This window comes from Sparus aurata, chromosome 16 (genome assembly GCF_900880675.1).
Source record: "Sparus aurata chromosome 16, fSpaAur1.1, whole genome shotgun sequence".
Taxonomy (NCBI): Eukaryota; Metazoa; Chordata; class Actinopteri; order Spariformes; family Sparidae; genus Sparus; species Sparus aurata.
The window spans coordinates 24,909,932-26,063,364 of NC_044202.1; the positions used below are offsets into that span (position 1 = coordinate 24,909,932).

The following is a 1,153,433-nucleotide window of genomic DNA, read 5'->3' on the forward strand; positions in this document are numbered from 1 at the left end:
TTTTCATAGTAGGTAAAATGCAGGTGTTACTAATAAGATTGATAAAAAGTTCAATTTTGATGCTATGGTAAAAGTGCCCGTTGCATTCCCATTTAAAATGAGTTTGACCCGAAAACAAAAAGACGGTAAATCTTAAAAGTGCCTCTTTTGTTTTTGTTTGTTATGCTTTTATACGAAGTTTTGACTCGGGTACATTCACAAAATAGCCTAGGTTGCATTTTGGCGAGGGTTGCGTTTTAAGTTCTATTTTGAGATAGTCCTACTTGTATTTTACTTGTATCTGTGTTTATATTTATATTTATATTAATATTTATATTTGTATTTATACAGTCACTAATTGAATTTAGTTTAGTCACTTTACCCCACTCCATTTTGGAGGAAAATATTGTACTTTTTACTCCACTGCATTCAGTTGAAGACTGAATGCAGTGGAGTAAAAAGTACAAGTTGAAGTTACTAGATACTGTGCAGAGCAACAAATAAATAGATAAATAAATAAATAAATAATTTGATCAACAATCAGATAAAAACACTGATGACTATAATCTGAAAATTTCTGAATTATAGATCCAATAACCAGTTAATCCATAGTTTAAAGCAAGGTTTTTCAGTCCTGTTGGTAGGGGGCCCCTGCCCTATGTCCCTGTCCAGGCACACCTGATCAAAATGAATGGGTCGCTATCAGGCCTCAGCAGAGCTTGATGATGAGCTCATTTGAATCAGGTGAGTTGGAGCAGGGAAACATCTAAAACATGCAGGGCTATGTCCTTTGTAACGTACTAATAATTTGTAGTGGAGTTTGACAATTTTAAAAGAATATCCTGGTTCATTTGGATTGTTTTACGTCAATGCACAAACACCACCTGTGGTTTACTGCTAGCGTAATAGTAAACCACAGGTAACAGTGTTACGTCATCAGCTTGGCCAGATAATGTCCATCTCCTCCAGGGCGCTAGATGGCAGCACATTTACAGCAGCGTCTGGTACAACATTTACCAAGTCAGAAGTGGCGAAGGAGTACAGTAAGCAGCAATGCGAGGTTATTCCATAGGTGAGTGGTCTGCAAAATAATATTAAGCATGTCAGCAACTTTATATTTAGCATTTGTTAGCGAACTAAGACTGCCCATACTGTGTTTGTTTGTTGGTAAGATCGTGGTGGGTTGCAAGTGGATCGAAATAATGAGTCCACGAGCTTACAGGAGAAAAGTCAAGCTAGCTGCGTCTGCTTCACCTCGGTTTCAACTTCAGCCTCTAAAATGTCAATGGCAGTCAAGCAGAGACAGCCTTTACATTAAAGTATGACGAAAAGGTATACGACAGCAGCTACCTTACGAGTAAAGGTACTGGGAGGCCCTATCCTAGCATAAATGTGTGTTGCTCAAGTACAGACATAAACACATCACTTCCGGAAATAAAAACACGCAATTCAACATTTAGCAGTAGAGCTCAAGTTTGTGGCTCTCTTTCTGTAATTTCTGTCTTTGCATTTGATAGAATTATTAGTTCGACATTGATGTTAAAAGCTACTGCATTAGCGACGCAATTCGTTTCTATAAAATAAAGCGAGGCTTTTATTTTGAAATGGCTATGTTGCAGATTTTTATTAAGCAAATAATCTAAACCTTACAAAGCAATCAGTGAATAGACATCACGTGTATCTAATTGAATAAACTAATTAGTGGTATAAATAGTGAAATAATATAGCAAAAGAGGGCATTATGTGAAAGCAAGTCTAAAATATTGAGCTCGACAGTCTTGAATGTTGATCATGTATTCATATGAATTATTTTAATCTGAGTACTAATATTGTTGATACCACAATACTTACATTCAAAACAACATCAGTAATTTAATGTACTGATTCCCCATTATTCATGTTTTTGTAGTGACTGGGTTGAGCACCAACATGCAGAGTTTGGTGGTGCAGGCACTTGCCATGAGGCAACTGGGAAGGTTGAACCCCCGCCACCTGCTGGCTGCTGGATATGGACTGGGTCAGACTGAATGGTGTCCCAGGGCCATCCACACAAGGCAGCTGTGGGGCTGCGCAGCGTTCCCTACACTTGGCTGTCACAGGCCTGCTTTTCATGGCAGAGACACTGTCAGGGGATGGTCTGTCCATCATCTGAGGTTTAAAAGTAACAAGAAGAAGAAAGGTGCTGCTAGGACAGCACAGGAGGAAGAGGACGAAGATGAGGACGAAGAAGACCCTAAGGACAGTGATTATGAAGATGTGGTGGAGGAGAACCAAAATCTACCTAAGGACTATAAAGACATAGAGAAATATGTGCAGTCATTTCGCTACGATGTCATCATGAAAGCTGGCCTGGACATTGCACGCAAGTAAGTCACTGTCTGATGGCTGATCTCACAGATTTGAACACTGTCATATCTTTATGGCTGGCTTTATACAAAGAAGCAAGCGACTTTTTTTTTTTTTTTTTTTTACATTCATTTTTTAGTTTCAGAGGAATGCACTGATTTAGGGGAATTCTGTTTCATGACCAATTTAACATATAACTTGCAAACTGCTGAGCTTTTAAAACCCTTTCCCTGTTTGGAACATGGCACAGAAGCCAACTTTCTTCTGTCTTTTCACAGTAAAATAGAGGACGCCTTCTATGACAACAAGCTCAGACTAAATGGACAGAAACTGATCAAGAAAAGTAAAACGGTAAGTGAGGTTTGATTTAAGGTGACAGATTCTAAATTCTAAATTCTTCGTCTTTCCACTTGTATCTTTAACCCTATTTCTCATTCCTTGTTTGCTGTTCTTTATTCAGGTGAAAGTTGGCGACACCTTGGATCTGGTACTGTCGGAAAACAAAGACAAAAACACAGTGACTCTGATGAGAGTCATCCCCCAGAGAGTTTTTGGTGAATCAAGTACCACAGAAAAGTACAAAGTTTCCATAAGGCGCTGGAAAAATATCGAGCTTTCCAAGGATGAGGCCTTCAAGCCATGAACTGAAATAGGACAGTGGTGACTGTTGTGTCTGTATTGGCCAGTGAAAGTGACAACACTGGCTGAAATGAATGCCATCACAAGTGGCACTGAATTGTCACCAACAAGTTGGATCTAGAGTGGGTTATAAAGGTATACTGTAAAGGTTAACAGTTTTCAGTGGTTGTAGACATGAAGCAGTCTGTTGGGACATTTTGAGTGTTTATCTTTACCCAATATGCTGTGAGACTCCCAAAATAAAGGGTGCACTTTGAAGTTTGGAAAATTTGAAAATCATGTCCTGATAACTTGGCTGATGAAGAGCACATGACATTTTTCTGTTAATCCTCATTGCATGTTTTGAGGGAAATATATAAATGATGAGACAAGCACTATGTTTGTTTTGCATAGTGCAGAACCTTTAAAGATTGAAAGGGGCAACATCTCACTCCTCTTGGGTGTAAGACTTCCGTCACTATAGAATAAGATGAATACCCTAGCAGGAACAGTCAAGAGCTATTATATGTAAAACAGTACAACTGAATGTCATATTTATTATTGTGATTTTATTAGAAATAGGTTATCATGATCCATTGTCATGTTATTGTTTTTATAATATAAACTTCTATAAGAAGGCTTAACATAAGCACATTGTTATTAAACAGTGGTGGCACAATGCTACTTCAGTAACTGCAATGGAAATATCACATCATTGTGATTCATTTCTATCCTTAGAGCATAAGTGAGATCTATGCTATTAGCTACTATCATTGTTATTGTTTTTAAGGCTACAACATTTACCAACAAAGTATGTTAGATAAGCTATGACAGTTTTGGCTTATAAATAGAAGCAGTTTTAACTCTTTATTCAACAATAATAAGACTACATAAACATCTACTGCTGTAGTCGAAAGGTAAAATAGGACTAAGAATAGTACTGAAGAAACTCATAACAGCTTGGCTTCATCCTACAGAGGACAGTTTGTAAAAAGTTCAACAATGCGGCTTCAGCTTATATACTGTGCAATTATTTTTGTGACAAAACGTGTTGCCTAACTGAAGACTACTGTAACTAGGACACAGTGCTTGACCTCTTAGCCTTCTTAAGAATGTCACACTTCTTGCGATTAGGGCGGCGGCAGCGTTCGTCGATGCTTGGCACACATTCATAGTGCCACACCTCCTCCATCTTATCCACAGGATACACTGCTTCCACATAGTGACGTATCAATCTGAGGCGAACGGGATCTAGCTGCTTCTTGTTGCAAGCCCCTGAATGGTTGTACTGCAGCCGCAGGTTCTCCTGGGTAAAAAGCTCAGGGAAGAGGCGCACCAACAGGCGAGCAGCAAAGTTCCCAACAGAGAGACTCTGCTGGACAATTTCCCGTACCTCAGTGTCTGAGAGCAGGTAGACAGAAGGTACAGGGAAGTCAGGTTTGGATACAGCCAGTTCGTCCAGGGGAATTTTACAAAAGTCTTTGCTACTTTTCTCAGGGGGTAAAGTGGGAATATCAGGATCCTCCTTCATGCTATCTGGATTGAGCGGGTTCAGCTGGCAAAGGAAGTCCTGCTCTGACTCTTGACCATACACCTTGCGTTGCTGCAGGTAGGATCTCCTCTGCTCCGTGTCGCGTCTCCTGCACCTCTCGTCAAGTTTGCCCACAAATTCCAACATCCACACTCTGTCATTCTTGGCCCGAGGGTAGACCAACTGCACATAATGACGGATCAGATTTACACGAACAGGGTCAAGTTGTTTTTTACCAAGAGAACCACTGCAGTTGTACTGCTTCCGTGCGTTCTCGTGGGTGAACAGCTCGGGGAACATGAGCACCAGCAACCGAGAAGCAAAGTTCCCAATGGACAAGCTACATTCATAGTTGTTCTTCAGCTGCTCCCTGGACAAGATGTACTCGAGGGGAACAGTAAAGTCAGGAAGAGGAATCTCCAGATTGTCAAAATCCACAGGTGTCAGCAGTGACTTTTTAGATTTGCGACTGGGCCTTTCATAATCACCCACCTCTGGAACCTTAATAATAGAAACCTCTTCTGGAAGGCTGGCCAGGTCATAGCCCTCATCATTGATGTTGTCAGGTTCGCTGCCATTGCCATTACTGTGAGGGCCTTCGAGTGCATCCTCCATGTGCTGAATGCACACCTGAAGCCAGCTGTCCTCAGGCACATCAGGAAAATTAGCTTCCATGTACTTTCTTATTATTTCCATCTTCTCAGAATCCAGAATTAGTTGCCCAACACTACTGAAACTGCTCGAGCCTTCTGGCATTTTCCCCTCTTCAAAAACCTCAGGGAAGAGACGGTGCATTAGAAATATAACAAAGTCCTCAGGGGAAGAGAACTCATCCAGCTCCTCTGTGGCTTGTGTATTGAAAGCAAGGTCTGACACGGGCAGGCTGCTCTGCTGGTTATCTAAAGAGATATGCTCCTCCTGGCCCTGCTCATTAATAAAGCGATAGGTTTGAGGATGCTCAGCCTTTATCCCAGCACCTGTGATTGTCTGCTTCCTGAGCAGCCGAGCGCTCTCCATGTCCCTCTGAGCCCAGAAGCGATTAAACAAGTCATTAATCTGAAGAAGGCATTCTTCCTGCCAGATGCTGTTGTTCTTGACCGAAGGGTAGCATACCTCGACATAGTTACGGATCAGCTGCAGATGTAGCGACTCCAGTGTTCTCTTGCTTGCCGTGCATTCATGAGAGCACTCCCTGGCTTTGAAAAGCTCTGGGAAGAGGTGCACTAGCAGCCGACAACCAAGCTCCCCGGCGCTGGATGTCTGCTCCATCAGCTGATTCAATTCATCACTTGTTAGCAGATATTCAGGAGGAGGCTGGAACTCCGTCACCATGTCGGCTGGTTTGATCTGCTTCTTTATTCGCATGACCTCAAGGGTTAGCAAGTCCACTTTGCTATGCAGCTGCGTCATGCTTGAGTTAAGGGTATTGAGAATGAGAAACATTTTCTCAATCAGAGGATAAAGGCTAGAGTCTGTTGATGAAGCTTGGCCCAAAGTTTCGACTGTCGGGAAGGTCTCCAATGTGCCATTTTCCTCTGAACTCAGGCTCTTGGATGAGAGGATGGTGCTGAAGTTGAGCTGATTTCCGGACCCATGACTGGCCTGCTGCTCCAGGCTTGGTGTGTTCCTCTTGTCAGAAATCCTGTGAGAGATGCTGAAGAGAGGCTTTCTGTAGGAGACTCTGGATTTCTGATGGACATAATCCCTCTTCTCTCCGGTTGTGGTAAGGCAAAGAGGCTCATGTCTGCTGCTCTCATCTATCAAGTGCCGTCTCATCTAGACAGAGTAAAAAACTGTAAGAGACATCTTGTCCTCTACAACAAATAGGATAAGCAAATTGTTTGTGTTGTATACCAATGTTTTTAGTAAGTGAAAATAGTGTGAGCTTAGCTTACCTCGCCAGAGATTCTGACTCTCTTGCTGCTAGTGGACTGGTTTGTGTGAGGGCCCATCTCTGCAGATGACCGTTTACCAGCCTCGGTGCCCCCAGGAGATCCTCCTCCAAGTTCTTCTGGTGGCTCACAAATAGCAAAGTCCTCCATCTCCTCCTTGACTTCCTCTTCATGCTTGTGTTCTGGTACATTTGTAAATACACCTGAAAGTTACTAACAATGTTAAAAAAGCATAATATCCCTCAAGATCAGCATACGTGATCAGACGTTTGGTCTCTTTTCCACCTCAGTACTGATATTTTGCAGTTGACCCACATATATTGTCTGAAAAATCAACCAACTACTTTAAATAATCCTGTATCTGAATATAAACATAAATGTATATATTTTTTAAGCTTGATGACATTTTTTTAATTTCAGTTGTAATTTCAGCTGTTGCAGATGCACAGATACAGGTTGCAGAAGTTACCTTTCTCAAGCATCGCTTCATCTGAAACTTCTCCATGCTCAGGGGAATTCATAGCCTTCAAAAACAGATCACAAAGAATATACATGATGCAACAGTTGAGCTTAAAGCAATAAAATAAAACCTCACTTGTAATGGGCCATTTCCACCCACTTGCTGATGTTTCATAGACGGCGAACAGCACGGTATCGTTACAAGATCTTATACATGAACTGATTATAAAAATAAGTAGCACGAAGCAGGATTCATTCTCAGAACCCAAATGAATTCAACCAAAGTGGGAATACATCAGTGGGTTTGGAATTGTGAGACTGGATCAGTGATGGTTTTATTAATATATGTGTTTATGTATGTGCTATTGATTTATTATTAACACATACTTACTGTACGTTTCAAATGGTAGTGCGTGAGCATATTCATGAACTCCAAACTATTCCCTTTAGTAATCATTAACATGTAGTGGCTGGTATGCTACCGTTATGACAAACAGCATGTGATCAGCTGCAGGCAGTTTGATCTTCCTTGCTGCCAAGCTGGTAAAACTGCTCAAACAAATCTGTTGCAATGCCTACTCGTTTTTTTTTAGAACCTACATGTAGGTAGGCCTAGAATTTTTTTTGCCAGGGACTATTGTGCATGCCACCGTGCAGAGTTGCCTCCTAGCTCTCCTCCAGCCTTTATTAAGCAGCTACTTCCTCATTCTTCCGCCCATGAACCCTTGAACCAAAACACAAACCAGCTGTGAGAATGTAACTCTTTCCAAAGCCCCAGCACAAGCCTGCCATGTTAACGCCACTGCGGGTCATTGTGGATATCTAAATGTCGCTTTAGTTGTGCAACATTTTGTTTGTGAATTTTAATGACGCGGCAATGTTTGCGTGGACGAGTCCCCCTCCTGCTCTGACTCTTGTTAAATTAGCGGTAAACGCGCGTGACCGACGATTTGAGCTCACCTTTACGAGTCCATGCAATCCTTGAGGACTGTTAGCGAGGCGCTGGACATGTCTGCGTACTATCACGGCGCTTTATTTGCAGCTAAATGTTGTTCTTGTTGTTGATATTTTTTTCTCGCTCGGCTTCTGCGCTTTCTCGCGTGACGTGACGGGGCGCGCGCCTGCTGTGTCACTTCCGCACAGCTGTGGCGAGAGAGGAGTGAACAAAATAATCCGAAACACATGAACAGTAATAACGTGTACATGGAAACAAATGTGCTGTTGAAGTCGTACTTTCATAACGCCGCCCTTTTAAAAAGTGTCCCTTCACGGCTATTATTATGTTGAGCATCACGTGAGTGTCTGGACCGGGCAGCTCGGCCTGTTTACCTCCAGTGTTCCGACTTTGTAGCAATTCGCTGCATCACATATTTAAAATGATTCAACAAGAAAACATACATATCCAAACATCTGTTTATTGTTCACACAATTTTCAAATCAATGGTGGAAAGTAACTTTGCACATTTACTCTGATACTGAAATACAATTCTTAAGTTTTTGCAGCCTACTTGACGCTTAAATCGAGAGGTGTAGTTTTAACTCGGCTAAAGTTATCTGACAGCAACGGTTACTTGGTATGTTGTCGTTTAAGATTTTATAAACCTACGATAAAAGTATGATGCGTTGTTAAAAAACTAAATTAAACCATCCAACAGTATATATACCTAGAACCACCTTGGCTAACGTCAAAATCAGTCAGTGATAGTTATCTAATATCGGCTACAGATGACATTATAGCACTGACACAGGTCATGTTACCTGTAATAATCGGTGCTTTTCTCTCCATAGTCTATGTAAAGTCTGCTGTTTATAGGCTTGTTATGTACTACTACTTGTACTCGTCACACATTTTGAGTGAAGACTTGAACTGAATGCTGATTGGCTCAGGAGGTTCGTTAACACAATTAAACAAAGTATGAGCAATACCATATGGTATTATGGTATATTATTGTGACTTTGTAATATTTATAGAGCCAAGTAACTCTTCCTTTGAAACACAGTATATTGTTTGTAACTGTGCTACAGAAGATCATTAAAGTTGCAATTGTGGTGTATTTCTTATCAACCAGAGCTGGTTATTGGTGCTGAGTAGTGGAGAACAACAGGCAATTAAATCACATTGTGTTGATTTATAATGGCTTCATCAAAAAGCAACTTGTGTAGCCTGAGGCATGGAGTTACTGACCTAGAATTATGAAACATGCTATAGTATAATAGAGCAACTTTTATTAGTTATTATGTTATCTTTTTGTTCATGATAAGAAAACATACTCTGATAGACTTAGATTTTCAAGTTAGAGTTAGATAGATAGTCATTTATAACCATTATTCATTGTAAGACCCCCCAAAACATTTTTCTTTTATTGCATACATACATACATACAAATTATAAACGCATTTGTTTAAAGATCAGTCCCAGTAATAACTGTCCATAATCATAAGAAATGTACAGTAACAGTAGAGCAGAAAAAGGAAGTAGGTAGGAGTGAAAGCTCTTGTTTCTGGGGATTATCTCTGTTCACCCTGAGCTACAGAGCACACATTACATGGGCAACATCGCCCTCAAGTGGATAGAGACTGCAGCAACATGGGAACGAGTTGTGATCATAACCTGTCCGCTGTAAAGAACAATGCGTCAACCTTGAGCTTCTGCGCTGCACCTTAACCAGGATGATATCCACTGTTCAAATGGTACGTGTTCCTAAACACACGTTTTTTACATGGGGAAAAAACATTGGGAGAGTTTTTTTTATTGATAAAGCACTACAATTATTCTCAAACCACACCTTTTTCAAATCTTTTATGTATACAAATGTTTTCTGTCACTGTCACTGTATAACATTCTTGGCTTTCTATTGTTTTGAATGTATGCATCTGAAGTTGACTGTCTCCTCCAAATATGTCTGAGGACTGACTACACTAACATCTCCATCTTTGTCCATGCAATTATTTACTTGAAGACTAAGTTCACCTAAAAATAAAAAAATAAAAAACATCATCATCTATTCATCACGATGCAGATGGAAGATCAGATGGGAGAACAGGAGGAGTTGTGTTGTCCACAAAACAGCATTAGAAATGATGACTGAATTTTCATTTTTGGATGAACTTATCCTTTAAATTGAGGCAGTGAACGTTACATGCTACATCAAAGACAATTATTATTCCATTCTGTTGTACTTCTTGCTGTGACATGATTACCATGAGTATATGTACAGTAAAACACAACATTATGTTGTCTTTGTTAATGTCATATATTAAAGTGACATAACAAATCCAGTGACACTGGGAACCATTTATTAAGACTCCCCCATGGTCACAACAGGTGTCATATTGTGGTTTTGATGGCATTATGTCAATCTATCCATACCCCTTCAGATAAAGTGTTACCAACTTTACTCTTGCTGAGCTGAGGAAAAATACACAAATAACCATAGCTTAGTGTGTGCACCAGAAGCTCTGATGTTAGGGATTTTGTCTGTTCATCCACTCTGGTTACAAATATCCTCAAATTACAGCTGACTGTCTGTACATCAGTAATCACAATATCATGTTGCATCCCACATTAAATGATTATGGGGTCAAATCTTAAAAAAAATACATATCTGTGAAATATATTAACTTGGAGCTGCTGGCAGCAGAAAGTCAAATGATGGATAAATGAAGGCAATCATATGGAGCTTTACCATATGGTTGCAGCCGAGGGAAATTTGAACTTGTAAGAGGAAGCAGCCATTAAGCGGAGCTGGTAAACTGGTTTCCTGTGATGGACCGAGATTTTAGCAAGAGAGAGATGAACCAAAGGACCTCACAGTGCCATAATTCCGTCTTAATCATTGGCTATTTCATGCACACACTAGCACCCAATGTTCTGTTCCCAGCCACAAATACGTTGATAGTGAGATGATATAACAAGACAACGTGTGGCTGGTGTGCTTCTCATTATTCGACTAATGAGCTGTCTCCATGGCAGTCTGATCTGTCAGCCAATGAAGCGAGCAGGCCCTGTGCAGGGGGAAGCACGGCCCGGGGTCAGCCAGGCGACGGCTTACGATGAGGGGCCGGCGTGCAGCACTTAACACCGGGAAGAGCTCGTTAAAGTGTCATTTTTGGCCAATATGCTCATCTGTGTCGAGGAGGCCAATCAGCCATACTGTTCTCATCGCAGGAGAATGACTTTCATCCATCAATGTCAGCTATATGATGATATTAGCAGGTGTTTACGGATAGGCCATTCACAAGAAGACAAATGGAGGTTCTAATATCACTCATATTCATTCATTTTACATACTGACTTATTTCTAATAGGGTCACCGGGGCTGCTGGGGCTTGATCCCAGCATGCCCTGGTAAGAGAGACAGGGAACACCACGGCCAAGGCATCGTTCATCACAGTTATGTACATGTGAGACACTTACCTGACTGTCTTTGTACTCTAGTAATTTGACATCCATACATATGTGTGGAGATCGAAGCAGCACAACTGTAAACTGAGCAAAAACACTGAAAGAGAAATGTGATGTTATCATTTTGGGAATATGATTGAATTTTTTTTTTTAGCTCTCATCTACTTAAAGTGAGGTCTAGGAATGTTTTATGGACTACAGACTCTCCATCTGCATGTGGGTAAGTTGATAATGACTGAATTTAACATTTTGTGCTGCTCTTATCCTTTAAATCGAATTTCGAGTCAACACATGATTTTGACTCATGTCATTTCTCCCAGTGTAGAGAAAATACGCCAAACTACATTGAGAAAAGACATCAATTCAGAGCCACTGTTATCACTAAAGATATACTTGGTAGAACATGACTGAGACATTTTAACAACTGGTTTAAAGCTGCTCTTCAGTTTGGCAAAGACCCAGTACATCATGGAGCCGGTGTGTAGTTGAAAACTTTAATTCTACAAATAAATGTAATGCCAGCACTACTTTTTAATAAACACTCATAAAAAGTACTAATTAATGGCTTTATTAATGGTCAGTAAATCAGTCTTGATAAGTAGTTACTGATCAGTCAGTCAATCTGAATCAGAACAAGAGCTGGTTTACCAGGTGCAGAAAAATCAGTTTGCCAGGCATATAATTTCTATTTGGTAAAGACGCAGTAATAAATATTGGTAATCTATTAAAGAAGTGTCATTAAGTTTCCCACATTCTAATAAGTCATCAAGTCTGCAGTCATGAATGTTTCTATGAATTTATTAAAGTTTTTTTTGTGTAAACAATACTTCCAATTTTAATTAGTAAAGGTATTTTTTTTTTTAAAAAAAGGCAAGACAAAGGTTGTTCTGATAAATGATTTAAATAAATTATGAATAATGTGTTAAACATGACTGAGGCGTTCATGTAAGGTCTTTGATAAAGCTTATGAAAATACAGCATGAAAAGACAGCGTGTGTACTTTTAACATAGAAAGGTTCCTCAAAGTTCTGTGCAGTGTTTGACTTACAGAAGTATTTTTTTAATTTTTTTTTGCATTCAGTTCTTACAAAAACCCTAAAAAGCAAGAAAAGGTTCCCCAGTGTACTGAAAGTGCTCCAGAGCACATATCATGAACCACTTTTTCCTAGAGTGTACTGCATGTACTACAGTTTGGAGTGTATAAGAAGATATTCTTATTTAGAGGCAACATTTTGGAATGTAAAGAGTTGTCTGTGCTTTGGAGGAGGTGGGTGGCTCAACTTGATGTCAAATATAGTTATTGATGTCTGGTTTCAGTGTTTTAACAGCCTTTCTACCCTGGCAAGAATTAACTACTTGGTAGAAAAACATGAAAATGGCCAAATTTACAGAATATTGCCACAAAAAACACTTTCCAATGCATTTTTTTTGTTTTGTTTTTGCAAATTTCAAGAGCAATTTCTTGTCTATCACCTTCATACATGCAAGTGTGTACTGGAATCTGTGCTGACCGACTCTCTCCAAGGACCCTGCTGTAATTACACCACTCATCGTCTGGGCAGGGGCACACTAACGCCGCTGTTACCCACTTCATGTTTTGCGTGTAAACTTAAAGTCTTGCCAACTGTTGCTTTCATGACACCCAAGAGTCTCAAATTGGAAGCTGTAAGCAAACAGAGAGTCAGGTTTCTGCTGTGCACGACATAAAACTGACAAAACTCTCTCCTTCCTCGCTCTGCTCTTTATGTGAGCTGTGCAGGAGACACCAAGATTCATGCTGGCAGTAGCAATGTTGTCATGGAGGGAAAAGAGGCTACATTTCTGTTATAAATTAAAGAAGAACTCTGTTTTTCTCTTGAAGTCCAAACAAAAAAAACACTCATCCCATCAAATCCTGTTCTGCAGTGCCTGGTTGATTTCCACTGGGAGTGTCCATGTAACAGTTTCATTGCCTTGGCCAGACATCATCTTTTGAAAAAGTTCTGTTTAGTAACTATATTTGTCATTCTGGCAGTGCCCCAGCCTACCTCCTTGTTTGGTCCTTTTAACTTTCCATGTAACTTTCCTCATGTCTCCTCACGGCGAGGATAAATATTTCATGAGGAGCCCGAGGCTTTCCCTGGCACATGCTGTACCTCGCTGTACCCAGGAAGCCCAAACAGCGGAAACCAAAACAGAAGAGGAAGTGGACGTACAACCCAGCAACAGACAGGGGCTTGTTTTTGAAATAGTTCACTCCACATCAACATCTCTTGCTCTTCAGCTCTAGCCTTCTTCTTTTACATCCTATCATGTCTCCTTTCCCCCCTCACCCTCCACTCTGTTTCTTCCTTGTGGACTTCTCAGCCTCTGAGTCTCTTTCCTCTTAATCATCATTATGCAACCTGGATTGTACAAGAAAAATACAATTGTTTCCCCTTCACTAATGAAACAAAAAAATATCTAAATGGATGATTAAATAATACATTGTAATCATCATAATAGGCCATAATAATATGGCATTTTTCATACCTGATGATCTTGTTATGTTATATTTAGGTGGATACATGATACATGATACATGAAATGAATTGTACTTACAGGTTTCACTGGACATATCAATAGTATTTGTAATGTCCTGTAATAAATTTCTTTTGTTATTTTTGCAGTCACATGACCCGTCTGGTGACCTCTGTGTTCAGGTACTCATCAGGTGTATCTCTACACTTGAATCATGTCCATAGAAGGGCTTGTGCTTGGGCTTGAAACACACAGTGAGTGTATCTAGTGTTATGTAGTGTAAATAATAAATCCTGTAGAAAATGTAAGAGATTATTTCAGGTGGGATATGGAGGATGTATTGAACAGTCTCATAGCTTGAGGAATAGAGTTAGACAGGTGAAATGGCAGCCAATACTCCTGTATCGCCTGGCAGACAACAGCTGGGTCAACAGGCTATGACAGTGTCGTGCACTCCTTTAGCATCCTTTGGGCTCTGTGCAGGGATCTCACCTCAGTGATAACACTGATGCTTGGTAGATGGTCAAAAATGACACTGATCCATAACAAAAGCTTGACCTGATGACAGCACTGGATGAAAAGTCAGAGCATTCAGATGTTGGAGCTGAGTTTCCTGTCAAACTGACACTTCTTAAGAGGCATCTCCCTTAAAGTAAAATTAAGTAAAATATTTAAGCATCCCTTGGGATCATGCCCCTTGCTTTTGCAAACCATCTTCATTCAAATTCAAAGTCTCAGGTCACATGTTCTGATGTGGTACTAACGTGCACTGCTATAACTACACACTCTCTTCTCTGTTAGCCGTGTACTCTCGGGCTGCTTCTTTCCCTCCATCCTGTCTCCTGTGCTCTGTCCTTCAGGTGTGGCCTGGATGTGACAGACAGCTGCCAGCGGTGGCCTGGTTTCACACCTTGGCTGTCCCCCCCTCTGCATACAGCAGCCTGGGAAACCACAGGCCACCAGGCTGGCGCCAGCCTGTACGGCTTAGAGCAGGGCAGCCGGCCCAATCAATACCTCTGCATTTCCTGTCCATTTGCTCAGGTCTCTTCATTAATAATTACTGCTTGGCGGAGCTTCAATGTGCTCGCTGGCTGGGCCAAGGGGAGAGGCTGTGTGACCTTTCCCCGCCCCTGGGTTGACTTGGATCACATACACGGGCATGGGGACAGACATAATAAGGCAATATAGATGACATTACTCCTGATTCTTGCCATTTCCTCCTGCGAGGAAAGGATTTCATGCCAAATACCATTAAAAAAAATACATAGTTTTGCAGCTGTGCTTATCAGCAGAGGTACATACCTGGTAGAACACCACTTTGAGACATTTTCACAACTGATTTGGAGCTGCTCTTCAATTTGGCAAACACCCACTACATCCGGCGGCTATGATTTCAGCTTCATCTGAGGTGTGCAGTAATGAGCAGGGTGAACCTGGGTGAATCTAAAAGATGAAATTTTGTTGCTGCTTGGTGCATCATTTGCCGTTCATGGCACATTTTCCAGATGACAATAACAATTCCTCAAAACATCTTAAATTACGTTCTGCCTGGTATGTGCCTTTGCTGATAAGCAAGGTAACAATAAAGTGCCAGGTTTTAAAATGCAGCTTGGCGTGATATTTCTTCCACACAGGATAGGAGGGTTACATATTAGAGCCAACACAACGCATGACATGATGCTGAAGTAATGTGTTTTTAATTCTTTTTTTTAATGATGACCATTTATGGATACAGGCACGGCATTTCTGATGCACACTGTCATCCACAACAGAGCAGAGCAGTTTCTCCTGACATGAGCCAGCACCTGGCTCATAAGAAGTTCATTTGTCTCTGAAATGTCAAATGTTCACTGGTTCTCATCCTGTTGCCTCTGCAGACAAAGACACTTCAAGCATTCAGAGGCTGGAAGGAGTGTGTGTGTGTGTTTGTGTGTGTGTGTGTGTGTGTGTGTGTGTGTGTGTGTGAGTCCAGGTCAAATCTTGGTGATAGCAGAGGCGATGTTCTCCAAGGCGGATCGAGCCTCGGAGGAGGGGAAAGCCTGGATGGCCTCCAGAGCCTTGTTGCCATGGTAACAGCATAGGTCCACAGCCGAGCTCACGCCTTTCTCCGACTTAACTGCTGCCAAAAGCTGACGAGGGATGAAAACACACGTTAGTTTGTCACGTTAGTGTCACTCTTGTTACCATCCAGCTGTCAACACAACAAACTGTGACACGACAGGCAAAGTTGGCGCGCTCTTAAAATGAGGGTAAAAACTGGATTGTACAGAAGCAGAGCATTTCTCTTAGTTACAGAAAACCTGTTGTGTAACACAAGCATGTATTTGCATGCTGCCCTTGGTACAGCTGGAGGCAGCTTACCATATTTAACTACAAGGGAAACATTTCAAGCTCATCATGGTGAGTTATATTTAAAAAAATTGGCAAGACTGCCTTTGCACTGAGTCTTATTCATCTGCAGGTTTTTCTACCAGGCATGTCACACCTCTCCTGCCTTCCAGTTGACTTTTTATGGCACCAGATCACAGGACAGGACATTTTATGCAACAATCCAGGTCATTAACTGAACTAAGGGCGAGTATTGGGAATTAAAATCTCACGGCCACCCAACATTATCCATAGTGTTTGTGATGGCTTTTTTAGAATACTTGTCCTTGTTTTTCACATTGTGATTACATTGTTGAATGGTTTAACTTACAGTATAATCCTGTTTGAATCTCAATAAAAGTACTTGACAATTTCTTGTCCATGTCTCTGTGTATACAAGGCCTGGGACTAGCGCACACAACATATACGTTTCATAAATGAGGAAGTGGAAAACATCAAGTCAAGTCAGCCCCAACCAACAGCTAAAGAATACAGACTGAGTGAATTTGGGCGTCTCCACTGCTGGTGTGTTGGGACATCTTTTTGCTGAAGGCGTTTTACCTCATGAATTCTGGAGGTGGAAAGCCCCGTAGGCCTTCCTTCTCTTAAAAAAAAAAAAAAAAATGTGCAGGTTCCGAACTCTGCATCACCCTGGTTGCTTTTTCAATTTAGAAAAAAAAAATCTTCCTCTCCCTCATTTCACACCATTTGATGAATTAACCTAGTTTTGTTCAGCATCAACTTATCCTTCCCCCATCATATCCAGCATTTCAGAGGAAATTAGAATATACATATTAATTCCACAAAGTATTTCAGCGGTGATATTTTTAAATAAATAGGATTTGGATAATTGACAAGTATTTTTGCTTAAAAATGTTCTTGTCCTTTTTTAAATCAAGCCATTTGTACTCGCTGACTGAACTATACAGAAAGTAATTTAATAAAATTAATTATGATGACATACCTACAACTGTACAGGAGTATACGGTCGTATAGTAGTAAAATGGGTTTAATATAAATACATTTTATATCAAACATGTAAAATTGAAGGTAAATTGTGCTGTGATTGGTCCTTATGTCTTGGTAAATGTTGCTGGAAGACAACAGCTGACTGCAGTCACCTTCACTTCTTTCACGTTGTCTGATGTTCTTATATTATTATTCAGGGTTCGTACACATTTTTCAAGGTCAAATTCAAGCACTTTTCCAGCACTTTTAAGGGTAATTTTAAAGATTTTCCAGCACCTCACTGCTGGGGTAAAATACTTTTCTACAGGAATATATAAACTCATTATTTTTTCTTCACTTTTTATCACAATAATGTACATTGTATTATGCTGTAAACATCTAAAATTATGTTTCATAATAGCAAAAACTTCAGAAATTAATTATCCAGTCTGATCCCAATTTTGTGAAAGACACAGAGTTATAATGTCAAGCACTTTCAAGCACTTAAACTAAAATCCAAGCACTTTTCAGACCTTGAAAACACAACATTGAAATTCAAGTACTTTCAAGGATTTCAAGCACCCGTACGAACCCTGATTATTGCAAAATATGAATGAAATTCATGAATCAAACAATATTCACTTCTAACCAGACTGGACTGAAAAACCTGTTTACTAAAAAATGTATTTTCAGGTATGTTTTCTAATTGGGGATAAAAGACTAATCCACTAATTTAAAAGTTTAAGGAGCTCAAAACACATTCTACATCATTTACACAATTTGTAAATGCCTGGAATGTGCACAAAGTTCCTGTATGTACCTGTTCCCATCTTTGTGCTGAATCAAAGCAAAGTTTTACACTTGTGGCCCAAGGTCTTTCTTTTTCTTGCCCAAAATGTTATCCCTCCCTGTGTCCTGCTCTCAGCTTTCCTCCTCGTGTCCCCTCATCTCTCCTTCCTTTCAAACTTCTCCCCATGTCCCCTTCTCGACAGGTCTGCTGAAGGAGATTCTCTCACAATGCCACTGTCTCAGAGCCTCAGTGTCTCCTCCACAAATAGGCCTCAGTAACTAATCCTTCCTGCTCTGGTTTCAGACGGGACCAGATAACTCCCCCCCAACACCATCAGACCCCTCCTCTGTAGCTTCGGTCTCTTCTTGCACCCCGATCGCCCTCCCCCTTCCCTCACACATTGACTTTGGAAAGCTCATTTCTCAACTTTGATATAGGTTACAGTGAAAAGACGTCCTGTTTCTCTTTGATGGCTCTGTCAGCTGCCGTGGCAGGAATGAAACAGGTAAAAAAAACAACAAGATAAAATCATGAAAAATTGAGCTATTGTTGGAGATTTTTTTTTTCACAGAGCACAGCATTTGTATTACATTGTGAAGTACAGAGTTCATAGCTGAGGGCGCAGATTCTGTAAAGACGAATGCATAAACCAGTGGGCTTACCTTTGAGTAATCCAGTTGGTTTCTCTGAGTCTTTGCCTTGCATAGAACAGAGAAGAGATGATTAGCACTTGAATTACCCAAGTTTAAAAGTTGCCTTAACACTACTTTTACATTTTATTGACCTTTAAACAGGTTAAATTATATGAAATTGAAGAATTGAAAATTATTACATTTTGGGGGTTAATCAACTCAACATTTAACGACACTGAAGAGAAATAATCTGAACAAACTCCTTCAATTAGATCCTGCTAAATCAGTATGTCACATACATGCATAATTGATTTTTCCTCCCCCCAATAATAATAAACTAATAAATTAAGTAGTTTTTAAGGTTGCACCATTTAGTCACTGTAAACCCTCTTCTGCCTGATTTAATTTGACATATTTTTCAAGGCCAATATATCCCAAAACCCAGGTTGAGTAAACTCAATACAACATCTTGATAATCAAAATTCAAATAACTTCACACAGGTTATCGCAAAAAATTCCAGTAATAAGTATGTAAGCAAGTGAACCTAACAAGATAAGTCTGTAGCTATGTTGGCAGTTGTATTTAGGCACAGCAGTGCTTGGAGCTGATGTTTAGCAGGTGTAATGTAAACCATCTTAATTTATCATGTTAGCATGCTAACATTTGCTAATCAACAGTAAATGGAATTGGTTTGTTGGTTATAATCAAAGTGTTGGGAGAAAAAGAAAAATCTGACTTGATAATGGAGCTAGAATAAAAGCTGCGACCATCACCACAGTGATTAAAGTTCATTCTGATGGAGACGTGATTATCTGTAGCAAATTCAATATTGATCCACCACATACTTGTTGAGACATTTAAAACCAAACATGCCAGCCTCATGGTGGTGACTGTCACCCAAAAAGGTTTCCTCTTCTGTATTTCAAATTTCATGACAATCCATCCATTGAGATATTTCTTGCTGGACAGACTGCACTAGTTCAGCTAAGACATTTTTTCATTGCATGCATTAACATGGACAGAATTATAAGTGACTGAAGGACTCCACTGAAAAAGGAACTTCAACAAAAAAAGCCCCAAAAAATAAATGTAGCTGCTGCAGTGGCGGCATTAACCAATGCGTACCTGTTGCAGCAGTTGAAGCCACCTTTCCGTGCCAACGATCTGACGGTGGAAAACCACGGGGGCGGCGCTCAAACAGAACGACGCCGGTTCGCCCACGCTGCTCTTCACGAACGGCTGCAGGTCAGAGTTCAGCTACAGAATGGAGAGCACATTTGTCAATCAGGCATCGATCAGGCTGAGATTCTTCTTTGAAACCAGTTAGACCAACCCAGTGGTGAAAATATGAACAGGTGAGTGTGCATTCAGCCTACCTACATGCTGAGTGACCCTGTTAATGAGCAGCATGAAACACACAGCTAGTCTGACGAGGATGGTTCTCCTTCAAAGACCTCATTTCTGTTTCCACTCATGCTGAGATTCCCTGTAGCCGCAGACAGGCAGCTCCAGGGAGCCACAGCAGGAGCACAGCACTGAGAGTGGGACCATTATGAATTACTTTGAGGCCAGCAACAAGATGATTCAGCTGCACCTTGAAAAATGTTTCAGCATCTACATTATGTGCAGCATTAACATACCAATTTAAGCTTGGTGCAAGTCAACCTCCCTTCTTGTTTGTCTCAGATGTGAGAATATGAAGACACTCAAAACGAATTCAGTTAAAGGAAAGTATCGAAACATATGTACCCCCATGTCCTCTTTCGTCATTATTTGTTTCAGCTACAGTGTGAATTGTTTTCTTTCAAAAGCGAAATAACATTGTTAAACCTAAAAAAGGCCAATTGTTCACCCAGGCAGAAGAGGACAATATAGATACTGCTCCTTACTGTAGATCAGTGGGACGATCGAAAAAACAAAAAATTGTACGGTGGCCAGCGAAAAAGTCTCAGCACTGACACAGACTGTATCAAATTGGTACCATATTGGCCTGAATGTAAGGAAATATTTTTTTTCTGGAAATTACATTTCAAAAAGTAGGAGGCTTGTATTATATTCAGAGGCTAGACGTTCCAACTGTCACTCACACATTTTTGTTTTTGAATGGAGAGAGTTACAGTGGAACACTGGCTTTTACAGACTGTTGCTCGTGTTTAGTTAGCCTACTATCACCTACAGGAGTTTCTGATGTTTTGTATTACGTGTTTTGCTACCACAGAGTCAAATCATCTCTCGACATTTCACTCCAGAAACAGGGACCACATCAAGGGACTGCATCCTCCGTCAGGCTGCTAATTTGTTTTATAATGTGCGAGGGCTGATCAAACCACTCCACGACTGTCATGAAGCTTTGATGGAAGAGGTTGCTCGTGACATACCAGTTTTTCAAATGATCCTCACCCACTTGAACTCAATGACAAGAGCAAGTACAGGAGCACAAATGGATAAATGTTTCATGTAAAATGACTGAAGCAGGTCTTATATATATATTTTTATCTCACTACTCTTGGCTTGAAGACATCTTTATCAGCAGTCAGCTTCTTACTATGACATCCAACTGCCATTACCTCAACAGGTAGCCCACTGCACGTGACCCTCATTGATTTATCTTCCACAGACCGACTTCCCTGGCTGTGTGGTGGGTGGGTTGCTCAGATTAGACTTACCTTATGGCCTAGTGACAGGTGCTTCCCGTACTTGTACGCCAATCTTTGGGACTCCTTGTCGTGTTTGGCGAGCTCCATCGCAGCTTGACAGCTCTTGGCCAGCAGTGCCCCGTGGGACAGGAACGCCTGCTCCTCCCATGTCGCCACGTCGATGCCACTGGTGAGACTATACTCCTGTAGAGCAAACAGAGGCAGAGACACCATGGGCCTGAGATGTTGCTGTACAGTTTAAAACTTCCAACAGAGTACTTCAATCCAAACAAGCCCTCCTCGCTCTGTGATTTCAGAATTCAGTGTGTAACCGATTGTGCACTGGAGAGTAACAGCAATTCAACAGAGTATTTCCCACAAGCTCTATAGTAATTTGGAGCCGAGGAAAGCTGGGAGAGAGATGCCACGCCAGAGCAGGAATAACAGTCCCACAGCTCTGCAAACACTTTTAATATTCTCTTATATCAACAAATGAGTCCAACAGAAAACATTATAAAAACCAAAGGTATAACGAGGTTCAATAGCACATCTCTGCACAGATGCATTCTTGGGGTTTGATCTGGATAGTAGAGTCTCCGTCACAAGATCTTGATCCATCCTCAAGCGTTTGTTAAGCGTTTTGTTAAACAGTAAATAGTATGTTTTGGGCACAATTAACAGCTGTGGAGTAATCCACATTTGGTGCTCTTTGATCGTGTTATCAAAACTATGATTATGTTTTTAATACATATAAAATCTAAATGTTGAACAGATTTTCATCAATGATTTTCTGCAGGATTGCTGCACAGGTACCAGCTGCTCTTACTCACCCTCTCTCTTCAGTCCAACAGCGCACACAGAAAAGGCTCAATAATGTTTTAGACAAGAATCGAGCTCTTTGGCCCAGAAGAAGGATATTTATCATGCTTTGGATACACAAAAAACTACGAGAGACAGTACATAGTTAGGAGGATCCATTCATTGTTGGTTCTGGTCGTCTCATGAGTTATACAGACCATAACAACATGTTTGCTTTTAACTTCCATTTCATATGAAATTTGTTTAATACAAAGGATTTACCTCTCCTTCCTATTCATAGTCTCAAGCCATCAACTCCTTTATCACTCAAACGTTGGTTTCAAATTAACTGCAGAATATTTGATTTCGTTGTGCATGATGTACTTTTTCAACACTTCTCACAGGTTGTTTTGCTCTACTGCCCCACATCAAAGTCAGACAATAGAAGGAAAATAGATGCTTTACCTCATTATTATTGTGATTCTCATAGTAGAGTCCTTGAACTACATCGCCGATGGCACTTGAGATCAGTTCAACAACCTGTCAAACAGAAACAAAAAAACATGACACATTTGGGTTAAAATAAAATTTTTGGGGCATTATCAGGAAATCAAGGTTCACATTCATACACCATCCCTCTGTAATCTGTTGAATGGGGAAAAGAGAACGTGAAATAACAGGTTTCATCTGCACAAACAGTCAACATGTCCATCAACAGCCACGAGTGCTGTCGAAGTGTCCTTGGACTGGGGCACTGAACCGATAACCTACACCCTCGTTATAAATCACTCTGACTAACAGCATCGATTAAACTCCTCAAACGCAGATGTAAATGAGGTTGATCAAAACTGACACGCTACTCAGTTCGTCCGTGACATGTGTAATTAAAAACCACAATTTCCCCTGATTGAAGCGCGAGCTAACAGCGCTCTCGTCTGAACAGCTGGTTTGGTGAATAAATCAGAGGTGAGAGGAGGGTCGGGAAGCCAGGTGAACTGCTGTAAACTCAGCTGCTCATTATCAGGCCGTGGCAGAGCTACTGTTGATTTCATGAAGCAGATCGCCTTCATTCATTATACTTTGTATTTATAGAGGAGTCTAGTCTACACAGACAGGATCAGGTGTCTGTCCTGTCTGAGGGGCTGAAATCGAGCTAAAAGGCAGATGGTGAGAAATCACACAGTGTCCAGAAAGCAGAGGGGTTAACATTGTTTTGGAGTCATGATCTGACTTCTGGGGGCCACTTTGCTCTCATTTTTCTGCCCAAATTTTATGAAGATTTATTTTATTTGTGCCTTTGAGCACTGCAGCTTTATAATATTAATCCGTTCATAATTTAAGGATCTATATAATTGTGGTTTTCTGTCAATGTGGCACAAAAAGATGCAAGAGAAAATGAAAATTGGAATATGAGAAAGAACCGCTTCCTATATCTCCAGGCTGTAGAGTCTTTTCAGCACAAGTTGATCAATAAAATCTATAGGAATAATGTACTGATTTTGGGAAAATGGCATTAAAGAGTATTTAATTATGTTCCTCTTAAAAAGGGGCAATGACCTAAATGAAGCGCTAATAATTGTTACAGCCTGCTTTGTTAAAATTTGAGTACTTTGTTTAAGACTGCAGTTGCCCATTTCCTCTTACAGGGGGCATGCATGACTACATTTTAGCTTACAGAAACACTACTGGTCCTTTATCAGCCACCAGAGGAGAGACTGTATCCTTTCGAATCATTATTCAAAGTCTTGATCTAATGAATGAGTAAAAATATCAAGCTGATCTTTCTGCCCTTCATTCACAGCCACAGAGAACAGTGTGGACGGGGGGGTGGGGGCCACGCCTGTACATTTCAGATGAATGAGGTTAAATTTAGAGCTCCTTCAGCCCATCCCAGACATCCTTGGTTCATCAGAAAAGTCTGGTGACGCTGGCTGCTCCGTCAGCCTCGCAGTGCCCTTTGGGTAACTGAATCCACCGGGGGAAAATATTGAGGAAACCCGAGCTTCGCCCACAGACCTGGAAGGACAATGTGCCTACAGTATTACCAGATGTGGTGTCTCTGCCTGCCTTGGGAAGTGGGGGCCGGTGGGGGTCTTTTTTTGGAAAGTATCAGATAAGCTCTCCCCCTGCCTCCCCCTTACTCCATTCCCAAATCCAGCCAGATCGTGTTTTGCCGACAGGTCTGCGAGGGGGGAGAAACCGGAGCCCCACAGTGAGATTACTTTACAGTTTATACAAGTAGCGGCATAGGTTTCCTCTCAAGGCCACGACACATAATCTCCATCGCTTTCACTGCCTTAAAAGAAAAATGAAGGCTGGTTTATAAGGAAAAACTTCGAAAGCTGCAGAAGTACTCATATGCCAGCCTGTGTATTATTAAGATTTGGTACAATGACCACACACAAGAGAGAATTAGCAGATGAGTAAGAAGAAAAGCATTTACAGCCTTTATTGCATTACCTTGGGGTATTTCTAGGTTTAAATCTGCAACAATCTATTTGTGTGCCTTCTATTCATCCTTAGGAACTAAACTAAGTTGGATACAGGATTTAAAGGGCCACTTCACCAGTTTCACAAATAAGGTTAAATTTACTCATCATGAGGAGTACAAGTCAGTCTGTGCAAAAAGCAGTGTTGTAGTACTCGAGTCCGGTCTTGGACTCGAGACCGGTCTCGAGACCATTTTTTGCTTACTCGGTCTCGTCTCGGTCTCCAAAGCAAAAATACTCGGTCTTGACTCGGTCTCGTCCTTCATTGGAAGGAGGGGGACTCGTAATTTTAGACCGAGACCACGAGACCTTTAACCCCATGTTTTTAGATGTGTATATTTCATGGCATATTCTAAAATATGAATCATTACAAATATTCGTATTTGAATATCAATTTTTGTAAAAATCATAATATTGGCTGGTGTGAAAATATATCCCATGGTGCTACGCTGCGCAGCAACGATTTTGAAAGATATTGATACAATGTTTGCCCAAACATCACACACGCACACACTGCACACAGCAGTTAACGTTATTCTTCTGGAGTGGGTTGAACAGGGAACTAGCAAAGAAAAAAAAATCTGCTCTCGACTCCTTAAAGACTCGGTCTCAACTTGGTCTCGGCTGCATTTAAAAACCTATGGTCTCGGTCTTGACCCTTTAAAGACTCAGTCTTGACTCGAACTCGACATATGCGGTCTCTTTCCCATCACTAGCAAAAAGTTGGATAATGTCTTCTGTGAGTCTCCAGAAACATTGAAAAAATATTTGGAAATAATAATACTGATGATGTCATCTTGGGGGACAAGGCAGTCCAATGAAAGATGCATTCCAGTTGTATCATGGGAAATGTAGGATCGAGTGTTTTTTAGAGAATGACCACTGACTGTACAAAACATTGGACAAAGCTTTCCAGTCTGGAAAGTGAAGCCATTACCACAGCATGATGAACCTGCAATCTCCCAGGGTGACTCTGCTCGTTTCAAAAATAAGTCTGATTGTATGTAAGCTTATGATAAATGACCCTACATCTCACTTGGTATTCTACTTCAGAAGACTGTTTCCTAACAAGTGTATGCTCTCGATCTCTAGTTTCGAGTCTTCTTCAATCCAGCATGAAGTTCATTTTGTGAATTATGTTCCCATTTAGAGTTGAACAGACAATAAAGCAGGATGTGCTCTCGGTCTGGCTATCTTGTGAATGACAAGTCGCAACCATGGTTTGTCCTTGTATTCGCAGTCAGATCAAATCGGGGTATCATCCAGCTCCACCCTGTCTTTCGAAATACAGGGCACTTCTGGCTCCATATAACCAAAATGGTGACAGCCGTAATGTCAAACTCGAGGTACACCTGTAGCTCACAACTATATACCATATAGCTCCCAGCAGATGCAATCTTTATTCCCATGCAGCCTTTAGTATGTTTGATCTCCACAATGCTTTATTTTTACTGAATGTACCAGTCATGGAGAGTTAGTCTTCTTAGTTTCTGCAAACACACACCAAGGCTGATGCCAATCATGAGCAGAATTAGCCACACCTAGGGCAACACCTTTTTTGGCTTACTTGTAATGCTCGTTTGTAAGTTTTACTGCAATCAGATAGACTTATATAAATGTTAACCTCATTGATTTAAGTAGGTTATGATGATAACCAAAGGGTCATCAACTAAAGGTCCCCTTATTTTGTTGCTCTGGATCTTTTAACCATCTCACTTTCCATGCTGGTATTTTCATGAAAATGTTGTTGACCTGAATGCATGGACATCCTTTTCATTTTGGCTCAACAGTTTAGTTGGACAATTTATTCAGTCAGCAAATGAAGATCATTAATGCAGTTGAAAGCTCCAGAAAAAGCAAGTGGGTCAGTGACCTTAAACTGAGGTTGTTTTGTCACCTGCTTTTTACCAAGCAGATAAACTCCAAGAAAAAGATCTGTTGCAAAAATAGATAGATACATACCTAGAGTCTTCCTTATCTAAATCACTTTAATGTTTGTTGGGATGAAATTGTGACATATTTGTTACAATCAGGTCAAAAGTCAAAATGAACTAACAAATGGGGTGGAGTGGACAACATTTTGGAAAGCTATCATTCCACCAGTTTAAAAAACAAATCCCATTCCTGTAACTATATCTCAACATGATGGACTCTTCATTCCTGTTTGCAATAATCTAATTTCCCTCCTGTCCATAAACCAGCGAAGAACAGCTTCATGAAAACACAGCTGTACATTAGCATTGGTGCATACTGTGGTTTGCCCTCGGTTCATTTTGTTTTGCTAACCTTTTCGAACATGAGTAACTGCTGGCTATCAGATGTCCATCTCCTTATTACCCTTAAAAATGTCCACTTTGCCGACGTTTCCTGTGGTTGCCTCAGATTACATTCACACTCCTTAAAAACAGCACCGCAGCTCTGTTTTAGGAGAAAAAGACTTAAAATTTCATGCACTGTCACCCGAGTCTGACATTTTTCTCACCTTGATAATGAACCACACTAAAGGAACAGATGCTCTAAAACTTCAGCTGAACTGATGCTAACTTGTTTAGAGTAAATGCACACTTAAAGTGATTAAATCATCATTAGCTCAGGTCATCAGCAGATCTGCCATCATTTATTTCTCATTGTGTTTTTCATCTTACAGGGGAACAACAATATCAATTCCATTACTGCGATTTGTAGCTTAGCCACACAGCATTAATTATCTCTCATAGTATTGCTGCAAATCCAAATGAAAGCCAATTAGCACTGTAAAGGGAACGCCACACCTTCAGAATTATCTTTAAACAAAATGTTGCTTCATATTAACTCCTGCTATGTTTACCACACAAGAAGCAGCACCATGGATACCACTTACATCATATTTTAGGAGCGTCTCTCCTGGCTGCCATAGAGCAGACATAAAACCAGAGTGTGCTGAATAAGAAGCGTCAGGGAAGGCGATAAGGGCTGGTCTGGCTGATGGCACGAGGGGAGAAACGGTTATTTTGATCCACTCAGGCAACCGCATTCTGACAGAACAGCGTGGTGACAGCATCTGTCAGCGAGGAGTTACCACGCTAGGCCCTAGATATGATCTGTGGTGCACTTACAAGACCACCACCACACACACATCCAAAACTGATAACTCAATAAGAAGGATTCCCAAGGGGGACGTGTCTATGGTGTCTAATGATCAGATCCTCTACCATAAGAAACAGGCAGAAAGCCATCAAATGTCAGAGCTTGAGTGTAAGTAATCGAGGGTCCTTGTATGAGATTCTGTAAATTTATCAGATGATGAGACCTTCCACATGATGTTGCAATGACCCGCGTCTGAGAGGTTTTTGTGGAAAATCCTTTCCCAGATGAGAAATGATTTGTTTTATATAACCAGAGTGAAACACACCTAAAATGAACTGAATACTGAGCATTAGGACTATATTTACCATGGCTGAACAAACACAAAAAAGAATAGAAATGCATGTCACATATATGATAATCTCACAGTACCACCTAAACCATTGGTTCCCAAATTTGAGTTGAATCATATATTGATTTGTAATTTCTGATTTCAAGGGGAGATCAATTTGTTTTGCCTTGCCCCAACCAGTGCAATTACCCATCCATCACACTTATGTGTCCACTGACATGAAAGCTGTGGTAGTAGTTACTAGGATTAGTTAACACCGAGTTGTCATGTGGAGATGTTTTGGTAAACAATCAGAAGTTCTGTTGTTCAAAAGTTCTGTTGTTCAAGAGTGTAAAAGCACTGTGATGAAACCCATCGGTTTGCGGACTACCACTGTGAAGCTTGTAGTTTGGCATTATGGCGATTGCCATCTTGGCAGCAGTGACCATATTTGTACAAGAGGGTGGAGATGGAGAGGATATCCTGATTTAATCTGATTGAGGATCCAAGGACATGCCGTGGTAGCTGCTTGCCAATCACAAGGTAGCCTGGCCCTAAAGCACACTCTGCTTTATCATCCATTTAACTCTAAATGGGACCATAATCGACAAAGTGAACATCATGCTGTATAGAAGAAGACTTCAAGCTAGTGATTGAGATCATAAACTCTCATGATGCTGTTTTCTGAAGTAATAAATCAAGTGGGAAATAAAGTAATTTAGATACATCAGATTTCTGAGTGAAACCAGTGGAGGTGCCCCCTGCTGGCTATTAGAGAGGCGTAGGTTACTTTCACACTGGCCTAAATTTTTAGACAAGAAAACTCCAGAAAACTGTCCATATTTTAAACAGTCAATGGCTGTTGCATTGCACCTCTCCTTGGGGTCTAACACACGTTAAATACTTTTCCCTGCTCATAACACATTTACTAAGCCCATTTTTTAATATTTAAAATGGTGCCTTGTTTAATTCTGTGCATGTATGCTTGACACATTGTTCTTCCCAGCCTTTGTTGGCGCATTGCTACGATTGATGATACATGACAACTGCCAACCTTTGATCAGCCGAACAGCATGAAATTGGAAAGTGGATCACACGGCCCACGTGTGTGCACAACATCAACAAAACTAGCACCCACTAGTAAAACAAAGCTCCAGAGCACTACTAGAGATCATAAAACTCCACAGGTTACCTTTAATGTTCTATCATTTTAAGAAAATTTGATTTTAAAGCTGTTATTTCTGTAGGTTTACTTGAGTCAATGTCATCCATAATTGTTGCCGGTTTTCATCGTTTGTGGTAGGTAGCTAAAAAGCTATGTAGGAAAATGACTTCCCAATATCAGTCTGATTGGTCAACTGTTTCTCTGGCAGAAACCAGAAGCCAATTTTCTGTCACTATTTGTCATTATTGTTGCTAGTTTGGCATGTAGGAAAATGACATCTGCAGAATCAATCTGGCATTTTGAGTCCTAAATGCTCAATTGCTTCTCTAACTGGAAGAGACATTCATTGGTGGGAACAACTCCAGACCTACAGTATTTGAGTTGCTGAACAAATATGTGGTGGTGAATTCAGAGACCTAAACCAAGCAAATTTTGTTGATCACCTCTGCCTGGGGCCCTGGCCTCCAAGTTTGGAAATAACTTGGCCACAATGGTTGAATGAAAAGATTATCTGGAGATTGCTGCCTAAAACACTACAGTGATCCAACAAAATAAAACACGAGGATACTGTAGATACTACGAAATGTTCCATTAAATGAGAGACTGGGATATATGCACAACGGGAACTCTGCTGTGGAAAAACATGGAAAAAACTTCATAATTAATAATAATTGTTATCGCTTTGTAAATGAATTGCTGGCCTTAAAATGAATGAATAACATAACGTTAACATCCCCATCATTTTATCTTCTGCGACAACCGTCATGTAACTCTTATTGATCATAATTTCACTTTGCTATATAATGACTTTTAGAGTTCACTCTGCAACCAATAGCAGAGGCATTGGTCATCTCTTCAAATAATGTTTTGCCAGTGACTTATTATTATGTCGCTCATACACCTACCTATTACCTAAATATAAGACATCATTTCATAATTTGTAAATATGAGCTATATTCATGTAAACATGCCTAAAAAAAGTGCCCCATGTAACTTGTAGTTTTTTAGTCAATGCATATCTCATAAATATTCTAAACAGTGAAATGTCTTGCTTTCCATTCATATCTTTGTCACAAAGTGTTTGAACTATATTTAAGTGACTGGGTCCCCAACATACAGGACCCAGAGGATCCACTATAAAACACCCTGGTGCCAGACACCACAGGACACCTTCAGAGGTCTTAAAGGAGAACTTCGGTCGATTTAAACATGCAGCTTCATTGCTCAAGCTACCCTTGACTTGCCAGTACCGAAGACGCGAACACATTTGGTCCAACCATTACAGAGCTCCGTGAACGGAGACCTAGCATTGACAGCTAACAGCATGGGGTCAGAACTTTACACTGTGTTTTAAGCGTCTTAACATGCTCCACATCTCACACCAAAAGTTATGCAACATCAGCAGACACCTTAGCACACAGCACTGTAGCGTGTATGACTCAAACTGAATAAAAAAGTAGTTAAAACAGTGTGTTTGTGCAAGCAGCTACTCACCTGTTTGTTGACATCCGTGTGTTCCGGTAGCTAGACCAAACTAGTCAATCCGTCGAGGGTGCACTTACTCCCTCACTGGCGGAGACGGAAACGTATTCCAGCATTTTCGTGTTTCTGTTCATAATGTACATGTCCATGTTACAGCCTGTCATGAGCCATGAGCCTTACAATAGCCTGTTAAGCCTGTTTAGTGCACACTCGATGGATATACTAGTTTGGTCTAGCTACCGGAACACACGGATGTCAACAAACAGGTAAGTAGCTCCTTGCACAAACACACTGTTTTAACTACTTTTTTATTCATTTTGAGTCATACGCACTACAGTGCTGTGTGCTAAGGTGTCTGCTGATGTTGCATAACATTCGGTGTGAGATGTGGAGCATGTTAAGACGCTTAAAACACAGTGTAAAGTTCTGACCCCATGCTGTTAGCTGTAATGGTTGGACCAAATGTGTCCGCGTCTTCGGTACTGGCAAGTCAAGGGTAGCTTGAGCAATGAAGCTACATGTTTAAATCGACCGAAGTTCTCTTTTAAGTCCGTGTCTTGACAGGTCAGAGCTGTTCTAGCTGCACAAGGGGAACCTTCACAATATTAGGCAGATGGTCATAATGTTATGCCTGATCGGTGTATATTCAATTCAATTCAATTCAATCTTTATTAGGGACACATCTCATGAGAGGTCCATAGCACAATAAAAATACATTAAAAAAAAATATATATTCCTAATGTCAAGTCAGATATCTCACAGGACTACAGTTGGTACTGTCAGATCGGGTACCTTAGTGTTATCCAGTTGGGCAAGTCCTGTACACGCATTTGCCAGCAGGAAGTCGCCGCTCAGGACAGCCATCTTATTCCCAAACTGCATGTCCTTCAGTGGGCCATCTGAAACGGTCCACTCCTTAAGATTGACTATCCCGCGATGCACCAGGAACGCCGTGTGGATCAACTCAGTGATTTCTGCCAAGTTCCGCTGGCTATAAAACACAAAGAAAGGATATATTTAAAAATCACAGCTTTTTTGTCACCTGCTTTTAAGAGAGGCATTTCAGAGACTTGACAGTTAGAGAGCTTTTTGACAGAAACCCTGTCATTGTCTTCATGCTGCTGAAATACATAGGTATGGCAAGTTTGAAAACTCAATCACAGCATCACGTACAGGTGGGCTGATCACAAAGGAATCGATCAAAACAAAAGATGTGTGGGTCGCATTTCATTCTTTAAGGAAAAGCAATGAAACAGGCATTTAAGTCGATAAAACTGCAACATTCAGATGGGGAGATGCGCCAAACAAAAGAGTGTTGGGATCATCACACTTCATTCAACTGCTATCTGAAACATTTACTGAGTAGACAACTTCAAAGAACAAATTACTGTGTATCTTATAATGAGGAGAGATTTTTCTACAACTGCAATTTGGTGTAAAAACCTTCCAAGTCAAAATCAGCGTACTCAAGGGCATAAACTGGCAGATATGTCTGACATCTTGCTGCACAGCATGTCAGGGGCTGCCTTAAAAAAAGAAATTAAACTTATCATTAGCAAATAACAGCCATTCTTGATTATGAGAGAAAAGACATAAAAGTGGTATTTGAATAGAGCCTTTCAGAGCAGCCTTAGGGAGGATATAATCAAATGTTGATTCAGCCATTGGTGGGGGATAATTAGGCCCCTCTCCATATGGAAGGAGCTCGCCACGCTGCGACAGGAGGGATCCATCCAGACAGGGTTGGGTGCGCTGATAGCCACTTACGACCTTCTTTCAGCCGCTGTGAGAACCTGATGAGCCAGTCGTCTGCCTTGCGCTCCAACCTCCTATACACACACTTAAACATACGCACACACACACGGATCTTGTAGCCAGGTAATTGCTGTGTTCGACGTCGGCGTGGAAAAGATGTGATTAAAATTCAATAATGTCATCTATTTCGCCTCTCAATCACACCCATTGTCTGGTTGGTTTCTCTGCTCGGTGACGCAGAGCAACAACACAGTCGCCCCGAATGAGAGTTAATAAGTTCAGGGTTTAAATAAAAGGAAATTAACAGATTGACAGTCGTGTTCTCAAGGTGCCTCGGAGTGATGGCTACACTCGACGGGTTTCAAGAGGAGGACTCATTGTTGCAACAGGAGGTGTGCGACAAAGAGCTGTGGCTGATTTCAGGTCATAAAAATCACATTTTAAATTTTAGTCCAAGGTCAGCCTTACCGTGGCGGTTTACTTGGTTGTTTGGCTTGAACACAAAAAACAAAACTGATGATGATTTTCTGTGATAAACCTTTGACCTGCCCATGCGTCTGGCTTCCCATCAATACAACAAATCCAACAAGGTGGAAAATATTGTTCAGGCAGGTGTGGAAAGTTAAAGAGGAGCATTCCTGTCCTTTTTTTTTTTTTAAAGAATTTTTTCGGTCTTTTGGCTTTAATTGACAGAGCAGCTGAAGATGTGATAGGAAACAGGTTGACAGAGAGGGGGAGTGACACGCAGCAAAGGGCCCCAGGCCGGGACTCGAACCCGGGGCCGCTGCAGCGAGGACAAAGCCTCTGTACATGCTGGTACTTTTTATTTCCCTTTGAGTGTGATAAAGTGACTAAGGAGGAAAAGACCACAGACCAAGCACAGACCCCTTGAAATATAAAATATAGATTTAGTAAACCATAGCAAATTAAATATCACAAAATATCAATTAGAGGAGACTTGAGGAAAACTGAATTAGAGAGTACCCCTGAGATTCAGCAATGCACTCCAATAACAATGTTTGACTAATGACAGACAGTTTATAAAAAAAAGAATCAAAAACGATGCAGAAGAGGCAGACATATGGTTATTCTCTTTTCATAGAACCTAGTGCCTAGATTACCCACAATGCAACTAGATCACTGAGCACTCAAGTGGAGATTTGAGCCTTTGGTCTAAAGCAGAAGAAGCAGGATATAACTGTACAGCATTTTCTTTAATTCTCTAACTTCTTTCATTTATAAACTTCATCCCGTTCTGGAGCCGCACAACGCCTTTATATGACTTTTTTCACATATGCATCTGAGCTCCCCTCTAATTTCAAAATCTTTGCTTTTGTATGAATGGCTCATACAATTAAATCTCTTTTTTTTCAGAGAAGTAGTGGGTGTTATGGACAAAATCTTTATCCTCTGAACTGTCAGTGTACTGTATTGTGTTATAGTGAAATGTCTAGGAAAAGCTTTTGAGAAATAAGAGTCATGGGAACATCTGGTTTTGCCAAATCCACCAAAAAGCAACAAAAAAAATTATGCAAAAATCATAAAAATGTAATATTGCCATTGCCTTGCTTAATTGTTCAAAATACACCCTTGATACACCCAAAGATATTGAACAGACAGCTGTGGTGTCATTAATAGCATGTCTGGTGACAATTGTAAATCCTCTTGCAGGATACTGCACATATCATCCATATCGCCAAACTATCATTTAAAAGGTATACGGTTTTGTAGTGTAGTAACCTCAAATCGTATTCTAATAACTATGTATAACAATGGCACAATGTATCGGTCTCCCAAAAACCCAAATTAGTCAAACCCTGGTGCATGCACATCCCAAAGCTCTGCCTCCAATCTAGCAATCCTGATCAGAAGCAGTGGAGCCTGGGGAGGAAAAAGGGGGACAAGGGGGCCGGTGTATAAATAGCTTTAGTGCCCAGTTGCATAGCAACCGATGCCATCTTGCTGAGGTGTAACGCCCCTCACCACGCCCCTTGTCCTGACTGTTCTGTTCCATTTTCCTCCCTCCGCAGTCTGCCTCACCATCAAATACAGCCTTGTGGATGTGAGTGCGTCCCTGTGTGTGATTTAAAGAGGTGGCCTGTCCATCAGTGTGGCTGCGGGATGTGTTCACTGGCATGGCTTTCATTTGTCACAAAGAATTAAGAGGTGTGGTGTGTATGAGAACGACTATGTGTGAGTGTGCATGTGTGTTTCTATCTATCTATCTATCTATCTATCTATCTATCTATCTATCTATCTATCTATCTATCTATCTATCTATCTATCTATCCATCCATCTATCCATCTATCTATCTATCTATCATGGTGGTGCTTTGGTGAATCATCAGTGTCAGGCAGCAGAGTGGGAAATGTTTTACAAATGCTGCCTGTCAGGAGGGAGGAGACCATCCCCCGGAGGTTTCAATCACCCCCCCAAACCCGCCCCACCTCGACTCCCTCCATCCTTCCATCTCTTCCATCAGAGGTGCTAATGAGCCCAGGAGAGGTGGGGGGAGAGAAAGAGAGAGTAAGATAGTGCAAATGAGGTGATCAAGTCATGCTGTGTGTGTGTGTGTGTGTATGTGTGTGCGTGTGTGCGTTTGGGTTTGGACTATCCATCACACCATGAGTGAGGGAATGATGCATGTTGGATTTGGTGTTCCAGTGTCGCAGTGATGCGAGTGCCAGGTTGTGACATGAGGTGAGTGTGTAAGAACTCGTCCAGTAGTGAGACACAACCTGCCGACACGGCTCGGCCTTCACAGCCTGAAAGGGACCGGGCTGAAGCGCTTCCATACGGCGCCCAGGTTATTCCAATTAGTTCTAATATTAGGATGTTTCTGCACAGACACGGCTCCACTGCACACATGTGCCTCGTGCCAGCTTGCAGTAAGAAAGAAGCCTTTCAGGCACCCAGCACACAGCCACGCCAAACACAGCAGCCACTTCTGGAAACCACTTGGCACAGACCAACATCCCTGTTGTGAGCTGCGTGCTGGAAGTCGATGTGTGTGAGAAAGCCAGAGGGGACCTCAGGGTGCTACCTACAGCATTTTAACACCAAGTAACAGTTAAAATATGTGTTAATAAATCAATGTATGTAGTATGTTCGATTTCAGAAATGATCAATTTTCTTTAATTTATCCCATAACAAGACTTAAGAGTCCACATCCACTCCAGCTAATTGTGTCAATATGTAAGCATGCACATTTTCTGACATGCAAACTAACCCTTAAAAAAAAGTACAGCTGAAGATGTTAGCAATGTTAAATTTTTTTGCAGCTGTTTAGTGATAAACCAGTAGTATATGACAAACTGAAATGTTGTCCTAATGGTGGCGCATGAATAATTGTCAGGTGACTGCCAAGGTTCCCTTTATAACATCTACTACAATCCATGGTAATCCATATTTTCAGACATTTCACTCAAAACCACTAATGTCAACCTGCTGGTGGCACTCAAGGAAGAGGTGGGGGAACACCATGTCTTGATGATTCATCCTCTATGAAACATGAAATTCAATACAGTGTGGTGCCATTCCATCTACTTGACATATAAATATTTCATTGGATAAAGAGAAAATTGACGTTCTGGTGGTACTTGACGAAAAGTCAGAGTATCGTCAACAGAATACATCCTCTGGGAACCATGAATGTCTATACAATATTTCATAGCACACAAACAGACTGACTGACACGGCCATCCTGTGACTAGCATATGGTAACTAAAAACTCAAATAAATGCATAATTTAAAACATATCAATGAGGCTTCAATAGGAATCAAACTTTCAGGTTGGTGTATTTTAGTTTCCACAGCAAGAATTGAGAGATGGTAATCTAAATGCAAACATTTATTCAGTTGCTTTGTGTCCTAAAAGGTTTTTCACTTCTTTTTTTTTTTTTTTTTTTTTTAACTCAACAGACAGCTGAGAAGGCTTTTCAATCCAGCACATCTCATGATTATCTCACTGTCTGCCAAATTAAATATAAAGCAGCAACTGCAAGGCTGAGGCGACTAAAGGGACTTTCTGAAAAGTTGTTTTCCAATTAGCTCTAATTTTAATACAGCCAAATAGAATTTAAAAAATGCTTCTATCTTGTTACTGTGGCTGTATTGCCCCCACATTCCATCATATTCGAAAGATGATGTAGTGCTTCATTTACAGGAATTGATATGGATGATAACCACAGAGGACAAGATAGAATTACCTGACACAAGGATTTTATTTCTCTATTTATCCTTCAGTAGCCATGTAACAGGGACAAACGTGGCAGCATCGCCTTTCTTGGTCTGCTTGCCATGCACATTTATGATTCAACAGTGCAATGTTACACATGTTTACTGCCTACAGTTTCACCAAAGCGGCACCTACATGAGAATGGAAATATGTGGAACCAGAAATATTGCAAAACTTAAAGCAATAGAGCTTGGTTTTATTGTTTTGGACCGAAAGAATTGGCTTGGTGAAAATTAGCTGTGGTATGATATGGTTATAATTCCTTAGACAACGCAATAACTGTGATTAAGCTTGGTAGGACATTTAAGAAAATCCTCAAGGGCATAATATCTTTCATAGAATGTTTTGCCAATTAGCTCCCTAGTTACCACAAAAACAATAGCAACCAATTGCATATTGACAGTCAGGTAGGCTTTGGGGAATTTCCTGCATAGGAAGAAGATTCATCGGTGCATCCTGCTGGTGTTGATACCTGCATCATCAAGAGCTCTAAAGTCAAACAAGTAGAAGTGTTCGGGAAGTGTAACAGATGTTAGGGAGTGTGAAAAAACTTCAACAAAGATAAGGCAGCCAGAAGCCAGAAACTTCCTGGATAGTGGAAGCTTTAACGGACATTTGATGGATCTAATTAGTGATGCACAAAGCTGCAGTCTACACACTAACCTGCCATCTTATGACTCAAACCAATGTGAAACAATGTGACTTCAGGTAATTTACCTTGGGTAGATGCCGCTGACCATGTCCTGAGGCAGGAGATCGGAGGAGGCGTGGCTCGGCCCTGCGGCTTTCGACAAGAGCAGTACGATCAGTCCCCTCATCTGAAGGTTGTTCTTGCTGTCATAGACAAAGCCCCTGCATAGAAAAGCACAATATTTAATATTTGTCAATTATTAAAAAGTACATGTTAAATAATAGAATACATGGTAGACAAGTATTACTTCGTAGTCTGTCACAGTGTCACCGTTTACAAAATGCCAAGGTACCGTATACTGTATAGTCTAAACTTGCTAAGCAGCAATGGGAACAATTGACATTTATTTTTCGAACATCTTTCCCTACACCCAGCTCACTACTGTTGTGAAGAGCCTAATTCCAGTTGCACCTGCTCCCACTGCCACATGTCAGCCTGTTTTAATGAATGATCTTTGAGAACCAGTAACAGCTTGAAAACAACAAAGGACATAGCTAAAAGTGGAAGGAAAATACTGCTGGCCAACATCTGATTTCCAAAGTAACACTCGTTAAAAATGTTAAACAAAACAGACTTAAATGGTGCCACTTGGGGGCAGTGGAATAGAGCTGTCAACACAATACTGACATATTGGCACCGATGAAGTTGACATAGCAAACATGTTGGCAAACAGTTAATTTCCACACCCTGCCGATACAGAGCAACATAGGTGTTCATTTAGAGCCAACCAATGCAGTGCAATACTTGAGCTCTGTTTTGGGCTCCACCAACTCTTATGCTGCTATGTTCACTGCCTTGCTGTTATCTTTGGCTGCTGAGTGGTAAAAGACTCTGGAAAGCTGTCAGGCAAGGAAATCTAGCAACTAAAAATTATTTGATGCAAGGACGTCATATTAATTGGATTTGATGATAGAAAAGGATAAGGAGCCATCTTGCTTCCTTCTCATCTCTGCTGAGAGTTGGACATGCGTGGTATTGATGAGGCACTCACAAGAAAATGTGGAGTAAGCTGAAGCGCAAGTGAACATTTCAAATATCCTAGAAACATTTTCGATATATAAGAATGTGTGTTGCTTCACATCTATGACACAATGTGCCCTTGCTGGGACTCGGCTGACACAAATGATCAGCTCGTCATCAAGCTTTGCTGAAACCTGATAATCACCCATTCATTTGAATCAGGTGTGTTGGAGCACAGAAATATATAGAAGCACAGGTCCAGGAATGAAAAAAACTTAAAATACTAATTGAACCCCAAACAGGGGAGAATTTTTTTTTTTTTCAAAAACACAATGGCAATATGACATTTCTGTTTGTGTTGTGCATAAATGTGAGACTTTTGAACAAAAGCCCATTTGTGTGCTCCTAGATGACTGACGTGAACAACACTCATTGCCAGCACCAGCCCCCAAGCAGCGACAGTGTAGCAGGGACTGTTAATGCTTTTCAAATTTTTCCGTTAGATGTATGAGCATGAGTGAATAAGGTGAGAATTGGCTCATGTTTCCTCAAATGTAGAGCAAGTCTAGTTTCTGTTGAGATTTCTAATTTTGTGTATTTTACGATTTGCTTTTGTAAAGTTTTTGCTGTGGTACAAGGTGTTAATAACACCAATAAAATAGTAAACAGAGACTTATTTTGACAGATTTGAAGATTGAAAGATCTGCAGGTAAATGTATACATCTGTAAGAACTGGGTTTAAAGACGTTTCTCCTTGTCTTACTTTCTGTGAGTTCAATGTCTGTTACATCAGAACTTATTCAGATATGGCGTATCCATTTCTCATTAAAAACATTAAAGGAGAACTTTGGCCGTTTTTAACCCATATCCCTGTTGATCTAGGTTACCGAGTGCTGTCATTAGGAAAAATAACGAGAACATTTGGCACAATATTTACAGGGTATCAGAACGGCGGCTAAAGCGAACCTATGGGGGCAAACATAACCGAAAGTGAAACTTAAGGATGTCTGCCCCCGTAGGTTCGCTTTAGCTGCCGTCCTGATATCTGGTCAATATTGTGCAAAAAATTCACCTTATTTTTCCTACTGACAGCACTCGGTAACCTCGATCAACAGGGATATGAGTTAAAAATGGCCGAAGTTCTCCTTTAAAGGGGCCCTATGTAACAATTTGTAGCAATGTACATGCATTGATCACTTTTTTACTGGCCAAATGTGAATGGGTTGGAATGTAATGTGAAAAATGAGACTGTGTCCATCCCAGTTTCTCCCAGTCGTCTATACGAGCCCGTTGATGGTCTGTTTAAGCTGTTTAAGCTACTGGACCCTTTGACTCGGGTCAAATGGATCCAAAGGATGTGACTTTATGTTCTCGATGTGACTTTATGTTCTCTGTGACCCCCTGCCCTCTGCTAACAGAGAGTAAGAGTAGCTAACGTTAGTTTAGAAATGGAGTCCGCCGACATAAACTACCAGCTTCGAGCACAACACAGAAGTTCCACAGAGCCCCTTTAATGTTTTTCAAAAAGGCAAAAATCACCTCGAGCAGAGTTGAGTTTTTTTTTTCTTTTTTTTCTCAAATTGTGCCATTTCCATTTAACTGTTTCAATGTGAATAAAATATGCAGTAGTAGTACAGGGCAATTAAAGACATATACTCTATATAAGGTTTATACCCAATATATAGTCAGCCCTTCAGCCCTGCACATTGGTTTAATGCTATTTCAGTTGTTAAATGGACTTCAGGTCATTTTGTAGACAAAGAATGAAACTAAATGACACAAATACTATTGCAACATGATGACACGATGCAATCTATGCAGGATTGTTGATCGTGCATGTTAGAAAAAAGAACATGAAAAATAATTGATCAGTTTTGCTGCAGGACTGTATGGGTCTGCACTCCCGCCCTCAGCCAACAACCTTCCACCACATTCACAGAAACACGCACGCACACCCGTAGAGACACACACGAAGCCCAGTGGTAGCTGCCTGCGTGGTGGGCAGATTAAATATCTTTTTACTCTCTCCGGGGAGCAGTTAGACAGAGCACCTCTAATCCTGTCCCTATGGGAGCCCCTTGTGCCATGAATCACGCTCTCGTTAGGGGCTCCGAGGCAGACAAGCGGCCACGCCCCCCTCCGCTCGATGCCCAGACACCGGCCTCTTCAGCCCACCACCAGCCCCAACCTCCACCCCCACCCTCTCTGACCCACCCCTGCACCATGGGAGGAGGTGGAGGAACCTGAGACAGAGAGTGGGTGTGAGAGATAAAGCATGAAGAGAGGGAGGAGACGGGGAGAAATGGAGGGAATAGAGGCCAGACAGAAATGAGAATGCGAGCAAAGATGACAGAAGAAACGCATTAGTGATTCACAGTGTTTGTGTGGCGCTGAAAAGGAAAAAAATACACATACCCCGAAGCTTTGTTCCTGCCCCAAAACACATTAAATACTTCACACTGCTTTTCCAAAAAAAATACGATACAGCTGACATCATGGAGGGCTGTCTTTCATTACAGTTTTATTCATGGTCACTCTAAATTTTTACTGAGTCGGAAAATAGGGACTAGCCCTGTGAACTGATGAATGCAGACGCATCACCAACTGAATAGAAAACAGCTAGAGAGCAAAAAATTATGAAGCCAGTCTCCTCTTGGGGAGTCCAGGTAAGCCCATGGCCTGAGGGTGGCGGATGATTAATATTTATGTCACTATCCACACCAGCATACATCAATCAATCACAACCGCCCTCCCGCAAAGGGGTGGGGCTTAGATGATGTGGAAAAGGAGAGATAGTGAGAGGGGGAGAGGGAGCGGAAAGAGAGAAATGGGCTGCTGTCATTTTAAAGGGTTGTGAACAGGTCACCCCGCCTTCTGCCGCGCAACGGCAGCGCAGGAATTTGGGAACTTAAGCTGCCGCACGAAGGGGCTGGAATTAATGCATGCAAATGTATGACCTCACATTTGTAGCGTTGCATTGATCCTCTGTCTGCCTTTTTTCTGGCTAAGTATTGAATGAATGAAAGAATGTGCCCAATATGCCTTTACTTTGCTTAAGGACAAAATCCATGCAATACAGCTGTCTCGACTGTGCACAGCAGATACCTCTATAGATAACCATCACGACAGGATTGGATTCACACCGCTCCAAGAGCCAATTTCTACGGCAGTGAGTTCTCTGTGGTGTGGGATCAATGTGCCTCTTGCCTTGAAAACACTTTGCAAAGATTCTGAGAGAGCATGAAGTTGGCTATAAACACCCTGAAAACAGATTTTCTCATCGGCTGATCCAAAACACAAGTTGCTGCACAAGAGAGGTTACTGTATGTTCTTTACTCCATGCTTTTCTCACTGGTTTGAACTGAGCAGGGCGAGGCAAAAAAAGGAAGACATTATCTTTGCAAGTCTTCCCATTGATAACTTGCTTGAAATATCTCGAGGCAGCTGAGTGCTCCAAGCGCTTCCGTCTATTCAGCAAACATTTCTTGACTTGCTCTGGCCTCAATCAAAGCACAGATTCATAATGCACCCTTAGTGCTAAAGCCTACAAACAGTCCAAATCCACTCAAACATATCGTTACTGCACTCGGAGTGGTTGAGCTTCTCTGTGCATAACGCCGTATGAGCAGAGTCTGATACTTAAAGGCTGCTTTCACAGTCATCTGCCGCTGAAGAGGGAAGTTTGGTGGTGAGGTACATTCATGAAACATTAATTAACTAACTGCAGTTGTTGTGAGGAAAAACCATAAAGACACAAATTATTACTCCACGCAGAATATTTCCAGTGTCTGCAAACCTGTCTGCAGACCTGAGAGCATCTTTCATTCCAACACTCATTCATGTCCCCACTTTAGTTGATATATGCAGGCTAATCCGTTCAGACAAGTCGTCATCTTATTGATCAAGATACTGAAGATAAAACCTGAGATTACAAAAAATTTTAGTAAAAACAGGGGAAGGAAATACAATTCTAAGTCAAAGTCTCAAGGACTGTCCTTAAAGCAAGTGAAGTTTATCCTCCTGGGCCGCAGTCCTCTCGCTGTAACTCCACACTTTGGGGCAAAGTTAGCTGAGCTGCAGTTTTTGAGAATGAAAGGAAAGGGAAAACCGAAACCCAACTCCACGAGGGTCTGCCTGTCTGCTATTGTGGATATTTTTATCTGCCGCGCGTCTAAGGCGGAGACACAGTGGGAAATACGAACCAGCCAACCCAAGCTGACAGTGAGGAGTCAGACTGTCAAGAGGTCTGCTCCCTCCACCACCGCCACCACCCCCGCCCCCCTGCTACAACACCCAAATGGATTGTCATATCAGATTTAGGTGTATAGGTTATTACACCCTTGGGCTCCTGTTTCCAACACACCCGTCTGCATGGCGGGATTGAGTTTGAGGACTCTCTCTTCTCGTTCTCTTTCCTTGGTTCTCTAAGTTCCTGATTTCTTTGATAGAACATCAGTGTGAGCTGTTCTAGCTCCTCTTTCGTTACTACGTAACTATGCCTGTGCAGTTACGTCAGAAATGAGCTCTGTTGCCTTTGTGCAGCCACGGGTCTGTTTAAGAGAATCTCTAATAAAGATGATTTCTACCAAAAAAGAAGTGACTGTGACACAGTAAATGGTCGTGTCTTCTGCCTTAGTCTGAAGTATAGTTAATGGATTGTATTTCCCTTAATCCTGATATCTACTTCACAGAAGAAAAAACTACAGGGTTTATCCAACAAGGATTTGATGTCTCTGTCTTCCTTTGAATTTCTCTGAGAGTGAAGCCTTCACGCAAAGACAAACCAATTCGTGACTTCGCTTTGATTAAAATTTCCACATAGACCAAATTCAGCACAAAAAATCCTCCTGACATTTCCACAATTTCTCTCCAGGGACCCCACTCACCTTGTTAGTATGTATGTTTTAGTCTGACAGATGCTCTGTATATTACCTGTTGAGCTGTTAGCAGTTTGATTTAGTTTCTTCCTAGATGCAGTGGTTCATTGCTTCCTTCTTACTCTGGGCTTTCTTTTGTAAGACTGGCGCTTACTGAAGTGGTTAAAGTTGATATCATGTGACACGCTGCTACTTTCATCATGGCAGAGTCGAAGGAGCAGATGCTGGTATTTACATGAGATTTTGACGTGCTGCTGTTGGGTGCACATGCTGCTGATGTGGTTCACTCCTGCACATGGTTCTATACTATTTCACTGTTCATTATTTTGTTTAAATGTTTGGTTTGAAATGAAGTCCTTCCTTTTTTCCTCGCTTCACTCGTTCATTCATTCTGTGAAGAAATGGAGGTGTACTAACACATCAAGACAGAGAGCAATGCATTAACAAATGCAGATAAGAAATACCTTGTAAGATAGTAAACATGGATGTTCACAATTCTGGATTTTAAATACTTCAAAAATCACATTTTATGAGAAAAGAAACAGATTACATTGATTAGTTAGAGCTCAAGGTTGCACAAAATGCATTTTGCTACACGCTATATTCATAAAAAATCCATCTGCTGACGGTGAACTGTTCAGTTCACGGTGAAGTGATCTTATAAATCAGTCTGTAGTCGAGTGTATTTATGTAAAATAATTTCATAGTAACACATATACTGTTTTTTCCCCCTGATTAATATGTCAAAAGCTGTTAAAACTGCTGTGCTATGTTGTAGCCCATGAACTCTGTCAGTTCATTTTACACATAAAAGTGTGACAGCGATTTTGCATCAATAAGCCTCAAATCATAACTGCATAAAAAGCCTGCTTTACGCCCTGTCTCTACCTATTATCATTTATTCGTAACATGTGGTCAACTTGCAGGCTAATATTACTAAAAATGCTTAAATTGTGTTACGACTTGGTGAGCTCTGTGTGACACCATAGCACATGAATACACATCAGAAGCATTAAAGTGCTGCATAAACAATAACTGGATCAGAACTACATGCAACAAAGTATAATTCCCCCCCCCTTGGTTTGGTACAAATGAAACAAACTGCAGGTGTAAAAACACACATAAGTCAATCTACAAGAAAAGTCCACAGGGCACCTTTAATACCATATACAGGACTGTAAGTTTCTGTTTCCTCACATCCATGCGTCAGATGTTGAATGTCTATGCGTAGTGTTGACTGGAGCAAAGTGTCATTGGCACATCAGTCTATGAAATCAAATGAAAAAAAGACATAGAAAGAAATGCATCTATTAAAATTGACAAGTTTGTCAAATCAATAGAGTGCTTCACTGACCGAGTGAGCGTGTACAAATAAAAGCAAAGTGAAAGATAACATTTTATTAACTGTACACAGATGGATGGTGACGGCAGGGCTGTCATGAACGATGGTACTCACACAAACAATATGCACAATAAAGCACCTGGTAGCTGTCTTTAAGAGATACCAATCACCGACAATGCACGGTGCTTGACTGGAAAACAAAACTATTGATTGCAAACAATAGCTGTGTAGCCTCATGCCTATGGATCAATGAAAGGGGATACTGTGGATGTATCTGCAGGTGGGGTCAGGTCAGGTGTGTTTATGTTTGCGCGTGTCTTAAAACAAATATCAACAAACAATGAAATGAGTCCCGCCAGATGAGCTTCCGGGTCTTACTGGGTTTGTAATAAAACTCTGGCTTATCACAACTGCAAAATCTCACGAGTAAAACGAGACAAACAAACCAGTTATCTCTGAGTGTTGAACTGAGAGCCGAGTGGTGGATTCAATTAATGCCAAAACAGTGATATAAATATTAATCTGAGTGCTTCAAAAACAACAACAACAACAACAACAACAACAACAACACACAAATGAGTTTCTGTCAATTTGGTTTGGTGCGGCGTATTCTCAGGAGAAACGGGAAACATTTCGACAGTTTTACCTCGCAGTGTTGAGCAGAGGGTGTTGAGTCCCGACCAGCTTCCTGACGTGCATGGCAACATTACTGAGCTCATCACTGAGCAGGCACCGCAGGCTCATGAAGGAGGTGGGATACCCGACGATCTTCTCCGCATCGGAGACCACCTTATTCCAGTTCGAAGGTCCTGAGCTGGAGAACAGGCTCAGCGTCCTCTGTCCTCCGCTGGACAAAGCCCCGCAGGACAGCCGTGACCATGTAGAGAGAAACATTTGTCTGACTGTTATGGTTTTCTAGTTTGACACAGTTGCCTTTCTTTCGGTGTCTTTCAGGTACACGCCGCCATCTTTAAGTTTTAACACCAGATTCAGCCGCTAACGTTGTGACACGTTCTTAAACTGTGCCACATTTGCATTACTTATAAAAACGTATAATTTGCTAATCCTAACAGAGCTAAAATACTGCCACTATGAGCTATGTTTCACAACACACGACCTGACACTGTAAGTCGCCATCTTGAAACAACGTAATACGCTACGTCGTAAAACGTAATGACAGCTGTTGTCAAATTCCGACACGCCCCGTTCGGAGGAGAGCATTTCCGACTGACCTCCGTTACAGAAAGAAGGCAGTTTTACCAACCTTACGTTTTTGTCAAATGTCCACACTGATAGAACATTTATACACTTTTAGTTTCCACGGCTTGAATTCGGAAAGCAAAGCATTTATAAAATGTCTCCTCAGCTTCGACAAAAACAAACTTCTCCAGTTGGCTCATAGCTGCTGTCACTGTCAACCACTGTCATTAAAGATGTCAAGCGTGTCAACGATTATTCTGCCAAAAATCTCTTCAGTTGTGATGAAATAAAAACAATCTCCGGTGCCACGACAGTCGAATATCTGGTGCCTTCTTGAATCCTAAATCTAACATGAAGTTCTGTCAGATGGATTTTATAGAATATTATAGACATATTAGGAAATGTGTTCATATTTTGATATATATAATAATCTGGTAAACCAGTAAGGCTATCATTTTGTTTGAATCTATTTGAATCAATACATTTGTCCATTAGAGATTAACATCTGATGGTGTGGATACACAAGTGATACACTGACCATATTTTGGGGTTAAATAAAATAAAATAAATGCTTGAATTGTTGAAACACTAGATGAAGATATAGGCCCAATAATCTGAAGATTACCAAAATGAAAACCGATAAAATGTTTATTAACCTTCAACATCTGATTTCCTGGAGGGGGCTGATAGTAAAAAAACAAGGTTTATATCAGTATCAGAGGTCTTAAACAGCATCCATGGTTAACTAATGTGAGGGCCCATCTGCTTTTCATTTGTGGATGTTATTATTATCACATCTGCAAAGCTGCTGAATGAGGGCAGCATCAACCTGTGATTTGATGCATAAAAAATGTCTCATCATTATGACACATCACTTACAGTTTCTTCAGTTATCGTAGAAGTCCCATTAATGTAGTGGTAGTTGTCTTTTCTTACACAGATTAACATTTTGTCAAATATGGTAAATTACAGGGACGGCTGCAATATTTCATATTAAGTCCTGTTACTGTAAAACCAAGAGCAGGCTTAGTGAGATTTTACACCACTGTGGAAACAATTTTGTATAAGTTTTCTCCTGTCTCATCATGTGTTTCCATTATGGTAAAGCCCTAAAACAAAGCCACAAATACAAAACAAATTTTTCTAGTTCATATAATACAACCCTTGTGACAATATGACGGCTCCACAGTATTATAGGGAAATGCCCCGGCAGTCTTAGGTTTAACAATGCTCTCATTGAGTCCTGCACCATCTGCTTATTACTGGACTGGAGAGAAAGTCAAGGACAGCTTACATAACATGGAGCTGCAGTCTGTCTTACCAAATAGACTTAGCAAACAAACACAAACACTGTTTATTCATTTATTAAATGCTAAAGGGAAACTGTGACCTAACTTGCCGTTGGTCCATCCACTCTCAGCATTAGACTGTCTTAACTGGAGGGATAGCCAGTCACTTTTCGTGTTTTTAGAAATATGTGTTCAATCAGTTTATCTAGCACCATCTGAGTTATTTAGATTACACATGCTGTATTGCATTTCCAGTCAACACATTAAAAACAGTAATTTTCTGATTCCTCATTTCCTGCTTTTAGTGAATTAGCAGAAACGCAACAGTTACATGACACTACACCAAACCGCTGTAGCTGGAGGGACAGCTCGAGGAAGGAATCTTAGGATGCAGGTGAGCTGCTGGTTTCTAAGAGCAGCACTGTAACACACAAGTCATCTCAACCTGACCCTGCATCACGGTTCACAGCTCCTGTTCCCGCTGATTTTCTGGCTAAAATTGGTGTCACAATGCCATGCGCAGCATCCCCCGGCACTGTCACTGGCTTTCCACCGGCCAACTCATTGTTATTCCAGCAAAAAGTCAGAAGACTGCTTGTACCACGCATTTGAAACAGATAAATTCATGCCCAAAGCTAAAATCATTCATTCAAGGGATCAGCGTCTGTTTTACATGCCCTTATGACCCTGGTTTTACACTGACTGTGTGGTGCCTGTAAAACATGAGCTCTTCAAGGCAACAGCAAATTATTACATATCTGACTGCATGTGTATGTATGTACGTCAGAATCAGCCTCATCATTCAAGTCTATGTACACGCATACAAGTGATTTGGCAGAGCAGAGGAACCACGTCCTGCTTCTGGCTGTAGTCTTTTCTGTAGCTTTCTATGGTTGTAGCTACTTCATGCTGTTGGCTAGTTGGCTCAATTAACAATGTAGCTAGTGGCCCTGAGCTGACTCGGGTGTCCGCCGACAAGTAGCTTGGAGCAATTGGGGAATCTTGGTGTTACACCACTGGAAAGGAACTGGGGTCAGCAGCCTCTGTATATTCGTACATGAGGTGGACGGATCATGTACATTATATGTTATTGTACATTATGCGTATAGATTTTGTAAAGCAGAATCTATATTGACAGCGCTACCTAATCTAGAGCAGGCAGGTTTAATGCCATTAGGGAGTGCCATTGCCATGAGGTTCTTAACTTGGTCTGCAGTGCTGTTTGGATGGGTTGTGCGTGTCAGTTGGCATCCACATGAACACCAGGGCCAAAGATTTCCCAACAGAATATTGCATTGTAACAAGATGATTGATGTGAATCACTTCACCTGTCAGGGGTTTTGATATTGTGGCTGATGGGTGTATGTAAAATACATGGAGATATGTGCCTGAATGTATATATATTGTATGTGAGCATGTGTATATTATAAAGCAGTGCTCTTCAATCCTGGTCCTGGTCCTGGTTTTTCTGCATGTTTTTGGATGTTTCCCTGCCCAAGCACCTCTAATTCAAATGAATGGGTCATTATCAGGTTTTCAGCAGAGCTTGATAACAAGCTGAACATTTGAATCAGGTGTGTTGCAGAAGGGAAACATCTAAAACATTGAAGGCAGGGGGGCCACTGGTACCAGGAGTGTAGTCCTATTTCACTGCAGACATTTTGACTTGTGAAAGCAGGAAAAGCACAGGTGAAACTAATTTCATTAACGATGGCTCAGTTCCATTACGTGTCCCAGTAAGCCATGAAAGTGGAGGAGCATGCACAATACCAGGACCCTGGCACCGGCTCACCTAAATGTAATGCGGCCATTTTTAATATCAGTTAAACCTGTACTTTCTCCTGACAAAACCACTGCTGGTCTGTAGCAAGCAGGCTGTGGTAAGAATTCCCCACTGAAGAAATGAATAAAGACTGTGTTCTTTAATAATTAGTATCATTTAATGGAATAATTGGAGAATGATAAATGAATGGGTGACTGTTGAGGTATGTCCATAATTCCATCTATCTGTCTTTCTACCTACTCACCCTCATGTGGATGGAAGTCAGCTGAAGTTTTATAGTCCGCAAAACATTTCTGGAGCTTAGCAGTAACACAGTGTCGCAGCATTGTCCAAAACAACTGAAGCAGATGGGGACGTGGTTAAAAAAACAATTCTTCATATCCATACAGCTCGACCGACGTAACCTAAGGAGATCCCAAAGTGATCTGAAAAGATGTTTGGTACACCCCTTCATGAGCCTCCCTTCACTGTCACTGCTAGGCTGCGAGCTAAAAGCATCATGCTGTCTGAGGTGGGTGCTCGGGCTTGGCTTGCGTGTCGACATCTTTTATTGAAGTCAATCTGGGATCTCATGCCCTAGATCACGCCGGACCAGCTGTACGGAGAGATTTTGGATTTCATTTTTTTTTTTGACATTTTCAGACAAGTCCCCATTCACTTCAGTTGTATAGTAGAATGCTGCAAAGCTGTTTTACTGTGAGGTTCCAAAAATGTTTTGTGTACAATAAAGCTACCTGAATTCCCATCTCCATTTCCATAGTAAGCTATCATGACTGGATTTTCATTTTTAAGTGAACTTTATCTTTATCTGAAGACTGAGAGGGAGATGTTGATGCTCAGGTCACAATTGATCAGTCCGGTAATGCTAGTAATAAGCATAACAACAATAATAGTAACAACAATCTTAAATGTATGTTCCATTTGGATTCGATCTATTTGTTTGACTCGTTCTGGAGACAGGCACCTAAAAATGTCACTCGTATGTATGTAATTCTATGTAACAACAAAACACAACATTATCAATCCATGTGAGAACTCGTTTTCCTTCAAACTTTGATCCGAGCCACCCAGTCTTTTTTAGGAATATGTGTAATGTCTCAGCTCTTGATGTGGCTCATGAGATCTTTGTCGCATCTTTGTCCTCAGTCTTCCCCTCCTTGAAGTTCAAGAATGACAGAACTGAGACACCTGTAGGCTTATTTGCGCCATGCACGTTTGGTACCTGAGGGAACAACCCTTGTTGGAACAAGTGAGGGAGAAGACGCGACTCTCTGAACACCAAATGGAAACTTTATGCTTCAGTCATAACAACTCGACACACCTCAGATGTTTCCTTTGACCTCCTCCAGAGACTGTTGAGCCTTTTCTCTCTCTCTCTCTTTAAAAATAAGGATTTGTTTCTGGCTGCGCGCAATTCTCATTCTCTCAACCAGTAAGAACGTTTGGAGAAACAGCCATCGACCTACCGATGTGCCCTCGAGCAAGGCACCACACCTGCACAGCTGCCCTGATCGAGCAAAACGGTCTTTCTGCGCATCTATTAACGCAGTGGAACTTCAAGTCTTGACTGGAGTTGGTGGTGTTAAATGACTGAAGCGGTGGAGTCTGTAACTGATAGAGGGACTAAATCTCATTATGAGCAACACCAGCAGCTTGTAGACTCCCCTGAAGAACAATGTGGGACTGGATGAGTGTGTGGGCACCTGTTAGCTGCTCGCAGTCTATCACCATGAGGAAGCAGCGCTAAGTGGATGTGACTGCTCTGATTGCACTCCATGGGAAAGCGAGAAGAAATAGCCTACCTCTGATCACCAACGCGTCATATAATGTTTCAGCGGACGCCCCTCCCCCTGTCTCGTTTTTTCCCCTCACTCAACCTCTCCTTTGACTCACAGAGGCGGCTCAACACTGGTGCACGGACCGTGGAGGATACGGGCAGAAGATGGCTGACTTAGCCGGGCACCGCAAGCCCTCGGCGGCATCGCCAGCGTCACACGGGCCGCTGAAAAGCTGCAAGACATCCGCCGTCTGGCGACTGTAAACAGCTGCCGCTGCCTCTCTCACCCCCTCCTCTCCCTTCCTCACCGCCAATATTGACAGAAGTATTACAGAGAAAACATGGCAGAGATGGAAAAAGAGGGCAGACCTCCGGAAAATAAAAGAAGCCGAAAACCAGCTCACCCGGTGAAAAGGGAAATAAATGAAGAGATGAAGGTAAAGAAAGGGGTCTGTGCCCAGTTGCATGTGATTACGCGTGGAAGCAGAGTGGTTGTGAGGAGCATGCATGTCTGTTGAAGCACTAACTAGGCGTCCTCAGCGACAATATACCATACACTCAAGTGCAATTGGCTGCATGATAGTCAAACTTTGATTTATGATTTTTTACCCAAGTTCTATTGTCATGTATCCGCGCTGAGAGCCAGCCTCAGCAGCGCACCCTGCCAACGTTACAGCCTTGCACAATGGATGCGGCACCCATTCACTGCTACTATTCTACTAGTAAGTTTTCAATCAATGAGGAATACGGTGTACGTTCCTGTCGCTTCGTGTCATAATTTCGCCGTTTGTGTGCCCTGCCTTTCTCGGCTTGCCCAGAGTTAATGGAAAATCCAGTGCGTCAGTGAAGGCGTCAACAGTGCCTCTACTATTACTATTAATACTGTTACTCCACGGCGCAACGGAGGGCAGCCAGTGTGCATAATTAGTATAAATCAATGGGGGAACACTCGCATATCCACGATGCTTTTGCGGGTTCATGTCGACTGCGTGGGTTTGCCTCTGACTCGAGATGTGTGTGTGTGTGTGTGTGTGTGTGTGTGTGTGTGTGTGGACGTGTGTGGACGTGCGTGTGTGTGTTTTGCCCAGCTGCCCAGAGGCGTGTGATCCAGATGTGCGTCTGTGAGCTTTACGCACTCGACAAGAGCACATTGTCTCCCGCGCTGGGCCCGCACGATCCTATCCCAAATAATCAGTTACACGTTGTTTCTATTTTTTTTTTTTTCACGGTGCACATTGTGATATTTGAGCGCCCTGAGCTCCGTGCGGTTCATTGTGGAGAAAGAAAGTGTTCCTAGCTGGTTGTGTGTGTGTGTGTGTGTGAGAGAGAGAGAGAGAGAGAGAGGCAGGCAGTGTGTCCGCTTTGTCTTCATCTCCTCATTGTTTGTACACATTTGGCTGGAGACACATATGCAGGTGATCACATCGGGAATAATAGAGGAAATTGTGATTTTCACGCTGTCAGAGGAGGGTGCTGGCTTTGAGCGGGTCCTGAAACATCCCTAGGATAAAAGCTCTTTTGTATTTAGACCTGTCCAGAAACCAGCCGTTCTATGTGGCGGCTGCTTCTTTATTACTGTAAAAAAAAAAAAAAAAAAAAAAAAAAAAAAAAAGAAATCATTATTTTATTGATGACTATCTGGATGCTTTGTTGGTGAGCTCAGCTGCCAAACATACATTTTTTTATTATCGTTATTATCACAGAGCAACGAGGAACATGAATATTGCGAGGTAATGTAGCCTGTTTAAAGAGTGTAATCTACAGTACTCTACCGTATTTTACTGTAGGTGTTTTTCTTAGTTGCACCTTGAACAGATTCAAACCTGGTCAGAGTTGTCCTTTCTTGTTACCTAACAATGCATTAGAGATCCAGAGGAAAAACAACAACATGGAATTATAGCTGATGGGTAATTGGGTTTTTTTTTCTCTTGATGAAATTTAAAAAAAATAATTCTCATGGTGTTCAGTTTGTGAAGAAATAGTCAGCCCGTGCAGCCTCCTGCTGTCTGGTCCTGCTGACAGAAGTGGGAGGGATGCAGGGTGGTGGTGGTGGTGGGGGGTGTCAGGCAGGGTCTCTCTGTGGAGAAATTTCCTTATTTCTTATCAGGGGAGCACTTGAGGAGGTCTCAGTGGAGCATTCAGAGCGGAAGAAATCTTTATGAGCAATAAAGTGTTTCTGCATTTTAACGCAGTTCCAGATTTTATTTGCTCATTTTTATCATTACAGCAGAAAGACATTCATTGCCATAAATCTATTTGGACTCATTCTGAGAGAAAAAAAAGACAAATCAAATATCTCCTCTTGTAATTTGTCAGATTGACCGGATAATTATATGGTGCCAGTCATCAGTCAGAAATGATATTTTATTTGCAGGTTTGCAAGTTGTTGGATGATAGATGCTGTGACACGGGTCATCCTTCAGGGTTCAGTGAATTGACATCTCTTACAACATGTTTTGGAGAGCAGATGTGTCAGTTCAACATCTCATTTTAATGAGAGCGGCCTCATTTGTCATTTGAATTGTAACTGCAATCACTCAAATTGTGGATCTGGGTTTTGAACCGACCAAATGAAAATGTCAGGAGCTTGTGATTTTTTTTTTAAAGAATGTCAATAGTGTTGTGTTGGTGCATAGGGAAAAACAACACTCTCCCGCGACTACTCCAGTTATTTCCATCAATACCGGGGAAGCTACTGAATGGAGCAGCAGATGTGGTTAAGGTGTCAAAACACTTTCGAAGGCTAAAGAAGTTCGATTGTAGCTCATTACGAAATCTGAATTTCATCTCCTATTGCATTCGTGCACACGTGCACACACACACACACACACACACACACACACACACACACACACACACACACACACCACAAATGACTGTCAACAAATTCAATTTAGTCAAACAGTGATCCACAGATAGAACCTAGAGGACTAGAAAATAGCTGCAGCCTCTCAATCATTGTTATTTTGACATAATGGGAGCTTTGATGTGATATAACATGAAGTCACTACATGTTTACAAGAGTATTAAACCTCACTGCAAATCAAACTGTAAACCCGGACCCAGCCGTATGACCTGCAGAGTTTCAGTTAATTAACACCATGCCATGGTTGCATGATAATAGCCTGCCCCTGAACAGTAAATCCAGTAAGTGATGATGAATGAATTGATTGTCCATAGACAAATCTTTGATTCTTCTTCTCCAAGTGTTCAGAACAAATAGACCCTGTTTGTTCACTTCCCTCATCTTCAATATTTCAGACCAAAGTTGGAGAAAAAAAAAAACACACACACAGACGCACAATGTGCCCTTGTGAGGGATCATACTCCTCTGAAACAGTCTGACAGTGTTTCCTTCATCTGGCTGCTTAATGTGTGCCACAGTAAAGTAAGCCGTGGTGAGTAATCAAGCAGAAGGAGGAGTGGGCATGGAGGGGATACGAGAGGCTGGAGAGTGGGGTAAGAAACAGTGGAGAAAGGAATGTATACAGCGCTGAGCTGGCTGAGCTGTAAAAACTGTAACCTGAGTGTCTCTGCTGGATCAAATATCAAGGAAAGTAGAAGGAAATGAAAGCAGAGGAGAGGGAGAGGCAGAGGAGGAGAGAGGGATCAGGGGAGTGGAAAAGTGGAGGAGAAGGAGGAGGAGGAGGCAAAGGGAAACTTGGCGTGTGGATTCGGGAATGTTATCACGGTGTACAGTGACCTGCTCTGGTTTCTAACCGCGAGGTATCCAATTCCCACCACCATCATTACCACAAGCCCGACTGGCCATGACTGGGTCTTACTGGAGGGAAACAAGAGGAAGTCTGTGGAGAAGCAGGAATTTAAATGTATTTTAATCATTATCCACGGCTGAATATATGTCAGAGAAGTGCCAGCTGGTGAATTGTGTCTTTACATCAGTAATTATCCTGTAAAGGCGCTGTAAAACCAGTGTCTTGTCTTTAACCGTGTTTCTAGAGTGGGCAAGGTGGGTATTTTTCTGCTGATGGTTTCTTGAAGAGACATACACGACAGGATCCTCATCAGATTAGAGGTCTAACCCATAGTGCACAGCAAAGTCATCAGCAGAGGCAGCACAAAGTGAAGATATAATCTTAACAGTACACAATAACCAACTGTTTGGACATTGAGATGCCTGTTTATAAGGTGCATCCAGCAGGTGTCATCCAATATTGACATATGGGAATTCCTAAAATGTCAGAAACACTTTTTTTTTTTTTTTAACATATTTCAATTCAAAGAGACCATGGTTGTCTCAAATTTGTTCTGACATAGTATCAACAAAATATGATGAGCTCCATTGATGCAGGATTTATTACAATCCAGATGTGTTATAGATGATAATTACATTTCTATAAATTGGATTATATGGAATAAATCTGATTTCTTACCAGCATACATAGTTGTGTACAGATATGACAAAATGAAGAACGATTGGCTATGAATTGGCTAATTAATTTGATCAACGGAAAAAAAACGAAATCAGTATGTTTGAAATGTAACAACCTACGGGCACACAAAACATTTAAGGCATCTCATAAACATGTATAGTTGACAATTACAACAAAATTAAAAAGGAAATGATATGTCAAAAAAGATGTAGCATAACCCATCACTTATCCTGTGCAGGATTGCAGTGATTATACACATAGTTCCATATAGCTGCAGTGTAACGTTGAATTCTAAAATTTTGAGTAACAACAGTACAAGTAAAGACGAGTGTTAAAGTTAGCAAACTGACTCGGTACTGTCAGTTACACAGCAATTTGTATAGCTAACATTAGCTAACACTGGTCATCCTAAGCTACTGATAATACCAGACAAAGTAAGGCTGTAGCAACAGAACACCTGAGTCTGTTCATCTGAGCAAGGGTGCGTTTCACACTCTTGAATTCAACTAGAAGTGAAGAAGAGTGCAGCAATTTAAAAAAAACCAGCATTTGATTATGTCTTTGATCATTTCTCATTTTTTATTTGTTAGCAAGCAGCCAGTTCATGCTATCATCAGTCAATTTCTACCATTGCTACTGCTTTCTTCACTAAATCAGACCACACATGTAGAGCCTGCTGTGACCCCTGCAGGCTGCAATATCCATCACCACCCTTACCACAGAACCAGTGGATGAACCAATATGGTGATGAAATTGCTATTCTGGGAACCTTATCGTCTGTGGGGTTAAAGACATTCAAAGTTTATTCCAATGTTGATATCAGAGGGGAGACCACAGTCTCACTGATATCTTTGGGGGAAGATTTGTGCTCAGTAAATTTCATGGATGAATTTTTAGTCTGATAATGGCATTAGAGGAAAGTTCATAGAGTGTCAACAATGGAAAGGGTCTCTACTCTTGGGAGCATGAATGCGCCAAGTAAACTCTTAAGCAAATCTGTCTATTTGATGTGTATATAATGTTTTGTATACAAGTGGACCTACTGATCTGATGATGATTCTATAGAAAACGTTTTTAAGTTCATAATCATTCTCTGGGGACTATGAATATCCACTACAAATCATATAGCTTCTGCCTTTTGTTTTTGGAGATAACTCTGTCATGGACCAAAATATGGATGAAGGAGTCATTGTGACTTGTTGGTCATAGTAACCAAAAGGCCAGGGTTCAACAAAAATAATTAGAAATCTGTCCTGCAATTTGAATAATTTGAAAGTTGTTCTTTTGGCCAAAGTCTTGCACAGACAGATGGACAAACCCGTTGAAGCCACCGTCCCATGGCCATGCATTTTAACAAAGGTTGCAGTTTTTGAACATCTCTGACTTGATACATAATGAAAATCTCTTGGCAGCTTCAAACGTGAACTGCATTTCAGTTTGACCTCTGTTCTGTTCGACTCTCTTAGAAGACTTTGGGTTGAATAAAGCTTCTAAAAAGAGTTTTACACTGTGTTAAACCAGATGAAAAGGCTGTACACCCAGTGTACCATATAGACATCTGTAGCTGCCTCTCTGTTCCTCCACAGCTCACTCAGAGCCAAAGTTGGTGCCGCTACTTTGATGAGCCGCCAACTGGGATTAGATTCCACTCTTAATATTACTCCCACTTTCTCAAAGTAGTAGGGTGACACAGAGGACAGGATGGTAGAAAGGAAGGAGAGACACAGAGAGATGCTGTGTTTTTGTCTACTGTGATGAGGTTATTTTACAGCTACATCCGTTGTACTCAGGAGTGCTTGGGTTATGCTCCAACTCATTTGTTTCAGCTTTTTCCTCTGAAGGTTCCATCCTCACAGTTAGGCTAATTGCTGCAGTTGTACTTGCCGATGTTTGTCTGTCAGAGCACAGTCATTTTTTTGGTTAATAAGAATCGATGTGTTGGCCATGTATGCAACACACAGTGACCGTATCAGAAAACAGAGAGTTCTCTGCTTCTGTGTTTAGAGATCATTCATTTTGTTTACCTAATTCATTTGAATTATTAAAAGAATCTCTCCCGCAAACAGCATTCTTGCGGTACACCTGTGGACTACTTCCTCTATCCAGTTCATCTGTATGCATGCATTGAACTGCACCCACAGTTTAAGTCGTTTAAAGTTTGCGGTGCAAAATGCCATGAAGATGTGTTCGCTGGCTGTCACCACGGAGAAAACATGGTTGTGTATATAGCTGTCAGAACCTAAGTTTAGCTACGCTCAGGAAGTGGTACTAAATCTGACTTCCAGGAACCTTGAGGCAGAGCGAGCACTGCTGTCACATCTGCAAACTTGAGCTGTCCTCATTAACAGCCTTCACTGCTTTTACCACCATTTAAAAACCCCTGTGACAAAAAGGCTTAGATTATAAGTGTTTGGATTAGACTTTAATTACCGTGAATAACCACTGCGAATCCTTTCCTTGTTAAAGGCTGACACTGTCAGACATTAACCGTAAGTTCCAGATGTTAATGTTTGCACGTTTTATGCACTGAAACGATCCTGCAGATACAGGGTTCTTATCTCCCCAAAAATGGTGCTTTGACTTCACCTGTCATTGACCTGTACCGTGCAAAGGTCCCGAACACTTTCATTGACCACGCTGCCACAGTGGTGTTTCATAACAGGCAGATCAATAACTCCTGTCAGTCTTCATTAATAACGCCTTCGCAGCATTAAGACCGAGTCCCTCCGCACTTATTCACAAATTCACTTCTGCAGAGAATAGCAGAAACTATATGCTCTGTATGAACAATGCAAAACTGATCCTTGAGCAGTGCTACTACTTTGAGATACAAATACAACACATCATGGATTTCTCTCCAAAATGCTTAGAAACAGAGTGAATATGCTGATGAAGCAGGAGAAAATCTGCCCCTGTCACTCCTATCGTGTGCCACACTGTCTCGAATATGCAAAGAGATACTTCTGCCTCAGTCTAAACAAGTGTGTGTGTGTGTGTGTGTGTGTGTGGGCTCATTCCCACTTGTATCTCTCTCACTATAATACCACTGTAAGCAATATCCAAACTGCTCTTTGTGTTGGTGTTCTGTTAATTGAATTTGTATCAAGTCATTGATTCAGTGGACCAACCTGTTGTCTGCAGGCTCTGCAGGCTCCATACTGTGCCCGCATATAGGATGAGCTGTTCGAGACCTTTATAAAGCTGTGGTATTTTATCATGAGAATACTCCAGAATAGACCAGACCCATCACGACAGAGACCTTGTAGTTGCACTTTATTTGCCCAAATTAAATTCTGGTTTCAGATACGGTCACTTTTCCACCCACAGAAAATCACGAATCAATACTTCAGGCCTGCCTCCAGCAGTGAGTGAACAATCTCCAGCTGGCCAAGTTTGAACTTTCTTCCCTCTCTCATTCTCTTCGTATAAAACACCACAGACTGCTCTGCAATGTAATGCGCTGAATTCGAATTGTGCCTAGTTTTTCAAACCTGCCAACATGTAAAGTTGCCTAGGGCCCCTTTCAAGGTCCCATGTTGTAGAAAGTGAAATTCCCATGTCCATGTTAATAAAGCAGATCCATGTGCTATGTAAATAATGTGAAAGTATACGAATGCTCAATCCATGAAGAAAAGCACACAAGCATTGTTTAGAAACAGTGCCTTCAAACGAGCCGTCACAACCTCCTTAAGGTTGTGATGTCACAATTACAGCTCTGACAGAGGTTGATTAGAGGTGTTGCAGCAGTGTGCGAGAAAAATATTGTGTTTTTTGAACACTGTAGCATGCAAACATTTTCTAGTAAACACCCAGAAAAAAAGTATGAATCTGAAGATTAGTATTACATGGGACCTTTAAAGTGAATATGGGTGCTAAGTCGGCTCTGTGTAAGTGCAAGATGGAAATATTTAATAAGCGTAGGGGACACCAGGTTAGGCCACTATATGAATTTGCTTTTTGCACTTTATCCATCAGAACATCACAATGCTTTCAAGACAACTTCAGATGCACATACTCTTTGCGGATGTGTGCGTGTGTTTATTTTGCTGTTAAATTTAGATCAGCTTACAGTCAAGAGTCAGATGTGCTGGGTGGTGCTAAGCCACTCCGACATGATCGCTCCGGCTCTGACATATCGACAGGAGCTGTTTGTAATTGACTTTTAACTGCTTGACGAAGTGACTGATGAGTGACGACTGCTGCCATCATGAGATAACGTACAGAGATGTAGAAGTTGAACTGGCGTGAGTGAATGGAACGAACTGTCAAACTTGTCAATTTGATCTTGAGCAAGCCCACCAATGGCAACGAGTGGGTCAACTCTGTGGCAATGCACTGAACGGTACATCACTGCACGGCGAGTGGGTTTGTCCTTAGGTTGATGAGTCTGTAACATTACTCTAGCTGTGGTTGGGTCTAGATTAGAAAAGAAATGTGCCTGACTTCTTTATCATCATAAGAAATATTTTCACAAACGTATTCAGCAGCACAATATGTGGGAAACATTACATAGGAACACAGTGTCTCCTGTAAGCTGATAGTTTAGTGACCTGTGACTAATATTTTATCACACACACTAAATAATTACAGCTGATTCATCCTCAGTTGATGCTGTAGTTGGTTTCCAGAAAGAACATTTTCATCTATGTTTTGGAGTCCAATGATAGCAGAACCGTTTACCATAGTTTAGGGTTCAGTGAATAGACGCTTCACGGAACGTTCCAGCTGAGAGGTGTGTGGTGATGATGGCCCGTGTGCATTAGCGGGGTTATGTTTGTGTTTTAGGCACGGTGTTTATTGACCGTGTTGCGAGAGGCTGTTATGGCGGAAGTGCTTTTCTGTTTCACCTGCATAGAGTTTTATTTATTTTTTGCATACCTGCATTAACTCTCTCAGTCTGCTCTACACTGCTGTGCTGGTGGAGAATGTTGGCACCACCTTGCCCAAAGCAACTTGGGCGGCACTCTGTGACAACACATGAAATGACATACTGTTACTGAGTTATGATATTTGTTAAGTGTTATTGTATTATATGACAGCTGTAATATCATTTGAACATACATTAGTGTTTTTACTGTGATTGGTCGTTCACCATGATGGAGTAGTGTACTGAAATGCGCCGTTGTTATTTATCGGGTCCTGTCTTTACTTATTTACTTTAAAATGTATTTAAATGTATCATTATGAAGTCAGTTTGTTTCCCATGAACCTTGTTTCACTATCCAGATTTTTTTAAGCCACTGGGCATGTTTTACCGTGTGTTGTTTGTAATCGCTACCATGAGGGAAACAGAAATGACCTAGCTGTCTCTGTGACAGTGGCTTTAGCAATAATAGGCTACCACCTGGAAACACTAGGGGGGAGAAATGTGTCTGTTTCAGTTTTACAGGAGTAATTTGTAAGATATGGTCAGAGTTATATTTTAAAACATTAAAAGAATTATCAACAGAATGTCATGAAACAACGGTGTTGATGTTATGCCAAAAACGTCTGCGTATTGTGCTTCAGAGATATCTCAATTTGAGGTTTATCTGCTTCCTTGCGGGGAGTTGATGAGAACATTGATGTTACTCTCAGCTCAGCGATTGGTCATTCATGCTGCACAATCTATTGCTATTTAAGTGGAAACAACATTGGAAAACAGTACTGTATATTCAGGTCTAATTTTATTTATTTATTTTTTACTTTTTGTGCTGTAAGCGTGCTTCGTTTTGGGGGTCAAGGCCCACTGAGAATGATAACTATGAATAATACTATAAAACAGATATAAATTGTTATAAGTAAGTAGAATATCAATTTTCACTAAACAATAGAAAAGCTCAATAACAGCCCTGACACAAAACAACTATCTACAACCTTTGAGATATTTTACTGTATTATGATCAGATCTCTATGCTGGTTAGTGTGCTGTGATACAATTTCTTCAGAGGCCTTATTACACTCTACTAACATCCTCCTCTTTTATTGTGCTGTGTTAGGGGCCATTAGTTTGTCTGGGTACACACAAGACAGCATTTGGACAGAGCTGGCCCCAATTAGGTTGACCTGCACTTATAAATAAAATACATTGTGGTTTTCTCAGGAAACAGCTTTAAATATTGAGGCGCATGGCAATATGTCTGGATAATTAGTTGAAGAAATGTGGTCTTGTAGACAAATCTAAGGAGCCGGTCTTAAAGTCAAGGTCTCAGGGGAGGCACAGCAAATGCAGGAACAGATTGTAAAAGTTAAAGTAACAGATTGTTGTATGTACTTTTATAACAAGTGACCTCAAATCTCATTTATAGTTTCCAAATGTTTGAGATGTTTGCTTGAGTAACAAGTGTATTTTATATGATAGTTTCAGCCTTTGCCAATTGTTTGTTTTGCAGAGTTTTGCAGAGAACACCATGAACGAGCTGCTGGGCTGGTATGGTTATGACAAGGTGGAGCTGAGAGACTCTGACAACCTGGACATAGGGGAGACGCCGCAGCACATCTCTGTCCTCAAAGGTATGGGACTCTAACACAAAGTACACTATATACTTTTATTTATTCAAAAATGCATGGATTTTTTGCCTGGCTGGCCAAGGCAGTCATCATTCTCGATTACTTCATTATCCACCATGGGATCATGTGCTGCATGAAAAGGTAATGAAATTAGTAGAAATATTAAGTGCTCATGAATGGATCATGAAAGGATGGCTAATCCATTATGTTAAACATGATTGTGACACCTCTTAATTATAATTGTGTTAAAGGCCTTAAATACCTAATTTCTGAAACAGCTTTTAATTACAAGTAGGCCCTCCCCCCATGACCTCATCACTTACATGAACTTACTCTCTGCCAAAGTTGTATAAGTTTAGGGCCTCATGTATTTTCAATGTCACGTATTTCCCTGCTCCAAAAACCATTAAAGCCTAAACCTTTTTTTTTTTTTTTTTAATAAACAAGGCAAACAAATGATCAAAGTCTGCTCAATAATGAATACTTGAAAACATGTTTGATTTCTCGCTGTCGGGAGTTCCCTCGGCTTGCCAGTACATCGGTTGCACCCATCACAGTCGTATCCTTTGTGATGTGAGCACACCCAATTAAAAACTGTAGATTCTGAATCAGCAGCCATTTCAGCATTTTTGCCAGCATCCTTATTCTTCAGGTGATATCTTTTCTGGCGGTGCCCTGGTGGAAGTGCTTAATTTTTTTAAACAAGTGTGTTTATTAAATTTTTCAGAATAAATATTCACAATACAACAAAAAAATACAGGTGCAGAACAAAACTGTCACAATATGGCTCATCTTAAATGGTACAAACATCACAGGGCAGTAGCATGTGTTATTTACAAATTCCAAAATATAAATAATCCATCATCTCACTTGAAGAAAAGCATTTCAAATATAAATAAAAGGAGCGGAAAACAAAAAAAAAACAAAACAAACAGACGTATAATAAATGCATGGTAATTACATTTGTTGATGGCTTACATACAGGGGGAACAAGCCTCCAATGCTTTCCTCCCCTCCAAGAACACCATAAAAGATCTCCACATACTGTCAAAGATTAGATATTTACCCTTTAACGTGAAGGTGAGTTTTTCCAGTGCCAGGGAGTCTGATAATCCTGCAAGCCAGACACTGGTACTTGGTTTAGTAGTGGATTTCCATGACTTTGCTATAGTGTATTTGGCTTGTAACATGCAAAAAATAATCATAGATTTATTTGCCTTGTTAAGGTTAAGGTTTATCGGAAAAATACCAAGAATACAAAGTTTGGGGTCTAATATTAGTTTTATACCTGTAACCTGCAAAATCATATCCATCACCTCACTCCAAAAGGCCTGAATCAATGGGCAATCCCATAGGCAATGATATAGTGTGCCCACTCTACCACACTTGCAACACGTGTCAGAGTTATTGGGGTTGAATTTATTTAGTTGAGTTGGTGTTACATATATTCTCATTATCCACTTGTACTGAAGTAGTTTAAAATGAGAATTTATTGTTTGTATTTGAGATTTTAAGCAAATCTTTTGCCAGTCCTCGGTGGAGATTACTGAATTTAGATCCTCACACCAAGCCAATCTTTTCCTATCTGAGGAAACCTTTGAACCTTCCATGATTGATGCATAGAAGCTTGAAGTCAAACCCTTCTTAGGATGTTGATTTGTTGCTATTTCTTCTATAGGGCTGAGTGTAGGTAGAGATAAAGACTTCTGTAGCTTAAATATATAGCTTCTTATCTGCAGGTATTTGAAGAAATGGTTTGGTTGGATGCCATATTTTTGTTTCAAATCGACAAACGACAAAAGAGTGTTGTTGTCAAATAAATCTGCAATTATACTAAGACATTTGTTTGCCCAAATTTTGAAGCCCATATCTTTTTGGCCAGGTTTAAAGTCTCTATTGCCCCAAATTGGTGTAAATCGGGATAATACAGGTATCTCACCTTTATGTTTATGAACCTCATACCATACTAGAATTGTGTTTTTAACAAAGGGGTTAAGTGTTAACGCTTTTAATTCTTTTAATTTAGCTGAGTATAGGTATGAATTGAGTGGTAGAGGGGATGACATACTCCTTTCCATACTCATCCATGACTGTGGCGTTTTTTGCGCGAACCAGCAAGAGGCAGTAGTGAGTTGGGCAGCCCAATAAGGAAGTGCTTAATTTAGATGATAAGGGGTTACTGGATATAGTAACTGTTATAGTAATATTATATGATATTTTTAGTGTGCTTCTGCCAACTCTGTTTACCATCATGCAAATAGTTTTGCCAAAGTATATTAGGCTATATGAGGGCCATAAAAGAAACATTGAAATACGACCAAAATGCAGTATTGTTGTGCACAAATCAGCAGTAATAATGTAACAAAGTATTAGCGATTGCTTTATGCTTGTTATGGAGAAAAGGACCTCAATACATTGAAACGGTAGAGAGTTCTCATAGTCCTCAGTTTGAAGTGTGCCTCTGAAAGACCTCAGTTTGGAGGGCCATGTGGACCCAACACACATTACCTGTCTATCCCAAAAGGTATTGGGACACCTGAATCTCTAGGCATGAACGGAGGGGTAGGGTATGGTAGGGGTAAGGGGTGTATTGGGATTTGGCCCAAGTCCTGAAAGAAATATCCAACTCATTAGCTTCTAAATATCACACAGTGTTCACCAGACAGTCCCCCACTTTGTCAGTCTACCTTTGAAAGGTAGTCAGACTACAGTCAGTTTGTTCAACGTTTTCTTTCTGATGGGCAGTGCAGCATTGGATGATAATTCTCTGTGAATTTGTGTCCTTGAGGGACCCCATTAGATTCGTTCATTTGATTCACTGCTAATATAGGAATATTGATAAGTGCAGCTTTAACCTTTATTGTTGTTTTTTGAGTACCTAATAATTTGGGGCTCTAAATTCTAACCTTCCCAAGCCCACCTTAAAAAACAGACATGCTTCATCACAAAAAATTGCCCCTTTGTGTCAGACTTTAGTCATACTCAACTCTCACATTCTGACAGGATTTGTGGTGAGTGCCACAGCGTCTCATCAGTTGTTCAGTAACGTTTCATTTTGCTCAATTTCCCCTGTCTAGAAAACTTGTTGCCAAAAATCCAACCTTCAGCAAACAGCGGCGAAGGCTCTCCAGATCGAGCCAACAGCTCCCAGTCTTTGCCAGCCTCCAGGAACGGAGTCACAGAGCCCTCCACCACGCCGTCCACCTCCACGCCCAGCACCAAGGAACATGGCAACCTGCCCATCATAGTCCCCATGATCCCCCCGCCACTGATCAAGCCCCCTGCAGGTAGGAAGCACGGCACCTTTTTGAAAAGTAGATGAAAAGTAGTTTAGGCTCATACAAATCCTCTTTTGGAAAAAACCCTAAAAAAAGAATAACTGGCAGCAAAGATCAGTTTCAAAATATACTTAAATGCACACAAAAGACGACCTCCAGAGCCAGTACATACAGTTTCAGATGTTAATACATTAAAACGTGTCAAATTTCCTGAAAGATCAAGGTCACTTTCTGCCCATCAGATTGCTGATATATTCGCCCAAATGCTCAACCACACAGACACACACACACCCACACACACACACACACACACACACACACACACACAGACACAGACACACACAGTAGAAGAACTGGCAGAGATTTCATCCACAGCTGTTCTCCAGACAGATAAAACTGAACAGAAAGTTTAAACCTACTTGCTGATTCTCCAGCACTTAGCAGGAAACTGAATGTTTATGCAACATGCAAACTTTCTGTCTTTGCGATGGCCTGAAAGCCTCCGAACCAGGCAGGGACAGGCGACTAATGAGCTAGCTACCTGCTGTACACCTTGTTTTCCTCCACCTGCCCAAGTGTCAATATAACCCCATCAACTCTCTGAGGAAATGTCCGCGTTCCTTGGCCAGACAGAGGGCTTCATTATCCCTTACGTCTGCTGTGGCACAGGAGGTTGGTACGCCCCGGCGGAGGGAGCGAGCCGCCTTGGCATCGCCCAAGAGGAGTCCCCGCTGGCCCTGCCTAGGCGGGGAAACAGATGGTGTGGTCCCACTTAAAGCCCAGTACCAACCCACCACCCGGCCCACACCCCCTTCAACTCGCCCCCCCACCCTCACACATATGCTGAATTATTCATGTGCCCCGCAAAATCCGACAAAGGACCTTTTGAGGTGCAGGTACGCCGGATGATGGTGGCATTTAGTATGGAGGCTGCATAATTACTGACAGGGTTTTTTCCCCCCCTTCATGCAGATGTGAGTGTTTTGAGATGGGCTTGTTGCAAGGAACCAGGATGTTAGAAGGCACACACAACTCCAACTCAATATGTCTGAGTTGTCTAATGTTGAGACATTGCAAAAGATGTTGCGATTTCATGTTGGCCTTCGATCTCATTTATTACGCTGTGGTACATACATTATTCCAAGAAATGTACGAACCCTGATCCACCCACCCGGCCAGCTCCGAATGAATCGAGTTTTTCTGCTATCACTGCAGTGGGCAACAGTCCAGATAGACTGAAAAAAAGAAGAGAGACTATAGGAATGAGATGGAGCACAGATGAGAGGAAAGACATAAAATATGCATGTTGGGTCGACGTTGCTATCTTTAGGGCCCCGGGGAGTTATTCCCTTAATTGTGAGTTAGTTTGTACTTAAAAATCTGATGGCCCTGTAGATCCATTAAGCTCAACAAGAGGTGAAAAGCCTGGCCAGCGTGTGATAAGGAGGTGAGCGGGGGTGAAAGACTAATGGGCCTGCGTTTTTTCACCCTCACACCCGCATAGTCATAATGTGATAATTGGGAGATACTGGAGGGAATCTCGGAGGATCTCTCATTGCAGCAGCGACGGCACTAAAAGCCCGCAGCTCATCACCGGCAGTCACAGTTTGCCACAGAAGAGGCCTTTCACTGTCACTGAGGGTCTGTTAAAATAATTTGTTGCCCACACTCACCAGAGGGGATGTGCAGGGGTCGGCTGTAGATTTACTCAGAGATTGTTTAGAGCTAACCGTAAATCATAAGAGACAAAAGAGATTTTGACCTGTAAAGCCACAATTATTCCGTAGAAAGCCTTCTCCCCGTCTTTTGGAAGGAGAACCTGATGTCTTCCCACACGGGTCATGAAGTCAGCATTTACTGAGAAATAAACCTAAACACCTCAACACATACATAAATTTACCCACGATCATGAACATCAAAAACCTCTGTAGTTGTTGCTATTGGAAATATAATGTTTTTTTCTATTTCAATTCTACATATATTTTGTATTTTAAACCGCCACTGATGTTTAAACACATTATTTGACATAAAAAAAAATGTGATGAATGATATTAGGTACATTTGCTCAACTACTGTACTCAAGTCTTTCCTTTGAGTATTTCCATTTTCTGCTGCTTAATACTTTTGGAGGCAAATATTTTGTTTTTAACTCCACAACATTTATTTGATAACATTAGTTACTCATTAGTGCGCAGATTGCAAGTTACATCAGAGCCAAAGTAACACACTTTAAATATCTTAATTTAGTCAACAAGCAATGATTTCAATAATCAGCTAAATATAGTATTAGATCCAATAATCACCTGGGTGTGTACATGGTCGACACACATGATTTACTTCTACTTGAACTTTTGATACTTAAGTGCATTTGAAATCAGTTAGCAAAGTAATAGCCTCTTTAAACACAGCATCTTAACTTTGACAGAATATGAGTTTTGGGTAACACTGATAAAATACCATGATTTTAGACTAAGTGCTTTAATATTTGAATATTTTAAAGAAAACCCCTTATCATCACTGACTCATGTTCCTAACTGTGCTCATTGTTTGTCTACCTTTTTCCTATACTTGATCAATAATATCTTCAGACAGCTTGCAGTTTATTGCATTAAGATCTCATAGCCATAACTTTAACAGTATCGTGATGATTAAATGTTGATTTCGTCCAAGCTCTGTTTTTTGTCCAGTCTTGTCTTTAATGTAAATATTTGTCTGTTAATGTGTCTGTCCTTGTGGGCTACTGGAAAAAAAAGTTATATTTGTATTTATTTATTTATGGTTCCTTTTCGTCTCATGTATTTTTCATTTTCTCCCTTTTCCATTGTCTCCCTGCCCTCAAAGTGCCATCATCATGACTAATTTGGGAATGAAAATGCACAAACTGAAAAACTAAACTGCACAGTGGTCTGATCTTGGTGTCTCTGTGTGTAGTGGTAGATGGATGGGTGGAGTTACCTTCAGATCAGGTCAGAGTTGTGTAACTTCATAGTCAAAGTAAAGTGGTCTAAATTGTCCCACAAATACCTTCTTGAATTTGCTGGCTTACAAAAACTATCAGCGTTCTCCGTGACCCTGGTGAAGTAATCAGCAGGGCGACCACACCTTCTGTCTGTCCTGTGTGAACCCTCAGCACCGCCAGAGTACATCCTTGTGTCCATTCAGGTTCTCTAATACCTGCAGAGCGTAGCCGCAAGCAGGCGTCCTCCCTTGTCCCTGGCTCATCCGGTTCTGCTGCATTTACCCATGGCAGGGCTTCATTATAAATCCTCCGGCGGTTTTGTGGCTTGAGTCTTCAGCAGATTTAGCCAGCCCAGCAGCTTGGCTGAATCAGCAGAGTTAATGCCTTTTGGTCCTTGTGTTTAATACATCTAGTCATTGGCTGCTTGTTGACATTCTCTACCACAGACTTACATTTAAATATAATTGATGTTGCTGTTGCTTAAGCACATTCTGTAATCAGAATCAGACTCACGTTAATCACAAAGTTAAAGACATGTACCACAAGGTTAACTGCCTGTTAGTTTCAGTGTTAGATATTATGAGTGTTGAATAAAAGTTTTTGCATTTCCATCTTTTAATGATTGTGTTGAACTCTAGTAAACCAAATGCGAATATTGGATGTATTGAATAAAATACTTTTCTATAAGGCTTGTAAAAGAAGGCTCACATTTAAGAATATTTGGAATGGGCCTTTATGTCACATGGGCCTTTACGTCCTGGATAATCTTCTGTAGTTTAAAAAGAGATAATGTTAGAAAGAATAGTTGTTTGTCTTCATTAAATTACACATTGAAACTTGAGCTCCATCCTAACTCACTTTTCACCGACGGTTGTTTGTTTCCAGATGAAGATGCATCCAACGTGCAGATCATGTGCGCCTGGTGCCAGAAAGTCGGAGTCAAGCGCTATTCTCTGAGCATGGGGAGCGAGCTGAAGAGCTTCTGCAGTGAGAAGTGCTTCGCTGCCTGCCGCAGAGCCTATTTTAAGAGAAATAAGGTAAAATTGCTTCCTTATTATCAGCTGGACACTTTGATATGACACCTTTGCAGATACAGTATGCCACACATCTCCTCGCAACTACATGTGATAAAGAAACAAATCTATAGATCCTGATAATATGTGTAAGTGTGAAACCTATGGTTACAATGTGGTGAACGATTGTTGAGAATAGCCTGAATTGGACATGATGCTATTTAGAGGAATAGTTTGACAGTTTAGGAAATACACATTACACATGTTTGCTTTTATTTTCCAAGAGTTAGATGAAGAGAATGATCGCATTCTGATGTTTGTCTGTTAAGTACACAGCTTCAGTTGGGGTGTGACTAGCATAGGTTAGCATAAAGCCTGGTTGTGTGGAAACAGCTAGCCTACCTCTGTTCCAGTTAAAAAATCGGCCAATATGAACATGTCTAAAGCTAACAATCAACGTGATGTATGTCATTTGCCAAAACTCAAACAGATATTTAAAACCTGTATTTTATTGCTGCACAGGAAGTTACTTGTAACGATTTTTTGATAAATACACGTATATCCCAACATGGCGCACTATTTCTTTCAATTTATGGGAGTAAAAAAATTTCAATCAAGTTGGTGTTAAGTCAGATAGTTAAAATAACTTTGGTTAAGCTGTATTAATGGGGGAAAATAAATTGCTTGTAGTGAACATGACACTTTTATGGCATTTTTTGTGGCATTCTACCACCCTGACAACACTCCTTTCCAGTGCTATGTTAGTGCACTGTATATCCTGTTTCCTATCTCTAGTCATTAAGTCCTCGTCATCCATTTTTTTTTTTACTCTGTTTGTAGGGTACACATTTTTTTTACCTGTTTTTTTAGACACACTAACAAAATGTAATGATACCAGGCTCAAAGTCAAAGGCTTTTTCCAAATCTAGCATACAGAGTAGCATACTGAGCTGCTAGAGCTCTCCATTAATTTCAGAAATAATAAAGCTGTTTTTCTAATTTGTAGACAACCACCTAAAATATTTAGCAAAGCAACCAACGTGTTCACACTGAATAGCTGCCTATGATGTACATTTAACTAATGCCTGTCTTTACTAATGGGTAAACAATGATACTATGGTGCTATGGTGCTAAAGATGCTAACATTATTTACTCGTAAAATTGGTCATTTTAGTTTGCAGTTTTCATATTTTGTGTGTTAAAAGAGCACAAATAAACTATGGCTTATCGGTGGGATAGCAAGGTTCAGATGTGCAATTACTGTAGGCCTATTTTATGTTATTGCCAAGAGCAGAGAGCCTCTAATATAGCTGCCAGAAAATGTTACATCATCCAGTAAGCTCTATATAAAAACGCAGTATATTATGCTTCTGACAGAGCTAAATGAATTTTCATGACATTTTGATAGTCTGTATACTGCGAGCAGGGGGTTTATCTCCTGTAGCTTCAGCAATTATTACACTTAATTCTGACTCAAGACATCGAAAGGTCATTTTAACTAAAAATCTTGTTCAAAAATGTCAACGTTAAAACCCTCTCATTACTTTTGCAGGTTCGGCTTGGATACAAAATGCATAATACATAATACATTAAAGCCATAATACATAAAGATAAATCACGGATTTTACAGCCAAAAAAAAAAAAAAAAAACACCTTCAGGTAATAAACTCCAAAATGACTTGATCAACGTGGTGCCTAAAACGCAAGACATCAAAGTTGTTATTGTGTTCTCATTTTCCCCCCGATGACTGTAGTTAAACAATCTCCTTTCTCTCTTGTACCAAAGCTGGGATATGTAAGGAATTACGCTGTGAGTATGATGTGTTTTACTCTCCCGCTTGTCTGTCCTGAAGTCAGTTATTCATCTAAACATAATCACTTTTCCAAGCACTGCACTGGAACAGGAACAAGACAGGGGTGCACTTAGAGTATGTCTGTTCATTTCAGTTAGTGATATCCAGTTTCTTTTGTTTTCTGACACTTTTTCCCAAAGCATGTGAATCAAGCTGAGCCTTGCGTCTACTGTACTGTTGCTCATACTATGTGTTTTTCATTTTCTATCTTAACATTTAAGCTCATTTAGTTTTATAGTAAGTTTGTAGTTTTCATTGTACTTAATGTTGAAATGATGACAAATGATCTGTCTGGTCCTGGTGATGACAGGGAGCGTCTGACATGTTAAAACCTCGTGGGGAAAAAGTGTGACACTTCCAAGAGCTATAGCGGTTCATTTCATATCAGAACGCAGCTTTTGAACCGGTTGTATTTTGATCTCTGAGCTCCAGAGAAGGTCAGAAAAAAGTAAATACCAGTCTATGCCATCTGACACGCTACAAAGTTGACAAGGCAGCTCCATATCAATCAGAGATCAATCAGAGAGGCTGGAAACATGACATCAAATGTAAAGCTAATGTGAACAAAGGTCTCTGTTATAACTAACAAGTCTTTTCTATCATTATATGAAAATAAAAAGCAGTTTATAAGTTTAGATATAAAGTAAGGGTAAGAGAAAAGTAAGAGTCATTAAAAAAACTTTAATTATTGTTTTGCAGTTATTATAAGAATAGGCCTGTGTGCACATTTGGAGTTGGTCTAGTTCAGATGAGACACCTGTTTTAAATGTAATTAAGTCTGCATTGTGCTCTGACCTTATGGCTGAAATTTTATGTTGATAGTGCAGCTGAAATATGATGGCATTGAAGTTAGAAGCAAGTGTGGTGAGAAAATTGCGTGAAAAAAATACAAAGATGCAGCAATACTCTTGCCACTTCTCTATGCTCTCCCCATTAATCAGCCTCAGACTTTTGACAGAAATTTCAAAGCATGTTCTCTCACTGCGCTGACAGCCCTTCATGCAAGTTATAGTTGCAGAAAAGTCTGAATTTCAAAGTGACAGGTTAGATCATATCAGTCTTGGAGAAAATCTTTTACCTTACAAAGTCTGAGACACAGCATCCCAGTGAAGCTATAAACCAATAGTTCCAAAATACACTTATAATGCACATTTTTATTTTTTAGATAAAGGAGAATCTTTAAATGCAGCATGTGAAAATTAGTAGTCACTAACATACTTTGTTTATCAATTCATTTGCGTTGCACAACAACGTTTTATCAAATGATCCTCTTCATACAGAACATAATGAAGCATATAATCCATATATATGTAAATTGAAAAAATAGAATAAGATTATTATAAAAAGGTTTTCATTAGGGCCGGGACTTTAACGCGTTAATTACGATTAATTAATTACACAAAAATTAACGCATAAAAAAAATTAACGCATTTTAATCGCACTTATTTTTGCACCGCGGAACGTTTCTCACTGGAAGAGTTTCAGGGGTACCGATTATACTGGAGCACCAACTAACGTTCATGACTTCAGACAACAACAATGAACAAAGAAGCAGACGAGACTGCTTTGGTTGGCCCCGTGGATGGGAAATTTTGTTTTCAAAAGCGGACTGATGGAAGCGTAGATAAGAGCATGCTATTGCCGGACTTTATGGCAAAAATTGCACTGGTCGGGGCAGCGTTTAGCTCAGTGGGTAGAGCACGCGTCCCATGTACCGAGGCTCTGCAGCGGACCCAGGTTCGACTCCTGGCCTGGGTCCGTTTGCTGCGTGTCACTCCCCCCCTCTCTCTCTCTCTCCCTGTTTCCTGTCATATCTTCAGCTGTTCTGTCAATAAAGCCATAAAAGGCCAAAAAAATATTTAAAAATTGCGCTGGTCTGTTGGTCTTGAAAAAACAAAAACAATGTTTTGTTGCTTAAGCTTCTGTATTCAGTCATTATTCAATGGTATACTAAAATCCATGTGAAAAAAATTGCTTCTCACTGTTCTCAGGTCAAATATTTATATGCGATTAAAATGCGATTAATTTCAATTAATTAATTACAAAGCCTCTGATTAATTCGATTAATTTTTTTAATCGAGTCCCGGCCCTAGTTTTCATAGCTCTCTTTATATCTATAGCTTACACTCCATCTCCTTCATTGTTACAAAATACACATGTGGAAATTATTACTATAAACACGTCTTGGAAATTAAGGACATAGCTATCATGTGTGGAAGTCCATTTCTGCCAAAAAGGAAACCCACCTACCTAGTTTTTTTATTACGATGGATTGTTTTTTATTTTTATTTTATGATAACAACATATTATGTCATAATAATCGACAAAAAAAATACGTAGATTGGCAGAAATGGGCTTCCATAATTTTGTGCTGTGAAGCTATACTGTGAAGAGTTGGTAGAAAAACTGTAGAGAGGCCATCTCACTTGCTAGTATACTAAATAACTTACTAGCTACTTACTAACTAAAAAGTCCACGTACTCACAAGCTATCTACTTACTCACAATCTAATCACTAACTCACAATCCACTTACTAACCTTTAGCTAGCATGCTAACTAACTCACTAGCTATTATCTAACTAACTAACTAGCCTTTTTATTAAGTCACAAGCTATGTACTAACTCACTCACTCCATACTAACTCACTAGCTACTCACTCACTCACTCACTCACTCACAGTCTACTTACTGATTCATCAGTCTACTTGCTAACTCACCAGTCAACTTACTGACTCACAATCTACTTACTAACTCACCAGTCTACTTACTAACTCACCAGTCTACTTACTAAGTCACAATCTACTTTTCTACTTACAAATTTTACTAAACTACTTAATAATTCAAAATCCGCTTACTAACCCACTAGCTAGCATACTAACTAACTCACTAGCTATTATCTAACTAACTAACTAACTAACTAACCTATTTATTAAATCACAGGCTATGTACTAACTCACTCACTACATACTAACTCACTTGCTACTTGCTAACTCACAATCTACTTACTAAGCCACCATCTACTTTTTATCTCCCTGATCTACTTACTAACTCACTAGTCACCATGTCACAATCTATGTCACAATCTAATCTATATCTACAATCTATGTCACAACCAATGTGGAAAAGAACATTTTAAGGCTTTGTGGCCTGATGCAAAGGGTTACAGCTTAGAAGCTAACTTTATGCATACACAACTATATAAATCATTAAGTTCATTTGTAGTTTTTATTTTTCTGCAAAAACAACAGGCCACTAAACAAGGTCTATTCAGACCTGCTGAGATAGCCGAGTTAGCAGCAATTAGTTGGCAAAATTAGACAATCAAGCAGTATCAAGTAGTTTAGTGTTATCAATCGTCTTTGTGATGGTCTTTTTGTTTATTTCAGTAATAACAGTTTCTAAACATTGATATTAAAATAATAAATTGACATAAATTAATTTTGAATGTCTTGTGTGATCTGAGCTACATAATTAGAGCACCTTTATTGGATCTATGCTTCAGCAGAGCAGAAATGTACAAATACAGTTTAACCAATATCATCAATGTTTTTGCACAGATTTAGAGGACATCACACACAGTTTCTAGTATTAATACCATCCACATTCCTGTCTGAGGCCACTGAGCCTCATGTTGGGTGTTTTCTTCATCCATCAGCAGAATGCACATGTTCACATCATCACAAACACAGGAAAGGCCTACACTGCCACAGCGGCTCAGATTCTATATTTTGTCTGGCTCTCGCACATTCATGCAGGCCATTTGTGTAAGCGATACCCACGTTTCTTTTCACATGCACCCACAAGGTTGGCCACAACAACACAGCCTGCAGGCTTTCTTTTTTTTCCAGTAGAAAAAAAAATTGTCATGGCTGAAAAAAAGTATCTCATGTCTGTGTGTGCTTGGGATAGAGAGTGTGTGTGTGTGTGTGTGTGTGTGTGTGTGTGTGTGTATGTTTGTGTGTGTGTGTGTGTGTGTGTTGGGGGGAGGGGGGGGGGGGGGGGGGGGTAATGCTCTGGCATTATGTTGCATGAAATATCTTCAGCTGCCTCATCCATGAAACCCTATCCCCTCCTAGGGTGACTATGGCCGCTACTTTCTCACATCTCTGCATAACCCTACAGTATATTATGAAGTGTGTGTTTGTGTGTGGTGAACGATGATTGATAGTTTAACTCGGGCTAATCACTTATGTGCCTGTTTACTGTATGCCTTAAGCTTCAGGATTAGTTTGTATGGAAGGTGCTGCTTCCTCAGGACTCGCTCTACTCAATTATTCTGTCTGTCACCTCACCCTGCCTGCTCACTCTCATTCTCCTTTTAACTGGCCCCTATTGATTCAGAGATATAGCTTGGAGCTTTTTGTAATGCACTGCAACTTATCATGTATTGCTGGATTGCAAAAAAAAACAGTTTGAGCTGAAAGATCCCAACTGAAGGGAAAGTTCAGTGAGAATTTACATGTCCAACAGCTACGATCTTAGACAGTTTGAGGGATTAAAGTGAATGAAGTTTAATTTTAGGGTGATGCTTTGCTTTCAGCTGTAGGTAGAAGCTGCTCAACTGTCATGCTTTTACACGCAGCCGTTCGCTGTCTCGCTCTTTACACCCACACATAACACCGATAAACATGCTTGCTCATTGGACACAGTGCCAAGATTAACTTAGGCAATTAGCAGTGATGAATTACCCTCTGTTGGGGAGAAGCACAGCGGTAGATAGGTGTAGGGTAGAGGATGCTTTGCTTTCTCATCGAGTCAGTCAGCCTAACACATGTTGTCCACATGTTATCCAGGGTTGGGTTTCAAATGCTGCATGCAGAAGTTTGTTGCTGCAACACGGATCGTGATGAGATGTTGCTCATTGCTGTGTACTGGTATGTTGTGTTTGTGTTGTGTTTGAAAGCAGATAGAAAAAAGGACTCATTCAAAATCCAGTTGTCATAATAGGTTGATTTATCATATTTTTCCTGAAACATGTAAAACAACCAGAAACACACAAGGATCGTATTGTTATTTTATTCATAGACTATAATTATCATTATATATCTTTAGACGTCATGCGAATAAAGATGTGAACCATGACTTCTACCTCCACAACATTCAATAAAGCATTAAGCAGGTAGTGAGGAGGCTCCAGCTTGTGTTTTACAGGTCTTTTCTGCCGCAGCGCAGGGCTTTTTGTTCACACCATGAAATTCCCCCCCGGAGACCCCAGACCTCCATCAGTGTCTTTCCCTGGGAGCTCCCTCCAGGCGCGAGGGGGCAGACTGTCGCTTCATGTCAGCCCAGAAATGTCACATCACCTCAAACACACATGCACACACACACACACAGTGTCTCCTCCACACACAGCCCTGCGGTTGCCGCCCTGCTCCTGAACACTCGACAATTTAGCTTGCATCTCCATTGGCTGCTGAGGAGGGCTCGCACGCAAAGAGAAAAGACGTGTGTACGTGTGTGTGTAACTCTGGCTTGTATATGGATGAATGTAGCTGCTTGTGGAAATTTTGAGTGCGTGATGAAGTGTGTAATGTGTCTGCATATTGCAGCTCAGGCACACTGCTGGTTAGGAAGCCTTGAGGCCTGCCTGACACAGCTTCGGGGCACAGAGAGGAAGGTGATTATCTCATAGCTGCCAGCCATCCAGCTCAAATAAAGACAAAAGTAACTCCGGCTAACTAGGCGTTGAGATGGTAAAAGTGGAGCTTGCATGCCTTTGTGTCTTTTGTCAAACTTGTAGGAGTGATCAACAAGACGGGTGCATTAGGTGTAGCGAAGAATGTGCTTCATTCATATCCCATATTTCAGTTGTGTTGTGATGATGACCTTAAGCATGGAAACACTCTTTGCAACCTTGTGAAGTTCCAGGAACAATTTGACAATTCAAACTTCACAAACAGTATGCCAAGTAGATGTTATTCCACAGTGACTTACAGTGAGAATAGCATTTGTTAAAAAAAAAAAAAAAGGCATTTAGTACGGGGAATTTGGTCTGTCTCATTCTTCTTTCAATTAAAAACAAATTTGAATGAAAGCCATAGCAATATGCTCAGAGATTTCTCTAAGTTCTATGTGTTGTTGTAAAGACAGTTCAGAAATTCTCTTAAGCAGCACAATTCATTTTTCAATCACACTTATGTTGGTGCATAAAGTACTGGCACTCTTACCAGACATCCCATACGTTTTGTGTGTGCATACACAAAATTGAAGTACAAAGATCATGGCCTTGGTAATCTTAAAATATTCTTTCGCATGTTTTTGAAAATCTCTCCTGCAAACAGAATTAAACTGGTGTTGGGATGGCTTTTCAAAACAGGAAAAGTAGAGACAGACGTGTCTTTTATTTTGGAAATGTAGGATTTCTTGCCTGTTGTATGCGTGGTGCCAGGCCTGCACCTTTATTTCAGGATTTGGGTTGAGCTCTGCCACGCTCGTCTGTGTTTGTCTTTGGATTTGGAAAGCCTGCCTGCGAGCGTCTTTCTTTGGGAAGATGCAGCTCTTTTGGCAGGTGACGGGCACACACACCTGGACACGTATCCGTGCCCAGATGGAAGCTAGCGCGGTGGCAGCTGGTGTGACGTCCCCTCAGGACGGTGGAGCCGCCAAAGGGGAGCTCAGCGGCCGATGTCCTGCTCTGTCGTTCTTATAAGGAACTTCAGCTGGGTGGCAGATGCAGTTTGCTGGCATGATGGAGCGGCAATAAGAAAAAAAAAAAAAACACCTTTAAACAAAGTAACACAACTGGCACTAAAACTGCAATTCCCCAGAGTGCTAAGGCAAAGTGATGATTTATATATATATAGATATTTTTTTTTAATATTCAGTATTTAATTTGTAAAATGTGGTTGTGTTTAATATGCAATAATAAAATCTATCTATCTATCTATCTGTCTATCTGTCTATCTATCTATCTATCTATCTATCTATCTGTCTATCTATCTATCTATCTATCTATCTATCTATCTATCTATCTATCTATCTATCTATCTCTTAATCCCATCTCCTTTATCTGTGTGTGGCTCCCTGTGTGCGCCTCACGCCTCGTTCACAGTGCCAACACCTCATTAGTACAATATGCAAATGAACTGGCGCAGGGCCAGAGGGTCAGAGCACAAACTGGAGACAGAATAATAGCACAATGGTGCATCTTTGTGTGTGTGTGTGTGTGTGTTTGTGTGAGTGTGTGTGTGTCCTCAAATGCCTGCCCAGATTTATGTGTGTGTTCATGTGTGTCTACCTGTCTTTCAGTATGTGTGACATGGCGCACATGTGAGTGGTTGAGCAAGTGAGGGATAGAACATAGTTCTAAATGGATCAGCCTACACCTACTGTTCATTTAGTGTGCTGACAGCTTCTAAATAACCATGACCCAATAATCTCTGGTTTTGTTTCCTGCAACCTTGTGCTAAAAGTAAAAAAAAAAGATCTAAATAGTAAAATGTCAGTGCTGAACAATGTTTCTGTCAGACTCTTTTAACTGTAACCTCTTCTGTAGTAATAACAGTGCTCTTCACAAGACAGCAGTATTTGATTTATGTCGTGCTTGGAATGGGAAACCCTACCTGGAGGTGAGGGAAGCAGATGGAAAGAGAAGCAAACTCAATCAGTCTTTGGACAAAAAATGTAAAATATACACCAGAATTGCCCTTTGGTATCATTGAGAGATGAACAGAGCTGAAGGCCAAATTACCCATGACAAATCAAAGGTTGCAGCAAGCAATTTAAAGGGAACATGATATGAAAGAGCGCTGCTCAGGCCAGTGGCTCACCTGTCGGTGGCATAGGCTCAGTATGAAACGTCAGCTTGAGGGGCTGCAAACGGCATGATGAACATGCTTAATTGAGGTTGAAGCTCTGTTTCTGAAAACAGTGATAGCAGATATGAACCACTTTCTACACACTGAGATCTGTATTATATAAAAGTGCATTTCATTTTTAATGAAACACAATGGAGCAATTTGGCATTGCGCCAGGCAAAGCTCCTCCAATAACTTCTTTGTAACAAAATTGTCCACACCTGGCATAACAGCGTCGTCTGCCTCAGTTTTCACACTGCGCATAATGAATGACTCACAGAGTGCAGGAGAAGGTGGCTCCTTTTCCAGCTGGTATAAACACTTAAAGGAGTTTTGTACTGTAATATAAAGGCATGGGACATTTAATTCACAACAGCTACTATTTGAGCAAATTACAATATATGCTTAGTTTACCTAATGTAATTGTAGTTTATATTGACACATTATGTAACTGTCAAATTCTCTCAAAAATTGACCAATAACAAGCAGCACATTTAAGGATGGTATTAAGTCAGGTTAGCAGTCAACCTGTATCTCATGTTATTACATCTATAATAGTAAGATTAATCTCCATGTATTCTACTGAACATTAAAACCAGCAGCCTGATGTTATGCCTGCCAAAGACAATGTCTTAATGATTTGTGTTGTTGGATGCAAACAAGTGGTTTTGCTGCGTGAAACAGCGCCGTTTCTTAGAAGAAGTACCCATCAAACTGTCCAGGAAGTATTCAACCAAGCCGGGAAATAATTCTGTTCTTTGTGTTTAGGTTTAATCCACACTGTTTTAACTGTGGACTGTCTGGCCAGAAAAATAACATCACAATCTATTGAATCGCAACCATGATCCACAATTTAGAATTCAATTTAGTTAATTCAATTTTGAAATGCCCCGCCAATTAAAGTCAGACCTGAAATAGCCTATGAATGTCTCCATTTGTGCTGTTAAAAAATAATGTTGCAATAAAGATTGTACTTCTTTGGCACAAGCTCCACATCGACTATAGCTATAACTCACATCACAACCCTTTCCCTGTTTGCTTGGCCAGGTTTCTCTGATATACTAATAAGCGTACTACATTTTCCATTGCAGTTATCAGTAAGTAAGTAAAATGGGATGCTAACTTATGACGAAAGTCGGTTGTCAGAAAAGTATATGTTCCTTTAACTGCATGAAGGAACCAATTTCTAATATTAGCTAACATTATTGCTAAGTTCATGGAAGCGAGCACGACCACACGCAGGTTTCACCCATACAGGAATTATCACTTAATTGGACTGATTTGATCTTGTGTTTCAGACTTTAAGTCAGTGAGCCATTCAAGTCACTATTATTATCACTATTATTAAAAATGCTCAGGTTAGAACAGCAACAATTGTCAATAAACTGCTGCAATGCACCAATGCTGGCAGTTTAAGCAAAAGTTGACACAGTCACTTTATATAGGGGCAGTACACTGTTTGCCTGTATCTGGTTTCACATAACTAATGAGGCAGTTTTGGTTATCTGGTGTGGTTACAACCTTAGCAGTGGAGTCATGTCAGAATATCGGTTGATTTTTTTCCGTTCTTCCCATTCTGCTGAGATTGCTTGAAGTCAGTACAAATAAGCCATCGTTCATGTTAGAAGTAACACCTGTGCTTTACTACAATGAAAGTGTAGAAGAAGAGTTGGTGAAATCATGCAGTTTCTTACACCTTACTTCAACATGACCAGAAGTTTTATCAGCAAGAATCAGGAAAAACACCTGTGTGGGTGTGCTGGCCCTTTAGACAAGGTATTGAACCTCCCATTGAATTGACATTGACATGACTTATTTAATTGCAATTTAAAAGAGGCCTTTTACAGATTTCAGAGCCTTCAGATATTTTCACTCATTCATGTTGGTGGAGAGTGATATAACTAAATTAGTCTTTTATTCAAATGTGTTAAATTTCCCCTTTTTATCCTTAATAAATGGTCGTTTGATGGAACGTGCACTGCTGTATTAGTAGGCAGCACTTTGAATGTCTGAACTAAATGTCTTGCAGACTCCTCAACCATACACATGCATGCACACACGTTCACACATGCAGTTTTGTTGCAGAGAATCCTGTTGATTGGTTTGTCCACAAACCAATGACTGTTCACCCATTTTATAGTCACCATTTCTGTTCATCTTTCTCAGTGTTGTTTTCCATTTCTGAGTTTCCTTGTTGCCTCTGTTCACCTGTTTATTTTGTCCATTCGTAAAAAGCAGCCATTATTTCTCCCCCCAGGCGAGAGACGACGATGGCCTCGGTGGGAAATTACCCCAGCACAGCTTTACTCAGGACACGCCCAGGCTTGTCTTCAAGACAAACAGCGATGTGCTTGTAAGGACCATAACCATTTAACACCAGATAGAGTTTAAGCTTGATGGATACTGCACAAATATGTTTTGATGTTGTTTTTTTTTTGTTATAAGTGTGTAATTTTCAAGTCATTTCTTCCTAACATGTCAGTGGACTGGTTCAGTTTGGGGTATTACTGTAAAAATAGACAACAACCATTAGAATCAGGTCAGCCCCAAAATAAGAGACAGTGCATCAGCAGCTCTCATGGTTTTCATAAGTTTTGCAAACATTTACGTTGAGCTTTTCAGAACTGTTTTCATGCATTTTCATTTGCTTTGCTCATTTTCCTTGTACATGAAATCTGTTGGGGATTTGTAGGAATTATCAGAATAATACAGACTCATACAGAATCAAAATTGTTATATTATTGTAATTACAACACATTTATAGTAAAAAAAAAAAAAAGGTTGATTAGTATGGATTTACCTATTTTTTGTATTTTTTGAGCAATGTTGTATATTTTTCACAAGGACTATTTTATTAGTGACCTATCAGTGTTGATAATTGGTAGTTGTGGAAAAGAAACATTTAATATCCCTGATATGCTTCAGTGTTCACATTTGTCTGCTTTCCTCTTGTGCTTGTTTCTATGCATGTTAGCACCCTGTAGGGTGTACTGTTCTAATCCCCAGACAGCTCCTTTATTTATTTATTTACTTAAGTTTTTGTGAACAGTTCTTTTTTTATTACAAATTCAAAGAACAAATTACAATACACTTATGCTCACCCCTGGTGTCCTAATCGTCCCCTTCCCTCCTTCCATCTCACTTTATACTAACATTACCAGTACAATTTTATGTTCTGTGTCTTAAGTAGAGCTGTTATTACGGAAGCAACCTCATCCCACATTTCCAACGTTGCGGCCTTTCATGCATAGGTTAATTTGTGTACCCTCTGACTGTAATCATGGGTGGGGGGACGGGGGATACACGTACTTCATAATTCAAACATATCAAAACAGTAAATTGTTAAAGTTGTGAGAAAGAAGCGTAAATAATAATAGTGACAAAACATATTAACAGAAACAACAACAACAATAATAATATTTATTATAATGATAACAATCATGATAATAATAATGATAATTATCATAATAATAAAGAAATGGTGACCAAAACATACATTGCTGAAGCTTTAAAAATGCCGGTAAGCAGATTTTGTTATGTTTGAACAGGCTAGCTGCTTCCTAATTTCGGGTCTTTATGCTAAAATAAGCTGACAAACTGTAGCTTCACAGCTATTAAAATGGTAATGATCTTCTTATCCATATCTCTGCAAGAAAGAAAAATGTATTAACCAAAATATGTCAAACTTTTAAGCGAATGTCCCACGTGAAGAAGTAAACATGCACCAAACAGCCACATGTCTACAGATAGGCCTACAGAATGTTTTGTCTCAGAGAGATCCAGTCTGCTGCAGTGACACTCAAACACAATCCACCAGGTCTGTCTCATCATTCTTACAGCTGGATATATTTCACTTACTGTGCGTGCATGAGTGTGTGCTGTGAAATATAGCGCAATTGAGCTTCACCTGGCCAAGTGAGAATGGCCTTTGTATGTCACATCTATAATGACTGATAGTGACGGCTGGCTGTGATGAGGCAGGCCTCACAGGAAGAGTACTGCTGGTCTTCTTTGGCTTTATGCGACTGTTTAAACTCTTCATGCTCCATTCAGGTCTTAATGAAGCAATCCAATCGGTAGGATAAATGTTGTCCATGTATGTTTCTGCAAAACCAGGGATATGTTGAACAACTTTACGCTTCTTTAGGTTCAGTTTCCAATTTTATGTCGTGGAAATGCTGTGCTCGTGTTCTGGTTAGGTTTAGGCACAAAAAAAACACTTGGTTAGGGTTAGGAAAACATCGGGATTTGTTGTAAAATACCCGTTTTGGACTCAACAAACATGGCTGGACATCCCAACCCTGACATCCCATGAAGAACAAAACATTTTTTAGGTATAAACGTGGTGTGACACTTACAAATGTTGGCAGCCTTGTCGACTCCAACTCCAACGCTGTCCTTCCAACTCCAGACATGACAGTCAGACATGTAATATGATCATGATATGACATGTTTGTTGAAATGTCAGTATGTTACGTAGCCTATGAAACATACAATTGTGAACATATCAGTGGTTTGCAGAAATGTGAAGTGCCAACATTTTATCCTAGGGACTGGGCTTCATCGAGAAGTCAAGCACACAGTGTAGGCATTATACCATAAAGGATATGAGCCAGATATGAGTCCCCTTTTGCAAGCCAGGTAATTATAACCATCATGATAGATATTTCAATAAATGAGGCCAGTGTAAGCTAATATTTTGGTGAATCCTAGTAACGCTTCCACATGTTGCAGATGGTCTGTTAAGCAATGCCAGAGTTTAATTTTCTTGTGTAAACTTTAGTGGAAGCTCTACTCTGTTTTCTTTCTCCAGTGGACCAGGTGCTTTATGATAGCAGTCTCTTGCTACATAATCTAGTTTTTGGACCGAATCCACAATGCAGCAAGCACTGTGTTTCTGTTTGCTTTCTTCACATCGCCAACTTAAGTCATCAGGAGTGGATACTTTGCTGCAGATTGTTTGGAGTGAGAGATGACTTAACCGAGAGAGTGGCTCACCTCAAGCACCTGGTTCATTTTGGTGGGTTTAATCCTTGTGTTTTGCACTGTGTGATTATACTGGCAATCCGAGAAGTGTCAAAAGCATCACATATCGACCTTAACAGGGGGATATACAAGCCTGTGCCTTTATGCACTTTAACTGCTTAACCCTCTTCATTCTTAGGAACCGCTTCTTCCTCCATATAAAACCACTTCAGCCTCTAATGAAACCTTACAATCTCTGCAACATCTCAATCCATCCAGCCTCTTAACCTTCTGCCACCTCCCCCTCTTCCTCCTCTTCATTATCTAAATCCTCTGCAATCTCTTTTCCTCTTCTCCACTGCCTGAAATTTACTCATCTTCCTCTGCAACCTGTTGGTCCACAACCTACTCCTTCATCTCTGTGGCTGCAGCAATTTTACACTCTTCATCCAATCCCTTAACCCCTCAGAATGAAGAGACACCTCACCTAGCTTGTTAATGTAAACGAATTGCACACTAAGACGAGCAGTTGCCTGATCTTGGGATTTTTAAACGTCACTGGCCTCAACACTGGGTCAGAAGGCAAGAGGGGGATGAAAATGATGGCCGCTAAGGTGATTGCTCTTGTTTGGAAGCATGATAATTGTTGTAATGCAAACGGTTAAACTGCACCAGCAGGACTGGTTCGTTGGCCACGATGGAAATAAATGACCATAATTACATTCAACTGCAAACATCTGTGTACAGAGTGGGGATAGAGCGAGAGGGAGAGCGGGGGAAAAAAAAGCACAACTCCATTAGCGTAATGCGCAAATTTCACTCACAGTGCAGAAAGTCGTTAAGTGCTCTCCATCTGTCTTTCTGAGTCGAGGAAAATTTCAGCACATTTATTATTTAGAATATCCTGGGCCTACCATTATCAAGCTCAACTTGCCAGAGCACCTTTTTGACTTTTACTCAGTCATGGCTCATTGAATTAGCCAGGACTAAATGGGCAGTTAAAACGTGTAGAATTCAAGGGACTGACATCTGAGCATAGGATAGCAGCCTCTGATCTGTTCTTGCTGTGGATCCTCGTGTTTTCTAGCTGCGTGTCCCAAGCTGTGTTCATGTGCTTGTTTCAGAAATTCCACCTGCATTATATTTGGGCATGTTATCCCTTCTGAGTTCACTGCATAATGACTTTGGACTTATTACAAATGCAGAACTACAATCCATCTTTTAAAACTTTTATACCTTTTGAAAGATGCTTCTGCTTGATTCATTCCACCTTGCAGCGAACGATCTGATGTAAAACACATGATCTATGCAGAGAACCTGATGTTTTACATGTGTAGCAGCTGCAGGACAGCATGCAATGCATTCTTTTGAAATCCTGGCCAGTGCTACAGTGCATCTGCCCAAACAGCCCATGTGAGTCCGCTGTCTTTCAGCTGCTGCCAGACAGGATCCTGCCAAATAAACTAATGTTGCTATGCAGCGTGCAAAAGGAGTTTGTCCACCTTCCGGTTCGCATCCCTCAACTTATTAACATTCAGCTGGGGGGCTTAAGGGTCTGTGTGATGGATGGATGTCGTTGAGGGGTCTGACAACTGATTAATGCCTTAATTATCTCCAGCGAGGACCTGCCACTCCTCCCAGAGCTGACAGAGTGAGCTGTGTGTGGCCTGACGAGTAACGCCGTGTTCAGGGCTCGCCCACTGCTATCTGCTCTACCAGGGTCACATTCATTTTCTTCCCAAAGAAAAATGTGCACTTTTTGTGCTGGAAAGGTGTACAATGGTGATGAAACAGTGCGGCAGGGTGTTTTGGGATCGTTGCCACTGCAGTGAGTAAGAGGGACAAGTTTTCAGTTTAGCCTCCTCACATGTGGACTTAGTTCTGGATTAGTCTCTGCATACAGAAGGGATCCTGCCTCAAAGCAAAACATGTGATTAGCATTTTATGAGTAAAAAAGTTAATCTAAAAGTGATCTTTTAATTCTAATAGCCAAAGTTATAACAACATAAAGCACAATAATTGATTTGGATTAGTTTAAAAAAAAACATATTTCTTCAGAATTAGAGTATGACATTGGAACTGTGAAGAAAACGTCTACTGCTACCTCTAGCCATCAAACAAACAACAGCAATGATAATCTATTGTAAAATGATTGGATATCAGTTTACATTTGGAATAGAAGAGGACAGCAAAATGGTTGCATTTATAATGTACTAACAGTTTTGCCAGGGCTCTAGTGTGTAAATCCAAACTCAAGTTTGGTTTGAAGAGTGTTCGAACCAAATTCTATTGTAGTTTTTCAAAAATAATTTGGGGGTGTTATATTGTTAGATGTTCGTGTTGTCCAGATCTTATACTAGCACTTTATTCATAGTCACTACATTTATTTTTTGGAGAAAGAGAGAGAGCTACTGCCAGTGGATCAATAGATTTGTAACATTGTTGAATATTGGTCTAAAATGGCAGCTTTATGTTTGACAGACAGTGTTTGTTTATTTTTATTTATTTATTTATTTATTTTACAAAATATATTATGGAGACTGTCCTCTTAAAGAGAATATGCATGTGTACCGTATATGTTCAATTACTGCATAAATGGCAGTACTGAGAGAGATCCTTGGTCAGACAGTCTAAGAGAAACACATGCCCTTTGATTTAAATTGACACTGAAACCTCACAATTATGATTTAGGTTTAGGTTTTAATTATGATTAAGGTCCCATATTAAGCTCATTTTAAGGTTCAGATGTTTATTTTGGGTGTCTACTAGAAAATGTTTACATGCTTTGTATAAAAAAAATTAAATCAGTTATTTTTCTCATACCAGGTCATTGCTGCAGCACCTCTATTCATACACAAGTGCCTGTCTGTTTAAGGAACTCCCTCCCTAAAAGCCCAGCCCAGCAGATTAGTCAGCTCTCAAAATCCTGAGCAGGCAAAGCCTGCAACCATGGCCATGCTGGAGTCATGGCTGAGGGCAGTGACAGTATAGTTATGCTATCAAAACATAACAGATGTCCTGACAGCTTGTTTAAAGTTGCAGTTTCTAATATAGAGCATTTTGATATTCTGCAATATTCATCTAGCACCTAGATGTGCTCTATGAACATCTAAAATGATCAACAGAATGTGAGAAATTAGCTGTTTTGACATTATAATGTCTATATGTTGTGTTATATAGATATCTACTGAAGTTGGCATGCTCACCAGCTATCCCTGGCCTGTCTCAGTCCAAACACTAACACTACCCTGGTCCCCCAGCTCAAAGTCCAAACCGCTAGCTGCACAGCTAACTGAGCTAAAAAGCTAACAGCAGCTACAGTGAGCAGCAGTTGGATGTAAACGGATGATATGCAGGCCCTATTTGTTTTGAGTATGAATTTTACTGGTGGCCAATTCCTATATAGATAGATAGACTAGATAGATAGATCTACTTTAATGATCCCAGACAGAGAAATTATTTTGTTACAGCAGTAGTGGGTAGTGGGATATATTGCACATTTAACTTTCTACAATATTGGACCTTTACATATTCAGTTATAATCAGCACTGGAGTGGTCACCAAAATAGTCATATCATGTATGCTCAGCCAGTCATCCACAGAAATTAGAAGATTTCAGGTTATAATTTTTTTCTGTGAACTTCAGAGCTAAAATGGCAAGATTACAGACTTCTTTAATAAGTTTTGTGACAATCACCTGATTGAAACCTGACAGAGATTAAAGTGAATCAGTTTACCATTCAAAAAGCCTTCTCAGATCATTACTGATCTAGTGAGCAGCAAAATGGGAGCAACATTGCTTGAAATCTGAAACTTTATGTAATAAATGTAATATAGTATTCATCATTTCTTTAGGATAACATTAGACTGCGTATTACTTGCATTTTATCTGGCTTAACTATGTGTTCTAGTTGGCACACGCTTCAAAACCAAGTGTGGAGGGCCATTTTTTGTGAAATAATCTCTTTTGTTTGGGGCACCAGTCTCGTCAGTATCCCAGGGATCTGTGCTTAAATGAGACTGAGAGTGCCTTTATTGCCAACAGAAGGTGTAAATGGGAATTCCTTGTTAGGACAGAAAATTAAAGACAAAGTCACCTGAATAGCACTTAGCAGCAGAATGCCATCAGGTGCACGCTTCCCATGTTAACAGAAAACACATCAATTAAGATGTGCACAAACATACACCTACATTAAATAATCAAATACATACAGGCAAGTGCAGTCATACAAGCTTCAAAGTTAAGTGTCTGCTCTTGACAAATCTGTTGAAGTATTGAGAGACAGAATTAGTTTCCTTAAAAGAATCCTTTTTTAGATGTGTATCTCCAGATGGTATGGGGGCTGAGCTTCTGCTTTCAGGGCACTTTAGAGAAGATTGTGTTATATTTCACCAAGAACAAATTAGAAGACTTTTGTATGCAGGGTGACAGGTGCTGATGCAGCATGTGTACTGTTTGTGTTTTCTGTTGCAGGTGTGTGACTGGTGCAAACATATTCGCCACACTAAGGAGTACTTGGACTTTGGTGCTGGTGAGCGGAGGCTGCAGTTCTGCAGTGCCAAATGCCTGAACCAATATAAGATGGACATTTTTTACAAGGAGACCCAGGCCGCGCTGCCTGGAGCACTGTGTAACCCAGGACATGGGGCTGGTGGGGAGGGTAAACTGGAGTGCAGTGGAGGGGTACAGCTGCTCACTCCTGAATCATGGGGAACACCGTTATCGGACCTACGGCGTAAAGCTCCCTCACCAGGGGGGCCTTCCACCACTTCTGCATTGGCCCCTTCAAGTTCTTCTGCAAACTCACCCTCAGACACTCCTGCTGTCTGCTCCCCTTCCTCCTCATCATCAGCCAAGATACCCACACCCAGACCCCACGAGAGCCCCACACTTCCTCCTCCGCCTGTTCCCTCTTTGCACCCACCTGTTGGGATTCCCTCTGGTAGCCCTCCCATGGTAATGACACCCCGAGGACCCATGCCCCTGCCGCTGTTCATGGAGCATCAAATGATGCAGCAGATGCGTCCATCATTTCTTCGCCCCTCTGGCCACCCTGGAGGGCCCAATAGCCCCCTGTCAAACCCTATTATTCCTGGTATTGGTCCACCGCCTCCTCCTAGGACCATTGGTCCAGGATCAAGCCCAATGCACAGGCCCCTGCTGTCCCCACATGTCCACCCCTCATCCAATCCCAACCCTGGCATGATGCCCCCCCACCCTGGTATCCCCATGCCAGGCCTGCCCCCTTTCCCCCCAATCAACATGATGCACAATGGACGCATTCCTCTACCCCCGATGATGAACTTCGGCATGCCATCCTTGGCTCCATTGGTACCCCCACCAACTCTCTTGGTCCCTTACCCTGTAATTGTGCCCCTCCCAGTCCCAATCCCTATTCCAATCCCAATTCCCCTTAACCCCAAAGCTTCTAGGGACCAGCCAGAAAAAAGTGGCTCCATGAGTGGTGCTCGAGAGTCCTCTGAAGCTTCAGGTTCAGGGCCCCACTCTCCAGGGTCATCTGGAGGTGACAGAGGTGAGCAGAAAGTCGAGCCAACTGGTACAGAGCATTTTTCTCCTGTACGCAGGACAGGACTGGTGGACTTGACTGTGAAGGCAGAGGACAATTCGGGCAGCCTGTGTCTAACCAGCGGCCCTAGACTGATGGATGGGGTGATTGATCTAACTGTGGGCCAGAGGCCATGCCAACAGCAGGTAATTCAGAGGATGCTACCTGGGGTCAAGGTCAAAGTAGAGGCAGAAGCTGAACCAAGATCTCCACCAGTTGCTGGGCTGGGGAAAGAAGGGAAAGGTAGTCATAATGGGGGTGAAGGGGCACCCTTACAAGGCCTCCTTAGTGCTACAGAGCTGGAAGGGGCCACACTCCCAAACGCACTGGAATCATCAGGCCCACCCTCCAGCAACAGCAGCCCCTCTCACAATGCTGATCCTCCAGTGAACCAGCTACATCCATGTATCTCTGCTATTACCCCACCACCCTTACCCAGCACAGCACAGACCCAGCCCCAACCCCTGCCCCAGTTTCAAACTAACCCTGTTGCCCCATGTAACGTCATAGTCAATGGTACGGGATGGCATTCGCTTCTCACCTCTGCCTTTGAGTCTTGTCCTGATCGAAGAGGAGACAGTGTTGCAGGAGAAGGAGAGGCAGAGGAGCAGCCAGCCAATGGTGAGCTGGAGCGTGAGGCACTGAAAGAGAACAATTGCTCGGTTCGAGATTGGGAGACAGGGAAGCGGGGCCCAGTGCAAGATGAGATGGCAGACACAGTGGAGGGTAAGCCAGACCCTGACTCCAACTTGGAGGATGGTGAGCACGCCTATGCCCTTCCGCTGCTGTCTACCGGAGGCTGTGTGGTCATCCAGCCTGTGCCAAAGCCCGGCGCTGACAAGACGGCCATCCTGTCCTGCTCCATCAGTGCACCTTTATCGGCAGCTGGGAGCCCTGAGCTAGAGCCACCACTGAAGAGGAGGTGTCTGCGAATCCGCAATCAAAACAAATGAGGTGGGTTCACCCCACTGTGCTCTCAGTAACACTTACATGCAGTTGTGTGCACTCTGTATTTTAGTACAGATTTTTTCAGTGACATTTTGGAATTCACTGTAGGGTACCCATCAAATAATCAGTCAGTTTTGATGTCTCAAATGTCTCTCAGTCCCCAGTGAATATCTATAAACTCTTAAGATCGTCTACTTCCACAACAGTTCTTTAATGAGTAGTTGATTATTCTTTCGAAATCTTAACATTTCTTAAATTTGCTAAATTCTGGCATTTATTTATTTTTTGACCAGTCTGGCATAATAATTTTTAAGTCGCACAATATAGCTAGTCACTTCATCAGAATTTCAAAATTGGATGCTTGATTCAAGGGAGGATGCAGCTTGTCTTCCCACAGACAGTGCTGAAGAGGTAAAACAAGCAGCAGCTTAATTATTCGACTCCTTCTTGAAGGGGTTAATGAACCAGGAGATGACACGATTTGAAGCCCATTTTACATTTCAAGAAGGCATTTATACATGTGGGGATGGAGGGGGATATGCCAGGATTTCTCCTGAACGCACACACACACACACACACCATCATTCATGTGTAGAACATTCAAATATTGTAGGTTTATAATATATATATAGGTTTTTATGGTATGAGGTTATGAAATAAATTATTATGAATGACAAAATAACTGATGTCATGCATTTCTTGCCATTTAGTTAAACATACATTTTCTAAAATGTACACGTGTATTTCCTCAGGAGTTGGCACATTGCTTCAGAATGTGCAGCAACGTCAAAGATTACTTGTTGCTTTACTTTGACAGACAGAATACCTCCACGAGCTTCAGAATAGAAATGGGACGTCGTTCCTGACAAGGGATTTATTCAGCACATTAATACAAATTTAATGATGCACTCCTCGAGGTGTTAATTAAATGAAATTCTATTCAAGAGCAATTGAAGGCCAATTCAAGTTGTGGTAACATGAGGCGAGTGCTCTGAATTAGAGTAATTAATAACGACAAAAGATGGAAATCAAGCCCCATGCACCATTAGTATTGCTAAAAGGAGGCGAAATGAATCATAGATGTGATGGAGAAAATGTACTGTAACCTTCTGATAGCTAAAGAAACCCTGGTTTTGATTACTGATAAGGAAGAGTATTCTGTTAGCTGTATCTTGTTGTATCTCACCTTCTGCACTTCTGCAATATCGCAAGGTATTCATGATGAAATAACTAAAACATCATGTAAAATTTATTTTGCCAGAAAAGCAGATGCTGAATATTTCATTCTTTATTTGCCAAGAAGTGTCCTCAAGCTGATTCTAATTACATATGCTGAAGAGAGTAAATCAAAAATTAAGAAGCATGCAAGAGCATTTCATCCTCAGTGTTTTTAACATTAAAATTGCTCTTGCGTGGTCCATGTATGAGCTCTGAACTCAACACTCCCTGTTTTCCCACTTCCCTTAAAATTAGAGTTGGGGCTGCCTGCTCGTGGGGTTGCTTGCCCAGCGACACAGTCTAATTCTCCTCCCACTCTGTTTCACAGATGGACGCTCTGAGGACCACAGTGCCATCAACGACACTCACTTGTCCACCCCCCACCTCCAAATCCCACCCCTCCCAACTACACCACCGCACATGTGCACACACAAACATTTCTCCTGTCCTCACTCATCGTCCAGTCTACCAGCACCACAAATCGCCTTCGACGACTGATGAGAGTCCAACCAAACACGTTGATGTGTGTCATAGTAGAGTGGACAGGATTGTGTGACAGAACTTCTACAGACTTGATGTCATGGCCAGCAGGATTGCTTGACCTTTGAACTGCAGACAGTATCCCTGCCAAAGCAGGACTTTACCCCGCTGCTTCTTTCCTCGTTTAAAGACTCTCAGCTCACACTGGCTCTTATAGCTTATCCACCATCCCCTATCAAAGCAAGTGCTCCATATTGTCTGTTACTATGGAACGCAATATATTGTGTCCTGTATTCAAAGCTGCTGCTGGGACATTAGTGAAGGAGCCACATAGAGAGATTTTGATCCCTCAGTGAAATGCTCCTCCATATCAACAGGTACAAATATCTGCTCTGGTAAGTGTTATTTTTTGTCACACAGTTTGTCACTGAGGTATAGACAGACACAGAGCAGGCAAACACTGGCAAAAAGTCTGCTCTTTCTTCTCAGCCTTTGCTTGTGCACAACTGGCAAAAGTGCACTTGCCAACCTGACACAAAGTGTTCCAGGCGATTGAATGGGTCGTACCTAAAAGAGAAGCACAAAGATGAATACAGTAAATGTAATATGACTGAAGGTCAATTTAAAAAGATATTTAATCAGAGGCTAGAAAACAGTCCTTGGACATAAAATTCCCATTTGTGTTTAGAATTATTCTTACTGAAACAGCAACAGCATAAGAGTATAAAATATTAACCTTCACCAGCAAGTAATGTTGTTTGGGTGGAATCATGCAATCTCTGCCATTTTCCTCATCAAATTGTTTGCGATTAAACGTCACTGAATTTAAATGTACATTGTCACAAAGAAGGAGGCAGAGTTGTCATGATAATCATTCCAACTATTGACTGGTTCACTCCCTCGGGAATGCGGTCTGTGTGCTTAAACATTAAGTTGTGCTAGCAGCAGTAATAGGAGCCCCTGCTGTTTTCAAGGCTTACTGCACCTTTAACAGAACCGGGCAGTCATGGCAATGTAGGAAGTCTGCCAACCTGCAGTGGGTACTCGCTACCGCAGGCTAGTTCTCAATCTTTTCTATAATACATTACCAGTGATGTTCCTGTTATGGGTTAGTTTGAGACTGACTGCACTGAATTTAGAGGGGGCAGAGGGAAGCCAGCGCTTTCATAAATAATTCTTCTGGGACCTGGAGGAAGACTGCGGAAGTAACACGGCAGAAATATTTCTACAATAAATACACTGAGGATTCATTTTGAAAATAATTTGAGAAACATGTAAAAAGCTGTCTCCAATCCTGCCAAATTGCTTATTTTTTGCCAATTATTATTCCTTTTAAAGCCAAATTTAAAGCCAGTGTTTTCCTTGATTCTGTCTCTTTTTGGGCAGTTTGAGTAAATGCAACACAACTGTCACCCTCCCTGTTTGATCTGATCCAGTTACGCCACAGCTTAAGCCTGTGAGCTGGGACGCCATCAGACAAAGCCAGCATTTAGTTTACACTCCTATGGAGGAGGTACATTGTACCCATGCGAGACAAGGTATTATCATATGCCAAAGGCCTCTGGTGTGTTGAAGCAAAACATGTCACCTAGTTTTCAGTGGAAATGGGATTCCAAGCTGAAGATTTGACCAGATAATTTATAGTTGCCAAAATAACAAGCACTTATTTTGAAAAACGAAAGGAAGACACAAGAGAACAGAAGTGGATGTCAGACGCAGTATTACCCCGTTGTCTCTCTTTATGGTTTATTCAATCCATAAAGGCCTACAATATGTCACACTGAGAGTAAGGTGAAATACAAATCTGGAGTCTAAAGATTAAGCAGGACATGAGTGATCCCTAATCATGAGTTAGATGTGTAGATTGCTTTGCAGTCATCTTATCTCACTGTTTTCCCTGAAGTCTTTGTTTTAATTCTGTCATGGTGAGACATTATGTGATTCATTCTGTGTCCAAATAAGGCCCAACATGTACTCACACAAACTCACACATCATAACCCACGGCACTCATACTCATGCCACACACACAATGCACATAGTAAATTTGACTGTGTGTAGGAGTGTGTTTATGTGAGGCAGGTGCAAGCAGAGAGCCCAGTTGAGATTGCAGAGTGTTGACTCAGAGTAAGCAGTGTGCAACTCTATCTGTCGCCTGTTAGTCAGGCATTTAGGCTTAGCTTGCCGCTTGCCAAGGCCCAGCTTTGGTGTCACTTTAAGCATTTCCTTGCCCCTCCTTCATTTCTCTCCAAGCAAAGGTAGTGAAAATGTTCTTTTTAAGCTGTCTTGTCTGCCTGTTGCTGAATCACATTTGACCTTAAGTAGAGATATTCCTTTATGTCATTGTTTCACAGATGCGAATCATAAGCACATTTCTAAAATTACAGTTTACAAAAGAATAGAAATTGAGCAATTTAGTAAAAAAAAAAAAAACGAGATTTCCCTGTAAGTTGTCTTATCTTGAATCTTGCAAGTGAAAGAACAGAAACCAGGTTGATGTATCAGAGAAACTGGACACTTTTGTCTCTGTGCTGTCTAACAAATGTGTGAGTCATGAAACCAGGGCCATAGCCGGGATTTCAGAGGTGGAGTCCTCAATACACCCCTCATAATTTTGTCAAGAAAACAAAAAAAATCATTTCTCAATTACTTCTTTTTATAATTATATTTTATTTATTCAATAATACTCTATGTAAATGTTGTTCGTTATGAAACCTTTTATATTATGTATTTATTATAATTTAAAGAATGTAAAGCCCCCAAAACATACAGAGGACATCAGTATTCTCAATGGTAGCTAGAACCCTGTACAAATCCAAGACACTGGTACCAGTGTTTTCCCAAGGTTTGTGGAAGACGTAGGTGCATGTATTTTGTGGGGGATCTGAGGGCCCTCCCCCAAAACTGTTGAATGTTTTTCAATTTTAAAAAAAGAATTTAATGTAATTTTGGACTGATAATATTACCATATCTGGGTGTAAAAATAGAAAAGCAGATAATAACATCACCCTAAAAGCTTAATGATAAATCTTGCTAAGCAGGACAGGTTATAGTTTTGCATTTGTTAATATACGAACCTGAACCTGACTGTTGTTGAATGTCAGTTTTCAAAATAATCCATATGTCCTGGTTTACTCCTGTCTTTATTGCTCCAAGCTTACACTTTAGCAGACACTGCACTGAGCTGACAGGCTGCCAGCATATTCAAAAACATGAAGACTGACCTTGAAAAGGAAAAAGACAGATATCAGTGTTGTTATCATTGTGGAGACGCATGATCGTCATGTAGGCAGCTTGCCATAAAATGCACTCAAGACATTGATGTTAATCAGAGGATGAACTCTTTTCCATTTGGACTCTCCATGAGCTTTCCTCTATCGCCACCCTCAGGACAAACATCAACATGAAATCGGAAGCCAAATTGTTCAGCAATGTGCTGAAAGTTAAATAGATTAAATAGATTGTTATGACTTTGAGTTGAATGTTAAGCTACACCTAGCTGTTGATTATCTTAGCCTAGCATAAAGACTAGGAACAGTGAGGAAAAGATAGCCTGGCTCTGTCCATAGGTAAAAATCTACCTATCAGTCCCTTTAGAGGGCACTCATTAACACATTATATTTTATCTATTTCAAGTCTTTATGCTAAGCTTGTGTTTTTCCCAAAATGTTGACTTTTATTATCTTCTGCCACCTTACAATTTAGCTTTGCTACTAACTGATCTCCAACAATTAAATCATTATCTTTGCAGAAATATCATTCTTATTTAAAAAGGTAATAGGGACTTAATTTTGACTAAAATATTCTGTTTTGTCTGCTTTTTTCTCCTGCTTGACACCTTCTCACAAACATTCAGACACACACACAGACAACATGCACGTTTTGTCCTTAATCCGGCACCATGTTGTGTTGCCGTTACAAATGGTACACTGCCCAGGTCTGAGACAGATATTGAAGATATGAGCTCTAGCCTAACTCTCAAGTGGGAACCCTGGACAACTGAATCAGTCTTTGTGATGGCAAACAGACTCGTGACAAATCTCCAGCATTCCTTTTTTGATGATGGACTACAGGCCAGGTCAACAGCCTGAATTATGCAATGACAACTTACTCCAACCCTAATATAGACAAGTGGTCCACAGACAAAATGAAACATGACATGACTTCATGTTACTGTTCAAAAACAACAGAGAAGTTGCCTTAACTCTTGCTTGTATAATCTCTACAGTTAAGACAATGATGCTCGCTTGTAAAGAAGACTATCCCTTCTTTGTACAAAATGAAATATACCAGAAACAACAACTTTGTTATCTTGCTAGTGTCAATGTATAGATGATCAGCTTTTTTCTGTAACTTGTATGAACCCTCACATTTTTGCTAAGAAGAAAACCCTCCTCCCAAATTCCTTGTTCCCAAACATCCAATCTGTTCAACGTTTTAACTTGTGGTGGACTGTCAATCTTTTTGTGTACATTTTATAGTATTATTTATTGTTGACAAGATTTGCATTTGCAAATTATACAAAAAAAGTGAAGGTGGTTTGACCTGAGCATTCTATTCCAATGTAAATGCCTGGTGAACAGTGAAAAGCTTTTTTTAATTATTAAAAATGGAGAAAACAGTGACATGAGGAGATGATCTTCTGTCTTTTTATTATGACGTTGTAACATGTACATAACATGTGGCCAAAATTGCTTTGAAAAAAATAATCATTTTTTGTGTTGTAACAGTATTTGTTTTATCAAGTGAATTGCTCATGAAGACAAATAAATAAGAGGCACACACAACCTTGTTTCAGATGGGTCATATCTGCTTATTCTATGGACGACATGCACAAGGAACCTGCACACATAAAGGTCATTAACTTTAAAAGAGATCCCATTAAACTGTAAAACCTACCATCTTTCTTTTAAAATATATTGGAACATTTTGAATTGATTCATCACTTTATCGCTGAATTTACAACCTGTCAGAGAACCACCCAGAATCAGAAGAAACCTGTGAAAATCACAATTAATAGCTGGCATGTGAATATCGGATGTGTCGCATTGTTTAGTCATCTTTTTCTATAATAAGACCTTTGACAAAAACACGGAGATAAAGCTGTGCAGTGTGACAAATGTGACATTTTTTAATAAGGTTCCTACATTGCAGTTTACATTAGTCAGTTTGTTTACTGTGTATGAACAACAATATTACATAAAGCAAAATGAGAATCATTTACCATGTATGAAAACATTTAATTACAGAGATTATTCAGTGTTCCCCTTCGTGCATCTCATCTGACCTTCCCTTAGGAACCCATGGCAATAAGCTAGAAATTGTCAAACAATTTTAGATAAAGTTTAAGATGCCAACCAAAACCAGCTACCGAAGAACAAGACTGATGTAGCACCCACAGTCATGCTAACAGCTCTACAGTGTGATAAATAATAAATGTACAAGTGATTACGTGTTTAAACACATTTTAGAATATTGAATCATTCATAGCTAGTTGGGCTTTAGTTAGACCATCTTAATATTGATGACTAAGATGGAATGAATTAAAATAAAAAAGCTCTATATTGTTAGATCAGTAAATACTGCTTACAGTACTGTTGCTGATGATTAGCCCACTAGTGACGATTGTCAGTGATTAATTGATACATTGATTGACACAGGCTAAAAAAAAATGCAGAACAATCATTTCATTAATCACCACTGGAGAATGACATGTGCCCACTCTTAGCGAAGCAGCAAACCATTTACACTAAACCAGTTGTTTGAACCCCAGTTTGTTTGTGTGTTCAGTGAGAGAGAAATTTGACTTTTAGGTCACAGCTCTGCAGATGAGATGTGTGGATTTAATGGTGTCTGGCTCCATCTTATGGCTTATGAAAGCACTGACTTACTCCTGAGTGTTGAGGTAATGGAAAAGGCGTAATCTCTTCACAGGGAGATATACACCAATCAGCCACAACATTAAAACCACTGACAGGTGGTGTGACTAACATTGATCATCTTAACAATGTAATGTTCTGCCGAGAATCCTATAGTCCAGACACCTATGTGAATTCCACTTGACACACAGCAGCACCCATCCAAACGCAGTTGTGGACCAAGTACACCCCCTTGTGGTGACAGCACTCCACAATGACAATCCCCCCCCCAGCAGGACAATGTGCCCCTTCACAAAACAAACACAGCTCAGGAATGACTCGAGGGACATGACAAAGAGGTCAAAGTATCGACCAGGCCTCCGAATTCCCCATATCCCAATCCAATCAAACATCTGTTGGAAGGGCTGGACCGAGTCCAATCCATGGAGGCCCCAACGCCCGACATAACAGGACCCAAAGGCTCCACTATCGGTGCCAGACACCACAAGACACCTCAAGAGGTCTTATAACCATGCCTTGACATGAAGAGCTGCTTGGCTGTACAACTGGAACCTGCACAATATCAAGCAGGTGATTTTGAAGTAGTGGCTGATCGGTAAACAAGTGGACACAAGACTGAAAAAAAAAAACGGAAAACACTGTGAGAGACTTCATTAAGACTGTCAGTCATATCAGAGACTGTGTTAAGTTGATTAAACAATGAAAATTCTTATATATGCACTGGCATAAATTTGAGGTAATACATTAATCATGTACATGATTACAATATACTATATCTCTAAAAAAAAAACCAACATTGTTCCATTACACAATCAATCATGGTTGCCGGTGTTTTCACTGAATATTGTAACTCAGGTAAAAAAATATTCTCCTCATCATCAGTAACATCAGCATATTGTTTAATTCAAATAATATAAATATTAATCATACACATAAGCATATAAGCATTAATAATACACTGAAATATCTGACAGGGTGACTTGAGAAAATTAAATAAACCAATTAAATATACCAAGTAGCCTAATGATTCTAAGTTGTTAAAACTTTTAAACTGGTACAACTTAAATTCAATAGTCTAACTGGTCATTCTGAGGTACGCTGTATTTAAAAAAAAAAGTAAATTCAACTTACAGTGTGTGCATCTATAACATTACTGCATTATTTTGTATTATCCTAGGAAGGCCTCATATTATTCAAAATAATACATTATGTCTCACACATAGAATATTTTGACAAGTCACACTGACTTTGGTAAAGCACAGCTGTAAAAGAAAAAGACTTAATGATGTCTGAATTCCATCTAGCTGCATCACTTGCCTGGTGTTGTGAATGCTTGCTCACTGTCATGATCTACTTGAAACTGAACAGAGCCATCGTTGATGTAACATTAGCTTTACCTGCTACAAAGACTGCCTTGGAATCATACAGTTACACTCATGTAGGATCAATATATTTTATGCACAGATAATGGGAACTTATCAATTTAAACCCATAAATTTAAACCTGTTTAAGTTAAAAATAGTTAATAAGCGATATTAACTAAACTGATATGACAAACCAGCAAATGTTGTTGAGATAATTTGCTAGTGCTAAAAATAATGAGAATTTCATTATCAGCAGGGGTGCAGTGTCTTTCTCTCACCTCTGATTGCTGCTTTGGTAATCAAAGGCTCAATTAAACTTCATCAACAATCTGGGCTTAAAAGCAGTGAAATAATAACATCCCAGCAGCCACATGTTTCCAACAAAATATTTTTAAATATAAAAATAAAATGGAAGAACTAAATACCACACAAAATGATTGATTGCGTAAAATTGATGTTCCCTGCAGAATGGAGGCTGATGCGCTATTGAATTAGCCAGAACATCCTGATCCTGTTTTGGTGCAGATGATGTGTGAGGTACCACTGCAGTTCATCAGTTGTCAGTCATCAATGTTTCACACAACATTTCCAAGATATCATCTATCGAACAAAGCGCTATGAGGGGTTTTCCTTGGATTTTCTGTAACTAAAGATTATATCTCTACAGGCGGTGCTTGTGTGTTTATCTGTTCCAGCACTGTGGCTGTTGCTCCTGATGCAAACTAACTGTTCCAAATAAAGAAAATGTAAAATGCTTCATTTCCTGTTCATGACAGAATTTTTCCCAGGATAGAGCAAGCACACACAGCAGCTGTGTGTTGTACAGCAGATGTAAATGAATTCAAATTAAAAGTCTGGTGTGCTACATCAATAAAAGGGACACTTTATCCGTATGAATATAAAATAACAGTTCATTATAATGGAACAGCGACTATCAAGTTGGAGCACGGCGAAGGGATGCAACTGTGGTCCAAGTGCTCCCTCTGTAGTGTGAAACAGAATACATCACATCTTCTGACTACAGCACCCACTCTTTCTGTCTGTCTGTCTGTCTGTCTTTCTTTAATACAGCTATTACAAAGAAGAAGTTGTCCTACTATATTGATCTCTGTAACTGAGATCATTGGGGTTAATTTCAATGATGTCCTGATTACTTACAAACTCAAACTATTCCTGTTTTTTTTCCCCAGAACAACCCAAACATCGATATTATTCTTCTTGTTAATTCAATCTGTGGTTCTCAAAGTGGGATCTGGGAACCCCCAAAGGTCCCAGAGGCGGTTCCAAGGGGGAAGTATTTTTTCACCTTAATACATCCAAACCAAATGACAGAATGTGTGACTGTTTTGGCCACGCGTTTCACACCATTCTGAAATAACACATCTAAGAGGCGGGAAAAATGATGACATGGGACACCCTGGGTCCAGGACAAACCTAGTCAGTTTAGGGGTCCTAGACGTGAAACATTTCTCAGTCACAAGGAGGTTCAGTGTTGGGTATTCTAAATGACCAGCCTGTTGAGTATTGCAGAAACCCATTAATGTATTTTCATGAATTTGGTGGACAGGTTGACTGTTTCCTGGAAATCTAATGTGTCTAGATTACTGGAGGTGATATAGAACTGAAAGGCTGGAACCCTTTTTTTGTGAATGAAAGGTACACTAGATATACTGTAGAAATTAACTTCATGTTTAAATTTCACCTGCAGGAGTGTTGTACGAGCAGCTACTGGGTAGTAAGTAGTACGATACGTGCTATTGTGTGTGCCAGCTAATTATTCGTTTTAAAATAGGCTGAATGTATAAAAGTGAAAAGTGAAGTGAAGACAGATGCAGACAGAGAGGTAGAGGTGCAGAAGCACAGGGGGCTTATGGGTAATTGAGTTCTTGGTGTGTTGATGTCAGGGGGAGGAGAGAGACTTCCAGACTGAGTCAGTGTCTGTCGGTGTGTGTAGATGTGAGTGTACGGCGAGGAATTCATCCGCTGGAGGACTTTTCTCCACGAATAAAAACTACTTATCCTTGTGAAATAAGCCGACACCAGGGACGAGGCGAGGAGGACGAATGCGAAAATGCGAGAAGAAGTCCAGGAAGAGAGTGAGTGCTTATTAAAAATTCAGCGCGGGAGAACAGACATTATCGCCTCTTCTTCAGATGACTTGTGGCAGCACTGAGGAGAAACTACAGCACTAACGGGCTCCGAACGTTATTGAATGGGGTGAAACGAAGCGGAATTCTCTCTTGAAGGCGAGTCCAAAGCTTTTCCAAGCGGCCAAAAAACCAAAGGGAAGGGGAGGAGAGGGGGGCAAAGAAAACGCCCTGCTGCCTGTTGCTGCTATCTCCACATTCAAACTTTATCGCCGAGTTGGAAAATGCATCTTTCACTTACCAGGAGGTGATAATAATAATAACTCCAGTGTGACGTTATCTTTATTCGCTCGAAGCCAAAGTGCAAGTTGACCGAGGACGCTTTCACTTGGCAAGTTTCGGGAAGCGGGGAGTCTCTGCTTTGGGAATATTTTTCTCCTCATTGTGCACACTATTCCTGTTGGAGGCGATTTGGGTGGGCTTAGAGCCCAAGGCTGCTCCGCTAGGCCCACGGCCATTAGCCAGGAACAAAGAGGAGGTTTCACATGTAAACTCACACAGTTTGGACAAACCTTTGCATATTCTACTCTACTTTGACCCACCGAAGCTGCAGTCATGTCGCTCGGCGCCGAGAGGCGGATGGAAACCCGGCTGAAGAAGCTGGAGGACATGATCAGGGATCCCAGATCTGCCATAAACCTGGAAAGTTTGCTGGTGAGTCAAGTGGGGATACACCTCATAGATTATTCATGATGCCGTGTTGTCCACTCGCTGAAACGCTAGACACGCATGCACACCTTAAGGTAATTGTTATTGCTGTTGACATTCAGCTACACATCTGTCTTTTTCTTCTTTTCTTTTCAACCTGTAACCTGCTACTGTTAGCATTGTTTTGACATCAGGCGACCTGTGATGCTGCACATGAATATTCTTTATTATTTTTGTCATACACACTAAGCTGCACAGTTTGTATTCTGTCCCGAGATCAGATACTTGGCCATAATACCCCAGTTCCAGAAAAAGCAGTCTAAAGAGGCTGATGGTTGATGTACTGTAGGTAGGCCTGATTAATAGTTAAGACTGAGTGCAGACAGTGCAGTTTGGGGCTCTGTGAAGCATGTCTACAGATTAGGATTAAGTAGTTGAGAATGTCCCTATCCGTTTGTTTATGGAGACCATTATTTCCAGCTGAAACTCCCTCCTGTGTGACATTTGGTCCCACCACACCAGGATAGTCCCACCACCAACTATATTTATATACCTAGGACCATCTGAGGAAAATGTTGTCCACCCAGTAAAAAACTTTCTGCCTTGTTGTTTTTTTTTTTTTTTTAATTCAACTTTTAATTGAGACAATACTCACAAACCTTAAAATAGATGTATTTATAAATTCAGTTTGGTTCAAAGGGGCTTTACTGGCATGGGAAACAGACCACACTTGTCATTGCCAACGCAAGAGTGAAATAAAGTCAACAAAAAAAGAACATAAACAGAATAACTTTTCCGTGTAATATGAATATACAGATAAGTGAAACAGGTATAATAGAATATACATTATGTAGACTTGCTGTTAAACAAAAAAAAGTATGATGCCAGTATGATACAACCGAAGCTACAGCTTTATTCCCAGTAAAATAAGAACTGTTTAATCATCCAAAAAACAGAACTACAGGACACGCTATCTTTGGCTTGATTAGCTGATAAGATGGAAAACTGCTGAATCATAATTCATTTTAATATGTATGTGATAGCATGTAGAACAATACCCTAGAGCAGTCTCCATCTAAACATTGACCTGAAAACCATGTATTCCAGAAAGCCATACTTTTGCATACAGCAAGTGCGTCATAGTGATTCCAAATTAAGATGTTCGTCCTGCTTTCCCACATACATTTCTGTGAAGCGAGCTAATGCCTTTCCAGCACGGTTTCCTCTGAGGTGAAGTTGTCAGAATTAGTGAGATTTTCACAGATTTTTAAGTTGGTAATCAGAAAAATCTCACGTCTTTCTCCTTTTTTTTTTACACTTATATGTTTGAACTTCCTTAATTTATACAGGCCTTTATGTATTATGATTCAGAATATAAAACCTTTTTTTGACCATCATACGTTTGATTAGTCTGATCTAGTTGGATCACCAGGCTGTGGATGAAGCAGTATTGTTAAGATTACGCAAAGTCAAAATAGGGTGTCTGTATTTAATATTCCCTCTACTGATACAATCTGAAGCCACCGTTCATTATGTCAGATACTGAGAGGGAAGAAATTTGAGCTGTCTTTTACATAATAAAAATACATTATTCTGCAAAGAGTTGTTACTTTTCAGTGGAGACTAATCTGAACAAGCGGTATATTGTACATCTTGACAGATCCTTTTGGCAAGTCTTAAAGTTGCATAAGGCAGTGGAAAAATCCTCCCGTTATACCAGTGTATATTGTGCCATCAGGCTGAAATGGGAAAGAACGTCTGAGGGCACTTTAGATTAACACTGTTTTCCTTAAATAGATTCTGGTATCTGTTATGGATATTCCTCCCCAGGAACTAACACATCTGAACTTGAGGGATAAGCACTTGGACACAAACTGTCACCTTTTAACTGTAAGTCAGAGGTTGCACTGTGTCACAGTTCCTACTTCAGCTGTAACGTTACATCCGTCGTAGAGGTGGTGTTTAAATTTCTGGGCCCCCTAACTGGACCTGACAGAGGACAAACACACTGTCGGGTCTATCTTAAAAAGCATCACCTCACCCCTTTTAATGGGCCCCATCTAGCTCGGGGCCCCCTGTACATTCCCTTCACTACGCCCCCCCTCCACTCCACACTACTTGAGGCACTCCCGGTCTATTCCCTCTTCTCTTAAAACATTAGGCAGAATACTTGCTTGAACACCGGTGGTGTTTACATCCTGCACGCGAGCTGGAGAGATAGAGGTGTTGAGTGTTGGAGACAAAAGTTGAGTGGGAAGCATGCGTAGGAGAGAACAGGCTGCAGTTTTCCATTTTTAGCAGCCTTGGTGGTGTCGATGGGATCAAGAAGTTTTGCTGCTCAGGGGGGATTCAAATGTGCACGCACGCACAAACATCTGAGGGCTCAGATTTGTCCTTTTTTGCAGGTGGAATAAAAACATGCATACTTTAAGTGCCTTAATAATTGCTCACAGGCTCATATTCGGTAAACGGTGAATCACAAGGCCCCGGCTATTGTAGCATAGCAACAGCATTATAAAACACCAGAAGAAGCTGCTTTGTTGACTATTATTTAGTCTCCTACATAACAGGACTTGAGGGGGCTGATTACCCTGAGGATACGGAGAGCTGACAGGGAGGAATCTGCAGCATCTGTCAAGTAAACTCAATGACCTTCCTGTAAAGAAAGCTGACCATTTGGCTGCAAGCTGGGATGGACAGTGTTGTACTCTGACAGTATTAGTAGGAGAAAGAGATTCCTCCGTTAATAATGAAATGATGATGCGCAATATTGAGCTTGATATTTTCAACTCTGCTCTAAAGCACTCCATAAATGCTAGGACTGGGTGACAAAATCAAATGCCACATATTTTTGATCAGGTATCTTGATATTGATATCACAACAATAATGTATCGATCAATCAATCTTTATTTATATAGCGCCAACTCACAACAAAGGTCATCTCATGACACTTGCCAAATTGAGCAGGTCTAAACCATACTCCTTGATTAATTTAATGTAAGGATTACTTTTGTCACCAAATATCAACAAAGTGATTTTTGATAAATCATCATCAGTGATGTGGAGGTAATGACAAAGGTTGATGGTCAGCTGTCAGACAATTTAAGGGCAGTCGGTGAGCGTCTGTGGTTCTAGTTATATGGTGTGTCCTACCCCATTAATGCTAGTTGGCCTTTGTTGGCAGCTTTTTGATGACTGAGCATGTTGTATCAGCAGTGGAGGCCGTTGGCAAGAGAAATCACTGTGATTGGCTGTGAGGCTAAGGAAATATGTGTGCAAGAAAGAAACTGGGAGAAAAAAGGGAAAGCCCTTTGAGCGTGTTGCTGTAGTTGGTGTCTGTGATTTCCCTCATTTAGTGTGTTATCTTCTTATTTTTGCCTCTGCAACTTCACCAGTGACATGTGCTACTAGAGTGGTATCAAAAAATGCTGCTTTGTCAAAACAATGGTTGGTAAATTTGCAGTCCCAGGTATTCTGGTTTCCTTGTTTGAATAACAAATACAGACTACCACTACCTGGTGATATGGAGACTTACTCCCTTACACAGGCTCAGAACATTATGAGCTAGTAGGCTCTCAGCTGTGGTCTTTGCGTAGTGTTCAAGTGCAGATTTTTGGTCGAGAAGCAGGAGACAGGTTGTGTATGGGTCATTTGTGGATAAAGGCAAGTATTAGAACAAGTAGAACAGTCTGGTAAGTTAAGAACATTACATCACTTTACTGTGATGCAGTGTTAAAGCCAGGAAAAGACAACACTTGTGCCATAGCAGGATATAACGACATCCAAAAGAGGATATACTGTACAGTCTCATAGCATCACAACAATATTATATTGTTATGTTGACCAGCCCTTCCTGCTTCTAAAAGGGACAACATAGCTTACAAAAAATCTTACAAATGGTGCTTTAATGATGCTGTGCACTCTGGTTGTATAAACTCTATAACTATAACTACTATATAAATAACTATACCGCCTCTATCAGCGTTCAATCGAATTTAAACCTGACGTCTCAGAAACCTTCCCCCAGTGCAAACTGCAGTGATCATTATTTGGCGGCACATTTTTGCTTACTGACTGAAGTACTGGACTTAACTTGGCAGCTCCCAGCACAGGGAGCAATTGTTGAGGGCAAGCAAAAAGAGAGGGCATTTTTCAAGATAAAGAAAAATATGGACACTTGATTGCAAGTCGCATAAGTTGCCTTTCTGCCGTCCTAAAGGAAATGACCTCACTGAGTAAATAGTTGGCAGCTATATATGGGGCTCAAAGTCCCTGCGAATGACTGCACTTTCCCCTTTCACTTCTCAGCCTTATCTCTTTTTCTCTGGCTCTGCTTCTCTCTCAGCCTGCAGCTCGGCCCCTCCTCTCGGGCTCGTTAAACACACTGCAGGTATTTTAACTGTAGCTCCAGCCCAAAGCCTTTTGATTGAGCTGCAGACCTGGTACAGCCAGATAACTTAATGCATGGCACTTAAGAGTGAACGATATGAGATGTGGAGAGCTAAGAGTTGGTCTGATGTCTTCCAGATCATCTATTGTCGGCGTTCACTGGCTGTCTCTTTTCTTTTCATTCAGTATTGACTGTTTTCTTACTCAGCATTAGGTGGCAAAGCCATTTGATAAGTACGTGCTATCTCCCACCCAATGTTTATCACTCTTCTCAGGCAGCATCTCTTGTAGACCCCTTTTCAAAATCTTTTTTCCTTTCCATTCCTCTTATCTTACTGGTCCTCAGGGGAGGTGGGGGGTTACCCCTGTGCGTCGTGTTCTCTGTCTTTGCCCTGACATCCAATGTGAGTGTCCGCTTCGTCTCTCGAGTGCAGTTGAGTTGTTCTCAGCCAAGCAGCAGTAGCAGTCCCAGCTTCAATGTGCTAGCTGGATAGAAACACTGCCTTATAAGGCACTGGGGACGGTGGCCCCAGCCAATTTTTTTTTGCTGCAAAACAAGCCAGTCTCTCTGCTCCACACCTCCTCTGGTGAGACGCTCAGGCCTCTCTCCGAAGTCTTTTTTTGGTTTTAGCTCCAGTCCAGTGAAGAAGACCCTGCGACTTGCGGGTGTGCAAGCCCTCAACTACCTTAAAATGTCACACTTCACTTCAGCTATGTATCATCTGGTCCACTTTAGCAGTCAGAACTAACAGATTTTATCAATGTTCTCCCTGTTTGCTAAAGCCATAGATGGCCCATTTGTAGGGGCTTGCCAAAATATCGATACTACGATATATCGCGATATTTTGTCTTGAGGTACGTTATCGATACACTGGTGCCAAATATCGATATTAAAAAATAAAAAAAAAAATATATATATATATATATATATATATATATATATTTTTTTTTTTTTTTTGGCCCACCACCACCACCCCTCTTCGAAGGACAGCTTTATCTTTATTCAAACATAGGTATACAACCAAATAAAATTTAAAAAATGGTTTAAGTAGCTCTGAAACCCACACATATAGATATTTAATGATAGTTGTAGTCAGTTTGTGTGTGTTAAGAAGAGACACTGTGCAATATACTCTTTGTTTACTTGGCTGTCATTCATGTGAAATTGATTGACAATGTTTTGTCATTCCTGTGAAATGGATTCAGTGCAGTCAATAAATTCTGAATTTCTTCAGTGACACAGATATCGTGATGTATCGTGGATGAAATTTCTTGCAATATATCGATTATCGCAGAATCGCTGTATCGTGATATTATCGTTATCGTGGGCAAAATATCGTGATAGTATCGTATCGCGAGGTACCTGGTGATACCCAGCCCTACCCATTTGGGGTTTTGCTAAATATCTATGATGATTTTTTTTTGTATAGGCAATATTTTTAACCACAAGTATCCCAGTTTCACTTACTTATGTTGTATTTGGACAAAGCCCGACAGTTAGATAAGGAACTTGTTGCCACCTTATGTCAGAACAATGAATATGTAGCTACACCCAACACTGGTTAGCTTAGCTTAGCTTAGCATAAATACTGGAAACAGGGGGATACAGCAACCAGGCTCTGTCTTAAGGTAGCAAAATGCACATACAAGCACCTATAAAACTCACTAATGAACATCTTATGTCTTATTTGTTGAAATGATACAAAACACAGAAGTGCGATTACATTATATGTAAATACTTTGTGTCAATGTGACACAAGACTTGAGGGATTTACTGCACCTGGCAAGAAATAGTCCAATGCATCCTCTCCCATCGTCTTGCATAGCCTTGCATAGCCTCACATACAGTATCTCCACAGCATTGCGTCAGGGCTGGAGAAATGTCTGGCTGCACCCTGAATCATTCTGGTTGAGGGAAAACACTCTGGCTTGTTTGGAGTTCTTTTAACCAATCACAATAATCTTGGTTGGATCTAAACCTCTGGGGGAACTTGTTTTGAGTCCCTACATTAAAGTGGCTTCAAATAAAAACATTATATCTGCTAGCTTGTTTAGGTTCGTATCATTAGCGTCCAGCTATTTATCGTTTCCACATACGTATGTGACTGGTGTTTGAGGTCCATAAATGCATGGATAATGCCTAGTGTCCAGTGCAAGGAAATGCACTTTCCTTATGGATGGATAGAAAATCTGTTCAGCAGTGGGTAAGAGGCTAATTCTGTCTGGTTTTCTCCACCCCGTCATGTGGAACATAAGGTTGGAAGTGGTTTTATGGGATGCTATGGATAGCATATTGCCCAAGGTCTTGCATTTTTATCTAAGTACATTAGGATTTGGATTTGTGACCCTTAATTGGTTTCTGAACATCTCTGCTTTCCCATGCTCAACTGGCCACACTTAAGTGATTGTTGTTGATTTCTCAGCTGCTGTGATACATCAGGGAGCTGTATACTGTATACTACTTCCTGGCAGGTGCATTATATGAAAATTATTGAAGAGCTAATGTCTGGGGAACAAACATTTGCAGTGATTGCTAACTCTTGAGTTTAGCTATTTTGCTTTAAAAGGTAAAAGGATTCCCCCCGACTGCTGTAAAACATTCATTACAAACTGAGCAAAAATCAAAGTCCAGTACACACACACACACACACACACACACACACACACACACACGTACACACACGTACACATACATAAATATACACATACCTCCCAGCACTGTGATTACACATTATATAATACCTTGGACAAATGGAACAAGACATGAGCTGGTCCAAGATCCACCTTACAGGGATGTAAGAAGGAATGTGAAATATGAGGAAGAACTTAATCTCCAGAAATTAATGGATACTCTGTGTTGCCAGAAAACACTAAAATATAGCTGCCCATCTGGTTGGGTGAACAACTGCTCATCCATTCTCTTAATATGACATTTAGACTAAAAGCAAAATTGGAATAGGATGCTTCGATGTGTTCACAGTGGTATACGTGGTTCTCATGCGAAAGGAACTGTATACACCCTAAGATTTGTCGTAATCTGGTGGATCTGCTTGTCTAGACATAAAGACTGTGGCTGAGATAATATAGCTGTGCATTCACTCTTCAAGAACAATGCAGCGTGGTTTAATTTAAATCATTTAAACTTGTGAACAAAAACTTTTGTCTTGGCTTAGGCAACAGTCCTCAGTCACTAATCTCTGTGGGTAATTTTTTGAAGATTTGACTTTTGATGAACTTTCCACAGTGATCAGAGTCACAGGCATTTGAACAATGGCCAAATGCACAAATCACATTGCTGATCCTGCTGTAGATTCTTCACCCTGATCTGTGAGTGTGAAAGAGTATGATACCTGAGTCTTTGGTTTATTTTTAGTTTAAAATGAGGGTGTGAGTGTGCAGCACAGAAGAGAACAGGAGTCTCCCACGCATAAACCATCCATCTGGCCTCAGCGATATCATTCCATCACAACCTGCTGGTTGAAACACAGCCTCCTACAGACAAACACGCACTCTGACGCACACACATACATATGCATGCACAGGCTGTGGTACTCATGGACACACATTTGTGTTCATTTTCACAAGCAGGTTATTCACTTGATCTTGGCAACACACAAGCTGCATTGTGTGCAACCAGCAGCAACGGTCGAAAAGTACAACAAAAACAGCTATGGATTGTCAGTGAGTTCATACAGCTTTCATTTCCTTTAACAAACCTAAACAAGCGTGTTTATATATGTGTGGCGATGTTTTAGTGTTGAGGCTGGCAGTTATAATTGAAGTGGTTTGTTCCAATAGAGAATATTTATATCCAAACTGAACCATGTTCATGCAAAAGGGTTGAAACTGAAACCCCATTTGAAACTCAGCGTAATGATGTCATTCAAGCATTACTGGCTCTTTATTGCAAGTTGGCCCAGTATATCTAGACAGTGGCAAGGAACTTTTTCCATTAGCAACTTGCTTGATCTATGTTTGATGCACAGATGAGGTTATGTTAGGAGTTACAAGAACAGGTAAAGTAAACACACTTAAACATAAGTAAATAACACAGTAATGACCTTATCGATTGTCTCATAGATTACTCCCTTAGTCTATGGAAGAGAAATTTTATAAAATTTATTTTAAATCGTCTAAGTCCTTTTTCTAGCAAAAATGTCAAACATTTGCTGCGTCAAGCTTCTTAGGTGTAAGAATTGACTACTTTTCATATGTCATTTATCATAGTAAATAAAAAGTCTTTCAGTTTTGGTTGGACAAAAGAATCAAACTGAAAACATCACTTTGGGCTCTGGGCAATTGTGATGAGCATTTTTCACAACGTTTTGGAATGTTATAGTCTAAATTATTGGTTGATTTATCATGAAAATAATTGTTAGTTGTAGCACTTGATGGTTAGTTGTGGCTATTTTTTGACAATTTATAGACCATACAATTAAGAAAGTAGTCAGTGGATTATTCAAGTTCAAGAGTCAAGGAAAAAGAAAAGGTAAATATTTTTTCCTTTCATAGATTCTCCCTTGAGGGATTTTTAAGTGGCTGGAAGGGGTCCATCCAGTATTTTACAGGACAAAAACAAATATTGTTTAGTTCCTGACTACTTGGGAACAAGTAAAAGCACATGTATATTTGCAGCCATGATTAACTGTTTATCATGTAAAAAGACAAATGTTGATTTCGTCTTCTGAAGTGGAAAATTATGCAAATCTAGACAGCTGAGTTTAAGGTTAAAATATAACAGGACATTATGTACATGCAGTCTTATCTTTGCTACATATTTTTCCTGGCACACTCCTCACTGTACTTTATGATAATGCACGAGTGCCAAAAATGCACAGGGCACAGGAGCATGGGACAGAAATCTGTCAAAAACAAGATTAAGACATACCCTTGTTATTCCCTGCGGGGACATTAGCTGTGCTATTTGTGAGCCTCTGCAGGATTCCTGCCGTTGTGTCTTTCTTGGAGAGTTTACGGGCCCTGCCTGGCACAGTCCCCCTCACTCTGCCCAGCCCACCGTTTATCCCCACAACTATTTTTAAAACGGCTGGAATTCAATCAAAACATTAACTTTCTGCTCAATCCTTTTAAAGTCCAGAGCAGCGCTGCCTGTTTTCTGTTCCACATGCCTACTGATGAGAGGGGTATGAGGGGAGGAAGAGGGGTTTTTCAGGGGGAAATAAATGCACACGAAGCGGGGAGAGTTTGTGACGTGAAAGGCTTTGAAACGCTGGGTTATTCCTCTCTGTGGCTAGCTCCTTTCAGGTTAACATCATCACATTCCTGACTGGTGGATCCACAGGGCTTTTTATAGGGTGATAAAGAGTGGAAGCAGGGATCAGAGATTGACAGCTCCGTAATTTCAACATCAGTTTGGGTAAATAAAATAGAAAAGAATAGACTGCAGAAACAGAGCACTTATAAAACTCCTGCCTGCTGTTTCTCTGTAGCATTGACTGGTTTCAACTCTTTGTATTTTGTCAGGAGTTGCTTAGCAACCAGCCATAATCCACTGGCTGGAGTACAGTATAGCGGAGATAGAATGCTGAAGTGCTATCTAATAGATACATAACAACTCATACTGATAAGCTTACCTGAACAAATACTGCTATCAGCTCAGTGTAAGTTGTACAGGGAAGTGTCCTGTATATCAGGCTCAGGTATTACACCTGACATCATGGTTTGTAATTATTTAGATCCATTGTTACTAAAAGACCCTGCTCCCTTTGATGTAAGTGAAGCATTAGTGTGGACGAGGAAGGGAGGATGGCTGGTTGTCTGGAGCAGGTCCAGTTATGTCAGATGTATTCAAATTTAAATTGTCGATCCAGCTTCACACTTCCCCAGACACTTGTCAGTTATTTAATATTTATAAATAGCTGCTTCGACTAAGTAGCCGAGAAATGTCCTCCAGAGTCTTGTTGGCATGTTTTACAGTAATGCTAATGAAATCAAATTAGAAGAGCTGTGTGCAGCCATTTCTCTTGTCTAACTCCAATGCACTGAATATCTTCTTATGTATGACCCACAAGGCCTCTGCAAATCATAATTTCTTTACATGTCAGCAAATGTGGTCAGCAAAGATATTTTGAAGGAGAATGTCACCCATTTTCACAAGCCACGCAGAGGCCAGGCTCACACCTCTTGAGGTGCTATTTCCCTTTGTATGTCTTCATCCAAGTAAGTCAAGCAGTGTTAAAACTCCAGTATGTTATTTGTGCCACTCAGGGGTCTCTCAATCAAAACACAAACAAAACACAAGACGGACTGTAAGTGGTGTGGAATTATGGGAGTTGTTGTCTTCTATGTTAGTTAACCTCCATTGTTGATGAAAATCTATGTGACTCAGAAAAGTTAAAGGGCAGAGTCATGTTTTAAAGTTTCTGTTCTTGTAATGTTTAGTCTCATTTGCAAACGTGCCTCGTCACTCTGACTCCGTCCTGGATGTTAAAGCAACAGGCGCCCAAATGAGACACACCATTACCTTAAATAATATTAAGATTTCTCTGGGTTTAAACATGGTTGGAAACATTTAGGGTGATGTAAGTGCACAACGCAACACAATAGAGATCTATGTGCAGAAATGTCACATATCATATCTTCAAAGTGCTGTTTGATTTGCCAAAGAACGAAAACAATCATGTGTCATAGATCCACCAAAATTATTTCGCTGGTTCACTGCAGAGCCATCACCAGGGCAACATGTGTTTATTTACTTCTCCTTCCTCCACACTTGATTCATCTTGTTTAATGGAGAGATGTGGACACGACAGAGAAAGGAATAATAATAATGTCACTAAGCTTGCAGATAGGGAATGTTTGCTACATGCCTGTAGCGAATCCAAGCATTGCAACAGAGTGTTTACTTTGTATTTCTCGTGGCAACTGTCGACGAACAACTTTTGTCATCTTTTTCATGTCCAAAGTAGGAAATCTGTGAAAGGGAATCTCCTCTGCCTTAGACTCTTTCTGCTTTAGTTCAGCTCACCAGCTTCCTCCACATGCCAGGCTGCTTTTAGGTTTTTTTTTTTGGGTTGGTGACACCTCCAGCCTTACAGTGTGACAATATGAACATGAATAATTACTCATTGATCTGTGTGATGCACGTTGACCCTTCTCTCAAAAAAACACTGAAGACTTCTGAACTATTTAGTGACATTGTTTCCATTCGTTACATTGGGCCGAAAGGTGTACAGCTCGGTACATAAACTCCATGTGGGACCGTCTGAGCTGTGTCCAGTTGTTTGTCAGTTCAGTCAAGAGAACGTGTTGTGGTGTTTTATGGTTCACTTGTTTGCCTCTGAGAAAGCAGCTTCGACATGCAGATGGTTGGGAAAGTTTTCTTTTTTAGAGATTGCTATTTGCCAAACTAACAACACTTGATTTTCTCCGGCATCTAATAGATTTCTGCCTGCAACCTCAGGCCGCTGAATGTTTTTAAATGATACCAGCAATAAACAAGCATTACCTCTTTTAAAAGCATAGACCCACATGAAAATTGAATGTTTAGAGTTTGAATTTTAAACAGCATCTGAAACTAAATTCATGATTCATTTAAGGCCTGGAGCATTATGAAAATGATCTCTGAGCTTCATCATGGCAGCTTGATGCACAGTGACTGTGTACCATCCCGTCCCTAACAGATGTACCCTTGGCATCACACACTGTGACTAAATGGAAGTGAGAAAGAAGATGCTGTACATAGTCTGCAGTTATTAGGAGATACAAGTATTAAGTTAAAGAAGGTTCTTTGTCACCTAGGTCAGCAGCACCTAGAAGTGTAGAGCTGTAGAGACTACTTAACACCCAGTCTGTCTTCTTCCTTGTTACTAACTGAAAATGTGGTTTGGAAAGGAAGTGGTGATAATTATGACACAAAGTGAATTCATGATAAAGCTTTGAAGAATATAACAAAATATATCACCTGTGATTAGAGCAGATATTTGTCTTGTTTGCCCTGTAGCGTGACAGAACCACATTTGTCACAAATTATGTAGCTATCACAGCAGCTTCATCATTTAAAAGTAAGCTCAGTGAAACATAAAGGCATAGACCTGCAGTGTGTCTCTTCATAAATCAGTAATGTTCAGGAAATGACGGGGCGTTGATTTCACCTGTGGTATATCGAACGTTGCAAGTGTTGCAAATGTTTTTGCGAGTAAATTTTTCCAGGGAGTAAAAAATGCTTTTCTCCAGCAGCCAAATGGATAGTAAATGTACAAACTTCCCCGGAAGCTCTGTAGATTATCATGTCTTTTTTTGGTCTGCCGGTGAGTGAAGCACATCTACCAACCTCTTGCACATTTTACCATTACCGGATGGTGGCAGGTGCTAATTTAAGCTCTGTGTGAATGAACACATACAAGATGCAATGCAGTGGATGCATTGTACGCATGGTCAGAACTGTAGCTGGCATGCATGTGTAATTCTTTTTTTTTGGGGGGGGGGTTGCAGAGGAGCAGCAGTAGCAGAGAATGCTGCCTCAGAGGAAATGACTTGCACACAGGGACTGGCTTCATGACACAGTGAAATTATCTGCCAGCCCTGGGGTGGGGTGGATCATTTCCTGTATTGCCGTGCTTGTGGGGAGATCCTCGTGCGTGTCTACGTGCACACGCACCCGGCAACCCCTCTCCACCCCTGCCGTGTGTATTTTTTTCCCTTAAATAGTAGTTTTGTGTGAGGTCAGTCCTTTAATGGGGAAGTGAAGTTGATATGATGAAACGGAGTGTGCAACTCGCTGTAGACTGACTTCAGCCGAGCGCAGAGCGATGGAGAGAGCAGGAGGAGAGACAGATAAGACGGAGGGGAGCAGAAGAAAGGTGCAAAAGGAACAGTGAAGGAGAAATGATTACAAAAGGAAGTGAGCGAAACATGAAACAGATTGTGCCATCCTGTCTAGCGCTGTTATGAGGGGAGAATGAGAGGAGAGAGGCAAAAGACAAGTTAGAAAGAACCCAGTCTAGACCACTGGGTCAGAGTAGGGTTCCTGTGTTCTCTGCTGGCTTGGTCCAGTGTTTCAAACAGCTCCTCATTGACCGTCTAGGAATGTGCAGCTGACATGAGTTGATAGATGACTTCCTTATTGTTACACACTGTAACGATTAGGGGTTTGTTTCAGTCTGTCGTTTGCTTATTTAATGGTTTTCCTACATCGCCCTGGGTCAAACTGTTGCTGTTATGATTGAGTGCTACAAAGAGTCATCTTGTGTTCAGTTTACTGAACGTGCTGTTGCAGTACTGTGGTACAATTCCCAGCCTCTGTTCCTGTTCAGGCTGCTGCGAGACACACTGTACACATAGTGGAGTATAAAACCACATGTAGCACCACCTAAAAGCCCTGAAACTAACACAATGTTGAAACCTTTGTCAGACAAGCCTAAATCTATCAGTGAATAACTCTGTTGGTTAGATGAGAAGAACAGAGTTTAAAAAGAAATGCAAAGCTTTCAACCTCCAAATAATTGATACAACATATTAAAAATGAATTTATCTTCATATCTCATTTTATTTTTTAGTCCTTTATTCTAACCTTTTTTCTATCCCTGTGTGTGTGTGTGTGTGTGGGTGTGTGTGTGAGACATCACATCAGTGGAGGGTTAATGTGAAAACATTTTTTGGCTTCACACACTTAGCACCTAGCTATCTTCAAGTGAACAGATTATGTGTAAACAAACATGTTTTCCATTAAAACGACCCTTTGCCTGGCAGTTTTTACCTTCATAAAGTTATGCATGACAGTCACTATGACTGCAAATATGAATCATTATTTTGTCTGTGCAGTGGAATCTTGAGTCATTGATGTGTTGACTGATGATATCAGCTGTCATGTTCTTTCCTGTTGGCTTGTCCACAAGAAGCAACTTTTCAGAAATATGTTGAAATCGCCAAACTACCACTGGTGTGATGAATGCAGTTCTTTACCATTTACTTCACACTTTGCAGAAGTGACTTCAACTCTCTGAAGCAATTTTCTCACATGAGCCTCTGGATGATTTATGGAGCATCAAGATTATATATTGCCTGGAGTTGTCTTGATGATAGAAACACCATAAACCCGTCTTGCTCTATCCTGACGTAGGCTCAGTTGGACACCCCACAGACTTTGTAGAAGGTAGCTGGCAGGGGAAAAAATGTAATGTCCTGCTGAACTGATTCAGACATTTGCATTTTCACATACAGCTCCTCTGGGTAACGTATTGACCAGTTCAGGATTACAATGCATGTGTGTAAGGAACTCTTTCAAATGGTCACACAAACACTGTGTTCATCATTTGTCAGAAGAATAAATGTCATTAATAGAATCATGTGGGCTGCTGCTGATGGAGAAATTAGTCATTTCTTACTATCTTACTCTGTCTCTCTCTCAATTTTCATTGCATGTAGTTGCTGTTTATGTATCCAGTCCATCAGGTTGAACGCTGCTGAATGAAACGCTCGGGCGAAGCTGTTAGTTTTCATTCGGTCTTGCTGTGTAGTGATGTGTGACTGTTTTTGTTCTGTGTGGTGGTGAGAAAATATACAGAAAATAAACTCTCCTTTGAAATGCAGTCAGTGGTCAGTCATGTCCAGCTCTCCTCTGCCTTTATTTGGTAGAAGAGTTTGCCGGTTCGTTTTGCTCAATGTTTTGTAAATTAGACACTGGAACCAATTCCTTTATTAAAAAACATTTGCAGTGGTATAGTTCTCTCAGCAGAGAAACGTGTCCTCTAAAGTTTGTTCACAATATGCTAAATCTTTAATACATTATGTCCAGATTGAATATGATTATTATAATAGATATTTTGAAACTCAGGCTGTGACTGTTCACAGAAGCCTCATGGTCCCATTCTTGTATGGAAATGAATGCTGGTAAGTGGACAAGACAGTTCTCAGTTCGTCATTGATTAGTCATGTTTTTTTTGCCGCACAATGATTTTCACTATGATGTTATCTCTTATGATCAACAGCACAGACTCTTCTACGTAATTTGTTACATCTTGTGCCTTTAACACATCAGTTACTAACTTTGTGAACTTGAAAAAAGTGACTTTTGATGTCTGTCAAATGCTGTGTATTTGTACACAATCTGAACTCATCTTATTCTCTTGGCGCTGCACTACATAGTTTCATGCTGCATGCGATGTTAAGATGGATTCATGGGAACATACGGAGTCCTCGTTTCTACTGTTAATTCTCATACGTCCCTGATAGAGATTCCACACATTCTGCTCATTTACCTATGTCATATACTGTATTTGTTCTGAACAGGCAATTGAAGAAAATATTACTGCCTTATCATTGTATATTTGTTTGTTTGATCTTGACATATAGATAACTGTAGCATCACTATGACTTCATTACACCTTCCCTCAAAACAGGTGGTGCTTGAAATACATTATTGCTCCATTTCAATTTCATTATATATACTACGACTTTACTGTAATCTGACAATAGAAAGATCTTCCCTTCCCTTCAAGTCATATTATTTTTAGATCATGGAGATTAGCACCGTCTTTCAAGGTTTAAATGAGATGCCCCAGAGTCAGCTGATACGAAGCTGTCAAGTGGCACTTTGTTCCATGTTTTTTTGCTTATAATGATTGTTTATTGATCATTTTTTTCTTCCTGTTCAGGACTCCATCAACGCCCTGGTCTTAGACTTGGACTACCCTGCACTACGCAAGAACAAAAACATCGAAACCTTCCTTAACAGATGTAAGTTTTTATATGAGAGAGGACATTGGCCTTTGTTCAAAGCTGAGGTTTATTGTTTTTGTCAAGTCTGACCATCATTGATTTTTATTTTTTTACTGTCTTTATATTCAGATGAGAAAGTCATTGGACAGACTCGAGATCTCCAGATGAAGTCGGAAGACTTTGACAGAGTTAAAGTCATTGGTCGAGGGGCATTTGGTGAAGTCCAACTGGTGAGAACTGGCTTTAATTTTCGTCACTAATTTTTTGTCACTATGAGGATTCTGTTTCAGGTTGTGTTTGAATCTTTTGGTTTTCTGGAAGACTACACAAAGAGAGTTTGTACAAAGTTAGTTTTAGTTATTTTTGAAGGTTAGGAATATGCTTGAATTGGAAAAAGATCCTTGAAAAATTCTCTTTTTTTAATGTTTTTTTTAATACATATTCTGTTGTTTCATCCACATAATAGCTCATGTAAACCAAATCCTTTTAATATGTTTAATGGTTCCTTGAAATTCACAAGACTTAAATAATCATGATCAGAATCAAAGTTAATATGATCAGTTGGTCAACTCTTAAAACAAGGTGACAGTACACATTTATTGATGTGGAATGGTGTAAACTGATATTTTATTTTATTATATTTTTGCTATTGCATTTATTGTAACAGTTTAGATGTTATGATGGAGGCATTAAGAGTGTGGGAGTTGTAGGGATGAGTATGAACTCCACATATAAATGTATTGTTATTATAACACTAAATAAATTATGCACTGTTATTCCCCCCCCCCCCCCCCCCTTCATAATGTCTATGTGAATATTCATACAAACTCCAGTTTTACTGTGAATTCTGCACTCGAATGTACTTTTAATATGCAGCATTGGATTTAAAAGATGACATGATCTGTTGTAATGGAACGACATACGTTGTAGTGCAGTCAGTGATTTGATGTCACTTGTTTGTGTAGTTTGCAGTTTCACTCAGTGACTTTTTCAACTCCATTCAGGTGCGGCATAAAGCGTCTCAAAAGGTCTACGCCATGAAGCTGCTGAGCAAGTTTGAGATGATCAAGCGCTCAGACTCGGCTTTCTTCTGGGAAGAGAGGGACATCATGGCCTTTGCTAACAGTCCCTGGGTCGTGCAGGTATGACATTTAACAGCTCAGCTTCAGTGACTTGTTCTGGTGCCTCTACAGTTACACACTTAAAGATTAAAAGATAAAAGTTAAAAGATAGCAAATAGGATATTATGGCTGGGAGACTGTGTGAAGTGTCTTGTTGTTGATACTTATAATGCATTACGAATCATCCTTTATATTCATTTTTGAATTGTTCAAATAACTCAACGCTATTCAACACAAATAAATTCAGCAATGGCAAATAGATTGTTGCTAACTGTCCTCTCTAGTGGCCAATAATAGCTATAATGAGAGCTTGTGCCTGTGTTGTTCAGTTGTGCTGTGCCTTCCAAGATGAGCACTACCTCTACATGGTGATGGAGTACATGCCAGGAGGTGACCTGGTCAACCTCACCAGCACCTATGACGTGCCGGAGAAATGGGCAAAGTTCTACACCGCGGAGGTGGTGATGGCTCTGGATGCCATTCACTCCATGGGCTTCATCCATCGGGACGTCAAGCCTGACAACATGCTGCTTGACAGACTCGGACACCTCAAGCTGGCAGACTTTGGCACATGCATGAAGATGGATTCTGTGAGTCACCGAAACCTCAGTTTGTCAGCAAGCTGTGTTTCTGAAAAAACTGTTAATTTCTTACAGCTTGTTTCTTGTACTGCACAATTAGAAAGCCGTGTTTTTCTTTACTTCCTTATTTTTTTTTTAAACAAGCTGAATAAAATGGAATCCTTTTTTTCTTCTTATAAGAAGAAAATTCTATTGCTAATACTGTAAAGTCTGAGCTGATTATTGTCGAAGCAGACTGTAATAAATGAATTCTGGTCAGCTTGTTGTAGCTACGTAATGTGTATGAGGACATCTTTATGTTTAGGCATGGGTAACGGTAGAAGACTTGGAGCTTTTATTTGACTTAAGAACTTAAATCAGTCTTCTAGCAGCCAGTTGTAGGTTGAGATTTGGCAGTGGAGGATAACAGTCAGGGAACAAGTATTGGTTCCTGCAGACATGGCTAATGAAATGCTATGTTTAGAATCATTTTCTATGGTCTTACAAGGAGGCAAAAAACATGATCTTCGACTATAATGTCAAGAAATACTTAGAAGATTTTGATTCCTGGAATTGTGTTGCAGACTGGCATGGTGCACTGTGATACAGCTGTTGGGACCCCAGACTACATCTCTCCCGAGGTGCTGAAATCCCAGGGAGGAGATGGGTTTTATGGAAGAGAGTGTGACTGGTGGTCTGTTGGGGTCTTCATCTTCGAGATGCTTGTTGGTCAGTGAACATTTTGAGTCTTGTACTGTATAAAGCATATTGGATATATCTCAGTTCAGTTTATGATAGTTTCCCTGCTATACTTGCTGTTAGGTGACACGCCGTTTTACGCCGACTCTCTGGTGGGAACCTACAGTAAGATCATGGACCATAAAAACTCCCTCAACTTCCCGGATGATGTGGAGATCTCCAAAGATGCCAAGAATATCATCTGCGCCTTCCTGACTGACAGGTAGAAAGAGTTATGGTCTTGTACGGCAGTATTCAGATGTAACATAACATGAGCTGCACACAGCTCACATACTGTATGTTTACAACTGGCTGTTTGTCTTTAAAGTCTTTAAAGTTTACTCTGGTTTTAATGAACTCCTAATTACTTTAAGAAGAGAATATTTCCGATAGGTCATGTTTGCCTGTGGCTGCTGAAACTGCTGAACTGCTGAACTGAGCACAAAGGGTAAATTAGGTCATTGCTCTCCAACTCATTCGCTCTCTTTGTTTTGAGGGAGGTGCGATTGGGCAGGAATGGTGTGGAGGAAATTAAGCGACACCCTTTCTTCAAGAACGACCAGTGGACGTTTGATACCATCAGAGACAGTTAGTATCAGTGCAATAAAACTATGCTTTTTGTGTGGCTCAAACACTTGACATAATTCTTGTGGAACAGCTGCTGTGTGTGTGTGTGTGTGTCAAGATCAAATAATTTATTAGACTGAAACGCAAAGTTTATTTACTCAGCGCTTACTTTTTTGTTTTCTCCAGCAATTCACACTTTTTTCTTTCTTTCTCTCTCTTCCTCAGCTGTTGCCCCTGTCGTCCCCGAGCTCAGCAGTGACATAGACACCAGCAATTTTGATGAGATTGAAGAAGACAAAGGCGACGTAGAAACTTTCCCCACGCCTAAGGCCTTTGTTGGAAATCAGTTGCCCTTTGTTGGATTCACTTACTTCAAAGAAGACCAGTAAGCCATCTGTTTAGGAACCTCAACACTTCTACGTGCATAAAAGACTCAGATTAGTCTTGGCTGTGATCTCGACTTTGTGTTGACTTTGCTCGTTTCCTTCTTCAGGTTACTGAATGCTTCCAACAATATCTCGGTGACTCATGAGAATTCAAAAGGAGAGGTTGGTGCTTTCACTTGCGCACACACACACACACACACACACGCACGCACAGCTGCCAGGTGCACTTTGAGCACCTTCACTAACTACAGCCGTCCAAAACTTCTCAGGAAATAAATAAGCCAGGTGTCAGTTTACATGCCCACACAGAACAAGCCTGTTGACATTGCGATCAGTCCAGCTTCATGCTCTAAGACGTTCAGGATTATGATGGAAATGACTCAGAAAAGGATTTATGTATCTGATCCCATGATTTATTTGTACTTTGTTAGAATTTCAGTGTTCTTAGTCACACAGAGAGACTTAAGCAGCTTTCAGTCTTAAGTGGCTGAGCTAAAAGCTAATCTCTCATTGATTCAGTCTGAACTGAACAGTCTACGACTTTGGAGAAAGACAACAAAGACCCAGGTTTCATTTAAGTTGACATCCCCTGTTGATCCACCATCACTGCAAAACTGACTTTAATTCCCAAAGTTTTCAGCTCTGCAAGAGTTGGCAACGTGTGAGCGCAAAACAGGAGTATTATATTCATTTTCAGGGCTAATTGTTTCTTCCGTAACGTCCAGAAACATTTAATCATCAGAAATTTAAAGAGCTTAGCCTCCATGTTCAAGTCAACACTTACAGCTACTATAATCAAGATTTTTTTAATTACCTAAAACAAATGCTGTTTTATTTATGGTGCAAGAAAAAATGTATCCAAGCGACGTTTTTATCTGTAATTGATTGTGGTGATATTTTAAACATTTGGATACTAAAGTTATCACTCAAGCTATCTCCTTGTTTTGTTCTCAACTGAATCTTTGGTGAAGTCCTTTAAACTTTTTGCACCTTAACCCATGTGTGAGCTAGAGAATCACCGTAAACTAGATTATTTGATATATATGGAAGATAATAAAAGTAGGATTAAGGACTATTTGACCACTGAGTGTACTTTTCTTGTTATTGAGCACTGGTAAATGTTTGATGTAATTTTGTCTTGTTTTTAATCTCTTGGTCTTTTACCGCTGCTGTCTTGGCCAGGACTCCCTTTTAAAGGAGATTTTAACCTCAATAGGATTATTGCTCGTAAAATAAAGGTGAAATCAAGATAATGCAAAATTAACCAATGGTTAAAATGTCTGATTATTTATTAAAGCTTTGCTCTTAGTGAGAACCCCACAGAGAATGTTAAGTAACATTTTTAATAATGAATGGTAAATTATAAAGGTTTATAATGTTTACAGATGAATTACACATTATTTATAAACCATTTACAAAGTGTTATAAACATCAGTCGCAACTTAACAATCAACAATCGCTTAATAAATGGTTTGTTAACAGTGAAATAACTATTAGCTAAAGTTTAATTACCTATACATTTACCATTTATTAATGATGGTTATTATACAATGTTACCAAAAGGGTCAGTTATGTTATGTGCTTCATTGCATAACACGCAGTCAAGTCACAGGAAAGAGGGATGACATGCAGTAAAGGTTGCAAGAAGTTTTTGAACTTTTGTACTTAAGTCAACAGGATTTGTGATTGGTTGGTTGTTTTCTGTCAACAGGCGGCAGCGCTGCAGAAGAAACTGCGCCACCTGGAGGTGCAGCTAAATAACGAGAAGCAGATTAAAGATGATATAGAGCACAAATGCAGGTACAACAGCCGTAGAAACATAACTTCTTCGTAGAGGCTTCTCGTCATGTTGCACCACCTGAGCAAATTAACCATCACTGTCAAAACTCTTGTAAATGTTGACCTGTTTTCTTTCTGCAGGGCTGCCACTAACCGTCTAGACAAAATCTCCAAAGAACTCGAGGAAGAGGTAGGCTAATCATGCTGAGACAGCAGTGAACATTTGAATCCACAGCACAGACACCTGTTGGTGTTGGAGATCACTTGCATATTTTTGGCTCTGTCCTACTTTTAATATTTGCTGGTGCAATGACCCAGTTTCTTCTCTGGGATCGTATAAGTTCCCCCTTTTCTCACATTTTCCTAAAAACTGTATTTGAATCAGTCTAAAGATTTCTCACTAACCCTTGTTTCGCTTGAATGCCAATGTGTCATATCCAGTGAGGTGCAGCTGCAGCGCTCTTTGAATTCTAATCGCCACATTAAAATGTATATTGGGATTGGATTTGTGTTGAGCCCCGATTGGATTCTCATGAACCACTTCCTACAAAGTGAGTTATGGAATCAGAGCACTGTGAAACCAGCCCTATAGGACGTGTTGAACAAAGTATTTAATGATTGATTTTAAGGTGAGCGGCAGGAAGAATCTGGAGTCGACACTGAGACAGCTGGAGAGGGAGAAAGCCCTGCTGCAGCACAAGAGCCTGGAGAGCCACCGAAAGGCAGAGAGTGAGGCGGACAGGAAGCGTTGCCTGGAGAATGAAGGTGACATAAGACGGCCAGTTGATCACCCACTTATTCAAGATCTATGAATTATATATATGTATGACTTCATGATCCTGCTGCCCAATAACATGATTTTTACTTTACTTTCAAATTGAGACATTGATAAACAAAGTTCAAGAGTGGCAGCTGTGTTTTGATAAGACATTTTTCAAAGACCAAAGACCAAGTGAACGCATGCAGTGGCAGACTTTTCTTTCGAGTGCACAGGATACTAGCTCTTTTTAATTCAGTCGATATTGGAATCCATTGAGGTGTGACCTTCAGGCTTGCATTGTGTTCAAATCGACTAATTAAGGTTTTGATTTAAAGTAGAAAAGTTGGTACAAGTTTACAGACTGATATAATGTGGGTGATACTGCCATCAACTGGTCAAGTACACTTCTTAAACTGTGTGGAAAACATGTTCAGTCAGAGGAACATACATCTGTTGGCTTACAATAAACTTTGCGGATATTGTATAATTTGTATAATGGTACCCATTGCTGTTGTTTTGTCACTCAATAGTGAAGGATTAATACTTGAGTATAGTTGTTATATAGCATACATAACAAGCTTGAACAACTATTTTGTCGTTCTGAAGAATTTGACATTTACTGACATTGGTCTTTGTTCTTCTGTGTTTTGCAGTCAACGGCCTTCGAGACCAGCTGGATGACATGAAGAGAAGAAACCAGAACTCACACATTTCCAACGAGAAGAACATTCATCTGCAGAAACAGGCCAGTCACCGAGTGTTATGTTTTGTCTGTTGGCAGTTAAAGTTGATGTGTAAAAAGTCAGCTGATATTGTAAAAATACATAAATTAAAAAAAGGTAAGTAAAAGCAGTGTTCAGTGTGCACTGTTTTCCATGGAAAAACGTACAAACAAATGGAAACATTGTATGTTAATAGCAATAGCCTAGATAAAACTGCTGACTGAACTTTAAACATTTTCGTCATTTTGTCTCAATCAGCTGGAAGAAGCCAACACGTTGCTGCGGGCTGAGTCTGAAGCGGCGACACGTCTCCGTAAAACCCAGACGGAGAGCAGCAAGCAGCTGCAGCAGCTGGAGGCCAACGTGCGTGAGCTGCAGGATAAATGCTGCCTGTTGGAGCGCAGCAAGCTGAGCCTCGAGAAGGAATGCATCAGCCTGCAGGCCGCACTGGAGACAGAGAGGAGGGAGCACAGCCAGGGCTCCGAGACCATCAGTGACCTGATGGGTGGGTGACACGCACACACACACACACACACACACACACACACACACACACACACACACATACACATGCCCAGCATTTAAAACAGGATCTGGAAAGACTTCTAGTTTATAAACAACGGTCATTTATGTGCATCAGTAAGGGCAGCAGAAAGGCGCCTCATCATATTTAGTCTGGTTTAAAGATAAGATCTGATACTTTAGTATGATTTTTGTGGCAATCTATTTATTTTTGAAAATGTAGTGCAGAGTGGTCAGCATGACTGTTGTGAGAGGAATGCAATATAGCATGTGATATCCTACTGTAAGGATTTGCTGATGGTTACCTGTATTTTTGTGCAGTGGAAATTCTATTACCGGCAGAAAATGTGGCATCTCAGCCACATTCTGTCTGCCCAGCAGCTTACAGGGCAGATTTATGAGGGCAGCTAGGTGGGCAAGAGCGATGTGCCGCACAAATACAGAGGGCACATAAGAGGCTTTTCTTGCCTTAATAAGGAGTTTGCTCTGCAGAATCCATTCAGCAAACAACATTTTCACTATCTGTGTTTGTGTGTGTAGTATTTGAATTTCTTTGTGAAGAAAAGCTTTTATCGAAACAAGTTTGTCTGGAGGTGCTTTACAGAGCCGCAAGGGCCACAATACAAACAAGAAAAATACATTGGATATTTAGAGATATAAAGCTTAAGCCCCCTTTGTCACACTGATTTAACAAATGTGAGTGTAGAGAGTACAAAATGAAAAAAATGAAATTCTCTCATTCCTGTATAGTAAAACAACAGCCAGTTGCTCCATTGTCAGCTGGTCGGGGTATAACAGTAGCAGACTGTGATTGTATTGTACAGCACATATTTGTCCAAATGAATGAGGGAGTATGTCATCATCAAGGGTAATAATTTGACCTTTATCTGATTAAGACAGCACACAGGCTTTTTAAACTGTCATGTAAAGGCTCTTATCTGATTGGCTTAATTGAGGTGAGGTCACACGGCTCCGTTATCACACCTAGGGATCTGTCCAGACAGCGACTCGGTTCACTTTGTTTTTGGCATTTGTCAAACTCCAGTTGTTGGTTATCAGATGTTGCATTTACAAACCAAACAAGGTAGCCACAAAGCACCACTTTCTCTAATGAACTGGGAAATTCAAGAAGCATCAGTTATTTGAATCATATAAATATCCAGAATGAAGATGTCCCCTAAAGCTGATGACTTAAAATAATCAGGGTGTTTTTGTATATATAAACATGTTATTACTGGAAAAACAAAACAAAATAAACAGTCACACTTTTAATCTTTCTGTCACTTTCTATCTAGTGGTGGCCACGGATCAGTGTTTACATGCATAAGTCTGAATCTGGCATTGTGTGTTAATTTACGGTGACGATTAAAGGGAAAGTGGTTTGCGTGTTTTGGACGCATTTTTGTTGCATTTTTTAAACTTGCTCCTCTGAGAACTCTCTTTACCGTCTCTTGCAGGACGCATCACTAGCCTGGAGGAGGAAGCACGGCAACAGAGACAGATTCTGTCTAAAGCAGAGAGTGAGAAGAGACAGCTTCAGGAGAAACACACTGATATGGAGAAGGTAAACCTGATAAATCAGAGTGAAGATAACTAGTTGTGTACCTCTTAAGGACTATATATTCTTTATTGGCCTGTATATCTCAACTTTGTAATACCTACAGCCTCCTTTATTGAATGGCTTTTAGATTCTTTCTTCCTCTGTGCAATATATGAGGCAAATACATACATTGTCTTGGGTTATTTGGCACCAATTTGAAACATTAATGATTAATTAACGTTATATCTAGTGTTTTTCTTAAAACATGGTTTGCTCCAGTGTGAGCGTTGCAGATGGATGTAAAAGACTGGCTCTTTAAATCCTTGCTCTTTAGAGACCATTGTACAACTGCCAATTACTAACAAGGTGCTGATTACACTTTAGTTAATGGCCACCATCTTCATTGAATTGTAATCTTTTAAGTACTTCCATGAATCAGCTGGTAATGTCAGTTTGGTCTACTGAATAATTATACCTTTGACGGATTTAAGAAAGGACACTGATGGGTAGTTGATGAGGCATTACAATCACTCTGGCTTTGATGCTAATTTCAAGTGATATTAATTGGAATGCAGTGTTTATCATCCTGTCAATATAATGGTAATGGCTGTGTGTTGGCTGGCTGAGTTTCACTGGGTTTGTTTTCTTTGTTCAGGAGATGAGTAACAAGGAGATTGATCTGACCTACAAGCTGAAGGTGTTGCAGCAGGAGCTGGAGCAGGAGGAGGCCTCTCATAAGGCCACCAGGGCGCTGCTGGCAGACAAGAGCAAGATCAAAGTAACCATCGAGGGCGCCAAGTCAGAGTCCATGAAGGGTAAAGGTCACCAATCCTTTCTCTACTTGTTTGCTTCAACTGTCTGCTCATGTTGGTTTGTAGCATTACATGCTGTGAGGGAGAAGACTTGTGAAATAATTCAGCTCCCAGAGAATTTCACCAGCCAGCAATTGTTGCACCACTACAAATCATGAAGAAAGTGCATTTATTATTATAGCTTTGCATACTCCACAATTGATTAGCATAGCTTAACATGAGAAAATAACTCCCATGCAGAGATGGAGCAGAAGCTGGCGGAGGAGCGAGTAGCCAAACTTCGGTTAGAAAACCGAATCCTGGAGCTGGAGAAGCACAGCAGCATGATGGACTGTGACTATAAACAGGCTCTGCAGAAACTAGACGAGCTGCGCAGACACAAGGACCGACTGACTGAGGAGGTGAGTGTTTATAGTCTGTGCAGTGTGTTTAGATATTAAATGCCACCTACAGAAATGTATCCTGTGCTTATGCAACAAAATGACACTTGTTAGCTTTTAACTGTAATTCAGTAGCATTTCCCAAAAACAGGAAGCACAGACATAACACTAACAAAAGCGGATTAAAACAATACAAACACCACCCCTCCTCCCTCCTCTGTATTTTGTTGCATCTTTCAGGTGAAGAACCTGACGCTGAAGATTGAGCAGGAGACCCAGAAGCGTAGCCTGACTCAGAATGACCTGAAGGCCCAGAACCAGCAGCTCAGTTCTCTGCGAACCTCCGAGAAGCAGCTCAAACAGGAAACCAATCACTTGCTGGATATTAAACGCAGCCTGGAGAAACAGAACCAAGAGCTGCGCAAGTCAGTTTATATTTGTTCTTAAGTCTTTTCTAGCATTCATACGGAAGGATCCATATTTAACATGAAGAGAATGATGAACTTGTTTTTATTCTGACTGCAGAGAAAGACAGGACACTGATGGGCAAATGAAGGAGTTACAGGACCAGTTGGAAGCTGAACAGTATTTCTCTGTGAGTCTTTCGTCTGCTCTATGATTAAAAATGTGGATGTAGAAATGACTAAGCAGCACGGTTCTGCATCTTGCCTGCTGAGCGTGTGGGCGGTTATGTCTCACCAGGACAACGTTCTTTTGATTTCAGTAGCTGATGCATGCATGCATGCCTTTATTGAATAGCTTATAACAGGAATCAGTGTTTACCATCTGGAATAATCTAATGCTTTATGGCTACGGTTTCCTTTTTACATTAATGGCTTTATACAGTGTGCATAGTTATAATTACTCATTAAAGGATTCTCAGTTCTGAAACTTCTCTCCTTCTCTAGTCCTCCCATTGGAAATACACAGCAGTTCCTGAGCTGCATGGAGGCAAAGAGTTGCACGTTAATGTGTTACCTCTAAGTGTGAGGTGTGTTTGACCTGTTTGCTGTGTTTTGCAGACGCTGTATAAGACCCAGGTTCGTGAACTAAAGGAGGAGTGTGAGGAGAGGAACAAACTCTACAAAGATGCGCAGCAATCTATGCAGGACCTACAGGAGGAGAGGTGGTTTGGTTGTTTGAAAATATCATCTATAGATTTTTATTCGGCTTTAAACATCGATGAAAATGTTGCGGTTTTTTCCCTGTAACTGTATCGAAACTAAGACAAAATAAGGAAGTTGTCAGTTCATTTACATCTCTGTATAATCTTTGTGATTAATAGTTGTTCAGCCTTTCATTTGATTTGTATTAAATGTCTTTCAGAGATTCGTTGGCAGCTCAGCTCGAGATCACACTAACAAAGGCTGACTCAGAGCAGCTGGCGCGATCCATCGCTGAGGAGCAGTATTCAGACTTGGAAAAAGAGAAGATAATGAAGGAGCTGGAACTGAAGGAGATGATGGCCCGCCATCGTCAGGAGCTATCTGAGAAAGACATCACCATCAGTTCGGTGAGTGGCATCGACTGTGTTCACAGTTTATCTTTCTAATCGAGAAGATCTGAACGGGTGTGTATCATAGGCAACTTTTTTATGAGGCGAACAAAACAACTGTTCGTCACACCAGAAAATGAGGATATCAAGGATGAGGATATTTCGTCTCATGTAGAACTATATGATGCACAACCAACGAAATGTAGATCCAGATGTCATTAAAACGTACTGACACAGTTGATGTTGACAAACAGGTGGCAATGGGTAGGCTGCTTAGGCAGTGCTCATAATCAGCCATAACATGTGGATAATCACAGTATTTCCTGCATTATGCAGCTTGAGGAAGCCAATAGGACCCTGACCAGTGATGTCGCCAACCTGGCCAATGAGAAGGAGGAGCTGAACAACAAATTGAAGGAGGCAGTAGAGGGTAATTTAAATGTTTAAGATATAGTTTGAAATATTATCCTAAGTAAAAAAAATTGCCCAGTTTGAAATTTTTCATTTCCTTCCCCCCAGAATCAGACAAATCAAAGGATTGGGAGCAGCAGATCAGCCAGATGAAGGTGGCATTTGAGAAGCAGCTGCAGTCAGAGAGGACGCTGAAAACTCAGGTTTGTTGTCAGCAACGTGGCAGTATTGTGACAGGTGCTGTTTGAAAATTAAAGAGTGACATTTTTGAGAAGGCCTTCAGAAGGCACCTCCATCAGACCAATCTCCAATCAGAAGTTTTCTTGCACCCAGACAATTACTAAAGCATGAACTGTGGCACCTTTGTCTGTCAACAGGCCGTCAATAAACTGGCAGAGATCATGAACAGGAAGGAGGTCCGTGGTGGAGGAAGTCGTCGAGGTAATGACACAGACATGCGACGGAAGGAGAAGGAGAACAGGAAGCTGCAGTTGGAGCTAAGGTCGGAGAAGGAGAAACTCAACAGCTCCATCATCAAATACCAGAGAGAGATCAATGAAATGCAGGCGGTTAGTAGAACCAGCACACATCATCTCTAATCATTCCTTACCCAGCTCCCCTTGAGAAGGCTGGGCCAGCATGTGCAGCAGTATTTTCTCTCTCTGAATCTTTGACTAAGACTTGTTTGTTTTTTCTTTGCAGCAACTGTCAGAAGAGAGCCAGATGCGCATCGAGCTGCAGATGGCTCTGGACAGTAAGGACAGTGACATAGAGCAGCTGAGGAACCTCCTGCAAACGCTCAGCGTTCAGTCACTGGACTCTGCCAGCGTCAACAGCGGGCCAGAGTTTGATACCGATGATCCACTTACAGGTAAGAGCTCAAGTAGAAGGTAAACCCTCCCCAGAGATGTAGATGTCACTCTTGCACAATTTCATGTTTATATCAAACTTTGGAATATCAAAACCTAGTAAGTAGTGGAACTTGCTCAAAATGTTAAATATATAAAACATAAGTGTTTGTTATGTGAATTGTTTTTGGGTATAAAATCATTACATCTGTGTCTCTTTGTCACTCAGAAATGAGGCTGGAGGGCTGGCTCTCTCTCCCTGTCAGAAACAACACCAAGAAGTTTGGATGGGAGAAAAAGGTAAAGACAATGAAGCCGCTTTAAATATGAATAAGGATGCACTCACGCTACGCAATCCATACCGTGCACAAGTACATTTGTTCGCCCAAAGTCCAGTTTGTCATACTAGAGTGTGCACAGTGCACTTTCTTGGTGTGCCTTGGCACGGTATGGAGCAACTGGGACAAGTGTGAGTGCGCCCTAACAGTCTCCCCTCGATCAACATGGCCTTACTGTTTCTGTTCTGTTGTAGTATGTTGTAGTGAGCAGCAAGAAGATTCTCTTCTACAATAATGAGCAAGACAAAGAGCAGTCCATTCCCTACATGGTGCTTGACATAGAGTGAGTATAACAACTAATCCACCTTCGCTGAGATGACAACCCAGGACTCATGTCAGTTTTAGTTTGGTTATTAGTACGTTATGTGGATCCTGTGGAGGTCTTGTTATTATGAGGGAAATCAACTTATTTTCTTCACACAGCAAACTCTTCCACGTGAGGCCTGTCACTCAAACGGATGTGTATCGTGCTGACGCCAAAGAGATTCCCAGGATATTTCAGGTCTGTCTCAGCACTTTCTTCTGTGGTTTTATTGTTAAGAATCTGTAATTCTAGATGATGTTTGTCGTTGTTGTCGTCCTCTCTCCAGATCCTTTATGCCAACGAGGGCGAGAGCAAAAAGGAGCCAGAGTTTCCTGAGCCTCTGGCCATTGGAGAGAAGTCGAGCTACATCTGCCACAAGGGCCATGAGTTCATCCCCACGCTCTACCACTTCCCCACCAACTGTGAGGCATGCACCAAGCCGCTGTGGAACATGTTCAAGCCGCCGCCTGCCCTGGAGTGCCGGCGCTGCCACATCAAGTGCCACAAGGACCACATGGACAAGAAGGAGGAGATCATTGCTCCATGCAAAGGTAGGAGCCTCCATTCACAAATGAACAGGTTTATTGATGCAGCTTCAGGTTGTGAGCAAATAGAATTTTCAGACATAGCAATGTTTCTAATAAAGATAACTAAAGACTATAACTGTCTCTCCCTCCACCAGTGAACTATGACGTGTCTACGGCCAAGAACCTGCTGCTGCTGGCCATATCCCAGGAGGAGCAGCAGAAGTGGGTGAGTCGACTGGTCAAGAAGATCCCCAAGAAGCCTCCACCCCCAGAGCACTTTGCACGCTCCTCGCCACGCGCCTCCATGAAGGTCCAGCCCAGCCAGTCCATGAGGAGACCCAGTCGACAGCTCCCCACCAGCAAGAGCAGGTAGCAAAGCAGACCAGAGATTGTGTCTGAGTGTTTTTTTGTTTTTGGACAAGTCTAAGTCACTAAGGCTTAGTTTCCAATAATAGACACTCATTTGATTCATTGATTTTTCTGCTGTGGGCTGTGGGTTTTAAAACTAATTGTTGAGAACATCGTGTTTTTCAATGGACCTTCTGAATACAGGCTAGAGCTGGGATAGTATATGAGGTCAAACTATAATACAGGATTGTGCTTAAACCGGTTTTACTACTTTGTAATCCCTCTGTTTTTCTTCTGAAGGACTGAGCTGTAGTATGATACAGTATTATGTATTATGTGGTTGAGACCACAGCTGAGGATGTTCCGATTCGAGCTGTCTCAGGCACAAGGCTGTGACACATTAGATCATAATGGGTATAGCACTTACTACATGCAGGGGCTGTGTATGTGCAGTGAATTGACATAGTTGTGCTGGCTGAGCGCTGAACTGAAGCTCCTGTATGAACCCGTGGTGCATTTGTAACATGTTTCATATCTTATGGTTCAAATCCAAATGTGGCTGAACAATGCCTCCTTATTAAACTCTTAGGAGGAGTAAGATTAGTACAGCTCTGTAAACTTATCATCACTCCATTTTGTAGTGGGGCTGCAACAAATGATTGTTTTCATTATCACAATTTCCCAAAGGGACTTCGTCAAATTTGGTCCAACCAACACACATTTAAGTAGCTGGAACCGGCAAGTTTTTTGACATTTTTGCTTGAAAAACTGAGTGACGTAATGAAAAACCTCTATGCGAAAAATGAATCAATTTGGCACTTTAATGACCCTTAAAGGAATCAAAACAGAAGGTTTTTTGGTTGAACAAATGACAAAAAATATTTTGTCATGACAGAAATAAAACTTCATATAATCCCTTTAACATAAATATTTCATTTTTGATACAGATGAATTCAATACCGTAGATAAGCAAATGCACATGTATGCTAACTGTTAATTTTCATACCACAGTTTACTTTAAAAACAGTATAACCCTCCAACCCTAGTCTGCAGATTGTTTTCCTTAAACTGGCAGTGTGTTGTCACTTAACTGGACCAACAATCTTAACTGTTCCTCTGGATCAGGGAGGAAGAAAAACTTTTCAGAGTTAATGTGAGGCAACACCAACATTTTTGTGAAGGAACACAAAAGTAGTTCTTTAAATATTCCGACCTTGACTCATGTCTCATGGTCTAGCTGTAATTTCTGACTTTGAGTCGAATGGTAAATTATTTTTAAATGTTCTGACTCTTTTGGGTGAAAAATTGTTACCGTAAATTGAAAAATGCTGAGAATGTTCAAACTGTGTGTAGGAGCTACTTTTAGCACCTAGCAAGTTCAGTCCAGTAATGCTGGTTTCAGTCTCATCTGCGGTGCATCCAGAGTTTCCAAATCTAACAATGTTGATATTTCTATACTCATTGCTGTATCTCTCCCTGTAGATGAGAATAGAATGTGCTCTTATATCTAGAATCCTCCACAGTATCTATTAAATGTTTTTGAAGTGTGAGACAGTGAGCAGCTGTGGAGCTGCATTCCCTGTTTACGTGATTAGCTTACAGAACATGAGAGCCTGTTTTTAGTTTCCCTCTGGTCAGTCTAGTTTTTCATTTCAGAATCTCTTCTTATATCACAGTATATTATGGCAGTACAGTAGCTGATCCTACACATAACAACATTAGGCTTTATTTATTGACACCAGGTTGGATTTGAATGTGTTACCTGGCCATCAAATCTAATTTCCCCTTTCAGATTGGAGGACTTTGGTCTGCAGGACTGGCACTGGGCATTGGATGATATCGATGATGATTGTACCTCTATTCATTTCTGATGACTGCATGGTAATAGTGTGTGCAGTGTGTGCAGTGCTGTGCAGTGCAGTGATTCTCAGTGGCAGTGGAACACTGTTTCCACGAGGCTTCAGTTTACATGTACAGTCCCAAATTGCTGTGTTTTTAATGTAATGAGAAGGAGCCAAATCTTAATATTGATGAAAGAAAGTTCAGTGTTTTAAGACCTGCCGTTTCACCTCTGCTACCTTGAAAAATGGAGACCCATTCATTTGGATTTAGGGTAGAAGCAGGCTCACCTTATCTTGGCTAAAACATTTCTCACCCATCTTGACCTCATGTCCTCTGACCTGAGCCCTCACAGGTCAAATGGCTTCAAAATGAGGCGAGAAGAGTCCCACAGTGGACACTGGTACAATTGATGACTTCTCCCACCTGGATCTTCCTTTGCCCAGACGTTTCCCTGTAGACCGCTCTATTCCTGAATGTGTGTATGTTTGTTTACAACCAAGTGCACTAAACGTTCAGACGTAGCCCTGGTTGTGAGTCGGTGATGGTGGTGGTGGAGGTGTGGTGGTGGTGAAGGACTATGTCCACACATGTTGGTCCCAGTGCATGTGCTTGTTTTGGGTTCTTTAAATGTGCAGGAAACATTTGGCCTCTCACTAGATAGTCCGGTTCACCTCGTCACAGGATGTTTTAGATGAAAGCAGATACATTTTTATACAGGTTAAAATAGAAACGTTTTTGTTTTTTCTTAATTTATGTAGGAACTGCATGTTATTATTCTGAAGATTTCAGATGACGTCACATTTTTCTTGCGGAAGTGAAAATGTCTGCTTTTAAAATTCTGTTGTTTTTTGATAAAAATGATTAAATGTTATATAAACGGCATAATAACCTTTTCCATTTGACACTAGAGCCCAATGTATCTGTAATTTGGGGTTATCACACATATTTTGGTATCAGCGTAACAACAACAAAATAAAGTAGGAGGTAATTTAATAATAGTGTCTCAGTTATGTGACAAGTTTATCTTTTTATTTGACTGAAATGCCTCTTTTTTCTTGTTTTATGTTATGTTTTTATGTTTAGTGTTATGACAAAAAAGTTCTTGCACACCATAAGGTCATATTGACAGGTGTGTGGATATGCTATTAACTGAGCAAACCAAAGAAGCTTTTCTTGGTGAAGGTCTGAAGATATATGTATATATACATGTATATATGATATATTATGAAATAAGTGAGTACCATACTGAATCATACAAGGGCATGACCTCTGGAGATGGCATTGGTTTTTGCTGAGACTAATCTTGCATCTGTTTCTCTCTCTTCCTCCAGTTAACCTTGCTTGGGAGTGTGGTGCGTTGTCAAGGTGGTGGGGTGTGTTTCCTCCTAAATCGAAGACTGTATACAAAGCTCCGTTTGCAGATCAGCACACTGAACTCCACATCACTTCTCCACATCCCACCCTGCCGTGCTTCAGCCTGTGAGAGTTACAAAGTCTGTCTTTCCCTTTTGTTGAACTTTTTTCCCAGCCAATTGAAGCGGTAACGACGATCAAACCCAACCCGTGTGTGATCTTCTCACCCAGCTGGAAGGCTTGTAAGCATATTAGCAGAGGTCTTCTCTCTGGCCCTTGACAAGAGCAATTACGCATCTCTTGGGAGCTGGAGTAACTTGTTCAGCTCCTGCAGAGAAGAAGAGAGCTCTTATAAGCTTGATCGGGGCTGGCAAGAAGGAGATACACTTACCTCAACACTCACCAGGACACACTGTCTGATTGAAGGACCTAACAGGAAAACTCTTCCTCACCACCTTTGGGGATTCTTGTGGCCAAATGAAAAAAGACATTCTTGTGCTAAATGATTGTGAACAATATGAAGGGTTTAATGGGGAACACTACACTCAGAAGAAAGTCAGTTCTGTAATTTGTTGGCTGAATGCAACTGAGGTTGTTGAACTTGATCCCAGCTACAGCATCTGGACTTTGGCTTATTCATACTCTTTAGCATATTGATTGTAGCTTCTTGCTTCCCACGATTCTGCTTTCGGGTGCGTGTCCACACGGGTCACAGAAACTTGAATGAGGTACTCAACCAAAAAAGCTATGACTTCAAGGAAAGTCAGCAAGGTGGGAAAGGAGTGTCAGATTTGAGCAAATAATTCCTTGAGCACCTTTTATTCAAATTTCTGACTCAGGCACGCTCTGAATCACCGGTTTGTCGTTGACTACAGTTACGGTTCCAAGTGAACAGGATCCTGCTCTGAATGGCATTAGATGGTGGGCCAGACATGAGATCCTCACAATCCCATAATCTTTCAAACCTGCACTGTTGTGTTATGAGGGTTAATGTTTACTGAATTCAAGGGGTGCACCGTTAATGCTTTTCTGATCCGAGCTTGGCTCCTTTTCTTGTTTGAATGTACATCTGGTCTTTTTCCAGAGACGACACGCAGGCATTGTATTATTTCTATCCAAATATACTTGACTGAAGCCCCTTTTCATCACCAACTACTCTTGAGTGAACTTGCATGTGTTTGCCTTTTCAGGCCTCACACTTATGTGCTGTCACCCACAGGCCTCCACCTATTAGAAATGTTTTAGTCATTTCCTGACAATGACAATGAGGGGAATTTACCAATAAGAAGCAGAAACAATGAAGGTATGCAATCATATCCCATGAGTCAATTACTGAGCAGCACTATTCCATTGAAAGTTTTTCTAAAAATGTTTGTCCTGATATTTTTGTATTAAAAGTAACCAAACTCTGAGTTTGGGCACATTGTTGTGTGTATGTGGCATATATAGCAGGTGGAGAGTAATTGTGTGTGTGTTTGTGTGTGTGTGTGTGCGCGCGTGTGTGTCAGTGTGTGTGTACTGAGTGCTCTCCTTTAACCAACAAGCATGTTTTATACATATAAATATACACAGTATATATTTTACATGCCATACAGTGCACATTATATTATTTATACAGCCTTGTCCACTTTGTATTTAAGGGCTCTACATCCAGACTGCATGTTTGCTACCAAACAGCTCTACAATAATAACAACTTCAACAATAAAGACATGGATGTGCCTTTTCGTTTTCGATTACTTTTCTGTTTCAATATATAATTCTGTAAAAAGTGCATATTATTTGGGTGAGGTTTTAAAGCATGAGACTGAAATGACCACACTGAAAGAAGATGGAATGTTTTATTTAAAAATTCAGAAAAGAACTTAACACTTATAAAAGCTTTTTAAAATACAGTAGTTCTTATCCTGAGTTGGAAGATCTGGGATATGCATAGCTTGTGCTGTCCAATATAATAACACTTTTTTCCCCACATACAGACCAGTGTTGTTCACTCATACATTGTTCTCTGCTGGCACTACAAGTTCTAGCAATTTAGTCACTGGAATGTTTTAAATGTGTGGGTTTGATACTGAGGTAAAGAAAATACAAAAAGCACATTTTATGGGTCAGTATTAGAAAAGGTGCTTACATAACCGTTGCTACCTGTCAGTATTGTTTTTCAGTCCTAGCTGTGTCCAGAGTTACCCAATCAACACTACAGTGAACAGAGCTGGAAGAAACTGCAGGTTTTCAGAACAGCCGGTCAGCGTCAGTCAGGATCCAACTCTGAAACCTATTCTTCTTTCTTGGACCTGCTGCTTTGTCTCTGGTAGTACAGCACGGTGAGCAGCACCCACATGTTGAGCGAAGTCATGACGATGAACCTCACTAAAACTGTGACGAAAAGAGATTGTTTATTAGTTTTCAGATAGATGCATAATTAATAATACATACTTAGAAATGGTTCAGACACACTACCAACATAGTTGTGCCTGCCTCTCTTGTCAATACCTTATATTGGTACTGTTATGAGACACCCCCACCTCTGCAGAAAAGCTACTTGTTTTGTAAGTTTTCAAAAATACCTTATTTTAATATGTTAACCCCATTATAGGTCTATTGCGCTACTTATTTCACCTGAATATTGGCTATTATCAATTCACGTTCAGCAGCCTGAATTACTTCCCCCTTTATTCTGACAAGATTGGCTTAACAATACTGATTCAATATCTGTGTCTGGCTTTTTATTGAGTTGTAGTTATCTTAAGATATTTTGCCTTTGGATGCATGGCTGGATACCTGCTCAAGCCGAGGTGGCCAAGGGGTCAGGGGGGCCCTGGGCCAGAGCCTCTGCTGAAGCGACTGTTTACATTTTATGTTAAAAGCAGGCAGATCCTGATCGAATACAAGAGATGCAAAACAGGCACACAATGACACACAGTGACTTCAAAGGTATACAAAACAACAACAGCGAGGTGCAGAACAACCACAGTGACACAAAACAACTACAAAGACGCACAAAACAACTTTAAAGAGATGTAAAACAACTCTCAGATGACTTAAAAGAGATACATTTGAAACAACTATAAAGAGACACTGAATAACTACACACATGCAAAACGACTATTAAGATCCAGCAGCTTAAAAAGATATGCAAAACAACTACAAATGATTGCAAAGAGGCACAAAATGACTTCAAAGACAATAAAACAATCACAATTAGTTGAAAAACAACTACAAAGCCACAAAATCAACTGCAAATGGAAGCAACAAACTTCAGAGACAAAGAACACTGCAGAGAGACACAAAATGACCATGAGAGGATGTAAATTGGTATTTTTTCTCCAGGGGTCCTGCTCCTATGTAGGAGAGGTGTGGGTGCCTTTTATATGCGTGTACCCATAGTCCATCCATGCTTTGATAGAAACTTTTCTCATCATAACGTGTTTTGAGAGGATGTAAAAGCTGCAGATCTCATTCCAAATGAGGGTTTTAAAAGCTTGTTTCCCAAAACAAAATTTGCCTCAGGGGAACATAGGCCACAATTTGTGATCACTTACATAGTGTGTACTACTGACTGAGCACCCAGAGGCTTTGCTCTTGGTAATCACCAAGTTCCTCATAAGCAAAGCACCAGACCACAACCCAAATCCCTATGTCAAACTGTGATATTAGTTTTCTAGAAAACAAATCTTTTTAAAGAAAACAAATCTTTTAAAATCTTTTGAGAATACGGCAGTTATATGATGCTGACTTACCCTGCGTGTCTCCAGTTGTCACTGTGGTGGTGTAAATCCGTGCTGAAACAAAGAGGATGCAGGGTTAATGACATCCTCGTTATCCAACAGAGCATCTAATATTTAATTAATGAAGTGTGGAATTGCTAATTCATTAAATAAGGAGCCGACTAAATAGTGTTACACATATTCATGAATTGAGACATTACAGTAACAGTACTTTAGGGAGGAGAAAACGTCTCGTTAATTTGTGAAGCTTCTCTGAATTTATTATGGTGAACATGAAAGTTTGACGGATAAGACAGATGATATTGGCCTTTGTATGAAGTGTGGAGATCAACCTTTTTGATGTATAATTAACGTATCACAGTTCAAGACTTCAAGAATCTGGACTAATTAATTCTAATGAGACATGTTCCAAAGAGTTTACTAAATTATAGGATTAATGAGATTGTTGGTCACGTGACTTTATTATCAATATATCTTTTAGAGTTCAGACAGTGATTACAAGCTTTCAAAACCTGTCAAATTTCAAGTGAGGTGGCAAGTGAAGTAGTCAGTTCCTCTGGTTTAAGCAGCTTTTAACCCATTGTTTTGGGCTTTCTAGCCAGCAACTACTGTCACTGCTCATTTTGGTGTCATTTTCAGTTGTTGCCGTGTTAAAGCTCTAGTAGCCCACTGGATGGAGAGAAAGACAGAACTAAAATGAGAGTAAATATTGCAATTTGGACATGAAATAGAAAAGGGAAGTTGTTCCTGTTGGTATCAGTATTGGGCGTTCACAACAAGGGTTGAGAAATACTACACATAACTGCAACATTACCTAGCAAAATATGATTCTTTCAGATAAGATTCATCACTTGAATAAATTCAGCAAATTGGAGAAACTGGGAAAGCTAAACTGTGCAACACACAGAGGACTACTGTGTCTTCATGTCCAATACATGATACTCACCCATACAGGTGTAGGTAGCCATAGCCCAGGAGAGGGCGCTAACCTGTCCGGCATCCTTGGACCTCCACAGGCATTGCAGCTGAGCAAATTTACTAGCCGCACTGATGAATGTGCACAAGCTCTGTGACAAGAGAGTCGAAGTTAGAAAGGATACAGATGTGGTCTCCAGAGTTTCTGCAAATTCACATGACTTCATGACCAGTTTAACTCTATGATTCAGTTTGATTTCAAGCAGCGAGAAGTTTAAAACAATTTCTATGGCCGTAAAAAAAAAACAAAAAGGTAAACTTTTAGGGGAACGCCGATTGGGATCACTGCTCTCACCTATTTATATGCATAAATGCCATCAGACACATTCATCATATTACCCAACAAGACTATTTGGCATTTATAAGGTCTGGGTGTCTTCATGAGATGCACCAGGTGCAATGAGGTCTGGATGACTTTCTGTTCAAGTCTGCACCTCATTACACCTGACTGATGACATGTCATCTCTTTCCTTTCTTTCTGACATTTGATTGTAGAACTGATTTATTACCATCGCCGAATCGATGATCCACTTGTCCACAGTGAGGAGCCTCCAACCCCCGATGAACCTGAACACATTATGTTAAGGCAATAACACGTGACATACTAAAAAGGGTATCAACAAAAGGCCAATGGTTCATTGATTCTCTTCCACACTAAATGAACACTTTCACATCCAGGGCTGTCTGAGAAAGATGAAAGGATACACCAAAGCATAGATAAAGCTCTGCCGCAAGCTGCCGCTGTAATGAAGAATCAGGAGCAGAAGCATGACATCTGAGAAGGACACAGGGCAAGTTAAAACACACACCACTTTAGGGCACATAATCAATGGGGCAGCGTGTTTCATAAGGCTGAGTTTGACTTTATTTCTAAGGGGCCCTGAAATAACCTTTTTCTGTCTCATTAACTCACCAAGAAACCACGAAAAAACTATTTCTGATTAAACTATATTTTGAAGAAACATAAGATATCCGAGTCCTGTGTTGTTAAGATGTCAGAATTATTTCTGTTAGGGTGTTGCATTCAGCCTCTCCCGCTCTGGATGCTTGAGAAAAGTAGGAAGAGTGGTCTGTTATTGTGACTCCCACTGGTGACAAATGGGGATCAATAAAGGCCACAGACCACTAAATGCCCCTCTCAGTAGAGACCTATGTCAAATCATTTGTTCCCACACTTCATGAGTACTTTGATCCGGGAACATTCTCACATGACATCATTTATCACCCACACCAACCATGTGGATGATCTATTGATTTTATGTCCAACCCTTGTGTATTATATTAAACCACGATGGCATGCAGTCATCAACTTTAAGCTCTGCTTTGTTCCATCATGGTAAGTCACTGTGTCTGAGCTCTTCATTCATTGCACTCAATAGATGCGGAATACTGATTCACCAAATAAGAATTTTACAAATATTAGATGGGACACCTTGGACTCCAAGAATGAATAAATCACTGAACCACTGTATTCCGGTTGGTCCTCAAGTAAGTCCGAGTCTGAAACCAACACAACTCACCTTGAGCAATGAGAATCGGATACTCCAGGTATGTTGGAGGCGGGTAGTCGTAGTACATCTGGTAGGTAACAAAAACAATGAACCTGGAAAACAGACGGTGTCAGGTTATTGCGCTGTGTTGTAATGTTTGGTATGAAATCCTGGAAGCGGTGATCAAGAGCACATGTGGCAAAAAGCTGGGCGCTGTGAGCTCCCGATGGAGCGGGAAGGGTTTTCCCTGGCCAGGCTGACATGCAGCTGGATGTGTTTGTTTACCGGATGTTGATGTGTACACGTTTCTATGTGCAGGCTAGGTGATGGCTGATAAAGAGATGCAAGGTGAAGATGCTGCAATGGTAAACAATCCAAACCACATTCAAGTCAAAGCTGCACAAGGCATTTTCAAATATCCCGACATCAGGATATTGCAATAAAAATACTACTGGTTGCACCTTTGAGATGTGGTCTGTGTGTGGATGGAGACATTTCCCCACCATTGACAAGAGACCCACTACCATGAGGGATGTTAGTGTGAATCTATGCCCATGCACTATATATTTACAAAATGACTCATTTTTACATGAACAGCATACCAAGTGCAGCTTTAATGCTCGACTGTTTCCCTGTAGCATGCCCAGTGACAGAAGGCTTTCGCTCACCAACACAGTAGAGACATTTAGGACAGTGCAGCTGCTGCCAGGCACTGTGGAGAGACTGGACAGTGAGAAATGACACAGCCTCACAGACACAGCGCTGCCCAGACCCAAACTGAATATGATCCTGGTGGAACTGGAGGCAATATCTCCACACTAGCCAGATAAAAAATAAAAACACAACACATCTGGAAGACAGTAAGGTTCCTAGCTTTTTCAGTTAGTACCAGTCTACTGCACTGAACTAACACATCACACTAACTGACAGGCCGGATTTCCTTTGCCCTAAAAGCCCGGAGCTCTGCAGACAGAGCCCGTTTGTCTCGTGTTAAGCCTCCACAGTGGGATTAGTTTTTGATATAAAGCAGCTTTCCAGTGGTGTGCCTCAGATCTCCGGCAGGGTGCCTCCTCCTCTGCTCATGTCCCACTTTACACTGCATCTGAACGGGCTCCGCGTCCTCGCGCACGCACCAAATAATCACCCTGGGCGAGGATGTGCACGCGCATTTCCTTCATTTACCCCGCCAAAGCCTAAACGACGGCGCGGACAGAATGCTGGAGGGATGATACAGGTTTCACAGCTTTTTATTCTAATTAAAAAGAAGGTGGAGGTTCATGTTGATGCCGAAATCACTCCTATACATTTAGGACTCAGTGGCAGTATTCATGTAAATGTACATGACATGTGCATTATTGTAAAACCGAGGCCACAATTAATTAAAAACACTTTAAATGGAGTTTGGAGATGGGGTTCTCTCTACACTCTCCACAGGAGGTGCATCGAGTGAGGAACAAGCAGACGTCATCACATCACCCTTACATCAGAACTGAATGAGTAAGTAATGCACTGCATATCCTGTCACAATTAATCCCCTTCCCCCCCCTTAAACAGCACGCTTTACACATCGAATAACGATATTTACTCAAAGATTTACCCCAGAAAAACTCAAAGAAGTTCAACTTCAACTCACATACCCGATCAACTCGAGGAGCAGACTGTTGAGGCTCACTCCAGCCGCTGACTTGGCCCGCATCAGTACAAAGATCTGCGGGAACTTGAGCACCATGCACACAAACAGTGTGCTGAAGTTGGCCACATGCAATAATGTGTCGGACTGCATCGTCTGGAGGATGGACACGAAAAGCTGATGAGAAATTGCCACTGTTGTCGCTGCTGCAGCTGCTGCGATTTCACCAATGTCAACAGAGGTGTATTTAGAGGAGACTTCCGCACTAAACTTTCAGAATAAAAGATATTATAACCGTGTTTTGCGATTGTGCTAAGATGTTTATCGTGGGAACATTTTGGAAGCCTATAAATACCCGATTTTCCTAGCTTTTTCCACAGATCCACGATAAACGATAGATAAATAGATAGATAGATAGATAGATAGATAGATAGATAGATAGATAGATAGATAGACAGACAGACATACCTTTATTCTGAAGGCAAGCTTATTTTATTTCCTTTGTTATTCTGTGAGCTTGGCAGTTTGGTTTCCTGTCAGCCGGCGTCTTTCTCATTTCCGCATACATCTACTGAAAGCTGATTGGCTTGTTGCGTTCACAGGTTAGAGCAAGGCGCTCCTTTCTCGCTTCCTGCTTTCTCATTCAAACAAGTGTGCATTTCAGCAGTCTTGTAGAAACACTATCAGGGCGAAGTCCTCACTCTGCAGTCACATGATAGAAAGCATATAAGTCCGCTATTCCTCAAATATCATGGCAGGTTATATCCTGACATTATATGGTGAGCGGCCACACCCACACCAGTCTGGGTATCACTTAAGAGAGGTAATTGTGAAATCAATGTGGAGAACGTCTAAACTAATCAAATAACTTCTCCCAGAGCTTATGGTTCTCATTAGTCCCCAGTGCGCTTCAACAAGTGTATGTGTGTGTTAGTTACTGCCTACTCAAGCTGTCAAGCTATCCCAGCACAGATATAATAATGGTCGACAATGATTTGAAATAGCTTATTTTTTTATTTTGAAAACTTAGAATGTTCTTGGTCGAGGACCCCAACCCCTCTGTCATATAGCCGACATGCTCTCCAGTTTACCACAAACACAGGAGAAACACAGGTTATAAGAAAACTGTCCACCTGGAATTATTCTAAATTCAGCCTCTGAAATTGCACTTTATTGTATCATCTGCTGTACTGATTAAATAGTTTGCACTGTTTTGATTTATAACATAATAACAATAAAACAGAGTGGCATTTGAAGGCAGCGACGACAGCACAAAAACCTGAGATATGTTGCTGTTCCCATTAAATGCATCAAGTGCCTGGGTGTAAACTACGTCATCATGTAAATCACACGGATACAATTCATTTGATTTGATGGCTCCACCATGGAACAATGGCTTGGAAGTCCTGGCAAACATAATAGTAACAGCTACTTTTTCAACCATTTTCAATCAAAAAGACTAAACAAATGTAAAACCTAAATAAGATGTAGTTTACTAACCCCATGAAATAAGATTCTCATTTGGAATATTATTATGGTACAGCTGTTTTCAAACTATTTAAAAGTCTATTTTTTGCTTTGTTGTGTGTCCTTGCAGCACTACTTGAGATCTCTGAGAAAATCGCAATAGCGGTGAAACCTTTCACTCATCCAAATTTGATTAGGTGTCTTGTTAGATTATCAAGTATCTGATTAAATACCTGATGGAGCTCAGATGACGTGAAGTGATCTGCCAGTGTCTTCCCTTCTCACCTGTCTGTCGGTGAGCAAATGCCTTTAGCTGTAGTTTTAGTAATCCTTGAGTGTAACATATCCAAATGTATGAATACACAATTTCTGTAGTACAATACAGTACAATATCAATGAATGACTTCATATCTATCTATATACAGCTCTCTAAATTAGCAGATGAAAGACAGCAAACATCTTATATCTCTTGATATGGCTTGTAAGTAGTGTTTTGATATTCACTCTCCAGTAGAATGACAAAAACACCGCAAAACATCACATCCAAATGGACTGCTATGGTGAGTGACACATTATACCATTTAAGTCCCACAAAAGGACAGTAAGCTCTCAGTGTTGTAGAGTCCAAGGACTTCGTGACCCATCTTGAGAGCGGTCTAGCAGGGGAGCATCTCCGGATCCAGCTTGCGCTTATGATGGCTTCCAGACAAGAGTCCCAGCCTGTCCAGTTTGACCAGTTCACTCCCCAGTGGAGTCGACAGTCTGCTGCCAAACATCTGGTTGGCGGTGTTGGGGATGTGATCAGAGAAGAGCCTCACGTAGCTGGGTAAAGGCTCCTGCGGCTTCAGCTGTCCCTACAAACACACAGGGGTGATGTAGCAGTCAGATGTTTGTTGGCAACAGTCAGCTGCGTAATGGCTCACAGATTAAGCTGATGTTATAATTATCAGGGACAAATGAGGCCTAATTATCCTGTAATCAGTTACCACACAGGATTCTTTTACATCGTCATCAATATAATAACAATAATAATAATAATAATAATAATAATAATAATTCTACTGAGCATTAGGCAGTACTGGTTGCTCTATAATTTAACATGAAGAGTATTTTTGATGAAAGCTTAACACTTAAATGATTGCTGACATTTAAATAAGTTCACATCATCAAGTCGGTTTATATGTATCAAAATATGCATCAAAATATGCTCCAAGTACCAAAAGTAACAGTACTCGTTATTCAGAGTTGTCCATTTCTAGATAATGTATTGATCGTATTATTGGATATTGACGCAGTAATATGAACCTCCCTTCAAGGGTGCAGCTGGTAAAAGAGGTTAAACTGAGCAGTACTATCTGCTGGGTATCTTGTGAATCCCCCACTCCCAGGGATTAGCACAGTGTGTGATGTTAACCTGAATCCAAAAAGTAAAGTCAGTTATTCAATGAATGTAGTGGAGTAGAGGCACTAAGTAGCATCAGAATCAGAAATACTTAATTTATCCCGGAGGAAAAACTGCTTGAGTTGCAGCTGCTTCCATTCAAAGCTATTAGAAGATATGGAGAAAAATAAAAACTGTATGTTAAAACTTAAGTACAGAACTAGAGTAAATCGATCGATTGTACATGTAAAGTCAAACAGCTCAACGCTCAGTGCTGAGCATGTAAGATAACAGCAATGACCGACTGAGTGTCAGACTTGTTGAGGCAATATAGCAAATGTTAGGACATTCATTTGAAACATATTCAGAGGTTAAGCACAAAAAGGTGTTTAGATATGAAGCATAGTTCTTAACTTCACAAGAAGAATATCAACATGTGCGAAATTGCACACACATTTAATCTTACCATCTGATCATAGTGCTGCAGAAAGCCCCAGTTCTTTTCCCTGTGGATCACAAATGTATTGGTTAAGTTGGTACAGCTTCACTGAGCCCATCAATGAACTAATCTGGACAGACACAACTCAGCTGACCTGAGAGTTCGTGATCAGCATCGCAGAACTAGCCTTGTCACGGCTTGTCTGTTAGCTGTCTTGGCTTACAGAACACTTATTTGATCTAAACTACTCAAGTCATGCTCACCACTCCCGCACTCCTCTCTTCTCAGTCCAGACCAACTCTTTCCACAAATGGTCCTTTTTAACAGGATCGCTCTTGTCCTGCTGCAGCTCCAGGGACGGAGCTTCTCCCTGAGCTCGGCGCGTCCTCTCCGCCGGTGGCTGGGTTGTTATCGGCCTGGTCCCGTTGTTTCGCTCCGGTAACCGGTAGCCCGCGGAGGACGCGCGCCGAACACCGCTCAAGTCCATTTTGGAAGTTAGATACCAATGAAGTATAGTTGATGAAACAGTAAAGTTGAGCGCTGGGTTTTTTGAGACCCAAAAAATCCCACCAAATCGTGGTTCAGGCGCAAGTGAGCCCTGTGCGTGCAGAGAAATCACTACCAGCACTTCTGTTGACGTTTCCATGGGAATGGTGATCTGGAGGTAAATGTCGTGTGAGCAGGATATCCACAGGGACCCTGTAGCAGCTCACTGTGTTTTTGTTTTTCAAAGCACCATCAGCTGCTGCAACATTAAGATAAATTAGTAATTAAGACAATTAAAAAATGCACTATATATAGTATAGCTCCAGTACAGGCGTAGACCAATATTACATAGGTTAAGATTAACATACAATATTATTTGCTTAATTGCTTGCATATTCTAACTTGTGTCTAACTTTAAGTTGTTTTTTTTTTTTTTTGCTAATGACAAGAGTTTCTTATATTTATCACTGGACAGCCTCTTCAGCACCTACAGCCGTTTAAAAAATAATGAACAGCTTTTTCTCCCCACCCTTCATCACTCGTCTCGACACACATTACTGCAGAGGATCAAAAGGGCAGCAGGTGTCTGGGTAAGGATGGATGGCTCTGAGCTCAGCTGACACAAACTTTAACCCATGAGACCTTTGTCAACCAGCAAGGGTTGAGGTCTTTAACAGGGGCAGCTACAGGTGCTGAGGGCTGTTTGGGTTAAGTACAAATTGCCATTTAGTGAAACAGCACTGAATGTGCACTTCCTGAATGGACATGCAGGTGTCCAGCATGGGAATTTTAACATCTGCTCAATAGGAAGATGGGTAATGTTCCTGTGTATGGACTTATCACCCCAGACTGTCAATACATCATAGGTGAGATGTTGGACTTTAAATGATCCACAAGTACTGTTTACCTCTGCTCTATCTTGCCACACTGCACTTGCAAGCATTGCTGTTTCTGTTTCAGAGAGGTTTCTCCCGGTTATTTGGTTACATATGCCTTCTTGGGTGCCGGCGGGCCCAGGGTTTCCTGGCACTGTGGCGGGGTGGTTTTGATGCTGTGGCTGATTGGTGTATTCACACATGCATGTATGTATTTGTGCTGTCTTTCTCTTTGGCTTCCTGTTAATTTTGACTGATTTGACTTGACTGTTATGCATCCTGATATATATATCTTGGTGAGTGTCCTGCTTTTGTTCTGTCAAAGCTCTTTGTTAACTCTGTTTTTAAAAGGTGCTCTACTAGTAGAGTTATGATTATGATGATGATGATGATGATGATGATGATGATTACTATTATTATTATTGTTATATGCGCTAGCAGAGGTTGTGTAAAATCAAACCTTGATTAACCCAGTGGAACAGTGCATCTTCCTGAGAGGAGTATATTCATTTTCGAATTTAAACTAGAATAAGAAATGCATTTGAAAAGAAGGAAAGCATATTTGCAAATATTTAAAATAACATTTGAGCCTAACCTGGAATTGTTGTTCTAATCAGAGCCATACCATGCTAATCAAACTGTCATCCTTATTCTTAGTACCCTACATTTAGAAGGGGTTTGTGTATTCTGCAGTCATTACCTTTATTTCGAAGACCGGAAAAGTACAATAAACGCCTTTATTCTGAAACCGGATACACCTTCACCATGTAGTGTACACTGAGGATGGACGGAAATTAAATCCACTACTGGCTTTCTAGTCATTTTCCCCATGAGCTTCTCGAAACGAAGAACACGGTCAAGGTAATGCAAATGTTTTTTACTGTCCCTTTTTCTAGACTGGACGTTTATGTCTGTATCGAGTCGTAAAGTGCAGTATAAGCCGGAAGAATGCTTGGCCCAGTATCTGTGCTATTACATTACGTCTGAGGAGCTAACGTGAGTGAACGTCACAGGGAAGACACTTTATCTCTCCTGACAACTTTTCCACAATGGACACACATTTAATGTGTTGCTGCTTATATATTTATAGTACGCATGGACCAAAATAAGTACAATATTGGGTCGTAACCTCAAAGCACGAGCCGTTTTTTTAACATATGCTAGCCTGCTAACAGTTTACTGTCAGCTATCTAATGTCAGATAAACGTTAATAACAGATGCGTTGACATGCAGACTGTCAAGTAAATGAGTGGTATCTTAGGTAATATCTTACAGCTCCAGCTTGCTTCATTAAGTACATGCACTACTATGAATTCTGCATCCAAGTGAAAACAGTGCTGGGGGCCCATTTTTGTGTAGGGGCTCTGAAGTTTTGGTGAACCTGAACAGCTCCACAATGCTGAAACAAACCAAGACTGTATAGTAATAACCACAGTTTATTGTATTTTTTAATAATTAACATACCCGTATGCTTGATTTAACTTTTTTAATTTTGTATTTTATCCAGATAACAAACTGTGCTGTGTGGAGTGCTTGTGTCCACTGCCCAAATCCTGATGTTTTGTTCAGCTGGGCATTCCAAACATTCATAAGTACTACAATCAGACAAAGCAGCTAGTGTGCACATCATCATAAGTAGTCTTAAAGTAAGGTATCAGTTTGAAATATGTCACAGTATTGTCTCTTCATTAGCTGTGAGGATGGGAGCAGGGTGACATCATGGGTTAGACAAACAAGGAGACGCTTATTGCGAAAGTAGGCCATTGTCCCAAGTCACACTAATCTCCAGACAGCCGGTCAGTGAGCTCAGAGAGGCATTTCTCATTTCGTTGTCAGCATGGAAGCTGATGCTAAACAACTGACTAAAATGTATGTTCTCTGCTGAACATAGATTGGTTAAGGTATTATAAATAAATATAGTTCATGCTTGCCTTTTGTCTGAGGTTTGTGTGGGATTTATTCTTAAATGCATGCACTTTGTGACCAATTTTCCAATTTTTCTGCATTGTTAATGAATGCACAATGTTGACAAAACACCGTCTCTTCTACCTTCCCACAGTCCTTTGTTCTAAAAGGCTAACTGGCAAACACGTAGTCAGTGCATGTGCTTGTGCACGTGTTGTTCAGTGAATTCTTTCCACTTGAGACTATCACCTGGGTTATTACAACAGCTTTTAGCTCCCGATTAGTGTAACATCAGTGTGAGATTTTTTGTCTCACAAACTTTAAACCTGAAATGGCCCTGTTTTTCACTGGAAATGTTTTAGATAAACTCTTCATATTAGTTGAATTGGTAATCAGGAAAAAATTCTCTTGTTTTGATTTGTGTTGATTAACACTGAAGCTAGCCTCCATACAACAATTTTACTTTGAAAAAAGATTATATCGCGTTACTCACAAAGGCAACTGTAATACACTGGACTATAAGTGCTGAGTTTTCACAACACATACATTTACTCTTTATGATATATTCTCTGTTTGGCTGAAAGAAATCATCTACTGTATATCAACTACCAGTCAAAAGTAAAAAATACAAAAAATTAAGAAAAGCTATTGAATGAGAAGGTGTGTCCAGACTTTTGACTGGTAGTGTTTGTTTAAATTATCTCCTCGTAAAGATCTGACAGATTTAACGGTCTTTTTCCATTTTATATTTGGTTCTGTTTAGTAATGATATTGACCTCTATGTTTTTCTACAAATACGGTGCATAGTTCTGTTGATGGCTGCGTCGTATTTTTGACCCTAAAACATTTTTTTTTTGTTTCATTGATACCAGGGATGAATCATTTAGTTTTATTTTTCAGAGGATGTGATAATAACTGATGCTGTTGAGATAACCAATGATTTCACATTTTTGTATTCCAAGAAAAGTTCCTAACTCGTAGTCCATGCACACCAGGGAATAAGAAAGGCAAAGTTGTTGTGGGAAAAATGGATCATTTTATATTTCATAGCTCTAATTAGATTTGACGTGTTAAAACTCAAAATAACTTTTTCCCTCCTCTTGGAGCCCTTTTAGCACATGTATTGTAAGCTACAATGGTATTGTTTTTTTCTACTTAAACTGTAAAAAATGCCCACAGCAGTGACAACACATTTGGCTCTCTAGTCTACAATTTGAGGCTCTATCCAATTTCAGCAGTTGGTCTCATGAGCACTACAGGCTGCACATCTTCCTCTTTGTGTTTATTGACGGATTACCAACCAACTTTAGAGGAGCCTGCTGTTATCTACGCCAGTAATTTCACCAATACAGATACATGGCTGATACTGTGTATTGTGTATTATTTAATATCGAGCCACTACTAGTTGAATACCCATTATCCACGAATGGAGCAAAGTGTGTTTTCATGGAGCGATTCATTTTATCTTCTTGTAGGGACTCAGTCTTTAACCAATTGGTGCTTTATCAGGGTGGATGCTTACTGTCAAGGGGAATTGGACTCTGGCCTTCACAGTGAAGGACAATCGTCCTCAATGCAACCATCACTTTTCTGCCCTTCTACACTGTGTTTATTTGCACTGTTACCACACAGCCCATTCTCTGCATTGTGGGTCTTACGGTTGACCAGTCAGATGAGGTGGCAGCAGGGTCAGCAGTGCACACAACTGGAAAGTGAGAGTGACATTCCAGCCGGGGAAAGTCAGGAGTGAGGAGACCATGCCAGCAGCTGTAAATAGCCCCTGGACCTGGGAGTCAGGGGATCAACAGGGTATAAGCATAGAGGGGGAGTTTAACTGGAGATTGAGGATTGGACTGTCTATGTGCTGGGAGTTATTTTTGGAAGCAGCTTGGTTAGATCTTCAGCTGGACCCAGTCTGTGTCTCTTGATTTTAGCTTAGCTGAACTGGGAGCTGAACTGAGAAGCTCTTATGGAGAACAACAAGAAAGAGGATCAAGGAGAAGATGACAGTGAGTGTTGGCTAGTGTGGAAGCTTCTAGACTCAGTGTTGCCTGTCCAAGCTTAGGCCTGTGTGTGTTCTTGTAGTTCAACAATTTCCGATTTCTGTCCTTTACCCCAGCACTCTTTCTTCCAATTTATAATTTAAGTGTTTCAATATCAGGCTTGTAGTTAAGCCGTGAACCTATCCTGGCTTTATAGTCTTTAGGAAAGCTTAAATAATTGCTCAATATTTGATTTTTTGGCATATTACATTTTCCTTATCTAATCCTTACTATACTATACTATACTATACCATACTATACTAGAATATTTTTTTGTTGGTTTAATCTTTATCACTATACTGCACATTATACCTCATACCTTGATAGCACACAAAGTCATATACAGTATGATAATATTGACAGTACTTATTGTCCTGTATGGATTTATTAGTGGTAACTTTGTGTGTTACACTTGCTGAGGATGCTGATACTCTGATAGTATATGTTTGAAATAGCTCAATTAAAATGATGTATTCTGATAAAGAAGTGGACTTCTCACTGCTTTGTTGAGGTTAGACCTACTTGTGTTCTTAGAATAGGACTTCTAATATTGTTCCTGCCATAGGCCCTGAGGGGGAGATGACAAAGGAGGATGTTTCAGAGCGGATCGAGGGAGAAACTGTGCTGGGCTGGGCCTCCTCCCATCAGCGGCCGGTTATCCACCAGGTGGCCTCTGCACCCATGCCCAGTGACTGTGGTGAGGATCCACACACTTGCACACATTTGATGCATACACACAGTGGAGCTGAGTGACATTTCAGGCTAATTAGAACCATACTGCAGTATTGAGCAGACTTATTAAAAACTTCATCAGTGAGTTATGATATTGATCAATTGATCAGTGCACCAGAAGGTGAGACTTATCAAGAATAAAACAGTAATTATTACAAGCTGCGACAGTGTCCATATTCGGCAAACACAGGTCGGTGTGGTAATAGTCATATGACCTCAATAGTCCCCTGTGAAATGGCATGTTGGCGACTTGGGGCTGTATTTCTTTTACAAACTTTTCTTTTCTCTTGTCAAACATCTGACCAAGTAGAAAAGATCTATCTCAGCTCATAAAATAATATGTGTATTTATGCTTGTACACATGCAGAAAGTGGGCAAATCAACTCAAAACCATATTAGTAATATTGCTGCTGAAGTAGAGACATTTCGCCTCTAAAAGTCTTCGGTTATCCAGTCCAAATGCCCTACAAGTAACACAAACATGAGGTGGTAATTTCTAAAACATATGAGGTCCCCCCCCCGTGATCCCAGAGATCCCATGGTCCCATCCCATGGTCCCATGTGAATACGGCTTCAAAGACACCTTTTGTAGCCTGTCTATATCTGAACAGATGTTTGTATTGTTTTGTAAAAATGAACCATAAAAGATGCAGCCACTAAGCTTCACAGGGTGCAGATGAGATGAAAATGAAGTTTAAGATCGAAAGTGGGCATGGTTCCATCAAGTGGGGTGGAAGAAGGGGGGTCGTCCCATTGTGTAACTCCAGTTCAGTTCAACAGAATTTTGTCGCCTTATGCAAACACACAGTGATCACATTTCTTACAGAGTGATTTCAGAAATATCACATTTTCAAATAGTGAATTCATTAGTTCCAGTTTTATTTTTTCTTATCTTGTGTAGTCCAGAAAGTATACAACTCAGTAAATAATACATCATTGCCTGCACAGGTAATATGATATTGATATTTTTAAATGAAGTGGAGTGCTGATGGTTTTTCATCCCAGAATATCATGAATGAAGTCATGGTCCTCAATTCGTATAAAGCGCTCTTGAATTGAGTTCCCTTATATGTAATACCGTCAGTAAAGCAAATGCAAATGGTTTGATGCTGGTTAAATGATAAGTGTTGGCACTGACTGTGACAGGCCGTGCTTATTTGTTTTCAGCCTCAGTCGGGTTCTCTAATGTGTCATTTAGTTCACAGCATGCCATCCACTATCGTTGATCTGATTTAATTTGCATCTGCTAACACAGCAAGGGCATTTCCCAAGATTAGTATTTTGATTGAATCGACTGAACTGTCTGTTGCAGAAAGTTATTGTATGTCTGAACTGCAGAGTTTCACATATGCTTCACATGCATATACCGGTAACCATAAAGCAACATTACATCACAGTTAAGAAGCATCTCTGTTGTGTTTTGTCTCTCTCACTATCTCCAGAGTTCTCCTTCTTTGACCCCAGTGAGCCGCAGTGCAGGGAAGTTCTTCTTGATCCCAGCACCACTATACCAGAGCTGTTTGCTGTCCTCAGGCAGTGGGTGCCCCAGGTTCAGAAGAACATCGACCATATCGGCAATGAGGTGACGCCATCCAGCATTTTTCACTGTCCGTGTGCCTTAATGCTGTTTACATTGCCTTATAGCTGATCCCTCTCTGTGTGTACTCAATAAACTCACAATTCAAAAATGACTCATTGAAATATTGGCAAGTCAAAAATGCAAAATATGATAACTGAAAACACTATGATACCTTTTTTTTTGGTTGTTTGTGGAGACATTGCCAACCTGCCCCAAAACCACCTCCACACAGAGTTACACAAAGTAGCTGCAATGCAGTTAATTGTGCAGTAAAGCTCTTTTCTCAAGGGTAAAAGCAGGCGATTATATTTCCTCTCACTTAATAACAACTGCCCTTGAGAAATAAATGCCTGGTTTGGATGTCATATTGCACAATGATTCTCGTCCAAATTTAAAGATGAGTAGAGTTATGAGAGGCCCAACTCACTTGTCATTCATCAGATCAGTGCCCGCGAGTTTAACTTTATAGCCTATTATGTAATGTTTCTGCACAGATACCAGCAGTCCTCAGTGACACACTGCACATCTTGTCTTTACACAGATCCTTAAGAGAGGCTGCGGCGTGAATGATCGAGATGGTCTGACAGATATGAGCCTCCTGCACTACTGCTGCAAGGCCGGAGCCCCGGGCATTGGTTAGTATTGACAGGGGTGTTGAATAAACACTCTCAGCTGGACTGTAAAAGTCTATAAACACACACTGTCTTGTTTGTGTGTTAGTTTATCTTCCTGCTCAAACCACTGAACTCAATCCTGTATGACCTGATAAGCACTGCTAGTCACCAGCACTACTGGTTAAACACAGTCCCTAGAACTGACTTTCAACACACTTATACCTGTATCCCTCCTCTGTTCATCAGGTGATGCAGAGACGGCTGCCAGCTTTGCTCGTCAGCTCCTTGCCCTGGGTGCTGATCCCAACCTTCGCTCACGCTGGACTAACATGAGAGCCCTGCACTACGCTGCATACTTTGATGTGCCGCAGCTTATCCGGGTGGTGTTGCAGGCATCCCAGCCTGGAGGTGAGAGCACAGCTGCAGCCAGGACAGAGGGGGAAGGTCAATCCACAGTCTGTACAGGGCAAACATTTCTATTTTCAAATTCCACTGCAGTGGGGATTAAGGCCACAATAATTTAGCCTTTTCCTGATAAACATACTGTGCTGCTTGTTTATTAGGTGCACCCACAGTTGCTCCTTTTAATCCAATCCAGTAAAACTTCCACGCAATGCAGCCGAACCTTTGCAGCTTATCATATTAAGTCAGAGACATGTTTTTCTCTACTGAGGCTGGAGTTTATGGTGCCTTTGCATTATGTGGTAAGGTTTTTCTAAATTTTGACCATCTAATTAGGTTAAGTCACTTATTGCATACAGACACTGATGTTGCAGCGTGGATTGTCTTGGGCAGTTTTAACAATTTTGCATTGAATAACAGCATCCCGTCTTTTTTAACAGTATAATGTGTTCTAAGTGAGATCAAACGATTCTCTTGTGGTTATATGCCAGCAGTTATTGGTTCCGGTTATTGACTCTGAAAACTGAAATCTGTGCCATAAATACAGAAAATGAGTTTGGCTACTGTACAACAGGGGTTGATTAAGTTGTGAATGAGTATTTACTAAACTAATGAAATGGGGCAACATTGCAGATTCTGAGTAGTCACAGCATGTGTGTGCAATATCAATACCGTGAGAGACCAGGAAAATGAAGGTTCCTGTTCACTCTAGTTGTAGATCACGTTTGTCCCTGATAACAGCTGCCAGGCGCTGTAGCAATGACTCAACAATGGACAGGGGGCCTGTTCCCAGATGGCGGTTTGCTGGATTATCTGTATAACTGATGTCTTTTTTTACATCAATCTATGTTCCAGTTTTGAGGAGGTTCGCTACACCTGATTCATGGACAAGCTTCCTGTATTGTCCCAACTTTCACATTAATTTACCAGGATGTCTCCTACTCTGACCCATTCATTATTCACCTTTTATTCTTTAACTAGCATGAATTTGCATATCTTTGACAAAGACACAGCTTTGTGGACCAATGAACTGATGGAGCACAGAAGGAAATAGAGTCTAAAACGACCAGCTCATGAGATTATGAAGGGGGATGTGGCAAAATGGTGTATGTGTCTGTCTTTCTTTTACAAAGTTTGGTCATGTTATGTGAATCCTTTTAGAAAGTTTTAGAGTGGCCACCAAAAGCTATAAAAAGTATACAAATGTTGTCTTTTGTAGCGGTGGATGCCACCTGCAGTGACTTTGACTTTGGCACCGCCCTACACATCGCTGCGTCCAACCTGTGCACATCTGCTGTCAAATGTCTCTTGGAGCTGGGAGCCAACCCTGCTTTCAGAGTAAGTTATATTTTTTCTTTTCAATGTAATTTTGATCAAATGAACTTTTTAATCCCAAAAAGATGCCAAAAGACTTTGAATTCTGTAACTTAGCAACTACTTTGTTTTTTTTCATATCATTTTGATATCTGAATCAAACCTTTCCAAGAGCCTTTCTCCTGACACCCCTCACATAAAAAAAAAGAATATATATTATTTATTTTTTTGGCCCCTTGTCTGGCTTTATTGATAGGACAGCTTCAGAGATGACAGGAAACGCTGCAGCGAGGACAAAGCCTCTGTACATGGGATGTCTGCTCTGCCAACTGAGCTAATGGGCACCCTGACACCCCTCACATTATGAGCCCTGTGCCGCTGCACTCAGGGCTCAAAACGAAGCAAAAATTCAGAGAATATTATGACACAGTCACACTTAATGATTTAAAAATGTTATTGCAACCTTCTCAAATATGAAAATGAAATAGTTTTTTCTTGAGCAGAACTATCTTGCCCTTCAGTTGAATAAAATGTATTGGGATACTTTATTTTTAACTTGTGACACAGAATCCTGTCTAATAAACTGCTTGATCATTACATCTCATCAGAAATATGTTTCAGTGTGATACAGTCTGTACACTCTGCTGCCAGCTTTGGAAAAGTATTCCTGAACTCATTCTCAACCATCTACCATCAGAAGTTTTTTTTTCGTGTAGCAGACAGGAACTACAACTTATATTTTGTTGTACAACCCTGGTGTTGAAAAATTACTGTTAATCTAACCTTTGAACCCCTTAATGATAATAATAATAATAATAATAATAATAATAATAATGATAATAATAATAATAATAATAATAATAATAATAATAATAATAATAATAATAATAATAATAATAATACTAATAATAATAATGATAATGATGATGATGATGATGATGATAATGATAATGATAATGATAATGATAATGATAATAATAATAATAATAATAATTTATACAGTAAATTGTTTGACAGTAAAAATGTCCGTTACAATTTCTCCTCACAATTGAGCTGCTGAAACCAGAAAATGGCATCTTGATTTTTTTATTAAATGAGGTAGTGGATTTTATTATTTCAGAACTGCTAAATCACCTCATTTGAAACACCTCATTCAATACAGCACCACCTCAAACAGAAGTCCAAACAATAATAATACTACCATATTGTTGAATCTTTCCTTCTCAGACACAGTCTTAACAAAAACTAATCATCATAAACCTAACAAAAGTTGTTTGTGTGAAGGCTGATGTATTGGATTTCATCAGACTGTGGGAGTCGATAATACTGCTTCCACCCCCTGCATTCGCTTACAGACGTCATCAATCAAAAGGAAATCACTCCCACATTTTTCCCACCATCAAAATTACAAAGCCTTTTTTATTGATGTATTCGTCACTTCTTTATTTACTGCATTACAGAAGTAGGCTGGTTCGATGGAGACCTTTGAGTTGAAAATAAGTGTTTATGCTCAGTTGAATATAACATATTGCAATGTTGGAAGTTCACCTCACATTTATTTTATTTCAGAAGTTCAGTGTGTTTTGTGTGTGTGTGTGTGTGTGTGTGTGTGTGTGTATGTGTGTGTCTGCCTTGTGCCCCTTAGTTCCAGTCATTTATAGCCTTGGTTGAGGGGTTTGCTGCACAGCCTTGGTTAACTGTTACGTTGAATTAAGGGATGCTTAGCAGAATCCCAGTGGAGGGGGATGTGGCGAAAAGACCATGCAGCCTGTCATGACCTATACATTTGAATAAAGTAGTAATCATAAAGTTATTATAAAGTGTTTACCCATACTAGACGTTTCACGTCTTATTGTCTCATACCATTAGAATCCTTCCGATTTTTGAGATACTTTGACTGTGGTGCCTTTTCTTTGTATGCACTAATTTTCCCACTGGAGGTCACCAAAGCACTGCACACCTTAATCCAATAATTCCCCTGCTCAAAGATGAGTGTGGAGGCTCTTCATGTTTTAGTATCTGAAAGAAGGCTTGGAGAGCATGTCAAAGATGGCTGATGTGAACCAGCTTTTGTTATTAACTCTTATTTAAGAGATTTTTGGTTTTAGAGACATGGATGTGTGTTCCTTCACACCCTTGAGGGGAGATTATTTTGTATTTTTATTTTTTTAATTTTTTCTCAGCTTTATTATCTGAGGTTTATCGAGTCTTTGCTGCTCCCAGTTAGCCCTAGAGATATGTTGCATCTGTGTCTACATGTTTTGATAGTGTCCTGTCTCCCCCCCCCATTTTAACAGACCTATATGTTTGCTGTGACCCAATCAATTTTACTCATGCGGATATCAAAATATCAAACATTGTGTATACTATTTGATTATTACTTAAGGAAATTAAACACTAGCTTTGTGTCTCCTGGAACATGTAACATGTCTTTTATTTTCTTCAGTAGTAAATGTAGTTTTTGAAAAATTGTTTGCATAACATCACTACCGGCCAACTTTGTCAGAACCATATTCAATTCGTATAGCCATGTGCCCTGATTTGTGATGTACTGGGAGTCTTTACCCACCAAACTGTGTCAGTTGCATTTGAAAAATGTCAGTGGTGGCTGGCAGTGGAGTATTAGGCATGATATATAGCCAAGAAACTTCGTTTAAAGTCTCCCTTCTCCTTTTGAGTAAAGGTCATTCTTGGAAGAGGTTTAATTTGATTTTTCTCCTCTCTGGCTGTGTAGAGATTTGGCTAAACAAACCTTGGATTTGAGCAGTGGAAAGTTTTATAAGGCTGAAAAAAATAAATAAAAATACTCTGCCTTTCATGCTTCCATCACCACATATTTTAAAACTTGATAGCAATGGCAACTCATCATACTTTCCATTAGTAGCATGCGACTGTGGTGGATCGCCTGATTGTTCAAGATTTTGAGTGAGCCACTGTAGCTCCTCTATTTGGTATGTGCTGGATTGTGAAGACATCCAATCTTTACATTTTGCTGGCATGTACATCTCCCATGAGCTGTATGCTAATGTTGCAAGCCTTGTTGAAATCTTACAGGATGTTATAACTTTGTTTTATCTATTGGTTTAAGCTACACAGTTTGGCGCTATCAGCCATTCTGCTCAATGTTCTATACATGTTATCATCATACAGAGGGAAAAGCCTAGTTTGAGTTTGTGCAACGTGAAAAAAACTGAACATTAGAAGGATTCAAGGTTCCTGTATTGCATTGTGTAAAACTGATGTGAAAACTGTTTCAGTGAACCGGTAACTTGGTGTAAATATACGCCTTGGGCAATCATGGGGGTCATGTTTTGTTAAGTGTTGGTTTGGAAGGTTTATTTCAATACAATGCTTACATACCATATGAATATCGAGATTTCTTTATTATTTTTAATTAATTTATTAGGATACATTTAATAGAAAAAAAAACCTGATTAAGACCATACTTTAACTGGTGTGTTAGACACAGTGTATGGCTGCTATGGAGTTGGTTGAAACATTCAATATATGTGTGGCTGAGTGTGTAACAGTTGTGAAAGAGTGGTTCGGCTTCACATTGTGTTCCCTCAGGGCACTGAAATGCACTGAAAGAACCTAGAAGGGATCATTGGTCTGTTGAAAAATTCTATCTATTTAAAACACAAACATAGAGATGAGTAGGTTTAAAATTGTAAAAGGGAAAAAAAAATCATAATAAAAGAAATGTCTAGAAGATTCATATTGAACCAACCATTTCTTGCATTGAACCAGTCATGTGTAATCCTGTTTCAAAAGATCACATCAGAACAGCTGCACACACACGTTCATTCAAGCCACTGTTGTGCATTAAGTGGCACGTACACTACCTCAGTGTTCCAAAATGTGAGCGTCAGGCCTTGGTGATGAATCAACCAGCTCCCCTCATTTGTCACACCTCCACAGCCCTCTCCTCCCGCCTCAACTTACACTTGGGGTTTGCTGATGCGTTTACACATATAAACTCTGGACATTTGAATTCAAAATACTTACTTTGTCCCGGGGGGGCAATTTAAGGCACGTGGAGTAGTTGTACACGGACACAAACAGGTCAGGTCATTAAGTACACAGTCAGCACGTTAAGTACACAAGTCTGCACAATTGTCATCTCACTCATCACCCCACTTAGTCGGAGATGGTTCATGTCAGACACATTCTCTGTGGTGCCTGGGTAGAGGGTGCTGGAGGAGGAGGACACATCTGTAATGATTGTTTCTGTGTTGATATAAATACTACATGTATTTGGACAACAAAAAAATTATAAAAGCAGAAAAAAGTATTAAAAGAGTACTAAAAGCACATCAGAACCTAGATGGACTTTGTATAAGGGAACTAGCTAGGGCTGCACGATATTGGAAAAAACTGAAATTGCGATTTTTTTTAACCCTGCGATATATATTGCGATACGAAAAAATATAGGAATTTTCATCAGAGGACCTGAATAGCACTTTATGTTATGCTACACTGCTGCTATCTTGTGGACAATTAACCTGCACTGATCTTACCTCTTTTTGTCGTACTGAGCTGTGTGGTACCAACGTGAATAGTCAAACTAATTAGTTGTGTTACCTCTCATTGTTGCAACAGATGCAAGGCACTGTTGACACAGAACACGTGTTTGGTCAATATCATCCTTCTTGTAGCTGAAATAATTCCAGATAATTGACATTGCTTTTCTTTTTGGTACCAAGTCTTCATTTTTCGCGATTTTCTCTTGTTGTTGCTCATTTTTCAATGTTGTTACCAGCGACTCACTCCATGTGCAGGGGCGTGGTCTGCTTCAGCACACTGAATTAGAACTAATGTGATTGGTGGATAGCTGCGCATGCAGAGTCTGCATGCACAGCGTGTGTCTAGTACCCTCGAAATTAGATGAGTTCATTTGCCTCCTACCATGTGACTATTGCGCACATGTACATCGTGATGGTGATGCTCAAATGATATATCGTGCAGCTCTACAACTAGCAGTGCAAAAACTATTTAATGTCCAGGACAATTGATCTTGACATTTGCATTCTCACATACAGCAAATGTCTGGACAATTTCAGATAGAAGGTGTGTAAAAGGGGCTTCTATCTCCACTCCTACTGATTCCAGTATCTCTGAAATACTTAAATTCCATTTTGCGTGCTTACTGGTTGAAACGGGCAGGGAGGGCAGGCCTTTTGCCACCATTGAGGACACGAAGGACATGTCCTCATGTCAGTCTCTTCTGGGTTATTGTGCTCATAAAGATTTTGTAATGACACGATCATTTTCTAACTCCTTTTGCCCTCCTTGCTGCGCCTTGGTGAATCAGGATCTGTGCAGACAGGATATGAGGCATAGATAGAGAGCTGTATGCAAAATGTTTCAGTGACACCTCATTTATCACTACTCCATTGATCACCAGTGAGAAATATCTTGTCTTCAAATTTTGTTTCAAATAATGACATTTTTAATATTATATTTCTTATGTTAAAGGGAATATAATGAATTGTTAAACATTTAATTTCAAGGGGCACGATGTAGTTTTGGAGAAGAACGTCAAACACTGATTTTTGATATTTACAATATTAATGATGTCATAATACAATGTTCTCAGAGGAGAATAAGATCTCGAGAACACTGTTCAAGGTAGAAATGCAAAAGGGTCTGGCAAATATGAACAAAGTAAAACGGTGTGAAATTGTGTTGTCCTTTAAGGTCACTTTGTTTATTCAGTTTGTTCAGTCATGACAACAAAGAGAGTTTGTTAATTTAGTTTGTTTAGGCAGAAAACATCAGTGCATGAAGATAATTCTGATTTGATTAAAGGTTCTTCTCCAAAACTATAGTTTACCTTTAAAGTACTACAAGGCTAATCTTTCTTTTTGTATGCACCTTAGTTGAGTCACTGGAAAATGTTTGAAAATTACAGTTTGATTTATTTCAACAAACAAAACAAAACAAAATAAAACTAAACTTCTCCAGGTGTAACAACCACTAAATTCAAAATTAACCAATTCCCCCTGCCTGGCTACTCCACACCTGAGCTTGACAAAAAAAAAAAAGAACAAAGGACAATAAGCTACAGAGCAGTATTGCTTGTTCCTGTAGTTGTGCTTCTCAGCTCAGTTTGTTTAACAGTGAAGGTGACTTCAGTGCAGTTAGAATCTGAGATGAAAAGTATGATTTCAGGCAGGCAGCTGAACCTCTTAAGCAGGTCTAGAACAAATGACCTCACTATTTCTAAAATCTTTGCTATGGCCCTGTGGGGGGGGATGTTGTTTTGGAAGTAGAGATAAGATTAGATATTCTGTTAGGCCCAGCATCCAAGTTTTAGAACTTATAATAAGGAAAGTTTTGGTAGTGGAAGCAAAAATACAATTTTTGTAATATTTGAAAATCTAAGAGTCAGTCATCAGGGAGGTTGATACCTAACTTAATAGGTATCAGTATTGATCATTTATATTACACTGACAAGGAATGCTGGCAAATGAAAAAAAAAACATTTGTCGGATGAAATTCACTTACGATTCATTCATTGCATTATCAATCTTCCATGCTTGTCTCTTCCTACAGAATGAAAAAGGGCAGTGCCCTGCAGACGTGGTGCCTGATCCCCTCGACATGCCTTTGGAGATGGCAGATGCTGCCGCCGTGGCAAAAGAGCTCCGCATTTTGCTGAGACAGGCTTTACCCAGACCCAGCTCCCCTCTGCCCCTCACACTGCAAACCCTGTCCCCTCCTGCTCTCTCCGATAAGGCCCGGATACAGCTGGCCACCATGGGAATCCGGCTAGGTGACTGCGTGGTGATTGCTGGACAGAAGGTGTGTGGTAGGTCACTATCAAAAGGAAAGAACAATTAAATGTTAATTTTAGCATATCTCAAACTGGTACAATACAGAGATGTTTCCCAACCCTCTAATTAGGTCCTGATAATTAGCTGAATTCAAATGAGTGTACACTCCAAGCAATAGAGAGTGAGTGCTGTATTTGAAGAAAGCTGCAATCAAGAACATGCGACTATAGCTTTGAAGTAACCATGATATGAAACTAACTATTGGTCAGGGGCTGCATTCAGCCCATCCCTAACTCACATGTGATTGGCTTTACAGAAAAAATGACTGATGACTACCTTTTCCTTATACATTTTAGTATGTATTGTAAAACACTAAAATAATTAGCCCATATATTAGTGCTTACATTTTGATGGCTTGAATTGCTTGACAAAAACATCTATTTGATTTTGTTTTTGACAGTTTCAACAGCTGTGCTGTGCGACTTGAGCTCCTCTGCTCCAATTATATTCGAAATGGCCCAGACAACAAGTCCTAAAAAATCTTTTGGGTCACCAAAGTGTCAGTGTTGGCAATCTTGCACTTTGAATAGAAGGGGAGTTACATTTAGTACATTTTCATCACAATGATGTTGGTAGGTTTGAAATTCATGTTTGAAAGAGGATCCTTTTAGTTTTCTGTACCTGATAACAATAGATTAATGAAAATTGAAAAAATAATGTCAAATATTTGACTGCAATTTTTGCAAATCTTTCTTTTTTTTGATAAGGTGTAAAATGACAGGTCAGATCTGGGAAAAGCTTTTGCTGGACTTGCAGTTTCTCAGACAAACCTTCATGAATAAACTTGGACAAGTCCTTTCTAAATCCCAGCTTGTAAAATTATAACATATCTGCATATCAAGCAAGGTAGATTTGACTCAATAAGGGTTAACTTCCTACATTCTTATTTACTTTTGAAACATTTTACGCTGCATTGAATTCAACGTATTGACAATTAAAAACCGAAGTCAAAGAAAAAATAGCTACTTTTTCAAAATGGCTTAATCAACAGAGCTAATAATGAATGTTACGTGTGGAGATACTATTGCAATCCACCCCCCTTTGTATAGTGGACAGACCAGCTGGCAGAAATGACAGTAACATGATCCATTAACAGCTGCAGAGCATCCTTCCTTGAAACTGTTGATTGCATTGATGTAGTTTTCAAACACCTACTGTACTACAATGACAATAGCACATAAAATTAGTGCACAGTCAGAGCCAAATGGATTGGAGCACCTACTTCTCGCCTGTAGCCACATCACATCAGTGCAGCGCAGCTGTGGAATGGTTTTTGCTAAACAAAGACAGAAGCTTTGGTAAAAAAAGTGTTTTACAATTATTTCAGCCCTCAACTGAGAAAAATAGTTTCCTGTTGCTAAGCAACACCCTTTTGGCATCCATCCAGTGTTCAGGGTTATGTCTGACAGTTCATTTTGTCGTATAATCAACATGCATGTTCAAGTTTATCCACGTCCAGCTGTGATTTTTCTAAATGTCTGGTAAAAATGTTGAAACATTTTTTTAGGCTTATCTATTCTTCATTGGCCATCACACAGCCTGTAGTGTGCACAGCTGGCTATGTTAACAAAACAGTGTTGTCTGTGGCAGTGTGACAGCAAATTGATAGATGAAGTGTAAACAAAGTGATATACGGACATAGTGACATACCAACACTGTAATTATAAGCCCCAGTTACTGTGTATTTACAGCGTATGTTTTAAAAATGTCCTTGAAAGCATGCAGTTTACTCATGTTTGTGTGTGCCTGATTACAGAATACAGTATTTTTTTATTTTATTCATCGCAGCAATCTTATTTTCAGTACCTTAAACCAGCAAAAAAATTCATCCACATGTTTCTTTTTGCCTTTATTCCTTCATGTAATGCAAAGAAATTTTTGCTTTTTGACCTTACCACCCATCTGCAATAGGTGGTGTAAGCCATGTGTAATCCTTTGACAAGAAGCCAGCTGTGAAAGCAAGGAGATTTAGCCCCATAGGTCAAATAAGATTTTCAGTTTTCACTATGTTCATGACACAGTTCAACTTTGACAATTTGCTACACAGTGCTCCTGCTCCATAATGCAAAGAAAACCTCAGAAATTTGTGCTTTTCCCTCCATACTTCGTGTTTAAAGTACGCAACTGGGCCTGTTTCCAATGACTGATGTGTGTCTTTGTTCATCAGGCTCACAGCATGGGCCCAGTCCACCCTGACTTTACTTTGTGGTTCAATAAAGCAGTTGAAAGAGACATCCACTGTCTTGCCATTGGCACCAAATCACCAGACTCGTCTGTTGCACTTATTGATGTTTCAGCATCATTAATACCTGCTCAGTGGCTCCTTTCAGCAATCTTTCTTAGTACGTGCAACTGACTCAGCAATTACTGCTGACATTTCCAGTTTCTACTGAGAACTCCAAATAAACATAGCACAAAAAGTAAGGAAATTTGTGTTTGGTAGATTATTTCTTTGTTTTAGCAATGCTTCTTTGCAATAGACCTTACACCGTTGGAAAGCCTGTTTATTTCCCTTTTTAAATGGTGCCACATTTGAAAGGATCATGCATTTATAGGATGAGCAGCAGAGCTGAGTATGTGGGTTGCGCCCATGAAAAATTTGCTTATTGTGCAATTGACTCTTGTTTGGTGTCGTTTGGTGGATTGGATGATTTAAGTCTGAAGGCACAAGATATACTGGCATTTTAACAATTTATTCATTTAACAAACAGGTAGCGTGTGAGTAGCGTTTTATTCTTCGAAACCGCTTTCTCCACATTAATTCGTCCAACACAACAAGCAAACAAATTTATGTTTGCCCCAATTCAGTTTATGTTCCTAACTTTTGGTTCTGTAACACCGGTTGTTACAAACTGACATAACATATTCGCCAAATTCCTCTTTGCTCGTTCTTAAATGTGCTGCATTATAATTACCAGAGAAATTAAATAAACTAAAGAATATTCAGTTGAGCTTCCTTCTACTTGAAGTCATTTCATGGACTAACAGGAGACTACTATTATGCAGTGATCAGAAACTGTCTATGTTGTAGAACATGAGCTTTTAGCAGATTTTTGTATCTGAAGTTGACTCTTGCAGTCATTTAGGACTGCTTGTTAGTGCACCTCATTCAAGCTGTCTTTTAAAAAAATATTACCCCAGTGATGCCACTGATTAAACGCAAAAGTTAAGCGTGAGAGTGTTTTGCACTGCCATTTTTACTATTTTATGAGTATTCTTTGTTCCGTTTCATGAGTGTTCTCTTATTACCTCCAGCTTACCCCCCATAAAAATTTGGTACACTTACTGTGGTACAATGGAACACAGTGTTTTGATTTTCTTGACCCCTGCGGCTTTAAAAAAAATGTTTTATCACTCTAAAATAATTCCATTTTTATGACCGAGATTCTGACAAATGTCTCTTATTAGATCAGGGAGTGCCTTTTTCTACTCTGAGGGCTGAGGAGTTCATTAAATTTGAATCGAGCCTTAAAATTGCAACGTTATATTGAATTTAAGGCCATAAGAGATATTATGGTGGTCTGGTTGTTCACGTTTAAGGAAGTGTGAATTTTGAGGGCCTTGAAAACGAGTAATCAAGTGAGTCTTCCCTGACTGTCTGTTAAGTAAACACTGACTCTAAGGTTTTTCAGATTCACCATGCAAGGGCTGTTTGTGTTGCTTGCAGACAAATCAAATGCAGTCAAGTGTGGGCAGACGGAGAGCTGTTTACATGTATGATGTTGTTGTTGTTGGTGCATAGTTAAGAGGTGGCCTGTTGCTGCCATTAGTATGCGTTAGCCAATTTGCTAAGACTTGCACTTGAGTTTAATGCAAACACTTTGAGGGAGGTGCTTCATGGTGAGAGCAGGAACATAAAGCTGAAAGAATCTTCAAAAACTCTTGCCCTTGCCCTCTGCCCTTCATATTGTAAGCTCTCAGTAGCAGCTGGAATTAAGTAGTTTCACATGTGTTTACCATAATACTGTCTACAATCAATATGGCTCCCTCACAGAGAAACTGACCATGAGTGCCAGGTCCGTGATGATTTCCTGTATGATACATCCATCTGGACTTAAAGCAGTCTCGTCTAGTTACTTGCTTCATTTGCTTGCTTGGTTCAGAAAAGCTTACTGTCTTGAATGCTTGTCCAACAAAACTACACTCACCATGGATGTATTGCATTGGTTTGTGTCATTAGTCCCACAGTATATTGACTGAAAGAAAAGCACTGGCCACCATTACCAGACCCTGTTCTTACTAGGAAATCCCTCTCAAAATGCTATACACCTTGGTAACTGTTGAGTTTTTTTTGTTGCTGTAGTCTGCGATGTGCCTTTCTGTATGGCCATGCAAACTGCACACATGTAGATACAAAAGAAGATGATCAGAAGAAAAAATGGCAATTCCAGGCCAGTCAGGCATTTTCTCTGAAAACATGTGCCATTAACAGATATTTGTGCCACACTGAGAACAGAATGACAGAGTGTTGACTTGTAGAGATTGGCTTATCAAAATTCTTATCTGTTGTGCTCTCTCCTGCACAGTCTAATGCTTTATTCTCCATTTTCCCTTTTAATTGTTTTTCTTCTCTGTGACTTTTGGTTGGCGTTCTACCTTTGACAAAGTTCTACCTTTGATGTCAGGATTTCACACACTGCTCAGTGCATTGGGAAGTCCTTTTGCTGCATGTCTTGATATGTATTTTTCCCTGCACATTGTGTTTGTATTTGTTTTTGACATTCTGTGGTATTTGATTGTGCCTGCACAGGTTGGAACCCTGCGGTTCTGCGGAAGCACGGAGTTCTCTGGAGGCCTCTGGGCCGGGGTGGAGCTGGATAAACCAGAGGGGAAGAATGATGGCTCAGTTGCAGGAGTTCAATATTTCACATGTCGAATGAAACATGGTATGTCATGCCACAGTCTAGTACTTTTAAAGATCAGTAGCATAGACTCCTACTCCACCTTCGTTGTCTTTTTTTTTTATACCATTATTGATTGATAAGACTTAAGTGATCTAATTGGGTTCTCAATGGTATCTTCTCTAACCCCAGGAAATTATCAGTCATTACTCTGTATATTTTTAAACTCTTACAATCTTCGAGTTTTGTACACATAAACCTTTTGCTTTGTTTTCCTCTCAGGAATCTTTGCTCCCCTTTCTAAGATAAGTAAACCTTTGGAAAGACATAAAACCAGCACCATAAAGACATCTACACCCATACGCCCCCCTCGTCGTATTGACCTGTCCTGCATCACCTCCAAGATAAACACAGGTAAAGTTAAAAACCGTAATAACACTGCTGCTCATTCAAAATCTGCCTCTGACATCTTTGTTATTCAGTGGAAATATAAAAAGGACGCATATGATGGATCAAACAAAAATAATACAAACTGTCTAGACAGCCTGAATGACATCTGACCCTTCTTATGATTTAAGCTGTGTTCAGCTTCTATCAGGTTAACTAAGCATTGCAGGTCAGCGTGAGGTTTTTGAAGAACTTGGAAAAATGTGTCTGCCTGAGATGCTCTGGCACAAGTTACTGTACATTAAAAAAAGACTTGAAATTGTCAATTTGTTACAAACTACAAAGACAGTGAAACCGAACAGCTTGCTGGACCCTAAGGTTGAAGAAATGTAACTGTTGTTAAGAGGTGACTCAGTCTATGTCACAGGTAATCTCATGTGCAGTCCCCTGGAGGAGACCAATGGATACATTATTAGAGACTATATATCATCTAAGAAATAACAAAAGAACTGCACCAACCTCATAGAAACACAAACCTGTAGGAGAAACAACATTAGTTCGACGAATGGCTTCCTAATATTGGCTGTTGGTTGAAGAAGTCATTCGTCAGGTGCACTCACTGTAGTGGTTTGGGTCGTAAGCTTAAAGTACTAGCATCAATAGAAACAGTGGCCTTTCCATTTCGTTATTACCTTAGGAGTGATGTGTTGAAAATGACACAAGAAGCGTAGGTTGTAATAGCCCTCTATTCTTCACTAACTGGATTATAGTGTTCACATTCTGTGTGATATTTTGGAGATCCTCAACCACCCTCTCCCTTTCTTATTGCTTTTTTTTTTTTTTTGCTTTAACTCATCATTCTGAAGTAAATACTGATTGCACAGTGTAATGGCTGTAGAAAAATACTATCTGAGTACAGCTATTCAGTTTACACCGGGCTGGATTTTTCTCTGAAAAATTGAGATTGAATTAAGAAACAAAGGAAAAATTTCTGCCATTGTGCAACTGAAACGGGAAGGGCTTTGCTTTCCATGTTTGCTATACCCAGGTTACAGTGGAACTACTGGACTAACTGAATAGGCTCTAAACTGGAAAAGAAAAAAAAACCCCGCTGATGGAGGATAGACAGGGTTTAAGTGTTACCTCTTCCCACCAGAACTTGAGGCAGTTGATAACTGGCATTCTTACTATCCTGCCTACTTATTAATAGAACTGGTTGTTTTTCTCTTTCTTGGTCAAATTGGGTTTCTAACAGAGGTTTTTAGCCTTGAAAAACTGTCAGGCGTCTAGCAGTGGCCATGTTGCTAACGTTATCTTTGTAACAGCAGTGCCAACGGTAATACGACAGGGAAACGCTGTTTCTGCTTAAACTGATGTTGTTGGTAAAATTAGTGATAAAGCTGTTTTATTCCTTTAAACAAGCCTTGGAGCTGTGTGTGAATAGTCAATAGAATATACCTCAGAAGAATTGTAAACATTTAGTGGCACAGTTTTAGGTATGGAGGACCTTGGGGGAGGTGAACTGCCCTGCAAACCATTAAGGTACACAATCAAGGGGACTCTCAGAAATTGCAATCCAAATTCTCTAAATATCTCTTAACCTGGTTTGTACTCTGATTGCTCAAACTAAAGGTGTTTTTGGTTCCCAGTTTATGTTGCCAGAAGGTCAGCTCTGCTTTTAAAACCAGATCAATGCAGGTTGTTACTGCTCGATCACTTCACCAAGCCAAAGAGCTGACTATATTTGATAGAGAGACATCATAGTCTACATATATTGACTAGCAACTATGTCTTTGTTGTCTGTATTTATTTTTACATGTCACATTATTTCAACCTTACATTATCATCTCCTAATTAGTCAGTTACATTTATAAGAACATCATGTCCAGTCTTCATCTTATAGTGGGTAATCATAAAAAATATCACAGAGCACATTTTTTAAATTAGACATCAATTTGATAATGATGAAATATATAAACAAATTAATAGAATATATAAACAGGAGGCATACTTGGTATACTCACAGGATATGTGTCTTGATGTCATTGAAAAAGTCTGTGTTGTCATGATAGTAGAAGTTTTTGTAGGACTGCAATTGCCAAATAAATGCCTGTGCTGACATTTTTCCTGCTGACACACTGGGCTTTTAGCCTATTATGGAGGTACTCTTCAGTGTCTAGATGATGCCATCGGCTGAATCCCGACTCCAGCGGACTCTTTTGTGCCAAGAAGAGGCTTTCTCAACTTTCCTCGCTTGTATGAGCCATGTCACTGCATTGCAGGATTTATTGCATCTGGGCTTTCATATTAATCTTCCTCGAATGCTTTGAAAAGTGGATTCTGAACCAGTGCCAGAGGACAATGCATAAATTAGACTGCTGACAAGACCTTGCTCTCTCAGTCCTTGGATGCCCATATCCTCTGCTCCTGACGAATGTTGACTCATAATACAGTCTGGTCACCCCAGAACACAGAAACCTCATCATGGTTGGTTTGTGTGATTCTTGCGCCCTCTAGGGTTTACAGCTGTTTTGTGGTTGTGCAGTATTCAAAGGTTCTGAAGGCTGATTGATCTGGACGTGACTGGAATAGTGGACCGCAGACTGGCCTATAGAATTTGGTGATTGATAGTCCAATTAAACAGGGTTTAATAACTCGGGCATAGACAGGCTGAATAGCCTGGCAGCCATTCATCACAAGGTGTATGTGTGTGTGTTCTGTGGCATTCAATGCATGCGAGGGTGTGTGTGTCAGCACCTCTGTACAGCCCAGGAACCACACTAATGTATGATCACCCACTTTTCAGGGCCTTTGTCAGCCATTTATAGGCCAACCTCTGGGCACCACCTGTGTTTTAGCGTCCCATTGGAACGACAGTGCATATCACTCGCCCCTGCGTATCCATAGATTAGATGAGTCAATGTGGAACTGTCTCCTCTCGCTAACCAGGGGAGACAGACACAGCAGAATGCGAGGCTGGCCCCTATTAGTGTGTGTCAACTGGAGCTCAGGCCTCAAAGGGCGGCAGGAACATAGACAGCGTTCACAAAGCACCATGGCTTTATTCAGAGAGCCACAGTCTGTGCTGCACTCTGTCACTTAAAGCAAACGTCAGTGTGTGGAAGGGATGGATATAGCTAGGAGGTCCCTGCAAGCTAAAGGTCAAGTGACAAGAAATGTTTGGTATTTCTGAGATGAAATGTAGACTCCTCTTCGGAGTTCAAAGGAAAGTCACAACTCTGCCTCTTAGGGGGACGATTCCTGGCTCTCTAAATGTGAACTGAAATGGCAATCAATGAGTACCGGGCTGATTTGAGATTTTTCTAACACCTCCTTTAAAGCACAATATAAAGTTTAAACTTCGGTGACATTTTAATGAGTTAAGAATTTATGCGGCAGATTCATGTTTGAATTGAGATAGATTGCTAATTTTTCTTTTAATCTGTTTAGATACCTGCTGATTTTATTGCCTGTTAAAGAACTGACTATAGAGAGGATTTTGTCAGTTTAATGGTAGATTCAAGACAACAGACAACACAAAAAGCTCAATGACATTGTGAAGATTTGGGGCTTTAAACCAGTTTATTATGTTGACTTCTGCAAGAAATGCTATATCTCATTGTGTGCTGTTTGAGTCGGTATAAGAGTCTCTGTGAAGTTTTCGTTTTCCCTTTTGTATCCACCTTCATTGGGGCTTTTGTGGGGCTGTAACTGCTTGTCTCAGCATATATAAGTGTTTTTATTGTGTGTTGGAGTAAGAGAGACAGTCTTTGTTCAATCAAGAAAAATTCCCTTTCAGTAATTCTTGTGTCGTTGCTACCCGACAATGTCATGCTGCCCTGTATTTGCATTTCTTCACGCTCCTGTTCCTGTGTTTTATCTTTTGTTGTCTCTGATTTTGTCTTCTCAGTTTCCTTCTTAGTTTACTTTATAAACTGCCTGTAGCTATGTTTTATATACAAAACAGCTCCATCTCTGTTCTTAATGTCCAGCATTCATTCAACTGATACAGCTATACATTACACCCTTAGTTCGTCTAATTTGATTTGCTATATTTAAGTTATTTCAGTTGTCATCTTTTAATCCAAGCACTTTACTTATATTACTAAGATGTTGTTGATCCCTGTGTTGCAAAAAATAGTCACTGTGTCTCTTTTGTGTGTGTGTGTGTGTGTGTGTGTGTGTGTGTGTGTGTGTGTGTGTGTGTGTGTGTGTGTGTGTGTGTGTGTGTGTGTGTGTGTGTATGTGTGTGTGTGTAAAGGTTTATCTCTATCTGTCAAAAAAACCCCTGATAATCAAAAAAGTCCACCTGGTCCCAATCAGGGCACAGAGGGAGATGCCTCAGTGACAAGGACAGGTACTGCAGTCACAGCCGTGTGAGCTTTAATGTGCTTTGTATCAGGGCACAGGGTGTGAGAGTGAGTGTTTGTTATAATCTGTCTTTGGTTAAAACTGATCAAATCTTAGTTCCAGACACTCCTAATCATCGCCTGTCCCTGATAGTTAGTGCACCTTAATACTTGAATCCAACATCGTAATCCATCTGTTGAAGTTCAGTCGCAGCATCAGTGCTAAAAACAGTGCTGTATTTCATAAACGTCCCTTAAATACTTCATTAACCGTGTGTATCCATTAGTGCTGCATTTGCAGTCATGGCATAATTGAGATAGTGAAAGCACAGAACATGTTTCCTGACTGAATATTGATCGTCATCTGAGTTCCATATATTTTCTTCAGCCTGATAATTACAATATGCTTGCGGTTGTGATCATTATGCATGAAACCAAAACCACACAAGTCAAGAGATCAATTAAGGCATCAAGGGATTGATCGGCTCAAAGCTGCTGATTCTGTCATTTCTTTTGAACAGTTACTTCTGTGCATTGCCGTCCACTCTTCAGGGCTCATTAGCTATAACTTACTTTTGAAAACAACTTTGGGCAAAAGTTTTTTTACTCATCACTGTGTGGGTTCCAATTTGTTGTAGCTGAATCTTGCCTTCGTCTTAAAGCACTTTGGCACAGATTTAATCAATACCCTCTAAGAGTTGAGCACTTAATGAACTTATGGCCCATGAAGGTCTATGAAAGTTAAAAAGCTTAATGAGCTCCTGCATCTAAATGGCTTCTTAAGAGTGAAGTTGGTTTTCTCCCCTAATTCTCTCAAGTTGTAAGGGGACTAGCATGTCAGCCTTTAGTTGGACCTCAGTAAGAGAACAAACTGTTAAAGATTGACCTCACTTGTATTTGTGCTGCTTTAGAATCATGTGACAAAGCTGCTCTGATTTCTGAAAGATATGGTAACTGTCTTGCTCCAAGTGCTGTATGCACTATATCATTCGGAAGAGTATAATGGAACAATGAATAAAAGGCTGAGTTGTGGAACAAGTCTGTGATATAAGCATGAATGGATGGATGGTGGGTTCAGTATTAAGAGAGAAGGCACACAGTTTGTCGTGTGATTTTAGACAGCAAAATGGATAACAACAGTCAAAGCACCTTTCTTGAATGATGTGTAGTATACAGTGGGCAAAGAAGTGTGTGTAGTATGAAGAGTACACTCTTTAATTCACTTTCGACCCTATAATAACCTGCCCCCTGCGTTCTCTCATTCCTTTCTGTCCTTTTCACCACAGGCGTTCTCTCCCGCTCTCTTTCCTCTTCGTCCTCTTCACTGGACTCTCGGCAAGGGCCAGGTGCTCGACCTCGCCCACTGCCAAGGCAACGTCTATCTGCCAGGCCACGAAGACAACGTCCCTCCCTGAGCCCCAGGACCACGCCCTCACCAGCCCTCCGCTCTTCTCCTGATACCACTGCACTTAGCACTTCAGGTCCCTATTGTTATATTTTAAAACCTGCACTGTCTAAACATTGACTTAATGAAGATCACTGTTGATTCAAATTGTTCTCATTAGTGAAACACTCATTGTTCATCTGTGCCAGGTGTTCGAAGCCGGACCCCCTCAGCTAGTAGCTCTGTGTGTGGTGGCCCAGAGGTGCGCCTAGGGGAGAGGGTGCTGGTGGTAGGCCAGAGAACTGGTGTAGTCCAATTCTATGGAAAAACCAGCTTTGCTCCAGGTCAGTTGTTAAAAATGTATGTACCTCCCTGCAAAGATTTTACTGTTGAAATCCCACTGAAATGGATATTATAACACAATTGTTGGCTGTTAACTGAAACAGATAGCAAAAACAACTTTAATATATGGTTAATATTAAAGTGAGTTTTCATTTTGACAAATTCTGAATAAACCCTAACCAGAGAAATCATATAAATGAAGGAATGATCAGCATAAAGCAGGGGTCACCAATCTTTTTGAAACTGAGAGCTACTTCATGGGTACTGAGTCATAAGAAGGGCTACCAGTTTGATACACTCTTCTGAAATAACAAATTTGTTCAGTTTGCCTTTATTTATATATGATTATTAATGATTAATGATACGCATATATGTGAAGACACTGATCACGTTAATGATTTCTCACAATAATTATCAACAATGACTTAACAAGGTGTGACACAGATAATATCAATATTCAGTTTTCATTTTTAGAACAGGCCTGAGGGCTACTCATGTGGTCCTCGGGGGCTACCTGGTGCCCGCGGGCATCATGTTGTTGACCCCTGGTATAAAGGGTAGGCAGCTCTGTCTTTAAATGTAGAACTTTGGTTGCCTCTGGTTGGTACACAAAGTAAACTTGTGAGTTCTTTCTCATGTCTTTTAATAGTAAGAAACATATTTGTTAAACCTAAGTGCAGTATCGTAATTGTGAAATGAGTCACATGTAGAGAAAGTAATAGCTCTATAAGCTCCTTTTATTCAACTTGCCTGAGCTACATTATAAACTCAATCATAAAGTCATTGTTAAAGCAAACCTTGACCTTCAGGTATGAACAAGTACAAACATATCTCACAGCCCTGAGGATCATCTTTGAAGGGAGCTCTAGTATCTAAACAGCTTTTGGGAAGCTATGTTTTCAATCAGCAGCCGATTGCTCTATCAAGTACAGATTGGCTCATCAAAACAGCAAATATAATTATCTTGCTATTGCGAACACATCAGATCTTGGCCGTTGCCAACATTAAACAACATGATTTTCTTTACAAGCTACTTAAATATTTTTTTAAAGGTAGGTCTCTTATTTTAGGTCATAATCCATCAAGATTTCAGGACTGTCTTTTTGTCTGTGCAGGGCTCTGGTTGGGCATTAAACTCGACAAGCCAAGTGGAAAGAATGATGGATCAGTGGGAGGAGTGAGGTACTTCAGCTGCCCACCAAAACATGGCGTCTTTGCTCCTCCGTCTCGTGTTCAAAGGTGAGTGCAGGCCCTTCAAGCTTTCTTTATGTTTTCACCAATGACTAATGTTCTCTTTTGGGTTTTGCTAGTGGTCAGCCATAGAAGCAAAAACAGATTTATCAAACAAGTGTCTTTAAAAAATTCTAAGTTCGAAGCATGTTTGAAGAATTTGATAATATGCCCTGAAAACCCTGAGGTTGTAATTCATTGCCCTCATCAATACATCTGATGGCACTAATGAGCTCCTTTGACAGCGTAATTTGTGCAAGTGTTGACACATTTGATTTTGCCCTCAGTGGTAAAACAGAAGTCCTTCGTGCTTGTGATTAAAGAGGGTCAGAGTTGTCAAATGTTGTCAAGACTCCTCAATTCAATCAATCAGTCAATAACTTTATTTGTCCCCAGTGGGGCAATCGGTTTTGCATCATATAACAGCAGGGCTCCAGACTAACTTTTTTTTCTAAGAGCACAGTGGCCCTCAACTGAAAATTCACAAAATGTAAGGGCGCACATCGTAAATCAGTTATAATGACTGTGTGTGTGTGTATATATATATATATATATATATATATATATATATATATATATATATATATATATATATATATATATATATATATATATATATATTTATATTTATATTTATATTTATATTTATATTTCTATATATATATATATATATATATATATACATATATATATATATATATATATATATATATACACACACACACAAGATAATAATTAAGAAATTACTATATGTTGAGTTCAGTTTCACGCTGTTCTTTCTTTGCAGGTCGAGTTGGCCTTTATATTTGGTAAAGGGTAGTTCTTCCTTGTCAATGAAAAAGGCCGTGTTAAATTTCAATATTAATTGGGCCTCCTCAGCGCACTGTTTAACAACCTCTTGCCCTCTAAATGCAACTGACAGTGGAGTTGCATTTTCATTGCAGTACAGCTTACGGCATATGTTATGCCTTAGACCAGCACTATGTTTGACCAATGTGTTATGTTTTAACTGTGTATTGCCAGCATTACCTGCAAATTTCATGTTTCACACATGTCGCGGGGATTAAATTTAGTCGCACTGTCTCAAATTGTGGTTGTAAAAGTTGGTCGCAGTCTGGAGCCCAGACACTATCATCCCTGCCTTTGAATAGATCTTATAGATTAAATCATTTTTGCATTAGTTTAGGTGAGAAATATGAAGAGAATTGTAAGACTATGAAAAAAATCCTGCACCAACCCTGACAGAGAACGTAACTTGCTGTTTTGCTAATGTGCTTTACTATGCAGCACTTGTAGACATTGTGTATGTTATCTAAGGCCACGGCAGCAAAGCATCAGCCCACAGATCTGATCTTAATGTATTCATGATGTTTAATTTGGTCAAAATATAGTCACTGTGTTGTGGAGTGTGCTGTCTCTGTCACAATGAGTGTCAGCTTATTTAATTTCACTTCTTGTGGCACATTTCTGTTTATAGACAAAGAAATATGGCATAGTTCAGCAGATTGTATTTTATTTTCACTTGAAGCCTCTGGCTTTGTGACAGTTTGTTTTATCTTAATAATTTTATAGGTTTTGGAGTGGTTTGTTCATGCATCGCTGAAGTGTTGGTTTTAAAATATGAGACAGTATGAAAGATGAATGTTGTATACTCGCAATGTTAAGAAGATTCTCCTCAATGCAGTTTCTTATGTCTTTTAATGTAAACATAACTAACTCTAACTATCCATGGCTTTTGAAGCAGTTTTGATAACTTTTACCTGAATTTGTATATAGTGGAATGCCATTTATCAATGTAGTCTCGATACTCGTTGTATGAAGATTGAAACTGGGTTGACATCTGTCCCTTTCGTCATTTTACATTTAAAAAAAGTTGAATCAAAGCATTTTTATCAGGATTTTTTAGATAAGAGACCAGTTTGTAATTGTTCAATCCAGGTTGCCTCTCTTTAGAAGGTGCTTAACAACTGCAGTTTGCAGTCATTTTTGGGAAAAAGCCTTAATTCAGTGCACATCCTTTTTTATGCAACTAAAAACATTCTTGAAAAAAACGGTCGAAAGGTTTCAAAACGGCAGGTGGACTACTTACAAAGCCTCACTATATCCTCAAGAGTTTTATAAGTTTTGTAGTTTTATTTCTATAGCATTAAAGCTTTCAGTCTGACCAAATTACTTGTGTGATGTTGCAACACTGGTCTGGTTATATTACTTGACAGGAATATTTTTGCCACTATATATTCAGATTTATTTTCACAAAAAGATGCAAACTCATTTCTCTTATTGAGAGACAGGATATCAGGGGTTTAACATGTTGGGGTATCTGTCAGCTTCTCAAGCGTGGTGAATACGGTTTGACAATTGTTCATATTCCTGTTGAAGGCTTATCAAGCCTGGTTTCAGAATTGTAAATGTGAAGCCTCACTTGGAAGATGTTGTTCTAGATGCTGTAAAAGTAGCTGCAGGGCTCTAATGTGTCTGTTCTGGTCCTGCACTTAACCCATTTCTTTCCTAACTAGACATATAATTACAGTAGACCTATCAGCATGCAGAACCAAAAAGCAGAACATTTTAAATTATACACATTTCACGTGGATGTGTTTTTGAATGCAGCCGTGATGCCTGTAGTAACAATGTTGCCAGCAAAGTATAATCTGTGTCAGCCATGACTTGAATTTAAAAAAGTGTGTTAGTTCAACGTGAGCTCAAAATGTTTATGGATTTATGAATATATTTCCTGTATTCACTGTCGAAACAATGTCATTTTGAAACTGTTGGAGATTTACTTGGATTGATAACAATATAAGAGGCAGAACTGTAGATGTATCTATATTCACAAACCTCTCATTATTCTGTGTTTGTGATCAATTCCTGCTTCAGTGTATGTTGTGCTGTCCATTCATAAAAAAGAAGAATGCTGCAGTGGGCAATATTGGAAACCTATTTTAGAAATGTAAAACAGTCAATTAAATAAATCTACAGTTGGCACTTTGCCTGCTTTCCTTTCCTATTAATCATGCTGTTGCAGAGATTTTACACACCATTAGCTGTCTTCAGTGGCACTGTTTGTGACTGAAATACAGATGGGTTACACACTGAGGGTAGAGCCAGTTTGGTAAGGGAAACGGTTTCAGATCAGCTTCTGCACACATTGGTATACATTCTTTAAGTCTCTAGAACTCTATTAAAGTGATAAACACTTCCAAAAGATTCCCTCATTTGGTGTTTTGGTGCCGAATTCTTGGTAATCGCTGCTCCAAAATCTCCATCAGTGTTCATCTTGGTTGAGATGTGACTGTGAAAGACAAAGTGATTCACATCATTTGATTTGGTCCCTGTCTATTTCTCCAGATCTTTCATAAGAAAAAGATATTTAGGTTAGGTTATAAAAATATAACCTTGTACAACTGAAGTTGCCTTATACACGTGTCTCCTATTGCTTATCCAAAACATGCAGAATTTTATAAACAACAATTTACATTTCAGTGTGCAAGATGCACTACAAGGTCTAATGTGAAGAGGCGGTGTACAGGACATAATAACAACTGAAATTTCATTGAGTGCCTTTAAGTGTATCAACATGTGAAGTTTTTCCTCACTCGAATCGAGGGTCTAAGGACAGAGGATGTTGTTCACTCTACAGATTGTAAAGCTCATTGAGGCAATGTGATTGTGATTTTGGGCTATATATGGATGGCCTTAATGGTGGCCTTTGGATGAAGTACACAGCTGAGCCTCTTTTTCACTTCCTAGTTCTGTTTCTAAACTATTTGCCCTGCTCTCACTGATGTGCTCAGGAACCACTCCCACATGGCTCCCATGTTGACGCATGTTTAAAAGGTACATGAAGAAAGTGAAATTCAGCTCGAGGCCTTATTATTTCTGCATATCAGATTGGGTTTGCATGCGGAAAAAAGTGTTGACTCAACAGATGTATCAAGTGCCAAGGTGGCTATTTATTGAAATTGTTTAATCCCAGGGATCTGGAAACTGTTGTCTGTTTCACAAACATATTCACAAACCACTGAGTTATTCACTGCCAGGCATTGTTTTGTTTTCCCTCACATTCCCTGCAAGTGGATACAAACTAACGACCTTTTTATTGGATGGCACATCAATGCCTCAAGTGTATGATGTGTGTCATAACTGAGTGAAATCCATTGAAGTTCAAAAAGCAATTAATGTCTTTATTTTAAAGTAGAGGGAGTCTCTCCAGATTTGGGGAGTGCTGGTCAGATTAACACATCTCAACCCTCTACCGAGGTATAATTAGTTTCTTCACCTTCCATTGCTGCTTGTGCTTCATCTCGATGCAGATCCACCATTTAGGGATAGTGTTGCTCTTCTCTTACCCATTGCTTCATTTTTTTAACCCACTGTTTATGTCTTCCAGTCGATAAAAGATGCTTTTTGGAAAGTCCGTGTTTTCTTGCTATCCCCTATTCACGTCCTTTGCCTCGTTTCTGTTTTTTTTCCTAATTAACACTGGGGCACATCGTGTGCTCCACCAAGCACATGGTTTGTTTCCCTCTAATGGAGGAAAAACAGCTTTTCTTATTCCCCACCTTCATTTTTGTTTCTCTACCCCTCCACTCACAGCCCTTAGAAGGTACCATCTTTTTCCTCTTTTACTTATTTCTCGACATTTGGCAGTCTCACTCTAATGGCTTTCAGAGCTCTAACATTATTATAGTCACATAATAAGCGGGACATGCTCTTTTTGACTTGTCAGACGGGGCCATTTCTCATCCATTTTTTTTACTCTGAATGAATATTTAAAATGAGCATTCACGTATATAATTCTCTGGCGATGATATGAGCTGAAGTATGAGATAAACACTTGGTCAGAGTTGAGGATACCCAGTGTGCCTAAAGCTCAATGATAACCCTGATATGTTTCTTTCTTCTTTCCTCGCAGGATCCATGGGTCTGTCGATTGCCTTTCAGAGTTGTCTTCCTCACGCCTCAGTCATCCTTTGAATGGTGAGATTTCTGCCTTGATTGCAACCTTTGACTGAGATATATTTGAAATGTGTCTTTGCATTTATTACACTGTGAGTGCTGTGAAGTCATTATTATGCAAGAATCTGTGTGGGAGTACTTGACTCTTGTGATTGCTGCGCAGGGACAATCCGTCGAAGTTTCAGCACCACGTCGTCCATTGCCACCCCGAAAGAGACGAGCAGAAGAAGTCCTGTTACCAGGTGTGCCTCTCTTTTCCACATAGCTCTCACATTTCACCCTCCCCAAGCTTTTTAGCTTCATCCGAATCCCCCATAGCCGTGGCAGAATCAATACTAATAAGAAGCAGAGGTATTAGTCAGCAAAGGTTCCTTTTTTTTTTAAATGGCCATTGCATGATTGTGGTTATAACGAGAGAGTACAAGGAATTGAAGATCAATCCCTCAAACAGCAAGCTGCCATAAATCTCCCACTTAGATTTGAGATATTCTCTCACACTGCATACCTTTTTTCATAAATATTTCTTTGCTTGATTTTTCCCTCTGCTCCCACACTACATCGGGAAAAAAAAACAAAAAACAGAAGTCGTTCCAACCCTCACCGTCGGCGCTGGAGCACCCTCAGCGGTAGTATGGGTGTCCCAGGGAGCGCAGCAGGGTCCGGCCCCTTGCCCAGCTCTGACGGACAGGTCTCCCTCCATGTTGGCATGCAGGTTCTGCTCAGCAGTGCCAACGAGATGGCGTTCATCCGTTACCTGGGCACAGCAGACTTTGCCCCAGGCCTTTGGCTGGGTCTGGAACTCCGAAGCGCCAAGGGCAAGAACGATGGCTCGGTGGGCGGCCGCCGTTACTTCGCCTGTCGACCCGGCCATGGTGTGCTGGTCCGTCCCAGCCGTGTCACCTACCGTGGCATCAATGGTTCTCGCCTTGTGAATGAAATGAGCTGAGAACTGTGTGATCTGTTTGTACTTGGCTGTGGTCTATTCAAAGCAAATGATTTGAGTTTAAACTTCTTGTTCTTTTTTGTATTGCATATTATTTCCTCATTCATATAGTTGATCCCTTGTGCTCTGGGGCGAGATACCCCAATAAAACCACAGAAATAGCTCAGATTTAAACTACTAGGTTTAGTTTTTGGAAAAATTTAGAAGACAAAGAAAAGCACTTTACAGAAGTAACTTTAAATTCTTTCAGAAGTCGTCTTCAAGGGGAAAAAGTCTTAAAAGGACATAAAACGCTGCACTACTTTTAATCTGATTGCACTGACAAACAATATGATAGATGAGACAAGATAAACTGGAGGGTATGGATGTGCACACATGGAAATTTCTATACCTGAGGCTAATTTTGATCAAGTCAAATAGATTTTTATCAGATAATTTAGAAGGTAACCCTCTAACCAAAAATGTGTTTGTAATTATATGCGCGTGTGCATGTGTGTATTAATTAAGAGCACTTTGAAATAAGAGATTGATTGATTGATTGATTCTTTGATTCTTCCAGGGTCATCACAGGGCTTACAGTCAGTTGATGAAAGTTGAGTCAAAACTTTGAGTCAATCTGAATAAAAAAGGAAAAAAAATCCACCTCCATCTGAATATAACAGCAATCAACAGAGGTTGTTTCCTCTGACATACACCAGGGTCTGCCACATAATGTGTATTAAACCTACATGGTTAATGATGTTTATTTTATGCAGTAGAAATCCTACCTAAACTCTGTTATGTTTAGCATCAGTATGCTTGTACACAGTCTATTAATTAGCACATATCAGGTTCCCTTTATAAATCTATGACGTTAAGACGACTGGGTCGAGTTCGAGGACTCTGATCAGAGCAGTCTTTATGATTTGACATTTTACATTTTTACAACCTAATTTGGAAAAATTTGTGTCCTGCAGATTGAAATGGCAACTGTAGTATCAGACCTGGCAGCTTTTCATTACTGTATGGTATCATTCCATGGATATTGAAGACCACATTTCAGAGCATTGGACGTGGCTCGACTCTTAATTAAAGCATCTTGACACAGGAAATATGCAATCTACCAGAAGTTTCGGACATAGTTTGCTATTTGATTAAAGTCGTCTGGCCAACTCGGCAGAGAACAAGCCATCGATTGTGCATGCGGAAAACAGGCCCGCTATTCAGTAAAACACTCATGTACCAACCAATTAGGGCGTGTAGGCCACAACAGTAGCTGTAGAATCTTGAATGGCCTTCTCTCATTGATCTGTCTGGTCAGGCCCCCTGTGATTGAAAAGCAGTGGTGGTCAGAGCCCAAGGTTGTCCAAAATATCCACCCAGCTAACAGATTAAACAAGTGAGGGTTTTTAAAAGCTTTCCACATTCTTATTAAACCTTTGAGTCAACGCTAAACCTTCTCATTTGCATTAAGGCCGTCTCTGTGGTCATTTCTGTGGCATTTGTAAGTGTTCCACATTTCAAATCTTCTCTTCAGATAAACTCCTATATTTTGGTGTATCTGCAGTCCCGGTTGTTTCACAGCAGGAATGGTCTCAAAGTCCACTGATCGATTTGAAAGTCTTATGGCGCGTGTTCTTGTGGGAAATAGATGGTGGTTTTTTTTCATGGCATTCCTGAGATGTATATTTGAAGTGTATGTGTGTGAGAGAAGGATTTGGGTCGATGCATTTACATGTTGTGCAAAAAACAACCGCATTTGTAAAAAAAAAATAAATAAAGTATTCTATTCTAATTTGATGTCTCTTTTGTTTTTTCTTTGGCTCCGCGCCTTTATAAAGTGTGGTTACATGACTAAAAAAAGAGGTTTACTTGACTTCCTTGGATCGTTCACGAAGTGCAGAAGAGAGTTGTCTTTGGGGACTAAAAATGAAATTGCACTAGCACTTTGAAATGGTTACACGTCTGTTCACTTACCATCTGATTCCACTGGGGCTCATCTCAGCCAAAGCTGAAAAAGCCTGCTGCTGAAGTGGCATTGTTTGCTCACTGCCAGGCTGGGCACACGAAATCAAATTTGAGTGTGGCTGACATACTCTATTGTGCCATGATTTTAGAATAAACAGAGCTTTGAATGGTTGCTTTAAATTCTTTTTTAGGCTTGTATGTACTTATTTTTGTGGTAGAAACAGGAGAAACAAACCCAAGGGAAAGGACAGCAGTGTTTGCCTGTCCAGACTACTGCCTGAAATATTGATTCAGAGGTGAGCTTGAAATGAAACAGTTAATGATGTAGAGAAAACTGCAGTCTCTATACTAACAAAAAACAATTTTAGCCAGTTTCAGCAAGAATATCAGACATTCAAACAAAAGAGCTGATGGTGCAGCACCGGACCATTCATAATGCTGACCATCATACCATCACTAACATGAAAAACATTATTATTACGAGAATTAGAAACTCAACAAACACCTCAAGCATAATTTATGTAAAAAGAATAGCATCCAAAGAGAAATCATCTGTGTTTGATGCATGGGAGAGTTTTGCGTGGCACACCCTGTCATTAAAAACAACTCATGTGCCTGATGATTAAAACTTTTACCTAAACTCGATCCTGATTTTTGTATTTCCTGTCTGATTTGATGCAGATTGCAGAGTGAGGTCCATTGCAGAGCTTTCTCCAACATTCAGTGATGTTTTTCCAGCACAGTGTCTCCAATTTGTCGCACTTTTGATTGTTAAACTGGAGAATGAAGAGTCTTAGTTCAAGGGTTGGAACATCTTGCTTGTCTGGGAGAAGGAATGTCCTTTTAAAGAGTTTTAGCGAAAAAGTTAAGGCGGGGCATTTGCCATCTTCTTGTCATGTCAGAGTTGTTGTTACTGGAGTTCCAACTTTTAAGTAGTGTGAACTTTTCTGAAAGCTCCAATATATCCAACTTGGCACAAAATAATAGGAACACGGATGAAAACCCCACAACTATGGAGGCCTCGTCTGCCATCAGCCATTGTAATTCAACCCAGAATTATTGGAAATAGTGTAATATCATTGATGTAAAGTATTTAATTGTGTTATCTCCATGTATGATTACTGAGTACCATCCATTCTATATGACTTGAACGTGGCTGATGCCCAGTTTGATTGCTACAGAGAACTGTTGACCTCTCACAACTGAACCCAGCCAGCATGCCTCCTGTTGAAGAGACGGGCCTAAGGACTTAGGAGAAGGCTTCTCTGTCAGAGGTCTCTGAGATAGTCTAAACAGACTTTGCAGTGATGAGACACCAGTGTTAGATGAGATGCTGAAAACCTCTGATGCTTTTAGGTACTGCAGCCTTTTCAGTGGTGCGTTTAGATGAGCACCAGCGGAACTGATGAGTGTCCTCCAGGGTGCTTGAAAGGAGGCTTCAGTCAATGTCAAAGTCCACATTCAGGAGGAGCAGAGTAGATCTCATCCTGCTCGTGGAACAGTGGGCCAACACTTGCAGGGGTGCTGAGAATGCAGCTTACATCTCACAGTTTTGGATTTGGAGAAGACCCCAAAGTGTGTTATCACTGATTCTGTCATTGTCAAGATCTCAACTTGCAGCTCAGGAGGAGAGAGGGTCCTCGTGTTTTTTTTTTTTCTGCAATCCACTGTGCACATCTTAGTGTTAAGTGTTTGAGGTGCTGACCCTCAGCTTAAAGTCTGAGGCCATTTTAGTCCAGAGAAAGTGATGGATTGCCCCATGCAGGGAGCCATTTGTTGCTAAAAGAGAAACAGTTGTTACATCTCTGGCTCATGCTCATGAGTAATCAGAGAGATTTTTGAGTTGAGTTTTGGTTTCATCGGTTCTCTCTTGTGGTTTAGGTAGCATGTTGCAGGGACAGATGGTTGCTGAAGACAGCCAGACATTTTTTTTTTTTTTTTTTTAGCTCTGTGGCATAGAAGATAAACAGGAATTTTTTTAACTGCTTATTTTAACAGCAACATTTGTTTGCAGTATATCAGAGATGCACTTTAACCCAAACAGTAAAGTACCAACACATAGAGACCAACAGCAAGGTCTAGCTGCACATCTAGCTGCCAATGATAGTCTGCAGTCTGAATCCCTGAGGTCATGTCTGAGTCAGAGTCCTCTGCGAACTCAAAGCTTTAGGATGGTGGCCGACATGACCTGCGATCCACAAGTGTCAGTACTTGAGGAGTTGGAATATAGGCTCAAAAATGAACTTTTCTTACTAACAGGACCTTTCAAAGGTGGTGTTGTGCCATTCAACATTAAGATGAGAGGGGTCTCAAAAAAGTTTTTTTCATTAGATTGCACATGTGTACCTAATAAAGTGGCCACTGAATGCATGACTCACACTTAACGCTATTTTATTCATTATCACAGTGACCCTTTACATAGTGTGTCCCTGTATTTGATTATTTGACATTCAGAGGGCTCTGGTGGAACACAGTGACGCTCCTGAACTCAGACGCTCTGCATGCTGATTCTGTTGTTTTGAAAATCATAGCCGGACAAATGCTATGATCTCTTAAACTTGAAGCAGCTTTTGAAAAAATGATTCAAACCTGTGACACTATTCTGCAGTTTGACTCCAAACCTCTGTACCTTGGATTTAAATAGATTTTTTTTTTATCAGTAGTACAAAGTAAGATAAAGGCTAAACCTGAAACACAGCTCAGACATACTGTATCACAGTGTGGTAAGTGCTTAGTTGCACCGTCAGCAATTTGGAGCTGATCCCCGATGGGAGACGAATGATCTCCGTGAGTCTATGAAGCCAGACTCCAGCCTGCTTTTTAACATGATGGAGAGCCGCGCTGGCACAGCTGGCACCCAAGGAATACAGTTTGCTATCGCTAGCAAATATGTGCTGGCAGCTGCACAAGCCTCTACATTTAGACATGTTTACAATACAGGGATAATCCTTCTGGGGTCCCCATTCACCCTGTCACGGCTTATGTGCAATAATGACCAGCTCAATGTAGCAAATCCTGCTTATTACACCACTACTGCACCAAAGTGGACTGTAATGATTTGACAAAGAATATTGACTTGAAATTATTATTATTATGTTAATTATTAACAGAATCTCTAAAATCTGAACTCTACTTCATGCTAAGATGCCGGCAGCCTTTAATCACAGGGTGTTCACCTCGAACTACCAGGGGACCACTGACCAGCTTGTTCTATCCTACTGTGAGAAAAATGAACTCCAGTGTTCCGTCTTGCCCTCTCGTCTCCTCCATCCTCCAGTGCACTGCTCCGAATGTTTAGCAGAGTAATGTGGCTTGAGGCTTAATCTGTTTGGCACAGCGGTGGAAAGTGTTATGTGGCTCCAGAGGAAGCTGAACATAATCAGATGAATTGTTTCCAGTGATTGATGTCACTCTGTGGTTAAGTTGCATTGTGGGCAATGTAGGCGCCATTTTTTGAAAAATTAAGAAGAATGTAAAACAGTAAAACAGGCATCGTCACTGGTTCTGCTGTATCGATTTTGATCATTTGTTTTCAAGCTGTCCATAACAGATAGATGGTAGACTAATTTCAAACCTGATGCCTACATTACCCACAATGCAACCCAGCCACTGAGTGACATCACTGGAAGCAGTTCATCAGATTACACATGCAGTAGTACCCCTCAAGGCATGTTAACACACTTACTGTATATGACTACAATTGGTGGAGTTCCATTTTTAGTGCCCCAGCAGCCTAATGGTTAAAGCACATTTCAGATAAATGGAAATGTCCTTGGTTCCATCACAGCCTTTGTTCCCTTTGTTCATGTCCCTCTCTCTCCACATGTTTCCTGTCTCTCTACACTGTCGACTGTCAAATAAAAGAGAGTAAAAATGTAATCATGGTCCTCCAGGTCAGCATTTATTTTAGGTTAGGGAGGCATTTTGGTGTCAGGAGCGCTGCACTAAATCAGAGAGCTGTTAGTCTTAGCTTAGATATTTTATGTTGCCCAGTTTGGTTCAGCTTTCAAAGGAAAATCCTGGTATTTTTCACACAGGGTTGTATTCTTCTGTAGCCATTTAGGCCATGAGTCACAGTAACTGTGCACTCACTGTCTCCACTTCAGAGATTCCAGAAAAAGCAACTTTGGCAAAACATCATATATCAAGGCCAAAGCCTCCTACATTTCCACAAGCATGATTTTTGCAAAAATCACTTACAACTCTTCTCTCTTGAGTTATAAGGCCCATGATTAGCCATTTCTGCAAACTGCAGAGTGGAGCGAGGCTAGGTTTCTCTCGTATCTCATTAGCCGAGGTGCAAAGTGATAATGACCCACAGAACAGCCACAATTATGAGACCAGGTTGAAAAATACTCACATTTCACTTTAAATGTGAATTAGCGAATCATTTTATGCTCAGTTGCTGCAATCGTGCTAGAAAATGAAACGATTAGTCTGAAATAAAAGACTGGGTAAAAATCAATAATGTATTTGTGAGTTGGAAGTAACAATAAATTCTAAAGGGTGGGGGGCCTAATTGTCTATTAGTTTAAGACCCCTGCTCATATATAATAATCACACATCTGAGCTTAAAGAATAAATGTATCAGTACCAGTATTTCTTATCTGCGATGATGTCGTGAGTGAGCTGTCTGTCTTCCTGCTCCCGCCTGCAGCTGAGTATTCAGCACTTGTGTTTGATTTGTTAAATACATTGTTGAGTTTGGCTCCTCTGTTAAGTGGTTCGCTGTTGCTTTAACAAGCAGGGGTAAACTAAGAGGAGCTAGTTTAAAGAACAATACACTTACTATTGGCATGACACCAACAGAAATTCTTCTATAAACAGTGGCGCTCGGGCAGAGTGACAGGTTTCAGTGTGTGTGCAGGTTTGGGTGTGACGTCTGGTGTAAGGGTTTGTGGCAGCAGTGAAAATGGTCTCGGTCTGTCATCTGGAAACATAATTCGTGGATTGCCACGCTTCTTGGAACTTATGTCAGACCGAGCTTGAGCGAAAACCAGTCCGGCATCTTTATAAGCACCGCTTGACTTTCTCAGTGGCGTCCATAGAGGCTTGTACTCTTCTTGACCTTTTGTTTCCCATTTCCAGCTCTCCTACACTCTCTTAAAGACGTTAGGTCTCTCTCTGAGCCGAGACACAAACAGTTTTGAGAGAACTGATGACAGCACATGAGAAATTGAACAAACTCAGTAGTAAACAATAATCTCCAGAGTATTAAGACACAAACCGAGTGAAACCTGCTGTAGAGCGTGGCATAGTATCTAACATAAGAGTCTCATCTATCACACTACAGAGACTAGGCAATACATTCAAATCAGCTCTTTATTGAGAGACTAAAAACTAGTCTTAACTCTCTGGGACCGTAAGACAAAGAGAAAAATTAAGAAACAGATATGAAAGGCTCAGTACGTGATCGGTGTTGCTGGTGTTGGTGATCTGTAAAGCTGCTTCCACCCCTGTAGGTTGCAGTCCTCAGCTGGGTGTCATGTCCGGAGGAATACAGTCATCTTGATTACAGAGTGAAGTCTGTGTAATAAGATAAAACATCTGGACCTGTTTGTAGATAGTAAAAATTGTTGACCAAGACACTATGCATGCTCTGTACATTTTAATTTTGGGGCTGTCATCCCTAATATGGATTTTTCATGAATATTCTATTGACAGTGTTCCCTTTTGACTAGTCATGTTGATTTGTGACAGTGACCTGGGACAGCTGACTGGGGCAAAAATATCCACTTATAGAAGCTTAGAGCGCAATATGCTTCTACTACTAACAGGAGACAGAACCTATCTGCAGTTTGAGAAGCTGCAGCACAACAGAAGTTGTATAAAAAAAAAGTAAATATAGGTGATAGAGTTAAATAATGTCTGAGGATGTCAAAATAAAACACTTTCACACAGAGTACCTGAGGTAATGCCTGTGAAGGGTTTGATGTGATGAACTATGTGTCTGTAACTTGGTGGAACATTTTTCTTTTCAGTGTTATCAGCATGTCAATGGAGTTTCTGACAAGCTAAATCAGCAGGATTAGTTTCTTTATCAGGTGGTACGTCCTTCATTTTTTTTTCTTTTCTGAGAACCTCTTTATATCATGGATGAATTTTCCGCCCAAAAGAATAGATAGCAGAGGTCCAGGTCACTAATGATGAGTAGAGCTGCTTTTCATGCAGTCCTGCTCTATAATCAAACACATTTTCTGTTTGTGTTTCATTTGTAACAGACCGAGTCTGTAAAAAGTGTGCCCTTATTTTTTTTTTGCTATGAATGAATTAGTCATTAGTCCATTAGGAATGTAAAAGTGCAAATGAGCCAATTTGAGGATGCCATTGTTTCCCTTTTCAATTATCCCGCAGCTGTCTGCTGATTGGATTTTGTGTGGCGGCTGATGGATCTAAACGACACGCTGAAACTTGACTGATCTGAAATTACATCATGGTAAAGTGTGAATTTTGCTGGTGCTTGATGTTTTAATGAGCCTCACCTCTCAAGTCCTTTACTGCCGAGCTTTCACCAGTAGCACTTTGTGTCAACAATTAAGCTGCCAGTAACATGTAAAGCCACTGCTGTCAGACTCCATGTCCTAAACTAAAGATTGGATCTTGCTCCAACAGTTTCAGTAAACTTGCTGTCACAGCTTTAGAATGAAGAACATCACCAGTGTTAGCTTGCCAGGTTTTGTGACTTTCATATTCAGAATTGGAAACGTGTCTTTTTTCATGCGCTCAGTTTCTTCATCAACCTCAAATAACTCCCTCAAGTTTCCCTCTGCTGTTGTTTCGTTACCTATGATATCTCACATTGGCGACGGTTAGTGCTTAATCCAGCAGACCTCTGCCAGACCAACGTGACGTCAGTGAAACTGTCCCTGGTTCTCTGCTGGGAAACAGTGAAACAGACGTAACATACTTGCTATCTGAGAGTATCAGGTGGAATTGTGGAAGCCTTTGCTGTAAGCTTGGTGTGAAGTTATGTCAGAGCGGGCGTTGTGTCCAGAGGAGTGCGTTAACGCTGATAATTTTCATAAATGACATGGAAATCCGATCCCCATTCTCTCAACACGGCGACAGAGAGTGGAAAATATAAAAGCAATCGCCCAAATAAAATGTAATAAACAGGCCAACTTGAGTTAATCACATTAAACTGGCCATGCATGAGACAGACAACCACAAAACAGTTATTATATAGTAATTTATTAATTTTGGCGAATGTCTTTTGAAGGGCAATTTACAGCTTTTACCAGAGCCATAGAACAATACTTTGTAATTACAACATTTACAGGTGCAGTTCAGTTCGTCTTTTTACATCAAACGATGGAGATGAGCCGTGAGGGGAACACAGAATGAATGCGTCGAACACAGGTACTGGAGACAAAGCAAAATACTTTTCATTGGTCAATATTTAACTTGCTCATTGACTTGGCCTACAGGAATGCATTTGTCTTCATCAGTCACGGAGCGTCACGACACACATGGCAGCTCATCAGTGCTTTAGAGCAGAGGGACTGACAGGATTGCCAAATACAGTCAAGCAAAAGCATCGAAAAACTGACACACATCGTCGTCATTCACCTAAATATCAACACCGCCGCGGCAATGGCATCATCTGATAGATATACTGTATGTTACTGTCCTTAAACTTAAAAAAAAAAGCAGACTTTGAACACGGACGCGAGTCAACACCTTGTGTGTGTAAGTGAGCAGAGTAAGACTCAAACTGGTCGTTCGTTCACACGTAGAGCAAAATCCGTTTGTATTCAAACTTTTCACTCAGACTCATTTGTATTCCACAACACTCATCCTATAATAGAAAAGATAAAATATGCAAATTTAGGAACGTAGAGTGCTTCGAGATAGCAATTTGAAGGTTAAGATTGATTCAGCAATATCCACTATGTTTCTATATCCAGATGAAAAAAAAAAAGGGATAGAAACTTTAACAAGAAATGAATTAATAATGGGTTACTGAAAAAGCTGTAAGTAAAGAAAGGCCTCAGCTCCACTGTCTCAAAGCACTCTTTCAACAGCATAAAGTTGTTAACAAAAGGAGAGCAGTGATTTCAATAGTACCAGAGGCAACGACTTGTTACAAATCTTCAGCAATAGTAAAAAGCTGAACTCTGAAATGTTGCTGAGGCTGGCTTGTCTTTAATCTCTTCCATTCTTTTGTCAAACCTGCTGCAGTGCTCTATGTCTCTCCACCTTAGAGGCCATTGTGAAGGACGCAGCTCATTTCCTATATCAGTGATTTTAACCCACTGCGGATATTTAAAGTTGATTTTTTTTGGGTGGATTGTCAGTCTCTCCTTTTTTTTGCGCTTACCATATAACCTAAGTAAATTCCTGCAGTTTAACACAAACCTCAGCTGATGCAAAATGAATTTGTTTGGATTTGAAGCGTGATCATGAATAATTTATAGAGCCACTTCCAAATAATAAATAAACAAATGAATAAATAAACAAGCAGGCAAGCAAACACCAACAAACACATTTTCCCAGTATTTTTTTTGTATAAACGTCTCTGGTAATCCAGCGTCCAATTCTGTGATACTCCTGAAAAATAGTCTGATACAAGTCATGTACCGCACTGTTGTTTTCCAAAAGGATGTGGATCAGGAGCTGTGTGCGGATTCTGCAGTAGAACTGACGCATGTAGCTGGCAGCTGAAGACAACTGTGCAGTTGTTGCAGTCAAACGGGTCACCAAAGTTTGTGACTGACAGTCTGGCAAAATATAGAGATTTGAATCCTCCCCATAGTCCCTCCTCGTAGACAAGAGACGTCATCAGCTGTCAGTGAACACACCACTGTGTGCCCTTATCTCTCTGTCTGATCATTTCTCAGTATTCTCACTCAGTCATGATCCCTCCAGCGTTGAAAAAATACATCTTTTAAACTCTTAAAATTAGTCTTTACTCTGCATTTTGCCTCCCAAAGCTTTTTTTAGTTTTCTGATGTGCTTGAGCATCCATTGGGGATTTTACCACACCTCCAGGGTTCTCATGGGAAAAGCCTGATGGACTCATCCAGCTGTGTTTCAGTGAGATGGGTTCTTACCGAACTGGAGGAAGAAACCAAAATGGTGGGACGGTGGGGGTGGTGTAAAACGGTTTCTGTCCTGACACAGTGTTTCCTGCTATGTGTCCTGAACACAGTCTCCGCAGACAGGGCCGGAAATAAAGACCAGCGGTGCAGGTGTGTGGGCTAAAGCACGGTGGCGTTGTGGCCCTCCATCCTGGGCAGCCTGGGGTCCTGTACTGTTCCCATGGTGACCAGCAGTGGACGGCTGTCCTCGGACAGAACTGACCGACCCAGTGACACTGATGTGGGAATAGGGGGCCCTCTCTGGTGGGCAGCTGAGGAGGGCATGGAGGTGCCCTGCTGGGGTAGAGGGGGTGGGGGAGGGGGGTTGGGGTTACCGTGGGCGGCCTCCAGTGGCATGCCTTGCTCCTGGTAGCCGTAGCCGATGTTCCCACAGGGGAATCGTCTCAGTCTGTAGAGGGGAACTGGGGGCAATGCGGCTGAATCTAAAAGCAGAGGGGACTGAGCAGCAGGAGGTGGTGGTGGGGGTAACAGAGGTCTGCAAAGACCCTGCTGCTGCTGCTGATGGTGCAGCAGCTGGAGTTGGTGCTGCTGCTGGAGCTGATGCTGGAACTGCTTGTGCTGGTGCTGGTGCTGGAGGCCCAGCGCTCCTGCCACCTCAGCCACAGTCCGGCCCACGTGCTCCTGCCCCTCCCCGGGCACCCTGCCACTGCTCCCTCCTGCTCCCCCCACCCCCACCTGCCTCTGCTGCTGCTGCTGCTGCTGCTGCTGCTTCCTCTGCTGTAGGAACCACGAGCCGTACGTCGGGTTCCAGAGGCTGGTGCTCTTCCCGTTGTGGCCCTCCTTCTCTGGCGGGTGGCCCTGGGTGAACGCCAGGTTGATGTGGCCCCCTTCAGGGTTGGGCTGGGTGGTGACATGAGGTCCCTTGGCAGTGAGTGTGGAGGTGGCCGTGGAGGTGACTGTGTTAGTTGTTGTCATGGTGATGGAGGTCTGTGTGTGAGGCTGCTGGTGCTGGTGGAGGTATGGTTGGGGCTGAGCTGGCATCTGTGCTTTGGCCTCCGATGCTGTGCTGGTCACGACAGTGTGCTCCCCACCTCTCCGACTCTCCTCCGAAGGATAGGATGGAGGCGGCTGTGGAGCCTCCCCATCAGGCACCTGGGCATTCACCAGCACGGTTGGAGCAGAGGGGTCATCAGGGCGCATGGGCACACGCTCCTCCTCTTCAGGGACGGGTCCATACTCTATAGGCAGGGGCACGGTCACCACATCAGGGTCCTGCAATGGGGTCAAGAGATCAGATATATTTTTGTTAGGACAGTTTACTTTTTTTTTTTTTATCACCCAGCCCTAATTCATTTTTCATTCGTTTACATCTCAGTCACAGACCCACAGTGTGCTGTGTTAGTTACCTGTAAGCAGTAGTCGATTCTCTCCAGGATGGTTGAGAAGTTGGGCCTGTCCTCAGGTTGATGCTGCCAACTCTGAGTCATTATACGGTACCTAAAGTTACAAATGAATGGGGAGACACACAAGAGCAGAAAACCCTGAGGCTAATGAAAACATTTCCTGGCACTCCATGCAGATGTCCATGCAGAGACAACAAACAGGAAACAGGAAAGCCGGGCTGATCTCTTTTGACAAAACACTTTTCATATTTGTTCTGATTGCTTGGGGCAGAATGAAAGTGTAATCTCCCACTGGTTTGAATGATTGTCTTAAATGGCTGAGGCAGACAACAGGAGAAACTAACAGTGAAGTTCAATTCCGAGATGCGGTTATAATTGCTGAGCTGATTCCGACTGCAGCTGCTGCTTTCATTAATCAAGGAATCCTATTGTGAGACTGACGAACAAAGAACACTGCAGGGCCTTGTGTATGTCTTTTCACAAGCAGCGCGTAAGGTCATTTGCTAAAGGTGGATGTAAACAAAGAGTACTCCGCAACGCTGTGGCAGAGCGAAGGATAAAACTGCGGAATCAAGAGAGTGTGGCTGGAGAGGGAAAATGTGTGAGTGTGTGTGTCTGCCAATATAAGTATTAATATAGAGATAGCATGAGAGGTGGCCAGAAAAGTGAGTGAAAAATCTGGAGTGACATGGAAATGATTTTTAAGCTCTCTATCAGCTCCAAGTGACTTCTTCCAAATTGGGAGGCAAACATGAAAGAAAACTGGTGATGTGTGTGTTTTTTTGTTTTTTTTTTCTTTTCTATATAATTTTTCAGTTCATATTACGAGCGTGTGTCCGATTCTACACTTACACAGGCCCAGGGCAGTTTTTAGGCGGGTCCATCCTTCCACCGTTGGTTACAAACTCCAGTACCTCCTGGTTACTGCGACTTGGATACGGCATGTAGCCCAGTGAGAAAATCTCCCACAGCAGAACCCCAAACGACCTGAGAAAGGCGGATGATGAGAGGGCAGTTACAGGCGGCTGGACCGAGAACAGTCAAGTCACAAATTATAAGCATCATCAGAGCTGGGGCTGTAAAGGACAAAGAACGAGACGGCGACGAGACCGGGAATAGAAAACGCGTTGCTGGGGATCAAAGTGGCTGAAGGACAGAAGGGAGAAAGCAGGCAGGTTGTGACAGCAGGCATACGAGTTTGAAATATAGGAGGAGAAGTCACAGAGGGGGCGAGCTGAGGCGGGGACGGATTCTCACCACGTGTCCGTTTTAGATGTGAAGATGCCCTCCATGAAGGCTTCAGGTGGCATCCACTTCACCGGCAGCATGGCACGCCCCCCCTTCCTGTAATAACTTGCCCTACACACACACACACACACACACACACACACACACACACACACACACACACACACACACACTTTCTCATTAGGTGTTGCAGCTAAATCCGAGTAGTCCTGGTTTAATGACCAGGAAGAATTCATGCAAATGATTTGCTTTTGCTTGTAGGCGAGAACAAGGCTTTTAAAAAGCAACAGTAGCTGTCACAGACCGCTTGCTGATTTTCAATAGTAGCATGTATTACTGCATCTGATAATAGTAATACTGGTTTTTGTTCAACTATTATTAATAAAAACAGGAAGCGTTGTACAATGACCACCAGCATTGTAGTCCCCATGGCAACACCACTGCACATGAAAGCAGAGGCAGGAAAAAAAAATCAAATACATTCAAACATTTGGCAATTAGTTCTCTGTTTGTCAGTGGTTTTATCAGCACTCTGATCCAATCACATTGTCAGCGTCCTAACACGTTTGGTGTGAGAGACCCTCTAAGAACTCCTTATCTTAGGAGAGGAACGACGGAGATGTTTTGCCAGGTCGAGCCTCGTCTCAGCCATTTTTAATGCTGTCTGGTGTTTGCCGTCGGTAGAGAAAAGATCTGACGAGTGCCTTATCTGATTGTGGGCGCTGATAGAGGTCACTGCCTGGTTCATCTCACCCTGCTCGAGGCACATGGCCGCCATGCTGTCCGCGTGGAAAAATGGACGCACATCAAGATCCGAGTTAAGTGGTGTCAGCTGTGTTCGGCTGGGAAAAACATCTCTTTGGCATCGTTCACCACTGCAGAGTAAATCTGTTCGCCCCAAGTGATTTTGTCATAAATATGACACTTTTTTCTCTCTAGCAGTAAACAAGGCATGTGCTTTACGATAAATAGGACTGCAATAGCCTGCAGACACATTAGTGACTGGAAGGTTGCCAGTTCAGATTCCTGGGAAAGTGACAGAGTAGCAGTAACACTTTCTTTCTTTCTGCCTTTGGGAAAGTAAGCGAAACACCAACTTCTCTGCAGGAGCTGGACATGGCTACGCAGGAAAGGACTGTAATTACAGTGGGCAGCTCCCAGGTGGGAATGTGAAGCAAGATGAGAAAAGAGCGTCGTGCTCAGTGGGTGTTCCCTGGACAAATAGAATAAAAAAAAATACAGAGAAATGAACCGAATGGCAAACATCAAAAAAGGGTAGCAAAGGATAAAACAGACAGTTGCAGCTTGGATAAAAAATGGGATGACAAGAAGAAGAAGAAGAAGAAGAAGAAGAAGAAGAAGAAGAAGAAGAAGAAGAAGAAGAAGAAGACACATTACAAGAAATACTCTGCAATGAGTCAAAGTCACGCATGTAAGTGTTTACAATTACAGTAAAAAATATACTTTAAGTATAAAAGTAAAAATACTCATTATACAGAGTTTAATATTTCAGAAATATATATAATGTCATATATTACTTATTATTATTGATGGACTAGTCTGTTCATCACTTTATTGTTGTTGGTTGTTTAACTAGGACACATTATATGGTTGATCTGCTGGGTAGTTTCCCTCTTTATAATAACGTAGTGTATAATATTACAGCCTCATTTATTTGTCAATAGGATTTTGTATAATCAAAATAAATATGCCAAGTAACTAGAGTTGTCAGGTAATGTAGGTTCCTCTGAATTGTACTGCCGAAGAAGATCAAGCAGATCAGAAAACAGAGGTACTCAAATAAAGTGCAGTATAATTGCCTAAAATTGTACTTATGTCCAGTTCTGAGTTAATGTACAGTCTGATCTGAGCCTCACCTTCTTGACGAAACCAGGTGAACAACAAAACGATTTTACAGTATCTGTCACTTGATCAAACAGTGTTGTTGGTTTAACATTTACTACACTGGAAATTCAAACTTTAAGGTTGCAAGAATAACAGACAACTGCGTTTCCTACAGTATCGACTTGAGGCAAATAACTCGGGCCAGGGCTCATTATTTGGTCAAGCTCAGAGCTACAGCTGTGCATCTCCTGGGGAGCAGTAAGCAGAGGTGAATATAGATGATGTGCTGTCAGATAACATGGCTCAAAGGGAAACACATACTTAGCAAACTATTGGCATAAGACGATAGCCCGGAAGAAAATTACTCTTATTCAATAAAGCAGAGAAAACAATCACTAGTTTAGTCCGTCTGCTTGACAGATAAGCTAAGAAACCACTGCAGTGTGGTCACACACATCTCCACCCAGCGCCTTAATCTATCATTTAGAATAACACCATCAATTCACTGTTTGGGAATCAGTTACCTCCCCCATTTGTAAGCCTACAATTAGAGGACTGAAACCTGCTACAGTTGTCTACTGAGCCCCTCTTTCCCCGTATCCCTCTAATTTTCCTGTCTGTCCCAATAAAGCAAATATTGAGGGAAGCAGACTGGCATCGAAAGAGGCAATTAGATCAAACAGCTGCGGCAGCGGGGGCTCTGTGAATCCTGCGTTTGTTGTTCTGATATCAGTGATAAGGAGTGCACAGACCAGGCTGCCACAGTCTCACATAGATTTTCTGTTAGAATATATTCACAGGCACTGCCTTTTTCTGACCTCAGCAGGTGAAACGCATCTTTAACAAAGGATGACGTGACCACATGAAACATTCAGTCCGTTATCTTCCCATTAGAAAAATGCTGGAATGTTTTGAAAAGATTGGGGGATTGTAAACTGTAGAGCGTAAGACCGATAATCCCCCTATCAGTGGATCGACCTCTTTTTTTTCTTAGCAGGGGGGTTTATGGACATATTTATTACTACTGCTAACACCACCAACACAGACTAAAAGCTGAGCTGCAGATTAGGGAGGCTTAAATACAGTCCCAGGAAATCTATAGCACAAATAGAGGTGTTTTATGCGTGTATGTGTTTTGTGCACTTTTTTTCTTGCGTGTGCAATTCAGTGTGCAGAATGAAGATAGAGAAGTATTAGAGGCAAACAGTAAGTCTAAGGGACAGAGGCATCAGACAGACTGAGTTGAATGGAGAGCGAGATAGAAGGACACAATGGGGAGCCGAATACTTGCGTCTGTTCTCTGAGTTAAATGTCTTTGTTCTGCCTCTGTGTGCTGTGTGTGTGTGTGTGTGTGTGTGTGTGCATGTACGTGCACCAGGCAGGCAACCTAAAGTCACACTATACACCATTGTTAACAGTTCCTATGAGAATATGGTCATTTAAGGCAAAACACCAAATCTCTTCTGAAAGCACCATGAATTTCTCTTCATACTGGCAGCTTTTCACCGCAGGATGACTGACTGGCGGCTGTTGTTTACCCAGATTTTTTTATTTACCACCGCATTGCCGGTGAGCCAGCACACGCGTGAGACTGTGTGCGAGTGAATTTCTGTGTGAGAGAGGAAGTGCATGTAACACCACGTGGCAGCACGCCTGTGGCTCCCCTCCCTGAATATAAAAAGTTGACATTAAGCCTCGTCCCTGGTCCCTCACTGTGACACCCGTCCCCTGCGAAGGCCTCAGAAGGACTCCCATGTCCCTCGTCACATAGCAGGAGGGCCACATCATGAAACAGCAAAAATAACACACCGACGGCTTCGCTGCGTTGTGTGCTAAACAACCCTCGCTCCCTGTGAAAATAATAACAATGATGATAAAAAAAAAAGATCCTGGTACCGGCACCACGGCTCCAGGCTGAGAGAGAAAAAACAAAATCACATCAAGGTACCTGAAAACCTGACATCAGCAATTAAATCAAGCGCTCCTAATGTGGCTCCCCATGGGTGTTGTGCAACAGCCTTTGCCGGATGCTCTTGTGCTCTCGTGCGACTTTCCATCAGATGATTCGAAAGTGCTGCGTCGATGTAGCTGGAGCTGTGACATGTGTCCCCTGCTCTAATTTCTCACCAGATGAAAAGACTTTGGAGATTTCCCAGCTGGATTGTGCATTCATTTAAATGGTGTCACGTGAAACCGTGGTAGCTATATAACAATGTTGGAGCTAAGAATAATAAAATGCCACTGGGGCTCCAGACGAGCTGATGTAGATTAAGAGAAAGCGACAGTACGACAGCGTGGATGAGAATAAAAACACTTTCACAGCTGAACTTCGACATTCTAGAATGATATCTTCTATTGTATGTTATGTTAAAGGAAACAAATTAATGGCAGAAAACTGAACTCAGCAATCATGCTTATCAGGCTGGCCAGTTTTTCTTTATACCAAATGATACTAAAGGGAATAAAAAGGAAACCACACTAACATGGTCTCTGTCGCTGCATCAGGCTTTCTCTCAGCTGTGTTCACTCACTGCTGCTCAGGAAACAGTTTGAGCTTTGGCTTGTATTTAGATTTTTCTCATCCTGTCTTTGAAGAAGTGTTCATACCCTAACACCATCAATAAATCATTGGAGTTAGTCTTAGTTAAAGGATAAGTTTGGACAAAAATGAAACTCTAGTCTTTATCTTCTCACCCTCCTGTCAGGGTTACAGCGATCTCCTAAACAGCACGAGTAGCCGAAAAAACAAAACTACCCAAAACAACATAGGATGGCTCCGGACAAGTCGGCTGGCATGATGCAAGCTTTCGTCTGTTACTGGAGACTCTTACAACAACTCACCCAAACTACATCCAATCCTGATGACTCTTAGAGGTGCAACAGACTTGAACTCTCCCAGGGTAGGCAATGAAAGCCCGGTACTTACTATAACTGTGAACTTAACAGATTAAATAATGCTCAAATGAGCTGTTTATACAGATGTTTTTGTATGCAGTGATTAAGAACTCTTGATTAAGAGGGGTGGGAATAAATATATCTCTCGCAATCCCCCCCCAATGTGTGAACGCACACAATTCAACTCAACATGTCCTGCTGTCTTACATCAGTCAGTGAACTGTGCTAAAAAATCTCACCTGTAAATGTCTCGAGCCATCCCGAAATCTCCAATCTTGGCCACGCGGCCCGGTCCTTTGCAGGTCAGTAGGCAATTGCGAGCAGCAATGTCCCTGATAGATGAGAAAAACACACAGACTGTCAGGTCACTGCATGTACTTTTGGAAATGAATGTGATAAGTGATGTGATATCTGATATATGGGGGTATCTGGTTCAGAAGAGTTAGGCATACTGAACACTTGACATTCACACAGCTCAGCTCAGGCCTCATATCTTCACTTGGTTTCACGTAGTTTCACAAGCTTTTCATACATTTGCATATATAAGACAGCTTCATGTATGAAACACCTACAGACGCTCCCCTGTTGGATCTGAAGTGCGGTTCAGCTACCGCGTTGCCTAGGGCAAGCTGGTAGAGTTTGTAGTTTCTTACAATGCCTTTATAGCTCTGCCCACATGGTGCATCCACAGAAAAGATTGAAATGTTCCACAGTGTATGCAGGCAGAGAGGGTTAGAAGAGAAAAATCATAAAATTCATATTTGCACTGTATGGGCTTGCTTCCTCTTTGAGGATATACAGTAGTTCACACAGCGTGCTCCACTCCTGTCTGGGGAAAAGGAAATAGAGCTTGCACTCTTTATTCTGTTCCCGAGGCGTCTGACTTTCTTAACATCTTAAGAAGTGACGTTGTGAGCACACTGCTACTCATCAGACTCTAGACAAGTGTGCACTCGGGCCAACAAATACCCAGAATTTAACATCAAAATAACATCATGTGACACTGTGTTCAAACTAGATCATGAGATCAGGAAGAGCTGGAAATGAAAAAGTAGCGGCAATACAAACCGCAGCACTAAGCTCTGCCAGCATGTAGACAGCAAGACATTGTGTTGATGTTTGGCCTCCACACTCTGATTAACTTGGATGTGAAATGACACAATGAGGATGAAGTTGTAGTTCAGCCTGATTTAAAGAGAGGGCTTTTTAAGACAGGGACTACAGTATGCATGGTTGGCCCACTTCAGTGTGCCAGATGTGTTCTGAACTATTCAATTTATATTATAGTACTTCTTCAAGTTTGATATTAAATAATTTAGTATGAAATAAGAACAGCATTGTGTCGCGGGCTTTTCAGTTTATCTCTAAAAAGATTCCAGTCCAGTTTGGACTGAAGCTGCTTCAGGAGTGTCAGTTAACCAAAAACAGAGACAGTAAATGTCCTAAATTTTGGTATTACAGCAAAACATGTTCAACAAAACATTGTATCCATTATGATGCTTCTGAGCTAGTTCAGGAGGTCCGAATGATTTCTATCATAACAGGACCACAATCAGCATGTGAGAGCACACACGCACGCACGCACGCACGCACGTACGCACGCACGCACGCACGCACGCACGCACTTCACAGGATTCTTTCTGATGAGGTGCTGTAGTTAAATCCAAGCAGTTGTTGTTTAATGGCTTGGAAGAATTCATGCAAATGATCCTCTTTTGCTTGTTGGCAAGGACGAGCCTGCAGCAGTAGCTTCCACCGACTTCTTGCTGAGGGCTTAGGAGAAGGACACAGTGCTATTGCACATGCAGCACGGTGATGTGAGAGCAGGCTGTTATTAAAACAATGTTAACTGGCCTCATACTGTTGACCTTATTTACAGTCAATTTTAACCGCAGCTTAAAGACCCATTTCACTGCAGCACCTGGAGAACAATCTGTGTTATTAGTCTACTTTAGCACCTGAGGTTGCATTAAACTGCCTGACTCTCCTCAGCACTCTGCTGTTTTTCAGGCGGTTACAGTTTCCTATGTGAGTACCAAGCATTTTGCAGAAAAGGGTAGCTTTAGAGAAAACTAACAATGGCCAAAGAAACAGAAAAACACCTCCACAGTGGAAAGTATATAAACACCACAAAAGCCCGAGTAAGTTGATCTCAGGCAGCATTAACCCTGTGATTTAACCTGTTGGAGCACAGTACGGCTCATCTTCCATCCCCGTAATCTTTGAAAGAAGGCTGCATTTTCTGACGAGCAGCTACTTCTCCACCCGTCCTCATTCATCTGCCCTTTATTCAACCCTGAGTAAACACACCTCTATAAAAATTGAAATTAGCCTCAAGGACAGTGTTAGGGTGAATTTTAATGCAGGTTTGAAGGCAGGAAAGCGGGCTGTATAAGGGCCCACGAGCATCCGGAGAGGAGTCAACCATTAGGTGGATTGATGGGGCTTTACTGTGCCACGTTGGGGCAAACAAGGTTTAATAGGCCTCGTTTGTCATTGGCCAATTCCTAGGTAGTCAGAGACATGAATAAAGAGGGAAGCACTTTAATTGCTTTGATGTGATGCTACGAGCATTTTTTTTCCTTTTTACCTTTTCCCATCTTGACATGTACCTGACCTTCCTCATGGACTCTCTTTGCAAGTCAGATCCAAAGAAATTATTTCAGAATTCTTTGGTCACATCCCCCCCGGTTCACCAGCCACTGTAAATATGCGAGTGGAAGGGGCATTCTGTTGACTTGTGCCGTGGATACAGACCATAAAAAGGCAAGCCGGCAACCCCATCTGCCTGCCTCGATGCTGAACTCATCACTTGTCCTTTCTGCTATCACATGCAAGGCAGAAGGCATGCATAGTCCATATGTTACACTTGGACGGATGCAGTCGGCTCCGAACTCGGAGAAGGAGTCAGCGAGTGAACGTGAGGAAGCGTGTGCGCGCTGACTTTCCATATTTTACCTTACACATTTGTATTCCATGTGTATATGTGTACCCAGTCTGTTTTTCCTCTGTCTCTGATCACTTTAGGCAGGAGGATTAAAGGGCCACAGAAAACAATCGGTCCTTTCATAACCATGCACTGTATTTGTTGATGCCAAACCACTGTTGTTTATGCATATTCATATGCAAAATGTGTGTTCATCTGGTGACCAATTACCTGTGTATAAATTGGTTCTCCTCCAGATATTGGCAACCCTTAGCGATGTCTCTGGCCACGTTGAGAAGGTCCACCATGGTCAGGCTGGATGGGTGTTCCTGATCACACAGAGAAGAGACAGAATGAAATATTAGTGAATATATCAGAGGCATATTTGTACAAACAGACGCAGCACACATCTGACGGTCGAACTTGGATCATGGCGTGCTCAATTCGGGGGCTCAATGAGAAGGACAGTGTGATTGTTAGGTGAGAAAAAAGTAAAGCACTTTGCGATGACAATGGGCACTTGAGCATGATGCAGCGGTGTGTCTCACCAGCCGGGGTCTGGTCTCCCTCAGGAAAGACTTGAGGTCTCCTCCGGTCATCAGTTCCAGCAGAATGAACCTGGGCATGGCCTGCAGACTGACTCCTATACAACGCACAATGTTCTGGTGGCTGAACTTACTGCAGGGGCAGAAACACAACAGGGAAAAGAAAAGTGTATCAGAAATGGCTTTGTTGGCTTAGTTTGACAGACAGAATTTTGTTCGCCATTTTTCACTCTACAGCACTGGGTTAAACACTGAAATGCAATTTGTAGTCCTTTAATGAAAGACAAACTTATTTTTATGGTGGAGTGCGGAGGAGGAGTTGAGGGGTCTGACAGACTGAGGAGAGAAGCTGCTCCATAGTCTGGTACGGTGAATCACTTGCCAGATGGCAGAAGGGGGAACAGATTGCTGCTGCGGTGTGAGTTGTCTTTTTGTATCTTTTGGACTCTGTGCAGACATCTCACCGAGATCACTGATGCTCCTTAGATGGGTACCAATGATGTACTGGGCAGTTTTAATAATCACCCGCTGCAGAGCCTTTGTGTTGTGGGATGTGCACATCCCATGCCAGCTCACCAACCAAGATGCATTCATTGTCTAAGTAGCTCTTACCTGATGATCAGAGCCTCCATGAGGAAGTCCAGTTCATCCTGCTCAGAGCAGACCTCAGGAAGGGTCTGTTTTGGATACAAAAATAAATCTCAGTGCAATGAATAGTTCAAAGATGTATATACTGTACAGTAGTGATTATGTTGACACTGAACACAAGGTATTCAAGAAGTGATCCACAGTGTTTGTGCTTTAAAGCCTCATCCACAACAGAGCATAGCGAAATATAACTGAGAAAAACTGCCTGTGTTCATCTTCATGATCTTCTGTCCTGAGAGCAAGAATTACAGATTACAAGTGGATGATGTGTAATTAGCTTACAGACCCCTGATCAGATTCAATGAATTAAACTTGAATTTAAAAACTGTGTGAGAGCTCACCTTGACAGCTACGTGCAGTGGACTTGGTTCACCTGGTATCCCCACTGCCAGCCCTTCATAGACTTCACCAAAAGCACCGTGACCCAGACCCCTGGTAACACATAAACACATTTATTATTCATAATTACATTCATTTTTTAGCCAGCTGAAGCTTTCATACAGGGGAGCATACAAGGGCAATGTTAAAGCCTGGGTTTCTGGATTGAAGCAGAAATATCCTGTTGTTCTTAATATACCAGCGTCCAAGGCCTGATCACTGATGGAGATGTGCACTCGGCAAAAAAATGAGAGCAAAAAACGAGAGCCGTGAAGAAAAAAAAGCTTTAAGTGATTTCTGTGAAACAGCTCTGTAGGGATGCCAGTCAGTATTCTAAATTAGTAGTTCTCCAACCTTTCAGCCCACAGAGGCAGAATGACTGCCTCCGTGTGACATCCTGTGGCAGGCGTCAGAGTGTAGAATGGTGAACTTTGACACCAAATTATAGCCTTGATCTTCCCCCTTTGCAGCTATTTCACTTGATTCATGACTTGCATAAATCTGGATGCTGGAAAATATTCATGGGTCCACAAGAAGAATTTCTCACGAAGATTAAGAGCCAGAATGATAAACTGGTGAACTATAAACACATGAAAGATGCATTAAAAATTGAACAGAGCCCTGCAAAAATCATTTCTCAGCCGCTGGGATCACTGCAATAGACCGATTCACTGTGAGACTTTACACTTTAATATTTTAGGCTTTATTTAAACTGCTTCTTCTCAGACCATGCTGTATTTATGAGCTCACCCTATTTAAATAGTTTGCACCAATGGATCTGCATTAGAATTACAGTGAACTGTGCAATTTATCATGATTTTTTTCAGATACAATTATCCTCGAGTCAGTCATTTTGTGTTCAAACAATGCGGATTTTCACACATGACTACAACGTCCCAGGAGTTAGCTCTTGCAGAAGTAACAAGGATGTCGGCTGTGGAACTTTGATGATTTACCTGGTGAGGGAGATATTACGTCGTGGCACCTCCTTCAGGTCGTTGACCGATGCTGTCTTGCCGGCAAAGCAGTAGTTGGGGTTGTAGTCGGTCATGATGGTGGAGGCCCGCAGCTTACTGAGCTTGCAGTCTGGACTCTGCAGCTCCAACTGAATTGACTGCAGCTCTGTGTGTTTACGCCTGTACACTGTGGGGATGAAAATGAAAGCGAAATTTAATTCCAACACTGATATCAGCAATTTAGAACACCTTAAAAAACAAAACCTTGAACCAATCTTCTTGTAGAAAATGAATGTTGACAGTCAAAGCACACAAAGACTTTACAGTTATTATTTCTCTAAAGACCTGTGTCTGTGAAGTATTGATTCCTCCCTATCTGATGCCAGATTGCCTTTCTAAAATATTCAGATGCATAATGTTTCCGAATTGAACCCTGGGCATATAAATATGTTTTGTGAAATTGTGTGTATTGTATAAGCAAATATGGCAAAAATGCACTCCTCCTTCACGCCTCCTTCGTTATATCAAGCCTCGCAAACAAATGCACTTCACGTAGCACAGCCCACTATATGAAGACACTGCTTTTTCTCAGCTTTTCTCTCCCACACACTCGCACAAAAAACCGCACATCTTATAGTGCTAGAAGCCTCGACCTGGGCTGGAAACACATTAGTCGCAGGGAGAACTGTTTGTGTGTGCATTTTTGTGTGTATGCTTATGTGTGTGCAGGGAGTTATTTATTTACAAAGCGTTGTCTAATGTACGAGTGCTGCCAGCTGCCGGCTAAGCAGCCATCCATCATTAGCGTATTTCATTCATCACAGTGGTAGTCCCATACCTCCTCTGCTCCTGCCTTGTCTGCTGATGTGTGTGCAAGAGTGTAGGTGGGAGTCTGGACGTGTACGTCGTATGCAAGTGTGTGAGTGAGCGTGGGCGTGTGTGGAGAAGATGATGGCTCAATGAGTGCATATGTCTGGCTGTAATAGCCTGAAAGCAGGCGGGCAGACGGATGTCTGCGATGGCCGCGAGGCTTACTTCCCATCCTGACAACAACCTGCCAAGGGCCATCTGAGAGGGACGAGGCCAGACTCTGAAGAACTTTGTCTGGGTGTGTGTTTGTGTGTGTGTGTGTGTGTGAGCGATGGAGAGAGATGGGTTTTGTCTACGTGCACGCAGAAGACAAGGATACTCATGTAATGCGCACTAACTATTAACTACTTCGGCATGTCCTCTTTCTCCTTGTTCATTTTGGTTACAATCTATCAGTGAGCTGAAAATGTTCTAAAAGTTCAGAAACTGAGAAAATAGCTTTACACAGCAGACTGCTCACCTCTAGCATCCATGTCGAAGGGTGGAAAAGAGTTGAATGTATTTTGTGTTCTTCAACAAACTTCCTTAAACACCCTGTTAGTCTGCTAAATAAAAATGGCCCTCAACAGACATTGCATCCATTTTGATTATATATATCATTTGATCTGATATCATTCTCAGCTGCTGAGGACTGTAACTGTGGAGATATTACCTTGTAATAACTGTGCCAGCAACAAATAGACTTATCCAGGATATTCAGCTGTTGCTCACAATATTAGCTGACATCCAGTGACATGTCTGGGTAAAGAAGTACTTAAAACCAGGGATGAATGTAATGTATCAGTACTGTGCTTAAGCACAAGTTTAAGGTACTTGTACTTCTCTTGAGTATTTTCATTTGCTGCTACTTTATACTTCCATTTCCGCTTTGCAGATTACAGATTGCATACTGCATCAGAACCAAAGTGGAATTTAGATTTTTTTTAATCTTTCATCAACGGTTTGATTAAAAAAATGAAAATAAAATACCACTGGTCAAATAATCAGAAAAATGTTCTGTTGATTACTGATGCTAGAGTTTTTTTTTTAAATTATAGATTGATATATTGATGTTTCAGTTCCATATGCTGTAGACACTTGCTATGCAATGCCACAGTTCATATGCAATGCAACAGATTGAGATCAGTAATCCTCACCGACTGACACGTGGGTATACTTACTTATCATGACTCCAGACACAGCCAGCAGCAGGGCGGCGATGAGTGCCGAGGTGCCCACGGACAGACCCAGCGCCAGGTGGGAGAGAGACGGCGGCGGAGGCAGCATGGACGCCTCTGCAAGACAAGGGGAAACAACAGCGTTCCACAGTTGTTATCTTCCCCAGAGGAGTATTAACATTCACTTCGCCGCTCTGATCCCCAACTTAATTAATGATGTGAAAGCGATGACACAACAGAGCTTAGGATAGCAGCGACGGACGGTGCATGTCAATTCCTTTTCTCGCTTCACTTGTCTAAGCTGAGGAACGAATCTGCACACCGAGAGAGACGCCATACTGAAATTGTGACCTTTTACGACCCAGCAGCATAGAATTATCTACTGCTTATCATTACAGAGAACAGATTTGCAAATCACAGGGCAATGAGACACTCTAGGTCATTAAGATATTATTGCGATGGTAATAGCCCTGTTATTTTGCTTCAAACCATACAGTGACATTCCTCCATATAAATTCATTTCAGATCTATATTCATATGCTTAATATTCATCTGAAATTACAAATCAGTACTGAAGAGGCGGTTCTTGGTCTGCAGGGGTTTGTCTACATTCCATTGTTAGGGTTTAACCCAAGACACCAAGTCAAGGTTAACACGGTCTAATGGGCAGTGTCAGATGCCTGGCCTTAGAACAATTAATCCCAAAGTTGACTGTACAATGTCACTACATGAGTATCTGGGGGAGGCCTTTAATCCCACAGCCTTGACTTGATAAGATAAAGAGCTTTTATCTGACTGGAGCATAGAGATAAATTACAAATCCTGACTTAGAAAACAGCTAATACTGCTATAGGTACATCCATTGTCATTAACAGGTTAGCTCATCCCACAGATTGATAATTACTATGAATGATTAAGGCACTATTAAAAAAACGTTCCTCAGATAAAGATTCAATAAAGCACAGAGCCTCCCAGGCTTAATTACTTTAGTAGATTAATTTGTTATCTATTCACTGAGTCACAGTCTATTACAGGTACAATTACGTTCAGCTTAACTTCAGCTTAATTTCTTCATTTGGATTAATTTCTAATATTTGTGTGGAAGAGAGCGACATAGATCGTGGTTCCTCATCACAAATTGTAGTGTGTGTGTGTGTGTGTGTGTGTGTGTGAATGTGTACAGCACTACATGTCAGACCTGTGGCGTTGATGCAGGACATCCCGTCCGATGCCAGGATGAGGTCATCTTCACAGTAGCACACAACGCTGTCCTCGATCTCGTGGCATTCACCGCTCTCACAATGGCTGCAGTTCTGCACCGGACTGATGATTACCTCACCATCGCCCTCCATAGCTTTAGGCATGAACACACACACACACACACACACACACACACACACACATAGACGGGTGGGGTGCAGAGCAGAGGTTTCCAAAATGAGTAGGGTTTAATTAGACATCTCAGGATGTCCCCCGGTAAAATGAGCAAAAGTTCAATAACACTGCAGTGTAATTTACGAGAAATGATCCTAATTAAGAATGGATGAGGATGGTTTTTCTACGTTTTATTCTCACCACCACCATCACCCTGCATACAGTCTCAGCAGTTGCATGAAACATATGAAGTGCTAGATCACAGTGTCGATAGTAACAGTTTAATCAACAACAAACATCCTTTCAAGATCTCACATCCTCCCACTTCCCTGATATTCTTTCAGTGAATTAAACAGTGAAAACCAAATGGCGTTTCACTCTGATTATCAGGTGGGTCTGTGGAAGAAACATTATCGAATCGGGGTTCTGTGTTAGGTTTACAGTGCAGTCACTGAGCTTTGCAGTTATCTATGGAAAATGTGGTGATTGCTGTAGATGTGGTGACTGAACTCGGATGAAATGCCAGCCGAACTATTTATCTGTGTATGTGTTACTGCTGTGGTTGGGTGCGGATGGAGTCACTCAGTATGTGAGTATGAAAGTAATCATCAATGCATTTAAGGTTCCACATGTATAACACATTGCTCTAACAATGTAGGGGGCAGCACATCCGCAGAGTAACCAACAACTGCTTTTTACTCTATTCTTTTCTACCTTTTGCCGGAGCTAGCCACCGTAAGCAAATTAGCTTGGTAAACATAGTTACCCCATTAGCTGTTTTTGACTACTGACTTTGACAGGTATGCAGCGGGAGAGAAGCAGGCTAAAACGGCTGTATTGCAGGTTAGCACACTGACTTCAGTAGACATCTCTGCGACACAGTACGTAGACGTACCGTTGTTTTTTCTTTAATTATGTTCATTCAGTTTTTTTTAACATAAAAACTTCTGTGTAACTTCAACGACACTTCAGTTACACGAGTAACTGTGATTCCATTTCACATACAAAATGAATCAATCAGGGGTTTTTCATCATGTTTTATGGAGAAAGCTTGCAGATTTTCATTTCAGCTGACTCTTACCTTTATCTGTTGAATTAATCGGTTAAATGATCTGCTGAGGTCCGAGCAGGAAGAAAACCTGCACACTGCTCTCACTACCAAATAAAAATGTCTCTACAGCGCGGGGACAAACCTGTCTGACATGAATTAGTAACGGGCTGTTTGCTATAGCGTTCTGTTTAGCACGCAAAGCAACGCTCTCATCTGCAGGATTTGTTTTCTGTCATCATTTTGTTATCAGCTGTCTGAGTACTAACACATAAATCTTACCCAGAAACAGCAGAAAGGTTCCAAATGCAGAATACAAATGTCGCAAGTGCAGATGTTGACTACACACTAGCTGTTATACTCTGTATTGAAGATTTTTACACAGCAGCATTAAATACTCTTTCATGTTATTCTTCCACTAAATAGATGCCTTCTCAACTGAGTTTTACAAAAATACTCTCTGCATGCCTTTCCTTTATCTAATGATGGGTCTATGTGTGCCACGCAACAATTTCTACACTATTAAGGTCAGACAAGTACCCTATAGTGATAAGTAATATTCCTCCCCTTAAGCTTAGGATTGATTTTTTTTGTAATGATCATTTAAGATGCCCTGCAGAGGAAAACATTACTTTTTCTCTTTCATGAAGGTGAGTAAAGTGAGAGTCATTGAATCTCTGCTGGCCTCTAATTACATGCATGTTTTCCTCAGTGCCTGCCAGCATTAGCGATGGCGATATGATTGGACTGTGTAGTCCTGTTCGTATTATTCCTCCTCCCCACTCTGATTTTGAAGCAGCCTGCATTCAGTGGTCTGGGCACTTTACTTCAAAGCGGTTGCCTGTGTCAACCGTAATGGAACAATTTTTTTTATCCTATTTTAGGTTTTCAATTCAAGCAGCAGGGCTGTCCGGCATCGCTCGCTGTTTTCATTCGAGCTCCAGAACCTGCCTGCGTGGTTCAAGCTGAGAAGAAAATTACCGGTGGAGCGTCTTGTGATTACAACTTCAAAAACCACAAACGCCCTTAAACGTGACCTTTACCCACAAGACATTCTTTTAAGTTATCAAATTATACATATTACAAGCTGATAGTGCAAGCTGCGTGCTGTGAAAACGATTTAGGTTTCCCGGTAATTCACTGATTATCAATCATCTGATGTCACATCTTTCTCTCTGGGTTTCAGGAAGTGAACAGTTTCTTTCTAAAGATTATACAACCTTAAGCAGATGTAGAGATAGATGTGGCCTGTAAATTTCTGATGTTATCTTTAGTATCTGTTATATGATAACTGATTCTCTCTTAAACGTGGGGACATGTGGAAGGTGCCGGACATGCTTTACTTGTATTCTCAGCTTAAGGATTCATTAACTTCTGCTTTGGAAATAATGGATGAATCAGAATTTTGATAGAAATTCCCTCTGTTACTAACGACATAGATGAGTGAACCTAGAATCTCTCAGTCTGTCAACCAGCTGGGGCCAAAGGATGATTTGCAGTTTAATAAATGAAAAAATCAGTGCAGTCTGAAAAACCACATTTCCGTCTTATTTACAGCTGAAATCCATTCTGAAGTCTTTTTCCTCCAGAGGAAATGAAGTGAGGTTGATGACAAATTGAGGAGTGTGGCTGTTGCAAACAGCACTGGCTCACCAGAAAGCATCACCCATATTAAAGCTCAATGGGGAGAGAGATATCAGTGTGCGCTTTACCACAGCCCAGTGGAAGACCATATAAAAAAGCACTTCATTCTTCACTTTTTCTCCTTTTTTCCTATTTCCGAGTCCTCGGTGATGGATTGATTGTCAACAAGCTTATCAGTTCAGCTAAATAGAATCAGACTGACTCTGTTAATGCTCAAAAGTACAAGAGGAATAGGGCAGAGATTGCTAAACACTAGATGGATGTATTGAGCAGTTCCTTCTTTCTATGTCGAGCTGTTTTCATCAATTAGATGATCTGGCTGTGTCTTCTGTCAGAGTGTAAAACTCCAAGACTCTCATCCCTCCATGGCAGCCAATATCTGCTGTACATTTTGACAATATCCTTTTCTGATGTCACAGAGTGAAGCATCTCATTCTCCTCCTGCAGCACAAATCTATATTAGTTACGTGCTTTGAAAGCTTGCTGTGTAGAAAACCAGCCAACCAGATGTACCACAACAAAAACAAATTTAAAATGTCAATAGAAAACTTTTTTTTTTTGTCATCATCCTGTGAAGTGCAAACACATTATCTCTCACCTACAAATACTATAAACCTATCAAATGCAGAATACAAATGTCCTGACTGCATAGGGCCGGATGTATCAACGATATGTGTGCTAAAAAACAAGAGCACACCTTTCACCACACATGAACAGGAATTTGTAAAAGAGCAGGTGGTGGATAAGGGGAGAGCTACAACATAGTAAGGTTACATCTCTCATCTGTATATTGCATTCATTCATTGTGTGTGTGTTTAGGCTAATTGCCAAGTACTACTGACTGTGTTATTATTTTGCAGTCTACACAGCATTAGGTAAAATAATATTCAGATTTACAAACTTAATTTTAAATTGGCTGAGTGTTGAATGGTATCATTCTTTTTACTCACACTGGAGCCACCACTGCCCTGTTAATGATCTTCTTATTTGATCCAGAATGAAGCGCTTTGTAGTCTATTTCAATTTGAGCTCTGTAAATGAATCATTGGTCAGCCCCCTGACATTTAATAATGATGACTACCGTGAGGATGATTTAATAATACATGCAATGAATTGGTGATAGATAGATATTCACAGGTGTGGGAAATAACAGCTGTTCTAATGGCTAACCTCGCCAGTTCACCTCAAAAAGTTAAACTGACATTTTTTCTTTGCAGTTCTTGTCATCGACAGGTCTAATGAGCACGAGTATCGATATGTAAACGAACGTTTGAGGCAAACTCTGGTGCACAAATGAAGCTTGTGCACCTCAGTCAGCAACTGAGATTTATAAAACAGCACTGGGTGTTGACTGCTGACCCGTTCATCTGTGATTTAAACACATTACCTTTTAGAGGATAGGGAAGGAAGGGCTCTCCCTCTGGGCCGAGGAAGGATGTTCCATCATCGCCGTCATGTTTGGGGTTGTCGTCTAGCGAGGTGTTTCCACCTAGAAGTCAGGAGGGCAGACACAGTAACCGCATTTTAGTGCCATCCTTATGCCGCCTAAGACATGGTGTATTCTAGAGGAACGACTTTTTAATTTTTGTATTTTCTTGATGGAAACACAAGGACATGTGTACATGTCACATCATCTGCTGATTTTCCTCCCCTTCTTGCCAAATATATATTTCACACTTTTCATTTTTTCGTGTCCCAATGCATCCTAATGCAAGAGTTATCTGCAATTTGCTTCATTATGTTCTTTTCTTTTGCCATATGTTTCCACTACTGTCATGACGTTCATCTTACACTACTTTATGATATACACGCATTAGAAAGAAATACAAGGTGTCATATTTTGACGGTGTTTGAACGATGTATAGAAAATAGAATAACTGGACATGCAGCTGTCGGTGATTCAGCCTGATCCCTGATCTATTAACTCTGTCACATCCAGTATTAAACACACACACGGCACTACAGGACATGCATTTGGGTCATACCTTAAAGTTCAAGACAATACATTTGTGAAATTTTCAGGAGAAATGGTGTTCAGTATTAACCTCTGTAGCCTCCACCACCGCCGCCGGACATGCAGCCACCCCCGCCGCCCCCAAAGCCGCCGTTGGTCTGCCAGTACTTTTGACAGGCCTGCCCTCCTTGGCCTCCCAGCACCAGCGGTCTGCCACCCTGACTGACAGGAGCACCGTCATTCCAACCTCCGCCTCCACCTGTCAACAGACACAACACACCTTTGATATGATGTGGAGTTATGCGCTGTGTGGGGAATCAGAGTGTGTGACAGAGGAGGAGACAGAGAGGGTGGCTCCAGATGTCCACACTCACAGACGTTGAGACCCCGGTAAATGCTGAGTTACCATTGGTCACCAAAAATCGTTAGAACAATAGATAATAAAACAACGGCAATGCCTATGGCTATAAAATCTGATTAATTCAATCATTCATTTTTTATATATTTTAAAACGTAAAATAAAAAGTCCAAAACCCACAAGGTAAAGTGAAGGTGCTGTCCAATTTCCTGTTTCTACCGTTTCATCCTCTTGCCGCCTCTCTCACCCACTTATTCGATAAAAATTAATCCCACAGACATTGGGATTGGGCCAGTGAGTATATACGTATAAAATGGTGGGAAAAAAACGATGCTAAACTGAGTGGATGTTGTATGTCTATAGGCACACACACACACACACACACACACACACACACACACACACACACACACACACAACGCTAACCCCTTTAAGTGATATCAAGAGACCATAAAAACTTAAAAATCCCTTAAAAGAGCTCTGGTAACAGGAGATTAAAGTTATAGCTAATAAAGTTAAAACTAATCCCTCCCATATTCCCAGACACTAGCCAATTTAATTTCCCCTCTTCTTTTTCCTCCTCCTGTGAAGCCTGAGAGATACAAACAAACAATGAAAAAAAACAAAAAAAAACCCCCAAAACCCAGAACACATCTCACCACACTAGCAATAAACCCTCCCAGACATGCTGAATATTTCATTTATCATTCACCAGGTTTCCTCAAAAGTAAACCCCTGGCTTTGTGAAGATGTAAAATCAATATCTTATGTTTTCTGGGCTGTTCGTCATCTCGGAGCACATGAATAATGGAACCTGAAGTGAGCATTAATGTAGCACTGCACTGGTAGAACGGAGCATGTAGCTCTGCCCGGGACTGACGGGGGACAAAGTGCTCCGTATGAATAATCATGAGAAGGGCCACACTGTGTTTTGTTTTTCGCCCAAAATACAAACACTGGCACGCAGAGGTGGAACGACTGTGAAAGTCCTGCATTAAGACCGAGGTAAACACCTTCAGGAAAAATGGATGTGTTTACAAGTACAGGTAGTCATGCAAATAAACACTCCCACCTCAGGCTATCTGTAAACTCAGCTTATTACTTTGTGTGCGTGCTGAGGGAACAGCATAGACAAAGCCTTCCTCATTTTAAAGTGGGGGAACATGAGCCATATTCTCTACAGAGCTGTAATGGAATAAAAGTCATCTACTCTCTACTATTCATTCATTTTTCAACAAAATCTCAATATCTTATACACACGCCACACAATGTCTTTCTCCTGCATCACGCTCTCTCACTAACACTCACACAAATGATGTCGCTAATAATGAGCTGCACACACATACAAATGGTTCCAGCACACACACATCAAAGCTGTGTACAGTGTACCTGCAGCGTGTGACTTCCCATTGCGTCCCAGTTGGTTGGGGTCATAGTCCATCTGCTCCAGCTGGGTCTGTGATTGGCTGCTGTAACCCCGGCCACCTCCCCCAGCGGCGATGATGAGGGGGATGTACACTCCCTTGTCCACCTGGGTCATTGTTGTTCACAGTTAGAGTTATGTAGCAGAAGAGTAGTTGGACATTTTGAGAAGCACGCTTATTTGCTTTGGGAAGATTAGGGGGGTCTTGTGTAAAGCAACTGTGACCTCACCCATTGGTTTGCGAATTAACTAATCTCTGAAGCCTCAAGTTTGGCTTTATGGCCGTCAGCTTTTTGTTTTTTTGGGAGCATATTCGAAGTGACCATATTTGGACAAGAGGCTAGGGAATGGGAGGATATCCTGATTGTATCTGCTGGAGAACTCAAGGATACTCAAGGCAGTGCCTTGTCAATCGCAAAGCAGCCAAGCTCTAATACAAACCCCGCCTCTTCCTCGGTTTGACCACAATTTACAAAACAACCATCATGCTGTGCTGAAGAAGACTTCAAACTAGCAATTAAAACAATAAACTCTAATGAAGCTGTTTCGTGAGGTAATCAATCAAGTGAGAGGTAGGGTCACTTTCTCATAAGCTTACATACAATCAAAATTCTATATGCAGCCAGTCGAGTTGCCCCCTGCTAGTTATTTGCAAGAGTCCAATTTGCATCGGCTTCACTTTTCAGATCAAGAAATTACATCCAGTATTATATAGTCATTCAGCAAATTCTCCCCACGAGCACCTCCAAAGTTCGCCAATCAACATATTATATCTCACTTGTTTAATTCATTCAAAAACCCAGGTGTAAAAAGAACAATTCCCCACTTGATGGGGGGTTAATATGCTACACTGATTCTTGGTCTGGCCAAGTCCCTTGGCCAAGAACTTGTACTCCACATAAGGAAAGGTTAATCAGCTGCTGGTTGTAGCTTCATATTTCATAGACAGCCACGGAATGAACATAGTGGCATCACTCTTCTCATCTAACTCTCGGCAAGATTTATCAAATTTCCTTTAAAGAAATACTGTGGCTTGTGAAGGCTCAGCCTGTCGTTCAGCTTATCTGTTCAGTGATGAGAGTAGAGACCCAAAATAGCTTGTGTCTCTGGTGGATTCTTGACTCATGTTTCAGGACCATTGGTATAATGATTGACAGCAGACCACTACTGTTATCTCAGTAATATGAAATGCTTGAATGATACAGTGAGCTGACAACATGTCAATATTCTCAAACCTGCAGTGTAATTTGTATTCTACTTTTAGCAACGGAGAAACTGGGCCAATTTGATATATGGGACACCTATTCTTTACTGGAATATCCTACAAATCAAAATCACTATAAATTATGTGCATTTCCTAAATATGTAATATAAAATATCGCCCTGTCCCTGAGTTTGTCATTCCCTCACCAGCTCCTTACCTTGAACACATACGTAGCTCCACCACCTCCTCCTCCGCCCCCTTTCACTTGAGTCTTGTTCTCCATCGGGCCGCTTTGTTCCAGGCAGATCTTTTTCAGTGCGCTGTTGAGCTGCAGGTAGGAAGAGAGATGTCAGCTCACACAAGAATTGTTTTTCATGGATGTCAGCTGTGTATGAGAAGGCTGAGCAGTTGCCAAGCCCCAGCTGCTGTGAGTCGAAGGTTTTAGCATTTGAATTGCCAGCAAATGGCCGGCTGAAAAATGGTCATGCACACAGGAACTGAGAAGCAGGGCTCAATGTGGCCCTTAGAAATACAATTCCAGTGAGTTTTCTTGTTGACCCTTTTTTTTTTTTTTTTTTTTTTTACGTGGCAGCGTCCTATTCACAGTGATGGCATAATGTCACTGACAAAGTAAGATTTGATTTATATGCTGTTTGCAACTGAAGTGGAGTTAAGGAGGTTGATAGGAATATCAAAAACATATACTATATCTACTAAATTACTGAATTAGGGGATAATTTGGCGATTTTAGATCTTGATCGCTCTTTAAGATTGACCATTTCTATAATGAAAAGTTAATTATAGTATGTAGAATATGTGTTAATAAGGACAGATTTGGCAGAATAAGTATGTTAAGACAATACAATTAATTAAATAAGAGTAATATTATATCAAATGCATTCACCAAAGAGGTCAAGTTTGTCAAGCTGTATCCTTATTAGAATATTTGATATTTTTTCACATTCCATATTTTTTTGGCTCATCTTTGTCATTTTAACTGATTGTTTAAACAGTCAAAAACTGCGCAGTTCATTTTTCAGTCAGCTTGTCGTTGTTCCACTCTGTTTCCAGAAATACAGCCTCTTTGTGAAAATGAATCTGGATGTTTTTGTTGGCAAATGATGCTGGATGCGGGGGTTTTGCCACAGCTGAGGTTTTGTGAATTGATGTGTCTGCCTTGTGTGTGCTATCATGCTGAACTGCCTGGAGCCAGTCTACTCTGTGAGTGAGAGGGCAGAAGTTTCCTCCCCTTGCTCACACACACCGACAGACACACACACTCACTCTCACAGTCGCTCATCGCTCCCTCGACTGCCTCATCTGTCTGAACCCGAGCTCTGAGGGGCGGGACTTAAGTGACTGCAATTGAAAGCTAGGAGGGGGGGGGAAAAGGCAGTGCATTCAAATGTTCTGGGAGAGTTTTCATCACACACCCGTTTCTGTCATTTCTGTAGAAAGAGAAAGACGCCCACGGAGAGAGGGAGGATTTGGAGGACAAGGAAAGGTGTGAGAAAACACTGTTCCACAGTGCAAATCACTTTCAGAGTGACCCTTGGAGAGAGTTGCCGGTCCTTGCTGTCAAAACGGGGGGGGGGGGGGGGAGAAGAGGAGCCTTAAATGACTTTCAGTCTCATTTTGGAACAGCCCAGTCCCTCTCTGCTGTCTGTACTGAGCACTTCAAGACATATCATTAAAAACTAATGGCTGCGGTAAGGACCTCTGCCTGCTAAGCCAGACGTTGTGCCTCCTGAAAACAAAGCCACAGAGCACAACAAACACGTCAGCTGCCTCACGTCCTAGAATAACTGCTGTAATACAAGAGGGCTGCAAGATCAGCATCTCTTGATAGTTCACTTCCTAAAACTCACTTCTTAAAACTTGTATTTTAAGCTTAAAGTGGGCATAGCAATGGGAGGGGTCTCTTGTGAAAAGGTGCACAACTTCCAAAAGAATTCACAAACTGTGTGATACACACACACAGTTTTGCACAGCTATTAATGTTAGGACTTTACATTGGCTTCCATAAACTGTGTAAAGCCTAAGTATAACCAACTATAAGCAATTTATGCCTAACCTTAACCCTAACCTAACCTCAGTTCACACCTTATGCTGCAAAGGTCCCAAAGGTAACAAAAAAGTGTTTATGCATGTGCACACATACACATGCAGATTGAATTAACATCCAATGCTTAGTCATGTACTATTCTTTCTTATGCACAGAACTCTATCCCTTCATTGGTTCACAAAACGATGTTGCACCTGCAACTTTAGATCTCTGAGGCAAAAATGTTGTCATGGAGTTCAGGCCAAGTATTTTTGATTGTGTGTGTATGTGTGTTCATGAACATTTGGATGCGTGCCTGTATGTGGTTCGCAGCTATTGCGAATAAGCAAACATTTCCATTTGATGTGAGGTTGTTTTTTCATAAAAGCTTTTTATTTCTTAATCTTTTTGCACTTCTTGCAAAAATCTTTTTAACCTAATCTTTCACTTATATATTGTCACTGTTAGGTACTCTATCCAAAGCAAAGTGCAATTGCTTTAACTAGTTAATTAATTAATGTACCTCAGTAAATCTACAGCCAAAGAGATGGTTCCTGTCAATGACAATGTATCATTCTTAACACTTTGTATCACAAGCCCTTAAAAAACCTACAATATATAATCCACAAACTAAATACTACTTCTTTGTTTTGTCAAATATTTCAGCGTCTATTATAATTTTCCTCCTCAGTCTAAAGTAACATAAAATGATAAGTGCCAATTTTGGCACCTAACCCCTTTCCCCCCCGATTTTCAGTGGCAGGACAGGCCGTATTTTTCAAGCGTTTAAGTAGCGGATGATGGATGGTTTCACTTGTGACTAGAGGGATTGTGTGGGGGTTTAGTCTCAGTGTTGTGAACTGTGAGGGGAAGCAAGCTGCTATACTGCCAGTGAAGAAACTCCAGAGCATAATGGATGACAGCCACCCCTGGCAAAAGAACAGAAGTAAACTTAAGAGAGACAACGGGGAGATCACTGTGAGCTTCGATCGCAGATTTAAACAGTTGTTGGTGGCTGTAAAACGTGACGATTTAGAGCAAGGCTATCCAAAGGGAGGTTCAGGGACCCGCTCAGGGTCCAAGTGGAGAATTGCTTGGATGCAACCGTTTATTTCAGAGAGAGTTCTTTCAGAATATTATCCCATTTTAGTCCAGCTGAAATAAAATAGCTTTTTTTCTGTCCCCACGTATATTTGCTCTGTCAGCAACTGTCAATCAAACACAGACAGGGATGAGCATCTCAAGGCAACTGAGAGAAAAAGGGGTATTTCTGATACTTTTCCAGAGCTATTCATTTAAAAGCAAACAACAACAAGAGAAAACAAACATGCAACTGACTCTCCATATGGAAAATAATTTAGAAAGTGGAATGATTGCAACACACCGTATTTACAGCTACTTTAAGTTGATGCATGAATTGAATCTGCATTATTCAATTAACAATCATGATCTTGAGGAAGGCCTGAGGGCGCAACACTTTTTCTTTTCTTTCGACAAACTGTAGACTGCAGGCCCTCGTATGATCCTGAAGATCTTTTTACAGCATGATAGCAGAACTACAGGAAAACACTTACATTGGGACATGCGTCCTCTCCCTGCTGCCCCACCAGGATGTAAAGCTGCTCGCCCTTTCTCAGCAGGAAGTCTCCTGTGATGTAGACACCATGTGACCGGCTCATGGCCAATACGCTTCGACCGCCAGCTGCACCATAGGCTGTTATCCTGGGGGTGTAATGTGTAGAGACACACAGACACAAACAACACCCGCATTAAAACATCTCATCAGCAGGATAATTATCCTAATGATACAGGAAATGAGATGCTGGTTACATTTTTCACTGTTTGCATTTGGGTTTGAGGGTTTTTTTATGGGCGAAAAGGTAAAATGTATTTATTGTATATTCTAAGCTGTCATATTGATTATGAGAGATACCTCAAGGCTGATAAACAGTCCTGTGTATTACTCCTGTGATGCAGTGGACAACATTAAATAACACCAAAATTAATTTAGAAAAACTTTCAGCCCAGGTGATTTTAATAAAGAAAATATATTGACCTAGCATGGTACACTATTCTGAAAACACACATACACAAAACCTACAGAGTGCGTGTGCACACAATCACACACAAACAGACATAAGAATACACACACCTTTGTAGCAGAAGACATTAATTTCAAATGCTCCAGTTTTCTTGCCAGGATGAAAAAAAAAAATAAACAACTTGATTGGTTTTTTGGAGCACTTGGATATTTCTCTTCCCTGGTGGTCGTGCTTTTGGTGGGGGGGAGAGAGAACGCTGCCCGGTGCTCAGTAGCTACCTCAGCTGTTTGCATAATGACTTTTGGGAGATGCAGAGCGCATATTCATCTCTGCGGCCGTCTGTCAGCTTCATTTACAGACTCTGCCAGCTTAACCAGGCCTGCATCGAGACCACAAGTCTGGAGTTTGTGTGGAGACAGAAGGTGTTTTTCTAAAACTCCAGGACATGTGTTAAGACAGTCCACGCTGTTGTTAGCTAGGTATTTTAAGACTCAAGGGTTTCGGCCTAGCGTAGTGGGTTGTGTGTGTGTACAAGTGCGTATGTGTCTGTGTGTGTGCCTGTTTGTGTTTGTGTTGATGTGGGAGGCCTGCCGCTTTCAGAGTCGTTTTTGTTTGAACCGTCCAAGTCCGATCCAAGTTAAACGCCTCGTGTTGTCATGAATGCCCACAGGAGGAATATTGATCCCCGTGCAAGGTGGTAGATATTACAGCATTAATCCTAGAGCACAACACAGTGTGAGGTCAAGGTGCTGAGGCTGATTGCTGAGGTATTTTGAAGGCCACCAGCATAGCCATGGAGGTGGGAGGTTTGGGGGATTTTGGAGTCCGTGAATCATGCTATTTAGTTGCCATTACTCTAGCCTCTGCTCCCCCCCTGCACTAATCTGATAGTGATATTTCTCTGTTTGCTTGTGGAAGATTGATGCACTGCTGATGCACAGAGGACTGGAGGTGGGCGTCAAGAAGAGTCTGTTATAGTAGAAACAATTGTGTGCGTTCTGATGTCTAGGAAAAAAAGGTTAAGAGTGTATTTTTATGTTTGTATGCTGAGTGCTTATGGTGCCAAGTGAATATACCTAATGACTGGCCCCACAATCCACTCAGACCCTTAAAAAAGAGACCCAACTGTTACAGAGTGGGTGCTGTATGAATAATGGTACGGTTCGATGTGTGCTCTGAGGCTTTATACTCTGGCAACAGCTGTACCTGTAGGTGCCGGTTTCCTGGACCCGCCACGTTTGAATGCCTTTGAAGGGCCCTCGGGTGCCTACTGTCACGTTGACATTGCTGTTCCTGTAGGAGTTGAGGCACTGAGTGGGAGTCGGGCCTTCAGGTCCCACAGCTCCACAGGTATGGAAAATCCATTTTTTGGCTGCATATGGAGAACAAGGAAAGAAAAAACAAAAAAAGCGTTTAGCATTCAATAAGAGCACGCAGCTGTAGAGGAACACGTTCTGTGTTCAGTCACACATGCACTTAGGCAAACTTAAAGATGATAGAGCGGCTGAAATTCACATTGCACCACAGACTCATTACAGTTTTGTCTCACATTCACACCACTTCAACATTCCCCCACGCCTCCACTTTAACATCGATAAAACTGAAATACAGAGATATGAAGAAAATTAGCGCATACTGGGATGGCACTCTGTGGGCTCCTCGTATGAGCTGCTACTATCATCATATTCACAAGTGCAACAGGGGACGTGGTGACAGGATCACAGGTGACAAAAATGTCTCCTCATTTTCCGTGTAATCCCATGTGTCGCTGCTAATTGGAGTTCTTTTCACTGTAATTAGCACAAGATTACTCTTGTCAGTTGGACGTGGACGGACTTAACACTGCAGTGCTAAATCCTGATTTAAGGCTTATGAACACAGAGCAGCAGGGAAGACACCAGGGAGTGAAGCACCTCTGTTTCTCTCTCTCTTCGTTCTCACTCTGACCGGCTGTGAACGCTTGGAGACTACTTGTTATTCATTTCAGAGCCGGGATGCGAATCTGACACAAGTCAAAGTCATTCCTCCCCCGAAAACAACTCGGTGGCTTTCCTAGCCTCTGATTTGCAGCTCTACGTGATTGTAACACTGTTTGTGATAGGAAACGTACAGATTGAGCTTTTTTACTTTATAAAGTAAACTGATTGAACGTTGACGGGATACACGGCAAAGAGGAGAGCTGGCATGAGACGAGAACAGCTTAAGCTTATGATGCTCTCACCACAACACCTTTTGCTGTTCGAGTCGCCTGCTGTGTAGTGCCTATTAGAGCGGGAACCCAGGAATTGAGATCCCAGTATTTACAAGGATCTCTCGCCAAAATCCACCTCCTGTGACTGAGGAAGATAACTGCTAAAAGCTGGTATATTTAGCAAGTGTGTACCTGTATGGCTTATTAATCATCCACAGTTGAGTTGTGGCAAAATTTGCTTTCAGAAGAAATATGATTTTGGAATGTAGTGATTTTAGAGCCACAGAAAAACATTGATCTCGAGGGCCTGTTTCTGTTGCTGTCAACCCTAACGATGGCTAGCATTAGATGTACTGCATGTCGAGCATCGCGTTTGTCAGTCTGATCCTCATTGCGATTGGTCCAAGAGCATCCCTCTCTGTAAAAGCTCTTTTGAGTTTGGTAAAGTGTTGCCAGCAGAGGCAATTGCAAGCGGGCCAGTACTTTCAAAATCACTTTAAACACAACTATGGTAAGAGAACGATTTGGAGTTAAGCCTGGTCTTAGCAAATGCACTCCTACTGTAAAATAAACACCGGTGGGGGGTGACTGGTGTTCTGCCCGGCTCCCATCCAGCAGGAGTAAATTGATCCCTCAAGTCAGTATTTTCAGCACCCAACAAGGTAAAAAAAGAGTTAAGACGGCTGGAAATAAATCCATCGGTGGAGCAGAAAAGCCTCCAAAGCCAAACAGTGCTTTAGTCTCAAATCCCATTGTACTTAATAGGTTACTGTGAGATGGCAATCAGTTTAGGTAGGATATGCGTAAGAAGAAGAAGTGAAGAAGAAGTTGTGTATTCCATACTATTTGACATGAATGAGGTCCTTGTTAGGTAAAGTGAGCTCGCCCTTTTGACATTCGTGCTGCGTGTATTGAAGTCTCCCGTACACTTTCTCTCTCCCATCTCCCTAGGGTGCGGTCTGAGTTCACACTTCAACCCAGCTGATCGATTTGGTTGGTCCATCAATATGAGTGGGTTCTAATGCACACACACATGCACACACACACACACACACACACACACACACACACACACACGCAAAGGCACACACACACACACGACCACGCAATCACAAGTGGTGTAATGAGCCGTTCTGTGATGGGCACTTGGCAGAACAAACAAAAACAAGATGTGCTCTCACAGATGATAGTCTTCTCTAATAAGTGTGGTGTACACACTCGTCAGCCCCTCTGACCTGCTGTGCACGCGCACACACACACACACACACACACACACACTTGCATGTCCCCTGGGCAGACTCTCTCTCTCTGCCTGACTATCATATAAATCTCCTTTTCTGTGAACTTTGCCATCATCATAAAACACTGGCCTCCATCAAAGAAATGGGCATTGCAAGAGACAGAGGCAAACAAAGACACTCACAGAAAAATGTCTCTGATCACATTTCTATATAGACAGCAATGCTCTAGGAGTCTTTATCTTCTCTAAACATTATACAACATGACTACAGTAAGCATCACATTCTTTTTGAATGACAAAGGGAGTCCTTGGGCAAATCTCTTACAACAAAACAAGTCTTTCAGTGCCCACTCCAGCCTCTGAATAGTTTTAAATGAAGCATTGAGACTCTTTCAGTTTCCTGAAAAATTATCACCACTTGTTATTGGTAGAAAAAGGAAAGTTATGTAGAACTGCTACTCAAATGAGCTGTTAAGGTGCCCACACATCATCAGCGGTTGTTTTCCTGTGGGACACATTCGGGCAGACTTTGCTTTGCTTGACACGACTCAAACGTCAAATAATTTCAACTATGGCCTCAGTTTCTGCTGACCTTTCAAAGGGAAACCAATGACAGCAGCTGTAAGTGGTCTTGCAATGGGTAGTAAAGCATGGTGAAATGACAGCAGGCAGACGATGCTTTAAGGTTTGTGAATTGGCATATAGTTTACAAACTTGGCTAAGTCTAATGCTTAATGGCACTTTTTCATCACTTCTTCTGTGCCTTAAATAGCGGCGGCCAAGAGCAGATTTATCATCATCTGAAGGCAGCTTTTGGCATACATTTCTTTATTTGTGGTGTCCCCCCCCCCCAACTTGCCTTGTTACATGTCACTCTTTTCTCAGTTGGAGAAACAATTGAGCCGATTAGTGCTTTGTGGGCTGGACTATGCCAGACAGATAGTAGCCCTGCATGACAAAACGCGACTCCCCCATTTATTTGAACGGAGCCAGCCTGTCAACACAGCAGGGGTGTCAATACAAGGGGCCCTGGTCAAAAAAGTTTAACCAGGTTCATGTTTTGCCTAATGTGGTATATTGAGCAAGCCTACATTCCTGGAGGTTTACTTTGAAACACGAACTGCATATTTTTGCTGTGCACCTTGGGATTGTGGTAGCAAAATATAAAAGAATTGCTGCCACAGCAACATTCCGGAGCTGTAAAATCCTGTCTCAGAGTATTCTATGCCACTGTACAGTATCTTGATATCTGATAAGCCTTAAATTCAGGGATCTGTTCCCCAGTGCCCACTGCATTGTTTATACCCTTTGGGTTTGAACACTTGCTAAGAATAGGAGCGTATTCTTAAGTTATTTCCACACAGCTCCTACGTCTCAAAACCCCTCATGCAACTGCTGTTCTCTGGGGTTTACAGTGTAAAGAATTCTCAGTTTTGGCACCATGAAACTACTACCACAATAAAATGTAACTAACTGGGGAAAGTTGATGGTTGAGTTTCATCCCCAAGTTGTCAAATATGGGCACTTCATGCTGCCGCCTGACCCGATCTGCAATCCAGAGAGTCAGAAGCTGACATCTGGGGGGGGGCACTCAACAATCAACTGTCTTTTTCCAGGAGATTATATCTTGTTGTTTTAAACGACACCTTGGTTTGGCATAATTTTCTTATTTATTTGACAAATGTTGAGTTAAATGCTCTTAATAACCGCCATCGCAGCATCTGTTATGACTGAAAATAACACAGATGGGACAAATAAGCCAGTCACAACTGATCAGTGACTGCAGGGTAAAAACACCCTGTCACTCAAACAGAAAATTAAAAGACAATTCGTTCTGATTATCAGGAGATGATGAAGCCTTAATTTGACATGTTACAAAACAAGTATTCTCAATAATAATAAAGACTTCCTGTGTTTGTTCCTTTGAACTCTACTGTTGTCTGCACCACTGTTTTTGCTTTGGTTGAATGTATGAGATTTCGAACATTACTGCAGCAGCCAACAATAGAGTAGTGTACAGCAATGCCATGCTGAACAGTTAATGCATCTGAGGGTACATTATTGTGCGTGTGAGTCCCTCTCTGTCCTCCACACATCCATTTTCGTAGTGGCAGCCTGGGGACTTATATTCTCATATTAGAGCAAAACAGGACACTAAAATATGTATCTGAAAACATTTGAGGTGACAAACAGATAATACCATGACAGAATCTTAAATCATATTCAATCACTACTGCCACGTTTTACAGTTTGATCTTAAATGCGTGGTAGTTCAAGTACCTCCAAAGGAAAGCACTTAAACAGCTCAATGAAGACGTCCATACTTGTTTTTACATGCTTTTACATGTCTTGCGCTGCTTTCCTCTCTTAGCATGTAGCCACATCCTCCTTATCCTGTGACAGTTGTCCTCCTTGGGCCAGCGATTAGAAAGATGGATCAAGGCTGGCACGCCATGAATGGCTCTGAATGCTAAGTACAAAGCTTATGGAGCACAAGAGTCCAATTAATTACAAAAGCCTGTTTTGTGTTGCACTGCTCGTTATCAGTCTCATATCTGTCTTGGTGACTAATGTTCTCCCTTTAAAACTCAAAGTAACAACAACTAGCTAACTGATTGCCGCAGGCCAGTGTTTATGAACAAGCATAGAGTGAAGCATAGACTCACATCTCCACTCTACAGCTAATTAACGAGCATGGCCAAAACGTTCTGGGACCAACATCTGCTGTCAGTTGCTTTCAAGAGCCAATGGGATTGTTTCAGTCACCATCCCTTCTGTCTTTGATTTGATGCCAGTTTCCAGCCATTCCAAAGAACTTTTGTTGCTGTGTGTTGTTGTATGAGCGGAAGCGGCACACCTTGATATGAAAATGTGCTGTCTGTTCAAAGAAGCTAATGCTTGCACTGCCATGCTTTTGCAGAGGTGTAAATATAATGACATTTGTTGCGCAGAGTGTTGTTGGATGTTGTTTTATTGTTTCAAAAGAACCTTAAAATGGGTACCTTAGTCAACAACTCTCTCTCTCTCTCTCTCTCTCTCTCTCTCTCTCTCTCTCATGCACACACACACACACACATGCACACACACAGTGAATTGCCAGTGTAAAATAAGCTCCGCACTCATCTTGAGGTTAGCGACACATTCCTTTCCAATCAGGAGAGGTAATCAAAGAAAGAAAGTGACGCAAGCTCATCTAGGTTGACTTTTTCCACTTTGTACCCCAACGCAGCTGATGAGACAGCAGTGAGAGGCGGGTGCCACACAGTTGTGAAAGTGGTGAGAAATGAAAGTGACTGCTGCCAGACTAGTGGGGAATCAAGGGAGACTGGGGGAAAGAACACTAAGAAAGAAACAAATGAAGGTGAAGCCGTGGTGAAGGGGAAAAAAAGAGAGCAAGGGGAGGAAGTAGGACAACAGACGGAGATCAGACGGAGCACTGACAGACGGACACGATGGCAGGGTGGGAGGGCAGTAATGTGAACCAACAGTCAGTAGCAGCTTTTAAATGGAGAAGATGGGAAACGAATGGCCAAACAAAAGCGAACAAAACGTGCTGGACACAGATATGGTGGCAGAGTGAAGGGAAAGATGAAGGGGCGAGTGAGAGGAGACAAGAGACGTCGACGTCGGTGGGGGTTAATCATTGAGCGTGTCGGGGGAAGAGGAGAGCCTTGTCGGAGTGACAGGTCTGCTGAGCTAAAACCCTCATCAGGCTTGCTGTCCTGCCCCACAGACGTCAAAGCATCAGCTCGAGGAGAGGAGAAGGGAGACGCTCGGCGAATGTTAACCGCTCAAGGCTGTCTTTGAAATGGCCAAGGTATAACTGCAAGTTCAACTTCTTTCCCTCCCGAGTTAATATCTATGATAATCACAAGGGCGAAAGCAGTGTGATCTCAAAGTCCCATCTTTCTCTGAGGAGATTTAAGTCAGCTGGCTTTATTGTAACCATATTGAACATTACCTGTGTAAGCACATTAAAATAACCTTTTTGTTGCTGCCCTTGCAGCTAAATCTTGGCAGCACACTCCCCTGTATGAAACACCCCCTTTATATAATACTGTATGTGCAATGCTTTCTCAGATGCCATCCGGCTCAGCGTGACTGTCAGAGTAGCCTTTGTTTGCTGAGTGACCCATGCCTGTGGCTCCGTTTCAATGCATAATCCTGTAACATTATCAAATCATGTTAGCTGGCCAAACATTGATGTCTGATCTTCTACTGTCCCTGTCTGAGCCCAGACAGGCAAACAGACGGCTCAGTGTTCAAGACCAAAGACTGACCCACATCACAGACATTCAGTCTGACAAGTCTCTGCACAAAAAAGATCAGGAAATGAACATATTAGGGCCCTCACATGCTAAGTTGACTATTAGTCCATTTGGGTTCTGTCATTGAGCATTGTAGTTATGGATCAAACATCACCTCTATATTGTGGTGTGTCAGGTCAGTTGGTCAACAGCAGCTGTTCAACAGAAGAAATGCTGTACGTTAAATGTTAAATGTTAAAGTTAGTGAAGGAGAGCTGTCTGGCTGGATTAAAGGACAACTCCAAAGATTTAGCATCACTCTTCTATAACACTGTCAGACTCAAAATGGGAAGTTTAAAAAAAAAAAAGAGGATCAAAACCAACGTAGCAGAAGCAGAGGTATTGTCTTTTTTTCCCATTCCTCTTCCTTGTCAAACCTGCTGGCCACTGGCTTATGTAGACTTTGCCGTTATCTTCAGGCAAAGATGAGGAGTGGGCTACAGTCCGGTAAGCCTTCCCCTTTCAAGCTTCACACGCCCATGTTTTTCTCATTTTCAAACCAGGCATCTTAATCCCTAACTGGTGTAACTGACATCACTTGAGGCAGCACCCTTTGGAGCCACAAAAGACTTATATAAAACTTTTTTCACATGTGCTGCAGTACTCCTCTCGTCCTGTAAGCCGACTTTGAAGGGTAAAATCTTCCCCTTCAGTTCCCCTTCACTCAGTGATGTAGAAACTCTTTCCCAGGCCAATTTTTAAATTGTCTTCTGAACATGTACTTAAACAAGGGATGCACAATGTTGGATTTTAATATTGGTATTGGACCAATATCCAATGTGCCGATATTTTCCAACTCATTTTGGCCAGTTGCCGATGGTGATAGTGATATATCCACATACAAAGCTTTTACCCACCTAACTGCAGAGAACACCATATCTCTCCTTGAGGAAAATTAACACATCATTGTGCCTTTTCTTATTAGGATAGCCCACTGGCAGATGCAGACGTACAATGATTTTTCTCATCATCATAATCTCAACGGCTGTGAAGTCAGGAGAAATGTTGATATGATTTTATATATAATATGATATTGATGATATGATATATAATATTGATGTGATGCTGGTGATATGTAAATATTATTGTGCATCCCTGAATGACATTACAACAGACAAACAATGGCATTAAAGTGGTGATTTGTTTGTACGTCACACACAATGTCCTTGGATAACAAAATAAAGACAACTGATCACTATTTTTGTTTTCATGTTGCATGACAACGTTTATAGCAGCTGGCCTTCGCATGCACGACGCGATGATGGACATCCGTTTATCGGGGCCTGAAGTGTGTCTGTGATTCAGTTTCAAATGGAAGGCCAGCCTCTGTACTCTCTGAAATTGATTTGCAGAGTTTTTAACAGCGTATGAATGTCACAAAAGCCTTTTATGCTGCCTGGGAGAGAAAACAAGATATAGATGAATGCAATTACAATCCTGGAGTGTGAGAACACTGTCTACACCAATCATCAGTTTGAAATGGAAAACTGCAAAGTGCTAGACAAAGTTCACATTCATTCAACATTTATACAAGTGCTTAGTCATTACATGCTTGTCAGCAAAATATTCCTGATGACAGGAGTATCCAGTATGCCTCAATAAAGACTGACCATACAGTGTAAACTCTAAAATGGAACTTGCTGATATCTTTCGGCACAGACGCTCAACAAGTCCAGTCCACCTCGAGCATTTCAAAACTACTAGCTAAGGAAATGTGTTTTAGAGCAGGTTTGATGTGACAGTAACTTACGACTTTAAATATAGAAATTGAATCTCTGCTTGTCCTTATCCTTTTGAAGCAGAGAAGTGAGAGAGTGCTAGGTGGAAAATGTCAAGTCTGTGTAAGTGGTTCCATTGCCATTCTCAGGAGACAAATTGGAGGATTTTACACTTCAAAACTGCCCGTCCTGCTCCATTTAATGCCAAAGGAGATCCCTGCAGCACTCGGTTGGCTGTGAACACGGGGCAGACCAGTAGGGGGCACACTTACTTTGTTGCATGCTCAGCATGTGTAGAGTAATTGTGTTTCATTAATGCATGCAAGCATACGTGTGTGCGTGTGTGTGTGTGTGTGTGTGTTAGAGAGAGAATCATACGGAGGAGAGGAGAGTGCTGGAATGACAAAGAGAAAACATATGCAAAGACAGTGTGAGTGTGTGTTCTCTTATTCAAACACTTACAGTAATCTGTTGTAGGGCCTCCAAACGGCGGTGGTGTAGTCGTGATGCTTGGTCTAAACGGCAGCCTTGTTGTGCTGGTGGCCACTGGTGGAAACTCACCGTTGGCTGAAATGAAATATAATGCATTTATTGAAAAGGCTGTACTTTCTTACCATGGTGTTGAGCAATGAAGTCCTGTTGTGGCTACACTGAAGAAGTTGAAGAGTTCAGCACAGTGGCTTCAGACCCCTCACTGGCACAGAAAATGTGGAACCACCAGCAGGGGTCATTCTTTAATTCGTACCACCAATGGCTACACAGAGGGAGTAGAATTCATAACATCCAGCTCCTCTCCATCTCTCCCCTTCTCTGTTCGGTCCAATAGTAGCTGGGTAAGCACCGCTTTCCCATGATTGACATCATACGCTGGCTGGTACCTTGATCTCTTCCCCTCAAATTCTCACCCAGAATTAAGTCTCCCAGGCAAATGGCCCAGCTGATGCGCTATTGCGGTTCAAGATAGAGGAACCTTTTTCTCTAAAATGGGGGCCACTAATCCTCACTACTATAATGGTTAGATGCTACTCAGGAAAAAAGTCACCTTGTCCTGTTCTCTATTTTTTCTAGTAGAGGTATAGAAGCAGGATATCCTGTGGTCACCTGGCTGAATCACTGAACAGATGAATCAATTTGTTTGATTAGGTCCATACCCTGCAATCAGCTGTATGAAAGGTTTGCCTGAATGATGTGAAAGAAACCTGCCGCCACATCCGAGGCAGGACTGCAATCAATGCAACCCTGTCATCTGAGCGTAACAAAATACTTTTCGAGTAGGAATGGCTGAAATGACTAAATCCATGTCAAACATCCTATAAGAGAAAACATATCTAAATCTTGAATTCAAACATTCGTCAGCAATAGCCACCCTAAACACTGCAAAGCATGCACCATATGAACACTTTTTCATTTGCACTCTGCGAAAGTTTCCCCTCCTTATTTTAGGAACTCGATGCAGCTTCCACGTTAGCTGCTACGGATGTGTCTGTGACTCTGACTCTAAATCCAACTGTGGCTTGCTGAAGCCTTCTGTCCAGAATCTTGTTTCTTTGATGTACTGTTTGGTAGAAAAAGCCCTCTGTGTCTCTGTTGCTTGATGTGAAAGCAGACGACTTTTGTACAAGTGAGATTATTTCAGAGCAGTCAGATAAGGTTCGCTGTGGTTTGTGGAGCTGACAGCGCTGCCATCATGCAGGGCTATGACACCAAACAAGGGCATGGTTCAAATCTTGACCTGCTACTTTTTCCATTCTTGCCTCTGATTTATAACTTTCATAAGAGGGCTGGACACTGCGTATGCCACCCATAGAGACTGCACTGCCTGGTTGCCTTTGGAATAATAGAGATCATGGCTGTTTCAGTCAGACTGACACAATGCTCCAGTCTGTCAATGCTGTTGAGTACTTTCCTCATAGTCTCTTCATTAAACATGTTCACTTTGCTAGTGTTGATACTTGAGGCATGCAGACATGCATTCTGAATAAAACTCTATGCACATATTAATGCCTCGCATATTAAGCTCTTTATCTATTCTGCATATGGAATACGCTGTTGTGAGGACTACAGGATTAAATGGTTTTAGGGCCTATTTGCATTTCACATGGCAGGAGAAAATAGGAGGTTTCTAGTTGTAGACTGGCCTTTGTTGTTGAGGAGCAGAATAGCATACCGTTTGTTTACACTGTAGCTGCCTGATATTCTCTATAGGGTTGCCCTGGATGGCAAACAGCAGCATAGAATGATTTAAAGGTTTCATGAGAGTATTTTCCTTCACTTGCTCTGCTTCACCAAGCCAAAAGTACTTCTCGAGTATAAAGTTGCAGCTCCACATAACAGCCCTTATGCAACAGCAATACTTTTCCCATATACAGTAAGTAGATCTACTAGATTTACATTTCAGTTTTTGTCATATGTATTTAGATACATATATTCAAAAATTATTTTGCAATATAATATTTACAACATTTTTTGTAAAGCAATTTTGTAAAATGTAAAAAAATAATTCTGTATGTTTTCCGAAAACACATTATCTAGTAGTGTAGGCTTGAAAAAAGCCAGTACTAATATATTAGCACGTGTTCTCACATACATCCGAATTCCTTTCATAGATTAAAATGTTTTTTGTTTAACACATTTCACTGTATATATTCAGTATATGTCAATATGTGCTTGTTAGGTAAGGGACCAAAAACCCATTAATGAGCAGGTGGTGTTTCCAAACCTCGGAAAAGGGTTCCATGAGCTGAATATCAAGCGGAGATCCGAGTACCAAGTTTCCTAATTGTGACGAGCTGATGAGTTGCTCACATTGTGTCATTTGCGTCCTTGGTGAACAACAAATCATGCCTGTTTTGCCTGCCATCATTTCGATACGTCAGGGGATACAAACAAGACTTTTCATCTTTATCTCTATAATCTTTTACCACCAAAACACTCCCTCTCCTCCATCCTGGCTCCCCCGTCACCTCGGGCTGGAGGCTTACGGTTTATGACAATATGGCAGGGGGCTCCCACAACAGCTGCATGGTTTGGAAAGCTACTGTGTGGCGCTGTTCCATTTGGTCCAAGAAAAAGCTTTGACTTAAAGCTAACAACCTGACATTAATATTATTTGGGCTTAAACTGAAACGACACCTTTGGTCCTCTGGGTCATATTTATCATTGAAGGGAATCAAATTCTTCAAATTGTGGTATCTACCTTCTCGGAGAAGTTTGTCCTCCAAGCTTTAAGAAAACCTCTGCGATGCTTACCAAAAACTGGCAGCTAGAAAATCAATAGCTCATTCCCCAGCCCTTTAATCCTCAAATAAATATGATCGTCTAAGTCTCCACTGCTTGGGAGCTTGAATACAGATAGTGTTTATGTGCAGATTTGATGGATCACATATCGCACGCGTCTGACGGCAATATGTTTGATTGTTTGGACGAGATTTTCTTTCAACACTGTCTCTCTGTAAGTACAGTAAGACCCATAGATGTGCTATGTTTACACAAGTTTAGCAACTTTTCGTGTCTTCAACAAAGTCGGTGACAAGGCTCACTGCATTGTGATTCTGAGCAGGGGCTAACACGCTACAGCAGGGCTACGGAGCAGACAGAGCTGGAGCGCAGAGCATTGGTATGCTGCTGCAGCAGGAGGAGGACTCAGCAGGTCCACCACAGAGCAGCATGAACCAGAGGGCAGGGCAACAGCCGGCGTGGCTGTCACTGTTCATTAGCAGGGCATTGTAAGATGCCTGAAGCCCACCAGAGGCCAATCACAGGGAGAGGGGGCATCTCATATCCACCCAAAATATCTTGAGATTGTCATAGCTTGGGGGAAATATACATAGTACACACACATCGTGCTAACTGAGAGTATTAGTTCTTATTTAAACATGGCACCCAAAAGCTGGTCTGCCACACAGCAAATTTGGAAAATGTATGCCGTGTGTTTTCTCGAATGCGAGACGACCTACTGTACTTTTGGATTCCCGATCTGTTAACTTGCATGTACGGCTCCCAAGTGTGTATCTGATTCTAAACGCGTCCGATAAACCCAGTGGAATCCACATGTGAGATAACTTCCTTTAATTAGCTCTAATGTATATGTCATCACTGTGAATACACTGAAGACTGTAGAACATCTGTACTTACTGGTCCGTGGCATGTCTTAACACCCACAGGTGCAGGTGATAATTACTGAAACAAGTAAATGTCAGTAACTGTAGTTTTATTAAATGTGTTACCATGGCAGATAACACATTAAAAAACAAACTAGACCTTCATTGACCATTGAGAAAGATCTCAAGTTTTGCACTTGTAAAACTTTTAAAAAGCATTGCAAAGACTCAAGTGATGTCAACATCCAGCTACTGGGGAGGTGTATTCACAGTGTGATGCTGGGAAATGTCTATTAATGCAGATCAGTGTGTGGGAAAAGAAATGAGGGTACATAGCAGAGAGAAAAGGATGAACTTCCTGTGCTGTGTAATCAAATAAACTAATTTAATGATGCTGGTGCAGACAAAATGATACAGCCAGGTGTAACACCTGAGGAGCAACGAATGCATCATCAAGCGCACATGTCTGCCAAACTATACATCACACTAAAGCCCAGAGAAGTGTGGGAATAAGGCCACGGATGGCTGATCCCCTGTGCGATGTGTTCGCAGTGTGTTTTCCCACCGAAAGACATTACACAGCCGTGTCATAATGCTCAGGGATCCATCGTGCTAATCACTCACAGTGATCACTCCTGGAAACGACGTCTTTTGCTGAGCTTCAGCATTTCCCATCAGTCGGTCTGATTGATAGGCGATAAAATGTGACTGTGTCGAGTGTGTCTGTAGGTAATGGATACCTGGCCTAGATTAAGAACTTGCGATCTGGAGAGGGAGCGAAGCAGGGACAGATGATCCTTCAGCGCTGCCATACCAGAGGACATAAAACACAATTGGTGTGCAAATATCTCCTGGAAAATGTCATGTCTTTAAATAACGAGCCTGTGACCCAATAAGCCGGTGTTGATCCAGGGCAATCAGTAACTCTGTTCCAACAGCAGTCTCTCACATCATAGTCAGCTGTTGACCTCATGGTATCTGACTGATTAACAATTAAGGCAATAGACTGTGAAAGCGATTGCATCTGTGTTTGAGGTATAAATTAGGCAAAAACGTAAAATTTGAGCAACAAATAATAATTTTAATACACTGTAGATGGATTTAATGTTTTTGTAATGTTTTTAAAATTGTAGAAAGTTTTAGTCTGACATTGAAATGACTTTCTAAAAAAAATTATTTTGATTTAACATTCTCCTTGTATTAAATGATAGAATAAAGGTGAAATAAAGATGTCAAAAGACTGTAAAAAGGTTCTCTACAATTTCCCAGAGCCCAAAGTGATGTCTTTAAATTGTAACAATCCAAAATCCAAAGACTCTCCATTTACCGTCAGAAAATACAAATAAAAGCTACAATTTCTTACATATAAGAAGCTGGAAATAGCAAATGCTTGACATTTTTGCTTGAAAATGACTCAAAGTACTTATAAATGATCTAAAGAGTTGGCAACTTATTTTCTCTTAATCAACTAATCATTTCAGCTTTTTTAAATGTTTGAATTAAATGAAAATTAAATCCTATCTCGGATCTGTTTGCAGCAACGTTACCACACCAAGACTTTTTCACCATAGACAAAAAAACTTGGGTCAGTTTTATAATCCACCCCACACCACAATGCATTAAATTAAAGCAGAACTCGTACCCCTGTCTCCTGAGTCTAATTCTTGGTCAGGGTGTAGTCTGTTAACACTGTTCTCATTGTCAGAGCTATATTCAGGTAAAGAGATGCTCCGCCATTATTATTCCTGCCGCAGTTCAAACAGATTCCTCCAGAAAGGCAGATGAGGGAAGCACTGAACTCCTAACCTTTCATTCTCCGGTCTCACTTGTCATCTTACGCCTGTTTTTTTTCACTGATAAACCATCTCAATTACAGCTCAAAAATATCTGGAAGGGTGATGTGAGGCTTGACCTTTATGAGCCTGCAGTGCAACACTGGAACACAAGCCCTTATCAATCAGCAAGCTATATTACGGCAGATTTTGAACTATTCTGACATTTCAGGAAACATCATTTCCATAAAGTTTGGTCAATGTATATCTAAGCGAAGCTGCAGTAGATTTGAATATAAAGATATCATTTCTAAGAGAGAAGTAGACGTGTGAAGGTCTAATTCTAAAAGCGTTGAATGGGAATTGCAGAAAGTTCAGCGTTGCATTAAAAGACAATTTGCTATATCATAGCTATGTCAAGGGTACTGAAATGAATTAATCATGAAAAAGTACTTTATGCCCTTGATGAATGCTCCAAAGTGTACAAAACTGCCACACAGTCAAATCATTTCTCTGTAAAACATGAACAAAGGGCTGACCTGTATTGATTATTAATTTCATATTTTTTTTCCCCCATTGTGCTTGTCATGGTCAATCAATCAAGCAATCGGTCAAACAACTCCATTAATTCAACCAAGTTGCCAAAAAAGACAGACTCAACATTTTTCTAGTACTCACATGCCAGGAAGCAGTCCATACTGAAAGAGATGTTGTCGAGAGAGATGGCTGAACCGGGTCCAGGTCCATCTTCTGTGCTGAACTGCAGCCAGAACCTGCGGAGGGACAGATCTCTTTTAACAGCCTCACTGCCGGTGAATGGTAGGAGAACGTCGTCTAAGATTATGTGAGGAAGAACTTATAATGCTCAAAGAAAAGTGACATTAACATTTGGCATTGGGTGTGCATTGTGTGCAATTTAGCCAGGCACTGTTACAAAATGTGAGCTTTGTTTATGCATCTAAAAGGGTTGAAGTTCCATGTTTGAACAAACAAACAAGATTAAATATAGAATAGAATAGAATAGAATTACTTATATATATACTTACTTATATACTTATATATTTAATGATATAATATTATATATTTATCTGTGATCTTTAGACACGCTGGGAGATGGAATTTGAGTCAAGTTAGCAGTCATCCAACTAAGCTAAGCTAACCAGCTGTTCACATGAGGCTGGTATTTATCTTATCATCCGACTCTCAGGCAAGATTTTGAAATAGCGTATTCCCCAAAATGTTTCTTTAAAGTGGGAACAGACAACTTCCTCCCTAGCGTTTCCAAGTGGTACTGTTGTTGACGCCACCCTCACAAAGACAACTGGATCTGTTCATATTTTTAGTTCAGACCACTAACAGCACAGGTAATGTGAAGAGTTTACCCATTTACTTAGTCTTTAATGGAGAAATGAAAGCAGATTGAAAAGGGCGTCAGCCTCAGCCTTAATTTACAAAATGATCATGCTGAAAGTAAAGTAAAACAATCTAAACGTTGACAGTGTTATTATTCTATAATACATACACTGTGAAATCAACATTCACTTTATAAAGAAAGGCAAACAAAAAATGTGTCTGTTGCCGGTTTAAATACTCTCATTATCTCATCATTATGTTAACTGATGTGTTTTAAGACAATGGCTAGGCTGTCTGTAGATGTAACTGATAGTAGCTAAAGTGTAAATTAATATACTTCTGATTCAAAAATATTTCCCCTTCAACACCATCAATTATTCAGATATGAGGTCTGTTTTAATATGTAGATGTATACCCACATTCAGTAGTATACATCTACTGTCTGTTGTGTCCCGACTTTTGTCTCGGCTTCAGGCTGTTTTTCTGATTCTATTTAAGCTCTACAAAGGTCACTGTGCAAAGAGTGGCAGGTTCACCTAGCGGTTATGGACATGACATTCTAATTAAGAGCACAAGCACAGCTGACTACATAACCCAGGAATCAAAAATTAATCACTCTCGGTGGACGAGGATTATCCAAGCTTGAATGGCAAAGAAACCCCCGTTCAGACAAACAGAGATGAACTATCTTATCTGGGGTTTCTCTTTTTCCTTTCTTTACTTTTGTTTTAATTTTGAGGACAAATCAGGGCCATGGCTAATTGGAAGGCGAGTAGTGTGTGTAGAGCCTTGTGTATTGATTTTTCACTCTCTTTATCACAGACCAGTAGAATAAAAAGAGAGGGGAATATTTTGCAAAACCGTACACATGGAAGGTCCATGGCATAAGACTAGGGTCCCAGTGGGATTCATTAATTTGTGGAGTTGAGAGGAAATGTTTCCCGGAAAACGGAATGTAAATGTTAAAAATCTGCATTTATGAGAGGTGAAAAGAAGGAAAAAAGGAGCTTCTTGGTTCTGTTTCTTAAGACTTCTTTTTCTGTGAGAGAACTTGCTGATATGTGTGAGTGTGTCAGAGGTTTGTTCAGATAACAGCTGGGTGACTTGTCTGCTCTTAAACACCCCAAAGTGGGAGTTTGATGCCTTATGGCAGTCCAAACCAAGTGTAAAACTACCCAGATGTCACCCTTTGGTTTGTAAGCTACCGTTTTGGGGCGTCAGTTTGGCATAATGGCAGATTCAATTGTGGATTTGTGGGGCAAGAAGTGACCGTTATTGGATAAAATGGTGGAGCTTGGGAGGATATCCTGATTGGAGCTGACTGAGAACCAGAGGACAAGGCATGTTAGAGACTCTACATGGATCCATAATTAACAAAAACGAACATACTACTGTATTGTAGAAGACTTACCTTTAGAACTTAAATCATAGCACATATGTACTCAAGGTATCCATGATAACTAGCAGTTGCTATTCTCAGACGAGGGCTTGAAAATTGTTTCTGCTTTTTTTTTTCTTGCTTTATCGACAGTAATGTATTGTGGTTTCTTTCTTGTGACAAATGTACTTGCTGTAAGGCGCTTTGGACAAAGGTGTCTGCTAAATACCCTAAATGTAAATGTAAATGTTAACTTGACAACAGCGATTGAGACCAAACTCATAAGGAAACTGTTTACTGAGATAATAATCAAGTGAGCTTACATACAATGAATTCATTTTGAAACCCATGGAGCTGCCCACTGCTGGCCATTAGAAAAAAATGCAGGTCTGCATTGGCTTCCATTTTTAGCTCCATCCATAATTTACACAGTAATTGACCCAAACATGCAGCTTGATGTAACCAAACTTCATCAATGTGGGAAAAAAAGGTAAGTGTACCAATCTGCCAGCCCGTAAAGGGGAAGTGTGATGAGTTTCCAACCCCTTTCAAATTTGGGTTCACTGGCTGAATGCCACAGTCTGCGCTGCTCCTCGGGGCCGGTGCTGTTCTCCACTATCCACAGTGACAGCGAGCCCTTCTGTAAGCCTCCAGAACACAGCCAGAATCGCACCTGTTGGAGTAAAGAGGAATGTTGAGTGTTGATCATTGAGCTAGATGCTGATTAATAATGTGTGTCAGCATATAAAACATAACAGCAACTTTAACCTCCTTTGAATATTTCTGACAACCAGCCAAGTGTGTTATTCGTCAAGGAAAGGATGCATTTAAAATTGCATCGAGATCAATCAGCAAACGGCCATCTGTTCCGTTCTAATTATTCTAAGATTAATAGAATTCATCCAGGATTGTAATTTGGGTTATTTCGCTATCTATGCTGCTCCTGCATGCTTCAGCACAAATCAATCTCATTTCTGTGTTTCCAGGAGGGATATGGTGGGTGTGAAACTGCTTAAAATCAAATAACACACAGGCCGTAGCAAGAATTAAGTAGGGAATGGAAGTCTGAATCTAAAGCTCGCTAACAAGCATGAGATGTGACCATGTCCCTCTGCAGCATTCTATTGGAGCCAAGAACATAATTCTTGCTTCAACCATTTAAGTGGAACAGATGCTGGCTTAAGCCTAATGAAAAGCACGCGTAGAGACGACCCAAACGTTAAATTCAACACTTTTACTCTGAGCACTTGCATCGTGCTTGTCGATAGCAGGTTTCAGGCCCTTATCATCAACTGCCGGACCACATGGTGACCGTTTAAACATCAAGATTACAGGCACTGCACAGAGCACACTGGGCGCGACATGAAAGTGAACGTGGTCTGTAGCTAATACCCAAAACTAATATCCTCCACATAGTTGTCCAAGAGCAGACAGGCTAGATTGAACAGCACCAGTTCAGTGTAGAGAGAAGGATTTAGGGTGCTAATCTGGAATCATGGCTAATCTTTGGCTGTGTGCCAAGGCGCTGGGAGACAAGTTCTGCAATGGTCTAGTACTACCTCCATTACACTCCACAAATATCAGACCTCTCCAGTTCACACCTTCTTCTGCATTTTTATTCCTTTATTTTCTGGTTTCCATCTCCTTTCTTCAGCTCAGAATTCTTGCCGGAATAGAATGTTGGCGTTTTGCATAACCACATCACTGATGGATTACAATTTGTATGTATGTATTGTCAACATTTCTTTAATACGTGTCATATCACCTTCACATTACATATGACTTTCATGTAAGGATGAGGAGGGGATGGAGGAGGCACCGAGACGGCTCCCGAGGGAGAAACCACTGTTTGAAAGGGTGCTTCATCATTTCTAAGTTATACATTTTTAATGAGGGACCACAGCATTTCTGTATTTGTTAGCATGACAACACTGAATATTTTTAAGAAAAGACAGAACAATTTCCAGCTGTTTTCATGGTGACAGAACCAGGTAAGCCAAAGCCAATCTGTTCCTGAACTTAGGCACTTTTTTGTGGTTAACCCAAACAGGACCATAGGTGCAACGCTGTCACAACATACAATTTAAACTTAACCTGAAGAAATGTAAAGTTGCCACATACTCCTGGTTTGCTACCAACATTCATTCTGTTGACTGGGTTGCTGTTCTTGTTTCCATTTCGTTTGCATGCTTTTCTTCTCCCCCTCAGCCCCATCCCCCCTTCCTTATTATCTTGTTTTTCATCTTGAACCCTGTATCACATTCCCACCTCTGCCCCTCCACTGGTTTAGCTTCACTCACCCCAAATCCCTCCCTGCCTCCACACATACACAGGTCCAAAGGTTACTGTGCATAGCAATAATAAAATAACTAACATAACTCTAAATGCTTGATGCAACAGCATCAATCAAGACTTCAAGTACACAACTACCCTCGGCGGCCCGCTCTGTGAGGAGGAGGATCTGAATAATGCATGAATTCTAATATTCTCACAAGCAGGTCAGCAGATACAACCTGTGACTGACGAGGTCAACTTCACTGTTTGCTAGGTTCTCTGAGGAAATTCAGATGGCACAGTGTTAATCTGCTGTCTTAGGACATTACTGTTTGAGTTTTGAGCTGTTTCTGAAGCAGTTACCTTACAAAATTAGGAGCTTTGTACTTCTACAGCGTGGACATGATAGCTGCCATTCTACACAGTGCTCCTGTTTCCACCAGGCAAGCCACTGTGCGTTTCAGAAGCATCCCAGAAGCGGCTCTCTGTTCTGCTTTGCAAAGAATATGCATAGGGTCTATTTCTGATGGGAGCGCCCTGAAGCTGTGCTAAAGTGCACAGAGCAGATCAAGTCGGACAGGAAGTTTGAAACAGGAACGGCATACAGCATCAGGTCAGAAAAGAAAACTTCAGCAAGTCAACAATATAAGTCAGGCATGATGCTCCCAGTAGGGTATGGGGCTGCATGGAGAACGGACATCAACTAGTAAGGGTGGGGCTGAGTGAACGGAATTGTGCACCTCTAGTCATGTATTTGTACATGTCTGAGAATGAAGAAGAGAGTGCGGAGAAAAAACTCTACACATGCTCACCGTGCATGGCGAGTTTCTTAGAGGAGGAGGGAAAAGAGGGCTCCTCAGTAACGCTGAGCTACGCTGGCCTTTGGACTGACCTTCCACACTGAATGTCGCACCTTTGCCACACAAACACATCCATTACACAAAGAGAAGAAGAAAAACAAATCTTATTACACTTAGAATTCATATGCAGGTTTTGAAATACGATTGTAAACAAAAAGATTGTCTGAGGAAAGCACAGTTAAACAGAGTGAGAGCAACGATACACTAAACACTGGTTATCTGTCATTTCAGAATAAAATCATCAAATGTGGTTTAAAATTACATTCTCCATTTATAGGTTCCCCAGACTACCTTTGAGACTTCTGTAAATAGTTGGGAACAAAACAAGCCTCAGCAAACGGAGACACACTGAAGTCACTGCACTGAAGATGAACTGCAGATGTAGAACTCAACAGGAGTCTGCATGCTGCAGCTTTCACACCCAGTGGGACTCCGTTCGTAGCAGACTACTGAGCTCTGAGCAAGACAACACGTCCGTGTCTGACACATCAGAGCTTTTGGTTATCTTTCCACATTCACAAACTGTTAGACTCAAACATTCAAGGTCATTGATTGAAAATCCCCAAGTCTTGCTTAACTGTACATTCTTTAATTGAGATGCTGCTGTTGACACACTTTAGAGAGGCTGCAAAAAAGGGCACTTAATCATTTAGCCATAACGGTGAAGAAATCATGAGAGATGTGTGTGAACCACCTGATGACGGGCAGCTCTGTCTGGTAGCCTTGGCTGGCGACTGGAGTCTTCTCCAGGAGAGACCACGGCCTGTTATTGACTGCCAACTGCACTCGCCCTCTTCAAAAGAGCAGTAGCTGCCATTGAGAAAGTGGCCTGGAGAAAAACAGGAGACAGAATACATCAGGGGAACAGAGGATGATGATAAGGGGGGTGGGGGTGGGGGTGGGAGGTGGTGGTAGGATTGGGTGGGGCAGCATGTAGTTAGTGGACAGGCCCAGCAGGGGAGTACGAGAAGAGAGAGGGGAGAGAACAGTGACAGCCCCTGTGAAGGAGAACAGGGACAGGGGTGGAGTGGGGACGGAAGATCAACGAGTTGAGCGGCAGTAAAGGCGAAGAGGTTGGGTGGAGAGAGGCATGCAGGGGGTGCAAGACTAATGGCTCGGGGGACAAAAATGTGAGGTGTGATGTGGTGGGGTGAGGGAGGGCTCTCAGAGAGACTCCAGAAACATGGGCAGAAATGGAAAAGGCCTGAAGTGTCTACGGGGGGGAGATAGGACGAGGGAGAGGAAGAAGGAAGAAGGTCTGAGGGGAAATGAGAAAGCTGAGGTGGTGACATGATGTGTTTTTGGCGAGGCAATCAACTTGAAATCATTACACACGATGGCATGAGCCTCGAAACCATTCAGACCACCAACTACAATTTGCAAAGTTAGTCTGTACGGCAGCAATATGTTGGAAATGGTTAATTGGATTGTGTAGTGCTTGTGTAACCACAAATAGAGATAGGCACGTTTGTGTGTGCGGGGTCCTTATTTCCACACTGTGGCTTAATGAAAAAGGGCAAATTCCTTGATTTGCAAGGAGTGGTTCCCCTTTTATGTTTGGTTATGTAAGTGACAGAATAAATCAAATACAACTAAGGTAGTGCAAACATTTAAGCACCCATCGTTTTGCCAATAGCACGTTTTCTGATTGAATGTTTCACTGTCAGCACTATATATTCAGATAACACAGCTGTGTTCATATATACACATGTGTAGGACACCAAGTTAGTTTTCATTTTTTTAACTCCTGTCACAGTATCCTACCAGGGTGCTGAAATGACTTGAAATACCTGTCATATGCATATATAAATATGCCCCTCACTTTTTACAGTGCATTTCTGTAAGTTCTCTAGATATTTTGATGGACTAATGAGATATTTACATTTGAAAGCCTTTGATATCTAGATCTATGTATTATACATCCATTGTAAAATGATTCCTTTTAATGATTCTAGGTGTTACCCTATGATTCAAATTCAAAACAGACTTAAGTTAACAGTCTGATAAAGCCAATGAGGGTTTGTCTCATTTCAATGTGAAAGTTTACTTTATGTCCCTTTGATCCTGAGCATCTGTCTATGAGTGCCTATTACCTATAAGAACGAGTGAGTGCCCGGATAACAATGTGCTTTTGGGAAATGGCATCATCCAGATGATGGAAGTGAGCTGGCCCGAGCAGAGATCATAAAGCAGGTATTGTTCAGGAGGAAAAGCAAGAAAAATGCTTCCTTTACCAATGTCAATACTTTTAAAATGACTTTTTGTATCCGAAAGGCTTTCGAACTTTCACAGACCAAATATAATTCAACAATCACCATTTCGTTCCAATTTTAAAGTAATACAAAGAAAAACACCAAAATTGAAGTATTGTTTTTCTGTGATGTTATTCCCAAGCTTCTCTGAACTTTGGGGAAAATAAGTAAATTCCATTACTTCTGTGTCTTGTGATATTATAAGTCACCCTCCCTGCAGCATAAACCAGTTAGTGTCACTTAGATGTTCTTCATGAAAAGGCACTGAGATTCAGAGTCACATCATATGATCGCTGCTCTTAACATGAATAAAGGAGTCTGTGCTCTGTGCAGATGTGTGACTTTGAGCCTTTTGCTCCCCAAGCTATCAGCCATAACTGTTTGCCATCAGTCTCGTCTTCGCACCGAAAAGGACTCGACCTGAAACACTTCATTTAATGAGGTGTGACGAGGAGATGTGAAAAAGGCTGATATAACAGTGTCATTACTAATTTATAAAAACTGACATGATCATTACTTAATTTTATGAATGTTGAGCAGAGTGTCGTTCAGTTCTGCGTGTCACTTTCAATGCAATGACGCACCACAGGAGGACACAGGGTTTAAGAGCCTGTCACGGCACAATAACGTGCGATTAGACTGGCATATGCTCTTTTGACATGTCATGGATAATTTCTTGTACTCATGTTAACTGATAGAGTTCATGGACATATAATAAAGTATTGTTATGCTGTCCAATGAAATAACCGTGTTTTAACACTGATATCATTAAAGTTACGGTTGCAGGTCTGTCTTGAAAAAACGTACTGCACAGGAAGGGGCATGGAGCATGTTTATGTAACACATTACAATCCACCTACCTACCGAAGTGAAGTGTTTATTGTTGTTTTCCGAGAAGCCATCCACACCGCTCATGACCATACTAATACATGCTGTGCATGTCTTTAATATAATGGAGCCTATAAGTTCTCGTTTAAGTGTCTGTGTGACTGAAATGAGCCGTATTTCGTAGGCCTAAAGATGAAGCCTAATGCTCTGAGTGCACTAGGATTTACATTCCCGAAATCACATATGGCCTCGCATTCCTTGTTCTGTGAACTATGATTAAAAGACATAGAAAAAGAGATTTTTGTCCTGTCAAGACTACAATTAAAAATATTCATTCCCGACTTTGATCCTTTGTCTGCCCGCTCATGCCTGTGTCCAAGACCCTTTCATTTATTTAAAAAGCAAAAGGCTATTAAATTGTTCTATATAGGTTATTTGGACATTTTGTTGAAAGTGACTAAAAGGCAGAGTAAAAAGTAATATCTTACTGCATGCAGATGTAATATGGTAATGTAATATATAACTTTAAAAGGAAGGTAACTTGTAATGTATAATATATCATCACTTTCTTAAAATGGCCTAAGTCATATTTTTAAGTGTCTAAAAAAAATAGAAAAAAACTGAACCAAATATAGTGTATATGATATTTATCAATCATTTCACACAAAAAGGTTATGACAATAGATGACTATTTACATAGTCCATTGGGGTAAAGATATATAATTGCCTAAGTCATTCTGTCTTGTGACTTGGGAAGAATAATTCACACTCTTAACATAGGCCATTATACTACAGGGGTAGCATCGCACGATCTGTTCAACTGAGGATGTAGGTGATTTTACCAGAGGTGGCCAGCATCATGAAGGGCTGACTTAGGGAAAAAAGAAAAAAAGAAAAGTCCAGAATGACTTAGGCCATTATTTTAATAAGGTGACAATATTGCATTTTGAAAGTAACTAGCCCAGCACTGCTAATGAGTGGACACTGGGAGCAGCAATGATCCATAGAAGAATGTTGCAGATTACTACTTTAAATTCCTGCTTTGATGCGAGGAGCATTTCGCTGTAATTGCAGGGGTACTATAGTGTTGGAAAGCAGTCGGGCGGCTGCAGGATTCAGGCCGACGAAAATCCACCGGAGGAAGCTGTGACTCTCAAAGAGTAGAGGATGTGTTTATGCATAATGATGCCGGGGTTGGATGGTGTGGGAGATCCACAGGGACTCGATTTCCCTTATATGTCAGGAATCTTTGTGATTGACACGAGCTAAGTTTGTTCCTCCTGCCTTTCTCTGCTTTTTTTCTCTTAATGAGCCTTGGCAAAGCTTATGAAGGATTTAAATAGATCAAATCAGATGAAGATAGCTTGTGGATAGATCATAGAGAATAGGGTGTCAGAGAGGGAACACTATGTGAGTGATGTTGGGTAGCAGGGAATAATTGTGATGAGTGAAAGCGATAAAATGGAACGAAAATGGAGTCTAAGGTGCGGTCGTAAACTGTGGGTGGAGAAAAGTTACACATGTGAGAGTGTAGGGGGGCTGATGAATCGTTGGTCCTTGTCCTTAATCAGAAAGGATAAAGGTTATTTCTATTTTAAGAACAGATTGAGAGACAGAGAGAGAACCTTGATACAAAGCAAATTATAGCTGGCCTTCATGCCTCTGTGCACTCAGCATTACGAGGGCACACAGCTGGAAAAGATGTGTGGGGATGTGGCGAAATGGGATCTGAAACATTTTCCAGTCATCTCGCAGTAAAAAGCCTCGCCCTGTAAGTCTGTGTCAAGTGTTGTACAAGACCCTCCCTCCTCTGTTTGGTACTGATGTAAATATATATAATACCAATATCGTGTTATCTACTTGATGTCACATAACTGAGAAATATCCATATGGCCATAATGTATAAAGCACTGTCAATAGCATAAAATGTGGGCTTTGTGCTGAAACCTAACCAGACCATACATAGTGCCTCACAACGTGAAGAAATAGAACAAATAAATTGTAATAAAAAAGCATGTGTTGTTCCAATATATCTGTAGTCTGCAGAAGCAAATACCAGAATCTGTTCTAGTGACTGGGCTCATATACAATCTTGTGCTGTATATGGTTGCAGAATGAAGACAATGGAGTGTACAAGCTGGCTTTATGTTTTACTGATTATCATTATGCTCCAACACTGGCACCTGCAATCAAAACGTTACACAGACATATACATCTATTACATTCAAATGGAAATTATTCCCATGGGTTAGCCTCTCAGGCCAATTAGCACTGATAAGTCCCCCTGCAGTAGAAAGGGAAACTGCGCCTGGCTGGGATTTTCGCCCTCTCTTTACCCCCTTATCTCCCAGCTTCCATCGTTAGCAAACATATAAGCACGAGGGAGCAGCCATCATTTTAATAAGCACCACATGGGAGGCTGACCTGGACTATGGGCAGGAGCGAATTAATTCTGGTCAGTTTAATCTGGGTGAAAACTCTAAAATCAAACTATGGCCCTTAAAAAAACTTGCTGGGTCAGAGATTTGAACTGCGTGTCTACAAATTTTGAAGATAATGCAAAAATGCACGCACGCAGGTAGGACTAAAAAAAGATCCTCGCACAGACAGACACATGCAGACACACACACACACACAAACATCAGGGCCTCGGGGACTTCACTTGTGAATAAGATGTCAGCATACTTGGCTAGTATTCCTACTAGGCCTAGGGAAAAGCAGAAAACAAATGTGCAAAGAGATAGAAATAACAACCGTGGAATATGTCAAGGGTGAGAAATGCTAGCCAAGCATAGCTACGCTGCCTTTTTTTTCTGCTTTTCCCCTCCCCTCTTTTTCAGCAAAGCTCACGCAGACACTCAGTTGTTGCTCTGTTGAGCAAGATGCAAGGACTTCATTAAAGACTAATCACTATGGCTGACCAACCTCGCCAATTCGGCTGTTCTTATCCAGAAATGAATGCAGCTCAGACACCTCAGCTTTCCTCTTGCAAAGTCTTCTTAACAGCTGTGATCCCGTATCATGGTGTACTTACGACATAGGTCCCCTTCGTCATCGCCGAGTGGACAGTCTGTATTGAAGTCACACAGTTTGTCCAGCGGGATCCCAGGTCCTTGATGACAGTGGTACTGGCCTTCCAGTGTGATGTTAGGGCCAGGTGAGGACTCTGGACAAAGGAGGAGGGGAGGTACAGGAGAGGAAAGACAGAGGAAACTGGTCATTGAATGTTTCCCTCACGCAGTCATTGTTAAAGTAGCTCTTGCAAGGTTTCCACAGTGAAGTCAGAGTTAAGAAAATGATTTGCTTGTTGGCAGCAAAATGAGAAAATGAAAAAAGAAACCAAGAAAAAAATATATTTCTGGAGCCAAGGAAAATAGCTCCCAATTGTTCCAGGTTTACTTATCGAGTATCACTGCTAGATTTATATGTTGGACATAAAACACAAATCAGTAGCTCAGAGAAAACATAACTTACAAACCGTAGAAAATACGCGGTTGCTACATTAAAGTACATCAGTCAGTGACAAAGGGCTATTATAAGCCCTGACTGTAAACCCTGTATGACATCCACAGACTGCCTGTAGCATCATAAATAACTTGGCCCAGGCTGAATAAGCATCTGGCTTTAAATACAGTACATATCCATCAAACAAGGAACGCAAGAACAATGACCTAGATACTGTAGCAGGTATGCACAAGGGGAGGGAGCACACACACAGACACCAATTGATATCAGCGGCCTCAACAACTCAACTGTAACCCAGGACATTTGCATATCTATGCAAATCAGTGAGGCGATATCTCCAGATTGTGGAAACTGACTGCCCTCCTCCACCTTCATCGTCAGAAGCTGATCACAGCACAGAGAACAAAACAGCAGAGCGGAAAAAAAACTGTCGGCTGATGGGGATCTCGTTTCTCTCCGTCTCTCACAAGGAAGAAAATGAGAAGTGATTCTTATCGTGAGTGACTGGCTCGGCTGACTGTAGTTTGCCCTTGATCTGTATTATGTAGATCTGTTCTCTACTCAGAGAACTCGGAGTCAGAAGTCTGATAACGTTGCAGGCCATGACAGGAGAGGCAGCGCGCGGAGCGAATACTCTGAGCCGAGCTGACAAGATAGGCAGTAATGCTACGCTAATTTCAACACAAAGTTTGTAATGAATGTGCTTTTGTTGTTCAGTTTGCATAATTTTCTGTGTGACATGATGATATACCTTTAACAGCACAGCTCAGACTTACTTTGGGTTGACAGGCGCACAGACACAGGTATGTACCAGGACAAAACAGAGCACAGCGTAAATCAACAATAAAACATTTATAATGTCAGAGGGAAATAAACCAAACAATGAAACTGCCAAATGATGTTGATGTTGCTGTTAGTAGTGCACCTAGCGCGCCCGGCTAGTAAACTTTCCAGAAAACAATCAAGATACGACAAACCAATTTTACTTTAAGTGGATAGAAGTAATTACAGCCGACGTCAGTTGATCTATAAATGTAAGCATTACTTGATGTAGACACAATTTAAGATCAGCCTGTAAACGATTCATTTCACTGCGCAAATTGTGTGGGTGCACTGGATCCAAGTTTGTGATGAGATTTAACTTTAAATGACTTTACTTTAGTTGAGTTTAAACCAATGCAAAAGTTAGAGGTCCCTCATTTTCAAGTCCTTACTCTAAGCACTCTGTTTCAGTGCCTGTCTCTTTATAGACCCCCCTTCTGAAAGGCCCAGTCTGCTCTGATTGGTCAGCTCTCGCAGGCCCGAGCACTGTGTTTCTTCAACAGCTCTGCTGGTGTTTTTGCAACCGGAAGTGTTGGGGGCGTGGCTGATGCTGGTGACTGTACAGCTGTGACATCACAACCTTATAGAAGTGCTGACAGCTTCGTTAAAGACACAGTTACTGAATATTGTCTTTTTGCATTTCTCTGTCGATGGATCATTTTGATACTTTCACAGTATGTATAGAGCACCTAGACCTGCTTTACGATCCAAAAAGACATTAGAATCTCACTTTTTTTATAATATAGGACTTTTAAATGATACAGCACACACATAAAGCACAATATTTCAGTAATGACACTGTTTTCATTACTGACTCTCTTATATTGCAGCAGGACAGAAATTAGAGTCAAGTTATAGTGCAGCGGGGGGCAGAAATGTCACAGCTGTGGCTCACTCGCGGCACACGTCACTCTTTTTTGTCACAGTTGAAAAACCTTAAGGCCCATTAGGAAACTGGCTCAGCCAACTCAATGGATCACAGAGGGGGGGGGGGGGAAAGAGAGAGACAAAAACACATTAGTCAGAGGCCTCCCATAGCCCACTATTGTGGCACGGCCTTAATGGCTGCACAGAGCCACGTTAACACGTCAATGAATAATCCAGCTCTAATTCTTCTAAAAATGTTGTTCATTCAGTGCTAAATGAATGGCCTGTGCACACTTTAAACTACAAACCACAGTCTCACAGTAACGTGACATTCACAGAAGAGCACAGAAGAAGGCACATATATCATTTTTATTCCAATGAGGTGAGGCGGCGGCTTGTTTATTTATGACCAACTGTTTGGGTATAGATGTGGTTTTGCTATGTGTATTGAGTCATGCTCAACACATGCATTATGCATTCGTTGAGCTCAGTGGCTTCCGCTCTGTATAATGTTGACACCGCAAGCAGACCGATTTATCAAGGAAGAAAAAAGTTATCTGGAGTGCGCTGAAACCTTTGGGCAAGGTATGTAAATTCATCGATTTATCTTAGTTTAATGACAGTGGAGTAAAAAGTATCAAAGTGGCGATGTCACTGAACTTTCAGCTCCAGGGGCAGGTAAGTGCAGCCAGACAAGGCCGCTGCACTCCTGGCCTACCGCAGTTCTTAAATCACACTTGTCAGATTGCGAAAACAAGTGGGTCAGTGGGGGATGAATTGCCTGTGGGAGTAAGTGAGTTTTGTTATCCGTGTGCTCAGGGGGTGGCTTTGGCTTTGTGAGGGGAATGATGCATGAGTGGCGAGGAGTAGGAGAGGTGACTGGAGAGGGCACACGGATGCTGATAAATGACCACGCAGACACGCAAACACTCGAAAGGAGTTACTTGTTGGGAACAGCTAAACGGCTAACAATTAGTGTCTCTGTGCCCGGCTGTTAGCATGGCAAAACTGGAAACACTTAGACACTTGACACAGAGAGCTGGGGCCCTGCACAGCATGTTGGCTAGAAAAGGCTGATATGAAGCGCTCGCACTAGCATACCGTAAACAGCCGTGCAAAACAGTTCACTTGAGCTCATTTAGATAAAGTGTGAAGCTATTGTGCCTGATTCACTGCTGACAGCTTGAAAAGGAACATTGTTTCAGGTGCATGTGACAAATGTTCAAAGGTCTAAGAGAAGAAAACAAACCCGGTAGACAAGACACTAAAAGGAACCTCTCATGCGAAACAAAGCGTAGCTATTCAGAGATCAACAAAGACGCTGAATTACAGTCACAAGGAAATAAATGCTGCAGGACAGGTAGCTTTCATAAATTGACACATATGGTCTCCTAACTGACAGACTCCAGTGTCAACTCAGGCGCCCTTGTGTTCGCTTTTTATCACTGCACATTATATTTCTGGTAGAAATACGCAGAAAATAATGATAGCATCTCATTCAGATTACTGCCTCTGAGCTTAGCAACAAATAACTTTCAATCCAAAGTAATGCCAGCTGCATCACTGCTGTTTTCAAGGTCCAAAGGGTTTTAGAGTCAGGTTTGCAGGTCTACAGTGACATCGATTTTCTGTTGCAAAGCTGAAGGAATGGGACGGACAATGAGACAGACAGCCCTCCGTTTATTGTACTTCTCAGCTTCTTGTTGCTTTTGTCTAAATGTCAGGAAGAAGAGAAACGACCCAGAGCCAGCAGTCACATACTGTAATGTCTAGCTTACCAAGATTGATTGTTGACAACATTTAGTGGATAACCGCGACACAAATAAGAAGCAACCTGACAGGATGCAATTAGAACATGTAAATACTGTCAATATCGGCTGTAAAAGCTGGTTCTGCCTGGCGACAGCCAATAGACGAGGCTGCTCACATTAGAGGATGTACATGGATTGGATATTCTACACAATTGCTAGTACATACTGCTATAAATTAGAGTCATGGCTAAAAAATGATTTTGCGTTGGCAATCTGCACACACTGGACAAGCCGCCGCTCTCTTCCTCACATATAGATTGTGTGCCGCCTCACTCACAAACTCCAATCAAACTAGCCACTCTAGGCAGAGCTGATAAACTATAAAACTAATATTTTGTTACTACACCGCCTATTTCTTGACTAAAATGCCTCCAGAAACGCATTTTACCATACTGTTTAGCTATAATAGAGAAGGATCATATCACCATATTGTTTATGTACTGAGAAGTCTGAGGCTGAAAAAACTCAGATCATGTCAAACTTAGCAGTTGTGATCAAATATGAGCTACAGTTTGTTTCATTCTCTTTTTCATCTAACGTAATTTCAACAACATATTTTAGAGTTTAACTGTAATAACACATTGTTTTTTTTACAAGCTGGCACTGAACTGTTTCACAATGGACTCGGAGCCAAATCTGAGCACGAGTGTTTATTGGTTTGGCACAGCGGCAGTGAATCTTGTTGAAGTTTGTCTTCCGTTTGTGCAAAAAGGAATGCTACAGTCCCCCTTCTCTGTTTTCTCTGGTCATGTAGCACCAGGTTCAAAAATATTTGTGTCTTTATACTGAATGGACAGCCTAGTTTGATGAGAGGACAATCTTTACAGTGAAGTTTTATCATTTTTCACCTAATTACCTATAGTAATTATAATTTGTTGTGCACAAGTAGGGACCCATTTTGAAGTTAAACACACTCTCTCCCGTCTGCCAATGTCAGTCGAGCTTATTTTGATGGAGTGCTTTCACTAAAGTTTTGCTTTTAACCTTTCTCTTTAAAAAACTCGTCCTTATCGGCAAAGTTGCCCCAGTTTTTCCAACTTTCATCATCTGCTTCCAAGATGAAAATTGGGGGAATGCTCTACCTTCAAGATCAACAGCAAATCAACCAAGCAAAACAGGTAAGAATTAAATTACAGCCGAAATCACAGCTGATAAAAAGACGAGATGTCGAAAGTTTTGTCCTAAATGTAGTAGTGTCTTGAGTGCTGTCAAGATTATAAAAAAACATACCAGGTAAAATCTGACAGATCTCATAAATGATGCAACTGCTGTTTGAAAGTCGGGGAAAGAGAGTCAGTGTAACGCATATAGAGTGTATAAAGTGGTTGACATTGGAATCTATTAGTGTGGGGGGTTGTCTGGTCATTGAAGCAAACTTAAAATGAGGTATCATGGTTTTTTGTATGTACGGACAGGGGTGGTTCTAGGGGGGGCCAACAGGGGCCAGTGCCCCCGTAACTCTGAGTCTGGACCCCCCTGTGGCCCCCCTGACAGGGAGTCTGTATTAACCCTCTGAGGTCGATTGACGCGCCGGCGCGTCAAAATCATGTGACTAATTTCAGATGAAGTAGCAGCGAGACGGAGCCTCTGTGCGTCTCTGTTCTGACTCTATCTGTTAGAGCAACCTTCAAACTATATGCCAGTTTTTAAATTGTGTTGATAGGCCAAGTAAAACCGGAGTTACGATGTATTATGTACGCCACACTTTTTCACTAGTGTTGCCGTCACGTTTGCTGCGCGTTTGGTGCAGGAAGAGACGGTAAAGAGATCGGGCTTTCCTCACGAACGTGTCCGCAAGCAGGAAGTGCAAGCAAAAAAAACATGTTCCTATTGGTGGAAAAACACACCATATATACTTACATATAACTTTGTAAATTTCAAAAACTTATGCACAGATTTAGCAAATAACAATTTATATTTGCATTATAAGTAATAAAAATGGTTCGTTGAGCATATTTGTGGTTTTCACAGTAAAAAAACTAACTTTTTCCTACTCGGATTTTATGGTTTTTTGTGATTTTAGGTCCATTGTGTTAATACAGTATGTCAAAATGAAAATATAACTGTACAGTCACACATGTGAGGTTGTGGTGAAAAGAATGACACCAAACAAGGCAAGGTTAATTGTTTTTAAGGTGAAATATCATGGTAAAATCAAAAATGGTCAAAAACGGCCAATTATACCCCAGACCCCAGAGGGTTGATAATAAAATGACAGATTTCTTGCAATGATTTTGTTCTGAAGGGAAAGGCAGAAATAACGTGTCTCAGCAGTTTACTACCCAATCAAAATTGCTGAAATTGTAAACACTGCTTTGTCTGAATGAGGGATTTATCCTTTTTTCCGGGTTGTATGTGCCCCCTGACAAAAAAGCCGGCCCCAACCTGGCCCCCCTATTAAAACTGGTCTAGAAACGTCACTGCGTACGGAACTGTGTGGAGTTCCTATTGGCTCCCTTTTTCACACACCACCCTTGATGAAATCGTGTCAACACTTCACATTTTTGCATAACTGCGTCATTTATATCTCGTTTTTGAGATTCCACTGATAGAGACGTCTCACACAGCGGGATATCATGAGATCATGCAAAGCAGATTGTCTCGCCATTTGAATAAAAGTTTTGTTATGGTTTGGTGGACACTGCTTGCACATTTGAATACAGACAGACGCGTTTAAAGTCGAGCTGCAAAAACAGACTGGAATCATGGCGAGGGTAGACTCATATGGCAATTAATATGGCTTTTGTTTTCCCACAGATGAGCGAGCATGTCAATCATACCCTGAAATCCCTCTGTGTGCTCTCTGAAACAAAAAAATGTCTGAAGAATTGCCTGGCTTGTGTGCTTTGTGGGATAGAATAGAACAAAATGCGAGACTACACAAAAAACAGACCTTCACATATTCTATAGAGTCTTTTATACAATACGCCACTAGTTAGGACTCATTTATCATTTTGTTTTCATTCATTACTGTATATTGTCTAATCCAAAATGCCGTAATAGACGACTGTTCTCGGTCGAGAGCGGGAAAATCTCAAGGGGCCCAAGCAAGGGCGATGGCACTTTCTCTGGCCACCACACTGAAGGCAGAATCCGGAGACACTCATTGAGATTTACAGTGGCTGGGATGCTGAAGATGGATGCAGCTGAGTGTCCCACCGGACAGTCGACAGGACAAGAAGTATTCGCTCATGAATTCAATTAACTGCACACCGCCACGCTCGATTGGTCAGAGCTCTGCCCAATCACGATCGCTATCTGTCATGCTCCCTGCTGGAGAGACAGCAGCACACACAAGAGCAGAGCGGGAGGGACCAAAAATGAAAATAGTACCTCCACCGTCTACTCTGCACTGCAGAGATGTGACGTGCTTTTCTGTATGCATTACATTGGTGTAATAAGTTCATGTGATGTTATATCATATTTAGTTGAAAATTAATCTGAATAGTGGCATTGTTTTAGTAACGTCTGACCCGTGTGTACTTAACCATAAACATGTATACCATGTATAAGTACTGTCTTTTCTTGTATGTTTGGTTAATTCATTTTGAGAGAATGTAGAGAAGTGGTTTTGAATCTCCACTACAGTTGGCTTATAGTGGAGCTGTGGGCGCCTTTAAACAAGATGTCATTTTCACATGACTGGCTCACTGACATCAAAGCCATGTGTCTACATAAGCACTTACCTGCGGACTGTAATGTCAAATCTCTTTTTCAACAAGGACCATGTTTTCCCATTATGTAATGATACAGGTCCTTTCAGACCAAACATTTGTCAGAGATTTCCTTCTACAAATCACCTGCAGCTGGTGGAATCAAGGCAACAACAATAAGAGCGTACAGCCATGCTAGCTACTCTTTGAGCCTATACATTTGCAAGGTGGAGCTTGAGCAACATCATTTAATATGTTGACAGTGTCATTGCTAACATGTTGATAAGTATTTGTTTACCAACTTGGCTGGAGGTGTTAGCATGCTAACAATTGCAATTTAACAGTGAAATGTCATTTTATAGGTATTTAGACATGAACCACGGATGATTTTGATCTAGAGGTGGAACTTAATGGATGGACCATACGGATCACCAAAGTCAAAATGACACATCATTGGACCGACTGATAACTGTAAGAAAAACAACAACAACAACAAACAATTATAATGGTACGATTGATACTTTGTAGTGCTGCTCAACACAGGGCATCCTCTTCTTACTTTGCAATTTCTTACAGCTTTATAGTCGTGTTTAAGGAAAGTAAGACCAAGTCTGGACTGGTGGGAAAGGTCCATTGTGCTACCTCTAAGCACACACTGTTTGCTCATTTACTTGAATATAAGTAAGGCATTATCATTTCTTTGTATTTCACTCATGAATCACAAAGTGTCACATGCTGTTTTTTCTCACCTCTCAGACTTCCTGCATGACTGAGCCGACTCATTTATGAGGCGTTATAAGTAAACATTGTTACTGACGGAGTATACAAAGCGCGTTGACATCAAAGCATCCGTCTCCTGGACAGAGTGGTGAGATTGCAGCCTGTTTTTGTTAACACCATGAGCATTATAGCAGTGGGCTTTGATTCAAAAGTCTTGACTTATTCTTGATGTTCCATATTCTTTTGGTTTGTTTCAGTGAAGTTATCAAAATTTGGATCCATTCCAAACAAGAAATCAGCTCACTGCACTACGCTAATTTAAGATTAACACATGAACAACTGCAGATATATAATTAATTTCTTCATCTCAGCGGATGTAATAAGTATGATTTTTTTTTTTCTTTTTTACTGGTCCATGGCCAAAAAAATTACAAGAATAATCGTTTTTCTGAAATCACTGATTCATAGAATACTTCTGCAGGCATTTGGATATGTCCAACATTCTGTTCATAGAATAGTTAGTGAGTCCTCTTTAGGCCTCCTAACAGTGAACATGAAATATATCTCTAACAGGCTTCTGATACAACAAATTCACAGACATTAAAACCAAACTGCAGCTACATCATAATTGCAGTGCACAACACAGTCAAAAAGAAATGGATCGAGTTGACTCACTGGCCTGAAAATCTCATGCCAGCGTTCCACATACAAATGTCCCCCCTACAGAGTAAAATGAGATTTTAGCAATGCTAAATCTAAATGACTGACTTTTCTTCAATGATGCTTAAGTCCATAACATCCAGAAATTTCCGCCTCCCTGCCAGGTCAGGGTTGATTTAGACATCTGTTCCATTTGGCATACGTATGCTGGAAACACTCTACTTGGTGCCCTGGGCCATTTAACACTTGCTCAATATCTTAAAACGAAACTGCCTGTGTAGATTGCCTTGGAAAGGTGCCTGCGACAGAAACCCAGTTTGTGTTGAGGGGATGCTGCTCGCGGAAGGGCCTAAGGCAAGAGATTAGAGGTAGAATGTGATGAAGCTTAGAGCGGCAGATAGGGCTTTTTCTTGGCAGGTTGTGTCTTCAGTTAATTGATGAGCTGTGTTTTTTTGTTTTTTAGTTGTCGCTTTTTTTTTGTCATTGTGCATTCTCTCTGGACTAACAATGAGTGACCTCCAACAAGTTTTCAAGGGACCCCAAAGTATTCTGAGCAACGAACAGAGCCACAGAACCCTCATCACAACAAAAAGAAAAGGAGAAAAAAAAGTCAAACTTGGCAGGTAGATGAATCGCTGAGTGCCTCCTTTTAACTTATCTTAATGTACTTATGAAAATGAGATGCAATAAGTTTCTTGTGATCAAAAATGCCTCTTTTAGTTCTGCTATTCAAATCCTAGCCTGCAGGCAGACAGCGCAATCTACAGTGAAGTTAATAACACGGAAACAAATGCTGGATGAAAATGCAGAAAACATGGCCGACCCAGAGATGGCAATCCTCTAAAGAACTGAGCTCATTTTTGCAGTATATTTGTTTGCATTGTTACATTGCATGCTCAATAAATCATTTAAATGTCTATTAATCTGTGAAATGGACAGTTGATAAAACAATCAACACGTAACTGGATCTTTTCTATTGACCCAAACAATAAGACTCGGCTGTTTTATAATTACAAATTCATTCTAGTGCAGTGAAAGTGGTGCAGTAATTCAGTGTACGTGATCTGTATCTGCTCTGACACTGACCTTGTCGGCATCACTGTTTATAAAATGTTTTCATTAAAATTCTTATGAGAACATGTCACATGTCACACAAAAGCTAACTCCACTTTCACACCAAGAAGGTGCAGACTTTGAATAATTAAATAACACCTCTATTTGAAAGGCACATCGTGAACTGCAACAGAGATGGATCCACCTTTCTGTTTCAGGGAACACTACACGATGTGATTTACTAAAGGCACTCCTGGCTGCCCTTTGACCCCGATTTACTTTAACTTCTGCTACCATGGGAACTTCAAAAAGTGAAGCAGTTGGTGAAGGTGAACCTTCATTCCGTTGATAGAAATAATATTTGATATGCAAATGTTGAACAAACATTTGATCAGACTCAGTGACTAGCCGTCATCTAAAAGGGGTGAGCAGATGGTACACGGGGAATAGAGGTCTCTTTTTAGACCTCTCTTTATCATCATCTTACAATTTAATCAATTGATGGTGTGAACAAAACACAGACATCATGCTGTGTATGCCTGCATGTTTTCTCTTACCTATGAAGCATTTTTGAATTTAAGTTATTTGACAGGAAAACACAATCTTCACCATTTAAAGTACTTGTAAGAATAATACATGAGAGCTTCAAGAGCTTCTACATGCTGCTGCACACATAATCAGCCATACTGCTCAATCCAGCAGGTCTTTCAGAGCATTCGAATCCAATGAACACTTAATAACAATGTGCAAACAGTTACATAGCAGCACACACCGGCTCTGTTTGCAGTAACTTGACTTCAGCACCAAGTAGAGCGCTCGTAACAGATCGGACCACATTCCCTCACTAATCAGTAAACAGTTCAATACCAGCTCTGTGTGGTCAGTGGCAAAACAGTGTATAGCTTCCACTGTATAATTTGTCCGTGAAAGACAGAAGAGATCGGCTTTACCGCAGAATCGTGCTCCATGCTTTCAGACAAGAACAGTTTACCGACCACAAACCGGCAGTAAAGACAGCAAACAACAGTTTCAAATCCAAGAGATTTTAGGTGAATCCTCATCTTTACAGTAAAGTTGAGTCCGATTCGTCGTACCCAATGTGGGAATAGCAGCATACATAGCTCTCACACTATAACAGCTCTGCAACATTCCATAGACAGTACATCTAAACAAAAAAAATCCAAAATCTTAAAAACCCATTGATCATGAGAGGAAAAGAAACTTAGCTTCTTTTCCTGATTTTAATATGGAAAATATAACTGCCAAGTGCTGTGTGTTAGTAAAACCTTCACTATGTTTTGAGTGTTACATTCCAAATGTGACTTTCTCGCACAAACCTAAACAGTAAGAAACATGAAAAGATATGTATTTTAATATTAATTGGGAAAAAAGCAGATATGATACAATTTCAACTCCATTTGGAGCTGTGGACTGAACGCATAGTTGCCTGGTGCAACTTAGACATGAAAGCTTTGAGTGTCTTAAGCCAGAGGCCTCTAAGACTAAATGGTAATATTAATTAGAGCAGAAGTTTACTTTATAAGTTTGATCATGAAACCTAAAGCTTTACAAGTAGAATGTCATTAATAGGACTGACTCAGCATGATATAAATCCTGTACAGACATCAGAAGATCTATGTGCAGATGTGTTTTTGTGTGGCAGAGGAAAATCACACCTTGGTGCTCAAAATGCTTGAATTATTTTGCACACCTGCGCGACATTATTCAGTCTGCACACGTGCGCATCTGTGGATTGATGAGCGCAGGTGGAGCTGATGAGTCTTTATAAGACTGATGGGATACAGTGAAATCAGTTACGTTCTATCACTCATCCTTATGGGCCACTGTGTCGCTGTATGACATCCCTCAACCCTGATACATTTTCTGCAATTTTGACACTCTTTTGATCTCAGAAACACACTCTCACACTGTTGTGACAGTATGGGGTTTTTTATTTTTGAGTATATATATTTATTATCTGCCTGTGCTTGTTACCCAATAACAAAAACTCCAGGGATGAGTTTATTTCATTCCAGCAGTCAAAGTGAAATTGAAAACTCAATTAAAGGCTTATGCTGGAGATGTTCTGCACGTTTAAAGGCAAGCGTCAGTACCCTGCTATGATACTGAATGGATTTTTTTCCTCCACAAAAACCCCATCACCCATCCATCCACAATTCTAACACTATGTCCACTCCACCAGCTTTCTCCAAACCCATTTCCCTCATTGCCTCCACAGGGCCGGGTGTGATTGATGGGCCTGGGGACACCCTCACGCTGCAGTGTACCTAATCGCAAAGCATAGACTCGCCGTAACGCTCCATTAAGGGCCTGCAGCAGCAAGGTGTAATGGTTAGGGAAATGGGCCGGGGAAGGGAAGGTCACTGGTTCAAATTCCCACGGGGCTCACCGCTGCCTTGTCTCAGCTACACGGCCGATTGGAAAAATGAATTGTGACAGTTTGCAGGGTAATACATGTGCACAAATATGAACACGCTCTTCAGTGGACAAACATTGTTATAAGTGCGAAGGCAAACGTGACCTGGCTTGCCGTAGTACTATGACAGAGGCAAAGTCAAATCTGCTATTGACACAATCTGGTAATGAGCTTGTCTGTCATCACAGTTGGCTCTGTTTACTTCTAGGATGAGAGACTGTAGGAGGTTAAGAGTGCCATTGACAGGCTTGCTGGCTTGAATAATTACGTCCTCTGCACAGCTATGCCATGACCATCAGAGAAATGCTAGCAGAAGGCGGGATTCTAACTTCCTGTCAGGATGAGGATGAGCTCCAGAGATAGGCATATAGCCACACAAGTCACTTTAGGGGGAACAAATTGGATTGCTTGTTGGCCCTGTGACTGATGAGTTAATTAAAGTGGAAGGGTATGGAGAAAGAAGTCAGACACCGCTCCATTTATTTATCCTGTATTGACTATATCTCCTTGCACTTCACTGGCTTGAGTAATCGCTGCCTTTCCGCTCAGGAAAACAACTAAGAGGGAGGAAGTGGACATTGTTAAATTTCAAATTCAGATTCAAAAGATCACACGGAGAGCTGCTACATTTATGAATGTTTAGATGAATTCACGAATCATCTGACAGTAAGTGGGGAATATTATGACTCTGACTGTTAATATTATAACTCTAGCAGGTGTGCTCAAAAGACTAAAAGTACAAGAGGTTGAAAATAAAACTGATCATTAGCATGTTTTTTTTTTTTATCTCATTGACTTGAGAATGAATGAATCATGCTTTCCTCCAAGTCTGCAGGAAACGGTTATGAAACCATGTTATAAAGAAATAATGAACACTATGTGCCCACAGACTTCCACCATAGAGACCAACATTTGACACAAATTAAAAAAAAACAAAACAAGTTTGGATCAGGCTTTGCACTACTCACCCCAAAACGGCTTACAATGCAGGTCATTAATAGCAATAATTAGCTACTTTTGAGTGCAGGGGCCTAAAACAAAAAAAAAAGAAAAAGCAAGCAGCTATCTTTGCCAGGGACTGTATGTGAGAGGCTTAATCAAGCACCCTGGCTTCATGTTCTGTGCTAGGTGGGAAGGAAGGTAATTCGAGCCCAGGTTTGTGACAGGTGCTGGAGGGGAAAGTGGGGGAGGTTGAGAACACCACAAAATGCGGCCAGGCCACATGATGAGCGTGCCGAGACGGATTAGGGCTTAGTTTGGGAGTGGGATGTGTGTAGTAGGTGTTGTGCTGTGGACCCAGGTGGTGCCTGCGGAGGGAACGTCTGCATGCTTTGTCTCTTTACTGGCCACAGCTTACGTGCGCCGTGGCAAGAGGAACACGGTGAACCCAGAGCCGAGAACAATTAGACACTGTTCAGCCGCGGCTGGATTTGCATGAACAAATCATGGACGGGTAGTCAAAGAATCAAGGGAGAACCACTGATACCTCAGTGGGATGCATATTGATTTGTTTGAGAATTAATTCAAATCAGAAAGGTTCAGAGTCATGAGGGCCAACTGGTGAAGTGACTGATTCTCTCAGTTCTCACTTCAAGAAGTACCAAACATCAGGATAGTCAGGGTCACCGCAGGCATTAAAGTTAGGCATACACTGATCAGGTTAAGGATAATAAATATGAACTTGGTTTGCATGTGAGCTCTATTTCAGTTTCTCTTCCTCTTCTTGTCTTTGTCATTATCTCCTTCTTCCTCTTTGTCTCTCTGTCACTCACACATGCATTTACATATTTGATGATCCAGATAATGTAATGAGGGAGTCAGGTGTTGCCAGTGTGTTATCAGGCTGCCAGTGCCAGCCAGCTGTGAGAAGCTCAGCTGCACCAAATGATGAATTGTTCCCTGTGACTAACTGCTCTGACCTGACCTCAAGTCCAAACAGCCCGTTTGAACCGAATTTGGGGGAATTAGAGCTCAACAAATCTTTCCTGTAGAACGATGTTACTCATTCATCCGGAGTTAAATATTGACGGAGCATAAAAGATATTTCTTTGTTGCAGAGCTCAGAGAGACTCTGCCTCTATAAAAGTGGAGGAGATTAAATTTGCTGGATTGTGAGCATCTCTCTGAATTCACAAAAAGGCCTTGGGGAATGATCACCTTTTTTAAGATGCTTTGTACGTTTCCGTACAAAGCCCACTTGAATAGCTTCTGGTGTGTAGCATAACAAGAACTGGACTGAAGTGGATGTTGTGGACAATGCTGCTCCATCTGTCGGCCAAGTGTTCCATCCAAAACCTCTGGCCAATAAAATCAGGGCAACTCAAGTTAATTACAATTGTAAGGTAGAGGAGAAATTGCTCGCATGATGAAATATACCTAGGTGGCCACTGAGAGGAAGAGGAGGGAGGAAAAGAAACTAAGCCAACCTTTACTAGTCGATTCATTTTTTAAAACGACCACAATTAATAAATGATGACTAATTAGAACAGGGTGTGGATTGCCATAGCAGTACTCATAAGTCTAAAAATTTGGCATCTCTGGTTTTGTTGGTTTGGTTTTTTGGACCAGGGCAGCTTTTGCATTATTAAAGACAGGTTTTATAGTTCACGCAGCATTTTTTAGTGTAGCATAGACACAACACAGTACAGTTCAGTACAGTATCCCCTGCGGCCTAATACCACTTGTGGACAGATTTACAGCTAATTATGGGATTTAAAATTTAAGCGGAAGGTTTGATGGTATATTGTTTGAACCACTGTTATGCTGCTGTCTCAGCCAGGGCTCCGTTAAAGAGAGATTTTGTAACCTCAGTGGGACCACACTAATTAAATAAAGTATATTAATGATAAAAAGTGCCTCTAAAGAGCATTTCTAGTGCAACAATAAATCAGACACAAATTGCCAACTAGGAAGCCTCTCTCATGTTTTACACCGGAAAATCAGCACCTTTACTGAATATCTGAAGAACATGTGTGAAAAAGGCAAGATATATACAATTAACAAAGTTCATGTAGATATGTGAATAAACAGGGAAGTGTGCTATGATTGAATGAGCCTAATTGTGCTAGAATAATACATCATTGAAAATCTAGTTGCAGAAAAAACAACGCATTAGCAGCATTATATAAAGGCAGTGAGCTCTTTTGAACACTGCTGCCAGATTTCATTTAGTCCATGATAAGCAGCTCCTGGGGGAGCACTACTTCTGGTCATCCTGTGCTTTTTGATTCATTTTTGTGTGAGCAGACTCTAACATGGTCTGGTAAACAAGTTGGGTAATTTTTGTAAAGCCATGCCTATTTTCCACATGTTGCAGCCCAAAGGATAACATGTATTAAATTGTGCAGATACATTCATACACAAAAAGTTGAATCAAATGTTGCCTTCTTGGCCTGAAAGTCAGGTCCTCCTGCCTACCACACATCTGTCTGTGAGAGGAAATAAGGATTTCATACATATTTCCTCAGTAATGCACACTTGAAACGTTTAAGCAAGAGTTGCTGTGCTTCTGCGTGTAGCTCAGAGGAAATTGAATCAGTTTTATTAATCCAATTTCAGGAGCTTTCGAGGTTGACAGAGAAGGATATTATTTGAGTCTCCAGCAGTCTAGGCATTTCATTGCACAACATGGTGTAATGAAGTTAAAAATCACAGAATGTAGCTGTGCAATTTCCAGTTTGACATGTTTGTGCTGCTTCGGGGAACTTGGCCACTCTGCAGACATGTGAGACACATTTAGTCCCGACATATATTACGCAAACCGTGACAGGAAACACAGAGAGAACAACTGTAAACACAAGAACGATCCCAGGACGTTTACCAGGCTGTTTGGACAACGTAATATTTGATCTTTTGCCCTAACTAATATTGTTCATTGTAAGTTAATTTAAAAAACTGTTCACACATTGATTGATCGTTAAGTCTTTTTCATTTTTCCCAATTCATACAAAAAACAAACAAACAAAAATGTGCCATTTGCACACAAATAAACGGAGAGACATCACCATTACCCTACAATCTTCTCCGAGAGGAATTACATGGCACTGCCAACTTACCCATGGTGCAATTGGTGGTGAAGTGGGGCTCAATGGTGGCTGTGTCATCCTTTGGAATCCGTTGATCGTAGCTGGCCGACACCCGAAAAGGTGATCCTCCATTGGTCCCCAGGGTGAGGTGGACCACTGCCCAGCTGCCGAGAAGAGAAAGCAGGAGCAGTGTCAGTGTGAGGAGCAGACACCATGGCTGACAGAAAAAAACGCATCCACGGCGGGGGTCGGGGGTGAGGGTGGCTCGGGCCTGCTCTGCCTGAGCTCCCAAAGCCTCGGAGGAGGGACTGTCCAGGGCTTCAGCAGAAGCCGACATTGGGATTTCCTCATCCCCTTCCATTTTGGGAGACTCCCTTTCTTCCTTTGTCTGTTGATGCATGCCCCCCCTTTGAGCCCAGCCTAGACTTCTGGGTCTAGTGGAGGGTTTGCTGTGGCCAAGTGTGAGGAGGTGCCTTGCTTAAGCGCTTATCGCTGGTTTGGAGTCAGACTAGAATCTGAAGCCGCTATTACAGCAGGCGTGTGGTTGAGGGACAACAACACACTCGGGTCAAGTTCTTGTGTGCTATCGAGCTGCAGTCCTGCGCTGAATGCCGTCCTCCCTCAGCTAGCGGCTGGCTTTGTGTAGTTCAACTGTCCCTAATTTTATTAAGCAAATTGTGCTGATTTGTCTTTGGCTCGGAGCTCATCAACAATCTCTCCCTCTCTCTCTCTCTCTCTCGTTCACTCTCTTCCCACTCTCCCCTCCCCTTCTCTCCTGCCCATCCCTTCATTCTAACGCACAAGCTTATACACCACATGTAGTGAATTCATTGTAAAATACTTACTGCCCTGATGAGAAAGAAAATTGTATGAATGCAATACCTTGCACACGAACACACACACACACACACCACCGGCACACAACAACAACACTGATTGCAGAAAACACAGACACACTCACACACAGACACAGACACACACACACACACACACACCTGATACCACACTGTGCAAGCCTCAACAACAACCTTTGTCTGGACACTTTACTGCCACTTTGCACCAGTGTTTTTATCAACAGTGTCAAGGCACAGCATATTTTGACAATTTGACAGTTACTGAACATCACGATTCTCCCGCTCTTTATTACTTTTACCATCTTTGCTGGAATAACTATAAATGAGACAAACCACATGGATTACTTAGCCCTTCTAATTGGCGTTGAATCGGTAAAAGGAAAAAAAGAATCTTCATTTTTCATATTTCTGTCATCAACTGGCAGAAATATTAGCCTGTTTTAGATCATTGTTTCGTTTTTACATTTACTGCATGACACAGTCTTACTGCTCGTATTAATCATGCTTCCTGCAGCTGATTTCAGGGAAAATAAAATGAAATAAAATAAAATAAAACCACTGCACTGTACCTGCCTGACACCAAACATAGGACAAAGTTAGCAAAACTGTAGTAAGGAGTGTGAATATTGGCCTCAAACCTGACTCCAGTGGAAAGACAATGTTGCCTAGGGTCTTCTGGATAAGCACACATTTTTTTTTCCCTCCCCCTAGCGGACAAACATCAAATAATCCATTCCTTAAGGTTCTTCGTGTAGGTACATCTTGTTATATGAGTTTTTAGATGTTTTCCAATGAGCACACTCAGGTGGTTTTCTTGTTAAACACATCGCTTTAATCACCTGATGTTGTAGTAGGTTGTTTTGTCCTCTGAGTGTTTCACATTGACTTCAAGGCTTCTTTTTTTCCTCCAAGGAGTGACATCATATTAAGAAAACTAAATTGGAACAATTTCACAAATTTTGAAAGTGATCCCAGACACAGACCACTGATGATGTTATTCTTACAGATCTCAGTAGGTGTCTACCTTTGTAGTACGACAAGTGTCATGGGAATTAGCAAACTGACAACTGTGTTTATTTTGGGTTTTGTTGTGCTTTGTTTGGGTAGATTTGTCCTAGTATCAGTAGAGCAAACATAAATGTACACACACACACACACACAACCCCCCACTACACAAACAGACTCTGAGCTTTTCTGATTTCCCCAATGTCTATGCTCTGACTCAACAGGCTTTGCATTACTACCTTTACCTTTATTATGTGTTCTTCTCTTTGTTTTCTTTAAATGCTGTGTTGCCCTTCCTCTATCCTCCCTCCTTTTATTGCTCCCACCTCTTTCAAGTCCCTTTTCACCAGACCCGCCTCACTCCCACCAAGACAGAGCTCAGCGTGGAGGCAAGGTGTTGACCAGATGGGAAGTGATGTTATAGCACCACAAAAGAGCAGCTTTGCCGTGTGGGACCTGCTTCCTGCCATATCCTGTAAGAGAGAGGAAACGAAGCCCCAGATAAGGGCCGCCACTGTCTGCTTGATAACCTTGAAATGATTTGCTGACTCAGTCATATACATAGGGTGTTGCTGACTTCTCCACCAGCTAGGGCAAAATGAAGAAATGGCCTTCCTGCTGAATGAGTTCTCAGCCTGAGGATGATGGTGTTGTAGTGCATAAGATAAACGCAATCACCTGCACTAGAACAGCATGCACTCTTCAATCCCAGACAAGCTGTTAGGAAAGTGCTCCGTATTCAAATATGAAATGCACAACGCATCAGCCAAATCTTTCAACAGAGGTGTAAGCAAAGGAACTTGTGCTTGGAACTGAATATGTTCAATATACCGATAATGAAATGGACAGAGCTGTAGGGCATCCAATCTAAAGTGATCAATGTAAACTTGATCTCATCTTATCTACTCACAGCGTAAAATCGTACACAAGTCTACTGAATTATTTTTATGTCTTATCACGCTATGTCTGCGCTGGCGCTCGCAGTACTGATTAACTGAGCAGCCGAACAGAACAGAGCTGCCAGAACACATCACTCAAACACTTAAACCTAATCAACAGTATACTATGCAAGGCACAGTAGTCCTATAAATAAATAAATAAAGGGAAAATGAATGATTAAGACTCCTCTGCGAGAATTAGATATACATGACTAATCCAAATGCGGATGCTAATAATTCTCATTAAGGTCCTTTGTGTCCTAATGGCCCGTTGGTTATTTAAAATCACCTGACCTTTGTTCAGACTGCTGTTTGGTGAAAGCCTCTCCCGTGATGAGGACGTTTTTTCTTTTTTCCCCCCTCTGTAACAAAACAGAACGGCTCAAGCCAACTAATCTTCGCTGCCAATTGACAATTCTCCTTTCATAATGCTATTCATTTATGCTCCCTTAGTGCTCTGCTCTGGCTAATGTAGCTCTTTTAATTTTCATTTGGTTTGTGTGTGTGTGCGTGTCTGGCCGTTTGTGTGTGTGTGTGTGTGTGTGTTTGTGTTTGTTTGTTACTGAGGATGTAGGATGCTTATGTCCTAACCACATTAAGAGTTATTTTTCTTGTGGGTTCTGGTTTGCATTAGCCATGACTCTCATCCATCAGGACAAACAATACGTGAAGAAGTGTGCTGTGGATTCTTTTGAAAGAGGTAATGTTTCAACTAATGCTGTCGGGCCTGGTTGGACACGCGGCCAGAGTGCCAGACATTACCCCTGTTCTTTGCACTTACGTTATGTTGTACGTGTTGTTGTGCTTCCAAGATGATGTCTTACAAGCTTTCTCTCCATCACATCCTCAGGTGAGCACCAATGTATTAGAATGAGGCGCACAAGGTTTTGTTCAGGTTTAGAAAAAGAACAGATCTGATTGAAGGCCCTCGAAAGTGTGGTGGTGCAGTTGTGAGCCAATGCTGTTTCAAAACATTTGAGGAAATGATTCAATGGTGACTCCTTATTTCGCTTTGACTCGTCTGAGCTGCTGAGCATAAATTACAGTCATTCAGAGAACAACAGCCAACCTTCGTGCATTTTCCTCTAGTATACAGCAAGGCTTCAAATACAAACGTTAAATGAAGGCACATTTTTACTTGAGAAAAAGCATTGATCGTCTTAAACCTGCAAGACTGGCTTTTCCTTGAGAATTTACAGTCTATTTTCCAGAGCTGGGGGTGTTATAATACCAGGGCCTATTTTAATAGGCTCAGCAGGGTGAGGAGGGATGTGAGGTTAAGACAGGAACAGGAGTTTTAAGATGCATCTGAGGGTTTATAGTACATTTTCAACATACCACCTGAGATATATTGTCAAGGCTCTGCACACAGATGGTATACCAGCACTAGTGATTTCACTTATTTTGGCTAATTTATCTTATTTCAGGTCTGTGTGGATGTGCAGGGACTGTTTGATTGACATGTCCCTGACTTCGCCGTTTGCCTAGTTCAACCTGTTGGGGTGGGGCTTATCATACAGCATCTCAATTATTCTTGTAGATATAACCAATAGTGACTTTATATAACACCCCAGCAAAGCTCTGTTTACTGTCAGCCTCCGCGTCCTGAATACATTTTGCGTTCATAAAAAACATGGAAAACAAAAACGACACGGAGGATATCACACAAGTGCCTTCTTTGTGCGTTCACTGGCGCGCTTCGGTTATTGCCATCACATGTTGTTTGGGTAGTTTAGGTTTCATCACAGTCCAGAGGTCCAGGAACAATTACAGATGGCAAATTGAATCAGAGGATGATTACTAAGAAAAAAGGAAAAGGAAACAGAAGCTTTAAGCTAAATTTGGCCTTAAAGGGGCCCTGTGGCACATAAAGCACATTTAGGAAAGGAGCTAGTCCTGCAGTCTGCACAACAGGCAGCAGTTAGCCAAAGGTTACTGCAACGTTGGGTTGGGGTTTTCCTTGAATTACTGATGTTTCTGTTTACAAGGCTGTTTGCCACGACTCATAAACTTATCTCGGTGCAACTTGATTAAGTTCCAAATCACACAAGACAGCTATTTTCCAGGGGATTCACGCTGAATGTCTGTATTTTCACAATGCTCCACAAAAGCGATACATAAATGATTGAAAACAGATATTAGACATGATCTATTAGTCAAAATCAAAACACATTTTCTGGAATGTCAAAGCTAATCATTCTGATTATCTAATACTGTAAATAAACTTGTTATTGAATCTGTTTTGGGTCACACAGCTGAAGGGAGTACAAGAAATAGTATAAAGTCTCCTTTTCTCATCCAGTTGGCCCTCTGCAAATTACAACCTAGACGTTATGATGAAATACTTAATATGTAATGTGTAAGCAACTATACTTCAGGGTATTGACAAAGCCATTTAAGTCACATCCTCAGGTCTGAGGTTTTCAATCATTCCCAAGCCCAAGTAACCTGTTGAATGCATCTGCAGTAAAACTAAAGGAAAAAGAGGGAAGAAATAGAAGCTGCTTTACATGGTAATGGAATTTTTACCCCCAAGAGACATCGCCATAGGCTACTATGATGCCGGCTGCATTAAATCGTACTGAGTTTTTTTTTTATAAGGGAAAGATGAAATTGATTGAAAATGATGCTGTGTATGTCGAGGTATGAATAGCAGCAGAAGGGGTTAAGGGCTAAGAATATGGGCGGTTCTGACGTGATTGCTGCTGGATCAGGATCTCTACTTAAGCTGCATTGATTTTGACTGTCAAATGGCGTAGCGCACAACAGGCGTAAGCCAATATGTCAAGAGAAGTGCAGATTAGATTGAACGCCCCGACATGGCCCAGCTGAATGAGTGCCACTTCCCCAAACTAAACAGGACACATTTGTATGCTATCTGTTGAGTCAAAATCTGTTAGGCCATAAGGGAGCTGAGATGACTGGGTAGATGGGGTAAACTGGGGATACAGGGTTGACTTGTATTTGGGAAATGTTCTTGGCTGAATTCAGTATTTGTTCAGCCAAACTGGATTAAATAAGCCTTAAGTTCTTTTTCTCAAACTGGCACAACTTTGTTTCTTCAAATATTTGTTATTGGGAAAGTCAATAAAAACCACATTCTGGGAAAACTACATAGTTTGATCTCATCACACATAAGCCTCACACTCAATAAATACAGTAAGCAAAAAAAAAAAATCATGGCAGGTTGTGAAACTAGGTGGTTTATATGCTGGTAATCAGCATGATTTTGCTGACTAAAACTTTGGACTGCACTCAACGTGAGCATTAGCCATTGTATATTCACATGTAACTCACACCTGAATACAGCTATCTTGCAATTCTGCTCTAAGCAAATTATTCTCTGACTGAAAAATAAACAATCTGCCAAGAGCAAATTACAGAGGATGAAAGCAACCCCAACCAAATAAACAAGTCTAGATTAAAAAAACAAAACAAAAATGGTGTGAAAGTGAAAGTGAATGCACCGGGGATTCATGTCAGTGTGGCAAACGCCTTAAAAACATGCACACAAACACTGCAAAGCCACGTTCAGTGTGAACCCAGACCAAGTGGGTAATCACCGGTGATTGGGAGCCTCGGCTTCTTTGATATACAAACTGGAAATTTGCCTCTTACCGGTTGAAATACACGTAGGAAGATATCCCCACAGAAGCACATGTGTATTCTATGAGAGGCCTGATGATAGAAAAGTGTGTTATCGTTGTTGGTGAACTATAAGTGGACTGCTGTTCTGCACATAGGCTGTATAATGATCTGGAGTTCATTCACTTATTCACTGGATGGCATTTAATATCTCTGTTGCATGGAACACATCAGGTATGGTACAATATGAAAAAATGCCACCCTGACTGTCCTGGGCAAAATTGCGATTCACCCTATTATCCTGATAACCATCAAAATATGAGTAAAACTCTTAAAATGTAACCATATACTGGAATCACTTTGCAGTACATTATCTTAAAAATATTGTTTAAGTTAATATTTGTTTTTCACCAAAACACAATCTTTAAAGAAATCAGTTTAGGAGGGTCTGCTTTTGAACTAGAAGGTTTTGTTGAAGTCACTGGTGTGAGGATATTCATGATTATCCTGATAATGGAAATTCATCCCATCACTCTAAGTCCACTGTCTTTAAACACAACCTAGATGTTGAAGATAATATGCATTGTCCAGATGGTCAAAGGTAGTATAACAGCTTCCTTCTCCAGGGCTATTTTGCTGATTTTGCTAATGTCTTGAGTGAGTGAGTGAGTGAATGTATCAGGTCCGATGTTCTTGAAGCAATTCATGAAATGAGATGAGGTCTTTGGCATCTACTGTTGAACATTCCATCATGAATAAACTGTCTGAGTGGCGCATGGTACAACGGGTTGGTGTTAAGAAGAAGCACTGACACAACTTTGGGAATTAAATAGTTGTAAATGAAATGAACCCAAACCGTCTGCAGGCCCATTAAAAAAGGAACAGTGTCTTTTCAACATAAATAATGATCAAAAAGGCTGTGCCTCAGTGATCACACAGACATAATAATGCTCATGGGTCCCTTGAAACCAATCAAAACTACATAAAGAATGATTTCAGTGTTATGAAGAAGAGATGCAGTGGAGCAGAAGAGCTCCAAAAAGCTAATGGAACAGGATCCTGCATCTCGTTGTTCACTGTTGACTGGCAGGTTGTTTCAGTCGACTGCCTGTCTGCACTCTGACACTACTCGCCAATTTCTGCAGGCTTCAGAAATGACTTAAAAAATATCTGAGGTGTAGAAAAAAAAATGCGGCCTTTAATCCTGTTTCTGAGATGGAAGAACCTCAAGAACCGGGGCTGGTCTGGCCATCTGGAGGAGTGGGACCACTCCGACAATGTGAGGGGCCGACAACAGCAATACAAACACAATGAACAAATGTCACATTCTGTTTGATTCTACATTATACTGGCCATCTGGATACATTCCAGTGTGTATATGTGTATGGCGTGCGTGCGTGCATGCATGCTCGTGTGTGTGTGTGTGTGTGGTGCAGCTACTGTATAAATTCAAGCAGAACTTATTAATATACCCCTTTATTACTCACATTTTAAGTTCACACATACACGTCATATGTGTCAGTACTGGTGTTGTGGGTATCTGCGGCTTGAACATGATTGGCCAGTCTGGGTTAATTTCCAGAGCTTTGTTTCTTCTTTACCAATCAGCTGCTGCTAAAATCTCAGAGATAACAGGTGGTTATTTCTCCTGTAACTCTTATACTCATGACATTGGTGTCTCACCAGGTTGAATGCTCTCTCGCCATTATCCTCAGAGGCTTCTGTATCATTACCCTGCAGCCATCAGGGCAGAGTCCTGATGGCTGCAGACTCCCATAAAAAAGAGATTGACTCAGCGTCACACATCATTCAAGATAAGCCCACCTCAGTTTATGCAAGGTGGGTGCTTCTCGTGAGGCATGTTATCAGGGAACCGGGGTTACAGGATAACTAACCTTCAGTTCTCTAAAACAGTCCTTTCAGTGTCTCACACTGGGCCTGTACTGACTATACTATTACTAGATAAGCTTATCTTAGCGACCGGCTGTCAACCCAGGTGGTGCAATTTTTCCCAAAGAGTCGACACTCAGGACCTAAGGCCAGAAGGACCTCACCGACATACAATTTAAAAACCTTAACAAAGGACAAATGTGAAGCCCAGCTCAGGGCAGTGCAGTTTCTGCTGAAGTCTCATTCCTAAACTGAGTCCAAGATCATTCCGGACCACAGCTCTGTGGGAGAGATGTGGTCTCACCAGTATGGAGCATGATACAAACAAGAGAGAACTCCAAGTAAATTCTGAATGGCATTATATCTTTATTTGGATTTGGCAACTATGGTACTCTCCATGGCTTTCATTGAGAGCTAGCAGCACTAGCACTTCTGCTACAAATATGGTGACCAATGGGAGTTGTTAATGATATAAGTTTAAGTTGCCTAATTGCAGAGTATTCACAAAGTCCTTTTAGGCAAGTTTTGCCACATGCCAGCCATCCTGGCAACGCACATGGGTAGCTATTTCTGGTTAACAAGACTAGGCCTCTATCTAAGTGAACGGAGATGGAGCCATAATTTCCCTTAAATCGGTCACTGAGACATAGAGACTCAAATAGAATCCCCAGTGAAATCTGATAAAAAATAATTACTATCTACCAAAATAAAGTTTAAAACACTTTTTTTCCCTAAACATTTTATTTCTAGAATGCACTATGCATTTGCATTGTCACACGATGGTTATATGTTACCACCAGCCGCCAATCTCAGGCCTTACTTTTCTATTCAGTATGCTGTAAGTATTACGTCTCTCTTATGCCTTCTATACCTGGTATTTTCCCAAACCTTAAAAATACCAGTTAGTTTGCTCCATGAGTGTGATATACTCGGTATCAAGCAATACGATAAGGAAAAAAGCTTAACTATTGGATAATGCCAGGAGAAGAAGTTGTATGATGAGTGATTGTGCATCCAATGGGGCTTCATCTTGATGAGGGAATCTACATGGTCCAGATAGCCTCAAACTATTTCTGTCTGTTAATGCTGTGTTCCTCATTGAGATGACACAATGTTTGACAAAACCAGATCACAAGATTCATGGTCATGTTGCTGGAACCTGCACAGTCTGCAAACAGGGAACACATGAGACATGGAGGATGGATTATACCACACCTGTGGTGGTTGTTATCTACTACAGTAGATTGTTGTCAGGTAATTGGCCTGAATATTAAGTGGTGACAAACCACAGGGGTAAAAGTGACAACAAAAAATAAACTTAAAGTTGACAGCAGCAACCCAGTTTAGTCGCTACATTCCGCATTTGCTGATGCTGTTAGTAATAGCATACATAACAGCCAGCAGTGCAAGCATTAAACAAAAGCCCAGTGCACAGATAATACATGTGACAAATGATAATAAATATGGTAAAGTAGTACAATATGTCGACAGCCACTCCAACCATTTCCAGAGCTATTGATCACTGTAGCTACTCACTCTTTGTCTTTCCCCCCTTTTGTCATCTAATTTCATTTCTGATAGCTCCCTTGCTCATTTATGCTGCAATATGTTACATGATTTCTCTCTCTCTGTCATGCTAAGTCTCTCCCTTTGACTCTTTGAGCCTGTGTTGTCCCACTACACCACTACTGTTCTGAATAATTCAGAGGTTACGACTCTACAGCTGCAGCACTGTCTGATGATATTGTGCTGAAAACACATCAACTATGCTTGTATAGAAGAATGGAAACTGAGGCTCGCCTTAACTTCTCTTCACATGAACAATCAAAGGTACCTTTTTTTCTAAATTTAGAAAACTGGCTTGGATACTATAGTAAGTCTCCATGTTAAACTGTTAATACAACATAATAACCCCTTCATCAGTGCCATTTTGGTGCCCATCCTCCGAGCCAGCTCTCTCCATGACTGATCCTCAACTCATTTGTGTTTTCTTCCTGTCAATGTCAAATTAAAATGCATATCCAATTTAATAGGCTTCTGTTGTACTTTACATGGCACATAAAGCATGGAAGACCACTATAAATTACTTATTTCAGTGATGAAAGTGTTGCTTCTTAGATGTAAACTGCTATGCTATTACAAAGATGAAAGGCATGGGAAGCGATCACATGGCTCCTTGCACTTTTTAATTATGACCCAAATTCAATTACTTTGTAACCTCATACATTACAGAGCCACAGGAAATTGCTCCAATCGAGTGACAGCACTTGTGATTAAAACATGTTCACTTTGAAACATAAAAATGCTTCTTTTTTAGAGCTTTGATCTCACAGGAAACAGATGATGGCTCAATACAACGTGAAACAGTCATCCTATAACGGACTAACTATGATGGGTCACCAGACCATATCGTTATGTTAGATAGTGAATTAGATGTGAAAAATGAAGCTCTATTTGTCTTATTGCTATCAGCACATGGGACAGGGTGAGAGCTTGCCGCTACACTGCAGTCAATGTTGAAGACATCCACAATTGCTCAGTGAAATCTTCGAAATTCTAGCCACAACTTTTGTTTTGTCTGGAAAGAAGTCAGGAAAGTAGACATTTCATCAATCAGTGTTTGAATCCATCTTCTCTCCTTGACTAGCTGTGAAGGCCCAACAGACCACTAATCACCCTGCAGGAAGAAAAACTCAGCCCTAAGAGCATGGCAATGCTGGGATGTTAGCAATGTTGTAATCTGGACAGTTCACACTGTGGAAAAAAAACACCTATATCAGACCAGGCCAAGATGCAGTAACGGCCAAGAGAACAAAAAAACAAGGTCAAGATTAATATGATGTAATCTAAGGTGAGTCCATGATTACCAACTATTTTTGAAATAAAGCAATATCTGCTTGCAAACCCACATGATCAATTGGGACCAGTTTAACCCGAATTTTATTTTGAGACACCCATGGAGGGAAAATGATAATAAATATCATAATATATATAATTATAACAATTCTCAATAGAATTAGAATAGGAAAATATGCAGATTATGTGAAGCAGAAATCTGTTTTTTGGTTCCTTTTCCTTTTCAGCTACTCATGTTGTGACCCACCAGATTTATCTTGAGATCCCCTGTTGGGAACCACTGAAGAAGCTTATACTGGAGCTAAGTGGCCTAGGGAAGTTATGATGAGCCCCAGTGAAGGCTATTATAATGGGCCCTGGTGCACAATAGTTATTAATTATGAATCACACACATACACACCAAAGCCACCTTCTAGGCTATTAGCTAGCTTACCACAATAATTAATAGGCTGGCTATCCACTTAGTACCGACCATATTTTACCCGACTTGTAACCTAGTGCGCTAACCATAATGTACTGCATGAATAACTGAATGATTGAATGAGTGAATTAATATTTTATTTTCGTGTCTGGTCATATACACCACCCATCTCTCATGGAATTATTCAGACACGGTAACTCACAGCAAATGAAACATTGTTTAGCACATGTTAGCCCACCACCATCTACTAGCACAATTCATCAGCATCGCAACAGAGGCATCATCCAACTCAATAGACCTCCCCCAAATAAAAACATTGTAGGGAGTAAAAAGAACAGATACATAAATACAGGCCCCTGAGACACAATCCCCCAATCAAATCAAAATAAAACTCTCATCTCTCATCATTTCTTCCTCTGTGGTAGAACTGCTTAATCAGTTTACAGAAAAAAATCTCATAGTCAGTTTGAAAGACTTTGCATTGAAACTACCTGCTGTATACTTGCCGTTGTGCTGTGACATGCTCAAATAGAGACTGGACCACACCAGCAGGCATATTACATAGCAATCATCAATTGAATCTTTTTTAATAGAAAAGACTTTTCAAGGGCAAATATAGCATTTCATTTAATCAGTGTATAATCAGTGTATGGTCTTCTTTGAGCACAGGTCAGGTATACTGTAGGAGATGCCAGCCTATGAGAGAACGTCTGCTTTCATGTTGCAGGAAAACACGCTTCCTGTCAGGCAAGATACAATAACTAATTGTATCTTGCTCCGTTGCTAAACAATCAGCACATGCACATTTTTCAGCAATAAAAGGTTTTATTACAGTCAAATGATAAAATATAAGAAAATTAAGGGAATATTACAATCTATGTGTTTACTAGAATCTGGGTCTTATAGAGGGTTTTATTTGTGTGTTTAAACCCAGAATTTCAATTCACTAGAAAGACAAAAGAGTGACTTTTAAGTAGGTTGAATGCTTTAAATTTAGGATGGTAGCTGCTCTACATCTCCATGTATGTTCATGTTTTCTTTATGCTGAAGTTCAAGTTACTCAGCTTCTTTTTTTTTTACTTGACTTCAAATGTTTTACTGTGTATCAAAAAGGGAATATATAAGTGGTATTTACTTGAATACCATAGGCCTGAGGCGGCGTAAAAGAAATGCTTTCAATGTTTAAATTGCAGCCACAAGGGAATAGGTGTTTGGCTGAGAGCTTGGAAAGCAGAAATCAATGTGAATGCGATATGATATAGTTTGAGAGAGAAATGCTGGCCAAAGTAAATATTATTTTGAACTTAAATTTATAGTGCATCTTCTTAAGATAAAGACGATGTTTCTTTCATGTCACATCACACACATATCAATCCATGTCTAATCTCAACTACTCCACTACTTGCGCTGAGAACGTGAGAATATTGTAACATTCATGCAACAATGCATTGTGCTCTTGGAAAAACGCAATGCACTGTGTTATTTAGAATATGTTATTAGTCCTATCGTAAGTTATTTTATGTGTTCATGCAACAATTACTGTTCTCCCATTTACTGAAAATGCCTACATAACCTTTTCAACTGGTCACCTTGCTACCCGCACCCCACTAGCTTTACTTAGAGAGAGCACCAGACTTTTGTTTCTTTGGAAAGACTCACTAAACAAAGCAGAACAAAACAAAACATCACTCTTTGAGATAACTGCAACCCATTACAAATGTGATGCAAAAAGCTTTTAGAAAAAGCAGTATCAAAGAAATAGACAAAATGGTATTCATGCACTGCCTTGGGCCAGCGTGATTGTGCATTGTTTGTTGGAAATATACTGGGATTCTGGTAAGCTGCAATCATGCAGAAACCAATGTATGATTAAATTTCTCCTCACTCCTGTTAGTATATTGTGTATATGTTTTGATGCACAAAACCCTGTTAATATTCACATTTTTCATTGGTTAATGGCTGAACGGTACCTCCTAGATCATTTTATGCATTTTATGAACAATACAGTTAATCAGAGTGAGTAAACGCTGACTCCCTCGGGTGAACTATTTTGCAGTCATTAATACATAACTGGAAATTAGAGCTCAAATTTTGTTGTACACAAATAGAAGTTGTTGAACTTATGCCAGTGAAGTGACACACTGACCAATTGAGCTTTCCATGGCATGGAGCGCATATCTAATTGGGGCCACGTCGTGCGCTTGTAATGCCAAAAAATTTGCTTGCACCACTGTCTTCACAGATTGTATCTTAGCTCGGATGGTGTCTATGCTAATTGGATTTTCTCTCGTTGGTGGAAGCGAATACATTTACTCCAAAATCCCTTCAATCTATGAAATATTCATTTAAAAATTCTTCAACCATTACAGTTTACATGCACAATAAAATGTGTTTTTCGGTGGCACTGCCAACAGTACCATTACAGCAGACTCTGTTCTTTGTTATAGTCTTTTTTATGGTTATTCTTCTGTGATCCAAACTGTCTTGTAGAATGGATAAGACTCAATCTTTGGCTGATTAAATCTCTGCTGCCAATCTGAAGACAGCAGGACTGGTATGTTTGTTCCAATTACAGCCTCTAATTTGTAGGATGTGCCGCATATTACCAAAACAGCGGCCAATTACGCTCACCTCATGTGGGTACCATGATTACATTTTGTGCAACTAGAGGCTGCTGCTTGATGACGCATACAACAACTGCATGAGCCATCTCCTTCTTTCCAACACAATTTCCAAAAGTGGAGCAGCTCAGATAGACCTGTGGCTGTGATGAAAAACATGATGTAGCAGAGCAGCTGACTTCCATGGGACAGACTTTATGATATTAGAGACACTATATTTGGTGTTTAAGCTCTGACCTTGTTGCTCGCTGTAGCGGACAGTAAAGCTCAGCACCGTGGTCACTCATTCATAGAGTGGCTTTACCATATTCTATCTCAGGGAAGCTAAGAATCCAAGCCTGTTGTTGGATGTTGGCTGGAGGTGGGATGACGCAGAGCAACTATTACTAAAAGAATGGAAATTCTTACTTATGTCACTAAAAATCAATATTGACAAAACAACAAAGACATGGCGTAATTGTTGCTAGTAATTGTGCTTCAGAGGAGGAAAAATCTATTATCCCCAGTGGATGACTTCAAATAAAACTGAAGATAACGTTAGCTTTCCTCCAGAGTCATCACAGAGTAAAAAGACTTATTTATGTGTGGTGCCAATGTAGTATGCTACTGTGTCGGGACAGACCGATACTTGATTTTTGGTTGCCGATTACCAATATCAGGAAGTAAAAATATTCCAGCATATATTTCTTACAATAACCCCTACAAGGTTTGGTTAACACCTGTGACAATATATTGACAGATATTTTACAGTTTAATAACAAACTTTAGTTTCTAAAATGACATTAATGCACCGAAACAGTTAACTTGCAATAGTAATATTATTATCCCGCTTGTTGGGTTGGTTGTGGCATTTTCTTGTGCACGAATGAATGCACTGTATCCAGAAAACTGAACAAAAAACTTGTTCTAAGTACATGATATATAATGATATGATACTACGAGGCTACAAAGTTAGTTGTAAGTGATTATTCCGTGAATCTCTATCGTCCATATTAAACTGGTTGGCGCACATCACTGCAAGTGTGCTGACAGGACTCCAGAAATGTTAAAAAATAGGGCTGCCAACATCCACCTCCAGGCACATTGGTTTCAACTTTGGGAGGAGCAAAAAGAGTATGAAACTGGCTGTACTGCATGCATTTTCTTTTGGGAATCCCATTTCTAGTGTGTCAGTTTAAAATCCATGGAAGATTATGAACAGATGGTCTCAAAGCAAGCTCAAATAGCTCATCATATGTGTTGTTCACCTAATGTATTTTCTTTTTTTATCTATTTTTATTTTGAAATGCATTGACTTCACCAGCAGTTCTGCTACTACTACTACTGTTAAAAAAAAATGCAGCTGGTAATGACATCGGAATGAAGTAAACTGTGTGGAATAAATGGACCGGGGATTGGTTTTTATTTCATTAGCGTACTCCAGAAGGTTCTGTGTGGTAAAACAAATTTAATTACTGACTTCAGTGGGATTTCTCCGTCCCATAGACATGGTTTGGGATGTGTCCAGTGGAGGTACAAGGTAACATTGTTCAGTCTCATTTCCATTGCAGAGGTGAGGGTAGAAAAATGTGATTTCATTTTCAGCAGTCGGGGGCAAAATAGTTCACATTATTCTAATTTGTGAAGCAATTAAGCAGTTTGCAAGTTTGTAAAATGTAAAAAAGACTATTGGCTTAGGGTTGAGAGGATGAGTGCAAAAAGAGCAAACTTCCTGGCTGTAAGAAAAGATGTGGTCGATTTCTCAGAATGTTTTGCGTGAGAGCTGGCAAGGAGCAGTTAAAATATGCTGGATAATTTTTTGCATGTCTGACATAAACACTTCTGTAAATAGCAATCATGAACGGCACCTCGGCTGTGTTCCATCAAATACGCCTGTGTGTCTGCACCCTCTTTCATTCAAACAAATAGAAACCTCTGTCATTCAAATGCAATGAAACTGGGCCAGGGTGACTGACGTGTCGCACAGTAAAAGAGAAAACCTTGTTGTGAATAGGCAGTGAGAACACCATGAAAACTTTATGTAACTAGGGGGAAAGATGTAACGGTTAACAAGTCTATCTTGTCATAGCCTTTGTCATTACAACAATGGCTCGACACTTTCCGCTCTAATTTGCCTGGCGTGTTTTCCATATTAGAGAGACTCTAAGTTTAACCCCTGAATCCCAGAAAGGACAAAATGCAGACCTTGTTGTCTCTTCTCATCATTAATGTGTGCGCATGTGTGCATGCCTGCGTACATCCACGCACATGATTCGTGGCAACTGCATGGAATTTAATGATGAGAAGTGTAAACCTCTGCAGGGCTTACAAGGCTTAAAAACATTTCCTCTCAGAAAGAGAGATGATTCATCTTCCTTTTGTTTTTGAAACGCATCCCATATGTGAGACAGAGTTGTGTAGATCTAGGAACTAATGTTGGTAAAACAATTGTTCATCGCAAGAAAGGGAACATTTCCAGCAGGTTTGCTGAAATGTTTCCATCATTAAAATGCATAGGAGAGATATTGGTCTAACCTTCCTGCTGAGTGCAAAACTGATCCCACAGAGTTTTGATTAATGCTTTCAGGTGCTGAAATTGTGTTTGTTGCGCAATTCTTCACACTTTTTCACCCATTCCGATACCAACTTTTTTTGTGAAAAGAGCAGGTGTGAGTCACATTTATCATCTGATCTGTATCTGGTACACAGTTCGACACTTTAAAAAGAGCATCTTTTCACCAGTTTTACGCTCTGTGACACCAATTTTGAACTTTCTTTTTCGATCTCACTCTTCTGTATCTCCCAGCCTCATGGATGTTGAACTCAGATGCTGACCGTTGAACACATTATGAGCTGCGATCAAATGTAATACTAATACGTCAGTTGTCTGGAAGCAGGAAAACAGATGACACCAAATCGCTGAGATTCCGGTTCTCACGGGACTGATAGTATTATTCATCATGACCTCTGTGTTAGTGTAATATGGAAGGTAATTTTGTAGGGGAACTTTACTTTGCAAATTACATATTTTACTTCACTAATCCCGATCAGGTTTATGGTGACTCCAAAGCCCTATTCACACGGGACTAGTATCATCAGGGGATCTCTAGCAATTTGTAATTACTGTGGAGGTCCTCTGCTATCTGAATCCCGTGCAGCCAGTCATGTTCATAATTTGTAAAGTAAATTTTTTATTTTGCCAAACACACAGGTGATCATGGCTCAGAATCAATTTGACAGCAATCAACAGCTGTGCTGTGAGGTCTGCCATATTGGAATTTAAAAGGGATGACAGAGAAGGTTAGCAGCAATGAAAGGTTGTTAAATTCAAGAACAGCCACAAAGCATCTGGTGCTTGATCTGAATTAGCTTCAAATGTGTATTTATGCCTTTAACACATGCAGAGAGCAGGTTTATCAACTCTAACTATGTCAATAATGTGGCTTTTGAACAGATACTTCGGTTACATGAAGCCATGATGCCATGCATATACAGGAGATAATGTCAGTAAATATGAGAGAAATACAGACTTTGTTCAAATGTGCCACATGAAACATAATCACGGGGTGGTCATTTCTGAATCACATGAGGCCAACTGGTTATACTAGTTGTGCAAATAGGGCTCAAGACATTGCTTAAAAAATATGAGCAACTTGTATAGAACAGGCGGTCCATACATTGCATATCATGTCAATATTATGCCGTTAAGAAGTCTCTTTTTTGTCAAGGGATTCAGAACTATCTTTGGCTGACATTCTAGCACAAGCTGCAGAAATGCCTTCCCTGTTGGGCTTAAAAGACTTTATGGTTAAATAACTTGGTGGGCACCAGAAAACACATGGCTCCCTCAGAGACTGCCCTCCATTCTGAGCTGTTTTACATTCAGCCCAAGTGCTGAGGGAACACTCAAGCATAGTTTAGCGGTAAGGACGTGATACCCATAAAACATGCTCAGTCCCAGAGAAGATTTATCATCAGGCTCCCTCTCTGCTGCTGCCTGCAGTAGATTACATGTCAAAAGTGGCACAGCGAGCAGATATTTCAGACAATAAGCATGGGTGGAGGGAGAGCAGGGCTCATCTCGAGAGTGACATTGCACGGTCTCGCTGAGAGAAGGGCTCTGGCTGACCCTTGATCCTATTGTTCTTAAGAGTGATTGCTGACCATAAACCTGCCTGACATCATAGAGGTGAAATGTAGCAATGGGGGAAGCAAAACAGATTACAGGCCTGAGGCATGAAATACTCATAATGGAATCTTCTCACAGACTGAGCACATAACTGCAGAGGTGGTCTCCATCTTGTTGTATACTTGCGTAGAGGTAATAAGCCAATGGCAAAAAACATCTGAATGTCATACAAATCATTGTAGACATTGATTTAATGGAAAACCATTTTTCTCCCCAGCTCATGACTATTCAGAATGGGGATGCAGACTAATGCAGACGATTTGGCCCTGATTAAAAGGAAAAAAAAATAATGCAAAATTAATTTCCTCAAAGACAGAATATATCAGCCTGAGTCTACAGACGCATGTAAATGCACTGAATCACGTCAAGATTGCAGCTTAACTCCTCTTGGACCTGGATCAAAAAGAAACCCGTTTGCACGCCAACTCTTATGTCAACTAAACACAAAGGTCTATTTATATATATATAAAATAATGCTTAATTATAAAAATCTACCACTTTATTCAAGTTTGAACATGCCTTGGATGTAGGGTATCAGCTGATGTAATATATGTGATGTTGTGTCTTTCCTGAAAACTACTTTGAAACATTATATTCAGATACAGAGCTGCCATCTTTCATGTAACCTTCAGTGAAGAGCAGTCGGCACACTACTGCACAATCTAACTGCAACTTTCTTATTTCAGCCACTGATTCCCAAACAGATTTTGTGTGCTGTGTTAATTGGAAATAAAAAAAAATGCAATCATTAGCAAAATCTTTTTTTCGACCCTTTATTTCATTAAATACAGCACAAAGACATGAAATTTAATGTTCTAACCAGGGGCGAAAATCCCATTTCATGGTTGGGGGGGACAATAAACAGTAGAACTTCAGAGAATAATTCCAGGGGGGGACAAGGAATAAAAGTTGTAGCCTGTCTTTTATACAGCATCTTTTACCGCAATTTGACGCTTTAGTCTCTCTATCTCTCCAACAGGCAGGCAAAAGACCTTTCTTAGCACTGGCTGAATCCACCTGCACATGTCTAGACTTAAAACAAAATGATTGAAATCAAATTAACATGTACACATGCAATGAATAAACTAATTATCAGGCAAACATCTAAGTTTGTTTATCAGATTTCTCATAATAGGATAACTGCCTTTTTCCAGATGAGAGATATCAGATTATGCTATTTTCTCTCTCTCTCTCTCTCTCTCTCTCTCTCTCTCTCTCTCTCGCAGTGTTGCACTCTTGCACTGCCAGCATGTTCAAATCAAATGTTTTAAAAAATGTTATCAAAAGTAATGATAATTACAATAATTGCATTATACTGTATTAGTCCTTACCCTACCTGTATACAACAACACTAACTTCCACCACAGTCCATTAAATATCTTTACAAGAGGTAAAAGCTCCAAACAATCCCAAAACTAAATAAAACAATTTCTCAAAAATATATATTTATTGTGTTGTCAACAAAGATCTGACAACTATGCCACAAAACTGTATGTATTCTAACTCTGTAAAACAGTTTTACAGATAGAGAGTTAGAATACATACCGTTTTACAGTTAGAGAGTTAGTGCTCTTGTCCTGTCCTGTCCTCTCCCTCTCCTCCTCTCTGTCTGTGACTATCACTATCTGTAGCTTTTAACTTAGCTCAACAGCACTCGTAATTGAGTAGGCTTTTGAACAATGCAGGATAAATGTTGCAGGCTATAAGATGAGGCCATAAGATGAGACTGTTGTTCACTCATGATGGACTAATATGGACACATGTGCAGACACACATTTAATCTGTATGTACTGTCTAGAGCTTGAATTCAGCTCTATATGCTACTGCTGTAATATGTTTTGTCAAAGGTCATAACAAAAGAAAAAAAGAGAAGAAAAGAAAAAAAAGTAATTTGCAAAAGACAAGAAAAGATCAGAATGAAGATTTTATCCTGTGGGTAATGGGGGCGGGACTTGATAAGCTTTGGCTTCTCCCGCTTTTCCCTTTCGGCCATGTGTGTTGTATTATTTGAACAATGATGAAATGTGATGCTTATGAATTGACATGTCCGAAACAAACAACATAAATAAATAAATAAATGTTGCAGACAGCCTAGACCTGGCGCTTTTAGTAAATGGGATGTGTGTTGTTGTAACTTATGTAGCTATGTCTGTGTGGGATAGACCTCTTACCCCGCGAAGCACGGTGTGAGTAGCAAGCTTCGTCCACACGCTGCTGCAGCTGCTAGCTCCGCCCGTTGGAAAGAGTGTGGGGTGGACTCAACCATTTGTAAGAATGGGAGGAGGGGGGGAGAGACTAAATCTTTAAAGATGTAAATAGCACATTATTGCGCGATTATAATGAGCACCGCTTACATTGTGCTTTCAATAAATGCTACTGCATTGTTGAAAAATTATTAATTGTGTCTCAAATTATTCAAAGGGGGGAACAGCTTTACTGGAGGGGGGGACATGTCCCCCTGTCCCCCCTGGGATTTCCGCCTATGGTTCTAACCGATAAACTTCAGTGTGTTTTGTAAATATAAACTCATATGGATTTGATGTCTGCAACTCTTTCAAAAAGAACTGTAATACTGGCATTATTACCATTGTGTTACATCACCAATTCTTTCTTATCAACAGTCAGTGTTTGAGAGCTGAGGCACTAATTGTTAATTTTTTAATTAATATTAATTAATTAATTCCTCATTCTTCCATAATATATGATTTCAGTTTCTCAGCAATTTAGCGTCATATTTGCTTAATAATGCAACAAATATTGGAGGTCTGGACTCCAGACTGGCCAGTCTAGTACTGATGTCTCTGTAACTCCGAGACCATGCTTTGGTAACATGTGTAGTATGAGGCTTGGCATTGTCTTGCTGCATTGAGCAGGGACGTCCCTGTACATTGCCTTGATGGCAACATATGTTGCTCTAAAACCTGTGTGTACCTTTCAGTATTAATGGAGCTTTCACAGATGTGCAAGTGACCCATGCCATGGCCACTATAACAATCCAGTATCACCACAGATGCTGATCTTTGAGCCTTGCCCTGGTAACAATCTGGATGGGCCTTATCGTCTTTAGCCTAGAGAACATGACGTATGAGATTTTCCCAGGAACAATTGGGTGTTTCTGGCTGATCATAATGTACAGCTTTGCATAGCAGAGTCTTAACTTGTGGATGAAATGACATATGTGTTATGAACAACTGTTTTCCTTTGTGTTCGTGAGCCAATAAAGTAATGTCCTTTGTCCCATCATGCCCATTTTTGTTGCAGTTCTGCCTGAGTGATCAGTGGTTATGGGCAATGTTGGTTTTGGCCTTGCCCCTTACATGCAAAGATTTTTCTGGATTGTCCAGAAACCTGATGAGATTATGGATTGGAGATGGTGAGATCCCTAAATTCCTTGCAAATGTTTGTTTGGAAACGTTTTTTCTTCAAATATCTGTCCAGGCAGTTTTTCCACAAAGTGGTATCCCTGGTCCCATCCTTGCATGGGACCATATGAACCTCTCGTGATGCCCTTTTCATACTCATTCATAACACGCTGAACCTGTTTACCTGTGGAAAATGTTCCAAAGAGGTGATTTTTGGGCATTCCACATTTTACCCAGTCTTCTATCCTACTCTGTCTCAATTTGGTTGACATATGTTGCTGGTTTCAAATTCAGAACAAGCAAATATTTACAAAATTATCAATTTGCACATGAAATACCTTGTCTTTGTACTACATTGACATTTTACACAGCATCCCAAAATGTTTTTGAATTCAATTGGATGTATTATTATGGGGTAGATTTCAAAATATGGACGCAAATGCCAAAATATACCCAGTATAAATTGTTTGATTCGTCTGAACCTCTATGTTTGTCTGTGTTGTTCATGCTTTGAAATGTGAAAGGACGTTTGAGTCAAAGCCGAAGAGGTTGATTTGTTGCAAGTCTTAAACCAAAACCTGCTCTGTATGGGCAAACCCATATAACACACTCGAAGCACAGGCAGTGCCTACTGTGCTTCAGTTAGCTCAGTGACAATGCTGCTCTTGTTTATTCTCTTCCCCAGCGGAAACCTTTGGCTTGTCACTTAACATCAAACGAAGAGGGCTCCTTGCACAAATTATCTTTCAGAGCCAGTGCTGACAGTGCAGTTACAGTTTTTCTTCTGCTCCATGACGCTCTCATCGATATTTACCAACCTGTAGCTTAACACCGACTGAGGTGGGACCCATGGCCGTATGATCATAATGAACTACTGCTGACTCTTCTGTGTCTGTGCAGTCACACCGTCAAAACAGTTGAAGATGGAGAGCTTTAACAGGTGGCAAATTTGGATCAGCATTTGCCTAATCTGTTTGTTCTCATTTTAAATGAAGCTGGAGCACACAGGGGTGGACCAACACCTCAAGTCCTGGATCCTTGGCTACCTCGTCAACTAGCCACAGTATGTGAGGACTGCGTGTCGGACACAGTTGTCTGCAGTACAGGGGCCCCACAGGGAACAGTCCTGGCCCCTTTCCTGTTCACCCTGCACACTAAAGACTTCTCCAACCAATCACCCCACCGCCATCTACAAAAGTTCTCTGACGACTCTCCTCTTGTCAGTCTTATTAGGGACGGGAACGACAGAGCCTACGGAGAACTTATTAAGGACTTCATGGACTGGTGCCAGTGGAACAACCTCCAGCTCAATGCAGGGAAGACCAAAGAGCTGGTGGTGGATTTCCGCAGGCACAGACAGCCCTGCACACAGGTGAACATCCAGGGAACAGACATTGAGATGATGACATCTTACAAGTACCTGGAATTTCACCTGAACAATAAACTAGACTGGACCGATCACACTGCAGCAACCTACAAGAAAGGTCACATCAGACTCCGCTGAGAAAGCTCAGGTCCTTTGGAGTGCAGGGAGCACTCCCGACAACCTTCTATGACTCTGTGGTGGCATCAGCTATTTTTTCTATGGCGTAGTCTGCTGTAGTAGCAGCATCTCGGCAGCAGGCAGGAGGAGACTTGATAAACTTATAAAAAAGGCCAGCTCCATCCTGGGATGCCCTCTTGACCCAGTGCAGGTGGTGGGAGAGAGCAGGATGATGGATCAGCTGTCATCACTGCTGGTGCAGGAGTCCCACCCCCTGCAGGTCTCTATCTCAGCACTGGGCAGCTCCTTCAGTGATTGACTGATACTGCTCAAGTGTGTGAAGGAGAGGTATCACAGGTCCTTCCTTCCTGCTGCTGTCAGACTGTACAACCAGCACTGCTCCATGTAGACCTCACTGGGCACCTTGCAATAAAAACTCTATACATAACCCATTTCTCATTTTGGTTTGCACTAGCTGGGCAATTTTCATACCTATATTTATTATATATTAACAAAAATACACTGCCACGCTGTTTATATTGTATATACTATGTATAAGTCTATTTCTATTCTAGCCTTTTTGTTATATTGTTTATCTTTTACTATTATTATAATTGTTTATTGTTAAATTGAACTGTCCTTTGGCTGCTGTGACACAAACACTGATTACATACTGATCCTAACATCCTTATGCTGCCACTTTGTTATAATCTCCTTCTTTCAGTGATCCATAAACCCAAAAATGTTATACTTAATTCGTCATCTGTCATTGGGTGTCTTTGAAAAGACAAAAACTTTCTGGACGGAAATGTAAAAAGATACTGCCCTGACTCATTAAGCTCTTTTCAACAGCAAAAGAAAAGAGGGTGAAAGTGGATTCTGAATGCAGTGCAGATGCTCAATGCAATTCAAACTACAAGAGAAACATTACTTCAAACATCTTTGTCCTGATAAAAAGATTTTTAAAAAATCAAAGGGATCATCACATGCCCATGAGGCAAAGCATACACTGGTACAACATTTTGAGAGCTAAAACCAAGAATTGTTGAGCACAGAAACACCATCAAAGAATAACTTCTCTATGCTACCTAACACTTGATTTAGTTCAACGATCCAGTATCTTGATTAAAATACAACAAGAGGGACGGAAAGAGTTTGTTAAGGAGGGAAGCTTTCAGGATTTGTTTCCAGAGAACTAGTTTGGTCTTAATTTGGATCTTCATTTCGACCATCTATGTAAACTAATAGCTTTTAGTTAATGTATTGATTCACTGAAAATATATTAATGAAACAGCATACATTTCTGTTGTTTGAACGAAAACTGTATTTAAACACAAGTTATTATTAGACCTTTCTTCATTACTTTCAGTCAGTAATTGAGTGTCAGTTGCTCGATTGAAATATAAAGTTAAATAACAGCAAAATTATTATACATGTCATAACATCGCCCATGTTCTTAAGAATTATCACACTTCATAATGTACGTTCAGATTTCACACATATGAAAGCATTTAAATGGTTGAAACTTTTTTTATTTTTCACAGGAAAAATCCAATCTCTGAAATATGAACAGAGTGTGGTGTATGCTGTATGTATTCATGGTAAGGCCCCCCTGCCCTCCTCTTTATAAATACAATTGAGTTGAATTGTTTTTTTAGATTTCTACATGTCATCTAAATTTTCTTCCAGACGTCCAATTCACAACACTGCGATGATGCTGCTTTACACAATCTGATAACTAAGGTAATCATTTGTCACATTTATACCATATATTTATGGACCCATCAGACCAATGCCTGTCAGCGTATGCCTTCATTCAAACTGCTAATGGAGCCTGTTTGTTGTTTCTGGCCGAGCTCCAGGCCGCAAGGTCACCCAGAGGGGCCTACCCATCATAAATTCCTCGTCTCATTTACATGGAATATCCCCCGTCTCTTTCAGCATTTTAATGAATATGCTCAGAAAATCCGGGTTACACTTAGCACAATAAACACACCAAAACTACTTGGATAGGATTAGACAGCAAAACTACTGAGTACGCTTTCAGAAAGTGTCAAAGTTTGGCTTAAAATGACTACTTCTTCAAACAATCCTGATTGACAAGGCTTCACACAGGATTGAGCCCCTGGTCTCCTGGGTGAAAGTCCTGTGACTGAGATTGTGACTGCAAATCTAAAGCTGTGTTTCACATTACTCTAATTTTGACACCAAATCCCTTGACAAGACTTGAATTGATTGCTCTCTGTAGACTCTGTTGGAGCTCTCTAAGACTTCACTGACAATCATGGGTATTTTTTCAAGAGAGCAAGGTGCCTTCACAAAGCAATGAAATGGATACCATAAACACAGAGCGTGCATCGCTTTTCTCATCCCTGCCACAGGCTAAACAGTTTTTTTCCTCAAGGGCACCCTGCGACTAACTGTTCATCATAAACATGACTTTTGTTTTAAGTTATACAAACCAGACAAACACTGGAGGTTTCTATAGGTGAATACAGGATTCTGGCTATTCTCCTGCGATCAACATGTACCCTCCAGCATCATTCTTGAAACACTGACGATTGCCTCACATAGGTTCCTCATCAATGCACCAGATCAGCTGCTCACAGCTCGTCAAGGCTGAACGATCCTCCTGGATCCATCACTGACCATCAGCCACTCTCCACCCTCGTTCTCCTGCTCAGTATCCCTCCATGGCTCTCTCTGTCTCGCTTTCCAAATTTCTCTCACTGTCTTTGCTATCTATCAAATCTAGCTATCTGTCGCTATCTTTCAAACCTTGTCCCTGTCTCTCTCTCCATTAAATACCATACCCAGCACTCTGTGTTGCTGTGCAGCTGCATGGGTGTAATCCAGTCCAAGTTACATCAGCACAGCAATCAATCACGCAACCTGTCCTGCTGCCTTTCAACTCCTGAAGAGCGACTGACATGTGAGCCGTCACCTCGCTGTCATTCACTGAAACTCCTACAGGAATGCAAAGGTCTGCAAGCACAGTCAAGCAGCTGAGGGCAATTTATTGTATTCTCCGAGAAATACCCAAGTTTAATGCAGGGATTAGAAATAATTTAGCCGGGTTTGTTTCCTCCTAAGCCGTGAAGATAATGAAGCTGTTCTTAGACAAGCTATTAAACATGAATATTGATGAAACAGAATGTCAAAGAGAGTAGTTAATGAGCTAAATATGCTTAGGATTTTTGAAGAGCACAATGATATTTACAGTGTCTGTGAGGTTGGTTGTTGCATTGTGTGGAGACAATGACTGTTTAAATCAAAGACAAACAGAGATGTAACTAACATACGACCCTGAACACTCATTTTGAACAAAAATAATACATTCATTCACATGTATTTATAAAGTGTTTGTGTGCATCAATGAGAAACCAAAGTTAGTGTGATTTTTCAGAGAATACAATAGTAGCCTGCTCATCATGAAGAAATTAAATTGGCTGTGGCCTTAGTAAAGGTTGATACTGTATTAGCCTCGTATAGCCAGACCTCACAGCCCTGTGTCAGCACTTAAGAAAGGTATGGCAGCACCATGACGGCATAAGGGGAATCAAAACCTCCATGCCTCCCTGCCTGTCTTTGAAACAATGACAACTGCTTGGGTGATGCCAAATCCAGCGTTCAAATGCCTCAATCCCTCCCAAAAAACAAAACAACTAGTTTGTTTCCATTTGTACCGTTACAAGGTTAGTGTGAGGGTAACATATTTTTAGCATGCAGGTTGCCAGCTCATGAAGATGTTGCCGTTTCCCGTAGCGACGAGGACTTGGAAAATGGCAGGACGCACATAACGGGAGAGAGGAGAATGTTGCTTGAAATAGCCAAAGGCAGATTTATATCAACTGTCTACATCGGTGGTCGGACTAATACCGTAACCTTAGGTGCAGACACAAACCACCAAAGCAACTCAAAGTGTTCAAATAGCACGTTCACCTAAGACCAGCTACTGCATGCTCTGGCTTTTAGTTTCATTCATCCTGTCATATGCTCACTCATAATTTCCCATCATTATTTGGGGCTGTCAATTGATTGCAGCTTTTCACATCAACCAGCCGCATCTACCCAATAACACGGTGACACAGTTTCACTGTCAGCCTGTCATCTTGCTGCTGTATTTTTAAATATGATTCATTTTCTGCCTTTAGCTGATTCATGCTGCTGTATCGCATGCCCCCCCCCCCCCGCCCCCCCACTTCCCCATCACTGCCCAGTCTTCGCACATTCACCACCTTCATCATCTCATCAGCCTCTCAGTCGCGAAAGAGTGATCAGCCACCAGTATAAGGACTCCATGGGGGGGGAACGCCCTTCAATCAAAAAAAATCTCCCTGAGAGTCAAAGTGCCAAAGACTTTATGACGAGGCGAGAATTATCACATCTGCTGTGACAAACATTTTCTTTACTGCATACAGGTGTCTCTCCTGATTGAAATTATACTTTACTATACAGACACAATGACCGATGGCAGTTGAATTTTAATGCTGTTGAGCTGTCTTCAAATTTTGTCCATGACCATGTTTAACATCTATTACTGCTTAACCTCTTAAATATTTTTTTTCCCGCTGCTCTGTGACATTTTGACAAGTTGTCCTAAATAGTTAAGACCAGGGCCTAGGGGAAAGCCTGGCGCAACATGAGTGATAGACTCCCCTCTTCCTGTTCCCCAAACACCACCAGCAGCGAGTGTTTTAACAGTTTTACTGGAAAAAAAAAATTTAAAAAAAAATAAAAAAAAATAAGCTGGTACACAATCGCATGCTGGCAGTCTTGGACAGCAGAGGAGAGCCCCCCAGAAACTGGGAGGAGCCAGTTTTTAAACTTCTGGCTCTGAGAAAACAGCCAATAGGCTCCCTGAGACAACCTACAACCAATCTCACACACACTCATACTCTCACTCAGGTAAAAGAGGGATATAAAAAAGAGAATGAAAAATGAAACATTTGACCTCTAGGGTTGTAACACCACCCCCCTTAAAACTGAACATTTCTCCCTAAAGAATGTTCAAGTTCATGCAATGGGGTGTTGACCAAGTCTGTTCCCCCTTAAAACCAATCTACATAAAAGCAACACTCCTGTACAGGACCCAAAACCTTGTTAGTGAGTGCCACTCCCACAAACAAAATGGCCACCACCATGAGGACAGAACACAAAAAAAATACACCAGCTGTGGTAACACATACACCAAAAATAGCAACAGGTGACCAAAACAACCGTAGAGTGCAACAGCCACCTCACAAAAGGTGTCACTGTGTAGCCACTACTACACACAAATGTTGCCAGCTTACACCTAGCTGCAACCACAAGTGACCCAACAAAAGTGAACTGCCACTACCACAACCAAAATGGACACCTTGTGATCTCCAACCACACGTTACTATATAATGGAGAGTGCAACAGAAAGAGACAAAGTGACGGACAACCTGGGAAGCCATACCCACCACTCAAGATCCACTGATCTGGGGAGTGACGCCATCCCAATAATAATCACAACCAAAACGTCACAAAAAGTTACTGTACACAAGTATTAATTAGGGCCACACATCACAACGTGACCAACACAAAAGTGACCATCTCACACAAAAGTACATTGTTAACTCACCTAGCTAGTCTTCAGTGGCTTGCAGAGCTCGAGGCATCTTTAAACCCTGAACTCAGTGCATCACCGAAGACCAGAAACCTAGTCCACTGCAAAGCACTGAAGCGTACCCCCACTCAGGATTACCACCAAAAATAAGAAAGGCAAAATAATAAAGTGGCAAATTCTGGAAAATGCCCAGCAGCTATCTTAGTCAGGGTGCTCAGCCAGAAACACAACATGCAGCAACAACAAATTACCAAAAGAGATGACCACTACATTTAACTAAAGGCCACTTACACAAACACAAACTACCAAACCACATCTACCTCACCTCAAGGACATTCAGATCCCGGACGAGCCCCCAGTTGTTACGACCAGGGCCTAGGGGAAACCCTGGTGCAACAAAAGTGTGAGATAACCAAGTTGTCCTAAATCGTTAAGATCAGGGCCTAGGGGAAACCCTGGTGCAACAAAAGTGTGAGACAAACAAGTTGTCCTATATCGTTAAGACCAGGGCCTAGGGGAAACCCTGGTGCAACAAAAGTGTGAGACAACCAAGTTGTCCTAAATCGAGTGCGAGACTCCCCTCTTCCTGTTCCCCAAACACCACCAGCAGCAAGTGTTTTAACATATTTTTATTGAAAAAAAAAGCTGGTACACAATCACATGCTGGCAGTCTTGGACAGCAGAGGAGAGCCCCCCAGGAACTGGGAGGAGCCGGCCTTTAAACTTCTGGCTCCGAGAAAACAGCCAATCAGCTCCCTGGGACAACCTACAATCACAGACACACCTGCAACCAGTCTCACACTCACTCAGACTCTCACTCAGGTAAAAGAGGAATATTAAAAAAGACAAAAATGACACATTTATGACCTCTAGGGTCGTAACACAGTTTACATTAGATTCAAAGATGTGACAGTACCATTAGGGTCTTTCGGCTTGAACTAATGTCAGCGTAAATCATGAAAAACACAGTATATTTGTGCTATAGTCACCTATGTTGCCTTCATGTGCACAAAATACAGCAGTACACCGTTCAACAAACTACAGTGCATAGTAACAAATAGACTGTACACTCTCTAAGCAATGACCTTTAAATAGAAAAAAGTTTGTATATGGTTCTTTTATAACGTTGGTTATAAAAGAACCATATACAAACTACAAGGTTCACACTGTTTTTCAAAGCTCATTTATAAGAAATAAATTGCCTGCAGTGTACCTGTTGAACCATATATAAATAATGTTTTTTACTTTTATTTCACTCCGATGTCCCACCTTTTGACCTCGTTCAGTTACCGTGACCCCATCAGTGAACGTGAAGGCAAACAACCATAGCTCTTTATAAACACATGTTGAGTCCAGTTTGCATCGAAATGCATTGCACACACTTTCTTTTGCTCACATATTGCTGAAAAAAAACAACCTAGGGACCCATTATGTTCTAGCTATAGGAGGAAGAACTACAAGAAAAAGTTGTGATGATTGCTCCTTGTTGTTATACAGAAAGATACAGCTTGCACCTTGTGGTGTAAGTTCTGTTCCTTTAGGAAGTAGAGTGATTGGCTTTCAAATCAGAGGAAGGTAAAATTACACTTCCTGAAATCTTGGAACTACAAGGAGCTATAGTGTTCAATCAAGGACCCTCGCCCTTGTGTGCTCGCCTTTGAAAAGCAGTCTCAGCTTTGATTTGATGAAGTATCCATCATTGTTTTGTTGGGCTGAGTAATACCATAAATGTGTACAGATAACAACTTCTTGTGTTTTGCTTCAGGGTACATGTTATTTGACTGGTTATTTTGGGTTATGTTATAATTAATTAGTTAACATGTGGCATTATGTGTGCCACCCACTCAACACAGCAGGTGGATGAATGGGCGGTTGGAGTCTTAAGCTTCAGTTTTTGAGGCTTGTTTTTAATGTGATTATACCATCTTCAAATGTTTCTGGAGTGACAATGCAGTGCAGTCTATATGTTGCTCTTAAACCCTATATTGTTAGTCTTGGATATGTGGCGAGATGAAGGTTGAGGGAGGCTGGTAATGGCGTGTGCCACAGTGTCTTTTCTTAACATTACTATTAGGCTCATTAAAGTCAGAGATTTTAAAATGTTTTAACACATCAGGGCTTTTAACGAAGGCAGACAGCTAATAAAACGAATTGTACAATAGGAAAATTGGTTCTTTTCCAATTATTCCTTTCTCTGAGTGCCAAAATGGAAGTAATACATTACTAAGTGCAGGGTCTAATAGTTGAGCTTGGTTGGCTCTGCTCACAGGCGTAGGGTGCTTTAGCTTAATTTCAATATATCAGAGCTTGTCATGGTGAGAGCCTGTGGTGAATAGGTGCGATATGCAGCTGTATAGCACTCATGTTAAGTTTTCAATGTTGAACACTTACAGATATCAGAATAAAGATAAAAATAGTCAAGTTACTGTGTGCTGTAGTGGCACTGTAATATTAACAAAAGTGCTCCACCCAGTCCCCACAATGAAATGCCGCCATATGTTATTTTTCCACTTTTCATGTTTATCATATTACACTAAGACTAAATTATAGGCGCACCTTCTCATCAGGAAGAGGAGGGGATATTATTGCTGTGACAACTAAGCAAGAGGACTGCCAAGGAAAACCACTGTTTGAGACAACCTCAATATTTCTAATCGGGAGATTATTCAGACGTGTTTTTGGTGACAAAACTGAGTATATAAAGCCAAAACATGATCTTTTCCCAACCCCGACTAAGTGGTTTTTGTGCCTAAACCGAAACAGACCATAAGCGGATCATTGCAACATAAAGTTGACACCAAGAAATGCAAAGCTGGAATGTAAAGTTGAAATGTGAAGTTGAAACAGAAACACAATGTGATATAAAATAATGCCAACATTTATCTTGCGCTTGGGTTGTAGAGCTTCATTAAACCAGAAATTAGATCCTTCTAAACAGAAATCTTTGCTGAAGGATTTTATTTTCCTGGTGAGCCTAGAGGAAGCCTGTGTACATGATTCTCTGAGTCATATGAACCTCAGAAGAAAAACAACAAGAACAAATATTTGAAGTAAATCTTTTATAGTGTAGTGCTCCTAAATGTCTTATGACAACCTAGCCCCCTCTGTATAATTTACCTAACACTGAACACTGAAGCAGACACACACACTGAATACAACATCATAGAACATTGAGCAGGCGTATGAGAAATCTAAGCAACCTCTTACTTGTGTAAAGATGTATGAAGACTGGAGCAAGAGTCAGTACTGTCCCAGAATCACCTTGACAAGAAAGCAATCCTCTCAGACAGACAGACACACACACACACACACACACACACAGCCATGTACCGACACACAAACCAGCTCCTGTGAGTCTCTGGGTATCGAGCGAGGGAATACAGCTTGAAGATGTTAATAATGGTTGACATCAAAGGCACATTTGTCCTCATACACCATTTACAACAACCAGAGAAAGTTGTGAGTCACATTGAGACCTCTGAGAACTGTGTTGAAACAAGTACTGCAGATTACCAGAGGTCCTGCACTAGTTATTGCATTGCAAATTCACTCAGCATTATGTTACTGAAAATATCCATGATAATGATCATGCTCATACCTCGAGAGGTGAATGAGTCTTTATTGCAAGAAATGTATCTGAATTTTCTCTTCTTCTCCCCTGCCCTTTTCTGCAAAGGTTTTATGCTCGTGGTGTAGGAGAATTATGCTCTTCCACATGCATGTACGCCATCTAATTTCTGACTGTTGTTATTCAGCATATGGTTGTTAAACAAGAGCCCGATGAGGGGATTTAACACTGACGTGGCATGGCTTCATTCCAACTGCTGCTACACATGAAACAGGTAGTCCTGATAAAACCGCCGAACAGGATCAATCCCACAATCAGTATAACATTAAGACTCATCCTCTTTACTTTACCTACTATTTCAAATTGATAAGCCTTTATCATGAAGAGTAGAAAGTCAACATGGATGTGCAGATGGCATAACATCAATATAGATTAATAAAATGGCTGATACTCTCACACGTTTAGAAATGTTCCGAATGCAGACGTGTATCTAAGCTTTACCACACCGGTTTAAATATATATATATTTATATATATATATATATATATATATATATATATATATATATATATGTATTCATATATATATTTACTTTTTACATTTTGTATGTGTAAAATATAAAAACAGTTGTGTTTTATATTTTCTTTTACTTTCAGTTTCATTCTGCATTCATGTTTCATACAAGTTACAAGCCAGGGGGTGAAGTCTGACACATGGGGTGGGAACGCAGTCTGGCTTGCTGTCAACCAATTGTTACTGAACAGCATTTCAATTTAGACAGTAAGCAATTTGCTGAATTATTTACAATCGATATGAAATAAACAATAAAAAGACTGCTAAACTGTTAAATTCCTGAATGTTGTACTTTCTGCTCGTGTCAGCTATATCACATTTTATATCCTATGCAAATGGGGGTTTTATTCCTACACGTTTGTGATTTGCAGCCCAGAGGCATATTGAAAAATGTGCTGATGGCCATTGCACGGCCTCTAACAATATCCATTTGTATGAAGGATAGCAATATGAGTTTGTGTAAAATCATGAATGTATTTTATGAATGAACAGTTCTCTAAAGAGTCTGGCCGTGTAAATGTGAAATGCATCACTTGCAATCAGCTGGAAACTTTATAGATATTGTTCCTGCATATATTATAGCTTAATTTTTCACATTGGGTAATTATTGCGAATTAATTGGTAAAGAGTGTCACACAACTGGTCCAGTCAAATCAAACACCAAACAATAAACAGCGCAGCAGCAAAGGCTTCCATCTGCTGCCTGATAATGCAGAGACTGTGAAGAATGAATTGTTTTTCTGTTTAAAGATAGTTAACTGGCAAAAGTGGTTGTGGCAGATTGACCTTTTGAATCAGACTGACGTTGAAACGGCTTCACCTCTGATGATCTCAGGCATGCCTCACTGCCTGAATACTGAGCGAGCTTCAAAAGAACATTTGATGAGTTACAAAGACATCCGCCAAGGGAGGCATCCAGTTGCCAAATAATTGCTCAGAGGACAGGTGCAACTGCTTCTCTGAAGCACTGCGTAAGTAAACAAAACAATGACAAACAGAGTGGGAGGAGGGGAAAAACACGCGGGATGAACACAGTGTGAAGAAAAAGGGGCACAGAGGAGCAGCAGGGTTTGTGTGTGTGTGGTGTCCCGTGGCTCCGTAGAGCAAAAGAATCACCAGGGAAAGAAAAATGTATGTTCATTGAGGTGCAGCTGTTAGGTAGACAGGTCCCTGGCCATTTCACACAACACTGAACTTTAGCCAGGCTTGACAAGTGAGCAGTGGTCAAAATGCAGGGAGCGGCGCTGCTTTGAAAGAGGTCAGCGTGGTGAGGACTCCTCCAAGATGGCAGGCCTCTGGGGTGGCGGGTGAGAAATATGGCTGAAACGGGTTAGCGAATGGTGCATCATTTGAGATCCCAAAGGACTCTCTGGACTACACAAATGAACAGTGAAAGGTCTCTTGGTTCCAGTAATGAATGCGAAGAGGAGGATTCAGATTCCCTTGCTGGGGTCTGGCCGCCGAGGCTTTTGGCTGACCAGACCTGTCGGCTCCTAATGATGAAAAAGGTGGCAGGTGTGTGTGTGCAAATTGCACATGATGAGGTTCCTGTCTCTTGAAAACGTCTCCGTCAGAGGAATTACACATGCTGGTAATCTAATTGGAGTAGCCCCAAAGACAAGTCTGACAAAAAACAGTATTTACTCCACTAGTCATTAGGTGTCTGAGGCTGCAGGGAGGTCCATTTATCTTGTGCCAGGCAGCACCTTGCACTGATGTTTAGAGTCCTGCTGCTTCAAATCAACGTAATCTTGTTTTAGATCCTAGGATTGCAGACAAAGCTGGTTATTCCACAATGTTTATTCCCATCGGCTGGATGGAATGAAGGAGACGCTGGCTATGAAGTTGCACCGCAGACTCGCATTGATTCACTTCCCTGACCCAGTGTTAACAAAAGAGAAAGTATTTTCTTGGGTTCAAGCTGCTTCTGGAATGTGCAAGCCTCGGGCACAATGTGTTTTGAGACCCATCCTTTTAAAGATAGTATGCATCCAGCAGCTAAAGGTAAACACCGGTGTGACTAAGGTATTTTCAGGAGGAGAGCAGGTGAATTCATGATGAACCGTCTCTTCAGGTTTGCTTTTTTCACAGCAACTTTGCCTTGAGGCCCACTCAACTGCTTAAATGTATTTATAAGAAGAAATAAGTCTGAATGCATGTATTTACTTCTATATTTGCTCCTGCTTTTGCTTCAAGATTGTCTCAGTGAGATGTTTTTTTGTTTAATGTGCTGTCATGCTTTAAGGCAAAAGAACAGTGATGTGACCAGTGCTGACAGCTTGGCTCTCATATAATCTGTAACTTAAGCAGCTTGTTAACAAGCTTTACCTACACCCAGTGAAATAAACAACAGCATGCAGTACAAAGTACAAAGACCAGATTCATACTTGACTTCCACCACTTTCATGAACACGAAGCGCACTTTAAAGATTCATTTGGTTTCGTCAGAATGTGTCGGCTCCTTTCATGTGTGCTCTCTTAATAAATTATTTTTTATATCTACTTTGTTATTGTATTTCATCTGACTTGACAGAGCAAGTAAAACCAGCTGTTGAGGGAGAAGTTATTGGCTAACAGCGGTTGGTGCACAAACAAAAAGAAAATTGAGTTCAGCATTGGCTGTGGGTGATGTATTTTGAGATTTAACAAGGTGAATGCATTCCAGTTTTCCTCCACACCTTTCCCTGTAGATATCAGGGGGACTTCATGTGATAAATTGTGCTATCAAAGGAGTTGCCATGCTTTCATCTGCACTAAAATAGGCCCCTGGGGCTGATAGGTGATTGAGGGTTAACATGAATACAGCAGGTGGGGGTCTGCAACTGTCTGGGGGTGCGTAATTGTGGTGAAGAGGGCAATAGGATACTGAGGAGACGATATAGTAGGGGGGGGGGGGTGAAAGGCTTATATGAAGGCCACATGGGAATGAGAAGCAGCATGTTTTTTCCTACAGCCACTGTGAATCTTGCAACCACTGTTTTTACAGACTTCTTTCTGTTGATGATTACACTGGAAACACAGAAACAAGCCATTGGTTCTATCAAAAGACAAGAGAATAAAAAAGGTTGAATGAACAGACAGGTAGTTCAGTGGACCTTTCATTCCATAATCAAAGGCCCATATTTCATGCTAGTGCAGAAATATTCTCTATGTTGTTCAGTAAATAAGAGACCTACTCATTTCACAAGATGTTTCTTCACTCCCCGACCCAAGCAAACACAGAAAGTACACATGATAGAATGACAGCTGCTTGTTCAAACACAAAAACCTAGAATTGTGCCAGCAGCCCAGTCACCAGAACAAAATGTTGGCGTTTAACATTTTCTGCAAACCATGACATTAATGTCAATAGGTGAAAGGCATGGTGGTAGCATTATAAAGATGGCTGCCGAGCCAAACACCACTGTACAAGACATTTAAAGTGTGAAACCACAGAGTATTTCCAGCCACTGGTCTGAACATTTATAGCTGTGTTTACTGCAATAATCCAGGTTTTTTAAGAAAAACACAATCTCTTTCTGACACTAACCACATGGTTTTTGCACTCAAACCTAGACTCTAAAGCAAAACATTACCTCGGCAATAAATTGAAAATTGAACATGAAGAAGTGTCAAGTTCCAATATATTCATGGTTTTGCAGAAATATACATTGCCAACAATTATTACAACTATTCTGCTGGCACCAGAGAAACTAACTGCAGATAGATTATTTCGCAATGTGGTGAGGTATAAGTGACTCTCTGTAAGTCTAAACTCAGACATTACATGGCATTGAAGTCTTGCTTTTATCAGTCTGGGAGCATCATTCATGCGACATCAAAGAAACACACAAGTGGAAGAATCTTTCTTGTAATGGTAATGTTTCACATGTACTCAGGCTGAAAGGTGACATGATAATGTGACACTTGGCCCTGGAAATCTGCTGTAATTACAGGGGAATGGTTCTTTATTGTTAGCGTGGAGGAAAAAGACTGAACTGGAGGGAAGTGGAAACACACACACACACACACACACACACTCAGATGCTCAATCTTGGTATCACACAGGGGGCAGAGAGCGGGAGATTGTGAGTTTGGTCCGAGGCATGCTCAATGCCTCAGTGCACCCCCATCTTCCTCTTCCGAGTACTCAAGAGGAGAGAAGGTCTGACTCCATTTTTTTTTACAATGGTTACCAAGCATGAAACTAGGCATGGATCATATTTTCATGATAAATTTGCAATTTTATACTGTATTATTCATTTCCATGTACTTACAATGTAATATTGTTCCAACAGGATGGCATCACATTTAATCTAGATTTATTCTTAAGATCATGTACTTTAACTTTTGATCCCATATTTCTTGGCAGGAAGTGGCAGCCATGATTCAAATATGTCAGGATGTTGTGCTAAATGTGATTTAAAACAGAATGCAATCATCAGCAAACAAACTGTGTTCTATGGTTTTATGGTTAAGGTGTTCCTGAGCCCATGCCAAAAATCCTTAAAAAAAAAAATGGTGTTTAATAAAGTGGTGAACCTTGCCCCATCCTTGCTTGTAAATAGCTGAGCCTGATACTATCACCTGTAATGAGACCTTATGGAATATTCCGAAAGGGTAGATTTCAAGGCACAACTTATAGCAGTTTCTTTCTTGTGTTTCTCAAGCCCTTTCCTTAGAATGTTTGTATATTCTAGCTATTTCAATACATACAGTATGATATCAAGCATGTCATAAGTCTTTATTCCATAATCAGACAATGAAAACTAGTAATGGTTTAACACTAGAATAAAAAAAAGAAATGGCTGAAGGCAGCATATTTTGAAGACCAAATTACAGAAGGCTGAATACTTCCAATAGCAGTCATGTATCTGAGGCATTTCTTTGCCAACGAGGATGCAGATGCAGCAAACAAGGTAAGATTGTGACAAATGGTACTGGGACAGCCAAACACACGGCACAACTATTCTGAAACATGGTGTCAGTCAGCTTTTGTCTGATTGAGCCTGCTCTAGCACTCTCAGAATACTCCGATTTTAAGCTGCTCTCCCCTACTTATTCTGTTATCTGATGGGCTCCTTTGAATATTAAGATGTCGATTCTCCCAGATGGAGGGGCTTGTTGTAAAAAGTCTGCGATATAATTTTTCGTCTGAAAAAAGAAGCTTCAATACTTTTTTGGTCAGCTCTGACAGAGTCTCTAGCACACATACTTCTGTCTTGTGGGTTATTCTGTTATGTTTGCTAGTATTATTTATCAGTCCTGGCACGGTTGTCGTAGTAACACATTTGACACAATAGACACTTTATTTACCCACTCCTCTATGCACCCTTCAGCCACTGCTGTAGTTAAATATATATATATATATATATGTATCTCTCTCTCTCTCTCTCTCTCTCTCTCTCTCTCTCTCTCTCTCTCTCTCTCTCTCTCTCTCTCTCTCTATATATATATATATATATATATATATATATATATATATATATATATATATATATATATATAAAATAAAATAATGATACCTGTGTCTTCTGTGTGGTGCCTCCCATGCAAAGATATGTACTGTATATGTGCATCATTATAAACTGCAAGCCACACACGATCCCCACATAAGAGGACCATAACAATCAAAGCTCTGAAGCATGTCACCCGATTGCATCACTTCATTCTGTGCTTCCTTCCATCTGGTTTCTCTCTGAAACTAAATCTAGTTTCTTCTCGTCATGCCTGTGTTCCATTATGAGCCTTGTGCCTGAGAATGTGCCACAGCGAGGCAGCGTGCATTGCTTCAAAACTAAATGCTGTTTCTGCTGCTTTCAGGTAGTCAATCCATGCCATGTCCTGTTGAGAGGTACAGTGCTCACCACTGATTGAGGGCAGTTCTTTTAATGGAGCGCTGATGAGCAGCTGGATATTTCCATGAACTATTAATCACCAAAGGGCTATAACGTGTCAGGGCTTTTCCTCCAATTGACGATTTCAAGTGCTAATTAGGGTAACTGCAATTTCAAAACCCCAAAACTGTAGAACATACTCTGGAGAGAAGTCTCCATGGTAATACTTTGGACAGGTAAATGTAAATTATATAACTGTGCTGGCAGATGTTTTAGCTGCCTATCAATGTGGCATTGGTAGAACTGTGGCTATTATTATCACATACCTGTTTCTTTCGCATAAACAAACTGGGCTCGATAGAAAAGAGGTCACATCTGTCTGATGTGAGCCATGTGAGAGTTTGATTGTTAATAAAAAACTTGCCAACTCTTAAACCACAAAGCCAAAAACTACAAGACTATCCATCCTAATTCCCTACGCCAAGCCTCAACAGTACGCTGTATAATCAACAACCTCAACAGCCTGAGGGCACGCTGAAACACAAAGCTCGCACTCAGGCTTTAAGTTGGAAGAGTCAAAATAATGCAGGATACTTTTAAGTGCAGCAGACTTACTTACTAATGCTTGTATCAATTACTATTTCCAATTAAACATGGATTCATTATCTACTGTGCAGGGAATTATTTATTGGGAGTTAGACGCTGGCAGTAATTGCATCCACTTGTTTTATCTCTGACCCTGGTGGTGGAAAGTAATAAAGCAATTTAAAATGATAGACCACAGAGAGAGTTATCATTTTATTACATATACAGACTCTGTCTTATTAACAATATATATATATATGTAGGTAAAACTTTTACACTTTATCCAGACATGAGGAAAACAGCAAGGTGTTCTGATTTTTCCTTTTACATTTGAACATTCTTCAGACAACCTACAGTACAGTATAGCCCCAAGTGAATGACAGACTGTGCATTATGGACAACAATAGCTAATAAAGAAGACTGGCGGCTGGTTTATTTGGGCATCAGAGAGAAAGCTCATTAAAGTCGCAAAGCCCCCGCGAGGATGGGCTGTCTGAACTTTGCTTTGATTTCATGAACACCAGCAGCGCTGAAACCATGTTTCGTAATCGTGAGTCCCCTCTCAGATTTTGTGCCTCGTGAAATATTTAAGCAGTATGTACTCCTCAAGTGAATGTGAAAGTAATCTTCTCTTGTATGTTGGTACACTGTGAAATTTTGTCTACATGGTTTGACAGGCACCAAGAAACCCTCGAGACAACTATGTTTTGTCTTTTATTCTGTTTCAGGAATCCTTTTCAGCAGAAGTGGGAGCACTTCTCATGTTTATGACAAGTACACGAGTACTACACTGAACCAAAGCATGACATAGTTCATAGTTCTTCATAGGACTCAGACATGTTGCTGAGAAGACAAACAGCTGTGACACTTGCTTTGAGCATGTCAAAACAAATATTATTTACCTCCACGTTATTGAAGCTGTGGCATAAACAAAGTCAGGAACTATTTGCATGATTACATATCACTGTGACACTTTAAACTATGCATCATTTTACGGATGTCTTTACGGAAAGTAATTTTGAATTCCAAACTTTCTGACATCAAAGGTTTTTTCTTCTCAAGCTCTACATGAAATAGAATCACGTAGTGAAAATAAGGAAAGATATTAAATTTACAGCACCACCCATCTTACCATAATGCAATGCATATTGAATGAGTTTGACTGGCAATGAATGTTGGGACCAATCTATTCTCTTTGTGTTCGACACCGTCGATCCATTTACGGTCCATTTCCGCATTAACTGGGACATGTTCATCTACATGGTGAAAGATCTACTTTATGCTAAAAAAATAATAATTAGTTGACACTCATCACTTTGATCCATTTGTACACATCTAATCTGCTAGAGGAAATGAATGACATCTGCGTACAAGGATGGCTTGTGCCTATCTCGCTTGCATCTATTATAATAACCTTGGATGCTGGAATATCAGATTAGAGGACTCTTTGATCACCCTCTTTTGTTCAAAATGAGTTGGAGGGAAACTAAGTAATTGTGCCCAGATCTGCAGAACTGCAGAACTAGTTTTTGTGAAAAACAAAATTGGTCCTGCTGAAATCATAATCTTAGCACAGTTGCTTTTGTTATAAAAACCACAACTTTTGGATCAACTTAGTGTAAGACATTTATAAAATATTTTGCAGTAAAGTGGTCTATTTTTCATAATTTACACTACAGTCAAAATATCCAAATAATGAAATGGCTTACGTATTATGATTACTGGCTTATTAAGAAAGAATAACACACAAAATGCCTCCAAACAAAAAGGAAAAACAAAAATAACACCTTTAGCTTGATGTACTTTATTTCATCTAGTGAGCTACTGGCTCCTGACTGACTATGGTATATCTGGCTGCATGTTCCATGTGGGAAAGACTACCTGCCCAATCTCTGAAAATCAGGCAGATGGTCCGGGCTACACACACAGTCCCCATTACAAAGTCATAACTCCATAATGCACTTGAAGAGTTCAGACTGCGGGCTCTGTTTCCTTCATCATCCTGGTGCGGATCAAGCTCCTACCTCAGGATCGCCACCACTCAGCAGCAACAGAGTTTCCTCCCTGAAAGTGAGTTCAGCATGTTTTACAAGAAGCTACTGATCGGACAACAGCAGCCAACTCAAACATGATCGCACTTATCACCTGTGCTTTAATCTAAAGGCCAGTTAACAGCCTCCAAACTGACATACATGGAATTGTGGATCGTTGCAATTTCATTTAAAATATAGTCATCTACATGTTTCTACTCATGCTGGCACTACATCAAAATGATTTCATTTTAACACCATTGGAAATTCACTGCCGGTTTGCGAGCAATTATCATACTTAACTCATGTACAATGATACTTTTGCTTGCTATGGGAGTCGAAAAAGCGGAAATCGTTATATGCACATGTTAGCAGCTGCCGGAGGCCAGCGGGCAGCACGAATGCCAGAGGCCATGTAGTGGAGGAGCAATTGAGTGCTCGGAGATAATGAACATATGTGTGAGTGCAGCTCAAGTGGCATGCACTCGCGGGGAAGTAACCCTCAGGAAGAGGGGACCATAATGACCATCTGTCTCTCTTCCAGATATGAGTTGGTGTGAGAAGACAGTATCAATGGAAATGTCGCTAAAACTGTGAGCAGTGACAGCCGTGTATTTAGTTTGGTCATGGGAGAGTAATGACAAGCAGGCCGAATTTACCCAAAACTATTCATTTAACTTTAGCGGAAGGTTTTTTCACAGACATTTTTGGAAGATCTTTGCTAGGTTGTACATACTAGACCAGCCAAACAGGCCATCAACTGGAGGTTATAATTAAGGTCAATGCTATTTATCTGCAGGATTTTGACAATCTGGCAACATTATTTGCGCAGTTACTCTTGGAAAAGTCAAGGAAAACCAACCTAAAAGTTTTGTTCTCAAAACACTTCAGTTCAGCCTTTCTATTTTCAGCTGTGGTGGACGTGCCACAGAAGGACTGTTTTTGCTAATTAGGAAGAATTCAACAGCATAATACCAGATGAAACTAATAAATTGATGTGGATGAACTTTGCTCCATGTCTTGTTGATGATATTTTATAACATCAGATAAAGAGACTGTTTATTAGTCCCACAGCTAAGGCCGGTGGAATTAGTTTTTCGGCATAATCAGCACAGTAGTACAAATACATAACAACAGCAGTCACAAACATGGTACAAAAAAACATATACAATAGGTTTCCCTCATCTCACCCTACCCTATACAGTCGAAGCTAGAGCCAGTGTTAGGTTTGTTCATTCTGGGCTACTGTAGAAACATGGCAGTGCAACATGGTAGACTCCATGGAAGAGGACCTGCTCCCTTTGTAGATATGAAAGGCTCATCAAAATCAACACCAACACTATGCACACCATTTGTGTCAATTACCACATTACTGTAGTTAGACTGAATGGATAACCTGATCATCCTGCAAAACCCTTCCCTCTCTGGACCCCAGTCTCAACCTGTTTTAAAAAAAATCAACCTCTCATCTCCCGTGTGGCGGCCCTCTGAGACACCTCAATAACCAAAGTGCCATTCTACCAGATGGTAAGGCTGACTGCAGGATGGCCTGATTGGAGGCAATTATACATCTGGAATGGTCCAACGAACCCAAGGATTGGACTCCCGGCAGACAGCTGCAGAAAAAGACGTTTTCTAAATTACAAAACAAAAATGTGGATGATCAACCTGTCCCCCCTGCTGTCCCCTGAACTGTAATGGCCTATGCAATTATGAGAACCAAACCCAGCATCCAGAAGAAGAGTGCTAATTTTAGCGGTGTCAAGGGAGAGGACAATGAGAAGAGTGAAAGTTTCTTTTTCATACACCCCCTCACTACAAGAAAATGTGGACATAGCTAAAGGTGGCTACTGGTGTTCAGGCTGTTGCACAGAACATCTGTTCTCTGGCTGACAGCCAGAGCCAGCGTGTTTCACAGTTTGATGAAGGTGGGAATGAAAGTTTTCACTGCTGTGCTTCAATGAACATATATTTATCTCTTATCTTTGTATGTAAATTGTGTTGCGCATGTAATGAATAAATGTCAGTCCTCAACTAATGCAATTCATAAATGATCCATCTGTTTTAGTGCTAATCGTCTCGTGGCCTGCCCTCTTCCAGGTCACATGGTGGGGAGGAAGTGGTGTGGCTCAGGCACTGCTTGGCGATGCCTCCTCCTGCTCAGTCATCTCCTGGATCCACATGCTCTACATATATTATCATTTATATCAGATATTCTGTCAATGCAACTTGTAAAATGTTCATGCAACATCTATTACGTGTCTGTCCGTCCCGGGAGAGGGACCCCTCCTCTGTGGCTCTTCCTGAGGTTTCTTCTGAAAAGAACCCCCCCCCCCCTCCCTTAAAGGTTTTTTTTCCCCCTCAACATGGCAAGTTTTTCCTCACTCAAATCGAGGGACAGAGGATGTCATTCACTGGGCAGATTATAAAACCAATTGAGGCAATGTGATTATGATTTTGGGCTATATAGATAAAATTGATTTGATTTGATTTGATGACGATTCCGCATCTAAGTGATCAGCTGATTCAAATGAAAACTCCCTCCAATAGTCCTTCCAAGTAATGTGAGTAGTCATGTAGGATTCCAACATAGTGACCTTGTATTTTGCAAATATAAGTGTGATTATGTATGTCGCTGTTCATCCAGACAGGTTTTTTAGCTTATTAACTAAGAACACAGAGAGACACAAAAATCTTGCAAATAGTTGCCTGTTTCGGTATGCACACTAATGCACACGGGGCCACGCATAAAAACGATCTTGATACAAATGGGGTCATGATCGCTCCACATGTCTTCTCCCCTAAAACACAAATAAAACATGAATATTTTTTTTACTGGATTGTGCGAAAGATGTGATTGAGAAAGAAGAGCAGCTGCAGGCGATATTGTTATGTGCATGAATTTGTGCCGTCATGGGCAACAAAAGTGCAAAAAGGGAATTCTGGAGACACTAGCAGAACAACACATACAAAATAAAGTCCTATTAACATATGTATATGCTGTTTTCATCTGAGAAATATTCAACCACTTGTCTTCATAAAGCCTATCTTAGGACAGCTGCAGATTATTAAACATCTTTCTCTGACTGTCTGAAATGGCTCCAAGACTGAGCCGCACTGCCTCTCTGACCAGGTCAAACTCATTGAGCTACTTACAGAGCTCTCGTTTAAATGGGCCCTCATATAGTCATTTGGCCTCACAGACTTGGGTGCACCACAAGAAAATAAGAGGCATGTCAACAGTTTTGTGCTCAGAGCAGTCCAGTGTGGTTATCTGACCATCACTGCTACATTTGAATTTCCCCAACTGTAAAAGAGACCGGGTACAAGACTTAGGTTATATTAGTGTTAGTGTATTAGTGTGCTGTGTTTAAAGTTTGAAACAAATTCAACTATTTACATTATATAGCTGCCGATGTGTTTTCAACATTTTGCATTGGGATGAATAGCCAGTTTCATCTGATCTGCAGGGCGGCAATTTAGATGGCTGCAAGAAGATTTCCAGTGAAGTGCCATTTCATCTTGACACTTGAGACATGGCTGTCTGGTAAGATGCCTCAGAGCTACAGATAAACTAGTCAATCTTGCCTTTAAAATGCTGGATGTTTAGTCAGTATCTAAAGAATGTCAAAATGTTGAATTTACATGTTCTACTTCTACTTTACCGTTCTTCTGCAAAAGTTTCTGTCAAATGAATTGTCCATTTAACCTCTGTTTGTCAAAGCTGCCCAACAATGTGTGAATATTAACTAATTACTTCCACACTAACATTGTTTTCAGCCACACTAGTGGTGTTGCTCTGGTGGTGACACTAGCCCTTTTTAGATAGAAAAGGCGGCACATTTGCTCCAAGGTAAGGGCGGCAATGTGCCGGCCTGTCTTTCTAAAACGGAGGCGTAATATTCCTCCTTTTCCAAAAGCCGCCTCTGAGGTAGGCGTAAACATGTGATGTGACGTGAAGCTCGAAGTTGGGCTGTGAACAGTGACAACGAATTTGACTTCAAAATAAGAGCTTTACATTGCACCCCATTGGAGTTTAGAACTGGGTTCTTAGCGTTGGGCTTTTAATTTGAAAGTAACGACTGTTCTTAGCCTGCCGACACAACAACAAGCTAACACAACCAAACAGCTACAGAGACCCAGGAGACGCTAGCATCTCCTGGATCTCAGCGGCTGTCCAGTTGCTCATCTTAATGTCCGCGAATGAAATGATGGACTGACTGCTGTGATCAGTAGTTTCTTGGTTTTAAAACTCCCCGGCTGTGGGTCGCACAACAGTGCAGGTCATTGACACCTCCGCCCACCTCACGCAGAGGCCCGCACTTTGCCGGCTCGTTTTTAGATAGCAGGCGAGGCAGAAATAAGTGTACCCTCAGAGGCGGAAAATCGGCGGACAAAAATTTGCCGGCCTCTGTCTAAAACCGTGGACCCAATCGCCAAAAGGACGGGCAAATTGGTGGCTTGGTGCCCTGTCTAAAAACGGCTACTGTCAGTCAGTCTACCCACTGCTTTGGTCCAGACTGAAATATATCTGCAACTATTGGCTGGCTTGTTGAAGATGCTACAATGATGTTGACAGTTTTGTTTTTCATTGTGGATGGAGTGACACACAATGTTGGTACAGGCATTCGTGTTGATGACAAACCCAATAGATGTGATTGGAGATCCCCTGAATTTTCTTCCAGCACCAGCATGAGGTTAAAAAGTGTGCTTTAAAAGGGAAATGTTAGAAGAACTGTTGGATGAATTACCATTCAGTAACATGCTTTTGTGAATATTGGTGCAATCTAGCGTTTTTGTTAACTGCCAGCATCAGATCAAAAGTTTAAAAAAAATATATATTCAAAAAGTTTTGTTTACTTGCATGCAGTTTAGAATACACATCATTGTGTCACACAGCCAGGTGAGACTGCAGACTCATAGTTAACCTCTAATGCTGCTTTGCTTTTACTGTGAGAATTTGTGTTTAAAAGTTTGATTTTCTCCATTTGATTTATTGATCACAGGACACACAGTAAACTTCCCTGTGCCAAGAATAAAATTGGCTGTGTTCAGGACTACAGAATACCAGCCTTCTAGCAAAATATATATTTTTACTGCTACTCTCAAAGTTATAATAGTGTGGATATCTCAGAAAAAGACACACTGCACCATGACATAAAAAAAAAAAAAAAAAATGATTTGGAGCAGAAGACACATGAGACAGCACATGAGACAGAAGAGTGAGCAATTGGTAGTAAAGGCAGAGTCAGCAAAAGTTGTGAAATTGTGGGCTTAGGCATGTGTAGTTATATAATATTATTATATAAAATTATATATATACACACATTAGCTTGTAAGTATTTATCTACATCGGAAATTTTCACTGACTAGCACTCTCAGCTCTCCGTGACACATGGCTGCCTATCTATAGCTTGCATTGATTTTTATAGAGGGTAATAAATGTTGCTCGACTTAGCCAAATTCCAGGTCACTACATAAAGCTATAAAAAAACGAACAACTGTCCTGCTGGGGGATGGGAAAACACATAAAAAGGCACAAGAGGATCTCCAATTAAATCATTCTACATGTCAACTTGGCAATAAAAAACATGGCAGTTGCTCGTCAAAGTGCATCCTGGTCTTTCATGTTTTAATAAGACCGGCTAAGAGATGGGCAAACCCTGCACAACTACAGTGTGAAGAAACGTGGCACACAATCATTTTCATACAAAAAAACATCGCTGAGGCACATTCTAGATCTTTTTATGCTGGATGAAAAGTGTCCTCGGTCCGCTTTTGATTTAAAATCATTTGACCTTTGTGCTATAAAGTAATATTACATTTCTGCGTTTGCTTCCTGGGGACAAATAAAGGCTTTTTTTTATTTCAATTGAATATGATAAAATCCATGTGAAATGCAAAACAAAGCTTGCAGGCCATTTGCCAGTAGCTTTGTTCATACTAAATAGTAAATAAATACTTTACTGGCATTTTTAATTAATTCAATTTTTTCAACTGCCATTTTCTACCATGGTGAGTTAACACTGCATGCCCATAATATTCCAGAGAGACATGCTCCTTATGATACAAGTCGCCAGGGAGATGAAGGCAAACAGGAAGGAAAAACACTACCTCTATCTCAGCAGTTGCTTTGATGCAAAATGTGCATCACAGCAAAAGGCTTTTGTGAAATTGGAGCTAAGCTTTTAATGTCTGGGCTCGAAATTTCCTTGTGCTTTTGCCATAGGTGAAAATCAGTAATTCTGTCTCTTCTTAAAAACTAGGCCACTGTTGCTTTTCCCAAATTTCAACTTGCCCCACTCTTGTTTAAAACTTCAGCTGTCAGGAATGTACAATGCAACTTTGGGGAAAAATGAATCGAGATCCTTAGATGAGAAGGAAGTCCTATGAACACGGGGGAAGGGTGGGAATAAACACCATAGCACCTTATGTAACCTGTCTGTGGAGAAGAAGGGGAAAAAGATAAAGAGAGTGTGCATGAGAGGAAGAGGATTGTGGAGTGTGCAAGCCGAGGATGACAAGATATAACTCATCCGTGGATAGGCTGCTTTTTTTCTCCCCATGAGTGCCTATATGAGGCTCAAATGTTTCATTTCTAAAGCTTTTTATGAAGTCCCAACGGGAGCTGCCACCAAAACACTACAGAGGCGATGTAATAATATTTTGTTGAGATGGAGAGTAATGTGTGTGCATGTGTGTTGTGCCAGAGGAAAGCCCAATGAGATAAATAGGTAGAAAAAAGACAGCACAGTGGTGGTGATGTGGCTGTGTGTGAGAATATGCAGGATAATCAGATTTTGATGTAAAAATAATAACGTCTCATGTACTGAGATGAAAAGATTTGGCATTCTTTTAGTCTTCTATCTAAATGTCTCCCCTGTAGTTAGACTGATGCTTACTGGGTGTTTTTCAAAGGAGTCTCTAAAACAGGGCTGCTGAAAGAGCGGCCCGCAGACCAAAGTGATACCTGGTTTTGTTCTGGCCTGACAAATGTTTCCAGCAGCATAAATTATCATTCATTATTTTCTAAATATATCATTCACAGTAAATCACTGTCTGTTGAGAGGTAAAATGTCTCTTTGCTGCATGTTTCCTGATCATCAATTATTTTTGATAATCTGAATATAGTAGGCAGAGTGACACTTTGTGCAGAATTTGACACATAATTAAGGGTGCTTGGGATTTCAGTAGGCCTATCATTCTGCATCTTAACAGTGTGGCCCATTGCCCACAATTAAGTTTCAGCTTTGGCCCTCTAAGAGAAGAAGTTTGGGCACACCTGGACTACAATTACAGCATTTGATGTTATCGACAGGCAATGAAGCATGAGGACCCTGCTACAGAAGGGTCCATTTCGTGCTGAACATAGTGAATGGTCGGTTGAATGTTCCACACATATAAGAACATAACATAAAAAGTTGTACCTGACACCCATAGAAGCCTGGAGAGACTTATTGATTTTTTTGTTACTTTTCTTTTGTACTTGTGTGTATTCACTTTCCGGCTTCAATTTGCCTGAGAGCTTTTATCATGGACCGTTGACTAATGTGCAGAAAATGGCAAGCTTAGAGAAGGAGAATGTATTAGCCAATGAAGATATTGCTGCTGCCTTTTTTCTCTGGAAACGGGTACAAAAGGCAGAGCGAACAGTGATGTGGCACTGGTGGCCAATGCTATAACGAGTCTCATTTACATTTGAAACGGCAAAATAGCAAAGAAGGCTTCTGGGGAGCCAGAGGAAGACAGAGACGGAGGGTATGTCAAGAAATACAAATGTATCCCCTTGGATTCCTACTCAGCCACTGTGTCTGTGCAATCAGCCCCAGTGCCCACACACATTCTCCTCAGTTCTTTGCTTTGACTGAAACTTACATAATGTTTGTGGCTCTATTTATCACAGGTCACACCACAAAGTAATAATTAGTAATTAGTGCTCGTTTACAGAGAGTGATGTATAACAATAGTACACTTATGTTGGCTTCTTGCTGTAATATACTTTAAATGGCCATTATAGCCATTGTGGGTAATCTTCTTATGGTTGAATAAAGAGGACTACTAAAACTAAAACAAGAAGGGATTGAGATTTTTTTTTTTTTTACAGCATATTAACACAAGAGAAGAGTGTTATGTCCTTTTAATTAAAAAGTAAATGTCAGCCAGTGTTGCCTTTGAAAGAGATGAGTGTATACAGTACTGTGCAAACCAAAAGAGAAAGACCAACAAACCGGAATGACACTCAGAGCCTGATCCAATACTCATAACTCTAGGATAAGCATCAAATTGAACTTACTTATAAATATCAGCCACCTAAATATGCCTTAATTTTTTCATCAAGATCCATGCTGTATTCCCCGATTAAAGAAAAAAAAATGTCTATGTCTATGTATATATTACACACACAATTATATATATATATGAAAATATGAATATTCGATACTATGTTCAATACCACAGCAAAAAAATGAGACACCGTGGAATAAAAATCTGTGGAGTTACAATTGTACCGCATTGGCCATATGACCATAATGGCTCCCTCCCTGGCCTTAAGAAGTCATGTACAATACCACTGGCCAAAGAACTCAAACCGGAGTTCTTAGCTGCCGTCGTCTCTTGTAGCAACTGCAGCCTTCCCACTGGCAACACTCCCAGATTCAAAGCTATAAGGATCCAATCAGCCGTGGCTCTGTGGAGTCCACGGTCATAGAGCGGGAGGTCAGCTCTGGTGTGCACAAAGTGGAGGAGCAGAGGAGCTGCAAAGGCCTGCCGGGGATGAATGCATCGCTTTGCCAGTCAAAGGGGAGTTGTGTTGACCGATCTCTCTTCCTCATGTCTGGTGCTCATCATTGAAGGACCCAAAAAAACAGGGATGTAAGTAATGCTCTGTTGAGTGGATAAATGTCACTTATATACTCACTTCATAAAGACGTTTTACTGTGTGGTATCAGAAAAGAATAGAGGACAGAGAAACGTCAAAGTTGCTCTTGGATAATCGCATTAAATGTGTAAATTCTACTTAAATCAAATGTTTCTGAGGCATGATTACAGCAACATTTACTCATGGGCTAAGATAAAATCCAATAGCTTGAGAGGAAGAATATAACAATAATATATTATTTATCAAAGTGGTTCTCATCATTTTAAAAGCCTATTCATCCAACAAACTCAAAAAGAAACGCACTCTGCCCCCTCTGCCTGCTGCTAACATTACCAGATGCCACCTGAGTCTACTTTCTGCTGTTCTGTCACACTGTAGTTATTTTTATTAAAAAGGGGAAAATGCATTTTTTTGGATTTACAGGACTATTTCTAACTTAATAATGAAATGATTAAAACTCAGACTCATGGAAGCAGTACATTTTACAGTATGTTTGCCATCAACATGTTGCAGTCCACATGCTTATTATATCATAACAAATAGGTATTGGACATGCGACCAATAAAAGCTAAAAGCATCTTTATTTTTCATTCTAACCTACCTAATACACAGTTCATATTGATTCCTATATTTTAATTAAGTAGCTACATAATGCAGCAGTTGGCAATTATTCAACCTGCTAAGTGTGTGCAGCAAATACACAGATGCATTTGACACTTTGAAGCTGCTTTTTTATATTCCATTTATGGGACGGTAAATTAAATAATTAGGTTAGTGGCAAGAGTAATCCTTTTTACTTGCAGGGATTTCAGCTGGTTCAATTTGAAACAAAAATGCTGCTTGTGTGAAACAACCTTCATCATAACTATGGCAGCTACAATGAAATCTTCTAATTGTCCATGCACCATTCATACAGATTGTATCTACTGTTCGACTGTATTAATGCATTTTCAGCCATTCTACTGAATTTCTACTGCATGCTGTAACATTCAGTCAATCATGTTTAGTTCCTCTCGGAGCTTTAATAATGTCCCTGCGATTCTTTTCCCCATATTACAGCTTTACTTTAATGTGCAGGATTATGTAGGGGAGAATGCGCAGTGCAGCTAATATTATAACATATTTCACTTGCTATAATGTTCCAACTGTATGTCAAATTTGAGCATTAACACTTGCCTCCTTTGATGCCTCCTTCCCCCGCATTCCAGAAGCCATGGATCAGTTTTAAGATGATGCTGCTCTCATGCCGTGCTTTTAAATGACATCCAACACTTTCCACACTAACGCATGACTGCATTTTATCACACCCGATGGTTCGGTTACCTACACTCGTGCATTACTAAGAGCATTCACATTAATGCACCTTGCAATCGAGGTCATTCGGCACATACAGTGTTAATGTAAAGTAAATGAAAACGCACACATATAATATGTGCTTTATTATCCTGTGTGTGTGAATGTGTAACAGATGGGGTGTGAGGTAATATTATAGGATGACATAAAGTAGGGTGAGACAGATTCCTTTGATGGGATGTAGCAGTGTGATGCATTGCCCTGTGACTGCTTCCACCACCTCGCTCACAAAACAAGACGGCCCTGATAATTTACCACTGCCAGGTCCAGTCATGGTACACGACATCAGAGATATTAATGTACACATGTGCAGAGACACATACAATTCATGTGGAGATATACACAAGAGGACATCGCACCCTCCCTCTCTGTGGTCCTGCCCCTCTTTCAGTGCTGACAGAGACACTTGGGATGCTGACGTTCAACTGCGAGAGCTCGCACTGTGTGATGAGTCATGTCTTTACCTGCCCGCGTTCAGAGCTCCAAAATATGCCTCCCTCAGGTATAGTTACACACTGTGTGATGAAATCTGAGGCAGGGGCATGAAGGGAGGTGTAATGAAAAGCTAACCCTGAAATTCTACCTACATAGTAGTAAGAACACACTTCCATCAAAACATAGGAACGGGAACTTTAGTCAGTAACATTTGGACAAATGGTTTACTCAAGTCACTGGTTTAATGGACCGAACCTGAGCTCCATTCTGTCAATGTGACAACCTTCAAAAGTCTGACAACCTGTTAACAAATAAAGGTTTGGTTTAAAAAAGGAACAGAGCAGTGGCATCTGTTTTATATCATACATATTCACCAGCACTCAACTTGCAGGTTAAAACCTTGACCTGTTATATCCATATTAATATTATTCTTTTTCTCACAATAAAAGCTGTCCGGTCCTTTAACTGTTATTTCACCCTACAGTACACTGACATTTTTTTTTCTCAAGCCACCACAGAAAAGCAAGGATCAGTTTTGCACAAAGCACTTGCAGAGGATGAAGCACTTGCCATTTAGAACTGACTCTTAAAGATTTAGTTGTGCCTGGACAATTCCATCAGATGTGACGCAACATTCATGCAACGCAGGCAGCGGAGCAGCTTTCAGGGCTTTCAAAGCGAGTGCGCCCTCAGTGGCAGATGGCTGAACTTGAGGTTGGGCGCTTGTGTTAGATTTAATCAGTAGCTTTTTTTGATTGAGAATTTGGTAAAGAAAAAAAACAAAACAATGTAGTTCAAATTACAAGAGAAACAGCACCAACCCCAAATGTACTTTTTAATTCCCTTCATGACATCATTGTTACACTAAGTAGCATCAGCAGAGATAACATATAGTTAATTATGCAACATTGTGTGGGCAGCTTCCAAATAGTTATTTCTACTCCAGTGGGAGCGTACTTTTTAATTTTTTTGTTACATGTGAACATGGCTGCTGTCTCTGTTCCAACCTATGAGTCATTCTAATACGAAGGTAAAATGAAAATCAATGACATGACAGCTGAGAAGTTTTGATCTGCCCTCAAGTATGGAGGACCTTGTTAAATGATCATTACGCCAAAGGCTGTTTCATTTCCCTCTTGGCTAACCCTGCGCTAAATGTCCTGACTATTGAATTGGGCAAACATGTCAAAACAGAGGATTAAAATTCAAAGGCAAGGGCCCGGGCTGGCAATTAGTAAGCTGACTGACTCTTTCAATGTCGGCGGGTGGCTCTTCTCGCTTTTGTTTTTGCCCCCTCTTTTTATGATGCGAGCATCCTCCCCGTCGGAATAGAAATGTGTGGCGTTTGGCTGAGCGAGTCTCCACGGCTGAGATGGTGTGGGTGGATGCAGCCGCTGACTACAAATGAGAGCACACAAACGCACAGTCTAATCTGTCACACATGTAATGAGCGCATCCCCGCAATGCTCCCTTACACCGCCGTGAATGTTCACATAAACACACACAGACACGCGCACGCACGCACCCACACACACGCAAACATCAGTGGACATTCACTCCCACACACAAACAGCAATGGATAGAGGGGAGATGTGGAAAGAATGGCATTCATTTGATTCCAATGCCCTTAAGACATTACACACAGAAGCAGCATGAAACATGTCCACAGCAGCGTGCTGAGATTTGCTCTTTGTATTCTGACTTCCTACGACACACACAAAAAAAATGCTGAAAACACATTTAGAAAATACATTTTTGAACTAAGAATCACCCTGGCCTCTGTCACTCTGTTGCCCTCAGTTTGAGACGGATCTCTGCACAGCGTCCGATGAAAAGAAACAATGAGAGGAGCACAGACCTGGTGTTAATTAACGATTAATCACAAAGGAAGGTTATATGCATGCAATAATTGCTCATCTGTGCCTAGCTGCTGCAAAAGCAAATTACATGTATTTTAAACAGCCAACCTTCCCTTCTAACCCTGCCAGCTCTCGCTCCTTCTTACACCATCTCCATATAAAAAGGCTTCAATGAGGGTACCATCCTTTGATTTAGCTGAATGTTGTATTTTATTTTTTTTTATCTCGTCCTTTAATGGAACACATGTCCACAGGTCTGGGAACGGAGTATTCATAATAAATCTCTTGGCTGATATACAAGTGCTCACATGATGCCAACACAGTGAACCTGAGCATGATGCTTCGAAATCCCATAAAGAAAGCAGATAGAACTTGTTAAGGGCGGTTTTGACCATCAGGTGTGGGTGGACCTGAACGCCTACTTCATGCTGATTCTCTTTACTCAAACCAATTTTTTTTTCTGTGTTCTACTGCCCCGTATGTGTATAAAACAGGTGCTTACCCTGTGATTCGTGGCAGTGTGTCAGTGGAGAAGAGGGCAAGTGGAGGTTTGTCCCGCTCTACGAGCCTTATGGTGTATTGCCCACTTTGCTTGGGGTGGAGGAACACAGCCATGTCCAGGCTACAGGGCCCCTGGGCCCCCCAGAGCCAAGGACTGAGCACCCAGGGGCCACCAAAGGCTGAACGGTTCACCCAGAGGAACTGACCTGAGGGAGGGAGAAAAACAAAGAACTGTAGAGCAAAGTATGTAGCAGTAAAACAAAAAACACACAGAATAAGGACACAGTATCTCAGACTTATTGATATTGCTACACATCAGGAGGTGCAAGAATGCACTAAAATGATCAGGAATTCTAATCTCATGAACATGAGGTGCTGATCCAGTATGGACAGAGTCCAGAGGAGTAATGGGCTATGATTTCAACTAGTTTTGAGGCAACAGCGGAGAGAAGCACTTGATGAAAATGCATGAAATAAAGCTGCTTTGAAAAGAGCAGTCAATGACATCCCTTGCACAGAAAAGTGGGGGGTAGTGGGTGAAAAATCAAAGCAAGTTTTTTTCCTCCCAGTTTTGATATGAGGTCCCATTTCACTCTCCAACCTACTGAGCTCATTGAAGCAGGGAGTTCATCAGAAGCGGAAAAGTTGTGTGCCTGTGTGTGTGTATGCGTGTGCGGAACGGAAGCACAAAGAACCTCAACATGAAAGGAGGAAAATCCATTTTTAATAAGCTCACTTAAGGAAAGTAGTGTTGATGAGAGGAAGCAAAAAAAAAATAATAAAAAAAAAAAATCGTGCAGCACAAGTGATTTTTTTTTAATCATTCTCAGGAAGCAGTGAAGGTGAGTTTGCCATGTCGTCGCTGTTTATTTACTGTTGCAGGTGTCGTGAGCTCTCTGTTGCTGACACAGTCATAAAAATAAATCTAGACATTTTTTGCAGCGCAGGGTTGACTTGTTTATTTTCTTTCCTTTTTTAATTTGTTTCCATTTCCAGGCTCCACTCTTGCCTCTGGATAATGGTAAAACCGGCCTCCCAAGGGTCAGATTGTATCAAAGTGTACTTTTCTAACTGGGACGCACGTGTCTCCTTGTGTATGTCAAGCGTTGCACTCAAACAACCTTTTGCCATTAGATGTGCATGCAATTTGTATGTTGGTCTCCGTCAGACAGAGAAAGGATAGGGAAAAAGGGCTGTACAAATTCCTGATGTTGGCATGGAGCCAATATAACAAGTTAAATCTGGGTTTCTGATTCAGTCTGAAATACGCCTGATCAGTGTCAATATATATGTATTGTGTGTACTGTGTATCCTATTATATAACTGACTGTGGATGCAGCAGCAAGTTTGGATTCTGGAAATATTCTACATTACCTGAAAGCCTGTGGAAAATGGTTATGAATAGTAATAATGCTCATTAAGTGTCTCACTAAGCATTTGCAAAAATATTTTTTTATGTCTAGTTAAAAACCCCAGCTCATTCAGCCGCTATTTGTCCCTTGTTTACATTCTTTTCCCATTTCAACAACATCCAAAAGTTACAAAACCTTAAATATCGTCTAATAATATGCTAGTAAAGGGTATATACAGCAATTCTTAAGTTGAATTTAATACCTTTTAATACCTTTTTTAATACCTTCGTAATATTTTTTAATATCATGACTTCGAGCTGTAACTGTAGTGGCAACCTTTCGAACTTCAGTGTTGGGGTAACTAATTATAAAGTAACAGATCACTGTCATTTTGTTACTTAACACTCCTGAGTGAATAAGTGTAGTAATGCTTACAATTCAAATCAAGTACCCATTATTACTGGATACTTTGTTTTTTGCCTTAATAAATACACTGACCTATAAACAATTATTTGTTATCTAATCCTAACCCAAGACAAAAAAATGTTTCATTGTTATGTGTAGGAAGAGCACACACCACACCACTTCTCCGGGGCCGGTCCGGGGGGGCAACTTTGGAAAAATAACCCTTTAAATAGTGACTACTGGTGAGATTTTTTTGGGAAAAAAATCCTTTTCAGAATATCAGAATCAGAATGAGAAAGAAATGAGACAAAATAGTGTAGAAGTTGACATTGCTGCTTGAAAATATGTTAACCTCTTGAGTATCAGAGAACTTTTTTACCGTTATTTTCTTTATTATTATATATATTTTATGGAAACAGAATCTGTTTCAGAAGTCAGTGGGCCACATGACATGGAAGCTATTGAGAACAAAATAAAATTCAGTGACAATAGGTGTGTTTCATTCGTCCAGTTCACTAATACAATTTGCTTCCAGCGATTCAGCGAGGCTCTGGAGGTGAACTAACCGTCCTCCTGCTGCTAACACTGGTCGAACTTCAGTAAAGTCGTGGCTGGACCTGAGTGAATATCCGCCGAATAGCCAACCTGAAACTAACTTCACCCCGGTTCGATGAGTCGCCTGTTGCAGCCTTTGAATAGTATGACGAGGATTTCAGTCACTCAACCTAAACGGTGGCTTGTAGAAATTATACAAATAGCAGTAATGACAATAATAATCGATTTCCATATAACTTAGGGTGTAGTGCTTTCACTGTGTGCAACTTAAATTCGCCATCCGCCCGTGATATTAAACCGACAAAAATCATGCGGAAGCGCTGGAAATCCAGCAGCAGAATGCATATAGGGGAAACGCTGACACATCAGATAACCTTCCACAACGATTGCAGGCTCTTTGGTGGAGCTCTGCTTTGAATGAAGTTCCATTGTGACAAATGAATCGACGACTTGCAGAGTGACATGAACACATGAATCAGAGGCACAAACGATGTTGATAGCGGTGGCCGGTCATTACGTTTACCAATACCTGAACCGTGCCTTGCGCACTCCCATCCAGGTGATATTCATTGTCTTTTTACAGATGTGGCAATAAGCCTCTCGGCTGTCACCAACTACTGGCCTAAGCCAGTCTTTGAATCTAGAGTCCTCTAACCAGAGGTCCGAAAAATTACATTTCCCCATGACTTCGTCAACAGTAGTGAACTTTTGCAAACTTTTGGCATCATCGGTACCTCTCAGGTCCTACTTGCACATATAATTTATATAAATAAATTCACGCAGTTTTTAGGAGATAGGCCTGCACTTAACACAAATGGAAAAAACACTCATAGTTGGATAGTGGTTCGAAAATGTAATACCTCGTCAGATGACGTTTATTACTTTTTAATACTTTTTAATGGCCTTAATTTTTGCTAATTTCATTTACTACCTTTGAATACCTTTTACAACCCTGCGGACACCCTGTAGTAAATATATTGCATTAAACATATTGCTTAACTTTATCTTTGGTTAGCAACTTACATTATGAATCATGTTTAGGATGTCAGGGAGATGTACTGTCTGGAGAGGGCTGAAGTGAAGGTAGGGAGGGTATAACTTTAGCTTCAAGACTTCAAGTTACTGAACTGGCTTGGGGGGAAGTAGTACTTGATGTGCAGGAGCTTTTGTGGATGACTCCACCACAAATGGGTTGAAAACAGCTGGAAAATAAAATAACGTATCATGATGGAAAGAGCAGATAGAGAGATAAAATATCAGCAATATATACTGTAGTTAGCTAGCTGATTGCTAAAGGCTATATCGAGCTGGGTTGGCTCAGACTAAAACAGGCAGACTGAGTGGTTGGCTGGACAAAATGATGTGAATGCTTTATGATTTGTTCTGGGAATTAACGTTGTAATTTTCATGATGAACTGTGCCATGACAAATTCAAACCATTAGGAAAGTTACAAAAACTTAAATAACACCATTTCAAATTTGATTAAAACTTATTTGTAATACTTTTTAGATGCTTATTACAATTTACACAATACCCAAACCCTATGTCCTAACTAACATAATAATAAGGCGTCTGTGGATTTGGTTTGAACCGTCTTGCAGGTCTAAAAAGTTTAAACAGTTGCGAGAATAGAAATGAGGAATTTTGGCAATTTGAAATGAAGTCAACAGAGGATGATTGATTGTAGGCCACTGCAGGAGGACTTTAAGCCTTTTCTCGTCCATTATCTATACTCGCACCTTTTTCAGAAACTTTTACTCCTTCCTTTAATCCTTCCCTGATATACAGCGCTCTCCCTTTTTCCCCTGAGGTGGCTGAAAAACTAGTGAATTTGGAGGCCTTGGAACTTGAGTGCTCCAGTTAAGCCTCATTTGCTCTCCCTCCCTTCACATTTGCATGCTCCTTACACAGAGGGTCCAGACATTTTGGCAAGAACAGTCCGAGTGCTTACAACAAGTTTGGAGGCAATGTGGGCTGCCCACATTTTCCACACACCCAGCAGTGTTTTGATATAAAGGGTTTAGGACGCTGCCTAAAAGGCCTTTGGGCCTGAAGGCTGAAACCTATTAAGGCTTGTTTCCCAGTCCAAATAAGATGTAGAAATACCTGCGAGGGAGCAATTATCGACAGGGCACAAATTATAATGGCAAACCACAAAGAAGACTGTAATTCCATTAGTAGATTTCTGCCTCAGCTTCACCTGTGAATACTGCTGCCTAACAGAGCTTGATGCCCTCATTTACTGCATCACAAGGCCTGGTTTGACTGACTGCCAATCTGCATAGTGCAACTTGATCACTGATGGGGGTTATGGTAGGAAAGACATAGATGATCACTCACCGGCTTATAGTGAAATTAGCTGTGTAAAAAAAAAATGTTTTTGTGAGTCAGCATGAGTTTCTTTATTGCCAGCACCATGTTTCTTTGACTTCATGAAAAAATGTATTTATGAACCGTGCTGGAGTCAGGGACCTGTTCGGTGGGTGATCAGCATACCAAGTCCAGGACTGTCACAACAGAATTCTGGGTAAGCATCCAGTCTGTGGCAAGGTTTGGGCAGGAAAATATTTTTCAGTTTGTGCAACAGACACAAAATGTAATCTCAAGTCAAGCCAATGTTCATGAAATGTACATGATTTCGTCAATCTCGTTCACAAACTCTCATGTTACTGGGTTGCTCTTTTAGATTAGTGTCATTGACTACTGCCTTTAAAGAGGACATGTGGGGATGAGGATCCATCCAGTAATTCTTTCTGACACCTGAGATTTTAACTCTGAAAAGTCAATTGTTCCTCAAAGATATAAAATGTAACAAGTACCTCTGTAAGGAATCCTTCATTTTATTCAAGTTACAGTGTGTTTAATTTGGTCGCCTGTTGGTATAACCTCTAGGTGAGAGTCAGATAGACAGTCAGCGCCAACTAAAAGTAACATGAGTAAAACTTTCTTTAATGACCTTATCTGTGAACTTTTCTGCCGAAGTTGTGTCAGATAGATCTTCTGCATTAAGTATTTAACTATAAAGATGATCCCACGCTACTTCACGATGTCAACAGACTTATGTCTTTTGTTTTTGTTGTTTTGACTGAGAGAAACCTAGCAGAAGAAATGACACACTGTGTGTTAAATGACTGTTCTTAATAGAAGAGATAGAGTAAAAAAGATTACTCTGTTGATGGAAAGAGCTGTCAACCGCTAATCTGGAAGTTTTTCCTTCCACTTGTAATCCACACCAGCACTTTAACTCCAGTTGGCCTGTATGCCTGTAGTAAATGGACTTTGTTGGATGTGGCTTCTCATTTTCTTGTTAATTTTACACTCACTACAATCAACAGTGTTTATAAATTATCACTTGATTATCACCCCTCAAAGGAAATGGGGAAGCCCAAAAGGCAGATGCACAAATATTTCAATTCAAAGTGATAGCTGTATTCTGTATCACTGAATCGAGCTGGTAAACTCTTTTCTCGCTCTCTGTGCGGTTACAGATTGAATCAGTGGAGGCTCTTGTCGACATGGCATCCCAAATCAGGCCAACTGTTGGTGAGAGCAGAATTCCCTCAGATAATAAAACTGCAGCTAAAAGCCTGAGAGAAGGAGGAAAACAAACCATTCAAATTGTATTCTCCGCCAAATCCTCTTATAGCATAATGCATTTACCCAGGGCCAGCACAAGCTTTTCAGGGTCCCAACAGTTACACAGTGCCTCACATTTTAATTTACAACCCATTCACTGGTGCAACATAGTGACAGCTTCCACTGTAGAGAGCTGGCGTGTGTGTATGTCATGCTGATAAACAACCTTCTTATAATAGTGTATTCTTGTTGGTTTCTTAAATGACTTTCTGCCACAGTGACTAAACCTGCAATAAGGTTTTTATTTTTGGCCATTTGGGGGCAGGGTAAACTTTTCATCACCCGTTAAATTGAAACTTGTTAGCAAACAGTTTCTTATTTACACATCCAGCAGTTACAGAGAAACATTAACTTTCATTTGGAGCCTCTATTCACCAGCTTGTTGCCTACTGTGCCTGTCTGCTGTTTGGTGCCAAGCAGGTTGTGCACAGTGGACTTTAGAACTGGAAAGCAGCTGCCTGCTGCACCTGGAAGCAATGCTGAGCTGTGAAAGTGGACCGAACAGTAGGGTTGCAGCTGGACAGCTAAACAATGTGCTGAAACTTACTATAAAGTTCCGTAAAGCCAAGTAGGGCTGCAGATTCATTGTCTGCTGTCTTTGCATTGTTATGTGATGCATTCTTATTACTAGAATGACACTCAGTAGAGTACATACTGTACCTCTACGAAGGCCAAACAGTCGCCTTTAATTCATTTGAGCCTAATAAAATATGAAATAAACCATATTTAAATTGAATAGATCTGGATTTTGATTTGGATCTGCATCAAATTATACTCACTCATGGATACCAGACACCTAAAAGCTGCCTGATTTTTTCATCAAGATCCTTGCTGACAATCCAACCAACCAAAAAAAACAAATCGACATCGGTGAAAACATAACCTGCTTGGCGGATTTAATGCAAACTATTCTACTATCTACTATTACAGATGCTATATATGTGCTGTTTTATGGTGCAAAAGAAGAATTTGAAAAACAACTATAATGGCTATCTGACAGTTTTTAAACTATTTTGGATAATATCACATACTGTTAAGTCAGCATATTCAAGGATAGCAAGTGCTAAATAGAGACTATTCATACTGTTGTACATACAACTGAACCATTCTTATTCCTATTGTATATTCCTATACAGTCCTTTGTGCACAAAAAACGTGTTGGAGCTTGTATAATAATGTATTTTAACGGCAAATCTAATAATCATAGAAAAAACAACTGACAGCATATGAAACAATAACAATAACAAGACATGTCAAAGAATATTCCATTTGACAAACCATTCTGCCCTTAGTTATTTTCAAAGCCACTGGCTATGCAGTTGCGAGAGCCTATCACATACTAATGGTGCAGACAGTTTCCCCATAGAGGACGGATGCAAAATCAATACCTGATATATTTCTTGACATGGGAGTGCTTCAGTTAATGGCTTTGGAATTTAGGCAAAACATCTAGAATTGCTTGGATGTTGGTCCTCAGGATGTCAACTACCTCATACAGTAGTGTTTCAAATCCTGCTGTGAGATTGCCCCATCTTTCATCTCTTATCAATAGGGGACACTCAGCGTGTACACAACTATGCACAGGTAAACCCACTGCTGCACTGTGGCTGTAGCGTCACTGTGATTTAATGTCAAGTCAAATGTGATGCGTGTTAAGATAGTAACTACAGGGGAAAGCGTTTCTGTTTTTGTGCCACCCTCTCACTGCAACACTGATCATCAGATAAGAAATTTAATTACGGACACATTTTATTTTTGTATTCTGCTTTGATTTGAATACTTCAGTGTGAGAATTTATTTCGATGCAGGTAGAGAGAGCGGGTGTAGGGATCAAGCTCTCCACATCCTCTGTAAATGGTGTGCAGATTGAGTAATTGAGTGTTGTTTGATGGAGAATTGCATTGTGGCCCCATTATCCAATTTGACATGACCGAACTTTTGATGTGAAGACACATGATTAGCCTTTATGTATACCCTTTTTAAGTTGTTTTTTTTTCACATTAACTCCATGAAAACAAAAGAACACAAAGGACCAGAAAAGCAATGTGAGTGCATTTCTAATGTGCCTATTTGAAGCTGTATTTCAGACACATTTAGGTGTATACTACTGCTTAACTAAAGATAGTAAAACAAAGAGTGCTCCTTGCCATAGCTTTGCTCTTCGGTCTGAAGTTTATAGGTTGATTGTAGGGACTCAGACTCGGGAGTAGGCGTACCATGATGGCACTATTACACCACCCCAACCTACAAAATCCATTCATTATGACAAAATGTCAGCAAAACAAATATCTATTATTGATTATTACAAAATAACCTTTCATAAAGTCAGTGCTTGAAGGAGACTGACCTTTTGCCCACAGGAACATGTTTTTTCCAGTCAAATATGTGCCTTTGACATCTTTGACAAGTCTATCCATTATAGAAAAAAAATTAAGTTAGCTGTTATTGTAGCATGCACAGTAGTTATTCTGTACTGTTATGTAATCTGCAACAAATGATCAGTGATTGAGGCTTCTGAGATTTAACGTTGGTTAAAAGTTCCTCAAAAAGCCCGCACTGTAGCAGAGAGAATGCAAGAGCAAATGCAACAGATAAATAATAAAGTGGTGTCAAATGCTGCTGTCAGGTGTGATATGTTGATTAGAAACCCCAGAATAACACTTAATGTGAATGGTGAACTACTATTGTACAAGCTAGATACTGAGTGTTTTAGAAAAACACTGCTGAACTAACAATGTCTCTCTGAGATATTTCTGTTTTAGAATATTAATCGACTCCCTCCATGAAGGATACAGAGCTCTGATGCAGTTAAATGGTACTTAAATAGATAACAATTTCCTTACCCCAGACCACCCAAATTTGTTTCATTTGTTGGAAAATTTGTTTGATGCTGCGAGCACTTTCAACCAGTCGGTAGGCAATTCATTAATCACTTCGCTTGAAGTGTACTGAAAACAGCAGATCAATAGAACTGTTGGGCTGTGGTTAATATCCTTAAATGCAATGTTGAGCTTTTAGGACTTAGTTTTACAATCCTGTAATCGACAATCATTCCTTAGAGTGGGGGCAGGGGTAATTGCTTCACTGGCGTCATCAGGTGTGTACACTCCTTCCTTGGTGTTTTCTTGACAGGCTAACGACACCTTTAGAATGCTCGATGGTAACAATTGGCATCCCAGGTGTACCACCCTCCACTGTTACACCTCCTGTTGGCTTTTATCATCTTGACACCCAAGTCCTGTTCTATTCTTCAGCCACACCCAGAGGAAATGAAAATTGGAAAAGAGATCTCAGTAGTGTTTCATTCATTTCTCCTAGACAACTATGAGATCTATGTGAGACCAAAGGGAGGCTGTGGCTGATTTCTCCTGTTTCTCAATTGTTTCTCCTGAGAAACAGGTACAGAAAATCTCAACTTTCGCTCCCTGTAAGTTTCAAAGGAGATCTCATCAAGCTCTCAATGCAGTTTCAGAATGTCTCCCCAGTGCTGGAGAGGAGCAAGGTTTAAGGGGTAAAGTCGCAAGTCTCACCTGTTGCTCCTAAGGAATTTTAGGAGAACCAAATGAGAAATGTTTGAGACCAAAAAAGACTACAACGAGACTGAAACGAGAACTCTCATTGAGCTCTTTTACGGCTCCATAGCCATAAAGGAGCAAGCTTTGAGCAGTAAAATTTTCCTCTGGGCATCCAGTTAGTGATGTCCCGATATGGTTTTTTCCCTTTCCGATCCGATCCCGATACCAGAATTCCATGTCAGCCGATACCGATAACATTTCCGATAACAGAGTGCTTAAAAAAGCAATTAAATATTATAATTTTAACAGCTGTATACTACCTTACATGATATGATTGCTGTCATCAGGTTAAACCCTTTAAAAAAACATTAACTAATAAGAAGAGCATACACAGAATGAATCCCACAGAAGCGTTTCTTTTATTTTACTCCAACTAAAAACTTCTAAATAAATAATCATTTTAAGTTTTAAGCGGTTGTATCACTTACAACAGTAGGAACTGGGTTGTTGTCTTTGCTTGTGGGCTCTCGATGGGATATTTCCGCTGTGCAATAAGTGAGGCTTCAATACTCTGTTGCTGCGGTGCTTGTTTTTTCTTGTTCTCTACGAAAGCAGCATACTCTTTAGCATGCTTCTTCTCCAAGTGGCTAATTAAGTTGCTTGTGTTAAAATTGGCGACCTTTGTACCACCCCTCGGAATATCCTTCGCACAGACCTTGCACTTTGCTGTTTTGCTGGTGGGTGAATCCAACGTAAAAAACTCCCAAACTGCTGACATTTTGTATCCTCTGTCCTCAAACGCGCTCTACTCTGCTGCAGCACATGCTGTAGTTGTTGTTTTGTTTCCGGGTGCACGTCCACAGCGCGCATCACGTGATCACATGGCGCGCCGGGAGGAAATGCCTGGTGGAATCCGGTAGGGATCGGATCGGTGCTTAGACTGGAGGGTTCGCCGATACAAATTTGCCCAGATAAGGGCATATCGGCGTCAGATCCGATAAGAATATCGGATCGGGACACCCCTACATCCAGTTGCTTCTCTGCTCAGCAGCCTCTACCAGTGACTTGATAGCCCGTTGGAGAGCCTGTCCTCGAACACAAAACCTCTGCAGCCAACCCTCACAGGGAGCACATGCTTACTCCAGCCTTTTTGTTTTGCTTCAGTTGCTAGATCAGAGGACTTCAGCTTTTTGTGGTCATATGCTTCGCTGACTGCATCCACCATGGAAAGGTGAGCTTCTGGATCAGCTTTCATCTTCTAAACCTGGGCTGTATCCAGCAGGCTTGATTCATTTCTTGCAGTTGACCTCGTACAAAGGCCACGGTATTCAGGAAGCCAGTGGTTGAGGGAGAGAGGGCATTACTTTTAGGCCTTTTGTCCAGCACTAGTGTCAACTGCTGAAGGGCTTGGTTGTGCGACCACTTGCATTGTCCTTTGGTTAGGCTGATCTTGCAGCTGATGATGGGCAAAAATAAGGAATATTTGATTGATTGATTGTTGATTTCCCTACTTACCCTTTAAAAATATTTTTATACATATGTCCTGCTGTGCTGCCAAAGTGATTTGCACTTGTGATATGAAGAAATTGTGAAGTCACGTGTGGCTGAAAGTGTGTCTATTCAATATATGTGGTGATATCTCATTTTAAACTTTATTTGAATTAAATTCATTGAAAGTGTTTGTGTATAAGTGTTTTTATATGCAGATGGCTCTGACAAAGTAACCATAAACTGTGTGGAGGAAGTGGCACAGACTGTTCGTCAATAACACAAATACACCTAAGTCTAGGTTAGTTAACTAGGTTGGTATATAATGATAACCTACTGTTGACTTTTGCTTTCACAAAACTGACTGAAAGTCCTGTGTTTTCCTGTGTGTCCCCTCCGATGTCTTCTTTTGCTGCCATAATAATTACTTTGGCCACTAGAGGTTACCTAACAAAAAAATTTAACATGGGTCATAGTAAACTGCTTTCACATTTGACCAGTGGCGTTTTCTTGCAGAGGCCAAGGGAAGCCAGGCTTCCTCACTTTTTTCAGAATATAACCGTCGTTTAATAAAAACACTTTCAAACAGTTTACGTAATCCTTCTGTGTTGTGTCTGTCGTCTCCTCCTTGTCTCTTTTCATTAATTATTGAGCGTTTTATGATGTGTAAAACAGCGCCCCTCTAAATGTTATGTGGTGAATTAGCGTTGAAAACATGGTACTGCACTCTGTTCTCTGTGAGGAGGCCAAGCTGAGTTGGCCTCCCTTAGTGAAAAAAAAAAGAATGACTGACCAATCAGGTGAGGCTTTTGTCACGACACTGCTCCACTGTGATTGGTCAGGACAGTGTTAAGGGAAGCCGCAAACTCGTTGGCATCACGCCAATCAAATCACAGTACGGTAACGTCATTGAATGAAATGACAGAAGTTGTTGTTTTGTGTCGATACTTGGTAAGCTAGCAAAAATATTAAACGCAATTATGGAGTGTGGAGATTTGGAGTATTTAGTAAAAAATAATTTTACTAAACTGCCTCTACAGCAGCAACTCTGAATTAAATCTGACGGCAGGCCAACACCAAAACTAGAGCTCAGTACTGGGATGAAGAAAAGTTTTCGGACTTTCAATGAGGAGAATTACGTCCGCACCAAGTGGCTAACTGTTGGCGCCAAACTTGGATTAACGAGGCTCTGGATTTGGCAAAAAGTCTGAGCACAAAGAAGCACAATGAGCAGGTGAAGAAAAACCAGGATATTTTAATGAGACTCATCGTTGCAGCCCTGCACCTTGCGTACCAATAGCAAGCGTTCAGGGGGCACAATGAGGCCACTGGCAGCGCAAACAGGGGCAATTTTGTGGAGTAACGTAAAACGTAAAACTTAACGGCTTCTGATTGAGTGTGTGAATGAATTCGCATTTTTCCAATATCAAATGTGTGCTGTGCATTAAGTAGCTGGTTGTGCTTTTGGGAGGGTGGTTGCATACATTAATGAGATGTTTGTGAGGACTGTGTGTGTGTGTGTGTGTGTGTGCGTGTATGAGTGATTGACTGACTGAGGGACAGAGAGAGAGAGAGAGAGCGGGTCGGTACTCAAAGTGTCGGTCAGATAACAAGCGTGTGTAAGTCCTGGTAAAATGATGCTGGGCACTCTAACATCTGACTACATGAAATAGCAACATATAAATTGCAACATACGATTGTTTGCCCCCACCCCCGTAAAACATACACAGCTTAGAGGTTGTGTCTCACTTGGCTTCCTCAGAAGTTTTTATCACACCACGCCACGGCATTTGACCTATATGGTTGATATTCTGTGAAGGATTGGCCGGTCCAATCCTTACTGGATGAAAACTACAAAGTGCAAAAAAAGACAAAAAAGTTGAAACCAAATGCCAACGCAAACAAAACTTACACAAAACAACACACTTATATCTACCCCAAGCAAAGGAGGAAGATTATTCTGAAGTTAGTCATGTAAAATCTGTGTAAGTGGTGGAATCTTAACACATTAGATGCTTAGAATTAGTTTATATTTCAAATGTTTTTTGTTTTTTTTTGGGTCAAAAATTATATAACATTGTCAGATCATAAGAGATCATAAAAATACAAAAACACTGATGGAACTAGATAGAACTGTCGACAGCAGCTCCATTAAGTGCAACTTATGAAGCACGGAATTTTCGTACCATCTGAGTACTTCAAGCCTGAAATACCACCTCCTGAAATATTTTTACATGTTTACAGCAAATATTGGTATGTGAGATTCATTTTGATTAATTAGTCACAAAGCTTGTAATGACTCAGAATGATTGTTTTAATGCCTTGACAAGCCAAGTTTTTACTGTTTGTTTTCTTCATTAGAAAAGTACTAACTAGCGGCTTATTTTCAAATACAAGACATAATTTTACAAATGCATCCCAGTAAAATAAATGAATGAAAGGCTCATGTAATGTAAATGTCCTCTGAGCTGCACTGTACAGCTTTCTACAGACTTATAATAACAGCTGACTCCATACTGTTGAACATGAGGTTTTGCAAATGTTTCTATTTATGCGATGCACACCAGACAGACAGGGAGTAAGATGGACAGAGGGTCAGGGAGTCAGACAGTAAGCTGTAAACAGTGTGTAATGTCGCCAGTGTCAAGCAAAGTAAACAATCAAGTCAAGTGAGAGCCTTAGTGATTTAAAGAGGGTTAGGGGAGACTTCAGCCTGAGGGACAAAGTGTCTGGGCCCAGCAAAATCACTGATTAAGTGGCCTAGTGTGTAGATGGAGCTGATACAAATGCTGCCAAAGGGTCTCTCCCAAATGAGTGAACGACGCCATGGCCCATCTAATGGACTGCTGAATTGTGTTCATTTGCAACAGGTGCACAGGAGAAGTACACCCGAATGATGATTTTCCAACAATGTTAATTGACTGATGTAAATGGAACATTGACAGTTGCACGGTTGTATAAAGTGAATTAGGTGCTCTGAGGGAATAATGGTGGATGGCTGTGTCATTTCAGTTTTTCTTGCACACTTTGTATTGTGTCTACTTATAGCTCCATACCCCAGGTTTGCTTCATCCCAAGCACCCCACTATTTACAAAGAGATTTTTCAAGCTTGACAAATATCTTTACATACTAAACATCAACTACCAACACTCTTAAACCCCAAGCATGCATTTACCCGGGAAAACCTGTTTTTTTTTCTTCATTTTTTTGCATCACCAATGGGCACAATTATATTCTCTCAGTAGTGAATTCTTAATATTGTACATTTGCAACAGCAACACATGTGACATTAAGAAGTTACAAATTCTGCTCAAATGCAAAACACACTGGCCCACCACTGCAGAGACCTGGGCCGGATTCCCCGTAGCGGCTTAGCTGAGCATTCAGACAGACAAAATTGTTCGGCCTAGTGGGTGGGAAGCTACTGAAGCTCAATGTGAGCACTTGAAAAGAAATGGCTGGTGACATAGTGTTTATGTCTTTAAAGACCACTGCACGGGGTCCCCTGTAACTCTGAGCAGAGTCAAGTGCTGCGACACAGACCTTCATACCATTCATTTATGCAATTGCCTGCAGAGCAGTTCTTGTGGTCTGCCACTTACAAACAAGTGCCACATCTTATTTTACCCATTCATACTTTCTTAATCCGCAACAGTGGATAAAACACAGGCACACACCCAAACACACACACACACACACACACACACACACACACACACACACACACACGCACACACACACACACACACACACACACACACACACACACGCACACACACAGAACTATATCTTGACAATTAATACTGAGCACTCAGTGCCAATAGTCTACTGTCAGTGATTACACAAAATAAAATTGTCAATAGCAGTAAAGGCAACAGTTACCCCCAATGATCTAAGTTATATAACTTTCATAATGTTTTAATGAAGAGGCTCATTTTATTGTTTTTGTTTTGTAACATGGAGCAATCTGTACTTGCCTTACTTACTACTGCCTAAGAACTCATCCAGAAACATTCCTACATATCTGCAAGATGATGATGGGCCCCAAACTCAAGCCAAAACCAACAATACGTCACACCAACAGGCCCTGAACAGAAGGGTTTATTTGGCAAGCTAATCATGGCTGAGCACTGGCAACTCCACTGGATAACATCAATCTACAAATGTTGGTAACTTTATCAGGCTTCAAATCCTCCTATCCCCTTCTGTTGCATTACTGCATTGTTTTGATACTGAGAAGTTGATATTTCTCAACACACATATCCACAGTCAAAAGTTCAATACAATTATTGCAACTTTTTGGGTCCATGTCAGAAATTTAGTGCACAGTTGAGAAATGAAGGTCATAAAAGCACTCTCACTTGCCCAGAAACAAAATTAAAGGAATATACTACAAGGCTAAAAAATTGACTGGACACTGACAAAGGAAACAAAAAACTTCAGAGGCCTGTTGAGGGTATGGGCGGGATCGGTTTGCGCAACTTACACGATCTTGCCTGGCAAGAAGGCTCAAGATCCAACAGCTGAGGGAAATACATAAAGAACTGGGACACGTACTGCCTTTGTAGTCGAGACAAAAAGGAATGAATACATAAATTAGTAGATCCTCTGAGCGGAAAAAGAACCCCAGTGTTCAAGAAAAAAAAAAAATCCCTCTCGGCACCAGCTATCCACCCAGTGAAAGTAACAATCCTGAAGTGTGTGGGAAGGTAGATAAGATAGCTTGTTGATTACTCCCCAAGCGAATGCCGATAGTATCTCCGCGAGTGAATTCCTTAAGGCTAGGATATTATCTGATTATGGAACATTAGAGGGAGATGGTTGTAATAACTTGATTCAGAACTTTTGTCATTTTTCTTCCGCCCCTGTCTTTCTTATCCCCCTCTCCACTTCTTTCTTTTCAGCATCTGGAGAAAAGGAGAAAAGCCTCTAATGTGCATGTGTACGTGCTCCTGTGAAAAAGTGTGCAGTCGGCATTTTGTGTGCATGTTTAATTAATTTACCAAGATTAGAATTAATGTGTTTGTGTTTGCATGTGCGCAAGTGCATCAGAGCGCCACAGTTCCAGTTCCTGAAGGCAGTCTGGTGCCTCAGTGTTGGTTTATGAGCATGTGTTATGGTCTACGATGTCTGACAAGGGACTGGCTATGGACTGAGGGGCCAGTCAGCCAGAGGCCTCGTAGCTATGTAAAAGAAGTTGATGGATCACAATCCACTGGGGAAAGTCAACACTTCCTCCCTTGCCAACACCTCCTGCCCGAACTGCTTGCAGGGAGAATTCCCATAGAGGCTCTCAACAAGAGGCCTGGAGGCACTACAGCAGGTAGAGTATCTGTGAGCTTGCATTCGCTGAGTGTAGCAGGCTGTATGGACTCCATTTGAGTGATAGGATGTGTCTATGCTGAGGAGAATATATGAAATGTAATGAGATCAGAATTAAATACACGGTGATGTATAATAACTGAGCAAGTGTGATATACTTTAAATAATAAGAAATATGCTATGACCTGCCCACGGTCTCACTGGCGCTATTTAAAAATAGAAAACACCATTATTCAGAACACATTTTCTATCAGCCCATTAGTCTATGGTTGGATTTTTGAACGAGTTTGGAGCTTAATACAGTTTCAATGACGTGACATAGTTTTTCGTGTAAGTGCCCAGTCACCTCATTCTATTTACTAATAACTACCAAATTTCCTGTGGTACATATGAAAAGGTCCAATTCTGCATGCAGGTGAAACAGCAATCCTTTCGATTAAGATCTGTGGGAAACAGACTTGTCCAAAATCCAAAAAGATGCATACAAATGTTTAGTTCTCTATGTTTTAGGTATAGAGAGCAAGAATGTCAAGTTATGGTGGAGGTTGGGGCTGATGGATAGGACGAGCAAACACAGGACCAAACGACAACAGTGACTTTTTGTAATGTACGTTTTTGTAAGTTAAGAAATGTGATGTATTCAATTTATGTCTCAGTGTTTCCCACACATCGACATTTATTCAGAGATCCACCCAGGTATATTAATGGCCACTTAAGTATATATGGCAACCTATTTCATACTTATCTATTTATTTTTTGTATCCGTCTGAGAGAATTATGCCATCCCCGATCAATTAACGAGCAGACAATCTGCCCCCAGACCTCCCCTGCTGTCTACTGTCAATCACACATGCTCTGCAGAAAGAACGAGAGACAGAAATAGAAAGCAGAGGGAAAACAGAAAGGTGAGGCAAGCCAGTGTGCATGCATTAAGGTGGACAATTAAATAACACCATGTAATGTGTGCAGACTCTTAAAACAATTCTGATGAAAGATAGTTGATTTTGGAGTGTCAGTCTCAGGACATCTATGGATCTGCTTATCAAAGTTAACAGAAAGGACTGGCGAATCACCGGAAAAAATTGTACTTGGTGTGTGTACTGCACACACATTTGAAAGCATAAAGTTGTGTTATTTATATGCAGATAGATGAGACCAGGTTGAAGGTTCGGTGAGGGGGCAAAACTTTTCCAACAACAGCGATGTTTAGGGAAATGGAACGGAGCTGAATGTTAAATGTTGGTATATTTATTGTATGATTCTTCTGAAGATTGTCTTGTTTGTATGGTGCTATGCAATGAGTCCAAAAACTATGGCAAAGTGAACATTCTTTCACACATCTGTGCAAAGTTATGTTTTGTTTTCAGTGTTAAAGGCTGAGGTCATAATAAAGTCGAGGCTATAGACCAAAACAGGCTAAATATTGAAAGGAGTACACTGGTCTATAAATGAATAGATGAGGCACTAATTAAGAAACCAGCTACTTACTTACTTTCTTTTCCCTGCTCTGTGGCTGTTTTTGGACATTGTGGATGAGAAAAACATATTCATACAGACAAAAAGATTTCTCTGTAACAGCGTTATCAGTTCAAATTAGGATGATGAAATACATACATGATGGTCAGTGCTTAACATTCTTTACTTTATGATCCAAGCATCCAAGAAACTCATATACTGATATCAGCATGCAGACAGTCAAGAGAAGAGGTGCTTAGTCACCAGCAATAACCAATACTTCTTGTTCACTTAGCCACAAAAACCACATGGTAAGGGTTAGGAAAAGATCACTTTTTTGAAAACATGGTTCTATCACCACAAATAAAGACGAAAAACGTTCCAACGTCTTGTCAAAATGTTCAGTGGTTTGCTGCTTACAAATGCTGAAACTCAAACACTGGTGTGTTGGTCGGCAGCCCTCCCACATGATGAAGCTGTCACTCTCCTGCCATTCTTCTCCTGATGTGAAGCAGCTCATATACTATCTAATCTGAGCATGGCATGACACAAGTTGTAGAACAATGTTCAAACCATACATTGCCAACATTGTTTTTCAGCTAATACTGTGGTTTTCTGGCACTCCTGCTAGGCAGAGCTTTTGTAAAACAGCTTGCAGTTTCAGGAAAGCCTACCAGCACCATTCCAGGGGGTGAGAGACTGCTAATACCACACAGACACCAGCGGGCACTAGCTGGCTCTGAGGAAGGCGGTGAGGAGACTGCGGTAATTCAAAGCCGTCCTCCGTCACAGAATAAAATCAAGTGCAGGAGTGCTCAGCCATGCTTAACAAGTTCTTCTGTTTATTATCGGATGACAGCCATCACTCAACGCTGCGGGTGAAAAAGTGCCACGTATAAACACAAGGGGTGTCATACTGAGAGAGGCGTGTGTTGTTTTTTTTTTTTTGTGGCATGCATGAACAGACACACTCACACACTAACACAACAACCCTTTACACTTGATTTACACCCAGTCAATTTCTTTTACTCAAACACAAACATTCAGACCTCCAGGTGAGGTAAACAGTAAACTCTCAGCTTGTGCTCACAACCTCAGCTATTCAGAGAGTGACAGACTGTTGGGGAGATCATATGTCTGCGCTTGTGTTTGAACACATAGATTTGTTGTGGTGAACTGGACTGGACTGTCCCACAAGTACATGTTAGCGATGCACCGTGTAATGACACCATGAGCAAATTTTCTTGGCCAATTAGGATTTTTTAAAAGTTGTAACCTTTTTTAATGGAAAATTCATTTGTATGTTGCTTATAAAATACTGAATACAAAATTACAAATAAAATAACAAGTTCTCTTAATGGCCTACTACTATTACTAGAATTTAGGGGGATTTTAGCTCCCTCTTATAACCATTGCCAGTCATGTTAAAAAAGACCAATTCCTGGCCAGGCGATTGCTGCATCACTAATAAGTACAGTTACACACATCAGAAGATCAAATTAGCCAGCTTTGAAATACATCCATACAGAAATGCATTCACTTCAAAAAAGCTCATAGCACGCTCACAATAACCCCCCCCCCACACACACACACACAGACACACACATTTCTGCACACACAAGCAAAAGCTAATTTAATTAACTATCCTGCCACACAGGCGCTTCTTTTAATTACTTGTGGCTGCACCCAGCAAAGTCTCTTGCAGCTTGCAGAATAAGAAATTCACAATGGATTCCCTTTACTAATGACTCTGGCATATATGTCAGAACATTGTTGGAGAACTAGACCAGTCAAACCTGCCAACATCCTTCCACACAATTTGTTCCCAGAGATATATGGAGTAAAAAAAAAATGCACACATGTCCACCATTTTCTCTGAGTGTGGCTGAATTAAAACATATTTTGGTGCTGTGCTGCAGAGTTATTAGCGAGCTGGCTATTGTGGTAATAGATCATAGAAATGAGCAGATATGAGAAATAAAACAGCAGGGAGAGAGGCGAACAGAAATCAAAAGGCTATCAGTTTTGTAATCAAGCTCTGCAACACAGGCCGGCCCAATTACAGACACAAACAGGTTCCACATGATATGCCAGAACGAACAATGATTACAGTTCGACTGGTGCGATGACGGTTGTACTGGTATATTGATTCTCCCTTTTCCTTGTCAGGGCCGGCCACTGCAGCACTTAGTGTGACTGAGTGGCTGCAGCAGGCATGGCAGTCACACACAAGCACACACAAAAAAAGAAAATTACATTGTACAGTTTAGATGACAGAGTTAAGAAGCTGTTGACGGAAATGACCCCAATATTTACTGCATGCTGCACAGTTATATTCAATTGTGCATGTGCATTTCAGAGAGCTGGTGAGTTGAGGAAGGCAAAGGATGTGTAAGATGTAGAACAGAACACAAGCAGTTCAGTTTAATGTATGATATGAACTTTTCAAAATATCCCTCAAATCTACAACTGTAATTATGAAACAGAGACTTGTGACACACTAGCAAACCCATATTTTGTTGTCACAGAAACACATATAAAGCTCCGTGCTCACTGTGCCAGCAGCCTAAATTATAGTCTGAACTAAAACACAAAGCATAGTCTCCAATAGTCTACAATGCCAATGGAATATTCATATTTCAATGAAATAAAAAGCACAACCACCATTTTTGTGTTCATCCATTTAAACATCTGTAATTATGTACATATGCATATGTGTCTACAAAATAGGACAGGGAAGGAGGAGTACTGCCCAGAGCTACAAAGAGTTCATCAGCATGGCTCATAAACAAGGCACTGGGCTTTTTTGTAATATATTCTGTCTTTACAGGAGGCTATATATTTCTTTATACACTAGCTGTGAGCCAAGCCTAACCCTGGGGGCCTAAATCCATCTGTGTTGCTCTCTGTTTTAATGTGCTCCTCTGAGAGCCTCTCATCCCTCTCTCCCTCTCTACATCTATGCTGCTGTCGGTCCATTTCTGTTTGTGGGAAAGGGAGAAAGTGATTGCCATGGTAACCGAGCCTACTTCCACTGACATGGGCACTGTTGGGTTGCAACCAGCAATAACAATTTCAAACATCCACAAAGTCCCGCGTGTGCTCAAGGGCAAAGGTCAGATTGCGTGGAAAAAGTGGACAAGCCCTCCACTGTCAGTGTGCTGAATGTTTGGCGGCCTGATGCAAAACAGTCAGGGCTAGTAGTCTAAATGTGCAGAAACTGAGAATTTTAAAGCTTATAGTTTATAAATATCTGGAAATGCAAAGTATTATTTTCCCAAAAGGTTAAAGTGCTGTATTTGATTGGTTTGCCACTTGTTCCTATTGCTGTGTTTGCCAGTCGCGCACAACAATTCTGCCGCTGACAAAAAGAGAGAGCTGTTAATTCATTTGTTTTACCGGAGCCCCAGAAGAATCAAAGCAGGAGTGGTTTTGTTTTCTGATGGAGAAAATGCAGATCCTGGAAGTGACAGATCTGTTCAAGAGTGAATTTGATCCTTGCTATTCTATTTCATCAATTTTCTATAAATTTACGAGGATGAGCTGCAGCTCACAGCTATTTTATTTCTAACACGAGCATAAACTGTTTTATTTTTTCTGGCGACTCTTGAGAGAAAAACATGTGAATAATAACAATTCTTTTTTTCTACATTTATAGTTTCAATTACTAATTAATCTTTGTTCTGCAAAGTGATGCAGCTCGGGATGCCAATAGTTCACCGTCAATCGGTTAATCAAATGTTTTTCTTGAATTGTTAACCAGTTAGTTATCGGTTAATGGGTGTCGGGCTATCAAAGCAAAATTGATCAATACTGGCAACCCTAGATGCAACATAACATGCCCACCACAGTTTGTCTGTAATGTTATCAATAAATTCAATATGCACTATATTGAATTAGGGTTTTGTTGCCAGATGTATGATAATTCTCATATTTGTAGGATAATTTTCCCCCCTGTACCATTTTTATATAATAATGCCAAAATTGCCATAATGAACTCTAATTGGCCCATTTTGTGATGCTTACATTAGTAGTTGATTTTAGTCTCTTTAGTCTCATATTTGTGCATTTCAGGACATGATCATGAGAGCAAAATATAGATCACACTTCCCGTGTGACCTCATTCCAGCCAATCATTCTTGGTATAAGATATGATGATGAACATGCTTTGCAAACACCAATGTTGTTCCTTATCCTGCTGCTTGACAAATACTTGAAGCGACAATCTTTTAATTTAACTTGTAATAGTCAATAGGAGAATGTTATAATTGTTAAAAAGATGTGTGTAGATGTATAGGCATGTCAAAAATGTGTTTAAGTACATCTTCTGGAAAACACATTTATACGCATCTGTTCTTGTTGTTATGCCACATGTTTGATACATTTCCCTAAAATACAATAATTTTAGTTTAACATTTCCCATGTGGTCTACTACTGTGTGTTGGGACCCACAGGTGAAGTCCTTCATTGTGGATTTAAAAATTGTCTCTGAACTGAACTCAGTTTCCCAAAAATCCCCAGTCTTTACACCCAGGTTCAAATTCAGCTTTTAGCTACTATTGGTCAGACCCCCATTGAGCAGATGGTCAAAACTCCTTCCTTTGTTCTCTCTCGTCTCCATCTTGTTCTCTACGGGGCTGCCTGCCCTCAAGTTCTCTTCTCCTGGATTCTTCTGGCCTAACAGCTGCCGAGAGTTGCCAGCTGCATTTCCAGCAGGCCCAAAGAACTTCACCTCACATCATCGAGCTAGGTCCTGCTAGTGTTCAAGATCAGTTAGCACCAGATGCTGCACCACTAAGCTTATCAGCTAATTCCAAAATCCAAGGAGCACAAAGCAAGTTAGCACCAAGCTGCTATCCCTGCAAAGGAAAGGAGAGACCAGTTTTGTCTGTGGGGGGCCTAGATAGCACAAGGCAAAGCATACCACAGCTAAGCACAGTACTTTTGAGTTTTGATCAACTCTGGTTGATGTAATGCACATGTTCAAACTATGTGCTTGTTCACTTTTTGATCTCAGGTCAGGTTATTGTTATTTTGCTTTGCTACACAGCTAAATAGACGTTAGTTGAATTATGATTCACACAGACTCCAACTGCAACTAACCATTTCCTCTAACACACACACACACACACACACATGCACACACATGTGATATCAGTGAGCATATGATGTGAGCACCACCATTGTTTCTTTGTTCTCTATCATCAATGGATCCATTACTAGCTGTTATGATAATGTTGGTTGTAGTTATCAAGTTAATTAGTAATCACAGATACAAATTGACAGTATAGTACCTTTTTATGAGACTGATTTGGTGAATTGGCTATCTTTTCCCTTCTTCAATGGTGGTGTCCCGAGGTGATCTAATGAAAATTGGATCTCATTATTTATCATAATTAATAATTATCCCTGATAATCATTCATTATTATTCATAGCCAAGATGAACTCAAAACACCCTATTAACGTTGCATGAAGCACGACATTCAGATTGGGTCAAACATTTAGGGCTTGTGAGGACCTTTTCTAAGGGCAAGTATGAAATATCTGTAGGCGGTGTTCAATAGGTGTTCACTATAAGCACAGCTTCAGTGAGGCACACAAAAATACATTATTTTCATTTAGAGAGACAACAAAATTCCACTGAGGAAAAAAGCAGCTTAACCCCCGCCGGCTGTTTTTGGAATGAGACTGTATTCTTGATTGCAGGCACTGTTACACCTTTGGCTTGGGGCAGCAGCTCAGCTTGGCTTCAGATGCAGACTGGAAAAGGAGATGCAACTAGCAGGGCATAGATCTCGCCTTTTCCTTTGGCATCCGAGCCTGTGGTATTTTCAGACAGTTACACTGTCAGTCTGGCATTTAGCACAACAGTTGATGGACACTAATAGGGGCTTGGCTGCTCCACTATTACCCTACAGAAAAATCATGTCAGCAACTATATGATCAGTTGCGTGATCAAGGGTGTCTAACTACATGCCTGATTGATCCAATAGGTTGTAAGGCAGATCTGTAACACAGCTGTTTTATTATACTTGGATGCAGTGGTATACGATTTGCATGTAATTTCCAATATTATTTCAAGCACAAAACTTACCCAAAGCATCTTCTCTGGCCAAACTCTACATGGATTAATGCAAACAAGGGTCCTATACAATTGCCAAATGCAGCATTACTTTACTTTATATGTCTACTTGTTAGGGCTTGCATTGAAGTTGCCGTCTGGCACCATTTGCATCATTTTGAACAATGGAAACAATGCCACTTTAATTTTTTCAATTTTTTTTTTTACTGTGTACAGATACATTTTCATTTTTGTTTTAAATCATTTTCTTTGAATCAATCAAAATACATAGAATTATTAATTTCCTCAACATGTTAATATTTTTTTTTCCATTATACCACTAATAACTAATATCTATAGATGAAAATGTAAAGTAGTAAAGAAACGCCCTTTTGAGTTGTGATCGAAATCAACCTATAATGCTAACAGCAATCAGTGATCATCCCCATAAATCCTGACACGAGCATCCTTGTTGCCTGGTTTGTCTTCATTTTAAACCACATACATAACAATGGGATTTTTCCACAACAATTTTTCTGGCACCCCTATCAGTAGGACAAAGGCACACTCGCATTTCCAAGTTTAAGGTAAGGGAAGTTGAAGTATTGATAGACAGACTGTAATAATGTTGGTTTTGAATAGAACAGTGATTGCACAACACAGTATGCAATTAGTGTGCACTGTGTGACTGGCTGAGGTAAATTCAATTGGGAGGAAACAACATACGGAAAAATATCATGTTCAAATGGAATCGCCAGCAATTATGAGACTGCTGGCAGAGAGGACTTTTGTGACAGACAACTGAGCCCCACTGAAAAGTATTGCAGTTATCAGTCCCCTTCAAACATCACTGCTGTTCTGCAATAACACCTGCAGACGTTTCTGAACTTGGTAACAATTTGCAAATACCTTACTGTCCCAGTAATTAACATTTGATCACTGCTGACAGTTTATTGAACTACATCATTGTGTAAAATGGCCATAATGTGTCTGCAGGAGGCTGTTAGGGTATTTGATCAGTGCCAGTGACTCACTGATAACTTGGCCATTTGCTGAGATGTACAGCTTCAAACCCTCCCTCCCGTCCACAAAACGTCACCTCCAAATGAATTTAAGGCGAAATATTGCTTTGTGGTAAGCTGAAGAAAAATTACACACAGAATTGACAGTATGCAGTTTTGTAATCACTCACTACAGCAGACTGAGGAGCATAACTTCAAATGGAAAGGAGGATCTCATCAGTAAAACCAGCTACTGTTTGGCTGGAATGAAATCCTGAAGTTGATAGAGAGTCAGTGCCTTGGTGATGGTTCAGCAGAGGAGTGAAACAGACAGGGCTGGAGTGACAGTGTTTAAGATCTTACACAGAGCATGTGCTTCAGATGTTCCACTCTTCCCTAAATGTGTTGGCGTTAGATACTGACATGGACTGAGTTGAATTCCATCTTGCCTCAGAAATGTAGGTTTCAATTTTGACCAAACATGTATGGTGACACATTCACCATCATGTGAAGGGTTTTATTTGTGCCTATGTTTTAACATCTGAGGAAATGGGATGGAGTTGATCATTCACACAGTTCATACTCGGTAGACCATTTTATAACTCTTCACTCTTGGCTGAGACACATCTTCAGATTGCTTTCAACTGGACCACAATGGCGCTGCAGACCTTTTCACCAGGTCCAGGGGCGGAGCTATGGGTGGGCCTGGATTGCCCACCCAGTGAGATTCATGAAAAAAAAAAAAAAATTAAAATAGGCCGATATTTTTTAAATATAATTTGCTTTAAAAGTTTCATTGTGGTTTTTATTTTCTTGAACATTTAATATTTAATATACACAAAAAATAAAAACAAACTTCATCTTGAAAGTGATTGACCGATGTCCGGAAGTTCACCAGCGATCAGAAGGTGGGTTACTTGAGCAGATACAGCTGTTGGACAATGGCTAAACGGGCTAAACAGTTATCTTTGAGCAACTTTTTCAAAAAAACACTTCAGACTGAAGAAAATTCGGACCAGGATGTGCTCAAAGAGGCTAGTCATCACTAGGCGTGCTCAGGGAATGAAGGAAGCACGTCCTCATCACCATCCCAGGAGACAAGTTATGCTAGCTTTTGTGATAATGAACCAGCTCCGACCCACAGACCGGCGGTATCTACTGAGCAAATCCGGGCACCTTTGGATTTATCATCGCTGGAGGAACCAGCCACTCAACCCAAGCTGATAAGATTCCCAGCTACTGTAATAGATGGAAAATCACGATCATTCAATGCCAACTGGTATGGGAAGTATACATGGATAGAGTACAGCAAAGAGCAAGATGCGGTGTTTTGTAAAGCTTGCAGACATATTCTGGAGATGCACACAGAGACTACTTTTATAAGAGGTGGCTACAAAAACTTGAAACGTCTCGGAGATGCCTGTGACAAACATGAGAGCAGTAAGCCGCATGCCATTGCGCTAACAAAACTGGCATCATTCAGGAGCATTTGTGGACAGAAACCAGGAACATGTTAAGGTTGTCCTGGACATTGCTATGATGTGTGCCAAACTTGAAATCCCACTTAGGGGCCACAGAGAAACCGAGGACGCACTCAATACAGGTAATTTTTTGGAGCTTTTTAAATTTGTGTCAAAATATGCACCAGAAATTGAAACCCGACTGGAGGAACTGCCACGAAATGCCACATTGATGAGCCACCACGTTCAGGATGAGCTGCTTGAGGCTGCAGCATCAGTCCTGCTTCGTAAGATAAAGGCTGAACTGCATGGACATTATTTTGCAATACTTGCAGTTGACTATAAAGATCTGGCGAAAAGAGAGGTAGTTGCTGTTTGTGTCCGGTTCATTCATGGAGGAGTCATCAAAGAGCTGGCAGTGGGCTTTGTTGAGGCCGCGGATTTGTCTGCACAGGGACTATCACGGAAGATCCTGGAGGTCCTTCACCCAATTGAACTGGATCCTACTCTCTGTGTCGGGTTCTGTTTTGATGGAGCATCAGTTATGTCGGGGCACAGAGGGGGGGGTTCAGGCTGTCCTGAGAGAAAATTTCCCGAAAGCCATTTATGTACATTGTAACTCTCACTGGCTTCACTTAGTGTTGTGCAGTGCAGCCAAAGAATCCGGGCATGTCAGCACTTTTTTTGACTCTGTGAATCAAATACACAGTTTCTTCACGGGGGCTCAGCGGCATGCTCGGTTTATTGAGATCCAGAAAGAAATGCACCCCGACCGTCCGAGCATGGAACTGGAGCGAGCGAGTGACACCAGGTGGAGCCCAAAATCTGGATCAGTGCACAAGATACTGAAATTGTTGGATGTATTACTGGAGGCTCTCGCTGAATGTGCAGAAATGAGTGGGCAAACTAAAATAGAAGCAAAACAACTGTTGCTACAAATGCGAACGAAAACGTTTGTTTTCATGCTCCTCGTATTTTGCGAACTCTTTGACAACAGTGATTTTGCTACAAAGGGGCTGCAGAGCTCATCACTATGTGTAACAGACTGCTTATCCCTTAGAGAAACGCTGAAAGCTACATATGCAACTTTCCGGGATGATTCAGATGACTACTTTGAAAAAGTCCTGAGACAGACCGAAGAATTCATGGAAAAGCAGGAGATAGCTAACTGGGATGTGGCCGTCTCTTGTGAGCGCAAGCTGCCTTCAAAGTTTCACACTTCTGTTGTCACCACAACACTGGGGAAAACATCGGCTATCAAAAGCAACAATGATTTAAAAGCTCTGTGGAACTGTGTTCTGGACAGACAGATATCAGAGTTAAACTGCCGATTTAAAGAGGACAGATACGGAGTCATGAGAGCATCGGCCTCTTTTGTACCTGGATCTGCCACTTTTGGCGACAAAGACATTCTAAAGAGTCCATTTGACTTGTATGGGATTGAAATAGCTGATGCCGAACATACTGTGTTCACTCAGCACATCGGAAGGAAAATGGATCGGGACAGCTTCCCCACACTGATGGAAATACTGGACAGCTGCCCTTCGGACATTTTCCCCAATGTGAACAGTCTGTTGAGGGCCATCATAACGCTTCCTCTGACCTCCTGCAGTGTTGAGAGACTTTTCTCCGCAACAAACAGGATCCAGACGCGCCTGAGATCATCCATGCTGACTGGACACCTCAATAACTTGACACTTTTGTCATTTGAAAAGGAAATGATTGACAGTTAAGATTATGATGACATAATCAATGCGTTTAACTCAAAGCCCAGAATACCCCGCCTTGTGTAAAGACTGCTGGTAAGACAGTGTTTTTTTTGTTTGTTTTTTTAATTTTTTTTTTTTATAAATGGATTCTGGCCCGCCGGGGCATGTTGTGATTGTGGTTGTGTACATATTCAATTTGTCAGACATTTAAATACCTGTGTGCTGATTGTGCACACTGTACTGTCCAAGGTGCTGAACCCGAAGCAGCACATGCTCTCTGTCTCGTACAGTAGTGTGAAGTTTTGTGCTATTAGTAAACAGAGAAAAACATGTCTCTCGTCTCGTTGAATAGCAGCAAAACAATAAAGCTTCATCAAAAAGCCCTACATAAACTCGATCTCTCTGTTCTCTCCCTCTTTTTCAGAACAGAGGTCCAGTTGTGGAGTAGCGGTCTCTACTGTATATCCACTCATAGGTATATTTTTCGTACCATAGGCTAATTTGCAGTGGCCCGGCAGACTTTATTATAGCATATCATTAATCGTTTACATACATCTCATATCGCTTTAAAAATAATCAGGCCCATCCAGATTTTTCCAGGCCCACCCATTAGCTATGTTCTGGCTCCGCCACTGACCAGGTCCCTTAAATCTTTATGTCTTCACAGAGGCTTCCCCTTAAACACAGACTCCAATTTAAGAATTTAAGTGGCCAATTGGTTGTGAAATATCTATGGCATTCTTTTTCCTTTTGCCATTAATGAACATCTCTCCTGCTACTGAATATCACTGTGTGATCACCATCTCCTTGATTGGTTTGCACCAACTGGTCTTTCCTAAGCCTGGTCCTAACTGCTAAGTCATTCTTTCTTGAGACCAGTTTTGAGAATGGACCTTACATCAGTTGCACCAACAAAACGTAAGTCTAGTCTCAACTACGCCTGGTCTAAGTGGTGTGCATGTTCCATGTGAATGTCAAGGTAGGTATGGCTATTTCCTAGCAGCAGTGTACAAAGGTAGGATTCATTGTAAGAGTGCTGCAGCTCCTTTACGAACTATGGCAGTACATTATGTGTGTACGTAGTGAGTTTTAGTGTTGTGTCGGTCACGAACGTGTCGTTCAAATCTTTTGAGTGAATGAAGTGAACGAAATCACTTCAAGAACTGATTCGTTCCTTTCTCAGTTCAGTTGAGCTCAGCCGCGAGCCTGCCGGCCGGGAGTGGGATGGCCGCGACTCACACAGAGAACTGTGAGGACGTAATTCACGTTCGCGCTGTGATTCGTTCATGATTCGCGAACCTACTGCATACAGAGAACTGTCGCTGAGGATGTGATTCTCGTTCACGTACTGTGCTGAAAGTGTCACTCACTCACTCACTCAGGGCAGAGGAGTTGATTCACGTCCAGTAACCGTACTGCTAAAATTAGTGCTGTGTTGCTAACAGCCGTGGAGCATCATGTTAAGTGATTTTACTGCACAGTAAAAGTCCTTCACGTTCGCGAACGTGATTCTCAGCAGTTCACGCTGATTCAGTGACAGCGCAAACGATATTCACTTCCTCAACAGGTCGTTCACGAACGAGGGACACCAGGAAGTGAATTACGTTACCTGCTTAGAATCACTCATGATTCGCGTCGCTGAGGACGTGATTCTCATTCACGTACTGTGCTGAAAGTGCCGCTGTGTCAGTCAGTCACTCACTCAGGGCAGAGGAGTTGATTCACATTCAGTAACCGTACTGCTAAAACTAGCGCTGTGTTGCTAACATCCGTGTAGCTAACATCCGTGTAGCATCATGTTAATTGATTTTACTGTGCACAGAGGACACTTTCACCGTGTAATAATTTTAGTGCATGTTTACCACTCAAAGCAGCGCTGCGTCTCCCCGCGAATGATTGTGTACTATAGTCCGTGAACGCACCATCCCTCAGTAAGTGAATGTGAACCTCAGGGCTGAATCATGAACTGAATGATGGATCGTTTGGCTGCTTATCAGTTCAGGGAGTTGGAGAGCACTGAACGATTCGGTGAACGAATCTTTTGAACGAATCATTTTAATGCCCTATGTAGTTTTGAAGATGAAATCTTAATTAAAAGAAATTAATTAGGAAATACAAACTCAGAAATATTTATTTTTTGAATAAACAAGGTGTGAAAAATGAGGTCCACAGAACATTGTTTGGAGCTACACAGGTGGCAGAAAGGTGGCAGTGTCCCCCACATATAAACAAAGTACAACAGAATGAAATTGCACTGTTCTTTCAGGTTAATTTGTTCATTCCATTTATTGAAAATGAAGAGAGCCTGTTAACTTAGTTGTTTAGGAGTCAATCAATGGAGCTCTTTCCCTTCTAATTAAAATTAATTCCTGAAACTATGTAGTGGACCTTTAATTTACTATCATTTCTTATTTCCTGCATCATTATGGAGGATCAAAGAATTAAGAAAGGCAATTTCACGGACATTGAGATAAGAAAATTAATAGAGCTGTATAGCCAGCGCAAGAAAACAGACAGCCAACCAGTCAGTTGTACGTTTTTGATCTAGGGGAAATTTTATAAACTTTGAAATGCTGTTTACGACAAGTGCAATACATACATAAATGTAATTCCTTTCTTTGTATAAAACATTCTTTCAATGTTGCGTTGCGTTGCAGTACATGTATGGAGGCTACTCTGTGACTACATAAATGATATTTGGTTAACAGTGGATTAGCTGCAAATATGACTATAACACACGGCCTAAAATTGCCATTTGGCTAGGCGTGAGATTTTTGCTCAGTCTTAGCGAGAAGAACCTGCATAATGTGTCAGGTCGGTCTTTGAGTTAGTACCAACTTATCTTAAAGGTCCCATATTATACTGTTTTTCATCAATTTCACACAGCTTTCAGAGTTCCAACAACACTGTATTCGAAATGTATTGCCCCAAACCCATCCGTGGTCCTGAATTTTAGCTGTCTAAAAGTCGCTCTACTGAGCTCTACTGAGAGCAGACTGTTTCTGTGCCTGCTTATTTAAATGCTAATGAGCTCCGTCTGTCAACACATGCCTTGCCTGCTACATGCCCCTCTCAGGGAGAGGATGCCTCTTACGCTAGCGGTAGCATGCGCTAATGTTATCATGGATGTATATATATGTATTGCAATGGTTCGCGGAGATGCTTTTGTTCAACCGGACCAGTTTGACCCAGAATCGGACCCAGAAGGAGAGGCTCCGGAAGAAGTACAGACTCTGCAGCTGCAGCAGGATGTTTCAGAATGGTTAGTGTGTCTGAATAATGTTTGTTTGTTCGTATGTGTTGTTACAGTTACTACCATGTAGCAAATGGCTAACAGCTAGCGAAAGCTGTGTTTGTCTCCAACACAGTCTCCAAACTCTTGGACACTGTTCGCATTGTCTCTGTCTCCAGACTTGCAGACTTTTTACTGTGACAACCAAGCTCCCACGTAATATTATTAACATTAAACTTGCTTCAAACACCATTGCATAGCAGACCGAAGCGAAGTTAACTAGTATGCCAATTTCCAGCTGACTTCACCATACTTGTAGGCAACTGTAAACACTATCAAAACATTGCGACACTTACCGGTGGCTCGGGTGCAGTTGCTGGGTCCCTGGTTGGGACTGATCCTTTTACGAGGGTCAGTGTCGAGGAAAAGCCAGCTTTGTACTGACACTCGTTACTGAAGCAGTCCGATGTGAAGTGGTTGGCACACACATACAAGCACAACACAAACCGCAGCCGGCACGTTGCCATTCAAAATGAAACGCAACCACTATCTCCTCTGTTGTTCTGTAGCTGGGACAGAATATAGGCGCTTATGTTGATTTTTACAACCAACAACAGAGCAATTTGCCTGTCTAACTCTGAGCTACGACATTGAGAAACACTGCTAGCTTACTGCTGGACACACCGAACTTCCCCTCGGGGATGGACGCCCCCCTCACCGCGCAGAGGAGGCCGGACCATGTAAATGACTCCTTTCATTATGTAACAAAAGGAGCTGAAGCTGAACAGCCTGTGGGAGCGCCATTTTACCAGTGGGTGGGCTGCAGAGACCATGCAGGAATCATTTGCTTTCCTCATTCTGGGAGCTGGTAAGCTCAGGGAGGACCAGTTTATATATGTAGAGACCAGAGAAAATGTGTTTTTCATAATATGGGACCTTTAAGACCAGGTGCACCAGTGACTCCTGAAAAGTATGAGCCAATATGAAGCTTGGCCAAGAAGGGAGATATATAGATATATTTGAGTAGGTTGTACATTTCTTGTATTTTTGTCCTGTTTTTGTTGTCCTTGCTTACATATAGTTTTTATTTTTCTGCATATTTCTGGGACTCTGAATGGGAGCAGCTGTAAAGCATGAAATTTCCCCTCGGGCATCAGTAAAGTATTTCTGATTCTGAATTCTAATTTAATTTAACTTATAAAAAAAGTTTAGGAACACTCTTTTACTCAGAGTCCTGAAAAGCAGGGCTAAAACTGTATCACATTTCCGACATGTTAATACTGATTTCCTATTCTGAGATGCTTGGTGAACATGTTCCAGACTATCAGTGTTGTGCAATGTCGGCTCACTTGACCAGGAGAGATGAACATAGAGACAACGATGACTTAAGTTCAAGTGGTTTATATAACGTGGACACGGAGGAGCAACATGACTATACAACTGTGCACACAGTGTAATGCCAAGTCAATTCCTCCCGAACCTTCCCACAGTTCAGTTCTATCCATAGCTCAGGAAGCAACCCTCCCATACATGGTTATCTGTTTAACAGCAGGTGGGAAGTCACTGAAGATCTACTCACCGCTGACTTTGTGAGGAATAGAAAGCAAATACGTATAAGACAGTCAGTCTGCTACCACAGATAGATCGAAGGCCACCCTATGGGTTCACATAAAGCATGAGCAGCATGAGATCCGTTTGTAAGCATATCTGCAGTTTGCAATGACCATGGGAGATATAAACTCATTGATTCAAGAGTGTCCACATCCATACATTAGCGGGCCTGGTCACCTAACCTTCACACATGGCACATATGAAATCTTATCCTGTGGGGCCTCGCAGATTTTTCTCCCTCAATCAAACTGATTGAATACATGTCAGATATACGGCTTGTAAAATTCCTGATTTTTTTGTGCTAAAATGTTCTTTTATTCATATCCTCAGACGTACTTGGAAGCCTCTGTGTTTCCTCAAATGTGAGATGTAAGTGGGGCACCGACTGTTATCTGCCAAAGATGTCTTCACTCTCCATCACTGTCTTATATAGTCTATTCCCCTCTTATTTCTGGCATCCATCGTTCTCTCTATAGCATTATCTCCGAATCTCTCTCCTTCTAATCTCTTTTTACTCCATCAGTGCCTCTGACAATTTTTCCTACTCTCTTTTCTTATCCTTTGTCTATTTCTATGTCTATGTCTCATTTGTCTCTTACTCCCTCTTATTTCAGCTGCAGCTATTTCGCTCCCTCTCACAGAGCCTCCAATCTGTTTGTGTCCAATTTCTTTTTGCGTCACTACCAGCCCCACTTCTCTGTTTTTCTCACTCCTTGTCCTACACAACTTACGTTTCTGTCACTGCTGGCCGTCTTGTTGATCTCTCCCTGTCTTCCCGCCCTCTCACTTCCATTTCTTCACCTTCCCTACTGTTAACCAACACGGCATTGCGGACGGCGCTTGCTGTGACTCTGCCTTTGAGGAAAGTGGGAAATACAGGCCCCCAAACTGGCATCGAAGAGATTTCTGTTTTCTGTCAAGACCAGCCCTCCATGCCTGAGGGGCTTCATATTATTTCAAAGAGTGAAGCAACGCAATCATAAGCAGTCTGAGAAAGCAGCACCGGCTGACAAATGCTGACAGTGTTGCAGAAAAGAGGTGCTCACAAACAAAACTGTTTAACATCTCCGCATGGTTTCCCTATAGAGTCATTGATGACACATTTAAATGGAAGTCTAAAATGGCTGTTCTTAAGGATGGCCATTCTCAGAGCTTACTGTGCTGGTGTTGGTTTTCATTGCATGCGTCTCAACTCTGCTTTGCTAACTCATGGTGCTCTTTTGCTTTTGCCATCAAAGTTCATTTCAATGTCAGGTACACCAGTTTTAACAAGTTCAACATCATGCTCTGCTGCCTGAAGGCACGTTACCTGGGGATAAGGAACAATTGGTTGTACTTAATCAGCATCCTTGTGCCCACGGCTACCAGACATGAACCTCCCACCCTCTGTATGCTCTTTACACTGGGTGTAAATCACCCCTGAGGCTTTATTCCCACCAGATGCGTTCAGTGCGCAGCCTACAACTGTGAACTCGCCTGGTGCGTGCGCCTTCAACTAGCTGACCCCATCCTCAGTACCAACTTTGACAATACTGCCTTTTGTGTTGAGGAGCAGACATTTTTTTTTTCACTTGCACTCCATCTAATTAGTGTCAATGCTCAATTCCTCTTCTCCTCAACACGGCGCTCGCTCTCTTCCCACCCACCATCAAAGCTCCCAGCACAATTAGGCGTGTAAAGCGAGGCCGGGAGGGAAGAGAAAGGGAAAAATAAAAGGCAGACGTGCCATCTTTGAAGTGCAAAGTGAGATGGGGCAGGTAACTCATGTGTGGGAGATTTGCCAGGTTTGCATCACTGCTGGCGAGCACGGAAAATGTTCCTCTACTCCATCTATCCTGATGCTTTATTCTATGGCTCATGCATGAGTATAAATATTTGTATACAAAACAGTGTAGAGTGCAGAACTGTGAATCAAGTTGTGATGAGCTGTCCACCCAATCTTTGTTTTATGTTTAATCTGTAGCTGCAAAAGGTATCAGAGGATGGCTAGTTGTTGAAACCTCACTTAAACTTCCTTGAAGTCTCCCCTAGCTGAAAATAACTGAACACACCAATGTACAGGCATTTCCTTTCTGATTGGCTCAAACTTCATAGATCAGCTGGATGGGTTCCATGTGTCTCCCTGTTTCAGTTTTATCTAGGTATGTATACAAAAAAAAAAGCTAAAATCTATCTTTGAGAGCGGAGCAAGAAAAGCCCTGTGAGGAAACCCCCTTAGGAAGTCATGAAAAATGCAACACACAGCCAGAGAGAACTTGGGTTCACGATCCGGGTGAAAGTAACAGAAAGAAAACGAGGAGGGGAGTGACAGAGGAGAGAAACAAGGGCAGAAGGGCAGCGAGACAGATAACACGGTGGGGGATACCCGGCAATTTCAGAAGTCATGCACACACACTTCAGCACTCACTCGCATGGAGGAAGGTACTGGCTTTGGAGTGCCAGCATCAAAGTGGATGATGAACTGACATCCTGTTGGAGTAATATTCCACCTAAGAGATAATCTGTGGACAGCCAGTTTTCACTTTCAGCGCATCTAATAAAGCTGCTTGGCCAGAGGCCCAACGATTCAAAGTGCGACTCTGTTGGTTCCCCCGTAGTGTCATTTCCGGAGGCACCACTCGAGCACAGTAATATAAAGAGGCTGTTCAAATTTGCTATCAGCGTGCGTCCTGAGTGATCTGATCACAAGTGGACAGCTCTAAGTACAAGCGCGAACATCCCGTATTTGAGGCCACATACGGAGGCTGGTCTCGGCCATGTGACCACATTCTTTTGTGTCCTTGGCCACATTGAAGGACTGCCTACCCAGCCAACGTCCTCTCTGAGATAACACAAAGAATCCAGGACAACAACAGGCAGAATTGATTAGATATTATCTGATTTGCTGTAATGTAAAGTACATGTTTATGCTCTCTTATCCTGCCATTGTAAGCAGCTGATGTTTGTGAACACACTGTTTCCAATAACCACTAGCCAGTGATTGCAATATCCCCAGACTCCTTTACAAATTTTAGGCATTTACACCAAATCTATTGAAGAAGACTACATTTTATTGACAGAAAACATGAAAGATTTTACAAATATAGCAAACAATAAGCAGCATAGGCATGGTCTATGATGAGAAAACATGTTGCTGTGGAAGATCTGCTACATCCCAGTGAAGAGAGTGAAGCAGGGACAATTTTGTGTGTGTGTGTGTGTGTGTGTATCCTTTTAATTGAATTTAAACATCCGCATGAGAATAAAAGACGAATAACACACAGAATAGCCGAAGACACTAACCAGGATTCATTTACACAGTTCTGCATGTTTGTGTGTGTACAAGCGAACCATTGTGTCCGTGTGATTACCAGACTTTCTTTCAGGCTTTCCACACATTGTTGCGTGATGCAGACAAAAACCTGCTCTAAATGTGTGAATTTAAAGATTTGTGTTGATACGTATGCCTCTTTTCTATAGATATGGCTGGCAGAAACGCACATGTGCCATTGCAAGTCATTGCAGTGGAACTAGTGGAAGTCAATGACCCTGCGAAAATGAATGAGAGACCGAGAGAGGGAGTGTGTGGGAGGCAAATGCAGGGTTGCACAAGACGCTGTTATTTTGAGAAACTCTCAAATCTTCAAATCACTTATCCAACTAATCTAGTGTATTGCCTCAGCCTCCTCTGGAGCAAACTAGAATGGCTTTGCATGTCATGGGGAAAATGAAAAATAGCCCAGGTCTCCAACCACTTGACTCGCAACAGGATTGCTAAACTGAGATTTCTGCCAATTTATGAAAAATGAACACAAGCACAGGAACTCTTTGGATGTCTGGAACTGAAGCCTGGTTAGTGATCCATAAAATCAATCCTTAGGAGAGGCAGGCTTGGTATCAAAGCGGCACCTACTGACACAGTGACTTGGACACAGTACAAAGAACTGACTTTAAGCCAAGAGGTTGCACTGTGAAAAATCAAACACTTGTCACAGCATTCAACAGCAATCAGGCACTTTTCATGTACTGTACAATATATAAAAAAGAAATAGTTGTTTGTTTATTTTTATCTCAGAGCAGTTAAGTGGATAATGTCCCCCCGTGTGTCACAGGCTCGATTATGAGAAACTAATTGGCTTAAATGGGCTAAATTGCTCACGAACAGGTGAGCACAATACAAACTCTGTTACTAAGCACGCTTCACAGCATCGATTATCTTAGCTTTCTTTCACAGGGGTGTGAAGCAGGGCTTCTAGTTGAGCAGTGACAATGACAAACTCTTCCCGAGCTGCAAGAGAAAAGACTCGAGCTTCGACATGAAACGTGTTCCTGTATGGTAAGATAAACTGAAGATAATCTATGAATACGTGTTTTTTCCTATGTAGCCTCGCACTGGTAAATAAGCCCATGGAGCTGCACCACTGCCAACCTGTCTCCAAGAGTCTCTTCTGTCAAAGCAAACCATGTTCGGTTCAACAGTGTGCTGCTGATTAGATAGAAAGAACAGTTGTCAAATGCCTTGTGTCTATCCCTTGCTGCTTTTTATAACTTGTGACTGAATCTTTTTGGTTTGGACTTAAAGCCCCTGTACAGACTTTTCATTTAGTGTTGATTTTGGCGGCCCCGCTGGACAAAAGCGGTAGTGTTTTGCCGGAATGAAGACTGCATTTCCCATGAGCTCTAGCGCCCACTGTCGTGAAGACGTTTGTCTGGCCGGCGCGTGTAGATTTGTTTTGGAAACGTCGGAAAGAAGATGGGACTTGCTTTGAAAACTTTTTTTTTTTTTTTTTAGCAGCTATCTGCAGCGTGCATATGGATGAGGTAATGTGTCTATTTGTATTTCTACTTAATATAATATGCCGCCGGTGAAACCAAGTAATGCTGCTGTTGCACTGCAATTTCCCAGCTATATATATTACCCACGGTGCTACAGAGCTAGCGTTACAGCAAAGTCACAGTGATTGTGATGGATGTTTTGTTCTAAGTAAGAAACTGAATCATTTATAATGACAGAGGATATTACCTATGCATCGTTGCAGGTCGGCTGGGCTGATACACACAGCTGAAATGGATGCGTGATCTAAGACGTTGGTTGTCTTTTTACGAGTGTAGTAACTAGAGCTAATCTAGTGGTAACGTTAGCCAGCTTTGTTGTAACAACATAAATTCATGTATTGCTGTAAACTACGTCCCGCAATACATTTCATAAATGAAATAAAATGTACAAACCTGTCTAGGAGGAATCGGGCGAATTATGGATCCGACCCTCCCTTCAAGCCCCGCAACTCTCTCCATCTCTGGAAGGAATCGCCAATGTTTATCCGTGTTTTAGCCCTAGCTCGATCGGATTCCCTCTCGGCCTTTCGTTGGTCTTCGGTTCTAATTCTTTTTCTTTTCTTTGTCTCATTATCAGCCATGACAAAAGTTTTAGCTCGGTTAGCACTGGCTAGCGTAGCAACAAAACAGCTACGCCGTATCCTGAATGTCGTCAGTTCCGGTCTGACTGCCGTAAATCGTTTCGTCAGTGGTCCGACCCGACCAAGGCCTTTCAGAGGTATAGAATTAGATTACTTAGAAATAGCGTATCTTCACGCTGATGGGCTCATTTGCTGTTGTAGGTAACAGAGACACATCAGCAGAAACCAGAGACTTTTGCATATCCAGTTAAAAACTCCGTACAGGGGCTTTAAGTTTCACTCCTACTTCGTTGTTTGCACGTTCATCAGTGTAAGCAACGTGGGCGTGTAAGAACGTTAAAAACAACACACCTCGGCTTGATCTCCTGTAAACACTCTTTATCTGTACATGTCTCTGCTGTTCCCAATGCCCTCTTCCTCCGCCTTTGTCTCAAACCAATGAACTGCCAGCTGCCTAAGCCACACGGCTGAGCAGAAATACCTTATTCCAGAATCTAATTTTAACATTACTGTAAACACTATGTGTAAGCAAGTTGTTGGTCAGCAATAAGACTATACTAAACTTGCCATGTCAACAAAAAAAAACAAAAAAAAACGCTTCTGCTGCTGCTGTTACTTTTCTTCAATAGAAATTGGTCTGCACAACAAGACATGGAAATGTTTTGTGCCATTTGGTAAACAGAGTGGTTAAAAATAGCAGGGAGAAACAGTGAGAGGACAGCCACAGTGAGCAGTTAGATAGAGAGTTGCAGACGACAGGCTCTTGATGCCAGCTCTCCTCCAACTGTCCTAGAGGGAAATAACACCTTTTACTTTGCCACGCTGTCCTGCAGTAAGGAAGGCACGACGCAGAAATGTAGAAGACGTCAAGTTCAACGAATACAGAGATAATGAAAAATGTCGATAGTAATGGTATTATAGAGACAGTGATAATTACTAAGCCACTATCCTGTCCTTGATCTTGATATTATTGTGAGATAATTATCGTGTGGATTAGAAATTTGATAAGTAAATCTTGATAATAAAAGGGGTTAAAGAAGGCATTAATCTATACCGGATACATTTTAGGATTACGACAGGGATATTAAATGACTTAACACAACGGTTCCAAAAGAAAAATATAAGATAGGTGATGCAGTGTCATGTTTAATGCTTCAACTATAAATGTGACTTGTTACTGATCTTTTTTTTTTTTTTTTCATCAAGATATCACACTGAAGTTGCAGTTCTGTGTTATATACAGACAGTTTTGGGGAGAATTTCTATAGGAGCTTGCAAGCAAAAGACAAGGGGTGGAATGAAATTTAAGATAGGCTTTATTTATCTCACAACAGGGGAAATTTGCTTCTTACAACAGCTCGAGATGTAACGGTACAGGAAAAAGAATCAGAAAAATATGCATAAAGTTAAATAGAACATAAATAGAAAGAAAACAAGAAATTTACCAAAAACAAACAAACAAGTGAGTGGAAAATGATACAAAATAGTGTTATCTAAAGAAAGATGGGCCCTGCTGGAAAAGTTGGGTACAACTGGCTTAACATGACTGGATAAAAAAACAGACTCTAAACTGACAAATGAATATAAAATGCAGAGTGCGTGAGAGAAAATAAAAATCCTCGATGCTCAGTGGGATACAGTGCATGCTTGTTGTGCCCCAGGGCGACTCAATTTGCGACAGTGAACGCGTGCTGCTGTACACCACAGCCTGAAATGAGTGAGTATATCCCTCTACTCGATCTGTTGAATCACGTCAGCGCTCAGCTCAATAGAGAATAAAGACAGACTGAAACAATGACTGGGAGATTACCCAGGGGGACTTTCTGGGAAAACGGACACATTTTCAGACAAACATCGGCCATAACCTCTGCAACAGTGATTTGAACATAAAAGCCAAAACAAACATGCTGAGTCCACAAAGTCAGACTTTAGCGAAGCGGCTCCATATCGTTCAGTCCGTTGTTTGTGTCTTTAGTTTCTTAGGACAGAGTGAAATATAGCTATTCTTAAATACTGAAACAGTTCCCCCGGGAGTTGGACTAATATATCCACTTCATAACCAACTAATATAACACATCAGTGAAATCTGCAGGCCATGATAACATTAAGAAATAAGAAATAGTGCTCAGGGCAGGATATATAAATCATGCATTTGCACAGCATGATTGCAAATAACACCTAATAGACAAAATCCTAAATATATATATAATATAAATACATTTAAACAAATACAATGCCATGAGAATGTGCTTTGCCTCATACTTACAGAGACTCTCGAATCAGCTGGGATATAGCATCAACATGACAAAAGAGCGAATACAATAGCGTATATAAAGTCTCAAAATGATCAAATGTATTGTGTGTAAAGTCCTTACTCTAAAAAGCCTGTTGTTAATAGGACCAAATCAGAAAATATGATGTACAAGGACACACATTTTCTATTTCGAATGGACAGATATGTACACACAGGCTGTGTGGATCATTTCAAAGGGAAAAAAAAGCAGTAAAAATATCCAGGCACAGAAGAAGTGATGCGTTTTATGTTTTTGGCAGAAGTCGTGAATACTTAGTCTGGGACAAGCACCACGGCTAAGAAGGCAAAGTCACTCAGAAAAAACCTTCAAGGACAGAAAATCCAAAGACAGAGATGACAGTACAGGCCTCTCTGCACAGTGGTGTTTTCCACATTTATTAAGGCAGCCACAAGGTGCTTTAATTTGTAGTTGATTCCAGCGGCCCTCGTGGACAAAAGCCACAATGTTTCCACTCCTGCTGTGAGATCTTCGTCCATCGAACATGTGCATGTGAAGCAAAACGAACATGCACTGTATTTTGCGACTGTGACACAACCGTGCGAAATCCAGTCAGAAAACTTTACAGGTTTGTAGTTCACAGATCATAACGAAGGCCGAGTTTGAAGATGGCTGTGGTGCGACGCATTTGTTTTTGAGTGCTTATGTAACGATGTAGTGATGATCGCTGAGTACTCATGTAATTGAATTTTTGGAATCTGACCCGCTGGCAGACATTGAGAGTAACTATGTAGAAATATCTGATGTTAAAATTAATTATTAAATCAAGACCGTTTCATAACCGGTTAAAAAGTCCTTGTACCACGTTCGAGCTGGCAAAATAATGCAAAATGGAAAGAGAAGCCCTATGAGGAGATCAGGAGGTTGAATTCAATATTCCAAATGTAAGGGAAAGGTATACAATTTCAGTGTTGTAAATCGTCAATATGCAGAGAGTTACAGTGCAGTTACGGCATCATAACGATAGCTTCATTGTTGGAAAAGCCAATAACTATGAAGGTCAAAGCACTAAAATATGGCATTTCACTGTGACATTTGAGTACAGCTGCTTCTTGTGGTATCTTTCTTTCTCCCTTCCTCTACAGCAGGTCATTTCAGTCTTCCTGTCCTTTCACACAAGCACAAGCATTATTACATTTAATACATCTCAGCGGGTGAGGAAGAGTCTGTGTTTGCGTGTGTGTGTGTGTGCGCGTGTGTGGGAGAGCAGTAACAGTTAGAACTAATCAAGTAGGAGGCCTCCCGTCTTTATCAAACCATTTGACACTAATGACATTAGGTGAGATGCATAGCTATGTGAGTTCATAAAATTAGGGCTGGGGCCAGCGGCTGAACTAGCACAGACACTCAGGCTCCCATCCACAAGCAGTGTGATGAGATTAGCATGGTGCCCTAAGTGCTGACAGGCCTCATCAGTTCACATCAGGATGGGCCCGCTGAGAGAAAAACCATACCACCCTCACTGGGCTTACAGTCGGGGGACGACTGTATGTTTGCGCAGGTTTGTGTGTGTCAGTGAGTTAGTGAGCAAGTGAGTAAGCAAGAGAGGAAGAGAGAGATACAGTGTGACTGATGGTGGGCAGGGTCATGCTGCATGTGTGTTCAGACCGATAAAACCTATCAACGATCAACATGACCCACCCTCTGCCTGGGAAGTCCAGATGTTCCACAGGCCCCAGTGCCAATGCCATTAAGAGCCGAGCCAAATACACTCGCAGCTTCATGTTACTGATGGCGAAGCTGATAGGTCAAATTGAGTGTTACAAGTTCCAGCAACAAACGGACGACCTGCCTCGAACACTGATTACAGCAGACAGGCGTTGGAACGTGTTCTGAGGAGAGCAGACGCTTGGACGGAGTTCTGTGTTCGGGCCAGTTCTGTCATTCTGGGACAATGTGACCTTGTACAAGCGAGGCACATTAGCAGTTGTCGAGGCCAGGAAAAGAGCAGAGGCTGGGTAAGGCCGAAAAAAGGGCCCTGCAGCTTCCTGCTGAAGGCTGACGAAGAAGGGTGCACCACAGGAGCAGACTTTAGAACATGCACAGCTCCAGGGACTCTAACCAATACTTGCAATAACGACTCAGTGCCTGAGCTTGTGTTTAAGGAATGTAATCATAAACAGTAAAAATAACAAAAAGTGTGCCTGAAAACAAACGTTCCGTCACCACATATTAATCCTGACGGCAACCAAGACTTTATAAAAGTTTATAGGACCCCAAACTAAAAATACATCCTTTCCTTTAGTGAGGTTACACAGCGCCTTCAGCAGGAAGCATTGTGAATGTAAAATAATCATATTGATTATAAACTGCATGTGTATTAAAATGTTGTCTTTGTGTGGGTGTGTATGTAGTGCACACTCAAGTGCCTGTATATTAAGAAGTGCAACTTTTAAAAGTGTATTAAGAGCGATCTAAGTGTATGCTGAGAAATGAAACACGCTCTGGGCAGAAGTACAAACATGACCGTTTTTACAAATACCACGGCACGAACCCTGCATGGATCAACATGCACAACAGCCTTTCTGAAAAGAGAGACTATAAAGCCTCTGGTGGCCTATAGTGAAATTCCCATACCTATACCTAAGACTGGATCTTATAACAATTTTCACCATGTAAATCCCAGATAGATCCATGGGATTGCTGTTTAAGTTGAAAGCAGCAGCGAGAACATTTGTATTCCTCAACAGTAACTTCCCTTGGGTCGGTTTTATTCAGACCACCTCCAGAAAGCGAGAGAAATAACAGAAATGACAAAGTGAAGGAATCATTTTAACCTTCCTCGAAAACTTCAATATCTACTACATCAAACACGTCAAGGGAATTCAGATTGGTAACTTTGTAAATTATGGGGTTGTTAATGCTTAATCACTGGAGAGGTAAGCTGTAAGGAAACATCCATCTTGGCGGGTGGGATGCAAATGGACTTTTTAAAACGCCATCTCAAATGAATGGGACCTTGCGCCCTGCTTCGACAGAGGAGTGAACGCTGGCTTCACCCAGTCCTGAGCCAAAAAAGAGGATTCTGGGGAGGAGTGTTTCCCTGCCTCAGCTGAAGGACCCATCAAAGATAAAGAACAGGGACTGACGGCACACTGGTTGTGTCCTGTTTGAACTGTTCTGGATCAAGCGAAAAACAGAATAAAGAAGCATTATTGTTGGTTTGATTTGAAGAACGACTGACAATTTGACAACACTCGGCGTCGCTTAGCTCAATAGTTTGACAGGCAGCGCTTTTCAGTTGTTAGATGGAAGAGCGAAAAGCTTTTGTTTGCAAAGGCCTCATTAGCTCAGTAACCTTCGACACAGATGTTTGTGAGGCATTAGTTCTTCCAGCCAATCTGAAGACTGACTGAAACCCCCCAAATTATCTGCCACCGTCTCTTTATCTCTCTGTCAGCTGATGTCTGGCAGTTTCAGTAAACATGCAAACAAAAGCGCCCCGACTCAGCTTCCTCAAAGAACAATTGCAAACTCATTTATTCTATCTGCATCACTCCAAACTGATATGGTTGACTGTGAAGCTGGTGCCGCTGCTCTCCTTTCCCAACAAAATACATGCAGTTTGTCAGCCCCACCCACCCCTCCTGCCTTAAATCAATTGGTTTTCTGCCTCATAAATTTCCCTCAGTGTCTGAAATCGACTTCCTGGACCTGGAAATTCCACCCAGAGAACAGTGAGTCATATTATTTTACACCAAGGAAGGGCAGGAAGACATCGTTAAGCTCTCCTCGGAAGGAAAAAGGCCACCATTATCCATCTTTCTTAGTATTCTTCTGCACTGAGAAAACCCAGTTATCTACATTTCCTCTCTATATTTACTCATCTCCTCCACATACACATGTTGTCTTCCCAAATGAGGACGGGTAAAAACTAACTGAGGCTTTCCTTCACTGGACGATGCTTTTAATGACTCCCTCAACAAAGTAGAGATGGATCCCTCCTCACTCTCACAGACGTCAAGGAACACATGGAACAAATACAGATTGCCGTCAAATAATGTGGGTCCTTCTTGGCTTATGAGTGATGTTTCAGCCCGGTCAGCAGCTTGTTTTTGGGAGAGCACCACAGAATAATTCCACAGTGTTATAACTGGGTGTAGACAGATGTGAAGCTGGTCAATAAGCCTGTAACAGGTTGTATAAGAGAGTAGAGAGTAGAACTGAATTACTGGGGATATTCTGTAAATGAGGCTTATCAAATGCCAGGCACAATTTTCTGTCATCCCCTCGGTCTATAAGTATCAGGGACGATCTCTTTCATCTCCATTTCTCCTCTGCTCCCCATCTGGTCTAGCTGGTCCTCTGAAGCCGACTCAGGCCCATCATATCTCTTTGCTTTTCCTCGAATACTCCCCCCCCCCCCCCCTAATCCTTCCTCCAGACTTATCTCGCTCTGTCTTTTGCAGTGTCTATCTTATTTTAATATTATTTTATTATCTTCTTAGCATTCATGCTCCTCCACCTCCTTCCCGGTGCCCTTTTCTGATCCATCATTTTCCATCACTACGCTGGCAGTGCTATCATGAATAATGAAAAAAAGAAAAAAGGGTGGTAAAAAAAGCAGAACATTAAAAAAGAAACAGTTTTTGAGCTGAGTCAGCTCCCACAGCGCTGATGGTGTTTGCTCTGGTTGAACGTGGAGTCTTGGAGGGACGGAGATGTAAATTTGCTGCAACACTACAAGAAAGACGACTCGGTTATAGAGACATGAATACAATGAGTGTACAGTAACTGATTTCACTGTATGGACATGTGCAAGCTTTGTCATCTTAAATTTTAAGATTTATTTATTGCCTCCGTGTCACAGTGTGACTCATGAATATCATGTTTCATGTTTTCTTCACACATGTTATTGATAGAAACACAGTTCCGGGAGAAACAGCGATTTCACCAAAAGACCTCGACCCTGGCGCATAACTGGCAGCTGAATGCAAAAAACATTGCTCATTGGTTTTGATTATTAGGCTTCGCGTCCCCAAAAATAGAATGTGCATCAACGTGTTTGTGTGAGCTCGTCTGTGTGAGTCAGTATGTGCTGGCTCTCAAGCATTTGGATATGCCTACTGCCTGCTATCAGAGCTCTGCGTCACCGTAGGCCGTGGTAAACTTGCTTTTCCCGATCCTGCCAGATTTTCTTAACAGATCCAGTCTGATCCGTGCTGCACAGAGGTCTCTAAACATGCTCCTATCTTCTTTTTAACACCAATTCAAAGAGTAGCGTAGACTGCGGTTGACAGGCTCTTCATAAATAATGCATCATACAGCGCATGAAGGAATATTAATATAGTGTAATCTTTAGGAAATTTCATGCATCCCACTTTCCACCGTATAATTCTGTTGATCCTGGTAGAAAATTGCTTTAACATCAGCAGTGTACTCAGTAATATACACTTGTTTGTCTCTGATTGCATGGACACATTTGCATTCTTTAATCATATTTCCAATGTATCATCTACAAGCCAAAAATCTGATGTAATTTCACAACTCGACCCTTGATCACAAGCCAACTGGGCCAGTCCGATGTCAGAGGCTCATTAAATACAGCAAGGAAATACAGCCTTCATTTGACATAAGTGGTGTCTACTGTGCAACTCTAAATACCCACAATCCATAGCATGTCCGTTTTTTGTTTTTTTTTGGGTTTTTTTTACAGCAGCATTCAGAAGAGCCACATCAACTTGTCAAGTCAACAACTATTACTGGGTATTTCCTCAGTGCACTCTTTGCAAGCCGTTCATCAAACATTACAATGTATTCTGGGGACTCATTAATCTTCACTGAGTTTACACTGTATTGACACTTTGTTGGCAATTTATAGCAACTATTGAAACTTTCCCTGTTTGTTAATTGTGGCTGGCCCTGTGGACTAAAGCAGTATGAGCACCACCTCCTGTGATTTGCATTAACATTTAGGGCATTTAGCAGACGCTTTTGTCCAAAGTTACTTAAAGTAAATCAGGTATACATTCATACACTGATGGTGGTGGCTGCCATGCAAGGAGCAGTTTGGGGTTCAGTGTCTTGCCCAAGGACACTTCGACATGCAGACTAGGGGAATCGAACCAGCGACCTTCCAATAACAAGACTGGCTCTACTCCCTGGGCCACAGCCACCCGTGATAAAGAACTTGATGTGGCTTGTTCTGGAGGCAAGCAGGACGAATACACATTTATTTATACTATTCTTCTCTTGTAAACATCTTTGTTTGCAGGGTGCATGATGTTGAGGTTAAGTATTTAGCTGATGTAAGATCAATAACTGCAATATGATGACGGTGAAACAGAGTATCGTTTAAGTGCTGCTACACACCTACAGCTGACAGATTCAGTTGCTCGGTAATATCAGTGTGAAGAAAAGATAAGGTTATCAACATTACCTTGTAATGTTATGACTCTACCAGTGGTACTGGTCTGACTGTGCGAGGTGGAGCCTTGATAGGATCCAGCCCCTGAGTCAGGACGGAGCAGCTGTCTCTTTCTATCTGCGGGTGTCTCTCACTCTACTGATGCGTCTCTTTTCTCTCGAATTTTGTTTTCATCTCCACGTCTGTCTGTTGCTTTCTTTTTCTCTCACACGCACCCACTTACACACAGGCTGTGTCAATATGATATAGATTTAGCTTTCAGCGTTCATCCACAAAGCCTTTTTCGGAATGCCATCATTATATCAAAGCCGCATCATGTTCAAAGATGTCCATAACAAATTCCTCATTTACTTTGTTGTGGCAAAACACTGAGCCATTAAAGAGCCTTTGGCATTTTTAAATCTGCTCGAGGACAAACACCAGACATGACTCCAACAACCTCACTACAAATGAAGCGTATTAATCACAACAGTGACTGTGTATTTGAAGGGGATTCGTATTTTCCAACATCCCTAATGACCAGCAGCAACGCTAAATTCAGCCTGCTTTATTTCAGAGTGATTCAGGCTAATCTGCCCACCACCTACTGAAAATGAATGAGGACCATGTGATTACTGCATGTACTACTCAGCTTTGTGTCTAGTTTTACTTGCCTATCAAACAAATGTTCTGCTTCTTAGAAGACCTGTATGAGGAAGCAGGGGGGGAAACAATTATCTTTGCTTTCTTGAAAGACAGTGGAAAAAAAAAGGAAGAATATTACAAGGCTTTCTTGAGCTATTACAGGGACTGTTACTCTTTCCAGTTTCCTTTTTGCCGTAGTACACGAAGAAGACACAAAGCTGCATAATCACGGATAGATTAAATACACAAATCTGTTTAAGTACAAAATAGCAGAACACTGTTAAATTTGACAAGTTAAATGCATTACTATACTTAAACACATGTTCCATATATGCAGTTTACTTCGTTCACTTACCCACCTGTCAGATGTTAGAATTTGTTTGTCACAGTTTGAGCTGTTCATTTTTTGTGTCGGGTCTCCACTAGCTGGGTTTCAAAGTACCTCTTCAAACAGAAGAAGATGGAAAATGATAATCTATCCACGGATGGATGCTTTAACCCTTCAGTGCAATGGTGAAGTACTGCAAAAGACTGAAAGGGATTCCATGAGCCCCGGGCTGAATTTTAAGCGATGGAACCATGCTGCCTCCCATTCAGTTGAGTAAGCAGTAAAAGCTTGTTCAGTACGTTCACTATGAAGAGTTACTTTTCGTAGTCATGTTGTCAGATTACGGCGAGCTCCAGTTGTGCGCACTGATTTGAGGTGCACTGCACTGAAATGCACTGTCTGCTTACATTTAGCTTGCACCTTTCATACGATGTCTGTACTTCCCATTTCAACATGTTGAACTTCTTGTGATTTCTTCTCTAATGCCAATGTTATGAGAGCGTTTACTCAAGCACCTTCATGTAGAAATGGTCATTGTGTTAGATTCAGTGCCCCCAACAGTTTCTGAGACTGCTGTCAAACACAGATCCCAGGGCTGACACTATGTGTAGGTGCTAACTACAAACAAACCAATAAGGTAATCACAACGTCATGTCTTAAAAACGTGCATCTTGAAGCAAACATGTATGTGCATGTATGTGAAGTTACATTTTAAAGTTGTTACTTTCAGATAAAAAGTATAACATAATACGGCTTAAAGTATAATGAATTAAAAGTAGTATATCATATTAGCTTGCAGTTGACATAAGAACAAAAGAAAGATCAACAAGATGTTTCTGTAACCCGTTCAGATTTGCCCATCACACCAGCTTGCAGGAATCTAACATTTTAGTTGAAGCAGTATGCTAGCAACACGCAAGCACATCAAAACAGACTGTTCTTTTAGGGTTATGTCCAACATTTATGTATATACAGACTGAAGAAAGATCAAGATGTTTGTTTAGCAACGCCCACTCCAATTCTGATGTGCTTGTCTTGGTCTGCTTAATCTCAACAGAGGAAAAAGACACTCACTCATGTAGCTGAAACAGAATCGGAAGCATCTGACAGAGGTGCCCTTTGGCACTGTGACGCCAGCGTATTGTGACCACCAGTGTGGTCAGGGATCATGGTGTCTTGTGGAAAATACACTATAAATTAATCTAATACTGTCAGGGTGGCGTTTATGTATATGGAGTGAGCTAAATTCCACCATATGACAATATATTATCCTGGCTCAGGGGAGGAACTAGTATATTTATAAATGAAAAAAAAAAGAAAAACCATAAAACCTATATTAAAGGAAAACAACTTGGGACAGAATTGTCTTTGAAAAGTCAAACAAAAAATTCAGGCAAACAACAACCAGACAATGTCATTTATTGGGAGGACAAGGACGAGATCCCTCAATCCCTATGTCCAAATGTCCAAGGTAGAAGAGGGGCTTGAAGTTGACTTGTGGGTCTAATCAACCAATCTATGAAGTTACAAATCTTTCAAGTTTCAGCCAATGAAGTGCTTGGGAGGGATCAGTGGCACTTTAAGCATCAATCAGACCACTGCCCCTGTGACCAGCCCTGCTCTTTGACCCGCCCACGTATATGTTTAAGAATCCAGCGGAACTTTGCCAGAGCTCTTTGCTGTTGCAGAGGCCCTTGACAACAGAGTCCCCTCAACACAGTTCATCACACAGAAAAACATTGTTTTAATGCAGCTGTTTAATAAATAATCTGCAGAGGAGCTTAGAGCAGGAATACTTTCTCTCAGCAGCATTTGACTTGTTTTTAAGAAGTTGATGACAATGAATAACAAACCAGCCAAGTATGACAAATGAATTGTGTGCCTATACACATACACAAAGGCACATGCACACAAACTCGTGTTTTTAATTAATTCAACCATAGCCACATAATTCAAACAATAGAGGGGAATGCAGTGTTAATGCATTTTTAAAGGCAAGAGCTGACTTTAAAACCTGTCAACTAATTTTAATCCTCCCTCTGTTGTGCTAAACACAAACAACTCTCAGAAAGTTTTCATTAGAACATAAATTCCCAATTACTTACATCGACATTAAAAACTTACAGTAAACAGTCCTTACTGTTACTGCTATTGATAAGCAGTTCAACATCATTCAACAAGAGTGCTTGAAGTGAAAGTGTAGCACCTGAAATAAAATTACACTATCACCATGTTGCCAGAACTCAATTTATATTGAGAATCTATTCCATTACACAGTGTAGAGTTATAACACAGTTTAAAAATGAAATCTCCATTACATTGTAGAGAAATAATACATTTTTATTAGGCTCTGCCTTAGCTTGTACTCTCTCATAAATAGCAGCCAACTAACTAAGCCTTAACCAACAAACACATAACTATCCACAGGTGATGACAGAACCCTCCTGGGCAGAGGTAATGAATTACTTTCAAATCTGACCATTTTTAGCCATTCCAGCAGCATGTCTTTATGGATGACAAGGTCTGTCCATATACAACTTTGGCTCATGTCACAGGCATCCACACATCTATTATCGCACTGAACCTACGGGCACTCATGTCATCCCCAGGATGTATTGGGAAATTGCTGGTGACCCCACGATTTTTCATCTTGTGATATCATTAGTTCAAATTCTTTTTTTGTTGTTGTTGTTAATCATTTGCATGATTAATGTATATTGGTTAATTGACTAATGTGAGCATTTCATCTAGGGTTGTCGCGATACCAGAATTTCAGTAGTCGGTACCAACACCTGTGAATTTCCACGATTCTCGAGACTAATTTGATACCACGAATTGAATTCTCTAAACAAGTCGGGGTGCCTGTCTTTGAGGTGTCTGGCCAGGTTTGACCTGCCTCCTCCTTTCGCTTGAAAACTTCTGAGGCACTGCTTGCATGTCGGCTTGTTTGAGTCTAGAATTGCTCCGTATTTATCCACTTTGAATGCAAAACATTTCCAGACGCGACTCTTAGTACCTGTCTTGTCGACGAGCCGACGTGTTGTGCTTTCACTCTCATTTGCTGAAGCCATTTTTTTCTAAGACGGCAGGTTTTCTTCTTCAGTGCCGCTGACTGCTCTGTGCTGCTCACACGCGTATACTGTCCCCGTCAGTTCCGCCAAGAGTCGTCGCGGCTCGCTGAGTGAAAAGTTGTATATTCGGTTGTGACGGTACCAGAAAAAAGCAGGTATCAAATTATTTTTTTCGTGTCGGCATCGAATTGGTATCGAAGTATTGGTTCTTGTGACAACCCTAATTTCATCACACAGCCATGATCGTAAAAACAGTTAACATGATTCCGGCAAAAACATCAGTATGCTAGAAGATGTGGGATCAAGCAACGTGAGTAAAACTCAATCTACTTTATTTACACACAGAAAAAGACACAACTTGCAGATGCATAGGCTTCATTAAATGACATCATATACATGTGAATGCCGGTGCTTCATGTTCCCATTTCATGCACAACAATGCCCACACCAAATCTTCATAAGCTGTTGTAGACTGCTTGTTTTCATTATCAGTTTTTTACAAAATTGAAAATAATTTCTTTATTCCGTGCTGGTGCCACACCAGTAATGCTAATAGTAAAGCTTTCTTCCCATCTATACAGCAATGTCTATGTGATAAACTCCAGACACTAAAGCAGCCATAAATCATTTTCCATTCCTCCTCGCTGCTCCCATATCACCTTACCTTCCTCACAGGTTTGATCACATATGAAATCTACTTTTCTTTCTTGTGACATTTGTCTGTGGTGTCTTTTCTGCTGTTATCTCTGCTTCTCTGCATTTCTTATCAGTTGTGTTATTACATTACGGGTGCACTGAGCAGGCCGGAAGATAACCTGTTTTCAGAACAGTTTCAAACAACACTAGCGCACAGCTTTACAACCAAGCAAATTTTCATCTTCAAAATCCCTGTGTCGATTATTAGTATATTTCCTGTTTCACTATTTCATTGGGAAACAATGGAAGAATGGTGTTTGAACAATGCAGCTTGTTTTCCTCCTCTGTTTCATCTCCTCTCAGTCATTTAATGTGTTTTCTACCCACAACATACACCAAGCACCGAAAACTCAAGTGCAGATGTTACTTTTAAGTTTTCACTGGAAGGACGCCATGTACTGCTGTACTGCACAAACAAGCCTTCAACAAAGGTGAGGGTTTTAAAAAAAATGTAGAGCTTCAGCTTTATCTAGGTCTCATTTGTAAACAGTGAAGAGACTGCATTTTGCTGTGAGGATGTTACTAAACCTGGAAAGAATGAGCTACACAAAAGGGTACCATTTGTCACTGAGTCTTTGCTTCGAAAGCCTGATGTGAAAGAAACTGAAGGAGGAAAAAGCGTACAAAGTACCAGAACTACAAGACAGCTTCGAAAACACACAAGTATTTCTGATGTGAGATGCTTCAAAGACCAGCAGGGGAACTGGAGCAAGAACCCAGGCCAAGATGGAGGATGAATCAAACCCTCCACACACCTCTGCAGGTCCCCAGTGAAAGCAGAAATGTGTCTGATCACAGCCACGGGGAGTCCTGCACTGCCATGCACCGTCGAAGGATGTATGTGACTGTGTGTGTGTGTGTGTCAATGTATGCGCGTTGTGTGGGACGAAAGTGTGTGTGATCTGGTCGATGCTCCCTCACCAAAAGAGGAGCCTTCAGGGAGACACCATTAAAAGAGTGTAATTAATCAAACGTAACTCAGCTGCTGCACAGGTGGAACAATTCTGGGGAGACCCACATACCCCACTGCAGGCGCCAAACACCCCGGCTCTCTGCCCAGCTTATTCACTTCAGCTGCTGACCTCCAGGAACTTGGTTCTCTGGACAGCTGCTGGCATGGGTTTACCTCAGTTGTACAAATGAGTTAAGCTCCAGTGCACAATTTAGCCAAGCCCAGGTAATTCCATGGATGGATATGGGTCTGAGCCTGCTCACTTCAACATTACACACACACATCCACATTGCCCTCATGTTTGAGCCAGGATCAATAGGCTGATTGATTGAGTAAGGACAGATATCTTGGCAGTAGGCAGGATATGGGTATAGGAGTGAGAATGGAAGACAGTGGACCTCAAGAAACCAATCGATCTGACCTTTATGGATCGATGATCCACTCAAGACTAAGTGAGAAGCGTCTGGCAGTTAAAATAAGTTCATAGCATGAAATACATTCCTGTGGCCTCATGGCAAATAAATGCAAGAGTAATTGGCCAACCGGGTTCAGAATTCCATAATTTGAAGGTGCTTGGCACACAAATGAAAAGTTCTGTAGTGCTTATCTAACATGCTACCATAAGTCAAAGTGTTCTGTTATGGCTAGAAAATCAAGTAAACTGCCACAATGCACTGACTTCTCTGACAAATTAGTCATTTTATTGTGACTTAATAATGCATATCACAGGGGACAGCAAAGACAGATTGCCTGGATAATTCCATGTTCCTTCCCCCTTAAGGCATTTGTGACAATTGGAACCAGAGGCTGTACGCTCGGTTACAAAACAATACACAAATACATCCATACACAATACACACGCTTTGGAAGAGATGTCAACAATGTAACACAGGAATACTAATTGGATAGTCTACAGACTGCATCCTAATTACATTAGAATGAACGTTGAGATAATGAGATTTCTTTTTTCTGTCTTTGAAAGGTGTGCTGTCCTTGTAATTGCTTCCTTCTGTTTTATTTGCCTTTTAACTGTAGTTCATTAAACACAAGAGAGAGTGTGAGAATAGAGAATGACAGCTTCTCCATAACTTACACAGGTAATTATTATCCCTGGAGATCGCTTGCCCGGGGGAGTGTCAGCCTCTGTTTGAGTGAAGTGCTGATCAATTTACAGAGAGATACATGATGCTTCTGACACTAAATTGTGTGTTTTTTTTATAGCAATTAAATGTAATTAAACCAACTACTTCATGAATCAACAATTCTAAAGAAAAAAAAAAATCAGCTTTTCACGAGACAGACAAAACCAAAACCTCAAAACCACGCTGAGGTGATTTGGTAATTAAGTTGAAACAGGCAGGCAGTCGGAGTAGTAAAATATCATTGAAAAGAAAGAGCAAGTAAAAAGTGATGAACTCGATGTAGTGCTGATGCACTCTGTTGACCTTGCTTTTATAGTGCAGGGCAGTTCATTAAAGAAGCAGGGTCGAAGGGTGGGCAACGTGCTTGATTATTGACAATGGCACGATTGTTGGGTTCCCTGTTGACATGCAGTACAAAGGGGTGAGAGGTTAGAAGGTGCAATAGAAACTGGTATTTCAGCCTCTCCTGGGTCTCCATGGTGTACCGACCTCTGGGCTCAGGGGAGCCTTCAAGGTTTTCTCATTGATGGAAAGAGAAAATCAGCCTTGGATAATCCATATCACCTCGTTAGCACTGAGGTTCCAAGTGGGCTGATGTGTCTGAGCAATGAACGTTGAAAGGAAAAGGAGTGGAGGGATTCCTGGGGTCCAACTTCATACAAAGAAACCAGTAATTTCTCTTGGAATCTCTGAACTAGATGCATTTGGCATGCAATGTTTTACGTCTTGCTCTATTAGTCTTCTTTCAGCGATTCTATACTGCTATAGGAGTATACTGACCCAAAGCTATGGGAGGTACGTACGAGGGCTCTGTCGCCACACTGTTCAGTGCAGCCCGGCAGGACAGACTATTGTGTAACACTAACACTAAGATATGTATGGCTGACTAGATCTGAATAACTGTCATGATCAGAGAGCTGTGCAGCAGCACTTTTACTCCATACAAGATAAAGGCAGTGTGATTTTTAACACACTGACCCATCAGGTTACCTGGCCCTTAACCTTCAGCACCAGCAAGATATTCCCTTGATACCGAGCTAATCAGAACACCACCTCTCTTAGCTTCCACCCATAAAGAAACGCATTTCCCTAAGGTACATTCCTGCTGTATGAAGTTTTTCGGTGTAAAGTGCATTATTCTCATTTTCCCCTAACCTACATAAGGTGCTCTGCCCTTCTTACCATCAAACTCCTGCACCATGCTGTAAGTTATACTCCATTATCCTCTCCTCATTTCCTTATAATGACTGAGTGACTCCCCACTGTTTAAATGCTGGTGAACAACATGATGCTAGCATCGAGCAACACGACACAACAACTTATCCTGATATATTTCATCTGACGTCAAAATGACTCCCTCTGGAAATGAGCGAGTAGCCTTGTTATACTTTTAACTCACACTGTTTATATGTGCAAGCTTACTCTTTACTGACATTACTTAAAGCATTTTTGGTTTCCCAGGTACAAGCAGCATTTCTGTTAGCATATCCTGGTTACATGAGGAGGGATGAGGAGATTTGGAACTCATGTGGAAGAGACATTTGGTGTGCCATATCAGCCATGCAGGCGAAATCTATTCCTGACTATGTTTTAATGAATACATTCTTCTTCATCCAGTCATATCAAAAGTGAGAGCTTTACTATTATGAGTGACATGGGTGGGACAAAGACATAAGTGAAGTTTTTCTTACGTGCTGTAGTCAAAGTCATAAACGTCTAGCTCCCGTCTGGTTTCTGGTTAGCCTCCACGTCTTCCATGTTGGGTTTTTTATATCATCATACAAAAAATATGTTTTGACCCTGCTGTCTCTGTAAGCCTGCAATGTCGCAATTAATGTGTAAGTATGTTGTTTAAAAATGCTGAAACCGGAAACGTAACTTATGTATTCTTATAATATATTGGACAGCAGTTAGCATTATGTGTATATGTTATATCATGACTATTATTCTGTCTCCATATGGACTGTCTTTATGTTAGGAACAACATCACATTTAAAACAAAATCATAATTCATACTGCCACATGTTTTATGGTACAGTGCATTGCACAAAACACTGGAATTGTTATACAGTGTGTCGTTTGAAATATATATGAAAAGAGAGTCTGTTATGGACAAAAGGTCACGGGTCACAGGTTAGAGTAGCTAACAAACAATGTTCCCTACATCGGTTCAGTCTGTTCTAGTCGACCTCAGCGTTCCGGGTAAGCCACATTTTGTTTTCTACTCGTAAGACAACTGTTTAATTCTTAATGGTTGGCTGCTCTTTTTTTAGTCCCACCCACACACACGGGTCTGACAGGCCAAGTTTGTTGCCATTCAGGCAGCCATTTCTCCTGTTCCCTGGTTTTGCAATGCTTAACATGTCGGGTTGCAGATGGAGGGGTCAAACCCAGAGCACTGTCTTTCCAGGGCCATTATGCTTCAGCTCCAAAACAGGTACGTAGAACAAATTGCCCCTCATCCGAAGGTAATGGTTCATAATTATTTGCTCAGATAAGAAAGCTTCTGGGTACAGAAAAGGCACTGGATGGCTTTCCTCTGTCTGAGTGGCAAGTGGAACATTGATCTGTCCAGATGCAATCTCACAGGGTACAGGTCAAAGTTTTTGTCTGGCTCATTTTAAATCAAACTTAGAGAAACTTTTTGCAGAGTTCCTACTAAATAACGATCACCTGCAGTGTTCTTTGCAAATTTATCTTCAGGACCGTGCGAGGAAAGGTTCAACCCAGGCGCTTCCGTCCTTATGAAAGGGCTCAGCAGGGTATTCCCAGAGGGTCTCACATCGGCCCCCGATAAAAAGCACTTTAAAGTTTGTGGGCAGCATCTTTCACTTAGCTCCATGTTGCTGTGTACATGCTCCTCCCAAGAGCAGATAGTGACTGAGCCAAAACAGCAGTGCCTCTTAACAGTTTGTATGTAAGTAACTGGTGAAGGATCGTCAGCTAGTCATTGTGCCTGCCAAGTTCGCCAAAAGCAAACTTTATGTCAGCCACACGCAATGGTTGCTACCCTTCCTTCATGTGTGGGCATTTTTACACGCTAGTGTTGATCCCGTCTACCATTGAAAGAACTACCTATCGTCACCAAATTCTATACCTGAGAGCTGCAGACACGATTTCAGTCCCCACTGCCATGATGGCTGCTCAGCTCAAAGGTCCTATGCGGTTGATTAAGAGGGGAACTACCAGCAGAAATGCAATATAATCAAAATTATGGTTTCTTAAGTACATAAGAAATCTGTAACTAAGACATGTTGTGTTTTCAATCCCTCAGAGTGAGCCCTTTATATGTAGCTGCAGAGGAAGTGGAAGAAGTCTATCATTTTGCGCCGTCATGTTTCTACAAAGCTCAAAAATGAGTAGTATGAGAGTATGAGAAAAGAACATGGGTGCTTTTTATGGGGCATTCTTTTGTTTTGTTTTACTTTATGGTAGCTTTTTATTAATATACTAATTATTGTAGCATACTGAACATAGAATACCAGTTGAAATTTCACAATAGCTCTTGCAGACATTTTGCCAGGGAGGAGAGATAAGTTATGTCTCCAGTTCTGAGTCATAATTCAAAGTACTTTTTAAATGTTCTTCTTTCTCTTCTATTTGTATACTGTTTTTTTCAGACTTGTGTTTATATGCTGTTCCTTCAAAGTCTGTGAGCGTTGGTGAACCACTGTTTTAAATGCAAAGAATGGGATTCCTGTGTTTGCCTTAACTCCCAACATTAAAACCACTGTAGATAAGAACATTAGCCTCTGTAAGCCAGAGCTCCCTCTGCATTTGGACTTTTTATCCTGATTCCTGTAATGCTCAGCCCAGCAAAAAAAAAAAAAAATCCAGATGACTCCCTGAGTTAGCAGATGACAGGCAGCCTTGGGGCCACTCAATTACAAACAAACAAATCATCAGCTCCAGCAAACAGCGTCCTACTGGATATCCCCTCCTGCCAGTCAGCTCCAACTCATGCTTCTTTATTCTGTATGTGGGAGAGTGAGGAATCAATGTGTAATCATATTCACAATGTCTTTGGCAGGAGACATTGGGGGCAGACATGGAATTGAGATGACCTGCTCCGCACAGACAGAAGCCAAATACATTTAAATCATTTTCTGTCTTTGTTTCGCCTCTTCAACGCTGCCCTGATTCAAAATCTCTCTAGATTGCACTCGACAGAGGTGACTCATTTTCACTCAACTCGATTAGTGCCACAGAAGGAGCATTTGACACTGGAAAAGTTTTTGCATAGTTTGATTGAGCGGATGTATATTGCTCAACCTTTACGTTCATGGACAGTTGCTGCAGCATGTCCCCACCGGTTAGTCATCCACAGTGGAAAGGCACTTCACTCAACAACAGAGTGTCAGAGCGATCCAAGATTACTGCTGTGATTTTTCTTGATCTAAATGTTAAGCATGATCTTTTATGCTAATTGCCTTTCCGAGGGCACCGTCGCCTCATGCTGTCTCTCATTACTTACTTTACCCAGAGCGCTAATGTGGCCAACTGCCCCCACATATTAGCCTTAGGGGAGGAGCAGGGTGCACTGTGTGTCGCAGTCACATGCCACTGATGGCCAGGGACATCATGATAATGACTGACAACGTGTGCATTAAAGCCACATTTCATTCCTCGCATCCATCGCAGAAACTTCAATCACAGCCAAATCCTAATGGGATCTACGAGATATCGACAAATTCAACATCGCAGACAGCCACGGTGGGAATGCAACCTTCTAGTTCCAGTTCCAGTTCCAGCAGTGGTGTGGCAATATTTAATCTTTACACTACAAAGAGCATTTATAATTCATTAGTGGACGTCACTGTATGCAGCACGGAGGTATGAAGATATCACTAATAAAGCCTGTTGATGGTAGCTGGACTTGTGCTTGATCTTGGCAACCTCAGTGATTCATCAACTTCTGTCACCACATCTTAGCCCCAACTCCTGCCATCTCTGGATTAAAAGAAACACTGTTTACCAGTTTATAGTTGTCATAGTTGAACATGTTACAGCCGAAGAGTTAGCTACTGTACCGTAGAAAACAGCTCTAGCAGTTCCACTGATCACAGCCATTAAGTATTCATCCCTTATTTCCATCCCTTTTAAACTGCAAGTGCCAGTGAAATGTGTGGAGACAGCAGCTCGCCCAGCTCAATTATTCAAAACACGCCAACTGTATTGTGGCTAAGTGAGGGCTTGAACATGATTATGCACATATATTTCCTTTGTACTGTGTGTCACCTACTTTCAATCACGATCAGCTTCTTTTTCTCCTTTTTTTTTTTTTTTGCACATATAAATGCAGCCTGCTAAATGCTCAGGGAAAAGACTGCTAAGACCGCTTTTATTACATTGCTTCATAGATAATGTCTCCTAATGCGTGCAAATATCATGAAATACAAGACACTGAGGATAATTAAGACAGGAGTAAAAGGTGAGGCGGAAATGTTTATACAACAAAGGCTAAACTTGGTGGGGATGAAGACACCTTGAACTCAAAACAAGCTAGCGTACTTTTAAATAAATATAGGCTGAAGTTATTTACAGTACAAGTTATGTGCCACACAAGTAACATACATACAGTCAACAATAATGGCAGGCAGAAATCAAAGGATGCTTTGTTAGTTTTTTGTACTGCTGGGTGTTGAACCGTAGCTATTTTTACTTCAGTGTCAGAAATTACATTAACTCCCAGCCACTGAGCTCACACAAGACCACACACACACATGCACGCACGCACACACGCATGCACGCACGCAAGCACGCTTTGCCTTCATTTACAAGTTAAACTACATATACAGGACTGGCATCAATCATTTTGCCAGTCCACTCACACTAACTCCTTTCTCCTACCAGTCAATATATTTCACTTTTTCCAATTTCATCCAGCACTCCACCCATCTGCTCTCAGTCTTGTGGCTCATGATAGGGGGAAAAAAAAAAAAACAGTTAAGGAAATAAATAGACCCTTCTGTCTCCCTCCATTTCACCATCACCTCCGGAGATAAGATGACAGAAACTGTTTTCTCATCTTCCAAGGTATGAAAATGAATGATGCTGGAGGATATGGAAGATTTGGAGGCAGGGGCCTACATGATGTTGCAGACTACTGGCTCAGTAAACCATATTCAGCTCTTCACCTGAGAAAACCTTATGAAAAGTAATATCTCAATAATACCCAACAGCAAACTACGGCTTCATTCCGGTATTCAAATGTGAGGCTGGATTAAAGTATCAAAGTGAGATTGTTTAGTGATTTGTTTCTGCATTGACATAATTAAAAAGATAGTTTTAAGCGACACCAAATATTGCACAGCACCCAAAAAAGCTTGTCACAGCAAAACTGAAAAAAAAAAAATAAAATGAATGGATGATGCATTCAAGTTCAACATGAGCAGAGAATATTAAAGGCTTGAAGTTTGTTGACAAATGTGATACCTTCGCTCTTACCTTCCTCCCACCCCTGGGGACTTCTTGACTTCTTTTCGGCTCTCTCGTTCCTTTCCTCCCGCAGGTCCCCGGCAGCCACAATACTCCATGTGAACTCTGGGACCCCCTCCTGGCGCTCATCACATGTTCTGCTATTGCCAGGACAGTGATGACCTGGTGAAATAAAAGTTGTTTACATGTGGAGGCGCCTCTCTGGCTGCTTCACCGCTAATATTTACAAAAGAACATTAAAAAAATTAATAACCAACAAAACCTTTCACCGTACATTTCACCGGGGGCTATCATAGTGCAATTACTAAACAGCACTCCAACTAAGTGATTCTCGAGACACTTTATTTTAGAATCTTATTAATCCAAATCCATTGGGAACGAAAACTGAATGCACCGGCAAAATGTGCTCAAATAATACCAGGCAAACATGATTGGAAATATAAAACATAGCAAAACACCTTGTTCTGTCTGATTAGCCAATGAAACTTTTAATTACACGCACTGCCAGGGGAGCAGAGGTGTTCAATTAAATACGTAATGTTGCCGCTGCACTATTTTTTTGTAAGTCTTTTTTGATTGGAAGTCCACCGTTCCAACAAAGGGAGTATTACTTCTTTAATCAGTCTAAATAACTTTGTAGGTTTCAAACTTTTGCATTATCTGAATTCTAAATACAACAGCTTACTTTATATTCCAGATTTGCCAACAACTTTGAAGGCACAGACAGAAAAAGTAACAGGTTCAGGGAGGAGGAACATCCTCCAGTGGCCATTTTGCATTGTAGATTTATTTAGATATATTTATTGTGCTTCTTTTGGTTGCAAAGCAAGGTATAACAGCTTTAACAGCAGCTGCACACACTCTTGATGCATAGAACCAACTTTCCACCGGAAGGAGTGGACGGGGTTACACAAATGCAGCGTTAATGTACAAACTGCTGCTGTCAAGAAAATGTCTGGGTGCAGCAGGAGCTAAGGCACTATTGTGGTTATACCCTAATATAAATTTGCTCAGAGAGAAAATGAAGGGTCAGCTTTCCTCCCATTTATGCTCCCTTCGTCTCTATCTTTGCCTCCATCTGTCCTTCTCCCCCTGTGGACACACCTCATGTAGACTCATCCCTGTGGCTTGGTAAATCACTGTTTCAGGGAGCTTGGTCACTTTCAAATGACTTCTCAAAAGGCCGCAGATGAGAGAGTGTTATATAATCATCTACCAGTTTCCTGTGGAAGTTTGCTTTTCTACCCTGAACAAAAATATTTTTGTTCAGTGTAGAATAACACAGTGACCAGGCTGGGTTAAACGGAGTGGTGCACCCGCCAGGACTACATCAGCTTGTACATACTAACGTTTCAATAATTATCACATTAAAGCCACGAACACAGCCATGCAAACTTGTCTGATAATGGATTAGGCATACAACACACGACATTATCTTTACAATCTTTTTGTGCATGTGAACACAGAGTGTGGTTTAATTCATCAGTTCTGTGAAGTAGAAAAATCCCAGCAAAGCAAACGCAATTTCTCTCAAAGCAGCATGACTTCAGCTAATCATGTTAGAGTTCATATATGAAACAATATGAAAAATAAATCCGAAAATTCCCGATCACTTTTCTTATTTTGACTGTTTTATGTACGACATAGACATGTCGCGCAAGGTGTGGAGAACATTTTAAAAGACAGTATGATTCTACGCTTGATGTGACAGCATGGAATACATCATTTATCATCATCAACATGGTAAGAACTGCACTCTAGCAGTGTCGTGCTCTACCAACGCGTCAACTGCATCCCAGCAACATACAGGTTTCTGATGGCAAATGATACCAACAGTTTTATACTGAAGATACAGCACATACAGAATATATTTTGTCTCTTTTTTTTCTCTTTGAGTTGTAATAGTGACATCATTATCAGGCTTAACAACCATTTTGTATTCACTTCATCAGGTGAAGAGAATCAGACCTTTTTGAATCACTGCAAAATATTAGACATGTTAAGAGCAATTTGGAGGACTGCAGCCAGACCAGGGCTGGGAAAAAAAAAACACAAAAAGAAAACACAACAAGAAAACAATTTCACCTATTAAATAAAAAATAAAATGATCACTTGTGTCTATCATACTTACAGTGGACAAGATGAAAAGGAAGATGTCATCAAGTGAAATTAGCAGTTTTTGGCACTATAATGTTCAAATACACAATGCTACAGTCACAGTCTGAGTAAGCACCACGTCTGAGACGACTTACTGCTCAGCATTTGTTGGATAGTCACATTGTACAAGGGTCTAAAGTTCCCATATTGTGCCTGTCTCCAAGAAATCAGAAGCTATTTCAAGTATTGATTTAAGAGCAAGAGCACTCCCATCTTCTGTTTGAAAAAGTTTCATTTTTAGACTTAAGTTCAGCCCGTAAAAAAAAACCCTGATCCCACACTTGTCACCGCAAATCTTATTTTTAACAGTGCTGTGGTTCTTCAGATAAAAGATTTTCTAATAGACCACAGAGTGCATGTACCAGAGCCATCGAGGAGGGCTGCTGCATATGATCTCATGTTTAAGTTATTACACAATAATAAACTAATGTCACCATCTGTACAGGTTTCTCTATGGAAGAAAAGTCAACCAGAGAAATCAAACTTTCTAACTGAGCCAGTCACAGTAAGTGGACAGCATGTTAACACTGCTGTCAGTTTGAACTATCTGAAGAGTCTGACGTGAAATGGTGACTTTTGATAGTGTGACACCCAGTAATGTGTGGTCACATTAGGTAATTTGTGTATGATTTTTATATGACTATTTTTTTTGGAAATGAGCCTTATTAAGGTAATTTGATGAATATTTATGTTGGTAACAGTACCCTTATTATGCCACAAGGGGGCATCGCCTCCTCAATGGGACAGACTTGGTGCTGTGGGCAGTCCGATCTCGTCTTCAGTATGACAGAAGCGAGAAAAGGAAACACATCACCCGTTGTCTGTCTCATCCTTTCTCTGTCCTTTACAGGTCAGTAACTTGCCAAAACACACTTATGACCGCTAAAATGTTGATTTAGATGATTAATGCGTGTGTTACTGTGTGCTTTGGTCACCCGGACATTTTGGTTTTGTCACTCTGAGAGCAGTAAAAGGAGCGGTAAACAACGCTAGCTTAAATGCTATATGTGCTGCATGTGGTTAGGCTTCCTGTACATTTGAAATGTTGTATTATGCTAAATGTTTTCTAAAGGAACATTTCTTGTGTTTATTTCATGTTTCTGTACCTGAAAAGTTGATGTGAAAACCATTTCCTGGCTCTGTCTTTTTCACATGGTGTTTGCCATTATATTTTGTTAGCAGTGTAAGCAAGCTGCCAGTTAGTCTGACGGGACATTGATGTATGTATGAGAATACAATTTTTTGAGCTAAAAGCTTTACACCAAAGGACATTTGGAGGAACTATGTGTTCAATTTCATTATATATGAAAAGCAATAGTAACATGGACTGGAAGGAATGTGTTTATTGCAAAGAGAGACTTTGTTAAGTTGAGTTGTGACCCAGTATTAGGTTTATGGAAAGTGTGTGAAAAAGGAGACTATGTGTGAAGTGCATATTTGTTAAAAATTAAAGTATGACAGAAGCGAGAAAAGGAAACACATCACCCGTTGTCTGTCTCATCCTTTCTCTGTCCTTTACAGGACAATATCATAATCTGCACACTGGCCACACACCTGGGGCCTGTTACAGATTCTTGGGGGCTCGTCCGGGATCGGCTCCTGATGCTGTCCAGGAGTTGATCCTTAATTCCACTTACCTACAACCAAGAGACAGAGCTAGTGGTCGCATGCCTGGTGCTGGTACCTGAAGGGGAGCTGTTGCTGCATTCCTGGGAGCTGCTGGCTGCAGAGAGCTGAGGAGCATCTGAGACGGGAGCTGAGTGACCATCTGTAAGGGACTGGAGGAGACATTGCCATGGCCAACAAAGAGAGGAAGAACCTGGTGTGGAGCATCAAACAGAGCCTGCTCTCCCTGTCGCCTGGTAAACTTTTCCAGATTGTTGATCAAATTGGTCCACTTCCAAGCAGGGACACGTCAGAGCTATCCAGTGAAGATGCAGAGGGGTGCTTTGAACATATCAATGCCTTCATGTACAGCAAGAACCTAATAGAGTCAGAGGACATGGGGATGGGTGAACTACTGGCCCTGAAAGATGTGATTGATGGACTTGTACAGTCAAATAGTGATGTCATACTACCTGTTGACACAAGTGTAAGTGCAGAGCCAGTGTCTAACCCTGTCACTTCTCCTTCCGCTGAGTTAGCCCAGGCAGCCACAGTCAGTCCATTAGCAACCACTACAGTAAGTGAACCTGCTGCTACTACAGCCGCTGAGGCTAACACGCTGAGTAATGCTAATGTTGTGCCGGATAATGTCCAGCAAATGCTTTTGAATTATGAAGATTTGAGTAAAAAACTACTCCAATATGCAAACATAACATTACAGACCACAGCACAACCGACACCTGCACAGCCTACCTCACCAAACATTGCTCCCTCTCATAGCAGTACACGGTCAGATGGTACCTCACACCACGCTTCAGAGCAGGTAGTGTCCCTCAAAGATCTCTCCTTCATACAAAGACGTGAATTCAAAGTTCAGGGAGGCCAAATTGGGGACCACTCGTCTGACATAAGCTATAACAGCGTATGTAGGCAGATTGAGGAGGGAGTAAAAGACAACTTCACAGATACTGAGATCGTAAGAGGTGTACTAAGAATAATAAAGCCAGGAGATTTCAAAGATATGCTTGTCAACAAGGAAGATATGACGGTAGCTGAGCTCAAAAGATTTTTGCAGTCACATTTAGGTGAGAGAAATAGCACAGAACTATTTCAAGAGCTAATTTGTGCCAAGCAGAAAGAGCATGAAACCGCTCAGCAGTTTCTTTATCGCGTTATCGGGCTCAAGCAAAGAATCCTGTTCTTATCAAAACAATCCGAAGCAGAGATGAAGTATAACCCAGACACAGTCCAAGGTGTATTCCTGCACACAGTGTATCAAGGAATAGGGCACAAACACAACGACATTCGTAGGGAGCTGAAGCCCTTACTCTCAGATCATACGGTTGCCGATGAAACGATCCTTAAACAGGTCATGAAAATAACGAGTGATGAGAGTGAGCGCCAGCGGAGGTTAGGCTCAGCTCTACGCCCAAAACAAACCTCTGCACATAGTGCACAGGTCGAGGCAGAACATATAAAGCAGCCAAATGCAAAAAAAGAAACTGTTGAGCAAAAGAACAAAACAGACATTGTGCAACAGCTCTCTGACAAAGTGGAGATGCTCACTAAGCTTGTGGACTCACTTGCAGAGGCCGTGCAAAAGAACCAAGTGTGTAACTACTCGTCTGCCAAACCACAAATGGACAGGAAAGAGAGGCCCTATGGTTGCCCAAAGTGTCTGGAAAAGGGCTTGCAGGATTGTAGACACTGTTTTATTTGCGGCGGAGAAGGCCACAGAGCCATAGGTTGCTTAAAACGCCCTCAGCGCCAGGGAAACGCAAGCCGGTTGCTGCAGAGGGACAAACAGTAACCGGAGCTCTTACAGAGTCCCACCTTGTAGAGGCAAAAGGTGCCTTTAGTGACAGTCAGCCCACCAGTGGGAATAATGAACAAAATACAGCAACTGAAGCAGTTAAAATAAACCAAGGGTGTTGTCGTAAGAAAACACCTGGTGCACCTTTACAAGAACACCTACCTTCCAGCCAGGAGCAGATAGCCAAACTGATAGGCAGGAAAGCTTTAACTAGGTGTATCCTTAATGGCCTGGCAGTTACTGCTCTAGTAGACACCGGGGCTCAAGTAAGTATAATATATAGGTCTTGGAAAGACAAGTACCTACCTGATCTTGACATTCGGCCTCTATCAGAGCTCATAGAGCTTCTGGAGGATAAATCCCAACTGGACGTGTATGCAGTGAATGGAGAGCTCATTCCATTTGAGGGGTGGGTTATCATCACAGTGAACTTACCGGGAAATGAGGATCCCAATCTGTCGATTAATGTGCCATTTCTTGTGAGTCCCTTACCTCAGGATATGCCACTGATAGGTTTTAATGTAGTGGAAGTAGTGATCCAGGAAAAGCCCGAGAGATTGATCCCCACTCTCACTCAGCTGCTTGGGGGAGCCATGTCCATCCCTGAAGAGACAGCCCAGACTATTGTACATTTTGTCCAGACCAAAAAAACTGTTGCACCTCAGGGGCGCCTGAGAATAGGACAGAAAGATAGAGTAATCTCTGCTGGTGGTGTAACCTGGGTGAAATGTAGAGTCCCACCACAGCTAGATCCATCTGACTCATTGGTGTTGTTTGAGCCAGAGGAAAACTGTGTGCAACTGCAGCAGTTGGATTTAGGTGAGGGATTGTTGGTAATTCAGAACGAGAGACAACCCTATGTAGCTGTGCCTCTAGGGAACCACACTAAACATGACATCACTTTGCCCAGAAAATCCCCCATTGGCATCATTCAGTCAATAAAAAAAATAGTTGAAACTGACTCACCTGCTGAAACAGAGACTAAGGTTCAGAGTATCAGGGTGTCATCAGCCGAGTCAACCTGCACTCCAGTAAGGTGGCAACCACCAGTTGATTTGAGTCATCTTAATAAAGACCAGAAAGAAATGGCAAGTAGAATGCTATATGAGGAGTCATCCGCTTTCTCAAAAGATGTTGATGATATTGGCTGTATTCCAAGCTTACAAATGTCGATTAACACCAAAGACGCAATCCCAGTACAGAAAGCTTACTCTTCTGTGCCAAAGCCACTGGTGGCTGAAGTGAAAGAGTACATCCAAGATCTATTAGCAAAAGGGTGGATTGTTAAGTCGAGGTCTCCTTATGCAGCCCCCGTCGTGTGCGTCCGCAAAAAGGATGGTTCACTGCGCCTTTGTGTTGATTACCGGTTGTTGAACCAGAAAACCATCCCTGACAGGCATCCACTCCCTCGGATCCAAGATCTGACTGACACACTTGGCGGGCATTCATGGTTCAGCATCCTCGATCAGGGCAAGGCGTACCATCAAGGGTTCATAGCAGAAGGCTCAAGACATCTCACAGCATTTGTAACTCCTTGGGGGTTATATGAGTGGGTTAGAATACCCTTTGGCCTTTCCAACGCCCCTGCGGCTTTCCAAAGGAGTATGGAAGAGATGCTTACCTCGCTCAGGGATGAATGTTGTATTCCCTATTTGGATGACATCCTTTGCTATGCCAAAACCTTTGAGGAACATGTTGAGGGAGTTCGAAAAGTCTTGAGAGCACTTCAAAAACATGGCGTGAAGTTGAGACCCGAAAAATGTGAACTGTTTCGCAGGCAGGTCAGATATGTGGGTCGCCTGGTCTCAGCAGAAGGTGTGCACATTGACCCAAAGGATCTTGAAGCTGTGCAGTCTCTTACAGCTAAAACCCCCCGAACAGTTGGTGATGTAAGACGTCTTTTGGGGTTCTTAAGCTACTATCGGAGCTACGTTGGGGATTTCTCACGCATTGCACAACCAATGTATGAACTCCTCAAAGTCAAACCTGGTGTGTCAACTGTGCAACCCAACCAAGCAAAGACCAAGGGCCCCCAGCTCTCCTCCAAGACCGCTGTGGAGTGGACTAGTGAGCACCAGAAGGCACTGGAGCACCTTACCAACAGGCTCACCAATCCTCCAGTTCTTGCCTACCCAGACTTCAGTCTGCCATTCCAACTGCACACAGACGCCTCTGAACGGGGTCTTGGCGCTGTCCTCTATCAGCACCAAAATGGTAAACTGAGAGTCATAGGCTACGGTTCTAGGACACTGACGCCAGCTGAAAAGAATTACCATCTGCACAGTGGAAAATTGGAGTTTCTAGCACTTAAATGGGCTGTGTGCGAGAAGTTTAGGGATTACCTATACTACGCCCCACACTTCACTATTTATACCGACAATAACCCATTGACTTATGTGATGAGTACTGCAAAACTCAACGCTGTTGGGCACCGTTGGGTTGGAGAGCTATCCGACTTCAGGTTTGATATAAAGTACAGACCTGGCAAGACAAATGTAGATGCTGACACATTATCTCGCATGCCCCTCAACATTGATGAGTATGTAGGAGAGTGTACTGAGGGGTTATCACAGGATGTTGTTCAGGCCACCTGGAATGGGACCAGAGCAGCTCAGGAACGGGAGGTGGCTTGGGTAGCTGCACTTACTCTCGCAACTAATGCCGACCAAGACCCCCCTGCACCCCTTTCAACAATCAGTAGGGACGAATTAGCCAAAGCCCAAAGAGAAGATGAAGCAGTGGGGGAAATCATAAGACTAAAAGAGACAAATGCAGTACTGACCAGTGACACCCGACGAACAGTAAACAGAACAGCAAAGAAACTTCTCCATGAATGGAGTAGACTGTTTATAAGCGATGGACTTTTGTACAGACAATCTAGTGACAGACAACAACTAGTCCTGCCCAACAAATACAGGCCCATAGCATTAAAGTGCCTCCATGATGACATGGGGCACGTAGGTACTGAGCGAGTCCTGTGTCTGGCAAGAGAGCGGTTTTACTGGCCGTATATGAAAAGGGAAGTGGAGGAATATGTCACTAGGAAATGTCCTTGTGTTAAACAAAAGAAACCTGTTGGACATGTCCGTGCCCCGATGGGGTCGATCACCTCAAACTCGCCATTTGACCTTGTTTGTATAGACTACCTGCATCTCGAACCTAGTCGCGGGGGATATGAATATATCCTGGTGGTAGTAGATCATTTTACAAGATTTGCTCAAGTGTACCCGACTAAGAACAAATCTGGACGAACGGCAGCTGATCGCATCTTTGAGGATTTCATCCCACGCTTTGGCTACCCAGGCAGATTACATCACGACCAGGGTCGTGAATTCGAAAACGAACTCTTCAGGACCCTGCGGGAAAAATCAGGTATCGGACACTCACGGACAACGCCCTATCACCCTCAGGGAAACCCAGCTGAGAGGTTCAACAGGACTCTCTTGCAGATGCTGCGGACGCTCACTGACAAGGAGAAAGAGCGGTGGAAAGACCATCTTCAACACACAGTGCACGCTTACAACTGTACGCGACATGAGTCGACCGGTTATTCCCCCTACTTTTTGCTGTACGGGCACCACCCCCGTCTCCCAATAGACCTATTGTTTGGTCTGATGGGTGATAAGAGTCAAGTGTCACACAAAAACTATGCAGAAAAATGGGCTGGAAAGATGAGTGAAGCGTACCGGATCGCTAGTGAGAACAGTAATCTGTCAAGCATTCGAAACAAGTCGTATTATGACAAAAAATTGAAGGGTGTCATGTTGCACCCCGGGGACAGAGTTCTAGTTAGGAATCTCTCTGAGCGAGGTGGCCCAGGAAAGCTTAGGTCATACTGGGAAAGAAACATCTATGTAGTCAAAGAGCAGGTGGCAGGTAGTCCTGTGTACGTGGTCCATCCTGAAGCAGGAGACAAGTGTAAGACCAGGGTTCTCCACCGCAACTTGCTTTTACTGGTAAATGACCTCCCCATAGAGACTCCGTCACATACAACAGAACATGTTTCAAAGAGACAAACTAAACCAAGACAGCCCAACCACATTCATTACCGATCATGTAATAAAAATGTAAGACGACACAAAAGTGACACAAGTGGGTCTGATTCAGACGAGAGCACTACAGGATATTGGTTAAGGGTCCCTGTGAAAGAAAGAGGACAAGATCAACAGAGCAGTCACCATGACCTACCTGTTGTTCCCCAAACAGATTATGCCCCAGTGGAAACAGACAGGCATGTCCCAGTATTTGTTAGGGAACAGAGACATGATGGTGGACCAGTTAATGACAATGAAGGTGAGGAAGACGGCCAGTGTTTGACACAGCCGCTCGTTGATTCAGTACCACCTGAGATGTTTAGTGAGGATGATGGGCTTTTAGACCCTAGGGAGGAGAGAGTTTTGTCCATCCCAGCAGCAGACACAACCGATCTGGTCAGGAGGTCATCTAGAGAAAGACGACCTAGGCAGCTGTTCACATATGAGACTCTAGGTGAACCCTCAATGCAACCTCACACCACTGTAGCTGCAGTGACCGCGCTGACTTCACCTTACATACCTGCATGGACAACACCTTATCTCACTCCGCCACCCACAAGTTTTGCACCTTATGCCTCATACCCATGCACCCCCTACATGTACACCACACCTTTATTGCATTGAGTATTTGTAAATATGTTGTTTTGTGTTGACCTTTCGGATGGAGATGTTTTATAGTTTAAATGTCAGGAGCCATTTCTATTTTGCAGGGGAGTGTGTGACACCCAGTAATGTGTGGTCACATTAGGTAATTTGTGTATGATTTTTATATGACTATTTTTTTTGGAAATGAGCCTTATTAAGGTAATTTGATGAATATTTATGTTGGTAACAGTACCCTTATTATGCCACAAGGGGGCATCGCCTCCTCAATGGGACAGACTTGGTGCTGTGGGCAGTCCGATCTCGTCTTCAGTATGACAGAAGCGAGAAAAGGAAACACATCACCCGTTGTCTGTCTCATCCTTTCTCTGTCCTTTACAGGTCAGTAACTTGCCAAAACACACTTATGACCGCTAAAATGTTGATTTAGATGATTAATGCGTGTGTTACTGTGTGCTTTGGTCACCCGGACATTTTGGTTTTGTCACTCTGAGAGCAGTAAAAGGAGCGGTAAACAACGCTAGCTTAAATGCTATATGTGCTGCATGTGGTTAGGCTTCCTGTACATTTGAAATGTTGTATTATGCTAAATGTTTTCTAAAGGAACATTTCTTGTGTTTATTTCATGTTTCTGTACCTGAAAAGTTGATGTGAAAACCATTTCCTGGCTCTGTCTTTTTCACATGGTGTTTGCCATTATATTTTGTTAGCAGTGTAAGCAAGCTGCCAGTTAGTCTGACGGGACATTGATGTATGTATGAGAATACAATTTTTTGAGCTAAAAGCTTTACACCAAAGGACATTTGGAGGAACTATGTGTTCAATTTCATTATATATGAAAAGCAATAGTAACATGGACTGGAAGGAATGTGTTTATTGCAAAGAGAGACTTTGTTAAGTTGAGTTGTGACCCAGTATTAGGTTTATGGAAAGTGTGTGAAAAAGGAGACTATGTGTGAAGTGCATATTTGTTAAAAATTAAAGTATGACAGAAGCGAGAAAAGGAAACACATCACCCGTTGTCTGTCTCATCCTTTCTCTGTCCTTTACAGGACAATATCATAATCTGCACACTGGCCACACACCTGGGGCCTGTTACAATAGCAAAGCAAGGATAAAAAAAAACAAAACAAAAAACAAAAAACTTAAATGGCAGAAAAACTGTACACCAGAACTTTACATAAACTTAAGTCAAGATGCCAAGTAGCAAATCTGTCAAATGCATTCTACACAAAAAGTTGTCTGTTACTTCAGCACTTCAGTACCGTTCATGATACTTTACAGGTGTGTTGCTGAGATGATGATAAAGGCTGAATTCGAAGATGGCCATGGTCAAACTCACTGTGAAGATGTTGACAGATGTGGCAGCTGGTTTGATCCAAAAGCAAAAAGGGCTTTAATGCTGATTTCAACATTAGTTACAAGCTGTGTCTCTCAGTTGTTTTCATGAACGCGACAAACCAATTTTGTACATGTATGCGAATAATAGAGTTTCTGTTCAATAAGGTCCATTCTTCTTCTATTGGATTTTCAGCATCCCCACGGCATATCTCTCTCCATTAACACAGCTCTTCATAATCCCCTTAAATAGTTCACTCCAAAGTATTTAACATATATTATGAGACTAAGAACACAGTTTGCACAAGTTATCAGTGAATGTAGATGCTGGACTGAATACTTAAAAGGAGCTTTACCTAATGAGGTAGCATCAAGGCTACATTAGGCTGCCCTTAAATTACATGGCTGTCCACTTCAGGAGGCAGCTGCCTTCAGAGGAATCATAGTGGCAGTCGTTCCTAACCACTTAGTGCCAGTAAGGGTAACTGTAATGGTTTCCTTGCTTAAAATCCGTCATTTGCCAAAAAACATTGATTCCGGTAGCTCATCGCGACTGGGGACCTTGAGGCCTGATGAGATATGGAGAAATAGAGTAGTCCAAGGTTGCAGTGGAACCTCATTTCCTCCCTTTCAATAAATGTCTATGTAGCATTGGTTGAATGATGCACTGTGTTCAGTCACCATGGGTGGAGGATTTAAAGTTGCACTGAGCTGGGATCAGCTCGGCTCTCCTGACTCATACATAGAGGGATGCAAATAAACCTATTTGCTTTAAATTCAAGAATGCATTGATTTAAACATTCACCATGGGTTGATATAATTGTGATTAGTAAAACACCGAGATTCTGTGAGAATCAGCGTACTGCGTGGCTTGTAGAGTCTTGTAAGTCATTTTGTAACCTGTGACAAAAATATTACATTTTGCTTTATAATGAGCATATGCTTGACATTGAATCTGTATGTGTGTGCACTGAGAATATGTTAAAAAAAACTGGTCACATTCATACATTTGCATATTTTACACACTCACAGAAACTAACATAGACATAAGTTTCAGAGCTGTCTCCTCACATTTTTCCACACTTGGATATCATACCAATATTCATGCATGCAAAAAAGGCAACTGGCACACTGACGAGCTAAGCACTTCTGTGTGCTGCCAAATGGGGATGAGAGATATGATTCAGCTGTGGTGAGCAAGATGTGGATCTGTCATCCAGTTTCGCCCACCTTCTGTATATGCAGAGTGACGAGGAGCTGATGACTTGCCAAATGACCAGGGCTGCGGCTTTTACAGCCCATTCATTCGCACTTACATCTTTATTTTTTTCTAAACTACAATATATTCTGAAAACCTAAACCTATCCTTATTTTGGCTGTACTAAGCATGGGTTCATCTACCTTTCGATCACACCATTGCACAATTTAATCAAAGTAACTCGAGGAGCTATTTAGAGGAATGGCAGGTAGCGTAAAAAAACATTTCCCACACAGATTGAGTTTTCTCCCTTTCCTGCCTGCCAAAAGGAATCCTTGACTGCCCCTAATGTTTTGGCAGAGCACTGTTAATCATATTATAAAGAGCGGGTCATGACAAACATTACCGCGGCTAAAAAGTTTGCTTTAATGTTTAATTTGTCCCAAGCACAGAGTAATTAATGGAAACACTGTGTGAAATTGAGGTGCTCACAGTGAAACTGTAATATCTTAAGAGAGAAGTTTCTATTAAAAAAACAATGAAGAAGTGGAAATGTATAATGTGCATCTACTCAGTTGGCTCAGTGAGCTGTTACTTACAGCATCACAAGCTAGCAATAAAAAGGTATAACACAAATTTTATTTTTGTAAGTGCCTAAATATTAAAAACAAAATTGACTGTCTGTTACACTACATGCCTGATGGAATGATGTATACTCAGTAGCTTCGACAGTCATTTGTTACACAAGAATTATTTTCAGAGAAGCGATTAAGTGATTAATTCAAGCTGTTATAACAGAAAATAGATATATAGTCACTTGTTTGCAAAAATATTGGCACTGCCTTATGTCAACATAATGTAAAGTCTTGACATATTTCAGCTCGTTCAATTTGAGTGAATTGAAACAGGCTCTCAATCAAAAGAGCTGCCATGTGCAGTCACAGGGAGATTATTTTTCAAAGTGTTGACTTTCTCCCTTCTCTGATCAACTCCAATCTACACACCATTAATTTTATGTCATCTTATCTGAATATAATTCCATCAGTCCTGCAACTCAAAACATAACAAATGCTTCCAGAGAACAATATTGATTATATTCACATTGTCATTGTTTTTAATGGATCTCAAACCCTGTTTTTTGCAGGACAGCTCAATGGGCTCTCATCAGGCTTTGATGATGAAGGCAATCTTTGAATTCCTATACCCCCAGATGGTGTTCATTGGTTGCAGTGGTGCTCAGAATGAGAATGCATGAAGCCATAAGGAATCATGAGGTTTGCAGTTGCAAATCCACAGAGAACGTTTAAAGGCTGCAAATACGTGAGGCTGAAAATAGCCAATTACTGCTTCCTGCATGTCGCTTCTTATTAAAGAAGAAAGAGGTTGATTAGTCATTTAAAGCCGGAACCAACTGAATCGACCTCGGGACCACCGCGAAAATGAAACTGCCAAAGAAAAGAGAGAACAAAGGAACAGAGAGAACAACTTAACAATAATGGCTTGTGACTTGTTTTTGGGCCTACATCTAAGATCAAGGCTTATATTGTTTCTAAAGAATATGTGAACAAAGCAATGTATAGTTTGATAGCTCATTCATATGTGCTTGTAACGTCAGCAGTTCCTATTGTAAACATAGTTGAAATAATTAAAAGAGCAGCCTCCCATTTAAAAGTGATGCTACTTTGATACTATAGAGTAAGTTGGTATGTCAGGACAAACATGGGCAGCAGTTCACTGTAAACCAAGCCTTTAAATAGTTTGGTGTGTACAGTAAATGTGTGCGGGTGCTCTTGGTAATGAATACATTGTTAAAACACTGTTACATTTTAGTGATGTTAGTAATTAAACGGAGCATTTCTACAGTTGCCAGTGGATCTGATCGTGTTAACACGAGATGATGTGTGATTGGTTAACAAGCCTTTCACGACACTACGACCCTGACCTCATTCATCAAACGGAGCAGAGATTGAGTGGTGTATCGCATTACACAGCCGAAGGTCATTGAGATGCAAGTCAACTGTGGCCACCTTCATTTTGTATATAAATGAACTAGTCAATTCGCAGTAGTGCACAACTCCGTGATTACATGTTTCAAGGAATGAGATGCAGGCTTTTCACAGGAGTGCTTCTGACATCAAATAAATTACATCTAACGACGTATGTCCCTTTTTGAAACGAGTGTAAAAACTGAGCTGACATATTTCCTCATGAAACACTTTAACTGAGATGATGAATATGTTTATTTTCTGATTACAATGAGATTGTGTCTAGCTGCGCTTATTTATGTATCCATTACTCTTTTTATGGCCTAGGTATTCTAGGCAAATTCATCTCCCCTCAAGGGAGCTGGGGCTGTCCTGTCAAACACCTGCAGCTGAATAGATTGAGAGGCAAGTAATTTTTGACGAACAGCAGGTATGAGATGTATTGTAAAGAAATGATCCAAAACACTCCAGAATATCTAAGACAGAATAGAAGTAGCTGGGGACACACATTAGTAAAGGATTGCTTTGTTTTTCTTGTTTACCCAGTATGACTTGACATTAATCAGCGGTGCTCGCATTTTGTGAGGCAATTAAATTTGTTTCTCTCTTCCCTGGTTTTTAAGATTAAGGATTTGAATGTGATCAACTGTAATTTATTTATTGACGGCGATCAAATAGAAGAGCCAGCGACCCAGAGGTAAAGTGGTTCGCTCGTCGACATTTTATGGCTCAACCACATGTGACAGTTTCCGTCTCAGATCAGAGGGGATCAAAGTCAAATGTCAGGCTTCCCATTCCTTGTGAACTCACTCCTTCACCTTATCCTTAGCATCCACTCTCCAAAACTACAAAGGCGGCATGCTGGCAGGGGGTCAAGAGAAATTCTTCATAGCAGACCCTCAAAGGCCTCGAAGATATTGAAGGAACTACTGACAAAACCAAAATAAAAAAAAAAAACCTTTTGCCTTACAGTATGTTCCAAATCATTAAAACACTTTGCCAGTTCCCCACTGTTCCAGTCAATAACAACTCTGAGCCATTAAAAGCAGCAGTTCTTGTCAGAGAATTCTATTAATTTGGTCACTGGATTTCCATCCAAAACAGACGCTTCATTTGTTCCAACGATCCAGAATGTCTTAACAATTGAACACTTAGAAAAGCATCTGTGGCAAGACAGGGGATTAATAGACCACAATCAACTGCAACCATGAAACTCAAACAAAAGGGTGTTTGATTATAACATGTTTATTTGCTGATTGTCTTGCTCACATCAACAACTGTGCATCTTCAAAACCAGATTCAAACCAAGTTAAGCAGATGTTTCCATTAATTGTTTTTTTTTTTTTTTTTTTTTGTATTTCTCATCATTTAAGCCTGAAACATTTAAAGCAGCTGTCTGACATAATCTCCAGTTTACTCCAGAGTGGGAAATTCAATGTGTGACTCTAATGCTGTGACATTAACACCTAAGTGTTTGAAGAATCTATGTGAGAATTAGTGTTAAAGATTTGCTGTCTTTCCTATTATAGTAATTCAGTGGTGTTTCAATTTCTAATCGACTCAGGACGTGATATTAAACTGCTGCCTCGGCGTCACACTGATGTCTCTGCCACACCTCTGAATATTGCACCACATTTGAAACAAACTCAAATGAAACAGTCCCACATTGTGCTCTTTTTTTTCAGGCTGATGCTTTTATGTCGGGTGTCTACTAGAATCCGTTCAAATACTTTAATGTTCAGAAAACATGTTTTTACCCCCAGGCATGAGCTGCAATCCCCTACTGTGTTTCTGCATTGGCTGGTGTTATTGCAACCACAGTCATACTGGGGGAACGGCTGAGGGCATTGACTGTATACCTGTGCCATAACAACCTTATGTCATAATACAGGGTCGGGTTCAATAGGTTTTTTGATACTTTCACCCACCTTCTTTATAATCTCACTTTCTACAATGTGTGAATGGGAAAATGGAACTTTCCGTTTTATTTGTTTGTGGCTCAGGCTAACACATGCTTGTGGGAGCTTAATTCAAGCTATCCTCCACAGCATGAAAAAGCTGTGCAAATGGAGCAAAGTGCACACTACTACTAGGGGCTGTAAGGACTGAATAATGTGACTCCACGAGGATGCCATATTAAAGCACCTGCACCACTGCTCTATCTTTTATACCCCCCCGCCTTTGCAAATGTGTTTTATTTCACTGCTGTGTCTCATTACACTAGAACAGCACTACCAGCTGAGTGAGGCAGATGTTCTATTGTAGAGCACGGCAACTCCTCAAGTGGCTAGCATCCATCTGAGTGCCTCTGTTACAGCTGGCAGCCACAGCTGAACCAGGACCATCCATCTAGATGAGGAGAATAGGTCTAGAGTGAGAAAGATGGCGGATGGGAAGGGTTCCGCTAAACAGAATATGGCAACAGGCTGCCATGCTGTTATTCCCCACTGTGAGAGCTTGGGTCAGAGGGCTCTGACATCACCGGCACACAGACGCCAGACAGTCATCTTACCAGCACATAAATGCAAATAAGGAAGTTGGCTTACCCTGTAGCCCCTGCAGCTAAAAGGCTGCTAATAGAAGCAGGGAGGCAGGAGAGAAGGAGGGAGGAAGAGTATACTGGGGGCAGCTGGTGGCGAGTGTCCAGTCAGTCTGTGTTGGCTGCTGTGGTTGGTAATAAATGCCAACGGACAGCAGATGCTGTAGGGAAAGCTGAAGATCTATCACTGCAGCCTAAAGCCACGTTTACTACGCCATGTGTTGAGACCTGCCCTCTCTAAAACCTTTTTCTCATTGAAACTGTCCTACGCAAAACAACTGAACACCACCTAACCTTTTACAGCCACTTCAAGAGTAAGAGGCTGCAGTAAGAAGGCCTTTTATCACCTTGGCTTGTGAAACAAAAATAGAAATATTGGAGAAGAGAATATAATAGTATACATGTTATACTGCAGTTTGTAGTTAGTAAGACATATTACATTTGCTCTTTTATGTTCAATCAACATTTTGGCAAACTCCATGATAAACATGATTTGTTTGAATGAACTGTGCCATTAATCATTTGGAGAATTTTTAGTCATCTGGCTTTTACTGCCCAGAGTCCAGCTCATTATCATGCTCGGCTCACTAATCACCACACCGAGAAAAAAAAACAAAAAAAAAACTCCTCTTCTGGTTTGCTAACATAGTGGATGAGAGGTCAGGGCTGTCATCATATGAAATAATAGAAAATGCAGTCGGCTGTTGGCATGATAGATTGATTGATTCAAAAGCGGTTGTCTGACTGACACCAATTACAGTCAGGTCCCCTGCAGGATGCCACGCAGCCACAGGCAGTCGAAGCATGCTCCCAGGGTTTCATAGACAAGGGTGTTGGGACTTTGAATCATCACGTACAGGAGGAGCTGCCACCCTCCAAGAGGTTGGAAAAGGGGCCAAAAGATCATGCTGGAGCTGTCACCACCAAGTGATCTGAATGTGCTTTGAGAGTCTGACATGACAAGGACGCACAAACGCTCCTCTGGGAATACTAATGCAGGTCAGAAATTTGTGAGGTCCAGACTGTGTTCTTTTTGTGTGTGTGTTTTATTTCTTTTTTCGAGCTGTTATTTCTTAACATACAAATGTGTTGTCTTATTCTCTAGTGAAAGTAAACCCACCATCAGCTTCCTCCTCATCTCTGTTTTTTATTTAGTCTCTCCCACACAGTTAGCTGTCTTATTGATCAGTGATCAAAATAACCGCTCAAAGTAAAAACGGAAGTCTTGAAAACTTGAAAGGAAGACTTGAGTCATGAGTGAATGCAGAAATTAAAAAGAATAAACTGCTGACTTTTCTTTGATGTGGATCTGTCTTATCTCAACCACAGATGGTCTTCTCTGAGTAAAGTTAAAGAGGTGAACACACGCCTGTATTTCTTCGCAATAAAAACAATATTCGCAGGTTGTATCTCACAAGTGTGCGTTAAAATGATGCTGGGGTTGTTCGCCTGTCGTCTCCAATGTCATATTATGATCCAGAAAGGTTATATAAAGAGTATCCTGTATGAGAGTCCCTAAACTTTGATAAAACCAGCAGATGTCCCAAGACCCAGTTCTCTTCCCAGATGACCACAGATCAGGTGTGACCCCCTACATCGAGCTCTGTCCAATCATTTGAAGGCAATAGGTTTAGAGATGTGGCGAAATCGGCCTGGTCATTTGACTGTAATGTACTGTACTGGCAGTCAGCGCGATTTGAAAGCCATCCTCCTGCTTTAGCTTCTGCAGTTATGCTGCTCTGTACAGTCATGTGGAGGCGGGCTGTGGTAGAATAGTAGAGCACCACGCAGCAGACCTTGGATCAGCTGACCAACAGCCTCTCAACGTGATGTGCATGTATAAATAACATAAGATCTATAGTAGTAGTAGTAAATAAGAAGATTGACCAGACATTTCATGAAATGCTGCAATCTGGACTACTATCTATCTATCTATCCATCTATCTATCTATCTATCTATCTATCTATCTATCTATCTATCTATCTATCTATCTATCTATCTATCTATCTATCTATCTATCTATCTATCTATCTATCTATCTGTCCGTCTATCTATTTTCTAATTGTAGTTGTAGAAGATGAATGTATTACCTCTCTCTACCTCTTATTTTATCTTTGGCCTTTAAAAGTGATTAAATAATCAAAAGCTATTCTTGTGTCTCTCGCAGCTTCAGGGAACTGAATGATTTTGGAACTGAAAAATTGCTTTCTAATGCCTCAATTTGGTTTTAACATTTAACAGAGAAAATGTAATGAAGTTTCATTATTTGGAAGCACTATTTAACATTTTGACCAAACTTCGTCACACGTTTAAATGCGTTTTTAAAGAAATTTGTTTTTAATTAAACTACTCTTAAAGGTTGGATTGTTCGAAATCCAGTCAGGGAGAACTTGGTTTTTGTGTGTCTTCTATTTAGCCTGTCTTCTTTTAATATAATATGAATATCATGATTGTTTTCCTTTTGCCTTCACTGCAATATGCATTCTTTTCTGTGATTAATCTTTCGTTATGTCTTTATTCTTTATTTTCTTGAAATAATGTTTGACAACTGAGTAGCTCTATGAAAGAATCTCCAGTATGTCTTTCTTGTGTGGCATAACAGTATTATTCTATTGACAACAATAAATCAGCTTTCCAACAGCTAACTTTGTTGTACTGCTCAATATACATTCTACACATATGTTGACTTTCAGGAGCAGGTGCATGGATAGAGTAACATCATATTTTTATGCTCATAGATTTTCTTTATCTGCTGTATCTGTACCACTGAAAATGTTTTTGTCTGGACTAACTCTATAAACACTGTGGCAGTGTTAGTTATCTATGTCCTTGACTGGGTCATAGACAAGGCCAATAAACCAACACCTAGCCATGTGACCACCTGACGTGCCAGAGGCCGGATGGGAAAGAGACATTTATGCGTGCCGATGGAGAGCTGATGCTGCGTGTCACAGCCAATTGGGAACAAAGGATCTTTTTCGAGGACAGAGGCACCTTAGCCTGTCCATCTGTCTGAGGAGAGATGACAACGTCAGACTCACCTGATGTGGGCAGGGTGTCATTGGGAAAGCTCAGGTCGTCCTCGGCTACCCAGGAGAAACTCCAGTACCCTCTAGGAACGTCAGAAGCGGCGGTCCTGCCAGCTGACTGTTCACCTGCAAACACAGAAAATCCACATCTTACTTCGAGAGCACATAAAACCATTATTAAAACAGAAAGGCACTCAATTCAATAAAGACTCCTCCATGCTGTGTTTGTTTGGGCTGGCTGGTTCCTATTGATTTGGCGTCTGTGCTCAGGTCCCATGCAGTTGGTAGTCCGATTCACACATGGCTCCACAAGACTTATTAAAATCTGTACATGCTGTTCCACTGGTGGCTGGAGGGAGACATGGTGACAATCCAGCTGTAATCCCTGTAGTTATAAAAAAATATGATGTGGTCTTTCACCTCAAAAATTTCAGGAAATCATTAGAAACTTCAGCATTGCTATGTCAGTGACACAGGGCTGGCAGATTAATAGCTGTAAAACTCGAGCGGTGACATAATGAACTTGAGTCATGGTTTAAAAAAGAATCCAAGGGCCCGCATGAATTGGTTATTGAATATCGATGGACTGTATAATTACCTGAAAACAGGTCTGTCTGATTTTGTTTGACTCTGTCTTCACCTTCTAAACTCAGTCTAATTATCAAGAGATCGAACATAAAGTGGCTTACTGTAAAGTCGACACAACTTTCTCTTACGCTCCTGCACCCTCACCTCCCCTCACTGTCACCACACACACACACACACACACACACACACACACACACACAGACACAGACACACACACGGTATCTCTCTCACTTTGTCCTTAGTCCATGGATAATTAGTACACAGTCACAGTCCAATACACCACTGCCCAGAAGGAGACTCTAGTATATATCCTGCAGTCATTTCAAATGAGCCTTAAAGAGCGATTCATCGTAAACACAGAGCAGATTTTGGTTTGGGTCAAAAAGACACTCTATTCAGGGTTATTCTTCCTTAGCATGATTTCCACATACAGCAGATGACGTGGAGAGAGTTTTTGTTTTCATTTTTATCACAGGCTCTCTCCATCGACCCATTTAAAAATGATGTTTTGTATGTCAATGTTACACTTTAAACAAATAGCGTTGGCATACTGTATTTAAGAAATATAGTTTTGTAGTGCTGTAGAATTGTATTTTTTACTCTCTGCTGGAGTCTCTCAGCTGTGTTGACCACAGCAGAGCAGACTGACCACAGTCCACTGACCTTCCTGAGATATACAAATACACTAATCATGCCTTTAGGCTAATAACATGTTTACTCGTGCAACTGATACATCAATTCTACACTGGTAATTCTTGAAATGTTCACACATCATTTGATGTGTGATTTAACAGACTGAGTAATGAGATGACATCTCAACAATGACAGCTCATGTCTTTTTTAAGCCTTAAAGGGATTGTTGTTTTTTTTTTAAGTGGGGTCATATAAAGTGTTCCCCACCGTAATCCCCGATCAGCGCAGCCTCAGTTTGGAGAAGCAGAGAGCCGCTCCAGCCCAGACGCTCAGCTTTGTACTGCAGTGAACGGAGTCCAGATGCAAACCGTAGCACCTCCATATCTCTATCCATTAGCGCAACTGGGCCTCGCACTGTATTTCGCCACTCGCAAGACCACCTGTTGCGCTAATGTGTAGGGATACAGAGGTTCTACGGTTCAGAAAATTTAGTGCCAAAAGAAAGGCCGGTCTGACGGAAATGTAAAGCGGTGTGAATTTTCTCCATAAAACGTATACTTGAACTGTTATAGATTTTTTTAGGTGGGCCTTGTTTTAGGTGCTTAAAATTTGCTTTGCATCTGGACTCCATCCACTGCAGTACAAAGCTGAGCGTCTGGGCTGGAGCAGCTCTCTGCTTCTCCAAGCTGAGGCTGCGCTGATCGGTGATTAAAGTGGGGAACAGATCGACTATAGATATGTACTTTATATGACCCCACTTCAAAAAACACGAACTATCTCTTTAATGTCTTAGCTAACAACAAAGTGACCCCCCGACACACACACATTGAAATTGCCATGTCTCTGCAGATGTATTATTGAAAAAGGGCTTATCTGCAATAGTTTTATTTCTCACAGGGTCAACAGAAAAGAATCAGTGATTGAGTCGTTTTTTATTTATTTTTATTTTAAATCATAAAATACATTGCAGTTGCTGTCTGAGTGGATGTGTTTGCCTGGGGTTATCTAGATTCCTTCCTTTGCATAACTGGCCTTAACGATAACCACCACTCGAAATGACACGTTCTGAAAAGAGAAAACTGTAATCACTCTAATAGGATTAACTGAAATTAGTTTTCTGTTTTCTTTCCGTTTTATCTGAAGATGAATTATTCTTGTCTGTCACATACTGCCTGTCGCAGTGGCATGCAGTAGTGACCCTTCTTTTTCCCTCATTGATGGTGAGAGGAGCTGACTGTGGCCTCGACAGAGGGCCTGCCTGGGTTGGGCTCAACAGCTGTTGCTACAGGAGAAACTGGCTGGCTGGATGGATGCTGCTTGAGCTGGCGGGCTGATATGGAGCTGCTGGGGGAGCTGACTGGCCGACATAACACCTGTTGTGAGAGGTGGCACGCTATCTGATTGACTGACAGACGGGGGTTGGACAAGCTGGCTGGCTGAGTTTGACATTATCTGAGAGGCATTTCTGTCCATCTGTGTGGCAGGTTGGCAATACATCCTGATATTTGATCATTTTGCCCTGTACAATGAAGAAGACAAGAAGGCCTGAGACAAAGGATTTTATTAGAATTGAATCTATCAGGGGAAAAATGAGGCTGTCATACATAAATAATAAGGAGACGGATGTAGCTGATTCTTGTTTCCACAGCTGAATCCAATGAATTAATCAAATCCCAGCTCATTTAGATGTGTTGTGACAATTTCATAAATCAGACATGGAAGAAGTTAATAAGTCTGGCAGGTGAGCGAGTTTGAGTCGATTTGGAGGAACATTTATTACGTTAGGGCAGGTGCATCTTTAATTAGACTTTCTTCAGTGTGAAATCTAAAAAGATAACACGTCAGCACAACTTTACATAAAGATTTCAAATAAGTTATTGATTACTCTTCGGTCTCTGCCGATGAAAATAATGTCATTCAAAGTGTATTCATGGAAAACATTACCTTTGGCAGCCCTGTCACCAACGCAACGGTGGCCGTAACGAACACATACACCCATGTGCACACAGCCAGCACTCTGATTTCAACTCACCACTACAGAGGAGAGTTATCTCAGCTCAGTGAACAGTCTAATTCTGTCCCACCCACACTCTGAAATCCTTCAAATGCTTAGTGGATTTATCAATGAGGCTTGACTCAACCTGTCACTTAAAAATAGCTTTGCATGGACATACATCTCTCTCATTCTTGCGCTTCCCCATTTATCTTTTTGACTCTCAATCATTCAAATGTCCATATCCACAGTTTTGTTTGTAGTGAGGTGGAAGTGGATGGTTCCTGAGGCCTGCAGAATCATACACACTATGGGGCACTTAAACTCGAGAGGGACACAGAGATTAGCTCACGAGGTAGGACAGGAGCAAAGACTTTCAATAGGACACTACTGTACATGATACATGTGGTGCTTGTGGGTTTTGTTTTATGCAAATGAAGCCAAATACCCATGAAATGGGGTGGGAGGTTTCACGGGTACTGGATCTGTATGTTGAAGCAAGACCTGGCACCCGGAGTGGTCTGCACTAGAATCACATGGATTCTGCAATGTTTGCACTCATGTTAAACAGACATGTCTAATGTATTGCTCATAGAAGCTTGCCTTGGTCTCATGAGTCTTGCAGGGGTGAGGAGATCACGCTTAACAAAGACGCTTGGAGAATCAAGCGATTCCAGCTAATTAAAAGGGAAATGAGGAAGCCATCCGTTTACGCTGTTTGATTTTCATACTCCTTGGCCTTCTGCATCACAATTGTCCTCTTCTTTTTGCCCCTTAATTAAAGATTTACCTTGGGATACATACATTACTGCCTAAATAAATTGATTGCCTGTCAGGCCCAGTGACGCGTCATTAAATGCTCGTCTAAGTCTGCCAGCACCACATCAGGCAGCTGAGGCCCGGAATTGGCTGCTCTCTCTCTGCTACAAAAGGCCGCATCGATTTCCATCAGAGGAGCCCTCATGTCCACTAAGCACTCCGACTTTCATTAAGACCTTCGCAGAATTCCAGACACGTTGCTCCCCAAACCCAAAACACACACGTGTGTGCGTCTGTGTGTGTGCCCACAGTCATTCGCACACACACTTTTTCCCTGATAACACTTCTCACCAGAGACCTCTACCAACAGAGCTAAGGCAGTTACCACTTTGTAATTAAACAGTCTTTAACAAGAGAATCGCAACTCTAAATAATTCATAAATGTCTCATCTGCGTTAATACAGGTGTCAAGTTTTTTGAAGTCTCATTCTAAGTGACTAGCATCCAAGTTGACCAGGGTTAAATAGAGGGGACAGATTTAAAGTGTTCATGTAAATATACCACCTTCTGCTTGTTGTTAGCTTTAAGTGGGGGATAAGTTGCTTCTAAGAGGCTTTCTGTGTTTGTCATAAGATGTTGCTGCAGGATTTTTTTTGCCATAAACCCTGTCTTGTAAACAAGCAGGGATTTTGATACAACTGTAGGATGCAGCTTATTAAGTGAGTGCTGCCTGTGAAACCTGACTTAAGGCCTCCGGGGATGCGACCTCTTCTCTGCAAACTCACTTCTCCCTCTTGGATAGCTGTGGCTGCATTCTACAATATCAGAGGACAGCATTGCAACCTGCAGAGAGTAGACATGGCTGATATAATGAGCAATGGAATTTTTTAACAAAACGATTAGGTTGATAGTAACATGGTACAGCATACGCTAGTTCAGTATTGTAAATGTTTGAGAGGAAAACAGGTCAGAGTGACACGTGAGAGAAGTTGCTTTTGATGTTTACCATGCAGCCTCTGTAAATGAGCTGCGAATACAATAAACAATGCAATGCTTAAAAAACGGATGATGAAATAACTGCTATGCCAAGCAAACCCTGAGAAACAATCATAGGAATGCCTTCCGACAGCCCTTGTGAGGCTCCCCTAAGTAATGTATGTTTGACATGTGTAACCACAATTCACAGTAAGATCAAGCGCTGTTTTTTTCTCTTGCGGCATGCACCAAATGATTTTTATCAAAGAAATGGATCATAAGGCTTCAGTCTGAAGCCATTATCCGGGGGAAGAAAGGGCTGCACAGCGACAGTGAAGATGTCAACTGGGCTTCATTGATGCTCATTACAGAAAATGATTTCGCTGTTGTACAATCATGACCCTTTTTGCTTTGAGGCTTTGCTCCCCTAGTTGTGCTCTCAAACAAACAACAGCACCCTTAACAGCGGATTAATCACAAATAATGCATCGAAATGGCCCATTCGCAGATACAGATGGTAGCTTAAGTTGCAGAGAACGTTCTCCAGTCTCATTTACTATGTTCTGTAAAATAGTGTGTGGCCACAGGGTGTCTGATTTAATGATGGAAGCACTAATTCTATTAATTATGCAATGTGCCCCCGCCCCTTTCATGCATATGTTTATTGTGTATGGCCCACTGTGAGCTCCCGCACTTCCTACAGCAGATATTCTGCTGGTTTTGGCATAAAATGAGTCTCCTCATATTAATTTAGGCTCTAGGACCACCGCAGAGGCACAATATTTCATAATGACAGCAGACTCAGAATTCTGTTCCACCCATCACATAATGATGGTGGATTCTGCTGGAGCTTTCTTCTGTACTGGTATAGACCAGGTTGTGTGTAGCTGTATGTCAATGCTAGACTGCTGCTTTAACAAAGCTTTAGAACACAGGTTTTAAAGAAGGGAAATGAGCCAAAGATACCACATGAAGTGAAAAGACAGGTGCATGCTGGAGAATGATGAGGAGGCTAATGAACAATAGCTGCTGCACAACAAAGCTCATGAAGGCAAATGAGGTACTTTAGCATCATCTGGAGGCCGTGAATCAGCCAAATCTGAACATAAACGTGTCTTGGTCCGTCCCAATCTGCACTGATTGCCTTTATTTGAACTATGTAACGCAAAGCTTTATTCATGCAATGCCAACTATGTCATTGAAGCAACATAATATTTCATGGTAGAAATGCTGTTTTTCCTTGCTTCCTGGTGGGCAGAAACCTTTGCTGAGGTAACCACTAACTCCCGTTAACTGTAGCTGCTGTTAGCTAGCTAGCTAATGTGACATTACATCTGACAATATGGTCATTGAAACCTGGGATTTGTATTTATGGCTGTTGTGTGGTTTTTCATGCCATTTGTTGCCTGGATATAAAAAAAAATGCCAACCTTAATAATCCTTTTAAATAATGATTTAATTTGCTTTAATTAAATGCTAATGTGCAAGTCATCAACCTCATACTTATAATCTTAAGTAATTAGTGTACCCAGCATGTAGTATTTAATTCCTAGATCCAGGTTTTTTTTGGATTAGGCATTAAATTGTACTCAGCTACTCAGCTACTTAAATATACCTGTTGTTTTTTTCATTAATAATCACGCATATAACGAAAATGTCAAAAACCACCCACAATGTTAGAGGAAGTTACTTTTTGAATCATCCAGCAGTCAAACCAACCGACCAAGGTAACAAATATGGTAAAATAAGATAATCATACACTATGATAGTGACTGGATGACTTCTTCTAACATACCTCCATCCTTCAACCAATGTGATAGCTCATGCTACGTCTACTTACAATAAAGTTGAAATAGAATGACTAATAAACAAATTCAGGGGGAATTTCACTTCTGGATCTTGAGTTTAGGCTTCAGATCATAAATCAGAGAGGTCGTCATCTCCCTCTTGACTGCCGTGTGTTTGACCATGATGTTGGGTTGTTTGTTTTGTTACATCATCAAAGCACCAACCAAGCAAGATCTAAATGGGCCTTCCTCAATGACCGAAGCAATGATTAGTTTTGTAGCGCCTCCATTACCCAGGAGACGACTGACATTGTAGTGTGTGTGTGTGTGTGTGTGTGTGTGTGTGAGTATAATGAACCAGCTAGTTTGATATTTCATGTACACATTAATCATTCATCAAAGAGCATGTTTCAAAGCCCACTCTACGCACAAAGAGGTGATACTCATAAAGGTGAAGCTTCCCGTGGATTGCACTAATCACGTGAGAAGAACACTATAGAGTCAAAATTACACACATTTACTTTAAGCTTGTCTTACACATGCTCAGTGAAACTGAAGGGCAATGAAGTACTGCTCTGCTCTTGGCTCTAGCTATTACCTATGTAATGTTCCTCCTTCCTCACTACAGGGAGCTGTAGGTCTCCCAGCAACCACATGTAGCAGTGAACCACACACACACATACACACACACACACACACACATACACACACGAACAGGGCCAACAGTGCACTCAATTTCTCCACTATCGAAGAGGGGACCATTTTTACTGGTCATTTTAAAGAAACAAAAATAGGATAAAAAAGCTTCTTGTAAGGTTTTTTACCATAGTACTATAATATTAATTCAACAAGCACAAGCAACATGTGGCGAGGTCACTCTGACCGGACCCTACAAGAGAACCTGACTGGCTCCAGACCTTACTCAATAACCTGTTTTACACAGAACCCAAGCCTATCTAAAACATTTAATAGGTGTGTGCAGTTTTGTATAATAATGATATATATGTAATACAATGTGACCTGTAATTAATAATGAGTCTATGATATAGAACGAGAAATTAACCACTACATATTTCCACCCATCCAGACGTAAAATGTTGAGAAGAAATCAGACACTCAAAAAATCCAGAATATACATTTCTAGATCAGGATGTGCCCATAACCATAGAAAGATAATGATATAGGTTGAGAATAAGATGCAATCACAGTAACTAGTAACATATGACTGATTAGAATGAACCAAAAAATTTGAATGTGAGCTTGTTCCTGCGTATGATTTAGCCTTGCTCTGCGTTGCCCAGGTTAGCTGTATTTTTGGGAGAATATTAGTAAAACCTTTTGACAGGCAACTTGGTATGAGTCCAGTACTGCTGTATTTCAAGGAGACACGCGCACCCTGACTCAGAGCTTCAAACCTTCACATTTCAAACGAGATGACTCCAAACAAAAACACAGAAAACAACTTCTATGAAAGTATAAGATCGTATGTGAAATAATATAATAAAAGATATATCAGTGGGCCCAAATGAGCTCTCCAGGCACATTGCCTCAGTTCTTATTTTTTAAAAGTGATTGACCAAAGTCCAATGACCAGATACAGAAGCTGCACACAGCATTTATAAAGTGGGAAGGGCAACCATTTCTCCATGGGCAGGATCCCATGTTGGGATTTCAATGATGAAAGTTTGTCTCTCCTTCCGCCAGCATTATTGAAACACTATGTAATTAGCGCATCACGTGAAGTGGGGAAACTATTGTCCATCCACTTCCAAGTCCAAGGATATATACCTAAGGGATTAATTACTGGCTCATACTCTTTTTACAGTTTGTCAGTTTTGCTGGACAGCAACAAAAACGCTTGTCATCATAACTGTTGACCTACATTTTATACCACAGTCTGGGTAAATACTGAATCTACCATTAAAAATGAATGTGCTATGACCTGTATCTCAAAATGAGCGGTATTGGCATCAGCTAGCTACAGAAACCTCAGTGTTATTTAAATGAGTATACATACTGGTCTACTAGAGCTGTAGTGGTAAAACTGGGTGATCATAGTTTCAGCTGGCTAAAATGTCTGATGTTAATAAATGGTTAACTCATGGAAAGATGATTAGGCCCTATTTTTGATTTGATAGAGGTCAGCAAACTGACTTTATATGTGTTTGCCCCCCACCACAGCCATGCTACTGTTCCTTTGAGCTTATTGGTACCAGGGGATCATCCCACTTTCCTTCACTATTCAACCCACTACTTCGGACTGTGACTGACGGAACACGTGCAGTCATTTGGTCGTGAAAATCTTAATGCTGATTTGAGGACAATAGCTGGGTAGCTAGCTGGTCTTGTAATAAATCATAACATCACATATGTTAACTGTTTGTCTACTATATGCACAGTTGTTGTCTTTAAATCTTACTAGCGTAACGTTAGCTTTCTGGCGAATAGCTGAGCCAAAGGGTTCTACGAGCTTTCACTGAGTAGTGAAAGATATTCATTTTGCATAAGGAGTTAGTGATTGTTCCAGCTATAACCCGATAATTCCACTGGTTGCATGTAGGTCGCGGAACGGCTCCACTACGGTTTTGCTCCGTGCTCCCCACTCCGTTTTGAGTGGGACGAGGCACAGCACTACCAGACAGCTGGGGTTGCGAGACCAAGGAGTTTCCGTGATACTTACAAAATCATGTGCAACTGCAGTTATACGTATGTGTTATAAATACAACTACAAACCGACAAAAGGTTAGTGTTCCCACCCGGAGGATTAGAATAAGTGCTTGGGTTTGTCTCTTTTTTCTGAGATTTCTGTGCTGGTGTGTTTTATTATGAAAATCAACCAGATGTTATGCTGTTGTTTCGGTGTGTGACTTCCTGTCTAGTCTGGGCTGAATTCGGCTGAGTTGATGTGCCTTCTCCAGCATCCGGAAGAAATAGAAGCCTTGATCACACCTATGGAAGGGTCCGGACTACCGGAGCTGTAACGGAAGTTGTTACGCAACGCAGCAGAGAAGTAAACGCTGCCATGGCGAAGCCGAGACAGACCGAACACGGATTCAGTGGAATTTAGGGGTCAGTCAAACCTGCATGGGATGGTTATAGCCTTAATGTCGGCCAAAAGCGCAGACTTCTTCTCCTCGACTAGGTCACTAAAAGAAATGCACCTAAAGATTGTGATGTCATTTAATCCTGGCAGGCCTTCTTACAGGAATAAATATTACAGTCGCAGCCGCAAACAAACAGTATAACAATAATCATAGTAATTATGTATACTTTTTTTTCACCAATGGCAGTGGCCTGAGTTAGTGTAGCCACGCCACTATTCTGAGCTTGTCCCTGACTGACTGCTCACTAATCAATCACCCACAGCTACACAAGTCATATCAGAGTGAGCGAGCACACTGAAAAGAAAGAGAGAGCTCCCATTCTTGAGCAAGACAATGTAGAACGTATCTCTCTTCTGTTAACCTGTTGGCATGCAGGTAGATCTCACATGACAGTTTCAGAATGTAAAAAAAAATATATAAATACAGATCATAACTGTGGAAAAATAATGGCAGGAAAAAAATGTCAAGGCTAACATGAATACAGCTGCACATCCTGTGTGTACTAGCACTACAACGAGATCATTTTCAAGCAGACACCTTCCTGTGTGTATTATCCATGCTATGCCTGCTGTGTTAGAAATTGTGGTATATCTGCTTGTGGCTCTTTGACTGCTGCTTAATGTGGCATATTTCTCTGTAATCTGCAGCAGCGCTTCTTTTCATTGGCTCCAGCAATTTCAGGACACGTACACTGAGTTTCAGGCTCATGCAGTACTTGTACTATCTGCTGCATTTGATATGGCTCGAAGATCACAAAGAGGTCATTTCTAAAATTTCCCTTTGATTTTTCAGTATCCTCCTGCTTTCTGCTGTAACCAGGCAACAACATTACAGGCAGACACACTGTCAGGAAGCAGTGATGTGTGAAAAAAAAAGCATCTCACATGTCACATGTATCTCTGTTGAATGTAAAAGTAGTGTTTACCTTGCTGCATTGACAGTGTGAAAGAGCCAGTCAGCAGCTCTGTGACCAGCCCAGTTGAGGCTGTAAGACATCACACAGATATATAGTTATATGTGTCTTCCAGGCCCATTTATTATAATAAATAATATTTAACATAGATAATAAGCAAATAGTTAACCAGAAAGTATGTGAGCCATGGTTGACATTTAATCATGCAATGTGTAAGAATTTAGAGTAGAAAACGATGAAAAATAAACTATAATGATCAACGGCATATGAATAACTGATATAATACATCTGTGTATTGTGTTGCAGAGATATTGACTGAAGCTAGCATGTTAACCAGCTAGCCCGACCATGTCCCAGTCCAGAACTCATGTGCTTGCAGTGCAAACACTAAAGTATCCCCAGTGCACCAAGCTGCCAGTCTGGGCCGCCAGCTATCTGCTAACTGAGCTAACTAGCTAATAGCAGCAGTTAGCATTTACTCTTGTGATGGGCTGCTCCCTGTTTGTTTATATGAATTTGACAGGTGACCAATCTTTACATGCTGCAACTTTAATATGGTAGGTATTAAAATGATGGATTAAAACAAATACCAAGTTTCAAGAAAACAGGTTGGTAGATGATTAACAAGGAAAGCAAGCCTTTGTAAATTATAACTGATGCCTGCAAACCTTACTGTTAGCTAGTAAGCACAAAGCATTAATATGTGCTTGCCAGCTTTCCAGGTAAAAATGCTGATGGGTTTAAATAATTCAAAATTTAAACACAGTGTTATCTCGAAATGAAAAAAAAAAAAAATACAAATTGATAAGGAAACATTAAGTTTTATTTGGTTGTTGTGAGCAAAACGATTTCAGTGCCACATTGTGCAAGAGATTATTTCCATTCCTATGCATGAAACCAGCTTTTCATGCAACTGTTCAAATTGGTTGCAGCTGATGCGTCTGACAACTGATGGGTACGTTACTGCTGTCTGGGAACAAATTCCTACCAATTTCCCACCTGCTGTGTCGGGGAAATTTCTGCCATACCAGTGATTGCACATCAACGTGCTTCATACAATGTTGTGTACACGATCCCCTACTTAGTTTTGTCAGCTACCATTTAGCGATTGAGAAATCACCCTCTCAACTTCTCCCCTTCCCTCCTTGGGGCACGCAGTAAATCTTTTCAAACGATCAACCGTTTCATCAAACTTTCTCCTCCATCACATAACAAAGGAGTCCCCGAGCCAAAGAGTGGCAGCTACATGTCTCCAACATGACAGCGTGCATCAGAGGGATCAAAGAGACTCATTTCTTGATGTTTAACAGTTGGCTGCAAAGACAACAGAGGTGAACACAGTAGGAGCCGTCATCACTGGAACGCTGGTAAAGATGAGTGCTGTGAAAAAGACCTATGTCGATGCCATGTGACGGGCACCGTGGATGCAGAAAGCAAAACAAAAACTTGAATTGAAGTTTTGTCTGATATATAATGCTCATAGCTCAGATTTATTCTGAGCACATTCTTTCAAAATAAGTACGTTTGCATGAAAATCCCTTGCAAGGTTTAAGAATGGCGAGAGCTTGATAAGATCATCAGGCACTTTTACATAATAACCTGTACATGTTGATCAAGGACTCCGTCAGAGCTCAGCTTTCTGTGCTATTTTGGTATTTGTGTTGAGGTGGAAATGTGCCAAACTTTGAAAAACCTCCCTGAAACACCAACACATTTCCTCGCGTGCTCTTCATTCATTTCCATTCATTCGGAATATCGACTTTTACATTCTTGCAGATGTTTTGTGTGCGTTTCGCTAAAACTGCACTGCAGGATGTCGTGGAAAGGATGTCAGCAAATACATTCTTAAACATCTGTGACAATTTTGATGTCTTTGCTGCGAGTCACACATCAAGCAAGAAAATGTGATTTGGTAGGAGACGCTAAAAAAAAAATTGCTGACAGCCCCTCTGAACTGCTGTACGTGAAATCACAAATCAAACACTGCCACGCAATATCCACTGACACGCAGTCGCTCTCCCTTTGCCCCCTGAAGTTTTGCAATATCTTGGATATGTCGCATACATTCTGCACGAGGTTCCACTAACAAACACAATCCATCAAGTAAGAGCTGCCGCTGTATGAAAGTGGACATGATTTACCACAAAGCCTCCCCACTCCCCCTATAATCACTTGAGTTAATGTAATGTGGGCAGGCTTTTAAAAACTGAAATGGTACTCCATAAATCTGGCCCGTCTCTTGACCTGCCATCTTTCCTTCCTCTCTTGTTTCCACCAATTTCTGCGTGCGTGCCCTCTCTCTTTCCCACACACATGCACAAGCACACGCAAACACACACACACACACACACACACACACACAGCATCCCACTTCTTCGGCAGTCGGTCCTTCCAGCCCCCTCTTCTCACCAGCAGTCTCTCTCTTTCTCCATGAAATCAGACTCTCACCTGCTCTTATTCTGTGTGATTCCCCTCCACTACAGCAGGACAGCCACTAGTAGTAAATCATCTCTGTTGCCTCTCAACAGTTTGTCCCTTGACATCTCTTCAGAGGAGCTTTGTCTAAGTGGGTGTCCCACACTGCCCTCTACCTACTTTGAAACAAGCTCGCTCCGTGTTGTTTCTAGTTTCTGATCTGAAAACATATTCACCTGATATTGTAAGACCATGCAATCCTGATGCAATATTTACAGACTAGACGGCTGTAATATTGTAACAACTTTACAATATTAACAATGCAATCGCATTACAGAATGACAGATACTGACGCTTTCAGATGGATACAATCAGATACAATCCTAAAGCGTCAGTATCTGACGAGTTGGGAAACCCAAAGCGTCAGTTTTACCATCTTACAAACAGGAGCTTTAATATAGATAATTATAAAAAGGCAGTCCCAAAGATCCTTCTGCTGATAAGCCTGCTCCTTTCATTGCCTGCAGATTTATCAAGCTGACATAAGTAAAATTACACTTGATTTTATAATATTAATACATATTTGATAATGGCAACAGAACAAGGGATGGATTAGAAAGGAGTAATTACTCGTAACTCAACACAATTGGTGTGGGCAGGTTTTATTTCAGAAGGTCTTTTCTTCCGCAGCTCATGAGTGATGTGTTCATGAGCCCTGCAGTGATATTAGTTCCACACAGTCTCTCATTGTCTCAGCCTGCTATATTTTATTCACATTTTGTGCGTATGTGACTAAACCACATTACAAAACTGCAAAACGTGCCTCTCAGTTTGTTATTTTTAAGATTGTGTCAACCCAATCGCTAAAAGAAATCTTGGCAATGTCATTTCTGCAACTTCCCATGTCAGGATCAGTTTTCTTTACCTTTCTTGTCACAACGCTTTGCTCTGGTTAGAACTCAATACACTTATTATGGAAAGGTTATTTTTTCGTCGTTTTACGGTTAAGTTGATCATTGGACTCGTCTCAAAACTCCTTATTCTTTTCACGGTGTGATGGCCTCCTGCTGCACTTGGTTAAGTTTTGCGACTTTGCTCGCAGTTCAGATCGATTGTCAGGTCTAGTTCATGCTACATTCTTGCTGTCCTTAGTGGGTGTGTATCTGTGTTGTGTGTTAGGATTGCTGTGGCTCTGCAATAGCAGGAGGAGGATTTGGGAGCGAGTGTGTGTACATGAGTGTGTGAGTGTGTGTGTGTGGGCAATGTGCCACAGAGTCAAAGAATCCTTTAGCAAATGTGTATCTGTGTGTTGCAATGATGAGAAAACATTTTGGGACATTTTGTTCAGATGGACCCTGCGTCCTCAAACCAGCCACTAAAAAGTACGCATTAAAAAACGAAACTAGGGCACTAAATTTGATTAGTTTATCATTTAATGAGTTTCTTTGCTTGTTTGTGTGTCTTAAAGCAGCTCTGTGCACAAGTTAAATTAAAAATAAAATCCGACTTCAATTCTGCTTTTTGCAAATGGTCACCGGCCAGAAAGAAATACTGTGTGCAGGAAATGACAGGAGCAGCTTAGTGCTCCAGTAGCGGAACAATGCCACGTCAGGCTGAGAGCAAGAAGCATGACCAGGCTCTTCAAATCCAAATGTTAATCTTGGCAACGCTGTTTCTATAGACTGGCTGTTACTGGCAGCATATGCATGCAGCACACTATCTACATAATATAATTACAACAACAATTGAAACCTTGGAACTAACCAGAGCAGCAGAAAATTCATTCCATTAAAAACAAATAACATGAGGCCATTGGGCTGTGTCCATATATGCAGGTATACCCACAGAAATAAGTGAAGATACCCTCATATAGATCAAGGCTGCAGCCACCTATTTCAACCCTTTCTGCAATCTATGGCAATCTGTGGCTGCAATCTATGACATTAACTGCAAATTCCCCCCTGACTTTTGTTACTTGATTTTTAGAATTAAAGGTGCAATTGGCCACCTTGAATTCATATTCCCAACAAATAAGGGCAGCATATTACCCGATCGATTGCTAACTCTGTTGTTAACTATATCCTTTTTATACATCCATGATTGTAGCTAGCTACCACTAGCACAGGAGCCTCGGACTGCTGGAAGAAAGAGGTTTAAAGGCCAGGGCTAGCTTGTTAGCACTGTAACATCACTAGATCATTTTTGTTAATTTAATGTTTTGAACTGAACTGTATTTTTTTATGTGTATACATATATATATATATATATATATATATATATATATATATATATATATATATACACATATATATAAAATCTTAAGAGCAAGGCATCTGTCCATGCACTGTTATAGGTATATGGTGCTAGGTGTAGTATTCACGCCTGCCAAGGATGGATGCAAAAATATATCGACCAAACATTGGTATCGTCTGATATTCGCCTCGTTGACTGCTATCGGCCTAAATACGATTATATTCACAGAAAGAAGTGGCCGATGTTCATCCTGAGTTATTGGTTCATGACATCCCTACCATCACTTTTGTTTCCCAGACACAAAACAGGAAACAAAACAGAAAAAAACAAAAAACTAAACAGAAACACAGCAGAATAAACAACAAATAAATACACAATCCTACACCCCTAATACCAAGACATGGTAATATACGTGCAGCACAAGTGCTACACTACACCACTGTTACAGTAAAGAGTTGCTGAAGGCTTTGCAACGCCATATGAAGAAGATTAATTTTTTATGGGCCATGAGCAAAATTCCTCACAAGGCACTGTGGGATTCTGGGTAATGCAGGACTGGTCCATGACACCACCAAAGAGGAGGGGTTGAAAGTTGAAAATGTTAAACTTCATGCAAATGTCAGAAATGTAGAAGGGAGACTGGCATGATGGCTTGGTTGTGGACTAAGAAGCTTCGGGAAACCGTCTGTGGAGGAGAAAATGGCTCTGATGTGGTCAGATGTCCCAGAAACCTTTTTCACAGCTGCCATGGTAGCATGTTATGGTTGTTTAAACCTTGCTCAATGAAAACATAATTATTTTCAGTCAAGTTGCCAACAAGCCCAGGTGTTACTGTCTAATATAACGAGTAACTCCTGGCAATAATTAATGCTAGGCCAATAAACACCTAAGTTACAGACAGCCAACATATATTATGTCACAGATGAATGTTAATCCTTCAGTGAGCTGTACAAATGTGTGGGCTGTATTTACTCAGTGGATTCTGCAATATTTACTTGAAATAAAACAAAGTCAGCCAATTATTTTCTTCAGGTTTATTTTATTGGATTTGGGGAATCCTCCATTACAGTAAAAGAGAAGTGGATCAGGAGCTTCTTAGAGACATGAGACAAGCACGCACCAGCCTCCACCAGTGAAACAGTCATCCCCAGATAATGACCAGCCACAATCTACAAATGAACAACAGCAAACAAACAGCAGAGGGTGCCCTTACTGAGGAAGATGAGGATGAAGGGCTGACCATTACTCTCCAAATGGATGCCACCATTCCAGCAATAGAGCAGAAGACAGGGCAGACAGAATGCCTTTTAACCCTCTTTGAAAATCACCCACTTACAGAAATGGAAAAGTCATCCACTAGAAATTACACCTCCATGCCATCAGATAAGGATGACTTCCTTCTGCAGGGCTTGCTGCCAAAATTAAAGAAACTTCCTTCGGACATTGAACCTTTTATCAAGTTTGAAATCCATTGCTAATATTTGAGGTAGCCCATTATATTGATTAGCTGTTCATGCTTTGAAGCAATGGCTGTGCTCAGTACCTCGTTCAACTTCAGTGATAATTTGTTATTTGTACATGGTTGCCTCCACTGAAACTCTCAGTACATTTCTATCTTTAAACTTTTATCAGAGGTGAATTTTGTTCTGCTTCTTAAATAATTTGTATTTTGTTCCTGGACAAAAAACAAAAACATGTATTGAATTTGTGATGTATTTCTCAGCTGACTTTGTCTTTTATATTTGCTCTTAGTGATTTGATTGTTGTATTTTCGGACATATTTATACCGCAGAGTTGTAAATGATTTTCTGTAGGGTTCATCTAGTTAGAATGATGAGTTTGACTTCCAGGTAGAAAGCAATTTTATACAATTTTTACCCTCGAAGCTGCAATAGCATGATGGAAAACCAGTATGGACATACAGTTATTTGCCAAGCATGCTATTACTGATAATTACGTCTCATTTTTTCAGTATTTTTACAGCATAGAAATGACAAAGTAATACTTATATACCATACACTTAGATACACAGTGATTATAATTGTGTATTTCACAAATGTTGAGCTTTCTACTGACTTGATGCACTCTGCTCTTCATTTAAACAATGTCTTCTCTGTGTTCACGAAAAGTGATGCATTTTAAATATGCTTTTGCGCTTTGATCTAAAAACAAATAGAATCAAGCCAGGACATTTACGTTCTCCTCTGGGTTGATATTACAGCATTGTTTTTCAGCCCTGGTCCCTGGTCCCTCCCCTGTATATTTTACATGGTCCAACACACCTGATTCAAATGAATGGGTCATATCAGGCCTCGGCAGAACGTGATGACGAGCTGATTATTAGAATCAGGTTTGTTGGGGCAGGGATATATAAACAAACACATTTTTGGGGGGTAATTTTGGCCCTCCTGGACTGCAGTCCACATCTGTGAAAACCCAGTGTACTGACCCCTCACCACTTGGTTTATACATTTAAACTGTTGATTTGCTGGAGACATGATATAGCAGTCACATTTAGGGCAGAAGAAATTATGTTAAAATGAGGTCAGAAGATGCTGGCGAGACTAACAGTCTATCTTTTTGAAAGAACACTTTTGGGGGAACCTTCATTATGTTGTCTCTACATGGGGGACATCCATTATCAGTGGCAGGGGAGAGGCATCACACCCACACTGAAATGCGAAATGAATAAATTCCAGCATGCACAGGCACGCACACAGAAAATATCCTATGAAAGGTCATAAATTGATTTTAAGCAGAGGCCTGGGTTCAGCATGGTCTCACATTTGTGGAATCAATTTATTTTAGAGAAAATGTGAGCCGTTCTTTAAAAAATCCTTTGTCTGCTCATTGCTAAAGACTGCCTACAGCAAATGGTCCTGCCATGGACCAGCTTCCCTCTTGATTGTAGCGGGATTTATAGGCTTCTCTCATGCGCATGGCTTCGTTTGTGCTGTTGTATAACCCATCCAACTGATGTGAGTCCTGGCAGGTGCAGAGGCATCTAGCAGATGTGCAGGAGATCAGCCTTTGGTGTATCTTTTGCACTATTGATGCAGATGAAGTTGGGGAGGACACAAGCTGCTGTGTCACACTTAATCGCGTTCTCTATTTGACCCAACAATACTTCCTCAGCTTTGGGAAATAGACGGTACAACACTCTACATTAACGTTCCACAAATGAGATGGTAGTGAGAATCCTGCTCTCTCTTGACTTGCTTGAGCCAGGAAAGGGACCTTCAAACACCTCCTCAGGGGGGAGAAAACAGCGGAGTATCTCTTGTCTGTTGCTCAGCCCCAGGGATTGTTTCATCTTCAGCGATGTCAAGGGTGCCAGCAAGTTCCACAGCAAGTGTCAGTTGCTTGGTAGGTTGAGGCATGAACTTGCCCACCATGCATTCAAATCATCTCAGCCACAGCAGGAGCTATCGGGGCCAACAGGGGATCTACCAACTCAGTAACTCAGAATCTATATCACAAAAAATATGCCATTTTCTGAATAACTAGATACTGTAGGTTATAATTGAAAGCATGCATTTCAACCAAAGCTAGCACCAGGCATGACAAGAGAAGCAAGTAGGGACACTTCTACAAAACCATATGATGTTTGCTTAACGAAGAATAATCCCTCAGAAGCCTCTTGAACACTGGTGGAGATCTTTTTAATTCAGGGACCGACCTAGGACAAAAACTCGGACTGAGCTTCATGAATCCTGAAGTAGCTGCTGGTACAAGATGTGGTCCAAGCGCACAAGCTGCAGGCAGTATTGTCAGATTTGTTCTCCGGCCTGCTCTGTCAGACTATGACCAACAATATATCCACGTTATATGGTATAGCCACCACAGCAGATGCCGCCTAAAAAAATATATGAATCAAATAATCGTAACAGCTGTAGAGGGCATCACCATGACAAATGGCTCACTTACTTATTTACAGTATGTATTAGAGCAAGTGCAGCCCCCAAATATGATTTAACTGGGGGACTGGAGACCTTTGGAGCAATATCAAGTGTGTTTAATTTCAAAGTTAAAATTTGGGCTTCCAGCACCGACATTTCTGATTGGCCGTTTACACACAGCATAGTGTTATAGCCACAGTTTGTCACAGTGCTACTGTGGCAGTCTAGTTCGTTTTCTGCTTTCTGTGTTCAGTTCTGCCTGTCTGCCTTTCCCCCCTCTTTTCTCCCTCACCTGCTCCTTCCCTGTGTGTGTGTGTCTGTGGGCGTGGCAGCAGCAGCAGCAGCAGAGTGACACACTTGTGCTGGATCAACTCATCACCCTCCAGCCTTAGCTACCCGGTCTCTCCACCACTTCGGTGCTAGTTTATTACGTCCCATACAGTGATTTCAGAGTTCTTTAGTGTTCTCTTGACACTCAGACTTGGATGTTTTTGCCTTTGTGATAATGTCTTGTCTTTGTTGGCTCCTGCAGAAATCTCCAGCGCCGTCCTGCCCTGCTTCCTGCTTGCCTACTCTCCCGAGTTCTTAAGTTTTACATCAGTATGTTTTATATGACTAATTTGCCACCAACTAGTTTTGGTCTGCATGTCCATCCTCATCCATGAGGGTGGACATGCTGACCATAACTAGCTTGAGGCAAATTGGGTTAAAGTGAATAAGGCTGGGTCACGTACCTGGTTACATTAGTCAAAAAAAAGATCTGATCAGAGTTCCAATAACCACAATTTAGACATTCTGAACATTCTGACTTTATTTTAGAACATTACCATTTTAAGGTTTTTGTGTTTGTTTGTTAAATAAAGTGTTAAACATTTGTTGCTGTGAATGCAATACAATGATTATTTTCATTTTAATTGCATTTAATTAAAACTCCATAACAAAGTATTATTAAAGGTCCTATTTGTAATAAAGTTGACCAAACATACCATCCCAAAGCATCAGTAATTGATGAGTTGGGAATGAGACTCTCATTCCCATCTTTCTTACAAGAAGGACCTTGAAGTAATTCATTTTCCCGCTCTTTCCCACCTACAAGACAAACCTTTGGTTGATCTAATTTCACATAAAAAGGTCTCTGCTAATTAGATGCAGTGTTGATTTCCATTCTAGGCAGTTAAGTGGGGCAATTTGGTCATTTTCAGACCAAATGTTGTGTCTGCATAAATTTAAATGAAAGCGGAACAGACTGTAGAGGAGCATTTTTCTCCCTGGGAAAATGGCATGACTAATATAGGTATCATGTCACACATCTCAGTACGGAGGTCACCAGAAATATTAGCACTGCCATAATCAAGGAAATGTCAGCAGGTTATTCCAGGCTGTCTGATCCTGTATTGATCCATAATCCCATTACCTTCGCTAAAACTCTTGGAAGAGTTTGTGTGTTGTGTAAATTGAATCTTTCATGTGTACATCAGTCTCTCCTTGCAACCTCCCTGTTATTGATCAGTCCTGTGGCTTACTACACCATGCCTTTCATATTAATACTAACTGATATGCAGCTAAAATGATGAGGTTTTTGTGGCGGGCAGGGTGTGACTGGCCATGCACAAACTCCCTCCATTCTCGTCAAGTGCCATTGAACAAAGACATGATTTAATCCAGTTTCCCAGGCAGAGAACCCTGATCACAACAGTGGAACAGCAAAAGTATTAGCTGCTAATAAAAGCAATCATTATTTGTATTGTTGTAGCAGAACCAACTTTTCTTGAACAAAGAGGGAGCTGGGGATTTTTTGGGGTTCCCCTTTCTTGCACAACAAAAGAAACAAGTGAGTTGCATACATTGTTAGCTAAAGCCACAGATCAGCATTAAAAGACCAATATTATATTGATTTTTATTTTAATACTTTCATTTAGGGTGTACTAGAAAATGCTTATGCTTTAACCTCAACATAGAATTCAACATTATTATTCTAATACTGTCCATTATAGCAGCACCTTACCCATCACCCTTTGTTGAATGCTCTATTTTAGAGCCTGTCTCTTTAATGCCCTCCCTCCCAAAAAGCCCAGTCTGCTGTGATTTGTCAGCTCTCACAGGCCTGAGCAGGCATCCCTCACCATGTTTACACAATGTCTGTCTAGTTGTTTTTGCAATTATGGTCATGTTAGGGGCATAGACCATATTAAAATGGGCGCCATTTTCCTCTGACATCATGCTCATTGTGAAATACTCAAATGTTGCACTGGTATGTTTCAGGTTATAAGTCCTATAAATGTAGAAAATTACATTTTGTTCTATTTTACCATCGGCCGTTTGTTCAGCAACTGTAAAGACAATGGATATATAACATCTGGACAGACATCGGGCCATAATACAGGGTAAAACTACATGTTTGATGACCCATTAACACTTCTGTTAAACATCAACTAGCATTAGCATGCAACCTCTTACTAGCTTGCTTGACTCTTTAATAGTGTTACACAAAATAATAACCAAAAATGTATTCTTAAATGTCAATGCACTGAAACAGACAGACTGATGTCCCTACAGATTTTCCCTATCCATAATTTTTTCAATTGCTGAATATGTGTCAGATTCTTGGTAATACGACTTGCAACCCAGAAAATGGCAGCATGGCATTATGCCAGCATATGAGCTACCCGCCCTGTGCAGATGAAAAATGCCGCTCAAGGCAGAGTCTGCATAGTGACATCAGAAATATAAATTGACAACTTTCATCCTGATGTGGAGTTTTTTTTTATGCTTTCATAGTATTTATAGTATTATTTAGTATAAAGCCCGGTTTTATAATCCAAATTTGACAATATGGGATCTTTTAAACAACAATTGGGATATGTTGCGCCGTGTCCATATGTAGCAATTACTATTGAGAAACATATATTTGTATGTGCGCAGAGGGAAAACTCATGCTGCTCTCAGAAAATGCCAGAATGGGGGCTTACAGGTCACATAAGCAACAGGAGAGTTTACCACGCAGTCCTTTCCAGACACACTGTGATGTTTAAATGGTATCCTGCTACCTCTCTAATTCCTGTGGTTCCCTCTACCCACCCGCTGGTCAGACATCGGGTGCAGTATCTCATCAGAGAAGAGTCTACTCAGGGTGAAACACAATTACTTTGCCTCCATCTGTCTGCATGTGAGCTCCCTCTCTCTATACTCGCACACATACACAAAAGTAGCCACTCAGCTGGTCACAACACGCGATCACACACAACGCATTATCACCCATGCAGAAGCCACTAACTTACATTGTTTGCCTCTTTTCTCTCACCCCCTTGTCCCCCTTCAGATTTAGGGCATCCCACTGTCATTACAATCATGCTGACACCATTCAAAGCATTCTGCACCACCAACCCTGTGTGCCTCTCAACAACCCCATCATCACCATCACACATATCACCGCACCTGGCCGCTGCTAGTGAAGAGGCCAAGGCTGTAATCCATGTGTCACCGGGGCCGAACATGTTTGTTTAACCCAATTTGAAGGGGTATTCAGCTGAAGGGGCGAGTCCAATCTGAGCCCTCTACTATCTCTGCTGTGTCCAAAAAGTCAACAAACCGCATTACAGCGGGAATATAGATTCTATGGTTATGCTTGCAGCAGTTATCACTCCATTAGGCATATGAGAGTGCTCCATTTTTAGCTGCGAGGCAATGCGACGGTCTCACATTAAGAACAATACCCCTTTCTCAAAGAGAGCTTTATTTGATTTGCGGCAAAAACCGAATGTTTAAAGTGTTTGCAGTTTATGGAGAGTCGTGTGAGATTCAGACATGGATTCACGCGATAAACACATTTTGTTTTTCACTTCACTTTCATCTGCAGTACTGTAATCAAATACCGGCTTTCTTCTTTTTTCATGCCTACCCTTGTTTTTAGTCTGTGGTTCACTAAAATAGACAGATGGTGCGATGGAGCAATTGTTTTTGTTAAAGATAGAAAGTCTACCAAAAGTAGGAAGGGTACAGTGTTGTTAAAAGTACCCCAAAGTCATACTTAGATGTTGTCCAAAGAGTGCAACATGTAAGAACTGGCCACTTATCACATTCATACTCTTAACAAATAAGGGGCATTCACATTCTGTCAGTGATTTGAGTTAACTTTTGTTTGTTTCACCCTTAAATTCTTACAGATTGCCCCCTAAAAACAATGCTTTTGGCAAGTCACACTGATAGTACATGACTAACACTTTCATTTCCTGCTCTTACCAGTGCTGGTATAGCTCCAGTCTTGTCCATTTAGCTCCTGAAGTCCTTTGAACGTGTGAAATTTAGGCTGAATGAAAGACTCTTAAGTGTGATATTAAATTATGTATCAAAAGTCAGACAAGAATGTTCAGCAGCTAGAAAAGGGCCTTCAGATATGACATAATTGTATGCGATGTTTTACCTTTTTTCTTCCTTCCTGACGTTTCAGCGGTTGGATTACTGCTTATTAAGGCACATTCAAAGACTTAACTGAAAAGGAACAAATGTTTGTGAAGTGTGTATTTGTTTGATCAATACTGGGTGTGTTTTCTATCCGTCATGATACTGTTGAGCTGCTGATATTGCAAAGGGTTAAAATGATCTTTTAATAAAATGTTTCCGCTCACTCAGGAGCCTGAACCAACGCCCCTGAGGTTCCTTTAAACAAGGCATTTGTGAATGAAACAGATGAGAAGCAGGGATCTTTTGATCAATATCTTCACATGAGCCATGATTGTCGTTATTTTCGAAAGAAAATTGCCCATGATTGAATGTCTACCTATGTGCCTATGTGTGTGTGTGTGTGTGTGTGTGTGTGTGAGAGAGAGAGAGAGAGAGAAAGACAGAGATATTAGGCCGGCGTACGTGCGTCTTTTATGTGTATGCTTATTCACAAGTGACCTAATACATCAATTACACACTGACAATAGCAATAGTGACAAGCAGTCAGAGAAAAATCCAGAGGGATTCCTCCTCACCCCCGAAAGCACAGTGAATGCGACACTGGGCTGAGATTGAGGAGTTGGAGAGGTGGGGGTGAGATAAGTGTAAAATCACCTTGCCCAAGGGTACAGCCTGCACAGATCAATATCTGTGAGAATTGATGCCGAACAGTGGCAAGTAGCTACATGTATGGTGTGTGTGAGTGAGTGAGTGGTGAGGACGAACAGCAGCTCCCCCTGTTGGATAGAAAGAACTGTTCAGTTGAATGAAAGCATGGCCTCATGCGGGGACGCTGGTTGAAATCAGGCTGTGAGCATTTAAACTGCATCACCCAATACAAAATGTGTCCTTATTTGAGGTAACTAGTGTTTCTGTAGTATATTTATTCTTCCACAATGTTGACGGACGATTAGCTTGTTCCCTTATCATAGATTTATGTATTGATTGAAAACTCAAGAACAGTAAATCAGGTTACATACGGATCAGATTTTATGTTAAAAAGTAATCAGCAAAACATGTGAAAAATGATTAGAAACTCCATCTGTCAGATACACGTACTAAAATGACAGGCACATGTCTCACCTTAAATGTAGTGAAATACAAAAATACACAAATAGCACAAATACTTTGAAAATAACTCACAGCTGTCCTTGAGTACCATATTGGAGCCACTGCTCAAAGGGGCACTATGTCATTTTGGAGAAGTAATCCAAGATCAAATGTTTAATATTTACAATATTAATGAGGTAATAACACAAACTCAGAAATATTTCCCGTAACTGAATAAACAATTAAGGAAGATAAGGTCCCCAGAAGCTCTAGGAGTGGCAGGGTCTGCCATAAAGTAAGTAAAACAGTATCATATTGTACTGTCCTTTAAGGTCAGTTTATTTATTCAGTTTATTCAGTCATAAAAACAAAGACAGTTTATTGATGAAGTTTGCTAGGGCATTAAAAAATGAAAATAATAATTCTTCCCAGGAACTCTATAGTGCACCTTTAAATGACCAGAAATAGGTGTTATATCATCATTCTTATGAAACTACTACATTACTGTCACTGGGGCATTAACGTCTGAACAGCAGGTAACAGTATAGCTGACGCAAGTACAGCAAATTTTACCTACTTTGTCCCTTTTTACATACTGATTACGTGTTTTGTAAGTGACATCTTCATCGATAACTTTTAGATGACTGTAGCACAGTAAAGCACACTGAGATGAAGTGGCATAACATGCATAAAAAGGTGATAGAAATGGAATTGTATTTCTGCTCTTTGCACAGGGACTGCTGTCATTCCAGGCAAACACAGTACGCACTGCACAGATAGTGAGAATAGTGTGAGGGTTAGAGGGGGCCCAGAAGCTTGTATTGGCTGCGGGGCACCCTGGTGGGTTAATCCAGTGGCGTGTATGTGATGTTTGTGGTTTGTGTGCAGCAAGTTCACATACGGATACTGCTTTAAAGAATAGGATTCAATGAGTTCTGGATCCAGATAAAAACCTGATAAAACCGAGCCTGAATTTGGCTGCGGAGCATTTACATTTATTTTCTGCAAAATGTGTGTTTTTTCGCCGCCGCAGAAATCTTTCCACTGCAGACACCCAGCTAGTATTTATGTTCGGCAGCAGACATAAAACCCCCAACCCGTCCTTGCACACCTTGGACCCATTGATGCGTTTGATAGGTGCTGCCTTCGGTCTGACATTATTTGGCTCATTTTTCATCTTTTTAGCTCTCTCTGCTCATAGCAAACACAGAGACTGAGTGCGAGTGTGTTTGTGTGTGTGTGTGTGTGTGTGTGTGTGTGTGTCCGTGCGTGCGTGCGTGTGTGTGTGTGTGTGATGATATTTGAGAGGGCAAGCAAGAGCAGGAAAGGAGGAGTAAAGGACTGTGTTTGTACGCGCAGATGTGTGAATGTCAGTCAATGTCAGTGAGGGTTTAAGTATCTGGGTGTGTGTATGCATACTTGTACGTTTATCTATCTGTCGGCACGGTAACAGAGCAATACTTCACCCAATGTAAACAGTCTTATAGAGTGACAAGTGTCCTTCCCCTGCCTCCCCTGCTTGGTTGTGATGGAGAGGAGAGTTAAAATAACAACACTACACCACGGCAGCGCATATAAAGTGTCCGACGTCGCCTTAAAAAAGAAAACAAGGCTACGAGTCCTTCCACGCCGGCAAATTTAGCACTGAATGCTCGAGTGCCACATCCTTAGCTCGTCTCCTCGGGTAGCAATTTTCATCGGGTTGCAGTCAACAAAAGAAAAGGTGCTCCCGCAATCCCACGTGTGCGTGCTTGACTGATGGTTTCGGTGCAGCTGCAGCACAATGGAAATGAGGGCAAATTGAAAGCAGGTAATCACGGACATTGGTAGTCTATTCTGCAACGTGCACCCAAGAGACCAAAGTGGACAAATGGAGTGAGGGCAGGGAAAATAATAATCAGAGTTGTCGTCCCTCCCTTTGCCATTAATCTGCTATGGGTCTGTCCCACAGTGGAGACCATCGGGTCAGCTGCCTTATTTGTCTGGTTGCTTTATTTGACCCCTTTATTTCTGAGCTCTTCTCCCAGTGCTCATCCTTTATCAATCCTTGTTGACCATCACATCAAATGAAACCTGTGTACTCTCCCCGCCCCTCAATATGATGAGAAGTTCCCTTCTTTCCTGCGGTCCATTTGTAATTTTGGCATTGCAGGAAGAGAAATGCGACCTAGGCCCCAGCGCAGTGATTAAGGCCATATCGACAACTGAATTAATGCCTGATTGGCTGACGAGGGCTGGCCTCGGTTACCCTGCCTCTCAGAGAAAGAAAGCAATTCCCTGTAAAGATTTTCCTGCCCATTATTTCCCTACTTCCTCCCTCTCACCTTTGAAATCTAGATTTTTTTTCACTTTTTTTTTTTTTTTAACGACAAAGCCTGTCTTCAGGCTCGAGCCCATTTCTTCAACCAAAGGGCATTGAAGGTTGAGTCATATAATTCTACATTTGTCTTAGAAACAGAGGGAGACAGCATATGAATCACTTTTATGGCCCCTGGTGTGCATGAACCATTGTCGCTACGGCCGCTATAATATCTTGTCATTCACACAACGCTGAATGCCAGTGCACTGCTGCCACTTTCGCTGTGAGTGCTTCCATGTTCCAAGGGGAGAAAATGATGACATCCCTCCTCGCAGTAATGATAACATTTGGAACCCAGGCCGTGGGGAAGCTGGGTAAGAGACTGTCAGGCTGGCAGCCATTGTCAGTCAGCTGCTGTCACAGAGAGAGGGCAAATGCCAGGACGTCTGATGCCTCGCTGCATGCCGCTCTGTGTCTGACAGCTGCCAGCGCTGCCCAAGAGCCGGGGAGGAGTCGAGAGGGAAGAGTGATGGGAAAAGTCGTCTTTGAGGTGAGCTGCCATGTCAGGGACTGGGACGAGGTGGGTGACGGTGTGAGAATGCATGCTTGTCAGAGCAATATCTACTGGAAGCACATGAACACGGGGACTAACAGCCGGAAGAAAAGACACAGGAAGACCCACCGAATGTCACCAAAGCAGTGTCCGTTCAAAACCGGACGTTTGGCACTGATTATCTGATAATGTGAGGGGTTTACAGAGGCAGTCTTGAGCCTCCTGAGCTGCTCACAGACTCATCAGGACCACTTTGATACTATCAAAAATGTTTGATATTTATGATTTAAAATCTAGATGATTAAATCTGAACTTTCCGAGCCAGACCAGAGGAGCCAATAAGAGCGGCATCCTGGAGTAATAGTGCTGCCAAATAACAGGAAAACATTTGAAAGAAAAAAGTCTAGAGCGCTAAGAGAGTTCAAAGTAAAAGTGATGAAGGTGCTCTTCACATCTGAAGTTCAAAAAGAGACAAAAATGCAGGCACTCTTCTTCAGGGTCTCGACCTGATTCTGTTTTATGTGTCACCCTGCAGAGGGCAGTTTGTGTCGCTACATGTGGGTCATGCGTTGTCAATAATTGTAAGAACTACGGTGTTGAGAAGCCATCAAAATAAAGTCTTTTTAATCTTTTTGACAAACGAGTGCCTTGGACTTTTATCTTTTTACAACAGGGGCGAACATCGTGACCTTTGAGGCTAATGTGAGCTTGTGTGCTATTTTTGACACATCACATGATAGCGATCCCATCTGATCTGAGTGCTGCTGCTTAGAGAGTTGTTGGTAGTTTATTCAAGAATTATTCATATTGAATGTGTCATGTCAACAAACTTGCCAAGTGTTAAGTCTATTGGATGAATGGTTCTCGAGATATGCAAATGACGTAAAGACAGACAGACAGACTTTGCTTTTTAGTTAGTTACAAACATCTGAGCGAGCACACAGACATACACATACGTGCATCGTCGCAAGCGCAGCATCAAAGTGTAATCGCTTGTCTGTCAAAACATGACTCAACATGCCCGGCTACAGAGCGAAGCGCCTTCCCTTAACCTGCTTCAATTACCAGGCTGACAGAGGATAAATGGTGTCCCTATTACTGCTGTGAACCCTGAATGGGAAAGGGTAAAGAGTCGGTCCATAGTGTCACAGAGTCTCTAAGGATCCCCTCAGACACACTAGACTGTCTTTGAAGCCAATCAAAATCAATATGCCCTCAAAAGCCGATGATTTCTAGGAAGAAAACAAAATACCCAAAAAGAGCCACACCAGAAAATACGATGCTCTTGTGAAAAGGCTTCATATACTGCAGGTAAACAGTGCTGACTGTCAACAGAGGCTTCACGCAGCCTTCAGTGATCTATTGTCGTATTTCATCAAGAGTGGTCTCTGAGGCTAAAGCAGGCATTTTTCAAAGTAGTTGATGAGGGACTATTTGATTCTGTATCCCTGCGAGTGCAATGCGGAAAGATGACATTATGCAAATAAATTACATTATGGCAGACGAAAGAAACCACTTTTCTTACACTGGATGTGGAATCAAGCCATCAACAAACCTTGAGAATGGAGACAAGACATAATAACAAGAAACTGCAAATATGAATTGCCCTTGTTACTGTGTGCTGCCTCCCACTTTCCCCATTTACCTATCCATCGACCAGTTAACAAACACTCTCTCTCATCCTGTAGTGACTCAGTGCAGCGAGCCTCACTCTGTGCAAACTTGGCATACAAAAGTAGATCCCACTCAGGTCAACCAAGGCATAATAAAACACCCAGATGTCCTTCTGTGAGGCTCTGCATATTTTTTACTCCGTCATTTTATGCCACTGTGTTCTCAGGGCGCAGCACATTCGCTCCAAAATGCATGCATGTCAGTCTCTCACTGCACAGTCAGCACAGGAATGTGTGAGTTTATTGTGTAGCGTGTGTGCAATTTCCAAATCAGCCCTTTTGATAGAGGATGTCCAAGCTCCATTAAGCCTAAACTAGCAATTAAATCAAGCTCTATTCAGATACCCTACCATGTGTACTCGGTGGCTCATTTACAGTAACTCATTAAAATAAGTTTGACTAGATGAGCAATTTGTTTTTAACACTTAATTGTGTTTGAAGTCAAAGGACATTAATCTTATTAAATTGAAAAGCTTTAGCCATCTATCTATCTCTTGACACAGGCCACTAGAGGCACAGGCAGAAAAATGGATATTCATTTCTCGATATTGGCAAACTGAAATTAGGGGAATCTCAGTAATCGACTGTGCCGAGTTGCTGGGAAAAGCGGCGTGTGTTATTCTGCATGTTGGAATCTATCAAAGCAAAAGGAATTAATCACCCACACTTGTTCAAAAATGTGTTTGGGTGCGTGATTTATATTCCGAATCTGTAATGTGGGAAACAAGCACATCTTGGAGTTCTGCATGTTTGCAAAGCTGGCTGTTTACTTACCATCAGCAGGAATCTGAGCGTAAACAGCACGCAGATGTAGGCCTTCAGAAATGTTCCAAACTGATACTTTACACAATCCCATGTCCCCTTATAAGCCGTCCTAATGCAGCACATACACAGATGTGGTGAATGCTCATGAACTCACACGGCCCCAGATCAGCATCTGACATGGCAAATAAAAGAGACATGTGGAACATCTATCCCACCAGTGACACATTAGAACAATCACAGATTCTGTTTGAAGAAAGATCCTCCAGGACAACACACAACACTCCTCCCTTTGTGCATTTAAATCAAGCTGAGTGTTTACTGAAGCATGCCCAGCTGACTTCCCCTGCCCTTGGCACCAGCAGCGGGTATCCCTTGGCGGGAAGTGAACACACAGACCAACACCCGTGATACCACTGCGCCACATCCCCAGATGCCAGCCTCTCGCCAGGCCTAACCGCCACCATCTGACTGCCGCTTGATCCGAGGAGGCAAGGACAGAGTCCGCAGCTTCAGTGGCAGAGACCAAATCCTCGGTGAGAATCGGTAGGTAAAGCTGTCCTGCTGCCCTTCTCGCCAGCCTCGACAGTCTAACTTGTCAAACAAATTGCTCTTAGCAGCTGCTCCCCAATCTGCCTGCTGAGCTGAGTCTTGTGCGCCGCTGCCACCACCGTGCCCCGGTTTCCCCCCACTGCTGTGTTTCTGCACAGACACCATAAGCACAGCCATACGTGTGGCACCTGTCAGCGGGGAATCGCCCAGACGCCCATTCAACATGTTTGCAGGAAAGAACCGCGACTGGAGTCTGCAAGTAGTGGCAATGTGACACAATCTGCTGCCATTCCTCTGAATGCAAGTATCACGCAGACATTCTGTACTGTAATTCAAGTGAAATGATACACTTGAGCTGCTGCAATTTGCCTAAATTGCAGCAGCTCATAAGGCTTTGTTTCATGGCTTTATGCCCAAATTGCTCGTTGCAACACAAATGAGAGGTTGTTTTCTAGAAGGTTGTGAGAACTCGTCGAAAAAAAAATAGAAAAATGGAGTGAAAAGACAAATGACTATACTGCTGCTTCTCCCCGTGGATCAAAATGTTTAAACAGGGACACAGAGTAATGGCAACTGGCAATCTGAAGAACAAATATTTCTCTAAAAAAAGGACTTTTTCTATTCTGCCACACTGTCAGCAACAATATTGGTCTTCTGTGGATGCATCAAGCATGAACAATGTGACTGAGGACCTCAAAGCAAGACAGCTGCTGGTTCTCTTTCTGTAGTGCCATTCTGAATCTAATGTATAGTTCCAAATGAGTCCCAGACTGTGTTTGTTGATACACTTTAATGAGATCCCTGAAGGGTGCTATAGATGGATGACATTCCATTAAACCAGGCCAAGACCCTCAAGCAAATCTACTTCTGTTGCTGAACACTTCCGTTAGCCCCATGTTTTCTCACTTTTACTCTCTCTATCTTCTCTATATCTACCCGCCGATCTTCAGCGCTCTATCTCTCACCGTTCCTCACTGACATCTTCTTCGCCACAATAACATCTCCTCCTCCACCCCATTCCACTATCTATTTCACCCCCTCAGTAGCAACCGATCCTCCACTTCCCCAATCGCTTTACCCCCATTCCCATCTCTTTCTATTCCCTTGTCCGTCTTTATCTCCACCTCATCCCTCCATTCTCTGCCTCTGTTATCAGCCGGGTGGCCTTTTTCCAAGAGGGTTCATGGTTAAACTACTTTGGTCTCAACTGCGCTGGTTCTCAGCATGGACTGGTTATGGGAAAAAACAGGTGTTTAATGTTTAGAGGCGTTTCGCATGGCAGTCTGTGGGCAGAGGGGAGATCCCACCGAGCCGGTTTAATGGGCCTGAGCCGGGACAGTGTGAGGATGTGCTAAGGATTTTCTGGCAGGTTGATCAACTTAGCTGCTTTGCGGTTTTTCTACAGAATCCTTTTAGTGAGATGCACGTATTCGCCATGAAATTGTTTGTATTATAATAGCATATACTGCATAAGTGAGGTGTGATCTTCAAGCGTTCTGAGATCAATAACTTTTTCCACTGGTCTTAATAACAACAGCAAACATCACGTTTTTTTGCAAATTTGATATACTCTCTCCAACAATACAGCACCTGTTTGTTGGTATATTGGAAGTTGGTAAAATATATGTATAGACAAAGTGTGTTGTAGACAGCATTTCACAATGTTTACAAAATGTCTCCCAACTCAGAAACCTTTTTGAGGGAGTCTGGGGATTTTTCTCCATTGGCAATGAAGTTACCTGTTTTGAGTTCCGCTTACATCTTTGTAAAATTGTACCTGTTTGAAACAATGTTGTTGTCTTTCATAGATCTAATGTAAATGGTGAAATCAGTTGAACTAGTGTGATCAGCTGCTAAATGTTGGGTGATAAAAGGCACTTTGGACACAGAAGTAAACTGGCTGCTACGGTGGTGCTGCGACTTACTAACACATTTGAAAAGGAAAGAAACAACTTAAAGGAGAACTTCGGTCGATTTAAACATGCAGCTTCATTGCTCAAGCTACCCTTGACTAGCCAGTATCGAAGACGCGAACAAATTTGGTCCAGCCATTACAGAGCTCTGTGAACGGAGATGTAGCATTGAACGCTAACAGCATGGGGTCAGAACTTCACGCTGTGTTTTAAGCATCTTAACATGCTCCACATCTCACACCAGAAGTTATGCAACATCAGCAGACACCTTAGCACACAGCACTGTAGCGTGTATGACTCAAACTGAATAAAAAAAGTAGTTAAAACAGTGTGTTTGTGCAAGCAGCTAATCACCTGTTTGTTGACATCCGTGTGTTCCGGTAGCTAGACCAAACTAGTCAATCCGTCGAGCGTGCACTTACTCCCTCACTGGCGGAGACGGAAACGTATTCCAGCATTTTCGTGTTTCTGTTCATAATGTACATGTCCATGTTACAGCCTGTCATGAGCCATGAGCCTTACAATAGCCTGTTAAGCCTGTTAAGTGCACACTCGATGGATATGCTAGTTTGGTCTAGCTACCGGAACACACGGATTTCAACAAACAGGTAAGTACCTCCTTGCACAAACACACTATTTTAACTACTTTTTTATTCAGTTTGAGTCATACATGCTACAGTGCTGTGTGCTAAGGTGTCTGCTGATGTTGCATAACTTTTGGTGTGAGATGTGGAGCATGTTAAGATGCTTAAAACACAGTGTAAAGTTCTGACCCCATGCTGTTAGCGTTCAATGCTACATCTCCGTTCACGGAGCTCTGTAATGGCTGGACCAAATGTGTTCGCGTCTTCGGTACTTGCAAGTCAAGGGTAGCTTGAGCAATGAAGCTGCATGTTTAAATCGACCGAAGTTCTCCTTTAATGTGCAGTATTTCATGCCAAATGCAGAAAAAAGGCCTGAATGATTCAGAATTTAGCGTGGCTGTTTCGCAGAGTTTGTTAAGTTACTTTTCTCCTCACTGTTAACATCATCCGATATTTAAGTGAGTCTGAGGATATTGCTGTTACTAGGTCAATGGTTAGCTGAGACAAACAACGTGTTCACAGACATCTGTCATTACATTGTGTAATCCATTCTGTCTGTTGTGGTGGCCTCTTCTCAGTGTTTCATAGAGGGTATCCAGTGAGTAGGCGGTCCTTCAATGGGGCCCATTTGACATGTGTCTAAAACAATGTGGCCACGTGTGGTCCAATGATTAAAAATGATGTCTGAGTGAGTGTCCTCAATTCGTCTTGAGGGCGTTGACACCTGTACTTGGAACTGTCCACTTGTGATCGCATCACTCAGGAAGCCTGTTGATACCGAGTGTGAACAGGGCCTTTTGGTCTTGGTCTGTTTGAAGACAACAAGACAACAAATCCACAAGTGACTTTACACTGTCTCTTGTACAGCTGGATTATTATGTATTAATTGCTTGTTTGGCCACTCTGGCAGAGGAACAAGCACTGACATATTATCACCATCTAAAAGTTGTCACAGTGGATGTGTTAACAAACAAACAAACAACATAGACAACTGTTTACCCGCCTGCTGTTTGGTGTTGGGCAGGTAGTGTACAGTTGGATTCACAGAGCACAGCAGCCTGCTGCGTCTGCTTAGCTGTGAAACAAAACAGTACAACTGTGTGTCACAAAAACTAAAACAACATGCTCAAAAGTGCAAAAATTCTCCATAGAACTGCAGAGCCAGATGATATCTCTCTGTGGATTTGTCATAACAAAACTGTCTTTCATACTACACATTGTCATCTGAGCCATTGCTAATATAAATATATTGATTTGCGCAGCTTGGAAGCTGGAATAATTTTGTTAGAGCCCAAATCCCCAAATTAGCTCTGAGCTCAGTGTTGTGAAACTCAAAATGACTCCCATTTCAAAACTGAAATCAATCACAAGCAAGTTAGGGATTTGGCAACGCTGCGGTGTGAGACACTGCAACATAAATGAATGAATGAATGAATGAATGAATGTATCATGAAATGTCAGGAGAAATACAATTGAAGTTTAGTGGTTTGGAACTGACTAATACATGGTGGCAGCAGGAGATTTTCTTGTGTTCTTCGCCAAACATCCATTTGCATCCTCAGGTTTTTTGAGCTCAGGCCAACTCTGTACAGGCAGGGGTCAGCTAAAAGTGATTGTACATTTCTATGTACATAGCAACACAGGATGAATCCTGAGAAAAAGCACTGGTCCAGAACAGAGAGCGACATCCTGCACTGCCCTGCCATACAGTGCATGCCCTTATCCATAATTGCCTTTTCCTGGTATCTGTAATGATGTTGTTCACTTGGCCCTGCTCTAAACCAGAAAGTCAGTCGGTTTCCTCTGAAAAATAAAGCAGGCTGACCAAAAACATTTTAGATTTCCTCAGAAGTAATTTGCAGATTTTTGAGTAATGGACACAGAGAGCCTCGCTCAAAAAAGCCAGAGCGTTAATTATGACTCAGCAAATGCCACTGGTTTACAGCCCATAACGTTCTGTGGCATTGAGTGGTTTAAAGGATCAAATTGTTGGAAAAATAACAGCACTTCTGTCTGAAATTGCTTCCTTTAAAAACAGGAACCCATCAACTTTAGCTTCACAATGTTGCTGTTGTTTTGAAATACCTGAGTCCTCTAGTCAACATCTTTCAGTTGTGAATGCTGTTGAATAAAGAGCTTCTTTGATTACATTCCCTCCTTCGTTTCATTCAGACACATAGGTTAAAACTTCACAAGCTTGTCATTAATGTCCTTCGTTTTCTCCTCCTGAATGTTCAATCTTCGTCAGCACTGTTTTCAGTCGTCGACATGTGGAGGGAGTACGGCTTTGTAGCAGAGATGATGGGCCCTGTCTCAAAGAATAGACTTCAAAAACAGCATTGGGCCAGGCCATTACGTTTCTCATCACTTCTCCCTTCATGCTTGTCATACCAAACTTACCAGTCCACCAGTTACTATGATCTGCCTTTTCTTTTTAACAACTATCTACAACATTTTATCATCTCCTATCTTCTATTCAAAATTGGGACTGACAACCACAAACTGGGCCGAGGGGAAACAGATTAGATTAAAGACTGACAAGACAAGTTCAAACATGGCGCAGAGGAACCGCTGTGGACCTGAACTGTGCTGACTGTGTCTAATCGCTGAATCCCAACAGGAACAGGCTGTCCATTACATCCAATTGTTTTTATTGGACAGCATCTATCTCCCTCAATAAATCAAGGGTTTTTAAGATTTATATTAAAATGTTGGTTTCTATAAACTGAATGGGAATGTGAACTGTCAGCCTTCGGTGCAAGCTGTCCCGGGAAAGAGTCATTCGTGATATTTTATAGTTGTTAGCTGTAAACAGGAGGGATTTACTGATGGAAATTACAACCGTGGATGCAAACAATGAATACATCAGCAGTGTAAGTGCTGCTGTAGATGATGTTTTTGCACTGTAAAAAAGCTTTCAGAATATAAATGATGGTGCAATGATGAATAATTGCTGAAGGCAAACAGTTTTATGTGTGCAGTTGGACTTGACAACATGTCACGAGTGTTGCTAATGACGGCAACAAGAGAATACAGCTGTTATGTTTCTTCATAACCCTGGACATTTGACATTTTCTCTTACAGAACACTGCTTAAGGGTTGAGTTAAAATGAACAATGGCTTGATGGTCCATTACAACTACAATAGGTAAGTAGCAGAGAATGATGTCTGTTTAAATACAGGAATAATTGAAGCCACATGTTTCATTATCATTATTATTATTGTTATCATTATTATTATTAGTATCATTCCAGCCCTTTGTATCAGTGGCTTTTGCTGCATCTAAAGAGAGTACTGTAATTGTGGAGCTTGTGTTGGGTTTCAAAAGAAGATTTAGTTGTTTAATTTAGTTGCATATTTTTCTTTTTTTTTTCAAGCTGGGGCTACCGTCCAGGAGTGGTTAATAGAACTCAACAGGGAAGCCATCAGGTGCTGCTGCGGTGTTATTGGACATGTGATTAAGCGCAGTAGAGACTATATCTGGTGTTAGAGGAAAATTGAGAGTGCTGCTTGTTCGTCTTGCAAGTCAATGGCGTTAAGAAAGGAGCGGCTGTCGTCCTCTTTTTTCAAGTCAAGTTTCATTGTTACATACAGAGTACAACTTATAGTGAGACCTGTAGGGAGAAACTCCAGCTCTAAGCCAGTGCCTTGATCTTATGTAACGTGCACGTTTTTGATGGCACCCAGAAGAAAAGCCGTGCAAATATGGGGAGAATGTGAAAACTCTTGCTCTGACCACGATGAGAAAGGCCCAGTCACAGGATGAAATGTTGGCAGTGATATACTGAAACCTAAAGCTAATTTACATTGTAACTTTACAGTAATTCAGGTTAAATTTTTCAATCTTATACTTTGACACCACTGTGCTTATGGTCCGGTTAGGGTTTACGTGCAAAAAACACCTGGTTCGGGTTAGGAAAAGCAGCAGATGTCCAAAGGTCTCCATGACACGTTTTGTATGAATGTCAATATGTTACATTTGCCTATGACATATCCGCATTTTGCACAAACGGTCACTGCAAACGTAACATCAAGTTATCACTAAGAGCGAGACGCCATGAACTGTATTGTAGTGTAATTGTATAAAATGGGAACACAGATGGTTTTGATTCTTCTAAATACTCCCTATGTGGAGAAAACACACAGAAACAGTGACAGACTATTGTGGCAGCATCTGTTCTAGTGCAGCTTTCAACTACATTTAGTTTAATCACTACATCTCACAAGTCATAGAGCATCATTGCAGGGATAACAAATTACGGGTTAGGCTATTGTACATGGTGTGTGATTTCTACTGCTGTTCGTAAGTTAGTGTAGTATTATACCTTACGTTTGTCTCGTAAAACAACCACGTACACATCCTGTACACATGCACATATACGCTATAGAATGAAACTCTTGAACCGTGCAGCACAAGCAAGACAGTCCTCCTGCGATTTATTTAGCCATTTTACTGCATAAGCTACCCATTAAACTGGTACAAACTGCCATCAGATTGCTTCTTTGTCCTCTGTGTTCACACCATCCTCCGTACCTTGACATCTCTGGTCATGATACCCGGGCTATTTCCGTCTCTTGCATAAAGACGAGACACGGAATATACAGCATGTAACGTTTCATGTGCAAACCAGATGAAGTTCCACCACCGCCACTTCCCATACCTGTCAAGGAGGGCGACAGGGGTTAATGGGAAACTAAAGTGCAGTGCCAGGGATCTTCTTGTCCACATTCCTAGGTGATATAATAAGGCCGCCTGTCACAAGTAATTACTGTCATCAAATCTGTGAATAAGGTTTTTCACACAGTAATGATGTATTATTACAGAATCCCTTGCATGTCGATGTCTCACAAACACACAAGTGGAAAGTTCTTGGAGTTGTTGTCAGGACAAACAACGGGCCATAACAACCAATCACACCTGCCATCAAAAAGCAAATTAAATTCCCTGCTGTCTTGTTATTCATCCGTGTGTCTTATTGCTATAGGGTTTTTAAATGTTTACATCTATCTCAAGGTCTCATTGAATTCCTGAAGCGCATGGGTAAACCTGCCATCAGCCCGATGCATGTACCGTAAGTGAAAGGAAGACAGGTGTTATCTTCTACAAAGGTTTTACAACACGACACGATGTTTTCACGTTCCGAAGGTTTTATGAGAGATACAGTAATTGCTCCGCATGAGAGAAGAAGTCAATCAAAAGTACATTTTATCTACCGTATGTGGCTAAGGGTTATCTGGGGGTCTGAACAGTGGCTGTGAAAGACAATCTGTGGATAGGTTTTTTTTATTTGACAGAGGTGTGCTGTGGGAAGCGTTCTCTTCATTTACGTGGAACAAGCTGCATCTTGTGTCCAATCCATTCACACGCCACTCTTTGGTCACAGGGTTGGTTCTAGAGCAGTCTTTAGCATTTAAAGCTGCTACAATCAATGGGCGTGCATAGTGACAGACCCGCGCAGAACTTAAGAATTTACCTGAGATTTATTATTTTTTTCATATTCCTTGTTTTTTTGTTTTTTTTTGTTTGATTGTTTTTTGTTATTTGTCATTTGTCTTTGGCAAAAAATAATCCAAACTCAAGGCACCATGGCAGGCAGGTTAAAAAAACTAAACGCGAGCTAAAACTGAAATCCAAAAAATCCAAATAGCAGGAAACAACAAGGCAGGTGACAAAATGCTGGCAATACAAAGGCAAGGCAAAGGGGAATTGAAGAAAAAGTAAAGAAAATAGAAAAAAACGAATCAAATCAGAAAGCCACGGGGAACAGAAGCAGTAATCTGGAGGAGAACAGATGAGAAAACACTGAACCAGCGAACAAACACACAAAGAGTGAGGGGGAAACAACTGGCTGATTACTACTAGAACACACGTGAGCAGGAATCAAAAAAAACAAATCATGACACCAACTGAAACTAGCAATGACGCTTTGCGCTGAGCATACGATAGAGCCCTAGGTGTCTATGACAATAACAACAGTCGTGTCAAAGTCAGAGATGTGGTAGAATTTTTTGGGGATAGTGCTTCTAAGCATAACATATATCGTCATAGGCTGATCTATAATTAATATACTCATCATACACATAATTCAAACCAGGCCTACTTATAATGATACCTTAAGAAAAAGGTTGGTATTATCACTATCGTGTGTATTACAACCAATTTAGTGTGTTATTCACTAATCGTGGGAGCAGGACACCATATTTGGGACTGAGTCAAAGTAGACTTCAAGTGCATGGTAATGAAGCCAGTGTTACAGAGTGACTCACAGATGTGTTTTGAATGGTGGACAGTAATGGAGCTCTGTGGCACAGGTTTCAAAGCCTTGGATACAAACACAGTTCTCACCATTATGTGTTGGTTTGGCTCTTTTCATGTCATTTGATGCCAGTTATTTAAAATAGAATATCATCAATCTATTTTTTTCTTTATTGATAGCATTTCCTACTCACATTTTGACAATAACAGTCACATGTTATTTTGCTTAACTGACTTGCTGTCACACAATGGTGAGGTTTTGTCTCGTCTGGGTTTTTGTCTTGTGAATTTCCTGTTTTATTTTGAAAGTCTAACTCCCCTCTCGTTTCAGGTCACTTGCCCTTCCTCATGTGTCCCTGGTCTGAGTTATCCCTGATCCCTGATTGTTTCCACCTGTTCCCCTCTCTCTCATGTGTTAAATAGTCTGCGTCTTCCTTTGTCTTGTGCCAGAGTGTTTGTGTTCGTCCTGCATCTCCAGCCCTTGTCTCAAGCCACGACTACGCCAAGATACTGTGTTTGTATTTCTGTTTTCTTGATCCTCTTAAGTGAGTGACTTTTTGTTTGTAACTTTTTCAGTAAAGTGAAGTTTAAGTTTATACACCTTTTGTTTGCCTCCGGTGGAGTTCCTCTTTTTGTTTCTTAACTGTCATAGATATTGATAGAGTAGTTTTGTTTATAGCCTTTGTCTTCCTCCTCTTTGGAGTGAATTTTTGTTGTAAGTTCTTTGTTGCCTGTGTGCCAGAGTAGTTTAGTTTATTGCTATTTTATATTTCCCTCCGCAGTGAGCGATTTTTTTGTTATATTTTTTCCTGTTCTTTGGAGGTCTTTTGCCTCAGTCTGTTTTGTGTTTTGCTTCATGTTCCTTGCTTAGCAGTTTAGATATTGTGGTTTATAGCCTATTTTTTTTAAGTCACGTTGCTTAAAAGAGTTCAAGTAAAGGAAATGTATTTCGCAATAAAACTTGATTGAATTGCTTTAATTCTGCGTCTGAGTCCTATCTTCAGCCCAGGCCTGACACTTGCAAAATAAGCACACATCGCAAGTCTAATTCCAGTCCCTTTATTTTTTATTATAGACTATGGTGTCTGGATCTGAGTTTATTGTGTTTAACCTAGAGCACAATGACATATGGAAACAGTGTAATAAATCCACTGATGGCTGCCATTCAGCAATGCCCTTAACATACCCTCCTCCATGTTATGACAGCACTGTTGGTAAAGTATTGCACCAATTCCTTTACTGTCATCTGGAGGGGTGTTCTTGTAAATTGTTTAGTCCCCTGCTATTTCTTTCTCTTTCTGTCTCGCTCCTCTGTGCACGGTCATGCATTCACAAATAGCATAGCTATATTTGCACATATAGTATACACACTGCTTTACTGACCTTTTTGAAATCATTTCATTTGTGAATCTTCTCACCTTTCTTCCCGAGGTACCCTGAGTTGCTTTGCTTTTCTATTTCAGTGCTCTCAAAGCGTCCTTCGGAATCTTTCTTTTTTCATGAGCAGAGATTTTGTCTCCCCCTGCTCTGTTTTAACTCAGAAAAACAAGCTCCCACTCATTTGTCAGTGTTCCCTTATCTGCTGCCACACTGTGTTCTTGAGGACCTCTCGACAACTCGGGTTACTTGGGTGGGTGGGTGGGGAAGAAGTTTGCAGGGGTGGCGTGGGGGGCCTAGTGAGCCAGGACTTTAATACCAATGAACCCCCCCCCCCCCCCCCCCCCCCATCATCCCACTATTCCAGAAAGCTCTCACAGCAACAATACATCTTTCACAAGCAGAGACTATGCATATTTTCCACTGTCCTATTTCTAACCCCAACCCTACAATATAGAAACCAATTGGGCCCATCGGGGCAGCTGTAGACCCAGGCCGGAATTATCACATTACACACGCTTACAAAAGCAAGCACACTGTTTTCTACGCCACATATACATTGTCAGACAACTAGATGTCCTGGAGGGATCTAACTGAACATGAATCACATCGTTTTCAGATCTAAGACAGTAGTCTCTCCCACAGCAGCTCAGGCATCAGGGCGGGGTTGCTTGAATCAAGCCTTTACTCCTTGCACAAAAAGATTCTTTGAAGGTGATCGCCTTCAGTGACCAGGAAGTGTTTCTCGCCTCCAACGCCATGGGCAGTCTAACACGGCATCTTGTCAGCAGACCTATGTGTGGGATGTGATTGTTGTCTTCTCATCGGCTTTACATCTGGGTGCTGTTTGTTGCCTATAGATACAAATAGATCAACAGATCCACAGCACAGGCATGATGCATTTGCATAATGTACACAAAGAGATATAGGTGGCTGTGGGGTGCACAGCATTAGACCCAAAAATACATTGTAATGTTAAGAAATGCCATTGATATAAGGCATGTGTACTACCTGTCCTTCCTGTTTGTTTGGCGGTAAAATGTTTCATGTTTGCTGGGGGCAGAACATGAATGGGTAAGGCTCTCTCCTCCATCAGAAATGTCAGTCAGTGACCAGAAGGATGTGGATGAAGCAGGCAGAGTAAAGGTGCTGCAGGAAAACCCAATTGTTAGCCACATTTGCAGCTATGATTCAAGGGAAGACAATGCCAGTCGCTTAGTCCATCACTGAAACATCCAAACGACTGCCAAACTGACTGAATTTCCTTTGGGGGTAAACTCATCCCATGAGGAAACTAGCTGTACCACAATGTAACAATAATCCAGTCCAAGTAGAGACACTTTTTCAGCTAAAAGTCTAAAAAGTAACAGCATTAATTTTGCAGAAAAGATGTCTGCTTTGATGATATTACTATTGATTATACTGTGTTAATTAAACAATTATTAAACTGATCCATCAGTATGCAAGCAGCATTTCACTGCTGTAGCTGGCAGAGGTGGAATTAGTCGTAACTTCTTTAAAAAGTTCTGAGGGTCACAAGATAAATCTGAGGTGTTGTGGGATCATTACTGAGGATGGAAAGAAGAAAAAATAAAGCTCTGGCACCAAATCTGTATTGATTTTAGGTACTTTTCTCTAAGACCTGACTACACACTCAGGTTCACAGACCAAAATGGTCAGGATGTCACTGGCTTAGTCTTCGGCTGTGCATTGTATTATATAAGCCTATTTAAATATTTTATGCGAAAAACAACACGTCGCTTTGTCATCAGTGGAGTGGAGTAAAAAGTACAATATTTTGTCTTGCGATGTAGTGGAGCAGTCTGAAAAGTAGCTTAAAATTAAAACAGTCAAGTAAAGCGATGGTACATCAATGAAGACTATAAATTGCCAAACTCTTTTACTAAAATAACTTGTCAGTTTTTTATAGTGTGCTGGATTTAAGCTGACCCCGGTGAACCAACTGATTTATTTTCCAGTACAAGTCTTTAATTTGTATATAGCACATAGTCTAGGGTTTGCTCAACTGGCCATTTCCACTGCAATTCAGTACACCGAGTTAAACATGCTAAAAATCCCATGCCTGAATGCAGCCTTACAGTGCACCTGGCATTGTGGAGACTGTAGTTACATTCTATATTAAAATAAGAAAGACTTCTTTTGTAAACTTGTAGCAAAGTCTTAAAGTATAAGTGTTGACATACAAGCGTGACATCTTAAATCCCACAGTGACCTTTCTTCGGTCCCTCATTTGAGTTGAGTTTCAGTTCAGCTTTAGTCTTGCATTTTTTTTTCTGGGCTTTCACATGAAGCAGTCAGAAAGCCCCCCTGGTCCAAATGGTAATTAGCAGCTGGTAGGCATAATAGACTTGTGGGCATCAGAGAGTCTCTCTGATATGAGGCTGAAATCCTTTCAAGCAGGACTGACACCTTCAACACATGGTAGACGAAAAAAGAAAGATGGCATAAAAAGCTTCAACAAAAAGCAGAGGCTGGGTTGAGAAATGCATCATTTGCGCCTCCATGCGCAGCCTCGCTGCATAGAGGGCAAACTCACAGGTACGATCGCGGTCAGCAGCTGAATGAGTGAGAAAACAGGAAGACTACAGGAGAGGGATGGAGGAGAGAGTCAGAGCGGGAGAAATGTGAGGTAAAGCTCTCGTGGCAGTCTTCGCCCAGTCAATGCAGGAGCGTCATCCAGCAGCCAGAGTATTATCTGCATAATCCAGCTATCATTTACACCCACACATCCATGGCTGGCCGGTGGACACATTTCGGATTAACATGGAGGATTAGGTGATGATAGTTTCAGGGAGATGATGATGAAGATGGAAATGAGTCGACTGGGTTGACAGTACATTGCTGCTGATAAGGAGTCGTCTATGTACAGTATTTATATGCAGATTGTGTATTGATACATGCCATTTTTTGCCTTGTAGCAATGCAGGAAGATTGCATCATAATAGGAATCTTAGGAGTAGTTGCAGAATCAGGCCTGTGTTAAAAGATGCTGCTCACTGCAGTACCCGTATTTGTGCGTCACTTTTTTTTTTACAGTAAACAAAGTTGAGCACTTGGCAAGTTATATCACTATTCTTTTTGTACACAACCATGTAGGCTTGGAAAGAATATCTGAGAAAGCTGCACGGCACAACAAGGGACAAGTTCTAAGTTCATACAAAACAAAAGAAGATATCCATTTCATTACTTAAAAACATTAAGAAATCATGCGGGTAACTTGTTTTTTCAATCGTAAATTCTTTTATTCCCAGAAAGCAAAAAAGCAATATTTTTCAGCGTATTAACATTTGTTTTTTTTAATGTCCACTCAAGTAGACATTTAAATACATTCTTATTTAATTAAAGCTCAAAAACACATCAGTTTTCTGATGCAGCAGGAGAGTATTCCCTCTCTGTCTGAGATGCTCTGTTTTAGCCTCCGTCTCTCTCTCTTTATAAGTAACTAGTCATTTGTGACCCCTCTCACAAAGAAGTAGTCGGCTCTAATTGGTCAGCTCACGCATGCCTGAGCCTGCACTGCTCAACGTGTCTCTGTTCAGCTCTGTCGTGTTTTCAGCTTCCAGTCAGCTTCACTTCTACTTTAAAAATAGGCAGAAATTATGCAAACGCGTGACATGGTGATGTCGTGTGATGTCAACAAGTCAGAGAATGAATGTTGGGACTACTGACGAGGCGTTTCAGGCACCTCAGGGCCGCTGTAGTAGAGAGGAGCTCTAGGAGTTTGGGCTTTTTTTAACTTTCAAGACCTTCTACATTCACAAGAACCTAAAAATGACACTGAAGAGAGCAAAGAAACGTAAAAACACAAAAGTCAAATTCTTCAAGTATCAATTATAAGTCCACTGGAGTGGATAGATATGATTTTTTTTTTAAAGTGAGTTAAATCTGGATGAAAGCGTTTGTAGTTGAAAATGATTTTTTCACCTGTCTGATTTTCTGAGCATAAGAGGATTTAACAGTTATTCCAGAGGTTCTCAGTGCATCTCCTCTTCACACCGCCATTTCAAATTTATGATGCCAATTCTCAAAGAAAATAATTAAATTGAATTGTGGACAAGTCTTTGGATATTTGCCACCTGATGACTGGGAGGTGGTTCTCCAATAAAATGTTTAAATATGGATTCCAACTATCTGTCCACTGCATTGTGCCCCATGCATGACAGGAATATACTGTGACAAGTAAAAGCAGCTTCATTCAGAATTCCAAAGTATAAATAGGAAGATGTACATAATGTCTTTAACGTAAACGCTTTTGTAAAATTGATTCCTTATGCATATGGAAATGCAGGAGGAAAAATTACCAATCTTTCTTTTTCACACACAGATACAGCTTATATGCACAATTGCCCACCCACATACAGACAGACAGACAGACAGACAGACACACACACACACACAGACAATTGGCCACCGCTGTTTAAGCAGGCTGCCACTCTCACTTGCCTTCTTTCAATAATTCATTGGGTCCAGCGGGGATTTTAGCGGCATATCTCAGCCAGATACTGTATTTACTGCATCCGCCTGCAGGGTTCTCCACAGAACACAACATATGTACATGCATGTGTACATACTAAGTTGCAGTGAGCAGCAAGTGTGTCCTCTGGAAGTGAGAGAGGGAGTGAAGTGAGGGGGCATGTGAGATAACGAGTGTGTGTCGGAGGCGGTGGATGTGGAGAGGCTCGCTGCGCCACGGTGCCATACCACGAGTGATTAAAACAACGCCTCGGGTCAGCAGTGGATTGGGACGAGGGGAAGAATGGAGGCAGCCAATCACCATCTGCTAACAGTGTGCTGACTTTGCCCGCCCCAGTAGTTAAGGAGACACTCCTCCAGTCCCCCAGGGTGTGTGGCAGCATGTGGCCTACATTTTTAGTCACTTTACTGACACACGTGTCCGCACACACATCTTTAGACCCACACCTCACTGAGCTTCAGTCAGAGTGAGCCTCTCTGCTAATAATGTGTTTGTGAGGCAGCATTTTTTTTTCTTTGCTCAAATGTATGCATGCTGTGCAGTTCTGCACTTATTATGATCAAAAAAGAGAAAGATTGGGAGTCTTTGCCACAGATATCTCATTAGGGCGTCGAGATTTTAAAGTTCAGAATTTGATCCAGTTTAGTTCATGTAAATGATCAAAGGGTCCTTATGTGTGGACTTATACAAGTGTCTTTCTGTGTACATATGTGTGTGTGTGTGTGTTTGTGTTTGTGTGTGTGTGTATAGGATGTGTGTCTAATTGCAGAATTATGCAGAGAGTGCGATGCCAGCGCTGTACTGTATACTGCAATTTTTTTTTTTTAACTTATGCAAATAGCTTTCACACAGCTAACATGGGAAATAGCAGCATTTCACACTGAATCAAAAGCGGAGATGGGAGCGCACATTGTGTTGGCACATTTAAGCGACTGTGCTGAATACTATAATACACAGTGTCACTCTCTAAGTGTGATGTGCTCCTTGAGATGGTGACATTTGCTGACCCACGTCAAAGGAGGTATTCTCCTGGTGTGCACCGCGTGACCCTGAGAGCAAAATGGGAGTTTTGTCTGAAATGTTGTTTCAGATGAAGCAAAATGTGATTAATAATCCATTAGTAGAGGACGTGCCGGTGTTGCAAAGTGGAGGCAAACAGCAGATGAGATGCAATGGTACAATGAGGTTAGCCGGAACATATTGAGGGTGGAATGGGCTGCATGCATGATGTGTTTGTTCAGACAGATTTGGTCTTAGTTGGTCCCTCGGTTGGGGGATATTCATGAAAGTACACTTTTTCTCAGCAAAAACCTCTCCTCTGTGTGCATGCTAAAAGTCTCTGCTGAATCCGCCTGCAGAAGGTTCTGCTTGACTGTCTGACTGATGGATAACCTTTATTAAAGACTTGAGGTAATGAAATTGATGCATAGATTGTCGATTGAGAAATACAACAGAGCAAAAGTAGCAACAATTAAAGAACAGTTATGTTAAACTGCAAATGTAAAGGTGTCATTTGTAGAATAAGGCCAGAATTCAAAGTTAGCTCCAAATACACAGGTGGTGGCATATCACCAGAGTAACCAGCCAACGTTATCATACAGGAGACAGTGATATGCAGTTATTGCCTGTATCAAAGAGCCATGCAGAGTGAGCCGGGGCCAGTCCCAGCATGCTCTAGGCATGAAGCAGATTTAAAGCCAATAACTGTGCAAACACTACGGAGCCCCTTAAGGGACATGGGGAAAAAAAAAAAAAAAAAGATGTCATTTTCAAAATCTTTGCGGGATCTCGCAAAATCTTTGCGAGATCTCGCAGAACCTTTGCAAGATCCCGCAAAAATGACATCTTTTTTTTTTTTCACCCATCCTTTTTTTTCCCCCCCATGTCCCTTAAGGGGCTCCGCACAAACACAAATAAACAGCCAACCACTCACTTTTAATCATCAACGTCCACAAAGTGTGATAGTTCCAATTAGCCTGATGTTACCTGAGACGCCTCAGTGGGGGAGCAGAACAATGCTAGCACAGGATAACAATACACCTCCATACCTGCTATTTACAATTAAATTTTGCTGGATGTAAATGATGAAAGAATGAATGCAGCAAAACAGAATCTGAGGCAAAAGCAGAGTATCACGTAGCACAGCTGAGAGAGGTGGATTCTAGCACCCTGTGTAGTTTGTTACTTGGCCCGACCACTGTGTCAGCACCACGGACAGCTCCACTGCTCTGAAATGCCTTCAGGACCACAGGAGACTGCATGCACACACCAGCCACAACATCACAGCCGTCCTCCTGCCTCCAGGCTCATTATCAAAACCAGTTAGCAGAAAATTCATTATCAGCCCCTGCATCGCGGACAGCAACAGAAACATCGACTGTTTGGCTATTTCATCAAATCCAGTCGCAGCAGATAAATTCTTCCCTTTTGCCATATCCTGTCACAGGTAAAACCTCAGCTCTTTTTGCTGCTGCTTTACAAGCCTGATGCCTGCTTCAGAAAATGGCGAATATGGTTTGAAAAGGATCAGACAGTTAAATCAGGTGAATTGGTGCTGTGATAAAGATAGCCCATTGTACAAATTGGCCAGAAGACAAAACTAAATAGTGTTTTTGAGCACTTTGGTGCTCTAATGGAGCATTTACCTGTGCTCTATTACAGTCTCTCACAAAGGACCACCATTAAGTGCAGACAATACATCTGGGCGGGTAATAGATTTTGGATCACTGCACTGCTGTCAAAAGAAAGGAATGTGCTCAGGGATGTGTGCATACCTCACAGCTGAACTACATGCATGCACATGTAAGTCTGTGTGCTTGTTGTTATCCGTCTTGGGAAGACAACTCAGTTTTCACTGAAAGGAGGAGGAAGACGGCTGTGTCTGCTGTCTCTTTTTTAACCGTGCTGCTCTCTGATCCGCGGAGTGCTGGGGCTGCAGTATTTTGGGGGGCAGAGTACAAGGCGGGTCGGAATTCTGTCCACAAAGCAGCACAGGTCTGCGAGACCTGGCAGCACTATTGATTGAACTTCTGAGACGGCACATTCAAACGTGAGGGACATGCTAAGAGCCAGCAGGTGAGCAGGAGAGCAGATATGTGTGTGTGTTTGCGTGGAGGGGAGAAAGAAACAAAGAGATGTTGCTGTGCATAGGTGTTGCTCAATTGAGGGCGAATGTTGGGAAGATTCAACAGAGCAGGAGGTGGAAAAATGCAGAGGGGCTCTATGTGTGGAAAACAAATTGGTGTGGTGTAGGGGAAATGACACTTGGCTGAAACACGAGTGTGTAAAGCGGATTATATAATGCATCAAAAATGTCAGTCGACCAAAAAAGCCACGATAAAGCCAAAAAAAAGCCAAATAAATAAATGTGATCTCAGTAAGTTTGAATATTAGACGTACATATGAATGATTGTTGACGTCTGACCTTTCCTTAGCAAGTTACAGCCATTCATGACAATATTATCCTCTTCGTTTTTCAGTGAATAACAGGTAGTATCCTTTATTTACTTTACTGACCATGTGGATAAAGTTCAGACAGTACATAGAAAGTGTAGACCCCTGAATGCCCAAACAAGACAGCGTGTGAAAGCTCATGGAAGGGATTAGTGGTTCAAAAGTTATGAAGCATTCTCAAACAACAGCCATTTTTAGCTTTTCACTATTCATGGATGAATGGAATAAGGGGCAGAGGCAGATCCTTTTCTCTGAATGGATGAAAAAGCTAACAAAGACAAGAGACAAGGTGGGTCAACGCGCTATCAAATGTAGAAGAGAGAGCGGTGTTGTAGATTTGGAAAAATATGAAAGAAAACTTGGGTGAGAAATCTATTCAGCTACATTGATTCCGTTCCTTTTATTGCTTCTGCTTATTTCATTTTTTTTTTTTACTGTCTTTCTATCAATGATCTGCAGAGAACAAGAAGACTTTGGCCCATGGGGAATATTCTCTTCTCAATATGGAAACTGTGATCACAGGTGTATATATAAGAGTCATATATCACAGAATGTAATCCATGCTGTCAGAGTATAGGCCGCCCAAACAATGTTTTCTTATTATGATTCCATTAACTATTGATTCCAACGTCTTGTATGAACGCGCTGCGCTCACCTGTTTCTCCCGCTCGGCGTGTGTGTTGCTCAGTATGCAGCGTCGGTGTGTTGTGTGAGCAGCAGAGACCAGCCTTTGCCCTTTTTATCTGGGCTCAGGAAGGCTTCACTCGAGCCCTCAGTCAGTCAAGCAGCCAAGTGCATCGGAGAGGAAGAGCAAGGTAACCTGGAGCTGATGTCTGTTCTTCAAGAGGAAACAGAAGGCTGGGATGCTACACAAACCGACTGTACAATTTGGAACTGCATACTGTACATCTAGGCTGGGGTACTTTGTTATGACCCCAAAAGACACTTATCACTACTACCATGAATCTAAAACGCAGGAATTGGATGTTAAGGTTCAGATTTATGTTATACAACTCAATTAACAAAGTCAAGAAACTTCGAAAAGGTTGAAACACATTTTCTTGAGGCTGATTAAACCTCAGCATGCCCAGGGAACGTCAGAATTGAAAAGGTCAGCAGCTTTTGAGTTTCAACAACACTGCCTATTTGACTGGCTTTAAACTCAAATGATTGTTATTACCTGGAGCACGAGGTATTGCGAATTAATTGCTCTACCTAAGTTTTTTCCCTCTCTTAACATCGATACTCATGCCATCTTTTCTTCCACCTCTCCCGGAGGTTCACAGATCCTTGAAATTGACATTATGCAGCCTTCTAAGCTGCTCCTCCTGGGTTCACTTCTCATCCCTCTTTCCTTTCCTACCGATGGTTCTTCTTAATAGCATGTGCTTAACATAAGGAAAGGGGACATATGGAAATTAAAGGTACCCAAAGTAGGCCATCAATTTTCCCTGCGCTCCACTGATTTATTTACATCACTGAGATATGTCATTGAAGAAACATTCATAAATTGCGTCCTAATCAGACATGTCTGAAGGATTGACGAGGCATCAGCCAGCGGGGAGCTGAGTGTCTCTTTGATTGATTTGTTAATTTCTCCTGCACTAAGATTCCTCGCATGGTTTGACCCACTTTGATATATGTACTCTTTTGAATCGGCAGGATATTTATATGAGGGGGAAGCCAGAGAATATGGCTGCCCTGCTGGCTTGATTTCCAGGCCCTCAGATTTCATTGTCAAGGATCGATTGAGCTCTCCTTTCGAACTACCTCCACTGCTTTGGCACCTCTAAGCGCCCGATGGGAGGCTGAGAGTGAGCGCTTGGCTTTTTCATCCTCTGCTTTCAAAGCCAACCCCCAGCTTGGAAGTGCTGAAGGTTTTCATTCGCATCCTGACTGAGGTAAATATGCAGGTCACTCTGTTTCAAATTTCTGGTTTCCTCGGGAGGGAACTGCCAACCCCCCTAGCTTGCTGCTGCAGTGATGAAAGGGAGACAAATGCAGAATGAGGAGTTGAGGTTACGGGAGTTGTTCAGATGAGTTTGCCCTGGGTGGATGTTTGGTGAGCAACGTATGGCATGGAACAAAGAGAGAAGGAGAGTCAAGCACGGAGTTGTGATGTAATTATAGAAACCTAACAAAGTTATATTTACACCCCTTATACCCACAAGAGCTACCTGTTTTTAGCCAGCTTCATTGCTCTGTCGTTGGCATGGCAATGAATCTGCTACTTTGGTCCAGGCAGACATATTAAACAATATTGGATGGATTGTCGAGACATTTTGAGCTTGGGCCAGGAGCATGTTAGCATTCCGAAATTAGTCTTCTGCGAGGCTACACATGCTACACATGCCGGCTGCAGACGCTTATAAATTAGCATTAGTCAGAAGTGAGGAGGTCATAATTTTTCCCGGAGTCACAAAGCTATGACATTTCAAAACCTTGACTGATTAGTTGCAATGGCCATCCTGAAGCTACATTAATTATGATGATCCAGGAGCGACACCGACACGGCGATACCAGAGCCAGCTGTACTGCAAAGTGACCATGAAATGTGTTCTTCGCTCTTTAAAGCCTCCTGAAAGAAATCCCCAAAAGGCATGTAGTAGTTCCATGGTATGTTCACCACTCTCAGTCTCACACAGGCTCACAATGTAAGGTTTGGTGAATGAGGGAGGGGTCTTTCATCTTGTTTTAGATCAATATAAATATATCTTTTTTGTCTACAAAGGGACCTTTCAATCTAACCGGCTCATCCAACTAATGCACAAACCGGAGACTTTCGACTGAATGGATACCAACGCAGGCTTTGCTGTGTCGCATTCACTTTGTGTCACTGCCTGTCGTGGTGTGTGGTCCATCACTAATAAATACTTGAGTAGTGTGTACTGCCCACTCGCCCAGAACAATTTCTCTTGAGGGAGGTACTTTTGATTACAGCATAACACCCAGTGGAAGCTGGAATTAATTGAACATATATATTTTTTTCCCCCTGGCAACAGCTCTGTCTGAAAATCGCACAAAACACAACAATAACAAAACTAGCGTGGGTCATACATCAGTCAGCCACATTTTAAAAGCACATCCCGTCTTTCCGCTCTAACATTTCAATTATCATTTATAAAACTGGGTCAAACCAAAAGGTTCGCGCGTCAGACACATCAGAGAAAAAAAATCTCATTTGCGTGGACCTCCTCGTGTCAGAATCTGCTGCAACTGTGTATCACTGCCAACATTACCGTGTGCTCACAGTAGTGCTGCAGAGAAGAAAACACATGCAGGCACAGTTGGCGGAGGCATGCCTATTAAACCCGACTCCTTCCTATACTGACTTCCTCGTCTGAAAGAGTAGCCAGCCAGAGGAAAGGCATGCTGGGAGGAAAAGGCTCCCTGAGGTGGCTCTTGGCTAACTTGATAATGGCACATCTCGCTTGTGCACATAAACACACGGACTGGAGTTTGGAGCTGACAACAATATGCCAAAAATGTTCCTGTGTAATGGAGGACATGATGGTGTCTGGAGATGGATCTGGGGCGGCCCCTCTTCAACCACCACTAGATCTTCTTGGTGGATAATATGAAGAACTGCTTGCCAACACAGACAGATGGAGACGGAAAGAGAGGACGGTGGAAAGGGGAAAAAGACCGAGTGAAAAGAGAGAGAGAGTGAGACCACTCGTAGGAGGCTGGCTCATGGGGTTACTGCTGTCTGTCTTTGCTGGCACACACATTTGTCCTGACGGAGGTGAAAGTCTGGCAAGGATCTGCAGAGCGAAGCCTTTTGGACGCGGTTACCAGGCAGCATTTTATTTTTTTTTTTTTTTTCCAACAATGTAGCAGATCATTTTTATAACACTGCAACCAACACACTGTGCACCAGAAAGTGTTTCATTTCAGCGTGTTCGCAGACGGCACCTGTTTGCATTCTGTTCATGTAATTGTGTGCTGGGATGAAACCCAGAGAACAAGCGAACGATTTGTTAGCTGCTATTGTGCTGTGATAATAGTATAATAGAAGTGTTACTTCTGTGAGATGGTTCACTTAAACAATAAACCTCTCGCAGCGACCCACTCGGATGAAATATTGATCAGTGTCCACGGAAAAGTGGTCATCTTTTCCTCTTGATTGTTGATTTTTCTCCCCCAAAGTTTCAAATCCTGCTTCATAAGTAAAATAAATGCGCTCCATTTTTTGGAGCAGTTAGCCGTGAAACGCTGTGTGGTTCGGAAAACATTCCTGCTTAAATAAAGTGTACGTGGTGCCCGTAATGAGTTACACCAACTTCTTCACCTTTGACACTGTGGATTAGGATACTGGTTAGACACATCAAACAATCCAATTACTCCGGCAGCCTTATCAGGCCTGAACACTACTGCAATATGTTCTCTGAGCTTCCCACTTGTCCATATCTCATGTTAAATTATCTCCGATTGAGATGAAGTATTTCCCTGACAGATGCCAGTCTAATTGAGTGTTGCGGCTCCAGTTGGTGAGTTTGTAACTTGGCTCCATGCCTCTCTCTGCCTCTGCATGATGCTGCAGAAAAGTAACGGCACTCGAACAGAAGCACAAGTACTTTCTTTGTTGTTTTCCTTTGGCTTCTTGTTCCCCCCTTCTACAGAGGCAGCAACCTCTAAATCATTCGCCTGGCGGGTTAATGTCTTCGTGTGCACACTCCTGTCATTTGAATGAATGCGAGTACAGTGGATTCTGTTCACCATCACCATGCTCATCACCGTCCACTGATCCAATTATTGTGCAGAGCCCCACAAATAAGAATCAGTACGGCTGCTGCATCTATTAGATGCTATCAGGCTCCATTTTCATTATATACAGTATGCTCCCACCAGGCCGTGCTATTCATAAACATTACATCTCTTTGCATTGTTATTCAGATGACACACATCATTCTGGACTGCTCAATCTCTGCGGTCCTTCACTGTGTGGATGTCATGCAGTTACCTCCAACTGACTTATTGGAAATTTGACACTGTTATTAATATTAACAAAAATAGGTGTCTCTGTCTCAAAGCCTGTTTTTAAAATTATTTTTTTAAATAGGGTGACTAAAGCCCCATTCACATGGGACTAGTATCACCAAGTATCGCCTCAAGTCTCTGTTTCTTGTGGCACATTCACATAGTATAAGCAAAGTCTGAATTTACTCTATGAAAATACAGCTCATGCAGCTCATTTACAGGACGTAACACACGCATTGTGGCTGTACTTTAATGTGATAACCTTTTGTTGCTCCTAACCTTCGCTGTTTTTAAAGTGAATCTTACAGCTGGTGACTGCTGTTCGAGCTAATTCAGTCATAGTCAATCAATCAAAACTTTCAGTCAATTCGTCTAACGGCAGAAAACACATGACTAGTGTTATCACAGGACCTCTGTGTGTGTCAAACCATGGTAGATAATATGTGGTGGAATATTTACTTTATGAATTATGGACGGGGCGGAGTCACACAGACTTAAGATCACAGATGTCCTCAGCAATTATTTTTCACATATTCTTCTGAATAAATGAGAACTGTGATCTGCTGGTGGCACTAGAGGAATAGTCAGGGGATCATCAAAGTCACTGAGTGTCTTCCTCTCAGGGCCATAGATGTCTGTACAACATTTAATGGCAATCCATATTTAATGACATAGGACAGTCTGGGTCAGTACTGTATGACTGAAGACTCCCACCTTTCTGTAGGTTGACATGGTGGTCTAGTAGGTCTTCAATTTGAGGTTTTGGGTCCAAATCCTGATTCTATTTTAAGATGTTTGCACTTAAATGGAGACTTTAAAATATTCAGTATTTTTCAATTATTTCTGTGCGGTATCACACTGATCTCAAGTGTGATGAGTCTAATGTGATCTCAAACCCAGCAATTTATTCTTAAACAAATGTATTCAAACCTTTGAACACATATCAGAGCCAACTTTTTTCTAGATTAGAACCAGCTTACTTTAAGGTTCATTTTCAAGTGAAATGATCTTCCTGCAGTGTCAGATACAAATCAGTAGTAGAGTTGAACTCCTCCAGAGGGTAATTACAGTTTATCATAACTTGGATCTGATTGCTAACATTTTGGCTGTCTTGTCTAATCTTGCCGGCAATAAAACACTTAAAGCCTTGAGATATTCTCTGTTTTTCTAATCATCAACAAACTCCACGCACCCAACACCCGAAACAACAATGAAATAAACTGTAACTGCATGTTTATCCAAAGCCTGGTGTTTTTTTCCTTTCCTCTGTGCCATAGAGCCCCATCTTTGTTCAAAAACTATTAAAATACATCAATAGGCCTCAGTGTTATTGCACTGGGTGACATGATCCTTCATTACAATATTCTTAATTAACCCAACGTACCCCATGCTCTTGTTGTAAATACTCACCAGCAACCCCCATCTGCAGCGGGGGAAAAATCCCTAAAAGCTTGACTGTATTCACTGCTTGAGTAACATTTATTAAATATAAAAACAAACTAAAAACCATTATGGGACATTACAGAGCCCCTTATCAATGAAACATGTATCTGTGAGTCATTTTTGAAGACTTATGTCTAGAGTAGGTCAGTCAGCCTGGGGCTGGGTGTCAAAGACAGTCATTAGACATGATCCTTTAATTTCTGAGGCTCAAGAACCATAGGCAGATAATGAGACAATGGACCCCTGGGCACCGGCGCATAAAAGAGGTTCACCGGCTTGCATCCAACAGCGCAATAACTAAATTCACTTGTGACCCAACAGGATTTACAGCACACATACACCAAGTTAACACCAACAGCATATTAACTAAGACACCCATCCACCTGCATTTCAACAGGATTTACAGCACAGAAGAACTCAAAGCCAACAGCACAATATCTGGAAATAAATTCCGTACCGCAACAACAGAGGATTTACAGCACAGGTTCGCTCAGTTAGAGCATCCAACCTACACCGCCAGGAAAAAATACACAGAGAACTTTAAGCCATCTGTTACTGTCAACCTTAATGACATGAATGACTAAGCCCTTCGACTTCGCAACGAAAATGCAAAGTTAATGACAGCGACTTCACCCGGAGGCTCTGCCTTCTGGCTGGTCAGGTTGGGTGGTGGAAACATGCCACTGACAGTGATTGGCTCAAAGTCGGATGCTCTTAACATCCAAAACCCGCAATTTCTTCTCCGGCGCCGATGGATGTATTTCTGTCATCGGTAATACTTAACGGTAATAAGAAGCAAAAATGACGTGAAATTTGAGGGAGTTGCAGGAAGGAAACACGATCAGTCAGACGATCCATCAACCCGACAGATCAATCCAAATTACTTTGAAGAGAAATAAAGGCGGAGGTTGAAATCATTACCAGAACTGTCTGTTGTAAGCACCCAGGACAGTTTAATTTTACTTGCTGTCATTTTGTGCACACTTTTTTTCAGAGCAAGGATGGATTATTACTGACATCCTCCGAATCAAACGGTTTAGATAATAGGACTTGACTGTTAGTAGTCTCACCAAGACATCAAAAATGTATTCTATTTTTTTATTTTTTATTTTTTTAATGTGCTGTGGTCTATTGTCTTTCTCCTTCACCATGGTGCTTTGTACACCCTTCTCACAAGAGAAACAGAAACAGTGCAACTGCATCAGGATTTATTTGAAAAAGGAACTGCTCAACGGTTTACAGAAAATAAGGCCTACATTGAATAATCCGTAAATTATCATCAAGTCATTTAAGTTCACATTCCCAAATTGTCTTCAAAGCCAGATATTCCACCATGGCTTGGACCTAAATAAAAAGAAGGTGTATATTTGACTGCAGATTAAGGTTCACAGCTGGAGGTCTGGTGATCACCTCTAGAACAGGAATTTCACACTATTTCTGGATCTCTCTCCCCGGTCATGCACTTCAGGATATTGTCAACAATGAAAAAAAAAAGACAAGATGACTCACACTGACTGATTCCTCTGAATATTAGAGACTCGGGCAGCCATGATTTCTTCCCTCCACAACATCAGTCTGATCAGCTTCTGTAGAAACTGCTCGCACGCATCTGTCAGTCACGTACATGATATCGTTTGGGTTTTATGGGTTGCTCTGGCTTCAGGTGGAAAAATAACAGAGCAAGTCAGGTTACATTTGTGTGAGAGACAGCCTGAAGTGGCACATCACATTAAGTCTAAATGCTAGGTGACAGGCTGGGTCTGAGATGAAAAGGCAATGAAAGGTGAATGCCTCTCTTCTCCGTGGACATCTGGACATCACTTGTCTGACAGCTAGCAAAAAGCTCTTATTATTTTTGGGCTTAGTAATCTTTGCCTGCTGCCCGGCCAAAAGTTCAAATCTGTCATTTATGACAAGAAAATAAAACTGCACAGAGTTGGAATTGCATTTGAAAAGATCCTCTGATTTCAGTATAAAAATGTCACTGTATTCTTCAGCTTCAAAACAGGGCTGAAGCATGGAAGTGTGCTCAGCAGATGACTTTTTGCTTTTAGAGAAAACTATCACTTTGAGTGACCACTTTGATGTGAGCACTTTTACACTCTTGTGGAAACCAGAAAATGTGCTATTTTTCCAATAAACCTTTGAATTTTTCAGGATGATGACATGGTTGATTTCATCTTTTGACTTACCCTAACCCACCTTTGAAAAAAGTTAGACATTTTAAACCACAGTTTTTGACGAAAGAAAACCATTTGATACTGCAGGTGTTGTGCTATTATTGTCACAATATTTCAAAAGAGAAGAAAATCTCAGGGTTGACATTTCCCATCGCAGCGGTTGACTGACAAGGAGGTCTGTCTGCCTTTCATGGATCCAGTTGTGGTGACGATAAACGTACGTACAAAAACTCACAGCATTAAGTTGTCCTGTAACCTCACCAGCTCATTTATTTCATTAACCCTCTCAGGATGATTGACGCGCCGGCGCGTCAAAATCACGCGACCAATTTAAGATGACGTAGCAGCGAGACAGAGCCTCTGTGAGTCTCTGTTCTGACTCTATACGTTAGAGCAACCTTCAAACTATATGCCAGTTTTTAAATTGTGTTGATAGGCAAAGTAAAACCGGATTTACGATGTAGTATGTACGCCACACTTTTTCGCTAACGTTGCCGTCACGTTTGCTGCGCGTTTGGTGCAGGAAGAGACGGTAAAGAGATCGGGCTTTCCTCACGAACGTGTCCGCAAGCAGGAAGTGCAAGCAAAAAAACATTTTCCTATTGGTGAAAAAAGGCACCACACCAGCCAATCACAAAATTACATGGCAAACCACGTGTTTTGGTTGCTGAGGGCGGGGGGGAAGATTTGGAAGGGACGGGGCGGAAAAGTGAAAGCAGCAGTGCCGGTCAGAGAGGCAGCGACAGAGATCGCGAGTTTTGAGAGTTGAGAGATTTGTGACATTTAGCGTGTTTGGAGTGCATAGTTAGTGTGTTATGTAGTGTGTTTAGTGTGTAGTGGAGTCGTTTTTTTGTTTAATGAGTCAAAACAATGAGGAGACTGATGAATGTGGAGCAGGCAGTGCAGCTTTTCATTGAACTGGAGGAGCTCAGGCAGACCTGAGCCTGGGGCGTTGCCTGCATTTAAATGTAAATAGTTACATATAACTTTGTCAATTTCAAAAACGTATGCACAAATTTAGCAAACAACAATTTATATTTGCATCATAAGTAATAAAAATGGTTCGTTGAGCATATTTGTGATTTTCACAGTAAAAAAACTAACTTTTTCCTACTCGGATTTTTTGAAGCTTAATTGGCGAAGTTTCAGGAGCAGGACCACACCTCAACAGCGCCTACTTCCGCATTTCTATAAATAACCACCTGACCCTCTCCTCTGCTTCGCTCTCGTATTCTGCGCCCCTCCCCCCCACCCCATTCATCTCTCCCTGTTTCTTCTTTCTCTCCTCTCCTTCGTAGATCCATGAGGGGGTCCGGAGCGGCGGCGGATTCCCTACAAGAATCCCCACAACGCACTCGAAAAACTCAAAAGAACCAAGATCTTCGACACTTCGTTTTCCTTTGTCACTAATAAATCCTTAAACGCATATCGTTGATGGTGTGGTCCTTGCTAGTGAAATGTCTTTTTGTGATTTTAGGTCCATTGTGTTAATACAGTATGTCAAAATGAAAAAATAACTGTACAGTCACACATGTGAGGTTGTGCTGAAAATAATGACACCAAACAAGGCAAGGTAAATAGTTTTTAAGGTGAAATATAATGGTAAAATCAAAAATAGTCAAAAACGGCCAATTATACCCCAGACCAAACATGACACAATGTAATTTCTCGAAAATTGGGAGAGGAAGTGAAAATATATGTACATGTCCAGCCATTACCGTTACAAGGATATAAGGATCGTTTCATTGAAACGAAGTGTAGGTGCTACTAATTCTGACCATTAAACTGTTACAACGAGATGACGTGATTGAAAGGCCATCAGTCACACCTAAAACAATGGAATACAATGTAGGATACAAAGATGGAAATATGGCATTTTTGTCTGTTTCATGTATTAATTTGAACACAGTTACAGTGACCTCAGATGTTTTCATTTGTCACAGTCTTTTATCCCTCAAATAAAGCAGGCACTTCAGAGAACCTTCAGCTACATGCTTCATTTCATTTCTCAGTCTGTTTCCACAACACTTTTTTGCACTTTGCTTTGTATCGATGCTCCAACATTTCCACCTTAGCTAAGCAAAGGATCTTTTGAATTTCCACTCATTTTCTTATTTGTGCACAAATTCAAAAATGTGAACAAAAACAGGTGAACCGAGATGCACCAACTGGTTGACATCAGCCCCAAAGCTGCAATTGCTATTTGACTGTAGGAACTGAAGCTATATAACAAACCTCGTTAGTACCCACCCTCACAGATATCGGTCCAATCAAATCAGGTAGCTGGATCCAAAATATTCAAACGCTGATGAAGAGGTCACTGTCACTGCAGAACGTAACAGTACTGCATTGTTGTTATTTTTTGTCATAAAGCAGGTCTATATAAATAAAGAGGAAGTATCAAAATGCTCAGTCCTCACAGCCAAAATTCAGATACTGTGCCTTTAAACCGGCCATCAGGACCTCCGTAAGTTATAACAAACCAAAAATGTAAACATTTTCTTTTAGACACCCAAAATAATAAAATAAAATGTGAACATGAGCATTATATGGGATTTCTTCTTTCCCAATTACAATCTTTACCAGTGAAGCCTAAACATACACCAATCATATATACTGTGTCTGTCTGTGTGTGTGTGTGTGTGTGTGTGTGTGTGTGTGTGTATATATATATTCATACATATATATACATAAAACATTAGTTCTTTTTATAATCAGTAATTATTATGTTCAGTCTGATCTGTATACTTCATTCTTGGATCTGTCGCCGCAGACCGGAACGACCTACTGAGGTCATGATATCTTAAGCTTTCAAACAGTCTATTGGGATATAAAAGTAATACAATCATGTAGGAGGTTACACAGCACTCAGAGTCTTATCTACAATACAGAGAATCCATTTGTTGTACGGCCCTCTCCCTCCCTCCGCCGCCCTGTTTCTGACCTTGTCATATAATGGAGTTCTGCTGTCTTGTCATTTAGAATTGGACAACATTCGTCCTTTATGGTGCTGCTGCCTTACTATAGTGGGTAATCTCGCATCTCTGAGAGCTCATCTCATCTACCTGACTGACTTTGTTAATATCACAGAGGAACTGTGGAAAATGATCCGGCAGCGCCTATACTCCCACTCTATGGCACCGAAACAACACATCTCCCTCCCTCCACGTCAGCTTCAGATGAGGAAATCTGCTCCTAATATTATTGAGTAATTGTTATTTAAAGACATCAGGAGCGCTGGTGTAGACTCAGTGAATCGTGAACTTCTTTATCAATGAGGCTAAAACTAACCACCCATGCTACTGAGCTGAGAACAACCAAGCAAGGAGTTACAAACACAGAGACAGGCTGAATTCTCCTATTTTGCAGCCGATTTTTTTCATATGATAGAACTTGCCTGATGTCCTACTTCAGCAGAGCCTTTAAGACCTCTGTATGTACTTTTTGAAAACCAAGCGAGTGAGTAGTGCAGTGACTCAGAGCTCACAGACTGGGTGAGAGAAAAAGAAATCTCCAAACAGCTTACTTATGAAAACCAGTTCCACGCCAAGAAAATCCGCCTTTGCCCCTCGACTTATACACAACAATTAGTCATTAATAAATATAAATGACTGTAGCCTGCCTCAGGAAATATCCGCCCCTAACATTAACCTCCATGTAGTCAAATCAGCCGCTCCCGTCTTCGCATGATTGTTAAATCTGAGAGTCAAATCCTCTGATGGATTTGTAGTCGGCAGCCTCCAAACAAGCCCGTAGCTGTGTGTTGTTCATAGCTGGCTAACCCTGCACTGGAACACATGTAGCTTAAGATTTAAAGTGTTTGATTTTTGTAAGCTGCTAATAGACTGTGGTGAGAGGAAGAGGAGGCTAAAAATATAGACACTGTTACATAAAATGAACCCTGCCATTTGAGCAGTCAGTATTAAAGCTGCTCATCTAAAAGTCCAAATATGTTTTCAGTTTAAAGAAGACCCATCATGCCTTTTCACTTTTTTTTCCTTTCATTCAGTGTTGGGTCTTGTGCGTGTAAAGGGCATTTAAAGTTGGAAAAACATAAAGTCTGCACCGACTACTCCTCTCTTCCACAGAACAGTGGTGCTACAGTGGTGCAGAACTGGACAGTATGAGAAAATGTGTGTTTTGAGCATTAAATCATGTAAACCTTTTCTAGTAGTAACCCAAAATGAAATGATGAAAATCTAACAAATACTTACTGTGCATTTGCAAACGTGGAGAACAAGAGAACCTGTACGTCTCTGGTTTTGTGAGCGTGTGTTACGGCCAGGGCCTAGGGGAAACCCTGGCGCAACAAGAAATTGAGACTCCCCTCTTCCTGTTCCCCAAACACCACCAGCAGCGAACGCCTACCATTTTGTGTATCGTACGGGACACGTGACATATTTTGTCATTTTTTCTAGTAAAAACTCCTGTACTTTTACTTTTCCAAAAGCCCGGAGACCCCCCACGTCTTGAGCTCTGAAACATCAATTTCTTGCAGAATCCTTTCTCTGGAGCAGAAAAAGTAATTTTCTCAATCATCGAATGAGTTTTGTCCCGACTGTCAGAATGTTCCATTGCGCGGTTTCTCTTTAGAGTTTAGGCATTATATTAACACACGCTCTTTTAGGCAGGACAAAAGAGTTGGATGATTGCTAAAAGTGGGGCAATTAGACTGATGTTGTGCAATGGCCCGTGATAAGAGATGTCTGCCATTGCGAGAACATTCAAGATTTTGACAGCGTGTGCAGAATGACTCGGGATGTTAAAGTTTGCAAAGTATATTACAGCTGCATTATGGCACGCTCAATTGTTGAAGGAGGTCCTTCATATACAGCTGATATTTTGAGTGTCACTTAGAACTCAGACGTAATACATTGAGAGACATACAGTTATCACTCAATGTATCACCATCATATTAGATTACATTAGATTACATTTTTTTTTCACATTACATTCTGCAATGTGAAATAAAAGCTTGTTTTGATGGCAGGGGGATGTGAATCACAGTGACACAGAAGGCTCAATTACAAAATATGGTCAAAACAAATGGAAGATTATTATTATTGGGTAGCTCTACATTTACACATGTGGTTTGATTCCCCCGACATCAAATCAAATGTAGTGTCTTAACAGCCTTTTTAAAGTGGCTATATGTATCCCATGATGCATTTCCCTTAATGAGAGCAACATCTAACTGGTTGACAGTGACACCAATTACCAAATGCAAGGCTTACACTATCAAAATGATCATTAAGCCTGCTTCCATTTATTGAGAGGCTGTCAGTGATTCAAATGCGAAGATGTGGAAAACAACAAAACTGTGCTCAATGTTTTCTTGCTAGCATTACACAAACTGAGGAAGAAACACAATGTACTAAGGCCCTGAGCCGGAGAAGAGGCTCAGCGTCCTCTGTCTTCAACTTGGCAAGGCCTTCAAGAGCAGCTGTGACCATGTAGCTGGAAGCATTTTCTCTCTGACTGTAATGATTTTCTACACAGCTGCTTGAAGCGCCATCCAGGTACACGTCTCCATTCTTAGATATCATCCACAGATTCAATCACTAATGGTTTTATTGTTAGAACATGAAAACATTTGTATTGTTTATGGAGAAAAAAAAAAAAAAAAACCCAAAAACTCAAAAATCATTTGCTATCCTAACAATTCCAACATCCTGTCGCCAGGAGCTGTGTTTCACAACATTCGACATGATACTGTGAGCAGCCATCTTGAAACATATATTATGTTTAGTTAGGGGCAGCTGTTGAAGAATTCTGATATGCCCCTTCTGAGGAGAGCACCTCTAAGTGAACTGCTTGGGAAACATTTTACTTTACCCTGCATTATTTGTCAAAGTTCCTCACTGAACATTTATACACTTTTGAAATGCATCGCTTTAGCTTTGGCAAATGGCTCACGCCTGTTGTCACTGTCCACCACTGTAAACGATGGCAAAGTGATGCATAAAAGCACAACATTAATTATTATTCTGTTAGAAGTCTTTCCAGTGGTAAAGCCCCCAAAACCATTCACTCAGGTGCCAACAGCAACACTGTTCTCAATGTTTTCTTGCACAAACCGAGGATGGAGCTCTGAAAAACAGCATTTATCCTGCAGTATGAGTGCTCTGATCTCTAAATGAAACACTAGTGTTATTGTTGCAGCGATTTTATATTTTCAGTGCAAAATACAACTTTTTCAGTGTTTACACGTGTGCAAAACTCCTCCAAAAGTGTCCTCCTGCTCTCTTTGCAAATGCGTTTCCCTTTTTTTTGGCAAAAATCAACACAGCAGTATAAATTAAATGAACATACAACTGCTCAAAGATTTCGATTAAATTCCGGTCACTTTCATCGAAATCAGCTATGTACATCCACCTGGACTGAAATGATATTCTCTCCCTGCTTTATGTGTGGAAATCAACTAGTCATAATGTAAGCACGTCTCTGACTTGTTTGTAACAAGCGGTTGATTGAGCAGCGGAACGCCTCAGAGAGATTTTACCAACTGCTGTACTTTGTGTGGGCGCGTTTGGCTGAGGAGCAGAGCCTCCAAAAAAACAATTAGTCAGGCCTCACATGTGACAACAGTCCTTTTTTTTTTTTTTTACAGAAAGTTGAGTGTTATGCCAATGAGACTTCACAGGTCCTATCTATGAGAAAAGTTGATTCCTGAGTCTCATTCCCAAATCGTCTAAAACTGACGCTTTGGGATGGCGGACGACACAACCTACAATCCCAAAACGTCAGTATTTGACGAGCAGTGAAGGAGACTCAGATATCTTTTTTTACACAACCTTTAAATGACACTGCTTGGTTTTGAATTGCAGTGTTTAATGATGCTGATGGACATTCCTGATACAACCTGCATCGAGTGCTCTTTGCCTGAAAGACACTGGTCGTTTAGAACAACACATGTAAAAGCCTCCATTCACATGAAAACGCCATTTATTGGTGGTACAAAGCATTTGGGTCTTTGCCAATTGCCAAAATAAAATAAATATAATTGATACCCAGTTGGCTTTTTGTTGGAGCTTTTCCTGTGCTTTGTTTTCTCTCTGAAATAATCGAGATTTTTTATATCTGAAGAGCTGCAGTTGACACCGCTAGCAGCCTGTCCTTCATCCTCAGTTGGGAAAATTTCTCAAGTCCCCAAGCACTCAGAAGTGTCACAGTCAAAGTCTGATGGATAAAAACAGAGGGACAAAAAAAAAATCGAAGAGCAGTTGGTCAGAACGCTTCAAATCCGCTCAGACGCTGCTAGAGCTGGTTACCAATTACTGCACAATGTAATTCAGCCCGCTTCACAGACAGTGTGGAGCCCTTAGTGATAAAATATGCATCATCTTCCCACGGCCCAGTCTCCCGGACAGCCATCAGAAGGGTCGGTGAACCCCCATACATCTGTGTGTGACAGCAGGCAGAGTCTGACTTGGTGCCAGAACCACAACTCTCCAGGGAAATCATTTAGTCGAGAACTTGGGCCCAGTCACAGTCTGCTCGCTGCTGATAAAGGGGTCAGCCCGTGCCCGGGTCCTGTCCTGCACCCTCTCCACATCCTGTTTCAAAAACCCATCAGCCATACGATGATTAACTCAGAGGGAAAAAAGATTAAAGGAGAAGAATATCTTGAAAGAAAGAGAGAAGCAGGGCTGGGCGCTGTCTATGTAATCACACAAAATGCCACAGTTTTACTGACTGGGATGTAATGGCTGCCTTTGAAGGAGCAGCAACATGGCTTTGATGTGGGACTTCCATAGAGTATTACTTTTCAGTTGTCTTCCTCCCAGTCGTGGTTACACCTATCACAAGTCATTTGCGCCTGAGCACATTCATTATGATATTTATTTTAGAGGACGGGAATAATAAGTCTATCCCGTTAAAGCATGCGATGCTAGGCGGCACGTCAATTTGCACCATGTTGAAACTAATTAGGCTTTCAACATTGTCATGCCAAAGATAGCCTTCTCCATTTGGTCATTCATTAAAAATATGTTGCAATTAAGATGATCCATTATGAGCTTAATTACGGCACTAATGCTGACAATTCCGCAAAGCTGCAGCAGGATGAAAAATGGAGCCTCCTCAAAATGACGCGTCCGAGACAACTGATAATCAGCTGGTCAGGTGTCACACTCCTGCTGACACGTGTACGCTAACAGATACTAACACTGTAGCTGCTGTATGGTGATTATCCCTGGGCGGCAGAAACAGTTTGCAGCATCATTTGTTCTCCAGCCGGTGACAACGGTAAATTGATAATCTGCCATTATCTGCGTGGTAGGCCTGGAATGAAAGCTGGACATGTAGGAGGAACCACCAGGACTGTTTAATGACCTAATTCCCAAAGGTATAGCAATGGATGGATGGGAAGAGAGGGGCGCACAGACACACAACCAATTAACAACAAGCAATTTAACCTTCCCACTGAGGGAGACAGGATGGGTTAAACAGAATCACAAAGTGGTGGAGTGATTACACAGAGTGCTTAGTGCCTACAACTGTATGCACTCCCATTTACAGCTGTCTCCACTCCCCCTACCGATAACCCCACAAAGAAATAATGAGCCTCTGCGAGTTTATGCTATGACATGCTTTTGTTCTCCAGCCGAGGAGTCACTTCTGTTCACAAGTTTGTTTGGCTTGTTTGCATCGTAACAGGGAGACTGCCTCGACAGCAGAAAGGAGAAAATTACCAGTAATTGGAGAAATCAGTCTGATGGTTATTCGGCTCTCCTTAAAGGAAAGATTAGGATTCTCTGAAGAGTGTGTGTGCACACTGCGAGTGCCCAGCAGCTGAACACTATTGAAGAGGAGCGAAATGAGTGTTTCGACTTTTGGAGTGGTTCAGTCTCAAGAGAAGAGACACTAACAAGTTGGACATGCAAAGGCTCTCGGCTAAAAAACAATTTCTTGAACCATGAGAGAGCGGGATTCTACACAGTTTTCCTCCCTTGTGGAGTGGTGCGGCTCTTATGTTTGAAAACAATCATATTAACCATTTGACCCTCTTTATGGCTGCACACTATAATATTTGTATACAAGGCTAAAACTCCGTTTTCTATTTCAGCTGAATTTATGTAACTTTTGTATTGATGAATGACAGTCTTCCTTTTACACGTGAAGTGAGTTAAATTCATGAATTTTCAGTTTCACTGTCCGATTATGGTGATTATAAGTGATGTTAGGAAACTTGTGGGATGAATACTGCTGTGTGAGCCAGAGCTGGGTGAAGCTGTCTATGCACAACTTTGAATTTTTTTTTTTTTGTGTCTTAAGGTGCTGTAACAGAAAAGGTGCTGTAACAGACACATTTTTTCACAGGCAACTTTAGCTTTCACACTAATAGAAACAGCCAGCCTTCACACAAACAGTCAGTCTGTACATGGTCTCAACTTGTCAACTGATCAGCAGCCTTACACTTCAAACTGTGATGCTCTACCTACCCCTCTTGCATCAGTTTCGAGGGTGAAGGGCTCTGCGTGCAAGTTAGCGTTAATACATAATATGCTATGTGGTATTAATGTTGTCAGATGGCCATGGTTTAGTTAGGTATAGGTACAAAAGCTACTTGGTTAGGATTGGAAAAACAACTTTCTTTGGCCTACAATAACTATCACTGTTCACTCATGAACATTTTTTTTTACCATTTCTCCAACTTTGCTTCTGATTGGTTGTTACTGATTGGTAATCTCCCAGTTTCATAGTGTGTTCCTTTGTTTCTTGTGGGATGTGTGTCGTGCACCTGGAATATTCATCCAGAGGCAGAGGTGAGCGTGTGCTAACGACCCTGTCTGAGCCCTCTGCTTCGCTCAGTTTGCTGCTGAAAAAGGTTAAAACAGGCCCCAAGAGGAAGAAATACGCCTCCAAATATCACTCCATTCGGTGCGGGACCTTTCTCTTTCTTGACATTTGCCACCTGTTTTACCTGCTCATCGTCTTGCCTCCACACTGGAGGAGACTGTCCTCTGTGTTATCCTCCTTCTTGTTCTTTTTGAAGTCTTTTGAGTCTTCCAGGCAATGATATGCAGGCATTGAATGCATTTTATTTAAAGGCAATAAAAAGTGGACCACAGGTGGGTTCACATTGACAGCACTTGTGCCGACTTTCTAAATAATTATTGTGACTCAGCACTCGTAAAATAAACTGTAAAAGGTGTCCTATGGAGTTGTTTTGGTTCTAGTCACCATTACCCACTGTGTGTATCCTTGAGGCCTAACAAATGTGTTGAATCAATTTCCTTCCTCATAAAACATTTGCAAAGCATTTTTGTTACATTTTTCTGTCTGGGTGCTCACACATCGCGCATCCGTGCTCATGTTCGTACATGTACACCCATCATAAAACTTTGCTTTTAAGTATAATACTACCACAGATCACCTCCACAGGGAGCCTTTAGAACTTTGATGTTCACTTTTCTGCTCAGCAGGGTTAGTTGAACAGTATTATACGCACACAGATACATACCTTTTTTTTTTTGTTGCCCACTAAGCGCAACTAATTATTCCTGACGTGTAAAGCGTGACAGAAAGCATTGTGTTGTGTTATGAACCTAAAACATGATTAGAGCATGTCCTCTCTGCATGCTGCTTTTACACATTTCTTAAAGCAGCTGTGACCAAATAATTATCATTGTTGTAGTAAGACAGAGTGTTAAGTTGTATTAGTCTGAGTATAATTTGCCATTCCAATCAATTATTCCCTAATTAAAATAATTAAAGACCTTGGACTACTGTGAAGAGGATTAGTTGGATTGTTTCTAGCTTATGTTGTCACGCTTCCTTAATTCTCTCCACAGGTGGCACGTATCAAAGTTTGCAAAAAAACAAACCTCTACTTGTTATTACCTCTTGATGGTCTCTCCAGTCTGCAACTTTTACTTACAGAATATACAGCATGCAGTGAATGCAGCATTAGCGGCGGTTTGGCTCAAGCTTGTTGAAGTAAAACAGATCCAATACTGCAGTGTGCTCCAGCTGCAGGCGATGGATCATTGAAAGTCAGCTGAAGCCAGATCTTGTTCTTCTGTGATTGTTATTTTGTTGGAAGGACGTGTTTTAGTCCCTTTTCGGGTCCAACTGCTGAAGAGGCACGGCAGAGCTGGATCTAGCTCGACAGTCATCCACTGAATTTTTTAACGGAATCAATGGCAATGGCAGCACGAATAAGAAAAACCAAGCCTGGGTCGAAAATAACTGGAATTATCCTTGAAGATTGAAATACACACTGGCTGCTGAACAGAAAGTTGGATTTCAAAAATTGTTGTCGTTTTGTTCCTTTATGACTGAACCCATGTCTGAAGTATGTAGTTTCCTTCTTGTCATTTTGGTGGACAAAAGCAATATGATCTAGCTAGTAAGTGATTATTTTTATATGTGCATTTGTTTTGTCAAGTAGAGTTAGGGTTAGGGTTAGACAGAGACACCATTCACCATTACAAGACCAATAATTTCAGATGCTCTGTAACATGATGTATGTTATGATTTCAGTGGGAATCCAACCTAGTGAGAGGCATTAAGAATATCTACAATAGCTTCATAGAAATAGCTAATCTTCTTACTGACGGTCTTGTTTGCTTAAGTGAGTCTACAGAGCAGGGCTGCACAATCTGCTAAAATGCATCACATTACGATGATTTTGATAGATAGTGCTATTAGCAGGAATGATCATTTATTCAACACAAGCTTTGTTTTCACTGAAAAAAACTATTAAAATCACGATGTGACACTTGTCGCGGTCTGCACCAAACTATCATCCTCCATCTAGAGAACAGTTCTGCAGCCCTACAGTAACTAATTATTACGCTGTTTGTCACACACTTTACATTTATAGATTAACCGCAGCTTCTGTGTTTTGGATATTGCACTTGACCATATTGCCATTTATTTTGAAAGGTCTTGCCATTCGTTGTACAGAGTAATCGGTATTAAAGAGACTAAATTGAGACTGTTTTAAAACCAGTTAAAAAACTCCTTGCACTATGTTTAACAGACAGATTTCAGAACATTTCACACTACAACAGACCGCAAACTTGACCACCGACACTTTGTACGTCGGAGCAGCCGCAGCAACTTACACAGGCAACAACATGAACAAATGCAAGAGAACTGCAAGTAGAGGAAGAGGAAGTGAGACGCTGCATCAGATGTGACCCAAAACCAGGTCATCATAGCTGATAATAAAGCAAGGCCGTGAGGATACAGCTGCTTCTTACAGGAGACGAGTGTTTACGTGGATCTACTGATGATGGTATGAGAAAGCCCTGTTCGACACTGTTCACACTGACTCCAGCCTGCACCTCACTGATAAACCTGAGAACTGCAGAGTTACATCAGGCCTCATGATGAAATGACCAGCGTTTGTTTCGCGTCTGCACTTCTGTCTGTAAGCGCGCTCTCTCTCTGCTGCAGTCCCCTCAGCACCCTGGTCATTCAACTCCACATCGCCATTTAGGAGCAGAACACATGTAGAGTTACACGGTGCAGCCTTTAGCTGCATGAGAAACAGTTCTATGCTTAACGTTCTCATGTATGACAAATGCATTATTAATGAACTAGTCGCCTTTGTTTCCTTACACCTTCTTGCGACGTACAGTTTAGTCTTCCCCTCATTCCCCTCATTGCTCCTTGTTGTGAATGCATGGCGTGATTATAATAGTGAGCCTCATGCTTGGCTTCACTGGGAAACCCACTGAAGCAGTGAGTTGAAAAAAAGCAGAAGAAGGTCTTGTTTATGGGATGTTCCTCTTGGCTGACGTGGCCAAGGTTTGCCCGGGGAGGGGGGTAGGGCAGGCGGCCGGATCATGTCAACACGAGATCTTACTTGTAACGGTGTTACCAAAACATGCGAGGTGAAGAACAGGGAGATTTAGGGAGAAGCTGTGGAACGCTAACCATTTCCACGTGGCAGCCCAAGCATGATGCCTGACAGCGCCTCGATCTTGAGGATGAGTGTGGGGAGGAGTAGTTATTTGGGGGGGAGAACAAAAGGATGATGCAGGGAAACACATTACAGCAGATGATGTGATGAGTGCGTTGGGGTAAATAATGGCAAAGAACACAGCTCTTTATTTCCAGCCTCTTGTTTCTGCTCTCATGCGTTCGCGGCAGCTCCTTGTCCCCCCCCATCTGTCTTTCCCCTCCTATTTTCTTTATCAAACAGACCATTTTATGCTTTCATGTCGTCCGTCTCCATTCCTCAGCGCTCTCTCTCTCTCCAAAGGGCACGTTTAGAAGTGTGCAAAATTAAGTCCCTCCACCACAGATTGATCCCCGTCCAGATCATCCTACTTTTGACCCGATAGCTTTCAGCGTGTTTGAGGAAGGTTTAATGTCCATGGGTGTAAGAGGGTCATGTTCAGTGTGCACGCCGAGTTTGGCCGCTCACATCCATTCCTTTCCATCTCATGGGCAGATAAATTATAATTGCAAAAAAGATTTTAATATTCAGAGATGTGCAGTATGCAGTCATCTATGACCTCTGTCAGACCAGTGGACTCTCCAACAATGTTACAAGAATTTAAAGGGTCGGTTCACAGTGTCTTCCAGTCCGTCTAAATCGGTATTCAGGAATGCGCTGAAAAAGTTTTTGCTAAATGTAATCATTCTTTCTGTTAATACTGGCTAGGTGAGGTTGTTTCCCTGCTCCAGCACACCTGATTCAAATGATCAGCTCGACATCAAGCTCTGCTGTAGCCTGATAACGACCCATTCATTTGATTCAGATGTCATCGGGCATGGAAACGTCTCAAACATTCAGGGTAGGGGGGCATTGTTCAGCGGGCATTAAGAGATACCTTCCCTTCTGTGTTTTCAGTTTAAAACACGAGAGACAAAACTCACAGCACTTGCTCTGTCTTTTTATCTGAGCCTAATACGAGGGCTGATACATTACCATTTTGTTTTACTATCCCTTTGTCACAGCTCAGAAAGGGGAACACTTTGTACATTTTGTCCACTTTCTGTACTTATGTTGACTAATTGGACAGTTCACACAGGACATGCCATTTTTCACAATCTGCGGTAGTTTCTGCATCTGTTCTATTTTAACTTGCGGGAAAACACACTGATAATATATCTGAACCGCAAATTATATATCTAAATTACACATTATATATGATGTAAATGATCTGATACTGATGAATAATAATATAATACAAATAGACATTTAACAAAAGTATATAGGCAATATGAAGAGGAAATCTAAAAATGGTCCGTAACATTTTAAGACAAGGTACAGTATGTATCCATAAGATAAGATAAGAGATAAGAGAGCATGGGCCTCACCAAGATGAGACTGTTCTCCTCCTGAGGAGTCCGGACATTCACGAGCCAGTCATCTAGATGTCAGGCCCGCTCCTTGCCAAGACTACCGGCTGTCAAGTAGGCATTATTTGAATGATTTGACTCTACTTTATCACCTGAAAATATCTCAGAACTCTACTTGGTGTCCCAAACAGCCATGAGTCTGGCTTATTTACACAATTCATCTCTGAAAGCATCCTCAGGAGGAGCAGGAACACCTCTGGGAATTTGGACCAGACTTGGCTAGACGCAGACTTTGAATTGGGCTGTGAGTGATGATGTCCACAAAAACACAAATACAGACATGAATGCAGAGAGAGAGAGAAGTACTTATGTGCCTGCACTTTGATGGGTTAGTCCAGAACGCTGCCTGGCCTTCTGCAACAATGCATGCTGGGATTTCTCTATCGTGGCCCGGAGAAGAAAAAAGAGGTTTTCGAAAATAAGCATATAAACAAAGAATGGAACTGACAGTGCTACCAATGTGCACACTCTTTGAAAGTGGCCAGCTACATGCACGCTGAGTCTATCAATTGTTGGAGATCTTTGCTACGTGAACATTCCTACCAACACTCTTTATTTCATCAGATGCCGGTATCCGTCAGACTCTTTTCACAATCCTGTGCTCATTTTTCCTGACAGTCTTTATATATTCACCCATTCAGTGTTTCAGCTGGAAATAAATGCAGTCTGGTCTATTCAATCATTTTTCACACTTATTATATCCGGTGAAGAAGTTACACAATCAATCATCCATGTGGGATGCTGAATAAATATGAGCCAATGCTTGTATGCCCATGTGGCTGCAGGTTGACTGTTTTTTTTTTGTTTTCTTTCAGGATAAAATGCTATTTACATCATAGATTATTCCATGCTGGAGTTGCACAGATACAAAGTAAAATTGATTCCGCATTATGCCTTTGTGTTTTTGCATAAAATGCTTTAACCAAAAAAATGCCAATTCCCCTTGGAGTACCTCCCCATGTGGCTGCTGTTGATTAAAGAAGCAAGAGAAGTATTGAGCGGCCATGCTGCTGTATGCAAACTGTCTTGGCACATCGCTGGATATTAAATAGTGTTAATAAAACAGACAGACAGCTGCCATAAAATAAGATTATAGTTGACAGAGAATGGAGATGATTCAGAGGAGGCGGTGTAAAATTTACTACTGCACCTGCAAGCTCTGCAGTGCACAGAAAAGACTTCTGTCTACGTGTGACGATAGAAAACACAAAGAATATCAAGTAGGACTATAGTGAGAAACAACGAAGGACAGGAAAGTCTCCAGTGCAGCAGCAATTAGTAGCAGCCTGCAGAGTCATGTATCTTCATATATGGAATAGCTGACATGGCTAGAAATATAACTGACACCCCCTTACTGACCTAAATGCATAATTAACATTTAACATTACAAGCCTTTCTTTATTTGGATTTAAGAGATGTATGATTGGATTTACACTTGAGTGAGTCAAGGAGGTCACAAGGATGTGTACTTGAACAAGCACACAGGGTATGTAAAGTACCCGCATATCCCATCATATCATGCAATCACCATTTGCTTCATCACGCACATGTTTGTATGGTTACTATGCAACCAGTTCTGCTGTACTCACAAGCTCCTGCAATGTTGTTTGAAAAAAAAACAAAAAAAAAAACATGTCAAAATGTTAAAATATTTGTGCTTACACTTTTTACAGGTCCAGACATTTTATGTCAAGGAGGTGGTCGCAAATTTGGTGAGAATGTAATTGGTCAAAAAATATACTTCAATTAACTCACATGAGGCTGGAGGTAGAAACAAGTAATTACAAAATTAAGATGCAACAAATAACTTCAAGTTAGTGGCCTGCTGAGGGGTTGATGACAGGAACCAGTCATCCTGATAGGTAATCAAGAAATTACCAGCTATTTATTCATTGCTCAAAGGAAAATAGTGGAATATTATCATTTAATCATGTTTTATCATTATTTTCAAATGTTGAGGTGATTATTGTGGTAATTTGGGAGGAATTTCAAAGAAATGTCAAATATGTTACTTGGTAATTACTATCTACTTACCATGACATTTCTGGACCTGTGAAATAAAGTGTTACCCAGTTATCATAAAAAATAAATAAATAAATAAATAAAAAAAAAAGCTGCACTGAAATCTGGAATTTTAGGCTCCAACAACCCCAAAACAACCTGAAAGACTCTGGAGGGACTGATGGGAGAACACGCTAGCCTACAAAAAGAGGACTGAGCTTCAGGAATTTCACCCACACGTTTGAAGCCAATGTTTCTAAGCACCTAACCACTGCCAAGTATTAATGATTCAGCTTTGCCGATTTTTCCTGGCAGGTCTGGGGCTTTAGGTTTGTTATGTTCCTCATGTGTTTCACACCAAAAAAAAGAGAAAGTATTCAGTGTTCTTTGTTTCTATTTAAGGTGGAAACTACTCTAAAACATTTGGTAGACAAGAAAAAAAAAACCTTCCACTGAAGCCCAATCTGATGAAACTCTTCAGCAGACTTGAAAGAAAGCACACGCTGCTCCATCTATTTCACAGAAAGAGGAACTCTGGGAAACATTAGCCCTTTGAATAAAAAATTAAAGTGCTATTGAGCACAATATTGAAACGAATAAATCCAAAGGGCATCCTGAGAAAATGCAGTTTTTCATTAGCTGTGGCTACTAACTGTCAAAGCTGGGCAATAAAACTGATAGATATTAACAGACTTGATCAGGGATTCCAACCAGTGACATTTAAGCCACAAAGCCTGCCAATCTAACCTTTGTACTCCAGCCAACCCCTCCAGCAAAGTAGAAATTGTGTTGGCTACTGTCAGACAGGACCCACACTAACAATAGTGGAATGAATCTAATCAAAATGCCATGTCAATAAATAAATAATAAAAGAAATGCATTGTGCTTGACTTCCATTAAGTGATGCCGTTACTCTGTCACGCACTGAGCCGATCCAAAGGTCAACTTCATTTTCTGTCGATTGTCGATGAAGAGATGAACATTTGTAGAAATCATCATAATTCCATGAATATTATTAATGCGATTTGTTTGTATTATTTGCATAATCAGATCTGCCGCGTATTTGCCGTGTTGTGTTTTAATGGGAGCAGATATTCATTTGACCCTGGAGCTGCTGATAAAATCAAATATGGACTTATACAATTGTGTTGAGGGCCCTTTGTTTCAAGACAATACAATCTGCTTCACACACACACACACACACACAGCACTGGAGTAATGACAAGCTACAATCACACCAAACCTGAAATGAGTCCTGGTTAATATCCCACACTGGAGAAATAATTGGATAGTTTATGGAAATCTAAGCGAGGTTGCTTTTTTTTGCAGCACCGTTGAAACTAAATAACCTTAGCCTGGAAACGTCTGGCATTATTAAGAAACGGCTAGGTAAAGAATCCCTTATGTCTGCGGCTTCAATGAAAAAACTGTTCATGAAGCAATAAGGATGATGGCTTTTTAATGTAGCTGGGTATTTGCATGTGACTCTTCTTTCTGCTGACTTAAACACTAATGCTGTATATTCATGAATCCGTGATTACAGTTGTGTTGGGCCATTACGTCCAGTGCAACACAATATTCTATTACTCGCCACCAACGTGAACACAGCTGAAAGTCTGTGATGCATGCACAGTAAGTATGTACAATGGCAGGGTAAAGCCCCCGGTCAATCTCCAGCACCTGAAGGGTTAAAAATCAGCCTAAAAACAACCTGCCAAACATAATTGTCAAAGCACTCTTGACTCAAAAGTAGACCGACGCTGTGAAACTTTGTCGCTTAGCCCTCTCAAAGTGTGATTAATGACCCTTGATGAGCAAACATTAGCAGCCTATCAGAGCCCTCGTAGATGCTTTTCCCCCTGTTGAGTACACTGCAATTTAATGAGCAGCGGGGAAGAAACACGAGAGAGATGATCGAGATGGAGCCAATTTGCACGTCAATGGCGGCAAAGCGCTGCTGTAAGGAGGACAAAAACAGACATTGATGAAGAGGTGGAGAGGAACAGGAGGGAGCAGGAAGCTGATGCAATTTCCATGTTTAATTACAATGACCCATGTGTTTGTGATTGGAGGGACAAAGCCCATACAGTATTTGACAGGCACACGCTCGGCTGTGTGCACAAGCAAATAGTAATTCATGGGTAAGTTGACTAATTGACTTACATATTGACCAGCAAATTAAACTGTTGAACAGTCGTAGCTGGTGGAAGCACAGAGCCCGCTGCTCATTATCTTTGCTGGGGCTGTCTCGCTGGACTCACTGAGCATGGGGCCCCGGATTCATTTTGACAGGGAATTCAGGGCTTGTCTCAAAAGGGCAGTGCATATCTATGCAGCATGTGGCTACCTGCGCCCTCATGCTTCAGTAACACAGTTAATGGGAGCTTTGGCCTTGCCAGATGAGAAGTGATGTGTAAAACAGAGTGTGTTCATGCTCATGCAAACAGTCCCGACCCATTACTGGGCTGACTGCTGAGCGTACCCCTCTGCTGTCGATTATTCTGACTTTCAGTGTGGAAGATAATGTGTCACTGTTATACTAACACCATGGGGTGCTTGTGTGAGGAATGACTGCGAAGTCTGTGAACTTCTTTGTCTTATCTGCTACACATATAGACATTATAAACAAGCGCGGGAGACCACAGACGTAATAACGGATTTAAAGGTTCCATATTGTGACATTTCCAGGTTCATTCTTTTATACAATGCATCTACTAAAAACATATTTACATGTCTGAATCCTCACCCTTTCTTTGAATGCTCCATTTTATTGCCTGTCTCTTTAAGGACTCTTTCCTAACAAGCCCATTCTGCTCTGATTGGTCAGCTCTCAAAGGCCTGAGCAGGTACTACAAAAAGACATGGAAATCTCGCTTTTTTATTATGGTGAACCTTTTTTGCAACATCGTAATTGTAAGAACGTAGAAATAAGGTATTTCATGCAGGACAAAGTATCACACACATATTAACAATTCATAAACTATGTTTGAGTGGGGATATGGTTGATGTGAGCCCTCACAGACTTCAACATGCACTCATTCTGTTGCTATGCTACCACAAGCTTGTTTCTCCTGAGCTGCGGACAGTAGAAAACAAGTCTTATTCACGCTGTCAGCAGTCACATTTCTGTTCGACACAAGTAAGCAACCTCAGTTTGGCAATGCTTCCCGGTCAGCTCACTCTCAATGGCTTGTGGATTTCTACTTAATATTGCATCGCTGTTCATTTTGCACCACAGGAGACACTCTAATCTGATCCAGCCGGTAACCTTCAGCATATGTCTGAATACCCATTACACTAAAGGATCATTTTGAGCAGATAATCTGTCCTCAAGTTGGGAAATGAGTAGAAAACTGTGAGATCGCTACGTTTCTCTCAGTTTTAAATAATGACAAACTGCCAAAATACATTATATAAGACACAAGATCAATACACATCTGTTTTAACTACATTTCACTTTTAGATCCATCAGTGAAAATCTCAGCAGGCATGAGCTGAATCAATGAATTTGGATAAATATAGACCAGAGTGCTTATAGCAGGATTGCTTCCAGAACAGTTTACGATCAGCAGATTGATTCAATGGTAGTTCAGCTTTGTAATTTCAAGCTTGTGTAGTCCAGCACACACAAGAGTTTGACTGACAGCTTTCACAGCAGCCGAAATGAACCAAACTAAATGGGTAAATGTGTCACGGGTTAGGTTAGGTGTGAAAGCACTCTGAGATGTGGTATTGCTGGAACACCAACAGCCCATTCAAGTGGTCGAACCCACTTCTATCCCACTGTCAAGGAGTCAGCATGCTTTAACCAAAGCACAGAGTCAAACAGTTTCCGAAACCTTTTTACTCTGACAATTTCTGCAACTTTTCATCAAGCATCCTCACTTCATGATTAGCCAGGTGTGAAGAGGTAACCTTTACTGCGCACCTATGTCTGTAGCCTTTCTGTGGCAAAACACATAAAGACAGATAGCCTTGGTTTACTCTGTGGTTGGGACATTTCTTGTAGTTGGATTAACCTTGTTAGAGGCAGCACCCTGATGCAATGAATAAGGCCTTTCATCGACCTTAGTGACTCTAGCTCAGGAGGTAGAGCGGGTAGCAGTAGTCAGAAGGTTGCTGGTTCAAATCCCTGCCCCCCCATCTGCATGTCATCCTTGAGCGAGATACTGACCCCCCAAGTTGCCCCTGATGAGCAGTTGGCACCTCTGCCATCAATGTATGAATGTTTTTTGTGAATATGACAAATGCTGTAAAGGGCATTGAGCGGTCAGTAGACTGGAAAAGCGCATAAAAATGCACGTCCGTTTACCTTAGGAATCCAATGGGATCATATCTTCTGACTCCCTTGTGAAATGAGGGATCAGTACCATTTATGGACATACACTTATGGTTCACAGTTTTCAGTCTCTGACAGACAATCACAGTCCAGCTGAAGAAACTGTGTACAGTGCTTTTCTCACTTCTTTTATTTTTGAAGCTCTCTACCTTGTTACTAAACTTCAAATGGTACATGATGAGCTGTCAGGGATAACTTCAGTGCAGAGAACGCTATCAGTAGATGGGAGCATTAAGAGTGAAAGACAGCAAAAGAAGAAAAACAGTGACGGATGCTGGATTGAACCAATGTTGTTAATAACTCACTCAACTCCTCAAAATCTCACCTCAAATGAGCTCTCTGGGGATGAAAAGGAAAACAATCCTGCAAAAACCAGCTGGGAAATGGTTCTTTCACCCTTCACTTCACTAGCAGAACCTTCTGGATGGTGAACATGGCATCATCCTGCCAAAAGACGTAGTGAGGGGAGGAGGGAGACAGGGGCAAAGGGAATCCAAGGAGGGCAGGAAATGCTGCGAGCAATCTATCTGTCATCAGAGATGTTAGAGATGGAAAGGAGATGATTGTATGGAGCAGTGAGGAAGAGGGGAAGGCAAACTAATCGGCCTCTGTCTGCTCATTCCTGACACATTGCTTAACCAGAGTTGACAAGCTTCGGAGAGGAGAGGGAGAGTTTGATGGGGCAGATAGCTGAGAATGCCTCAAAAACATGACTGGTTTGCATAACGGGATAGATAGAGCCATATTATATTATTTTTTTATAAACAATGCACAAGTTGGAGAGAATGTGCTTGGCTGCATCTGTATTTGTGTACTCCCAGCTCAGGTGTGAGTTGTAGTTATTTTCTGCCCCAGGGCCCTTAGCCACACTGCAAAACTGGGAGCTTATAAATGAGAGGCTCTAACAAGACTGGTGTCTAATGAAAGAAAAAGTGGTGCCTCCACAAACCAAAATGGTGTTTCCAATACTCGGAAAACAGTTGTATCAAGGAGTGCGGGCTGTGTTAATGTTCAATTATAGCCCAATCCATCTGCCTTCGAGTTGTATTCATTTAAATTCTGCTCTGACTGCACAGAGATGTGAAAGAATAGGTTATTGTTTGGGATCTAAAGGACAAAACTTGTAGCAAAGAAGCCGGACTGCTGCCACCTCAAAGGACCACGACACACGCAGATGGTCATTATGCCGAAAAGCAGGACGTGTCTGCCAGACATCAGATAGATGTGTTGAGAAATGTCTACGACAAGAAGCACGGTGCTAAAATGGAGATCAGGGAAGATGCTTTGAATTCTGAAACCATCTGGCTGCACTCTGTGGGTTTGCAGCATCCATCAGATGGGAAAGTTTGTGCCTATGATTGATTGGCAAGTATTTCAGATAAGGGCTGTACTTGGCACGGAGTGTTGGCTGGCAGTGATGAGGCAATCAGGGCTCTTGCCTTGAAGCAGACAGAGAATGCTTTGGCATAATTTAGCTGCTGGACTGACTGGGGATGAAAAGAGCTTCAGAGGCCAAAAGGTTGGCCCTTGTTATTGACACAAGCAGCAGTCAGCACAAATGAGCATGGAGAGCTTTTCTGTTGTCACACACTTTCATCAACTTTATTAAGGGCCGCTCTTATTTATTTCAATTTGAAAAAACAATAGACGAGGCTTTTAGACGAGCTGGGTTTACCCCAGATACAATGCTGTCCTCGCTCAAAAGCTTGATAGTTCTCCAATTGTGGATTAACATAATCAGAAGACACATTTGATGGGCTGCATGCATTATCATACATCGTGTGATTGCTTCATCTAGGGAGAATTTAGGTTTATTTAATATTTGGGCATTACATTATTTGTAGGCTGGGATGTCATTTGTGTTTGGTAATTATATGAAATAAATCACATTAACTACATAGGACAATAATCAACCCCTTCTCACTGTCAACATGTGATATTGATGCTGAGTTGCTCAGTCTAAGTCAGGGGTGGCTGGGGTGCTTGGACTTTCCCTAGACCTGGGTTCGTGTCCCGTTTGTGACCAAGAGTCAAGAGTGATTTATTGTTAATCTCTGTAACGTAAGTACGTTAACGTATGGAAATAACATAACCTAGACAGTTATGTAAAGTGAATGATGTGGTGAAGTCACTTGCAATATGAAACTCAATTTAGTTACTTTAAAGGAGTCATCACCCGGAAATCGCAATTTCTCTCGTTAAATCATGCATATTGGTGTTGGACCGCTGCTGAAACGTGCCTGAAAAGCTGGAGTTTGAAAGTGGCTTATTTTTTTCACTTTGGCTCTTTTTCCGAACAGGAATAGCGCACAGTCGTGCGCGTTCCTAAAGCACGAGATTTTGACTCTGCTCCTGTGATGACGTTACCACAGGAGGCTACTTGCATATTAAGCATTGGCTCACAGCCGTCCTCAGCCAGAGTGAGCACGCCGAATCTGCTTATTTCTCTGTCACTTTCAAGTCATACATCGTCACCGCCAGCATTAAAACTCAGGTCTTACATGTAAAACACGAGTGTGAAAAGTAAGACGGAAAAAAAAAGAATTTACCATTCAGAGACATCCTGCTGTAAACGTGTCTCTTCCACCGTCTCTGCCTCTTCACTCTCCCGTTCGGTTTCTGACTCTGGCTCGTACATAAATGCCTGAGTTCCGTAAGGTTCGTCATTTAGTGTGTGCACCATGACAGGGGGCTGTTTATGTTTTGGAGTCTGTGTGTGCATGCAGGCTCGCCCCCCATTCCGGCTCTGTCCTTCCTGCGGCCAATCAACGCGCGCCTCATTACATATTAATACAATGCACATCCGGACCGGTCAAAACGTCACGCATAATCTCGCGTGAGAAAGTCGCGGTATGAAAAAGTGTCAGAACAAGCTCTATGTTTGATTTTTAATTTTTTTTTTTTTTCTAATAAGTTTTGAGAATTGATCCAAAGCGATCCAAGAGGGACTGGATATGTGAAAAACCAGGTGATGACTACTTTAATGCAAAGGATGATGATGTTCCTAAACCTAACCAAGTAATTAAGGAGCCTAAACCCAACGAAATTACAACAGCTTAATAACATTAATAACTGTCCAAAAGTCAAAATCTGTGATAATATGTGAATTGCTTGTCAACAGGCTTTCTTTTCAAAATGTAAGCGGGCATTCTGTTGCAACCATGTTGATATACAGTGTAAGACAATGGGATTTTTGAAACACAATGGATGGTTGCAGCTGTGGTATTTTCACTTCCCCTCAAAATGTTTGATTACCTTTGGAAATGCCAAGCATGTCTAAGCCCATTCTGGTATTTTGTGAAATATGTAACTGCAGCATAAAACATGATAAAAATAATTTACCACAGCAACAATCATGGTATGTGGAGGAGACATGAATATTTCACTCAAATCATCTCCTTCAACCTTGGCCGAAGCCTTTTTAAACTTTAACCACTGTGTTCCATTTATCAAGCTTAGAAGTGCCAAAACCTCAACCCTTAAAATTCATCTACATAATTTAATTGCCTAAACTTAACCATTAATGGATTTTAAAAGTTGTATTAATAAAAATGTATAATTCATGCTATTGTCACACCATTCAATTTGTGGGAGGAACATAAACAACTCTGATTTTTGCGCTCATTTAATGGAACTTAATGGGCTGTGCTCAGTTGAAAAGATCGTAATTGGGCTCTGCTTTCTGACATTCAGTGTGGGAGTGTGTGTGTGTGTAAGAGAGAGACACAGAGAGAGACTGTTTCTGCAAAATTTGGAGGGTTCTGATGTGTATTTCAGATTCATACACAGCATGGAGTGCACAGATCATTGCAGAAAGTTAATGTTTTGTGTGCTGTTCAGAGCTCAAAAATAGATTTCTCTACAGTTATTAATTCCTCGAAGGGGAGACAAAACAACTGAACTGTAATGATCTGAGATGTTTTTACCCAAACTTTAATATTTTCTGCTGGAAACATGCATTGCATTTGGGTCACTGATGTCTTTGTAGCCAAACCAGCCCAGTTAATCTGCATGGGCACAGGGGAGAGAAATCCACAAAAAGGAAAAAAAAAGAAGGTTACGGCTGTGCACAGGATTTGATTTCGGCTCCCTCTCTTGCCGACTGTAGCCTCGATGCCATGCTGCTTTTTATAACTCCGACTTATGTTGAGCCAGTGTTCAAATAGCCTTTTTGTCAGCGATTCCCGCTGTTTGAGCATTCAAACCTGAGCGGTCACAACACAAGCGTGACTGCGTGGCTGATCTGCAAAGACATCATTTCGTGTCAGTGACAGCAACATGTCACTTTCCACTTTCCCTGTGCACCTTTCAAAGCGAGGTACAACAGCGGGGATGGCAGATTTCATGTGCTTGGTGTCCTCTTCTGGCATCATCAGTGCACTAGGAAGCAGCGCTCAACTGGGAAGAGTAAACACATGCCAGCAGAACCCATGACATTTAGAAGTCAACAGTATATGAGCATAAACAGATGAGAGCATGTCAGCGTAGTGTTTATACAAATAAACCACGGGAAAGAGGAGGGAGACGCTGTGAATGAACTGGGTTGGTATGCAGAAAGGAAAGGTTCTGGCAGACAACATAACTACCCGGGTCCTCATTATTAAATATATACAGCAGATATCTTTGCAACCTAGTTATACGATCTAGGCTGTACCTACAGACTGACAGACGGAACAAGTAGAGGGTAAAAGTGGGACTGAGGGTAGAGAGGACCCAATAGAGGCAAGCTGGATTTTAATTGGCTGTTTGTTTTTCATCAGTCCCAGAAGAGACAATATTTATGAGTTTGATCTTTCTGCATTGCCGCAAAGTAACAAGACAGTTCGCTAGAACGAGACCTGCAATGAACCGTCGTCTTTTTCTCTTGCAGGGCAGCGACATTTTGCATGCCCTGCCAAATTTATTTTGGAGCTCTGCATGCTGCTAAGGTTAGCCCGAATCCTGTGAGAGATGATGAGTGAAGCCTCACCTGTTGTAGCGACAGATAACGCCAACGCACATCTGAGCTGCATCCATTAGAGAAATGGCTGTTGTCAATAGAAGCCGAGGTGTCACGACTTGCTGGTATTTGCTAAGTTTTGATCTCACAGCTGTGCTATGGGAGAATACAGAAGCGCTCAGCCACAGTTGTTCGGGATTTTACAAAAGAAGAACCACTATCGTGCCTAAACTCCCACCATTTGCATTCATTTAACTGTATAATGAGCCGAAGGGCCAGGTGGAAACAGAAAAATGTTTAACCAAACCAAATGCTGAAAATCAGATTAAGATATCTGAGGAAAAAGGCTTGCATAATAGAATATCCAGACAGATAAGCTGTGCTATGGAATTATTGATGAGGTTTTGCAGTGTTGATGCAAATGTTTGGCTAACCTGACCTTGGGTTAATCAGAATTTGAGAGATGCGGCAGTGAGGGATAAGTCCCTGTCCCTACCTCTCAATGTAGAGCTGATGATTCACACCTGAAATACAGCCAATGCTGCCTTATTACCATGGATATGTGCCGTTGCTATTTAAATATCAATAAAAGCCTGAATCATGCTCCTGTCTGAGCCAATACAGAAATGCCATCCATTTATTCAGTAAACATAATATCTTTTGGTTTGATATTATTAAAACATAAAGCCTGTGTTTTTGTGAGTAGCAGTCGCTTCTCCAGTAATCACATTTCCTCATCCATGCAGAATTATTATTTCTGTTTAGGATCCTCAACATAAGGTCTGTCTACAGTCTGCTTATCAGCAGGGCCCTTTAGGCATTTTTAACTAGAAGTTATACTTCTTCCTTTCGCTCGTGAGAAACAAAGAATAACCCAAAGTGAAGAACCGACTGGCAAATAAACTCCCACTCTCTTCCCACTTGCTCACAAGTGCACCTTCAGACGCCCACAAGCCCTGTGACGCACAGCCTTCAGGTTGACTTGCACATAGTTTCTGATTCAACTCAATAATACTTGACCTACTGTGGAGTCCAAACAAAAGTGCTGTAAGGGTTCAGCGCACAAGTCAAAAGCAAAAGCATGTGAGCATCCTGGCCACTGGAGGACTTTTGTGCATTAGGAGGTGTATCGCCAATAAAACCAAAAATGTGAGCAAATGCAAGAAATCACGGGGGAAGCGCGTACACCCACATCCTAGACACGGTTAACACCCGCATCCACACATACAAATGCACCCAGGTAGTTTAGAAAGGTGGGCTTTGATGAAGTAACAGCTGTTCCTCACACTGTCCAACAGAAGGGACTTTATGGCAGCCTTGAGGAAGCACGGATACTAGAGTTAATCTTGCATGCTCCCACTCGGCCACAGCATAAAAGACTTTTCCTCGAGGCAACTTTACCTGAATTTCCCCATCCTACTCTCCACCGCGGCGGCAGCCTCGCTGTTGCCACAATATTTGAATGTCACCACTTCTGTACAAACTGGGCATCACTTCAGGCTGGAGTTTCGCTTTAACGCCAAGTTTATACGTCTGTGGGTCTCACAAAAGTTTGATTCCTGTTTCCTGAGGCGGCATTAGAGAATGAATATGATTTGCAAACAAAAATTAGGCCACACACTGTGAGAGACCAGACAGAATGAGTCGTACCCTGCATGTCTGGAGCTCCCAGCACTTTATAGGATTCAGCTCGGAGTAACAGTTACTGTCAGGAGAATACTGAATCTGGAAATTGGTACACCTGAACTGAAAAGAAGCTCCTGTGATAATGGGCCCCGGAGTAAGTTAACTACTTAAAAACGCATGCAGCTACATTTCAATTATTTATTATTGATAAAATGAAAAAACTGTCTGACTTTTCTCCGGCCTGAGGGAGCTCTGTAAAACATCAGACCCAAATCTCTCGTTTCAAAGGAAAGCCTGACACACCATAGCTTTTGCTACACGCTTACACCAAATGCAGTTTTTTGAAATATCTTAAAACCAGAGACTGTGGTGACCACATGAGTACAGAGAACTGGTTACATCCCAACATCCCAAATTAAGCTGTTGCTCTTGATGGACGGACTGTGCTCTGTGCCGACACAGCGAAAGCATTTCATTGTCGTGAAAATGTGTTTCTCTGGTGTTTGTCTAACGGGAGATACTCCTCAATAAGAACTAATCTAATTAAATCCAATTACACAAGGAATTTCAATCCTGGAACTGTTCTCAACTTTAAGTCAGTTAGACCCACATGAAAATGCCTGGGGCAACATATTATCCAGAGAATTCCTCTTTCGCTCACAACTAATTTCTATTCTGAAAATAAGTCCTGATAAACATGAAATGTCAAACACTGTGCCAACAGCTCGGTATTTTGTGAGGGCATAGTTAAAGATGGAAGCAGTGGAATTACAGATGTCTAGCCAATTTGTCTGTCAAAACATCAGTTTAATCCCAGTCTTCAGTGGGGCCTTGAATACTCAGAGAGACATGTCGGTCATACCGCTGAGTGCAGCCAGAGATCAACACTGAGCTTGTTGCAGTCCCAGAGAGCTCTGGGGTACGTGTGCGCTGTCCTGGTCTCCGTCAGGTGCGATCACACACCAGTTTCTTTTACCACAGCTCGCTGGGAGCATGAGAGCAGCGCGAGCAGGGGGGACTGTGGCAAAAAAAGAGATTCACATTGAGGTCTCTGTGTGCGCTGCCTCTCTAAGCTGCTTTGGTCTGCAGCTTTGCACTTTTTCAAAGTGCTGGCTTGCGCCATGGAGGCTAAGCTTGCCACTATGGGGCCAGCAGGCAGTCTAGGAATATACATAGTGAGACAGACACACAGACAGAGATGGGTATAAAAGGGATGAGAGAAAGGAGATCACAAGTACCTCTATTAGCCCAAGGGCATTGGTGTGTCTATGAAACACATACACACTACAATACAGACACACACATACACACATACACATGCTCCTCATTTCCCTGCACCCCCTCTGGCAAAATCTCCCTAGTGTTCATAATTTGATTTCAGATCTGTGTTTCAGCGTTCACTGTGCACATGGTTGAGGAAAACGAGCAGCAGCTCTTGCTCTTTGCCGCGTTCTGTCTGTCCACATCGCTCGCATTTCACCGAATCTTTGCTCTCTCCCAGTGCTGATGAGATTGAAGAAACAGGCCTATTCTTATTTTGTCTGGGAGCCGCTCAGCTCTCCCTCTTTATCTGTCTGTGTGCAGCGTACAAGGCCGCGCTCTCACCCTCCTTCCTCAGAGGATTAGACATGCGGAGTGTTGAGGGCCTTTGCATACAAAACGGCTGGGGATAAGAAGAAGAAGACCTCAGTGTGGACTCCGGGACAGTGATCAGATACCAAATTTGAACAGAATATCAAATATCAAACAAATAGGAGGCGGTTGTTTCTGACGACTGTTCATTGACTGCATATACTGCTGGAGGGAACTATCCAAGATCTGTAGGTGTTATCAAAGACAGATAATTCACAGTTAACTGGAAAGTACATGAAATTCCTCAGCCGTTCATACTCATTTAAAATCATTCATTTAAAAGTTTTTAATTACTACTTGCAGTTATACTATTAATACTTAATAGATCATGAAATAAAGAAATTTTTTAAAGGCTGTTTAAAAATAAAACCCTCGTACTATATATATCTTATTTCTGATAAATCAAGAAGTTGATACTTGAAAGCATAATTGTAAGGATTGATGCTTGAGTCAGTTTGCCCTTGAATATTCTTTCTTTAATACTTGAATACAAATTGTATACAGGAGATGTGAAAATATCTAGCTTGAACAGCTGAGTGAGACATAAACTCTAATTTAGCCCAGTGCGAGGTTCTGAACCATGCCTCCACAACAACGCTGAATCATCTCAAACAGCCTCCTCCTCTCCTGAGCTCCAGCCGGATCAATCCTTGGAAAAAGGCCTGACAATATCAGAGGCAAGATATTGAGATCCTGCGCACACGGCTTCATTTTCCCCTGCATCCTCAATGTCAATGTCACCTGCACAGGATGCCAGAAAATATGAAAAAAAAAGCACTTCAGTCACTCCAGGTGCCAGGGGTAGTTGCCCCAAGGTGTTGAATGACTACCACCCAGTGGCCTTAACATCCTCAGTAATGAAAGTGTTTGAGAAAACAATTTAAAAGGCTATCCTGTGCAAGACAGAAAACACCTTGGCATCCCCGCTGTGTGCACGCAGGGGCCAATAGGATGGCACTTTAACCCTATAGAAACTCAATTACAAACCAAAGACACACACAGGGCTGCCTTTGATATTCTTTTGTTCGCCTCTTCACATCCTTACACCTCACATGCTGACAGAAAATCACTCCTTCACACTTTTTTTGTCAACCAGCTTACTCTAGGGTTTTTATACTGTCTCTTGTCCTGCAAGGTTTAGTGAATGAATGCTTATGTAATCACAAGGTTGAACTGTAAAGCTAGCATATGAATTTATGATGCTCAGTCTCCTATGGTGTGAACACAGACAAGGACTTGGTTGATTGGTGAAGGGATTGTTTTCTCCTTCCTAATATCTTAAAACCAATGATGAAGCTAAAGACTTAAGGAGGATTTGACCTCCCTCTGCTGTCACTGCAGCCAGTTGCCATCAGTCAGTAACATACCACATATACCTTGGGTCTATTATTGACAACATATTCAACAAGAAGGCTTAACTAAGCAGAGAAAAAACAGAGTGTCTGAATGCTCTTGTTGGTTTAAGTACATGGATCACTAAATGTTGTGCGAGCATTGACTTTGTGACAATATTGTCAAAGATAGTGTATTTCTTTTACAGGCAGTTTGGATTTTAGAAGCTGTTAGCACGGGTGTAGTTTGCTAAGAGCTCATTTCTCATCTCAGTCTTTGAAATTCCTCAGTGGAGGCCCCCCATGGCTTCCACACCAACTGGGTTTTGAAGCTACGGGAACAATCCATTCCAGTCACGAAAAAAGTGATTATTTTTCACATAAGTCAAATTGTGTGCATACGACGACTGTATAACTGAGTAATTTCATGCTGTGAGATTAATCAGGTAATGGTTAGACTGTTGGACATCATCAACGTTGAAGATGGACTGAGTATGCCACGTGACACAGGTGGAGCTGATGGAGCCATTACATATTTAACATTCAAGAGATAGAATTTGAATGTGATTAAAATTATTTTTCCTGACAGCAAATGTATTTAAAAACAATCTGCTGCAGGGACCCCCCGACAGAAGATAAATCTTATAAACATAAGAAAATGTCATTGTACTCAACATACCTGCTGACTACCTGGTTTTGTTTTTTGTACTGTTAAAAGCATTGACTCTAAAAATAGTGGACAGAAACACCCCACTAGCTGACTGCAACCAACAAGCAAACTGTGTGTTACACAGAAAGAGAGGCAAATCAGCACACATTAGTCACGCCTGTTTGACGGCAGGTTAAATTCCCCAAATCAGCCAGAATACCTTATTGAATTTCAGTCATAAGCTGCAGGATCCAGCCGGCACAGAGGGTGTTTGTGTCTGAGTCAATTTATCCTGACTAGAGTCAGCACTCACCCGAGTCTTCTGGTCTTTCTGTTGTCCTGCAATGTCATTTCTTTTTCCCATCTCCTCTCTGTACATTTATAAAGTAGAGTATACTTCCCCTCCATTCATCAGTCCAATGAGAGAACTAAAGTATATTACAGTGGATTTCAGCAGCTCTATATTTTGATCCAAAAAGTTGAAAAACAAAAACTCTATGCTCTCCTAAACTCAGAGTGTTTATTCCTCCAGAAGCCCCGGGCTCCGCCTCCAGAGCTTGTCATCTCCAGGAGCTGATGCTAACCAATGCTAACAAGCTTGCTCGTTAAGCCAAAATGCAGGCGTCTGTCCCTCCATTCTTGTCTTTTAGTATAATTAATCGTACAGGACGACATAATATCCGTCAGATATTTGCACTGAAAATTTTCCAAAAGACACAAACACTGCAAAGAGTTCAAGTTCACTCGGATAGCTTTATTTGCATTAGTACAATAATTCGGAAACCTTGTTTGAGAAGATGCTGTTCAGAATTTGGTCTGTGCTTTAATATTCATTAGCTTTTGATTGCTGCTTTGAACCTGAGTCCTCATCAGAGTAGCTCCATCTAATCACCTTGAATTAGGAAGTTGTGTAGGAAGGTTTTCTCACCAGCCTTTGCTACCTATGGTTACCCATAACAGCCTGGTTTGCTGAAAACAACAGAGACATGTATTGTCAAAGAACCATAATTCCAGCCTTATTCCTACCACAATTCCACCACTGGAGTTGCCTAAATTGAAATTCACATTTGCTGTTTTCGGAACAGCATTGCTCCAAATCTAACCTTGCTGGGATGTGCACCTGCAAATCTGTCTCTTGGTTTCTTCAGCAGGTGCAGCTGAACACCTGTAACAGCGTTATCTACAGGTCGACATTTGAAGCCAATTGAATTAGCATGAATAAGTAAGCAGCGATTATGGAAGAACAGTAGCAGCTGGAGCGACTTGAAATCTAGAGAGAAAGAAAGAGCTTCTCCCACACTGGAGGAGTCTTTGGTTTTACTGGTGTTCATAGATCAGCATTCAGCAATACAAGTTATACTCATCGAATCAGTTAAACACTGTATAAGGTGATACTGAGAAAGTTACTGGGCTGAACAAATGAGATATGTGGAGAATGTAAACTGATCCGTATCAATCCGTATCAATCCGTATTTAATCCCTTATTTCATCATGCTGCTCTTTTGTCTCATGTATAGTTTTAATCTAGTTGTTCAAAGAACTCACTGCATATATTTCACTGGGGCATTAACTGGCTCTTAAAATGTTTACATAAATGAGCTTCTTTGTCTGAATGTACTGTACATTATTCACATATCCATCTGTTTTTTTTTCTACACAGTTTCCAATTATCTCTGCTTAATGTGTCATAACAGTTTTCTATTGATTGGTACTCCAACCCCCTGCTTAATTCATTCCGTTCATCTCTGGTCTAAATAATGTGCACTTTGATTCCTCTTTTCTATTCTAATAGGTCAAAAGGGGGATATGATAGGTGGGAAATAATGCTATCTTTTCTATTTTTGTCCTCATTGATGTACTGTTTGTATCACATAATCCAATGCCATCGGCAAATTCTTCCCCTATGCTGCACCTCATGTACCACCGTTTTTTTGTAAAGATTCTTGGCCCAGTATCTCGTGTGTCAAAGGCTTTAAGCAGCTAAAGGGATTATAGAGCACGCTGCCTTGAGCCTGTAGTCTAAACCTCAGTCTGCATCAACCAAAAGAATTCAGACAAAGACACTGCCGCTCTAATGATATCACAACACTAAAGGATAGGATAGATCTGTATCAACAGATGAGACAAATACAGCAAGGCAGCTCATGCTTTGCATTTTTTACGCGTGCAGAATACCCTTAATGAACATACTGACATTAGCATTTAACAACAACAATGGTTTCTGTGGTATTAAAAGACCTTAAAGGATAGAACATGTGAATAAAATCTTTGCCTTCATGGATCCAATATACAACACTTGCCCTACCACTCAGCCCTTCCCCTCCCTGTGGCGGCAAAGTGTAAGCAGTCCTTATTTAAATGCTATTTTAAAGTAACATATTTTAGGTTTAGGGACCTAACCCTTTATAATGTAGAGCTGGTCCAGTACCTCCTGGCCAGGGGTATACTGGGGATCTAACAGCCTATAAAGCAGTGCTAGCAGCGACGTAATGAGGCAGTGTCCTTTATTATTTGATGTGTTGTTTGATAGCTTGAAGCTGTGGATGATTGAGAAATGTCTGTGCTTTTCAGTCTCAATCAGATAAATGGCAAATTACATTGAGATGATAACAGTATTGCCATGGTAACACAAAATAAATCAACACAGCTGAAGACAACATTTTGGAGTTGTGTGGTTGCATCTGTTGGCATAAATGCCATCAATGACAACTGATGAGGTATGAGGGTCTCAAAGGTTTATCCCACTTCATAGGGGGAGATTTTGACCACTACCCCTTGTAACTGTCCTCTGTGGCCAGGGGGCAAAACATTGGAATAGGGGCTGAGCCTTAAACGTGCTAATAAAGCTAATCAGTCTAATTTGAACAATCTCATAACTCTGAGGTCATGATGTCCCCAATCAGTCTGATATTCCATGTCACTTGTTGAGGAATGTATGAATGATGGAGCACCTCCCTCTCCTTAATCAGTGTAATTTTGAAAACTTAATGGTGAGATCCATCATTCATGTGTAATCAGAGGTATCTACAGCAGCATCATGTCTTATTATCACATGAATGACTGACTGAACAAATTGACAGAAACTGGTCCAAAGTCCTCAGGCAATGAAATCAGACCACGATGGCAAACCCATGTGTCACACAGCAGATCCACTTTACAATTGCTTTTCCCTTCATCCCTGCTGTTTAACTGCAAATGGAAGATCGGACTTCATTACTGAACCACATGACTCATGCATGGTTCATCCAAACGATGGCCATCGATCATCACAAAAAGATTCATTGCTTGGTGTACCAACAGTGAAATGTATGGACATCTTAGGAGCAGTCATAAATGTATAGAGTATAAGAGGCTTTTCACAGTGTGTCACTAACACTGCAGGGGACTTTCACCTTGACCTTTTTATTCTCATCCCAGCCTTCAAGCTTCTGCTGGTGCACTGTATACATGATCCCATTGTTGTATGGCAGAGACTGTGAGCTAGTCTGAAAACCATAACCACGCTCCCTTTCAAAGTGATATTCATATGGACAATGCATTTCCAATGTTGTGAAAACTACTGAGACAACTGCTTTTTATTATCAACTCCTGTGGGCACAATTTACAAGCCGTCCAAACCCTCTCAAACAAAGAACTGTAATGAGCTCATACAGAACAAATGGAAGGAGGTAATGGCTGCACAAGCTAGACAGAATACACTTAAACATCATCCCATTTAATGGGAGATGAATTGTTATTTTGATAGAATCTAGAGAGTAATGTTGTTTGTAATTGATCTGCAACAGTCTGCGCAATGGGTTGCACCAGCACTATTGGCACGATTCAAGAGGTACTGGTTTAAACCAGAAGACATTTGCTGTTAAATTTCATACTTTCAAACGACAGAAGGGCAAACAAAAAAATTATCTGTGGCTCAGTATTATGAGAGCAGTCATCTTTTACCCTTGTACAAAAAGGAGTCATTTCCAGCTAAACTACCCATTGATCTGCTGATCATCTCCGATAATGCAGTTGGAAAAGGAGATTTCCGACACAGACAGACCATTATGCCACTATAATCACATCGAGTTCTTCAGGAGTCTTCAACGTGTATGTGACAGACAGAAAACTGAATAATCTGTCTTAATATTGCCGTCACATTGGCTGCAACCATATATTCTCACACTGGTACATCCTCCTCCCATAAAACATGGCATTTATGGTGGTATTGTGTCACATTGTTTGTCAGTTGGGAAAAAAAACATGAGTTTCTACGGCTTGCAGGAAAATCACGGCTTGGTGACTTTGCAGGTTTACCGTTAATTCCCAAATGGCAGACGTGGGAAATTAGCAAATCTGATACAAATCAGCTCCTGGGTTTTTACAGAAAATGGAAGTGTAATGGAATTAGATTCAGCAGTTACTGTTGCATGTGCTTGGTTATAATGAATTGCACCTGATTATGATATATTCCCGGAGAATGTAATTCATTATTTGTTGCACATTGAACCTTTGCTGCTGTAAATCAATAGTCTCTTTTCTCCATGTCTTTTGTACACAGAACACAGAAAGGAGCTGGGATCAAAGAGATCAAATTTGATTGCTGCTGGCATTAAACACAGGTCATTTACCCTCTCATTGTGACTCATTTGGGGCTAAATGCATGAGGCGGAAACTGGGTTTGGTAATAAGAAATCATATCTTCAACCCAAAGGGTGTCCATTCAGAGTGTTACTTAACAACTCCAAATTGCAATCAGGCAGTTGTCAAAATCATCTTTCAGAAAGCATCAAATGATTGGCCCTCACTGACAGCTGAAGCTTCGCCTGTTACTGCAACAAAGTGGCTTTTTATGTTGAAAGAATACCAATGCTTTGTCACTCTGATTGTTTCCTTCACTGTGTTTTTATTCTCACCTCTCAGCTTGGCAGAATGCAAATCACTCAGGACTTTCAAGACTGATTTGTTTACTGTGAATAAGTAAAGGACAACATCTGCAAAGCAGGATCATTATAATCTTAGTGCTGCTTCAATATACAAGGTTCCTTTCAGATTTAAGCAATTTCAAAGAGCATCAGCTATTTTCATTGTCAGCAATACTAATCAAAACTGTTTGCAGTTGTTTATACTGACAATCATCTGTCAAGATCATCTGTGTGATCATTTATTTATAAAGTGCATCTGCCTGTTTGACTTAATGACATTTTATGTAAACTCAAAAAGAAGTTCCAAAAATACTGCAGACATGTACCTTTTTAATCTGTTTTTATCTTCACTGCATCTCGACAAAGATATTGGAGATAGCATTAACAAACCTCTTGTCTTTGCAGGTGAGAGATTCAAAATAAAGCAGCAGCTCTTTAATGAAAATAAACCAGTGAGACTAACTGAATGTGCAAACGGTATCGGACATTGATTGGCAGACAGCACCTTACCCAGCTCACACACTGAAACTGATGAAAGTGTGATCTATTTGGATGACGTTTAGCTTGTTGAACTCGACGCCTCGACAGAATTAAATCTGACAGTTGCATTTCAGGAAAAGCGGGCTAATTTCATCACATCCTGTTGTCAACAACACCATGCCAACACCAAGTGATTGATCCTGAGAAAATTTAGTGAAGTAATTAATTTTCCTTCCCTCTCTGTGGCTAAATTAGGATTCTGGACGACACAGATTCAGCACTCAAACCAAACCTGATGGATATTTCCTTGAAGAACAAAATGTGGTTTTTACTGTTTTAAGGCTATTTTACTCAGACAAAGTACAGTTATGAGATTATGTGTGACTGAGAAAGGCTATAATTGAGGCCATGATGGCTGAGTGTGAAACCAAGTCAGACTCAGAAATGACTTCCAGAGGCTTTTGTGCTCATGGGAATGTGGCCACAGTGATTGGGAACAAAGGAAGAGCCCCCATTGTCTGTTGACTGCTGGACAGGAAATTAGGCTGGGCATCAAAATCTGCATGTTAGCGTGTTAATTGTCTCTCCCAGCACTCAGAATAAAAACTGATTTTCAGAGGATTAGTAGCCTTGTTACCGATCATATATCCAACCTGTTATTAAATGAGGATTGGCCATTGTGGCAGGGTTCCCAGCCTGCTCTGAATATGACGGGGTTGTCCAGGCACTGAGCCAGCAGAGTAATATTGTTTGGTATGGGGACACAGGGAGGGCATGTCTTACCTGTAACATTCAATTCAATTAAATCGTCACCTTAAATTTCATCGGACTAACTGCTGTTTATTAGTATTGTTGCACTTGTTCTCACATTTTATGGAGCAGATAAGTCTAAATGAAGTTGCTAAGTTGCCAAGACATTCCCCAGAGGTGCTCGTGTTGCTCTCTATCCATGTCTGTGCAATCTGTTCAACTTGCTGGGGGATTGAACGTTAGAGCTTTAGTTGGCGCTCATTTTCAAAGTGCTCATGCAGTCATAGGCACATACTGTATAATGGTCAGTTTTAGACAGTGTGGTCTTGTTTTTGATACATCAAACATTCAGTATTTCAGGTTGGCTGTGCTACTTCACAGCAGAATGGACTAGCGTTGACTGTGGGTCTGTCCCAACACCCACACTGGCTGCATTCTCAGAACCAATCAGGTATCGTCTCACAATGATTTATTCTCTGCGGGCGATGGTCAGTGTTTCAGGGTTTCCAGTGTGGGCTTGGAAATACTGATAACAGATATCTGAGAAAAGACTTACTCTACCGTACAAAGATCATTGTTCACAGTCTGCAAGAGTATGCAAGACTTGAGTTGAGAGACGACACTTAATTTATCTACCTATCCAGGTACATTTTTGAAATAATTAAAAGGTGCATTATGTAAAAATTGGCCACCTTGAAATCATCCCAAGAAATGGGGTAGCATATCATGGAGTATCCGCTGACCATATTTTTTCCATGCATCGTGACTACCGTTAGCATGTTGGCTCATTTAGCTGAGCAGCTAGCTGGAGTGTTGGTGTTTAAACTACTTTGGAGCTTTGGACTGCTGGGAGATAGATATCTTTTCAATACAGTGCATTGACGTCTGACAAAACGTCACACTATGCTCAGGATTTTTGAATGTTTTAAAACTAATGTTCTTACATATTGCACCTTTAATAAAGCTACATTCTCATCAGATGATAACCGGTGCATTCTGAGATTGTACTTCAGCAAGTGTGTCCACCTCTTTTGCTCTCCACTTCATTTTTTTCATGCATGCGACTACAAACCCGCTCAAATGGGATCAGTCATCACTACTATCGGACCACAGAACACTTATCAGAGAAAAATCTTGTTCTTTGCCTACTGACTCTGCATTCATATGCAAATATAGAGATAACACTTTTGGTATTTGAGAGTAATCATGAATCTGCTGGTGTGATATATTTCTGGTAAGTGCCACAGTGCCTAAGTGCCTGTTTTGACCAAAAGCATGCACAAGTTTATCATATCTCACTGAGATACGCTTGAGTAATAGGAGCATTGTCTAACCAAACTTCAAATGTTGATCAGTTTCTGGGATACTCTGGTAATAAGAAACAAACGTTATCTCCGAGATGGCAGAGTTCAGATCTAATATTGTCGTCCCACAGAAACAAACACTGTACCCTCACCTAAATCAACTTCCATTTGTGCCTTCATCAATCAAATGTGTTGACAGTGTCTAATGCCATGCAGAGACGTTGGTCTTGTTTATGATAAATTGGTTTATTCATTGGCGACGTGGGCAGCTTTCTGAGGTCTTGCTACAATAGTTCTGTTGGTTTAGTTTGGTGTTTGGTTTTGAGGCTGCCTCTGCTATGTTTGCACGTGTACACATGCACAGGTCACTTTTGGGGAAATTAAACAGCTGTTATCCAATTGGCGACACTGTCCCTACATTCCCCTGAACTTGGGCCATGGTTTTACTGCGACACCTTCCAAACTTGACTGTTTTAATCGGGAACATTCTGCTTTGTAATGATGTGAGGGAATAAATGAGGGCTTGTTAAATCACAAGCAATAATAGCCTGAGTTTCACGAGTGTGTGCACAAGTGCCTCTAGTGTGTTTGCGTCATTTGCAAGCATTTGTTTATATGCATGTGCATGTGTGTGTCCAAGCATTACAGAGGAAAGAGAACCGTTGTCCTCTCGAGAGAACCTCAGACTGACATCAAACCATGCAAATAGAATCAGTGTGGTGTGTTTGGTATTGATTTTGGCTACTCACCGAGGAAAAAACGTGTGTGATTCAGTGTGTGAGTGTGCATGTGCGCGTGTGTGCGTGTGTTTGTAATCTGTATACCTACTTCCCTCTTTTTTGCAGAGCATTAAGGTGAGCATGTGTGTTAACAGTACAGTCCAAGCCAACCGAATGATGTTTAAAGGTCATGCAAGCTTTAGCATAGTGCAGGCACTCCAGAGATTGTACACTGCCCACCACAGACCCACAGTGTGCTGTTCAGAATGTTGTCCCTTTGTGTCGAAATTTTGGTATTCTGCAGAAACACATAAACAAGCTCTCTTGTACGTGGTTTTCATTCACCGATCACATAACTGTTTACACTGCAAATTAATAAAATAGAAAATGGATGCAAACATCACACAAATGTCAAAAACAACCCCCCCAAAAAAGCCTCTGACAAAACAAAGCAACATTTTAATGTGGTCTGAACAAATGCTCACCTGATTTTCAAGGTCTCAGTTCCTCAAACAGATTCAGTCACTGGACATTTGATTAGTGCTCCCAGCGATGCGGTAATATTTATATACATATCACTTGTACATTGGGTGAGAATTTTTTTCTTGCTAAAGTATAAAAACCTGGATGAGAGAACAAGGTTCTAACTTTGTTGGCATCACAGAGTTGTTCAGCAGTTTGAAGAGGTAACAATGAGCAGGCATGATTTTTTTTTTTTTTACAGCCTCAGCGAGTGTAGGCGGGAGAGGTGAGGGCATGAGGAGATAGCGGTGGTTGTGTGTGTGTGTGTGTGTGTGTGTGTGTGTGTGTGTGGTGTGGGGTGGGGGGTGGTGGTGGCGGTGGGGGGTGGACGTCAGGAGACCTCAGCAGCTTGCGTTCAGGGAATTACATCTATTTTGGACAAAAAGTATTTCTGAATTGCTTGATAAAAGGAAAGCAATTCATTTCAGTTTATTTTATCCTGCATGGATACTGAATATAGTACCAGCCTGTAAAAGTCAGTCTAAGGATAATTTTCCTTTGAAATGTTAAACTGGACTGGAGTTGTATTGTTAAACCAACATAGTTGCCACTGTCAATACCCGCCTGCACGACACCTCTCTAATAATGAGCACCCTCAACTGCTCTGGATGACTTTTGATATTTTGATCAGTTTGACCTTTTGGAGAAATCAAACAACATTTCAACACAGATTAGTAGTGAGGCGGGGTTAATAAATGTCTTGTCAGCACTCGCACAGGTTGAGAACATCCTGTGCATATCCAGCGAGGTAGGAAATAATTATTCTTGATAGGATTTATCTTTAGTCTCCTCATTTCCTGCTCCGTCTGACTGGAGGGGGATGCAAAGACCCTGGCATGACGTTTGATCCTGAAATTGAGATGACAAAAGGCATGCATGCACTGGCACTCACTTATGCCAACATACAGTCCATGTTTGTTATAGGGAAGTACCATCAAAGGGGATTTCTAAGGCTGGCATTTACGCTGCAGTGTTCTTGGGGGCACATTAAGCAAACGTATGGGTACATATGGCCGCTGTGAGGCCACAGTGTTAAGAGGATGTGACATGGTATTTGAAGATCTGTGCATGATCCCTTAAGCCAGGGAAATGCAGACGCAAGGCCATGAGAGTGACTTGTGCTTCTTCACAGGACCAGGGTAGTTGCTGGTGGAGAAAAAGGGTTGTCATTGGAACGAGCAAGGTTTCTGGGGTTTACTATTGGTCTACTAACCTGTTAAAGCATCAGTACACTCAAAACACAAGTAGTGAAAATAGTGGGTAAATGGGTTTTATGTTTAGAGACTTTAAAAATTCACTTCATGTGACTAGAATTGCATTTTGTTTGTTAAGTATAAAGCTCTAGAAATATATATTAAAAAACCTATACATACATATATATCAGTGGAATGTGACACTTTGATGCCATATTCCAGTACAAAGTAGGTCAAGGTTCTAAATACTGTGAGAGTATCAGCAGATATAATCCACGCAGACAGACCAAATTCCCTACTGTGCCTTTATATGAGCAACCAGGACTTCTGTGAAGTGATAATGTCACAACTTTAAAGTCACCGCCTTTAGCCACGCCCCGCAGCACGGCAGTGATTGCGCAATACCCTGCAGAGGACAGAGGCCATACAGTAATGTGGTAGGCTTTGATTGCTCAGGTCTGTGAGAACTGACCAATCAGAACAGACTGGTTTTCGGGCAGGGGGCATAAAGAGACAGACACTAAAATAGAGCGATCATACAGGGGGTGAATAGAGGTGCTGCAGCAATGGACTTAAAAAAATGCTTTTTGGACATTAAAAGTTTAAAAATCCCTTTAAATAATTAGGCGGTTGTTTTAATTTGCTGAGATTACTGCCGACATTGTTAATAATCCAGAAATGACATTTAATGATGATAATTATGATAATAATAATTGGAATAATTACAGGTAATTCAGTGGGACATTAACTGTGCAGTGCCTTTAGCACCTATTTAGCCCATGCTTTGTTATTCAGCCTGTGCACGTTCTATAAAATATACAGAAATGGCCTAATCATATTTCATGTGAATTTTACCTCCCACACAAAAACTGCTCGACTTGGCGATATATCATTATTATGACTTGCCATTTAGCATTAGAGCTGCAATGCAAATTTCATTTTCTCAGGTCTGAGATTATGATGACAATCAATTACACAGTATATAGTACAGTGTTTTTCACCAAAGTCACCAAAGTCCACCAAGTTGTTTGTGACATCATGACAGCATTTGCTGTGTACAAAGCATAATTATCACTCAACAAGTACAACTGAGAGTAATACCAACAAGTCCCTGGCAGTGCATTACTTTCTTTTACAGTAGAGAAGTGAGCCTAGGTCAGCCGATGTCAGCCGCAATCAACAAGCTTAAAAAAATTAAAGTTTAAGGCTGCACCAATTAACAGTTCTAACAAACGGTTAAATAACTGTGTGCAATGTGAGATACAATAGGCACTCAACTCTGAAGCCCACCTCGCTTCTTGGGAGCATTTTAGCATCTTTTATTTCATTGTTTTGGATTTATTGCCTGCGACTTTACTGTTCTGGCTCACCCTCAGCGCTCTTATCAACAGCAGCAGCCGCATGGAGCTCAGATACACCCTACTAAACAATTTCTCCCCCAGCCAGGTCTTGTATGGGACCCTCCACGCCCCCCAGAACAGGCTCCACAAACACTTCGTTGATTTATTATAATGAGCAGGAATTTTCAAAATTGTCCCCCCTTGCTTCTAACCACTCTAAGCTGTTAAACGACGCCATGCACAGTTAAGTGTTTATGTCTTCCTCCACTCATGGTGGTCTCCTGTATAACTGAACACAGTTAACCACTCACATCCTAATCTGATATATGGTGGCATTGTGTAGTTGAGTGTTTTATTGTGATGTTGTTTTTTATTAGAGTAGTTCATCAAAATAAGGTTGCAACCTTGGTTTTCTGTATTTTTGGACTCAGTTCTGTTGATATTCATCCTGGATTACAGTAAATGATTTCCCATTGCGAGTATGTGCATTAGGCACTTGAGCCTGAGCAAGCGGTTTACTGTCTTTATCATGCAGACTATGAAGTCATATCCTTGGTCTAATGATGGTATCTAGTGGTTTGTGTTAGACGGAACTCTGATGAGATTTTTTTTTCATTTGAACTAAAACTTACCCAACGGTAGGAAGAGTGGAACTGCAATTTAATAAGGCCACAGTATCAAAAATGTGTGATATGCAGCTTGTTGGAAAGTTCCGACCCTAATTGGGAAATACTGATTAATGCTGCTTTAAAGTTAGCTGCGTAGGAACACAGATGTGAGCAGCGACTGAGGATTTCATACTCTTCACCAAGGAGAACAAGTATTGTAATGTATTAGCAGCAAACTGTAGCTAAACTCAAAGTTGTTAGAGACTTTAAAATGTATAATGCATTACTATCTCAGTACTATTATAATTATGTTATCATGTTATGTATGTTGTTGTCTATCAAATCAAATAATAGAGCGTCACAAAATAGAATTTCTTACATACTGTTAAGTAGAAAACATTTCAATTTAGTACAGAACTAAGTGCACTTTTTGTACTTTGCAGCTTTGGCCATCAGTAGCAGGGTAGATGCTTTTTACCTATCCTACCCACAATTATGAACATGCCGAACTCATTCAAAGCTTTGAACTGATCTGCAAGATGTACTGAAAAGGTGTTAGGAACAAAGATCTTTGAGATCGTTGCATAAATTCTTTGTGCCGACAACGCTACAGTCTGAAGCCATTCTCTGTTTGTTGTTAGATGGTGCAACCTAATTAGCACTTGTCAGACACAGACACTGTGCAAACTCATTAAGTTGATTTGATGTTATGATGATTCAAAAATACACGAGCAGCAAAAGCATTCTTTGCTACACTCTGTTCAGACGCAAATGCAACACACAGAGTCGATGGCAGGTCGATGTCTTTAACGTTTACCAACAATCTCCACAGCCTGATTACTGATCTGATTCACGTAACAGCTTAAACTGAGTCATCTAAAGTTGTGAGAATACACTGAATAAGGTTGCTACCTAGAAAGCCACGAATGTCTGTTTTTCTGTTTGTATGTTATGCGCATTAACTCAAAAATCGTTTGTCAGATCTCCTTCACAAGTGATAGGTTTGTTGTCGAGGACCCAAGGATTTGTATAGGATCGTACCACTGTAATCATTCAGATTGTAACTATTAGACAAGTGTGATATTATCGGGGTGACCCCGTGGAGTCTTGGAGTGCTTCAGGAGACTTAAGAGTGGATCTGTAAACCCCTCACATTACCAGATAATCTGGGCTGAAGAGCATGTTTTGAACAGGCACTGCACTCGTGTCATTAAAATCAAGATCACGGAAGGACGATAGCGCTTTCATTACAGCATGCGGAGCACCATGACTTTGTTTACATGCAGTCGTCAGGTCTTGAGATGGATCGTGAGAAAATGAGATGGGAGTAAGGAAAAATACAGCGGGGAGCAACATGACCGCAGCTGGTGACAAGAAGGAAATGATTTATGTAGCTTGTAGCTGGTGGTGAAGAAGAATCATGACAATTTGATCTTTCAGCAATCACTGTGTCAAGATTGCATGGAAATGGAAATATTAATGGCGGTTTCTGTAATGCATGTAAATGGCTTAATGAAATAATTCTAATGATCATAATCAGAGCAGTTGTTGGGTTTCCTATTGTCTCCCTGGAGAGGTTAATACACCGTCTATCAGACACGCTCACACACACGCACGCACGCATGCACGCACACACACACACACACAACAACAGTGCTTGCTACAGTTTTTTGGACTGTTAGCGGGGTCCATACATCACTGGATTGCACAGCTGTCCTCTGCCGCACCAGTAAATTGATGCTAATGCAATTAGCTCTGTTGCCTTCATCTCAACTCCACTCCGAATCTACCGGGAGTGAGAGGAGGTGTGTGTGTGTATATGAGTGTGTGTGGGCGGAGAAGAGATCTAGAGGAAAAGAACAGACCTCCGGATCTAATTAGGGGAAAGGCGTTAGCGGGAAATGGGTTCGGAACACAGTCAAAGTGCCCATATTTCAGGAGCGAGCTATACATTTTCACAGACATGAATATTGCAGCACTGAGCTCCTTCCTGGCAGCAATAAGCAAAGTAGTCTGGAGTCAAAGAGCTGCGTAAATACCATCAGGTGAATATATATGGTGACAACAAGTCACTCACCAATGGTGTGCTGATCGTCCATGCAGTGTGTTAGTGTGTGTTTTAGGCTAGTTAACAGCTTTCACGCCCTGCAGCATTACACTAACCTCAAGACATGAATTATGAAAAGCAAATGTATGGAAACTAGTGTTTATTATGACTGTCTCACAGATGAAAACTATTCATCATGGTGTTGATACAGAGACTGTGAATGTGAGCGTGTCAGAGGGCTGAGAGAGACTGTGGAGGGCACACAATGAATGGCAGCGGTGCCTTTGTGTCTGCAGAACAGAGAAAGTGAGAAATATGCCACTGAAACAGATGTGAAAGAGGCTGTTCGAGTGTAATGAAACACTTGTGTTTCTCCTCCAAAGCACGGGCTAAAGGTTAGATCTACAATTCTGCCAAAGGCCACATTTTATGAGCAGAAATTTCCCTGCAGTTTGATGCGGCATTCACCATTGCATAGAATGAAATTTTATGATAATGTGATCGACCACTGTGTGATATAAACAGATGAGAAATGTGTTTGTGGATCTCGTTTGCTCCTCCGTACGTTTCAGTCAGCGCTGCAGCTTTTTCTGTCCCCACTGGTGCCACAGCGGTCCAGTGATGCATCATGATATGATCTGAAGTCAGCTTAATTCAATTAAATGCAGTATTATGGGCCTGTAATGCTCAACCAGGAAACCGCACATAAATTAAGCTGCCTAATTTATCTCCTCTTTTCCACACACTAAATTTAATTTATTCCAAATATTCTCAACAGTGACGGCCAGAGCTGCCGAGCAGTAAAGAAATGGCAGTTCAGTCATGCAAAACATTAAGCATCTCGGCTGCTCATAACATTTTTTTTTTGTTTTCGTTTACGCTTAGTAATTAAAGTTCTAACACGACTTCTCCCCAAAAACGCATCAGTTTTGTTTGGTAGATCAGACTGAAGGTGTCCCTGTTATCACTGTGCCACCTTCTCTCTTATTTGCCTCCTGTTCAGCTAAAAAAAATAAAAAACAAAAAATAACGCTCAGAAACACATGCACAACCGTGCAAAACTAACACCAGCCCTTATCTCTGAGAATTGCGATTGCCAAAACGCCGACACGTATTTGAAACGTGGGTTTAAGAAAAATAAATAACACCTGTCATCCTCGCAGACTCCCTGCCTCTCCCTCAGAAAGTGGGGCATCTGTTGAGGTGACGTCTTTATTGTGGAGCTGCGTGTCTGATTAAAACGGATGGCACTCTGTCAGGCGCTTCCTGCGTCCTGAGCAAGTTTTTTAATTAGTTTTTACGATAAGAGACCTTTTCCTTCATTCCCTCCGGTTATTGAGCTAGATCAACAGCAACAAAAAAAAAAAAAATGAGGCAAGCGCTTTTGGGAAGATGCCCAGCTTTCTTCAAGAACAGTTTTTTAGGGCGCAAAGAGAGAAAAAAAGCCAATCCCAGCTGTAGGCTGTGATAAATCCATTATGTTGCTGCTGTGAGCGGTGGACATTCACAGGCAGGTTACATCACTCCATCTACCTGTCTTCACCTGATATCAAGAGACACTAATGCTGATAACAGATGTACTGTCTCATTTACACTCTTGAGGAATATCAGGGGAAACTAACATGCATTATAAGCTCATGACTCAGTTTAACACTGTTTTGTGTGTGTGTGTGTGTGTGGAGGGGGGGCTACATGAGCTGCGTAATCTCAATGGGTTATTGATTAGGGAGGGTTGTGCTAGATAATACCCTATGTATCAGGTGCATTTATTTCCATCTGTGCACATTTGATAACAGTAATCCACAAGAGCGCAAAGCCTGAAGAGGTAAGAAGTATCAATCCTACGAATATCACATGGAACACGATATCGATCACATTATTGTACAGCCCGCTCTCACACCCAGCGCGTTGAATATGGCCGACTGGGCAGTGGAACTACACCTCCAAGTTTGAGGGCACTGACCAAGCTGCTGTATTTGATGAGCTGGGAGTGAGAAAGTGTTGTTATGACAGTATTTGACATTACTGATGCCAAAATTGACTGTTGATAATATTAGTCTTTTTTTTATTTGACAATAGATTCAAACAGACATGCATTGTCCTATGCTAAGCCCTGTGAGTGTTTGTTACCTATGCTACGCTTATTAAGCTCTCAAGGACTGCACATTTGCAAAAATGTGTCTATTTTTGCATTTGTGCGTTTGGGTTTGGAGAGGTGATACAGTGTCACTCCCTAGCACCTGATGCACACCACACTTTGGCATGTCAAGAAATCTTAGTTTTTACTCTACTTAAAGGAGAACTTCGGTCGATTTAAACAGCTTTTTTTTTAGCTACCGGAACACACAGATGTCAACAAACAGGTAAGTAGCTCCTTGCACAAACACACTATTTTAACTACTTTTTTATTCATTTTGAGTCATACACGCTACAGTGCTGTGTTCTAAGGTGTCTGCTGATGTTGCATAACTTTTGGTGTGAGATGTGGAGCATGTTAAGATGCTTAAAACACAGTGTAAAGTTCTGACCCCATGCTGTTAGCGTTCAATGCTAAGTCTCCGTTCACGGAGCTCTGTAATGGTTGGACCAAATGTGTTCGCGTCTTCGGTACTGGCAAGTCAAGGGTAGCTTGAGCAATGAAGCTGCATGTTTAAATCGACCGAAGTTCTCCTTTAATGTTGCAATGATTAGACAATTTGACACAGTCTGAAGGAGGGGTGTATAGACCCATCACAAAATCAGACATGAGTAGTAATGGTGGCATTTCTATAGCAAGAAAGGCAGAAATGGGAATTATCTACCTGCTGAACCTCAGGAGGTAGAGGACTGGAAGAGGACTGAACTGATGGACAGACAAGGTGGGAGGATCTGATGCTGACAGTTTCACAACTCAGCAAATACCACCTGAGAGCACAAAGTATAGCTTCTAAAGTCATCTCAGCAGGTGCCGGTAATGCCTCTGTTATTGCTTACAGACTGCACACCGCATTCGCTCATGTAAATTCTTGCAACTCATCTCTGAGAGGACTATAAACTGTTGAAGGGAATTCATACCACTGTAATGAGCGTATGTTTGAGTTTGTCTTTCAGCTAAATTCTAAATTAATGCCCCAAAAAATTCTCTATATACTCCATTCTGTGTGAGGCTGACTGTGGGAAGAGCATGAATAATTGACTTCCTCTGATGTTTAGTGGCCTCCGCTTGATCAGCATTCATGAATGTAAGGAGCAAAAACATTTCTGCGACCTTTGTGGACTATTTCAGATACACTGTCATGCACAGAATGCTCAGAGGAAGAGTCAACATCTCAATCCCGATACAACATGTGGGCTGGATGTGTAGCAGGTTTGAAATTTTGTATTTAAGGAAGTGTGGTGCACATCCTGATTACTGATTCACAAACGCACGTGTTCAGCTAATTAAGAAATGTATGTAAATTGGCTTTTGGCAGGCGCACCCCCCCTCTGCAGCTTGGAACACTCGGTCTTCTTGTGTCGCAGGTAAGGAGATGCATTGGAAGGATTACCAGACAGACACCCTGGGGGAGAGATACGGTGTTCGCAGCGGCCTGCCAATACCTGTAAATAGTCTCGCTCTGCCAGCACGTCACAGTTGTCTCCTGCTCCACAGACAAATGGCTCCAACAAACGAACGCCTCATGCAACATTTATTCCCCACCTCCCCCTTCTCCAGTTTGACCCCTAATCTGACAGCGCTAAAGCTTTAACCGTTACTCACAGACTATATATTTTCCTCTGTGTACAGCTCAGTCCACCTTATTAATTTGTAAATACCAATTAAAATGCTTATGAACCTTCGTGTGCTTTAAACTACTTTCAACTACATCCCTGGGCATTCATCAGCACACGGCGCCAGGACATCCTAAGCTGTATTTGTGGTGATCAAAATCAAAATTTTAGGCCAAAGAGCATAAGCACGCTGTCGTCGCTTAAACTTAAAATAAGAAGTCATAGAGGCAACATGAAGAAGAGTGAAGTTTACTGAGTGAACAAAATGTAGTCAAAAGACTCTTTCCAAAATCAAGAATGTTAATGCACAGATATGTATTGGTAATAAGAGGAATGTTATCTGCAGGTGAATTTCATTATTATAAACTTGAGACCTATGATTACATATTTTGGTATGTGTATGGTAAATATTTGCCAAAAGTTTGGGAATCAGTCCAGTCGCCTCAGCCAATAGCAGCGACACGGCTGTAATGGTTGCCGCGTAATCGTTCTGTGCGACTCTGACTGTCAGAGTACACCCAGTAAAAGTGCCTGTTTTTGCCACTCAAAAGCAGAGGTTGTTATTCTAAAAGGTAAGCTTCTTTTTGTAACCCAGAGCGGAGGTGTTGCTCAGGTTGTCTCACTCTGAAATCTTGCGAGGTGAGATGTCAGCTAAACCTTCAGCCATGACTTTGGAAATAAATCCTCGCCACCAGTTCCTCTAGGTAAACTCCATACTCCTTTCTCCACCTTTGACTAACGTTTCACATTGCCATCATCTTTTTTGCAACAACTTATTGTTACCTACAATAATATTCTATATTGATTTCATAATCTATGATTGATAAACACTTGTACAGTTATTGGTGTGAAAGCTCATTAAGTAAAATAAAACACTGACTTTAAAATCAAAAATAGTCAAAATGGCCAATTATACCCTGGACTGCATAAAATCCCAGTAACACACCCAATCAAAACTCTCTATAATCCAAATTGAAACATATTTCTTGGTCCACATTTAAATATTTATATATATTTATTACCAACGCCCCTATGAGGTAGGCCTATTCTGCTCTCTGGTAGGCCTATTCTGGTCATGTGTGTGTGTGTGTTTGTGTGTGTGTGTGTTTGTGTGTGATACACCTGATGACACAAAAAGGAAGAAATGTATCTATATACATTGTAAAACTAGGAGAATATAGCTATTGTTTATTTTTGCAAATAAAAGTTTGTAATTAACCACTTTTTTTTTTTAGTGTATATGGGTTGGGGGGGCCTGGCTTGTCTTGGACACAGGCAAGGGGGGCTTCAAGGAAAAAAGGTTGAGAACCACTGCATTAGAGAACAATTTGTTATAGGAAACCCTTATCTGAAAACACACTGTGGCTTTAAATAACTTTTTTCCTGCTCACCCTGGGTTCAAATCCTGGCACCCTGTGCGCCCATCTTTGTCTTTCATGACTGTATCTCTCTCAAAAGGCAATAAAACGACAGAGGAGGAGTTGACTGCCCATTCTCTTTAATGTTATTTCCCCTGGTTTCCTTGTCCTTGCATTGCCGCCTTCAAAAGCCGAGGATTTCACTCGATCTCAAAGTAAATGCACGGTGTCTTTTATTAGCGTCTGGGGTGTGTGGTGATTGCAGCGGTAAATGGCTGTTAAACCAGCCATTGTGCCGTTGCCGTCTGGAGATCTCCAGATAGACAGGTGCTCACAGAATATCCCAAACATCAGCAGCCACTCGCTTATCTGTTCTCTAATTAGGAAAGCAAATGCATTCAGTTTTGTAGGGGCTCCATTCAGAGTGGGAATTAGTTGTCAGAGCAGCACTCTAAAAAACCAAGGAAACAATACATATCAATAAACCCTACTCGGTCTGATTATCAATACCGATGCCATCATATGGTTCCTGTTGGTCGCTCTCTCTGATGCTCTGTCTTCCTTACAGCCAGTTACAGGGTAGAGACGATTTCTAATGTGTGACACCTCAAGCTGGGAGCTGGTGATAAACAGTGAAGGGTAGAAAAAAGGGTAAGCAGTAAGTAAGGGAGCATCATTTATCATCAATAATGATGTAAACCCTGTGGTATTTGGGTCACTATTTATTGATAGCAGTCAGTGGAAATCCTGACGAGTACTGAGAGAATTGCATTACGATGTGTTTTTATGGATTAATGTGTAATACGACCTGAAATGCACTTGCAGCAATATTTATTCATTTCAGCTCAATCAACACAGTACTGTAAATGTGGGCAACGTACAAACAAACCCACAGATATTTGAAACTTTATAATTCTTTATGTTGCAACTTTACATTTCATCATGTTTGATTTAATATTTTATGTTGAGGACATGCTGTACTTATGGTCTGGTTAGCTTTAGGATCCAAAACAGCTTGGTTAGATTTAGGAAAAGATCCTCATTTCAGTATAATATTTGGTCAGTGCTCACTTTTGGTTTCACATTTCAACCAGTGTATGTCGACAACACACACACAGCAGGCACGCGACACTGTACGATGCAGGACGTAAGGCAGCCCCCCAGCCCCCAGGGCAGATAGCAAAGTTTTAACAGAGGCCCCCTTTGAAGACATCGGCCTTTGGGTTCTCGTCAAATTTTCAATTCTTGTCAGCACAAACACAGCTGGATATTGCTCCAAAATAAACCCCAATGGTTTCACCCTTACAAATATTACAACGCGGTCTTGCACTGTGGTCACTGGCTTGGCAGCGTTCTTGTCTTTAAACTACACAACCATCCCCCCCACCTCCTGATGTGACAGTCAGGTCATTAACGTGTAATATGAACATGATATGGGATGTAATGTAGAGATGTCACTGTAGTACGGAGGCCTATATGACATGTACAAACGTGAACGTATCACTGTTTGCAGAAACTGCCAACATGTTATCCTCGTGCCTGGGCTCATTTATTTGTCTTTGACTTGTATACTTGTATTTGACTAGTAATGGTAGACATATGAGTACGTGAAATGATGCATTTCTCAAATCGATGCAGTCAATATGGGGTGTATAAATTGCCAGGTATGTTACTTTTTACATGCTCATTCATGTGCTAAATAACACCACAATTTCTGGTTGTATGTATGTTAGAATAAAGTAATTGTTATTGGGTACTGACAAATTACTCTTTTTGTTAAAGGTGACCTGCTCGGCTGACCTGCTCTGCACCGCACTGCTTTTCTCTGGAAACTTCCTCCTCCAGACGATCCCCTTCTGTTCATCTCCACCTCGGTGCTTAGTCACTCGGGAACATGAAGGAATAACGTTGTGCCTTTTCCATATGCATCTCCGTAGGCTTAAGGACCCATTCCCACTGGGGTATGAAATCCCACTGCGGAATCCCAGAACACCCCTCACCCCTTGAAGAAACACTTTGAGCGTAATCGGTCAGGGTCATCTGGAAACTCAGGGTAAACACAACCGTTTCTTCGTGAAAGCCATCTGGCAGATGCACAACATTCGGGAGCAGATATCAGTAATATTTCATGCTACCTGGACAGAGGCAACATCTCTCAACTCAGGCTGAGAATAGATCATGAATCAGTAGGCCCAGATGTGTGTGCCATTTGACACAGTCTGTAATAGTCATGTAACATTCAAATCTCAAGGTACCCCCAGGTAAAATGTGAATAATTCTGACGGACATCTGTAATGATGGCAATCATGAAATATCGATGACTTACCTCATGTTCTGAGGTGGGGTTCAAAGTTAATGAAGCCCAGTGAGAATAAGTCAGTGGTGCCAGTGTGCATCATATGTGGATCACCATTGCAGTAATTGCAATTTGAGCCCGCATACTGAACGAGGAGGCACGGGTACAGATTCTTGCAGACATGCAAGGTCTAATTGTAGAGAAAGAACTGACCTGCAGTGTTTCCGGCTCATGTGGGCCCACGTCTCTTCCCTGTGCTGATGATAATAACACATTGTCAAATTCTATTCCCTTTATCACACCTTTGATCTCTGCGAGTGGCTGTGCCTTCACCCACAGCACACAGAAGAATCTCCTGTGAGAAAATCTTAAGACAGTAGAACGGAAATTTGTTCTTGTGCTTCTTATTTCCTGTCCTCCTCAGCATGTTTCCTGCTATGCCAGCACTACTATTGTCCCCTCCCCGCTGTAAGGAGATACTGCGCAGACACCATCCAGGCTCCAAACATCACCAAAGAATTTCCTGTCAAAACGCCCTTAGGCAGTAGGTGAATTGTTCATTTTAAATAGGGGAGATGCCCCCAAACAATGCAAAGTCGTCCAATCAGAGAAAAATGATTCAAAGGTCTTGAGCATCATAATTTTTTAACGAGCATAACATTCAGATTCAGTGCTGCACAAAATCTTTTATTTCTTGAGCCCTTGATTTGGATTTGAGTGGGTATGCTTGCTCGCATAACATGCTTTTAATAATGACGACAGCCTCAGATATGAGTCATAATGATTTTCAACTGCCCATAAGAAAAATGAACATGTAACCACTGATTACACGGGGCACGTCTGCCTTACCTGGCATGTGCGACTCTGTTTTGTTTCATCCTCCACGCAACTTCATATGCCACTGGGAGTGCAGAAGAGGAGCGTCATGCCTGCCTGCTGTTGTTGACTTGCTCAGATTGTGTATATTTTGTCCGCTTTCTTTGGGGTCCATGCCTTTACCATGGTTGTAGTTAAAATGTTGTCTGTTTAATTGTACATTGCTCATGTTTCCGACTTCACTTTGCTATAGATCCTGAGTTGGCAAAGGCTTTTGGATTATAGGCTGGCTGCCATCTGAAAGTGTCAGTATTTGATTAGAAAGGAGAAAAAATTGCTGTCTTACAAATGGGAGCTTGGACAAAATCTGGTAATGTGCACATCTAATTGAGCACAGGTGCAGAACAGAAGAGAAAAAGAGAGGTTGTCCACACACTTGTGAAGAGGCAACATCAGTTTTTTTTTTAGACCTTTTGAGTCAACATGTTGGGGAGCTTGCAATAGTCTTTTACTTAGCACAGATTAAATGTCTGATTAAACAATCCTAATGTCATTTCCCCTTTAAATTGTCCTAAAATAAAATGCCCAGATGTTCCCTGATAGGATTTATATTAGATGTTATTCAAAAATGATGTCTGCCACTGGCCAAACCGCTTACAACTAATTGTCTACAACTAGCAGATCTCCATAAATCCCAAACAAATTCTGAACATTTCCTGCTATTAAAATAGACTGTTCAAAGGATTGTTTGGTCTTGAAGGAGGTGTGTGTTATCTGAGTGCTTTCCATTTATTGTCAAGTTTTAAAGCCTCGCTTGAAGCACAAACAAAACACCCCAGGTGTTTTAACGGCACTCCCTTTACTCTGCTTATCAAGGCTTCAGAATGTAATGGCTTTGTAAAGTTTGCTTGTGCAGTAATGGCAGCTGTAACCTGAAGACAATTTGCCTGTGTAGGGGACATCATCTTTATGATCATATTTTCAAAAGACTGCTGCATGTTATGTTCCGCTTAAATCTCTCCGCCAATATGCTCTGTGTCGTAAAGAGGTGTGCCTCCCCACTCCTATGTCATAAAAACATGGAGAGTTTCCTTTTATGTACTGAAAGGAGACAATTACTGGGTTAGGGAAGAGGAGGGATGATATAACCATAGCAGATTACAGACTGTGTAAAGACACCAGATCTATACCACAGTATCATGTGGAAAAGCAACAACAAATGTAATATTACAACCTTGCTGTGTTCTGTCAGATTAGTTGTTTGTTAATGCTATACAGGATGTTATTACAAAAAGATGTCATGTAGGATTTTCTATGGAATTAGCTGTGTTGACAGTCTAATACCAAAATGAAAAAAAACATATCGCCTATGATGGCCAACTGATCTGCTTTATGCATTCATTTAGTCCAATTTGTGTATTCTGAAGCATCATTTTCTATGAAACATCCCCTCCATAAAATGGTGAACAGCCAAGCTGGGAAGGGAGATAATGCTAACATAATATGCTAACAGAAACCCTCTCACAGAGGCTGGAGAATGAACTGACGGATGGAACAATTGACTTAATAATGAGTAACATATTTGCAGCAGACCTTCCACTGGACGTGTTTGAGTCAAACTGAAGCAGCCAGGAGAGTGACTGTGTCCTTTCACCCTGCCTTCATATAGAATTAGTTCCTTAGAATTACAGGACACAAATGTTTTAATGCTCAACAGATGCTCCCCAACTACTTGACTTACTGCCAAAGTGTTGTATATTCTCATCTTTATATTTGGCAAACATTGCCCTCTGAATTGACTTTGTCTTAAAATGGACCTTAAAATAACTCCTTTCTAGTTGCTCCTGACTCTCAAAGGTGTAATCTGTAAGAAAGTGTGTTTTGAAGGTAACTCAAACTATAGGGGGCAACGTAACTGCTAGCTGCTGTCATTATATTCTTTACTGTAGCTATCTTTGGCTGTTGCTGCTAGCTGCTGTAGCCCAGTTATCCATAAAGCAAAGTGACAGGAGTCTACCCACCTCCGATCACAGGGGGGATCACTGAGAACAACAGGGTTCTGCGACTTAACACTGCCTCAGATGACCGACAGAGATCAGCTTGAGGACAGGGGATACAGTACGGAGGTGATTTACAGCAGCTCTTCACGGTCTGGCATGAGCAGTGGTTGGAAACAGCGTGTAGAACGGGAATATTCTCACATCTTAGTATGTGAATTGAGGATCTATTTCAACCAAACCAGAGGGAAATTATCCTAAGACAAACTAAGTGTGTCATGGTGAGTTTCATTCAGTTTGTGCTGACTTGGAAGTGTTTTATAACGAGTTCACCATGCAATCAAGCTCGTCTTAATTTGGTAAAATAGAGAGACTTGGATTCAGACGGTGTATGGTTGTATTTTACTGTTTAATGAGAGAAATAGGTATAAATGCATCCTTTTGTGAGAGTTTGTTTGTTCGTCTACTTGACTACACTTCCAAGCTGAGACTACAGGGGCTATTGGGCTAACCTCTCTTTATGTTACAGAGTGGTATCACAAGACAGCTGGTTAGCATGTTAATCACAGTCAACATCTCTTCAACACAATACATAGTTTTCTTTGACATAACATCAACACTGTTTGATCTTCACATCGTGTTGATAATGTTAAAACATTACATTATTTGTATGTATTTGTTTTTTGCTTATTTCTCTAGCATTCAGAGTTGGTGTTATCTGGAGTGTCACTCACACGCTGTTACTTTCCTGTAGCATAGTGTAACAGCTAGGAGAGATGATATAATCTCAAAAGTGTTGTGTTATGTCTCTTATCCTCCACCAGCTGGATGGCTTTTCTTCTACAACAAAAGCTTTTACTTTTTAATAGTTTTTTTTTTTTTTTTTTTTTTCGTAAAAAAACAAAAATGCCTTCAGCTTTGAGAGTGTGGGACGATTTTAATGACCACAGTGTATAATCATTCTAATGAAAAGTGTTCCATGAAAGTGATTCAGAGTTGAAAACCACTAGATATGCTAATAGAATTTCTGATTCTGTCAAGCTTTGGTTTCAATCTATTGATTAATTACAAATCAAAGGCTGCTCCCAGCATGCACAGACCTGAGCCCAAACACTCTTTATATCATAAACCTTTAAATGCAAATGTGTTTGTGTATAAGGGTTCCTGAACATACACCACCACTTGCCCTTGCTACTGTGTTCGTGTATCTGCAGGGCCACACCAGATAGCGTAGATGTGCCCAAGTGTTTGAGCATGCATTAGTGTGTGTGTCAGTGAGCATGTCCCGCCTCTGTCTGAGATCAATTAGACCTGTGCGCCAGCCAGCAGTGGAAATTTTAATTATGCCTGCAGATGTCGGCGGAGTGGCACAGGGGCTGTCAGCTGGCTGAGGAAGCCTCGGAGGCACGTACTGTATTTAAGGAGACTCTTTCCTGGCCCATGATACAGCCATTAGGCTCTGCAGCATCAGGGCGGGAGAGAGAGGCTAGAGCCGTGATTCGGAGATGTTCCCAGTCATCAGTGGGAACATCTCAGTGACGCAGGATAGATTAAAAATCACTCCTCAAGATTTTAGAGCTGTGTAGTAAGGATGCACAGTATTCTGACAGACATACATCAAAATAGAAAAAAAAAAGCTTGCATCATAGTGACACATCCCATAAACATATTGACTGTGTGCTCTGATTAGTATAATAGTCCTCATTAACAACTCACTGGCACAGAGGCTCCATTTTACATTCATAAATACCATAGATTGGGAATTTCACAGCAGTGTTGTACTTTGCATTTTCATGTATCAAACCTCCCATTTACTACTAATTAGCGGGTGCACAGTGCTCTATTCTAATTGCCCTATTTGGTGTTTAGCAATAAAAAAGGAAAATTTAAATTCAAGAGAATGGCTGAACGCCTGAAACAAACACATTCTTCAGGTCACGATAGTCTTAAGTGTTCGGTAATATGTGTGAAATGATTGCGCAAGGATGTGGTGACTGGATAAGCGCTTTCCCTTTGGAGGCAGTGTTTGCAGTGCTACAGCTGCCCTATTTAGAAGGAGGATCTCCCCAGAGGAAAGCAAAATTAGCAAAATAACGCTCGCCTTATTAACGTGGCTGGATACAAGGTAGGCTGAGATGCTGCCAAGAATGTCTGGCAAGCCTCGTTGTGTGAAGATATAAGAGCGTACGCATTAAGACAAGGGATACATAAGTGGTGGGAAAGTTTTAATTCCACCAGTCTGTGGAGAGTTGCAGTGTTTGTGCCTTTTGTTTGCGAAGGCCAGAGGGAATAAGGCTAGCTTAGCTTCCCAGATACGCCACCTTGTTTTCTGTCACACATTGACTGCACACAGCCAGACTCGGCAAAAGCAATCTAGGTCATCTTTCATCATCTGGTTCTCCTGCACAGGCAGAGGGATGAGCTCGGAGTTAAGTGGACACAAATTGTGCACAGAAAGTCAGTGTGCACAGACTGAAAAAGTGGAATGCAACAAGCGGGTGCAGCTAATGACAGTGCATGGCCATTGCATGAAACGACCAGCCCATGTTTAGCATGAAAAAGGAAGGACTGCTGGCTCTGAGAGCACTCTGGGTTAATTTTTCAAATATATTTGGGTCCCAGTTTTTAAAAATACATCAGCTGGCAAGATATAAAATCAGAATACTATGAGATTGGCATAGATATTTGGCATTAACTCACACGCTGTACCACTATGCTATATATTTGCTCAAATCTTTTGCCAGCTACCGTATGATTATTAAAATCATTTTACTTTAGAAGCTGAAATGGTTTGTCTACATGGCAATCAAGTGAAATTATCTTCATATGATTATTATTTTGTATCTTTACATGGTGTTAGATTGGCTGAAAAAAGTACCTGGAGACACTGGCTATAGTCATTTGTTATGGACAAGACAAGAACAATAGAAAGAACAGTATTTCTTTGTTCTGAGTACATCACTACATGTATCATTCACAAAGGCCTCAAGCATCAAAAACTAAAAATTCTGTTCGATGAAAAGACTTCTAACCTAAGCGTGTGTTTGTCCCTTGTTGCCTTGGTGCTTTTCAATTTAAACACGTATTAATTAAGACGTGAATAATGATCTTGTTGATCTCGTGTTATATTCTTTGCTTTGTACATGTTTGATCCTCAAGTGCAAAGAGAAAACACACTATCCTAACACAATCCGTACCCTTATCACAGTGAAAGCACAATAATCCAGTAATGTCAAAGTAAATTAAACATTGACATACAATTTCACAGCTTAAATAGTTTTTCAGAAGTTTTTTTTAAATCTGCTGCCATTTGCATGTCTTTAATTAAAATCCAGTTCTAAAGATTCACAGTTGAAAACATTGAGTTCCCATCTCCAGGGAATTAAAGCATTGAAGATTTTGTGTGAGCAAAATTATAGCCACACAGATGAATTTTTTTGCAATTAGTATAAAGTCATGGCCTATAGTAATGAAGCACAAGAACGGCAAATAAATACAAATGAATGAACATGCATTATAATAACCAAGATATTGTCTCAAAATTGAGGTCCAAAATCTTCATTTTTAAGGCTAAACCTGACATATTACAAAGAAACTTTTATCTGAAAGGTCTGTCCGACTGAGCTTTTGCCATTATATGAAAATGGGACTTTCCAGAAGAATGACTGCAAATGTATTGGGTGAGACAAAACATGATTAACACCCGATAAAAATAAGGGCTGTGTTTGAATAAATTGCTCACCACAGCAACAAGGCTAGGTTTAAATGCATGCCAGTAATCTGTATTAGTCACCCGCATATGTGTCCTAGCCTATGTATATGTATACTTGTATATGTATTTTTATTTTAAATAGCGGCTGCTATTCCACCTTGTCAGGGAACTTTCTGGTTGTCACACAGTATTTTCATGGTTTTCCGAACTGTTCCACATGACATATCATATAAATCAGCAGTTTTATTTTAGACGGTTGCACCTGCAGTTTGGGCACAGGTGATCCGGTCTCTTTGAGCTTCTGTTTAGTTTTGCCCATGCATGAAAACTTTCATATCAAAGCCCCTTTTATAGATATGACAAATGTGTCAACCTAATCTGACCCACCTCTAGAGCTCCAATTATAACCATGCAAACTTCAGGACCAATCTCATCAGAAAAACAACCATAAAGATTAACTGTGAAAGCATATTATTATGACCCTTATTTATGTTCATAATCAGTAAAGGATGAATACGTGCAAAGTACTAAAAAGAGTGACAAACTCTGCATACATATGAGGTCAGAGATGGTTGGTTGGGTCAAACAAACACATAACTTACACCCTGGAGACTGCTGTTTGTGTGTTGTGAAAACAAAGGTCAATGGTGAGTTATCTTAACTCACTAATTTAGGGAAGTTATGTCATGTTTATAATGTAACTACGTAATGTAACTGCATGATTAAGTAACATAGTTATTTCAACCCAAACCACAATGTTTTCCTTAACCTAACCAGGTAGGTTTAGTGCCAAAATACAACCAAGTAGTTTTAGTGTCTAAACCTAACCAGGTAGGAGTATTGCCACAACCTAACCAAGTAGTTTTTTGTGAATAAACCTAACCAAGTTGTTGTAGTGCCTCGACCCAACCAGGCAGGTTTAGGCACTAAACCTAACCAAGTAGTTTTAGTGCCAACAGGGAAGTTGTAGTGTCAAAACCTAACCAGGTAATTGAAGTGCCTAAACCAAACCAGGTAGTTGTAGTGTTTGAACCGAACCAAACTGCAAGTGTATGATGAAGGTCTGGTACGCCTGTTGCTGCAACAGTGAAATCAACCTTTTCAGTCATTGAGATATGAAGATGGATGCAAACTTCAGAGTTAAATCTCTTTTAGTATGAGGAGTTTATATTTGTCCACTCTTCCTTTGTTACAAACTACATTTTGGGTTGTGCTTTTTCTCAGTCACCAAGAGTTATCTGCTGCAGAAATAAACACTTTGAAGCTGCAGTGTGAATTGCGTCTGTCTGAGAAAGCAGCATGGTTGCTACCCTTGTGGTTTGCAGTTGAATGACGGCTATTGCATGAATGCTGCTCTCTCCTGGGTGCGTACAGACGAAAGCTCAGGGAGCGTCTGGGGGGAAATTACATATTGGTTTTTCTGTGCTATGGTGCCTCATTGATTCAATATTCACAGACACATTGAGGCGAGCAACGAGTTATATCAAAGCGTGGACACTTTCTTGCCTCCCCAGACACTGTGGCTCCAGCATGATTTTCTTAAGTTTGCCCCTGAGCAAAGAGACGCACAAGACTGAAAAAGCTAGAGGTTACATGGGGAGACCAAGTGACCTAGACTCTGAGGTTTAATATGTTTGATATTAGATTGTCTTTTGAAATGTGTTTGTGAGTTAATTGAATTAGTTAGACTTCTATCATGTTTGCAGCTCTCAAAGAAGTTGGGGTTTTGGTCTAATTTGTTTGAGGCTAGTTGGCAGGATAATCAAACTCTACAAATTTCTGTTTTGCAAGGATGTTAGACTGTGGGTCAAGGAAAAGGTACAGACCCATGATTTATCCCTCAACACTCATTTAGAATGCTGGGATGACAAGACTGGCTGTGATAACATACTGTAGAGAAAGACTTGCTTTCCAAAATGTTTCTGACAATATGAATTACAGGAGCTCTGAAATCAAACAGTCTTTAAAAATCCTTCTGTTGTGGCTGAAAAGAAAACACATAATCGCAGCTTGCAAACTTAGTAGTGGACTATACTGTATAAGTGCACAGCACCATCAAATTTATGCTTTTGTCTCTCCAATAATAACTGCCACAACAATAAATTGAACTTGCTCCATGGCTCACTCCCCCCCTCTGTAATTTCATCATTTGCCATGAGCTTAAAGTTACTGACAATGTTTGTTATAGCCATTTATTACCTTAATTGCATCAATTAATTGATTTGACATAGTGTGATGGCTGAGATGGACAGTTAATCATACATTAAATACAGATAAAGGCCTGTGTGTTCCTGGTGTCTTTTCTGAAAGAGCCTCTGTAGTGTAGCAGCATAACAGGTGAGAAAAGTTGACATTGGAAGCTAGACAGAGTAGCTGTGTGGTTCAAACACAGGACCTCCACCCAGGAGACCTGAGTGTGAGTCCTGTGTGTAACTAAAATCAACATTGACCTGTGTTTAACTTTAAAAGGTTATAAGAGTAACTGAACTGTACTTTTTTTTAACCCAACTTTCCTTTAACCTAACCTAGTAGTGTTGGTGCCTCGACCCAACCAGACTGTCTCTGGTTCACGTTACCAGTCCAAAAGGCAGAATACGTGATGTATTTGCAGCAAGCTTTATTTTGGAAGTCTGACTGAACGTTGCATTTTATTATTGCCGACATGATCACAAAGTTGTTCATATGCAAAACTGACAATTAGGGATGGATATCGTTAGGATTTTATCGATACGGATATCGATACTGATACTCCTTATTGGTACCGATACTTATCGATACTCTTATTGATACTACAACATCTAATTTTGTGTAAAGAAAATAAAGGCTGTACAAGATGTTAAAAGATTCAACCTTTTTTTTATTACCACAAGGTAATAATAAAGCTTCAACAGAACAGAAGCTATGCAATTACAAATACTCCTGAACAGATTACCAGGACCAGGACCAGATATAAAAATCTGGCGGATGCCGGAGCACGACGCAGCAATTCAGCTGAATTTAGCACTGAGCTGACAGGAAGTCAAGCACAGAAATAACAATATATCATCCGGTTACTTTTCAAAATAAAACACCAGCACACAAATCTCAAAAAAGAGACAAACACAAGCTCTTTTGCTAATCCTTCGGTCGGGAACACTTCGTTATGTTGTTTTTATAACACAGATCTATAATTGCGGTCGGGAGTGATTATGCGATTATCGTGGAAACTCCTTGGCCTCGTGACGCCAGCTGTCTACCGTACTTCATTGTGGCGGACTCAAAACAAAACCCGTAGGGGTGGGACGGCAAAGCAAAACCGGATCGGCCCTGTGATGCAGTGGACAGTATCCAGTGGAAATTCGGGGTCAGCATCGTCACCAAACACTTGGAGCGCGCGCATAGTATGAAGCTAAAGGAGTGCGCTGTGTTTGATTGCTATAACAAAGTAAAGTTAGCAGCCCGGCTAACACTAAAGACTGCAGCACCCTGGCAGCAGCACCCGGTTTCGTTTCTGCGATGTCGAGTTTGTTGTTAAGTTTGTAGTCATTACGGTTGGGTGGACGTTCAAAAGCTGATAAAAAATCATTTAAAAAAGGAAAAAAAAAAAAAAAGAAAGTACCGATAACAGTACCGTTTGTCCAGAATCTTAACGGTACCCTGGTACTGACCCAATTAGGAGCCGGTACCAAAAAGTACCGGTCCTCGGTATACATCCCTACTGATAATAGAGGGGTAGGTAAAGCATCATCATTTGTTTGGTTTTTTTTTTCCTTTTTTTTTTTTTTTTTGTATGTCACTTGTAAAAGATGTTTGTTTGCTTCTTGTGTCCTCGTGATCTGTATTTACTGTTTTAATGTAATTAAAAAAAAAAAAAGAAAAAAGGAAGAGAAAGGAAAAAAGCATCATCATTTGAAGCTTAGGGCCACTGACCACGCTGACATATTTGATGGGCATGGAACGTGTTACATCAACCTCCAAAAACCACCGCTTTTGTACAGATTCAACAAACAAGGTATACCCTGTTAATTAGTGAGCTTCAGATATACCTGTTACTTTTTAGACAATGCCAGGCTAGCTATTTCTCCCGTTTGCAGTCTTTATGCATAAAATGTATGGCAAAGACATGGTGGTTCAATGCTCTCATCCAACTCGCAGCAGGAGTGCAAATATATGTATTTCCCAAAATCTAAAAGACATTTACACTTGCACTACTTGAAATGTGAAAATCTGCCAGCCACTGACATCAATATGTGTCTGAAATCCACCAGCCACTTTCGTATTTTGCCAAAAGCAAAAGCTGGTACCTGGTGCTAGTTTCCAACCTTGCTCTCTGACTTGTTTGCAATGTAACCATTAAGATTGTCTGAATGAAAAGACAGCTTCTGTGCACAGTTTACTGCAGCTCATTACTGGTACCATCCTGGAGCAGGAGGGTTCCCAGTTGTCCCAACAGCAACTCTGCTACTGAATCAGATTAATCGCAGGTAAAACATTTCAAAACATTTTCAGTGAAATGATAATTTAAAAGAATTGTGCAGCCTTGGCTGAGGTATGGACTTGTGAAGTGACTGAAAGCTTGTTATCTTAAACCTAGCGATCATAATTATGGAAAAAAATAAAATAAATCTAGGCTGCACATTTCTGTAATCTTTTAAAATAGCGACCTGGTGGACTATTCACTCCTGCTCAGGATCCTCTGTGTTATTCTCTTCCAAACTAAAACGATGTATCAGAAGACAAAAACAATATTTTCCTTCTGAGTAAGAGAAGCAAGTGTAAGACAATTAATGAACCTGGGAACTTGTGTATTCTTTAAAAAGCTAGTGTAGTATCTCACCAGTGTATGGGCCTGAGATTTACATACTGCCTTTCTCACAGAAAACACAAAGGAAAAGAAAGATGAGAGGTGTGCAATATTTTCCATGGTTTTTGAAGTTTTACTTTGAGATGGCATGAATAACTGAAGAGTGTTCATTCAGCACAGGATCACATATCTCTTTCTCCTCGCTCTTCTGCTCTCACCCTCAAATCTCATGCCTGTCTTATCTTTCATCTCTCTCTTCTTCAGCTCCAGTTTATTTGACTATCTGTCTATAGCTCCCTGCTCACCCAGAGTCAGTCTCCTCTCATTGTTCATCGTGTGAGACTGCCGCTGGAGCCGAGGAGGGGCAGAGTCAGAGTGTTTACATTGGTATATACTGTGTACTTTGAAGCAGCTTCAAATTGAGGCAAGTCACATGTAGCTTGGATGGTACAGAGCGACAAAACACATAGCGTCAACCCTGGACATGTTTACATCTGATGTGTGGTTAAATGTAAAGACAAACAGTCTATCACACGGGAGACAGTGTCGGATCAAGCAGTGTTTCATGATATTCATAAGTCTTTCTCCAATGCATTTCAAAGGCTTGTCAGCTTTAAAGCCATGCATTGTTGTTTTTGAAAGAAGAAATTAGACTATATTTTACAAGGTGAAAAGCTGAATTTATAAGCAGCATAAAGCACTGTTCAATATAATTCACTCAGTCTCACTCTGTCTGATGAGTCATTTAAAGTAAGCCCATGCTGGCGGACATTAGATTTATATTGCTTTCCAACTAAGTCAGCCTTGTGACTCTTTACATTAATTGATTTGCGCTAACAATAGCTAATTCTAGAGAGATATTCATAAATAAGCGACATCTACCGACTTGCCATTATGAGCTAACTGTCAGGCCTATGCTAAACTCTCGAGGAGCCACCATTGTTATTTTCAAACAAACAGTTGCTTCCTTCACTAATGTCGTACTTAAACCACACCCTTAGCTGTCATCTCTTGTTGCAGGAGGATACTCTGTGAGTTTGGTCCTAAGTCTGTATGCTGAAGCCTGGCTAGATGGAATGGATTATGCGATCCCAGGAATCCAGTTGTCTCACATTGCAAGTATTGATGAATGCAAGTTGGAAATGTAATGTATCAAGACCTTACGGATATTGAAGTAATTGTGCTGGTGAGTTTTAGTTTTTGCTTATTAATTTAATTTTCAATTTTTACGTATTGAATGAGTTCTTTCTATCATCAACATTTCTACAGCATCATTTTAAGGACATCTTTTACGGAGCAACCCTTTACTTCCATATGCTCCATAAACTGTTTGTCTTAACTCAATTTCAAGAGTACCCCGTGGTCTAACATTGGTAGTGTCTATGCATATCATGACAAAAACCACTAATGCACATGTTAACAAGAAATTCATTGCAATTACTGGAGAAAATGGGTAATTTGCTCTGAAATTATGACCACTTTTCGGGGTAAGAAAAGACCAAACTGCAGATGAAATGGTAGCAGTTTAAGCAGTCATTCGTCCCGGGGAGATAAGTAACCCTGCCAGATGGAAGACAATGCATGAAGATGTAATTAATCACTGTGTTCCCGCTGGGTCAAAAAAAAAAAAAAAAAAAAAAGGACTGGATTTGCAGTTTTACAACTCAGTGTTAAAAAAGGGTCGAGTAAGACACTGGACGTGAGGCTGTAACTCATTTAAACGAGGCTGTGAAGTGTTTGAATCTTCTCACACATCGATTTCTCATCATTTTGCCTCAGAAGTGCTTTGACCATTTGTGCGCCGTTAGAGATTTTTGCTTTGAGATTCAAGTCTTTGTCCTCATTAGCACCATTCGGACCTGAGCCTGAATTCCTCGGACGTGGCCCCCGTCCCGACATCGCTGATTGAACAAGCGGGTGTCTACGCTTTGAGCTCCTTTCCTGCACTAAATGTGCTGGCATGGCAACGAAATCGCAGTGAGAGAGATGGAGCCAGAGGACACGCTTAACGGCCCCCTCGAGCGAGTTTATGACCTTTTAGTGATAAGAGGCTTGTCTTAGTGCCCAGCGAATTTATGAGTGGAAAGAAAAAGTGCTTTCTAATGTTACCTGGCTGCTGTTTTTTTGTCCGCTACAACTGTGCAATAAAGACGCCATATGCACTAGAGAGGCTGTATGTTAATAAACACGTGTCTTGTTTGACCTGTTTCAACTATGATCAGACCAACCTCAAATGATAATTAAGCCTTTGAGATTATGATTATTCACACTTTTAACTAAAATCAAGCCATGCTCCTTTGTTGATAGTTCGGGGTGGGGCCAAGCTTTAAAAGGACTCATACAAGAGTCAGAGGAATTGCTTTAAATAACTCATCTTAATGATGCAGAACAGTAATGCTGTATGTCGCATGTCCTTTACCTCTCCATTCATCATCCATGTCTCACAGAATGAGAGTGCTACTATATCATTTAAGGCAAAAAAAAAAAAAAAAAATTACATCCCTTTCTCTCCAGTTAGCTCTTGATTACTTCCCATTTCCTTCCTTCCAATCATCTTCATCTGCACATCGCCCTCTCCCTCATTAGTTATTCACATCGGCCGCTCGTTCTCCTCGAAACGTCCCCTGTGGATCATGACCCCCACTCCATTCTTCGCGGAGACGTATTGACTCTTTTGATGGTCTCGCGCCACTCTACAAAAATATTCCCCTTCTTTTTATTCAAATGAGAGCGCCCGTGGAGAGGGCCAGTGTGCGGATCAATGCACAAATCTCAACAATCTCTTCCCAGCTGCACGTGTGTCAAACACTGTGTCGTGGGGAGATTACACTGCGCTAAGAAGCCCAGTGTCTTTCTTTTTTTCCGGTCTGCCGAGGCTGCATGGTAAAAAATCGATCTCTACATGCGGGTTGGTGGCAGGAACCCTCAGCGCCCCGCCTTTGGCTTACAAGTTGCTGGCATCCACAGGGATGAACCAGATGGTGGGTACCTAGGGCAGTGAGCTTTGAAAGCGAACAGGCATGGCATGCACTTTACAATGAGCAGCAAAATCTTTCAAAGTGTCACAACTTACCAACTGCTGCACATTAATGCTGAATAAATGATGTTGTGTGCCACCAGTTGGCAGTGCTTGCAATTATGCTAATGACGATGATATTCTGTGGATTCTCAGGGCATTTTTAGATTGTACATTTTTGTGCAACTAGTTACCCAGAGATTTGTCATTGCAAGCATGGTCACCAATAATGGATTTTCCTGAGGGATTGCGCCTTGCCATGTTTTTCTTCTTTTTTTTTTTCTTAGCCTTGAGCTGTTGATGTGCAGCTTCACCCACAACCTTCTCCTTTTGTACAGAATAAATGGAAACTCAATACATATTTGAAAGCTATTCTCCCTTCACCAAACACATCCTTGGTGCGGGGCAGGAGACCAAAACCTCTCTGTACTGACATGTCTTTCTTTAAAATAGAAGCAAAGATCGCCACAAAGCCAATACAATCTACCTCTAATGGCTTCCTCCTCTTTGATGGTCCTGATGTTTAATCAGAGTAAGAGCCGATTCTTGCCTCGCTTCTGCTGGCATCCATTAATTCGGCCTCTGTTTTTCATTTGTTTGTTGTTTTTTTTTCTTTTACAGCCCTAACGGCCAGCTGGCATTCACCATTGGCCTGACTGAGTCCTGTTCGATACAAAAGCAGCAACTGGGTTGGAGACAAATGACTCACAGCCACAACTGGTCAATTCCCACATTCCCTGACACAAGCACAGAGGCGGGGCTCCCTATCTTAGTCCCAACTTCTTCATTAAAAACGATGATTCCGCTCCTCCTACTTTTTCATTTTATCAGTTGGCAGGCATGAATCCATTTGTCCATTTATCTCAAGAAGTGACGGTAGATCAGGTAACATTCACTGTGGATGTCCTTCAACGGAAGGCAAACAACATGTACAAATGTAGCAACCACATTGCATAGATGTCAAAAGGTTCAAAACTGTGCATTGGTTTGGCTCTTCTACCCCAAACAAGCTGTCAATTCATATAATAGATTTTTGGCACACGACAATCCAAAATTCACTTGTTTGCTCGCAGATAAAACAACAGACGTAATATAAATCATGGTGAAAAATTGCTTGTACAGCTTCGACACACCCAGAAGGAGCAAGATCAATCTTGTGCAAGCAGGCCAGCAAAGATTAGCTACGATGGTGCAAAAATTATTGAAGCTAAAATGACTACATTTAGTTTTTTCAACGTATAGTATGCTGGAGTCCATGAAAAATGGGCCTCAGCTTTGTCATTACAGAGCTGACAGCCATCATTCATGAAAGATGAATGCACTGACGGCTGTATAACTACAGATACAAAATGAAGGAGGAGATAAAAAAGAGACCGTTACGGATGAGCAGCCACTCACATTTGAGGTCATTATATGACTTGATATCAGTAAGATTAAAGCTGTAATAGTTGTTCCTAAACAAAGCTAAATATGTTGTTTGGTGCCATATGTTGAGGGAATAGTTTGGGAAATATTAGAATTAGAATTAGCAGAAGAGATTGATACCGCTTGGAAGTTAAAGAAGGTTGGCTTAGATTACCACAGAAACTGGAAATCTAAAAGAAAAGCTATCGGGAGGCGGCAAAATCCTCCTCTTATGCTCACTGATTAACATGATGTATCTGGTTTGTTTATCCAAGTCCAAAAATTCAAAAATGCCACCGGTTGCATGTGCATTGCAGACAGGCTCCGCTACGGTTTTTCTCCGTGCTCCGTCGTCCGTAAACAGCTGGAGTTGCGTGACCGAGGACTTCCTCGTGATAATTACAGAGTCATATGTGACTGCAGTTATACATGTGTTATAAATACAACAAACAGACAAAAGGTCAGTGTCCCATCTGAAGGATTAGAAGATGTGCTTGGATTTGTCCCTTTTTTCAGATTTTTGTGTTGGCGTCAACAGTGTTTTTAAAATCACTAAATTAACCGGATGTTATGTTGTTGTATCTGTGTCTGACTTCCTTTCTGCTCTGTGCTGAATTCACCTGATTGATAGGCTATGCTATGGCATCCATCATCTGCCTTGTGTATCTGCCACAAAAGGGTCCGTACTACCGGAACTGCAACAGAGTTGATATGCGACGCAGCGGAAGTATACACGTGGACTACAGTGAAACCTATCAGCTCTGCTGCTGTGGGGGATCGGATACAGACCCAACATGGATGTGGTGTAATTTCGGGGTTACTGTTTGTTGCTGCATATTTCCTAAATTTCAAACTATTCTTTTAAATATAAAGTTAGTCAGTATACAATTGGCTTAGCTTAGCATTGAGACTAAACATAAGGGAAAACAGTTAGCCTGGCTTAAGCCCTCACTTTCCATTGGGCATGTCAGCATCGTGTTACGGCCACGATGTGGCCATTTTAGACAATCTTTTAGGGTTTCACCAACAGCTACAGCACATTTCAGAAATGTCCAGGAAGGTGCTCTATGCTCTGTGTGCCAAATCTATTTTTGACAGAAAGGGACAGAAGATACGTCAAGCTGCACTGAGCAGATCAAGCCAGTTTTCAAAAACAATGCAAACAAGTCAACAATATGATGCAGACATGACGCACCGCTCCTGAAACACTCCCAGTAGGACATGAAGCTGCATTGAAGGATGGAGCAAAACTGTGTCGCACATGTGAGGTCCCAGAGAAGTGACCCGTGTTCGAGCAATTATATTTACTTGATACACTGCATGGTTGGCTAATTTGTTGTTCATCAAAGAATATATATACAGCATTGCTCCCTTTAAAACCAATTGAATTTATATTTGTCTGCAGACAAGCTAGATAAAAATGTGTTCATTTTGGACCTAACAGAGTGTTTAGCTGTAGCTTGCTGTTTTCCCCCTGCTTTAAGTCGATGCTAAGCTAGGCAAATTACCTCTTGCCACCATTTCAGTACTTGACGGACATACTTGGGTGTAATATCAATGTACAAATTCTCATTGAAAGTGCAAGTAAGAATATTAAGAATAAGAATATATATATAAGAATATGTTATTCACCATTCTTTAATAAATTGTCTTGGTAAATTTTCCTATTTGCCCTGAATTGTTTTAGACGCTTTTGTGAAGGACCAGTAAATGGTGGGTAGAGTGCCGTCACAAGCTGGCAGTAGTGTTAATTGCAACATCTCCCTAAAAGATACTTGAGGTAGCATGAGTCATACTGAAATGTGTTAAACTGCACACATTTCCATTTAAATGAATCAAATCTGCTCTCTCCGAGACAAGATCATCTGACCCTCCACCTCCAATGTGTCTTCTCTGAAAGTAAAACCGTGCCCTCACCCAAGGATCCAAACACATTTCATGGCGCTACAGAGAGACATGAACTATTTTTCATCATCATTTCATCTCCTTTTAGTTGCAAATATGTTTTCTCCTCCAGAGTCATTAATGAGCACTCTGCAGTAAATATTGCATAGCTAAATGAGGATGGCTCCTCATCAGTGAATAAAGTGTCTGGGGCAAAAAGGGAGAGGAGTTAGACTGCGCTCCAACATATGTCAAGTCAAGAAGCTCTCAGCCTCCACTTGCTGAGGAAAAACACTCTCCCTCTGGGTCATTACCTCAAGCTGGTCTCCCCACCACGCTGGCCTTCTTCTAAATGGGCCGATGCCCTGACCACATGAGCGCTGCTCTGGGACCATGTCAAAGTCGTCACACTACATGGAGCCATGCCATCAGTTCCCAGGCTGAGTCACCAGAGCTAGTCCATAACGTGACTTGTCATTGCTGTGGGAAGATGGACCCAGTCACTCGTGTCATTTAACAACGCCCCGTGCCATTTCAGCACAGAGAGGAAGAAGAGTTGATACCGACGCCTTTCTACAAAGCCAAATCTCTCATGTCACATTCTGCTCTGAAACGTTGGAGCTTGATCCAAGTCATATTACGGTTACAAGATCGGCAATTCGGAGTGATAAAGGAGAAACAAAAACAATTGTGTCCAAGTTCACTTTTGTAACCTTTACATAATCTGTCCTAAAGCCTGTCTCTTTTTTTACCCAGTCAGCCTCGTGGCAGCTGCATTCACCATCTTCCCCATGATAGCGCAGTAGCCAAGCATTTTTTATAATGAAATGCCTGCAAGGTAACAGATAAGGCCCCTCTCATACTTGTCAGTCAGCGACTTTGCCCTGTGGAAACTTGAAGCGTGAATCCAGAGTACATGACAGTTGTGTCAGGCTTTTCTTCAGGACGGCAGGCGAGAGTGAAAGATTGAATCGTATGTTCCTCAAAGTGCGTGTGTCACCAGAGTGAGATTACATATTGGCCCATTCACTAACCCAGACACCCACTCACCACCGGTATCTGTTGTCACTTCATGCTGCATTTGACATTAGCATTCTGCGCTCTTCTTTAGAGGGCTTTTAAAAAGAAATCAGGAGGGCTAACACTTGACCCTTTTTCTTGGTGTTTGCTTATAAAAGATGTTACCTAACTGACTGCATCTGGCAGTGTAGCTCAGAAAATCCTACCTATGTCTGCATCTGGCTAATCACAGCTAGTTTGTGTCTAATTTAGAGTTGCACACAACCAGAAGGCAGACAACAGAAGGGGCATTTTGGACATAATTGGACTGACAAACCACTGCTAGTTTAGCTCATGATTCACTGTGGCACCTTGCTGATGAGCCTCCCTGCAGAGCCGCTGCAGATATAAAACTTTCAGCTATGTCCATCCATAGCGACTGCTTGCATCAAGGCAAACTGCTTCCACAGGAGAGAGGGGTCTTATCTCTGGTTATTTGCAGGTCAGCAAAACCTTGACATTTCATGATAAGCAAAACTCTGCACCACCCAGTGTGCGAACCATTCCCCTCTTGTCCCGATTGCCAGCAGCGCTGCTTCATTTTGCACAACCCTGTGTTGTTTTTCTACTTAGCGTCACAAGAACAACCACCAAGGTCAGGCTGTAGTTGTAGTACCTGAAGAAACGGTGTGTGTGTGTGTGTGTGTGTGTGTGTGTGTGTGTGTTTGTAGCAAGAGAAGGTGTCTGTTAGAGTTAAGGGTGCTGAGGCCAGGGCCGTGGCTTGATTTCACGGACTCGGTGCAAGCATGGCAAGGTCAACATGATGTCGTCCAGCTGGCACTGAGCAAAAAATCAGAGGCGCTGATCCTTTTTTATTTTTTTTTTCCCATGTTGCACTGCTGATGTGGCTGCTAGCTGCTGGCTCCAGCTCACTGTTCCAGCAAGATCAGACAGAGGAGGAGGAGGCTTGGTGTTGCCTGAAAGCACCCCAGTGCTCCCTGGTGGACATGCGCACATGAATGAACACTAGCACCCACATGGACACACTGAGGCACACACTGACATGAGCACTCTCTCACATTCGCATTCATGACCACACACACACACACACACACAACATGGCCGAGCTTGTGCACGTACACAAATACAAACACAGCTGAAACGCTGATATCTGAAGACAGGAAGATGGGAAATATTAAGGACATTTCGACTTTGCACAATCCACACACACAAGGTAAATGCACCATTACGCCTGTATCTGCCAATACTGCTTACATGATGATTATGCGATGGACCTTTGTAGAAAAGCAGGACACATGGCATGGCTCTGAGTGAAGGTCAGAGCCCCTAAGGTAACAAAAGCCCCCTGGCAAGCTATTATATTTACAAGGCAAATGGGGACGGAAAGTGGATTAAAAAGACCCTGTCAAAGATCCTTGATGGTCCAACAGAAACAAGTGAGCCGGAGGCTACAATACTGAAGGTAAACAAGAGACGTATGGAGGACAAAGCAGTAGGAAGGTGAAATAATACTAAACCTCTTATTCCTCTATAAGAAAAATATGTGACTTAAGGGTTCAGTATTATTATATATTCTATATATTTAGTAATTTCCCTTTAAAAAAATTAAGAAAAGTATTTTAAGTATATTAAGAAAAATATTTTAATCTTATCATACTGGATTCATTTATATACATGATGGTTTGGTAACACACAAGGACTAACTGACGGATATTTATATAAGACTATATGATATTATTATAATATTACAATCTTATGCCACATGTGCACTGAAAGAGTTGATCACTGTTATTGTTGCTTCTTTCTATACCGGGGCCATGAACAGGTCCACTTTAACTGTAAGGAGGTCCACAGTCCAGCCCGAGGATTCCTTGATCAACTTTTCTTGGTGTTTTATTGAAAAAGTCACTGGTCCCAAACCAACACATTAAAGACGTTAATATCTGTGCAGCCTTGAGCTGGAAATCTGCTTGTGATTATTTATATTTTTTTCATAGCTTTTGTTACTTTCGATATCAAAAAATATGATATATGATAACGGATACTGTTGGTAGGCCGGTATGACTTACCAAAGCCAGGCTGAAACTGTTTGTGAACCCACAAGCAAGGCCGAGCAAAAAATAAGTCGAAGTTAAGACTTCATCAAACTTTTCCTCGGTGCACTCCGCTCCAGCTGAGAAGATAAGCCGTCTCGAGGCACTGGTGGGTTCAAAACAGCGGCAGCATGGCTCGGCATTCACTTCCAGCGATCTCAGCAGCTGAGCGAGTTGTGCCTCCATCCCCTGAGCCGGTCAAGACCACTGAGCATGCTGCGACTCGTGCTCCGATAAGCCACAAACAACATCTCTCATGGCACTGCTGATCTGCCTCTCCATCTCTGTCTGGGAACCCCCTCCCTGGCACACACACACACACACACACACACACACACACACACACACACCTATATACACACATCCAGCCATGCCACAGGAATGGTAGGGGCTATACAGGGCCGAATCAGCATGCCAGCCTCCGCTTGGAAAGGTGAATGGAACGGGTGGGAATGTGGGGCTATGGAGGTTCCAAGGGATAAGCGGGTTCAGTGAGAAACTGCTCTTCCTCGCCCTTTTATGGCGAATCATATCCCATTAAGTGGGTTTTGTCCTGTGATGAGGATGCTGCTGGCGCTCCTCAACAATCCCATTACAGATCATAAAGGGAGCTGGGGATGTGGCCTGAGAGCACTCAGGCTGCTCCTCAAAGGCGGCCACGCTTTGTGTGTATGGCGACTGCGCCACATCTGTTAATGTCTTTTTAACTCCAGGTGAATGTTGGGAGCTTTCCTTCAGACTCTCTGTGCTCCTGTCTGATGTTTCCTGCTCAGTGGTTAGCGTCACAGGGACTGGTTTGGTTCAGCTCAAATGTGAGTTTGGCTTAAGATGTGTGGAAACCAAGACCAGTCTGACAACAGAGGGAAGCTTAGTGGTAGTGCTTCACTGGACTGGAAAGACAACGGTTGTGTTACACTGTTCTTACACGGCTTCCCTGTTTCCTTCCTCATAGATCCTCTCTTCCTTGTGCTGCCATCTTGCCAGCTATCTGAATATTGTGAAGAATAAGAAGCTTGAAAGTCTCCTTGAAAGACCACTGAGGACATCCAACACTGATCTATAGTTTTATTGCTATTCTCATTATAACTGCACTAATCAATATTTTTATATTATACTCCATTAAATTGTAAAAAGGGGTTGCTCGTTGTGTTGAACCCAGAATGAATTACCACCCAACTCTGCAGCTCCTCATCTTCTCTGTGGAGTATTTCATTCTAGTTTCTGATCATTGTTTTGGTTTTGTGGCCAATAAACTGCTCTCATTGACCTTGACCTTGTCAAGCTGTTTTTAGCATTAAAGCTACTTGTACGCTACCTGCCCAGCACAGAACAGCAGACAGACAATATTAGCATTAGCTGTTTAACCAAGAGTAGACCCACCATGACATCACCCACTGGTTGCCAGAGGCTTCAAAATGTGGGTTAGGGTAACAAAGTAGCCACTCTAACGAATATCCTGCTTTTTCCTCTATCTCACTCAAATGGGACCATAATTCACAGAATGATCATCATCCTGTAGTGAAGAAGACTTGAAACTAGTGATTAAGACCATTAACTCATCGTTTGTTTTAAAACTGTTTAAATAGGTCATTAATCAGTTCAGAATCGGGGTCATGCTTCTCATAAGCTTACACACCATTGGACTTGGAAATCCCTGTCGACCAAGTTTGGGTAACTTCAGCATTGACTTCACTTGTCAGTCCCGGAGTAACATTATACAGTCAATGTGCTCAACACAGTTTTGTGTTCATCTAACATCTAAAGAGAGAGAGACCTATCTCTGGATGTGCGTGGATACCACATCAGATATAAAGGGAGAATGAAAATTAGACTCATATTCATCAGGTGAATAGAAACAAATCTTATCGATTGTGAAAAAATAAAGAGAGGATACAAACAGGAATAAAACACATATATGTATCACACATAACTCATTTTGAGGGAGCTTACCTTCCATGATAAATGTATTTGATATATAGTGTACATATACTACATCATGGGCTTTTTAATCTTCCATTCTTTGCTGCCAGAAATCATCTTCTCCTTGTGTGATTTATTACATATTGCATATACCCTCAGTGCTTCATGTGTAAACACTTGCCATCCTAGCAGGCAGTTAAAGTCAAGTGCTCCCTTTAGCTAACCATGCTGATTAGTTGAGTTATTTTTAAACTGTTGAAAGTGCAACTGAGAAATGAATCAATACTGAGCTTTGAGCAAACACATAGAATTGATTCTGAGTGGGAGTTCAGTGTGCAGTAATTGCATTCACAAATCATGTATTTACACTACACTTTTAATAATATTCCAGATGAGGGTGGAAATAATATCCTATAGAAGCTTAATGAAATCCAATTCAATAACTCTTTTCTATTTCCATTTTTATTTGGACTACAGGGAGGGTTTGATTCAACCTTTTAAAAGAGATTTGCAGTGTACATACTGCCTTAAGGTTTGATCCCCTTATACACAGGGATACAATCTACACCGTGTTCATTACTTTGCTTAACAAGAGATGACACTGTTTTCTAACAAAGGTAGAAAAGAGCTAAGTTGGGCCTGTGTGGCATTGGAATTGGCAAACACATACAAAAATAGACATCCACAGTGTTCTGGAGTGCAACTTCCTGGAAAGTACGGCCGCTCACTCGCGCACATTATTTATTTCTCTCATTATGGAAGTGGATCATCTCGGGGTGTGAGCTTCACACTCAGCTCCTGTACAGTACACATTCCTCTCCACACCTTGCTCCGAGCTAAACTCCCGCACCAAGGCCTCCTATAAGCATCACCATTAATCAAACAGGCAGCTTGCGGTTTTTTGAAAGAACAAGCAAGTAGCATAAATAACTAAAACATCAGGGGAAAGAAGGGGGGGCGAGAGAGACATAGCTGAATAAGAAGTGAAAAGGGAAATCACAGCCAAAGTCACCTTGAGTCCAGCTAATTTACAAAACAGTGACACAAGCATTAACCACAATGGGTGTGATTAATATCGTGAGGGGCATTAGCTGCTGTTTACATTGTCAAGGTGTTTATTCGGAGCTCCCAATTTGGCAAGCTTCACATTTTCACATTTTATTTTAAGTATGGCTGGCTACTGAATACCAACAGCTTGTGTGTTTGGGCAACAGTTGCGCTCCCCAAGCTCTTGAGATGACGCCAACTAATGTGAGGGCCGGCGCACAGGCCGTACATTCCGGCAGCTCAGGCAAACAAATAAATGATTTCTTCACTTCCTTTTAGTCAAGAAGAATTAGCCGTCTCATTACGCTGACACTACACCCTGTTAAATGTGACTGTCACAAATGAATCCAAGCAGGTTCAGGGGGCATCCCATTAAAAGCCACTCATTTTCAGCCATCCACGCTGGACATGGTGACGCTGAGGATTGCTATTTTCTTGACTCCCGTCGCAATAGAAAGTGCAATGTTTGCAATAGTTCATCACGTGTGAGTACTGCATGGGGATGTGTGTGTGGTGGCTGTACAGGGTGGTAATGATATCATTACACTCCGTTAGCTCAGTCAGACACCAATGATTCTGGAGCAATGAAACTACCAAAAGGGCTTCAAGGTGTTGATACTGCAGCTGCTGTGAATGTCTCATTAATCACAATTGTAAAGAGGAAGGAATCAATGACTAGCTACTCTGATAAAAAATCTGACACACTCATCGCTGCTCCACAACTGCAGCACTCATCAGACAGTGACAAAGACCGGAGAGCTGTAGAGCGGAGAAGGTTCTTCCTTTCATTTTGAATTCCTCGCTGTCTCAGCGCAAGATTGCATCTACAACCACTCTGTCATGAAATCTAGCCTAATTAGCAGTGAACACAGAGACACGTGCACTTGATCACGCTCAGAGCAACTCGCAGTATTGATCAGCTGGGCAGAGCCTCGCAGGTCCACCGCCGTGTCACGACACGCCGCCAACTCCTCGAGTGAATTGATCATAGAAATGCATAAATAATAAAGTGGCATGTCGCTCTGACTTCCTATCGATTTTCCCATTAGCAGCTGATTGATACAAGCTTTAAATGTCAGGAGTCTCATTGATTGCCACGAGTCCACAATGTCATGTCCCTTTTCCTGTGACTCTGCAGCCTTCCACCTGGACGGACTGAATTAAAGGTCAACAGGTGCACTGTGTCATTGAGCTGCGTTCAGGCACCAAAGTGTTTACACACTCTGCCATGTTTAACTGCATTTGGGACTGATACCATGCCAACTCCTCCCTCTTCGTCCAAGAAGTGAGAAAATCTGGAACCGCAACTCTGAACTGCCGGGCTTTATTGGAGGAGGATACTGGCATGTATGCAAAAAAAAGGGCCAGAAGGTTTATCATGCCAAAATGCAAGGAGATCAAAGCATCCTCTGGACTGACATTCGAATATGCTTAAAACAATTGATTTCTTGAAGATTTGCTGGTTTCAGCCCTCTAACGTGTATATTTGCAGAGTCTTTTTGCTGTTTTATATCATTTCACATTTAGAATGTTTCACAGATGCAGTTTTGGTGTATGATATTTTTCTTTTTTTTATACATTTACATTTACATTTAGGGCATTTAGCAGACGCTTTTATGCAATAACTCAATTTTAACGCAAAGATGGGTGGTTTCCACATTGAAAAAAAAAGGCAGATTGACTCCTGTCTTGCCATCTTCCCAGTGTTCTGTTTCCCTCCTGCGCTCCCGTCCAGCCAGATTTTCCTCCAAACCTGCTCTTGAGTAGAGAGAGTCATGTCATCCCTGTTTAGTCCAATTCACCTTTTTTTTAAAGCAATTTTGAATCATGGAGTCTCTCGATAGTTTCCTGGAAGTTAGCTAAAGATAATGGCAGCCAAGTGCTGTAAATCAATCAATCAATAAATCCTGTATTAACTATGAACTGCCAAACATTGGACTTTTGTCTCTCTGTGTTCTGTATTGTCAAGCTTTGAACTCGTGAAGTCTCTGTAAATCACGCGACAATCAGCATTTTAAACTTACGGCTGTTGCGCCTCTCTCTCCTCAAGGGTGCTGTTCCTACTGTTCTTTCCAGCCTGTCAGCTCCTTCCCTGCTGTCTTATGTCCCCCGCTCATTAAACCCTCACCTGTGCTTCTCTGCTTCTAGTCATCTGATTTGTTTTCCCGCTCCTGCTGTTCTGTCGCTTGCTTGTCCCTGTTCTCTTCTGTTAACCTGTTCCTGTGAGTCATCTTGGAATAAAGCCATTGACCCCGCCTGCAGTCTCCTGTTTTTTGGGCACAGCTTGTCTATTCTCATCGTGACCCCATTTGCCAGTAGATCAAGTTTGTCTTTCTGGTTTTTTTTCTTCAGGATCATCATCACAAACTCATCAGAAAAAAACAGGAAACAGTGGAAATCAGGAGATCATACGCTTCATCGGAGTACATCCAGAACACATGAAACACCACGCTTTATTCTCATCTGCCCACTCGCAGTGCGGGTCAGGCAGCTGGCAAGGCTGCAGAATCATCTGACCCGTGATGAATGCAGATTGTACACATTCACATATAAGACACGAGCCAGATGTTATTGTGTGTTCGTGGGTATTTTGTACAGGGTGAATGGGGTGATAAGGGTCATCACAGGTCAACTTTAAATTATATTGAGTCCCTGTATTGTCATTTGTCTGAGGACTGGTTCAGGATGTCATCAAGCTGCCCAGCTGTTGTGTGGCAGGATGACCTCTCCTTCAACCCTCAAGATTAGATTCAAGTTAAAGATTGTAGGCAGAACACTGTCATCACCTCTCTGGGCACGGGCACGGCTAGAGAACCCAGGGAAGTTAATAACCTCTCTGGATACTGAGAGCTTATGCTTAATAATCTCAATGTCTGCTCACTACGTCATCATATACCGGCTCAAGTTGGGGCAGGAGGTAGAGTCGTACGAGGCCAGGTCACCAGTGTGTTACAGGTCGAAACACTTACAGACTGACAACCGTTCACACTCACATTCACACCTTCGGGCCACTTCACCTGACCCGCATGTCGATGTGTGGTGTGAGGTGACAGTACAAGACATCACACCACTCCTCCCAATAGTATTTTTTGAAACGATAAAAGCAAACAAGTGTTTATGTTATCAATTCATCTTGTGATTTATTTTCTTGATTATTCGAATGATCCATTGGTCTATAAAGTGTAAGAAAAGAGTGAAAATGTCCATCACAAAACAACAAAAGCCCAACGTAGGGTTATTTCTGACCAAGCACCCAAAACACAAAGACAATAGATTAATTGACCCCTCAGTTCAGCTGGAATTGTGGTCACGTCTGACTGTTTTGTATCCCTTATTTGTTTTTGTTTTCTTTCCCGTGAAGGCCTCTAACTCCCAATTAAAATTCATCTTCACACTCACTTGCAGCAACAAAAACGTGTAAAGTTACAACAAATACACCTAAGTGATTCAAAATGTTTATTCAAAGGGTAATGATGAATAATGAATAATCAAATATATTGGGAGTAAACTCTTCTAAAACAGTTTGGTTCAAAGAAAAGACAAACTGAGCTCTTTCACGCCCTGTCTAAGACTACTATAACTACTCTTGAGGCTAATGTGCCTTCTACTTTGTCGGGAGGAAAGGGAAAAGCAGTTGAGATGGGGGAAAATTCAAAGTGCATTCATCTTTCAAGTAGAAACCTCTTCCAAAAAAATGGCCACGGGCAATGCAGGGTAAACAAAGTAGCAAGCGTGTAATCTAACTTTATACATTTTCTGTTGACTTTCTTTATGAATCAGAAGAAAATGCGATATTTGCCTAACGGCTCAAACATCCTCGCACCAGGATTCTGTTTATAAGCCTCTCAAAGGAAATGTGGATGCTCAATGGGAAAATCATGAGCGCGTGTGTTTGCATTCGGGGCAGAGCTGAGGGGCAAACATGGGCGGGAAAAGCCCAAACGTACACAGTTGCTCCTCTGAAGCATGGCGGGTGCAGTCTTGCACCTCGGGGCTCCGATCCAGGCGTGTTTACGAAGATACTCTCTGTAAACGATGTACGGAAGAACACAAGCTTCTCTAAGAGCTCGTCAGTACAGTAGGAATGTGGAGGTTAATGAAGCAGGGGTCCCCACTTCCTCCTGCTTCCAATGCTGCGATCATTTAATGATTCTCTTGCAGCCTATTTATGGCACCACTTGGTGAACATAACAGAGGTTAATAAAGTAGAGGTCAACTCTTTATCACACCTGCCCAGCACTATTTTCCCCTCTGCCACGCTGCGGCTCGTGGAAGCATTTCTCATTAATGATCTCCCCCATAGGGCGATCGAGTATAAATGTACTGTGCAGGGTTTAATGCGTTGATTCCCATAGGCACATTTGCCTGATCGTCAAATTATTCCTGGTGCCATGGTTGGTATTTATTTCATGCTAATAGCCAACTTGTTACCGCGGGCAGGACAAAACAAGTGTAACACGAACATTACACAGAAAGAATGCCAAACACTGGCCAATCAGGGGTGTGAAGAAGCTGATAGAGCAAGACAATACACATCGGAGAGCCTTGAGTTGAGCCATTCAGCATGAAGGAGGGAGTGTGTGACGCTGGGAGAAGGGAACATGTGTTCGGAGAAGCGGAAAGGGTGGAGGGACGGCAGATGTGTGTGTGTGTGTGTGTGTGTGTGTGAGGAGGTTGTGGGGGCTCGTGTCCGTCTGTGCACTGACAGTGTGTAAACACAATCGTGCCTTGTAGATACTCATAACGTAATAAGCTCTTAGGATAACAACTGCGACTCTGCAAACATGCAGCAGAGTAATCTGGTAGAAGCAGTGGGCTTACAGTGAGTCCACCTGCACTGTGTGGAGTGTACTGTGTCGCGTCTGTCCCTCTCTGTTACTCATGACTACTGTCACGTTCTGCCTTTCTGAGCATCAAATGAGAGGAGACAGACACATCTCAGTTGACTTGAAATACAAATGCATCAATACTGTCACAGTTAAAGGGAAAGTTCACCCCAAAATCAAAACCTGTAGTACTAGTTATCCATCTAGATATTTTTGGCGTGGAGCTGTCGGCTTTCTTTCACATATAATGGAGCATGTTGACGTTGTGCTTGCAGTGCTCAAAGCGCCAAAAACAAATTTAATAAAAGATTCAACAGCAATGTCTATTTCCAGAAATCACGATCTGGTTCTCGAGATAATCCACAGACCTTCTTGTGAGCAGCTTTTATGTAGAAATTATTTTTGTGCCTCCCGGAGCTACACCCGCACATCTACTCATGGACGAGTTAGCTAGCTAACTACGCTTAACTAGCTAACAATACGGCCATTAATGTTAACCTGCGTTGGCGGGAGCACAAGCCTTTTTGATGCTGTAATGAGCAAACTGTGTGCCAAAGTTTTGTTCATGTAATAACTGAGCCGTCTTCACCACACCACAGAAAAGTGATGTAAAGTTCCAGTAAAGTCTAATAAGTCGTTTTATCACAGCTTGCTTGGAATCATAAATGTGGATGTCATATATATGTGGAATGATGACATGAACTCATTATATCACAATAATGTTCTGCTAACTGCATTAGATTTTCCTATCACAGCTGACACTGGGCAATCAATCCAATTCTACAGCCGCTTGTTCACCTGACCTGCATGCTGATGTGATGTGTGGAGTGACAGAGCTGATCACTCCATCACAGCCTCTCTGAAACACACTGAACCAGCAGAGCAACGTAACACTCAGCATGACAGGACGAGGATTAACCAGAGAAACCATGTATGTTATGACACATGTCCGCTCCTCTCCTAATTTTCTCCCGTTTTTTAAACAGCAGTTTCCCCAGGAGGGGACTATCTTTGCCTTTACCATAACTTAAAATTGCTTGTTAGTATAATGTTATAGTCTAAAAAAACAAGTGTGATATATATGCACGTAAAACAAATGTGACAAATAGCAAATGTATATAGAAAGTGTGCTTCGCCTTCAGGTGTTTCTTTGGTGTATCACAATAATGCTGTTCTTCGTCCTGTCCTCACTGTACTGTGGGGATGTGGTTTTCACCGTCACCCTCCAGCATAACAGATTCTAAATGAATGGATGCTTTTCGACAGTATTTCCTTGATGAAGCTTCCTGCAGGAAGCCTCTCCTTGCTCCTCTGAGCAGCAGACTTCGTGATGATTAAGGACTTGATCAATTCCTGGGCTGTGTGAGGATGAAGGATGGAGGAGATATAACATTAGAGTGATCATGATAATAAACAATGGATGGCAGCCTAGTAATTCAAGTGAGAGCTGCACAGCCCGCCCCCCGCCCCCCGCCTATCATGCGCACTTATCAAAGGACATTAATAAATGAAACTAGGATCTATCTCTTTGTTGCTTTCATGAATTAACTGGATGTATTTTTTCAACTAATTTCTCGTCCTCTGAGGTGCCGTTTCCTCTGAGACCGCTTCGCCAAAATCGTTGCCCCGCACAGTGCACTCCGCAGATGTGCAGTAGCACATCAGTGCTGCAGCAAAGAAGGTAATTTCTTGCTCAGAAGCTGACAGTTTGCAGAGGACTACAGATATGAACGAGTCTTCCAAACTTAACAACGAAATGAGTTGTTTGTAACTGCTCTCCTGAACGACACATAGAAGCAACTCTTCGCCTAATCCCTATCTGCAGGACGACATCATTTGTCCGTGCCTTCCCAAAGTGTTGCTGCAAAAACAAACCGTTTCTGATCTTACACACAGTTTTTGGTTAGTTTGCATGAGCATGTTCCATCTGCGCAGAATAACAGCACCTCGGTTTTTTTCTTTTTTTTTAAATGAGAGTAAAATAAATCTCGTGGAGATCCTTACTGGAAGAAATCTCCTGCTGGCTTCCCACGTGCAAACACTATGTGATGGTTGAAATGCCTGCTGGGAGCTGCAGTGGACACATGTTGTCCACGTAGAATAAAAGAGCAACCAGGGACTAGACGTGCAGCCGTGTGTGGGCGCAGCTATTATCTAATATTTTGGTTAGCTTTAGGCACAAAAACAAGCTGGTTATGTTTAAGGGAGAATTTGACTGACTTATTATGTAATTTCCAGTCAAATAGGTTCTGCACACCAGAGATATGTTGGATTTCTTAATCTGGTACTTGTACATTTTATTATGTTGAGTCTCCAGTTTTATGTTGTGACAAGCTGGTTAGGTGTAGAAACAAAACATATCTGGTTAGGTGTTAGGACAAAATCTTCTTTTGGCTTAAAATACCTGTTTTGGTGAACATAGACTCAGCTGTGGATGTCTGGAGGTCTGGTTAAAGCACCTAGTTTGTTGACACAAACAAACACGATGTCCTGTCCAAATTGTTGGGTTTTTGTTGGCGCAAACACGGCTGGCCATTGTCCCGAGGTCTGCCTGAAAGTATCCTGTGGCGTCACGCTTACAAATGTTTAAACTGCAGTCCCTCTCCAAAAATGCCCTTTTCCAGTGCTTTGCTAAAGAGCACGTCTTCGGCTGTGATGTGAAAGGGGCGCGCAGGTGAAAACAGCTCCTGTAAAAATCCATGACACATCCCCTGCTGGCTTCCCACCTGCAAACCCTCCCGGCTGGGTTGTTAGAACGCCTGCGGGGAGCTGCAGGGGTGGTCCACTCAGACGCTTACAGCTGTGGAAACCATATGTGTGCATCTTTGCATCGCTATTCAGAGTTTACACGGATGCCGTTAACCCAACAAATGACATTTCAGTCATCATATATGAGTAAATCCACAAAAAGATTTCTGGAGCGTCACAGCAGAACAGCATTATGACATGCTCTTAAATCACTGAAGCTGTACAAAACTAAACATAAAAAAAAAAAACAACCCACAGAAAAAATAAAATGGCTGCTTACACCTTGTCAGGCGTAACCAGAGTCTCCGGAAGTCCCAAGATCCCAAACTGATTTGAAAAAAAGGTTACTTACACCCTCGCTGCACTTCAGCTCAGCAGCAACAGTGCAGGTTTGGTCTTAAAAAAGGATGTAAGTAACACCTTTTCAAATCCATTTGGGATCTCAAGGCTTCCTGAGACCTGGATTATGCAGAGCGAGCTGTATGGAGTCCTGTTTCTGTTTCGAGGAGTAGTTTTTTAGAGTTTTAAAACAGTTCCCCATGTTCTTCTCTTGTTTAAATGAATGCCGCGACACGTTTCGTTGTTGTTGTTGCTGCGAAGCTCCAAGAAACTTCACTCTCCTTTCCATCGGCTTGAGGTCCATACATGACTGATTTTTTTTACTTCGGGGTGAACTTATCCTTTAACTTGTTAATACAACAGGTGTCATGTTATTGTTCCTCATAAAAATGGAACCAAAATCATAACGTGGGCTGTAACAACCGACACAAAATGGAGCTTACAGCATCATATTCACTTATTGCATCCTGACTCTCCTGCACACACGCCTGCAGGACGGGTCCTTCCTTATTTTATCAGCTTTCAGTCGGCTCTCCTTATGTCTAATAGGTTCCGTTGCATTTTTTTTTTTCTGGGCCAGCCTCCCTCATCAAAGTGATTAAGCAATTACACTGATTGTGCCGATGCTCAGAAGAACGAGGGAAGGGCCCTCGAGTATTGAGTGCTAAAGCTTTCTTGGAGATAACGGCTTAATTTGTGCCTAATCAAAATAAAGCCCGTTCTCTTAAATCTCCAACCTTCCTTCAGCCCTGAGCGGCTCCGGGGGAATCGAGAAGGTGTCGCTGAGGGAGACAGGGGAGCCCTGCTGGGGGCCATTATTTCCGACTCGCACATTTTAGAGAAGCTTTCATGCAATCTACACGCATGTCATTATGAGGCAATGAGGTCTCCCTTCCCCTCCGAATGAAATAATAATGAACATATCAGAACCGATAACGTTAGAAGCCTCCAAAGATGCTGCAGTCCCCAGCATGGATGCCAACTGGAGATAATCAAAGAGTTTGGGAATAAAAATCAACATGCGGTTCGTCTCCCCGCGCTGCCGAGGACACCACTAATGGAAGAGGAGTCTGAAGAAGAGTGCGTCGACCACAGAGACCTCAACGCATGGATTCTGTGCGTGCCATTTACTTCTCTCTCTCTCTCTCTCTCTCTCTCTCTCACACACACACACACACACACACACTTATCTCAGTCATCATTTTCCCAACAGTCTAACAAGTCGTTCGCCGTGCTGACACGTCTTAACCCGCTCATGTTACCATGAAAGCGAGCCGGAGCACACGCAGCCTCGCATCTTAGGGCGCACTGGATCCGACATCAAAAATTAATCAGGGCACAACTCAAGTCCCAACCGTGACGGAGCGACAGGAATTAGGCCTGCTGAGTCGCCCGCTCTTGTGTGTGTGTGTGTGTGTGTGTGTGTGTGTGTGTAGGGAGAGTGGGGGAACAACATGTGGAGAGGTCACAGAGAGAAACAGAGGGTAAGGATAAAGAGGAACTCACCCCGGGAGGATATCTGGAGGAAGAGGCGGGGGTCTGCAGCGCGTATGGCCGTGGTGTAGCGGTCCTCCATCCCGGGCACCTGCGCCTTTTTCTCGGGCATGAGCCGGACCCTGAGCCGGCCCCCCTCTGCGCCCAGCCACCACTCCAGAATAGTTGTGAGGTCCATTTCCAGGGTGAACACCGGGGCCTCCTCGTACACAGACAGCCCTCCGCATCCCGTCTTCACTATATCCTCTCCTATTTCCACCACTACTTGGTTGGATTTCCTGCTGGCTTTAGTCAAGCCCAATTTCAGAACTTTGGACAGCGGCCGCTTGTAGAAGAAAGGGAGCTGTCCGTCAGTGGACGTGTTCCTCAGTGCCGAGTCTGTGGCGACGTCCACAAAAGTAGATATGGTTTTCTGTAAAGGTATGCAGTGCATTTTCAAGTTTGCGCGCACCGTGTAACATCCGCGAAAAGTCTGGCAGTCGCCGTTCAGGGGTCTCTTTATGAACTCCGCCAGGTAATAGCGCAGCAGAGAGGGGACCGCAAAATCCACAGCCAGGGTTTTCCTCTTGAGCCGGGAGTTTATGGTTTGGTTCAAGTCTCTTTTGCCGCCGGATTCCCCGCTGCTGCCGCCGCCGCCGATGTTGCTGAAGTCGGCGGTGGAGGGATCCATCCCCGCCGTGGTTCTTGGCGAGGCGCACTGCAGCCCGGCGAAAAATGCCGCAGAAGAAACAAGCAGAAACAATATCCTGGCGTTCATGGTTAAATAAATGGAGTCTTTCGTTTAGGAGAAGCACCCCTCAATCCCACCGTTCCCCGCTTCCTCTCCGCTCTTGTCACATACGCAGCGCAAGATCACAAAGTGCGAATCGATGATCCTGCGGGTCCTGCGCCTCTTCGCCGGTGCGCACCCGTGGAAAGACGAGGGGAAACTGGGTTTTTACATTTGTTTGCCGCTGACTGTTGCTGTCTTCCCTTCTTCAAACAGAAAAAGTGCCATTTCGCCCCCTCTGCTCCCCGCACACGCAGACGCACGCACCTTCGCAATAAGACAATGCCTTTTATCGCCGGTGCGAATCCGGCGAGTCGCTCTCCGGGACGCTGATTGATATGCAGGTCTGGTCCGCTCCGGTGGCTTTCAAAGACTCCCTGTCTCTTGGCACAGTTGTGACGGCGGTACAAGTGGTCTCTCTGTGAGGATGCAGCGTCGCTCTCTCCCCCTCGCAACTAAATCGTGCATTCACAACGAGTTTGGAGAAAGCGGAGCGTCAATTAAAGTTTAAAATATAATCACAGCCCATTTTACAGTCTTGGCTAATTGAAAAAAGCCCGGCAGCAGCCTCTCAGGTTAATTGTCCGCTGAGGACCTCGACGCAGCTGGCGTCTCCGCTCGCCTCTGTCATACCAGCACATGCGGTGGAGTCGTTCACAGACCCATTTGACGTCAGTATAAGCCGGTTTTTTTCTCGCAGAGCGACTCCCTTGCGAAAAAGCTCCTCAGCAGTCAGCGCAGGAGCCTCCGCCGTTATGGAAGCAGCCGAGGCGGCCTGAGCGCAGCCGTAATGTTGCCTGGTGTCTTTATTGGAATTAGAAAAACGCCAGGAGGTATGGCAAAGCGGCTCCACAGTTTGTCACTCGTGATTTTTCAATGAATCACCGGGGCCTTTGTGTCCGGAAATTGGATCGGATTAGTCGCACTCTCCTGGTTGTGCGCAAATCAAATAGTTTCAGAGGGAGGCCGTTTGGGTTGGGGCCCATTTGGCTTTGTTATGTGACATGTGAAGAGCCCAATATGTCCTTAAAACATCAGGGGGCTCTCTTGCCATCTTGCCAGTTCATTTGCCACACAGACTACCTCCTTAATTGGGAATCAAAGGGTCAGTGTTTGGGGGCAGCAGGGAAGCAATGCCAGGGAAAAAAGGAAGAGCTCCTCTTTTCCCCCTCCCTCACCTGAACACACACACACACACACACACACACACACTTTAGGAAAAGCACCCCTCAATCCCCCTCTCTCTCTCTTCTCTCTCTCTCTCTCTCTCTCACTCAAGCTCTCAAAGTTGGTTGGGTGAGATTCCCGCTAGATGGCGTCAACACATACTTATGGTAATTCACACTCTTCAGTTTTACTGACAAAGCCATTAATGCTCTAATTGCTCTGGAATTTTTACACTCTCTCATTAAAGCCTTATCTAGAAGAAGAGGATAAAGGGCCATATGTGAACATGTGAGGGATCACAGAAGGATCCATAGAATAAAGCCAGAGCCTGACCATTCTGGGGGGGGGGGACTTTTGGCAACTCATTCACATCATGTAACGTCCAAAACTGGGTGAATGAAGATAGATATATACATTTGCCAGGATAATAGTCAGTGACTGCATTATGTTATATCATGGAATTTGGCTCCTCTGCTACCTATGCTTCATCCTGGGGTGTCAACCTTCTATATTTATATTATGAGATGCAGCAAAACGTTGGGGTTTTTCTTTATGAGCATTAAAGCCTTTAGACCTATTCTAGTAGCAGCCTAAAAATAAAATTATGAGCCTGAAAAATATATATATATAACTCATATATAACTATAACTAACTAAAACAAAAAATGAGTATATTGGGGCAGCAGTTGCTTAGGAGGTAGAGCAGGGTGTCCTCTGGAGGGTCTGTGTCCTCGGGCAAGATACTGAACCCCAAACTGATCCTGATGGCTGTACCATTGGTTTGTGAGTGGGTGTGAATGACAGAGCATAGAGATATTCTCAGGGACTGACAGGGATTTTAACAATTACCATGCTTCATTCTTTAAAAGCGTATAAGTATTGCATGTGCAATATTTTACATGTGCTTATTTTTAGTGTACTTTATTACTGTGTTTTGGGCACCACTGTCTTGGATGCTGTTGTCTACAATGTAGTGCCTTGCCAGTTACGCATTGTTCCAAGTTACTTGTAGTTGCAGGCAGCACTATTTCCCAAACGAAATACCCCCTTGGGGACAATAAAGTATGTCTTATCTTAAAGCACCGCTGCCGTCAGTGTATGGATGTGCATGAGAGTGTGTGGATGTGTATAGTGTTGTATGGGACCAGACCATAAATGCAAACCCATTTACCATATGAGCCATATGTCACTCAATGTCACTATCATATTGATAGTGGTGTGATACTGTCATTATGAATCAGATCACGTGTCAGCAACAACTGGACCAGTCCACAAGTTCTCCATAACAACTTGGCTTCATTCAGTTGCTGACTCAGTTTTTCACACCAGCGCAATCATAAACATATCATCACAGTCCGAATGAGTTTAAGGCAAGTATATTTGCTGATCTAAGAAAAAGTTTTTTAATGATCTGTAGCCACTGTCAGCAGTCAGGAGAGAAAGAGCACTGCAATCATATAAGTTAAAGGATACGTTCACCTAAAATGTAAAGTCACTCCTTATCTTCTCATCCCCACATCAATGGAAACCTGGGTGAAGTTTGGTTGTCCACAAACCAGAAAAACAGCATTGCCACATCTGTCTAAACAACTGAAAAAATGTAACGTAATGGCACTCAGTAGAGCTTCAACCTCCACCAAAGCCCAACAGTCCTCAGTAATGCACTCATGCGTAAGCCAATATCGAAAAATGCTAGATCTGGATTTTTATTTGGCTCTGCATCAAATTGGTGTGATACCAAAAATAAGAGTCACTTCAATATGGCCGTTTTTTTCAGTCAATATCCATGCATCATTCCCCGAGAAATGAACAAAACTGTTGAAAAACACACTATCTCACGAAGTTTGAGAAGGAGAAAAAATGTATCCGGATCAGCATCAAAAGTTTATGGGGTATATTCTGGGCTGAGACACATCCTTCATCCAAGTTTTGTGGAAATCTGTCTGAAGTTTTTCTGTAATCCTGCTGACAAACCAACTGAAAAAAAAACAAACACAAACACACTGTAAAATGGCTTCATACAGCTCATATAGCGTAGTCCAAGTCTCAGAAAGCGCTGAGATCCCAAATTGACTTGAAAAGACGTCTCCTCCATACGTATCTTCAATCTACTTCAGTAGTTTCGGAGAACACTGTTCCGCTGTGAAGTTCCAGAAATGTTTTTGTGGATTTCACCCAACTTTCCGTCAGCGTGAGAGTGAGTAGATAATGACTGAGTTTTTCACTTCTGGTTGAGCTAATTCTTTAAAGGTATTTGCTGTCTGTGCTTCTAAGGTAATGGACATTTAGTCCCTTTTTGAAATACATGTGTCTTACAAAGATCAATAACCTAAAGGCCATCTGTGTGATCAATGTCGGCCCTGTTTGGAGACTTTTTTGAAGTTTTAATTTGATTTTTTTTCCGTGTCTGTTCAGCTGAGGGTCAGCTGCAATTCGCCTTTGATGAAACTTAATTTTTTTGTTGTGAGGCAGAGGTGTAACAAACATTCCAGCTGATGCTCTGTCATTCCATCCTTCCTCAGTGTTCACGCTCAGTGATTGTCACAGCAGCGGCAGGTGCTTAAAGGACGAACAAATGTTAAATCCAGCAACGATACCATCCCTGCACATGCTGACCACCCAGTTCTTCCCCCATTTATGCCCAACAACAAAAAAACAGACGCTGTTTCTGGAAAATCAAAAATGCTGCGCATTGCAGCCGTGCCTTCACCCGGTCCGCCTTTATTGTTGTCACCCCATTCATATGCAGTACAGTATCAGTGTGGTGTGTAATCCTATTATCATCGTTGTTTCCACTGCTAACAGCGGTGGTCAGCTGAATGGACAACTGTTTATTTCTCATGGCTTAAACGAGAACTCACTCTTTTTTAAGCCATGAGGAATAAACAGGTGATTAATTGTTAGCATGAATAACTCAACTCAATTGTTGACACTCTGCACAATGTGACCCCATTCATTCTCACTAGTAAAGAGACATTAATTGCTGTTTTGTTATAAATGTGTTACCAACAACTGCTTCCTCCTTTCTGATCGAGCAACAATCTGTTCTGTTTCTCAGGGATTAATTAAGATGCACAGGTAGTAGGTGAATTATTAATATATTTATTATTGATTGATCACTGTCTCGTGCCCGCATAATTACTTCCCAATAATGGAACTGTCCTTCACGCAGGCTTGTCTTTGTCTCCATTCTCCTCACTCTATCGCCATGATTGGACAAGGCAGTATTGGTTTACTTGTGATGGGGTTGTATACACACACACACACACACACACACACACACACACACACACACACACAGGCACATGGGTGTTCAACGGTGCTGAAATGCTTGAAATTCCAGGCTTGTGATTCAGCTACGACTGCATTATCATCAATTCCTTTTCTGTTTTTCTACATTTTTCATTTTTACCCCTCCACACACACACGCACACACACACACGCACACACAGACACACACACACACAACATACACACATAACTGTCCCTCATTCAAATTCACATTCCTTTCGGTGAACGATAGAGAGCAGGCCGACAGATGAGCACCATCGTCAGTTGGTTTGCATCTTCTGCCCTAACCTGCAGCAGAGAGCAAAAAAAAAAGCACATCAGAGAAAACCTTACTTTCTTTATTCATCATGCATTCTATCCAATATCTGAACACATTATTCACGACAAGTTGTTTTATTCATCGCCGGAGAAGGTGAGGAGTCATAAATGATGTGGGAGGGACTGAATGAGGCCTGTATGGAGCTGGAGAGGAATGGAGAAATGGTGGCGCAGACACTCTGAACTCTATTTAATATCTAATCTGCAATGTTGTACTCGAGAGTGGCGAGCTCCGTTTCTATACATGATATTGTACATCAGTACTAGAGATTCTACCAGGTAATTGCTTGAGTCGAGGTGAGCCTGTGTGACCAGACTTTTCAGCTAGCGTCTGCCAGTGCAAGTTTGCACCTCATCTGGGTGCCGAGGCAAATGAACTGTGGAAATGGATTAACCATTCACTGAAACAAGACAATATCTGGAGTTATTAATAATACATTAAATATATTGGTAATGTTAGCCAAATTGATTTTTAACTAGCAAAAACCAAAGTCAAGCGTCATAGCCTGAGTTCCATTTTTCACACTAAATTGATTTTGACGAACAGATATTTATGTGCATAATCGCGATTCAGTTGAATTCATTTGGAGTTCTGCGGGCTAAAGAGGGAGAGATGGTGGAGGGATGTATGTGCTGAGATAAACTGCACTTTGCTAACAGCTATTACTGTATTCTTGGTAATAGGCATGTACTTTGAAAGCCATCTACCAGACCGCCAAGGCGAGCTTAATTACTTTCTGATTGATCACTCATTTCCACTTTCCATTCCTTATGGAGTAAAATGAACCAAAGCAGGGATATCCTATTCCCAAAATGCTGCTGGCCTCGTGCACACTTACCAGCTATAATGTCCATTTCATCTGAACCATGTTTGGTATACAGCTCACAGGTCAGTGTGCATCGAAAGGTCGTGGCAGAATGGTAGTGTGATAAATTACAGACAGATAAGTTCTTACAAAGACCCTTCCCCCCTCGCAGACCACTTTTCATGGCTGCTAGTAAACCTCATAAATCAGCAGCCGAGTCCACGCAACTAGCGACCCTTTCAGCCAGCATCATCGTACTTCATGGCCCGGTCCATCCACTTTCTGCATGTCTCATCAGTGCTCCAAAGTCGGCTGCTGCAGTAGCAGAGATGGATGTTTGCTCACGGAAGAAAACAATAATCCCAATGCGCTCCTCTTGACTTGTCAATCCACCTCTGTTCCTCCTTTCTCACAGCTTCACAGCCATTTTTATCTTTTGTCTGTTTTCGGCTTTCGTGCATGCACAACACGCGTCTGCAATGATTGAGGAAGGAGCTGCTGAGTCTCACGCACCCAAGCCATGCATTTTACAACGCCGAGGCGACAGTCCTCGCTTCCTTTAGCATTCCTACCTCATGACATTTTTCTCTTAGTTCCATAAATCAAACTCCCAGGCCTGCCGAGTTGGAGAAAAGAAATATAAGGCTTTTGAAGAAAATAGGAAAAAAGACGGTTTTGCACAGAAAGTGTTCAAGATTTGGAGAGTTTCGTGTTGACAGCTGTAATAAGAGTTTGGGCCGGTCATCTCTTACGGTACACATTCACAGGTGCAGGGGGTAAACTTCTGATAAGTGGCAATTCCCCGGGTAGTGGACTTGAAAAATGTCAGCCTTTTAGCTCCGGTCCACTGAGCCCTCTGCATGACCAGCCCTCACATTAATCATTGCACTGCTCAGGCCAGGTAGTTAGCATGTCACTAGCACATAAGTGCTTCCTGTACCCCAAAAGCACAACTCTTACTGTGATTTAGAAGGGAAAAACAAAACCCATCTAGAATATTTTGGGACAACAGTGTTAATTGAAGCGATGACTACACCTGGCCTTTTCACCCCAACGTTTGTACGTTTTGATGTGCCAAATGGTAGATTGCAACTTCCACACATAACAGGGAGTTTGATTGTGACAGCTTTGAAAAGTGGCTCGGTTAGTTCGACTAATGGCACACATTAGTCTTTATAAAGGTTGAGTTCGTATGCCAGCTTCTCCTGAGCCAGGTGTGAAAAACTGCCACATATTTTGATTCATGCAAAGTGGGGAATCCATTAAAATAATCGTTGTAGGAGTGCGTGTGGTGCAGGGTGGGTGAAGTTGTGTTTCTTACCCTGACTCTTTTGACTGGACAATTTCTGCTCCAAGACTTCTCTGAATTGACTCTACTGAAAATTCTCTTTCATTTTGCATAGTGTGCTCATGTCTGCCACACTCCAACTTGTATCCCAAATACAAGGCAAAATGCTTGTCTGACTTCCTCTAACCATATGGTAATGTATACCTGCTGGTCGCCTGGCTATTTCTAATTACGGTTGATAAGATGTAAATACACTGTTTCAAGCTTGAATTGCATACATATAAATGAGCATTTAAAGAGGCGTTCCACGTTTACATGTTGAGGTCATTGGGAATGCAACTCAGCACGTATAAACAGTTGAATAATGTCCTCTATGTCTCTGGAGGATTTTTTCGTCAAGTCTGACTGACATCACTGAATTAATCTTATTGTGGAAGAGGAGACTGCACATTTTTCAGTATGCACTCATGTACCTACACACAGTTGCTGTATATGACTGTAAATACCCCTAGCAAAAAACTAATAATGTCGAATACAACAGTGCTGCAATGATCCTACCCTCATGAAGGTTATACATACAGTTTTGTTGACATTGTTATACAGCGGTGTATCATCTGTGACTATTGAGTCGGTGCTGCTGTTTAATTGTAAAGTATAATACACCGTGAAATGTGTTTCTATAATTTTGTCCACCTGATATATGTATATCACTGAGGGTAGGCAAAATAGCAAATACCTCTCTGTATAACGCATCACACTACCTGGTTTGACTTTTCTCCTTGCGCATTAATTCTTCATCATTGAAATGCTTGTATTTTATCCTATGATACTATTATTCAGTTGTGTGTGCCAGGCCCCAGATAATAGTTAGTTTTGATGGCTAAATGAAAGCATACTAGTATATAAATATTAATGTGGTATTGTATTTGTTCTACTCATTTTCTGACACTGAATGGGCTGTGGTGATGTTGAATTAATTGGTGGGTGACATCACCAATTATAGATTTACATAGAAAAGAATAAGAAAAGGTATTAACACCTTTCTGACCCAAGGCAATTCAGAGTGCTTTACAGGTGCATGGAAATACAGTCAAAATAAGACATTAAGAAAATGTTTTAACTGCATTTAAAAGACATTAACAAAAGCAAGCAAACGAACATCATCGCCGCCCACCATTCTTCTATGCACAAATGTGTTTCATTTGTTCAGATTTTTTTTCCTTGGATTTTACTGCCTTTTTGTTGTTTGCATTTTTTAATTTGGATTTCAGATTTGGGATTTCTTTTTGTACCTGTTGGATATCAGCATCATTAGGCCGCATTTACACCAAATCTGGCGGTGCCGTTAAACTCTACAGGTTGGTGCGGCTGTGTGGGAGCTGTGTGTGTTGCCAAAGACAAAGCTGCAATGTTTTTGTGCTACTAGCATGCTGGACCTACAGGTGATTGTTTGTCCTCATCGATGGATCAAAAATAACAGTAAACAACCAGAGGATGAGGCAGGTCATTACTGTGTGTTTTAAACAAGGGAAATGTGTGTTGTGTGCCCTCTGTAGAATTTATCCATGCTAAATAACAGGTCCTGCTACTGACCTGTTCTACTCTGATCACAGTTGGTAAAACATGATGGTCCTACAGTGATCGTCGGCATCCAAGGATGTGTTTCAAACTGATGCACACAGCCAAACTGAGCGAATACACATGATACATTTTTTTTGTGATTCTTTTTTTTTTTTTTTTTTGTGGAATTCTCCACTGCCTGCACCGCCGCAGCCAAAACAGACTACCCTCAGAAAATCGAATGGGAAAACCTGAGCTTTCGCTGCAGCACCAGATGTTGTGTAAATGAAGCCTTACATTTAGGCTTGCTTTTTGTACTTTTACCTTATTGCCCTTTGTGTGTCTTGTGTTTTGGTGCCCTTTTGATGAAAAACAGCTTAAAAAGAAGAATCTATTTTACTGAAAACCCAAAGCTAACAGTGACATGGACATCTTTTGTGTGTGTTCCTCATCTTGAAAGAGTTTACATTATGTAATGATAACATATACATTGTGTATTGTTTTTTTATCTTTATGTATGAATTTGACTCATTTTACATCTACAAAATTTAAAATTATTTGCCTTTTTCATCACATTCAGATGTTTTCTCCTTAAAAAGTTGTGGTGAATGTGTTTGCAAGCACTTGCACGCAATTTACACATGCAGCAGACATGGAGCAACATTAGCATTCATTTGGAGTCATGCTTCTGGCCACCTATTTCTGTTTTGTTCTCTACTAACTCCTGAGAGATATATCCAGCTCTTTTGTTGCTAAATAACTCACTATTTTCACCAACTACCGTCTAACTGTGTCTGTTTTCCACTTGGTGCTGGGCAGGTAGTGTACACTCAGTGTGCAGCTGTTTTAGCTGCCTGTGGCACCCAGAAAGATGAGGTGGGTGAGAGCAGTAAGAGTGGACCAAGATAGTCGAATTGTGGGCTCTAAAACCTGAGAAAAACTGTCTGTCCCTTCAGACATTAATATGTATATATGTTAATGATATGTTAGTGTGTAAGAATTGTAGTTCTGGCAGTGTGAGGAAGAGTTTGAGGAACATCATGTTGGCAAATAAAATGTTCATGAACTGTTATGGTGTAATATGAATAATATAAGAAGGTACCAAGGCAACTGGTTACACTTTATTATGGAAGGCCATAGGTGACTTTATTAAAATTATGATGTACATTTAATAATTGCATTTTTATTTTTACTGAAATAACACATACATTTGTGGAAATTACTAATGCTTTTGTGAAAATATTTTTAATTTTGAAGATTACATTATCATTTTAATCAAATCCCTTATGGGCTTCCATGCTTTATAATGAGGGCATTTTACAAATCAGATAATAGGTCATACGGTTCTTATAAATCCTTATAAGATGCCTATTCTTATAAATCCTTATAAGATGCCTATTCTTATAAATCCTTATAAGATGCCTATAAACAGTATTATGTGTTAATAAGACTAATTAAAATAAGTATCATTAATAGCATCATAAACATGTTCATGGTTAAACAATTACATTTTGTGCTACACAGCTAAAATTTGTATTTTGATGTATTTACATGTTATCAACTTAAACATAAATGTCCTGTAATCTAACAATAAAATTATTCATCATGCTATTATAAAGCACATACATCATTTTATGTACACATAATAATATTAATAGGAGCCAAGTGAGGACTTATAGGGACTTTATGATCTTATGACACATGTTAATATTGACCGTTATCAATTAATTTTGCAATTTTGATTATAAAAGGAATTTTGCCTTCTTCTCATCAAAACTTACTGAGGTGATGAGGGCGCTTTCAGGGGGACTAGTAACTTTTGTATTTCTAAAATGAGTTTGGAAGATGAGCATTTCCCAGGCAGATAGAACACAGAGGGTATAATGACCACTGTACAGTGTCTTTGTGGGAGTTGAAGGATTCGTTATTCCTCGAGCTTGACCTAAACTAGGGGCCTAATGTCGGGATATCTGAGCCTCTGCTGCATTGGTTTTGACATTTTCTTTTTTAATTGCTTGTAAGTCTCCAAGTCTTTTTCAAAGTGCAATGTTTAATTTCTTGAGCATCACAATGCTCCCATCTTATTCAGCAGAGTGGGTGGTGATTCACGGCCACAGAAATACATTAAGCTAAAAGCATTACCTTTAGCGGGATATTTTCATTTAACATCTGATTTTTAATTTTTTTTTGTCACAGTTTTGCAACACAATTTCATTAATCTCTATTCTGAATTACCAGATCGTTCATTGAATAGATTGGGAGTCATATGGTTGAGATTTTCTTTTTTTTTTTCCTTTAATCATTTGAGCTTTACTCCCCATTTCTTTATACAAACCATCTTTTCCCTCAGAGCTGAGAAGGCGGGTAGGGGGCTGGAATACATGTGTGTTTGCCTTATCACTTTATCCTGTTGGCCAGGCACCTCATAATGAATTCATTGCCTCTGTTAGTTCCACTACTTTCAGGCTTTATCGAAACTGTTTAAAAATTGACAAGCTGATCATTTCAAAAGAAATTCATCTTTGCCTGAAAATGAATTTCTGCAACCACTGGCTTCCGTGATAATGAAAAGGATGTAGGTTAAAGTGGGAATCAGCCCGGGCACTCAGAGGTTCTTACAAAAGTCAACCTTCACACACACACACACACACACGCACACACACACACACAAACAATACCTCGGGTGCTTATCATCAGGCATGGGATTAGATCTCTACGCTTTTATATGCTTAAAGCTTCCAAATGCAGCTTTCTTCGTGTCAAGGCTTATCCCTGCATTTTCAAAGGGCCTGCTGGCGTACAGTCCTGCTGCTGTACACTGGAATGTGTTTTGCTCAAGGATCATTCATCACCCGTCTGGAAACACTGATTAGCGTGACGCTAAAATGCTGATCTGAGGCAGTGCACGCTTGCAGCGCACCTGAGACCCTCTGAGCTGCAGAAGACAAGTGTTTCCTTTGCTCCCCCTCATCCTGCATAAACGAACCCACAGGTAAAAGCTGCATCCTGATGCTTCACTACATCAACATCAGATTGAGTCAACGCATCAGTCATCTGGGTCAATCAAGGTAGCTCCGGTAGATGCTGGGATTTTGACTGATCATTCAATCGCAGTTATGGATTGGATGGATGGGCGAAGAAGTCACTGTTAGAGCGCTCCTCAATTAGTTAACTATCGACCTGCCAGAGCCTAATGGGCCATTGGCGGTCGACTTCAGCGCCACATCTGATGAATTCCCACTCTGGAACCGGAGACGGGGCAATTGGGCGGCTGCATGGCAAGCACCAATTCAATCTCCTTCACGGATCAAGCCTCCCGTGGAAAAAAGGATGGTAGAGGAGAGGGCGCCACCGGGGCCACGGGGTGATTTTTCACCGGCCCCTTGTCAATATGACCCAGCGCTGTGCAGCGGGATGTCAGGGTTGAGAATGATATATTGGCTGAATGGAGCATGATACAGGGCACGGCCGGCATTTGACTCTTTGACATACATCACAGGGGAGAGGTCAGAGGTGAATTAATAGTGAATTATCCGGTGTCAGGAAAGCATTGGGAGGGTCAGTGTAGAGGATGAATACAGGAAGGAGGAGCACAAGACAAAATCTGCACATTTGTTATGCCTTTGGTAAGAGCAAACTGTGTATCAATGACTCAAGTGTAAAAAAAAGAAAAGAAAATCTCAGAAGAGGGTGGCATTTGGGGTGAAGCGTGGGGGGAAGCGAGCGCCAAAAATAGACTGCAGCAACGCTACTCCACTGCGTATCTTCAATGCACAGTCTTCTTTCTCTTCTTGGGAGAAGCATCAGTTTATTTCCCCTCTCTCCCCTTCATTCCGTATCCACATTGTATCCTGGTAACAGATGTGTGTGTGTGATGCTTCCTGTTCGTCCATAGGAATATAAATCTCAGCATTTGTTTGGTATGCATATCCGAGAGTTTTCATTTCTCCCTCCTCCTGCCCAGAAAACAACTGCAGAACCACAGCTGCAAGAATATGTCGCAGATGCACGGCGTATTCTAAATGCAGCTCCATACACAACCATGTAGAAAGGGGGAGATGCAGGCCGGTGTGGGAGTTACAGCATGTGTTGACCATCGAGCGCTGGCAGAAAAGAAATTGCCCTCATTTCAGTATCTTGTTTTCTCCAAATTGCTACTAGTAAAAGCAGATGCGGCCCCCAAATCAACTGGCCTTGTGTCCCAATGTTTCAATTTCTTTTAGGTTTGTTTATTACCGTCTTGGCTCTGAAGACTACCGCTGCTTCCATGCTTTATACCTGTGGTCAGTGTCTGTGTTTGTGTCCTAAATCTCCTCTGTAGAGTATGTATTTGTCTTATTGTTCAATCTCTGACCTACATGCAGGAGCTGTGCCCAGATGAGCCCAAATTGGTGACCATATTACTTTTTCTCTCATACATTTGAAACTTTTTGAGCCATGAGACATAACGACATGAGAGCCATGACTCTGCTCATTTTCCTGCAACATTTCCACATTTTCCACATGAGATGACTCAGCTATATCAACATCTATTCAACATTAAGCTGCCTCCTTAGATATCTGCTCTAAACAACTCACGTGTTTGCCAACAAATGAGCCTCAAGAAGAATGAACAGTTGCAGTCAGGCACAGCTGCAGGAATTCTAATTGAAAGCCATTTAAATACGCTTCAGCCTGAAGTCTGGACGAGGGATTGTTCTGACAGGCGAAACCTTTTCCTCAGCTTTGCCTGAAGCTGACCACCTGGCTGGCATTTAGTGTAACTTGCCAGTCCTTTCACTTGTGTGTGCATATGTGTGTGCGAGTGCCCTTGCAAAAATTTCCCACATGTTTTTGTAGCCATGCAAAGCAAATCATACGGATTTATTTTGTTTTGAATGTGGTAATGCACTCCATCATGTGAATATCTGTCCAGAGCAAAGGTGGAAGTAGTCTGACGATGGGGCCATGCTGCATGACTTCTTATGAAGAAGGTCTGGGTGAATGGAAGGGTCAGGTCACAGTGTGGGAGTATGAGATGGGAGATCAATGTGACTGTCCCAATAATCAGTGTTCATCTATATTAACCATGACTCCGATCATCTTTTGATAACCTTTTCCAAGGAGCTGTAAAAACGATCTGAGCTGAAGCTGTTTTAGAAACTCCATATCTCTTGATCTTCATCAGCAGATGCCCTTTTGTCATGAAACGGTAGAATCTATGTATGGAAGTCCAGCCCAACTCTGCTAATTGAACCATGAGCTTATTAGCTAACAGTAGGTAGCACAGCTGCTAAGTCTCACGAATACAAACTAAGTATTCAAACTGTGGTGTGACAGGCTTGCAAACGATCAAAACAATGTTTTGTGCTGAATTATTTTTTGAACATCTTTCAAACTAATGTGGGAGGTCAAAAGATAAGTAACAACCTCATTTTGATATGTCTTTTTTCATTTTTCTGGATCATTAAAACACGTTCTTAAACAGTCACTCCAAGCTGGAGTAAAATAATGTTACACGGGCTGGTGATCGGAACGTTTATCAGATTTTACAATTATTTTCATTTCTGCTTATGCTGGTCCATTATCAGCAATATGTTAAATTGCAGCAAACTTGCAAAGATAATAGGGTGAGGGAGAGGGGCTTCCTAAATAATGACAGCACAACTGTCTAATATTAATGAAGACTAATAATGTCTTGCATGTTTACTGGTGTATTCAGAGTAAAGACAGAGCAGGGAGAGTAGCTGGCATGGAGGTATGTGAGAAAATGAGCAAATATTGATGGTTAAGACAAAATAATGACATCACAACAGACTTATCCTAATGCTAATTTAAAATGAGATATTGCTCTAAATCTGGCTTTGAACGGCCCAAAGTTCTTCGCTCTCAGCCAGCAAAGAGCAGCAGTTGTCAGCGAATCTGGTGATATACATATCCCTATGTTTTTGGACCTACCTTCAGACTCTGCCCATATTTTACAAATGGAATTCCACTGTTAACTCTACTGGTTCACTGTTACACCTTTCATAGTGCTGTTTTCAGCAGCAGTTGCAGCACCAGCTGTTGTAAGTAAAAAAGCTCTTAAAACCTGCTGTACACTACCTGCTCAGCACAAACAGCAGACAGAAAAGTGTTAGTGTCTTACTGGTGTTCATTAGAAGCTGTTGGAGACAAATAAAGCGCAGCTAAAAGGAGAGTGAAAGGTTTGACTTACATATATTGTAAGAAAAAAACCCTACTTGTACGTGTGCAAAACAACTGTCCCTATATTAACTTAAAAGGTTGTATGTCAGTGAAGTTCTCACACAGTTTCCATTTGCCCTATGTGGCCAAAGGTTACTGTTGTCTCTGTCGGCCTGAGAGTTGAGTTTAGCTATATTCATTTTCAACTTTGGAAAGTGGCCGAAAAACACATTCCCACACTCAACCTAACTGCAACTGTAGTAGTGGCAGATCAAAACACATTAGACAGAATATCAAATAATACACATAAAACCAGATCAAGTTTTCCCTTCCTAGGTTTCAATTTAAAATTGCACTCCAGGGCCACCATTGTATGCATACAGTATACAAATGTGTACACATGTACATACATTTAAATACTGATGCACTGTATCTAAATATACATTCAGTGTTGGGAAGATTACTTTGGAAATGTAGTTGGTTACAATTACAAGTTACCCTGTTGAAAATGTAATAGTAGTGTAACTATTTCAATTACTTTCTCAAAGTAATGTAACTAATTACATTTGATTACATTATGATTACTTTTCTTAATTTTGAATGAAATCTCTCAACTGTTAACCATTTTCACATTTTAAGACCTATAGTGTGATAAACCTTTCAGTTCAAAGGTTTAACCATATATTATGAGTCTGACCTTAGGCCTGTGCTGCAAAGGAGGCTCACTTCCTCACTAAATGGAGCGACAACGGGCTGATTTCAGCCAACAGGAGCAGGTTGTTTTAATGGAGAGAGTATGAGTGATATAAAAAAGCCTGATCACAGCATGAAGCAACAGTGTTGCTGCAAATATGACAAGAGGAGGCTGATTTTAATTTCTGACAGCTCTACATTGAGCTGCTTTTAAATATGAAGCTTTAGAGCAACAACAACTGTTGTTTTAAACTGTGTTTTATATTGTTTTCATATATTTCACTGATCGCAATTATAAAATGCCTGTGTGTTTTATTGAAAGCGAGGCTGGTGTGCGTATGAAAATAGGTTACATTGGGTTTTTTAGGTGCTGTAGGTTCAAGCAAATCTCATGTTGTCTCTATACAAAGACCTTTTTAAATGTCAGAAAACAGAGTAGACCTACTCAAGATTTGCGTTTGGGCAACACATAACAGGCGAAACAATTAATTTATTCATGGCCACATTAAGTTAAATTATCTGTCCTGCTGCGAGCGCACAACTTCTTTCAGTGGTGACTGACTGTATATAAAAGTAAATAGGCTATAGCCTAATAAATGACCTCCTGACGCGAGTCGGATCAACAGCTGAGCAGCGTATCCCCTCAGCTGAACATCTGTAGGCGGAGACGCTCAGAGAGAAAGTAAACAGCAGCGGATCAGCGCGATCTCTCCCTCCGTACAAATGCTCCATTCTGATCCAGCTCCACTGGACTTTCAAAGTAAAGGTCACGCCAGCTGTAAGTGAGTTAAATAGTGAAACAGTTGATTTTATGATTAAACTCTGAACAGAACCTGGTCAGGACCAGGTTATGAGCTAAGCATAAGTTACCATGGTGATCTAGTCGGGTTAAAAGAGAGCCACCTTTGTAATACGGGGAAGCCTGGCTTCTGTCTGTATGAAGTGTTTTTTGTATTTCCAGCCCAGGAACATCTTGTGCGCCGACGACACTGTTGCTGCTGAGTCTGACTGCCGCCGTACGGTTTGTCGGTTGAGTCGAATGGCACATGACTAGAGAGCCAATCACAAGCGTCAGTTTTGGAAGGAGGATGTTGATATGAAAAAAACTAAAAACAAACATGAATCCAGGGGGGCGAAAAACTATTTGATAAATCCGAGCTTTTGCAGCGATTTTTCAAATATAACTTAAGTTGTAATCATTGAAATTTCCAAAAGCAACTGTAATTTCATTACATATTTTCTCCCAGTAATTTAACGGATTACAATTACGTAAATTTTGTAATTCAATTACGTAACGTCATTACATGTAATTCGTTACTCCCCAACACTGTATACATTACAGTACCCATTGTCTTGAGATAGCAAGTTTTGTGCTGCTGTCAGACCTGTAACATACATTGCAACCATGAAAAATGAAGCAGACAATGGATTTTATTGTTTTGGTTGGAGGGCCATCCTAGGACACTGAAACAATTGGGAAAAGGCAGTAATAACCAAGATAGTTCAAGGTTTTCCTATAAAAAAAAACCTGTGTAGTATTGATCCATTCATCCATCGATTTTTCCACCATACAGTATCCTGTGCAGGGACACTGGAGACTGTAGCTAGGTTTTCACATAGAAAGAACTGTCTTATCTGCCCATTGGTATATCAACATTCTGCCCACATGGCATTGGTCAATAATGCAATGTATTAAAAAAATGTTCGTCATGGGATACACTATACATGTGTATAACTCATATCCTGCAAACGTTATTCATGTTCTGGTCGCACTTGTGACATTGGAGATTTCTGTGGCATGTCCATATATAAACTGCGTGTTTATGTACAAGCTACGAAGCTAAAAGTTTGCTCAGAGCTAGAACAGTCATGATAGTAGCCAACCATTAACCTGTATTCATGTAAGGCTGTGCATGCTGTATTTGTAGCAGCAACATTGACAAAAACTTTTTCACGTGCTGCTTTAACCTAAACGTATGGTTATATTGTAACCTTGGTTCTCTGAGTGAAGAGACTATCTCTCCACTCTGTTACATATTCCATATGTACGGGGATATGACCCCCGCTGCTTGTCAGGGTACGTAGATATTTCTTTAAGACAAACGCTTGCCCGGCCACGCCCCATTGCATAGCTATAAAGCACCTGCGCCGGCGTATAATCACTGATAGTTTGAGCGAAACGTGTCTCAGAGCGGCCTAAGGACTGGAGAGAACCAAGGTTACAATATAACCATACGTTCTCTATCGTCTCAAGACTATCTCTCCACTCCGTTACATATTCCATATGTACGGGGTAGATCTTTAAGACACCCCGTGAGGAGACGGTGCAACCCACAATCCCATGTGCAACAGACATACACCATATACAACTCCCCGGAGTGGGCCCTGCAAGGCGCTAGGGCCGGCCATGGGAGGGAAAGGGCTGCCGGGGAAGCCCGCAAGACTGACCCAAGGGGGACAGGCAAGGCCCCCGCAAGACGCAAAGGCCAGCCTGTTCACGGAGCAGCCACTCAGTCAGCCCGCAAGACGCAAGGCTGAGGGGGAGACAAAAATGTAGAACCTAGTAAAGGTTGACTGAGACGACCACGTGGCGGCGGAGTATATGGAAGCGAGGGAAGCCCCCCGCCACAAGGCCCATGAGGCAACCACACCCCGAGTGGAGTGTGCCCGGACCCCTGGTGGAACAGGCACACCCGACAGCACATAAGCCTGTCGGATTGTGTCCACAACCCAGTGCGACAGCCTGGATTTTGACAGAGGCCTGCCCAAACGCCCATGGTCGTAACACACAAAAAGCTGGTCAGACTTCCGGACCGCCTGAGTACGCCGAATGTACGCCGTCAAGGCCCTGACCGGGCATAGTGCAGACTGACTCTGCTCAACCTCCTCGCCAGCGCTAGGCGAGGAGAGAGACCGAAACTTGACTGACTGAGCCAGGTGGAACTCAGTCAGGACCTTAGGCAGGAAGGCTGCGTTGGGGCGGAGAACCATACTTGAGCCATCTGGGGAAAACCGACAGCAGTCACCATGCACTGACAAGGCATGGAGTTCACTCACCCTTCTAGCCGAAGTGACGGCGAGCAGAAGGGCGGTTTTCATGGAAAGCCATTTGAGGTCAGCACCCCCAAGAGGTTCAAAGGGGGAAAGCTGAAGGGCCCCAAGGACGACACCCAAGTCCCAGGGGGGAACTGCAGGACCGGCGGTACGCACCGTAAGTCGCTGGGCCCCTCGAAGAAACCGGGAAATGAGCACACAGTCCTCCGTACTCAGTGCAATTTCCCCGATGCGCACTTCCTTGATTGCTGCCACCAACCCTCGCAGTGTTACAGCCGCGTTCTGTGCCTCAAGCTGGGACTGCAAGAACCGCAGGATCTCCTGAGCTGAGGCCAAATAGGGGTCCACCTGGTGAGACACACACCAGGTGGTAAACACCTGCCAACGGTATGAATAGGCAGCCCTCGTGGATGGAGCCTGGGCATGCTGGATTGTCGCCACCACAGGCTCCAGCAACCCTAAGGCCAGGAGCCTGTTCCTCTCAGGGGCCAAGCCACCAGCCTGAGCCCCTCTGGAAAGGGGTGGAACAGGGCTCCGTTAGCCTGGGAGAGCAGGTCCCTCTGGTGCGGGAGCTCCCATGGCAACCCGTCCGGCAGGGGTGGAATCACTGAGAACCACAGCATGTGGGGCCACAGAGGAGCCACCAGTATAAGCCACACGTGCCCCACCAGAACTCTTCGGAGAAGAGGCGGGAGAAGAGTGAAGGGAGGAAAGACGTAGAGCAGAACCCGGGGCCAAGGATGCGCCAGAGAATCCCAACCCATGGGGGGATCGTCGTTCCGCAGGGAGAAAAAGAGCAGGCAATGCGTCGACTCCCTGGACGCAACAGGTTCGACCTCTGCCCTGCCTAAGCGGCGCCATATCTCAGAGACCACCTGAGGGTGGAGTCTCCACTCCCCCGGCTGGGGCCCTCCCCTCGACATGGTGTCTGCCGCGGAGTTCAGTGCCCCTGGCACGTGCACGGCTCTGAGCAAGAGGAAGTGTGGTTCGGGCCCACTGCCACAGGATGGTTGCGAGCTTGCACAGGGCAGGGGAGCCAAGGCCCCCCTGTCTGTTGATGTAAGCGGCCGTCACTGTGCTGTCAGTGCAGACAATGACGTGGTGACCCCTTAGCCTTGGCAGGAAATGACGCAGAGCGAGGAGAACCACCCTCAGCTCTAGGACATTTATGTGCTGATACAGCCACCGTCCGGTCCAGACACCATTGACACCACAGCCTTCGTGTACGGCGCCCCACCCCAATTAGGATGCGTCTGTGTACACTAGCTGGCGATAGATCACTGGACCCAGGGCTCGGCCCAGCTTGATGTTTGCTGGGACCTCCACCACTGGAGGGCCCTGTGAAGCCTCTGAGAGACCACCACTTTGGTCTTGTGGGACCTCTGAGGGCAGAAAACCCAAGCCCAGCAGGCATCTCTGCACAGGCCGCATGTGTAAGAGGGCGAGGGGGACCACCTGCACCATGGCTGCCATTAAGCCCATAAGGCGAAGGCAGAGTCCCCAGTTGACCAGAGCATGCAGCTGGAAAAGGGCGAGGCAAGTCCTGAAAGCCTGCTGCCTCTCCAGGGTCAAAGCAACCGTCGCCCTCCTCGAGTCCTGGACCATACCCAGGAAGGTGGTCACCTGAGATGGCTTGAGCCTGCTCTTTTTGTAGTTCAGGTGCAGACCTAAGCCCTGAACGTGGTTCAATAGCCGGGCTATGTGGTGGCGGCACTGCTCCTCCGAGACTGCACAGACCAGCCAGTCGTCGAGGTAGTTTAGGATCCTGATCCCTCCCTGCCTCAGGGGGGAGAGGGCCGCATCCATACAGCGAGTGAAGGTTTGTGGTGCCAGAGAAATGTCGAATGGCAGTACCTGAAACTTGTACACCCTGCCTGCAAACCCGAACCGCAGGAACCGCCAGTGACCCCTCCCGATGGGTATCTGGAAATATGCATCTTTGAGGTCTATCGTGGCAAACCAGTCTCCTGCAGTGATTGCCTGTCTCACCCTGGGGACTGTCAGGAACCGGCATCGCAGGGGCCGGAGATACCTGTTGAGCCCCCTGAGGTCCGGAATTGGGCAAAGCCCCCCCATCTCTCTTCGGGGCCAAAAAATAGCGGGAGAAAAACCCGGCCTGGTGATCTCCAGAGGCCACCTCCCTTATTGCTTCCTTCTCCAGGAGAGTGGACAGCTCCGCCTGCAAAACTGCCCTCTGTTGAGGATCGCCCACCGTTGTAAAGGTGGGTGTCCTTGTTACCGGTGGCCGGCGCAAAAACTGGATACGGTATCCGTGGGTCATGGTTGAGACCACCCATGGGTCTGCCCCCAGGGCCATCCAGGCCGCATTCCCAACAACCACTGGGCCCCCAGCCGGGGCCCGTTGGTTGTCAGGAGGGCGGGGGGCGCCTAGAGGAACTCTGAGCCTTGGCAGGTGGTCCTCTCCCTCTGCCCTGTTGGAGGTACCTGCGCTGCCGGAAAGCCTCCAATTGGAGTATAAGGTCCCCTTGACCCCATGTCAAGGCTTCTGGTGCTGGCTGAGACCGAGACGGTCTTGGCCCGTGACGCGCCTGGCCAGGCCACCTGAGACCTCCCTCGCACAGCAGCGGCTCTCCTGAGCCTTCTGTATCAAGGCAGTAGCGTGTGGCCCAAACATCACAGTGGGTTCCACCGGCACCTTAAGCAGGCAGTCTCTATCCCCCTGCTGAAGCTGGGACTGAGACAGCCACAAGTGGCGCCTGACCACCCAGAAGTAAGCTAAGGCACTGCCTGCTGCCTCAACCTGCTCCTTCACCACTGAGGAGAGGCATGAGGAGGCCATCTGCAGCTCCTCACCTACACTGGTGTCCACCTGAACTTGATGAGACAAGTCGCAGAGGTAAAGTGACAAAATAGCCCCGTTATTGGCCAACCGAGTCTGCACCACCATAGCCTTATGTAGCTTAGCGAGCAGACTATCCATAACCCTGCAGTTCTTGCTAGAGCAGGAGGCATTACTGAGGATGGAGCTGGAGGGAGAAACTAGTGGAGTGAGGGTTCGGTCCACTGCGGGAAGTGGCCCACAAGCAATCTGGTCCCTGTCATGCACATTGGAAAAACGGCGACATGCCGCAGACCACCTGTGGGCAGCAGCTGGAGACTGGAACTGCTGACACAGCAGCTCTTTAAAGTCAGGTAGGAGGGGCACCTGGGTTGATGCAGGGCGCACCTCCATGCCCTCCTCAAACCTAGAAGATGTGGCCCCAGGGTTCTCAGGGAGGGCAACGCCCAGAACCCTGGAAGCCCTGTTAATCACCTCCTCAAACCAGTGGGCCAACTCCCCTCTTGTTACTTCGCCCACTGTGTGCTGTGCACAAGAGAGGTCATTGTCATCAGAGGAAAAGACGGTTTCCACATCCACGTCCCCCTCCTCGGCTTCTTCTTCCTCTCTGCCTAACCCCGAAGCCGGGGGCGGGAAAGAGCTAAGCGGAGGCCGGATCACCATAGGCTGAAGAGGAGGCAATGGAGCCTGCCAGGCTCCTAAATACTCCCTCCTCCCCTCCAAGGCTGCCGCCATTCTCCCAATTTTCTGCCTAGGCCCCTCAGAAACATGGGAGCCCGCACGCTTTGCAGCAAAAAAGTGACAGCGAGCCTCCCTAGTACGTGCAGGCAAAATAAAGCAATCCATGCACGACTAAGGATTTTCCTTAGAGACCAGAGCATGCTCATGTCCCAAACATAGCACGCAGTTATCATGCCCATCCTCTAGGGGCATGGCCACCCCACAACCCACACAGCAATGTCCCTCCTGATCTACCATACTGCCAGGGGCCGGAACCCAGAAGTACTTCGCCACTACCTGTTTACCTGCTAGCCAGTAGCACTGCAGCTCTCTTGTTTATTATTTGTTTTTAAGTGTACTCTGCATGCTGGCCGCTGTGAGGGCCGTACACTCACGAGGGGATGGGCGGGGGAGTGCTTGAACTGGGAGAGACGTTCGCCGCCGAGCGCGTAGTCCTGCGAGCCACGGGCAATACACTGGGGAGAGGACGCCGCCAAGGCCGGGAGCCAGAGACCTCTGGCTCGCCCAGACCAGGTGCATGATGTGTACCCCACCAAGCGCGTCAGCTCACGAGCCGCGAGCAATACGCCGGGGAGAGGACACTGCCGACACTGTCAGTACTCAGCGCGTATCCAGTGAGCGCATTAGCTCACGAGCCGCGAGCAATACGCCGGTGAGCGGGAGAGTGCTTGAACTGAGAGAGTCGTTCGCCGCCAAGTGCGTCAGCCCGCTTTGAAAAGGCACGTCCTCCAGGCAATGATAAAAGACTGCCTCTCACCATTTCACTGGTGCATAACTTGGTGTCAAGGTTAAGACAGGGTGTTTTTCACTTTATATTGATGTCATGTTGGAAGCGGTTCTGCTAAGGGCCTTCTATGGGTTTCTCAGGTGTGGTGAATATACGACCAGATCTCTCTCCTTTAAGCTTCAGCATCCCTTATCACCCTTATCAGATGACTGATCACTTTGACAACTTTCTTGAAGGCAGAGCGACCCATGAACCTCTGCCTCTTGCCCCAGCTTAATGCTGTTTTTTCCTTTTTTTGATACATTCAGTCAAATGTTGTTGCATGCAGTGGTCATACATACTCAGGAGCATGATCATTTCAAGGTAGTTACCATGGTCTACACTTCTTCCAAAGTGTAGGCAGCTTCAAATTCTGAGCCCCGGTAGCTTAGATCCCGTTTTCCGATTACCTTGACAACATTGACCACACAATCAATCACCTGCCGTTTTCTTCTGACTTGCTGTTGATGCAGGGAGAGCTTGTTCCCCCTTAATCTTCTCTCAATGTCCATTTATGTGCCTTCAAGAAGTAAGCCTCTGCACAGTCTCGATGGATACAACTTCTTTCATGCTCCGCAATTCTTTGATGTACATGCTTCCAGGATTAAATGCCTCCTCTAACAAAAGTGCCATCAAAAGCAGGGGGCTTTGAAAATGCGGAACAAACTATGCAGAAGAGGGTAAGTCACAGTAAGTCAACCACTTGCGGTTGATCCCATCCCTACTATGAAAAATATTAGGCAAGGTTAGGCAGCTGGTCTAGCCTCTATACGCTCAATTTCCTCCTCAGCTGGTCCAGCCTCTGTACGCTCCACATCCCTCTCCTTATCGGTTTCTGTTTCTATCCTGGACCCTGAGGCTTCACTGTCCCTTGCACTGACCGACAGATCATCTTCCTCTATGTCTGGTTAAGATGACATAAAATAAAAACAGCTATTATGAACAGTATTACCACAACATTGTTAATTGCAACACAATTACATAAATGATGTATAAAAATGAGTTGCATATGAATAATCCACACTTTTGTTACACTAACACAGCATGTCTTTCCAATATAATGTCTCATTCTCCATATGTTGCAATCATTACATTTTCCCATATTTCACTAATGCACTTATGCATTTTGTTTAGCCTATACACTGCATTCTCTGTTGTACCTATAACATTGTGCAATGTGTGCACACCTGTACTTGTAGCCTTGACTTCTCCTAGCATTGTTTGATCAGCATCATCGCTGATCTGACTGAATTCTGAGACTGTTTGGAAAAAACAGAACAGGCGCACATACAAATTAAACTTTTTACAGCATGATAATGGTAATTGCTTTTTCCCCTGATTGTATATAGGCCGCGAGTTAGGGGGTATACAATGCACCCCACCTCCCAACAAAACCAACTTTCTTTGAAAGGTCTGGCTATGCTGTGCAAAAAAGAATGTTCCAATAATACACTGTTAATGCATTATAATATTTTCCATCCATGACAGAGAAAGATCAGATAGGACATGTCCATGGACACATGCATGTCAATTGATTTTGTCATATCTAGATGTGATTTAAAAATGACTCCCCCACATCATGCACAATAGAGTCCTCTATTGTACAAAGGCAAATCAGGTGAACAATTTTGGGAAAGCTAATTACACCACCTAAACCATACAGTTTCTAATATAGTATGTCCTCTAGATGTGATTAAACATGCATTGCCAAAATCTAATCAAGCAAATACAACTCATTAGATTGTAAATACGATGTTGACCTCATTCACTGTATTGCATTGGCTACATACTACAAGGCTACATTACAACAGAGTGACTAATTCGCAAAAGAATTCTCCACGATCATTCTGTGCGGTGCATTCAACCAAATCAGGGTGAAACAGTCTCACTCACTGGGTTATACCACAATCGACATCCACACAACCACCTCAATTTGGATAGAACAAGTTTTGTTTTGCATTTTGGAAAACGATTATTTACCATGAGTCTACTACCTGCTCGCTTTCATTGGCTAACATTAATGAAGTGACGCCTGCGAGCTAGTTCAGGCAGTCAACTCCAGCTGCACTGTCACACATGTGACATGCTTCACTCTCCAGACCATCTTACAAATGCACCCTCTCATTTGGGCGGGCTGCAAAATTTCCCTTCTCTCCCTCTGGCTTGTCAATGCACTATCGCTGCCTGCTACTTTAGCTTTCTCAGATCACAGACTCTGCTATCATTGCTCATCCGATTGCTACTTTACCTTCTGACTCTGTTGATCGCTATGTCTCTGGCTATCTCCGACTTGGGGAGTGAGTCTCCGTCCTCGGAGGAAGAAGTTGGAGTCTTTCCCGAAACCCAGGCTCAGTCTGCTGAGGTTCACTCCGGGAATGAATTGGATGCCCCTTGTCTGCAGCGCAGCTCTTGCACCCCCTGCACCACATGCACCACCCGCAAACGACTTGCCAGATGGCCTGTGCACCGCATCCTGGAGGCGTTATACGCCCGCAACATCTCAGTCCCATCCGGCCTTAACCACAAGGAACTCTTCAATTACCTCCTGAGTCAAGGAAACTCCACCGATGCCCAAGACTGCAACTCAGGTGCCGCTAATCCAAACAGCGCATCTCCTCTCAAAGGTAAAGCTGCGGCAAAGAGGCGCTCCGCTTCTCAACCACCGACTCCAAGACCTGCGGTCAATATTCCCGCAAAAAGATCGAAGCAATCACAACCCGGCACCTCTAATGAAGCAGCCACCCTGTCATCTCTCCTTGAAAGCACTCAAAGTTATGAATGCCAGAATACATTCCCTGGAAAACATGAATCCCTCTGCTTGTAATATAAACAACACGGGCCCATCTGCTTCAACCTCTGACATGGCTCGAGCTGCCCCACTTCCTGCCGACGTCACACCCCATAGGACTCTGGGACCTGCAGTTCCAGCTCCAACAATGGGTTCTCGGTTCCTGCCCCCTGCAGCAGCAATTCCTGATTCCCTAAGAAACCAAATTTTAACAGGTAATTTGTTCTCTTATTATACTATTTGCGCTGGGATCTATAGGCATATGTTTTTAATTAAGGGAACATCATTTATTTGCAAAATACTGTTCTATTAATGTTTTAAGATCAGGGAGTCAAGGAATGTATGCATTATATATAAAAAATTAAAAAAATTGCTCTGCTCTCATTTGACAGGCCATGATGTAAATCTGGTGAAGATTCTGTTATGTGGTTCTGAATCGGCTGACAAAAGATTCGTGGATTGTGGGGTTGTTGTGTTTTCTGTAGTTCTCAAAGATAGCGACCCTAGATTGTCAAAAACTCTAACTATGGCAGAATTCAATGTTGCCTTTGGTGTCTTTAGAGACACCAGATGTGAAATTTATCCGCAATGCAGAGAAGAACTTGACACCTATTTGGCTGTAATCTCATACTGTGTTTCTCTCTTTTATGAATACCACAAATCCTTTTCTGCCAAAGCGGCTATGTACATTCAGAAATTCAATCAGAGACTAGATTGGTGCATAGTCGACCTGCCCCTAATCAGCAGACATTCTACCATGCGTAAAACTCTAGCCTGCTACATCTGTGGTTCCTTCTCCCACACAACCTCCGTCTGTCCAAGAACTGCTTTGCAAGAACTGTCCACCCCGAAGCCTCAGCCAAAAAATCATGTGTTAAATCCTGTAAACTATCCTCCAAAGGTATTTTTTCCCTCAGGATTCAAGTCTCCTACCTGCATTAATTTCATTGAGAATGTTTGTACTTATTCTAATTGTAAATGTATGCATGTGTGTAGCTGGTGTGGAAACAGCCACCCATGCTCTGTGTGTCCCAGGAGGCTTTGTCCTGCAAAACTGGGGAAATAAAAAAGAGGCATCCTTCAACCCCAGTGAATGTACCAGTGGTTTGCTGACGTCTGGCCACCTGAAATGCAGTCCCTTAGCGACAAACCCAAATCCACTGCCCTTTATGAGCTTTACCCTATTGTTGTCAATTGTTTGCTTATGGGGCAGCAGATGGACCAGGAAACAAATTATGGTCTTTTGTGACGACGCTGCTACAGTAGAAATAATCAATAAGGGGCACTCTAAAATACCAATAACTAAATTTAACTTGGACATGCGTTCTAAACAACTTCATTTTGCGAGCTACTTTCATTCCTGGTCATGAAAATTGTGTCGCTGGACAGGAGTTCAAAACTATGTGTCCCCAGGCCAAGCCCTCCAGCAGGCCATGCCCTTCATTCAGTCAGATGACTCCAGATTAAGTACGTCCAAGCCTCTGCAGGATCTCTTGTACTCTTGTACTCTCATGAGACTTGGTTTAGCCAAAAGTACAATTAAAGCATATGATTCAGCTTGGTATTTCTATTCTTCCTTCTGTGCCAACCTCCTCCTTAGTCCTTTACCAGTCGATATCTCATTAGTTTGTGCATTTATTGTATTTTTATTTGAATCCCGCAATCTTCAAATGCAAAGTATAAAAGCCATGCTAGCAGGGATTCAGTTCCACTTACGATGCCAAGATCCAGCATCCAAGAGCCTTCTCGGGATTCCTTCCATTCAGCTGCTCCTCAACGGCCTTGAAAAGGCACGTCCTCCAGGCAATGATAAAAGACTGCCTCTCACCATTTCACTGGTGCATAAGTTGGTGTCAAGGTTGAGACAGGGTGTTTTTCACTTTATATTGATGTCATGTTGGAAGCGGTTCTGCTAAGGGCCTTCTATAGGTTTCTCAGGTGTGGTGAATATACAACCAGATCTCTCTCCTTTAAGCTTCAGCATGATCTCACTCTGATTTAACTTTAGAAGATCACATGTACTCTATATTTCTGAAACACTCAAAGTCTGATAGATCTTGCCAAGGCCCCCAAATTATCATTCCTAAGACTAACACTTCCTTTTGTCCTATCTCCTCCATGATGAAATTTCTGCATCATCGTTCTCCGACCCCTCGGTTGGCACCTCTGTTCATCACTGATGGTTGCAAACCAATGATGAGATCCTGGTTCTCCTCAAAGCCGCCTGAACTCTCCCTGAGCTGCGGTCTTTCCCCAGAACGCTATTCCCCTCCCTCCCTGAGAATCGGCGCAGCTACAACTGCAGCTCTCCATCTGCCCAACTCGACGCTAAAATCCCCGGGCCGCTGGTCATCCTCAGCTTTCCAATGCTACATCAGGCTCCACAAGAAGGAGATCTTGTCCGCACAAAAGCTCATGAGCTGCAGTTTTGGGGGGAATATATTCAATCATCACTCCCCAATATCTCATCTTAACATATCGTCGGGGAGTGATGAGGTCAGAGCCTAACTCTAACTATGTTCTGCTTTGCAATAAACATTTCAAACGTGAGTTGTCTGACTGAACTTAACTTCTGCTAGTGAAAGCTATTGGTCAAACAGATAATTCATTACTTAGCTTGACTTTAGCTAGCAGTAGCAGCGAAGCTATACACTTACTAGTTACTAGTCATTAATTCGTCTGAAATATACCAGCCTGAGTGGCCCACTAATTAGTCATGACCACAAGGGCGTAAGTTTGGCAGGGACACTGTCCAGCAACCTTCCCCAACATTTAACATCTTGACACCTTTAATAATGCAAATCCAACATTTATATTCAAAATAACCAGCATGATGATGAGATTCATAGGTTACAACTGCAAGGCATCCTAAAACAAAGAACTTCAATACTCATGCCATCTTTATTCCAAACAAAATTGCTAATTGACATTGTCAACACCTCACCATAAACTCTGTTCTTGATTCAGCCTGCTCTACATATGTACCGTCATGCTGCTGTTTTTCCTATGTGCTGTGATTCATAGTTACTAGTCAGTTAGTCACAGTGGTGTTTTCTTGCGGAGGCCAAGGGAAGCCAGGCTGTTGTGTCTCTGTCGTCTCCTCCTCGTCTCTCTTCATTAATTATTGAGTGTTTTATAATGTGTAAAACAGCGCCCCTCTAAATGTTACGTGGTGAATTAAGTAACTCTGAATTAAATCAGACGGCAGGCCACCAAAACTAGAGCTCTGTACTAAGAGGACGAAAGGTTTTCGGACTTTCAATGAGGAGAATTACGTCAGCACCGAGTGGCTAGCTGGTAGCTCCAATCTTCAGCGGCTATTTTGCTGGCCCTGTCTGCTTTTTGACAAGGATTCCTGCTCTCTGAACAATCCTTGGGTTACCACTGGCTTCACCGACCTTGCCAACCAAATCACACCGACTGTGCTGTGAAACTGAAGCTGTTTGGACGCGTCAGGATTAACGAGGATTCTCTGGATTCGGCAAAAAGTCTGAGCACAAAGAAGCGCAATGAGCAGGTGAAGAAAAACCAGGATATTTTAATGAGACGCATGGTTGCAGCCCTGTACTTTGCGCGCTAAGGCATGTCAAACACCATACAACATGACATCATCGAAAGCATCGCTCACGTTATTCAGGATGACACTGATAAAGAAATATGCAAGTCCCCTTTCATTGCTGTACAAGTGGATGACACGTCAGATGTGGACAGGACAGGCTTGTTAACTTGGCCAAGATATCCATTGACTCTGTTGTTGTGGAAGACCTAAAGGCCAGTGAGAAGTTCTACAACATAGTCATTGATCATTTTACCACCATGAGAGACAGGAGAATGGCCTTCCTCTACAAATAGGGTGAGCAAAACACATTTTTTTTCTCTGCGCAGCTTAATATTTACGGAACTGCCCAATTAGCAATGTGTGTTATTTTTGATCTGAATAAAGTCCTTACTGTGTCTTGCTTGCTTTGATTAAGCAGCATGTGAGTCCACTGAAGTTGTCGTTTATTGTTGTTGTTAGTGTGGAGAAAAGAGAGAGAGAGAGAGAGAGAGAGAGAACGCATCGGTGCTCAAAGTGTCGGTTAGATAACAAGCATGTGTAAGTCCTGGTAAAATGATGCTGGGCGCTCCAATTGTTCATCTGACTAAATGAATTAGCAACTTATAAATTGCAACATATGATTTTCTGCCCCAACCCTGTAAAACATACATAGCTAAGAGGTTGTGTTACTCACTAGTTTAACCCTTGTAATTGCTAACATTGGTTGAAATACTAGAGGGAACACAGTTAGCTTTATTACTACCCTCAAAACTTACACTTAACACCAGTTATGTTTTACACGGTAGAAGACTGGTGATATTACGCTAGGCTAGCATGTTTGCATTTGTGTGGGACTGCATCCATTTGTCTTCAAATCGACCAGCAAACATTACAGAACCACAGTCAGTTAGCTTTAATACTAGCCGTCGTCACTACGTTAACACCTTAATAACACTTTTCCATAGTAGAATGATCGTTAATGTTAGGCTTGGATCTTGCATTGTGTGGGTAGTTAGCTAACTAACAAAAGCCTAGCAGCTAGGCTACTACTTACTCTCTGGGTGGTGAAATAGCTTCAGATGACTCTTTTTTTTTCGGGTGGCATTTTCTATCTTCAAAGCAGAAACACAAGCAAAAATGTTGAGACCAAACGATGGGTAGGGTCATGCCATTAGACGAGGGGCCGCTCATTTATCCCCCCAGATTTCTGTAAATAGACTTGACCTGCAATCGGTTCATTGGATAAACACAGAGTGATAGGCTCTGGATAAACGCATTTCCCATTCCCAATAGGCTTTGCTCCATTATATGTTAATTTAGGAACAAACAAACAAATGAAATTACGCGTCGTTTTTTAAATTTTTTACTATAAAAGTTCTGTAAAGCCTGAATAAGAACTGCACGCTTCCGGGACGCCCCCCATCGTCATCATGCTGCACAGAACCCTGGGAACTGCAGTCCTGGTGGTTCCAATGGGAGTTCCTTTCGTTTCACCAGCTGCTGCCCTCTCTCCTCAGCTGAGGAACCAGATCCTGACAGGTAATCTGGTTAAAATCCTCTGTGTTCTGCTGATTCCTCTGGCAGACGTCTGGTCGACTGTGGAGATGTTTCAGTGATATTAAAAGAGTGAGCCCAGACTGTCAAAAAACTTAACCATGGCAGAGTTTAATGCAACCTTTGGCGGCTACAGAGATGTCATCTGTGAAGTGTACCCAGAGCATAGAATAGAGCTGGATACATATTTGGCCATCATCTCAGATCTTACCATCTCATATGGAGGTACGTTGTTTTACGAATATCACAAATCCTCAGCAAAAACAGCCCTCTACATCCAAAAACTAGCAGATATTTCTCAGGGCACCAGGCCCTCTCTTGTGCAGTGTGTGGATCCTTTTCACAAACTGTGATCCAGCATGGCCAGCCTTCCCAAGTATCTCAAAAAATGGCAGAGAGGAACATTGTCAAGGTGACCCCAAAGAGCAAATCATGGCAGCCACTGCTTTGCATCAATTTTAATGAAAACGTCTGCAGATTTGCTAATTGTAAATTTATACATGCTTGCAGCAATTGCGGAGACAGCCACCCCAGGTCCATGTGCCCTCGCCGCACTCGGCTAGTGACAAAATAAACTGTCTACTCCAGTCAACATCTCCAGGCTGAGCAATTCCTTGAAGAGACATCCAAATCGCTGTTTTGTGAATTACTTATTTACAGATTTAATTCAAGGTTTTGTCACTGGGTTATGCTTTCTCCCAAAAGTCACTCATGTCTGCAATAACTGCCAATCGGCCCTGAAAGAACCAGAGATAGTGGATAAATTGTTGGCCAAAGTGGATGAGAGGGGCTACATGATCAGACCTTACGATGATCCCCCCATTATCCATTTTCCGTATAAGCCCCGTGGGCTTACCCCCTTCTCTTTACTGTGGACAATGTTATCAAGTTCAATAAGCTAGCAGGCAAAGGGGCATGGCTAGGTAAGGCTGATATAACAGACGCCTTCAAGGTGATGCCGCTGCATCCGTCGCAATTGCATCTTTTGGGCGTCAAATGACGTAATATGATGTATTTCTCGGTTAGACTTACATTAGGCTGTCGTCGCAGCAGCCCTTGCATCTTCAAGCAAGATGCCGCCTTGTCTATCTAAAACGGAGGTGTAATATTTCTCCTTTTCCAAAAGCCACCTCTGGGGCAGGCATAAACATGTGACGTGAAGCCCGAAGTTGAGCTGTGAACAGTAACAACAAATTTGTTTTCAAAATAAGAGCTTTACATTGCACCCCATTGGAGTTAAGAACTGGGGTCTTAGCAGGGGGCTTTTAATTTGAAAGTAGCGACCATTCCTAGCTCGTCACTACAACAAGCAGACACAACTAAACTGCTAGTGATCCAAGAGACGCCAGCGTCTCCTGGATCTCAGCAGCTGTCCAGTTGCTTATCTTAATGTCCGCAGATGAAGTGATGGACTGACTGCTGTGATCAGCCGTTTCTTGGTTTTAAAACTCCCTGGCTGTGGGTTGCACTACAGTGCAGGTAGTTGACACCTCCGCCCATCTCACGCAGGGCCGGCACAGTGGCGCCTCGGATTTAGGTAGGAGGCGAAACGGAAATAACTGGACCCTCCGAGCCGACAAATCAACGGACTAAAACAAACCCCCAATTTGCCACCCTCTGTCTAAAACCTAGCTGCGAAAAAGAACGGGCAAATTGGCGGCTTGCTGCCCTGTCTAAAAACTGCTTCTCACTCACTCCTTCCAAACACTCAACTGCAGGCGGGCTTCCTCCACTGAATCATGTGTTGTAAAGACGCTTTACCATAGGTTGAGGGAGGAGGCAGCGGCAGTGCTGCGTTTGGGAGCGCTTAAAAAAATCCGGGAGGAAAATAGGAGCATTTGTTTGTGATGCAGCGCGATATATAAAATGCTTCAGAATCGCTGTGTGTAGAAATGAGATCACGTGTATGTGTGAATCGAGATCGCGATTTTTAAACGATTTTTCGTGCAGCCCTAGTCATAGTTCTTTTTTTTTCAATATGTTGCTGCAAGCTATTATTTTTCAAAATTATTGCCACAGCCCATATAGAACCACAGACTGCAATTAGTAACACTAACACACTTAATTAACACACTTAACACTGAAACTGCAGGTCTCTGTTAATGCGATTTGGGTGGTAGAGGATCTGTTTTGGCTCGCTGTTGCCGTGTCTCTAGATTTTTTATTCACTCGCACATACCTTGAAAGGCTAGCCGGGTGCTTTAGTTCAATGTGCCCTTTCAGGTTTGCTGTTGACGTTGATGTACGGAGTTGCATCTTAAAACCCAGCGGGCAAAGTTTACAAAAAAAAGGTCAGATTTTTCCCACCTGGATCATCACTGACATTTTCATAAAATTGTTTTAAGAAATTATACTAAGATGCCGTAGTAATGGTGAAGGCAGAGTCCGAGGTAGTGCTGCTGCCTTCATTTGTTTTGCCTCCTTTGCATTTTGGTGACACATGCGGCAGTGCGACTCTGTGGTGGCTGCTGTTGCCAGATTGGTTGTTTTTTTCTGCTACATATTAAGGCCTGTTTACGGAGTGTTTTGGCCGGTTTTCACCTGGAAGGCTCGATGAAATCTAGCACTCGCTTGAACGAAGTTAAACTGTGAGAGAGCGCCATTCACAAACGCCAGAATGAACACATTCACAATAATCAGGCAGAATTACAGTACGCTCAGTTCACGTTCGGCCAAAATTTGAACAAGTTCATGAACAGTCGTTCACTGAACGTGTGCTTGCCAACAGTCTTCTTTTTCCCTGCCTTTCCATGTGCATTACTTTGCTCTCCTTACAAACCACATAGGGACCATACATCATTTATAAATGATTTGATTTCTTTCAGCAGTGAACAGTTACATAACGGAATGAATGGATACAGATTATGTACTGTTAATTATGAAAATATACACAAAAGTTAAATTAACCAGATGATGATTAAAGGATTAAAGGAAATTAAAAATATCATCAATGCCAGCAACTCTGCAGTATATGCAGCATACAGAATAGCGGGAGAATAAGAAGCAGTGACTTTGACTACACTGCATCTTCCCCTCTGTCAGAGAAAAGAGCAAAAGTGTGGACTACAGCCACTCCACTTTTGGAATTAGTTTTGCTGTTATTTGATCTCTTGTCAATGTAGCGAGAGGGATGAAATGCAATGGAGGTCCAAGGCCAAATTCAAGGGCGTTGTGCTTACATGCTGTTTATATCTACCCTGGACACAATGCTCCCGTCCCAACCCTGCGCTACCCCCACACGCACACACATCCTGAAAAATTGCCTCATAAAACTGCCACAACACGTACCACTACAAAACCCCAGCATAAATACTACTGCAGGAATTTCTACAAGTTCAACAGCACAGGAACATGTAACACTAGCTCTGCAGAGCCTCTGGACTGTTTGTGAGCTTTACCAAAGAAGTATCCCAGCCAAGTTACTAATTGCCCTCTTCTAACAGCCTGCCCTTCCGATCCTTATTTCCCCTTCCTGTCCTCACCTCGCCTTGCCCGCTCAACCCTAATGAAGCTTTCCAGTTGGGAGATAAAGTGGTTAGAGCGTCCTGCGCTCCTTGTTAGCTCCTGTGTAGAGAGCACTCACACATCAGGAGGGGGAACGCTACCCGCCCTCGCCCTCCCCCGCTGTCTACCCTCCTTTGTGCAATTGGAAGTCGCCTACAGAAGTAAATCACAAGGGGGCAGCATGAGATTTAAATGAGCCGATTAATCCCTGTGCTAATAATCACTCTATTAAGAATGGTGGTGCAATGATTAAAGCTGGTGGAGGGCACTGTGCACTGTTTTTTTTTTTTTCCTAGCTGGGTTAAACACCCAATGGAGCATGTGTACGAGTATACATTGAAAGAATCAGTTTATACCAAAGAAGCAAATAAAAAAACTGCAGAGCATATGACGGCCATTTTTTCCCGGCATAAAAAGTAAGTAAGGAGATTTTGAACCTTGTTTTTCTTGGTTGTGGGACAAGTTTTTCACCCAGAGGGAGTTGATTCATCTTTGTTTGCAGTGATATACTTCCCAATGATATTCATTTGCCTGAGGGCTTGTTTCATAATCCTGTTTACTTGTGTTCCCCTCTCAGCACCCCATCCTTCTCCCACTAATGTGACTCATAGTTGTATTTCTTCCGTGTTACTCTCAGTCTGCCTCTCTCTGTGCGCCTGTCCCGCCACTGTCATATTCACTTTGTCTAGCCCAGCATGCAAAATCAGCTCATTCATACAGTCAAGTTTATTTCCTTTAATAGTCCCTTAAACCCAGTCAGGGAAGGTCAGAGCTCCCCATAATGTTACATTTATTCCTCATCCCTTCCCATTTATTCTGCTGCTCAAGTTGTGGTCCACTTCTTCTCCAGTTGTCTGACACAACAATGTTCATGTGTAGAACTGAAAGCGGCTGCAGACTCCATTAGAGGCTCTTACATAATTTGGTTATGTCATCATTTAATTACATTTACATGCTACTTTGAGAAGTGACGGCAGAGCACTTGGCGTCTCGCCTTTGTCCTTCATAATAAATAGCAAACTCGGACTGATGCCACCAAAAGTAGTACTCGACTGTATCCTGCTGTTATTGAATGAATCACGCAGAAGTGGAGCAGACTGGGCGGTGGCTGTGACGTGCCTCCCAGCATATGTTATAGATTTATTGGCGCTTGAAATTTCTAATAGTGACTTAGAGTGTGTCCTTGGAAGCACAATAAATCCAGGAGCATTATTAATGGTTTCATAGTAAATATTTTCTACTCTTTCTTAGAAAACTGTCTTGTGTAATAGGCTTGAGTAAGGGCAGATGGGACATAGAGTGAGCCTGTACAAAGGGAGTTTGTCAGCTGTAAGGAGTTCAAACAGGTCAAGGGGATTGTGTTTAATAGAGCGTTGATGCTCTGACAATGTTTGTAATTTAATGTGGTGGGAGTAGATAACAGATTCTTTACTGAATGCAGCACTCAACAGCTTTTACACATAAAGATGAGTTTACTTGTCTTGAGGAGAAGTATTTAGCCTGTAAAATGTTTTCTGTAGCTCTAGAGCAGCTTTGTCATGTCGTTGGAAATAATCTTGTTAAATGGGGTTATCTCAGGTTCAACTTGAGGCTTTAGAACTATAACATAAAGCTTGAGCTACAAAATTGGCAAGTGGTATCTGAAAGACTCGCTCATTTACCAGGTAGGGAGGGTCTGCTAAAAGATTCTATTGAGGTGTATCATGGGAGTTTTAATAGTAAAGCATTTTTTGAAGATTGTCATATAGAGACTAAAGAACCCTAGTCGCTAGAAAAAAAGACTTTTTCTTTTCATTACTAGCTGTACCTACAGCAACTTGCACTGCCAAGCAGAGCAAGCGAGAGTCGACATTGGTGTGACTGTTCAACTATGGTGACCACTGATTGAGTTGAAGGCCTAAAAACGGACGCCATGCTAGCTGTTTCTCTGTTGGAGCTGGTTTGTTTTGGTGAGGGAAATGTGTTATTACTCTGCATTATGTAGTCAACATAGCTAACGTTATCTCTTTATGTTGCTGTTGAATGTACTGGCCCATCATTAGCACCGCCAGCTTGTAGCTAACGTTAGCTGCCTATGATAGACTACTGCCATATGAAATTTATTTACAAATTAAAATCTTAATCCATAGAGCAGTGTTCACTCATGCACTGCTACCCTGGGCTGTTTGGACATTAGCCAGACAAGTTGTATGTGAGAGGCGGACTAATTCTTATGTGTGAACGGCCAACCATGTTCAGAGGTCATGGGTAGATTTCATATATAGTTTTATGCAGATGTCGTTAGATGGTATTTATGTGATGTTCAATCACATAGACTTTGAACTGGACATCTTACAAAAGTGCTGATGTAGCATTAACTTCCAACCTTCTTAGGGTCGTTTCACAACAGAACCATGCCCTGATGTTTCCACTATATCTGCAGTGTCTCTGTCTGAAAGGTGAGTGTAACTTGATGCTGATAGCAACACTGATCAGACCACTGACCATTCATGTAATATGCGTCTTTGAAGGATACATTTCATATATACATGTGTCCGTCTTTCATATCATGCATTAGGTGCAAGAATGTGCTCCTTAGCAGGGACACAATACAAAAAGGAATGGCAACATGTTGTTAGCTGCACCAGGAAGATGCTGCAAGTACTGGTCCTAACAGTCAAAAGTTAGGCTACTGCTTGAGACTATTGCATAGTAATAAAACATTTTCTTACAAAAAACAAAACTTTGCATTTCAGTTCATTATCTGACTGTCAGCTGACCACAGTAGAATGTGGGAAACACTGAACATAATTGCTGCTTAAAATGTACCTACCACTCCCTTCCAATAATCGCTTGCTACCTATCGCATAAGTTTCCCAGCACCGACGTCAGCAGCCTGACCTGTTTACCAACACTGACCTGTGTTTAAAATTAGTAAAGAAGCGTCTGGATGTCCTTCCTGTATTGTGTTCTTTATTTACATGTGTTTCAAAAACTTAAATAAACAAGAGACTTACCTAATTCAGTTGTTGTTATTAGTGCATCATGCGAAGTGTAAGAACTGCAATTGGAAGGTTGTTTATGCAGGAAGTGTGATGGAAAGGCAATTATCATTTGCAAGATGTTATCCAAACAAGTTAGAGATAATGCAAAACAAGGAATCGTTCCAGCTCTTGGTGTGATTGCCCCAAACGTAGTCCTCGAATTCTGGAAAATAATAGATAAGCAACATGATTAGATATTTTTATGGAATGGAGCTCGACTGTCCACAGCGAATTTTTAACATATACACATTCAATGGTGAATACCTTAGACAATCCTGGACAAAACTGTATGTCCCGGTTTATGTGATATGTATTTTCATTTTGACTATTCATGCTTTTGACTTGAAGTACCATCCCTTTGTCTTTCTTTACATTTTCCTACTTACTGTGTTTATTGTAATGCACCAAAACGGATGAAAATGGACTGTTTGACAAACCTATCTGTAAAGGAGTCACTGGCAACTGTCTGAAAAAGGGCAGCCACCTTAGCAAAGTCTTCAATGCCTTTTTCTTGCAATGAAATCTACCCTCCAGTTCCGAAATAACCACTGCTAACAGCATGTACGCTAACCTCTCCAGTGTTGTTTTCAAATGAACAGTTGTCACATCTACATCACACCTGTAGTTGCTGTCTTAAGCTCTGAGGTGTTCCTCAAAGAACACACTGATTGGGGCCATACCTGTGCCATAAAGGCATTACTTGAAGCCTGGCAAGATGGATTTGCTAGCTCATGATCTTGCAAATCCAGCTGCCGGATCCTCTTAGTTTTTAACATGTAGCATCATGATGCTCTAAATGTGAAGTTGTCCAGGACTTTTGTTTATGGCTCGTTCGCAAATGTCAGCACGCTAACACCCTAAACTAAGATGAATATTGAGAATGTTATTTAGGTTAGGAATTATTGCATTATATTTACACATTAAATGTGAACTGAGCATTTAAACATGGTTGGTCAAGATGGAGCTTATTTCAGCTACTTTACAGCACTGTTGAGTAGTTTAATTTAAGATGTATACCATTTTATAAACAGATTACAGTTATGCTTCAGATGGAAACTGTTAATCTGGAATTGTTTGATAAATGTGGTGGAATTAAAAGTATATTACATTCTAAAATCTAGAGGAGAAGAAATAAAAAATAACTAAAATGGAAAGTAGTTCACCATGTACTTGAATAAATACAGTACTTGAGTAAATATTCTCTAACATCATTTATTTACCATCTTTATAAACAGTATGTATATACAATATGCATCTTCCAGCTTTCCTGTCATGAGTCACGATTCTTTTTACAGATATCAGCCTGTGTGTTTTTGTGTACTGTGAATGCAGAAATAATGGGGCTTCATTTATGCAATTTCTGGAGCAATTACGAAGCCCAGCTAATGTAAATGGGTTTAATATCTGGAGGGGCTATGTTTTTAACAACCACAATTACAGAACACCATTTGTTGGTTTGATTAATTGCGTAAAATAGGCAAAAGCAGAAGCTCCCACACCAGTGGAGCGGCACATCCTGAGTGCTTTTTTTCTGCACACAGCACAGGCATATTCATGTCATACATTTTGTCCTGGTGAAAGTGGGCGTCATACATTAAGACCATTAAGCTGTCCTTTGTATTGCATCACAGGTACAGACAAGGGGCTGTAAAATGTTTTCACCTAAAACACAAAGTTACCAGTTAAAAGTCCAGTGTGTAGGATTCAGTGGAATCCAATCAAAATGTGACACTATAACTGCTGCAGTGACATGACTGTGTACAAGGAAACCTTTAAAATGACTGAAAGCAATACAATATGGTTGTGCATGAAAATGACAACTGTGGTGGTAAGAAACTAGCAAGGATCCTTGTGCTGCACTGTTTTTCTCTTTGCTTAAGACGATAGAACTCCTCATCTCCACCCCCGGTGGCCACTAGAGGTGCCAAACAAGTTTAAAGCCCTCTTTAGAGCGACTGTTTGGTTTGGTCCATCACGGTGGACCCCTTTGAAATGGACCTGTAAAAGGCTCATTCCATGCTTCTGAAAACAAAGTGGTTCTATAGTTTCAGGTGATTCTACACGAAAGAACATGACTACATGAAAATGAAAATTATACTCACTTTCTGCTAATTGATCCCTCTTAATACTACACACTGGACATTTACATCAAATGGTTTCAAGAAACAAAATTGCAGCAAAGCAACTCAATTGAGGAGGTATGACGCACACGCTGACCTTGGAAACTTCAAAACCCTACACATCCTGAACTGGCCCTGATGCACGCAGTACAATGTTGATGCTTGTATGCGCCATAAAATTGTATTCATTGTATTTATATGATGATCCTCTATAACAAAAGCTCATCCTAAAAGCTTTGAACTCTTTTCATAATACATCAGTGTACCACATTCAGGGAGGTTTTCTGTAAATGTTTCATATTAGGAGGGAATTGCATTCCTCTTGTGAAGGACATTTTCAAAGACATCTGTGGTCACCATGAAAGAAATGTTGTTTGTTTGTGTGTCTATGTTGGGATATCACGTTCATACAGAAAGAGTGAATGAACACAGTCTGAGTGTCTGGACTTTGTTTGACCCTGTTGCCTCGCTCTGATGTGCTCTCAGTGGCTGCTAGAGGTTTTATGGCTTAATAGAGAAGAGCTGTTTTCATGTTAACCAACGCTGATGGAGGTCAACGGCGGCAGCGTCATTAATGCACAATGATTGCAGCCGAGATGTGTTCACTGGATACAGTTACTCACTTGGCTGTAAACCTTTTGTGGTGCCCCAAGGAGCACCGACTTAAGCTGCACCAGGGGTTGCATTACACCGCCGTGTTCCTACAAGTAAACTTTGCACTGCGAGAGCAAGACCTGCAGACTTTACAAGACTGCAGCGTTGACTCTGCACTTCTCCCCCGGGATTTAAGGTTTTAAACTATAGTGCAGGCACATCCAAGTGTGATCCTTCCTTAGCCCCTGTTACAGCTCAGCCAGCTCTTATTTCACATCACGTTACCCCCACGGGGCAACTGTAAACAAGCCTTCGGCGTCACTCCACCCAACACGAGCTTCGTGACAGAAAGGAAGACAGCCGCTAGACAGACGGCGTACTCCACTGGGGGAAAAGGAAAACAGCAGAGACCCAAGAAGTACACCACCACCAGCATCCCTTCAGAAGCAGCCTTTTGTACACTAGTGATAAGAGGTTTTTCATGCACAGGGTTGACACACGCACAGAATCTACACGGAGGCAATAAAGGCATGCCTCTTGCGGTTTGAAGATGCAACGGAAAAAGGAAGACTTGTTTGATCCAATTTATTTGACATCCCTATTTTGAAGACATTCTCAAATGTCGGCAGAAGAGTCTGTGTTGAAAGTGTCAAGTCTTCCTATTCCCAAGGAATCTGTGTAGAAAAAGGAAAAAATAAAATAAAGCAGTCAGTGGCCACACCAGGATTCCTTCAAATCTGCCTTAAAAACAGGTTCTTATCAAAACTTTACACTTTGATCTCATAAGAATTTCAACTTTCAGCTTTTGAGAGAAGATGATGGAGGACTTGTACTGTTGGGTGTATTTTGATTTGAGCAATGTAATCTCAGTCTCTCAATCACGCACATACACAAACTCCTGCTTTTCACCTCCATCACATCCATCCACTCAGACCACTATACCCGAGCCACATTAATTTTCACCCCATTACTTACTCTAAATCTAAGAGTTTACAAACTGTGAGACACTGTAAAAGCCAAGCTTTGCTGTTCCTCTAGAAGTCCAGAAAGCCTTTTTGGCACATGTTGGACCTGTTTTCTTTCTCTCTCTTTTTTCACTTTTTCCAACTTTCACTTGGGCTGTTGTTCTTTAAGTACTTTGAGATATTGCTTTCACAATTACGACAAGTCACTAAGAGATGAAGCATTATGTCAAAAGCGTAGGATTCAGTGGTGAAGTTGCAGGATGCAACCAACTGAACTCACTCAGCTCATAGATGGAAATTGTTTGGAGGAAAGCAGTTCTTGTAAATCCTGAGCTTCTCAAGTCAAGAAAGTCACAATTTGTTCAAAAGATAGTAAAATACCATTTAGTTTTGTAAAAAAAAGAAACCCTCAGTGAACTACAGCGTATTTCTTAATATGTCACTAACACTAACATGGCTGTCACTTCAACACAGCAAAAAGAACAAAAAAAGGTCAAAATCACAATAAATGTGGCCATATTAACAGCTGCAGTTATTGAAATGGACAGTTAGTTCTGTGAGCTAGCTAATGTGCTGTAGGATTCATTTCAGGGTTTTGGTGAGCGTTACATTGATACATACATAATTGACATCACTTACAGGACTGTAAAGTTTTGAAATTATTTTTAAACCCTTGTACTTGATTGGTTATAAATAGTCCGTCAGAAGCGGCATGACTCTGCCTCTCTAGTCCTGGAGCCAACGGAAATTGAGGTGTTGTTTTTAGTGCAAAGTGTCCTGTTGCAGTCTTTACTAATATACCCATTATCAACTATTTCCTTTGTTGTCACAACAGAAAAAATTAACACAGAAGGTGCAGTGGAAGAAAATGGTATTCAACTAGTTACCCCTAAGTCTGAATAAATAATTTTTACTATTTAAATAAAAGCTCTCTGAAAACTCCAGACAAAGAAATGATGTTCATCTCTGCAGTAGAAATATGTAGAATCGATAGCATGATGCTTTGAAGCTGTTCCAGGGGCCTGTGGACAAACACCTTATTGAGACACTGCTGGGTTATCTTCTGTATATTTCAGGTTTGTTGTGTGATAATTAACCTGTCTGTTGTCTGTTGTAACAGCTGATTATCCCAACAGAGAGACGGTGTCTGTGGGACGAGGTCTGAGACTACGCAGCATCATCAATATTTCTGTTCTGTACTAGCTCTGTAAAACAACAGCTGCTCTATCTTTTTGTGTCAGGCAGAGCGCTGATTAGCATTTACATCAGCTGTTTATTGCTAGAGCGGCGAGATGATAGCCATTTAACTCAGGTCTGTTTCTCTGCCTTTGTAGTGCCACAGCTGCTGGAGCTCACAGACTGAGGTATGGTAGGAGAATGGTCGTTGGATTTTTATTTGCATCTCATTATTGCCGTAGGTGCTTTTAGTGACTTCACTCTCTATTGGGACCTCGATTATTACCTTTACAAATGGCACAATCCTAGTTCAGCTATCTTTTTTGATCTGGAAACTCATAAGGAGATGTAATTCTGTTCAGACCCAATTTTTCCTGGTTGAGAAATGTCTGTTCTAGTACATTTTATTCCCGTTCGTATCTTTGTTTTATATGTAAAGTCACTACAGTTTTGTTTGCACCCAGAAAATTTGAAAAAAAAATAATCAATCAATAAGTAAATAGAATAATTTAAAAAATCTATTTCAGTTTTTCTGAAAAGTATGCGCATAAATATTGCAGTGTGTACTTTTTTCATACAAAAAACACAAGTTTAGTCTAAAACTGGTGGAGAGCAGACATTTTAAAGGAATGTCCTCTCCACATATTGAACAAAAATCTCCTCAGACACTACCCCATATTTATTTTGTTCCGATAATTCTGTTAGTTATGAGGAGATGCAATACTATTTGCATACCAATCAAAACAAAACACAATTCTTTAAGGTTTCAGGTGATATACACTGATGAAAAACATCATTTTTAATATTATATTGCAATTCTGGGGTCCTCTTAAATCCCCCTAAAACTTACAAACTGGACATTTCATGCTGCAGGATGTGCATTATGCATAAACCTTTGCAACCTTCAACCTTCAATAGCAAGCTGTTAAAGGTTACATATTAAGTTTTCTTGTGAACAACAAAAAGGCATGCTTACGTTCAGTCTTGCTCACCAAAACCATTTCCCTAGTCACAATACATTTACAGAGTTTTAATTCCAGCATTGTTCACATCCATGTGCACTAGTTTGACCATGTGTTTGCTACCTTTGTTGGCACACTGTAGCACATGTTTTTGATGGAACAGTACAAAGCCATAGCAGGACATTGTATCAAATCACCCATGTGCAAGTGTACAGTACATGCAAAGAGACGTCCAAAGTAACATCCTGGGCATTAAAGCTATTTTTTACCATTCCCAAGATACCCAGACCACTTTCAGACACTGCAACAGTGTTTGCTGGCAAATTCAGCCACAAAACAATCAAATCATTTCTTCTGAAGCAGCACTTCCACATACATTATACATAGTTTTCAACCCCTTCATAATGATGTGCTAGTTAAAATGTTATCTACACTGTTGCTCAAACTGCCTCATCTGCTGCACTTTTCCTCTACGCAATAACAGTGTTATGGGAGCAGCTGGATGATGCCGCCTCTCAAGGTTTTCTATCCCACAGACACTTAAATCTGTTTCCATACATCCCTCTCTGCTTGTCAAGAGGAAGAGTAGAAGAAAGACACAGGCAGTCTTGCTATCAAGGTCTTGGTAAATCTCCCCCATCCTCCATTTCCACCCGTATCACAACAGACTGGTGTTTGCACCAGAAAAACAGTGTGGTTAAAAGAAGTTTGTTGTTTAAAGGTCATATCCTGATTGAACACGACTGTAATCCATCTTTTACTTTCATGCACAAAACATTAAATTGTTAATTTTCCTCGAAAGAAGCAAAGCCATTGTCATGCACAGGGTGAGTCTGTCTGTATACCTAGCTATAGCATGTGCAAACCTGAATACTGGCCTCTATTAAGCATTTCTTTCATTTAAATGCATGCTGGTGTATTTTAGATGACAAATATTCTGGTCACTCATTTAAGCGGAGCAGTCAGTCCAGACCCCCTCTCTAATTTCCTCAGGCTGATACCTGGGATTGCAGGTTGAATCCTTCATCCTTCACTCTTACTTGCACTGAGATGTTCAGAGTTTAGTGCCGCCCTGTCTGCGCCACCCAAACTGTAATTGTTTGCACTTCCTTCTTCCATTAATCGATGCTTCCATCTCCATGGACTGACATACTCACCCACATGAGCTCCACTGTCAGGATTTCACCACTCCTATGTAGCACCATACACTGAATATGAAAAATTCATTAGCCGCCTGGCAACCACCAAGGTGAGTCTATAGTGCAAGTTTTTACCAGTGGGAGTGAAAAATTAGAAAAGGGAGATCTAGATGACTGCAGAAGTATGGCAGACATGCATTCATAGTTAACCATCTCATTATCTTTTCATGTCCAGTGTTGTTGAACCAAGTACATAGAGAAATACACAATTAGATCAGTAATGACTGTCATAGAGAACTCCTAACAGGACTACAGGGACTATACTTTCTCCTTTTCTTCGACAAGTAAACATGGCTAACCTTGAAAGTCTGTGTACAGCTATGAATCACAGCCAACTGAACAAATGCACTAAAACAACTCAAAAATGTCAAACCCAAATCTGCCTGTGCAAACTACTTTGAGCTTATGTTTTGTTTTTAATATAGTGAAGGAATGGGACACACTTTAATGAATTACTGTAAAAGATAAAGAATAAAAAACATAATACACATTACATCATGGCTCTACAGTGAGCTGGCTGATTTAATCATGGCTCTAATTAGGGAAATCTAGATACAGTGTCAGAGGCGCAGCACTGTTTATTCCTATGAAAGCTGGTCAGTGGCGCATGAAACCCAAAAAGGTTAATTACTGGGTGCAAAGGTACCTGGATCTTCCTCATGCCTCCACATTGTGCCACACAAGAGGCTTCTGTTGGCTAAACAGGTCAGGTTCAACACTCCGCTTACATGAATGGGGTTAAAATAATTATCTAAACTTTTCCAAATGTCATCAGTCATTAAAAATGTATCCAGTGTTTTACAGATGCTTCTTTCACAATGTAAATGTTTGGAAAAAGTCATTTTGCACCAGTAGTAGTTCTGTGAGCAGAAATACATTCTAGAGGAATTCAGTTGATTGGATCTTTGACCCACATCCACTGTGTCGTCTACTGTCAATTTCGAATTTATAGACGCACTGTGGGCTCTTAAGTGGTCGAGATTATCAGCAGTGGCAGTAAGACAGATTCAATGCTAGCTAGGGTATGAGGCTTATTAAATAGTGATTCAAATGTTATATCAGTATATTGCCTCTTCAAGCTACTATCTTTGTGAAGGTAATGTTGACAATATTTCTTCTTTCTCCTCCCTAGGTTGCGCTCGAAAGGATACCTGTTGCTTATCCTAATGAATGTGCTCGTTTCATCATTGTAACATTTTTGCCTATTTAATCATAGTTGGTTGAAAAATCATGCAATCAAGCTTTCAGGTTGAATTAAACTATCAACGTTGCTGCCATGCTGGTATGTTGTTTATTTTATTTTGAATTTTTTGTGCAATGCTAAAATAGATCAATTGATCAATATAAATGACATTCAATACCAACCTTTCCTAGCCTACAGCATTAGTCTGCGACAGTTTTCAGGTAAATTCTGTTTCTGTTGTCTCTCTGTTTCTGTCATGTCTCTGTGTCTATGGATAATTTATTTATATCTATCACATCTCTCTATACTCACGTCTCATAAGATATTGTAAACGATTTATTTATGTATGTCAAATGGAATAATTCATTTATGGCAAACCTCATTCAGTTTGTAAGTTGTTATGTTTTCCCTTTTTTTCAACACAAACAGTAAATTCACACAGTTGGGTAATTTACTATAGAAATTACCGCATGATAACAACAAATGTGCTTCTGGTAAATTACTTAACTCAGTATAAATACAGAATTTCCCCGTATTTCTTGATTAGAGTAAATCAATTGAATTGAATTGGATTGAATTCTTTATTGTCATTGTGCAGTCATTTCAGTGCAAATAGTGCACAGTGCAATGTAAATGAATATGTTGCTAGTATTTTAATGTAAATGTTTAATGTTTTTTGTTTTTTTTTAATTACTGGCCAGATGTTGGTGTGGACTTGAATGGACAACAATCAGTTCACAAAATCTAAATTGAATCCAAAACGGTTTCCCCCCCTTCCACTCCACTTAATAGTTAAGCTAACACAACCCCCCCTCAAAATAATGTCACAATATTTTAGGCCATGTTGCAATATATAAACTATGTTTAGATATTCAGAAATCTCTTTCTAAAACACTTATTTGACAAAATCACATATATTCATAATATTTTTGACCCAATAGGAAATTGGCACTTTCACAGAATACTAACACAATGAGATTTCTCATCAATAATCATCAGTAATGGTTATATGAATATATGGTGAAGGCAACTTATTTTTTTTCTCAGTCATGGAGTCAAACCCGGATGTGACTTTTGTAACTGCTTGTGATCATTTCATTTCATAGCAAACATCATGTCCTTGCTGACATATTTGACACAACACAGAGCAAAGTATATAACTAATATAACTAATAGCTAGTTGAGCCAAGACAATATAGTGCCGGGGGGCATAGTAAGCAGCAGGGCTATTCAATTAGCCAGACTGTTCACAGTACGAGAACAAAGTTGGTATGGCAACAAGATATCAGGAAGGTGAATGCTTAAAAGTGCCACGTTTTGGCTTGAAATCATCCTGGTCTCTCTGATGTATGATACATGTATGTCATGATGCTAAAATTACTGTCTGTAGTTTTCCATTACTTGTGATCATGTTGTGAATTAATTTTATACAAAAATACGTAACTCAGACCACTGCCGACCCCCTTATCCCCACCACATCAGTTCTATGTTACAGTACATCCAGACATGTCATTTAATGTACCGTGGTATGAGTGGGTGCTAAGTGCAGCACTGAAGCAGTAATTGTAACTGCATCATATGAGTCAGTCCTTTCAAGAGCTGTTCCTCTGGTAAAACAGGAACAATTGAGACTGTCTCTGTTGTAGCATAGCATGAACAACCTATTCTGTGTTAGGTCAACCTCACAGATTACCTGTTCACTGAGCACGAGTCCTTTGAGCATGCAGCTGTGTGAGCTATAAATGGACTTGAATGGCTTGTGGTTCATCATGGTCACACATTTCTGAGGAGTGGAGTTGTGATTTGATGGCCTTGTGTTGTCATTGTCATCTCCATTAGTGCATTATGATTACTTTCCACTCATTTATTTAAGCTGTGTTCTTGGGAAGACCTGTAATAACGGAGTCATATCAAGGCTATCAAATCTACCGGATATTTCTTTTTAGCACACTAGGGTAGGTATGACGCAGGTCTAAAGATTCAATTTGTGTGTATGAGTGTGTTCGAGGGTCAGGGTCATTGTCATAGAAACAGGTTGCTCTAATTTCTTACCAATCAAATGCTTTGAATGTGTGACAATAAGATGGCCTTGATAACAACTACCGCTGATATGAAAACATAACACCAATTTTGGAGAAAAAAACGAATCAGAAATATTATATATTTTCATCCAACATTAGCCCATACAATATAATAATACAAGGTACAAGGTTAATATATTTATCAATCTGCAACACAGGATTGTATGATTAAATTCCAGTTGTAGTCCTTTTATACCACACAAAAATGTCTCATGTGTAATTCTTATGTGGTGAGGATGTTTTCTTTATTTTTTTATTTATCATTTTTCAACAGTTCCGCTTAATTGAGATAGTGACTGTTCGAGAGATAAATGAAAGCCGGGGGAGAGAAAGATGATGACATGCAGTAATCGCTTCAGCAGGGACTCAGCCTTTGTACATAGCACATGCTATACCTGGTGAGTGACTGCTGTGTGTTTAGAGAATTAACTGCATAGTCTTAAGCCTAAAGTAAGAAGCTGCGCCACAGTCTGGTGGTATGGCAGTGGATACTTCTGTATACCTCGGTAGACAGCAGCAGGTGTTGTGTCCCAAGAGACCCAAGAGGGAATGGACCAAATGGTTACTGGTTATTGGTCCAACATTTCCCCAAATAGTAGTCTTGGCTGGAATCTCAAAGAAGATCACTGGAGATGTACAGAGACTGGTACAAATTAGTTTATTGGGTTCTACAAGCCAGCAACACCATTAAGCATTGAGTAAGGTCCCTTCTTTGCTCCAGAATTTATGCTAGTGGGGCCTGAAGAGTCTCAACCTATTTCATAAAATCCCACCCCTAAGGACCAATTCTAATTGTGGAAGACATCACCTGATTTGTCTATAGCCCTTCTTATTGGTTGACCATTCCAGCACACCCAGCACTGGACTCCATTATCTTCATACATTAGTCAACAGTATAAGAGGTGTGGTTAGTGTATGATTAAATTCTTAGCGCACCATAAGAACTTGTGGTTAGTATGATTAATCACAGGCTCTCCCCCACAGTGTACATTTGGGCACTCTCATAGTAGACAGCTAGGCAGATATTCCCATTGTCATCACACCTTTGATGAGGGCTCACCTGACAATGGAGGAAACCCTCATGGCTTGGACAAACCATAGGAGTCCCCTGGATGATATCCCTGTCCTGGATCCTGAAGCAGATGGGCCAAGTAAGATGTGCGTGGAGGGCACACTGCTGGGGGTACATTGAGCTCAGTCCAGGTTGGGGCAAGGTTGTTGGACTGGATGGACCGCCTGGGATGAATGGATAGGGAGCCTCGCGTTGTGGAGGCAGCAGGATTGGCAGATTGGCTGGTGATAGTAGGAAGCCAGCCGACTGGTTCATCAGGGGCTTTGGAACCACTGACCCTCCCTGTTAGCCCATCTAGGCTACATGGGAAAAATAACCTCCTGCATAGCCTGAACTTACAATAGGAGTTAGTTGGAGGCATAAAGGGCTGGTGTCTTCATATTGTCTAGTGCGCAGGTTATTTTCCCATCTACGCCTGTGTGCATTGGGATTGGATTCAGCTGTACTCTAATCTCTCTGTCCTTTCTACCTCTGGGACTGCTGTTTTCCCAGACATCTTTCCTAGAAAATGTCAAAGAGACACAGTCACAGAATCACAACCTCCCTGTTTGATCCCCTTAGCTCTACAAACGGATCAAGATGGACTGTGGCCGCTGAGTCCAAAACCAGCGTAACACTCGTTCCCACAATCTCTGGAAATCCTTGTTTTACTGGTGCCAAATGAATGAAGTTTGTGATTTGCCAAAGCTTTAAATTGATCAGCTGTCCATGTTGCCACTGCCCTATTCCTTTATTATTTGTATATGTTTTCTCGAGCCAAAAAAAAAAAAAAAGTGTCCGGATTACCTGTGTCTCTATGTCTTCTGTGAGACTGTAAAGCTCTGGCACAATTATTTCATCTTCACTACTATTTCCCTCTTCCATTTACTTTTATCCTTACCTTTTTTTATTCAAAGTTTCTTGTACTTTAAGCATCTTTATTTGTATTTGTTTTCTAATTTTATTCCATCTAAAGTTTTATATCACCATACCATTTTAATCAGTCACTTTTCTCACACAAAGTTATTTTATTTACACTCTCCTACAGGTAAATGCAGCAGGACTCAAGGATTCAATCCACAGTTATTTTTCAAAAACCCTGTTTTTGGAACAACAAATGGATTCTCACTTCATACTGTTTCACACTCGCCTACTTTTGGCAATATTTACAAGCACTTTTTACTCTACAGATCTTATGTCGGCGTCCCATAAGCCCCTTTGCGACACATGCTGTTGTTGGGAGCAACTTTAAGGAATTATTGCCCAGCCCTAGTTTCCAGTCAACAAAAGATTGGAATGGTACTTTTTCCTTAAGTTTCTCTTAGAAAATTATACAATAACCAGAGGCCTATGGCATTACTGTTACTTTTAATAAGAGAACAGATTTTAATGGTTACCTTCTTTGGACAAATCATTTTGAATTTAAACTGAAACCGAGTAAGATGTTAACCTACTGTATTGACATAATATGCCAAAATCTGGCAAATATTTGTCTATTTTACATACACTCCTTTCTTTCTCTGGTTTTGTCTCCACATATTATTTTATTAGACATTGGAAATGAAAAATCAAAGTTAAAAAGCTTCCTTTATTCGTCACTTTACAACACCAGGTCTGGAAAACAGATTTTGATTTTTTTTGTCCTTTTATACTACATTTATTTATACAGTGGCATGCTGATGGTGATGAAAAGCTTATTACTTGGTTTTATTAGGATTTTACAGTAAGCAGCTACCCACTTTACTGAACAGGGTTAGTGTGAGCAGTAAGTTGCCGGCCATAAAACCAAAACAATGAGCTGAAAGACAGTGAACTGTTCTGTAGAGCTGAGGGAAAACACCGAGTGGGTTGATATTTCTCTGTGGCATCATCACTATGATTGGCCACGTTCCGATTAAAGATCGTAATTAATCCATGTTAATAAAAAAATATATTTTTTGGCACAGCTTTAAAAAAATGTATAGTGAATCTTACGAAATGTAATGTGTTGTAATCTAGTAATGGTCAGTAGCCATGGCTCAGCAAAAGCCACAAAGTCTCACTACAAAAGTGCTTCTGTTGATTTAGAAAGCAATACACATGGGAGAGAAGACAAATGGGAGGTGGTCTACATTATTCATCTGACCTCACCATTCATGATGTTCCTCTTCATGTTTTTCTTCAAAATCTGCTGCAATCTTCAAAAACTGAACATTCAAAGTCTTTCTCATAACCATCAGCCCTGGGTACATTAAAGTCCATGTTCCTAGCGCTGATATATAAATCTGCCGTCAGGACCCTGATGGAAACTCATTCTCTATTTGCTGTAAGATCACACTGATCCAGCATCTGCTATCTGTGTCAGTGTGAGCGTGTGGGTTGTGCTTTACACAGTTACCTGTCTGAATGTCTTTGCTCTGCCCAGACTTAGGACACCACTGCTTCCATACGGTGTTGTGTGTGTGTGTGTTTGTGGGTGCTGGCTCCTACCAAGCAGTTGATATGAACACTTCCTGTGATACTGTGTGTGTTGAATCCCATCTCCAACACAGTGCCTCCTCTTGACAGTTAAATTCACAGAAACTAGCACTGGCCAATGTTCCATCTGTCCTATTTGAAGCATATGAGCCTGGAAAATGTGTCCAACTGATTTTTTTTCTGCCTTGAATGCCTTAGCTTTTTATCACTTAAATGTATTTAGTTTGCTTTAGTTTTCTGCTCTGTTGCAGACACAGTCATTATAGTCATTATAGAGGCAGAGAATGTCTTAAACCAAGTGTAACAAAAAGTTATTTCTATTCTTTTTGCCCCAATAAATTATTTTGTATGCTTTTTTGGAATGTTGTAGATCTAAGGCCAGTTCTTTTGGGTGATGCAGGATCTTGTTATGGTTTCTATTTTATTCATTTCCTGACTCCCTTCTTTTTACTCCACGCTACTTAGTTTTTCTTGTGATCTGAATAATTGAACTGAAACTTACATTCCCTCAATCTTGTCATCCCCGTCAAGTATGAAGAAGTCTACGAAATTCAGCAGAGCAGGAGGTGCTTTGATACGTTCCAGAGAAACTTGTATGTGTTTGCTAATGGCAGTTATTAAGGACTGGTCATTTCCAGCATAAGAAGTGAGATGTTCTTAGTGCGGTTCTGAAAACACCAGTCAGCATAAGAGTTAAAGGTGACTTCCTCACTATTCAGCGGCTCAAACCATTGCCCCATTGTAGTTAAGAACTGAACAACAAATCTTAGAACAGAGGCTACAGCTGACAAATAACAATGTGTTAAATTAGGTCAGACAGAGTGAGCAGTATCGTCACGCAGCTTACAAAGAGCTACAGAGGAATCTACAACACAAACCAAAGGGTCAGGATATTAGCGTTAGGTTTTTGGTTTTTACATTTTCGGCCTAACCAGTAGCATGGCTGTACTGATGGCAATGCCATTGTGTTAGTCAGCCAGCCACTTATGATCCACTAGTTCATCAGCTTTTCAATAAATTGAAATGAACTTTGCACAGAAATGAATGGTCCCCTGAGGATTCATTCTGATCCCCTATCTTTTCCATGTGCAATAAAGTTGACATTTCTTGAGTGAAATGTCTACACTATTGGATGGTTTGACATAACTTTTGTGATCCCTTAAGCACAGGTCAAACCAAAGATTTGTGACAGGATGAAAACCAGTTTAGAACACTGCGTGGGACAGTTGCAGCGGTGTCGACTGGCCCGACTCAAGCCGGCTGATGGTATGACCTGAACTCAGCTTGTGACGTCAACAGTGGCTGGTTTTAGAACATACAGCACAGCACCTGTGTCACAAGCAGATCACTGCTTCATAGCAAAATCAGCTGGTCAAGTTAATAACAAATTACCAGCTGGTAGAAATGGCAGGGTTTTGGCAGGAGGAAAGAGATTGTTTGTTCGAGTAACATGGCTCTGTGACACAAGCCTTTCAATTTACGTTCACTGCTCCACTGACACCTTCACTGCTTTTCCTCCAACCTACCTGCATTCACCTTCACTCTCTGCCGCTCGCTGCTACTCATTCACGACAAACACCTTTCATTTTCGCAGTTTCATCAATACTAGAAATGCAACTGTGCAAGTAATTCACTATCATGATACTCAATCCTATTTTAAGATGCCACAATTTATAGCCAGCAAAAATAAAGCCTGACAAGTTGGCTGGTAGAACAGAAGAACAGAGAGTGGTTGCTATGGATGATACAATGGCTTATCTATTTGCAGTTGTGTGAAATGTAAGATTTTAAGAACGTTGCAGATCAGCCCATTGCCAGCAGGTCCTTTTTTCGATCATCTAGTTGTAAATCTTTGCCCCAAACGGGGCTTTACCTTTCAGGTGGCGCCATCATCAGCTTTGTTAAGAAAATGTTAACATGTTAACACACTAAACCAATATGATACCATGGTAAAAATTATACCTGCAAAATGTAAGCATTTTCATTTGGAGCATCTGAACATGCTGATGTTAGCATGTGGCTAAAAGGAAAAGTTAAGCTTAAGTACAGGCTAACAGAGCTGCTAGCATGGCTGTAGATTGTGTTGTGCATGACAAAACAGCTAGTTAGGTGACATTTTCCTTGCTGAAAATGGCTGTAAAGTCTTTCAAAACAGTTTGTCGTGACTAATCTATGATAAACGAGAATGACACAACGGGGGCAACATACTCAGGCCTACCTCTGCCGGTCACACATAGGTAAGCTAATGAAAAGGTAGGATTTTTTAGACAAAGCTAAATACTGCTGAGATCAACATATCAATGTGTCTGTGACCTTAGTAACTGATACAATATGTAAGATTAAACTGCACAGCTATATCTATTAATAGTCTATGAATACTTAAATAAGTAGTCTTTATAATGCATTTAGATTATTATATGAGATTACAGCTAATAGTGTCACAGTCAGTGCATAACAATGCAGACCCATGCACTGCTTCGTAACCCTGTCCTGAATGATAAACCAGTAATGTACTCCAGGTGTCATTACTTACTAATCTAAATGAGGTTATCATCTGTGGAGACAGTTTAGTCATATGATAATGAGACAATCCTGATTAATGCTGAAAAAACAGAATTTTGTAAACCCATGCTCTATTGAAATACACTGTGTGAGCATGAGCCTGAACTTATTATAATGAATAAAAATAAATACATAAATAACCCATCTGGTAATCTCTCACCCTTGATGGATTTTCAGCACTGTAACAGAACCAGAGCAGAACATCTGCATGTGTTATGATTAAATCCCAACCCAGTGCGAACTGGTTTATTGTGTTTCATACAAGCTTTGAGTGCTGATAAAATATGCAAGCACTGTCTATTGTCCTTTGGCAAAAGATTTATTAACTCTAACTCTTTATGTAGCCTACAATGGCTGCATAAGATTTACTGAACCTATGGATTTTTCATTGCAGCTCTGCCCTTTTCCTACCACCAGCATCCATGTGCAGCAGTGCTTTGCATTATTAAAACTTATTGCAGATAATAAAAGAATAGCCACATCAAATGGGTGATCCATGCTAAAGCTTGGTCTTCTAAATGGCATATCATTTGACTAGGCTGCAGATTGTCCCTGTAAGCTCGGAGTATGTCTCTGAAAACATTGGGTGATTTAGACTCACAGAGGGGAAGTCACACCTGCAGAAACACACGGTCTGCGGGTGAGATTCAACAATGGCGAGGAAAATAAAAGAGAAATCTAACTGGTGCGGTTCTTTAACTTAGATGGCTTACACTGCTTCAAAGTGAGGACAGGACTGGAAGGGCTTGAGATAAAACACTTTCCTGTGTCTATCACCTTTAAATGGAAACCAATGTACCTTATCAGCCTTTTCCTTTTCTTCTTGAACGGGCCTTGGGCCACACAACAACATTCTTTATTCAGGTACCCCTCCCCCTCTGGCCCACTTGCTATGTATTTAGATATTGTTTGCAAATCTCCAGCGGACCTCCATGATGACACCAGCAGACACGGCCAGGAGACTTGAGATGCAAGCACTGAGTCTTTATTAGTGATGAATGTGGCAGGAGCTGATACTTTGTGCTTCCCAGGCTGGTTCTGGCTCTCTGGTGAAATAAACGCTTGAAAAATGATGGATACATCTTTGTATTCCGTGATTTACTGAGCAGTTACTGCTGGGATTTTTTTATGACATAGTTTAGTCTAAAATAAGAACTCTGAATGGTTATATCATGCCTCTAAAACGGCTGTCGCTCAGGCAATATTGCAGTTCGCAGCGTAATATTTCTTCATTTATCACACGGAGTACTCTTCTTTATGGGCAAATCAATGAAGACATCGCTGTATGCTGATCAGCTTTTTATTTTTGCTAATAATGTTCCCCGTGAAGTCCTTACATGATGAAGGGATGATATTCTAATGACAGCATGACCCAAATACCTCAATTATTCCAGAGGAGCGAAATCGGAGGAGAGAGAGGAGAAGAGAGGTGTTAAAATAGAAACAATGTTCAGAAACGGAGAGTCGATTTGACACATTTGTTAAGTCTGGCAAATAACAGCCATGGCAACAGATCAGAGAATTTTTCAGATGAATCAAGTGTTAGATAGACGATCACATTACTCTGTACGGCTGTGACATATTTCAGGCTATAATCTATATGCAAATATTCTACATATTGCGCCCTTCTTGGGTCAGTGCGAATGTTAGCGAAGGACAGTTCTAACATTTTCCACAGAGGTGAGTATGCTGTCCTTCAAAGCCAGCCTCCTGTCTATTACTGTCAAAGTTGGCTAAGTTCCTCAGTGCTGTATCAATGCTGCTGCAGTGTGGTTCCTCCTTGCATTTCTTCAAGCTCGGTATAATTGATGTATACAACTGACACCACATGAATGGAACGCTTCCTTTTTTCTGAAAAGTTGTACCCCAGAGCTTTTAATCCTGTGATGACAAAGGTGAGTGAATCAACATTGCAAATAAGGTTCCTGGTTGCAGTGTCAGGAACGAACACTATCAGAGTCGCATCGGGAGTCTTGCTGTTGCTAATCCTCTCTTGGAAACGTAAATGTTTGATGAGAGCCACTTGTGGGAGGTTTCATTTTCACAGCAATTGCACATTAAGCATCCAACTGTTTCTCAGGGTTTTCAGAGTCTCTCTGTGTGTGTGTGTGTGTGTGTGTGTGTGTGTGTGTGTGTGTGTGTGTGTGTGTGACTGTGGGTGTATGGAATACCAGCCTTTGAGTGAGTGCTTACACCGGCAACACTCCCCTCCTTTGTACGAAATTTAGCGGCGTCAATGATTCATGGTTTACAAGTTAGGCTCTTCACTGACACTCTTATCAGGAATGACGATTTTGTGCGATAAGTGCAGCCATAAAACAAGTCAACGCCTGTGACACAAAAAGGCATCGCGATACTTGACAAAACTGCTGTGAGAGTAAGTGCAGATGGACTTCATCCAACATTATTGGTCCAATATTTGGAAAACCTTGGCTTATCATATGTGACGTGTGCTATAGGTTTCTGTAGGGAAATGCCGTATCACATATTGCTGTAATTGTACACAGTATACTCTATGCACTGTCATTGTGTAATGGTCTTGCAAAAATAAGAAAGGAATCAATGTATGCTGCTGACTACTCTACTCCCAGGAACTGATTCAGTACCTAACAATTAGCAGATGACTGTATCCAGAGAAACGTTTTTTTTTTTTCAGCACAAATGGGACCAAAAATGTGTTCAGTGTTCAGCTGGGGTGTGAGCTCCTCCCCGAATTGAAGGAGCTCAAATTTTGGGTTCTTGTTCAAAGTCGTCGAATGGACACAGTTGAGGTGGTTTGGTCGTCTGATCATGATGCTTCCTGGGTGCCTCCCTTGGGTGGCTTTCAGGGCACATCAGACTGGGAGGACACCCTGGGGCAGACCAAGAACTTGTTGGGGAGATTACATATCTCACCTGGGATCCCCCAGGAGGAACGGTTCCAGGTCTGCTGGGCAAAGGGGTGCCCGCGACCTGACCCCAGATAATGTTGGATGATGTTGAGGATGAGCTGGGGAGTCTCACAGCCTGAGGAAAGAGTAGTAAATAAAGTAGTCTGGTTGAATGACAGCAGATACCTCTAACTTTTGCCGGATGCCAGCAGGGTGAACATAATGTGGTTAGATTGGGTGTTGTCTTTTAGTACTCTTTGCCCTCTGTGCAGACAATTCACTTCACTGATGACCTCAGTAGATGGGTGCCAATGATGCTCTCAGCCACAAACCCTTAACAATGAATGAGCAACCTGCTTTACTGTAATGCCACTGCCAATGAATAAAAAGGGGCATTTTTACAAAAGGTGATTTCACAAGATAATTCCCAAATTGCAAGAAGCTGCAGTGCACGCTTCAGCTAGCTCTGTGACCGCCTCAGCCATGCTCTGTGACCTGAGAAATGATGAAAGTAAATTGCACTTAGTTTAATTGTAGGCTACTTTATATGATTACCTGTGTGCACTTTTGTAAGACCAACAATAATCAACAGACGTGGAAATGCAGGAAACTCAGAAGTCAGCATAAATAGGGTTTGAGTTATAATCTTAGCTTTGTGAGGGTTTCTAAAATATCTAGAATTACCGGCGGAGATAAATAAATGAATAGATAAATAAATAATAGCTTGACGGGTATACTGTCCATGAGAGACAGAGGCAGAGAGAGAGAGTGAGTTCACATTGTAGCAGCACCTGGCGCATCCTGCTCATCTGCTGAACTGTCCAAGTGTGAGATGGTCCCACATTTAGCAGTGTCAGGTCTGGTAGCAAAGAGTAGTTCTTTTGGAAATCCTCTTTTATTTTAGCCTATTTGTATCATTAACGCAAATCATTACATTGAAAAACGCATCACTGTGATTAAAATAATGGCTGTTTTAAAATGGATTAGGGACCCTCACGTTTGTGTGTATATGTATATATGTGTTATTTTTTTAACATTTGTATCCTTGTTTTTATGTAGAATTTTAGAAATTAAAATAAGAGTTTAATGTCCACAAGAGTGTTAAATTGTTCAACAGCAGCATGTATCATATGGAAGACGTCAGGGACCAAAATATGAAAAAACTAAAGTATAAAGCACAAAACACTACAAACATAATCATAAAGACTAAACTGTTAAGACGACGAATGCTCCCTTCAGTTCAGAGGGTCAGACAACATGAACTACCTTTTTACTACAATATTGTTTGGTTGATACGACCCGTTTGATTCTTTGAGTGAAAATGAAATATAACCATTAAGCCATCAGAGCTCATTTGAGCCATGAGCCACAGGATGACCTTATGAGGTCTGTCCCGCGAGCTTGAACAAACCTCCATGACGAGTGCAGTCTCAACTGGCACTTGAGCTCTGAGGCTCCTCATGGAAATGTGTCTTGCAAGTAGGCACTTGGCCACTAACAAATAACACAAGTGTGGTTATTGATGCAGACCTAGACAACTCAAATGTGGGCAAAGAGGACTGAGTGTGGAGCTGAAGTGAGATGAGCAACCAACACAGCTGGGTATGATAGCCTGATACACCTGCAATCAATTAACTCACACAGCCTTAATATCTTCTCAATGAAACAATCAATTTAAGACAGATCACATGGTTTTTGGGATAATCTAGTGACTTTGTATCCAGCATGTTCATATTGTCTTCAACTTTCAGCTACTCAGATAAAGAAATATCATTACCGGAACTGAATGTCCTATCAAATCCAAATAACAATTCCGTAACTTGCTTAAGGGTCCCCTTGTTAGAAACGAAATGTGTATTTGATTGGAACCTCAGGCAAACTAATGGTAACAATGAGTCAGGGCTCACTGGAAAAGAGGAAATTCAGCGTAATTTCATCCGTTGCATTGAACACAGTGACGTACCGCGCCCATCTAATCATCTCCAGCACAATTCAGCCTCAGCACACACAAACACTCCTCACTTCTTCATCTTGACTTCCTGTAATTGCGTCCTCTGAGTTGGCTCTCTACATCATTTAATTTTTTGCTTCCCCTCTCTGTGGCCATGGGAAATGTGAATGAAATCTAATTTGAGATTAATTGTCATGATTTGCTCATTAGTTCCTTTATTATTTTCTAGTCATTGCCACGGTGTAGTTTTACGACTCACAAGGCAATTGTGGCAGGATATTAACATGCCGATGACTCAAATCAGAAAACAAGTCCCACCTTTATAAATAAAAGCTGAGTTGAGTTAGTTCAAGGGGGAGAAGGAAGTAAAAGTACAAAGGCCATTTTCATTTCTGTCAACTCCAAGACACTCGTCTGGAGTTTTTAAACCGTACCTAGAGAAATGTTTGAAACAAGATCTTCTCACACGTAGCACCAACCTGTCACCCCTGGCTGGATTTGACAGTGTTGGTCCAAATTGCATCGTCCTTGACTAGAGACAAGTCCATCGTGCAGTACGTGAGGAGAGCTTCATATTCTTCATTAGTCCCCTGTCCTGTCTGTGTCTCCACAGTGCCATTTGTTCTGACTCCCCTCGTTCATCAAGCCTCCGCTTGCAGCTGTCACTCTCTCACTAAAAGTAGAGATGAGGGAGTCAAGTTGGACCAATCATGGCAGATAATGCGCTTAAATAAGCCAGTGGGTGTGAAAGCCGACCACTTGGGTTTCAGCTCCTCACTTCAAAGCTTCCGAATTTGCCTGACTCCCCTCATTAGCTCTGAAGTATATACTACAAATACTGCTTTCAGTGGTTAATCAATCGCATAATGAAAGTCTTAATGCCTTCTTGGGCCTTTGGGCAGTCTGGTGTTTATCGTGGGTGCTAAAAAAAGAGAACCCAAACTACTGTCCTTGTGCAAAATGCACTAAAGCTTTTTTATTCCGTTTGAAATCAGATAATGGAGTATCTTCAACAGAAATATATTGAATGCACTGTTCCCAGCAACTGTGTTCATCTTTTCCAATGATGCACATCATTGCGAACACACAGCTTTTGTCACAGCTTTTTTCATAAATTCATCTCCCTTGTTTCTGGCTACGAGCAATAATACTCATAAAAAGGTTCCAGCTGTATCAGGAAATACTGTAATTTCAGATGTTATCTATTCACTTTATATGTCTCTTAAAACATCATTAACACATTTCTGTTTTTAAGTTGTGGTGTACATAGAAGTAGATTTAGCAGCTAAAGAGCCAGATTTATTCGCTGCAAGAGTTGGTAGAGACCGAACACAGAGCTAAAAGAGAGTTAATATTGGACTTACACTCACCAGGTGGACACAAACAGACTTTAAATAAATGATAATGTTGCTCTCTAACTGCTGGATGTGTAAATAAGCAAGAAAATGATGAGCCTTTCTGTATCAGAGGTAGCAGGTCTACTTCCCCTTTGTTGCAATGCCATGTTTCTACATTAGCCCAGACAGGACAAACCAGGCAAATACTTTTAAGCTAAAAACAATAGATAATTAAAAAATAAATAAATATGAAATGATCTACATTCACCTAAGACAGTTAAAATTATTTTTGGGGACAGTTTCTGGAGGGTGATGACAAAAGTTAGTCTGGAGCCCTGATGGGACATCTAGCAGCTAAAGAGCATGATATTTTTCTCAGGGGTTTGTAGAGACCAAAAAACAGCTGGAAAGAGAGCTAATACTGGACTGGTCAGAGGGTCAACTTACTGTAATGATTCTTCATATCTATTGGGCGTGTATTTAGGCTACTGATGGCTAATACATAAGCCATACCACACCATACCTTTAAAAGGTCATAAAAGTCTAGTCAATGTGGTTGCCCATAACTTGTCGTGTTTCCCACAAAGCAGCCAAAAAGTAAGATAATGTAGGTTTAAAAAATGAAGCAACAACTTTTCAGAAACATCTTTCAACTTTTTTTGCCCTCTGTTAGAATTACAAAATAACTGCAGAAATGACTCATCATTTTTACCCCTCTCTATTTTTGGCAGGAATTTATGTGTCACTGTATAATGTGTTGTAAATGGACATGGACAATGCCAAGAGTCTGCCAACAACATTTTGTAACCCCATTGTGGCAGCTCAAGTGTCACGTTTTGGCTGTATTTTCTATCAAAAGAGGAATGGGATTCTTGAGTAAAAGTCAATCATTCAGTGGCAACAACAACTTTGTCATGCAAGTGTCGAGCAATTTTAATCAAACGAAGAACAAATCGAGCCATGTGGCCTCAGTAAGTAGCTGATGAGGACACTCAGTGACTATCATGGACTCAGAGTGGCACTCAACTTTTGACTGCATAAATGTGCTATGGGGGTGGAGTAGTGGTCCTTACGCATGTGTGTGGGGTGTGTTAATCATGCATGCAGGTGTTGTACTCTTGGGTATATTTTTTCCATGTTGGCCATTCAAGACACTGTATTTTAAGGGACATGAAGTATTGAGTGACTTCAGTTAAACCTCAGGAATGTCAGGATGTGACAGAGTCAGAATGATTTACTTCAATTCATTTCTTATTTACAATTACTGGACTGAAATTCACATATACTCATGCAGACATATGGTATATTATGGTTCACATCATTAAACATTTCAGAATCATTGCTTTTTATCGTCTGTTCTAAATCAATACATTATTTTTCCTCATCCTGGCTGAGCTAAGCCTACATTTTGAGCAACAGCTGAGATGGGAACAGTTCTTAAACCAAACTCCTGCAGGGGACCCAAAGGCATGTTTCTCGCCACATTTTCCTCCCTGTCTACTTGTCTTTGCGGCACTACAAAGCAGCTGTCAGTGAAACTCCAGCCTTTTGGTGGAACACACATTGAATGCACAAAGCACACACAGGACGCTCCATACAGATAGAAGTGGTCCAGATTTAATAAATGGGCCAATCCAAGGATGCCAGGACACCGTGTGTGGGGTTTTTCATAAAAACCAATCGTTTCAAGTGTTTTGACATGCATCACATGCTGCCAGATAAGATTAGTAGATCACTGACATCCTATAAATAATAAATATATTGTGAACCTCGCTTTACGCCACTCAGTGAGTTTTCAAGGTGAACAAACATCACTGTTGCTGTGCTGTAGCTTAAAGGCAACCACATTGTCTAAATAAATATTAGAAAAAAATCAGAAAAAACACAGATAAGTGAAACTTTAGGTTGTTGTTTATGTTGCAATTTTACATTTCTTCAGGTTCAATAATCAATTATTCTCTCGTCGCAACACTGTGCCTCTGTTCTGGTGTGGTGTAGGAACAAAAACCATTTGGTTAAGAAAAACACGTAGCCCTTGACATGTGCAAACTATCTGACTCTCTTCTAGAAGTTATATATAGTGACAGGCAACCAAATGAAACGCACTGTAACTGAAAGTAATATTATGGATCTGGGTTTGACCTAGTGTTGAGCCAGTACTCTGCTGAAACAAGTATCCAGTACCGATAATATACTTGTATGAGTACCAGCCGAGTGAAAAGCGTCAATACTCAAACTCTGAATACCGGGTAGCTGACTGAGGTTTATTCATTCAAACTCAATGCAGATACAGAGATTGTTGCATTTGCTCATCCCTGATGTGAGCAATGTGTCAGGATAATTCAAGTACACAAAATATATGACAAAGGTCTAGTTGTTTTTAGACATTTTATGCAAAAATGTTACGTAGTCTAGTGCAGCAGCGGTAATATGGTTGCTTTAAAACTGAAGGACACCACTCAGACCAGGAATCAGGATCTTCCTATAGGAGTAGCACACACACACACACACACACACACACACACACACACACACACAGGCTGTCCAGCGCTCTCTCAGTAGCGAAAAAGCACAAAACTGAATTCAATTTAACACTAGTTTTACCGAAATGTGGACATAGAGAACATGGAGAATATTAGACACAGGTTTTGAGAATGTTCACAAAAATAAAAATGTGAAATAAAATGATAATGAGATGATATGAGAAGATGATAATATGTGTAACATACTGACACAGCTACACTAGCAAAGTCATTCCAGAACAACTCAACATACTGTGATGTATCATGGGGCATATTACTTACAGACTTAACATTAAAAGTTGCTTTCCAAAATGTCGTCCATATCATTTCAGTAACAACTCCTGGCAGATGCAAATTTGTCATTATGTTATTTAATCAGCACGGAGCAGAGTCATTTAAAGGAATTTTAACAATGATGAGGGAACAGTTTGTTACATTGGAAAGAGTGTCTTTTTGTGGATATTTCATTTGTTAACAAGGTTCAGTGTGACCTAAGGTTTACAATAAAGAGCAAGACGGCGTGACTGCTCTCTTCTCTTTATGAGAGCTACTGTTGTTTGCCTTTTTATGTGTGGCACCAAGGGGATTCCCTACTGTTATACACTAGCCCAATTTGTTAGCATTAAGGATTGTCATTTAAAATGTAAATTGGGATCGCAGCTAAGGTTATGCTGCTGTAGGGAATGAATTAAAGATGAGTTTGCATGTTAAAGACGAGTCCTAGAGCTTCTAAAGAATGCAGAGCAGGAGCCGGATATTTTATTTTTATCCATCAATGAAATTTTCATGAATAGAAACAACATGGAGCACCTTGCCAAGGAAGGAAACATTCTGGCCCGGAATCAAAAGGTGCCATCTGCCCGAGAGCCTTGTGTCAGCAGTTTAGCCATATCACACCATCCACCTCAACTCTGTGATCTAGACATGGCTGCAGCTCAAACGCTCGACCCGAATGACGGCTGGGGACAGAAACAGTGGGTGGAGAGAGATGCAATCTCAGCTTGGCGAGCACTTTGATGTGAACCAAGGCATCCTTCGATTACAGCAGCCCTGTCCTTTGTGGCAGGGGCTGCTTTGTCCCGTTGGGGTTACATCCTGCAGAAACCAGCTGCTGAGGAAAATATGCCTCTTTTGTGGAGCTGTAAGGTTGGAAATATTGCCACGGATATATTTGATGGGACGCTTGTGGAAGGGGGAGACCAAATTCTGAATGTGTGCGGTGAAGTCTGTAGCTGTCGGTGTGAATGCACGCTGTCTCTGCGATGATGCTGTAGGCTGTCTTCCATTATCACTGCCAGTATCATTACCCTGAGTGGGCGTAATGAGAAATTTGCATTCAAACGCATCATAATTATTTATTATATGAGGAAATTATAGCTTTATTTTTAACTACTACTCCCTGGAAGATTTCCCACCATCGTAATCACAAGCCCCCCCCCCCCCCCCCCAGAAAGGAAACCATGTTACAGGTTGACTTCATACTTACCACCAGCAGTGACAGCAGCGCCCCAGGAAGTATTCGTCCTCGGCTCAAATGGTGTTAGTCGTCTGGAAAAACAACAGCAACACAGGGCATGTTATTACGTTTTCATTCAGAGCCAACACACAACGCTGACAGAGACAGTGCAGTTTTGGCCCGGAGCTAGCGGCAGACTTGACTGAACATAAATAACACTTCTGAATCAGTGAGTTACTGCTGTGTGCTCTCCAGCTTTCACCACACCAACCAAGGCAATTACGACGTGATCGCGGTGTCTGTGTGTGCGCGCTTGCATGTGTGTGTGGAGGGGTTCGTGCTCAACTCCTCAGGGGAAAACCTTAAATCGTTGCGGTTAATCCTGTCAGAGGCATTTAGGATAAGCACATTATATTTCATTTCAATATGTGAAAAGAGATGCCACACTGCCTTCGCATCTTCATATCTGCTTCAGCTCATGTTCAATTCAATTCAACTTTATTAATCCCCGAGGAGGAAATTGATTTAAAGGCAAGAAGAGTTTCTCAGACAACAAGATAAGGGACATAAAAATGGACTCGTTGTGGAGGAGACTGAGGAAGAGACGTAGCGAGTGTGTTTTGCGAAACTTCGTATGAAGACCAGAGTGAAGTCTTCATTGCGTGCATTCTTTTCTCAAGGGTGCTCAAAACCTTTTTTCCTGACCAGCTGCTTTAAAGCCAACTAGGTTTCACACCTGTTGAGAAATGCACCTGTATGATATATATGCCTGTGTGTTTATATTACATCAGAAGAATACTGTGAAATCAGGATGTTCGAGGAAATTGCGATTATCGAGCCTCGTATCAAACAAGATTTTTTGCTTCCTGGTAAGTCATCACAGACTGTTTGTGAAACAGTCATTTAGTGTTTCCTGCTCTGCAATCATCGCTGTTCAGACAGATTGGAAAAAAAACCAAAACATTTTTCTTCCTCCCTGCACCCCATTTCATGTCACATCTCTGTGTAAATCAGAAACGACGAGATGGACAGTCACTTTGAAATAACACATCATTTCAAAAAAGAGGAGAAGAGCACAATGAGAAAACCAATGGCACTTGGACTCAATCAATATTACTCCACTTTACCTCAAGCTTTATTTATTCTTCACAGTACAATCAATGCTCTTACGGTAATACAAGGGGATTGTTCCTGATATTGAGCTGCAGTCAGATTCATGCCTTTTGCATGATCCTTGTTTTAATTTTCTCAGAGATTAAAATCATGCTATTACTCACTGTTTTAATTATCTTCATCTTCACAAGAAAAATTAATAAAAGATAATGGCCTGTATAAAGCCGTACACAAACACATTGGGAAATCTCAAGGGTTGATTCACCCAAATGACAAAAAAAGTGAACTTTTTTTAGGATGAGTAGAGATAGTGGGTTTTATTTGTCAAGGTCTGTGGTTCATCCTGAGCAACGGAGACACAACCTTTGTTAAAGGAAAAAAGACAAAGTTATTAAGACAGATATCGCTAAACCTTGGAAAATACAACCAAACTATCTGGATAACATCTCCAAGGCTGTCAGAAAATGTGCAAAACAGTTTTCATATGGACTGCAAAATAATCTGTAATTAATCTAATGAGCAATGGATCATGACAGACCCACAGAGTATTGTCAGCTGATTAGCATTTCAGCTCTGGCAGCAGCAGTCTTTATCCCTGTTTTTTTTTTTTTTTTTTTTTTAAAGTTCAGGCAGGTCAATTAAACACTACATTTGTTTTAACTATGCTGAACGATGATCTGTGATGTAACATAAAAACCGGAGGCAGAAGGTTTGTTTGCTGTTCTCTTCCAAAGAACTGTCTGCCAATGCTGAGCATGGCCTGAAGTCTGTCAGGTGGCCTTTTTACATTTCTTGTTGTTTATTGGTTGACATGATGAGCTAACATGGGCCAATACTATTTCCCTATTGCGTTGTCAGTCATACTATTCATGTCATGATTCCAATTTCTTGTTGTTCTTATGTTTCCTGTTTTATTTTGAAATTTTACCCTTGTGTGTCGTGTCTTGCTTTTCAGTTCCTCCTGTGTGTTTTTCCCTCCTTCCAGTGTTTTTCTCTTTCTTCCCTCACCTGCTCTTCTTCCTGATCCCCTTAGTGTGTCTGTATGTAGTCATTGTGCTCCCTCATGTCTCCGTCAGTTTGTTTCGTCTTCTTCTGTCTTCCTTCGTCTCAGTTCGTGTTCGTCTGTGCTGCTTCTCCATCATCCTCTGTGTTCGTGTGTCGTCCCTCCTGATGCCACCCTGTGTTCTCCTCCAGTGTCTCGCCCTGGTATGTTTCTGGTTTTTGGTCCTCTTGTTTTTTCATTGATTTGTGCTTTGCTTTTGTTGGCCTTTGTTTAAGCTTTTGTTGTTACTTTGGCTTTTGTCGACTGTGACTCGTTCTTGTTTTTCCTTGGTCTCTTGGTTTTTGTATTTCAGCTTTGTGTAATAGAGCTCACTTTTTGTTCCCCAATCCAACCTCCCATGTGTTGTCTGTACTTGGGTCCTCACCTTGTTTATTCTTAATTGTAACAATCAACATCTTTTTTATTCCATCATACAAACATTTAACAATGAACATGTATGACCTACGCATCTCTCACTGGTGTGCCTGATCTTTTCCTCCTTAAGGAGCCCAGTCCCCATGCCATCATTAATATTTATGAGATTTATGTCAGTGTACTTAATTTAGATGAAAACAGCATGATGCTTACATGCGGGCCGGTTCTAGGCATGGGCACAGGGGGGCAATGCCCCCCCAAATGCTTCGGCTGCCCCACCATAGCTACCCTGCTTCATTCCGAAAAAAAAAAAAAAAAAAATGCAGCTCAGAGTAATTACAGTACGCGGCTCTTCTGCCAACAGAACCGGGTCTCTCTCTCTTGCCCTGCATACAGTCAGCAGCATCTTTCTCGGTTAGCATCACATTAGATACCACAGGCACTCCAGACAGTTTTAGCCATAGGCTAGTTGTTAGCATACTTGCTAGCAACTGCCAGTAGTAGCATAGTCCCGTCAGCGGCTGCAGCGGAGTTTGTCTCTGTCCCGCTCACGACATGGGAAAAGCCTCACAGGGGCAGGCTACGTACCGGATGTGAAGCGGGTTTCAACTTTAAACCATTGCTCGCCCCGCTGTTACGTTAGTCCTGTTGACCCGCGAGTCTCCCCCACCCCGCCGACTGGATTAAACAACACACGTTAGTGAGAGGGGACTCCATTACCCGTTAATTCAGGTTAGCGCTGCCGGACCAGAGGAGGCTCGTCCATAGAGGCAGAGGAGGTTGGTCCTCCTATATTTTTGAGAGGCAAGAGGAAGATCAATTTTTTTTTAAGAAAGAGTAACTGGTTGAAATAAATCATTACCAAATCTCAGTATCATTTATAAAATATTATATATATATTATATCATTAAAAAAAGTTTCTTCTTTGGAAGAAAATCCACTTAAAACGGTTGAACAGCGACAGCTGCAGACGGAGGAGACAGAGCAGTCTGTGAGAAGAGCAGGGAGCAGGAAGGTGGGGGCTAGAGGAGGACGGAGGGCTTCTGTCCTCCGTAGGAGGGATCTCCTTCCATTGACTCAATGCATTTAAGTTTTTTTCATGCTGATCTATGATTGGCTAAGACACGTAATTTGACGCGCTAAGGGAGGACGTCCTCCCTTACCAATCAGCAACCAGAATACAAGATTGACAGCAGGTTGGTCCAATAACAGTTCCCAAATCTCATTCTCACATTTATACAACCGTAAACAAAAAATACTACTATGTATTTTACAGCTTTCACTGCCAGCCATGCTCGGACAAGAAATATAGAGTTTTCAGCGATATTGGAATCGGTTTCAAGGAAATATAAGCACATTTCTGAAAGAAAAAAAACTTTAGGAGAAATCAGAGAGAGTTTCTTTCGTTCGTCCTGCTGGGGGACATAAAGTTAGCGGCACGACCGGGACAGCAACACAGTTACAGCGCACACAATACAGAGCAGCAACAAAGCCACTGTCGTGAAGGTTGTGTGTTGAGTGTTAAGATAGCAAAGGGAGTAGCGCAGTTGCCTGCTATTTAGGTGAGTGGGGTTCGAATCCCTAAAGAGATAGAAGTTTATTATTTTTTTTTGTCTTGTATATTAGCTTTTTAATGAAATGTTTTTTTAAAGAAGTCTTGTAAGTCATTGTTTTATTGCTTAATTTTCATTGAAAATAAGAAAGTAGGGTTAATTAGTTGACTTGTATAAAATAACATGACACCGTGGACTGGTTTTCCTCCTGTCCTCCCCAATTTTTTCAGTCACCAGCCGCCACTGTGCCGGACACTATACTTCCTGGGGCCAGAGCCTCCGACAGCGGCTTCTCTGAGGCTGCTGGCATCAAGCAGGGAGAAAGGCAGGCACACACGACTTTCCAAAGAGCGAGAAAGTGGTACACAATAATATAGAATCAATCAATCTGTCAAGATTTATTTATTTATTTTTATAGCGCTGTTTACAAAATTGCTTTAGTCACAGATTATAAAGGAACCTTTTTTTGCCACCCCCCCACCAAATTTTCCAACATCCCTTTACATCTACCACCACCAGTGATCGAGTGGTGATACTGATCATGTGCAAATCGCAAAATAACCACAAGCCCTTATAAGCTGACTGACTAAATACACTGTTCTCTGACAAGTGTTGTTCTGAGATCTAAATGACTATTAAGTCTCTTCACTTACTTCACATGTGTTCAAAGAAATCTAATCAGTATTTATATACCACATATGAGTCTCTATATCACAGTCATGGTTACCCTCTACATACAGTCTACAGTCAAGAACTTTGACATCAGTCTGCATTGTTTTGTAGCGAAATTGCTAATTAAAATGTTCAAAAACGTGCATGGTTTTAAATAATACAAATCTACCTGCATTTTTTAATTTGATTATTTGTTTGCAAAAGTTAAAAATGAAGCAATGCCTTCTGGGAATTTCAAGCCTGAATGGAGTAGACAGTCTGCGTGGTTGTTGGAAGTTGGAGATTGGAAATTGGTAGCTGAGATTAGGCTAGCAAAAAAAATGAATCAAGGAGGCAAAGAGAGGAATCTAAGAGGGCATTGGCTGACGGTGAAAAATGCTGCAAACTGCCTGATTTGTTTTTAAAATCAAGTGCAGCTTCATGTAGAAGAGGTAAACATGGATAACGAATGATGGCAAGACATTTTTATTATGGAATGGCTGGCTCTGATGATTTTTTTTTTAATGCATTGGGGTTGTGCACTGATATGTCTATGTTTTGGTGCAGTTGTTTATAGCATCACTGGGGCTATCAAAAGTGTGTGTTCTTTGCGTGCGTCAAAAGTTCTATCTGCGCAATATTTAGGGTTAGATTCCATTTATATTAGATAACTAACTATATTTGGGTATTGATAAAGCTGTCCTCCTACAACGGGGGGGTGGAGGTGGGTTTAAAATTCAAAATGCCAATTACATTGTAGTTTCACATTTAAATAGAAAATATGTTAGTAGACTGACATCAATAATTTGCTGGCCACAGAATATTTTTGTTATGTAACCACAGCTAATTGGCGATGCTTACGTCTGGGTTGGCATCATACAAACAATCATCCCTATAGCAATCAAAACAGTGGTGACCCATCAACATTTCTTACTGCCCCCCCAATCAAGGCAGTCTAGAACCGGGCCTGCTTACATGATACATAATCTGAATGTAATGTAAAGGGAAAATGTGAGTGCAATGAAGAAGAAGAAAAGATAGAAGAGAAGACAGAGGGTGTTTGTATATTTTGGCTGATTTTATGGAAGGGCTGAACACTGCCAAAAGAATGTGTAAGTCTCAGACATCTCATCCCCTTTGATCGAGATTACAAAGAGCTTTAGAAAAGACACATGACTTTAACCAATGTCTGTGTGTTTTTCTAATGCAGCACACCATGAGTACTGTGTACTCTTCTGTACTTGATTGTTGTGACCACCCTCCAACACAGTTTTAACATCCAAATTAGCTGCTTTGCTATATAGGTCACAGAGCTCCTGGGAGCTTTCCTCAACCAGTGCTGCTAGCATTGTGACATTTTTCCCAACCTCAAGGGAGCTCTGCTGAATAAAACAGGCTTCATCTCAACCACAGTGTCGGACAATGAGGTAACATTACAATTTACAGCAAGGACCATCAAGAGATCAATGATTCATCACAGTGTATTTCCACACTGCATAACTCATGACCCAGGGGCTTCATTTGGCTCTTATAATTTCTTACAGAGTGTATAGACGATCTGCAAATAGTTCCTTGTGAAAGCATTAGAGGATGTCAAACGTGAGTTATCACACTTAAATTCACTGTTTGTTTGAAGCAGACACATTTACATATTTGCTATAGTTATTGAAAGTAAACTGTGGTAATGTTTGTATTCACTGTATAATATACTGAAGGCATGCAGTCTCCCATTATATTATATTATATTATGTTATATTATATTATGTTATGTTATGTTATATTATATTATATTATATTGTTCAGCTGCCTCCAATTCCTTGATGACCTCTCAGCTGAGCAATGAAGGGACCAGCATACTGATACTAGTAGTATGTATTTTACGTGATGTAACGTCACTACATTAGTAAGTCGAATAGCCAGTGCTATCACACTGGACATGGACGGCGATCCCCTGGTCAAAGTCCTGTGATTGTTCGATCCAACTATCCATCCTCAACCTCCTCCCAATGCAGACTTTTTCCTAGCATCTTATACTGCTTCAGCTGACCACCTCCTTTGCATCAGTAGTAATTACTACAGCCACTAGGGGTCACCTCTGTACAAGAGACATCAGCATGAGTCATTATAAGATGCTTTCACAGTCGACCTACATGGTCATCTCTGATAAGAGTGGGGCATAAAGTAAACTTTAAAAACAGCATAACAATCACAAGCAGTACAGTTAACTAAAAACAACCACTGTTTAGGAGCTTTGACATACACACATCACATTACGCTTTTTGGGGTTTCGCCTTTCCTTAATTGTGTTATGTGCCATTTTTGTGCATGCAAAAGGTCTGCTAAGTGAAAAATTCCAAAGTCCACACCAAAGGGAGTTACTCTCTCCCACAGAAAACACTGGCTGAAATGCCTTGTTTGGAGACGAACCTTTACTTACGTAACTTATGTGTCACTATGTAACAGGCATTATATAAATATATATATATATATTTATACATTCCAAAATACACACACTCTAGTTCAGCAATCCTCAATAGGTGGCCCCCGGGCCGCATCCAGCCCGCTGGCCTCCTGTTTGTGGCTCCCGAACTTTTATTCCTTCACCATGTGTTTTGGTTGGGTCAGCACGTGTGCACCGGGACTTGTCTCCATGCCAACGATACAGAGACAGCTGGGTCACTCACCGCTGCGAGCGCAACTTTTTACTTTCACTTTTGTTTTCGGAGCAGTTCACGTATTCACATTTTGCCGGTGGTAAAAGATTGAAAATGGCGTGTTTCCAAGTAAACTGCTATTACAAAGTGGAGAGTGAAAATCCGCGACTCAGAGAAGTTGGGATTTAAAATTTGCATTCATTCTCACTCTGACCAGGACAAGCCCCACATATTTTACAGTGCAGCAGTAACAAAGGCCAGACGTAGTTTAAGTAGTATTACCCCATTTCGTCACGTAATATCAATCATGCAAACATTGTAACGGACGGGGAGTTTCTCCCGGCAAACACCCTTTCACTCACGGTGCCAAAATGTTTATCATCCTTGTTAAAACTCAACTCCATTTAATCAAAGAACAAATGACGTGAATTAACCCACAACCATCTTACATATCATCTTATTCACAAACACATTCACGAATCATAATTACACCACCACCAACAGAATACCCAAGAGTCATTGCGCCACAGTCCACAAGGGGCGTTACAATATGCCAGGAGAAGCTGTGATGAAGATTTCCAATTTGAAACGGCATTATGAGACGAAGCATAGGAATTTTGAAGAGACATTTCCTCAAAATTCAGCGATAAGCACAACACCAATAAATGCACTGAAATCTTCATATCAAGCTGCAAGCAGGATGCTTGTCACATCTATGTCACAATGAAATAAAATAATGCATGACTGAAGTGATGGACACAATGTCTGAAGGCAAACAAAAAGAGGAAATATTCAACTATGTATTTTAATTTATGTTAAAATGGAAATTACATTTTATTTTAGTTCGTATTTTGTTGTTTAGAATGAAAAGGACATTTTGTTTTGAATATTACAGTATTATTGCACGTGGCCTGACTGACCACGATACATGGACCTTTGAGTCATTGAAAAAAATCTTTGTGGCCCTTTAAGATTTGTATTTGAGTACCCCTGCTCTAGTTAGTGAGCAAATATACAGTTGGTACTGCTGTAAAGGCGTTATTTTAGAACACACTAAAGATTGAACAGAGGCAAGATGTCTCACTCTATCACTAAAATGGATCTTTCAATATACAATGTGAAAGGAGATGCTGCAGCAATGCACCATATGAAAAAATAATGTTTCCCTTTCTACAAGGACCCCAAATGAAAGTAAGACCCTGACGATTAGCATAATACAACCTCTTTAACATAGTTGTGCGCACACATTTTGGCCCTACACTTTTGGTTTTAGATAATCTGGACAGTCTTTTGGTTTGCTTGTTGATGATTTTGCTAACTACCAGCTTGTGCCTCTGGACACGTCTGACTTTCAGCAACGTGTTTGTCATCTCAAATTTCCATAATTACTTGGGTGAGAACATAACATTACAACTGAGGGGAAATCTGCTTGAGCATAATCTGATAAAAATAACAACCCAAGCCTTCTTTAGCATATGTTCTCATGAAAATAACAGTACAACCTACTTCACAAGTACACAAGCGCATCCATATTTGACATGTTGCTGCAGTATTTAACAGACTAATTGGCTTTAGTCTTGATTAAATGACTGTAGAGCTGACACATGGCCTGTGTCAGAGGCCTCTGTATGACACACCAGCGGCTGTGTGGTATTTAGCCACAGTCCTGTGGAGATCTCTGACCTATCCACTCCCTCTGGACAGCTGCTGTCCCTCCTTTTATGTGACTTCATCAATCGTTGCAATTAAGTCCCGAGCTGTGGCCATCTCGCAATGAAGAGATGGTCTTTGTCTGCCTGCCTGGACCTGCAGGGTTTGATTTGTTGATCTTCATCATGGAGAGCATTTGTTCGCTCAGACGGGTACTTCTGGATGAGCTCTGCTCAAGATGGACCCGTGGCATTGTGTCTGGGATTAAATGGCCAAACTGACCCTCTGTGGCCTGGCTGCTCTGTGACTCACTCATCTCTCTTTGTCGCCGTACTGTCGTCAGCTGCGACTGAGAGGTTTCATATTCAGCGCTGGAGAAACAAAACTGCTACCTGTTGTTTATTGCAACTTGGAGACACTGTCAAAGATGGAAGGCACACCACACAATGAAAGAGACGGATCCTTGTTCAGTGTGGCAACTGTAAAAGCAATTTACTATATGCCTCGTGGGTAGATATATAAAGTTGGAAGGAGCTCCTCATTAGAGAGACTGCAGTTTTGTAGGCAGCACTTCCTCCCCAAATAAGATGACTGTCTCCAGCTTCGAGAGAGTCAGTATCTGAATAAATGATTGGGGTGATTTTCTGAGTTGAACAGATTTACAAATTCTTTATTTTTTTTAAATATAAAGAATTCATGCTGTGAATTCTTTATATGTTGTACAACGTAACAATGGTCTGAAGAACCTCAGCAATTGATAAATGCCTTGTATTATAGGGCCAGCAGTAATTTTGCAGAGACATTTGCTACAGTTTGCCTTGCTGATGCATCAGAATGGAACACACCTACCATAAAAAATGGATTTGTGAGGATTTCATACTGGATTTCAGAGCATTAAGGTTAGTAAAACAGCCCAAAAACCCACTCTGTGTTCAATTTGTGCACAAACAGTACCTCATTCTGCTTTTTGGGGGAAGAGTGGTGGTGGTTACACCTGTCACCGCCTGACAGATGGTAAGGAAAGTTCTCCTGTTGCACATTGCTCTGTACTTTAGTTTGGGAGGATATGAGTGGATCATGCATATTCAAGATCACCTGTTTGCATTGCAGCAATACACAATGAGTGAAGTGAGATGATGATATGTAATTCAACAGCAAATTGCCAGAACATAAAGTTTTGTGTTTTTCAGTTTGATAAACTATCAAACTGAAAAAGCCATGGAAGTGCAGATTTCTTCGTGCATTTGGGGGAACTTTCCCAGAGCTTCTGTTCAGCTTACCTAACATGACACAAATATTTTGCGATAGATTCAGCACATCCTCATACCTAAACAACAGGTGTACCAGACCTCTGTCGGATAGTCACAGTTTGGTTTAGGTAAGGAAACTTCTTGGTTAGGTTTGGGGAAAGATCAGAAAGGTACAGGTTCATCAGTTAATCAGTACGCTACTTATGTAACCTGTGTTATGTATAGCAAAATGAAATGCAACTTGAAATTATTAGGGAATGTAAACAACACCTGTGTTATAACATGAAGGTCAGAGTATACACAGATGAAAGAACGATTGAGATCCTTTACTTAAGTGACTTATCACATTGAACATCATGTATTCAAAACATTACTTCAGTTAAAGTATGTAAGTATTACCAGCAACATTACCTTATGAAAATCCAAATTTTCCCTGTCAGTGTGTTCCTGTTATATCTGATGTTTTGGGATCAAAATCACTGCTGCATTATATGACATCTTACCACTGTAGTTGTTTAGAACTGACCTCATTTTAATCACCTCATCCCCTATATTCCTGTTTGTTCCCCTCAGACACACATCCAACAATGGCTGTATCATCGGAGAACTTTTGGAGGGGACAGTTCACGGTGCTGTGACTAAAGTTCGATGTGTAGAGGGTGAAAAGGAACAGAGAGAGCACCCTACTCTGAGGGGCTCTCGACCTGCATAATACCACATCTGAGACAAAGTCCTTGAGTCTCACATACTGTGGTCTGTTGGTAAGAGAGTCTATAGTCCAAGCAGCCAGGTGTTTGTCAACTACCGCCCTTTTCAGTTTCCCCCTAAGAAGTGCCAGCTGTATTGTGTTGAAAGCACTGGATAAGTCAAAAACATGACCATCACAGTGCGGCCAGTGTTCTCAAGATTTGTAATTGTTCTGTGCAATAGGTAGATGACTGCGTCATCCACCCCAATTCTGGGACAGTAAGCGAACTCAGGGAGGTCCAATATTGTGCTCACCTGGGGACAGATGTGCCTGGGAATAATCTACTCCATGGTCTTCATCAGGTGAGAAGTTAAGCAAACAGGGCAGAAGCGGACAGGCTCCTTAGGGTGCACAAACTTTGGAACTGGGACTACACAGGAAGTCCTCCACAGGACAGGGACTCTCTCCAGAGTCAGGCTCACGTAGGAGATGTGCGTGACCACCCCCACAGACCTGGTCTGCACAGTCCTATAACACTTTGTCATAAATCATACCCCTTTTTCATACTTAGACTTGGCCCCTTGGATTCGATCGCATTAAAACAGGCTTAACTTAGCGAATAAGTCTTAAGCCTTGAAATATGCAGGAGTTTACAACCAGTCATGTTTGAGTTGTAAGTACTTACATATGTTGTTTATCTTGGAATACCGAGGTACCAGGCCCCTCTCAAGCTGAAAAGAACACAGACACTTATCGTGCATGTCATGTCTTCACTGCACCAGTCTTTTTTCAGAGTTAGAGGTACATTTATTGTTTCAAAATGTACTGATATCATGAAGCTCATTTGGGTGTAAATCCTCTAACACTCACCCCCACAGTCACTGTCAGCTCATGTTTGTCACCTGACACAGCTGTCTGCATCACACCTTCCTGAGAGACTTGTTCATGTTTTGACAAACACTGAGAACATTTTACAAGACATTAGAAACAGTAAGCTGCAATTCGACTTCCATGTGGATTTTTTTCCCTTTAAAGTCACGCTCTGTGCCGGCCCGCAAACTCGGAGCAGTAGATATGGTTACCCAGCGTTTAACCTCCCTGGGAGCTGATCTCCATATCAGCTCCTTCATGTTGTACTCACTGTTGTTGTGATCCAGAAGTTTCCCGGCAGTAAAGGAGGGATGAGCAGTGAGAGGCTTATTCCCACTGCTCTACATGGGGGCTTGTCAAACTTAGTTTACAGGCTTGCTGCTGAGGTCTAGCCTAAAGCCAATAAAGTAGCTGCAAAACCTTCATGAATTTATAATTTACCTCCTGACTCCCAGTGCCTTAACCCATCTACTTGTTAGGTTAAATGAGAACTACTTTAATTGTTCAACAGAGTTTAATTTAATAGTCTCACTTATCAAGCTCTCTGCAGAGAGGCCTAAACTTAAATTAAACAAGGCAGTGCTGAGCAAATATGACTAAATCCTGACCCTAAGGATGATGACATTATGTTGAAATGAGACATATTTTCAGCATGTTCCTGTCTGTTTTTGTCCTTGTATAAATACAAACACTTCTCCACTCCCTCCTCTCTCTTCTTGAGGCTAGCCCCACACTCCATCATACGTACATCTCGGATAAATTATACAGTTATTAAATTACTGGATGTCTCAGCTAGTAACCTCGGCCAAATGGTAACTTTGATCTTGGCCCTGATATTAAATGTGATGGAGACTCTCATCTGTATGCAATACTTACTGTCCCATGAATAGCTTGTATTTCTAAACTGTCTGGCTTTCTTAAGCTAAGAAAGAAGAGGCATTTTACGTTAAATGAATTGAATTAACACAGTGGGAAAAAGGCTGGGAAAGCAGACAAAGACAGGAAGTCGGAAGAGACACATGACATTAATAAATTATTTATTTATTTAAGGAGTATTAACATAGAATATTTCTGTGGCTTTGAAGGAGCGTTTGAAAGGTATACTACATATTATATTCCTTAGTGATACAAGATTAATCCCTCTCAGTCATCACTTATGTCACACTAAAAGCGTGTGGCAGTGGCAGCGTCTGCAGGCTGTCAGCTGTTCTGGGGCGAGATAGTTGATTTTTGAGCCTCATTCCTCAGTTTCATGGTTTGCCTTTAAAGATTGGAGGAAATAATCCATGATGATGTCATCAGGGCTATTTTCAATTGTGCTTGAGAACACAGTTGAAACAGTCGACTGACAGAAAATCTGTTTTGATAATCAATGAATCATTTGAGTCATTTCAAAACTATTTTCAGAAATCTAAAGGCAGAACGATTAGCAGATTAACAAAGAGAAATATATCAACAAAAATGAAAATGATCAATAGTTCAGCCTGTATGCAAAAGACACCTTTTATTGTGTATTGGAAGTAAGTGGGAACTTTTATTGTGAAGGAACCAGATGTTGTTAGTTGGCGCGTTGGGTTGTGTAACCGGTGATGTTTGCTATTGAAGGAGTTGTTGAACTACAGTAAAAATGTGTATTCTTATCGAATAACATTGTGTAGTGGTAGGTTGTAAGTGACTTGCTTTAAATCAACAACTACCTGTAACCATCTTAAAAACATTGCAAGTCCGTGCAGGCTGCTCAGGTCTCCACTACACACACACGACAAAAACTCTAAGGATACGTCAGCTTATTCAAAATGGCTTGTAGTCTCAAAAAAAAACACAATAAAAAACAGAAGATATCAGTGTTTCACTAGATCTTAAATAAGTGCTGCTTGTTTCTCAGTGCTCTGGGACCAGAATACATCTATGACTGTATGGCATTTGTGTAGTAGGTAACACTTGAAGGTGTACACTTTTTTTCCAATTCCAAGTGGAAACCCTTTATGTTCTGCAACGCTGCCGCAGAAGCTTGAGGACTCATCTGTATCCACCTTGCACTTATATTTACATTTAGGGCATTTAGCAGACACTTAGCGATTTACAGTAATTCATACAGACAATTATACACTGATGGCGGTGGCTGCCATGCAAGGTTCCAACCAATTTTTCCTTGCCTTGTATTGTAGGAAAAATAATCAGCATATATTGTGGTAATTCTCAGAAGTTACTTTTTCAGCATTTATGAAAAGGGTACAGAAACACAGGCAGACAGGCAGGCAGGTTGAACACCAAGCTTTAATGATGAGCTGATATCAAAGTCCAAAATGCAAACACCAAAAGGCAGGAAGAGGAAAGTCCATAAAAGAAAAAGGCATGTAATCAGAACTCAACAAAACAGGAGAGCAAAACCTGAACAAATCAGTACAAACCAGGGAGAAATGAGGAACATGGGCAGCAACACAAGAAGAAACAGAACTGGGGAATAGACGTGAAACACAGACGAACCAGGGTGTGGAGACATGACAGGCTTACAAACACATGAAAATATAACTAGTAGAACACAGGTGAGTGGGAAAAGGGTGGAAAAACAGCCAAAGACAGGAAGTGCTTAAGAGACACATGACTCATGAGGATATAATCTATAAAATATAGCAGGAAATGGCTAACCAAAGTCCCAAACCATGTGAAAAATGCCAAATTCTGTAGGTCCAGTTTCTAATTTGTGAGACTGTCTTTGTTTCATATGATTGTAATGAAGTATCCTTAGGTTTTAGACTGTTGGTTGGGCAAAACATTAATATCATGACATCAAAAAGGGCTTTGGAAAATTCAGATGTTATGCTCTGGACATTTTAAAGAGGATAAACTATGAATCTAGACAAATACTCTGCAGATTTATAAATAATTAAATAATTAATGTTACGGCCCTAGATTGAATTATCAGTCAGGATATCTTGGTCTGTGTGGCACATTTTTGAACATTTTCTCAAGAGTCCTCATTAACACAGTTTACCAAAATAATGGGATTTATTTAAGCCGTGAAAGAGAATTTAATCCCCAAATTCAGAGATTCATGTGGTTAAGAATGTCTTAGTAAGTGCTGAGCTGCCATGAACATCCAGAGCAGCTGTAAGGTTCATTGTCATAAATTGTCCAAGTCCCCGGAAGATCACAGCACATGATTCACGTAATCTTCACATCCATCGAACCACTCAGTGACCTTTTATGCTCCATACAAAAGCATCTGCACTCTCATTTGTTTATTTAACACATCAGCAGTGTGCGCATGGTTTCACTTAGTAAAGATACAACACGAGTGACCTGAAAAGAAGACGTGATATCTGCACTGTAACACACAGTCATACCCTCTGCTACAATGAATCCGAGTGCCTTTTTTGTTTCATTTTTCCATTTTATTTGCATTTTAATCTCCAGTAAGTGTCTGTCCCAGTCTAGATCCATCCTAACCTCAATCACTCACCTGGCACATTCAGACCAGCATTACTGAATATGTTGACTTATCAAATCATAATTATGTCAAGCCAGGATGCTTCTGTATTTACGCAGTTCATTCACAGCATACCCCCCATACAAGCAAGGCATGATAGCTGCGAGCAGCTCTCCTCAGAAGTAATTTCGTTTGAACTAATGAGCGAAGAGAGAAGAGTCGGCTCTGCGTTTGCTTTTAAACGCCTTTGATGAATGACTCCTGTCCCACCGGCTCGTGCTGTCATTAGCTTGACACCAGATAGAAGTGAAGTCCTAAAAGAAAATGGAAAATTGATTTACCTCAATTTTCATCCGGAGCAAATAGTTCATCCCCGTAATCCCACGCGACGGTGCACAGAGCGATTAGAAAAGTGCCAGCGTGTGCTTCCTGTCGCGCTCATGTGGAAAGACACCGTTCTAATCAGCGGTTACGCCATCGGTTCACCGTGCTGCACTACTATTAATGTGATATGAAAGACAGTCACCAAAGCTGGAGTCTAATTTCGGCAACGTTTCAGTGGGACATCTTTGGAAAGCGAGTTCTATTCTAATTGTATTACCTCTGAGCACATGTTCAGGGCTGAAGTGAAGGAAGGAGTTGGGCACTAATGACAGAGCTGAATATTTGACTTCCTGAGTGCTTGTATGACTACATGGCTCTATTTATCATCATTTATGGGAAGTCTTGTAAGAATTTAAAAAAAATGAAGGAAGAAATCACCAGTGTCAGGTTCTGCTCCAGTCACTGCTTACTGGACCTGTGGGTATAAAGCTCCCTAGAGCAGAATTTTGGTCTTAGTGGCTTAAAATTGTCAAAAATGTAATGGGGTGATGACATATAATCTAGGTAAGTGGTAAGTATAGTTGTTCCTAAGTGATGAAATATGGTCTCAGCTTACAAAGTGCTCCAAAGATCTTCTAAATCAGTTAAAAGTGGCTGTTAAAAGTCTGTCCCAATGCCCACAATATGTGAAACAACATTAAAGAAATTATTGCACAAAGAATTCAGCTTGCATACAGTCGAACAGGGGTGCAACTGTGCACAGTCGGTTTGTTTCTCAGTATAGGGGTCACAGTTCAGAAGAAGTTTGGTCCAATGGATAAAAAGCACCCAAAAAATCTGAAATGCATGTTTGTTTGTTATCCAAACAGTAGTGTTACAGTTTGTTCCGACTAGTGTCCACCTGAGACAGATGGTACAGTGAACATACACTTTATCATATTTTAATGCAGGGCTCATAATACACAAATGTAAATGTGAGGTAAATGCTGATTGCTTCGGTAATGTCTTTGGCCCTGTCTGCTTTCACAGCTAGAGGATGCTTAAAAACACAGAGGAAAGCTGTTAGGTTCCTGTTTTTGTCTCCTCGCCGCAGTGATTGACACATCTGGGTAATGAACAATTTACACACCGTCCTCATCTGATCCACCACCCGCTCTTTAAAATTTTTCACACACAGCCGGTGAGTCCTCTTGCTCCTCCAGCTCTCATCTGAACTTGTGTCCTCTTTTTCGTCCTGTTTTATAGTGTCTTCTTCTGTTTTTATGTTAAATGGCAGCTTTTTGGTGCATCCTCGTCATTTATTGGATTGGAGTGTGGACTAGAACCATTTATGTATGCCCTCACCATAGTGTGACAGTCAGACGTATTCTTTGTGCGACTGCCGTGACAGGTCCATTACACCCCTACACTCAAACCCCATGTTGGTATAATTCTCCCTAATGTTCACATTAACCACATGGGTCGACGATAAATTAGTAATGCTATGTATTACATGAGCTGAGATGTGAAATACAAGAACTCTTGCGTGTTTAAAAAAATGATTAAAACAAAACATAGAAATGACAAATATACTGTAAATGCTTTAGAAAAACAGAAACGATTGATTTGCAGAATCTAAAGAACCTCCACTTCAAATGATTACTATATTCTTCTCTTATGACGCAATATGTAATTTCTGCTGAGGTTCTCAATCAAAACAATAAAAGCAACAGACATTTTAGATAATGTTGTGAAGTAGCGTGGGATAAAACTGAATTTCTTCTACGGGGATTCAATAAAGGTACATCTTATCATCTTATTTTTTTTTTTCCTCACTATTAAAGATCCAACCTTGCTGATGAAAGTCGATGACTCAGGGAGGAATCAGGTGTATGGAGGAGGTAATGTTTTAAAGTTTGATTCACGTTGTGTTCATTCACATTTCTTCCGATTTGCTTCCTCACTCTCTAACTGAAGTTATAGGGGGTAATGTGAGTACACAACGCAACAAAATCCTCAACATAGGTCGTTTTATAAATCTTTAATGCATAAACATTACGTATTATATCATTAAAGGTCCTCTGGGGTGTTTTTGACCTATAGTAGTGCTAATGTTGTTTTTACAATAGGGTCCTTATTGTGTTTGCATCATGCCAGCATGCAAGGATTTATATGAATGGGATGCGACTCACTTTTTCCCGCACCACTTTCAGGCTGTTACACTGACAATCGATGACTTCAATGTGCAAAAACCTTTGTTGATAAGAAAACACGGGAAAACTTTAACTCATCGATGTATTTCATGAGTGATATTATAAATAGCAGGAACTGATGTTGGAAAAGTAACTGCAGGGGGAATAGCCTAAGATTCGAGAACATATTGGTCCTGATCTTTCATTGCTCAGGAAAGGTCTAAAAGTATCGATACATGTCCATTCCAATCACAGCAGTGTTTTGCAGCAGAATGTTTTGACGTTTTACTAGCTCAGGAAGGGAACAAGTTCACTGGTTGAGTCTAGTTTCAGCAGGCTGAGCCAAACAACCTCACTTTATTATGTATAAATCTATATGAAACTTTTTCTCCAGATAAAAAGTTGCATATAGATTTAAAGTATGTATGTATGTATGCCTTGGGATAGTTAGCAGTTAGCAGAATGTTCTGGGCTGCGAGCCACTTGACGTGGGTGTTCCTAGCGGTGAGCTGAGTTGTATGAAAACATGATTTTAACAATAGAGGAAAACAGTGGGAACAAAACGGCTAAATGATCAGAGAACATACACCCAAAGTACCGCAAACACCATCATTATTTTATTTTATTGCACATCGGCAGTGTTCACCATCTGCTCCTGTTCTATGTTTTGACTTTATGGATGCTGGTTATCTCAGCCCGAGGCGAGATGCCATTTCAATGCAGACAGCTCATCAAGACAAGTGGCAAGCACTAAGGTGCGAATGTGACCAACGGAGGGAGAGGAAGGTGGGTCCAAAAACACACACCAGTGTTATGGTGTGAAGTTTGCACCGTTGCTCCGAGGCGCAAACCGGCACCTAAATAGTGTTTGTAGCTCTAAAATAGCGATGTGACTTTTATTACCCTCTTTGGGCTGAATCTACCACCTGTGCTGCTGCCTCAATCGGTGATGTCAAGACAGGTGATTCACATTTGGCAGCTTGAAAGGCTTTCGGCGAAATGTTTCCACCATCAAGAAGAAATCGGACCCATTAGCTGAGTCCCAGACATTCAGTTTAGCTCCCCACCCCTGTATTTTACATCTTTTAACAGTGTTCATGCTCTATATGAGGCTTCAAACTGTCACACAACAGAAACAGAACATACATTGTAGTCACGATAAGTTATCTCAGCAAAGTTCAACAAGAGGGCCACTTAATTTACCCTCTCACCTTCTGCTACTTTTTTATTGACTCATTATTACCAACGCCTCAAGCTTGTTTTCTTCTTCCTGTTTTCTTCTATTATCCAATTAGTCAGGTCCTTGTTGGATTGAATCATCTCGCCAATAAGCCTAACTTCTCTCTCATGTTTGAGGGATCCAATAACCTAGCTGTGAGTTCTTCATTAAAATACACCTCATCAGCTGCCTCCAGCCTATGTTGTTTTTGTACCTTTGATTAAGCTATTGGTGGTTGTTGTTTGGCACTGACAGTCAATTAGATGGATTAATATCTCCAAATATTTAACAGCTTGTCCATATTTTCAATTTGATGATATTTTCAACCTAATGCAAATTACTTATAATTAACTTAAATATTAATTTTACATATTTTCTAGAGCTTTGTTTTAAGTTTGAGTTTCAAATCATGCAGCCCACTAACAAGAATGAAATGTTGGCACTTAATAGACAAAGCAAGGATGGATTTTGGATGGAGTTCCTCTGAATGAACCTGAATGACCCAAGAGGTGAGGGGGCTCTGAAGCCCAAGTCGTGGTGTGAAGTCACTACTTCAACAAGTCAAAAAGCAAAAGGCTATGAATCTTATGCATCTGTACCCAGAGGGACAGTACTTCATAAACTGTCACTGTATTAATACAATTTATAATGTAACATTATAGTGTGACATTTGTGTCAATAAATGTCAAGCACAGGTGACTCCGCGGTGGTGGGAGGGGGGCCCCAAATCAAATTCTGCTTAGGGTTTGGGCCGGCACTGCACTTAACATTATGGCAAACTGCTGAAGCATTTATATTTGTATGTTTAATTGGCTGGTTTGGTACCACACTGAAATATCTACAGATGGTGTCAAATCATGCTCACATTACCTGTTAATGACCTGTCAGTCATATCGAGATGTGGAGGGGTTAACCCAGTCCTAATTTGGAGTTCGAGACAGCAGTTTCAACATTTGTAAGAGTGAAACCACCGGTTGTGTGTGTGTGTGTGTGTGTGTGTGTGTGTGGGCAGGGATACCAGATAATTTATTTTCTTTTATACTGAATGAGTGGGAGGAGGTTAGACATGGGTTTCTGACCAAACACACAGAGTGATTAAACAAAAGAGCCATTTAACACCTACAGCAGCTTTAACTCTTAAGATAAAAAAAAAAAACAACTACAGTTTCATTTGTTTAAGTAAGGTACTAGGTGACCTAGGTAGGGATTAAAAATCACGGTGATGCTGTTCCTTTGCTGTTCTGTGTGCACAAGGCTCACCTCACATGAACCCGTCAGTTGTAATATCTTAACGCAACGTTTTGTGATGGAAAGTGTGTAACAAACTAGGTAGCAAGTGGGCAAAGAGGTTGAAATAAATAAAGATAATGAATAAATGGTTGAAAATTTCAGCTTCTAATAACCCAAGTGGTAGCAGAACGAATACAAACTTGAATGAACTGACTGAATAAACACCCAAACGTAGAAGCTGTCATTGCAGTTCCATTGTATAAAATATTATTTCAACAGCATATGTCATAAAAACATTAAATTAACATCCAGTTTAGGGTCAAATCAAAAGAACACATTTGGGATGCTAGACTGACACTGAGGGGAGTGCATAAGATTGCCAAGGCCCTTGGATCTGTCCCTTTATCTGGACCGGCACCAGAGGTTGACAGGGTCTATTCTGGGCTGACTTTATCCTCCATCCAAGTTTCACTGAAATCCTCCCGATAGTTTCCGTGTAATCCTGCTAATAAAAACAACCAACAAACGAAATGAAAGTAGTGGTAGGGCTGCATGAGAACATTGAACACAACGGAAACCCCTATCAGTTAGCGAGCTAACTGATTAAGACTGTGGAGGGCGCTCAATGAATGAAAATGAAGTCTTAAGTGTCAATTTTGTTTTGGTTTCTTTGACATCCTAACTGGCATAAAAACTCATTCACTGTCCACTGAGTTTTAAATGAAACAATTTCTGTCACCCGACAGCTCTCCCTTTGACAAATGTTTGTGTAAGAACAAATCCAATTTTCTGTTTTCCTGGATGACAACATCTGCCCGTCCTGTCTATCTGCGAGACAATTCAGATGATAGTTGAAATAGTATTTCCACAACTCCAGATCAGCAGACAAAACCCACTCACTCTCACTCCATCGTCTGTCTTGTTTCTTAGTTACTGGTGCTACGGCTCTTATCCCACTGCACACTATGCACTTCACAATAATAATGGTCAGTCACCACTTGAAGTTCCTCACCATTTATTTTAAACAATGAGTCCCTGCTTCCAATTGTCAGAGGCAGGCAAAAGCAGGGATAGTGAACCAGTGACTGTCAATTTGAAGGGCTTAAATGAAGCTCTCACTATGAAAACTGTCAGCTCCGTGAGTTACAACGTGGACTTTAATTGTTTCAGTCTGAAGCTGCATGTTTCAGACAAAGGGTCCATACCCTCCTCATCGGTTGATGACATGGAGATAAAGAAACAGTTTTGTTCTTGTATTGAAGTGTAAAGCTGGTTAGTCCTACTAATTCATTTGGCTAAAATGAAGAACGCTGGACAGCCATTTAATTCTAAGATAAGCTAACAGATGTGCAGTGTTTTAAAAAGTACCTGATTGTTGTACTTGAGTAAAAGGAAAGATTTTGTGTTAGAATATTACTTTGTTAAAGAAAAAATCACTTGATAGTAATTTGAGTAAATGTGTTAAATGGTATTAAATGTGCTGAAGTATCAAAAGTAACTACCAGTAAAAGTAAAACCATACATTCATATGCATATACTGTATACCAGGGGTACTCAAATACAAATCTTAAAGGGCCACAAAGATTTTTTTCAATGACTCAAAGGTCCATGTATTGAGGTCGGTCAGGCCACGTGCAATAATACTGTAATATTCATAATAAAATGTCCTTTTCATTCAAAACAACAAGTAAAATACAAACTAAAATAAAATATCATTTCCATTTTAACATAAATTAAAATACATAGTTGACTATTTCCTCTTTTTGTTCGCCTTCAAACATTGTGTCCATCACTTCAGTCATGCATTATTTTATTATTTCTGCATCTGAGAACGGCTTCTTGGGGAGAGAGTCCCCGTCTGAAAAACTATTGGTGTATGAAAAAACCACAAGTCTTTAACTAGAATTTATTAAAGTTCAACTGGCTATCTCATTGTTATCGCTGCAGTATGAGATATGTGGATCTTGTCCTGGTTAGAGGGAGAATGAACGCAAATTTAAAGTCCTTACTACTCTTACAACTGTCAAAATGTAAATACGCGAACTGCTCCGAAAACGAAAGTTAAAGTTAAAAATTGAGCTCGCAGCAGTGAGTGACCCAACTGTCTGTGTATCATTGGCATGGAGACAAGTCCCGGTATACACGTGCTGACCCAAACAAAACACATGGTGAAGGAATAACAGTTCCGGGGCCACAAACAGGAGGCCAGCAGGCCGGATGCGGCCCGGGGGCCGCCTATGGAGGACCGCTGCTGTATACTATGGGTCGACTGATTATTGGTTCAGTTATTCAGCCGTCTTCTCATTATCAGTCCTTGAATAAGTCCTTTATTCAATTGCCAGTAAAATTCATTCATCTTAAAATGTGCTAGCAAAGTAACTTTTGACTAAGGTTATCAAATAAATGTAGTGGAGTAAAAATACAACATTTGTCTCCTAATTGTAGTGGAGTGGAGGAATAAAGTAGCAGTAAATGGAAAGTTAAGTAGATCATTAGTCCTGCAAAAATTGTACTGAAATACAGTAATTAAGTATTTGTACTGTAGCTGTTGATTTGTTTGGTCAACTCAAGTTACATTGGCTTGCTCAACCTACTTCTCTAGGAGCACAGTGGATGGGCTAGTTGGGAATGTGGCTTCTTTATTTATATTACTTCACAAAATGGTATGTTCTTTGCCCCTTGGAAGTAAGTATATGTTACTATTGTAGGTCCTAAGACATCCATCCCGAATCCCCTATTTTTTTATTATTTTGTTTACGTTAGAGCACAATCCACCCAACTCTTTAAATGCAGGTGATAGGAGTTTATTAGTGAAACTGAGAAACCACTAAATATAAGATACATGGAACTTCTCTAATTAGTAAATTAATTAATGAAAATGTTTAAAAAATCATGAATGCAGATGTGGAGTCACTTCAGTCCTCTGTGCTCATTCAGCACCATCATTATTTTCCCATTAGTCTGGCAAAGCGATGGAAGTGAAATCTCCTTCAACAAGGAGCACAGGTCTCCTCCATCCGTCTAAACATCTGCCCTTATTGGGATCAGATCTGACCTAAGACTCACCATGTACAACAAACACTTTCGAAAATTTGAATCCAGGACCATCATTTGGCACCACATGACTTTGTCCACAAACACCGATCATCTACAACAATAAAACCACTGACTGACCACCAGGTGAAGTGAATAACATCACTCATCTTGGTACAGTGCAATGTAATGGCCCTGGCATTCATGCGAATGTCAATTGACATGAGCCACCCAGCCAAACACCAATGTAGACCATGTTAAGAACCTGATGGCAACGACAAGGTGAAGCCACTTTTACCAAGCGTAAATTTAAATTTTTTGTATAAACTGCTTAAGTATGATAGAAATGTAAAATCTAAACAAGACAGCATTCAATAGGGTTAGGGTTACCGGTGGGTAATCAATATATATTCATCCCTAACCCCTTCATTTTAAATTACAAAAATTCTATGTATACTGATGGTCCCAAGGTGGCCTCTCATTTAGTGCCACCACCAGGCCAAGCTTGAGCTATCCATGTGTAAATACTGTCCTCTGCCCAGGATAATGTTGTCAGTGACATTAACATCTAACTGAGGAGATGATGATGCCTCGGCTGAGGTCTGTATTCTATTGAGCGCTCTCTTGCTGAGATTGTAAATTTCTATTATGCTTCAGCAGTTTATGCTAAAAATGGAGGCAATTGACGCTTGGTAAAAGTGGTTTCAATCAGCATTACTGCGAGGCACTGATGATCTGAATCAAATTCAGCTTGCAGTGTTAACCATGGTCCTTCTGTCTTGGCCATGAGCAGGACCAGCACTGTAACAAGACACAGCAAGAGCATGCAAGGTTATTAAAAGAACCCCCATCCTGCCCGCCAACATACAATAGACATGAACACACACACTGACAGACACACTCCCACTTGAACATCAAACCAGCAACATGCTGCTGCAGCTGTCCTCGGGCAGCTCGAGGAGAGGATCTTCTCATTCTGGTCACTGTGTCACTTGACCTTCTGCATGATGGCAGCTGCTCCTGTTTGGAGGAAATGGCCTTGGGTATTGTGGTGTGACCGCCACATAATGTCGCACACAGGCCAAATTGTTTGTGAAACATTAATTTAAACTGTCTGGTTTCAATCCCAGCAAACATTTTGCACATTTAAAACCTGAACAATGTTGACATCTAGTGGTTTAGAATTAATTTATATACAGAAATGCAATTTTGACAACTCTCCTGTTCAATGCAAGCTTATTACAAATAAAAAGTGATCCAATTACCTCTGACAATGCAATGCAGTAGATAACTTTTAAGTGCATATTCTATTCGGAGTCAGACCACTACTTACCATACTATTACTCAATGAACTGGTAATTCTGATAATATATTTTTTAATTTGCTCTTAAAATTATTTTTAAAATTTCTTTTCATTTATTTCTTTATTTATTTTGACGTGTCTTACACATTTTCCATCTTCCATGTCTTAACTGTTAAATTCACACTCTAATGCGACTCATGACTCACATTTCTCTCTCTCCCTCTCTCTGCCTCATCTCAAGTTTCTTTATCACCTGACTACGGGTGCTATATCACAGCCAACTGGACGTGGTTTCATGTCAGAACATTTCAAGTTGACTTAATCTAAGAAAAATAAAGGATAGCCCTCCCATCGAACTGTTCATTCTTGCTGCCCTTCTTCTTTGAATTCTGGCAAAATCCCGGTAAAACTACACAGTGTGCCAATTATAGGTTATCCAACCCTGCACAACAGACATACTGTATCGTTTTGAAGGAGAGCAAAGGACAACACAGGATCTCACACAAACAAAACAAAATCTCACAGCAGAATGGCACCTAATGGTATCACAGAAACAACATAGCACATGTTAGTATCACAGTAAAACAAGTAAATGAAATCTCTTCGGTCCCTTTGGAATCAGAGTGGCGAGGAAGTGTATCCAATAGGCCTCTCTGTAAAGGAGGATACTGTCCCTGTTACCACCTCTCTGTGGCATTGTTATTGTCTCAATGCACATATAATGTAGTTCACTCAAACTATTGGTTATGACACTACTTTTTTAACAAAGTTGGATATAGGACTGCAGGTGGATACAAATGTAGGACCCTGAGAAGACGTGTCTCTTGACCTAGATTTTAGTTAACCAGACTGTTGAACTTGGTGTAAGTTTTCTCATAACCTCTCGTCTTAAAATGTTTACAAAGATCTTCAGCATGATTCTCAAAAGATTGATCAGAATTGCAAATGCGTCTCAACCTTAGTAGCTGACAATATGGAAGACTTCTCTTAAAAGCCGGTGGATGATAACTACTAAACAGAAGGAAAGTATATCTGTCGGTCTCACTTTTTATACACTTCAGTCCGAAGAGTATTCCTGTCTTCTTTTCACCAAAACATAACAAAATTAAATATGTTACCGATCATAACACAGTGTCATTTTTATAGACTCCATTCTTGAATTAATGTATGGTAAGTATGGTACTTATTTAAATCTTCCGTATTTCCACAAGTTGTCTATGTACCCGCACTACCTTTTAATGAACTGAGAATAGGGATTGTCATAAATAAAGTCCAACTCAAACAGATTACCGTAATTTGGAGCTACTGGTGATCCCATAGCAGAGCCTCTAAACTGAAGATAGAAACATTAAAAAAAAACAAAAACATTTTAAACACCTCATTAGTTTAAGAAAACTAAGATAAGTGGTGTGATTCTACTCTTTGATTCAAAAAGTAGTGCATGGCATCAAGTGCATTTTTGTGAGCTACACTAGGGTACGTGCTGGACACATGTCCACAGTACACAGAAGGTCATTAGAGTTTACATGCCAGTGTTTCAGCATGTTCAAAAAGTCTGTTGTGTCTTTGAGGTAAGAGGGTAATGTATAAACCAAGTCTTAAATGTGGGAGGTCACATAGTGGGAGAGTGGCTCTGTATTTCAGACACAGTCAGCTATCCTGGAGGACGTAGCAAGTCCTTATGAATGTTGGGAAGAGTGTATATAACAGGTCACTAATTTGACCTTCTCCTTCTCCTTCTCCTTCCTTTTAAGACCGTCTTGAACATCGCCAAACTTCAAAGTAGGGTCTGAGTTTAGGGGGGTGTACACATCTCCATCAGTTAATTGTCTTTCAGTTTCTTGAATGTGTACGGCTTTGTCCTGGACTAAAATGGTCTGACCTTTATCTGCATGGCGCATGACAATGTCTTCATTCTTCATCAACTCAGCTAGAGCTTTTCTCTCAGACTCCAAGAGATTATAAGGAAAAGTTTTTTCTTTAGACTGGGCACACAAGTCCATAACATCTCTTTTGACCAGTCTGCAAATAGTTTCCACTGATGGGTTATTTACCTGTGCTATAAATGTCCGTTTAGGTTTGAAAACCTTTTTAACAGTGGGTACAGGTTGTTATTGGCTGATGCATGGATAAGAGATAGGATTTTTTACAGTGTCCTTTCTGTAAAATGTCTTCAGTCTGATACATCCAAAAAACTTCAATAATTCCACTCTAGTGGTACATGGATCGGGCCTCCTAGAGGGAACAAATGAGAGGTTTTTTTCTTGATCGTAAAAAATGCTGATTAGAAGACTCGCGGCAGTGCTGAGGCCCTCTGATGACTCGCTGATGGAGGTTGGCGATGCAGTAGACCTTTTGTACCTTGGTTTCTTCATGGCCCTGCCTGATAACCATGGATACACTCTGCCATCCCTGTAGGCCAGAGCATCCCAATGATATTTGGCCATCTTGTGCGTTCCACTCATTTGTATGTCATTTGTTCATTTCATGTCCAGTTGCCTGTAATATGGCACTTTACTTACTTTAATTACTTTGACCTGGAGGACTGAGAACCTTCTGCAACATGTCTGACTATGGGTTTTCAGTGGTCTTCAGTTTAACCAACCAGATGATGCCACGAGCACCAATCATATCGTTGCTGCCAATCTGTTCTCTTTTTTTCATCTGTCAGCTGTAATTTCAGACTCCATTCCAGCGGTGTCTTTCTGACATGAAAACTCAGCTCCGTGCCACTAGGATGGCATGATATAATTGATATGACTGGATTTTAATACAGAAACACGAACAAAGAGTTTTTTTTTTCTTTGGCAACAGCTTGATTTACTGATTGAAATGTAATCATTTTCTTATATCTGTCATTAGCCTTTGTTTTTCAAACATGCACATTCCTCTTGTTTGTATTTTATTTTCTGATTTTAAAAGGTTTATGTTGGACATAATTAACATTTCAATCAATTCTAAAATCTAAAAGTCTGTGAACCCTAGACCCTTAAATCAAAAAACAAAAACAAAAAAACAATTGTTCAGTTGGTTCAGACAAAGTGTGTTATGCCCATTAAACAAAAAAAAGTTAAATATATTGACATTTAAGGGGCGGCTGTAGCTCAGCGGGTAGAGCAGGTCGGCTAGTGATCGGAAGGTCGCTGGTTCAAAGACCTCCGTGACCCCATAAAAGGGATCAAGCGGTTACAGACAATGGATGGATGGATATTGATATATGGCATCAATGTCATTACCGGCCTGAAATACAGTTAGGGCGTTTTCACACCTATAGTTCGTTTGCTCTGGTCCGAATGAGGGACCATCTTGTTACAATGTTGCATATTGCCTCGAGTTTGGTTTGTGTTCACACAGCAGCATTTACAAGTGGACCAAAATGTGTGATGCGCGAGGAAACTGCTCTCTAATTGGTCTAAATTTCGAAAGCGAGGCAGCAATTCAGCTGAATTTAGCACCGAGCAGACAGGAAGTCAAGCACTGAAACAACAACAATTTGACATTTTCAAAATAAAACACTCCGTGTTTACACCAGCACACAAATCTAAAAAAAGAGACAAACACAAGCTCTTCTGCTGATCCTTCGGTCGGGAACACTTCGTGTTGTTGTTTTTATGACACAGACCTATAACTGCGGTCGCGAGTGATCATGTGATTATCGCGGGAACTCCTTGGCCTCGAGACGCCAGCTGCCTACCGTACTGCACCGTGTCCGACTCAAAACGCAACCGGGGGTTACCGGACGGTGGAGCAAAACACCTGATCGGGCCGTAACGCAGCGGACACGTATCCAGTGGAAATTCGGGGTTAAGCACTGATGCTTCCTGCAGTTGGGTCGGATCGAGTTTGGATCATGTTCTCACCACAAACGAACTGTACCAGAGTCTGTTTGGAACCGGACCGAGACCACCTCTTCAACAAGGTCTCGGTCCGGTTGTTTTGGTCCGCACCCGAGTGCGATTGATGTGTTCACACCTTCCCAAACGAAGTGCACCAAGGGGGTAAACGCTCCAGGGTTCGATTCAACCGAACTAAACAAGGCAGGTGTGAAAACGCCCTTAGAGACTAGTGATGACACATGGCATGAATGTAGCATTCATGTTAAATTTAGGTACAACAGACAGTTGTCTTTAGACAAGTCTAGAGTTAACCCTGACTTAACAAAGTGTGTGTGAAAGAACATCATTAGTTTAGTCATAACATATGGACAAATTAAACCTTCTTAAACATAAGCATTTCACAGAATAGTGACATCTTGTTTTGGTTCTGTCAACCAACAGTCAAGCCTCAAGACCTCAATTAATGATTGATTTCATTTATGAAAATTATTACAAGGACAAGCATAAAATCATCACATTACAGAAGCTGTAACCGTGAAATAAAGAAAGTTGTGGTTTCTGTTTCAGATAGAATCAGGGCCGTTTCTGTCTTTTTTGGGAGCCCCTATTTTGTCAAACTACGATGGATAGCTTCCTAACCCTTTTGGATGATCCATAAAGATGCAACAATCTATTACATTTTAAGAGGAAAAAACAGGCTAGACTCGTGAATGCCTCTCTCAAATTAAAATCAAACATCTTAAGTTGACCCACACTAGTAAGTTGAACTGATAGAAAATGATAATACAAGGTAAACAATAGGGATCCTTGAAAGGTCAATAAATGAAACTGATGGAGTTTTCCTCAATTTTATTTTATTTTAAGTTTACATTAAACATATATCATACATACACCCAAAACTAAAGTTAAAGTTGTAGAGAAAATAAAATAGGCTATTACTGTGAGTAATGTCAATTACAATAAGCCAGCATCCATATCACTATGCAAACAATAAAAACAAAAAAACTAACAAGAATAATACTGTTGAGGTAGTAAGGAACCTTTCAAATGTAACACAAGCCCTTCAGGACCAACACAATAAACCAGCATACAATAAAAATGCAACAATGAAAACAAACCAACAATAAAACAATACTTTAAAGGAACCATACAGAACTATATAACACAATCACACCACTTTGTGATGATTATCAGTATCATCTGAGTCTTGTGTTTTAGGCAGATCTACCCTAAGCCCCACCTCAAAATTTCTGCTTCCTTGCCAGCATATGAGAGCTGCTTGTCAATCTCTGGTGCTGAAGGCGGCAGTGCTGCTTCCTGTTCTGCGGCTCCAAAATACTTCAGAATTGCTCCTGCAAAGACGAAACTCCTCAGGTTACCAAGCAAAACAGATCCTAAGCCAATATTCATACTATATAATTGAGTTATGTTACACTAATGGAGGAATTCATAATCTGTTTTTATTTTAAACCTTGCAATATACAGCACAGTGTCCCTTTAAAGCATGCACCCAATTTCAAAGTTGTCACTTTTAAGCAGTTTCAAAGAGTTATAAAACAAAGATAAATGACTGATGAGCTTTATGTGATATTGAAGGAATATCTTTATATTTCACAGAGTATTACAAAGTGAACTACTTGCTTAACTGATGATTTGGTTTTAACATATATTCTGTGGGCAGAACAAAGGGTCCTATATAGTATAGTTTAATTTAAATTGACTTTTAATTTGTGTTATTATGATTCTTCTGAATAAAACAAAGTAATACATCAAAAACATAACTAAATGTAGGCAAATGTGTTCAAATTATATTGTCACAATAAATATTCTCATAAATGTGGAAAAGAAAGACGCAACTAGCTAAGTAGAGTTAACAATAATCCACTCAGAGCAGTAATTTACTGCCACAATAGTCCATAATAATCGACAGTAGGCCTCGTATTAGGGTTGTTTAGCACACTTCACATTAGAGACCTACAAACTGAGGAAACACTAAAATTGATAATTAATCATAAAAACAATCCTAAAGTGATGTTATGTGACAAATATTGAAGAGCAGAGGAGGTCTATGACGGAGCAGCAGCTCCACTGGATGAGGATCCAGCAGACATGACAGATATCTGCCTAACACACACACCCTCCCTCACAAATATAATGCCAACGAACTGGACCTGCTGTGATTCACCAAAACGGGTTTCACTTCAGTCAATTGGCGTTATGGCATTCGCATGTGAGATACATTTTATTTTAGCCCTCTCCTAAAGCAAAAACTTAAGCTAGCTAAAAAATTCAGCATTATAGCTAGCCCCTCCAACCCACATAATGAAAAAAAAAAAAACCTTACCTTTATCCAGCGAGCGTTTTTCTTCATCTAGTTTCTTCTTTTTGCTGCGCCAGATGAATACGCTAGTTTGGACGCCATGCCGTGAATGACCTGAACTTACGGCTCGGCGCAATTCCCCGCCCCCTCCTAGCAGTACTGGTCGTCATAGCAACGCGGCGTGGTAGACACCAGATCTGACCAATCAGCGGGCCAGGTGTCAGGTCCTTTTCACCAAAGTCTCTGCTTTTCACATCTTTTCCTTCGGATCATTCCTCAGGTATTGCAGCTGACCTTGCAACTTGAGGGGGCCCCCTAGTTGCGCGGGGGCCCTATGCACCCGCATTGTCCGCTTATAGCAAGAAACGGCTCTGGATAGAATGAATCACTTCTGATGACCACCCCATCTGTTTGACCACCCCATCCCATTTGTATTCAGACATCTTTGGATTTAATGAACCAGACTAAATGATACATCAGAGCCCAGGACTCAGTGTGAGAGAGACAAATGTGTTTGATATTAATAAGAGGAAGTTTAAATCTTAAGTTCTAATAATTATCATACACAAGTGTGACTACTAGACCAAGATGGACTGAGAATGGTCTTTACAGTGCAGTGGGAGACATCTTGTGTCCAGCAGTTAATCTTGTGAAATGAAAAATATTTGCATATTTATATATTCAGCATTTTTTTAATAAGGGAGAAGGCACAGGTGCCATTTTCTAAGGGATTTAATGTGGTTATAATTTTTTTTCTGCAAAAATCAGGCACATTCAAATTAGAGAGTTTTTTGAATGCTTTAGCACCTGTGTGGAGGGGATCGTAAAGAAAATCAGACGTCAGCACTTGACAAAAATATATTCTAACGCCTCACGCTATAAAATGACAGGTATTCATGTCTTAGATTCTACAATAGGTCCAGTGTAACACTATGGAGCAATATATATATATCACCTAACATTTATATTTCTGTATTTTTAAATGAATCTTCTCTCAGTTCCACAGACAGACATGGTGGTGACAGACCTTGAAAAGGCGAGTTTGGAATCAATGTAATTTCTGTGTCACCATGATGGTCCAACTTAAATTGTCAAGCTTAACGTGGACCAACCTGCTGTTTGTGTGTACTTTTGAAAGCTTCTGGAAACGATGTTTGCAGTGGCAGGAAATTACTTTTGGGAACATTTTAGCAGCCACAGAAAAAGGAAATAAATTGGGCATGGTATTGGATACTTTTGAGGGAAAAGGTAAATGGGAATGCATTTCCATAGCGCATTTCTACCTTAACGGCAAAAAACACTTTCAACATTCTCTCTCACCTTTTCATGCTGTCATGCAAAGCGCTGGCCTGCCCATCGGGTGCTACAAGAGAAGCCAGAGACCTAACCGCCAACCCCTCACGGACAACTCCAGAGCCACTGGGTAGATGTTTCAGATGTAAAATGCTGAATTGAATAAGAGAAATTATCCGGTTCTGCTGATGTACAGTGACATAAATAATGGGCCGATGTTCAGCTTTCAGACTGAAAGTAAATAATGTCAAACCTCTCCTATTTATGACTCCTGATGTTGGTACTGACTGCACTCCCTGAGAAATGTGATGAAATATGTAAGATACTCTTGTCAAAATGTCTTCAAGCCCCAGATGAGATAAATTTCCCAGCTAGCAGGGGGCTGTCCTTTCTCATGTCATGCATAATTCTATGTGGACAGGTGCCGCAGTAAGTTTGCTGCAGCCACCATTGCTTGTCAAGACACTCAAGAGGCTATTTGTTATTCCTGGTCTGTGAGAGGGACTGACATTTCCCATTGGCAGTTGAAGCACATCTAGCCGTGCCCTCTGCCCCCGTCATCTCCTGTGGTTTGCTCAGCTGAAATGGGACAAAGCTCGCAGGGGCTTATGGAAATTCACTGGGGAGCTCTAGCAAAGCCACATCCAGGGGTTTTTCTGACAGATGTGCCGTGGTATTGTGGGCCTGCGATCGCCTCTGGAGACTGTTGGATCACCTTATTACATACATTTACACTGGAAATAGAAGCATGAAGGTAATAATATTTGAAGCCAGCGGGCGAGTTAAAGCGTTTGTATGCTCCCATTCCGAGCGTTGATACAAGACAAACAGAAATACGGAGAGAAGTCTTCTCGTCCTTGAGTCTTGATTTAACAAAACAAAGAATTGGCACCGCAGTCTGCAGAGTATGGAACCAAAGAAAATTACAAATACAGTCTTTTTTATACACTTACTTTTGCTGTCTTGTCCACACTTAATTGTTTTACACCAATGGACCTTTCCTCACGCTTTTAGACACCTGCCAATTCTCCTGAATCACAGCTGAGCTATACCATGAGTTTCCCTATCTCCGGGCGGCAATAGCTCAGTCCGTAGGGACTTGGCTTGGGGACTTGAAGGTCGCCAGTTCAAGTCCCACCCGGACCAAGACTGGCAGTTGGAGAGTGCTTGTTCACATCCTGGGCATTGCCGAGGTGCCCCTGAGCAAGGCACCGACCCCTAACACTGCTCATTGGGCGCCGTAGCATGTGTGGCTGCCCCTTCGCTCATCTCCTCTACACTGCATGTGTGTGTTTGTGTGTGCGCACCTGTGTGTAATGTGAGTGGAAAAAAGAATTTCCCAATTTGGGATTATAATAGTATATAAAAAAAAACCAAAAGGGGCTTTTACTTTCAACGTCCTCCCTGCTGGGTCCTAGGGCAGATTTTTGCACACTATATCCTTTATTTGACAAAATGAAGTAACACATCAACACTGGGAACATCAGGCCGCGTCCCTCTAACCTGTTGCCCAGAAATAAACCCGACTGGCTCCAGGCCTTACTCAATACCCTGTTCTGCACAAAATCCAGGCCCATCTAAGACAGCTGATAGGAATATGTGTGTGTGTAGTTTTATATTTATATTTATAATAAGTAAGAATATACATATAATGCAATGTGACCTGTAATAAATAATAATAGTTTCTAATATAGAATGAGAAATTAACCACTAAAATATCCATCCTGCTTAGCTAACATTGAACAAGGATAACTTTATAAACCAAAAACGAAAATTCAATCATTCTCTATCCAACTCCATGCCAATGGAAGATTTGGCAAAGTTTTGTGGTTTAGATGTGTCTGTTTGAGATGGTAAACTGAATATCTGTGGGTTGTGGAAAACAAAACAACAAATCTGATGATATCATGGGGCTCTTGAAAACAGTGACTGACATGTGCCAGCCTTTTAACAATGCCTATTTGTCCATCCAACAGTCCAAACCTCAATTATCAATTAATCAAAATTATTAAAATAGGTACAAGAAGTAAATCAGTAAACCCTACCATGTGCCAAAAGTGGAACCAATGTAAACCATAATGTTATCAAAAAAGTTGCACATGATCAGTCTACATACTTATCAATTGATGAATCCCTTCAGCTGCCTTAGGATGTATACATTGTTAGGTAAAGACGCATGATTCTGATTCATGAGGCATGATTAAAAAACATGTTTAATAAGCTTTGAAAAACACATGACTGGTTGCTCCATGCAATACAATGCAGATAGAGACATTTCTTTCCCTTATTTATGTCTAGAGGATTTAAGCACTAAAATAAAGGCTTTTTTTTTACATTTCCTAACTTGTTTGTCACATTGTCTTATATTTGGAGTACCTGGATGTGTTCTTGTTGTTTCTTCAGGTCTTCTCTTGTTCTGAATGTAAAATAAAACAGATTAAGTATTTAAATGTATTAGTAGCCAAAGCTGTAAATTGAATGTGGTTATTAAAAAATAAAATATCCCTCTTAAATATGGTGGAATAGATGTCAAAAGTAGCATGAAAGGAATATTTTTTGCTTATTGTTTTCTGAAGAAGACAGCTTAAATGGAAAACAGTTACTGAAGATTGTAGAATTAAAAAAAAAAGACAAAGTAGCTCGTTAAGTTAGACAAGGCATGAGTTACAAACCTCAAGCTCTGCACAGAGAGGGTGAGAGACGGTTTCATGAGCCCAGCAGCCTGTTCTGCCCTGAGGCCAAGAGCAGGTAAACCTGGCCATGGCTGCAGTCATGAATCAGAATTTTGATTGACTGATTTAAGCCTGTATGGTATCACACACAAAAAACTGACAGCAGGAACAACTAGTATAATCACATGGCAAATTATGAAAGAGAAAATGATTCTAAAGATCTCATTTACATAAGAGACGTCCCACTGTGGAGAATACAGGGCAGTCTGTCTGCCACACATTTCCTCACCAAAACAAAAATCTTCTCATTAAATAAGCAGCAGTCTGATGATGTAACACTTTGGCCAGAATATGCGAAGCCCAAAGTAATAAAACAAGCATATTTTCATGGAGTAAAGGGGATCATTTCTCTGCTTGTGTTAGTTTTGCATCAGCTAATAAAATCCACTCATTATATTTTCATTCCAAGCTGGATATGCATGTCTTTATTTGAATTCTGTGCTAAGAAGAGCAGACACACATTCAGTTTCATTTCATATTCTCCAATTGTATACATACATACACAACTCTCTCTCTCCTACAAACATATTACTGTTATAGACACCATCCTCTCCTACACAGGTATTGGAAGCTACTCAACTGTTGTGACAATAAGTTTTTGCAAAGCCACCTGTAAGTTAACGTAGACATACGCTCAATTTCTGGTTTCATAAATTGATTTTGGGTGACTACAAGAGAAGGTTAAGGTTCTCATGAAACACATCAGCTTTCTCATATTGTCCAGTGCTGCAGCACTGTATTCACCCTGAAACGCTCTGTTTTAGTGTCTGTCTCTTTAAAGGAGAACTTCGGTCGATGTAAACATGCAGCTTGATTGCTCAAGCTACCCTTGACTTGCCAGTACCGAAGACGCGAACACATTTGGTCCAACCATTACAGAGCTCCGTGAACGGAGACTTAGCATTGACAGCTAACAGCATGGGGTCAGAACTTTACACTGTGTTTTAAGCATCTTAACATGCTCCACATCTCACACCAAAGTTATGCAACATCAGCAGACACCTTACAACACAGCACTGTAGCGTGTATGACTCAAAATGAATACAAAGGTAGTTAAAACAGTGTGTTTGTGCAAGGAGCCACATACCTGTTTGTTGACATCCGTGTGTTCCGGTAGCTAGACCAAACTAGCATATCCATCGAGTGTGCACTTAACAGGCTTAACAGGCTATTGTAAGGCTCATGGCTCATGACAGGCTGTAACATGGACATGTACATTATGAACATAAACACGAAAATGCTGGAATACGTTTCCGTCTCCGCCAGTGAGGGAGTAAGCGCACGCTCGACGGATTGACTAGTTTGGTCTAGCTACCGGAACACACGGATGTCAACAAACAGGTAAGTAGCTCCTTGCACAAACACACTGTTTTAACTACTTTTTTATTCAGTTTGAGTCATACACGCTACAGTGCTGTGTGCTAAGGTGTCTGCTGATGTTGCATAACTTTTGGTGTGAGATGTGGAGCATGTTAAGACGCTTAAAACACAGTGTAAAATTGTTAGCTGTCAATGCTAAGTCTCCATTCACGGAGCTCTGTAATGGTTGGACCAAATGTGTTTGCGTCTTCGGTACTGGCAAGTCAAGGGTAGCTTGAGCAATGAAGCTGCATGTTTAAATCGACCGAAGTTCTCCTTTAAGGCACACCCTCCTGAATACCCTGTCTCCTCTAATCGGTCAACTCATACACGCCTGACCCAGCACCGCTAACAACAACAGAGCAGCTTAACTTAATTCTTACGTGCCAAACTTACCGCTGGGCATAACTCATGCAAATGTGTGACATGGTGATGAGATGTGATGTCACAGAGTCACAGAACTAAAGGAAGGACTGCTGACGTGGTGTCAGTGTTTTACATGTTTTCGTCCCTACAAACAGCTGGAAACTGTCCTTAGGTCTACTTAAACAAAATCCAAAAATACTACCTCTTGGTTAGTAACATTAGCTCCAATGTTAGCCTCCTAGTTATCAAAAAAGTTGCTCATTACATTATTTTTTGAGTCTAAAGCCCTTGACAGCTCCCTTTTTTTATGTATGTTTTCTCCTTTCTTTGGCATCATGATTTATGTGCATGTAATGGCATAAATTCACTCTGACATTAGCCCATGGTGCACTTTTGACGTTTTGAGGTTGTGTTAAAAAAATATATAATAATAACATATACCATTTTCAGAACAGGGGTTTTCATTATGAATCAGATTACATTTTAATTCTGTGATGTCACAGAGTCACAGAATTAAAGGAAGAACTGCCGATGAGGTGTCTTAGGAGCAATGTTTTGGCTCAGTATACCTGTTTTGGTCCTTACAAACATGGCTGGAAACTGTCCAAAGGTCTCCTTAAAAATATCCAGTGGTTTCACACTTAAAGATGCTGAACAGCAATCACTGGTTTGGCAGTCGTCTCACCTGTAACGCCATCACCACTTCACATCAGTGGTCTGCAGAAACATTAACTGCAAACATGTTCTCCTGGTGACAGGCCCGAGGCTCCTTCACTGACGCTGACTACCTCTCGGTTAGTAACATTCTCTCCGATGTTAGCCTCCTAGTTATCAAAAATGTTGCTCATTACATTATTTTTTGAGTCTAAAGCCCTTGACAGCTCCTTTTTTTGTACTTCTTTCTTTTCTGGCATCATGATTTATGTGCAGGTAATGGAATAAATTCAGTCTGACATTAGCCCATGGTGTGTACAAAAAAATAACAGTAACAACACATTCCATTTTCAGAACATTTTCATTATGAGTCAGGCTACATTTTACTAAAGCAACCATTATACAAATGTTTATTTTTGGTTGTTTTAATAATTATTGGTGAATATTTTGTTTCAAAGTAAAATGGGATTATCATCATATCATTATATTAGGGTGAACATGATTATTTCCCCACCTCATGGGCAGCCATGAATATTCTGAGAGCTTACCTCCATATCTGCATGCAGTGCGTCAGTTCAAGTGTTTGACTCACCTCTCAGCTGCTGCCTTGTAAAAAGGTTGGTTTTTGATGGAAGTCATCCAGCCACACCACAGTAGGTGGGCTCATTCTCTTCCTCTTTGACTACGTTCAGTATAACAATCCACATCACGTCAGGAGCTACGACTCCAGGTCAGCTCACACAGCACTGCTAAAAGTTTCCAGAGCTGTTGTAGCAACACCCCACTCCATCAATCTGTGTGACAGTGAGAGAAAATATGATGACAAAACACACTGTCTGTGTTTTTTCATTAAAATGTTGTACTGCTTAAAAGTTTCAACTATTATATTGAATTATGCATGCTGTTCATTATTCATGCCCACTCATAAATGCATTATTCAATGTGCAAAAAGTCTGGTGAACATTCAAACAATTATAGCTTTAGTGGAACATTTTATGACATTTTATATAACGGTTCATGGATAGTTCGCCACCAGTTATGGTGGCCCTGGGTAAACAGTCTTCAGCAATCATCTGGAAAGTGACGTGGTTTTCTCTTCCCTCAGCTGAACTCGTCCCAACACGATTCAACAACGAGCTTTGGTAACAAGCCAACATCTCTTCTCCCCGTTATTTACAATCTGGTGGGCCGGGAAGTTGCATCAGTAACAGGATGACAGGAAGACATCCCCCTTGGGGGCTTTAATCAATACAATGAACAGCTCTCAGTCATCTGAGAGATCTTGGGCACAAACTCAAGGTCAGAGGATTTGTCTACCACCCAGTAAATCTGACAACAGATGAGTCTCTTGGTGATTTGCACCGAGATGAACTTTGCCATTCCGAACCGTGTGGGTGCAGGCTTGAACAAAGTCAGTGAAGTGTTTACATGGAGGCAGGTGGTATCTACTGAAGCTGATCAGATGGTTCCATAAAGGAGGCTCAAGGAAGCAACACTGACAAACCAGACCAGGATTCAACTGCTGCTTAAGTCACAGCTAATGTGATCCGACTAATACAGGCTGATTTAAAAGCTGCTCGTTCGTGGCTTTGAAACAAAAAAAAAGCACCAGGCACGGAAAGCAAAGATTCACAGTGAAGTAAACGGACAGAACCCAACGGTACAAGTGAAACTTCTGCATACAAAATGTTACTTGAGTAAAAACTTTAAAAAACTAAAAGTACTCAGAAATATGTCCCCTATGACTGTTGTGCTATTATATAACATTAGATTATTGCTATGACTGTGCTGTTGTAGTTGATTGAAGTTGAGCAAATATTTTAATAATTCTAGGACTGCAACTGATAATTGTTTGCTTTGATGATTATGTTTTAATCTGCTAATTATTTTCTTGATTTATTAACTGATTGATCCCAATAACACATCCTAATCAGTGGCGGATTTAGCAATCTGGGGGCCCAAGGCGAACATATGATTCATAATAATGATCGTTTGGTCCGACAAACAGTGAAAACCTTCAAAATTATAAAAAGAAAACACATTTAAATAACCTAAACAATTAAAAGGGACAACATCCATTACAACAGAATAACACAATAGCTGCCAATTAATTTTCTGTTAATTTACAAATTGATTATTCTATGTATCACTTTAGCTGTGCTAACCTAGTATATACAAGTCAGGACTTTATATATTTGTATGACAAAATGCTCATTTGTATTGTAAAGCTGACAGACAACAGTAGTGAAGAAAGAAGGAAGCAGAAGTACAAACTGGCATTAAAAAAGAGAGTCAAGTGAAGTACAATGTGTATTTAAATACAGACCTTGGAAAATATACTTTGTTACATTATTCCACCATTTCAGGACAGCGGTGCAGCGGTACAGAAAAGCACATGGTCAACATACAGCATACTGCACAGAATAGAGTAATGTTACATTGAATACCTGCCCTTAAACATTTATTATGCAACATTTTTACATTTAATCATCTTCAAACGACTAAGCCTTTTATATGCATGCAGAACGTACTATTATGCTAAAGCGCATTGATTTGCTCTCATTCATAAAGTAAATTGTAATCTATCAAATATCTCTTGAAATGGCAGGTTAACCTATTCACGATGCAGACATGGCAGTCAAAATGTAGATTTATGCACAAACTTGCTCTTCTAGGACCTGCTGTGAATTCGGCCGCAGAGGTTTGTCTGTAAAAACGAAAAAGTTTGAAAAAACGCTGCTGAGATTAGGTGCACAATAAGTGCAGCAAACTAACTTGCGTTCACAGTTCAGCAGCGAGGAAGAACTGTCAGATGGGAACTTACGAGGAAACTGTTTCAGAAACTGTAACGCTGACCGGTCAGTTTCCATGGTAACTTGGCTCAAATGTACTTAATAGCGTTAATGAAACAGAATTGAATGAAAACAACGGTGATTTACTGAACTAAACCCGGCTTAAAGGGCAACTCCACCACCTTTACAAATCAAAGCATGTTTACAGGCTCCAGAGGACGCTTTACGTCATGTAATCTGTAAAAGCTGGCACCTGCATTACCCATGATGCAATTTAGTTACCCTTTAAGAGATAAGCGTGCTCTCTGTGTTTGCTGTCACTGTTTCTTAGAAGTGAGGAGCTCATCACTTAGTGGAAAGAAAACATCTTCATCTTCTCCTAGCTGAGCCCCACCAGGGGAGAAGGAACTCATGCTCCATCACCTCCATCATGGCTGACTCTCACTCAGCTGTTACTTTGTGCACTGATATTCACCATAGACACCATATTCAGTTTTACACATGCACTCCTGACACAACGCGGTAAGTATGCAGCCCATTCTCCCTGAGAGAAGAACAACAAAGATGGCCAGGTGAGAGCACGATGGACAGTTATCTTATTAAATGACCAAGACGAGTGAGGCACTTTGCAGGACTTCCAGAGCGTCCCACCTGCATGACTTGTCAGCCTAAATCACAGAGTGGTCCTGCAGCACCGTGCCGCATCCTCTCCCCCCCTTAATTAATAAATCCATTCCATTTTCCAAATCAAACTCTGGTATTTTATGTGATCACAGGCAGGCAGGTAGACTCAGAAGAAATAATGAGGTGAAATTCACGAGCAAATCGAACATAAAAACAAAGCCAAAAGAAAAAAAAATATATATATATAAATATATTTCGGTCTTCTTCACTTATTTTTGCTTCACTTTTTGTTCATTTTATGTCATAAACTATGCTTGTCTAACATGAAAAAAGGGAAATATCTACAGTAGATTCCGCCACAAACAACCCTTTATATCCTTTCAATCCTGTCTGTATCCAAAGCACCAAAGCTTTCTCACAGCAGACATTTTGACTTGTGATACCACAGAGAGAACAGGTGAAACTAATAACACTAATGAAATTAAACAAAGTACACAGTACAGTGGGCAGCAGCAATTAGAGCTATTGACCACACATGCTGTGCTGAAATGTCTCCTGTGAACTATTATCTGGATCCTGTTTGGTGTACTACTGGGAAATATTGAGCCATCCACGCTACAATGATTAAAAGGTTTTGTGACAGTATATTTCTTTAGGGCTGACTCTAGAACCATTGCAAACTTACCATGCACACACAAACTCAACAGCTTCAGACAGAGAGGCTCACCATGCACTTTACATCCTGCAGACCGGCCTTTGATTAGCACCACAGACAGCAGCTTGAGCTCATCATCGCTAAGATAACAGTCTGCTCAAGCCACCAAAGCCTGATTACTCAAACTATTAAATGTCTGAAATAGATCTGGCCAGCCTGCATTAAGAAATCAGCACAAAGGTGGCTGACAGCATGTCGGTAAGAATAGAAAAAAAAGGCATCAAGAAAAGCACAGCAACTCATTATCATCTTCACAGTATGAATTATTGACTGCTCCTTATTATTTGCATATTGCAAGGTGCAATAGGAATTGGAATCTTGTGGAATTCATACTGAAAACAAATAGGGGGCAGCCTACCACCAGAATAATGGTGGTAGGTAACTGCTGCTGACTGCTACTATTAGCTATTTAGCTTGATTAGCCATGCAGCCGGTGGCCTGGACTGGGAGCTCTTAGCACTGGGGGAGCATTGGTGTTCACACCACTGGCAAAGGAACTTTGAACAGAGACATATCAGGGCTAGCTTAACATGCTCACTATATATCTCAGAGGTATCTCTGCAATGCAATACATTGGTGTTGTAATGTCAAAACTGATCATTTGGCGTAAAGATTTTGTTGATAATTTTTACTAAATTCTAAAAATTCTAACCTTTGTGACTAAACTGTTGCAGTGTATCCAGACTGTTTATTCTACCCAAACTCTCCCTCGTGACGCCCCTCCTCTGTGATCTCCACTGGCTTCCTGTTGCAGTACGCACTCAGTCCAAGACGATGGTACTGGCCTTCAAGGCCAGCTCCACTACATCAGCTGGCCGGCAAACAAAGCTCGCTCAGAGAAGTCATGACTCTTCTGTGTTCTGGCGACTCAGTGGTGGAACGAACTCCCAACCAATGTCAGGACAGCAGAGTCACTTGCAATCCTCTGCATAAGACTCAGAACTCACTTGCTCAGACTCCCTCCCAACCCCCCAAAACAAAAACAAACAAAAAAAAAGATATATGCACTTGTTATTACACTTAGCGCTTAAATCATAACACTTATATATTTAAGGTATCCTTGATAAAAAGCATCTACTATACTCAGATGAGGGCTGGAAAACTGTTTCTATTTTTTCATTCATACTTTGACCGATATGACTGATATTTTGCTGTTTCTTTCTTGTGAAAAATTTACTTGTGCTTACTTGTCGCCCTGGACAAAAGCATCTGTTAATGTAACTGTAATGTAACATAGCACCTTTAATAGAATTCCTTATTCATCAGGCAGTGGCCAAACGTTATCACAGACACAGAGGTGTACAGTTTGCAACAAATGAAAGGTTTACATTGCTATAGATTTTAACACCGGATCCCACTCCATACTGAAAACTGTCAGTGATTAACTTATAATGGTTGGTTAGTAGTCTGCAAGTCAGCCATTGTAAGTCCAACCTACAGGCCCTGCCCTCAGCAAAGTCATTAACAACACTGCTCCAGTCCACACTCCTGGCTCTGCTGTTCTCTACTGAGGATATTCACACCAATGAGTCTCTCCTGTCTCATGCTGCTTTTTCAATAAGTCTATATCAACTTGAGCTCCGAGAATACATATGAACAGGCCGTGACACAGAACCATATGGGCTTTTATTTACCTTTGACACATTTGTTTACACTATAATAATCATAATTAATTGGAAATACAAACTTAATAGCTATTTGACTATTAACAAACAAGGAAATACTTTACTATTGGTTTTCATAATGAACAATACCTTAATAAATGGTTTAAAAAGGATTTCATTATCTGTTAATAGTAAAATTAAATTAATTATTAATCCTATATTGATAGTTACTTTGAAGGCTGCATGGAAAAATCAATGCACAAGAAAGCCCACCTACGACAAGGTTAGGGCAAAAATTGCCATCCTACGTGCGGCCCTGACAGCTTGTCATATTTACGTCAGTGATAAATTGTTTTCAAACAATATTTTTAGGTTTCACAATACAAAATATCTGAAGATCTGTAAAACTATAACTCTCTGGGACCAGTTTAACCCTGTTGAATTTTCAATCTTTTGGGATCCAATATGCGCACAAATTTAGCTTTAAGCATCTGCCATACCATTTGTACAATAATACATCTGATGACATTACACTATTGTGTGAGGTGTAACAAATCAACAGCAAAACTGCTTTATGGCAATATTGGGTTTCATGGTTTGTTTTTATATGATTTTTACATCAATTTAATTCAGTACCTCTGTATTCGATTTACCAGACTCTTCTCTGGTCACTTTCCAGCAAGTTTCTTACATGATTGTTAGAAAATGTACTGTATTTGCAACATATTACCACAATATAAAATGCATAAACATTACTAGAGATTTTTGCACATACCACCCACTCAACTTCCTGTGAACACTATGTTCAGGAATTCAATTTCACTTTTGGTATTGCTGTGCCTCAATCAGGCAAATTAGAAAGCTGCTTCCTGTGTATCCCCCCCACGCTACCAGACACTGTAAACCATTTTGAAAACCCATTTATTCACCTATTTGAGCCAAGTTCACATTTTCTTTTTCTGAGTCGCCCCTGTGACTATGGGTTCAAGGCAGTGGACATCAGGGCATGCCCAGAAACTAAACACACAAAAAGGAAAAAAAAAATCTAGTTAAAAAAAGAGGGCTGCAACGAATGTGGAAACGATAAAAAAAAATAAAAAAACACATTCAGAAGACTTTACAGGAGTTCATTTAATCCCAAGGATTTCTGGGGAAAGCTGTAGAGGAAGAGCTCATACAAACACTTGACTGTACATACAGATTTACATCGTGTGGGGACATGATGTATGGTCTTGCCTGGCAAGCCCACCTCTGGATCAGGCAGTATTCTGTACAACAAACTGCAGAGGTGGAGGCTGCATCCCAACTCTGCACCTGCACTGAGTTTGAATCCGAGGGCTTCACTGAACAAGGCTTGTTCCAGGGGGCCTACAGAGTCAAGTTAGCATAACCAATCACAGAGTGCCATCTCATCAACTGTTAACCTGGTCATACAATATACTCTATTACTATTTATTACACAGTGACATAAAATTTGGAATGCAGACTGCATTGTAGGCAAACTGGAACGACACCATATTAACTTTTCAGTCATTTAAATGCAAACTCATGAGGCTGCGAGGCTGGGGTGTAGACTGAACTCACAGCAGAAAGGAGAACTTGCATCAATTTTATTCTACAGAATATTTTGACTTTCTCTGCAAAACGTTCCTGCATCTGTTCCTCAGACAGGGGCACAAAGACAGAATGGCATCACCATTCTTGCGGCTGAACTGTGTTGTGGCGAGGCACAGGGCCGAGCTGCCCGCGTTACAACATGTGTCCCTTGATTTTGTAAAACCAAACTTTGTTCTGATAATAAAATCAAAAGCATGAAAAATAAAATGAAAGTTTATATATAACTCTTTCAGGTCCATTTAATGTATGACTGGCGAGTTTCCTTATTCCTCTTCGCTCTCGTCTCCGTGCTCCATGTCTTCCTCTCCATTAGCTTTGGAATCTGTTCTGTTGTCTGGATCCTCTTCCTCGTCTGCATGTTCCTCCTTGTCTTCTTCCATTTTCTCCTCTGTCGCCTCCTCCTCCTCTTCCTCCCAGTTCTGAGGAAAAAAAACAACACAACTTTAGAGTTGGGCAAGTATTTTGCTGAAAACAAGTATCCTGTACAGATAATGTATTTTTTATAAGTAAAAACATCAAGTAAAATGTGTCAATATCCTTACTCTGGATGGAAAATTCTCACTGGGTAGCTGACTGAAGCTTATTCATTCATGTTCATTAAAAAAAATAAAAAATGTTCTTCTGTGATCAAACAACATTGATCTAAAGTTCAGCTCAGTTCTGAGGCAGTTCAGTTAATAGTTTTTTAAAAATGTAAGAAAAAGAGCTACTTCTGATCAGCTGTGTCTGTTTTTGTCTTAAATGAATTAATTCTTCAGATTATTCCAGCCATTCTTTGGTCAAACATCATCCGTCCAGTTGAAGCATGCACATCCTGAGTACGGATCGAGACAATTTAATTGGTTGAACAGATGCAAATATAAATTTGGATAACTGTGCCCTCGCTCATTCCCAATACCCATCTTGGTGCTCTACATAAAAATTGGACAGTAGTTTATGGACATGCACCAGTTTACAGAGCAAACATCACTGGTTAGCCAGGACTCCCAACTGTTGCATTTTTGCTTCAGCTCTTATTTAGATCATAAAAGTGCATGCTCAGTCTGGCCACTTACATCAGAGTCATGATCAGGAAGACCTTCATCACCAGAGGCCTCATCTTCATCAGATGATTCTGTAAAGGGCACACAAAAGAACAAAATCCATCAGCTGATGCTGCAAAAGTGTTTCCATTACATCAATGGTGGCACAAGCCCTCCCTCATGAGAAACAAGTGAGGGGGAAAAAGAAAGGACAAAGCCTCTCATGCTTTCACTTGTTTATACATTTCATGCAAGAGACGGCACATATTTGCATTTCAATACTATGGCGGGGCCATTTGGTTATGACAACAATACCGACTGCGTGGTGCAGGAGGGAGGGATGTCAATATGATTTGCGGAGGCTATCTGCCCCATCAGGTCAACCAGCCGACATCTGCTGCAAACGCTCACCGGCAAACCTCAGATATCACTAAATATTGTATTGTGCATCATAACTTGATCATCACTAATACAATTGTATGATGCTGAACAGAAGAATGAGGCCAATGTAAAGAAAAGAGTAAAAATGTGTGATCTAGGAGCATGATGTAATGCTCTGGCAAACCAAACAGCTTAAGCAGTGTGGACAGTGGTTACAGTTATGATGCAGGCCAACTGACATTAAAAACCTATTCGATCAACGATAAATGTGGTATAAAATGATAGTATTCACTGAAGAGAGGCACAAAAACACAAAGTAGACAATGGAATGGGTCAATTTGAGAGACTGTTACCATGATTGTAACATGTAACCATCACTTCAATGAGTGAAGTCATTTGGCGTGAGGGAAAAACTATTTAATTGTGTTACTTATTGTATAGATCATCATAACAGGTACAATTTCCTAGCTGGCAGCCCTATTGTCTGCATCACATTTCAAGTATACATGCCTAAACATAATCCTGTATTTTGACAGACTTATCTGCAGCTCCTCTAATCATACCAATACCAGCTAATGATTCATAATGGTTAATTAATGTAAAATGAATGCCCACACAGGCAACAGCCAGAACAATTAAAGATCACAACAATTGTTCACAAGAGACCGATCAATTAACCACACTCAGTGTAACTGCACATGCTGCTCACACAACATGGCTTTACAGTTTGGCGAGTTTGATAACTCTGAAACTTCACGTCAGGTTCCCATGTTGGTCCCATAATAAACGCAGTGTACAGCAGCATCCACCCAGACTGTAACAGCCTCCTGTTCATTAGCTCCCTTTATGAGAGTTTTTCAAAATGAGTCTTCACATCCTGGACCACTGACGGGTAGAGGAACTCAAAGCGCAGCTTAATTATTTCCTGAAAGACAATTTTCTATGTGGTTCAATAAAGCGTTTTATACAGTACGGTAATGAGAAATGAGAGTGAACAGAGCGGGGCCTTGTTGTTCTGCTCAAAAGGGAGGATCTGAACGCTGCCGGTCAGGTTGCCAGGCAACAGGAGTCATGTTTGCGTGCGGTGCATCGCCAAGAGTGGCTGCATGATGGGCAACACAGCCTTCATAAATCTTAACTGATTCAGAGTAGTCTTTGAGAGGAGTCCTGAATGACTTAAGGTGAACTGACAAGATTATGAATGCCAGTCAAAACAATAGTGTCAAGTCGAGATCACCGCCTGACAGAGTGACCTGTTGCACTGCAGCAGGCATTAGGAGTCACTCCAGTCAATCATTCATCCAAAATGTAAAGCTGATGAAGCAGAGACAGAAATAAAATTTCTGTCAGCTGCTACTCACTGCTCAGCAGACTGAATACTCACTGGGACTCAGATTGACTGAGATTCTTCACATGACATTTGAGGGACCATAGAAATTGCAGTGCCACCAACAAGGACAGATGGGAAATGCAAGATTAGTAAGACTGAACAAGAACAGGGAAACTACAAATGGAACACTTACCCTCCTCATACACCAGCTTGGCTGTATGGTCAACATCTGTAACTGTGTTACTGCTGTCACTTGTCGCCACCTAGTGGAAAAAGGAAAGATGTGTCAGATCCATTGGAAGATTTGCTCTGACATGATCCTGTTCAGTCAGTTGTCAATTAAATGCATCTTTACATACAAACAATGCAAATATAGAGTCATGATTGGTTGAAGAAAAAACACACAACTTCAAAAACTCAAAAGAGTCATCAAATGTTGTTGTGCTATTTAAATGCTTGCTACCATGTTTCTTTATCAGCCCAGTCCTCAGGGCCCACAGGGTCTCTTCAGTCATGTCATTGCACACCAGATCCAATTAGGGGCTGGACGTTTTCATGACTGCTTAACAGGATTAGGTGTGTAAAAGCAGAAGTGGAGCAAAGACCTTGATGTGCATTCTTGTAAAAGAAGTATAGATACAGATCCTGTGAAATCACATCTGTGGCCAGGGATGCCACCAACAGTGACTTCATTTGTGCAAATAGATAGCAATTTTCAAGATAATGCATCATACCCAGGCTGTGGTTTTATGTAGCAGGTTGATGATTCTGAAATTGCACTGGGACCATATCCATCCATTTCTGAAATCGTCGTCTCGATGTTAAATCACACAGGCAATATGAACTTGAAGCATGTCTAGGATGCTGATTTTGGAGATATTGCTAGACCTTATATTGAAGAGATCACTGTTCACCTTCTCATTGTGTATATGAACAAAGTTGTGAAGTATCAACATTTTGGAACATTATTGTTCTTGTTGGAAAGACGTAGCTGAGGGCTGATGCAGAAAGCACAAGTCTAAACTGAAGGTTCAAACAGAACAAGGTTAAAAACTGCCACAGCAGTGCATCGTAGTGAGTAGTTCTGTACTGGATGACTCAATGTATAGTTAACAATCATACAAGGGAAAAGCATTAACCTTCATCGCCATCTGGCAAATATCTGACACCAATTCCTCTCACTCTTCCATAGTCAAGTTCCAAACAGAGAGCTGAGGGACATTTACTTGGAATGTTTGGCATGGCACCACAACATCATCAGGCAGGGGATATAAGAATACCCACCACCTACCTGACATCAGAGTCTCATTTAAAAACCCTTAAAAACAAAAAGGCAGTGTGATTATTTCTATGCAAGAGGACACCTACCTGTGTCATTAGTAGATACAGTTTCCCATGCAGCTTTGTTAGCTTGTGGAACATCTTCACTCTGCTCTCAATCATGTGATAAAGCACCCCCAGCTGGGTAACAAGGTCTGGCAGCTGTTGGGTACACAGATGGATCAGTTGAAGGTAAAAATACAAGTCAACACTTGAAGATGAGATGAAACTTTGCTAAGGTATACCTTAGGTCAGCTAAATACAAAGACCAAACTCCATATTTAGGCTATGAGAAAATGTTTCGGGTTAAGTTTTTCTCTTGTTAAGAATAAATGGTCTGTATAGCCTTACAGGTCAGGGGATATGCAGTTTGAAAAACATCAAAATGTTGGCTTGCTGACGGGGCTATGGTTAAGGTCACAGGGTGCCCAAAAACCAATAGATTAATGGATACTCAGCTACTAGATATATTTTTGCCTTGATAATAGTCAATCACATACTGTTTGTGGTGTGGTGGAGCTAGTGACTGCAATTAAATATGAATGTCAACACATGGAAGCAATATTCACAAAAGGCTGTTGCATGTTTATTGGCTTGCGCTGCTCAAGGGAAGCACATAGACTGTTGAGAGCCTAAAGTGTGCGTCTGCACAGAAGTCATTTCAGGACGTCAAGCAAGCGTTAACAAACTGGAGTCTGAGGGCCTTAAATCAGCAGTCAAGACAGAGTGTGATGCAAGTGGAAAGTGGACTCACCGATGCCAGGTATGATGTGTGGTGCATGAGAACAGCCTTGAGCCACCGCACCATTAAAACAGCCCTGTCAGAAAGAAGCAGATGTAGATACTGTCAAGAGGTGCCTGATTGTAAAAATCGATTTTACAATGGAAAATCAGCAGGTCTGACATAAGTCTTTGTGACTATGACTATGTGTAATATCTTATACATAAGAAAATGCTTAGAGTAGTTCTGCTAAGCCTCAACTTACGTAAAAGGGTGCCCTTGAAGTCTCTTTGTGATCTACAGAAAGAGAGATAAAAGGACAGATTAAAAACTGAGGTAAATCATTAAACAGTTACCACAACGTCACTTCGAAATCCTGAGAGTGTGACAGAAGATCTGGGCCTGCGTCTTAGTCACAAACAAAAACCACCATCTTGACATTTTTTCATGGAAAATCACACTCACCTCTTCTACCAAAGGTAAAACAGCAGGTAGGGGTAACCGAGCCACTGTCTTCTTTATCACCATCTCTTTGCGAGTCTGAAAAACTTTCTGTAGGAAGGAAGAAGAAAAAAGTGATTACAATGTTGACAAGTTTAAATAGAGGCTCATGATGACACCTAGGTGAGCTTAATAAGACCTTCAGGCGTGGTTTAAAAAAAATGTTCTGGGGGTTGAATTGAAATTTTCACAAAAATCAATTTCAGTTCTTGCTGATAGTACATTTGTCTTTAAAACCTTTTAAATTGAAAAAGCACAATCTTCGCGAAAACAAATCACTGGTTTTTGATCTTGCTAAACTGAATGATTCATTTCAGAGCCCACAGACACTTACATTTAGAATGTTTGCGTCGCTGCTCTCCAGGCCCTGCACCAGCAGCACTGCAAAATTGTCCGTCTGTAAAGAGATCGTCCCTTTAGGAGCTCCCTTCCCCTTGGAAACTGAAGACAGATCGATTTCACCTATTCGCTCTGCTATCGACATCTACAGGAGAAAAGACAGATTGTAGGTCAACAGTAATCAGCTGATACCCACACGCTATTCATATCTATCCAATTGACACAGTTGTATTACCACATCACATAAAATAAGTCTGGCTGTACAAAAAAAGCCAAATGGAAACATAACACCATGTTTAACATATTATGTGAATATATGAGTGGAAAGGACTTCAGAGTTCTTCACTACATTAAACTGAATGTGAAATGTAAAGTACAACTTAAGTGCATCAATGAAGATGTGTCCGAAATAAAGCGTGAACTGGCGAAGACAGAGTATACGATCATCAATCAAAACACTCTAACATTTAAATCAGTGTTCTCATTATCACATATCCAAGGAGGACATCTACTGGATGTTCATTATTAATATGTGACTCATACCTGTACCAACACTTGGTACCAACATTTTGGTTATCATGAAAATGTTAAGCCAAAAAGTCGCCAGACAACAATAAAAAGCAGTGAGCCACTGTTTTGTTTATCTTCATCAACGCTGTACCCACCTCTTTGGTGTCGGTATCTTTTTTCCTCTTCTCTGATCCCTGTGAAATCCCCTTGACTGGGGCCTGGTGGCCAGGAAGGCCTGGGACCAACACTCTGCTATTGGTGTTGACAATTGGAGTTTTCACCTGGGACAGGAAATAAAAAAAATTGTGTTTTCCTCTTTAGTTACATTCAAAAGTTTATTTACAGTGTGCATGGATTTGAAAATAAGACCATACAAGCATGCAGAATACACCTACTATAATTGAATCATATTTTTTTTAAAAAGTAATAACTGATACCTTAGAAACTGCGGTTTCAATTGAAAGGGATAAGCTGGTGTGAACATCCCGGGTTAAACAGATGTGTCTCTCTGATGTGTTGATCTCCTGTAAATGGGAGGAAGGAGCGGGGCAGGGAGGGGAAAAAAACAAAAATGTTTGACCACCACAGGTTTTTAGGGCTAGTAATGCAAGCTTTATTTATCTGAAACTACCAACAATGGATGGTGTGCATAGTCAACATAAAACTGTTAGAATATATCATAAAGGAAGCTGTCAAACATTTAGAAGCTGTTTTTATACCAGGGATGCACCGATCCGACTTTTACAGTCCCGATACCGATGCCTAGACTTTGTGTATCTGTCGATGCCGATCCGATACCATTGTTGAATTAATAATAAACTGTATACATTCCATCTTATAGCTTCCTTCCACCATGTGGAAGAGACTAAAGGCACCAGACTTTCCTAACTAAACATTACTTTCCTAACTAAGACAAAATAATCATTAATGATAATGATCATAATAATAATAATAATAATAATAATAATACATTTAATTTATAAAGCACCTTTCAGGGTACCAAGGACACTTAAAGTGGAACAAACAAACAAAGAATAAATGGAGCGCCTGTCAGTCAGCACGGAGGGAACACTAGCACCGAAGCCAGTAGCACCGTCTGTAAACAAACTTGCTTCTGGAGGCCCTGTACACACAGCGGGGGCGACGCAGGAGACCAAGAGATCCGATCCCAGCAATGAAGCCTGGGGTGAAGTGACAGCAGAGGTCCAGGTGCTCCTGCACTGAACACCTGACGACCCCGCCAGCAATGGCGGAGTTGCGACCATCTAACATCGCTGCGAGCCGGGGGAGACCGCAGCAGCAGAGGAGAGCGACAAAGGAGCCAGGCGGTGAATAACCCTGAGGTTGTAGTGGAGGGATGACTAACTGAGCAACGATGGACAGCCCACAGAGTATTGAGTACGTCGGTTTGAAAGTTAGCGTTGCTAGGCTAAGAGCTGATCAGTGAGGCTAACAACTGATGGCAGGGCTAACAGCTAATCAGCGGAGAAATGTGATGTGAGTACGTGCAAAGTCCTGCAAACAGGAATACAAAATAAAACATAGCAGCTGAACCTGAGAATTAACTAATAAAAGTTGGTCATGCAACAACTTGTGCTCTTCTGGGATGCGACACACGCGCCGCTGACGAATGATGTAGGATGTGCTGCGACGGAGAAAAAAAAAAAAACTGGATCGGCCCGTGGATCTGTTTTACCGATCCCCGATCCAGCCATTTTGTCAATATTGGGGCCGATATCCGATCTTGATATCGGATCGGTGCACCCCTATTTTATACTGGGCAGCAAGCCGCCAATTTGACCGTCCTTTTTGTGGCTAGGTCTGCAGATTGAGACAGAAGATGGTATATTGGGGGTCTGTTCTGGTCCGCCAATTTTACGCCTCAGAGGACACAATTTTTTCTACCTCCATTGCTATGTAAATCCGAGCCGTCAATGTGCCAGCAAGATGGACGGAGGTGTCGATGACGTGCACTGTTGTGCGATCCACAGCTGGGGAGTTTTAAAACCAGGAAACAGCTGATCACAGCAGTCAGTCCATCACTTCATCCGGACTTCAAGATGAGCATTTGCAGCATTTACCTTGCTGCCAATGTGCCACCTTTTCTATCTAAAAGGGGCTAGTATCACCATTTCCCCCTTGTGACTCATTAAGTAACTGTGCACCCAGTTGTCAATCATAGACACTAATGTCTCTGTGAATCTTGCTTGCTTTCAAATAAAGCTCCATTTTGTTCCAAATACAATAGCTTTGTTCAAAAACATGTCCTTGAGATCTCAGAGAACAGGGGCCGTGCTGATCCAGTATAATGGCAGCTATATATCCAACATATGGACTACAAGTCAAAACCATAAGTTTCAGATATTTTTGGGTAATTTTAAATCATTTATGTCCAATGGCTTTTCTACAACATGCACCAGTAAAATATGCTCTAAATGTGGAGAAGAATGTATCTATATGGTGGTCTAACCCTCGTAGAGAGAGGCTGTGCATTTTGCATTCTCTTGTGTACTCACCACTTTCTCCATGACAGGCTGTAGGTGGTTGCCATAGGCCAGCAATATGCTCCGTGTATCAGCTCCGAGGCCAGCAGCCAGCAGTGGGATCGGGACTGGGGAGTCCTTTGTGTCAGACATCTGCACCGTACATGAGGGTGACATGGGCTTCTTACAGGGCCTGTGGGGACAGATGTTCAGACAGGCCATGAGCACATAAGTATGCAACACTGAAGAAAGTGTATAAGATGAGATTTTTTATCCAACAACAGGATGCCAAACAACACACTTCTTCAGAGGGACTAGCAAAGCAATGTTGAACAATGTCCATCGGGGGGCGCTACACCAAATGTGAACAAATGAACAACTATGAACAGCACTTGCAGCCTCTGTATTATAACATACACCTGTTTTCAAAGTGCAATTCAGAATTGAGCTGTCACAGAAGAGCAACCCCAGAATTTCAGTTGTGAAGTTGCTGATTTACTTTATTTCAATCAATGGTTGTAGGTATGGACATACTCAGAACAAATCAAAACAAGAGTGGAATACAAACTGTCTATTTAACAGGAAAAAAAGATTTGCTTTTCCTGCCTTATGTTGTCTAATACTGTATAGAGTGTAAGGTCTTACCCATTTAAAAAGTGCTCAAAGAGATGCAACTGCCCATCCTTACACACTACTGCCATTCTCAGCGCCTGTGTAAAATACCACACACACAAAAATGTATACATTGTAAATATGTGATGTAAACAAGAATTTTCTATAGAACAAAATTACACCACATGGAGGAACAATATTGCTTGACTAAGGCACGCTTAAGTCAGACAATGTATTTAACTCAAGAACACCCATATTCTAAGACCAGCATTGCATTTGTTCACCAGAATTTTGCATGCAATTACTTAACTGTGGATATTTGAGTTCAAGAGTTCAGTACAAAAATAAGGCATTATTACAGCACTGAGTGTATACAAGATGTTTCTCCACTCTGACCTCTTCCTTGCGGTTCGATGTGACGAGGTCGATGTGTTGTGGCTCATCCGTCAGCGTGAAGGACACCACTGAATTCTTGTCCTTTCCATCCTCTCGTACTTGCCTGCAATCAGACGACATCATCATCATCAATAATAATAATAATAATAATAATAATAATGATAATAATAATAATGATAATAATAATAATAATAATAATAATAATAATAATAATAATAATAATAATAAAATAAAAATAATAAGCATGGCTTCCAAAGCTGGTCAACAGCAGGACATTTTAAATGAAGTGTTTACAATACAGCATCACTAAGCACCAAACACTCACCAAACACTGAGTAGTCGATCATGTGCAGCACCAGACAGGAAATAGAGACCATTGCTGTCGGGAGGTCTTGTGGTGGCAAAGCACAGGGTCGTCACAGCTGTGGAGTGGCCTGTGAACTTCTGCAGGGAGAACAATGACAAAGAGCACGGCGATTGAGTCAGTTCTGTTTGAGGCCCATGTTTGACTGCTTTACTAGACTCATTGTTTCTCTTCAACCCAACTTTGAATCAACATTTTTGCAATTCATATAAAACAATGAACATGATATAAATCAACTGATTAAACAAAGACACTCACCCTGTAAACCTCCTTGGTGTCCAAGTCCCACATCTTGATTACCTGACCGGCTGAAAGCAGCAGTTTGCCATCAGGACTCACAGACAGACTGGTCACTGCTGCACGGTCCGCCTTCCACTTACTGTGGAAAACAAGAAAGCCAATGATAAACTGTGCCTGTGGAATGAGTTATGGGTTTTTTAAAATACATTTTATGGGATCATATTTACCATCTTGTTGACAATATTCCATAGCATTGTATTTGTTCTTTAGTGCCAGATCCAACTTCTGGAATGTTTTCTACCACAGAATTGTTTTTAGGACGGTACCGGACCAGAATTTGTTACCGGGTTTGCAAGACTCAAGACTTAATTTCTTTCTTCCCTATGCAAGATGTGAAAACATTAGATATCGACACACTTGAAGTAAATGGTGAGTCTTGCCCATAGTTCAGTTATAAAACCCCAGTACACCTTGCAGCATCTTTCCTGCAGAGGGGGTTCTACCAAAATCTGGTTCAAAGGTAGTTTAGCCAACTCCACTGGCAGTCATCACCAGGAGGAGAGAGCGCTGTAGCAGTTGACAGAGTGGAGTCACGGCACCCTCTTTTTCCTTACACCATAATCTAACTAAAACTATAGTTTACAGCCTGCCATGCTGTTGCTCCTGCATTGCTCCGAGCACAAAAACAATTTGACAGACAATGCAAATCGACTTGGGCTCTTGACTCAAATAATCAACCTTTAAGCGGCAGCTCAAGCATTTTTCTTTTTCACAATTAAGTAGAGAGCCTGAAACTTTACAGGTACTTTCAGAAGCACACATTATGTACAACTGCACTCCTCCTAATAGCAGTAGGAAAAGCACAAAGCACCTTTTGGTGCTCTCTAAACCATTTGTTGAACCACAGATGGCCTTTAGTGTGCATCAAGTGAGGATTCATGGGGATATTACTGTTCATGATGGTGCTGCTACTAAATCAGCCACCGGGGGAAAGGGTGTTTATGATGAAATACAGTGATACTAAATGCATGATGGTAGAGCCATCAAGGATAAGGCTTGTAAGTGTATTTCAGTGCTTGTGAGTAAAGTGTCAGGTCCTAATGTAGGTGGTACAGCTGGTTACTTAGGCTGCATCCACATTCTGCCCTTTCAAACTGTTTTTCTACGTGATGAGAAGCTGAGACAATACAATTGTCCAACTTCATCTGCAAAGACAACAACTGGCCTCATCATCAAGATCAAGCCCCCACAAAGAGCACCAGGCTTTGAAGCCAGTTTTTGTCGTAGGCCGGACCATGTAATAACATCGACATGTGATGTGTTGTGTTTGGAATCAACAGGCCTCCAAAATCCTGTTCTCAACATTTCGTTGACAACATTTCCAGATCTCATATCTGCAACTGGTGGAGAGGTTCAGTGTTTCCCCCATTGTATTACAGAAGGGGAGCACCGCCTTGCACAAAGTTAGGTGAGTTGTCCTTAAATGTCCAAAGAAGTTATTGCACTTAAAACAACTCGAGCAACAGAGGCCAAACATATGCGGACTGAGCAGAATGTTAACACAATCATCTAATAACATGGATAACGAGATGCACTGGTATTGATCTGATTCAATTCAGCAGGAAACTTAAATGATTCACATTGTATGTCTACTATGCAGCCAATATTTCAAGGAGCATGTTGTAATATTGGGGCAAAAAAAAGGTTGAGTTTTTCTTACAATTTCGCAAAGTTGTTGCAAACACCTCAGTCAGTCAAACTCCTATGTAATAATGTCAGCAAAGGGCACTGCAGAAAAAAAAATGGGCTGGCACCTGATGTTATGTGATTCTAGCTAGAGATGGGCCAAAGATACTGAAGCGCTGAAGCTTGTACAATGCTTTGAAACAGGCATGGAACGCTTCACAGATGGAAGAGCTTTTGTTAAATGGAGAACATCCATCTTGAACGTTTTACTGCTGAACTATGATAGCACAGAAGTGGGAAGAGAGGAGGATAACTAATAAACTGACACACACAAGAAACAATCTAAGTAGGAGACCATTTCCACCTGGTAGAAGGTAATAGTGTAGTCAATGATATGTTACATTGAAAAAGAAATTAACAATGGTGTGATAACAAATGCGGTCACAACATATAAAACAGATTAATATTTCCTCGTCTGCCAAAAATATTCTTCATCCAGGCTATATAGACCATGCACAAAAACATCAACATTTAATGCAGCACTTCAGAACAAAAAGGTACCAAAGATTTAATAACACACAGGGTTATTGTACTTTTACCTCACATGGGCATCCAAGCTTAGGATCTTTCTTGGCATCAAAAGAAATAAAGCCCCAAAGCTTCATAAAGCTTCATCCGCCCACCTCTTATAACAGCCAAAATGAAACTAAGGTGCTATTTCTTACAAAGCCTGTGTCTGTGCTCGTCTGAGATAATTTCTTATTGAAAAGACACTACCATCATGATCATAATGTGTGTTTATTAAGTTTTATAAGACCAAAAGATGGGAGATTTTGTTGCTGAGAAAAGATAAATAAAACATAATAGTTTTCACACACATCGAACTCCTTAGTACAGACTGCCACTCTTACTTAATGTAGCATTTCTCAAGATACCAATAAGATGTGAAACAGAAAAATATCACTCCTTCTCGCATACGTGTTTCTCAGTCCAAAATCAAGAAACTACTACATGCTTTCTCGGATTTATTTTTTAATACATACAGCATCGCGACTAACAAACTAATTACTGACCTTCTTGTCTTGCCTGTCTGCAAGTCCCACTCTACAATGTTTGTATCATCTGAACCGCTGTACAAAATACTGTCTTCAGGGTGCCACTGGACACAATTCACTGCTCCACTGTGGCCTCCATCCTGGCAGAGACAGAAAGTGACAGCAATGGTAAACAAATGACCCTGTGATTGAAATTGGTGTAAAACACCAATGCAACAGTAATGCTTACAGGTTTTCTCTTTGACAAAAACATGTTCTTTTTAATACCAATACTAATAATTTTTCCACAATTTCACATGCCAAGGTATGGCTTGCGATGAACTAAAGCATCTCCTCTGTAGGATATGTTGTTTAAGTCAGGACATTTAGAGTGTGTCAGACTCACCAGGGTACAGTGCAGAGATCCCTTTGCTGTACTGTAGATGAGGACAGTGCCCGCTGCTGTGCCCATAGCCAGCAGGTCTGCCTTCTCCTCCACCTGCCCAGCTTCTGATTTTCTCTTCTTCCGCTGAGGCCCCTCCTGAAACAGTGGGCATTTGTAATGTTAATCTATTTAAAAATATTACAAATGACTAGTAGGAGGCATGCTGGGAACATCTGGAGGATGGACCTGTACTTGTATTAAAATCTCAGTTTAATAAAATTCTATTTATTTGCCATTCTACACAAACAGTGACAGCTCAGTAGAAGCACATGTAGCCTGTGACTACTGCAAATTAAAAATTTTAACAATTAGCTAGCTTAAACACCCACTATTAAGCATGGGACAGCACTACTGTTAAATTATAGGGAAACGCTGTTCATGTCCAAAACAAGATTAGCATATATGATTCAGTGGTTACCTTTTATTTAACAACTAAATAGCGTGTCTTGTGTGGAACAGTTGGCAAATTGGAAAACTTTCTGAACCTCTACTACCAGAAGTGTCATGGTGGCACACGCTTCTGTAGCTCTGATGGGCTAGTGCTAACTTAAATAACGAGTTTATTCGCACTACTAAAGGTCTAACGAGGATGAGAAATAACTGGTTGGATTACTGTAGCTGCGATAAGTATTCCTTTGAGTTAGTTCATCCTGAAAAACCGAATTTAGGTACTGTTACATGTTTTCTTAAATACCATGTGGGACTAACATGTGCGTCTTGCGCAGCTGTTGAAAGCTAGCTGACGGCTAACGTGGCTGCCTGCTAAGCAACTCTGCGTCAGACACAAATAAAGCGTCTAAGTGAACACATAGTCCAGTGCTCCATGACTTCAGAGCCATTTACTCTATGAATTGGTACATTACTCATGTTTTAGCGTGTCTACTTCTATACGAAGATAACGCAAACTGCTCGCTAAGGCCTCGCTAGCATGTGTAGCTAACAGCAGGGAATTCCAGTATCCCTGTCTCACGTACCTTGACTGTCCGGCATGGTCCCCAGGTTATGCAGATACAAGTGGCACTCAAATGGGCTGAAGGCACATATTCTTGATGAAGTGTTTTACTATCTGTGTTCCAAATGCGAAGTCTGCCATCCTGGGCACACAATGCTAAGTACTGTCGTGATTTGGGTGAAAAAACGCAGGGTAGCTGCAGCGACGAACTGCCACCACCGGCCGCCATTTCTGAAGCACTGCTTGAGTCTGCGTGCGTGGTTTACACCAACCACGTGTGGCTCCGCGAGGGCATGCGCGCTAGCGAGTCCGGCGCACCGCCCTCCCATTGGCTGCTATCAGAAAACAAGCGGCTGGATTCGTGCTGCCTTCAGGTCTCCTCGTTACAGCCGAGGCCTCCATTTCTGTAACGCTCTTTCTGTTTCTTTTGTATCTCCTGCGTGCCACTGGTGATGTCCAGTTGGGTGTTTGTTATAATGAAAGGTGAGCTACTAATGTTGCTGTGCCTAATCTCCAGTCTGCGTATTGTTGTTGTGGCTTGCTTTCCAAGCATTTATTCAGAACTCCAAAACTATGTATGTGCAGCTACCTTGGTGCTCTACTCTAAACTACTAATTTGAACTACAGGCCACAGACATTGGACGTCACTGCACCGAACATCTTTTGATTGAGTGAAGAATTGCTGCTTCAATTTGTCTGACTTTCGATTCTAACTATATCTGCAATCATAACACTGGAATGAATGAATGGAAATGTCTGCAGTCAATCATGGCATGCCAGTGCGCAATTTATTTTTATAAATCCCACATGAAATGTGCGCACATGGATCAGCCGTCTCATCAGTAGTTCTTTACAGAGCTTCATGGCCACCACCGAGAGGAAGACGAGAAACATGAATATTTCAGACACAGGAAACGAGGTGTTCATGCGGGAGGTGGAGGTTAGGGAACACTTATTTTTTTCCATTCACATTGTACTTGTACGAGCAGTGCGAGGACAGTGAAGGTCCATGAATCCATCAGCATTACGTACAAGTCTAACTATTTGTCCAAGAAATTGGTAATGATGCAGACTAAATAAAGTATAATTATTTAAACAGAAACAACAAAAAAAGTGTGTGAAAGTGGTCCTGAATGTTGTGACAACAGTTCTCACTATTTTCGATGACTGGGGGGAGTAATCTGCAGATTTTATACATGATAATAATCAGCATCAGTCTAGTACAAAATAGTTCAAACTGAAGTCCACATCAACCCACTACAACAGTAAAATCCTGCCCTTAAGTAAATTCACGAGTATTGATAACAATATGGTGACATATAGTTTATTGCTTTATTAAAAGCATTTTCCTGACTATACTCACAAACACTCTTCATATCTTAGTGCCAAATTTATTTTATGTTTACATTTTATGTTATCCAAGCCAACTCAGTAATCTCAGTATTCATATAGTTTATGGAGTCAAAAATCTCATTTCTGCAGGAAAAATGTTTTTATATATATATATATATATATATATATATATATATATATAGATATATATATATAATATTATATATGATAATTACATATGTTGCGCCGTTGTTGTTTAGTTTGTTTTCCAACTTCAAACCAGACTGATTAGTTTTATAGCTCCGGTATAACAATAAATGGGTTATATATTCTCAGTTATAGGACAGAAAAAAATGCAATTATGACCCATTGTGACTGTAATACTGTTGTTGAATATGAGTGAATGTCTAATTGAATGTCTCGATTTATTCGAGTAATCAATTGGTTGGTTGATAGGAAAGTAATTGGTTATGATGTCGATCATAGTTGGAGTCAGTGTTCAGGTAAAAACATTTCCTCGTTCCAGCCTCCTGAAGGAGAAGACTTTCTGCTCTTCCGGGCGTTGCAGGCTCCCTTCCAGTTGGTCAGAACCAACGATGCCTCTCGGGTCAGCGGTCAAACATCCTTCAGAACCTGGAACAAGTCCAATCCATTTATCAGAACACAAACGATATCGCCATCTGCTGGTAGACTCAAACTACTGCGCGTGTCGCTTTGTTATGACGTCTTTCACGTGGGCTCCTCCAGCATGGTGACCTCCGTGGACTGTACACCAGCTGAGAGGAGGGAAGACGATCGACACACAGCTAGATGGAGTAAGTGGAGTCTCTCGCATTGTATCGGTGTGTAATGCTCTCTGGACTCAGGTATTCATTTCATTTTAAATGCTGTGTCATAATCTGAAGTGATGGCTGTGCAAATGCCTTTTGCTGGACTTGTGTTTATGAACAGACTGGTCAGAATGAGCACACCCGGCCAGAGGCATCTCAGTAACAGGATCATACTTGTAGAACTCCATAAATGTTTGAGGGAAATAAAAACTTTTTCAACTGGTTCTGTGAAATGGAACAAAGACGAGGAAGACAGCTCAGACCCTGCACCCCCGAGCACCACGCCGACCTCTAGACAAGCACTGCTATCAAGAAGGAGGCGACCCCTGTCCCCCCTGGAGAGGATCAGTGGCCTACTGCCCCAGGACGCTCTGAGCCCCGAGGTGACGCAGCTGAGGGAGCAGAACCAGCAAGACACTGAACAGGACCCAGACATCCAGGTGTCAGTCACAAACTGTGCACCAGAGGAAAGTGGACACGGGACACATCCTGAAAATGAGGATTCAGAAACCTTAGACGCTCAGTTGAAGGGAACACTTCATGAGGAAAAAAGATTGATGTCATCCACTCTTCCTGGGGAGAGGCTGCTTGTGTTTGGGGAGCTGCTTGTGGCGGAGTATCGTAAGAAAGGGCGGGTGGAGTTTAGAAAGATGTTCAAGCTTCAGGCGGGGGAACGTCTGCATAGCAGCTGGGGGACCATCCTGCACGATGACATGGCTGGGCAGCCTGCAGGTCGGTTCCTGAAGACGAGCAGGGGGGTCCCCATCCTCACACGTCGGGCCAGTCTGCAGGATTATGTGCTGTATATGAAGAGGGGGCCAGCTATCACCTACCCTAAGGTACATCATTTGTTTGTGTGCCATAGTCCTGTATTTCTATTTTGTTTTGATGACAGATGTTGTACGTTTTAATTCTTTCTCTGTGTTACCAGGATGCAGCTACTATGCTGATGATGATGGATGTCGCAGAGGGAGACTGTGTGTTGGAGTCAGGCTCGGGGTCCGGGGCCATGTCTCTGTTCCTGTCCAGAGCAGGTCTGCACCCATCATACTGTCATTGTCTCACTTGGCTTTTTTTTTTCTTTTAAGCAAATAATTTCAAAATTTTTTGAGATATACTTGAGGACAGCATGTCAGCGTTGCAAAACCAAAAGAGGCATGAATGGTACACATCATAACGTTGAAAGCGGTGGGGTTGTTTTTAGCGTGTTTCCACCCAGTTTCCAACTGTAAATCTAAAAATGTCTCAGCAAACTAGTTATAGTCATAAGGATGCCGTTATCTTGTGTTGTGATTGAAAGCCATAATCACCTAATCACATAATCACCATCAGCAAATAGGGGACCTTGTCTGGCTCTCACTCACGGAGAGGAATGCAGTCTCCTCCTGGGGGAAGTTAACTGAAGACACAGTTGGAATGACCCGGTCATGGTGACTGTTCCTCATAAAATTTGGAGATTTTATATTCTCTTTAAGTGGCCAAAGGCAGCAAAAGCACAGTAGTGGAAGGTGATTGAGACATTGTGAGTTTAAGTTTTTTGCTCTAAATCACATCCCATAATCACCACCAGTCAACAGTTGGAGCTTCCAGGCTCCTTTGCTCCTTTCCCGGCAGAAGTGTGGCAAAAAGTCACTAGGACAGACAGGGTGACAGTGACTCATAATTCCTTATATAAGATACCAACGACACCACCTGCTCCAACATCACTGTTCTTCAGTCTTGTAATGTTGCTTTAGCAGTGCTCACCCTTACACACGGATGCTGTCTCGCCTCTGTAGCAGCTCTGTTAATGTTACTGTCCTCGGCTGGCAGACACGATGTCCCCCCCTCCTGCCTCTGCATCATTCATACTGACGGCGAGGCAGAATTACAGCGCAATATTCCTGTCTTGAAAAGGGTCTAATGAAGTAGGAAACATCTTGTGTCCAGCAGTTAAACTTGCGAGATGAAATTAATTTGCATATTTATACACTCTGCTATTCTATTCTGCTATTCTGCTTTAATGAGGGAGAAGTAGTAGGTGCCATTTTAAGGATTTTGATGTTGTAATTACATATATATATTTTGTTTTTTGCAAAGATTATGCCAGACACAAGTGAGAACAAGTTATTGTAAGCACATTGGAATTAAAAACTAAAATGTTAGTTGTTGAGGTTTTTGTGTTCTACATCTTGTTGATGTACGTAAATATGGACAAAATGTTCTTCTTTATATTGCGATATAAACTTCAGCCATCCTCCTGCCTGTGTAACACACGGAAGAAGGGGCATTAAGAGTGTTCCTTTTCATGACATAACATTCTCCATTAGAAATAAACTTTCAGCTACAGTTATTATCAGTAGTGGCTATTTAACAGTATAATAATTGTTTGCCACTAAAATTTAAAAATTCAGCTGGAATTAAATGAATATCTTATAAATTGGAAAATTAGCTGAAAACTTCATGAGAAACTTCAGAGAACTGACACTCAAGTATAAATAGAAAATACAGACATACACATACATCAAATGTTGGTGTGGGTCCATACCATCAGAACTGATTTAAACTGTTTCAGGAAGGGTTAAGGCGCATTCCGAATAACACATCTATAAGAATGTGTCACTTTGTGTCTGTGCTGAAGGAAAGCGGCAGACTTCAACTGTGAGATCAGGAAAAGTCATTTTGAAAAAGGTTAATGAAAACTGAAAATCTGCATGCAGTAAATTCCTGCATTCTATAATGACACGTCTATCTGAGGGCGACAGCACTGATTTTGTGTGTTCATAGTGTATTTATGTTTTTCCCAGTTGGCTCTAAGGGCCGCGTGCTGAGCGTAGACGTCAGGGAGGACCACCTCAAGAGAGCTGCGCAGAACTATAGCCACTGGAGGACATCGTGGAATCTGCGACGGGGCGAGGAGTGGCCCGACAACGTCCAGTTTCACAACGCAGACCTCTTCACGGCCTCCCCGCTCCTGGCTGGATGGGGATTCCATGCGGTCAGTGGACGGAGTTTATACAATACTTATACCATGGTCTGGGGGAATACTCGATTCTGATTGGCTGCAGGGTGTCCATTAACCCCTGATATATGGACACCTACTAAGTAGTTCCAGTCAAATTGTCTGTTCACCACTGTAAAATTAATGCGCTAGCTGGCGTATCAAATCTGAATATTATATTTCCAGCGCTGAATTCAGTCCGTCAGTCCTTCAGTGTCTTAACCTCTGAACACCACAGGGTGGCGACTGTAACACACAAGCTGCAGAAAGTTCACTTCCCCTCTAAACTTACTGATACACGAATAATCTCACATCCCGTTCGCTGTTCAGCTCTCTGCTTCAGGCTGCGGCCACAGTAACGTTACACACGGCCGGTCATTTGTTCGTGAAAATCTTGCTATTGATTTGGGGACATTGACATGACTGGTTAGCTAGCTAGTCTTGTTAGCTAGCATACTGTCAAATTATATTTACTGTTTGTCAACCATGCGCAATGATATTGACTTTGATACTTGCTAGCATATCGTTAGCTTTCTGGCTCATCGCTGAGCGGACTAGAGTATCTCCCGTTGTCAAGTCGTATCTATGGTCCGTCCTATTTACTGGAAGAGTGAACAACGTCTCCGTTACATAAGAATCTTACGGGAGAGTAATGACTGTTCCAGGTATTAGTCAAACCCTCAGGCGTTACCAGGGAAACTAAGTTATGGCTTGTGAAAAACTTAATATTTTGATTGTAAAACGCATGAAAATGTAAATTAATGGTCCGAATTTCTTTTCTTTGGCAAGTGACCATGGTATAAGCGGGATAATGCCCTTCAAGGTGTCCATAAACAGGAGTTAATGGACTTCGTGGAGGCAACCTTCCTCCGCTGCGCGTCGGACAGTTCTTAGGCCTCCGCGTCGTCCATTAACTCCTGTTTATGGACACCTCGTCGGGCATTATCCCTTACATAAACACCTGATCATGCGTGTTAAGACTCGGGGAATGGCATTCTGTGACATGTGCTCATTCATTGGATGGATTATGTCCATTGCAGGTTGCTCTTGACCTGATCAACCCTCACCTGGCTTTACCCACTGTGACTCAACATCTGCACCCTGGAGCTGTGTGTGCTGTCTATATCCCCAAGTCTGTATCTCCTCTATTTCACTGTTGCCTTTCAAGAAACATTAAATGATGTCGTATACACTGAGCTCTTATAAAGTGCAGTAGCTAGCTAGCTATAGAAAATGGCAGGGAATGGAAACACTCAAGTAAAGTACAAGTACCTGAAATGTGTCCTTATGTTACTTACAGTACTTGATGTGCTTGGGCTTTGTGTACAGTGCAATCTACCGCTGGTTGTCATGCTAGATTTCCAAAGTATGTACCTAATACTTATTATTAAGTAAGTGGAATACAGTATGCAGCACATGCCACATACTAGAATCTGAAGTTTACATTTAGTCAGAGGCCATCCTTCATAACAATGCTAAGAACATATTATTATATATATTTTTTTAATTTCCAAAGCAGTCTGCTGCCTTCTAAATTCAGTGCTTACTCTAAATTTCACGTACTGACTATTCATTCTCACACTTAGTGATATTTGCAAAGGATTACATTGTGGAGAGATTCAAAGTTTGTGTTTACTACTTTTTCAAATGGATGAATATTAAATAAAATAATGTCCACTTATTTTCAATTTGGGCTGTAATACCGCATCAGAACAGAGATTAACTGCTCTCCGACTGCCCCTTCTATCACAGTATCACACAGGTCATTGAACTGTTAGAAGGGCTTCGATGCTTGGCGTACCCTTTGCTGTGTGAACGCATCATAGAGGTTCCAATCCGAGATTGGAAGGTGGCGCCGGCCCTCCGGAAGGATGGCAGCAACTGCGTCAGTAAAGCTCCGATCCAGGATGAAGACCAGAAGGAGGAGACACCGGATGAGACTGACACAGGTGATTTAAAATGATGTAGCAGACCACCGTGCTACTGTTTATTCATGATTTATGAGCATTCCGTGCTTAGTTTGACTTTTATACTGTATTTCAGAAGAGATGACCCCAGGCAAACACCCAGCCTTTGGTAATATTCCCTACATTGCCAGACCCCACCCTGAACAACTGAGCCACACAGGTCAGATATTGCAGCTGTTATGATCGCAGTCTAACCAATTTAAATACAAAATAAATAAAAACTCATTGTCTGCTTTCCATCTTTAGCGTTCCTGGTGAAATTGAGGAAGTGTGTGCAGTAGCTGCTCTGCCTCTGAGGAACCTTGGACATAAATGACACATCCACCAAATAATATTCTGTTTATCAATATATGAATAAATGACGTCTAAATGTTTATTTTGGTGTATTTTTATATGTACTTGAATGAAGACGCTTATGTAAATGTCAAGCCAAATATGCCTTATGATAAATTATCAGTGAGTTTAGTGGAATTGGCTCTGTAAATTCAATAATGTTAAGGATCATTGATTGATGTACAGGAATTTCCTGCATGTAAAGATCAGTGTATTTGCAAAACAAAGGCAGACTGCTGGGCCTGTGATAAAACAGTGCATTCAAGTTAAACGCATACAGCCAGGTTGTAATAAACAATGTCAAAAAGACAATGTTCAAGCATTTATTCAGAACTCAAGAGGCAGTGTTCGTTCATCATACAGGCACGCTGGTAACAATAAAACACATGCAGTTGGATCCCAGTATGTGAAAGACTTTTTTACATTTTAACATCTGTGCTTGATAAGTGTCTAACAAATGTTCCCAGAGGTGCTTCAGTTCATAAATAATATAAATATATAAATAAATACATAAACATCAAGAACTCAGTGCAAGTTAAACAAACCCTAACAACACTATTTGGTGTGCAACATCAATCTTATTGCATGTTTCCATCAGAAAATGATGTGTGAAATGACATTAGCTCATTCTTACAGCTACTTCCAGTCACAAATGGTTAACTTTTTCCTGACCAGTTATGTTTATTAGAAGAGGTACACGCAAACTAGCGAGTTACACTTGTGATTAAGGCTTTTACTTTGGAGGAGAAGTGGGCATTAAAGAGGAGAGATGGTGATAAACAGAACAGCTCCCTCAGGGCAAAGAGTGTGGAGGTGGTGTAATGCTCTACTCCTCACTGATCCAGTCCATGGACGTGTCGTATGAGGACCCACAGGAACACTCATCTCCTAACAAAGAGGGACGATAGAAAAATGGAGTTAAGTGAGCTCTCCTGTTTCTTCTTTGAACTTTGGAAGGAACAGTTGCCCCTGAAATCGTTTAGACGAGGCGATGAAATACCCTGATTGTAACACTGACCTATCATGATCAATACCAGATTAGTAATCACAAATTAGTTTCCTTTTTCCTCAAAGTTTAATGTCGTCATGCCTACAAGGGAATTAAGAACTGTGAGAAACAACAAAGATGAAATGAATATGGCACAAATGATTCTAGGTACAGATTTATTTTATAGCTGTCTCTCCAAGCAGACATTTGCAAGACATCTTTAAAAAGATACATGAATTATATCTTTTGTAACTGCATTACGAGGTGTCATCAATGTGATCCTTTACAAACGGAAGTCAGTATCACAGATATAGAGCCATCTTTTCCAGATTCACTTTCTAATCCTGAAACATCTACCAGGTGTAATCCAGCTAAATCACCTCTCCACAAAATCCACACAGAGTCCCTTTAAGGAAGTGAGGTTTGGCTGATACAGCTGCTCCTCAAGGCAGATGTCACTTTCTTATTCAACATAAATAACAGCAGTAATGATTTCATGAATGTGTCACTGTCATGTAGTCTAGGACTGTGGATAAAAAAAAAGTTCTTGACAGATACTGCAATATAAATGGAAATAGTATTTGCATTTCACTTGCACTGAAATACATTTCAAAATGATGATGGGATTTTTGCTCGTACCAAACAGGTATGTTCCTCTGCGTCTGTAGAGAATCATCTGTAGGCTGGGGTATCTCTGTAGTGCATTGCCTCTATTATAATGGCATGTTCTGACACATAACTACTTTATTAAAAAAAATTAAAGTTCCTGCAATTATGATATTTTCATTGACCATATTGCGATTTTAATAATATTTGATTAATTATGCACCCTCCCTGCCATCTTTTCAGTCGATCTTATCTTATTTTTCAACAGGCTGCATCGAGCAGGGTAAGTAACAAAAACTTTGTCCCTTAAGCTTTTTGTAGGTGATGCTATGTGAACAAATTCTGGAGTAATGTACAAGATGCCGAGGTCACAAGGGGTTTATATCAAGGTGTGAGTATATACACATCTTACACTGATTTACATATGAGATGCATGTGTTTACGTAATACCTACTGGGAACCTCATCCACACAGCAAGAGGACGAATGCTGCGCCTGGATTTTAGTCTCCACTGTCTTCCCGAGAGAGGCTCTGGGTGGAGTCATCTCCAAACTCAGTATGGAGGTGAATGGGTGTGGGAAGGCAGGGCTTGATGATTGAGCAGAAGGTCCTCTGGAGGGTGACGAGAAGCCCGGGCCCTGATGTAGCCTGGTGCCTCGGTTACAGAGGGCACAGGATAGTGGAGAGGCAGAGGGCCCACGGGGAAAGGTAGTGTGCTCTTGGTCACCATACTGCCGCTGGGCACCGCTGTGGTGCTCTGATCGCACTCGCTTCCACACGAAGTGAGAGGGCACTATGGCCATCACCTGGAGGACAAAGATAGGAGACACAGACCAGGATATAAATAAATACAGCTTCAACAAGAAAAGAAAAACGGGTGGATCTTCTGGTAAACCAAAGCAATAAAATTTGCCCAGTGCAGAGAAAACACTATTTATCAGTCTCCTCAGGCAATCATACTTAAATGTACCTCTTCACAGCAGCGCCTGCTGACAGCAGCTCTGAAGTTGATGCGGGCCCACAGCGAGTCTCGCTGCTGGAGGAAGCGGGGAAACCACTTCCTCCAGTTCTTGCCCAGTGCCCATGGAAAAATCTCATATTTAATCTCCTCCTCATCCTCCTCCATGGTGTTGGCGAGATAACTAGAGATTGAGAAAAATGTCAGAAAATTATGAAAAATGGGTTTCCCAAAGCTGAATATGTCCACAGTGTCTCGTTTTGTACCCAACTCGGAGATATTCAGTCACAGAGGTGTAAAGATACCAGAAAATTTTGACATATAAGAAGTTGGAAGAATTTGGATTCTATTTTTTTTTACAAGGTTCACAATGAATGAAAAAAAAAACAAGATACAAAAGCAGAATTCCAATATTTTTCTTTAAAACTTACAGTGCAATGAATAAATTCTTCCTGGTGTATTCAGCAATAGTGAAGTGAGCCCGTTTAAAGTACACAAAGGTCATGGCAAGGAGGTACTGTGGCATAAGGGAGAAAACGTTGGGAGTCAGTTAATTGTAAGAATCATAAAGCTTTAGAGAGATTGTGTCACTTTCATCAAAACATTTACCAAACAATTTACCTTGTCAGTCATTTTACAGCAACAGTCCATCCACAGAAAGTCCCGGATCAGGTCATCATCTGTAAAAAAAATGAATAATAAATACTTTGATGTCAGATGCCAAATATTCTTAATTCTTAAAGTAAAAATAAGTTTAAAAGTAGGATTTATCATTTGGATGCTACTGAATTGAAACATGCTTTTCATAGGGCTATTCATTTACCTAAAAGTCTAAAGAATGAAGCCATTTCCTGCATCTGGATGACAATCGTTGGCGGTGTGGACATTTTGGCATGATACAGCTCATCTCTACGCTGGCTCGACTGGCTCTTCCCTGGTGGGCCCTGGGTGTCCTGGCCATTGGATCTCTTGAACCGGAGACATCTTCTTTTTTGGATGGAGTGTGTACTGCTGGGTTTGACCCGGACAGTTACTGATGGGGGAGTCTGGCACCACCTGTGAGTATGCTTCCTCATGTTTCAGCTCAGATCATCTGTAGTGAAGAGGTCTGTGGTGTGTTCTCAGAGGACATTGAGTTAAATTATTAGATTGAAACAATTACAAAGAGCACTGAATACTTAATACTGTTCGCTAAATATACATCAAACATTATTACACCCTATGACTACATCTTAATGAAGACTTGACGATAATCTAGCTGCCACCTCGTTTACTTTCGTACTTTATGTTCGACAGATTCCATCTTGAGGGAAGCTAATTGTTATGCTAACTTTATGTTATTTGATTGTGTACTTCTAAACTACGTCGGGCTCAAAAGCAGGCCTTAAAGTTAACCATGTTAAATGTAATATAAACGACGGACACTGCTGTTGTAGTGAAAGTTTAACAACGTCCTCACCTCCAGAACTCTCCTCCTCGACCTGAAGGAAGCAGAGTTACAGTTACAACCTAGAAAACCGAAAAGATGACATGTATCAGAGTGACCACGGTCTGTATCAGTGACACAACCTGACCGAATGTAATAGCGCTAAAAGTGAATAATGGCAATTAAAAACGGAGCAGAATACCAACTGCAAAGTTTTACAGTGCTAAAACTGACAATAAAGCAGTCACCAGTCGTTAAAGAGCACTGACTGGAGAAGACGGTGGTTCGGGTCGGGAACGCGCTTCAGGACCCGCGCTAATCGATCAGTAGTACACCTGCACGCGGGGGCGCGCATGCCAACCGCGCTGCTCTGTCTTCTTCTTCTTCTTCTTCTTCTTCTTCTTCTTCTTCTTCTTCTTTTGCTTCTTCTTCTGCTTCTTCTTCAAGCAATACTGCAAACATCACCTCCTCTCTCAGATGTTGGCTATTTAAATCGAAATGTTAAATATGTACTTATAAAGATACAAGAAAAAAAAAAAATGAATAGGCCAAAATCAAAAGAATTGCCCAAGATTGATATTATCACTAATTGATCACTATCACAATTATCAACAGTTGTGATTGATTCATAGTCTAAGCTATGCGGTTGTGTCATGTGCAAACAAGAAAAGCTCAAATAAATGAATCTATCCTAATCTGACTTATTTATGTTATTTTCACAAACATACATTTTAAGGCTATATTGCATAGAATGATAAGCCAGACAACCCAGGTGATTGTGAATATCTGATGTGTATATCAGCTGTTTGATACAGATTGGCACCACCCAAAATTAGGCTTAAACCAGCTAGTTCTTTCAATTATCATTGTAAAAACAATAATGCATTTAATTGTGACATCACAGAGACTACAGAGACAGAAACAACATAAACATTATAGACAAAGGGTTAAATAAGTACATGCTGACAAAAACATTTTGTAGAGGGCTAAGATAACGCTAAAAGTCATTTTTGGACTTGTAGCCATGCTGTGATCTGAACCAAGGAGTGAGGCAACAAGTTAAAGGTACATCTGTTATACTAAACAGATTCAGTTTGTACTTATTTATAGGCTACAGTGTGTGAAAGGGCTGATATATAACCAGAATTAAGTATTTAAAGAGTAAACAAATGGAGGGATTTTAAATGTCTTCACCTGCACATCATAGTTAATACAGAATATAGTTAATTTCTTGTCATTAGGGTGCATTGTGTTATTTTCTCAGCAAAATTAAAAACAAAAGCCTAATAGAAATGACTTTGACTTTTACTGCAGCAGGTCAGAGGTAGTTCAAGTTATTTTTAAGCTTGCCTCACTGTTCCAGTGAACTGATGCTAGATATAGAGGTTTAAAGAAGATCAGCAAAGCACCGAAATAACTTACAACTGTATGACAGAGGTATCTAAGCCTGTTTTTAGATGGTATGTGAAATGGAAATATTATTGGTGCTTATTAAACATGTCTATCATATTACTGATACAGAAAATCTCTGATACAGGAATAATAGTTGATAGTTGAAAATTATCAGTGTGTGGTATCTGTATATAACTGCAACTGCAAATAATACAGTTCAAAAAAAGCAGCTTTTTAAAAAACTGTTGACTGTTTTTTGTAAATGCTTTCTTTTGTTTGTTTGTTGTTTTGTTTTATAATGGAAATGGCTGTACAGGGCTAATTAGGGAGATATTGTTTTGCAGGCTATAAACAGCCACCTGAGGCCAGCCCGCATTACTCAAATGAGCTTATGGTCTTACGAGTAGGTGAGTTTTATATGCTTTAACGTGACATATGTGCATGCTGAAAGCCTCACTAATCCTCTCAGCTGCTTGTCCTTTGAAAGGTACGGAAGGATGTGTTTCAGAGCAGGATCCAACAAAATCTTTGTTGAAATGACCATAAATCTTTGGATATATTTTGCCTATCAATGACAGGTAGGAGGGATTTGTGAAATGGATTTGTCAATATTTTGTTTTGGTTGCATCATCGTTGATAGGGATCTTATCAGACTCGACAACCTCAGCCATCTGAAAATGACAGATACAGCAGGTGGCTAAGGACCTTGGCTATTCTTTGCATGACTGCCTGCTTTGCTGTGCCTCTAAGAAGAGAGAACAATCTGCTTGTATTTGAAAACATCGGAAATGGGCTGCTCACCATCCAAAGGTAACAATTTGGGGATTTTGGGTCCCACAAGGAAGGGGAGAATGCTGCCCCCTGCACCTCAAGAAAGCCCCAGAGATTCCCACTTTGATAATGGAGAGAATTGTAATCCAACTGGATGGACAAATGGGGATACAAACGAAAGGAAGGCAGTCGGACAAACCCAGGTATCTCACAGAGAGGCTCATATGTCACCACAAAAAAAGAGATCTGTGACTGAGCTAGCTCCTGAAGCAGTAAACATGGATAAATTGGGAAGTCAAGGAAAGGACAACAACACAGTTTCACAGAAGAAAGAGAAAAACATTGACAAGCAGGATGTGACAGAAAAAAAGCCTGGCAGAAAACCTAAGAAAAATACTAGAGGTGTTAAAGTGCTTAAAAAGAAAGACAAGGACAACGAAAAACCAGCTACAGAACAGAAAGTGGACTTCCCAGAGCCTTTGGTAAAAGCTCACCAAGCTGCTTATACCTTTTTGAATCCCAGTATAACAAAATATGACATTCTACTTGGACTTTTGGAACAAGCAACCCAAACACAGGTCTCTGTGCAGGCTATGGTTGCTTTTATGGCTCTACGCTATGAGGAAATAATTCATGGACTGGAAGAGATTGCAGATGAGGGAGAAAAAGTTTTAAAAGAAAATGGAGAGCATCTCGCCTGGCCAAGTCAAATGAAAAACCTCTCATCTTCCACACCTCTGAAGTCTGGCTGTGCTAATGTTGAGCCCCCTCCGGATTTGTTGCAGCAGCTGCTTCAGTACACCACACAGAGAATGCGAAATGTGAGTCAGACTGTTGGTGGAATTGGGGACTCTGCTTTAGAGGAGGCGGTGGAGTACTTTGCCTCTGTCTCAGAAGTTTTAGAGGAGAAACTAAAAGTCAAACGTGCAGCAGAGACTAGGCTAATGCAACTCTTATCTCGCATTGAACTCGCCTCTCTTCGCAAGCCAGGGCCTGAGGATTCTGCTCTCTTCAGTGAGGACAGCGGCATTGGGGCTGAGAATGAATCTCTTGCAGGATCTGAAAGACGCCATAGACGAGAGAGTTGTGAGTCTAGTGGGACCAATAGAACTACTACTGTCAGTCCTATGGGATACACCTCGATGAACATAAGGCAAGGAGTGTCAAGGCAAAAGGTTCGGAGAAAAATAAGTCCAAGTGTCTCCCTTACCTCACTCAACTCATTAGGTTCTACATGTACCATAATGGCTAATGACCAAAGAGACTCAGTACTAGGATCAGTCTCCTTAGATGATGGGGAAGATGATGACAATGATGAGGATGAGGAGGTGGATGGAGGCATGGGAGCTGTGCAAGTAGGGTTTATAAAACGATCAAATTCTTCACCTGACAGCGAACAACGCCCACACCGCCTACCTCCAAAGCGCATAGAAAATCCTAAAAATGTAGAAATGACTCTGAAAATGAAAAATGCTATAAGTGGTAGGATACAGTTTGTCCCATCTCAGAGCTCTAGTGCCAAAACAAAGGTCACTGGCAGTCCGAAAACCAGTAGGCTCCAGTGGACGGATGAGGAGGAACAATCTCCAAGGAGGCCTCAAACAGCAGCACCTATTCGGAAGGCAGTGGCAAAAAAGACCCCAGTGATTATGGAACGACGTTCCCGGTCAGCAGAATCCCTCAGGAGCAAAGGTGAAGATCCTACTCTGCTTGAACTAGACAGAACCCAGAAGGATATAAACCAGAGGTTGCAGAGGATGAGTAAAACCAAGACAGGTGGAAACACAAGGACTGCACCGCGTAAACAAAATCAAATAACGTCGCCAGCACAGTCTCCAGCAATAAATCGCAAACATCCTTCATTGGGCAAAAGCAGCAATGCCCAACCACTTAAAGACAGAGCAGGCCTTGAAAGGCACAACAACAAAAAACAGACCGTAACCAGTGATGTTGAAGAAGATAAATCAAAGAACATGAACACATCCAAGGGTCCCATTAAAGCCACCCCACCCCCGAGCCCTCCTTTATCACCACGACCATCTTCGGGCCTTTACAGAGGGCGGAACTCGGTCAAAAAACTGATTGACACCTTCAGTCAGGGAATAGAGGATTTAGATGGTCCTAAAGTTCTGGGGCCTCTGAGAGGGGTACAGAAGTGTGGTGTTCCTGTGTTACCTGGTTTAGGAAATGTAGAAGCTGTGCTTAGTGCTGGGTTAACCAGTTGTAGACCTGAATCCTCTTCATTGGAGAAAAACGATTATTTTGATCTAGATAGTCTTCCTCCGCCTCCTCCTGAAGTATTAATGGACAATTCCTTTGAAAGTGCCCAGAGTCTTCCAAGTAGTGTAGCAGATGAAGGGGCTACGAAAGTCAGAAAATCACCTGTATTAAAAAGGGCTGCATTATCGCAACGACTGAGGGCCTCAGTTCAGCCAGTAACAGTATTGCCAAGTAAAGGAGGCCTACCGCAAGCATCTAAGGTTATTTCCCTTGCCAAAGCTGATCAAAAAGACACATCTGCTCACTCAAAAGCCAGTTCATCAGGTGTTCAACCGGAGGTAGACCCAGGAGAGGAAAATGATTCCTTGAACCAGCAACCCAGAAAGATCATTCACTTAAAACACTCTTCGGACTCAGAGAAATCGTTAAAAAGTTATGTAGCAACAAATCCATCTGCTAGTCAAGAAGAATCAGCTGACACTCAAGATGGTGGTAACCTTTCAGTGCCTGGCCCTAGCACTACAGTGTCGACAGTGCCTCCTTCAATAGTTAGCAGCCAACCACCTGCCACCCCACCCATGTCAAGGGGACGAATGTTACCATCCACACCGTCGACACCACCACACAGCAGTCTACATCGAAGACTTCCCAGTCCCCACACCTTCAAAAGGCAACCTACCCCGACCTCTTCAGCTAGTCCCCCTGTTACCAGGAAAGTCCCCACACCACCAGCAGTTCAGAGGAGACTCCCCAGTCCACCTGTTGCAAAGCAGAATATTTTAAACACAAATCCATCCTCCTCCTACCCTTTCAAAGCACCGTCTCCACCAGCCTCTCCAAAAGTGCAAAGATGGTCAAGGGAGAACAGTAGTGAAGACTGCTCTAGTGCTTGGACGATTACTAATGCACGTTCAGTCTTCTGCCCAGCATCTCCCTCCTTGTTTGAGGCCCAGCCTTGTCCAATTCCCCGACCCCCTCAAGCTTGGACGTCAACAGGGGTCTCTTTTCTCTCACGGTCTTGGGGGAGTCGTGGGAGGTTTCCTGTATCTTTTCAAGGACCACGACCCTTCATCCGACGTACCCATTCAGACCGAAGGCCAAGTCTAAGTCTGCCACCAACATCAAGCGGCATTTCAGTAGCTGAGACATGTGGAAGTGAGCCAGCAATATATTCGAAGGGGTAAGTGTTTAACATATTTCTATGTTACACATCCTAAATCTTGAATATGGCTTACAATTCAATATTTGCTACTAAAATTAAATACCACATTCCTTTGAATATGTTTATGATGGGCTGATATTATGGTTTAGAAACATTCTGAAATTCTCAAAAAAAAATAGATAATAATAATAATTACCAGCCCCAACCAGTATTGGCTGGTAATGCCACATAATGGCAAAATGTGACTCTGGAGACACCTATTTTAGCGGGAACTAATACCAGGTTAGCCAGATGTTTATATGTCTATCTGTTTGTTTGTCATCAGGGATTAGCTATGAACTGTACCAATATACCGCCTACATTACAGTAACTCATTCAAGGAAATATCCAGCTCATTTTCTAAGAAAGTTGGCAGGAACATTTCTGAATTCTGAAGTAAAGAAGAAGTGTCAATAAGCTTTGATGGTGACAGAAAATGTAGATCATACACAATATTATTGCATGAACCAGATTCCCCAGCCTCTGTATGTACACAGTATAACAACTTCACAACATGACTATGTCTAGTTAGTCATAACTGTGTCTGAAATAGTCATATGCAGTTGCCTCAAACATATTATCTTGTTTAAGTATCTTATCTACTTTACAGTGCTGTTATACCACAATTTTAGATCTTCATTCAATGATCTATTATGCTACCTAAACTTAGACTTAAAGATGACATGCTCACAGCATGTGCTTTGGGGATGACAAACGATATTTAACATATAGAGACATCAGCTTGAAAGTATAACAGTAAAGCCTCTAAATCTCTTTATGTCTTACTCTTTCTACTATGTATTTTTCTTGCTATTTATGTATTGTATGCTGTATTAAATATAAATGCTGTGTTTACCAAGGGCTATTGTTTTTATCAATAGTCTCAAAAATTAAAAATGAAAGTGTAATTTTAGGATGGTTGGCACCTGTCTGGCCTTGCATGCTTTCTTATAGAGATACTGAGTGAACCCTGACGTCAGCCACTTTACGAGCTTATGGCATCTTTCCTGTTTATACCTGACACAAACCCACCTGGCCCACTTCCTTAATTGCTAATGACAACATTCCTCATTCACTTCTATAGGCTGGATGACGAACCAACCAGGAATGATGAACTGTGGGGTAGCCAATCAGACCTCAGAGCTACACCACGCTCTGCGTCACACCCGGACTTGTGTGTTGTTGGACAGGCTTTGCACAGAGACTAAACGGGCCAATGGAGGACCAGTGGGATTATGGATTAGGAGGCCTTACCACGGATTTAACATAGTGATGTTTATTCCACTGGGCAGGGAGCTAGAACTAATTCTACTCACTCTGCCACAATAACCCACCTCCACAATGTTTATAATCAAGTGTGGGGATTTTTTAATTCATTTATTGGAGTAAATGTGCATCTTTGTATTCATACTTTTACATTTATTGTCTGTTCATAAGCACGCTGCTGAATTTTGTTTGTGCATTATATGTTTCTCAGGGAAAAATACATATTTTTTCTTGTTACAATTTATGGAATTCTCTCAGCACCTGACTTCATAACATTCCCACTGATTTGTGAACATAGAACATTCAGTTAATTCAGTTCAGAGGTCAGATATTAAATATAAGGTGTAGTTTCTTGGACTCAATGTGCGAAAAGTGGCTTTCTCAATTGTTATTGGTTTAGAAAATAAGAAAAGGCTAAGGCCAATTGCAACTTTTTCAAGTTTTTTATTAATTGTTATTTTTCTTTTTAATGTATCATTTTTATAATTTGTTTATAAATAAAAAAAACAAACTCCTACAACAATAAATCTCTTATTATCAATTTAATCAATTAATTAACTAAGTAGTTACTTGTTTAACTAACATCAAATGTGTTTTAGGGCACTTACATTATCTTGGGATACTTGCAAGGGGCATTAAAAAGTGTTCAGATTTGATGGAGCAGAGGCTGAGATATACTGAATTTCAGTGCCTACTGCAATTCCCATAGATCATTCAACAGCATTTTTCTTCAGACCCTGCCAATTGAATGCTGTGTTTTGTTTTGTTTTTTATTTAGTTTTTTAAAAATTCTACTCTACTTTTAAAACTATGGTTTGCTCGGAAGATTTACTGTTAAGTCTTGGTTGGAATCCAACACAACCTGATCATGGTTGCTGCTACAGAGACTCAAAAATATTGAACAACTGTATTCATAAACTCAGTAGTAAACCGCTCTCCATGTGTACTGTATAATGCTTTGAGGTCTCTTTTGACTAGCATTGATTTGCATGTGCTAATGAGAGGCAGGTGGTATTTTTTAAAAAGTGCTTCAGTTCCGCAGACTACATAAAGATCAATAACTGAACCCACAAGAAAACTATGTTGAGCTGTTTTTGAACAAGGCTTGGAATTGTTCTGTCCATTTAGCGATGCAAGCAGGAAATGCTTGTTCTATCATTTCAAAACACATTAACTGGGATTCTGTTTCTTTGGCATATTTCAGAATTAACAAATATGGTCAGCAAAAGCTTACACTTTCTGAGGCCTATTATGCAGAATAAGTCCATGAAGAGACAGAGCAAAGTTCAGTTCAGTTCAGTTCAGTTTATTCATTCATACATAGCCAAGAAGATAAACATATACAATTTAGACCAATTAGACATCTGTAATGGTCCTTTGGCATGTATGAATGGGTCCCCCAAAGTAAGCTATTGAAAGCTTTTAGGAGGGGGCCCAGAGTTAATGAAAGAAAAATTAAATCTACGATGCACAATGTGGTACTGTGAGTGTGTAAACATTAAACAAAGTGCCCTTTAACAACAACCAGTTAAATCACTGTAACTATTCCAGAGGAAAATTGTATACAAGGGTCACCTAATTGTAAAGGCAGAAGCAATAATCGTGATCGCTGTATCCTTTCATGAAGAATGTGAATACAAATGTGTGGATTATACCAAAGGAATTACACTGAATAAAATAACCTTAATTTTGGCAATGTTGATATAAAACTATCTAATTTAATTATAATGATGTTGGATATCCTAACATCTCTCTCTATTCCCCTACTCTATATCATCCAATATTCCCTCAGAGACTCTTAGAAAGGACTTTTAGATTAATCTCATGTTGCTTTTTGATGGAAAATTATACTTTAATTAAAAAATAGCTGGAATATCCACACCAAGCAAAGAAAACAAAAGCTATGTTTTGATTATTATACCTGTTTTGAAGCCTTTGTGGCCTGTATTTGATCTGAGTGCACTGGGCAGTGGTAATTGTGGTACAGCCCTTTAAAAACACTTTTAAAAAAAAAAAATACCTGATATGTTCGCAGCTGGAAATGGTTTGTTATAAAATGTCTTAGGCACTTGAGCATACAGTTCTTGTGTTTCTTTGGTGGAGAGTATCCAACATGAAACTATCCAACAATTTACAATCTGTGGTAACCTAACTGCACATCGCTTCATCATTATGTCTCATCCCACACCAACAATGTCAAAACTCCCTTAAATCAGAAGATGCCAAACTCAGACTCTTGTTACATAATTTTACACATGCAAAGAGGTTCTCCAGACACTATTAAAAGTGGAATACAATAATGTCTGCACCTTGTTTCAGGCTGAAGGAGTGGCATCTTTTCTGTTTATACCTGACACACCTGTAAGTGAGCACTGGGCTGCGTACATGTTCTGTTTGTGCCTTCTGATAGAATCACGTATTGAAGCGAAGCTGAACCGAAAATTGTTTATCAATTATTGAATAAATCGTGTATTCTTTTTTACAAATTAATTAAATAGTGATATAACACAGCAACAAAACCCTGCTGGAAAGCACAAACTCAACATGATAGCACCATACTCTGATCTGAGGATGAAAGGAACTGAACAAATACGTAATCATCTTATACTTTAGCAGCAGGGTCAATCATAGGCTCCTTTCAGAATATTTAAATAGCTTTATCAATTTATATGGAACTAGACTGCTGCATCTCTTGGTCACTGGACTAGAAAGTGTAATTTACATTATAATATCAAAGTTAATGTAGTCAAATATGCTTAAAAACATCATTCATAGATGTATAATGCTGACAAATGGAAACCCCATAAAATATTATGGCTTTCTGCAAAAGAAGCTCTTTTTGTGTTTCCTTTTCATAACTCAAATGTTTGAGGGGCAAGATTTCTGAGTACTTTCACTTCACATTATTTAATCAAAGCCCATCATCCTCCCTTTCATTTCATCTTTAAGAGACACTTCTATTCATTTGCATCGAGGCTGCATATAACTTTGGAAGCAGTGTTGTATTTGAGCTCTGACCGTGTTGGAGGAACCTGCAAATATCGTGTTGATACGTTTCCCTTCATGGGAACTAAAGCTGCAAGATGATGAATACTGAGATGAATAGAAACTTACGGTCTGTGCTCTTACATGACCCTGGCACACACTCGGTCATATTGCTCTCTTGGCTTCAACACACCATCAGTGAAGCTGTTCTGAGGTGGAGGACAATTGCTCCTGGTTTCTCTTTGCATAACGACTCCCCTAATGCAGCAAACTGTCTCTGGAACAAAGATTTTTTTTTTACACTCAGCCTTTCCTGTTTTGTCATACTGAAACCATCCATGAGAGTCGATGCAGTAGGATTCATGCCAGAAATAAACATTTATTAGACACTACATTCTTCCATAAGTGACCATTGTTGGAATCAGTGTTTTTTGTTAGTAAATACAGAAAATGGTATCTCTATACCTTTAACTCATGATAATTCTTATTATAAAATTATATATAAAACATAATGATTATACAATATGAAAAGAAAATGCAGACATGGCTTCATTTAATTAATTCTTTTTTTAAATATATTTTTTTTGTTCCATACTAGAAAGTCGTATGGCAGTTAGTCAGTTTAGTCAATTTTGTTCAATATTTTCTAATCTTATTTATGAATATTTGCAAAATTTCAATCAATATTATCCACATTTTCAATTAAACATGTCTCAGTTTCAACTGATCAAACTAGCAACTATTGCAGTCTACTTCTCTCAGTATGTTACTTACCTAATAAACTACTAATTGTAGCTTGCCAGCTGTAGCTTGTAGCTTGCCAGCTAACAACACAAGCTATAAAGTAGGCAGATGTTATTTTAAAAGCATAAGGAAGTTATTGTAAACAAAAGTTGAGTTTAGTACCTAACAAAGAATTTAGGATGATAAGTATGAATGATTATTCCCTGCAAAATACATTGGGACTTTTTGATCATCTTATGGAAAGTTTGGTTATATATTAATTTTCTTGAAAATGAAGAAAGTTGTATATTAATGGGAAATACCAACAACAAGATTTTTTTGAAGAATACCTGAAATGTGACAGATGTGATTGCCACAAACATGAAACAGACAACCATTAACTCTTTCATTCATCTGTAGGCGTAGAAAGACTCTCACTAAGAGCACATAATATTATGACATTGAATATATATTTAAATTAGGTCAAAAATACGCATGAGAAAAAATTGTCTCACTGCAGCAGATGGGGAAAATGTTATCAGTTCTAAGAACACATTTTTTCTCTCTATTATCTGCTAAATAAGAAATGAACTCTTGCACAAAGCTGTTAAAATTGCCTCTTTTGCTCCCTCTTAGCTAATGCAACCCTCCACTGAACTGAGCTGCTGTAATCTGATTGGTGGATTAGTAATCTACCCGCAGGTTAACTCTCTTGGTAACAAGGAAAGGCCACATGAAGCCCTGCCTGCAATGAAATGTGTTCTCCACCAGAGGAGTATCTCACTCCATGATCCATCTCCCATCATCCCTCTGTAGTCACATGAAATCTGCTGAGGATACACAAACACAGATAGGATGCAAATCAAATGCACTGTAATCTCACTTTGTTATCCTGAGACAAACCTATATCTTTATCAGTGAATTCTCCAATGTGCCAGACAGCATGCTGAATGAGATGTTCTGCCTCTGAAGCACAATTTCCAAATGTAGAAACGGTGACGATGACATGCATGTGATGATAACTGATATCTAACAAATCTACTGGGTCTGTATCCTTTCATGAAGAATGTGAATACAAATGTGTGGATTATACCAAAGGAATTACACTGAATAAAATAACCTTAATGTTGGCAATGTTGATATAAAATTAATCCAATTATAATGACGTTGGATATCCTAACATCTCTCTCTATTCCATCCAATATTCCCTCAGAGACTCTTAGAAAGGACTTTTAGATTAAGCTCATGTTGCTTTTTGATGGAAAATGATACTTTAATGAAAAAATAGCTGCAATATCCACACCAAGCAAAGAAAACAAAAGCTATGTTTTGATTATTATACCTGTTTTGAAGCCTTTGTGGCCTGTATTTGATCAATGTTTGACAGCTCAGTAGGTTTATAAACTGTACGTCACTTTACAATTTAGGTCACCAAATACAGTCATTCCTCTTGTGGACTGATGAGACAATGTGTTCACATTTACATGAATAAAAAATACCTGCAGGGCATGACTTTATTTTTAGAAATAAAACAATCTATCCAAAAGCCTCATGTATAAATTATGTACATGCATACAGAGAACACTTTCCCAAAAAACCTTTGGGATTCATGAGAAGCATGAATGATATCATTTATCTCATTCTGATTTTGTGTGAATATGGTCTGCCTGTGTTCTCAAGTAAGTCTTATTGTTCCTTGGCGTGTAAGTCTCAGTGGCCACACAGAGTGCAGTACTGTCATAATACCACCGCACTGGCCCCCATTTACTTCCTTAAAATCTAATGCTGAAGGCAAATGAAATAAGAAGAGCTGGGGAACTAAAAACGGCTTCATCCCCTGTGTAAATAATTCAACTGCTTTTGAACTTGAAGTTGTTTTTATTACATTAAGATGGCCACTGGGATCAATTGTTTGCCCTTGTTGAGGAGAAATAATTACAATTTTCAGTGCAACAAAGACACACATGCAAAAACACAATAGGGATGTGAATGCATCCATAAATAAAATGTGAAGGCTATTTAATGTTTGCTACTAAAAAGCAATTCATGTGATCTCAGTTCTTTTCTCTTTTTGAACATATACTAACAGGACTGAGAGTTGCTATTGGGAGGCATTGCTTAAGGCTATATGCTAATGCAATCAGGCTAAAATGCTCAATAACGTAATTTTTGCCACTAGGGGTCTCTCAATCAAAACAAAACAAGATACATAATTAGTACGGGGTCATGGGAGTCACTGTCCTCATTGTTAAACAGCCACCATTGCTGATGAACCAGCCTGACCCAGGTTAAAAAATGATCAAGGCGGAGGTACGCTTTTAAAGTTTCGCACGTGCTACATTTAGCCATGGTGGCGGACTTGATTCTTACTCTCTGGTTCTCCTGAAAGTTATAGCAACAGGTGACCAAAACAGATGCACCATTACCTTTGAGAAAATGATGTACTTCTCTGAGTTTGAAAATTGTTGTAAACATTTCGGGTAATGCAAGTACATTACTTAAGAAAATATATAGGCTACAACAAATTTTCTGTTGTTTTGTGTGTTTGCATGCAAAACCAAAGGTGAAGTAAATATCATTGGTTCTGCAGGTACTTGGTATCTTGTTAAAAGGACCACCAAAGTTATCATAACAATTCATTCTGAGGGGAAAATTAATGTCCAGCCTGAACAGCATGGCAATCAATTTAGTAGTTGGTATAAAATGAAAAATGTCTGCACAAAATTGCATGGCAATATATCAAATAGTTGGTAAAATATTTTAAGCTGGACCAAAGTGGTGGACCAACTGTTAACCCACAGTCTCGACTCAGAGGTAGCATGGATACGAAATGCTACCATGCCTATAAATCAGCTTCATAGCTTGCAGGGAGAGACCATTTTCCATTGAGTTTTTGATAAAAAGTTTCTTTTGTAACTTGGCTTTTCTGTCACACACTTAGCTGGATTAAATTACCAGAGAGCCCCAAGGAACAAAATAAGATGCTGGATCCCCTGTAGACCCAGTCTATGTGCACTGCATACAGCTTATCCATGCTGGAATACTACCTGATTTGTTGTGTGGTAATTTGATTAAACACACATTCATTTAGTTTTATAAATAGATTTTTACACAAGAGACCTCTTCCAGACATAGCTAATTAAGCAGGGCCCACTTTAAGGCCCCTATCATGTCGATTGAAGTTGAGTTTTAGTGTTAATAATATCATATTCCCAAACACAATTTCAGCTGCAGTTTAAGGGCCCTCTTGAACTCTTGTTACACAGTTCCACCATCCAGTCAGTTTAATTTCAGGAATGTATAGTGGGGCTCGTCAATATGCCAAATCTTTATGTCACTGTATCTGTTGCAGAGACTGGTGCAAAAGACCATACAGGGATTGTAAAGAATTAACAGTGGCTACTGTGGCCAGAAGAGGCAATAATGGAACAGTTGTTGAAGTGCTAAAACATTGTGTAAGTAGCACAAGCAGAGAAAACTCATTGTCAGTAAAACAGCAGTAGTGCCAGTTATAGATAAATGTTAGTCTTAACTATAATATTAGCTAAGCATACATTACTGGTCATACTAGACCAAGAAAGGTTGGAGCAAAACCCCTGAATGTATTAACTCTGCTACATAGTTTTTTCATGTCTTGCTTTTGGGACGAAGAAACTAAAAATCACACAATTAACCTGGTCTGACATCAAGACAGCTACACTGCCACAGTGCACACAAGTTGTAGGTTCACAATAATGGCTCTAAAAATTTAAGATACTTCTTTTTTTTGTTACTAGACTTTATTCTGCCTATTATTATCTTTTGTCCTGCATTATGTGACCAATAACTTTTTTTGTCTGTGTGTCTAGCATAGGAGCTATGGACTTGTAAATATGATACACTTAGTAAGCAAAATAGTTTTCCATGCTTTGAACCATCAATACAAAGCAATAGGCGAATATCCCCCATTGGTGCATGTGTTAGTGTTCTCTGTTAACTACACTGGGAGTTATTAGTATCATCGACAGGCCCAAGGAACAAAAGTGTAGTCTAATTTTCTTCTGCCTTGGAACACTCTTGGCCAGAACAATGTGTGATTGTTATTCTGGGGGGAAAATTTGTCAGCAGCATCCGGAGAGTACAAAACATGCTGTGAAGGCCCTTACAGTATGAGAGCTACAGCATTATGTCTCCCCCTGGGAACATAATGTTGTTTATGCCCTCTACTTTTGAAAAATGGAAACAGTTTTCCTCCAAGACACAGCAATCACAGGACATTTTTGACCTCAGCATGGCATCGCTGGTCCCTGGCTTCACCATGATAACAACAGGAACTTCATAAACACAGCACTACTATAGTAAGACAAAAAACAGAATAGTTTAAAACCAAAAACAACAGACAAGACAAGGACATTTCTAATCACCAGAGGAATATAAACATTACATATAACAATGTCAAAGCACAGAAGTAACTGTATTAATTATTTCATATTGTTGCATGCTGTGTTTTTCTTTGCATTAGTTTGTTTCATTGCATGGTTTTAGTGTTACTAATTAGTTTGTTGGCACTCGTCACTGCTTGACTGCCTGATAACCTACACTGGAGACCTGCTTGATTTTGTTACAGGCACTGGCAACCACCAATTGGACTTCTGAGAATGGCATGAGGGACCAATGGTGGGTTCAATGGGTGGGACCTACAACCTGGCCATAAGGTTAAAGATGAGGAGACTGGCACAGAACAGGAGAGAAGAAAAAGAATGAAATGAAGGCAGAGGGGTGGAAGGACAGCGAGACCTGCTGAACCATGACGGTGGTGTACCAGGTGTGGAGAGGCAAAGAGACGTCCATCACAAGGATGATGGTGTACCAGGCAGGTGGCGAGAAGGAGACTGACGAGTCACCACCTTTCGTCTGCTAAACCGGATGGCAGGTTTTGTTAGAGACTCTTTCAATCTGGATTTTAATATCTTTATGACTCTTAACTGTATACATTCAACAATTGTGAAATAAATGTGAACAGTTTTTACCTTGAACTTTGGCTCTTTGGTCTCCTCAGTATTGATCCCCACCTGATTTAAATAAAACACCTTCCCCCCTTACATTAACCACCCCCCTTACAACAATATATTTTCTAACTGTGAGTTTAATATTAAAAGCTTGAAAGCTGCAAATCTTGTGGTAGCACTTCCTTTTGCCCACAATTCCCTTGTGCTAGTATTGTTCAGAGGATGCATGCCTTCCTACGAATGTATTGACTTAAATGCCGACATTAAATATCTGATTCTACAAACCTTATTCTGTAACTCTGCCGGGGTGACAGACACAATATCCTTTTCACAGGTCTTTATTCATCTTTTATGTTTGATTATAAAACATACATATACATATAGTATAACCTAACAAGTTCATACAACAGGATATTATTTTGCAATTTAACTGCAGTGAAAAAGGTTGAATTATTTGAGGTGCGTGAAAGGTAACAGAAACCAAGGGGAGGTAGCAGCAGCACGAGGTTTGGCTGTTAACAGCTTACTTATTTAAGCGATTTTGCAGGTGAAAACAAGAAAACACAGGTGCAGTACTCTTATATCAGTACATCATGTTTATACATGCAACTACTGACCCAGAGGCTGCCCTCTCCGCTCTGGCCATCCTGCTAGCCGAGTTACACCTGCACGCTGACACAACACAAGCAGTCACACATTCGAAGGTGGCTGCACACTGCCTGCCAAGAACTAGAGAGAAACAGGAACAGCACGAATGCAGGGATTTGCTTTTTTTTTTTTTTTTTCGTTTGAGGCGACAAAAGGAACAGAGAAATATGGTAAAATCCAATTCAAACATGTCATGTTACTTACTGCTTTACAACAAAAGAATAATCTGAGTACTCTAACATAGCACCCCCGGCACTGTACATCACTTCTTTTTCTATAAATAACAGCTATGTCTTGTTATCTAAACCATTCAGGATTGACCTCTGTAAACATTAATTTAAACATTTAATTAATTGTATATGTATATATTTCTATATATTTGACAGCAAGTTAACACTTATGCAATAAGTCTATACTAAAAATCATCCCAACTGACACTTATTTAATTGAGCATTTTATAGGCTTTTGAACTGGAAGAAATGTCACAATGGCAGCCACCACAAGGAATTCAAGTTGAATAGACGATAATGCACAAATAAACATAGAATGCATGTTGTTCATGTGTAGAGATGTGTGGTGAAGAAAGGAAACAATGGAAAAAAAGTCAAAATGGTACATTTATTGAATTGTTATATTGTTGTATTCAATTGAAATTGGAAACATTTACAGGCATTTTCTCCTGAATATTTCAGACTTGATATTTTTGAGAAGTTGTTAACAAGGAGTGGATGTTAAAGACACGCTGTGGACACACCTGATGTTCTCTAGAGATGAACATAAATGTGTGGGCACTTTCTTTCATCTGACATAACCAGGTACAGATTTGTACCTTTTGTCACTGGGGCTTATATATACAATGTTTGCAATGTAATTACCATCACATCTACATGCCCTCCCATATCAAGCATGGCACATTAATAACTGGAGGTAAATGGTGAGTGAAATGATGTATTAATGTTGTTCATTATTTTTGGTTTATTTCTCCGTTAATGAGATGGAGCTAAAGTGATATTTGCTAAGTGAGTTCCTCTCATAATTGCCGACAGCACACATTGTAATTCCATGTTTGCACAGCCCGTCAGGAGGTGAAATCAACATTTGCCTTGCTCTCCAGCGTTTCAGTGGATGTCATGGCTCCAACAATTGCATTTGTTGTCTGGATATGACTGGTTCACATCAGTTCATATAGACAGCACTCACGCTGGCAAAACAATCACAGTAGAAGCACAGACAGCAGATAGACACACAGAAAAACTCATTAATGATGGCATATGTATAACTTCATATGAATTCTCATGCTTGTACAAGTGAAGAATTCTGTTATGTTAAGTTATGCACAGCGAGGAAGCTGCCAGGTGATGAGTGCCTTCTGGCTGCTGGAATTCAAAAACAGTTTGCATTGAACTGATGGATGATTCATTAATACAAATGGCCAACAGTGAATGCTTTTATGGTTGGTTAACTAAATTCATCACAGTATTAAGCCCATCAAAATAACAAAACAGGGCTTCTCATGGCTTTCTAAAATGAGCCATATGAGTTTTCTGATCTACCACCTGTATCATTAAGATTTGGTTAAGTTTGGTCAAATAAATCTTTCAGGGCCAGAAAAAGATTGTGGTCATGTTTCAAAGCTCTGGTGTCAAAGTATTCAGCATTGCCAGATTTATCTGACAAAAAACAGCCTGATCAGAACCCTGAACCGCCCAGTTGAGCTACTGTGGATGTTTGGGTGGGTTCTAGGTTCAGCCAGACACATTTTATATGTCATACCATCCAGTCCAACTTCCTTCACAAGATTCTTATCGGTGCCTTACACTACTGTACTTGCACTTTGGTGTCAAGATCCTAACAAACCAAACAATTGAACATTATGTTTGGACGATGAGGAAAAATTGAGTGAAATTAAAAAGTCAAAAACATTTCTATCCTAACCCTTAGCTTGTAACATATCCCTACCCCTTCTTGTTGACTCAGTAGCATGCTGCTTTTGTGTGACCACATGACATTTTCTTCCAGAGACCAGTGCTAATGTATGAGGGGGAGTGCTGCACAGTGTGGTAAATGCTGGTTATTTCAGCTGCTGTTGCCATTCTTAAAGCTGCCTCTTGTTCCTTTGTGGTAGCTTCCATCATATTCTAAATCCTTTTGGCTGCTGCGTAGGCAGCAAAACACTGTGACAGGTTAACCTGCACTTCACCCACGTGGAGGCAGTTTGATTGACATCAAGCACGTTCCTGTATCATGACTGTGGTGTACCAGGCAGGTGGTGAGAGGGAGACTGATGAGCTGCCACCTTTTCTCTGCCACACTAGATGGCAGGTTTTGATTTTTTTTTGTTTTTAAGACTCTGTTAAGTCAATACATTCAAACAATTGTAAAACATGTTCAAAGTGTTTTTACCTTGAACTTTGGCTCTTTGCCCCCCCCCCCCCCCTTTTTTTTTAGGGTAACATTTTGCATTGGAAAGCCACATAAACTCATGCTCCAGAGTCCTCAAAGATGGCAGCACATATTGTGGCAGGAGATCCCTGACACAATAGTGAACCAAAGTATCACTATCTAGAATTCTCCATCTTGCTGAGCTGGCCCAGATTCCATTCATTACACAAAATCCAACACCAAAGCAAATACAAAAGTCCACGGTATTCCTCTTTATCCTATTTACACAGCCTGAATCCTCTGACTGGCTTACAGCTACTGAACTGTTTGGTCCAGCGGAACGGAGGAAAAAACATGACCCACCAGCTGCCTTGGATGTCTCTTATCAGGCCCCGTGTGTTCCCAGTGCTGCTCAGAACATGGCAGCTCCCAGATAATACTATCTGATAACCGTCTGTGTCAAATGGCCCTAACCTGAAGGTGAGCTCCAGCTGGGCTGCACTGATGCAGATGCAGAGATGCGGACAACATGACCTAATGGGAGGGGTGTGCATGATGAGCATTCAGAGAGTTTTTGGCAAGAGGGCTCACTGGAACATTTCATCTGCAATCCTGCATCTCTGACTAATGCTGGTCTCATGCAGCACAGATTCTTATAGAGGCTTTGTGCAAGATAAATAAATGTTTTACATATGCTGCAGAAAAATGCTTTACAGCTACATAAATGTAAACACATGGTCACATATTGGGTCAGATACTGTAGATCATATACAAATTTGAATAATGTGAAGCAGTGATTATATCGAGACAGCAACAATATGTCACCATATTGCTGAAACAACCTGAAATCCAGTCTGTACAGCACGTTTGAACCTGAAGGTGAGAAATGAAGTTTTTTTTTTTTTTATTGGTGAAATTATGTGAAAGACAAGGTGACATGGGGGAAAAGTGCATCACACCATGAGGACCTACGTATACAGACAGTGGACATACAGCACAGATAACAACAGAAAACATCATAAAGTTATGACGATATGTATGTAGGTAGCATAGGTGTGTGTGTGTGTGTGTGTGTGTGTGTGTGTGTGCATGCATGCGGCTGTGTTTGTGTTGGTGAGTGAGTGTGTGTGCATGCGTGCAAGTGGCTGAGAGGCAGATAGTATGATATCATAAACATATGTAATATGGCATAGATAGAGAAATGAAATGAAGGTTGTTAAAAAGATGTTCATGAATAAATATTTAAAACCCACTGAATTCCCAATTCTGAAATACAGCAATAATGGCTCATATGCAGCAGTAGCTGTTAATGTAAGGGTGATCCATGAGGCCTTTTCTTTCATGAATGGGGAGGAAATAAGATGCTGAAACATCTTTTTACAATATCGTAAGCTGTACACACACACACACACATATATATATATATACAGTATATATACTATACGGTCTATACATCTTTTTAAAAAATCGCAAGCTGTACACACACACACATCTCTCTCTCTCTCTCTCTCTCTCCCTCTCTCTCTCTCTCTCTCTATATATATATATATGTATATATACTTAATATACTTAATATATACAGTATATATACTGAATATACGGTCTATACATACGGTACGTATTTTTTAAAAACATGTCAATCTTGTGCTTAGATTATATCAACATCCCATATGCAGATGTATTCACAAGAGACACCATGTCTTTCATCTAGCGCAGATCAGCTGCTTCTTGTTTTGTTATCTGCATACCCTCAGGCCCTCGCACTCTTTCATCTCTTAACAATGTTGATCACACTGAGTCTTGTCTCGTTCATTTCTGCTGATTGCTTGCTTGGGAACATTCAAATGGGTTACCCCATGTGTTGATATTTATGTAAATGAATTGATTATTAGATTGCTTCTCTGCGATTGTCAGGTATCGGAGGCAGTCAGAGAAGATGAGAATTTCAGACTTGTTAGGAACTGTACACTATTGTTCGGGTCATTTTTTAAATTCATTTTTAAATTTTTTTGCTGAGGGGAGGATCTGATTAATGTTTCCTTAAATTAGGAAATTGCTAATTATTGATATGCCTATTGATAGCTATTAGAAAATGTATAATTTCATGAATCTATTAAATTTCAAAGCAGAATACACCACCATAAATACCAACTACATTTTGAGATGTTAGGGAGATGGTCCACTGAAAATATTATAACTTTGGGGAGGCTAAATAATGTCCATAGCAAGACTACGGGTAATTGTTTGACATATAATGCTGTAGGTTCTAGTTAAGGGAACGAAGAGTAACATAGGGATGCTGGGGGTTGTTCTGATTGTCAGCTTAATTTGGTTGATGTAGATGTCAGTTGTCTTTTATCCCATTCGCATTGGAAAAATGACCATACAGGCCAACAGTCAGAGTCTGCAACTTTAGTACTTTTTCAATCACCTCACCTCTGCTGACCTGATTCAGTGCCAGACTGTTCTTTGCCTTCATAGAGACTTACCAGTGTTTTTTCCCCAGACTGATTTCCCAGCTTGAACCAGCTTCGTCCTGACTTCCCCACCTAGTCTCTGCCCTCGTAACTATCTTCGCCCACAATTTTCGCCTGTGTCCTGCCAGTTTCCTGGTTGCCTGTTTGCACCTTGGGTAAGCTAAAACTCTGGTGGGTTTCTTCTCCTCAAAGACTCGTGAGTGTGATTCCCTCCCAACTCACTGGGTCTGCTCTGGAGTATTGACTCATTTGGCTGGTTTTCCTGCTAGCAGATTATTTCCTGTGTTTCCTGCCTGCCTGCTGCTCTTGTGAGTTAAGATTTTTTACTAACTGTACCCAGTGTGTCCTGTAATTGGGTCCAAACCCAACATGTTACACCAACTATGAAAGCAGTGTTTTACAACCCATATTTAAGTTTATTGTTAGCAACCTCTAATAGCTGTAGCAATAATTACAGCAGCAAAGGAGGAAGTCACGCGAAGTAGCATATGGACAATAAAGTCTGCGCAAGGAGATGAATGTTCATGTAGCTGATCTTGTCCCGTGTGGAATATAAAATCAAAGGCAAGCTTTTTTTTTTTTTACTTAGCAATGTAGTTAACTGATGTTATGTACATATAGTAAAAGCCCAGTTCCACCAAACAGTTCAGTTCATTACACATTAGAACGGTTATTTTTGCGGTTCCATTATCAAAAGTTGCTTGTAGTACAAAAAAAGAACCACTTACATGCACTCAGAGAAATTAGTCTCTTTGTCTGTACACACTGCCAGTGTGTATGAGAAGCCTATTGTCTTGCTGCCTGTAGCCTTTCCTCAAGCATGGCTTGTTTCCTTATTGTAACCAGGGTGTGTACCTGTGCAACTAACTGAGATCTTCATGAATGAAGCAGCATACCAATCATTTTGATTTTAGACAGAGGACTAACATCCTGTTACCATGAAAAACGCTGGTATCAGTTAAGTGACTGAAGCACCCAAAATTAGATCAAGGCATCATGGGGTTAAGGAATAAGAAGCATACCGAAAGTGCTCTGGTGGCAATGCAGCTAAAGTAGCTGTAGTTAAGTACGTAACTCACATATGTGCGAAAGTTAAGTTACATAAGTAAAGTACCTGGTTAGCCCAAACCAGGATCTTTTCCCAGACCGGCCCAATCATTTTTGTAACCTTAATCTCGATGTATGGGATTCAATGTCAGTCAGTCCATTGTTAAGGAATGAGGATGTGTTATGTCTGGCTGTTATTTTGGTCTTCAATCTTTTTGCTTTTCTCACCTTTTCTATTTTTTTTTTTTATATGTCTGAATCATTTCAATAGAGAACTGTGTCCAATACCTTTTATGTGTGTAAAAATGTTAGAACAAATACAAAAATTATTTCAAAAACTTTAAGGAGGCTCTTGCTTTTGTTTAAAAAAAAAAAAAAAAAAAGTGAAATCCCTCCATTGCTTCAATAATTTCTGTACATTCCCTTAACTACTGTAATCCGTTTTTAATTAAATTTTAGAAAGTATATGGTAATCCATAAGATGCTCTTATTTATTTACTTTTTTATTGTTTGTTGTTTAATATTGAGACCATCATATGAGTGTGCTGCAACATATTTTCACTCCCCTGCAGTTTTATCACTTACATATCAGGTCCTTTTAATTGGTATTGGAACACACAAGGCTCAATAATTAAACTGTACCCATCTAGATTTGTATGTAAATGTCACTCATCTCCGCCTGGTGTGAGAGTCAGTCATGCGTCAGTCCCATGGGATATTTTCATGCTGTGCACTAATATGTACAGTATGTGCGTGAATCATGCAGCTTCTAAAAAACAAAAAAACAAAACAAAGGCTGTGCACATTCAGCTTCGAGATAACTGTGCACCCACACATAGACATACACACAAATGGCGCACTGACAAGATCGTGGCTTAAAACTGTTATTACAGTTATGCGAGGCTGCTGCAAATAGATAAATACATCTCACCACAGAAAGCTTCTTTATAACTGACTGTATATGTGACTTGTTTTTTTTTTATTAGATGCTGCTGAGTTACACAGGTTTGTTGCTACAGTGTTCCCAAAAAATGTCTCCTATACACTGAGCCACTGTCGTATATCATGGGTCATTTGCATATAGTTAGCACAATCAAATCTACAATGCAGTGAGAGTTAGAATTTTTAGATTGCTTGAGTGTCATGATGATTGGACGAACGGCGATGATTAACAGGAACAAGCTCAATCAGTCGCCTCTACGATAACCAGCAATAATGAAAATAAATGGAATAGAAAGGAAGGGCAAACAGGTCAGTGTTATTGGTATTCAGAGCAGAGAGAGAGAGAACAAGGACTCAGCATGGAAGGTCTAGATCTCTAAACTTAAAGATGCCCCAACATCCTTAGAGACAAACTGTGTGTTTGTGTTGTATAGGCTATTAGTTCGGAGCGTGTGCATAGATCTCTGGGCTTTGTACTCACTCACTGCATGAATGCTAGGGTCCCAGCACAGTGCTGGCATGCTCTGCATCCCAATAATACCATTAGTATTCAGGGTCTGTAAACTCTGTTCGACTAAAAAAAATCCTGGCAAACTAACAGTGGGCTTGATGAGATGAATGCAGTTAAAGCACATTTTGTTGATCACAGATTTGATCTTTGAAAAATGTCTGTGCTTGCTCTTATGCATAAAATGACCTAGCTTTGGCATTGCACATTGTCTTTGTTTCAGGTAGTGTTAAAATGCAGGAAAATGGCTGTAACAACTTTCCGGTGCACCAGGTGGCAGTGTTAGAAAAGGGAATCTTGTCATGGTATCTCACACTTCCTTAATGGTAGTGATTATTTCCAGGGAGGTATGATTCACTGCTCATTGCTGTGTTTTGCTGCAGTTAGAGTCACACATTAACCTAACCCCTATGTAGACATAACACGTGCACCAAAGGTGGAAGTTTTGCAGGTGTACAACACAAGATGCAATCATTAACGTTCATTCTTAACAACACTGTAACTGACTCATCCATCCACCACGTGCGTTTTAAAGATGAAGTTGTGCGAGACAGTCAGCAGGTGATAAATGAAATAAACTTGCATGTACAGCATCATTACACCTTCACTCAAGAGGACACATTGAGTTCTTCCAAGACATTGCCTTGTTCCCGGATGTAGTTGAGAGAAAGTCTGGGGTTCCTCTGACACAGTGTTACAGGAGCCTTTGTGAAAGGTCAGGTAAGCAGCTGTGACATTGTTCTACTCAGCAAATGTCACAATGTCCCAGGGGTCAATGTGACTGACAGGGGACCTTATCGGGTGGGATAACACCACTCCTGGTGGAGGGCCTTGCAAGGATGTGGGGGTGAAGGGAGACATAGCAGATGCTGGAGTGGTTAAGACTAATCATGGCCTCCGGTTCTGTGGTACATTATCATTAGACCAATATTCTGGTCTGCATAATAACAATAATTCGTTTTTCATTAAGTTATTCAAATTTATATTACATTTCTTGCCCTACAATGATACAGCTAAAGAGATCTGAATCAGAATGCGAATTACTTTATTAGTCCTGCACATTTCTGTGTCACAGCAGCCAAAAGACAGTTCAATAGAAAAATAAACAATAAAAATTAACTATATAATAAAAAGGTTAGAAATAGACTTGTGTATACATAATATGTGCAATATAAACAGTGTAATTATTACAGTGTGGCAGTGTATTGTTATTAAACGGATACTCGATAGGGATATGTAAGTTTAATCCATGTTCTAACAAACCGTGACACCGAGTAGGACCCCCCTCGAGAGATAAAGTTTGCAGACCGCTAGCTAACGTAGTTTTAGCATCCTCAGAAACAACAACTAACACCAAAGATCAGCTAGTTTCTTAGCAAAAATATACATATTTTTAAGTAGATTATTGGATGTTGGACTGTCAGAGTTGTACATCATTAAAATGAATTTTCCCAGCTATGCAGTAACAAGCTCTAAAAGCTGCATTAGAACTTGATTTGGCTCTGCCATTAACTTTTTATTGAATGCGATATAAACTAAAGAGTTAGTCCTTCAGGGATTACTGCTGCAAGAATTTATAATTTGGGGTTTGAATGGAGAGGATTAATGGACTCTCCAATAATTTTCATTCCAAGTCGGTATACCGTTCTGGGGAAACTCTGTATCCTTAAAAATGTTTGTGCAGGAAAAATGCTCAATTATAGAATAGCAGCAAAACATAACATATTGGCAGATTCAATGCAAGATTAACAGAAGCTGTTCTAGCATTCAAAGTTCCCGATCGAACCCAGTAAGACATTAATGAACAGTGATTCATGCAGAGCTGAATTACCAGCATGTTATCCCCTCCACCCCCTCCACCCACCTCCTCCTTCAGTTTGTCTCTTCAGCATTGCAGTAGCTGTCGACCCTCTGTGCTTCTTGTGTGTCCTCTCACCTGTAGTGTCACTACTAAAACAGTACTCGAGTACATGTGACTTTCTCTCAGCCGTGTGCACTCTCTCAACACACTGAGTAGTTTGCATTTAAATCAAGTCTGAATCACGACTGAATACCTGATGAGTAAGGAGTAATATAAAGAGGAAATTAGAAAAAGAAAACAATAGTGATGGTGTTTAAAAACTGATCTTTAGATGATTTAAGCCATTGCCCAAGCAGAACAACAGAGGAACAAGATGTAAGGAGTGATTAGCAATAAGACAGCAAACAGTGGCCCATTGTTCTGGCCTGTGTATCTGGCATAGGACTACTGGCCACTGTGACATGTACTCACGCTCTTGTTCTCTTTTGTTTCCAACAAACCCTGAGAGAATCGTCCATCTATTTAGCTGCTTAAAGCCTCACTGCTGTTCTGATAGTTGCTAACTTTGCCTTTTGGTGGTAGGAAGGTAGCTAACAGACTGTCTATTTGAGCTATTTTCCTGCCAACACCTGCCTGGTTTGTTTGAAAACAAGGATAATGAGAGCACTGAGACAAAATCAAAACAGCAAAGTTATGAGCTGTGAGGAGATTTCGACAGTGCCTGAGCCATCATCAGCTCTGAGGGTCTGTCAGTGCGAGCAAACACTTCCACATTATTTGACCCATAGTTACTAAAACAATACTGATATGTGTAATGTTCTTATTGTTTTTTTAATTAACATGAGCATGATACAATAAATAAAAGACAATTGCATGAATTCCTCCACTGCATTTCCAGCCTCTCTCAATCAGCCAAAAACACTACACTACACAGTGTTTATAATCAGCACTATTATGTTTATTTCATATTATTAATATGACTGATATTAAAAAATCTGTTTTTATAGTGATATATTGCGGGAAACATATAATTTTTTTCCTATCATGGGGGGCATGGCCTATGACTGTTTCATTATGCCAGATTTGTTGTGATAATATCTTTGCAAATCAAGCAATCAGAAAGTACTAGAAAAAATTTAACACACCGTGGTGCTCACAGAAAAGGGAATCCTGCTCATGATCCAAATAAAAGCTAATACAGACTAAACTAAGAAAATTAGCTATTGCCGACTCTTTTCACTCTCTCTCTCTCTTGTTTCGTTTTTGTGTAACTGTGAATGCATCCACTGTCTTGGCAGAAACTTTAAATTAGAATTATACCATGGTCTGGGGGAATACTCGATTCTGATTGGCTGCAGGGTGTCCATTAACCCCTGATATATGGACACCTACTAAGTAGTTCCAGTCAAATTGACTGTTCACCGCTGTAAATTAATGCGCTAGCTGGCGTATCAAATCTGAAGATTATATTTCAGGCACTGAGTGCAGTCTGACTGTCAGTCCTTCAGTGTCTTATCCTCTGAACACCACAGGGTGGCGACTGTAACACACAAGCTGCAGAAAGTTCACTTCCCCTCTAAACTTACTGCTACGCGAATACGCTGTTCAGCTCACTGCTTCAGGCTGCGGCCACAGTAACGTTACACACGGCCGGTCATTTGTTCGTGAAAATCTTGCTATTGATTTGGGGACAATGACATGACTGGTTAGCTAGCTAATCGTGTTAGCTAGCATACTGTCAAATTAAATTTACTGTTTGTCAACCGTATGCAATGTTATTGACTTTGAATCTAGCTAGCATAGCGTTAGCTTTCTGGCTCATCGCTGAGCGGACTAGAGTATCTCCCGTTGCCAAGCCGTATCTATGATCCGTCCTATTTACTGGAGGAGTGAACAACGCTTCCGTTGCATAAGAATCTTACGGGAGAGTAATGATTGTTCCAGGTATTAGTCAAACCCTCAGGCGTTACCAGGGAAACTAAGTTATGGCTTGTGAAAAACTTTATATTTTGATTGTGAAACGCATGAAAATGTAAATTAATGGTCCGAATTTCTTTTCTTTGGCAAGTGACCATGGTATAAGCGGGATAATGCCCTTCGAGGTGTCCATAAACAGGAGTTAATGGACTTCGCGGAGGCAACGCAGCGGAGGACGGTTCTTAGGCCTCCGCGTCGTCCATTAACTTCTGTTTATGGACACCTCGTCGGGCATTATCCCTTACTTGACTTACTGTACCTTGTATCACCAGTGCTTCGACGCAGCACCTCTGAAAATTGTTTTTCATTTATTTTTCAACAATTATAGTGGCAACGTTGGCATTTCTCTGGAGAATGATACTTGCTTGGAAAGTGACCATTTCTGGGTGCCTCATGTACAAGTGAGCTGAAACAGCCTATCCCAGTGGGATCTGCAGTCTATATTGTGAAGAACAAGGAAAATACAAAAATAACCTGAATACATTTGTTTTTGTTAAGGCTCAGTAAAAATAGGTTCTAACCTAAAAGCATGACCCAGAGACCAGGCTGGCAAGCTCAAACTTGAAAACAGGCAAAAGCCAAGTGGGCAGGAGATGAGACACATTTATCCAACAGAGGTTGAGGCAAGCAAGCAGGTGTCCAGAAGGCAGACAGGGGGTCATAACAGGCAACACTCAGGCAGAAAGAGAAAATTACTGGAACGCTAGGGAAGAAGCACAACAGATGATCAGATGGGGAATGAACAGAAGTGGAATAAATGCTACATATACCACTGGGCTGACGGGGAAGTGGGAACAGGAAGAGGGTGCAGGTGGGTGGGAATGGTGGGAACACCCAGGTTACTGCATAGCTGGTGGGATCAGCAGGATCTGAAATGACAGAAGTGTCGTCAGGAAATAGTGAGACTAAGAATTGTCTGACACTGCCGGAGTTTTGCAACAAACTACTTCCAAATTTTTTCCAGGATACAGCAAAAGAAAAACATAATATCCTTCATGAAATGTTACATTCAGTTTTAAAACCTCCCTTGTGGTCATCCTTCTGTTTGATGTCAACTGACAATTTCACAAATTAACCTAATCAAAGATGATTAACATTTTACATGATGAGAGTTTTGGTTCCTGTTCTTCTCCCCCTGAGCATTTTGAGCTACCTGTGTCTCCCTCAACAGTATCTCAAGATACCTTTATCAAATTAGCACTTGCGGCTAAACCAACATGCTGGTCATTCCACACTCTCACTACCAAGCTCATTATGAGGCTCTTTTTCAGCAGTAGATCCCCCTCTGCTCACTCTCATTAATACTTCCCCCTTCCCTGGTACTGTGCCCTCAGCCTGTAATAGGAACAAAGATTAAAACCCTGCTCATCCTTCTTCCTGATATATTTAACAATCACAGGCCCGTTTCAAATCTCCCTTTCTTCTCTCAGATCCTCAAAAACACCCACTTAACTTATGATCTTCCCAGCAAAAGAGTGTCGTCTGTGGACAAAGTTATGTGTGCATTCTGTGTGTGATTCTTGGCCACACAGGGTTGACATGAGACTGTTCAATGATAGGTTAAGAAGCAGGAACAGATCTATAGGAGATGTCCTGTCCTTGAAGATAAAGTGAAACAACTCAAACCAGACATAATTTACATGCATTAAACTTACTTCTGTAACAATTAAAAAGAAAGCACACTTGACTCTTAGTCCCCAAATGGGCACGACCGATCCAACCAAACCAACCACCCCCTTACATGGACTCACTCTTTATACTACTGCACTGGTGGGGCAATGCAAGAAGCAACACTATATGGTTACTACAGTGTCAGACTTGTCCTTCTATTCTTTGACACATCCCAGCATTCCATTCTTTGACGTCCTCTCAACATTCATTCAATTCTATGAGACCTTCAAACATTCCATTCAAGGACAATGCCCAACATTCAATTCCTCAACCCTGTCAAATACCATTCCATGACCCATTCCAACATTCCATTCAGCGACACATCCCAAGATTAGATTCAATGACACCTCTGAATATGACCTCCGATCATTCTATTTCATGACACTGCCCAACACTCCATTATATGAAATATATTGTCCAGCGATGTCACTCAGTGGCTAAGTTGCATTGTGAGTAATGCCCTTGATTAAATGGACGAAAAATCCGTTGAATAATAGCAGGGGATACGTCTGGTTCTGCTGTATCGATTATAAAAGTTTGTTTTTTCAACTGTCCACTATCAGTTCAATGATGTTATGGGAGTGCAAAATTGTTTCCCACAATACAACTTAACCACTGAGTGACATCACTGGAGGCAATTTATCAGATTTAATTCAGCTTCCTCTGGAGACACAAAAGGCTTTATGTGACGGATCACAGCTAACATCGAAATGCAGCTCCACACTACTGTCGCTTCTATAGACCACAGACGACGACCAGGTGGATTATGGGGTGTTTATTGCACACAGTCCCCTGCAACACAGCATACAGCACAGCAATGGCGTGTGAACACTTGCGTGAGTCTCGGGATAATCAGACTGAAATCCTCTTTTCTTTGTGCCTTCAATAAACAATACAATAAAATACACAAATCTTTTCATATAAAATAGAAACAAAAATTACATTCTGGTGTGATTGTATAGTGTATATTGTTATTCCACAACTATAAGTAAAACCCATCACATAATCCATTATGTGACATAAAATTGATTTCAAGAACGCTTTCAACATTTAACATGTGTATAAAAATACACTCAATTCAGAGCAAGATGAATGAATGTGAGCTGAACAAGTGGCAGCTCACACAGACAAAATACACAATAAAACATCATGAAAAGTAACTTGACAAAATGCACAACATATTGTAACCTATCTTTTTGTTGTGGCAGCCCTCATTAGATTTGCCATGTATTCATCACACAGGAGGTGTAGTTTTATTGTGAAGGGGGGTGACCGGAAGTGTGGTGGTTGTTGCCGAGCGCGGAAGTTGACAATGGAGGAGAAATAAAGTACGGCACTGTTGCCGCTGAAGACGGCCATTCGTGTCCTTTTATTATTTTATTATTCACTCAGTATAGGCGCCCTAAAACCTCGGTTACATTGGTGGCAGCGGTGGGATTTTCCCTACGTGGATAGCAAGCGTTAACGACCGCCGAAACAGTTCGCCGAAGTTTAGCGAAGTGGCTAGCTACCGCTAGCATCGTTAGCTTAGCTGTTCAAGTGTAATTAGCATAACGTGTATGCCGTGTCGTCAGACCTGCACTTCGCGGTTAGTCATTAGCTCGGGTCGAAGAAACAAAACGACTGAAGCTGCAAATATGTGGAAGTTTGACCAGGACCCACTGCGTGACAGAGAGCGACGCGGTGAGAGGCCATTAGCCAGCGGAGTGAGGATCGAACTCCCGCCGCCCTTCACCGGAGAAGACAAGCAAAGTTTCCCCTGCTGGGCCAGACAGTACGAAGTGGCTGTGAGAGCACTCGTGGGAGGCACCAGCGATGACTATGACTTTGAACTGGTGAGAATTTTGCCAACACGGCTGACCAAGGCTGCTTTTCTCCTGTGGGACAGCCTGCCAGCGGCTGTTCAGGCTGATTATCCTGCAGTTAAAGAGAAGCTGCTTGAGGCTTTTGGACAGAGACATTTTCTAGATTGTTTCAGAGCTAACCTCTCGGCTCGCCCCCGCGCTCCAGGGGAGAGCTTGGACGTTTATGCGGCGGACATAAGCCAGCTAGTGCAAGAAGCCTTCCCAGGTTATGGTGACATAGCCCAAAAAGAGGAGAAATTTCGGAGGTTCCTGGCGGGGCTCGACCCAACTCTGCGAGCTAAATGTCACGAGCAGGGGGCTACTGACTTGGAGGAGGCCCTGATCATCGCTGCCCGATGTGAAATGGCCAGAGAGACTTTGAAACTGGACTATGTCAAATTCCAAGCACACCACGCTTCCCCTGGGGGGAGTGCAACTGCCATGGTGCACTCCATTTCGGAGGGAGGAGGTGCGTACAAAGCTATAGAGAAACTTTCTGAGGACATGAGAGAAATGAAGCTGGAAATGAGACGTATGACGGAAGAAAACAAGCGCCTGAGAGTCAATAGCTGGAGGGATGAGTGGAGAACCTCTTCCCCAGGTTGTCAGTGTGTGTGTGGGGAACAGGGCTGCCAGTCACGTCGCCCTCGGGTCGAACCGAGAGGGCGGTCACCGGACCGTCGCTGGCCTGAGCAGAGAGCAGAGGGGGGCCCCGGGGACAGACCGCCTCCCCGTGCGACCTATGATGACAGAGCGCCCTCTCCAACCTGGCGTGGTCCTCGACCTCCCAGGGGCCCCTTTAATGATGACACACAGAGACGCCGAGGAGTACGGTTCCTCTCACCCAGAAGGGAAGACACCTCCAATCAGCCGGGAAAAGAGGTGTAGCTGGTGTTGCGGCCCAGACATCAGCTACATCCCCTATGGGCCCCCTGGAGGAGGAAACAGGTACTTCCCCCACAATTAATACACTGACACAGGACACTAAAGGGCAACAGCACACCTCCTACGTGAGAGGGAGCATTGAAGGGACTGAAGTCAACATCCTGGTGGACTCAGGCGCAACAGAGTCATTTATAAGTGCTGACTTCCGCAGAACAGCCCCAACACTGCACAAGCGCCCCCTAAAAGCTGACTTTGTTGCTGCACGGGCTGTGAATGGACAGATGCTGGATACCTTAGGGACCATAACAGCCACGTTACATCTGGGAAATAATTCTTGGCAGCATGTGTTCCACGTGCTTCGGGGGTCCACACAGACAGCACTACTGGGCCTGGACTTTCTGGTTCCAAACCGTGCCCTTCTGGACTATGCTCATGGCACACTGCAGCTATGGGACACGATCGTCCCGCTCCTGTGTGGAAAAGACTTGATTCCAGAGTGTTGCAACGTTTCTATAACCACTGCCACGACACTGCCTCCCCTCAGTGAAATGCTGGTGCCGGTCTGTGTGACACCGACCAGGCCCGTGGACCAGTCTCCTGATTTTGTGGGCTATTTAAAGCCCAACATCCAGAACAAATGTGAGTGTGTGGTGGCTCATGCGGTGACCTCCGTGAAGAAAGGGGTTACACTGGCCCGTGTGTTAAATCCCACACATCAGGACATTACACTGAGAGAGGGGACACATCTGGGGGAGTTTTTCTCTGTGGACGAATCAGAGATTGTGCCACTCACACATGCTCCGGTCAAGACAGTCTCTGCTATTTCGTCCACTGAACTGCCCTTGGTGTCCCTGCAAGAGTCTCCTGCCAGCCAGCAGCAAAAAGAAAAAATAGCTGCTCTGCTGGCAGAGCACCAGGAGATATTCAACATGACGAAAGGAGTGGCTGGTAAATGCACCCTCATCAAGCATAGCATCAAGACAGGCGACCATCCTCCTATAAGACAACGGGCCTATCGTGCCTCTCCAGATAAGAAGGAGGAAATTGATAGGCAGGTGGAGGCCCTATTAGAGGATGGGGTGATAGAGGGAAGCTTCAGCCCCTGGGCCGCACCTGTCGTTCTTGTTAAGAAGAAGAACGGTGAGTGGAGATTTTGCATTGACTATCGCCGCTTGAACAGTATAACTGTGAAAGACTGTCATCCTCTCCCCAGAGTGGATGACACGTTAGATGCACTGGCCGGCTCCCTCTGGTTTAGCACCTTGGATTTCTCGAACGGCTATTGGCAAGTGGAGGTCGCAGAAGAGGACCGCGAGAAGACAGCCTTTACCACCGGCCGGGGTCTCTACCAGTGGCGGTCGATGCCGATGGGCCTCACCAACTCACCTGCCACGTTTCAGCGTATGATGGAGCTGGTGCTGAGGGGACTTCCCTGGCAGGTGTGTATGGTGTATCTCGACGATGTCTTGATATACAGCCCTACGTTTGAGGACCATCTCTGCAGCCTCCGCAAGGTTTTCTCCAGGATTCAGGCAGCTGGCCTCAGACTTAACCCTAAAAAGTGCCACCTCGCTAGAGACCATGTAGTGTTCCTGGGACATGTGGTGTCCCGCCATGGCCTGCAGCCTGACCCCCGAAACACAGACAAAGTGAGGAGTTGGCCCACTCCCAAGAATCCAACTGAGGTGAGGGCCTTTGTGGGACTCTGTTCATATTACCGCCGTTTTGTCAGAGACTTTGCACAGCGCGCCGCACCCCTGCACCGCTTAACTTGTAAAGATGTGCCTTTCCAGTGGACCACAGAATGTGATGCAGCCTTTGAGTACTTGAAAGGGGTGCTCTCCGCTGCCCCTGTAGTCACTATGCCGGACTTCAACATCCCCTTTAAAGTGTACACGGATGCCTCCATGGAAGCGGTGGGGGCTGTGTTAGCTCAGGATAAAGATGGACTTGAACGAGTGGTGGTGTATGCCAGTCAGTCCCTGTCAGCCACTGAGAAACGTTGGTCAACATTTGATAGAGAGCTGTGGGCTGTAGTGTGGGCTGTGCGCCAGTTCAGGCATTACATTGGTGCTGCAGCCTTCACCATTGTAACAGACCATAAGCCTCTGTTGGGCCTGCGTGGCATGTCCATTGACAAAGATCCTACTGGAAGAAGAGCAAGATGGATATTGGAACTGGACCCTTTCAACTGGGTCATGAAACACAAACATGGACATCAGCATGCTAATGCTGACGCTCTTTCGCGGAGACCCCCTGAGTATGAGTCTGAGGCCACAGATAGCTGTCAACAGGAAATGGCGGCTCATGTGAACACCATAGACTCAGAACAGGAGGCACCTGCTCCCCCCTCACACCCCCCTGGGCCGCACCTACCAGCCGGCGGTCTCCAGGCCGCCGATGCCGCCACTAGAGGGCAGTATAGGGACATGAACAGGGAGCCAGATGACTTGTCTTTCTTGTCTTCACTCTCACAGGATGGAGCTGGCGTCGCGGAGCTGCAGCGGGCTGATCCTGACACTAGCAGAGTACTGGACTGGATTGGAAGTAATGGTTCTCGGCCTCCTCGGGACCAGATGAGAGGTCAGCCTCGGCGGCTGCGTAAATTGTGGACTGAATTTCCTCGTCTCTCTGTTGTGAATGGTCTTCTCTGTCGGACGGTGAACTCCCCCACCACGGGGGGTGCAATTTGTCAGGTGGTTGTGCCCTCCTCGCTTGTCCCAGAGGTGTTGCAGCATCTGCATGGAGGTCCCATTGCGGCACATTTCTCAGCAGACAGAGTATGGGAGAGAGCGAGACAGACTTATTTCTGGCCCTTCATGTTTGGAGATATTCAGCAGTGGTGTGAGCAGTGTGTCCCCTGTCAAACCCGCAGGGCCCCGGTGCCCCGGCACAGAGCACCGATGGGGGGGGTTCAAGCTAGCCGACCATTTCAGAGAGTAGCCAAAGACATTCTAGAACTGCCAATGACTTCTAAAGGTAGCAGATATGTGTTAGTAGTCGAAGACTACTTCACCAAGTTTGTAAATCTGTATGCCCTCCCTAACCAGACAGCTCAGTCAGTAGCACAGTGTTTGTTTGACGACTATGTGCTGCTACATGGCATCCCAGAGGCGCTTCACAGCGACCAGGGCCGGCAATTTGAGTCGGAGATTGTGCAGAGACTATGTCAACTTTTGGGGATCACTAAGACCCGCACAGCCCCTTACAATCCCAAATCAGATGGCATGGTTGAACGGTTTAATCGGACTCTTATTAGTCAGCTGGCGAAGGCGTTGCTTGCCACTGGTGGAGAATGGGATGATTACCTGAAATCTGTGGGTTTTGCCTACAACACATCTGTTCATGCCAGCACCGGTTACACCCCATTCTATCTGGTTCATGGACGCGAAGCCAGGGTCCCAGTGGATGTTTTGGTGCCATCACAGCGGGGCCGCTGGGGGGTCTTTTCATCTCAAGGGGACTACGTGACCTCGTTGGTGGAGAAACTGGAGACTGCCTTCGGTGCTGCCAGACGGTCCAGTACCTGTGCCCGGGAGAAACAGAAACTGTATCATGATGGAACAGCCCGTCACAGGCCCTATGCTGTGGGGGATCTGGTCTGGCTCCGTAATCCTACGGAGGACCGGATGAAACTCGCGCCTCACTGGAAGGGCCCGTTCAGGATCCTGGCTGTGTTGGGCTCGCAGGAAGACGCTGGTCTGACCTATCGCATTGGCTGTCCTTTGGACTCTGACGGACATGAGCAGGTCGTTCACTACGATCGGCTGAAGCCATACACACTGCCTCTGCCTCCCGGTTCCCTCAGCAGTTCTTCCCCTCCTTCGGTCCTCTCACGGCTGGAAGATGGACTGTTTCATGTGGCTGAGGAACCACTCATCGCGGGTGGTGTAGGGTCAGAGTCTGCTACGGGTTCGAGTGAGCCCCCACCACGGCTGTCTCGGTTTGGGAGAGCTGTGAGGCAGCCTGTTCATTTCAAGGACTTTGTGACTGTTCAGTGAATGTCATGCTTTGAATGTATGCATAATGTGTGACGCAGTGTTGTGTTTCTTGGGGGGGGGTCTTATCTGTATTTGCAGTTTGATTAAGGCCTGTAGGGATCTATGTTTTGTTTTTCTGTTATGCAGGCTCAAGACGGTACTGTTAGGTTATGAGGAAGGATGTGCTGCTCTTTACTGTTACTCCTTAAGGGTTTGAATGTGTATGTGTCTTACATTTGACCTGTTAATTGATGCTGGTCATGTGTGAAACGAGGACGTTTCTTTTTGGAGGGAGGGAGGTATGTAACCTATCTTTTTGTTGTGGCAGCCCTCATTAGATTTGCCATGTATTCATCACACAGGAGGTGTAGTTTTATTGTGAAGGGGGGTGACCGGAAGTGTGGTGGTTGTTGCCGAGCGCGGAAGTTGACAATGGAGGAGAAATAAAGTACGGCACTGTTGCCGCTGAAGACGGCCATTCGTGTCCTTTTATTATTTTATTATTCACTCAGTATAGGCGCCCTAAAACCTCGGTTACAATATTACCTGAAACACAGCATACAGCACAGCAATGGCGTGTGAACATTTGCGTGAGTCTCGGGATAATCTGAACAACACATGAAACGAGGGAAAGCATTTAAGCTAGTTTAGCATCATTACAAGTCTCCAAAAAGTAGCCTTATGGCTTAACAAATCACAGTAAGTGCTCAAAACAGTTAGCACCCATCTCAACAAGTACATTGCACAGCAAAATATAAAGTATGAACATCTGAAACCTTTAACAAAATCGTTAATTATCCCGGACCATGCAAGAGGACATCTTACCAGACTGAAATCCTCTTTTCGTTGTGCAATTCCCACGTCAGCCACTATGCTAATAGATGGCAGTGTTGCACCTTTTTTTGCCATAATTTACCAAGCACAAATCTACTCCGTTACATTTATACTACTTTCGCCACATGCAGTAGTACTCCCCTAGACCTGTAAACACTTTAATCTGTAAAATGAGTGGAGCTACCCTTTAAATCAAATAATACATCACTATAAATCATAGCTGTTAAAGTTACTAATGGCTCCATCATTTCTTAGATAAAGACAAAGTACACTATTGACCTTTCCTTGGGATTCAGATTAGGTCATGTTTTCTTTTCTTCTTTCGCATCCCTGAGTTGGATCAAATTTAAAGCTTGCTACAGTGGAAGTCATGAGCAAATTTAGTGTGCATGTCCTCGGCCCTGGAACTGCTGCTACACAAACAGGAATAACAGAGGATGGCGTAGCCTTCCCTAGGGCACCACTCTGTACGACACACACATAAACACACTGTAAGTTTGGCAGCTCTATTTGACTCCAAGCTTGGACTTAGATGTGTTTTGTAAATAAAGTGACACCCACTGATCTGTTAACTGTATGCCTGGAAGATACAACTGTTTGCTGTTAGTTTTTTGTCCATGGAGATTTTGCTTCTGTTAGTGCAGTGCTGACTCTCAGAAAGTGTTGACTCACGGACAAAAGAAGTCATAAAAAAACTGAAAAGATGAATTAATACATGAGCTGGCTTTGGAGAAATTGGCTTTAAATCAAAGAGTAAATGAGAACAAATGTAATTAATTTTTAATTTAATCAGTATTTAAACATATATATATATTTTGTGTGACATAAAAGCATAATATTATGCCACAGTATCAAATGCATACTTTCATTTTCCAACATAAAACCAAACTGGATATTTAGTGGCATCTCCTTCTTAGACTGTGGGTTTATCGACAGTTCTTGGTTTGTCACCATAAACTTCTTTCTCTCTGACTCCAGCTTTCAGGTAGATGAGCAGCAATTCACACAGAGATCAGCCGGAGATGTCAGATAATCCCACAGCAGAGATGCAGTGTATTAGTTACAGATATCACGCTCAGTTTCTCAGTTTGGCACTGTGTTCCAGTGACTGAGAGAAGGAACTGGTGAGCTGATTGCCAGAGCTGCCAGAATGACTCCCCATGTGAGCTCACTATGTGAGACAAACAAGTGCTGCCAAGCCCAGAGGTAGGGTCCTCTAGAAGATGAAGGCAGGCAGCGATAGAGGAATCAGCATAGACAAACACAGACTGGATACAGAACGCTGTTAAAGCGAAACTCTCACCAAAAAGCAACCAAGGCTTTATTTGGGATTGAATATAAGTCAAACCTTCGTGTGAAAGCATAATTACGACAAAAGAGGCACTTTTAAGATTTACCGTAGTTTCGGTTTTGGGGCACGTTAATTTTGAACGGGAGTGCATGGGGCAAGACATGCTAGCATCATGCTATTTTTAGAACACTAAGAAGCCTCGACACAACATGAAACTTTGCTCATAGCATCACCAGGGTCTCTACTCATGTACAAGAGCATTGAGAACATTGTTTGTGTACACAGAGTTTATGAAAAAGAAGGTTTTTGAACCTGGTCGCACTCGGGGATCGACACTTTTTGCCTGCCAGGAGGGCAACGCACAGGAGGTACAGCAGCTAACGTGAGTAGTTAAAAAACCTTCTTTTTCATAAACTCTGTGTACACAAACAATGTTCTCAATGCTCTTGTTCAGTTTCATGTTGTGTTGAGCCTTCTTAGTGTTCTAAAAATAGCGATTTTGATGCTAGCATGTCTTGCCCCATGCACTCCCGTTCAAAATTAACGTGCCCAAAACCGAAACCACGGTAAATCTTAAAAGTGCCTCTTTCGTCGTAATTATGCTTTCGCTTTAACTGAAAGTATGAATTCATAATATTTCACAAGAAATATACAAGTATTTCCAAGGGCCGACATTACAGAGTCTTCAGCCATGCCATGAATCATGACTCTCGTCCATCGAGAGGAAGTGGGGTGATTTGAGTCCACAGAGGGAGGGAGTTTGAGTGGATGGATGGGACAACAAAACAAGGTACAATGTTGCAGAGGACTGCTGTACATCATCACTTTCCTTGATTAAATGGTTTTCATCATTACCCTGATCACGAAGGTCCTTTCTAAAGTTAATGGAATGGTCATTTCCACCAAAACCATATAATCTTAAAGTTCACAGCCAACCCTGCTCTTTCCCTAAACCAAATGAGGTTGTTTTTGTGCCCACACCTAACCAAACCTCAACCATAGCCTTGTTTCATCATCAAGCAGGTTTATTTTTCAACAGGGATTTTTTTTTTGCAAGTTTCAAGGGCAAAGAGAAATGCCATCTTTCTATTTGTTGCTTGAAAGGGCATTGACAAACGATGATCTGGCCATTTAATTTGGAGGACTTATTGATAAAGATTAATGTGATATGTGATGTGATGTGATGTGATGCTCAAAATAAAAAAAATGTCAACCAAGGTCAAAGTCAAAAGGACTCATCCAGGCATCTCAACATTTCATAGCAAGCCATTGTTAAGATATTTCTGGACCAAGATGATGGATTGACCAACAGACGTCTCTAGAGCGTGCATCTAATACAGGTAAAAAAAGGAAAAAAAAAAAAGAAGAAATCTAACTTTGAGGCTGCACACAGTTAACATTAGTTTGTTAACTTTTCTGAATATTCTCTACCAAATACAATCTTTTGTCAAATTCCATCAACGGTTTGCAAATGTTAAATTGGTTGACATTGAATAATTCTATATTACTTCAACTAATCAAGAAAAAGCAAACCCAAAGCAATTTCATCTTAATATAGATGGCTGTTTAAACTCATTTCAATCTACAATTGACCCTAACACATGCATTTACAAAGTCATTTTCCTGTCGCTCTCAAAACATCTGGTTCTTCCAGAGGAAATATAATCCACAGAGCTGAAAAATCTAGTTCCTAATTCAACCCTCTTAAACACCCAATTCAGAAATCCAGAATGCCACCCTCCTAACAAAAAACTCAAAATCTTTCCTTCTTCTGACAAACATAAATTCTCAATTCTTATACAGTATAGTATGTTTAAGGAATCTACCATAGACATGTTTTTATTGAACAAACGACTGCAAAAGAGGAAGTGAAGAGCAGTTGTATATGGAGCGAGAAAGTCCATGTAGGGAGGAAGTTGGGGATGGATGGCTGGGTTAAAAAAGCACATGACGTTCACTGCTATCTGTGTCTGGTGTGAAGCATAAAGCCTAATAACTTGCTAAATTAAGTTATGTACATAATCTAGCTACGTACGTGATTGATTCTAACTGAATTTGCATACATTTTAAGCCAAATCAAAATTTTCACAAAGTAGTTTAAAGGAGTCATCACCTGGTTTTTTACATATCCAGTCCCTCTTGGATCGCTTTGGATCAATTCTTAAAACTTATTAGAAAAAAAAAAATAATTTTAAATCAAACATAGAGCTTGTTCTGACACTTTTTCATACCGCGACTTTCTCACGCGAGATTATGCGCGAGGTTTTGACCGGTCCGGATGTGCATTGTATTAATATGTAATGAGGCGCACGTTGATTGGCCGCAGGAAGGACAGAGCCGGAATGGGGGGCGAGCCTGCATGCACACACAGACTCCAAAACATAAACAGTCCCCTGTCATGGCGCACACACTAAATGACGAACCTTACGGAATTCAGGCATTTATGTACGAGCCGGAGTCGGAAACCGAACAGGAGAGTGAAGAGGCAGAGACGGTGGAAGAGACACGTTTACAGCAGGATGTCTCTGAATGGTAAATTTTTTTTTTTTTTCCTTCTTACTTTTCACACTCGTGTTTTACATGTAAGACCTGAGTTTTAATGCTGGCGGTGACGATGTATGGCGTGAAAATGACAGAGAAATAAGCAGATTCGGCGTGCTCACTCTGGCTGAGGACGGCTGTGAGCCGATGCTTAATATGCAAGTAGCCTCCTGTGGTAACATCACCACAGGAGCAGAGTCAAAATCTCGTGCTTTAGGAACGCACACTATTGTGCGCTATTCCTGTTCGGAAAAAGAGCCAAAGCGAAAAAAATAAGCCACTTTCAGACTCCAGCTTTTCAGGAAAGTTTCAACAGAGGTCCAACACCAATATGCATGATTTAACGAGAGAAATTGCGATTTCCGGGTGATGACTCCTTTAAGTACCTAAACTTAATCAAGTTAATCAACTTAATCCTGTCACTGGTAGACTGCAACCATCATGTTGTTTTGGCAATGGTGATATACTGAATGTCTGTTTGAAGGTAGGAATCTATGAGCCGTGAGCTTTGGGAGTGAAGTGTGTACCCTGGTGCAGTGTGTACTCTCCTGCAGCTCTTGTTGGCAATTCCTATAAACTGACAACTATGTAAACACTGAAGTACATAAAATAAAGTCCTGCAGAGAATTTACCAGTGGCCTGAAGAATAAGAAGAGTTGTTTTTTTTTCTCTTCACTGACAAGCTCTGACAGCAGGGTAAAGTACCACCAGAAGGACCTGTAACAGGTGATTTTATATGCAGTATATTATAACGATGCAGATATTATAGCACGATCCAGTCACATTTTTTCACTGTGCTGCCATAGCAGTCACAGTCATCAAGAGAGTGTCTCCATCTCTGTGCATGTATGCAGTCTCAGCTCATGGCCGCAGCAGACTAATGAACAGAACGCGAGACAGAAGGCCAGAAATTCTTTGTGGCTTGACAAGGTATCGCAACCTTGAAGCTGCCACATACATGTCCATGAGCCATACTTGGCACCATCCCTGTTGTCCAGGGGGGAAGTTGTTGTGTTTAAATCAAGGTGAAACGCTACACGAGATACCTACTGTACCAACCTGGAGCTTTTCAACCAAGTAGAAATAAAACTACTACTACCATTAAAACTACACTACTGCTGGAACAATTAGTTGATTAATATACCAACCTGACCATAGAGCTGAGAAATCATAAACAAATACTGGTAACACTTTACAATAAAGTACACAAAAATATGAGTAGATATGAAAGGTCAGGTGAGGAATGAATCAGGAACTACTTAATACTAAACATGATGAGTCACTAGAGAACAGACAGATATCAATAAATCATTAGGTAATGTTAAAAATATCTGTGAATTGACTGACAATACTTCATGAGTTGTTCCTTTCGCAAACTAGTGATGACTCATTAATAACTGATTGCTTAAACATTAGTAACTCTTTTTGTGCCCCCTAAAGTAAATTGACATAATATTGAGTAGTGACCAAGTAGTCGCTCATTAAAAATTATTTGAACAATTAGCCACTTTTCCTTAGAGTTAACGATTAGTTCCAAACAAATCAGGGACCTCAGGATTCTCAAAAATATTTTAATCATTGTATTCAGACCTCAGTTTGAACCTGTAATGACTGAGTAATTAGTAATAAATTAGTCTACTTGGTAGCTACTTAGTATTATGTTTCATTTTCCTTGAAGGTGCACAGCAAGAGTAACTTGTAACATGAGCAATAAGAATTAATGAGTCATCGCTAGTTCATGCCATGAAGCTGCCTGTTTGCATACATTAAGAACAACTCATGAAAGAAATGGTCTGTTTGTCAATTCACCGATATTCATGAACTAATCATTACCAAATGATTCATTTATATAGTATCTTCCAGACTGTTGTCTAGTATCATTACCTACTACATATTGCTTGAATCACAGTTATTGAGGAATTACTCATTACAGATAATCAATCATAAACTGACTCCTGGTTCATTTCCTAATTGCTTCTTGGCAACTACTCAGTTTTTGTGTGTAAATATTGAGAATAATTTCCACATTTTCTCTAATCTTTCTTTACAGCTCAAACACAGGCAGATTCATTGTGGGCAAAGACGACTTTATTGCACTGACTTATTATGTGTGTGCGTATGTGTGTTGTATTCTGTTTTAGTATGCATGTAAGTCACTGCCTCTGTGTTGTCAGGGTTTAGCAAGCATGCCATTTTTGCTGCTCTTATCCCTCGCCTTGCTTGCAGTGAGTCAATAAATCCACTCCCATTGTTTGTACAAGTGACCAGATAAATGCACACCTCAAATGTGGCTGGCTCCTATGTTTATCAGTTTACAAAAAGAAAGAAGCCCTATTGAGCTCTATTCAGTGGCTTGTGATGAAGCTGCTCAAAGAATGCATAAAAATAATTGAAGTGACTGAAACTAGTGTTAGCTTGAGTGTTCATTTTAGTTTAGATTGCTTAATATTACTTATGTATATATTCTTCTTCTTCTTCTTCTTCTTCTTCTTATTAATGTTATTATTATTATTATTGTTGCTGTTGTTGTTGTTATTGTTATTATTATTGTTATTATTGTATGTCTTCAATGTATGAAAGGTGCTGCTGTCTTGGCCAGAACCATGACAGTTGGAATATTCCTGGTAAAATAAATGTTTAATGAAAATATATTTTTTTTAAATGTTAATTTATGCAAGTGTCACGTTCAGGTGTTGGCTAACTTAAAGATGTTGTGAAAGTGAAGGCATAAAGTGCAAACGCTGAAAGGACTCAAGATGGCTAAATGGAGTGTTAAAACAGAAAAAAAGAGTGTCAGGTTAAATTGGAGTAGTAGGTAGCGATATAATGTCCCTGAACGTAGCTATCACAGTTGAGATATCACCAGTAGTCCAAGAGCAAAACTGAGTTAAATAATCAATTCCATTGTGGGTGCTAATGCAATGCAACTGTAAACTGCACATTATACTGTAACTGTCCATGTTCCTGCCATGTCTGAATTGAAGTGCTACCTCTCTGTGGGCCTGAAATGTCCAGTTCAAACTCTACATGTATAATGTTACTATCCAAGTTGCTAAAAATGTCTGCTTGAAGTGGTTCACGCACACTGTAACGGTCCATAATCCTGAAATGTCTGCTTACTCTACATGAATAGTATAACTGTCTGTACTCCTGAAATGTCCTGAAGTGGGCTACATGTATACTGTACATGTCCATGGTTTTGAATTGTCTGCTTTACACGCTTTATGTGTACAGTAGCTGTCCATGATCCTGAAATGTCTGCTACACTTAGTCCTGAAATGTTTGCTCTAAATTCTACCTTTATGTTGTAACTCCAAAACACTAAAAGTCTATAATGTCTGCTTTACATGCTACCCGTATACTGTAGCTGTCCATGGTTCTGAAATCATTGAACTGTTTTTATAAAAACTGACTTTATCTGTTGCTGGCTGAAGACTACTGAGCGCTGACTTCAGAAAAAGTCATTTTCAATTGCTATTTGACCACACAGAATTCAATATATCTTGGGTAAGCAAAGAGGATGAAGTTACTCCCAGCCCGGTTTGTCAAACAGTGGGTGTATGCCACTGCTTACATTTAGTTATCACCTTTATGCCTCTTTCATTCTGAGATGCCAGCCTTGGAAAGTTTATTAATTAAGCACATCCCAAAAGCAGTGATAAAAATGTCAGACTGTGCAGAGTTTCTGAGCATGTTTAGCAGTTTAATAGGGGAGCAGGAAGGGTTTCATACAATTGAAGTGTTTTTGTGCACGTGTGTTTGAATACAGGACATCTGCGTCCTTTTTCCTGCTAGGCACGATCACACCTAGTCAGCGAGACCTGACTTCCAGCTATGTGTGAACTTAACTGCTACCTGGAATAAGAAAGCTGTCACTTGATGTGGACCCCCAAACAAGGCTTGAAGCATCTTAATCAGTCGATCAAGCCGGAGGTTGAGACCCTCTGCAGGGTCAGAAGATAAGCCAGAGGGTGTTTGAGATGAGTAATGGAAGAGGAAAGATCATATTTCTGCTACACTAATTTATGAACTATCAGTTTTTCCTTTTTTTCCCTCGTAAAGTACTGAATCATTTAAGCCTGCAGGTCTCTGATAATTAATCAAACGAAACATCCTTAAGAGTGTGAATCATTGCTCACCTCGTAGGCGTATTCAGACTGTCATGCAGGGTCGGGAGCGGAGTGCTTCGTTTTATGGGAGTCAAGAAGGTTGACAAGCACTGTTAAATAACATAGCATTCTGGCCTCAGCAGAGAAACTAATTTTGCCTTTGGAAGCTATAGCTCTGTTTATATATGGACCACAAAGCCTCACATTTTGATTATATTCCTTTTTTATAGAGCAGCTGAGGACATAGCTATTTGCTTCTCTGGGATTCTAAGATCTCTTGTGCCCTTGAAAACCCAGTTAATAACTGAAAAAAAGTAATTCTGTTTTTTTTCTGTGATAAATATCTTTCTCGCGCAAACTCAACCTTACATTGAGAACAGTGACTGTTTTTGAAAACACAGGGTCAAACCAACAGTATGTTGTCTGAACGATGCACTATCACAAACTATTTTAGTGATAAAGTTGTTGAAATATAAGCTTCCTAAATAAAGTTGTGTTTAAAAGATTGACGATATTATTTTTGTCAGTCTAAAATAGCATGTTTGGTATCGATGGAAGTAAGAAGTAGGAAGGACATGGAGTCTGCTTTTCCAGGCAAATGTAGCAGTCAAGCATCACATTTTACAGTCACATTGTCATAAATCTGTTCGAGCCAAAGTGTTTCACCAAGGTTTGTGTTATTTTGACAAAAGATACAGATTTTAGTTACATTAGGGTAACCTTTCCACCACCAATGACTCAGAGCACTCATAAGGGAGGTTTCAGCAGACATATTACTTCAGCCAAATGAGTTTATCTTATTTTTTCTATTTCATTCCTCTTACTTACATTACCTCTTACAAAACACATACATCCCTACAAAGGTCTGAGGATGCTTGCATTCTCCATTGTTCTGTCTGTATAGCATGAAGCTTTCTGGTCACATACGAATACTGATCAGTATTCACCGTGTTTATTACTATTGTTTTTTCAGAGATCATCTTCATAGTCACAGTGTAAGACCTCAAGTTGCTACATTATTCGTGGCATCTTTGTTACAATCCTGATACTGCCTCTTAAGTTTGAATCACATAGGTTTTATTAGTTTTTTTTTTTAAATGCATCTCCATTTGCAGAATTAAAATAGAAGTAGTTTTGATGGACCTACTTACAATGGATTCATAATCCTTAGACCTTTTTCATGAAACCAAAGTATGTATATAAGCCTCAATAATAAATAATAATAAATCATATTTCTTATTTAGTATGTCATTTTAGGCATTTTCCTCTAGGGCAAGGGCCAGGGCTTTTAACACAAGTTTTCTCTTTAAACCAATCACCAAATAAGCCTCTTCATCCCACCTCAAGCCCTTCCTTCCACCCTCCATGTCCACTTCTGTCTGAAACTATTGACATACAATTTTATATAAGTGGATAGTCCATTTCAAAATGTAAGAGATGTTCTAATTATAAACAGAACATAAACATAAAACATTATATGACAATTACACACTGCAAGATGACGATACACTGAGAAATGAATTTCTTCATTACCAGTCAAGAAAACTTATGAATATGTTATGAAAGTACTGGATCATGTGGTTGATCATTGCCTTGAAACCAAATGCTTGGCCTCAAGTCTTTGCCAGTGGCTTTGGAAAGATGTTCAAAAATACTTAACTAGTAGAAAGACAGGTCCAGAAGTTGTGAGCCAACTCTGCTGTAGCACCATTAAATCTATTTGAGTCTTGTGTAATTTGGGATATATTCCCCAGAGTTTGGCTTTCAAATACTGGATATGAAAGAGGACCTTAGATGAAGTCAACCTGAGTCTGGCACGTGAGTTTACTCTTTCCAGCATCACAAGATTCTTCTGTGAAAGATGCCTCAATTTCCATTTTTCAGTCTATGGTCTGAGTCAGTATAGTCAGTATAGGCCCTAAAGTTTAGTAAAGCCTGACTCTTACAAAAGAGGGTCTAAAATAGCTGGGCTAAATAGGTAGTTGTAACATAGTGAGTCCTTAAAATCAAAGCAACAAATCTTTAAAATAGTCACAATGGTCATGGAAGAGTGACGGTAAGGTGAGAGGGGTAATTCTGAGGTCAACATGGCCAGAAAGGAAAATGGAAAGCATGGATTTGCTTCATTTTAACAACTACTTTTATCAGGAAATCGTAACCAATAAACGGTTAATGATTTACTGAAAAAGGCTGTCAGATCCCAAGTTTATCCCTGCCCAGGAGGTACTCGACCAGTTCTCTGTTTAAAGGGTTAGATCCCTAAACCTACAAGAGGTTGCTTAAAAACTGGGAATTTAAATCGGGATTTCTTAAGCTGGTGGTGAGGAGACTCGCTTAGCTTCTAACTGCCTGAATCTGAACGTCTACCCTGCTTCCTCTGGTTTGGCACCTGACATGAATAGCCCTCAAGTCAGATACGGCCACCAGCCACACCCGTTATGGCAGCTCTCCTCTAAATGATCTGAGCACTTGGTATGGTGCTAGGTTGGATTTTAAGTGCTTTAGTTAAACCCTAAGGGACTGTTTGAATTTGGTAGGCAAGAGTAACCTTTAAGAACCTTTAAGATCTTAAGATGCTCTCTCTCAATTGGATATTCTGACTTTGTGGCAAGTCTGGCTATAAGATGAGGCCATAAGATGAGACTGTTGTTCACTCATGATGGACTAATATGGACACATGTGCGGACACACATGTAATCTGTATGTACTGTCTAGAGCTTGAATTCAGCTCTGTATGCTACTGCTGTAATATGTTTTGCCAAAGGTCATAACAAAAGAAAAAAAGAGAAGAAAAGAAAAAAAGTACTTTGCAAAAGACAAGAAAAGATCAGAATGAAGATTTTATCCTGTGGGTAATGGGGGCGGGACTTGATAAGCTTTGGCTTCTCCCGCTTTTTCCCTTTCGGCCATGTGTGTTGTATTATTTGAACAATGATGAAATGTGATGCTTATGAATTGACATGTCCGAAACAAACAACATAAATAAATAAACAAATAAATAAATAAGATATTATGCACACTTAACACCTAACTTTTACTTCCATCAAAGAGACATAAAATCAATGTCCACAACTTTAACTATATTATGTAGGTTTTATTGCATAGACTTTAGCAAGGGCAAAGCATTCAGCGCTATACTTATTTAAATTACTATCAATCATTGTCAAAAATCGTTATTGATAGATCACAATGCTGTAACTAACAAATTAAACTTAAAGAGCTGAGGCTATGTTAGAAATACTTAAATTTAGGTGAGATGGAGAGGGTCATGTCTTTCCATGGCTTGCCTTTCCCTTCCTGCTGAAAGTCCAAGTCCCTGAGGCAAATCACAACCTTGGCCGAGGTCTCGTAACTTCCTCAAAGTCCAAACTTCACTCCAGCAGAGTGAACAAAAGTACTCAAATATCCAAATCGTAATCCACAGCATGTTGGCAAAAATGGTTAATCCGTTGTGCTCTTAATTCCTTGTTCTGTTTATGCTAAAGATTTTTGAAGTCCTTTCTGCGATGTTTAGGCTGCTCACATTCTCCGTCTCAGGTGTTTATCATGGCTTGAGCGAGTGGAAGAACGAACTTTAGTCCGTGCTCCTCAGGTTATATACACTCTTGCTTCGGACACTGGCTTGGTTTTGTGTCCTTATTAGGACATTTTTTCAGCATCTCTCCATTCATTGGCTGATAACCCCTTGATTAGGATTTCATAACGCTTCTCTCTTGCTTCGGACAGTGGCATGGTTTTATGTCCTTATTAGGACATTTTCCCACCATCTCTCCATTCAATGACTAATAGTCTCTTAATGACGGATAAACAATTTCATAATGATCTAACATGCCTCGGTCACAGTCTATGCCAGTGCCCAAAGCGCGATCAGATTTTGACACTTCCTTTTGGCCTCATGTTGACCTGAGCAGTTCTTTAAAACCTTCACATGACCTCAGCTCAACACCGTTTCTTTACTGATTTTCATTAGATCTCTAAACTTCAATACATCATGGTTACACCTTACACCTCCTTTAACTTTGCAAAGTTAATACTTAATCAAAAATGATCATCAGAGACAAAATGACAGACAGAACCTTGAGTGTAACACTTCCTCTTTTTCACAGGCACACCGTGTCGCCAGTTCCTCTTCACTTCCTATTTCAATACACCTTTAATGTAATGGTTTAACACTTTCCAATGAATTTATGGCAAACAAAATGCAGCAGGCAAAGTTTTGATATATTTCAGAATCATTTCAGGACTACGTATAATGTCCCTTTCTTGTATTTGTGTCTGGCAGGAGTGTATGAATCTCAACTTTCCTGACACTGTCTCTGTGTGTGTACATACTGGTATTTATATTAGACAGGAGTTAATAGATCTCAACTATTTTGACAAGGCTAATGTTCCAACAGCTTATGAGATGATGGGGTAGGCATGGGGTCAAAACCAGAGGCCAGTCCAAACAGGCAAACAAATCTGACTGGGCCTGGATAAAAACCCTTTTTCAGTTGTACAGCAAATTATCTCAACATATATGTTATATATTAACAATAGCATTTTGTGAAAATGTTAATGATCCCAAGAGGATGAGACTTATTGAACTTATCTGATGAATTGCAATGACACTTAGAAGGTACATGGTAATTTAATCATCATTATACAACACAGGGTTGCATAACGGAATGGAAGTTTAAAAACTCCCTCATGCTACACCAATTACATAACATAATTATTTACAGTATATTGGAAATATACATCAAAACATAGTGCAACTTTTGACTTTGCGACGGGAAAGTTGTTAACAGCAGCGGTATGACGGCGATGATGGGGTTGGCATCTTCACTTCACAGGTTTGACATCTGCGAAACACTGTCCATCCACTTTGTGTGTGAGCATCAAGTATCACTGTTATATTGTAAACACAGAGTCCACCTCTCCATGTCTTGCTGTAGTCCGGCCTTCTGTCAGCCAGGAAAACGGTCTGCTCATCGCATGCCTCAGCTTGATCTGAGAAGTGGTGGTGGGGACGGGTCTCTGTTGGCACAACAGTCTCTGATTTCACGTTGTTTTGCCAGTCCAAACATCAAACCATATTATATAAAATTGTGTCAAAAGCAAGTTTAAAGTTTTCAAATAAAGCCAACTAAAATAACAGTTAAGCTACTGAGTTTTCATTATAGATGACATAGAGGCAGATTTAGTAACAGTTATAAGTCAGAAATCTAAAAAGCTCATTGTGACTTGTTGTCATTGTGGCTGTCTACAATGGAAGTTAATAGAAAATGATAACATGGCTGGAGGCAAATGAGTTAAATCTGAGGGGGGTTTTTTTTGCTATAAACCTTCAAGTGTTTGACTTTGTAACAACTTCCAAAAGCAGGTGAGAAGAACAGCCGGCACTTCATGACTCATACAGCTACTTCATTATTTCAGACCATTTTTAGAAACAACCAAGCTCATATCTTACTTTAGTTTGCCAGCAGCTCAGGTCCTGACTTAAAGACTATGTGCAAAGTCTGTGTGCCTAAGACTATTTTTTGCATCTCATTTAGATACTAAAAGTCTTTTTACATTGTTCTGAGGTATTTCAGGAAATTATGTCTGAAACACTGTCTGATGTTGTACCGTTCTCTTTTATTCCTGTGCCATCAAAACACAGCTCGCTTCTCGCGGCTTTGCCTCACAGACAAGCTCATGGAGAAAAATTCAGGGGTCCGTTTCACAAAGCAGGTTCAACAAACTCTGAGTCTAACCCTGAACTCTGAGTTGATCTACTCTGAGATAGGTAACTCTGAGTTTTCGGTTCCAGAACTGCAGATTTAGGTTAGATTGATCAACTCGGAGTAGTTTCACCTGGAATTAAGCGCGTGCACTACAAGTATAAAAAGACAGCATCAATGGAGCCCAAATTCGACAAGTCACCATGGCAACGGGGAAGAGGAGGGCTACGTTTCCCCACTGGGAATTCCACTGGAATTGTAAATATTAATGCTCTCAAACGGTGAGTTTGCGCACATTTTTAGAAGGAAGTGTAACACCGCTGCAACAGCAAAAGAGAGGGAGACGGCGTGGGAGAACATTGGTGCTCGGGTCAATGCGTAAGTTTAAATGTCGTCCTTTGCAATCACAATAATATCACAGGGGGAAACTGCTTGAGTGGTAGCCTATTAATTTATATCATTTAGGTGCAGCCCCGCGGGGGAGAAGCGCACTTGGCAGCAGCTTAAGATGAAACATAAAAACATGGTTCAAACAGGTAAGACCTCGGCAGAATCTCATGGGGGTACCTCATTTTGATCATGTTTTACATTGTAAAGTAAATATTTAGTGGCTGTTTGACTGTACAGTTGTTTTATCCCCAACATAATGCTGTTTTCACACACATAAATGTCTTCTCATCTATATCTAAACTCCAACCAGGATATTAAATTTACTTAATTTGAGGCTCTGGTTTTAAAACCATCCTCATCAAATAGTAACAGCCTTGTCCAGGGAACAGGCTTTCACCTGGCTGGTTTCACCTCCAGGGCCTTACTCCCAATTCCTAGAAGAATTTGGAGAATTTATTGCAGATCTTGTGACTCGTTCAGATAAAATCCTAATCATTGGGGATTTCAATATTTACTTAAATAAGCCCCCTAACCTTTTAGGAGAAGCTTTTTTGAGACTTCTTGATATTTCCAACTTTATTCAGCTTGTCCATGAACCCACTCACTCCAGTGGAAACACTCTGGATTTGATAATTTCCCATGGACTAGATGTGTCAGCCCTGAATGTCGCTTCTGTCTCCTCTGCTATGTCGGACCACTTTCTCATTACATTTGAAGCGTCATTAGCTTGTCCCTATGTCAATGACACAAATGTTTTTACTTCTCGTCGTATCAGCCCGGCAATCACAGCGACGCTCAGTGATAAAGTGCCCGGGGTCCTGGCTCCTCTTGCAACTGTGACAAAACCTGTGGAAAGCCTCACAAATGAAGTGAACTCAACAATTGTTTCGCTCCTCGATTCTGTGGCACCGGTCTCTGCCAGGACAAGACGACCAAAGAAATCTACTCCCTGGTTTACTGATGAAACCCGAGATCTCAAGCAGGCCTGCAAGAAAATGGAACGAGCATAGCGTAAATCTAAACTGGACATTTTTTATCTTGCCTGGTAGATAGAGTACTAAACTATAAGCGTGCTCTAAATACTGCTAGAACAGCATATTTCTCCAGCCTAATAAACAATAATAAACACAATCCTAGCTCTGTGGCTAAACTTACTCAAAAACCACAGCCGGTTTTGCAATAAAATTGATGAGATCGGAATTAAAATTAACTCATAATCTCTAGCTTCCTCGTCAAACTTTGTCAAAACATTTCCTGCTGCTGATTCTCAGTTAGTCTCAGCTCTAAACACTTTTGAAAATATCTCCCTTGAGATATTGTCTAAAATTGTCTCATCCTCTAACTCAACTACCTGCGTCCTGGACCCCTTTCTGGCAAAACTGTTTAAAGAACTATGGCCAGCACTGGGACCTACAATGTTAAATATTGTTAACTCATCACTCATGACTGGTGTTGTCCCTTCTAGTTTTAAGTCTGCTGTGGTTAAGCCTCTACTTAAGAAACCACACCTCTACCCAGGATCACTAAATAACTATCGACTAGTATCCAACCTTCCCTTCTTCTCTAAAGTCTTAGAAAGAGTCGTGTCCCAACAACTTTCAGGCTACCTACTCAATAATAATCTCCTGGACCGTTTTCAGTCAGCTTTCAGAGCCTGTCACTCCACCGAAACCGCCCTTACTAAAGTGGTAAATGACATTCTACTTACCTTAGACTCTAACTCGACCTCAGTGCTCATGTTACTGGATCTCAGCACTGCATTTGATACTATAGATCAGCAAGATCAAGCAAGAACGCACCTGATCCAAATCAGGTGTGTTTCATTCCAACCAAGCAAGAACACACCTGATTTGGATCAGGTGTGTTCTTGCTTGGTTGGAATGAAAACCTGCAGCCACACGGCCCTTTACTGGATCAGTTTGACACCACTGCTATAGATCATGGCATACTGTCAGACAGACTTGAAAGTCAATTTGGCATCTCTGGCCTGGCCCTAGCCTGGCTAAAATCGTACCTGTCCGAAAGAACACAATGTGTTTCCTACAATGGTACTTCATCAATTTTTACTGCCGTGAAGTATGGAGTTCTCCAGGGCTCTGTTCTGGGCCCTTTGCTCTTCTCTTTATATATTTCACCTCTCGGCCAAATTATTCGGAGCTATGGAATACATTTCCACTGCTATGCGGACGACACTCAGCTGTATGTGCCCATAAAAGCTGATGACAAATCGCAAATCATGAAACTAGAGACCTGCCTATATGCAGTGAAGAAGTGGATGTCAGAAAACTTCCTGCTCCTAAATTTGGAAAAAACTGAGATGTTGGTCATTGCTCCTGCCAGACAGAGACACCATGTTGACCAGGTGACTGCAACTCTCGACAACTGCGTTATTTCTCAAAGCTCAACTGTCAAGAATCTAGGTGTTACTTTTGATTCTACACTCTCTTTTGATCAGCACATCAAAGAAATTACCAAGATCGCCTTCTACCACCTGCGCAATATAGCTAAAATTAGGTCCTTCCTGTCCACCGCAGATGCAGAGATCCTGACTCATGCCTTTGTTTCGTCTAGGCTGGATTACTGCATTGCCTTATTTTCAGGTCTTCCACGTGAGAGCACGAAAAGTCTTTAGATGGTTCAGAATGCTGCAGCCAGAGTCTTAACACGTACAAGAAAATTTGATCATATACACCAATCTTAGCATCTCTGCACTGGCTCCCAGTACATCTAAGATCAGACTATAAGGTGCTGCTGATGACATACAAAACTGTACACGGCCTTGCCCTGCCGTACATGTCAGATCTAATTAAACCATATAGTCCAACTCAGGCATTACGCTCTCAAAATTCAGGGCTCCTGATGGTTCCCAGAATCAAAAAGAAGTCAGCCGGGGCTTTTTCCTATCGGGCTCCTTTCCTCTGGAATAACCTCCCAGCTGACATCAGACAATCTGGCTCTGTTGACGCCTTTAAATCTAAACTCAAAACTCACTTCTTCGATTTAGCCTTTAATTAGCCCTGATATCAATTGTAAGCTTCTTCAGTGGGTCAGTGTCAGTCTCAATGAGTTCCTATAGCATTAGATTTTACATTGTGCTGCCAACAAAAACAATCTGTTTATACTGATCAATATTTTCACATTTCTCTAACCTTTGTTTTTGTTTTCTGTTCCCACAAGCTGCAAGCTGTGTCACTCTCTACACTCTCTATAGCTTCCTCCTCCTCCCCACCCCCCTCCTCCTCTTCTTTCTCCTCCTCCCCTCTTACTTTCAGGCTCCCTTCTGATGGACCACGGCCCCCTGGGACCATCTACCGTTTCCGGGCTCCATCTGCCTTGAAACACGGACTGATCTGGATGGTCACAACCCGGGCTCTGCTGGATCATTGCTCTCCTCTGCTTTACTATCTCCTCATCTCTATATTTCTGTTAACCTTGATGCCTCTCTCTGTCTATTACTAATTATCTTGTGTGTCCTGCCCACTTCCAGGTCACCATGGTGGACAGGAGGTCGTCTGGCTCGGGCACCGCTTGGTGATGTCTCGTCCTGCTCGGTCGTCTCCTGGATCCACTAACTTTACATAACTTGTATCAGATTTTCTGTTGATGTACCTTGTAAACTGTGAATTGTTGCTCTTTTCTGTACACGCAACATCTATTGCATGTCTGTCCGTCCTGGAAGAGGGATCCCTCCTCTGTGGCTCTTCCTGAGGTTTCTTCAATTGTTTTTTTTTTTTTTACCCTGTTAAAAGTTTTTTTTTCCATCAACATGTGAAGTTTTTCCTCACTCGAATCGAGGGTCTAAGGACAGAGGATGTTGTTCACTGTACAGATTGTAAAGCTCATTGAGGCAATGTGATTGTGATTTTGGGCTATATAAATAAAATTGATTTGATTTGATTTGATATCATGTTCTGTTAAATAATTAAGCCTATTTAAACTAACACAGACTTCTACTCAGCCAACAGAAAAAAAATGTCTGGAAATGCTAGAACAACTATGTGCTGTCTGATAATCATCTCCCGACGAATATTTAATTCTCTGCGCAGTAATGCTGCACCTTCATCCACGGGATCATTATCAAAAGGACATGCCATGGTAGTGAAAATTGTCGCCACCTAATATAACCTCTAATGTAGCCCTATTGAATGAGGAAATCAAATACCGTGTGTGGCTGAAAGAGGGCAGAGACAGAGAGAAACTCGAGGTTTGTTGAGAAAAACCTGGTCCCGACCAGGTTAGGTTCAGAGAGTATGTTACCATGGTAACTGACCGAGAGCTTAAGTTACCTCTCTCTGTGAAACAGGCTGGAGTTACCCCTCTTTCTCTGGTTTGAGTTACCTCCCTTTGTGAAATGGAAAACTCAGAGTTTCCCTCATTTCAGGGTTAACAGACACAGAGTTTTCACTAAACCTGCTTTGTGAAACAGACCCCTGATCTTGCTCCAAGAAATGGAAAACAGTTGTTTTATCTAAAACTCACTATGTAGGTCTGTTGTTATGTGGGAGGAGCACACTCCCACTTCACAGATATTAAAATATAGTTTGTTGGTTGTGTTTGTTGCTGTTTTGGTCCCTCAAATAATGTACACACAGCACCTGTCCACAAGGGAATGCTATCTGTCTGGTTAAGTGGAAGATGAATGTGCATCTAACCCACATGCATTGTTAATTGCTGTTTATATACCATAATGGACTCCTAAAGTGTGCTTAAATGCATGCTTTGGTGAGTCATTAAATGCACCATATCATATGTCATTAAAAGTATATGCTTTGTGGCATATGGTGCAGTGTTCCAATCTCATCTGGTATTCTCTGTAATCCACTGAGCCCTTAACTAACCTGGGGTTCTTTTATGGCCAAGTGGCTGTTTGCAGACGGAAGTGGATTTTGATGATCTTTCATGGCCTTCTGAAAGTGTTTCTGCTTGCATTATATATACACAAATTCATGACTCTAAGTGTGCTACAACAATCCACACCAAACTAACAGAGATTTTGGGTTTTCAGCTGTAAGTGACTCTATTGTAGCAGGTTTGAGGCTCTGATCTTCCCACAGTATTACTTTTTTAAAGGGTAACTCTACACAGTTGTATAAAGCTTTTTGTGGCTCCAGAGGAAGGTGCATGTAATCTGAGTATCAGCATCAGCTTCCCCTGGAGCCACAAAAGGCTTTGCACTACTTTTTTCACATTGGCAGTAGACCTGTAAACATACGTTTATGTTTACAATTGATGAAGTTACCTTTAACATGTAGTTATATGACTGACTGAATGAGGAATCAGCAAATAAACAGCAGCCAACCACCTGCTGCCCACGCTTCTGCTCATACTAAGTAAGCAGTGGGAAGCAGACTTAATTGGAGTAACACAATTAAAATATAATTTGCATTGATCTCATTTACAAGTTACAGGTGCAGTAGATAAACCTCAAAAGTCCTGCTTACTGTTGGCTGAAAAATGCATGTGAACAGACAGGCTCCGTCCAACACTGACACCATGAACCACTGAAGAAGAGCTTTAGCATAGTTTCCGTATTTAGAGCTATTCAGCTGTGAAACATATCTAAATTGCTTACTTTACTGTTAATATGACAAAAATAACAAATATTCTTTTGTACTTGTGATCAGGTAAAGCTGGTAAGGAGATCAGTAAGAATGATTATGAAAAAGTTTACACAATAGTAAGTAACTGTTTTGATAATAACCCAATATTATCAAAATATAATCTTTATAATATAATATATAATATAATGAAATGTGGAGGATTACAAGTACCTGGGTGTTACCATCAACCACAGACTGGACTGGAGATCTAACACTGAAGCTGTGTACAAGAAGGGGATGAGCAGACTTTACTTCCTGAGGAAGCTGAGATCCTTCAACGTGTGCAGCAAGATGTTGGAGATCTTTTATCAGTCTGTGGTGGCCAGTGTACTTTTCTTTGCTGTGGTTTGTTGGGGGAGCAGCATCGGAGCCAGCGACACCAACAGACTCAACAAACTGATCAGGAAGGCTGGCTCTGTGATTGGCTGCAAACAGGACACTCTGGAGGCTGTGGTGGAGAGGAGGACACTGAAAAAACTGTTATCCATCATGGATAATCCTCTCCACCCTCTCCAACTCACACTGGTCAGACAGCGGAGAACCTTCTCCTGAAGGCTGCTTCAGCTTCGCTGTCGTAGCAATAGATACAGGAAATCTTTCCAATATATTATTATTGTTTATTGTTTAAAGCACACTGTGCACTGTATATATACACAATGTATATATTGGCTTCTATTCATGTTATGTACAAAGTGTTTTAATTGCGGACCCACTACTGCTGTAACAAAATAATTTCCCAGTCTGGGATCATTAAAGTAATTCTATCTATCTATCTATCTATCTATCTATCTATCTATCTATCTATCTATCTATCTATCTGTCTATCTGTCTGTCTGTCTGTCTGTCTATCTATCTATATAGCACCTTCGCACAATGTCAATCTAAGTATATTTGTCTCATTTCCAGACAAAATATTGAATTACTCTTACAGAGGAGCATTAGTAAACTTAAAACACTTGAAGACTTGAAACATCACAAGCTGGCATGGTTTGTGAATGGCCCAGAACAGAAGGCTCTGTTATTAGTATTATTTATTAGTGAAATAAAGTGTATGCACAAAGTCAAAAGGATACAAAAAGACAATATCCAACCCAGCCACAGTCTGTTCCCCCTGCTGCTCTCTGGCAAAAGATACAGAAGTATCCGGTGCCATATCACCAGACTACAGAGCAGCCTCTTTCCTCTGGCTGTGAGACCCCTGAACTCATCCTCAACAGCCCAACATAAAAAAATAGTTGTTTTTCTTCTGTAGCATAAAGGGATTATGTTACATTGTACAACCCAACCATATGGTAATCAATTTACCATGAAACTTGAAATTACATTTAACAAGTAAGTAGTAGCATTTCAGTGAGACGCATTACACTTGTATTGAGACAATTTTCACTTATTTCATCAGAAGATTTTTAAACTTATTTTCAAAGGGGAATTTTTTTTCCCAGTGTCATTCCAATTTAAAAAAAAAAATCATTGCTGTGAACTTCAGCCAATGGATCATGCAAAACATTTGCATATGAACATAATTTGTCAGAATTTAGCTATTGCTCATTCTGCTGGCATTCACTGTTTTTTTTTTTTAATTTGATGCAATTTTCAAACCCACTGGTGTCATACAAAAGCAGCACTCACTCTGTGCTGGTGTCAACTACAGAACCTGAACAGTCTATTGTACAAAACTCTTTGCCACAGTGTGACAGTGGTTTCTGTTCCTGTCAGATAGTATCTGGCCAGTTGTGCCGTTGTGCATCTGGCTCTCTTTGTTTCTTTGCCACAACAGTTTACCCTGGCTCATAAAAAGTAATTTGTCTCTGACAACATGTAATAACAGAAATGAACTAGAAAATCACTTCATGTGCCTAAATAGCCTTGAGGAGGTTACATCACGCGTTTACTTTCAGTTTTTCCAATCTACTGATATCAAAAATAAATCAACCACATGACAGTATAAACTGAATTTCACATCATCTCTTTATCTACTAAAATATTTCAAGTATCTTTGTAGGACCCCGAAACACACTACAAAGGTTTTTTGAGAAACTGTTGTCCTTATTTGAATTCTGCTTTTATTCTTTGCTGCCCCGTGTAACGCAGAGCATCAGCTTGTCAGTTAGAGTTTACCACTTAAAAATACTGACGTCTGGAAATATATAGTTCTATGATCTCTGCCAGCTCTCAGCAGGGATTTCAGCTTATTGCTGTGTTGCCTCACAAGCCCCAAGCTATGTATGTAGGCATGCTCTAGCAGATATACAGTCTTTTATTGGATCTGCTAAAGTGCATTCGGTCAGTTCAAGTGAAATATTGATGGCTGACATAACTTTATGTAACCGTAAGCTTTTTGTATTCATGTTCAACACACTTGGAGATTTTCTGTTCCTGAGATATAAGACTATTTTCCTCTAGGACTTGGATGAACATAATTAACATGTGAAAAGCAAGTGATAAGATTCAGATTTGTATGATGCAGTATTTTACCACAAATCTTTTGCCTACTTATGACTGTCACCTCGTGTTATTTGAAAGAAACATCTTCAATTGCACACGGCAGGTCTGTCAAGCTTTGGATTCGTCTACATGTTAGAGTGGTGTGCATGGTGCTGTGGTACAGTGGAGGAAATAATTATTTGATCCCTCACTGATTTTGTAAGTTTGCGCACTGACATCGAAATGGACAGGCTATAATTTTAATAGTATTTTTATTTCAACATTGAGAGACAGAATATCAAAAAGAAAATCCAGAAAATCACATTAAGTAAAATATATAAATTACTTTGCAATTCACTGAGTGAAATAAGTATTTGATGCCCTATCAAAACATTATTTAGTACTTGGTGGAGAAACCCTTGTTGGCAAGCACAGAGGTCAGATGTTTATTGTAGTTGTTTACCAGGTTTGCACATATCTCAGGAGGAATTTTGGACCACTCCTCTTTGCAGATTCTCTCCAAATCCTTAAGGTTCTGAGGTGGTCGCTTGGCAACTCAAAGCTTCAGCTCCTTCCACAGATTTTCTATAGGATTAAGGTCCGGAGACTGGCTAGGCCACTCCATGACCGTAATGCGCTTCTTTTTGAGCCACTCCTTTGTTGCCTTGGCTGTATGTTTTGGGTCATTGTCATGCTGGAAGACCAATCCACGACCCATTTCAAGTGTCCTGGCTGAGAGAAGGACGTTGTCACCCAGGATTTCACGGTACAAGGCCCCATCCATCTTTCCCTCGATGCGATGAAGTTGACCTGTCCCCTTAGCAGAGAAACACCCCGAAAGCATAATGCTTCCACCTCCATGCTTGACAGTGGGGATGGTGTTCTTGGGGTCATGGACAGAATTCCTCTTCCTCCAGACATCTGCAGACTTAGAAAAGGTCATCCATGCTTTTATCTCCTCCAGACTGGACTACTGTAACACACTTTATTTAAGCAATATTACCCAATATTACCCAATATTACCCTCAAGGATGTGCTCATTTGAGCACGATAGTGAACTAATACCAACAAAAATAAAATGTGTAATCAAAATATATCCATGTTGATGTACAATTTGCTCTCAAATTTTAAAGGTTTTTGCGAGTGTGCGTCGCGTTTCCATGGACACGCATGGGGTCTGACTAATAACTGAAACAAAATCAGTCACATCAGTAGACTCATATGTGTAATGCAACGTAGTTTATCACTCCAGCAAATAATCCAACCCTTAGTAACGACCTAGCAACAGAAAGGATTTTCTAGTCCCAGATGAGTGAACTCTGAGCTGACATTAATGTTTTATCGTTTATCGTTTATCTCGGAATTTCCCCAACTAAATCAATACTGCACAGATAAACAGAAAATGCTTATTTTTATCGCCCAAGTTATAAAAAAGATGTTGATTTTTTTTTCTTTTTTATATTTTTTATAAAACGTTTTCACCGCGGTCACAATAGTGTCTCTCACACTGAAGGGAAAATAAATAATAGCCAGGGCGTTTATTTGTTTCAATCACTTAACAGAGTAGGCGTTTATTTGGGACCAGGCGGCAATTTGGGACAGGCGTAATTCCTTCCTCTCAAAAATCCGGGATGAAAATGTCACAAACTTCGCCAGCTTCTCTGTGAATTCTCTGGCATCCTTCTGGGCAATAGTAGTCTTCTGCAAGTGAAGTTGTTGCGGCGGAGGAAACGATTAAGCCAACCAGCACTCATAGCAAACTCCTCATCTCTGCTGTCACTCACGGTGGCGTACATTTGTTTCTCCATCACCCCGATCATTTTGCTCGGACAGCTCCGTTTTATTTTATCGCCAATCTCTCTCTATCTTGGGGTCGACAGAGAAACGTCTAGCGGCTGCTTCTCCCGACTTTTCCTCAGCATATTTTACGGCAGAAAGTTTGAATTTCAAGCCTTACTTTTTATTTTTTTTGCTCCAGCTCTGACAGTTACTATGTTGCCATGGAGATGGATACACTTATTGCCACAGACTTGGCGGAGTAATATTTTGAGTAATGAGTCAGGTGTGCTGTCATGCTGATTTGAGCACGGTCTAAATGTCTTGTTGACCAATCAGATTGCTTGGTGGAACTACTTGTTGTATAATCTGGTATTAGCAGGCAAAACCTCCAAAAAATACAGCTGATGCAAAATGCTGCTGCTAGGTTTTTAACACTTACTGTTTGTTTTTAAAGCCTTGAATGGTCAAGCTCTTGCCTATATCTGTGATCTGCTGACTCCTTATGAGCCTGATTGCTGCCTGAGATCCTTCAGCAGGGCCCTCCTAATGGTTCCAAAATCTCGACTTGTCACTAAAGGTGACCAGGCCTTTGCTGTTTGGGCCCCTCTTCTATGTGACTCCCTGCCTGTAGATCTCAGGCAGGCAAACTCAGTATCCTCTTTTAAATCCCTTCTTAAAACTCACTTTTATATGGCTTTTTCTTAATTGTTACTATTTAAATCATTTTTATGTTATATCTTTGTTTGGATTTTTAACTAATTTCTGTTTTACTGTGAAGCACTTTGTAACTTGTTTTTGAAAAGTGCTATATAAATAAAGTTATTGTTATAAAGTTATTATAAACATAGCAAGTCAAATTGATACCAAAGAGCTCGATTTTGGTCTCATCCTACCACATCACCTTCGTCCAATCATTCTCTGAATCATTCAGGCTTTCATTGGCAAACTTCAGACGGGCCTGTACATGTGCCTTTTTGAGCAGGGGGACCTTACGGGCGCTGCAGGATTTTAATCCATTATGGCGTAGTGTGTTACCATGGTTTTCGTGGTGACTGTGGTCCCAGCTTCCTTGAGATTATTAACAAGCTCCTCCCGTGTAGTTCTGGGCTGATCCCTCACCTTTCTCATGATCATTGATACTTCACGAGGTGAGATCTTGCGTGGAGCCCCAGACAGAGGGAGATTGATGGTCATTTTGTGCTGCTTACATTTTCAGTAGTCTCCTTCTCACCCAGCTTGTTGCTAATGGTCTTGTAGCCCATTCCGGCCTTGTGCAGGTCTACAATCTTGTCCCTGATGTCCTTAGACAGCTCTTTGGTCTTGCCCATGATGGAGAGGTGGGTGTCTGATTGATTGTTTCTGTGGACAGGTGTCTTTTATACCGGCAACAGGTTGAGATTAGGAGTACTTTCTTAAAGCGAGAGGACTAGTCTGTGGGAGCCAGAATTCTTTATGGGTGGTAGGGGATCAAATGCTTATTTCACTTAATGAAATGCAGATCAATTTTTATCTTTTTTTAAATGTAATTTTCCAGATTTTCTTTTTGATATTCTGCCTCTCACTGTTAAAATAAACCTACCATTAAAAGTATAGACCGTTAATTTCTTTGTCTGTGGGAAAACTTACAAAATCGGTGAGGGATCAAATAGTTATTTCCTCTACTGTAGGAGTATGGTTCAGCACTTGAAGTGTCTCGATGCTCTTGTCTTTTTTTTCGCCATCTCAAAACAAAAAAATAGAAGGTCAGAAGTCTACAGAATGGATTACACAGTACGTTTGTCTGCTCTAATAACCTAAAAAAAATTAACATGCTTAGCTTACTAACTCTTGTTACTTTCAGTAATAACCTAGACACAGTAGTTACCCTTCTGGCGTAACTTGAAGAGGTTACGCCAGAAGGGTAACTACTGTGTCTAGGTTATTACTGAAAGTAACAACAGTTAGTAAGCTAAGCATGTTAATTGGTTGGATGGGTCCTATACTGGACTTTCCCAGTGTTACCAGAGTTTGTGTCCCATTTGTGACAAAGAAGCAATTGTGGATTAAATCAAAGACTGGAGAATTAGTTATTGACCCTAAAAGTATAAACGATCGTTTTAGGGAATATTATGCAGAGTTATACATGTCAAAAGCAAAAGGGAATGTTTCTGATTGGCTGGGGCATCTAAGACTCCCTAAATTAAGTGAGGCTGCTCGAGAAGCTTTGAATTCAGACATCACCACACAAGAGATTCTGGATGCTATAAAATCATTTCCCAATGGCAATGCTCCCCTTCTTTTGAGGATGTTCAATCATTCATTTGGAACCCGGAAATTTCCGCCCACATTATATGAGGCCAATATTTCATTATTATTAAAAGAATGTGGGGATGAAACTGAGCCTTCCTCTTTTCAGATATGAAAATTTTTACCAAGTTATTAGCAAATTAAGGTTAAATAAATATATATCATCCATCATTCACACTGATCAAACTGGCTTGTCCCTAATAGATTTTCTTTTTTTAATGTCAGAAGATTGATGAATATAATGTACCATAAGTATAGTAAAGACTCGAGGGTGGCTGCCCTCTGCCTAGATGCGGAAAAGGCATTTGATCAAGTGGAATGGGCATATATGGTAAAGGCTTTGGAGGAGTTTGGATATGGCAGTCAATTTGTATCGTGGATTACAATGTTATATGCTCATCCATCTTCCTCCATCCTCACAAATCAAGAAAGATCAGTGCCGTTCCGATCACACCGCGGTACACGCCAGGGCTGCCCCCTCAGCCCGCTGCTCTTTGCCATTGCTATTGGGCCTCTTGCCATTAGTATCAGGAATCACCCTTCTATTGAACCCATCCGGTGGGGTAATGTAAATCACCACATTTCCCTATATGCAGATGATGTTGTTCTTTTCATATCACAACCAGAGAAATCAGTTCCTGTTTTGCGGGATCTTATTAGAACATTTGGTGAAGTTTCGGGATACAAAATTAACTGGCAGATGAGAGAATTCATGTCACTGGGCGCTGATCTCAACCCTGAATTTTTGCATAATCTCCTGTTCAAAATCACAGACAGGCTGTTCCTCACTCTTCCTCTTTCTATGGTGGGTCGAATAAACTCTATCAAAATGGTTTCCCTGCTGAGGTTCTTGTATCTTTTTCAAAATGTACCTATTTTTTTGGCACAATCTTTTTTCAAGTCTTTGGACTCGATAGTTCTGCCTTTTATTTGGGGCTTTAAAGCTTACAGAATTTCAAAACCTCATTTACATAAACCAGGGGAAATGGTTGAGTTAGGACTACCGTATTTCCTGCATTATTACTGGGCAGCAAATGCTAGAGCCCTTGCCTATTGGCAGGAAGGATATAATATGAAGGTATCTGCCAAGACTCCCCCCTGGGTTGCCATTGAAATGAGTGATGTCAAAAACAGTTCTCTTCCAGCTCTTCTCTTCTCGACACCCAGATCTCCTGCAACTGTTAAGATGGATAATATGATCATTTTTAATTGTTTAAAAATATGGCAGCAAATTAGGAAGGGCTGCAGACTGCCAGACACTTCTATCCATGCCCCAGTATATTGCAATCATGCATTCCCTCTCGGACGGGTCTTTTAACAGTTGGAGTTTAAAGGGTTTAGTCACTCTGAAAAATCTATATATTAATAAACAGTTTGCCACAAGTTTTCTCTTCCCACAACACACTTTTTCCAATATTTGCAGATTAAGAATTATGTCCGTCAATATGTGCCTAACTTTGAGTCCGTTCCGAAAGATGAAATTATTTATAAGCGTTTGTTGGGTCCACCTGAATCTAAAAAATTGGTTTCTGGCTTTGTAAATGCATTCTTTGAACAAACGGATTATGCTACACACTCTCTGAAAAATTCCTGGGAGGAGGAGCTGGGAATGCAGATTGGAGATGATGTTTGGAAAGATGGTCTTGATAGGACCCGATCTTGCTCTTTTAACACCAGGCACCAGTTAATCCAATTTAAGGTGATGCACAGTGTCAGGCGTGTTTGTTTGTTTGAGATTCGAGATTTGAAAATAGAGCAGACAGACTACGACATACTGTTAACTATTTATTAAGAAGAATTGTATCATTAAGCATAGGGTTGATATCAAGGACCTTCTCTGTTTGAAAAATCACAGGCAGCAGAGCCCTAAGCAGCAACGCTGTTAACTGTAACCAATCGCCCAGAAAAAGATGCACAATTTCAGTGTACAATGTATTTTATGTTTTCAGCTAACACAGATGTGTGAATTGTCATTGGTTAAGCAAATTGATAAGTTGAATAGCTTTTATTGGTCAGCCAGGTAAAAAGGTGGGGAGATAGCCCTACCATTGGGGTACGCGAACTGGTTCCAGTTCCGTGGCACAGAAATTTGATCCCTCGGAGATATCAACCTGTTGGAGGAAAAAAGAGTCCCTGTCCTGTCTTCCTGCTCTTGTTTAAGTTAGGGTTGGGAGTGTAAGGCGCTATCGTTGGCCTTGAGGCCTCCACAGGGAAATGTGTGAAAGTAAAAGGGTGGTGGGTGCTTTCTCATATCCTGGCTTTGCTCTCCTATGTATTAGTCCCTCATGAAAAGGCCTAACGCTTCTGGCCTGTCTAATTTGTCAGCAGGATATGTACAGCTCTGTTAATAATGTGCAATAAGATGGGAAAAGTTATAGTTACAGTGGGGCAGACATCTCACTTCAGTGGGCAATGAGCGATGCATGGCAGTGTTAGACACAAACTGTGCATGGGGCAGACATAAGATGACTGGGATATATAAATGCATGGACAGGGGTCATAGGGTCACTTCTGAGCAGTCAACAATGGTGTGGTGGTTGTTAATGAAAAAGTGTGGGTAATGAAGAATGTGCATAATGAAAAGTGTGAATCCTAACAACAGGCTTCACTACTCAAAAACCAAACTGCACAGAATATTTCCCACCATTTCATCTCTATGTGACCGATGTAAATCTGCAGAGGGCTCTCTGACTCACCTCTTTTGGACTTGTCCGAAACTGTATAATTTTTGGTGTAACATTTTTAAGTGGTTCTCTGACATGTACAGCTGTGTGTTTGAACCAGACCCAATGATTGAATTATTTGGGGTTTCTCCTCTACTTAAACATAGCGTTTCGGTGCAGAGCACAATTATGTATGGAATGGTAATTGCCAAGAAAATGATTTTAAAACTCAGGAAGTGAGATACTGTGCCTCAGTTTAACACCTGGTTAAGTGAGCTCATTGGTGTATTGCATATGGAGAAGGTTCGATATGGCAAGATGGACAATCTTGATAAATTTTTGGATATATGGCAGCCATTTCTGGCTCACCTTGATAAATATAACATTGATCTTGACCAGCAAGGGAGTTCATAGAGTGCCATCCACCTTTACCATCTCTGCTTAGTACTTGTGCTAAGATTCTTGTGTCAGTATTGCAGCAGTGTGCTTAAGTATTGTTTTTAAATATGCCCTGTTTTGTTTTTGTGTTTTCTTTTACTTGTTGTTTCTACTCTCTTTTTTCTGTGTCTGTTTTTTTTTACTTGTCTTATACAAAATTCTAATAAAAAATATATATAAAGTTTTAAGTCATGTTACAGTACTAAGTTAAGGTACGTAATTGACATAACTTACATTACATAACCTATGTAACGTTTCAACTTAAACCCAAACTTAACTTAAACTCAAGTGATCCTTTTCTAAAGCTAGGCACGTAAGTGGTGGGTGCCCAAACCTTACTAAATAGTTTTTGCACCTAAACCTAACCAAAATGAAACCGTATGATGACAGAAAGCCATAAATTTGCCATCATCCATTCACAGTTTTCAGCATCCTTTATTTTGAAATTGTAACCAGACGTTGTAAATGTATTATTGTTGATGAGGGGTCTCAGTCATCCACGTATTGGTAATTCTGTAAAAAAAAATGCTACATGTATCAAACTGAACTTTTTTCAGTTTCTTGAATATGTTTCACCTCTCATCCAAGGACACTCCCAAACAGAGTTTAAAAGCCTTCAACTCCCCCCCAGTCAGTTAGAACTGAAGAAGCCTCTTGGAAGAGAGGTGAAACCTCTTGTAGAAATTTGACAAAGTCCAGTTACCTAAGATACAGCACCTAGTATATGTATAATTACAAACTTAACCACTTACTTGTGAAATTGACATTTGAGGGTTAGTATCACAGTGTGAGGCTTAAGGCCACTGACAAGTTAGGAGTGTGAATGTGTTGAATCCGTTATGTCACCAATCCAAAGTGGTAACGTTCATAACCCCTAAATCAGAGCTTAGAGCGATGTTAGTTGCTCTGTCCTGTTCAGTACGAGCAAGGGGAAGTTAAGATGAAATTACTCAGCCAAAATGTATTTTTTCATACTATATTCATGTAAAAATGGACTAAATGGAAGATGGACTTGCATTTATATAGTGCTTTTCTGATCTGAGTACTCAAAGTGTTTTATAACACTTGCTCCATTTATCCATTCACACACTCAGTACGTTTACATGCACACCTTAGTCGGATTACAGCCATAGTTCGACTATGCTACCCAATCAGACAACTGCAATTGTCCGAGTATACATGCCTGTGAGAAAATCGGATTATTGGCCGAAGCATGTCATACCCCGGTACGCTAGGTGGCGCTGTACCCATTTCAACTAGTGGTAACAGAGCCACCTCCGGCTGACCTCTTTACGTCACCAGCAACAACAAACTGCCTCGGCATTCGAGAAAGATTGCGTACGAAGAGAGAGACGAAGCTACATCTTTGTACATTTCGAATATGATGTACATGATAATTACACAAACTAGATGCACAATGGCGCTCTTGCTTGCGGTTATTTCGGAGGAAAGACACCGCCACCACCACCCTTCTACTTCCGGCTCACAGCCCCGGGAAAGAAATCTTGTGCCTGAGCAGAACACAAAATCCGATCCGATGGAACGTATACATACAGGAGTAATGCGACTATCATTCGAATAATCTAGGTTAGTGTTGCACGGTAAACCGATACTAGAAAGTTACCGCGGTACCCAGCCGTTAAGACCAATACTTTTTCACATTTTATTAGTATCGGTACTTTATGAAATTTGTGCGACAGCGGGGCAGCATGCCTGTGTGCAGCTTCTCTCTGCTTCCTCACTGCCTGCAGCCAGAGTGGGCGTGGTTTCACGGTGACAGACAGACACAGAGCAGAGCGAGATGGACTTGTTGGCTCCTTTGGTCATTACGGATTTAAAGCCTCGTTTACAGATGGGCTTTGTGGTGTCCGTGGGCTTGCCCTTACTGTCGGCAACGTAAGCGAAATATTTCCATGTTTCGCTCCGTGCGTCTGCTTCTTCAACAACCCTAGGACGGTCGGCAGGAGCACTTATGCTGCTCTCAGCTGACAGACATGCTGACTTGTTCAAAGAGTTCAAAGAGCTGCAGGTTAGCGATAGATAACATAACGTTAAATATCCCCAGGATGGAAGTCAAGTGAACTCCACCATCAGAGTTGCACGAGGCAGTCAGGGGTAAAGCTAACTGTTTAACAGTCGGATGTGGTTCCACACATCTCTGCATGCAAACACAACGTTCACACTGGTAACATGAACTTCACCAGAACAAGCGCTGGTGTTCACGAGTATGCTGATCAACAACACCACTTATAAATGATCTATTTTAAGTCAATTAGTACTAGTAATATATCATAGCATGTACATTTTTGTCAATAATTTATAATATATATTGTAATTTATATTATTAGAAAATGGTCTGATTAGCACAGACCTCCACCAGGTCTGGGTCATTTGTGTTGTACTTTAGTGCACTAATATAGTTTGCAGGCTAATAATCAGGTTTGAAGTTTATCAACATGACATGCAAATTGCAAATTTCCTCTTTGTGGGATGGATAAATTATTATCTTATTTTATGAATTGCCAGACTTACAGTCAATGTCATTTATGTTCATTATTTTTATGCTGAATAAAATTGTAGTTAATGTGCTGTTCATTTTTTTCTACAACAAGCACTGAGCTTTTAATGGAAAATCAGGTTATTTAATAATCTCAAAGAGCAAACAAGACAAATGACCAAAACAAGAAGACACTTGTCTTATTGGATACAGAAGCTATAAAGCTCAGCAGCTTTCACAAAATATATATATTTTTATTTTGACTTTTGAAGTGTTTTAATTAATAAAAAGAAATAAATCATTTTAAGTTCCACATTCTGTCATCTGATATTTTATTCCATTACTTTTGATGATGTTCTAGTTCTCCGCCGTGGTATCGTTTCAGTATCGGTATCGAGATATTTTAGGCAGGTATCGTACCGAAGTCATAATTTTGGTATTGTGACAACACTAATCTAGGTGTTTTAATTCGACTATGAGAAATCCGATCTGGTCCGATTTTAGTCAGACTAAGGTGTATACATGCATCTTAAAATTCGGATCATAGTCGGACTAACACAGTAATTCAGTTTTCTTGAATGTCATGTAAACACACTGACTGATGACAGAGGCTGCCATGCAACCAAAGCAAACCTAAGGACAATAGAAGAATTGAAGAATATCATTTTATTGTCACTATACACATGTACAATGAAATTGTGAATCCACAATATTCTTATGCTCAGCCATTTGCCACTCACACACTGATGGAACAGGACAGTTCAACACACAGCCAGAGCCAGGGAACAAACCACTGATACGCCGATTAGAGGATGGCCCACTCTACCCCCCGAGCCACAGCTGTGAAACACATTGTTTGAACATCCTTAATAAAGCATCAATCAGTCCACTGCCTCACATATTGACGGATCTGGATCATCATACCCTGGGCTCCGCCGGATCATTGCTCTATTCTGTTTCACTATTTCCTTCACATCTGTATTTCTGTAAAATCAGATGCCTCTTCATCCTGGTGTTTTCTTTTTTGCTACTAATTATCTTGTGTGGCCTGCCCTCTTCCGGGTTGGACAGGAGGTTGTGTGGCTTGGGCACCACTTGGCAATGCCCCAGCCTTCTGAGTAGTCCTCCTGGATCCACACACTTTGTATACATTATAAAAATTGTATCAGATATTCTGTCAATGCAATTTGTAAACTCCAACTTTGTTGTTCTGTCGTTGTTGTTCATATTTCTTGGCTTACATGTCACATCAACGAGGGAACCTGTCCATTTACATGATATCAGTTATGTAAGAATGGAAGATTCTTATTTCCATAGAGCCACCTTGAGTTTGTCTAGTTTTGCCAGAATATATCTACTTCTGTCTAAAGTGAGATCAGTTGTTTCAAAATCAGTTATCATGAATATCATGAGTTATGCCTCAGTTATCATTGATATATGTATATGTGCAGTGCTGTAGAACTACTCACAGTGTTTGTTTATAAACCCCAGCATCATGTAGTTCAAATGCAATTTAATTTTCTTTAGAATTTCAGACCCAACTGTTCAATGTCATGTTTGGAGACCAAATTTACCTGTCAGATAAATTCCTAGTTAAGAAAATGACAACTTTTTACCCAAAACCACCACCACCACCCATCATCATAGTTAACTATCTGTCTTAAATGTTAAAGTCATGGCTAAAAAAGGCCAACAGAAAAAATAGGTTTTGCCGATTTCACAGATCTCTGTAATGGAAATCAATTGCATGTCGTCTACCTGGTAGTGACTGTTGTTATTGTGACGTCTATAAGGGAAGGCTTTAGGAGCAGCAACAGTAACTAAGCCTCTGCATCAGTAAGTTGCTCTGCACAGATTTTTCTAAGCTCATACCCTGGTAAGCTGCAAACATGGCAGAAGAATGTCAATTTTGATAATCACAGTCTAAACTGTCATAGAGGCTATGCTTATCACAACTGTGCAACACTGCTGCTCTAGCTTCAAAAGGAACTGTCGGTATCGATTCCACATTTCCACTGCAGAATAGACGGCTGAGAGAGGAATTTCTGCCAAAGCTGCTCAGCCTCTCTGTAATCAAAATGTTATTTGCTGCTGGTATTGGAACAATCAAACCTTTGACCCACAATTACACTTTCAGTCGACTCCATCAGGTAAGCTAATTATGCCACAACAGATTAGTATGTCATTATTATTCTTTTTTCAAATCTAAATGAGATTTGAACCTCATAGCTCCTGAGGGAAACTGAGCCTTGACAGATGCCCTGTACTGTTTTCCCCACCAGTTTTTTCTCAAGCAAAGAGAATGTGTGATCATATTTTGTGTGACAACCACAACAGCAACCCATTCCAGACACATGTATTCATGACATAAAGTGAAAGTAAAAAAAAAAGTTCAAAGTCATAGTTCCATTACAATTTTCTTTTAGCATTGCACTGTGGTACAAGTGGAAAGTAGCAGGGAAATAAAATAACAGCAACAAGGAGAGCAGAAAGGGATTAAAGTGAGCAGAGGTGAAAGGAGGTGACTCAGTGAGACTGATGGATAATACTTGTTGAAAAAGCATCCTTAACCTACAATGGTCAAGAGGTACAGACACTACTGTTCTGATTGAAGAGGAAAGGTCAATCCACAATTTGGGAGCCATTATGTTGCAGAGTGGGGACCAAATGAAGGTGGCTGTACTTGGATGGAGGAGCTAAGTGTCTCACAGAACCTCTGCAGGCTGCTGCACCTGGCATGTTTTGTTTGGATATTCAGTGTGGGAGTTATACTATAACAGTGAAAATGAGACAGGGCGTACAAGTTAATGCAATTTAGAGTCTCACCTTACCTGCGCAGGTGCTGCTATTAAGTCATTCCTTGTTCACTTTTGTTGTGTCAGAATGGTTAGAGACAGCGGTGGAGGAACTATTCAAATACTTTACTTAAGTTAAAGTAATACCTCAATGTAAAAATACTTAATTACAAGTAAAAGTCAGGCCTTGAAAATGTAACTTCAGTAAAGGTATCTAAGTTTAATCAGAAAGATTAACTTAAAATATTCAAATAAAAGCACTCAATACAGAAAAATATTATGCTATTATCATTTGATTATAATTACTCAAGAGTTGTGGAAGCAGAATTTTAGTCATATAGATGATTGTAATGGAGCTAATATTTTAACAATCAAGAACAAATTATTATTTTCTTGTTGTGTTATTTATTATGGATTAATCTGCTTATTACTTCATTCCATTAATTTATTAAAAGTTACTCTTTTAAAAAATTCAAAACAGCAAAACAAAACTGTCACAATTACAACAAGCCTAAGGTAACACTTTTATAATGCTTTTTTGTCCAACCAGCAGTCCAGGCCTCTAAATGATTAAACATGAATTCAAAAACACAAAGTAATTACAAAGAAGAGCAGCTTATCTTATCTTTTTTATTTCCGACCCAAGAAAGCTATTTAAAAGAAACATGATTTAAGTGATTATGAAAATAGTTGCCAATTATGATAACATAATCAATAATACCGATTGTCAGCAGATTTGATTAATTGACCACTCATTTCAGCTGTACATGTATATAATCTTTGGCACTTTATAATAAACCACATGTTGTGCATAATTTGTATTTGCAAAGTATGTAAACCTGTCACAGTGAAAAAGCTACATTATTTCTCTCTACAAAATGTAGTGAAATACAAGTAGAAAATGGCATGATCAAAGATTTGTGTAAAGAACAAGTATCTCAGGTACAGAACTTAAAGTAACTATAGTAATAGTACATTTGCAAATGTGCATTTTGTGGGATTTGGCACTCCCACAGTTTTTGAATGTGACACTAGTTTTGTAAATACAAAACCCAGGTCAGACATTATGTAGCTGCTAACTACAAACAAAACATCATCACATATTAATATTATTATGTGTTGGAAACTTGAAGTAAATGATAGTAATGGGGGGGGGGGGGCAGAGCAATTGAGACAGAGTCTCCAGTCACCCTGTTAAAAGAAACTGTACCATCAAAATACATTTGAAGCTGGTAATTTTGAGGTTAAATAGTTACATAATGTTGCTTTATGTATTCCACTGTTAGAAAGATGGGAGAGACTAAAGTTTGAAAAGTGGATTGAATAGATTATTTGAGTCAATATTGCTGTATTGTAAACATAACTGTGCAGTACAGCTCCCATTATCATGAACTATGTCACAAGAGCAATGTTACGCATTTGTTTAAACAGAGACTAGGAACTTTTAAAAGCAGAAGCAATGTATTGTTCTAATAAATGGCATGTTTAATTCATTAACAAAAAAACACAAACCTTAACTTATTATTCTCTATCTGTTGGTTGTGTTGCTACATCCTCACTTGGTCTGTATGACCCCTAACTATTGCTAGCTAATGTTAGCTAACTTTTTATCAAATATCATTGACTTACTCACAGCAATTCATAAGCTTAAAGTCCCTGTACACCACCTCAACATTTTGGGGGTGATTCTATTTACAGATATTTTCAGATTTCCTAAAAAAAAAAAGATGCTAAGAGTGATCATCTTTAAAGGGGCTCTGTGGAACGGTATGGTGCTTGAAGCCGGTCATTAGTTTATGTTAGTAAATTCCATTTCTAACTAACATTCCCTAATGAGGCACTGAGATGAGGCACTTGAGAACTTTCACAAATCCACAGTCCAGCAGCATTAAACAACTTAAACAAATCGTCCACAGGCTTGTATATGCAACCGAAAGAAACAAGGAAGGTCTCGTTTTTCAAGCCATCTTACAATCTGCTCACACAAGATACTATAAGTAACTTTTTATATAACGTCACAACATTGTACAGTATCTCACAAAAGTGAGTACACCCCTCACATTTTTGTAAATATTTTATTATGTCTTTTCATGGGACAACGCTGAAGAAATTACACTTTGCTACAATGTAAAATAGTCAGTGTACAGCTTGTACAACTGTCCCTTCAAAATAACTCAACACACAGTCTGAACCACTGGCAACAAAAGTGAGTACACCCCCAAGTGAAAATGTCCAAATTGGGCCCAAAGTGTCAATATTTTGTGTGGCCCCCACTATTTGACTATTTTCCATATACTGTATACATACATACATATATATATATATATATATATATATATATATATATATATATATATATATATATATATATATACATATATATATATATATACATATATATATGTATATATACATATATATACATATACAGTATATATATGTATATATATTTATATATACATATATATATTTATATATATATATATATTTATATATATACAGACACACACACATGCGTTTGCAAGTTCTCTATGTTCTAAACATAGTGTGAGTTCGATCAAATTATGTAAACTTTTAGTTGGATGTCAGAAAGACCAGAAAAAAATGTCAATCACAACAACTATATTGTGAAATCTCCATGCCTCCCTTTCTTTACTCCTAGAGACGGTTTAATGTATGTGTTAGATAAACAACTGAAATGCATCACTGAAATTAATTTCTGTCAGTTGTTGAAGTGAATTTCACACTTCAATGACAAAAGTTACTCGTAACGGACCCAGTGGACACACAAACTACTTAGAACTGCAACGGATTGTCTCCAGCAGCTAAAAAGTAAACAGCCGACTGCCGAGTACACTGGCCGATAAACAGCAATTGTACGACTGAAAAAAAGGCCAAGTTTAGTTTGAAATGTACATTAGCGTATTGACTTCAGACTCACTCTCAGCCAGTTCAACAGGCTGTGGGCCTGGAGGGAAGTGGTGGTAGAGCTGGACTTTACTATTAGAAAGAGATGTGAGAGTACAAATCCATGTACAGCCTTGTACACCAGCACAAACGCTTAGCATTGAGCTGTCACTGAAAGGAGTAGGAGAGGAAAACGAGATAAGACAATCTGTGGAGAAAAAGGATAAGGTGGCTGAAGGTCCCAACGAGCCGTGAGTCGGAGATTCGGGGGGCGGTTGCGCTTTGTTGATGGTGGCTAAAGTGTGATGTGTATGTGACGATTTGATTTCGGCTGTACTTTCAGCTTTGTATTTCATTAAGTTAAGCATTGTTTCAGCTATGGTATGATAAATTGGGGATGACACTGGATTGGGATAAATGTTGTGGGTGCAGGATTTAATGTAGCAAAAGCAGGGAGGCGGGTTTAGCCTGGAGGGGCTCCAGTGAAAACGATGTGATGACATTTACCACAGCGTTTGATGTGACAATCCTTTCTACCCTAAGCTTGGTGAAGATTCACTCAGAAGCCCTATTCAGATGTCAATAGAATAATTTACTAACCCACAGTGGTGACAATAGGATACGCCATCATCAATCTGTAGGACCATTAAACAGGCAGCAGCATTCAGCAGTCACCTAATATAAATGTTACAATTCTGGAGTGAATGCGGGGATGTCACAGGGGTCTTCACAGATGTTTTATTGAATTAGACCATGACACCTCCACTATAGACTCAGCAGTGATTTCTGGCACCAGAGAAAGATAGTGACAGCACCGAGTAAAACACTGTGGAGCAGTTTGAAGCAGCGCTGATGTAGAGGCTGTTGTGATATTGACGGAGCTGATCAAGGTAGGTTTGTTTTGGATGGAAAGGAAATGAATGATGTTGGGCTGTGAGCAGACTTGAGCCAGCTAGCTGCATAGATCGCTCACCATTGGCGTTGGGGAGGAGTTGATGTGTAGAGTCAGGTGGAGACAGAGCTACTAGTCAGGTTGCTATGGCTAACGTGTTAGCAAACAGTTGCTTATGTACATTATTTGGCTTACATTATTTGCATTCATTAGGAATCGTCTTTGTGTCCACCTGGTGAGTGCGGTTCCAAAATTCACTCTTATTTTGTCTCTGTTTTGCTCTCTACCAACTCCTGAGGTAAATATATTTAATTTTTCTTTAAGCTCATATATGTTCACCAGCAAACCCTGTGTGTCTGCTGTTTTATGCCGGGCTGGTAGCATTCAATGGGTTTATTAGAGCTTTTTGAGGAAAAATAACTGCCTTCTATGGCTAGAAACAAAGCCAACAACGCTGCGAGTCGATTGAACATTAAAGATGCAAGACCATTAAAACCAAAAAAAGGCTGAACGAAGCTAAAATGCTCTGTGGCAGTGAGGGGAGAGGGCTTACTGTGGCGGTGGTGGGTTGCTCAGGAAGGCATTGATTGCCAACACACTGCAGGTGTGTGAGAGAGCCTGCCGCTCCGATGATGGGGGAAAACCCGTCCCAGCCTGTTCACAGCACCTCTGAAAAGGCCAAGTACAAAAACACCACAAAAAAGTCTGAATATGACACAACGGAAGTAAAGGTATTTCTTTATGGATTGTGTGTGTGTCTAGATGAAGAAGAAGCAAAATGGTGTCTAGGGTTCAAAGTACCAAGCACTCATTGCTTTGTACGTTCTTTAGTTGTTCTTGTTTGTACGCCTTCTATTCTTGAATTTGCCCCTGCCTTGTTTTTGTTGCCTTATGTTGCCAGCTTTCTGATTGTCTTTTGTAACTTGCATTTTGGATTTCTGGATTCTGTATTTGGACATCAGCTTTGTTATTTTAACTCGCCTTCTGTTCTTTACCCAGCCTCCATGTAACTTGCATCTGGGTCCATTTAAACATCACAAGTAAAGCTGTATCACACTCATCAAGATAGTTAACTCTCTTTTATGATAACTTCTTGCAGCACACAGGCTGCCAAAAATGAAAAATGTAAGATCTTTAACACATTGAAGATACACACACACACAAAAAAAGAAAATGGATGGAGGAGGTTTCCATACAAACGAATGGGCTAAGTGTTGACCCACTATGTGGAACAATGCAATGCAACATCATTAACAGTACACTTGGCTAATCAAAATCCAGTGTTAGTCTTTGTTAATTACATGTCATCCACTAACCCTTTTCCTGTATCACACACCAACACATCTCTTTGCATTTTTTAACACAAAATAATAATAATACTACAAAATAATTACAATTCACCAGTCTGTGATCAACAGATACCCAAGAGCATTATGCAACAGTATGTAAATGCTGTAAAGAGACAATTTGTATTGCTCTGTGCCAATTACATGAATTTGGTGAAGGAGGTAAAATGCAGTAGTGATGTTGAAATGCAAAATTCAGCAGCTTCATGTGAGGTCAACAAGGCAGAATGAGGGGAGCTGGGAGAGCCAGCTTTGAACGTCATAGAAAGTAACAAAGTCAAAGTGACAAAGAGGTCAAGAGACAGAAAAGTGTCAGATGCCCAATATGGAGTGGGAAAAGATTGATAGCAGGAGTCTGACAACGGGAGAGACTCAAAGTGAGAGAGGGGCAGCCAACGAGCCAGGTTCCAGCCACTTTCTCTCAACTGTTTTCAGCCCTGTGAGTTCACTTCACAAAGCGTCAGACTCCCAGGCCAGGAGGGGACAGATGGAAATGTCTTCAGAACAGAAGGAGGACAGGGAGACCAAATGTTATGCCCCCTGGTGAAGGCATGAAGGTAGACAGTCAAGAAGGGTTATTAGCGATGGGATTGGAGATAGAAATCAGGTACTAGTCTGAACCTGAAAGGCTACCAGCTGCAACAACAAGTCATTTGAACTGTTACACCGTAACACACACGTTGACACTCAGACATTCTCCGATCGCTGCATGCCCAGATCGGAGCACACTCATTATATTGATTATTTTAGGACTTTGTAATCGCTGTGTTTTCATTCAGACACGACATCAATTGGTTTTGCTCAGAAACAAAATAATGTAGGCTACTCATTATTTTGTTTTGATTGCTCGCTTCCAAGAGATTGGATTCTCTGGGACGCGAGCAATCACGTCTCTTTGCGAGTTACGTCTTGATTGTTTCGGGAATTGCTTCGTTTTTTTTTTTGCACAGGATTTGATTTGGTAAAGCTCCCTCCCCCTTCATTTTTCACTTTGACAACGTAAATTAAGACTCAAAGTAACAAGATAACATGATGTTGTTGGAATAATGCCGATCTGGGCTTGTATATATCAAGTGTCTAAGAATCGTTCCTATAAATGAAACTGATAAGACGATTTATGAAGCCTCATATGCTGACTTTCAGCAAGGAGAAGGACTACTGTGAGGAGAGTGTGACCTGTTTAATTTATTATTTATGTATCAGTTTTTTGCATAGCAATTACAAACCAGCATTACAAAGTGATTTATTCATTATTACAACAAACCAGAAACAACAATGAAATACATGGTAATGTATGAGTTAACAGGCCAGCATAAGTAATAACAGAGAAATAAAGCTTATAACAATGGATGACTAAAACCATTAAAACAAGGATAAAATGTATTAAGCCATGGGTGCTTTAAAATACAGCAGTGCAAGACTGCAATGTCGGGAAAAAAGAACAATGAAACTCAAAAAAGAAAAGATGAACCTCAAAATTGAAATTGAAATATTTAAACAAAACATTTTTTGTTTTTTTGTTTTTTTGTTTTTTTTAAGTAATTTGAAAGAAGATACTGATGGAGCCAGCTGTAGCTCCTCAGGTGGGTCCCTCCACACCCGAGGTTCCCTTAGAGCCAACACTTGGTCTCCTTTAGTATTTCTTGGAACATTGAGCAGGTTCCTGCATAAGGACACGGCAGTTTCAATGTATACTGTGGTCTGGGGCGAGGCAATGACAGGCTTTAAAATAAATAATTAACATTTTAAAAAGTACAGCCCTTGTGAAGTTATTTAAATTGTTGTAATGTGTTCTCTTTTCTTTGTTTTTGGTAAGAGTCTCACTGGCACATCTTGAACAATTTAGAGTCAGTTCATTCATTTGTGATTAATGCCTTATAAAAGACCATTACAATAGTCCAACCATAAGGACATAAAATAATGGATGATAGTTTGAATACCATGCCTATTCTATTATCAAATTGTGATAATACTTTGTAGTTTTCTCAGAAAAGTATTTCCTTAGAAAAACATTCAAAAAGTGGTAAAATTTGAAATGTCAAACATATTAACCATTGTATGTGTAAGCTCTGTTTGTAATTAGATACAACATGTTCCCACTCCCAACTCCTTGCAATAAATATGCAACATCCAGTAAGACTTTAAAAATAAAGCTTACAGGCAAACAGTTAACATACTATATTATGACATGACTTTTGCACTGCTATGTAACTGTTTGGTAAGTTTAAGGGACAAAAACTATTTGGTTAAGGTCAAGTCTCGAAAACTGCATGGTCAGGTTTGATAAAGTTTTACAATTTGAAATAACCACTTTATTGAGATCAGACTTGTGTCAGCACAAATAAGTGAAATACATTGAATATTAGCAGATGATAGTTTGTAATTTCAGTATTGTATTATTAACTTTAGAACAATCATAGCACAAACATCTTAAAAACAGGATCAGTATGTGTCCAAACAGGGATTCGAACCCACAGCCTTTGAGTCGGAAGTCTTGTGAAAACCTTCAGTCAGAGCTGAAGCCTCTGTACACAGAGCACAGCTTCCAACCAGGGAATACTCGCCTGCTACCTTTTATTTCCACTGAAGCACTTACTTATTGTGACAGAAAGTTTTAATAAAAGCACTGGAGAGATTTTACGGCTTTGCGACTGAATCACCACCATGACAAGATAAAGAAATCCCACTACAAATGTACTGAATTATGTACATGCCCTAGATTTTGAACGGTGCTCTTCATAACTCTTGAGCCCCACTGCAGCACACCCATGACAGATTCACCACGATGCAACAAGCCCCTCTGGTGAGGGGGGGTGGTGGGTAAAAATAGGGGAAGCTTACAGGGATGGTTAAGACATGAGGGACCGCCAGTGGGGCGTCACACCCATCTTCCACTTACTATTAGCTTGTAGATCGATTGCTGAGTTGGGGCGAGGATTTGTGGGTGATAGGGGATGATGTGTGAGGAGATGACAAGGTGTTCAACCCTTTGCTTCAGGAGGATCTGTTAGTTTCCCAGAACCTGCTGGCTGCGGAGGACAAAGTATACATCATAATGTTGCTCTTGGCCCTGTAGGGAATACAAGCTCTTAAAATACTGACTCACGGCCTGAAACTGTGTGTGTGGATGCAAGTGTGTATGTGTGTGTGTGTGTGTGTGTGGATAGCCCGGGGGTGCGCTTTCTGTGCCTGTCCTTTGGTGTGAGTCTGTAGTATCATCATGGAATACAAATGGCAGTTATCATTCCGCTGACCTCAGACCCTACCTGTGAGTGCATACACACACACACACACACACACACACACACACGCACACACAGACTTCATAGCAGTACTGTCTCTACATTGCTGGGTTCCTACCCCTGAACCACCGTGCTGCTTTTCTCCACACACACCTCTTCTGCCCCAGGGGCCTGAAGAAGTTACCGGAGGGGAACCATGAGCTCAGTTCCCAATTTTCTCTGCCACATTCACCCACCATTGCCCCTTGCTGCCTGTTGTAATGACGAGGGAATGTCCTAAGGGAAGGATGTGAGAAAAATAAAAGACTCTTGGCTTCATATGTATCACATTTTTCCTCACATGTGCATACCTGAGCTTGGACAAATTCTCTCTGTCCCCTGTGTGGCTCTTAACCTTTATCTTTTAGCGTCCTCAACTAAAAGCTTAGTAATAAAGGCAAAAATACATACCTAAGGCGTGCTGAAGGGTTTGTAGAGCGATGGTTGCAGGTGGTGGGAGTCACAGGGGGCTGCAGAGATAGATGGATGCACAGGTGCCAGACAGGCGTCTGTGAGAAGGGAACCACAGCTTTTTATTATTTTTCTTTACCAAACCTTATGTCATCAAATACGAAGGATAACAGCTGTGTAAAGGATGCACAAACGGTGTCTAGTGAAGAAGTCAGGCAATGATAAGGTAGAAAGTCTCATGGCACCTTTTCTTTACTTTGAAGAGACTGGTTCAATGCCAGAACAGAATCAGAATCAGAATTTCCTTAATTTGTCTTGCAAACTGGAAAATTTCTTCATCACAGCAGCCAAAAGACAGTGGTTTTCTAATAAATAATAATAATAAGAGTAAAACCAGCACTGTGATGACCAGCAAGAGAAGCCACTCTGATGGCAACAATCAGATGAAGAACAATGATGGCTCCTCAAGAAGTTAGTGTAGCTGCTATAGCATTGGTTGTATGTGGAAAGTATATTTAATTGAAGAAAGCGTGAGATGTTTTCTCTCTTTTCTCACTTGCTTCGCTACGTGTTTGATGAACTGACGTGCGCGGCTGGTGGTAATTCTCTTCATCTGTTTATCTGATTTGTTGGAGTAAGCCTGTGCAAGATGGTGATGGACAGATGGTTTGTTCAATCATCTGCCAGGAAATGTTTTGAAAGTCTCTGCATCTTTCTAGATGGTTCCGTGTCACAAACTGGCATGTAAGGTTATTAAGCACCCGAAACTGACTAAATACCTGCAGATCAAGTGTCAATACTTGGCTATAGCCCAGGAGGCTGCATGTCAAAGTATCCCTGAGCAAGATACTGAACCCCAAATTGCTCCTGATTGGCAGGTTGGCACCCTGCATGGCATGCCATCAGTGTGTGAATGGATGAATGTGACAAGTGTTGTAAAGTGCCTTAAACGGTCACTACACTGGAAAAATGCTATAGAAATGCAAGTCCATTTACCATCAGCTTCAACGGATGGCTGTTGACATTGTTAAAATAGCGGCAATCATGGTAATTAGCCACAAGCACCAGATGAGGTCATATCCATCCATCTAGTTAATACAAAACAGGCTTCCCTCAGTCTAAATTTCAAATAACCTCACATACATAGTGACAAATTCAAAATGGCATAAAGAAAACAAAGCAGAAGGTAAATAAAAAAAGTCCATAGATGCTTTGACTCGATGTGTTAACGCAGAACCTCAACAGACGGTGTACTGAGGATCTGATTAAATAAGAAACTATTTCAGAGCAGGAGGAATTGGTCAGGTACTCACAGGGGAAATTTATTTTAGTCATCCCATCCGGTTGATTTGCTTGCATCAAGAATGATTCCATATTGATTATTCATGATGAATGTTCATGAACAGTTTTATCACACGTGGGCTGACATTGTGTCACAATTCCCAAGCCTGCATGGTCTCCACAAATGTCAAATTTGGTAGAATTATTTCCTTAAACAACTTCACTAGTTTTTGGCTTGTCAATTATTTCTTTGAGACTCAAAATGAAGAACTATTTTTTTATTAGAACACATCATTGACAGTGATCTAGACAAATACTTACTGATCTCATCCGCAATGATCAGAAAACACAAGATTTCACGTTTTCAACGTTTTTTTCCGTCAATACAAGCAGTGTAAATTACAGGTTGTCTAAAGTTGTTGCTAATTCTCTGAACGAAAATTAGGATGCTAATCAGTATAAGACCTCTTTAAGATGACGATTGCAGATTGTGATACTACTGTCCAGTGACGGACTGGGAACAAAAAACGGCCCTGGCATTTTCACTCACCAGCGGCCCACGGAAAGGGGAATTTCAACGCGCAATTTTTAACGCACGTAAAGAACAGGCACTTTTGATAGCCCCGGTGATAGTAAATGTAAATTCCCAAGCTATAAACAACTACACCCCAATACATAAAACACATTAATAAATCATCTGTTGTTTTGCAAACAACTATTCAAGTAAAAAAATGCAGGTAGATTTGTTTTATTTCAAACCATGCACGTTTTTGAACATCTGAATAAGACATTTCGCTACAAAACAATGCAGAGTGATATAAAAGTTTGTGACTGTAGAAGGTAACCATGACTGTGATATAGAGACTTGTATATGGCATATAAAAAGTGATTAGATCGTCTGCTAGTTAGTATATTGGATAAAGAGAAATTTGGTTTCCCTTTGGCTTAAAAACTTAATTGACGCTCGAAACAGCTGGGAGAAACGAGCTTGGGACCGCTCTGTGATTTGACGGCCGGCCCGAATGGCCCATGAGGGTCGCTGGCCATTTATTTATTCATTTATTCATTTGCGGCCGCCTTTTGACGCAGCCGCCCCGCTATAGTTATTTATTTATTTATTTATTTCGCCTATTTATTCATTTGCGGCCGCGGCCGCCTATTGATGCAGTCGCTTCGCTTTATATTTATTTATTTATTTATTTATTTGTGATGCGGCCACATCACCAGGCGGCCACAGTGGCATTTGCCCACATTGCCCAATGGCCAGTCCGTCCCTGCTACTGTCTAGAATGTCATTTCCTTGGATTTGGTCTAGATGAATGACTCTTAGAATGGGAAAGTTGTCAACAGTCGGAACTTCCATTTTATTAGATTATTTATTCTGACACATCTCACTCACATAACCTTTTCTGAACACACATCCTTGTCAAAATGAGCACTGTTGCAGCCAAGGTATAAGAAGAATCCAGCTTCAAAGAAGAGTGCCCAGATGGAGAGGACATGCTGCCTTCATAGAATACCGAAGGCCACTGAGATCATTATTTCCTTTAGGGACAACAAATTATCTCATCATAAAAAAAATGTAACCGGAAAGTGGTGAAAAAGCTGGTAATTACAATTATGCCACTGTCAGACAGATTGGCTAATCAGACAGATAGGAGCGCTGAGTGGAAACCTCAAGTCCGTCAACAACATCAGCTTAATGAGCCAGAGGTTCCACTGAGAAAAAGAACATCTGCTGACTTGTTTCAGATGTTTTAACGGCCAGGTAAATAGGAGCTGGCACCAGGTAGCTTTACTTAAACACATTTTCTTACATGCAGCTGCACAGGCTAAAAAAATGGAACATATTGGTTGAGCTGAAAAATAAACAGATAGGGCCAAAAACAGACTGACGAAGAGAGGAGGGATGGTCAAAGGGATTACCCACATCAATTACGGTTACCTGTTCTCCCCTGTCAGTCCCCTGCTGACTCTGTAGGAGGCAGTAATGTCAGACAGATTGCTCAAAACCTCAATATGAGTGGATACAGACGGGTGAAGATTAAAAGAAAAAGAAAAAGAAAACTGAATATTTGAGTGTTGAAACTCTGTAATGGCTTTACAGCAGGGAGACATTCTGCTGGCATGGTTTGGGCCCACTTGTCCCTTCAGGGGGTAGGCTCACTGTAAATCAATACAAAGTTGTTTTGAGAAATCACATTAATCCTGTGATGAAACCTTTCTATACTGACAGGAGCAGTGTCTTCCATGATGACAATACACATGTGAATCATATGATATGGCCTTGCAGTAACCAGATCTAAAGAAGGGGTCATGCTATGCGGGGTCTAGGTGAAGTCTGAACAAATGAGACTTGAGTGTTTTGCGAAAGATGGAGAGTGATTCCGCTGTCCTGACATCGGTCTGGAGTTCGATCCACCACTGAGGTGCCAGAACAGAGAAGAGTTTCGACTTCACCAAGTGAGCTCTGTTTGCTCTCAGCGATGGTGGTACCACCCTGCCAGCTGATGAAGTAGAGCAAAGTGCTCACGCTGGGGCATGGGGTCTGACCAGTGTTTGGAGGTAGACGGGTGCAGTTCCGTTGACGGCTTTGAAGGCCAGCAGGACCATCTTGAATCAAGAGCTGGCCGCAACAGGAAGCCAGTGGAGGGCATAGAGGAGGGGGGTCACAAGGAAGAATTTGAGTCGATTGAAAACGAGGTGCACTGCAGCGTTCTGGATACTCTGCAACCGTTTAGTTGCAGAGGCTGAGAGTCCAGCCCCATGGTACTTTTTTTTAGTACTTTAATCTCCCCATCATAACAAAAATATCTTGTTTAAGCTGTGAAGAAAAAGGTGATCTATTTGCAGAAATATTAATTATTATATATTTATTAGTGCATAATAAGGGCCTTTTGCCTTTTTCACTTTTTTAGCATCCATCGTAGGGGAGGGTATGACTAGGGGTATACACTGTATTTGGTTGCAAGCTGCATTCTTAGCACTTTCCTCCAAATCCCACACACTGGACTGTGAAGCCATGCAGCTAGTGTGTGTGGCTTAAAGTTGAAAGTGGTCTCTGTCAGATTAAATAGTACAAGCCCGTGTACAGCAGGAGAAAGAGAGTGAAAATGAAAAATGTTGTTGTTGCTGCTGAGGTATACTACAAGACTGCCAAAACTGTTGCCAGTCTTCAGCACAGTTCAAGCTGAATGAGGTCGGAAGATGAAACAGGTCTCATTATGAGTCAGTACTTGCTCAAAGACTGAAATAAAACTGGCGGTTCTTTGTTACAGGTGTCTTTACACCATACGATGCAAACCTCCTTTATTGATTTGACCATTGTGCTCTGCCTAGCTTTAAAGCAGCCTGTTACATAATCTGTAATGTATTTACTGAAACCAGTAACAGTGCTTATACTAAGAAATGCACGAAGGTCAGAATGAATTGTATGTGTTTGAAGGGTGCAGAAGACAAGAAAAAAATACCTTCTTAAGTCAATGTAATTTAATTTCTTAGTAATACTAAGTAATACTATCTCTATTCCCAACAGAGTAAATTGACTTTGAATTAAGAAAAAACATTTTAGAAAAGAAAGTTTTAATGTGAATGTGCATATCGAGCAGTCTGGAAATCTCCAAACAGCCAGCTGTTTCGCTCAGTGCACTGATAAAAACAAGCATATTGAGCAGCAGGATTTGAATTCCAGACAACTAGTTTGGAAGGCAGCGGGTCTGACCAGCGTATGAGCTACAGTGTCTGCCAGGGACGCTGCTTTGCACAAGCCAAACATCATGTCTATTCACCGTCCACCTGTGGGAGCTGGAAAGTCTTTGGTAGGATGAACGGGATAACGGCTCAAGAAGTATGACATGTGTGCCCCATACTTTTCAACTGGGTGTACATGAAAAAATCATCATGTTCAGATACACTGGCTCCAACTGAGTGTCTTGATTGGAGAAAACAAATCGGAAGTTGCAAAAAAGGAAACTAAAAAGAGTCAGCCTACAGTTTGAGTGATAGTGTGTCATTACTAGTTGTGTCAGCGATTCATTAATTTAAACTAGGTAAAGCGAACTGGAGCTGTGAGAGAGTTGTGTACTTACACTATCCGTTAAAAAACCAAAGAAATCTGCAATTTACCTGAAGTAACTGTTGCTATAACTTCCGTGAAAATATCAGATATCAGAGGGTAAGGAAGGAAGTCAGAGATTGAGACTTAACGTAACTTGAACTTAACCTTGTCTGTTGATAGATCTTTCATCAACAAAGGTGGTTGTCAAAAGGTCCTATTTGTAAGAAAAGTTTATTTTTGAATCTCATTCCCAACTCGTCAAAACCTGATGCTTTGGGATTGTAGGAGGGGTCGGTCGCCACAACTCCTAACAGTGTCACGAGTTAGGAGTCAGGCTCAAAATGTTAAATAGCACCTTTAACAATGAAAAAAAAAAATAACACCCTTGATCCCATGCTATGTCTCAGTGTCATAAAACTACGTCTTTTGTTTTAATTGTTTTAACTGAGAAACCCTTAGCTGTCACAACTTCAGCCAGACTTTAGTTTTTCATCTGTTTCCTGTTTTCTCCACACTAACTCTCATGTCATTTCAGACCCTGCCTCTCCCCCCTGCTCTGCATTACCTGTTGGTTTGATCCACCTGGCCTGTTCCACCCCGATACTCACCTGCTCCTCATCAGCTAATCAGCCCCCTCAGTATTTGTACAGATCCTTTTCCCTCAGTTCTTTGCCAGATGGTCTAGTGTGTTAACCTAGCTCTCCAGCATTCTATTATTTGATTCTGATTCTGATCCTGATCCTGCCTGTTCGTGATTTGACCTGCCTTTTTAGACTTTGGACTCTCCCTTTTGCCGCTCCTTTTGGATTTGTTTGCTTCGCTGACTGATCACCTGGTTTGACCTTAGCTTTTTATTAAAACCTATTTTTGCACCTGAACTGTTTTTGTGTCGTGCTATTGGGTTCTTGTCTGCCATTTTGCGAAGCCTGACATTAGCGGCCAAAAATGATATATTGTGCATTCAAGCTGGAAATATAAAATTTGCACTGAGGGTAGCAAAGGTCTGAATCCTCTTTGGGACACTGATTGCCTCATTGTGTTTAAATAAAAGAGCTAGCTGATTAACTACACAAGGTCAGTTATATTGCATGAGCGGGGTTAGGTTCGGTGAAGCTGCAGCATATAGCTGAAAATATCCAGAGTGTGTTGAGCACACAGAACTGCGGCCTACTCTTTTATGCCTGAGAGAAAAAAGACATTTTCAGGAGACACTGTACAACCACGCTGCAGGATATTTTAGACACAGTATAGTACAGTACAGTCACTGACAGCTACCGCCACTGGAGCTGGAGAACAGAAGAGACACTCCGTGGTTGGCATGGATATATATTCATACCAACCATTTTCTTTTGGTTTTCCTCACAAAGAGGGATGGGAGAACAAACTGCCAGTCAGTTAATTATGAAAAATACTAGGAGGAAGCTATTTTTAGGAAAGGCTTATAATCTGTGCAATACCCTTAAAATCAACCCTCTCCTCAAACAGCAGACAAGCCACAGATGCTGTTTTCTGAACGATGCCAACAACATAAAGCCAACGGAGATTGATCTTGCTGTGGTGTGGACAGGAATTAGCCTGGTGAGCACAGCTAGAAGTGCCAAATGCCACCACACAGTGAGTGAGGAGAGAGAAGATGAGAGGTAGAGCAAAAATATTTGTTCTGTGTAGATGATTTACCTCTGAACTGCTGTGAGCTGGAGTGCAGCATGAGATTCTTCAACAGTGTGATCCCTGCCAAGTGGAAAGTCGAGGTTTGGAGCCTCTGCTATTCTAGTGTTATGTTACTGCTTGAGGATCAGTCCACCATTTTGGTCCAGACTGAAATGGCAACTATTCAGCTATACTCAACAACTATTCAGTGGATTGCCAGGGCATGTTGTAATAATTTTATGATTAATTGTTAGCACTGCACTCTTCGTGAAATGCCTGAACTATCAACAGATGAAGTTTGATATGCAGATATTCAAGGTGTGCAGAGAATGAATCCTACTGCCTTGGTCAGCTGCTGACTTTTCATCTAACACCACTCCGAGGATCACCTTTCTTTATGAAGTGCCTTGTTGTCTATTGGATGGCTTGTCATTATATTATGTACAGTCATTCATGTTTCCCTCCTGGTGAGCTGTAATTGCTTTAGTGCTTTAGTCCCTAAACTTTTAATCTTGTTCCATCATCAAGTATATTCCCTTTAGCCTCAGCTTTACTTTGAACTGTACTTCTATAATGCAGTTAGTTAGTTTTGTTTATTAGCCTTTGGAAAATTATTTCCATGTCAGTGGCAATTACTGAACAAGACAACCACAACCTTACAACTTTTACAATTAAAGACAGACATTTCACAGCCAAGTGCCTCACATTATCACTTCAACAACAATAAAGAATATAAATACATCAAAACATTTGTAAAAAAATGTTGTATTCCAGTGCTTAAATGTTTAAAGGATCTCTGTGCTCGGGAAGTCCGCAAAGGTGGTAATCTGGATCTCTAACCATATTCTTCTTCTATAATTAGCCAATTTTAGCATGCGAAAATAAGATGATGAACATAGAAATCTTTACCTGCTAAACATCAGCACTTTCGCTTCATCATAATGAACATGTACTAGTACTGTGTTTAAATACAGCCTTACAGAGTGGCTTGCTGTAGATTCCCTCTTTTTTTTTTTTTTTTTTACTGCATAACACTGTTGACACTGTTTTAAATTTAGATGGATTCTTGTTGTAATTAATAAGTTCACTTAGTGAATGAAATAAAAAGACTAACAAAATAAAACAGTGTGTGTTACATGCTACTAGGGATCTCTAAATCAAAACAATGAAGACAAAAGATGTAGTCTGATTAAGCTGCGAAGTAGCTGGGGTCATGGGACATCTTGTCTTCACTGAAATACAACCACCATTAGTGATGAAAAGATTTCTGACAAGTGTCAGACAGAAATCTGGTATACAGACGAGCTAATGTTGCATACTTTTATGTTACGTTTAGTCACATTTGCTGACTTCCTTGCTCCCTTTCTGATGTGTCTTTACCCTGAGGTTATAGCAAGATGCAACCAAATGACACATAATGTTACCTTGAATAAAATGACTCTTTCTCTAGGTTTGAACATTGTTGGATATTTAGGATAATGTAAGTTCACAGCTCAAAAATGTGTAACAGAGGTCTAGTTGTTTTTAGATGTTTTGATTTGGAAAAATTAAACACTATATTTGAATAACATGAATAATACATCACTGTTCTATTTAAACAGCACTATGACTCGCAGCTCTGTCTAAATAAGACAAAGCACTGCTTACCATTTTGTAACGCAGCGAGCTGTGAGGCTGCTCTCTGCTGTTGCCATGTTATCACTGGTTACCATACTGTATATCGACTTCAGTGGGGATTTGGCTTCAGTTCTGACCTTGGCAACACTGTTTTCTCTTTTCAGTTGTTAAAGATGAGTGGAAAACTTTAAAGGCAGCACTGTGTGCTGGGAAATTATGGCTTTTCAAAATTGCCCTTATGAATGACCATAAACATAACCTCCATCTGAGCAAATAAGCCTCGCCGGGGGCTTCAGCAGAGCAGCCATTAAACAGGATTCCCCCTCAGCTCAGATCCATTTTTTTTTGAGTGGTCAGTCTGCCAAGAATAAAAGTCAGCGGTCCATATAGCAGACGGCTGTAATGACCCTGAGCCAAACCGGTCCCTTCGGTCTTTAATGGAGGCCTTGCCGAATGCCGTATGAATCAGGAGACTAACATGCAAGTCGGGAGGAGTGGTGCGGACAGGGATATCACACGGCCCAGCTCAGACAGCAGCAATAATGCAGCCCTCCAAATCCTATTATCATTGTAATGGAACGGATGGCGTGGGAGGAGAGGAGATCGGTGTGTGGGAGGGGGAGAGAGATGAGGTGGAAGGGTGCTCCTTCTCTCTGTTTCCTTCCCCCTGTCTCAAGAAAAATGTATGTGTGCATGTACACACACACACACACACACACACACACACACGCACACACACGCACACACACACACATTCCTCTATCTTATCACTGTGCCAGAAAGGGCAGGTGACACCCCCATGTCAAATAAATGCCTCCTTAAAGAAGAAAAATGTCAAGAGAAGTGGTGATTTGTGATATAACTCTAAACTTTAACTGAAAACATCTTTCATAACTCAGATAGGAGCAAGTCAGCAAAAACCGATAGCAGAAAGGACATGTATAACATTAAAAAAAGAGAGATATGGCTGTAACACCTTGAGACCTTAGACCTTGAGAGGAAATGCTGTTTCAGACATGAAAATGTATTGTAGAATAAATGTAGTAGTATAGTAGTAGTATAATTCCATAGGAGAATCAGATCATGCATAGGGGAATGTGTCTTTATCATGCACAGTACCATGCAGTCATATTCATAATGAGACTACTCCACAGAATAAGATGTCTAACCTAATAACAATCTGCAAATATTCCAGCTCTCACAGAGACTTAATGGATAAGAGGAGCGTTGAACCCCATCTGCCCGTAGTCATCATTAAGTCTTCAAAATCTTTCAAAAGTAACTGAGCTGGTTAAGAGGGCAATGAATGACTTGTTGGCATCAGTATATTCTGGGTACTTTAACGAGACCTCTGTCAGTTGCTATTTGGACAGATTTACTAACAATTGGGACATCTCGCCCACAAGTGCTGAGAATGATGCAATCGATGAAGTTTATGTTTCTGTAGGTGGCACGCTGTCCTCTGTCCAGTAATTATCATCAATCATGATAATTACTTTGTTCCTCATTTATTCATATTGAAAAACAGGAGATCCATTGCTTCTTTTGTGTTTTATTGTGTCTTATGATAAACATAAAAGCTTTCATGAATGGTAAATAGGGGAAATCAGTATTGTGCTCGACAAAAGATATGTGTATGTATACCGGATCTTATTCTTTCGGTCATGACCCAAAGTTCATGGCCATAGGTGAGGGTAGGAACGTAGATTGACTGGTAAATCGAGAGCTTCGCCTTTCGGCTCAGCTCTCTCTTCACCATGACAGACCGATACAACGACCGCATTACTGCGGCTGCTGCACCGATCCGCCTGTCAGTCTCACGCTCCATCCTTCCCTCACTCGTGAACAAGACCCCAAGATACTTAAACTCCTCCACTTGAGGCAGGAACTCTCCCCCAACCTGGAGGGAGCAAGCCACCTTTTTCCGGTCGAGAACCATAGCCTCGGATTTGGAGGTGCTGATTCTCATCCCAGCGGCTTCACACTCGGCTGCAAACCGCCCCAGGACATGCTGGAGGTCCCGGCTCGAAGGAGCCAACAAGACCACATCATCCGCGAAAAGCAGAGATGAGATCCAGTGGCTCCCGAACCAGATCCACTCCGGCCAGTGGCTGCGCCTAGAAATTCTGTCCATAAAAATAATTAACAGAACCGGTGACAAAGAGCAGCCCTGCCGGAGTCCAACATGCACTGGGAACAGGTCTGACTTACTGCCGGCAATGCGAACCAAGCTCCTGCTCCGTTCGTACAAGGATCGTACAGCCCTTAACAGAGGGCCTCCGACCCCGTACTCCCGGAGCACCCTCCACAGAATGCCACGAGGGACACGGTCGAATGCTTTCTCCAAGTCCACAAAACACATGTGGACTGGTTGGGCAAACTCCCATGAACCCTCGAGCACCCTGCGGAGGGTATAGAGCTGGTCCAGTGTTCCACGGCCAGGACAAAAACCGCATTGCTCCTCCTGGATCCGAGGTTCGACTATCGGCCGAATTCTCCTCTCCAGTACCCTGGAATAGACTTTCCCAGGGAGGCTGAGGAGTGTGATCCCCCGATAGTTGGAACACACCCTCTGGTCCCCCTTTTTAAATAGGGGGACCACCACCCCGGTCTGCCAGTCCAGTCAGGCACTGTCCCCGACTGCCACGCGATGCTGCAGAGACGTGTCAGCCAAGACAGCCCCACAACATCCAGAGACTTGAGGTACTCAGGGCGGATCTCATCCACCCCCGGTGCTTTGCCACTGAGGAGCTTCCGGACTACCTCAGTGACTTCGGCTTGGGTGATGGATGGGTCAACCTCTGAGTCCCCAGCCTCTGCTTCCTCTATGGAAGGCGTGTCAGTGGGATTGAGGAGATCCTTGAAGTATTCCTTCCACCGCCCGACGATGTCCCCAGTTGAGGTCAACAGCTCCCCACCTCCACCGTAAACAGTGTTGGTGGAGATCTGCTTCCCCCTCCTGAGGCGCTGGATGGTTTGCCAGAATTTCTTCGAGGCCGACCGGTAGTCCTCCTCCATGGCCTCGCCGAACTCTTCCCAGACCCGAGTTTTTGCTGCCGCGACTGCCCGTGCTACCGCACGCTTGGCCTGCCGGTGCCCGTCAGCTGCCTCAGGAGTCCCCCGGGCCAGCCAGGCTCGGTAGGACTCCTTCTTCAGCTTGACAGCAACCCTTACTTCCGGGGTCCATATATATATATATATATATATATATATATATATATATATATATATATATATAATATATATATAAATATACACATATATATATATATATATATATATATATATATATATATAAATATACACATATATATATATATATATATATATATATATATACATATATATATATATATATATATATATATATATATATATACATATATATATATATCATATATATATATATATATATATATATATATATATACCTTGTACCTTAATGTATTTTTTTCCATGTTCTTAATACTTTTAACATTGTAAGAAAGGGCAAATATGCTTGCTTCATGAAAATGTTTATGCAACACTTCAATTCATACAGGAAAATAAAAGGCTCAAAAAATATCCCCTCACACTAAATGGGATCAAAACATGGTGATGTCTGCTTTTGGCGAGGGGGGGAGGTGGGCTCTCTGCATCTGCCATTTGTTTGGCTTGCAAATGATATTTGAGACTCGACGAACTTCAATGGTAACTCATTTCATGTCGACAGTACATGCAGATTACTTTTGTCCTATTGACCGAACCATCTGGGAAAAGTGAATTTGCCGTTCATAAGTCCTTTCTCCATTTCCTTTCACTTTCGCTTTTCAGTCCACCGTGTTTTTCCCGAACGCCAACCCTGCTTCTTCTTCTTCTGATTCCCTTTCTTATTCTTCTGCCGCCCTCTGGATCAAGACTACAGGTGCCACTGACGGCCGTAAATCAAACAATGCACGTTTCTTTTTTTTTAATGCTGAGCGTTAATCGCGCGTTAAAAAAATTAACGGCGTTAAGTGGATGTTGCGTTTACGAGTTATTAACACGTTAACTTTGACAGCCCTAATATATATATACCCCAACTATTAAAATCATGAAATGTACAACTTAGACGGCATTAGACCACATATCACGCAGTGGCCATGTGCTGTTGTGCGCAGAAGAGCATTCTGTTTTGCTTTTGGTCAACATTTAGATGTCCCAGTCTCTGGATCATGGGAGGATCCTAAAGGGAACACAGAGTACAATTCCACATATCAACATTATATTGCAAACTCTATAAAACGTAATTTTTTGTGGGGGACTGTTTTCCGCTTGTGCATTTCTGCCTAATTGATATACAGTGTTTAGAGAGAAATATGTAAACTGACATGCAATTCTGGTATTTTTAAACGTTGTTTATTATTCACACTGTACAACTACAAATTACATATTTACCATGCTTTCAAAGACCTGCCTTCCATCATTTCCAAAGCAATTAGCGTGTTTGAATTTGCAAACAGTTTTTTTAAAGGTAGGTAATTAGCTGCACGTTTTATTGCTTATAAATTACATGCACAAAAGGAGCACTTGGAGTAGGCTGCTATATTCCAGTGATTAATGAGGAATGCAGCACCCGGCAGCTCCGCCAGTGTGTTGTCCCTCATTATGTCATCCAAGCAAAACATCACTCCCGTTCGCTCAGATATCTTGTCAAAGCTGTTGAGAAAAGCTAAAAACACTGCAGGAGGGAATATTCATCAGCTTGGAACAGTGGACCAAAGGGTCATAACCAAGGACGAATCCAGCAGTGCATGAAATTGCAGTAATACATACTGTTAAATTAAAAATGTCTGTTGTTGAAATGATGGGTTTAAAGTAGCTCTGTTCAACATTAAATCAAGCACCAGAGTGCTCATTTTGACACTAAAGATGACAGAAAATTAGCCTGTTGCACGTTACCTTACTGCTCACATTGACATGGCACTTTAGGTAAAAGACACGTATGTATATGAAATATTAACTGTGGAATAAACAGTAAATATTTAACTATGCTTTAAGAGGCTATGTAGTTCTCATGGGCACAATCATATTTACCTTATACAGCTCTCATAGTCTATAAATACCTATTGTACATAAAGAAGTACAACTCAAAGGTAGTTTAAGGATTTCATTATTATTTAAGGATTTTCCTGCCTTGAAATCTACAATCTTAAGCTTGTCCGTTTTGAGAGGTTGTCTATTGATCACCGCTCTCTTTGTCGAGTGTGGAGCTGGGCTGCCAATGCAATCACTTCTGATATAATGGGCCCAAGCATTTAATTGGGCACAGCCTCAGTGTTCTCCTCTATTGATTGAAATCTCCGGACTAAACCCCTAATCAGGCTCCAACATCAATGTCAAGACAATACCATAAGAAAGGATTTTTAGAAAATCCTTTCATGGTATGGTGGAGCTTTATGGTCTTCACTGGTCTTTTTATTCCTCTGCAACTCCTCTTTTGTGCAACTTTGTACAGTGACAGATGTGGTCGGACATTGTTGAAAATCAACACAAATGTGGTTTGCACATGATCTCATATGATATCATGGGTAACTAAAGGTAAATGAGAGTCAAGAATGAGAAGTCAAATGTGTTTTTTTAACTCAGGAAAAATGTACAGTTAGAAGTTAGGGAACACAGAGAGGCAGAAATGTGATAGAAAAGCAGGGATGGAAAGACTGCAGGAATATTTTACTTGATTAAAAGTGAAAATACCTGTGTAAAAATGTGGTTGGTCAAATCAGATCATGGTCTAATCAGATCAAACATATATTATGGTATATTTTTTAATTACATAAAATGTGGAGGTTAAGGGTCTAGTGTTGAAGGTTCTCAGTCATCCCCATCATGGTAATTTTAAGTGCGATATTGTAGGCATCTGGACCAATTACAGTAAATATTACAGAGATCACTTACCATAGTCCTAATTCTGAACCCATGATTTGTCCAAAAGATGAGGAATAATTAGATCACATGCTGTGTAATTTGAAATAACTGATCTGTTAGATTAAATCGGCCACATTGCTTCGTTGTTACCTTTTGTGTTAAATACAGTCCAGCTGACATTGCCTCTTTGGCTTAACATGCCAACATGAAGTCCAACTGCCAAGGCGATAAACAAGTTTTAAGGAGAATCCAACATTCAGATGGGATGGCTGCGTCCTAAACATCACCAACGGACAAGCGTGAGAAAACACTGTCGCTGAGGTTCTGCAAGCAGCTACCTGATTTCCTGCATGACTGCTTGAAGAAACGTGACTGACTCAGCACTGGTTGCTGCCACCATCCTTTATCCAAAAATGTAAAACCTTCAGTGAAAAAGAACCAATGAGCCTCTGTTGCTGCTGCTGACAACTACTAAAGCATCTTCAATGACTTCCTTTCCAATATGTAGCATGACCAACAACAACAGCTGCATGCCTGATATGTACACCTGATGGTATGGACATGTTGAAGTCTTAACCTGGCTGGGCTCAACCTGTTACTCAAACTAAACAAAGCCCTGCCTGCCTTTGCTGCCTGTGAGAAGCTAGGCAGCTGGATTAATCTTCAGCCCTGAAAGGGAAGTAGTGATTCACACCACTTAAAAAAACAAAAAACAAACAGCTCCTAGTGAGGTTGGATATAGATGTACTACACAGTAGATTTACTACCTGTGACATGGGCAGTACAGTGGAGGCCAGACACAACAAATTGTTTGCATTGGCAGAAGTGCACTTCTATTGGACTGAGGAGGATGTTACCACAAAATTAACCACTTCTTCACTGTATGAAAGTATTATTTGGTTGTGATTCAATATTGTCTTCATTCAGTCTTCTCTGTTTAGTATCATGCAGTGTTGCTGTTTATAAAGTTAAGAGTTGTTTTAAATGGGATTTTAAGGTAAGTTATTTTCTTTTTAAAGCTGAAGTAGACAATATTATGGAAAGACAGTTGATTATTGTGCGTCATTCACAGGTCGTCACACACTGACACCCAATTTCCACTGGATACGTCTCCGCTGTGCTGTGTTTCCACCACGCCAGCGGAGCAGATACGTTTCACTTTAGTCTATGTGTCAATCCCCACCAGGTCCGCTGCGCTGCGTACCTGCTCTGTCCCAGCTCCGGCAGTCCGGAGCTCTCTGGCACAGATACGCAGGACTTCTATTTCTGGCGGATGCCGGAGCACGACGCAGCAATTCAGCTGAATTTAGCACGGAGCAGACAGGAAGTCAAGCACTGAAATAACAAACAACATCTGGTTACCTTTTCAAAATAAAACACTCTGTGTTGACACCAGCACACAAATCTCACAAAAGGGACAAACACAAGCTCTTCTGCTGATCCTTCGGTCGGGAACACCTTGTGTTGTTGTTTTTAATAACACAGACCTATAACTGCGGTCGCAAGTGATTATGTGATTATCGCTGGAACTCCTCGGCCTCGTGATGCCAGCTGTCTACCGTACTGTGCTGTGGCGGAGTCAAACCGCAACCGACAGGGATTGCTGGATGGCGGACGGCGGAGCAAAACCAGATCGGAGCCGTAACGCAGCAGACACGTATCCAGTGGAAATTGGGGGTGAGGCTTTGGGTTGGCCAGGGGGGACGCTGATAGACAAATTTGTGGTGATCGTTTTTTTTTTTTTTTTAAAGCTAGACCTGCACCTGAACTGGACCTAAGCAACACGTTTGTCAGAAGATAAAAGTTCCCCCAGGCTGAGCTGAGCTGCCTGTGGAAGTGTCCTTGAGCATCCCAAATTGCTCCAAGTTGGCACCTTGCATGGCAGAAGAATGGCAAAAGAACGGCATACACTGATGCCCCTATACTGATGGCTACTCAGCCATCATTGTATGACTGTGTGTGTGAATGGGTGAATGTGGCATAAAGCGCTTTGAGTGGTCAGAAGATTGGAAAAGTGCTATATAAATGCAAGTCCATTTTCCATCATTCATTCAGTTATTCACGCCTATGCTTTCCCTCCTGTGACATGTCAAAATGTCTCCCGTGAAAAGGGCTTGTTAATGAAGTTTACAGTTAGAAAAGTAAGGTACAGCATCCCAAGTAATTGGCTGACATACTGCATTCACACCATCCATGAAAGGATGCCTTAACAAAGAAACTCCCATTAGACACATCCAGTTTTAGATGTGCAATCTTCAATCCGATATTATAGCGCATATACATGATTATTGATTCCTTCCCAGGTGCGCAGCAGATCGAATCAACAGCAACGTTGTTGTGGCCATTTCCAAAGCCTTTATCTTGATTGTTTTTAAAAACACTTAGTTTACTGCCACATCTCCTCCTCCGGGGAGGCATCATTGTCCAAGGTGGGCCTCTGAAGAGCACAGCAGATACAATGTAATTGCTTGCAGTGCACAAACAAATAATGTGCACTTTAACTTAAAAAAAAAAAAAAAGCCTGGTAGATTATTGAGCATGGGAAAACAATTACAGCAGCGTTTGCCGCGGCTTTGCCTTATGTACAGAATATGCTTTGTGTTCAAAGAAAGTATCAATTTTTCATTAAGTACAGGGTTGTCGCTAGTTTATACAGTCATTACTCCGCATAAGCACTTTTTTCGCTTGGAGAACAATAATGGGGCATTTTAATGGTCTTAGTAAATCACAATGAAATTCTTCTAAATGTACTGTTTGTTTGCTACTGTGCTTGCGGTGAATACAGCCTTTGCCAGGAAGTGAGTTATATTAAAAACTAAAGTCTGACTGATTTAGATGCAGAATAAACACGCATACATATTCTTTTGTTCCACTCTGGACACACAACAGATGGAAGAAAGTGTGTTTTGGCCCTACATCAATTATTCATCAGTTAATTGAAGTAAATAATCCTATGTGACTTCTTTCAAGTGGAATTTGATGAATATTATATTTTTTATGAAACACTCCGTACTGTTATTTATTTTCATACCTTGATGTGGGTAAATGCAGAGGACTTCGCGTGATGAATGAGCGCTGTGTGGCTGGTTGAGGATCGTACCATGCATGCTTCCATGCGTCACTCCTTCCTCATATTGGCTTCACAGCATGATGCCGTGATGAGTAAATCATGGTTTCTGCTGGTATGTCTGTTTTTATAACATTTATCTTTCATCTGCTACCCCATATGTCACCAAGACCCCATTTTAAAATCCAGTAACAAAATCAATACTTCAATAAATCAAGCGATATTGCTCGGTGCACCTGGTGATGATTTCTTTCATGCAGGAGGGCTAGTCTCAGGTCAGCGTTTTATGGTCTGTCATAGACTCTGAGGATGGGCTGCAGAGCATCATTTGTTATCATGGTTGCAAAAATGCATTAGGGGGCCTTCTTTCCTCATTAACTATGTTGACACTTTCCATTGGTCATCATCAGATAAATTGATTTGGGAAGCTGTCATAATGTGTCAAACTACTGAAACATTGTGTGTGCTGTTAGAGTCAAAATCCTGCAGTTTAGGAGCTAAAAGCAAACCATTTTTAACTCAGCATATTCTTAATATAACCAAAGTCTCAGTGTAGAGCAATTGTGGCATGAGAGCAAAAAACTGAAATTCAGAATAAAATTGAAAATGCAGGGTCAAGTCAAACTTGATCAAAGTGAGAGAAACATTACTTTGAAGTCACCCTTGAACTTTTTATGACCTTACATCTCTGCACAGAGCAGTTATGTGATGTTCGCTGGCAAATGTTCCTGTCAAATCCAATAGGAGCGCAAAGGACAAAAAAAGGCTATTGGTCAAGGAGGGTTTTCTGTTTGCAGGGAGTGAAATGATCTCCTTGAGTCTTCAAATAACATCGTTTTATCTGTGGAAGGGAAGGCAGTGAATATCTTTTTATGACTTCTTTCTTCTGTGGTGAAGAACCCTGCAGCCAGACTAGATGCATGTTGGTGATTCATAAAGCCATGTTTTAGCTTTTGTATTGGTTTACTAAGTGCTGAAATTAAAATCAGATGTGATTAGGCCAGCTAAAACTAGCCCAACAAAATGTCTTTTTTTGAATAAATGTTTACACTTGTAGCAGTATGAAGGAGTGTTTGAAGGGTTTCAGCTGTGTGGCTCTTTCCAGCCAATCACTGTGGGGGAGCACCTTATAAAGGCAGGCATAGGGCACCTGGTTGTCCTCTTGCCTGACGGAGCCTGGGTCACGTCACTTCCTGGCGCCCTTCACTTCCGCCTTCGCTTGGTTGCAGGTAGGCTGCCGGCGGCGACTATAGTCTGGTCTCACACTGTCCCTCCAGTTGTTTTCATGGTTATTTTATTTCAGTGGCTCGCTTGGGTGTTGCTGCTGGCCGCACGTTGCTCGCTGCTGGTTGTGTGCTGCTTACTGTCCGCTGCGTAGCTGATCGCGTTGCTCCACACCGTGCCGATCGTGATTGCATGACTGGTATGTAGCACAGTGACTGTAGATTTCTCCTCCAGCCACTCGTAAGTTGCTAATATCTGTTCTCTTATTGTAGGGTAAAGACACCTGTGTAGCTGCATAGCAACCGCTAACCTGCAAGAAATCGCTGCTTCACTGCTTTGCCTCGCTGCTTTGCCTCACCGCTAGCTGCCCTGCTGCTAACTGCTAACAGCTGCGTTGCTTGCTGTTCAATGCTAGCTGCTTTGCTTTAAGTAGCTATTGCTTTGACTCTTTGCTTGGCCTCACACTACGCTGACAGACTTTTATTTGCATCCGCGGTTGCGGTGCTTCAACGCTGTCTGCCTGGCTCCTGGCTGCTCACTACAGCTGGCTAAAAGTGTTAGCCTTCGTCCAGGCTTTGTTTAAGCGTTGCCGTGGCCTAATTGTTGCTCGGCAATGCCATACTGAACTGTGTACTGTCAACCCTGTCACTTGTTGGTGTGTGTGTGTGTGTGTGTGTGTGTGTGTGTGTGTGTGTGTGCGCATTAGAAAGTACAGTGGGAGAGTTTATCCCATGTTCTTTGTGATTAGTAGTTTATGACATTTTCTTTTCTAACAATTGGTTTTACTGCAACCTGTAATTCTGATTTGTTAGCTTTATGGTTATTTTGGTCTTTGCAGGTTGCAAGTGAATTTCATTTGATGTAAATCTTAATTCTATTTGATTCGATATTGTGTTAATTCTTAGAGATGTGATAAATTAAGTCCTGATTTCTTGTGTTTGTGATTATTTGCATTTAATTTTGTTTGTGTTCTCACCTGCTGTCCTGATTTCCCCTGTTCAGGTGCTGAACCTAGGGTGGTGGATTGGTGTCCCTCTTGTGTTTTGCACTTTTAGGTTGATTTTGCTTCACTTTTATTTACTTCACGTGTGGTGTTCCTGGGATCCCCTTTGTTTTGGACCCATCTCCACTAAGTCTCAGCCCTGAGACTTAGCCCTGAGACTGTTCAAACCGAAATTAATAAATGTTTTGTACCCAGAATGCTGTCTCTGCCTCATTGTGAAACAGACCTGAATGCCTTATTTAATTTACAAGTTGTCCTTTAAAAGATAAAAAGGTCCCTGGGTGAAACCCCCCAGGGTGGCATTGTTTGGCATAAAATGTCTTAACAGAGTGCTGCCCAGAGCACGCGCCTCGTGCCGCCACACACTCAAGCTTTCATATCAACTGTTTTGTCTTTGTATTAGCATATACTTGTACTATAACCAAGTGTAAACCCTCCGTAACTACCCATTGGTGTCTGGACTACCACTTTGAAGCTTTAAATATTGGCATTGCGCCCATCGCCAACTTGAATTTTTGAGAGCCAAAATGGGCCATATTTGGATGAGAAGGTGGAGATGGGAATGTTATCCTGATTGGATCTGACTGAGAACTCAGACATAGTGGTGGTGACTCATCAATCAAAAAAGTAGCAATTCTCTGCAATCAGAATTAGAAACTATTTCCCGAAGTAATATATTAAGAAGTAGGGTTATTTTCTCATACGCTTGCATACAATCTGCCTTCAGGACAACCAATCCTAGCAAACTAGGATTTGCTTTATGTAAGGCACATGGCAATATACCACATACCTTCTACATCTTGTCAACTACACCTAGATGAAGTTTTAGACTTCTAGGCCTAACCTTATGGCAGTTATGGAGTTTTTAGTTTGTGGTGTCACTGGCGTCCATGAACCTCTCCAAAACATCTCCAAATGGCCAAATTGTGCCAAATGCTTTTACTCACTTCTGTGACACTGGAAACATTACTGAAGCATTTTTTGACTATAAAACCTTTCTCCGTGATTCAAAACATAATTTTTTCACACATTCATTTGATGAGTGGTTGGAGGGGTTTCCACACGCTTCTAGGTGGCCATATTGAGATATTGTCATTTGACAAGTCACTACAGAATAGTAACCATTATACAAAAATGACAGACTATACTGAACTGAAATTCAAACAAGGATTGTATTATCTTTCAATATACTATTACTGTATGTACAACTGTGCCAATATCAACAAAATATCAACAAAATATGAACAATATACAAAAACTCTAAAATGTGTATACAAGTAAAAAGTAGTGGAAAATGTATAAGAAAACTTGTCTACGAAAATGATGTATATACGACCGCCTTCAGCAGGAGAGGGGGTTGGGCGTCTGTCTTACTTTGAGGCTCCCAATCCACATCACTGTCTTCAGACTGTGACCTACAAAACACAATGCAATGCACAAATGTTACCAAATATAATGAAAAAATATATAAATGTAATTCAGTGGGGTGTTATTTACATAGGAAACAAATAAACACAGATATGTGATATTACTTACACAAAAACATCAGAAAAATAACTGTACATAAACAGAATAATTGAAGTGGGGGAATATTCCCAGTGTCTGGTCAGTGAAAAAGATCTAGTTCAATTTGTTTACAAGCTTGATAAAAAAATCTAAATAATAAGGAATTAGAGGCTCAAAAAGAATTGCATAATAGAATAGAATTACAAGGATTAGGCTATATAACTTTAGTTGAGTAGCTAGCTAGCTAGCTAGCTAGCTAGGCTTAGCTAGGCTATTTAGGCCCTGGGGCGCCAACCATTTAGCATAATTTATGAAATGCTAATGTATACTGTACTGTTCACTGTAATCATAAACCCCCCACCCACTAACTTTCATTCAAATTTCACTCATGGCAAAATAAATAAATCAAACATCATCAAAGATAACGTTACTCACCGACCTAAGATGTCGTTGAGTCTCTGAGCAAACATCTCCTCTCTCTGAGTCGTACTCACTGTCTTGACTTTCATCAGATGATGCTATGATCCATTCCTGGTCTTCTTCCCGGACATATTCAGATTTCTTCGTGGCTTTCGCCATTGTAAACTCTGAAAATGAAAAAATTTAAATGTCCGATGCGTCCCTTTACCGTCTGTCTGCTGCGTAAAGTGAGCCCGCTAGTCGCCAGACGCAGCCATACCCCTCGGCTCATACATAACTGACCTGGGCACGCCTACCCTCGTTGGAAAGGTAAAATAATTGGCTAGAAGCCTGACTGATTGACATGTCGATAGCCAATACGCTATCCCTATACTAAGGCAGCGAAAAACAGTAAACAAAGCCTATTGGTCCTTCAAACACGGAGCACTCAATCTACTTCAGGGGCTGTGCTGGGGTGAAAACTGAACAGAAAAAGATTGGGACACTTTTATTTTGTAGCCAGCAAAGTGATGAAAACAAGCATACCCAACAACACCATACAGGAACTAGAAAACATTTCGATGCGGCCGTTAAAGTATGGACTTTATTTGCCGAACAAAGTTGGTAGACAGTAAACAAATGGACTTTACAGGACGATATTCACAAGCTGGAATAATTTTATGAAAAACCATTTTGATGCTTTTGGATTCTTACGGACAACTGAAATATAAATAATTGAGGAATGGACACATATTACGGCTTTATGGCCACGTCAAATGTAGGGAGACGCCGTGTGTTTCTTGTGTCTCACGTTTACCATGCTGGTAATTATCAATGATTTATGGTTTGGTGCTCATGATTTCTACAAAATCAACTGGATGAATGAATTGCGGAGAGTCTACCCTTTCTAACGATGTATAGTATGTCCATAATGATGAAAGTTGAAGCGGGATACGTCGCTGCGCAGTGAAGACATACAGTCATTTATCTGAAATTGCCCGTCGGCGGGCGGGTGGGTGCGGAGAGGATAAGGGACTTCTGCATTGGATTCACTTTTCAAGATGCATTTACATGGACCCTAAAATTCCACAAGTAATCTGTTCAATATGAACATTTTTACCAACATGAACAATGTAAATGCTAAAACCCACTGTTTCCCTCAGTTGGAATAATGGAATAATGTAACCTAACTTGGGGGTAACATTAGGTGATGTTGCTACCAGGAAGGTAGCTACTTGACGCCTTGTAAATCCAAAAGAGACAAATCAAGCTATATTATTATATTATTTCTAGGACACAACGTGGGTCCATCTTGAACATTGTAATAACACATGGAGTGAGTGAATGAATGGAATGAATAAAATACACTCAAAATTCTCAACAAAACTGAATATATAACCTCTTATATAACTCCTGCAGATCAAATGCGTCAGAGATGCTTCAGATTGGACGATGACGTCATCAGTGCGAGACGGGGTGTGCTAAATGAGCTCCGGTCTACTAGCAAACAATGTACTCATTATAAGTGATCTTCTACTGCTTGCATACTAATTTTGGTGTTTTTGGTGATCGGAACATCTGTCATTGCCAAAACTGACCATTTAAGTGACGGAAACCAGATAGAAACGGGACTCTCACCGTGTCACTGTCGGCAGTAAAACTACCATCATGCCGACAAAGGAAGGTGACATCACTACTAACATTGTGGACGATCAGCTATCTAGAGTTGATATTAAAGATATAATAAGCAAGCAGATGGTCATCCTGTTTCTGGACACAAATTTTGTCAACAAAATCAGCAAAATATTGATGGATTCCCTCATCGAACCTGTTAAGAGGCCATGGCAGAGTCTATCACGGAGATGGTAAAGGAAACCATACAGTATGAACTAAAAGACACGGCTGATAAACTATGTGAACTACAACACAAGTATGATGATTTGATTGACAATCTTGATGAACAAGAACAGTACTCTTGACGGAACTGCCTTATTGTCTTTGGTGTACCTGAAAAGAGAGATGAGGATATAACCAAAGTTGTTTGTGACATTTTTAAGACCAATCTCAAAATAGAGGTGCAGCCTACGGAGATGACAGGAGTCACCACCTTGGTCCAAAGCCTGATAACCCGAAGGCCAAACCGAGGGGCATTATTGTCAAGTTCACCAAATATTATGTTCCGGACAGTATTTTCAAGGCGAAAAAAGCATTGAAGGACACTAAAATGCATATTTTGGAGAACTTAACGACCAAGAGCGTGAAACTGTTGGCAGATCTCCGGGAAAAACACAGGAATAACTTGGCTGCCAGTTGGACTAGTGATGGACACATTCACCTACCGACACACAGGAAGAAACTGCACGTTATCAGTAGACTCTCTGATGCTAGTAAGTTGTGTATCGTCTGAACTCTACACACAAATAACTTTGGACTACCTGGTCACAGTAAAATGCTGCTGTTTGCTGGGTTTAAGCAGTGTTTGGGAGATTTCTTTGGCCCTTGCACTTGTACTTTACATTTAATTGATTTTTTAACGTCTGTCTTTATTTTCTGGAAGAAGTAGTTAGGAAATGGAACTTAAATATTTTTGTTTTTAGTAGGGTAATAGGAAGCAGCATGAGGTCTGGTATTTTGGTCTTAGTTCCTTTCATTTGTCACCCAACATTGAATTATTGTCTCAAGTTTGCATTGTATGGGATCTAATTACTTAGATTGTACTGAAGATTATGATCAGTTTAAACAGTTTTGTCTCGGTAATGATGGGAAGCTAAATAGTAGGCAATTTTTGCCAGATCAGTTGAAACATTTGAATTATAACAATAACTTTTCATTGTTGCAACTTAACCTTAGGAGTCTAAACAAGCATCATGATGATCTTGTTTCCCTCTTAACAAGCATAGGCCAGAGCTTTAATGTCATTGGCTGCAGTGAAACCTGGCTAAACGAAGGATCTTATATGGACACCCTTAATCTTGATGGATGTAAATAATACAACAAAAATAGATCTGGTAGATCAGGAGGATGAGTCTGTTTGTATGCTGCCTCTGAACTATCAGTTAGCATTTGTGATGATTTTTTTTTTTCTGCTGATAGGTACTCTGATTCTCTATTCATAGAGATAGATGTAAAAAGTAGTAAAAACATTACAGTTGGAGTCATTTTCAGGCCACTAGACTTTGATATTAGCATCTTCAGAATTAATCTAGAAAAACTTTATACTGTAAACAAAACAAATGAAACATGTTTCATTCTTGGGGACTTGGGGTCGCTAAGGATGACACTGTGACAAATGACTATTAATATTTTACATTCCTTTTCATTTTTTCCTACAATAGATACTTTCACTAGAGTTACAGAGTCTAGCAGGACAATAATCGACAATATCCTCACAAATTCTCACAAAGCTTGTATAGATTCTGGTGTAATATTCTCAGATCTAACAGATCATTATCCTATTGTTTTATTAACTGATCTTGTCAAGAACGTTGATGATTCCCCTACTAAAACTAAAGTGAAGGTCTTAAATGAAAAATCTCTTCAAAATCTATGTGCAAATCTGCGAACTAAAACCTGGGATTCTGTCTATAATTGCAAGGATTCGAATATGGCATATAATGTGCTAATTAATGAAATCACAGACTCTATGGATTGTTCTATACCTGAAAGACTTGTCAAGCAAAGTGCTGTTAGACAGAAATCATGGCTCACAAAGGGTATTTTAAAATCTATCAATAAAAAGAATACATTATATAAGGTCCCTCTGTGCTCAATTAAGAACCAGTACCTTACCTCTGGCAGTAGAAGTAGGTCGATTTAAAGGTACACCTGAACATTTACGTTTGTGTGAATTTTGTGATCTCCAGTTTGTGGAAGATGAATTTCGTTTTGTTTTTTATTGTCCTTTATATTGTGATTTAAGGAACTCTCTATTTGAATCAATCCAGTTTAAAAATCCTGATATATTTTGGAAATATGAAGGGGAGATTCTGTGCTGGTTGTTTGAAAATGATGTTTTTGCTTTGGCAAAATTTATAGAAAAGGCCTGGTATCTGCGGCAAAGTATTTTGTATCCTGTATGACAATCCATTTGTATTTGTATCCATATCTTTAATGGTTTAGTTATGTTATGATGTGTTCTGTATTATGTCACGTGGCTATCGTGGATGTAACTGTGAAATTATTATTTGATGAATATAATTAGTGTCTAATAAGCCCATGAGGGCTGGGCACCAACCATAGTGTTTGACACTTAAATAAACCAATCAATCAATCAAAAAATATATAAACAAATTGTTAAAAACCTTTGTGGAACAAATAAAGAAACATACATAAAGTATAGGAATAAGCTCACACAAGTAATTTGCATGAGTAAGCGAAGGTACTACACTGGTTGCATTACAGTTTATCGGGGTGATAAAAAGAAATCCTGGCAGGTTTTAAATGAAATCCTCTGTCGTAAACATAAAAATACTGCTCTCCCTAACATCAAAATCAAGGGAAACTCCAAAAATGCTGAAAATACCAATGGAAATGACATCAACAATGATGAACTCGCCAATAAATTTAACAATCACTTTGTTGATATTCTCTCAAAAGATTAATCAACCACACAATGCCACATTTAGACAGTATCTTAAAAGCAATTATCTGAATTCTCTTTTCCTTAGGCCAACTGATAGTGACGAAGTGTTGAAAATTGTTATGAAAATGAAGAGCTCATAACAGCTGGTGCAGATAACATTTGCAGTAAAATTCTTAAAGTTATTATAAGTGAAATTCTGGAGCCGCTGGTCTACTCTATCAATCGCTCCTTATTCTGTGGAGTTGTGCCTGATATTTCAAAAATTGCAAGAATTGTACCAGTGTTTAAAGGGATATTCCGGTGTAAGTTCAATCCATGGTCTAACCAGGGACGGACTGGCCATTGGGCAATTTGGGCAAAATGCCACTGCGGCTGCTCGCGGCCACATCACAAATAAATAAATAAATAAATGAATAAATATAAAGCGAAGCGGCCGCATCAATAGGCTGCCGCGGCCGCAAATGAATAAATAGGCTAAATAAATAAATAAATAAATATAGCGGGGCGGCTGCATGAAAAGGCGGCCGCAAATGAATAAATGAATGAATAAATGGCCAGCGACCATCATGGGCCATTCGGGCCGGCCAACAAATCATAGAGCAGTCCCAATTTGTTTCTCCCGGCTGTTTCGAGCGTCAGTAAAGTTTTTAAGCCAAAGGGAAATGAAATTTCTCTTAATCCAATATACTAACTAGTGGACAATCTAATCACAATTTATATGCCACATACAAGTCTCTATATCACAGTCATGGTTACCTTCTACAGTCACAAACTTTTATATCACTCTGCATTGTTTTGTAGCGAAATGTCTTATTCAGATGTTCAAAAACGTGCATGGTTTGAAATAAAACAAAACTACCTGCATTTTTTAATTTGAATTGTTGTTTGCAAAAGTTAAAATGAAGCAATGCCTTCTGGGAATTTCAAGACTGAATCGAGTGGACCGTCTGAGTGTGGTTGTTGGAGGTTGGAAGCTGGAAGTTGACTGAGTTTAAGTTAGCAAAAAAAATTAATCAAGGTATCAAGCGACACAAGGTGGGGGCGGAGAAAAATAGAGAAATCTCAGAGAGCACTGTTGGTTGACTGTGAAAAATGCTGCAAACCGACTGATTTGTTTTTAAAATCAAGTGCAGCTTCAGCTTACACTAGCACTAATACTGCTAGCACCAGCACACCAGGGAGAAAGACAGGACAGTGAGGAATATGAGCAAGAGGAGGATGAAGAGGTAGACATGGATGACTGAGTGACAGTAAGACACGTTAGTATTATGGAGCGGCTGGCTCTGATGATTTATTAATGTGTTTTATGTATTGGGGTGTAGTTGTTTATAGCTTGGGATTTTACGTTTACTATCACCGGGGCTATCAAAAGTGCCTGTTCTTTATGTGCGTTAAAAATTGCGCGTGCGCTCGCGCACCCCCCTTCTGTGGGCCACTGGTGAGTGAAAATGCCAGGGCCGTTTTTTGTTCCCAGTCCATCACTGGGTCTAACACACCGTGAAACTGTGTTAGACTTCCTCTCGAGAGATCAAGTTAGCAGACCGCTAATTTACGGAGTTTTATCAACCTCAGAAACGACCGCACGTCAACAATACACTGCAGTAAATGGATCCAAATATAAACCGCCACCAAAAAGCCACAAATAACGCTCAAAACAGCACCAAACTTCAGCAACAGTACAAATAGGGTCTCAGCACATAGTCCGGGGCATCTAACCTCCGCTAGCTTAGCTGGATTTCTACTGAAAAGCTGACAAAATTTACCACTCTTCTGCAGCAGCTTCCTGTTGACGGGAAGTCCCGACAAGTCGATTAGCGAGTGCAGTAGAGTTCCGCGGCTCAAGGATGAAAATGTATGATTATGACTCCCAGGAAAAGCAATCAAAGTTCATATGTGTCTTACCTGCCAGTTTATAACAGTTATTATCGAGAGCGGACAGGGAAAAGAACGGAATTGAGCATTTCTAACTGCACTCGGTAATCGTCGAGTCAGGACTTCCCCAACCTGGAAGCTGATGGAGGAGAGTTGAAATCTGTTTTTAGCCTCCCAATAGAAATCCAGCTAAGCTAGCGGAAGTTAGATGCCCCAGACCATGTGCTGAGACCCTATTTGTACTGTTGCTGAAGTTTGGTGCTGTTTTGAGCGTTATTTGTGGCTTTTTGGTGGCGGTTTATATTTGGATCCATTTACTGCAGTGTATTGTTGCCGTGCGGTCGTTTCTGAGGTTGATAAATCTCCGTAAATTAGTGGTCTGCTAACTCGATCTCTCGGGAGGGTGTCTAACACAGTTTCACGGTGATTAAGACCATGGATTAAATTTACACAGGAATATCCCTTTAAGTCAGGGGATAAAAATAACTTACATAATTATAGACCCATATCTATTTTACCCATCTTCTCCAAGGTTCTGGAGACAGTTGTCTATAGTAGGCTGAGTGATTTTTTAGAAAATTTAAAATCCTATCTCCACAACAGTATGGCTTTAGGAAAGAGAGGAAAGAGAGCTCCACCTCTATGGCGATGTTGGATCTTTTGAAAAAAATGTATGATTGTATTGATAAAGGCGAATTAGGCATTGGAGTTTTCCTTGAAATCAATCGTGTCAAAAGCCTCTGACACAATTGATTTTGACATTCTTTTGAATAAGCTCCAATACTATGGTGTCAGAGGTACTGCTCTCAGTTGGTTTCTTAGCTACATGTTTGGGAGGAAACAATACGTCTCTATGTGCAATCACAAATCTGAATGTAAAACAGTGGAGTACGGATCCCCCAGGGATCTATCCTCAGACCGCTCCTCTTTATTTTATATATAAATGACTTTATACACTGTTCTAACATTCTACACAAAGTTCTGTTCACAGATGATACTAATTTATTGTTATCACCCAAGAACATACACAATCTGCCAAAGACTCTAAATGAAGAATGATGATGAATTGATCAAGGTTGACACATGGTTAAAAGCATAATTCTTGTTGGACTGTTGGTGACGTGACCAGTTGGACCTGGTTAGGAGTAGGGCTTAGGTTAGGTTTAGCCTTAGGTTATGGTATCTCTTGTTTGGGTGTGTATAGTTGAGAGTGTTATGTGTACACGTATGTGTATATATGTGAATATGTATTTTATTTTATTAATTTTTATTTGATTTCATTTTTTGGGGGTGGGGTGGGGTTATGTTATGTTTAGGCTAATCGTACCTGTATTTACTTTGTGCCTGGGCCCCTCTTAATAAGCTGAATAAATGAATATATGAATGATCATGTCAAAAAAGTATATTATGTTTTTGGGCATGTAGACGCACATTTTATCGGATCATTTTATTAAGTGTCCATGTAAATAGTTAGAACCAGAATGATGTCATTGAAGAAATCATTCCGATTGTGGTCCATATAACCAAGCTACATCCATTTTGTATAAAGTCACTGTCTTTAACCAAGTGTTGACTCTCATCTGACATCTGTGACATCCAGCTGTTATACTGACATATGATAACATTTACCCAATATCCCCCAACCATGGAGGAGCACCTCTGACCTCATCTCTTCCCTGACTCACACATGCCCCCAGCATCCCTGTCTCCTCTGTTGGCACACTGTGTGTAGGCTTTAACAGAACACAGATTAGCTAGAGTTTATTTGCCTCTTTGGCGTGTCACAGTTCGATTATTTCGCAGCCTCCAGTCATCTGAACCTCACACTGATCTGTATCATTTATAAATGACCCGAACTGCTTTCCAATTCAGGAAGCAGATCTACTTAATAGTAAGAGACTGGGGGTATGATATATCCCAAGTGCCGAACCCTGAGTTGCAGAGAATGAGATTTGCGCTCTTTGCAGCTCCAACATTTCTGACGAGATCTGTCAACAAAAAACAGGCATATAATTTGGAAAAACTGTTTCCACCATCTCATGATCCTTACTCTTTAACAATGACATTTTAACATCTTTAACTCACAGGCAAACACAGACGTGTACACTTTGACGACAAGCATTTTACAGCAAATGCTTTTGTTGTCTGTGTAACTGTTACCAGATTACAAAATGCTGAAAGTGAATATAAAAATAGGAGTTTGTGTCTGTTGTTATAGTAAACTTGCCCGTTTGGTGCTGGATTAACATTTCAGTGTGTTCTGTTTGCAAGATATCTATCAAGAATACACAGTACTGCTGCTAGCCATTTTGGTGCCCTAAGCATAATTCCTTTACGCTTGTACGTATCTCAGCGTTGACCCTGCATTCATTTAGAAATACGAAGAAAAAAAAGCAGTATAGAAAGAGAAAAAATATTCAAACAAAGAATCTTATACCGAAAATAATTATAAACATTTAAAATCCAAGCCAAGGAGCTCTCCCCCTTTGTTGCTTATTTATGAACTTTGATATATCTCATCTAGTCTAATATAAAAGCAGGATAGAATGAGTTGCAATATTGCACACAATTCAACAATAATGTTTGCTTTATAACATTCATAATGACATTCTATATTTATATCTTACCTACAGAATAAGAGCAAAAATGATACACCTTACACAAGACTACATTTCTGAATCTTAAACATTATTTTACCATTAATTGAATGCAACTTAAATATGGTTACTAGAGCATTTTGTCTACTACAAAACGTTTTTCTATTTCACTGGCAGATGTCGTCCATGCCTTTGCATCCTGACATAAATACAATCAAAACACCAGTTAATTTTGTCATGTAGCTTCTGTCAGATTCAACTGTAACTAAGCTAGCTGTAGCAGTAACACTAAAAGTCTGAGCTCTTCAAACTTCACATTATCAAGAGCCATTTTCTGTCCCACTGCACATCCGACACCTCGCCTAATGTGTGTGAGAAACTGTAGCCTACATTCTGCTGAATTCTACTGAATGATAATCCTAATGATGGTTGTGGGTTTGTTATGCATTGCAAATGCCAAAATATGCTTTCTCAAATGACACTATGCTAGGTACACTTTGCTAAATGCCTGGCTAAAGACTATTAACCGCACGCTTCACAGTAATAAATGGTCTGAAGCAATTGGAATTGTTAAGCCTACCTTGTGCACTGACTGCTAACTGTTACTAGGAAACTATTGACCACCGTCACGTCAAAATAAACCATAAACTACTGCTCAATATCTGAAGTAAAGTAACAGCTAGCTGGTTTCAGTTACCGTACTTGTAAAATACATAGATAATGTTTAACAGTAAAATCTCAATTTAGCTTGCTACTAAGTTGTCTCATATTGGAGTTTGCTAACATTAGCAATAACGTCAGCTAGTTGGAGGTATATGCTGGGCTAACCATCACATTAGGAGCACATTTACCATATTTAAGAATGATTAAACATGGACTTACCTGCAAGTGATGCACCGGCATCATCTCGCAGATTCTTCTTTCTTTTTTTCTTTTCTCTGCTCCTGACTCCTGCTGTCTTTCTGAGGCCATTTCCAAAACAGTTTACAGCCTGCTGTCAAACTTCGTTAGGCACACTCCATAAGGCCACTGAGATAGGAGAGGGGAGGGCTTCCACGGGGAGCTGGGAAGTTGAATGTGTGTGTGTTGGGGGGCACCATCGTTACTTTCTTGAGCAATTAAATATATCTCTTGTTCTGTTTTGTGATATACATGCCTAAAAAGTGCCTAATATTTCTACACTCAATTAATATTGGTATTATAATTATTATGACTATGATGATTTTTCATAAGGCCTTTTTTGATGCCCCCTCAGCACTTGGTGCCCTACGCACAGCGTGTGATACTGCTGTATTCTGCTGTAATGGAAAGTTCAAAATGTAATGCAGGAGACACTCTTCTTAATTATTTAAACATAGTACAATAGTGAAATAGTAATTTCAGCAGGCAGATTTACATTTGCCAAACTGAAGCAGCAGATAACAGACTGGAGACACTGGGTGCCTGTGCAATGCTGCTGTGTGGCATTACCTCTCACTTTTAATTTTGGTGTCCATGTTAACAGGTGAGGCCGTTCACACTGGGTGCATGAGATGCCCTTCTCACACATGTGAGCAGCAGCTCAGCAACACAGCCGTCATGCACTAAAAAAGCATCCTGTGTGGCCAGCCTGTTAGACTTGAATGTGAAGCCGCGTGAAGGTTTCTCATTACCTCTCGCTGCCACTTTGATGTCTTCCTCTCTGTCAGGAATTGGCCTTAAAAGTCAACAATGAATGTTGCTGTGTGACAGCAATCTTCTCAGCAGAGATGCCTGCGTCAGATCGGGCCATATATCTGTCATCCAAATTGAATCTGGGAATTTTCAGAAGAGCCAAGTGAGCAGAGGAATCCTCGCTTCCAGTGTTACTTCTTTCCAGTAAGGACAGGTGAGTTTCAGCTGTCAATCGATCATCCTAAAGTATAGTCATTTTAGAACTTCTTTTCTGAGATTGGACACTTTGAGCCCTGGAATCAGTGGATCCTCTGTACTTTCTTGACAACCCATCTTACTTCTGTGTGACATCTGTGATTTTTTTCTGACCAGTTCCAGACTCGTTTTTCAAAAATTATTATTTTGAAGATTACACTTATACTTTCTCACACACAAATATCAAGGCTCTAGCTTACGATGAGTGCAATGCACCATTGTTACTTTCACACTCATCGCCTATGTTGTGTAAAAAGTAACTGTACTTGTGCCCCTGGGCGTGTTGGACCTAAAGTGAGATGAGGTCAGGCGGATTGCTATCTTGAGGCAGCAGAAAACGACAGTGCTATAGACCAACTAAAAGCTGGGCCAAAAGTAAAAAGCGCAGTCTGTTTCCTGCTATTGAAAGGATCCATTAGATGCAGGCAGGTTCAGACCATTCAAACACTTGATGATGTGATATGATTTTATGATTTGAGAGTCTGGTTTTAGTTATTCTTAATCAGCAAAACTAAAAGCTGCAGTTATAAACTCTCCGAAGGGAATGAGTCAGGAGTTTTAAATAATCAATGAAGTTTATCAGCTGCTCCTTGTGCGCAAATGCTCATGTTAATGTAGAGATACCCATATCGTTTGATCATGATGATACTTTTTATGACCCTTCCTGTCTGATCCACCGACTGAGAATCACGCTCACACACATAGAGGGATGTGCAGCAGTGCTCCTTCTCCTCCTCTGTTAAATATCAGTTTATTTTTTCATATGCCATCAAACAGAGTTGTTGATGGGACAGATAATTGTGAAATGGTGGGGCAAAGAGGGTCTAGCAGCTGAGGATCACATGCATGTCCCACATGTGAGTCCCACTGGTTATTATGTGCCAGGCCCTGGCACACCTGGCTCTTCTAAGGAATGTGAGACACCACTCGGATTGGTTTGATTTATGTTCTGCGCAAAACCGCTGATGAGAAAAAGACCCTACTTGTTATTTGATTTAGTACCTCAGTTAACAGTATTCTAATGAGTTTATGGCCTAAATCACAAGTTTAAAGTTGTGTTCAGTACAGCATGGTGTTAATTTTGTAAATTATGGTCCCAATTAGAGTATACATTTAGAGAATAGTCGACAAAGCAGGGTATGCTTAAGAGCGTTGCTACCTTAAACCAACTTTCACGCCAGCTATCAGTAGCAGTGGGTATGTACCAGTGGCAGCTGGTGACTGAAACAATTGGGGAGGACAGGAGGAAAACCAGTCCACGGTGTCATGTTATTTTATACAAGTCAACTACTTATCCCTACTTTCTTATATTCAATGAAAATTAAGCAATAAAACAATGACTTACAAGACTTCTTTAAAAAACATTTTATTAAATGGCAAAAGGCTGTTGTTGTTGGCGTGTGAACGACACAATCAGTTAACATGGGCCGGTGTGTCCCCCACCGGCTAATAATGTACAGTGGGCTAAGACAAAAAAAATACCAATGTGTACCCCTTCCGGGATTCAATCCCCAGTCACCTGTGTGGCAGGCAACTGCTCTACCTACTGTGCTACCGCAGCAGTCAATGTACATACTTCACAACAGCACAGGACATCACACACATCACTCATCACAATCGCCCAAAACAACTGTGTTGCTGCTCTGTATTGTGTCCCGGTCATGCCGCTAACATTATGTCCTCCAGCAGGACGAACGAAACAAAAACTATGAATTATCTTTCTGACTGCTTCTCTCTGATTTCTCCAAACAGTTTTTTTTCTTTCAGAAATTTGCTTATATTTCCTTTGAAACCGATTCCGATATCGCTGAAAACTCCATATTTCTTGTCCGAGCATGGCTTGCAGTGAAAGCTGTAAAATACATACGGTTGTATAAATGTGAGAATAAAATTTGGGAACTGTTATTGGACCAACCTGCTGTCAATCTTGTATTCTGGTTGCTGATTGGTAAGGGAGGACGTCCTCCCTTAGTGCGTCATTTTACGTGTTTTAGCCAATCATAGATCAGCATGAAAAAATCCTAAATGCATTGAGTGAATGGAAGGAGATCCCTCCCACAGAGGACAGAAGCCCTCCGTCCTCCTCTAGCCTCCACCTTCCTGCTTCCTGCTCCTCTCACAGACTGCTCTGTCTCCTCCGTCTGCAGCTGTTGCTGTTGAACCATTTTAAGTGGATTTTCTTCCAAAGAAGAAACTTTTTTTTATGATTTAATATATATATAATATTTTATAAATGATACTGAGATTTGGCAATGATTTATTTCAACCAGTTACTCTTTCTTAAAAAAAAATTGATCTTCCTATTGTCTCTCAAAAATAGAGGAGGACCAACCTCCTCTGCCTCTATGGACGAGCCTCCTCTGGTATGTACCCCAAACTCCACTCTCTTGTCAAAACATTCACTTCTGTATCAAAACAAGATGGTGACAGCTGTAATGCCAAACATGAGCATTCAAAATATTTGTCTGCAAACACTGGGGTGCAGAAAGGAGAAAATATAAATGCAATCAACTCCATGGATACCATTTGCACACCAGATATCACACTTTCAATTATCTATCTGCTCTGGTCATGAGTCAAGAGGCGAAACATCACAACAGCCAGAAAACTCTTTTCCAGAAAGGCTGGTGTTAACAATTGAATAATTATTCATTATTTCAAAAGAACTACAACAGAGACAAACTGGGATTGGCATTAAGTCCACAATACATATACTTTATACCATGGTCAGGGTGAATACTTGATTGATCTGCAATCTTTCAGTCATCATCCTCTGGACACCACAGGGTGGCCCTTGTAACACAAGAATTAGCTTAGACTCAGGACTATAGTAATCAATCAAGTGGGTAACATCAGTGTCTGCTGACAATCCAGCGTAACTATCCAAGATAAGGAAAGGATAACTCATAAAAAGGTTAGCAAACCCTGTATTTCATTTAGAAAAGCTGGGTTAACTGACTTTATGTGCATTCACTCCCCACTATATTAAGTACTTTAGTACTGTGACTTTGCAATATTACCATTGAATCTTGCTAGCGTAGTGTTAGCTTTCTGGCTAACAGCTGAGATGAGGGGTTCAATGTGATGTCCAGACTATTTCTTATCCTTTTGCTAAGTATACCTATTTATTGTAGTAGTGAACAATATTCCCATTACATAAGAGGCTAATGGAGCTGTAGTAGAACTGAAGAGTTACTTGATAGGGGGAGATTCTGAAGACCTGGAACTCAAATACACACAAAAATGGACAGACACTGAATGACCATCAAGGAAGATACCTTAATTGTTCAACGCTGGGAAATGTGCATCACATGCCGAATGCAGTGTGAAGGAGTGTTTATCTTCGAACCTCCATACATTGACAGAAATGTAAATCAGATGTGGCTGCATGCCAAGAAAGAAATACAGTCCAACAATAACAAAACAGAGCATGACAGATGATTTCATCCCATCATTACTGCTCGTGAAAAACTTAATGGACTTTGCGTAGGCAACCACTACGTGGCCTCCCCATCGTCCATTACCTCCTGATAATGGACCTTACACATACTACTACCACTTCTTTCTATAATGCTTGTCACGTCCCGACCATTCATCTCCTAATCTCTTTCTCTTCTCCATGTCAGACTCTTTCTTTCACAGCTGCACTTAATCAGAGGAGACAGGTTAATAGTCAGTGGCCTGTGGTAACAGTAATGGCTTCACATACATGAAGAGCCATTGTAATGACTGCATCTTCATGCCTATTAGGTTTAGACATTTTACTAATAACTTTCCACTTGGAGCTGCTTGATCCTTTATACTTGATGCTTTGACGGGTTTGCAGTGGGGTCACCATATATTAAGAGGCTTTTAACACTTATACATACAGAAGCATCAGTGGTTTTTTTTGTGTTTTTTTTCTTATTGTAAATGAGATTAAATGAGGTCAGGCTTAGGCCCCGTCCAGGCGACGTTTTTTTTTCGAAAACGCACACATATTGCATAATTTTGGCCGACCGTCCATACAGATCCTGAAAACGCAGCACCTGAAAACGCACTTTTTTGAAAACGGGTCTCAGGGTGGAGAAATCTGAAAACACAGCCCTCCCGTTTTCATGTGGACGGCGAATCTGCATACTTTTCAAAACAATGACGCCCTCGCCCCACCCCGCGACATCCCATAACAACAACAACAACAACAATGGCGGACTACATGCTCGTGTTCATGCCACAGAAGATACTGAGCTTTTCTTGCAACTTACTCGCCTTGTAGTTGAGTGTGTGTCGCAGCAGCAGTTCGACCTCATTACCGGTCCACACAAAGGATTCTGGTTTCCTTGCACTCGCCATTTTCATCTTCTTCTTCTTGTGTTCAGTTTCTCCATTTACTGTCTTATTGTTTAAAGCACGCAAGCTTAATGCGCATGCTCCTTGTCTTCTCCATTTTTGGTAAATGTCAAGCGCCACCTAGAGGCCTGGAATATGAACTACAGTGTTTTCGGTTCGATTTCAGTGGATCCATATGGACGCAAATATTCTTAAAACGATGAAGAGGAAGACGGAGAAAAAAAAGATTGTATTCGCCCGTGTGGACGGCCCCTTAGTCATATCAAGTAAGAACTGGGTTTTTGTGACAGAGGTGAACCAAATGTAGCTGAAGTAAACTGGTGAGGTCAGATGTTCCTATATGGGGAGTGTTAAAAAGTTGAGACAAACGCTGTGTTCATTTTATTGGATCAGCGTCTCGAGAAACACATTCAGGTACACTCTACTTGTGTTTGGATTTTTCTTCTCACATCTCTGAATATTGTAATTCATCCATTTGTTTGTTTTTTTAAAGATCATTCTCTCTCAAGTTTTCCAAAGGTAAGAATAGACCACCTATGTACTATTCATACTTTCTGAGAAGCAATTAATGATTGACTGTGAGTAACCAGAGCTCAAGTCCAAGTGCACAGCCTGTTCTTTCATGTATAACACTGACATGAAAGGCCTGTTATAGCCAATTGGTATGAAATTGTGCTGTAACTTCTACCTCTGCCATTGCACTTACCTCACATGTGATTCAATCTGCTTTAAACATAAAACTGTATATGAGGAGGCTGTGAGGCATAAACTAGAGTGAAAGCTCATTCTACCTGATTTTGTAACACTACGGCCTAGGAATTAGGCCTTTATAAAGACAAATGACCCTGTGCATTTAATCCACATTATTACGGTTCAGTCTTAACTATGATAGAAGAGGTTTGTACAGTGGTGCAGTGATACACGGTAGCAAAAATTGTTGGGGTGCTTTCACACTTTAACTGTTCGGTTCTGTTCTTCTTCTTCATATTATGGTGTGGACCAAACAACTGGACCAAGACCATTTGGAAAAGACAGGTACCAAGTGGATTGGTGCATTTTTCCCCCCTTTTTTGTGGTGTGAACAGACAAGGAGAAGGATTTTTTTTTAATTGTAGATGTGTTTTTTGCATGATTTCAAAAGCGTAATCACATATAACCTTCTGTGAAAAAAAGAAACCAGCAACCATGGTAACACATGATTTCAGTTTTCCAAGATCAATCAGTTTTGAATAGGTAACTCAAACTGCGGTCTGTTTGTGCTTGTATCTACACTGTGTAGTTTGGCAGTTTATTTAATTAATTAGAAAGTGTGTTAAAGCCATTCAGCAGTAATCCCTTCCCCCAGAATATTGCCTCTTTTTCATCCTGCCCATACCTGATGGTCATTATTCATAACAAACAGTTGATTTGCATTTGAATATATGTACAACAAATTTGTGAATAATACACATGTAAATGCAATCCCTCTTTGGGGGTTAAAAGCGGTGGGGGAATAAGGGCTTGGATGAAATGTAATGGGGAGACCAGAGTAGAGCAGTTATGATAAAAATACCTGATTTAATGTATACCGCCTTGTTGTTTTAATGCTGCATACTTTGACGTCAAAGAATCAGAGTTCACATGGGATTCATGAGTCAAGTTCAACCAATCATGACACATTGTAAGCGTTAAAATATCTGTATTTGAGGATAGGAATTAAACAGGAGCAGGGATTCGACTGTTTCTGTTCTTTATATAGTATTTACATATTTTTGTTTAATTCTTTTGAAATGCCACACAATGTTTCATATGTTTCACAATTAAACTTGAACACCATGCCTGTCAGTCTCGTTCAGTGGCCACCACAGGATCATCAATCTGAAAAGCACATTTGCTAATATTACACAATATCTTCCTGTAAGTCATCATCTTTTTTGTTGGCTGACTTTAAAATCCAGCAAATAAGACACAACGGGCTTCATACAAGAAGCGATAAACACACAATTCTTCTCTTATTTTTGTGTGGATTTATGATTTTCTGTTATTCTGTTAGTACCCATTGATTTCTGGGACGCAGATGTTTTCTTATTTTTGCTCTTCTCTTTGGTACAGAAAATTGTAATTGTAATTGCACTCTTACCAAGAAAAGATAGTAACATCCCATTTACACAGTCAACAATTGGTTTGGACAATGCACAGTCAAATTATAGGAACATAAAAGAAAAACACAATACAATCAAATTTAGATCAGCTTTTAGAGTTGAGATGTTTTAGAGGAATTTTGATGATTGGATTGTTTATTTTGTGGTTAAAAATACAAAAAAAAACAAAAAACACAGAGAGTGTTGTTAGAGACCACACAGATCTGTTCAATGAGACAGACGAATGGCTGCTGAGTCGTTTCAGATTGCCACGAGCACTGCTTATGGATTTGTGCATTAACCTGGTGCCAGTCGAACCCCGTGCCTCCACAACTTCAAGTACTCGCCGCACTCTGAGTTTTAGCCGCAGGATCATTTCAGAGTGATAGGAGACAGGTCAGGCATTTCACAGTCCTCTTTGAGCTGTGCTCTTCCGAGAATAAAGCGATAATGTCATTCATGCCCCAGTACATATCGTTCCAGCAAACGTCTAACCAGCAGGTAGAAATTAATAAGAACACTTTTTTTTTTTGCTGTAGCTGAATTACCAAATATCATTGGTGCTGTAGATTGCATGCATATATGGATCAAAGCACCCTCTCTAGATCCATTCCCATTCCTCAACCGAAAGCTGTATCACTCTATTAACGTCCGAATAACATCAGATGCAAGCTGCCACCTTCTGAGTGTCGTTGCCTGTTGGCCAGGTGGAGTGCACGAGTCCTCTGTGCTGCAGAATATTTCTGTGGGGATTGTGTCTGGCTCAAGGAGCTGGTGGAGATGGGTGGCTGCTTGTTTTTCTAAAAACCATCATACAGTTTAACTTTTATGTAATTACATTTTATAAAAATGTAACATAGGTGACCAAGGTTATGCCCTCACTTCTTGGCTGACGACCCCCCTGGCAAATCCCCAGACCAGACAGGAAAGAAAGGCCAGGTGGATGTGCCCTTATATGGTATTTAGTGGGCATTAGCTATGCTAATTACAACAATCTGCCACGTGCCTCCAATTTACGATCAAATGGGATTCATCATTCAGCACACCTGGGTTAGAGCAAATTTGGATGGTAAGAACGGTGCATCCAGAGCCGACTTATTTTTTCTTTTAATAAAATAAAAACAAAGGAACAGGATCTATAAAAGCAATTTTAGGCTCAGTGTAATTAAGTTTTTCCCCAACTTTATGAATATTCTTGAGAGAAAGACTACTCTCGCTAACTAATCAGTCCACCAAATTTTTACAATGTTCCATTTGCATTTTTCAGTATATGTTGATCACATCTATTACTTAGTTTTCCTGCACATGTTGTAGGCTGTTTCTTTACCAAGTTTAAACTGTACTCTACACAATAGGACCTGAGTTATGGAATTGTCATAATTTTTGACTGACAATACCAATGGAGAGGAGAGTGTTCTTATTGTTAGTTACCATTTAGTGGTGGAAAATATTTTTCATTTTTTACAATTTATGTATTTAAAAAGTGATGGGGAAATCAGGAATTTCAGAAAGAGGTGGGGACATTTCCCCAGCGTTACACCTACACTGCCCATATATGTATGCACACGTTAGAAAATATTAGGTTCTGCATGACCTGTCAATTGTTCTCAAAAGCCAGTGTGACGCAGAAGTGTCTCATTTCACACCAAACGAGCTGTAATACAGGTGTGAAAGCACCCGGAGGGATTTTAATGTTTGCTATTGTTTTCGGTTAATAAGTGATCTTCAGGTTTTAGCTGTGGGGAGAAGGAGAACTGGTGGTTTCTACTGTAAAATTCAGAATTTTTATGAACCTGCTCTGTGGATCAAACGTATATAAATATTGAACAGAAATTCTGTCACCCTGTGAATGATACAAATGTTCCTGTCATATTGTATGCTGCCTTAATCTGTTGCCCCCTTCCATACCATGTGGCATCAAGCAGGGATCATGCATTGCTATATCTTGTTTAATACTGTATGTTTACATACATGCAAATGTAGTGATGATTATTGTAGTGTAATTATGGTGCAATAATATCAGACAGCATGGTGTAGTATGGCTGCAGAACACATTCACTCTGAATGCTGGCAGGCATGAAACTGTATGGAGAACACCAACATATATGAGGTCAATACTTTAATCACTTTTCCCCACCAGTAGTCTTAGCTGCAAGAAGGTAGGTGACTGCTATACCTAAACTGACCAATTAAAGCAAAAATTGTCCCAATTGTAGCCAAAACCTGGTCACACATACGCACCTTCAAATTATGTTGGACAATATTGTGTTTTATTATGTCATGTTCAGTAGTGCTACATATAATATTGTATCATTATTTTGTTTTATGTGACACATAAAGTTTTACAGGTTTGTATCCGCCTCATGTGATATTGCTTCATAAGATACTGTACCATGCACCCGGCTACATCTTACCACATTAGCAGTAATATCTTGTTTGGCTTAAGGCATGGGGTTGCACCAGTAAAACAAAATATTATTTGCTAAACAAATAGGGACCCTCAGTGGGGTCATTCATGAAATTACACAGCTTGCAGGGTAAAGGTCTGGCGGGGGTGGTGTTGGAGAGTCCTGCTTGTGCTGGACCGATCTGGAGCACAGCTGCAAAGAGGGAAGAGAAAACACACTGAGGCAGGTGGTGCAGTGTCCCTGATGGCCACAGTCTTCAGCACCAGACCCTGTGTATCAATAGAAAAGAGTAGTGAGCAGGATGCAATGCAGACTCATACAGCCAGGCTCACAAGCACATCTTAATAATAATAATGTTATATTATTATGTTCAATGTTTACTATATGTTATTTATATATTTCCTTGTTTTAATCCATATAGTATTGAACTGTATTAAGATTTTACTGCATCATGCTATTGTCACACCGCGGTGAGGGATGTCCGGTCTTGGGCTTTTTTGTCTTGTGATTTTCATGTTTATTTTGAAAAGTAACTCTCCTCTCATTTCAGGTCACTTACCCTTCCTCTTGTGTCACCGGTCTGGCGTCTCCCCTGATCCCTGATTTTTTACACCTGTGCTCCCTTCCCTCATGTGTATATAGTCTTTGTCCGCGTCTTTGCCAAGGTATTTAGTTCGTCTTGTCGAGTACATCCAGCCTTGTTCACAGCCTTGATCGTTTCCAAGTTAAGTATTGCCAAGTTTTGTTTTTTGTTTAGTGTTCCTCTGAAGAAGAGTGATTTTGTGTTAATAATATTTTTGGTCAGTCTTTTGTTTCAGTCAGGTAATTTCATAGCGTTTGTCTTTTCCCTCCGCTTGGAGCGTTTTTCTTTTGTAGAGTTTGTAACAGAATAGTTAATTTTTATAGCCTGTGAGCTTTCCTCGTTTAGTGATTTTCTGTTTATTAAAATTTTTCATAGAAATAGATTTTGAGATTAGTGTAGGTTTCTTTTTCCTCCTCCGGGAGCGCCTTTTGTTATTTTGTGTTGTCTGCTGATCGTGTCTTGTCCTCTGGACAAATAGATCTTCATAGTCCTGTTATTTTGTCATTCTGTCTGAAGAGTTGCTACTCAGAAAATAAAACCTGTCATTACTGCTGCCTATCTGCATCTGAGTCCTCTTTCTGACAGCTATAACCTATTGTAATAACATTTGGCATTATATACTATGTATAGTAATTCATTGCACCCCTAAAGCAGCGATTGTCCAATCATAGCTTAGCAACAACAACCATGGCAGGCCTGCAAAGATTCTGATTCTATATGTTGAAGCAGTGTGTGTGGGGCTCCAGTAAGAATGAGTTATTAGTGTCTACAGAGTTTGCAGGAAGGCACCTTTGCTTTTGAGACATTCCGTAAAACCACAAATAGAAAAAGCAAACTCCTAAGCAATGAATTGTACAGTGTAAAAGATGGAATCGGTAGCCGTTCAGCATCAACTTCTGCACTAACAATGCTGTTTATTGATATCCATGTCTTCCACTTGGATCCTTAATGGATGACAATCCTGACTTTTTGCCCTGGATGCAGCTTTATTCTTTAACCCAAAGCACAATATCATGTGTGTGCTTAGTTAAGATGCCTTTTAAAGGGGTTTAGTTGAGAAAAAAAAAATCATTAAAGACAAGACCTTCTAATTCATTCTTGGAGCTACTGTTAGCTCTGTTAATTTCAGCTGGCAAAATCGATGGACTCGACAACTCCAGCTGTATATTGGGTTGTACTCTGTCTGCTGCCCGTGTGATGAAGTGTCGCTGCATGGAAAACTGACGACCCTGCATAGCTTTTTTGCCTTTTTTAAGATTTTAGTTTGCTATAATCATTTTTTTGGCACAAAAAAATGGGGGTAGAACTGCTCTCTGGCAGAGGTTTAGCTGGAATAATGCACTAAAAGCATGTATTGAAGCATATGATGGCACACAGGAAAAAAACACGATTGCTGCACTGTACAAATGCATTATGCAAATGTTAGCATTTTCATTGCTTAAAGATGTGGAGAACTACGACATAGACAGATCAGGCTATAAGCACCACCTTTGGCTCCTCAGTGAACAATATCCTCCAGTAGAGGAAAACAAACGAGTCCACATCATTGACAGTGGCAGTGGGCCCATAAGAGCAGCTGGAGATAAGGGGGGTGCTGAGACTGGCTGACTGAGAGGCATTGTTTGAGAAAACAACTGAGTAACCACTCAATACCCAAAGCTTAGATTCCCAGAGACTGTCTAATAATGAATGTTCTCCTGATAATATTCTGCAGTGCTTACACTCATTTTATGAGAGCGAAGAGGTTTCATCAAATTACACTGGCCTGTATTATGCATGCAAAGCAACAAAGGTCTGATGACTAAACAAATGGAAGCTGTTGTGGAGTCTGCAGTCTCTGTCTGTCCAGCCAACCACGTTTCTCCCATAGAAATACACCAAAATAGAATCTTTTTTTTTTTCTGTCCTTTCTCCTACAGTCACTGGGCCTATTCTCTCAGATACACCTGTGACCTCCGTCACTTTAACTGCTTTCATTGTTACTTCTCCCTAGTTCAGCACAGCCAGGGGACATATTGTAGGGCTGCACCAGAGGCGTTTTAAAGTGGGTCACTAACTAAGGCAGAATCAGAGCCTTCTGGTGCACTTGAGTCTGAAAGTGATTGGTTGCAAAAGCCATGAGGCTAGGAACACCCAGACAGATTGCCAGTCTATCATAATGGCAATACATCTACAAACACACACATTCCCATTCCACACCTCTAAGTGCTGTTTAAAGTAGCAATATTGCCAACAGTATTAGAAATGAAAACTTGCAAAGTCAAAATACAACAGTACACCTTCTGAATTCAAGTTTATCTCATAAACAAACTCAGATGAGCTTAACTGCCTTGTAAGCTCATCATGAAACGGCATAACCAAATTAAGCTTGCAGAAAACAGTCTTGCTTTGTCTGTCAATAATCAACTCTGCTTGGTTAAAATAAAATCTTCCTCCTTCACAAGTAAATTCTGGACTGCTGCTGATGCCTGACTCACCCTCCGTCCTCTTTCGCACTCCCGTCTGTCACGTGTTTTTGTCCCTGAAGTCATAGTCAAGGTCAGAACCACTAAATCACCTTCATACTCTATCCTTATGTACCCTATGTCTTCAAAGTGACATCAGTCATTGTCAGAGGCTGTTTCCAGTCCCAGGCTTGTGTTCAGCTGCCTTCACTGGGAGGTGGCTTGTACCGCTGAAACATCCTCACACTTGAATGACTGAATAGGTCATCTGTCAATGTCCCCTTAAATGATATCCATCACTGTTCCTAAAACAACATGGCTGCAACACAAACACCTTCATCTACGGGTTGCAGATTGGTTAGGTTTAGGCAAGAACAATACTTTGTTAGGTTTAGAAATATATCATGGTTTGGGTTCAAATCAGTTCTTTACTTTTGTAACTCCATTACAAATGTACCTATATTACTTAAGTATTTATGTCAGGTACTGGATGTTACTTTACTACGTTAGAAAGTTAAAATTACCCACTGTGACTTTTGGTTTCACTGCGGACTCCAACAGTGAATGAAAGCCCAGTCCTTCTTTAATCTGCCCAGGATTTGTCATTTTTTCTGTCGCTAATTTGTATTTTGGTATTTGCACTTCTTGTTTTTTTGGTTGCTGTTATTTTCTGGATTCCATCTTATTATGAAAGCTTGCTTTTTGTTCCTCATCCTGCTAGCATTTGGGTCCCCACCTTTTTGCCAAAACCTGACACCCATCTCACATACCCTGTTTGATCTGTTGCCCTCTGGGAGACGCTACAGGTCAACAAAGTCCCACACCAGCAGGCTGACGAACAGCTTCTTCCCCTGGGCCATACGAACTACAAATATGAACGGATACACTCACAAACCCCCCCCCCCCCCGACAAGAACAAACCCAATCTACCTCCTCCTACCTCCCTGTAGCACCTTAAAGGGCTATATATATATATATATATATATATATATATATATATATATATATATATATATATATATATATATATATATATATATATATATATATATATATATATATATATATATATATATATATATATATATATATATATATATATATATATATATATATATAGGATATATCATATATTCATGAGATAAACTTGAATATATATATATATATATATATATATATATATATATATATAGCCCTTTAAGGTGCTACAGGGAGGTAGGAGGAGTATGTATATATATATATATATACTGTATAATTTATTTATATCTATATTACTATTTGTTCTATGTGTTGCTTTTTTTTATTTGTTGCTGCGGGAGCACCCTCAATTTCATTGTACTCTCCTGTACAATGACAATAAAGACTATTCTATTCTACTTTTTTTTTTTTCATTATCATCTTTTCTTACAGGGCAGTACTGTCACAACTCAATTCTTACGCATGTCTGCTTCCAGAAACTGGTAGTAGTGTACTATGTGCAATAAGACAAAAGTGGGCTCACTGGCTCCCCTGCCCATGAAATCAACACTTTGTTGGGCATCTATAGCATGTGCTTAATGCAAGTGTCAAAGGGCAGACATGACTGTTATATAGTTGCTTGCTGTGTTGTATTTGCATGAGTTTGTTTTGTTGTATTGCATGCTTTTATTGTTGCAAATTGGTTTGTATCTGCACTTCCTGCCACTGCTTGATGTCTGCACACCCCTTGACTAATTTGATTACCTGTGTGATGACCCTGTCAAGTTTGTTGTGTTAACCCATTCCTGGAATGTGATTGAGGAGGCGTGTCAGGAGGAGACACCTCATCTGAAACTGACTGACATCAGGGCTCCTCCTCCCTATATAACCAGGGGCCTGTTTTAGGGAAGCAAGTTTAACAAACTCTGATCAAAACCTGAACTCTGAGTTGACTTACCCTGTGAAGTGAAACTCTGAGTTTTCAGTTACAGAACAGCTGATCTGAGTTAGGTAAGTCGACTCTGAGTATGTTAACTCTGAGGTAAGCTCGTGCCTGACAACTAGTAAAAAGCCATCATCAATTGAGCTCCGATACAGTGATTCACCATGGCAACAGGGGAGAAAACAGGAAGCAGACATTTTCTGGGGGAAAAAAAAAGACAGAGTTTTAGATGCGGTCGTCTTTTCATTTTGGATTTAACATCACTTTCTTTTATATTAGCCTTTGAGGAAGTGGTTGAATGTTGTTAAATGTTTTGTTTCATTTTATTTTAGGCTGTTTTATTTAAATCAGCTGAAAATGAAATATAGAAACAGTCTCATGATGGCTCCTCACTTTGGTTTTATTTCACATATTAAACAAAGGATAAGGTTATTCAGTGGATATTTTAACTTGTAGTAGCTTTTACCACCAACAGATGCTGTTTAACACACATCTGTGTCCTAACATCCTGCTGAGTAGTTGAACATGAAGTGGTGCTCACCTCCGCCTCCAGCACGTCCGACAGAGGCAGAGGAGCTGGTCCTGAGTCAGGTCGCTGGCTGACCAGAGGCTGAGGGCGTCACTCACCCCCAGGACCCAACATTAGAGGCAGACACACATTTACTGTCTACAGATTGAACTAGAAGTCATTTAATCTTATACTCAATGCGGCAGCAAACTAGAAACACGGACTTTGAAATTACGTTGGAAAAAATACAATAGGCTATACTGATGTAGTATTACAATTTAATCTGTTTTAAAGATGCAGTGTCTAGCATAGAAGTGGCTGTCTAAGTATCAAACTGTCTTTGTTTTAACATGTATTAATCAATCAATATGCAAAACCGGTAGATCGGTTATTAAATAAAGAAGCAAACAGGATCGTTAAGTCATGCCAAAATACCACGCAGAGTTCAAGAGAGGCCTCCTCCATTTCTCTACACTACCTCATATTTACACTTGAGCTTACATGTAGTTCACAGCCAAATACAAATAGCAACTGAGTCAGAAACACTCTACAATTAGTCAAAGCACTTTACTCCCTAGGAAGCCCGCTACATTTATTTACTAAGGATCACTCCAATGTTATAGACAGGAAATGAAATCACACCGAGTAGTCCGGCAGATTAAGTCCAAATTCCAGGACAATCGTTCACGTTGTGATACAAGCACCAAATTTGGCATGAATAATGCCTAGACCCTACTTTTTGAGAAAAGCCCATTAGCCACCTGAAAATCCAACATGATGGCCATTTTTCAAGATGGCCACCACATAAAAAGTACCAAAACCCTTTTTTATTGTAGAATAGTAATGGCTGGGCATATTTAAAAGATTTAGACATCGAATTGTATGTATTTTGAGTAGACAAATCCAATGATGCAAATAAAAAAAGTGCTTCAAGGCTAGTTTTCAAGATGACGTCCATTTTTCGACTCAAATTCGCAGTTTTCTGTAAAATTTTATCACACATGAAGTTTCAATTATGCAAAATCTTTCGATCCACATCAAAATGTTTTCATCAATCTCAAAATGTTGAAAATTGTCTTCTTAAAGTGTCTCTAACACAACTGAACAACCACCGACTTGACCATATGTTCTGCGTTTACATGAATCATAATAAGTCTCCATACAGACAGCGCTTATCCATCTTTATTCCTAGCTAGCTCCTGTTAGTGGAAAATATGGCTCTGACTCGTCAAATTTGGGACACTTGGTTAAATGTTGAATATCTAGATAATGCAGTCCATGTAGTGAGCTGAAAAGGAAGTGCAATACATGTGTCACATGCCAGAAATACTGTTTGTTAGCTTGGATCAACTCAAAGATCAGGCTGTAATATATTTGATTTTAGTTTGCTAGCTGCTAGCCATTACATTGCACGTAATTGATTAGTTAGCATGGTTGCTAGCGGAGTTATTCCATTACAATCCCCATGGCGTTATTTCTACTGAAATGCATCCCAGAACACCACAATACACCTCAAACAAAAAATCAGAAATGGCCAGTGTCACTGCCGATTAAGTTTATTCTGCCGACGGCGTGATGTCAAAGCACAACCAGGGCACACTGGTGGCATTATTGCTGTGAGACTCAACATGAGGTTCAGTGTCAGCTAATTAGAGTACTTACCATAGTTGTAGTCTACTAACTGTAAGTATAGCTTAGTGTCCCAAATGCTATCTAATTAGCCCTTTATATACACCAACTAGTATTTTAGTTAGTTGTAATATAGTTTGCCGCACCTGAATTGACAGGATGTGCCAGCGCGGGAAAGCTGAGCCAAGGGTAATGGGGCTTTAATTACCTGGATGGTGCACAGGTCGCACTAGATGAATGATCAGGCTAGGTGTAGGGCACTTTGATGTTTGAGCCTAGTTGTGTCCCATATCTGAATGTGCTTTTGTATTTTGTATGGTTAGGTGGTAAAAGGATAGCCCCTCGGCCTGAACTATTACACATAATGGCTGTTTCTGATCCACTGAGTTCTGCATCTCAAACTGACTGGAGAAAGTGTTGTCTTTGTCACACAGATTTAAAGGAAGAGTTGAAATCTCCTCCAACTCATTATCCATGTAGTCCTGAGAGCAATGGTTATTCCAATAATTGCCACAAACATACCACTCTTTCAAGCAACCAACCAGTTGCCAGTCAGGTTAGACATGTCCCGTTGAATGATAGAGGGGGCATTGAGGAATCACTGAGAAGGAACAGTGCAAAATATCAGCAAAGCTGTCCTTCTGTCAAATCTCACTGTTCTATTGAAATAAAAAAATCTATACAAAAAAAAAAAAGAAAAAACATGCACTTACTTACCTGGAAGGTGTGCCCTGGTGAAGTTCAGTTCAAACCAGTGATCATTTCCCATTCATTTTAAATATTCTATTGATATAAAATGTATCAAATGTAACAAAACAAACAAACAAACAAATACCAAAAACAGTGAGAAAACAATTAACTAAACTAACGAAAATTTGTACAAAAAGGCGTTATTTTTGCCATTCATTGCCGTCTATCTTCACAATTTAACACATTTATTGACTTTTTATCGAAGAGTTGAAAAGCTCAGATCCTTTCACCTATATTTAAATATCAAGATTGTCAAAATGTGATTATCCAATCTCAATCCAGGTCAAATACCAAGTCTAATGGCTTTCAATGGCGGCCATATTGGAAATTGGCGGCCATATTGGATTTTTTGCGTGGCTAACAGGCTTTTTGGAAAAAGTGGTTCCCAAAGAATATTTGTGCCAAGTTTGATGCTTGTATCACAAAGTGAACTATTATCTCACTAATCTGCCGGACTAGAGTGATTGAAAACATCGCTGCACTACTCTCAACATTGTCTAGGAACATTTTTCTCTGCACTGCATTTTACTTCAAGCTGAGAGATGGGCGAGAGGCCAGTTTTGAGTAAAAATAGAATGATTCCCACCTTCTAAAAAACCCAACTTAGCATAAATTCCAAGCTTACAATTGTTAGCTACTTGCCAGAGTCATTTACGACAGAAACTACCTACAGACACTTTGTGATAGCCAGAATGAGTCTATCTTAAACAGGTTTTTTTAAAGGGATCTGAAGTAATCTCTTGCTGATAGTTTAAGCAAACTATCAGCATCATTAGTGTTTTCTGTGTACAAAACCTGTCTACTCTGATTTACAGCTCTTTGTTTCGAGGTTTGAGGTGTCACACCCAGCATTGAGGCACTGTAACCAGCCATGTCTCCTATAAATTATGTTTATTTATGGTTGATCAGAATAGGCTGTCAGAATATTCACGCATCTAGCGTAAAAATAGCAAGAAACTTCAGCATTCATTTAAAGTCACATTTGTGCGATCTGATTGAGTTTAAGTTCAGGGCTCACTCTTTTTAAGTCTTCCTCAACTCAAGGGAAAATAACAGGCTGTCCACGTGTTAAATGCTATACTATGTTCAGCACCTAGCTAACCATTGTAATAAGTTTTTTCGGATTCATATTACCCCAAAAAATATTATCCAGTTCTTGTTATTAACACAAAATGGGACCCAAAAGCAAGACACTAGGGGGCAGGTAGGTTAAGAGTTTTATCAAATTCAATTTATGAAAAGTGCAAATATAGTGGTTGCTGCAGTCTCTCCTGCTGGAAAGCATTCAGACACGTTAACAGTGGAGATTTGGAAATCTGTAGCGGTACATGTGAATGTGAGATCCAGGTGTGTCACAACTTTTTTTTTTCCATGATATTAGTGGAAATTGTCTTCGTGGTGGTTCTCTTTTGTAGTCATGTATATTTCACATTGTACCAGTGAAATCCAAGTGGCAATTTTAGGTATTGCATGCTAGATTTATAGTGTCAGTTTCTACCATCCCTGCTGGCTCTCAGTCGCTTCATCCTCACACTCTGACTGTTTCTATTCCTGTTAAACTGCACATGTTCCTCAAAGTACTTTTTTCACTCTGACCTTCTCTTCACACAAAGTACAGTATACAGTATATAATGCCCTTTCATTTCCTACTCCCATCATTTAGTCCATAGCCCTTAGACCCCTGGGAGGCAATTAGCAGCCGTAAGACATCACCTGATTGCTCTTTAATTAGCTCCCCTGAGTCAGTTCCTTGTTAAATGAGCCAATAGCTGATATAGTCCCCACTTGAGCCTTCAGTGGCCACTCTGAATCTCTGCACGGGACAATAGATGCCTGACTCACAGGCTGACAGCATTTGGTTGCGATGTCTCATCTGAATCACATGGGTATAAGTGGTAGCTTTAACCCTTCACTTGTCTGTGGAGCTTCTCTCTTGTGTATTTCCTAAACCAAATTGATTTGGATTGAATAAGGAGAGAGGAATGAGGAAATATTCGAGTGTCCACTGTGCTGCCATGCAACACTTTTCAGACCCCTTTTGCATAGACAAATGTAAATCCTCTCCATGAATCCTTTAGTGGGTGAGCTAAAAGGCTTTCCAACTGATCAAGCAAGCAGGACAATTGAGTCAAGTGGTAGGAAGAGTAATTGCACAATGCAGGTGAAAGCCAACAGTCTGAAAATGATGGATGGCGTTTCTCTCTTATTTCAAATGGTACTAAGAGCCTACGGTTCAGAAACAGCTAATGAACAGTAGGAAAGAGTGAGTGCTGCATCAATCTGCTTCTACCTCCAACCATGTCATGTTAATCACTGTACTCACCGTGATGTCTCTCTCTCACACCGCTCTCCATCTTGCTTTGTGAAAGTTTGCAAATCTGTTTCTGCTGTGCAATTCAATAGATCACAGAGTGGCAGCTTATTGAGATAGATGTGTCAAAGGATGAGAGGAAAACTAATAACCACCTCATCAGGGATACGCTGAGAGAATTATTCAATATATTCTTTATCTATGTATTTTTTTCGTACTTCTCCAGGAACTTAAATAAGACATGCTCTATATCAGACACTGAGACATTGCTTCCACACTCTGTCAAAAACATTTTCTTTATTGGACACGGCTGAAACAGATCATGCAAATGTAGTATATTTGGATGCATAAACCGTGCTGTTTGAGAGCGTGTAAGGTTCTCTATTTTTTCCGTGCCCTCTGCCAGGTATCCAGATGCACTACATTTCTGCTGTTCTGCTGTTAATCAACAATTAGGCTCTTGAATACTGAATTGCCTCTGGATACTGCCTGCCTGTGTTATCCATGTCATTCATGACCAACATATAGCAAAAAAAAAAGAAAAGAAATCCTACAAAAATTCTGTTCCCTGTCAAAAATGTCTGCTGCCACAGTGAAACAAAAATAAAACAAATCATTATTTTAACATGGACTAGCAAGACAAACAGTATACAGCTACACTAGACTTAAGAATGTTAAGTTTTGCAGGTATTCGGTCATAAAAAAGGTTTTCAACAAATACAAATTTTGATCTTATGATGACAAAGACCTGTTAAAACTCAGTGGGCCATCCAGTTAGTTGGCCACATGTAACATACACAGCTAAGCACATAGGCTAAACAAAAAACATCTTCTGTTATTCCCAAATGTCCACTAGATCCATTGCAGAAACATATTTAGTTAAAAACACAATATTCCAGGATTAAATGCTGACAAATCGCGGATTAAAATAAATATAAAGACTGTCTTATTTCCCAGCAGCCACCATTATCCGTCTACGCAGGAGATCCTGAGATGGCAGCTGTTTGATTTGAGCAGATATGAGCTCCTATGCCCCCCAGAGCCTCCAACACTTAATGAGTGATCATCTTGTAGACAAGTGACCAACTCTGATAAATATATAGTTCATTATAGTTTTTAAAGCCTACATTTGGAAAATATGAAAGATTATGTAGTTTTATGCATTTTGCTCTTTGAGTAACTGCTTTTTCCCATGCGAGCACTTGTTTTTGCATGCATCTAATATGCATGAAGTTAATGTATGTAAGGAAATAAAGAGCTATAATTAATTGTTGCCCCGGTTACTCTCAGGCAGGGGTAATTTGCTTTATAAAAGTCATATTATATGTTACTTGTTTGGAGTGAAGATTAACGTTAAAATAGAATTTGGCTGACCCTTCTCTCCTTGGAAGGTTGATGCTATATAAACAGTCAATAAAACAAAGTCAGCTAAGAGCTGTGTTAGGGTGGGAGGAGCTAATAGAAAATAGCTAACATTTCTATTTCATTCATCATTTTTGCTCTCAGTAACTAGCTGATATCTAATAAGTTCTTGCAGTAGGGATGATTTTGTAAAAAAAAACATGGTAATTAATTTCAGTGTTCGAGAACCATTAAAGTCTACTCTTAAATATAATGTACATTTACTGTCAGTCAAATGTACGCTGGTCTGATTAGAAAATTTGGATATTTTTCACTAAATATGTGAAAAAGCTGACCTGCTGGTGGTGCCAGGTGAAAAAATATAATATTAAATATCATAGCAATTCATCCCACATGGGGGTAGCTCATAATGCACAGTGCTGTTCAGTTTCACACCAACAAGAACTACTATTACACACTTAAACCAAACGGGATTTAGAAATTTGTATATGTCCATCGCAATTTGTTTACTGCAAAAAAGGTGTGATGATAACAAAGACGGCCTCAGTGTAACAACTCAAACCAGGTAAATCTTCAGTTTCACACCCAGTGCTGGACAGTGACGATTGATGTAAGATTCCCAGTGTTACCATGACCCGATCATGTCAGCCTATCAGCTCACTGTCACTTCCAATTAGTTCCTATCGCTGTGCTGGACGCCCTGTCTGCTCCCCCGCTCACACAATATGGATCCTATCTTCATGTTATTTTTCTTTATTATTAGAGTGTGGACAGAATGAGACAGGAGCAGCTGGTATTTCTGACAGTCTCCGGTGGAAAAATTACTCCGAGGCCAGTGGCAGAATGGTAGAGCCATCCTCCTGTTGAATGTCAGCATACCGGCAGTTGGTCAATAATTGGGTCTGTGTAATAATTATATTAGGATTGAAAATTAAATTAGAGAGTTAAGAGAGATGTGGATATCAGTCGAATTCTTTAAAGCTAATTAACTGGTGATGTCTGAACCTTCTAATCAGTGAAATAATCCACCAGCATACAGTCTATTATGGGCTAGATTAATTGCTTCACTGACATCCTGAAGCATACAAATTCACACACATACGATACACAAACATAGATTAACTAGAATCAAAAAAAAAAAAATGGTGTTGAAACTCCTATTGTAAAGAAAATTAGATTTTCTTTTGTGATTTAGGATGTTTTTTTTTTTTTTACATGTTTTGAATGGACAGCGTGCAGGTACCATCTCTTTATGTGGAAGCAACGTGTTTTGACAAGCGTGCAATCAAAAAGCCCCTAACGTCAAAGTACACATTACAGGTGTGGTTTTTCTCTTAAAGAGCTCAGAAATAATTACAAACATCAGTCACAATCTCTTCAAATGTTATTTTTTCCTTTAACCTTAAGGTACTGTACCTGCTAATCTTCAAAAAGCACTGTAATTACCTGTCTATCTCTTCTGCCGTCAGTCATTTAGACTTTTTAATTAAGCTTCTGTTTGGTACATGGTAGATGTCATTTTGAAAAAAATATATTTGCCATTAAAAAAAGCTCACATTCACTCAATACCAATGATGACTTGATAAGATTAATTCAATGTAATAGTAGTCAATTTACTACTAATTCCAGTTGCCTTTGTCAGGAAAAAAAAAAAAAAAAAAAGACCATATTGGCCAACTGTGCAAGAGGCTTATCAGGATCCTTCTTTGTGTGTATTGGCAGTGACCACTTGTGACTCTACTAATTGTTATGGCAGCAAAAGAGGATGTCAGGTGAAGTAATATAACAAGCCTAGGAGTATGCATAGGGAGGAGGACGGGGTGGAAAGGAGAGTAAAAAAATGTCCCATGTGAAAACCAGTGTAGTGGCAGATTCCTCTTCCAGTGTTTTAAAAGCCACCTGAATGATACGAGCTTGACTGGTGATCTGACGCGTGTCCACTTTCATTCATTAAATAATTCCATTACTCACAGGTCTGCAGTTGATGTCCCATTTATTTTGGCAGATGAGGATTCCATAATTTAACATCAACACAAGAAAAACTTATCCCGTGGTTCACGTTCTCCATTTCACGGTCAAAAAACATTATGCGTTCGGCTCGTCTCAACCTGAACAAAGCCAAAGGCTGCGCTGTGCACCATTCATCTTTATCTTCTGTACTGTGTATTTGTCAAATGAAAAAGTAGGGAGGCTGGAGTGTCAGTGTCACCACCATGTCACCATGTTGTTTTTACCATGACTTTGCTCAGCAGGAGTAAATCAAAGTAGCAGCCACACACCAGATCCATGTAACACACTTACTAGCAAACTGATTGTTAGCTTCCCTTTGTATGGCAGTTGGCAACCAGTGGGAAGGCACATTACCACCCCCTACTATGACAAAGTGAGAACAGAAATAAAAAAACTAATTAAGAGGTCCTGAAATATTTACACAGTAGTATCACATGTCTATTATCAACACAATATCAATATTTCTTATTTTGAATATCATGGTTATTGCCAGTACCAGTTATCGGTGACACCATAAAATCAACTTACATAAGGTACCTAGCAGGGGCGTCATTAGGTTTTAAGGACAGGAGAGGCTTAGCCCCAAATAGATGCACAGGATGTGAGCAAACGTAGCGCGCAAGCACAACATTTCACACTGATGATAATCATACGTGAATGAGCTCAGCTCCTGTTTCACGGTGTGTATCCATGCGTAAAGTGAGAAACACTGCTGATGCTCCGGAAGGAAGTCACCCCAAAGATAGTATATGGTAAAAAGAGTGCACACTTAACTCTAAACAACCAGGGCCTTCACAATGCAGTTCAGACTAACTAGCTAGCTAAGTAGCAACGTTCTTTTAGAGCTGGAATGTAACTTTTGACCGCGAAACAACAAAGGTGAGACGTGTGGAGAGACTGTCTATAGTGTGCAAGCTAGGTTTGTATTTGTCAAACAGGGAGCACTTGGTTCATTAATTCCATGGGACTTTCTGCTGTCAGCTGGGGGCTAGAGCTAACTCATTGTTACTGCCAGCAGTGATGAATACTTTCTTTCTTGAAAAACATTCTTATATCCATTCTTCTTCATTCACCTTCTTCTCTTCATGCTGTTCTAGTCTCTCTGTGTGCTTCAAGGTACACACAGGCTGTGTCCAAATTCAGGGGCAGCATCCTTCAAGGACCCATCCTTCGCCGCCAGCAAAGGCAGGGTCCTTCAGAGAGACCTGCAGGCAGCGTCAGCCTGTTGTGAAATTGGACAGTCTACCCTTCGCAGCATTTCCTGGTTGCGTCACCAGATGTTCCCGCCCCTACCCTGCACCTCACTATTTCTGGTGAGGTAAGGTCCGCGAAAGTGACAAGAAGAGCAGTTTGAAAAGTTTTACTGTCAGATCTGTTTGAGATTCAGGAATTCCTGATTTCCTTTTTTATCCTCGTGCTTGTGGAGGAAGAGGAGAAGCGGCTCTGGTTTATCTCGGGCTGAGAGGACCGTGGAGAGGTAAACCTGTTATTGAACCCACAGTAATGTTATCAGTATTATCATTATTAGCTAGCTAACAGTATGGGCTCATTAACATACCGATACATTACGTTAATGCTGACATGTAAACTGCTGATCGCCACATATGGTTTTAATTTATATTTTAAAGGCATTGTATTTAAAATGTTTGGTAGATAGTTTTGTTTGTTGTAATTTATTATGATTATTATTATTATAATTAGAGTATGAAATTATAATTCTTGCCTCTTTCTTAAAACATTCTTAGTGACATGGCAGCCGTGGATGGAGTCAGAACTGCAGACCCAGTTGATGGACGATGTGGTGGACAGAGGAGACTGGACCCCCAAACACCCTGAGTACCGACCCAGATGATGTCCCACTGACACCATCCAGCCCAGCAGCACTGCAGGGACTCCTGCTCAGCCTGTTACTGTCCATCATCTGTTACTGTTTTAATATTGTTTTTAATAATAATTATTTTTGTTAATAGTTAATAATAATCTGTAAATAGTTATTTATGCTGTAATTTTGTAAATAGTCGTAAATGTTAAGACCTTAATAATAAAAGAAAACATTCAATCCCTTGTTGTCCCTGAAAAGTAGCACTTGATGCCGTTTGCTGTTATAAATTGTACTTAAGCTTTAAATACCGAATGGAATAGACAATGTGTAACAATAAAACAATATTTTATTTCATGAATTATATAAAATGAACAATTATGAACAAATGATTTAAAAATAACTCATACATTTAACTAAATAACAGAAATAATGTAAGGATTGTCCTCTGGAGCAGAGAAGAGCCTCTCCATCCTCTCTGCAGCCTCGTGTCCTTCTTTATCCTCCCTCCTCGAAGCAAGAGAAAAGGTAAACTCAAGATGCAAAGATTTACAAAAAGTGACATCAGGACTGACAAATCGGCTATTTATTTTTTATTATTATATATTATAGCCATACTCCCGTCCAGCCGGCGGAATGTTTCGCCCTGTGAACTAATGTTGTTCTGACTTCGGACAGTGATGAAGCTTCTCTGTTTACTCCCTAAAACACGATTAAATGTGAAACACACCAAAGAGTTCTAATACAGCAAAATAATATAATCATATGGATAATAATCATAAACATAGCTCTTTATTCCAACGTTTAACTAGACTTTACACGGATCACAGCCTGATCTAAATCTGTTCATCTTGGTCCATTTATGTACATGAAGCAAAACGAGTCTATAACATCTCCAGTCACAATAAGATATAAGATATAAGTCAACCTCTGAACGTCTAATGGTTGAAAGTAAAAGGCATTAAGTTGAGCATTACCAACATATTGTAACTGATATTTTGAGGCTTTAAGGTCTGTTGAAGTTTAACATATCTGGCATTTGACAAATGACTAAAAACGGGGAATAGACCCAATACTTACATTTGAATGCGAGATCTGCGCCACTTGAGGTCGCCATTATTTATTTATTTATTTCTTCTCTTTAGGCGCGCAATGAATCTTGGGCAATTTGTAGCCGCAAAGGATAGTAGCGGTGTGTCCTCCAGGAACAGGCAAAAGAAGGAGGCAGTTGTGGGGAGCATTTGGAGCACACTTTGAATTTGGACAGGCTTCGCGCGGCTTACTGACGTAATTGCACTTCAAATACGCACTCCGAAGGATGGTGCCCCTGAATTTGGACACAGCCACAGTTGCAGGTACAGAGTGCAAGCAAGGTCTCAGGGAAAACGTGGACTGGATTTTCAGTGATGTTGCGTTCTCTATATGAAAAAGTGGAATGGATTGGAATACAACGCACTGAGGGGCTCTCTCTACCTTACACTATGAAATGAAGGGAAACTGACAGATGTATGATTTATGATTATGATTTATTTATTTAAACTCATATTTTGGGCACTTTTATATTGAATTTGTCTGCACTTTTTTGTAAAAAAACAAAACAAAACAACTATATATATATATATATATATATATATATATATACACATATTAAATGAAAACGCCAAATTATTTAGGGGGGCTTAAGAGGGGGCTTCAGCCCCCCTAAAATAGAACTAATGACGCCACTGGTACCTAGTATTGTATTCTACATACATAACTTAAGTTACCACAGGGTTTCCTAAACTGAACCAACTCGATTGTTGCCTAAACCAATCTAAAGTGCGACTTTATGACAAAGAAGGACGTAGTAGTATGTCTGTTGTTGGTACTCTTCAGCAGACATGCTGTTTGGGAACAGTGATATTTGTCATTTTGGGTGTCACTGGCAATCTTCCTGTTTAGTTGTTTAAGTATGAGGATGTGTTAACTACTTCTAGTGTGAGCTTCATTTATTGATTCCTTTATGAGAAAGGATGAAGGACAGTTTGACTTTGAAATAATAATCCCCTTTTCATCTGAAATGGAAAACCTGAAAAGCCACTCTGTTGCTGATGGCAAGTTTATTGACTTAATGAAGGCTGTTTTCTTTCTCTCCTCCTTTGTTGGCTGGATATCCTTTTGGATTCAAACTCAGTGTGATTTTTTGGAATCAATTAGGTAGTTTGCAAACAAGATGTGTTAAAGGAAAAACAGCAGCAATCTCTGGGCGAATTCAGTTACGTTTGACCAGGGTCAAATTTGCCGTTTCCCCGTGTTTCCAGTCTCTATGCTAAGATAACTGGCTGCTGCCTGATACAACACATTTGCTGTACACACTTAAAGAGTGGCTTCCTTTAACTTTCCTGGGAAAGACTACTTTTGCTTGGCTTTCCTGTCTATGAACTTCCAAATAGTCTGTTTTGAGTTGCAGATATTGAAGTGCTGAAACCTTGGACCAGGTGTGCTCCCAGTTTTCCGCCGCCACCTCTGGAGTCAATCCTCCCCCGCCACGTCCTGCTCCACTGCTAGCCCAGGTGGAGGTGCCCCCCTTATCTCGTGAAACCATTCATCCCTATACCCGCTAGGTATTCCGGTGAGTTAGGTCAGTGCAGCCAATTTTTACATCAGTGCTCCCTTGTATTTGACCAGCAGCCCAGCACCTATGCCACTGACAAAGCGAGGATTGCTTTTATCATGGGTTTACTGGGGGGTAGGGCATCCCAGTGGGCGGTAGCGGCCTCTAGAACGCAGCCTCCCATTTTTTTCCTCCTTTACTTTATTTAAAGCCAAACTCCTTAAGATTTTTGACCTTCGATCCCCCTCTGCCATTTCACAACCAAGACCACCGCCATCCATCCCATCCTGCCCGGCAGCTACACCCTCCTCCTCGACCTCCGAGGAGCCTATGCAACTTAGTCGCATGCACCTCTCTCAAGCCGAGCGCCTACGCTGAATCAATGATGGACTTTGCCTTTACTGTGGAGAAGTCAGCCATGTTGTATCAGTGTGTCCTACGTGTCCGGCCCAAGCAAAAGACCAGGCTCATCACGTGACCGAGGGACGCTGATGAGCCATACTACCACCGCCACCACTTACCCCGCTCGCATCCAGCTCCAGGGCACCTTCTCCTGGTCCCTACAGACTCTGCCTCTCCAGGTGCTCATCGATTCCGGTGCAGACGACAACTTTATTGACAATACCACTGTGAATCAGGCTCACATCCCCACACTCCCCCTCCCTGCACCAAAGGAGGTTTTTCGCTCTGGATGGCAGACTCCTCGCCCAATACACACCGCACTGCCCCGTTATCACTCCTCCTGTCAGGCAGTTATAGTGAAAAAATTCAGCTATTGGTCATCCCCTCACCTCAGTCCCCCATAGTCCTAGGTCTCGTCCTGTCCGGAGAGGGACGCCATGGAGCTTTGCATTAGAGACTCCATCGCTGCAGGTCTAATCCGACCGTCCTCCTCACCGGTGGGGGCGGGCTTCTTCTTCGTGGGGATCACTATCAAAACAAGTACCCATTACCCCTCATTGACTCTGCTTTTGTCCCTCTGCATCAGGCCTCTGTCTTCTCCAAGCTAGATCTGAAATTTCAGTGCTGAAGTGAGAAAGCTGTAAAAACCTTATTGTGCAATACCTGCCTAGCAATACCAGACAGGGGAAAGACACAGTTTGTGAATGTAAAGTATTCTTAAAGGAGTTGCTAAGGACCAAAATTATAGCTAAAACAGAAAGAGTTTCCGACTTATTTATTTGTATTAGATGGACTAAGATACAACTCAAAAGAATCCATAAGTGCTGGATGTGCAACTGTTTCCTAACATGTTCAACATATCAGTTAAGAAGGTGGTAAGTCAAAGTTCAATTGTCCAATGGCCAACATGTTTTTCAGTGACTACATTATTATTCTGAATATTATATTGATGACAAGTTCCTTTCTTGTCAATTGTTATAAACAGTATGCATGTAGCTATGACATATTTTGTTGTGATTATATAAAAACAAAATGTTCATAAAATAATAATAATAATAATAAATTTGTTCTCAGAAAATATAAAGTTACATAAACAACATATCTTATGTGGCTTACAGTAATAAACCCACATCATTGTAAAGCTTTATATTTCACTACAAGGGTGTTTTTAATCAAATCTCAGTCCAAAATTCCGTAAAACCCCAATGCTGTTTGAATGGGTGCCATCATCAAATGCTTGTTGAGAACAACTGAGATATTGCAAAAGTACAAGTCAGTAATCTAATTGTAAATGTAAAACCCTCTCTCTATTTTCCTGAGCTGCATTGTAGTATGAGATTAGGTAAACAAGTCGGAATAAACCAGACGGCCGCATTGGATGAGATTGGACTGTTAATGACCTGCTGATAGTGACTGGATCCAGGAGAAGCAAAAGAGCTAATTACATTTCCCTCTGCAACAACGTGAAAGTGCATTATGATGGAAAAGAAGAAGAATGACATAATGACACCTAAAAGAAAAAAAGTGAAAGTATATGACGAGAATTGCTTGGCTCGTCGCTCACGTAGCAGCCACACCCTTGTATTGTGTGAACTGACACACAGCAAGAGCGGTTTACCCTGGACAAATTGCATTTTTCCAATTCAGACCGTCCCCATGTGCTCGAGGTCACTTATTGCATTTCTTTCTTCTTCTGGGAGAATCACAATGAGATTGCTCCCTTTGTCTGGTCCCTCATAATTTATCCAGACACACAATCGGTGGTATTTTGCTAGTCTGTGTGTGTGTGTGTGTGTGTGTGTGTGCGTGTGCATGTGTGTGCTTTGCTGCTGGTGCTGAGGTGGCTCTTAATAACTGCTCTAATTTCTCATAGCCCAGATACAGGTCACATTCTAAGATGTCAACGGTGAAAAACAATAACATAAAAAAAAGTTTTTTTTTACCCATAACCTTATTCTTCCTCTCTCATTCCAAATCATTTCAGGGAGTCCTCTGTAACCATTGTGATATTTTTAGATAAAAAATAAAGGCTTTTTTTGTTCAGATTACCTGAAAGAAACATTATCCCTGCCTTAGAGTTCGTGTCTGGAATGTTTGTGCAAAATGTGGGTGATTCTACACAATGCATTCAAGTTCAGTTTCGGTGCCTTTTTTTCTTTCTGTCCTTCATCTCTGGGACTTAATCTAGTCAAACTACAAAGCTCAGCTAAAGTTCTCTGTGTCATGTTGACCCCACAATCTATGCCATGACATCCTTCTCTTTCAGACAGAGTCTGGCGCTAAAGCTACGGCCAAAAGCTGCAAGCCGGAAATCCACTTTGAGTTGTTCCCCTCAAGGCATAATTACAAAAGAGGAAAAGAAATGTAGCCGTGGGTAGAAGGGCCTTGGGTTATGCTCAGCTCTTACCATCTGTTCCCTCTACAGGAGGTTCTTGATCCATTATATCAGAGGGGGGAAATAATGGAACCTGAGGGAGGGTCGCTGGCCCTCACGGAGGACAGATCTGAGACGATGAGAAGGTTGCTGGTGTTATTCTGCTGTCTCCTGACTCCACAGGATTCAGTTGACCTCTGCTTGGCATGGCGCAGAATGCAGTCTTGAGCAAGAAGCACAGTCTCTCAAAAGACTTTCCTGAAGAGCATCGAGTGTTGTTGGTGCTAAGAGCAGTGTGGCCAGAATAAAGTGAGCACATCTTTTCCTTGTGAGGCAAGTCATGAATTTTAATCCTCGTATCAAATTAATTGCCATTAATTGCCACATTTGCATCCTATCAGCGGATGGAACAACAGAATGACAGCAGACCTCACGCCCATGGACTCCAACTCTGGGACAAGCCAATGGGAAGAGAGCAGGGGATCACAAGGCCAGGGTCCATGATATGAAAATGCATAATCACCTTATTTTAAAAAAAAGACTGTAAGGCACAATACTATTGCTCTCTAAGGCTGCATTCAGGCACAGCAGTGCTTTTAGCTAAATGCTAATGTTAACATGCTAATACGCTGATGTTTAGTAGGTATGTTTACCATGCTCACCATCTTAAAGTGTTAGCAGACTAACATTAGCTAATTAGCACCAAAAACAAACAACTAAGGCTGATGGGAATGTAATAATACCATTTGTTTTGCACATATGTGGTTGTAAATTAAATAATTTGATACTAGTTCTGGACTTACAAAAATGTTAGCTAGTATAACAGGCAAACATCATCTGCACTTAACAACAGTGTGATGCTAATTAAATAACATGCTCCGTAAAACAGGCAACACCCTTCTGGGGACCTTGAAGAGATGTATACACCTGATGCCTGAGAGTTAGCTTTTGCTTAACACAAAATACAAATTCAATCAAAACATATATGAAGAACATAGGATGCTGCAACACATAAATTATTAACATTAAGAAAACAAAAAGAAACACAGTCATGGGAATGTATACAAAATGATTTAAACATTTTCATACTGAAATAAAAAAGCAGAAGTTCACACAAACAAAAGAAGACTTAAAGTAAAAGGAACATATAACAACCCTGTCATTGTGTTTTTGGACAACTGCACAAATAAAGTTATGGCCTTGTCCAACTTGATTCTCCTCCATATTATAGAATAATCCCTTACTTGGACATGTGTCTGACGGGAAGGTCACAGTGGATATTCTGGCTCTGCAGCTGTGCCCGGCTGTAACATTCTGGCCACTGATGTGAGTCAGCATTCAGGCCTGGTGGTTGCTCAGATTATCCTTCTTCTGTAAAAGACTTTGGCCTTGGCAAATGACTCAGGAGCAGTCAGTGAAGATTTATTAAAGTAGGTTTGATGTGGTGGCTCCACATTGGCCCAGCTTTTGTGGCATGAAATGGTCCAACACTCACCAAAATTGAAGTTCATGTGTGATCTTGGCAGCGTCCTATGGGAGTTTAATTCAGAAAGTCGACACAAGACTGAGCAACTTCAACTCATTTCACATCAACGGACATTTCCAAGACTACTTGGTCCTTTCTTAATAACTTAAATTAAGCATAACATACATTGTTATGAATATGAATTCCTGAATCATTCCATATACATTAAATATACAATAATAAAAAAGACCTTTCATAAATAGTGTTTCCATTGAAATAAACAATGTCTTTATATTCAAATTACTATATTTATGAAAACAGTAGATAATACTTTCACCCCTTCCATTTCATTTTTTTTAAGCAGTACATAAAGTTGCTTCTAACACATTTATCAATAAAACTCGCCTGTGAAGGACCTCTATTAGTTGATAGAAAAGAGATGGAGTCTGTGGAGTCCATTTATTCCTGATTATGGATACCTTGAAGGGCATAAAAATAAAACATTTATTGGTATTTACATGTGTTTTTTAATCAGAATATTAAGTTTTTAACCAGCTTGAAATTCCCTTGGAACACCTGAGACTTGGTCTAATACCTGGAATAATTATTACAACCCAATGAGGTTCTCATGTAGGGGAAATATCAACTACTCCAGTAAATATGATGAACCTTAGATACAATTTAGCAACAAAGATGAATGATTCTGCTGACCCCATCAAATTATTTTGCTAAGCTGTTAGCCAGAAAGATAACATAATGCTTGCAGTATCCAAAGTCAATAGCATCACCTTCAGGAGACAAACAGTAATCTAACAACGTGTTTGATGAAAAGACTAGCAAGCCACAAGATTTTCATGAACAACCGATGGTCCATGTGTGCTGTCGGTCACAGCCTGAAGTAGCAAGTTAAATAGCGAAGGCGGTGTGAGATCACAAAGGAACAGTGTAGGCTACTATTTGCAGCTGGTGTGAGCAGAACGTGCAACCAAGTATCATAGTAACTTTTAAAACAGCAGCATTCTCAAGCCTTTAGAAGAGTTGGCTAAGTTGTATATGCAATAATAATAGTGTTACAAGGATTCATTGGAGAATGTTGCATACCTAGATCTAAATGAATGTTACGTCCTACCAGTCGCTCTAACCCTATAAAGCCTGACCCATCAAAACATTGTCAGAAAATTCTAATTTTTTGGAACTGAGATGTTTATAAAACCTTTTAACAAAATCAGTTCAAATTTTTTTTCTATATCATTTTGTTTATGTGATATTTTTTGTATCACATTTGATACATTGGGCGTTTTGGCAACTTTTTGCTCAAAACAGTGTTGATTTAAGATACAAATCTAATTGTGCAAATTAACATTTTGAAAATATAGAACATCTTAGGCAGCTTCTCTCATTGTTTTTTTATAGATAAAACTTTTCACAGTCTTTTTTTTTCACTTTGTGGTCGGCACAAGAACAGTTTCGGTCCTTGTTCAGGCAAAAATGCACCTTATACCTTCACAGTTGGCATGTGAGAGGTGATTGCTGGTGCAGTGCTTGCAAAATAGTGTGTGGTTGTATTGTGGTAGGATTGATGTTGATTCCATTACAAAAATGTGACATGACCATTCAGGGATAAATACCTGCAGTATCAAATTTGATACACACATTTTTAACACAGTTTAACTGTAATATAAAGAATGAATCATTGAGTAATTATGCATTGATTCAATACATAACATATTTACTTGAAAAAATTAGTAACAATATAAATGTTATTCCTACTGTAACTTCTTGTAAACTAGCAAAGATTTTCCTGCCAAAAGTGTGAGAATGATTTAATGACAGCGGCCATTTTGAAAAAGCCAAAAAAAGTCCTTCCACTGCCTGCAGTGGAATGATTATCCACTAGTGGGCAGAATACATGTATCAGGTGATATACAACAGGTTTTTAAGGAAAGTATTGATTATGTTGACAAGATAGAGGTCTCAGAAACTTGCGTATCAAATATGGTACAAATGGTCAAATAATGTAAGAATGAGGATAGCGTCCTGTTACCATGGAGAATGCCAGTTAAATGACTGGACACACTGGAAATCATGCCCATAACTTGTGCAAGTTATCATGGGGGCCAAAACAAAAGGCAGATATAAGGAGTTAATTGTCATGCTTAAACTGATTAGAATCAAGTATACAACCAAAGCATGGTTTAGCTATTTGTTAACATACTGTATGCCACTGCATATCATTAAATGTGTTATACCGGGCTATCATGCATTCATTGTTTATTTATCCACCAGTTATGGGTGCTTTATAGTTATAAGTCATAATTGTTAACAAATACATTTTTCAAACTTAAATATTTCTCAATGTGTGCTTATTGTACCATTGAGTTCAACAATTAATTGTTTATATATTGCTTACGTGTAATGTCAAATGAAAACATTTGTTTATTTCCTATTTAAATATGAAATACTTCTTCCTTGTGTGCAACGTTTGTATCATCACCTTGCCTGAACAAATCTTTTGCAGCAATTTTGTCCTCTGTTTCGTCTTGAGATGTCTTCTCTCCTTGCTAATATAATCTGATGCAATGGGAATGTTTTGTCCCTCACAACTCTATTTCTGTGGAGACTAAATGATTAACTACTGATTTATTCTTACAAGAGCAAGCTATTGATGGAAACGGATCCATTCCGGGCCGACAGCTGCCTCGGCGAGACACAACATGCTAAAGTTCATCTAAAGTTCTGGTATCGAGCTGCTCTTATAGTCCAATCGGTGAGTCAAGCTTTTACATTAGTGAAATTCTGTTAGAGGCATTAATAAAAATATATTACTGTATGGATTACTGTTCCACCATGCATCTGTGGGGACCACAAGCCTAAATAAGTAATGATTTTCTCGTACAGCATGCGATAGTATCTCTGTTCATCCTTCCTATGTACAGTGGGTATGAAATATTACAATATGCTGTATATTTTTGGATCTATATATTGCCTGACGTATGCAGCAGTCTTCCTGCTCCTGGTAGGGTAAAAACTAATGCCATCAGGGCTTACAGAATCTCATAACTGGACTGGTGAGCCTCATAGGTTTCATGCAATATAAAGTAATGTTTCTCGAATGCAATAAGCCAAATCTCACCAGTCCTCACAAATTGTAACATGGAAAAAGGTTATTGATTTCACAGTGGCAGGCAAGCTAAAACAAGGTTATTCAAAGTCCAACAGTATGACAAAAAGTTTGCATATGAAACTCTTCAAAACTTGATGGCTCCTTCTATGTAGACTGTAAGGCTTTAATTTGCTCTGGCACAGCTGTCCTCAGAGACTGATCTAATAATTTTGTACACCAGCCTTTGCCTGCATCGAGCATGTCTATAATGTAAAATGTAAAATAAAGTTTGATTGATGATTAATAGATGTAGTTAAAACTGATCTCCTGAGGTGCACATCACCATGAAGACTTCCACCAGCTTTTTGACTGACAGCATGGGCCCTTCATCAGTAAACAAGATAAGCCCATCATACCCAGCCAACGCCACCCATGCACCACTCCTGTAAGCACACACCTACACTTCTTGCTAACCAAGCATGTTCTGTGTTTTTAGGTGAGTATCCTTCAAAGCCTTCTATAGACCCATTGCATCGTGTGCTAAAGCAAATTAAGATGATCCTCTCTTATCCTCAAAGCTTTGTCACCTGGTCTATTCCCCGTCATTATGACAGCTATGAGCTGTGGCCTCCCCTTAATGGGATTATCCCACATGTTCACTATAGGGGGATGTGTAGGCTGCTGGGAATTATCTTGCCTGTGTACTCTGTGACCACATCTGTCTGCATCATCGCTGCACAGGCTTCCTTTGCTGAAGAATTGCAGCTTCCTACATAACTCCCTTAAATTCTTTCATTTATTTACCACAACTGCAGAGAGGATCAGGCCTGAGGCTTTCATAATGCAGTTCTTTATGCATTTTCTTTCCTAATATTTTTGTCAGACATCTACATGCTGAAGTTTAATTTGCCGTTCATGCAAACTCTGCCCTTCCTCTTTGATTTCCTGTCATCTTGATAAAATCAGCATAATGTACTTCAGCACGGAAACAGAGTTATGTCATGCTTGGTCAGTTCAAACTGTTAGGTAGCCCCAGGGCAAAAATAGAAAATGCCATTTGACCGCTATTTGGTCCCTCTACTAACAGCTTCCACCCTCTGTTCATTATGTGTTACCTCCAAGCTCCCATCATGGATGAATCAAAGGGCCAGTGTGTTGGATTTAGTGACATGCAGGGATGAGGTTACGCTCCAATGTCCTTCAATTTACCAGAAGTGTTCACAAGAACTGACAGTGGCCATTACTAATGTAAGAATGGGAAAGGTTCCCTTTGGAGCCACTGTTTGGTCTGTCCATTCTGGGCTACTGTAAAAACATGCCAGTGCAACTTGGAGGACTTTGTCACGCCCCAGGACATAGTGGCCAACTGTGTAATTATGTCACGTGATGCACCCTGGGGCTAAAAGACACACAAACTACCAATTTCAACATAATGTTGCTTTAAGAGAGCAGGATGTGGTGCCACACTCAGCCTTTGTGCTAGATTGTCCCAATGGCCACTTGCAATATTGCAACTGAAATAAACTTCCATTTAATGCATTCAAAGTATAATATCAATATTAATACAACTTTCCATCTATAACATTTTAATGTGCATCGTATATTATCAGTAGTATCGACTTCTTATTGTGAAATGCATCCATGGTTCCCATCAAGTACAGTGCAAAAGGCTGGCCAACACTCCACCAGTTTTACACATGAATATGAGTTTATTAGTCATGGGGAGTAGGCCACTGCTCAGTGTGTGAGAGGGAGAGTTGTATAATGTCTTTTGTGCCGCTGGAGGGAACTGCCTACAGTCTGAGGGAAATGGCCTCTAATGATGGCTTCTGTGATGAACTGAAGACTCCAAAAGCTGCATTAGAAAGCCTGTTTTACAGTGATGCTAACTGTTTTCCAATGTCAGTAAAATTCGCCAGATGCAATAAATGCTCATTTACATATCAATAAAATAATTGTGCACTCATCTGCATAAAGCTTAGAGGCTGTGTTGGTTGAGCCATATAAAAGGTAGATAGATAAGTCTTTTGAAAAATAATCACAAACTCACTTCCCTGACAATTTTCAAGTAAAAAAAAAATACATCAATAAATAAACAAACTGTTATTTAAAAGCTATATTACAGAGAAAGTTGAAAATGTGTTACAGTCGCTTTTTAGAAAGAAACTTGTTAAGAGGGTGTAAAAGTTGCTAAATCTAGCAAAGATTGGCGCTTACAAACTAGGCATGGTGAGCTCAAAAGGTATGGGCACATATCAGCCTTATCAGGAGTTGCATAATGGAGAATTCAGCCTAAGTATTTTTGAATTAGACCTATAAGTGGCACCAAAAGTCAGGTAATCTTGGCCTCTGCTAATCGTATTTGACCTTTTTTGTCAAAAAAATTAATGAAAGTATCTCTTGTGAGTACTTCACTCAGTCCTCAACTGTTGCTTTGAGAGATGTGGCAGGGACTCACCTTAGTTGGGTACAATAATAATAATAATAATAAAAAAATTATTTGTGTTCATTTTTTAAAAAATCAATTAACACTTGGCTTTTGGGGCCCCTGTGGCTACTGTCCACTTTTTCTGGCTCATAAACCAACCTTGTACTTGCGTCTGCTGTTATTGATCTATTTATTGTAGATAAATATGCTTCTTACTCCCGAATTCATTGCAAACTATTCCAGAGTGCTGTTTTAATCTTTTCTTTTTTTTTCCTTTTTGTGTCATTAAAGCCCAAAACTTTCCGAAAAGCTGTACAGTTGTTTCACATTAAAAAGCTTTCCAGCATCTTAAAGGGCATTGCTACCCATTCCTAAAAGGCTGATGGAACTAGGGTTGAGGAAGTGTACATTATGCTAAATTCAATTTACCACTGCTGGTAACTAAAGGACAGCCACTGGAAAATGAAAAGCTGACTATTCATTCAACTAGTATGGTAACCATCCCAACTGGATCAGCTACCGCCTTGGCACGACGTAAGCCTCCCTCACTTGACTCCTTGACTGCCCATAAAATACAAAAGAAGAAGAGGAAAGCCAAATTATACGTTAATCTAGCTAGCTGAGTCTGCTAGGTACCAGCCAAAAGGAAAGCAAATGTTCAGCTGAGCCAGTAGGTCGACTAGCCAGTTGCTAGCCGAGACATGCTAGTTACCACCCTAGCTGAATGAAAAGTTCACTTCTCAGTTCCCACTGCTGGCTTCTCAGTAACCAGCAGCTTATCAGTAGCTAGCTTAAATAACTAGCATACATTTAGTCCTCTATAACCATCACTGATCTCTGTCCCTTGCCAGAAATAATTTGAACAACCCTGAAACACCTTCTTCAACACAAATCTCACAAACCTTGACCAGTTGATAAGAAAGAAAGTAATTTGCTGTGTCATTGGTGTCGATCAGCAACTCCATCAACCCTTGCACACATTTTGTGAATGTCGGGCAGGAATCACAATACTGGGCGGGAATCTTGTACTAGCTGTCCCGTTATACACAATTCATTTAGCAGCTTATCAAGACAAATCACGGAAATATCCTGCGGCTACAGTTCATATCTTAAAACAAGAAAAAAACCTCTGAAGGACCTGGGGCGTTGTTTAAATTCTCATTAAACAGTGTTGAACCTTGTCTCAGTTGCAGGTGGAAAGTGGTAATGCTGTCTCCATTCACTGTTATTTGGTATTCCAGTGGTCATGTGAGCAGCTCGAGCTCGTCCGCAACTTCTTGTCTATGGCGGGAAGGAAGGAGGTTTTAATGCCAAGGGATGGAACAGGCAATGACAGAATCTCCCCAATGACTCTTTATGGAGTCTTCCTGAAAAACAAAGTCAATAAGACTTGGGACGCCGAGCCACAGATATTGACTAGCTGTCTCTGACTATGAGGTGAGGTGGAGTGGGTGGGGTGGGTGGGGGGGGGAGTGAGAGAAAGGCATGGTCAGGGATCTGAAGAGAGAGAGTGAGTGGGAAAGGAGAAAACAGGGAGAGGGAGGATGTTTTGATGCTTCTGCAATTCACAGACATCAGTGAGATGCAGGTGCTTGTGGGGGAAGAGCGCTGCTCCTTTCAGTGATGATCGTGGGAGAAGCCAAAAGGAGGCGGGCTGCTACAAACCGCAGCAATGTACAGAATGTGTGAAAACACTGCAATCTAAAAATAATGTGACAGCAATGCACTGCTCCCCTGTTTCTTTGTATAATGGTATAACAGCTAGTTTGGTTTAGATTTATGAAATGGTCTTACACATACTGTTGAAAATTGTTGTTAATCTGTACTAAAATGTATTACATTTATTTACATTATATTAATAAAGGCTTTTTCTGCCAAAGAGGAAGAGACCTTATTTTTTGCGATATAAAGAATGACCGTTACATGTTAGGATGAGCAGTGATAGCCACCATAGATGAAAAGACAAAGCAAACTTGCTCTTAAAGGGATATTCCGGTGTAAATGTTTTTTTTTCTTCTTATTTTTGCCATAGTCATGTTAAAATTAATACTGTTCATATATTAACTCTGTAATTCATGTATTATTTTGTTTAAAAGTATACTATGGTCTTTAAAAATGATAAAGGGTAACTATAAAGGGTAGAAACTATTGTTTATTTCCGCGGGAGGAAGTATCCCAGAGTTCCCCGGGACAGTGGAGAGCTGGCTGTTTTTCTTTCCTCGGCAGAGAGAAAGACGTCAATGTTTGGAGACTCGAACTTAATGTTGGCCCAGATATTGCACTGCCCAGAGAGACTTAATCAGTCAGAGCACTCTTTTCACGTATCTCAGTCGAGTGTGTTTAGTTTACATGACGGTGAAGTTTTCCGAGCCGCGACAGCGTGGTCTCCGTCACTTGCTCCGACATTAGCCGTGTGTTGTGAGTTAGATCGGTGGCAGAGAACCAGACTGTTTCACCACACAGACACGAGGAAGTCTCCACACGACATTCATGCGGACCAGGTGACAGCAGAGAACAAGGACGCGTCGCAGGTAGCCGGTGCTACGGGAGTTGGCGCGGGGTTGTCTGGACATCGCTCTACGGCCTGGCTGGCTACAACGCCATATTGCATCTGCAACAAGAGGTTGCGTGAGTACTTGGCATTGGAACGGAACCGAGTGCAGGATAGAGACACGGGACTGTGTTAAAGCGGACTGTGTGAACTGTCCCAGTTTCAAAGTTTAACTTCTTCTAACTGGATAAAACTTCTTGTTCACCAACGCTACAAATGGGCCCCAACGGTTAGGGAAATTATCCAAGCGCTTGGGTTAAACTTTTCATGGTCGTTATCATTTATCTTTATTTTTATGTGAACTGTAAAAATACATTGGTACAGGTGTGGGTACTGTTACTGTGTTTTGAGTACACAAAAGCACTTTGGTTTGATATTTCTATGCATTTGTGTTATTGAAATACAATTTTGACCATTAATAGGTGTGAATACAGTTAAAATATTAGGAACACATCTCATCATTTCATAAGTGAATGGTTTATTAAAAAAGAACCACTATTTGATTAAGTTTACAAATAAGCTAAAAATCACATTTCATAGGTTCATTTTCATTAAAAAAGGTTGAGTTTGAGCTCGAGTTAAAACAAATTCATTTCATTGGTGTGAGAGAACCAAAAGTATGGAAGCAAATTTGTACCATAATTCAAATTAAAATGCATTTACAGAAATGCTTTTTCATTTTAAGAATGTAGCTGCATTTCTTGACTCATAAATAAAATTAATAATAAATCATCCAAATTGCATTTTCATTTTCTTCTTCAAGACTGCTAATTTTGTAACTTAATTCAAATGATAAAGAAAAGGACATTGAAGATTTAATATTCAAAAGATGGCCCAGCAAATAGGTACCAAAATTCAATTTGAAATGTCAAATTTGAAAATTAAAATGCATTAGCAGAAATGCTTTTTCATTTCAAAGTCAGAGCTGCATTTTTGACTCATAAATAAAATTAGTAATAAATCATCCAAATTGCATTTTCATTTTCTTCTTCAAGACTGCTTGTTATGTAACTTAATTCAAATGATAAGGAAAAGGACATTTAAGATATAATTTTCAAAAGATGACCCAGCAAATAGGTACCAAAATTCAATTTGAAATGTCAAATTTGAAAATTAAAATGCATTAGCCGAAATGCTTTCTCATTTCAAAGTCAGAGCTGCATTTTGACTCATAAATAAAATGACATTTCAAATTGAATTTTGGTACCTATTTGCTGGGCCATCTTTTGAATATTAAATCTCACATGTCCTTTTCTTTATCATTTGAATTAAGTTACAAAATGAGCAGTCTTGAAGAAGAAAATGAAAATGCAATTTGGATGATTTATTACTAATTTTATTTATGAGTCAAAAATGCAGCTACATTCTTAAAATGAAAAAGCATTTCTGTTAATGCATTTTAATTTGAATTATGGTACAAATTTGCTTCCATACAAAAGGGTAAAAAGAAAAAACATTTTGATGCTTCAGGCATTACTGTCTTGATTTAAAGTACAGGAAGTGTTTTGTTTGTTGTTTTCTATTTTCTTATCTATTTGTGAAGCATTTCTCCTTTTAAAGGTATTATTCCAAAGATCTAAAAGGTTTAACAAAATAAATGTTTGTGTCTTACCTTTACATATTGTTGTTTAATATTCTTTAAGACTAAAAACTGTATTTGAGTTCTGAGGGCTTACATAATTTTGCTAGCACATAGCATAGTAAGTTTTCAATGGAGGCCCCGCGCTAGTTATTTTCCTTTTTCACACTCACGTGATAAAGTCCCTTGCTTAATTAAGAACCACAGCGAATTCATCATCTTTAGCTGAGAACCTAGGACCTGTTTTATTCTTATTTGGGTGTGACCTCAGTGTAGATTATAAACACAAAGGGAAAAAGGGGTTACATAATGATTGTTGAGTCTCATTCCCAAGTCGTCAAACAGATGCTTTGGGATGGTAGTTCAGCCTGATGCATCAGCCAGGACTTGGGACTCAACTATCTCTCTGTGGAATTGCACCATTAAATTAGCATAAGAGGTTGCAGGTATGATGTTGAATTTCCATGAAAACCATCAACATGGGCTAATGTTGTAGACTTAAACTTCTTTTTAGGTAAAACTTTTTTCAGAGACAGTGCAGTTGATTAGTCAGCACTGTTTACAATGCGGTTTGTCATTGTGATATTTTGGGCTAAACGTCATGGGCAAACCATGCCTAACCAGCACAAATAGGACCCGGCCAGTCCGGTTTTGGTGTGCACCCAACCTGTAACAGAAAAAAATGTTTGAGCATTTCTTTAATCTGCCGCAACATTGTTCATATTTGTGGTCCAGGTTACAGGAGTGCTCTCTGGGCATGTAGCTTGTCCAACCTATCACAAATATCATAACAACATAAATACAACTGTACATTGGCCATTGCCTCTTAGAGTTGACAGTAGTTAGTGACAATGACCAAAAGCATTGATTTTTTTTAGGTAAAAACGGCCACCAGTATGCCCACACTGTTTGCCTGGCACGTCACCTAATGAAAGTGCAGCGTAGGAATATGACACCAATGAGAGCTCAGCATAGCAGAGGTTGGCCCTAAACCTCTGCATCCTGTTATTTTCTCTGTAAATCATGCCCTGAAGACAAAATGCTAATACTCTGAAAGGGTAGACATAGACTAACAAAACACTGTTATGACACTGTCACAACAATGACATGACACCTGTAATGAACATGAGGGAATCTTCATAAATGTTTACCACTGACATTGAGGCTGTGTTTAAATATACAGGCAAATCATATCTGTTTCTCAGATCAGATCTGTGAGACAGACTGCCCACAATGTTATTTGCAAGTAAACGGATCTGACTTTTGTGTCAAGACATCACCAGCCTATCTGCGAAGGTTGCTGTGGTAATGACGCAAGGTGTCAGTCACTGCATACGCTGGTGACGCAACTTTCCTAAATGACAAATTGAGAGCCATCATTTTGCTTTCCAAACAATCACACTGTCAGGTCGCAGAGGAGACAGTTCTTTTCAGTTTGTCCACCGACTGTTCTCTTTGTTGTCTTCCACTTCACTCTGCTAGTAGCAGCATGGATTCTGCTGAAAGGCTCTGATGCACTTCCATCACTTTGATGTTTGACGTTGTGATTGTGCATTACGATGCACCTGTTTGAAATCTCATATGAGCTTCCAGAGCATATGGACTGAGACATGTCTGTAGAACTATGTTTTTAATCCCTTTTTGCTGTCCTGATTCCCAAAATCAATTTAGATACAATATGGAAACATCAAAAATGATTTGGCCTGGCAGTCTGAACATAGCCTAAGTCTTAATCCACACAAACCCTATTATAAATGACATATTTGACTAAGCGACACCTAATAACAACGGTCATATAAATTCATAAAGATTAATCCGTTTGGGAGCAGCGTAGTTTTTTGCAAAACGTATCTAGGTAGGTCATCTAATTTTAATCCCTTGATGTTTGCATAAAAAAACAAGGATCAGGCTCATTTTATTTAGTTTAGAAAGCAAATGTATTTTATTTGTTTCCTATTTGATATTGTTTTGTGTATAATTTGAAGTTCAGTAAAAAGTTGGGGACATCAGATTCACAATCCAAAATAACACTTAACCTTATTTGATTTATTTTAGCAAACCAAACAACTTTTGGATTTAAAAATAGAATAAAATCAGTCTGAAAATCAGTTTGGAGCAATCTCCTAAAAATTCTGGGAATTTTTCAGAAGAAATTGGTAAAATTGAAAAAAAAAAAAACACAACAGAAAAAATGTGTTGGCTTCTTTTCTTGTTACAGCTTTTGTTAAATTGTTATACCATTGCAACAGCACGGATTTTCTATATAAGTGCTGCACCGTATTACTCTGTTCCTGTCAATCTGCTGACAACGACGGAAGAAAATGAAGGTGTCAGGGAGAAAATAATCCCTCACAACATGTCACCTTACAGACTTTATTGTCACATGCGTGGCTTCTTATTCAGGGTGTCTCAGTGAACCAGGGCAGAAGGTAATTTAGTTCTGACACTGTAAAATTGTTCTCCTTTAAGGTGGTAAATGAGTAAATGCCAAGTCCAATTACATACACTCATGTATTGCAAAATGATTGGAGTGGGGGTGTGAAGTAAACAGGAAGAAGAAGAAGAAAATAAACCCAAGTTAAATCTACATTTTTACTTGAAATGCTGAATAGACAGTCACTGTCTCAGTTAGAGATGCAACCAAACACTAAAACAAAAGGTTTTATTTGGATCTAGATGACCAGCTGAACCCACTGTCTCTCCACTGTGACACTATCTCACTGTCAGCGTGGCTGCTTGAGAGGTCAGTCTCTGTTATCACAACTCAGAGAAAATGATAGTATAGTCGGAGATGTGCAAGCCCCCACATGGCTCCAATCCACTGGGAGTCATAGAAGGCTCTGATTAAATAGACTTCCTTTCATCCCTGAAGATATGAAGGAAAAAAAGAGCTTCTACTGCCCACGACATGCAGAATAAAAGCCTAGTAGGATAGAAGAGATAAGGTGAAAGACAACAAACGAAAAGGGGATGGTATGTGGGAGCAGGATGAACCCTTTTCCCCCACTGATTCACACATGAATAATCTGTGGGGCTGAGTGACAAGTTTCCAAGGTAACATGTCAACGTTCATTTGATTGTCATTCCAAAAGAAAGGGTTGTACAACAAAATGCATGGTGTAGTGCCTTTTTGCTACACAAGAGAAAAATACTGCTGCTCTAGTGGTACAACAGCGATTACTTCTACATCACTCGTCAGACGGTGGTTTTAATCACCCACTGTGGAGCCTTTCTGTCCTGGGCTGTGCATGGACCTTGCCAGTTTCTGATGTTTCCAGTCAGGATGCTTTCTATTCCTTCTATGTAAAAGTTGAGGAAAACACCCAACCTAATTCTCCCTAAGTTTCCATAAGAAGTAATGCCTTTTCTGTGTGTTTCCTGAAAGGGTGGTGATGTGCAATGACCATGATTGATTCTTCGTGACTGTGATTCCCAGGAACTTAATTTTCTTTTGCCTACTCCACCTCAGTTCCACTGATGTAGACAGGGATGTGTGCAACATTGAGGTAGATTGATCTCTGTGCACCACTCTGCAAGATTGTGTCCCAGTATGAACACTCATCTTTGTTTGTAATGCAGCTGATGGTGGTGGTGTCATCCGCGTACTTCACTATAGAATTCCCTTGGTGTCTGGGAGTGCAGTCATGGGTGTGCAGTGTGAACAGGAGGGGGCTGAACACACAGCCCTGGGGCGGCTCCAGTGTAGAGTGCTAAAGTAGAGGGCGGTGTACCTGACATGTCTCAGCATGACTTAGTAAGGTCAACCAAAGAGAAGAAGAGGAAGAAAAGTTGGATGGACACTCAAGGACCAAACAATGTTTTGACAGTTTTTGACTGTTGTGGTGCTTGAGATATAGCAACTGTTTTGTTTTTGTTTTTGCAGAAATATTACACTATTCAAAACTGAGATAACAGGCTTAGTTTTCTGACTTATTTTGAGTCATTTAGAGAGTGGAAAGACAGTTCAGCGTGTTGAGGAAATCATTCAAGTCCTGTTGAGCAGTTTGCTGTGGTGATGTGTTTATTCAAAGAATACCGTAAACTGGTGAACCGACAGGCACAGGGCGGATCTGAGCTGGTGAGTGGACCCAGAGCAGATGAAACTACAGCATTTTATACAGTAAGAACAAAGGAGACAAACTGGTAGGTTCAAACAATAGGAATACAAAAGATAGGAAAAGGGGGGGCACACTGTGGAGAGTATGATCAGCTCATCACAGCTGATCACATCAGTTTGATCACATTTAACATAGTGATCATATCGGCTCTAGAAGTCTTTTGATTAAGGGGACAGGAAACAGACAGGAATCACCATTTAAGGTCTGGAGGTCAAAGGGCTCCCCAAATGTGTATTTTCTTCCTCAAGCGTTGTGGTCTGGGTTTTTTGTTGGTTATTTCCTGTTTTATCTTGTAGTTTATAACCTCACGTGTCATGTTCGTCTTTCCACCTCCAGTGTTTCCCCTACCATTCTGTTGGCGGGCCCCCGCCCCCCTTGAAAAGCGTGAAAATCTTGACATTGATGTGCGCGCTTGTTGTCTGTTTCTCTGCACACTGTCGGATGCTATTTACATTTACAATTTTCATTCAAATAAGCTAACGTAGCTGCCACAGATGTTGATTTTCATCTATGAGACCTACATTTATCTTACGAAATGAAGCTATCCAGCCCGTGTTTAATCTCCAAAAAGCTGCAGGTAAATTAAGCGGCTCGTGTTCTTCTACCGGTATGACGGTGAAGTTTTGACCGCAGATCACATCAGCAGACCCGGGCTGGGCTGCTCCGCCGCTCCGCTACAGGTGCGGCTGGTCTGGACTTCTCCCACCACGCCGGAGCAAATGTGCAAACAAGCGTTATTTGGATAAACTGGCGGCACAACGGGGAACTAAACGGCTTCTTTCTCACACGAAAAAGCTTTAAAACCTGATGTTACCAGCGCTATAGCGCAATTTAAAACAGAGTTACGGCGGTTTCAAGTTAGCCATAGCGAGGGAAGGTTCGCTTCCTGTTTATAAAATAAAAGCGCAAATTCTATCCTTATGGTTTTCTTTAAAATTAAAGGACAACGGGTGTTTTATTTTTGTGAAAATGACCAGAAGTGCGTTACTTACTACGGCTGGCTTGGGTAGCGCTGAATTAATTGGAACAAAACTTTAAACAGCTGTTATTATTATGTTATGTAAGCCAGCTTGTATGATCCTTGCAAGATAGGAAGTCAGCTGGCCTTGTATTGATGGCAAAATGTTTTAATAGATTATAATATATATATATGTTAATGTTGTTCTGTTGTGTTTTAATTAAATTAAGTTGTTCTATTCATTAACTTGAGGTTTGAGGAGTCGCTGAATGTAAATTTTCAATGTAAAACATTTTCAGCCAGACGAGCCCCCCCCTCCATCCCGCGGATACCACCACGCCAACAAAAAAACCTAGGGGAAACACTGACTTCCTTTTATCTGTTTCCCCACCCTTTTTCTATATGCACCTGTGTCTCATTAGTTAATCACCCCCTGCGTAATTAAGTCAGTGTTTTCCCCTCACTCTTTGTTGGTTCATCTGTTTAGCCCTAGTGTTCCTGAGTATCCCTGTTGTATCTTCCCATCCTGTGTTTCATGCTTTTGGTTCCTGATCAGCTTTCATTGAAGCTTGCTTTCTGTCTATTACTAATTATCTTGTGTGGCCTGCCCTCTTCCAAGTCAGCATGGTGGACAGGAGGTCGTGTGGCTCGGGCACCACTTGCCGATGCCTCGTCCTGCTCGGTCGTCTCCTGGATCCACTCACTTAACATAACTTGTATCAGATTTTCTGTTGATGTAACTTGTAAACTGTGAATTGTTGCTCTTTTCTGTACACGCAACATCTATTGCATGTCTGTCCGTCATGGAAGAGGGATCCCTCCTCTGTGGCTCTTCCTGAGGTTTCTTCCATTGTTTTTTTTTACCCTGTTAAAAGGTTTTTTTTCCATCAACATGTGAAGTTTTTCCTCACTCGAATCGAGGGTCTAAGGACAGAGGATGTTGTTCACTGTACAGATTGTAAAGCCCACTGAGGCAATGTGATTGTGATTTTGGGCTATATAAATAAAATGTATTTGATTTGATTTGTTATGAATCTGCCTGCCTCTGTGCCTGTGTTTAGACAGGTGTACACAGAAAAAGGGCTGCAACTAGGGTTGCCAACTCCCTGAAAATTAAATAAGGGACCCCCCCCCCCCCCCCCAACGGCTTGGTAACTTTTTTCCTTAGCCTTTTTTGTGTGTGAAACGATTTCCAAATAATTTGACTCGAATGTGAATTTAGTTTGATGCCTGTTTTTGAGTGATACGAATACACAGAAAAAAATATCATTCAACAATTTATTTTTTTGTGCAAAATAAAAGATATATTTAACAGAAATCTGTCTTGCTTCACTTGACAGAATAAAATAAATATTTATTTATTTAACAGAACTGTCCTGCTAAACTGAAAACAGTATAAAATAACTGAAAACAATAGAATGTTGTTACTTTCTTACTGATATATAGTTCATGTGTAGTATATCAACTGCCTGTGCAGTACAAATTATGCACATCACATCTATCTATGGACTGTTTGAACTGATATGTGTAAGGTTGTATATATGTATGTATACAGTATAGTGTGTATTCTTTATCTATCATTCATCTATGTATTACTTTTATGTAGGCTATCATTTATCTATTTTTTGCATTCATCTATCAATTGTGTGTTTATTACACTAAACATTTTTTGGGGCAAAAAAATACTGACATTTATTGGACTTAAAAAACATTCTTATTTTTTCTACATACCATATCTGCCTCTGGTGTTGCCGTGGACAACAAACCAGTCAAGGGTCCACCTGGTTGTCCCTCACGTGTAGACCACTAGATGCATGCTGTTTCACGTCAAACAGTTCACCATGGGCTACAGAAAAAGTGCACCAGCAGACATTATCTACACTATTTCCAGCCACGTTTTCTTTTTCTCATTCGAGTCTGTATTTTTGCAGCCTTTTCTTTTTTTATCGGGGGAGTAACGTTACTGCTCGTGGTGGAAGGCGTACCGTCTGCAGTGTCCTGTGAACCTGTGTCGTTGTGAGCCATGCTTGTTTTGCCAGTTGCCTCAGTCTCTTGTCTTCCGGTATATTCTTGCAAGCAACAGTGCCTCGACCAATGAGAAGAGCCGGATTCTGCATTGTTATTCTCGTGTGTGAGTGTGCTGTCGGCTCATTGGTCACAGAGCAGGAGAGGGCTGGCAGTAAGATTACCGTATATTTTCATATAAAACGCCCTGTCATTCATTGATTCCATTGACATTTTAAAGATCATTTTGATTCTCACGGAAATACGGGACAAAGTGCGTCCCTTTTAAGCTCAATACGGGACGCGTAACTTTGTTTCGAAATACGGGACGATTCCATTTTTCAAGGGACGGTTGGCAACCCTAGCTGCAACAGACGATGGGGGCTCCTCATCGTCTGAGGTTTTCTGGGAACACAAAAGTAGGGCCCTATGATTTCCGCGATCACGGAATCGCTGAATTGGCCAATTAAAACGGAATCTACTTTTTAACGCGGAATATCGCGGAATTTGCCATAATTTCACTGACATGCTGTTTTCGTGTGGAAGAGGAACCTATGACTATGGAAAAATGCACGGAGGGAAGCAAATCTTGGTGGTACAACTAGTCGTCGCCGCCCCCCTCCCCACAGACTGAGCTCCCCCGTCAAAACAATGTAAGCATGGCGAAGCGGCTGCCCACGGCTCCGTCTTCGTCGGCGAAAAAACTCAGAAACTTGACATTTACCCCTCAGTACAGAGCCGAGCAGTTCCCCAACGACTTGTATGTGTCAGGTGAACTGTTGTTTTGCAAAGAAGCAGACCTGAGAAATCAAAATTAAAGGTGTAATGCGTCAGAGTTAGCCACCTGTTCGATTAATATTTCGGCATATGATACCAGAGTGACTGTTACCTGCTGCTAACAGTAGCTGTTGTTAGCTAGCTAGCCCCGTTAGCCACAGCCCTCTTAGCTGACTCTGCCTGGGCTGGGAGCTCAGAGGACAGGGGGAGGGTTGGTGTTTTCACTGCTAGCTGGTTAGTATGTTATTGACATAACGTCACGAGTATAATTTCTCATTTAGTTGGTCATCTTTGCTAATTTTTTTAAAAATATTTACAACTTAAATTTTCAGGACAATTTTGCTATGCAAACATTTTCTGGATCTGCCTGAGAGCTGACCATGTTTTTATTCAATGAAACCCATAAAAACACAAAATATACTACTGTATGAAGACATGATGAAGTCAAAATGTTTTGATGCACTTTACTGTACTGTATGGTACAGTATTGAGGAAATATGTTTGTCACCTCAGTTAATTTAAGGTAATTTCTATTTAATTTGTGTACATTTTAGTCATTTACATTAAAAACACACTGTTTTTGGTAGTATAATAAGAGTAAAAGGTAAAAAAAACGGGTTTACCTAAAATTAAAACGGAAAAAGCGGAATTCCCAAAAATTTAAACGAAAAAAACAGAATTTGGGAAAAAATAAAATGGAATTTGGGAAAAAATAAAACGGATTTTATAGGGCGCTACAAAAGCCTCCCACTGCGCAGAGAGACGTCCAAACGATGTCTTTTCTAAGTCATTTTTGCACATCTAATTTTGGTCACCTCAAGGTGCAGACTGTTACTTCAGACGACAACTTTTTTTCGACGTATACTTAACGTCCATTTATGACGTCCACAGTACCTCCGTACAGGAGCTATTTCTAGTCCAAATATGGTCTTTGTGGATGTCATTTCAACGTCAAATTAGAACTCATTTTAGACATTGTTTTTATACTGTACTGCTTCTAGCTTCTATGCATAACTGTAGTCCCATTTCAGAAGGTGGCATGCTGTTAAAAATAATAAATCACAATCCAATCCCGACTGGTTTTTTCCCCATCTTTATTGCAAACATGTCATTTCAGTTGAGAAATACTAGTTACTAGGCTACTACTTCTTAACAGCAGGCAGCATAATCCTCAATTAAGTTTGAAAAAACAAAGTGGTAAAATACAATAAAATTACACCTCTTCGGTCTGTACTACAAAAATAGGGTTAGTCCTGAGTGACTATGTACAAACATAAGAACAACTAAAATATAAAACAATTAAACACATATATATATATATATATACACATATATAGATTTATTTTTATTTATTTATTTATTAAGTGTGAACACTGGGGTAAAAATCAAACTGAACACAGAAAATGAAAGGGCTTACCAGCTCACCACAATGGCCCTCCTGCTCGTTAACACTGGAGGCTCCTGTTGCCCACGATGGTCGGGTAACAGGCCACGGCTCAAGCGCGTCACTCTATGTATTGATTTTTCGCCGGCTTCGTTGTAAACAAAGTTGGTTGTGTTCAAAAGCTAACGTTAGCAGATGTAATGCTAATTATAGCGACAACAGGTTTGAAGTAGATTAACACAACAAAGCTAAAACGGCAAACGCTATAAATGCATAAATGAACATAAAATTAACTTATGGGTCTATGGGCTGACCGAACTTACCTGCAATTTAGTGGACGCTGATTTTCGGACTGCTGTAAGTTGTTGTATAGGTCAACGGTGCACAGAGCCGATGGGCCATTTGCTTCCACCGAAGAGAAACACCTGGGCCAATGGGAGTGGCTCTTAGGATGTATGTTGTAATGACGCAATGCCTCAGCCAATCACAATGGCGTTGACGGTATATATATTTTTTTGTATTAAACAGAATTACACTGTTTTAGAAAAGAAAAACAGGAAAATGTAAACAAACAAAAACATTATTTTTATTCAAAAATAATGTTTAATCACAAAATAATCATGTCCATACTACTAGTACTACTCCTATGATAATAAATAAATAAATAAATAAATAAATAACTTACATCATGTCAATCCCCTGCACCTGTCTTAGACATCCAAAAAAGTGACCTAGCCCAACGTTCAAATGTTCAACTGCATATTGACGTCCAAGTGGGGTCATGATTAGACGTCCAAATTGCGGACCTAGTTTGCACGTTGTGAAGAGGTCCAGAATTGGTCTTGGACTGACAGACGCAATATAGACATGATCTGCACGTCCATCAGATGTCTAATGTTTAGTGGGCTTATTTTACTTTTGGTGCAAATGTGTTATAGCCCACACATTATATGTGCTAGTGAGCACTTCTCCTTGGCCAAGATCATTCATCCACCTGACAGGTGTGACATATCAGTGTGCTGAATATACAGCCTGATTAATGCACAGGTGTGCCTTGGAATGGTCACAATTAAACGGCACTCTAAAATGTGCGATTTTGTCACACAGCACATTGTAAAAGATGTTGCAATTATTGAAGGAGTGGACAATTGGCATGGTGAATTCAAGAATGTCTAAAGAGCTGCTTCCCATGAACTGAATGTTCATTTCACTACCATAAGCCATCTCAAATGGCAAAACTGCTTTGAAAACTCCATGCAGGACCACAGGAGCATTTCTCTGCACTGGTGAGCATTTTCTTGCTGACATTCATTGCTGTTGTGCTCCTGTGAGACCTGACCTTTCCATAGCAACTTAAGTAATACACCCAGGAACTTCAGCATATGAAAAAAAAAAGAAATCCCTCCACTGCATCGTTACTTGGCTTAGAAAGGACTTAAGTGTGCAGTTCAATTTATTCTAATTTCATAAAGGGCAGTGGTATCAGAGAGCCTTGTAAAATAAAAATAAAATTTAAAAAACCCTCCTGTTGCTTGAACTGGGGCTTCAGCGCTGTGGGGATAATAAAATGAGAAGCCATGACACCTGGGAGACAAGATTTACCCCTGCTTTTGTGTGATGCATTCTTTCAGCAGGAAGTAGTTCAGTCGATGGAGTTCTGTGAACATGAAACCTTTATCACTGACTGCTCATGTACAGTCATCTTTTTCCCACTGAGATGAAAAGAAAGTTGGCTACCTCTCCACTTATTACTGTGGCTACGTCTGTCAAGCTTTCCACTGAGTCAACTTATATAAAGCCTTCAGTTTCCATGATAATGGTGGCAGATATGCCACTCTGACTTTATTCTTTAAACCACTTTGAAACAATGTGTTCATGATACAGAGTGTGCTGCTTTTGCTATCAGTATGACAAAGGCAGAACAGTATACACTATTTTTTAATGGTTTAGTGCGGAATATTAGTTAAGAAGTCTCAGGCTGGTGGTCCTGCAATGGATACTTCTGTATCTCTTGACAGATGGCAGTCCAGACCCTGCTGGAGCAGGTACACAGGGCTTCTATTTCTGCCGGATGCAGGAGCACGACACAATTCATCACAGAGCAGACATGAAGTCACACACCGAATCAACAACATAACATCTGGTAAATTTTCAAAATAAAACATTTTGCGTTGACGCCAGCATTAAAATCTCAAAAAAGAGACATACAAGCACTTCTTCTAATCCTTTGGTTGGGAATATTTTGTGTTGTTGTGTCTATAACACCTACCTTTAACTGTGGTCACGTGTGAGGATGTAATTCGGCAGTGCTGCACAATGCTGGACTCAAAACACAGCTGGCCGACGGATGGCGGATGACGGAGCAAAACCACACCGGAACCGGAACGCAATGCACATGCATCCAGTGGAATCTTAGAGTAACTGATTAGCTCGACCTCAGCTCCACTGATGTAGAAAGGGTTGTGTGTATTTGTCTACTTTTTCTGAAATCTACAATCAGCTTCTTGGTTTTGCTGATGTTCAGCAGTAAATTGTTATCTGTGCATCACTCAATGATGATTGTTGATTTCCTCCCGAGTTCTCTTGATGTCTGGGAGTGCAGTCATGGATGTGCAATTTGAACAGGAGGGGGCTTAGCACACAGCCCTGGGGGGCTCCAGTACTGAGCACTATCGTATCAGTAACCAGTAAGGTTACAAGTGAAAGGATTTAAGGATGTGAGCTAATCGATGTGGGGTGTCTTGTAGACAGAGGAGGCACATGTTTTTGTTTTGTTTTGTGTATGATGAAATGGTATCATGATATCATGACCTGGGGTCCGTTTAACAAAGCAGGTTCAACAAACTCTGAGTCTAACCCCGAACTCTGAGTTGATCTACTCTGAGATAGGAAACTCTGAGTTTTTGGTTCCAGAACTGCAGATTTGAGTTAGTTTGATCAACTCAGAGTAGTTTCACCTGGAGTCAAGCGCGTGCACCACAAGTATAACCATACCATGGCAACGGGGAAGAGGAGGGCTACGTTTTTCACCCCACTGGAATTGGAAATATTAATGCGCTCATACGGTGAGTTTGAGCACGTTTTTAGAAGGAAGTGTAACACTGCTGCAGCAGCAAAAGAGAGGGAGACGGCGTGGGTAAGTTTAAATGTAGTCCTTTGCAATCACAATAATATTACAGGGGGAAACTTGAGTGGTAGCCTGTTAATTTATTTAATTTAGGTGCAATCCCGTGGGGGAGAAGCGCACTTGGCTGCAGCTTAAGATGAAACATAAAAACATGGTTCAAACAGGTAAGACCTTGGCATAATCTCATGGGGGTACCTCATTTTGATCATGTTTTACAAGTAAATATTAAGTGGCTGTTTGACTGTACAGTTGTTTTATCCACAACATAATGCTGTTTTCACACACATAAATGTCTTCTCATCTATATCATGTTCTGTTAAATAATTAAGCCTATTCAAACTAACACAGACTTCTACTCAGCCAACAGAAAGAAAGCAGATGCCTGTAAAACGGGTGGTGGCCCAGCACCGCCACCTCTAACGGAGGCAGAGGAGCTGAAAATGATAAAGATGGGTAGCAGCCGTTTCAGGGCGAGGCACACTTTTCTGACCGCTCTGCAAACAGTTGCCTTGCTCAAGTGCTCTGCATCTCCGACGTTGTATAAAAAACTCCCATTTGCAAAAATATGCAGCGCAACACACAATATCTGCTGGGATGTGAGAGCATGACTTCGGTTGGTAATGTTGGAAATGTAAGGACGGATTAGGTTGTGTATGTAAATGATGGACTGTGACGTGAAATGGTACCGCTCAAAAAGATAATTGTCTGGAAATGCAAGAACATCTATGCGCGGTCTGATAATCATCTCCCGACGAATATTTAATTCTCTGCGCAGTAATGCAGCACCTTTATCCACGGGATCATTATCAAAAGGACATGCCATGGTAGTGAAAATAGTAGCCACCTAATATAATTTCTATTGTAGGCCTACTGACTGATTTTTGCAATGATTTTCTCAAAAAACAGATGGCAGAACTACACTACGCCAAAACTCGCCTGCTGACTGAATGAATGAGGAAATCAAATACCGTGTGTGGCTGAAAGAGGGCGGAGACAGAGAGAAACTCGAGGTTTGTTTAGAAAAACCTGGTCCCGACCAGGTTAGGTTCATAGAGTATGTTACCATGGTAACTGACCGAGAGCTTAAGTTACCTCTCTCTGTGAAACAGGCTGGAGTTACCCCTCTTTCTCTGGTTTGAGTTACCTCCCTTTGTGAAACGGAAAACTCAGAGTTTCCCTCATTTCAGGGTTAACAGACACAGAGTTTTCACTAAACCTGCTTTGTGAAACGGACCCCTGGTTACTCTAAGCCTCGGAAGTAACTCGGAGTCACTGCCGCACTGTGGGTAGTAAATTAGTTAGACAGATATTCTAACAGTTGAAGGTTACATTGGATTAGATGAATATATAATTTCAATCTATCCCTTACACTTGCTATTGTGTTTCAGCTGGAAGTTATGGTTTCTGCCAGACATGGCATCCTTTAGCCTCATAGGCACTACAAAGGATAAAATTGATAAAAATCCAGCTGAATAAATTAAATCATAACGACATTTTTTGTTTTGTTTTTTCACATTTTGCATTCCTTTATTCCTATACTGCGTTTACTCACAGATTTCTGTTGCAAATACATAGAGACAGACTAAGCCGGTGATAACTCATTGACTTTTAAATTCTCTGCTCATTAGTGCTTCTTATTTGCCATTTTGAAACCACCCCAACTGCTTTATTGAAGAATTGATTCTTTGCTTCAACAACCCCAAATATATGCTAATTTGTCATTGATTTTCATAAACACCCAGCAGATGAATGTTTGGATTGACCTTTTGATAAATGAGTTAGCTGGCAGAGCTAAGTAGCATCATTCAGGATAAAGATTCAAACTCATTCTCCCAGGCCCTGTGTCATTTTTTTGGGGATGTCTAAATAGCACACACTTGCTGTGGCGAATTTTGTTTCTTGGGTTGCCTAGTGTGCCAAAATAATACTTTCCTCTAGATTTGTCCCAGTTCTGTCAGGAAATGCTTTTTATTTGAAAGCACAATGCCTGTACAATATTTTAAAATCTAGACTGTGACCTGCTCTTTTCAGTTTGGAGAAAAGTTGACTCACTTATCTGAAATACCCTACTATTTTATGCATCACTGAAGGATGGTTGAAGGAAAAGTTGCTTAACAGAGCTTTGTAGAACATAAAGACACTGCCGGTACATTCACAATTCCAAGCTATATGCCGCTGACTGCTGTGGGATAACACTTCACAATAAAGGCACTCGATGTCCTGAGGTCCCCTGTGGTTTCAGCCCTGCACAGTTTTCCCAGCATGCACCATTAATTCTCAGTTGCTAGGGACCACTGCCAGTGTCTGCTGGTTCCCAAGGAAAGGAGAATAAAGATCGATGTACAATAAACCTAGTGTGAGCCATTAGTGCTGTCAATCAATAATTTAATATTCAACTTTGAGACGGAAAAAATTCATGAACAGCTGGATTCCAATGTTTGAGTGATGTTGTTGAAAGAGACTGGAGAACAAATGTTTTTTTCTCTCTCTCACATACTTCACACTTAACACGACACACAGCAAATATTATTTTGCTGTTCATCATTGTTACAAATAAAAAAAAGTTTCAGGACTTTTCTTTTATTTGTGACTGAACACACATTGCTGCTGTGGGCTTCATATGCTTTTATCACTTTTATCAGCTCCATGATGCACAATACCTGTTATGGATTTTATGCTGCTTGTCTCTGAGACTACATGACTCCTTTGACTGGGACAGTATATTTGGCATTGAGACCTACAAACTACCCTCACTGCTAATATATGGAATATTCTGGTAGCACTTTACTCCCAAACACCAAACATTAAGCACAGTGACAGGAATCTGAGGAGACTAACCAGGAAAAAATGTTATAAGCTGTCCTCAGAATTAAAGAGGCTCTGTCATTCTCTACTTATAAAATAAAGGAAGATAAACATCAAGCAAAGGTTAACTAACTGCAACCCAATCGCCAAACAAACGTTGGCGTTCCTGCATACGACAAATATGTTGCAACTTTGTATTTCTTTATGATGATGCTTTACATATCTTTAGATTACATTTTTATTTCAGAGTTGTCACAACACTGTGCTCATGGTCTGGTTAGGTCAAGACAGGAAATCCCATTCGTTAAGCTTCAGGAAAGGTCATGATTTGGCTTAGCTGGTTGTGTCGCCACAAACGCAGCTGGAAATTGTCCCGACGATTCCTTAAAAATATCATGTGGTTTCACACTTACAGATGTTGAAACACATCCTGGAACAGTGGTTTCTGTTGACATTGATTAGCTGTCAACACCCGTTAAATTCACCTGTGAACATGAAGAGGACATTTTCTAGGGTACCAGCAAATGGCTTACCCCAAACGCCACTGGCCCCTATGTAACACCAACCCATAGATTAACAGAATGAATAAAAGGATGAAACTACAAACTCTGCAAAGAAATGATAACAAATTATTAATTCAAATGTATGACACCAACAATATAATAAAGGGGAAACACTGTGAATGCCCCTGATGAAAGGAATAAAAACAAGGTCGTTACGTCGCCCGGAATGGCGTTACCGGGGCCCCGCCCTGGTGCCAGGCCTGGGGTTGGGGCTTGCAGGCGAGCGCCTGGTGGCCGGGTCTTAGCCCGCGGGACCCAGCCGGGCTCAGCCCGAAAGAGTGACGTGGGCCTGCCCTCCAGTAGGTTCACCACCCACAGGAGGGTTCAGAAGGGGCTGGTGCCATGTGATTTGGGTGGCGGTCGTGGGCAGGGGCCTCGACGACCCAATCCCCGGACGGTGACTCTGGCCATGGCAGGGTTTTCCCTGCCATTATACGGCTTAGGCGTGGCGCCCAAGCGTTTTTGCCTCCCGCCTAAGCAGGGTTCTCCCCAGACGGTGGAACAGCGGCGCTATGCCGCTATACCGCTAGGTCAGCGGCGCTATACTCCGCGCGTGACGTGACGAGCGTCCGTCCCCCAGCTGACGGAGTTGATGACCCTGTCTCCCCCCCCCGGACTGACGTTGACGAGCGTTCGCGCACCCCCAACCCCCATCCCCCCCTGAAACCCAACTCCTTGAGAGAGGCTGGACTCTCTTCCACTCTGGAGTTGCCCGCATTGATAGGCGGCGAGCTGGTGTGGGCTTGCTTATAGCTCCCCAGCTCAGCCGGCCATGTGTTGGAGTTTTCCCCGGTGAACGAGAGGGTCGTTTCCCTGCGCCTTAGGGTCGGGGATAGGTCTCTCACTGTTGTTTCGGCTTACGGGCTGAACAGCAGTGCAGAGTACCGGGCCTTCTTGGAGGCCCTGGGAGGGGTACTGGAGAGTGCTCCAACCGGGGACTCCGTCGTTCTACTGGGGGACTTCAATGCTCACGTGGGCAGCGACAGTGTTACCTGGAGGGGTGTGATTGGGAGGAACGGCCTCCCCGATCTGAACCCGAGCAGTGTTTTGTTACTGGACTTCTGTGCTAGTCACAGTTTATCCATAACAAACACCATGTTCAAGCATAAGGGTGTCCATCAGTGCATGTGGCACCAGGACACCCTAGGCCGTAGGTCAATGATCGACTTTGTGGTCGTGTCATCTGACCTCCGGCCATATGTCTTGGACACTCGGGTGAAGAGAGGGGCTGAGCTGTCAACTGATCACCACCTGGTGGTGAGTTGGATCCGCTGGCAGGGGAGGAAGCTGGACAGACTCCGCAGACCCAAACGTATTGTGAGGGTCTGCTGGGAACGTCTGGCAGAACCCTCTGTCAGGGAGGTCTTCAACTCCCACCTCCGGGAGAGCTTTGACCAGATCCCGAGGGAGGCTGGGGACATTGAGTCCAAATGGACCATGTTCTCCACTTCCATTGTTGACGCGGCTGTTCGGAGCTGTGGCCGTAAGGTCTCCGGTGCCTGTCGTGGCGGCAATTCCCGAACCCGGTGGTGGACACCGGAAGTAAGGGATGCTGTCAAGCTGAAGAAGGAGTCCTGTCAAGCATGGTTGGCTCGGGGGACTCCTGAGGCAGCTGACGGGTACCGGTAGGCCAAGCGTGCGGCAGCACGGGCAGTCGCGGAAGCAAAAACTCGGGTCTGGGAAAAGTTCGGGGAGGCCATGGAGGAGGACTACCGGTCGGCCTCGAAGAAATTCTGGCAAACCATCCGGCACCTCAGGAGGGGGAAGCAACCCTCCACCAACACTGTTTATGGTGGAGGTGGGGAGCTGTTGACCTCGACTGGGAATATCGTCGGGCGGTGGAAGGAATACTTCGAGGATCTTCTCAATCCCACTGACACGCCTTCCATAGAGGAAGCAGAGGCTGGGGACTCAGAGGTAGATTCATTCATCACCCAAGCCGGAGTCACTGAGGTAGCTCCTCAGTGGCAAAGCACAGGGGGTGGATGAGATCCGCCCTAAGTACCTTAAGTCTCTGGATGTTGTGGGGCTGTCTTGGCTGACACGTCTCTGCAGCATCGCGTGGCAGTCGGGGACAGTGCCTCTGGACTGGCAGACCGGGGTGGTGGTCCCTCTATTCAAAAAGGGGGACCGGAGGGTGTGTTCCAACTATCGGTGGATCACACTCCTCAGCCTCCCTGGGAAGTCTACTCCAGGGTACTGGAGAGGAGAATTCGGCCGATAGTCGAACCTCGGATTCAGGAGGAACAATGCGGTTTTCGTCCTGGCCGTGGAACACTGGACCATGGGAGTTCATGGGAGTTTGCCCAACCAGTCCACATGTGTTTTGTGGACTTGGAGAAGGCATTCGACCGTGTCCCTCGTGGCATTCTGTGGGAGGTGCTCCGGGAGTACAGGGTCGGAGGCCCTCTGTTAAGGGCTGTACGGTCCCTGTATGACTGGAGCAGGAGCCTGGTTCGCATTGCAGGCAGTAAGTCAGACCTGTTCCCGGTGCATGTTGGACTCCGGCAGGGCTGCCCTTTGTCACCGGTTCTGTTCATTATTTTTACCGGTCAATCTACGTTCCTACCCTCACCTATGGTCATGAACTTTGGGTCATGACCGAAAGAATAAGATCCCGGATACAAGCGGCCGAAATGAGTTTCCTCCGCATGGTGGCAGGGCGCTCCCTTAGAGATAGGGTGAGGAGCTCTGTCACCCGGGAGAAGCCCGGAGTAGAGCTGCTGCTCCTCCACATCGAGAGGAGCCAGCTGAGGTGGCTCGGGCATCTATATCGGATGCCCCCTGGACGCCTTCCTCGGGAGGTGTTCCTGGCATGCCCCACCGGGAGGAGACCCCGGACCCAGACACGCTGGAGTGACTATGTCACTCGGCTGGCCTGGGAACGCCTTGGGATCCTCCTGGAGGAGCTAGAGGAAGTGTCCGGGGTGAGGGAAGTCTGTGCGTCCCTGCTCAGACAGCTGCCCCCGCGACCCGGCCCCAGATAAGCGGAAGAAAATGGATGGATGGATGGATGGACTGTGAATGAGTTTGTGTGTGTTGAGAAGCTATCATTGCCAGGTAGTCCTTTAGAAATATGAAAAGGAAGGATAAAGTAATGCAGAACTGCAGTCTGTATATTGGAGGCAAAAGGACAAATAGGTAAGACAGGTCTCACACCATGCAGAGTGAAATTTCTTTTTCTTGGCACCTGTTTTGACCATTCTCAGCCACGAACAGAGCAAAGAGAGGGGCTTGAGAGACCACAGTGACAAGATGGACATCATGCAGGGTCGTTTGCATGCGCTCACCTCTACCTCTGGGTTGGATTGCCAGTTAACATGACACATCCCAAACAGAGCCTGCAAAACACACAATCCTGTATAATCAGGAGATTACCAGGATACATTACCAATAGGGAGCAAAGCGAGAGAAAGGGTCGGAAATAGGGAGGTTCTTGTGAGCAGCTACATACACATTTAAATCTGTAGGATTTTTTTGTTCTTTTCAACTGAAATTTATAGTGCCATCTGCATGCTATCTGCACAAATATAGAACTGCTTCCAGCCTGATTTTTACAGACACATGACACTTTTTTGACAGTTTTGGCACCCCATTAAGACTCGATAGAGACAGCTGTACCAGCAGCAGAACACGCAAACTGAATCTGCTTTTATATCAGCAAGTGCTGATGCATCATAGCCTTCATTCATGAGTTTTTGCAGGCCAAACCTAAAGCTCTTGGCTGTGGTGTTTTGCCCTTTTTATCCAACAAGAGAGTTAAAAAATGAGTCCAACATGTCCAGGATATTTCTATGCCTTCTGTCCAGTTGCCTGCTTGAATAAACTCCAGCTTTCGGTGACCCTGAACTCTAATTAGCAGGTATAGGAAGTGAATAAATAAGAATGTCATGGGGCCCTTTTTGTAAAATAGCAATTATGTGGCCCTGACGTCAATCATGACGCAATTGATATGCAGCAAGCTTCCCTCAGTAAGTCTCTGCAGGCAGTTAGTCCTTTATAGATCCACTGTTCCGATCTAAGTTGTGTCCTTTTCTCTGACTTATCCTTTGTATTGTCAGCAGATTCCACAGGTTGGCCGGACTGATTGCAGACATTGCTGCAGGGTATGCTTTCCTGGACACAGATACTAAGCTGCATATATGTCTGGGAGAGACTCTCCCAACCTCTGCTACTGTCTCAGGGGATGGTAGATCTGACTGGTGAAGGTGGGTTGATACTGGACTCTGGCCAGGCAGTTACAGAGTTGTTATCCTTTTTGTTTTTAAAAGTTATCTTTTTTAGCTCTTGAACATCATTAGTGTGAGAAATCACACTATCTTGTATGCTCTTTCTCGACAGATTATTCGTATACATCCCAGTCATTAAAGGTCCCATATCATAAAAAACATGTTTTCTCTGCTCAACTCCTAGAATGAGGAAAACAAGCGAGTCCTGCATGGTCTCTGCAGCCCACCTACTGGTAACACGTTTACATTACGTAACGAAAGGAGTCATTATCATAGGCCGACCTCCACTGCGCGGTGATAGGAGACATCAGAGAGGGGGGCGTTCATCCTCGAGGTGAAGTTTGGTGTACAGCCGAGAGACAGCATTGTTCCGCAACGTTGTCGCTCAGAGTTAGACACGCAATTGCTCTGTTGTTGGTTGTATAAATCAACATAAGTGTCTATATTCTGTCCCAGCTACAGAACAACAGAAGAGACCGTGGTTGTGTTTCATTTTTAATGACAACGTGCCGGCTGCGGTTCGTGTTAGCTTGTATGCAGTGGCGGACTGGGACAATAATTCAGGCCGGAAATTTGATGCCATTCCAGGCCCCCCTTCTCATGCAGACCACCATACCTCTAGTTGTGTATTCTAACCCTATCTGATAGTTAAACGAAATTTAGGAGTGACCAATAAGTTATCTATTTGAATATATGATTTTCATTGAAAACCCTGTTTTCAAATGTTATAGCAATGGATGAATCCTCAAAAACTCATGAGGACAGCAGCCATAGGATACACAAATGTACAAGGCAAGACACACAAAACAATGGGCCTATATTTTTAAAAAGAGAGGGAAATACCAGCTCGGATGTTCAATAATTAACTTTACTTTCAAGTATCAAACTTATTAAATTTATCAAAACTGGAATAAATTAACTTCTTTAAATTTAACAAGCAACAATGTTCAATACAATATTCACTCATTAGTGTCAATAAAGCAGATCAGTAAGAGTAACCAGTCAGCGATTATCCCTATTAAACCAGTAGACGGCGCTGTAGCTCACTGCTCTCTGCCATCTTGTCAATAATGTCATCTTTGTCAAGTGCCATAAGAATCTCCTTCTCTGTTGCCATCATAATGAATGCTTCTAAGTTCTCTTGATTGAGAGAGGTTCTTAGGCGATTCTTCACAAGTTTCAGAGTGGAGAAGGTCCTCTCACAGGCCACCTGTGAGACTGATAGGGTGAGGATGAACTTGTAGCCCAAACCAATGATATGATATGCATCTGTGAGCAGATTGTACTGTGACAGGAGTAAATAGCAGCATATCAGGCAGGTTTTACAGGTTGAACAACTCCACACTTTCATCAAGATCCTCTCCAGAGTCATCACTGGTGGTGGCAGCCCTGGTGTTGTACTCCTCCTGTAGTGATTGTTTGAGTCCTTCCCAGTGTTGTGCAAGGCTGGTCAGTTCAGCCTGCAATGCTTCAACAGTGGCACGGTCATCAAATTTCAACAAGCATTTGCTGAGCTCCTTCATGGCTGTGTTTGGAAGGCCCTTTTCTCGGATTTCAGGAAAGCGTTTAGGATCCATGCAGGAGACATCTGCGCAGAGCACTGCATTTGCTGCATAACGATGGTGGATACTTTCCGCAACAGTGTCCAGTATCACATTGTGGATTTTGATTTCATAATCCTCATCTTCTGCCAATTCACCTGGCCTTCTCTTCTTTTTTTTTGTTCTCTTCTCTGGCAGAGCAGTTTGAGCTTCAGCATCACAGTTCTGCTGTTCTTCCAGAATGCCATTGGTCCACTCAACAAAGTTGTCTGCTGCCTTCTTCACACTCTCAAAGTCTCTTGCATACTTTCTCAGATTATCCTCTGTTCCAGTCACTAGGTGTTGTGCTGTCACAAAATCTATCCCACTTGTTTGCAAATATTTTGAGAGAGGGGATGTGTTCTCAAAGATCCTGAGATAAATCTCAGCTGTGAGAATCGTCTCATACCTTAGCAGAGCATCTTTGTACTCTTGGGCCTTGCTTCGGATGGCAGGTTTTATGGTCATGTCCTTTTCAGTTTTCTCCATAGTAATGATCACATCTGTGTAGAGTGCCTGGTCGGGCTTTGCAAAGCCTCCAAAGACTTTCTTCAATGCTTCATCTTTGGCCCACCAGCGTGTTTCACCAATGACACCTAGCCGCCTGTGTCTCTTGTCCTCAGTGGTTTCCTCCCATAGGTGCATGCGCTTATAGGAGTCTCGAATTAACACTGCAATGTTGTTCAGGAGACAGAAAAGGGATTCGCTTGCAACAACAACCCGAGTGGTGTCACTCAGCACAAGATTTAGGATGTGTGAGTAACACCAAATGTGGACTTGGTTGGGAGATACTTCTGTAAGCAATGCAGTGAAGCCTCTGTATTGTCCCTGCATATTAGCTGCTTCATCTGTTGCATTGCCAATGCAATGTTTGATGTCTATGTCCATCTTTGCGAGTGTCTCTTTTACAAGGTCCACAAAGTACTGTCCAGTTGATGACTCACAGTCAATGACAGCAATGCGTCTCTCATGGACAACAGTAGTGACATATCGCAGAACTACTGCACATTGGTCTTTGGATGTTAAATCCTGTGTTGTGTCCAGTTGTACAGAGAACATCCCTGCCTTTTTCACTTCAGCAGCAATTGTCTGCTGAATCAATGACCTGATGACTTCAATAACTTTATTTACTGTCGTTTTGGACATCATGGTTACCAATGACCCTCTTCCTTTACTTCCCATCTGTTATTTGCTCTTCTCAATACAATCACTAACATGCTCTTGTAGGCAGACATCATATTTGCTCAGCAACAAAATAAGTTCAAGAAAGTTGCCATGGTTGCTGGCGATGTTTTCCAAGGTATATGCAGTTTCTTGGATGTGTCCTCTGTAGCTAAGCCCACATTTATCGATAACTTTGACTACATTTATGACACGTTCCATGACCTGCCTCCTCTTTCTGACCTGCTCTCATTGAATAGACATTTGTTTGTCACTCAAAAGGCTACAAATGTCTGCCTTGCTGGCTCTGAGAAAAAAGGCTTCTGCACTTTCTCTGTGACTCTTGCTTCTCTCATGCTCCTGTACCCTCCGATGGGCATGTTTCCAATCCTGCATCCCTCCTTTGACAAATGCACTTTCACTGACAGAGGGTTTTGCAAATGCTAGACATACTGAACAGAACAAGGAGTGAGTTCCTTCATTGTATGTCAGCCATTTTCTGTTAGTGCCATCTTTTGAATTGAATACATTAGGGATGATTCTTTGAGTGGTTTGTTTTGGGTGTTTCTTAAAAAATAAGTCATAGTCCTTGGGCTGAGGGCGGGCAAAATACTCAAATGAATTTTCTGTTTTCTCCCTTTCATTTTCCCCTGTGCTGGACTCTGAACCTCTCTCTCTCTCTCTGCAGAATAAGATTGACATTGCAAGTATAGCCTGATCATAAACTTGTATTACATATTATGCAGTCATCAATTGTATACCTCCTGATTACACTCCTACTGATAGTTTCATTAATAAATCACCTATTAATATAAAAGCATACTCTGTGTGCTCCTAAGTGGTACCTGGGAGGTCCTGCTCTGTTTCTGACTGTGTATCCACGCTCTCCAGTTCTGCAGGAGCACCTGTGGTACCAGTGCTGCTGCTGCTTCCTTTTCACCTTTGCAAGTAAAAACCCAAGAGCAGGCCATGTTTTAAGTTTATTTCACCGCTGTTTACATTTGAGCAATGTGTAATTATTTGGCTGAATGGTCACCACAGACACACACACACACACACACTTCTCTGTGTATACATATATATATTCATTGATTGATTTTATATTATTATTGATTGCACACACAACCCAGAAAGACAGGTGTCTGTGAACACAGCCTATAAAGTTTATAGTCGTACTATATAGAGCTTGTATATATTATAATGTTAGTCAAACTATCATTTATGGTGCAGAATTACAATAAAGAAAACTGCCACAAAGCTGCAGCCTAATAGATTAAGAGTAAATAAAAAAGCTAGCTGTATTTAATTATAATTTATTATTTCAGCATGTATAAACTATCCTGTAGTGGCTCAAACATTATGCAACAAAATCATATTTTTCATTCATCTCTAGGTATTCTGGATTGATTGTCGGGCCGTGTGCCTGTGTGTGTGTGTGGAGGGGGCTGGGGTGGCGCGTGTGACTTCCACTATTGTAGCTTAAGAGGTGATGGAATTAACCCTCCGTGAGACACACAGGCTGCAGTGGTGACGGTGATTGAATGATAAACGCAATGAAAGCTATAGCGTTTTTGACTGACCTTCCCTCCTGGTGAACATGTCACTTATTTTGCAACATTTCGCTCAACTGTGGCAAGGGCTTTCCATTTTCTGTCCCTGTCTCTCTGCTCCACCTTTCCTTTTCTTCTGTCCCTCCATTTCTCTCGACTACTAGAGTGAAGACAGCGGAGCTAATTGATTGTTGTGTGACGCCGACAGGTCGCTGAGCGGCGTCATTACGTAACTAGATGGATTGATTTGATTGGCCCAGGCGTCCGGTAACTCCAGTCAGTCCACTCAGTCCGGTGACTGTTCAAGTCAGGCCAGGATGACCATCAGGCCACCAGGAAGCGTCCTGGTGCTCCCGATGGCCAGTCCGCCACTGCTTGTATGTGTGTGCTAACCACTTCACATCGGACTGCTTCAGTAACAAGTGTCAGCTACAAAGCTGGCTTTGCCTCGACACTGACCCTCGTAAAAGGATCAGTCTCAACCATACCGGACCCAGCAACTGCACCCGAGCCACCGATAAGTGTCGCCGCGGTTTGATAGTATTTACAGTTGCCGATGAGTATGATGAAGTCAGCTAGAAATTGGCTAATTAGTTAGCTCCACTTCGGTCCGCTATGCAATGGCGTTTGAAGTGAGTTTGATGTTAATAATATTACGATGGAGCTTGGTTGTCACAGTAGAAAGTCTGGAAATGTGCAGACTGGAGACAGAGATGATGCGAACACTGTATAATAGTTTGGAGACTGTGTTGGAGACAAACACAGCTTTCGCTAGCTGCTGGCCATTAGCTACATGGTAGTAACCAGTGTTGGTCAAGTTACTTGGAAATAGTAATCCAGTTACTTTACTGATTACTTATTTTCAAAAGTAATTAGTTACTTTACTAGTTACTTTACTAAGTTACTTTTCAAAAACATGATGCACAACCTGAATACGCTATAAAGCAATAGACCTTTCGTGGCAGCGGGAAATAAATGGACAACAGTCAGACATGAGATAAACAAACCCAGTGTGAGCCAATATTACAGTAGCACCAGCGTCCAAAGGGCTTTGCATCACTACCCACCTCTTCTAGTAGGGCTTTGTATTGTTAAGAACCTCACGATTCGATTTTGATTCTTCAGGTCGCAATTCGATTCAATATCGATTTGATTCAATATTGATTTAAATGCTTCGATATCAATTCAGTAATAAACAAATAATTCATTAGAGTACCTGTTGATAATTTTCTAATTCAAAAAAGTAATCTTAAATTATAAATCTTTCCTCTAGGAAGCTCTAGTTGAAATGTAAACAAAGGCACACGATGTGTTAAGTTATAAAATAGTGCAACCATAGTTAAGCCGAGAAAGTGCCATTGTTTCTGGGACTGCATGGTACACTTTTGTCTGACATAAACAGACATAACCGTGGTCCCTCCGCCCTGCGGCTAGACGCAAGGGGGTAGAACGTCGACACTGAGCCCCCTCTCTCCCCGGAGGAGAGTGCCACTCGCAGGCGCACGGTGCAGCGGCCAGGGTGAGACCGGCTGCGCTGGGAGTTTACAGTCTCCAAAAGAGCGGTGCGTCAGACATCGGCTACTCGCCTCCGCAGCTCCGACGGTGTTTCCGCAGCGCATCACCCTCAAACCCTCAAGCGAGATAGCGGGCGAGACGCTTCCAGCTGGCCGCTGCTTGCCTGAATCTATTCAAAGGATTTTCTGAATCGTTACTGGTTTTCCATACTGCTCGTTGCCAGTATGGAAAATCCAGATTCAACAGCGACTGCTTTCTGGATCAATCTGTTGGGCCAAGGCCCGCACCCACCGCCTCTGTTAGATCCAGAGAACTGTCCGGGCAAACCCGGCGCCGGAATGCAATCAGCCCTGCATATGTCATTGTCACTCACGAGACAGTCTCACAAAAAAATCACGGATAAGTAAACGCAGTAATGCAGCCTGCTTGCAGGGAGGTAATAGTTATCTAATTACTGTTTTTGCAATTGTAATCCCTTACTTTACTCGTTACTTGAAAAAAGTAATCGGATTACAGTAACGCGTTACTTCTAAATGCGTTACTGCCCATCAGTGGTAGTAACTGTAACAACACATACAAACAAACTAACATTATTCAGCCACACTAACCATTCTGAAACGTAATGCTGCAGCCGTAGAGTCTGTACTACTTCTGGAGCCTCTCCTTCTGGGTCCGATTCCGGGTCAAACTGGTTTGGTTGAACGAAAAAATCTCCACGAGCCATAGTGTTACATCCACCATAAACATTAGCGCATGCTACCATTAGCATAAGGGGCTTCCTCTCCCTGAGAGTGACGTAGCAGGCAAGGCTCCCCAAGTAGGCGTTGACAGACGGAGTTCATTAGCATTTAAAGGTGCAGGCACAGAAACAGAGTGCTTTGAATAGAGCTCAGCAGAGCAACTTTTAGACAGCTGGAATGCAGGACCACAGATGTGTTTGGGGCAATACATATCAAATACAGAGTTGTTGGACCTCTGACAGCTGTGTGAAATTGATGAATAACAGTATAATATGGGACCTTTAATATGTTTATATTTTAGGGCATTTAGCTGACGCTTTTGTCCAAAGTGACAGTAATTCATACATACATTCACTGATGGTCGTGGCTGCCATGCAATGTGCTGACCAGCACATCAAGAGCAGTTTGGAGTTCATTATCTTGCCCAAGGACACTTCCACATGCAGAACAGGGATATCTAACCAGCGACAAGACTAACAAGACGCTGGCTCTACCCCCTGAGCCACAGCCGCCCTGTACATCACATTCTGCACGTGAACTTTACAGGATAAATTAATGTTTGGCTACATGTCAGTGCTGTATTTGTATAAATGCACACCAAAGAACAATTCAGATGTTGTATTAATACAACATTTATTTACCCTGTAAAGTTCACGTACAGAATATGATGAACAGTGTGTCTTAATTTAAGATGTAACATGAGAAGAACTCTGATAATACATCTTGTAGGATTTCTCATTCATGATCGTGTTGCTGCAGACACAATGTCAGTAGTTATTGTTTGGGTCTCTATCATTATCTCTCAGCATCATGAAATGTGGATACATTATATAAACACTTTAACTTGGACTTTATTTGAATACTCAATAAAGACTCAATAAAGACTAGGAGTGCAATGTTCTCTAATGTATTCTGCCTGCAGAGAGCAATAATAAGCCTATGTAAACAGTTAATTTGAGATAAAAGGGTTTACATTTTTCAGGCTCTGCAAAAATAATATAAAAGTTTAATGACCTAATTTTATTATGCCCTTTAAAGCATATTAATTTACCCAAAGAAATATGTGGCATTGACCATTTACATTTCAATATTTTATTCCCAACAAACTGTGTGTTCTCTCTCAGGTCAAAAGCTAAGTCAGCTGCCACTGCTGCTCTGCTAAGTGAGGTTAGCACTGTGTAGTACTGCCTGTTTTTGTTCCCTTTGCCAAGGAGGTTATGTTTACACCCGTGTAGTTTTGTTTGTTGGTTGTTTTGATGGCAGGATTACACAAAAACTACTATGAAATCTTCTACGAAACAGGATGGAAGGAAGATGAGTTTTGGCCCAGAATAGATCCCGTTAAAGGGATATTACGGCGTAAATTTAATCCATGGTCTAACACACCATGACACCAAGTAAGACCCCCCCTCGAGAGATCACATTTTCCAAGCGCTAGCTTATGTAGTTTTAGCAACCTCAGAAAAGACCGCATGATAACAATACACTAAAGTCTATGCCTCCAACAAGAAACCCCCATCAAAAAGCCACTCATAGCCACAAATAATGCTCAGAACAGCACCAAACTTCAGCAACAGTACAAATAGGGTCCAAGCACATAGTTCGAGGCATCAAACATCTGCTAGCTTTGCCGGATTTCATACAAGTCACCACTCTCCTGCAGCAGCTTGCTTCATTGTGGGGAAGCCCTAACAAATCGATTACGGAGTGCAGTAGAGTTCTGCAGCTCAAGGATGAAAATGTATGATTATTACTCCATGAAAATGCAATCAAAGTTCATATGTGTCTTGCCCACCAGTTTGTTACAGTTATTATCGAGAGCTGACAGGGAAAAGAACAGAATGGAGGGTTTCTAACTGCACTTGGTAATCGACTCAACAGGGCTTCCCCACAACGAGCAAGCTTCTGGAGGAGAGTGGTGAGTTGTAAAGCTATCTGCAAAGCTAGCAGATGTTTGATGCCTCGAACTATGTGCTGAGACCCTATTTGTACTGTTGCTGAAGTTTGGTGCTGTCTAGGCCTTATTTGTGGCTATGAGTGGTTTTTTGATGGTGGTTTCTTGTTGGAGGCATAGACTGCAGTGTATTGTTATCCTGCAGTCTTTTCTGAGGTTGCTAAAACTACATAAGCTAGCGGTCGAGGGGGGTCTTACTCAGCGTCATGGTGTGTTGGACCGTGGATTAAACTTACGCCGGAATATCCCTTTAACATTGTGGATCTGGATAAAGGGACAGATTCAGGAATTCGAAAGCGGTCCTGTACAAATGGTCAGGTAGTGAGGGACTTGTTGAGAAGATTGATTGTCATTCATTGTAGCTATTAGTGTTAGTGTTAGCTCCATTAATTGCAGCCAGGTACAGCTAGCCACTTTTAGCGGTTACTTTAGCAACAAGTGGCTACAATACATATATCACACATACACTTCTGTACTGCCTTGTATTTTTTTTCTTCAGTGTGGGAACTTTGCTCCACAAGTCCCGAATCGGAATAGTCAGACTCTGTAACACTCAAATTACTCGCACATGTGCTTGATAACAGCAAGCACAATTATATGTTTTACATTCATATACAAAATTACTTCAACTGCAATGTCCTGGAAGCTTCTTCTCAGCAGCATACAGCCTTTAGTTCAATATTTATAATATTTTAAATTAAACCATACATTAAAATAATGAACAACATCTTCCTGAAGACCACATTTTGCCTACCACTAGCCCTTTTCACACAGAGACTCTGTTGTATGTTCACACAGAACCATGTAGCTGGTAAAACCCGCACTGGTGTGTCAATTCTTGTAGCTCCGGCGCCAGGATCCAAAAGAGCTCTGTTTCCACCTGTTGATCTTAACATGTACCCACTGACTGTTTAAAAATCATATGAATGCAGTTATGATGTGTTGTGATTGAGATCCTGACCCACCATGCATCCTGGAGTGACCAAATAATGTTTTTTGCTCTAAATTATAAAATTACATGATCAGTACATAGCAGACCCTGTCTGACTCGCTCACTCACGGTGAGGGATGCTGTTTTCTGGAGGGAAAGTTCACTGATGTTTTGGTCGGGAGGTGCGACACTACAACAACACAATAGTGGAAGGTGATAAACACATAGTGATTAAACTTTTTTGCTTTGAATCACGTCACATAATCACCACCATTCAACCGCCTGGCTCTCCTGCCCGGGACAGACACTGTTATCAGGCAGGAATGTGAGGATGAGTCGGTAGGACAGACACTTTTCCAGGTATAACTGTGGTATTTTTTTCTCATATAAGTTGCTAAAGACACTACCAGTTACCTCAGTACTGTTGTTGATGTTTGAAGGATCTGTTTAGCTGTCAGACTGTGAACACCATCAGGTCAGCAGGCCCCTGATCAGCAGTGTTGGGAAAGTTAACTTTCTACATGAACTAGTTCAATGTTCAGTTCACAAATTTTAAAATGAACTAGTTCAGTTCATAATTCATCATTCAAAATTTTGAACTAAGTTCACAGTTCCAAAAATGAACTAGTTCATAGTTCTTTTTTTTTTCAATATGTTGATGCAAGCTATTATTTTTCAAAATGATTGCCACAGCCCATATAGAACCACAGACGGCTATTATTCTATCAGTTTTAACTCTGAAACTGCAGCTCCTCGACAATATTCTGCAAAACCAGGTTGTCTAGCGTTCAGAGTTCAGTTCCAGGAGAAAAGGAGCCAATTTAGGTAGTGATTTTGCAAATTTTTGTTTGTGAATAAAACATTTTGCATAGGATAACAAAGTTCATCATGTGTTCAAGAGCATTATCTTCTGGGTTTACAGCAAATAACATGTTTAAGGGTAAGAGAATGGACAGAGAGCAGCATTAAAAAAATAAGATTCAACATCACACCAAAACATTTTAGATATATCACAATAAAAAAACAGATGTGAAGCCTTCATTTGTTTTTGCCTCCATGCTTAGCACATTGATGACGCATGCGCGGTGCGACTCTGTGGTGGCTGGTATTGCCAGTGTTCTGTCCGTTCAGGACGAATTCATCTGTGTTCGTTTGGTAATGCCTCACTGCATGTTTAATATACAGCTGTTTCTGTCTGAAATAGTTAAGTTTCGTTTTGATCAAAAGTAAAACGAGTTACACAAACCTGTCGTCCAGCGTCCTTTTTATACACAACAGCCAGAACGGGTGTTTTTCCGCTACATATTACTGTTCACGGTGTGTTTTAGCCGGTTTTCTCCTAGAAGGCTCGATGGAAATCTGGCACTGTCTTGAACGAAGTTAAACTGTAAGAACGCGCTGTTCACAAACGCCAGAATGAACGCGTTCACAATAACGTTCATCAAGCAGAAATACAGTACGTTCAGTTCACGTTCGCCCAAAATATGAACGAGTTCATGAACGATCGTTCATTGAACGCGTTCAGGCACAACACCGCTGATCAGAGCCTCTGGCTTATCCATTCACACAGACACCGGCTCGCCTCTGCTCTGCCATCGGCTCTGACACTACCTCCAGAGGCACATCAGAGCCGCGGCGAGACTGTCCCCCCTCTCAGCATCTGCAACTTTCACACAGAGGATGTAGTGAATTGGCGCATTAATCCTACACTCAAAGGGCAGTGTGAATGGGGCTAGGGATATATGACCTGGGGGAAATATCCTCTACACTAATTAACAATGTGTCTATATCAACCTAAAAATGAACACAAAAGGCAATCAGATTGAATATCAACCCGTTTTAGCTATAAATCATTGTTGAAATTCACACCTACAGGGTTGCTTTGTTTCATGCTTTTGATACTGTTTCAACAAACACATCTAGTTTCACTTTTATATTATATAATGTAACCTACAACAGCTTGTTTTCTAGTTCCAGTCTGGAGTTGCAAATTCCATATGCTGTTTTCACAGAGATGTTTCTTTGTGGTTAATAAATGCAGAGGTCAATAAGTCAGATTCTGGAGTCCTGCATTTTTATTAACTATGCCATGCTGCTTTTAGGCATTATTGCATTTTAGATCAACACAGCCTGAATACCAATGTTACCATGAAATAGAGTTATAAAAGAGATGGGAATGATAGTGTATAGAGTGTACACAGTGTAAATGTGTGTCACCTCAGCACACAACAAATACAGTGGTTCAAAAATTCATTTTCCTGCTCATTTTCCACTTTGGGAAATGTGGGAAATGTGAAAACACCACAATGAATTTGAATCATTGCTGGTCTCTGTCCAATTTCCACACTGGTAAAAGGAAAACTAAATAGATACAACCAGAGGATGACTGCTTACCTGGCAGATGTGCCTGAGAAAATATCATTTCAGTTAATACAAATTCTGTCTGCAGCTTATTTCCTGGACAATTTACGACTTTGAAAGTGTGCCATAAAATATTCATAATGGTTGTTGTTGAGAAAGAAAATCTCTCTCTCTCTCAATTACTGAGGCAATTTTTATGCATGAGCTTTGCAAACAAGTTTACCACATATACCTGCTACAGTTGGATGCCATGATGTCGTCCCATTCATCATCCCAAGCAGCTGGATGACACAGTGGTGGATGTCATTGTGCTGGTGACTGGAGCCACCCACGAAACGGTTCAAGGTTTAACACATTTTCCTTTACTCTATTAACTGAGTGACATTTACACAATGTTTTACAAAGGGGGGAGCTGAGGTGAACTGCTGAGATGCATCACGCCATGCTTCAGATGTCATACTGAGCTGCATTACACTGCGCTCACTGGTTGAGGTAGAGTTCAGTCATGAATCAATACATAACATTACTTTCCCCTTTCAAATAAAACCTTGGATATGATATATTTTTCGTGTATCAACTTTTGCTTTGGTGGATGTTTCTTTCTTTCTGTGGTGCTTGCATGGTAAGCTCACAAGGGTTGATGTAGGTGGCTGCATCCTGCATTGATCGAAAATTGATTAGTTACAGCATATCCACAAGATAATTGTGATGGAGGAGAAAATATTTAAATTTTTTTTATTTATTCATCCATACATCTGCATTTTGTTTTGTGAGTAAAGGGACCACATTTGTTCCACAACACTGTGTTAAAGGGATATTCCGGTGTAAATTTAATCCATGGTCTAAATCACCATGAAACTGTGTTACACTCCCTCTCGAGAGATCAAGTTAGCAGACCACTAATTTACGGAGTTTTATCAACCTCAAAAACGACCGCAGAACAACAATACACTGCAGTAAACGGATCCAAATATAAACCACCACCAAAAAGCCACAAATAATGCTCAGAACAGCACCAAACTTCAGCAACAGTACAAATAGGGTCTCAGTGCATAGTCTGGGGCAGTGGTGTAGTGGGGATTTTATCACTGGGGGAACTCTCCAAAAAAAAAAAAAATTGCAATCAGATGGCTCTCCTTCTCTTGCTCTCTCCCACACACACGGCGCTTAACACACGGATTCAAAATGATGCACATTCACCCCCACGACAAAAAGTTACAAATTATAGCCCTAATAATTGCAGAAATGCTTGAAGTATAGACGTATGGCAATGCAATTAGCAGACGGCGCTGCTTGCCTCACACACACACACACACACAATTAGCAGACAGCGCTGCTTCTCTTCTCTCATAGAGGCACTGCCCCTCACACAGGCTTCAAATCCTTAAATATTAAAAAAAATTAAATGTTACTCACCATTGTTGTCCCATCGCTGTCATAGAAAATGCCAGAGTGGGTCTGGATCCTTGCAATGTTCGGCTCCAGCCTGGCGTGTTCTGTTGTCTTCAGCTGAGCGATGGCATCTCAGCCAAGTGGTCACATATGGAGTTGGGTTCCACTGGGTTAGAGGTGGGCCATGTAGCTTGATGAACATCAAGGCGGACACCCGTTCAATTAACAATTTGCTTCTCGTTGGGCTGATTATCAGATTCATCTGGCTGAATCCCCTTTCGCATTCTGCTGTGCTGCATGGTGTCAGTCTGGTACAGTTCAGCAGAGGCCTCAGCTCGGCAGGTGGAACATCTCCAGCAGCTGTCTCAACAAAGTCACGGAATGCATTTATAACACTCCTAGACGGCAGCCTGAAACGTTGGCACAGTTCACTCACTTGCACCTCTCCATATCCAGATGGCATGTACTGAGCCGGTGGCCAGTTCTCACGTTCCAGAACTTTCAGTTGCGTGAGCAACTGAACATAGTCAGAGTTGGACTGTGAGGCTGCTATACGGAGTGACGCAGTAGCGAACATCCTACTGCTCAGGTTGTTGCTTAGACTCCGGAGAAATTGTTGACGATTGATGGTGACAATCTTGGAGTTGTCTGTGAGCACAACTGTGCCCAGTCGGCCTTGTGATATCGCCTCTTCGGCTGCAAGGACCTTGGTCCCAGGTCGCTCCCCTAGTCCATTGATGAAACGAATGCTGCGGTGGATCAGCTTGTCGGCGTAGGCGACTGACGTTGTGCGCTTCTGCAAACATTCAGATAACAGAGCCAACTCGCTCAGCGCATCGCACATAAGCGCCAAATCCCAAAGGAACTGCTTTGAAGTCAGTTGCTTTAACAGACCGCCATACAGTTTTTTGTCGTTTGCTGAACGCCTCTCATCGGTCGTTGCATAGTAAAAGTGAGCACAAAGAGACTCCAAGTTATTCCAAACAGCAGATACTGTGCGATACGAACTGGCAACCCATCTGGTGCTCAACACACGGCCTATCTTTCCTACTTGTTGGTGCAACTCAGCAGCACACTCGGCCAGTTCTCGTTGGTTTAGGGGTGATCGGCTGTACACAGTGTACAACTTGTCCATAAACGCCTGAAAATGATTCACACCGCTCACGTCAGACACAGTGTCTCCCACAGCCAGCTCCAAGCGGTGGTTTAGGCAATGCCAAGTGATGATGTTGGGATACAGGTCACAAAGCTGCTTGGCCACACCCGATTTGCATCCCAACATGACACTAGCCCCATCGCTTGCAAAAGCAACAAAATGTTTTTTCAAGTAAGCGTCGTGGAAGCCATGTGCTCCAAGGCAATTTAGCAGGTGTTGGGTAATTGTTTCTGCTCTCTGGTCTGGGAGCTCAATTAAATCAAAAAACATGAAGTGTGGGTCGCAGGTCTTCACATTTCATGTAAACAATCAATGTTGTTTTGCACCCTAGGCTCGTCGACTCATCTATAAGAATAGAAAGTTTACCTTCTATATCTTGAATTTGTTGGCAAATTCTTGTTCGCATCTCAGAGCCTATGTGGTCAGTAATTTGTGTCGCACTGTACCGTGAGTGCAACCCGGTGCCAATGTCCACTCCATTCTCCTTCTGCAGCTCTAGCAACCTGTAGTTGTCAAAAAATGGCCTGTCATTCTGGGCCAAGTAGTAAGCAGAACAGAATACCGCAGATGTAGCTTTCAGGTATGAAGCATTCATGCTGTCACACACTTTTTCAAGTGTTTCCTTTTTTGCCGTATCTTGAATTTGTTGAGCAGTTTTGTGGCCAGTGGAATCTTTGTGTTTAAGAATTTTTTTTCGTAGGGACATGGCGCTTTTGCCCTTACTGTTGTATGTCACGCAGTAGTTCCGCCACTCGATAGCCATCCGTGCTCCATGGGTTGGGAAAACGGACAAATCCGCGACAGAAGAACAGATTTTGCAGCCGAGTTTTCCATCCCTAAAATCAATCCAGGGGTAGGTGGTTTGTTTTCGAGTCCACATTTCCTCAGTCCATACCTCCGGGAAAGGTGACCTAGCAATGTTGCCACTGCAGCTAGCGCTGCTAGTAGGCCCAGTAGCAATAACATCCTCTCCTGAAGGCTCCTGGTTCTGTGTCGGCTCCTCCGGCTGTGAACTGGTAACAGCCTCCGCTTCTTTTTCATCTTGGATGACGGTCTCCTTTTTTATGCGGAAGAAGTCGAATAAAGTTTTTTTGCCAGGCATTGTCAAAAAGATCAAAACTGCAACTTCACTAAAGCAATACACCTTCCAACACCCGCTAATTACTATCGGCGCGCCCGCAGCCGCGACAGTGGGCAGGCACGGTCACGGCGCCCGCCCACTGTCGCGGCTGCGACACACTAAGAATTGTATTAATATTTGTGAATTGCAGTATTATTACTTTATTAGACGCCATACAATTGCGAAAATGATAACAGAGGCATTGTTTTTTTAAAATATATTTATTAGACAAATTAAAAAAAAAATCTCATAAAAATAGAAATTAAAAAAATCTTGCCAAAAAGACTGGGGGAACGCCGTTCCCCCGCGTCCCCCGACCACTCCACCCCTGGTCTGGGGCATCTAACCTCCGCTAGCTTAGCTGGATTTCTGTTGGGAAGCCAAAAACAGAGTTCAACTCTCCTCCTCCCGACGCGACAATTACCGAGTGCGGTTAGAAATGCTCAATTCCGTTCTTTTCCCTGTCCGCTCTCGATAATAACTGTTATAAACTGGCAGATAAGACACATATGAACTTTGATTGCCTTTACATGGATTCATAATCATACATTTTCATCCATGAGCCGCGGAACTCTACTGCACTCAGTAATCGACTCGTCAGGACTTCCCGTCAACAGGAAGCTGCTGCAGAAGAGTGGTAAATTTTGTCAGCTTTTCAGTAGACAGCGATGCTGTCTATACACTGACCGTCGTTGCCTGTCAATCATCCGCCTTCGTCCCTCCCACAACCGTTTCTTCCTGCACCAGACACAAAGCAAACGTGATGGTAATGTTCGCAGAAAAGCGTGGCGGACATCATTTACCCTAAATCCCGTTTTGGACGTGCCGATGCGTCTGGTCCGTCGTCTCGGGAAGTGGGCCGTGTAGCGGCTAGCTACACACGAACATTCACAGATTCCGATTCCACTTTGTTGTCCGCGCGTCTCCGGATCTCCTCAGACCCGAACAGACTCGGTCCGGACTCGTTTAATCTCATTAATCCACAACAGTCAGTTTAGATGCACAGAACAGAACAGAACAGAACGGGACCGAACCGCTGGCAAAATCCCGGTCCAGCTCGCGCCGCTGCAGGTATAAATCCGCTTGTTTCTTCAGGTATGTCGTGGGCTTGAGCTCTGCAGTGATTGGCTCTGGTGCGCACGTGGCCACGGTGTGTAGTGATTGGCTCTGGTGCGCACGTGGACTGTGGTGGCTCCGGTGGACAATGCTTGTGGAATTTGAAAAGCATTTATGAAATAATTTATTCACGGTATCATTGCAGTCCAAGCAAATATTTAGATGCACACCACTGAACCACGCAGCAGCCATGTTGAAAGTCTCAGGTCAGTGTGATCCTGATCCGCAGAGATATTTGACTAACAGAAACACACACACACACACACACACACACACACACACAGACAGACAGAGATTTCTTGCTTTTATAGAGAGATGATGAATCAAGGAGCCCTGACTTTTGAGGCCCCTGAGGTCATATGTATATAGGGGCCAATTTATAGTTATTTAAACTTTATCTAACAGTTATTTCACTGTTAGTAAGCAATGAAATGCTAAATAAATTACTAATTAGCAATTGTTTATTGGAAAGTTGCAATTGATGTTCGTAATAAATACTGTGTGCTTAATTTATAAACATTATTTGGGTGAGTTGCAACTGATATTTTTATCCTTTACAGTTACTTACTAAATGTTTTATGAACCATGTTATTTTTTCTTAACAGCAAAAATGACTGAATTATTAATTCAACATTTATTACTGATGGTTATCATAAAGTGTTACCCATGTGAATGCTCTTATTTTTCACATTTTAGATTAATATTAAAATTTGATTCTATTTATTCTATCAGCCTTTTTTAAATCTGGCAGTATGGTAGGTGTATGTATATAATTGGAATTAATGTGTTTACCATTCCTACGTCTGATTTTAGATTGTGTGTTATTGTGGGTTTTGTGATTTAATTTGAATTGCTACTGCTATCTGGTTATCTATCTATCTATCTATCTATCTATCTATCTATCTATCTATCTGTCTATCTGTCTATCATGTTCTTTTAAGCTTAAAAATGTGTTTGAATAAGTCTGATCAATTTAAATCAAACTTAGCCTTATCTTCTTATTTTCTTCTTAAATTTGTCTGATTTGAGTCGAGTTTTCATCTATGTTATTTATCGTCCTATCAAAATGCAGATAAATGTTTGTGCCATAGTCTTCAAAATGTTCTTATTGTATGGGTGGGGGGTGGAGGTGGGGTGCAGAACCTCAAGTATTTCTAAAATCCTGGCTATAGCCTTGATGCAGTAAAGTCACTTTCAGGATGAAATATTATCATATGTATAGGGTTAATATTTTTGCATTAAGACACATTTTAATACTATAGCTTGTCATGTCTGCAAGTTGAGAGAAGAGCAGAATTCTGTCAGTTGTTTTATGAAAATTTCCTGTCCTTTCTGTTTTACCCTATAATTCTCAATTTAAACTTTTAGATCTCAGCTACACACCTGAAAAAGTTTTGTGTGGTGTATAAGCCCCCAGGAAGCCATGTACCATGTAATCAAACCACGTGATTGCGTCACTGTGGCCCATTTTTTTTTTCCATAAGCTTACATTATGAAAGAAGTGTCTGTAAAGCAGTGGATTACATTTTTTTGGAGCATCACAACCTCGTTTCCCAGTCATAACTGGAGCCATTCTGTCCAAAAATTACACAGCCCAGGGGGATTTAAGAATTGAGCCACAAAGAAGTTTAAGATTAACGTTTCTTTATGCTCTTTTCGGGTAATTTTTATTTTTCCTTTATGCTCTGCTTAGATCTAGGCACAAAAAAAGGTCAAAACAAAAGCAGCTGGAGGTGGCCTGCTTTATAGTAAAAATAACATTTTTATCTTATTCAATTAATATAACTGTTACAGAAGTAATGCAGGAGAGCACAGCACTGCAACTCAAATAAATAAATCAAAGAGTTACTTAAAATAATGAAAGAAAGTTGATTTTCGTTCCAGAGGCTTTTCCACACTGCATGAGAATGCAATAACTAAACATGGACTTTCTATTATCTACCTCTGGGTAAATTCAGTAAACACAGATATTTGTTTCATTTAGTCAGATTTTTGTGATCAGCTGTCAAGTGAGTAATGTATTAGGGAAGTATTTACAGGTTGTGTACAAAATGGAAAAGATAAAGTTCAAAACCTTGCACATAAACAGACTTCACTTTATTGAAATGTGTGTTTGCTGATAGGGCTATTTTACAGCAAGATATTTGTTTTAACTTTGTGAAGATAAGACTTTTGTATTTTGCTAGTGTGGAGTCTAGCAAGTATTGACACGCTGACTGGACAGAGCTATCGACAGCAGGCAGAGGAGATTTCAGTGCCAAACCTCCAGTGAATTATAAGGTGAACAAAGGTTAAAAAATATTGCGGTACTCTGTGAGCTTAGAAACACTTTTGTTAGAAGAGATGAGGAGTAGGAGGTGATGAAACAAATCAGTTGAGGTGGAGAGGTGTTGATGTAACATGAGACACATAATCATTGAATATTTGCGAACTGAACGTCTTCCTGCAGGGAAAGTTTGAACCTCCTTGCCTGATTCCGAAAATGTACAAAGATGAGATTTTACATAATCAAACAAGAAATAAAGAAGTGATGTCAATGAAATCTGTGCAACAACTAGGCGACCTTGTGCAAACTAAGCATCTGTAAATGTATGAAATATTAAAACAATCGATAACATAGGACCCCACAGTTACTAACTGCCAGTTTACTTGCACAAAAAGCTCCCAATATTAAGTAAGTCATGCTTGAGTCTATGATGGTGGAATGTTCTTTCTTTCTTCTCGTTATTCACTATATTATTTCAGTGTTATGACCCGTTATACTTCACTACAATCATTTGGCTTTACGATGCATTTAACAAAACATGCAATCATTTTATACAATCTGATGTCATGATATGTATCAAAGCACCTAACAGCACATAAAGTAGGTAAAAGGAGCATCAACTTGAATTGGTAACATTAAAATGCTACTTAATGTATACGTCACTGTTACCAAAGCAACATCAATGTTGTTGGTGTACGGGGCATTGTTTTACACTTGCAGTACTAAAGCTACTTGGTTAGGTTTAGTAAAACATCATGGTTTTGCTCAAACTAACTACGTTACTCATGCAGCTTCGGATATGACTGTACCATGAGTTAAGTACGAAGCTTTGGACATAACTTAACATACATTAGTAAACTAAAAGAACTCACCCTTGAGTTTCACGCTCACAATGGACACAAACGGTGGTCTCCTGGAGGCAAGTTCCCACGTTTGCTTGATTCAACCATCCGTCCCTGACCTCCTCCATATGAACTTTACTCTTTACAGTACTTTGCCCAACTTCCTCCTTTCTTGCTGTAATATTAATAACACTAAACATCCACAAGATATGCTCATTCATTAGAGGACAGGCACCTGGCCACTCCTCTCTCCTTTAAGTTGTTTTGAGCTTTTTTTCCAGCTCCTGAGGGAAATATCTGACTGTTTGATTGTTAAATTCTCCACTATATGTTCACTTGCTAGTTGCTAATTTTGCTAAACTTCTGTTGGATGTTTGGCAGGTAGTACACAATTGGTTAATCACAGCTGAAAACAGCTTCTTGGGAGCTCAGAGCTTTACTGTTTTGATTAGAGTTAATCAAAACAGTAAAGTTTGAAGGGAGTGAAACCAAAATAATGAGCTGAGAGACACTAAAGTGCTCTGCAGAGTTTAGGGGATCTGCAGAATTTGATGACATTTCTGTGAGTTTGCAACCATGAGCAAGACCTTTTACTGGATCCAACATGAACATAAAACACACTCACTTGTGCAGCTTTAGGTGAAGTTTCGGATGCTTTACATAAATCAGTATTTTTATATCGTGTATTACGACTTATACTAAAGTAAATGGGCTTCCAGTACTTATTCAAACATTAATAATCATAGTTACTACAGCAACAAAACATACTGAGACAATATTTATTCATAATGTCAGACATGAATACATCAGAGCTGGAATTACATTATCAGTTAAAAGTGTGTTATGAGGAAATACCATAGATGGCAGTTAATGTAATAATGCGGTGATGTGATTGCATTTCCCAGGCATCCAGAGGAGCATTTTATTGCATCCTGACATATTATTAGACTATCCAACAGGTATCACCTAATTGCTTGTTACAGGGAGAGAGAAAGAGTGACAGCGGATGAAATACTTATAAAGACTGAGTGAGAGGATTCTGAGACACGACAAAATAAACTCTGGCAGGCTCAGATTTCTCTCTCCAATCTTGCTGGAGAACTTTTCTCCAGCCAGACAACTTTGTCTCGGAAATAAACAAACCCCAGACCCAGCCAGCCTCTCCCGCAGATATTATTAATAATGAAGTTATTAATGTAGGATTCTGGGTATACAGAATCCCCATGAAAATGGTGATGAGACTGTAGATGCAGACAATAGATAAGGTATGATCCGCCAGAGCTGTCTGTAATGGACACTCGGTTTTCTGGGGATTACGAGTCCCCCTATGCAAACTTTTTGTCATGACCTCCAAAATAGTCTGCTTTCAGTTCGTAAAAAGACAAAACACACTGCTGCAGGCTGTGCTCAGGCATAAAAGATGATGGATAGATGCGCTGCGGGGCTGCTAGAGCGAAAATGCTACATAAAAGTAGCTGCAGAAAAAGTACTTCAGAAAAACCTAAAAGGGGTCATTGCCCTGCAAAACAAAACTTTGTTGTACGTTTTGAAATAAAATACTGACAGTGAAGGTTGAGATAAGAGAAAAGTAAGATACTTAGTAGGGACATCACGGTAGGCAGCACATCTGAATGATAACAACGATAGTCAACAAATCATTTTCTGTATGCCTCAAATTTATTATTAACACAGACTTATTTATTTAAATTTGTTCAGACAGACAAGATAACAAACTAGTAATTCCACTCAAGTGATCGCACTGAATCTGAATAAGTTGGCACATGTCGTTTCAAATCAGTTACCTGATGCCACTCTTCAACAGTTCATGTTACACAAAACAAGAAAGTTGTTGCCATTTTCGACTCAGTCTAAGATCGCGATTGTAGGGATGGAAACATCTGACTATAGGTCTGTTCACCACTTTTGTCCAGACTGAAATATCTCAATAATCATTGGAGGGATGTGTGTACAGATATCGTTCTGCAACATCTTCTAATACACTGGTGACCTCCTGACTTTTCCTGTAGCATGGGTGTTGTTTGTCTCCACCACTTTTTTAAATGGCTAATATTGTCCCAATCACTTTTTAATTTGCTTCTTTTCATCAGCTACTGCAGTTGAAACTTGCAGCTGCTGGCTGTGGTGTCGAATTACGAAGAAAATGCCAACAATGTGCAGGAGAACTTATTGCTAACTAGCCTAGATAACAGGTCTGATCAGTATATACTGTAATTTCATAATACATTAGGTGGACTAATTAGCTAACCCACATTTTTTTCAAACAGAAATCATTTTATCTTCATCTTTGACAGATTTTATGCTACATAGTAAGCTAGGGGCTACTAGTAGAGTGCTGCTTGCTAAAGAATGTCTCCTCTCCCCCATTGCTGTATGAAATCGTATACATATGATGATTATAGTGTACCCACCACTTTCCAACACAAAGTGTCCCGTCGCACCTCCAAGAGAATAAAAGTATTGTTTTTCGAGAAATATCTTAAGGGACTGGATCAATTGCCAATTGCAATTTTCTACTGACTCGTTCAGGGGATTTTAGGTTCAAGGGAATTCAAATGACTTGAAGACCCCTTATTCTGTAATCTAGCACCACCAGAGCTTGATGGATTGATACAAATTGCCCTGGTGATATTATCATGTCAGAATTTAAGTGTCCAATACTTATAACCAAATAACTGTTTAACAGACTTTCCCATACCTTGTCTTAAGTAATTACCAAATGTTACAACATGCTAAACTATGTTGAACATAACTTGATACCTGTTAACATCAGCATTGTGACATGTTGCATGCAGAGAGACGTGGCTCAAAGCAGTGCTGAGCCTTAGCCCTCTTAAGGGGAAAGTGTGGGGGGGAAAGGATTTTAGGCAATTTTTAGGTGCTACACAGTCAAACTGCACTTGTACTTGCTTACTAAAGGGGTCATGTGCTGGTAAAATGGAAGAAAAAACAAACTGCTGATTTATGATGTCCCTGTTCAGAGGTCCAGAATATGGGAGGAAAGAACAGAAATTTATAGAAATAACCTCATCATCTGGTTCATCACCACAGACTGATCACTGCGGCAGACAGAGAGGAAACTGAAATGTAGAGGTGTTAAATCTGCTGCATTGTTTTTTTTTCAGCGCACACTGAGGAGAGCGAATTGTCAGGTCAAAAGAGGGGGGTTATGGTAATTTACCTGGCAATTTACAGTTCAATATAACTGAAGAAGCCATAAGGCGATATGTATTTCTTTTAACACTCCAGTCAGAGGAGTGTAAACTGTTGGCTCAAATCTCCCACTAAATTTGTTACTAATTCAATCACTGTCCTTTTTGGCCAGCTGATCCTGTTTTGCAAGTATTTTTTCACATACATTCTTCCTCTGGCGTGATGAATGTCGACACGTTCTCACTTCAAACTCGTCAAATACGGCAGCTTAGTGAGTGGCCTTACACTTCAAAGTATGACGCTCTTCTTATCCCACTAGCAACAGCATGTATGAACTGTTCAAAGACCCGATCCCGATGCTCGGGGACAGTTTGCCAGCGTGTCCCCATAGTCTGCTGGATATCTAGCGGGCTAAATATAAGGCTGAGTTGCAGACGGATCAGGCTGCCAGGTACGAGCTACAGCTACACCCTCCCCTCCTCTCCTTTCTCCCTCTCTCCTCTGCTGGCAAACACAGCAGCTCTCTGAACCCAGTCCAAGCATGCATCAGTGTGTATGGAGCAGGTGCAATAATAGCTTATCTTTAGTAGTATCAGAGTACTTACACGCGAGGGTTTCAGTATGTAACAGTGAATCCTTGCTGAACCACAATACATGCAACAGCCACATATTTGCAGTGGCAAAAAGTAATCCTTGCTTTCCGTGCATCTTAATCCATCCTTTCAGTATTATGACCTGAACCGTGTGAAAAGTGTGTGATCTTGTATTGTGACCCCCTGTCGCTGATTAGTCACATAGTGTGAAAACCACGACTGTAAGGAGACCGAACTTGTGTAGTGTGAACAGGACAGCCGTCAGTGTTCAAGCCATAACTTTCATTATGTAACTTAAAAACAAATCAACCTTGAGACTTGTTCACTCACAGGATGCAAACCCCACTCTCCTGGTGGAGAGTCTTCCCCTATGTTCAAGCCCGGATCCCGAACCGGGCCGTCTGGGCCGCGGCCCGGGGGCCTCGAGCTACCAGAGGCCTCCGTCACTTAGTGTTTTTTTTTTTTTTTTTTGTGAGTGGACCTCATTAAGTGTGTGATGAATTACAAAGTTATAGTCTACCCGATTTATTTGCAAATAAAAATATGACTGATTGTTTGTTTTGCTGTCTGTGTCCGGGCGATGATGGAGGAACGGAAAAACATGGGAAAAAGGCGGTGGGTTAGGGTTGGGCCACTGAATTAAAAGCAAAACAGGAGAGGGATAAAAGACATTCGCAACTCCGGCATGGCATTCCGAACATCTCAAGCTTTTTCACCGCATCTAACTTTAACCAGTAGTGTCACATCATGGTGATATAGACCCGGTGCAAATATTTTTTGTGTGCCCCGAAACACGCGCGCACACACACACACACACGCGCAGCCACTTTTTTCGCTGTGGGCCGATCAGTAATCCGCCGATGGACGGCCTTTTATTTATTTATTTGTTTGTTTGTTTATTTATTCTGCTGCGCCTATACGTTTCTCCGTCGACACCAAGAAAGTGAGAGATTGGCGAAAAAATCTAACTGAGCTTCAGCGTCTGTCCGAGGAGGACAGCAACAGGGCCAGGCTGCCTGCTGGAGGGAGGAAGAAGGAGCCTGAGATAAACATGCGGGGATGAGTTATCAGCAAACGGGCACAACACGAGAGAGTGTCCCGCAAAATGATCAGGGCGATGGAGGAACAAATGTACGAGTGACAGCAGAGATGAGGAGTTTGCAGTGAGTGCTGGTCGTTTCCTCCGCTGCAACAACTTCACCTGCAGAGGACAACTATTGCCCAGCAGGATACCAGAGAATTCACCAAGAAGCTGGAGAAGTTTGGGACATTTTCATCCCGGATTTTTGAGAGGAAGGAATTAAACGTCTGTCCCATGAATGCCTGGTCTGTACAGTGATTGAATCAAATAAACGCCCCGGCTATTATTTGGTATTGTACGGTATGTTAACTCTCCCGGCCGGGGAGAGAGACACATCACAGTGCTCAGCTGCAGACACAGCAGAGAGGTGACGAGACGCGACTCATCATTACTGACAGGCATCAAGGCCACTCAGCGTTACCTTACCGACCCGCCCCCAGATATTTCATTCACAAAAACAGGTCCTGTGGCAATTCTGGACAGCTGTCCTTTTTTTTTTTTTTCGTTTTTTTGTCCTTCTTCCTTCATGAGCCCCTGACTGCGTCTGGGCCCCGGTGCAGCTGCAGCGGTTGCACTGCCGATACTTACGCCACTGACTTTAATGGCATCAGCGTCAGTGAAGAGCAGGATCACTACCCGGCAGATGCCTCCACATCACCAGCTCATCCACAGCGAGGGGCCTTGCCCTCGACTGAGACAGTGTGACAGTCACCTGTTCACCGGCTGCCCCGCCCGCATCTTTGACCAGCCTGGATGGCCCGCCTGACGGCTGTGGTGAGGCCACTGATGCCGCGGATGATCCCGTGAGTGATCCTGCGGACAATGCTGCGGATGATGCCAGGGATGACGGCAGGGACCTGCCAGTGACAATGCCGCTGGGACCGGCGGCCCCCGAACGGAAATGCAGGAGTGGTACGAGACGACTACGAATCCGGCATTGTGGAAAGACACAAGCAGCGATACGATAAAGACCATTCTTATTCAGAGAGGCGCTGCAGAATTACTTAATTGCAGGTCGGTCGACCTACCCAGCTTCTGCCAGGGACAGAACTATTGGAGGTAAAGATAATAATACACACATACACTGTATGTGCTGAGAGTCTTGTGTTTAATTTATCTACAGTTGTAGATTTTTTGCCAGGAGAAAGGCCAGAAAAAAGGTCATTGCATAAGGTAGCGACTCTAATGTGTGTGTGTATTCTTGTCTCCCAAGCGTTGTTAATGTGCATTGTTTTTTTTATGATTTGGAAAACATTTGTTGGTGGGATGTTTGCTATTGTGGCTATTCTAAAAACAGGTTGTTTGCTATTCTTTGAAGTGTTTCTGCATATCTGAGTGTAGACTGTTTTGATAATACACACATACACTGCATGTGCTGAGAGTCTGTGTTGAATTTATCGGTCAGTGTGAATCCTGTTTAAGTGCAGGAGTTTCCAACACTACATCCACACTTGTGCACTATTAAAGTAGTTGTCTGTTGTGTTGGTGCACATACAAGTGTGTGTGTGTGTGTGTGTGTGTGTGTGTGTTTGTGTGTGTGTGTGTGTGTTTGTGTGTGTGTGTGTGTGTGTGTGTGTTTGTGTGTGTGTGTGTAAGGGCCTCTAAGAGTCTGGCCCAAGGGCCTCTGAATTCTTAATCCAGCCTTGCCTATGTTGAATAACCCAACCCCCCTGACTTGGACGTCTCGTGCTCTTTATACCACTGCCCTTGAGGGGAGCTTCCAGAGCTGATGCTGTAGGGGTAACTACAGCGTCAGACTTTAAAGTTAGGGCTACTGACCAGGCTGCTGTATTTGACACTTTGGAAGTGAGAACAGGCTCTGAATGCATGCCTGCATCTCTAAAAGTGTCTTTTCAGCAGCAGAGGACACTTTTGTTGCTCTCCATTGCGTTCCAGACATGCACACCAGTGTCAAAACAGCCAGGAGGCCATATGTTGAAACCATTTTTTTTTTTTCATTCGAGACAAACATTCTTCTTATTGTTTAAATTGATACACTGGCTTGTCATCAGTTCAACCGTCACAGAGGGAAACAGACAAGAACATTGTCAATCTATTAAAAGGTACATTTTTGCAAGGGCATACAGTATACTGTCATTTCAAAAGCGTTTGCACATCAAGAAAATTGAGATTCTCTCACCTGCTCACACAAAGAAGCTGAGAAGATGATTCAAACACTGCTGAAGGCAGTTTACTTTCTTATACAAATGATTTCACACGTTTAACATGTATTTTTGGTGTGCATATTATCCTTGATTTGTATCTGTATCGTGCCAGCTGAACATCTTGTAACAAGCTTCCTACATTCAACATCCAGAGGTCACGTCCCTCCTGAGCCTCCAGCAGGCACATATCGCTGTCTTATCACGCAATGCTTGGCCCTTGTGGAGATTATATTTACTCTGTGCTGCCGTAAGCACCTTTCCTGACAGATTATATGAATTAAGGCCTTATTATGGGCTCTGGCCAGGAGCTGCATGTACCGGTGATTTGTAATAAGGGCAGCGCTGAGGTGAGTCAGCAGCGACTGGCCTGATTACAGCAGCTGGACCTCAGGAGGAAAACCCTTGGCTCATCTACAGTAAACATAGACAACAAGGGAGGAGGGACACTCCATTAGCTACTCAATGCTTTGTGTGTAGGAACAGTAACATAAGACTTTAAGCTCAGAAGGATGAAGGCCAAAATGTAATTAGTAATGTTATCCAAGGCACGCGAAGTAATGAGTGTATCAGTGAGATGCTTCAAGAAGAAAAAACACAGAGGAGCCAGTTTGGTTCATAGGAATTAATCAATATTTTATATTCTTTTGTAGCAAAATTTATTCACACAGAAAGAGTTTTAATTTTGTTTCTTGTTTTTTTCCTAGAACCTCAGGTGAGAATCATGACTATGTCGAGTCAAGTACACACTTAAATTGTATTCTTAGTTAGCAGCATGGAATAGGATGCTACATGACGTCGCAAGACAGACAGGAAAGCAAGTTAAAGGGTCAGTTCAATCAAATGACAAAAAGCATTTTCTCATATACTGTCCCTCTTATAGTACAGCATCTATCCATGCAGACATTTTTGGTTTAATTCATGCAGGTTTTTAGGATAAACATACAGAAATCTGCATCCACTCAGTAGAATGGAGATGCATGGAATTTTGGTTTTGTTGCTCAAAGTTTCAGCGAAACAATTTTCTGTGTGTGATAACTGTGGTGAGGTTTCACAATAGGTCCTAAGAGTCCTAGGGCCTAGGGCTAGGCAATATTTTGATATTGTATTGGTACTGCATTATCGGGATAAGAGACTATACGTTGTCTTTTGGAAATGATTATCCTGTGTTCTGTTATAAGTGTTTTCTTTTCCAAGTAAAATGATGACATTTTCTGAACTAAGTAGACTGTTGTACTTGTTTTAATACTTTTACCTTTACCCATTTAGACGTTATATCCACTTTACTGAAGGCTATTATAAATCTCCTGTGTTAATATTATGTGTAAATCCCAATAGTCATCCATACAATATCGTCACAATATCGGTATTGGAGTATAAGGTCAAAAATATTGTAATACTTGATTTGTCGTCAGGTCTCAGCATTTATGAGATTTAAAAATATTGAGATATATATTGTGTATTAAAATATAACCTAAACATAGTGGGATATTATTTTAGGGCCGCATTGCCTGGTCCTAAAATTGAGGATGTGTCCTGTAAAGAATATGTCATTTGGCGCTAATTTATGGAAAAATAGAGTTAATGGAGTTGAGCTAGTTGTGCTAAGTTTATAAAAAGGTTGCTGATTTTCAGATGAATTCCCTGCTCTATTTTTAATTCAAGTCAATATTCAAATGTTTTTACATAACATTACTCTCCATGTTGAATTGTATGTTATACATTAGACATATTTCCTACTTTTGCACGCTCAGCTGAGCACTGACTAAAAGGCTCTCAGTACATCATCATTTACAAATTGCAGACCTTTAATTAGTGCCAAATTACAGAGGAGTTTCTGAGAAACTTTCTATGAATTTGCAGTGACATGTCACTTCATTTCTCTCAATTATGCAAAACTATGCCTAGTTTTGAGGATTTTATGGATGTCTCCACTCCCATTATGCGAGTGGATGATAAAATCCCCAATCCCATACATGTAACCTGTAAGGAATCGTAATCATTAATGTTATTATCATTATCATTCTTATTGTGGTTTCTGGACCTCCGTTAAGAGAATCAGTTTAAGGTTTGTTTTTGACTAGTGCATCAAATACAATGGGTGACAGAATGTGTTGGTCTGTCTCAATCATTTCTGACATATCTACCCTATGTGTAGCTGGGCACATGGCTATATAAGTCATATACAGTATATACAGTTTCACAAAAAAAGCAATTTCCTAAAGCAGCTTAATTTTCCTAAATTAAACAGGACTAAACAGGGCATTTGTTAGCGATTTTTTTTAACAGCGGGTTATTACACATGTTGTATTTACTACAGCAGGACGGTGTACCACGGACCTATCCAACTGAACTCAACTCAAGGGCTGAATGCAGCCCTTTACAAACTGTATTCTGGCCCTTCAATACTTATATTAGTTGGCCAATTGGCTTATTTATTAGTTATGTTTGTTGTTAATCATAAAAATACTCTTATTTCATAACATTTTAAATAACAGAGGGGATTTAGGAGAGTCAAACTGACAACCTACTAAAAGTGAAGAGGCAATAAAAAGTGCATTGTTTTTCTTAAAAAGTAGTTAAATAAGCCTGCTGTACTATATGTTGGATCTAGTTAAGATACTCCATATAGTACACTTGTTTTGGTCACGGTAGTGAAGGACCACATCTCCTGTTTGTGTGTCTGAAAAACAATAGAGCTCTGTGTCTCAGAGCACTAAGATATATTAAAGGCTCATGTGCAGTACAATCTTCTAAGTAGGATCAATTCATTGTTGGTTTAGATGTTTTCATGGAATTTGCTGACAATGACAAAATATATAATATCACTAGACTTACGTACTTAATCATAGTTTGATTATTTGCCATATTGCCCACAAAAAATGAACACACACAAAGATACTGAAGATATAGCTGCTATGGTATGGATGGTGGTTTCATCCCCATTGTAATGTGAGAGAGGTAGAAATATCATAAAAGGGAACCTCAAAACCTGAGCAAATTAATCCAAGTCTGTCTGCATGGTTGTCAACCACAAAATGTAAGTCAGAAAATATATTTTTATGTAATTTGATTGAACTGACCCCTGAAAAACCCGCCAGTCCTCCTCTTCCTGTAGCATCATATAAAATCCTGTTTCAGTAAGCCAACTAACAATGACCAAGTTGGTACACCACAGTAAAGCACCTTCTCACTGTTTGCTTCACATGAAAATAATAATACTACTGCACGATTTCCCCCCTTTACATTCTCACCTGGTTATTGTACAAAAAAAATGCCAATATACAGAACGGTACACCGAGGGAAAAAACATAAAAAAAAAAATGATGACAACCCCACATCTTGAAATGCAGCAGAGGTCCACAAGATACTGAGAAAGGCAAGTGTGTAGGGATGTCTCGATTGATCATAGGCAGAAATCTGAAAAACCATTAATTCACAGTATCTTACTGCAATGTACAGCTCTTCGTGAACATGACTGAAAGATAAATGGGTCCTTTGATGAGTCGAGCCAAATAATACATAAACCAACAAGGCTCTCTAGCATGCAATCTGCTGTTATAGATTTCCAGAGTTTTCAGCTGTTTGGCCCTTAAAAAGTGATTTTCCTACCATTCTCTCCTCTTAATGTCACCTCTTAAGAAGCGTAATGACCTTTATCAAGTTAATAAACCTCAATTTTGTCTAATTCCACCATTTAACCTGGCTAAATGAGTAATTGTATTCCTCTTTCATTTGTGTTACCAAAGGAGAATAGCAGCTGAATAATACACCCTGCTGTAGGTTTAGGCAAATGATTAAGCGGGGTTGATAGATTTCAAAGACTACTTCCGTCTGACGACTGTAATTTTTGCTGATAGCATCTGAAACCAAACCCTGAGGCAAACACTTTGTTTCCATCAATGGCCTTTTAGCCTACAGGGACCACTGTCACCAGAGTTAACCAATGAAGAGTGCATCAGAGCAATTAAAAAGACATTTTGTCACAGCAGAAATTCAACCTGAGCTATAATTAATCAGCTGGAGACTAAATCATCCTTTGAAGCATTTGCAGATATTGTGTTTCGAGCTGTTTTTGATCCATCTTGTGCATTTGACTTTTGTTCCATTTCCATTTGCTTTATTTCATAAATAACCTCATATGATACATAACCTGAGGTAGAAACACAAGGCTGGCTTGCTGTGGTTCAGTGTTGCCAATATCTAGTGCATGGGGATATACTTTTATTTGGAATAAGCCATGTTTTCAATTTGTGATTGATTGAAATGTCACTGAAAGCACTGTTGAACTAAATAAAATTGCTGCATGTTGAGCTGTTTTTTGATTGCTGACAAATACAACCTCATGAAAGAGCTTTGCCTCTGCCTGCTGATGGAGCACCTCAAATAATAAATAGTAAAAATGATAGAAAAACCCAGATGAAAATAAAAATGACTTTATTTTAATTTTCTATTCACTCCTCTGGTCCTTCTCTCTACTGTTGCAGTAGTCCCATTTCACACTGAGGGTCCAAGACATTGTGAAGCGGAAACAGTTCACCACAATTGAGGCAAATCCTCTGAGCGTTCAGTTCTTGTGATAAAGACGTAGTAAATCCACTCTGAATGAATTTTTCATCTTTTTCTCTCAGACACAATCTCACGTGCCCGGTGGTTACGGAGTTATTCCATCTGCACAATCCAAGATTCCATGTTGTTTTGAATCGGGAACATTATTTCATACACAGTTAAGACACTGTCAGAGATTAGAGATCATGGCCAGGAATCTATCGACTTGAGTGTCTTTTCTTACATAATTACTTAGACAGTATTCACATGGATGAACGTCATGCAATACCCAAAGGCAGGCTCCCACATGAGTATGCCTGTCTATGCACTCATGTTCCCTTTTTTTCTGATAAAGATTCACTGTTTAGCCATGGACCTCACAGTCAGAGCAACTGCACTCAAACTGTGCTTTCCATCACCCACTCAGCGCTCTCAAAAGTGGGCTTCTCGTCCTCACTGTCATCGTACTGCAACAGCATGCCGTTCACAGACAGACTGCGCTTTGTCCAGATGTTACTAATCCTGCGAGGGTGGTTGCTGCGACGCTGTGCTGCCCCCACATGACCCATGTCAAACGAGTGGCTCCTCTTGGGCTTACCCTCCTGGGGCAGGCCTAGGAGACGGCCCAGCATGGTGGTGGACTCAGCCCTCCCGAGCAGGGGTTCTTTATCCGAAGTGGGTACCGTTGCCACTGCCATCATGGCATTGGAGGTGTTGGGTGGGCCAGAAGCCCCTTGGTTGTCCCTTGCTACTCCACGCAGCTCAAGTGAGGTAAAGGCCCCTAAAAGGTGGTCCAGATTTTGCCGCGCTTTGGCACCGTGCCCATGCCTCCTGAACTTGCTGCTGGGCAGGGTGCTGCATTCACTGCCCTGCACACTGTAGTGGTCGCCAGCACCCCTCCCTGTTTGGCTGTCTAGTGAGTTAGAAGAGGATGAGGATGAAGAGAGACTGCTCTGGAGGGAGCCACACTTGAACTCTACCATTTCCTCACGCATCACCACCACGGTGGATTTGACTTGTGGTGGGACACCATTGAACCTGTTCAACCCCCCATTGGTCTGCGAGTATGTGTTGCTCACGTTGGGTAATTTATTAGTCTGGATGCCACTGGTCACCTTGTACCGCACCATCAGGATGATTATGAACACCAGGAGAGTGGCCACAATGATGCCACCAATGACCAGGATCATAGTGCCTCCCAGGAAGCCACTGTGAAGAGACTGACACTGTGGGTAGTCCTCTGTTGTGATGAACTGGACACAGCCGACAATGTTGGTGGCAGTGAGGGTGGTGGCCGTGTCATCCCAGATGGCCAGGACACACAGGTCGTATTGCATCCCTGGGACAAGATTTGTGACTACAAAGGCTCTGTTAATCATGGGAATCATCCTGAAAACATACAGAGAGACAGAGAGACGCAGCATTAAAAATACAGACTTCTTGAGATCTAAACAAAAGTCAAAATAAACCACGCTAAGTGGCTATTTGTATGCACAGAATAATTCAGAAAGTTTACATCATTGGTCTTAGTATATCCCATTTGATATGCATGACGCAATAGTAAAGAGATAAGAATTCAGTGATCATTTTTGCTCAGTGTGATTTATTTACTTTCCATTTAACTTGCATATTTTTTTCAGCTCACTCTATTATCATTCCACATGTTTGAATATGACTTTGAATGTGATTAACTAAGCCTCTCTTATGACTGAAATTATAGTTCAATGCTGCAGTAGTTCATCAAGATGTATCACCAGTCAACAAAATGTTGCAGGAACCTTTGTGTTGTAACTTTAAGTAGGTTTATGTTATCCAATCTGACCATCCAACCAACCAGTGGACATGGGTGAAAACATAAATTCCTTTGTGGAGGTAAAATATAACTAAGATAACAACTTCTGATCAATCTATATAAATTTCAGGCTTAAACTAGCGATTGTGGGCTAGCTGTGTCCTTTCCTGTTGAAGCAGCGCAGACTTCTGGTCAAAGCCATGCATTCAGCATATGAATATGAGTATCAATGCTGGCAACTCAAACAAATGCTGCCATTACATTTTTAAACTTCACACAAGGTCATTCATAAAATATTAATAATAACTCAATCATTGTTGCAGCTGTTGCAGCTGTTGTACTGTAGACTGTCTGTGTCGTGAAATTAACTCTACTGACCACATCTCATTAAATCAGAATGGAACATCCCTGAGATGTCATATGATTTTTGTCCATTGCTCATGTTCAGTGCCAACGCATGAATATGCGCACTGTATGTTGTGAAACGGAAAGTCAGAGAGTATATTTCTTTTTAACCATGCATTTCCACATTTTGCATCTTGCAGATGTGATAGTTCATTTCTGAATAAGTGCACAACTGACACTTCAAACAGGGACAGGATACACATGGCAAGTAAAAAAAAAGCAAGTAGATACATACATAGATAGATATACCGTGCCTATAAAAAGTATTAAACCCACTTTTCCCCTTTTATTGCTTTTATGAATGAATTCTACTTTTTGTCAAAAAAATTACAAAAGAAAAATCTTTAGTGTCAAAGTGAAAACAGATTACTGCAAAGAAATGTCAATTGATTCAAAATATATAATGTAAAATAAGCGATAATGAGAAGCATGAGTATTCACCCCAGAATTAATGAAATGGGGATCACCTATGTGCAGTGAATTAGTCACAAGTGATTGTAGCATAAAGAAACCTATGTCTGAAAGGTCCATTCACTCATAATCAGCATTCCTGGCTACAATTACATCATGAACACGGAATATCACTCCAAGCAACTCCCTGAAAAAGTTATTTAAAAGTATAATTGGATGGATGGATAAAACATATTTTAAGCTACTGAACATCCCTCAGAGCTCAGTTAAATCTATCATGAAGAAATGGATGGACAATGGCGCATGTGTCAATCTGCCAAGAGCAGGCCGTCCTCACAAACTGAATGATCATGCTGGAAGGAGACTAGTGAAGGAGGCCACCAAGACAACTATGAATACTCTGAAAGAGTTAAAAGCTTCAGCAGCTGAGATGAGAGAGACTCTGCATACAACAACTGTTGCCGGGTTCTTCAACTGTCAAAGCTTTATGGGAGAGAGGTAAAGAGAAAGCCACTGTTGAAGAAAGCTCATTAACTCTTGACTGGAGTTCACCCAAAGGCATGTGGGGGACTGAATAGGGTCAACTGGAAGAAAGTTATTTGGTCTGATGAGATCAAAATTGAGCTTAATAGCCCTCAGACTAGATACTATGTTTGGCAGACACCAAACACTGCACATCACCACAAACACACCATCTCCACCCTGAAGCATGATGGTAGCAGCATCATGCTGTGGGGATGCTTCCCAGCATCAAGACAATGACCCAAAGCATACAGGAAAAGCTACACAGACATGGTTTAAAGACAACAAGGTGAATGTTCTGGAGTCAAAGCCCTCACCTCAATCCAACGGTCCAGATGTGCAACCCTTTCTGAGACCTATCCACACAGACTCAGTGCTGTGATTGCGGTTAAAGGAGCACCTACTCAATACTGACTTGAAAGGGGCGAATACTAATGCCATCATGTATTATATATTTTGAATTTACATAATTTTGTAGTAATCTGTTTTCATTTTGACAGTAAAGAGTTTTATTTTTGTAATATTTTTGTCAAAAATCCAAATTATATTGACCATGATTCCATTAATAAAAGCAATAAAAGTGGAACACATGCATGGGGTGAATACTTTTTATCGGCACTGTATATATAAAGTATCATTTATATCATTAATTCCCAATCTGGGATACTAGCAGGGGATGCCTCTGAAATTGTGTGGCAGAGAGGCAGAAGTTTAATTAGAGAGCCAAAGGTAATTAAAAAAATGAATGCATACATTGAAACGTATAACCGGGCCTGAAATCACTGCTACAGTATCTATACACAATTAAGCTATAAAACATGTACCGCACACATATGTGTAGAAAATGTCCCTTAAAGACCCTTAACCATATTTGTATCTATAAATAGATACTTCAATCATTCATCCATTGTTGGCTTGCTGTTCTCGTAGAGTCATGCATCCTTAGCTTTGATCTCTCTAAAGCGCCTCAACCACATAGCCCAGACACCAGTGGGGCTACAGTCCATTATGCATCCTTAATTGCCTTTTTCCATAACTAGGAAGAAGCTGCGTTGCCTCACATGTTTGAGAGAAGTCATGCAATTTTTTTCCTCCCCCATGTGGCCCTGATTGATTTTTAATCATGCCATTGCTTGAGTGCGGGCAGTGCCCCGGGAAACTGTGTCAGCCAACTAGAGGAGCGCAGTAGGTGTGCATGTGCAGGAAATAAAGTCATATCAATATTAATTCAAAAACAGTAAGTGGCCTATCCGTGCTCGTTATCTTTTGCTCCCAGCTTCTAATTTGTCTTGTGACATGCACGTGGATTGCACACATTCATATGAGCACAAAAATCTGGTGCTTCAGGTCATTTTTCTACTGCATATAAACTAAACAGTGTGTCCATTCATTATAAAGTAACAAAGAATTTAAAGCATCAATTCATAAACCAGAACAATTTGAAGGTGATCACTCATGGGCAGGAAAGTGAGGTCAAACTGAGAAAATTACAAATCACTATTCTGAGGATGAGGAAGCATCCAACCAAACAAGAAAATAACAAAACAGTCAGAACTGAAAATGTGCATGTTTTTAGGCCCCAAACTGGCTCTCAAGATAATTAAATGTAATGACTGTTATCTATGATTCTTGACTGATAACAGTATCACAAATGCATTTAAAATGATCCCCACTCAGGGAAATAATCTTGCTGCTGCAAATCAATGAATAAAAAGGGAAAAAGTAGTTTATAAAGCACAGAGCAGAGTGGTTATGTTTGCAATTTTATAGAAATTATAATAATAATAATGCATTATTAAGAAATGTGCAGGAGTCATCCAACGTTTTCATCAATGGAAAAAAAGGCTATTGAAAATGCATATTGTTCTCTTTTCTCTGGCATGAAAAACTGGCTCAGCTGTGTATAAGCAGGACCATCAGATAAACACCTTATTATTTAATTCCCAGGGATGGTGAGATGCATTAATACTGTTTGAACAAAGTAATATCTTTCTTCATTACCGTGGTACAGTTTAATCTCAGTTCAATACGCTCAGTTGATAACCTGGACTTTTTGCCTTTCTGTATTCAGTCGATTATTCTTTCATTAAACAGCTCTTGCTGGAATGCACAGCAGCTACAGGGAAATTGTGTAGGGCCATGGCGCAGAATAAATTACTGGGTTAGGTGTGTTGGGATTCAACATCAGCTGTCACTGTGTTAGGAGAAGCATTAGACTGACAGAAAACTGCTTTAACTGCTGATTACAAGCCACTTTACCAATTTTCACTGAAAAAGCTTGTCTCTTTTCTGTATTTTCCAGCTTAGTCATCTTTTTGAATGTCACTACTTTCACTGTCTCATTTGACACAGGAAATTGATTTTACAGAGCCCAAAGATTTCTAGCTGTAGTCTCCAAGCTTACACTTTATGGACTTGAGGAGCTTATGAAGGATACATTAAAATGAGGGTCTCTAATCCTTTTTCTTTTTGGAATTCTAATTAATGGTTCAGGGCAAGGATTTCATTTTGAGTTTCACTTTTCTTAAAAAAAACATGCACTAGCTGTTCATTCATTTGGTGAAAGCAATTGTCAATTTAAGGAAAAAGAAAATGTCAAGACGGATTAAGCAAATATAAAAAGTTGATATCTCATCGACACTCGAAGAAAATGATTTTGTATTCACCCAACAAACAATCAGCAATCGACACAAGAAGCTGAGAATCTCGTATTCAGTTGTTAAAGATTATACCTCAGGCCTAATTTACCACTTCGACCAGAAAGAACTCAGCCCCTACTTGGCTTTAATCAAGATTCATTAACTATTCTTACCTGTAAATGAGGACCTCATCATCAGAACAATTGTACTGAAGCTGATACATTTTGACCTTTGGGGTTGATTTGCTAACAGTCCACTTGACTAGAGCCGAGACAGCAGTCACCTCTGATACAGACACCACCTTCTCTGGAAGAGGTTTAGGCTCTCTCTCTTTACTGATCTTGGTAGAGCTAGTAATGTCCGATAGCCCTGACTTGGACTGCGTAGTACGGTTTGTACCATTACTCAGATGAGGGAGTTGAATAATTGACAGCTCAATGGAGGCTGTAGACTCCCCAGCAGCATTGGCAGCTATGCAAGTAAAGGTCCCATAATCCTTAGATGTGGTGATTGTAATGTCCAGGGTGCCATTTTCATACACTGTTGCACGGGAGGAGTTGCTGATCAAACGGTCATCAGGAGCAACCCAATGCACAGTTGGCATCGGATCACCAACTGCTTTGCAGCGCAGGCTAGCCGTCTGGCCTTCTAGCACTAGTAACTTGTGAGTGTGTTGCGTAATTAGAGGGGGCTCACAAACAAATTCCTCCTCACGAACAGACCAAAAGTAGCGCCCCTTTAGACTAGCAGGAGAAGCGCAGGTTTCCATATCATCCTCACGCTCCAGCCTACGAAGCCAAAGTACTTCACAGTTGCAGTGCAATGGGTTTCCACCAAAGCTTAGAGAGAGCGGAGGTGCATAAGGAGTGGCCATCACTACAGTGCTCTGAGAGCGTGCAAAGATGGGGTCTGGCGGGAGCTTCTGGAGACGATTGGAGGTAAGGTCCAAGCGGGCCAGTTTATCCAGATCTGTAAAAGTCCCTTCGGCAATAAAGGAAATTAGGTTATGATCCAGACTCATCTGATGGAGGTTAACCATCTTGCGGATGGCTTCCCAAGGCACACTGCGTAAGTTGTTATATGACAAATCCAGATCCTCCAGTGTCAGTTGCAAGTCGTCAAAGCTTGCTTTGGAGATCTGATTCAGCTGATTGTTGTTGAGGATCAGGTGTTGAAGGTTGATCAGCCCTCGGAGGTCATCTGGTCCCAGCTCTGTCAACCGATTACTGTCGAGGTGCAGGGATCTCAGGGTCTCTAGGTCAATGAAGGAGAAAGGCTGGATGGCGCTGATGGTGTTACGAGACAAGGTGAGATCCACCAGACCTGTCATATTGGCAAAGTCCTGAGTGGTGATCTTGAGGATGAAGTTGCCGCCCAGCCGGAGCTCCACAGTTCGCCGGTCGATGTCTGATGGGACAAAGAGCAGACCTTTTGAGGGGCACAGAGTCCCCAGAGACTCTGAGAGGTTCTGACAGACACAGTATTTGGGACATGCATGGACCATCGTAACTGCGGTTCCCAGAAGCAGGAGACTGATGACCACTTTGTCCATGTTAGTTCATACAAAGGGGACCTGTTGAAACAAAAGAGAACAAGGATCAGTTTGAATTTGACATGATGATCAGCTGAGACACAGTTTTACTGCTGTACATATTTATGGTTTCCTACAACAAACAATGTTTGGTTGCAGAAAGCTGCATGATAATTTCAATCTTAACGGCTAGTTTATTTGTTATTCTACAACACAGGGCTGTAAACACAATGCAATTTGCAGTACTGTACATTTATGAGGAGTCCTTAAGGAAACCAGCTGCTCTGTTGTCTTTGATCAGCAAAGATTGATTTGATTTGATTTGATTTGGTGGTATGGCAGCAGACTTCTGCCGGACAGCAGCAGGGTGAACAGACTGCGGCTTGGGTGGGTGTTGCCCTTAAGTATCCTTTGGGCTCTATGCAGTAATCTCATTTATGAGTTATCACTAACACTCAGTAGATGGTTACATGTGATGATGATGTTTTTGGGCAGTTTTATCAGCCACTGCAGAGCCCTCCTGTCCTGGGCTGTTCCAGGATGCCAGTTTGTGATGTGTTTGGTGTCTAATAATAACAACATTAAAAGAAGATAACCCTCTCATTCAGTGATAGTTTCATATACTTATCCACAGAACATAACAAAACAGCCGCAGTGATATGTGTGTAGCAGCAGCGATAAATCCAGGTCAGATCAAATTAAATTCCACCATGGTCTTTGGGCCATGTAGGCAAAAATTGCTCACTTGATGAGATGGACTGATTGTCGTCCTTGAGGATTTTTTCACATTAATATTCTCCATTATAACATTCATATGAAGGTCTTTTGCAATGCAAGGAAGGTGTGAGAAATCTTATGAGGATTCTCTGAATGAAGGTCGGGATTAAACAGTGCTAAGAAGCTATTTTTAATGATGTACATGCTTATACAGTAAGCTGTCTTTAGAGATATACTGTTGTGCATGCAATGGAAACTAGTTCAAATGTAGGCCACATGCATGTTTATTTAGTGAACAATGGAGTTCTTCAGAATGCTGCATCATCTTGCCAGTGTAGATTGTAAAAAGTGGTGATTATAATTAGAGATGCACCGATCAGGATTTTTGGGGCCGATCACCGATCACCAAAAGTAGTATCTGCCGATCCCGATATTGCCGATCACCGATCACAGTGTCAAATCCATAAATTCTTCTATATTGTTGTCTTGTTTAACTTTCATATATTTAATTAATGATTCTTCTTACACAACATTGACATTGTATTATTAAGTATAAAAATTAGGAGATGAGAAAGTATCATGAATTGACCACCGTTTTATTGCAGGCTGAGGCAATGTGCAATATTTCACACTCTAGAGACTCTTAGAGACAACTTGGACTCAGCTTACATAGAGTAACTGTAGCTTACTAGTGGGAATGCATGCAGTCAGGGTGGGAATTTTGTCATTTTAGGGGCAAGTCCATTTGGCCTGCACTTTTTTTTTCAGGGGCACCAAGGCAACATGACAGGGCACAAAGGCCACTGAGTAAAATGTGTTGATTTACCTTTCAGACTGATACCATAACATCCTAATTTATAATAAGACATGGATTATGTATTAAAACATTTCTTTTAATACCAAATCAAGTTAAAGTTACATTAGAAAGTAGTTTTTGTTAAGTAGGGTTAGGGTGAGGTGATTTTTGTGACACCACACTGAATATTAGTGTTACTGAATATTTCTCCCCAATAGAAATTCCCCCAAATTATGGCAAAGCACATTTTTTCCAAACAATAAAAATTGTAGAATAACCAGCAGGAGACCACTGATGTGTGGAGTGATTGTGGTGACACTACACTCTGAATAATAGTGAAGTTATTGAATTTTTTCTAGTTTCTCTTTTCGGTGTTGCACTTTGTAGACGGTCCCTGCGCCCTCGTCTCACAGCTGGCTGACCATACAGACCAGAGTTAATGTCCAGACGCTCGTTTAGATGAAAATACGGTTGTAGCTCGTTGTCTTCCTTACTACGGTAGAAAAGAGCCGTCGTTTGTGTTTTAACAAGGTTTCACTTATGAGTTATTGATCCGGAAAGTTCGAATCTGTGAATATATTTCCAACTTTACCGGACTAAATCATACCACATAAGTCAGTTACGTATCATGTCAAAACGGGCTGCGCTCGCTTTCGCACCTGTGCTGTAAGTTTCGTTCTTGTGTTTTGAGACGCTGCTGCTGTTTGAGAGGCTTTCACGTGAGATCATCGTGATGATGAGACTCCACCTGCGCGAACCGCGGACTCACTGAAGTTACTGTGAGTGACTACTGTGCACTCAGGTGGCTGTAATTAAAGGCAAGCTCGCTACGCTGACCGGGCCAGGGGCACAGAGGCCACTGTGGCCGTACGATGAGTTTTTTTTTCACGGGGCATCAAGGCCAAAGTGCGGGGCAACAGCAGCCATGGCCACCGTGAAATTCCCACCCTGCATGCAGTCAATGCACTGTCTCTATATTGAAACGTCATCTGATCGGCCTAATGTGATCTTTTTTGAGAACTCCGATCAAAACCGATAGGGACATTATCGGCCGATTGCGATCGGTTGCCGATCGATCGGTGCATCTCTAATTATAATCCTGGTCAGTGTCTTCTTTCTCATGGCTACCCTTTTGTCGTATTTATTCATTTTCCTTATCATGTCTGCACTGTTTTAGCAAATGTTAATGTGGTTTGGAAAAAAAAAAAATATTCCACAAGCCACAGGTGTGAGACTCATCAGAGCTGGCTGACGAATTCAGCACGCATCTGTGAACGTCTTAACAACCCTCACACCTGGCTGACTCCTCCAAATGGATGGCCACACTTGGCTTCATCCAATGAGTTTCTGATTCCCCCAGACATTTGTATCATTAATTCCTAAAACACTCAAAAACTAAAAATCAATTTCAATCGTTTTTTTCTTTGTTTCTTTACATCAGCAACATTTATCAATGGAAAGCTCTGCCCTCTAGTCAATTTTGGTTGTCAGTAGCAACAAGGGGAGGGACAGTTGTCATTTTTTTGTGTTAACCACACATTCACTGTCATTCATAAGTGTGGTATGCTGCACAAGGACTCATTATATTTGATACCCCGCAACACCCCTTGATGTGTAGACTCTGCTTTTGAACAAGTCATAATTACAGGAGGCAATATGCATAAATCACCTCTCTCTTTATTGATACCAGTTTGTAATTACATCATGAAGTGTCACTGCACCTGGACTGTGTGTTGTATGGAGATAATTAGAAAGAAATGCAAGGTAAGGAAAAGGAAAGTCATTCATGGAGAATGCGATAAGCATTAAAATGAAGAAATGAATCCATAACAACAAAATATTTGACATTTTTACAAACGTTATGTTCAAAAGATTAGGTATATTTCTGATGGGACCAAATGGAATGGATGTTTGACACTATCCCATTTTCTAGCCTGTTAATACCACATATGGTATATTTTACTGCCTACAAATTTTAAAACAATGCATTTTTCCACTCTATTGGAAATAAGTCTATATCGCGCTGGTGAGCAATCTTTTGTGATTTAAGTCAACTGTCCTTTTATAGCATTCAACATTTGGGGTGACCCATTGTGCTATTGATGTACTGATTTTAGCTTCAAATGTTTCTGAGCAGCCCTTTATATTAGAGTTCAATCAATGCTGCAGAAAATGTTGTGAAAGTCTGTTAAAAAGATGTTTATTTTAGCCAAATAATTGCGGACTTGATGCATACTGTTCTGACCCTGTCAGCACTAATCCCTGCATGGCCTCACGGTGAGAGCTGTCAGCGATGACAGACTGTCAAAGATACTCTCATGGATTTATTTTAATGGATAGCATCAGGAAACAACTGCTGAAAAGCCTTTTTTTTATCATATCTTGATCTTCCTGTACCCTGTGTAGGGACAATGGTAGTAGGTAAGCACTTTCAAAAAATGGGGGAAATATACAAAACTTGCAGAAATGCACACAGAGCTGACTGGACGTAGTGGTAAAGTTCAGTGTATTTTCCAATCCAATGAAAAAATCATTAAGGCGTGTGTCATTTGTGAGTACTATTGTGGTTACTGGGCAGAGAAACCAGGTGAGGAGAGGCAGAGGTGACCTTTTACGGATAGAAGAGGTTCAGTCACAAAGAGATGAGAGCCATGAATGATGTTTAATGTCTGTGTCCATTTACTGGTGGCCTTTACCAAGGCTGCAATACCATCTACAATTCAATGTTAGGGACAAAGAAGCTGAAATACCGACAGGCACACGTTCAGTGCATTAGTGCATTAGTGCGGATGACATATAGAAGTGTGAAATTCATTATAAACTTATTTGAATGCTTGTGACCCTCTGGCTCTTAGTCATTACTGTGCCTGCCATCATCTTTGCTGTGGACAATCCAATAAGCCTACTTGGCTTTTCATTTCACATGTGGAAATTACATGTGGCATGTAATGCATAAGTACAATCTCCATAAGTTATTTTTAAAAATCTATGTATATTTAAGATTAAACTCCACATATTACTTGTTGTGGTATCTGTGAATCACAACAATGAAGAAGAATTTTTATTTGTCAGACATGAAACACAGCTGAAATGTGTCCTGTGCATTTACACATACAAACTAGGAGCAGTGGGCTACTATGTCAGCGCCCGGGGAGCACGGTGTCTTGCCCAAGGGCACCTTGGCAGTAACCTAGGAAGTGGACTGACACCTCTTCAGCTACCAGTCCTCTTCCATATTGTGGTCTGTAGCTGGACTTGAACCGGCCACCCTTCAGTCCCCAAGCCAAGTCTCTACTGACTGAGCTGGGACATTTGCGAAACACCTCAGCCGATAAGCAAATCTCCAGTAATAGTTCAGCAAATGTAACTAGGCCCGGCAGGCCTGTAAGCTGTAAAGCTTTCTCCACATGTTGAAGCAGTGAGCACAGGGCTCTAGGTAGGACAATACTTAGCATTTAAAGGGTTTTATGTCTTTTGTTATCACCTTTACAAGAGCTGCAAACATTTGCTTCAAAGCCTATCTAGCATACTACTGACATTAATCACATCAACACAGCATAGGTTCAGGAACATGAATGGGGAGTGAAGCCATGCCAATTGTCAGCTCTATGACTGAATTGCATCTCTTCTTAATCTGCCACCCCAAGGTCACTAATAGACACACCTTGATTAGAAATGGTTTTTGTTACTGCTCTCATTGATACTCATATGTTCAGTTCAGTTCCTTAGCAATACTCTTATCAGTTCTTTTTCATTGATTGCTTTTAAAAAAATACAATATTTGGAAAACAATTAATTAAAAAATAACCGTATTGTGTCTAGAGCAAAAATAGTAATGTTTACAACAGCAAAAGTTAGTTTAAACCTAAAATCTCAGTAAAATAAATTATATTCTTGACATAAAAAATACTGAAATAAATAAGAAAGATGTCAGTCTGCTGATTTTGACTTATACCATACCCTCAGACATTACATTTGAATTCATGTGTGTTAAACAAAGAAACACAATTATAAACAACAGTCAGCAGCAGTCACCCTCCCTCTGGTTTGTCTCAGCAAGAATACAAGACAAACTGTGCTCGTGTAAACCACAGCGGCAGTAAATGAGAGACACCACTTGCAAATGGGCCTGAATAACTCCAGGTTTCGGTATCTGTCCCTAACCGTGGTCCCATCCAAACCTTGACCTGTGACTAATAAGTAATTGACAGAATTGTGTTTTGCATTGTAACTATTGCAGCATTTTTCTCTAAAAACCAGAAAGGTTTCTGTTTCAAAAACTTTTTCAAATCAAAATAAATAATAAAAAGGCTTGTCAGAGCTATTGTGGCAATAGTCAATAATAAGTGAAGATCTCAGGGGATGCATCAAGTAACATTAGTTTTTATTAGCATGTAAGGAAAATACAAACACTGAACCTGCTGTTTGTAAATGCATTGTTCTAGTTCTTTTTTCAGCACATTCCATTCATTTTTAAATAATGCTGTTGAATAATAGAGTTGATTTTAGACTTTCTCCACACAGTACACCTTGAAAAGAAATGCAAATGAACTCAAGTTGAACTAATGTGTTTTTTCTCCATTTTGGCAGCAACTTTGTTTATATGCATCCATTGCTTTTATTGTTTTGTACTTCCCTCTGCAGAGCCTGTCCCAAAACGAATGCTAGACATCCTGTGCTGACTGCGAAATGGCACATTTCTTCCGCTTTCATGCTCTCAAAAAAAAAAAAGAGCTGTTGCTGCGTCTATGAATGTTAAAGGACATCACTTTCTCAGCAGAACAGGGATTTTCTTTTTCAGAGAACAACTCATAATGTATTTAGAAAAACACATATAAAAGCTTTTAACAATTAGTGATTAGCTGAATCATTTGTTGGGGTGTCAGTATAAATCAGTTGTGCTGGCATCAAACCAGCAGCACTACAAACAATGTATTTAGAATTCAGATCTATGCTTTTAATGCTAAACAATAACTGAGAAAATTAAAGCATGCCTGTGTGGAAAGTGTCATACCTTCACTTGCCTATGCAGCAATTGTAATATATTCCACATATTTTTACATATTATTATATAATAGTTCGTAATGCGTTAGTAATGTGTTCCTGGGAGGAAAAAAAAGTTATTAATCTACCTACCTATTTCTTTAAAAGCTTTATGATACAAAATGATTCCAGACCGTTTAGGTATTCTCAGGTACATCATATTCATACTGCCAATCAGTAGTTGTAAGCCTTTCAGTCTTTTATAGTAAGTACTAAGCAACATAGAGAAACTCTAGATTACGCTGATCAATTATTCTATGTACATTTCCTGAAAGGGAAGGTGTATTTATGGAACTGATTTCCCGTCAGTAGAAAATATATCTTATTGACTGATGATGGGTATTGATTGGTCATCTGCTCTGAGTCGAGATTGTCAGGTCAGCTTGCGAAATTGATTCTAGATGGACTGCATCCTGACCAGTATGTAGAAGACATGTTGTGGATTAACAAAAAAAAAAAAACAGCAAACAACAAAAAACAGACAAAAAAAAAATATTATATGAAACAGAAAGTGAGCATTAATAATCAAGCTGGATACAAAAAAACAAAACAAAAAACAAAACATCATTAAGGGCTAAAAACTAAAGTACAAACCAGAGTGACAGGAGGAACATAGGCAGCAAACTCAGGTAAGACACAAGGAGAAAAAACAGGGCCGGGAACACACATGAAAACACAGATGAACCGACAAAGAGTGAGGGAGAATATACAGACTCCAGTCAATGCAGTATTGAGATGCCTAACTTCCAACCTCCAGGCGTTCCAGGTGTTGCGCCAAAACAAACAACTTGGCTGATTGTAACAAAATGAGGTCTCTTTGACAAGTGTACACAGGGTGAACTCTCAGCTGTGCAGCCTCCTTGCATTGATAAACAAAGTCAAGAAGGGAAATGACATCATTATTGACCTACATTTATCTTATTGCACTTTTTACACTTGAATATTCCATTCACTCGCCTAATACAAATACTGTCATCCTAGCCCCTCCCCATGGTTGTGTCAACTGTTGTGTGACGTCAGACAACTGCTACCTCATGATGGGAGTAGATGGATTTTGCCCTGGGTTCACAACTTTGAGTGGCGTTCCATTGTACTTTTTTCATATAGGAGTTTTGAGTTGTCTGGACAGCAGCATTAATTACAGAGGGAAGACTAGTAAGAGTAAGGTGAAACTAAAAACGGCAGTCAATTAGCTCTTATTGTATACTTTACATTTGATTCTTCTTACTTGTATATCAATGCTTTCATTTATTGCATCCTGTTTTTAGTGTAATGACTATGTAACAATGTTTTTAAAGATAGTTTATGATCAATATTATGATTATTATGTGCTGATAACTTCCTCAAGTCTCAGGCAACCAGCAGAGACTTACAGAGTTACAACATACTTAGTTTGCACATAGACTATAGACTTAATTACTCAAATGAGGCTTTTCAAATAGGTACTGCCGAGGAGCAGCCTACTGTAGCTGCCAAATGTGTATTAGTCTACAGTACTAGGACAAGTAAAATCAGCAGCGCTGGCTCGCATCATGCAGCTGAAGCTCGTTACGCAAAAAAACCCTGAATAAAATAATTCTCTATTCATCAATACATATTACTAAATCTTTGAATGTATCAATATAAATAGGTATTGGGGATTCCAGACAGTTGTAAAACTTAAACAAATAGTTTCAAGGAGGGTTAGCATGGACACCTATTTTAGTAGAAACCAACAATCAAATTATGAATCAGAAAATGTGTATAATATGTCTCCTTCAATATTAGTGCAAGCTATAGACTAGCTGTCTTCCTGCTTTCACTCTTAAGGCTGCTTGGTTCATATTCAACAGACAGACGTGAGAGTTGTACCCATCCACTCATCTAACCCCCGGGAAGAATAGAAAAAAGGAAGGAAAAAAGAGTAAATACATTTCACAAACTTTTGACTTATTCCTGAGCCTCAGAGCACATAAGACTATCCTCAGCAGAATAACAACCATCTTCATTATTTGTCTATATACCTTAAAAAAAACCCTACATTTCAGATAAGATGAATGTTCCTGTGTATCGTGCAACTACAAACTGCATGTGACACAAGAGGTGAAAGATGTCACCTCGTCTCCAGAAATCAATCACTTTTTTTTCTTTTTTCTACACCTTAGGCAAGTTATAGCTTTTGACCCAGATCATGGTCTATTTAATCTAGAAGTGGCATATTAAAGAAACCATTGATAACATGATTCAATTCTGTATTACTTTATCATGCAGGACCAGTATAAGAACTTGAGAATGCAAAAAACAAAAAGAAAGACAGGCAGGTGTGGCAGAGAGATACTGAGAGTTTGTCAAAAACAAGGTGTGTTTAGGGAGTGGGAGTTTGTTGAACAAGGGTAACCTTCACATGAACATACCCGCACAGCTGTGTTGCCATCTGTTCGGACCTACAGTGGCTATTAGTACACTTGGATATTTGCCTCAGAGAGAGGGAGGCGGTCATTCTGATGGCTTCAAAATCTTCTCTTCAGTCAGTCCATGGCTTGATTGTGAAACTGCCATGCTGTGGAGCCATATGAATTGCTACGTCTACATCTAGGTTTTTCAAATATCCTCCTCCTGGAACAGTGAGGACAGCCCCAGTCCTCCTAACTCAGACCCTCCTGACTGAGCTCTTTGCCACGGTGATATTTGCAGTTGTCAGCTGTGTTCAGTGGTGTAATCTTCCAACACACAGAAAGGAGCGAGGGAGGGAGGGAGGGAGGAAAGGAGGGAGGGGAGACTCCTGTTGTCTACTAAACAACATTGAGTGAGCAGTGAGCAGAGAGAGCTGGACTCACTTGCCTCACATCTTTTCTCTTTCTTCTGCTGCGCTTTGATAAAATGTGTCACAGGATGACAGCTTGGTAAACCTGACTGCCGTGTACAAACCACTGATGTCACGTTGCATCATTTGTGGTTGCTGACGCTCAAAACTGTGACAGCAGTTGTCTCTCACTGCTGTTCAGAGCACCCAGCACGTATAAATTTGCCTCGTGCAGGCCTCAAACTGACAGAATAACGGCTCTTTTCCTTTCATACCCTGAAATCTACAATCTGGCATCTTTAGGAAATTACATGTGAAAATAAATGCGAGTGCAGAATCGCTCACGAGGTGTTCCAACTGCATCCTGCGTAACGTGGAAAATCTTGACAAAAGATGGAGATTATCAGAGGAGAAAATGGAAGCAGCGCATCGTGGCTGAAACCCTGACGCTTCCCTGGATGATAACCAAAGTAATCTCTCTGTTCAATCACATGCAGCCACACACACATTGTACAAAGTCGTCTGTGTCTGCTGGATAAGAAAGGACCACCTGAATGGGTCTAACTTTCTAGAACAGTGACAGTCAGCTATTGACATCAACCAGCTGTGAGCCTGTCATGCTGCTAACTTTCTCTGAAAAGACTCTGGGAAATAGAGGCAGACTCTTATCAGAATATCTGTGGACAAGTTCTTGAACAGACTTAGGATAAGAATAGAAGGTTTGCGAGCGGTGGTCAAACTAAAAAGGAGTTTAGGGATAGAGAACCGATAACTTTGAGGCTACTCACATAAACTGATGTTACTGTAACTGAAATCTTTACCAGATGCTTTCTGGCTTGTATACAGGCAGGTAAATCGTGAAGAGTTTTGTCAAAACACAAACCTACTTTTTAACCTCCTTCATGTTGGACAACTGCTGTCTGTCTATTAGTGTGTAATCTATTGAGAGAAACCAAAATCAGTAACAAAAATAAGAATGCTTGGACAGTAAAGCTAACGAGGAAGCTTTTAACCAGACTGCACGGAAGATCCAATCATCACTGTTTCACTGATCCAGTATCCGACCAAGTATGACGTATGGTCACAATGTCCCCTTCTGTTCCTGAGTTATGGTGTTGAATAATGGTGAGATAAATTGTTTTGCAGAACACTATTTTGTCACAATGCAGCTGTCCTATTAGATATACAAATGTAATCACCTCATCATTTTATCCACTTAGACATTTGTGTGAAATGTTGGCCTAATTCATTCTCAAATTATGGCGAACATCTAATTTCACCATTAGGAGGACAATAAGATGAAAAAAATCAAGAGCAAGAGCAATTTCTGAAGGGGACATCAAAGGTGCCACCAAAAGTACTGTTGTATGAGAAACCACAGGTGGCTGCTATTCAACTACACTGGAGAACTGGAAGCTAAATAACTTCAGGGTTGGATCAGCATGTTCGTAGATGCAGCTGCCAGATAGCCTAGCATTATTGTGGCCGCACCGATTCACAGGATTCAACTGTGAGGTAATGGATGGAACAAAGTGCATGCGGTCTGGTTGTAACTGTACATGCTTTTATTCTGTTGAGTGGTAGAAGTGAATAAAAAAAAAAAAAAAAGTCAGACACATCTTTTAACTTTAGCAAAGGAGTTACTTACTCGAGACACCACCACCTCCACCCTCCCACAGACTGCTACACTGACTGCTACATCACATTGACTGCTAATGCAGAGTGTGCGGTGTTGGTAGGCAGTGGACCAGACCAAGGACGGAATTTTGATTTCAGAGGTGGGGGGGACACAAGTATTTTTAATAAAACTCTAACTCTTTCAGTTCACTGTGTTTTCTAGTAGTTCTTCTAGCTTTCTATTGCTACTTTTAAGTTTGCTGTTCCCTTTTTTGGTTTGACTGGTTGTGAAGCATGTAGGAAAACATTATCACCCAATTCTGTGTTTCACCTTGTTAGTCAACTTCACTCCAACTCAGTACCACCAATTTTACACTTATTTTTGGAATATATGGTAAACAGACCTCATTTTATAGAGCAAAAAAACCTTAGTTTTATAATTCTCATTAGTTTGGATGTATAAAAATGTTTTTGTAATCCGAGGTTTTACTGTATTTTTCCCTAAATCTTTCATTGTTGGTGTTTTTTTTAAACAGTTGCAGCCATTGTTGTGGCTCTACAGTTATAATAATAATAATAATAATAATAATAATAATGATGATGATAATAATAATAATAATAATAATAATAATAATAATAATAATAATAATAGATGTTATTTACAAGCACTTTCAATAAAACTCAAAGACACTTTACAAGATTATTGAGAGCTTTGTAATTGATGAGGAGGATCTTGAAGTGGTTATGCTGCTTTGTTGGGAGCCAGTGAAGGTGTTGCAGGATGGCTGTAATGCATTTCTTTGAGTACCGTAAATTACCAAATAATGGGCGGGTTTCAATTAACTGCAGGATCCCTTTAAACGCCAGGTGCAGGTGTATATTTTGATACATAACGGCCGCTTCCAAATAAATGCCTAGTCTAATTTATTTATTTTTTTCATTCAAGGAAGAAGACGTGACCACTGACACTGCATGTTTTTCTTCTTCGCCTTTTCATGTATTGTGCTTGCTTTCTGTCAGTCAGTATCACAATGATGATCGCCATGGCTCCCGTGCAGCAAAAAAAAAAAAAAAGTATGACTTGAAATTTAAACTTTCTGTCATAAAATATGCAGAGGAAAACTCGGGAGAAGCAGCCGCTAGACATTTCTCTGTCGACCCCAAGAGAGTGAGAGATTGGCGAGAAAATCAAACTGAGCTTCAGCGTCTGTCCGAGGAGGACAGTAACAGGACCAGGCTGCCTGCTGGAGGGAGGAAGAAGGCTAGCGAGGAGCCTGAGATAAACATGCGGGGATGAGTTATCAGCAAACGGGCACGCCACGAGAGAGTGTCCCGCAAAATGATCAGGGCGATGGCGAAACAAATGCACGCCACCATGAGTGACAGCAGAGATGAGTAGTTTCCTCCGCCGCAACAACTTCACTTGCAGAAGACGCACAACTATTGAATTAAACACCTGTCCCAAATAAACGCCTGGTCTGTTAAGTGATTGAAACAAATAAACGCCACGGCTATTATTTGGTAATTTACCTGGCTGCACCTAATTACCAAACACACATACACACACACGCAATCACGCACGCACATACGCACATGGACACCGATTCAAACATTAATGTAAATGAAACCTCTGATATTACAATCCTTCTAGCGGACGTGACCCAGGCAGAACAGACGCCCAACTTACAGTGGCAGATTAATAAGGACTCCTGGGCAACTAGCAGACCGGTGTGCAAGCAAGATGGAGTGACAGCGGGGACAGCCAATCACACAAGAAACGGCAGAGCCAATCGGGGAGCTTGTGGGCGGGTCTAAACTCAGGGAAACAGGCTTCAGCTTGAGCGGCCATTTTCCGCTTGGACCTAGTGCTTGACGTGTCTTTTTGGACGGTAAAAACTGCATATGATACTAGAAAAAAATTAAAAACTGCAGGGGACCAAAACAGTCTTTTGAAAAAGTGCAGGGGACATGTCCCCTGTGTCCCCCCCAAAATGTATGTCCGTGGACCAGACCACTGTCAGGCCTATGAAAAATGTGAGGAGACAAGTAAACTTTAAGGTTTAGGATAAGTAAGACTGATGCACAAAGCTAAGATGCTTGTGAAAAGTGGAAAAAAAAACTCACTTTGCTGAATGTTTTATGTGGTTTAGACGAAAAGATGAAGTCAATATTAAATTTTTGTTTCAGAGTGAAGTCACTGAGGTCATCTCATTACTATTTTTGGGGGGAGGTTGTGGGTTTAGCCTGCTAGTCAGTCAGCATGCTAAATGGGTTAACATCACAAATATTTAAGCTGAGTATGACTCACAGAGTTGCTAGCATGGCTGTAATGGAACACAAGGTCAAATGTCTCCCTCATGTTATAATTGTGGATTTCAGAACCTGGGGAGATAACATTCTGCCTGAAAACCCTTCCTCCTGCAGCAGTGTACTTTTTTGTCTTTCTCCCTCTTTTGTCATAGTCAGACTTTATTCAGATTCATCCTTGCTCAGTGTATGATGTAACAAAACTGAAAGAGCCAAAATGTCCAGAGTGTTTATATATCAAAGACAACCCACAATACTCAGTTTGTTTTCCACAAGACATCTGAAAAGTCTATAATCAGCCTTGTGTTTGCTGGTAAATAGACTTGGACTCTGACAGTCTTATAGCCTGTGCAGCTCAGTTGCCAAAGTCGTGATAAGGTTGAGTGGGGCTCTGCAAGGTGCAGTTCTTCTTGTGCCTGCACTTTTTAACAAGAGAACTCTATGAAACCGAGGCCACAGTTCTATTTTTTGCTGCTTTTTGTGAAAAAAACTTGCTCACAGTTTTTGCCAATTGGTCAAAGTCATGCCTCCCACCTTTATACAACACTGTCAATGGAACATTCTGAGCTTTGTAATGTCAAAACATTGTTTAAAATAGAAGTGAATTTTGACCATCTAATTAATCGTCATCCATACCCATTATTCTAGCTCCCGTTAATCTTTTGTTGGCCGATACTGGCCTATCAGAGTTATATTATATCATAACACATATGTATTGGCATGTATGTTGCCAGAAAGGTGCCATTATGTAAACTTTATTTAGAGAACAGATGTATCATTCAGTGGAAGGGATTTATTTTAAAGTGTTGGATAACCATTGTATATTTTGTATTTTTACAGTATATCGTATATAGAATTTTGGCCAATATATAAATATTTGACATTTTTACTACCTAATATTAGCATCAGCTAAAAAAAAAATCGAGTATCAGTCGACCTCTAGCCATAACTTGAGACTTATTTTTTCTCAGCCTATATACTTGTTTAAATTTTGTCCCACTGGCATCAGTAAAAGCAGCTATCTTTTATACGTTTTCCAGTTCACAATGATCCCATGAATAAGTGAGCAAGAAAAAGTGAGCAAGCCAAACTAACAACTATCTTCCTCTTGTTTTCAGAACACTTGCATGCACCTGTCCCTTTCAGCACATGCTGCAGCTTCGGCTCTCGGGTCCTGAACAAGTTTATGATATAAACTTGGAAGACAGCAGACACTTCAAGACTTCGGCTCAATCTCATTTCCAATGTTATACCTACCCCTTGTTTTGAGTGGCCCCTTGCCCCTCAGAACAATTACATGGAATAGTGGTCATAATCTCCTCCTATGAAAAGGGTCAACTCATCAAGGTCTTGTATGTCATCAGTTGTTGTCACAGCGTTTATGTAAACAGACACAATTGGACAACAGTGCCATCTTCAACTGTAGTAGTTTATCCTGCGTTGCTGTGGCAATCCTGGTGTTATCAAAGTGCCATTATCCATTTATCTGATGGGGACAGAAAAACTTGGAAATGCAAAATTTGCTCACAACTTCATGCTATCAATGAAATCATCAAATAAAAGAAGACTGCCTCATTACCTGGTCAGCAATGCTTTAAAGGCCAGCCTTAGTAACCCATGGTCCTACTTTGCCATCATATGACATCAATACAATATTGAAATATGTCAAAATGTGGGAATGTCATTAACAAATAAACTCTAACAATGTAACTTTGCTTGCTAGCTAGTTAACTACAGAGACATCATCTAACTAGAAGTGATTCTAATTCTTGTTATAATGAAAAGGACAATGCTACAGTGAGACAACCACTTCATACTACCACTTTATCTCAACAAGAATCAGATCACCATACCCATATATATATATATATATATATATATATATATATATATATATATATATATATATATATATATATATATATATATAGATATATATATGGATGGATGGATGGATGGATGGATGGATAGATAGATGGATAGATATTCACGTATATATTTTGTGTGCTATATTTACATGTATGCAGTGTCTGGAAATGCTGCCATGCATCTTTCCAATTCTGTTTCGATTTATCATTTGAGACAGCTGCTTCTTTAACAAGCCATCATTGTGGAAAAGGTCAGACATATTAAGACTGTGTATGCTCCTCATTTGTCTGGTTTACCTTTGTCTTGTGCTAATTGCATACATGCCCCAACATCTGACTACAAACACATGTTGTCACATACACGCTGATTAATTGAACGACACTTCACAACCCGGCTTGGTATTTGATAAAAGCCCCCCATATACAGTAATGAATGCCAGCGCAGGGGGGAGGTCTCTACACCCCAAAACAGGATCAAATTAATTGATGCTGCTTCAGGCGAGCAGTTCATAAATTTAATTGTTTATTTTTTGTTTTTTTTTAATAGCATTTGTGACCTAATTAACCGTTATCGGATTACACTGTCTATTTATCTTTGTTGTTTTGAATGGCATAATATTTAGCCTGTTGGGGCCGTTATGTCCCTGAATGCGCCTCGTTCCTTCAATGTCTTCAGTGCATCTTATTAATTTCCTGCTGAAAACACATTAGAAAGTTCTGAAAAGCTATTCAGAATGTGTTAACGACGTGTTAAGGTCAGAGAAGGTGATTTGGGGATGCTAGCGGACTTCAGATCAATAATAGAGAATTAAAAATGAGAAAAGCTTAATATTTTACGAGGAGAAATTAAGAAACATGAGTTGTCGCAATCTAAGGTAATAGCAAAGATTCATTGTGATGATATTACAATGTGCAGTAGCAGTCTGGGCTGCCTGATATGAGCTTAATTCATATTCAGCAGCAAATGTGCTAGTGGAGGCTGAATCATTTGAGCAGAGCATGTTGCACTGAATTGTTAGGGATATTCTTCAGGAAAGATGTGCCAAAAGCATGATTAAGACGTGGAGCGTGCAGATGGAGAATCAGGCTTTGACAGGTTTTATTTTCTTTTCAGCCACCATTACGAAGTAGGTTGCTCAATCCATCTGGAAATTGTCACGCCATGAAGGCCCACTTGACATTACTCTACCTCGTGATGTAAAAAGCTGGAACCAGATTTGAAATCATTGTTGGTCACTAGAGTTTTTGCATGCTTGAATCAGATCATTTCACTGAATGCTGAAATTGGCGCATGTGTTTGGCTGTCAACACTCGCCAGTGATGGCATGCCAAGAACAGTCTAAAAGAAGGAAAAAAAAAAAAAGTTCTCATATCTGCCAGTTCCTCAAACTTACTGTGAAACTGCTACTGACAGTAGGAATTAATATGATCACTACAAACTATCTCATCCTCACTACATCCAGTTTACAGACATGCATTTGGAGAGTATCAAAAGTAGTTGAAAACTTTCATTTTACTCTTTAACAAGTGAGCGGATAATTGGAACAGGACACAAGAACAGTTTTGGTTTTGATAAATAATTAGATTTTATTTCCTTTTAGTCTTTTTCAGCACACAGCTAAAGGGCCTCAGCAACTAAATACAGGAAATAAACCAGGAACTGTGCACCTCTTTTGTGCAGTCCTCTTTCCACGTTTATCGCATCCGATATTTAAATGTCTTCTGACTGCAAGTTTCAAATAATCATTAGCATATGTGTCAAGAATGACTTGAATTAGAACAGACATTCAGTCCATTTATGTAGTCTCTGCTGCCTTGCGTCTTTCAGGCGTCTTACAAATTCAGCAAAAAGCTTTACCCATACCCCAAACATTTTCCATCAATGAGAGTAAATCCAAAATATTTCCACATTCTACTCCTCAAATAGATTTCAGATAGTGACATGAAAACACATTTACAATGGTTTTGTAGTTTTCTAAAAACAGTTAGCAAAAAAAAAAAAGTCACACAAGTCAAGCCTCTTCCCGTGGACCCCATGGGACCTTATTTCAGAAAAGCATTGTATAGTATGATTTAAATTGACAATATATCATATGTGTCGTTTATGACACAATTCAAATGCGACTGAAAAATGATTTGCCTTTTTCCATTCACTACCATACAGAGTTTTTGTTTTTGATAGCTGTTTTCAGAAAACTACCAAACCACGGTAAGTAAGTTGTCAGCATACTATCCGGCGTGACTTCAGCTCTCTATAGCAAACTTAACTGACAGGGCAATATGGCATGCAGTGACTCAGGTAGACTGTTCATTTCAGTGATTTACACACTGAAAAATATTAATTTAAACAGATCACTGAAGAATAGATTATTTGTTTACTCCCAACTTTGAAAAAGTAATACTATCTCAGGTGCTTACATGCAAATTTGGTGAAAAACCAGAAGACTATCTCCAAAGTAGCAATGATTTACTGTCCACAAGTCTTAGCAACCTGGACCAATCAGTGACACGTAGTATAGCAAACTCCATTCAGTGTTCCTAAGCAAACAGGGAGTGATGATATGTTGTTTCCCCCCTTTCTGTTTTTTTTTTTCATTTTTTAGAAGCACTTCTTAAGTGACATAGATATATTGGGTTTTAATGTGTTCCTCCATACATCTCCCACAGACTTCAATGCAGCAGTCACCACAGTCTGGCACCAAGGCAAGATTCAGTGATGTTATAACCTTCCCTTCTTTTTTAGGTTCCTTGTTTCACTCCAGTTCCTCCAAAATGCAAGTAATGTTTCTGAGACAGGTTCCTGGGGTACATAGAAAGGTTCCAGTGTTGTACAATGGTTATTTAATGACGGATAGATCAGAAATAACCTGTGCTAGTACTCAAGTAATGACGACATCACTGAAAATGTTGTTCTCCATTAACTGTTTAAAAGGGCCGGCTGTAGAGGCGCAGATATGGAACCTGCATATAGTATAAACCAAGATAAATATGGAGGGATGAGTCAGTTAGTTGTACAGTTTCAGACAGCTGCCACACAAAGTTGAAAGCTGGCTACATACACTGTTGCAGTGGAGGATACGCTCCTGTATCCATCACATAACACCCCTCACAGCTCCCTTGTCAAGTCACAGGTTCTGTGCTATATCAGACATAAATGGGTAATAGACAAGTCATTGGCTATGCCTCCTAGTTTTTTTACTCCGTCTATCCAGTCAAAGCATCTCACTTGCGTCTCTTATTTATTTAATCTTCGGTTGGCTCCCTGCCCGGTACATCACATCACTCCTGACTGCTGAACTTTCTGGCCAGAGCCACTGAACCTTTCAAGCATGAGATGGAGCAAAGGGTGAGATACCACAGCCAGGATTGTGCATGTGCGTGACCACGAGTTTGTGTGTGTGTGTGTTTTCTCATTGTGTTCCTGTGTTCTCTATGATGTGTCTGATCTCATGTGTAACAGGAACATCAAGACTCTGAAACAGCGGAGCCCTGAGGATGAGAGATGGGTAAAGACTTTTTCATGTGGTCATAATGCATTATGAGGGGATTTGACCTAGAATGAATAGAAAGACAGAGGCCCAATAGTAAACAGCATCACGTCTAAATTATTCTACTGTCTAAATGTCATACAGTCCTACAACTCATCATGCTTAGGTCAGTACTCCAAATATATAATAAATACATACTAATTATTAAGAGAATAATGAAGCAAAGTACCTATAACTCAACAACCTTAAGAAATGCAGCTCGATTGGGGGGTATTGTGGTATTTTTAGATTTTTATGATAGTCTCAAAATCCCAAATGTTCTATATTTATGACTTTAGAACAAAAATCCCTTGCACAATATCCCTTTCACATGCCATCGGGAAGAAATTACACACTAATTGGGTTATACCCGATCTGTGCCTGTGTACCAAAACATAGTTTTTACATGATTGATGAAATTATTTTCTGACTCCATCAACCCCTGGGCTTATCCTTAACACCCATCGCTCTGTAGGTGTGCACAAGATTTAGTCTGTGAGTCTGTATTTATGATTTAAAAATTCTAAGAAATGTAAAAATTCACATCTCATATAATTAAAAGGCTCTGACAACAATAATTGCAATATCATCTACTTATTTATGGGGCTGACAGTTTTCTGCCAAAGTTTGCTGACAGTTTTTTTTTTTTTTAATTTTACAAGCTGTACTCAAGTTTTGGTTTTGAGTGGGGGGTTGTCTCTAGTGTGACTGGGTGAGATCGTAATTTAAATGTCATGGCAGTTCTGGGGTTGATTGCTCATGTTGCCAGAACACAGTGAATCAAAACTGATCAAACCACATCCACATGAAGCAGATTAGCTGACTTCAGGAAATTTAAACTTAACTAAGGCGTCAACCGTGAACAGCAGTGTCCCCGGTTCACTTTGTTGCATATGTTATTCCCCATCTGTTACTGCCCTCATATCCTGTCATCTGTCTGTTGCTGGCATTAATATAGTGGATACAACACCAAAAACAGTTTAAATCCAGTAGAAAAAGAGGTTCATTGGAATTAAGCTAACAGTTCCAACCAAACTCCTCTATTATGGATGTTTTCATTGATTTTATAGAGAAATTAGATGATAAAGAAATAATAAATACAACCAATCGCCCACACAGTTGGAAACGCTGAGAGGTGTAATTCTAATATAAGGATGCATATGACAATACTTGACAATTTAACATATCTGATGCTAATAAATTACTGCCTTTTCAGAGGGATTTGCATTTAACAATACAACAGTTTTATGAAATTGGATTTTAGGCCATATGTGGTTGGTCGATAGAATGGAAACGTTGTAGCCAGCCAGTCTAGCACTTCTCCTCTTCGATACCACTGCTAGCAAAGGCAGGATCAATCTGTGGCCCATGATGCATTCACATTCCCATGTGAGGTCTAACATGGATAGCAATTAGGTTTGTCTGACTTCCCTGGAGTCACATTCGCAATTAATTGCAGAATGACAAACAATGTTGGTCCCTGTAGCCCATCCCCACAACCCTAGGTCAAACACAATATTAAGCTGATACAAAAAAAGTGTAACAGGGGACCTATTTCCATTAAGAAGGGGCATGTATGCTTTTCAACAAAGAAGGCAAATATACAGATGTTGATAGTAGGCTATTTATCAACAGAGGTAAGCAATTAATCCCAAAAGTTCCTAGAAAGAGATTTCAAATAAGATAAACTGCAGCCTGCGGTTTAGATTATCTATTTGGTTATCATTAAGTGAAGGCAGTGTGTAGCCAGGCTTTGCTTGGAGCATGCTCGGTTAAGCAGGAGATGCAAGAAGCTGAAGCAGTATCAGGCAGATCTAGAATCTCCAAGCAATCAAAAAATCATAACTTTAGTGAATGTCTTTGTAAAAGAAAAGTTTGGACTTTTATTTATTCATGCTTGTGACAGGATATTCAATTCAATTCAAAATACTTTATTTGTCCACAGGTGGCAATTTAAGACACGTGGAGTAGTTGTTCATAGTCAGTACTTGAAAAGGATAAATACGGATCAAATAACAATATACTTAATAAACTAAATAAGACATTTAAGGTATTTAAATGAGGTGCAAAGTAACATTGAGGTTGGTTGGGTTGTGCATGAAGAAACAGCATCAAGTTAGTGCGAATGTGCAAATGTCATAAATGCAATAGAGAGGAAGGGGAATTGGGAAATGCAATGACCATCAACAGGTTACTTATTGTCTGTTGTCTGTCCTGAGGGGAGCCACTCAAACGCTGGGAACTGAGTGTGGGAGGGGTCCTGAAGGACACTGCGAGCTGTTCTCTGTCTTTGCTGTTCACACGTGGTGGAAAGTGGTCTGACAGGCAATCCAGTGGTTTAAGGGCAGACCTTGACTGTCCTCTGCAGATGTGTCCTGTTTCGCAGACTACGTTTATCACTCGTGTGATCAATGTGATCAACAAGCCACTTTAAAAACTGCACTTACCAATAATATATAGGATAACACTGGTTCAGATGGCTGTGTTGAATATGAAACACGAGGAGTTCCTTTTTAGCTACAAATCCAGTTATTACACAGAGTTATTACAGTGCCAACTATATGCAGCCTTCAAATCTACAAAGCCTTTTAGACTCTTTCGCTCATTATTTTGGTTTACACTATCTCACCTGCAACAATTTCCGGGGCACAAGAATGAAAAGTTGACTCTCATGTGACAATTACCACCAACCATGTAGCACTCCCCGAGCTTTACCTTTAGCTTTTAACCTCTTTTAGTTCACTGTTTTGGTATTCTGCCCCACAAACTCTGCCCTAATCGATCTAACTTCCAGCCACAGAAGGGAGCTAAAAACTCAAACTAACCAACGACAACATCGTTAACTAGCTGCTAAAAACAAAACCAGTTATTAACTGAAGAATTGTGGAGCAATTAGCAGCTAGGAGGCAAACAAATCTTTCTCAAGGGTTGGTAGAGACCAAAACAGAGGGAATACTTCACTCATGTTCATCACTTGCATAGACACACAAGTAAAAGCTAATGTTGCTCTGCGTCTGCCGTAAAAGTAAACAGGCAGTTATTTGCTAACATGTTAGCTTGTTCCACTGCTGCAAGGTGGCTATAGAATCAGTTGATGGTGCTTAAGGATTTGGTGCAGCATGTGTGGAAATCATCACAAAAAGAGCAAATAATGACACTTAAAAGCAGTGTGCCCTCCAGTAAAAAGTGTCTTTTGTAAATCACTTTGTATTTTCTAGAAGGTCCTTCAGACACAGTACAAATCTTTGCCCATTGGCCTCCCTTGGTGACGAAAAAAAACAAAAAAAACTTTTAAAAAACATCTCTGAACGAATAGCACCGGCTCGCTCGCTCTCTTATCAGAGGCTGCCAGATGCCAGCCCACAACACCATCCCACACACAGCCTGAAGGTGCACCGCAACATGAAGCCATCGCACTGGGGAGCGAGCGCCAGGGAAAGAGCGAGATACAGTAGAAGGAGGGAGAGGGAAAAAAAAGACTTATAGCCTGGGAACATTCGGAAGGAAAAGTGGATCACCGTGCAGAGGAGGGTCGATTGGAGGGGAGGGAGGCTGGGAAAAAGTGGATCTGTGGCGTCAAAGACCAGTCTCCCCCCATCCCCCCACCCCACCATGCCTGAGAGGCTGAAGACGAAAGAAAAGAGAAACAACTTTAGATGGGTTCTGACAGAGTGCGATCTGCTGCTGTGGAAAAAGAGGGGGGAAAAAAAGCGTTTTACGATGGCTCCAACAGCTTTGTGGCAACAGTAAAGATGATGCAAATCACTTGTGAGTAACAAGCTTCATCCATCACCCTTGTTACAGCTCCAGCATGCAGCACAGGCCCAGTGGCAAAGCCAACCATGCACACATTGTATGCAAAAGCCTATCGGCAGTCTTTCACTGTGGGTGGAAGCTTTCTAAATTTCATATGAGGAAGGCAGAAAACCTTTTACCACAGCAAGATACACTCTCTGATCAAGCCATCTGTGATTAGATTTTGACAGGCTGCTGAAAGTGCGCTGGTTGACAGCCACAAAATTCAATTTTGTTTCACTTTCTCATGTGCTCTTCTTAAAGACAACTATCTGTGGTGACAGTCAGACGTACACAGACTTGACAGATGCACTGGCATACACACTCACACACGATGGCTGGCAGCTGCTCACTGCCTTAACTTATTTTTCAAGCTGCAGATGAAAACTGATTACCAGAGCCAGTCGTCATCCAAACAAAGAGCAGAGAGCTAGAAAAGTATGTGAGCAAAACATTTGAGAGGCAGGGACAAAGAAGAAGGCATCTTGAAAGGCACTGAACATGAAAATTGTAAGAAAAGGAGTTGGAGGGGTCAAGAGACAGGAAAAAAATGCTAAAAATTGAATTAGTTAAAAAATAAACCCAGACTTTATTATTGATAAACAGTCTAAAATGTGAAGGAACAGTGAGAAATGCTCAACACAAGCTCTGAGAAGGTCAGTGTAATGTCTGTTTTGTCCAACCAATGCCCCAAAAAAACCTGTTTCAGGTGTTCAGGCAAATTTTAAGAAAAGGTATACATAATGGAGTATGTGTACAGATTAATAACATACAGTATTTTGCTCTGGCTTTGCAGGCAACAATTGTTAGCAAGGTCAATTCATTGATGGTTTTGATCTGGTCATGAAAACACTTGCAAAAATATTTATCCTTTGCCTTATCCTATGAGACAGAATACTTGACAAAATGACTTGACAAAAACCAAAATTCCAATGACTAAATTCCTCTTACACCCTCTAAAGGTCCAATTTGTTAGACAGTTTATTATTGATTCTGTTTCCAAACTTGTCAAATGATGACATCTTGGGTCGGTCGGTTGGGACTGCCACCAACCTAAAGCGTCAGTATGAAAGGAGTTTAGAAACCCAAAGTGTCAGTATTTGATGAGTTGGGAATGAGGCTCAATAATTAACTCTCTTAAAAATTGGACCTTTAAGGCACAATGCCATTCTAACAACAAGGACATTGTGTTTGGTCAGAGTTCCAGTAGAAACAACAAGTCTTAAATGTCTGGGCGATCAGAAGAAGTGTTTGAAAGAGAGAAATAGTATAGCCATCTGTATTTCATACTTTACCAAGATTTAAAAACTCTAGGTAGTAAACCCCACACATCTGCCACTCCAAGAGGAATAAAACAAACCCAAGAACTGTGAGCCAATCTGTATTTAACACAGGTCTGTCCAATGACTGAGCGAGAGCTCACAGAGGCAGTGTCACATATGATAGTGGGTAATTAGTCTCTATTTGGACTGTGCAAATGCTTAGCGACAGCAATATGTGTGTGTCTGTGCAGGACACTGTCGATATGGGGGACTTGTATAATTTGTATTGCAGGTGTTAAAGAGCTTAGGCTTCTTGAATGAGAGACAAGCAGCTTTGAAATAAGGCCCCTCATATACAAAATGGCTGACAGGAAAATGTCATTGAGGAGAAATATGCCCAGGACAGGGATACACAATGGGAGGAGAAGACCGTACGAAGGGCACGAAACCAATCAGCGGGCTGTCAGCCAGCTTTCTGTCAGACAGGAACGCGTCTGATCTGCGGCTTCCCTTGTGGACAGAATGTTTCAAGTTTGTTTGAAGATGAGATGCTAGAGCAGATTCAAATCAAATCAAAATAATCTGCATGTGATTCAGTCAGCCAATATCCCAGTTACAATAATAGGATTAACTTTTGTTTCCTACTCAATCTGTGATTTGCTTTCAAAGCCTGATAAGGGTCCCTTTTAATTAGTTTTAATTTTTAATTACAACTTTTGGTAATAAAAGAACTCAAAGTGATGATTGAAGCAGGCAGTGATTCAGAAGTACTGAATACTCCCTTTGATGTAGGATGCACTTTGCTGCATATTGTATACAGTAAACATCCCTGTCAACGAGCAGATGCTGCTGCCTCTCTTTGTCATACAACTGGCCTAAAGACAAGAAAAAAGAGATCTCACATCAGCAGAGGCTTGTACAACAAAGGCAGCTGATAATTTGTATTGCCTAGTGAACCCTATTTAGTGCATGTTGAGGCCACTGAAGCTCTTGCCTTCTTCTGATCTCTGTGGGCTTCGGTTACCCGCTATTGAAACTAGGAAACAGAGAAACTGTTTTCTACTTGTTTTTCCAGGAAATTCACTGTTTCTCACTTTCTGTGTACTTGTTCTGAGCCCATAAAGCATCAGTCATAAGTGAGCAATTGTAGAGGGCTACCTGAGCACTTTACAGAGAGTTGTCACTGTGTGGGCTGTAGTACTCTGTCTCCAGTCTGGCATTGAGACATTTTCTCTGGTGTCTCAATCTGGGTTTCTTTCACTCATCTTCAATCTGATGCTATGTGTTTATTATGTTCAGCTCTGTTCCCTGCAGACTGCTCCAGCTCTTGCAATGCAGTAAAATGGTGCTAAAAGTTGCCAAAGTTAAATAATTAGTTAGACACAGTGTAGCCAAGAGGTTTAACAGAAGAGGAACCATGACAGTATAAATAATGTTTATGAATGTTGAGCGTTGTTCCAGAATGTTTGCATGTTTGCAGAGCCTAAAGCAGAACTGAGTACACCACTGGTCATGTCTTCATTCTGCCTGTATCAGTCTTATACGATTTTACTGCAATTGTCTTTTTAAAAGTCAATACCTGGCACCTACATAACCCACAATGCAACCCAACCACTGACAAATTGATCTGAGATTTAGGTGTTATGCTAATAGCAGCTTTGTAGCATGGAGCCCTGAGCAGACATGCGGCGCAGGCTTTAGAGGTTTGGTAACCTCACTCCTTTCTAACTGTACACCGTCAGACTTTTCATTTTCAGACTTTTAGTCTTGTAGAGGCTGGCTGAAGTGACATTAATCCAGGCTCCCTCTGCAGCTACAAAGGGTTTTATTCAACTTTGGTCACACATGTCTCTGTGAACAGAGTTAGATGTTGATATTTAGTGGTTTAGGGTTAAATCGTTTGCTACGTTAAGTCTGCAGGTAAGTTACATTTGTTTCTAAGATCAGATCTGAAAGACAGTGTCCACACTGTATTTTTGTGTCCGGACGACTACCTATCAGCACGGGTTGTTATGGTAACCACGTAATTGTCACTCACTATTTGCAGGAGCATGAGAAGTGAAGACCCATCATCTCGTTCTCGAAGCGATTGCGCTGTCAAGTCACCGAGCTGACAATTTATTTTCGTGTGACTATCAAACTTTTGTTCTCTGTGTTGTCTTCCATCTTGCTCTGGTAGTACCAGCATGGATTCTGCTAGGCCTCTCTGATGCACCTTTTGTCACTCTTGTCTTGATGTTGTTATTATGTGTCCTGCTGCTGGTGACACAGAAGAGACTCTGAAATACGATGTTAGCATCCAGAGCGCCTGGACTGAAATGCATCTGTTGAAATCCATTTGAATCACATATAAAGGATCTGATTGGCAAAAATACAATTTTATCTGTTTATTGCTGTCCAGACTTACTAAAATCAATCTGGACAAAATCTTAGCATGCCAAAAAAATGGATTTGGGCTGGCAATCTGAATATAGCCCTAGTTTGAGGTCAGTCTCAACCACTATGTGGATCAGTGTTCTGCCTTGGACTCAGTATTTTATAGCCCAGCACTGCTCATATTTGACTTATTTCTTACTTTCAGGATAACAACATTATCCTTTCACTTAATTTTCATGAGCTCGTCTTTTATGGCGACTTTTTCGGCGTCTTGGAGGCAACAAAGCACGCTGTTATCAATACAGTGACATATTATCACCAAAATACATTTCTGTAGAAGTCATGTTTCTGTCCTTCTCATAACTGTACGTCCAATATTCCTTCTATAATTCCCACCACCTCCTGTATGACTATGTGGCTCTTTAGCCACTTAAAGCTGCACTGGTTGCTAACTTTGTCTGTCATCTGGTGCAGGGCAGATGCTGTGTGTTAAAGTTGCTGGATAAAAGCAAAACAACAAGCTTAAAGGTGCTAAAATGCTCCGTAGAGCTGTAGGAAAACACAGAGCAGCAGGTTATAATTCTCTGTGCGTTTGTCACTATAAGAGAGCCTTTTCAGGAGGCACATTGATTGTAAATGTGAATGCTATATATCTGCATATTGCTAATAAATGTGAAATGCCCTTAAAAATGGTGCAGCCTGCTGCACTTGCAAATAATCTCTGTAGTATTTTCTTTACATTATATTCATACATACATATACATCATAATTTGTTTGTGTTACATTTAATTGAAATATTCCCTCAATGATATGTCATGCATTTATTTCAAAAAGCATAACCTTGTATTGCTTATTGTTATCAGAAGCCTTTACATGCATATTCTGTTTTAGGTACATTGATGGAGAAGACAACGACATCACAGAAACTTGATTCTGTCGGTTCTATGGTCATTGGTATGGCTGCACTGACCAGAAACACCCCGTCACCTGAGTCCATTGATTGAAACATGACAGTCAAGAGGGGTGTGTGAGAGATAGCAGTGTGTGCACATTCAAACTCTGCCTGGTGGGGCTGCAGGCTCCTGGGAATCCATTTACTGATCCTGGTTGGCTGCTCACTGCTTCTTTTGACAAGATAGGATCCTCAGAAGGACACCACTGACACATTGTACATAAAAACTCCTATTTTTTTGACATCCAGTCCACCATAGGAGATAATACTACAGGTAAAGCTTGATGAGTTCACAACTCAGTTTTTTTTACTCTGTGAGCAGTGGTTTAACTGAAGGAAAAATCTTTATTTATCACATACAATCATCACATTGTACATCACAGTGCAACTGGTTCTCTGCAGTTAACCCGTCCTGCCACTGTGAGATGTATAATGACTGACACCCCAATAATGCTAACTCCTTTGCCTTGAAAATGAACAGATTCAGATCAGATACTTAAAGGGCAGACAATGGCAGTAACCATCAAGTTTAAACATCAACAGTAAATCAACAGTAATCAACATTATGTTTTATAGTATTCTTTTTTTTGTTGTTTAAAGGTCCAGCTTCACAATACAACTCAAAAGACAGAAGCATTATGAATTCTGTTCACTATATTGTATGAAGCTTTGATTCATGAATGTCCATCGTTCTGGAATCAAGTGCATATGCACAAGTATCATTTTCACTACCAGTTGATTCTTGAAATAATGCAGCTCCCTGGTATTTTGTCTTGTGGTGCAGAACCAATATCATATATTTCATCTGCTGAAAGCTATAAAGCACACACAACAATGTTGACGACAAAATTGATTAACCTCAATTTATTCTGGCCATGTCAACCAAAATGTAAATGTTTTGGCCTCATGGCCAATTGTTAGCCATATGTTGTCCCATATGGAATAATTAAATTGCGAAATTGACATTAGTCAACTTTGTCCTTAATCTTAGTGTGTGTGCTGCCTTTATACCTTTGGATTATTAAGTCAGTAAGCCACAAATTGACATAGACATGCTCTTTAAAATGCATTGGTATGTATTGTCTGCTACAGCACTGGAATTAAGTGATATTGGTAAAAGTTAAAGAGGTGTAGTACTCAAGGCTGTGTTGAGTAAACTGATGACTCTTAAACCATGTGTTCATTTGATGCCTCTTCATTCATGTTCAAAAACAATCTGATCACATACACGCAGTGCTGTACAGTTGAAAGAGTCGGCTCATGTAGCTAGATGTAGAGCTGATATTTTTAGCTGACATTTGGAGCTTTTAAGAGTGGTGTAGCTTTGTGTAATTGTGGTTACGCTGATACTTATTCTGGTTGTAAACATGCTGACACTTCAGGGTGATTATGCTAGTTTAAATGGTGGTAAAACCTAACAGAAAAATCTCCTGACTGTTGCAACTACTTTCTTATTTATAAGGTAAAACTGTAAAGGCAGATGGGTAATCATTTACCGGTCATGTCTTTTCTTCTTTTTTATGTGACCCCTTATGTTAGATTAAACATAAAACAGATTTATTTTAGCTGTGTCTCCACATTCTGAGATCTTAGAAATTACTTTACAAACTGAGAAACTGAGACTAAAGTTATCTTTGAATCTTGGTTTGTGCCACTGCTCTTCATTACGGTGATGTGTCTGAATTCGTCGGTGATGTCTCCTCATGTTGGACTCACATAACAAATCTCAATATGCTATGATCAACATTTTTAATGCACTCGCTCATCATCTCTGTCCATGCATAGTTTTCTTTTATAAATCCACTCTGGGCAAACTGCTATCATGCCTCAACCAAGTGATTTTATGTTTGATCCTACAATCATTATCTCAGATCACAACACTGACTGTCCTTGCTGTCTGTTCCTACAGACAGAGACATAAAATCTTTATTTTTGTTTTCTGCACCCAACAATTTAAGTGAATGAATCTAAAATATCAGTCTTTTTTTCTCCGTACGGTGAATACTGTCTTAACAGACTCCTTTGTTCTTCGAATATTCTTGGTCTTATTTTGCTATAATTTTCTGTTTTTGAGTTTTGTTTCATCTGTTGGCTGCATTTGAATTGTTTTGTCTGAAACCCCTTTTGCCCCTGTCTTGGCAAGATCTTCCTTGCAAGACAGTTTCCAAATCTCTATGGACTTTAATGGTAAAATAAAAGTTAAATGAATCCAATGGTAAAATTGGTGTGGCACAAAACTCTGAATGATATTTAAATGTGCTATTGAAAAGGCTACATTTTAGCCCTGTTCCAATCATCTATTAACATCAGAAACAGTCTTGTCTGTCTCTCCATGGATGGACACCAAACCTCTCTGTATTACATATATCAGATGTTATTGGACATAATCTGCAAAATGGGTTATTGTAAAATGTGTTAATAAAGTGTAAAACATTACAATACAATTTCATCCAGCACTCATCATGCATTGACAATGCTGATTGCGGTATCTTACACCAGTAACGTGTGTTGGGTTGTTTAGCAGCTGTGAAAGGAATGCAACACAGAGCTAACCTTTGTATCTATTAAGGCTGCAAAATCAAAATTCACCACCCGTTCATTTCCATTCCATGCTCGCAAAGGGGCAAACAGAACATTTGCATCCGGTGGCAAAGCAAATATGCATCTTGGCTTTGTGTGGAGTCACCTTGAACTTTAAGCTATGAAGTTGCAGCCACAACCAATAGCCAAGACGTGTGTGGTCGACCCCTCAAACAGGCTAACAAACCAGCACAGTGAGTTCCATGTCCTTCACATTCTGCACTGCCCATACTCAGTGCCAGGTGATTTTTATTTGGGCTTACACTGAAAGTAGACAGAAATCATCTGGTTATTCACGAGGGAAGTTTTAGTGGCAGTACAAAATTACATTTTGACTTCTAATAGAAAACATATCATAAGATTTGAACAATGTACAACATGCCTTGATCACATAAGAGGAGCACAATGGTAATTGACCTGCACCATTAAAAAGAATAGTATAGAGTATAGAGAGATGAATGATGCAAAATGTCTAGGGGGTTAGAAACAGTATTGCATGTGTTTTTTTGCAATTGTGTACAGCACAAAGAACGAATCACCTCATGTAGCAACAATCACTTTCATGTAGACAAGTGGCAGTTGCCCATAATATTTAAAGATTTATAGTCAAACACAGTGATCTGACCTAACGTTTCTGCCGTCCTTATTCTATAAACTATGTTGCTTTGCCAGCATCTCTGATATCTACCAACAGTGACGACGTGGACTAACTGCTTGTTTTGGGTAAACTCCAGATGTAATTATCTTCAGACCATGGCCCAACGGTTAAATCAGCTCTCGAACATAATGTTAGTGTTGTTTTTAATCCCATATAAAAGCATCAAATATGCATTTTAGATGGATTAGATCAGATGTATACACTTTGAAACAGCATCATGAAAAAGACCATTAAATTGTAGGTAAGCTAGTGCGTGATTATAAATTATTATAATCAAACATTGTAATTGGTTGTATAGTCATATCAGATTATGAATATGTATATGAAATATATGTATATGAAATAGCATGCCAGTAGCCAATTAGATTAAAGATTGAAATAGTGAAATAGTTTGATCCCATGTTCTTATGTGAGTAATGCTTTTGGATGTATTTTTGTAAGTAAGTAAGTAAGTAATCTTTATTTATATAGCACTTTTCACAGATAGAAATCACAAAGTGCTTCACAAATAAAATACAACAAATAAAAGCAATGGCAAATAAAACACAATAAATAGAAGAGGAGAACAATAAAAAAGCAAACAGCAACAAGAGAGGAATCCTTCAGCTCTAAAACCCTAATTTAAACTATACGCCCGCTCAAATAAAATCGTCTTTAGGTGCTTTTTAAAAGAATCGACTGTGTTCAAGCAGCGTACAGAGAGAGGCAAGTCATTCCAAAGCCTAGGTGCAGCCGCTTGAAAAGATCGGTCCCCTCTAGTCTTAAAATGAGTGTGAGGGACCACTAGCAGCATTTGGCCTGATGACCTGAGACTACGGGAGGGAGTTGTGGAGTTGGATCAGGTCAGAGATGTAACGGGGGGCTTGTCCACGCAGGGCTCTAAAAGTAAGGACTAAAATTTTTAAATGGGTTCTAAAATGAACTGGCAACCAGTGGAGCGAGGCTAAAACCGGGGTGATATGTGCTCTTTTATTTGTGTGAGTTAAAGGTCTTGAAGCAGCATTCTGGACGATTTGGAGACGTTCCGGCACTTTCTTATTAAAACATGTAAAAAGGCTATTACAATAGTCTAGTCGAGACGAAATAAAAGCATGCACAATCATCTCCAGTTCAGGCCTAGATACAATTGTTCTTATTTTTGAGATGTTCCGCAGTTGGAAGAAACAGTTCTTGATCAGTTTTTTGGAGTGGTGCTCCAGAGGCATTGCTGGATCAAACATAACTCCCAGATTTCTAAGGTTCTGTTTGACTGATGGACCTAGGGCACCAATGTGCTGCTTTATAAAAGGAACACTACCAATTTGATTTAATGGAGTATGACTGCAAAAATAATTTACAGCAAATTGCCCTATCTAGGTGGATCAGGATATATAAAAAAGTCTATGTAAATTTTTACAATATGGTCTTCAGCAGCATAATAAAAACAAAAAAGTCCCTGTGTACTACGAGGCTGTTCACCACAACTCTGAGCAGTATTCTGATAAAATCACAGCTCTTCTACACACTTCAGGTAAAGGCTTTGAACGTGCTCATGCTCCCTGCTGCAAACTTTTGAAATCACACTCTGCAGCATGATAAAAGGACCTTGCAATGATGAATCCCCACAAAACACTTTCAAGGCATGAAAATAATGCTGATGTCATGATGCAATGAGAGGCAATGTCATGTGCTCTTCTGAAAGATTCCTGTCCTCATAGCTCATCCACAAAATGCTCTACCCTCGATGCTATGACAAAAGTGACACAGGTAATCATGGAAGGGAGTGTCGTGGAATGACTTTTTACCAATAAAAAAATAAGAGTACAGAAAGAAGTCTTCCTGTCCATGAGTCTTTATTTAACCAAATAAAGAAATGTGCACCACAGTCTGCAGAGTATGGATGTTTTACACCAATGCAGTGGCGGTTCTAGACCAGTTTTAATAGGGGGGCCAGGTTGGGGCCGGCTTTTTTTGTTAGGGGGCACATACAACCCGGAAAAAAGGATAAATCCCTCATTCAGACAAAGCAGTGTTTACAATTTCAGCAATTTTGATTGGGTAGTAAACTGCTGAGACACGTTATTTCTGCCTTTCCCTTCAGAACAAAATCATTGCAAGAAATCTGTCATTGTATTATTAATGCAGACTCCCTGTCAGGGGGGCCACAGGGGGGTCCAGACTCAGAGTTACGGGGGCACTGGCCCCTGTTGGCCCCCCCTAGAACCGCCCCTGCACCAATGGGCCTTTTCCTTTTAGACACCTGTCAATTCTCACATGTTTTCGGTTCCTAAACCAAAAAGGGCTTTTATTTTTAACTTCCTCCCTGCTGGTGTTCTAGGGGAATTTTGGCACACTGCTCATCTTCGATTTGGCAAAAACAATGTCATTTGGCAACAACTATCTTTGGAATGAACACAAGGAACATCTGGCCAGGTCACTCTGACCTGTTCCTGGAAAACAACCTGGTGCCAGGCCTTACTCAAAAGCCTATTTTATGTGCAGTTTCATATAATAAGAATACAGATGTAATACAATATGACCCGTAATTAAAAGTGAGTTTTTAACATAGAATGAGAAACTAACCACTACATATTCCCTCCTTGGGACATTAAATGTAGAGAATAAATCAGATATCCATAATACAGAATATACATTTCTAGATCAGGATGTGCCCATAACCATAGAAAGATAATTATACAGCTTGAGAATACAGATGCGATCACAGTAACTTAAAACATACGACTGATTATGTGCTTTTTATTGCGTTGGATGTAGCCTTGCACCGCTTGTGCAGGTTAGGGTTATTTTTGGGAGGATATTAGTATAACCTTTTGACAGTCCAATTGGTATGAGTCCAGTACTGCTGTATATTAAGGAGGGGTGCACATCTTGGACTAACAAACTTCACTTTTCAAACAGGATGTTCCAAACAAAAAAAAAATAAAGATAAACACAGAGGAAATTCCAGAGAAAAATGTATGTGTGAAATTATATCAAACGAAATATATAACAGTGGGCCCAATTGTACTCTTCAGACACATTATTATTATTATTATTATTATCATTATTATTATTATTATCATCAGTATTATTATTATTATTATTATTATTATCATTATTATTTACGTGATCGGCCTCCATTTGGGCGAAGTCCAATGACTGGATATAGAAGCAACACACAGCTTTTCTGAAGTGGGAAGGGCAACCATGTCTCCGTGTTAACCCTAGCAACTAAAAGAGTCGCCATAGTTTCAAAAGGCTTTCTCTGTCCCTCCTTCCTCCAAATCAAATCAAATCAAATCAAATCAAATCAAATCAAATCAAATCAAATCAAATCAATCTTTATTTGTATGGCGCTTTTCATACAGAAGAGTAGCCAAATGTGCCTTACGAAGATTAAAAACAACAACAGAAAAGAGAAACAGCAAATAAAATCAAGAGAAGAAAATTAAAAGAACCCAACCCTCCCACCCCCAGCATTATTAGGACGACCAGGTAATTATTGCATCAGGTGAAGTGGGGACAACATCATTCATCAGCTTCTACAGGTGAGGAACAATGTGGCAAGAGAGAGGAAAAGATCACAACTATTCAGCAAACAGACGCTGAAAGAAAAAAAATTTGCTCCTACAGGTGAGATTTCCAAAATGGCGTCACAAAAGAGAGAGACAAGCTTTTTCTTGGTAAGATTAAGCTCCTCTGCTTTTTGACTCAGCTACGTGTACATTTGCTAGACTCCTTCTCATCCTTCCACAGCGGCAGCGAGAACGAGAACACATCAGACAAAAAACGCATGGCAGCTGGTGCAGCTTTTTAACAGCATTAGTTCAGCTCCAGTGGGTTTGTCACACCGAATTGGGAGGGGATAGAAAACTAGATTTAGTGCAGATCAATGCACTCCTGTCTCAGGAGTTGTGCATTGTGTGCAACACGACAGAGCAAGAGATGTCCTAGTTTGCACTGCTTCATATAAGCTTGTTGAGCTGATGGGCTGTTGGTGAAGAGGACTTGCATTTGTGGACCGAAACTGATTAACCATCACATGAAATCATTAAACAAAAGACACAAAGTAATCCCAAGCTAATAAGCAATTAAGCTTATTAATCTGTTATTGTTCTAGTTGAATGCTACAATGGTGATGTTCATCTGCATTCATGGAAACAGCCTGTCACAATTCCATTAAGAAGATTTGACGAGTGCATGTTCTGAACTTAGATTTCTCCATCACTGGGCTTAGGGATCCCTGCTGGGATCAGAGGAAAAAATGTGATATTATTAAATATTAGATTCGCCCTTAGATGATGTGTGAATATATAACAGACTGCCTGGTGCAGATAGTTAATGTCAACTTGCATCCTTTTTTAGCCACTTGTTTTCATTTTCATAACCAGATTGCTAGACAAAGTTAGCAGCCGGTGGGTTTAGCATTTAGCAGCCAAATATAGCCAGAAACTATAGCCAGAGCCAGATACTTCCATTTTGAGTTGGTGGAGACCAAAACTTGGGGTTTGGCAGACATCGATTATCTGACATATCTTGACATTTAGTATGGTATGGATCAAACAATGGCCCTGTAACCCAACATGTTAGAAACTCGATGCCCTACTAGTAACTTGTTGATCAAAATTTGTCACCTCCAAGCTTGAGTTGTATCACTTGAGTCATTTTCTCAGACATCACTTGCTCCTCTGGAGTCTCAGAAGACATTACCCAATTATTTTAGCGCTGTCTGAGACTGGGTTAATTGACTTTGATGCATGTTATAAGTGGAATGCCCCGTTTAAAAAACATGACCTTGGTTGCATGCCATCAAGAGTGTTTAGAGAATTTTATGTCCATTTTTTCTGCTGTTAAAAACAGCACTTCTACACTAGCCTCTGCACTGCTGCCACCTTTATTAAAAAAAAAGAATTGTGTCCGTTTCACCTCAAACCTTTAAGAGTTGTAAGTTCAAGGAAAGGTTGTTCTCTTATTTTTAAACCATCATAATTACATATTGTGAAATAAATACCCCTAAAATTCCATTCCATTCATGCAATAACACTGTCTAAATCACTAATCTCAAGTTAAAGCAGTCCTGCCTACAACAATAGACTCCATGTCTCTGTGCTTATTCCATTATTCCTCTTGCAGAGACTCGAAGTCTTTTATTTTGTAGCAGACAGACATGGATAATATTGAAGGCAATGGTGTTGCTCAAATTAATGAAGTAATGAGTGAGAAGGCAAATACAAGCGTTACACCCACCCACAGCCCTCGACAATTTAGTTTGTATTCATCTTCATAAAGCTGAAGACAAGTGCTGTGTGGGTTTGCTGAGTGTTGAATCTCAATAATTATATCTACAATCATATGTTGTACTGGGAAAAAAAAAACAGTTAGTTAATCTAGTATTGGCTATTAAAATCTACAGCAGATATATCAGTCAGTGGGGCTTTTGCTTGTTCCCGATGCAAATCAACTTCTCTTGTTTGAAGATAATGAAACACACCCACTAGCAAATTATAGAAGCGAAAAAAAATTAAATGTATAAAATGGTCTGCTTAAAAGAACATTTCAGCAGTGAATATGCTGTGCACCTCTATATGCAGCTTGATATCTCCTCTATAAATCACAAAGCGGAACATGGTACAGATCAGAACATTTTCCACACAGGCAGCGAAGTAGAAAAAGCTTCTAAGCCTGATATAGATACTGTAATTGGTTGATCTCTGGTGTGTAACAAGACGATGGAAATTCTCAATCCTTAAAGCAGAAAAAAAAGCAAAAAGGTTGTAGAAAGGCCACGTTGGTGCAGCCAATCAATGACAAACTGTGAGAATGAAGAAATAAATCAACCGGTAATTGAAAGGGAAAGCTCTGACTTGTTCTTTTTATTGAAATGAATGATGGATGCTTTTCTAGTCTTCAGTCTTGTAAAGCAGTAGTCCATATTCTGTTTGAGTATACTGTACGCTCAAGTATGAGGAATGGTTGAACTCTAATGGATATCAGAATGGATGAGAGGCTTTTACAGTGTTTTTATGGAGACTGAACTTCGCAAAAGAATGAAAAAAAAAAAAAAACATGTGGGAGAACAATCTAAGCACACCAGGGAGGCATCAAAACCATGATGTGTCTGTCTATTAACATTCACAGCAAACTCAATAATATCTTTATAGTGCTGAAAGCTTCTGGTGATTCTCAAAAGCATCTACGGTTTAGCAACTAATGTATGAAATAACAGCAGCAAAAACAAATTAGAGAAGAGGTGGTAAATAGAGAGAAAATGTGTGGCTGATGGAACACAAATGAGGCAGAAAATGTTGCTATTGGCGAGGCTGTGTCTGTTTTAATCAAAGTCAACGTCTAATTTAAGCTAGGTACTGGTAAATCCACCAAAGAAGACAAAAGCAGAAGACGAATTTACTCAGGTTTATGTGACTATATTGTAAATTACAGTTTGGTGTTTGGGTTTGCTGGTCTGAATTCTATTTTAAAGAACAACAACTCTATAAAAGTAGCCATCGCTTTTAGCTATTACAGTTAACCCTGTGTTTTGAAAATCAATTGCCCTATTAACCCTCGGAAGCTGTGGTTTATACCACACCTGAGGTCAGTCTAAATCCAATTATTTGTACCCTGAAGAAAACATAATGGATGTCATAAATAAGCAAAATGGTTAAAGCAACAGTTCGAAACACACAGCAAAACAGCCTTGCAGCAGTCGCTTAAAAAACATTTTCTTACTTACACATCCAGGAACATTATTGTTCATTTGGTGTCTCATTTCTGGCCACCCACCAAATGTAAGTCCAAATATGCCATTTCTGTTTGCTCTGTTTTGGTCTCTACCGAACCTTGAAGGGACTATTTGCCTCTTTAAAGAAGATGCCATCATCAAAATAAAAAAGTAAACTTATATGATAACTCTAATGAAAATTTGAATAGGTTTAATAATTGCACTTTACACAAACTATACGTATCAATTATTGTCTCTTTTCTGTCTTTTTATTCATGTGCTGCTTTTGAGGTTCTTTAGACAATATGTATCTTCCTGTGAATTTTCAGTGAGGAGAGGGATACAGACTGTCCATTCAGTCCCATCTCTGTTTTTTTAACATCACTTTCAAGTCTAAATACATGACAAAAAATGTGTTTACTCCAGTAGTCTCCTGTGTAAAATGTCTGAAGTGAGATGTCCCGTGCTGAGAACCATCAGTGACAGCATACTAGATGACTATTTCAACACAGTTTATATTGTTCTCAGTGAAAGTGGATCCCATTGCAACTCTGGCAGCTGATTTCTCCCTCTGTATCTTTGATCACTATTCTTTCATCTTTTGTGAGCCAAGGACTGGAGCAAAATTGCTGCATAGCATGATATATGACATTCCATCTCAGCAGCGTATGAAAAATAAATTAGATTTCTCTACACCATTTCCTGATCACCCACCACCACCAGCCCTCTCTCCTTTCATCACACCTGCTTCCCTCTTCCTGATCATGCATGTGGAAGTTCAGCTGTGAAACACAAACACTGAGGGTGTGTTCACACCAAACGTGTTGCAGGAGGTTTGTTCATATTCATCTCTGTACTTTGGTACATTTAGCTAACACAATACATGTTAGTGAGCTGTGCAGGTTGGGGAAGGAGTATATTTGAGTTTTCGACAGAGTCACACATGGTGTTCATGATGGAAATTGTGTACTTCATGAAGAGCTATGTTAATTGAAGTCTTACACAGTAATGTTCAATGTAACTGTTTAACGTGACCTGTGACCTTGTATTAGGTTGTTTCATTACCCGTGTAAGGTATTGAATAATCACTGAAGGTTATCACTTCCTTCTCTGTGAATTATTTCTTTAAGTGCAGGAGGGCAGAAATGAGTAATTATCAGCGTGAAATCAGACAGATAAATACCATGCTTTCCTCCTAAGACATTGAGTCTTCACTTTGTGACAGACCTGCATGTTGCTCTGTGAATACTCCTCTTGTACAAGATTAAAACCTTGTTTGAACTTTGAGCTGACTCTGATCTTCCTCCAGTTTTAAATTAACGCAGAATTATGTTAACAGTGTTATTCTTTGCCATTATGAAATAGGCTAATAATCCACTCACTTAAGCCCTTAACACCCGGACATGAGATCTGAATTTAGGCAAATTCAGGGGCAGCAGAGAAAGCTTTAAATGCAACTCTGCCAAAAATAAAATTTTTCTTTGGCGCTATCTTATAATCAAGTTTTTATACAAATTGTGTAGTTATAATTGAAGGTGTCACTTCTTCCTCACTTCATTTTTGACAAAGAAACAGGGTTACAGGGTCGGACAAAAAATTAGTGGGGAAGACCGTTTGTCACTTATCACATTTGATTAATGGTGTTAAACAATTGTACATTAGTGTGACACATCAATATGACTGAGGCTTAAAATACAGCTGGCTCCTGTGTCAAAACAAACACAGGTTCGCCTGGACCAAGATCAGCAAGATTTAAAGCAAGAGTGCTTCAAACTAATTAGAACTGCGAGAGTGAAAACCATAAAGTTGCAGGCCATAACAATGAAGTCAAAAGGAGCTAAGACACTCCATAGATATGAGAGCAGCTAGACACTCAGATGATCATTTTCTGTATTTTCATCGATATAAGTGGTTGTGTTGACACAGATATTGATATTTGATAGATACTGAGACTTTAAAACAAGGCTCCCGTTCAGATCAGGGGCTCCTAAATTATTCAGTCCACCCTCTTAACAGCACCACTGCCAAGGACTTACATTGAGGCCAAATAAGGTGAAATGCCTCCTGATATAACTGCTTTTACACCATTTAAAAATATATATTTTCTAATATGTTTTAGCTAAAACAAACACATACAAGCTACTTCAATGTCGGACTTTTGTCCAAAGGCTGTGGTTTCTTCCAGTTGTGCAGTGTGTGAATCCTAAATACCTCAACTAAAAAAAATGTCGGAGAGCTGCCGATGTTATCGGGATACAACATGGGTTCCTGTCACACTAAGCATGCCCAGTAATTTAAAAGTTAACATCTACAGTGAATGTGCAAGTGTTTTCATTAAGACATCAGACTGGGGGAACCATGGGATGAAGTGGGGACCTAATTAAAACATTGCGTGATGGATTTCCCAAGGTACTCCTCAGAGGGACGCAACTCCTTTATTGAGTCTGAGCATGTCGGATCCACTCACTTTAGGTCTGAACTGATTTATTGAGCTTTGACTCATCGTGGTTAAAAAATATATCTTCATCTAAATGTTTTATTTTATCGGCTTCAGGTTTAGTCTGTCACCAAAGTCAGATGTTAAAGGGATAGTTCGTGTTTTTGAAGTGGGGTCATATAAAGTACATATCTATAGTCAATCTGTTCCCTACCGTAATCACCGATCAGCGCAGCCTCAGTTTGGAGAAGTAGAGAGCCGCTCCAGCCAGACGCTCAGCTTTGTACTGCAGTGAACGGAGTCCAGAGAAAAAGCGAAATTTAACCACCTAAAACAAGGCTCATCTAAAAAAATCTTTAACAAGTGTATTCAAGTGTATTCAAGTGTACGTTGTATAGAGAAAATTCACACCACTTTGCATTGCTGTCTGTCCGCCCTTTCTTTTGGCACTACATTTTCTCAACCATAGAACCTCCGTATCCCTATGCATTAGCGCAACTGGGCAACAGGTGATCTGCGAGTGGCGAAATACAGCGCGAGGCCCAGCTGCTGGACGAGAGGTTTACTTTCGATAAAAACGATACTCAACAGACCGTAGAACCTCCGTATCCCTACGCATTAGCGCAACTGCGTGTTGCAACTGCGTGTTGCAACTGCGTGTTGCAACTGCGTGTTGCAGGTGGTTAATTTTTCCAGTTGAGCGTCTGGGCTGGAGCGGCTGTCTACTTCTCCAAGCTGAGGCTGCGCTGATCGGTGATTACAGTAGGAAACAGATCGACTATAGATATGTACTTTATAAGACCCCAACGCGAACTATCTCTTTAATAGAAATATGTGAAGCACTTTTCCATGTCATGAAATATGCTTTATCCATTGCTATATCCATAACTGCATAACAGTGGAGCACTAAATCCATCCAACTGAAGTCTTCACTTTTTTAGAAATCAAGTGCATCTCAGGTTCAAGAGAATACACAAACTTTTCTGGCCTTCGTATTTCTGTTGAGCTGTGTGCCAACAGTAGCCTGACAGTATTTCACTGAGTTCACATACTGTGCTCCCTTAGCTAGACATACTTTAGTTAAAAATAAATCCTTCACATCATTTTTTGAGATTTAAGCATTTTATTGCTTCAGACAGGGTTGTCTAAGACAAAGACTGAGGCCGGAGTGGTGAGAGTTGTGCACATCAAGTTACAGATTTGTTGATTCCGATTACTAAACTATCAAGTAGCACGCATTTTCTCCATCCGTAATCATATATTCACACTAATATCCTGAGTGACAATGTGTAAAGATTCAGAATCATGAAAGCACTCTTTTGATCATTTTGTTAAAGTGTGTGTCAGGAATGTAGGACAGGCTCAAACGACAAAATGACAGTAAAAGCCTCACTGAGATATTTATCAGCCCAAAGTTATTCTATTATTTATTTTGTGTTATTTATCCTTACACGCACATCCATAGACAGGCTACGTGGTTCTCTGCATTCATCTGCAGTATGTCAACATTACCACGCCATCATGCATCAGTCTGCCTGATGCATTTCATTACTGAACAACACAAAAACTGTCACAAAATCAGCTGGTGCTGAACATTTTTTTTAAATGCTGAGTCAATATCTCAGCATACTGTATTGTCAGAGGCCAATTCAAAGCATTGTCACTGCTGAGAAATGCACTAAAGGATTGAAAAACCCTAACCCCAGCCTTAACCACGTGTTTTTTGTGCCTGAACCTAACTGTTGAAAATGTACCTTAAAAAAACAAAAAGTTGCAACGTAAAGAAAAAGTAAAGTTTCAACAAATCCGTCCATTCACAAAAGCGTACATTTATTCTGACAAAAAGCTCCCACACCTACTGAGTGGACATTGTTGTAAAACTGGTTTGTCAATTGATTTTTCCAGTGTTGGAAGTTCAGTTCACACATTTTGAAATGAACTAGTTCAGTTCATAGTTCATAATTCAAAATGTTGAACTAAGTTCACAGTTCCGAAAATGAACTAGTTCATAGTACTTTTTTTTTCAATATGTTGCTGCGGGCTATTATTTTTCTAAATGATTGCCACAGACCATATAGAACCACAGACAGCTATTTATCAGTTTTAACACTGAAACTGCAGCTCTCCGACAATATACTGCAAAACCAGGTTGTCCAGCCGCGGCTGGGAGATGAAGACAGCGGAACCGCTACTGTACGCCATTAATGTGATTTGGGTGGTAGAGGATCTGCTTTGGCTGCCATGTCTTTTGATTTTTTATTCACTCACACATACCTTGAAAGGCTGGCCTGGTGCTTTAGTTCAAGTTGCTTCTTGAAACCCGCTAGTCAAAGTTTACACAAAAAGGTCAGATTTTTCCCGCCTGGATCATCACTGACCTTTTCATAAAACTGTTTTAAGTAATCATACAAAGATGCCGTATCAATGGTGGCGGCAGAGTCTAAGGTAGTGCTGCTGCCTTCATTTGTTTTTGCCTCCATGCTTAGCATGTTGATACCGTATGCGGCGGTGCGACTCTGTGGTGGCTGGTGCTGTCAGTGTTATGTCCGTTCAGGACAAATTCATCTGTGTTCGTTTGGTAATGCCTCACTGCATGTTTGGTATGCAGCTGTTTCTGTCTGAAATAGTTCAGTTTCGTTTTGATCGAAAGTAAAGCGAGTTGCGTGCACAAACCTCTCGTCCAGCATCCTTTTTTATACACAACAGCCAGATTGGGTGTTTTTCCACTACATATTAAGGCCTGTTTACGGTGTGTTTTAGCCGGTTTTAGCCTGGAAGGCTCGATGGAAATCTGGCACTGTCTTGAACAAAGTTAAACTGTGAGAACGCACCGTTCATAAACGCCAGAATGAACGCGTTCACAATAACGTTCATCAGGCAGAAATACATGCGTTCAGTTCACGTTCGCCCAAAATATGAATGAGTTCATGAACGATCGTTCATTGAACGTGTTCATGCACAACACTGGAAATTTCCAAGATCAAGGCAAAACTTTTAATCTCAAAATCAAAATGTGCATTACAATCCATTCTCCATCTGTGGACTGCTGATTTTTGCTGATGAACACTCTCCCAACCTGACAAAAAGAAGTGACTATGTCGAGTCATTTCAACATATCATTTTGGCTTAAGTTCCGATAAGTTTCCGATTTAAGTCCCGTTTGTAGGCATTATCCTTCTGGTGGGTTGGTCTCAGTTCTATGTTTTGATTTGATGGGTAAATATGCTCATTTGCTTTCTTGTTAAGAGTAAGATAAGTAAATGGTAAATCACTGAGCTTTGGAAGATGAATTTTGCAACCTTTGGGCATAGCTAGGCCCATAGTTCCCCCCTGTTTCCAGTCTTTGCATTTGGCCATGTTAACCAGGTGTTGGTTCCACCTTCACATCAGTGTAATCAAAGTCTCTGCAAGACAGCAAATAAGTGTTTCTCCCAAAATGTCAAATTATTCTTAACTTTGAGGCCTTGTTAAGTCTTCCCCAGTATGTAAAGCAGTGTGCTATTATGATAATTTGCCATAGTTTGATTTAAGTCACTTTTTCTCAAGCAAATACAGCGACGTATGTAGGTGGAGACAGTGCTGAGAGCATGGAGACATTATGTGACAATGTGTACAATGATAAAATAAACACACTGCATAAAGCTTAATATGCAGGCTTTTAATGTGAGTGGGATGATGCTTTAGTAGCTCATTTGTGTTCTGCACAGCAGTAAGGATATGAGCTGAAGAGAGAGACAAAAAAAATGAAATTGCAGAAAAGTTTAGCATTTCATCACACCTCCATCATAAGTAAAGCATGGACCTGATTGATTTCTTTTTTTTTTTACGTCATGTGATGCTTTTCTTTTCATGAGACAGTTTTATATGTTTGCAGAACTACTAATTCCTGCTAACACCACAAAACGGTACATTTTCCTGATCCAAAGCGTCACTCCTGGGTGAAAGATAACGAGAGTATGAGAATAATTCACCATCCAAATCCACAAATCTGGTGTTAAGGCTCGGGTTTATCACCTCACCCTGAGGTTCCCATCACTTTTATCATGTTAGACGTCAGTCTGCACAGTGAATATGCTGCCTTGGCCTGAGGTTGCTTTTGTATGTGCTTTGATAAGGAAAGACTTTTCAGGGGTTGTTTAAGGCCTCCAACTATTTCTATGCTAAACGGGGACAAAAATGCGTTGAAAAGGAAAATATTACCTATATTGTGTGGTATTGTGCCATATGGTCCCTCAAAAAACACCTCCAGGCCACACATTCACTCACAAAGAGCACGATGAATAAGCAGCCTATAGACAGAAAATATGTGAAGGTAAAAAGCACATTCTATTTTGCCTTTGTTATTGAAAGAGGTCATTTTTCATTATCGTGTTGGAGGTGAGGCGAAGGAAATATAAAGAAAAGGTCATGTGAGGTCACATACAGCGTACCTCTACTGGTGAATGTTGTGTTGAATAACGCTGCCTACATTAAAGTGGCCAATCACACTATAGCCATAACAAACATGAATAACATGTTAACCTCTGGATTGTGGCAGTGTCTGAAACAAGGTCATCCAACACGCATCTTAAACAATGCTGAGGTGTTAATACATATGTATTCGCTGTGAGTCAATTATGCCATTAAGCCATGAAACCTTTTACAATTCATGTGGCACTATTATGGTTTATAAGGAATTATCTGCCTCTCAAACAAAAACCTATAAAAATCTCCTTAAAACACAGTGTAGGAGGGAAGGGAGATTAAATTGGTTTATGGAAAGTTATTGAAATAGAGCACAGCGGGGTGTTTGTGCCTGACTCCCGAGTGACATTAAAATCTGAGCAATGACTGAACACACATTATTCTTCTCTTTTTCTCTTATTTTCATGGCCAGTCGTCCCTACAAGCTGTTTGCCTTCCTAAACACACATTCTGAGATTGTTTGTTTGCTTTGAAAATATGTGAGGGCGTTAGTGTGTGGGTGTGCATGCATACATGCCTGAATATGTTTGTGCTAGGCTTCATGTATGATAAAAGGACACTTAATTTACAAGGTCACACATGTAAAAATGAATGTGTTGTTAGACGCAGCAAGGTGAAGTGCTCTCAAAGAAAAAAATTAAAAAAAAGAGCATATGGTCTGGTGATGAATGAGGATGAGGATGTATGGTGCTTTGCATATGTGGCACTGTTTTATTCAGTGTTGAGGGATTTAATGACAGGATGCTCCACTGATAGCCAACATCTTTATATCCCACTCAGTGATCGTCCTTCGACGTGTTGATATGCTGCTTCTCTCATGCATTTGCCCTGCCCTGCAAGAAGGACATGATCCAACCTTTCAGGGCTGCCACTGACTGACTGTTTCATTCACACTCTACTGTTGCCCTTTGTGCCTCTCTCCAGGGACTAATGACAAACCTTGTTCTCTCGGTTCAGATTCATTGTGGTGTTTTCCTGTTCATGATCTCACAAAGGATGTCAGCCAGAGTGGAAGACTCACAGCCGAGCCCTCAACAGTGCTTTGATTCTGGGGCAGATCTTGCTCATCAACAGTTTTTTATCGAAACCTACAAAAGGAAAAATCTAATTCTCAGTTTTCAGGGGGTCCCTTGCCGAGCATTGCCTGTCAATTGGTGCGATAGCACCGCCAACACAGGATGCACTGCATGCTCACCTCGGACACTGTAACACTACTTAAACCTTTTGTGACTGAAAATATTTAAGCTGATTGGAGAGGTGGGTTCGATGCTGATCACTTGAGATATGCCCATTCGCTAAGACATTATTAGCTTTTAAGGAGCAGTAGCTAGAGAATCAAAAGTTCCATTTAAAGACACTGCTGTGAGCAATTGCCTGCTGTGTTGCACATTAAAGCTAACAAAATGACTGAGGGAATTGAGACTTTTATATGCCAAGAGAAAGCTGTTTCATTATAACAATATAACAAGCCTATTAATGACAATCATAATACGTTTGAAATCTGTTTGTCCTTGTGGCTCGATAAATGAAGTTTTATAACTAGGTTCGGGAACAAAGACCACGCCTCGAGCTCATCTCATTTCCGCCCGAAATATATTTAAGCACACCCCATCCGTTCACTCCCTCTTTGACTGATTCTCTACATCCCTCCCTCCCATTCCCCTTCTTTCCTTGTGTTTTCTCTCTCTCATCCACATACAGGAACCAGGGGGCTTACGAAGAGATCGGAGGCGGCTCCCCCACTCAGCGTCTCCACACCCACTCCGTTCCTCCTGTTCCTCTCGCCAAACCTCCCCTTCCATCCTCTCATCCCACCAGCTTCTTTCCCTTCCTGTCAACCCTCACCCGTCCTTCCTAAACCCCCTCATCCCTCGACCCTCGACCCCTTCCCCCATCCCTCGACCCCTACCCCATCATCCCTTCATCCTTCCATCCCTCGACCCTTTCCTTCCCAGCATCTAACATGTGTCATTACGTGTAATAAATTCCTGTTTTCATTCCATACAGCTTTTGGCGCGGTCTTTGTTAGTGAATAGGGTTGAGTCAGTATGTTACAGTATTACCTTAGCGGTTCAGGACCACCTATGGGGTGAAACACTGAACATCCTATTCCAGCAGATATCAAAGCCAGTAAGCGAGCACTTTCACAGGTAGACTGTGGCAACAAGGAGATCAACTTGAGGTTAGAAATATTCAGGAAATCAATGAACTGCCATTATGAGGAACAATAGAGGGATATCGGTGGATGTAAACACCTTGGGTCACATGTATTGGAGATCTATCCTCACTTATTGGGTAGCATTGAATGATCAAAGCCTACAGCAAGATGTACGTTAAAGATATCTTATGATTACTGTCCCATTTTTGACTGAGGATTCAATGTTCTTTCATCCCTGCATTGGATTGATGAGTATTGTCAGACCAATTCTTGAATTTCTACAATGCACTCTGATAATAGCTACCATAATTGGCTTCCTATCCACAAGTTTCCTGGGGAGGACACTGAGAAAACGATAATGGCTTATATTTCCAGTATGGGCTAAGTACTATTAATAGTGTTAGTAGTATTCACTCAATAAAGTCACTAACCTAGACCTTCATGAATGAATGACACAATGTACCAGTCGCTCGTCACCAGTCAAGCATACTGGCACCCTGTTACCATGAAAAATGGTTCTGGTTAAGTTACTGGATTTGCCAGATGTCGAACCCAAAATTTGCTCAAGGTATCACAGGCTTGAAATAAGGTGGATATGCCACTTAGCCTAAACTCATAGTATAGGTATAATAATTCATGTTTTACAGTTGAGGTCATGAGCTAATGACCTGATTCAGAATGACGAAGTGTCAGAGCTCGACTTTGACAATTGCCTTACAAAATGCAACGTTCTGATAAATTTGAGAGGTCACATCTATAGGATGATATTAATCAATTTGGGAGCAATGTGGCCAACAAAAGTGTCTGAAAGCTTGTCTAGAAAAGAAAACTGGTGGCTTGACTCTTCCTACCTCATTATTGCATTGAATTAAATGGATGAGTCTGCTGACTCTTTCTGATTTTCACTAAGAGGAGTCAGTACCTGGTTAGAACAAACAGTTTTTTTCTTGAAAAGAAATAGAACTCCACAGTATATTTGAATCCTCATTCAGTGATTTTAACATTCTGCTTGTGTTGAACTCCATGCATGGCCTTTTGATTAGTATTCACATTGAAACTCAGGAATCAAAGTGGCACTATTTCCATTAATGACAAGTAAAAATAAGAAACTTTTTAATCAGAGTTTTTAAAAGATACTGAGAAATCTTCCATGTTGGTCCATTCAGCTGACTTGGGTAAGGAAGAGACAGTGATATAATTGAAATAATAAAAGTGGAAAAAAAAATAAAGTAAAACAACTTACCCAAACCAACGATGAAACAATCCTACATACATTATTCAGTTAAAAGCAGCTCTTATCAAAATACCTGCCTGTCTATATGCACTCTCTTTTTGAAGTCATTGTGCATGACTGGTGTATTCCACAAAGCTAGTAGGCGCTTGTATTGCTTATGTTAACAGCGAGCTAGTCGTTTGGTTGGATGCACTGAAAAATGTGCCTGCTTTTGCTGTTGTCCACAATCTTACCAATATACATGAAAAATGTTTTTGTGCTTAAGATTAAATGTGTTGTATAGAATATATTGGAGGAACATAATAATTTTACACAGAAGCCAGAGCGAAGTCTCTCACAGAAGAGAATGACATTAGTTGTTCTATAGTACTTTCAGGACAAAGAACCTAGTTCACTGGTTATTTGCCCCTAACTCAAACACATTCAACCAAGGGGCAAGAAGAATGTCCCGTGCATATGTTTGAGAGGTCTTAATACATGTGCAGAATCCATCTGCTTTCCCTTATTAACATGATTTCCAGGTTAAGTCTCAGTCATTATGTTTTTTGGGCATTAGAACAAGTTGCACAGGATCTAGGCATTTTCTAAGGTTAAGTGGTTCTAAAAGTGGGGTTCAAGAACCCCCACGGGTCCTAGAGAGTACATCCTCAACATGTCGCCAGTTCATCACAGGGTTTACAAACAACCTTTCACACTCACACTCACACCTACGGGCAATTTAGAGTAAGTAGCTTGTATGTCTTTGACCTGTGGGAGGAAGCCGGAGTACGCAGAGAGAGCCCACGCAGGCATGGGGAGAACATGCAAACTCTGTACAGACTGGCCCTGCCTCAGCCGGGTCTCGAACCCATGACCTTGCTGTGAGGCAACAGTGCCATCCACTGCACTGCTGTGCTGCCCATGAGAATGTTTTGAGAACCCTTCTCTAAAGCCTATGGTAGTAACAAAGTAGCAGAAGGGCCAGTGAATAAGTGATATAATTAATAATTTTGCTTACACACTAAAGAGGCTACAACACATGGTGTTATCTGCATTACTCATCACCGAATCATCAGCAACTGGCTCATGCTCAGCTTCAAAAGGAGACAGAGAAAATGGACAGAAACGCCTCTTCCACAGCATTCCTCAGACATCACACGCATGTCAAAGTTGTTGGTGGGAACGAGGCAACAGACAAACTGTGGCACCAGTGACAAGCAAAGTTCCCCCCTTTAACAACGTCCCACACTGCACCTCCTGTGGACAAGTGTAATCACATTTTCTGCAAGGGTGGTTCTAGTGCCCATGAGAAAAGGGTTTATCGAATTCACACACTTTGTCATTACACAGCCCATGTGGTTTTTCTCTCAAAATCTGCGGCCACTTATGTCCAACCACAGCGGTTAATGGAGTATCAAGGCTAAGAAGCACACACACGTTATGCTGAGAGTGCTTTAGATAACACACAGAGGAAAATTACAAGGTAGGTTGAAGGATGTGTGTTGAATTCCATTTGGTGGTTTTGTGAGCATAGCATAGATCTACTTATGAATCCTTAAAGCAATAATTTGGCAAATTTGACACAGTTTTTGTCATTAATTGACGTATAATGATTTTCATCTATTTTAAAACCCTTTAATGTGTGTCCACAGTGTTAGACAGAGCTACTGACATCCCTGAAAATAAATCAATTCAAAGCAGCAGAGGCAGAGAAGTCTTGGCTTCAGGAATTGGTATGGGTCAAGCTCCAAAGGCACTAGATCCTGCGGTTTCCATAATAAACCTTGATGAATATAATTTCTTTCTTTATTGGACAATTATGCAAATATACAGATTAATTCAATAGTCATTGCAACTCTTGTGTGGTTACAGTTAGGGAAGAAAGGTTATTTACTATGGTTAAAGGTATGGCTAAGCTAAGGCAACTAACACATTTTAAGAACAACCTTCTTACAAATTGGACCTTTAAAACACCAAATTGAGGAAAGCTGTGCATGCTGCCATTGCTGCTCTGCAGAATTAAAAATCATGTTCCAAGAAGTACTGAAGGTGTTCAGGACTTTTGTGGTGGAACAACTACTTAGTGACACTTTATGTTGTTTTTTTTCCCCAAGCAAAACCAGAACCAATCCACTGAGAATAAACTAACAGCACATCACTTGGTTAACTTTTCATTTTGTAACCTCCATCATTTCTCCATTATAAATCTTGAAGTGGGCTAAGAAGTTTTGTGGCCTGTTTAGAAGTACAAACTATGTCATCCCTGACGTCTAAGCATGGAGGAGTACAAGTATGTTTACTCCAGTTTGGATGACACAGGCGGACCGGCCATCTGGAGTCTTTTTTCACCAGGAGGTTGGTGGATGTGTGGGCCAGAACTGAGCCACGCAAAGTTTAAATAATATCCCACAGTATCTGTAGCTAATGGTTGTCATGTGAACTGTGCAACCCCAGTCCATATTTCTATTGCTCAGGTAATATCACCCCAATGAAATACACCATGACTTTAAAATGATAAAAAATTAAATGTTCTGTAAAATTGAAAAGAAGAAAGGCAGGGGACTAGAAACAGAAGGTAGGGCTGAGAATTTGAGAAAAAAACCTGAGGCAAAAGTGGCCTAATGCCACAAATTGATTCATTCATTTGGCAGTATGGCAGCAACATTGCTCCTTGCATCAGTGTTGAGCTGCATATTGTCGTCACTGAGTCTAAATGCTTTGTTCTCGTGCCTCCAGGATGCCAACAAAGATACAGAGCTTAAGAACGTGAAAAACAGTCAACTACACATAAATTTAAAAGTGTATTTGGTAAGTGCCCTCTTCAGTGAAGGATCACTAAACACAAGAGCTCAAAAGAAGATGTAAAGAGTAATGCGGCTAAGCACTTTAATATTTTCATTTTTAAGTGTTGAGAGCGTGAGAGCGTGTCTGAGCAGATTGGAGATGACTGAAATCATTTTCTGGATTTCTTTCTCATTTTTTACTCAGTACTCAATATCGGTGCGCAGGTGGTCGAGTGGTTAGAGCGCATGCCATATAAAGCAGCCGACCCCGGTTTAATTCCGGCCGGAGGTCCTTTGCTGCATGTCACATCCCCCTCTCTCTCTCCCATATTTCCTATCTGTCTGCTGCTTAATAAAGGTGTCTATGCCATAAAAAGAAATATGAAAAAAGAAGAAGAAAATTTAGCATCAGAGTAACTGCTTACTGCTGCTAACTGTAGCTGCCCTTAGCTAGAGAGCTCAGTTAGCTGTTTGCACTGGGAACTGTGGGCTAACTGGTTAACATGCTAACACCCACAGATAACTCTGAAACACAAGACATCGTAATGTCTTGTAATTTTTTTTTATATTTTCAACAAAAAATCTTACATACTGCCCTTTTCATAACTAAAATAATTGTTTTTGATGTGACATTAAAAATCAAATCATAACACAGGAAACTAAGGTGCTTTGCATTTCAGGGTTGTCCAGCCAAGAGCTGGGCTTTGTGTCACTGATGGCAGCCATGGCATAAGAAATCATATAACTCATTACATATCAAAAATATTTTCTGTGACTAACCAGCCACGAGGCCACCAATGCCAGCAGTACTTTTAGATAATTCATGATTAAGAACTTTTAAAACTGCTTACAATCAACCACAAATATAACTAATACACCTCAACATCAAATTCATATCGTCGCTCCAGCCGTCTACCCCACATGAAACATTTATATTGTGAGTGGTTTTTGTTATGGCTGCCTTCAGCTACATTAGCCCTCATACATGGTCTTGTCTAACTGACCTAAACAACATTAGTGTTCATAGTATTAAAACGATAAACTTGCTAACATATATCTGCACGAATAAATGAGACGTTGTACCAACGGCTCTAAGAAAGAGGATTAGTGTTCTGTTACCATGGAAAATGCTGGATCAGTTCAAGTGACATGATGCACCGCAAGCTGCATCCATAATTTGCGCATAGGAGTAATAGGAGTAAGGTGGATAGCCATTAACATTTGCTTCACAATGACACAAAAAGTTAAAAACTTGACTATTGCCGGTTAAACTGTACAAGATATACAGGTATATACTGTAGGTAGCAACCATTGTTTGAATTATCCAGTAAGGCCTCTCACAGGGACATGGACTATTTTATATAAGTACTAAGATAAGGAAAACAAAAGTGTTTCAGTTACACAGTTTCCCCACAACAAAGATGTGCTTATTTATTTATTTTTTTGCGTATATAGAAAAAAACTGTCCAAACAATAATATTCAGCTATTATCACCACCCCTGCGTCTTCAGTTTAATACCTTGTCAGACACATTTAGCTCCTCTCTATGGTTCAGTATAACAAACCCATTCCCCTCCCCCTTTTGGATTAAAAAACATCCTTACTACAATTCACTTATAAATAGAACACCTCAACTCAGAGCGCATTTCCGATAGAGAGCCAAAGCAGCTCAACTTTGTGATTCAGCCTCACAGTGGATGATTTGCATTCATCAAAGCAATCTTCCCGTTGCCTGTCACTGGAGCCTTAGCGTCATTTTGTCAGTGGAAGTTATATGACAGGATGCCGGTGCTACATCGCCAGGATTTCAGATGCAGGTTGGACCCCGACGATGCAGCTTCCAATTGGTCTCAGTTGTTTCCAAGATGAATCAGAAAGGCTTTTAATAAGGAGATCCAAAAAGCTCACAGGCTTGTATGGGTAACTTCAAAGTGAGGTTAATATAGATCCTCTGAGCGTTTGCTATGCTGCCACAACCTTCATACAGACTGAGGACTGGACCGAATTACGCTCTGTCTAGAAACCTCACTTTTTTCTACCTATGAAAAGTACATTTGGTTTTTACGCTCTCAGAGCCTTGGGGTGAGTTTGGCATATGAAAACTCTACTACCATAAGATAAAAGAATAACGGCAATAAATGTGGAGATGGACGCTGCCCCGGGGCTTAACCTGGAGTATCAAGCATAACATGCACACATAATATTACTGTCTCTGCAACTGGTATTGATCCCGAAAAGCTTACAAAGAGTCTAGAAGGAAAATACTTCAACCTGAATACAGTGTGCACTAAACGCCAGCTTGTCTGTTAATAAAAAAAGAATTGGTAAAGGTGCATGTGAAAGCCTATAACAAGAAGTGTGAGTGCAATCCGTGCACTTTTCCCACCAACACCAAGATGGAGCAAGAACAGCTGCTTTTCCACGTGTTATCTGGTCCCTTGGCTGACAAAGATATCAAAATCCTGACACACATACTATATTGCACATGGCAAATTCATGACATCTGCACATGCTGCCAAAGATGAAAGTCATGAGTCTGGTACAAGGCATGTGGGAATAGATGTACAGTAATGAGAGCCTTGGGGCCTGCCTTAATGAGGAGGATTAGTGAACCATGATAGGGCTCTCATGTGCAGCTGTAAGAGGGGTGGCTAGGCTGGATGCAGCAAGGGCTGGATGGATGACGGAGCTGTAGTTTGTCAGGTAGAGGACAGGCTCGCCTCGGCTCCCACAAATCTTAAATGAAACAGAGGGGGCGCAGACCAATAGATGAGGCCAGATTGTAAAAGCTGACAAGTGCAATCAATAGATCACACAGTGATATTAACTTGCTATCATCTTTTAGATATCCTGCTGAGATGGGACGGAGGAGAAAAGCAATTTTCATGTTCAGCAATTCTGATGTGTCTCCTCAGCACTGAAAGTGTTCATGATTAATTTTTCAGTACTAATATTACTTGCTCTTGGAGTGCTTTATGAATCTATTTCTCCTTAATTGCTTAATTTGCCAATAATATGCTATCAAGAGGCATTTTACAACTTCACTGTTCCCATCACAGCAGATGGGACAGATGGGTACAGATATTTACTCAAGACAGACTTCTGTATTAAAGACCAATAATGGTGACATATTTGTCTTGTTTATTAGGTTTGTTCACCGCTTTGAGTGTCGTCTCAGCAATGCTCTCATGTGCCAAATTCTTCCTACATCCAGATTGATCTGTTAGCACTACCAAATGTCTGAATCAAATTTGAGGCTGGCCAGCATTCTGGCAATAAGTGCTGCATTTCTGCTAATGTATCTTATAAATTCCCTGTGGCACCAGAAAGTGGCACAGCGAAGGTCATACACGTGTCCTCATGAAATAGGAAGTGTCAGAAGCTGTTGTAGTGACTACTTGCAGGGACAGTCACAGGGGTTCCCATACATTCATTTATTTGTGGCAGCCCACCATCATATCGAAAATTGGCAACCACATATTGATTTTCCATCGATGCCATACTTGATCAATCTCCTGATAATCACACACGCTCTGCAGTGAAACAGAGAGCCAGACGTAACATCCAACCTCTTATTGTGGCGCACTGCTGCAGTTTAATGTAGGCCTAGTTATGCCATTGTTTTGTAAAACCGTGCAAGTGCGCCTATTGGTGTTAACTCACTATATACAAAAAGCAGGTCAACAGAGCGCACACATAAACTACAGGGAGAGGGAAACAGATAAAGGCAGTGCGGGGCAAGCCAGTTGCTACAATAAGATGGAGAATCAAGCAGAATTTAAATGGGGAAATAAGAAATATCATACAAAATTCTTTCAAATATTTCAAATTGGAAAGTATACCTCCCCTGCTATACCTACACTGTAGGTTTAAGGGTACCACTGAGTTTGTGAACTACTGTAGCTGGACATTTAAAGAGGGGGGAAACGCTTGCCGAAGTGAGTCACAGTGGCCAGTTTGGCCAAGTGACCATCATGGAAAAATCTAGTGTTACAGTTACAGTACAGAAGGGTCATAAAGTCAATAAACTGAATTTGTAATGTTAGTTACACAGCATTGTATAGCCTTCCTACACATAGCTAACAAAACCAGAACAAGAGAAACCATTGATGTACAGAATTTAGCAACATTTTAATGCTTTTACAAATGAAAATGGCTTCAATTTATGAGGAAGATTGTGTTGTTACATAGCATCACTTTCTGAAAAAACAAACTGCCAGTACCAATGCCTTCTGTCTTGTCACTTTATAAACCCCCCTTCTGTGGAGCAGTCTGAATTCCAGCTAAAAGGCTTTGATAGCTTCTTCCATTTTGGACTGGTCGCAGCACAGTAAAGACAGTTTGCTATTTGTCACTGTTCACCTTAGTTTGAAGCAAACACAAAAAGATCACTCTGCAAATTGATTTTGTTCCATAATTTAGCAAGTCCGAATGCTTGGGTGCTATTTCTAAGGAAAGTTGATTCCGAGATTCATTGACAACTCCTCCAAAGAAACTTTTGGATTATAGGATGGGTTGGCAGCCACTGCTGTCAGTTTTTGACGAGTTGGGAAGTAGGCTAAAAAAAAAAAAGGTAAAAAATGTATGGGCTAGAGACCTTGCAAGAGACAGGTAAGAAAAAAAGTGGTCAAAATGAATGCTGCCAGGACAAAAATATCTTGACTTTGAGTCTCAATTATGGGTCAAGCTCCAAAAACCCTTGATCCTGCATTGCCCTTATTCTAAGTCAACATAACTCTTCATTAGATTATCCCTTCCTGGTTAACGCTAATGTCTTTCCAACGGCACAGCCCCAGTTTATAACACAGGGTTTCTGTTAAAAAGTCTTAATGCACAACCTCATTACTCAAGTGATTTCACTTGATTTCTTTGATTTCACTTGAATTACTCAAGTGATTTCACTTGAGTAATTATGTAAGCCTTGACCAAACTCTCTCAGAGCCACAGGAGACATTACGCACCTATTTTCACAGCCTAAGTAGTTGTACCATTAACTAGTAAATTGGCTTTGACATGTAAAATGGTTTCTCCTTTACACTGTTGTTAATGTAAATGGCAAATTAAGATGATATGGTTCAAGTTTTCTGCCTTTATAGCACTTAAGCAATTGCATAATGAAACATTAGCTCTAAGGCAATGTGACTTCAGAGTCCATCTCTTTCAGCAAGTGACCAAGACCTTTTCAGTGCATAGACGACCGTATCACTATCTTATATTCGTGAATATAATTAAGCAGGCTTAGTCTACATTCACAATGCAGCATAAGACTTGATACTATCTATGATGTTGAGCTTTACAGATAATAGTTTTAATGTTTACAAAAGCTTCTTATTGAGCTCCTACTGCAACATGTTATGTCGTGTGTTTTTTATGTGTTTTATGTCTCATTAGTGATGATGATTGCAAAGATATTGATGAGGGCAGTCTCTGCCTACAATACTTTCCTCGCCGTGGATTTCATGAAATGTTCCTTTTAGTCAAACTGTGGATATTTTTTTACAGTATGTGTGCCTAACATCCCGGCAAGCAGTTTTAGTCTTAGAAGAGCGTTTCATCAGCCCCAGAAACAAAAACCTCACATGGCTGCCCAACACGTCCCTGACATTTTTGAGGAAATCAACCCAATTTGCCTGGCAGATTGCGTTATATCTTTCTCTCAACCTTCCCAATCATTGTAGTCAGTTTTGCCTGGGGTATGGAGCATCCTTGCCATCACTTACCTGAACTCTTTACCTGTATTCTTCCCCAGAAAGCAAAATTGAAACAAGCACGGATTAACTCAATGTCACGGCAGCTTTGTCCCTGGGATAATGGGTGACAATCAGCTCTGCAGTGACAGCAGTAAATGATGCCAATTTTCTCAGAGAAAGGGAGGATGATAGAATGAGAAAGAAAGGAAAGGAAGAGTTTGGGGAGATAGCTTAAGACCCTAATCCAACTTTGAAAATCAGAATGCTCTGGGTTTTGCTCGGTGCTTGTCCGGTTGATGTGATATATATCATCCAATCGCTGTGGTGCAGGCAGCTCAAATGCTGAGTGAAGTGACAGGATGTAGTTAAGTGACAGAATGAATGTGACAGAAGATTTGGTAAAGAATGTCACATTTCAAAATTTGACATGTTTTGTCTTAAGGGGAAAAAAAGTTTGATTGAGTTTTTTTATTGATAAAGTATGAAGACACTTTTTCACCCATACACCCACAGTTAACTAAACTGAATAGCCTCCAGTGCTAAATGCTAACTTAAGCATTAAATATAGTATTATGCTTGAGGTTAAGGGTTATCCAATGTCATAAATAATCTTTTGTAGGTTAGTGATCCATGATGTATATATGTATACAAGCATACATATAGTCTGATACTTTTCAATACTAAATATGAATAATAGATAGTAGTAGAGCTATAAACACATGCTACAGGTCAGATTCAAATTGATCTCCGATCCCAACCTTTTTCAGGAACTTGGCTGGAAGCCACTTCCCGTTTTCTTTTGAGTGTGTGTGTTGCAGGGATGGCAGTGCAGTGAGAGCGAGGCCCTGTGGTGAGAACTAACCTTTCTTCACTGTACAGACGTGTTTGATTTTTTTAAAATAGTCAAAGTTCACCTGTGAAAAGAAACCCAGTTATTTAGTTGCTTTTTGTAAGTTTAAGTTTTAGTTTCAATGATTCCCTTTTTAAAATCAAGAATACACTGTTGACGTGTTAACCAGTCTAAGGTCTGAGAAGCACATGAATATTTAGCCTGTTCTCATCAGCAAAAAAACGACCACTGTGCAAGCTGCCTGTGATGATGCATGTTAATGTTTATAGCTCGGCAGTATCCTCTCATGACCGCAGTAATCATTATGGCAGCAGAGGAGGATGTCAGATGACAGAGTATTAGGAGCCACAAAGTCTGCAAAAGGGGAAGGATGTGGTGGATGGATGGGTCAGCTAAACAAAGGAATCAATGGTATAACAGTCATATGTGTGTTTTTTAATCATTGGCAACCCATTCAGTCTTTTAGTTATGAGGATGTGTTGTGTATATACAATATCAGAAGCTGATTAAAACCCCAGTTACATGTTTAATTGACAGGACCAAGAAATGATTTTATCTAAGAAGTCTGATTTTCCTTAAGCCCTTCCTCGATGACCAATACCAGGTTTCTTGGATACCTGGTGTTTAAGATATCAAGCTACTGCTAAAAGCTGATTGTTTCCCTGTTATGTGCATGAAACCATACTGATGGGCGAGTGCCATTGCGTCATCAGAAAACAAATGAGTGATCTGGCCAAAACACCATGTGCTCCTTACTCAGTAATCATTTATCATCATCAATTAACTGTACAAGCGAAACGTCCAAATTAAGTCCAAATGACATGACAAGAAACAGAAATATCCCGGGTTATGCAAGTGTGGTTTAAATAATGGCAACTGTACCTCATAATTATTTTGTCAATAAAAAGAATATCACTCGTAAAATCAGTGTACATGCTACATTAAAGCTGTAGTTTGTAACTATTTTTTGATTATATTTGCTAAAATTGTTATTATGATCAGACAGCAGAATAAGATACAGGTCAGCTGTGTGTGAATCTATTGTGTGTGGCTCCATCCATTGGCTGTAATTTGATTCGCAAGAATCGACCGCTCCCAGCTAAATACAACAAATCTGTCTGAGAAGTGTCAATCACTCTTGTGCGCACGCTGCTGGCAGCCCCCCTCTCTCACACAGTGCGTACTCGGCAGTGCCCTTCCCCTGCACAGGTGCAGTGTCTGCTCTTACCTGGTCAGATACTTTCATGCCCAAATTATAAACAATGGTGGAGAACAGACAACACCAACAGAGCCGAATAATGCCCCACCATTGCCCACCTCAAAGAGAAAAAATATGAAGACCTGACGAAGAAAGTGGTAGGACCCCTGCTTGATAATGTTTCATTCTATGTTTTAACCACAAGGCTATGGTGGCGGCAGTTACAGTAATACTCACAATAGCGCATATGGCTGTACGATGTTGCAGTCCAGCTACGTAGCTTCTTGCTAAATCTAGCTTGTTAGCTTGTATGCTAACACCGCGCGGGGTGCGCAGTGACATTCCGACACCCTTCCATTGCGAAACCCCACCATTCTGAAACACACCCACTCCGACACACGCTGTTCCGACCCTCCCCTCAAAACACCGCTGTTCCGAAATTGATTTTCAAGTTTACATTACTTCCTACATCAAACACTGCCGTCCACACTCACACAACTCATTGCTTTTTATTGCTAATAGGCCTATGTCACTATCTTCATTTATTATGTATTAGGCCTATATTTTCGCTTGCAGCAAACACATTTAAACGTTTCTAACGTGTCTAATCTTTTTACACGCACTATCCGTGGTGCTGAAATCCCCACTTCCAGCCGGAATCGCACAACTCTGAAATAAACTGTGGCCCATGGGTGCGATCTGCCGGGGAATGACCCCTCTGGTCGTTCGTTTTAATATAGGCCTAACTTGTCTTTGTGGAAGGTTAACAATGTATGTGTGGATTGAGCAGTGCTGCTCAGTTTGTCTTTGAAAAAAAAAAAAGCAGAGGAGAAAACAATAGGCTGCCTATGTATTTTTGATTCAATAAACATTAAATGAAATTGATTGTGTATCCGTCTCTTATAGCCATAGAGGGGATTATCATGACCACGGACCTACACACGCAAACTGTGCGCACGCAAAGGCGCTGTAAGGCAAGGGCGCAAAGGCTGTTACATAATTACATTGAATGTAATAATGTCCGCAAACGTAATAAACCTCAAACACCTACTAATAATACTGACCGTGCGTGCAAAATCCAGCTGCTGACCCTCCGCTCCGCTGTCACACAACGGATCCCCCGTCCGCGCTCCCTCTCTCTCTTATAATTGTTTGCCCGAAAAATAATTTCCATGAAGAAAACATCGCCTGACATTTAAATTTAAATTCCCATTGACAATACAAATCTCAAGAAATCTGGATGTATTGCTCATTTGTAAACACAACACTTAACAGTCTATAGGCAAGAATCTAAAAGTTTATTAATGAAATTCATTTCAAATTCGCTTTAGAATGCCACAACAACAATATTGCTCCAAGCACCAAGAACCACGAAAAGAATACCTAGCACAGTAAATAATAATAATAATAATAATAATAATAATAATAATAATAATAACTTTGAACATAATCACAATTAAGTTATCAATCTGCGATGTAAACAAAATGCAAACATTACAGACTTCTAACCATTTTCTAAAAGTGTCTGTATTTTAATTGAGAATAGTTTTTATATAAATTACACAAAAGGAAAAGAAAATGTGATTTGTTTTACCTATTTCAGCCATAAGCGGTCATATTGACCGCACATCATTTCGCGGGATTTCATACATTGTCTCTCTTGTCTCTAACTTTGTTAGCGGTCTCCAGCTGTGCGACTGTAACACAACTTTATATGAAGAAGGACTAACACTAATAGCCTAATTGATTCGTATTTCTTCCACTTACAGAACTGTTTACGACTCGAAACAATGTTATTATATATGACGTTTCTGACCAAATGTCGCGGCTTCAGATGCATCAAATTCCCACATCCAGTTACGCAGGCAGCTGTCCAGGGTGCTGAACCAGGTGACAGACAAAGTAGGCTGCACTCTGCGTTCTGATGTTTGCTGGGCAGATCTGTCCCCCTTGCTTTCTCATCCACTCTGTTGTGGGAGATCTCCCACAGAGCAAAAGAAATACACATTTTTTCTCTCTCGGCTGAACTCTGGCCTGAGCCCACTTCACCCAGGCGCGAGCCTGCAGCCCCCGCTCCTGCTGACAACAGACCGGGGGAGAAAACAGACATTCCTTTGCTCAGAACCCATATCAGGCTGTGTCTGAATATGCACGAAGATCGGTATAACGCATTGGAGCAATTTTCATACAATTTCGGATATTTAGCATGATAAAGTAATTTCAATTCAAAATAGCCATTTGTCCAGCTGAAGCATAACGAGCGTTATGTCATTAATATGAAGTAGGCTTGTTTTGCGGTTAATCAGCCACATGATCCGTTTGAACCCACAAAGGAAAAAGGGATAAATGCGCAGCCTCCGTTTCCTTTCTGATTGAGTCCGTTCGGAGTGGGGGGGTTTCGGAATGGAGGGGTTTCCCCAATAGACTTTTCGGAATAGCGGGGTCTTTGAAAAAAAGGGAAACCCCGCCATTACGATGAATTGAAGTCTATGTTCGGAACAGCGGGGTTTCGGAAAGGCGGGGTGTAACCCTCTGTGCTAATGAAGACTGGTTAGCAAAAGTGTCTTTAAAGGGACCGGGCAGTTATATTAACGTTAGTTTGTGTTCAGGACACTCTGAAGTGGTTGAATTGGTTTGGAAAAATAACGTTACTCATGCCTCAGAGAAAAAATGTTGTGGTTTGTAATGATTAGCTGGTAACTTCGTCTACAACAATATGAGGAATATTGTTTGTTACTCGGGATATATACAGTGATTGGCATGAGGCACTCGTCATTGTAATTCAGTTGTATTGGTCAAAAATAGAACAATCAGGAACAATGCTGTTGTTATTTTGAATGTGTCGTCTTGGTTATCTGGTGTCCTCTGTTACTGTGGTTACAAGCCTGCACAGCAGGCTCCTCTGTGGGGAGGGGCTTTGAAGGCAGGGCTGCAGCAGCAGAGAGGAAGAAGGAGGGACCTGGGAGCTGTATCATTCAATGTTTCTGGCTAAGTCCACTTTTTTTTCAAAACTCCAGACTGCAGCTTCAATGTCAGAAATCATGACATGTGACCATGCTCATGTATGGATGTCAACATGATTAAACCGCTATCCTGTTTCAAATTAGTGCATTTTGTTTATGTACTTACAGTAACAGGATCGGTGATTTTGTCAGGTCAGGTATCCGAAGACATATTGAGTCATGTCTAGAGGGTGGGGTCTGAATCGTCCAACACCACTTCTTGATAGTTTTCACATTTGCCTCTGTTGGATCTCTCAGGTCACCTAAAGAAGGAAGAGGCACAGAAGAACAATTAGTGACAGGAAGTTATGGCCGATGGTTGTTTTTATCAGAATAACCTGCAAATTGCACAGATCTGTAAACAAAATCAGGAAAAGAAACATAGCATTTCTATGATGAATAATTTTGGATGTTCATGATTTTCTGCCCTTTTTTCAATTTGCCCTGTAATCTGCTAAGAAGTAGTTCACATGACAACAGCAGAATTTAAATATCAAACATTTAAACTGCGCTTTGGAGTGCAGCAGGGAGCCGAAAAAGAGTATTTCGGCTTTCAATTTGGTAATTATACCCTTCTGAGTTGTTTATGTCAGTCTGTAAATAGAAAAGGCTGGGAAAATCAGTTTAGGGAGAAATAAAAATGTAAGACGTGAGTGTCACAAGGAGACAGAGTCAATCCCATAATGTTTCCAGACACAGTGGCAAAGGAGCCCTCTGACAATCTGTTTCTATGTTAGTGAGTCGTGTCACAGGAGGGAATAGCTGGTGCCCAATAATACAGCATTCATATGTCTCATTAAAATTCTGCGACCATGTCAGAGCAAATGTCCTCCCAGAACCCACTGCTGCCTCTCACCCTAATGGGAAAAGATAAAAGCAGGGAGAGAGAGAGAGAGAGAGAGAGAGAGAGAGAGAGAGAGAGAGAAAGGTAGACACAACAAGGCTTAATACATTTATTTTGGTAAAACATTCTGTGTTCTGGCTTCAGGCTGCGCTGGCTGAGGCAAGTAAACAAAAGCAATTTTGAAGTCTCAATGCAATTAGTGGTCTCTTTACAGAACAATACATCTTTCTGCTTGAACAAGACTCCTCTTAATGTCTGCATCTGCCAAAGGTCTGTCTTTGCCAATTCAGACAGTTGGGGTAGAACACTAAATGACACAAAATCCAACTGGCTGAAAGAAAAGACACTGCAGACTGATGGCCATGAACAAGTGACACCAAATTAAATGGTGTCAGTGTGATACTGGATAATAAGCGCTGTGTCACAGCAGTCGAACATAAAAGAGCATTGCTTGATCCCTGAAAATGATTGTCCCTTGCACTTCCTGCATTTAAAATCTTGTGCGTACTGTCAGAGAGGTGCAGCTGATTGAATGGTGTGTTCACCAAAATTACAATAAAACAACTGATTTGTATTAGATATATACAGTACATGTTACTCTATTATTTAATTTAACAGGGACATGTTTGACGGCTTTCATTAGGACTCTTTCTTCTGTAACCAAATAATTTCATGAAAACTGTTGAAGAAGTGTGTGGTTCATCTAGAGCAGGCTGTTTAACTCAGTCACTGAAGTTGTCATCTGAAAATAAGAAGGGATATAGGCACAGCTTTCCAATGAGCTGACTTCTTGACAGCAGTTTTTTCAAGTGAGTGATTGATCGTTGACTGATATTTTTTTTATTGGTAGCCATGGAGACATCTCATCCAGAGCCTGATCGTCCTGCTGCTTTGAATTTCTTCAGCCAGACACTGGGATGGTTAATATCACAAAATGGTGCTGGGGATCGTCATGCAGCCTGTTGTGGACAATGTTGACTAGTAAAAGAAAATGAAATTCATCTCACATGTCTGAAAACATTGAGCAGGCCGTTTTGAATTTAACACAAGTGATCCACAATAACTGAGATGTTGGGTCTGGAAAGAAACCTTGCTGTATACATTTTTTAAATACTTTCTTACTATAAAAAAGGTCAAAACTGTAGACAGAGTGGCGGCAGGTGTCTTTTTATCCAAAAAAAAAAAAAAGAAAAAAAAAGACCAACAAAATAACAAAACAAAATTCATTTATATCTTTATCTGCTCTAACATAAACAAGATGCTGACTTTGATGGGTTATGTTTGCTTTAACATCAATCTTTTGGCTCAATGTAATGCATATTTAGGACCCCTTTTACAAGATTCTTGTTTTAAAACAATTCAGTTGGAAATTTTAACAAGTAAAATAAATACATTGTTTTTAAGAGGGAGATACTAGTATACTAGTTGTACAATGCCATTTTAGTCAACAAATGCAGTAGCAGTCACTTGGACAGGTTTAAATTTACAATGGCTGTAGTCTAAAAGTCCCTTTGTGTTAACCCAAAGTAGTATTTTAGAAATTATACTCAATGATAGGTTCTGTCTGAACGCCGACAACCAATGGTGTACCAACTTGGAAATGAGGCCTAACTACAGTCCTTTCAGGTAAGTCTTGCCACTCAGCAGCATTCTTGGCAATGCCTCCGGGCAGTTATGTCAGGCTAACAAGACCAGGCCTCTTTGTAAATGAATCTCAACTGTGTGCTTGCATCAGTGCAACAACACGACTGACTAATTTGTTTCCCAGTTCAGCTGTGATAAAGCAGACAATTGGCTTTGGGGGGGAAGAGGACAGGATATGTGTCATTCATCCGCCATCTCTGACCTGGTTGGTCTCCTTTCTTTGAATGTCTTTGACTTAACTTAACAATCAACTATCTTTCTCCAGAGGGCCAAAATTGCCCTCTGCACCTTCAAACCAGCTTGCCTGTTCTAAAGGACTCTTTATTGGCTCGAAAAAAAAACAAAAAAAAACAGACCACCATGAACACAAAGCCAAACCTTTCTGACTGAAAAAAAAAAAAAGGAATCTTAGATGTTGTCAGTGATTCAAAGGTCTGGAACAAAGCTAAGATACCTTAGGGGTAGGACAGATAAGAATATTAGTACAAATAGTCCCAAACAGAACTGTATTACTATTTTTCTCACATGTGTAAACTATATATTAGAATAACCTGAAAACAACAAAAAAAGACAATTTCCTCTCTTTGACAAACAATTTCAGTTGTTATTTCATGTGATTTTTGCTTCTGTCACACTGGCAAGCTGCAGAATATCCTTCCAAAATCCCATTGACAAGCTCTTTCTGCAATGTGGGGTGTTACTAAGCCCCAGAGATTTCCTGACTTCCTTGGATGTAGCGGTTAGCTGGTGCCAAGTACACCTCTGCTTTGATTCTGGCTGCACAATATGGTTAATGAGATTCCAGAGCCTGCAAGCAGCATTCTCTATTTCTCCATATACCCACCTACAGCAGCATGAGTGCCCACACTGCCTTGTGGTGAGCTTAACATTGTTCGAGTGTAAACATGCATGAAGCTATGAAAGTTCACCCAGGAATCACACAGTTACAATTTCATGCTGTATAATTGAAACGCTGCTGTTGCATGTAGCGTAGGTCATCAACAGCTGTCATTCCAGATTATGGTTGATGTAACAGAGTGAAACATGGCACACTGGAAAAGATGTTCTCCAACTATGTGTGGACACAGAGTTCCTTTATGACTCTTAAGCTTCTTGCAGTGATGCTCAGTATGTTTTTGAGACAGATATACAGCTTGAAATTATGGGCCTTAATGGTGATGAATTGGAACACGTATTGTCCACCTTACAGTTTTAATACACAACTTCATATGTTTACGCTTTTTTTAAATCTGTTTTGAAAGTGCTGCAGTGCATCTGCTCTGGCTGTCAGTGTCTTGACGTAAAATAAGCGGTGCATGCTCAGAAGTGTCAAATATCTTAAATGAGATGTGAGCAACCAATGCCTAAAGGGAAGTTAATTAAGCTGTGGGGTCTCTGAACACTTTATTCAGAAGAAGTTGCATCAAGGTAATCAATCAAGAATGCATCCTGTCATTTTGTACTCTTAAGGGGTCAATCAAAGCAAATAGGGGAGGCCAAGAAATCCTTTAAATGCAGAGTATTTAAGCTCTTTGCATCCCGTCTTGTCTGTCTTTGCATTTACCGTCAGGTAATTATGAGAAAGACAGCACAGTCAACATCATGTCTGTCACAACCTGAGTTGTATTAAGGATTCATCACAACAATACAGCAGCATTGGAACATCAGGAGTTGCTGAAACACTGTGAATAACACTCCACATGCGGATACAATACAGACTGTTAACCAAACACAGATGTGTAGACACACAAATCTCTAATACGTTCATTCAGTTGCCATATGAAACAAGACACAGAACGTCAGCTACATACAATATACACAGAGTGGTGTGTCCATGTTTTTTGGGCACAAAACATACTAACATTAATTTTCTGGAGGCTTACTCTAACCGTTACCATAACCATGACTTGCCTAATCCTAACCCTAACAGTAATCCAAAAAGTCTGTGCCATAAAATTGAATGATTTACTTTATGGGGATTTTCGTTTTGTCCACATAAGAAAGGCAAGTCCCCACAACATCAGTGTGTGACTTATGTCTCCACCATGTTGCCAAAACATGTTTATGAACATACAAACACTGCTGCTTCAGATGATACATTTAAGTGTTGTTTTTCATTTGATCTGAGCCACACTGAAAACACAGCTGATGCCAAACTAATTCCACAATTGGACCTCCACAAGAAGAGAGCTTCTTGCAAATATGTATCAGTGTATATCTTGGCTGAAAAGTAACACAAACCTGCCATGCAGAATTCTCAATCTTGGTTTGAGTCATTAAAAAACAGTTGCCTTTACACAGTAAAATGTCCGATCTTCATCACAATTCTTCGAAAAAATCTAATCTTTGGATCATTGACAAGATTGTTTATATTAATGCAGGTCAATAGAAAGACATTTCTAAAAATCCCACATATCGATATAAAATTTGGCCTCAGAAATCCTGAATCTTTCCGGCTAGCTTGTCATTAATTAAATATCTATACTTTCAACGTACTCCACTGATATAGCATTGTCACACACCTGAAATTGTGCTCAAATCACATAGCTGCTATCAAAATCCTGTTTAATTTGTTTGCTTTCGCATGACAAAACCACCACAGTCTGCATGCAGTGGACTAGTACCATCTTTTTAAGCGGCCCAGGTTCGGTTGTTTGATCAAAATCAAGTTTTGATTGGCAGCTTTCACACCAGTCCTAATGAACTGTATTAACCAGGCAAACAGATTTGGGTTAATTTTAACTGAACCAAACAGGTTAGGTGTGAAGGCATCCTTAAAGGAGAACTTCGGTCGATTTAAACATGCAGCTTCATTGCTCAAGCTACCCTTGACTTGCGAGTACCAAAGACGCGAACAAATTTGGTCCAGCCATTACAGAGCTCCGTGAACGGAGATGTAGCAATGAACGCTAACTGCATGGGGTCAGAACTTCACGCTGTGTTTTAAGCATCTTAACATGCTCCACATCTCACACCAGAAGTTATGCAACATCAGCAGACACCTTAGCGCACAGCACTGTAGCGTGTATGACTCAAAATGAATAAAAAAGTTGTTAAAATAGTGTGTTTGTGCAAGGAGCTACTTACCTGTTTGTTGACATCCGCGTCTTCCGGTAGCTAGACCAAACTAGCGTATCCACCGAGTGTGCACTTAACAGGCTTAACAGGCTATTGTAAGGCTCATGGCTCATGACAGGTTGTAACATGGACATGTACATTATGAACATACACACGAAAATGCTGGAATACGTTTCCGTCTCCGCCAGTGAGGGAGTAAGTGCACGCTCGACAGATTGACTAGTTTGGTCTAGCTACCGGAACACACGGATGTCAACAAACAGGTAAGTAGCTGCTTGCACAAACACACTATTTTAACTACTTTTTTATTCAGTTTGAGTCATACACGCTACAGTGCTGTGTGCTAAGGTGTCTGCTGATGTTGCATAACTTCTGGTGTGAGATGTGGAGCATGTTAAGATGCTTAAAACACAGCGTGAAGTTCTGACCCCATGCAGTTAGCGTTCAATGCTACATCTCCGTTCACGGAGCTCTGTAATGGCTGGACCAAATTTGTTCGCGTCTTCGGTACTCGCAAGTCAAGGGTAGCTTGAGCAATGAAGCTGCATGTTTAAATCGACCGAAGTTCTCCTTTAAGGAGTGAGAAAATTAGTTTCCACTGACTTTGTCTTGTCTTTCACAAGTCTCTGCAAAGCCTCTGCTCCTCCTTACACTTATTACCACGTGGATCTAGATCGTCAAAGAGCTGGTGTACTGTCCTTCCAAATCACATCTAATCTCCATCTGCAAACAGACCTGTCATAATAGAACGGTAGGTTGCTGAGTATATCGTGACATAATCTATCTGGAGGGATTTGTATATGACAACTGAGCTGCAAATGAGGTGTCTCAAAGACTGGAGGTCAGAGTGAATGCTACGCACGTCCCTCTGCCCTGCTGTTGCTAATGTTTTGATCCAAGCACTGGGCGGTTGGACCGGAGCTATCCTAGAATGCTAATGAATGATGGCTTCAAAGAAGCAGTGCTACCTAAAGTCACCTTACACTATTGGGCCTGATGTAAAAGACGACTTGATACAAATGGTACGGCCTGTGTAGACATCAAACAATTGGCCTCATGCTAGAACTATGTTCAAAACAAAAGCCATTCTCATAGCTCAGCGAGCTACTGTGAAAGCACATCCTGCACTAAGAACAGTGTGCTAACTAGCTCATCCCAGTGGTGCAAACATGAAATATATTCATTCGTTGACTGTTGGCTGAGTTTGCAAGGCAAATAATACAAAGACAAATATTTTTGAGCAAACTTTACCAAAGTTTCTGAACAAATACTGTGACACAGAGCTCAACTCCCTTTCCTTCCCACTGACTAAATCAGACCACAGCACAACACACCAGCACACAAGCTAACACATTGCCTCACCCACTTAAAACACTATTTTCCTAGTACCATTGCTCCAACATTACCACACTTTATGATTAGTTTCAGTATGATTTTGCTATTTGCTATACCTATGCTTTGAGACGGATTTTAAACGTTAAACACACTCTTCTAGCTTTTTGAACTAGCTCTGTATTGAACCTACTGTGTTTTTAACACCACTGTAGGCTTGGTGCAGGGGAGGTGAGCCTGACCTGTTGATGGCTCTATCTTTAGCTCTGCAGCATCTGTGACACAGCTTGTGGATTGCTTCAGTGGGCCTTTGCTACATAATTCATCTGTGTTTAAGCAAAATCAGCTTTAAAGGAATCAATGTATCCCTGGCTCAAACCACCTGCCATATAATCATTATCATGGCCCATTACAACCAGCCTCACTTCAAGGAGGTTCAGGGGTAGAGCAGTCTGTGTGGGGTACTGGGAGGCCAAATGGTCACAGTAATTTTGCCATTTAAAACTGTTATTACATTACAATAATTTACATTATTATTACATTGAGCAGCTATAGTATGTGATGAATGTCTATGAATGGGAAAATATATATATATTTTTTTTACCTGAGGATCTGCTGGGATAAGACCTGAGGATATGCATGTATAGCCTACTTATATTATTGTGCTCAAACAAAAAAAAGTAGTATGTAGTATTTTTTCTAAAATGATTTTTAAAGAAAAGTAATGCCATGACCATGTATACAAATCAGCCAGGAATAATGGGTTAAGGAAATAACACTGATTATCTCGTCACACTTAAACGTCACACACTCCCCGGTTGCAGCGGCCACAGTCAGCAGGGTAATGCACTATGCGACCACACCCCAAATACTGCTCCGGAGGGACTGGAGGGACCATATGAACGTGACAATGAGGTAAAGGTGATATTTCTTCATATGATCTGATCAAAAATCTATTGCCCTTCATGGATTGGACTTGTTCTAGCACAGCCCACTGACACTCAATGATGTTTGCGTGGCATCCACAGGAAAGCAAGGACCCAAGGTTTCCCGGAGATTATCAAATTTATTCACTTCACCTATTGGAGCTTTTAATGCTGTGATTGGTCATTGCATAATTCATTGAAAACTGCATTTTAAATAAGCGCTGGCTAGTGATGGGTACGAAAATCTTCAAACTTCACTTACAGATAATGCAGTGCTTATTATTTCTTTGGCTAAAAACATCTATTTATGTTTCTCATTTACACTTTGCAAGCCAGTATGAAAACTTTTATCCCTATTTCACTTCACCCATATCGCTTCCTCTCTAAACACGGACTAAACTCAGTTTGCACCTCTCATGGCAGGAGATAAAGACATTGTGAAGCGCTGTGAGACAGCGAGAGACCTACAGTTTGTCACAGCACACTGTTTAATACCCCGGCAGAGTGATGCATCTGAGAGATGAGTCGGTGTATTTATAGTCTCATTTGCATGCAAGATATATGATGAAGCCGCATACAGCAATTGACTGTGTAAGTTGAGCCCTCCAGTGCTAAACACGAGATAGAATATTTCAGCTCATGACAAGTACACAAAGAGGGAGTGCATTATTTATGCAAGGGTAATAAGACATTTTAAATTCCAAAACTCTTTGTTGTTGTAAAATCTGTTTTGGGAGAATATTGGGATGAGGCTTACATAAAGAGCCTTGGCCTGAAGCTTGTGTTTGTGTCCTGTCAGGTTGTAATGTACTCACTGATGTATGTAGGATGTAAATGGTAAGCTATCTGGATTACATCCAAAGCAAACTTCGAAAACAAGCTTAATGTGACATCATTTTATCTTGCATCGTACAGCCATGCAAAGCTGGAGTGCACTATCTTTCCTGTTTACACAAAGCGATGCAAAAGATCAACTGACTGTGGATTCATTTCACACCACATCTCCTCACTCCACCCAACAATGTGCTTAACATGTATTTAGCTATAACTTTTTTTTTCCTTTTCCCACCATTATTCCAGAAGTTAGATTCACCTCAGCAGAAGAACAATTCATATATGTAGGTGTTTCAGAGGCAATACTGCTCTCCTGTAGCGGAGGGTCAAAGGATGGCATTTTAAAAGGTCGGTCTGTAAAGTATGAATATATGGCAATTCCTCTTTTTCATACTGAAAACAGTCTTGTTTATTCTCCTTTATTCTGGCAAATAACCACTGGGTTAAACTGCACATTCAATTGTAATATTCTAGTCCATGAACAACCACATTATTTAGATTTTATTTAGATTTTAGTATTAGAGTTTCAAACTCGGTAAACATCTCTGAAGTATTAAGAGATATTTGATGAATCATGCATCTGATGCTGGAAGCTTAAAAAACATCACTTGCCCACAAACAGGGTTCAAACAATTTGTGGACTTTCTGAATGGCCTTCACACAGAAAGCCAATTAATTTGTCATCAAGACAGATTCTAATTAACATCAAGACATTTTTATTAACACGAAAGGCTTATTAACTCAAAGGCCAAATTATGTCCATTAATAAAAAGAAAAAACTGTGTATAATTAAGGTTAAGTCCTGTCACTATTATGGATTGAGTGTGAGTTGAGTCATGGATAAACCAGCTGCCAGTTTGTAGGAACGGTGCTAACTTGTAAGTCAAGCTGCTGACGCCGGTGGGCAGATCTCAGTTTCTAAGTGCTTCGGTGTGACAGCCAGCCACCCGTCCCTGCTTCCTGTCAGGGTTAATCACAGATGATGAGGGAAGTTGTCACATCTTGATGCTGACATTAGAAAGCACAGGAAACAGTCTCATTTAACAAAGTACCACACAGGTGAAAAGTATTTTCCTATCCTCATTTCTCAAACTGTTCCAACTTTTTTCCTTTGGTTTGTCTGTTTTTGAGTGTTATATTGTATTGTGTTATTCTTTGCAGAATTTTTTTAAGGGAGTCATTTCATATCAACTGGAATTCTTGTCTGTGCTGTCTTCTGGGGATTGAAGTTTCAGTCTTGCTGCAGTGATGTGGAGGTGCAATTAGGACGTGTTCAGTGCAACTTGACATGTTGAGCGTGGTTTGTTGAACTGTAACCACACTAAAGGGCAGACACATGGTTCACTCAAATAGCCAAATGCTAATGACAACACCTGGCCCAGCTGGCACAAATGCACGCCCAAGTGATCATAATCAACACATGCTCTTTCACACAGGTAGAGGTAACAAACATCAGTCCTCTCACTTTCCATACAGAATAGAATATACAATATATTTGTGGAAGAATGTTTACTACTGTTCCTACTGCACAAAAAAGAAGAGAAAATAACTAAACAAGGAGAAAAGAGGTAACAAACTGCTATAATTATGCCAACACATACACATGTTCACCCAGAACTTCAGAAGTGCTCAAACTGGGGCTAGCACTTGCAGTGCATTACCATTTCAAAATACAACAACGCAGGAAACAGATCTTACATAGCCAGCCTTTCTTCATCAGATAGCGTCCATTAAGTTGATTATAAAAGCTGCTTATTACAACCCATATTTACATTTCTTGTTAGGTGGCAACTCCTTGCAGCTGCAGTAATTATTACTGTTGCAAAGAAGGAAGTGAGAAAAAAGTAGTCCACATATGGAGGATATTAGGGAAAAATTATCAGGTTAAACAAGCACAGGATTTTCATTCAGGAGGCTGTTCTTCATGTCCAGTGTGAAACCAAAAGTCAACTGAGTTATTTTAACTAACTAATATAGTAAGGTCAAATAACTTGCATAGAGTAATAAAAGTTACTTACATAGCAAAGGTATGCAATAGAATTTACAAAAGTAATGCAGTTTCTTTTTTTTTCACCTTATCTAACCAAGTAGTTTTTATTTATCTTTTTTGCCTTCACCTCACTTTATTGCGAGTGTGTGAAAAAGGTCCGATACTTGTGTCCCTGGTACGCTGCAATGGGCATGTTGTTGGAAACTGTCATATATGTCATTTTGGAGCCATTTTTTCTTCATTGGCAATCAACCTATTCAGTAGTTGTGGTATGGGGATAGGTGTACTTTTGTGGATTATGTCTCCCTCTTTACAATGACCAAATCACATTTACATTCAGGGCATTTAGCAGACGCTTTTGTCCAAAGCGACTTACAGTAATTCATACATCCATACACTGATGGCGGTGGCTGCCATGCAAGGTGCCGACCAGCACATCAGGAGCAGTTTGGGGTTCAGTATCTTCCCCAAGGACATTTCGACATGTGGACCAGGGAAATCGAACCAGTGACCCTCTGATAACAAGACCCTGGCTCTACCCCTGAGCCACAGCCGCCCTACCTCAATGGATCTTTGGTTCTATTTCAATGTTAAATTAAGGAAATAAAGGTCTTCAGCTCCCTGCTTTATTCAGCATTGTTTTTAAGGTCAGTCTCCTTGGAATCAAATCAAGGCTATATTTCAACAATAGTAACCAATGAATATGTATTTTATGAAATCTAACTATTATTGAATAATGTAAAGTATATCACTAAATGTGTGGCATTGAAATACTTCTGAAAACACGAGTTTACATGGTTTAAATTCCTCTCTTTAACATTTTTTTAAGGTGATTTCATGTTTTGCAGTTTCAAAAACTCAAAAAGCAGGAGGTTTATACATTCAGAAATTCAGAAAATCCGGAAAATCCAGGGGAAACTCACACTGGACGGAGCAAATATTAGACAATTTAATTATCTGGCTGAATCTCTGTATAAAAAGAAGTATGTTTATTATCAGTTTTTAAAAACTGTCAAAATAGAACATTAATAGTTTCAATTTCAGTGGAATTTGAAATGTTACTAATTCAGTTCATAAAAGATTACAATATGTGCTTCCATAATTTATTACTTCTTGTAACACGCAGGGTGAATGGAGTTGGCCAGTGTAACTGCTTTTAGATGGACAGGTAACCTTTTCAAATCCCAGCCTTGCATTAGCGTAGGTGTAAATATATCTTAAAGCTAAAAACCCTAAAGCGGTGCCTATTGACAGACACAGATTGAAAACGGGTGCAGTGGTCTCAAAAGAGAAACGGATGTAATCGCAGGGAATATTTCTTGCTTTCTCTACTTCTCTACTGAAACACATTTGCAGAATCTTGAGCCAAACAGACTGCATACAGTACAGTAAGGTACAGGACTGAGGAGAAACAATTAAAGCTTTCAGGCTGTTAGCTATAATGGCAGTACCTCTGACTTTAGTACCTGGTAATTATGTCTTCTTTACTTGATTTGCTTTGATTGTTTTGGTTTTTGTGCCAGACACTGAACTGTATTCCAGGTTTTCAAGGGTACATATTTCACCAAGCACATGATACGTTCTAAAAGCTTCCCATATACCTGGAGACCTAGAGGTTACAGGAAAATTGTCATTGTATCTATTCCTATAAATTATACAGTTTTTATTGATTGCTTTGACCTGCTTAAACAAACTGGGATCCACTTGGTTTTCATCATCACTGTCTCAGCAGAGCACAAGACACCTCTTGCAAATGTGTTAACCCTTTCTCATTGGATTGACACATTTTCCCCACCCTTTTGCAGAACAGTTAACACGGATGTCATTCAAGCAGTCCAAACTCCATGGTTTTAGCTATGGTAACCAAACAGAAACCATCTGTTCCTAACTATTAGAAACTACCTACATCAGTATGAAATCACTAAAGCACCTGTTTGACACTCCTAAACACAAATCTTCAATGAGCAATCAGTCTGCAGGCCTTAAAAAGTGCAGCGGCTGTGCTGTTCTTTGCCAACATGGATTGAAGAGGTCTAAGGCAGATGAGAGTGAGAAATAGGTGCAGAGGAATGTCAAGGTTGGATGGCATGCAAGAAGATTTTTCCCTTGGTTCATTGCAAGAGAGGATAATGAATGTGATGTGGATGAGGCCATGTGGCCCCATCGTCAAGACAGAAGAACCTGAGTATCAATAGTGGCTATTTCTTATACTCTACAGTAATAGATTATACTTTACTGCAATATTTTATATCCTTAACTTCTTTTCTATGTTTTAAAACAGGTCAGTTGTTCAGGAAAATGCTTGCTGTGAAGCTGCAGAAATGTTTTGTGGACTATGAGACTACCAGCTTTCTTATTCTCTTATACTCTAATAGATTTTATTTTGGTTTCCATGTATTTTGTGTAATAATTACAGTATTTCAGTTTTTCAGCCACAGTTAAAAAAAAAAAGAATCAATGGAATCAAAAAATGCATCAAAGCATTTCTGATTCTGGATTCAATTCTTTGCAAGTAGGCAAATTTGACAACAAATGGCACTGGCATGAAAGCTACGTAGAGTAATAGGCCACAATGACAAGCAATGGTGCACCAATTCGCACTGAGTGCTGTATTTTGTATTTTGTTGTCCACTGTGTGATGGTTGATTGGAAGAGCTCATACACTTGTTTGCAAGTTGTGTTGTTTGAAGGCAAAATTAGCTTTTTTTGCGTATTTTAAATGTTTTGTCACGGTTAGAGCCTTTTGCAAACAAAATTAGTCATTTTGACCATGAGTGCCACTGTTTCGGCCTGTGTGTTAACTGTTTTGAAAATGTGGAGTTTGAGTTGACTGTTGCATCAAAGCAATCAAGAAAAACTGTAATACAGTGTATTTTGTATAATTACACAGTATGTGTTACCTGGGGTTCTTAATACTGTTATAATATTTTGCAGTTTTTAGAAAATGATCAATCTAAAGAAAGTTTTGCAGCAGTGAGGTATTCCTACACATACTACACATGCGATGCCAGACAGAAATGCTGGTATTTGGTGTCAAACGTGCTTTTCACAACCAACCATCCACCTGTCCCAGACTTGTCCTGCACCTGAGGATTCTGAAAATATCTCCAGTACAGCGACAAGTGTTGTTAGATGACATCTGGGTTTTTTTTTAACTATTGGTGGTCATATATTACTTTAAAAATCAGATGTTTAGCTCAATGACTTCAATGTAATGGCAATACATGTGAGCTACAAACGAAGATTAGACACCATTAGAAAGATTCAAAGGGTGCGTGCATGAGACATGATTCAGGAAGGCTGGTTGACTTATAAATTTATGAGTTTGAAGGCTTAGCAGATGCCAAAACACGGCACAGACAGATTTTTCAACTCTATTAAATTATTTGTCACCGGGATCACTAAGTAGAACTACATCTTTAATGTTACAAAGTAATCTACCGGGAAATTGCATGTGTTGCAAGCTAAGCCATCCATGTTTTTCCTTTCATTTTTGCTCAAACCCTCTATATCAGTCCAATGTCCCCACTCAAATGAATGAGGCGGGATGATTATGTTCATGCAGCACTAATGTATGTCTAAAGAGAGTTTAACAATGTCCCCAATGGCAAATCATCACTGAAAGTGATCCAAATGGCAAATTGAGTGTACATGTAATTAAGGCAATTTCTTCCGCTAGGGGTCTCTAAATCAACACAAATCAAAAGATGTTTGGTGTTGTAGTGTTTTGCAGAGAGCTAGACTCTCTGGAAGAATAAACACCACACAGTCCCAGTTGGATTCCGCTCTTCCTGATTCGAGAAGAACTTTTGGAATAGTGAAGTGAATTTATCTTGACTCCTGTTTATCAACCTGACTGCAGCAGCCATCCACAAAGGTGACCTGCAGTGTCAGGTTTGACTGGAGAAGGAGAGGAAATGCACTTGCTGAACTTAATGTTACAGAGAGGACAGGGGAATAGAAGAAAGAGAAGTCTCTGGCAAGTCCTGAGCTTAGTGATTGTATGACACACAGGAATGTGTGTTTTATTTATTCATTTGTATATTTTCGGAGAAAGACTTTTATGATGGGTGCTGTATCCCCGTTTTGCCACAGCTAGCTGGTGTCCGGCTCTCGTCTTCATAATGACAGAAGCAAGATAAGGAAACACATCATCTGTTGCTTGTCTCATCCTTTCTCTGTTCTTTACAGGACAACATTACATCTGCCCTCAGGCCTCAAACCAGGGGCCTGATACAACTGTCCAGAATGCAAACACACAGACACACTCACACACACAAAGACTGTAACCTCGTGGTTAATGTACAATAAAACTGGCTGTGAATAGACACTCCTGCAAGTAACACAAAGAAACAAAATGATCGTGTGGTCAAAATTCAGTTTTCTGGTTGTAAACACCAGTAAACAGACCACTATTGCAGATGGAAAGCTATCTGACATGACTCAGGCAGAAATTTCAGGAACAAGGTGTTTTTTGGGCTTTATTCATATGACATTTTGTTGCAGTCTGTGTCTTCTTTCCTCCCTATCAAGTTAAAGTGACAGGCAACCAAATGAAATAATAACCTGTGGGTTTCTCTGGTTTGAACATCTTTGGAAACATTTGGATTAATGCAGGTACAAAACTCAATGTATATATATATAAATAAATATATATATGTGTGTGTGCGTGTGTGTGTGTGTACATATATATGTGTGTGTATTTATATATATATATATATATATATATATATATATATGTATATATATGTGTATGTGTATATATATATACACATACGGTATATACATACTACATTTATTAACTACACACAATGTTGACATTAACTGTTACACAAATGTGCAAATCACCTGACAAATGTTTAAAATAAATACATGTATATGAAATGTGCCTAACAAATCGAGAGTCTTGCTAATAAAAAAGCCTCAAATTATTCATATCAAATGTTTTATTAGTTCATTTATAGGCTGTGTTTCAAATTATATAGCAAAGTTAATTTAAATGAATTCATGATCAGTGTTTTCAACAAACTGACCTTCAGCTTCCTAAAAACATATCAGATATCCATGCACTCACAATACTGTCAGTCAGTGGAAAGTGACTGCTTGTATGTTATTCGATGAAACACTGGTGTTGGTCAGTAACATGCGGCATTCTGTTTTGCAGACTGCTGCAAACCAGCTGCTGGTGAAAATAACAGAAGTGCAAAAATACCAGAAAGACCCCAGAGACACATGAATGAAGAAACAGGGCTGGTTTGATGCTCACTCCACGTATGAGCTCCTCTGATGTGGCAAGTGAGAAGTTGCTCCACATTTGGTGATGTGGGACTGTTGTTGTCTGGCAGTAAAATATATCCCATCCGTTAATTAGATGGAGAGAAGCATATTCATCTATCAATAGCTGCTTTGATCAATAAAACATAAAAAGCTTTGTCAGCGGTTGCTCAGTCACATTCTAAAAAAAATAGTAGTGGGTTGCTTGTTTTTTCTTTTGTGTTTGATTACGGGAAAAAAAATAACTCCAGTTAATTTTCGCCACATTTATGAGTAATTCTGTGCAGATCACTGTAATTATTTTTTCTAATTAAGTCTAAAGAATGGCTAAGTGCCTTGTTTTTGTCATTAACTTGTATAAATCACTGGATATTTTTTTTAACACTGTGGCCTCTTAAAGATGGTTTTATCTACTGTTGTAATTAGTTGTTTTTTTTTATATTTGCCACAAATGACACAGTGATATACCACAATATTGTCAGTATTTCAGCAACTGCTGTCTTTACACGCCATTCCTCAGTTTTTATGTGAATGTAATGCAAAATGTCAGTGTTCAGTCTTTATGTCTCCAGCACATTATGCAGTCCAGTCGGCAGGATGAAATGCTGCCTGTTAACGTTTCTGCAAAGAGTAGAGTGTCATAGCTAAAATGTTAAGGCCACTGACCTAGCTGCTGTATTTGATTGGTTCATGTTTGTACTGTATTTACATTTATACAATATGTGTCATATCATGTGCACAGTATATGTTTATGACCTGTCCTTCATATGAGATGGAGGGTGGTGGTGGTGAAGTTACAGGTTAGAATGCTGCCAAGCCAGTGACCACTGTTCAAGACAATGTTTTAACATTTGTAAATGTGAAAAAAAAAACACTGGATATTTTTAAGGAGACCCCGGGACAGTTTCCATCCATATTTATGGTGACTAAAACAGGTATTTTAAGGTAAAACATTCTTTCCTAACCCTAACCTAATATCAGGCAAACACACAGAGTTGTCACAAGATAAAATAGTAAATTGAACACAAAGAAACGTGCTGTTTCCTGTTAGCCCTTTTATCACATTTCACAACCTCAGATTGCTGACAGTGACACTAAATGGTGACCTGTTGTGTTGAGCAGTCTTTATAGAATAATCTGTTGCTATAACACATTTTTCTGTGCATCATCAAATGCAAGCAGGGATTTCAGTGTAATACTGTATCAGTCTGAAAGTCATTTTATGATAACATAATCTCTACATAAAGTGCAATTAACCCAAGTGGGAGTCTGTGAGGGAAATTAAGGGAAAACAAAATGTTATTCTCATTACAGCAGTTAGCAATATGCAGACTCCCATGAAGCTGTTTTGCTGAAGATTTCTCCCAAGACAGCACACAATGTCAGTGTACACTGCTACTTTAGACTGATTGCACTTGTCTTTGCTGCATCCACAAAGAGCTACATTCAGACAGATTCATTTACAGTTTTTCTCGATTGTTTACACACATTTTCTGAAAGCATGCCTCATGCTCTCACAACTCTACACACAAATCAAAAATCACACACACACAATGGGCAAAACCCCTCAATTCTCCTGCAAAATTAAACTTTACATTCAAAACAATGTTATTTCTTCTCAAAATGGTATTTTGTTTTCAAATGACACACACAAACCATCATATGAATAGACATTTATAAGAACCAGTTGAACACTGATGTGCTCAGTGTAAAACACTATGATGAATGGAAAACACTTCTTCTTCATTCATCATAATGACTTAGGCCTTTTTTGTTCAGTTACACTTACTACAGTCAGTACATACATAAGTGTGATGTAAAATATTTGAGAATATTGTTTTTATACTCACAAATACACCGTAACAGATATATTTTATTTTTCCCACAAAAACAATGTACACAGTGTATATTCCAACCAACACAAAGTGCATATACAACAATATACGGTCTACCTACAAAACAACAGAAGAATTTACTGTACACAGTTACAGTAAAAAAATAAAATAAAAAAAATAAAAACTGTGCAGCATGCTCTCCTCTGTTTCGGTCTGGCCACAGCACCTCATCCACATCACAAGCAATGTTTTCCCTGGCCAAGCAGCAAGAGAAATATCACCTAGCATGGTGAATCCAGCCATGAAAAGCACCAACTGCTATATATCCACATGCATCTTCCATAGTTTGGAGAAGGGGTATACACATTTGTGGATTTGTGGATTTCGGTCATATACTTTACAAAAAATTCTCAATAGGATTGAGGAATGGAGAATATGGAGGGAGATAAAGCGTGGTTGGGCAGTGAACCAGTTACGAACCAGAGCAGCTCAGTGGAAACTTACGTTGTCCCAAATGACAATGTACCTGAGCTGCTCTGGTGGAATGAGTGTGTTGTGTAGGGTGTCTAGGTGTTTGCCCATTTGATGAGTCAGTGTGCATAGTAGGGCAATTCACTTTAGAATTTTGAATAACAGAGTGTTCTTTGTGAAAGCAAGAGATTTTCTTCATGAAAATTGTGCCAAATGCAGAGAATTGTGTGCAGGGCCGTAGCCAGGATTTTTGAAATACCGAGGTCCCCCCCCCCCCCCCCGGAACCAAAATCCACAACTAAGATGATCTATAACAGTATGTATTAAGTGTTTGGTATAGGCTATGGTGATAGAGAGACAGAGAGAGAGAGAGACGTAATAACAAGTACACTAATACCATAGCTTACAAGAACTCTTACCTTTTTCTTCATCTGAGTAGTGACTCTGGCCTTTGTATGTAGCTGGTCATGGGCTGATAATGGACCTGACTCCACATGCATCTCACTGGTTCCTTCTCCTGCTCTTTCTCTCTCCTCTCCTCTTGTCTCTGTCCCTTCAACCTCTTCATATCTCTCTCCTGTCTCATCCTCTGTTGAATTTTTAAAATGAAATGTCTAAGCATACTACTGAGTCATGACCTAATATTTTAATGCCATGTTTAGTCACATTATTACCTATCCATCCAAACATCCAAATAATATTATTGATGGATAATTCATACTGTCACTGAACATGGCCTTAAAATATTCTGATTCATTGCATGTCCTTTCGTTTTTTTAGCCTTGGCTACATTTACAGCAGGTTACAGGTTAGCATCTCTATTGGCTATCTGTTGCATCTGTAGGCTAGTTCACTATTTTTATCATTCTCTTAGCTTAGTACAGTTCTCACCAAAAATCTTTAGACTGAATGTTTTTTCGAGCTGTAGCTAAGTCATGTTCCCAATTTGTAATTCGTGAAACATGTTACAGGGCATTTTACTTGACACATGCTAAAAATAGATTTACAGCCTCACACCATGTTCTCTAATGCAGACATCAAGTTTAAATACTTGACCAACAGTGTTTTACAGGAGGAGGATGATCTGAACAGCTGTTATATTCTCACTTAAAATGTTTTTTGTCTTTTCCGTGTAATTTTCAATCTAAAAAATCAAACCATGCCATTTTCTCTCAAGTTTTACTCTTTCAAATAATCAACCATCTACAGAACTTTTCAGTACAGTATTTTTCTACTTCTTCTTCTCATCATCATTATCATTAATTATTATTGTTATTAATAATATTGTTTAAAGTGAGGCCGCACACGCTGGTAACGATACCATTGGCTGTAGAGTGTGACAATCTGTCAATAAAAATCAGCCACATGTTCTCCTCTGACCTACACTGATCTCATAAGTCGATCTGTGAAGTTTGAATGACGGAAATCCGTCATAGCGCCGGAGAACTTTAACCCATGCAAATGATAACTTGGATTGATGCAGCCACTTACCACTACGTTGCATCTTTGCTCCGATTCATTCAATTGCCGTTCTAAAAAAAGACCTGCAGACCTCACCTCGCAGTATCGTTATCTTCCTCCTGTCAACTGAAAATGTCCCGCGATTTCCACCGGTACATCGGATAACTTCCTGCGTGCGGTTTCAAAATAAAAGCTGTCCGGTGTGTTAATATGTTTACAGTTTTTATTGGTTGCTTTGACCTGTTTAAACAAACTGGGATCCACTTAATTTTCATCAGCACTGTCTCAGCAGAGCACAAGACACCTCTTGCAAATGTGTTAACCCTTTCTCATTGGATTGACACATTTTCCCCACCCTTTTGCAGAACAGTTAACACAGATGTCATTCAAGCAGTCCAAACTCCATTGTTTTAGCCATGGTAACCAAACAGAAACCATCTGTTCCTAACTATTAGAAACTACCAACATCAGTATGAAATCACTAAAGCACCTGTTTGACACTCCTAAACACAAATCTTCAATGAGCAATCAGTCTACAGGCCTTAAAAAGTGCAGCGGCTGTGTTGTTCTTTGCCAACATGGATTGAAGGCAGATGAGAGTGAGAAATAGGTGCAGAGGAATGTCAAGGTTGGATGGCATGCAAGAAGATTTTTCCCTTGGTTCATTGCAAGAGAGGATAATGAATGTGATGTGGATGAGGCCATGTGGCCCCATCGTCAAGACAGAAGAGCCTGAGTATCAATAGTGGTATCAATAGTATTTCTTATACTCTACAGTAATGGATTGTTATACTTTACTGTAATATTTTATATCTTTATCTTCTTTTCTATGTTTTTACAGTTTTTCTCAATTGTTTACACACAAAAACTGGTACCTGAGACAAAATGACCACAACATGTAACTGATGCACCAACCCCCTGAACCAATTCTGCTAAACTACAAGCACAATTCCTGCTTTACACTCAAATTGCAGTTCTAAAACACACTTTTTTCAAAACACTACACACAATTCTCTGCATTTGGCACAATTTTCATGAAGAAAATCTCTTGCTTTCACAAAGAACACTCTGTCATTCAAAATTCTAAAGTGAATTGCCCTACTATGCACACTGACTCATCAAATGGGCAAACACCTGGACACCCTACACAACACACTCATTCCACCAGAGCAGCTCAGGTACGTTGTCATTTGGGACAACATAAGTTTCCACTGGGCTGCTCTGGTTCGTAACTGGTTCACTGCCCAACCACGCTTTATCTCCCTCCATATTCTCCATTCCTCAATCCTATTGAGAATTTTTTGTAAAGTGTATGACCGAAATCCAAAAATCCACAAATGTGTATACCCCTTCTCCAAGCTATGGAAGATGCATGTGGATATATAGCAGTTGGTGCTTTTCATGGCTGGATTCACCATGCTAGGTGATGTTTCTCTTGCTGCTTGGCCAGGGAAAACATTGCTTGTGATGTGGATGAGGTGCTGTGGCCAGACCGAAACAGAGGAGAGCATGCTGCACAGTTTTTTTTTCATTTTTTTTTTACTGTAACTGTGTACAGTAAATTCTTCTGTTGTTTTGTAGGTAGACCGTATATTGTTGTATATGCACTTTGTGTTGGTTGATATGTACACTGTGTACATTGTTTTTGTGGGAAAAATAAAATATATCTGTTACCGTGTATTTGTGTGTTCTGAGTATAAAAACAATATTCTCAAATATTTTACATCACACTTATGTATGTACTGACTGTAGTAAGTGTAACTGAACAAAAAAGGCCTAAGTCATTATGATGAATGAAGAAGAAGTGTTTTCCATTCATCATAGTGTTTTACACTGAGCACATCAGTGTTCAACTGGTTCTTATAAATGTCTATTCATATGATGGTTTGTGTGTGTCATTTGAAAACAAAATACCATTTTGAGAAGAAATAACATTGTTTTGAATGTAAAGTTTAATTTTGCAGGAGAATTGAGGGGTTTTGCCCGTTGTGTGTGTGTGATTTTTGATTTGTGTGTAGAGTTCTGAGAGCATGAGGCATGCTTTCAGAAAATGTGTGTAAACAATTGAGGAAAACTGTAAACAGGTCAGTTGTTCAGGAAAATGCTTGCTGTGAAGCTGCAGAAATGTTTTGTGAACTATGAGACTATCAGCTTTCTTATTTTCTTATACTCTAATAGATTTTATTTTGGTTTCCATGTATTTTGTGTAATAATTACAGTATTTCAGTTTTCAGCCACAGTTTGAAAAAAAGAATCAATGAAATCAAAAAATGCATCAAAGCATTTCTGATTCTGGATTCAATTCTTTGCAAGAAGGCAAATTTGACAACAAATGGCACTGGCATGAAAGCTACGTAGAGTAATAGGCCACAATGACAAGCAATGGTGCACCGATTCGCACTGAGTGCTGTATTTTGTATTTTGTTGTCCACACTAATGGTTGATTGGAAGAGCTCATACACTTGTTTGCAAGTTGTGTTGTTTGAAGGCAAAATTAGCTTTTGTTGCATATTTTAAATGTTTTGGCGCGGTTAGAGCCTTTTGCAAACAAAATGAGTCATTCTGACCATGAGTGCCACTGTTTCGGCCTGTGTATTAACTGTTTTGAAAATGTGGAGTTTGAGTTGACTGCTGCATCAAAGCAATCAATAAAAACTGTAATAGAAAATAGCCCGGCTGCCCTTCTTTCTCAGTCAATACTTTTTAATCAAGGCAACATTTTTTTCAGGCGGCTGCTATCTGTTTTATGATGACTGTATACCGTGAGACTTCTCTTTCATGTGTCTGACACTCTTGAATTAGGGTTAACGCTGAGATTTTTGCAATCTAATTTCACATTCTGTTAGACTCTTTGATAGGATGATGGCTCAGGAGTGATTGTGATCAGCCGTGGGATGAAATGCTTTAAGAGTCATTGATATCCGTCTTGCTTTTCAGAGATACTTTTACCTTTTCTGCACTTCCCGTTAACAATAACTAATATGACTGTCTGGTTTAGTTTCATACCATTATGTTTGTCTTCCCTGTTGATTACGTTCATTATTCAGAGCCAGAAATAGTATTGAGCTGCAAATGAGAAGATAATGTGATCACTCATAAATGAAATTACTACAAGGGCCATTCCTGTACTGAAATTAAACGTGATACCACTTCTCCATGACAACGCAGTGTCTAAAGTGTTTGAATGAGAGCGTTTACACTGACCCATTTGGAATTATTGAGCTATCACATTGCTGTGAAACGACTTGGCTGTTCTCTAAAGTTTGAAATGATCTGCTCTAAACATTTTGGCAGCCGGCATTTTTTTCTGGCAAAGGTTGATGAAATGACAAAATTAATGTTTGATGGTAATTGTTGTTCATAAGCGTGATATGCAATCATGCCTGTGTAATTGTTTGGATTGCTCTTGTCATCTCATAACTTTGTTTTTCTTCCCCCTCCTTATATATATATATATATATATATATGTATATCAATGAGTGTATATCAATATCAATATTATGGGTGTGTTAATGTAGCGACTGTTGAATCTATCATATAGCAACACAGAAGGAACTCATAACTCGGAAACTCCAGGAAAACATTTTATCTACCCATTTGCAATCAATTACCAGTGTTGATGCCTCAGTGTATGGACACCAAATTTGTTCATGTGAAAGAAGTAGCCTGTAAATAAAAACTAAGAATGTCATCATGCAATCTATGAGGTACAAATACATAAAATTACATGTTTTTAAGTGTAACTGTTATGATATAATATCTAATTTTCAAAACAAACTAGACCTTATATATTTAGATGTTTCAGGTAGCAGTATTTAGGTAAATATGTCATCAACTGTGTGCTCTTCTCATTTCTTTATTTTGCACTTCCTCATCTCCTGTATGTTTCGCCCTTCTGCCTGTGACACAGAAATCGATCTCCTGCACCATATTAACAGATTTCTCAGTTCCCAAAATGCTTCTCTGGGAGTGAGGAGGAGACATGTCAGAAGAGTTATGAGCAAGGATGCACAGGCGTATTCTTTGTGTTTACACCTGTGACATAAATGAATAATAGGCTATCTGTTCATTTTTAAGAGCACCTGCCCTCCTATTCAACTTAAGTCCAAATGGTTATCAGAATATAAGGATTTGGCTGAGTAGCATCTCATGAGAATATTTACCAGGCAAGCAAGCGAATGTCCAGGGTAGCTCATTGGCTGTTTAAGTGAGACTTCACATATATAGTGAATACAGCCACTTGTGCTGGATTTTCATTGTCAGCTTGATTATTCAAGTATAGATTAGATAGAATAATAGTTGGTATAAAAGCAGTCAAATGCTTATTTATGAGCAGAAAAGATATATGTATTTCCCCAAATTATATAAAAATGGATCCCAAAGGATGGCACATCTACATATCACAATGAAATAAGCACACTCCTGCAATGAGATTGTTAGCATTTGAAGACACTGTATTTTTCATTACAAGCACTTCCCCCAGGTATCCAAACGGTTAGTCAGTGACAATATAGGCTTCAGTTCACCTGAGACATCCACTGCATCTTATTCTCCTTATCCCAATCCCTCCTGTGAATGTATCAAAACAAAAAATCCCATATAGTGCTTTATTGAATCACCGCCTACTGTAACAAAAAGTATTTCTTAGTAGCAGCACATGGTGAAACCCCAGGCCCTGTCTAACCACCCGCCACTTCATTGTTCCGTAACTGTATTGACGCAAGCAACACCCCTAACTACAGGCTCACTTACAGTTTCATCCCCACATGTGAGGAAGGTGAACAAGACACACAAATCAGGCAGCTTCAGGGGGTTAACAGCTAATATACGGGAGCGCTCGGACCATTCAAAGACTTCTGAGGAGGGGGCTGACGCTCTCAAAACTTCATCCCTAGGGCTTGTGCTACTGTTCATCAACCACGGTGACAGTTTTGGGACAAGTTCATAAACAGATGCTGTAGGAGGCTGAGCTATTCAGGGATCTCACCATCCAGACATTTTCTGATCAAAGCAGATCAGAGGAGGCAAGAAAAAAAACATTATGCTGCACAGAAAGATTCTCTGCTTCAGTTTCATCAGCCAGTCTTTATATAATCAGCACGACTGTGGGATGTTGCAGATTTTGTTTGACTGTCAAGTTTGGTTTAGTTCTTTGAACTCAATTTGTTTGGGCAATGTTTAAAGCATATCACATATTTCTCCACATTCTTTTCGCAGATCTCTCGTGAAAGGCTTCCAAGCACTCCCACTCAAAAAAGATGTAGAAGAAACAATGCATCCAATGCATGCGTAATTCAAAAAACTGATGGCACATCACTTTCATTGCAGTTGGTCATGTGCCCTACAGTTTTATTTTCTTCCTGTCATAGAAAGTATGAATTTTTCCTCTTTACAATGTATAGTTATATAGACTGTGTTCAACAGTGCGTCCAAGCAGGATTCCAAACTCCACATGTCCCACCAGCTGATTTATGATTTAAGTACTGAGCTAGTCAGTTCATGCAGAGAGGAAAGTGACAATAACTAAAAGCAGCACAGTGTCAGCTGAAAACGGATGTTGGGTGGTTGTGTCCATTTAGCACAATTTAGGTCCAGTGCCCACAGTCCTGCAAGAAGTGGTGATCACTTTGTTAAGAAGGTAACAGTATCGTGGTGCATAGCACATCTGACTATAATGCAGGAGACTGTCCATGTCCAGTGCATGTGTAAACCCAGTGTGACGTAAACATTTTAAGCCCAGATTTTGGCATTATGGCCATTACCTTCTTGTTTTTTAAGAGCCAGAAGTTACTTTATTTGGAGTGTAGGTTGGGATGATATTGACTGGTCTAATTTAGAACCAAAAGACAGAATCATCAATCAGCCATGTCCTCAAGTGAACCTGTTGCGTTATCTATTTTACTCTAAATTGGACTGTAACACTTATACCACAGTACCGCTCATTGATGAATAGTAAAATATATGTAGTAATACTTTATTCACTGCTAACAAATTGTTTATTGTAAAGTTGAACTGATGTTTACAAAACTGTTCAAGGTTTATAAGCTTAATTAATGTTTCATTAAGCATTCAATTGGTACACTTAAATAACTATTGAGTTAAGTTTAATCAATTTAATCAACATTTACCTTTTATTAATGATGGTTAGTATTACCAATGGGCTATTATTTACAAAATCAACATAATGCTTGAGGAGGACTTTATGGTTTAAGGTGATTTAGACCATAAACTCATCATGAAACTGTTAACTGAGGTAATATTACAAGTGGGAAGTAGGGTAATTTGTTCATATACTGACATATATCTCCTTTTTGCAACCAGTACAGTCACCCCGACTGGCCGATAGAAAGAATCCAGGTTTAGGCCCTTCTGCCTAAGATGCTCCATCCATTATATTTTACATACACAGTAAATGTTTATCTTTTAACCAGAACCAGAACCACCCCTTAGCCATATGGTTCATTGGGCCAACGCTACAGCAGCATCAGGCCCCCATCATTAATCTCACTACTCAAGCTCACCTTAAAATCCACCACAATTCATTACAGTTTTTCTCAGTCGCTTTGGTGCTTTTCTCACATCACTATTAACATTTGCACAGCAGTTAGTGCATTTCTCAGAACAATTAGTGCAAACTGCAAAACCTAGTGGATCACCTGCAAAAGCACGTCACTTGCTCAAAATGGATAGTCCATCCCTCAAAAGCAAGTATTCATGTCAATGAAACTGCCAGTGTCATCAAAATGAGAAGTCTTGACACCATCTTTATGAACAGGATAGTCAAATGGCTTTGTCATGTTTTCATTATGACAGTTTATTCTCTCAGTGTTTTCCAATGCAGAGAAAAGGTCAGAACTCGGTGACACTACCTGAAAATGCTCAAGACAGCACTATACACTACTTGTACAGCCATTTGAAAATTACAGTAAAGTTACACATTGCTGTAGTTAGGGGAGTAAGTGAGTACAAGACACTGAATACGTACGTTTCACATTTTTACTGTATATGCTCTTTGCAACTCTACAGCATTGTGCAAAAGAAAAATACACTACAGTCACTTATTTAAAACAAACATAAGAAACACCCTTTTGGTAGAGCTGTGCACAAATGTGAACAATATAACAGTACATATTGTAACTGAACATAGGTAAATCATTCTGGCACATCCAGACAGCCCTCTTCCACCTCTGGGAGGTTGTCTTTCAATGCTATGTGGTGCAGAGTAAAATTACAGTAATAGTAAACATGAGATATTATGAGATGTTGGATTACTGTCCAATACTATACATACCTGTTCTCCCTACGAAATATTTGAATGATTGAATTCACAGTGGTTCTTCCAACATTTGGTTGCACCCTCCGACCAGCCTCAGCCATTGTGAGGCCGTATTGACAACATGGTCCACAACTGTAGCCCTAATTTCATTAGGAATCTGCCTAATACATATATGTATTTGGCCTCTTCTCCCTCTCTCCCTGTTTTGTCCCCTTCCCCTTCCCCTTCCTCCCCGCATCCTCACCCCTCTTCCACGATGCTGACCTTCCATTTCTGTGTCACAGAATTGTAGAAATGGTACACACTATGTCCTGCTCGGTTCATATATGCTTGCCAAGTGAGGGTTCATGGGATTCATCCCTGATATGAGTAACTGTGAACAAGTGGCTTGTCATTGGTTACAACTAATACTTCACACACCTCCCTCAGAGTGAACGCTGAAGTTCACCTGAGAGCAATTGTTGTTTTTTCCAGGAAAAAATGATAAAGGTATAAAATTTGCTTGACAGAATTTGATAACTAGTTCAACAATTTTGTATGTAATGACTCAAGCAATGAAATGAAGACTATTAGTTTTCTTGGGAATGACTATTCAGTATCCGTAAGTATAGTTCATTTTGACTGACATGACATAAACAAATGATAATGTCATAAAACAGCAGAGAATTGTATGAAAGTAACTGATACATGTCCAACAGCATTTGCAATTTGTTCAGAGGAAGGAGGAATTGCTGCTATGATGTGCACAAATGACCGAATGTTGTGGAGGTTGAACTAATAGTTATGAGAATTTTCATTCTGATCTGAGAAAAGCATCAAAGCGACTGAGAAAAACTGTAAAAGAGCAACTTGCCAGCCTCTCAATAGCAGTCAAACCTTTCCTTCTTCCCCGATAAGACTCACTCAACTTGATGATTGTCTACTGAGTTTGACAATGAGTCAACAAAACTAATAGTGGTTAAATGGTGGCCTGACATTCAAAAGTAACAGTTATGGAAATGCATTATTTGCCAGTGTTTAATAAAGACATAACTTCAAAAGTGAAACCATGGGATTGAAAGATAAAAAGTCTAAGCACCCCTCTAATCAAATAGCCTCAGCTCATTACATTGTAAAACAATCACTCCACAGAGAGTTAAACTCCACTTTCTCAATATGTTGAGGAGTGACATATTGAGATCACATCAATATTGCATTGGCTATTATTAAAATTCATATTATGGAGGATGGAGTGTGTGTGTGTGTGTGCGTGTGTGTGTGTGTGTGTGTGTGTGTAGGTGTGTGTGTGTATGTGTGTGTGGAGTGGTGGGGGCACTGTGGGAAGATCTTTATTTGGCAAATCAATTAGTCTGTGTTTGATGTGATAGACTGAATATCATCCTCCTCTGGGCGAGGAGCCTGTTTCTGGAAAGATTAAAAGCACCAGGAGAATGTGACATTTATTTCAGGACTAAATTGTCTATTTGTGACTTCATCATTATCATTGATAACATTGTAAACAAATATTGCGATTGTTCTATTCATTTTTGTAATGCAGGATGACATGGAAGTGGTTCAACAAGCCACAAAATATGCTGTAAATGAGGCAATTTAAATGTACAGAGATGTTTCTCAGTTTAGATTGCCCCCCTGTACTGTCTAGAAGATGTGCGATTAGTTGGATGTTATTTGTTTAATGCAGAGATGTGAAACTTTGTTTATGTTGTCAGTTAAATGCGGCTGCAGTTCAATACAGCTCATTACATTTAATTAGCTCTACCTTATTTGTCCATTAGCGAGAGCATTACCAATACTGCTGATCTGTTTTAACAACCAAGCGAGTTGCCTATTACACTTAAGACTACTGTCATTGAACTAGAGGCAAAGCTAAATATCAGTTCCAGAAAGGCACCTGACAGCTGAATGCCACTCACTGCAGATGTCAAATATATTTTCACATTATTTGGAGTATTCAGGAAGAAATCAGCATGCTGACCAAGACCTAATCAAATCCCCTGTGAATCCAAACCAACTCAGTTCTCATACCTTTGAATGAATGCAATTTGTCCCTGGCAATGAAATACAATTTACAGTCTGTCTTTGTTTTCATCTGACCCAGCTTGTCCTTCACAGTGCCCTGGGATTCTCAACCTATAAAACAGGTATTATTATCCTGAGCTTGTGACGTAGTTTGGCAGAATATTCTACGAGGACTCTGTGCCAGGCATCGGTCCTAAGGGGAATGTCACGGCCCTAACCTCATCTCCTGCTATCATTGGCTCTGAGAGAGCTGTTCACATGCACCAGGAAGCAAATCAGAATTGCGGAGAATCATGGGGGAAGCAGACAGACAGAGCAAGAAGGGAAAGAAGGAAGGGAGGATCAAACAAAAGATGGCTTGGAGGCAGGAAAGAAGGAAGGAGAGAAGTAGTGGAGAAAGGGAGGAAATAATGCACAAACGACAGAAGAATGGAAGGAAGAAAGAAAGGAGATATACAAGGAAGGAGAAAATGGAAAATAAGGAAACACATGGGAAAGGGGATTAAGGAAGAAGGAACAAAAGGAGAGAGCAGGAAGAGAAGGAATAAACCAAAGACAGGAGGAAAGAAAGAAGGAAGGGGGAAACCAAAGACAGGAGAGAGAAGAAGGATCAAGGCAAAAAAGAAAGACATAAAATGCAGGAAGGAAGGAAGGAGAAAGGGAAGGAATACAAGACAGAAGTGTTTTTCACACGTGTTTTTTATATTGTTTTTTATGTGTTGTTTCTACTTTTTTTTTTTACTATTTATCAAGCTCTATTTGCACTGAAATGACTGCACTTAATTTCGTTGTACTTGTTACAATGACAATAAAGAATTCAATTCAATTCAATTCAAAGTAAGAGAAGGAATGAACAAAAGTTAGGAAAAAGGAGAGATGGAACAATGGTGGGTAGGAAGAACAGAAAGACCAAATCAAATCAAATCAATATTTATTTGTATGGCGCTTTTCATACAGAAGAGTAGCTCAAAGTGCCTTACAGAGGTTAAAAACAACAACAGAAAAGAGAAACAGCAAATAAAAAGAGAAGAAAATTAAAAGAACCCAACTCTCCCACCCCCACAGACATGCACAGAGACATACACAAATACAAACACACACTCACGCATACGCACACAGACACACAGACTCAAACACTCACACCCACACATACACTAGCTGTCACTAGAGAGACATGGCTGGGTAGCGAGACCTGAGGCATGGAGGAAGCTAGCTTTGGGGGGCCAACCACACTGAGAGAGATCCTGCTCCAAGGCCGCAGAGAGCGCCGCCACAGGGACCGCCCCAACCCGGGCAGACAGGAGGCCCCACACCACGGTGCGGAGCCCCCTAGCCGCCCGGGCTGAAACCGCCCACGGGACAGCACCCCCAATGGCCAGACCAGAGACAACTCCCAGTCTAGCAGGCTCCCATGAGGAAACACTGGAGATTGAAAACTGACAGTCTAAAACAGTAAAATAAAGCAAAAAACATAGAGGCTAAAAACATGAGGGACTAAGACATAAAAGCATAAAGGCTAAAAACACACAAGACTAAAACATAAAAGCATAGAAGCTAAAAACGTGAGAGATTAAAACAGTAAAAAAGGATAAAGGATACAAGTGCTTTGATTAGCATAGCATAAAAGCAATTAAGAAGAATTAAAAAAAAGACAATTAAAAGCCTGGTTAAAAAGGTGGGTCTTGAGCCTCTTTTTAAAAACCTCAACAGTCTCCGCGACCCTGAGGTTCTCCGGCAGGCTGTTCCACATTTGGGGCCCATAATAACTGAAAGCCGCCTCCCCGTGCTTTTTTGCACTAACCTGTGGTATGGTCAAAAGGGGGCTGATAGAGTAAAAGCAGGTCAGATAGGTAAGAAGGCCCAAGACCATTAAGGCACTTAAAAACTAGTAAAAGATCTTTGTTATATTTTTGATGTGTGGAATAAAACTGAGCTCAGAGTCAAAAATCACACCCAGGTTTTTTACAGGATTTAAAATCCTTTAACGTTGGTAAAAGTTTCTCTTTCTGGCCTTCAGGACCAATGAGTAAAACCTCTGTTTTGTCCTGGTTGAGCTGTAGCAAATTTGCTGCCATCCATGTCTTGATATCTAAAATGCAGTTAAAAAGGACATCAATAGGCCCTGTGTCATCAGGAGACACGGCGATGTACAGTTGCGTATCGTCAGCATAACTATGAAAACTGATGCCGTGCCTCCTGATGACAGATTAAAAAGAGGTGGACCTAAAATTGACCCTTGGGGAACCCCACATCTAGGTTGCTCTTCTTCAGAAGGGGCTTCACCACCGCCGTTTTAAAGGAGGCGGGGAAGACACCCGTCTGAAGAGAGCGATTCACCATGTATAACAGCTGATCCTCAAAGAATCCACAAAGCGTTTTAAAAAATGGTGTGGGAATTGGGTCTAATAGGCAGGTTGTGGGCTTTATTTGGGAGAAGACCAAGTGTCCTCGCATAAACCAGGGCAAAACTTTCCAGTGTTTCTTTGGGTAAAATCAATGATCCAGGTGTGTCGACATTTAAAATCTGTTGAGGTAAAAGACTCGATCTGATGTCATTGATTTTACTTCTGAAGTGGTCTGCAAAGTCCTCACAGAGGGTGTCAGTTGGTGTTTTGGAGGATCTATTAAAATTTGTGTTTGTTAAAAGGTCAATTGTGGAGAAGAGGAATTTTTGGCTGTTTTTATGTTCGTTGATGATTTTTTGGAAATGGGAGATTCTTGACTGTTTGACTGCATTATAATAGGTTTTGAGGTGTCCACGTAAAATTTCATAGTGAACTGTTAATTTTGTTTTTCTCCATCTCCTCTCAGCACTCCTGCAGTCTCTCTTCAGTTTTTTAATTTCTGTATTTCTCCACGGGGGTGTCGGTCTTGTATTAATGGTTTTTATTACAAGTGAAGCCACTGAGTCCAGCGCTGATTTTATGTTATGGCTAAAACTGTCAAAAATAAAATCACATGGTGCTGGTAAAATTTCTGCAGGAGTGCTCTGTAAAATCTGGATAAAATTTGCAGCCACTTCAGAAGTTAGGTAGCGTTTCCTCACTGTTCTCACTGGGGCCTCCCGCTTGTTAAAACTGGTGATTGTAAAAAAACACACAAAAGTGCTCGGACACAGCCAGGTCCACAACAGAGGGCACACCAATGGACAGGCCATAGGTTATGACCAGGTCCAAGGTGCGCCCCCTGCTCTGGGTCGGCTGTGTGACATGGTTAAAATCTAAGCAATGTAGAAGGTTTAAAAATTCTCTGGACATTGGATCTGAGACATTATCTATGTGTAAATTAAAATAACCCGTTATTAATATTTTGTTATAATTGCTATGGGTAATTGATAATAACTCTGAGAATTCACTGTTAAAAGAGGTGGAATAGCGGGGTGGTCTGTAGACTGTCATACAGAGGATGGGGGGGCTGCTAAAAACAAAGGCATGGTATTCAAATGATAAATATTTGTTAAAAAGTACTTAATTTGACAACATGGTGTCTTTAGTGATTGATGCAGTTCCACCTCCTTTTTGTCCCCCTCTAGTAGAAAATAAAAAGTTAAAATTTGGAGTGGAAGCCTCAGTGAGAACAACAGGTGCATCAGTGCCAAGCCATGTCTCTGTAAGGAGAATGCTATCTAAGTTGTTATCTAAAATTACATCATTTATGATAAAAGATTTGTTTAAAAGAGAGCGCACGTTCAGCATAGCCATTTTAATGTCTGTGCTGAACGTGCGCTCATCATGTCTTTTTAAAGGAATGTTAAAAACACAGTTTGGTCTAAAAACAGTACTGGGTTTAATTTGTCTGTATGAAAGTTTGGTCTCAGTTGTATGGATGTTGTCCTTTGCCTCCGGGGCGACTGAACGGGGGGCGTGTAAAGTGTAGGAGGGGGAGGGTGAAGGTGAGTGAGGGGTAGAGTGTCAGTGTGCATGTGTATGTACCGTGAGTCAGGAGGTGGGTGTGGTGCATGAACGGACAGTCAGGTCAATGTTAACAGATAAAAGCCGTGATCCCTTCTGGTTTGGGTGGAGGCCGTCCTGTTTAAAAAGGCGAGGCCTGTTTAAAAACGCTGCAAAATTGTCAAATTTGTCAGGCAGTACCCCTTCAGCCACAGGTGCAGCTGATGAAGGCGGCTGGTGGTGACGTCACCATACCGAGGTGGGGGAAGCGGGCCGGCGATAATTAGCCACTTCCCCGTGTCCAGCAGGCAATCCACGAGGGAGACGAAATCCTGTTTGAGTACCTCCGACTGTTGTTTTTTAAGGTCGCTGATGGACCTCCAGGACCAGCGTGGAGGCCGAGCTGTGCTGTTCACTCAGCTGAAGGGCCGAGGATGCAACCTCCTTGACGCTGGCTCCAGGGTGGCAGAAGCTCCGGCCACCGTGCGCTGCCACGTGCCTAACCATGGAGGTCCCGAAGACCAGCACAGACGGGGTGTGCCGCTCCACTGGCTGCCTGGAGGTGCGGCGGAGGGTTATGGCGCCGGGCCGCAGTTTCTCCTGGCTGGATGGGTGGACCCCGGATCCTGGACTGCTGAGAGCCACGACCAGCTGGATGGGCAGGTCTCGGAGGCGAGCCCGACAGCGCACCCACGGGAGGGAAGTCCTGCAGGCTTAGGATGTCATACCTGTTATCCAGTGGCAGATCCGGAGGCGGAGGAGGAGGAGATGGACGAGCCCCAGCGCCCCTGTGCACCACTGACCAGTGTTCCCCTGCCTGAGTGGCGTTGAGCTCACCGGAGCCTCTACTCCATCCTCCTGTATGAAGCACAGTGGCTCCGCGGGATGTAGGCAGGAGGTGGAGGGTGCCGATGACTTCGGCTTGGATCCCTGGTGGTGCCAACGGGACTCGGCTAGTGCTGGTGCCAGAGTTTCGTTTATGATCGAGCCGGTTCATGGCAAGGTCGTGTTGTCCATGGTCGTCGTGCTCCGGTCACCAGCGCCGGATGTCCTCAGGTGGCAGATCATCTTAGCCTGGTTCGTGGCGATAGTGGAGAAATCCATAATCCATTTTGTCCTTCTCCTTGAGGTCTGCCTTGAGACCAGAGACGCTGTCCCTCAGTTTTGAGAGGGTGGGGAGGCAGGACTCGCACACCTCCAGCATACCCGCAGCCAGCGAGGATATTAAGCGTCCGATAAGCCGCTCCCAGAGCTACCTGTGGTTAGCTAGCTAACGTTAGCTAAGTTGATGTCGCTAGATAGTACACAGTAGTCAGGAGTGTTATATCCTGACTAAACAAACTCCCTACCCCAAATGTTTGGGTAGGGAGGAAGAAAGGTAGAAACACAGTAAAGAAGAATTAAGAAAAGAAGGAAGGACGGAAGGAAAGAAAGTAGGAAGGAAAAAGAAAAGGTCTGGTCTGATTGATTCTGGTTGGAGCTGTCTGTGATGAATTCCTTCTTTTCTACCACTGCCTGAATATAGATGAAAAAGTCTGTCTGGTCAACTCTCCTTGAAAATAAAGAAGAAAGGAAAGATGAAAAACAGTCAAAACTGAAGTAAGCAAAGAAGTATTGATGCCCTCGAGATCAAGAAGTTTACTTTTACTCTTCAAAGCAACTTCGATTAAACTAATCAACCAGTAGTGCAGTCACAACACTAAGCAACTCCATTCGTCTGATGCCCAGCGCTGACACATGTGGGCTGAGGAAAGACTCTGTTAACATGATCCTGTCAGGGAAGCTTTGCACCACTGACATGAGTCAAAAACGCTTTTTTGAAAGTGACGCCAATGTTTATATAAAACCGGCAGACATCCAGTCACCTTTCTCCTAAATACCTGCAAGCACAACACTGCAGTATGCATGCTGCGGTAACTGTGGTTGGCAGCATTCAGTGAAGGTCACAAGTGGCTTTCTCTTATTATGCAATTAACCTAGTTTCCTAGTGAAGCCGCAATCTATGGGGAAGCAATTAAAATTAAAATTCTTCCTAGTGTGTGGACTTCACAGGGAAAAAAACCTTGGACAGTCCAACAAAGCGATTGGAAATGTTGAATAGTGATTTTCTTCACATATATGACATTTTTTAAAAGAGATGAAGTACAGGATGAAGACAGAGGAAGCAGGAGAAAGAGAGGAGGAAGAGAGCAAGGAAGGAAGGAAGGGAGGACAGAGATGTCTGGGAATTGTAAATTAACTCTTTTCTGCTATCTCAACCATGATTTTCTTAAAAACCTATTTTTCTGTATTAGATGTTGATCGGATTCTTCATTCATTCTCCAATATTTGTTCATGAAGGTGGTGCAGCTCATGCATAATATCTTATCAACTCACTGAACTCCTCTGAATACAAATACAGCCAATTGAAAAGAAGATGCTACTGTCATCTATTTATTTGTTCTCAAACCTGACTTTGTGTGTGTGGGTGTGCGTGTGTGTGTGTGTGTGTGTGTGTGTGTGTGTGTGTGTGTGTGTGTGTGTGTGTGTGAGTGTGTGTGTGTGAGTGTGTGTGTGTGTGAGTGTGTGTGTGCGCTGTGTACTGACCTTGGATTCAAACAATCCCAAGTCCTTCCCCTCCTCCCACGGATGAATGTTGTGAGGTGTCGACTGTGTGTGTTTGTGTGTGTGTGTTTGTGTGTGTGTGTGTGTGTGTGTGTGTGCGCTGAGGAAGAGGTTCACTCTTTCACCTGCAGGAAAACAACAAGCAGAGGCAGAGAGAGGAGAGGATGAGAAACGGGACTGGGGGAGTCTAAGTTTGAGAGTTTGAGAGAATCTGGTAAGTGTATTTTTGAACTTTGGACCAGGCAAGCTGTTTCCCCCTGTATCCAGCATGTCAGTAGTTTGTGTACCTAAATAACAAAGAAGTTTCGTTGACTGTATTTTGAAAATGTAAACGTATAATTATTGTATTCCTTTGTAACTTGACCATAGAGGGAGCTCTGTTGATTTTATGGATAGACAAGTCCAAATACACCAATGACATTTCGAACCGGTGTGTCCATTACCTGTGATGACGGGCTGGTGTGAAAATGCCAGGCAACCAATGTCTACTTTTTGTCTGATGAGGAATAGTTTTGATATAGAACTCGGCTGCAACAACTGAGACACATTTGAGATATTAACAATAAAAACAGAATAACTTTAAAAGCTAACCAATGTTGCTTTCTTTCAGGTTTGTCAGATGGTATAATTTCGAAAGTATTAAAGGACTTGTTTTCTTAATGTTTTATTTTTTAATTTTGAAAAACCTTTTATCAGTAAGAAAAAGGGTTAGGGTTAGCGTCATTAACTTTTTCCTGAACTTCATCTTATAAGCTGACTGTAGCATTTTTGTCATATCAATTCATCTAGTGACCAACCCAACATCTAAAATGGATTCAAACTTTGACATGTATATCAACAGTGATGAGCCCGCGATTAGTGTTGCACCCGCAATAGGTAGGTTGGTTAAGTGAAACAGGTACATGTTTACATTACAGTGTTTTCTAGTGCCCCTTCAATCATCTCAAAATGCTCCTCTAACCTTGAACCCACTGTGCTGTGCTCCCCAGCATGCTGCCCTACAGGTCATTAAATGAGGTTGCCACATCATAGTGCCTAGGGGTCAACATGGTAATTGGGGGCTCCTCTTTGTGTCATGCCGACTTTGCAAATCACTTCAACATGTTTTTGGGACAGCAGCCTGCGGCACACATCAGTCAACTACCAGCCAGCTTCACTTGGAGCTAAGTGCTGTGCCAATTATTGCATGACACCACCATACATATCTGTTCTCATGGAAATTCATAATTTATGACACATCCTCATTTATGCCTCTGGGGACCTGAATGCTATTATCCTGCTAAAGTGAGATCTGATTGGGCAGCTGCTATCTCGGTTGCTTCTTTGAAGTCATTTCTTCGAGTGCCCTTATATAGTTTCTATAATGTATCAACGTCCAGCAGAACAGACATCCAGTGAGCCACGGCAGCATCAGCTATACTTCTCTCAAAATGGCAGCTCCACAGTAAAGCTCAGTCTGATTGTTGATGTTGGTGCTGAAATATTTGGAACCTCCTATCTGTTTGTAGACTGAAAGTCAGCCCATTCATCATCCTCTATTCTTTGTGGTCCACCATTTAAAGAATATTCCCCCTGAAATACACATTATCTATTCCTGTGCTTCCCACCTCTAGTTAAAGCATGTGTTAAAATAAAAAAAATAAAAAATAGAAAAAAACTATAAAATGAAAAATACATAAATGTACATATTTACACCTACGATTTACAGAAATTTGCATATTTACATATTTACATATATATCTACGATTTACAGAAACATTTTTAGATTTCTAATGTAGGCCTATTTGAATTGAATTAAAATTTGCTATAACATTAGGAATCAATCAATCAATCAATTTATTATTCAAAGTGCAAAATCACCATGGTACATGGTCTCAATACACTTTACAATACATATCAATACAGCCCATTAGCCTTCAGTCACAGCATTAATTTCAGTTTTTAACAACAACAGACTCAACACTTCAAACTTCCTATTATTAACTTACATTTTTTACCTCAATCCTCACCTTTGCATGACATGTTGATCTAGCCTCTAACTAATACAGGCAATGCATATTTGACTCCATCCAGCCAATTCTATTTTTAAAAACCTACTGTCAGTGTGACACTTTATCAGCTTTCACAGGATGAAAGGTTATCAAGAAACAGTACGTTTCACTGCTTCATTAATTAACATGCAAGTCAGCAATTACCTATGACGTTATAAATCTTCTTGGCAAGCTTTCAAGAGTGGATGGTTTTTAAATATGCAACACATTCATAGTGCTGCAGCAGTGGTAGTTTTTTTGTTGCATGCAGTCTTTTCTGACTAAGTAACAGTTTTTCTTTGCCTTCCATTCATTCCATCCTAAGTCATAAACACTTGATGACACTCAATAACACTTGTACTTTCATCTCCCAGTCAATTTACTTCACAATAACACTTCAATTGCAAAAGAAAATTGCGTACCGGTCATAATGTGATCTGAACTACAAAGTGATGGATCCTGGGTGAACTAATGGCAAATAATGTGTTTTATTGGGTATCAAATCAAACATTAATGCCTCAAAGGTTGGACAAAAACAGTTAAGTGCATTGTGACTGACTGGGATTTCAACTCCAAACCTTCCTCTGAAGCCCTGCACGAACTTCTGTAATAGAGCAACATTTGAGGCCATGTTTGATTTTGATGGTGAGAGACAGACTCGGTCTACTTTTTTATGCATTGGGGACTTAAAATGCATTCGCCCACCAGGACTTATGCTGGGCACCCGCAGCGGCAAATAAACACATCAGCTTGAGTCCATCCCTATCTCTCTCTCTTCTCATATTTTCCAGTCTATTGCATGTCATTCCCCTGCCTCATTTGAGCTTCTCTCCCCTCTTTGCAGGAGATAGTTCTGCAACTCCATTAGCAAAGTAGTTGGCTGAGAAAGCTGCAAGATTGCACCAATTCTTTCACTTGCTGCTTACTTGTTAGTCCCAAAGGTGTTTCCATAATTCTTTTTCTTCCCTGCCTAGTGAGGGACCATTGAACTTTAGGTGAAAAACTTTGCTATTAAGAACATCCAATCTAACAACTCTATTTCTTCCTTCAGAAAAAGACTAAATGTAAATGTAGGTAGTTTTTACAGGCTTATTCAATTTACAAGGTCTTATTGGGACATACTACAGGGTCTCGTTTAGCACCTCTGGGATAATGGTGGCAGTATAACGTGCAGTTTGCCTCAAATGAACTAGGTTATATGACATGTCATCGAACCCACCCGACCTAAAGGCAAAAAATGTTGATAACTATTGTGAATGGCCACACTATGATGGAGAAAAAAAGTCTGCCATTGCAGCCTCTTTCTTACTGCCAGTCATGGAATGTAACTGAGTTCATTAAGTACAGCACCTCAGTTTACCACCACTTTACTTGAGTATTTCCATTTTCTGCAACTATTCCATTCAACAAAACTTTGAAGACAAAAAAACAAGCTGATCGTTGGAATTAGGTGTGTTGGAGCAGGGAACATACAGGGTTGTTGAACCCTCACCTTTTAAAGGGATATTCCGGTGCAAGTTTAATCCATGGTCTAAATCACCGTGAAACTGCGTTAGACTCCCTCTCGAGAGATCAAGTTAGATGACCGCTAATTTACGGAGTTTTATCAACCTCAGAAATGACCGCACGACAACAATACACTGCAGTAAATGGATCCAAATATAAACCGCCACCAAAAAGCCACAAATAATGCTCAGAACAGCACCAAACTTCAGAAACAGTACAAATAGGGTCTCAGCACATAGTCTGGGGTATCTAACCTCCGCTAGCTTAGCTAGGGAAGCTATTGGGATGCTAAAAACATAGTTCAACTCTCCTCCATCAGCTTCCGGGTCGGGGAAGTCCTGACGCGACGATTACTGAGTGCGATTAGAAATGCTCAATTCCGTTCTTTTCCCTGTCCGCTCTCGATAATAACTGTTATAAACTGGCAGACACATATGAACTTTGATTGCTTTTCCATGGAGTCATAATCATACATTTTCATCCATGAGCAACGGAACTCTACTGCACTTGGTAATCGACTCGTCGGGACTTCCCGTCAACAGGAGGATGCTGCAGGAGAGTGGTAAATTTAGTCAGCTTTTCAGCAGATATCCAGCTAAGCTAGTGGAGGTTAGATGCCCCGGACTATGTGCTGAGACCCTACTTGTACTGTTGTTAAAGTTTGGTGCTGTTCTGAGCATTATTTGTGGCTTTGTGGTGGCTGTTTATATTTGGACCCATTTACTGCAATGTATTAATGTTGTGCGGTCGTTCTGAGGTTGATAAAACTCTGTAAATTAGTGGTCTGCTAATTTGATCTCTCGAGAGGGAGTCTAACACAGTTTCACGGTGATTTAGACCATGGATTAAATTTACACTGGAATAGCCCTTTAAAAAGAAAACCACTGATTACAATAATCTGCAAAATGCTGAATATGAAACCAGATAAAAATACTGATGTGCATTTAATATGAGACACTTTAAGATTTTTATTCTGGTACAATTTTGTATGAAGGACTTTCAATTTCACCAAAGTAATATTTGAACACAGTATATTTACCTTGACTGAAATATACACTCTCACATCACTCTTCACACTTCTTTTCCATTAACTTTTCACTCATTATTGAGGACTCAGTAGCAGAGCTGGCCCTGGGCATAGGCAGTAGGCAAATGTTAGGGGCGCCGTCATCCACGGGGGCGCTGAAAATGGGGGGGAGAAAAAAAATGAAATAAAAAAATTTAAAAAAATATATTTCTTTTTACCAGTGCCAGTACTACTATTATTTCGACATATTATATAAGCCCACAGCAATATAATGGCATAGCAAGGACTATTAAATGACGGAGAAGCCTTTTTTCTGGGTTCTGGCTCGTTGCACTGTACCTTTCCTCTGTGAGGGGGGCGGGTCGAGAGGAGAGCTGCCTGAATCTGACCGGACCGAGACCCCAAGACCAAGAGAGAGATTTACTGATACTGTAGCGGAACCACAAGGTCCAAAAGACTGAAACCATCTGGCACCCAGTGAAGGAAAAGAAGGAAAGAAGAGGAAGGAAAACGTGAAGGAGATACAAGTACAGTAACGTCAATGTGATGAAGTGAATTAAATTTATTGTTTAATGATCGTAGTTATCATCTGTTATGATCTGTTGTTGGAGCAGTGTTAACTTGCTAGCTTACTTCAGACGATAGCAGCATTGTTTAATAATCAATAAATAGCTGAGTTGACGTGTGTTAATATTACTCCATCAGGGACATTTGGAAAGTTTAACGTTAGGCCTGTTCAGGTGTTATTTTACAGGTGTCTTTCCTGCTTGTATGTCAGTTAAATGCTATTAGTTTTCCATCCCCTTTGTAATAGGGTAGTTGTAAGCCTTTGGTTTATTGTGTCACAGTTTATGTTTGTTAAAGTGTTAAAGTGCAGTTAAAGTGTATTACTGTTAATACCCCACACCTTAGCTTTCCCATATCATTCATAGGCGAAATATATACACTGCACTTTCATTATTAGTCTATATTAGTCTTATGTATAGCACACATCAAACATCTGTTTTTTTTTTTTTTTTTATTAAAATCTAACATGCAGTGGACACATATACTTCTCTCTTCAGATGCACTCTTAAAGGGATAGTTCGTGTTTTTTGAAGTGGGGTCATATAAAGTACATATCTATAGTCGGTCTGTTCCCTACCGTAATCACCGATCAGCGCAGCCTCAGTTTGGAGAAGTAGAGAGCCTTACTTAAAGTTACTACTACTACTTCCCCATGAACCTCTAAGGCTCTGTGTAAAATTGTGGCCGATGACCCTCCGATGGCGCTCTTTAAATTGAAGTATTTTATATCTCAACATTGGAAAACTAAAAATTCAAGCCCTACATGCTACATGCACATACATGAACGACATTCAGTATGCATATGGTTCATGACCAGATGTACAAAAAACATCGGGGTACCAAGCAGGTCACTCCAACAGGAAGTCGGCCATTTTGAGTCAAAGTTCCGATTTCATCCCCATTTTGATCCATTTCCATGCCTCGTACTTTAACGAACTCCTCCTGAAGATTGAACACCACATACTTAAATTCACTATCACAGGCTTTCGCCTACATCAAACATGGTGGGTGTCATGGTTGCCATGAAATTTTCATGCTTCGCCATAAAGCATCAAGTCCTTATAACTTCAACATACAATTTCCCATTTACACCAAATTCATCACACATGTATACGATGTCGCCCTGAATACCTCCATGCATCAGTACTGTCTCATATCCATAGCGGCACCTACTGGACACAGGAATTCAGACAAACATCCTATTTAACATGACATTTATAGGTTTTTTCCTCCATAAAGTGAGCACACCCTCCGACAGCGTTGCCGCCAATCAATAATCAAAACACAACTGACCACAAATTGGTTTGAGGGATTTTTCACCTGTAGTCCATTTTGTTTTTATGTGGATTGCAGACTGTTCTTCTGACTTCAGCGTACATTATTGAATACCGGCAGGAGCAAGCCACCAAATCATAAAGGAACAACTTCCTCATTCCGATCTGGCCCAAACTTCACATGTTTGATAAGAGTCCAGCCCTAAACACATAGGCCAATATACATTCATAGTCACAGTGCTACATGTTGGATGCCGGAAATGACATTTAACCTCTTCCTGCACTGTCCCAAACACGGACAGTTAAGAGAAGCGTACACAATAATCAGGCAATGGGGCCAGGTATGCTGCATGCCCCGATGCGTGTGGACTGCGAGGGCCTATTCATCGCTGCTTGCAGCTTTAATTTGAATTTGGTATTCTCAAGTCTGGACACTGCCTACATATCAATATTCAATGTGCACAAAGTTATCAACAACAGACTCAGAGCTGTCAGGCTTTGTCAGTGAGCACATCTACCAGGCTATAAGCTATTTATAAGGTCACTTCTTATTGCCTTACGAATGTGTCAACCCCTGCATGTACTGTTACAATAATGCAACAATGGGTAAATTTGTGCAGCTGGGAAACATTTATGTACTGGTAGAGGGGCCAGCAGAATGCCAGATTTAGCTATTATGACTCCAACAAATGATGTATAATTACACTGAGGGTAATACAGAATCAAGCTATTCGGTGAAGGAAACATTTGTTTCTTGTGTTATGTTGGTCTTTAAAGACATATTCACGCACCATATTTTCTTCATTCTTCACAATGGGGTTAGGGACAAAATCCAGCAAAATCTAACAGACCGCACTGAAGCTGTGATGTACTGACACAAAAGACCTCAGGTGTAAAGGAACTTATCTTGGCCACCCTCTATGTTTTTCCAACCATCCACTGACGAGAAAATACATCTGCGAGCCGTGAAAACTCTGCTACAGTGAGCTACAGCAACAGAGAACATTGGTAAAACTCTGAGCGGTGGATACAAGATTGAACATCTGTCAATGGGTCACTCTGAAATAGAAAGAGACCTAGAACTGGTCCCCCAGATTATTCAACATGAATCATACATGTCCTCCATCTGAGAGCATTATATGTAAGTCCACAGCTGTCCAAGCCTGCACTTTCAAACTCCTAGGTTTTTGGCTGAGACAGATACACCTGCTTATGGATTTACCATGTTCCTGGACATTTCTCGATCAAAGGTACATTTTCACGACGGCTGCCATCAAAGCTTTAATACTTGTCTCCACAGCCAGCCATGCACATTGATAATGATGCATGCAGGGTTTAATGTGATTTCCATGTTCTGCTTGTCAGTGTTACCTGACAAAGCCTGTGGACTCATTTAGATCATGCACACTACAGATGTGTGACTGTAAGTGTAGAGACAGGCTCCAAGCAATTACTAATGGGTAAATGGAAATATTTTCTATAATAGTATTGTCGCAGGTGCAAAGCTAAAGAACACAGCAAACTCAATTTAAAACTTCCTAATTATAAACAGCCAACAAGTCTTTGCTTGTGACGTTACTGTACAGGGGTTGTTTAAAGCGAAACTCTTGCCAAAAAGCAACCAAGGCTTTATTTGGGATTGAATATGAGTCAAACCTTCGTGTAAAAGCATAATTACGACGAAAGAGGCACTTTTAAGATTTACCGTAGTTTCGGTTTTGGGCACGTTCATTTTGAACGGGAGAGCTAGGGGCATGACACGCTAGCATCAAAATCGCTATTTTTAGAACACTAAGAAGGCTCGACACAACATGAAACTTTGCTCGTAGCATCACCAGGGTCTCTACTCATGAACACGAGCATTGAGAACATTGTTTGTGTACACAGAGTTTATGAAAAAGAAGATTTTTGAACTACTCACGTTAGCTGCTGCACCTCCTGCGCGTCGCTGTCGTGCCAGACAAAAAGTGTCGATCCCTGAGTGCGACCTGACAGGCACGCTTGAGGAGTGGTTCACCATTACTCTCCTGCCTGTCAGGTCGCACTCGGGGATCAACACTTTTTGCCTGCCATGACGGCGACGCGCAAGAGATGCAGCAGCTAACGTGATGATATATATATATATATATGTATATGTATATATATATATATATATATATATATATATATATATATATATGTATGTATATATATATATATATATGTATGTATATATATATATATATATATATATGTGTATATATATATATATATATATATATATATATATATATATATATATATGGTGTTGTGTACTCTAGCAGTTGCTTACAATCTGCAATGAAACATCAAGCTGCTGGATAGTCTAACCTATATGTCCCTGTGTCCCAGCGCACACATGGACAATGCAGGGAGGAAGCAGTGGGAGAATAATGCATAGGGAAGGAACGAAAACAGCTTTTTCAGTTTGAACAAGAGCTGAGGTCAAAGAATTCATTTAAATGGCTTCACTGCACAGCACAACCGAAAACACACACCCTTGTGCATGCAGAAACAAAAACACACCTTCACACAAACACACACATACCTTGCAGCTGCTACAGACTGCTAATCATTAGTGTTCTGCCGCTGACAGTTGTTGGAGGCTGCTACAGCAAAACACATTCACTCCATTCCTCATATATTGTCAAACTGCTTCCATACTGCTGATTGACAATGCAGCGCCTCTCTTCTAGTTTTAACCAATCCAGTCAGCATTTTGGACTGTACATGATCAAAGAACCTGCCACGTAAACATGTTAACAACATGCAAATAACATAATATACATACAAACATGATTTATAATTAAGCTCTCTCATTGTGTGCAATTAAATCCTGTTTTAATACAAGAACACCCTGCAGAGTTTAAATCAAATCTTAACAATCCATGTGACAACTTATTGAGTGGAAACACGATTGTACATACTGTTTAAAAGGGAAGTGCTGTGTCATTATTACATTAATCTTTCTGATTATCAGTTGTGCAAAGGGGAAACAAGTCAGTTCTTTATATTACAGGTGTAGGTCCATACAGGATTATACACTGTTTTAGGGCTGACCTGAATTCTTTAAAGCACTGCCATTGTAATTGACATCCAAATCAGTATTCTGAACCCCCACCCTGGGCATCTGATTGGTCACAAACAATCAACCCTGTGCTGTGCCACAGAGACTGGTAATGTACTGATGATTGAGTGGAGCCCCTTGATATTGTCACATTTGTCACAATAAATCATCTCACTCTGTATTTCTATGTTACAACATAGCAAATGCCCGGTCAATGGGGCAAAAGCCATTGCACTGCAGAGAAACACAGCATGCTACTCATCTGGAAATGTGATCTTCTCTAGGTTTTCATTGCAACTCGAAACCAAGATGTATTGTAGAAAGAGTGAGTAAAAGTAAAGTAACAGTAAGTAACAGTGACAGTTGAACAGTAGTACAGTAGTACAGCTATGATGGTAAAATGTGTAATTAGTCCACTGCCTACAGTCCCTACGGATCACTGATCACTTATGTTCAATGAGGTAGTTTTGCTTTCACAAATGTGACCACAACCCACCCCAGTAGAAGCATTAAATATTCAGCGGTTATTGCCACTGAAGCTCCAAAGCCCCAAAAATGACATTTGTGACAGCCCTCTACTGAATTTGCTACATTTCAGGGAAGTAAGGCCCATAGGGGAAAGAGACATGAGGTCAAACAGTCATACGAGTTGTAAATAAGCTAGTGTAGCCAGATTAGCCTTCAATTTATTTGGATGAAGAACTAAGTGTGCGCACTAATATTATTTTTATTTTTTACATAAACCTTGAGTCGCACAACTAAAGTGCAGTAGGTCTGTAAACGGTGACAGATGTTCACAGAATACAATATGGATTACAATGGCTTTTATTTTCTCTTCCAAATAATCTGATTAACCTGGTGATTTTTGTCCAGATTTGGTCTGTAGTTTTTTTTGTTTTTTTTTTACTATTTGCTCGTAATGGCAGAAGCAAGAAAGCACACTGTTCGCTTGACAAGTCCGAGTATTATCTGAACAAAATATAACTCAAAGCTCTACCATAACTGAAAAGTTAGAACATGTCCCATTATTCCACTTTGATGGTCTCAGTGTATTGTGTGTATGTTGGACAGACTTAAATGTCTTCAGCTTACGCCCACTGGAACTGAGTGAAGTAAACAATATACAATTGAGACATACATTTCATGGTGGCGTGCCTCTCTCTGTCCTCATTACAGAGATACCAAGAATCCATATGCCTGAGTCCCAATTAAATTTGCATTAGCACATGAATGTAACTCCAGCAGAAACAGAGGGGGACGCATGCATGCAAACATAGACATAATTCACTGTATTGCGTGTAAGACACCATTCTTTTAACCGCGCACACAAATAAAAATCCCATCCACATCTTACAGCACAGCACACAGACACAATAATCGTATTGGCTCTGAGTGCCTGCTTGTGACTTTCTCTGCACGTGAGATTTAAGTCATGTGCATGGCTCTCATTAAGCTAATTCAAGGCTTTACTCTGTGACCAGCTTTAAATCCCAAGCTTAAGAACACTACGTAGAAGTAAGAGGTAACGAGGGGTGAATCTACTTTGTGATGCCATAAAAATGCTTCCCTGGGTCCTGCCAGCATCTTAATAAGGCCAGCCTTTATTCACCTAGCATTGGCAGTGAAAGGTGCCAGGACCCAGCAGCCACCTGTTTATGCCCATAGGTGGCTGTGGATAAGAGGAAATGTGCCTTCTGCTCTCTCTGGTCGAAAGTCAACAGCCTCCTATTTTGCTTAATCCGTCCAGTGGAAAGTCCACAAGTCGACTTTCTAGACAACGCTTCGTTATCACAGGACCGCCTCTCCTTCTATGTTTCAGTCGTTTTCTTGGCACTATTTAGTCTGACCTCTAAACTCTGCAGGTGCATACCCGCTCTTTTTTTGCCTTTTCTTTTCTCGTTTTCACTCAGCTCTTCCTTCAGGCAACCCAAATTGAGCAAAGCTTGGCAGTCAGAAAAGCAATTTGTTAACGGACTATGGAGTGCTCTCATCTAATGTTTCATTAAATTATCCCTATTCACTCGCCTCTAGTCTGTAGTAAAGCCTCTCATAGTGACACTGGGATTTCCAGCAGCGGGCCGAGGTCAGTTGGAATCTGATATTCTTCCTGTGGTAAGACAATGTTTCAGAGCTACTCCAGCTGGGGTTGTCAGGGTCAAGGCTTTGGTTTTGCCATCATATGTGACACTGTGTGCTTCCAGCTGCCCAGTGCAGGCTGGTACATGCAATTACAGAATTGATAGCAATACAAACTCCACGGCATGCATGTCTTTGTTGTATCACACATAAATGTTTTGTTGCAAATAATTATTTCAAGATCACTGTAGGTTCCATGTGTGGAGAGACTGCTTCATTTTTTAATGTGGCAAAGCCGGTGTTATGCTGTCACATACTGATTTAAGGACACACACGCCTTGAAAGTGTGAGGAAGATGAACAATGTGCCTTTCCCAGATCTGAACCACTACATTAGCCTATTCCTTAAATGTGACAACCTAATGCCAATAAGTACCCTGCACTTAACCCCCAACATGTAAATGTGCATTTTTCAAAAGCAACATGTCGCACTAGCAATAACTACCTGCCCTCTTTATTGTATCACTGTCAGCTGCTGGTCCTCTCTAACATAGCTGAAGCATGTCCTTGGGCTGTTGTTTGTGTTTCCTAGAGTTTACTTATCAAAACTAGAAAAATGCTTCCATAAGGCCTAAAGCAAACTGTTTTCTCAGGCGAAAAGCACAAAATGCATCATGTAGCTTCAACATTAGTCCTGGAGCATGTTTAATCTGTAATGGATTTCTGTTACTAACCACCTGTTTGCCAGTCTCATGTGGGTCATGTGATGTCCTGTAACTCAAATATGTTTGGAGAAGACCAATCAATTTGTGGTACATTATAAACTTTTGTAGCAGATTTATCGACATGTTCTTTTCCCGTTAATTTCCATTAGTGGTGCCAAATGGCAGTCGCTTTATACTATGCATGCAACACTGTCAGCCTGAATCAGTGCATTTGCAATGACACATGCAGCCATAATGGATTCTCTCATTTGAAATGAATGAGCTCCCATTGGAGAGTAATGCATTCCATGTATGATCCTACATTAGTCTGTGGTCTATGTTGCATGCCTTCCCTACTATGTCACTATATTTCAACCAATATTTCTGCACTGTCTTCGCTATGTACGCAAAGCATGTCGGCCTCCTCCGTTGACATGCATGAAGCTTAGCAGCAGATTCACTACCACACACACTAAGCAGCTCAAGTACATCTCACTATCACCCTAACCTGTCAAGAGTAAGCAAGGTAGGCATTGAGGATAGTGGGATAGTGGCCTCCTTTCTTTGCTGACAGTAGTACCGCAACAACAATACTTTCTATTCTGGTTAGCACATGCCACTTTATTGGATGACAACAGCAAGTGCTTAAAGTGTGCACCACAATCCCCCTTCTTTTTTCCCATGTTATTCACTGTTCAATTACTCAATGCTCTTTAAACTTCCACCTTTTCATGCAAACAAGAGGAGAGAGTAGCAGCCTTACACAAAAACATCAGTAAGAACATATTGGCTGTGCAACCTTGATATTTCCATAAGCGGAATAACAATGTGTTATGTGCAGGACACCCTGCTGATTTGCTGCATGTGGACAAAGTATCAATGGTTTACCAAAGCAATTGAAAACAAATTGCTGTGTGAACTGTTCTTTTCCTTTTTGGCAAAGAAAAACAAAAGGCTAGTAGAGTTCTTCTTTCCATTTCCCGCTGTTGTTGGATGAATGGATTCACATTATTATTTAATTTGGCTTGATAATGATAAAAAAAGAATGCCTGCAAACATAACTGAAAACACTCACAAACAAGTAATGACTTTACCCTGTCTGACTGGTTACTGTTTGTCTTTAGCAGTATTGTCTGTTTTTCCCTTTGAAAGTTTTCGTTGAAAGGCAGCTAACGCCATGTGAGCCCTAGCAGTGAGTGCCCTTTGAATCGTACTCCTTCTGCCTACTGCTTCCTTGTGTCTTCTGACCATTTGTCAGTACAGGAGTCATTGCTTATGTATAGGCTTGGCAGGCTGGACACTTCAACAGTTGTCTTGCTTTGGGAAATGAGTGACAGTATGGAGCCTTGGCCAAGGAAATTGATGCACATCTGCAAGGTGGGCCTTTGAATTTCGTAAGCTTGGACAGGCTTCTGCCTCTGAAAGTATTAAAACATCTCCTAAAACAATTTAAAAGCAGTTTAGTAAAGATGAATCAATAGCCAATGTTTCCTAAATCCCTAAACACTACCTAAATACTAAAACAAACCTAATAACAACATCTTTTATTAAAACTGAAATCCCTCGCTTGCAGGCTCACAATGCAATCTCGCACTTATCAGCCTGTAAAGTGTAAGATTATTGGCAACCCATATGGACGCCACCCGCATGGACGGCATCTGTTGCTACATTTCACACTGTCACACTGTTTAGCCTGACCAGACATCCTGGGACTAGGATAATTTTATTTAATCAATATCATTCTTGGATTCACTTAAAGTAAATGGTTGATCAATAATTGAGTTTTTTCCTTTGGAAAGCGCTCCAAAAAGGTTTAAATATCAGTTTGAGTCTGGCTAGGTAATGACGTGTGTGTGTGTGTATGTGTGTGTGTGTGTGTGGGGGGGGGGGTTGCGCTCTTGTTCTGTGTTTTGTGTTTTCTTTCCCTACTGTTGATGAACGGGATCATCCATCCCTCTCAATCTGTGTCGACTGTGCATTTTACAAACTCCCTGTAATAATCTTTTTACTTGTACTTTATATTTGTGTAAAAACTTAATAAAAATATCTTTGAGAAAAAAAAAAAATCATTTTGAAACACAGGAGGATCATCCTCATGAGACAGAGTTAAAGGAGAACTTCGGTCGATATAAACATGCAGCTTCATTGCTCAAGCTACCCTTGACTTGCCAGTACCGAAGACGCGAACACATTTGGTCCAACCATTACAGAGCTCTGTGAACGGAGACTTAGCATTGACAGCTAACAGCATGGGGTCAGAACTTTACACTGTGTTTTAAGCGTCTTAACATGCTCCACATCTCACACCAGAAGTTATGCAACAACAGCAGACACCTTAGCACACAGCACTGTAGCGTGTATGACTCAAACTGAATTATAAAGTAGTTAAAACAGTGTGTTTGTGCAAGGAGCTACTTACCTGTTTGTTGACATCCGTTTCTTCCGGTAGCTAGACCAAACTAGTCAATCCGTCGAGCGTGCACTTACTCCCTCACTGGCCGAGACGGAAACGTAATCCAGCATTTTCGTGTTTATGTTCATAATGTACATGTCCATGTTACAGCCTGTCATGAGCCATGAGCCTTACAATAGCCTGTTAAGCCTGTTAAGTGCACACTCGATGGATATGCTAGTTTGGTCTAGCTACCGGAACACACGGATGTCAACAAACAGGTAAGTAGCTCCTTGCACAAACACACTATTTTAACTACTTTTTTATTCATTTTGAGTCATACACGCTACAGTGCTGTGTGCTAAGGTGTCTGCTGTTGTTGCATAACTTTTGGTGTGAGATGTAGAGCATGTTAAGACGCATAAAACACAGTGTAAAGTTCTGACCCCATGCTGTTAGCTGTCAATGCTAAGTCTCCGTTCACGGAGCTCTGTAATGGTTGGACCAAATGTGTTCGCGTCTTCGGTACTGGCAAGTCAAGGGTAGCTTGAGCAATGAAGCTGCATATTTAAATCGACCAAAGTTCTCCTTTAAAGTCAGAGTCAGAGCTGTTTTTCGAGAAAGACCCAATTTACCCATTTGTCTTCTTCAAGATTTCTGCTATTAATCTGTGATAATTAGCTGTAACACTGTCTTATAGAGGTATCAATCACGTCAGAAATCACTTATCAAAATGCAGAGTCTGCAGAGCGTCACATTAATCTATTTAATTATATCGCAATTTCAAGAATATTTAAGAAAAGTCTCAAGACAAAGAAACTACCTGGATCTAACTGTTCCCATATACCAGCGATCCTCAATAGGGCCCGCCGGACTCCTGTTTGTGGCCCCCGAACTTTTATTCCTTCACCATGGGTTTTGGTTGGGTCAGCACGTGTGCACCGGGACTTGTCTCCATGCCAACGATACAGAGACAGCTGGGTCACTCACCGCTGCGAGCGCAACTTTTAACTTTCACTTTCGTTTTCGGAGCAGTTCACGTATTCACATTTTGCCGGTGGTAAAAGATTGAAAATGGCGTGTTTCCAAGTAAACTGCTATTACAAAGTGGACAGTGCAAATCCGTGAATCAGAGAAGTTGGGATTTAAAATTTGCATTCATTCTCCCTCTGACCAGGACAAGCCCCACATATTTTACAGTGCAGCAGTAACAAAGGCCAGACGTAGTTTAAGTAGTTCTACCCCAGTTCGTCATGTAATATCAATCACGCAAACGTTGTAATGGACGGGGAGTTTCTCCCGGCAAACACCCTTTCACTCACGGTGCCAAAATGTTTATCATCCTTGTTAAATCTCAACTCCATTTAATCAAAGAACAAATGACGTGAATTAACCCACAACCATCTTACATATCATCTTATTCACAAACACATTCACGAACCATAATTACACCAACACCAACAGAATACCCAAGAGTCATTGCGCCACAGTCCACAAGGGGCGTTACAATATGCCAGGAGAAGCTGTGATGAAGATTTCCAATTTGAAACGGCATTATGAGACAAAGCATAGGAATTTTGAAGAGACACTTCCTCAAAATTCAGAGATAAGCACAACACAAATAAATGCACTGAAATCGTCATATCAAGCTGCAAGCAGGATGCTTGTCACATCTATGTCACAATGAAATAAAATAATGCATGACTGAAGTGATGGACACAATGTTTGAAGGCAAACAAAAAGAGGAAATATTCAACTATGTATTTTAATTTATGTTAAAATGGAAATTACATTTTATTTTAGTTCGTATTTTGTTGTTTAGAATGAAAAGGACATTTTGTTTTGAATATTAGAATATTATTGCATGTGGCCTGACCGACCTCAATACATGGACCTTTGAGTCATTGAAAAAAATCTTTGTGGCCCTTTAAGATTTGTATTTGAGTACCCCTGACATATACTAATACTCTTGATATCGAGGTCAAGATAACAAATAGCATAACTACGGCTTATACCATCACTTTACATCAGGTAAGTCAGATTACTTCTCTAAACTGATGGTATGCTGCCTGCTAAGCCCCAAACGGCAATTTTGGCAACTAGCTTGTGACCATATGAAGTGCTTGATAATTCCCCTAAGGAGTTGGTGTTGACCAAAAACACAGCCAAATGGAAATTGAGAATGAATTTTACATTTATCTATTGGACAGAAACACACTTCCAACTAAAAGTTATACAGTGATATGCCAATGTTTTGTTGCCATTTAAGCAGCACTTATGGGGCCAAACTATTGATTAGTATAGGGTTATTTTTCACTATCCTTATATTCCAACTATGTGTGAAAACCATGCATGCTGTACTATATGTATCCTTCTCAGTTAATTTGAACACCAGCTGTTAATAAAATATGAAGAAAATATGCTAAAATGGAGAACCTCACTATGAAAAATATGGGGAGAAAAAATCCCAAGTGAATCATTCAACCTCCCTTGCATTAAAAATGCAAACATATTTTTCATTCTGCTTCTGGATATTTTCAAGCCCTCCTGGCTCATAGCTGTAGCCTTGACATTTGTGTGGTTCTGGGATTAAATTTGGGGAAAGTTGGCTCTTTTTTACTCTTATGTGCCCTTATAAATCTTAAAGTGTATTAAATCTAATGTGCTTAAGTTTCAGATGCATTATAAGAAATTGTGGTATTTAATAGCTTGAGGCATATCCCCTGTGGCAGCAGTCTGAGCTGCTACCTACTGTATGCAGCTGCAAAGTAGAATTACCCTTGTGGATTTGTGGAGTATAATGTTACAATATGATATACCTTATAATAGTGTTGCTATAAGCATTTAGAACACAAACTTCTTAAAACCTTTATATAGACTGAGACACAGTCCAGCTGTGGCTCTGCTGATTTAAAGAAGTTCAGATTCTTTAGTTCTCAGTTTGAGACCTGTGTCCTTTTATCCAACGTTTTTGAGAAACTGGATTGTGGACTTTGTATTAAAAGCAATTTGACAGACTTCAGTTTAGTCTTAGAATCCCAGGAGCACTGTGACACTGCCTTTTAAGTCTAAGTTTGATAATCTAATGTACCGCTCATAGGAGTGTTTCTTGACCTGAGTACATCTGGAAATGACACAGCAGTCACAGCTTTCAGTAAGTATTTTGGTTCAAACAATAAGAACTGGCTGAGCATTTACCCAATTTAAAAATGATAACTATTGAAGTTTTTTATTTAGTCCCTCCCTGGTGGTTTAACATTTCACTGGTCAACCACAAGGCTTGTGCTGGACTATCATCGAGCTGTGTCTCTGACCTTTATGAGCCTAATTACAGCCAGAGATCCTCAGGCAGGGTGCAGTCTGTAAATTCAGCCCAACAATGAAGATTGATTAGGCTTCAGTGTATCAGTGGAACAAAATGCCTGAGGAGATCAGTCCTACTTCTCGACTCACAACCTTTAAATTACTTTTAAAAAGATCCATCCATTATCTGAGCCCAGTTATCCTGTGCATGGTCATAGTCGGATGTAGGCGCTGTACACCGCTGACAGGTCAGCACTCTCACAGAACGAAAACATGTAGACAGACATACATTCACACTCAAATTGAGGCAATTTAGGGTATTCAATTAGCCTAATCTGCATGTTTTTGGGATGTGGATGTGTCGAATATGGCACCTTGGTCAGTGGCTTTAAACTTCAAACTATGACACTCTACCTACCCCCTTTAGCATCAGTTTTGCACTTATAAGGCTCCGCTGTCAAGTAAGCAAACATTATATGCAACATCCAGCTACAGATAATTAATGAATCAATGATTAACTTAAATAAAGACTCTGTCTCCTTTAGCTTTAACCCTAAGTAAAAAACAATGCAATAAATGCGATGAGATTTTGAATATTATCAAACAAATTTTCATATTAGTCCTCCCACATGTTTTGAATGTGAAGACACAAATTGTGCAGTGGCCAGTTTAAAAGTGTCGTTTGAGCAGAAGGGAGTTTTCAGCACCTCTAACAGCGACCTTTACAACAAGTGTAGATAGATAGATAGATAGATAGATAGATAGATAGATAGATAGATAGAGTTTAATTATACATACATTTTCTCACACATAAGGACAGTGGCAATTTCAGTTCCACTTGAAATGTGTCATATGTATTTTTTATGCAGTGGGTCCCTTAATTGAAAACAAAATACATAAATATCAAGGGACTGTGAGAGTTGTTGTCTTCATTGTTAAACAACCACCATTGCAGATGAAAACCTATCTGACATGACACATAAAGAAATGTTTGTAAGGATGAGGTATTAAAGTTTCATTGATGTTATGTTTAGTCACCATCCATGACTACCTTCCTCATTCTCACTTACAGAGTGAACATTTGGGATAATGTAAGTACAGTTGATGCAGATATTGTAACATATAATATCTTTAGATGTGGTGTATTTGACTACTAGTGGAAGTGTAATGCAATGTTTTGATGGCAGGGTCCATCTAATATGTTCCTATACTCCACAGGAAGCATACTCATAAGAAAGCACATGCCCCTCAGGAGTACAGGAGTGGGGCATATTTTTTTCTGAGTGCAAAAGCTTGTTTCCACATGCCAAATGTTTAATGTAGTGAGAAACGTTTGTAAAGATACTGAGAAATCACTTTGACGAGAAAAAATGAATGTAAACATTGAAAACTCGCGGGGTACATTTAATTTGTAAGCGAGTCTGACTCACATGTTACATAATTACCCAGAAACACTGTTAGCTTACCAGCTCATTCCTTTGTTGTAAAGGCAAACACAGCTCTAATCCTGCACAGCCTACTGTGGGACTCTGAATCCTTGACTTGACCTCCACAGTGGAATAAACTAGCAGAAGCAAGCTTTTTTTTTTCACTCCTCACTTGCATTCCACAAGCACATGTGATCACTCTTGAATTAAACATACACCAGTGAACTCTTGCAGAGATCCAACAGGCTACGCCTTGCAGACAAATCCCAGTCCAGAGATGTGTGTTTTCCCTCAAGGCTTAGTTTATTCATCCAATATTCCTTTAACCTCAATTAGACATCTGCTGACTATAAGAGAGCACATAAACGACTCTAAACGACCCAGATTGTCTGCAGTGGTTGAATAAAATGCAAACTGTATCTGCCCTTGAGGTCTTCTACTCAACGAGAAAAATAAAAAGCTTGCATGGTGCCGCTGCTCTTAACTGCGTGAATAGACGGTGTGGCTACATGGAGCCTTTTCAAGAACAGTCTAAACAGACGGAGACTATTTTTACACTCCTTGGACATGAGTGATGCAAGCTGAAGCCCTTCTACCTTGGAGCCTGTCTGTAGGCAAAGAATAACCATACCAAAGTTTAAAATTGCTGCTACATTTTACTGTGAAGCTTTGCAGAACTCTGCCTGGGCGAGAATTCAATCCCTTTGTTTCAGCTCCTGCTTCTTAACCTTTGCTAAATGCCCAGGCTCTTTTGCACCATTATCTCTGAATGTTTAACTGGTGAACTGAACTGAGATGGAAGTATCGAACAAATATGCCTCTCCACTGTGCAAAAGAAAAAAAAATATTTTTTTTTCAGCCCATTTTGTACAAAGTGTTACTGCTCAACCATAAGCACTTGTTAAAAGATTATGTTCAATATAAACACATTTCCATAAGAAAAAAGGATCTTTGGGACCACGCTTCCATCCTATTGTGATTACTATTTTAATGATATATGATTCTCAGATCACACGCTGCAAAAAGTTCTGAGCATGCCAAGGTTGAAATTGAAATTAATTTGGAAATATTCTTTTAAAAGTTTAATTATTACATTAATCATATTTTCTTAAATGAATGTGTGTTCTATGGCTAAATTATATAGGAAATCTTAAAAGTGAGTAACAAAGATTGAAGTAATTTGATCTTAAACCACAGTCTGTCAAGCCTTTGAACAGATTTTGGTTTATAGCCTACTTATTTGTAGACTGAACCGTCATTTTCAAGATTTCTTGATGCCTTGATAGTTATACCTTGACATACTATGATACTGACAGTAAGTCCCTAGCATTAAGTAATTTTCTTCTCAGATTCAGTACTTTTTTTTCATATTTTAGCTGTTCACCTTTGCATTGCAAGTGTTCGCTCTCTTTGAAAACTGTGCAATTCAACAGTCTTGAAGTGAAAATGGCCTATTTGAAAAGTTTTAATATCATTGTACCCAAGCATACCCAGGGAAGACGTTATATCAAAACAACACAAAATATCTACAACCAGGCTGCTCTGCGAAGCTGTATTTTGCCACAATGGTGCTTTAAGCTTAATTCTAATGTCAGCATGCTTAAAAAGACAATGCCTAACAAACACAAACAAGTGTTTACACCATATTACTGCAGCATGCTATCATTAGTTAGTTTGCTCTAAACACATATTACAACTAATTAGATTGGAATGTCATTTGTTTGTTCCTTAAAGGAGAACTTCGGTCGATTTAAACATGCAGCTTCATTGCTCAAGCTACCCTTGACTTGCCAGTACCGAAGACGCAAACACATTTGGTCCAACCATTACAGAGCTCCGTGAACGGAGATTTAGCTTTACAGCTAAGAGCATGGGGTCAGAACTTTACACTGTGTTTTAAGCGTCTTAACATGCTCCACATCTCACACCAAAAGTTATGCAACATCAGCAGACACCTTACAACACAGCACTGTAGCATGTATGACTCAAAATGAATTAAAAAGTAGTTAAAACAGTGTGTTTGTGCAAGCAGCCACTTACCTGTTTGTTGACATCGGCGTCTTCCGGTAGCTAGACCAAACTAGTCGATCCGTCGAGCGTGCGCTTCCTCCCTAACTGGCGGAGACGGAAACATATTCCAGCATTTTCGTGTTTCTGTTCATAATGTATATGTCCATGTTACAGCCTGTCCTGAGCAATGAGCCTTACAATAGCCTGTTAAGCCTGTTGAGCGCACACTCGACGGATTGACTAGTTTGGTCTAGCTACCGGAACACACGGATGTCAAGAAACCGATATGTAGCTCCTTGCACAAACACACTGTTTTAACTACTTTTTTATTCATTTTGAGTCATACACGCTACAGTGCTGTGTTGTAAGGTGTCTGCTGATGTTGCATAACTTTTGGTGTGAGATGTTGAGCATGTTAAGACGCTTAAAACACAGTGTAAAGTTCTGACCCCATGCTGTTAGCTGTCAATGCTAAGTCTCCGTTCACAGAGCTCTGTAATGGCTGGACCAAATGTGTTCGCGTCTTCGGTACTGGCAAGTCAAGGGTAGCTTGAGCAATGAAGCTGCATGTTTAAATCGACCGAAGTTATCCTTTAAGTGTTATCAATTAAAACAATCTATTGGTGGCGCCAAATGTTTAGCCAGATGTTGACCAAGTCAAAATAATTTATCCTGAGGGGGACATGAAGACCTCGATTCAATTCCATGAAAATATATTTATTAGTTGTTGGAACATTTCACTCAAAACCTATGTAAACCTCATGGTTTCCTCACAAGAACATACACATATGCAGAAGTTTCAACATATTTATATTTCTTAAACATATAATAAAGTAAAAAAAAATGTCTATGTTCTAAGTGATTTATCATTGGCATCTAGACATGTTTCATTTTCTTTAAGACGTTTCACTTCTCATCCAAGATGCTTCCTCAGTTCTAACAGGCTGGAGGGGGAGTTGCAGGCTTTTTATTTATTTATTAACCTTTATTTATAGAGGTAAAATCTCATTGAGAACCAGGGTCTCATTTACAAGAGAGACCTGTTCCAGGCAGGCAGCAGCAAAACACAAAGTTACAGACTCACTGAACATACAGGAGACACAACACAGAACACACACAAAAAAACCAAAAAAACCCAAAAAACATTGCAGTAGTATAGTGCAAACTACAAAGTGCAAGGAAGAATAGAATAGGACTGTTATGTACATGTGCAGACCCCCACAGACTGTCTCGTCAGCCTTCCTACAAGCAATTTGAAGTCCCCTAAAGGAATAAAGCTGGACAGCTTCAGCCTCTGCTGGAGGAAGTTCCAGGTTGCAGGCGCAGCGTAGGAGAATGCCTTTTTGCCAAGTTCAGTACGAACTGTTGGGGTGGCAAATAAGATGAAACCCAGGGACCGGAGGCTGCGATCGGACTGTTTCCGTGTGAAATAAGTGGACAAATAGGAGGGAAGCAGTCCGATAATGGATTTATAGATAAATAGATACCAGTGAGTGGTTCTGCGCATGGTAAGTGAAGACCAGTTTGTAAGAGAGTACAATGTACAGTGATGTGTGAGGGGTTTACAACCAGTTATGAATCTCAAGGCCCCGTGATACACAGCATCCAGCAGTTGCAGGGAGTGGGCAGAGGCAATCATATATATAACATCACCATAATCCAGTAGTGGCAAGAAAGTAGCCGCAACAATATGTTTTCTGGCTTTAAAAGAGAAACAGGCTCTATTTCTATAACAATTTTTATTTATTTGTTTTAGTTATCAATGTTAACAATGCGTTGCAATACAATCCCCTCTGGATTATAGAGAACAATAAAGAACAAAAAACAAACAAACATAAAATACAATCATCAAGAACAGAGCCTGTATATAATTATTTAGAGTCAAGTCTCTCCTTATATAATAACCATTTCTCCCATCTTTTAGCAAATAGGTGTTCTTTCACTTTCAACTTGTATGTGAGATGTTCCATCGCTTGTATATCGTCTATAATTGACATCCATTGTTTGTTACAAGGGGGGTCAGTCTTGAGCCAGTTTTTAGTAATGGCCTTCTTCCCAGCAAAACAGGCTCTATTTCTGAAGAAAAACCCCAGCTTTAACTTCAGTTTCTTCACTAACTGGTCAACATGACATTTAAAAGAAAGGCTATCATCCACTGTGATGCCTAGATATTTGTAAGTGGCCACAGACTCAATGGGGGTACCCTGAGCTGATGTAACAGAGGGTAGAACAGCAGGCACCTTCTTTTTATTTGAAAAGAACATGAACTTAGTTTTATCTGTATTTAGAACTAGCCTGAGTTGAGACAATTGCACCTGAATGGCGTCAAATGCAGACTGCAGATCTGTGAACACCTGGGCAACAGAAGACGCACAACAATAGACAACGGTGTCATCAGCATAAAGATGTACAGATGCATTAATATTTTGGCCCACCTCATTCATATATGGTAAAGAGAGTGGGTCCTAAGACAGAACCTTGTGGCACACCGTTTACGGTGTTTAGGAACCCAGAGCAAAGACCATCGGACTGCACACACTGCTTACGGTTGGAAAGGTAGTTAGAAAATCAGCCAACTGCATGGTCTGACATTCCAATGGTGGACAGTCGCTGACGTAAAATACTGTGATCGACTGTGTCAAATGACTTTGAAAGATCGATAAAAAGAGCAGCACAATATTTCTTGGCATCCATGGCTTCCAACATATCATTTATCACCTTAATGGCAGCAGTTGCAGTACTATGCAGCTTCCTAAAGCCAGATTGAAAAGGAGATAAAATATTGTTCAGGCTCAGGTAATCCTTGACCTGGTCATTCACCAGCCTTTTAAGAACTTTTGCTAAAATAGAGAGCTTGGAAATAGGTCTATAATTATCCAGTAAAGTGTGGTCACCCCCTTTCAGGAGAGGGAGCACGTAGGCAGTTTTCCACACATCGGAAATAACGTTGCTCTGGATACAAAGATTAAAGATGTGAGATACCGGCTGAGCTATAATGTGCGCAGCCAAACGTAAGAAGTGAGGGGGAAGGTTATCAGGACCTGCTGATTTTCGGGGGTCTAGGTCTTTTAAGGCCATAAGAACCTCTTTAACAGAGAAGGGGGTGAAAGAGAAAGAAAAATCTTGGCTACCCGTGGCTGGGCTTACGAGGGACAGAGTGGGCGAGTTACCATCACAAGAGGAATCAAACAAGGAGCTGGAGGCTATGAAATGTTTGTTAAAACAGTTTAGCATCTCAGATTTGTCTGATATAGGGGTGGAGTCAACAGCAATATTGGGAGGCAGCTCTGAAGAGCAGGTATTGGCTGAAAGAGATTTTATGGTATGCCAAAATTTCCTAGGGTCGTTTAAGTTGTCTGAGGTCTGTGATAAATAGTACTCTCGTTTAGCTTCCCTAATAGCACTAGTGCAGCTGTTACGCGCTTGGCGAAAAAGTACCCAGTCAGCCTCAAGCCCCGAATTCCTTGCATTGGCCCAGAGCTGATTTCTCTTGTGTAAGAGATCCGTCAGTTCAGCAGTGAACCAGGGGCTCTCTCGTCCCTTCACCCTGAACCGACAAAGAGGAGCATGTTTGTCCATAAAATAACTAAAACTGTCATAAAAATATTCCCATGCAAGATTTAAATCATCAATTAGTAAAATACGATCCCAGTTAAAATGAGAGAGATCATGAAGTAAAGCTTGGTCAACAAAGTGCTTAAGGCTTCTTTTAAGAACAATACGAGGCTTAGTGCGAGGGATTTTAGTGTCCCTAACAGCACCGATCACACAGTGGTCACTCAGATCATTGGCAAAAACTGCTGTAGCAGAATATTTATGTGGCATGTTGGTAATTAAAAGATCAATAAGAGAAGATTTGGTTGGGCATTTGGAGTTAAGACGCATGGGGCTTTCAATGATTTGGGTAAGGTTAAGAGCCAAGCACTGGGCCTTAAAAGGATCAGACACTGGTGAAGACCAGTCCCAATTAAAATCACCCACCAGAACAATTTCTTTGAATTTCAGTTTAGATAACAGCTGCATTAAAGAGGATAATGTCTCTGCAGTGGCAGAGGGGGGCTTATAGCAACCAACAATAGTTAAGTGTTGACCACCTGACAAAGCAATACTTACAGCTAAGATTTCAAACTGTTTACTAATAGATTTGGCAAGCAAGACTTGTGCAGCAAGACTGGATCTGACATAAATTGCCACTCCACCGGCCTTTTAAACTATGTGTGGGAGTGTCCTGACAGTTTTATTAAGGGCACATGTGAGTTCTGAGTTGTTAGTGTCACTCATCAGTGATCTGTTAACCCAACCAGCCTTCATGTGGGTCGTCCTCTGTTCAAAGAGGTGGCCTATGACATTACTTATCACCCACCTACAGTGCAGTACTGAGTTCTCTCCACAGCTCCACAACAACCATTCATACCTGGGCCTACCTAGACCTAGCAACCTGCATAAAGATAGATAGATAGATAGATAGATAGATAGATAGATAGATAGATAGATAGATAGATAGATAGATAGATAGACTTTATTGATCCCAAGCTGGGAAATTACAGTGTAGCAGCAGCATTACACACAGAGACAATAACAACACAATGAAATAAGAGAAACAACCTAGACATATTAAATAGCAATAACAATGTCATATACAAACATTTACAAAATGTATAAAAGTGTATAAATAAGCAAGCAGAGTAATTGTAGTGCAAGATAAAATATAATGTGCGGTGAACAGAGTGTAAAAAACCAAAGTGCGTAGAGACTATGTTATAACCAGAGTTTTAGCTGTTACTGTACAGTGTCATGGCATGTGGCAGGAAAGATTTCCTGTATCTGTCCCTTCGACAGCAGAGCTGCAGCAGTCTGTGAGAGAAGGCGCTCCACTGTCTGTCTACTGTGTGATGGAGAGGGTGCTGATCATTGTCCATGATGGATAACAGTTTATTCAGCGTTCTCCTCTCCACCACGGTCTCAAAAGACTCCAACCTGAGACCAAGTACAGAGCCAGCCTTCTTGATGATTTTATCAAGTCAAAAGGTCAATTGTGTCATGGACCCACAAGCGGTCCTAACAAGTCTGAAACTCAGAGCTCACACCTGTCCTTATTCACTCTGTAAGGAGTTCACTGCAGTTAGTTAGAACTGAGGAAGCCTCTTGGATGGTTTAGAAGTGAAACATTCTGAAGAAACCAAAACACACTGAGTTGCCTACGATACAGCACTTACAATTATCATGACCCGGATGACTGAAAACCTTCATCAACATTCATTCCATGTTATTCCTTAAACTCTATTCTTATTCTATTCAGTATTTACACTGGTCTTATTATTCCTCCATGTTGTCTCATCTCTATTCTTAGATGAAGCATGACCTGACCCTGTTTCTATCCATTGATTTCTTAAGTACCTTTTTTTCTAATTTTAAGTTAGTATTAGTTATTAATTGAATAAATAAGAACTCACTCTCCTTTTGCTGCATTTTTTTGTTGAACATTATTCATCACTTTATTTTTTATCAGCATCTAGGCTGAAAACTATTGAATAGAAAAGTAGACATTAACTGGATGTGTATGATATTCGGAAAAAAAAACTGTAATGATTCAAAGATTGCTCGTTCTCATCCTTTCCTATTTAAGTAGTTTTTATAATAGTGTTTCAATACACATGAACCAAAAAGACCAATATAAAAGTGATATTGTTGTGAAAAAGCTGGTCTACCAGCTACAAGCCTTTTGAACTAATCTGCATACATGATGAATTAAAATGAGATTCATGCAAAGCTTAGACAGTAAGATATGCAATAAATGGAGCTAATAATTGGCCTAGTCTGAATAGCTTCTCACAAGAGCTGCTACAGTACCTGTCAAGAAAAATGAATGCACCCTGAGTCTTTCTGCTGAAATGGCTTTTGATTTTGCAATTTTCATACTTTGCTTGCTTACTTTCTGACATCTGGATGAGAAGAAATGAGTGAGGCTTTGTCCCACAGCACAAATGACCACATAACTCAGATAAATGGAATAAAAAGGATGTTTAAAAAAGAAATGGAATAACTTCAGTTATTTGTATTACAAGATGAGCACAGAACAAACACCTGATGCCTATGTCTTGTGAAAGGCTAACACAAGGAACCTTTCTGGTTCCTGGTGCAATGTCTGAGCTCCGTTGACCATTATACAGTGCAAACAGTCTGACAGAGGAAAAGAGACACAGCAAGTCATGCTCATACGGCGAGCAATGCCTGAATCATACAGAGAATAAAAGCCTGCAGTGTGGCTTCAACATATGGGTAACAGTATGACGTATAGACATACTTTATGGCCGTGATTTACATTGCTCCACTGTCAAAGGAATCCAAGCCCAATCTAAGGAAAGGTGATGTGGTGAAGCTTGCTCACATGCATGCTATATTCTACAACGCCACTATCTTTGAGAGGAGAAGAGCCTGAACTAATGTTAATGAGGAAGCAAATGATTTCAGAGTAGGCTTACCATAAAATCTGAGCAGTCAAATGGTACGACTACAGGGCAGTCACACTAATTTAATCCACTGAGTCAAGAGAAGATTCACTACTGGGACAAAACCACCAAACCTACGAGCAAAATAAGACCCCTTTGTATTGTGGAGATTTAAAGGCCTGTGTTGTGGAAAAAGTGAGATTGTCTTTTTTATTATTATAATGCAGGTCTAGGTGCTATAAGTAATAATCATAATCAATAAGTATAATCAAAATGATCAATCCATGGGGAAATGCACAAAAACCTGTAGATTTAAACCAGCTGTCAGGACTACAGTACGGTTGTGATGTCACAACTTTAGAGCGGGCCATGCTCACAGCACAGCTGTGATTGCAAAAACACCAGCCGAGGTGATGTGTAAACATGCGGGTTGTGCCTATTCAGGCCCTTAAGAGCTGACCAATGAGAGCAGACTGGGTTTTTTTAAGACGGGGGCCTTAAAGAGACAGGCACTAAACGAAGCATTCAGACAGTGGGTGAATACAGGCACTGAAGAAATTTCAGTAAGAAAAACATGATGTGTGTTTTTTAACTTGAAATTATGTAAACATTTTCTAGTAGGCACCAAAAGTAGAACCTAAAAGACCTTTAAAATAGATTGATGAGAACTGTTTGATTGATTTACATTAAAGTGAAACTCTCGCCAAAAAGCAACCGAGGCTTTATTTGTGATTGAATATGAGTCAAACCTTCGTGTGAATGCATAATTACGAAGAAAGAGGCACTTTTAAGATTTACCGTAGTTTCATTTTCGGGCTAGCTAATTTTCAATGGGGTGCAGGGGCACTCTGACGCTAGCATCAAAATCGCTATTTTTAAAACATCAACAACGACATCCCATCTTTAGCAGTTGTACTGTTCATCTTTTGGCACACATTGCTATAGTTAATACCATACAGACAGCATGGTAACACTTTATAATAACTGTCATGAAAAAATTGTGAATGTTTAATTCATTCAACTTAATCGATAGTACCGTATTGACCCGAATATAGGACAAGGTTTTTTTCGATGAAAATTATGTGAAAAAGTGGGGTCATCTTACAATCGGGGTCTAACCGTTGACACATGCTGATAATTGTCTGGTCGCTACACGACCGCAATGGCAGATGGCGCCAGCTTATTGTAGAGACGTCACTGACAGTGTGGCTGGGGTTATCTGTCAATCACAGCGGAGAAGAAGTGACAGGAGATGAAAAATGGAGAGACGCGGTGATTTTACGGAGCAAAGTGGATCAAAAGTGGGGCAAGTTAACAGACATCTGAGGCGGAGCTATGATGCTATGATTAAGATAATGTGATCAATGCAGCGGAGGCGCCAAACAACTGTCAGCCAGCCAAGAAATATGGAGTTACAGGGGCGGCGTTTAGCTCAGTTGGTAGAGCGCGCGGACCTGGGTTCGACTCCCGACCCGGGTCCCTTTGCTGCGTGTCACTCCCCCTCTCTCTCACCCTGTTTCCTGTCATATCTTCAGCTGTACTATCAATAAAGCCATAAAAGGCCAAAAAAATACTTAAAAAAAATAAAATAAAAATGTTTAGAAATATGGAGTTACGGAGTGTAACATCCGAAAAGATGGCAGGTCCAAAAAGATCGTCTGAAAACGCTAACAGTAAGAGAAAAGCTTATTGTGGTCCTCTAAGCGGCCACTTCCAAGAGATTGACAGGAAGGTGTGTGAGTTTGTTATTGAGAAACAAATGTTGGTTATCAGAGTCTTTTTTCTGAAGATTAGTCTTGAAAAGAGGGGTCGTCTTATAATCAGGGTCGTCCTATATTCGTGTCAATACGGTATTTTTAAAATTAATAGACATGAACTTGCTTGGGAAAAGGTTGTAACCTTATAATGGCCACCCAAGCAATGTTTACTGATGAACTACACACTATTTAACCACAAAACTGTTCTGTTTCTTATTAGTGAAATAACTATTACCTAAAGGTTAATGGACTATTCATTTACTTTTAATTAGTTAGGGTCCGGGCAGCTAAGCTGCCAGGACACTATTGTATTCCTAGGAATTCTTTCTTTCTTTCTTCTTCCTTCTGAGGAAGTCATACTTCCCAAGGGCGAAAACTCACCAAACTTTACAGAAATGTCTGGCCCCATGCCAGATTTACTTAATTCCAAGGACATGTCAATATTAAAGTATTAAATTAATATTAAATACAAAAATACCTACAAAATCAACAGTACATGCTACACTTTTGAAACTGTAGCCCCAATACTGCTGAAACTTTAGTCCACTTAAACTCATTACAAATTATGAAGTCCATCACTCAGTTTTTTTTCAAAACCTGTAAAATGTATAATCTCCTCCCACAATTTTTGCTCAGTTGTCACCAAACTTGCTAGAGAGCATCTTCAGACCGTCCTCCACAAAACTTGTTTCTCGGATTTTTGATTTATCAAAAATTAAGCCTACAGTGCATCAAAATGTTTGACTGTTAACAGTACTGTAAACATATACTATCAAATTCTTGCTAAATACATTTTCAATCTTCCTCAAAAAAATTGAGAATATTTTGGAGTCATGGTTGATGAAGTTTGGCAAATATCAGAATTTTATCTCAAAAACTGAAGTTTTGAGAACATTTTGAATTCTGCTCTCATGGGAACAACTGGAGTCAATGTAAGTGTGGCATTTTTAAACATCAGATTTTCTCTTATGAAGCAAAACACTTAGAGTTAAAAAAAACAATTCACCAACATTTCCATGCTGTCAAGATGCAATTTATGTATCATCAGATTTTTGTTCAGGTAACAGAATATCTGACATTTTGACCATTTTTTAAATCTGCCTTGACAACAGCTGCCCGGACAGTGACTCCCTGAGTCGACAAATGAAGCTACACAGCAGGTCTCACCTCCAGCCAATTAGCTCAGTGAGTTAGGAGCTGGCTCTTGGTGTCAGGGGTTGTGGGTTTGAGACCCAGCAAGGATGATGATGTTGATGTCAGATGTCCTCAACATGAAACACAAGACAATTGTCCTGATGGTGGCATCACAGCAAGCCTCTAAATTAGCTAAAAACAAATAGCTTGGACCGGACCATGGGTGAAAGCTAACCAACTTTTGCATAAAGGTCCAGTCTCATGCCAGATTACCTCAACCAAGCCAATAGTCCTGATGGTGGTGCTACAGCAAGCATCTAAAGTTCAAAACATTGAAAATTCATAACAAATCAACCCGCTAGAACTTCACACATTCATCAAACTGTAGCCCCAGTACTAAAGAAACTTTTGTACATTTAAACCTATTAAAAATTATGAAGTCCATCTGTAAAACTTATAAAAACCTCTCCTCTCCTCCCACAATTTTTGCCTACAGTGCATGAAAATGTTTGACTGTGAGCACTACTGTAAAATATACCTGCAAATTGATAAATAAATCTTCAATGTTCATGAAAAAAATTGAAATCTTTTTAAAGTCATGGTAGATGATGTTTGACAAATATCAGAATTTTACCTAAAAAACTGAATTTTTGAGAACATTTTGAATTCTGCTTTCATGTGAATAATTGCAGTCAATGCAAGCGGCATTTTTAAACATCAGTTATACACTTATGGAGCAAATCAATCATTTTTAAAAACAAATTACCAACATCTCCATGCTGCAATATGTGTATTTTCAGATTTTTGTCTTGATAACTGAATTTTTTTACAGTGGTTTCAAATCTGCCTGCACAACAGTGAATGGCTTACTCATTTTGTGAAGCCACTGTTGTATTGCCAATTGCCAATTAGCTCAGAGCGATAGATGACAGTCTTTGGTTCTAGAAGTTGTGAGTTCAAGCCTCAAGTGGTCCAAAATGAACATTGTTGTCAACTGTCTTGTCTTCCTATTCTCCTGTTTGTTGCTCAGAATTGCCTAAATTTGCCAAAAATAGCCCGGACCCGACCCATCACTGCGCAGCAGCTATAATTCTGGTTAGTTTTAGCAACACCTGTAAAGCGCTGTAGTTTCTAAGAGAAAATATATTAAATGCAATACATTTAAGACTAAAGTTATGTGCACATACATTAGTACTGCTTTCTGTAAACCTTGTGGGTGATCCCTGGATGTTTTTCTGTTTAATCTATTATGTAGTTCTGGTGAAGGGACTGTATTTAGGCAACAACTGTCCAATGTAACATCAAGAGCTAATGGAAACACAAGATCATCCATTTTAGTCAAGACTCCCTATTTTCTCTCTTATATTCAAAAGCTGTCAACTGGCATGCTTTCACTTTGTCATTCCTCCAGGGGCACTGCCACAACGTTGTCAACCCTCAAAGGAAATACAGAAAACAACAGTGACAGATCACTCTTTGTTTACCAGATTGGCAAAGTTGACAGCTTTTATTGTTTAACGTACTGCTGAATGCTTTTGCATCTTTTTTCAATAAAACCCAGCAGCTGGCTGATTTAAGGCAGATTTAAGGTGAAGCGAAGGTGCGGCAGCAGTGGAATGCCTTCTGTCACCTGTCAATCAGAGTGCGCTCAGCCAGAATTTCAGAGAAGGTTGGAAACATTCAACACAGGAGAGATGGTTATAGTTGAAGTAGACTGCTCCTTACTATTATCCAGCTATGCCGAGGGTTCTTATTTGTCCTCTTGTAGCCATTATGTGATGTTTGTTGTATTTGTAAGCATTATACATTTAAACATACATTAAAACAGTATCCTTTTTGCACTTTGTAATTAGAATGTGGTGTAAATCGGAGGGTAAGAGAGAGCAATGGTAATGTGTTCCATAGAGTTGATTAATCATTAATGAGATTATGTCTCTTATTTAACAGGTTATTTCCTTTTCAAGCATTTATGTCAGATCCTATGTTTAGGTAGGCTATGCAGAAGTTCCAAAGGCCAAGATTATGTATCCATTTACTGATTTACTTACAATATAGGAAAACATATTATCCATTCATACCTGATTCATCATAGTTGTACTTTTGAAGGTGGTTTTACACTATTTTAACTAAAATACATATCTAAAGCCCAGAAAGGAAAACAAGCTACTTAGTGGACCCTCAGGTAAAATGTTTTTTCACGATTTTTTGTCAAACTAATATTTCAAAGGTTGAGAGTGAACTGTCTTGTGTGGCAGAAAAAAAAAAACACAATTTCACCATTCATCTGTGGTTTCTTTATCATGTCCGGTAGTAGGACACTCACACAATGCTGCCCCTATTTAGCATATTTAATAGCCAGCCTCTTCAACATGATGGAAAAATAAGCCTGTATTTGTAGAAAGTGCAGCCAGAGCCAAGACAGGCAGTACCAGCAGTAAATACTGGGCAGTTAGCTGTATGATGAGTGTGTAATGATGGGGCAAAGCAGAGGTGGCTAATTCATGTTGCCCCGACTGTGTTTCTGAAGTCTGTATTCAGTCATTTGTTTTACAAATGTCATGCAGAGAGTGCAAACATTTATACAACCCTCTGGAAGAACAAACAGGGGTTTTCTGATAGGATGACAATTACTGAAACATTGCAGCCCAGACGCCAGTATAAAATGTTAGCAGTTAACATTTCTGCAGTCCTTAGATACATTCAAATTTGCACATGTAAGATTGTGAAGTACTATATTGACAAGTCTACAAGAAAATGGCATATCACATTCACAGTGCATGTTTGGCTCTGGCAAGCCAGTGACGGCAGTGTGAGAATGTTTCACTATTTCTAAGTAAAACCACTGGATCTTTTTAAGGAGACACTGGAACATCTCTAACTGTGTTCGTGGCAACAACAAGCATTTCCACTCCATTTTTGATGGAAGTCAGTCCACCTGTGGCCATGTTTGTGGCAACCAAGCAGGTAATTTAATACGAAAAAATATTTCCTAACCATGACCAAGCTGCTTTTTGTGCCTATAGCTAACCAGACCATAAGCACAGTGTTGGGACAATTTAAAAAATGGAAATTGAGCTCAAAGAAATTAAAGGTTTTGACTTATCTGTGGTTTGAACATTGACCTTTGACAGTAAGGCATCAGTATATTTTTCAGGCAAACTTTCTTGATAGAGGTGCTTCTAGAAGTGATGCTCTAAGTGACCTATGGCTTGCAACTGTTTGTAGGATGTAGGTGAATTTAGAAGGATCAGCTGGGAGAAATATAATGTGATATTCATAATTATGTTTCACCTGAAATTATAGTTTTTCCACAGTAACCCAGAATGGGCAAACCAAACTCTGGTTCTAAAGAGGACAGCATTTTAGAGGGGTTGAAATGAAGGTATTTCATTGGTTGCAATCTGCACCCTCACTAGATGCTTAAATAGCTAAATCAGTAGGGGGTTAACAGAAGCTCTCATAATCAAATAAATCTACCCTAATTTCTTGTACTATGAAAGTAATCATCATGGTTAAGTGAAAAGGTCACCCTCTGTGTCTGAACATGAAGTGCATTAAACTGCATCTTCTCTCTCCAGGCCTGAAACTTTTATGGTTGAACATAAAAGTTGCATGACTATAAGCTGACCTTTTTTATTGTGATGTCAAGTACTTTCTGACGAAAAAGCTTCCAGTCAATTCAGAACTTCAGAAAAATCTCCTCACAGATGCCCAATGTCAAAAACTGTGGCCAGTTCTCATGAAAGAATAAAGCAGCTTTCAAAGAATACGAGCAGGTTATGTGCCCTGCACCTCATTAATGTGTAATGACACGATGTTAACTTGGCACAGCCAAAACAGCGTGGCTCCTGCATTGTTTTTGGTACACGTATTCCCAATCCGCAGAGCCTTTTATTATTTATAACAGCCTACATCCAGGCTGCAGATACTGGCAGTGGATTTGAGTGCTGGGCATGTTGGGAAAGAGACAGATGACACCACTCTGCTGTTGTTGTCAAGCAGTCCACTGTACAGTATACTGTTGACAGGCCTGGTCCCTGTATTTGGGGAGGGGGAGTGTAAAAGACCGTCTGGCTCAAACACTATCTTTCGTATGATGTATTTTTGTATTGAGCTTCAGCTTCACCTCACCTCTTTCCTTCCTCATCACTGACCGATACCTTTAGACATGTAAGACAATGTCAGACGTGTCAAACATGTCAAAGTGTTGTGTCATTTCAAACAGAAAGTATCGATCAAATAGCAGAGGGGCACATGAGAGGGGAGAAGATAGGTGGCCCTTTTTATTTTAAATATACACATCAGACAATTGAGTATATGCATATGAATATGACATATATGAATAAATGTCAACATCACTAGCTGTGTTTCTAGGGTGATATCCATGACTTATTTTAATCACAGGCATTGTTTAGCAGCACCAGCAGTCACTGACTTTGGTTTTAGAGAACGTGACTGAGGCCAGGCAATCCAAAGAGAGCAAATATTAGTTACTCTGTTACACAGCTCCCTGGCAGTTCTGCTGACATCATGTCTGCTGAAAAGGTTGCTTACTTCAGACGTCTGCTGAAACTTTTTTCAGTACAACTTTCTCTGTCTGTCTGTCTGCCTCTGTCTGTCTCTCTCTCTCTCTCTCTCTCTCTCTCTCTCTCTCTCTCTCTCTCTCTCTATATATATATATATATATATATATATATATATATATATATATATATGTATATATGTATATATATATATGTATACACATACATCTCAGTGGTTATTTAAAAGTACTTAGGGTGGCTCCAGCAATTTGGTATTGCACTTAAAATACAAAAATTCAGAGGCTATTGCGAGACAGAATTAAAGAAGAAAGATCAAAATTGAAGCACCAGAGGATGTATGCGTTCCATCTGAAAAACGTTGGGTCCCGTATTTACCCTAATGCAAACCAATCGCAACCTCCCTGGCTGATAATTGTCCACATCATTCAAACTCCACACCAGTATTTTAACACAGGCTCTAAGTGATACATTTGAAGACTTAAGCCACGATTAAATTGAAATAACACAACAGTCTTCACAGGCTGATTAGTGCTCCTCATAAGTACACTTAATTCGAATCCACTGTGTTGTAATGAAACAGGCCCCATTTTTCAGTTTCCGATTTTAGTTTCAGGGCAGAAAATCTAATAAATGAAATACTGGACACTTCAGCAGTATGACTGGATGTCATAAAGCATTGAAATTCCTCTCTTGAGAAGCTTTAATGAAGTATTCCCAGCTGCTACCACCACTGACTCTCTAAATGTGGAACTGTCAAAAACGTCCAAAATCCAGTGTAGTTGTAAAAGGGCTACGTTTAATCAATCAAAGCTCCTGCTGATTGCGGCTGAGATCCATCTCCCAATTTTTCCCCTCTCGTTCGGTGTCCCTGATTTAACATTGGACTCTTTGTCATTAATCAACCTGTATGAAGACTCGCACTGAAAGGCATTAGTCAGAGGCTGTTTGGTCGCCCCTCTCTGAAGAGATGTCCACAGCTGTGTGAAGATATTTAAGAATTTTGATGCGTATGTCTGGGATCTGTATAGACAACCAGCAGAGAGGGGAAGCAATCGAACTCAGGCAAGCACCCAAGTCGGTCAAGCCTTGTTATCCAAGGGAAAAAATCAATGTTCTCCCTTCTGAGTGTGCATGCTGCTCTGCACAGTGCTCACACACTGCAGCAGTCTCTGAAGTTGCAGGGCCAGGCTGACTGACATTTAACAAGTGCGCTTAGCAGGGCTGTGTTTACTTTAGCTGTTAATCAAAAGTGCTGGAGATTGCTTTGAATGCAAGCAGTTAACCTGTTTTTGATCACAGAGTAATTTGACATTTCACCTATTTCCATACCATCACTTATCATTATATAACTGCAGTTATTCTGCACAATCCAACATCTTCAATTGAGATTTTGCATCTGCAGCCATTACCAGTCTACAATTCAATTAGGATGGTAATGATATTACCAGTGAAGCAAATCAGGCACACCTGTGTCTCAATTTATTTCAGTGAGTCTGTGTGACTTAGTATTAAGTTGTCTTATGACACAGTCGCCAGAATAAATGTTGGCAATGCACTGCACATTTAAGCAAACCACAGCTATGTTGCAACTTATGCTATAATATATATTACTTTGGATTCAATGTATATGTTATGTTGTGAACAGTGATGTGCTTATGATCTGGTTAGGTTTAGGTATAGAAAACAATTGGCTATGGTTTGGATAAAATCATGCTGGCTTAAAATGGCTGGAGATATTCCGACTTCCATTCAAAAATATTATTTTAATATTATAGGATATTAATAATTATCTGTTTTTGCTGTCCGTCTTCATTCTCTTTTAACCAGGCATTTTGTTTTTGTGCAGTACAGGTGGAACAAAGACAAATCTTCACTAACTATGTCATGTTAAAGCCAGACTCAGAGGAAATAATACTTTTATTTATAGGGCTTTTAAAAAATGACAAATCCCTTCTCTAAATGAGAAAAATTCAGCTCATTAGCAACAAAACTCACACTTATTCAGTTTATTACACTCAGGGGTTTTCCTGCTACAGCTTTACTTGGTCTAGTATGACCACTTGCTTAGTGGCTTACAATAGTTAGTGTTAGTAAAACTTGAGAAATATATTGCTGTGTAACTGATGTTGGTGAGTCACTTGCTGATTGTATGCCGTTTCTCTTATTCAGCTTCTTTTGCTGTGTAGTTTTGATTTGCTATTAGCCTTCAATTGCTTCTTGTGGCAGAAATGTCTTGCTTGAATTGAATATATCTGACTAATGTATTCTTCTTTTCTTCAATCAACTTGCACATATTTCACATGTGTGACAGAAAGCTAAATAGAATAGTACTCATGTAGATGAAGGTATGTTAGGCATTGTGTTAGTCGGTTAATCTAATCCACAACATTTCCAGAAACTGACACAGACGGGCCCTGCCTCTAAGATTAAAAGTTTCTGAAAATACACATGAAAGTGTCTGGGCAAAGGGAATGCTACTAATAACTGAATAACTGAATATTATCAATTCTGAATCTCTTCAGCTTTTCAAGCTGCTATATTTGGCCTTGCACTGTTTCAACCTCTCTCTGTGTCTCTCTCCATTCCCACACACTACATCCCACCATAGAAGACATTTTGTCAGCACAAAGAAAGCAGTCAAAGGAATGCATTCCTTGCATGAAAGCACATGAAATGAAATATCTGAGATTCACTCCATGAATCAATGTGGGATTTCCTTGACTATTAAAAAGAATTTCATTTCAAATGAACATCCACATAACATTCATAAGGATTTGTTTCTAGTGTTTATCAAGTCTCTGAAAAGCGATGTTTCACTTTTTCCCATGCAGATGTCAGAAAAGTTTTAACTACGGTATAAGATATGGCTTGGAAATGAATGATTAAGCTACCGTTGATGACAAGCTTACAAACTTCACAAGCTGACAGGACAGAATCCCAGGGGCTTGATTCACAGCTTTTAAAGTAAAGAATTGACATTTAGCCAAATATCTATATGAACTACAGAAAGACGCTTTTTTGTTGGTGTTGTAAACAGCAGAGAGAGAAAGCCATTTCTGCATAGCCATTTGGGTATTTGTCAATAGTAGAGAAGAGAGAATGCAGAGTTGAATAAGCCAAGAGTGTAATATTTGTTGTTCAGCCACAGATTTTCATACTGTGTTGAGAAAGCTTGTTTGAAACTGCTGTTTTGCTTAAATCAGTTATATTTGGTATTTTTGTACCATGTGGTCAATGTGAATATGAAGTAATACAAAATTAACGGTTACATTTGCAGCTCCCCTCGAGTTAATTGAGCTTTATAGCATGTCCCAGCTCGTTTTATTGTTTAGGTTCACTCTCACTTCACTTTTCCCTGTAACTGGAGAACATAGTGGAGCATTTAACGGCTCCAGGCGGAAATTTCCGTCATGACATGGTAGAGGCCTGAAACAAAATGAATGCTAATGTTGCTGGGCGATAAGTCAACTTGTTTCTGCAGTCTGCTTTGGCCAAGGAAATCTGCTGTTTTAGGTTTAAACTTGTCTTCACCGGAAAAAGATAAACCACAGCAACCCCAGACTTTTGTTGAAAGCAGCAACCTACGCCAAAGAAAAAGTAGCTCAACACAACAATTTTCATACAAAAGCAATGAGTTATTTGGCCTGCAGATAGCTGACTACACTCAAAAACTGTTTATATGGCTTTGCTCATTGAATTCAACCCACTCACTGCATAAGTTAAGTGCCTTGAAGTGACTTCAGATACACTCTATTAGGTTTATGAATGTTGTTGAGCCTCATGGCACTGATTCTTTGCACTTCTCACCTACACACACTTAAAAGGAAAATCCAACTCAAACATCCCAAATGTGCATACGGGCCACACGGAACACATGCAGTGTTACATACACTTGAAGTGCACCCACCCATTCACATATTTACATTCATCTCATACACAAACAACTATTGCATACTCATTATTATTCAAACATTCATCAATATTTTCTTCCCCTCCTCTACAGGACAGAGGGATCCATGCCCCTTGAAAAGAGATCGTTTGCTGCACACCTGCCAGTGGCCATGTTCAATCCATCTCCTTTCCATTTCGACCAACACCAGTAAGTTCCATTAATGCATGTAATTGAGCTCATTCTGCCCCTCTGAAAACTAATTTGACTCCTAATCATAATCTAACTCCTCATTTGATGCAGCAGGAGATCCATGGCTTGTCTTTGTTTCACTGGCACCGCTTTTTCTTTAACAACTGCCATTATAGAGAAGAACACACCATTCTAGTTTCTTCTATCTCTAAATCGTCACCTGGAGATGGTGTTTACACACGCACCTCATAGTTATGTAAAACATTAAGGCTGGTGTAATAAAGCCTCACATCAAGCACTAGAATAGTAACTCTTTATCTTATGTATAATCTGTTTCTTGTTTCATGCAGAGCTGTAAAAATATCACCTCAAGAGAGTGAACTGCACCTCATACAGTAGACTCTTTGATTAGAACTGTAACCTACCGTTACATTCCCTGATATATTTTTTCTCCTCCAACAAACATTTTCTTCTACTGAATAAACATGATGCAACCCAATCTAAAAGGTAATTCTAACCATTCATAAATGCCAGGGGTATTAAGCACGTTAAAGGGTGTCAGAGCAGCCGCTGGGGGAGTGTCGGTAAAAGAAGGGGGCCATTGAGATAGCTGAACAGCAGCCATGTCAGACGCCAAACTACCACAGCTATCAATTCAGGTCTGGGCACAAAGGATGCTGTGTGTTTTTTGTGGCCTGGTCTGGGCAGAGCTGGCACCGTGTGTTGTTTATTAGTCAGTAACAGCTCTCTTTGCAATCTTGTCAGGGGCGAGAGACACGAAGGATGAAGCGAGTGGCGGTAGCCGACTAAGGCTGTCAGTGCAACGGCCATGAAAGTACCACCACAGCTTTATTGCTTTCAATCTTCAACCATGTCACTGTCATCTGAGATGCTGTGTAAGTCTGCTGGTCGCTTTGAGCGATGTCTGGTCTTATGGGTCTGTTGTGGCTTCAAACAAGACTGAGAAAGGCTCTTTAATGACTATATCACCCGAGTCAAACATTCCATAAAATGTTAGCTGTAGTTTCTCTATCAGTCATACTGCTGGAGAAAATCTTATTTAAGCTGTGGTGTCAAAGTACATTTATGGAAGAGAATGTACTTTATTTGTGTGTAATAATTCCATTGTTGTGTAAATCTCCCGCTGATTTTCATTAGAGATGCACCGATCAGGATCTTTGGGGCCGATGTCCTCATTTTGATGAAAATACGGTTGTAGCTCGTTGTCTTCCTTACTACGGTAGAAAAGAGCCGTCGTTTGTGTTTTAACAAGGTTTCACTTATGAGTTATTGATCCGGGAAGTTCGAATCTGTGAATATATTTCCAACTTTACCGGACTAACTCCTACCACATAAGTCAGTTACGTATCATGTCAAAACCGGCTGCGCTCGCTTTCGCACCTGTGCTGTAAGTTTCGTTCTTCTGTTTTGAGACGCTGCTGCTGTGTGAGAGGCTTTCACGTGAGATCATCGTGATGATGAGACTCCACCTGCGCGAACCGCGGACTCACTGAAGTTACTGTGAGTGACTACTGTGCACTCAGGTGGCTGTAATTAAAGGCAAGCTCGCTACGCTGACCGGGCCAGGGGCACAGAGGCCACTGTGGCCGTATGATGAGTTTTTTTTTTCTCGGGGCATCAAGGCCAAAGTGCGGGGCAACGGCGGCCATGAAATTCCCTCCCTGCATGCAGTTAATGCACTGTCTTTATCCTTAAACATCATCTGCTCGGCCTGATGTGATCTATTTTGAGAACTCCGATCAAAACCGATTATTAACGCATTATCGGCCGATTGCGATGGGTTGCCGATCGATCGGTGCATCTCTAATTTTCATAAAGCTCTTGCTTGTAATTGTTTGACAATTGACATTTGTGACAGCATCTTTTTTCCAACAGAGCCCCCGCCCTCTCTATGGAGGCTCTGTGATGATATATTATTTCCTTCAAGTAGGGATATCCACAAGAGACAAATTCTAAAAAAAACAAACAAAAAAAAAAAAAAACAGACTAAAAGCAGTGAAGGCCAAGAAATCCTGATTTGAAGTCTCAAGTCTTTCTGCCTATACCTTTCGGATTCCACACTTCCAGCTTGTATCCTAAACTTTGAAACAGCCAGAAACACAGGTCAAAACAGGTCAAAACTTTCAAACAAAGTGAAAGTTAAGGCACTGAAACACCATTTTTCAGAATGGTATTATGTTACACTGTAAAATATAGATGTCGCTAAACCCAAGCTGAGATAAATAGCCCTGATGACTCCTTAAGAGACAGGGAAGCATTATACTACATGTTACTGTTTTTACAGGCTGAGTAGCTCTAACCATGACTAGTGAACTGACTCATAGTTAGGCTTGCCGTGGTAGTCAGTGGTACTGTTGTTACATGGTATTCAGGCATTTACCAGTTAATTCCCTTGCTTATCACAAAGTGAACGTGGCTGCTCACTACAGCAGCAGCAACAGAGTCACAGCACTGAGTAGCAGCGGTCAGATTTCACTTTTCACTTGATGAGAGTTCAAAGAGTTGACAACAAAAACATGGCAGAGGATTCTGAAGTGAAAGGCAAAAGCACATATTTGGCAGTATTTTGGATTTAAACCTGGTAACATGATAGCATTGGGTGAATGCATCTTGCTCTGTAGATGCATCTTTTAAGACAGAGGGTTTAGTACTAAACTCACTGACAAACACATTGTGTTTCCTGTCAATACTTTGTAATATGATTCAACTCATGTTTCACCCGTTAAATGCTTTTGATGTGAAGCAGCAGCAGTAGGAGGTGTTCGGTTGGCATTAGCAGTAACTTAAGACAGTACTCATACAGATATTCAGCATCTAATCTTGTCAGGTATAATCGGTAAGACCATTGTTGTCTCGAGTTGGTTACAAGAATGTCTGTATGGCATCCTTACTAAAGCCGAGTAAAATCATTGGAGTTCCCCTTTGAGTTCTGAGTACTAATATTAATCGGTTGCACAGCCTCTGCAGAACTATCTGTGCCTTCTTCAGGTGACGAGGACACATTTTGTTATTTTCTCTTTGCTCAGACAATTCCTAATTGTTTTACTGCTGCCGGCATCTCTGGAGAGGAAGTGTGATTGATCACTATATATCTCTCTACCTCCCCCATCAGTGGCTCCTACGTCTGAGACAACTTTGAACAACTGTGACTGATGCATGGGGGCTCCTCAGCATCACTGGTGGATGAAAAACTGTCTACAAAGGGATTGGGATAGGCTGTGACCAGCGGGTGACTTGTTTGCAAAAAGTAGTGGCACCACAGGGCCACGCTACATGCAGCGACATGCAGAACAGAGCATGCAGGCGAAAAATGATCCCCCTAGAAGGAGCTCCACGAAAGATGGGAGAGGAACTCTGAGTGACACGTGTTTTTTTTGTATTTTTCTTTTTACGTGACAGCTATTGTTGCTAGTGAGAGGAGCAGCAATACACTCAAGCAGAAGAATGGAGCAACGGTATCTGGGATAATTTGCCCTTCAGTGAGACTGAATCACACAGACAAAGCGGAGCTCGAATCAGGTCCAGGAGGGCATTGTTCACTGATTATCTGCTGGTATGTGCACAGGGTTATTTCATGCAGAACAGCTCAATAACACACATGGCTAAAGGCTGTTTAGAAAAAAGAAAAATCATATCAAATGGATCACTGTTTTTCCAAATGAGCTGTGCGACAGTTGCCCGATCCTATTGTTCAGGAGTGTGTACCTGCTGAATAACCACACTGTACAATCATTTTTGCTCAATGTTACCGTTCAAGGTTGTCAGATCAAAGTAAAAGGACCTTACTGCAGACAAATGGGGAGGAGAACTAACAAAAGGTAACTTTGCAAACTCATTGGAGGTTAAATCATAAGCAGGCAGGGCAATGCGAAATAACTAAAGGCAAATGGGAAGTCTAGGTAAGTCCAACAACGAATGAGTCAAACTGGAGTAATCAAAGAGGAATCCAAAAAAAACAACCTAGGTAAAATCACTAGCCATTTCCTGGTGTTTCTTTTTGGATTTCTCATTGGAAAAATCCAAAAAGAAACACCAGGAAATGGCTAGTGAAATGACCAAAAAAATGCAGATGAATTGCCAACAAAAAAGGGGATACACACTAATTAGAACAGGTGAACACAGGCAGGTGAAAGGTGGCAAAAATAAAAGACAGGAAGTGTAAATTAACATGGACACATAACGGCCGACCGTCAAGATAAACAGTAAACAGCAAGACCTAAACCCATAACCATGATAGAGTAGTACAAGAATCTTAGTTTACTTATATTTGGAACATTTACACCCCAAATCCTCCCACTCAGTAACGAGGCAGCAAAGCAAAGAAGTGTTCCATCATTTCAACACAGTTTATTTTTCCAAGCAGTTCTCTAATGGCTTCCCAACTGGCTGGTAAATAAGTGAACTGCAGGAGCATACTGTACATACATAAAAGGGGAAAATCCAATGAGAAAAAAAAAAACAGAATATCAGAGTGAATGACTCCAAATTATTATTATTTTTGTCAGCTCTGAGCAGCTGAGAAATACCTCAATACTTAAAGTTGAAATTGAAACAATGACAAGGACAATTGGTTTCAGAAGGGGTGGTGATGGAGGCGGGCAGATAGTCACTAGAGTGGCAGGAATTGTTTGCTTGATAATGTAAATAATTGAAGGAAACTCAGATATGCATATCAGCGTTTTTATCAGCTTCTCTCGTTTCTTGTCTGGATTTTGTCTGCTGGAGAGTGTGATGACAATGGTGTGAGAGATTTTGGTAAGATCATGAACCAAGGACCAACATAGGACCATATATGTGAGGGAGACATGTCCCCCCATTCCCAGTGGAATGTCATTGCCTTGTGGTATAATTTGAGGCAGTCACAACTCTCCTGCTGCTGTCGTTCTTTTGGCCTTCTTCATTTGGACTAGGGCAATTTCAGAGGATACAAAGTCTGTGTTATTTATGACATTTTGTTATAAACAAATTCACATTTGCAGTTTACTTCAGATCAGGTCATAAACTAATGTGCTGGTCTGAAGGGGCAAAAATTTACAGTTTTGCTCCTCTGCATGTAAGACATAAAAAGGGACAATAATAATTGAACTATGCTGTGGCTCCAGAGCCGTTACTAGCATAACAAACTGTTGGCAGTTCAGTGAAATTGCGGGTAATGCCCACAGTAGAGCTTTTACAGTTATTGTGAAAACAAGACAAAAATAATAATAATCCCTTTCTTCAATTTTTTTTATTTCTTTCCACCTCTCAGTAGACTGAATGTCTTTGGGTCATGGACAAAACGAGACATTTGAAGATGTCATCTTGTGCTTTGGAAACACCATTGAACATTTTTCACCATTTTATGATATCTTATAACAATATCTTAACAACTCACCGATGAATCCAGATAATAACTGACAGTGAAAATGGTCAGAATGTGCAGCCCTAATAAACGGCAGGTAAGAAAGACAGTATATCCAGTTCTGCTGCATTGATTTTGATATTGTCTGTGTATTGTGATGCTGACATGGGTGTAGGAGTACAACTCTAAATCAGTGCTAGTTTAACCTGTCTGCTAGTTCTGATATGGGCTGGGGACAGATTTGTTTTTCAGTGACTTTCAAATACTATCAACTACTAAATAAGAAGTAATTAGTAGTAATAAATAACTTCATCTTTCTCTCATGCTGACTGCGCCAGTTCACTATGTGTTTCCATGTATTTTTCATGTATTAAGTAGATGGAGGAAACAACCAAAGGAGTGTAGCAACTGTACTGCATTAGCCTGAAACTACACGAAACTACTGCAGTAATGAGTGTAATTTTCAGTTGGGTCAAGGCTTGAGACACAAGTAAAGGCTGAGCTCTGGTCTCAGTTTAAAACAATGAGGAGCTCTCATTTGAAGTGAAGAGAATGGAATAAAAACTGGATCCTTAGCATTAGCAGCTATTAAACAGACAGCTACTGTATAATATGGTCACACAATGTCAGGGTCTCCTCTCAGGTCACTCCATATGAGAAGTGACCTTTAAGAAGTGCTATAAAACACTACACTGATGAGCACTTAGCACCAGATATGTTGCAAAAACATTACCCCAGATATCTCAGCCTGCATATGTTGAACCTCTGTGGCCACAATACATGAGTTTTTAAATACTGCTGAGAACTCTGACCACTCTTTTGACAGACTCATCATTATTAAATATTAATACCAATATTACAAGAAATGTGTTTACATTATATTCTTCATAAATGGGAGTGAAAGTCCCTGTCAGTGTCTTTCTGCCTCTGTTCAGTACCCACTTCATACAAGCAACAAATTGAGGCTTTGTTGCTACTGTTGACATCTAAAGGATAGCCTGCTGTGGGATTTTACGGGCTCAATGCCTGAGGCTTTTTTTTTCTGTGTTCGCTTCACCAGCAAAAAGTAAAAATATAATACTAAGATATTGTTTTTCTATGGCACAGATGATCTGTTGGGAGCAAACCTCAACATCTCAATTCAGGATAACAATTCACGGCCATCACTGCATGGCGTGCACACTGGCTGAAGCAGATCACAACCCCGTTGGTTCATCTAAATGGGATAAACTGTGGGCATTCACTGCTGCGCATTCAGCTCCGGCACAGAATCATTTTTGCTGTGGGATGATTTCTGTCTTGACAGTGTCATTGAAACCTGCTGGTTTGTGTTGGAATACAGTGGCACAAAATATTCATCAGAGGCACACACAGCTACATTTTTTTTTTTTTTTTTTTTAGCTCTCACCTAATTTTTTTCTATTTTTGGCAGATTTCCTGCATCCCAGGAGAGGCTTGCCAGCAGCTTATTATAGCTAATTACAGCACAATTACACCACTTCATGTAATCATGTGGAACACAAGCCATGCAGTGCAAAACATCTTAGTTACCGTTAAAAGGAGGGAAACCAACTAAATGACTGTATTCACACACTATAGAAACAATATGCACTAATATCAGACTAGGATCTGTATAATCACAGACTTTTGTCAATATATTTCTGTATTGTGGCATTTTTTAACATGATGACACAAAGTCCAAATAAACGTGTTAGTCCAAATTTAGTCGTACTAAATCAAATTTGTCATCTCCTGGCCTCTCGCTTGAAATCAGAACACCTCTTTTTTAACTCCTCAGAAGTCTGTGGCTGTGAACTCACTGCTTACATCACTTTCTGCCGTTTAACTTGCTTCATTTCATCGCTGAAGCAATAGCTGAAGCTACAAAATAGTACTCTTTTTCATCCGTCAGTTTGACAATTTGTTACTTAAAGTTCACAGTCAAGTGAATTGTAGGTATGGTAAAACAGCTCATGTGTAAAATTTGAAGATGATTGTGATGTACGAGGAAAAGATGTGTTGGAACAGACGTACGTGGGTTTTTATAAATCTGACGATAAGACCACGCATGCATGCTTCCTGTTTTGTGTGTACACATATTTCTACACCTGAGTATACACAGAGTGACAACACATTTTCTTTGTTCCATAGTTTATGTTGTTATCTTGTGTGAGGATGAGAATGCCACTATGTGAGGAGTGACAATTTCTATACAGAAGTTATTACTATTCCTACTTGAAGGAATTTGAATGTATCCTCCGTAGCAAAGCATCCAACAGTTGAAGAGACATTTCACTCTGAGCCAAAAATGTCAACCTCATCTTTGCATCACAGAAGTGGCATCCACCAATCTTCTAAGGAATCTCCTCTGAAGGCGCTGATTGTCATTTCAGTCCATTGAATATTTCACGACCATTTTAAACCAAAATGGTGGACCAGCTAACGAATGTGTCAATCAATCTTTTTTTTTTTTTTTTTTCTTTTTTTTTAACATGGGTATTTCAACTGTTTTGCTCACATTTGCTGGCTTCCTTCCTCACAGGCAACTACTTCCCTGGATTTGAACATTATTGGAAACATTTGGGATAATGTGAGCAAACAACTCAACTAAATATACAACAAAGGACTCATTGTTCTTTCCACATTTTACTGCTAAAATATCCCAGTTTGTATCTTCAGATTCAACCAACATATTCAAAAAATTTGACTGCATTGGGGTGTGTGTGTGTGTGTGTGTGTGTGTGTGTGTGTGTGTGTGTGTGTGTGTGATATTGGTTTCACAGCTACAGAGAGTTAAGAGAGTTATAGGGTGACAAACATTTCACAGTCTAATATTCTGCAATTTTTCTGCACCGAATGCCTAATAAACGAGCAAACGAAAAGGTTGACATTCAGCAGCAGCGCCGAGGGAACACTGTGTGCATACTGTAGCCCCATGCTGACTAAGAGATGTACACTGGCTGCTGTGAGACAAGGACAGCGCTTTACAAAGAACCCATCAACAGAGCAATCATCAGGGAGGACCCCGAAGGAGCACAGTGAGATTAAAAGACCTGCTATCAATTTATCAAAGACGCTGCTGAGAGGGAACTTCAACTTTAAAGCAGAATTGGGACATTTTCTTCCTAATGACTGCAATTTATAACAGAGCATGGATGACTATGAAACTGAAATCTTGAGAGCCAATAATGATGAGCACTTTAAGTTGCACCCATGTGAATGTTACTTGTTGATGGTGCCAGCGATTCTGCACCAAAATATGCCAATATCTCCAGAGAATTTCAGTCAAAAGAAAGGAAATACATATCTTGGCGCTCAACATAAGGGTGCAGCATATTTCAAAGGGGGATCTGAAAATGAGAAATGTTGCTTTTTGAACATAGTCAGGCTTTTCAGCATCCAGGTGACCCAGTGGCTTTGTCATAATGAGACATGCAGACTATATAATTGCTTGACCACCTATTTCATTTCCTGGTGCAATATTCCCTGCAGCAGAATAAAAATGTCACCCATATGAAGTGGCAATCAAACTTTTGGACCTAGTTTGGGTGACTCTTGCTCTCTTAACATAAAATTACATGGATAATAGGCAAGACCACAAAGGCTTCATCTGGAGAGTCTTTTTCTTACTCCTGTTTGCCATCTACAGTGACTCATTGCTCCTGTCAAGTGTGTGTTCTTTCCCATTATTTCTTTATTTTGCTCACAGGCTTAGAAAGATAAGCTTTTCCAACCCCTCTCTAAATTACAGCTTCTTCACAGTGGTGGCTTCCTCAGCAGAGCCTCAATGTTATCACTCCACACCGGCACGAGGGGCTCTCCATTTTAGATCTCTAAACAGTTTTTTGCTGTTAAGTTCAGGGCCCACCGCACACCAGCGAGTGAGGGGAGAGGGCCTAACGGAGCTGCTGTCATGCCCTCAGTGATAACTTCAGTAATGGCAATAGTTTTTTTTTTCCTTTTTTTTCCCTTTAAACGCAGTGGGAAAACGTTTGGGGTGGTCATTTGGGAGCATTTCAGTAAGATATTAAAATACGGTTTTGGAATGTGGAAAAGTAAGTCAAGAAATGTGTGTGTGAATAAATAACTGCAGTATGTTTGAACACTTGTTTCCGACACATAGGTCTGACTTACTGTATAAGGTCTGCAGTCTGAGCAACCCAAAGGCACATAAAGACAGTTCAATGTCATCCATATGGCATATGGCAGCAGTGTGCACAGGCACCAGCTGTGTTGATTCACAACCAATTGAGATGGCTGTAGCTCAGTTGTCCACCAATTAGAAGGTCGGGGGTTCTGTCAGTTAAGTTAATTTACCATTCAAACAGAATGGTAGGAGGACGTTGTCACATCTAAGCACATCGAGTCTACGTATGTCGTATGAAATGTGTGCTATACATAAAACTTGTAAGACATAGTGAGTATTATCTCAAGGTAATTAAATACAAGAGCGAGAGGGAGAAGGAGAGAGAGAGAGAGAGAGAGAGAGAGAATGTATGTATATTTCATAAAGATGCATAAATATATGTATGTGTGTGATCTGATATCCCAGTATTGGTATTGTTTCTGGAACATCGCAATAATGTTCACCCAGGATCAACCATCTTTTTGCAATGTTGCTAATACCTGAAAAACACGGACATGGAATAAATGATCATTTCATACATGCATGTCATATATGACATGTGATAGGGTCTTATAACCCAAACCATCTTTTCCTAAACCTAACCAAGTGTTTTGATTCATAACATACATACATTTTTTTTTTGCCTAAATGCAAATATCTTTGTTCCATAAACCATGGCAGATAATTGAAAAAAGCAGATGATAATAAGTAAACTTATTGTAATAATAATAGGGCAACAGCACATTTTAAACAGTACACAAACGCCATTCTCCTGTGTTTATAGTGCTGCCCTTGAACCACTCAGCAAAAGCAGCTCTCTCCAAATGTGGACTTTTTGCTCAGTAGCAATGATGGTCCTGGAACAACCTGAGTCATAAACCTATGAAATCACAACTTGATTGGCCAGTTACAATGATGGAGCAACATTTATTATTAGGCTCTAGGAACAACACCAACATGGTGATAAGGGATGAATCATATTCATGTACTATCTCTTACTGGAGCACATTAAGTTAATAGGGGATTTCATTTTAAATGCCGGGGATTATATTCTAACATGTGGTTAGAACCTGCTTCACATAAGATATAGTCATTCTGATGCTGTTAAAACAACAGTCATACTGTATGTAACCTCTGTTGGGACACTAAAATAACACCAGCCTGAACTTGTGTGACAGCTGATGAAATCTGTGTGATACAGGTGCTAATAAGTGGCTGTGTTTACCATACCCATCAGCAATTCATCCTGTTATTAAATCACGGTTTAACGTAATGCCAATATGGATGAGATTTCTAAATGTGGAGGAAATCAGTGTTTATCTCCTGACAAAGCTGAAAATCGTTGCCTTTAGAAGCAGTGTGCTGTGCTGGACAGATAAACATATATAGAGCAATATTTTGGCATTTCAAAAAAAAAAATAATAATAATAAAATGTTGTAGGCTATTTGTGGATTATAATTTTATAACATTATATATTGATTGAATAAACAATATTTTTCACATACAATTATATTAATAATTCATTATATTATAATAATACAATCAGATTAATACAAATTAATAAGACTAATTAGTTGTATTATAACACTATTCAGCCATATTTTAAGGTTATTTTATTGTTTCTACATGTGTGGATATCTTTATTTTAACAATAAAAGACCAACAAATTAAAAAAAAAAACTCACCTAAAATGAAAGCTCTAATTCAAATACTAAAACTTACTGTGTTTGTACGAGATGCTGCCAGAGTTCTTGTACAGAGTAAGAGGACCTTGAGCTGTTGTTGTCTTATAAAGATGTGAAGTTGTTTCAAAGCCAGGAAGGTTAAGACATAGAGGGTCATCTGTGGGAAAACCACCTGGATGCCCTCTGTCAAAAATTGTGCTTTGCTAATCCCTGCAAGTTAGCATGTGACACTGACGTCATGAAATATCACCTCTCTCCTCAGATGCTGTGAACCACAGAGCCTGTGAGCTGTTACTGCAACAGATGAGGGTACATTACACCACAAGTTCCATGTCATAGTCAACTAGGGTGTATTATTTGGACAGATAGAGTGCAATAAACTCAGGGACAAACTGTACCATCTTTATTTCCACTTAACACCACAGGTTACAGGAAATATAATCAATTATTTTGAATTTTATAAAAAAAAGCCGACGAACAAACCAGTCTTGGTCACTGAACCCATTAAATGTATTTTGTGTTGTGTGTGACACTAGATATTACATGACTGCCCTCTACTCTCAGTCTATCAGCTGCACTGAACACTCTGTGAGCAGCAAAGCCTGGATTGGAGGCTTTTAAAATTTAAAGGTTGGGTGAAATACAGTGGCTTGAGTGGGCTAGAACTGCTGACTATGATGAATGAACCTGCCATTAAACGACGGAGGCCGCTGTATTCAAAAGTGCAACAACAACAACAACAACATCGGAGAATTCACATGGGAGAGGAGAAAGGGGTGACAGCAAAATTAGAATGTCAGCTCTCAGTGCTCGCTAGCCTTTTGAATCTGAAAATCAAACAAAGGAAATAAGATGAAACACAGAGGGAGCAAGGAAGAATCGAGCCTTCGTAATCTGACTCATGGTATAATTTTCATAATGTCTTTAATGTGCTCAGAGTTTGAGTCATGGCTCAGACACAGTGTCGCCTATGCTGGTCCCATAATTATTGCACTAGAAAACATCTTCCCACTGACTCCAAGTCTTCTGAAGTTTCACATCTGTAGCTGCCGCTGCTGTATCTGTGTCCCCACAGTCATATTGGTCAGTCAGCAGTGAGATCTTAATGTTCCGACTATTGTTTCACAATGGTAGGGGGCTGTCGCCTATGCAAACTCCCCAAGGTTCTTTAAAGCTGCACAATGGCCCTGAGTCTGGAGCTGACTTTGACATATGCTACAGTCAAGTGCTTCCTGCTGAGACTTCCAGGAAAAATCCCATCACAGGACAACTGGAGCAGTGTGGCCACCAGGAAACAGTACCAGCAGGTGAACTTAGACCAGAATAAAGTGTATGTTTTCCATGTTTCTTCTTATTTACTATTCCACCTTAACTGCTAAGAAAAGAAACTGAGTGCATGTGAATGTCAATATTTTCAGGTAATTCTAATAACATGGTTTTTAGTCGATGTATAGTACTGTGTCCACAGGTATTTCAGTCTTCTGTTTTCAATTCAAGTGATCATTTTAGGGATCGGCTTATACGATTTTTACAGGGGCCAGTACCTATATCGATGACTCACGCTTAAGGAGACCATTAACAGAAATTTTGGAAACCGATATGCATTTTCAGTGAAAATCATAATATTTGTGTCAACATTTTGAACAACCAGTGATGGAATGTAACTAAATACATTCTACTCTATTATTATCTAGTATTCTAGAATACTTGACTTTAGTTTTTTCCATTTTCTGTGGCTTTACACTTGCACTCTGCAAATTTTTAGTAACTAATAACTTTGCAGATTTAGATTAGTCAGTGTGTCACATGAAAAATCAGATGTGGGTGGGACACTGAACAGAGTGGTGACTAAAGAGGAAGAACGCTGCCTCAGAGCCAAACTACTGCATTTTTAAATTCATGTATTTCACCAGCAATCGGACATAAGAAACGCAGACAACAATGATTGAAAAACCTGTCAGCCACCAGCTGTTTTTGTTTGCACGGATGTTCCAAACAAAAGAAGAAGAAGACGTTCTAAACAGAAGCACAATCAAATGTGATGAAGGACGTTTCGGTATACTCATAAACCATCTATTAACTGATATTTACAGAACATTTACTGTATTGTGATGTACACTGTAACCATGAGATAAAGCCTGTGACATGGTTTGTGATGGAAGGCTTTGACCATATTGCTCAGAAGTTTGGTGTTCTACGTTCCTAAATAAAATATGACATACAATACTTACCACTACTGTATATACACACAAACACACACACACACACACACGTGGTTCACAGTTCTAAAATTTTGACTTTAAAAGAAAAGGCTGGTAAAAGTTGCACGTTGGATTTCACAGTATGTTGATAGAATGTGAGAAAACAACAACGTCTGCCAGTAAAAGTGAAATCTAAGAGATAAAAGCTGTAAGTTGGTGAAAATATTCCAAAATAGACAGTATGGTCTTTAGTGATGTCCCTCGAATCTTTCCTTATCACAATGGGAACATCAGAGCAGATTTTTTTATGTGTGGTGTTTGAGAAGAAACAAAGAAGAAATGAAGGAGCTCACTACCACCACAACTCTCAGAACCCTCCTCAAGACAAAGTCCATTCTTAAAAATCTCAGGGCCCCACCCAAGCAGCTGATTCCTCGAATCGCTGCATGAAGTGTCGGCTTTATTGCACATATGCTGTGCTACAGCAGCTGCGCCACAGTCACCGGGCTTGAATGCTAACAAAAGACTAACTCGGTGACAACAGCAGTGATGATTAAATTCATTAGGGAAATGTCTCCCTCTAATGCATGGCAATCTGGGTTGAAGAAGCACATGAAGATGCCCTGCAGCTGTGCATTCCCCGAGAAGTGCTTTAATGCATTATCTTACTACAGATCAAACGCATGTGACTGCCTGCATGAGGGCCCCTCCTAGCCTCTCTTTCTGGCTTTATTTATTTATTTTTCTGTTGTGTTTTCTGTGCACCAGGCTTCCTTGTTATGCTGGTGAAGGTGAGTGAATGAAACCATAAGGGAGACATTACTGGAAAGGAACCAAGCTCTAGTTTTCAGCAGACTCGGAGATGAGAGTGGTGCAGAGACACCACAGAGGGTTTAAGGCTAAATCCCATGTTATTTTCCACTTAATTTCTGAACTTCAATTGGCTTCCATCTAAGCTACTCCATGTGAGCGAGGAATTGATCTCCTCTCTATTATTTTACTGTGTATGGAGTTTAATGAACCCACCCTCCCATTCCCACTCCTCCCACCTCGCTCTCATAATTTCCCTTGCAAAACAACAACTTTCGAGCCTTCTGAGCATGTCGAGCTTCTCCCCAAGGTAAAACTGGCCTACTTCTGAGTGCATCCTCAGCATCCATCTGCCGTACCAGTAAATTACATTTGCCTGCGATTGCAGGTTATCTCATCTGTCAAATCAGGCCTATCAATTTCACCAAGCTGTCTCGACAGAAGGCATTAACCCTCCAGCATCATCATGGCATCAGGCATTGACAGACAATAACTGCCAGTGATATCAACATATCAGCTGAGCCCTGTTGACAGTTCTGTTGTGGCTGCTAGCAGTGAAAGACTAAAGACTGAATGATAATGAGTAAAACCATTCCAGTTCATTATTGTTCTATGGCCAGAAGAGCATGATCATTTTATTTAAAAGTCCAAAAGGATTCAGCAAACAATCCAAAATGGAATAATCAATAAATCTAATGAAAGTTTTCAATTTGACATATATAGCCAACAGGTAATCAAACTGAAGGATTTCATTGAATCTGAAATATCAAAAGTTATGTTTTGAGCCAAAAGCAGATCACTGTCTGGAATCTGCAATAGCTGTTTGTGTTATTATGATGAGAATGATCACAGAACGATATTGATTTCAAAGATCAGAATGCATGTACAACATTAATGCAGATGCGCATTACAGTACATTGACAATTGGAATGAAGTATTTGAAAGGCGTATTCTAGCAATTTGGTGTCACACTAAGATACATTTGGGGGACTTATTAGAAACAGATATTAAAAAAAGAATGGTCAGATTTGAAGCAGCAGAGGCTGAGATATCTGGACTCTTAGCCTCAAGTCTGTAGAGCTCCAGCCGCTAAAACACTAGATCCTTCGTTTCTGATAAAGCAACTCAGTAGGCATCTTTCATTAGAGGGTAGATGTCTACGTATTTATATAATCCTGATGACATCACAAAGAAAGCATATCAATTTGCAATTGTAAACTGAACTAGATTTTTGCCTTTAAATCTTTTATTAACCCTGTTAAATGTTTTCATTTTTTTCCATCTGCATGGCAAGTTTTTTCTCACTCAAATCGAGGGTCTAAGGACAGAGGATATTGTTTACTGTACAGATTGTAAAGCCCAATGAGGAAAAGGGATTTACATTTGACTCTATTGTCTTTAAAGTAACAACAGTTCACTTTAGTTTTTAATGTGAAAGATTTCTGTGTTTGTCTTTTTGACTGTGCTCTTCTCACTTCTCTTTAACGACATTTGAGCCAGAGTCTGGTCAGAGTAAGTGGGTTGTTGAGTCATATGTTATTGTTGTCATTGTTATGGTTTAGCCGTCTGCTTAGCCGTTTTGCTTCAGTCTCACTGCTCTCACAGGATCAAGTTTGGCCACAGCGGGTAGACGCTTTCAGTCGACACAGTTAGAAGCTAGCTGGTGAACAAAGCGGAGTGTTTAATAGCTAAGAGTACAAGTACATCTTCAAGTTCTGGCAGTGAAGGACAAGTCGGAGGGATTTGCCTATTTTCATTTTTTGCCACTTTATACGTCTCAGCTAGCTGGTTAGCCTGCTAACTTCTGCAACACATAATCGACATCTGTAAGCGTTAACACTGTTATTTCTTTGCATTCTGCTGGTAACTGTGGGCTGGTTAATTTTCTAAACTAAAATTCTTACATATTGCACCTGTGAGAAATGTTGTAGAGATCAAATATATTGGATGACAGGCCTGCTAACTTAGGAAAGTCATTTTATGTTCATTCTCTTTTGTGTTGAAGCTGTTGCTGCAAATAATTACATACAGAAAAGGACAAGGTTAAGGCTCTTTGTTGTTCTTTTACATGAGCTGTTTTTGGGCACAGCCTTAAATTGTAGACTGGGACAGTGAGAATGACTGGAATAAATTACAATGACAAAAACATTAAGGCAGGGTATTTAGAGGAGCGCACTTGTCGGTGAGTCATTTTGCATCATAATAATTCAGTTTTCATGAATAAAACACTGCTGGTGCTCTCAGAAAACAAATACATACATAAACCTACACACTCCATATTCAGTTTAGGAGGACACATATTTATACGTCAGTAAATGCCCATATAAATAGTGTGGGAGTCGAACCGTTCCTCCCCAATGCAGCTTCATACTTCTGTGCGCTGTCCGCGGTGCTGAAGTGCCCGAGCGGCTATCTCTGCCGCTACACTCGGATTTCTTACTGCGATCCCGCCAGTGCCATGCTACCACTTGTAATCCACAAGAGGGTGGTGATTACAGCAGGCGGTGGCGTTACACTGCTGCCCGTGGTGCCTCATGACGGCCATCGATCCTTTAACCAGACACACACACACACAGACGCGCGCGCGCGGGTGTATATGCGCACATCGAACACGCAAACCGATATTTTATCAAGATGTAAAGCCACTGCTAGTTTAATCAGATAATCAGCACATAGAAGACAGATCATATAATCTTCTCATGCATGCACACAAACACACACACACACACACACACACACACACACACACACACACACAGCAGTCCATTCGTGCAACTTAAAGGGAGTTTAATAACCGTTTAACCCCACTGTAATCACAAGGGAACATTTGGAAAAGAGTAGGCTAATCTTCCCCTCCTTTCTCTCTCCCACAAACACACACACACAAGACAATACAAACGTTGGCACACCCACAAGACAGGCACGTTTATACACACCGAGGATTAGTATGCGTCGGACACAGCTATCCAACCTTTCAGCTTCCCGTGCAACTGCTGCAACCTTCCTCACATTACGTGACAATCCAAAATGAGAACAACAATCGGGAGCTCCTCTAGCGCTGAACGGATTCACCGGCGAGCGGGTTACTTTCCGTGGATACCTGCAGTCGTCCGAGAGAGTGAGCCACCCCTCAGCCCACTAACACTCCGGCTCTCAGCGGACGCATTATAAACCCACTCTGCACACATCAGAGGCTATCTTTTGCAGTTAAATCGCATGCAGTACGCCAGGCAACCTAGTTAGAGGTAAACCAAACTAAAAAACATTCAGATCATACAGATGAAAAAACAACAAATTAAACTACAAACTGTTCATATAATGTGTGCGGAGTGCAGGGCAGTCACTACTCCTGCGTGGATCAGACAATTCCTGTTATTTCTTACCTTCACTGACGGACAAGTATCCATTGTGTGCCACCGCAGACTCTGTACAGTAAATTCTGTTTCCTTGGTTCGAGGCTACAGCCGCTCCCTTCCCCTTCATCCACTAATTCCAGGAGACGAACTGCAACACCAGCTGCCTACCGAGCCGCACATCGCCCCTTCTTCTTCTTCTTCTTCTTCCTCTCGCGCTTCTCTCCTTCACTAATTTTTCCCACCAGCAGATGCTCTGGAAACCTGCGCTTTTGCCGGGAGCCAAGCTGCGACGAGGAGCTTCACAGCATGTTTGTAGTTTCCCCTTCAAGTAAAAATAACCAGCTCGCTGCAGTGTGGGCTCGTCTATGTTTTTCCAGGCGGGTTTTTAAGAGAGCGCTGCTACATGGCAAAGGCGCTTTTTTTTTCCTTCTATTTTCTCCCCGCGGTGCTGTAGAATTACTTGTCTGGGAAATCACAATATGTCCTTGCTTCTCTCTAGCTCCTAATCGTCCATCCAACACAAAAGTTGTTTTTTTTTTGTTTTTTTTAAAGATGAAATGATCCGAAAGAAAGTTAATAACTCGAGAGTTATGTGTTTGTCCGAGAGCCAGGGGATGGAGAGTTGCGACCCTCGGTGCGAAGTCTCTTCGCTCGAAAGACCGCGATAGGAGCGGTGGACCCCAACCCTAGATGGCACAAAACACCCTGGAGTTTGACAGAGCCCACCGTGAGGAGAGGCAGAGGAGGCAGGTCAGCTAGAGCCACAGTGTCTATACGCAAACAGACACGGGAGCGAGACTGTATCGGTGATTACGCGCGAGGGAGCCACTTTGGCACGGTCTGCAGCGAGTAACCTACCTTGTTGTCTGCAGGAGATTAAGGACCGACCACGGATTAGTGTTTGTGCTTATAGGTGTTTAGTGTTCACATTGACAAAGTAGCCTATCAGGACAGTAGGCGACCTTGTTTTTATAGAGTTTGTCAGTCCGTTAAAACAAGTCAGTTACTGTAAGCTTCGTGCAAAAAAAAAAGCTATAATGTTTCCTGTGCAACACCAAAACTGCTGGTTGCATGTGTTTGACCTTCAAATATCAGACAGCTCACTTCCGTGTTGCAACAGTGACACAGTGAGGGACACAACTCCTGTCTGTCCTGAGTCAGTCCTAAATGATTTGGGAAAAAAACTATGAATATAGTTGTGAATGGTATAATTGGTTCCTGAATCAATCTGTTCTATCTATTAAATTGATATCCTCCAGTTGTGGAACATAACTATAGAACATTTTCCCAGCTTAGATACTACACTGAAGTATCTGAGTATTTCAATGTGATGCTTATATGTCTCCATTACATTTCAGAAGGCCATTTTTAGCAGCAGATTTATTTAAGAGCTACAGTTACTAGTTACTTATATATATATATATCAGTTATGATTATTTACAACATGTGATTTACATTAAAGTGCCCTGTATGTAATGTAGGATAGGGTTAGGTTAATTTATTTATCACTTTGCATCACCAAGGTTCCAAAACAAAAGTGAGTTTGAGTCCCTTTATGCCACATCATTACCGAAAAACAAAACAAATTATTGTAATGGAGTGTTGATGCATTCAGAAATCTCACTGAGGAAATGAGCTATTCAGTAGTGTGGTGGTTCAGCAGCAGATACTTCAGCAGGGAGAATAGACAGTGGCTGGTTGGGAGTTGTCTTTTAGTATTCTTTGGGCTCTCTGAACAGACCTCATAACCATTAGTACAGATCCCTGGTATATGGGTTTCAACGATGTTCTGAGCAGTGTAAACCGCCCCCTGCAGAACTTTTCTGTCCAGGGCCATACATGAACCATGGATAATGAAATACAATTTAAAAAGAAAGCTATATATCATATAATATGAGACTGATAGAGGTCATTACTCAAAGCCCCTTTTTTTAAATTAAGTTGATTTTTGAGTCTCCATCCCCAACTTGTCAAATACTGATGCTTCGCAATTGTAGGTCGGGTCGGCCGCCATCTGCAAGCGTCAGTATCGACGTAGTAGTATATTGGGTGTTTTAGTTTCAGTTATATTGAGATAATTATCCAGTTATTCACAAAATATAAAGCGAACTGTAAGTAAGCATTTTTTTTTAAAGCAGAATTATATTGATCATATTTACTATCCACTAGCAAATTTATTTTGTGAAAACAGACACAGAGATTGGGAACCACTGTGTCAGTATTCAATGCTCCCATATGTCTGGATCAGGGCCATAACTATTATCTAGGACATGGATGGTCTCTTAACAGTTGTTTTTCTAATGGCTGATTTTGGTGTTCAGAGTCAATATTTTTACATTTGGCTGTTATAGGTTTAAAAAACAAAAACAACAATGCTTGTGCTCTGTTGTGGTTACTTTTTCATCCTTTGGGCTCTGACTGATGCATGTTTAACATAATATCAATTTATATAACAACATAACAATTTTTCCCTTTATTTCCTCCTCAAACCAAATATGCAGTAAAGTTTAGGGTGCAACCATTTCTTTGCCACACGCTTGGCAATAAATTGACCATATAAGAAACAAAATGTTTGCTTTCTCAATGTTCAACCAAACAACAATCTTTCCCTTAACTGAAGTGCTTTTGTTGCGTCACCCTCAATAAAACATTTTCTAGGGAGCGTAATCATGACAGTCAAAGGGTTATTTGCAAAACAAATTGGTACTATACAAGAGATGAGATTGTTGTTTTTGTTTGCGAATTATTACTTATGAACTACAATAACAACACTGACCTAAGCCTACACATCTGAGTGGTAAAACTCTGCAGGAAAAGGGAATATAAAGAGATGTTCTTATTTGTTGCTGATTCTGATCTTCATTGACTCCTGTCAAAGTGAATCCATTGATATGTCTTTGGCAGTTGGCAGGATGTTTTTTTGTCCTCTAGTGAACTTGAGCAGAAAAGGATCCCTGGTAGCTGTCTTGTAGCTGTTGAATTCTGTACGTGAAGCGGAAGTCTCTTGCGCCCCGTCTCTCCCCCTTTCTTTGCTTTCCCTCTGTTTGCTATCGACGCAAAGGGTTGGAAACATGGCAGCGTGCCTCTCTTGCCCACTGTGTCATTGATCTGTGTTTAGAATTTCTTTCAAATCTACTTAAAGCAACACCCAGGGGCTACAATGTATTATTTATATTAGCTCAAATACACCTCAGGAAGAGATTTAGAGAAAACAAGACAAGAAATACAGTAAATGCTGTGTAACAGCTGCAGCTCTGCCGACAGATCACAGCAAGAGTGTATACTGTAGTGTAAAGTCTGATGCTTGCAAATAGTTTTAGCTGTTCAGTTCAAATTGTTCATAGTAAGAAACAATGGGGCAGTTGCTCTGTCACTTAGCATGTAACTATCATGCTGTTTAAAATGGGTCCAGCTTTAAGGTGTTCATTCTCAGAACCCAGCAGCCAGTGTTTAAGGGCTTTCATTTATAGTATAGCATATATCCATGTATATGTTATCTGTGCCACCTATGCTATGCACCAGCTGATTAGCAACTTGAAAGACAGGAATGGATATAGAGTGGAGAAACAACTTCATATTAACCTGAGTCCTGTATCAAAACAAGCACAGCCTGAAGAGTGTCTGAGCTGTCCATCACATGTGTGTCAGAGACATCATCTGCCAAATCAGGACTAGGCATGTCTGCTGGCTGACCAGCACGCACTGTGGCAATGATATTATGAACACTTAATGCATTGATAACTGGTAACACATTAAATTCCAACAGTGAATCGCATTGAGTCACTTTAATCTTGTTCAGTTTTTCCTCTCCAAACACTTTATCTGGACAAAACATATTTACAAAATATTTCCACCAAATGTTTATCTTATCTGAGGTATTTCCTTTTGATCTACTGCAGCATACGTGTAACTGGCTCTTACATTTTTAGATCATCCACGACCCTTTCTGGCATCAAAAATTTAATGACATGACACTTTTAAATGTAACTACCCAATTACATAAGTTTGACACTTGTTTATAGTGTCGCCCTCAAGGAAACGTAAAAGAAACTCAAAAGACTTTCAATTTTAGAAAACAATCACTTGATCTAAGCTGTATAAATCTTGCATAATACCATTCTTTACGGCCTTAAACCAGAGTTAAACCAATTGGCTGTAGTAATTATTGCAGCAGTAAAGGAGGAAGTGAGGAGATGTAGTACAAAAAATGAAAAGTCAATACTTGGAGGAGGTTGACAGTTGGGCTAATCATGTACAGAAATTTTATTATGGAGACTGCTGTTCATGTCCAATGTGAAACCAGAAATCAATGGTGAATTCTTTTAACTTACTAATGTATAAGTGACTTCAAGTAAGTAATGTAACGTTTGTAAGTTACATAATTTAGGTACGTCTGTAACTTAAGTTACAGAAGTAATGTGATTGTTTGAACCCAAACCACAATATTTTCTTGAGCCTGACCAAGAATCTTTCTTGCCAGAACGTGAATACTAGCCTATTGCTAGTATGCTGCAATGGTCAAGTTGTTTTTGGAGTCACTAGAAATTGACCTATTCAGTCACTTTGTAATGACGATGTGTTGTTTGCTACATGACTTTACTTGTTTTCCACACAGCCATCAGATGAAGACCAAATCTCAGAGAACACAGAAATGGGGAAAATTCAATATACAATCAAGCCTGAACCTTAAACCTTCAAAAAAATGTAATGTGGCCATTTTACAAGATTTTTGTGGTGATGAAGGAGCTGAGCTGGAAGGCAAAGCTTTTGATTTTCCATTCGATCTACATTCCAACCCTCAACTGTGGTCATGAACCCTGTGACCAAGAGAAAGAGATTGCAGATACAAGTGGCTGAAACAAGCTACCACTGTAGGGTCGCTAAGCCTTAGAGATACAGTGAGGAGCTCAGACATCAGGAGTGAGCTCGGAGTAGAGCTGCTGCTGCTTCACATTGAAAGGAGCCAGTTGAGGTGGTTCGGGCATCTGATTAGGATGCCTCCTTGGCACCTTCCTCTGGAGATTTTCTGGGCACGTCCAACTTGAGTACCCTGGCAAAGACCCAGAACTCACTGGAGGGACGACAGGATGCCCCAGCAGGAGCAGGGACATGTTGCTGGGAAAAGGGCGGTCAGAATTCCCCTGCATAGCCGGCTGCAACAGCGACCCAACCCTGGAAGCAGAAGAAAATGCAAGTCATGGATGGATTAAACCTTAAATTATCGCTGATTATTGACAGAGCAACAGACCCACAATGTTCATATAATTTGCACACAGAGAGTATTATAAATAGGAGTATTATTTCAGATTATGTGCTAATAAACCATATTGTTTTTCATTTCATCCGGGCTCTTAGCTGCCATTATGGCTCTTGTGCATGACCTTTTAGGTACAGAAAAATCATCATAATGATGGCTCCAAACAAACCTTTCAGCTACAGCTAGATTACAGTGAAAGTGCTGTAAGTATGCTGTAAGTATGCTTGTGTAAATTGAACTGGAGACAAGGGCAGTTTTATTTAGTCAAAGCACATTTAATTACCAAACTGCCACACGACAATGTGCATGGACAGATAATGGATCAGAATAAACAGAAATTTGTTGTGGAGGAAAAATTTTGAAGGACATAAAAACAAGTCGCGACAAAGCCACACAGTAAACAAGACACAATCAGCAGCCTCATATGTACCCAACAGCAAACATGAGAAAGCCATGACAACAAAGGCAAGAAAATAAAAAGAAAGGGTAATGAGATAGACAAATGCAGTGGCAGTAAGTGGGCAGCTGAGACAGCGGTGATTATGGTTTTCAGGAGGGTGAGTGGGATGCAAATGCTGGCAGGGTGGAGTCATCCAACAACAGAGATGGAAGTAGTTCGGACAGACTGAGGCACTTTAAAGCACTGTTTGACCTTAAAATTTTGGTCTTTTGTGTACGCTTCAAGTCACGTTATTGTCAAGGCAGCATACCAAAGAATAAACAACCATGTACCATGCAACTTTAAACGTTCTGCAACATCCAATAGCACCATCACTGACATTCTACCTAAGTACCATAAAGTATGAGTTGTTTTCTTCTTTCCTCAACTGTTATTATGTTAGTATCTTGTGATCCCTTGGAAGGCTCTTAAACCCATGGCAGGAAATCACTGCAGTAAACACAAAATTTGTATCCATCTCCATTTAGCCCTTCTGTTCTTAGTTTTAGAGCCTTTGATCATGAACCTCAAACTTCCTCAGGAATTTTACGTGTATTTGGTTGTTATTGCCAATGTTGGTTCAAAATTTAAGATAGATTGTCTATTCAGTAGCTCTAGCCATGGAGCTTTTGATTGTGTATCAATTAGAGGTGAGACAAAACACTGTATGTCTACCTATACATTTTCTCCTTTGTGAAGTCTGTGTGTGTGCATCATCCAACCCATTCTCATTCTCAGCCCGCAAAATGCAGCAACTTGATCAGTGGCCATAATCTCCAAAATATGACACTAGTTATCCCTCTAGCGTAAGTTTTGCATGTGATAGGCTACACAGTCACATTAGCAAAACCAAGTTATATGCAAAATCTGATTAGATGGACAACAACTTCACACATTGTGAAATATTATGACTTTAGGGCTGTTGATGTTGTGAAAGGGTCATGGTTTGGTTAGGTTCATGCACAAAAATTACTTGGTTAGGTTTAAGAAAAGACCAGACATTGGTTTCATAATACTGTATTTAGTTATGTTGCTTACGTTATGCAATGTATGTACATTCACTTGACTGTTGGTCACACAAAGGTCACAAATCATGGTCTCCGAGGGGAAAGTCCAGTGTAAGACCCATCCAACAACCCCAACTCACCCTTGACTCAGACTTTTCCCCCGATTTAAACGCACTGCACTAGGGGGCTGCTTCAAGAACTGATGTGTGAGGGGTAACTACAGTTTCAAACTTGGAAGCATCTTTATTTCTGTCACATATCATACAATGTACAACAAAACAAAATGAAGACTGACCCATGGTCTGTCCCATGAGAACTGAATACTGATGTAATAACGTGTACTCATGTCTCAGAATGTGAACATGTTGACAGGTGTCCCAGGTGATGTGATCCCATGGCAAGATGGTCAATATAGTTAAATCTGCCAACGAGGTTATGTTTTCATCTGTTTCAGTTTGAGGGATAGTTGGTTTGTTTTTAGAGATTAAAATCTTTGAATGCAATACACTTTTTTTTTATTAAAAGCCCCTCCCCACACAGACACCCTTCCTTTAATTTTCTTGTATGTTCAGTTCAGGTACAGGAAGTGAGATGATTTAAAGACACTGACCTTTCTCATCCTTGAGCTTTTATGGATTTTGCACTGGATAGGACTAGCTTGCCTGGTGCCTCCATTGTAACCTTTAAATTCACTTTTAAAAGTCACTTTTATAGACTTCTTTTTAGGATATATAATGCTCTTACAGTCATTATCCTCATCTCCCAGTGGTTTTCTTTTTTTTACGTCCATGTGTGGTATAAATCAGAATTCAAGAATGAAAAACCAAATGATAAGGATCGTACACTGTATAGAGTCACTCCTGGAAATGGAAATAGAATGAGTGGCTTTATACTACTCTCTTCAAGAAAACATACAAGGTCCTTTTCCTGTTTTTATCAGTTGCCACTGTAGAGCACTGTATGGCTCCATGGCTTTCCAGCAGAAAATAGGGAAAGATTTCCCAGTTCTATCTTCGTGTTTTTACGGCAACCTAACACCATTATGTTGAAGATGCATGACCCTGATCCTCTGTTACTTTGTGGCAATCCATCAAAGGTGAAGTGGATAGAGTTCACTTTGTCATGCTGTTTCTATTGATCTGTCATCTTCAGCGCAGAGTTGATTCGCTGTCAGGGTATCAGTGTCAGTGACCTGCTGACACACTGGCTCCTGTGGGAAAGATGTAATTGAATAGAGCACTGAACGAGATAGTTATAGAATTGGAAAAAAGGCCTGACTGTTTGGATGGTCACCATAGTTAATCTTGTTACCCTCACAATCGGTCACCCCAACAATCAGTCAAATTATCTTTCAATAAGTGTGTACATTTAGCTGGAAGAAATTGATGTTGCTACTTGCAAACATATCATGATCACATTGCCATGAATGATGGGAAAATAATGTGACTGTTATCAATGTGTAATAATGTCACAGTTGTCAAGGATTACAGCTTTTAATTAAGGTGTTTGTTAGCTGGTACTGTCACTGAACACACTGACCTTCATATGTCTTATTATGTAGGGAACAAAGACTTTTCCTTTCTTTAGTGGTTTGATCTTAACTGATCATCAAATAGGCTACAAACAGTTGATTTTAGAGCCTTTTAATTTGAGAGGATAAAAATGCAAATAGATTGTCCCAATCCACTTCAAATACAAATATGATCATGAACAAAGCATATTTAAAGATTATCTACCATATCATGAGGTCATCAATATCATGCCTCTGCTATTTTTTTTTCCAACAGTACTGTATGGAAGTGAAAGCAATATAGCTGTTAAATTCATGATTTAACAGGAAACTATGTATGCAGGACTCATCTTTATCTGCAGAGGTACTGGGACAAACTATAGTATAAGACCTCAAGCGGTTGTTTTTTTTCTTTTCGTTATTGTATTCATATAAATGTAATTTCTCATGCTGTTACTGATAGACAATGCCACACCACCACTCACCTGACTGACGAACAAATTTCATGGCAATCCAGCAAACATATATTTCATGTTAAACCAAAATCCTAACCTAGCTATAAAATCAGATTTTTTCAGTCAAGTCATATGTTACCTATAACATTGCGTTTGATGTTAGGGTCAACAGGTTTGTGTGCTTTCTCTTTTCCTCCAGTCAATTTTCTGATGAACTCAGACCATCAGTTTTATTATGTTATGCTGATGATACATCTCCCGAATATGCCCTTGTGTCCATAGGAGCTATTACTGAAACAATGCAGTCAGTGTCATTGACACAAAATGATGACAGTTTATGCTTGAATCAGTCAGTCAGTCAATATGCCACCCTGGGGAGACAAAGGGGCATCAGGTGTGACAGCTGATTTATTTACTGATCATTGACCACTTGATACCTGGGGAAAATGTGTTAATTTTTACTTTGGAGTGAGAGACAGAGACCCACTGTGGTATGCAGATGAGAGTATTTCTGGGGATTTTATGTTTGAGTTTGGTTATTCTGAAAGCCTAACAGAGGTGCATCACTTGATAAAATTGGTGTCTCTTACTCTCTTTCTCTCCTGCGTGATTGCTTTATATTTGATAAAGGAAATCGATACAGGATAGTAGCCTTTACCTGGTGTCACCTCTTCACTGAGATTCATGAACAGGAAAAAGTGAAAAACACGCAACATGCAACATGCAACATGCAACATGCAATATGACACAAAATGATGTCGAGTGAGGTGATTGACTGGATCAATAAGGTATTGCTGCTTAATGAGAAGTACTGGTTTGTACAACAGATCAATCGCACAATTAAATACAATTTTAGAATTAAATGGTGTGTATGGCAGCACTCATTACTGTTCCATCGTGTGTGTTAAATACCAGCTGGGAAACTGATTAAAAATGTTCAAGATGTGTTGGTGGGCACACTGTCCCAGCTGTTCTGCAGATCCAGATTTCAGTTGCACTCACACCTTTTCTCTGAGAGCATGATAGCAATGGACAGTGGATGAAGTAGAAAATTGAGGAAAGTGTTGACAAGGAATTTGCATAGTAATCTTTACACCTGTTTAGACCTGCCAATCACTGCACACTGTAAAAATGATAACTAGTAATTGTTTATCACATTAGAGTTTTCAAATTTCCCTCATTGTTGTCTTAACTACTATTTTAAAATCAGCACAACAAGGATTTGTAAATCTTTGAGCAGATTTCTGAGTTAAGTTTGGCCAACTCGTAGATTCTTCATGTGCGCAACACTGCGCAAAGTGCGCATGTCTGAACCAGTTAGAACAGTATTTAATGGCTCTCTGCTGAACAGGTGTGTCCACAGGAGGTTCAGGTAAAAAACCAGATCTTGCATCGCAGGCGGAAGCTGAGACGAGTTCAGCTCGGAGTCGATCGAGTGGATTTATTAGATTAGATCCATTTTTGGTCAATGTGACTATTCATATATATATATATATATATATATATATATACACTACTCACAATAAGTTAGGGATATTGTTATTTACATGAGTGCTTCTCCTATTTGGTCTGAATTTTAATGAAATAAGTAAAAGTTCCCTTTGATATTACTAATAATGAATGAGAAGAAACACCATTTTCATTAGTTTAATATTTATTACCCCAAAAATGTAGACAATAACAAGGATAGCCCCAAATAACAAAAATTGACAATGTCAGTAGCAGGTGTTTCCACCATTTGCCGCAATGACAGCTTGACAGCGTTCCACTCCTCCACAAGTGCTACATGCAGTTCTGCCAGGTCACGTGGGGGTGGGGTACGATCATCCAGTCTCTGCTTCAGCTGGTCCCAGACGTGCTCTATGGGGTTCAGGTCAGGGGACATTGCTGGCCATACCATATGAGGCACTCCGACTTCCTGAAGTTGAGCTTTGACAATTCTGGCACGATGTGGTGGAGCATAATCATCCATGAACAGAAAGTTGGGGTTGTGCTGGCAGAATTGGGGGATGATGATGGGTTCTATGATGTCTCTGAGGTAAGAACGTGCAGTGACTGAGCCATCTACAATAACCAAATCTGTTTTGCGCTGACTGGTGATGCCTTACTGTTGCACCTCCTCCACCAAAGGGAACCCTGGGGACTATGTTGACCTTGGGGTATCGCTCACCTCGCCTTCTCCAGCAACGCTGACGACCATCATTTCTGTGCAAGGTGACCCGACACTCATCAGCGAACAGGACGGTAGACCACTGCTGCATTGTCCAGGTCACATGGTCTTGTGCTCACTGCAAACGTTCACGGCGGTGTCTTGGTGTCAGTGGAGTCACCTGCATAGGTCGTCTGGCATTCAAGCCAAAGCGGTGCAGTCGGTTTCGAATGGTTTGTCTGGAAACCCTAGTACCCCTCACATCTCGTAACTGGGCCTGCAGCTGTGTGGCAGTTGCATAACGATGTCTGAGTGCATAGGTCCTTAGGTACTGGTCATCATTGCGGACTGTCACTCGTGGGGCTCCACTCCTGGGTCTGTCAGGAACTCTGCCAGTAGTTCTGTGTCTTGATGCAAGTCTGCTGATGACACTTTGAGACAAATCAAGTTCACGAGCAACATCTGACTGCCTACCACCGACCCGAAGGCGCGCTATGGCCAGGTGGCGCTGCTTGTCTGTTAAGTGACGTTGTGTGTTCATGGCTGTTTGAATGATGAACTTGGAATGACTTACTGACAATACCAGCTTTTTATACCCACAGAATGTTGAAAATGATGCCACGTTGAAAAGGGTTGTCTTTTAGTTTTTTGGTATTGGCCCCATTATGTAAGGCACACTGTACACAGTGAGACCATTACGTGTAAAACAGAAAATGAGGTGTGTCTATCACAATGCAATACAATTGCCTCCCTATCCAAAAACTCTCTGAAGTCAAACAAACACTGTATGTATGAAATCCACTGAGTCTCTCACAATATCCCTAACTTATTGTGAGTAGTGTGTATATATATATATATATATATATATATATACATATATATATATATATATATATATATATATATATATATATATATATATATATATATATATACACATATATATCAGAGAGAGAGAGAGAGAGAGAGAGAGAGAGAGATCGATCTGCCAACCAATCATGAGTGATTTATAGTGTAACGCCCCTTGTGGACTGTAGTGCAAAGACTCTTGGGTATTCTCTTGTTGTTGGTGTAATTATGGTTCGTGAATGTGTTGTGAATAAGATGATGTGTAAGACGGTTGCAGGTTAATTCACATCCTTTGTTCTGTGGTTAAATTGTGTCGAGTTAACAAAGATGATAAAAATGTTGGCACCATGAGTGAAGGGGTGTTTGCCGAGAGAGACTTCACGTCTGTTAAACAGTATGAATGCGCTGCAATAATTGGAGAGTTTTTAGCTAGAATTTGCCAAACTATGCCATGTCTGTTTCTTCTTGCTGGACAGCTACATCATGCTGATTGCGGTCGTTTGTACCACTGTGATTTCTACGTATGTCGTGGTTTGTTTCTGTCAATATATGGCACGCACATATATATATATAATAGTTGTAGTAGTAATTCAATGAAATAATCTGTGTTTGGTGCAGGTAGAAATACATGGCATTCAAGCAAGAATTTATTTTTTAGTCTCACAGGATTCTCCTAATTAGGTGAACAAGAAGATCCAAGTTGGCAGAACTCTTGGCAAAACTTAAAAACCTTAGTTAAGTCAACAACAGCAGGCAAACGTTGAGAAAACTCAAAAATATCTTGCATCATGTTGCCTTGATATTTTACGTTTTCTCAACTTTTTCTTTTTTACAGTGCAGAAAGCGTGCATGGCTTATGAGAAGTTACAGAAATTGGGCGTGCAAACCAGGGCCGGCCCAAGCCTCCATGGGGCCCTAAGCAAAATTCGATTTTGGGGCCCTCTATTACTGCCAATAATAATGATTATTGACATTATTATCATTACGAATACACTTGTAAAACTAAATGTGAGAAGTTTTTGTTGTAGTTAGATTGTAATCCACAGTGATTAATGCCATGGAAGCAGACACCAGATTTGCAAATTTACAGAAAAATCTTTCAATTAATATTTGGCAAAGTCAGCAACTCCCCCTACTGGTGACACAGTTGTAGTCAATACATAAACCCTTAAGGAGCAGCCCGACATGTTTTACTCATCTATGGTTTTTAATCTGAAATGGTAGCATATTCAGCTACAAGAGCAGCCTGGGGTTGATTAACACTTAATATTCAAAGTGATATAGTACTAAGTGGGATACTGAATGTCATCTAGGCCAATTAAAAGTAACAAAATAAACGAATCGTTTACTGCAAACACAATCTGCTTTATTATTATTTTTATTTTTTTAAATAAACTGCAACACCAAATGTACGAAAACAGACAGTATTAAATAAAATACATTTTAAAAAATCAGACAAATACTAGGTACAAGGTAACACAAATGGTTTATAAATAAAATATTAAGATGAATTAGGTCTGAAAACTATGTAAAAATTTGCAAAATCTTGGGGGGGGGGGCTTCGGCCATCGTGTCTTTTTGGGAATATGAATGTGTCCTCTATAGGCAGTGGCCCTCTTAATACCTGTTCAGTCCTTTCTGAGTCTGACAGGAAAGAGGGACACTCAGTGGGGTCAACTGGCAGAGCTGCTGATCCCTGCTCCAAGCTGGATGCTGATAACGACAAATCAATCTCGATGACCAAAGATGAAGGACCTATAGGGAAATTAAAATAATATTTTTGGACAAAATTATTAATCTCAGAATATTCTGCAGTACACTGAGCAATTATAAAGGCTGGTTTGTTGTTAACTTACCAGGTACAGCTGAGGTTGCAGAAGACACAACGGGGACAGTGGGCACAGAGGATAGAGATGGACCTAAGATGAAAAACAAGCTAGCCATGTTATAGTCATATTACACTTGAAAATGATGCAGCTTATTTTCTAAATAAAAAAAGTACAGCTATAGCTTGTAATAAGAAAACAAACTATGGAACTACTGAAAAATTGTTTGAGAAGTTTTGAAATAATATGGATTTGTCTAAAATCATGTCCCTTGTCATATGATTATATCTTATATTGAAAATAATATTCATCTCAGTATGTTCTGCAGTGCACTGAGCAATTAAAGGCTGTTTTGTTGTTAACTTACCAGGTACAGCTGAGGTTGCAGAGAGGACAGTGGGCACAGTGGGAGCAGAGGATAGAGATGGACCTGAGATGAAAAACATATCGCTTGTCATATGATTATATCTTATATTAGTATATCTTAATGAGATAATTTGACTAGAAATTAAATATATATGGTGACAGTTTTTGATCACCTCATTCATCAGCCTTGGCTGCTCCTGAGGAGGTGGATTGCCCCTGGGCTGAGTCAGTGCCTCCTCCAAAATATTTTAACAGTGCTTCTAGGGAAGTTTTATATAACGTATGAGCATATTAGGGAGATGATGTAAAAGGAATATGTTTATTTACTCACATAATTTACTGTGCTCTGCAGCAAATAATTGTAAACAACATACCTCAAACTAGTGAGTTAACTGAATTAATTAATTAATGCAAAACCATATTGCTAGCAAACTTCACTGCGTTTGTAATTAACATTAGTTATTAAACATTTGCTATCAAACACTGTTATCAAAAAACGTTGTTTTGATGCCAAAAAGCGACCCAGAATAATGTAAATACACTGAAAACTTATTCAAAGTATTACACAAACACAAAATCGTTAGCTTGAATAGTAAGCTATCTAACCTAGTCACACATTTTGAACTAATGTTAGCTAGCAAATGTGCTATTATAGGCTAACTTATTTGGAACAAAATATCAACAAATGTTACATTACTAAGACATACCTTTATCTTGTCATTTTTATCTTCATTGCTTTTTCTTTTCTTTTTTCTTTTTCTTGTTTTTTGTACAAGTATGTACATTTGATAATATATTAATCATCATTGCTCACACACGGGAAAAAAAAAAAATTAATTACCTTTTTTCTTTTTTAAGTTAATTGCTCTTGGGGGCCCTCTAGTGGTCACGGGGCCCTAAGCAGCTGTTTAGTTCGCTTATGCCTTGGGCCGGCCCTGGTGCAAACCTCTGCATCCAAACATGATATAAAAAACTTGTCACTCCTGTCATACTGTCAAACTAAATGGGATTCAAAACACTATTGAGGGTTCAAAAGCAGCATGGAGGCATTAACATTTTTGAATTAAGCATAATTTACTTTTAAGAGGTAAATTTGTATTTGACATCCATCCATATACCCTAAACTCTTTTTTTACTACACTCTACATGTTGACATACATCTTTCTGTGTTCATCAGCTAAGAGTCTACAGTTCTGTAGACAGAATTTTAGCACGAGGCAGCAGCAATAACACTAGCATATTTGAACAACATGTTGGTATACCTAATGGACTAAACAGGTCAGTTAACAGAGACTCCCAAAATGACTATGCCCAAAATAAAACTAAAAATTGCAGTGCACCAGCAGCAGGTATAATTAGGTTGGGTTGGGTTTAGAAAGGAAATCTCCTTGGTTAGGTTTTGGTCAATACCATAATTTGATTTATAATAACTGTTCATTATGTAACCGTTAGGGACATACTCACGTTAGGGTAACACTACCTTACTTCAGATTTTTAATATGCTTGACCTAACTTAACTACTGTAGTAAGCTACAATGACTCACTGAAGACATGTATGGGTCTCATGAATGAAAATCTGCTGCTTGTACAACCAAACCATCGGTCCCCAAACTCCTCCCTATGTTGAATTTCAACTCTTTAAAGTGCCTCGCCTGACTCCCTACTTGGCTGCTGTAATAATTACTATGGGCACTACAGGTTGCTGCCTGACCAGAAATGTAAATATTGGTCATAATAAGCTACTTTCACAGTCAGCCTGTATGGTCAATGATCTGATTCAACAAGCTTGGATGAGTAATGTACTGTTTTAGTTTGAATTTGAATGAGTTGAGGACACTTGATAGGCAGCACAGTCTAAAAGCATAGAATCCCCCTACATTAGTAATGTTAGCATAAAGGAAACTCCAGTAGTTTTCTAGCAAGCGAAGAGCATGGAAGTTCCCTGATTTTGCGTATTTGTAACATTAATATGTAGGAAATCCCTGCTGTTTAACATGAAAATATACCAGACGCTATATAGCCTTTATGCTCAATGCCAGTGCCGTCCCTGAGTAATTTGGTGCCCTAGGCAAGATCTTAGGCGGCGCCCTCTTGCATCGCAGTCAATTTCACAATCAGTGTTCATACACTCACACAGAAACTGCATGTATGTATTCAAGATTTTATTTCTTTTAAGTCAAAAATATCACACCAAATAAAAACTGAAGAAAGAAACAAGTGATAAAATGCAATATAAATAAGGCATTGTGCAAACATATTATTTCTCAGCCTCAGAGTGCCGTCTCTCACTTATCTATTGTCAGCCGCTTTGCAAAACCACCTACAACTCCTTCCATGTTGCCATGTGGGTATTGTGCTCGCGGCTATCCTCGTGAACCTTCAGCAAGTGGCTTGCACCTTTAGTCCTTCCTTATTAAGTCTCTATTCTTTTGGAGAAAACATTTAGCAGCAGAAGCAGTGCAAGCTATCATTCTTGCTTGAGTACATCAGCCAGCTTCTTTAAATTGTTTCCCCATTGATTGAGTCTCTGTTACAAAAGTCATGTTGACACTCTCCCATCTTTGTTTTTGGAAAATGTGTAACTGCTTTTTTATTTGAACTGGTCCTCTGTGAACTAACTCGCATCTCACTTTGTCAGTTAGAAGAGATGTTCAGTCAGCAGGTCTGTTGGTGCAGCCTTTAGTCCTGATGCTGTGTCACTCTGCTGTGCTGAGGTAGAGGGACAAGAGCACCTGATGCTGTGTTACTGGGCTGGTGGTGGTGAAATATGTTAAAAGTGCATCTGAAGAGAGAAGAGAAGTATATGTGACCATTGGATGTTACATTTTAATTTAAAAAACAACAACAGATGCTTGATGTGTGCTATACATAAGACTAATGTAGACTAATAATGAAAATGTGATGAGATTCATTCAACTTTATTGTCATTGAAAAGCAATATAGTCTAACCAGAGTACCAAGTACAGTGTATATATTTCACCTATGAATGATATTATATGGGAAAGCTGAGGTGTGGAATATTAACAGTAATACACTTTAACTGCACTTTAACACTGATGTAAACTTTAACAAACATAAACTGTGACACAATCAATCAATCAATCAATCAACTTTTATTTCTATAGCACATTTCATACAAATCAATATAACACAATGTGCTTTACACATAAACAACAACATGATTAAAGGACAAGTGCAGAACGTTTGTGCAACTATACAAAGAACAAGTGCATGCAGCCTACACAAATCTTACAATACACAGAACAGACACATGTATGCACACACACACACACACACACACACACACACAAACAAACACTTAGTCATAAACCTTAGAAAAAAGTAAGGTTGTTAACCTGCTTTTAAAAGTGCTCAGTGTAGGAGCGTCTCTCAAGTCCTCAGGCAGGGTGTTCCATCTACTTGGGGCATAGATACAGAAGGCAGCCTCCCCTGCTCTAGAGTTAGTACGAGGGATGGTTAAAAGACCACTGCCGGTGAACCTGAGATTTCTTGCTGGCTCATATCTAATGAGCATGTCTTTTATATACTGAGGTGCAAGGCCATTTAGAGCTTTATAGACAAGTAGCAGAATCTTAAAATCAATTCTAGGTTTGACAGGGAGCCAATGTAGAGATCTAAGAACAGGTGTAATGTGTTCAATTGTTTTTGTTCCAGTAAGAACGCGTGCAGCCGCAATTTGAATTAACTGTAATCGCTGTACAGCAGATTTTGGGAGGCCAGTAAATAGACCATTACAGTAGTCTAGTCTACTTGTTATGAATGCATGGATTCATTTTTCAGAGTCTGCTTTTGATAGGAAGCCTCTTAATTTTTAAATATTTTTTAGATGATAAAAAGCTGATTTTGTGATGTGATTGATAAGGCTCTTAAAGTTTAGATCACTGTCTATGATTACACCCAGATTTCTAGCTTCACTTTTGCTCTCCAGGGACAGAGAACTGAGATGAGCTGCAATTCTCTGTCTCTGAGCCTTTGCACCAAGGATGAGCATTTCCGTTTTATTTTTGTTCAGTTGTAGAAAGTTCTGTGACATCCACAGATTGATGTCATTAATACACTGAGTTAGGGAGTGAATGGGATGTAGGTCATCCGGAGATAGAGATAAGTACAGTTGTGAATCATCTGCATAATTATGGTACTTTATGTTGTGTTTCTTTATAACATGTGCGAGTGGGAGCATATACAGATTAAATAGTACTGGACCAAGAATCGAGCCTTGGGGTACTCCACACATAACACCCACTTTGTCTGAGACAAAGTCTCCAATGGACACAAAGAACTGCCTGTCCTGTAGGTAGGTACTGAACCAGTTTAGAACTGGGCCGGATAGGCCGACCCATTTTTCTAGTCTCTCCAATAAAATATCGTGATCAACAGTGTCAAAGGCAGCACTGAGATCCAGGAGCACAAGAACAGATAGTTTATTAGAATCTATGTTTATGTGCAGATCATTCACAACTTTGACAAGTGCTGTTTCTGTGCTATGGTGAGGTCGAAAGCCAGATTGATAAAGGTCTAGAAGGCTGTTTGATGTTAGATAGCTGTTAACCTGGAGGTAAACTGCTTTTTCAAGTATTTTGCTGAGGAATGGCAAGTTGGAAATGGGCCTATAGTTAGCAATAACGGTTGCATCAAGATTGCTCTTCTTCAAGAGTAGTTTAATGACAGCTGTTTTAAGTGCTGCAGGAAATATACCTGATTGAAGAGAGCAGTTAATAATTACCTCATGTGCTAGGCAGTTAAAAACTGTTTTAAAGAATGTGGTAGGGAGAGGGTCCAAGCAGCAGGTGGAGGACCTGAGCTGCCCAACAATATCTAACTGGACAAAGTGAGACATGGCAGCAGTCATATTTCTGGAGAACTGGAGGGTAGCTTCATTTCTGGATACTGATGCACTAATGTTCTGTCTGATAGCTATAATTTTGTCGTTGAAAAATTTAGCGAATTCTTCACATTTTTCAGTGGACAGCATCTCTGATGGGGTTGTAGATGGTGGATTAATAAGTCGGTCAACAGTGGAGAAAAGCACTTTACTGTTGTTGATATTTTCATTAATGATTTTGGAGAAAAAGGACTGTCTGGCCTGTTTAATTTCTTTATTGTAGTAATTGAGTCTGTTCTTGTAGATTTCACCTGTGACTGTTGGTAGGAACAGCAATGTTTACAACAGCAGTCACAAAAAACTCTATCTGGAAGAAGTCTAAGATTTGTGGCAAGATAAAGAGCCGACACAGACAGCTGTCAGATTATTCTTAACTCTCATTAACAAGCAGTTAGCTTAACAAGCACAAATGGACACTCTTCTGAAATATGACTCATCTTTAAGCACGTTGAATAAGTGGAAGGCGACTTGTTAGCCCCCACAAGAAAGTTATGTTAATTGTTATAACTCACAAAGGTTCAAGTCACTCCACTGTCACATCTCATCTACGTGCGTGGTGAGTTCTGATGAGGCAGCAGCTTCTCTCTCTTTCTGTGTCTTCAAAATAAGAGCTTTACATTGTACCCCGTTGGAGTTTAGAACGGGGTTCTTAGCGGGGGGCTTTTCATTTGAAAGTAGCAACCGTTCGTAGAGAGAGAGAGAGAGAGAGAGCAGAGCCGCTGTGGACAGAGAAGTGGCTTTAGGCTTAACACACTCCCAACACCATATTACCAGGAAATGCGTACGTTAGATAACTGTGGCGTTTTTATACCACTGTTTTTTGACATCCCTTTGCACAGCAGGAATTTATTTATTCATTAAAAAAAAAAAAACACACACACAAAAAGGGCACTTTATAATACGAGGTAAAAGGGGCAGGGGCTCAAGCACCCCTTGGGCCTTATGTGTGCACGTGCCTGGTTCCGCTACAGTATCAGTAGCCTAAATCTCTCTCTTGGTCTTCGGGTCTCGATCCGGTCAGATTCAGGCAGCTTGCCTCTCGACCCGCCCCCCCTCACAGAGGACAACAGTGAGCCAGAACCAGAACCCAGAAAAAAGGCCTCTCCGTTATTTAATAGTCTTTGCTATGACGTTATGTCGCTGTGGGCTTATATGATATTTCGAAATAATAGTAGTAATGGCACTTTTTTTTTTCTCTCCCCCCGTTTTCGGCGCCCCTAGCATTTGCCTATACTGCCTATGCCCAGGGCCGGCTCTGCTCAATGCCTTATGTAAAAATACATTATCAAAGAAACTGGGTCAGTACAGTATTATGGGCTAAGTATTATTAATTGGCTACAGGGATCACAGAGTTATGCAAACTATTTGATATTCCTTCAATATCAATGACAGACAGTGACTTAATTTAACATTAAAATGTTGTTTTTTCCCCCTACAAATTCTGTGAAACTTTAGGGCTCTGACTAGATCACTATATTCTACTATCTAAGTTTTCTAGGGTTACTGAACATTTGCTACCAAACATAATTCATGCAGTTTATAGCACAAAAACACTCCTTGTGTGGATAAAGCCTATGTATAGCATATATGAAGGTATACCTTAGACTTCAGGCACTCACACTGTCACTTACCTAATGATACTATACTGAATGCAGAATCTTGAAACCACTTCATAATTCCTGGACACAAAAAACAGTCAAGTGTTCAATCAAATCTCTGTTGCTGATCAGCCCAGTCCCAAGTTTCTGCAAACCAATGACATGGTATCATGTCATATATACCATATTACATCTACATGAGCTGACTTTCATGTTGTGAGGCGGAGGGGATGCTAGTGGAAGAAGGCAAGTATTTGAATACTGTGTTTTGATATTTGTCAGTGTGAAAACACTGGATATTTTTGGAGCATGAGAAAAAAATTTGTTGTGTTTGCGGTGACAAAACCAAGGTATTTTAAGCCAAAACCTGATCTTTCCCAAACCAAGTGGGTTTTTTGTGCCTAAACCTAACCAGACAATATAAGCAAAGTGTTTTGGTAATTTGAAGGAACACACATCGCAACATTTATTCTGGCGATTGGGTTGTGCTTGTAGCTTAAGACAGTGTGTGTTTGTAGTGTGGCAGAAAGAAATGCCACAGTTTGACTTGACTGCAACCACCAGTGTTCAGAATAAACATATTGAAAAAAAGGAATGTTGCTTTATACTTATGTTCCAAGATGGACCATTTAGTGTAAGAATGTTGACATGGAGAAACAGAGTTAACTGTACCCCTAAGGCATAGCTTGAAGATATTATGTGAAATAAAAATATTTCTATAATTTCTTATTTGTTAGGCTGCCCATGAAAGCAACTTTTCTCGCTGCAGTCAGATTATCACTTAGGCATTTGTCCACATAAGCACATTTTCACAGCACTCCTGATTTGCAGCAAGGTACAATAGAATGTTTTTGGAATCTTTTGGGCCAATTTCAATGGCTTCTTGCAATTGGCAATTACCTCCTCTGGTCTGAATGCTGACGGAGCATTGTGCAGAGGCTGTACTGTAAGTGGAAAATACTGTACATCTTGTATATGAAATATGGTATTGATGCATGCAGAAAATGTAATGGCTGATGAACAGCTGTGGTGCAGGAGCGATAAACCTCATTATTGAAACGCAGCAGCACCGTCGGAAAATAGCAAAGCCTTTCATCAACACATACGTGCTCCTCAGATAAGGAAGTATGAAGGGCTGTCATAATTTACATGTCAGACCCTTAGCAATTACGGTGGCAGGTACAATTATTGTGATTCTTATCATTTAAAAAAAACATGACCATGAAAAACATCCATCATATGTCAGAGGTGCTTGTCATGCCCCCCGGCTGTCCTCAAAACAAAACGACAATATTTATATATGAGATTTGCTTCACCGTAAAAGCAGTGCTTTCCAAGAGCTCACCAGACCTGTAACAGCCAAGCACTTGGACAACAAAACAATGAAGACAATTTCCATAGTGCTGCAGAAGATACATGTATGTGCATGTTCTTTCTTCAGTGGGCCTCAGTGATCACTGTACAAAAATACACAATAATAACTTAATTCACTAATACTGTTGTAACTGTATCATCCAGTGAAACCGCAGTTATCCAGAGTATAACTGTTGTTAGACCATTACTGCTTGCTTGTAAGTCATGCAGCTAATATCAATAGAGTAGTGTTAGGCCCTGGCTTGTCATGAGCCAAACCCAGCAGGAAAACCATTGTGGTACTGTATACCCTGTAGTAAAATTGGTAGCCCTTTGTCTTGATGCCTTGAAATCCGTTCAGTAGTTTTTGTGTAATACTGTTGACAAACAAACCGACCACATGACAAATGGACACATGAGAACATAACCTCCTCCTCAGGGGTGGTGACTGTTGGCATGAAAATAGCAAACAGACAGTTTGTTCAAGACATGCATGGTTACAGGCAGCATTTCCTTACTAGAAAAACAGCTGTATAAGTCGCCAAATGCTGACCCATATTTACATTAATGTTAGCCGATGACCTCTACTGGCCATAATAGTTATGAGGGAAGCAAAGGAGAAGATAAGGTAATGACTTATGCTCTGTTTTGGTCTAACCCTTAGAAGCAGGCTATGTAGTGCCAGGCTATGTACTTACCTGCTTGTTGCTAACTTTGTCTTTCTGCTGCTTGATTGACAGGTTAAAGCCAGACTATGCAGTAGTAGTTTCCAGACCCGATTCCTTCGCTGTTTTCTAGCTTTGCACCAGATTTGTGCTTACGTTTCTCGCTACAGGGCTCCCCCTACAGCTTCGGCGCAGATATTTCACTAACACTGTCGTAAAGACTTGTTGACGAGCCTCCCCCGCCCACCTAGCAGCTACTATGTTACCATGTGCATCTGTTTTCGAAGAAGCCTGCCGGCTAAACAGCGGGACATATCGCATGATACAGGCGACAAATCATGCGACATTCAAAGACCGATCTACATATCTAAATACACAACGAGAACCTGGATTCAGAACGCAAACAAACGTGTTTGGTAGCAAGTGACTGCTATGCTAAACACCCGCTAACTAGCAAGCTAGCCATCAAGAAACCAAGCTAAACACATACAGGGCTCACAATGAAACAGTCAAGCAAACACATTGTTCAAAAGACTATCAAGTCACGTTGCAAAGACAAAGTTCATCCAAAGGTAGGCTACTTACAATTTCAACAGCAACACGGCCAAGTCGGCGTCTTCGGAGTCTCTCACTTGACGCCATTCCTCAAAAGCTCATCCTATGTTTACTCCTTTTTCTTCTTCTTCTGTTCCTCCGACTTTGGCTTCCTGGGTCTCTTTTTAGTCGACTGGTCCATGATAAATACAATTGCCTTGCAACTGGCAGTTTATATCCACCCGGTTCCATGTTTGGGGGTGTGTCTGCCGTAAAGCAGTTTCGAAACTACAATCTGACTACATTTTCAAGGGGCGATGGGATACTTCTACCGACTCACATCCGGATTGAACTCGGACTGGTGGCAGCAAGTTGCATGTTCCGTTTCTCCGCCCAGAAGCGCTAGGGGGAGTCGTAGCAGCCACCAAACAACTCAGAAAGTGTCAATGAACCATCAGAACGACTCTCAGCCTGCAGAATTAATGTAACTTTTGCTAAAATGGTTGCATAGTGCCTCTTTAATGATTCTGGTTTGGAGTACATCAAGACAGATACATAGCAGGCCATAAAAACAATGAGGTGAAAGACATTTGGAAGAACTGAGAGGAGCTGCAGAGTTGGTTGATGACTCTGGATTTGTGTTGCTTCAAGGTTTGAGAAAAATAATTGAGATTGCTGGGGTGAAAGTCACTACCATATGATAAAATATGGAGGGCACAAGATCATAATTTCCATTTTGTCTATACTGTTTATTCCTATTCAGGATCCTTGAGTAGTGTTAAAGGGATATTCCGGTGTAAATTTAATCCATGGTCTAACACACCATGAAACTGTGTTAGACTCCCTCTCGAGAGATCAAGTTAGCAGACCGCTAATTTACGGAGTTTTATCAACCTCAGAAACGACAACAATACACTGCAGTAAATGGATCCAAATATACCAAATATACCAAATGCCACCAAAAAGCCACAAATAATGCTCAGAACAGCACCAAACTTCAGCAACAGTACAAATAGGGTCTCAGCACACAGTCCGGGGCATTAAAACTCCACTAGCTTAGCTGGATTTCTACTGAAAAGCTGACAAAATTTACCACTCCTCTGCAGCAGCTTCCTGTTGACGGGAAGTCCAGATGACTCGATTACCGAGTGCGGTAAAGTTCCGCGGCTCATGGATGAAAATGTATGATCATGACTCCATGGAAAAGCAATCAAAGTTCATATGTGTCTTACCTGCCAGTTTATAACAGTTATTATCGAGAGTGGACAGGGAAAAGAACGGAATTGAGCATTTCCAACCGCACTCGGTAATCGTCGCATCAGGACTTCCCCGACCCGGAAGCTGATGGAGGAGAGTTGAAATCTGTTTTTAGCTTCCCAATGGAAATCCAGCTAAGCTAGCGGAGGTTATGCCCCAGACTATATGCTGAGACCCTATTTGTACTGTTGCTGAAGTTTGGTGCTGTTCCGAGCATTATTTGTGGCTTTTTGGTGGCGGTTTATATTTGGATCCATTTAAGGCAGTGTATTGTTGTCGTGCAGTCGTTTCTAAGGTTGATAAAACTCCGTGAATTAGCGGTCTGCTAACTTGATCTCTCGAGAGGGAGTCTAACAGTTTCACGGTGATTTAGGCCATGGATTAAACTTACACCGGAATATCCCTTTAAGTCTATCCCAGCATGCGCTTGGCAAAGGCAGGGAAACATCATCATATGCCCATGAGATTCAATCATCTTGTCACAGAGTTGACAAAAAGGCAAACAAATTCTCACGTAGATGTATTTTTGAATGTAGTTAACCCAACCTGCATGATCCAAGGCTGTTTGAGGAAACTGGGACACAATGAAGCTCAGAAAAGAATACAGAATAGATTTGGAGAATGGAAGAACAACTTATTATATGAAAAAAATACCCCCAAAATGATTGGAGCTATCATGCTTTCTCCTTCTTTTGGTTTGACTGTTTGTGTCTCTCTCCCTCACTTTGTTCCCCCGTCCTCAGACTTTCCCCTTCCTAAACAATGATTCCCTATCTATTGTACACTCAACCTTTGACAAAATATAAGCTCAGGATCAACACATAAAAGCAATTTAATTACTAATTTTCTCTACTCTGCTTTCTCTGTGACAGCACAGTGCTTGAATCCAAATGATTACTGTAAATTCCCGATGACAGGATTTTACTTTATACCACTATGTGCTCAGCAATGGCAGAGTTAATTGCTGAGCTGCATACTTTACTACTTGTGGACGCAGCCGTCACCAATGCTAATGTAATTCTTCAGGGATTTAAGTTATTTTTCTAATTTTTTAATCTAACCCATGACAACACATCAGTTAAGGTTGTAAGGACTATGGCTGTTGGTAGCTGATTTTGTTCAAATATGCAACATTTAAATTGTACAGCTTATTGTTCCTCAGACAATGGGGCTAAACTAGCTCATATGTGCTAACAGCAGTCGCCACTTGTTGCCATAGCAATGTTAAAGATCAAGTGATGTGAATACTGTTATGCCAATTCAGGCTACATTGTAAATACAGATCCCTTGTACTTAATACAGTATGCATGGCTTTTGCTCTTAGGGTGACAGTGTGCCATGTTGTGGCGAGAAGACCTTTAAGACGATGACCCATCAAGTGAACCCACTGTAATGCTAATGAGGTATGTACTCTAAGGGGCCATCCACATGGAAACGCTTCTGTGTGTAAACGCACATGTTTTGCATCATTTTTGCCGATCGTCCACATGGATCCTGTAAACACAGTGCCTGAAAACACACTTTTTTTTAACTTGGTCTCATGGTGGAAAAATCTAAAAATACTGCTCCTGCATTCTCGGCGAGTATGCGGCGAATCCGCATACATTGCATATCGATGACGCCATCCCCCCACCCCTCGACCTCTAGCCTTCGACGTCTTAACCCCGTGTCGTCTCATAATAACAACAACAACAACGGCAAACTACATGCTTGTGTTCATGTGGCAGAAGATATTGAGCCTATTAGGGTTACTAGGGCAAAATATGCTCCTCTGCCACTACGCTGAGCAAAAAAGGATTATGGACAACCCACTAGCCATTTTCGTCCTTTTCTTGTTTTGTTTGGGTTCTCCTACTGTCTGTTTGTATACAGTGTGCAAGCTTTATGCGCATGCTCTGTCTCTTCTTCTCCGTTTTTGGTGAATTTCAAGAGCCTCCTATAGGCTGGAATATGAACTACAGCGTGTGTTCAGTCATTTTCAATGGATCCATTTGGACGCAAATATTCTTGAAACGATGCCAAGGAAGACGGGGGGATCGTTTTGGTACCATAGTGGCCATAGCAGCCCTCCTGGCCCAGCCCTGCTGCTGCCGTCTGCTACACAAACACACATATTAAACATGTAATTGTGTTTGACCATGTCCCTGTCCCGGGAAACGGATTAAGGGGAACAGGAGGAGCACTGCAGTGTGTCTCTGCGTGTGTAATTTGGTGCGTGGATCTAAGTCCACTGATTGACTATAAATTATTTCCCCCACCCACACCCCATCCCCTATTAATCAGAATGGTAGTTTTTATGACCCGGCCAGTCCAATCAGAAAACTGATATCGGAGCACACAGGTATGCACCTCAGGGCTTCGGCTCCTCAAGTTAAAAAGAACATTTTGTTCACATACAATCAAATTGAGTTGTTGTCATCATCTTTATTGTTTATTGATCACTATCAATGTTTCAATATCACTATTACGATGCTGATCAATAAGTGGGTAAAAACAGGCGCATGGATTGTGAATCCAAGAACAGGGTTTACAAATCCGTGAGCATAGACTACCATGTTACCCTAAAGGGTCACCATAGATACGGATTAAATCACTGAGGACATACAATTTTGTCTTGTTCGAGAGGGAGGAGAGAGAAACTCAGGGCCAATGTACCGATGATTGCTCACATGTGCGTGCCACCCAGTGGTTGTTGGTGCGCACTGCAGTTGCAAAATCAGCAGGATTATGTATGTAAAAAAGAGACGTGTATGATCACATTAGGCTAGTCATGCTGTCAGGGACAGGATGATGGCTCAAAAGGCTACACAAGTGGCAGGATTCAGGTAGAGTTATCAGTGACTCAGAATATGACAGTTCTTTGTACAAAAGATAACAGAGAATTTGTCAGATGAGGTGCAGAGCAATGCTTAAATGCCTTTTTGTGTTGCAGTAGGGTTTTACAGACATTTTACTCAACAGATGAGATACCAACACAGAAAACAGTCATAATCATTTTGGTTCAAAGAGGAGGGATGAAACATGAAGTGGAGTTCTGTTTTTTTTTTCTTTTCTGATCTTTTCTTATTTCTGCTGGATTCGAGAAACAATTCAACTCCTGTGTGCTGAAAGTAATCTATAAATAAGTAAGTACAAATTTCAAACTTCAACAAATCTTTGTTAACCTGTCTGCTGTTATGTTTATCCATTTTCTTTCTTCCAACCTTCAGCTGCTTTTGGAAATGACTTTGTTTGGGCCCAGCAATCGGTTTATGATGGTGTGATGATGAGGAGGGTCTGTGGGGACAGAGGATGTGGCTTATAAACCAGGCATCAATTTTACCTTGTGCTTCCTATTTCTTTCATTTATTTAGTCGGTAACCCAATAGAGAAAGAGAAATGATACAACAAATACTCAAACTGTGTTCTACATGAAAGTAATAATCTAAACCTTTCTGTATTGAGTGTGAAACAATCATTTTAGGCTTAAAGGTGGCTTTATAAGGTAAAGGACTGTAGCTGTTTATAGCTTATAATTAAGCCAGTACAAATAATTCCCAATCCAAATTTTCTGGCAAAATAGGTATAAATGTAGACTATATGACTATTTAAAACATGCCCAGTAATTGTTGTAGTCAAAAAAGACAACACATCTAGCTAACACTGGTATACCAATCCTTTTCATTAAGTTATGTGAGGAGCAGATTCATGATCAGGTGACCCTGCTAAAATAGTTATAAATAACCATAAGTAAACATGTAACGGGTATGGTCTGGTTACCAACCAATCAGAACTCTTCCATCTGAGGGGCGTTGAGAGAGGGGTGCCAGGTTTCATATTGCGTGATCCTGGGCAATATAAGAGGGTGAAGTTAAATCTACTGAGGAAAAAGAACCAGTAGGCTTGCCATGAGTCAAGGTGTTTGGCAGTGCACCTCCGATGTCCCAACAAGGGAGAACAGGTGGAGGTAAGACAGGGTAGGGGGGCTGCAACCTTGGTTTAGTCTCAAATTAACCTTCTGTAAAAGTTGGCGAAGCCCAGGAAGTGTTTTAGCTGTTTACGGGAAGTTGGAACTGGCCACTCAGCAACTGCCTGGATCTTTGAAGGGTCCAGTTGAGGTGACCCTGCATGACCAAATTTCCAAGGAAGTTGGCAGCAGAGGCATGGAACTCACATTTGTTGGGTTTCACAAACAACTTTTCAAGTAGTCACATATGTTGTGTGTGTTCTTCTAGTTGAGCAGGTCATGGAGAGGGCATTCATGAGGGCTTGAAACACAGCAGGGGCGTTGGTAAGACCAAAAGGCATTACCAGGAACATAATGATCAAGTGGTGTGCTGAAGGCTGTTTTCCATTCATCTTCCTCTCTGATGCGGACAAAGTGGTAGGTAGTCTAATTTGGTGAAGATATTTGTGTAGTAACTTGGTATTGAATAACATATGTGGTTAACACTCGTTACTGAAGTTCTACTTGTCAGTTACACAACAGAGCAGCAAAACACACCAGAACGAAGCTTCCCACTCAGTCACTGATATACTCTTCCATGGTTTCACTTTCAGGGTGGGACAGGTTATAAAGTCAGCAGATTTGGAGTGGAGTACCAGGGAGGAGGTTTATGGCACAGTTATAAGGTGTGTAGGGTGGTAGAATCAATGCTAACTCTTTACTAAAACCGCTGGCCAGGTCATGAAACACTGGAGGCACAAGAGACAAATCAGGTGGCGCTGGAGGGTTGAAAGCCGGAGATTTGCTGGCAGGGATGGCTGAGTGAAGGCAATGCAAATGGCAAAAAACACTGTGGCCTAATCAACGTGTGGGTTGTGAAGCTTTAGCCAGGGAAGACAAGGAACCACAGGTGAAGTGTGAGAGGGAATGCCTAAGAGCTGGACCTGCTCACAATGATTGCCTGAGATAACTATAGTTAAGCGAATAGTTTGGTGAGTGACTATGACTAATAGTTAGCCATCTAAGGCCTTACCAGTCTCGGTGGACTCAAGGGTAGAATACATAAATCTACATCAAAAGATTCAACTGACTGGGAACCCTGTCGTAAAGCTAAGAGGCATTTAGCAGCCTCCTGGCCCTGACCTGGATGATCAAAACCTTACGCATCTCAGAAATAAAAGAAGACTAAAACTCTAGAATTACAGATTTACTGTCCCACAAAGCTGTAACCCACTGAGCTGCTTTTCCTCTAAACAGATTCATACTGCAAAGCTATACAAGCCCTGTCTGTGGGGTAACTGGAGGGCTGTTGTTTAAACACTGGAGAACACTGGAGTAAGAAGCGACCACAGGTGCCCACATTGCTGGAGTAATGCTCTAGAAGAGCAACATAGCGCTCGCTTTGTAGGGGAGGAGGGAGGTTGAGCTAGAGCAGGGGTCATCAACTATATTTGTCCAAGGGCCAGAATTTTTCTCTGCGCACACTGTAAGGGCCGGATGCTCATAAAATAAAATAAAATAAGAATTGTATCCTAAGTAATATGTTATTATTTAGCCTCTGTCAGTGTTAATAATCCCATACAATTTTATAATATTATTTAATATTATTATCTTCTATAATATTTTCAAGATTACGGCCAAGTGTTTAAAAAAAGTCTTTGACAGTTTTCAAATTTATATGTGCAATAACTGTGTTGAATGAAAAAATGCAATATTGCTGTTACATGACTTTTCCAAGTGTCTGTATTTTAATTTAGAATAGTTTTTTTTATATAAATTACACACAAAAAACAAAGAAAATATGATGTGTTTGACCTATTTCGACCATAAACAGTAATATTGACCGCACATCATTTCACGGGGTTTCCTGCTTTCATGGTCTCTCTTGTCTCTAACTTTGCGAATTTACTTGTGAGTTAATTATTACATAGTTGTATTATATAGCCTGGTTGGCACCACGGGCAAACACAAACGGGAGTTGCCCCTCCGTGAAACAGCGAGAAAGCTGTTCAACAAGGTTCTGAAGTGATGCGACTGTGACTGTGTAGCAGGGAAAGCCGAGGAAGACTGTCTGCATCCTGAGCACCGTGCACGCAGGTATGGGCACCTTTAGTGGGGCGAAGGCAAAACCAGAGTCTGTGATGTACTACAACAACACCAGTACGACATGGACGTCCCGGACCAGATGCGAGGGCATACTGCGTCAAAGGCGGTACGGAAGATGGCCATTGGCGTCTTCTATAACATCCTCGACCTGGCTGGGATCAATGCCCGCATCTTATTCAAGGAGCACCAGCAGCAAGAGAGCCCGGAGGAAAGTCCTGCAACAGCTGACAGAGGAGCTGAGGGTAGAATACATAGAGAGGAAAGCGGCCGCGGCATTCGGCACAAGGTGGGCAGCAGCAGAAGCAACCACCGCAGCAGCAGACACGGTGACGGAGGCAGTGCCGGTCCGAAATAGCTGCAAACGGAACCAAATGTCGGACACTTGAAATGCCACAAGCCCGTGTTGTAACTGAGAGCGGAGGTAATCTGCAGAGACTGTGACCAGTGATCACAACGGCCCTTTGTTTTTGTTTTAGATCAGCTTGTTTCCAGCTTTTTCAATTATTATGATTTATTTTATTATATATTATAAAGTGTTGAAAAAAATTGTTTCGTAATCAAATAAGTTACTTTTAATTGTTAATTTTCTTGTTCTGAAATTTTTTCTATTAAAATCTTGTGTAGATATATGCAATAATTACGGTTTAATATGTGCGATGGTATGAATATTGATAAATGTAGCTATAATTAAACTTGTCAAAATGTACATTTTGGTGTTATTTCGTTTTTAAAAAAAATATCATGACACAATGAATGCATTCATCACTCAATTGGGTATTTACATGAGAGAATATAGAGTTTAAAATTTCGCGGTCAAAATGACCGTTTATGGCCGTTAGAGTAGTGTTGGAAATCTGGTTCTTTCATTTAACACACAGCTGAGGGAAAATTTCTCTGCCAGATTTGATGACTTTGCCATTTCCAGGGATGTCATTGGATTCGTGCGTGACCCATTCACTATCAGCCCAGGCGGAGAATTCTCCGCTAACGTGAGGCAGGTGATGCCGCTGGACGAGGCGGCTGTTCACAGTGAACTGATTGACATCCAGGCCGCCGGTGACATGACGCTGCTCTCCGTGGTGCTGAAAGCTTGAGAGCCTTTTGGGGGGCTTGTCCCCAAGAGTATGACACACTGAAGACATTGGCCATGTATGTGCTCACCCTGTTCGGATCAACATACACCTGTGAAGCTGCGTTCTCAAAAATGAACTCTATAAAAACGCATGAGAGGAACCGACTCTCAAACCAGTCTTTGGAGGACTGCTTGCGCATAAGCCTGACAGCTGTCAAGCCCAACATTAAAAAGATAGTGTCGAAGGGGAAATGTAACTTCTCCATTTAAGGAAATGGGAGTATTTCAGTCTTGGGATTTTCTTGGTTTTACTTTATTTGTATTGATTTTGTATTGATTTGTTGGATCACAGGCTACTTTGATTCGATGTGAAGAGTAAGATTTAACTGAGGCCTGTCGCTTTTATTTATCAAGAGAACTGTTTGCTGATGTGCAAGGCTTGCAATTACTTGTTATGTTGATGGTTGTTATTGAGAAACCGCAGTTGTGCACAAAGCACAAGCAAGGACAATTTTGACATTTGAGAAAAATGAGCACGTAAAACAATAAAATATTGTAATGAGCAGAGGAGTCTCGTTTGCCTGACGCGGAGCGCTAAAGGCGCAAAGACTCGTGGGAGTGATTGTTTAGCGTTTATCCGACTGTTGTTGTTGTGATGTGTTTCTAGTTGATGCTTTGTGTACATGTGTGATTGTTGCTGTGTGCCCTTGTTTTGTTCTGAAGATGTTTGATTTTGTATTGGCAAAAATGATGAGTTTGCAGAGTGCACCATGACCGAGTATGAGAAGACGGATGATTATGTTCGTCAAATGTTGTCACTTATGAGTAAAGGGAAATTGCACGGTGTTACGTTAGTGGCTCAGATCCCGTGACGGGTTAATTATTTAGATTTATGTGTATAGGCTTTCTATCGCTGTAGCTTATCACAAAATCTGGGGTAACATCCACGCATTTAACAAAAAAATTTTATTGATGGCAGGCTATGGCAATTGTTCTGGGGGCCGGATGGAAATCTCTCGCGGGCCGGATTTGGCCCGCGGGCCGCCAGTTGACGTTGACCGAGCTAGAGGATTCATTGGGTAATTACTTACAGGTGCTCAAAAGGGTGTGCAGGTGGTGTAATCAGTTGAATGGAGAACTGTTTGTGTTGGCCGTTGTATAGAGTGATATAAGAGTTGAGATCATGCAGTAATCCATAACCCCAGGGAACATTTGTTCATGTTGTCCAACAAGTGCTCCTTGTGCACTGAGGGCTTGATGAAGGGTGGCTGGGTCTGCTGGGCCCATGTTGTTCAGGCTGGTCTGTTACAAATTGTAGGTTGGCATTTTAGACCCAAACAGGACACCAAGACAGGAGGAAGGTTTACAGGAATTGATTGGTTTGCTCAGGTGAATGGTCTGTAGTTAATGGCTCAGGCTCAGGTGGTGACACAGCAGGGGGTGTAGCAGGGGCTCATTGTACTGGGAGGTAGAAGCTGAGGTGGAGGCACAAGTGACTGGGACGCAGGTGGATCCACAGAGGTGTTGGTCAGGTGGAGGAGGCTGGGCGGCAGAGTGGCTGTGGAGCTGGAGCTCAGAGGTGGCACAGGCTCTGAGAACGATGAGGAGATTCAAAAAATGAGACAAGAGATTCAACAAAGTATCACTAGAGGAAAAAAAAAATCACAAGTAGTAGTATGAGCTTGTTTAGTCATAAATACCACGGTGATTAGCAGAAACAAGTACTTAAGCTGGCGCTGATGAGTAGATGGGCAACAGGTGTGTGAGAGGCTGGAGCTCCAGCCATCCAGGGAAGCATCGCCAAGCCTCTGCAAAAACACCTAACAGCATGCAGAAAACAAAAAACTGAGAAAAAAAAACACCCAAAAAAATGACCACAATCATCACACAGTGAGGGTCTGTGTGGTTGTCGAAGGCTTGTCTTGGCAAAGTGCGCAAAGCTGGGATGTGTTTAGCCCTACGGTCAGAAAACATTCCTGTGGACACATTAAGGCACAGACATTAAGTTAAACTATGTCAACAATACATTTGGTTTTACTGTATTTTTTTTACAATTACAATACAAGATAACTTTTATTAGTTTATACTTACAGGGAATTACCCAATACTGTTTAGGTTCAACAATGAAGGACCCAAAGGCACAAAAAGGCAGGTCAGGAAAACCCTAATAAATAACCCTAACCCCAACCCAAAAAAGCAAGCTATAATAATGAGCTGATTCAAAATTCAAACTAAAACAATCAAAAATCCAACATTCATGATACAAATGGAATCAAAAAACAGAGGAAACAAACCAATGAAGGGATGGGAACATGTGGAACAGGACTGACACAGGGATACAGACAGGAAGAGGAACAGGAGAAGCATGACAAACAGAACAGAACAAACAAACTGACAAAGAAATAGGGGAAGACAAGGACTGAAAGACCCAGGGGGTGCTTACTAACAGAACACAGGTGAGGAGCAGAAAGGGCTGGGAAAGGGATAAAGGGAGGAATTGAAAATCAAAACATGAAACATGAGGACAGAACTTAAAAATGAAACAGGAACTGCCAAAAACAACAACTCAAATACAACAGTAAAACTATGACTTTGGAATGGTATTTTATTTCATAAAGAGGCAGTGAAATGTTTTTTTTTAAAAGATTATAATTAAGTTATCTTGCTGAAGCTTTCTCACTGACAATTTATTCAATATTAGGGGAACTTGCTACAACAACTGATGCAGTCGATCGAGCCTTGCGAGGCTGTCTCTCAGGTATATCAACAACAACAAAAATCAAGCGTATTTAAGTATACTGACTGAATTTCCAGTGTGAACATAAAACCTTAAGTAGTAAGTAGTTCTGGATGTGGGATATGCCACTCAAGCTGAGAAAACCCCCCCTTTAAAAAAAAAAAAAAAAAGTTGTCCTATGATTACGACATTAACTTTGAGATAGGAAAAACATCTTTGGAGTTGCCCTTTAGAGTTCTGAACAAAGTATGTTTAAATTTAGCCTTTCTGCCTGAGTTGACCTTGTCAGACTTGTAAACAGGAGTGTCCATTTGTTTACCTTCAAGCATCCGTCTGCTGCTCGTCCACTGGTCAGAACTGCTTCGAAAGACCTCAAGCGTAAAAAGTCAGTGTCCACCATACAAACATCACACAGATGACTGAAGAATGTGGCTGAAACACATCCGCTGTACACAGTCTGTCAGATGAAAAGAACAGACAATAAGACAGAGTTGCAGATAGAAGCAAACAAACTAAGACTACACTACACTCTTTGCTGTGGTATTTTTTTCAAATTGTGTAGAAAGTCTGCTGCATGATTATAACAATAGGTAAATATCAAAGTAGTTTAAATAATGATTGCAGACATGCCAGAACCCCCTTTATTTTTTATATATGTAGATCTTATATAAATTAACACTACATTTAATTATTTGGTGAAACAGTGCTATGACTATATTTTATTTTTGTAAGTACATAATACACTGATACGAAGAGCTGACACAGTCTTATGTTTGAATTTAGTGTCATCTTAATATGTCCCTTCAGTGTTCTATCGAATATGTCAAAATATGTGTCTTTTTCATACATAAAAATATTATAAAATATTATCATATATGTATCAAACTATTTTCTCCAGTAATATATGCAAACATATTTTATATATATATATATGTATATATATATAATATTTTTTTTATCATACTACATGATATTTTTCAAATTTGCTTGTGTTAAATGAGAAACAGTAGAAGCCAATTTACAATTCGATTTTCATTTACTGCACAGCTCATTGCAGTGTCCCCAGGGTGTAACTCATCTGCTGATTCAATTGAAAAAGGTGGTTTCACTCTTTATTGCTAAGACTTTTCCCATTAATATGTCAGTCATTCCTGGAATCGATTTCTCACAGCGTTTGTCTTTTGTCTGAGGTTTCTGTCTCGCCAAAACATTACCAACAGGACAGCAGCTTGGATCTGGGATGTGAATTAATGAGGACTCAAGGCTGATAGCTACACAGCTGAATCTCATAATGACTGGAACAGAGAGAATAACCTATCAATAACACAATGCGACAGAGCCACTGTCGTGTGATCCTCACACACACCCATTGGCTTTGTTCCTACAGGCAGCTTTCTGCTTTTCAACAAAATAACACAGCTTCAAAAAGAAGGATGCACACTGATTTACAATATACTGGTAAAAAATAAAAAGAATATTGATGCATTATGGGGGAAAAAACTCACTGCTTTAAAAAAAAAAGGCTTTATCAGAGTAGTACTGTGTAAAATAGCTCCAGATCCAAACAAGGTCAGGAGGCACTAGTTGGATTTTCTGATGGTTTGGCACTGTGATTAGCTAAATACTTATGAAATAATTTACGATATCTGTTTTATTTTTCAGTGGAATGTCGATATTTTTGTTATAGTGCAAATACACCTTTTTCAAATACAAATGTTTCAGTGTCAATGCTGTCAGTTCAGATTTTCTTTTTGTTGCTAAATATTGTTTTCAATGCCAAGATGTCACAGTTCCAGCCCCATGATTACTGATCTGATCACAGATCACACAGAGACATTGTAAATCTGAGAACACAAAAGAATGTTGAAAATGCTTACCATAACTTTTACTTACGGTATTTTTCCTTTATTATTTCTTATATCTTTAAAATACACATGTACAAATATACATGTTAGTCGTGGCTCAAAGGATAGAAAAAATGGTTAGTCTGTCTACACCAAAATATTTCAACAACTCTTGGATGGATTGCAACGAAACTCATGGCACCCAGAGGATGACAGACCATTGTCTGATTATCTAATAACGCCAGCATATTTGTGGTGTTGATATATGTTTTGACAAAGATTGAATGGATTGTCACAAAATTTGACAGAGACATAGATAATATGAATGACATATAGAAATATGGGGAATGTGTATAAAGTGTACAAAATCCACCCACCCCATTATCCAGTATTTAGTCTTCTTTGCACTACTTGTACTATCACAACACAGAACGGTTGACGTATACACAAACTCTTTCCCCATGCTATTGTGTGGTACAGTCCTGACCACTTCCCACTCCTCATTCTTTACCATTCATTTGTTGGGTTTTTGTTGTCTTTGTTCCAAGCATTATTCTAATTTTCTAAATTAATTATAACAACCTTATTATGGGCTAACTTCGGCTCGGAGACCCCACTTTAGGCAGGCCTGGTGTATGCAATAACAACAGAATTCATAACGCTGTGTCCTCACTGCATGTTACTTAAGTGAAAGTCAGCAGCTTAGGTATGTAGTTTGTTTATAGCACACTGACATACCTCACAACACATACATAGGCTTGTGTGAAATTTTGTATAGACATTTATGATGTTAATTTAATTTGACCAAGCATTATGTGGATTGTCATTGCCTTCGTTCCAAGCTATCTTTCTGGGTGAGGAGAAGGGGCAAGTCTGTGGACAGTGCTGACAGTGCTAGCTAACGTTGATCTAAATAATCATAAGATTAGGCTATTGTGTTAGATTAAACTCTTAAAGGGATATTCCGGCATAAATTTAATCCATGGTATAACACACTGTGACACCGAGTAATGGGGCGTTCAGACCGAATGCGATAGACGCGAATACAATCGCTTGAGACGCTTGTATTGCTGTCTCCTCCAGGAGCTCCGTCTGGATGACGACCGGTTCCAGCGGTACCTCAGGCTGACCGGAGCCCAGTTCGAGGACCTGTTAGCTCGGGTCGGTGCCCACACACAGCTACAATTAGCTTCTTCCATGTTGGTCTGAGTGTAAACAACCGTACGTGAGGGAAGTGACGTCGGCGGCTTGAACTCGTCGCTGATTGGATGTTGCTGAAAAGTTTGATATTTTCAACTTTATTCACGTCGCTCCAGACGCTCCATTCGCGCCGCCTGAATCGTGTGTCATCGCACCATTTACATTGATTTTCAATGTAGAGTTGCCGCTAAATTCGCGTCTATCGCGTTTGGTCTCAACGCCCCTTAAGACCCCCCCCCGAGAGTACAAGTTTGCCAACCGCTAGCTTATATAGTTTTAGCAACCTCAGAAAAGACCGCACGATAACAATACACTGCAGTCTATTCCTCCACCAACAAACTGCCATCAAAAAGCCACTCATAGCCACATATAAGGCTCAGAATAGCACCAAACTTCAGCAACAGTACCCAGCCAACATTTTAATGTGGGGCCCATGTGGGTACAAAGTGGGCTGAACAATGGGCCCCATATAGATCGCACCCATGTGGGATTGTCCACGGGTTCCATGTTGGCCCCAAGGCAATTGCCCATCTGGGTTTAAGGCAGGATTACACTAGGTGTTAGGTGGCCCAAAGCTGGGCAAAACAGACAAGACCCATCTTGGTCCCAGCTTTGAGTCCTATGTGGGTCCTACATGGGGACAACATGGCTAAAATATGGGTTGCAAATCAGATTGTTTGTGGGTTCCATATGGGATTGTCCACGGGTTCCATGTTGGCCCCATGGCAATTGCCCATCTGGGTTTAAGGCAGGATTACACTGGGTGTTTGGTGGGCCCCAGCTGGTCAAAACAGACAAGACCCATCTTGGTCCCAGCTTTGAGTCCTATGTGGGTCCTACATGGGGACGACATGGCTAAAATATGGGTTGCAAATCAGATTGTTTGTGGGTTCCATATGGGATTGTCCACGGGTTCCATGTTGGCCCCATGGAAATTGCCCATCTGGGTTTAAGGCAGGATTACACTGGGTGTTTGGTGGGCCCCAGCTGGGCAAAACAGACAAGACCCATCTTGGTCCCAGCTTTGAGTCTTATGTGGGTCCTACATTGGGACAACATGGCTAAAATATGGGTTGCAAATCAGATTGTTTGTGGGTTCCATATGGGATTGTCCGCAGGTTCCATGTTGGCCCCATTGCAATTGCCCATCTGGGTTTAAGGCAGGATTACACTAGGTGTTAGGTGGGCCCCAGCTGGGCAAAGCAGACAAGACCCATCTCGGTCCCAGCTTCAGCAGGGGCTGGCTCAATTTGCGGCAGCGGCACCCACTGCGGCATCTCTGGTGGCACCCCCAGATGCCGCAGCTAGGTGCCGCTAGCAGTCGCGGCAGGTGCCGCTGCATGCCAGGAGGTGCCACTGGATGCCGGGAGGTGCCACTGGATGCCGGGGGGTGCCACTGCATGCCAGGAGGTGCCACTGGATGCCAGGAGGTGCCACTGGATGCCGGCAGGTGCCACTGGATGCCGGGAGGTGCCACTGCGTGCCGGGAGGTGCCAGTGCTTGTGCCACTGCATGCCGGGAGGTGCCAGTGCTTTTGCCACTGCGTGCCGAGAGGTGCCACTGCTTGTGCTGCTACCTGAGACATCTGCCGTGGCATCCAGGAGTGCCAGCAGAGATGTCGCGGCATATGTCACGGCAAATGCCGCTGTTTGGGCAAGATGTCGCAGCAGAAGCTGCTGTTTGGTGGAGGTGCCACTGCTTGTGCCGCTACTCGTGACATCTGCCGTGGCATCTAGGAGTGCCAGGAGGGATGTCGCGGCAGATGTCACGAGTAGCGGCACAAGCAGTGGCACCTCCACCAAACAGCAGCTTCTGCCGCGACATCTCGCCCAAACAGCGGCATTTGCCGCGACATCTCTGCTGGCAATCCTGGATGCCACGGCAGATGTCACGGGTAGCGGCACAAGCAGTGGCACCTCTCGGCATGCAGTGGCAAAAGCACTGGCACCTCCCGGCATGCAGTGGCACAAGCACTGGCACCTCCCGGCATCCAGTGGCACCTCCTGGCATGCATCGGCACCTCCTGGCATGCAGCGGCACCTGCCGCGACTGCTAGCGGCACCTAGCTGCGGCATCTGGGGGTGCCACCAGAGATGCCGAAGCTGGGTGCCGCTGCCGCAAATTGAGCTTGCTGTCTCTCCCCAGCTTTAAGTCCTATGTGGGTCCTACATGGGGATAACACGGCTAAAATATGGGTAGTAAGTCGGATTGTTTGTGGGTTCCATGTTGGCCCCATGCTAACTCACCATGTGGGTTTAATGCAGGATTACACTAGGTGTTAGGTGGGCTCCAACTGGGCAAGATATGCAAGACCCATTTTGGTCCCAGCTCTTAGTCCTATGTGGGAAACATGGGTTGCAAGTGGGAAGTCTGGGAAGTCTATGTTGGTCGCATGCTTGCCCATGTGGGTTTAAGGCAGTATTACACTAGGTGTGGGCCCCAACTGGGGTTAAGGTTACTTTGTTTTTCAACTAATCTTGCTCCATACTTGTACTTCTAAGAGTAAATGTTAAAGCTTGTAGTTTTAATTGTACTTATGCATTACACAAAGTAATCTACTTAGTTACTTTAAAAAATCCCAATTGAGTACTGAGTACAGTTTGAATAAACATCCAACCAAGAGCTGCAACAATTAATCAAAAAAATAAATTATTAATCACCAACCAGTTTGAGTCAGGCTCTATCTAATTTAAAAAATGGCCACATTCTCTGATATAAACTTTTTATTTATTAATATTTTCTGGATTTTGCTGATGAACACACAAAATGATTAACAGATCAACAGTAACTGAGTATATCTTAACAGTGTAACTTTTCTGCACCCACTCATGTTCCACCACTACTGTACTGTTACATTTGAAACTGGCTGTCTGGATGCCCTTCGTCCTCCTCTGTCTCTAGCCCCAGTAAACCATTTTGAGAGTACTGCTCTCTGCTTCCTGCTGGTTCACATGTGCAGTCAAGGAGTTCTTCTTAAGAGCCTCTGTAAAACAAATTTGTTTGACCGTCTGAGCGAACATTAAAAACATATTTTCTTTAAACAACATTTAGAATTAAACAATGGCCAACTATAACATTTTATTATACTACTATAATACTCCCTCATAATCATAATAAATATATAATAGGGCTTTGTGAGGTATTTAAAATTGAGGCTTCAATGGTACAATGCAGGCTCAATTTTGAAATATATATATAGATATATATATATATATATTATATATATATATATATAAATAATGTATATATATATATATATATATATATATTATATATATTATATATAGGTATATATAATGTATATATAGATAATAGCTATATATATTCTCTCTATATCTATATATAGGTATTATCTCTCCTCTATATATATAGATATCTCTCTATTGTATAGATGTATATATTCATATATCTGAGCTATATATCATATGCTATATATATATATATATATATATATATATATATATATATATATATATATATATATATATATATATATATCCATCCATCCATCCATCCATTTCCGTCCGCTTATCCTGGGCCGAGGGCAGCTGCCTGAGCAGGGACCACCCCAGACTTCCCTCTCCCCGACCTGACCTCCAGCTCTTCCGGGAGGCTCCCAAGGCGTTCCCAGGCCAGCTGAGCGACTTAGTCACACCAGCGTGTCCTGGGTCTTCCTCGGGGTCTCCTCCCGGCGGGACATGCCAGGAACACCTCCCGAGGGAGGCGTCCCGGGGGCATCCGAAACAGATGCCTGAGCCACCTCAGCTGGCTCCTCTCGAAGTGGAGGAGCAGCGGCTCTACTCCGAGCTCCTCCCGGGTGACAGAGCTCTTCACCCTATCTCTAAGGGAGCGCCCTGCCACCCTGCGGAAGAAACTCATTTCGGCCGCTTGTATCCGGGATCTTATTCTTTCGGTCATGACCCAAAGTTCATGGCCATAGGTGAGGGTAGGAACGTAGATTGACTGGTAAATCGAGAGCTTCGCCTTTTGGCTCAGCTCTCTCTTCACCACGACAGACCTAAATGATTGTTTAGGATGAACAAAAGAAACGAAAACTATGAATTATGTTTCTGACTGCTTCTCTCTGATTTCTCCAAACAGTTTTTTTTCTTTCAGAAATATGCTTATATTTCCTTTGAAAACCGATTCCAATATCACTGAAAACTCCATATTTCTTGTCCGAGCATGGCTGGCAGTGAAAACTGTAAATTACATATAAGTATTTTTTGTTTATGGTTGTATAAATGTGATAATGAAATTTAGGAACTGTTATTGGACCAACCTGCTGTCAATCTTGTATTCTGGTTGCTCATTGGTAAGGGAGGACGTCCTCCCTTAGCGCGTCATTTTACGTGTCTTAGCCAATCATAGATCAGCATGAAAAAATCTTAAATGCATTGAGTCAATGGAAGGAGATCCCTCCTACGGAGGACAGAAGCCCTCCGTCCTCCTCTAGCCCCCACCTTCCTGCTCCCTGCTCTGTCTCACAGACTGCTCTGTCTCCTCCGTCTGCAGCTGTCGCTGTTCAACCGTTTTAGGTGGATTTTCTTCCAAAGAAGAAACTTTTTTTAATGATATAATATATATATAATATTTTATAAATGATACTGAGATTTGGTAATGATTTATTTCAACCAGTTACTCTTTCTTAAACAGACAATTATGAGATACTTGTACTTTACGTGATGCTACTTTATATTTCCACTCCACTACATCTCAGAGGGAAATGTTGCAATTTCTACTCCACTACATTTATTTGACAGCTTTAGTTACTTTCTAGATGAAGATTTGACATAAAAGAATATATTTTAATATTCTAATTTTTGTGGCCCAACACTGATGAAGAACATTCAAATCTCTCTCGTTTGTTAGTGACATAAGCAAACAATAAAATATACTTTAATAATATAACACTGCACAACGAGTATTTTTACTTGTTACTTTATGTACAGTGCCTTGCAAAAGTATTCACCCCCTTGAACTTTTCCACATTTTGTCACGTTACAACCACAAACGTAAATGTATTTAAATGGGATTTTATGTGATAGACCAACACAAAGTGGTTCATAATTGTGAAGAGGAAGGAAAATTATACATGATTTTCAAACAGGTCAGGGTGGGTGAGTTGTGGAGAAGTTTAAAGCATGGTTATGATATGGGAAAAATATCCCAAGCTTTGAACATCTCATGGAGCACTGTTCAATCCATCATCCGAAAATGGAAAGAGTATGTCACAATTGCAACCCTACCAAGATATGGCCGTCCACCTAAACTGACAGGCTGGTCAAGGAGAGCATTGATCAGAGAAGCAGCCAAGAGGCCCACGGTAACTCTGGAGGAGCTGCAGAGATCCACAGCTCAGGTGGGAGAATCTGTCCACAGGACAACTATTAGTCATGCACACCACAAATCGGGCCTTTATGGAAGAGTGGCAAAAAGAGAGCCATTGTTGAAACATTGTCATGCAGTTTGCCACAAGCTATGTGGGGGGGGACAACAAACATGTGGAGGAAGGTGCTCTGGTCAGATGAGACCAAAATGACACTGCACATCACCCTGACCACATCATCCCCACCGTGAAAAATGTTGGTGGCAGCATCATGCTGTGGGGATGCTTTTCTTCAGCAGGGACAGAGAAGATGGTCAGGGTTGATGGGAAGATGGATGGAGCCAAATACAGGACAATCTTGGAAGAAAACCTGTTACAGTCTGCAAAAGACTTGAGACTGGGCTGGAGGTTTACCTTCCAGCAGGACAATGAGCCTAAACATACAGCCAGAGCTGCAAATTGAATGATTTAGATCAAAGCATATTCATGTGTTAGAATGGTCCATCCAAATGAGAATCTCTGGCAAGACTTGAAAATTGCTGTTCACAGACACTCTCTGTCCAATCAGACTAAGCTTGAGCTATTTTGCAAGGAATAATGGGCAAATATTTCAGTCTCTATATGTGCATCGCTGGTAGAGACTGACCCCAAAAGACTTGCAGCGAAAGGTGGTTCTTCAAAGTATTGACTCAGGGGGGTGAATACTTTTGCACACCACACGTCTCAATTCCACTTCTGTTTTTTATTTTTAAAAATGTTTTAAAAGCATGTATCATTTTCCTTCCATTTCACAATTATGCACCACCTTGTGTTGGTCTATCACATAAAATCTCATTAAAATACATTTATGTTTGTGGTTTGTAATGTGACAAAGTGTGGAAAAGTTCAAGGGGGTGAATACTTTTGCAAGGCACTGTACATTTTGCTGCTATACTAATGTATTTTTACTCTTGTAACATTTTGAATTCAGGACGTTTACTTGTAATGGAAACAGCAGTATTTTTCTGCTTTTACTCAAGTAGCCTAAAAAAGATCTGAGAAACTGTCACTTCCACCACTGTATGACTGAAATCGCTGCACAGTGTGGTCAACGCTATTTATTTCAGCAGCTGTTACCTTAACTGTATCTGATCATCTCGAGGGTTCAGTAATAATAATAATAATAATTATAATAATAATAATAATACTAATACATTTTATTTGTATTGCACTTCTCAATCTCAAAGTGCTACAGAGCAAAAGACAAATTATTTTAATTGGTTGAAGAACTTAACAATAATAATAAACTTGATTTATAAAGCACTTTTCAAAACAAAGTTTTGTGCTTCTAACTTCTCTAATTTACTTACCATACACAACGTTGAAAAGACGCAAGTCCTTAAACTTCTTTTTCCCGTGGCGGCCAAACATGTTATAGTCCAATGCCAGCTCGTTTGACAGAATGTATTTCATCATTCGCCTCGTTGCATCATCTACACTTGTGCCCCCTATATCTGCCACCATGGCAACCTAGGTATGACAGCCAAAAGACAATAAGCTTTAAAGATTTAAAAATTCAGCTGGAAAGTCAACTAAACATTTGAAGTTGTAGCCTTCATGCAATTTACTGTAATGTAACACATATTTTTATTTTGTAGGCTAATGCAAATCATTTTGGAAAAAAAGTAAAAAAAAAAAAAAAAAAAAAAAACTTACAACAGCAGACATTTGACTGCGATGCCCCAGTTTTTCCTCGAGAGCCTCAACATCTGCTTGAGTTTGCAGCGGGAAGATCACTCCATCAGGAACCTTTAGCATTTTACCATGAACCTTCTGGGTCTCCTTTATTTCTGCTACAATTGTAAGAAGTTTAGAGAACATGGCTTCACAACTGGGGCTTGCAACCCTCTGGGCAGTGGGGCTGGCGACTCGCTGGGCAGTGGGGCTGGCGACCTGCTGGACAGCGGAACTGGCGACTTGCTGGGCAGTGGGGCTGGCAACTCGCTGGGCAGTGGGGCTGGCAACCTGCTGGACAGTGGGGCTGGCGACTCGCTGGGCAGTGGGGCTGGTGATCTGGCCGGTCATTCTCTTTGCTGCTAGCCCAAGGAGTTTTTCTGGGGGAGTGGGTGGAAGTTCCTCCTCTGAATCAGATTGCTCACTTGATTCTGGCTTGCTCTGACTCTGTGAGAGTTTTGCCCTTGCCCTAGAGAGGTTAATATGAAGATATATAAGATAAACCATACCAACTGCCTCTATACTATGAAAATTACCTTTAACCTGTATTCCCCCACATACACCTACTTTCTCTTCATCAAGCCATCTTCGGTGTCTGTCAGGTCTGATGTATACTCAGCTTGATGTAGCTTTAGCCTGGCCTCTGCATAAGTGGCTGTAAAATACAATGACCCAAAATAAAAGGAATGAAGCAGACATTAAAATAGAACTAGATTTCCATAGGTATTAAAAAAAGGTGTCGTGCATCACAAAATTCGCAATTTGGATCACATCACAGTTAAAAAAAAAAAAAGGTTAGATTAGGTTAGATTAGAGTTGACAGTCTGTAGTTATTACTATAGTAAATATGGTAACATGATTTTTTGAAAGATTATTGTTTATAAGTCACGAGTTATAGCCAATCAGCACAGACAGACACATTGTGTCAGACAGGGCTGCACCAGTGGACAGAGGTGAACTCTAGGTCTGTGAAGAAGAAATGACCAAAATTAGAATAAATATCACAATCTAATGATCTATTTCTGTGACTACAGCCTGCACAGTTTCCCAGTTACACAGCTGTAAATGCGCAAAGTCATGGTGTGTGTGTGTGGTGTGGTGTGGTGTGATGGCTCTTAAATCAGTCAATCTTCCTCTCCCTCTGCTGTCACACAGACATGAGATGCAGAGAGAAACACAGGGATCTTGTAACTTAAACTCTAAACCAGGGGTGGCGCTAATAGAATATTATCCACCATTGACCGTTTTTTTGAAACAGTGTATGACCTCGTTGGCTTCATACGGCAGAATGTCATGGCACCTGAGTGTCCAAAGCTTCCTCAAAACGCCAAATAACGGAGAAAGTGTTGACAAAACAGATGAAAAAAGAGAGACTGATGTAGTTCGAGTCCATGTGGACCAGGAGGAAGGTGTGACACTGTGAGTTCAGGCCACAGCAGGTGAACTGAGTTCAATTCAGCTGATTTCTTGCGAATGGTTTGTTCATATTTTATTAGCAATCGTTTAATTTTGTAAAATGATATTCATCATATGTTACTGGTTATGCACAGTTGCCACAGTCAGCAGTTTTAGTGGAGAGAAAGTCATTCATCTGCTTCATGTGGTGTTGACATAGGTAAAGTTGCGGTGTGGATGTCTATTCATCTTTTCTCTCATGTCCTTATAAATGCACAATTTATAGCTTGTTTGGATTGAATATTAATTCAAATTGAAACAATGCTATTGAATATATCTTTATCATTACTGAACACAAATTAAAACGATGGGTAAAAATAGATTGTGACAGGATTTTTATGACCCTGTCAGTCAAAATGACAGACAACGAAAAAATCTGGCGCAACCTCTTCCGTAAACTGCATTTAACGCTTACAGGGTTTCAACTAGTCCACAGATCACAAATGGGTAAACCCTGGTCTGTACGAACCACGAAGAAACAGCAATTCACTACACCCCTACTTTGCAGCCCTGAAACCAGTATTAATTGAAAAAAACATGCACATACAGTATACATAATATGAAGCAGATGTCTAATCTGCAGAGGGATAGTGTGGTTGCAGGTATCCAACCAAACAAGAGCACACCTACAACTATCACATGTGTGAGGACTGAAATCAATTGAATTGAATGAATTGAGTTAGGTATGATCCTGTTTGTTTGGAATGACGATCTGCGGCTACACCAGCCCTTGGCCAATTAGCTCAGAGAACCCTGTAGAGAAAAATCAACACATAAAAACAATAATTTGGGGATCACAGGGGCTTTTAAGTAAGTAAAGGAAATAGAGCAGTAGTTAATGAGGAAAATCAAAGTTACCTGCATTTCCCATCACACGCACATTACACAGAATCCAGTTTTGAGCTGGTGGTGTGCCCTCTTTCACGGCCTTGGTCACATAGAGCAATGTGGCTGGTGGCCACCAGCATAATTTTCCATCAGTGCCCTCGAACCACTCTGATGGAATGATGTCCACCTTCTTGCAGCCATCAGGGTCAATTTCATCCACAAACTCAACCACACTGAATGAGGGCATCCTGCAAAATCCACCATGTTATGTTCTGTGTAGCTGAGGCAAAGCTACAAACATGTTCTGAAGAGGCAATAACAGCAGTGGTTTTGTGAAGTCTGTTACTGGAGCACTGGCAGGCTGACCATTCAGTTTTGATAGTAAACAAACTCCAAGGCATGTAGAATCAATGGGGTAGTTGAAAAAACATGCCCCTGTCTCAAAAAGTTCATACACTACATGTGTTTCTGCAGTGGAATTAGGGCTGGGCGATATGGACTAATAGTCATATCCCGATATATTTAGGCTGAATATCGATATACGATATATATCCTGATATTTTTATGCAAAGTGAGAGCAAATGTTCAGTCAAAATCAAAGCCAAATATGACATGTGGGTGGGAATTTCGTCATTTTAGGGGCAAGTCCATTTGGCCTTCACTTTTCTTTTTTTAATTTGTTGATTTACCTTTCAGACTGATACCATAACATCCTAATTTATAATAAGACATGGATTATGTATTAAAACATTTTTTAAATACCAATATCAAGTTAATGTTACATTACAAAACAGTTTTTTTAAGTAGGGTTAAAGTGAGGTGAGTTTTGTGACACTACACTGAATATTAGTGTTACTGAATATTTCTCCCAAATAGAAATTCCCCAAAATTATGGCAAAGCACATTTTTCCAAACAAAAAAATTGTAGAATAACCAGCAGGAGACCACTGATGTGTGGAGTGATTTTCGTGACACTACACTCCTACTAATAGTGAAGTTATAGAATATTTTTTGTAGTTCCTCTTTTCAGTGTTGCACTTTGTAGACGGTCCCTGCGCCCTCGTCTCACGGCTGGCTGACCATACAGACCAGAGTTAATGTCCAGACGCTCGTTTTGATTAACATACGGTTGTAGCTCGTTGTCTACCGTACTACGGTAGGAAAGAGCTGTCAGTTGTGTTTTAACAAGGTTTCACTTATGAGTTATTGATCCGGGAAGTTCGAATCTGTGAATATATTTCCAACTTTACCGGACTAACTCCTACCACATACGTCAGTTACGTATCGTGTAAAAACCGGCTGAGCTCGCTCGCTGTGCTGTAAGTTTCGTTCTTCTGTTTTGAGACGCTGCTGCTGTGTGAGAGGCTTTCACGTGAGATCATCGTGATGATGAGACTCCACCTGCGCGAACCGCGGACTCACTGAAGTTACTGTGAGTGACTACTGTGCACTCAGGTGGCTGTAATTCACGCTGTCCGGTGGCCGTGCGATGATATTTTTTCACGGGGTATCAAGGCCAAAGTGCGGGGCAACGGCGGCCACCAAAGTGTTTGTTGAAGAGTGCCGGAGTGTCTGTTCCAGCCCCTCCCCTCTCTGTGCATGAAATAGGAGGGGCGGGGGGAGCAGTGCAGAGAGCTCCAGGTCAGCGGTTTGCCCGGAGCAAGGATCACAGCGCAAATTTGAACTATATCGATGTATGCGATATGGTCTAATTCCATATCACATTTCAAAAATATATCGATATAAGTTTTATATCGATATATCGCCCAGCCCTAAGTGGAATGCACAATGTTCCTCACAATTGCAACTCTGCCCCCCAGATCAAAACAATTGGAACCACTGGAGTTTGAGATGATTGTGTCTTTGAGTTTACACATCTTATACTGAACATCCTGATGCATGGACAAACCTGTTGGCAGTGGTCCAGATGCATGAGGCTGTTTCAGTTCAACACCTTCAGGCATGTCTTTCGACATGTGAGGAAATAATTGCCTTTCATAGACACGTCTGACAATTTGTTGCACAGGACCCTGTGGTCTTCTCACCTTCTTTTTTCAACTGTCCCAAATAATTCTCAAAAGGAAAACATGAAACTGAATCCAGAGGGCCATATTTTTCAGCATCATCTGCTAAATGTATAAGACTGTGTGTATTGTTAACCAGAACTTTAGTCCCATATATCTTAGCAAAGTTAGTAACAAAGAATCTTAACAATTTTCTGGCAAAACCACAGAACTCTCTACACAGAGGAGACAGAAGTATTCTCATTGCACATGAGAAAACCAGGAAGTTCCTGTAATGTTGACTGGGCAATCTTTGATAAAGCATAACTGGTCCAGTATATAATAAGAACTGCCTGAATTCTGTAGCCTTCCACTGGCTATAATCTGACAGAGATCTTAGCTTTCTGGAGAAGCTCCGGGGTAAGCTTTGTCTGCACAGTTTCAAGTGATCAGAGATGGCGGAAAGGACAGAAGATGGAACCAGACATTGCAATGGCCCCTTAAACCACAGAGCAATCAATTTACGCACAATGCCAAAGCAAACTAAATGCATGTAGTCCAGAGGAAAAGCAGAAACCATACCAATGCCTAGCCCCTGGAGAGGTGATTTAGAGTGATGGTGGTCTTCATCAGACATTTGTTCAAACTGAGTGTCTGTCCTTAGGCTGGAATCCATGTCTGGAAACACAACTCTACTGTCAACATAAATGCCATACTGTGTGCAACACTCACAAGAACTATAGCCACCATGACCTTTGATATATTTTAAAAAAGCTCTTGCTGGAGTGTCACAAATAAAAGCATCTGGAAGTGCGACATTGTACTGTTTCCCACTTAACATTACACCAGTTGTTGTGATGGCTTTTAAATCTTCAATAAAATCATGCATGTATAGGGCCCTATAAAATCCGTTTTATTTTTTCCCAAATTCCGTTTTATTTTTTCCCTAATTCCGTTTTTTCCGTTTTAATTTTTGGGAATTCCGTTTTTTCTGTTTTAATTTTTGTGAATCCCGATTTACACTTATTATACTACCAAAAACAGTGTGTTTTTAATGTAAATGACTAAAATGTACACAAATTAAATAGAAATTACCTTAAATTAATTGAGGTGACAAACATATTTCCTCAATACTGTACCGTACAGTACAGTAAAGTGCATCAAAAACATTTGATTCTTCATACAGTAGTATATTTGTGTTTTAAGGGTTTCATTGAATAAAAACATGGTCAGCTCTCAGGCAGATCCAGAAAAGCCTCCCAGCCCAGGCAGAGTCAGCTAACAGGGTTGTGGCTAACGGGGCTAGCTAGCTAACAGCAGCTACTGTTAGCAGCAGTTAACAGTCACTCTGGTGATATGCCGATAATATAAATCGGACAGGTGGCTAACTCTAACGCATTAACGTTACATACATACACCTTTAATTTTGATTTCTCAGGTCTGCTTCTTTGCAAAACAACAGTTCACCTGACACATACAAGTCGTTGGGGAACTGCTCGGCTCTGTACTGAGGGGTAAATCTCAAGTTTCTCAGCTTTTACGCCGACAAAGACGGAGCCGTGAGCAGCCGCTTCGCCATGCTTACATTGTTTTGACGGGGGAGCTCAGTCTGTGGGGAGGGGGGCGACGACGACTTGTTGTGCTACCCAGATTTGGTTCCCCCCGTGCAGTTTTCCCCAGACAAACGTTCCTCTTCCACACGAGAACAACATTTCAGTGAAATTATGTCAAATTCCGCGATATTCCGCGTTAAAAAGTAGATTCCGTTTTAATCTGCCAATTCCGCGATTCCGTCCGCGATTCCGTGATCGCGGAAATCATAGGGCCCTACATGTAGTCGTTCACAGATTCAGGTTTACAGGGACCTGCATATACACCTATGATAAACACTTTTGCTTTTGGTCAACTATTTGACCTAGAATAGGCCACAGCTGCATATTAGAGCTCCTTAAAAGAGGCAGCCCATCAACATTCACACAGTAGTCAATGTGTCTGTTGTCAATTCATGCTCATTTGTCATTTTCCGTTCTTGACAGGGGGCGCCGTGACATTCCGACACCTCTCCATTGCGAAACACCACCCTTCCGAAACACCCCCACTCCGAAACACCGCTGTTCCGACCCTCCCCTCAAAACACCGCTGTTCCGAAATTGATTTTCAAGTTTACATTACTTTCTACATCAAACACTGCCGTCCGCATTCACACAACTCATTGCTTTTTATTGCTAATAGGCCTATGTCACTATCTTCATTTATTATATAGTATATTTTCGCTTGCAGCAAACACATTTAAACGTTTGTCTAATCTTTTTACACGCACTATCCGTGGTGCTGAAATCCCCACTTCCAGCCGCACTCGCACAATTCTGAAATAAACTGTGGCCCATGGGTGCGATCTGCTGGGGAATGACCCCTCTGCTCGTTCGTTTTAACATAACTTGTCTTTGTGGAAGGTTAAAAATGTATGAGTGGATTGAGCACTGCTGCTCAGTTTGTCTTTGAAAAAAAAAAGCAATTCAAAAAAGCATTCAATAAACATTACATGAAATTGATTGTGTATCCATCTCTTATAGCCATAGACTATCATGACCACGGGCCTACACACGCAAACTGTGCGCACGCAAAGGCGCTGTAAGGCAAGGGCGCAAAGGCTGTCACATAATTACATTGAATGTAATAATGTCCGCAAACGTAATAAACCTCAAACACCTACTAATAATACTGACCGTGCGTGCAAAATTCAACTGCTGACCCTCCGAACCGCTGTCACACAACGGATCCCCGTCCGCGCTCCCTCTCTCTTGCCCGAAAAATAATTTCCATGAAGAAAACATCGCCTGACATTTAAATTTAAATTCCCATTGAAAGTACAAATCTCAAGAAATCTGGATGTATTGCTCATTTGTAAACACAACACTTGTCAGTCTGTAAGGCAAGAATCTAAAAGTTTATTAATGCAATTCATTTCCAATTCGCTTTATTGGCATGAATGCCACAACAACAATATTGCTCCAAGCACCAAGAACCACGAAAAGAATACCTAGCACAGTAAATAATAATAATAATAATAATAATAATAATAATAATAATAATAATAATAATGATAACTTTGAACATTATCACAATTAATTTATCAATCTGCGATGTAAACAAAATGCAAACATTACAGACTTCTAACCATTTTTTCTAAAAGTGTCTGTATTTTAATTGAGAATAGTTTTTATATAAATTACACAAAAGGAAAAGAAAATATGATTTGTTTTACCTATTTCAGCCATAAGCGGTCATATTGACCGCACATCATTTTGCGGGATTTCATACATTGTCTCTCTTGTCTCTAACTTTGTTAGCGGTCTCCAGCTGTGCGACTGTAACACAACTTTATATGAAGAAGGACTAACACTAATAGCCTAATTGATTGTTATTTCTTACACTTACAGAACTGTTTACGACTCGAAACAATGTTATTATATATGACGTTTCTGACCAAATGTCGCGGCTTCAAATGCATCAAATTCCCACATCCAGTTACGCAGGCAGCTGTCCAGGGTGCTGAACCAGGTGACAGACAAAGGCTGCACTCTGCGTTCTGATGTTTGCTGGGCAGATCTATCCCCCTTGGTTTCTCATCCACTCTGTTGTGGGAGATCTCCCACAGAGCAAAAGAAATACACATTTTTTCTCTCCCCGCTCGGCTCGAGCGTGGCTGAACTCTGGCTTGAGCCCACTTCACCCAGGCGCGAGCCTGCAGCCCCCGCTCCTGCTGACAACAGACCGGGGGAGAAAACAGACATTCCTTTGCTCAGAACCCATATCAGGCTGTGTCTGAATATGTCCGAAGATCGGTATAACGCATTGGAGCAATTTTCATACAATTTCGGATATTTAGCATGATAAAGTAATTTCAATTCAACATAGCCATTTTTCCAGCTGAAGCATAATGAGCATTATGTCATTTATATGAAGTAGGCTTGTTTTGCGGTTAATCAGCCACCTGATCCGTTTGAACCCACAAAGAAAAAAAGGATAAATGTGCAGCCTCCGTTTCCTTTCTGATTGAGTCCGTTCGGAGTGGGGGGGTTTCGGAATGGAGGGGTTTCCCCAATAGACTTTTCGGAATAGCGGGGTCTTTGAAAAAGAGGGAAACCCCGCCATTACGATGAATTGAAGTCTATGTTCGGAACAGTGGGGTTTCGGAAAGGCGGGGTGTAACCGTTCTGACAGTATTGCACTTGCAAGCCCAAAGTGGTAGTAACTTCCCTGTCCCATCTCTTTGACCTCACAATCTTTCACTGTACCAAGGAGAGTTCTGGGATCCTTGGGTACATCCAGACCTAGCTCCAACAGTATTGCTAGTAACTCTGACAGTGCAGAATGAGACACCTGACGGTTAGCCGCCCATTCAGCTAGTTTCTTCTTCGCATCAGAGTGGGGTTCCTCTTCAGTAAAATCACAGGCAGGATCTTCATCACAGTCACTCCATATGTTAAAGTCATCAACATCACTGTCAAAGTCCAACTGCAGATTTACAGTCTTATCACCATTGTTCTCCATATATTCCTCAACCTGCACTACTTTATCCACTGCCTGCACTTCTTGATCCAGTGGCTGCACTGCCTGGTCCACAGACCGATCTGCCTGGTCCACCGCCTGATCTGACTGGTCCACCGCCAGCATTGCCTGGTCTACAGCCTGATCTGCCTGGTCCACATCCTCCATGGAAAGGGTCATTAAATGCTGCTGCACTCTAGCTTTGATTCTCCTCCTCCTTGTCCTTGAATTTCCATGAAAGTAGTCCATTTCATTAAAATACACAGGAGACCATAGCGTTTCCCACATGTAAAATGGCTTGTACTACATCATCATTTTGTCCGATTGGTTTGAGGTAACTGGTAGGCCTCCGATGTAAACAAAGCCCACTGAACAAAAATATCATCTGAACTGTAGGTCTAATCTAAAACAACCTTTGAGGTGGTTCAACTTAACATCACTAAGTATGAAACTTAATAGAAAACTAACCACTACAGCACTTTTAGGAGGGGAGTAGGAGTAAGCTTAAACAAACAAAACTATTCTATCTAATTTAATCAAATTGTGTGGCCATCAATCAAAACACTAGCACTGGAAAGTCTGCTGACCCTGTTCTTTCCTTCCTCATCTTACACACACATGCTTACAGAATGAATGAAACTGAGCAGAGGGAGGTAGCGACTATCCCACCATCATGCACTTCACGTGGCCTACTACAATTTTTGAGCTTGCAAGTGCAATAACATCAGAACTAAAAATGACAAATGACTATGAACTGACAACACATTGTGCATATATGGCAAACTATTAAATTCAAATTACTTACGTGGCAAAGAAGAACACCTTCCAACAGTGTGTGAATAACTGTGATCTGGACAAATCAAAATGTGACAGGAAGACAGTGGTTGAGAGAAGTGAACAGGAGGCACTTTTTATAATTTGTGTCTTTGCACAGATAGGACTAAACAGTGTGTGGTTAACATTCATCCACCAACTATAAAATGAAATTTCAGGTTAAATTGACAATTTTAACACACTTGTTGATGAAAATTATATAGTCAGCCTAGAAATAGAACAATGGAGAGTTCTTATTTTGTTTGGATTTGTCATATTAACTTATAAGACTATAATTGAACTTCTTGACTCCTTTGCAGCTACATCAAGCTGTTAATTAATGGCACTCCTATAAATAAGAGCCAGGATGAACACCGATAGGCCTAGATGTACTATTGCAGAATAATGCTTCTGAACTTTAACTAAACTGAACGATTTGTTTTAACAAAGCATGGCTGTTAAATGTCAGTCTAGTTAAATTGTCAGAACTATCCATTAAATCATTCTTTCTCAAACCTTTTATCTATAAATCATGAGAGCGAATTTGTGCTGAAATTGAACATTCCTGACTATTTTTACTGCCATTTCAACATCATCTTATATTAACTTGAAGAAATATATGTTTGATAAATCACTTTGCTTCATGCACGTGAAACACTTAATAAATGAGACCAAATAAATGAATTTAGGCAGAGTTGACAAGCTATGTCATATTAACTGTGTTGCTTTTATTTCATGTCATCAGTAAAACAATTTTCACTTTTAAATGCTTAAAGGGATAGTTCGGGTTTTTTGAAGTGGGGTCATATAAGGTACATATCTATAGTCGATCTGTTTCCTACCGTAATCACCGATCAGCGCAGCATCAGTTTTGAGAAGTAGAGAGCTGCTCCAGCCCAGACGCTCAGCTTTGTACTGCAGTGAACGTGGTTCAGCAAAAAAGCGAAATTAACCACCTAAAACAAGGCTCACGTAAAAATGTTTACATCAGTTCAAGTGTACGTTGTATAGGTAAAATTCACACCGCTTTACATCACTGTCAGACCGCGCTTTCTTTTGGCACTACATTTTATCAATCACAGAACCTTCGTATCCCTACGCATTAGCGTAACTGGGCAACAGCTGATCTGCGAGCGGCGGCTGGACGAGAGGTTTACTTTCGATAAAAACGAAACTTAACTCTCCGTATCCTTCCGCATTAGCGCTCATGCGTAGGGATACGGGGGTTCTGCGGTTGAGAAAATGTAGTGTCAAAAGAAAGTGCGGTCTGACGGCGATGTTAAGCGGTGTGAATTTTACCTATACAACTTACACTTGACCTGATAAAGATTTTTTTAGGTGAGCCTTGTTTTAGGTGGTTAATTTCGCTTTTTTGCTGAACCCCGTTCACTGCAGTACAAAGCTGAGCGTCTGGGCTGGAGCGGCTCTCTACTTCTCCAAACTGAGGCTGTGCTGATCGGTGATTACGGTAGGAAACAGATCGACTATAGATATGTACTTTATATGACCCCACTTCAAAAAACCCGAACTATCCCTTTAATGAGTAAATAAAATAAAATCAGATTAAATAAATGCATTTTACAGACTCCTGTTTTTTTCCCTCTCTTTTTTCCTGTACAGTAGCCTTTCATATGATATTAAATGCTATAAGTACAGTTATCAGACCAATACGAACATTGTGTTTGCACTGGGAAAGACAGCATTTTCTTAAAATGCATACCTGAACTCTGGGGAAAAACACCGTAAAGCCTGGAATCATAAAAATGCAGCTGAAACAATTAATTTAATGTAACACTAGCTTCATCACTGCTTACACAGCTTGTTTTGTACAATATTACCAAAATTTTAACTAATTCACACAAAATTAAAAGGAAAAAAACAGCAGGGGCAACAAAAAGAGCCGTCACATGTGGCTAATGAGCTGGTTCAGTAAGCAGTAACGTTATGTCGACTAATTACGTTGATTAGGCCTAACTACTAACATTAGCTAAAGTTAGCTAAAGCATTCACACATTAGCTGAGTTCAAACAAGCATTTCTGCAAATTTCCCTGTGTCTTAGCTCACAATACTTCGATAGTAACGATGGTTTAATACAAAGATTTTACATAATAGGGAGGCAGGTATGCTACTCACCGTGTCAAAAGCTTGCTGCTGCTACTGCTGACTGCTGCTTTATGTTGCTGTCGGTGCTGTTCCGAAGAAATTCAAAATAAAAGCGCGCAGTGTGACCGTTATGTTGCCACATGACCTCAACTCCAAATTTTGAAAAGCCTGGCCACAGCGTCTGCCTGCTTAGAATAGGCCCTTTTCACAGTGACGTCAGACAACTTCTGTTTTGGAGCGAAGCAGGGTATAGCTACATCCGGTTTGAGCCCTTTAAACTGAAGAAGCGGGAACATAGGACAGCGCCAGAGACGTTCTAGTATTGTACAGCACTCAACAAAATTCAGCGTATTTTCTAAAGGTAAGATTTAGACTATAATGTTTCACTTGTAGTAGTATATGTCATCTTCATTTTCCTTGGTATCGTTAGCGATCGTTGCAGTTATGTAGCTGCCTTGACGTCCAAAGTAACGTCAAAATGCATGCTAACAGGCAGGCTAACAAGCAGCAACTTCAGCTATAGTGAATGAATATGATAACACCATGCTGTCCACCTATCAGAAACCTAACGTCGATGTAATTCATCTTCTTTTTCCTCTCCCTGTTTTCCTTGTGTCCATCTCTCGACAGCATACTATATGGCACAATCACTTAGACACTGCTACTGCAGTGTCCCAGGCTGTTCCAACAACAAGAAAAATTTCCCGTATCTCAGTTTCCATGATTTCCCAGCTGATGCTGAGCTTCGTGCCTGTTGGGTGAGGGCAATAAGGAGAGATGAGGGGCCAACTTTTAAAATCCTTCGTGATAGCACTTATGTCTGCAGTCAGCACTTTACATCAGAGGAGACATATGTTTCTGCCAGTGGGCGCAACAAGCTGAAGAAAGGAGCATTACCATCTAGATTCCTGTGGAATGACTGGGGCAAAGGTAAGAGGGTTATGTTAACAAAGGGGAATTGCCGTTTTTTACAATCTGGACCTTTTTTATAGCATAAAATACAATCATTTAGCCTACTCACCCAGATAACTTTGGTATCATTACAAGTCGTTCCGACGAAATTAGATCCAGTCGAGAGCCGCGTATATCCATATGATGCGAGTCTACAGGGCAGCGGAATGCAGCCTCTAAATAACACATTATCTGCCACGGAACTCGTTAATTTCACCAATATTTTGTTATGATATGCTAGTGCTATCCCCCTCTGTGTCCGGGGTAACCTGATATCAACATCCGGGGTCTGTAGGTTGACCTACTAACCTCTGACCTGGATGATAATCATCTCTGAATCATAACAAAATATTGGTGAAATGAATGAGTTTCGTAGCAGATAATGTGCTATTTAAAGGCTGCATTCCACTGCCCTATAGACTCGCATTATATGGATATACGCGGCTCTAAAAGATAAGAAGTATGTGAAGAATGTAAGAAACTGACAAGATGTGAGATGGAAAATTCTGATATTTAACCCATACTATGTTTTTGCATGTGTTGTATAATCATGTTTGTAACTGAACTTCTCACCTTGTGATATGTGTTGCTCATTTAACCCGGTTAAATGAGAAACAGGTAAGACAAGCATGACTGATCCACCTCAACCAGACGATGAAATTTGTTTTGTTTTTTGTTTCACTATTGTGTATCCTCATTAAAGATCACATTTCTTTTTACTTATGATTACTTTGTTTTAGCTAGTTAGTCAAAGGGATTTTTTGTTCTCATCATATTGGAGTTTTTTCCCCTTAGTTAGATAGGGGAACCAAAAGGGTTGCAGGTTTTAGAACATATAGTTCACTCACCCACTGACTGACTGTTCATGCAGATGTATGTGTGTGACTACATTCATAAATGCTTATTAAAACTCAGATTACGTGTCAAGACTTCTTTTTAAATTCCTCATTGAATAGACAGAAATTATTTTTTGCCACCACAGATGACAATCAACATATTTGTTATTGTAGGAAGAGGCTCACAAGCTTGGGAGTCACCATATCAGCGTGCAAGGAAACGCCTTGCAGAGGCAGATGAAACTGAGATGCCTGTCCCAGAGAGTAGCACAGAGGATGTACCCCATCCAGATCCAGTGCTAACAGACCGTGACTACACCTGCCATCCTTCTCCTGGTCAGTATTTAAAAACTTGAGCCCATTCCTTCTTTCTTACAGAAAACTGAGATATGTGTAAATCATATCATTATCTTCATGCTATAAACCTAAATGGCACAGGGTCATGCAATATCTGACAAGTTATGGCAATGGAGACATTACCGTGTAACTCTAAATATTGTGTTTCTTCACCTCATAAAAGTTAAGAGTTTCTGTTAAGCTCATCGATATCATCCAGTTATGAGTACAAACTGAAAACGGATAAGTGATGCCAAATAAGGTGTGTGCTCTTTTGTCCTCTAAAGGTAAAATGGACAGTGCTGCTAGGATGATTCAGCAGTTGAAGGTGCAAGTGGTTACACTGGAACACGAAATCCAGCAGCTGACACTGAAGAATCAGCAGCCACTGATTTCTAGGTTCAGTGTCACCGATGAGGACTACCATTACTACACGAGATTCAGCTCCAAGAAGGTCTTCACTGTGTTTTTTGGGAGTCTGTTTACCCCTCTGCTTCGAGGCTTGTCTATTGGTCTAAAGCACAGCGAGCAGCGGAAGTGATGCTGAGCCCACAGCGAAAGCTTGAACTGATAGATGAACTGTTCATGTTCCTCTGTCGCGTAGCAGCTGGGCTTCAGGGGAAGACCTTGTCATCTCTCTTTGAGGTCAGTGTGTCGACTGTTAGTCGCATCATTCTAACGTGGACAAGCTACCTCTACCTGGTTCTGGGATCACTACCATCATGGATGACAAGAGAGCAAGTGCAGGCCACAATGCCTGACAAGTTCAGGCTCTACTGTCCTCAGCTCAGAGTCATCATAGACTGCACTGAGACCCGCTGTGAAACGGCATCTTCCCTCTCATTACAGTCGGAGACATTCTCAAGCTACAAAAATCACACCACCTTCAAAGGGCTGATTGGTGTTGCGCCATGTGGTGTTATCACATTTGTTTCTACTTTGCACACTGGCTCCGTGTCAGACATTGAAATAACAAAGAGGTCACACCTTCTACAGCTACTCCAGCCAGGGGATGAGGTAATGGCGGACAAGGGCTTCCTGATTGAGAAGATGCTGTCAGAGGTGGGGGTAAAACTCATCATCCCTCCATTAAAAAAGTCCACCCAGCTCAGCAAGGAAGACACTCAGAAGACCCAGGCTATTGCTCGTCTGAGGATCCTAGTGGAAAGGGCCATACGCAGGGTGAAGGAATACCACATTTGGGATGGGCTTGTTCCACTCTCTATGGTAGGATCTGTCAATCAGCTTTGGGCCATCTGTTGCCTGATGTCTAACTATCAGGGACCTCTTGATATTAAAGGGGACAAAACAGTCTGAGGCTTCCTATCTTGGATCCTATCTCACTGCAAGTGGCTGTACAGCTGTGGCCCTGTGTATTGTAAATGGTTGCATGTAAATGTTAAGTGAACTGATTGTTTTAAAAATGAAATGCTGTTTTGAAAATAAAATACTGTTTGTACAAAAAATAAAATGCTGTTTTGAAAATAAAATACTGTTTGTACAAAAAATGAAAGGTTGATTTGAAAATAAAATACTGTTTGTACAAAAAATGAAATGCTGATTTGAAAATAAAATACTGTTTGTACAAAACATGAAATGTTGATTTGAAAATAAAATACTGTTTGTACAAAAAATGAAATGCTGTTTGGCTTTAAAGGTCCCATATTATGAAAAACTGACTTTTTCTGGTATTTGGGGTGTTATTGTGGGTCCATGGTGCTGCCACTCACCTAGAAACTTTGAAAAAAGACTATCCGTGCTTTTTTGAGTGAGATACAGATTTCTAAAGGGGTCTTGCCTGCAGTTTCCAGATACACCGGTCAAATTTGCTGCGGCTGTCGACGTCGACGGCCACTCATTTGCATATGGCTACCCCACTGCCCCTCCCCTCACCGCACGGTGTCTCCACCCACCAGGTACAGCTACCGTCTCGGAGATCCGCCATTACGCTATTGAAATCACCATGTCCAAGCTCAAGGAGAAGTGCGCTGTTGTTGGTTGCAAGGACCAGCACAAAACACTTCATCGTCTCCCAGCTGCAGAGGACAAAAGAGCAGCATGGATTGAATTTATTTTTGAGAGCAATGTCCCAGCTGAAGTTGGCAAAAACTGTTGGTGTGTGTGAACCACTTTGACGCTGACTGTTTCACCAACTTGGGCCAGTACAAGGCAGGAGTAGTCGGCAGACTTGTACTCAAAGGAATACTTGCAGACCAAAGACATGTAAGTATACAAATAATGTGCTGTGTGTTCCTGTAGATAAGGCTGAACTCGTGCCTGATGTACTGTGTGTTTTATCATTGAGAACAAGGTATGGTTAGCGGCTAACCGCTAACGTTAGCTTCTCTGACCACACAAGTTAGTGCTACAGCAGAATCACTCTGTGTATTACATTTCTGATCTTGCACATTATGTAATGCATGTCCTAGGGAAATGTCTGCATGTGCAAGTATTTAGCTGTTTTTATTTAGCAATTTTACACGAACTAACCAAGCAGTGTCACATAGTACCAGCTAACGCTAACCGCGATCTTCCAAGCTAATGCTGACCGCGAGCTAGTTCGCGATCAACACGGTCTCCACATGCAAACCCAGAGACCCGGTCGGTCAAGCGGTATATACACACACCCTCCACCGGGTCTAAATTTTCAGGATTTTGTTAAATAATGCATTTGAAAACGTTTTCTAAGCTGGAATATGTTGGCCTAGGCCAGGGCAAAACGAGTGTAACGTTACTGCTGAGTGTTACACAGAGTTTAGATTCTCTGCCCGAGCCCGCCGCTATCCTCGGACGGGCCGGACCGGGCCCTTGACCAAGTATTTGTGCTTTTTTGTTTTTAATAACAGCTAGAAAAACGCGCATCTCTCTCCTCCCTCCATTTTTGTGTTGCTGCGTGGTGTTACACGTGAGTTATCCTCATGGTAAAAACGTGACTTGAGACGTACGTGACATCACTCCCCGAGACGCAAGAAGAAAGCAAGAATATATTTTTACTAAGGAAAATGACCAAAATAATTCTAATGCACAGTGACTTGAATAAATAACTTTAATCTGATCACTTGTTTGTTAATGTTAACGCATTAGATTACTCGTTACTGAAATAAAGAGGTCAGGTTAGAGTAACATAAGGCGTTGCAGCCTAGTGCTTGAATTATACTGTAACAGTGCTGTCATGTGTTACTCCTATCCATATCTGGGAATTCTGTGCAGGATAATTAAACTGTGATTACTTTTTGAGAACATTTTAAATTGTTTGCCCATTTCTTGCAATTGTTTTCATGTTTTATTGTCTTTTTACTGTTTAAGACTCTACCTGGCTGCACTGCATTACAGTGAGAAGGCTGATAGAGGACAAGCTACCACATCATCAGGAGATCCTCTTTTCAAACTGAGCTTTCCAAAGTCCAGGAAGGAAGGGAGAGTGCAGAGCCAAACCCGTGTAGACAGAGGCGACATTCCGTAAGTTTTACAATCTTTTATTTGAACCTCTCAAATTAAAATAAACATGGACACACAGGCATCACACAAAAGGTTGAACACAAACACTTAAAACTTAAAATCTGAATTATTTTAAGATGGTTTTCAAAATAAATAATAAGGAGAATGTATAAATAAGCAGTAATTAGGAGAAATAAGAGAAACTTTACAACACTGCAGCACAAGGCTTTTTGGTTCTACTGCAATTTTCCTGTAAACATGCATATTTGTTTATTGCATTGCAGACTGAGGTGATGCACTGTTGGACCTGCTCTCGTGAAGGTTTTCCAGGACCCTGCCCCATATGTGAAAGAGGTGCTGAAACTAATAATCCCTGAAGACCTCTTGGACCACACAGACAGGCAGCACAACTCTCACTCTCCACCCCAGAGAGCCCCAGCACCAGCTTACAAAGCTTCTGTAGGCTATATTGGCTGAACACAATTCAATATAAAGTCAGCACTGAATGTTTACACCGATGGCAACTAGATACTTTTTTTTAATTATTATTTTCATATTGATATTGAAGTTAATATATAAAGTCAAACTGTTTCACTTCAGATATTTATTTTCTTATTATTATTTCATTCATGTCAACACATGTTTACATATGTTTCTTACAATAAAACATCTTTCCTGACTGTTCTGTGTTTTCATTGTTTGATATGTAATTTTCATGGTAATAAGTAAAAGATGAACCACAAGCAATGTAAGATAAAGGAATCAGTTATGTACTTTTCATCATAACACTTTTGCGATAAATTAATAGTATTTATGTGACTAAAAGCTTACTGCACTATTCCCCTCAGACGTAAAGGTCCATAGTCTGTCTGATAAATGTTCAGTGCCTTCTGCAGTGCAGATACATTCACGCAGACAGGTTACAGGCCAGGAGGGTCCACCATGCATGATGGTGTCTCAGGAAGATGTTGTAGTCTTCGTTTAACCTAGAAATTATGAAAGGTAAGTGAGTGACGATAGATTAGAGAAAAGAGAGACAGAAAAATGACAACCATGTTTGCCCAGTGTTCACACTTAATTGTGGTATTTCCATACAGCAGATATTCTCAGGTTATGTAGGCATTTGTACACAATTGCCACAGGAACACCTGCTTTTATGCAGAATTTTTATTATTCACTGGAAACTATAATCGCTAATCACGTCGCATTTTTTCTTTGATAATATATCTAAAGTTTATAAACCGTTGTAACTGGTAAAAAAACCCAATTCTGCTGGTAGAGAGGTGATGGGGGGGCAACTGTGGCTTATTGAAAACTTGAAAATTGCTGGCAGTAGCTAATTACAGGTCGTCACTACAAATAAACAGGTTCTCAAGCAACGTACCTGGCTACATAAAGGTAAATAATAATATACGGTCACGCTTTTCTCTTGTAACTGCTATTGCTAAATTGCATCCGCGTTACTTAAACTGGACAGCAGTAAACACCAGCCGAGGTTTGGCTAAGCTTTATGATGTAAACACTTGAGGCAGGAGAAGGGGGCTGTTATTTGAAACAACGCGGGGCAGACGGCCAGTAAGCTCGTACAACTTTCGTTCGTCTGCAGTAACATAAAAGTAACGTCGAGGTAACAAACTTAACTACTAACCAATGAGAAGAAGCAATGTTCGTTCTTACTTTCTTCTGGAGCCTCTTGTTGTCCGGCGGCCATTACTTCCAGAAACTCCATCGTTGCCATGGTCACATGATGCCGTCCTCACGTCTTCCGCAGGCAGGAAGAAGTGGGCGGCACCGTAGGCGGCGCGCAGTAGCTCATTAGCATTTAAAGGGAAAGGCACTGAAACAGGCCACCTGGAGCGGGGCTGTGAAACTGGTGTTTCAAGAACCCTGCTGTGCTCAATCCTTCCGCTTATTTCGACCAAAGCATGTTACTAACATTCCATTTAGACTTCAAGGAACCATGTTAAGAAGCAGAAATGAGCATAATATGGGACCTTTAATTCTATGTGCGGCGAGGATGACTAAAATAAAGTAAAAACACAAAAACAAGAATGTATTATTCAGTAAATGGTTACTTTGATTCTAAGGTGTTTAAACTTAGCAACTACATGACCAATGTTCACAAGTTTATAAATCACTGATTCAGTGTCCTTGTATAAACATCAATCTTTAATCATCCACAAAAGTGTGTCATTCTCATAAGAACATGAGATCCGTTCAATTCTGAAAAACATTCAAACATTGCAACAAACATTTTGAAACCAATCAAAAAACATTTTTACACATTTGGTGTAGGAGGAACTGTTGTATCAGCTTCATAGGTGATTACCTACTGACCTTTCAAATGTAGCTCTACATCTACTAGCTCTACTACACTACTCTCAAGTCATTTTTAAGCTTTACTACGTAAGAAGACATCCATGTAGATGTTAAAATAGAAGTCATCCAGCTTTTGGCGCATTGACTGGATAATCTCCTCATCCCTAAAGATGTGTTCAACTGTGAAGTCAGTGTGCGTATCTGTAATGAAATCACACCACTGAAGGCCACTTATGGCCAGTTGTCCTTGCACCTGATAATAGTATTTGTGGGTCTTCCTTAAGAAGGCTTTGCCTTTAACTGTGGTCAGGTGTTTCACTTGTGCAACACTTTCCACGTTGCAGGTCTTGACCTCTGCCAGGCCAAATGGTGGTACTTCACAAGGGTTGAAGACTTTGGCATCAGGGCTAGCCCCAAGGTGAGGTGCGTCTGGGTGGATTATTACTCCAGAAGGTGTCACTGAGACATCACAAAAATCTGCATACTGCCGCAGTATCTCAGATTCCAGGTCCAAACCTCGTTTCATGGCAGCAGTCTGAGGAGGCTGTGAGTCGGGGTTTGCGTACCAGGGTCCATAACTGACATTCTGACTGCTGCCTGGTTTCAGCTTCAATAGCAGCTGAGATCTCCCGTGTTACCTTTAAAAAAAGAAGAATGAAAAATCAATGCACGTTAGATTAATTGTGAATATGAACAGATAACACTCTTAATGTGACAACCCTCGAAAAATAAAGGTTAAATAAATCAATACAAACCTTCAGGCTCTCCAGGTGGCATTGTTGCTTGTAACTGAGCTCATAATTTGCTGGGAATTTAAAATTGTAGCCATCAACAGGTAACTGCGGAAACGCAGGGGCATCAGGGTGTCTAATACAGTCTTTACTTATTTCAGGAGGGCACTGGTAAGAAAGGACAGAGCCAAATGACACAGGACCAAATTTAGAGTTGACCAAATTAAGGTTCTCAAGCCCATGCAGCAGTTTGCATAACCCTGGTTGTGGATGAATGTCTTTGAGTTTTTCTCCACTGGCCATCATATGAGGATCTGGAAGAGGCCCTGACAAAAATAGAGAAAGAGTAAATGAGAGGAAAGAGGATGAGAGTAGACAAAGACAGGACAGAAGATGAGAAGAGAAGAGAATAAAGAGGAGAGTAAAACTCATTCAAACTCACCAGCATATGCTCTGTACAGTGTGCACTTTGCACCAGTCCTTACACTTCTTTGTGTTTTGGGCTTACACACTGTCATATCATTTGTTGCCTCTGGTGCAATTCCCTATAACAATAATAATATTTTTTGTTAATATAATAACAATACAGGCAATGCGAACTGCAAGTCCTACATTTTCAAGAGTAGTAAATATAAATATCTGACCTGTGTCCTTGGCCGGTGCCAGGTCTGCAGCATGCTGGTGCAGGACAGTGGCAATGGCACAGTCTTAAAACCCCAAGGTACTGTAGTGTGCTGTCTGAAATAGCAGGGCTACCATGTGATTACACAGAGCTTTACCTGCGGCACAGGAACATGCCATGCACTCCAGTGCCACAGGGTCCTCTCCAGAGTCAATTGTAAACTGGAAATAGAGACATGACGTGTTAAGTTGGATAATTTCTAAATTATTAAAACAGTAACATGACAGAATATGAACGTATGGAACAGTAGGTGTAAACAATTATTTTATTTTTTTTATTGAGTGCATTTACATGCCCAGAAAAATAATCAGTATGCTGTTAAATTACTCCTCTGGGATACATGAAGTTATTTTAATGGGACTTGAATTGAATTGAATTGAATTGACATGGCCACTCCAATGATAATCCAGAAATACAATAATACGCTGATTATTAGTGAGCATGTAAACACTCGTCAACAGTATCTTTCTCAGCCTTTGTAGTCCTCAACTAACCTAGGCCTTAACAGTGCGAAGCTGTTTTATTGATTGTGGCTCCTAAAATACTGACATGAGACTGAGAAACACACCGAACCCACAGTGGAACTTCGTGGGGTACTGCAAAGTCTGCAACCGCAGCATTACACAACAAAAGAGAAAACTGAACCCTAAAATCTTATTTAAAAAACCTGGAGATAATGAGGCTCCTCGTTTTTCTTCATTGACCTATGACAGCGTGCTCTCACTGTGACCGAGTGGTCAACAGCGTTTGACACTTTTCCAAAACAATGTTAGGTGAGAGAGGGCTCGGCATTACACATGAAGGCTAAACGATACTAAACTATATTCGAAGCACGACTCGGTAACAGCTGTGAAATAGAATAGTGGATAAAGCAACAGTTTAATATTTATAAAGCTACCATAGCAACTTAATCAAGAAACAGACAACTAATAGATTATCAAAACACCTGTAGCCTACGTTAAGTTATCATTATCCTAGCATCTCCGCTAACGTCAGAGCTAAGAAGGCAAAACACTTACCTTCATAATCAAACAGGTACTGTTCTATAAAGAACTTGTAACCCTTGTCCAGTTTAGAGGCTGGAGTTTTTGAGAGTTTTTCTGCCAGTCTGTGTATGTCTCCTAAACGAAATTTTGGGAGCTTGAGGAGTGACTGTGTGAAATCCATTTTGGAAACACCGCTCACTGAGATAGCGGAAGCAACGACTGAAGTCATGATACCCTGCTTCGCTCCAAAACGGAAGTTGTGTGACGTCATGTGAAAAGGGCCTATAACATCACATAATTTGTCAAACACAATGTTCCTGCACATAAACTATTGAGCAATGAATACGCCAGCACAAGTCAACAACAACAACAACAACAACAACAACAGATTAATAATTCACAAAAAAAAAAAAATGACAGGGGGCTGATCTTGGCTCTTCTGAAAATATGTTTTTAGGAAACATAATTAAATTTAAAACAAAAACCTTGTGCCCTGAAAAAGAATAACTCACTTTTATTAAAAAAATACTTAATTAATAATTAATATAATTTTTTTGATTTTTTTTATTCAGTATAATATATACATAGGCATATATATATATATCAGAGGAGGCTCGTCCATAGAGGCAGAGGAGGTTGGTCCTCCTCTATTTTTGAGAGGCAAGAGGAAGATCAATTTTTTTTTAAGAAAGAGTAACTGGTTGAAATAAATCATTTCCAAATCTCAGTATCATTTATAAAATATTATATATATATATATATATATATAATATTTCATAAATGATACTGAATGAAACTTTTTTATGATATAATATATATATATATATATTAGGGCCGGGACTCGATTAAAAAAAGTAATCGAATTAATCAGAGGCTTTGTAATTAATTAATCGAAATTAATCGCATTTTAATCGCATATAAATATTTGACCTGAGAACAGTGAGAAGCAATTTTTTTCACATGGATTTTAGTATACCATTGAATAATGACTGAATACAGAAGCTTAAGCAACAAAACATTGTTTGCGTTTTTTTTTTCAAGACCAACAGACCAGTGCAATTTTTGCCATAAAGTGTAGCAATAGCTTATTTAGGAATACATTTCAGAGATTCAGGTAGCCTATAGGTAGGTAGACCTTCTGTAAACTATAACACTTTGTTTTTTAAGTAAAACACAATACTTTCAAGTACATTCAGAACATTGGAAACCCTGACTATTAGAAAAAATCTGTCTTCAGAGGCCATAACAGACTTTACCAACAGTTGATCTAAACAAATCAATTTCAGTCCAACTCTCTGTAAATAACCTTGGCCAAAACAATAAACAGTTCAACATAAAGTGCCAGTTGCAATAACAACATAATAAATAGTTTCTTAGCATTCAGGTGATACCTGAGGCTTGATGCTGCGGTGATACGCGAACTCCTTCTTGCATAATTTGCACACAACCGTGCTCTTATCTACGCTGCCATCCGTCCGCTTTTTAAAACAAAATTTCCCATCCACGGAGCCAACCAGAGCGGTCTCATCTGCTTCTTCGTTCATTGTTGTTGTCTGAAGTCATGAACGCAGTGTTGGGCAAGCTACACGAAAAAAGTAGTGAGCTAAGCTACAAGTTACTCTACATTAAATTAAGCTTCACTACACCAAAGCTACTCCCCAGAGAAATGTAGCAAGCTAAGCTACAGCAAAATGGCAAAAGTAGCTTAACTACATCAAAGCTATTTTTTTTTTATATTGGAACAACTTCATTCCAAGTCAAAGCTATCTCAGTGATCAATAAAATTATCAATCAGACAGATAAGCAGGCAAAAATGTTACCTTCCATTGTTTAAACAATAATTTGTGCTTTCACTATTTTGTATATTTTATTATTCAACTATCAATGCACACTTAATTCTAACATCCATGGACAGACATTCACCTTGCTACCACAGCAATATCCACCTGACTTACACTAATGGACAGTGTCCTACACTGTAGCATATTAACATAATTAAACAGCAAATAGTATATTATAGTTGTAGTTTTCGTTAAGGTTCTCTAGTCTTCTAGTTTCAGCTTTATAATTTATATTTGATATTTGAGTTAGTCTATTTAGTTATTGTATATAACTCAGCCTTAAATTGTATTTGTTTCTTTTACCTACCTTATTGTTTTTGGATTTTGATTTATGTCAAGTGGCTGTAACACTTTAATTTCCCTTTGAGATTAATAAAGTACTCTATCCATCAACCAGTGTCTCATATAACTGGCAGTTTCAAAAGTGGTATTTTTATTAAGCCCACTCTATAGTAGTAGCTATATTTACATACATTTTAAGCTAATCATTTTGACTAATCACCATACTTTGGTTTTGTAGAAATTGCATTTTTGCTGTATCCTGTGCTGGTTAAACATTACAAAAGTAACAATTCAGAGTAATGTTTCTCTGTTACTGTATTTGTTTATTATTCAAGTTTGTCTTTTGCATCCCTCGGGATCAACTCGTCTCCGTCCTCCTCACCCTCTGCCATCTTTCCATCAAGTAACGTAACTCACTGAAGCTAACCTGTCTGTATTCCCGTGCAGCAGAGACATTGTATGCAAGGATTAGTCCGTGGTGTCACCATCATACGGAAGTGCTTCTGTCGGCTCCACATACACGGCCATGTGTGGCGGTGGCATCACCGACTTATCCTTTCATTTCAGACCGCAACAGAAAGCTCCGCTGCGCTGAACTTCAGAGGTGTTCATAAAAATGTAGCTTGTGTAGACGCTACCCCGCTACTTGGTCAATAAAAGAGCTAAGCTACTGAAAAGATATTTCATTCAGAAAGTAGCGAAGCTACCACCACGCTACTGAGAAATGTAGTTAAAGGAGAACTTTGGTCGATTTAAACATGCAGCTTCATTGCTCAAGCTACCCTTGACTTGCCAGTACCGAAGACGCGAACAAATTGTGTCCAGCCATTACAGAGCTCCGTGAACAGAGACTTAGCATTGAACGCTAACAGCATGGGGTCAGAACTTTACACTGTGTTTTAAGCATCTTAACATGCTCCACATCTCACACCAAAAGTTATGCAACATCAGCAGACACCTTAGCACACAGCACTGTAGCGTGTATGACTCAAACTGAATAAAAAAGTAGTTAAAACAGTGTGTTTGTGCAAGCAGCTAATCACCTGTTTGTTGATATCAGCGTCTTCCGGTAGCCAGACCAAACTAGTCAATCCGTCGAGCGTGCACTTACTCCCTCACTGGCGGAGACGGAAACGTAATCCAGCATTTTCGTGTTTCTGTTCATAATGTACATGTCCATGTTACAGCCTGTCATGAGCCATGAGCCTTACAATAGCCTGTTATGCCTGTTAAGTGCACACTCGATGGATATGCTAGTTTGGTCTAGCTACCGGAACACACGGATGTCAACAAACAGGTAAGTAGCTGCTTGCACAAACACACTATTTTAACTACTTTTTTATTCATTTTGAGTCATACACGCTACAGTGCTGTGTGCTAAGGTGTCTGATGATGTTGCATAACGTTTGGTGTGAGATGTGGAGCATGTTAAGACGCTTAAAACACAGTGTAAAGTTCTGACCCCATGCTGTTAGCGTTCAATGCTACATCTCTGTTCACGGAGCTCTGTAATGGCTGGACCAAATTTGTTCGCGTCTTCAGTACTGGCAAGTCAAGGGTAGCTTGAGCAATGAAGCTGCATGTTTAAATCGACCGAAGTTCTCCTTTAAACTAGTAACGCCGCTACTTGTAGCGACGTTACTGCCCAACACTGCATGAACGCTATGCATGAACGTTTGTTGGTGCTCCTGTATAATCGGTACCCCTGAAACTCATCCAGTGAGAAACGTTCCGCGGTGCAAAAATTAGTGCGATTAAAATGCGTTAATTTTTTTAACGCGTTATTTTTTGTGTTATTAATTAATCGTAATTAACGCGTTAAAGTCCCGGCCCTAATATATATATTATATCATAAAAAAGTTTCTTCTTTGGAAGAAAATCCACTTAAAACGGTTCAACAGCGACAGCTGCAGACGGAGGAGACAGAGCAGTCTGTGAGAGGAGCAGGGAGCAGGAAGGTGAGGCTAGAGGAGGACGGAGGGCTTCTGTCCTCCGTGGGAGGGATCTCCTTCCATTCACTCAGTGCATTAAGGATTTTTTCATGCTGATCTATGATTGGCTAAGACACGTAAAATGACGCGCTAAGGGAGGACGTCCTCCCTTACCAATCAGCAACCAGAATACAAGATTGACAGCAGGTTGGTCCAATAACAGTTCCTAAATTTCATTCTCACATTTATACACAAATCCGGGGCGAAATCTATGGGCGCCGCCATCTTGCCTGCCACCATTACTGCGTGGCTACGGACTGTGACTTGCCGGTGCCCTCTAATGGATTTTCAATGGAAGCATCCTGCTCGTGAAAACGTCAGGTGACTTTAAACGCCGGATTCAGGTGTATATTTTGATAAATAACCGCCGGTTCCAAATAAATGTCAGGTCTAATTATTATTATTATTTTTTATTAAAGAAGGAGACGTGACCACTGACACTGCACGTAATTTCTTCTTCGCCTTTTTCACGTGCTGTGCTGCTTTCTGTCAGTCAGTATCACACTGATGATCGCCATGGCTCCGGTGCAGCAAAAAATAAAAAGCACAACTTCAACTGCAGAGGAAAACTCGGGCGAAGCAGCCGCTAGATGTTTCTCTGTCGACCCCAAGAGATGGAGAGAAACTGAGCTTCAGCGTCTGTCTGAGGAGGACAGCAACAGGGCCAGGCTGCCTGCTGGAGGGAGGAAGAAGGCTAGCGAGGAGCTTCAGATAAACATGCGGGGATGAGTTATCAGCAAACGGGCACGACAGAAGACAGTGTCCCCCAAAATGATCAGGGCGATGTGACAGCAGAGATGAGGAGTTTGCAGCGAGTGCTGGTCGGCTGAATCGTTTCTTCCGCCGCAACAACTTCACTTGCAGAAGACAACTATTGCCCAGCAGGATGCCAGAGAATTCACAGAGAAGCTGGAGAAATTTGTGACATTTTCATCCCGGATTCTTGAGAGGGAGGAATTAGTCGCCTGTCCCAAATTGCCGCCTGGTCTCACATGTTCTTCCCGGCATTATTGAACAGCATACGTTTAAAAAAAAAAAAAAAAAGAAATAGAAGAATATTTTCGCATCTACAGCTAACGTCTTCAACAACCGCTACGGGACCAACACGCTACTTAGCAGCAAAGCACCGCAGTAATGGCGGCGCTGCTTTACTTCAGTGTTTCGCCAGATTTATGTATACAACCGTAAACAAAAATACTTCTATTTATTTTACAGCTTTCACTGGCAGCCATGCTCGGACAAGAAATATGGAGTTTTCAGCGATATTGGAATCGGTTTCAAAGGAAATATAAGAACATTTCTGAAAGAAAAAAAACTGTTCGGAGAAATCAGAGAGAAGCAGTCAAACATAATTCATAGTTTTCGTTTCTTTCGTTCGTCCTGCTGGAGGACATAACGTTAGCGGCACGACCGGGACAGCAACACAGTTACAGTGCACACAATACAGAGTAGCAACAAAGTCACTGTCTTGAAATGTGAATGTTGAGTGCTAAGGTAGTACACGTGGTAGCGCAGTTGCTTGTCATACAGGTGACTGGGGTTCGAATCCCGGAAAGCATACAAACTTGATTATTTTTTTGTCTTGTATATTAGCCATTTAATGAAAAGTTTTTTTAAAGAAATCTTGTAAGTCATTGTTTTATTGCTTAATTTTCATTGAATATAAGAAAGTAGGGTTAAGTAGTTGACTTGTATAATAACATGACACCGTGGACTGTCCTCCCCAATTTTTGGGGAGGACAGGAGGAAAACCAGTCCACGGTGTCCTGTTATTTCATCAGTCAACAACTTATGCCTACTTTCTTATATTCAATGAAAATTATATATATATATATCATTCTTATTTTATTTATTTATTTATTTATTTATGCTTCTGTATAAGATCTCTTAGTAAGGAAATACAATTATTACTGTGAAAATCTATAGGCTATCCAGTGGCATAAGGATAGGCCATTGCCGCCAGTCATCCACACACCATGAGTTGTCAGCTTAACCTGGCCATGCCATCCCATTCTGCTTCTGCCCCACAGAAATGCAGCTGCTTACTTGTGTTGCGTGTTTTTTCCCCGCAATGTGTGATAGATGTGTCAAAGGTAAGCACTAAAATTCTCAAAACATTCACCAGCAATCTGTCTACAGTTTGATCAGGTCTGTGCCAATCACAGAGCCAGCTCTCCTTACAAGCCTGTCCAACCACAAGCCGTCTCCCGAACATGCCACAGCATACAAGATAATGCTGATGACATTGCTGTCATGTTGTTTTGCAAGTTCCACTGTAGTATTGACTGTATGAATACAGAGCAGTTACAATCCAGTCTCACACCAGTGGCAGTCGGTCAAAAAAAATGGGGCACATTATACATTGTTACATCACACCTGACAGCTGCTTTCATGTCGAGTTATTAAGAAGGAAAATATAGCTGGTAGATTTTAATCAGGGTTCATTCCATTTTATTCTGAGCTGTGAATGTTTCACATGTCTGTCTATCATCATGTCTGTACACTGCAAGAAAAGTGGGAAGCGGCACTGTAGATTGTCGTGGAAGTTCAGGTTTACAACTGCACATGGTAATCTGCAGGCAACACCGAAAACTGCTGTGAATTTTCGGAAATTGATAGAAATTGGCAGTTGTCCCGCCATGACCCCCCTCCCCCTAATTCTAGGGGAGGCTTTAACATGTAAATGAAAATGCTGTGAGCTATACAAATGCAAATCAGAATAGCAGGGGGAGTTTTACCCAGGGTGACATATTTCTAAAAGGTATTAACTTCATTTTAAGAAAATCTCTGGTATAAATAGATCAGGCTCAGTATAGCCTAATTATATACTCTTAAAGCTTAGCTCAAATTGATTTATTCAATGAAAGTACGCTAGATTAATTATTGTGTACGTCATTAGCAATGGCCAATGTTGTGTAAAAAAGATACAATTTTTTTTTTTCTCTCCTGGGAACAAGTTAGAGATAAAACGCCAGTTGTTAAGTACTTCAAATTTGCATGAAATATTTTAAGATAAATAAGATATTAAAATCTATAAATAATTTCTCTTTAAAAAATGTGTGACTTTAGAATACTAGTGCAGTGCCTGTAAGAAAAGTGTATTCCTATAACAAAAAAGTGGGAGGTTGAGCAGCTTTTTCATGGATGGCCAAATGAGGCTGTGTTTGAAGGTGGGACGTCAGGGATATTTAGGTTTGTTGTGAAATCCGATATTCCAGGGTATAATTGGCTGTTTTTGACTATTTTTGATTTTGCCATTATATTTCACCTTAAAAGCTATTTACTTGGTGTCATTATTTTCAGCACAACCTCACATGTGTGACTGTACAGTTCTTATTTCATTTGGACATACTGTATTAACACAATGGACCTAAAATCACAAAAAAAAAACATAAAATCCGAGTAGAAAAAGTTAGATGTTTTTACTCTGAAAACCACAAATATGTTTAACAAACCATTTTTTTTTTTTTTACTTATAATGCAAATATAAATTGTTGTTTGCTAAATTTGTGCATACATTTAAAAAATGTACAAAGTTATATGTAACTATTTACATTTAAATGCAGGCAATGCTCAGGTCTGCCTGAATAAATAGCTGGACTGCCTGCTCCACATTCAGCTTCTCCTCATTATTCTGACTCATTAAACAAAAAAACGACTCCACTACACACTAAACACACTACACCAAACACTACATAACACACTAACTACACACTCCAAACACGCTAAATGTCACAAATCTCTCAGCTCTCAATATCGCTGTCTACACACCGACCGTCGTTGCCTGTCAATCATCCGCCTAGGTCCCTCCCACAACTTCCCGTTCCTCAACAACCAAACTTGCTGCTTGGACACCTTCGTGACAAAAGCCCGTTTTTACCGTTTCTTCCTGCACCAGACACAAAGCAAACATGACGGCAATGTTCGCGAAAAAGCGTGGCAGACAGCTACAGCATGTGTAGCTAGCTAGCAGCTAGCTACACATGAACATCCAAAGATTCCGATTCCACTTTGTTGTCCATGCATCTCCGGATCTCCTCAGACCCAAACAGACTCGGTCCGGACTCGTTTAATCTCATTAATCCACAACAGTCAGTTTAGATGCACAGAACAGAACATAACAGAACGGACCGAACCGCCGGCAAAATCCCGGTCCAGCTCGCGCCGCTGCAGGTATAAATCTGCTTGTTTCTTCAGGTATGTCGTGGGATTGAGCTCTGCAGAGATTGGCTCTGGTGCGCAAGTGGCCACAGTGTGCAGTGATTGGCTCTGGTGCGCACGTGACTGTGGTTGCTCTGGTGGACTATGCTCGGCGGAATTTGTAAAGCATTTATGAAATAATTTATTCACGGTATCATTGCAGTCCAAACAAATGCTTTGATGCACACCACTGAACCACGCAGCAGCCATGTTGAAAGTCTCGGGTCAGTGTGATCCTTATCCGCAGAGATATTTGACCAACAGACACATACACACACAGACAGACAGAGATTCCTTGTATTTATAGATAGATAATTTCATGGGTTCTGAATGTAAGAAGTTGAAAAGTAATTCTTGTTACGTGTCAGAGTTCATGACCTTCAAGAGTTTTTACACATCCGGGTTGACCAGAGCATGAGGAAGAAGGAGCTGAGAGTTAATGGAGTCGAGTAGCTAACAGTGGACTGTGTGCCGTCAGTGTCGTGTTTTATCATTAACGGACTGGGAACTGTTGTCGGACGACATGCTGTGAGTGTTTGAGTTGGACTCTCCATCGCAGTCGAAGTGTTTGTGTTTTATTGGACACAGAGCAAGACCAGCTAAGCTAGCTAGCAGGAGCTAGGTCATTGTTGAGAGGAAGCCTGCGCTGACGGGAGGAGCTTTGCCGGGTCGCCACAGAGATTGTCGCCGACGGAGGGCGCTTTGCTGCTGCAGAGGGACACAGAGATGCAATAAGCGGGTGGCGCTACATGTAAACAGGAAATGACGAAACGGAGTGCATCGAAAAACAAAGCGCACACAGTATTCCCCCCCTCCCGCACACTGCGCTGATTCGCTAGCACACCGCTTATCAGAATGGTCATACAGCTCGCACACATATGGAGTAAGATCGCTGTCAATAAGACGTGTCCATGATTCTAACATTCGTATTCGTAATTTTAAACATTTGTGTGCAAATAAAATTGTTGTACACAAAATTCTACTGTCATATACACAAGTCTGAGAAACTGTCTGGGTTAGGATTGTTTTTATGTGAGTATGAATCTAAAAGCTGTGAGTGCAAAGTCTTGTGAGCACAACTCTAATTTCTACGACTACGAAGTCCTCACTGTGAACACGAATTCAAGTTTTTGGGTACGAGTAGAAAAGTGTTGAAATGACGTCACGTAGGTCACAGGCAGGTCACAGGAAAAGTAATCGAACTCCGATTACTCCAAACGCGCATGCGCCAAAGCCTTAGCTAACAGCAGTGGACCGGGTGGAGTGGAGATGCCAGCATAGGTGAAGCATCACAGGTGAAGTCAATAACGTGTATGTCCAGTATTTATTCATAAAATTGTACTATTTAAAATAATATGCAGTTCATGGACTTACAGACTTACTGCTTTAGCTTGCAAGCTAACGACATGTAGGTGACGCGTAATTAGTGCTACTATTACTAGCATTAGAAGTTCGCTTGTGCTAGTTAATTAGCACTGACCTGCAAAATGTGACATAATCAATTTGAGACATAATGTTGATCAAAATACGACTTTATCGATAAGTTGTGTCAATTTCTGTAAAACAGACAGTTGCTATAGACGCCGCTCTGATCAGAGAAGCACAGATGGAAAGAGGCTAAAAATGAACTATGCGGGACATTTGCCTTATGGTTCATTTTTGCGTTAATTAAACAGCTTCAGAGTAATAGTGCTGATTAAATTAACGACTTGTAACTTGTTACATGGAGAATGGAGCCTCGACCCGGTGTCCCAGCTCTCGTCTCTGCAGCACCGCGACCCAAACGCGCCCTGTAACCCGTAATCTCTTGTTTATGACAGATACGACTACACAATATACACGTCATAATGTGTGTATGATAATCCATCGATCCACTGATTGATTTCCTGCTGGCTTCCTTGTTGACAAATGCACATGACCGAGAGGGCGGTTAGCAAAGAGGAACAGAAACCAAACTTATATGATGGACAGATTTATGTCAATTTAGCTTGCAAGCTAAAGCAGTAAGTCTGTAAATCCATGAACTGTATATTATTTGAAATGGTACCATTTTATGAAATAAATATTGGATATGTACGTTAATGACTTCACCTGTGATGCTTCACCTGAGCTGGCAGCTCCACCCACAGTGCCAGCCCTGAGTAATTTGGTGCCCTAGGCAAGATCTTAGCCGTCAGTTTCACAATCAGTGTTCATACACTCACACAGAAACTGCATGTACACTCAAAAAAATAATCAAGCCTAAAACGTTGACTTTATGTATTTTAATTACATGTACATTTTCCATCTAATTTTATTACATAAGTTCAGTGTAAAGTGTTGCATTAAATGCAGTGTTTTTATATCACATTGAGTTAATGTGAATAAATTTAATAACTTGGTGAGATTTGATTAAATTAAATTAATGCAAACTTACACATAAACCTTATGTGTTTATTCAGTTACCGTTAAGGGGAACTTATACATAAAAGTGATGTATTCCAAATTGGTTATTCTACACATACACGCATAGTTCTGAAAACTGCATCACATTGTTTGGACGAAAGCACTACTTTTAAACAAGCATATATATCTCATCAAACACATGAATGAATTTATTGAGGAAAGGAAAATTTGCCAGGAAGGTGCTATTCATTCAAAGACAGAGCTTTATTAGCACAAACACAAAAACTATGTACAAAGCATCGGAACTGTGGGTAACTGCCGGCCTCCTTTATGAATTCGGTCCGTTTTGCAGACGTCTGTGGTGCGTCGCTCTGTACTTCGGAATCGCCTCTAATCTCGACTGCAGCGCGGCACAAAGCTCGGTGAGCTCCTGGCTCCATCCAGACACCCGCCGTCTTCATCCTCAGACATCAGGTCCATGATGGCGCACTTGCAGTGGTCCACCTCATCCTCATCTAGCACGCGGTCTGGCTTCCAGCAGCTGTAAAAACAATCAATAAAGACAATCAGTACTGCGTGATGCACTGCATATGGACACATCACATCTTTTAATGCACCTGAATAATAGTCACATTGACCAAAAACGGATCTAATCTAATAAATCTTACCCTTTTTGACTCCGAGCTGAACTCCTCACAGCTTCCGCCTGCGATGCAAGATCTGGTTGTTTGTACCTGAAGCTCCTGCGTACCGTCTCTGAATGTCTTACAGGCAGCTGGAAAACAATTAAAAAAGAAAGGTATAACGTTATATATATAAAAAAACACAAAAAAAATACACGAGTCACAGTTAAATTAAACAAGGAAGGAGAAAACAGTAAACGTTACTTACACACGATGGCGTCATTATCGGCATCATGTAAATCTGGACTTGCAGACGTGGCTCCGAGCTAATAGGAGGTCACGGCCTCGTTGTGATGCGAGGTTAGTCTGTGAGAACAAAATGCTCGCAGCGATAAACCTCCGTGTCCCTTGGCGGCAGCGAAGCGCCTCCGTCGGCGACACTCTCTGTGGCGACCCGGCAAAGCTCCTCCCATCAGCGCAGGCCTCCTCTCGACAATGGCCGGGCCGCTAGCTTAGCTCCTACTAGCCTAGCCTAGCTCCTGCTAACTAGCTTAGCCGAACTTGCTTCGTGTCCAATAAAACACTTCGACTGCGATGGAGAGTCCAACTCACACACTCACAGCACGTCGTCCGACAACAGCTCACAGTCCGTTAGTGATAAAACACGACACTGACGACACACACAGTCCACTCGCTGCTCAACGCCATTAACTCTCCGCTCCTTCTTCCTCGTCACTCACGCTCCGGTCAACCCGGAAGTCTAAAAACTCTTACAGGTCATGAACTCTCACATGTAATAACAATTACTTTAACTTCTTTTTAAGAAGAACCCATGAAATTTAAATTCACACATTTTAAACAGAAATTATTTATTCATTTTAATATCTCATTTATCGCAAAATATTTCATGCAAATTTGAACTTATTAACAACTGGCGTTTTATCTTTAACTAATAATAGACAATAACTTGAGAAATAGACACAAAATAAATGTTGATGTAATTTATGTTTAGAACTCTGCCCATGTACAAGCAATAACCATGCTTACCTGGGCTATCACACCTGGCATCACCACCCAAGGCAACTTTTTGTCCTGAAGCACTGAGTTGTTTAACTCGCCCAATGATCTTGTACTGACTCCTGTATGTGTGTTCGATGACCAGAATGAGGTATTTAGACAGTATAGCACAGTGGTTCTCAACCGGTGGGGCCCACCCCCCTGGGGGGGCGCGGACACTCTCCCGGGGGGGCGCTAGTAGGCTACAGGATGGGAGGAAAAAAAAAATCTGGAAAAAAAAAAAAAATAATCACGAAAATTCCCCCCAAGTCGAAATGCAAGTGATTGGACTATTATAACACACAAAAAAAATCATCCTTCTGGCAACTTTTTTTTGTCAAAAGCGACTACCGACAAATCTAGCGACTTTTACTGGTGTTGATGGAGACTTTTGTGGTGTTTGGAGACTCTGACTTGAAAGCACGTATCACTCTGCAGTTACTGTGCTCAACGAGCAGCGGGTGCTGCCGTGAGTCCCTCCCCCGTCCAAAAGCACTCACAGGCGGTCAGTCTCTCAGTGGCCTCGCGCAGCAGTCCAGCCCGCAGTCAGAGCAGAGAGGAGACACACACCACTCCGTGTCCAGGCTGCAAATGGCCTGTCTTAAAATATGCAGAGGAAAACTCGGGAGAAGCAGCCACTAGACGTTTCTCTGTTGACCCCAAGAGAGTGAGAGATTGGCGAAAAAATCAAACAGAGCTTCAGCGTCTGTCCGAGGAGGACAGTAACAGGACCAGGCTGCCTGGTGGAGGGAGGGAGAAGGCTAGTGAGGAGCCTGAGATAAACATGTGGGAATGAGTTATCAGCAAACGGGCACGCCACAAGAGAGCAGGGGCGAAAATCCCATTTCATAGTTGGGGGGACAATAAACAGTAAAATTTTAGAGAATAATTCCAGGGGGGGACAAGGAATAAAAGTTGTAGCCTGTCTTTTATACAGCATCTTTTACCGCAATTTGACGCTTTAGTCTCTCTATCTCTCCAACAGGCAGGCAGAAGACCTTTCTTAGCACTGGCTGAGTCCACCTGCACATGTCTAGACTTAAAACAAAATGATTGAAATCAAATTAACATGTACACATGCAATGAATAAACTAATTATCAGGCAAACATCTAAGTTTGTTTATCAGATTTCTCATAATCAGATAACTGCCTTTTTCCAGATGAGAGATATCAGATTATGCTATTTTCTCTCTCTCTCTCTCTCTCTCTCTCTCTCTCTCTCTCTCTCTCTCTCTCGCAGTGTTGCACTCTTGCACTGCCAGCATGTTCAAATCAAATGTTTTTTAAAATGTTATCAAAAGTAATGATAATTACAATAATTGCATTATACTGTATTAGTCCTTACCCTACCTGTATACAACAAGACTAACTTCCACCACAGTCCATTAAATATCTTTACAAGAGGTAAAAGCTCCAAACAATCCCTAAAGGAAATACCTTCAAGAATAATCCAACATAAAACAATTTCTCAAAAATATATATTTGTGTTGTCAACAAACATCTGACAACTATGCCACAAAACTGTATGTATTCTAACTCTCTATCTGTAAAAAAGTTTTATAGTTAGAGAGTTACTGCTCTTGTCCTGTCCTGTCCTCTCCCTCTCCTCCTCTCTGTCTGTGTCTATCACTATCTGTAGCTTTTAACTTAGCTTAACAGCACTCGTAATTGAGTAGACTTTTGAACAATGCAGGATAAATGTTGCAGACAGCCTAGACCTGGCACTTTTAGTAAATGGGATGTGTGTTGTTGTAACTTATGTAGCTATGTCTGTGTGGGATAGACCTCTTACCCCGCAAAGCACGGTGTGAGTAGCACACTCCGTCCACAGGCTGCTGTACAAATGTACGCCACAGTGAGAAACAGCAGAGATGAGGAGTTTGCAGCGAGTGCTGGTTGGCTGAATCATTTCCTCCGCCGCAACAACTTCACTTGCAGAAGGATGCCAGAGAATTCACCGAGAAGCTGGTGAAGTTTGTGACATTTTCATCCCGGGGAGGGGGGGGCAACCGCAATGAACCAGCTTGGGGGGGGCCCAGCTTGCAAAAGGTTGAGAACCCCTGGTATAGCATAATGTGTTTGTGTTTTATGGGGGATTTTGAGATTTATAAGTGTGGCCCAGTCTTTGATGTCAGTGTAGGTGACTCCAGTAAATAAGCTTGCAGCACAGGTGAGAATATTGTTTCTGGACATTTTCTCTGGTCTGGGCAGGACTCTCATTGCCCAGTGTGCCCTTGCAGGAATGTCCACTGGATTTTGATTTTGCCACCATGACTACTTGTTTTCTTCTCATCTATTGCTGTTCCACATTGGGAGCAGGTTTTGAACAGCTCCAGGAGTTTCGTTTCATCCACCAACCACTTCCTCTCTGCCCATCCACTCCCTGTGCCAAGGCTTGATGTAGAGCCTGAGCTTGATGTGGAGCTTCTACTCAGTGTCTTGAAGCTTTCATCAGCTGGATCCTCCAAATCCATCTCAGTGAAACTAGTGCTCATTTCATGCAGAGAATCCTCTACATTTTCCTGTGGAGTGACAGGAATAAAGTTTTTGATTTGAAGAGAAATGCAATGTTTCCAACTATGTTACCAACTGATACAATTAGAAACAGAAATATCAAAGTAATGCACTCACCAGTGCATCAAGTGCAGCTGCAGCATGGGGGGGGGGGGTTCTGGGATGCTGACGTAGCACCAGTTTCCTTTGAATTAAAAACATAATAATGACCATTATTATCCACAATGTGGACATGTGTCTTCGGCTTCACAAGAAAATCACACGATTTAAGAAAAACAATAAATAAATTACACATCAGTCACTACACATAACAATAGTAAACAGTGATGAACATGGTTCCCGTAAGAATAGCGTTCAACAGGCCCGGTTCTAGACTGCCTTGATTGGGGGGGCAGTAAGAAATGTTGATGGGTCAACAACTGCTACTGTTTTGAGTGCCATAGAGATGACGTTTTTTTTGTATGCCTACCAGTCTATGATGCCAACCCAGAAGTAAGCATCGCAGATTCGCCGTGGTTCTATCGGCAAAGCTCTAACGGGAATTCTTTTTCTGGATTGACGAAGATAACAAATTCTGTGGCCAACAAATTATTGATGTCAGTCTACTAACATATTTTCTATTTAAATTTGAAGCTACAATGTAATTGGCATTTTACATTTTAAGCCCACCTCCACCTCCCCGATGTAGGACAACTTTATCAATGCCCAATTATAATTAGTTTTCTAATATTAAATGGAATCTAAACCTAAATATTGCGCAACTGGCAGATAGAACTTTTGACGCACGGAAAGAACACACACTTTTGAGCCCCAGTGATGCTATAAACAAGTGCACCAAAACATGAACATATGAATGCATAACCCCAATCCATAAAAAAAAAAACTAAATCATCAGAGCCAGCCGTTCCGTAATAAAAATGTCTTGCCATCATTTGTTATCCATGTTTACTTCTTCTAGATGAAGCTGCACTTGATTTTAAAAACAAATCAGTTGGTTTGCAGCATTTTTCACCGTCAGCCTACAGTGCTCTCAGATTTCTCTCTCTCACTTTTCTCCGCTCACCCCTTGTGTCGCTTGATGCCTCCATTCTTTTTTTGCTCGCTTAATCTCAGTCAGTTTCCAATTTTCAATCTCCAACTTCCAACAACCCCCCACTTGATTCAGTAATGAAATTCCCAAAGGCATTGCTTCATTTTTAACTTTTGCAAACAAATAATCAAATAAAAAAATGGAGGTAGATTTGTATTTTTTCAAACCATGCACGTTTTTTAACATCTGAATAAGAAATTTGCTACAAAAGAATGCAGACTGATGTAAAAGTTTGTGACTGGAGGGTAACCATGACTGTGATATAGAGACTTCTATGTGGTCTATAAATAGTGATCAGATTGTTATTATCCACCTTATTCCTGACTTCGTGAGTTTACCCAGGGTTCATAGTGGTATTCGGTTATGCTCTTCCGGTTGAACTGGCTGACCTCGGTGTTTACGCTAATGTAGCTGTCATGCTCGCTCTAAAAACCTGCTTTTAACACAAAGAAAGCGACAGAATGGATAAAAATCGGGGGTGGATACACAGTACAGATGTTTTAATAAGTCGTGATGACAGTTCTCACAGTGCCTCACTCGTCAGTTCTCACGGAGTGGGAAGATGACATGAAGCATTAGCCCGACTCTTATATCTTATATTTTCTGAAGGTGTTGACGGCGGAGAATTACGCAGTTACAAAAGCACAGAAGCATACAACTACCTGCACAGTAACAAAATAGGGAAAGTACTGTTGAAGAAACACAGCAAGTTTATATTTCTGAAGGCAGCAGTAGCGCCCAGCCAGAATGTCAATCAAGCTAAACATACAGCGTGGATAATGCTGAAGGAAAGTGAAGTCGTGGAGACAGGCGGATGCTCGGACATTGCCGGGTTAGGGAAGACATGCAGTCATGCAGCAGCGGAAGATATTCATAAACCCATATATTTATTCTAGTGTCAAAGCCGCGAGCCGCGCTAGTCTCCGTTTCTCCTTCCTTAGCATGGCGTGTAGGGCGCAGGGCACGGACAAGTTTGTCTAAGTTGTTGATGTACTACAGGAGACATTTCTGAAAAAAACTTCAATTTTCATGAAATGTTGTGGCAACCAACAACGGCACATGTTGTGCCTGAGCTCATTTTAAAAACAATTTAGCACTTATGACCTAACGCTAGTTGTTAAGGGCTAGCTTAGTTGCAGCGGTCAGTCATGCAGGTGTAAGGCAACCGGAAACAGTCAACCGCCGGCGGAAGTAGTTATCTGTCATGGCAGCCCCCATAGGCTCCCGAGGAAACAGGTAGATAGCAGATGTGGAGGACTTGAAGAGATTAAATTGTCATTTAGATTTTGAATAACACTAGACAGGGAACAGAGTGATTCATCAGCCGGCCCATAAGGGCTTGTGGTTCCTCTGGCATCTGCCAATGTTTAAGATTGTCAGTCTGTCAAATACATTTTGCCCCACCACCAAATTTCCCAAACCTCCCGTCATATCTACCACAATGAATTTGGGAAATTTGGTGGTGGGGCAAAATGTAAGTTTCTTTATAATCTGTGACAAAGCAATTTTGTAAACAGCGCTATAAAAATAAATAAATAAATCTTGTCTGATTGGTTGGTGCTATATTATTGTGCACCACTTTCTCGCGCTTTGGAAAGTCGTGTGTGCCTGCCTGGGTTCCCTGTTTCTCCCTGCCAGATGCCAGCAGCCTCAGAGTAGCCGCTGTCGGAGGCTCTGGCCCCAGGAAGTAACGTTAAACAGTGGCCGGCGGCGCTAACCTGAATTTACAGGTTATGGAGTCCCCTCTCACTAACGTGTTTAATCCGTGTTTAATCCTGTCGGCGGGGGTGGGTGAGGCTCGTGGGCCAACAGGACTAACAGCGGGGTTGAAAGTTGAAAACTGCTTCACAACCCGTACGTTGCCTGCCCGTGTGACGCTTCCCATGCCGCGGAGCAGGACAGAGACAAGCTCGGCAGCAGCCGCCGATGGGACTAGGCTACTACTAGCAGTTGCTAGCCGACATGCTAACAACTAACAAGCCTGGAGTGTCCGTAGTATCTAATGTGATGCTAACTGAGAGAAGCTGCTACTGACTGTATGCACGGTACAAGAGCGAGAGAGACACCGGCTCTGTTGGCAGAAGAGCCGTGGACTGTGATTACTCTGAGCAGCATTTATGGGAATATGTTACAGTATTATATATTTGAATATACTTTTTTTTTTTTTTTTTTTCGGAATGAAGCGGGGTCGGTTTGGTGGGGCAACCGAAGCATTTGGGGGGCCATTGCCCCCCCCCGTGCCCATGCCTAGAACCGGGCCCGGCGTTCAAGCATTCAATAGAGTTATTACATATGAAGTTTTATAACTAGGTTCGGGAACAAAGACCACGCCTCGAACTCATCTCATTTTCGCCCGAAATATATTTAAGCACACCCCATCCGTTCACTCCCTCTTTGACTGATTCTCTACATCGTCAGAACCGAAAGAAAAACAAGAAAGAAAGCAGTACCCTAAAACCATGGAGAACGAACTCTCACTGAACCCGTCAGACAGCGAATTGTTTGACGACATCCCAGAGTCCCCTCCATCACCGATCATCCCTCCTCGTCAGCCAGCCCGGACACGCTCTACCATCCACGTCGTCAGGCGCTCCCAGCCTCCGTCCACCGGCGGTTCCAGCACCATCCGCCCGTCTCCCCCCCACCGCTCCAGGGGACGATCTCGCGCCCGGCGTCCGACCGACACTCCTTCCTCCAGCCGCTCCGGACGAAGCCTCGGCGACCCGGCGTCGCCTCGCCGTCTCGCCGATCGTCCCACGGCTCTAAACATTTCAGAGTGGACGGTCGTTCGTCTCAAGCGCACCCTCACAGAGCGGAACATAACTTTCCACCGCACCGACAACAAGGCGAAGTTATTCCAACTTCTCACCAGCTCCCAGCAGAGCAGCATTCCACACCGCAGAACTCCACGGCCACTTCTGGGTTCACGGCCTCGCTCCCACCGCAGCGCCGATGACGTCATCACGCACCCAGCCCAACCTCACTCAACAGCCCTCCCAGAGGGCCAGGTCGTACTAAACCCACAGCCTGCATCTCTTGCTCCTAACTCTTCTTCTTCCTTATCTCACGCTTCACAAACAACCCGAGCACATGCATCCCTCCATCCCAGCATCCTTTCCTCTTCTCTTTTTCCTAACTTCCCTGTCCCTCCTGTTTCGGCTATGATACCCCGTCATACCGCCTCAGCCACACAGAGCGTGCCCACAACAACGGCTCAAGGCAACACTGTCAGCCAAAACCCTTACTTTCCTCCCGTCTCCTATCCCAGCTCTTCTCTCATTCCTAACTTTCCTGTCCTACCTCCTCCGGCTACCGCCACCCCCCACATTCCAACTTCAACCGCTTCAGCCGCACAGAGCGCACCTACTACAACGGTCCTCGGCGGCACCACCAGCCAAAACCCTCACTTTCCTCTTGTCTCTTCCTTTCCCCCTCCACCCCCCCAACCCTACCCCTACCTTCCCCATCACCCATATGTGACTCACGTTCCTTGTCCTCCGACTAACCCACCTGCTTCTTTCACAGCTCCCCCCACAACCGGATCATGGATTTTCCCCACCTATCCCCCCACTCACAATAACTTCACTCTAGCCACAGCACTTCCTCCAGCACGCCCAGTCACTTCCTCTCACCCATCTCCTGTGTCAGCCACTCTCCGCCAACAGATTCTCGCGGGTAACTACGTCGACCTCACCCACCTTATACATCCGTCCACTTGCAACCCCCATGTAGCCAGAGAACTACAAACTGTACTCGATCCAATTGCGCTCAAGCAACCCCTGTCCACCCGCTCCAAAGAACTCACCGCCGTAGAATTCACCCTCTCTTTCTCCCTGTACCGTGACATCATTTGCTCATCTTTCCCCAAACGCAGACAAGAGCTGGACGACTACTTGTCTCTGGTCCTCGACCTGGCCTTGCGGTTCGGAGGCAACGGTTTTTATACATTCCACATTCTGTTTGCTTCCCAAGCTGCTGGCCGCCTTCATCAGTTCAACCAAGGAACGTACTGGGGTACGCTGGACACAGAGCTTTATTGCCGCGTCTTTTCGGCCCGCGCTTCGCTTAATTGCGACATGTGCGGCACCCCATCACATCCCACCACAACTTGCACCCTCACCGCTTCTCTACCCCCTACCACCTTTCAAACTAACCAGAAGCCGGCTGTTTTCCACAACATGCCCCCAACAGCCCCTCCTCCATCCATCACTCCCAAACCAGTCAACATCCAACCAATCGCTCTCGGCCCTCTCCCTAAAGGAGTTGACAAAAGAGGCAGACCAGTATTATATCAGGGCGGGAGGATGGTATGCAACAACTTCAACGACCTCGGTTGCAAAGTCTCAAGCTGCCGCTTCCTTCATACCTGCTCCTTCTGCAGCGGAGCCCATGCCAGATCCACCTGTCCACATAACCCCACCAAACACGGCCTGTGTAAGTATCTGAACACACCCATCAACATCCACGCTCTCTCCGATGCTTTAAAATGTCACCCCGACCGCAAGTTTGTTAATTACCTCATCCAAGGATTCAAAGACGGATTTCACCCAGGTCTAGTAGTCACACCAGATTCCTCCTATACATGCCACAACCTACAATCTGCCACCTCCCAGCCCGACATAGTCGACAAACTCTTGGACCAAGAAATCAAAGACAGATTCATGATCGGTCCATTCCCCAAACCACCATTCAGTCCATTCAGAATCAGTCCAATCGGCATCGCCACCAGGAAATACTCAGGAAAAAAGAGACTCATCATAGACCTCTCATCCCCCCACAGCTCCCCAGTCCCAAGCATCAACAGCCTAATCCCTAGCCCAGACTTTTCAATGCACTATGCAACCATAGATCATGCCATCTCCCTCATCAGTACAGCTGGCCAAGGAGCTTGGTTGGCTAAAGCAGACATCACCAGTGCATTCAAAGTCATTCCCATCCACCCAGACTTCTGGCATCTCTTTGGCGTTCAGTGGAGGGGTGCATACTACTTTGCCGTATGCCTCACCTTCAGGTGCAAAAGCAGCCCAAAAATATTTGATTCCTTATCTGAAGCACTCTGCTGGATCCTGCTGAACAAACACAGATTACCTTACATCGTTCACCTCCTAGATGACTTCCTTACAGTCACGCCATCCTCTTCTCCCCCGTCACACGGTCTCAACACACTGATCTCCGCCTTCAATGAGCTTGGAGTCCCTCTGTCCCCGGAGAAAACCGAGGGCCCCAGCACATCCCTGGAATTCCTCGGCATTACCCTTAACTCTGTGTCACTCCAAGCATCCCTGCCAACAGAAAAAGTACACCGGATTTCCTTAATCATTTCAAACTTCCTCCTGGCGCACAAATGCACCAAACGCCAACTCCTCTCGCTACTCGGCCACCTCAACTATGCAATCCGCATCATCCCACAAGGTCGATCCTTCCTGTCTCACCTGCTTTCCATAGCCTCCTCAGTCCCATCACTCCACGACAACGTCACACTGGACAACTCTTGCAAAATGGAGCTCAAGCTATGGCACCAGTTCCTCTCTTCTTGGAACGGCATCTCCTTCTTCTACGACACACACATCACTTCATCAGAAGACATCCAACTATCTACAGATGCAGCTCCTTCCGTCGGCTTCGGCGGCTACTTCAGTGGCAAGTGGTTTTCAGCCAAATGGCCCCCTGAATTCTCATCGCTCTCTCCTTCCTCCGCCATCTACGAAATGTACCCAGTCATCATTGCAGCTATTCTTTGGGGCCACAAATGGTCAAAGAAAACCATCACCATCCACTCCGACAACACCGCAGTTGTAGACATCCTCAACAAGGGACGTTCACACTGCCTAGACATCATGCAGTTCGTCAGGTAACTCACCCTAGTCTCGGCACAACACCAATTCATCATCCGAGCAGCTCACATCCCCGGCCATCAGAACACAATCGCTGACGCACTCTCCCGTTTCTCATTTCAGAAATTCAGACAGCTGGCGCCAGCCTCCGACACTGTCCCAACTCCAGTCCCACCGTTTTCTGTCACCATCTTACATCGTACACTCGCATCATACATGACCGGATGGAATTGTTTTAAAACATTCCACGCCTCTCATAATCTTCTGTTTCCTTCGCTCGACGTCTTGACCCTGTCGAGCTTTATCTCATTCGCCCATTCCGTCCTGAAGATGAAATCCACCACCATCCTGGCCTTCATAAGCGGCATCAACTTCTTCACCAGACTAACCTCCGGGGCTCCATGCCAAGCCACTTCCCATTCTCACATAACGATGCTAATCAAAGGTCTCCGCAAGACAGAAGTCCATACTCCACCAAAACGCTCGCCCCTAACCTCAGATCTCCTCATCTGATGCATCAGAACCCTCCGCTCAGGCTATTCATCCCCGTACGTCGACAAGGTCCTGGAATCCATGTTCCTTCTAGCATTCTTAGGCTTTCTGCGCTGCTCTGAATTCACGGCTTCTACCTCTAAATACAACCCATCTTGCCACGCATCCATTTCCGACATTTCCAATCCATCCACGACACCCTTATTTACAACCTTAAATGCAGCAAGACCAACCAGTCCGGTCCACCTCAACCCATCTATCTCTTCCGCCTAGATTCGTACATCAGCCCTTTCGAACCGTTACAAGAATACATCAACTCTAGGCTAGCCAGCAGAGCCTCCCCCCAGGACCCTCTGTTCGTCACGGAAATAGGAAAAATAGCCACACGCCACTGGTTCCACCGTCACCTCCGCCAAATCCTGTCTCAATCAGGAATATCCCCAGATCTGTACTCAGGGCACTCCTTCCGCATCGGAGCTGCCTCCTCCGCCTCCAAGCAGGGGGTCCCCGACCACGTCATCAAAATCCTCGGCCGATGGTCTTCCCCCGCTTACCACACATACATCCGCAACGACATAAATGACATCAGAAACGCTCACACACACCTGTCTCACTGAAGTTTCCTTGGGGGCTTACGAAGAGATCGGAGGCAGCTCCCCCACTCAGCATCTCCACACCCACTCCGTTCCTCCTGTTCCTCTCGCCAAACCTCCCCTTCCATCCTCTCATCCCACCAGCTTCTTTCCCTTCCTGTCAACCCTCACCCGTCCTTCCTAAACCCCCTCATCCCTCGACCCTCGACCCCTTCCCCCATCCCTCGACCCCTACCCCATCATCCCTTCATCCTTCCATCCCTCGACCCTTTCCTTCCCAGCATCTAACATGTGTCATTACGTGTAATAAATTCCTGTTTTCATTCCATACAGCTTTTGGCGCGGTCTTTGTTAGTGAAATGAAGTTTTATAACTAGGTTCGGGAACAAAGACCACGCCTCAAACTCATCTCATTTCCGCCCGAAATATATTTAAGCACACCCCGTCCGTTCACTCCCTCTTTGACTGATTCTCTACATCCCTCCCTCCCATTCCCCTTCTTTCCTTGTGTTTTCTCTCTCTCATCCACATACAGGAACCAGGGGGCTTACGAAGAGATCGGAGGCGGCTCCCCCACTCAGCGTCTCCACACCCACTCCGTTCCTCCTGTTCCTCTCGCCAAACCTCCCCTTCCATCCTCTCATCCCACCAGCTTCTTTCCCTTCCTGTCAACCCTCACCCGTCCTTCCTAAACCCCCTCATCCCTCGACCCTCGACCCCTTCCCCCATCCCTCGACCCCTACCCCATCATCCCTTCATCCTTCCATCCCTCGACCCTTTCCTTCCCAGCATCTAACATGTGTCATTACGTGTAATAAATTCCTGTTTTCATTCCATACAGCTTTTGGCGCGGTCTTTGTTAGTGAAGTGGTAAGAATGACTTGTTAGAAATGTTTTGACAGAGACAGTAGCCCCATTCACACTGCCGTTTGCATGTGGAGATCCTGCGCCAATTCTCCGCATCCTCCTCTGTGTGAAAGTTTCAGATGCAGAGAGGGGGGAAATTTCGCTCCGGCGCTGATCCGCCTCTGGAGGTAGTATTAGGGCCGTATTATTGGTGAGCTGTCCCAGTGTGAACGGATAAGGCAGAGGCGCAGAGCGAGGTGTGTCGGTCTGACTAGTCTGACAACTGCACAGGTCCCTCAGTCAACTAAATACAGAGAATGTCCCACAAAGCAACGTTACAAGACCAGACAAAAGCAACATAGTAACTGTAACTGTCTTTGGCAACTTATATGAGGAAAAAAAATACCGCAGCTGTACGTGGAGAAGCGTCTGTCCTCCTGTCTGTCCTACCGACTCTTCGTCACATTTCTGCCCGAAAAACAGCGTCTGTCACCGGCAAAAAACTTTAACTCACCGAGTGTTTGTGATCAAAATAAATCACCGCGACCGTCAGCCCCCTGGACCGAGACTTCAGGGAATTTTCCCTCAGAAAACAGCCTCGGTCCCTGCGAGTGAGGGAGTCAGACAGCGACCTGTTTACTGATGGTGATTATGTAATTATGTAATTTAGCGCGAAAAACGTAACTAGTCACTTTCCAGGATGTTTGGTAGGTCAGGATCTCAATCACTGCACATTATAACTGCATCCATATGATTATAAACTGTCTGCGGGTTTAGATCGACAGGGGGAACACCTGGGAAACACCGACATCATCAACATGACGTGTACCGTCACGCCTCTTTAGGAGCCACAGCGCCGGCTTTATGTGTGAATTACACGGTGGAACAGCGGAGATGCTTCGCTCTGTGTGAATCACCATCGGCGGAGAATTGCCGAACCACTGCTCCGGAGATAATGTGGAGACACTGTGTAAAAAGGGCTGGTTGTAAAAACGGGCTACACAAATAAAATTGCCTCAAAACCAGTAGCCTAAAATGTCGAGGAAGTGTTCAACGCATAAATCCATCAAATATCAACCTATTTACAACAAATTGGTGGATTAATTAACTAATATATTGACCTGTAATTTTACTTTTAAATTCAACATTTTCAAAAGTAGTATACGTTATATATGTGGATAGGCAAACTTTTGTTCATTATAAGACTATCATATTACAACTTGTGCCTGTGGCTTAGACTGCACCAAAACCACATTTACACATTTTTAATGTTCTCCCCCCACCCAATTAAAAAGTTACCTCCGCGCTATCTGTAGCCAGCTTCTCCACTCGTGGGACTTCATTCTTTTTCAGGTATGTTTTTAATGAGTTCTTGGGGTCGGCGGGACTTTTAGATAACACAAAGTTGGCTTTGTTGAAATGTGCACTGCAGACACGGTAGCTCTTCTGCCTTAGTGTCTCGGTCGGCTTGTTGATGTCTATGTTCAATAGAACAAGCCACCGGTTCACTATAGTCCAGCCGTATCTAAACGGCAATCTATGAAATGAGTCTGAGTTATACCTTTTTTGCTACTTTCCGCCACCGGGATAGTGACAGATATTGACCATTGTGTCCTTCTTTGCCTCTGGTATTCCATCGTGACTGATTTGTCTTCATCTTCTTGCTGTCTCCTCACTCTTCATGAGATAAACGCGAGATTAGATGTGACGTCTAATCTCGCGTTTGTTTACATGATTTTCTCCTCCAAATACCTCAAGTTAAAAAACGCTCAATTCCATTTTTTCCCTGTCAGCTCTCGATAATAACTGTTATAAACTGGTAGGCAATACACATATGAAATTGCGTTTCCATGGATTAATTATCATACATTTTCATCCTTGAGCTGCGGAACGCTATTGCACTCGGTAATCGACTCGTCAGGGCTTCCCCACAATGAGCAAGCTGCTGGAGTGGTGAGTTGTGTTGTCTTTTCAATAGAAGATTGTGGCTATGAGTGGCTTTTTGATGGCGGTTTCTTGTTGGAGGCATAGACTGCGGTGTATTGTTATCATGCAGTCTTTTCTGAGGTTGCTAATACTACATAAGCTAGCGGTCGGAAAACTTGATCTCTCAAGGGGGGGGTCTTACTCGGTGTCAAGGTGTGTTAGACCATGGATTGAATTTACGCTGGAATATCCCTTTAAGAGAAGGAATACAATACACATATTTTATGTATTTATGCTAATAATAAGTGAGTACATGAGCTTTTTCAAGGGGATGTGGATTTTCTTGGTTGCCCTGCCCTTGTTTGAAAGGCTTTTATCATTTGAGAGTCGGGTTGCAGAGCACCTGTTTCATTCAGTGCCTTTACATGACACTCAAGAAAACCAAATTACTGTGTTAGTCTGACTATGATGGGGTTTCTAAGATGCATGTATACACCTTAGTCTAACTAAAATCGGACCGGATCGGATTTCTCATAGTCGAATTAAAGCACCCAGATTATTCGATTGATAGTCGCATTACTCCTGCATGTATACGTTTCAGCAGATCGGATCGGATTTTGCATTCTGCGCAGGCTCACGGGGCCGTGAGCCGGAAGTAGACGGACGGCAGCGGCGGCGGCGTCTTTCCTTCGAAATCACCGCAAGAAAGAGCGCCATTGTGCCCCTAGTTTGTGTAATTATCATGTACACCATATACGAAATGTACAAAGATGTAGCTTCGTCTCGCTCTTCGTACGCCATCTTTCTTGAATGCAGAGGCAGCTGGTGACGTAAAGAGGTCAGCCAGAGGTGGCCCTGTTACCACTACTTGATATGGGTACAGCGCCACCTAGCGTACCGAGGTATGACATGCTCCGGCCAATAATCCAATTTTCTCACCGGCATGTATACTCGGATAATTGTAGTTGTCTTATTGAGTAGCATAGTCGAACTATGGCTGTAATCTGACGAAGCTGTGCATGTAAACGCACTGACTGTGTTCACTGTGCGAATTATTATTAGGGCTGTCAAACGATAATTTTTTTTAATCGCGATTAATCGCATTTTGTCCATAGTTAACTCGTGATTAATCGCAAATGAATCGCAATTTTTTGGCACATTTTTTTCTGTTCTAAATGTACCTTAATCTATTTTTTTCATGTTCTGAATACTTTTAACAACATAAGAAAGGGCAAATATGCTTGCTTTATGAAAAAGTTTTTTTCAACACTTCAAATCATTTAGGAAAATGAAAGGCTCAAAAAATATCCCCTTACCCTAAATGGGATCAAAACATGGTGATGTCAGCTTTTGGCGAGGGGGGGGGAGCGGTGGGCTCTCTGCATCTGCCATGTGTTTGGCTTGCAAATGATATTTGAGACTCGACGTATTTCAATGGTAACTCATTTCATGTCGACAGAACGTGCAGATAACTTTTGTACTATTGACCGAACCATCTGGCAGTGTTTTGAAAGTAAATTTGCCGTTTATAAGTCCTTTCTCCATTTCCTTTCACTTTCGCTTTTCAGTCCACCGTGTTTTTCCCGAACGCCAACCCTGCTTCTTCTTCTTCTGATTCCCTTTCTTATTCTTCTGCCGCCCTCTGGATCAAGACTACAGGTGCCATCGATGGCCGTAAATCAAATAATGCGCGTTTCTTTTTTTTTTTTCAATACCGAGCATTAATCGTGCGTTTAAAAAAATTAATGGCTGTAACGGACCGAACAGGAAAGGCTCAAGAACACAAGGTGTAAATGTCAAAAAGAGTGTTAATTTATTTACAAACTCAACTCAACAAAACCATATCCCAAGTATATTTGCACAAGTACAAAAAATTGGAAAATAACAACTCAAAATAAGGGCCCTCAAACTTAAACTGAGGTCAACTTAAATAAACAGCGACTTAACTCAACATACTTGACCTCCCAAATGAGACAAAAGGTTGGGGTTATATAGACATCGGCTAGCCAACACAGACACCAGGGGGAAACAAACATAACCAACCACTTCCCTACTGCAAATGAAACATAATGTGAACAAAGACTACAAAAGAAAACCTATACATACTTAATATAAACTCTCAAATAATTAATTAAATTTAAAGCTCTTAAATGCTCTCAAATGACTAAATCTCAAAGAAAAGACACCCTCCCCTCTGGCACCTCCATGGTGGCCTCCTCCATTTCCTGTCCGATTTCCATAAGAGGCCATCTTGGATGGCGCCGCCTCCTTTTCAGAGCTGGGGAGAGCTGCACACAACAAAGACACACAGTGAGTTCAACTCAAACAAAAGTAATGTTAATCAACATGCTGTTAACTAAAATGCGTGCACTCAAATTAATCCACAACTGTTAATAAACCTGATAAATGAAAGAAAAGACTGTGTGTCCTCATTTAAGATGAAAAAATAACAAAAGACTCAACTTAAAGGTGGTCACCATGTGTGGCCACCACAACGGCGTTAAGAGGATGTTGTGTTAACGAGCTATTAACGCGTTAACTTTGACAGCCCTAATTATTATATATGAAATGGACAGCTCCCCTGCACTCAGCTTGTTGTAATGTTTCAGAACCTTGATGGTTCTGATAACTTTCTCTTTGGTTTCTGTACTTTGCAAGTACAATAGTCTAAGTAACACTTTAAAATCCAACACATAGTTGTTACTTATATATGTTATACACACATATTATATATATATATATATATATATATATATATATATATATATATATATATATATATATATATATATATATATATAATGAGATATATATATATATATATCTCATTATATATATATATATATCTCATTATATATATATATATATATATATATATATATATATATATATATATATAATGAGATAACCCAGGTGAAGGGCAATGTATATTCCTTGTATATGTACACATACTTGGCTAGTAAAAGATAATTTCAATTCTGACCCCCATGGTTTCCAGAAGATCAACTGAAATAAAAACCTAAATATTCGCTTCACCTTTTCTCCAGCACCTTCATTCTGAAATTTTTATTTGCCAAATACTTTAGTTATCAACCAAATACCTGCAAAACTAATGAGGTACAGCCTCAGCTATCCTTGTGTTTGGTGATAATTACCAATGGACTGAGATGGTGAGCATGGTGATAATGATGTGCCAAGCAGTATCATATCAGCACTGTTGTTTCATGGATGTCAGTATGCTAATGTCAGTATTTAGGTCAAAGCATTGTTGAGAGCAGCTTGCAGGGCTGTGTATCTTTAGACGTATGTACCAAAAGTTTGAAATTTAGAATTTATCATAAACTTGCATACAAATAACAACCTCTGTAAGAATACATTAGCAGTAAACAGTAAATGTTAGTTACACCACGATATGAAATTGAAATCGGCATTTAACAATGTGTGTGCAATGTCTCTTCCTTCTTCTCAAAGGATGCATTGGATCTGACTACACAGCATGAATCAAACATGCTTCATCCTGTTCTGGCTTCAGGATAGTGCTTGTTCCACTGGTGTGTGATGCTCTTTCTTTCTGTGTCAATTATTCTTTTAAACTTGATTGTTAGATATTAGTAGGAAGGCTTCAGCATAACTGATTTAAATGAATCTCATCTTCCATCACATTGTGGCCATGACCGTGAAACTAACACAGCCCACGGATTCTGCAGCACCCTTAAATCACACAAACTGTGACCCCAGAATTCTTCAGAATTTTTTTGACACACACAGCTTTGACATGAGACATCTTTTCACTCATTACAATGTTGCAAGGCCAAACGCTTCAAAGGTGTTGCTCTGAGCTCCATCTGCTTTTGTCACATTTCACTTCGATGTCTCTATCCAATCTGCACCGCTGAGAGATATCAATTTCCCAATCCTGTTTTCCACTGAGAAATGTTATCATGATACAAATGTCAGTTTGCAAAGTTTAGCTCTGTGATTTCACATCTCAATTAACCTTTTTCAACAACATAATAACAGAAGAAGAGATTCATTCTGTTGGTTGGTCAATTATGGCATGTTTCCCTATGTCCCCCTATAACCACTGGTTTCAGGTATTCAGTACCACATTTCAGAGCAGAATTTCGTGACTCTGTGTCCCTCTAAATGTTCTAATCCCCCATTCACCAATACCTTGATCCATGTAAATAGTGTTTGAATAGATACAGCACACTTAGATACCTTAGGTACAGATCACATACATATTATACTTACATGCACACAAACATTTGAACCTGTGTGTTTGTGTATGTATTTCACATGTCTGTATATTCCAGTGGTGCACAAACTTTTTTCCCTTGGAGATGGACCAACAAATGGTGGCCAAAAACATGGTTGGAAAGGTCTCAAGGTCCGTATAAATATCCAGAGCTGACACACTTACATGCTGCAATGCAGACTCAAACTGCAGTCACCAGTTTGGCAGCCTCGTCGCTTGTAACAATTTTTATTTACCAAGGCTTATTTATGGCAGGGCAGCTTTCAGCTTCCAGTGTAAGATAGGTCTGTTGTGACCATGTTGCATACTTTCCAGCATTTAGCAAATTATTTTACAACATCAGTACAGAGGACATTTATAAAGAGAAGCCCTTTGAATACTGTGATCTTCTACTATTGCAGGTGTGCCCCGCCTAACCCCTAGCTGCGCCAGGTCCGCGACTACCTCTTTATATTTTGTTCCTTAAAAATGAAAAATCAGCTTTATCAGCTTGGATGTAGAGCTCACAGTTGTGAGAGTCTGTGTGAAGAATGAATGAGGGGGCAGATGTTTAGATCATGGAGGTGCATGACTTGAGAGCACTGGGGCAAAATAAGGTGGGATACTTGTTACAAATTATAAATATTACATATTAGGTGAATTCAGCAAATGTTACATTGGTATTTCGGATTTGTGCGTAACAGTCCTGCATTTTGACACATTTCAATGTTCCCCTTTGACGGCACATGACGCCTAATATTTAACTTAAGTCCAATCCAAGTTGCTGCCATTGGTACTGCTCCTTTAATATCAGTGCAGTCTGATGTGGTAGCAGCACAGGTCTCTAATGTTAGCCACTGCTAATGTTAGCGTTAACGCTAAAAGATAAGGTAAGACAAGACAACATGTGGTGACATCTACAGTACAGTAGAATAAAACAGTTACAACCAGTAATGACTTGGTTGATAGCATGACATTGTGAATGAATTGCCAGCACCCATGCCCTAATATCTCCATCAGATAAATGGTAAATAGCATTGTGATAATACCAGGAGTGCCACAGTTACACAAGAGAAATCACCAAAGCTGAAAAAGCCATATTGCAAATGTCCAGTCGTAAGGTGAAAACCATCAGTTTTAACTGATGATGTGTGGGGATCTTGAAGGGTTGTTCCATTTCATGGCGGGAAGATTTCAACCACTACCCCTTGTGACTCTGTTCTGAGGGGCAAGGGAGCACTCAAAATAAAGGGGTAGGGGTAAAACTGGGAAATGGGACTGGGAATAAAACTACCAAGAACAGCATCAATAATATCAGTGTGGTGAGTTGTCTGCACAGAGCCCAAATCATTGTCAAAGACAGCAACTACCCCAGCAACAGTGAGTTCACACTTCTGCAATCTGACTAGCTGTACCACCAGACTACAGAGCTGCTTCTTTCCTGAGGTTGTGACACTCCCAACATGCGTTTCAGTGCACAACATTGTGTTGTAGAATGATAAATAAAAGAACCTTGAACATCGAAATATGGGCTATTACGATGCTTCCACCATTTCTGAAATGGTTTCAGTACTAATTTTCCGCAGGACTGACACACCTAGAAAGGTAAGGTAAATGGAACAATGATTAATGGAGGCAGAAGGGGGCCACAAACTTACAAGTTAGCAGTGTTTGGCACGTCCCTTTAAAAAAGTAATTAGTTATAGTTACTAGTTACTTCTTCCAAAAAGTGTTAGTAACGGAATTACTTCACTATAAAAGTAACTAGTTACCAGTAAAAGTAACTATTGCGTTACTTTTAATCATTCCCCCTTTTGAGCTCGGCATTCATTTTAGCGTCCTCGGCATCCATGTATTTAGAAAATGTCTTTCTGCATGGTGGACTGGCACCTGTTCTCCCCGATAGTTTTGGCAGTGAGTGCTCTGAAGGAGTCTGAGTCAGCTGTTGATAACAGGAGCATGTTCTCAACATCATACCTGCCTATCATTGTGTAGCAGTATGAAGGAATGCTTGATGGGTTTCAGCTGTGTGGTTCTTTCCAGCCAATCACTGTGGGGGGGCACCTTATAAAGGCAGGCATAGGGCACCTGGTTGTCCTCTTGCCTGACGGAGCCTGGGTCACGTCACTTCCTGGCGCCCTTCACTTCCGCCTTCGCTTGGTTGCAGGTAGGCTGCCGGCGGCGACTATAGTCTGGTCTCATGCTGTCCCTCCAGTTTTCATTGTGGTTATTTTATTTCAGCGGCTCACCTCGGTGTTGCTGCTGGCCGCACGTTGCTCGCTGCTGGTTGTGTGCTGCTTACTGTCCGCTGCTGGCTGCTGTGTAGCTGATCGCGTTGCTCCACACCGTGCCGACCGTGATTGCCTGACCGGTATGTAGCACAGTGACTGTAGCTTCCTCCTCCAGCCACTCGTAAGTTGCTAATATCTGTTCTCTTATTGTAGGGTAAAGACACCTGTGTAGCGGCATAGCAACCACTAACCTGCAAGAAATCGCTGCTGCTTTGCTTTGCCTCGCTGCTTTGCCTCACCGCTAGCTGCCCTGATGCTAACTGCTAATGGCTGCATTGCTTGCTGCTCAATGCTAGCTGCTTTGCTTTAAGTAGCTATTGCTTTGACTCATTGCTTGGCCTCACACTGCGCTGACACAGACTTTTATTTGCATCCGCGGTTGTGGTGCTTCAACGCTGTCTGCCTGGCTCCTGGCTGCTCACTACAGCTGGCTAAAAGTGTTAGCCTTCGTCCAGGCTTTGTTTAAGCGTTGCCTTGGCCTAATCGTTGCTCGGCAATGCCATACTGAACTGTGTACTGTCAACCCTGTCACTTGTTGTTTTGTGTGTGTATGTGTGTGTGTGTGTGCGTGTGCATGAGAGAGTACAGTGGGAGAGTTTATCCCGTTTTCTTTGTGATTAGTAGTTTATGACCTTTTCTTTATTTTCTTTTGTAACAACTGGTTTTACTGCAACCTGTAATTCTGATTTGTTAGCTTTATGGTTATTTTGGTCTTTGCAGGTTGCCGGTGAATTTCATTTGATGTAAATCTTAATTCTGTTTGATTTGATATTGTGTTAATTTTTAGAGATGTGATAAATTAAGTCCTGATTTCTTGTGTTTGTGATTAGTTGCATTTAATGTTTGTCTTCTCACCTGCTGTCCTCTGATTTCCCCCATTCAGGTGCTGAGCCTAGGGTGGTGGATTGGTGTCCTGGTGGCGGTGTCCCTCTTGTGTTTTGCACTTTTTAGGTTGATTTTGCTTCACTTTTATTTACTTCACGTGTGGTGTTCCTGGGATCCCCTTTGTTTTGGACCCATCTCCCCCCACTAAGTCTCAGCCCTGATTGGTCCCCCCTTTTTTGTCCCAGTGAGTGACTTCTTAATATGTTTTTAAGACTGTTTAAGCGAAATTAATAAATGTTGTGTATCCAGATATGCTGTCTCTGCCTCATTGTGAAATGGACCTGAGTGCCTTATTTAATTTACAAGTTGTCCTTTAAAAGATAAAAGTTAGTAACGCCGTTTATTGTAACGCCGTTATTCCCAACACTGCATGTTAGTGAAAAAACTCAGTCTATTGTGTATTTAGTTCACTTGGTTACTTGATAACAAGCTGAGCCACCATTTTGTCCTATGGGGCTGGGATGTCAGTTTTGTGAGTGTAACATTTTTTTTGCTCTTTAAAATGAATTCAGTGGCAGCAATTTGAATAAACAGCAAATACTCACACTTATTTAGTAAAACTCTGGGTCTGATTAATCAACCCAACTTCCATTGTCATCTCAAGGATTTATTACCCAAGTCATGATGTGTACTTAAACATGGTGACATTTCTTTGGGATCCAAACCTGCTTTTGTGTGTGACCTGCAGACTCCACCTGATCCTGAGTGCTTCATGATTAATGTTAACAGCATGAATGAATACAATGTAATTATAGTTTATCACAGAGTGGCTGTTACTTTTCACTGAGCTGAGAGGAAGACCGTGACAGCAACCCAGGAAAATAATTGCACAAGCCCAACAGGAATTTCTTGCCAACCACTGTTAATGCACCAGCACAGTTTGCTCCATTTTGTGTCTCTCAGGCTTCCGCTTTCATTCAAGGTTGTGAGTGTTTGTACCGAGAGTAAATTATAGATTACCCATTACACCAACATTGTATGCTCCATAATTGTTTTGAAAGGCCTTCCAGAAACAACTCATTCTGCTATGCTGCTGCTCTTAGTGTGACCATAGAAAACAAGGAGATGTGCCATGCATGCACAAACAATTTGGAGTGTTTTTTTTTGTTTTTTTTTTAGTAATGAGTTGAAATGAGGTTAGTGGATTTGATAGAAGTGTCCATAGTGGGAGTGCATAGCCTCATTTGTCCTCCGATTGTAAATTTCTCACACAGGGATCAGAGTTTTACAAGGCTGCTCTGAGTTCTATTCCATTACTCATCTTATTCAGTGTTTCATGAGAGGATTACAAAAAAAAAAACATCTCTGGGTCTCTGTTGGATAGTGCTGTCTGTTAGGAATGCTCACCAGCCTGTCTCCAAACTGTTTTGATTCTGAACACATTAGTTTATTTTCCCCTTCAACAATTGATCTAAAGATAACACAATGACCAAGAACACATAATACCACCCACTGAGACATGTAATTACCAGCTGATCAGCTTTTGGAGCTGATCTAGCTTTATCTTTGTAGTCTATCCATCTAGCCATTTTCTGCCAGTAATCTGGGTTGAGGTGATGATGGCAGCAGGTAAGCCAGGTACCAAGGTAGATGTTCTTTTCAACACCACGAGGCAAATTCCAGGCCAGTTGGCATGTAATTACTGTAGTGTGACTTTGGTATACACTTAACATCCCGATATACCTCCATCAGGGTTCAAGCACAATCCCACTGAGCCATCTTAGTTGATGTTGGGTCACAGGTAGTCATTCAAAAAATGTAAAATCAGTGCCTAAATGATGATCCTCATTGGCTGAAATAACTCATCAGAATTACAAATTTGCAGGCTTTGCAACTGTGTTGTCTTTCCAGGTATGCTACAAAACTCGCACTTCACATATTCATACCTGGGAAACCCAAAGCGTTGCTGTTTTATGGGGTGGGAATTAGACTCATCTTTCTCCACAACACTTTTTGCACTTTTAAAAGAATGAACACCAAAAGAGCAAACTTGTCAGGAAGGGGTTTTAAAGGGGACAACTATGGAAACAGGAGGTGGACCCAAATGCAGTTACTCACAAGACCAGAGGCAGGATAGAGGGAGAACAAAGAGCAAGCTTTTATTACACAAAAGCTGAATGCCACAAAAAACCAAGGAGCATGAAACAAAAGAGGTCCAAAGACCCAAAAAACAAAGTAGCAAAGAAAGCAGCAAGACAAAGTACAACCAAAAAGCAAAGGTCAAAACAAAAATGCCAAATGCAAAAACTCAAATCATACCAAAACGGGAGACTGTAGACAAGAACTTGGAGGAGACATCTCACACAGAAACACCAGGTAGGAGCAGGAACAGCAGCAGATGCAGGAACAAGGACAGAGGCAAACAGATGCAATGACCGGACAAGGAGTGCAGGGAAGACGGTGGCTGTGTCCCAATTCGAAGTGTTCTCATAATGCACCCCACAAATGCACACTCTTTTTACCTGTTTTTGGAGTGTGCACCGCTACTACCCTTCGTGGTCTCACATATCCCAAGATTCATTGCGCGCCTGAAGAGAAGAGATAAATAAATATCCTCAAGTGGCACAGATCTCGTATTTAAATGTAAGTATTGGGTCTATACTTGGTTTTTACTCCTTTGAACATCCAATGCCAGATATGTTAAACTTCAAGTTAAAATACATTGGTAATGCTCAGCTTGATGCCTTTGGAAGTAAAACCTTAAAAGCCTTCACTTTCAAATGTTAGAGGTTGACTTCTATCTTGTATCTTATTGTTACTGTGGAGATGTTAGAGACTCGTTTTACATAAATGGACCAAGATGAACAGATTCAGATCAGGCTGTGATCCCTGCTTTATTTCCAGACTGTAACACTGTAAAATCTAGTTAAACGTTTGAATGAAGAGCTAAGTTTATGATTATCCTTATGATGATATATATATATATATATATATATATATATATATATATATATATATATATATATATACACATATATATATTATATATATATACACATATATATATATTATATATATATACACATATATATATATATATATATTATATATATTATATATATATACATATATATAAATATAAATTTGTTTTATTATTTAGTTTTTGCTGTATTATAACCCTTTTGTCTGTTGACGTAACACAAAACGTCTTTTACAGTTCATTGAGTTTTAGGGAGCAAACAGAGAGGAGGAAGAGGAGGAGGGAGGATGAAGGAGGACATGAGGCTGCAGAGTGGATGGAGAGGCTCTTCTCTGCTCCAGGGGACAATCCTTACATTATATCTGTTGTTATTTAGTTAATGTAGGAGTTATTCTTAAATTATTTGTTCATAATTGTTCATTTTATATATTTCATGAAAGAAAATATTGTTCTATTGTTACACGTGGTCTATTCCATTCAGTATTTACAACTTAATTTATGACAGCAAATGGCATCAAGTGCTACTTTTCAGGGACAACAAGGGATTGAATGTTTCCTTTGATTATTAAGGTCTTAAAATTTACAACTGTTTACAAAACTACAGCATAAATAACTATTTTCAGATTATTGTTCACTATTAACAAAAACAATTATGATTAAAAACAATGTTAAAACAGTTACAGATGATGTACAGTAACAGGCTGAGCAGGAGTCCCTGCAGTGCTGCTGGGCTGGATGGTGTCAGTGGGACATCATCTGGGTCGGTACTCAGGGTGTTTGGTTGTCATAAGCCACGCCCACATTAAGCAGTCATAACCACCTTCAAGATATTGCCTATGAACTTCCCATATTTTTAGCACCCCCCTATTGGCCAAAATTCGCCAAATTGGGCTCATCCCTTCCCAGTGTCATGGCCACCAAGGATCTCAAATTTGTTGTTCACAGCATTTAGTTTGACCGAGATATCAAACAGTTTACATTTTTATAGCTAGCTACAGAAATTTGTTCGTGAATAATTTGCGCATTTTTTGACCGAGCAAAATTCTTTTGGATAACTTTAGATCAGATCCAGCTGAAGAGTGTACATGCCAAGTTTCACGCAGATCAGACAAAATCCCAAAGAGGAGTTTGAAAAAGTAGGTTTTCCAGTTTTTGCGATTTTGCGAAAAAACTTTGTAACCGGAAGTGGGCGTGGCCAATCGCAAAGTGATTCAGCTCCATTCAGGGAATCTGGGGATACAAGGTTTTTGAATGTACGACATACGGTTTGGGAGTTATAGGCAAAAAATGTGTTGGCCTAGGTTTTACTGCCCCCTGCAGGCGGATATATGTAGTTTTTTGTGTCTGAGATATTCGCAGGAGGCTGGACCAACCCTCCAAATTGCACCGCCCTCCCTTGCATGGTTTAGCCTGCAGCACCACTTTTAGCCAGAGAAAAATAAAAATAAAAATAACTAGAACTGCAAGCAGTTATGAACGGGGGCCAAGCCCCCCCACGCGAGTCGGACCCCGCGCATCGCAGAGCCCACGGAAAATGGCCCCAAAGGATGACGGGCTCGGGGAAAAGTGAGGACACAGGCCAACGTCTGAGCCGTGGTATTCGCTGTAATGGGAAGTGCACCGGAAGTGCAAAAGTCTGAATGTGTGCCGTTTTGGATTTGTTGTGATAAGCCACGCCCACATTGACCAGTCATGACCACCTTCAAGATATGGCCTCAGGATTGGCCCTACATCATACAACCAAATTTCGAAAAAATCGGTGTAGCCGTTCAAGAGATATAAACTTCCCATATTTTTTGCGCCCCCTAGTGGCCAAAATTTGCCAAATTCAGCTCATTCCTTCCCAGTGTTATGATAATCAAGGATCTCAAATTTGGTGTTAACAGCATTTAGTTTGACCGAGATATCAAACATTTTACATTTTCATAGCTAGCTACAGAAATTTGTTCATTATTAATTTGCGCATTTTTTTAACGATCAAAATTCTTTTGATAAGTTTGGATCAGGTCCAGCTGAAGAGTGTACATGCCAAGTTTCACGCAGATCGGACAAAATCCCAAGGAGGAGTTCGAAACAGTAGGTTTTCCAGTTTTTGCGATTTTGCGAAAAAACGTTGTAACCGGAAGTGGGCGTGGCCAATCGCAAAGTGATTCAGCTCTGGGGATACAAGGTTTTTGAATGTACGACATACGGTTTGGGAGTTATAGGCAAAAACGTGTTGGTCTAGGTTATAGCGCCCCCTGCAGGCGGATATATGTAGTTTTTTGTGTCTGAGATATTCGCAGGAGTCTGGACCAACCCTCCAAATTGCACCACCCTCCCTTGCACGGTTTAGCCTGCAGCACCACTTTTAGCCGGAGAAAAATAAAAATAAAAATCTTTACAATTACAATAGGGTTCCTAGCACCGCTGGTCCTAGGAAACGCGTATGCTTGCATATGCGTTCCCTCGGCCCCTCGGGCTTGGCCCCCTAAAAATCTTTACAATTACAATAGGGTTCCTAGCACCGCTGGTCCTAGGAAATGCATAATGCCCCCCTCAGGCTTTAAATAGGAATAATGCCTTTAAAATTTTAATAAAACCATACGTGGCGATCAGTAGTTTATATGTCAGCATTAACATAATGTATCGGTATGGTAATGACCCCAGACTGTTACAATACTGTAGCTAATAATGATAATATTGATAACGTTACTGTGGGTTCAATAACAGGTTTACCTCTCCACCGTCCTCTCAGCCGGAGATAAACCAGAGTCGCTTCTCCTCTTCCTCCACAAGCACGAGGATTAAAAATGAAATCAGGAATTCCTGCAGCTCAAACATATTTCACGGACCTGGGCTGCAGAAATGGTGACGAACGGGTAGGGGCGGGAACATCTGGTGACGCAACCAGGAAATGCTGCGAAGGGTAGACTGTCCCATTTCACAAAAGTTGACTCGGCAGGGCGCACCGAAGTACACTCCTTAGGTGAGACCGCAAAGGGCGGGTCCTTGAAGTGTGCAGACCCTGAATTGGGACACAGCAACAGATTAAACACACAGACACTAACAACAAGACGAGGAACAGGTGAGGTGGACCAACAGGTGAGATAACGAGGGGAAGGCATGGATGAGAACACTGACAGACAGAGGTAGACAGAGGGCAGAATAGAGACACTTGAAGGACAAGAGACACAATAGGGCATGGAATTACAAAACATGAGACACAAGACAAAAGGCATGGAAATCAAATGCAGGAGAATACAAGACACAAAACCAAAATCTGAACATAACACCAAGACATAACTCTAGGGTCATGACAAATTTGGCTTTATTTTCTCTTCTCTTCACAGCTGGCCAATCAGTGCACAATCAGGTTGTGACAATCGTATTGTAAGCTTCCCTCCCAATTTGTACTTAAGGTGTTTCAGATGCTGTTCAACTATCTGCCAAATGCCTCATTTTGAGTGTAACAGTAAATAATTTTCTCCATTAGTCAAAGAACTGAAAACACTTGGGGCAGGGAATTGCTTGCTAAACCACTGATTTCTTGAAGAGTATTATGGATTTACCCATCAGATGATGAGTTGCTTGCTTTCATCCCTGTTGTTTCACTTTTGGCTGCACAGTTGACACTGGAGATCAGGGCCTGCTGAGGCCAAACATACCACATTATCTGGAAGAAAGAGAGGTAATCTTTGATTTTATTGTATATGTTTAATGTAAGTAGAAACTCAACAGAGGAGAGATTCTAAAAAATTAGGAGAAAGATAGATGTGTTGTGGTTTTGGGTTATAGTTTAGTCATTTCCTGTTTACTTTTTACTCCCTGTCCTTGTCTTTATTCCCCCCTTTTCCCTGAACATGTATTCACCTGTGTGTTATAGTCTTTGCATTAAGTCTATGTGTGTCCCCTCACTTGTTTTACATTTTGTTAGTGAATTCTATGTCTGTTCCACAGTCCTGTGTTAGCTTGCCTTTATCTTATTAAAGTACCTTTGCTTTTAAACCTGCACAGATACATTTCTGAGGCCACCACCAAGCACAAGAACTTAAGACACACACCCTAAGACTGCACTAGACATCCCTCATGAGCCTTCTCCAAGTCCAAATATCACATGCACTGAATAGGGAGTGTCCCTTGTTAGGGGCCACAATCTTCATTGTGTTCATCAGAATGTTGCACAAATATGATGTTGGTTTAATGGTTCAGACAAAACATTGTTCATGTAAAAGTATCATTCTTTGCACACTGCACTGAACCACTATGTTGTATACAAAAGAACTCATCAGGCAAATAGATTTGGGCCCACTGTATTTATTGTTGATGGTCAGCTGTGCAGGAAACATCCACAAAAATCGACAACATACGAAACCTGCAGGTTCGACTTAGGTTTAAACACAGTAGACTAATCAAGAAATTGGGTCATCGCCCAAACTGACAGCCTGCGTTTGGATATACTGTATAAGTAGTCCCACATTGTGCCATGCTAGCAGAACTCATTAACATGACCACAAATTACATAAAGGCTGCAGGGGCTGCAGTGGGAGACATAAAATGGTCAATTTATATGCAAATCTCAACCTTTTACAGACAAGAGGCAAAAATAAAACCCCTTTCTCACAAATATTTACCGCATTACATGCAATGATGTACACAGCACAATTGTTTTGCCTGTTTGGCAGAGTTTCTGTGTGCACTCATTAGCCCGTTTAAAAAATGTCAACCTTTCCCATTTTCAACCCACGGTGGTGTGAAAATCTCTAAATAACCTTTCAAAATGATTGAACTATATTTATGACTTAGACAAAACACACCAAAGAGATCTCTCTCTCTCTCCATATTATGTTTGGTATAGTAGCACACATTAATAGTGCAGTGCAACAAAGCTAAAGTTGAGGAGCAGGGGGTCGTTAACTGCAAGGTCACAGTGGGGTCAGTTTTACAAATGAATACATAGAAATGGACAAAAAAAAATAATAGACAAGTAACAGAACTTATAAAGCATACAGTAACATACAGTATTTATAAAGCTAATAAGCTGTATGGCTGTACTGTCCCTGAATGCAAAACAGCTAAATACTGTTGCCAGTTAATAAGGGACATCCATCCAGGATCATGCTGCACCTCCTTTTGTCTTTATTTCTGCAACTGTTGCAGCTGCTCTGCTCGACCATCAAGAGTGGTGATACCAACAAACCTCAGCCAAAACAGGTGTAACACAAACCAGCCAATGCACCTTCAACAGGTTAATTATCCACTGGCTGGGCTGTACTGCTGGAGGTTGTATATCTCTATCAGGGGGTGTTGGTGGAGCCAGGTTTGGCCAGTGGGTAGATGCTCTCTTGTATGCAGCAGTAATTTCTGAACACAATAAAAACTAATGGGACCAACATCATGATGATGAGTGGCTCAAGTGGAGGGTGAAAAGGACCAATATCAGTACCCTCCAAGCTATCTTGAGAGAGAGAGAGAGATCTGGCCCTCACAGCAGTGTCTGCCTCCCTCCTACTATCAGCTGGTTACTGTTAAAGAAACAACAAAAGACTCCAAACAAGCAACCTACACGCTGAAAATAGCGTGTTACCCTAACACTAACCTGTTAGCTAACAATATGAACATAAACAAGATACTAGCTTGTTACCTTTTCTTACGTGGGGATTTAACCATTTTAATTGAAGGGCCCATCTCCCTACATGCAAAACAAGTTTTCCTGAATGGGGAACCATAGTTTCAAGGTTCATCCGATTGTCTATTTTCTAATCTACAGCACAGGGTTGAACAATGGAATGTAAGAATTCCTTAAAGAAAATATGTTTGCAGAGGATTATATGAAAGCCCATTTCCACCAGAGTGATGAAGAAAAAAAGATCCTGTAAGTCATTATAATGAGATACTATCTCAATATATTGACTTAGTATCTCAAAATAATGACTTAGTATCCCATAATAATGAGATAGTATCTCAAAATAATGACTTAGTATCTCATAATAATGAGATAGTATCTCAAAATAATGGAAAAGTATCTCAAAATAATGACTTAGCATCTCATAATAATGAGAAAGTATTTTAAAATAATGACTTAGTATCTCAAAATAATGACTTAGTATCATATAATAATGAGAAAGTATCTCAAAATAAAGACTTAATATCTCAAAAAAATGACTTCAGTATCTCATAATAATGATATAGTATCTCAAAATTACAGAGCCCCAGACATGACATGGTCAAAAAAAAGAATTAAATTGTGGCCACAATATAGCTTTAACGTGCGCACAAAATACTAATTTGTGGCCACGAAATTAGTTTAATGTGCGCACAAAATACTAATTCGTGGCCACGAAGTAGGTATAATGTGCGCACGAAATACAAATTAATAATATTAATATCATTCCTGGATAGCTGGGTAAGCAAATCGAGTGCACCTTCTCTACAAACTGCAATAGCCTACGTGAGTGTCTTATCTTATTCTTGTAGGGAAGTATATGGGACTCACACGGACAGCACCATAAAATATGTCGGGTGTAATGTACAGGAGATACACTGCTGTTTGATTATAAGGGTAATTAATCACTGGCGATTAATAATACACTCGTAGATGGGGCACCACCTCCATTGTTTGATTTACTGGAATAGGCCGGAGGGAACTATTCCAAACATCTAACTGCACAAGTGTGACTTGGACAGCTAGAGTATCAATTTCAAATAAATGTATTCAATCTCATATTCTGAAGGAGTAACTTCTTTACGTATCCATCGGTTCTCCACATTAAAATCAAGTTCCAGACAAAGACAAACGATTATATATGTTTATTGACTAAATAATTCAATAAACATATATAATCGTTTGTCTTTGTCTGGAACTTGATTTTATATATATATATGTTTATTGACTAAATAATTCAGGGGCGGCTGTAGCTCAGTGGGTAGAGCTGCTGGACTAGTGATCGGAAGGTCACTGGTTCGCTCCCCTGGGGTGGAACTGAGCAAGATACTGAACCCCAAAATTGCTCCTGATGCGCAGTTGGCACCTGTGTGGCAGCCACTGCCATCAGCAAGGGTCCTGCAATGAGCTGGCAACTCGTTCAGGGTGTGCCCTGGCCTTCACCCACAGTCACTGGATTTGGCCCCAGTAACCTCCCCTGAAAAAGGGGGGATAAAACATCTCCGCGACCCTCACGGAAAAGCGGAAAAGAAAACGGAACGGAACTAAATAATTCAGGGTAAAATAAATGAAATGACAATTTTAGACGGATAACAGAAAAGGTAAAGACTGTAATAAGCAAAGTAATAAAGTTATGTGACCGTCGGCAGATGGTAAAATTAAAGGGTCGGGTTTTTATATATCAAATATTACGGGAGTAATTTTTAACACTAACGAGACCCTAACCTCAACTTTCTTAAGTTCATAAGATAGAAGTCAGAGCCTAGACAGAAGTCAGAACCTAGACAGAAGTCAGAACTTTAGACACCACTCATTCTCACGTGTGTGGATCCAGCTGTATGAAGATGTTCCGCCTGTTTTGTCTGGGCGTCAGGAGGTACTGAAGCTTGGTTTCCTTGAGAGTTCTGGGTAGGACTACGGCACGGCGCGTCCATCCAATAGCCAGAGGGAAGGCCGGTACTCTGTTGAGGAACTCTTGGTCCGAAGGCCCAGTGGGTTTTCCCGCCTTGGGAGCTCTGGGGGCAGAGTCGATCTCGGCTGGGAGCACACAAAGTGTCTTTTGTTGGAGACTCCTTGCAAGGCTTCTGAAGCGGACAATGACTGCAACATTTTTCATCAGATGATGGCTGACAATCATTCCTTCGGTGTTCTGAGTTTAGACCCACAACACTTTAATTTACCTAAACTATCGTTTTAATGTTTCGAAATCATGTTTTAACTTTCCAAAAACTTTACCATCTTAAAAGTCGAATTTTTGCCTTTGTGAAAAGATGCAACATGATTATGATAACTTATCATTCAAAAGAATTATAACCTGATTAAGACACAAAACAATGAAGTATACAATACACAGTAGGACCAAGGACTTATACATATTCCTTGTAGTTCTATCTTAACAAAACATATCAGACATTTAACAGGTAAATAACACAAGTATTACACACAAAGAGGATGATCTGGAAGTCTGTGCCCATCACCAAGGGGGGTGCTGGTTTCTCCCAAACCTCAAACTCATTAAGTAATAAACTTCATTTGGGCTTGACAATAACATGTGAAAGATCTATTGTATGACCTTCTTAGGCTATTTGGGAATCTGCTAACATTAAGAATGAGATTGTAGTTTAATAGTTATTCAGAACGTATTGGAATTTGGATAAGTATAGAGACAGAGTGGTGTTGGAATGTCACAGACAGGGTCATTAAAACGGTTTGGCCCGTGGGGGGGGGACTGGGTCATCTTTACCCCAACCAACATCTACCCCCACTTCCTGTCATCTGATGTGGAGAGAGAGGACTCTATTGTGCTTAGTCATTGTAACTTAATAAAATAAGTTCTCTTGTGATCTGTTTATAGCAAGAAAGCAACACATCCCACTCTGTGGAGAGAAGAGGACTCGTGCTTGACCTGTTTGACCTGAGGAAAAAGGAGTTCATCTTCTTTCGAGGGGGGGGGGGGTGAAGCGAATGTTCAGTCAAACAGATAGGCTTTGTTTGTTAAGTTAATCTTGTCATGTGGTTAAGAGGTCAGAGGTCAGAGGACGGGGAAAGGAAGCAGACCCTCGTGATGAAGACAAAGGGCTTGTGTTCCTACATTCTGTTCTAGTCAATATCTTGTTATCCCGCATTTAGGCAGTGCCTTTCACTGATCATCTCCTTTTAAAGTAGCATCATGTGTGTCAGACTCTCAGCTGGGGGAATACATAGGCTGTATGAGCCGCAGCGTTTAATGATGCCACCGAACACAGCCGTGCAGTTACATAGGCCTTTTAAACAACTGTCTAAATGCGTGATAAAAAGATATTGACTAGAACAGAATAAGAAAAGACACTCAATGCGGTTTCTAGAGAAGGTGCGCTCGATTTGCTTACCCAGTTGTCCAGGAATTATATTAATATCATTAATTAGTATTTCATGCGCACATTAAACCTACTTCGTGGCCACAATTTAGTATTTCGTAGCCACAAATTAGTATTTCGTGTGCACGCTATAGCTATATTGTGGCCACAATTTTCATTTTTTTTGACCATGTCATGTCTGGGGCTCCATACAAAATAATGACTTAGTATCTCAAAATAAAAGTTTTGAGGGAAAGCATCTCAAAATAATGACTTAGTATCTCAATGTGTTTACAAATCGTGAAATTTTAGCGCTCTTGGAGGAATCACATGATATCAAACTAAACCTTCAGACTCTAAAGAGAAAGCTAGAAAGGAACCAGATTTGGTGTAGACGAAATAAGATAGATGATGCTGAAGTGGCATCCTTCTTTGACCAACAGCTACAAACATCTGGGAAACAGCACGGATACAGATGGATGCACCAGAAATGTTAGCTGGCTGGGATAGTTACCAACAGAGAAACTGTGCGTCAATTGATAAGACTGATGGACAGAAATGGGGTGGATCTGCATGCATGCAACCGTTTGAGACGGCGGTGTCAGTCAAGGGCCAAACTATATGTGGCGGGAGCGGGTGTGAGTGTGTATTGGTTTGTGTTGTCAACAATGCCAACTGGGATTTTAACCCAGGAATTAGATATACAAGGCCAATTAATATTTCAATTAGAAAAGGAAAATAATTAAAGGCAAAAGAGATAGAGAGGTGAGCCAAACTCTGCTTGGATTTTGTAGCTTGGGCGCTAATACCAGCTTGATGCAGTCACACTGGGCCTGAGGCTGCAGCCACATGCAGTGACTCGAAACAGTATGGTGCTTCTCAGGCCACCCAGAGCCGAGCCAGGACAGCAGCAACCTTGTCGCGGTGGCCGATGACCAGAGCGCATCAGGACGCCAACTAGATAGGTGCAGAACTAGGAGAGTAAGAGCCGCTGGTTATGACGGCCCCGCTGCACAGCAAAAGAGAAAGTGTCACAACTAGCGCAATAGATGGAAAACTGCAGCAGCAGACAAATACGAGCAGGATACCTCTGAGCTCTACTGCACCCAACACGCACCCACCAGAACTGCTCGCTCCCTCCGGCTCACCGTCGCTCCCAGCACTGCAACGGAACGGGAGGATGAAGCCCCAGAGCCGAATAAAAACAACGGCAGATAGTAAAGGATGCCTACCTTAATGACACGACGGGGAGACACGGACATGCACGCCGAACACACCAGATGCACCTCACAGCAGAAGCAGAGAGGGAGAGCGGCGACCAACACACCTGGTTTTAATCACCCGCAGCGCTGCCCAACAATTAACCTGCACCAGCTGGCACCGTGCCATGCAGTGACCAGAGGGGGATGACCCACCCGGCTACATCTATATGGCATATAGATGGGTATGATAAATTAAAGCCATATGGCATATGTATCAGTTAGGATCTGCCCGATCTGGGCATTTTTCCACTGATCGGAATCGGCAATTTTGAACGTGGACCCATGCCCGATTTTTTTTTTTTAATGTCAGAGCACAATTTGTGGCAGAGCGCAGATGCGTGCGTAGTGTTACTCTGGCAAACCTGTGGATAAAATGGCTGCAGTGTGGAAATAACTTAGATTAGAAAGTGAAAGCAGTCCAACGGCGACATGTAACATCTGCTATACGGCCGTTTCGCGGAGCTGCATTTAAT

The 1,153,433-nt window shown here is 40.9% G+C and overlaps 14 protein-coding genes and 1 long non-coding RNA gene across 40 annotated transcripts; 6 read left to right on the plus strand and 9 right to left on the minus strand.

Annotated features, from left to right (window-relative positions):
* Positions 1 to 931: 931 nt before the first annotated feature.
* Positions 932 to 3,240, plus strand: mtres1 (mitochondrial transcription rescue factor 1). Its single transcript, XM_030392100.1, has 4 exons — positions 932 to 1,051; positions 1,889 to 2,345; positions 2,604 to 2,676; positions 2,786 to 3,240. The coding sequence occupies exons 1-4, from the start codon at positions 1,033 to 1,035 to the stop codon at positions 2,966 to 2,968; spliced, it is 732 nt and encodes a 243-aa protein (XP_030247960.1). The 5' UTR covers positions 932 to 1,032; the 3' UTR covers positions 2,969 to 3,240.
* Positions 3,241 to 3,492: 252 nt separating this feature from the next.
* Positions 3,493 to 7,959, minus strand: bend3 (BEN domain containing 3). Of its 2 annotated transcripts, none has more exons than XM_030392099.1 (4): positions 7,786 to 7,959; positions 6,836 to 6,890; positions 6,370 to 6,548; positions 3,493 to 6,250 (listed from the first exon to the last, which is right to left on the minus strand). In XM_030392099.1, exons 2-4 carry the CDS (start codon positions 6,885 to 6,887, stop codon positions 4,019 to 4,021), a joined length of 2,463 nt encoding a protein of 820 aa, XP_030247959.1. In that variant the 5' UTR covers positions 6,888 to 6,890; positions 7,786 to 7,959; the 3' UTR covers positions 3,493 to 4,018. The 2 variants fall into 2 exon arrangements, with proteins under 2 accessions (XP_030247959.1, XP_030247958.1); XM_030392098.1 differs by having other exon boundaries at positions 6,370 to 6,569.
* A 7,445-nt stretch (positions 7,960 to 15,404) lies between these two features.
* Positions 15,405 to 45,448, minus strand: pdss2 (prenyl (decaprenyl) diphosphate synthase, subunit 2). The gene is made up of 8 exons (XM_030442986.1): positions 44,941 to 45,448; positions 37,142 to 37,276; positions 31,224 to 31,422; positions 22,367 to 22,441; positions 21,134 to 21,307; positions 19,593 to 19,724; positions 18,497 to 18,532; positions 15,405 to 15,858 (listed from the first exon to the last, which is right to left on the minus strand). Exons 1-8 carry the CDS (start codon positions 45,186 to 45,188, stop codon positions 15,703 to 15,705), a joined length of 1,155 nt encoding a protein of 384 aa, XP_030298846.1. The 5' UTR covers positions 45,189 to 45,448; the 3' UTR covers positions 15,405 to 15,702.
* A 4,636-nt stretch (positions 45,449 to 50,084) lies between these two features.
* On the plus strand, positions 50,085 to 96,097 carry sobpa (sine oculis binding protein homolog (Drosophila) a). Of its 4 annotated transcripts, XM_030391330.1 has the most exons (8): positions 50,085 to 50,780; positions 61,109 to 61,229; positions 64,304 to 64,513; positions 68,349 to 68,500; positions 70,263 to 70,286; positions 80,382 to 80,477; positions 87,564 to 89,610; positions 91,151 to 96,097. In XM_030391330.1, exons 1-7 carry the CDS (start codon positions 50,685 to 50,687, stop codon positions 89,607 to 89,609), a joined length of 2,745 nt encoding a protein of 914 aa, XP_030247190.1. In that variant the 5' UTR covers positions 50,085 to 50,684; the 3' UTR covers position 89,610; positions 91,151 to 96,097. The 4 variants fall into 4 exon arrangements, with proteins under 4 accessions (XP_030247190.1, XP_030247192.1, XP_030247191.1 ...); XM_030391332.1 differs by lacking the exon at positions 80,382 to 80,477; XM_030391331.1 differs by lacking the exon at positions 70,263 to 70,286.
* Positions 96,098 to 100,448: 4,351 nt separating this feature from the next.
* rock2a (rho-associated, coiled-coil containing protein kinase 2a) lies at positions 100,449 to 136,485 on the plus strand. 2 transcript variants are annotated; one of them, XR_003987143.1, is made up of 33 exons: positions 100,449 to 101,344; positions 117,344 to 117,425; positions 117,537 to 117,637; positions 118,412 to 118,549; positions 118,858 to 119,118; positions 119,673 to 119,817; positions 119,911 to 120,049; positions 120,323 to 120,414; positions 120,619 to 120,778; positions 120,887 to 120,941; positions 122,491 to 122,579; positions 122,700 to 122,748; positions 123,188 to 123,323; positions 123,972 to 124,063; positions 124,299 to 124,545; positions 126,020 to 126,126; positions 126,758 to 126,917; positions 127,155 to 127,315; positions 127,535 to 127,719; positions 127,820 to 127,889; positions 128,317 to 128,420; positions 128,621 to 128,807; positions 129,126 to 129,219; positions 129,309 to 129,403; positions 129,578 to 129,769; positions 129,903 to 130,071; positions 130,278 to 130,348; positions 130,581 to 130,669; positions 130,810 to 130,888; positions 130,977 to 131,241; positions 131,373 to 131,586; positions 133,760 to 133,882; positions 134,739 to 136,485. XR_003987143.1 is itself a non-coding variant. In XM_030443888.1 (32 exons), exons 1-32 carry the CDS (start codon positions 101,246 to 101,248, stop codon positions 134,740 to 134,742), a joined length of 4,131 nt encoding a protein of 1,376 aa, XP_030299748.1. In that variant the 5' UTR covers positions 100,449 to 101,245; the 3' UTR covers positions 134,743 to 136,485. The 2 variants fall into 2 exon arrangements, 1 of the variants encoding a protein (XP_030299748.1); XM_030443888.1 differs by lacking the exon at positions 133,760 to 133,882.
* Positions 136,486 to 136,583: 98 nt separating this feature from the next.
* On the minus strand, positions 136,584 to 142,823 carry slc66a3 (solute carrier family 66 member 3). 2 transcript variants are annotated; one of them, XR_003987144.1, is made up of 8 exons: positions 142,589 to 142,823; positions 140,982 to 141,064; positions 140,167 to 140,236; positions 139,971 to 140,028; positions 139,433 to 139,553; positions 138,499 to 138,540; positions 137,540 to 137,635; positions 136,999 to 137,134 (listed from the first exon to the last, which is right to left on the minus strand). XR_003987144.1 is itself a non-coding variant. In XM_030443889.1 (7 exons), the coding sequence occupies exons 1-7, from the start codon at positions 142,732 to 142,734 to the stop codon at positions 137,034 to 137,036; spliced, it is 621 nt and encodes a 206-aa protein (XP_030299749.1). In that variant the 5' UTR covers positions 142,735 to 142,823; the 3' UTR covers positions 136,584 to 137,033. The 2 variants fall into 2 exon arrangements, 1 of the variants encoding a protein (XP_030299749.1); XM_030443889.1 differs by lacking the exon at positions 137,540 to 137,635 and having other exon boundaries at positions 136,584 to 137,134.
* Positions 142,824 to 143,726: 903 nt separating this feature from the next.
* Positions 143,727 to 146,605, minus strand: cimip5 (ciliary microtubule inner protein 5). The gene is made up of 3 exons (XM_030391568.1): positions 146,132 to 146,605; positions 145,896 to 145,935; positions 143,727 to 144,902 (listed from the first exon to the last, which is right to left on the minus strand). The coding sequence occupies exons 1-3, from the start codon at positions 146,512 to 146,514 to the stop codon at positions 144,705 to 144,707; spliced, it is 621 nt and encodes a 206-aa protein (XP_030247428.1). The 5' UTR covers positions 146,515 to 146,605; the 3' UTR covers positions 143,727 to 144,704.
* A 1,352-nt stretch (positions 146,606 to 147,957) lies between these two features.
* LOC115565912 (CAP-Gly domain-containing linker protein 4) lies at positions 147,958 to 181,178 on the plus strand. Of its 2 annotated transcripts, XM_030391565.1 has the most exons (16): positions 147,974 to 148,090; positions 151,069 to 151,143; positions 151,742 to 151,873; positions 153,351 to 153,490; positions 154,029 to 154,122; positions 154,348 to 154,509; positions 155,723 to 155,841; positions 162,376 to 162,624; positions 167,407 to 167,542; positions 167,780 to 167,911; positions 173,520 to 173,714; positions 173,827 to 173,961; positions 175,075 to 175,198; positions 180,105 to 180,169; positions 180,312 to 180,390; positions 180,731 to 181,178. In XM_030391565.1, the coding sequence occupies exons 2-16, from the start codon at positions 151,104 to 151,106 to the stop codon at positions 181,092 to 181,094; spliced, it is 2,166 nt and encodes a 721-aa protein (XP_030247425.1). In that variant the 5' UTR covers positions 147,974 to 148,090; positions 151,069 to 151,103; the 3' UTR covers positions 181,095 to 181,178. The 2 variants fall into 2 exon arrangements, with proteins under 2 accessions (XP_030247426.1, XP_030247425.1); XM_030391566.1 differs by lacking the exon at positions 151,069 to 151,143 and having other exon boundaries at positions 147,958 to 148,090.
* A 9,035-nt stretch (positions 181,179 to 190,213) lies between these two features.
* alk (ALK receptor tyrosine kinase) lies at positions 190,214 to 542,889 on the minus strand. 2 transcript variants are annotated; one of them, XM_030391467.1, is made up of 29 exons: positions 541,188 to 542,889; positions 398,647 to 398,760; positions 378,330 to 378,494; positions 318,203 to 318,407; positions 263,858 to 263,991; positions 247,349 to 247,480; positions 241,929 to 242,063; positions 241,187 to 241,287; positions 238,601 to 238,773; positions 236,048 to 236,142; positions 229,960 to 230,064; positions 221,248 to 221,413; positions 219,574 to 219,721; positions 216,173 to 216,283; positions 214,718 to 214,859; positions 213,062 to 213,229; positions 212,404 to 212,505; positions 208,149 to 208,304; positions 206,954 to 207,067; positions 204,924 to 205,110; positions 203,931 to 204,021; positions 203,554 to 203,618; positions 202,945 to 203,074; positions 202,628 to 202,725; positions 199,710 to 199,802; positions 194,740 to 194,841; positions 194,335 to 194,469; positions 193,486 to 193,576; positions 190,214 to 193,351 (listed from the first exon to the last, which is right to left on the minus strand). In XM_030391467.1, the coding sequence occupies exons 1-29, from the start codon at positions 541,930 to 541,932 to the stop codon at positions 192,239 to 192,241; spliced, it is 5,316 nt and encodes a 1,771-aa protein (XP_030247327.1). In that variant the 5' UTR covers positions 541,933 to 542,889; the 3' UTR covers positions 190,214 to 192,238. The 2 variants fall into 2 exon arrangements, with proteins under 2 accessions (XP_030247327.1, XP_030247328.1); XM_030391468.1 differs by having other exon boundaries at positions 378,342 to 378,494; positions 541,188 to 542,888.
* Positions 542,890 to 649,243: 106,354 nt separating this feature from the next.
* wdr43 (WD repeat domain 43) lies at positions 649,244 to 664,563 on the minus strand. Its single transcript, XM_030444011.1, has 18 exons — positions 664,312 to 664,563; positions 663,299 to 663,433; positions 662,932 to 663,053; positions 660,191 to 660,311; positions 659,894 to 660,012; positions 659,569 to 659,671; positions 659,206 to 659,270; positions 658,594 to 658,753; positions 656,515 to 656,601; positions 656,233 to 656,358; positions 655,563 to 655,712; positions 655,193 to 655,279; positions 654,993 to 655,024; positions 654,761 to 654,824; positions 654,055 to 654,168; positions 652,880 to 652,949; positions 651,009 to 651,067; positions 649,244 to 650,372 (listed from the first exon to the last, which is right to left on the minus strand). Exons 1-18 carry the CDS (start codon positions 664,516 to 664,518, stop codon positions 650,217 to 650,219), a joined length of 1,977 nt encoding a protein of 658 aa, XP_030299871.1. The 5' UTR covers positions 664,519 to 664,563; the 3' UTR covers positions 649,244 to 650,216.
* Positions 664,564 to 664,678: 115 nt separating this feature from the next.
* On the plus strand, positions 664,679 to 671,774 carry trmt61b (tRNA methyltransferase 61B). Of its 4 annotated transcripts, none has more exons than XM_030444016.1 (9): positions 664,681 to 664,772; positions 666,148 to 666,463; positions 666,573 to 667,290; positions 667,383 to 667,485; positions 669,238 to 669,428; positions 670,472 to 670,563; positions 671,184 to 671,380; positions 671,475 to 671,558; positions 671,645 to 671,774. In XM_030444016.1, the coding sequence occupies exons 3-9, from the start codon at positions 666,583 to 666,585 to the stop codon at positions 671,677 to 671,679; spliced, it is 1,410 nt and encodes a 469-aa protein (XP_030299876.1). In that variant the 5' UTR covers positions 664,681 to 664,772; positions 666,148 to 666,463; positions 666,573 to 666,582; the 3' UTR covers positions 671,680 to 671,774. The 4 variants fall into 4 exon arrangements, with proteins under 4 accessions (XP_030299873.1, XP_030299876.1, XP_030299874.1 ...); XM_030444014.1 differs by having other exon boundaries at positions 666,148 to 666,436; XM_030444013.1 differs by having other exon boundaries at positions 664,679 to 664,772; positions 666,148 to 667,290; positions 671,478 to 671,558.
* Positions 671,775 to 672,012: 238 nt separating this feature from the next.
* spdya (speedy/RINGO cell cycle regulator family member A) lies at positions 672,013 to 676,089 on the minus strand. 11 transcript variants are annotated; one of them, XM_030444017.1, is made up of 8 exons: positions 675,958 to 676,089; positions 675,743 to 675,792; positions 675,107 to 675,391; positions 674,905 to 674,963; positions 674,715 to 674,800; positions 674,296 to 674,467; positions 673,780 to 674,131; positions 672,013 to 672,619 (listed from the first exon to the last, which is right to left on the minus strand). In XM_030444017.1, the coding sequence occupies exons 3-8, from the start codon at positions 675,357 to 675,359 to the stop codon at positions 672,558 to 672,560; spliced, it is 984 nt and encodes a 327-aa protein (XP_030299877.1). In that variant the 5' UTR covers positions 675,360 to 675,391; positions 675,743 to 675,792; positions 675,958 to 676,089; the 3' UTR covers positions 672,013 to 672,557. The 11 variants fall into 11 exon arrangements, with proteins under 11 accessions (XP_030299877.1, XP_030299887.1, XP_030299878.1 ...); XM_030444027.1 differs by having other exon boundaries at positions 673,776 to 674,131; XM_030444018.1 differs by having other exon boundaries at positions 672,558 to 672,619; positions 675,107 to 675,403.
* Positions 676,090 to 677,677: 1,588 nt separating this feature from the next.
* On the plus strand, positions 677,678 to 684,632 carry pcare1 (photoreceptor cilium actin regulator 1). The gene is made up of 2 exons (XM_030443183.1): positions 677,678 to 681,272; positions 682,378 to 684,632. The coding sequence occupies exons 1-2, from the start codon at positions 677,890 to 677,892 to the stop codon at positions 682,499 to 682,501; spliced, it is 3,507 nt and encodes a 1,168-aa protein (XP_030299043.1). The 5' UTR covers positions 677,678 to 677,889; the 3' UTR covers positions 682,502 to 684,632.
* Positions 684,633 to 876,189: 191,557 nt separating this feature from the next.
* On the minus strand, positions 876,190 to 1,041,461 carry LOC115566233 (leucine-rich repeat and fibronectin type-III domain-containing protein 2). 5 transcript variants are annotated; one of them, XM_030392011.1, is made up of 6 exons: positions 1,040,614 to 1,041,461; positions 988,256 to 988,398; positions 983,663 to 983,805; positions 948,330 to 948,465; positions 886,070 to 887,469; positions 876,190 to 881,516 (listed from the first exon to the last, which is right to left on the minus strand). In XM_030392011.1, the coding sequence occupies exons 5-6, from the start codon at positions 887,446 to 887,448 to the stop codon at positions 880,526 to 880,528; spliced, it is 2,370 nt and encodes a 789-aa protein (XP_030247871.1). In that variant the 5' UTR covers positions 887,449 to 887,469; positions 948,330 to 948,465; positions 983,663 to 983,805; positions 988,256 to 988,398; positions 1,040,614 to 1,041,461; the 3' UTR covers positions 876,190 to 880,525. The 5 variants fall into 5 exon arrangements, with proteins under 5 accessions (XP_030247871.1, XP_030247872.1, XP_030247869.1 ...); XM_030392012.1 differs by lacking the exon at positions 1,040,614 to 1,041,461 and adding an exon at positions 1,040,167 to 1,040,477; XM_030392009.1 differs by lacking the exon at positions 988,256 to 988,398.
* A 76,435-nt stretch (positions 1,041,462 to 1,117,896) lies between these two features.
* Positions 1,117,897 to 1,118,576, minus strand: LOC115597309 (uncharacterized). The gene is made up of 3 exons (XR_003987065.1): positions 1,118,304 to 1,118,576; positions 1,118,081 to 1,118,187; positions 1,117,897 to 1,117,953 (listed from the first exon to the last, which is right to left on the minus strand). It is a non-coding gene; the product is annotated as an uncharacterized LOC115597309 (long non-coding RNA).
* Between the last annotated feature and the right edge of the window lie 34,857 nt (positions 1,118,577 to 1,153,433).

Coding starts and splice junctions, on each gene's coding strand:
- slc66a3 (XM_030443889.1), bottom strand. CDS start 142,734: ATGCAGTCCGACACATTATTGCATGTGGCCAACTTCAGCACACTGTTT. Junction 140,029..140,166: donor AGCTTTATCTATGCTTTGGT/GTATCCTTTCAT, acceptor TAATGTGTTCAG/GTTCATCGGGGGTTGGAGGC. Junction 137,135..138,498: donor GACAACTGGAGACACGCAGG/GTAAGTCAGCAT, acceptor TTTTCGTCACAG/TTTTAGTGAGGTTCATCGTC.
- LOC115566233 (XM_030392013.1), bottom strand. CDS start 887,448: ATGGACAAAGTGGTCATCAGTCTCCTGCTTCTGGGAACCGCAGTTACG. Junction 881,517..886,069: donor GATGAGGTCCTCATTTACAG/GTAAGAATAGTT, acceptor GTATGTTTTCAG/GATGATTCCCATGATTAACA.
- spdya (XM_030444017.1), bottom strand. CDS start 675,359: ATGAGGAAGCATACTCACAGGTGGTGCCAGACTCCCCCATCAGTAACT. Junction 674,964..675,106: donor TTCATTCTTTAGACTTTTAG/GTAAATGAATAG, acceptor TTTTTTTTACAG/ATGATGACCTGATCCGGGAC. Junction 674,468..674,714: donor AAGAATTTATTCATTGCACT/GTAAGTTTTAAA, acceptor CTCAATCTCTAG/TTATCTCGCCAACACCATGG.
- trmt61b (XM_030444012.1), top strand. CDS start 666,529: ATGGCTGTGCAAATGCCTTTTGCTGGACTTGTGTTTATGAACAGACTG. Junction 671,381..671,474: donor ACCGGATGAGACTGACACAG/GTGATTTAAAAT, acceptor ACTGTATTTCAG/AAGAGATGACCCCAGGCAAA. Junction 671,559..671,644: donor TGAACAACTGAGCCACACAG/GTCAGATATTGC, acceptor TTCCATCTTTAG/CGTTCCTGGTGAAATTGAGG.
- alk (XM_030391467.1), bottom strand. CDS start 541,932: ATGAACGCCAGGATATTGTTTCTGCTTGTTTCTTCTGCGGCATTTTTC. Junction 207,068..208,148: donor GTCCTGCATCAACGCCACAG/GTCTGACATGTA, acceptor CTTGTCTTGCAG/AGGCGTCCATGCTGCCTCCG. Junction 203,619..203,930: donor CACTGCACGTAGCTGTCAAG/GTGAGCTCTCAC, acceptor TATCCAAAACAG/ACCCTTCCTGAGGTCTGCTC.
- sobpa (XM_030391330.1), top strand. CDS start 50,685: ATGGCAGAGATGGAAAAAGAGGGCAGACCTCCGGAAAATAAAAGAAGC. Junction 50,781..61,108: donor AAATAAATGAAGAGATGAAG/GTAAAGAAAGGG, acceptor TTTGTTTTGCAG/AGTTTTGCAGAGAACACCAT. Junction 68,501..70,262: donor CCTATTTTAAGAGAAATAAG/GTAAAATTGCTT, acceptor CTTGTACCAAAG/CTGGGATATGTAAGGAATTA.
- bend3 (XM_030392098.1), bottom strand. CDS start 6,887: ATGAATTCCCCTGAGCATGGAGAAGTTTCAGATGAAGCGATGCTTGAG. Junction 6,570..6,835: donor TGAAGCGATGCTTGAGAAAG/GTAACTTCTGCA, acceptor AGTAACTTTCAG/GTGTATTTACAAATGTACCA. Junction 6,251..6,369: donor GAGTCAGAATCTCTGGCGAG/GTAAGCTAAGCT, acceptor TACTCTGTCTAG/ATGAGACGGCACTTGATAGA.
- rock2a (XM_030443888.1), top strand. CDS start 101,246: ATGTCGCTCGGCGCCGAGAGGCGGATGGAAACCCGGCTGAAGAAGCTG. Junction 120,050..120,322: donor TGCGCCTTCCTGACTGACAG/GTAGAAAGAGTT, acceptor CTTTGTTTTGAG/GGAGGTGCGATTGGGCAGGA. Junction 127,316..127,534: donor AGGACCGACTGACTGAGGAG/GTGAGTGTTTAT, acceptor TGCATCTTTCAG/GTGAAGAACCTGACGCTGAA.
- cimip5 (XM_030391568.1), bottom strand. CDS start 146,514: ATGGAAACGTCAACAGAAGTGCTGGTAGTGATTTCTCTGCACGCACAG. Junction 145,936..146,131: donor AAGAGAGGAGTGCGGGAGTG/GTGAGCATGACT, acceptor TGTGATCCACAG/GGAAAAGAACTGGGGCTTTC. Junction 144,903..145,895: donor TGCAGCACTATGATCAGATG/GTAAGATTAAAT, acceptor GTGTGTTTGTAG/GGACAGCTGAAGCCGCAGGA.
- mtres1 (XM_030392100.1), top strand. Junction 2,346..2,603: donor GGCCTGGACATTGCACGCAA/GTAAGTCACTGT, acceptor GTCTTTTCACAG/TAAAATAGAGGACGCCTTCT. Junction 2,677..2,785: donor TGATCAAGAAAAGTAAAACG/GTAAGTGAGGTT, acceptor TTCTTTATTCAG/GTGAAAGTTGGCGACACCTT.
- pcare1 (XM_030443183.1), top strand. CDS start 677,890: ATGGGCTGCTCACCATCCAAAGGTAACAATTTGGGGATTTTGGGTCCC. Junction 681,273..682,377: donor CCAGCAATATATTCGAAGGG/GTAAGTGTTTAA, acceptor TCACTTCTATAG/GCTGGATGACGAACCAACCA.
- pdss2 (XM_030442986.1), bottom strand. CDS start 45,188: ATGTTTCTCTCTACATGGTCACGGCTGTCCTGCGGGGCTTTGTCCAGC. Junction 22,442..31,223: donor CCCAACTGGATAACACTAAG/GTACCCGATCTG, acceptor TCTGTTTGACAG/GTTGTTGAACTGATCTCAAG. Junction 19,725..21,133: donor ACCTGTCACTAGGCCATAAG/GTAAGTCTAATC, acceptor TCCATTCTGTAG/CTGAACTCTGACCTGCAGCC.
- LOC115565912 (XM_030391565.1), top strand. CDS start 151,104: ATGGAGAACAACAAGAAAGAGGATCAAGGAGAAGATGACA. Junction 173,962..175,074: donor AAAAACCAGCTTTGCTCCAG/GTCAGTTGTTAA, acceptor TTGTCTGTGCAG/GGCTCTGGTTGGGCATTAAA. Junction 180,170..180,311: donor CCTCAGTCATCCTTTGAATG/GTGAGATTTCTG, acceptor ATTGCTGCGCAG/GGACAATCCGTCGAAGTTTC.
- wdr43 (XM_030444011.1), bottom strand. CDS start 664,518: ATGGCGGCCGGTGGTGGCAGTTCGTCGCTGCAGCTACCCTGCGTTTTT. Junction 654,825..654,992: donor CTTCAAGGGCACCCTTTTAC/GTAAGTTGAGGC, acceptor TCTTTCTGACAG/GGCTGTTTTAATGGTGCGGT. Junction 652,950..654,054: donor TGTATCTACTAATGACACAG/GTAGGTGTCCTC, acceptor TTTTTCCACTAG/GTGGCGACAAGTGACAGCAG.